This window comes from Ochotona princeps, chromosome 13 (genome assembly GCF_030435755.1).
Source record: "Ochotona princeps isolate mOchPri1 chromosome 13, mOchPri1.hap1, whole genome shotgun sequence".
NCBI classification, from domain to species: domain Eukaryota; kingdom Metazoa; phylum Chordata; class Mammalia; order Lagomorpha; family Ochotonidae; genus Ochotona; species Ochotona princeps.
In genome coordinates, this window is record NC_080844.1 from 8,624,676 (window position 1) to 9,778,108 (window position 1,153,433).

The 1,153,433-nt window shown below is 45.3% G+C and overlaps 2 protein-coding genes, 1 non-coding gene and 1 pseudogene across 5 annotated transcripts; 3 read left to right on the forward strand and 1 right to left on the reverse strand.

Annotated features, from left to right (window-relative positions):
• Nucleotides 1-22,903: 22,903 nt before the first annotated feature.
• Nucleotides 22,904-105,012, forward strand: WAPL (WAPL cohesin release factor). Of its 3 annotated transcripts, XM_058671933.1 has the most exons (20): nucleotides 22,904-23,296; nucleotides 28,818-29,338; nucleotides 48,612-48,780; nucleotides 49,507-49,655; nucleotides 51,820-51,938; nucleotides 74,101-74,196; nucleotides 76,605-76,757; nucleotides 77,016-77,152; nucleotides 77,734-77,845; nucleotides 79,814-80,041; nucleotides 82,467-82,578; nucleotides 82,902-82,999; nucleotides 86,044-86,120; nucleotides 89,181-89,356; nucleotides 90,633-90,748; nucleotides 91,099-91,260; nucleotides 94,929-95,136; nucleotides 98,696-98,784; nucleotides 102,654-102,749; nucleotides 103,024-105,012. In XM_058671933.1, the coding sequence occupies exons 2-20, from the start codon at nucleotides 28,840-28,842 to the stop codon at nucleotides 103,087-103,089; spliced, it is 2,862 nt and encodes a 953-aa protein (XP_058527916.1). In that variant the 5' UTR covers nucleotides 22,904-23,296; nucleotides 28,818-28,839; the 3' UTR covers nucleotides 103,090-105,012. The 3 variants fall into 3 exon arrangements, with proteins under 3 accessions (XP_058527916.1, XP_058527914.1, XP_058527915.1); XM_058671931.1 differs by having other exon boundaries at nucleotides 48,612-49,655; XM_058671932.1 differs by having other exon boundaries at nucleotides 48,612-49,655; nucleotides 51,838-51,938.
• A 20,727-nt stretch (nucleotides 105,013-125,739) lies between these two features.
• LOC118759515 (U12 minor spliceosomal RNA) lies at nucleotides 125,740-125,889 on the reverse strand. Its single transcript, XR_004996233.2, has one exon. It is a non-coding gene; the product is annotated as a U12 minor spliceosomal RNA (small nuclear RNA).
• Nucleotides 125,890-141,548: 15,659 nt separating this feature from the next.
• Nucleotides 141,549-792,779, forward strand: GRID1 (glutamate ionotropic receptor delta type subunit 1). Its single transcript, XM_058671771.1, has 16 exons — nucleotides 141,549-141,779; nucleotides 143,971-144,126; nucleotides 264,984-265,268; nucleotides 323,171-323,376; nucleotides 516,225-516,278; nucleotides 564,807-564,977; nucleotides 576,881-577,042; nucleotides 578,360-578,479; nucleotides 680,945-681,046; nucleotides 682,327-682,524; nucleotides 685,674-685,998; nucleotides 687,165-687,303; nucleotides 750,815-751,010; nucleotides 779,181-779,347; nucleotides 782,001-782,241; nucleotides 792,074-792,779. Exons 1-16 carry the CDS (start codon nucleotides 141,701-141,703, stop codon nucleotides 792,500-792,502), a joined length of 3,030 nt encoding a protein of 1,009 aa, XP_058527754.1. The 5' UTR covers nucleotides 141,549-141,700; the 3' UTR covers nucleotides 792,503-792,779.
• Nucleotides 792,780-1,040,797: 248,018 nt separating this feature from the next.
• LOC101516254 (S-phase kinase-associated protein 1-like) lies at nucleotides 1,040,798-1,041,284 on the forward strand (annotated as a pseudogene).
• Nucleotides 1,041,285-1,153,433: the final 112,149 nt, after the last annotated feature.

Below are 1,153,433 nucleotides of genomic sequence, written 5' to 3' on the forward strand. Positions count from 1 at the left end.
GCACTGAACCCGCCTTGGAGCTGAGTTGAGGAGGGCCGGGGGCTGCAGGATAGCTTGCTTGTTTACTGTGTGGGAAGATACCCTCAGGTGTTTCATATTTTGTGTTGCAAGAGCCTAGGGAACACTCATTTTGTGTTTTCCCCATATTCTCAAAGATAGGCTCTAAATGTGTTATCTGAGGGAACTGGAGTTGTAATATAGTGGGTCATCCTGCTGGCTGTGATGCCGGCATCCCATATGGGGCTGCAGTTCATACACTGGTTGCTCCGCTGCCGATCCAGCTTCCTGATAAAATCTCTGGGGAAAGCAGCAGATGATGGCCTGAGTCCTGGGACCCCTGGTACTCAGGTGAGAAACCCGGATGAAGCTCTTGGTTCCCCGGCCTTGGCCAGGCTCAGCCCTGGCCATTCCAACCACCTGGGGAACAAACCAGCAGATGGAAGTTCTGTCTCTCTTTCACCCTCCCCGCAACCATGGTAAGTGTCATGTAGGGGTGCCGTTTGGTCTAATCCTTAAGGAATTGCTTGGGACACTTGCATCTCCTACAGGGTGACTGGGTTCGAGTCCTGCCCCTGCTAACGCACACCTTGGCAGGCAGCCGGGGATGCCTAAGTATCTGAGTCCCTTCACCCATATAGGAGACCTGGATTGAGGGAGTGAACCAGCAGATGAAAGATCTCTTTCCAATGAAAGAAAAGGAATGCATATTTTATTTTGCCTTTCAAATAAATAAATAATTAAACATTTTGCTTTTTAAATAAACATATAAAAATGTTTAAAAGGGGCACGATGCAGTGGCGTAGTGGTTAAAGTCCTCGCCTTGAACGCACCTGGATCCCATATGGGCACCGGTTCTAATCCCGGCAGCTCCACTTCCCATCCAGCTCCCTGCTTGTGGCCTGGGAAAGCAGTCAAGGACGGCCCAAAGCCTTGGGACCCTGCATCCGTGTGGGAGACCCGGAAGAAATTCCTGGCTCCTGACTTCGGATCGGCATGGCACCGGCCATTGCGGTCACTTGGGGAATGAATCATCGGACCAGAGATCTGGTGTTGGAAGGAATCTGGGCTGCTGTCTTCTCTGGGCCAGGCAGTGGTTGCTGAATCTCCCAGTTTTCTGTTTGCTTCACCTATGAACCCTGTGGCTGAGGCATGATAGCAGCCACTGTCCTCCTCTGACTGCCCTTAGGGCCTGGAGGGAACAGGGAGGAGGAGAGGGCATGTGCGAGCTTCCAAGATCTCATTTGTACACCGGTGGGTCCTGACACAGCCTTCTGTCTCCAGGTTCTGGAAACCACTCTGCTCCCTGGTCCCTCCAGGCTCCCAGCGAGGTGACAGCCCCATTGTTCTTGGACCCCGTACCATTCCTGGCAGTTACTCTATACCTTCTCACTGCTGTAAATACGCCTTTATTCATCTCTCTTCAGATTACCTAATCAAGTGTGTCATCGGCTTTCTGCCTGGACCTTGGCTGATGTAACCCCTGAAAAGATAGGGAGTAATTCAGCCAAGTTCAAGTGTAAGAAGGTGGCATAACCGGCCTTGGAAACAGGTCTGTCAGCATTTAAAGCCTGTCCTGCTGGGCACACCTACCCAGGAGGAGTCTGCTGGAGCTGGGGTTTGCAGCAAACATCTGGGGCACCATGTGCCTGGAAGAGGGACTGGTTTCCTGCTCCTACCCAGAACCTGTGCCCACATCTGTCCTTCCTAAAGTGGCTGTGGTGCCCTCATTACAGGTATGCCTCAGAGAGGCACTACAGGTTTGGTTCCAGACCACAGCAATACAATGGATCACATGGACTCTTTGGTATCCCAGGACACATAAAAGTTGCATTGATACTACACTGTAATCTGTGATGTGTTCAATAGCATTATATCCAGAAAGCAATGTGTAAGGTCTTAATTTAAAAATCTGTTTTTCGGTCAGCGGGGATGCACTTATAATTCACTGGGTGGGATACAAAGATTATTCCTCACTGGGGTATTGAAGATTTCTCTGCACACCCCTCCTAAAACTGTTCACCTAAACTGTTGACATATGTCTTGTTAGAGTTACAGAGTTAGACTACCCGAAAAACAGCCAGGTTCAGCAAAATCATGCTTCAACACTACAAACTGCTAAATACTAAAATTAAAATAGACACGAGACAGCTGAAACTAATCTGTAGCCATTTTAAGGTGTATAGAACCCAGTTGCATATAAACTAATAATTGAAATGTCAATGTAGAAGTCACAGGATGTGGTTCAGAACTTGTATTTTCTTTTCTCTTTTAACATATTGGTTACTCAATATCATGTCAACTAATTCCATAACGTTATAAATTATTACTGATGCAATGTCGGGGCTTTTAATTGAACGGGATGATACTCTGCTGGCTCTACAGACCAGAGATGGTCTCCCCAAGAAACCGTTGAACTTATCTGGACAATAAGATGCTGGACTTTATGCTTGGTAGATGCTTATAATGAAAGAATCTCAACTGAATTTGAACTGTGGTAATGCAATAAGGTGGAGGAATCCACCATGGGGGAGGGTTTGGGAAGGGGTGGGGGGGAATCCCAGTGCCTATAAAACTGTGTCACATAGGGGCCCGGCGGCGTGGCCTAGAGGCTAAGGTCCTCGCCTTGAACGCACCGGGATCCCATATGGACGCCGGTTCTGGTCCCGGCAGCTCCACTTCCCATCCAGCTCCCTGCTTGTGGCGTGGGAAAGCAGGAGAGGACGGCCCAATGCTTTGGGACCCTGCACCCATGTGGGAGACCCGGAAGAGGTTCCTGGTTCCTGGTTCCCGGCATCGGATCGGCGCCCTGGCCGTTGTGGCTCACTTGGGGAGTGAAACATCGGATGGAAGATCTTCCTCTCTGTCTCTCCTCTCTGTATATCTGACTGTAATAAAAATAAATAAAAATTTAATACAAAAGAAAATATTTATTTATGGGCCTGGCGCAGTAGCCTAGCCTCTAAAATCCTTGCCTTGCATGCACTGGGATCCCATATGGGCGCTGGTTCATATCCTGGCTGCTCCACTTCCCTTCTATTTCCCTGTCTGTGGCCTGGGAAAGCAATCAAAGAAGGCCCAAAGCCCTGGACCCTGCACCCGTGTGGGAGACTTGGAAGAGGCTCTTGGCTCCTGGCTTCTGATCAGCTCAGCTTTGGCTGTTGTGGCCACTTGGGGAGTGAGTCAGCGGATGGAAGATCTTCGCCTCTTCTTCTCCCTGTAAATCTGACTTTCCAAGTAAAAAAAAAACCTTATAAAAATCTTTATTTAGATTTTTTTAAGAAAGATTTATTTATTTATATTGAAAAAGCAGATTTACAGAGAGGAGAAACAAAGAAAGAAAGATCTTCCTTTCGCTGGTTCACTCCCCAAATGGTTGCAGTGGTCAGAGCTGAGCTAATCTGAAGCCAGGAGTCAGGAACTTCTGGGTCTCCCATGCAGACGCAGGGTTTCAAGGCTTTGGGTCATCCTCTACTGCCTTCCCAGGTCACAAGCAGGGAACTTGATGGGAAGTAGAATAGGCAGGACACGAACTAGCACCCATATGGGATCCCAGCACTTTCAAGACAGGATTTAGCCACTAGGCTAAAAAAATAAATACATCTTAAACAAACAAACAAACAAACAAACAAACAAAAATCTGCAGTCAGCCACCCGAGAATGTACCTGGCTAAATCTGGAATCCCTTTCACGGCAGTCCCTTTGGGGTAGGGTTGGGGTTGCCCCACTGACCTCTGTCTGGTTGGTGACCTTCTTTCACTAGGGTCCCACTTTGGCTCAGTGGGCACTGAGGAAGCACAGCATTTGGAGGATTATCCAGTGAAGTCATCACAGCTGTGCTGTCACACCACAGGGTTGGTCAAGCAAGGCCATCAGCTCTCAGAATCAGCCAAACCGATGGGAGTGGAGAAGAAGATAGCAGAGGGAAGTAAAAACCTGGCCTCACAAGAGTGCGGTGGCACAAACCCAAGGAACATAAAGGCAGCTCAGTGGCCAGCTCTAAAACTAGGGGAGATGAACAAATTGCTTGGCAGGCCAGGAGGTGATGCCCTTTGGCTGCAGGGCAGGGAGGGTTATGGGTGGGGAGAACAAAGCAGCAAAAGGGGGCATTCTTGTAGGCAAGCTCTCAACTGGCAGTGACACTGGAGCTGGAGAGCCCTGGCACCAGCCAGAGAACAGCAAACAGGCCAGTTTTGTCAGTGAAGACATCAACTTGGATGTTCTTGTCTTGGTGACAGAAAGAAATCAAAGACCACGCTCAGCCTGTGGCTGGGTCAGGCTTCCTGCTGGGAATCCTAGCTCCCCGTCCACTGCTGCCAAGCAGTGGGCGAATCCTGGGCTTGTGGGCAGCCAGGGTGACAACAGAGCAGGGCTTTGCCCATGGGCCACCCTGCAGAGAGCTCTGGGGTTTTGGGGGTCTGGAATTACTGCCTAGGGACATCCATGAATAAGGCCAAAGTACATGCAGATGAGGAATGAATCCTGAGGGACACTCAACAATAGGGTCACTGTACTTGCAGGTAAGCGAAGGGACTGAGACCTGGTAGTTTGGAGGTGAGAGATAGGAAGGTCTGTATTGGTCAGACTCATGCACCAGCCCATATGGGAATCCAGAGTTGGGCTGATTATCATGGAACATTGCTGACCACCTCACACCAGTCCACGCGAAAGCTAGGGCTGGGGGTCTGTCTAGCAGGACTAGATCCTAGTACCTGACTGAATGTCTGATCCTAGGACCTGACTGAATGTCACACGAGATGTGACAATGCCAGCACATGAGAGAACCAGGTCCAGAGATAGATTCTGTGGGGCATTTGTACACCAAACCCTGTGGAAATGCAAGTCCTGCTGGTTAGCTCAAGAGTTGGGGTGTGATAGGCTGAGCAAAGTGTGACCATGAACCTGCCACACTCACGGGTACAGGGACTGAGAATAGTCTGGGCAGGTCCAGGCTGCAGCACCCACAAGAGCACTGTAAAACAGGGTGCGGTGTAGGCCAGTCTGCAACATTCACCAGCTAATACTAGGCCAAAATGAAGGAGCAGGCTATGCTGGGCAAGGGCCCAACACTCGCTGGCATGTGTGAGATCTGGGCCTGGGAGTGGGCTGAGTGGGGGAATGTGGGAAACTTCCCTAGTGGGTCATAGTTCCTGCTGGTGAGCATGTAGTCCAAGCCTGGGAATCATGCAGGCCGGGTAAGGTAGCTCCAACTGTTGGCTAATGTGTGGGTTGGTTTTGGAAGGGGATGGACCAGGCAGAGCTGAGCAAACCTTAACTCACCAGCAAGTGCAGAAACCAAGCTGGAGTGCAGGTCATGCTGGGCTAGGCTGTCACACCTACTGGTTTGCATGAGCCATAGATGGGAGCAGATGGAGCGGGGCCAGGTTCTAGCAACTGCCAGCAAGAGTTGGGACGGGGAACAGGCTGTGTCAGGCCAGGTTACACATCCAAAGGCAAAAGCCAAGACAGGGGAGGGACTATGCCAAAGCTGGATCACAGCAACCAGTGGCACATGCAAGCTCTATGGTTGGAAACAGGCCCAGTTGGGGAGCAAAGGGGATGCCATGGCTGAGTTGTGGTCCACACTGATGAGTGTGAAGGCCAGAGTGGGGGCTGTTGTCTAGTCTGGTAGTCTGGGCATGGCTGCAGTGTCCCTTGGCACAAGTGTGGGCTGGGTCTGCGGTATGTTAGATTGGTCTACACTCCAGCACCCACTGGTGCTTGTGAGGACCATGGTAGGTGTAGGATGGGTTAGGCTAGGTCTCTGCCCCTGCTGAGCCATGTGTGAGCTTTTGGGTGTGGACCAGGCTTGGCTGGGCTATTACACCCAACTGTAAAAACCAGAATGGGTGAAGGTCAGTCAGGAAAGGCCACTGTTCCAGCTAGGACAGAAGGTGGACTAAATAAGGCTGGCCCATGGACCCACCAGTGTGTTTGAGATCTGGCAATTGGAGAGGTTCAGATGGAGAAGCTTGGGCAACTCCACTGTTGGGACACAGTCCCTGCAGATTAGTGCAAGAACCATGATAGGGAGCAGCCTGGACCAGGCCAGTTCACATCACCCGCTGGTGAATCTGAGTACTAGAATGGAGTATGGTTTGTTTAAGAGGACCAGGACTGGGGACCAGCTGGCTAGGGCTAGGCTGTAGCTCCCACCAGTGTAAACTGGAATTGGGGGTAGGCTGGGCCCAGCAACACTACAGCACCTACTGTCAAATGCCAAAGTGGGGCCTGGTGGTGTGGCCTAGCAACTAAAGTCCTCACCTTGAACGCACCGGGATCCCATATGGGCACTGGTTCTAATCCCGGCAGCTCCACTTCCCATCCAGCTCTCTGCTTGTGGCCTGGGAAAGCAGTTGAGGACGGCCCAATGCATTGGGACCCTGCACCCACGTGGGAGACCCAGAAGAGGTTCCTGGTTTCCGGCATCGGATCAGCGCGCACCGGCCGTTGCAGCTCACTTGGGGAGTGAATCATCAGACGGAAGATCTTCCTCGCTTTCTCTCCTCCTCTCTGTTTTATCTGACTTTGTAATAAAATAAATAAATCTTTTTTAAAAAAATGCCAAAGTGAGGTAGTCCATGCCAGACTGGGTTGCAGCACCCAATCAGCACACATAAGACCTGGGGGGAGGGTGCAAAGCCGGTAGGGGGGCTGTGGGGGCCTTCCTTCCTGGACCATCACTCCCACTGGAGAGCGTGAGCTGGGATGGGGACAGACAAGGCCGGACACTGCTACAACACTTGTGGGTCTCATTTGGGCTGAATCAGGGGAAAGCTAGGCTGGGCTGATGGTTCCTACTGGTTCATGCATAAGGCAGAGTGAGTGTAGGATGGTTGGCCTTTGCTGCAGCATCAGCTGGCAGATACTGGCATGGGGGACTAATTCTGTCAAGTTAAACTGCAGAACCACCTGGAGAGTGCATGTTTTGGGAGTGGAAATGGCCCAGTAGGGAAATGGTAGGCACCTTCCTCCTGGGTTACCACTCCCACTACTGAGCATGAAAACCAGGACTGGACAGGCATGGCTAGATAGAGAATGGCACACATCAGCAGGTGTGTGGTCAGGATGGTGGGGCTGGTTGGGTTCAACTAGGCTTCAATGCCCATTGATATGTATGAGAGCTGAATGGGATGTGGGACAGACTGGACCAGTCTGCTGTACATACTGGCAAGCATGGAAACCAGGGTAGGGGGTGGGCCTTGTGGGGGTTATTGCGGGTTGCTCCAACTAAGCTGCAGCTTCCACAATTGTATGTGAAGGCTGAATGTGTGGTGGGCAGGATCAGGCTACACTGCAACATCCATTGGTTTGTGTGGAAGACAGGGCTAAAGATAGAACTGACCCAGCAATTGCAACCACCAGCATGTGCATAAGCTGAATAGGGACTATGCCAGACCCAGTATTGGCATGCACACACAGGAATCAGTTCTGGGATCATCTCAGATGAAGTTTCCTTGGGGATCCCTCTACCTGAACTGCTGACCTCTCAGAACCCCAACCATGAAGAGAATTACAGGTTCCATGGTCTGACCGTGGAGTGCCTGTGTCAGAGCTGGGCCTTCTCAGTGGCTTAGACCGAGCAGTGGACAGCATATCCAACTGCACATGCAGGATATGGCAGTACACTGGAGTTTGCAGAGATACCTAGTACCACAACAGAGGATGAAGGAGAGAACAAATTAGTCAACTACCCCAGCCACATATTGGCAGTGAATAACTGGGCAAACGGAGACTCTGAGGTGGAATATATCAGTCAGTGGATCCTGGAGAGATTTCATCATGTTTGGAGTGGCGAGACTGGCAGTAATTCAGAACTGTTGAACTATTGAAACCTTATGAGCAGGACTCTCAGAGCATGCCCACATCTGGGACTTGGATGGTGTTGGGTGGCTGTCCTCCATCCCAAGGTACAAGGACCTTTGAGAGGCTGGGTGTGGCTTCTCTGCTCGACTCCCCTCCTTCTTCCTCCAGATATAGGAAGGAAAAAAAGAGAATGTGGAAATGGTGATGTCATCCATCTTCCTGTAGCCCTTGACCCTAATCACCCTAATCAACTATGTAAAAATCATCAAAATTTAAAATAATTAATAGTAATAAATAAGTCAAAGACCAGGTGGGCATCCCAAAGATGAACAAGAGGCCCAGCCTGTGTTCAGACTGGAGGGGTTTATTTTATTTTAAGATTTATTGCAAAATCAGGTTTATGCAGAGAAAGAGACAGAAAGATCTTCCATCTGCTGATTCACTCCCCATGTGGATACAACAGCCAGAGCTGAACTGATCCAAGGTCAGGAGCCAAGAGCCTCTTCTGGGTCTCCCACACAGGTGCAGGATCCCAAGGCTTTGGGCCATCCTCGACTGCTTTCCCAGGCCACGAGCAGGGAGCTGGAAGGGAGGTGGAGCAATTGGGATATGAACCAGTGCCCATATGGGATCCCAGTGTATGCAATGTGAAGTCTTTAGCTACTAGGCTACAGCACAAGTCTCTTATTTTATTTTTTTAAGATTTTATGTATTTTACTTGGGCAGCAGGATTACAGAGAGAGAAAGAGAGCGAGAGACAGATTTTCTATGCGCTGGTTCACTCTCCAAGTGGTCATAACAGCCAGAAGTGGACCAGTCCAAAACCAGGAGCCAGAAGCTTCTTTTCTGGTTCCCAATGTGGGTGCAGGTTCCCAAGGACTTGGGCCATCCTCTATAGCTTCCCTAGGCCATAAGCAGATAATTGGATCAGAAGTGGAGCAGCTGGCATATGAACCTGGTGCCTGTACGGGATGCCAGCACTGCAGGGGGAGGGTTAGCTTACCATGCTACTGCCCATCACCTCTACCACCTCTGGAGTTTTTATGGCTATGAGAATATGGGTTCCCTGTTTCTCCACCCCGTTCCTCTCCTTGGATATTGCTGAGTGGTGGACCTCCTGGGTGTAGAATTCCCCCCAATTCTCCCAAGACTTGATCTGCACAGCCCTCAGTGTGCCTAACATGCCTCCTGGTGCAGGGGAAAGGGGTCCCAGCCCCCACCTAGCAAAGCAACTAGGGGTGCGGTGGGAAGTGGGGGGAGGGCAGCGCTTCAGCGGAGCACCTGCTGGGCTGCTATCAGGGTTGATCTCCAGGTCCCAAAGCACAGACACTTCTGCCCTGTGCCATCTTCCATGCAGGGCCTAGCGTCTATCTGGCTACCTAACAGATCGCTGGGAGCAAAAAGAATCAGGCATGTGAGGTTCAGACCAGGATTCTCCAACCCTGGCCTGGAGCCGGAAACTTGGTGCAGACTCAGCAGCAGGCCCCTTTTCAGGGCCTGCTGTTGAGCTCCACCAGGGCCCGAGGGCTTCTGGGCAGCAGGAGATAAAACCCAGGCGGCCTGGAAAGGCACCTTATCGCCTATTCCAGGGGACCTGGGATCCCACTTTACAGCTTATCAGCGGGAGCCTCTCCTAACTCACTAATGCCTCCTACAATCTATGGAGGGAGGAGAAAGGAGGCATGGTCCTGCCTATCTTCAATTTTTTTGTGCACCCTATCTGGGGCCCTGCAGGACAATCTCCGTGCTTTGGGAGAAGGGAGGTACGCCGCGAGACACCCCCCCCCCCAAAAGGCAATAAATCCACTCAGCTCAAGTAAGTTTTTTCGGGACCCCGGGACACTTCCGGGAGGGACGCGTCTCCAAGGAGAGCGAGGTTACTCTTGGCTAATTATAACTGCAACCTGTACACCGCACCAGAGGGCTTTCGGGGTAGCTGGCCTGGGGCGTGGGTGTGCGGCACAAGTTTGGCGGGGTGGGCGGCTCGGAGCCGTTCCTGACTGCCGCTTCGGGCTATCACAGCCAACCGGGTGGCTCCAAGGTGCGGGGTGTCCGCCGTGTTGGGGCTGGCACTGCGCCCAGCGCTGCTAGGTCCCTTGGGAGGCGAAAGCCGAGTCTCTGATAAGGAGATGAGAGCCCCAAAGAGGGAGGGAGGAGGGGAAAAAGAGGGAACGAGGGAGGGCAGACAGCCGTGCCCCCGGCGGCTGATCACAGGGCGCGTTCGCCCCTGCCGCCCTGCACCTGCGCCCTCCCCGATCCCGGCCTGGAGCAGGGATCTGGACGGCTCTGCTGGAGCCGCCGGACCGCCTGGAGGTGCCTGCTAGGTCACCGGCACTACAAAGGCAATTTCCCGGCGCCGTCTTCAGTCTTACACAAGCGCAAAGCGGAGCCCCCTGGGGGAGCAGCAGCCCAGCACCCCAAGCCCCACACCCCAGAACTCTCTTTTGAAATGTTAATGCTTTGGAGCTTCCCTCTCCGCCCGGAACCGCCTCCTCGCCCTACAGGATTAAAGAACAAAACGCTCTGGGCTCGGGTGGGAGTCGGGCAGGCCTTGTAGGGTTTCAAGTGGAAAGACAAGTGTCTGTAGACAGATGTGGGTTCATTGCCACACAGTTTCTAGCTCTCGCTTTAGCCTTCTTTTCGTGCCCCATATTAGGAGTTTAAGAAATCGTCCGGGGCAGCAAAAGCCCTAACTACTGGCACTAGTCCCCGGACACCCTCGCCGCCTCCCGCCCCCGCACCGCCGAATCCAGGTCACAGGTGCAGGGCGGAGCGGGGGCGGTGCAGCAGCCCTGCCGGGCGCCAGGCGCTGCCCAGGTCCTGCCTAGCCCGATAGCTCAGCCTCTGAGTCTCGTCTAGCGCCTGAGAGAGCCTTGAGTAGCCCACATTGGAATAGGTTCGTGCAAATGTTTGTCAAAGGGGTTCAGGTCATGTCCCAGGTCCGGGAGCGCGGACATGAACACTGCCAGTTCACTCGGGGACTGTTTTCCTTGGGACTACGAGGTGACCAAAGTCACCTGCTCTTCACGCGCGAGTTGCGTGCAAGGGAAAAACCGAGCTGGACCTTCAGAAGGTTTCGAGGGCGCTGACGGTCTCTGGGACAGCCGCGTTAATGTGAGACCAAGGTGGGGGTGACGGGGGCAAGAGGCCCCCTGCTTCCAGTCTCTGACTTAAGCCCTCCCTAATCCATTAAATCTCCAGCTCCTGGGCAGACACTGCCTGGTTTACCAGAGGTTTCCCCTCTCCCCCCCCCCCCACCTCCAAGTCGGGAAGATCCAGGGCAGTCAACACAGAAGGACAGATTTTTTTTCCCCTCCATCTCCCCAGGAGCGGCCCTTTCTTGGTAGAGCTGCCCAGACAAAGCTCGGGAGGGACACCCAGGAACCCTTGCACCCGCCCAGGCTGGAGTCCATTCTTGGGATACTCACAGGCCATTCCAGCTGTGGATCTCCTGGGGCTAACTGAGGCATTACCTCTTGAGTCCCCACAATGCACCTGGGTGCAATGGACAACAGACAAGGCCTTGGCTCAAAGGCATTTGTCTGCTCCCTAACTCTTCAAGGTCCACACATATAAGCACATGGCTTCCTCCCAGGCCAGGGCTATTCCTCACTCATCCTTGAACTTGGGGTCTTCCCTTGTGGCCCCCACCCACAGTGTCACTCCTCCAAGCAAGCATTGCCCATTTGGTAGGGAGAACGGGAGAATGGGGGGGGGGGGAAGATTCCTCCACGTGCGTTGGTATTTATGTCCTTTGTGTTCTGTGGCCTCTTGAGGAGGGACCTACTTTGAAATCTGAGCTGTGGGTCCAGTGCCTTGGCTCAGTTGGGCTCAGTTGGCTACTCCTGCCCTTATAAGGGACAGAATCCTGTATAGGCACTGGTTTGTGTCCAGGCTGCTCCACTTCCCATCCAGCTCCCTGGATGACCTTAGTGTCCCATCAGTGCAGTGACACATCCTTGAGGGGATGAGATGCAGGGACAGAAGTGACCATGCAGGGACATTTGCACCGTGGCTGCCATAGGTGGGGCTCAGTCCCTGGTAGAGCCTTCTCCCCAGCCCAGAGCAGACACTTTTGCTCCCCTATGCTCTCCTGCATGATGGTAGAGATTGGAATGCCACTACTGTCCCCACAATGAGTCAGGCCTGAGTTGGGTAGAACTGCACACCCTGGGATCCCGGCTTGGGACAGCAGCCAGCAGAGGCAGACTGGCTTTCAGAGCAGGTGGCACCAGAGAGGCTCCTGTTGTCCTAGTGGGCAGGAAGTCAGGAAACTCGGCTCCAATGCTGGGATGCCCCTGCGTCTTGCCCAGGATGTGAGCTCAGTTCTAGCACATCTTCCTGAACATTCAACAGCCCTGCTATGCTTTCACTGTTTCTGTCTTGAGGTTATCTCAGTATTTTCAAGATAATGATCCATTATTTACAATCTCCAGATTTTTTTTTTTTTTTGCACCAAACTAACTTGCCTTTTAAGTTCCACTTTCCATTCATTCTTCAAATCTTTCACTTACAGGCATAAAAATGACCAAAATTTTGTGTGCCTATACACACACACACACACACATGTAGTTGGATCTCATTTCTTTTTTTCTCTTTACATTTTTATTTATTTGAAAGGCTGAGAGCTCAGGAACAGGGATTATCCATTGGTGAGTTCATTCTTGAAATGCCTGCAGCAGCTGGGGCCAAGCTAGGCTGAAGCCAGGAGCCAGGATCAGGGTCTGCCACATGGGTGGTGGGAACTCAAGTACTCCAGCCATCACCTGTAGCCTCCCAGGGTGTGCACTGGCAGGAAGCTGGGATTGGAAGCACAACAAGGTTTCAAACCCAGGCACTCTGACAGGAGGTGAGGGCATTTCACTGCTGTCCCAGAGCCCTTCCCTTGTGTTGAGGAGTAAAGCGTGATGGACACATGCGTGACTGATGGTTAAACTCTACGAAGGCACAGGCAATAGCAGGAGTGCTGGCCTGGAGTCGCGACACCTTTGTGTAGTTGGGCACAGCTAGTCAGGAGAGGAGCCTGGGGACGGGGAAGTAGGAACGGGGTGAACAATACACAATGCCAACATGCCAATGACACCGGATTTGAACTTATCCCTAGTGGAAGGCTAATGGTAACCTTTTTTTTTAGGAGATGAAAGTGATGTGTTGAATGTATGCTTTAGCCATAATTGTAGGAACTTTGCAAGGACGAATGCATTTAAGAAAAACAAATTTTTTTTTTTTTTTAAATTTGCAAAGCAGGACAACTTAGAGAGGGAGAGACAACTGGCTTACTCCCCAAATGCTTACATCAGCAGGGGCTGGGTCCGGCTGAAACTGGGAGCCAGGAACTCCCTCCAGGTCTCCCATGCGGGTGGCAAGGACTTGAGGGACTGGGTCATCACCTCAAGATCCCAGATACATCAGTGGGAAGCTGGATCAGAAGTGACTATAGGACTGGATGGCAGGCACTCCCTTATGGGATGATGTGCACGTGCCAAATGGTGGCATAATTGGCCAGCAATAATGCCAGCCCCTCTGAGCTCACATTTTATATTTTCCTTCAGCAAATATTTACTTGAGCTTCTGTCCCAATGCCACCAATGCAGTACAATGCAAGTCATAAATGTAAATGTAACTTGGAGTTGCGAACAGATGCATGAGAAAAAGTGAATTTATTTTATTTTTTTTTTCTGCGAAACATCTTTTATTTCTAAGTGAATTGATTTTAAACAATTCTATTTAACCCAATAGAGCAAAACCCAGGATGCTCTCAATGCCTAATTGAGATGAAAATGAAGACACTTTACCTTTGTACCAAGCCTTTGGAATGTGGTATGTGCTTTACCGTCCTCAGTACATCTCAGTTGCACTGGCCAAACACAGCCTGGCTGCCCTGCTGGGTGCTGAGGAGACAGCAGGAACCTGGACCAGTAAGGTCTCTGCCCCCACACAGTTGACATTCTAGGACAGGAGACAGGTAAGCAAATACTTTTGTGGGCATGCCGAGTGTTTTGTAAGCAAATATAACAAGTATCAAGTACCATGCCAGACACTGAGCCAGGGAGGTGGGTCCTTTGGAGGCTGAGTCCTGAACCAGCAAGCCTTATCCAACGGGAAACATCACCATTGGTATCAATGATTTACTGTTATGTCATGCTGAGTAAACCAGTGCTCTGAAATCCTGAGGCTTGTGCTGCGAATTGGGCTGCCAGTTAAGCCTGTATCCCACTCAGGCTCCTGACTTCAGCTTCCTGCTCCTGGGCACTGGGAGGCAGTGGTGACAGCTCCTATATTTGGGTTCTTATTACCCACATGGAAGATTCAGATCACATTTCTGGGTCCCAGCTGTGGCTTTAGTCCAAGTCCTGTTTGGAAGAGAACCAGAGAACGGGAGTGTATGCATACTTTCTCTTTGCCTTTGTGTTTCTCCATCTCTTAATTTTTAAGAGAGAGTCAAAAAAATTCAGAGTCGGCAACATGGTAGCCTAGTGGCTAAAGTCCTAGCCTTGCATGTACCAGGATCCCACATGGGCGCCAGTTCATGTCCCAGTGGCCTCGCTTCCCAAACAGCTCCCTGCTTGAGGTCTGGGAAGGCAGTTGAGAAAGCCTTGGGACTCTGGACCCACATGGGAGACCCCGAAGAAACTCCTGGCTTTGGATCGGCTTAGCTCTGGCTGTTGTGGCCACTTGGGGAGTGAATCAGCAGATGGAAGATCTTTTTTTTTTTTTTTTTTTTTAACATTTATTTATTTTATTGGAAAGTCAGATGTACAGAGAGGAGGAGAGACAGAGAGGAAGATCTTCTGTTTGATGATTCACTCCCCAAGTAACCGCAGCAGCCAGTGCTGCGCCAATCCAGGAGCCAGGAACTTCCTTCCAGGTCTCACGTGGGTGCAGGGTCCCAAGGCTTTGGGATGTCCTCGAGTGCTTTCCCAGGCCACAAGCAGGGAGCTGGATGGGAAGTGGAGCTGCCAGGATTAGAACCAGCGCCCATACGGGATCCTAGTGCGTTCAAGGCGAGGACCTTAACCATTACACTATTGCGCCGGGCCCAGATGGAAGATTTTACTCTCTGTTTCTTCTCTCAGTTTATCTCACTCTCCAATAAAAAAAAAAAAATAAATCTGAAAAGAAAAAATTCAGAGTCAGGCCCAGCGAGATAGCCCAGTGATTAAATTCTTGCCTTGCATGCCCGGAATCCCATACGGGCACCTGTTCATATCCTGGCTGCTCTCTACTTCCCACTACTTCCCATCCAGCTCCCTGCTTGTGGCCTGGGGAAGCAGTAGAGGATGGCCCAAAGCCTTGGAACCCTATGTCCAGATGAGAGGCCCAGAAGCTTCTGGCTCCTGTATTTGGATCAGCTCAGCTCTGGCCATTGTGGCAACTAGGGTAGTAAGCCAGTGGAAAATCTTTGTCTCTGCTTCTCTCTGAATAGCTGCTTTTCCAATAAAAAAATAATAATAAAATAAAAAAAAATCTTAAAATTCAGACACTTAATGTAATGAGTTATTACTCTTGAGGAGTCTAGAGGTATGTGTGGGTTGGGGGGACACTGTTTGGGCCCCAGGTGAGCTCACAAGTGCCCTTCCGGGTAGTTGCAGTTCAGACAGGGAGCTATCTGATCCTGGCCGTGGCTACATGTGTGGGGCTTGCTGCCTGTCAGCTGGTCTGGGATGACCTCAGCCCTTCTCCACGTGGCTTCTCATTCCCAGCCAGCTAGTCCAAGCCTGCCCTGTTGGCAGAGGCAGGAATCCAAAAGAAGCCCTTGGAAGCCGTCAAGCTTTCCTGAGAATCAGGCACAGAAGTCCACCACTTCTGCCACCTTCTTCAGGCCAAGGAAATTACAAGGTTTTGGGAGGAGCTGCAGAAGGTGTGGTTACAGGGTGGGAAGGAAACTTCACTTGACTTTTGTAATTATTTTCCCATATTACATTTTTAAAAAAATGATTGATAGGCCCAGTGCAGTAGCCTAGTAGCTAAATCTTTACCTTGCGTCTGCCAGGATCCTATTTGGCTGCTGGTTCACATTCTGGCTGCTCCACTTCCCATCCAGCTCCCTGCTTGTGGCCTGGGAAAGCAGTAGAGGCCTTGGGACCCTGCACCTGTGTGGGAGACCCAGATGACTTCAGCCTGGCCCAGTCCCAGCACTGCAGCCATCTGGGGAGTGTATCAGTAGATGGAAGATGTGTCTTTTCTCCCCTTCTGTTTAATGCTTTCAAATACATACACATGTAAGTAAATAAATATTTTTTGTTGAAAGATTTATTTATTTTTACTGCAAAGTCAGATATACAGAGAGGAAGATCTTCCATCTGATGGTTCACTCCCCAAGTGACTGCAACGGCCAGAGTTGAGTCAATCTGAAGCCAGGAGCAGGAGCTCTTTTGGGTCACCCATGTGGGTGCAGGGTCCCAAGGCTTTGGGCTGTCCTTGACTGATTTCCCAGGCCACAAGCAGGAAGCTGGATGGGATCGGGGCTGTTGGGATTAGAACTGGCCCTCATACGGGATCCTGGATGCGTTTAAGGCGAGGACTTTAGCTGCTAGGCCACCGCGCAGGGTCCAATATAAATCTTTTTTTTCAAAAAAAAGTTTTTAATTCCATCAGGAAGCCACAACAATGCTAAACTTCCCATTTCCAATAAAATTGCCTCAAAATACTAAAAACAAAAATAGAGCCACAGGAAAAAAGTGATAAAATTATTCTTAGGGTAGAGGGTTTAATGCATCTTTTGCTCCTGTTATTGATAAGCCAAACAAACCAAAAAATTACTAAAAACACAAGAGTCAAACACAGGTTTAATATACTGCAGGTATTGGAACACAATGACAGTTTCTGTGTGCAAGGCACCGTTGTGGGCATGTTGGGCACAGAGCAGCAGGGCCAGACAAATTCGAATTAAGGGGCGGCTGTGTGAGCCAAAGCCTGCAGGAGTTTGGAGTTAAGTCACAGTTCTGTTTGGGAGATGGTGGCAGGTAGGTATGCTGAGCGTGAAGGTCCCAAAGGTAGGCCCACCAAGGGGCAGATGGGAGCCTTCTGCCATGATAAGAATTCTGCGTTTTAGTCTTACTGATGGGAAGTCCCTGGTGCATTCCCAGTCAAGGGGACAGAGTGAGGACCCTGGGGAGAGGACCCAGGGGTAGGAAGCCTGGTCGCTTCAAGATCACTAGGGACAGACCCCAGTTAGGCAACACACCCCCAGGGAATTCCCCCTACTTATCTTGGTGTTAGTTAGAGGGCAATTTGTTCCCCTGAGAGTATCACCATTTCCATTGAATGTATTCCAATTATCCTGAAAACAAGGTAATTGGGATTAGGGTAGGGAAAACTTTTCTCAGAATGGAAAACCAGTGCCAGAAAGCACTCTCCCTGCTCCCAACTGGGAAAGCTTCATCAATCATTTATGGAAACTCAGGGTTACAAGAACCAGCTGTGGGCAGGGAGAGGGGAGCATAGCAGTGGGTAAAACCAAGTGCTCCCCATGTGGGAGAGCTGGGAAAAGTTTCTGTCTTCAAACTAGCTCAATCCCCACAGCTGTGGCCATCTGGAGAATGAACCAGTGGAGAGAGGATCCCTCTCTCTGTCTCTCCTTTCTGTGTAACTCAGCTGGTCAAGTAACATACAATTTTAAAAAAATGTTTAGTTTCAAGTCACTTTCAACACATAATCTCATGGACAATTGGAGCTTCGCTGAGCACCTGCTATGAGCCTGAAGTTCTTCTAGCTCTTAAGGGTAAGGTGGAAAATAAGACCAAGAAGCTGGGGCTCACAGGGAAAGCAGCATGTTAAGATTAACATGCAAGGGCCCGGCACGGTGGCCTAGCGGCTAAAGTCCTCGCCCTGAATGCCCCAGGATCCCATATGGGCGCCAGTTCTAATCCCGGCGACTCCACTTCCCATCCAGGTCCCTGCTTGTGGCCTGGGAAAGCAGTTGAGGACGGCCCAAAGCCTTGGGACCCTGCACCTGTGTGGGAGACCTGGAAGAGATTCCAGGTTTCCGGCTTCGGATCAGTGCAGCACCGGCCATTGCTGTCACTTGGGGAGTGAATCATTGGACGGAAGATCTTCCTCTCTGTCTCTCCTCTCTGTATATCTGCCTTTGTAATAAAAATAATAATAATAAAAAAAAGATTGACATGCAAGTTGTGTGAAATGTTGGCGGAGGACATCAATGCCTTGGACGAAAATAAAGCAGGGGCTGGGGAGAATCAGGAGTCAGGGAATGTTCACTGAAAAGTTGCGTCTGAGTGTCGTCTGGGAGGAGGCTGGACTTTGGGACAAGTCAGTTCTAGGCAGAGGGAATCAGAAATACCAAGGCCTTAGAGGGGCAGGGGCCGCAAGGGATTGGGATGGGTGGAGAGACGGAGTGGGGCTGGCCACGCCTTGTAGGACGCAGCACCACAAGCACTGTAACACGGGAGTGTATGACTTCCAATTTTACTCCTTATCCGGTGACAAGAAGAAATGCTGCTGACCCAGTGCATTTTGACTTCCAGCCAGGGTAGAACAGGTGCCTTCTCATGGTGTTCTTAGCAGGGATTTCCAGTCTTGGCCCAAAGCAAGCTCCAGTCCACTCCCGTGGAGCTCCAGTTAGTGCGGGTTCTGTCCTCCCCAACGTGGCGCTCAGGGGGGAAGCTTGCAGCTTCAAAGGACCCAAGACTTGGCTCAGATCCTTGATTTTCATTTCCGCTTAAGTATGATATTTAGAGGGAGAGAAACAAATCAGACAGTAGTGAGGACATGAAACCCAAGTCTGAGGAACTGAGAAAACAAAAGCAGGGTCCAGTGCAATGTTTGTGAACTGGAAGTGCAGTAGAGGACAGGCCAAAGTCTTGGGACCCTGCACCCACGTGGGAGACCCAGAGGAGGCTCCTGACTCCTGGTTTCTGGTCAGCTCACTTGGGGAGTGAGCCAGCAGATGGAAGATCTTTCTGTCTCCTCTCTTGTATCTGCCTTTCCAATAAAAATAAATCTTAAAAAAAAAAAAAAAGACAAAAACAAAACCAAAAAGACAATAAATACCCTACATGTATCTTCCTGTTGGTGTGAAACCGGATCACAGCAAGAAAACGGGGTGCCTTTAGGGTACTGGTTGTCCTCTGTGGAACTAAAGGTTAAGGAAGTGGTGCAGCTTGCTGAGACAGGAGAGTGAGCCTCAGACATGCCAGGCTCTATTACTTAAAGACTGATGTGTTTAATTGAAAGGTGGAGTGATAGGGAGACACACATGGAGAGAGGGTCTTCTATCAACTGATCCACATCCTAGAGGGCTGCCAACAGCCATGACTTTGGCCAGGAGCTTCATCCACGTCTCCTTTGTGGGTAGCAGGGGCCCAAGAACTCATGCCAACTTCTGAGGCTTTCCTCAGGTGTATTAGCAGGGAGCTGGATCAGAAGCAGAGCAGCTAGAACCTGAACTGGTGCAAACACAGTGTTGGCTCTAATTGCTACACTATAGCAGTGGCCTCAGGGGGGTATACCACATTTAAGGATTTCAACTCACCCTGGACCAGAAACATTTGGGGACACCTGTATCCCATACAGGAATGCTGGCTCAAGTCCTAGCTCTTCCTCTTCTTATCCAGCTTCCTGTTTATATGCACCAAAAGGCAGCAAAGGATGGCTCAAGTGTCCCAGCTACCCATAAAGGGCTGGAGTTCCTAGTTTTAGCCTGGCCCAAATCTGGCTGTTGCACCAGCCATCTGGGAGAGTGAACCAGAGGCTGGAAGGCTTCTCCATCTCTTATGTTTAGCCTTTCAACTAAATCAATACACATTTTTACAAGTTTGCGAGTAGGGTCTAGTATAGTGGCATAGTGGCTAAAGTTTTCGCTGCAGTCGTAGTGGTCATTTTGGGGAGTGAACCAGCGGATGGAAGATCTTCTTCTCTGCAAAAATCTGACTTTCCGAATAAAAGTAAATAAGTCTTTTAAAAAAAAGTTTGTGACTATACCGACAAGAATGTTTTTCCCTTGTTCCTATTCCTTAAACAATGCAACTAGTCACGTAACATTTGCTCTATGGGATGATGTACACAGGTGATAGGCAAATACACTGGTTGCTATTCCTTACAGGGAGTTAAGTATTTGTAGGTCTAGGCTTCTGGAACTAGTTCCCCAGAAGGACCCTTACAGTATAGGTTCTGACTCAGGGCCCAGCGGCGTGGCCTAGTGGCTAAACTCTTTGCCTTGAAAGCGCCAGCATCCCATATGGGCACAGGTTCTAATCCCAGCAGTTCAACTTCCCATCCAGCTCCCTGCTTGTGGCCTGGCAAAGCAGTTGAGGATGGGACCCTGCACCCATGTGGGAGACCTGGAGGGAGGTCCTGGCTCCTGGCTTTGTATCAGCGCAGCCAGCTCTGGCCGTTGCGCTCACTTGGGGAGTAAATCATCAAACAGAAGATCTTCCTCTCTGTCTCTCCTCCTCTCTGTACATCTGACTTTGTAATAAAAAAAATAAATCTTTAAAAACAAAACAAAACAGGTTCTGACTCAGAGGAGCTAGAGAGGGGACATTGTGAGTGTGACTGAGTAGCAAGAATTTGGCACTTTTTTCTTTCTTTTTTTAAAAAGATTTATTTATTTTTATTACAAAGTCAGATGTACAGAGAGGAGGAGAGACAGAGAGGAAGATCTTCGTCTGATGATTCACTCCCCAAGTGAGCGCACGGGCAGGTGCTGTGCCAATCCAAATCCAGGATCCAGGAACTTCCTCCTGGTCTCCCACGTGGGTGGAGGATCCTAAGGCTTTGGGCTGTCCTTGACTGCTTTCCCAGGCCACAATCAGGGAGTTGGATGGGAAGTGGAGCTGCCAGGATTAGAACCAGTGCCCATATGGGATCCTGGCGCACTCAAGGTTAGGACTTTAGCTACTAGGCCACGGTGCTGGGCCCCACTTTTTTTTTTTCAAGATTTATTTATTTTGCTTGGAAAGGCAGATTTACTTAGAGAAAGATCTGTGCTGTGGTGAACTCCCCAAGTAGCTGCAACAGCAGGAGCTGGGCTTTATCTCAGTTGCAGCAAGTACAAAACCATCCTCAAACTGACTTCACAGACTGTCCCTTTAAATAATTAACCCTTTCGCTTCAGGGAGAGTTCCTGAACCTATTGGGTGTCTGGCGGTGCCAGCCGGTCAGGGCAGCATAAGGAATTCTGCCATGTGGAGGGTTCACAGCTGCCTCCCACAGGAAGATCCTGTGATGATCTCCTCTTCTATTGGCTTTTGATCTTACCTCTCACCTCTGAAGATAATGACTTTAATTTGCACCCACCACCATGTCATCTAAATAATTACAGTAGGTGCAGCCAGCAACCTTCCAACAAAATGATCAAGTAAGAGCTTAAGCAGCTCCTGTTTTGAAGAAAGAAAACCACTGACCCCGCCTCTCCTCCAGTCACACAGCTACCACCCACAGTGGCAAGACACACACCTGTGTCTTCCAGGGTCCATCCCAACATTGCAAGAATATTTTGAGGTGTGTACTTGGCAAACTGTTCATGTCAGCCCAGAAATTTTACAACCTGTCACGCGCAAGTAAGAACACTTGAATGACACTTTATTTCACCTTGATTTCCTCTTGCGGGTCTCTGGACTATTTTTCCTCAATTTGGAGTTTCTCTGTTACACTGGAGGGCGCTTGATGACTTTTTGGGTGCGTTCAAAGCAAGCCAGCAATTTGCGAAAAGTACCATGAGACATGCGGGCTCAGTTCCTTTCGGATGCTGCCAGCTAATCAGCCTGGAGTTGGAGTTGCTCAGCGGAAAGCTGAGACAGAGGGGAAGGTAGAGTTCCCCAGTGAAACAGCTTGGGGGAGGGGAGTGGCCGCAGCTTCACAGCCAGGGTGCTGGAAGAGAGGGGGACAGAAGAGCATCTGGAACGCTTCCTCAAGCCACTCTCTTCCTGCGCGTCCCCTTGCCAGGGGCGTCTCATATCAGCTCTGCCGTGGTTCGAGTGCTTCTCCACTCCCTCCCTCGCCCAAATCCTACACTCTCAGGTTACATAAAAGGGGCGAAGGCAATTAATCCTATTCTGATTTCCATCAGCCGCCTGCCAAACACAGGGGCTGTGACTGTCAGGAATGGTGCTCCGCATTCCCGTTACAAAAATGACAACATTTTCTTGTTTCAATTTAGGAAATGCACTAGCTGGAAGCACCTCAAATAGCACAAAAGGGTGCACAGAGAACTACAAATACTCCTTCCGCCCCTCATCCGTCACTTCCCCGTCCTCCCCAGAGGCAACGCAGTAGTCCATTTCTCTAAATCTTTTTTTATTATGGAAAATTTCAGATACACCGGGGTGTGATTCCGCCTCCTCCCTCGCCCCATTTTTAGCAGCTCATTCTCAAGTTAAAGGCAGACATCAGGTCGATTCACACACTGCACGTCATCCACATTACCGTGGTCGCGATCGACAAGGTGAAGGAGAATTCTTTAATGCCACATCCAATAGGCTGGGGGTGAGGCAGAGGCGTTCGCGACTGTTCACCCGAGGAGGACAGGCAGGGAGGGAGGAGCGTACATGGGGATGGAGTGGGGACGCCGGCCTGACACCCCTGGAGACCCGGCGGCGGTGAGATGCCCGGTGCCCTGAGCCTCCCGCTCCCCGTCGTAGTTACCTGTGGGTCCAAGGCGACTTTATCTCCTCGCCTTTCCCTTCTCCCAGGCGGCGGCAGCAGGCCCGGCGCAGCTGCACGACCCACCAATCCCCAGACACCGGCGGGTCCCTGGAGGGGAAACGATTGACACAGCTGCCTGCACTGCGCCCTCGGCCCTGCCCTGGGTCGTACCTGCTGCTGCATCCCGGAGAAGGGCCGCGGGCGCGCCGACCCCACAGCCGCTGCCGCCGCTGCCGCCGCTGCCGCCGCTCCGCCCGCCGCCCACTCCGGCGCGGGGCTCCCGGTGCGGTGACCTCACGGACCCGGGACTCCAACTCCCGTCGGGCCCCGCGCCGGGCCAATGGCGGGCGCCGGAGCATGCGGAGCGCGGCGCCTGCGCGGCGGCTTGAGTAAGCGGCCACGCGATTGGCCGCGGGGGTCGGGCGGCCGCGCGGGGCCTGTGGGAAGCGGAGTGACGGAGCGAGCGGCTGTTGGAGGCAGGAGGTGGGGGCCGGAGCGCAAATGGCGTTGAGATGGTTGAGGGCCCTGTTCAAACTCCAGCGCTGACCATTCACCGGCGGAAGCGGCGGCGCAGGAGGCGGCGGCCCAGCGGCGGCACGTAGCGGCTCCGGCTCCGGCTCCGGCGGCGGCGGCCAGGGAAGGCGCGTAGGCCCCGGGCCCCGGCCGGCAGAGCGGCTCGAGGCGGGGAGGGAAGTTGCGGGGCCGCCGCTCCTCCCCCGCTCCTCCTTCTCGGCCGGGCTTCCTATTTACCGACAGCGGAGTCGGTGGCCCCGGGGGTGGGGGACCTCTCGGAGCCCCCCCGGTCGGCCCCGGGCTCCTGTCTGTCTCCTGGGAGCGAGAGAGGCGGAGGCGGCCCGAGGCCCAAGCACCCGCCGAGGCTCCGAGGGTAAGTGAGGTCTCGGGCGGCCGCCTAGGCCCGGAGCGGAGCTGGGCAGGGTTGGGGGGGCGGCCGGGCGGAGGTGGCGGGGAGGCTGCTGGCCAAGTTGGGCGAAGGAGGCGGGAGGGACCACGACCCGGAGAACTCTTTCTTTTCTTTTTTTTTTTTTTTTTGATTTTTCCCTCTTATCTTTTTTTTTTTTTTTTCCCCTGAGTTCTTTTCCGCCTGCCGGTTAGACTTCCCTCTCCGAGGCCGGTCAAAGTGTGTTGATTTCAGCCTCCGATTCTTGCGGCGGCGGCGGCGGCGACGACGGGGTGGAAGTGTGTGTGTGTGCGCGGGGTGTCCGTCAGTCCGACCCCGCCCGGCCCGTGGCGCCGCACCCCGAAGTTGTCCCGGGGATTTGGGGGCATCGTCGGAAGCCCTGGCGGTGGGGGCGGGGAGCGAAGTTGCGGGAGCCGGCCGGCTCGCCGCCATCCCCCATGGCTTTCCCGGTGCACCGGCCGCCGGCCCGCAGGTGCGCGTGTCCCCCTCACCCCCCGCGGCAGCCCTCCGGATCTTGCAGGTTTCGGGTGGACTTGAGTCCCTCCGAATGGGACCCGGCCCTGGGACAGAGAGGCCAAAACCCCAGTACCCGACGAGTCTTAAGTCTTTGGAAGTTGGAAGGCGATTAGCAGCACCCGCCGGGTTGGTTGACATAATGCTATAAGGCAGTGCCTATTGCAATTTTGGGGTCTGCCCAGACGCCTTGCTTGGAGAGAAACTGCCATAGCTGTCTTCTCCTGACTTTTCAAAAAAAAGATATTGTGGGAAGTGAGGCTATTATATAATGATCGAACGTATTCTTGTGTTGGATTTGGTAGGTATTAACCCTTCGACCGCATTTTTTTCCTCCCACTTCTTGTCCTTTCAAGTTGGAAACACCAAAACCACCGGCATTTCAGAAGGTGCTTGTAAAAGATCCCAGCTCTTTAAAAAAAAAAAAAAAAAAAAAAACCTAAGGGAAAAAAAAACCTGCCGCAAGTTTCTTATCATTCTTCAGGTAGTTAACTCTTTATTTCGGCTATTCCTCAGACTCTTCAGCAGCCAAGGCTTTGCTGGTTCCAGGATGAATTTTTCTGATGTTGGCTTACCGGAGCTCAAGTCTAGCGTTTCAGTTTGGCCTTGAATCAGCATTTTTTACTGATTACCACTTCTGTGCATGCTTTGTTGACGTGAATGTGAACTTGGGTCTGCGGACCTCTGCTCTGCCTTCCTGAAGGTTTGAGGAGAGATGTCTTAATTTTGTCTTTGGTAGCTAGGTGCTCAGTGTCCTTAGTTCTGTTGAGGTTCTGCTTGGGAACAGAGATGTCAGCATTCCATCTGCAGTGAAAGTGGGAAGTGGCTCTCCTTGGGGAAAACTTTGAGCACAGATGCGTGTGATGACGGCCTTGTTATTTGACCAATTAGAATTGGCTTCTGACCAAACATGGTGTGATCCTCTACTGACTGTATATAAAACGAAGTTGCACAGTAATTCATGATTTTTTTTATTTTTATTTTTTTTTTAAGATTTGTTTATTGTTATTGCAAAGTCAGATATACAGAGGAGGAGAGACAGAGAGAAAGATCTTCCTTCCAATGGTTCACTCCCCAAGTGATTGCAACGCTGATTCAAAGCCAGGAGCCAGGAGCTTCTTCCGGGTCTCCCACGTGGGTGACTGCTTTCCCAGGCCACAAGCAGGGAGCTGGATGGGAAGGGCCGCAGGAATTAGAACCAGTACCTATATGGGATCCTGGTGCATTCAAGGTGATGACTTTAGCCGCTAGGCCACCGCACCGGTCCCCCTTTGGTTTTTTCTTTTTTTTTTTTTTTTTTTTTTTAAAGATTTATTCATTTTATTACAGCCAGATATACACAGAGGAGAGACAGAGAGGAAGATCTTCCGTCCGATGATTCACTCCCCAAGTGAGCCGCAACGGGGCCGATGCGCGCTGATCCGAAGCTGGGAACCTGGAACGTCTTCTGGGTCTCCCACGCGGGTGCAGTGTCCCAATGCATTGGGCCGTCCTCGACTGCTTTCCCAGGCCACAAGCAGGGAGCTGGATGGGAAGTGGAGCTGCCGGGATTAGAACCGGCGCCCATATGGGATCCCGGGGCTTTCAAGGCGAGGACTTTAGCCGCTAGGCCACGCCGCCGGGCCCCCCCTTTGGTTTTTAAAAGGGTTTTTCCTCCCCTCTTTATTTCAGAAACAGAGGGAATGGTGAGATCTTCCATCTGGAGGGTTACTTCCCAAATGGTTGCAGCAGCCCAGGCTCAGCCAGGCTGGAGCCAGCAGCTCCATCCAGGTCACCCACTTGGGGGCAGGACCCCAAGCTCTCAGACCTTGCTCTGCAGTTTTTCCAGGCACATTACAGGGAAGGTGGATGACCAGGACTCCATCCCCATCCGGCACTGGAATTTGGGATGTGTTCCACTAGCAGTCTGGCACTGAAAGTTGCTTTACAGTGCCAGCCCCAGAACTTTTTTTTTTTCTTATTTCAAAATTTATTAGGAAGGCTGGGTGACATCCCACTACAATGGCTGGGTGTGAACTAAGGGCTAGGCTGGCCAGAAGATTGGAACTGAGAATTCAGTCCAGGTCTCCCACCTGCCTGACAGGAACCCAGTCTTGAGCTGTCACCTGTTACTCCCTGGAATGTGCATTAGGAAGCTGGAGTTGGGCGCCCAGTCTGGATTTTGCACCCAGGTACTTGACAGTGTGGATTATGGGTGTCTTAACTGGAGTCTTAACTGTTTGAAAACCTACCCTAGTTGTGTTGAAGTTAATGAAGGTGTTGCAGGGTGCGAGCGAGATCACACCAGACATATCTAAGGCTTATTAAGGAGTCTTTATTAACCAAGCTTGGTGATAATAGAGTTCACAGTAGTAAATCATAAGTCCATACAGCAATAGAGCACAGTAGCAAATCACAAGTCCATACAGCAATCCACCCAAGCATAATCCAACCAATCATAATCCCAAAACAAACAAATGGTCATCATCCTTAAGTCCATCCATTAAGCTGAAAACCTATGTCCCAGCTTCCCCAACAATATATGTTATCCTAAGAGACATGCAACAAATAACCTGGACACACTCACAAAGAACCTGGACACACTTACAAAGCTGCAGGCATTCACCTTTCCCTGGCTTCTCTGCCCACATTCTACTACTGCTAGGCCTTACCCCTCTTGGAACTCCAGATAGCACACAGACCAGGAACAACCTTGTAATAACCATTGTCCCATCTAAGCAGCACACAGGGACCATGCTCAGGGAATTACCTGTCCTGGGCCAGCCAAGAGTCAGGGTGTCAGAGTAACGGAAGCACCTGTCCAGAAAGAGAGAGAGCCCCTGCTTCATGGGCCTTTTTAAAGGGGCTTGTGAGGGGAGTGGTTACACACAACACAATACTGTCCCCTCTCAGTTGATAGATGAGTCACAGGTGGGCAGGAGTGAATACCTAAGTGTTGTGGGCTAAGGAGTTGGTTAGTGCTCTTTAGGATGGACAGGAACAGGAACAGGGCTGGTAGCTAAAAACCCTAGACTAATTGGACTTCCAGTATCCTGGCTCATTTAGGATGTGGGGGAAGTGGTTGAGGATGCAATTACTATTCCATTGCTGTTAGGATCCACCTTCAGGACAGAGGTTGGGGGACCCAGCCATATTTCATTTGTCCACTTGTTAATGGGTGCTGGCTGTCACAGGCTGCACCCCATAACAAAGGAAACTTGTTAAAATTGTGTTTCAGGGATGGGCATTGACCTAGAGCTTATGGAGATTTTCATTGAACTTGGACTCTGCTGCAGTTCGATTGTAGCTTGCTGCTCTTGCGCATACTTTGAGTGTGCTGTTGTGCTGTGTCACCCATGTGGGAGGCATGGATTGGGCTCCCTGTTCCTGCCTTGTTTTGGGGCATCTGGGGAGTTAGCCAGCAGATGGGAGCTCTGTCCCTACCTAAAATAATGTTTTCAAGATATTAGAAATGTATTCAAAATGTATTCAAAGTTACAGGTCAGATAGCACACCACTGTTTTTCTTATTTCAAAGTAATGAAAAAATTTAAGCCCCTAAACATTTTTTTAAAAAATATTTTATTTTTATTGGAACGTCATATCCACAGAGAGAAGGAGAGACAGAGAAACATCTTCCATCCACTGGTTCACTCCCCAGTAAGCCACAGTGGCTGGAGCTGAGCTGAGCTGAAGCCAGGAGTTTCTTTGGGTGTGTCATGTGCCTGTAGAGTCCTGAGGCTTTTGGCCGTCCTCCATTGCTTTCCCAGGCAATAGCAGGGAGCTGGAAGGGAAATGGAGCAGCTGGCACAGGAACTGCGGTCCATTTGGGATCCTGGGCATATGCAAGGGGAAAGATGAGCCATTGGAGCCATCGCACGGGGGCCCCTCTAGTATCTGTTTTTATTAGATAGATAAATCAGATGGATTGATTTGTTGCTTATCAGTGGAAGAGGAATATAAAGGTTATATGCTTGTATTCCTTTGATAATCCTTGGAACTGGTATATTAGAGTTCACTAACTGCAGAAAATGTAATTTCGAAAATGAGCACAGCACTGTAGGGGCAAGAGGGACGGAATCAGGGTGGTTTCCTGTGCTCTGTTAGAGGTCCATCTAAGTCCAAATTGCATTAGACCAAGGACCATTATCTTTCTGGGTGGATTAAAACTTGCAGGTTGTAATAACATGGAAAAAAAATCATACCATGTTGACCTTTTTTTTTTTTCATAGAATAAGTGCTGTGGAATTTGAAAGAACTAAATTTAGGTAACTATTTGACATTTCTGAGAACTTGAAAGGAAATTAACATTTTTGCTTAAGATTTTATATTGGGGTAATTACCCTGCTCAGATTATTTTTAAGTTAAAAGTGATGTTTATGTGAATAGTAAGTTGATTCATTTGAAACTCCAAAAATGTTTCAGTATAAGTTAGTTTTGTGTATGCTGTATTGTAAGTTGGTTAGTCACCAATCTTTGTAACTCTGGCAGTAGCTTGTGTGTGGCTAGTGTAAATCAGCACACAATGATGGCAGCACACAAAGTAAAAAAATGAGTCTTTATGTCCCTTTTTCATATTAGCTGCTTTTAGCTTTATTTATTAAAAGTTTGTTTATTTTGACATTCAGAGTTAACAGAGTAGTAAGAGACAAATGTTCCTCCTGCTCTTCACTCCCCAGATGATGGGAAAGGCCAGGGCAGGGCCCGGCCAGAGTCAGGAACTTGATCCACGTCTGCTGCGTGCGTGGCCTGGACCCACGCTCTTGGGCCATCGTCTGCTGCATTCCTCAGGTCATTAACAGGGAGCTGTTTGGGAACTGGAGCACCAGCAGCTTTACCCACTATTCTAACAATGCTGGCCCTATATTAACTATTTTTGAAGGCTTATGTGGTGAATGTTAAAAAGTTGTGTGCAGACAATGCCTACGTTCTTATATGCAGTGTTGGGCACTAAATAAACACTGGAGTAAATAAACGTATATTGATTTTTTTTCCAGAGAATATGAAACAGGTGTCAAAATGACATCCAGATTTGGGAAAACATACAGTAGGAAAGGAGGAAATGGCAGTTCAAAGTTTGACGAAGTCTTTTCCAACAAACGGACCACTCTTAGCACAAAGTGGGGAGAGACCACATTTATGGCTAAATTAGGGCAGAAGAGGCCCAATTGTAAACCAGATATCCAAGAGATGCCGAAGAGACCTAAAGTAGAAGAAGAAAATACTGGAGATCCTTTTGGATTTGATAGCGATGATGAGTCTCTCCCGGTTTCTTCCAAGAATTTAGCGCAGGGTAAGGGTTCCTCTCACTCAGAGTCCAGTGAAGCTGCTCCTCTGGAAGAAGTCACTTCTGTACTTGAAGCTAATAGCAAAATGAGTCACCCACTGGATGAAGACAGCGTCGGGTCGGTCAGGTGCTTGCCTTCGGAAGACTCTCTGCTGGGGAAAGAAAAGAACACAAGTGGAACGCTGGGGGATGATGCAAGCAAAAGTAGCTGTGCTAAATTAATGACTTCAGGTAAGTTTCAATTTTCATCAGGAGAGCCTCATGTAAGCCATTTATTTAAGTGATCTATATTCTAAAATATCATGTAACTTAGGTTTTGTTTCTGCATTTGTGACTAACAGGGACTGCTGATAGTTTTGGAAGAGATTTAAGAGCTGTCAAGAAAGTTAAAAGTTAAACCACTTTGATGCTATTGTTTCTAGACTGTAACTCAGGAATATGTTTTGGAAGCAGTCATTTCTAAATCGTTAGCTTCCATTCCTGTAGGAAATGTCTTTCCTTGTGCCAGGATTACACTGCGTCTTCTATTACCGTGGAGGATTTGGGTGGTGGTTGATACTGAAAATGAACTGAGCATTTATGGTGAGCATTAGTGAGGAGTACTAGCCTTTCTCTAACTAGATCACAAAGAGTAAGAATTGAACTTTATTGCAAATTGAGGAGAGTATAGGGACCAGCAGTGACTAGTGTTAGTATAATTTATGTACAAAACTGGTTGTACTTTTAAGATGCTAATTAGTAAACATTATCTAGTATTTTCTCCTAAAGTAGTATGTGTTACATTCCCATTCACTTTTTTTTTTTTAAGATTTATTTATTTTTATTACAAAGTCAGATATACAGAGAGGAGGAGAGACAGAGGGGAAGATCTTCCATCCGATGATTCACTCCCCAAGTGAGCTGCAACGGGCCGGTGATGCGCCGATCCGATGCCAGGAACCAGGAACCTCTTCCAGGTCTCCCACGCGGGTGCAGGGGCCCAATGCATTGGGCCGTCCCAGGCCACAAGCAGGGAGCTGGATGGGAAGTGGAGCTGCCGGGATTAGAACCGGCGCGCATATGGGATCCCGGGGCTTTCAAGGCGAGGACTTTAGCCGCTAGGCCATGCCCGGGCCCATTCCCATTCACTTTTAAACACACTTTATTTGAGAGAGCGCTGCTATCGCCTGGTCTATTTTCTCAGTGCCTACCATTACCAAGGGCTGGGCCAAGCTGAAGCTGGGTGTTGGGGGCTCAATCTGGGTCTGCCATATGGGTGCAGGGATCCAGGTTCTGGAGCTAGGAACCTGGCACTGTGGCCGGAGCGGGAATGAGAAACTTGGGCACTGCAGTTCTGGCGTCCTAGGCAGTGTCTAAGGACATCTCTGGCTGCCCTCTTGCTTTTTCTGACTGGCTTTGGGATTGCAGTAAGTGATAAAGGTGTAGTTAACGAAGACTGAAGAGCTAACATTGGAGGAGTCCCATAAGGTGGGGTGGGAGAATGAAGGAGTGTCAGCAGCCTATCAGCAGACCATTAGTAGTGGGAGAAGGACCTGATTTCTTCACTTGGGGCATTTGGCGGCAGTACATGGGTCTAGACAGCTCTTGAGTGGAATCCCCTAGAACATCCTTTGGGGCTTAGTATGGGGCGCATCAAAGTGTGCAAGCAGCTGTGCTTTTCATAGTTTTACTAAGAATGTTGAGCATTTTCCACTTCCTCACCCTTAAGAAGACGAGCCAGCTGTTACTGCTATTCGCCTGGTCCTCTGAGCGAGCGCTGAGTTGGCCGTCCTTACAGTCTTACCCACATTTTTCCTGAGGCATTGTTAAGTTCAAGTCAGATCAGAGCATAAAAACTGCTTCTGGGTCAGCTCCTAAAATGTGTTATCCGAAGAACTTGAGCTTCAGTACATTTTTGTTTCATTCCTCCCATTTTTAAATGACTTGAAAGAAGTTACTAACTGTGCAAGGTCAACTAGTGGTTGAAGTGGAATTTTTGTTTCAAAATGAAATAAATTTATTTTTAAAAAGAAATTGAATATTTGTATTACTCAGTAGCTACTGTTTGTGGAACCACCGTGCTAGGTTCTAGGAAAGCTGTTCCAGTTGAATTGTTCAGAGCTCTTACTGCCATCTCTTGCTGGCCCAAGATAGGCCACTTTGTAAAGTGTGTAAGCTGGAGGAAAAGGATGAGGTTGGGCCTGTTGTGCATGTGGTCACAGGACACTGACCCAGGCTTCCTTGAGCCTTGAGCATGCTGGCTTTGGGAGAGCGGATTTCATTGGCAGACCCTCATGTGAAGAGTATTCATTCATACAGTGAGGGAACAGAAATGTAGCAGTTAAAAGCTCATAGGCACTGGTTGCTTATGTTGATTTGTGATGTATAGCTTTGCACGCAGTATGTCCACACTGTGTGGGAAGCCGACTGGTGGGAATGAAGGCGTAGTTTTCTGTGGAATGAGGTAGCGCTTCCTAATCCGGCTTGGTTATAGTTCTGATGCTGATATGATGGACTGTGGATTCAGACACCATTAAAATGGACACTGAAACACAGATACCCAGATGTTCAGGAGCGTCTTGCTGCTCTCCTTCTGGTAGGAAGGGAATGCTGTGATTCTCTGAATCTTTTCCTCCTTTCCTTTGGTAACTAAGTTACAGCACCCCAGGCATCTCCCCTGTGGGATGAGAAGCAGAGCCTGAAGGAGTGCTTTGACTTCTCTTAATAGTGCCAATGATATAGTCTCACCTTATTGCTAGTGTGTGCAGATTAGGTATCAACTGTTTCTAACTTTGGGTATGTGCAAGTTGGATATATCGTGAGAATGCTTTTGCCAAAGCCTTCCATTTTTTGGCCCCTTTTAAACTTTGGGAGTCTTTCTTTGCTTTTAAAATTTAAGATTTTTAAAAAAGTTTTATTCATTTTATTGGGAAGTTAGATACAGAGAGAGAAAAAGAGAAAGATCCTCTATCCTCTGGTTTACTCCCCACCACATGGCTGCAACGGCCAGAGCTAAGCCAAACTGAAGTCAGGAGTTGGGAGCCTTTTCTGTGGGTACAGGGTCCCAAGGCTTTGGGCCATCCTCGACTGCTTTCCCATGCCACAAGCAGGGAGCTGGATGGGAAGCGGCGCCACTGGGTTTAGAAACGGTGCCCATATGGGATCCTGGTGTGTTCAAGGCAAGGCCTTAGCCACTAGGCTACCTGTTTTTATATTTATGATTTATTTTGTTTGAAAGGCAGATTTACAGAAAGAGACAGAGATTTTCCATCTGTTGTGACACTCCCCAAATGGCTGCAGTGGCTGATGCTGGGCCCTTCCGAAGCCAGGAAGTGGAGCTTCCTCCTGGCCTCCATGTGGAGTTCGGGGCCCAAGGACTTGGCCTATCTCCTGCTGGATCAGAAGTGGCAGCTGGGACTTGACCTTCCAGCACATGTCAGCACCGCAGGTGGAGGCTTGAGCTACTATGCTGTGGTGCCAGCCCCTTTCCCTCGTGTGTCAGATTGTTGTTACCTTTATTTTCACTCTGAAAACCTTGTAATTTTAGAATCTGAAACTGAAGTCTTTAATAAAAGAGATCTCAATCTCAAGTATTCTTAACCCCTTTCCATTCTAGGGACCCTTGTGAGAATCCTGAAAGATTTGAATTCTTTCTTTGGATAAAAATACTTACATATTTATTTGAGTCTAAGAAATCTAGCTGGCTATATTTAGGCATTTCATTTAAGAACCTTTTGGCAGTTTTATGAGCAGGTTGTTCAAAGTGCCCAGATTAAGTTGCATTAGCATCCTTCCAATGGAATGTCGCTGGACAGTACTACCATTTTTTGCAGCATAATTTACATTGCATCAGCCGTAAGAACTTATCCAAGCTCGTAATTATACCTGGTATTATTATACTTTTTTAAAAAGATTTATTTTATTTGTATTGGAAAGTCAGATATACAGAGAGGAGGAGAGACAGAGAGGAAGATCCTCCATCCGATGATTCACTCCCCAGGTGAGCGCAACGGCTGGTTCTGTGCCGATCCGAAGCCAGAAACCTCCTTCAGGTCTCTCACGTGGGTGCAGGGTCCCAAGGCCTCGGGCCATCCTTAACTGCTTTCCCACGCTACAAGCAGGGAGCTGGATGGAAGTGGAGCTGCCAGGATTAGAACCATTGCCCATATGGGATCCCGGCACGTTCAAGACGAGGATCGTAACTGCTGTGCTATCACGCCGGGCCCAATAATTTCTGTTTTCTGAACAAATACTTAATGGTTTAGGGAACCAGAAGCAAGCTTATGAGCTGGAAATAAAAAGTGTTCAGAGGGCTTGAGTTGCTAGAACGTCCTACCCTGTAATGTACAAGAAACATTTTATTATGAAATTTGACACATGACACATAAAAATAGAATAATACAGGAATCTTGTGTATTTAGTTGTCTAGTTTGACTAGTTGTCAGTTTATGGTAAGCACTATAAGCTACTTAACTCATCTTTTATTTATTTGAGGAAGTAGTGTTTTATTCACTTTATTTATTGGTTTAAAAGTTTCCAGAGTCTCAAAAATTTTTTCTCCAGAGTACCTCAGATTTCAAAGTAGAATGATTGAATGAGCAGGTGCTAAGGTAACATCGCCAATTCCAGGAAAGATGAATCAACCAGTATATCAGTTTGGAAGGCAGAGTTGGCCGTGAGATGGATTGGTCGATCTCCCATCTGCGATTGATTCCCCAAACGTCTACAATGGCCAGGGCTGGGCCAGGCTGAAGCCAGGAGTTTCTTCCGAGTCTCATGTGGATCCAGGGACCTAAGCATTTGAGCCATCCTCCACTGCTTTCCTAAGGACATTAGCACGGGACTGGATTGGAACTGGAACAACTGGGATGGCAACCTGCACTGAGATGTCGAATGCCCTCATTATAAGAGGCAGCTTAACCTGATGCTCTGTAACGCCAGCCACTATTTTTTTTTTTAATTTGTGCAAGTTTTATTTTTTTGAAAAGAGGAATGATAGGGTTTCCATCCTCTTTAACTCCTGAAATGCCCACAACAGCCAGGGCTGGTCCAGTGCCAGAACTAGTAACTGTGTGGGTCTCCCACGTAGGTGGGAGTACACAGGTCCTTGGGCCATCCTCTGCTGCAGGCTCGTCAGGCAGGAAGCTGGATTGGAAGCTGAGGTAGGACTCCATCTCAGGTGCTCAGTTATGGGATTCAGGCACCCCAGGATGTGAGTGAACCACAGTGCCTACCCATACCTCCCCAGCTTTTACCCACTGGAGTATTTTACAGCAGATGAAGGACTTCACATTTTATCTGCATGTACTTTTGTATTGAATGCTTAGTTTTAAAAACAATAAACTGTTTCCAGTTGCTATTAAAAGCAGTGAGTTGTCGACCAGTTATGCCACTTACAGATAGCAGGAGCTGCAGTTTAACCTTCTGAGATGGCAGGTATTTAAAGTTTGGAGTCCTGGGCTGTGCCCATTAGAGGTATAACAGAAGCTTCTCTTTGCTGTTATGTGAGGCGACTTCTATTTTCTGTCTTTGTTCATCTGGATTCTAGAATAAAGTGTGCAAAGACTTGTATTTCTGCTTGGCACATTTTCCTTGCCAGCCAGCTGGGATTCAGTCTGCATGTCCTGCCAAGTAGTGAGATAACTATGGCATAGGCTCTTTATTTGTATGACTGGGTTTTTAGCCAGTAAATTTTTTCTTATTTGCTTAAAGCTGTACTAAATATTTGTTTAAGGTATAGTAATGCCAGTGTTAGGAAATTGAACTTCTGATTTCAAACTGAAAGTGATTTTTAGAATGGGAATTAAATTGTTCCTGAAATTGTAAAGTAAGCCAAGACTTGAGACCTGAGATGAGATTGTCATTTATACACTGGATAAAGTGCAAGTGATTATTGGACTATTTTTAAAATCCTGAAAATATAGTATCAGCAAATTACTTGCCTTTAGATATTAAATGTATTTCTTGTATGGAATACTTTAAAGTCATACCTGAAATCAATTTTTAAAGGAAAGTACATAAAAGAAATTTGATTTTTTTTTAAAAGATTTATTTATTTTATTACAGTCAGACATACAGAGGGGAGGAGAGACAAAGAGGAAGATCTTCTGTCCGATGTTTCACTCCCCAAGTGAGCTGTAACGGCTGGTGCTGTGCTGATCTGAAGCCGGGACCAGGAACCTCTTCCGGGTCTCCCATGTGGGTGCAGTGTCCCAATGCATTGGGCCGTCCTCGACTGCCTTCCCAGGCCACAAGCAGGGAGCTGGATGGAAAGTGGAGCTGCCGGGATTAGAACCGGCGCGCATATGGGATCCCGGGGCTTTCAAGGCGAGGACTTTAGCCGCTAGGCCACGCTGCCGGGCCCAGAAATTTGATTTTTAAAGTTCTTTGTGCCAAGTCTTTTATATATTTATATTTAATCACATGTAAAGCAGACTTTATTTTTTTTAAGATTTGTTTATTTTTATTGCAAAGTCAGATATACAAAGAGAAGGAGAGACAGAGGAAGATCTTCCATCCAAAGGTTCACTCCCCAAGCGGCTGCAGTGGCTTGAGCTGAGCCAATCCAAAGCCAGGAGCCAGGAGCTCATCCGGGTCTCCCACGTGGGTGCAAGGTCCCAAGTGTTTGGGCCGTCCTCGACTGCTTTCCCAGGCCACAAGCAGGGAGCTGGATGGGAAGCGGGGCAGCTGGGTTTAGAACTGGTGCCCATATGGGATCCCGGGTGTTCAAGGGAAGGACTTTAGCCACAAGGCCACCTATGCCAGGCCCCAGTGAACTTTATTTCTGTCATATAAAGCATAGTTCAGAATTTAAACGACTTGGATGATTATGTTAGATCTCTGAAACATCTGGAGTTTTCTGTTAGTATAGTGCTTTTGTATTCTGATAAGTGTGAACTTAATTTACTGGTTTATTGAAAGCCAATATGTAAAACAATATGCTGTTACTGTAACATCAGTTTTATCTTGATGCTGGAAATAACAAGGATCTGGGATGTGGGTGTTCTGAGTGTTGTCTTAACCGCCATGTCAGGGCCTGGCCTAGTGCTTAGCTTTTCCATGTTCCACTGGGAAAGACAGAATCCAGAATAACACATGGACTGAAAAGTATGAAAACTGTGGGGTGCCGTGGGAGTGCATAGTAAGTTTATTTGCCTCTGCGGGTGGAGGTGTGTAGGCCGGAGTGACATTTAACCTGAGACCTGTTGATGCACAAAGACAGAACTGGCAGGGCTTGATGACGTGCAGATGGAAGAGGCAGTGAGTCCCAGGTATGGGGCAGGAGCAGGTGAGCAGATGGTAGTGTTATCTATTGAGACAGAGGGCAGTGTAAGGGAAAGTTAATGCTTTCAGTTAGTTGCACTTGAGATATCTGAAATTACACTACTTAACTGCCAGGTCTCTTGGGGGTGAAGATGGATAAGAAATCTTGATTTGAGATGAGAAACATGAAATTCAGAATATAGATACCACTTGAAAATACAAAATCAGTTAAAGTCATTAAGGTCAGTGTGAAAGGAAAGCAGTGTTAAAACTGAGCTGTGAAGAATTTCCAGTATTGAATAGCCAGAAAAACAAGAAGCTGGAAAAGGAAATGAAGTCGCAGCAGCTTGAGCTGCTGAAGGGGCAGGAAGCCAGTGACGTGTTTCAGCAGCCAGCAGTGAAGTGTCTGTGCAAGGGCCCCTTGAATCTAAGAGCTGCGGCAAAGTCAGCTAAGTGAGGACAAGTGGGCATCACCTTTACAGCGTAGATCTGAGTCATCGAGGGTGTGGTGGAGTGGGGTACCTGTGTCTGTGGCATTAGTCAAGATCTTCAGAGGTGAGAAGAAAGGCAGTGAGAGGGGTACTAACGGTTTTGGAATTAATGAAAAATCTAATGACCCCTTACTGCTTTTTAAAATCCAGATTTATTTATTTATTTGAAAGATAAGAGACACAAACAGTATAAGACTGAGATCTTCCATTTGCTGGTTCATTCCTCAAATGGCCACAGTGGGCAGTACCAGTCCAGACCAAAAGCAGGTGCTCCATCCGGGGCTCCCCTGTGAGTGGCAGGCATCCACACACTTGGACCATCTCTGACTGCTTTTCCCAGGCTGTAGGCAGTGAGCTGGGACATGACCAACTTTCCATCTGGATGCCATATGAAGTGTCTCCTAACAAGTGACAGCTTCACTTGTTACACCACAGCACTGGCTCCTTTGGAAGGTTTTATTTTTTTTTAAATTTATTCATTGTTATTGGAAAGTCAGATTTACAGAGAGGAGGGACAGGAAGATCATCCGTCTACTGGTTCTCTTCCCAAGTAGCCGCAATGGCCAGAGCTGAGCTGATCTGAAACCAGGAGCTAGAGCTTCTTCCGAGTCTCCTGTGTGGGTGCATGGTCCCAAGGCCTTGGGTGGTGCTATACTGTTTTCCCAGGCCACAAGCAGGGAGCTGGATGGGAGATGGAACAGCTGGGACATGAACCGGCACCCATTTAGGATCCTGATGCATGTGCTAGGCGGGAAGTTTACCTATTAGCCTGCCATGCTGGGCTGTCTGGAAGGTTTTAATGCACAGGAGAGCTAAAATGTGGGTAGAGAGGTCTTGGGAGAAGGGATTCTGTGTTTACAGGAGGAATGATGAGGAAAAGATGAGCTTAGTGGGAGGAGGAGAGATGGCAAGAGGTGAAGGCTTTGGTTTGTTTGTAGTTCTTTAAATTTTTAAAAATTTATTTGTTTTTATTGGAAAGGCAAATTTATAGAGAGAAGAGACAAAGATCTTCCTCCACTAGGTTTATTCCCCTAATAGCCTCATTGGCTGGAGCTGAGTTGATCTGAAACCAGGAGCCAGGAACTTCTTCAGGGTCTCCCACGGGGGTGCAAGGTCCCAAGGTTTTGGGCCATCCTCCACTGCTTTCCCAGGCCCATTAGCAGGGAGCTGGAAGGGAGGTATAGCAGCCAGGACGTATACTGGCCCCTAGATGGGATCCTGGTACTTGCAGGGGGAGGACTAAGCAGTTGATCCATTGTGCTGAGCTTATAGTTCCATTTTTGTAATTAAGTGACTGGTTATTTCTGAAAGGGAGAGAGAAGAGCACAGTAACTTGGGGACACTTAAGGAGAGTGGGAAAGGGTTTAATAAATGCTACCTAAAACAGAAGAATGAACTGTATTAGAGGTTCAATAGCCATTGTGTGTGTTTCTCCTTTCTTTAGTAGACCCCCTGCACAGAATGCAGCATGTGAATTAGGATAATTAGAGTTATTTTGGATTGGTGTTTTGTCAGACAACATGTGATCCGAAGAGATGAAGAAGGGAATTTAGATTTTGCCTGGAGAGTAAGAAATTGAAGGACTGTGGAATTTGAATGTTTAGCACCCAGGTAGAGCTGATAGGAGAGGGAGAATAGAGGAACAATATGCTGAAAGTCCTGTTATGAATCAAAGTGCAAAATTGTAGTGCTGGAGCAAGCTAGTTGAATCAGTTGTTGAAGTTACTTGGGGCCAGCACCCTGTGCAGTGGTTTACACTGCTGGTAGGATGTATGCCTCCTGTGTCATAGTGCCTGTATTTGAATCCTGGCTCCATTCCCAATTCCATTTTCTTCTTAATCCACACTTGGGTGCAGTGGTGATAGCTCAGGTGGATAGGTTCCAGTCATTCAACGCAGGAGATGTGGATTGAGTGCCTGGGTTCAGGGCCCAGCCTCGGCTTATGTAGGTATTTGGGGGTAAAGAACAGTGGATGGGAGCTTTGTGTCTACCTGTCTGACTCTGGCTCTCAAAAAATATCAGAAAGCTCAGATGCTTTTGGAGTAGCAATGTATGTGATAATTGGTGAGACTGGGGAAGATGTGATGATTCTTTTTATTTTTTATTTTTTCTAATTTATTTTGATTGGAATGTCAGATTTACAGAGAGAGAGAAACAGAGAGAAAGATCTTCCATCTGCTGGTTCACTCATCAAGTGGCTGATACAGCTAGAGCTGAGCTGATCTGAATCCAGGACACAGAAGCTTCTTCTGGGTCTTCCATGGGGGTAGGGAGCTTTGCAGGGTTCCAAGGCTTTGCACCATTCCCAGCTGTCTTCAGGCCACAAGTAGGGAGCTGAGAAGGAAGTGGAACAGCCAGGGTATGAACTGGCACCCTTATGGGATCCTGGTGCTTGCAAGTGACAATTTAGCCATTAAGCCATCAAGCCAGGCTCTGCTGCTCTGCTTCTGATCCAGCTGCCTGCTAATGCACCTGGGCAAACACTGGAGGCTGGACTGAGTGCTTGGGTCCTGCACCACATGGGGAGCTGAAAGCAGCTCTGGGCTCCTCGCTTCAGCTGGTTCAGCCCTGGCCGTTGCAGCCATTTGAGGAGTAAACCAGAGCATACCTTTTTCTGTCCCTCCTCTTAATTCCACCTTCCAAATAGTAGATAAAAAAATAAATATTAAAGAAAAATAACCCGGGAGGCTAGAGTTTTGAATTTGGAGGGAATTCAGGATAATAGCAAAACTAGAATGGAGGGGTAGAGTTTAAACCTAGTGTAAAAGCATTAAATAAATGCATCCTGGGGCCCGGCGGCGTGGCCTAACGGCTAAAGTCCTCGCCTTGAAAGCCCCGGGGTCCCATATGGGCGCCGGTTCTAATCCCGGCAGCTCCACTTCCCATCCAGCTCCCTGCTTGTGGCCTGGGAAAGCAGTTGAGGATGGCCCAATGTATTGGGCCCCTGCACCCGCGTGGGAGACCCGGAGGAGGTTCCTGGTTCCCAGCATCGGAGCAGCGCGCATCGGCCCGTTGCGGCTCACTTGAGGAGTGAATCATCGGACGGAAGATCTTCCTCTCTGTGTCTCCTCCTCTGTGTATGTCTGGCTGTAATAAAATGAATAAATCTTTAAAAAAAATGCATCCTCTATTAAGGTATCAGGAAGATTAGAAAGTAGCTAGATGGCGGCGTAAGCCTTCACAGAGGACTTTTATAGTAAGATGGAGGAGTGACGGTTTTGTAGAATCAAACTGAAAGGTCAGGTGGCAGGGCAAGGAGGTGGTAGATGGGTTGCCCTGGTCACTCCTGTGGTGGCAGTGTGCCGTTGGATGGGCAGATGGGAAGGAGGTGCAGACACGGTAGGAGTATGGATGGAATAAAGAGGTAGCTGATGAGCCGTGTTTACATTTTGGATCCTAAGCTGAAGAAACGAGTGTCTTGGTGGCTTAAACGCCAAGTTTTCCTGGAGCAGTGGTTGCCAACCTTTGCTCACATATTATCTCAAGTTTTCTATTTTGTTTGTAAATTCGCTCTCCCTTCTTAATAAATTTTCTGCTCATGTATATTTTTTTAAAGATTTTATTTATTTGTATTGGAAAGTCAGATATACAGAGAGGAGGAGAGACAGAGAGGAAGATCTTCCGTCCGATGGTTCATTCCCCAAGTGAGTGCAATGGGCGGTGCTATTCCGATCCAAAGCCAGTAGCCAGGAACTTCTTCCAGGTCTCCCACGCAGGTGCAGGGTCCCAAGCTTTGGGCTGCCCTCGACTGCCTTCCCAGGCCACAAGCAGGGAGCTGGATGGGAAGTGGAGCTGCCGGGATTAGAGGGATTAGAACCGGCGCCCATATGGGATCCCGGGGCGTTCAAGGCGAGGACTTTAGCTTCTAGGCCATGCTGCCAGGAGCCTGCTCATATATTTTTAAAGTTTGTACCTTGTCAGTTCAGGTGTCAGCTGAAAACATGCTATGCCCAAATCTGGTGCTGGAGCAGGGCTTATTCATAGGGGTACTTTTTACAAAGCTGTGGGAGCAATGTCAGGAAACCAGGGGGGATACTGCCCTAACCTAGGTTAGTTTTAGTGAGGCTGTCATCACCAGGCCGACTGGGATAAGGGGTTACCTGAGCCTTGCCCAAGAGGCCAAGGAGAAACAATAGCTTGTTGATGGGCTAGGAAGAATAATGGGAAGGTAACACCTTTATCCTGTTTGGCTCTTCCTGGGCCAAGGTCAGGGCAGAGTGAGAGAACAAGTGTAAAGACCAGTTAAAGAGGTCTGCTGTTGGGCCCGGTGTGATAGCCTAAATATCACCTTCGTGTGATAGGCTAAATTCTCAACTTGCATGTGCTGGTTCGTATCCCAGCTGCGCCACTTCCCATCAAGCTCTCCACCTGTGGCCTGGGAAAGGAGTCAAGAGCGGCTCTAAGCCTTGGGACCCTGTACCCATGTGGGAGACCTGGACGAGGCTTCTGGCTTTGGTTTAGCTCTGGCTATTGCAGCCACGGATGGAAGATCTTTTTCTCTGTCTCTCCTTCTCTGTATATTTGCCTTTCCAATAAGAATAAATAAATCTTAAAAAAAAAATAAAAAGATTTATTTATTTTAAAGACAGGGTCAGGTCTTTTGCTGAAACCAGCAGCCAGGAACTTCTTCCAGATCTCCCATACAGGTGCGAGGACCCAAGCACTTTGGACATCCTGCACTGCCTTCAATGGTGCATGAGCTGGCAGGTAGATCAGAAATGGAGCAGCCAGGACTGGAACTAGGTACATCTCCATCTGTGGCATTACAGTGCAGCCCCATGGCAGAAGTTTTCTAAGATTCATTTTTTATTTGAGAGGCAAAGTTAGAGAGAGATCTTCTGCCTGCTGGTTCACTTCCTAAATGGCCACAATAGCCAGAGCTGAGCCAGTTGGGAGCCTCTCATATGGGTGCAGGGGAACAAGGATTTGGGCCAGCCTCTGCTACTTTCCCAGGACATAAGCAGAAAGCTAGATCGAAAAATGGAGCAAGCAGATTCATGTGTATGGGGTATTGGTACTGCAGGCAGAGGCTTAGCCTGTCATGCTTGGCACACATCCCATTCTCCCCAGTGCAAAACCTGTAAAAGGATTATACTCAGGGGCCAGGGCTATTCCCAGGAAGCTGGGTCAGAAACACGACACCCAGAACTTGAAGCACTTTATGAGATGCCAGCACCACAGCTCTGCACCACAGCACTGGTCCTCTAACATTTCTACTGTTTCTCTCATGTTAAGGTCTTAAGTTCATAGGAATTTGATGGAAAGCTTTTTTTTTTTTTAAAGATTTATTTTATTTTCATTACAAAGTCAGATACACCGAGAGGAGGAGAGACAGAGAGGAAGTGGAGCCGCTGGGACTAGAACCAGCGGCCATATGGGATCAAGGCAAGGACCTTAGCCACCAGGCCACGCTGCCGAGCCCAATGGAAAGCTTTTAAATCAAGAAAATCAGCCCTTTTAAAAATAATGCTGTTATTATTTTTCACTTCCTTTTTTTTAGATTTGTTTACATGAAAGAAAAGGAAAGAGAATAACTTCCATCTGCTGATTCATTCACTCACCAAAAGTCACTAGTAACACAGGGCTAGGTCAGGCCAAAGTCAAGACTCAGACCTCCATCCAGGTCTTCCATGTGAGTGACAGGAGTCCAAGTATACAGTACCTGGACTATTATCTGTGTCCTGAGTGCATTAGCAGGAAGCTGAATCAGAACAGCGGAACAGCCCGGACTGGAACCAGCACTCTGATCCCAGGGGCAGGTGTGTCACACAGGAGCATAGTCCACTGTGCCGCAACACTTGTCCCTGTTTTCACCTTTTTTTTCTCTATGCTTAAGTTTTATGTGTATGAATGTGGATTTTGTGTTATGTGTCTTGAGAAAGGACTTGTCTCAGTATAGTATACTTTTAGGAATTAATATGTTGAGTTACACATTTTTAAAGATGTTACATAAGCAGACTCATTCCATTTTTTTAAAAGATTTTTTTAAAGATTTATTTATTTTTATTACAAAGTCAGATATGCAGAGAGGAGAGACAGAGAGGAAGACCCTCCATCCGATGACTGACTCCCAAGTGAGTGCAATGGCTGGTGCTGCGCCGATCCGATGCCGGGAACCTGGAACCTCTTCCGGGTCTCCCACACAGGTGCAGTGTCCCAATGCATTGGGCCGTCCTCAACTGCTCTCCCAGGCCACAAGCAGGGAGCTGGATGGGAAGTGGAGCTGCCGGGATTAGAACCGGCGTCCATATGGGATCCCGGTGTGTTCAAGGCGAGGACTTTAGCTGCTAAGCCATGCTGCCGGGCCCTTTTTTTAAGATTTATTCACCTTTATTTGAAAGGAAGAGTCCAAGAGAAGGAGAAGCAGAGAGAGATCTTCCATCTGCTGATTCACTCCCTAAATGACTGCAACAACCAGAGAGCTGGGCATATCCCCTTAGGTCTCCCATGTCGGTGCAGGGGTCCAAGTGGGCCATCCTGCTGCTTTCCCAGGCTGTAAGCAGGGAGCTAGATCACAGGTGCAACAGCTGGAACTCGAACTGGCACTCATATGGTACCAGGTGCACCCACATGCTGCAGGGTGGCTTCATTTGAGGGTATGCTAGTCTCCATTATACAGTTCTTCTATTGGAATGTATGTACATATTTAGTTACTTACATGACTGTTGCATTTTGTGTGGAAGTTGCCTTATATCAGAGAAAAAGTGATATTTATCCTTTGGGATGGCTTACTGCATTGAGCTTAAAAAAAAAAATATCCCCTTTTGGGCCTGGTGTGGTAGCCTAGAGACTTAAGTCCTCGCCTTGCATGCACCAGGATCTCATATGGGTGCCAGTTCCAATCCTGGTGGCAAAGCATCCCATCCAGCACCCTGCTTGTGGCCCAGGAAAGCAGTCAAGGACAACCCAAAGCCTTGGGACCCTACACCTGCGGGTGGGGGGGAGACCCAGAGGAAGCTCCTGGCTTTAGATCAGCGCTGCACCAGCCATTGTGGCCACTTGGGGAGTGAAACAGTGGATGGAAGATCTTTCTCTGTCTTTCCTTCTCGCTGTATATCAGACTTTCCAATAAAAATAAATGAATGTTTTAAAAAAAATCCCCCTTTTTTATAATATATAGTTGGTTTAATCTTTCATTTGTTTAAAGTTATTTAAATATTTGAATCACTGAAGCAACTTAATTTTACTCAAATTTTCCAGTTTCCTTTATTGAATAATTCTTTTTTGTACAGATTTTCAAATACTATGTTCAGTGTTCACTGATTTCCTGTGTACATTTTGTCCTTTTTCTTGTCCTTTAAGCCAGCTAAAAAAAGTTGAAAATTTTAGAGTATTTGAAAACTTGATTGCAATATAATAATGTTCTCGAATATCTGAATACTTTTAAAGACACTGATAGGTTTTATGGAACCCATGAAATTCTAACTACTACAAAGAATTTCCTTTATTAGGGAATCCTTAAATAACCTTATTTTCGTAGTCCATTCCTTTATAAAGTTCATATATACTCAGATTATAAGTTCTGATACTGTTTGTGTTTTTATTTTTGAGGAAATCATCTGTTTCTCTGTACAATTAAGACTCTTCCAAGGGCCCAGCATGATGGCCTAGTAAAATCCTTGTCTTGCATGTGCTGGGATCCCATGTGGGCACTGGTTCATATCCCAGCACCTCTACTTTCCATCAGCTCTCTGCTTGTGGCCTGAGAAATCAGTGGAGGATTGCCCACCCTTAGGACCCAGCACCCACGTGGCAGACACAGAAGAGGCTCCTGTCTTCTGGTTTCTGGCTTGGATTGGCTCAGCTCCAGCCATTGCAGCCACTTGAGTGAACCAGCGGGCATAGGATCTTTCTCTTTTTTTTTTTTTTAAAGATTTATTCATTTTATTACAGCCAGATATACACAGAGGAGGAGAGACAGAGAGGAAGATCTTCCATCCGATGATTCACTCCCCAAGTGAGCCGCAACGGGCTGATGCGCGCTGATGCGCGCCGATCCAATGCCAGGAACCTGGAACCTCTTCCGGGTCTCCCACGTGGGTGCAGTGTCCCAGTGCATTGGGCCGTCCTCGACTGTTTTCCCAGGCCACAAGCAGGGAGCTGGATGGGAAGTGGAGCTGCCAGGATTAGAACCAGCGCCCATATGGGATCCCGGGGCTTTCAAGGCGAGGACTTTAGCCGCTAGGCCACGCCGCCGGTCCCGGATCTTTCTCTTTTTAAGGTTTATTTATTTTCTTATGAAGGCAGATTTCCAGCATTCCAGTTGATGAAGCCTTTATTTATGATGCTGACATGCTGTATTGTGGTCCTAGTTTGAGTTCCAGCTTCTCCATTTCTGGTCTACCTTCCTGCTGATGCACCCAGGAGGTGGCGGCTCACTTTTTTTTTTTTTTTTTTAAGATTTATATGTTTTTATTGGAAAGTCAGATATACACAGAGGAGGAGAGAGGAAGATGTTCCATCCACTGACTCACTCCCCAAGTAGTTGCAGTGGCTATAGCCGAGCCAATCCAAAGCCAGCAGCCAGGATCCCAAGGCTTTGAGCCATTTTCTACTGCTTTCCCAGGCCACCAGCAGGGAGCTGGATGGGATGTGGTATTGTCGGGGTTAGAACCGGTGCCTGTATAGATTCCCGGTTTGTGCAAGGGGAGGGCTTTAGCTGTTAGGCTACCACAGTTGGCCCTGTAATAATGTTTATACTTATAAACTCTTATGTAGTCCTTAGGATGTTTATACAGTTAATGATTAAATACATTTTGTGACACTAAGATAATGGAATACTTCAGAAATATAAAAATGATGTAATTTAAACATTTTAGTGACTTCTCAGAGACCCGCATATAGCTAAGTGTACCAGGCGTTCACCAGATGTTCCCAAAGGTGTTCATTTAGTAGCTCTGTGAGATAAATTTGCTTAGTGATTCTCTGCTGGACTACAAGGAAATTGAAACTCTGGAGAACTCCTGAAGTTACAGGCCTTGGCTGAGCTCTAGTGTTGCTTTAGCCTTGTGGCAAATAGTAGTAGCACTCCTTCGCTTGATGTTAGTCTTATCCTTTTGCTGTGTCAGATTTTACACTTAGCTTTTAATTTTTAGCTTCCTTGTGTCTAATGATTAGTGATTGGTGCTTGTGAAATTATGAAAACTGGTTCCTTACCTTTACTTGGGAAATTTCAAAGAATAAAACAGACTTTCCTTGTTCATAAATTAGATGTCTTTGTTTATTTATTTATTCACTTATTGAAAAGGCAGATACAGAATGATTTTCCATCTGCTGGTTCATTAACCTAATCCCCACAGTGTTCAGAGCTCAACTGGTCTGGAACCAGGAACCTCCCTTAGGGTCTGCCGTGTGGGGTCAGGATCCCAAAGACTTAAGCCATCCTCCATTGCTTTCTCAAGCTATAATCAGGGAACTGGATGGCAAGTGGAGAGGCCAGGACATGAACCAGAACCCTTATGGAATGGTGATGCTTGCAAATGGAGAAGCCTCTTGAGTCATTGTGCTGGTCCAATTATATGCTTTCTTTTCTTTCTTTTTTTTTTTTTTAAAGATTTATTCATTTTATTACAGCCAGATATACACAGAGGAGGAGAGACAGAGAGGAGGATCTTCCATCCGATGATTCACTCCCCAAGTGAGCCGCAACGGGCCGATGCGCGCTGATCCGATGCCGGGAACCTGGAACCTCTTCCGCGTCTCCCACGCGGGTGCAGTGTCCCAATGCATTGAGCTGTCCTCTCCTGCTTTCCCAGGCCACAAGCAGGGAGCTGGATGGGAAGTGGAGCTGCCGGGATTAGAACCGGTGCCCATATGGGATCCCGGGGCTTTCAAGGCGAGGACTTTAGCCTGTAGGCCACGCCGCCGGGCCGAATTATATGCTTTCTTAAAGGAAAGTAATTATAAATGTTAGCCAGTTAATTTATGTTTAAGCTGATTGGGTGGAATTTAAAGTTAGGCAGTGACTCCTTCTTTTAAAGCCCGAAGTACATTTAGATTTGATGGTTTGCTGATATTTTAAATGTTTTTTTCTGTTTTTGTTTTTTTTATATTCATTTATTTATTCTTGTTGGAGAAGCAGATCTACAGAGAGGAGAGAGAGAAAAATTTTCCATCTGCTGCTTCACTCTCCAGGTGGCCATGATGGCTGGAGCTGAGCTGTTCTGAAGTCATGAGCCAGAAGCTTCTTTCGAATCTCCCATGTGGGTGCAGAGTCCCAAGGCCTTGGCCATCTTCTACTGCTTTCCCAGCCCACAAGTGGGGAGCTGGATGGAAAGTGGAGCAGCCAGGACATGAACCAGTGTCCACATGGGATTCCGGCGCTTGGAGAGGATTATCCAATTGAGCCATCATATGAGGCCCTTGCTTTCTGTTTTAAATTTTATTTGTCTGGAAAGGTAGAATTGCAGAAAGAGAGTGACTCATCCCCGACATGGACACAAAGACTGAGGTTGAGCCAAATTGAAGGCAGGACCCTAGAACTCCATTTGAATTTCCCAAGCAAGGACCCGAGAAACCAGGGCATCCTCCACTCCCCTCCCTGGCTAACCAGCAGGGTGCTGGATCAGAAGTAGGTCAGCTAGGACTCATTGTTCACGTGAGATACCAGCTCTGTAGACTGTGGCTTACTGTGCCACAATGCCGTCCTGTATAAATGACTTTTCTTAAACTAGGTGTAATTTTTTTTTAAAAGGCGTTTTGCTGTTTCTTAGAGTAAATATTTTTCTTTTTTTTTTTTTTTCGCCAGTACAGACCAATGAACTCATTACAGTACCAGTTTGAATCACAGTTGCATCTCTCATTTGTAAAGTTTAAAAGCATGTTTCGTGTGATAGAAATTTAAGGCAACAGCAATACTTAGTGTAAAGTGAAGGGCAGGTTAAGATTTACTACTACTGATTTGCATAAATAGCTATTGTAGCCTCACCAAAACCACTGTGAAAGTTCTTTCAGGTTTTTATATGGAATTTATGGATCGGGGGGGAGAATAGAAATACCCGGAAAAACTTTATCCAATGGTCAGGTTTCTAGTCCAAATTGACATAGCTTGAGGGCAGCCCCAAGCCAGATGAAGATTTATTAGTTGTGTTAAACTGGTTTAAATTCTGTATGTAAATCGGGTCCAACCCAATGGCTCAACTAGCTAATCTTCCTCCTGTACACCCTGACATTCTGTCTGGGTCCGGTTGGTGTCCCTGCTGCTCCAGTTCTTACCCAGCTCCTTGTTTGTGACCTGGGAAAACAGTGGGGTAGCCCTAAACCTTGGGACCTGCTGCAGATGTGCGAGATGCATAAGTAGCTCCTGGCTTTTTGGTTCAGATAGACTCAGCCCCAGCCATTGTGGCCAGTTGGGGAGTTAACCAGCGACGGAAGATCTCTTTCTTTCCTTCCCTCTGTAAATCTGCCTTTCCAATGAAAATTTTTAAAGAAAATTGTAAAAAATGAAATTTATGAATCTTAATTTAAAAGGCTGTTAGTACCCTAAGAAGGTTTGGTAGTCATTTACTAGTCATTTTGAATTGATGCAGTTGCTTAGCACTGTTAAAATCTCTTGAGGAGTCTGGAAAGATAATTTTAAGGGACTTGCTTGCCTAGGGAAAGGTAAGTCGAAGCTGTGTACTGAAACAGCAGGAAGGAAAGGTCAGATCTGTAAACAGTAATTTAAAGTATGCAGGTGATTTTGCATGACTCTGAGGCACTAATTAGCCAGTTTTCTTGTTTGGTGTTGATGACACACTTTCATCCTTTGACTGTATTATTCATTCTTACAGATAAAATGGACAGCTTTAGTGAGGAGCAGGAGAGGAATAGCCACCATTTTCACAGAAATGCAGAAGACAATACTAAGAAACTCAATTCTGAAACCACCCTGGCGCCTGCATGCAAAACTGAGGAAATCAAGGAAACAAATGATACCTGGAACTCCCAGTTTGGGAAAAGGTCCGGATCTCCAGTAGAAACTTCTCCTGTCAAGGGAGCTGTGAGAACTGGTTTGTATGAGTGGGATAATGATGTCGAAGATGTCAGCTCAGAAGATGGTGTTTTAAGTTTGGATAGTGATCCCCTTTTGGAGATGAAGGGTGAGGATTTAAAAAACGAATTGGAAAATCCTGATGAAGCCATTGAGGAAGATATTGTACAAAGTGTTCTTAGGCCAAGCAACTGCAGGACGTACTGTAGGGCCAATAAAGCAAAATCCACACAAGGAGCATCCAGTTTTGATAAGCTAATGGACGGCACCAGTCAGGCCTTAGCCAAAGCAAATAGTGAATCAAATAAAGATGGCCTGAATCAGGCAAAGAAAGGCGGTGTAAGTAGTGGGACCAGTTTTAGAGGGACTGTTGGACGGACTAGAGATTATACTGTTTTACATCCGTCTTGCTTGTCAGTCTGTAATGTTACCATACAGGATACTATGGAACGCAGCATGGATGAGTTCACCGCCTCCACTCCTGCGGATTTGGGAGAAGCTGGCCGACTCAGAAAAAAAGCTGATATTGCAACTTCCAAGACCACCACTAGATTTAGACCTAGTAATACTAAATCCAAAAAGGATGTTAAACTTGAGTTTTTTGGTTTTGAAGATCATGATGAGACAGGTGGTGATGAAGGCGGTTCTGGGAGTTCTAATTATAAAATTAAATATTTTGGTTTTGATGAACTCAGCGAAAGTGAAGATGATGAAGATGAAGACTATCAGATGGAAAGAAAGACAAGCAAAAAAAGAACTAAAACAGCTCCATCACCTTCCTTGCAGCCTCCCCCAGAAAGCAATGATAATTCCCAGGACAGTCAGTCTAGTGCTAACAATGCAGGTAAGAATGTAAAGAAAAATCCAAAACTATAAGTAAGTTTATTTTCAGATTTAAGAGTTTAGTTTTATTCTAGATCCATAGTTTTAATTTGTTGGGGTTAATTTTATTTGCACTTGATTCAGAACCACAGTATCCGGATCTGCTTTTCCAAAGGTCAATTTCAAATGTTAGTGGCCAGGCCTGAAGTTGTTAGGGAGCAGTTTGGTAGATTGAAGAGTTTTACATGTTTGTGTTTAAATTGAGTTAGTGTTTGCTGATTTTAAAACCTGTGTTTTAGGTAGAAATATCATACATCTTGATGTTTTGAGTTTGAAAATCCAAATGCAGTGGAGATACAAGAAAAGGTTTTCAACACTTAGAACAATAGAATGAAAGAAATAACTAGAAAATTGAATTTAATAAAAACGTTTTTGTAATGGACTCTAAGCTAGTCAATATCCAGTGTTTTCTCAAATGCTCTTTAGGTGGTTTAGTAAACTAGAAAAGTACCACATGTATTTATTACTTTAAACAGTGAAAATTTGTTAAGATAATAGACCCAGCAATGACTAGAGGCTCTCAAGTTCAAGTTTCCACGGTCAGAGACAAGCCAAAGGTCAATTCTGCTGTCAGTAAGTCATCATTACCTGACAGAGGTCCTGTGGATGGACCGACTGTCCGGTGTGGGGCAAATACATGCCTTCAGGACTGGTTTGCTAAGTGGCTTGTGTGTGCTAGGTCCACAGAAGTATCACCATGGGTGCTAGCATCATTACAGCATCCACAGATCTCCTGGTGGGCATCTCGTTCTTGAGATGACTTTCCATTTTCCTTTATGTGCTGTAAAATTAACTTTGCACCAGTTGAGTATAATTCTTATCTTTAAAGTTAGAATTAGACAGTGGCTCCTGGGCCACTAGTATTCCCTGTTCTAAAAAATGTTTTTAACTTAACAGAAACAGAAAAAAACAAAGGTATTAGCAGAGTTTATCGAGTGTTGTCTTGAATCCCTTGTGGCAGAGGGCAGTTAGTGCCTTCCTCGTCCCTCAGGGTCTGGCTGGACAGGACACCCTTTGTGGTAGTCCTCTCAGGAGGGCCGTGCTCTCCTGCACGTAGGTTCTCATCCTGCTACAATTTACTTAGCTCTTGTGCTAGCCCTGTGGCAGATTTTTCCAAACTTTTAAATTAGATTGCCATTCAGAACCTTGAAATTATAGTGAGTAACATTCGAAAATAAGAGACCAAAATTGGTCTCTAATTTGGCATCCGAAGTTGGAGTTAGACTGCTCACATGATATGTGAGACAGTAATCATTTTGCAGAGTTAAGCTAGAGAAAAGTGCTGATTTTTTAATAACTGGAAAATAATGTTATCTCTTGTTTTATCAAAGAGGCATAGATCGTTGAATTAGGTTGTGTTAGGTAACTTTATATCTTTTGCCAAGGATGACTTTTTTTTTTTAAGGTTTATTTTTTAAGATTTTATTGCAAAGTCAGATATACAGAGAGGAAGAGAGAGAGAGGAAGAGAGAGAGAGGAAGATCTTCTGTCCGCTGTTTCACTCCCCAAGTGGTTACAGCGGCTGGAGCTCGGTCAGTCCGGAAGCCTGGAGCCTCTTTCAGGTCTCCCACGAGGGTGTAGGGTCCCAAGGCCATCCTCCACTGCTTTCCCAGGCCACAAGCAGGGAGCTGGATGGGAAGCGGGGCTGCTGGGATTAGAACCAGGGCCCAGGATGACTATTTTTAATCTTTTATTTTTAATATACTGTTCTTTGTAGATGCAAGCAGCCATTGTTTGAGGTCCAACATTACTCACTGGATTTAGAGTTTAGGAAAATGTTAAAGGTAGATCACAGTTTATCTTGTTTGTATAGATGAGATCATACCAGTATCAGCATTGACAGCCAATGAGCTGTGATGTAGGACAATAGTTTTGGAAAAGGTGGTATTTTACCATTTACACAAAGTAAAAATAGAGAACATACAACTAACTAGGTTTCTGATTTTCTCTTAGAAACAGGGTTGAGCAGAGAGTAATAATGAGATCATTTTCTATGTTTTATGCTACTTTTACTTTGTTTACTCTTTCTTCCCACAATAAGTAAAAGACAAAAAGACAACTCTGTAGGTTGACTGGTAGATACTTTAAAATATTAGAAAGCTAGCTAGTTTTGGTTACCATTTCAGAAAACTTGGATTTTACAGAGGACTTGCCTGGCGTGCCTGAAAGTGTGAAGAAACCCATAAATAAACAAGGAGATAAATCAAAGGAAAATACCAGAAAAATTTTTAGTGGCCCCAAACGGGTGAGTAAAGCGCTGACAGCAGTTTTCATTGTTTATGTGTTACTGATGGGCCTACGTCTTTTGAGCTTGCTTTTTTAAAACTAGCATAAAAATAACTATTTATAGGGCACTCTACAGTGGTTTTTATTTACATAATATACTAACTAAAATGATCAAATCAAAGTAAATATCTGTCTTCTTGAACACTATTTCTCCATAGTGTAAACATCCAGAATCCTTTCTCTTTGCCTTAGCTTTTAAAACACTTTTTAAAAATTTTATTTTATTGGAAAATTTCTGCAAGTTCTGGGAACTTACTGTCTTTTTCCAAATTGGATGGGAAGGGCTTAAGTACAGGAGCTGTCATCTGCTGTGTCTAAGGGTGTGCTTCAGCAGGTCGCTGCACTTGAAAGGAAGCTGGGACCTAATCCAGATGCTGGGATAAGGTATAAGGTGTGTGCAGCAGGGATCACCTAACCTGCTGTACCAAAAACTTGCCCTCTACATTTTCTTTGTCAGTTCATGGACATATAGGTTGTTTCCATTTCTTAACTGTTGTGAATAGCACTTTTTATACAGATTTCAGATGTCTCTTCTGGGGGGGGCGGTGCAAGTCTTTTAAAGATTTTTGTGTGAAAGTTGCATAATAGCAGACATCTTTAAAGGATGGATCAGTTGTTGATGTTGTCATTTTTTAAGATGTCTTTTTGTTAGAAAGGCAGATATACCGAGAGAAGGAGAAGCAGAGAGAAAGATTTTCTGTCTGCTGGTTTACTCCCCAAGAGGCTGAACAGTCACAGCTGAGCCTATCTGAAGCCAGGAGCCTCTTAAGGGTCTCCCACGCAGGTGCAGGGTCCCAAGGCTTTGGGCCATCGCCTGCTGCTTTCCCAGGTCATGAGCAAGGAGCTGGGAGGGAATTGGAGCAACTGGGACATGAACAGGCTCCCATATGGGATCCCAACGCAATCAAGGCAATGACTTTACCCACTAGGCCGCCACACTGGGCTCAGGGTGTCAATTTTTATGGTCTCCACCCCCCATACCTATGTAAAAGCTCATCGGAAGTATTTTCAAAGTAATCATGCTGAAGTTTTGCACTTGCCGGTGCTTTGGTGAGTCTTTTAATCGGCATAAAAACATTCATGGAATATTAGTTTCCAGAGCAGCGTTTTATCAGGTCCCCCCCCCCCCCTTTTTTTTTGCTTTCAAAGCCAAATAATACTGTTAAAGATTTTTTTTAGAATTGGAAGAACTGTTAGCTGTGTAAGTGTTGGGGGAAGGCTGAAGCCACTGCTTGAGAGGCTTGCATGCATATCAAGAATGCCATCAGTTTGAGTTGCCTGCTCCTCTCAGGATCCAGCTTGCTGCTGAGACATCCTGAGAGGGAGCTGATGGCTGCCCAGGAGGCAGATCTGGATGGAGCTTCAGGCCGTTGCCTTCAGCCTGGCCCAGGCCTGACTGGGCGTTTGAGGAATGAGCCAGCAGATGGAATCAGTGTCTCTGTCACTTTGCCTTTCAAGTAGATGAAAAATAAACTTTATTATTATTTTTTATTAAAATTTGAGCTGTATGTTCCCTGAAACTTTTTTTTAAGTTTTATTTTTATTGGAAAGGCAGATTTACAGAGAGAAGGAGAGACAGAAAGATCTTCTGACCATTGGTTCACTTGCCAGGTGGCCGCAAAAGTCAGAACTGAGCCAATCCGAAGCCAGGAGCCCAGAGCCTCTTCGGAGTTTCCCAAACAGGTGCAGGGTCCCAAGGCTTTGGGCAGTTCTCTGCTGCTTTCCCAGGCCACAAGCAGGGGGCTAAATGGAAAGTAGAGCAGCCGGGACATGAACTGGTGCCGTTATGGGATTCCCGGCATGTACAAGGCAGGGATTCAGCTGTTAAGCTATCATTCCAGGCCCCCAAAAAATGAACATGAAAGATTTTTTAGCAGGAAAAAAAGAGTGGTGTTATTTCTCTTTAAATATGATTTTGTAAGAGGCAGTTGAGTCCTCATATTTTCTGCACTGAGTTCGGTTTACTATGCCTTACTGATAGAAATGAAGAAGATCCAATCTCATACAGATACGTAGTTGTGTTTTGAGTAGCCCTTATGTCTGGTATTTCTGAGTAATCGTGGTATTACACCAGGACTGCAATGTTGAAATTTCTGAAAGATTAATTTTATGTTTGAATGGAAAGCTACGCCTGTCAGCTTTTCATGTTGCAACATTGAAAACTGTTCCTTATATAATCCTTTTTAAGATACTTTTTAAAGCGTTCATTTCTTACTGGAAAGGCAGATACACAGAGAATAGGCGATATGGAGAGAAAGATCTTCCGTCTGCTGATACGTTCTCTAAGTGGCCACAATGGCCAGAGCTGATGTGGAGCTAGGGGCCAGTAGCTTCTTTTCTGTCTTCTGCATCGTTGCAGGGTCCCAAGGCCTTGGGTCATCCTCCACTGCCCTAACAGGCCACAAGCAGGGAGATAGATGGGAAGAGGAGCAGCCAGGATACGAACTGGTGCCCATATGGGAACCCGGAACATGCAAGGCGAGGATTTAGCTACTAGGCTCTCACGCTGGGCCCCTTTCTGTAATCTTACACAGATCTTTTATCTCTGCATCCTTTGCACCATCATATGTTCATAATTGGGAGATACTCGTTATAATGAGTTATGCAGATATTTCAGATAGTAGCCAATTGTTATACAGTGTAAAAAAATGACAAAATCATTTTCGTCAGAAAATGATTGGGAAGCAGTTAAATTCACAGTGGTAGATGATGTTCTCCAACATTTTATTGAACAGTTTGAATTTTTGTTGCTGACACTAAATACTTAAGGAAAGTAATTGGCAAGTACAAGTTTGCTTTTTTTTTTTTTTTTTTTGCAATATTTACTTACTGGAAAGGCAGAGTTACATTGGATTCATCCCCACATGCTGGACTGCTGCAGGCTGAAGCCAAGAGCTAGGAACTTCATCTGATTCCCCTCATGTGGGAGACAGGAATCCAACCACTTGGCTGCATCCACTGTGGCAGGTAGGTAGAGTAGGAGTGCAGCGGGTGGGACTTGATGTGCTGTCTTATACATTGGATGCTGATCCTCAAGCAGTCACCTAGCCCTCTGAGCCACTGTACTACCCTCACTTGGCTTTTGAGAAATTGGTGTCAAATACCAACCTTCTGAATAAGAATAGTTTGTCAGTCTTTAAAGCAGAGAATATTCCAAAAGAAAGTGAATAACTTAGGTTGCAGCTTAGTGGAGTTTGTTTTTCCCTTATACTTTGTAAATAGCAGAACTGTTTTGTGCATATTGTTTTTATCCCACAGAGTTTTAGCATATTTATTGGTCAAGATTTAATAAAGTGTATGGGTGTTGTGGTGTTGCAGATTGGGTCTTTGAGTGGGACACCCATTTCCCCTATTGGTGTTGGTGCTAGTCCCAACTACTTTTTTTTTTTTTTTTTTTTTTTTTTGATTGGAAAGTCAAATATAGAGAGAGGAAGATCTTCCCTCTGATGATTTACTCCCTAAGTGGCTGCAACGGCTGGAGCTGAGCCAATCCGAGGCCAGGAGCCCCGAGCTTTTCTGGGTCTCCATGCAATTGCAGAGTCCCAAGGCTTTACACATTCCCAGCTGCCTTTCCAGGCCACAAGCAGGGAGCTGGATGGGAAGTACGTAGGGTTGCTGGGATTAGAACATGCGCCCATATGGGATCTGGCACGTGGTGCAAGGTGAATACTTAAGCCACTAGGCTGCCATGCCAGGTTCCCAACTACTCTACTTTTGATCCAGGTTCCTGCGCGTGTGCCTGGCAAGTCAACAGGTTATATAATCCAAATACTTGGGTCTCTGCTATCTGCAGAATTGGAATTACTGGTTCCTGTTTCCTACTTATTTTCAGCCTGGCTATTGTGGACATTTAGGGAGTGTATCAGTGGTTGAAAGAGCACTCTGGTGGTATGTTTGAAATAAATGAAAATAACCACTTTGTAAAAAAGGTAACTTTAGGGCCTGGCATGGTAGCCTAGTGGCGAAAGTTCTTGCCTTGAATGCATCAGGATCACATATGGGTGCCAGTTTGTATGCCGGTTGCTCCACTTCCCTTTCTGTGGTCTGGGAAAGTAATAGAGGATGCCCAACTCCTTGGTACTCTGCATCCACATGAGAGACTCGGGTAAGTCCTGGCGCCTGGCTTTGGATTAGCTCAGCTGTGGCTGTTGCGACCACTTGGGGAGTGAACCAGTGGAAGGAAGATCTTTATGTCTCTCCGTCTCTGTAAGTCTTCCTTTCCAGTAAAAATAAGTAAATCTTTAAAAATAAAAAAAGTAGCTCTGCAAGTTGATGCCTGTGTTAACTCCCTTATTGAAAGTAACCATCTCTCAACGTATGTGTCCTTGAAAATACGGTCTTGAGGGCAGTCTAGTACTGTGATGCCTGTATCCTGTATTGAAGTGCCTGAGTTTGGTTCCCATTTAACTCCTTTTTTGATGTCTTGTCGTAGTGGATCCTAGGAGCCATAGATGATGGCTTCTGGGTCCCTGTCACCCACATGAGAGACCTAAATTGAGGTTCCGGCCTCAGTCTGTCTAGTCTTGGATATTGTGGGTAATTAAGAAGTGAATGGGAGATGGAACCACTTGCTTTTCTCTGTCTCCATCTGTGGGGTGCAAGATGAGTGTAGGTCATTTTAATTGTTCAGAAAACATGAGAAATACTGAACGACGATAGGGGTTACATTAAAAGGTACAAGACATAGGTTTATAGTCTTCTTGCTGGCCAAACAAAAAACAGTTTCAGTATTTTGAAAGTAAAAATCTGTTGTAATACATTTAATAAGCAAAAATAATTTATCAACTAGCAGGAGTTTTTAGGGGAATTTTAAAAAAGATTTATTTATTTTTATTGGAAAGGCACAGTAACTAAAGGAAAGAGACGGAAAGAAAGATATCTTCTGACTGCTGGTTTATTCCCCAAATGGCTGCCTCAGGGCAATCTGAAGCCAGGGGCCTGGAGCTTCTCCCAGGTCTCCCGTATGGGTGTAGCGTCCCGAGGTTTTGGGCTATCCTCTCCTGCCCATAAGCAGGCAGCTCGACGGGAAGTAGAGCGGCTGGGATACGAACCAGTGCCCATACAAGCATCTCAGCGGGTGCGTGGTAAGGATTTAGTCATTGAGCCATCACACCAGGCCCACCTGTGTTCAAAATTTAGTTGGGTTCATTTGTATCTGTTTGTGTTAAAGTTTTAGATTTTGTTTTAAACTCCATGTTATTGTCATTTTGTTGCTGCTAATGTAGTTTAGGAAGGCAGTGGTAGTGTAGCTGTGCTCGACCTGATTTTGAAGAATTTATCTGTCCTGTAGCAAACCAGGTCACAGAAACTCAGTCGGCAGCCGACCTATTTCTTGTTGGTGGATACAATCTGGTAGTATCAGAAGAAAATTATTGCCAGTTTATAAAACTAAAAGGTTATGGAACTGACCTCATTTTAAAGATGTAATGTATGTAAAGTATAAAGCCTTGTCTTAACATAATAGTCCTAGCATTGTATTGCCTGAAGTGGTTTGCTTTAAGTAAATGAAAAATTGGGATTTGTGGAAAGCTCAGTTTTCTAGGGCTTTTTCTTTCTTCCTTTTTTTTCCCCCCTCTTAAGATTTAGGTACTTGAGATACTAGTTCAGAGTGGGAGAGAGTGAGATATTCCATCCCCTGGCTTACTCCCCAGATGGCCACAGTGGCTGTACCAGGTCTGGCCAAAGCTGGGAGCCAGGAGCTGCTTTCATACCTCTCAAGTGGGAGGCAGAAATTGGTAAGATCAGGACATGAGCTGGTGCCATGTAGGATGCCGTGCTGCAGTAACATGTTGAATCTCCGCAGCGCTGGCCCCTCCAAGGGATTTTTACATAGGTTATCCCTGTCTATTCAGGGAGAATAAAACAGGACAGCTATATGTAGGAGGAATCCTCAGCAGTTGTTCCAGTCTTTCCAAATAGCAGCACCCTCAAGTGGCTAATAAGCCACTAAGACTGTCTGCATTTTCTCCAATGATTTTTCTGATCTTTGTAGATATAAAGGCACAGTGACCCATGTCTAGGAGGTGAAGAGGCAGTTCATGGTTTGTAGTCAGTGGCAAGAGTTTTCATCCTTCGCCATTTCTCAGTCTGAGCACTCTTGGCATGTTGGACTGAGCAGTTACCAATATGGGATGGTCCTTACCATTGGAGGTTGTGATAGAGCCTTCTAGGCATTCATCCTGGAATGCCGTAATGCCAGTCACACTCCCAGACATGGCCATGTCTCTGAGAGTCAAATAGGTGACTAGGAAGTAGATTCAGAGGGCAAGTTCCTACTCTTCAAACCCCAGTTTGCCTCCTGGATAGCCTGAGAATGCCTGTCAAAACCAGGAACGTAGCAGCAGTGTATTAATGCAGTCTAATCCAGATATCCCCATCTGATTTCCCAAATTGCCCCAGTGGTATCTTTTATAATAAAACCAAACAAATAAAGCACATCTTTTGAAGAGTCAGTGGTCCCAACTTTGAACTGTGTGTCTAATTGTCATGAGTATGCACCACTTTTCCATCTGTAGCAATGTTTATTTCCTGATCTTCTGAAGATTTTGATCTTTTTTAAAAAAAATTTTAAATTTTTAAAAAAGATTTATTTTTCTTACAAAATCAGATATACAGAGAGGAGGGGAGACAGAGAAGAAGATCTTCTGTCTGATGGATTCACTCCCCAGGTGACCGCAAAATCTGGAGCTGCGCCGATCCAAAGCTGGGAGCCAGAAGCTCATCTGTGTCTCCCACAAGGGTGCAGCGTCCCATAGCTTTGGGGCCGCCCTCAATGGCTTTCCCAGACCACAACCAGGGAGCTGGATGGGAAGCGGGTCTGTCTGGATTAGAACTGGTGCCCATATGGGATTCCGGTGCATGCAAGGCAAGGACTTCAGCCACTAGGCCATGCCGCCGGGCCCCAAAGTTTATTTTTTTATTGGATGGTCAGATACACAGGAAGGAGGAGATACAGAGGAAGATCTTGGGTCTGATGATTCACTCCCTAAGCGGCTGCAACAGCTAGAGCCGAGCCAGTCTGAAACCAGGAGCCTGGAGCCTCTTCCATGTCTCCCACGTGGGTGTAGGATTCCAAGGCTTTGGGCTGTCCTCGAATGTTTTCTCAGGCTACAAGCAGGGAGCTTAATGGAAAGTGGGGCTGCCAGGATTAAAACTCATGCCCATATGGGATCTCGGCGCATGCTAGGTGAGTCATCAGGCTATTGCCCTGGGCCCGATTTTGACATTTGAAGGGTTAATTAGTTAGCATCTCCCTCAAGTTTTTTGTGGAATTGCTTATGATCATACTCATCACTTATTTCTGGTGGAGAATAACAGAGAGGAACTGAGGTGTTCTCTCTTCATCCTCTTAGGTGGTACTCAGTGTCAGATGAAATGATCACTTGGTTAAGATGGCTCCTCTTGGGCTCCTCAGCAGGGCTGAACTCATGTTAATAGTAGCTTGTGCCTGAGTTGATTTGTTACTGTTTTAATGACCAGATGTGGCTTCCCAGTACATCACTCCTTCTGTTACTATGGAGTAGTTGGTCTTGTATTATAAGGTGCAGCATTTCCATGTATATAAACAGTTATGTGGAAGGTAGAGAACATCCATCCATAGCTTTAGTCCTAGCTTTGCTCAGCTGAAACTGAGGCAGGCTCCAGGCACTCCATCCCCTGCTGGCAGGGACCCATCACTTGGGCCATGTTCTGCTGCTTTCCCATGTATGTTAGCAGTGAGCTGGGTTGGAAGCAAGGTACTTAGGACTGGAAAGTGTTGGCTTAATATGCCATACCACAATGTTGGTTTCTTGTTACATACTTAGGTGATAGTTCTATCATTATTATTATTTTTTTTAAGATTTATTTATTTTATTACAAAGTCAGATATACAGGGAGGAGGAGAGACAGAGAGGAAGATCTTTCGTCTGATGATTCACTCCCCAAGTGAGCCGCAACGGCCGGTGCTGTGCCGATCTGAAGCCAGGAACCTGGCACTTCTTCCGGGTCTCCCACACGTGTGCAGGGTCCCAAAGCATTGGGCCGTCTTTTCCTGCTTTCCCAGGCCACAAGCAGGGAGCTGGATGGGAAGTGGGGCCGCCGGGATTAGAACCGGCGCCCATATGGGATCCCGGGGCGTTCAAGGCAAGGAATTTAGCCGCTAGGCCATGCTGCCGAGCCCTCTATCATTATTTTGATACTCAGATTTTCTTACATATGATTGGGTTTATTCAGAATGGGTTTTTTCACATTGTTTTGGAATTCTTTACTTGCTAAATATTCCTAAGATGTTCCATGTTCGTCCTATGCTTTTCTATTCTGACAATCAGCTATTTAGGATTCCTGTTTATGTTTTGTGAAGCTATTTAAAAGTAAAGATTGGTCACTAAATGTAATTCTTCTGAGCTCTTCAAGGCCCTCTTTGAATTCAAAGAGCTAGGAAACACGTTATAATATGACATATTCTCAGACATTCTCCTCCCCTTTCTCACAGAGAATACCTTTCTCCGCTACGCTTCTCTATGCTTAAAAACCGGAGTTTGCACCGACGATTACAGTTGTGGCTCATACCTTGTTCTAGCCCTCTAAGTTTCCATGTTTTACTTCTCTTTGCCAACAGAGAGAAATCTGGTTTTCACTACCCCCAGCATGTTTATTTGCTTGTAACCTACATCTTGCTCTTGTGGGTCATCCTGTCACCTTAGTCTCACTGATGTGGTCACTGCCTCATGCTAGAAAGCACTAACTGGGGTTTTTTGTCTGTGAGAATTCCTCTTGTTCCTTACCAGTCTAGAAAAAGGTTGTTTTCATCAGGATTGAGGACCTTCCTTGGAGAACATGTGCAGCAGAAAAATGAAAAAGGTGAAGCAAACTGGAGTTTGCTAGAGTAATGACTCAGGACTGTCACTTGTGGGAAGATAAGCTAAAATTTTAAGGGGTTAGGCAGAAAGTTACTTGGTTTAAGTACATTTTTTTCCTTCTGTGTAAGATCTTATTGATCATTTGCTAATGTTAATGAAATGGCATTTTATTTACAACTTCTGGCTACAGAAATGTGGTTGGAGCACATTTGGAATTGCCATTGTGGACTTTGAAATACACAAAATGATTGAGAATTCCATATTGTGTTTGTGCACACCTGCGTGTCCACGGCCCTTTCACACAGGCAAAGGGTTTATGAACATTTACATATGTTGCAGTTTGTGTGTGTCCTGTTACTTTCACCTGTTGGTCATGTACTGAGATACTTAAGATGATTTCTGCTGTGTGTCCTGCTCACAGTTTGATTTCTGCTTTTCGCTTCAGCCTGTCATAAGTGAGCAGTCTTGCGTTTTACCTGTAGTACTGGCTGTCTTGGTCTTGGTTTGCTGCTAAGATAGCTACTAGGTCGTTGATGAAACTAACATCAGTTCAGTTGCAGTTCTCAGATATTGATATCTTTTGCTTTTCTTACTTGCTTGTGATTTACTGCTAAGCCTGTCTGGCACTCTTTTGTCTAATTTCCACAGGAACATCCTGGACTTAATTTTTGTTTTAATCAGTGTAAGTCGAAGCTACATATGCAGATTATTAGAATATTGTAATTGCATAAAGCTGCAGTTTTAAGGTTGAATGTAGCTTTATTTATAAGCTCATTTTTGTTTTATAGAATGAGTTCATGTACAAAATAAGCGCAAGCACATCTTTCAGTTGGAATCTTTAAAGGGCAAGTACTCCCACACTCACCCAAGAACAAATGTTCCTTCCACACAGTGTCTTCTATTAGCAACTACAGCCTGCTCTCATGCTGCAGCTTATTTTCCTGTCAGATGGTTTTACTCAGGGATGCTTTTGTTTTGTGTATGGAGATCCACTGACCGTTGGGATCCAGTCATCAAGATGGTATTATGAGATACACTGTTTCCAGAGACCCAAAACTCAGGATGTTAGTGAAGGCTGAGCCGTAGGTGTGGTGGTGATGGTGAGCGACTGCAGTGAAGGGATGAAAAGCCACTGCTGTTCATTCACTGCTCCCAGCTTGGGGATTCAAATCTGCTGAAGCTAAGCAGATTCTGGCCGAGCCTGGGTGCCGAAGACTGTCAGTTGACTTTCTTCATAATTGTTTTTATTTAGTAAATAGTGCATGACTCTGCTAGCTGCTGTATTAGAAGGGTATCTTAGGAAGACTGTATTCCTTCATTGGAATTTTGAATAGTCTTAGTATTTAAGTTTTCTCTAAATTGTTGTTCCTGTTGTATAGAGGGTATTTAGTTTATTTTTTTTTTAAAGGTTTATTCACTTTATTACAAAGTCAGATATACAGAGAGGAGGAGAGACAGAGAGGAAGATCTTCCGTCCGATGATTCACTCCCCAAGTGAGCGCAATGGCCGGTGCTTGCCGATCCGATGCCAGGAACCTGGAACCTCTTCCGGGTCTCCCACGCGGGTGCAGTGTCCCAAAGCTTTGGGCCGTCCTCGACTGCTTTCCCAGGCCACAAGCAGGGAGCTGGATGGGAAGTGGAGCTGCCGGGATTAGAACCGGCGCCCATATGGGATCCCGGGGCTTTCAAGGCGAGGACTTAAGCCGCTAGGCCACGCTGCCGGGCCCGGGTATTTAATTTAAAAGTCAAATAATCTGTATAAATAGTAGGTCAAAAAGACAGGAAAAATGTTTTTTTTCCCATGTAGTATCTGTGTTTTTAAATGTTGTGGAAGGGTTATTTAGTAAGAGTTAAAAGTTTGTGAATGGTTTTAATTTCTTTAAGTTTGAAAGTTTAAACTATTTTTTTCAAGATTTATTAGTTTTTATTACAAAGTCAGATATACACAGAGGAGAGAGCGAGAGAGAGAGGAAGATCTTCCGTCCGATGATTCACTCCCCAAGTAGCTGCAATGGCCGGTGCTGCACTGATCCGAAGCTGGGAACCAGGAACCCCTTCTGGTCTCCCACGCGGGTGCAGGGTCCCAAAGCCTGGGTCGTCCTCCAGTGCTTTCCCAGGCCACAAGCAGGGAGCTGGATGGGAAATGGAGCTGCCGGAATTAGAACCAGCACCCATATGGGATCCTGGTGTGTTCAAAGCGAGGACTTTAGCCTCTAGGCCACGCTGCCGGGCCCAGTTTAAACTATTTCATAGTAACTTACTTATCAGAAAATGAAGTAAAAAAATGTCACCTCAGATTAATCAATGCCTTTCTGTTAAATGGCATGCCTTTAAAGGTAGCTGGAGGGTGGGGAGCGGAGAGGCAGATTGTTTACAGAGTTTGGAGTTTCATTGCTTTTCCATTTTGTAACATATTTAGAGACCATCTAGGATTCAGATACCTAGAACAATTCCGGCCCCAGATAGCTGAATACAAAGTCCCTTAACAGGCAAGCAGATGGTTGTGCCTTATGCTGACATTGGCAGGCGGCAGCTTTATCTGACACCAGATGCTAGTCCCTATTACATTAATATTAAATACTAAGTTATCTGAAGTCTGAGACATTCTGATCCCAAAGATTTTACATAGGGAATATTCTTACATGACAATTAATAATAATATTTATATTTAGAGTGCTGGGAACTTTTTGAGGATGATGACCATATTTTTTTGACCATATTTTTTTTTAAAGATTTATTTATTTTATTACAAAGTCAGATATACAGAGAGGAGGAGAGACAGAGAGGAAGATCTTCCGTCTGATGATTCACTCCCCAGGTGAGCCACAACGGGCCGGTGATGCGCCGATCTGAAGCTGGGAACCAGGAACCTCCTCCGGGTGTCCCACGCGGGTGCAGTGTCCCACTGCATTGGGCCGTCCTCTCCTGCTTTCCCAGGCCACAAGCAGGGAGCTGGATGGGAAGTGGAGCTGCCGGGATTAGAACCGGCGCCCATATGGGATCCCGGGGCTTTCAAGGTGAGTACTTAAGCCGCTAGGCCATGCCACCGGGCCCCCAGACAGTATTTTTTTTTTTTTTAAACTGGTAAATTTTTTTACTTTATTTTTATTTTTATTTTATTTTATTGTATTGTTGTTGACAATCTTTACATAGTTAATTGCGGTTAAAAAAAAAAGGTTCAGGGGTATAGGGAAGTGGGTAAGGCTATTATGTCCATATTGTTTCCATCATGTATCTGAGGTAAAGGGGGATATTGAGGGAGAAGCCCCACCCGATTTCCCGCCCACCCCAAGTCCCGGATGTGGAGCATGCTCTGAGATATTTGTTCAAGTGGTTTTAATAGTTCTCCAGTTACGAATCGCTGCCAGTTTCGCTCGATGAGGTCGTCCACTGATTGATATGGTCCATCATAAAGTCTCTGTTTGCCCCATATTTCGCTGCCAGCATATAGCTGAGATGAATGATTGACCTGTTCTGTCTTCTGTCCTTTCCTGGTTAGAGTTCTGAGTCTAGCAGTTCGATTGGGGAGATCTCCAAAGAAACCTTGAGGTATTCCCAGACCAGATTCTTGTATGTTCTAGCAAGCACAGGGCCCGGCAGAGTCCATCACCCCAATCAGCTGGTGGTTGCAATTGCTGTGTTGGTTCTGTTTTCGGTCCCGAGTTGCACTGGAACCAATGGGTGTCGTAGTCCAGTCTGGTTCTGCCCAGCACATACTCGTCCCTTACATCAACCAATGGGGGTTCGGGCCTTGGGTTTGGGGGCAAGTGCCGCTCCTCACAGTGTGGCAGCTGTGGGGGGTGCCCCTGCCGGGTCGGACCCAATGCTGGGGGCTCACGCCAGAGACACTACCGCAAGGTAGTGAACGAGTCCTTGGCCTCACCCAGGGCGGCCAGTGCACTATGTGGTGCCAGGCTTTGCCTGCTGGCCGCCCGGCGGCCTGCTCTGGGGTTTTTTAAGATATGTTTGCTGCCTGGGGACGGACACCCATGACTAAGTCCAATTTTAGCGTAGGTGAGTAGTGAATCTTGGGTGATTCCCAGTGACAGGGTCATGGAAGTTTTAGGCATGCGTGAGGACTGAGACCTGGTGGTTTGGAGGGAAGTACCCAGGAGACAATTACGGTTAGTCAGATACACCAACCCAATTCGGAATACAGAAATGGCCTGTTTGCCTCGAACATCACTGATCGTCACACACCAGCCCACACCAATACTATGGATGGGGGTCTCTTTGGCAGTGATGGGTACCATTACCCAACTGTTTGGTGGAGTGGTAGAGTGGTCACATTTGGCAGGGTCAAGACTGTGTCCAGCACGCGAGAGAACTTGGTCTGGGGATAGACTCTATGGGGTTGTGTGGACCCAACCCTGTGGAAATACAAGTTCCCCTAGTTGGACACCCTAACAGGGTTGAGGTTCCCACCAAGGGGCGCGAGTGCTGGAATGGGGGCTGCGTTCTATCTAGGAAACAGTTGCAGTTACCCGAGGCACTAATGTGGGCAGGGATTGGATGCACCAGGCCAGTTCAGACCCCAACACCATCTGGTGTCATGGAGAACCAGGGTAGATGTGGGACTGACTAGGTTGGGTCTCAACCCCCTACTGAGCCATGTGTGAGCTGTATGTGGGTATGGACGAGCCATGGCTGGGCTGAAACATCCAACAACAAGAACCAGAATGGGGTGAAAGCCAGCCAGGAAAAGCCACTGTTCCTGTTAGGACAGGAGGTGAACTGAGTAGTGTTGGCTCAAGGACAGTATTTCTTAAGTAGTTTTTCTGCCTCTCCTGTTTGGAGATTCTAGTTACAATTCTTAGCAATTACAACATTCTGAAACCATCCTGGTAATTGAGCTTGCAAATGAAAAACCTGAATGTAATCTAGATTCCTATCATTCATTCTGCTAATAAAATCTGTCTGACAAAAAAAAATAAATAAAACCATCCTGGGCCCAGCACAATAGTGTAGCAGTTAAAGTCCTCACCTTGCACTCTGGGATCCCATATGGGTGCTGGTTCTAATCCTGGCAGCCCCGCTTCCTATCCAGCTCCTGCCTGTGGCCTGAGAAAGCAGTTGAGGACGGTCCAAAACTTTGGGACCCTGCACTTGCATAGGAGACCCATAAGAAGCTCCTGGCTTCAGACTGGCTCAGCTCCAGATGTTTCGGCCGCTTGTGGAGTGAACCATCGGGTAGAAGATCGTATTCTCTGTCGGTACTTCTCTCTGTATATCTCCCTTTCCAATAAAAACAAATCTTTTAAAAAAAATAACAAAAAGTAAACAAATGTATCTTTAAAAAAATAAAACCATCCTGGGCCCAGTGCGATGGCCTAATGGTTAAGGTCCTCGCCTTGAACACGCCAGGATCCCATATGGGCGCCAGTTCTAATCCTGGCAGCTCCACTTCCCATCCAGCTTCCTGCTTGTGGCCTGGGAAGGCAGTCAAGGACGGCCCAAAGTCTTGGGACCCTGCACCCGCATGGGATACCTGGAAGAGGCTCCTGGCCCCCTGGCTTCGGATTGGCCCGGCATCAACCGTTGCAGTCACCTGGCGAGTGAATCATCAGACAGAAGATCTTCCTCTCTCTCCTCCTCTCTGTACATCTGCCTTTCGAATAATAAAATAAATAAATCATGAATATAAAGCAAAATAAAATAAAGCCATCCTAAATTCATGCCAAAATTTACAGGTAAAATGTAAATCTAAGGAGTTTTTTCACTGAAAATGCAAAAAGGTATTGCATAGCAGAAGAAACATGGGGCAAGACAACAGAGAAGAGAGAGGAGGGAAGGAGGACGGGAGGTGAGGATGGCCTCCACAGTTAGGGTATGCCAAGTGGAAGCCAGGAGCCTGGAACTCCATCCTTGTCTTCCACTTGAGTAACAGGAGCCAAAATACTTGAACCATGTTCTGTCTAGGTGTGTCAAACAGTGCTCCTGTTTGAGATGCCCCTGTCCCAAGTCATGACTTAACATGCTGTACTACAATCCTGGTCACTTTTGTCTCCCTGAACTCCCGCTCCATCTCAGCTAGGATCAGAATTTTCTTTCCATATGGCATTACCTGGAAACTTTGCTAAGGGTAGGGCTTACCTTGGTTGATGGGTGTTCTCACATGGTCTTGTACTGCCTTCTGTCTGACATTCATTCTATGGAATTTGTGCAGTTTGTTAGCTTTGTTTAGAAAGGTGAATTTGATTCTTGTTGCTTTACCTTGGCTTTTAAAGGGCTTAGAGCCAAATGTGGTGTTATACAATGTTGTAATAAATGTATTATTTCCTATACTACATAGTACTGTATTTCCTGTACTAAAAGAAATAATATGTACTGCAATAAATAATGTACATGTATGGTGATATCTATATAATTGAGGAAGTCAACTTCTTTTAAGCATTTAGCCTTTTGACTTAATTTGCAGTTTGTATTCATTTGAATAGTTACATTTATTGGTGTTTTATATGCTGCTTGATGTAAAGTATTTAAGAAGCTATACAGAAATGACTTAGATCCCAGTTAAGTAAACAAATTGTACTGTGTATCTCAAAATTAAGGGATACAATGAGATGAAGCTGAAATTCAAGCCTTTTTGTCTTGTTATGGTTCCCAAGTAAATCTTTGTGCTTCTCAGCAGCTGGAATAGAGAAAGTTGTGACTCCTTGGCTTTTTCAGCAGGGCCATTAAATATAGAAAACTGATATGAACTTAGGTTAAGTATTGGTTCTGTTGTCATCCCTTGTGGTATTTCAGCCAAGGAAATATTACCATTAAATTTAAATTTGCTGCTGTGGACTAAATAACAGTATTTAATTTCTGAATACCTTTATTCCCATTTTGTTTGGAATTATCTATATCAAGGTTATATTTATCTTATTACTCTGAATTTTCTCATTTTTATTCTATCAATTATGTAATTTTAATTTTCTTTGTAGTGTTGTTTGCATAGTTGAAAGGGATGCACACCAATATAGGATGTAAAGAATAGACACTTTTTTCCTGACATGCATTAACATTAACTTTTTGTATGTTCTGAGGGTGCTTGGGAGAGATTGCTTAATAAACATGTATCCATCTTCTGAATATTCAAGGTTAACTTTACCTATTATTGCCCCTTATCTCTGAATACAAATATATATCCTAATCACTTAATATTCATCTTATCTACTTCAGTGAATGTAACACTTTCAATGTATTTTTACCTAATCTACTGTTTTGTTCCAATTTTGTCAGTTGACACAATAATTTCCTTTGTTCTAGGATTTTTTCCTCTCCTGATTAGGCTGATAATAGCTGTTACAGCTGTGTTAGTCCTCTGTAATCTGGAGCAGTTTTCACAGCCTTTGTCTTTTTTTTTTTAATACTTATTTTTTATTTTTATTGGGAAGCCAGATACACAGAGGAGGAGAGACAGAGAGGAAGGTCTTCCATCCACTGATTTACTCCCTAAGCAGCCACAACGGCCGAAACGGAGCCAGGAGCGTCGTCCTTGACTCTTTTCCAGGCCACAAGCAGGGAGCTGGATGGGAAGTGGGTCTCCTGGGGTTAGAACTGAAGCGCATATGGGATCCCGGGGCATGCAAGATAAAGACTTTAGTCACTAGGCTACCGCCGGGCCCCAGCCTTTGTCTTTTATAACATTAACAATCCCTTGCTTTAGTCTGATGTTTCCTTGTGATTGGATGCAGAGTATATATTCTGGACTGCAGTATTGCACAGATTTTAATTGATTGCATAGGTTATAATTCAGAGTATCATGTATAGAACGATGTCTAGACTGTTCTCAGTATATAGTTGTTTTTTGGAAGAGAAGAAGACTATTATGTTCTGATCTTCATTAGAATATGCATTTTAGTTTATTATGTGTCTATGTTGGCAATTTCCTGATTCAGTTTTTATAACTTTGCTTATCAAGTATTTTTTAAAAATACTAGTTTAAGTTTTTTGAAGAGATTTATTTATTTATTTAAAAGGCACAATTAGGTTTTCCATCCACTGGTTCACTCCCCAAATGGCTGCAACGACAGGAGCTGGACCAGTTAGAAGCCAGGATTTTTCATGCCCCATGACGCCGCCCCCCCGTGCAGGGTCCCAATTCTTTGGGCCTTCCTTCACTGCTTTCCCAGGCACATTATTAGGGACTGGAGACATTAGGACTTGAAATGGTGCACATGTGGGTTGCTGGCGTCTCAAGTGGTGGCACCTACCTTATATGTCACAATGGCGGCCCCTATTTTAAATTTTTTTAGTAATATATTCACATTTTCTTTTAAAGAGATTTTTCTATCCCACCTCACAAGCCCACAATGGGCAGGGCTGAACCAGGACAAAATCAGGACAAAACCAGGGCACCTAGAACCCATCTAGGTCTTGCATGTGTGGGTAGCAGGGATCCAAGTATTTGACCCATTGACTGCTGCCTTTTGGTTTGTGCCTTCGCTGAAGTTGGGCTTAAACCAGGGTAATACAGGCATCCCAAGTGGTGACCTAATTACTACACTGAGAAACTACCTCTGAAATGATGATTTTCAGCCTTTTTACTTCCTCCACATTCCCTTAACATTTAACTATTAACCTGATCTTGATCTTCTTTTCATTTATTTATTTTTCTTTTAGTGATGTGGAATCTATTCCGCTCCTCAACTCCGGCATGTTGAGGCATACAGATAAAAGTAGTATACATTTTAGGCAGTTAATATATTTTGATGATGTATGTACATGGTGAAATGATCACCACTGTTAAGTTGATTGAGCTATCTACATTTTTTGTGTATATGTGTAATCAGGGTACGTACAATCTACTTTTTAAAAGCTTTTTTAAATATGTAGGATATAATGAATTGTAACTGCTATTCTATAAGTTAGATTTCCAGAACCTAGTCACCACTGAGTGTATCTGTCTGACCCAAATCCTGCTCCTTGCTCCTCCCTCCCTTATATGAATATATATAGGCAGCTGAGTGAGAAAGATCTTCCGTCCACTTCCCAAATGCCCACAACAGCTAAGGCTGGGCCATGCTGAATAAAGCCAGGCTCTAAGAGCTTCCTCTGCTCCCATGTGGGTGGCAGGAACCCAGGTACTCCCGTTGTTCCATTGTTGGGAATTTTTACTGGAAATGTGGGATTAGCCAGTACCAGAACCAGAAGTCCAGAATGAGATCTAGGTGTTCCAAACAGCTTCCCAACTTGTTGTGGCCTAGCACTAACCCCAGCCGACACATTACTCTCTATTGCTATGTATTTGACTTCAATAAATCATTGTTTCGCAGTAGTTTATAATCCATTATGGCATTCAGTTATTTTGCAGCTAAGTTTGTCCTAAATTGGTTAATGGAGCCTCTCCCAGCTGGTTATTTTGTCCCCGTGCCATACCCCCTATCACTCTGTTTGCACGTCCTTACTTTCTGATATAACGTGATAATCCAGGTTCACCTTGTACCTGCTCAGGTGAGCCACGGAATCAGGCCCATTCTCTGAGGAGCACCCAGTCCTTGTAAGGAAGAACTAATATTAGAAGCCAGGGTCTGGGTAATAGGTATGCTCATTGCTTCTTGGCCCTCTCAGCAGACATCGATAGGAAACATGCACGAATATGTATATCCATCCGTCCGTCCGTCCGTCCATCCGTCCATCCATCCAGGTGTTCAGTCACGGACACATGTAGACTCATGTGTCTGCATGTATCTGTTCTAGAAAATAATGTTGAAACCACCATCTCCAATATCATCCCATACCCACAAGCTTCTTGCCTTGTGACTTGTTCTCAATAAGCAACAATAACATGTTCACTCAAGCTTTGCAATTCATGTAGAATAGAGAAGTGCTTTGAACTAGTCACAAAGAACTGTGTGTGTGTGTTCCAGGAGCTTGCAATATTTTCATCAAAGATACTTAATTCTTATTTTTTAAGTGTTTTGCTCCTTCATATTTCTTTTCTTTGTAGGTACAGGTTTCTACAAAAGACCACCATCAGCACCACACCTTGCAGAAATTAATTAAATCAGGCGGAGATCCCTTTATTGTACAGTTTAGCTGTGGATTGATTGACTTTCTGCAGTCTTCTATGTTGTTGCAGTGTCTTAATTAGTTCAGTCACTGGTGGTTTTAGTTTAGGGATTTCTCTTTTCCCTCAGTGTTTAATATTCTTAACATTTAACATTTGGGATTTTTTTCCCCCACTGTAGTTTTAGGTACATTGGGTTTATATGGCTATTAAAAAGTTAAATAGCAAAAAAACAAAACAAAACAAAAAAAAAGCCCAAAACCTAATCTGTATATATCTTTCTTCCTTGTGACTTTTTTCTTTTACCACTCATGTTTTATAGAAATTCTTTAGCTTTTTAAAAACATATTTGTTTATTTTTGTTTGAAAGCCAGAGCAATTGAGAGAAAGAGATCTTCTAACCACTGGTTCACTCCCCAAGTATCTGCAACATCTGGGGCTTGTGTCAGGCTAAGACCAGGAAGCAGAACATACCTGGGTGGTTTGTGTGGGGATAAGACCCCAACAGCTTGAGTATTAACATGCTACCCAGGGGTGCAGTAGCAGGAAGCTAGATGGCAGGGTGGGGGGCGGGGGGCGTGATCCCAGGCACTCTGATACAGGGTGTGAGCAAATCAAGCCAGATGGCTTAACTTGCCGGGCCACAATGGGTATTCATTGTTCTGGTTTTACTTTGGTCCTTAAACCTGGGATGAAGCTTCTTTTTTTTTTTTTTTTCTGTTGCCCTCCTTCACCCTGAATTGCCACTAAAGTAGTATACACAGACACACAATTATAGGTTATGCACTTTCTCAGACTGCTTTTATTTGCATTGCATGCTAATTGAAATAGGGATGAGAATACAGTTGTATTTTAATGATATCCTTGTGTATGAATAAGGCTGGATGAATTCTAATCAGCTTACTAGTTTTGATATTTAGAACATAGTCTTAAAATTTTTAAGATTTTTCAATTTTATTTGAATGAGTTACACAGAAAGAAATCTTTCATATGTTGGTTTACTCCCAGTTCGGTAGCAGTGGGCTGGGACAATTCAAAGCCAAGAGCCAGGAGCTTCTTCCAGGTCTCCCAAGTGGATGACAAGGGCTGGAACACTTAAGCCATCTTCCACTGCTTCTCCTAGGCCAACAACATAGAGCTGGAGCAGAAGCTGAACAGCTAGCTATGAACCTGGCACCCATGTGCAATGCCAGTGTCATAGGCAGTGACTACCTACAATACTGGCCCCTAGAGCAAACTGATTAACCCATAAATACATTTGATCTTGTTAACAGAATCATCTGTGGCTTGCACGGTGGCTTAAGAACCTGCCAGCATCGGATTCTCTTATGAGATCCCAGCTCGTGAAGAGGGAGCCAATTGGACCATTGCTCCAGGCCCAGATTTTTGAAATTATCTAAGCAATGTAATGTCATTGCTGGTACTGGCACTGTAGCAAAGCAGGTTAAGCTGTTACCTGTATGCCAGCATTCTGTAGGAGCACTGGTTCCAGTACTGGCTGCTCCACTTCTGATCCAGCTCCCTGCTTGCTCATAACCTGAGAAAGCAGAGGAGGATAGCCCAAGCTTTGGGACCCAGCAACCATGTGGGAGGCCCAGAAGAGGCTTCTTGCTCCCAGCTTCAGATTAGCTCAGCTCCGACCCTTGCGGCCATTTTGGGATTGAATCAGCGGATGGAAGATGTTCCTGTCTCTCCTCCTCTCTGTATATCTGCCTTTCCAATAAAAATAAATCTTTTTTTAAAAAAGGATAATCTGGTTCTCTATTTTCTATGTTCCCCTCTAGCATGAGCTATATAAACAGAAACTAGAGAACCAGATTGTAAAGAAAAATTTTTCAGAAGGCAGATTTTTACAGAGATAGAAAAGGAGATGGAGATCTTCCATCTTCTGGTTCACTCCTCGTATGGCCACTGTGACTAAAGCTGAGCCGATCCTAAGCCAAGAGCTCAGAGCTTCTTCCAGGTCTCCCACAAGGATGCAAGGGTCCTAGGATTCAGGCAGGGAGCTAAATGGAAAGCGGAGTAGCCTGGACACACACTGGTGCCCATGTTGGGTGCCAGTGGTGCAAGGCAGAAGATTAGCCTGTTGAGCCATCTCACCTCTCAGTTTTTCTTTTTGGATTTTATTTAAAAAACAAAGTGGCAGAAGCATCTACAGTCCACTGGTTCACACCTCAGTTCCCCAACCCCCTGGTAAGTGGCCTCAGCAGATAGGTTTGAAACATGCCAAAGGCAGGAGCAAGGAATTCCATCTTTATGTCTTGACAAGGATGGCAGGGCCCAAGCACTTGAATCAACTTCTGCTGTCTTCTCATGTGTTGGCAGAGAGAAAGATGGAGAGTGCAGCGGCCAGGTCTCCAGCTGTACTGATACAGTCTGCCAGTGCTAGCACGCGCAGGCAGCAACTTAACCTTTAGTGCCACAATGCCAGTCTCTAGACTGGTTTCTACAGGTTCACAGTCACTGTTTTGAATTCTAAAGGTAAAATTAAGAGGTGTTTGCCATGAGTTATGTAAGTTGCACGGCAACTTGTACTAACATGCCATTTGCATCCTACTATGGAAATTTACATGTTTTACTCTAAAATATGTATTGTTACATGTGTTATTACATGGTATTCCTTTAGGATCCACTGTGTGTTGCAGTATTTGCTAAGTATGCCATTATTACTTTATAAAATCTATAAATTAACTGCAAATTTTTGTCTTCAAAGCTTTCACATTAAGTGAACTTGAACAGGCATCATGGATTATGCCTGCTTCCTACTGTGGAAAGATTTTGGGGCTGAGAGTGTAGTAGAAGAGTAAAATTTTGCCAAAGGACCTGTTGAATTGAATATAGTGGTTATTGAATGGTATAATTCTGGCTAGAGGTTATCTTTACTTTTTTTTTTTGCTAAGATTGAAATACGTAAAATTTATAGGGACAGAAAGATGTTTTGTCCCCTGGTTCACTCCCCACATGGCCACAATGGCTGGAGTTGAGCTGGTCCAAAACCCAGAGCAAGGAGCATCATCTGGTCTCCTACATGGGTGCAAGGTCCCAAGGCTTTGGGCCAGTCTCTGCTGCTTTCCCAGGCCACAAGCAGGAAGCTGGATGGGGAACGAAGCAGCTAGAACACAAATATGCCCATATGGGATCCTGGTTGTTGCAAAGGGAAGATTAGTCAATTGAGCTAGCTGTTGCCTTTGACTGGGTTGTATGTTCATGGCTTCAAGTTACTGTATGTTTTTAGTTGAAGATAGCAAAGATGCAAATATTTGATACTTTTCTTTTTTCTCTAGTCACCTACAAAAGCTGTGTATAATGCCAGACATTGGAACCATCCAGATTCAGAAGAACTAACTGGGCCACCAGTAGTAAAGCCTCAGAGTGTCACAGTAAGTGAACTACACTCAGCATTTTGTGTCCTTCAGGAAGTTGGGAGCTAGCTATGCAGTTACTATCTTGTTTCATAGTTTGTTAGTTTTTCACTTAATAATTTATTTTGGTCTTGATTGAATTTTAATGAGTTTAGATTAATTTATTGGAAGAATGAGGATTAGGGATGGTAGAGCAGAAATTGTAGTGCTGCTAAGTTATAAATGAATGCCTCAAGTAATAAGGTTCTTTTTTTACTCATGGACCTCATTTCAAAGAATTTGTAGTGTTTGGGGTTTAAGAGCCAAGTTATTCCTGATTTGAAGTTTGTATTAACCAATAAATGCTGTGTTGTAAGTTATATCGTAAATCTCAAAGAGGTTTCAGTGTTTAATGCAAACCTCTTCCTGCATCCCAGTAGTACTTTTTGTTTTGTTTTTTCTATTTCATTTTTATTGGAAAATCAGATTTTCAGAGAGGAGGAGAGACAGAAAGATCCTCCATCCGCTGGTTTACTCCCCAAGTGGCTGCAACAGCATGAGCTGAGCAGACCTCATGCCAGGAGCCTCCTTGGCGTCTCCTGCGCTGGTGCAGGTTCCCAAGGCTTTTGGCCATCTTCTGCTTTTCCAGGCCACAAGTACAGAGCTGGAAAGAAAATGGGGCAAGGGCCTGGCGGTGTGGCCTAGCGGCTAAAGTCCTTGCCTTGAAAGCCCCGGGATCCCATATGGGTGCCGGTTCTAATCCCGGCAGCTCCAGTTCCCATCCAGCTCCCTGCTTGTGGCCTGGGAAAGCAGGAGAGGACAGCCCAAAGCTTTGGGACCCTGCACCCGCTTGGGACACCCGGAGGAGGTTCCTGGTTCCCAGCTTCAGATCGGCACAGCACCGGCCCGTTGCGGCTCACTTGGGGAGTGAATCATCGGACGGAAGCTCTTCCTCTCTGTCTCTCCTCCTCTCTGTATATCTGGCTGTAATAAAATGAATAAATCTTTAAAAAAAAAGAAAATGAGGCATGAACTGGCATCTACATGGTATCCTGGCGTATGCAAGGCAAGGACCCCAGCCACAAGGCTGCCGTGTTGGGCCCCCTTTACTACTTTGTAAATAATTTTTTTTAAACTGAACTTTTTAAAAGATTTATTTATTTTTATTGGAAAGGCATGTTTTTGCAGAGAATCAATGACTGAAAAATCTTCGCTCCGCTGTTTCACATCCCAGGTGGCTGCAACAGCAGGAGCTGAGCCGATCTGAAACTGGGAGCCGGGAGCCTCTCTGGTGTCCCACATGGGTGCCAGGTCCTAAGGCTTGGGCCATCCTCCATGTTTTCCTAGATCACAAGCAGGAAGCTGGGTGGGAAGTGGAGCTGCCTGGACACGAATTGTAACCCATATGGGATCCTGGCACTTTAAAGGAAAGGATTAGCCACTTGAGTTATTGGGCTGGGCCCTAATAGACGATCTTGAGTCTTTTTTTCCTTCATGTTTATTTGAAAGTCAGGAGACAGCTTCAAGAGAGCTCTTCATCTGCCAGGTCACTTCCTGGTTTTCCTAAACAGCTGGATGTGGGTCAGGCTGACCTCGGGAGAGAGCTGAGCTCAGAATGGTCTCCCACAAGGTTACAGGTTTCCAAGTGCCATTGTGTGTTGCAGCTAGGTCGGGAGTGGGGCAGCTGGGACCAGGCGTATTGACACAGCAGGCAGACATTCCACACAATTTACTCCCTGTGCAGAATACCCACCCTTCAAATGGTACTTTAAAAGCTAAAACGCCTTAATAAAGAGATTGTTCTCAAGTTATTTGTTTACAAGGAGTTGTTAATATCATACACAAAAACTTTTGGTTTAACAGTAAAGCTGTCATCTGAAGCTGCCATAGGAATTAGGGCTTCATAATCGCAAAAAGTAGGTCTAGAGATACATCTGAACTAGAGTTTACCAGTTTCCCTTTCTCTTGTTAGTTTTGTTAATTCCTTTTTATAGTGTAAGATCATTATTATACATAGTAGTGCCATGTTCATGTGTACTATTGTCAGAGTTTTGTATTTTTCCCTTCAACTACCTCAGATTCCTTTGCTTTTACAGTCCTTTAGTTCATCTATTAATAGTTTTTCTGTCCCCTCCCTAGTGCCTGTCAGTGCTATTTATGCATGCAGTTGTGGTTCTTCATTCCTTCAGTGGTCTTTGAGACAAATAAACTATGTGAAATATAAGTTTAAAACACCAGAAGGAATTCCTGAGTGGTTCTTTTGTGTGTAAAATATAAGTCTTACCTACTAGTGCATGGAATTTGAAGTATCTTTTATGATCTTGTATGGGCCTCCCTCCCCCGCTTTTAAAAATCTATTTACTTAAAAAAAAAAACTAAATTTGCCAGATAGACAAGATGTTACTTATATTTATCTAGAACAACTAATTGAATACCTTTATTAATAGGTGAGGCTGTCTTCAAAGGAACCAAATCAAAAAGATGATGGAGTTTTTAAGGCTCCTGCACCACCACTCAAAGTGATAAAAACTGTGACAATACCTACTCAGCCCTACCAAGATATAGTTACTGCACTGAAATGCAGAAAAGAAGACAAAGAAGTAAGCAGCCATATAAGTTTTGATGCACGTGACTAGAATTTTGTATGTTAACATTTAGCCTTTAAATGTCTTAAGTATCAGTGCATTGATATTCAGTTTGAACCACAATTTTACCTTGTCCTACCACTACCAGTGTTTAAGAATGTATTTTTGCTTCCATCTAACTGGTTTGTATTTTCTGTAAAGTACATTGAACCATGGACTTATATATGCTAGTTTGTAGTTTAAAAAGAGCTGGGCTTATTTTTTTCTTGGCAGTTATATACTGTTGTTCAGCACGTGAAGCACTTCAATGATGTGGTGGAATTTGGTGAAAATCAGGAGTTCACTGATGACATTGAGTACTTGTTAAGTGGCTTAAAGAGCACTCAGCCTCTAAACACACGTTGCCTTAGGTAAGGTGTTTTATAATTATACTGATGCTTTATCTCAGAGTTGTCCCAAATATGTGGGATATTGGGTAAAAAAGAAAAGGAAGACGGACACATTTTTGTTGTCATGGATGTAGTGTGTAGCCAGTGATGTTAAAAAGCAGTCAGCTTCTTCAGAAGTTCTTGGTTGTATGTGACAAAGGGAAAGCTGTGTGTGGTCCTGGGTTTTGTTTGTTTTTTAGCAGCACTGAGGCTTCAGGGTTCAGGTGCTGGAAAGAATCAGTGTGCTAAAGTATTGTTTCAGTTCTTATACCTCTTAAAATTTCAGACATCAAAGGATAAATTAGAATAAATTCAGCGTGTTCTGATTCGGGTCATCTTTTGCATACTGAAATAGAATAAATATTTTGATCTGGATAAATTCACAATCATACTTGATATTAGCACATTTTTCATAATTTGGTTTGTCATGGTTTATTATGATGTATATGGGCAATTGTTTGGTCCCTGCACTCCCTGCATTTGCTTGTTTTGTTACTCTGCAAATTACCATCTAGTATACTAGCTAAGTTCAGTTCCCCTAACAGTGTCTATCTTTCTCCTAGTGTTATTAGCTTGGCTACTAAATGTGCCATGCCCAGTTTTCGAATGCACCTGCGAGCACATGGAATGGTAGCAATGGTCTTTAAAACCTTGGATGATTCTCAGCACCATCAGGTATTTTTAAGTTCTCGGGATCAAAAAGCATTACTGAAAAATTCTAGTTTATTTGGCTGTCAATAAATAATTTCCTCAAATATTCATAAGAAATTCTGTCTTAATTTCAGATCAAGCTCATTTTATTTGCTGACTATATGGCACTTAATGCCATAATTTTCTGCTTAATAAATCGCTTGATTATTTTCTCATGACAACATTTCCTGTAATTTGTACATTTATACTTTAAAATTTTATTTAGGTAACCATAAGTAATGTACTGTCCTGGACGTTTATAAGCATGGTTTCCTTGAATTAGAAAGTACTGAGAAAATACTTAATATTTGATATCAATAGCAAAAAGAATAGTTTTGAAATATTGCTTCAATTAAAATTGTTTTTAGTTTTTTTTTTAATCAATATTTATGTTAGTGTGATATCAACACAAATGCTTTGGGTTGCATGCAGTTATTAGATACAACTCTAAAAAAAGCATGATACCTCTCTTCTAAGGAAAAAATTCCTTCTCATTTGCTGTGGTGTTTTCTCTTAATAAAATATTCATAATAAAAGTAAGGTTTAACATCTTCCAAGGTTAGAAGAAAGTAGTCTACGTTGCTAATCATTTCAAGAGTGTATTTTGAGATGGCCTTATTATATTTTTGCACAAGGAAATGATGTCCCAAATACAGACTAGGTGACACAGAATTAATGAGTCTTCTGAAACCAGAAGTCGTACATTTGGCCCTTAGTGAGCGTAACTCCATCCCTAAGTTTTATCAGATACGTCATGAAGGAAAAGAGATGAGAGCTTAAAACAAGTTGTTTGGTAGGGCAGTTAAGAGTGGACTAAGATGCCACTATGATTTTTGAAAGCAGTAGTCCCATTGTGGCCTTTAAAATTGCTTTTGAAAAACAATTTGTTGTATAAACATTGAGTCATTCACCCTGTTCTGAAGTTTCTCTACTTTGACGGGTGTAAGGTTTAAGTCTCTATGTAATTATTTGTGTTTCTGTATGTTCTGTACATGAAGACCAGTAGAACTACAGACCAGTATCCTGAACATAAGACCTTTCTGTTATGTAATTGTCCCTTTTGTAAAATGGCACAGTATTTGCATGTAACCTGTGTACTACTCCCTTAGATTTTAAGTAATCACCATCTTACTTACACTGCCTACTGTATTATAAATGCTGTGTGAGTCCGTGTTATTTAAGGAGTAAGGACAAGGAAAACAAAGTCTGTACATACATGTTCTGTACAGAATTTTCTTTTTTCCTCTAGTATGTTTTGATTCGTGTTTGCTTGAATCTGCTGAACTGGAAGTGTGGATACAGAGGACTGATTATATTAAAATATTAAAATGTGCCATGTTTGGGCTTAAGTTTGTAGTGCCTGTTCTAAAGTGATAATTACCCTATCTTAGCGGTTTGAGAGCATATTTTTGTCTTTTAAAAACTTGTGAAATTATTGGTTTATTTTAAAGAAATTAATCAGAGTATTTCAGCATCTTCAGTTCTATATATAGAGAGATGCAGATTCAGCTGTGTATATTTTGCAGTGAAAAAAGTGTTAAGTTCTTGATGTAGATTTTAAAGCACATTATTGAGTTTAAACTGACATTGGAGTGTATTTGTTATAAAGAGTAAGGAATTGTGTAGTGTATCTTTTTAAAACTAGTGTTTTATAATTATTTAGTACTGAATGGCCTAAGAAATGTGTAATTCAGCTTAGTTCTTCAAGTTTCAGGGTCCTCACAGGGCGTATTTGTAGAAAGGGAAACTTTAAGTAGCAGTGCTTTATTTACTAAACATTTTTCTCTAAAATATTTTAAGGAGGTTGCTGAATAAAAAATAAGTTTTCAAACATGATCAGTAATCTGCGTGTTAGGCATTTTCACTTGTCAGCAAATGTCAGTAGTGGCCTTATTTTCTGAAATTGTAGTAATTGCTTACCGGAACTTTTTTTGGGGGTGGGGTCTGTTGAAGAATCTGTCCCTCTGTACAGCTGCCCTCATGTACATACTGAGTAGGGATCGTTTGAACATGGATCTTGATAGAGCTAGCCTAGACCTAATGATTCGACTTCTGGAACTGGAACAAGATGCTTCGTCAGCTAAGTTATTGAATGAAAAAGACATGAACAAAATCAAAGAAAAAATTCGAAGACTCTGTGAAACTGTACACAACAAGCATCTTGATCTAGAAAATATAACGGTGAGTTACTTCCATTATAAAATATGAACCCCTAACCCCTCTTAGCCTTGGCTTACAGTATGACAAATTTTAAGATTTATTGATTTTAAGAAGTCAGAATTGTAGGGAGAAAAGGAAAGATGGAGAGAGTTCTTAACATGTGCTGCTTCATTCCTCGAATGGCCACAATGTCTGGAGATGGGCCAAGAGTTTCTTCAGGTCGGCCACGTGGGTGTAGGAGCCTAGGCACTTGGACCATCCTCCACCATTGCAGCAGACAGGGCTTGAACTGGTGCCCACATGGGATACTGGGGTCTCAGGTGGTAGCTTTACCTGTCATGCCATAGAGCCTCCCTTGGCAGATTCTTGTAAAATGTGTCTCTCAGCGTGATTTTTTTTTAAAGATTTATTTATTTTATTGCAAAGTCAGATATACAGGGAGGAGGAGAGACAGAGAGGAAGGAAGATCTTCCATCCGATGATTCACTCCCCAAGCAAGCGCAACGGCCGGTGCTGTGCCGATTCAAAGCCAGGAACCAGGAACCCCTTCTGCGTCTCCCACGCTGGTACAGAGTCCCAAAGCATTGGGCTGTCCTCTCCTGCTTTCCCAGGCCACAAGTAGGGAGCTGGATGGGAAGTGGAGCAGCTGGGATTAGAACCGGTGCCCATATGGGATCCTGGCGTGTTCAAGGCGAGGACATTAGCCGCTGCCGGGCCCCTCAGCGTGATTTTAATCCTTGTCTGAAACAGCTTCATGAGCTTCTCTGTATTCTAGGAGTCTTTTTGTTTGTTGTTTGTTTGTTTGTTTTTGCACAGTGGCAGGAGGTAGTTATTAAAGAGATACAAATTTTCTATTGCATTTTGCCTCATTTAAGTTTCCTGATACTGGTGGCAAGATCCAACAATTGGTATGCTCAAGGGCTGCTTCTCCTTTGCACAAGAAACTGAATGAGATTTGGAGAAAGCCAGGCACTCTGGCTTGGGCTGAAGGCTTATGGTAGTGCTACAGATATGCCATGGAGAGATAATTTAAAATAGAGTATACTTTTTTTAGATGAAATGCAAGTAATTGAGAGCTGACCATTGCAGTGACTTGACTGTACTTTGAAACTCAGGATTATTTCAGTTTTTATGTAAAATTTTGAGTAATATATTTTTAAATTACTGGCTTGTAATATATTTAGACAGTATCAGTCATTTTCATGTCAGTAGAAGAAACATAAAAACATACAAAACTTTTGTTATTGTTAAAATATCAAATTACTGTTCCCCTCACAAATTCTCAGTTTCACTGCTGATCTGAGAGGAGCAAGTCCATTCAATTTCTTGCTTTGTAGGAAATACTGAATTCTAGCTCTGTCACTTTAGACACCTTTTTTTTTTAAAGACATAAAAATATCCTGGAGCTTTTCTGATCTGTAGTACTAAGAGTTTTTTTTTTGATAATATGTATTTTATTTAAATTTCTAATTTCTAAATGATCTGATAATCTAGTTCCAAATATAACATACATAGGCTAGAGTGTAAATTTGCATCTTTTGAAGGGCAGAAGAAAGCCCAGTGTTTTCACTCTTTTCCAGTTCAAGCGTGTCTTTTGTTATGCTGAAATCACTATGACAGCAGGAAATCAGATTGCCCTTTTTAGGGGCTATGGCTTCTGTGCTTTTTACAAAAGGAAAAGTTGAGGCCAACCAAAGACATAGCAAAGTAATGACTCTGTTGTGTGCCCCCTACTGGTGGTCCTGAAGTATTTTGTCATGGTGTTCAGTAATGAGTATCCAAGTTGCCAGCCATAAAGTTTTAAAACTGTTCATTCTGTAACACTAAAATGAACAAAAGATTTGTATTAGAATAGATAGTGAAAATGCATAGAGCAACAAGAGAAAAACAAGCAGCATGCAAGAAAATACAAAAATGAACAGGGGACTCCTAGTAGAAGCAATATGGGGAGTGAAAGAATGCTGAAATTTACTGTGTCAGAAAAACGTGTGTATATGCCAGAACAATAAGTTGCTGTTAGATGAAATGGTAACGTACTTTTGTTGATTCAAGGCAGTTGGTACTCTTATACTTTGTTCTGAAGAATAGTACTTCCTTCCTCCTTGTGGATTTATTAAACAGTAGATTGATTTGCAGTTAAAATACATGTGTGCTTTCACTTAATCCCATGCTTGAGCTTTTATTCTATGAAAATAACAGCATCGGTAAATACATTGCAGTGAAAAGTGTGGTGGGGGGACTACATAGTTTTCTTTCTGAAAACAGCCTTGTGGTTAAAAAGCATCCTTTGAACATAGATTATTCTGATAAAATTTAGCTGTTTTCCCTCACTGTCTGGTTTTAAAAAGCTATGTGCTGGTCCCATGTAATTGTTGTAAGGAAAAGTAATGTAAGTTTTTGCCTGAGAAATTGCTAATATTCATTAGTGGTGCTTCTCATTTTTTAGACTGGGCATTTAGCTATGGAGACATTACTGTCCCTTACTTCTAAACGAGCAGGAGACTGGTTTAAAGAAGAACTCCGGCTTTTAGGTGGTCTGGATCATATTGTTGATAAAGGTATGATGCACATACAGTGTTTTTTGCATGTACATATATACTTTAAAAATATATCACTTTGAAAAACGTGTGCTTTGAAAGCATACTGCAAATTTCTTTCCAAGAAGTGCCCATTAACACTTGGATTATGGAAATGAGATAGTTATAGGGTGCTGCATGTAACAGAATCCTGTAATATAAAACCTATGATAAATAAAAACCAATCCCAGTGTATTTGTAGTGTGTGTACAGACTTGCTTAATAATAATAATGTCAGCTAAGGGGGTAAGTATTGAAGTAATAAGAAACACTACCTATGTCTTTTTTTTTTTTTCTGCATCTAGTAAAAGAGTGTGTGGATCATCTAAGTAGTGATGAGGATGAAGAGAAACTGGTAGCGTCATTATGGGGAGCAGAGAGATGTTTGCGAGTTTTAGAAAGTGTAAGTATGGACAACTGTTTTAGGAAAATTATTTAATTTTAATTGTGATCATGTGTGTCAGGACTGCCAGATGTTTTATATACCACCTCCTTTCCAGACTGAAACTGTTCTTGCATTCTTGGAGCAGCTGATTGTAAATGAGCAAGTTCTACATGGAATTTCTTCTTGGTGCATGTCAAACTTTTCATGTCAGTTGTGTGTATATGTATTCAACCTTTTATTGCTCTTAATGTGGAATTCTACTTAAATACATTAACTTCTTTGCAGAAAACAGTAGTTAAATGTGGTCAGAATCTTGTTTTAATTTCCAATGAATGAGCATTTTTCTTGAGTGTCTGAGTCATTATTTCTAGGTGCAGCTTTTGATAGAATTTGGGAGAATGATGTTGTTGAACTTGAAATAGGTGTATTTTGTTCTTTGGCTAACTACTTTTTTGTTTTTTAAATTTTATTTTTTGATGATTTTTACATAGTTGATTAGGATGTGAATGGTTGAGGGCTAGAGGAAAGTGAGTGAGACCATTGTTGCCACATTCTCTTTTTTCCTTCCTGTATCTGGGGGAAAGAGGGAAATGAGGGGAGAGGCTACGCTCAACCTCCCAACACCACCCCAGGGTCCCCAATGTGGGACATGCTGTGAGCGCACTGCTCAGGTGGTTTTGATAGTACAACAGTTTTGAGTTGCTGTCAGTCCCACCACTCCAGTCACGATGAAATCTCTAGAATCTACTGGCTGACATAATCCACTTTAGAGTCTCCATTTTTCCAGATATTCACTACCAACGCTTAGTTGCGGTAGTTGATCAATTTGTTCTATCCTTCGTCCTCTGTTATGGTACCAGGTGTGCTCTGCAGGCTCCAGTGTACTGCCCTATCCTCCATGTGCAACTGGATATACTGTCCACTACTCCATCTAAGACACTGAGGAGGCCTAACTCTTAACACGTGCACTCCACAGTCAGACCATGGAACCTGCAGTTCTCTCCATGGTTGGAGTTCTGAGTCCAGCAGTTCAGTTGGGGAGAAATTGCCAAAGAAACCTCATGTGAGGTGATCCCAGACCTGGTTCCTTGTGTGCATACCAATACAGGGTCCGACACAGTGTGTTACTCAGATCAACCTACATATACACTGGTAGTTGGAATTGCTGGGTCACTTGTCTCCAGTCTTGTCTTCTATACAAACCAATGGGTGTTTGGAGTCCAACATGATCCTGCGCACAAACATTTGGCCCTCACGCAGACCAGTGGGATCTGCAACCTAGTCTGGTGGAAGAGACCCGCAGTAACCCCTACCAGGCTTGCGCCGTACCCTGGTTACTGTACTTGCCAGTATGTACAGCAGACTTGTCCAGTCTGTCCCACATCCCATTCAGCTCTCAATGTCAATTGAGAGCTGAATGTCCATTGACATTGAGAGCCTAATTGAACCCAACCAGCCCCACCATCCTGACCACACACCTGCTGGCAGGTACCACTCTCTGTCTGGCCACTCCTTCTCCTCTGTCCTGTTTCTCATGCTCACCAGTGGGTTTGGCAACCCAAGAAGGAGGTGCCCACTGTTTCCCTACTGGGCCAACCCACTCCCCGTGCATGCACTCTCCAGGAGGTTCTGCAGTTTAACTTGACAGAATATGTCCCCCCATGCCAGCATCTGTCAGCTGATGCTGCAGCAAAGGCCAACCACCTACACTGCCTCTCCCACTCTGGCTTATGCATGTACAGAACATATACAAAGCATGATAGAGCCCTTCCAACTCACATACAAGCCACTAGGTGTTGTAACCCTGCCCAACCTGATTTAGCCCCAGTCCCAACTCTCTCGCTCTCCAGTGGGAACAGTGGTCAGCAGAGGAGCCCCATGCAGCCCCCTTACTGGGTTGGCCCCCACAAGCCCCCCAGGTCTCATGTGTGTGGGTTGTGCACTGAAGTTCAGTCTGGCATGGCCTTGCTTTACCTTGGCATTTGCCAGTGGGTGCTGTAGCATTGCTGGGCCCGGCCCACACAATTCCAGCTCATGCTGGTGGGGGCTGCTTGGCTAATGATTTTTTTTTTTTTTTTTTTTTTAAGATTTATTCTGGGCCTGGCATGATAGGCTAGTGGCTAAAGTCCTCGCCTTACATGTGCCAGGATCTCAAATGGGTGCTGGTTCTAATCCCAGTGGCCCCACTTCCCAACCAGCTCTCTGCTTGTGGCCTGGGAAAGCAGTCGAGGATGACCCAAAGCCTTGGGACCCTGCACCCGTGTGGGAGACCTGGAGGAGGCTTCGGGCTACTGGCTTTGGATAGGCTCAGCTCTGGCCATTGCAGCCGAGAGTTAGAGAGATTGAGAGACAATCTTCCATCTCTGTTTACTTCCCAAATGGCTGCAACTGCTATGACTGGACCAAACTAAAGCCAGGAGTCTGGAGCCTCTTCCAGGTCTCACGCATGGGTGCACGGGCCAAAGCACTTGGGCCATCCTCCACTGCTTTCCCGTGTACATTAACAGTGACCTGGATCAGAAGTGCAACAGCCAAAACTGAAACTGGTACCCTTATGGGATGCCTGGGTTGCAAGCAGAGGTTTTCCCCACTACCTGAGAATGCTGGCCCCAAATAACTTAACCTAATTCAGTTTAGAGTAGAAGGATTTCAGGATGCACAATTGTTGACTAGGTGGAATTCACTATATACTTAACATCTGTGGAAGAAATCCTCCTGTGTTAATTGTAAGTTTCCTGCATATATGAAATGGAAATGGTTGTTTTCAGATATATCAGATAATAGATATTTCTTTGTAAGAAACTTTTCTAAATGAACCTATGTATGAGCTTCAAAAGTTATTTATGAATTAGAGACCTCTGAAGCGAAGTGCTTAATAACTCTGTATGGTAAATGTAAAGATAACTCTAGATGAGCAATTATAACAATGACTGTTTAATTTTCTAGTAAAGGTTTAACTTACTTTAAGCCTGAAACGTGTGAGGTGTAATGACAAGGGCTATTTCTGAGCCCTTGTAGAAATTACAGATTGCCACAAGCATTTTTATATTCTTCCCTTTTAGGTAACGGTGCATAATCCAGAGAATCAGAGCTATTTGATAGCGTATAAAGATTCACAACTCATTATTTCATCAGCTAAGTAAGTGTTTCTAAAATCTCATGTGTATTTCAAATACCTGGATTAAGCATAAAGGAAAAGAGATTGTAATACTGTCTTCATAAAATGATCTGTGATTTGGAGTATAATACAGATCAAAAGGAATATAGATTCTGGAACTATAGGAGCTGGTATGGGTTCCAGCTTTGGAACTTCAACTTTAAGTTACCCTGGATAAGTCACTCATTACTTCCATGCCCCCATCCCTCTTTTGATAGCATCATATTGTCATATTAACATTTTTGTGTCTGCCACCTAGGGTTATTAGGATAAAACGAGCATTTTTATGTATGTATGTGTGTTAATGTGTATGATGTATATTAAGATGTGTATTGAATAATATGTACAAACTTAGAGTATTTTAAAATGTCTCATGTATGATATGTAGTTTATACTAATGAGCTGAATTAGTCTAAAGCCTACAACAGGAAATACTCAGGGTTAGTCCTTTTATGTGTTGTATGTGAACTCTTGGAGCCCTCTTTCTCTGCCCTTCATTTGTACCTGTTTTCAGATCTACATATGCAGCCTGTCCGCTTCCGTAGGCTGCTGCACCCACCCTTCATCACAATTAGGCCAGGGCTGTTACCATGGTGCAAGGTGTCTCCAGGCCTGCTTCTTTCTTGCTGCAGCAACCTCCTTCCCAATGTCTCTGTCCTAGTTTTTAGTGCCTCTGTCCTACTTCTCTGACCTATAGGCCCTCCTGCACACAACCACTGGAAGTTAACTTTCTCCAGATCCCTGTTTTGACAAAAAAAAATCTATAATTTCAAATCTCTGATTTCTTACTGCCTTTGCATATATGTCCAGTGTCCTTATCAAATGCAGTAGGACTTAACTGCCCATTGCAATTCGAGTCTAGCTTGTGTCATTTCTCCTTTGACCCATTTTGAAGAATGTCAAACATAGATGAAGTAGAGAAAACACTGTGTTTACATTAATGAACATGTTGTTCAGGCTAAATCATTCTCAGTTACAGCCAGTCATTTCTATCTTTAGCGACATCTCCTTCCCCTCACCTAATTTTGAAATAAATCTAGATGTCATATTTTATTCATAAAATCTCTTGTTTGTAATCTAAAGGAAAAGGAATTTTTTTGAAAATATACAATACTATTTTTATACCGTGTAAACTCAAAATACAGTTTGCACGATTCATTTTCAAATTTCGATTAGTCTCAGAAGTTGCCAATGATTTAAAAAAAATTTTTTTCTTAAAATGGTTTTTAATTTGTAGTTTCTTTTTCACCTTTTTGTGTTTCATTTCAAAAATTTGTCACATTTAACTTCAACATATGCATTCTAGTTTTAATCTCCCTTACCAAAGAATATTCTTATCAATAAAATGTTTGATTTTTTTTGCTAATCTCTACTTCCTTTTAATTATAATATCTCTGTACAGATATTTTGTAACCCATAATGCTAGAGTCCAGGCCAAAGCCCCTGGACGTCAGGGTGTGAGCTAGTCAACCCCCAGAGAACGACAAAGAGTCTCACTGATAATGCAAACAGCAAATACAGTTTATTGTGCCAGCATGCTGGGGCCAGACCGCACTTGGGACACACAGGCCAGCCAAACAGGGCGGTCGGACCCCAAATGAGCCCAAGATTATATAGGCCCTTTTGGGCTGGGAAATAACATCAAAAGTAACAACCTTAGACATGTTAATTTTTTATGGCCTAGGCACAGGGAGCCTGTTCTGTTCCCATACCCACTGTCTTTATGGCTCATCCCATTCTCACACCCTTAGCTTCCTCCTGTTCCTGGGACCGGAGAAGAATTGCGTTCTTACGTCCCCTGCCCCGCCTCCCCGCACCTGGGTTCACAGAGTTGCAAGGCAGCAAAGAACAGATTTATCGCTAAAGCGGAATCCTCCCAAAGTCCGGGCACCTCCTGGCCTAGCAAAGTAGCAGTTTTCTCCAGCACAAGGGAATCTCACACTGCCCAACAAAAACATTCTGTTCTAGCATACTAATACACTATCATAGCATTTACCTATATTCTAACAATAACAGATGTCTTATAAATGGAGATCTTTAATATGACAGGTTTCAGCTCTTTTGCTAAATTAGAAAGTGAAGTTCAGATTTCCTAGAAGTGACATTAGTTAGAGACCAGAGTTAACATGTTTGTGAAAGACCACTCCTGGCATTTTTATAGTTTTTCAGTAGAATTGTGATATATATAGATTGCATATTGAGAGATTATGTGGTAAATGTTAACATCCCCTCAGAAACCACAGTTTAGTTCAGTGTTGCTAGACAGTCAAGTTACCCATATGCCCAGCATATTCAAACATCAGGAAAGAATACGTTATAAAAAATACTTCCTAATCAAAAGATTCCAAGATGCTAGAAACCTTAGGAATTTCCTAGTACTTCAGAGAGTAGTTAGAAATAGATGAAGTAGGGAACTGATAAGGGTTTTGTATAGTGTTTACTATTTGGAGAGTCAGTTGACTAAATCAGCTTACTGAATTTGTGGCGCACTTAAAGAAGTGAGTGGGTTTGACAATGTTAAGCATGCCTGAGTGCAGCCCATGCTGTTATACGGCTCTCAGGAGACAGAGCACCTTGAAAGATTTCAAATTATAAATGAATTAGTCAAATACATATCTTGTACCCATTTTTTTTATTATGTAATACTGAGATGTATAGCATTTTTCTTCCTGCTAAGACCTAAATGAAAATACATGAATGAGATTTAGAAGTGTGTAAAGTTTATTGGTAAAGGTTTATTCTGTTTGGGGAATCATCGTGGTCTGCATGTGCTGGAGAGATGGGTAAAATCAGGGGCAACTCCAGGAAATAGCTTACAGTGGCAGGTAAGGGCAGTACAGATGGAAACTTAGGTTGTGAGAAGTCTTCTAAATACGTTTTTTTCATGAAATTTAAAACCTAAAGATTGACGTATTTGATACACTATTGAATAGTTAGCACATTGCAACTTTTAGAAGAGAAAAAGTTAGTAGAAGTCAAGTTAGTCTGTTGGTATGAGTTTTGTTGTCTGTTGTAATAGTGTAAGTTTCACTGTTTCTCAAGAGCATTGCAGCATTGTGAAGAGCTGATCCAGCAGTATAACCGCGCTGAGAACAGCATCTGCATAGGTGACAACAAGCCTCTGCCTCACCAGAATGTGACGAACCACGTGGGCAAAGCCGTGGAAGACTGCATGAGGGCCATCATCGGGGTGTTGCTCAACTTGACCAATGATAATGGTGTGTGATGCAGTATTCATATTTTGTCACTGGAAAATTGCATGAGCATGCTTTCAGAAAGTTGGTGGAGGGGTAGTAGTGATGGTACAGCTGGGAGCTCCTGCTTGGGACACCCACATCCACTGTGGAGTGCTGGGTTTGTGTCGCTGCCCCGATCCCCATAAAACTTCCTCCTGGTGCTCACTGGAGGCAGTGGCAATGGCATGAGTTGTCGGGTCCTGCCTGCTCTGTGGGAAGCCTGGATACAACTCCTGACTGTTGGCTTTGGCCTGGCCCTAGCTGTAGGCCAAGGCATTAAGGATGTGAGCATGCAAATGAACCTGTCTTTCTCTGACGTTGACTGTCTGAATTGTTACTCTGGCTCTCATGTGATTTTTTTTCTTTTTAATTTTTAAATTTTTATTCGGAAGTCAGATTTAAAGAGAGAAGGAGAGATAGAAAGATCTTCCATTTGCTAATTCATTCAAGTGGCCAGATTGAGCTAAGCTGAGACCAGGATCCAGGAGTCTCAAGCCTCTCCCAGGTCTCCCATGGGAGTGCAGGGTCCCAAGGCTTTGGGCCATCCTCTACTGCCTTCCCAGGCCACAAGCAGGGAGCTGGATGGGGAGTGGAAAGTGAGGCACCCAGAACACGAACTGGTGCCCATATGGGATCCTGGCACGTGCAAGGCTACTGTGCTGAGCCTGTCATATAAATTTTTAAAAAATTAAATGAGAAATTCAGAGTAATTGTAAAATGCACAGTACGAAAAAAAATAAATATAGGTGGAGACTGGGACTGTGGCTACCACCTGTAACATGTGCAGCCACTGATTAATATCCCCACTGCTCTACTTCTGATCCAGTTTGGTGATAATAGCCTGGGGAAAGCAGCAGAAAATTGTCCCAATATGTGGTCCTCTGCCACCCATGTGGGAGAACCTGGTGAATGAAACTCTTGGCTCCTTGCTTCAGCCTGGTCCACCCGTAGCATTGTTGCCATCTGGTTGTGAACCAGTGGATGGAAGATCTCAACTTTTTTATGTGTTTGCGTGTATGACAAGAGCATGTTCTTTTCTTGATGTGGTGATGCTTAAGTGTCATCGTGAATTGAATTAATCTTGGCAGCTTACAATGCTGATTATTTTAGAACCAGGTAATACTTTGGCACAGAAATATCAAAAATATATTTTAATGAAGGAATAGCTATATAATTCGATACCCATTTTAATAAATAGATTGTTAGTGTCCTTAGGAAGAGCCAGTGAAAATTTTCCTGTTTTCATTTGTCACTTCAGAGTGGGGCAGCACCAAAACAGGAGAGCAGGATGGCCTTATCGGCACAGCCATGAACTGTGTGCTTCAGGTTCCCAAGTACCTACCTCAGGAGCAGAGGTTCGATATCCGAGTGCTGGTGAGTCCAAACACCCCTGCGGGAGCAGCATCTTCATCTGCTTCTGAGGTGAAGCGTTGGCCTTTTAAGAAGGAATTGGTGTAATTTATGCTATTGTCTTGATGACTTCCTTATGTACATACCTGTGGCTGTTAAACAATGTGGTAACTGAAGGGGCTGATTGGAAAACGTGAGGATATCACTCTTTGGGAAGACTGGTATCTTCCATAATGGTTTTTAAGTGTCTTGCAGGTGGGAGAGCACTGATAGGATTTTTTAGTTGCTGATTAAAATTATGTGTGATGTGTTGCTTTAAGTTTTCATCTGTGATAACAAGCATTTTTTTTTTTTTTTTTTTGAACATTTTTTAGGGCTTAGGTCTGCTGATCAATCTAGTGGAGTATAGTGCTCGGAATCGCCACTGCCTGGTCAACATGGAAACTGCCTGTTCCTTCGACTCCTCCCTCTGTGCTGGAGAAGGTGATGGTTTGAGGATAGCTGGACAAGTTCATGCTGTTCAGGCTTTAGTTCAGGTAACAATTAGTTGTCTCTCCTAGTCCCTGACGCATTGCTCTGTTTTTTTATTTAGAACTTCTAAAATATGTTTTGCTAGTTAGGATAGAGAATATCTTTTGGACCTGATCAGTTCTTGAATTTTCAGTTTGTAGAATGAACCTTTATTTTGTTTTCTTTTTAAAGATTGATTTGTTTTAATTGAAAGATGTACAGAGAGGAAAAGACACAGATAGGAAGATCTCCTATCCATTGGATCACTCCCCAAATGGCTCTAATGGCTGGTGCTGAGTGAATCTGGATCTGGGAGCCAGGAACCTCCTCCAGCTTTTTTAAGCTGTCATAATCCCTCCTTAAGCATCCTTAGCAAAGGGCAAAGGCGAAACACACTTGTTCAGCGATTTTGAGCATTGTTGGTAACAAAAATAGAACTGCATTTCAACTCTGTCTTACCAGTTAACAGTGTAGAGAATTTACTTACTGGCCTGATCTCTGTCAGGGCCTTGGTAGGCCTATGGACCACAGAAGACACTGACTTGTTCCTTAGCTAGTCTGAGAAATAGCCGAGCATGGGAAAGGCTGTGGTGAGAGCATTGCCTTGAATTATTTAAGGTTGTATTTTTCCATTGTCCTGTCCTGTTCTCGCCTATGATGTTTGTGATTCAGTGTTGAAAAACAGATAAGTAATCTGTGGGCTTTTTTGTTAGGATTCAGACTTTGTTTCCAGGATTTTTGTTTGTTTTTGAAATTTTACTCTTCAGTATCTAAAATATAAAACCAGTGGAAAAAGATCTATGCTACTTAAAATAACAGTGATGGTAAATAATAACAGCAATATATTAATAATTGGTGATAGTAGACTATTATTGGCCTTCAGATGTCATTTAAGAATTCCTTTAACGCTGAAAATACTCTAAAATAATATGTTGTATATTTTTTGTTTGTGGACTTTATCAATACTCTTGAAAGAAGCATTTCTTATTTGTTACTTTAAAAAGCCTTATATTTTGAGCTCAAGGTAGATTCACAGGAATATAAAAACAGATCAAAGACTCCATTGTATACTTTGCCCGCTTTGTCTAATGTTGTGTCTCACATAACTGTTTCAGCAACAAAACGGAAAAAAGACACTGGTACATTAACAATACTTAATACTTCAGTTTTACCACTTTGAACCTACAAAGTGTGTGTAGTAGGTGTATGTGTGCGCAGTGACATGTCTTCGGTGTGTATTATCTCATGACTAGATTGATGAACTAATTGTTGCTTAAGCTACATACAGGAATAACACTGTGGAAGGATTCTTCCATGCTACCTGCTACTCAGCCCTCCACCCTTCTTGTCTCCTTAATTATCACAGATCTGTTCTCCATCTCCATAGCTGTGAATTTTTGACTGGTACAGTATATAGTTTGGGCTTAACTTTTTTCATTAAGCATGTGCCCTTGAGGTTTATCCAGATTGTTGCCTGTTTCAGTAGCTTACTGCTTTTCATTGATAGTAGATACTCCTTTGTATAGTTCTAATAGGTTTTTTATCCCAAGGGTTCTGGTCTTTGTCTTTTGAAAGTTGACATGTTCACATTGTACCTAAAGTTGAATGAAAAGTAGCCACAAATGGTCTTAAGAATTTGTTCTTGAAGGAATGGATAATTGATAGATCCAGCACCGTGCCCTACTGGCTAAATCCTCGCCTAGCATCTGCTGGGATCCCATATGGGTGCTAGTTCGTGACCTGGCTGCTCCACATCCCTTGCAGCTCCCTGCTTGTGGCCCGGAAAAGCAGTGGAGAAAAGCCCAAAGCCTTGGGACCCTGCACCTGCCAGGCAGACCGGAGGACACTCCTGGATTCGGATTGGCTCAGTTCCAGTTGTTGCAGCCACTTGAGGGAGTGTACCAGTGAAACAAAGGAACTTTTTCTCTGTTTCTCTTCCTTTCTGTGTATCTGCCTTTCCCCCCAAAACAGACATGGATCTGCTGTATTCACGTAGGGATTTATTCACAGAGGCTGTGCCCATGCCACAGTTGGTTTCAGGGGCAGCCTCAGATTATCCTGCGGTGTCTGCCTGACCTGGGCGTGTTTGGTCTACCTAACTGGCTTCCCATTGCACTCCCTGGTATAGAAGCTGCTTGTTCTTCTGGGGATCACCCTGTGTGCTAGCTTACTTTTTGTTAGGATTTGTCCTTGTTACTGGCCTGAAATTCTTGTTATTGGATTATTGTAGCTTTTGAGTGATAAATTCTGTTAAGATCAACCTTAGTACCCAAATTTTAGGCCTTGCTTTACAACGTATGTGTATAGCAACTAATTACCTTAAGAATCATTCTATGAGTATATATACATGTATTTATGTATTTGTGAATATTATTTGGTGTTGAGTCATCACCAAACACATACATCCTCTCTCCTCAGTTCATACTTCCATTAAAACTATTAAAAATTGTGTATGTCTCCTGAAACAGTAGTGAATACTCGTTTCATAATTCTTGTTAATTCTGAAGTTAGCATTTTTTTTTTTTTTAAATCAGCAATGCTTGATGCTGTGTCTTCAGAGAGTGGTCATGGTAGCTTGATCGTGTTTCCCTAAATTGTAACTATCAGGCTGTTACTCTCTTTTAATGGATTCTATCTCAAGACCTCTTTAAAAATTTGAAAATAATTGAGAATTCCAAGGCAAGATTATCTGAGTTATATCAGTAGTTACTAAATTAGAAAGGAAAGCTAATGAACATTAGTCATTAGACCAACAACCTAAGCATTTAGATTGTCAGTTCTCCAAAGCTGCACTGTGTGTACTCAAGAGAGCTGGAAAGAAGTGGGCTTACCTTTAGCTAGGAATGTTGTGAATGTTGTGTGTATGTGCCGGTCCGGGTCCTCACTCCCTGGCAGGATCTCATGCACTGTTGGATACTCGAGAACCACTCTGGGGAATTACTCATTTCCTCAAGATTCTTCCACACAGTTCTTTCAAGTTTACATACCACTCTTCTCTATACTCACGAGTCTTTGAAATTTGGCCTTTGGTTTTCTGATGCTTCTCTTTAGTTGGGAGCTTTTTCCAGTTCATGGCAGTCAGTATATAAATCCCTTGTGTGTGTTCAGCATTATAATAGCATAGAGGAAATACGTAAGAACAAGGGGTTTCTTGTGTTTCCTTGTGATTGCAGAAAAAGGCACAAGATAGAAGACTTGTTTTTCCTATGTAATAGTGTCAATAAAATAGTACTGTTGGTAGTAGAGGTCCATTTCTTCCTGATACTTTTTGCTTTTTTTCGTCAACTCTTTTAATGCCTTTAAGAGGTCATATTGCTCTCCACCTGTTGTTACCCATATAGTCCCTCCATCTAGTTTGCCTAAGTTTTTTCATTTTCTTTTCAGTGTTTTCAAGTTTTTAAGTTTTTTGCTTGAACTCACTGTCATTATTCCCCAAAGTAAGGAAAAGTACTAAAACTTTGCTTCTTGCCAGTAGTGTACCATTATTAGTAGATTATTTGAGTGGATACCAGCAGCATTTGTACTTTTGCTTTGGCTTTCAGTAGAAAGGAGGACAATCACTTTTGCTCATTATACTCTATCCTTTATAGCACACCACTTTCTTAGTGATAATATTACCATCAGAATCTCATGTTTGGGTTTCTTACTGGCTGGTACTATTTTTTTAATGATTAACATTTTTTTTTTAAACCAGCTATTCCTTGAGCGAGAACGAGCAGCCCAGTTGGCTGAGAGTAAAACAGATGAGTTAATTAAAGATGCTCCCACTACTCAGCATGATAAGAGTGGAGAGTGGCAAGAGACCAGCGGCGAAATCCAGTGGGTGTCAACTGAGAAGACCGATGGCACAGAAGAGAAGCAAAAGAAGGAGGAGGAGGATGAAGAACTTGACCTCAATAAAGGTACGCTTACTCATATAGACATCAGTGGTTTCATTTTTGGACTCAAAACATTGTCATAGGGCCCGGCGGCGTGGCCTAGCAGCTAAAATCCTCACCTTGAACGCCCCGGGATCCCATATAGGCACCGGTTCTAATCCCGGCAGCTCCACTGCCCATCCAGCTCCCTGCTTGTGGCCTGGGAAAGCACTCGAGGACGGCCAAGGCTTTGGGACCCTGCACCCGCGTGGGAGACCCAGGAGAAGTTCCAGGTTCCTGGCTTTGGATCGGCGCAGCACCGGCCGTTGCGGCTGCTTGGGGAGTGAATCATTGGACAGAGATCTTCCTTTCTGTCTCTCCTCCTCTCTGTATATCTGACTTTGTAATAAAAATAAATAAATCTTTAAAAAAGAAACATTGTCATAATGTAGCTCTTACTTGAGGGCCTCTCCAACAGTGAGGAAGTGGGGTCAGGACAAGCTGTTTCTCTTTCTGGGCCTTCTGTCCTTTATTCACCTTTGTGGAGAAAAGCAGCTAAACAGCATGGTTTTCCTAGTTTTGAAAGTTTGAGATTATTTTTTCAACATCACTTCAAATAGATCTTGCACCACAAGTTACAGTAATAGTTTTCAAAGGGTAAGTACTGGGTACAGATGTACAGGAAATACATTTGTAATATATGATTAAAATATTGAGTAAGTTCTTTTTTTGTGTTTAAGTAAAATGATGCATTTACTTGAAAAGCAAATGCACAGCAAGAAATCTTCCATCTGCTGATTCTCTCCCCAAATGGCCATAGCCTATAAGATTTGACCAGACCAAAGCAAGAGCTTGGAATTCCATCCAGGTCTCCTAACCTGAGTGCCAGGGGCCCCAGTCCCAGTACTTGTACTGTCTGAAGTGAACCAGCAGGACTCAAATCAGCAATCATAGGAGATGCAGTAATTGCAGACGGCAGCTCAACTCAGCATGCCACATTGGCCATCCTGGAGTATCTACTACTATTAGGAATTGCAATGCTTGGTCTATATTTGTGCTTCCTTAAAATTGTGAGATTTAAATACTGTCTCACTTCTCTTGACAAGGAAGCAAGCTCATCAGTGTTTGATTCTGAAACTCTTCTGATACCTATTCCTTCCCATATTTAATGCTGTAGGGCTTGCAAGTGTAAGAAATGGTTATGGGTTAATGGTAACTTCTCAGCTTTACTAAGTTTCCATGTTTCCTTTAGCACAATGTTTTTGGTTGGTTAACAGTCTTTTATAAAAATGTCTTCTGGGCGGTCTTGTGGCACACTGGGTTAAGATGCCTAAATCCTATTTTGGATTGCCTAGGATTGAGTCTTGGTTGCTCCTATTCTTGGTTCCTCCTATTCTTGTTCAGCTTCTTCTGCTAGTGTACCCTGGAGGCAGCAGATAATGATGGCAAGTGCTTCTACAAAGCGTGGAGGAGACCCGATCCCAGCTCCTGGCTTAAACCTGACCCCTGTTGAGGATATCTGGGGAGTGAACCATTGGATGCAAGATATCTCTCTGTGTCTGTCTGTGTATCTTCCTCTTTGAGTTTGAGATGTAATTTATATTATACATTGAGGAAATAATTTCTTTTGAAGTGAATAATTCAGTGGTTTTCAGTATATTCACAGAGTTGTACAACTGTTACCATTACCTAGTTCCAGACATTTCTATCAGCCTTAACAGACATTGAGTTTCTGTTTCTGGATTTGCTTATTTGGGGTGTTTCATTTAAAAGAAACTGTGCAATCTGTGGTTGTTTGTGACTGACGTTCTGTTTTAAAGATTTCTTTACTTTTATTGAAAAGTCAGATTTACGCGAGAAAGATCTCCCATCCACTGGCTCACTCCCCAAGTGGCTGCAACAGCTAGAGCTGAGCCAATCAAAAGCCCGGAGCCAGGAGCTATAGCTATCCCCCAGGTCAACCACACAGGTGCAGGGTCCCAAGGCTTTGGGCCATCCTTGACTGCTTTCCCAGGACACAGCAGGGAGCTGGATGGGAAGTGGAGCAGTTGGGACACAAACTGGTTCCCCTATGGGATCCTGGCACATACAAGGCGAGGACTTTAGCCACTAGGCTACTGTGCCAGGCCCAGGAATGTATTTTTATGCTCTGCATTGTGTGTTAGTACCTGCTGGTGTTGCTTGTTTACATAACCCAGTAGTCCATTATATCTTCAATGCCACATTTTTTACCCATTTGTCCATTGATGGGCATTTGGATTGATTATATTTTTTTGACTATTTTGAATAATGCATTGAATAGCTGTAGAAATATATCTTTTCATTTCTCGTGGATATATAGGTTTAGAATTGCTGGGTAAATGTTAATTCTATGTTTAATGTTTTAAGAAAATGCCCCAATTTTTTTTTCTCCATTGTGTCTGTTAGCCATTCTGCATTGCTACATTGGAGTCAGCCATGTATAAGTGATAGTTTCTCCATATCTTCATTAAGTGTCTGGAAAATGTGCTTGTGGTCACATTGGTGGATGTGAAGTAGTGTCACGCTATGGTTTGATTTCTCTAATCATTGTGGGGCATCTCTGTGTCTTGTTCTTCCACATATATTCTTGGAAGAAATGTCTGTTCAAATGCTTTGTCCAGTTTTTAAATGTTTCTTTCTGTTGAAAGAATTCTTTGTGTTGGGGCTGACTTTGAGGCATATAGGAATGAAAGCTGCTTGTGATGCTAGCATCCTCTGTGGGGGCTGGGTTGTGTCCTGGCTGCTTCACTTGGATCCAACAAAAAACAGAAGATGGCCCAAGTTCTTGGACCCTGCTTCCACGTGGGAGACCCTGACGAATCTCCTGACTTCTGCTTGGTCCAACCCTGGCCAGTGCAGCCATCCAGGGGAGTGAACCGCAGAGGGAAAAATGTCAGTTTCTGTTTCCGTCTCCCTCCCCCAAGCCCCCCAGCACCTCCTCCTCCTCCTTTCTCTTCGTAACTCTTCCAAGTAATGTTGTTTTTTTTTTAACTTCATAGCACACTTTTTTTTTTTTTTAAGATTTATTTATTTTTATTACGAAGTCAGATACACAGAGAGGAGAGACAGAGAGGAAGATCTTCCGTCCAATGATTCACTCCCTAAGTAGCCGCAATGGCCGGTGCTGCACTGATCCGAAGCCGGGAACCTGGAACTTCTTCCGTGTCTCCCACGCGGGTGCAGGGTCCCAAGCCCCTGGGCTGTCCTTCACTGCTTTCCCAGGCCACAAGCAGGGAGCTGGATGGGCAGTGGAGCTGCCGGGATTAGAACTGGCGCCTATGTGGGATCCCGGGGCGTTCAAGGTGAGGACTTTAGCTGCTAGGCCATGCCGCCGGGCCCCATAGCACACTTTTTTAATGATATCTGTTGCAGCGTGAAAGCTTTAGCTGTAAAGTTTGTGGTTTTGGCATTACATCTGAGTCCCTAATCCATGTTGAGTCAATTTTTGTTAATTTTACGCAATCCTATTGTCCTGGCACCAGTTGTTTATGTTTAGTAGTTTTGAAGAAAAGAGAACAAAATACTTGGTTGTGTGAGCTTTGTGTTATTGTGCTGCTAAAACTCTTTCTTTTAATGCCCTCAGCCCTTCAGCATGCTGGCAAACACATGGAGGATTGCATCGTGGCCTCCTACACAGCACTGCTCCTCGGCTGTCTCTGCCAGGAGAGTCCAGTAAGTAAATGATGCATGGTTGTCTTCACTGCACTGTGGCAGCTTCGTTTCATTGATAGTTTTTGGCTGATTTTAGGGTTGTTTCTTCCCCATGGAATAAAATGGCAAGAAAAGAAATGAAAGTCTAACATTTCCAGTATTTTTCTTGAAGTTCCTTAAGTATTTTTTTTTTAACACACTAAACTAGGTACGTGTGTGTATGTTCTGATGATTTGTCCTGATTGGTGAACCAATCTATTTAGATGCCTTTGGTTGGAGCAGATAGTGGTGACAGTGCATGCAGAACCTGGACTCAGGTGTCTCCAGCAACATGACTGTGTTATCTCGGTCCTATCTCCGTGAGGCCTTCAGCTTTCAAACCTGCTCTGTCTCTGAACTACAGGCGTTTGCCCGTCCTGCTGTCTTGTACTAGCTCTTTTCATGGGTCCCAGCTGATGGTGGCCAGAGCTCTCGTCTAATGCAACAGCGTCTGGCACTGGCAGGTGCCTCTGCCCCTGTTTCCCCATTGTCACGCATCCCCAGACTCCCCCAAGTAGATTCCTGCTCATCTTGACCTACACCAGGTTGCATGCTTTTGTGTGAGCACACGCTGGTTAGAGAAACAAAATGACCATAGATTTAGGTCATTGGGGACTCTAGGAAAACTGGGAGTGTCTCTGAGTAATCAGGCTGAGTCAGCAAAGGAGTAGCTGTTTCTGTCCACTGGGAGCCTGCTGCTGTGGCAAGAGCACGGATGAGCAAGTGAGGTGGTGTGAGCTGTGTCTGAGGCACTGTGGCATTCCCTTGCAGCTGTGCTGCTGGGGGCTGTTTCTCAGCAAGTTTCCTCTAGGAGCGGGACATTCAGGTAGTAGGAGTGAGCTGCGGTATACTCTGTAGTAGGGTGGTGTGCTTCAGTGGGAAGTGTGAGCCCTCCACGGCTTGCAGGATTGGGGAGAAGTATTGTGAAGAATAGTGAATGGCTTCACTCAAGGATGGACTCAGGCCTGCCCTTTGTCCCTTAGAGGCTCTGTCTGCCACCTGTATTTCCTGATTTTTGCCATCACATTCTCTGGGTTATAGGCCTCCTGCTGCCCACTTCCAGTGGTCTGAGTCCTATGTATTTTTTAATCAGTCCTTTCTGTCCCTTTCATAGTTTTAGTCAACTTCAAGGTACTGTAAACCAGCCTTTTCCCAGTGGCTGCTATGGAGGCCCTGTGTAAACTTTGTCCTCTTTTGCTATAACCTCTTTAGTTCAGTGACTGATTTCAAGGGGAAATGAGAAACATCTGTGATGTGTGATGGAAAGGAGGAAAGGGTTGGTTATCTGAGCCATCTTTTCCACGTTAATTCCTATTCCTGTTTGTCTGTATCTCTCTTGTGTCTAAACAAGTCATATGGGTAAGTTGTGGACTATTTAGTGAATTCATTGAGCCCCAGCTGTATTTGTTATTTTGGAGATCCTTATGATTAACCAAAAAGCTAGCTGGCCGGCACACCACAGATGTAAAGAAAATAGGCTCGTCCAGAGTGTCTGTGTGAGACTGGAAAGTAGCACCTGCTGCTGGGAATCGAGGGATTCGTGTTGCACAAACAGTGTAGGCGTTGGTGCTCATCGTCTGGGCATGTGACGCTCGTCTCCTGCCGTTTCTACCTGCCCTCTTGACTCCCTCTGTGCCTGCAATTGTACACTCTGCGTCGGCACCAGACTTCTCTGTCCTCCTAGCATGCTCCTTGAATTATTTTTTCCCAAGCAGGGCTTGCTGTTTCATGCCTTTTCTTTCTGTACCTGCTGCATGCTGTGAAGCACAGTACTATTCATTGTCCTCTCTGTTGCGTTCTGTAGTATGTCGCTCAGAACAGATTTGCTTTGAAATAGTGAGGACTTTTTTTGTGTAAAATAAGGGCTAGGCATCCATTCTGCACCACACAGTTACACCGTGCTGAGCAGGAGGCGCCAGAGCCATCACTCTACCCACCACTGTGGGCTCCTCAAAGCCGCATGCGCACGGTAGTTTCAGCAGTATTTTGTTTAGATTTTTTTTGACATTTTACTTGTATGACAGTCATGTGTTACTTGACAGAGATGCTTCCTAAGAAATGCGTTTGGACAGTTTTCATTGTGCAAACAGCCTTGGGGTGTACTCACATGGACTTAAATGGGTGCAGGTCAGTCGTTAGACACACGTCAGGAGGTGCAGCATACACAAGAGACAGAAGAACGCTGACCTAGGCATGCGACATAGTGCGCTGTACTTCTATTACTATTAGAAGGTGTACACGCTAAACATCAATTAGGAAGATAATAATTAGGGCTGGCACCATGACATGATAGGTTGAGTCTTCACATGAAATGTCAACGTCCCATATGGGTGCCAGCTCAAGTACCAGCTGCTCTGCTTCTGATCCAGCTCCCTGCTAATGGGCCTGGGAAAGCAGTGGAAGATGAACTAAGTGCTTGGCCACTACATTCACATGGGAGACCCAGATGGAGTTCCTGGCTTCCGATGGGCCCTGCTCCAGCCATTGGGGTCCCTTGGGGAGTGAACCAGAGAGGGACGATCTCCCTGTTTGTTTCTCTCCTCTCACTCTTTCTCTCTCGAATAAAAATAAATCTCTTTTTAAAAGACTTATTTATCATTTTTGGAAGGGCATATCTAGAGAGAGAAAGATACTCCATCTGCTGATTCACTCCCCAAAGGGCCCCCGTGACTGGAGCTGAGTCTATCTAAAGCCAGGAGCCGAGAGCTTCCTCCGGGTCTCCCATGTGGGTACAGAATCCCAGGGCTTTGGGCCGTCCTCTACAGCTTTCCCAGGCCATAAGCAGGGAAGCTGCATCACAGGTGGAGCAGCCATATGGGGTACCGGCACTTGTAGGTGGAGGATTAGGCATTGAACCTTTGCAGCAGCCCCCAAAATAAGTAAATCTTAAAAAAAAGAGTACATATTAAAAACAAACAGTAACATAGTGATGTGTGATAAGGGGGTCACACAGTGCATGTTATCACCTTTTTTTTTTTACTACTGGCAGCTGCGCCAGATGGAGAGCGGGGTTTTTAGTTCTGTTGCAATCTTACAAGCCCACTTTTGTGTATGACTGCAATGTCACTGTGTGATAGTTGAATGAATGTTGCTTTTTTGTAATTAAGTATCCTGTGGAGGAATTTTTTAAAAGGAATGGCACGGTTGGTAAAAATGGTCTTTTTTTTCCTTGGGATAAAAATCACATGAGAAGCTTGTTTTTTGTTTGACCTCTTGCTTTAGGTATATCTCAGAGTGCTTTCTTGTACTCTTCCTGAGGCTGTCAGGCAGTTTTTACTGTAATGAAGAGATGGTGCTTTTAACAGATTAATGTTTTCCTTAGAAAAGATTATGTGTTTATTTTATCTGCTTCTTGCTAATAACGAGGGGAAACACTTCAGTCTTCTATTTTGGCGGCTCCCGATAATCTCTTTGTCATAGATGATGTTAGATCACCTTAGGGACGGTCTCCTGGTTCATTCCTGTTTTACATAACCAGTTGAATTCAGCTGTGGATCATGAGATGTTCTGTGACGTTCTGAAGTACACCTGTTCCCCCACCTCCCCTGCTCCCCAACAGTGCAGTCTGTTATTGCAGGCCTGCCCTACTCATAGACGTGAACACAGAACTCTGCCTTTCAGATAACAGATCAATCATCAAGGAAAAGTAAATGCAGTCTCTGGAGCCTTGACTGGCTTTTTCCCCCTGAGGGTGAGGTGGGCACCTTATGGAGCTCAGGTGGAGCTTCATGGACCAGGATGTTCACAGAGCTTGTGGGCACTTGCAGCCAGGAATGTGCCAAGCCCACACTGCCGCACAGATGCCATCTGATGCCTGCCAGCTGAGCAAAGTATCCTGGGTCTCTCCTCAGATCAACGTGACCACCGTGCGGGAATATCTGCCAGAAGGGGACTTCTCCATAATGACAGAGATGCTCAAAAAGTTCCTGAGCTTCATGAACCTTACGGCAAGTAACTCTCACAACAGCTGGAGGGCCTTTTATTTTAAGTACAACCCATAGACGATATTACACACTGTGCCACAATGAGTGGTTTGGTGTCTGTAGGATAGCTGTTTTATATTACGGCTCCGTGCTGCATTGTCAAAGCCACGGTTTGATCTGTGTGTGCTCTGATTTGTAGTGTTGAGTTTAGTGAATCTGAGGACTAACCCATCTTCACCTTAACACTTCCAACACTCTTCTTTGATGTTAACTGTGACTTCCTTCCCTCCTCTTACAGTGTGCTGTTGGAACAACAGGTCAGAAATCTATCTCCAGGGTGATCGAGTATTTGGAACACTGCTAGCTGCTTTACCCTTGCTTTGGGAGCTTGGTAATGCTGGAGCTATCCTTAGACAAACAACAGTCAATGGAGAAGTCCTTGGAGACGCACCAAGAACATCATCAGTACCATTCGTGTTTGGAGGTTTCAAACCATCTCTTCTTCAGGCATTCTGCATCTGCTAACTGACAGTTACTACATCAATCTGCAGCTATCAAAAATGAGGGAAAAGGTTCTGGCTGTTAACAATTCCACGCAGTATTTAAATACACTTCACTTTGGCAGAGTTTATGCCCTTCCCTTACTTTCTTGCTTTCTTCTGGCAAGTGTTTAGGGGAAAATTTGTGCTGCTGTTAGTGCAACTGCTGTGTACGTTGAGCCACTGTTGTCATGCCAGCCAGGTGCAAAGGCAGCTTAGCGACTGAGGTATCGAATGTTCTGAGGACATTCTGGACAACAGCTCAGTTCCTTTTTCAGGCTCATTTGCTTTTGCTTTTTTGTTGAATGATTCCAATCGTAAATAAAGCTTTTAATAATTTTGTGAATTTTTTTTGGTTGTTGTTCCCTGAACTACTGTCTGTATTTAAAATTAGATGGAATCCAAAGACACAAGGGATTAATAGTATATTTTTTTATTCTTGATTAGGTTTGGGTTGTTGAGCTATTTTTCACTTTTTGAGATCATGACCATATTCAATATCATGCCATACGTGTCATAGCTATAGATAACAAGAAAACAAGTAACTGTTTTGAGGGGATATTATATAAAATCATGTGCCCTGTAAAGCATTAAGCAAACTAGACAAGCCCAGGGTAGTTTACACTTACACTAGGGAGGCTCCCGAAACATGACTAACGTTTTGAGGGAGGGTCTCTAGATATATTTTGTAATGTTCAGTTCAATAAATACAAGGAAGCTAAAACACCAATGGGGAATTCACGTTTCCAGATGCATTGAATGTTCTTGTTACAGAATGACAGGATCAATTTGTAAGCGCAAAGCCTTAAATTGCTGGTTTAGAGAAGACTCTTTTGTTGTTGTCATTTTTTGTCATCATTATTATTCAGAGTCTTTTTCATAGAACAGTTGTTTGGGAAACTGGTTTGGAGAACAGAAATCACATTTTATAGATTTAATTTTATGATCTTGCAAGTGTGTCTTGTATTAATTATTGTTCAGACCACTGGTTATGACTTTTCTTCTTTTTAATCAGCTGGGCCTGATACAGGCTTTCCAGAGGTCTAGCTCATGAATACTCTTATCTCATTACACCTTTCACATAGCTTACATCCTGTTTCTTCATTGGATTTGTAAAACTTGAAGCCATAAATTGTTGAGTTTGGTGTGTATTGAGGAAAATAGCTAAAAGTCTAATTTTACCCTTTTAGACTTTAGTTATTTCCTTGTATAAAGTGACAAATCGGGGCTCTTGTATCAGTGCCAGCTGTAATGTTTTTTGATACAGTGGCTGCCTTCTATTGTCTTCCTATTTTTGATAATGCAGATTGTTGGGAAATCTATAAGGAAGTAACTGATTGCAGGCAAATTGTTTTCCTCAGCCCACCCCAACCCTTCCCTGTTGCTTTTTAAGCTTTTAAGAGCATAGTGTACCAGTGTAACTTACAAAGATGGAGACTGTATTGCCCTAAGAATAAGAGCTAACTGAGCAAACTTTTGGAAAAGCAAATCTGGAGTGATCTCTATAGAGTTAACTTAGGTAGGTAGGTTTTGTTTGATTATTTTACAGTATGTTGATATTTATTAATTAATGGATACAGGAAAAGGAATAATTTTTGGTCAAACTGAATTGTGGCAGAGGTAGGGAGGATTCTAATACATTGGGATGAGACCAGTCGGGGCCAGCTGCGTTTCTCTGTTACACTGGTAATCATTTAAGAATTGATTTACCTCAGTGTTTAACAGTTTTTTGTTTTGTTTTGTTTTTTTTAAATAATAACTAATTGTCAAGCACTGATAGAGATGCAGATTGGGTGGGGGTGGGGCGGGGTTCTTCTCTGCTGCAGTGCGTTGTGTGTTTTTAACCCTCAGAGAACTCTGTGTTTTAGGGTACTTGAGGCTGACTTGCAAATTAACTAAAGTTTTAAAGTAACCTTTTTTTCCACTGTAAATATTTCTGTAAATACTACCAGTTGGAAATTAGAACAGTAGAGTACTTTTCTGAATCCAATCCTATTTTTATTTTATACAGTATTTCTCAGCTGTGATCTTTGGAGCAAAAGCCAACGGCAGGAAAAAAAATAGTTTGTACCAGTTTCATGAAGTATGTCTTTGGGTTTTTGTAAATACTTTTAACTCGAATAAAATTGCTACTTTCAATACACATGTTGTCTTTAACATAAATCTCTTAACCAGCTTTGGCTGAAGCCAGCCCTTCAGCAGCCACCAGGCAGACACTTACTGTTTCCATGAGTACTTGGATGAAGCAGTGGATCACCTGCTTCCAGCACTGCCCTGGTCGGAGGCCTCTGCCCAGCAGTTTCCTGGGGTGCAGTGACCCAGCTCTGGCGGTTTCTTTGGCAGCCCCTCTGGATGGCCCAAGGCTTGTTTGCTTTACAGGTTTGAAAGCAGCTTTTAAATAATTTTTTCGGTTTTCTTCTCAGTTGTGGGTGTCAGGACTTCCTTCATTTTCAGAGTCCTCAACCTCTCCTTACAGCTTTTAGCCACAAAACTAGATTGAAGGATCTCTTGGGAGTTCCATCTCATCTCCCCACTTGCACGATTGGCCGAAGGATGCAGGCTTAACCTGAATCCCAGCTGTGATCTTGCTTGATAGACTTTGGCAAGATTTTTGAAACTTAACCCATTTCTCCAGCTGGAAAATAGGGCCGGCGCCTGCTTCCTAGTTGCTTAGAGTCAGTGTCCATGCAGCCGGAGTGTCCTAAGGGCCTGCTGCCGTCTGACTCTGTCCCCTGTGCTGGAAAGGCAGGATCCTGCATGGTGATGAGCAGAGACAGCTGCACGCCAGCCCTTCAACCTGCTGAAGGAGTGGGGTCTGGCTACTTCAGCAGGAAATCTCAGCCTGGTGTTCTAGCACAGGCTTTACTAATGACTAACATCGCAGTGGGAAACTGAACCAACTCAAGTGATGATGAAAATGTTGTAAACATGTATTTCATCCTTTTTTTTTTCTTTATATTGGAAGAAAGGATCAAAAGAGGTTTGCACAGTGTACTGTCAGATAAGCATCTCCTGATCCGGGATGTGTGGGTCAGTACCTTCATGTAGATTGTCTTTGAAGAAGGACATTAAGGTTTTGAGTGTTTTGCACAGACCTCTCCTGCCCTCTCTGGCTTACACATGGGCGCAGTTTGAAGGTGCCAGCACCATATGGTGGCTAAGGGGAGCCAAAAGCAAACATCTGCACAGTACTGGAACAGCCAGTCGGCTATCCAAGATCCTATCCCAGAGGGTGTGGGTAACTATGCTGTCAGGTGAGCGCTTTAACATAGTGCCATGCTGCATGGGTTGTGATAGATGTGCGTCCAGACCCCCAGGAGAAGTGAAAATGAAGTGCAGGAAAATACTTGTTGAACTAAAAGCCAGAAGAGCACACAGAATGCAATAATGAAAACCTAAACAGGGCTTGACATCCGTTATGGTTGCCAGTTCATGTGCCGGCTGCTGCACTTTGGATCCTGTTCTCTGTGACCTGGGGAAGCATCGGGTTGGCCCTAGGCCTTGAATCCCTACCTGCATGTGGGAGGCCAGGAAGAAGCTGCCAGCTCGACGTGAACAGCGTTTTGGGGAATGAACCAGCAGATGGAAGATGCCTCTCTGCCTTTAAATCATAACAGCAAAAAACTCTAAAAGTTGTCAAGTAAACCAAGACACCCCTGTGTAAGAGAGTGTAGAAGTGAAAGAATGAGCAAAGATAATGTCGTATGAACGACAGTAACAGTGTTGGACAAATTACCCATGACAACCAGGAGTGAGTGATAACAGGAGTAATAATTATGTCTTCATCTAATAGTAGAACATCTGATAAAGTATAGATAAGGACAAGAGTCAGGTTTGGCTTGGGCTTGAGTAAGAATTATAGGATTGTCCCTCCCCTTACACGCGCACATACACACACACACACGTGCACCTGCTTGAACATCATGAAGGAAACGACTCCCGTCATCTGATTTACTCTCCAGCTCGTGCGGTGGCTAGGACTGGGCCAGCTGAGGCCAGAAGCCAGGAACTTAATCTAGGTGCTCCAAGTGGGACCCGAAGACTCAAACCGTCACTGCTGCCTCTTAGGATACGCATGGACAGGAAGCTGGAGTCAGGAGCCAGAACCATGTGTCAGACTCAGGCACTGAATTTATATTCTTGAAGTATTGCAGAAAATAAAAATTACAACTGAAGACTGCACTAGTGCATTGTATAAAACATTTAAGAATTATCAGTTTTAACAGACATTCAGAAAGCAGGGACAAGAATACCTTCCAAATCAATGTGTGGGCTTTCTCATACTGCTAGTATGAAAGCCAAAAGCAAACCACAGGTAAAACAATTAGCATTTTATAAGTACAGATGCAAAATCTTTGACCATAATGTTAGAAAACCAAAAGCACTGATACATGAAAGGTAAGATACACCACAACCAAGTACAGCTTTATACAAAGTTTAATGTACAAAAATCAATAGCCTAGACTATGAACAAGGGGTCGTGGTTGGTGGCTATTTATTTATTCTGACCTTGCAAGCACTGAGATCCCATATGGGCACTGGTTTGTGTCCCTGCAGCTCCAGTTCCCTTCATCTCCCTGCTTATGGGCTGACAAGGTAGTAGAGGATGACCCAAGGCCTTGGGGCCCTGCACCTGTGTGGGAGACCAGGAAGAAGCTCCTGGCTCCTGGCTTCAGATTGGCTCAATACTGGTCGGTGTGGCCATTTGGGAAGTAAAGCAGAATATGAAAGATCTTTCTGTCTCCTCTCTGTAAATCTGATCTGCCTTTCCAAGTAGATAAATAAGCACTGTAAATACGTAGTATCTACTTAGACATAGTTAAAGCACTTGCCAAAGTGCTGCACCTGTTCATGACTCAAAACACAAACTTCGAAGGAAACTAGAGATAGATAGGAACCAGCATTAGATAAAGAGAATATGAAAAGTAGTTTTGCTGAGTTACCGAACACTTTCCTCCTGAAACGAAGTCCTAGATGAAGATATCCAACATTAACACCTTTTGTTGTAAAATAGAGTTGAGGAGCCGATCGTAAAATTCTCGTGGAAGTACAACAGGCCTGAAACAGTCAAAATAGGGGCTGGTAGTGTGTGAGCTAAGCTGCTGCCTGTAATTTTGGTGTCCCAGTTCACCAGTTTTGGGGTTCTGGTTGTTCTACTTCCCTGTCCAGTTCCTTGCTAATTGTTCCTCGGAAAGCTGTGGATGATGGTCCATCTGGGAGACCTGGCTGGAGCTGGGCTCCTGGCTTCAGCTTGGACCAATGCTGGCTTTTGGCATTTGGGAGGACTTAAAAATATTGAAGGTTCACTATACAGCTACAGCGGTAAGACCTTTTGATAATGATAGTGACAAGTAGAGTTACACAAAGAAGTTGGCCTAGATGTAGACCTTATATACATGGTCAGCTGGTAGTTGGTAGTGGCACCAAACAATGTGGAAATGGGCGTGATTGTTTCAGAACCACGAATGTTCATGACTTAAAATCTTGACACCTGCCCCCAACCTCTTGCGAAACAGAAGCATTAATTCCGAATGAATCGATAACTCTGTATGTAAAAAGCTAGGACTCCAACACATCTAGAAGAAAACCTGGAAGGTTATTTTTAGACAACACACAAAGATCAACTTAAAAACTGATGAGATTTTATCAGCATCTGTTGAATAATTGAAAAACGAAGAAACAAACTTCAGACTAGTAGAAAATCGTGTTTGGCAAAGGACTCACATCCAAAATGTATGAAGGACTGCAAGTCAATAACAGAAATCTGATTTTAAAAGTCCTCAAAAAGAGAATTCACAATGGTTGACTAACAGAGGCCTGTGTGAAAGCTGAAGCTGCCTGCCCCCTGTGATGTTGGTCTCCCACATAGGTGCTGGTTCTAGTCCTGGCTGCTTCACTTCCAATCCAACTCCCTGCAAATGGCCAGAGAAGAGCAGCAGAGAATGCCCCAAGTCCTTGTGCCCATGCACCCATGTGGGACATCTAGAGGAAATTTCAGACTGGCCCAGCCCTGGCCATTCTGGCCATGTGGAAGTGAAGCCGTGGATGAGGGATTTCTATTTCTTCTCTGTCATAACTCCACCTTATAAATAAATAAATAAATCTCAGTATTTTCAGTCATGGTCTAACATTGGAGACCTAAACACCTACCAACAGACAATGGATTCATGAACTGCTGCAATAGAGCAGTACTTACTAATAAAGAGAACTTTCACATTCATCAGCATGGCTAAATTTTAAAATTCATAATTCTGAGTGGAAGAAGTGAAACAAGAATTCCTACAAAATAGAACAAGCCAAAGCCAGCCCGAAGTGGAAACATTCCAAACTACTTAGAAAATAATAGCACAGAGTTAAGTAAAAAATTCTGTGTTTAGAAATTTCAGGGTCATACATATTGGTAACTCATGAGTTAAACTGCAGTGAAAGCATGCTAAGGAATAGAACTAGTCCGGATTAATCACGTTGTATCCACAGCCATGGAATGCAATAAAATAGCTCAGAAGGAGCAATGTTTATGCTTCTGTTTGAAAGACATGGTGACTGAATTTTATTCTAAATGACAAACTCTAAATTATAGAGACAGACCAAAAGCAATGGGATAAATCTTGATAAGTAGAAGGCAAGAAGGTTTATTTTGTTGTTGTTGTCTTTTAAGTTGTTTGCGATCTATCCTTAGAAAAGTCTAACATAACTAAGAGCATTGATATCCTAGCTCCATTTCTAATCCAGCTTCCTACTAATTCACACTCTGCGAGGAAGCATGTTATGGCCTAAGTACTGGGGTCTCTGCCACCATGTGGGAGACCCAAATTGGCTTCCATGCTCTTGGCTTGAGCCTTGCCTAGCCCGAGCTCTCGCTGTCATTTAGAAAGTGAAACAGTGTGTGGAAGATCCCTGCCTGTACTTATCCATGTATCTATTGTGTAATGTGGAGGGGGCTGGCACCATTGTTCTATAGGCTAAGCCTCTGCCTGCAGAGCCAGCATCGCATATGAGCGCCAGTTCGAGTCCCGGCTCATGGTGTAAGTATCAGCCCAGCTTTGATATTGTGGCCATTTTGCAGTGGATAGAAGATCTCGCTCCTTTTCTCTCCAAAACTCTTTCAAGTAAGTCATTAAAGAAAGTAACCAGAACAAAGCGCACTGAGCAGCTACCAGAATAACAAGATCTTTCTAGGTCTCCACCGGGAGACGGGAATAAGAAAGAACCCAGGACTGATTTTGCCTGATGGATTTGCTGATCTGGGAGAAAGAGCAGTGTCACTGGTCACACTGCCCTTCTTGGCAGCAAAGAGCTCAGTTCAGCAGGAAAACATACACAGTCAAGGCTTCTCCAGTAAACGTGAGCTTAAAGCAATCAATTTCAGAATTCCAACCATCAGCTGATGGGACTTCATCAAAGTTTAAGAAGATCTGCTTTGAGAAAAATCTCACTGACAGACAAGCATGCAGGGCATACTCCGAACGCGCGTAATTACAAGCCTATCACAGAAAGGGCTTGTGTTTGGGACATACAAAACTCGATAAAGCAAACCAGTCACTTCACCAAAGAGAACAGAAGTATGATTGGTAAGTATCAGACAAGAAAAAATTCTGAACATCATTAGACTTCAGGGAAATGCGAAGTAAAACCCAGACTAGGCACAGTAACACATACAAGAAAAGTCTTAAAAGATGAATGAAAACAGCCTGGCATGGTGGCCTAGCGACTAAGGTTCTTGCCTTGAACACGCTGGTATCCCATATGGGTGCCAGTTCTAATCTCGGCTGCTCCACTTCCCATCCAGCTCCCTGTTTGTGGCCTGGGAAGGCAGTCAAGGTCGGCCCGAGGCCTTGGGACACTGCACCCCCATAGGATACCTGAAGGAAGCTCCTAGCTCCTGGCTCCTGGCTTTGGATCGGCGCAGCCAGCTCTGGCCGTTGTGGTCACTTGGTGAGTGAATCATCGGACGGAAGATCTTCCTCTCTGTCTCTGCTCCTCTCTGTATATCTGACTTTGCAATAAAAATGAATGAATCTTTTAAAAAAAAAGATGAATGAAAACAAACATTGGCAAGGGGGTGCAGTTGCTGGAACTGTGAAGCAGAGTTGGTGAGGAATGCAGAGTGGAACAAGCTCTTTGGAAAACAACCTCCTACTGTCATAAGCACATATTTCCCCTAAGCCTCGGCATTTACCCGAGACAGGGGGACCATGTGTCCATCCAAAGCCTGGCAACATGGACTTCCAGCCCTTCCTTGTCATTACTGCTTGAGGTTAATCACCAAAAACTCACGGTGTGAGGGGGAATTAATAGGTGTTTTGGAAAAGAACCTGAATATCCATCAGCAAGTGAATGGATAAAATAGGCATGCCTGTACAGCAGACTACCACTCAGCAAGAAGGAAGAATGAGTGTTTGCCACATAGAACTGTTAAAGGGATTACAGAGATCTGAGGCTGGGAGCAAGCTTGGTAGGGGCACTTGTAAACTCTCCTCTCCTTACTAGGTCGCAGCCGCTTCTGTGTTTGGCTGGGCTGGCTGGCAAGGGCTGGCAATAAATAAATAAACAAACAAATAAATAAATCTTTTTTAAAAATGGTAGCAATAACTTCAATAATTTTTTTAAAAAAGATTTATGTACTTTTATTGGAAAGGCAGATACAGAGAGGAGGAGAGACAGAGAGGAAGATCTTTCGATGCTGTGCTGATCTGAAGTCAGGAGCCAGGAGCTTCCTCCAGGTCTCCCACGCAGGTGCAGGGTCCCAAGGCTTTGGGCCGTCCTTGACTGCTTTCCCAGGCCAGAGCTGGATGGCAAGCGGGTCCACTGGAATATGAACTGGTGCCCATATGGGATTTGGTGCGTGCAAGGCGAGGACTTTTAACCACTAGGTTACCGCACCAGTCTGGTAACAATAGCTTTACGCAAACGTTTTAGAAAATCTAAAAAAGAGGAATGAAATTCTCAGTTTTCTTCTGGCATGGTACTGGTGGTGGGACCTCCCTCAAGGGACGGGCCCCACGCTCATCTTCACACCTGGCTTAAACAAGGGAGGCAGGAGCGGCTCCTGGGCGCAGGCCTGTGGACCCATGGGCTTCTTGGAGTTTGTTGAAGGGAGGAAAACAACAGAGGCAATGAAACATCTTGACGAAGCATACGACGAAACAGGCTTCACCAAGTCAGGGAGATTTCAAGAACAGAACAGTAACAGAACTCCGCGAAGCATGCTTGCAGAGGCGGTCAGAACTGATGGCCAAAACCCCCAGAGATTGTCTCTGACTTTTATCACCCATCCACAAGTGTCCGCGCAGACAGGAGGAGTGTCAGGTGATCAGAGGCGAAGTGACAGAATTTGAAAATACCGAATCAGGTTGCAGAATAGATTTTTTTTAAAAAAGATTTTATTTATTTTTATCACAAAGTCAGATATACAGAGAGGAGGAGAGACAGAGAGGAAGATCCTCTGTCCAATGATTCATTCCCCAAGTGAGCCGATCCGAAGCCAGGAACCTGGAACCTCTTCCAGGTCTCCCACGCGGGTGCAGGGTCCCAAAGCTTTGGGCCGTCCTCAACTGCTTTCCCAGGCCACAAGCAGGGAGCTGGATGGGAAGTGGAGCTGCTGGGATTAGAACCGGTGCCCATATGGGATCCCGGGGCATTCAAGGCAAGGACTTCAGCTGCTAGGCCATGCCGCCGGGCCCTCAGAATAGATTTTAATGTTGATAAAAAGCCTTGTTTGCAAGATAAAATTCCTCCCACAGGTTCCTAATCATGAACGGAGCCCTGCCACCCCGTGGGAGATCAACAGAACCTGTCCAGTCTTATTTGACATTGACATTCTCTGTCCTGTTTTGTTTTTTTGTTCCTGTTTGTTTTTGAATATTTTTGTCCATTTCACCGGGAAAGAAGAGGGCCAGGTTAGAGTTCTGACCTACCCCAGCTGTTGCAGGCATTTGAGGGAGTGTGTCAGATGGAATATGGAAAATCTTCCCTCTGTCTCTTTCTGTTGCTCCTTTCATTATGCCTCACAATATGCCTTTTCTTTTGGCTTTGTTCGACATTTATTTATTAGTCCTTGAAAGTCAGAGTTTGAGAGAGAAGCAGAGAGAGGTCTTCGAGGGAAAGAGAGAGAGAGATCTGCTGTTTGCTGGCTCAATCCCCAAATGGTTGTGACAGCCAAAGCTGATCTGGTCTGAAGCCAGGAGCCAGAAACTTCTTCCGGATCGCCCATGTGATGCAGGGGCCCAAAGCCCTGGGTCATCCTCAGCTGTTTCCTAGGCCAAAAGCAGGGAGTGGGATTGGAAGTGGAGCAGTCAGAATTTGAATAATCTGAAGGGCATAATTCAGAATTTGAATCAGTGCCCACATGAAAGGCTAGTAGATAGAGAATTAACCTACTATGCCACTACCCTAGCCCCTCAACACGTCTTTCAAGTAAATGAATAGCTAAATATTTTTTTTCCTAAAAAGAGAAGAAGTGGGGCTGCCAGGATTAGAACCGGCGCCTATATGGGATTCCGGCACATTCAAGGCAAGGACTTTGGCTGCTAGGCCACCGCACCGGGCCCACTGATAGACATCTTTTACTCCTCTTTGCTTCTAATACATCAGAGTTCTCACAACTTTGGTTATTTATTTGTTTATCTTTGAAAAAAATATTTATTTACTTGGAAAGCAGATTCTTACAGGAGCAGAGGCAGAGAGAGGTCTCCCGTCTGCTTGTTCACTCCCCCTAACTGCCACAAAGGTCAGAGCTGAGCCGATTCAAAGCTGGGAGCCAGGAGCTTCTTCGGGTTTCCCACAATGGTGCAGGGGTCCAAGTGTTGGAAACATTGTCCACCTATTTCCTAGACAGGAAGTAGGGAAGTGGAGCAGCTAGGACTCCAACTGGTGCCGATTTGGGATGCCAGTGCCAGCAGGTAAAAGATTAGCTTGTTGTGCCACCACCCTGACTCCACAATTTTGCTTTATTTTTAAATCTAGAAAAAAAAAAGAAAGAAAAATTTGGGCCTGGCACAGTGTCCTAGTGACTGGAGTCCTCGCCTTGCACATGTCAAGATCCTGTATGGGCGCCGGTTCTAATCCCAGCAGCCCTGCTTCCCTTCCGGCTCCCTGCTTGTGGCCTGGGAAAGCAGTCGAGGACGGCCCAAACGCTTGGGACCCTGCACCCACATGGGAGACGTGGATGAGCTCCTGGCTCCTGGCTTTGGATTGGCTCTGCTCCGGTCATTGCAGCCGCTTGGGGAGTGAACCATCAGAGGAAGGATCTTCCTCTCTGTGTATCTGACTTTCTCATAAAAAATAAATCTTTTTAAAAAAGTAGATTTACTTTTTAAATTTTTTCATTGGAAAGACAGATATACAGAGAGAAGGAGAGACAGAGAGATCTTTTGTCCACTGGTTCACTCTCAAAATTGTTGCAATGGCCAGAGCTGAGCTGATCTGAAGCCAGGAACCAGGAACCTCCTCTGGGTCTCCTGCATGGTTGTGGGGTTACACAGCTTTGACCTGTCCTTTACTGCTTTCCCAGGCCACAAGCAGGGAGCTGGATGGAAGTGGAGCAACCAGGATACAAATGGGCACCCATATGGGATACCAGTTCATGCAAGGGGAGGATTTAACCAGTAGGCTACCGTGCTGTGGCCAACTTTATTTTATAGTTAAGATCCGTCAGGGACCAGCGTTGTAGTGCAGCAGGTAAAGCTGCTCCCTTGTGGGTACCAGTTCGAGTCCCAGCTGCTCCACTTCTCAACCTGCTCCTTGCTCATGGACTGGGAAAGCAGCAGAGGATGGCCCAAGGGCTTGAACCCCTACACGCACATGGGAGACTCAGAGGTATCTCTTTGGCTCCTGGCTTTGCCAAGGCCCAGCCCATGGTCACGGCAGCCAGTTGGGGAGTGAATCACTGAATGGAAGCTTTTTCTCTCTGTGTCTCCTCCCTGTCTTTAACTCTCCCTTGCAAACAAATAAATAAGTCTTTAAAAGAAAATTGTGGTATCTGTAAAGGTCCATCCACACGTGCCTCTGGTGGAGACAGAATGGAAGTTAGGAAAATAAAGTGAGTGGTGGCTGCGCCTGGTCCCAGGCGGAAACCGCAGGCCAGGCACGGATGGTTCTTGAGGCGGGGCGTGGGTGGGTGAATTCTTGCATGATCGCCCATGTGATCTGCTCAACAGTCGCTGCCAAACAACCTGAATTAGTAAATGATGAGCCTGCTGGGGGCCGGCAGCAACAGAGCAGACCTTGGAAATCGGCCTGGTAGGACCGAGTCTTGACCTTGCTTGGCACCCTGGTGACTCCCACCTGTCCTGGTTTGCATGCCATTAGACCGGGCGAATGGTTAAGCTTGAGGTCCATAAAAATAGCCGGCCCATGCAGAACACTGCTGTCTATAAGCTAAGCCCCGGTGGAGACCACATCCTGTGTCTCATTATCAGGTCTCTGAACAGTTTCTGTAGCGCTAGGCATGAATGACCATACCAAGTGTAGACAGAAATAGTGCAGGCAGACTAATATGAGCTACTGTATCTGTTTTTATACCTTTAAGAGTGACACAGTAGGGTCCGGTGCGATAGCATAGTGGCTTAAAGTCCTCACCTTGAATGCGCCAGGATCCCATATGGGCTCCAGTTCTAATCCCGGTGGCCCCGCTTCCCATCCAGCTCCCTGCATGCGGCCTGGGAGAGCAATCGAGGACGGACCAAAGCCTTGGGACCCTGCACCCGCGTGGGAGACCCAAAAGAATGTCCTGGCTCCCGGCTTCAGATTGGCTCAGCTCTGGCCGTTGCGGCTACTTGGGACGTGAACCAGAGGACAGAATATCTTTCTCTCTGTCTCTCCTCCTCTATGTATATCTGCCGTTCCAATAAAAATAAATGAATCTTTTAAAAAAATAAGGAGTTCCACAGTGGAATTACGTACAAGAGGAACCAAAGGGAGCGAAGTGAGCCACTTCCTTAGGCACCTGTTATATCCAGTGACCACGCGGTCATCCTCCGCTCATCCCCCAGTCCTTGTCCTAGAAGGATGTTGTGATGGAAGAAGTCCTTGGAATCGCTAACAATGGCTCAGCTCCTACAGGGAGCCCGGCACAGCCTTCCATTGCCAGATGATTCCAGAAGAAGTCGTGTTTCAATTCGGGTGTTCCAGGGCTTTGGAAAGTTCAGCAAGGACAATCAGGTTCATTCTTCATTGTTCAAGGCAGAGTGAAGATGCGGAGGACCAATAGGGGTGCCTAGGGGGTCTTGTCTGAGAGTGCTCGGTTCTTTAAAGGTTTAGTTGCTTATTTGAAAATCAGAGTTACAGAGAGAGAGAAGCAGAGAGTCTTTCATCGGCTGTTTCACGCTCCACGGTCAGGGGTGAGACGGGCTGAAGTTTAAGTGCCAGGAGCTTCATCCACGTAGATGGCACGGATTCAAGCACTGAGCCATCTTCTGCTGCTTTTCCTAGCTCATGAGCGGGAAGCTGGATGGGAAATGGGGTGGCCGAGACACGAAGCAGCACCCACATGGGATACCTGTCTTACAGGCTGTGGTTTTACCTCCATCAGCACAACACCAGATCAAAGGTTCTGTTTTTATCTTTTAAAGATGTATTTATGTATGTGAAAGGCAGAGTGATGGAGAAAGGGGAGGTGGAGGGGAGAGAGAGAAATACGTTCCACTTGCATGTTCATGTCCCCAAGTGACCACAACAGCCAGAACTGGACCAAGCAGAAGAATCCATCTGGGTCTCCCACGTGGCTGCAGGGACTAGGGCCATGTTCTGCTGCCTTCCCACGTGCGCAAGCAGGCAGCTGAATCAGAAGTGGAGCAGCCAGGACACAAACCGGAACACCCAGAGGGGCTGCCTGTGTCACGAGTCACTAAGGATCTGTGATTCACCTCAAATGAACACAATGCTGTTTTAATGGCATCAGCTTTTCCCCTGGTCACATGATGTGACAGTGACGCGATTGCTTATAATCTCGTGTGGTACAAAAGTGAACAGCTCCTTTACAAGGGACAATGCTGGTGGGGACACAAGGTCTGGCTCCATGAGAGCTGCTGGAAGGGGTAATGGGGTCAGAGCTCTGCAGAGCCCAGTTGCTTCTGTTGCCTCACAGCTCGTGTGTGTGTGTGTGTGTGTGTGTTTGTGCAGGTGCTTTGGACCAGGAGGACCCGGCCTAACTGGGGACTCCAGGGAGAAGCTGGTGAAGTCCGGGGGTTGGGTCTGGTTACAAGGAGTGGGTTTGGGCCTGGTGCGGTAGCCCAGCAGTTAAAATCCTCACTTTGCACACGCCAGGATCCCATATGGACACCAGTTCTAATCCCAGCAGTCCTGCATCCCGTCCAGCTCCCTGCTTGTGGCCTGGGAAAGCAGTTGAGAATGGCCCAAAGCCTTGGGACCCTGCATCCATGTGGGAGACCCAGAAGAAGCTCCTGGTTCCTGGCGTCGGATTGGCTTAGCTCTGGACATTGTGGCCTCTTGGGGAGTGAATCAGCAGACAGAAGATCTTTCTTTTTTCTCTTCTCCTCTCTGTATATCTGACTTTGCAATAAAAATAAATAAATCTTAAAAAAAGGGGGGGGGGAGGTTCACTAGTCTGTAATCTGAGTGTCAGCCAGGATGGAGTCTAATTTCTTTCTTGACTGAAGGAAAATGACCTATTTGCAGGCCCGCCCCAGCCTCCTGCATGTAAGGGAATGTCTCCCTCTGGCTTTGCTCAAGCGTGGCTTCCTGGAAATGCAGAGGCTGAAGGATGTAGGTGTGAAGTCCAACATGCTGGTTTGGGTTCTTGGGGGACAGTGATGGCCGTGGATTGGAAGCTTTACCAGAGCTCTGCGTGACAGGAGAGCCTGTGTTGGAGCGATTCCCAGTGAGGCTGTCTGGGTCTTCGTGTCTCGATGGTCAGTCTCTGCCCTCGCAGAGCTGGGAGTGCAAAGCAGGGGCACATGTGACCGTGAACTCAAAGAACATCTGAGAGCAGTGGAAACTCCGTGGAATGGGAGGAGGAGCCCACGCGTGAACCGCCGTGGAGGGCAACATTGGGGAATGCAGCATGCAGAGACAGCCACAGGCACCTCCAGCCTAAGCCTCCACTCAGGGGTCAGGGCAACACGGGAACACAGACACACGGAGGACGGAGGGTGGAGCAGAAGGACGGAAGGCCTGGGAGAAATGGGTAAATGCGTCACACTCTCACTGGGTAAAGCAACCACAGCAGGGGAGCAACAAAATAGAGAAAAACGACTCTAAAAACAAGCCTAGTGGTTAGGACACTGTAACCCCCCATAGCAGGGTACCCTCATACCAGCTCTGCTCCTCACTCCAGCTCCCTGTTGATGTACAGCCTGGGAGGCAGCAGGTGGTGGCTCAGGGACTTTGCTCCCTGCACTCACAAGGGAGACCAGGATGGAATTGCCAGTTATGGCTTGGCCCAGCCCCAGCTGCTGCAGCCACTTGGGGTGTGAACCAGCACATGGGGCATCTCTCTCTCTCCCTGTTTCTCTGTCCTCTGTCACTCTGTCCTTCAAATGATCTTTAAAAATGCAAAACAAATTCATAATGTGATCTATACCTCTACACGCCCAGAAGCTTGGCCAAGTACCTTCTTGGCTTGTTAGAATGAGTCGGGCAGCTGTGGGGACGACAATGGGGCAGCCTGCCTGGATGCTGCTACCTGTGATAGTGAGCTGTGTGGGTGCCTGCACGCGCAAGAAGCCCATTCACACCATCACAAAGGCTCCTGTGCTGAGATGTTCACTGTGGGCTGGTCGATCATTCCAGAAAAGTGGAAAGAATCAAGGGAAGGGCTTGGGCCAGTGTACTACGGAACAGCCCCATCACCTAGAACAGCAAAGATGGGGCAACAAAGAGCAAGCACAGCATGTCAGGCTCAGGGCGATCATTTACAGCAAGCGAGAAGAACGCCAAAACCATCACGTGTATCGTTGATGGAGATATATCCATGTACCCAAGCATGGGCCAGCCAGTTAGATGGACTTAACCACAATGCCCGTCACCGTGCATCCACAGCAAGGCTGTGGGGGAACCTATAGAGAAGGGCTGTGCCTGGACCACCTCGGGAAAGGTGAGAACAGCAGGTGCACATACCGGGTCATCCCGGGAAAGACAGGTGTCCTACCTGTAGCTCAGCATCACTGACTGACGCCTCCCTGGCTCTCTGCAAATCACCTCCCGTCCTGCCAGCCTTGGGGACAGCCCCAGAGGAGGCGTGAGGGCCTCTGGCTCTGGCCCAGCATGCACACTCCCTTATTTCCTGTAGCCATGACATCACGCCTTGCTGGCTCCCCAGCCCCTCTGCACCTCACCTTGGTACAGCTTGGCTTCCGATCCCAGGCACAGCCTCAAGCACACGTGCCAGGTCACTGTTACAACGCATGACAAGTGAGTGTTTACAACAAAGATGGGCACTCCTCCCCAGCCCCCTCCCAGCCCTGTCCACATTCCTGGTCCTGCCCCTCAGGGCTCAGTGACAGCACCTTTAGGCACCTACAGCTTCATTCCACCCGGGCAGCATGAGCGTGTGGGGTTCCAATGCAGACACGGGCAGGGACACCATTTGGATCCTCTATTTTGTTGGATTCTGAAAAGTCTCTTTGTCCTTTCCCTGGCAGCTCTGTGGACATTCTGGGACACTCATGTAGTATCCTTTTTTAAAGGCTGATTTATTTGAAAGAGTTGAGAGTGCAGTGAGTGAGAGCGACTGAGATTTTCCATCCATTGGCTCACTCCCCACATGGCAGGCTGGTGCTGGCCCAGGTTCAAATCAAGTACCAGGCTTCTTCCAGGTCTCTCACGTGAGTCCAGGGGCCGGAGCATTTGGGCCATTCTCTCTTGCTGTTCTAGTCCACCAGCAGGGAGCTACATCAGAAGTAGAGTAACTGGGACATGAACCAGTGTCTATATGAGATGTCGGCGCCACAGGCTACGCCAGGGAGCCTGCTCCTCACATGTCACTTTTAAAGCATTGCTCATTCCTTCATTTTGTCCGTTGGTCCATCCATCCACCTGCCTGAGCATCCCTCCACGACCGAGCGGGGCTCTGGGTAGGCGCTGGCTCTCTGGGGAGAATCAGGGAGCAGGTTCCACGGGGGTGGATCACAGATGTGACAGGACCTCGGCAGGTAGGAAAGGAGCACCCAGCTCCTCTGAGTCATGCAGAGCTGACTCCCAGGAAGACAGGTGCTGGCTGGGCCTGGCAGGGCTGGGCTCTGAGAGCAGGTGGACTCAGACCTGGGGGCAGCTCAGTGATGCTGTGACCCTGGATGTAGGCTTCCTCACTGGTCCCCACTCTGACATTTGCAGCCCCTCTTTCTTTTTTTTTGAAAAAGATTTCTTTATGTTTATTGCAAAGGCAGATATACAGAGACAGGATAGACAGAGATGGAGATCTTCCGTCCGCTGATTCACTGCCCAAGAGGCCACAATGGCCAGAGCTGAGCCAATCCAAAGCCAGGAGCCAGGAGCTTCTTCCGGGTCTCCCACGCTGGTGCAGTGCCCCAAGACTTTGGGCCGTCCCCGAGTGCTTTCCCAGGCCACAAACAGGGAGCTGGATGGGAAGCGGGGCTGCCGGAATTAGAAGCAGCACCCATAGGGGATCCCAGCGCTTGCAAGGTAAGGACTTTAGCCACTAGGCTACCGCACCAGGCCCCGCAGCCCCTCTTTTCCCCTGTTTCTGTGAGTCTGGGGTATCGAGACCTCAGCCTTGGCCCCCCTCCCTCTTCAGCTTCTCTTTCCCCATTGGCCAACAAGCCTGATGCCGGTGACAGCTGCGTTTGCACTCCTTTGGCCGCTTGTGAGGTCTCTATCCCGTCAGGCGTTGCTCTTCACAAGCTGGTCTCCCCTGAGCGCCCACCCCACTGTCCCACTCACCTCCTCCTAGGGCTCAGGGACGACCTCGCCCTCGGGGCACCTGCTGCTATGCCCTCTGCCACTTCCCCTCCTTCCAGGGGCGAAAGCTGCTTCCATTCCCACTTATACCCCTCCTACCCCACGCACCCTCACTTGCTGCTTAAGGGGAACTGGCCAGGCACCACCACTGAAAGGGCTTGGCTGGCTGCTAGGTCACCCACCCTGGGTGGGACACTCCCCTCCTACCCTGCTCCCATTTCCCTGGCCACTGCCAGCCTCTGGCGAGAGCTATTTCTGGAACCTCCTTGGCAGCCATGCCAGGGCCCTTCTCCTCTGGACCTGACCTCTGAGACCAACAGCTCTCAAAGACTGTTGACAGGCTGCACACAGGACTGGGGAAGCTCTGTGAAATGCTGATGCCCAGGCGGCAAAGCCCAGCTTCCCTCCTTCACCATCGGCTGAGCCCCAGCTGCTAGTGCGACAGCGCCACCTGGTGGGAAGAAACAAAAGTGTCCTTAAAAACAGCCTGTGAGTGCGTTCAACTTCCCTGGTGGCAGCTGGAGCTGTCCCAGGGACCTGCTGTCCCCACAGGATTGTCGCTTTTGTTAACCAAAGAGAATGTTCTGAATGGTGTGCCCGCCAGTGTCTCAGGTACCTCATCATGATCCCATGATGGAAAGATTAGTCTTCCCATTTTACAGACTGGCAAACTGAGGCACAGAAACTTGCCCAAAAGGCCAGGAAGGTAGCAGGAGATGGATCTGAGATCACAAATGGCCTGCTGACTCCATAGGTCCCACGGTGGGCAGGACAGACTCTGTGGGCTTGGGCACAGGGTGCCGTAGGAATAGCTACTGCAAGAAGCACCTGCCCAGTTGCCAGAGCCTTGAAGATCCACATGGCCCTCTGTCTCACATCTGATGTCCTTACTCAGCGTGCACACAATGGAAAATCTCTGGCACTTTGGGAAAAAGCTCAGCTCCTCCTTTTCTTCCTCCTCCCAGCATCCTATTCACCCTGGGTCTCTTGCAGGGAGTTTACCAAACCCCCACCCTTCACTCCCCACCCTTCAAACACCCCTCAGGCCCTACTCTTTGCCTAGACTACTTATCCACTAGCTTTTGGCTGCCATCTCCATGCCCAGGCCAAGCCTCCCCCACTCCCCTCCGTTGATGGCTTGCAGGTGCACCCCCCTTCCCAGGGCTCTATCACCCTTTGGGAATAACACATCTGCCCTCAGGTTCTTCCAACCCCCTCAAGGCCCGGGGGCATTCTCCTGGGGGTCCTCTCCTGCTCAACACAAACCCCAGCGCTCAGAGGTGGGAGCATGGGCTAGACTTCCCAGCATTGCCCTCGCCACTGCCCCTGACGGAATGCCTGGCCCGGGTCTTGGCAAGGTCAGAGATCGGAGGGGCCTGGGTGCAAATCCTCACCCTTGTGGCTTGACCTGGAGGCTGTGCACCTTGCCTGACCTTTAACCCGCGCTGAGAGCGCTTTCCTGCCAGCGCACGACTGGGGTCTCTTTTCCGGCTTCCAGGTTGGCTTGGGGGAGAATATGTGGGTTTAGGGCGGCCATTTGGCCGAGCTGCTAGGGCATCCGCATCCCTCTCCAGGCACCTGCCTCCCAGGCCTAGTTCCACTGCTAACTCCGGTTACTGAGCCCCAGGATGCAGCAGATGGTGACTTTGCCGCCATCCATCTGGGAGATCTGGATTGAATTCTTGGCTCCTGGCTTCTGCCCCGCGCCCTGCTGCTGCGGGCCTGGTTGGAGGTGAACCAACAGGCGTTTCTACAACCATTCGCCTCTCCCCCCATCTTCCCGCAAGTACGTAAAATAAATAAAAATGGAAAGGACTTATAAGCAAACACGGATAGTGGTAGATCGTGGTCAGGGCCCAGGACATAGAGGGCTTTGATGGGTTCCAGGCAGAGCAGTCAGTGAAGGGGCAGTGTGTGCTTGGGAGAGGAGCTTCCTGGTCCCACTTGCAGGGGGAACGGTGAGGTTGAAGGGGAGGAAGGCAGTGGGCAGACTCTGGGTGGAGCCATGGGGAGAGGTGACCACAGCTGGACCTGTGAGGCAGCCCGCAGTGGGCGTGGGAGGGTCTAAGTTCCCCTCCTGAAGGAGGCAGGGTTGCTGCTGGAGCACAGGGCAGGAAGCGGTGGGAGGAAAGAGACCCTCAAGGCTAACCAGCTTTTCCATGGGGGAGGGGAGGGTCCTGAGAGCAGCAGGTGGCAGTGGGGGTGGGGGAGGAAGTCACTTTCAGGACCCTCTCTCCATTTTACATGAAGATTTATTTTATTTATCTGAAAGGCAGAGAAATAAAGAGATCTTCCACCCCCTGGTTCACTTGGCTGGGGCTGGGCCAAGCTGAAGCCAAGAGGCAGGAACTTTACCTGGGCCTCCCAGGTCCGTAGCAGCAGGGGCTCACACGCTGGAACCGACCTCTGCAGCTTTCCCAGGCCATAAACAGGAGCTGGATGGGAAGTGGAGCGGCTGGGACTTGAACTGGTGCCCATATGGTATGCTGGAGTGACAGACTGGGGCTTAACTTCTTGGCTTAGCTGGTACTTGTGAGCTACAGCGTATTTACCAGAAAAGCACATGAAGCACTAATGAGGAAGCTTCAAAAGCTTTGTGGAAATGAGATTAAAAGTTTTTGGGGGGCACACACGAGGTTGGGGGTGGCCTTGTAGCATAGTAAGCTAAACCTCTGACTGTGATGCCAGCATCTTATATGGACAATGGTTCCAGTCCCGGCATGCTCCACTTCCCATCCAGCTACCTGCCTGTGGCCTGGGAAAGCAGTCAAGAACGGCCCAAATCCTTGGGACCCTGCACCTGTGTGGGAGACCTGGAAGAGGCTCCTGGCTTTGGATCTGCCCAGTTGCTGACCAACAGATGAAAGAGCTCTCTTTCTCTGTCCGTTCTTCTCTCTAGAATCTGCCTTAAAAAATCCTTTTTAGAAAGTAGCTTTAGAAAGTTCCTTTTGATGCAAAAAAAAAAAAATTGTAGTCATGGATTTCAAAACTGTTAGCACCAAAGAACCGTATTTTATAATTCCATATTTCCATGTCCCCTCTGTGCCCCATTGAATGAAGTAGGTACCTTTATAACCATCACCCGGGCCAGAAATGAAGGATGTTAGTAATTCTTAAAACTATTTCCAGGACTCCTATTGAATCATAATCTTTCTGTGATCACCATGCTGGCTTTCCTAAAAATATTTCAGAAAACATGGTTGAGCTCCTGCCTGTGTTACCAGCATGCTCTCCACTGCTTCACTGTCCCAGTGTCTGCAGTAGCCAGCTCTGAGATGAACCAGTCCAAAGCCAGGAGCCAGGCGCTTCTTCCGGATCTCCCACGCGGGTACAGGGACCCCCAGGGACCTGAGCCATCCTCCACTGCCTCCCCAGGCCAGAATCAGGGAGCTGGATGGGAAGTGGAGCAGGTGGGACACAAACTGGAGCTGATATGAGATCCCAATGCCACAGGCAGAGGCACCAGCTCCAGGATTTTTCTTTTTTTGTTTTGAAACGTGCCTCTGCACAGCTTCCGTTCATGTCTCTGCTGGGTGGTTATTCCAGCTACTGACAAACCACTGCAAAACAGAGCTGCTTGAAGCAGTAGCAGCACCTGGGTCGGCTGTCCATGGGTCTGCTTCCTGAGACAGCTTCTCCCCATCATGGCTTCGTTTTTCCTCTGTTGATGACTTTCCTTATTATTTTTTAAGATTTACTGTTTATTTTTTATTGGAAAGTCAGATATACAGAGAAGAGGAGAGACGGAGAGGAAGATCTTCCATCAGTTGATTTCACTCCCCAAGTGACCACAATGGCTGGAGCTGTACCAATCTGAAGCCAGGAGCCCAGAGCCTTTTGCAGGTCTCCCACACGGGTGCAGGGTCCCAAGGCTTTGGGCCATCCTCGACTGCTTTCCCAGGCCACAAGCAGGGAGCTGGATGGGAAGTGGGGCTGCCGGGATATGAACAGGCGTTCAGATGGCATCGCGGCACATGCGAGGCGAGGACTTTAGCCGTGCCTATGGAGGTGGGGCAATCTTCAAGCCTGTGGAAAATGCATGTTCTGCAAAAACTATGCAAGGATTCCATGCTTCCTGTTTCTTGCACCCACATATGCTTCCTCTGAATTCCTTGTCCACGAGCTTTGAAGCACTCTGGCATTCTCTAGGGACAATCTGTCTAATTCAAAGCTTTCTAGCCTTGTCTTTGTATGGCAATCTTGATTTTACCTGGCTTTGAGTCTGGGATTCCATTGGAAAGTTCAGCATTTCTTCCTCAGTTAGTAGGAGTGAAGATGGGGTGGGGACTCGGCCTGATTGTCCCAGCCTGGTGTTGTCAACTGCGAGGCCAAAAAACTAGGCCAGGAACTAACTTTCTTTTCTCCCTCCTTCCTTCCTTCCTTCCTTCCTTCCTTCCTTCCTTCCTTCCTTCCTTCCTTCCTTCCTTCCTCCCTCCCTCCCTCCCTCCCTCCCTCCCTCCCTCCCTTTCTCTCTTGATTTACTTATTTGTATAGCAAAGGCAGATGTACAGAAAGACATAGACAAGGATCCTCCGTCTGCTGCTTCTCTCCCCAAGTGCTGCAGTGGCCGGAGCTGAGCCGATCCCAGCCAGGATTTTCGGGCAGAATGCAGCTCCCAGGCATTCCACAAAGTAGGTGGGTCACTCCAGGGATGACTTTTACCTGCTCAAAAATTCATCTCACATTAGCAGTGAGGATTCTGGCATCACCCCAAATTGCCATTTTCCTTACTTGAAAGTTTAAAGCATGGAACATAAGTTTTGATCTGCTTTAAATACATTCTCGGTTTCTCTTGCCGTTTTTCCTTTCCGTGAACTGGGTGGTCGCGCTTTTCAAGTTTCAAACACAGGGAGCTTGCTTAGTCATGCTTGGGGACTCACATTCCCAGGAGAAGTCGCCTCTGGGAATATTCCCATCGCGCAGGGCCTTTTTCCACATGCTCACGTGTGCTGGAGAAAGTATGATTCACTGTCCAATGCAGCTTTATTTATTTTTTTAAGATTTATTTACTTTTTATTTGAAACGTAGTGAAAAACACATTTAGAGAGAGAGAAGGAGAGAGAGTTAAAGAGATCTTCAGCTTGCAGGGTAGCCACCCCCCCACCTCCACCCCCAGTGGTCTCAACAGCCGGAACAGGGCCAGTCGGAAGCCAGGAGCCAGGAGTTCCTCCTACTCTCCAATGTGGGTGCAGGGACCCAAGGACTTGGGCCATCTTTCGCTGTTTTCCCATGCATGTGGACAGGGAGCTGGATGGGAAGTGGAGCACCTGGGACTTGAACTGGTGCCCAAATGGGCCAGAGATGAAGGCTTAATGTACTGTGCCACTGCTCGGGACCCTGTAATCAGAGCTCCTTAGCGCAGGTGGTTAGTGGTGTGGAATGTGTTCTCTATCTCCCGTGGCTGCTTTTTCTGTCAGGGCTGAGAGACTGAGTTAACTTCTCCTCCTGTGATTCTGGATTTGTCTGTTCTTTCTCTTGAATCTATAATTTGGGGCTTTTTGAGTTATGCTAAATCCATATGCATTTGAAATTATTATATTCCTTGGCAAATCGAACCTTTTATCACCATGGAATAATCTTTATCTATAGTAATATTTTTGTGTGTGTGTTTTAAAATTGATCTTGTCTGCTATCGGCATCGACACACTAATTATTTTTTGGTTAGCAGTCACACATTGAAAATGCTTATTACCTTTTACTTACCAATCTGCCTTTATGTTTGTGTTCCGTATGTGTGACTTCTGTAAATGACATCTAGTTGAAATTTTAAGAATGTTCACTTTGTTGCTATTTGTCCCTTAACCTAAGTGCTTGTTTCTCCCATGCTTAATGCATACATTTATTGATGTGTTTGTGTTATCGTTATTAGGGGTTGGTGTTGTGGTATAGTGGGTTAAGCTGCCCCTTGCGACACCAGCATCATGTATCAGAGCACAGGTTTGAGTCCAGGCTGCCTTGATCCAGCTCCTTACTAATGTACCCGGGAAGGCAGTGGAAGACAATTTAAGTGCGTGGGCTTCTGCAGCCACGTGTGGAAGCCTGGGAGCCTGGGAGGAGTTCCTGGCTCCTGGCTTTGGCCTGGCCCATACCCGACCGTTGTCGTCATTGCGGGGCATGAGCCAGTGGCTGGAGGATCTCTCTCTCTCTCTCTCTCTCTCAGTACTTCTGCCTTTTCAACCTTCCACGTTTCATCTCTCATGATTTGTTCTGTGCTTCTTTGCTATTTTTGAACTATATTTTTTGGTCAGCTGAAGTGAATTTTATCACACAATTTTCCCCTTGGTGTATGTGTGTGTATTTCTCTCAAAATTAAGACACATACACCAATATTTAGCAATGTCTACAGTTGGTCAAGACTGTAGCTTATTTCTGGATGACGCATATGTCATCTCCTATTTTAGTTCTGATTCCTTTTTTTTTTAAAGATTTATTTGTTTTTATTGGAAAGTCAGATATACAGAATGGAGGAGAGACAGAGAAGAAGATCTTCTATCCAAAGGCCAGAGCTGAGCTGATCTAGAGCCAGGAGCCAAGAGCCTCTTTCAGGTCTCCCACGCGGGTGCAGGGTCCCAAGGCTTTGGGCCGTCCTCGACTGCTTTCCCAGGCCACAAGCAGGGAGCTGGATGGGAAGTGGAGCAGCCAGGACACGAACTGGCACCCACATGTGATTCCTGCACGTGCAAGACAAGGACTTTAGCCACTAGGCTACCATGCTGAGCTCCTTTTAAATCTACTTCTAGTCCCCAGAACTTACCATCGTACACAGGTTGTATCATCTGGGGTCACTTTCCTTCTGCCTGAAATATCCACTATAGCATCTTCTTTAGTGACCATTTGCTTCTAAATGAACTCTCTGAGATTTTGCTGATCCAAACAGCCTTGAACTTATCCTCAATAAGAGGGCAGAGAGGCAGAGAGAGGGAGAAAATCTTCCATCCTCTGGTTCCCTCCCCAAATGGCCCAAGCCAGGAGCCTGGAACTCCATCTGGGTCTCCCACATGAGTGGTGGGAACCAACGCACTTGGGCCATCTTCTGCTGCTTTCCCAGGTACATTAGCAGGGAGCAGGATTGGAAGCAGAGGACCTGGGATGCCAGTGTTGCACACAGTGGCTCAACCTGCTGTGCTACGACGTTTGCCTCTCCTGGCCAGATGTTGGTGAACAATTCAATATTGCCACCATCACCATCCTCCACCTCCAAATGTCCCTTTTTCCCAAACTGAAATTCCACTGAGCAACTCCCCATCAACTTCCTGCCAACATGCACCCTGTGAAGCAGCAGGTGGTGGCTGAGGTAGTGGGGTTTCTGCCCTGCTCCAACCTGGGAGACCTGCATGGAATTCTGGGCTCCTGGCTTTACCTTAGCCCAAGCTGGCTGGTGCAGGTGTTTGGGCGGAGTGAAGCAAATGAAGACCCTCTATTTCTTTTCTTTTCTTTTTCTTTTTTTTTTTTTTTAAGGATTTATTCACTTTTGTTGGAAAGGCAGATTTACATAGAGAAGGAGAGACAGAGAGAAAGATCTTCTGGCTGGAGCTGAGCTGATCTGAAACCAGGAGCCAGGAGCTTCTTCTGGGTCTTCCATGTGGTTGCAGTGTTGCAAGATTGTGGACTGTCCTCGACTGCTTTCCCAGGCCATAAGCAGGGAGCTGGATGGGAAGTGGAGCAGCCGGGATATGAACCAGCACCCATATGGGATCCTGGTGCATGCAAGCTGAGGACTTTAGTCACTAGGCTACCCTGCCAGGCCCAGAAAGTGATTTTTAAAAAAGTGTATTTCATGATACAATTCCATAGGCTTTGGGATTTCCCTTACTCACTCTGTAAATTCCCTCCCCCACCCCACTGATTTCCCCTATTTTATTAAAATAATATAGTCCTTCATAAGCAGCCATGAGTCTGCCATTCTGCTGTTTAAGCGTATCCTGCCATTGTGGGTACAGACAGTGGCAGAGAGTCCAGCATCCTGTCAAGATATATTTAACAGTTTCACTGGGAGTCTCTCAGGGGTCCCTCTAGTGGGGACTGGGACTCAAGGTGTGATGACTGAGCCAAGAAGAATTGGGACACAGGGCATGCAAAGGCAAGTGAGCCAATGCACACTTTATTGAGTTATACCGAACAACTTATTACCATTATTTTTGCAGGGCAAGCAGGCAGATAAAAGCTACTAGTTAACTAAACAACAGTGTACAAGCTACTGTAATGATACATGATAGACACAAGGGACTTGGGAAACAATCACCAGGTCTCAGGATAAGTAACCATGAGTTACAGGAACCAATATGGTGAACAAACAGATCTAACCTGAAAAGGAATCTTTTTTTTTTTTAAGATTTATTTATTTTTATTACAAAGTCAGATATAAGACAGAAGGAGACAGAAAGATCTTCCATCCGATGATTCACTCTCCAAGTGACCACAAAGGCCGGTGCCAATCCGAAGCCAGGAGCCAGGAGCTTCTCCCAGGTCTCCCACGCAGGTGCAGGGTCCCAAGGCTTTGGGCCATCCTCAACTGCTTTCCCAGGTCATAAGCAGGGAGCTGGATGGGAAATGGAGGTGCGGGGATTAGAACCGGCATCCAAATGGGATCCAGGCGAGTTCAAGGCAAGGACTTTTAGCTGTGAGGCCACCACGTCAGGCCCCTGAAAAGGAATCTAACCGAGCTTTGTTTGTACTCAGATACGTTTAGGCCACAGTGACTAAAAGAAGAGGAAGATGGGGAGGACGCCTCACTCCTCCCCAGGCACCTCTGCCAGGAAGGCAGCCCAGCAGGAAGTTTGCTTCCCTCAGCATTCTCAGTCTGCTGAGAACGTCTGAGATTCGGGGTCCTCGGGTCTCGTGGTCTGGTTTTTGGGGGGCAAGCCTTCAACAGGACTCCATCTTTGATTTGGTTTGGAGGTTAGAGATGCATACTGCATTGTATTTTCACATCTGGGTATGTTAGTCTCTATTATATAGTTATTATATATTCCCTTAAATGAAAAGCCGTGAAACAAAATCAACAACAGGAAGAAAACTGAAAAGCTTACAGTGCCCGACAGCATTCGGGGCTGTCGCTTCCCCCTGGGCAGAACCCTAGCAGCATGAGCCACATAGTGACTCTGGGTTGATGTGGGGTGGCCCTTCTCATCCTCGGGTCCTGGGATGGTTGGGAGGCTGGGGATGGCCAACCCCCTTAGCTCCTCGTTCTCCCCAGAAATGGGAAGAAGAAATACAAAGTTTGGAATCAATGATCAGATTGCCACTCTGATTGATTATGTAAACATCATCTAACATAATAAAAAAAACATTACAAAGCCATGAAATGAAATTACATGCTACCGAATGACTAGTGTGTCAATGAAGAAATGAAAAAGAAAACAAAAAACCTTCTTGGAGAACATGGTGGTACTGCATGATCAATGAGTCAGTGAATAATTCAATAAGAGAAGAGAAATTGTTTTGGGAAATGAAAATAAAACCAAAAATATCAAGCCCCCTGCGTTGCAGCAAAAACAGCAATGAAATGGCTATTGATCTTGTATTTTACGTGAAGGTTGCCTTACATCAGAGAGAACACATAATATTTGTCCTGTTGGGATTGACTTGTTTCACTGAACGTAATGGCCTCTGGCTGGGAGCATTTGGTTGCAAATGGTAGACTTTCATTCTTGTTCATGGCTGAGTAGTATTCTATGGAGTAGCTGTAACACAGTTTCTTTATCCACTCCTCTTTTGACAGGCATTTGGGGGTGTCTCCATGTCTTTGCTATTGTGGATTGTGCTGCTGTAACTGTAGGATTGCAGATCCGTTTCTCATACGCACACTTCATTTCCTTTGTATATATTCCCAGAAGTGGATCGCTGGGTCACACGGCAGGTTTATTTTCAGTTCTCTTAAGCACTCTCCATACTGACTTCCATAGTGGTTGTATTAGTCTATACTCCAACAGTGAAGGAGGGTACCAGAAAGTGATCTTTTTAAACTTAAAAGATGGTATATTAAAAAAAAAAACTGATTTGAAAGGCAGAGTGAAAGTGTGTGTGTTTGAGAGAAACAGAGGGACGTATATTGCACTAGTCTGTTCACTCGCCAAATGCCTGCAGTGACCAGAAAGCCAACCAAAGCCGAGAGCCCTCAACTCCAGCTGGGCCTCCTAGGTGGACGGCGGGTACCACAGCCCATGAGCCTTCATGCGCGGCCGGCTAGGGTGTGCATGAGCAGGCAGCTGGGCTGGCAGCGGCGGCCGAGCTCCGTTCCGGGTTCGGCGATCCCCAATGTGCAGTGTCTTCCCTCAGACACCTGCCTCTACTCTGCAGAGACTCCGATTCCTTATGTAGATGAGTTGGCCTCGCAATAGGAAATGGGCCGAGGCAGTGTACTGCCCTGGTGGGGTCTGGGGGAGGAGGAGGGCATGAGGCGATACCAGCACCTGGTGTGCAGAACACGACGTGCGGACCTCGCTGGCTCCCCAGGCCGTCGGCAGGAGGCAGCATCGCACCGCGGCTGTCCCCGGGCAGCGCGCCTGCCCTGGCCGCGCCCTCGCCGCTTGGCTCTGCGCTGTCCCTACTCCGAGGAGCTGGGAGACCGGCTCTGCCCGGCTCGTGTGCCCACCTCGGAGCAGCTTGGAGGCCTTTGACTCCGTGCGTCAGGCCCCAACTGGGAAACGGGTGCAGCAGCCTGAGATTGGGGTGGTGGGATATCTCAGACCTGGGCCCAGGTGGCGCGCAGAGAGGAAGGGGCGCGCGGGTGTGGGCTGAGGTCAGGGCTTGCTCCCCGGGGAGGGGACCCGAGTCCTGTTTGCGAGCCCACCTGTCCAGCGCCTTGACTCAGGAACCCGCTTCCTGGCCCCGAGATGGGGCTGTCAGAAATGTCGCTGGCCTGGCCGCAGAAGGGGGCGAGCCTGCCCCGGGTCTCCACACCCCCAGCTCCAGGTCTGATGGACTCACTTCAGGGGGTCAAGGCCTTCCCAGACAGGGTCTGGAGGGGTGAGGGGCACCCTCAGGCACCTGTGACAGATGTTGGTGGGTGCAAGCGACCTGATCCCAGACAGTACTCTGGGATGCAATTGTTCACTGCCCCCCGCCCCAAGTAAAACCCCACTAATAATGCCCAGTGCTGGTGAATTGCTCGTGGAAGTGCCAACTGCTTCAAGAACGGCTGCGGAGGGCGATTTGGGAGTTAGGGATTCAGAGACATAAATTCTGTGCTGCTTGTGACTGAGCAACTTCTGTGTATTTCCTTTGTCTGAAGCAAGTAAGTACAAGAGCAGAGAGCGCACGTCTAAGTGTTTGTACAACAGCCTCGTCTGAAACCGGGGAGCATTTTTTGGGGAAAATCCAATAGCCAGGGAATTGGTTACAGCATGGGATACAGCAGTCATCAACCCTTTTAAAGAAAATCACGTTTTCAGGAAACAAACAAACAGAAAGAAGCTGCCAGCAAGGGGAAGCGCCCACATGTCAATGTCCTTCACTAAGGACTTCATCGACTGAGCGTTCGCGGTGCGTTTGTAAGGCTGCCAGGGCGTCGTGTTCGCGGTGCGTTTGTAAGGCTGCCAGGGCGTCGTGTTGCACATTGGAAAGAGAAGCGTGTTCAAGGGAAGTAAGGTCCGAGCCATTGCAGGAAGGGGCAGGCCCTGAAGAAGCAGGCGATAACTGGACTCCAGGGGCCATACTGTGGTCTCTGGATGGCACGGGGACGGGAAGGGAAGTGTCCCAGTGTCCTTGGCGTGTCTTCTGGCTGGTGCTGACAGAGAAGGCTTGTGTCGGGTGACACATCACCAAGAACTTGACCACAGACTGCTTGCAGACCAGGGCTGAGGACCCAGGGCCTGAATCTGTTTGCCCAGGAGTGATGGCCATGGGTCCCATTTGCGCCTGGCTGTTTTTTTTGTTTTAAAGATTTATTTATTTTTATTGGAAAAGCTGATTAAACAGAGAGAGGGACAGAAAGATCTTGCATCCGCTGATCTACTCCCCAGTGGCCACAATGGTCGGAGCTGAACTGACCCGAAGCCAGGAGCCTCTTCTGGGGTCTGCTATACAGGTGCAGGGTCCCAAGGCTTTGGGCTACCCTTGACTGCTTTCCACAGGCAGGGAGCTGGATGGGAAGCGGAGCAGCCAGGATTAGAACCGGCACTGGTTAGGCGAGGTTTTAGTCACTGAGCCATTGCACCAGGCCCAGTACCTGGCTCTTTGAGGACAAGTGTGGCAGCCTCTGGCCGGGGTGTTGCCCCCACCCCCCTGACTGAAGGTGCCTTCTCGAGGAGAAGGGAGGAGGCAGAAGAAGGAGCAGAGCGTTTCAGCCAGCAGACTCGCTGGGCAGCTGAAGCCCCAGGGGGACAACATGTGTGTGGTGGGAGGGTGTATCCTGATTTGTCCCCCTCCCTCATTTTTCTGGCTTTTTCTAAACCAAACTGGATATTGAAATAATAAGCATCTGTGTTTGAGAAAACAAAGGGTAGCTTGTGTTTTAGGAGCTTGACTTGGGCAAGGGTTGCTGTGTGGGAGGGAAAGCAGAACGGAGCTTGCTGTAGCGGGGCGTCCCTCCTCCCCCACCTGTTGCACCGGCCTCTCCCACTGACTCCCCAGTGAAGCTGCTGGGGTCTTGGGGCTTGCCCCAGCTCTTGCCCATTGCTGGCATCTGGGAGATGTGTGCAGCCTGGAGCTGCTGCTGTAGTTTGCCCACCCCCCATGCCCAGGCCACCTGACTGCACCTCTGTGTGCACTTATAATGGTCACTATGTGAAATGAGCAGGACTGTAGCTTTAAATCATCAGGCCGGGGTTCTCCAGGGCTGGCCACCTGGAGCTTACTGTCCAGCAGGGTTGCGCTCCCTGCAGGGAGGGATGCTTGTAATGGGCCCACCCATCGATAGAGGGCAGTGTCCTCAAGCGCAACTGAGTGAACCGGGCACCTGTTTTTCTCCCTAAGAAGGCCTTATGTCCAGGTTGCAGGGGTCAAGATGTGGCAAAATTTTTTGGAGTGGGGGTGTGCTGTTTGCGCTATGCTCATGAACTGTCCAGGGATTTTACCACTCTGAGCCTCGATGATCTCATTTGGAGAGTTTTTTTAATTGTATAATTTTTATTTTTAGTAATTCTTACATATTTGATTAGGGTGCGAAGGGCCAACGGCTACTGGAGCGTGGGTGAGACCATTGGTCTGATACTCTCTCTTTTCCTTGCTGTATCTGGTGGTGGGGGAGGGCACAATTGGAGAAGATTTAAAACTTGAAAGATTTATTTTTAATGTATTTAAATATATTTGTAATTTATTTTAAAGATTTATTTCAAAACGTTGTGGAGAGGGGGGAGAGTGAGCCTCCATGTGCTGGTTCACTCTCTGAATGGCCGCAGCAGTCAAGGCTGGGGTGGGCAGAAGCCAGGAGCCCAGAGGCCACATGGTGTGCCCCCTGCTTCCCCAAGTGCATTAGCAGGGAGCTGGAGTACGAACCGGTGCCCATGTGGGATGCCAGCATCTCAGATATTGGCCTCAGCCGTGATGCTGCAGTGCTGGCCCAGGTCAGAATCTTTTTACCATGGCAGGTAGCAAACAAGTGAACAGGTGATGTGTAGGTAGCAGGCCAGTGCCCGTGCCTCTCTGACTGAGCCCTGCCGGGCGCTGTGTTAGCTCTCTGAGGGCCACCTTTTCCTCCGTCTCCTTTGACTCCTGACCCTGGGGATACCTCCAGGGGCTCTGGGCAGCATACACAAGGACCTCCTTCTGCAAGCCTTTGTCTTCTGCTCCCCGAACTGCCAGTCCCCATGGAGAGATATAGATAGTGCCATGCTGCACAGACCTGGCTTTAGGCCCATGAAGTTTTCTTTCTTTTTTTTCTGGGTATTTTGCTCCCTTCACTCCCTTCACTCCCTTCTGTAATTACCTCACATCCAAGTCCTAGACTCCTTCCTTCCTTCCTTCCTTTTTTGCCTACTTCTCTGGACGGCAGGGGCCCTGGCTCACCAGCTCATCCGTGGTGGATCCAGGTCTGAGTTGTCTTCCGCCCTGTCGGAAGGGTCCCCGGGGAAGCCCAGCCTGTACCTCCAGGAGCATGACACCACCTGCTTCAGTCAGGTTTGCAGGTGCTGAAGGCACCATGACACCCAGACATGCTTTCATATCTTCACCGGGCGAGGGAGGAGCCGTACAGGCTGGAGACTTTGCTCTTGAAGACTGGTGTGTCCTCAAGTACTGTGCTCCAATCTGCCCGAGGCATGGCGTGGGAAGCAGCTGTCTGTGGGGTGTGCAAGCTTCCTGGGGGTGGGGTGGGGGAGCTGCACCTGGCTTAGGATGGCATGAGGAGGGCTGGGGAAAGGGTGGGTTTCAGGTGCCTAGGGCTGCACCATACAGGGACCCCCTGGCGTGGACAGGGTGAGCCCCAGGACTCCACTCAAGGTGTGCATACCTGTAGCCTCATGGAATGGAACATGGCATGCTGTGCAGGGCCAGGGTGGGGCAGTCTTCCAGGAGCTCGCTGGCAGCCAAAGGGTCAAGGGCCTATATTTCCTCTCCCTATTGATGCTCAGCGACTCTGGATGCCTGCTGAAGCCTGGCGCACCCTCAGCTAACTGTCTCCAACATGGCCTATGAGGTACATCCTGGCACCTTCTCTTCTGACTCCTCCTTTCCTTCTTGTTGCTCCCCCTATGCCTTCTCCTGTACTCCCTGTACACCTTCCCTAGTGCTGTTCTTAACTGGCTCAGGGTCTGAGCTCAGCCTATGTGGAGTCCCGGGAGCGGTTACAGCAGGGGCCAGAAGGAGCCTCGGGAGCCCTGGGAGGGGCAGAGGCTTCTCTGACACTCTGTGTTCCAGCTCAGGTTTGGGCTGCAGCTCCTGTGTATGTGGGAGCTGGGGGTGAGGCCTTGAGCTCTGCCATGGGGACAGGCATGCAGGTCCCTGACGCTTGGTCACCTGGACAGGTATGGGTGTCCTGGTGTCTTAGCACCTGCAAACTTGACCGAAGCAGGCAGGTGTCCTGCTCTTGAGGACATGGGCTGGGCAATGCTGTGGGGCTCAGGGTCTGAGATAGGGAAAGACTACAGACCCTGAAGACTCCGAGGCCGGAAGGCGGGGGAGTTTGTCAGCAGCCACTAGGGGCCTGGCTTTGCCTCTGGCAATGTTCAGCAGCAGAGACCTCTCCCCATGCCCCCATGTGAAAGGTGAGGGACTACAGAGGTGGGGAGCTGAGCACCAGGAGACCTGGGCTGTGGGGTGCTACCTCCCTGGAGAGTGTGCTTCAGGAGGAGGTGGGGCCTCGATGGGCCCAGGATGCCTGGGCTCGCAGCCACAGCTCTCCCAGGCCTCTGCCAGGAGCCTTGCCCTGCTTCCCTAGGCATTTGATGGCATCTTTATACAAAGGCCAGTTTGCCTCAGCTGACCTTCTGGCGCTCCAGGGAAGGGAGGGAGCCTGCTGGGATGCAAGGACCAAAGCAGTCCCTCAGCTGTCCTTGTGATGGGGGCTGCAGACCAACCAAGCTGTTTTGGTCCCTTCCTGGAGATCCTGGGTCTAGGGAACAGAGCTCTGGGGTTCCAGCTTGTGGTTGTGAAGGCGGCAATGTTATTCTTTCTCAAAGATATATTTATTTTGATTTAAAAGACAAAGTTAGAGAGGAAGAGAGACAGAGATTTTCCATATGCTGGTTCACTCACCAAATGGCAGGGGCACAGGCTGCAGCCAGGAGTTCCATCCACGTTTCCTATTTGGGTGGCAGGGGCCCAAGCACTTGGGCTATCTTCCGCTGCTCTCACAGGTGCGTTATCAGGGAGCTGGATGGGAAATGGAGCAGCCAGGACTTGAACCGGGCTCATACGGGACCCCGGCTTTGCAGGCAGTGTCTTAGGTTGCTGCACCACAATGCTGGCCCTTAATTCATTGGTTCTAAGCAGACAGAACAACCTCATCTGGAGCCCAGCTTTCTGGCAGTGTAACGGGGACAGTGAGGCCTGTGTCCTACAAGGAGCACGGGCTCCTATGCCCAGGACCGCACATGGGCTATCTTCTTCCTCCCACAGGATGGAACTCCAGCAGGCTGGGTCCTCCTCCTGGGTTGTCAGCCGCAGGCATCTGCACTGGAAGGTGCCAAGGGGTGGGTAGGTGCACACCATGGAGCAGGTGAGCAGGTGCATGGATTGCGGGGACTTTGGGGACAGGTCCAGCAGAGGCCTGGAGAGCCCTGAGGTGGTGACAGGTGGCAGGGACAACCTGGAGGACAGGAGAAGCCGGGCTGTGGAAATACCAAGAAACACCCGTGGGCAGATGCAGTGAGGTCCAGGCTGAAGGACCACCACAGCCTCAGGAGAGCCAGGGGCTGAATCCGTGGGAAGCTTGAGTAAAGGAGGAAGTCATGCAAAAGTCACGCAGAGCTCGGAAATCTGAAAGAAAAACTCACTAGAGACGACCAAGAGTAAAAGTGAACTAGGAAATCTGGGACTGCAACAGAAGAGCAAATAAAGCACACAGAGACGGAAGAAACAGTCACAGGGAGAGAGGAGCAGCTAGCCAGAAGGGGCAATTGGCACGCAAGGAGGAGCTGTGGCAGGAGCAGGTGTGGTCAAACCTCTGGTGGCTAACGGGACGTTCTAGTCTCTGGTTCTAGTAGTGGTGGGTTCCCTGGATCCCTTGGGTGGGTCTGACTTCTCCCTGGGTTCCCTCTGACTGGCCTCCTCCCTGTGGACACAGAGGAGCTGATCTTTCATGCCAACACAAGCAGAGAGGCCCCCAGTGCCCTGGTTCTCTCTCTCCAAGCAGTGGCTTCCAGGCAGGGTCTGGACCAAGCTGTCGTGGAACCCCTATGTGAGGGAGGAAAGGAGGAAGAGGAGCTGGAATCACCAGAGGGGTCTCCAAGAGGTGTACATCGGGGGTGGGGTGCCCCTGCAGGGGCCATTCTGCAGGGCATGGGGAGTGCCCCCAGGACCAGCCCTGCCCCAGCCCCTGTGGTTGGCTGTGGTGACCAGCAAAGCCAGGAGCAGGGTGAGCTGTACACTCCAGCAAGCTGATCCAAGTCGAGTAAGGTGTCTGTCCTGAGACTTTGCCTAGGGCCTCTGTGATGAGCTGGGCACTGAAGGAGTTTTCATTTCTCAGTTTTCATTTCTGGGAACCTACATTTGTGCAGTGAAGAGCAAACAAAGCTGCCTGGTCCATTCATGCCTGGGATTGTTCATGCTTCTCTGACTTCATTGTTCTGTCTCTGAAATGGGCATGTATCATGATTGCCAGTTTGTCTTCTTCCCTCAGGTGTCTGCAGTCAAGGAATACTGTTCAGTTAGTGCAGATGACTTCTTCTGGCTTTGGGGTCCTGGTTTGGGGGAGGGAGCTTTTGCCTTCCCCAGGTTGGGGGTGAGTTATCAGCTCCAGAGGTTTAAAGGGGCTGGCCTGGTCCAGGACCAAAAGCAACAAAAGCTCAGTGAATCTGACCAGTCCTTTGTAATGCTCCTGCAGCCTGGCACCCCCAAGTGTCCCACCCAGGGCCTGCAGTTGTAGTACAGGTTAAACCTCTGCCTGTGATACTGGTACCCCATGTGGGCACTCATTTGTGTCCTGCCTGCTCCACTTCTGATCCAGCTCCCTGCTAATGTGCCTGGGAAAGAAGTGGAGGCTGGCCCAAGGCTTTCTGGTCCCTGCACCTACATGGGAGACCCAGAAAAAGCTCTTTGCTCCCGGCTTCAGCCTGGTACAGCCCTTGCCATTGTGGCCATTTGGGAGAGTGAACCAGCAGATGGAAGGTTGTTCTCTTTTTGCTTTGGTTTCTCCCCGTCTCTGTGACTCTACCTTTCAGACTAATAGATAAATCTTAAAAAAAAAAAAAAAGTCCTACCTGGAAGTAGCCCTTCATAGTTCTCCCATGGCTTCTGGGCTGTCTCGGCCACATAGAGTGTCCGTGATGTCCAGACAAGGTGTGGGTCCAGAGTCCACAAGTCAGGCCTGATGGGGGGTATGAGTACCTGAGGGTGGCAGGGGACCTTATACTCTGGGGGCTGGAAGGGAAGGGGCACTTAGGACAGGCTGTGCTGGTGGCCTAGCAGCGGAGGGGGGCTCCACCTTGAGCCACTATTTTCAGATCCCAAGCCATCCAAGCCATTGTGATCACTTCACGCAAATTAAAATTGGATAGACACTGCCCCATAAGGGTATGCGCACATATATATGTATCTGTCATGTATGTGTGTACATATGTACATATGTGTTTATGTGTATGCAGTACACTGCACATACTCGTGTCATATGCATGCTGTGTTGGTGGGTCGTGCTGTCAGTATTTGGAGCGGAGTCTGAGGCTTGCCTGGTAACCCTGCTGCTTCCAGCAAGGGGAATATACATGGCGAGTGGTTTCTAACTGGGTGTCACCGCTACTCCGCAGACACACTACAAGGACCCTTCCGAGGAGACGCTCTGGGGTCTCTAATCCTGTGGCTCTCAGCGTCAGATCTGAGCCTCTGCGGGTTGACCACAGCCACCATCCTTCCAAGTGGAGACAGTTCACTGGAGGCAAACAGTCATCAGATCCCATTCCTCATTTCCCATCCCCCCCGGGGAGAGCATGGTGGAATTTCATAGGAATGAGTTGCAGGCATGGAACAGTACGGATGGCTGGGTGGGCCGGTTTTACCATTCAAGTCTCAGGAGGCAGGTTTCTTGCAGAGGGGACCTGTGCTGGTCAGTCCCTCACTGCAGCCTCTGGGGACTGTGGCCCTTCATCCTGGACCTCACTGCATCTGCCCACGGGTATTTCTTGGTATTACCACAGCCCAGCTTCTCCTGTCCCCCAGGTTGTCCCTGCCATCTGTCACCACCTCAGGGCTCCCCAGGCTTCTGCTGGTCCCATCCTCAAAGTCCCTTCCCCCATCTTTCCAAAGTAAACCTGTCATTGACTCCTTTGCGATGGGCAGGTTGGTACACACACACACACGCACTTACACACACTCACCAGAGTTTAACACCTGCAAGATTCGCCCTCTCCTACTTGGTAACCTCCACTCACACTTAACAACTGTCGCCTCCTCCAGGAAGTCAGCACTGGAGCTCCCTCCAAGGCTGGGTCAGAGCCCAGGAATCTCTTGTGGACACGTCGCGAGTTTCTTCTCATCTCTCCATGCCTCCTTCAGGGTCTGCCCTGCTCACTGCTCTGGGGCCGAGCCGCTCCATATCCCTGGCGCACCGCAGGGCTATGATGAGAAGAGCGGGCGCTTCAGGCAACTCTTGGCACCAGGCTCTTGCCAGACGCACCGGTCCCAGTTTGCACGGATCCCAGGTCCAGTGCGGGCTCCGCTGTGGCCTGGAGATCTCCGATGTTGTCACGAATAGCCCGGTCCAACCGGGACTGTGCATCTAGCCCGCCAGGTTCGATCCCACAACGGCGGTGGAGCGTTGTTTGGTGGCTGGAGGCACGTGCTGGGCACCGGAGGCAGCCCGGCTGGCAGCTCTCCGCCCGGGCTACCGTGGCGCAGGGTCGGAGTCTGTGCCCGCCGGCCGCTTGGAAGGCTCCTCACGTCCAGGCGCCGCGGTCACGGCTGCGCTGGTTTCCGGCCATGAATTGGGCTTCAGAGTCCGAGCCTCCCACCCGGCTCCGAGCTGAGCGCATCGCCCCGCGGCGCGGGGGATGGGCCTTCACCGAGGGCTACGCGCCACCTGACCGGGTTCGAGCCCACTTCCCCGGGCTCCCTCCGTTCAGACGCCGCCGGCGACCCCCTCAGCTCCGTTGGCATTTCGGTGTTGGGCTCGGCGCCACGCCCCCGCCTTTGCTCTGGAATCCCCAGGTCCTGCTCCAAGCGGGTCTGTTTATTCGGGTCCCGGGCACGAACCGGAGACCCTCGGCGGCAGAGGTCGGCCGGTGCCAGGGCAGTGAGTTTGTGTGTGTGTGTGTGTGTGTGTGTGTGTGCGCGCGCGTGCGCGCGTGTCTGGTGGGGGCGTCCCTCCGGCTTCCTCTCGCCTCCGGGTTGATCCGGGCCGCCACGGCTCTGCGCGCAGCAGCACCGGGCCAGTCCTCGCCGCGCCCTGCCGGCTTCCGAGAGTCCCCCCGGGCCGGGAGCGCGGAGCACCCGGCGCCCCCCGCGAGCTGCGAGCGGGCGAGAGCGGCGCAGCGAGGCTGAGGCTCCGCAGTCACGTGGTGGCGAGGAGGGCGGAGGGGAGGGAGGGAGGCGGGCGGGGAGGAGGGGGAGTGGAGCCGAGGGGGAGGGGGAGGGGAGGGGGCGTCCTCCGCAGTTCGCTCCTCGCCGGGGCTCAGACACACCGCGATCCCGGAGCCGCCGCCGCCGCCGCCGCCCCCGGAGCCACGGGAAGCGCCGCCGCCCCCGCCGCGGGCCGCCCCCGCCGCACCGGCCTGGGTTCGGGCTGCCAGCGCCACCGCAACCGCCGCCGGAGCCGGAGCGGGAGCCCGATTTGCGCTGGACTGGGCTGGGCTGGGCTGGGGCGGGCGCAGGGCGCAGGGGCGGGCGCGCGGGGGAAGACGCCCGGGCGGGCTCGGCTCTCCCGGGGAGCGAGCGGCCCGGGACTGCACCGGGACCGGCGCCTCCCCCGCTCCGCGCTGCCCCACGGCCTCGCCCCGGGCCCCGGGCGGATGAGCCGCGCGCCCGGGGGACATGGAAGCGCTGACGCTGTGGCTTCTCCCTTGGATATGCCAGTGCGTGTCGGTGCGGGCCGACTCCATCATCCACATCGGTGAGCGCAGCTGGCGGCGGGGGAGGCTGGGCGGGGGTGGGCAGCGGCGCGCGGGGAGGGGGTGCCCGGCGTCCAAACTTGGCGGTTCCCTGGGCAGAGGGGCTCGGCAGGCGGTGTTCCCCGAATGGCCGCGCCGCCCCGCGGAAGAGCTGTGCGCGGGCCGCGCCGCGCTCCCGCGGGCTTCTCGTCGCTCCCCGGGGTTCCGCTCTGCGCGCGGGGCCCCGCGGCCTCTGCCGACACTTAGGGCCGCGGCTGCAGGGAACGCGGGGACGGACGCGCGTCGAACCCGCGCTCTCCACCAGCCGGGGTGGTGGACGGTGGGCTCCGGTGGGCCCTGGCGCGCAGCTGGGAGCAGCTAGGGCCAGGGGGTTGGGTAGGGTCCCGGAGCTCGCCAAGTTGGCAGGGCGATATAGAGAGGCCGGATCCCAGCCGTGTGAGAGTGGTTGGGTGTTGTCCGCGTGTGTCGCCGTGTGTGCACCTGGCACTGTGTCGGTGTATCTTAGAAGAGGGCCTTGGGGGTGTTAATGGGCCATCGGAGCGCTTGTTGGCGCGAGCACCGCGGACTGTCAGCCTGTTAGAGTGGACACAGCGTCTGCCTGTTCCCGGCATGTGTCTGTGTAGCTCTTGGTGCGTATGTGTGGGTGTGCGTGTGTATCTGGTTGTGGCGGCTGCAGCCAAATCTTGGGCCGTCTCAGAGTTTTGCGTGGTCCCAATCTGGGGGTCCGGCAGGCAGTCTCTGTGGTGGGAGCCGCTGGAAGGGGAGTGTGCAGCGCGGGTTGAGGGGGGAGCGTTGGACAGGAGGAGATGGATGGATAGATGGAGGGCGGGAGAGAATCTGGAAGAAGAGGAGCACGCTGGGAGGAAGGGGCGCATGGAGGGAGGAGTGGGCCAGAGTTATCCCAGCAAGTTGGGCCAGGGCTGGGCGCTCTCGGGCGCTCTTCCGCAGTCGCTGTCCTGGAAGTTGGGAAAGACTGGCAAACCCCGAGAAACTGGGGGTTGGGATCTGTGAGGGCGGAGGTGGTGGGACGCGCGGGCGGGTGGGTGGAGTGGGGTGGTGAGGGGTTGGGTTCCCGCTAAGAGAGCTGTGAGTCCCCGCTGCCTCTTCCCACGCAGGGGTCCGCGGCCAAAAGTGCTTCTCGCTCTAAAGCGGGCGCGGGTCTCGCTGTCAGCATTGCGGTTCCTGGAGTGGCAAGGAACTGAGAGTGGAGCCGAGCCCTCGGTCCTCCCCTAGCCCCTCTGGCCCTCAGCTATGGGATTCAGCAGGCCCCGTCCTGAGACCTCGGCCACCCAGGGTTCTTTCTGGCAAGGCGAGGTGGGGGTCTGGGGTGTGGGTGGGTGGGTGGAATCCGGACGGAGTGCCAGGGCTGCAGGGTTGGGCTGCCAGCTGCAAACGCAGGGTCTGCCGAAGCCTGGTGGTGCACGCAGAAAGCCGGCTCTAGGGCGTCCTGGAGGAGCTGTCCGCGGTTCTACAAGGCCCCTCAAGAGCAGCTCCTTCTGGGACCTTCAAGCAGTGCTAGGTGCCCACGGGAGGGGTGTAGGAGACAGCCATTTCCCCCTCCTGTCCCAGGCACACACAGGAAGAGGAAGCGCGGGGTTGAGGGAGGGAGGAGAGCCAGGGGGCACAGCCCAGGGCGCCAGGCGGGCTGCAGTGTGCATCCGTCTCCACTGCCTGCCAGCCAAGGCCCTAGGCCTAAGTTGGCGCAGGAAAGCCGAGGGCAGACCCGCTTGGTTCAGCTCCACTCGCAGCAGGGGCGCGCATGGCAGAAGGGAGTCCCCATTCCTCCTGGGATGGGAGAGGAGACTCTGTTTCCTTTCCCCCTCCTCCCCAACTCTCAGGCTGCTGGGGACTGATTGGGACCAAGTCAAGGCATTTATGTGCTGCCTGAGGCCGTCTTGGCTTGGCTCAGTCCATTGTGAGGGGCCCTGTTGGGGCCTGGGTTCCTTGACACGTGTGACCTGGTGGCAGCGTGTGGCATGGGGACGCACAACTCGTTAACTGTGTGCACGTGTACGCCGGAGGGGAGGGGAACACTTTCTGTCTGAATTGAAGCTGGCCCAGCCCACACTTGTCACCTGGCAACCAGCAGTGCTGCGGGCCATACGAGTCCAGGGTACCAGGGGGAGTTGTGTCTGCTGGGTGGGTGGGTAAGGTCCCTGTGCAGGCTCGGTCTTGACCCGTCATCTCCTCCAGGTGCCATCTTCGAGGAGAACGCGGCCAAGGACGACCGAGTGTTCCAGCTGGCGGTATCCGACCTGAGCCTCAACGATGACATCCTGCAGAGTGAAAAGATCACCTACTCCATCAAGGTCATTGAGGCCAACAACCCGTTCCAGGCCGTGCAGGAAGGTGAGTGGCCGTCTTGCCCGGGGGCTCACTGGGCCGCGTACGGCCTGGAGGCGGCGCAGCGGTGGCGACCAACTCGGCTGGGCTCTGCCGAGCCTTTTTTGCGCACCGCGAGGCTGCGGTGCCACCTGCGGTGGCACGCCCTCCTCGGCCAGGCAATGCAGTGGCGTTGCCCGGATTGCTGCGTGCAGTGGGGTCGCAGCGGAGAAGACTCGCGCGCTTGGCTCCTTTCTGGGTCGTAGGGGACTTATTTCTGGCTCGGGAGGCGCGCTTGTGCGCCCAGAGCGAGCCGCGCAGGCGTGTGTGGCGGACGGCCGTCTTTGTTGGCTGGGGAGTGGCGAGGTGGGGAGGGGGTGTCTGCGGGTGGGCGTGTCTGCGCCCGGGTACCTGTGTCGCGTGCGCCAGCTGCCGTGCGTTCCTTGCACCGGCAGCGTCTTTCTCGACTGGAGCCGACGGGTGCCACACTGCCCGAGCCGGCCTATCTGCCCTCTTACCCGAGTGCAACTCCTCTGGTGCGGTTCCTGGGGCTCCGCAGTTGCCTGGGCCCGGCGTTTCTCCGCTGCGTTCCTCCTCCAGGTTTGGAGCTGCCGGTTTCTCTCTCTTGCGCGCGTGCTGCCCACGCTGCGGGCGGAGGCGCCACCGCCTGGGCCGGAGGTGGGCGCTGTTTGCTCAGGAAAGGAGCCGAGCTGGGCCAGGTCCTGCTGGCTGCGGGGAAATCCTAGCCGGTGTCTGGGTTGCCCTGGTCTGCAGCCGCTGGTGAGTGTGGAAGGCCGGGAAAGGCAGGCGGCAGAGGTCGGGGTTACAGGTCCAAGGAAGGAGGCTGACCCAGCTTCCTCCCTCACGTCTGGGCTTCCTGGTCAGGTCCTAAGGCTCTATCCGTGTCTGACATGTCCCTTTTCTGTGACCTGTGTCTTCTTTTGCACACCCTCAGGGTTGACTCTGAGAAGGACGCCCTGAGGTGCTGAGGATAGAGGGGCGTGGCTAAAGGAGGCGGGTTTTCTTTGGAGGAGAGGGAGCTGGTTGAAGGCTGGGGCCTAGTGCTCCATTCTCCCACAGGCTGGGCCTAGAAGTTTGTACGTCTTGGGCTGCAGGGACCCACAAGCGTAGGCCCACCTGGGTTCAGTGGCTCAGGGCTGGTACGCACGGGCAGGCCTCTGAGGGCCCCTCCTTCTCTTGGTCGTGGCGAAAGTGAGTTAGGGACGCCCTCCCCTGCCCCTTTCCTGCCGCCTGGGACCTGCAGGTTCAAATGTGCCTGGAGGTGCTTGTGCAAGAAACTTGGAATCAGTGTTTTTGCTGGCAGGTGGGGTGCGGCTCATGCAGTTCCTGTCGCCCCCAGTGTGGCCCAGGGCTGTTGTGTGTTCAGGTGTGCATGGCCAGGAGGAACTGACTCCTGGACTTCCTGGGTGTCTGTCTTGTTCCAGCAGCAGTCTCCGAAGCACCCCCATCTCTGCACATGTTTCCTTGGGTGCCCTCCTCATAGCTTGCCTGTGCCTGGGGTCATTGCAGGTGTGGGATGGACTGCAGCCAGGCAGGAGGGGGCCTCTTCCTTGGACCGGGGTTGGGGGGACCTCAGAGGGGACACACAGGCTGCAGTATCCGCAGCACTTCTGGTTCCCTTGTCTCTGCTTCCACATGGCTTGTGCCTGAGGACATTTGTTCTTTGTATGACTGGGAGCTGACCACACGGTCTGGACACATCCAGGAGCTTAGGTACCTGCAGTGCCCATCTGGGCAACACACCTGTGTTGATACATGTTGCCGGTGTCTGCCTGCAGCATTGAGTACCCCAGTGGCCACTCGTGTGTCTCTGGATGAAACCCACATGACAGGCAGTTCTTTATGGACCAAGGGGTTACTATTACAGGCAGGTGGCACACGTGATGGGACGGAGCAGCCTGGGGACCTGGGGTGTTGGGGTCCTCCCCGGTCACCCAGCTTTGGCGACTTTGCCATTTGGGAGTGAGGATCCTCTTGTTGCAGATGAGCTGATTTGTGTGTGAAAGAGGAACCCCAGGCCTGGGCTTTTGCTTCCATATAAAATCCGATTCTAGATGTTGCAAACTGATGTAGCAATGGCAACAGCCAAAGCAGATAGAGCTGTGGGCTATTGCAACTTTAGAACCCCCAACATAGCTTTGTCCTGCAGACAGAAGTCCCTGCCCCTCCCCCATCCAAGGGGTCTTTTCTGGTCAGGATCTTGCTTTTTGTGTGTGTGTGTGTGTGTGTGTGTGTGTGTGTGAGGGTATCAGTTCTTCTCTTTGTGCACTCACTGTCTCTGACAGTGTTGATGGTAAAAGCATCCTCACAGCTCAAAATGTGGAGTCACAGCCAGGTCTGTGTTGAGAGATGCTGGCCAGGTGCAGCTGCATGGCCACTTTCTGGGGCATGTGTTTATTGGGCAGCCAGCCTGGGGGCAAAAACTCACAGTGTTGGCTTGTGACCTTGTGTAGCCCTTGGGTGCTGGTCAGGAAAGACAGCAGCCAGCCCCTGGAGGGCTTCCAGGAAGGGCAGAGCAGAGCTGAACAATTGCTTCTCCCTTGCTTGGGGCTGTGTGAGCAGGTGCTCAGCTCCGTGTGTGTCCTTCCTTTGCTGTGTCCATCTGGCAGCCTTGACCTCTGCCCAACTCCTGGACCTGTGCGTTCATTACAGTGGGACTTGGGAGATGGTGGACACAGTGGAGTAGCGGGGAGGCCAGGCCTGGAGTCTGAAGGAGTCTGAAGGCAGATTGTGGTCTAGTCTCCATCGCAGCCCCCCCCCCCCCGGGACTTCCCCGTGGATCTTGGGTAGGAGTGCTTGATGGATGGACTCTGGAGAGCTCCATCTAAGATCGTGTGCTTGTCCCACTCACTGCATGGTGGGGAGACTGGGGGTGTCTGGCCAAGGTTCCATTTCCAGATCTGTGATAGAGGAGTGGTTGCATAGTCTCTGCCTCACGGGATCATTGTGACGCCTGCGGTGGATGCCCCAAATCTCCCTGTTCCTGGGCCCAGCTCCGAGGCCAGCTCAGCTGCTCAGAAGGCTGTTTTTGCTTCCAGCTATATCCTCATTATTTTTAACCTTTCTTCTTCTAAAAAAATATTCATTTATTTGTATTGGAAAGGCAAATTTACAGAGAGAAGGAGAGACAGAAAGATCTTCCATCTGCTGCTTCACCCCCCAAGTGGCTGCAACAGCCAAAGCTGAGCTGATGTGAAGCCAGGAGCTCTTTCCGGATTTCCCACATGGGTGCAGGGTTCCGAGGCTTTTGGCTGTCCTCTCCTGCTTTCCTGGGAGCTGGATGGGAAGTGGAGCAGCTGGGACATGAACTGGTGCCCAAATGGGATCCCAGCACATGTAAGGCGAGGACTTTAGCCACTAGGCTACTACGCTGGGCTGCATCCTCATTGCTCAGGCTGGGGAATTTCCTGGGATGGATTCTCCATTGCCACTTGCCGCCTCATCTGACCTCTTTGCTTTTTTACTTTGTACTCCCCGACCTCCAACTGCAAAGGAAGCACATTGCTACGATGAGCGTGTGTAACTTAAACATTGCAAAAAACCCACAGGGTCAGTGTATGCTTATTGTATGAAATAGAGTTTCAGAAAACCTTGAGAAGTGTTTCTGAATTCTCCCTTGTAGCTTCCTTCCAAGTCATTTTTCTTCCTCCCTTTGTGGTTGACAAATGCTGGGTGCTCCCTGTCTGTTCAGTTAGAGTTCCTGCTTTTGTTCACTTAGCATGTCGTTGACTTTTTCTGAAACCACTAGGAACTACTTGTAAACATGACTCTTAGCAGCCGTGTGTATTTTTCAGTGCTCAAAAAAAGGCAGCCCTTAAAAAAAAATGGAATCCTTTATGCTGAGATGGGCCGAATTGAGTAATACTGAAGAATCCAAACCTTCTTTGGATAGGTGGTGTCTAGGATAATTTCTTCAGGCAGATACGTGAGCCCCTTATAAAACCTGAGACTATAGGACAACTGGTCAGTTTATGTGAGAGAATAAGTCATTTAAAAATATTTATGTATTTGAAAGGCAGTGCGTCAGAGGGAGAGGGGGAGATAGATGTCTTCTGTTGCTGGTTCACTCCCCGAGAGGCTGCTATGGCTGAGATTGGACCGAAGCCAGGCGCCAGGAACTGCATGCTGGTTTCTCATGTGGGTAACAGGAACCCAGGTACTCCTGTCTGGGTGGCATCAGCAGGAAGCTGGATCAGAAGTGGAACAGCCAGGACTCAAATCTGCTGTGCCCCCAGACTTGGTCCTTGAAACACATTTAATAGGATATGCATCTGATGGCGATTTGCTGTTAGCACCTTCAGGAATACTTCAGAAAGCTCATGGAAAAAGAATGTTATAAAAAAAATCTCTGCATGAACTTAAAAAAAGGTTTTACATTTTTTTTGGTGTTAATGTGTTAATGCAAAGTGAACAGGTTCCATGTAGTTTATAAATTCCGAGAACATGTTGATATTCCTGGCCTCCCTTCCTTTCTAGGCACCAAAATAAACTTGATCTTCTAATTCCATTTTCATGAACTTTTTCAAGCCCTCCCAGAGTAGCACAGAAAGGACGTTCATATTCTAAAAAGTTGTATCCTACATTTAGCTGGCGAAGTCCAGTGTTTGCCATATCCCCAAATTTGTATTTTCTAGCCAAGAAGAGATACTAAGTTGTTGTATTCAAAAACCACATCTTTTTGAAAAGATTTAATTATTTTTATTGCAAAGTCAGATATGTATAGAGAGGAGAAACAGAGAAGAAGCTCTTCTGTCCAATGATTCACTCCTTCACTCCCCAAAGTGACCGCCATGGCCGGAGCTGAGCCAGGAGCCAGGAGCCAGGAGCCAGGAGCCAGGAGCCAGGAGCTTCTTCCAGGTCTTCCACGTGGGCGCAGGGTCCCAAGGCCTTGGGTCATCCTTGACTGCTTTCCCAGGTAGCGGTCAGGGAGCTGGACTGGTGCCCCTGTGGGATTCAGGTGCATGCAAGGTGAGGATTTTAGCCACTGAGCCATTGGGCTGGGCCCCAGGCAAAAGATTCTACAAATGTGGAAGAGGACTGAGCAAACAACATGAGTCTTCTTTTTCACAGTATTACCTTTGAGAAGGAAAGATGGGAGTTGCTGGGTGTGCTGTCACCGTGTGATAGGATAACCAGTTAGGGGAGAGGCAGAAGAAAGGGATGTGTGTTTTGGGAAGGCAAGGTGAGAACTACCAAGTACCATTGTCCACAGTGTGAAACTCTGAAGCCATGGCCTGAAATGAAAACTGAGGCCTGGTAGGTGTCCCCCTGAGGGTCTCGGTCAGGTTGTGTCCATCGGTCACCTCTCAAGTGGTCACCCTACCCCATGCTCACCATGCGAGTATTAACATCTTCTGCAGGGGAACCCCCCCGTCCTTACTTGGTGATATTCTTGGACCCTTTCCTTGGTCTCCTGTCCCACTCAGGCTCTGCCTTGCAGTCATGTTGGCGGCCTGGCTGGGTCACTACCGGAGTCTCTTTGAGTGTGTGATGTTTGTGTTGTGGTAAGGACACCTGTAGGCTGCTGCCATCATCGTCATTGTCTTGGCTTATGTCTCCTGCCAAGGTGGTTAAAACAGCATATACAGGGTGTGCAACAGTTTTGCAGCTCAGAAACACAACCTGCATCTCATGGGGTTCAAGGCAAGGTGTTGGCTGGGTAGGCACCTGCTGGAGGTTTCCTTGCCTCCCACAGCTCTCAGAAACTTCTGGGTTCCTCAGCCCCTGGCCCCTGCTTCCAGTTTCCCAGCCAGTCAGGGGATGGCATGGACCCTTCAAACTCTGAATTTGCTTCTCTCACCCTCTTTTCCTTCTTTTACCCTCCCTCAAGGGCACCCTATGGTTGTGTTGGGCCCGCCTGGGTGCTGGAGAGTGTTCTATCCATTGTAAGGGTCCTGATGGGCAACCTCAATCTTCCATTGCTATGGAGGCCAGCATGCTCACGGGACCTGGTAATCAGGACATGGGACTCTGGGGGCTGGTCCTCTCTGCCTAGGCTGGCATACACAAATGAGCTGATCAGCCCGCACATACTTCCTGTACTCTCTCACTATTGCACATCCGCTTCATTCCCTGTACCTGGAAGCTCTTGATCTAGGTGAACACTGCCAGAGGAAGCTACTGGGGGTAGCACACCTTGGGCATTGTGCTGCCACTTGGACTGGGGCCTTCCAGCACCTGGGCAAGCTCTTCCTCAGAATCTTACCACCCCCTCTCCATGCCCCTTCCCTCTGCCCTGTGCCCACCTAGAATGTTTGCTGAGGTTTTGTTTTGTGCTCCTGCACCCTGCAGAGCGCTCCTCTTGCTGGGCTCTCAGTGGTTGTTGCTAGCGATGTTTCCAAGCTACAGTTGGCTGTGCAGTTGGCTGCAGGCCTGGATGGCTATGGATTAGAGACCAAATGTGCCCTCTGGAGGCCATGTAGGCTGGAGGCTGTCACTTCCATCCCACCTTCGGGGTTCTCTTTCATTCTGGAGTCCCTGCTGTTCACACACACTTGAGTATACATGATTGCAGGCATGCATGTGAGCATACCTGGGTACACACAGGCACCTGCACCTTATCACTGGACAGACAACTCCTGCCCACACATGTCTTTGGATGTTGGACTCTGTTGGGTTTTCCTGTTGTGTTGTCATGGCCCTGTCCATGGTTTGGGAGTCAAGTGGCAGTGAGCAGATGGTACCCCTGCCAGGTGTGTAAGGAAGCCACGAGTCTGGTGAGACACTTGTTCCCCACGTTGCTGCCACTTCTGTTCCCCCGACATAGGGACTTTGGCCACCTGCCATCTGTAGGAGAAAATCTGAGCTATTTCTCTAAGTTTCCCTTGGAGGCCTGCTCAGGTCAGCTCAGCATCTGCAGCCTCCGTTGAAGCTGTGTGGTCCAAGACTCCTGGCCAGAAGCTCTGTTTTGTCTTCCCTGAGCTTTCTGTTGGTCAGATAAAGATAATGTTGGTTTCTGATTGCTGTGCCAGAGAGGGAGGGGCTGGCAATGAGGGCTGAGCCTGGATCCTGCCCACATCCCCTCTGCTTGTGACCTGCTACCCCAAAGGAGTTGGGGTATGGCCCCAGCTGGTCGAGGAGGGCCCAGGAAGCACAGTCCTGCTGTGTGGTTGGAGCTGGGAGGCTTGGAAGTATTTGTCAAATGTCACAGCTGCCAACTTTCTGCTGGTGTCAAAATGACCCTCCTATTTCCTTTGCGACTCACTCAAACAGCTGCATCCAAGAATGGGAAAGAAGAAGACCATTGCAGGCAGGGGCTCCTGATAGAGCCACACCTATGGCTATCCATCCGATCCCTGCCTTGCAGCGTTCTCTCCCTAAGTTCTCCTCTCATGCTCTTTAAGCCAGGGCCTGGACTGGCCCAGCTCTCATAGCCTCCTCTCAGATAGTCCCTCTCTAGGTGGGGAGGTCAGGCCAGGGACTGTGGAAAGGCCCGGGGAGATGTTGGCCAAAGGGATAGGAGATGATGGCCAGATGTATGCAGTAAGTTCTGGAGATTGGTTGTACAGGGTAGGACTGTGGTTGATGATGATATAAGGTGTCCTTGAAGGATGCTTAAAGTGGATGTTAGGTATTCTCCCTGAAAAAGATGTTAACTGTGTGGGGAGTACATTTGTGAAGCAACTGGACTACTTTTTTTTAAAAATTAAATTTATTCATTAATTACATTGTGTTGTAATTACATAGAATCCGGGATTCTCCCCCCACCCTCCCCCCAATGGTGGGTTCCTCCACCTTGTTGCATAACCATAGTTCAAGTTCAGTTGAAATTCCCTCTTTGCAAGTATATGCCAAGCATAGAGTCCAACATCTTATAGTCCAGTCAGGTCCAACCACTTACTGGGTAGACCCTCTCTGGTCTGAGGGCAGAGACAGCAGAGTATCATCCCGCTCAAATAAAAGCACTAACCATCTGCAACAATTAACATCGTTATGGAATTAATTGACATGGTATTGAGCAGCCAACATGTTAAAAATAAATGCGATTTCTTAACCACTTTCTGTGACCCCCCCATTCACAGTTCAATTTTAGTTTATATACGACATATGACATAACATCCATAACATAACATGTTATACTTAACATCATATCATCTTAAATTAAGGCAAACGTGGTATCTAACCTTTTGGGATTGGTTCATTTCCCTTAGCATTATGGTTTCCAGTTTGGCCCATTTGGCCACAAAGAACTGCGTTTTGTTTTTTTTAATAGCTGAGTAGTATTCCATGGAGTAGATGAACCAACTGGACTACTTTTTAAGAGTTATTTGTTTATTTGAAAGAGAGGGAGAATGAACAAGAGGGTGAACTATCTACTGATTCCCCCTCCCCCCCCAAATGACAGCAGTGACGGGGCTGGGCTGGGTTGGGTTGGAAGCCAGGAGCTAGGACTTTCATCGAGGTCTCCCTCATGGGTCTAGCTGCCCAGCTCTGGGCCCTGGTTCTTGTCCACAGCTCTGTGATCCACCCTGAACTTGATCCCAATAATGTCTTTTCTCAAGAGGTTCTGACCTTGAGGGCTGTGGCTGCTGCCTCTGCCTAAATACTGCTTTTCTTTAGTCCTGGGAAACCCCAGCCTCTCTTCTCTGGGAGGCTGCCATGGCACCTGCTCTCAGTCACCTCTCCTACAGGGCTCTGGCAGCTCGAATAGCTTAGGGAGCTGAACTCAAGTCCTGTGGCTTGTCAATTTGGGCCTAGAGCTCTGAGAGTGGGCTTCTTCTGGCCTGGGTTGCCTGATGGCGGCTCATTCTTGAGCAGGGCTCCTCCTGTGTACCTGGGAGAGGCTTTTGAGAACAAAGGTGGAACCATGTATTGCTCACAGCATCAAGCCAGGTGTTTCTGGCCGTTATTCCTTGGAGGATGGGCACCTGCACGGGAGGGTGTGGTGGTGGACGGTGCTATGGAGGGGAGTCACCTGGGATCGATAGGTCCAGCCCTGGGAGATTTCATGGAGTGTGGGCAGAACCCGCTGCACTGTGTGCTTGTGCCTGCCTGGGTATTCCTGCACACACAGGAGGCTGTTGCAGGTTCCCACGAGGTGGTGTCCCACTGCTGAGAGGAGGCCGGCCTCGCTGCTGCATGTTCCTGTTACCTTGATGTACTCAGGGGCAACTCCAGGAGCCCATGGGCTGCGGGGAAGGAGATGCTCATCCTCTCTGAGCACCTGCTGGTACCCACCTCACAGACAGCTCTGTCATGGTGCACACTCAGCATCATTTCTGTCTCCTTCCTGGGGGACATTGTTGGTCCCAGACCGGGGTGGAGAATTCCCTTGAGACCACCCAGTGGTCTTGCCAGGAGTGGCCGGCTCAGCATCATGGCTGCGCAGGTCAGTAGTGGCATCAAGTTCTGGTGTCTAGAGCTGAGGTTGTGGCTGTAATGTCAAGGCCAGGCTAAGGCTAGGTCTGGGGGTCTTGTGCACTGAGTATTGGTTTTCCTGCACCTCACAGGTTATAGTCCTGCCACCTAGGATGATGGCACTTGGAGATGGGGCCTGGGGAGGTTGTTGGGTTTGGATGAGGTCTTGAACGTAGAACCCCCAGGACGTAAAGAAGAGACACAAGAAAGCTTGTTTTCTCTTTGCTTGGTGAGGCCGCAGGGACTGCATGGCCACCTGGGAGCCAGGGAAGGAGCTGCCTCATCTTGACCTTGGACTCTGAGCCTCCAGGACTTTCCACTGAGAAAATATTGTCCGCTGTTTAAGGCACCTGGTGGATGGCGTTTAGTGTGGTGGCTGTGCTGGCTGGGACAGGGACTTCCTGAGGGAGTGTGGGGCAGCCCTGCCCCCTGAGCCTCAGTGCCTGCCTGGGCGTCAGGGCTGTGGGGCTGCGAGTAGACCAGGTCCTCCTCCTGCCCTGGCTGCAGCTGCCAGCCGTGCCTCTCTGTCCTCCAGTGCCTTTCAGCCTGTGCAGTCGCTGGTCGTGCTCCTCAGAAACCCTCCAAGTGACACACCCACGAGCCTGGCCGTTTCTCACCAGGTTCTTTTCTGGATGCCTTCTGTTTTGTCATTCTGCTCTAAGCACACAGATGCCATGAGGGCTTTGTGGAACCTTGGCTTTCTGGCCTGAAAAACGGGCAGGTAGTGGTCCTAGATCCCTTAGCTCTAGGCTCAGCAGGCTTGGCCCATATCCCATGCCCTTGGTCTAACTCCACAGCTCATTCTGTGCAATGACACAAGGTCCTGAACAGCATCCACAGGGCCACATGTTGCACCTACAGCTGCGGTTCTGTGCCTGATGCAGTCCCATGCTGTGTCACCTACTCCAGGTGCTCTGTAAGAGTCCCTGGATGGACAGACTGCTCTGTTCAGCCTGTGAGCTGCTGCTTATGATGTTACCTTCATGTCCAAGGTCACTTAGGGGGTGTGGCACGTGGCCTTGGGTGCTGGCCCTTCCCATTGGTCCACTTCTGGACTTGAAGAAAGGGCGCTGGGAGTACAGTGGAAACAATGCCATATCATCTGGCTGGAGTGACCCTGTTGTGGAGCCCCGCCCTCATGCCTGCCTGCAGTGGTGGTGTATGTGTGGGCTTCTGGGTGGCATGGGGTGCTGGAAGCTGCCCTGGGCTGCAGGGGCTGATATTTTCAGCCTGTGTGCCTGAATCCAGGTCTCTGTTGGCCTGGTGGGCTTGGTAGCCTCAGCCTGCTTGCGTGCGGGATGGGGCTGGGGTCCTGGTCTCAGGGCAGGCGGGGCCTGGCAAGTACAGGTGTGGGGCCACCGGGCCTGGCAGCTTAGTGGGGTGGGCAGGGCACCACTCTTAGCTCCCGCCAAGGCCCATATGCCTGATCCAGCCTGCCATAGCTGCTGCTGCCGCTGCCACATGGGCCTCTGGGGAAGCAGGAGCAAGCACTTTGAAGCCCTGTTGTTGTTTGTGATCAAAACCTCATCAGGGGAGGCCTACGTGAGCACGGCTGTGTCAGGCTGCTTAGCTCCTGCCAAGGAAATCAACATGATTAACATGATTAAAGGGAGGACAGCAAGGCCAGTCAGTGGCGGGACTCAGCACCCACTGATGGGGCCTGGTGGGTGCCGTGGGGTGTTCCTGGCTGGCAGGTGTGGTGTGATGGGTGGGGTCCAGGTCCTGGGACTTGGTATGGCAGGGACATGAGGTATGTATGAATGTTCTGTAGCTGGTGTATGCCAGTGCCCCTCTGAGCCCTCCAGGGGCATCTTCCTGACCCCTGTGGCTCCTGTGCCTGCAAGAAGATGTTTGTGCTGGATAGCCGAGCTTTAAGCTCTGTGCTCTGGCCAGGTGTCCCATCTGCTTCCTCCTTGTCACTCCACCATCCTACCTTAGCCTCAGCAGAAGGAAGCCACCTCCGGCTGCCCTGCTTATCTTCCAGGCTCCCTGTCCCCTTTCCTGCTGTGGCTACCAGCTCAAATTTGGCCTTTGGCTGTCACACACGTGTTCTCTGAGCATCCCAAACATCACATGATGAGACTTCCAGCTGTGTAGAGGCCATGGAACCTGCAGGAGCTGGAGTGGTGATGGTGAGCATTTGTGAGGAGCTGTCTGACTGCACCTGCAGCCTGCATGCACTTGGAGTCACAACCACATTCTCAGGGCACTGAGCTGCAGGTACGCCAGGGCCACCTGTGGATGGCAGGTCTAGGGTTTACAGGAACCCCCTTGGTAGGGTGTGTGTGAGTGCTGGGAGCACCCCGTGGATCTAGGGAAGATTGACTGAGCTGTCTCCTCCTGTCCATTATCACCTTGGAGATAGTTGATGGCCGCCCGTGTGTTGGGATGCTAAGGCAGACCATGTACGAATCCCACCTCCTGGTGTTAATGCAGGGAATCTTGCTGTGAGTCCACAGCTACTGCAGTAAGAACCATGGCAGTTAGACACCTGCACACTGGTCTAAGCAGCATGGGGATAGCCAACTGCAGGATATTGGGCTGTGGAGTGGAGGACACCAGAGGTTGTGAGCTTCAGGTCTGGCTGGATCCAGGGGCACTGCCTGCAAACATACCGCCTGTGCCTCCTTCACCTAGGGGGCTCCCATTTCAGAATCCCCTGCTCCTGGCTGTTGTAGGTGAGGTCGGCTCCAGCCGCTCTCCAGGAAAGTGGGGAACCACTGAGAGTCTCACAAGGGTCCCGGAGTTGCTGCTCATTGCCTTGGCATGGGGACAGACCAGCTCCCGAGGAACCAGCCCTGGGGCAGGGGAAGCGCAGTGGCTGACTGGCTAGGTCTGGAAGGCTTCCTAACCTCTGCACTAAGAAGAACTGGCCCCCGTGGAGCCACAATGTGGCCCTCCTTGAGGCATTGGTCTCTTCTGTCCCCGGAATGTATGGCAGGTCACATTACGGCTAATTGGCCCGGGAAGCCTGGGGCCGCCTCCTGCGACTGAACATCCCCTTCCAGTGGGCCCTTGGAGACTCAGTGCTGATGTGAAGCCTGGAGTGTTGGTGAAGGGCTGGGGGAGTGCAGGCTCTGTCTGGGTTAGGGAGTGTGCTTGTGGTGGCCTGCAGGCCTGGCCTAGGCAAGTGGGCACCCAGGCCTAGGTGGCTGAGCTTCAGGGAGCTCAGGGCTGTGGTGGTGGATGGGGAAGGGGTCCTATGTTCTCGTCACTGCCCCTTCCCTGCCCTGTCCTGAGAGTGCCTGTGAGTGTGGAGCCGCCTGGCCTATACTGCCCTCCCAGAGGATGTGCGAGCCAGCCAGTGCTTAGTGCTGCCTGGGCACCTATGGCTCCTGGGTGGCAGTAAGGACCCCTCCTGCTGGATTGTTGCAGTGCCAGGGTCCTGCCCCTCTGTGTGTGTGTGTGTGTGTGTGTGTGAGAGAGAGAGAGAGAGAGAGAGAGAGATACTGACTCACAGGCCTGTTGGACAGAAGGGGCAGTATCTGGACCTCATGCCATGGGCCTGTGTGATCCATATCCGTATCTGGTCACAGCCTTCTCCACTAGGGTAGGGGTCCTTGTTGCTCCCAGCATGTGTTTTAGTCAAGGGTTGCTACTCCCTTGAGTTGGACATTTCTGTGGGTTCCCATAGGGATGGTGAAAGGATGAGGGCTGGTAGCTGGGCACCTGGGCTCAGCCACGCCTGGGTAGCCTCTATGTGCTCTTCTGCCCAGAGGTCATCCTGCCTGGGCTGTTGTGGTCCCTGGATGCTGGGCTGCCTTAGTGGCAAGGGTTTGGGTTCTGCCACCTCCCAGGCAGCATTGCCCTTTTCTGAACGAAGCATTAAGAAATCCTCCACTTAGGTTCTGCCTGATCTTATTAAGAGATCCCACTGACTGCTTGGCTATGGGAACTGCCTTTGTGCCCAGGCCCCGCCCAGCTGCCTTGCAGTCTCAGCCTTGGGCAGGCCCGTGAGGCCACAGCGATTCTCTGGCCACCCTCTTAGTCGGCACTAAATCCGTTCTGGTTTGCTGGACTTAATTACACTGCAATGATGAACTTCAGCTGCAGAAGGCAAGTGGTGGTCTGGGGTTGGGGGTAGCTGTCAGGTGGCCAGGGCTGTGAGAACGGTGTCTAGGCTGGCAGGGACCACTTTTTTTTTTCCAGACAGAAAAGTTTATTTGGGAAGGGACCAGGTGAGCAGGGAAGGGAGAGGGAAGGGAAGCACCTCCCGAGAGAAAGCCAGGAGGTGGGGTGCCTCTCGAAAGAGGGGGGAGAGAGAGACACCGCAGGGACCGCTTTCTGGGATTGTCTGGAGGCCACATCTAGTAGTGGGTGAGGACCTGGCTCTCCTGGCTGGTCGTTCTCCTCACTGTGGATGTGGCAGGATCAGAAAAGCAGGCAAAGCGTGACGTGGGCTACAATGGGAGGAAGGGGGCTGTGGGAGCACAGAGGCAAGGTTTAACCTAGCCTGGGCTTGGAAGCAACCAGGGAGACTTCCTGGAAGAAGTAACTTTGAGTGGAATAGAGGTTGGGCAGTTGAAGAGAGGCAGGTCAGTGCTCTGGGTGCTGGAATGGGTTCAGGCTCAGGTGCCTGAAACAGGAGGGAGTGTGTGACCATGAGCTGTCTGAAGTTGTTGGAGGATGCGAGGCAGCTGAAGACCTTGACAAGATCTGCAGGGACCTGGGGCTTCTCCTAGCAAAAGGGGCCAGGGCGCTGGGGACTGAACCCCTTGGATTCAGGAGGTGCAGACTCAGGGGATCCTATGGGGGGCCCCAGGGCTGTACTTGGAGTTAGACTTGGCATTGTGGGACAAGGGGCCCACGAGGAAGGGGATGCTTTTGAGGACGGTCAGTCCCCAGCCCCCAGCCTGCTCTGCTCTGGACTTGGCTGTGGGCATCAAAGGCATGGAGCAGGCTTCTTCTTGAAGGGCTGCTGGTCCCTCCACAGCTGTGGCCAGTCCCTACCTGCACCACACATAAGTTGGTGATTTCCATGAGCAGGGGGTATCCAGGCCCCCATTCTCAGGCCTGCTGGGAGGATTTGGAAGCCTCCATAAGACTCAACTTGTAACCAGGCACCTGCAGCCTGGGACCATGCACTGGGAGCCCGGAGCTAGGGTCAGAGCCCAAGGCTTAGGAATCAGTTACGATTTGCTGGACTTGGGAAAGCTGTGCGACCCTCAAGGGTCTCACCGGTATGATTCTCCTTGGATCACCCATCTGGGCATAGACAAGTGATGGCATCCACCAGCTCACTCCTGAATGGCCAGCAGTAGGGCCTGGTGGGCAGAGGGGAGGGGTTTCTCAGGTGGACTTGCTCGCACCAGGACAGGAGTTGAACCAAGAGGGATGTGGCATGGGCCACAACAGGTGTTCCAGATGCAAGGTGGCAGCTTTAATTCAAGGTGGCAGCTGCAGCACCCAGGGAGCCCTCTCTGCTTGGGGAAGCTGTATCCCACTGCTGTGCTATGGCCCGGAAAGAGGTTGGCCTAGGTGGGGCTGGTGTTCTGGTCTGCCCCAGCCCTGGATGGCACTCCTGGATTTGTCCCGTACCTCTCCCAGCTTCTGGCTCACTGTGGGGCACTGGAGGTCCTCTGCCGGTGCTGGCATTGGGTACTGAGAAGTTCCTGAATGGCTTTTGACACTGGGCAGTGCTGTAGCTGGGCTCTATCCTTTTTTCCTCTCAGTGTCTGCAGGATTTTATGCCCACTTCCAAGCCTCTGTTTTCTCATCTGTAACATGGGAATGTTTACACGTGCCTTGAAAGATTGATGGTCTAAAGAAAGGGTATACACACAGATCATATATCTAGTTGGTCCCTGCCCACACAACTTACTTGGCCAGCCATTGTGCCAGGCATCTGTAGGCACCATGGAGGTGGACCTGAGGAATTTAGACCAGCCTCAGATCCTTGGGCTGCACCCACACAGCCAGATGTCACAAGCCTGGCCGAGAGAGAGCCCAGGCAGCAGAATCCTTGGAGGCATTCCTGGGAGGTGCTAAGAAGTGGCCAGGTTTGGCCAGTCTGTAGCCTCGGTTCTGGATGGAGAGGTGGGTTGCTGGGGCTGGTGTCCTCTGTTCCTGTGGGGACCATCCCCATGGGGTCCCGGCTAACTGGCCAAGGCTTCCTCCTACAAACGGGAGCTTCTTTTCTCCTGTCCTAGCGGGACACGGTGGAGCAGAGTGGCATGCATGTTCTAATTCACAATTTTACAGTAATTTACAAAAAAGTCAGATTCTGGTTTTCTTCCCATTAGTGAGGCGGTGGCAGGCAGGCAAGCCCACCGTCTTTTTTTGTTTTATAATCAGATTTAAATTGTTTTAATTACACAGCTCATAATCTCCCAGTAACATACGATCTCTGGGAGTTAATGGCCTTTGAAATCCTCCTTTGTTCCCTACACTGTAGATACAGATTTTGGTTAAGTGATTGATTTTAGATAGAGAATTCCAGAAGATTAGGCTGAAGTGGCGCACTGGGCGGGTCTGTTATGTTAGGAGAAGGAGAAATGGGGTCTTGGAGCACTGACCTGGATTCCTGTGTGGAAGCGTGAACATCTCTGTCTCCGTGGTGAGATGTTAAGAGCAGGACAGGTGCACTGTGTAGTCAGCTGAGAGAAGGCTGCTGTAGAAGGGTCTGTGTTGTCCTGTCATTCATTCCCAGCCTGATCTTGGAGCTGCACAGTGAGGGATGCCCTATTTCTTGTCTTTAGAGAGTGTGTGCTTGCTACGGAGAACACTCCACCTCTGGTCCTCATGTAAGCCCTCTCCCATGCACTGGGCTGAGGGGTTGGGCTGCTGGCACACAAAGAGGCAGTACTGATTCCTGAGGGCTCCTCAAAGCTGAACTGGGTCTGGCTGATGTCTCTCAGATCTGTCCTCTGCCATCTGTCTTGGGGGCTGGTCCAACCTCCCCCGGGAGCAAGATCCCATCCCTGGTCAGCCCAAGAGCTTCAGCTCCTCCTTTTGAATTCTATAGGGTGGGGTGTTGGGGTGGGCGTGAGGTGGTGCCTGTGCCCATTAGCCCCTCTGGGAGGATGCTGCTATGAGGTCCTGGGAGGACCAGCAGGTTTGCTGAAGGAGCATCAGCTAGGGTCCCTTGCCACAGGGAGAATTAGGGGACCTTGTTTGCAGGCTATGGAGTTCCCCTTGCCTTCATTCCGCCCCCCCCCCCCAATTCCCCTCCATATATCAGTTATTATTCCTGTTTAACAACCAGGGAGAGGAAAGAGACCATGCTTAGTCCCCTTCAAAAGAGAGGAGCTAATTGGCTCAGCATCATGCACCTTGCTTGAATTAGCATTATTATCAGGTACAGGGGTATCCTGATTGGCTCAGTCTGAGTCATATGTCCATCCGAGATTGAATCAGTGCTGTTAGGGATTGGAGAGGGCATCTTCTGATTGGCCTAGCATAGGTCATGTGCTTATCCAAAAACACTATCAGCATTACCAGGAAGTGATCTTATTAGCACCCCCCAAGTCACTGCCTCACTTCTCCAGATCAGGTGCAATGGGAAGAAAGTTCCCAAAGGGAAATAACAAGTAGTTGAAAGAATAAAGGAAACGAGTCAATACACTGCAGGTCGTTCTGTTTGCATCTGGTACAACCACACTAGGAGCCATTCCTCCTGGGCAGTTCTGGCCCTTGCTTGGCAGTGTGGATGGGCCATCCCTCCAGATGGCAGGTTCCTCTATTTCAAGCCCCAGGTTCCTGTCACCTTTTCTGTGCAGAAGGGGCATATAATCCCGGTGATTACAGCTGGGCCCTGGTGTAGGGGGAAGCTTCCTGCCCCATACCAGATGGTGTGCCCTAGAAAGGTATGACCACAGAACTCTCTGGAGGCACAGGTCAAGGGGCAGGATCTCTCCCCTCCAGCCGGGACCAGTGTAGCCATGGGCAGAGGCGGCCTCTGGTCTATGCTGCCCACCTGCAAGTTGGAGTGGCTTGTAGGGGACAGGCTGCATTTCTGACATGCTGGCTGGTGACCAGTCAGTTTGTGGGTCCATCATTCAGTCAGGTGGTGTGCCAGGGCAGTCAGCAGGGGCTGTGTGTCAGGATCTTTCTAGAAATGTGTGAGGATGAGTGGGCGCCGCTCACATGAAATAATACAACTGTCAGAAAGAATTTATAGCTGTGTTCCCATGGAGCCAGGCCTGGTTATGACTCTGCATGTTGCCTCCTGGCAAATGAGGTTTGTCACCTAATCACTGCACTTTAGTACCTGCTGTGAAAGCTGGCCTGCAGTGGGCTGGGCCAGGCCTCCATGGGGTTCCTGGTACCCAGGGAATGGATTGTGGGGTCTGGGGAGGCATGGGGCTGGTGTGGGTGCCAGGCAGCCATAACTGTCTCCATGGAAGTGGCCCGGCTGTGGACACCATCCCAGATTTCTTGCTAAGCTGGGTGGTTGGAAAAACCCTGAACTGGCCAGCGGTGCCTGCTGTGCCACTGCTGTAGGAGCAGGTGCTCCTGAGGCCTGCTCCTAGCTTGTCTGCCTCCTGGATGTCACTGTGCTTCCAGCAGGTCCATAGCTTGGCCAGGAGAGAGATAGAGGAGATCAACTTTTGCACCTGCCGTTGCATGCCTCGATGGTATTACTGCATGTGAACACGGCCCATCTTAGGCATAGCCTGAACCCAGAAAGTCCAAGGACCAGCCACCTAGGAGGGTACCGCGAGGTAGTCTGTGATTGACAGCAGATTCCCAAGGGCGACAGTTGCTGCTGACTCCCGGTCATGATCAGCAGGCATGATGATCACATGATTTGCACCCTTTCCCTCATTGGTGAGGCCCTGCGTGCATAGTTGCAGGAGGGGGAGATGACCTGAGGGTTTTCATAGGCCGGGATTTGGTCAGGGACCTGTATACCCTGTCCCTTGGAGAAGTGGCCACAGGGAGTGGGATGGGTTTAGAGGCAGAAAGTTCCAGAATGCTCTTGAGCTCCCTAGCATGCATGGACCGTTGGCTTGGCCTCTCTTTGTTGTGGCTCCAGGACGCTTGTCCAGGATTTACCATGTGTCCCCTTCCCTGCCCCCTGTCTCTGTATTGGGTGCTTTGGGACCCAGGAGGGATGTGGTGAGTTAAGTCTGATCATTTCTCAGATGGTGACTGCTGAAACTACTTGCCAGGGCTGGTGATGAAGGAAAGAAAGTGACAGCATGTTCTGAACAGATCCTGGTGACTGCATAAGGGGGTGGGGGAGACTGGTCTGTGGCCTGGATCCATGCAGCCCAAGTGGATGCATTTCTGAGAAGTCCTACAGTAAGGAGGCTCATGACCTTCTGTGAGCTCAGCTTCGCAGCAGAATATGAACTCAGTGGAACTTTCTTTGGCTTAGCCCCTGATGACATCCTGGGTCATCACTGCTCTGCAGAACCCATCTTGAAAGTGGCAAGGCAGCACAGGTGCAGTGATCCGCCCTGTGCCAGGCATCTGTGGGTCTGTCCCAGATGTGGCTTCCGGAAGCCGACCCAGGGCCACTGGCTGGCTGGAGAGTGCCTCAGTGGAGCTGATGGGGACCAACACACTCAGGTTTGAATGGTTTCAGCTGTGAATGTGAATGAGGCGTTTCATTTTGAAAGTGAGGAGGGGGTTGGTGCAAAGATTTAATTGGCTAATCCTACACTTCCAAGTACAGGCGTCCCATATGGATGCTGGTTTGTGTCCCAGCTGCTCCACTTCCCATTCAGCTCCCTGCCTGTAATCTGGGAAAACAGTGGAGGATGGCCCAAAGTCCTGTACTCCAATGGGAGAGACCTAGAAGAAACTCCTAGCTCCTGACTTTGGATTGGCTCAGCTTTAGCTATTGCAGCCGTTTGGGGAATAAATCAGTGGATGGAAGAGCTTTCTGTTTCTCCTTCTCTCTGTAAAATGCCTTTCCAATGAAAAGAAGTTATTATTATTTTTAAAGGTGAGGAGTGGTTTTTTCCCAGGATTTGTTAGACTCAGGGCTGGGGCATATTGCAGCAGGATTTGCTAGGTGCTTGGCTTGGCTGTGGGTTGGGCAGGATCTCAGTCAGGTAGCATCCTGTTACAAATGGCTCTTGCTAAGCCACACCCATGTTTTTCCCAGTTGGACTCACCTGCTGCATAGATGGTGGGCAGGAGCCAGCAGCAGGTTTAAGGGGTCTGTGTTCTGGAGAAGGGCTGAGGTCCCTGTGGGCTCTGTAGCCCCAGCAATATCCTCAGCCTCCCAGGCGTGGGGCGTGGTCTTGGAGCTGCAGGTTCCTTCTCTGGAACTTGGGATCATCTTGTCCAGCACTCTTCTGTAAAGTAGGAGCTGCGATTTTCCCTTCGTATCCCTAGCACCCGGTGAAAAGGGACATTAGGATTGGGTTTTGAAGGATCAATAGGAGGTTTTATTTTTGCTTTAAGGATTTATTGATTGATTCGGAAGGGAGAGTGACACAGAGAGAGAGGAACACAGACACACACACACACACAGAGAGAGAGAGAGAGAGAGAGAGAGAGAGAGAGAGAGAGAAATCTTCCATCTGCTGGTTCTTCCACTAAATGACCGCAATAGCCATGGCTGAGCTAAGTTAAAACAAGGAACTTCTTCCAGGCCTCCCACATAGGTGGCAGGTGCCCTACCACTTGGGCCATCTTGTGCTACTTTTCCTAAGTGCATTAGCAGGGAGCTCAATGGGAAGTGGAACAGCTGGGATACCAACTGGAGCCCATCAGGGATAGTGATGTCATGGGCTTGGACACTGTACCTGCTATGTCACAATGCTGGTCCCCGAGTGGGAGTTTCCTCTGCATGCAGTAGGAATAGTTGTTCAAGGATGTTAGTGGTCCGTGTACAAAGGCAGAGAGGCCTGAGAAAGCTCCTGCCCCATGGGACATACACCGTAACTAGAAGGGAGTTTGTGTATCACATCTAAAGCTTTTGCGCTGCAGTGGGTCAGGGCTGCCTTGGGGATCTGCCTCCCATGTCAGAAGGAATGTCTGGAAGGGAGGCCTGGTGTGCATGGGGACACCTGCACCCTGCTGTGGAGAACCGGTTTACTCCAGCCAGCCTGCCAGCCAGCCAGCAGCAGTAAATGAGGGAGATGGAACGTGTTATTTTAATTATATACTCTCGCCACCTTATTATAATTTTAATTGATGTGTGAGCAGGTGCTGTGCTCTTCAAAGCGGTGGAAGGTGCGCCTATTCCCCAACAAAGCAGCACGCGTTGTTCTCCTCATTAGTCAAGCAGATGGAGGGGCTGGAGGGGCCGGAGGGTACCCAGGGTACCCAGGGGCTGGGAGGCAGCCCTCCTCCTCTCAAGGCCCTGGCTGATGCAGGAGCTGAGGGGCTTTTCTTGGGAGGATTGAACCAAACAGGAAGGAAGAACAGGCAGTGGCTGGCATCCCGTGCTAGGGGTTTGTTTTGTTTCTACACTTAGCCATGTTTCAGCAAACATTTGCCAAGTGCTAGCCGTGGAGCAGGCTCTGTGTTCACTGCAGGAGACATTCCAGAGTGGGTCCAATGCTATTCCTCTCTCAGAGTGCTCCTAGTTGGGTGCAGGCGTGGGTGGGTGTGGCAGAGAAGAGCTCCTGGGGTAAATGGGGTTGTTGTTATGGACTCAACTTGAGCTGGGGGGAAGCTGTGTCCTTAGCGAAGACCTCCTGGAGGACACATCAACTGGGGTTTTGCAGTGTGAATAGGAGTTGACCAGGTTGCCCAAAATGAAGGCTAGGAGATAGCAATGGGAGATGGTGTTGGAACAAGAGATGGGAAGAGTACTGGTGGACACTATTTTCTGGAGCCCAGGCCATGGAGGGTCTGGGAAGAGATGAGGCTGGGACTGGAGATTGGAGAAGTGAAGTGGGTCTCACAGGGAGGTTTTTTTTTTTTTTTTTTTTTTTTTTGCGGGGAGATGTTACCTGGGGACAGGGGACTGGAAGTGGGAGGAGGGCTGTGTGAAGGCAGGGGCAGTTGCATGCAGAGTGTAGGGTGGGAGGGTCTGGGCTTGGACATCTGGAGGCCAACCTGGAGGAGGGGAAGACATGACACCAATATGGTCTGGCGCCTGCTGTGCCTACTCCTGTGTGAGCCTATCAGGGAGCAGAGGGCAAAGGAGGGGCGCCCAGCCTGTCAGTCCTCTAGGAGCCAACTGTGAGCGGGAGCTGGGATTTGGGAGACGTTCTGGGACTGCTTTGGGACACACACCTTGGGGAGGGCAGGGAGGGACAAGGACCTGGGATAGCTCCTGGGAAGACCCCTGGGAGGGAGTGGGGTTGGGGGAGAGTTCCCGGCCCGTCACACCACACATGGTGCTCGGACTGGGGGTTTAAGTGTGGCCTGGGCACAGGGATTGATTCCTGTAGCCAGGATGAGGGCCCTGGGGACAGATGGCCCTGACCTCTGTCCACAGTGTGATCTCCTCTCCAGGGGCCCATTCTCACCCATCTTCCTCCTTCCTGGGGCTGTTCCCCACTCCTCCAGCAGGAAGTCTGGGCCTTGGTTCCAGAGGGATGGGGCAGGGGCTGTGTCTGCATGGGTGGGCAGGCCAGTAACTATGGGCTGTGTGTCGCATCGTGCCTCTGGCCAGCTGTGTAACTTTGGGAAAGCCACCTGCCCTGGAGTTCCTGTCTATAGCATGGGTGGTCTGGTCCCAGTGTGTTCTGATGTTAGCAGGTGGCTGTGTGTTACAAACTCAGTTTGGCTCCCGGGGGAGTGAGGGTCTCTGATCCCTTCAGCTCTCCTTGACTTGGGGTGCTGGTGAGAATGCCCAGCCCTGCAGCTTTTAGCCAGGCTGTGGGCAGCTTGCAGGGTGGGGGCATTGTCACGACTACTGAACTCCCCGCCCCTCCTGCCCCCAGCTCCTGACTGTCCAGGCAGCTGTTTGGGGCTCAGTGTGCAGAGGTCCACCTGGGAGGGCTGGGGCTTCCAAGAATGGGGTACTCTGTTGGGTGGCTCTGGTGGGATGTGTGCTCCTTGCCCCTCTACCTGCAGGGGTGACCAGTGTGGGAGCTGGGAGCTGTCATGGTGCTCTGAGTCCTTCGCAGCGAGGTGAGAGCTGGAGGCCAGGTGGGATTTGTAGCACATCCTGCAGGCCAGGCCAGCAACATTCCCACAGTCCTCCCATGTGTACTGTACTGTGCTGTCGGCCCTTCTACTGCACTCACAGGCTACTGTCCCTCCTGGGTCCCTACTTTCTTTCTTCTTTGCTCCAGAGTGGGCAGCTGCAGGGGCCACCATCCTGTCTTCTGGGTTGCCCTTGGCTTGGGGGCCTTGCAGGTACATGGAGTGTAGCAGCAGGCCCACTGGACATGTTGCTCTCTACCTCCCTGGCTAATGCCTTCCTGGGAGACATCACTTCTCCCCCACATCTGTCCTCATCGGGACTTTGCCAAAAGCCACAGCAAGCATGGTGTCTAGCATCTCTTCTTCCTAGTGTGTGGCCTTGCACCAGGGGCGTAGCCTGTCCAGGCTTCTGTGGGGGCCCCAGTGGCAGCCTCCTTGCGCAGCTGGGACAAGCACTGCATGAAGGCTGAGTGATGGCCATGGCCTGTGCCCCTCTCCTGAGTGGGGTGCTTAGTTGCAGGGGGCACTGGGAGGGGGCGACCTGGCTGCCCTTGGAGGAGCTGTGAGCCCACTGTAGCTGCCTGTTGTTGGCCGGGGCTTCCCGTGTCAGCCCAAGAGGAGACCCTTAACCCCATGGCAGTGCTGAGTGGCAGGGAAGGGCCCATTTTTTTTTCTATTCATTTATTCATTAATTACATTGTATTACATGACACAATTGGGATTCCCTAATTACAAGCTCACACCATACAGAGTCCAACATCCCACTGTCCAGTCAAGTTCAACGGCCTCTTAAGGAGGCCCTCTCAGGTTTGAAGGCAGAGCCAGCAGAGCGTCACCTCGATCAATTAGAAGCTGGAAGGGCCCATTTGCTTTGCAGGAGGCTCCTTCTGATTTCCCCACCAAACTTGGTCTCTGGGACTTGAGGGATGAAATCCTGAATTATTCATGGTGTAGAGGGTTTGGGTGAACAGAGACCCCCTCCCCCAACCCCCAGGGCTGTTGCCTCTGAAGCCGCACAGCTGGGACCTCTGGCTTCTATCACGGGGCTAGCCAGTACAGGTATGTGGGGCGGACACTGTGTAGTTTGGCTTCTGATGAGTCAGAGGGGTGACCTGCGGCTCCCTGTTCCATGGAGGAGAAGGCTCCACTCTCCCTTAACTCTCAGACCCTGTACTCATCCTCTTGTCAAGTACTGGGAAGCACAGAGAGATGGCAGCTGGGGTGAGGGCTGGACCGGGCATCATCCACTGGAGGGATGTGGAGGGGCCTTGTGCAAGGTGTCCCCGAGACCCAGCAGTCCAGGCTTCCAAGCGTGTCTTAATGTAGGTGGCAGGTAGAGCTCCAGGGCTCCGTCCTGAGCACAGAATAGATTCCAGGAAACGTGAATGTATTCTATTAGAAAATCCTTCCCCAGGGGAGGGGCAGTAGGGGAGGGGGGCATCTACTTATAAAAAAGCACTCCCTTGGTTTTTCTGAGTGTAAAATCAAGTCAAAGGCCTTGCAGAACAATCAGGACACATTGCAAAGCACTGGAAGCACTTTCAGTTTCAGGCAAGATAAATGCTGTTGGGAATGCAGCCACGCGGACACCCACGGGTCTCAACCCCGGGGGCAGTCCTCTTTGCAGACTCTTCCTTCAGAACACGCTCCCAGCATGCACTGGGTTTGGGTGTCCACCTGCCACCCCAGCACCTTTACTTCGTCAGATGTTAGAGCAACACGATACCAACACACAGTCATCCTAAAAGGCTTACGACATCGTGAAAGGCAGACTGGAATCAGGTCGCTCTTCCTGCTTCCAGATCTGCTCTTCCTTGTTTTTACGTCCGTAATGTGATGCTGAGCGCGGCCTTGTGTGTGTGTGTGTTGAATGTGTAAATAATGCTGACTACACATCTTCCACGGTACCTTGCCTGTTTTCACTCGCCCGTGTGTCTCGGTGAGCTTGCTGTGCTGCTTTCTGCTAAGACGCTTCCAGGAGAATCTCCATTCAGATTCCTCTGTTAATAGATACATAGATACTTTCTCTGATTTTCCACGATTACACACAAGATTGTGGCAAAATTTCTCGTATAAACTCTGAGTGTTTATCTAGGTTGACTCCAAGATGCGTAGTTGCCTGGCTGCACAGCACATGCATTTGAATTGTAAATAGCTTCAACTGAATTGCTCTCAAAAAGATGAAGCCACCTGCTCTCCTACCTGACTGTGTCAGGGGAGTACCTACTCTGTCCACGTGTCGGCCAGTGCTTGATTTTCTCAGCCTGTTAATTTTTGTCAGCCTAATTATTTTGAAGTTTTGTTTATGTGAAAGTCAGTGTTCCACAGAAAGAGGGAGGTGGGGGAGAGAGAGAGGGAGTGAGAGAGACATCTTCCCTCTGTTGCTTCACTCTCCACATGGCCACATCACCTGAGCCTGGGCAAGGTTGAAGCCAGGAGCCAGGAGCTTCCTTTGGGTCTCCCACGTGGATGCAGGGGCTTGAGTACATGGACCATCCTCTGCTGATTTCCCAGGTGCATTAGCAGGGAGCTGGATTGGAAGTGGAGCAGTTAGGTCTAGAACCATCTCTCATGTGGGATACTGCACAGCACTGTAGGTTATGGCTTAACCTGCTACACTGGTTAAACATGAAACCTAATGTTTAAGAGGAGAAGCTTCATTATTATTTTAATGGCTGCGTCTTTTCTTCTGCCTCCTTAACATGTATTATTCTGGCAGATATGAATTGTTGATAAAATATTATCTTGCTCAATTTATTTGTCCAAGGAGTTCATTAGAAACACAGGTAACAATGGCATTCTGCCCCATGAAGATACAGCATTGAATGAACATTGCCAGGAATATGTCCTCACCGAGATGGATGTGTATGTCATAAACACCATACAAGATAAAAAAATTAAATGAAAATTTGAATTTTCTTTAAAAGGCAAGAGAAAGAGAGAGAAAGAGAAAAAGATCTTCTATCCGCTGGTTCATTCCCAAATGGCTGCAACAGACTAGGGCTGGGCTAGGCGGAAGCCAGGAGCCAGCATCTACCTTTCAGGGTGTGCCCTCGCTGGGAGCTGGGTCAGAAGAAGTGAGGAGTGGGGACTTGAGCCAAGGGCTTGGGTCTGCGATGTGCTTGCCTCAGAGGGTGACCTAACCACGGCACCGAAGCTTGCTCTCTGGGGTTGGAAGTTTCTTCTTTTTTAAGGTTTATTTATTTTTATTGGAAAGGTGAATTTACAGAGAGAAGGAGAGACAGAGATAAAGATCTTCTGTCCTCTGTTTCACTTCTCAAGTGGCTGCAACACCTGGAGCTGAGCCAATCCGAAGTCAGGAGCCAGGAGCTTCTTTTGGGTCTCCCACGTGGATGCAAGGTCCTAAGGCTTTGGGCCGTCCTTGACTGTTTTCCCAAGCCACAAGCACGGAACTGGATGGGAAGTGGTGCAGCCGGGACACGAACTGGCACCCATATGGGATTTCAGTGTGTGCAAGGCAAGGATTTAGCTGCTGAGCCATCACACTGGGCCCCCAGGATGGAATTTTCAAAAGAGCAATTTCTAATTGTCCATGGTGATTTGTTGATGGTAAGTACGTTGTTCCCATGTGGATGTGCTGCAGTGTATGGCTGCTTGGATATATGTATTTTTAAGATGATCATCCCAGGGTGAGATCTCCATCGGTGGGCAGAGTGCAGCCTACCATTCTGATGGCAGCGCTCCTGGAATAATAACTGGTTACAGCAGGGATGACAGTGAGGCCCCAGGACCCTGTAAACATTGGGATTTTATTTTAGGTTTTCTTACCTCCACATCTAATTCAAAATAACAGCCTGAAACAATAGTGTATGTGCAAACATACATCATACAAGTGTCAATTTTCTCAGGATAAATTAGGGGGGACTTGGAAGTCAAGTTTTTATTTTAAATGTGTACTTACTGGGGGGGCCCAATTTTCTGGCTAACTTCTCTCTTGCTTCCTATTTAACCCATGGTGTACTCACAGCTAAAGCCATTAACATGTATTATTCTGGTCTGTTTTGTTACTATAACAAAACACCCAAGACAGGCTCAGTTTGTAGAGGAAGGAGGGTTCTGCAGCATAGAGTTCTGGACATCAAAGGGCACACTAGTGGGAGTGTATGTGGGAGGAAGACATCATAGCTTCAAGGTGGAAGCCAGAGAGATTCAGGAGTTGGGCTCACTCCTGTAAGAGCTTCAACTCGGGTTCACTGAGAGCTACTTCAATCCTGTCTGAGTGCGGTGGGCCCAGTGACCTTTGCTGAGGCTCCATCTCTTACATTAAAATTAAGTTCCATCGTTGTTCCCACTGCTGCACTGAGGATCACACCCTCAGCAGAGCATGGCCCACACCTGTCATGTTCTGTGTGTGCGTGGGACCCTCAGCTCTTGTGTCCTGGAGCCTGGCTTTGGTGGTCCAGTGCAATAGTGCTCCATTATTCTACTCCAGGGGCCGAGCTTTCTTCTTTCTTATGCTCTTTGCCCTTTCTTTGGCTTAGATATGCTTGAACTGCCTTCTTACTGTTTCATTCATCTTTTCCTCTGAATCATCCACATTTGTCCCTTTGGTTCAGTCCTTTGTAGCCTCCTTAAAATTTTCAAGCATTTAATTAAGTAAGGAAATGTTTGGAAAATACATGCAGTTTATTTGGATAAAAGATTTCTCTTATTCCAATTTGAGAGGCAGTTACAGAAAGGAGAGATATCTTCCATGTGTTCGCTCACTTCCCAGTGGCTGCAACAGCCAGAGCTAGGAGCTGATCCAGAGCTAGGAGCTGCAGGTCTCCCAAGTGGTTAGAGTCCCAAGACTTTGAGCCATCCTCCACTGCATTCCCAGACCACAAGTAGGCAGGGAGCTGGATGGGAAGTGCAGTTGGAATCTGAATTGGCACGCATGTGGGATGCTGATGCTGCAGCCAGAGGCTTAGTCCATTATGCCATGGCTCTGGCCCTAACAGATGCAACCGTTAGAAGAATCATGAGCTACGTGTCTCCTCCTGATTATAAATGCAAAGACAAGTCTATTTCTGGGTGCTGAATACCTTGGTTAATAGGGCAGATGCTGTCATCGTCACAATACTGGCAGATATCAGCCAGGTACTTTGTGGTGCTTTCAGTAAAGTTTTGCATTTTTCTTTGTGTAGGTCTTGCCCATTTCTGATTAGGTTCTCCCTAGGGCTGTTATAGATTTTTGTTTGTAATATGAATGTGCTTTTTTTATTTGATCACATTTTCTAATTGGGAGTGTTGGCACACATGAAAGCTATTGATTTTACATATTGATTTTATATCTGGGAGTTTTGCTGAACTCCCCTCTGAGTTGGAATGGTTTATTAGCTGATTCCCTCGGAGGTCACAGGTAGATACTCACATTTCCTGCAAATGATGACAGTTTTGTGTCTTCCTAGTGCTTATTCTCATTTCGTTTTCAGGTGTTATCACTTTGTCTAGGAGAATGCTGAATGTTGACAGAGGTGGGCAGTCCCAGCGTTCCACAGTGGGGTATGAGGCTTGCCGTGGGTTTCTCGGAACTGCCCTTCATCAAGGAGGGAGGTTGGTTTTGGTCTCCAGTCTGCCAGGATATCCTTTGCTAAGACCACGATGTTAGGTAAATCTAACAGGTACCCTGTTTCAAGTTTGTTTGTTGATGTTTTGGGCGTTCTGTTCTCAGATTCTTTTAAGCAAGCAGTTGGAAAAAAAAGAATGTTTAAGTGTTTCTAGTAGACAGATCAGAAAGGGGAATTCTCTTGCTAACTGATAGTCTTAGTGTATTGAACTTGGTTAACCTACCATGAATTTCAGATTTGTGTTGAGATTTCCACCGCGAGTGGTTGGGTGTGCTGCCCCATGTGAAGCAGGAGAGGTCAATGCAAGTTGTGATCCTGTCTCCCACGGGCTGTATGACATTGAGAAAGAAGTTGGGGATCCGTTTCACTCTGTGGGAAAGGGGCATTGTATAGTGCCTACTTTGTAGCATTGTGTAAGGATGAAATGAGTTAATAGATGCAGAACCTTAAACTAGAACTTGTTATTTCACCATCACTTTGCAAAGTGCCTGCAAAGTGCTTAAAGTGTCACGACTCTGGTATTTGTGCTGCAAGTTGCGTCTTTGTAGTAGGAAGTTGCTCTCTGTTAGAGTGCTTCCCACTTGTGTTCTGGTTTGATAAACACCTCCTTTTGCTGGGCTGCCTTTTGCATGCTGCTGAATTTCTCCTTCTGCTGCTTTTAGCCTCTTGGGGGAGGTTATCTTTGGGCCTTTTGTAGAAAATTATGTCACAGTAAGAAATAACATCATCTGTTTATGGAGGATTTTATGGGGAGAATTTAACCTCTTTACATTTATTGAGGTTACTTATATGTTTGTGATTTTTTTAATGTCTTCCGGTTATTGCTGTTTCTTGTGCTGGTTTTTCTCTTTCCTGCCTTTTGCTGTCTTTCTTGTCTCCGTTTTTCTCTTTAGAGCAGTGTTCTCAACACGGTACTGCTGTCCTTAGGAGACATGCCACGGGATGCTTGGCACCTTGGCTCTGCATCCTGAGTTACTGAAGACCCTTCCTGCTATTGTGATTGACAGAATGTCCCCACTCCCAGCTCCCAGTGGTGAGCCAGCCGTTAAAGTTGCAAAAATAATACTTTTTTTGTTTTGTTTTCCAGTGATCCTGTTTTAAAGACACATTTAAGCTCTTATAGACTGTCTCCTATATTTAGTGTCGGTATGGTATCTTTGAACCAATCTAGACCTTCTGTTTACCTCAACTCTCTACTGCATCTGATGCTACGATGGAACCAACTGGGATTTTAGTTCCAAATCTTAATACTTATGAGGAGCCAACACAGAGTTCTAACCACCCCCCTAAGTTTTAATGTTTTCACCCCTGCATCCTGTTCTTGGGTGTGTTTTTGCTTTGTCAAGGTAAAATGCTGATAGCATGATTGTAGTTGGCCCAAACAGCCCAATGCATAGCCTGCCACACCATCTAGTTCTCAAGGAGAAACCTTGTTCCCAAGAACAGCTACTCCCCAGTCCCCACCCCCAGACCTGGCGAACAATCATCTGCTTGTCTTCCCTTTGGATTCTCTTTTCTGGTTGCTGGAGCACATCAGAGCTGTGAGCTTTCTGTATTCTCTCCTCACTGTTTCCTTCCCAGTGAGTAGAGAAATCAAGACTTGTACCATTTCTCTCCTAAGTCGTTTCTAAAAGGTAAAATCTTATTTGTTTATTGTTTATTTAAAAGACAGAGAGAGACAGAGAGTGCGAGAGAGGGAGAGATCGTCTGTCTGCCGTTTCACTCCTCAAGTGCCTGCAGCAGTCAGGGCTGAACCAGGAGCTGGGACTGCAGTCTGTGTCTTCCCCATGAGTGACAGGGACCTAAGTCTTTCAGCCATCACTTGCTTCCTCGTAGGGTGCACACAAACAGGAATACGATGTGGAGAGTGGGGCTGGGATTTGGATATGGGATGTGGGTGTCCCAAGTGGGGGCCAAATGCCCACCCCTCCCACACTCTCAAGATGCCACGTCCCTGACTTGCCTGCGCTGCTGTCAGTAGCAGTGTCGGCTCAGTCGTGGGTAGCATGCACTCGTGCCCAGTGACTCACGAATCCTGTAACATTGGTGCTGCTCCTCAGGTGATGGGTGTGGGGGGAGGTCCCTGCAGCTGGGAGAGGGAGGCCGCTTGACTCTGCAGAAGCCCATGCCTCTTTTTCCTGCTTTCTCTTGTATTCTGAGATGTTACCTTTGTGTGTCTCCATCTTGTGTCCTGGTGATCTGGCTTTGCCCGTACTGGGTTCTGCCTTCCTGCAGTCACACTGGCGGATTTCCTGTGTTCTCTCTCCCCTGGTCTATTCTGGATTCCTTTCGGTGGTGGTTATTGCTTCCATCCTTCCTGATCTCAGCTTTCCTTTTCTCCTTGCCCAGGTGTTACTTCTGTTTAACATGTTCGGCCGGTGCTTCTCTCCATGAGATTTTCTCAACTAGGGACCAGTTCTGGGTTTCGCGTTCATCTTTGTGATTGAAAGTCATTGTTAGCTGGTGTGTGGCACTGGACCATTCCTAGTATGGCTTGGGAGTGAGGGAGGAATTCCAGACTGCTGTGTAGACTGGAGCTGACTCGAGTGTTTTTGGGTGTGTGTGTGTGTTGGGGAGGCACTCTGCAAAGAGGGTACCCCAGTGTTCTGCTTCTTGCTCCTCCTGTTTGCAAGTCACATGCATGTTGTGGTGCTTGGTGTCATGGCCCCAACATTAACCACTCTCACCTTGAACCTGGGGCTGCCTCTGTGACCTCCATGTCCTTGGCGTCCTGGCTTGGAGTGGTCCTCTTCAGGGCAGCCCTCCCCTGGGGTGTGCTTGGGGCAGTGGTGCCTTGGCCAATGTGTTCCCAGTTGCTTGCTGGCTTTCAAGAATTCACCATGGTTTTTGCTACATTGACGACTCCACGGTTGTTTTCCAGCACTCTTGTGAAATTGAAAAAAAATTCTTTGGCTTGTATGCCATGTTTAAGACTTGGTGTTGGTGGACTTGAGCTGTGGTTATGCAACAAAGTAGAGGAGTCCACCATGGGGGGAGGGTTTGGTGAGGGGTGGGTGGAATCCCAGTACCTATAAAACTGTGTCACATAATACAATGTAATTAATAAGTAAATAAATAAAAAAAAGACTTAGTGTTGGGAAGACGAGGCCGACCATGTCCTCAGGCCATTCTTTTGGCCCGATGTATGTTGACTCCTTGGGGTGGAACTTCTGTCCACCAGAGCCTTGGCATGTGGCACATAATTGCATAGTGTCACATGGTGGAAGTCTTTCCAGTGTAATTAAATTCCCCTCAAATCCCTGAATGACTGGATATGACTTCCTTTGACGGCTGCACCTTTGCTGACATAGCTACCTCTTTTTCTCTTCCCAAGAGAAGCTGAGAGAGAGAGAGAGAGAGAGAGAGAGAGAGAGGTGGGAGGTAGGGGGTAGAGGTCAGGCTGATGCTGGAAGCCGAGAACTTCATCTGGATCTCCCACATGGGAGGCAGGAGCCCAAGCCTTTGAGCCATCCTTTGCTGCTTTCCTGGTGCCTGAGCAGAGAGCTGGATCAGAAGCAGAGCAGCCTGGATGCCAACGAGTTACCTTATATGGGAAGCTGTGGCTTAATTCATTGCTGCTACAGAACCAGCCACATTTTGGCTATTTTTTAAGGTGCACTAGAATATTCAGGATTTACGAAGAGCTTCAGAAACCAAGGGGCAGAGAAAAAAAAAACCCTGTAACAAAATGGGCAAAGGAAGTGAACATTTTTCAAAAGAACAGATTCAGATGGCTAAAAGACATATGAAAAGATGCTCAGGCTCCCTAGCTATAAGAGAGATACAAATGAAAACCACATTGAGGCACTACCTAACTCCAGTGAGACTGACCTACATTCAAAACTCAACTAACAACACCTGCTGGTGTGGATGTGGGGAGAAAGGCACCCTCCTTCACTGCTGGTGGGAGTGTAGGGTAGTACAGTCACTGTGGAAATCAGTATGGAGAGTTCTTGGAGATTTCCAAATAAATCTGCCATATGACCCAGCTATCCCGCTCCTAGGAATATGCCCAATAGAAATGAAATCTGCATATGAGAAGGGGATCTGTAATCCTGCATTTGCAACAGCACAATCTACAACAGCAAAGACATGTAAACAATCCAGTTGTTTGTCCAAAGAAGGATGGTTAAAGAAACTGTGGTAAATCTACTCCATGGAATATTATTCAGCTATTAAGAAGAATGAAATTTTACTATTTACAACTAGGTGGTCCCAACTAGAGAACATTATGCTCAGTGAACTGAGTCAATCATAAAAGAACCAATACCATATGTTCTCTCTTATATTAGGAAACCGGCGTGGAAAGAGTAACTTCAATAATCCGATCCATACTGTTTTTTGTTTGTTTGCTTGCTTTTTTGGCTATATCCCATGTGTTTTGATGTTTTTTATTTCAGTTTTATTTATTCCAAATAATTTATTTTCTCTTGTTGAATTCATTGCTGTCTCATGGATTACATGGTGGCATCATTTTTCCCAAAAACTTTTAGTCACCCATGTGTTAATTACTCAGTGGCACGTTTTTTTCATGGTGCTGTAAGTTGTTGTTGATGTTGTTGTGGCTGTTATTCTAACTCATACCAGTTGTTGGCATTGTTTCATGGCTTCTCAATTATGGAAATGTTTAGTGATGGAGTACTGGAGTCTACCATATCCAGGTGTGGGGGTATAATACAAGGTGCATCCTTGCTTCCAGATGAAAGATGGATTCCCAATGAAACTGTTGGACATGTGTAGACAATGGAATGCTGCATTGTCACATTGTACCAACAGTGTCGGGGTACACTTAAATAAGAGACTGATACAATTATGATTCCTTATAAAGGACTACACCATTGTAGTAAAATGGGGTAATCTGTTGGGGAGTGGGATTTTGGGGGGGATATCCCAGTCTAAACGAAATTGTACTACATAATTCAAAATTCAAAATTAAAAAAAAAGAATTTTGTCCCCTTACACCTGTGTAGCTGGTACCACCATTCGTCTCCAGAACTTTTGTATGTTCCCAGAATTGTTTTCCCTTTCAACCATAGCTCCCCTCCAATCCATTTTCTTCGTGGCCGCACCTACCAGCATTCTTCCCCATCCACCTTGTTCTTGAATGGGACAGTTAGTTTCAGGTCCTTCAGGTAGGTGAAATCTTACAATGTTTGTCTTTCTGTTACTGATGGAGTCCTGTGAGCTCGGCATCCTGCAGCTTTGTCCGTGAGTTTTAAATGCCCACTTGCCACCCCCTGCCCCCACCATGTTCTGGAATCCATAGGCATTGCGCAGGAGGGAGCTGGTGCCTCGGGCATCTCTCGTCTCTCCTGCGCAGGGGGTTCTTCCCGGAGATTCTGCCATCATCCCTAGCTCAGTGATTCATTGCAGAGTCAGAGCCAAATGAAATGGAATTTCCTTCCCAGCAGGCCTGGTCTCAAAGTTTGCTCATAAACCTGGTTTACAGGAATCTATAAATCGAGTCTTGCTCTCTGCCCACACTATTGCTGCTGCCTCTGGCAGGTGTGTTGCCCTGTTAGGTCATTGGACCTGGGTCGGCAGTGAGGCCCTGAAAGGTGTCTGTAGGGTGCGGTGGTGATAGCAAGGGAGCAGGAATGGAAAGTGTCCATGCTGCTGCCGTCACTGAGGGAGCTGGGGCACTCATTGTTCCTTGCGTACTTGCGGCACCATCCCACCCTAGGGTGAGTTTGGCTGAACACGAGGTAAGGAGGGGACAGTGCTGATGCTGTCCCAGTTACTGTACTTGGTGAATTCCCCTGGAAGCTGGCAGCAGGGTCTTTGCCACCCTTTGTCCTTGCTGATTTCTGCAGACACCGGGACATCTCATGGGACCCCTGAGGAACTGTTCCTGTGACCAAGTTTCATGAATTTATTTTTAATGGGCAAATATTGGAAGGTTTTTGTGATGTTTTGTTCTGTGTGTTCATTGCAGGAAGACTCAGGCAGACCAGTGATCATTGTGGTCACTCATCAGCTGATCCTTTTTTGCTGAGAATGTTAAAAATCTCTATTGCGGCATTTAAAAAATTTTAAAAGATTTATCTTACTTATTAGAAAGGCATCGTGAAACGAAGAAGGGAGGGAAACAGGGAGGAAGGGAGAGACAGATATATCTTCCATCTGCTGGTTCACTTCCATAAATGGCTGCAATAGCTAGGGATGGACCAGCCCAAAACCAAGAACCAGGGGCTTCCTCTGGGTCTCCCATGTGGGTGCAGGGTCCCAAACACTTGTGCCATCCTCTACTTTACCAGGCCATTAGCAGGGAGCTGGATAGGCAGTGGAGCAGCTTAACATGTGACACAATGTTAGTTCCTTATGGGTATGGGGGTGAAGGGAGCGGCAAGGGCAGCCTAATGTCTCTCTTACCACTGAAACTGAGGCCAGTGGTGGGATGAGGTGCCCCAAGCACTTGGGCCTTTTCTTACCATTTGGAGAACTCAGCATAGCCCTCTTGGCTACATGAGCCAAGGACACAGTTCTTTGGCGTCTTGCTGCCATGGTTGAACCGAGATGGGGGCCCTCAGCAGGCCAGCAGCAGCTAGCAGGGAGTGTGTGGCTTGCCTGCCTCTCCTTACTTTCCGAGCAGTGACAAGGTGTGACAGTGCGAGGCGCAAGAGCTCTCCCAAGAAAAGTAAGTGGCAGGGAGAACTGGCTGTTGGAAAGTGAGCTGTGATGTTGGGCCACTGCAAAACACTGTCAATTCAATTGGTTATAGCCTTTTTCTCCCCTGGTCATTCCTAATATCCCCAGGAGATCTCAGGGGCCACAGATCACCCTCCCTGGTACTTTCTGGGACCTGGATAGAGTCAGTCTTTTTCAGAGTGGGGGACTTGTGGATTGGCTAGCTACCAGGCCTAGAGGGACAGCCTGGTCCCAAGAGTGAGCCTAGAATCTGTGTATGAGGAAGGCAGGACAAAGAGCAAGCCATGTTGGCTTGGACTGAGCTCCAGGACCCGGGTCAGCATGTAGGAGGGATGATGTGATGGGGGCAGATCTGACACCCCTAGAGAAGTAGGGCTGGGGTGCCAGGAAGTTCTCTTTTAAGGCATTAGGGTGTGTGTCCTTCTTTAACAAGTGATCCTGCAACCCTCTGGATTGGAACCGCCATACAGTACCCTGCCAGTCCCAGCCAGTCTTCTGTAGAAGGACCTGGGGATATCCATTTTACCCAGGGTGACCCTGTAATTCTCCTGCAGACTCAAGACTTGGAATAAGGTGCTCTGAACTCCGGCCTGCCCCTGTCTCATGGAAAACTACCCGAAGCCAAGATTGGTGTCTTATCTGGGGTTTACAGATCTGGAAGCAATGCCTTCTGGAATTGGCCTTGGAAGGATGCAAAGCTGGAGTTTGAGAGCCAATGGACTCCAGGCTCGCTGTGCTAGGTTATTTCAGGCTGGGCACCCTCTGCTGTGACTGGTATTGACTCCATTACCATGCTATGCTGTGTGCCTGTCTTCTGCTGGGTTCTGCCCTTGCAAGCCTGGAGGCTTTGTCTGTGCCATCCTGATTGTGCTGGGGCAGCTTGGAGAGGCATCTGGGTCCAGCACTGGGGAGATGCTCTTCTAGCTGATCCCCAGACATGTGATGAGTGCCTTGGCCTGTCCTATGGGACCGCTGCAGCTCATGGCATCCTCAGGAATGCTGACTTCTGACTTGAGTCAATTGCACATCAGGGCTGCAGAATCCCTCACACATGGGAGCTTGCAGAGCTGGCTCTGGGAGTGAGCACGGAGGGTGGAGAACAAGAATGCCTTGGTGGGCAAACTTGCTGGTAGCTCAGAATCTGCCTGGGGCATTAAGGAGGGCTTTCAGGAGCATAACACCTGAGGTTGAGGGGGTGTTGGTTGATTGAGGGGACGGGTTTCAAGAGTGGGCAGGGCCTCCCTGGCTCGCTCACATCTCATGGTGTGTTCTGGCTCTGACTCAGTTTTCTGAAAAGAGAAGGGGAATGGAGGTTGGGTGGGCATGTGGGTGGGTGGAGAGGTGACAGATGGGTGCGTATGTAGATGGATAGATGGATGGGTGGATGTGGTTGATAGATGGCAGTCAGTAAGTTGTGTGGATGGATGGCTGGGTGAACACTTGGCTGAGTTTTTGGCTGACTGGGTGGGTGGGCAGTCAGTGGGAGGAAGGATTGATGGGGATTGAAGTGGGATAGGATTAGAAAGTGGGGATGGCTGGTTGGATGACTGGATTGATGGAGTGTGGTTGGGAGTAGATGGATGTATGGGTGGATGATTAGAAGGAGAAGTAGATAGATAACAGTAAGAAAATACGCAGGTATGTGAATGGATGAGGGGGGAGTGAATGACTGGATCTGCGGGGTGCATGGGTTTGTGGGGGTGGAAAGCTACTTACTCTGTGTGGTAGGGAGCAGATCAGATGAGCGACCAGGCTAAACTGTAGGCAGATGTGCAGAAATCCAGTTCCTTGTGTGATTCAGCAGCTGGATGCTTCTAAGGAAGGGTTACCCGGCCTCAGGCTCATTAGAGAAAGGAGCCACAACCTCTCCTTGAGCCAGGCAGATTGGGTGGGGGGGGGACTGTGTCCTTGCCCTGAGGGTTACTGTGTTCTCTGGCTGTGCCTCAGCCACATTTGCCTGGCAGGCATGATGGTCTGGGGGGTCAGAATGTGCTGGCCTGAGTGTCGAGGTGAGAAAACCATGCTGGGGTGCCTCCAGGACACAGGCATCTGGGGTCAGCATGGGCTTCACTCTGTGGATCCCCTACTGGGCAATGTGCTAAGTGCAAGGGTGGTGCTAAGTGTGTTAACTCTGTGTACGTTTCCACATCTTCCTTGTGACAGCCAAGGAGGTTTGGCCCCCACCAAAGAGCAGGCTGAAGGTGACTGGTCCAAGGTCATGTTGTGGGGCAGAGGCAGAGCCTGGAGGCCTGGGTGAGCTGTGGAGATCACAGTGGGATCTGATGCCAGTGGCAGCTCTCAGGGAGCAATCAGTACCAACAACAACAGACTGGGCAGAGGGTCCTGCGGTTCCAGGCAGGAAGAGGGTATCAGCAACAGCACCCCATGGGAGGAATAAACACAAGGGCCAGGCAGTGGGGTCCTGTACCCATGTGCCTGCTTGGTACTCCTGCACTGGGACGCAGCGTGGAGAGACAAGGCAGCAGGTACACTTGTGTTGGGAGAGGGGCCTGTTATCTTTAAGCATCACCGACAGCTCCACAAACGGTTTACTCCCCTCAGGGTTCTTTCTTGCTGGACATGGGTGCTTCCTACGGCCTCTTCCCTCCAAGGGCAACCTTCTGCCACAATACCCCAGGTTTCCAGAATACCCGAGCTTCCTTGCCCATCTCTAGAAGGTGAGGGGTTACTCTGGACCCTCTGCCTTGAGAGGATAGAGGAGACTGATGGCCATTGTACACAGAAGTCTCAGGAGATCTGAGCCAGTTCCAGGTCATCCCAGGTCTCATCTAGAGGTTCTGACATCTTGTCTTGGACAACCCCTGCTACCTGTCCCATCTGTGATCTTGCAGGGCTTGTCCAGTAGCGTGAGTTACAGGCTAAGACAGTTGGCCCCTGAGGATGCAGACCCAGGACCCCAGTCAGAGGTAGCCCAAGGGAACAGAAGTGGAGTCTGAGGAGTGAGGAGCCAGAAGTCCTTCATGACAGGGAGGAAGGAAGGAGGGAGCTGGGTCAGAGCTGTCCACAGCAAAGAAAGATAAAGCAGGGAGACCTGAAAAGTAATTTTAGTGCATTAGGCTTAGATGGAGGCGTGTTTACGCATCATTTAGTTTACGGATGGCGATGGGTTAGTGGCTAGATTAGCAGGAAGTCAGTCAGCTTGCAAGGAGGGAATTAATTTATGAGATTGCAAAGGGGGAAAATTGTTTGCAAGAATTACAGGGTTTTGTTGTAATATCATTGAGTTTACAGAAACAGTAAGCACTGGCATGCCTGGCTTGTCCATCAGTGTCAGATACTGGGATGTCCATCTGTGGGTTTGGGGATAGACAGGAAGAGTGGTACGTCTCCACCCAGATTTCTACCTGCTCCCCAGCCTCTGAGGGAGGGGACTCTTCCTGCCCTGTTCTGCATTGCAGCACCTATGCTGAGGCTCATGTGCATGAGAGATAGTGTGACAGGGTCATTGAAAGACTGGCTTCCAATTTGGGTCCTACAAACTAGGGGTTGAATGACTCGGGCAACTTGCAGAGCTTCTGGGAACCTCTCTATCCTCAGTGTAGTTGAGCACATGGCCTGGGGAGAGTGTGGAAGGAGCTGGGCATGATGCCTGGCCTAAAGCGGGTGTTGGGTCACAGTGGCTGTGGAGTGTCACAGTGATGGGTAGGAATGGCAAGGAAGTGAAACACAGCCTGTGATGCTGTCCTGCTGATGCCCTGCCCCAACCCTGGTGCCTGCACAGGACTTGTCTTTTTTAATTTATTTGAGAGGGAGTGAGGAGGGAGTAGGGAGGGAGAGAGAACATAAGAACTTCCATCTACTAATATACTTCCCAAATGGCCCTAACAGCTGGTGCTGGGTCAGGCCTATGTCAGGAGCCAGGAACTCCAGATGAGTTTCCTATATTGCTGCAGGGGCCCCAGCACTTGCTCCATCTTCTGCTGCCTTCCTAGATAAGTTAGTAGGGAGCTGGGTCAGAGGTGGAGCAGCTGGGACTCAAACCAATGCTCTTGGTGTTGCAAGCAGCAGCTGCAATACTTGTCCCAGGATCTGCTCCCTGCCTGGACTCTTCTTCCTACCTCAGAGCCCTGGCCAGTGCTGTGTGCTGCCCTCTTGGCTTCCCTCTTAGCCCATGGCAGTAAGCCTGGCCTTGTCCTGATGTATGTCTCTGCTCTGCAACTGTTTCATGAACTGTGGCAAAGGTAATTGATGGAACTTTCCAGAAAAGTGGATCTCGGGGGTTTTCTGCCCAGTAGGCTCCAAGACCACCCAGGGGTGGGGCAATGGTGCTGCTCACTCCGCAGAACCATGGGAGACAAACTGATAAGGGATGTCCATTTATCTGGAAGAGCTTAAAGCTTATATAGAGTAGGAAAGTGGGCAGGCAGAAGGGTGATCCCAACAGTGCTGCCACCCAACAACATTGTGGCTGGCTGGTAGGCATGTATGTCTCTCTGGACCCTCCAGTCAAATCATAGGTCACCTTTTGCATGCAAGGCAGGAAATTGTGCCTTGGGGCAAATTCATTACATGTGGCTGAAAGAGGGGATGAGTGTAACATTTAACTTCCTAGAGTTGTTTATTAGGGAAGTCCTAGCACAGCTCCTCCAAGGACAGAAAAGAGAGATTGGGGTACAGTCCATGGCTATCGTTTTATGCCCAGTGAACAGGCCAGGTTGGGGTCTTGATTAGTCAAGATTCCTGTCAGGGGTTCCCCCAAGACACAATGTGCCATGTGCCTACGACCTTCCACATGGGCTAAACAGGTAGAGATCCAGGGGTGATCTCCCACAGGTGGATTCCATAGTAGAGCAAAAATGGAGACCGCTCCCCCACATCCTTACAACTGCTATTGCCTCTTCCTATTCTACTGTGCTTGGGGGCTGAGGATCCCAGATGGATCCCCTCCATGGTTACTTGGAGGCAAGACTGAGACCTCTAAATCCACCGCCGGTGGTGAATGAGCATGGATCCTTTCTGGAGGAGCAGCTGCTTACTGGTGGAAGATGAGCTTGCTCCTTGGAAGGCAGTGAGTGTGTACTTTTGTCATTGGCTCCAGTAGGGAAAGAGGCAGCCTGTGCAGGTGGCAGGAGGCCAAGCGTGTGGGCCATGTTCTGCTGCTTTCCCAGGCATATTAGCAGGGAACTAGATCAGAAGTGGGGCAGCTGGGAATTGAACCAACATCCATATGAGATGTTGGTGCTGAAGGTGGTGTCTTTATCTGCTGTGCCACGGTCCTTGCCCCTGGCAGCTTGGTTTGGGTGGATGGGATGGCTGGAGCTAAAGGCAGGGGCACAGAGAAAGACAGGGGTCATGGTGCATCTCTTTGCTGTGGGAATCCTTAGCACCTGTTGGGGGTGTTTGGGTTAGACTTGTGCTTTTGACCTTGTAGGTGTCATCCTTGGCTGTCTGGGGTGGAAGGCTTGTGGGGAACCAGTGGCCCCTTAGCTTGGCTGGAGATCAGTTTCATTGTGGAGCCACAGCCCGGATACAGTGCAGCTCTAGGGGAGCAAATCTGTAGGTGATGCTCACCTGGTGCCCCAGTGGGCCTCCTCTGCCTGCTGGAAGCCCCATGAGACCAGTGGAGACTGCATGGATTTCTGCATCTGCTATGGGCTGTGTGATTTTGGGGATCTTTCTTAGCCTCTCTGAACCCTTGTCGGTACAGAGGGCCTGTGTCCTGTCAGGCTCCTCCTGAGGACTGCCCTGGGGCTCCAGCTGTGCTGTCTTAGTTCCCTGGCTGAGGCAAGGCGCTGGGTCTGCCCCACCTGCCTCTCTTCCTGCTCCTGGGCTCAGCGGCCCTCCCTGTTTCCTCTTGCTCATGTCCTCCTTGCTGCTCCTCCATCCTGACCCGTGAGACTTTTCAGGATGGATTGGTTGGGAATCTATCATGCTCACCTTCCTGTACCCTCTGCTGTCTGGGCTGGCAAGATCTGAGCTCTGAGATAACAGGCTATTAACGGACATACTGCTGCCTGCCGTTTGCCAGGGTGGCCGAGTGGTAAATGCCTCTGATTCTGGCTTTGTGGAAATTCCCCAAATAAATGTGAGGACATGTCAGTCTCCAGCAGGTGGGGCAGGGGGTGCACCTGAAGTTCCTGGCCTGGACTGAGAAGGGCAGCTGGGAAACCTGCCTGATCTTTGAGGGTGGTCAGCCTTGCTGGGATTTTTTTACTCTGCAGAATCATGTGTGAGGAATAACATGCCTGGAGACTGGCCCCAAAGATGCCACTGCCCCTCACTCCTCCAACTTTCAGATATGAGTCCCCAGCAAGGGCATTGTAGATTGGTGCCCTGGGTCCCTGGGACCCAGGCACAGGCTTGAAGTTGATGGGACTGTGACTCCCACCCAGGGTTGGGGATGCTGTGCAGATGCCCTCCGGTGAGAGGGCTGGAAGGATGGAGAGGTATCATGCCCAAGTGTGTCATGAGTCCTCATGAAAGCAGTCCACTGAGAAGGGTGTGGCAGGAAAACACTTGTGGACAGTGGGCTGTGTCTGTTCTCAGTAGGAGCCACTAGGGGTTGTGGGCCTTGGTAGCAGGATTTGGGTTGGGGCTGGCGACAGGAGGGTGTTGGGGTTGCTCTGAAATTGTTCTGGGTCAGGTCAGAGCTGGGGTGGGGGAGGGTGTGGGTGCACTGCGTTGTGCATCCGTTTCTGGCTTAGGAAACAGTGATGTTAAACTGACAAGCTGTGTGTGGGCGGTGGAGCTACAGACCCTTGACAGGTGGCTTCAGGCCAGCCATTACGGGTCTGAGAAAGTGGTGAGCTGGGACAGATCTGGCTGTGGGTTCAGAGGAGGTGGCCATAGAGAGGTGGAGAAAAGTTGACTCTTGCTCAGCCCCTGCATATGGCAGGGGTGGGACTGAAGGCAGGTTGGAGCGGCAGGATTGAGGCTTCCCTTGCAGCTCCAGGTCCAAGGCCCCCTCTTAGGCTGGGCTGTCCCAGTGAGGGGCTTTGTAGGAGGAGAAGCTCTGGTGTAGCCTTGGAGCATTGATGGCTCAGGCACATTTCAGAAGGAAGGCAGCTGAAGGATTCTGATCCCGTTCCACTGGGTTGGACCTCCCTTAAGAAGTGGGAGTCTTTGATGGCAGGAACCATGAATGCCAAAGGCCACACTGCTAGGAATCTAGATCCTGATTTGGAGTCACCGAGAGAATACGCGCTTCTGTTTCTGGTCCAGGTGGAGCTGCTGCCAAGAGCAGGTGAGGCAGAGTAAATGCCTCTGGGTCCTTAGCCCAGTGGAAGATGAGGTGTGTACCTGTGGGAGCTCTGTTGGCAGGTGCATGCCGGGACACACAGGCTCAGTGGATCCCTTTCCTGCATGCTGTCCTTCTTTGTCCTTCACTCCATCCCTCCAAACTCTGCCCTCCCCCCAACACTGGGGATAATTCTTGTAACACTGAGTGCCACCTGGTACCTTCCTTTACGTGGTTTTTTAATGATGACACCATGGGAGAGAGGAGGGGGAGTGAGGATGGGGTGACTTGGAGTGGCATGTTTAGGCTGGAGTCTCACAGGGACCCTGTTTTTTTTTTTTTTTTTTCACTTTGTCAGACTTTGGCTGTGTTTAAGACTCTATCCCCTTATCTCTTCTGTGGCTTTGTAAATCCGAAGTCCAAGACAGGTTCTCCTAAATCCTCTAGTTTATCATCCTCCCACCGACATGGACTATTTTCAGACATAAATAGCCAAGTAACTCTACTGTAGAAACCCTCTAGCCAAGTGTATTTTATAGACTCCCTGTTGTACCCCATCCATCTTCCATCAGCAAAACAGCAGATTTCTATTCTAGGCCTTCCCACCCCATGGGAGAGTCTGTGGCTTGTGAATGGTGACCCAAGGTTGGCCCAAGGCTGGGTGTTTGCTGTGTTATTCCACCAGCTGATTCAGGCACAGATGGCACCTACCTGTTAGTTTGTCAGTTGATACAGCAATGGCCTGTTTGAATGAAATATCCACAGATCTTGGATGTGGCTCTGGGCCTCGGTCCAAGGACCAGGACTTTATTCCCGAATTGGCTGGATCCTAGTTCAGGTCTGGAGATGGAGGGACTCAGCTAGCTACTTGGAGGAGGGCTCAGTTCTTGTGTCTGAAGATAGAGCGGGAGTAGAAAGAATGCTTCAACATAGAGTAGCCAAGAAGGGTCGGTGGCAAGAAGTAAGTATAGACCAGACCCTTGAAACTCCGGGCGGTAGAATTTATGTCCAATAGTGACCTAGACTGAGAATGAAGAGGGGTGGTCCTGGGAGGAGGGGAGACTTGGGGGAAGGTATGATTCAGTGGGTACAAAGCTACAGTTCTGAAGGGTAAGTAAGCTCCAGGCTTCTGCTGTGCTATAGGGCGCACATAGTTGGCAGAGAGTTGGATGCTGTGTACTTAAAATAGTTAGGAAGGCACGCCTCTTGTGGAGTGCTTTTACCACACTTACGCATAAAGCAGCAAAAACAAAAGGAATGGGTCTGATGCGATAGCCCAGGGGCTGAAGTCCTCACCTTGCACATGCCAGGATTCCATGTGGGCACCGGTTCTAATCCTGGCAGCCCTGCTTCCCTGCTTGTAGCCTGGGAAAGCAGTGGAGGACGGCCCAAAGCCTTGGGACCCTGCACCCACGTGGGAGACCTGGAAGAAACTTCTGGCTCCTGGCTTCGAATTGGCTTAGCTCCAGCCATTGTGGCCACTTAGGGAGTGAATCAGCAGATGGAAGAGCTTCCTCTCTGTATATCTGCCTTTTCAATAAAAATAAATAAATTTTAAAACAACAACAACAACAACAACAAACCCAAAAAGGACACAAGGAGGGAGGTATTTGTGTTTGCTCTTCTTTCTTCTAACTTTATTACATATAATTTACAAATAAACATTACGATATTTAAGGTATACTTTGTGACATATTTATCACAAGCAGGCTAATTAACGTGTCCATCATCTCCCCTAGTCACCTCGAGAACGTCTACCGTCTCCCTTCTTAGCAGGGTTCAAGTAGGCACTGTCATGTTATTTGCAACAGTCACTATGCTGCACATTCAACCTGCAGAACTTGTGTATCTCACAACTCAAGAAGGTGATACCTTTTGACCAAACTCTCACCACCCCCTCCATCTAGCCCCTGGCCAACACCTTTGCACTGTTTCAGTTTTGGAGTTTGCCTGCTTTTGTATTTCACACACTAGTGGGATTATGTAGTATTTGTATTTCTTTGTCTGGTTTTTTTCATTGAGCACAATGTTCTTTAAGTAAATTCAAGTTCTTGCAAATGGCATGATTCCTTTTTTGAAAGGCTGAGTGCTATTTATGTGTGATTTTCCTTATGTAGTAGTCCACTGTGGACACTTAGCTGGTTTGCACTTTTTTTTTAACTTCTTTTATTATTGTTATTATCATTTTATGACAGTTTCATAAGCCCTGGGATTTCCCTTACCTTCTCCCCAAGTCCCCCCCACCCTGAGTTGCCCTATATTATTACTAATGTATAGTTCTTCATAAGCAGTCATATGTCTATTATTGCGGGCAGGAGCAATGACAAAGAGTCCAGCATCCTATTGTTAAAATACAGTTAACAGTTTCACTGGGAGTTTATTTACAGTTTCACTGGGAGTTTATTTTTTTTCAAAGTTTTAAATTATCATTATCATTTCATGATACAGTTCCATAGGATTTCCCTTATACTCTCCCTAAGTTCCCTCCCTCGCCCCTCCACTGAGTTCCCCTGTATTATTACTGTATTATTAGGTCTTCATAAACAGTCATATGTCCATCATTGCACGCTTGGACAATGGCAGAGTCCAGCATCCTATCATCAAGACACAGTTAACAGTTTCATTGGGAGTCCATCTTTGATGTGGAAGTAGAGATGCATACTGCATTGTATCCTCACATCTGGATATGACAGTCTCCATTACACAGTTACTGTACATCCCCTTAAATGAAAAGCCATAATACAAAATCAACTAGAGGAAAAATAGAAATTTACAACACCATGAAGTTAAATAACATGCTACTGAATGACTAATGTGTTGCTGAAGAAATGAAAAAGAAAATCAAGAACACTCATGAAGAAAATGATGCTAAGTCATTGAATAATTTAATGAGAAAAAAAGTGTTTTGAAGAAATGAAACTAAAAACAGAACCATCAAAATCTTCTGCTCATCTTTGTTGGTTGGTGAGGTGTTTTTTTTTTTTTTAATCCAGTCTACTAGTTTGTGACATTTGATGAGTTTAAGCCATTTATATTCAGGATTAATATGAATGGGTGGTAATTTGGTACTGTCATTTTAGCAATGGGTTGTTCACTGATTTAGTTTTCTGTTGTTATTTTGCTGGGATGTTCTTCACATTTGCCTTTGGTTTTGGTGGGTGCTATTCCTCATCTCTTTTAAGAGAATATCTTTAAGTATCATTTGTAGGGCAGTTTTGGAAGAAGCATGTTCTTTGAGCTTTTCTTTACTGTGGAAGAATTTTTATTTTCAAAGACAAAGTTTCAAGGAAAGAATTTTATTTGATTTTCAAAGACAGTTTCAGGGAAAGCTTTTTTGGGTATGTTATCCTGGGCTGACAATTTTTTTGTTTTTAGGATCTGGAATATGTCACTCCATTCTCTTCTGGGCTGTAGAGTTTCCTGTGAGAGGTCCCCTGTGGGTTTAACTGGCATTCCTTAATATGTCAGTTGAGGGTTTTTTTTTTTTTTTTGACGAACACATTGAAGGATCTTTTCCTTATGTTCAATTGAAGAGAGCTTGATTATCATGTGTTATGGTGAAGATTGCTTTTGGTGCAGCCTGTTGAGAGTTCTGTGTCCCTCTTGGATGTTTTTTTCCCATTTTTTTCTCCAGATTAGGAAAATTTTCTCTTATTATTTTATTGAATACATTTTAAACCCAGCTTCTCTTTCTGCACCTTCTGGGACTCCCATAACTGTTATATTTGGCCTTTTACTGGTGTCTTTTAATTCTAGAATAATTTTTTTTTTTTTTTAAGCTTGACCCAGCTCTGCTTCTAGTTTTGTTTGCTTCCCCCGGTCACAGGAAATAGCTTGCAATTCCGAGGTTTTTTTCTTCTACTTCATTCATTCTATTTTGAGGACTCTCCACTGCACTTTAATTTGCTCCACTGCATTGTTAATTTCTGAAATATCAGCTTTTATTTGATTCATTTCCAGTGTGACATATTCCTTAAATTCTTTGAACTCCGTGCCTCTCTTTGTTGATAAGAAGCTTTATAACAAGTGCTTTGAAATCTGCATCCCTAATTTTCTCAGTGTCTTCCTCAGTTAACTCTGAGGTTGGCAAAGGGTTTTGCTCTTTTGCAGGGGAGTCTTCAGTACTGTTCATTGTGCCTGTGCTGCTTCTTTTGCTCTTGGTCATTGTACTTCTGGTTATCAGATTTTTCTTCTTGGGGCAGGTTTCTAAGCTGTGTCATCCACAGGTCTGTAATTCAGTTTTACTTATGGTGGTTGGTACACTGCTCTTTGTTTGCAGTCACTTGTGCCACTCCCTCCAGCGACTTCCAGGTCTGGGTTCTTATGTTAGACTTCCACCATGGTCTCTGCTGCCCCAGCTCCGGGTTCACCACTCTCCACCTCCTGTGATACCATGCTGTTGCTGCACCGTTGTCTGTACAGTGTTTGCGCAGTTCCCAGGATTAGGGAGACACCAGGAGCCCTATATAACTAGATTGTTGTTGTTGGTAATCTTGCAGGAACCTGTTGGCCATTAGGTCAAAGGGTCACAAGGACCTATTTTTGACCTGAACAATGCCAAAGTCAGTATTTCCTGTGGGACCAGTGCAATGCACTGAGCTCAGTGAGTTCACTCCCAGCTTAGCACATGCGCACCTCACTGTTGTCCGTGCAGTCTTAAAGCCTTTGCCACACTGTGCAGAGTGGCACCTGATGTGCTACTCGTGGAGTTCTTAATCTGCTGGCTGTCAAGTCTGGGGGCTACCCAGACCTATTTTGGGTGGAACCTGTAGGATGCCATGTTGTTGCCATTCACTGAGCCAGAAATTAGTTCACTCCCAGCTTAGTGCATGTGCAGTCATGTTCCATAGCTTTTGCCTCCCTGCACAAGATAGTGTCTGATTTGACTCTACTTAGCTATGAAATCCACCCTGTTCCCACAGGGCTTGTTTGGGATCTGCTGCCCTGTCTCTGCTGCTGGTCAAATCAAACAGACTGGCAGGATGGGCAGTTCTCTGTCTGGGTTCACCTTCTGAGCTCCCAGTGAACACCCATTTCCACTTGGCTGCTGGTGGAGTCTCTGCTGCTGGTGGAATTCAGATTGCTGACCCCGATTTCATTGAGACACCACCCTCAAACCTCCCACTGAGTCTGAGAACCTGTAGCTGACTTCTTCCCTGCCCAAGAGCCTCTCTAGGCAAGAGGCATCTCTCCCCCACAACTTCTACTGTGGCCTTTGGGGGATCTAGGGTGTGAGAGAAGGAGGGGTGAGGCAGGAGAGGGGTGTCTGAGAACCACATGATTATCCCCTAACAGCTCTTACTTGAGTTTTACACAGTCGTAAAGCCAGGATCAGTGCCTGGCCATGTCACCTCCAGTCACTGTCGGAGAAATAAAGGCAGGTTTATGGGTCACACCTCAGAGCACACATCTGCCCTGCCTGTCAGCTTGCTGTGAGCTCCTCAGTGGTGATGGGACCCCGAGGGAGATGTTGAGGTGGGGTGTATTTGTGTAGTGTGTGTGTGTGTGTGCAGAGAGAGAGCATGAGTGAGAGCCTGATACAGCCTTTTTTCTTAAGCCTTTCTGACTGGGGAAGACCCATTTACATTTTAGAATGATCTGACTTCCCCAGAGCTTGCCGATTGCAATGTGAATCACATGGGAAAGACAGCTGTATCATGGCCCCTACACTGTCCACCATGGGTTAGTGAAGCCGACACATGAAATGAACCCTCAGACATGGGGCCAGTGCCCATGCCACCCTGGGGAGTTGCAAATACTCTTCAAGACTGTATGCGTTGACCACGGAAAGAGCGAGCCTCCAGCCTCTGCTTCCACACCCCGCTGACAAAGACACTCAGAGTTGCCTTGCTGTTGAAGTCTCTCCATCTTTTCATCTGTGAAATGACCACGCAGCTTGTGACAGCCTGGGGTTGCTAGAGAGTCATGAAGCCACCACAAGCTCGGGTGCAGTGCCAGACCCTGAGTTGTGTCCTAGGTGTGTTGTTTTTCTCCAGTTTCTCCTCTGGCCCTGTAGGTCCCTCTATCCCTTGTGATGCCCTTAAACAGGAAGTTGGTTCTGGAGGCCGTGTGTGAGCCAAGTAAGACACTTGTGCCTGCTTGTGGCAAGCAAAAGTGGAATTCTAGAGGGTTTAACAGGTGTGTACTTATCAGGGATCTGGGAACACAGGGGGCCCCCGTAGGGTACTGGCAGCAGGGGAGCCCTCCATGAGAATTGGTAGGTGCATATTAAACACCTGGCTTCTGAGTTCCTCAGGGAAGACCTCCTGCTGAACCAGGGGTGAGGTGCAGTTTGAAGCGGGCTATGGAGGTGGGGACTGAGCCCTTGGGACTCTCTCAGCACCTGCTGTGAGTGAACCAGGGTGGAGAAGGTCACTCCTGGACAGCCTGCACAGGAAGATGGATTGAGAACCTTGGGTGTCGCATCTTCCCTCTGCATGGGTTCCAGTGGCATGGGAAGGAACACGGGAAGGGGTGGGAAGGACCTGTGTCCTGAGAAGTGGTGATTTGAGACTAGAGAAAATGTTTTGGGTGTTTACAAACTCAGTGGTGGTGAGGTCAGGTAAGCCTGGGGTTAATCTTTGGCAGTGGCTTTTTTTTTTTTTTTTTTTTTTTTAGAAAAAAGAGACAGATACTTCATTCACTGGTTCACTCCTGAGTGGCTGCAATGGCTGGAGCTGAGCCGATCTGAATCCTGGAGCCGGGAGCCAGGTCTCCTATGCAGGTGCAGGGTCCCAAGGCTTTGGGCCATCCCCTACTCCCTTCCCAGGCCTTATGCAGGGAGCTGGATGGGAAGTGGAGCAGCCAGGACATGAACTGGGACCTGTATGGTATCTTGATGCTTGCAAGGTGAGGATTTAGCCGTTCAGCCATTGTGCTGGGCCCAATAGTGGCTATTAGAGGGAGTGCCCAGAAAGGTGCCAGCAACAGGAGGAGCAGCTGGGGCTAGGCTTTGGCACTGAATCTGCCAGCAGCTGGGTGCTCAGAAGACTGTTCAGGTGAGGCTGTCTTGGAGCCAGGTGGGCTACTGGTGAGTTGGAGAGAACTTGGGTTATCCCTCAAATCCCCATGCCAGCCTTGAGCTGTGTGTGTGATATGGGGCAATGTCCCATTAAATGACTCACTGTCCTTATCTATGAAATGGGCCAATGAGACCTACTTCATGGCATGATTTGAAGATAAATGAGGGAAATGGAGCTATCAGCTTCTCACATGTCCAGCGGTAACAGGTTCTCAAGAAAGGCATGTTCTCCTTTTGCTCACTTGTTCCCCACATTGCCTGGCTGCTGAGCCTGCTCCCTTCCCAGTGAGCAGATCACCTGAGTTCAGTTCTTCCTGAGCCAGCCAGTCTCAGATTTTGTTTAGAAAAACTGTTTTATTTGAAAAGCATAGATAGGAGAAAGAGAAAGGGAGGAAAGGAAAAAGGGAGGGAGAGAGGAAGGGAGAAGGAGAGAGAGAGAGAGAAAGAAAGAGAGAGAGGTGCTCATTTGGTACTTTATTCTCAAGTCTTGTGGTAGTTGCATTTCCTGCAGGAGCTGGGAACTCAACCCAGTCTCCCACATGAGTGGCAGGACCCAGCTACCTGAGCTATCACTGACTGTCTCCCAGGGTGCACACCAGCAGGAAGCTAAAATTCAAAGTGAAGCCAGGACTCAAGCCTGAACACTCTAATATGGGATGTAGGAAGTCTCACCTGGTGTCTTAACTTTGCCATATACCAGGTACCCTCCCTTAGAAAAACTTTAATGAAGGAAAAGTTTCTTTTTATTTCTAATGTTTTCCTGCACCTTCATGGGAGACCTAGAAGAAGCTTCAGCCTGGCATAGCTCCAGCCTGATTCATTCATCTGGGGAAAGATCTCTCTGTCTCTCCTCTCTGTAACTCTGCATTTCCAACAAATAAATCTTTAAAAAAGATTAAATTACAAACATTGTGACATTTTGCTCTTAAGTGTTTATATATGTTTTTAGCAGTTGGAGGATTTTTTTCTTACCTGTCATGCCTAATCCTAATTAATGAATGTAGCACTTGACGCAGGTTAAAATTTCTCTGGTTGTCCCCACAATGTCCGTCACAGAAGGCTGGGTCAAGCTGGGCTCCTGTCCAATGTCCAGTTGATTGGCTGTTGTTTCCCGTAAGTCTCCTTACTTGGATGCGTCTTATCTGGCATTGAACCATTGCACACCTTACTTGGATGTGTCTTATCTGGCATTGCACTCTCATCAGCTGGGTGTCTTGGTTGGCAGATTAAGATTCAGGGTCTGGGATGGTGCCCAAGCTTCTGTATTTCTAACAGTCCTAAGTGAGACTGTTAGTGTTTCCTGTGTGGTTGACTTATTGCCTCCAGTGGGGCAGTGTCCTGGGAAGTGTTCCCACTGCTGGATAGAGCCAGTTGCTTCCTCAGGATGTCCTTGAACAGGTCCCTCTATCCCTTGTGATGCCCTTAAACAGGAAGTTGGTTCTGGAGGCAGTGTGTGAGCCAAGTAAGACACTTGTGCAAGGAGGTGTGGTTGGGCTGCTGTGTGTTTCATATTGCAGCTTATCATGGCACACATTAGGAAGTCTTTCAGGCTGATTGTTTGGGCAGCTGACTTTCTTCCACCTGGGCTGTTCACACCCTCGATGGGCTGTCCTGGTTCTCCTTTCGCTCCCCATCTCTTCACCCAGGGAGGCACCTTGCTGGATGGGTCCATTGCTGCTGACTGCAGATGTGTCTCCCACAGAGGTGCCTGCACCCCTGTGCATGAGTCCCAGGGGAAGTTGAGTTTTGCATTAAGGATACCCCTGCAAGGCTGGGCCCATCCCCCTGCAGCCCTGCCTGGGCATGGTCTCCAATGTGTGCCAAGGTGAGAAGGGGTAAAGTTGGAAGGAATGGAGCTGTGTGGGTGTGGTGAAGCTTTCAGCAGAGAAACAAGTACCAGGCCAGGAGCTGGGGAGGGCAGGAAAAGGACTAGTCAGGGCGACCTAGGACAGAGGCAGTGAACCCTGCTGTCATCTGCGCCCATTAAGGGAGGTGTGAATTTAGCCATGATGGCTTACTCCAGAACCCTGAGTACCCCAGAAATATCCTCTCTGAATTTGATGGGAACAGCCTCTGTACCACTCCCCTTAGCAGTGTTGAGGCCATGCAGAGGGTACAGGAATGGGTCAGGGAAAGGGACCACGGAGGGTCATTGTCTGTGGCCCTTGTCAGCTTTCTGGGGCAAGGCCCAGGGGTGACAGGGGTCCCAATAAATGGTGCTCAGGGGCCAGGGGTAAGGTGTGGGCTCTCTGCTTCCCAGGTTTCCGGCTCGGGCAGGTGGGGATTCTACATGGTTTGGCTCCAGATCTGGTTGAGTCGGGTGCAGGTGCCTGTTGCCCTCCTGAGAGCACAGCTGGCGAGGAAGGGTGCATGTGTGCAGGCTCAGGGGGCGGATAATGCTGTGTCATTTTATATCCGTTACGCTGTGGCTTAGCCACACACCATTAGCACAATAGGAGGAAAAATTGAACAGAAATGAAAAGATTCAGCCGGCAGAGTGAGATGGATGGAGCGTGTGGATTTGGGGTTTGCATCTTTCAACCAAGGGTCCCCAGAGGCAGATTAAGGGTGAGTGTCCTGTGGCTTGATCTCCACAGTGGCTGTCCAGCTGTGTCTTCACTGCTTTTGTGGAGGTGGACCTTTGCTTTGCTTCTCAGTACAGGTCTGTTCTTTGAGCCTTGGAGAGCATGCATATGTTCAATCCAGGCAGAACCCACTGGCAGTGGAGGGGAGCGGGCCGGTTCCTACTCTCATAGCACCTCTCAATGCTGCTGGCTTTCCCAAGACCCTCTCCGGGGTAAATGGGGGTGGGGGATGCGATTTGAACCTGTTTTCTGCTTCCGAGTGCCTGCTGTGCTGCTGTTCCCATTGCCCAACCCTGAACCTGGAGTGCAGGTTCCAGGCCCCAGGACGATGCTGTGTGTTAAGTCCCAGAGCCCCAGAGGACTGTGGCCCACCTGCCCAAAACTCTTCTGCAGCTTCGTTTTTGGAGTGTCTGCTCCTGGACTCAGGTGGGACCCTGCTGAGGCCAGCCTGTGTGGTTCCAGGAGCAGTCAGGGAAGGTGGGAGCTCCAGGGAGTCTCATTAAGGAAAAGAGCCTCTGGGTCTCCTGGTTTGGCTTCTTAGAGCTGAGGAACGCAGTACTCACGCTTGGTGGCTCACACCCGCTAGAAGCCTATTCTGCTTTGGGAGGAATCCTTTGCCTCTCACTAGCTTCTGGTGGTTTCCACCATTCTTCAGCATTGGGGTCACACGCTGAGGTTCTAGCAGCATCTTCATAGGACGTCCTTCTCTAGCTGGGGCTCTGTGTGACGTTGGCTTTAGGGCTCAGCTAGTCCTGCAGGACCTCATCCTAGCTACTCACATCTACACATATATTGGCATGGTGGTCTAGTCATTCCAGGAATCCAAGCACAGACAGGGCAGCCCTGGCAGAGGTGGGTCAGTGGTGCCGGCGCTCTAATGTCCTGGAGATTATCTTCAGCCCATGAGTCTGTCTGGTTGTTCAGCTGGGGGTGACACTGAGCCCGTGGGAGTATCCATGGGATCAGGGAGCGTGGCTGGTGGCCACTGATTTGTGCAGGTTCTTTAGTGAGGCAATGGCCAGCCCTGGATTTCCTGCTGGCTTTCTGCTAAGCTCTCGCAATCCGCGTTAGCACAGTGCCACTGAGTTCTTACTGCTCACATGGAATGAGCCGATAGCTCCCTTTATGGGGACCACGTGGGGCAGGCAAGCTGAGTGGGGCTGTGGGGAAAGGGCCTGTGTTTATCAGGCTGCTGTGACTTCTTGAAGCTCCCCAAGGAGAATTTTTTAAAAAAATTTTAAAGGCAGATATATACAGAGAGAGGAGGAGAGACAGAGAGGAAGATCTTCCGTCCGATGCAACGGCCGGCGCTGTGCCAATCCGAAGCCGGGAACCAGGAACCTCCCCCGCGTCTCCCACGCGGGTGCAGGGTCCCAAAGCCTTGGGCCGTCCTCAACTGCTTTTCCAGGCCACAAGCAGGGAGCTGGACGGGAAGCGGAGCTGCCGGGACACGAACCGGAGCCCATATGGGGTCCCGGTGCGTTCAAGGCGAGGACTTAAGCCACTAGGCCACTGTGCTGGGCCCCCCACGTAGAATTTTAACAAGTTCATAGAAGGACATGGCACAGTGGCTAAGTGGCTAAATCCTCACCTTATTTACATGAGGTAGGATCCCACATGGGCACCAGTTCATGTCCTGGCTGTTCCACTTCCCATCCAGTTCCCTGCTTGTGTGGCTTAGGAAAGCAGTAGAGAATGGCTCAAAACTTTGGGACCCTGCACCCACGTGAGAGACCTGGAGGAAATTCTGGCTTCTGGCTTTGGATTGGCTCAGTGCTAACTGTTGTGGCTATTGGGGGAGTGAATTAGTGGACAGAAGATCTTTCTGTCTCTTCTTCTCTCTGTATATCTGCCTTTCCAATAAAAGTAAGTAGATCTGTTAAAAAGTTCATGGAAAGGGCCTGGCACAATAGCCTAGTGGCTAAAGTCCTTACCTTGCATGCCCCAGGATCCCATATGGGCACCAGTTCTAATCCTGGAGGCCCAGCTTCCTATCCAGCTCCCTGCTTGTGGCCTGGGAAAGCAGTAGAGGATGGCCGAAAGGCTTGGGACCTTGCACCCACGTGGGAGACCCGAAAGAAGCTCTGGGCTCCTGGCTTCAGATCAGCTCAACTCTTGTAGTTGCCACCACTTGGGAAGTGGATGAAAGGTCTTCCTCTTTGTCTTTCCTCCTGTCTGTACATCTGACTTTCCAATAAAAACAAATACATCTTTTAAAAAAATTCATAGAAAATGGAATTAAGGCTAAACTTATGGGTTGGGTGTTTGCTAGTAATTGCAATGTCTGTGTTCCATACTGGAATGTCTTCATTCGATTCCTGGCTCTGCTTCTGGCTCCCTGCATTGGCACACCCTGAAAGGCAGCAGTGGCGGCTCAGATGGTTGGGTCCCTGCCACCTGCATGGGAGACTGGGAATGAGCATCAGGGAGGCTGACCGCCTGGCCAGACACTCCTTTGTCCAAGTTGGCATGTAATACACAAAAACGTTCTTTAATTGGAAGTAACAGACCAGACCTAATGATTTTATTTTCATGTCCTAGATTCCTTCGCAGTCCTTGGTCCATAGGCATGTTTTAAATAACAGCACAGCCACAGTTTTGTTTACAGCTGCCTTTATTATCCTGTAAGCATTTTTCACTGTTGCTACAGTTTTTCTAATTATCGTCTCAATGACTGCATACATCGGCCATTAAGTTGATGCTCTTACATGTATTTAAGTACCTGCTTTTGTCAGAGATGGAGATGGTTTTCCGTTTCTCGGTGTCAAATCGTGTAATGTTGGGTGCCTCCTGGAAGTTGCCTGAAGCTTCTAATGAAATCTTTTCTCACAAGTCAGGACAGGATTGGGTGCAGAGTATGGGCATTGGTGTGGTGTGTGTGCCAGGGTGCCAGATCGTCTTGTCAAGGGCTCACTTCCATCAGTGTGTACGCAGATCCATTTGGTCATCATTTTTGAGCATTTGACATGGAGCAACAATCCTTTGCGTTTGTGCTATTTTTGTAGTTGGGGAGTGACTTGCTCTTGGAGTCCTTGTGTGTATTTACTAAGGAGTTTGCCTGGCAGGTATGTTTCTGTTCATCCTGTTCCTCTGTCTGCCTCATGGCGTTTTGCCTAACAATTTGTATGAACGCTGTGTGGCAGAGTTACCAACACTCTACCAGACACCTTGCTGCAAATGCTTTTCCTGGATTGTCTATATTGTAGCTATGTTGTGGCTGTTCTATGAAGCCTCTGTATTTTTTATATTGTTGAGTCTATCTTTATATTGTCTTTTATCAGTAGGAAACATGAGAGGTGAGCATGCCCTTCAAAGAATAGATAAATATTTCCTTCTAAATTTTTTTTTCCATTCACTGGACTTCTCTGCTTGGCCCTTCAATCTCTTCAGGGTACACTGTTTCTGAATTAATTACTCTTCTTCAAAACTAGTGGCATAATTTATTAATTAACATTTACTTTTCCCATTGTTTGTTGATGTCTGCTTGGTAATACATTTAATTCTTAAGTGCAGTTAGGGTTATTTCTGGATTTTTATTCTGATTCCTATTTCTGTGTTTGGGCTGGTTCACCAGTACTTTAATTATCATTATTTTGTAATTTTTTACATCGCAATTCCTTTTATTTTTTTCTTATAAAAATGTATCTAATATTTTCATGTGTTTATTTTTCAAAATGATTTTAGAATGAATTTGTTTTTAACTCCTTGAAATATTCCATTTGAGATCCGGAATACGACTGAATTAAATTTATAAATTAACTTTGGGGAAAGTTGGTATCTTTATCAACTGAAAGGCTCCCTGTCTGGGAGCAGCTGTTTTCTCTGCTTATTCTAGTCATCTTTTACAACTCCCAGGAAAGCTCAGTATATAGGTCATCCACATCTCTAGGCAAGTTGATTCTCGAGTAGTGACACTGGGTGTTGCCTCTCTGAATGGGAACTGCTTGTTCATTCCTGTCTGCGTCACAGTACGGGTCAGGTGGCATTCCCAGCCTTGCCTAATCTGGACTCTGCAATTCTCCCCAATGCAAAAGATTTTGAGTGCTAACACAATGTCACTAGTGGACAATTCTGCAGCTGGATTTCACGCACAAAATCATTAAAGCTGTTGTATGCCCTTGCCCTCCAGGCTGTGTGTGGATGGTGCGCACATGAGACTCAGTGAAATTCTGTGTTAGACTTGGGTTTCTTCCCCGTTACTTCTCACCAGGTAGCACTATATGCAGGGAATCTCTAAAAATTGCAAATCCAGAACAATGCTGATCCTGATAATTTTGAATGAGGGATACTCAGCCTGTAGTAGAGTGATTAAATGTTTAAGAATTGTACTTTCTGTGTAGTGTGTAACCAAGAGGACGGTAATTGTGGAATTGAGCAGGAAAGCAGGACTGACCCCATGGCTTGGCCAGCTTTACAAGCCCATGGCTTACTTGTTCCGTGACCACAGCATGATCTGTTTTGCACTTGATGGCTTCTCCTCTGCCGTGTTTTCTTTCTTGCCGCAGCTTTTGCCATTGGTTCCATGTATCAACAGGTGATGGAGGGTGTTGGTTCTCTGGTGTCCTGAGAGTCTGAGGTGGGCTCTGCTCACTGGCCGCAGCATGACAGCTGTGGGGATGCACTTAGTGTTGGTGGAGCCAGCATTGCCAGGAAGCTGTCTGCTCTCAACTCCCATAGCTTCTCTGGCAGTGTAGGAGGAGCCAGAATGACGGCACAGGATCTACAAGAGAAAAGCTTGAGGGGAGAGTTTGATCAGCTATGGGATTTGCTCTTCCATGATCCTTCCAGATCTCTGGTTTGGGTGCCAGGTGAGTATGACCGGCTGCCTGTGATTGGTGTAATTCCTTCCTGATCGTTCTTTCAAATATTTGTTGAGCATCTGTAGTGTTGTTAGGGGTGAGTTCCAGGTGGACCAGAAAGTTCAAGTGTGAATTCCTCCACCACTGGTTGAAACACCCATTTGCTGTCCAGTTTCAGTTGTCCTTGTGCCTGTCCCCACCTTGTTTGTTCTTCACCTGCCCTGCTTCCTTCGTATTCCAATGGGAGGAGAGAAGGCAGCAGCAGAGAACTTTCACATTTTCTTATGCTCCTCCTCCCCTGCCTGTCTGCCCCCTTGCTCTGGCTGACTCTGGGACTCTGCTGAGCTGCCTCTGATTTGCCGTGGGAGAGACCCTCCCCTTGAACCCTGCCTGCCTCTACCCCTTCCCTATGCCCCCTCCCTATGCCCCCTCCTGCTTGTTCAACGCCAGAGCCTTGGTATTCTTTCCCTCCTCTCCTCCATCCGAGTCGCCTCCTCTGCTGCAGGCAGTTCCATGGTGTGGTATATCTCTCACCTTTAAGAAATCCTGCACCCAGCTTCAGTTCCTCTCCAGCGACTGCCCCATCTTCCCTTTCCTGAAGAAGCATTTGGAGAAAGGGATCTGTTTGATATCTCCCATGACTTTGCCTCCCATTGGCTCCTGAGTCCACTGCAGTCAGGAATTTGCTCTCATGACTCCATGAGAACTGCTCTTCACATCCTGATGCCTTCACATGGCCCTGTCCAGTGGCCTAATTGCATCTCGCCTCCTGCCTGGCCACTTCTCTCCTCTCTGGCTGGATTCCTCCCACTTTCTTGCTGGGATCTTCTCAGGGGTGCCTCACAGCTCACTCCTTGAACATCTCGTTTCCTCCTGTGATGTTTCTTCCCTTGATGACATTGACCCTCCTCATCATGCATCTGCACATTGATGACTCCCTGCTGGCCTCTGTCTTATCCAGCTGCCTTCTGCACTTGGCTGACTCAAGCAGGCAGGCGTCCCTCAAGCTCAGTCCTTCAGCCCTGAGAGTTTCTGGGCCTTCTTCATGTACATCTTTTGGGTTCTCTGGTCTGCCTTGGGATTCCCATCTTTGGCAGTCTTTTTGCTTCCCCGGCTCACCAATACCATTGTTGTTGGCTTGTGGGTCTAGGCTCTTGTCTCCAGTTCAGGAAGGAATTCAAGGGCCAAGCACAAGTAATGGACAGTGGGAGGATTATGGTGTACAAATTAAAGCACATATGTAGGAGAGAGTGTGGGCATGCTTGTGAGTGAGCTGTGTCCAGTGATGTTTGGAGTTGGGCTTTTTAGAGTAGGGAAGTGGAGTGTTCCTGAGGGGTGGTGTGTGGGCAGAGATTTCTAGGAGTTTTGTGCTGTCTATCTTTCTGGTCTTTTTAGGAAGTGATGGTGTCAGGTGCATGATGGGAGTGGAAGTGTTGGTCATAATGATTGTGGTGTAATATTACTGCAGTAAACTACAGGTCATGGTGGGACTGTGGTTGTCAGCCATGTTGTTCCTTTCCACTGGTTTTGGGCAGCTGTTTGATGGCATTGGTGGATTTGGCTTGCCAGCCGTGGGAGGAGCTTCAGAAGTAGCCCAGGGAGAGGGTATGCTGTTTCATTTCCTTCTGCTCTCTCTGATCACGGATGGTCTTACCTGTGTCACTATGGCTGATAATTTTTGTCACCCGAATTCCTGGCCCTTGTCAGGCACTAACATGATGGGTCACATTGGGTCACCTCTTGCCTCTGCTTAGGACTCCAACAATCTGCATCTCACTAAAGGCCAAAGCCAGAGTCCTGACTGTGGCCACCTGGCCTGGCTGCCCCTGCTCTCCGCTCTCAGGAACTACCTCCCCTCCCCCAATGGGGTGATCTTTCCCAGAGCTCCAGGTGGGCCTTCACTCACCCCTTCAGTCCTTTGCTCAACATTGGCTGCCAGGATGCTCTCCTAGCCTTCCCCAGTGCTTCCAAGCCTCCTGCCCCCAGCTCTCAATGTAATTTGAACCACAGTGATCATCTACTAATACACTCTTGATTGTTTCATGTGATGGCTTAATTTGTAGAGGCTTTTTTGTTGTTGTTGTTTGTTTATTTGAAAGGCAGAGTGAGAAAGAGAGAGTGAGTATTCCATACTCTGCTTTAATGCTTCACTTCTTACATGCCTATAATGACTGGACTAGGCCAGGCCAGTCTGGAGTGCCCAACTCCTTCTGAGTCTGCCTTGTGGGGCACAGGGACTCAGACGCCTGAGCCATCACTGCTGCTTCCTGGGGTGTGAGTTGGCAGGAAGCTGGAATCAGGAGCAAAGCTGGGAATCCAACTCAGGTCTTCTGTGGGATACTGGTGTCCCAAGCAGTGTTTGATGCTTATTTTGACTTCAAGATTTTATTTCATTTGACTTTATTGGTTTTCTTTGAAAGAAATCTCATTTATTCAAAAGGCAGAATGACAGAGAAGGAGGATGAAGGAGGGAGGGAGGGAGAGAGAAAAAGAGGGAGAGAGATTCACTGTCCAGATACCTGTAACAGCAGGGTGGGGCTAGGCCAAAGTAGGAACCTGGAATTCCACCCAAGTCTCCCACGTGAGTGGCAAACAAAGCCCCAAGCTCTTGGGTTACCCTTAGTTGCTTTCCAAGGTGCATTAGCAGAAAGCTGGATCCGAAACAGGGCAGCCAGGACTAGAACCAGTACTCTGATATGGGATGCCAGCATATCAAGTAGTGACATCATGTACTGTGCCACAAGCTCCCTTTATTGACTTTTAAGGCCTTATTTATTATTTTGTAAGTCATGCTTTATTTTACTGGAGTGTAAACTCACAGAGCTCCTGATCGTGTGTGAACAGCACCCAGAGCACAGAAAACAAATGATGGTGGCATGCAGGATGAATGAATAGTAATGACTGGATAAATCCCCCATCCACCTGCCATGTCTCATTCCCTCTGTGTGATCCACTGTCATGCTCCTTCATGGCCAGCTTGGTGTGGGCACAGGTCAACACCTGCTGTCAGCTCCCAGATCCTGGATCCTGAGACCAGACCACAGATTGCTTTGTGAAGAATACAGCAGGATTTTTTCTCTGGGGTTTTCGCTTGAAATGTGACATACAGAATAATAATAAAAGAAGCAAGTCTTTAACATGTAAATGACCATGTTCCAACAGAGCCAAGAAATCAGCTCAGATGGTTCTTCTGTGCCATCCCAAGCCCCAGGGCCTTGCTGGCAGTCACAGGTTCCCCTGGGCTTTGTCAGTGTGCTGGATGGGCATGAGGAGGGAGGCTTTGGGATACCTGGGCTAGGCTCTTCTCCTCCAGTCTCCAGGGCTCCTCCTAGGGCTCAGGTATGGCAGGGGTGCGAGACCACTGTTCCTCCCCATGTATGGCTCCCTGAGACTCTGGGGCAGAGGGAGAAGGGGGGCTGACAGCAAGCTGTGGAAGAACTGGGGGTTTAGGAAGGCTTCCTGGGGGACTTCCCAGCAGTTGCCAAAGGCACATAGGATGGAAGGAGGCAATGGCTACAGTTCTGGTCTGGGCACAGTATGAGGGATAGGGGCAGGAGGGGTAACGGGGGCAGGAGAGTTACTGGATACTGTTTCAGTGTCCCCAAAGGCTTGGTCCCCAGAGTTAGAGTTAATTATACTGAGAGGGTAGAAGCTCAATCCAGTTCTGCTGTTTAGAGTTGGGTATCTGTGAAGTGATTCAGTTAGTTCTGGCTGTTAGAGTGGGACTTCATGATGGAATCTTGATGGCTCTGTAAGGAAACATGGACAGACACCTGCTTTCTCCCTCTTGCCACGTGATGTTCTGTGCCACCTTGGGACTTGGCCACCTCTGGCTGCTGAAACACCGAGTCTGTGTCTTGGACTATGAACCCCCAGAGCCATCAGCTGCAATAAAGCTCCTTCCTTCATAAGAAACACATTTTGAAGCATCTATGATAAGATGTGCTGAGGACATGTCTGGCTTCAGGCACGGCTGCATCTAGTAGTGGCATGAGCTCTTGATTTCTATTCCTGGCTCTCTCTGAGCACCTCACTCCTCTTTCCTTGGTTGGCTTCAGTCTTAGCATGTGACGGAAATGACTTCTAGAAGCTCCAGCCTGGCTGGCTTTTGGTGTCCACCATCTAGTACAAGTGAGAGTAGAAAAAGGAAGCTCTCCAAAGAGAAGATAGGTACAAGGGGCTGGCCAGAGCAATGGATGATCCCGCAAGAGCCATGGGGGCCCAGTAAAGGATGAGAACTGAGACCAGAGCCATGTTTTAGAAAGATTAAGTGAGAGGCAGGATTCTTTTTATTATTATTATTATTATTATTTTAGTTTGATGATCTGTACATAGTTGATTAGGGCGCAGGAAAGTGGGTATATATATAATCGAAATATATATAATCTAAATATATATCTGTGTATCTCATCTGTACCTAAACCTATGCCTATACCTATACTTACAGCTGTACCCATATCTGCATCTAAAATAAATATTCCTATCCTATGTTGTCCATGCCTATACTTAGCTATACCTACTCCTAGGCTTGTATTTAACCTAAACCTATCCTTGTGTCTACTTCCCTCATGCACATATTATATATTATACCTAAATCTTTTTGTTTATCTACCCAGCATATGTTATACACTGTAAATGTATATATATTTATATATTATATATGCATATGCCTATTTACCTATAACTAGTCTATACTTGTATCCATTTCTTCTATACTTATTCCTTTAAAATTTTTATTTTAAGAAGATCACAGATATATGTATGGCATGTTTGACGGTGGAGTGGATTGAGAGGGCAAGGATGTGCGAGAGGGAAATGTTTCTGCCTTCCATTCCGTGTCCTTGGGAAGAGATCTTCTCTCTGTGTTGCCAGTCTTCATAAGATCTTGGGAAGAGGAGTGGTTTCATGACACTGTTCCAGGTCTCCAGTGATGAGTCACTGATTGATAGGCGGGTGGGGTTTACAAAGAGCAGGGGGAGTATGGCTTCTAGGTCATGTCCTACCAGTCCCATTTCATCCCCCCCCCCCCTTGGATGTTTGACTCTTACTCTAAGGGTTGCTAAAGAGTGCATATTTATCAGGTCTTCTGTAACTACTTCCTACTGGTTAGGGATGTAGGACTTGCCTATCCTAGGTTCAGAACTCTGTTTCTGTCTCGTCTAATGGATCTCTCTAAGGAGCTAGAGAACTTCCACCTAATGCCAACGGTTATGTCTCCTGCCTTTTCATCATTACTCTGGGATATTGTTGCCTTTTTCACACAGGAATCAACAGTGTAGTTGGTTTAATCATGCAATATATGTGTCGAGGCCAGATCACACACCCATGAGTTCTGGTCCCTGAGATCTGAGATCCCGCTATGTCTGATCATGAAATGAAAGGGTGTGCTGCTTGCTGACACCAAAAGCCACTGGTGAGCCTCCCACCAGTGTGTGCTAAGGCCAGCCCAGGGATCCCTCGTGTGCCAGCTCTTCAGGCCCCCAGCTTGGCCCACTCCTAGTTTTGGCTCTCATGTGTGCTGGTGGGTGCAGCAGCCTTATTTATACCTATTTTCATGTCTCTTGCATTTACATCTGAAGCTGAGCCAACATCTGTACCCATAGCTGTCTCTGTACTTGTCTATCCCAGAACAGTTCCTGGCACTCAGGAAGCCCCAGGACAGAGGGTCCTGGGCTGTTGAGGTGTGGTCAGGTCTCCCTCATGCTGTACTGAGCCCCATCTGCCAGGCCTGCAGATGGCGTGGTGCAGGTTTCCCATCTCACTGACGGGGGTCATACATTTGAACTGTTTGGTGATTAGAAGCTGCTCCCTTAGCAGCTTTCACAGTCAGTAGCTGATGACTTCCTGGCCATGGCCTCTTTGTGGGTCATTAAGAATGTCACATCTGGTTTAGGTGAGCATGCCATCGTAGGGTCACATACAGGACTTGGCAACCTGAGACGGGCAGCAAGGGATGGCATCAGGCACTGGTATTGTGAGTCTCAAACCAGTGCTGCCAGCTGATGGTGTCCTGACCCAGGGGAGAAAGGGCCTACCCTGTCTTCCCCGGAGCAGCCTGGGGAGAAGTGGCCTTTTAGCAGGGCACCTGGGCATTGGCACCTGGGCATTGGCAGGGAGGAGTCTTTCCAAGGCCCAGGGCATCCTCCCCTGTGCTCAGCAAAATCACATGGGGAGCTTGCATTCTTTATTTATTTGTAAAAACAGCTCAGGAACATGCTAATCACATACACATGGCAGCCCAATGATCAGACCTGTCCTTCACTCCTCACCTTAATAGACAGAGGCTGTTACTGTGGAGCTTTCCTTGGGGCCTAGAACCTCTGGAAGCTTGAATCTAGGCCTCACCTGGAGCTGGGGCTGGGGCTGGTGTTGGGGCTGGAGTTGACTCTGAGTCCAGGCCTTAGCCTTTGCCTGGGACAGCCTGAGATCCTTGGCCGTGTAGGCAGAAGCGTGTTTCCTGAGCCTGGGGTTACTGGTGCAGGCAGGTTGGCTGAGCATGTGACTGGCACCCTTAGGGGTTGTGGGCTTCACTTCCTTGCTTGGCTAGGCCGTTGGCAGCCTCAGCAGGTGCATTGACATCCTTGGCATGTTCCTTAGGAATGTGGGGTCACCCCTTTAAGAGACTCAGATCTTCATGACTGGCATTTCTTGGTGCTGTTTCTGTGTCATTTTCAGGACTGTGGCGTGGTTTTTGGACCTGACCATGTCTGGACCATAACGTGAAGCTCCTACAAAGTCCCTGGGGGCAGAGGAAGAGCTGGGAACTTTTAAAATGAGCTTGGTGTCTGGACTTTTGCTCGGATGGGTTGCAATGGTGTTTATCGGTTGGGATGTGGACACCTACTTTTAACAAAGTCTCAGTGGACTCCGATGCCCAGTGAAGGATGAGGACCACTGTCCCAGTCCTTGGGTATGGACCTCTGGACAGTAGGGAGCCTACAGCCATTGCCTCTTCCCTCCAGCTGCTGGAGGGAACAGTATTGCTTTGGGCCATGGCTCATCAAGCTGCATTTGTTCCTGAGCTCCAAGCAGGCCCGCTGGTCCAACCTGGGCTAGCAGGGCAGGAGGCGATGGCAACTTGGACACCTCAATTTCCCTTCAGCCCAGGTCAACCCCTAGTGGGCTTCCCCCTGAAAAGCTGGTCCATCCCACTGCACAGCTTTGGCTGTTATGCATGCAGTACCATCTCTTCTTCTAGGATCCTAGCAGCTTAGCTCAGCTTAGCACCAGGCACAGGGTGAATGCCAGCCCCCCACCCTGTCTTCATGTGCTGTGTTCTCTTGCTTCTTCTAGAAGAAGCACTGCTCCCTCCTCTTATTCCCAGCACTTACCCATGATGTCTTCTGCCCCTGAGCCCCAGTGAAGGTGCTTTGGGAGTTGTATAGATGAGCAGATAGGCTCATCCCCTTACCCCTGCATTCTCCAATCCATACTGGGGTCAGCTGAGAAACATGTCGCCGAGGGAAACATCCCCTGGCTTCAGTTGAGGCTCAGAGGACACTGGTGTTCTCCCTTTCTGGAAGAGTCAGGGAAGGCTTCTTGGAGGAAGAGGCATATTCTGCTGGTATCGCAACATGAGCATCTAGAAACCATCTAGTACTGGAGTCTGGGAGGTAGTGGGGACAGCACTGTGGCATAGTAAGTTAAGCCAGCTCCAGTGTCGCAGTATCCTACATAGGTACTGAAATGTGTCCTAAATGCTCCACTTATGATCTGGCTCTCTGCTAATGTGCCTGTGAAAGAAACCAGAATGGACCAAGTGCCTGGACTCCTGATACCTATGTGACAGACCTAGAAGAAGCTCCTGGCTCCCAGCTTTCTCATGGCCCAGCTCTGGTTGTTACTATGATTTGGAGTCTGAGCTACTCCCACTGGAGAGCGTGAGCTGGGATGGGGCCAGACCAGACTAAGTAGGGCTTCAGCACCTGTGCGCCTCATGTGGACCAGACCAGGGAAAAACCAGACTGGGCTGATTACTCCTACTGGTGCAATCTACAGTTAGAGTGGATGAGGGTTGTTGGGGCTTAGCCACAGCATCAGCTGGCAGAAACTGGCACTGGGGGCTAGTTCTATCAAGTTAAACCACAGAACCACTTGGGGAGTGCATAATCCGGGAGTGGGAGTGGCCTGGGAAGGAAATGGTGGGCTCCTCCCTCTTGGGTTACCACCCCCCACGGAAGGACACAAAAACTAGGGCAGGGGCTGGGGTGGCTTGAGAGACACCCAACAATATCCATGGGGGCTGGATAGTTGAGCTTGTTAGATGGAACAAGGTTTTAATACCCACTGACATGTATGAGAGCATGTATGAATGTGGGACAGACATGACTAGTCTGCCACACATACTGGCAATCCAGGGCAGGGGACGGGCCTGGTGGGGGTTATTGTGGGTCGCTCCGACATTGGTTTGTGTAAGGGCTTTGTATGTGCTGGGCAGAACCAGGCTGGATTGCAACACCTATTGGTTCTAGTGGAAGACAGGGATGAAAACAGAACCAATCCAGAAATTGCAACCATCAGCTGATCGCAGTGATGGACTGTGCCGGGCCCTGTGCTTGCTAGTACATACAAGAATCTGGTCTGGGAACATCTCAGACAAAGTTTCTTTGGGGATCCCCCCAATTGAGCTTCCAGACTCAGAACCCTAACCATCAAAAGACAGAAGACAGAACAAGTCAATCAACCACCTCAGCTATATGTTGGTAATGAAAATACTGGGCAAATGGAGATGCTATGATGAACTATGTCGATCAGTGGAATCTTCAACAACCTCATCGTGCTTGGAGTAGTGAGAGTGACAGCAACTCAGAACTGTTGAACTATCAAAACCACTTGAGCAAGACCCTCGGAGCATGCCCCACATCAGGGACCTGGGGTGGGTAGGAGACTGGATGGGGCTTCTCCCTTAAAATCCCCTGTTACATCAGATATATTAAGGAAACAATACAGAGGAAAACTAATGTGAAATTTAAAATTAGAAAAAAAAAATAAACAATATAAAAAACATTTGGAGTCTGAACCAGTGGGTTGAAGATCTCCCTGCTTATCCCACTCTCTGTCTAAAACTCTGACTTTAAAATAAATAAATCACACACACAAAAAGAAGACAAAGCGGTGGCTGGGGAATGCACCCTAAAAGGAGGAAGTGGGGTGAGAAAAAATAGTTGGCTATTTTCAGGGATTGTATGGGGAACACTGAGTTAGTTTAGTTGGTGGGTGGGAGCCAGCTCATGGCCCCGAATGCTGTGCTGGGGAATATTGGTTTGATTCCATGAGGAGTAGCATGATGGTAGCTTTTGTAAAATGACTGGAGAGAGAGGAGGGGATGGGGAGCCCCTCAGCCCCAGTGAAGTGCCTGGAGAGGTGGGCCTTCTCTGTCGCCATCATGCGGGATGCCATGTCCACTGGTCAGCCTCTCTCTATACGGATGCTGTGTGACTGTTCTCAGTCTTCTGGTCCCAATGAGGTGCTGAGGTTGTCTCTAGTCTGCTTCTAAAATGGAAGGGCCAGGGATGCGAGGTAGAGGAAGGAGTAGCAGGAACAGGAGCAGGAGGAGAGGAGGAGCTATGGTGGAAATGTCAGGTTTGTCCTTACGTACTTCCTGTTTTAGCTGTGACTTGCACTGTGCATGGAGTTTTTACAAGCATTGATCTTGTACTTCCTAACATTGCTAAACTCATTGGTTTTTGTGATTTTTTTGTTGTTGTAGATTTCATCTGTTTTTTTTTTCATCAGTGATCAAGCTGCATCTTAATACATATGGCTTTACTTTTTTTTTTTTTCCAAAATTTGGCTGGCTTTCATTTGATTTTTTCCTACATTATTGCAATGGTTGGTCCTTGCTTTAAAATGTGACATAGCAGTGATGATAATCTTTTTTTTTTCCTATGTTGAATCTTTCATTACTCAGTTAGGGTTAGGCTTCTTTTTTTTATAACCATGGTTTGTCAAATGAAGAAATTGGCTTCTATGTTTGACTTACGATGAATTTTTATTAGACGAGATGGTGGTATGGCTATAGACATGAATTTTTATTAGGATGGGTTTTTGTGATTCTCGAATAATGCCTTTTGGGATTTATTGAGGTGATCATACGTGCCTCCCACAACTGCAGCTGCTTGTTAATATGATGAGTGATGTTGTATTAGATTTTTAATTACTAGGATGAAATATCCAAGGCAGGTTGTTTCCCAAGGAAAAGAGTTTGAATCTGGGCTCTGGAAATGCAAGGTGCAGGGACTCATCCTCGTTTGGTGATGGGCTTCCTTCTGGAAGAGTCCTAAGGATATATGGAATGTCACTTGGCAAAGGATAGGGAGTGTGCGTGTGTGCATATGTGTGGGTATGCACATATGTGTGTCTCTTCTTGTAAAGCCAGCAGGATTCAGTCATGCAGACTCGCTAATGACCTTTTCTGGTCCTAATCACTTCCTAAAGGGACCCAAGCTCTAAACACTGTGTAGTCAGGTTAAAGTTTCTGCCCACTTGGCACCTAACAATGGGAATTACATTTTTGTGTATTTCCTCCAGGGGACATTCACACCTTATTGAAACCATAGCCCATGGTTTCTAATGACTGACTAGTTTTTTTCAGTGTTGAATTAAACTTGCATTCCTGCATTTAAGTCTGCTTGGTCATGTTAACTTGTCATTTTCTGTTTTCTTGGATTTGATTTGCTAATGTTTCTATTTATGTTATTGGCTTGCTGTGTCAGTCAATTTGGGCTACTGCAACAAAAGTTGCACAGATGGAGTGGCTCACAAATAAAACAAATTTACTTTCTACAGTCCTGGAGCCTGCACGTCTGGCATCAGGACCCCAACGTGGCCCAGTGCTGGTGAGGGTCCACCTTGCTGGCATTAGGGTTTTTCACATTGCTGTAGAGCATCTGCCATCTTCTCTGGTGAGACATTCTGCCCAATAAGCAGCAAGTCCCTGTTCTCTTGACCTCCAGCCAACTGTCAACTACCATTTTCCTTTGCATCTCTTTGATTTTGGCTAAGCCCCAAGTACCTTAGATAGATGGAATTGCACAATGTTTGTCCTTATCTCCTCGAGCATCATGTTTCTCTCATTTGTGAAGGATAACTTCACTGGGTATATAATTCATAGTTTTTTTTAAAAAAGATTAATTTATTTTTATTGGAAAGTCATATGTACAGAGAGGAGGAGAGACAGAGAGGAAGATCTTCCATCCGTTGCTTCACTCCCCAAGTGACCGCAACAGCAGGAGCTGAGCTGATCTGAAGGCAGGAGCCAGGAGCTTTTTCTGGATCTCCCACGTGGGTGTTGGGTCCCAAGGCTTTGGGCCCATCCTCTACTGCTTTCCCAGACTACGAGCAGGGAGCTGGATGGGAAGTGGAGCCTCTGGGACATGAACTGGTGCCCATATGGGATCCTGGGGCATGCAAGGTGAGAACTTTAGCCACTAGGCTATTGCACTGGACCCTAGAATTCATAGTTTTTTTTTTTTTTTAATTCTTCTGAACCCTTAAAATATGTCATCCTCTGGCCTTCTGGATTGCTTTGTTTCTGATGAGCAACTCACTGTTCAGTCTTATTGAGTGATCAAATATTGTTCTAAAATACATCTGTATGTTGACATGACTTCCAAATGTAACCTTGTTCAGAAATAGGGTCACTGCTGATGAAATGAGTTGAGATGAGTTCATTAGAGTGGAATCTAATCCAGTATGACTGGAGTCCTTAAGAGGGAAGTTTAGCTAGAGAGATGGAAATGTGTAGAAGGAAGACAGTGTGACAGACCCAGAGTGAAGACGACCAAGTCTGAGAGGGACCTGTGACAGTTCCTTCCTTTACTCTCCTTAAAAGGAACCTCTCCGCTGATACTCCAGTTTCAAACTTCTGTCCTGTACTGGGACAGTGTGGTTCTGTTGTTCAGTCCACCTGTTTTATGATTTTCTGTTGTAGCATTTGTGGGAACGCCACAGAGTGTGAGGACACTTCCGACATGACAAGGCACTTCTATTTTGTGTGTGTCTTCAGGATTCTCTTTGCCTGCCTGCATTCTTCCCTCCCTCCCTCCCTCCCTCCCTCCCTCTCTCCCTCCCTCCCTCCCTCCCTTCCTTCTTTCCTTCCTTCTTTTTTCTTATTGGAAAGGCAGATACACAGAAAGACGGAGATACAGAGAGAAAGATTTTCCATCTGCTGATTCACTCTGCAGGTGACTGCAATGGCTGGAGCTAAGCTGATCCGAAGCCAGGAACCGGGAACTGCCTCTGGATCTCCCATGTGGATGCAGGGTCCCAAGCCTTTGGGCCATCCTCTGTGCTTTTCTCAGACCACAAGTAGGGAACTGGATGGGAAGTAGAGCAGCCGGGAAACCAACTGGTGCCCATATAGAATCCCGGAGCATGCAAGGCAAGGATTTAGCCACTAGGCAATTGCACAGAGTCCTATCTTTCTTTTTAAATTTTTTTTTTGTTAAATTTTATTTTTAAAGGATTTACTTATTTATTTGAAAGGCAGAATTACAGAGGGAGATCTTCCGTTGCTGGTTCACTGCCCAAATGGCTACAACAGCTGGAGCTGGGTCAGTCTGAAGCTAGGAGCCAGGAACTTCTTCTGGCTATAGGGGCTCAAGTCCTTGGGCCGTATTTCACTGTTTTCCCAGGCACATTAGCAGAGAGCTGGATTGGGACTGGTGTAGCCGGGACTTGAACTGGCGCCCATATGGAGTAACAGGGAATGGATTTACCCTGGCTCCCAGAACAACCAGAAAAGAGACGAAAGAGTGGATTTGAAGGTCCTGGGCATATGGTAGTGAAGGAAGATGCTTCCTGGGAGATGAAAATCAAACAATTCTGTGCTTTCTGGGGGACATGGGAAGAGGAGATGTAGACACTGCCCACATGGAAGGCTGCAGCCTCAGGCGGAAGATTGGTTGGCTATGCCATGGCTCTGCTTTCCCCTCTCCTCCTCATCTCTCCCTGGGAATTTGAAGCTTTTTAGAAAAGATTTATGTATTGTATTTGTTTGAATACAAAGGAGGGGGAGGGAGGAAGAGAGAGAAGAGAGAGAAGAGAAAGAGAGAGAGATTGATTGATCTGCTATCCTCTGGTTCATTCCCCAAATAGCCACAGAGATTTACTATGCCAAAATCAGGAACTTACAGCCGCATCATTTCTCCTATGTGAGTGGCAGGGGCCCAGGAACTTGGGCCACCCTCTGCTGCCTGCTCAAGTGCATTAGCAGGGAGCTGAATCTGATGTGGAGCAGCTGGGACTTGTACTAGTGTTCATAGGGGATGGCGGCATTGCAAGGAGCAGCTTAGTCTTCCATGCCACAATGCTGCCCCTCAAATTTTAAACTTTTCATGTATTACTTGTCTAAATATCTTTCCGTCCTGTCCTCTTCTTCATTTGAAGTTGTTGTTTAATTCAATGTCTCTACCGCCCTGGTCTTTTGATTGGTTTTGGGGTATGTGTATGTCTCTGTGTTTTTGTGTATGTGTATGTGTGTGATGTGTGGGTATGTCATGTCTGTGTGGACATATATATGTTTGATTTTGAGTAGTTTCCTGTGCCGACCCTTCAATTTTGCTAATCTTTTCTTTGGCAGTATCTATTTAAGTCAGTTCATTTTTTATCTCACACATTTTCATGTTCATCTCTAGAGGTTTGATTTATGTCTTCTTTGAGACATGTTGCGTCTCTACTTCTGAGCAGATGGCATGTGGTTATAATGAGCATTTTGTATCTTTGTCTGCCGATTCTGACATCTGTTTTGGTTCAGGTTCCAATTGGGCCAATTGGTTTTTCTCTTCACATGAGTAGAGTACTTCCTGCTTTTAACCACACTCAAAGAGTTTTGATTGGGTTCCAGATGCTATGATGGATATATATATATATATATATATATATATATATATATATAGTATTCCTGGAAATGCTCTGAACTCAGTTGTAGTATGTGGTTAACTCTTACATGGAAGTAGCTTCATCTGTTTGGGTCTCGCTGCCTGTTTGTTGGGCAGGACTCAAGGAGTACTGCTGTGGTGGGTCCTGACCTGAGGTTTCCCAGTTTGGTTGGGCACACATACAGCTTCCTGGCCCTCTGTGAAAGCCAGGGACAATTCCCTCACATCTCTGGGTGATATTTCCCTTATGCATTGGCAGATGTCTTCAGGCGCTGCACCTGCTTCTTCCCTGGTTGGCTGTCCTGTCAACGCTGTCCTCCCCTTGGTCTCCTGGGCCACTCAGCTTCAGAGCCACAGCCTAGGGGGTCTTCTGACTTGTCTGCATCTCCTCTTCCCATATCCCCCAGGAAGCTTGGAATAGTTTGATTTTCATCTCCCAGGAAACATCTTGTTCCTTCTCTGCCACAGGATCTTAAAATCACTCTTTTATCTCTTTTCTGGTTGTTCTGGGAGCCAGGGTAAATCTGGTTCCTGTTATTCCATCTTGGTCAGAAAATATGATTGAATTAATATTGAAAATTCGTTTGTTTGACTTGAAAGTCAGAGCTATGGAGAGGGAGAGAAAGGGGAGGGAGGGAGAGACAGAGATCTTACACCCACTGGTTCACTTCCCAAATGGGTGCAGTGGCCAAAGCTGGGCTGGTCCAGAGTCAGAAACCTGGAGCTTCTTCTCGGTTTCCCACACAGCTTCAGGGGCCCAAACGGTTGGACTGCTTACCTAGGAACATTAGCAGGGAGCAGCTGGGACTGACTTGAACTGAGATTCTGATAGGATGCTGGTGCCACAGGCAACATATGGAATGCTGGTGCTGCAGGCAGAAGCTTAGTTTTCTATGTCATGTACCAGCTCCCTTTTAAGTATTTTTGTAAAGATTTATTTTGAAAGTCAAATAAAGAGAGAAAGTCAAATACAAAGAGTGAGAGAGAACACTCATGAGAAAGCATGATCTTATTCACTGAATCACTTCCCAAATGGCCAGGGTTGGGCCAGGCCAAAGTCAGGAGACAGAAGCTTCTTCAGGTCTCCCTCAGGGGTATAAGGGCCCAAGTGCTTGGGCCATCTTCTGCTGCTCTTCTAGATACGTTAGCAAGGCGCTGGATCAAAAGTGGAGCACCTGAGACTCAAACCAGTGCTCCAGTATGGGCTGCTGTCATCTCAGGTAGTGGCTTTACCTGTAGCACTGCAACACCAGCCCTCATTGTTGCTTTAATCAGGGGATTGGACTGTCCAGACAGAGTCGACGCTTAGTGGTTCCAGTCTATGAAGAATGATCTCCATTTGAAACATGGTTCATTGGATACAAGTGTTAGTGCTGTTCCAGGAAGATCCATGCATCCGAATAGATCTGCTTAAGCCGTTCAGGGAAGAGGGTGGAGAGCGGTGTGAGGAGGGTGCAGGTGCGAACTGGAATTCAAGGGCACAAACCTGGGGTCACCTGTTTTAAGGTTATGGAAGCTGAGGTTCAAAGAGGTACAGATCTTGCTCAAGGTCCTGATGTGACTGAGCTTGGGGTTGAGTCCATGTCTGTCTTGCTGTTTTGCAAAATCCCGTCTTTGGCATGCCCTGACATCCTCCATTCCTGTTCCCTTCCCAGGTTTCACTGTGTAGTTATCACAGCTCCCGTTTGGCCAGGAAGGCAGCTGTGGGCATTAGTGGCCTCTGCAGGCAGCACTGTTGCCTCCCTGCTTGCACTGATCTGAGAAGGCTGACCTCTGTGACTGTCACAAGTGACCTTGACATTTCTGTAGACTGGCTGCTGTCTCACCAAGGGCTTTCCTGGGCTTTGTGACTTTCCTCATTCCAGGAACCAGACTGGGGAGCAGCCCCTGGTTAGGATGCCATAGGTGACTGCCAGGCCCATCACAGCCACTTGCACCTCCTTGCCAAGAACAGGGCACTTGCTGGACCCGACTTAGGGGTTTGGAGAAGTTGTGGGTAGCAGCGGCTGGTGGAGGCCCTGTATTCTAACATGAATGACAACTTTTAAAGCCCCAGTGCCCCTCAACGTGGGACATTGTGTGCTGAGCTGGGACTTGCTCTGTGAAGAAGGGGACTCGTCCCCTGCCTCTGGAGCTCATCATATAGTAGAGGGATGTGGACAGGAGCCTCCCATGGGGGAGGCTGTGTGTGACAGGGGTGCTACAGGGCTGTGGGAGGCCAGGAGTAGGGACACACTTGGCTGTGGGAGGATACGGAGGTGGCTATGGCATTCATCTCTGTTTAGAGAAATTCCTGGGGAGGATGAGGACCAAGAGGGCTGTGCGGTCTGACAGGCAGAGGAGGCCGAGGGCCTCCAGGCAGAGAACAGGTGCTGGGGCTTGCTGGAGGCCTGGGGACCTATGCAAGCAGGTGGGCAGGGGTGGTGATTGGAGCTGGGACTGGGGCTTCTCCATGGTGAGCAGGTTGCTATGACCATTTTGCCATCACCCTGCCAAAGGCCAAGGCCTCAGAGTTCTGTCCAGTGGGTGTGGCTTGGGTTGGGAACTGCCTGCCTAGGAAACCCTGGAAGAACCCTATTCCCAGCCCAGGCTGACTGCTGCTGCTGTTGGCTGCAACTCGATTTAGACCTGGCTGCCCTGCTGGAAGGCCCTGCTCCTCCTCTTGGGGAGGAGATGAATCAGCTCTGTTCTTGGTGAACAAAAGCTCGTGGGTTGTCAAGGAGATGCAGGGGCTGCCTGCTGCACTTCCTGGAGCTGCAGTTGGGTGTCATAGTCCAAGTCCCTGTTTGTCCTGAGGAGGGCGGGGCTCCCCGGAGTCTGCCCCACTGTCGCTGAGTGCTACCACGGCTGCACTGAATGGGCTCTGTGTGGATGGCTCAAGACTTGAGTGTGAACACAGTGCCATGGGCAATTGCTGTGTGCCTCCCTGCCCCCTGGGCCTGGGGCTAGCTGCCCTCCTCTCTGGGGTTAGAATAATGACAGTGTCTCATGGGGCAGGAGGTGAAGCCACTCCGGGTATTCATTTATTCCACCCGTGCTTGCTGTTGCAGTGTACTGGGAGCAGGCGCTATTGGGGTGATGGGGGCACGGAAGTGCAGCCTGTAATGTTGATGCTGATATGGTCCCTGTGCTGGTGGTCCCTGTGCATGTGGCCAGCACTGTGCTAGGCCCACAGGGACACCCACTGTGTGCTAGTCACTACTGCTTTAAGGATGGGAGCTCAGTGGGAGCTGGGTGAAGAGTCCCACTTTGGGGAAATTAGGGGTAAGGGTGGGGCGTGGGGGATCCCATTCCCTAGCCCAGTAGTCCTGCTGGAAAGAGGGTGGGCTGAGGAGACCTTGTGGGCATCAGCTTGTCTAGCTGGTGGGCAGATGTGATGGGCTGGTGTTCCTGATAGCTTGTATGGTGGGGCAGGTAGTCTGGGGTGCTGTGTGCATGGATGCTCCACTGAGTGTACGCTGTGGGGGTTGGTGGCAGGTCCTGGGGTTGTAGCTGGGGTCACAGGCTCAGTGGGAAGGGGAGGGGTCCTTAGGAATGCCTACTCTGGACTTTCCTGTCGCTGCTGCCCTGGATGGCCCTGGGTGGCCCTGGATGGCCTTTGACCTGAAGCTGCTGGCATGGCCTGCCAGGCTTGCTTCTCATCCCCTCTTCCTGTATGGCTGCCGAAATGAGTGGGACTTGGTGGCTGATTTCCTACCTGGGAAGGGAACAAGTTGCCAGGCTTACCAGCGAACTGGGTGTGGGATTCAGATGCATCTGGGTTCAGTTCAAATCTGGGCTGGGCCACTTAGAAACTCTGTGCCCATGGGCAGGCCTCATTAGGACCATTCCCAAGTGGGTCATAGGTTTTAAAGGTCTTGGCACAGTGCCTGGCATGGGTTAGCAGGGCTGGGCTGAAGTGATCCCACACTGATGTAGTCCAGGGCTTCAGTCACTTTGTCAGGGATGGCAGTGGTGAAGTGGGCAGTTGTAGGCCGATAGTGGGACAAAAGTGAAAAGAGGAATGCAGTGGGGAGCAGATAGAGGCAGAGGTCAGTGAGGACAAGTCTTTAAGCTGGGCCGTGCCTGAGACAGGGGTGTGTTGGGAGCTCACACCTGCTGGGGTGGGGGCTGGGCAGCATGGAGGCCCAGGCCAGGCTGGCTGCTGAGTAGGGATAAGCCACTCCCTCACAGCTGTCCCTGGTATGGGGCCGGGGAGTCCGTGGCACTTGTTGTACTTAAACATGCATGGCATAAATGAGTGTCTGTCCTGTCTGCATGTTCTCAGGCCTCTCAGTGGGGGGTGCAGTGGTCTAGGGGCTCTTCTGTGGGTCCTGGGTGTAACCTCTGGGGCCTCTGGGTGATGAGAGGGCGTTTGGCTGCAGGTTGGAGGGGGCATCCTAGTCTAAGTGGCCAGGCAGTGGCGCAGAGGAGCGCTGGGCGGTCTCTGTGTTGGGCGTCTGTCTGCCCGCATGCCTGCCTCTCTGTTGCTCTGAAGGAGGCAGGGGCTGGGCCTGCAGCTGCCTGGGCAGAGTGGCTCCTGCGTGGGACACAGCTCTCCTCGCTGGTTACAGACTCAACGCTTCGCTCCCCACCTGCGTCCACAGGCAGCAAAGTGTGGCCATCCAAGCTGTGCGAGAGAAGATTGGGGAAGTCTCATTCTGCAGGGGGGACCAGCTGGCCTCTGGGAAGTGTGCAGGGGATGGCCTGGGGGGTAGTGCGGAGAGCTCTTGGGGTGTGTACCCAGGGCTTGTGGGCTGTGATAGGGCAGCAGGGTTCAGGCTGGTCCTAGCCTGTGGCAGGGTGCAGTTGGGGACACGAAGTGCCAAGGAAGGACAGTCAGGGACAATTGCAATAAGTATCTAGGTCAAGAGGATGTTGTGGAGAAGCAGAGTGGTGAAGCAAAGAATTGAGGGATGAAGGATGAATCGGCAAGGGGGTTTCCAGATACAGGGGGGTGGGTGGAAAGGGAGAGAGGAGAGAGGAGAAAAAGAGAGAGAGAGAGAGAGAGAGAGAGAGAGAGAGAGAGAGAGAGAGAGAGTGTGTTTGCGTTGGAGGGAGGTTGTTGAAGTCTCAGGGGCATAGATTCCACCTGTTTGTAGGGCCAGGCTCTCAGCTACAGTATGGGATGGCATTGCAGCTTCTGGGATGGGCAAGGAGGGTGCTCAGTCATTTGGGTTGTGGCGGTTGGCACAAGGCTGGCGTTAGGTGGACTGTTTGGGCCACACCTTCAGTGACAGAGAAGTAAGTGGGCATCTCATATTCCATGGCGGAGAACAGAAGGAAGGGGAAAGAGCTTGATCTGGCCTTGATTCTGCTCCCAGCTCTGCTGCGAATCCTGGCCACGTCCCATCTGGTGCTCTTACCTTGTCCTTGTGTAGAATGGGAGCCTGGCAGTGGGAGCCTGTGTTCAAATCCACAGCTTCTGTGCTCCTCCCCTACCTCCCCACCACACTCTTTCTTGTTTGAGTGAGGTGGTTGGGGAAGTGGGGCAGGGGACACACCTGTCTTGGATTTGAGTTGTTTTTTTAAACCAACTCCTGGTGAGCGCTCTCTCTCTCTCTCTCTCTCTCTCTCTCTCTCTCTCTCTCTGCCAGGCACTGTACCAACACCAGCCCAGTTCACTCTCCCAGTTATCTCCACAAGACAGGGAGGGAAAGGAGGCACAGAGTAGGACGGTGACAGCCTGAGGTCACACAGCTGCACAAGTGGAACAGCGGGGATTCAAGGCCAAGTGGTGGGGGAGCCGTGATTGAGGTTTTCCCACTATTCTCCACAGCCTGCTGTAGGTGACAGAGCAGCAGGTGGCTTGCCCTGCGGGGAGAAAGGTCACCAGTGACTCAGGAAACAACTGACAGCCAGTCTTTGGAAGGTCTGGATGTGGAAGGGGCTCGGGGATGGGGCGCAGGGGAGAGGTCGGACCCTCCCCATTCTCAGCAGGGCATCACCAGGCCTCTTCCCTTTCTCAACCAAGGCGGGTGCTAGCGCCCAGTCTGCACGCAGAGGGGTTCTGCGCCAGGCACGCCCTCTAACCATCAAATGTTATTTAAGCAGAAAAATGCAGGGGGTGTAATGTCAGATTAATGGATAAATAACCGTCCCGGGTTTTGGCACGGCGGCGGGCAGCGGCCGTGAGAAGCCTCATTATTTGCGCTCTGCCTCGAAGAACGAGCCTCGCGCGCCGCCCCAGCACCCGCGCCCGCGAACAGAGCATTAAATTGTTGGAAATGGCTCCCTTCCCTCGCCGAACAAAGATGTTTTCTCCGGAATAAATTGACTCCCTCTCGGCTGCGCCGAGCCCCGGGTTCCCACAAACGCAGCTTCAGCCCGGGATTGCGCTAGGCTTCTTTCCGGGAGGGGGGCGGCCGGGGCGGGCCTGCAGGCGCGCGTGCACGCGGGGGCGCTTCCTGCCCTGCCTTCGGGTTGATGTTAGAACGCTTGGAGAAGCGGTGCGGACTTGTGCTTAGCACTTGGTGTTGCTCGTGCCTGAGTTTGCCTGTCGCAGGCTTCTGTGCGACTTTTAGGCAAACAGTGTCGCTTCCCCCCCACACCCCCCGGCTCAGTGTTTTAATAAAGAGACAGGGATGCGGGTGAGAGGGGTGGGGTGGAGGGGAGGGAGTGGATGAGGACCACGAGGGAAGGACCCTGGACAGCGCAGGGGCGGAGCCGAGGGTACGGCTCAAATCGCTTCTCTCCAGCAGGCCAAGGTAGCCAGCATGGACCTCTGATGCGAGGCATCAGAATGTTGGGCTACAGGAACCGGCCCCTCCAAAGTGGCTGGAGGCAGCAAGGCCTTTCCCCACTCCGCCTGGATCCCTAAGGTCAGCGCACGCCTGGCAGCAGGGTGGCTAGGCGGTATCGGAGTTGCATAGGAGAGCTGAGCTTGCCCTGGGCCAACCATGAAGGCAGTTCAGCAGCCCTCATCCACTGTGTGTGGGCTGCTGCCCCGAGCAGCCTGGACTGAGTCCCAGCAGGACTCAGAGAGACAGCCCCCTGGGTACTGCTTTCTGCTCCACAGCAATTCCTTTCTCCCTCTTCCTCCTCCTCTTTCCTCCCATTACTTTCTACACCACCACCTCCTCCAATTATCTTTATTTCCTCCTCTTTCCTTTTCTTCTTCTCCCTCCCTTTTCCTATTTTTGCTCCTTCCCTTCCTCCTCCTCCTCTTGTTCTGTCCCAGGAGACAATGGAAAGAGTACAGGTCTTGGGGCCAAGTTCATCACTGTCACCTCTTTACCTGTGTTACACTGGACACGTTGTTTCCCCTCTCTGAGCCTCAGCTTTGCCGCGTGCAGTTGGCACAGTAGGAGACTGGTACCTAAGGGTGACAGTCTTGGGCACAGGTGTTGGCCACAGTGGTGAGCTGTGTGCGTCACTTACTGCCGTGCTTGTGTTTGTGTGTCCCGTTGCTCCTTTTAATTGACCTCCCTGTGGGGGTGAACCTGGGCTGACCGTAGGTGACGGCTCCAGGGACCTGGGTCCCTGCCACCCACGTGGGAGACCCAGGTGAAGTGCTTGGCTCCTGGCTTTATGCTGGCCTGCGTTGGCAGAGGCTCTTGTAGGCTTTTAGGGGAGTGAACTGGTGGATGGAACAGCTCTCTCCTTCTCCATGTCTTCCTGACTGCCTGTTTTTCAAATAATTAACAGCAAATCAGTAAATAATTTTGTGAAAAGCTGTGAAACTGCTGAGTGGGTGTGAGCATGTAGCCATTTCCTTGGATGGAACTTTTCCGTTGCAAATGCAGTCACCTGAGCTGCCAGGGTGTTTTCCTGGGCAGCAGCATGGACCTGCAGGCTGGTGGCTGCACAGATGTCTGCATGTGTGCCACGTGATTGCACTTGCATGGGTCCTCTGAGGCCAGGCGGCCCCGGCTTCTGCTGCACTAGCAGGGTCTAACCTTTGGTACCATGATCCACCTCCTCCTTACCAGCTCCATGCAGTGCGTCATCGATCTAGCTCAGTGGTTGGAGAAGGACATCTTGGAAAATTCCTGGAATCTGGGATTAAGTCAGATGAAGCTTGGAACAGACTCAGGGTGGGGTGGGGACATAAACACCTAGTTATTGATGAGGCATCTCCCAGCTGATACCTCAGGCATTGTCCAGGTCCTGGAGTCCCCAGGTGAGCAGAGCAGAAACAGTCCTTGTCTTCCTAAGCTTGCAGGCTTATGAGGAGTGACAGGTGATTGAGCACCAGAGCTTTACACATCAGATTCCCACCATGAACCAGTAGTCCTGGGGCCAGTGTTGAATTCCGCTCATTTTCCCTCTCTGGGCTCAGACAGGGGTGGGTTCCAGTTTAGCTTTGTCCATGGTAGCTCACATGTCTTGTAACATGTCTGAACCTCAGTTCTTTTTTTTTTTTTTAAAGATTTATTTATTTTTATTACAAAGTCAGATATACAGAGAGAGGAGGAGAGACAGGAAGATCTTCCGTCCGATGATTCACTCCCCAAGTGAGCCGCAATGGGCCGGTGCGCGCCGGTCCAATGCCAGGAACCAGGAACCTCTTCCTGGTCTCCCACGCGGGTACAGGGTCCCAATGCATTGGGCCATCCTCAACTGCTTTCCCAGGCCACAAGCAGGGCGCTGGATCGGAAGCGGAGCTGCCGGGATTAGAACCGGTGCCCATATGGGATCCCGGGGCGTTCAAGGCGAGGACTTTAGCCACTAGGCCACGCCGCCGGGCCCGAACCTCAGTTCTTTCATCCACAGAATCAGGATAACATTGACACCCCCTCCCGGAGAGTGAGGATGGAGCCGTGTGCACGCAGCTTGGCCATTGAGGCTGGCTGTGTGGCACCCTGCAGCGTAGACTCCCAGCCCGCCCAGGTCATTTCTGCGCTTTGGGAGCCTGTAAGTTTGGAGGAGTAGTCTCCCCCAATAGCACTCTGTCTGCCACCTAACAGGGTTTCCGTTCAGCTCCAAAAAGCCTAAGGAGACACATAGAATGTTCCCTCCATGTCAGAGAAGGTGCGGTCTGTGCTGTCAGCCTCAGAGCCATTCAGGGTTCACAGGAACCTGTGGCTGATGACTACGGACTCTGGCTGAGGGTGCCTCCCTGACCTTGGCTGCTCTCACGTTCTCAGCCAAACACCTTGGAAGGTGCTGATTGGGGCATTGCCTTTTTCTGGAAGCTGTGCTCTCTCTCATCTCCACTTGCTCACTCCCATCTGCCCAGGCCCCTGCTGTGGTGTTGTCTCATGCTACTGTGTGTCTGTCCCTCTGTGTGTGCTGTGCTCTCCCTGAGGCCAGCAGCTCCTGAACACCCCACTGAAGTCAAGGGATTGCTGAAGGGGCCCTACCAAGGAGGGCAGAGTGAGGTACAGAGGGTTTGTGCATGCTGGGAAGAAGCTGCAGGTGTCACAGGGTCATGTGACTTTTTGATAGAGCTGCCCCTGGCTGTGAGGGTTCTTGGAAAGTCACTTGGCTTCTCTGAGCTTGGCTTTCCTCATTTCTAAACCAGGGTTGTAAGGATCATGTCCCATCACTCTTCCAGGTTGTGAGGACTCCTGTGGGGTTCCAATCATAGGGGCAGCTTCAGGCTTGCACAGCACTTGGCCGAGCTGACTTGGAAGTGGCCATAAGGCATGTGGGCAGTGGCCAAGATCTCTGCCTAAGGTGGACCAGGGGGTGGGGGTAGGATAGGAGGAGTGATGCTTGGCCTGACTCCTTAGCATGGATGTCACGTGGGCTAGGCATGACATCCCCACCTTTGTTCATGGGCAGCTATAAACACACATTGTTAGCGAGGCTGTCCCAGGCTGAACTGTGCACCTGCTTGAGTGCAATTAACTGCATTTTGGACTTAAGATCCATGGGCTTCCCCCTGCCTGTGTGGGTGATGTTCAAGTATTCCTTCCTTTTTTCCCCTTGACATTTTATATGTTTCAATGCATACAGTGATATTTATGTAATTACGGACAAGTATAATTATGTGCTTATTTACCGAGTTTAATAATATTCTGTCATAATTCCGAGATGTTTAGCTTTTTGCATGCAGCTAGTTTACACATGCAAGGGAGGGGTGGAGCCGTTCATTTGTTGTCAGTGCACATGGGCAGGTGCAGAGTGATGGGAGAGAGGAGGGTGGAAATGAGAGAGACAGAGGAGAGGAAAAGACAACCAAGAGACTCTTGTCGTTACACTCCATGGGTAAACTATCAGAGTTGACCATTCACAAAGGGCTCAGCCTGCTCGCTCCCTTGAGGTGGGGGGAGAGACCGAGGTCATTACTAGAAACAAGGTCATGTTCTGACAGCTGTGCCTGGCTTTGGTTGCTGCGGTCCTTTGGTCCTGCCAGCCATCAGCCCCGCCTCACCTCCCCACTTTGTGAGGCCACTGCTGTTCTCCTTTCCTCGTCAGAACAGTGCCCTCTCCTTAGCTGTGGAATTCTAGCATCACGCAGTTGTGGCTGTCCTTCATCTTCTGGGACACAGAAACACAGAGAGTACTGACCCCTGCATATGCTTTGTGTTTGCTACGCATACAGTGATAAAGCTCACTTTATAGATTAGGCCCAGGAAGAGAGCGATCTCAAGAACTGCCCATAAAATAGAATGATTGCGACGATATACTGTGATAAATACTGTCCGGCAAGAACCTAGACTAGCACAAGAATTTCTGGACTGCGGCTGACAGCAGGTAAGAAAAATGGCATAGGGCTGGACACGATGGCTCAATTGGCTAATCCTCCACCTCCAAGTGCCAACAACCTATACGGGTCCTGGTTTATATCCTGGCTGCTCCATTTCCCGTCCAACTCCCTGCTTGTGGCCTGGGAAAACAGTAGAGGATGGCCTCAAAGCCTTGGCACCCCTGCATCCATGTGGGAGACCTGGAAGAAGCTCCTGGCTCCTGGTTGGCGCAGCTCTGGTTGTTGCAGCCATTTGGGGAGTGAACCAGCAGATGGAAAATCTTTTACTGTGCCTTGAAAAAATAAAAACAAAGATCAGGATCTTTAAAAAAGAAAAAGAAAAAGGAAAACTAAGTCCCCACCTGCAACGAAGGCATTCCCTATCGGTGCTGGTTCATGCCCTGGCTGCCCCACTTCTGATCCAGCTTCCTGCTTATGGCCTGGGAAGGCAGTGGAGGAGGGCCCAAATGCTTGGAGCCCTGACCCACATGGGAAGACTAGAGCAAGCTGCTGGCTTTGGGTTGTTTCAGCTCCAGCCATTGTGGCTACTTGGGGAGTGAACCAGCAGATGGAAGAGCTTTCTGTCTTTTCTTCTTCTGCAACTCTGCCTCTCAAATTAAAAAAGAAAAATAAATAAAAGGAAAAGAGAGAATGATGACAGGTCAGGGGAGTGACTCCTGGGTTCAGTGATGAGTGCAACATTCATTTCTCTTCTGGGCCTGGCTGTGACTGGCTCCTTCCAATTCAGTTCCAGAAATTTCTGCCATGCTCATGAAGGTCAGCTGTGACCAGCACTTTTCCCTTTCTCTCTTCTGTGTTCTCTTTCCCATTGGAAAGAAGCCTTCAGGGGCTGGTGTGTGGCATAGCACATTAAGAAGCCTCTGCCCGAGAAACAGGCATCCTGTATGGTGCCTGTTGATTTTTCTGTTTGCTCCACTTTCAATCCAGTTTCCTGCTAATGCACCTGAGAAAACAGCAAAAGATGGCCCAAGTGCTTGATCAACCTGCACCCACATGGGACACCCACATGGAATTCCTGGCAGCTGGCATCTGCCTGACCCAGCCCTGGCCTTTGTGGACATTTTGGAGACTTAACTAGCAGGTGGAAGATCTCTCTTTCTCTCTGTGTGACTCTGCCATTCAAGTACACGAACTAATCTTTTCTTTAGAATAGAATCTTCACTCTGTTTCCCACTGTCTGCATCTGTGTAGAAGACTGCCTTACTGTTCACAGTATGCGTTTCTGTCTTTGGGAGGGGTCAGGACTGCCTTGATGATGTCACTCTTGACCATGTGACTTGCCTGCGCCAGTGAAACAGGGTGGATTTGACGTAAGATCCCCGGAAGTTCCAGGAGCCACTCCTTGACGTGTTTATTGTTTGCTCTGCTGTGGGAGGTAGGAGTTGCCTCTGAGTTCACCCTCTGAGTCTTGCAGTAAACATGATGAGGGAGGACTGAAGCCACAGAGAGTTTGGGATTGCCTGTGACAGCAGCCTACTCTTGTTTGAAGGGACTCAAATGCGTATTTTTTCCTGTCTTACTAGTACAAAATTTTTTGATAGTATCAGTTCTTTTTTTATATGTAGGTTTTAATAGTGGTTTCATTAGGATCTTAGAGGCTGTAGTTTTGCTTTGAACTCTATATTCCATTGGTAGAATGCATTATTTTTTATCTTTGAAAATAGTTTGTAGTATTCTCCCCATCCCCACCGTAAATCTTCGTGTGTTTCTTGAGTCTAATTGGGGAATGATCCTTCCTAGGACATTCTATTCCTTTTTTTTCTTATTTCTTTTTAAATTGGACCAAAGGGATTTTGAGTCCTTTGATCAATTTGCTCATGTTTTAGTTTTTTTCTGTTACGCCTTCCTTTGGCTGAGAGGTTTGGTAGCCTTTTTGGGACAGAAAGCTGGGTTGTGGGGGCTGGAGGGCTCATCCCAAGCAGGCCCTGGTTGGTGCTGTGAGGCCTGAGGTGGGAGGCTGGGCTCATTGACTGGCGCATGGCTAGGGGTTTTTTTGTTTTATTGGGTTAGAGGGACCGAGTCCTTGGCATCACCCCCTGGGTTTTATCTTCTGGAGATAATCCCATTTAGGCGTCTGATGCTTCTCTCATGTCTCCTTCATCCTCAGCCTGCTCCCTGCTTACTCCTCGCCCTGGCTCCCTCAATCTTGTCTCCTACAGGATGGGCTTGTGTGCTCTATACACCTGTGCAGCTGTCCCCTGCGTTGCACACCTTCTCCTTATTGGGCTGTCTGCATCTGACCTGTCCATGGGGGCTCTGTCTTCCTAGGTGTCGTCCTATGAATTCACCCCTCAGGGGTGGGTACCTCTCTCCTGTTGGTGCCAACCAAGCTTCATGATGGCTGAGCCCATGTCTGCCTTCCAGAAGCTTCATACTGTGTCTCTGCCTGAGGTTACGGCTGTGATTTCCCCTGCTTGTTCCTCTGTGGAGCTCCAAGAGGCTCAGTACACGGCCCACAACTCCAGGATCTTTTCAGATTCCAGATACAGCAGTAACTGTCCCAGGATTGGTAGCAGGTGTGATCTGTGTCCTCTCCCAAGTGAGTCACAGGTCTGAGGCAACAGCCTTGTTCCTGGAGACCCTAGTCTCTGTGTCCATCTATTGCCCTTAGCACATGGCCTGCCTCAGAGAGGGTGGTGGGAACCGCTTCTTTCAGTCTACCTCCGCCTCCAAGGCTAAGGGGAGGTAGCTTTCACATTCTCAAGGGTCTGTGGACAGAGCTGAATGAAGAGAAGGGGGAAGCACTTGGGGAGCCACAGCCACTAGGAGCTGTCCTGTCCCTGGGCTGTAAGTAGCAGGGGTGAGGACAGGGGCAGGAGGAAAGCAGCATGCAGATAAGGGCTGTCCAGTGGGAGCTGTGCCCGCCCTCAACCGGGAAAGCATGATTAATGTGAAGCTGGGCCAAGCTAATGCCTCCCAGGAACTGAAGGTGAGAAGTAGCCAGGAACTGGGGCCAGGGCTGAGCAGCTGGAGATGATTCTGGAAGGGTGAAGAGATATAAACATGCCAGGCAGCTCCTGGGTCAGCCTGCACTGTGAGCTGCATCTCTGAACTCCATGTTGTGTCATGCTCTAGCCTGATGAGTGTCCCCAGCAGTCTTGTGGGTGCAACATTTGCCAGATCTCCAATCCCAGGAGTGGGGATGCTGTTGGGATCCTCTGCTCAGCAGGTGAGATTAATTGCAGTGTTGGGGGTGTGATGACATTTATGTTGTGTCTGCAAGTTCAGTGTCCCTGGGAGCTGGCTGGGCTCTTCCAGGTGGGAGCAGAGTATCCTATCTTGTCAGGTGGAAGTTCCCAGGAAGGGGAGGTGGCTGTGGAGTGGCTCCTCTGCCCAGGGCTGTCCTGATATGCAGACGGAATTGTTGCATACACAAGAGAGCCGGTAGAGCCACTATAGAGCCGCACAGGTGCCTGCTTGGGAAGGGAAGGATGGATGAGGCTGTGTTGTGGCTGAGAGGACAGCCTGGGCTGTGTGGATATCCTGAGGGAAGAGGGATTGTGTGCTGGGCTGTGACAGCAGAAGGGAGGCCCCCTGTTGAAGTTGTCTGTGCACCTGCTGACTCAGCCCAGCACAGCTGAGTGGGCACAGCCAGTCTTGCCAGCTGTGATGTCCAGGATTTCCTTATGAAGACAATATTGGGGACACTGTAGGATGTTGACATAGGTGCAGTGTAGTCCTTTCCCCTGTGTCCTGGGTGAGACAGCTTGTGAGGGCAGCAGGAGGAGGGTGCCTAGAGCCCAGCTAGGTGTGCGCAAGGCGTCCAGGGAGCTTAGCTGAGGCACAGGTCTCTATGGGGGACCCTCACATAGCCTGGACCTTCTTTGGGTTTCCTGCTTTCTTTTAAAAAAATATGTATTTTTATTGGAAAGTCAGATTTATAGAGAAAGATCTTCCATCTGCTGGTTCACTCCCCAGGTGGTTGCAATGGCCGGAACCAGCCATTGCTGAAGCCAGGATCCAGGAGCTTCTTCTAGGTCTCCTGTGTGGGTACAGGGTCCCAAGGCTTTCAGCCAACCTTGACTGCTTTCCCATGCCACAAGCAGGGAGCTGGAATGGAGGTGGAACAGCCAGGACACAAACTGGTACCCATATGGGATCCTGGTGGTTGCAAGGTGACGACTTTAGCCACTAAGCTATCTCGCTGGGCCCTAGTTTTCTGCATTCTACAGGTTTTTCAGGAAAGGGCATCTTGGCAGGACCTGTCTGTCAGCTGGGGTGCCTATGCAGCCTGGGTCTGCCTGGCTTGGGCAGTGCAGTAGGAGCGGGTTTAGCCAAGTCTGCTCCCAGGAGCTCTGGGAATCTGGGCGTTCATGTACAGAGCTGTTAGGCCTTAGGTGATGGTGGCCAGAGGCAAGCTGTGGGAGGCTCTGCTGGCATCAGCTGGGGAAGCTTGCTGGCTATTTTTTCCTTCCCAGAGATGCACACCTGGCCAGAGGTGTGGCCTTCAGCCCAGGTTACATCTGAGACTCAGTTGAGAGCTTTGTAAAAAACTTGGGCCAGGAGCCCCGCACTGGTGCTGCTGGCCTCAGGTGCCCTCTCGGGGGACTGCTGGGCTAGATGGGAAGATGATGTGGGGAGTCTTGTTGCCTCCAGATGGGGAAGGCAGGTTTTGCTCCCCCAGGTGGGAGAAGTGTGTGTGGGTGCTGGTGCTCACACAGGTTCACTGTTACAGTGGGGAGGGCGCAGGTTGTGGGGTCACTATTGAAAGGAAAAGCAGTGAGGCTGCCAGTGGAGAGGCAAGGGGGTGGCCCTGCTAGTGGCTAATGGCGAGGGATGGTCAGTCCCATTTCCCATTGAGGCTGCGGCTGCTTCCCAGGATCGCTTGATTTCCCCTGAAACCCACCATTCCTGATACCTCTGGGCTTGGCTTGTTGCTTTCTCAAGATGCAGGAGCTGGAGTCCTTGAAAGCAGGTGCAGCTCTGTGGCTCAGGGCATGGGGCTGGAGTTGGGCATCTGTTCTTGGGCTGGAAGGAAGTAGTGTAAAGGACATGGAGCTGTGTGGTGGTGGGGAAGTGTTTTCTTTGCACAGTGGCTGCCTGGCCATAAATAATGCATCTGCCACACAATTGGGGCCCCAGGAAGCCTTGCTTCCAATGCACTACACATTTCAGCACAGAAGCATGGGGAAGACTGTTCTCATCCCTGGCTTTTGTCATCCATTTCCAATCAAGACTCACAGCAGCCACGGCCTGGGGCTGCAGCCTGGTGCCTGTGGGGAGACCGGTTCTCCCCAGGTGCCTGCCGGCTGCTGAGGCTGGGATGCTGAGAACTGAGGCCTGTCTTTGGAGACATCACATGCAGACAAGCCAGTTTTGGGGTGATGCGGGGAGGGCACGGAATTGGGTAGATGGAACTGCCAGCCTGCCTGAGTCTGCTATCCCTGGTTTCTATAGCTACAGTAAATGTAATTACCAAAGAGTAACCCTTTGCGGATTTCACTGTAACCTCAGCTAGCTAATGACATTTCCTGGCTTTCTAGCAATCTGGGACAAAATGCTCATTTTGAATTTAACACGGGTAATGCCATTTTCCATCTTAGCTAAGTACTTTGTGTCATAAAAGAGTTATCTGTGCAGAGCCTGGGGTTCTGTCGGTAAACATATTACAAATATTATCGCCACGTATTTTCTGCATGAAGGATGTGGCACAGGCCTGGAGAAGCCCTCCTCCTTTGCTGTGGCGACTTTGCTTGGAGACTCAGCAAATTCAGCATGAAATCATCAAGGAGGGTGTTCAGCCTGTGTACCAATATCTCACGCACAGCCGGAGGCCTTTGGAGCCTGTCATGGTATCTCAGTGAGCACAAGCTATGTAAACACAGTCTCCCTTTCACTAGTCAAACACACAGTAGGTGTCAGGCCGTGGGGCTGTGGTGACTGGCTGCCTGCAAAGGTGATGGATACTGGGCAGCTGTGGTGCAGACAAATGGAAATCACTGGCTGCAGCTTGTTAACGGGGAGCTGTGTTTTTCTCATTTCCTGGAGACTTCAGGAGTTTGTACACACCAAAGTGGAGTTAGTATCAAGCCCCATGTTCATGCATTTAGTCATGCACCTTGCAGTTCACAGAGACTGGCAGGTACCTGCTGTGGAGCAGTGTGATGGGTGGAAGGGATGTAATGGGGTTGGGAAGTGTGCAGTGAAGGAAAGACATCTAAGACTGGGCATTCTACCAAAGTCCTGCTGGGGCCAAGCTCAGGTCTTTAGCAAGAGAGAAGTCTCACTTCCCTGGGATGCATCAGTGTTCCCATCAGTACCACAGGGGTCCCCAGTGGGGGGGGATTCCAAGAGGCTCTAGGATCGGCTGGGGCTGGGCTCTGGGCATGGCTCTGTCACTTGTAGTGGGGCAATAACAGGGAAAATCAGAGAACATCTGTTTCCTCATGTGTAGAAGCAAGCAGCCACACCATCTTCACTCAGTGGTGGTGAGGATGGCACAGGATAAAACCCAGGACACAGGTGCTTTCGCAGGTGTCTGCTGCTGGCACCTCATCTGGGCCACGTGAGCACCATCAGGGTATTTTCTGCTCAGAGATTTTTGCTCTTACAGACCAGTCAAGCCAGCCCTCTGTCCAGGTGGACCTAGGGAATGCTCAGCACATGCCCACCTCTGGGCTGCTCCAGGCCAAGCAGAGTGGTTTAAGATGTGGAGGCATATGTCTGCAGAAGACATCTGTGCCACATGACCTCCAGTGGTGCCCTTAGGTAGTGAAGGAAGTCACTGGGTGAGTGAAGGCCCATTGCATACTGGCCCCATGTCTGGTCCTAGTGCTTGTCAGAGGAACTGGTAGACCAGTTCTAAGGCGAGAGAGCATGGAGGTGGGGGAGCTTCTGTGCCTCCTTGCCAGGCAGTGGATCCAGTGGATTCACATAGTGGTGCCCAGCCCTGGCTTCAGATCAGTAGGAACATTCCCTGCCCATCACCGCTCCCAGATCTGGTGCCTGAACTCTGGGGAGTCAAATGAAAGAGTGTCAACCTCAGGTTTTTCAGGAAAAGTGTGAGGCACTGGCTTTGCAAACCTTGGGGGACTCACTGCTGGCAGTGGCGGGGTGGAGAGGGGTGAAGAGGGACTGTGAGCTTCCAGAGAGGGGATTGACGGTTGCTCCAATGTGGGTCATGATTTGGCAAACTTTGTCTCAATGTGTATTAAGACACCCATGATTTTTCAGTGTTGTTTGGATCTGAGATGCAGCACATTCACACCAGCTCACTGTGCCCATTGAGGCCATTTCTTTCGCTGATGGACACGCTTTGTTGCTCCATGCCAAGTCTTCCCCACAGTGCTCTTCCAGGAATAGTCTGCATATTGGAAAGGTAACTATGGAGGCAAAGGAGTTGCCCAAGGACAGCAGGAGGGGAGGATTCATGCAGTGTTGCAGAGATGCTGAGACCACTTCAGCCATCCCTCTACTTCTGCTTAGGGTTTCACTGAATACCTCCAGGAGAAGAGTGACCTTCGGCCAGTCCATGGTTGAGGGAATTGGCCATTGGAGGCACTGTTTGTACGAGTTCTGCCCCTGCTTCTTCTCCATGTAGCTTTTCTGTTGGGCCCTTGCCTGCATGTCTGCACTCTTTCATGGATTCCTATAAGCACCCATCCAACATCGATGCGACTGTTCTGAATCACACCCTGTTCCTGTTGCTGGGCGTTGCAGGGTCTACTGTGAAGGAGACAGACACATAAACAGATGTTGTGGTGAGGCTTCTCACGGAGGCCCATCTGGACTGATCCTTCAGTTGAAGAAGGTGTGGGCTCAGCAGAGTGGTGGGCAAGGGAAGGGTGTTCCAGGCAGAGGGGCAGCCTGGAGAATGGCTTGGAAGCAACTCTCTGCTCGTGGTGTGGGTGGGGAGAGAGGGGAAGGTGAGTGGGACCAGTGGAGGACAAAGGAGGTGGCATGGGAGGTGGTAGAGGAACCTGGGCAGTAGGCACGACCCTCAGAATATGCATTCTATTGTCAATCCAGTCTGAAGGCAAGATAGGTCAGGTAGGTTCATCAGATGGCTGTGACTAGAGAGGCTGAAGGAAGGGTTAGCAGCAGGATGGTCCAGAGCAGGCTCCGACTCATCCTAGGGAAAGCCCTGGAGGATCAGGTTGATGGTGACCTTCGGGCCAGCTGGCTTGTGCAAGACCAAATGCTGGGCCCTGTCTCTGGTCTTGCAGCCTCAACCAATGGACACAGTTCCTACTGCCAAGGAAAGGGAACCCTGGGAGTTAGTGCTGCCCGTGCTTGGGTCCTTGTTTCAAGCTGCCTGGACAGACTGGGGATAAAGGAACACAACTGTTCAGAGGCTTGGGATTGGGCCCATGTGGATGTGTGCTGCGTCAGGCCCCTTTGACGGTAGAGTTCTGGCCTCTCTTGTCTCTTGCGCTCATGGCTTGGTGCTCTCTGGGGACATATAAGGGTCTGCTCTGCCTAGTCTTGCTTACTCCCACACTCCTTGATCAGCTTTCCCTTCTTGCGCCTTCCTCTTCCAGCTTGCTCTGTCCAGAGACACCTAGGGGACAGGCCTGCCTGTCATGATCTGTTTCTGGAAGTTTGGCCTGCTACCTTTGGAGACACTACTCAGCTGAATTTGGATTTATAGAGCTTGTTTGGTCTCTTTTGAGTGATTAGTTTGAAACTCTATCCATCCATCCATCCATCCATCCATCCACCCACCTGTCCACACATTTGTCCACCCATATATCTGTACACATCTTGTGTGTGTATCTATCCATCTATCCATCTATCTATTCACATGTCCAGCTATCCGTCTATCTATTCACCATTTGTCCGTCCACCCATCCATTCCTACCTCCCTCCCTCCATCCATCCTTCCAGTCCATTATCCAGTGTTCTGTTATTCCCGTGAAATGCATGAAATGGGACACTTATGAAGAAAGGATTCTTTCAGACTTACTGTTCTGGAGGTTGGAGTCTGTGATCAGGCAGCCCCACAGGTTTGGGCTCTGTCTGCTGCAGCCAGAAGATGGGAATGGTGAAATGTCTTTGTAGGAAGGGGCTGCATGACAAGCCAGGAGGCAGAGAGCAGCTGGGTCTACTTTGTCTTTCATGTTTTTATTTTATCTTACTTTAAAATTTATGAGAGACGGGCCTGGCAGCGTGGCCTAGCGGCTAAAGTCCTCGCCTTGAATGCCCTGGGATCCCATATGGACGCCGGTTCTAATCCCGGCAGCTCCACTTCCCATCCAGCTCCCTGCTTGTGGCCTGGGAAAGCAGTCGAGGATGGCCCAATGCCTTGGGACCCTGCACCCGTGTGGGAGACCCGGAAGAGGTTCCAGGTTCCCGGCTTCAGATCGGCGCAGCACCGGCCATTGCCGTCACTTGGGGAGTGAATCATCGGACGAAAGATCTTCCTCTCTGTCTCTCCTCCTCTCTGTATATCTGGCTTTGTAATAAAAATAAGTAAATCTTTTTAAAAAAAACATGCGATATATTTCAAAAAAAAAGTTTATGAGAGAGGCAGAGAGAGAGAAAGAGAGAAAAAGAAGGAGAGACAGATGGAAGAGAGACCTCAAAAGATCAAAATCCTTAAAGCTGAACATAGAAATCTGGCAAAAACAATTTTTAAAATTCTTTAAAAGACCTTTGTTTAGATTTTGAAAAGGGGATTTATTTGGGACACATAGAAAGATGTGAAAGAATGCTATTCACACGATGAAGTAGATAATGGTAACATGTTTCTACAAACATAAATGTATAATGACAGTATATGATACTTGTTTGAGTGTAACATTTATGAGCAGGCAGATTGTATTCAGAAGTGGCATTTAACTGCCTCTTGCTGTGGTGGGTAATTGTGAGCCTCCCACCGTAGAGCCTAAGTCCTTTGGGGAAGTGCAGTGGTCACCACCACGTATATAGTCATCGAAAGAGCTGAGCTTTTAGAAGTTTTATCTTGTAGAAATGCATCCAGCTGTATAAGAAAGACATCTGTTTCAGCATTGTCATGAATAAGCACATCTTTTGCACATCAGGTCAATGTTGTGCTCATGTATTTTTCTGGAGTCAAATTTGAAAAAAAATGCCTACGATGAATTAGAGCTCCTAAATTTCTACTGGAGATAGTTTATAACTTCATATATGGGAAACGGTGTAGAGATGAAATATAGAGTGCAGTGAAGTGCAGCAAATGACATCAACATTTAGAGAGAAAACTCAAACAAAAGCCCCCAAAGCCCGTAAAGCAAACAAACAGGAAAAGTTGAGATGAAGATTTGATATGTGAAGAAGCTTATGTATGTCCAGGTCACAACACAGCGGGGTAAGTCACTGCGGTTGACGTTGGCAGCTCGCACTGGTGCAGGCTCAAGAGCCGGCTGCTCTACTTCTGATCCAGCTCCCTAGTCATGTGCCTGGGAAAGCAGTGGAGGATGGCTCAGGGAGACCTGGATGGAGTGTCTGGCTCCTGGCTTCAGCCTGTGTCATCCTGGGTGTTGCGGCCATTAGGGGAGTGAACTAGCAGCAGATGGAGGATAGTCTCTTTTCTTGGACTTTCAAATTACATGTTTATATGTATAAATAAATATGCAGATATATGTTAAAGCATATGCATGGATCTGAGTGTGGGCAGTGGTGCAGAGCTAGCTGACTTTTATCATTACTCACGGTTTTATGTTTGAGTGGCTGGTATTTTTTTGCTTTCAAGTGTGGCTGTTCTTTGAGAATGTGTTCCTGTTCATTTTCTGTGTGGTATCGCTCTGTTGATCCATCCATTCACCTGGCAGGTGTTTATCAACACCCATGAGGGTACTTCAGAAAGTCTGTTGAAGATTCGATGTTTAACCTGGTGGTGAAGATGCTGTTTAAGATGTCCATATCCTGTGCCTGGCGCAGTAGCCTAGCGGCCAAAGTCCTCGCCTTACATGTGCTGGGATTCCATGTAGGTACTGGTTCCTATCCCAGCTGATCCATTTCCCATCCAGCTCCCTGCTTGTGGCCTGAGAAAGCAGTCGAGAACGGCCCAAAGCCTTGGGACCCTATACCCATGTGGGAGACCTGGAAGTAGCTCCTGGCTCCTGGTTTCAGATTGACTGAACTCTGGCTGTTGCGGTTACTTGGGGAGTGAACTAGCAGATGGGAGATGTTTCTGTCTTTCCTTCTCTCTGTAAATCTGACTTTCCAATAAAAATAAATAAATCTTAAAAAAAAAAAAAAGTGTCCATGTCCTGTGTTGTACTTGGGTTCAATTCCTGGCTCTGAACTTTCTGCTGAGGCAGGCTCTGGGAGGCAGCCAGCGTCATGGGTCTCTGCCACTCATTTGGGAGACCTGGATTGAGTTACTGGCGCCTAGATTCTTCCTGCCATGATTCCAACTCTGGCCATTGCAGGTTTTTGGAGAATGAACTAGAGGATGAAAGTGCTAGCTATCCTCCTTGCCCTGTAAATAAGCAAACACTGAACAACAGGCGTGTGGGGAAATGGAATAAGCATTAGCTTATTTGGCCGCAAGGAATTTTGAAAGCCATGCATAGTTGCTTCCTAACACGTTTTCCAATAACCCTTGTATGGGACTCAAAGAACCGCCAACAGATGCAGCCTCTGTTCCCAGTTGGAGAGGTGACTCACAGGGGGACATCAGTCACTTTACAGAACTGTCATGAGGTTGTTGTGTTAATATCTGGGAGCCACAGGGCTCTGGGACTGTCCCTGGGATCTGAGAAGCTGGTTTCCATGACAGGGTGGGAGCTGGATGTGGAGGGTGGGGCGGGGCCAGCCTTGGGTGGGAAGGGGCCAGCCCTAGATATGGAGGGGCTAGCCCTGGGTGGGGAGGGGCCAGCTTTGGGTGGAGTGTGACTTTGGAGAGGTGGGTTCAGCCAGGGCTCTAGGCCTGGAAGATGCATTCAAGCTACATTACTGCCTGTGGCCAGGAGGGAGCCAGGGAGCCAGGGAGTGACCTCATACAGGGTGCGTGGGGATGCAGCTGGGTCCTGTGTGGGATAGGGAGTGGAGGAAGAACCAGGGGTAGCAGCAAGGGCTGCGTGGGGGATGTGGTGTTGAGGGGCAGGGATGGCTCAGCCTGTGGTGCTGGTGGACCTTCAGGCTCCTCCAGAGTCACAGGCCTGTGTCCTATGAGCTGGCCTGGGTGTGGCTAAACTGACACTTGGAGCCGTGGAATTATTTCAGGAGCTCTCCTGGTGGAAGCTGGCCCCTGGTCCTGGCCTGGGCTTCTCTCAGGTCCCAGACATCTCATTATCTGGTCCCTAAGGAGAGGTAGCACTGCTGGGCATTCAGGGAGCACAGGTGGGCTCTTCTCAGGGAGCTGTGGCTTTCTGTGAGTGGTCCTGATCAAAGGAGTTCCCCAAGGACAGTGGAGGGCAGAGTGGCCACCCCTTCCAGGTGGACTCTCAGCCCAAGCCAGAGAAGCCCCTGATGGTGCCACAGGCCCCGGTACCCAGCTGATGGGAGCATTGTCCTTCCAGTGTGCAGTCCTGACCCTTCTGTGCCTGTCCTGGGAAGTGCTAGGCTCCTGCTCTGTCCTTTGCTCTGAGTGCATCCTTGAACTTTGGCCAGACTAAGAGGGTGAGCCCTGGATGTCTCTACCCTTGAGGCTGCAGTGGGCGTCTTGACCAGTGCATCAGGGTTCCCCCTGCTTCTGGGGACTGCCCAGTTTCCTCCTTTCCTTCTGCCAACTTTTCTCCTGGGTCTCTCAGGCAGCTGTGTGTGTGTATGAGGGCTGCCCAGAACTGCCCCCAACCCTCGAGTTCCTGTTCACCACTTGCTTGGGAGCATCAGAGACCAGTGCTTTGGATTGAGATCTGTGTTTTGGAGAGGCAGCCCAAGAGAGGGACTGCCTGGAACACAGCTCATGTGCTGGGTGCAACTCCAGCAGTAGAGCTAGTGGCAGTAGTAGAAGTTGTGATCATTAATAATAATAATAGTATCCCGTGGAAATGGTTGACCATCTAAGGGGAGGATGCCTCTTGCCTGTCCCCTCTGGAAGGAACAGCTACTGGGACAGTGCCAGCTTCCTGCTCGTCCCAGGAGCCAACAGCAAGAGGGGGTGTCAGTGGTTCCCTCACCCCAGGATTGAGCCTGAGAGCAAAGCCTCTGGGCAGCAGTAGCTGGACCCAGACCTCAGCCTCTGTGCCAGTCCAAGGTTTCCAGAGTCTCCGGCTCCTGCCCACTCTGCCTGCAGGAGGAGGGAGGCGGCCATGAGCACAGCAAGTTAGCGAGACAGGTGGGTGGGATACAGGCTCTGCTTTGGGCTGCTTGTGCTCCCTGTCATTTGGGGGTGGTTAAATATTTACCTGCCAAGTACAGGGCCCAATCTTTGGGACGGCCAAGGCTATTCTGGTAGCACCGTGCTGGGATGTTCATTAGACCACAGTTAATTAGGGATGAAAGATACATACATAGCTCATTAGTCCCACCCCCTAATTTACATCTGGGGGGTATTTGAGCGCCAGCTCTGCTCAGGTCTTTGGGAATGATGTGGGGAGAGTCAGTCTCATGGCTGCCTTCCTGCTGTCCACTGGCCCACGTCATCCAGCAGCAGGTGGAGCGGCCTCAAACCCTGCTGCCCCTCCTGTTTTCCACTGGGGCTGGCAGTGGCCTGGGCTGGCTGAGCTCCTGCTGCCGTGGTGAGGGAGGAGGTGACGGCGGCCTCCTCGCTGGTGCACTGCTTAGCATAATGGTGGAGTCTGAGTGGGTTTTAAGCTGCCTTGAATCCGGTCCCCAGATCGGGTGCATTATCCCCGATTTAATCTGTTGCAGTCTGAGAAATCAGGGCTACAGCTTCTAACCACACACTACGGGTTCTGGCCTGGCACCTGCCTGGGCGCTCAGGGGACTCCCAGCGGGCTCCTCACTTTGCCCCCACTTACTTGGGGCTGCTGACGTCACTGAAGTTGCTGCTGCATGTTGATGGGAAGTGGGGTTGGTTTAAAAATGTTGCCACTGTCAGGCCTCATCTGCGTTACGCTTCCAGCTGGGTAAAAGATGTGTGTGTGCACACCTGTGGCACTTCTGTGTAGATGAATGGTTGGGAGGAATGAGAAGGCTGGATGAAGCATTCTCAAAGGGATGCTCTGCTTGATCTGGTACCCACTGGTGGACACCAGCTCCTGGGAGCTGGGGGTGAGCAGAGAGGGTCAGAGTCAGACTTGCAGGTGTGACTTCCACCAAAGGGCCTGTGGCCCTTTGGGCAGTTGCCTTTCAACTCCAGGCCTTGGATGTCTCCTCTGAAAACTGGCGCAACAATTCCCCGACTCAGGGAAGCTTTTGCTCATGTGATTAGTGCTGTTTCTTCAAAACCTGGCAGAAAGCAATTGTTCATTTAGGGCTAACTCTTTTCATTGCAGCACTCTTATTTATTTATTTATTTATTTATTTAGAAAATGAAGGAGAGAGAGGGGAAGAAAGAGAGAGAGTCTTCCATCCACTGGTTTACTTTCCAAATGGCCATAATGGCTGAGGGTATACTGAGCTGGTTCTAGGAGATTGAACTCCATCTGGTTTCCCATGTAGATGCCAGGGATCAAGGACTTGGATCATCTTCCACTGCCTTCCCATGTGCATTAGGAAGGAGCTAGACGGGAAGTGGAGCAGCTGGGACTTGAAGTGGAGCTCTGATATGGGATGCTTCTGAAGGTAGCAGCTTCAGCCACTACATCACAATGCCACTTCTTCATTATTGCTATTATCACTATGTTTCCTTCACTCTCCACTTTCTCATCTGTTAAAGGTGGTCAGTGTTGCCCAGCTGACAATGTGGTGTCTGGATCCAGGAACATGTTGGCAGCTGGCACCTAAGACCTGGCCAGATGGGTGATTTTGGGATGTGAGGCTGAGTAGGGAAGGCTGTGCATGGCCTGCCAGTGTTGGATATCGCACTGCTGTGGTTGGACTGAGGACTATTTGACGGCTGCCCCACCTGCTCCAGGTTCTTGGCTGCAAACCACTATGCACACGACCAGGACAGCAGCAGCAACAGCCCCCAGGGTTACAGCTGGTATCTGTGTGCCGTGCTTGCATCACGAGGGGCTGCTAAATAGGCGGTGTTCAAGGTGATTGACCATTGTCAGATCCCGGCCATGCCACTCGTGCCTGGGGCTATGGACAGGGATGTCATGCGCCTGGCACCTGCCGAGCTCTCATTGTTGGAAATGGGGCCAGGAGAATGTGCCTGTGGAGAGAGGCTTCCCAGAGCTGATGCTGGATGCTTGGGGACCCTGTGGGGCACACCTGTTACTGAGTGGGCTCCAAGGCCTTGGTCTTGGCTTGTTCCAAGTCACCTGCTCAAGTGCTCCAGGCAGAGGTGTGGGGCTGGACCAGGAGGCTGCCATGGGGTCTCCTGAGAGTGAAGGTGTGTCAGACTCCAGCCCAGTTCCCAGAGGTACTTGGTGATCAAGGCTGGGCTGGGGAGGCATTCTCCCTGTCCCCCATGCCCTTCATGTTTGTGCATGGAGACTTTGCCTATAATTCCCCACAACCCCCTCATCAGGCTGTCTTCAGTTTTCATCTCCCAGGTCCCTAGGCCCTGTGGGGACCCACTTCCAGTCTCCTGGATAGCTTTCTGTCTTCTCTGCTTCTTCCCCTGGTTTTGGGTTGCTTCTCTTATAGCCGCCATCTCAGGAGCAGTGTCTTAAGGCTCTAGCATGGCTTGCCTTCCAGGGCATCATGCCACTGCCCACCCCCTCTGGTGACTCAGGACTACACTGAATCACTGAGTTTGCTGCACAGCCCTTCTCTGGGGTTCCACGGTGAGCTTTGCACCTTCTCTTCTCTTTATCTGCCCACACCATCTCCTGGGCCAGACCATCTTGCTGTCCTCCCCTTATTCATACCTGTCACTTTTCAAGTGCTGCCCACTGCCCCTGCACTTTGCTGGGGGTATACAGGAAGCTGGTGCTGCTGATGTGGAGGGTTCCTGGAGAGAATGTGCATGGGAGACTGGGATGGCTGATGATCCATGCTGCCTGGGTACACCTGCACCATGTCCTGTCCCGGCCTTCAAGTTGAAGACAAAGATTGCTCAGACTCTGGCTTCTGGGGATACGGTGCGGGCGATGTCAGTGATGGTGATGGTGGTGCTCCATTTGTGCTGGACACTAAGACTCGTTGGCTCTGCTCTTGTCTCCAAAATGGCTATATCTCATGAGTTCTACTTTGCAGATGAAGTAATGAAGCAGTTGAGATACTGCCCAAGAGAAAATATTTGCAAACCTCTGTATTTGATCCAAGATTCGTATCCAGAATATGTAAATGCATCTTGCAACTCAATAACCAAGACAAGCTACCTGGTATAAAATGAGTAAAAGATTGGAGTGGATACATCACCCCAAAATGGTTGCAGAGGGCAAACAGACCTGCAAAACGATGCTGAACATCCTTAGTCATTAGGAATGTGTAAATCCAAACACGATCAGATAGCACTTTATATGTGCTGGGAGGGCTGTGATTAAAAAGGTGGTAGCAAATGTTGTGAGGTTGGGAGAAACACTGGAACCCTCAAATTCATCTGACGAGAATGCAAGGTGGTACACCTGCTGTGGGAAGCGGTTTGACAGTAGCTTATGAAGATAAAGGTTTACTTTGCCATGTCACTCAGCAGTTCCACTCACAGGCATTTATGCAAGAAAAGTGGAGACATTCATGGGTACAAAACCATGCATGTGAGTGTTCATAGCAACAGAGCTGTCCTAAACTGGCTACAGCCCAATGCTCTCCAACTGATACATAAACAAAGCTGGGTGTATCCATTCAGTGGACTACTGCTTAGAACAAAACACCGATACTGACTTTGGCATGAGTGGATCATAGACTGGTATGTTAAATAGAAGAAGGCAGACGAAAGACCGTGTGTTGATCATCCTTTTATGTGCAATTTCCAGGGAAGGCAGAACTCTATAGGGACAAAAAGAAGATTAATGGTTGGTTACAACTGCAGGTGGAAGCAAAAATTGGCTGCCAACAGGCGTGAGGCAACTTTTGGGGGCCAGGAGAAGCACTTGAAAGCTAGCTAATGGGAGCTGGCGTTGTTTGTGGCTCAGTGTCTTAAGCTACCGCCTGCAACACTGGCAGCCCATATGAGCACTTGGTTTGAGTTCTGGCAGCTCTGTTTCTGATGCAGCTCCCTGCTGATGCTGCTGGGAAGGCAGTAAATGATGTCCTAAGTGGGTGGCTCTCTTCTTCCGTGTGGCAGACCTGGATGGAGTTCCAGGCTCCTAGCTTCTTTCTGGGCTAGGTCTGGCTGTGGTGGCCATTTTGGAGATGTAGTAGTGGATGGGAAACCCGTCTGTCTGTGTCTCCCTCTTTCCATGTAATTCTATCTTTAAAACAAACAGAAAAGTCAAGCAATGGATCTCTTTTGAAAAAAAAAAAAGCTACATAATGGAGATGTGGCACACCTGTGTATAAATTTGCTAAAACTTTAAAAAGTACACAATGGATGGATCTCACAGTATATAATTTGTACCTCAATGTACTGCATTTCAAAAAAAAGTTAGTCTTAGTAAGGACTCATAACTGCCAGTTTATAGCCAAGACAGAGTATAATCCTGGAGCCCTCTGCACCCCTGGACCATGCTGCCAGCCAGCAGATGTCAACCTGGGGAAGTCCCCAAGGAGCCTATGGTCCCACTTGGGGTTGGGCAGCAGATTGGAACGCCAAGATGTGTCCAGTTCCAGGGTCTGGGTTTTGGGGCAGGGGAGCTGTTTGTGTTCCTGCAGGGTGTGGGCGTGGCAGGAGGCTGAGGGCTGGCCCATGTTCTCCCTTTTCCTTTGGAGATGTCTCTCTGCTCATAGGTCCCTGCAGGGCTAACCCACTGCCTCATGTGGGTTAATCAAAGGGCCAGCCTGCCAGAGCAGCCCAGGGAAGGAGTGGATCTGGAGGGCCCCGTAGCTTCTAGTTGGAATCTCTAGGGGCAGCCAGAGCAGGCAGACAGGTGGGAAGAGAGAGAGCTGAGCAGGAAGGTGGTATCTGGTCAGTAGGGTCTGCTCTGCTTGGGAACAGGGGACAGTAGGGCCATCCTTCTGGGGTCAGAAGGCTTCTGCAGCTGTGGTGAGGACCCTCACCAGAGGAATGTCCCCAAGAACATGGAACAGGAGTGGTGGTGGCAACACGCTTCTGTGGAGGACCTGTGTGTGACCCTGAATGGCCCAGAAAGCCCCATTGGGCATGGACTCCACTTCACAGCATGGCTTTGAGGAGGGAAAAAGACCCATGAGTAGGAGCCCTAGGAACTCAGTCCTAGGAATTCCCTAATACCCAACCTGGGGGTTAGCCTGAGTGCGGTCTCCCCAGAGATTGTGCCGGGGCAGATGTTTGAGCAGGTAAGACACCAGCATCCCATACCGCAGTGCGTGGAACCAGCTCCGGATCCCAGCTTCCTGCTGATGTGCAGCCTGGGAGGCAGTGGTGATGGCTCAGGTAACTGTGTCCCTGCCACCCAGGTGGGAGAGCTGCATTGAATTCCTGGCTCCTGGCTTTGGCCTAGTCCAGCAGCAGCCACTGCAGGCACTTGGGGAATGAATCAGTGAGTGGAATCTCTGTCTCTCTCAAATGGTAACAGTGATTGAAGCTGTGCTGAATTGGATGATGACTCATAGCTGGGGTCCCTCTGCAGCTGAGGGTTCCCTTCTTGATGGGCTTTGTCCAAGAACCCCAGGCTGATGTGGTGTAAAAAAATTTTTAAGAACACGCCTGGCACAGTAGCCTAGCAGGTAAAGTCCTTGTCTGGCACGCATCAGGATCCCATATGGGCGCCGGTTCTAATCCCAGCAGCTCCACTTCCCATTCAGTTCCTTACTTGTGGCCTGGGAAAGCAGTCGAGGATGGCCCAAAGCCTTGGGACCTTGCTTCTGCATGGGAGACCCAGAAGAAGCTCCGACTCCTGGCTTCAGATCAGCTCAGCTCCGGCCTTCATGGTCACTTGGGGAGTGAATCATCGGATGGGAGATCTTCCTCTCTGTCTCTCCTCCTCTCTGTATATCTGACTTTCCAATAAAATAAAATAAACCTTAAAAAGTTTTTTAGAGATTTATTTATTTGAAAGAGTTACAGAAAATGGGAGAGAAATATACCTCCCCTCCACACACACAGAGTGGGGAGGGGCATGAGGGAGTGGAAGTGAGAGAGCTTCCATCTGTTGATCTGTTGGTTCACTTCCCAAATGGCCTGGGCCCAGGTTGAAACCAGGAGCCAGGAACTCCATCCAAGTCTTTGGCTCTTCAATGTGGGTGCAGGGGCCCAAGCACCTGGTCCATCCTCTACTGCTTTCCCAGATGTATTAGCAGGAAGCTGGATCAGAATTGGGGCAGCCAGGATGAGAACCAGCACCCATACAAGACGGGTGTGTTGCAGGTAGCCGCTTAGCGTGCTGTGCCACAACAGACCCCTCTATGGTAACTTCTGTTCCCCCTGTGCACCATGGGCAGGTCTGGCTGCCATCCTCCTGCTTCCTCTGGTTATCCTGGGAAATTATCCCGAAGATTTCTGTGAGCGAAGAATTTTGGATGAGGGGTATTAATCAGAGTCGAACATCAATAATATATGCTGCATGATTTTTTTATTAGAGGCGCCCCAGTCAAGCAGCCACCTCGACTTGGTAACTCTCCGGAAGGCAGGCAGTGGCGGGCCACTCTGCTGGGGGAAGTGCTGGATAATCAGCTACCATTCAGATGCAAAGCACTCCCTAGCTGAGCTCATCAAAATTCAATTTCTTAAAAAAAAATGTTTATAGACTTCTCCCTGCAAAGGACTGTGAGGAAGATGAACAGTGGAAAATACAAATTGTTAATATCCCGAGATGGAAGCCTGGTTCTGAGCCCTGCTCAAGTATTCTGTATTCTTCCAGAAGAACTGAAAAAGAGAAATGGCGTGCAGGCTTCTTGCTCCCCTTCCCTCTACTAAACTCTCTTCTCTTATTCCCACTGCATCTAGCTTCCACTGGTTCACTCCCCAAATGGCTGCAGTGGCCAGAGCTGGGCTTATCTGAAGCCAGGAGTCAGGAGCTTCTTCTGGGTCTCCCATGTCAGTTTAGGGGTTCAAAGGCTTGGACCATCCTCTGCTGTTTTCCCAGATGTATTAGCAAGGAGCTGGATTGGAAGTGGAGCAGCTAGGACTTGAACTGAAAGCTGAGTGGACTGCCGGCACCACAGGTGGAGGCTTAGTATGCTACTCCATGGTGCCAGCCCTATAGTTGCTGCATTTGGACAGAGAAGGGGGAGCTGGGATTCAGGATGCCTGTGGCCCCCTCCACTATCCATTTATCTCTCCCATACAGCCCAAGTGCAGAGATAACTGAGCACACAGCCCTGGGAAGGGAGCACAGATGTTGTGGGCAGAGGTAGATGGTAGAGGCTGACACTCACTCCCACCTTCCCTCATTCCTGCAGAACCAGAGCTGGGTGGCATGGTGTGTGCAGGCCATGGGGAATTGTAGGCACATGCTGATCCTTGGGGGAGACAGACTGGGGAAGAGTACAGGGTGGGGGGACCATTAGGAGGCACAGAAGGTGCAGGGTGGACCTCAGGTAGTTAATGGCACCCCCAACCCCTGACTCATGTGTCAGATCAGTAGCAGTTACTCCCCCTGGAGAGGCCCAACAGGAAGAATTGTTCTTCCCATTAGATAGGTGGAAAGGTCAAGGTTCAATAGAGATACCATGGTACCTGAGTTGCATTCTTTATCCACAGCTTTGCATGTGGACTGGCTTGGACACCTGCTTGGGACATGGTCTCTCTGGGCACATGGGGAGTGAGAGATTGCTGTCAGCCTGCTTTGGTGCAGTGCTTGGGACTCCACTGCATGTGGGCTGTTGGGTCTGAAGCCACAAGGGCCATGGCTGGGCACAGGGACTGTGCTCTGAGCATCTGCAGAAGGGAAAGGGTCCAGAGGATGGCTCTGTCCCCAGGGGACCCCCGCCCACGCTGCCCTGCCCACGGGACAACCTCTTGAGAGCTGGGAGCGCATGTCCAGGGCCCAGCAGTAGACAGCCGCTTCTGTTGTGATTGCGGATAACTTGCTGATATGCATGACTTCTGCCAATTGCAAAATGTGTATCACAGACCCTTCTGGAAACGTGACTGGGCAGGCAGCGCTTCCTTCTGCGCTTGACCATCATCAGGGAACTTTAGGTTTGCCAGAGCCATGGTTGAATTTGGGGGTTTTTGTAAAAGAACCTAGTGCCAGGGGGCTGTATCCTTGGGGAAACTTCAGGAAACCAGGGATGGCAGCTTGGATGAACACGAGGTTACCTGGGGTCTTTCATAGGCCACACTCACTCAAGGCCTGGTCTCCTTCCTGCCAGCCCTGGGTGGGGCAATGAACAGATGGCTCAGACATGGCCCTACCTAACGGTGTTTCCAACCTGGAGGGGGAAGCAAGCTGTGCTGGCACAGAGGAGAGACCTGGGAGAAACCAAGGGGTACTTTCTGAAGGAGGTGACAGATAGATGAGGTCTTGAAGTATGAGCAGGAGTTCATGGGGCAAAGGAGATGGTTAGTTTTGCCCATGGAGGAAGTAACATGTGGGAAAGCAAAGACACTTGTCAGGGAACAGGGAGGGGCTCAGGTGTGGGACGGAAGGATTGCAGCTTTCCTTAATCTGCAGTTGGTACTGTCACCCAGAGGTGGCAGGGAGAAGCCTTTGGGCTTCACGGAAGGGCTTCATGGACGGTCACTAATCCAGTTGGCAGACACCTGCAGAGCTTGCTCTGGTCCAGGAACCCCAGGTGGGCTGTGTATGTGGCACCCGGCAAGGAACACAGCCTTGCACGGGGCCAGGGCAGCGATGTCTGGGCAGGACTTCACACAAGGGAGAGTGTGCAGGAGGCCGTGGCAGAAGTTGGCCATGAATTTGGGGTAACCTGGCTCGTGGGTGCTCATGCTGGGCTGCATATCCTGGCAGCATAGTGCCTGGGGTGTGGCTCAAGCCCCAGCAGGTGCCCCTGTGGCCTCTCTGCTCCCGCAGAAGGGGGACTGGCCAGGGTGGTCCCAGTCACTTCTGGAAGTAGTGGAGTCCTGCTCTGGGCCAAGGCAGTCCCTCCCAACTGGGTGTGGCAGCATCCTCCACACTACCCACCCTTGCTTGGGAACTCCGGGCAAGGGGCAGGCTGGAGTCCTGTTTTGTGCTGTCGCTGCCTGGCCGATAATCAAGGTGCCAGTATTCCTTAGGCATGGGAGAGAGGCCTCATTCCCATGCAGTGGAAACCTGTCTCTGAGCGCCAGCCCTGTCGGACGTGGACCTGGAGAGGGGGCAGTGCAGAGGGGTACCCACATATCTACCTCCTGGGGCTTCTGGGTTTTCCAAGCTCTGCTCCTGTCTGCAGTTCCTGAGTCACCATTGTCCCTGCTGGGCCTTGGGGACCTGGGAGAGCAGTGTTGCTGCTGGTCGCGTAGGTCCATGCCCCAGGGATTTGTCCTTTGGGCCTGGCACCTGTGGCGCTAGGGGGCCTGACCAGAGTGTCAGGTGGAATTTACTGGCAGCAGGACTGGTAGGTGAATGCAGGCTGACTGTTGGGAAGCTGTGGCAGCTGCCCGCCACACAGAGCTCTCTCTCGTGGTTCCCATTGTCTCATTGTATCAACGATTTAATCCTTCTAAGTGCTTGCTTTGTGCTCTGGTGGCCTAGAGTGAGGTTGGGGAACCAAGGCCAGAGCAAGGTCAGCTTCTGATTATCTATGGTTCTTCTCTAAGCTCCCACCCTTCCATCCTTTCATCCATTCATCCATTTATTTTCCCTGATTCCCCTTTTAATTCCCCTGCGTACCCACCCACCTATCTATCCATCCTTCATTCATTCATTATCACCACCCTACCCCATCCATCCATCCTCTTTCCCTCCCTTCCCTTCTTTTCCTTCTTCCCCTTCCTCCTTCCCTTTCTCTACCCCTTTTTCTTCATGTTTCTTCTTCAGTTTATCCATCCGTCCTTCCATCCATCCATCCATCCATCCATCCATCCATCCTTCTGTGGTCACTATCCACTTCCCTCCCCAGTGTTTTCTGTACATCTGTGGTGTGCCAGGCACAATGCTGGGACCCAGGATCTGGGCACAAAAGAAGTGTGGCCTCAGTCTTATAGCAGCTCATAGTTTAGTGGTGTTGGGGAAGGATTGGATGGCTCTGTTGGGTTGAGCTCATGAGGGTCCTGTGGAAGTTGGCATCCTTGAGGAGCTAAGGTAGAGGAGGAATGTAGGGGAGAGGCTGGGATGGGAGGATGAAATGGCAGGAGGCAAGGGCTGCAGTTACCGCTGCAGTGGAGCTCTGTGGGCATTCTAGGACTTGTCCACTCCGCAGCGCTGGGCTTGCCGACATTCTTTGCCCTGGAGGAGGGTCCCTTCTGGGGCAGGGGGCAGCCCCAGCTGCTATTGTCCTCTGGTCTCTTTCTGTTGACTCTAGCTGCCCCCAGCGTCTCCTCTCTGGGAAACTACACCTGCGTAGGGGACTGTGTGGGGACCGAGTGGGGAGGCATGTCCTGAATGTCCATGTTTTTTGGGGGTTGCTGGGTGCCTCTGAGGCTGCAGTGGCACAGTCTGGGTGCCTCCTCCTCCATTTGCTGTGTGTATTGTGTAAGATATGTTATGGGCACAAAGTCCCAGAGCAGAGCAGGTGGCTAGGTCAGGGCTGCCCTGCTATGAGGGTGAGCTGCTGAGCTCAGCCAGGGACTGCATCTGGCCATGGGCTGGGACAGAAGGGATCTTGTCAGCCAACCAGCTTGGAGGAGAGAGGCTGGCCCTGCCTTTGGGCTCCTGTCCACAGTTGTCTCCTGTTGCTGTGAACACATTGAATCCTCTGGAAAGCACTGGGTGTGGGACGTGTAGGCTGTGTCCAGTGCTCCAAGGGATCAGCTTAGGCAGGTGGCTCTGCTAGGAGTTTGCTTAGTAGTGATTTGTATGTATGTGTACATACATAGTGCGTGTCTAGTGTGCAGTACATGTGCTGACAGGTGTATACAAGATAGAAGTGCATAGCATGTGGTACATGTGATATGTGATGCATGCATGCGTGTATTGCACATGGTGTACATATGAGTAGTTTTGTGTATGTTGTATACAGTGTGTGTAGTGTATGACATGTGTTTTGTCTGTGTATGAATAGTGTATGGTGTGTTTGCATATGTATGTGCTGTGCAGTGTACATTTTGTGACTTATACATATATGTTATATTTGTGTATGCTTTTTGTGGTATATGTAATGTATGGTTTGTATGTGTGTGTTGTATGCACTGTTTGTGGGATGTGGCAAATGTAACATGATGGGCTAGTGTGTCTAGTATGACATGTGTGGGTGGTATGCTTTCTTCATGTGTTGTGATGTATGATGTGCAGTGTGTGTCACACATGTGCGTGTGTGTGTGTGGGGGGGTGGTCGGGGTGGGCTGGTCAGAGGCCCTGCCTATCCCTGTAGGCCACACAGGGTCTCTTTCTAGGGGTGTGGTTCTGGGATCTGCTTATTTTTACCCTTCTCCTTGGCCTTTTCCTGTGCTGCCCCACCTGCAAGCTCTTCACATTGTGGCTGGGTGTTGTGACTGAACTGGGCCTGTGAAATTCCAGTGCTCTGATGAGCAGTCCCTGGAAGCACCCCACTTCCTCCTCTGTAGACAGACACCAGCTGTGATAATGATCTGACCCTCCCACATGCATCGTCACTCTGCGGCATCGTGCAAGTTGGTTAGCTGAAGCACATTGACTCTGGGTCATGTTGAAGGTTCTCTCTCTGTGGGTGCTAAGGCAAAACTGCTTGGTCAGAATAAAGGGCGCTGTCACTCAAGGAAGGAATCCCCAAGGTATGTGGGCCAGTCCCTAGCACCTCCTGGCCAGACCTTTGGGCTCCTCTTGCTTCCTCCCAGGGTACTGGTGCCACCAGTGAAGCCCAGGGTGGGGCCTGAGCGAGGAGGTGGGAGCCCTCCAGTGCCTTCCAGTTGTGTCCAGATCAACTTGTGGCCACCAGCCCTCTTCCCTGCAGAGCTGCGTGTTCAAGGGGAGCGTCAGCTGCAGTGAGCAGTGTGTGCCCCTCATCTGAATACCCTATGTGCTTAAGCCCCCTGCACACCCTGCAGTTCTCAGTCCCGAGTAGCGCTTCCCTGGAGGTTGTATTCTTTTAAAAAACACCTGAAGAGAAGGCAACTGTTTAGAGCAAAAGTGCTGAGCATGTGCTAGGCAGCTGACCTTGCCACCTCGCAGTAGGAGAGGAGCAGGTGGTACATGAGACCTGAGGGTCTTAGTGTGTGATCTGCAGGGCCCTGGCACAAATAGCAGCCCTTGGCCAGTAGGAGGGCCTGGGTGAGGGCCCTGCTTCTCTCTTCTCCTGCCCTGTTTCTTTGCACCAGTTGGCAAGCTTGGGGCACAGTAGAGAATTCTGTGTGCGAAGCTGGCCCCTGTATTTGGCCTTGGTCTAACTCATTGCTCTAATCAGCATTCCCTGGTCACCTGTGCCCTGGGGACTCTGGAGTGGCCTTGATGTGGTTTGACCTACCCCAGCTCACACTATTCACTGATGGTAGAGAAGCCGCAGGCTGAGCTGAGTGCTGGGTGTTGTGTATGTGCCCCACACAGTGTATGTGTGCGGGTGCACTCTGTTTGCCCTAAGGATAGAAGCTGTTTGTCTCCCCTGGGGTTCACTTCTTGTCCTGTTTGTTATATAGGAGCATGGGAAGCTTTCTAAGAAGGCTCTGGGAGGAAGGGAAGGCCAGACTGTGGCAGGCAGTGCCTAAATAGACACTGACACTCAGGTCACCAACTGGCAGTGGTATCTTCCTTCTATTGCAGGCTGTTGCAGTTTAAAGAGATGTAGCTAAAAGACGCATGCGTCTGTGCATGTTGGCAGTGTTTGGGACTCCGTGAGTTCAGGAGTGGTGGGCAGGGGCTGGAACTGGAGTTCTGCTGTGGGAACAGGTGCCTGAGATGAGAGCATGGGTGATTTTCTTCTTCACGTGACCTGGAACATCAGTCTGTGACATGCTGGTCCACGGTCCTCACCTGCTCTCTGTGGTCCTCACCTGTGCTGCTTGAGAGACTGGGAAGAGAAGGGGCTAGAGAGTCAGATTTACTTGAATCTGAAGCTTTATTCCCTTCATGTTGTGTGGACCTGGGCAAGAAGTTTTGCTTCTCTGACTCAGTGCTTGCATCTGAAAAACAGGGACACAAATCTTGACTTCCGAGTCATCCAGTGGCTCCAGTGTGACAAGCAGGTAGCTGCCAGGTACAGAACAGTCTGCTCAGAGTGAGTGGGGCCTCCCTTGGCCCATGTTGCTCCCTGTGTCCACTCCCTCTGTGTCTCCATGTCCAAGTAATGAAGGCTAGAGTACTGTTGTCACAGCACCACCTCATCACATCTTGGGGAGTGGACTGTAGCCTGGCTGCAGAGGCAGTGCACCTGCCTGGGGGCTGGTGCTGGGCTGCCCTTAGTGGGAATGGAAGCCCTGTGGAGAGGGAGGCTGTGTGAAGCAGGCCAGAGCCCTGTGCTGGATCACCAGACCTGCCCAGAAGCAGCTCACCAACCTTGCTGTAGCTTGTTGGCCTCACAAGACTGCAGTGGCTTCTGACACACACCTATGGGATTCCTCCTCAGTGCAGATCTACCTGCCTGTGCATGTGTGTGTAGCTGGTGCACTCACATGGCTCAGCCTCAGCCCTGGCTTCTTCCCAGCCTCTATTCTTTCTTTAAAACAATGCACTTTTGGACCTGGTGTGATAGCCTAGTGACTAAATCCTTGCCTTGTGTGTGCCAGGATGCCATAAGGGTGCTGGTTCATGTCCCGGCTGCTCTGCTTCCCATCCAGCTCCTGCCTGTGGCCTGGGAAAGTAGTGGAAGATGGTCCAAAGCCTTGGGACGCTGCAACCACATTGAAAACCTGGAAAAAGTTCTTGCCTCCTGGCTTCGAATCAGCTCAGCTGTTGTGGCCACTTAGGGGCTGAATCAGTGGATGGAAGGTGTTTCCATCTCTCCTTCTGTCTGTGAATCTGACTTTACAATAAAAATAAATACATCTTAAAAATGCATTTGTTTTTTGCAAGGCAGAGTGGGGAGAGAGAAATAGAAAAAGGGAGAGGGAGAAGGAGAGGTGGCTGGGTTTCGGGCAGGTCCAAAGTCAGGAGCCAGAACTTTCCTCCTGGTCTCCCACATGGGTGGCCAGGGCTCAAGGACTTGAGCCATCTTCCATTGTTTTCCCAGGAGTTTTGGCAGGCATCTGGATGGGAGGCAGAGTGGGCATTATTTGAGCCAGCACTTCAATTTGGAATCCTCCCAAATGGTGCCACAACACCTACCCTGAGTCTACTCTGATATGGGTCTTGGTGGCTGTCTCTTCCAGCACCCTTGTCCCTTTGCTGTTCTCCGGGGAAGGTGTCTGGGCAGAGGAGGAAAGAGAGGCTCTGCCTTTCCTGTGGGGCATGGCTGGTGCTGGGTGCCAGTTCAGCTCTCCTGTGACATCCAAGCCCTACCATCCTTACAGGAGGAAGCTTCTTTGGAGGAAAACGGCCTAGTGGACAGCAAATTGCAAGGAGTAGGACGTGGTACTCTGGGACTCCTCTGAACCTCCCAGTCCAGAGCTGGAGATACCTCATTGTGCTTGCCAGAAGCAGACCTAGTACATTGGGAATGCTTGTCTGAGTGGGAAGGGACCCTGTGACCCAGCTGAGCCAGTCTCATGTGGGCCTCTACTTAGTGGCAGTGGTATTCTGTGCATCTGTCACTCCTGTCTCCTGCTTGCCTGTGGCCCTGGTGGTGAGGAAGGGGATGCTTGTTGCCCTCCAGTTGGGGGTCTAAAGAGGGGTTTGCTGCCCATTTTTGCCCACTCTGACTCACACATTTACGTGGCACAGCTCTGCCCATCTTCTGAGCTCTGGTGCTCTTGGATGGTTGCCAGGCTGGCTCTTCTAGGGTGTAACGTCTCACTGTACTTGCTGCCAGGTATGCCTGCATATCTTGGTCGCTTCAGCCTGCCCTGCCAGGTGCATGGCCTCAGTGAGGCTTGCGTTTGGGACACAGTGGGGGATGACTTTACTGCTCAACTCCTTGCTGAGCCTTTCCTAGATCCAAGAGGTACCCAGCAGATGATGGGGAAGTCAGCAGGTGGACACCACTCTGGGAACCAGCCCCTTTGACCTGGAGCTTGATGTCTGCTGTAAGCCTGCCTAGCTGCTTGCTTACCACGCTGCTTCTTCCTCTCCTATTTATGATCACCATGACTTTTGTCCTGCTTGCCTCCTGCCTTTCTGTATTTATTTCCCTGCTCCTGCCAGGGTGAGGAGCGACAGGGCTCAGTAGAAGCCTTCCAGCTGGCTGGAGTTACCCTCCCAAAGGCAGCCTGTGCCTCTGCTCAGGAACCCTTTGAGGCTCCCTGCTGCTCTTGGGGGATGAAAATAAAGCCATTTGGGCCCTGCGTGATTGCTAAGCAGCTAAAGCCCTCGCTTTGAACGCGCTGGGATCCCATATGGGCACCGGTTCTAATCCTGGCAGCCCTGCTTCCCATCCAGCTCCCTGCTTGTGGCCTGTGAAAGCAACCAAGAATGGATCAAAGCTTTAGGATCCTGCACCCACGTGGGAGACCTGAAAGAAGCTCCTGTCTTCGGATCGGCTTAGCTCTGGCCATTGTGGTCACTTGGGGAGTGAATCAACAGACAGAAGGTCTTCCTCTCTGTCTCTGCTCCTCTCTGTATATCTGACTTTCCAATAAAAATAAATAAATCTTTTTTTAAAAAAGAAAATAAAGCCATTCAGCTGTGCTCTCAAACCTTCCACTACAGACCTCACTTCCCCTTCATCCTAAAAGCCACCTGGCCTCAGCTGTGCCCCTTCGCACAGACCACACAGACTGCCCACAGCACCATCAGCCTGGGTTGTCCTCATTCCCTGCCAAGCATCTACCTGTCCCTGATCATATGACCTCTCCCCACCTCCTGGACATAACCTCATCCTGTTCCACCTGCAAGTTCCCTCCAGATGGCATCTGCCAGGGCCTGGGCCACATCTACATCACTCCTCTGTCCCTAGCACAGGAGAGATTGATGAATTGAGACTTAGCAGGTGGGGACAGTTTGCTTCCCTGCTGGGGAGGCTGTGGCTCCCAGTCTGTCTTCTTGTTGCTGCATTGGTGCTGATGGGAAGACTGAGCCCCAACAAATCAGGCTCCTCTGAAGATCCTCTCTGATTTTGGTGGTTTTTTTTTTTTTTTTTTAGTTGTTGTAGTATTGTTTTTCAATTTTCTCTGAGCATCTGCTACTGTGAAAATTTTCATTATCACTGGCAAAGATCCCCTCCAGTCTCCACTCGCTACAGGAGATTTCTAGTTTCTCTCCCCATCTGCTCTGCAGCACCTAGGGGAAGAGGTGGTGGTGAGGAGTGGTAGCTGCTGAGATGGGTGATGTCCCTGTGCCAGTCCCTGGAGGGAGCGTTCCCTGAGCTGGGGCTCAGCATGAGCCTGGACTGGCTCATGAGCCCATGGCTTGTGTCCTTAAGGCTTTGTTTCCACTTCCCCAGGCTGCACGGCGTGCATGCTGGCCAAACTGGCTTTGGAGGCCAGGTCAGTTTCTTTAGAGTCCTCTTTTCCCTTTCAAGAGCCCCTTGCTCCTGGGGGTGTCCTTTGGAAGTTGGTGTTGGAGCAGGAGCAGCTGTTCCCTCCCCCACCCTTGCCCTGCCTGACTCATTCTCTGAAAGAAGTGCAGTTGGTTCTGGAGACTGGTTGCTGTGATGGCAGCAGTGTTGGGACTATAATGATGCATTGGGAAGCAGGACCCCTGCCCCCAGGACTTGAAGTCAATGAAGGGGAGAGCTGCAGCAGTGGATGCCAGGCTGGGAACCAGCCCATGTGATTCTCACCTGCAGAGCTGCACATCTGGCTACCTTGCCTGGGGACAGAAGATGGCCCTGGCCATGCCCACCTTGCCAGCCATCAGCTCGGCCTCACTCGCCTGCTTGGTTTGGGGTTCCTCCGCAGAGTCCAGGCAGGTTAGAGAGCAGCCTGAGCCCCATCTCTATGATAGAGTTGGGCCTTGAGGACTTCATGGTTGTGATTCTGGAGTAGTGCCGGCTGCATCCCAGGAGGAGCCGCTGTGCACGATGGACAGAAACTGTGCAGAAGACACCCTGGGGGTCTGCGAGGTGTTTGCTCCTCTCTGTTCATCTCCCTGGGCTTTGTGTGCAAGGCATGCTGGGGGCCTGATGGCAGTGGGAATGTGGGAGGGAGTGGGCAATTGGACTGGGCAGTGGCAGGGAGGGAAGAGCCCATGGGGTATGATACCCAGGTGGAGGTGTCCCTGAGAAGGGGCTGCGGCCCACACACGTGGGCTGAGGGACATGGTGCAGCTGGCAGCTCAGAGCTCCAGACTTGCATCTGGGATTGGCTCTGTAGTCTTGAATTGGGAAAGGCAGTGGATGGACTGGGGGCCCCTTTGGGTGTGCAGAGCCCAGTAACTCAGGGTGAGAGTGTGAGCGGGCCATTCAGGTGCTTCAGTTCTGGTCCTCAGCAGGCAGTGGGGCAGAAGGCTGCCTCCCTGCCCAGGCAGTTGGAAGGGAGTGAGGTGTTTGTGCATGCTGGTCCCAGGGACAGCCCCAGTTGGGATGATCACCTCGGCCTAAGGTTTGCAGATGAACACCGCTGTCTCAGACTGCCCAGTCATAGTGGGTGGGCTGGGGCCAGAATTACAGGCAACAGCTAAGTCCTGCTGGCACCTTGCTGCTCTGGGCACTGGATGTTAGGATCAGAGAAGTACTCAGTCCAAGGGGGTGACAGGGACCCACAGTTCATGATGCGGTATGAGCTGTAATCCTGTGTGAAATAAGGGGGGCAGGGAAGGCAGCAGAGGAAGGGCCTTTGTTATCCTAACTGCTGGTGAAGAACCCTCAGAGAGGAGGAGGCACCCGAGTGGGGTGGGACTAGGATGGCGAGGTGCTTCCCTGGGAGGAAAGAGAACAGTGCTGCAAGAATCTTAGGCAGGTGCAGGTGTTGGGAAGTCTAGCCTCCAGGCCCTCCTATCCCCTGCATTATGCCTTGGGAGTCTGGAAGTTGCCCCAAAAGTCTGCTGGCCTAGCTGCAGGATTAGTGTGAAGCCTTGGAGCTGGAGCATGGAGTATGGAGCCAGTAAAGATGGAGGAACAGGCTGCCTTACTCCTGCTGAGAGGTTTGTCTTGGTTTTCATGCAACCGCGCTAGGGGTGGGACACAAGCCCTACCCACTCCCCAGCTCACCTGGGTCTCTAAAAGCCAGGGTCCCCTACAAGAAGGTCCTGTCCTGACATCAGGATTCACTCCTGTTTGACTTGAGTCACTCCTGGCAGCAAGCACTAGGTGGTAAGGATAGATGGGGGCCCATTTCCAGGTTTGGGGTGGGGGTGGACTGTGGCTTCAGGCACAGGGCCCTGAAGGTGGGCCTGCCTATCTGTCTCCTGGGCTGCATCCTGAGCTCTGAGGTTGGAGGCAGCTCGGGGTGGAGCCCTGCTCCCCTGTGATTTTAGGCAACATGCTCAGCTTAGGTCTTGGTTCCTGTTTCCCCTACCCAATCTAGGACAGCAGCAGCCATGTCCCAGCGAGGCCACGGGGCTCAGTGTTGCAGTGGTTGGGCTGTGTGACCCTGGTTGTGATCGGAGAAGTGGGCAGCTTCCTTCCAGTGCACATTTGCAGTAACTGGGGGCTGTGTCCTTGCCTCCCCCCACCAGAAGGCCTGTCATTCCTGTTTCCTCCTTTTGTCTTGCTCTAAATAGAGCTGAAAGCACCTTCTTGCTTATCCTGGGGTAATCACTTTCTGGCTACAGCCTGCTGTAGATGTGGCCATGCAGGAGTGTTTCTGTCTTCATTCTCTTAGACTGTGTTCTGGGAATGGCTGAGTCCATGGGCTGCTCCCTGTGCTGCCCCAGTCCCCATCACCACCCTCTCTGAAATAGTTGTGTGCTTCATGGCCCTGGAGCCCTGCGAGTCTGGCCTCTAGCAGTGTGAAATCAGCGGTGGTCAAATCCTGCTGCTTCTCTCTCTCTCCCTTTGCCTGCAGTCCAAGAACAGCACTATGTTCTCCCAGGGTCCTTGTCATGCTCATCTTGCCTTGGAGCTGTCCCTCCTCCTGGAACAGAATTAGCTGCAGTGAGCCCAGGTCTGACTGGGGTCAGGACCAAGGCCAGGAGGCTGTGAAATCCAGGACCTCCCTTCTGCTTGTGCTGCCCATGGCTGGTACTGTTCTAGGATGAGGCAGTTTTTCCCTCACCTCTACCAAACCCAGCCTGTCGGTTCCCTGGGGTGACTCACTTAGCAGGTGGCACTGATGCTCCTTAGAACACAAGCATTCACAGGGAGGAAATGTGGGTCTTCAGGAGGTGTGGTTAGGCCCTGCCCTGGGAAGGGATTAACTTGTACTGTGTGATCCCGTTGAGCTCATTCAAAAGTGAGTCGTTTTTGGTTTGGAAGTAGATATGCATACTTCATTGTGTCTTCACATCTGGATATGCTAGTCTCTATTACACAGTTATTATACATCCACTTAAACGAAAAGCAATAAAACAAAATCAACAGGCAGAAAGGAATAGAAAATTAATAACAACATTAAGTAGCATGCTACTGAAAGACCAGTGTGTCGCTGAAGAAATGAAAAAGAAAATAAAAAGCCTTCTTGAAGTAAATGATGCTACTGAAGGACCTATGTTAATAAGAAAAAAAAACTTTTTTGAATGAATGAAAATAAAAGTAAAACTGTCAAAACTCCTTAGATGCAGCACAAACAGTATTGAAAGGCTGTTGATCTTGTATTTCACATGAAGGTTGCCTTATATCAGAGCGGACATATGATCTTTGACCTTTGGGGATTGACTTATTTCACTGAGCATAATGGTCTCTGGTTGGGATCATTTGGTTGCAAATGGTAGAATTTCATTCTTTTTAATGACTGAGTAGTATTCCGTGGAGTAGATGTAACAGTTTCTTTATCCATCTTCTTTTGATGGGCATCTGGGTTGTTTCCATGTCTTTGCTATTGTAGATTGTGCTGCTGTAAATGTAAGATTACAGATCCCTTTATCGTATGCAGACTTCATTTCCTTTGGATATATTCCCAAAAGTGGGATAACTGGAACACATGGCAGATCAATTTTCGGTTCTTTTAGCACTTCCCATACTGACCTCCATAGTGGTTTTACTAGCCTACACACCCACCAGCAGTGAAAGAGGGTACCTTTCTCCTCACATCCAGGCCAGCAGGTGTAGAGTTCTGAATGTAGGCCAATCTCATTGGAGTTAGGTGGAACCTCAATGTAGTTTTCATTTGTATTTCCCGTTCTGCTAGGGAGCCTGAGCATTTTTCATGTCTATTAACCATTTGAATTTGTTCTTTTCAATAATGTCTGTTCATTTCCTTTGCCCATTTCTTCACAAGGTTGTTTGTTTTGCTGTCACTGAGTTTCTGAAGCTTTTTGAAAATGCTAGATGACTCCCAATGTGTTAAATATATCATGACAATAGGATACTGGACTTTCTACCATTGTCCGTACGTACAGTGTCAGGATGCACTTACATAGCAGAATGATGGAGTTATAACTATCTATGAAGGACCATACTATTGTAACGATATAAGGGAAGTCTGTGTGTGTGTGTGTGTGTGAGAGAGAGAGAGGGGGGGGGGGAGGGCAGGGACTTGTGGGGGAAAGAAAAAACCCAGAGCGTATGGAACTGTATCATAAAATAATAAAATCAATAAATCTAACTATAAGAAAATGAGTGAGTTGTGAGGCTGGTGTTGTGAGCCGGCTGAGACTCAGAACCCCTGAATGCTGTGCTGCAGGGACCCTGTCCTTTGGCTGCTTTCAAGGTTGTCTGGAGGCATGCAGGAATTCACTCTGTCCCGACTTCTCTTTTGTGGTATAGGCGTCTTTGTGACTGTTGTGCCTGTGCAGGAGCCTAACATTCTGCTGGCAGAGCAATAAACGTCATTAACAAGGAGCTGGAGAGCTATAAATAAGCCCGCATGGTCCCGCTCTGGGTTCCCTGCCTTCCAACCCGTGGAACCAGTGATGGGTTTGTATTCATTAGTTGGCAGAGAACGAGGCCCCAGAGACCCGTCCCCCACGGAGCTGCCAACTCTTCCCTGCCCTCCTGGTTGGTCCTGTGCATCCCACCTGTCCGTGTGAGTGAGTGAGTGTGTGTGTGTGTGTGTGTGTGTGTGTGTCTGTGATCCATCACTCTGTGGGACCTTTTGGCCAGGCTCCATTGGGCCCCAGCGCTGGGCTGAGCTTGGTGCCAAGCGGGAGTGGGGCTCCCAGCCTGGTGGGCATCCAGGCCCAGGTCTCCTGGAAGGTCTGGGCAAACCTTCACTTCCTTCCGGATTTTGGTGGTTCTTAGAGCACTGTGCTGGCTTTATGCAGCATGAGCCCCTTCTCCAGACTGTGAGCTAGGTCTTCATCCGCTGGTGAATGGAATACAGTCTCAGGGCCTGGTAAGGCTGAAAGCTGTGCCTCGCTCTCACTAAACCCCGGATCCTGATGTTGCTGTGGCTGGTTCGCAGCTGTGCCCTGCCATCCTGGGCTCTGGGTCAGGTGCAGTGGAGGGTGGGTAGCACAGGTGCTTCTGTGCAAGGGTTCATGGGCCAGAGAATGGGCATCAGGTGGCAGCGGCACAGAGTAATCCCTGGCAATGAGCATGAAGTAGGCATGGGAAATGAAGGCAAGCCATGGGAAAGGGAGAGCCATGAAGGTGCTCTGCAGGAAGTGGTGGGACCCACAGACCACACAGGAGGAGGTGGGTTAGACAGGCTGCTCTTGGCAGGAGCATGGCATGCAGATGGGCAGGGTGGAAGGTGATGCAGAGGTGGTGAGAGCTTGGGGCGTTTGTCACTGTACAAAGACTGGCTCCCTAGGACATGGTTGGGCTGTTGATGACACATGACTGTGAGGGTCTGTGAGGCATGTGCATTTTATTTTATGGAGAGTGGAAAGCTAATGCGCCTTTAAAAAAGTTTCTGTTTATTTGAAAAGAAAGAGAGAAATATGTCTTTTCCATTGCTTCACTTCCTAAATGCCCCCAAGAGCGAGGGCTGACCCAGGCTCTAAGCAGTAATGTGAATTTAGTCTGGGTCTCCCACATGGGTGACAAGGACTCAGCTACTTGGGTGATTGCGTGCTGCTTGCCAGCATTAACAGAAGACTGGAACCTGGACCCAAGCTCCGGGTACGCCAGCATGAGTTGTGGGTGTCCCAGGCCATGTCTTACTGGCTGTGCCACATGCTTGTTACCATGTCGCACGCCCAGGTCACTGATGGCTGTGACCCTGGGATAAGTCAGCAACTTTTGAAATGTATTTGGGAGTTTAAACTTGAGGACTTGGGGTGTGGGTGTCAGGAGAGGGGAGGGTCAGGAACAGCAGGGACCAATTTGAAACTCAGTGCTGATGCATTAAGTCTGAACTGTCATCTTAGGTGCCAGTCATGGGATCAAGAGGGTATAACTATGCAATGACTGTGGGAGCCTCAACAGGGTTCATGTCAGAGGGGATGGGTAAGATGTATAAGGAAGTTGATGATTCCAGGGAGGGGAGGATACAAGGGTGAACTGGGCATGGGAGGAGGCAGGAGGCAGGATGCAGGAGCGTCCAGAGCTCAGGGGCCAGGACCAGCTAGCCCTCTGTGGGAGCAGCTTCCTTTTTCAGCTTGCGGTGCATACTCAGGTGGGTAAGAAGTCCAGTTACTTTGTGATGGCCTCTGGATTCTCCAGGAAGATTAAAGCAAGGTTGTGAGTTGACCTTGAGGGAGAAGCCTGGAGAGCTTGAGGGGGATGAGGAGCAGGTGGTTGAGAAGGGTGGTCCAGGTGGAGTCCAGGTTGGTATTTTACCAGATCTGTTGTATGTAGAAACAGAGGGGAGTGAGGGAGTACCCCAAAAGATGATGTGTGAGGAAATTGGGCAGAAGCAATGAAGGAGTGAAGAGCCGGCAGGTGGTTGGGAAGTTGGGGAGCTGGCAAGAGAGTTACTGAAGCCAGGGGCCTGCCCGGATGCTTGTCAGGACTATGCTGTGTGCTGGGAAGGCATGTGTCTCCCCATGGGATGGCGGAGGAGTGTACACTGCCCTGGGGTCAGGCCTTTGGCACTGCAACCCACTTCTCTATTTGATGGTTTTGTTTACCTTTTAGACATCTTAATAAAAGATGAAAAATATTTATTCTACCTAGATCAATAATTTACTCTGAGTTATGACAATAGTAAATTTGGTCAATTATTCATTGTCTATAAAGTATTTATAAATGCTACCTTAATTTAAAGCATTAGCCATTAGAATTCAAATATTCATAAAGACTGTGTTGGTTGAAAGGAGCAGAGGAAGGGCACAGATAACGAGGGTGGCTGGGGAGGGTGGTGCTTATGGCAGAGCAGACTATTGAAGACCAGGGCAGCTCTGGGAGTCCTGTTCCTGGGCTCAGGCAGAGGTGCTGGGCTCCCCTACGGAGCTATTGTTTCTTCATGGGCAGCCAGGGTTGAGTCCAGATCTCCTCTCAGCATGCTATCCTTCCTGCTGCCTGTGGAGACCATCTGAGCCTTGCCAGACTTCTTGGGAACACGGGCACCGCACCTGAAACAGGTTGCTTTTCCCTAAGCAGAGGCTGTGTTGCCTTGTCCTATTGTAACAAGTGGGCGCTCAGAGGCCAGCTCACATGCAGGTTGCTGGCTAAAGGCTTGTGAGGAGCAGGTCTGGCTTTCCAAGAGAGCAGGTGTAGCTGTGCCTGGGGGGAATGGTGCATCCAGGGCCTCTAGCCACGGTCAGCATCATGAGCAGGTGCACACTCCAGGGATTGTATCTTTTCTCACATAAGCCTTCTGGGGGAGGGAGATATTGCTCCCCTAAGGTTTAGCCTGAAAATCATTCTGTTTGGGAGAGGTGCGGCTTGGTACCTTCCCACTCCTTCCTAGCACATGCTGTAGAACTAAGTGAAGTTCTTGGGCTGTGTGGTTGTAGGCAGGTGACCAGCCCTTTGAGTGTTTCAGTTTGTTCATCAGGAAATCAGGGAGCTGAGAGTGAGAGTTGCTAGTGGTTATCCCATGAAGAAATCGGGATTGTACCTGTCACTTCCTACTCAGAGACAGAATCAGTGAGATCTGATGTTTCAGTGGGCTCTGGTGGGAATGTGATTGTGGATATTGGGGTTGGGGCTAGGAATGCTGGCAGAGGTACTACTCCATGGCCTCTCCTGAACTAATCCTGAGCTGTTGGCTGGCCTAGGTTTCCTGCAGAGCATTGGTCAGGGCGCTTTTGCTGCTGGTTCCAATTCTGCTCCACTTTCTCATGGCTGTGCTGATGAGGGATGCTCAGGCAGCTCTTAGCCGTCCATCAAGCCTGCACTGCAATCAGCAGAGAAATCAGCTCTGTGGCCAAGAGGATATTGGAGGAAGAGGATTGTCGCAAAAACTTGCATGCTCCAGAGAGCTGCAGGAATGCTTTTTCGCAGCTGGCCCGTGGTAACTCCTGATTCCCTGCTGTGCACCCAACTATATGCATGCCCTTCGCATATAAAGGCCTTTTCTGGATTGTACACAGCAGCCTGGCTGAGTGGATGCCATCATTTTAGAACAAGAAAGTAAAAGAAAGAACTGGGGAAGGAACAACCCCCCTTGCTCATGGCCAGCTAAGGCTCAGGTGGTCCAGCCTGGCTCTGGAGTTCAACATTTGTCCCTGGTAACCAGGGTGTGAGTCCTGTGATGTTCTGGCTTACCCAGCCTTGATTAAGTCATGAGCTGATTTGGCTTTGATCTTATTATTTTTATGTTAGAAGCCTCCCAATAACCGTCATTTGAATGGTGCCCCAATTAGCAGGCCATTCACAGTGGATTGAAAATTGACTGCGATGGGGGCCTCTCCATTAGCGTCCCAGAGAGGCTTCCAGCCCTAATTACCCTGTTTGCAGAGCCTGGGTGCCAGTGGCTGATGCTACAGGTGGTGGCCTGAGTGGCAAGTCAGTCATGCCCAGCTCCCCCCACCCAGAGGGGCTGTCAGCCTTGGGAGCAGAGACATGATCTGAATGGAGATGTTGAGGTGATTGGGATGTCCTAGGGAAGGGTGGGAGACTGACGCCTTGGGCACAGGCCAGAGTGGGCACTTAGATGCATCTGCCTACCAAGTCGCAACTGTGCTGTGTATGGAATCTTATTTACAGTGTGATAATCCGAAGCACAGGAAGGAGCCGTATTCACCTGCATGTGGCTACCAACAGGAAGATGTGTCCACCTGCTCATGGCTCCTGACAGCAGGATCTCAAGCTAGGATGTGGGTCTGGGATCTTTGTATTCTTCCCCTTCCCCCTAGTTGGGGGGATGCCTTAGAAGTAATTTTTCCCCCCATATCTGTGGCAGTGTGTAGGGAATCTGGGTGGTGTCTCAGCCCAGCCCTGTTCGTCATCCACTGTTCCTTGTCCTTGTGGCCTCCTGTCTTGTTATACAAAGGATGGACACAGTGCTCCCAACCCCACTGGCTATCCTGAGACTCAGGCATATGCACACACACGGAGCCCTTGGTGGGGAATTTGGCACGGAGCAAATTCTCACACAATGGTTCCTTTTCCTGTGTGGCTTTCTACCTACTTGCTCTTGGAAGATTTTTTTTGCTTCCGTTAAAGGAATTATATGTTCATATCACACCATTTTGGCAAAGTAGAGAAAGGAGGAAAATTGCTTCTGGGGACTCTTTCTAAATGGCAGTCTGTTTTTTTTTTTTTAAAAAAAATAACCTGCAATAATTCCTTCTGTGTTTCTTCAATGTATGTTGGGTTGTATTTAATTGACATCAAATAATGCAGTTTTATATTATTTACATGTTCAGTCTTGTGACTAGCACTTTCTTATGTTATTGTAGCATCTTTGGGACAGTGCATGCCATCAGCAGGCGGGGCTCACTCGTAGCTATTGACCTGGTGAGAATATGTGTGTTGTGTGTTGTCTGGGTTTTTCTGATTCCAATGCTGTCTGTGTGTTGTGGATAGACGCCCAGAAAGGAATTGCTACAAGTGGGCATGGAACTTCCAAGCTCATGATGTCTGGGCATGAGTCTCTCGACTTTGTTCATTTCATTTTTTAAAAAATTACTTATTTTTATTTGAAAGGCATATTGTACACAGAGAGAAGAAAAAATAGAGGGAGGTGTTTTGTCTTCTGGTTCACTACCCAGATGGCAGCAACAGCCAGAACTGAGCTGATTCAATGCTACAAGCCAGAAGCTTCTTTGTCTAGTTTGTGCTTATTCAATATGCAGGTAACAAGCGTGTCGTGACCAAATCAGAATAATTGCCCTTTCTTTCTCCTTAAACTTTGATCATTCCTTTGTAGGGAGGAGCTTCAGTCCCTTCCCTTCTGATTCTTTTCAGAATGTGTGACGAATTGTTGTGAACCGTGCTTAGAACTTTAGAACATTAGAACGCACCCCTTTGCGCTGGCGCTGGGGTTTAACAGATTAAGCCACTGCCTCTGATGTTAGAATTCACACAGGCCCTGGTTCAAGTCCTGGCTGCTCCACTTCTGATCCAGCTCCCTTGTAATTTACCTGGGAGAGGGATGTCTTCCTAAGAGCCCTTCCAGCAGCTTGAAACAGTGGGAAGGGATACCCCACGTGGTTCCTAGCTGCCTCTCAAAGATGAGCCCCCAGCTGCATCTACCATGGAGAAGACTGCTGGCGCTCACTCTGCCACGTGCAACCCCCATTTGAGCCATCCCCTCTCATCAGCCCAAGCATCTTGCTGTGCTGTCATCATTCTGGGTTGTCTGGAACCAACATTTCAGCTGGGGCTCACTCCACAATTTCTGCAAAATGCACCAAGTGAGCTTCTTCTCCAGCTCTGTCTTTATCATCTTACTGGCCACCTGTGTTATCTGGGGGTAAACGTCTCCTTGACTTGCTTGCGTTCGTGATCTCTTGCATCCCACCAGCCATCACAGCTCACCCATGTATTCTCAGCCTGTGGCTGGGCTACTGAGATGCAGCAAAAACAACTGGGGGCCCAACAGAGCAGCTGTGTTGAGTGAGGCAGTTTGAACTGGATTTTTGTTTCTGTGTCTCTTCTGGTTTTGTTTTCCCTTATGTTCAAGGTTGTCTAGCTGGTGCTGTCTCCAACGGTGGTCAGTGAGGCTGGTGGCCTTGGCCTCGGTTGGGCTCTTTTTCCCTGGGAGAGTTGGCATTTCTCAGGCTGGGACACAGGATGGTGGCCTTTGCAGCATTCCCTTGAGCCTGACCCTCCCTCTGTTTCTTTCCCTCTGTCTGCTTCCAGCCTGTGACCTCATGACCCAGGGGATTTTGGCCCTAGTTACTTCCACCGGCTGTGCATCTGCCAATGCCCTGCAGTCGCTCACCGATGCCATGCACATCCCACACCTCTTTGTCCAGCGTAATCCCGGGGGATCGCCCCGTACTGCCTGCCACCTGAACCCCAGCCCTGACGGCGAAGCCTACACGTTGGCCTCCAGACCACCTGTCCGTCTCAATGACGTCATGCTCCGGCTTGTGACAGAGCTGCGCTGGCAGAAGTTTGTTATGTTCTACGACAGTGAGTACGGTGAGTAGTGCCGGGGTGGGAAGTGGGCACTTTTTTGAGGTATGGGTGTGGGCTCACCCAAGAGCTGAGCCCTGGACGAGTGGGGGTGTGGTCCATGCTGAGCGGGCCCAATGCTCAGCTTCATGAGTGGGGGAGGGGCCGAAGACAGGGATCTGTAGACAGGCATGAGGGTTGCCTGGCAACAGTGCCTTATCGTGACAGCTGAAGTTCGAGTCATCTTCGAGTTTTCAATAAAATATTAATAAGCAGCTGGCAGGGATCCGAAGGGCGGTGCTTGCAGGTGGTTGTGGAGGCCACCAGCCTGAACTCTCCCAGAGGCCTCCCTTGCAGAGGCAGCCCGCCTTTCTCAGTTCCTAACCTGCAGCCACCCTTGCCTGTCTTCCCATGTCAGGGTCTGTGGATGGGGCAAAGGTCAGGAGGGAGGGATGCCCTGAATAGCCTCGGCCAGACAAGGGTTGGTGGGCATGGTGCCTGGACATGGCTCCTCTGAAGAGCTCTCATGTGATGAAAAAAAAGTTGCTGGTTAGGAAAGCATGGTGTGTGCTTTGGAAAAAACGAGCTTGGGTTTTCTCCTGGTGGCTCTGTGTGTCACACACTGCTCCCTGAGATTGACTTAGGGTGGCTTCCGTGCTGCATGTGTGTTTTATGCAGCTTTGTTTTGAGATCCTGGAGAGTCATGTGGAGGTGTATCAGATCACACAGAGATTTGGGGTGTCGTTCTCCTAGACTCCCTGAGGCTGACATCTTACACAGCAGCGGTGTGTGACGCTGACCCCGTCTGCTGGCCTTGTCCCTGTCTCACCAGTTGCCAGGTACTTGAAGGTGTGGCTGCCCTCCCCTGGGGTCTCCAAGTCAGGCAGAGCACAGTTCCCTCCCAGGGATGCTGGAGACCCACCTTGCATAGCCACAGCCCACTCTTAGCCAGATGAGGGTCAGCTGCTCCACCATGCTGGGGGTAGGGGAGGAACCAGTGGATCTTTAAACATCACCTTCCCTACCCCACCTCTTGGTGAGATAGTTCCTTTGCCAGGAATGTAACTAAGAAAAGAAATCAGCATATGTTTGCATTTGCCTAAATATCTGGCTTCTCTAAGCCCAGGAGTGCTGTCTACAGCTTCTAAGCAAATACACCATTCCAAGCCATCCAAGAAGGAGCCGGAAGGGCAAGTAAACAGTCATTGTGCTAGGATGAAAATGGAGGTTCTGTGCAAGACCTGGACTCTCCTACCTCCATCCCATTGCCAGCCCTTGGGGACAAGTTGGGGACTTTGGAGCAGTGCCCACAGTCCCACAGGGCAGCCCCTGAGAACACTGAAGAGTGGGCCCTGTGGGAGTTGTGGGCACTGCAATGGCTGGGGTGCTGTGGAGCAGTGTGCACACCCATCCCATCTTGATTGCTCTGGACACTGCTGGTGCTCTTCTTCTCTGGCCCATGGACCCAGTCCTCCACAGGCTCTGGAAGAAGGCCTTGGGAGCCTCAGCCATCGAGAGGGCTGGTGATTGGCCCTGCGCAGTGTGCCCATTGTGTCTGGACCCTATGATTCCTGCAGTCTGAATGATGTCTGAAGGCACTTCCCCTGCCCCTGTGTTCTCTTCCTTTTGCACCCTTTATTCCCATGGAGCTCGAGAAGTAAGTCTTTCCTCCAGCAGAGTTGTTCCTGAACTCCATCCATTCCTTGGAGTGGGCAGCCACCTTCCTCCCTCTCCTGCTCCCAGCCTGTACTTAGCTTCTTCTCCTGAAACACTGAATGAGGTCTCTCATGGGGCAGTAATGTCTAGGAGAGCCCAGCCATGTAATTCACCTGCAGTGACCCCACTGCCCAACTGGGCTCAGCAGAAATAGCCATGTGAATGAACAAGTGCATAGGTATAGATGTAGAGTTTTCAGCATTTTTTTTTCACATGAGAAGGAGTTATGAGCAAAGAGACAAGGCCGTGGGAAACTTTGATCTTGGATTTGATGTGGGGAAGGGGTTTGGAAACAGAAGTTTCATTCTACATTTTCTTTCCTTCTCTCACCCATCAACCTGTATTTTTCTGTCCTTTGCTACTTGTGCTGAGGTTGTAGTCAGTTTTCACCAGACTTCCTCTTGTCCCCGTGGCTTTTCTCTGGTGGGCCAGCTGTGGCCAACAGATGGAGGTGACCTTGGCTGCTGCTCCGTTGGGAAAGGCTTCGAGACTGTGTGTGGGCTCAGGGATAGAAAGTGCTGTGATTGCTCTCTGAGGCTCCAGTGGTACAAGAGAGGAACATGGCACTGTTCTTGTCATGTGGTCTATTCCAATCCAGGGCCGTAGGCTTCAGGGCGCTGTCCAGGGTGCTGACCCATTGCCTTAAGGCTCTCTGGGAACCCTGAGGTCTCCTGCTGGATCTGGTGCAGGGACAGCTTCCCTTTGCCTGCTTTCAACTTTGCTCTCCTGAGCTGACAAATCCCTAAAATTTAAATCACCCTAACTCCTGCTGCTTGTCCTAGCTGCACAACTTGTGTGACTGATGTGGCACCTTCATTCTTTAGTGAGGGTATTGGCTGCTTGCTTCATGACTTGGCAGTCAGGGGCCTGATTGAGTGCCCTGGTTGGATTCACAGTGAGTGCACATCCAAGACCAGTGGCATCTTTGGAGCTCTTTGGGGTTCCTGCCCTACTCCACTTGCAACCAAATCCAGTTAAGGCACAGATTTGAAGAAAGCCAGTTTTATTCCTCCCAACGTCAAACAAAAGTGATTTAGGAAGTTAACTACTTTTTGGTACTGATGGGCAAGTATCTTTACATAATGTAAGGTATTATTTATACTACCTGGGTGTCTTCTAAGGTAGGATAATTGCTCAGTTTGACAAACAGGGTATTTTGACCTGAAGGTCCAGGCACTTCACCAAGGCACTTCTCCATGTGCTCTTTCGGTAACTGAGACTTGGAAGTCTCCAGGTCCACTCTCTTTCCAGCCTGGTCGATCACTTCACTGAACATCACAGGTAAGGTCTCTCCTTTGTGCATGAGGCCTGGTGCGTGTTCCTTTGCCCATCAGATTCCCTTTAAGACCAGGAATGGCCTTCCCAGGTGGAGGCCGAGAACTGGGCACCAAGTAAGGAACCAGAGATCGCTGCAAGAAGAGCTGTGGGCCCTGAGACAGGACCTGGCAGGGGAGCAAGAGAGGAGTTTGTATGTGTGCAGTTTACAAAACGTTAAGATGTGCCATTTGGTAAAATTCCATGGAAAGTACTTGTATGTTTGTTGTGACAGCTCAACGAAAAATAAAAGAGAAACTGACATTTGAGAGAGAGAAAATCTGTAACATTGAAATATCAAAAGTTTGGATGGAACAGAACGGGGAACTTTCTGACTTGCCACTCTGAATGCTGGGATGTTAATCAGTTGTGTGTTTTGGGGAGGGAGTGGATGGGGTGTCGGTAGCTGCAGCCACAGTTTCCCTTTAGTGAATACATTTGGATAAGGGTTGTAGTTAGCATGGGATAGTAGAAACAGTGACTCAACCATTTAACAAATATTCAAAGAGTCCCCACGTACACCACATATTTTACAAGGCATTTATTTTAGAAGAGACAGATGGGTGGAGTAACTTAACTAAAGTTGCACAGTGCTAGGATTAGAAGTCTGGGACAACAGGCCCGTTTCCTCTGTAGTAAGCTCCAGGGTACAGGATCCTTTCTTGGCCTCTGGGCCAGCTTGCCGGCCTCGGATGTGTTGAGATCTGGGATTCCACAGCAGGAAAACCCAGGGCTCGGTGTGAATGAGCATTGTCCATTTGTGTTGCTTTTAAAATAGTTTTCAAAAGCTCCAAAGTTCTATTGGGAATAACGTGTGTTTCCAGTTAAAGGATAGGAGTGGAATGAATGCTTGAGAACTCACCTCATCACTTTGTGTGCTTCCTGCTGCTCATGGAGTTTCCCTGTCCCAGGAACAGAAGCCTCCTGACTGTGTGCTAGCCGAGCCTTAATTTTTTCTGATAGTCTTATTACACAAGTATGAAGCTCAAAATAGACAGGAGGATATTTCAGAAAGTTTGTGGAGGGGTTGATGTTGGGTGCAGTGAATTAAGCTGCTACTTGCAATATTGACATCCATGTCAGAGTGTGCTGCTTCTGATCCAGCTCCCTGGAGGGGAAGTGAATGATGGCGTAAGTACTTGTGCCCTTGTATATGCAAGAGATACAAGTGCAGTTCTGGACTCCTTTTTTTTTTTTTTTGTCCTGACCCAAGCTTGGCTATTGCAGGCTTTGGGGAATGAACCAGCAGGTGGAAGATCTCTCTTTCTCTGTGTCATTCTGCCTTTCAAATAAGTAGAATAGATCTTTAAAACACTTTTTTTGGGGGGGAGGGAATTGAGTTAAAAGGTGAGCTTCTTTTAGTACCAAATCATTTTGTTTTTGAATTCATGTTCATAAAGTTGATGAAAATTGTGGATTATGAAAAATATGTATGGATTTAGAAATTGTTTTGCACCAGAATAAACTTTTTATTTTCAAAATTATTTACTTATTGATTTGCAAGGCTGAGTAACAGAGAAAGGTAGCGAGATCTTGCATTTGCTGTTTCGTTCCCCAAATGTCCTCCACAGCTGGGGCTGGAATGGGCCAGAGCTAGGAACCAGAAACTTCACCTGGATATCCTCCGTGGGTGGCAGGCATTCAGCTACCTCAGCTGTCTTCTGCTACCTCCCAGGCACACTAGCAGGAAACTGAACGGAAAGCATGGAGTAGCAGGACTTGAACTGATGCTCCCATATGGGAGTCAGTGACTTAATCCAGTGTGCCACACTGCTGGCCTCTAAATGTCCTTTTTAATTCCATTTCCCAAGAGCTGTCTGAAGTGACGTTGTGCTGTTCTATGGGTGCCATAGATATGGAGTAGCGTTCTTCCATATGTCTGTGGTTGCCCCTTTCCACTCAACCTTGGATATTTGAGATTCATCTCTTTGATGCAGATGAGTGAGTGAACTAACTATTTTCAGTGCTTTCATGGATGTTCTGACTTGTATATCTGTGTTGTTATTAGTAGACATTTTCGTTGTTTATGGGATTTTTGGAATTGCAAGTGATGCTGATAGAAACACCCTCTTATTTGTCTCTTGGCATCGGTGTTTATGTGGGTTTGTTTCTGCAGAGTGATCTCACCTGTGTGCATCACTGTTTGCACTGTAGGAGATCCTGCCAAGTCCATCAGTTTCACCAGCTCCTCATTTTGCCTTTACTTTTAAGTCTGTGGCACAAAAGACTCTGTTACTTGAATTTGAATTTGCATTTTCTCGATGATAGATGTGACTGATCATCTCATATCACTGCTGTTTTTTTTCTTCAGTGAAATGCCTGTTCATAGCTGTCTTTTTTTCCTCATGTGGTTGTCCACTTTCAAATGGAGCCTTTTCTGAACACGACAGATATCTTCTCTCTGTTAGCTGCTGGTCTTAACGAAGAGAAGTCTTTATTGTGTTGTCAAGATGTATTCTGTCTTTTTTATGGTGAGCTTTCTTGCTTGTCTCACTGACAAAGTCTTTTCCTACCAAAAAACATAAAGGTAATTTCCTGTTGGACTCCCACTCTGAGCACAGAGGCCAGATAGTGTGAACCTGACCAGGCACCTGTAGCTCTGTGTCTGTCCCCTGCTGTAAATCCACCTCTCCCTGGAGCTGTAGCCCAGTATCCCTCCTACTCCTGGGTACTGTTCCACTCTGCTGTGACCTTGGGTTGATCTTGTTCTTGAAGGCGTTTGTGGAAAGCTTACTCAATCAGCACAACCTATGGTAAGGTGATCAGGGAAAGGTCCCTGCAAGAGGTGACGTGTAAGTCCAGAAAGGACAAGCAGTTGGGTGGGAAGAGCTTGTTGGAAGGCGTGGGAACAACAGGGAGGAAGGGACTCCTGCTGAGTGATGGGTGGCAGCCGGGAGTGAGGCTGGAGCAGGCTACAGAGGCCTGTATGCTTAGTTCAGAGTCCCTGCTGTACCTTGCTTCCTTGGCTAGCACCCTTGGGTCCTCCTGCTCTTCACAACTGTCCAGAGTTCTGAGGACAGAAAGGAGCCAAATCTTCATGCCTGGAAGGCTCTGTCCTCCTCCATCTCCTGTCCCAAATCATTGGCTATCAAAGGGAGGAATCTAGAACATAGGCAGCACCTGTGATCTGACCAAGGCCCAACATCAGGCCCAGAGTCCATGCCAGAGGTGGGTCCTGCACATCTCAGGCCACCACTGGGAACCACTGGGGAGCTTCAGCTGCGCTGGCCCATGTATCCCTCACAGCATCCTTTGACCTGGTGGGTTTGTCTAGAACCTACTTTGAAAGGCTTAGAGGAGTGCAGGGCCTTGCTCTAGGTTGTATGGTTGCAGATGGCAGGAGTGGCTGGTTTTGATTCCCAAAGCTCTGGTATCCCTGCTCACAGCCTTGTGGCAAAGCCCTGGGGAAATGTTTTCAGTGTGTGAGATTTATTGTGGCAGTGTTGGTAATAGCATAAATTTGCAACAATGTAAAGTATCTCTCTTTGGCAAATTGGTTCATGTACTTTTAATGGAAGAATGTGGTTCTTTTAAAAATTGCAATTGTTTGGAAGGCAAGGGTGGGGGAAATAGCATGAGAGAGTTCCAGTCTGACTCATTCCTCAAATGACCACAGTACCTGGGCCTGGGGCTGGATCAAGCTGAGGCCAGGAGTCCAGAACTCAATCCATGCCTTCCACCCAGAAAACTCAATTACTTCAGCCATTACCCATTGACTCCAGAGTCTGTATTAGCAGGAAGCTGGGATTGGGAGCTAACTTGGGATTTGGGTTTTCTGATTTGAGATGTGAACATTCTAACCCATGTCTGAACTGCCAGACCAGATGTCTGGCCCTACAGGTCTTTAAGTACCTTGATAATCGTTGGCAAATGTGGGGTTGTTGGGTGACAAAATGATCATGGTGGCTAGAGTGTAGTTCCATGCAGATGTGAGCTTCATGAAGTCGTGGAAATGGGATTAAAAAATCAATTTATGTCTGTGCCAGAAAGTTTTAAAATCCATGCATTCAAGGGGCCTTCAAAAATTGATGAAAAATACCTTGTGTGAAAAGCTATGCATGGATTTCACAGTGTTTTGCACTGATATTAGCTGGTCTTTTCATTCCTTCTTTCATAAGCTTTTTTGAAGTACTCTCATGAACGAGTCTGAGTCATTGCATTAGGTCTGTGTAGGGAAATACTGAAGTAGGCAGGGAAGCAATGGCTTGGGATGAGAGAGGAGATATCACAGCATAATTTCCTTATTTTTGATACCTCTTGAGGTTTGTATCACCTGTAGAAAGTACATACGTCAGTGAACAATCTGAGTATGAGCTGCTCCCACCTTGACTGCCTCCTGGGCTTTTTCCTGAGTTCCAACATCCTCATCTCTATAGCCAGCCTGGTCCTTTTGGAGCCCTGGCATGAAGCACTCTGCATTAGGCCTGGCACACGGTAGTGATCTGCACAAGAGGTGGAGAATATCTGCTCATAGGGTCATAGAAGACCCAGGAGGGGGCTGGTGCTGTGGTGTATGGGGTAAAGCCTCCACCTGTGATGTGAGAATTCCATATGGGCACTGGTTCAAGCTCCAGCTGTCCCATTTCTGCTCCAGCTCTCTCTTATGGCCTGGAAAGGCAACAGAGGATAGCACAAGTGTGTGGGTCCCTGCACCCATGTGGGAGACCTGGAGGAAGCTTGTGGCTTCTGGCTTTGGCCTGGCTATTTGGAGAGTGAACCAACTGGTGGAAGATTTCTCTCTGTCTCTCTCTCTCTGTCTCTGTCTGTCTGTCTGTCTCTCTCTGATTCTGCTTTTCAAGTAAATAAGAATCAATCATTTTTTTTTAATTATTATTTTTACTTCATTAATTACATTGTATTATGTGACACAGTTACATAGGTACTTGGGTTCTCCCCACCCCTCCCCAAACAAGAATCAATCTTAATAAAAAGATCCAAGAAACCATTTGGTTTGGTCTTGCCAAGGCAACCATAGGAAGACTTGAAATTCAAATGTGTGTTTAGTAAGCTAAGTTTTATGTTAGCAATTTTGTGTAGCCTGCAAATAATGGTGCTGTAAATCCATAGATATGACACTTTTCAGAAAAAGAAGGTTCCTCACCCCTTGAATAACCATCATAAACTCTGTGTGTGTGTGTGTGTGTGTGTGTGTGATGGGTGTGGCTGGGAGGCACAAGAGTTGGTGGGGAGAATGCACAGTACTCAGTGAGTGCTGGAGCAAGATTCAGGTGTTGGCCTCTTCACACTGGCTGAGGTTATCTGTTGGATTTTGCAGACTGGGGCACGGGGCTCTGGAGCAGCCTTGTTGGGTTGAGTCCCAGCCCTTGCCTCTGTAGCTGTCACTCCACCATTCTATGCAACTACCTCTTCGCTTATGAAATTGGGATAAAATGATCACTCTGGCAGTGATGTGACCTGTGTGTGGATTAAATGATTAATTTGTATAAAGGGCTTATCTCAAAGCTTGCATATGCTAAGTGCTCTGTAAGTGTTCTTACTCAGGAATGCCGATGGTAGCCTGGTGGTAGCCAAGATGTTGCTGTCTCCTCGGCCGCCGTCAAGTCCAGGTCTCCTGAATGGGGCCTGATGAGTCCTAAGGGGGCTGGTGAATCTTATCCTGACTTTGCTGAAACCCAGAAAATGACCACATCTTTCTTGCTTGTATTCTTGGTACTTGGAGAGAGAGAGAGAGAGAAAAAGAGGGAGAGAGGGAGGGAGAGAGAGAGAGAGAGAGAGGGAGGAAGAGGGAGAGAGGGAGGCAGCACAGTTGGTGGGGGTGTCTCCTATGGGTGTCCAATCTGCAGACTGCGGCCAGTGGTCTGTAGTGTGGTCTCAGTGGATGACCATGTGTGGCTCAGTCTTTTTCCCATAGCCAATCTCTGTCAGGAGTTGGACCTATACCACACAGTCTTCTTGGAGTAAGACCCCTTGGAAGGAAAATTATGAAGACAAATGCAATTTCATCTCTGTTCTTGCCAGCAACGTCTCCTTTCCAGCCACTGGCAGAGCAGGCCAGAGAATTGAACGGGAACAGCAAGCTATCTCATTAATAACACGCCGCGGGTCATTATGGCATTAGTTTAAATGGAAGTAATAAATACTTTCTTTCCCAGACGAAATGAGTAAGTGAGCATAATTGCTAGGAAACCTACCAAAGAAGTTCAGCTCTAACTTTCCCTAGATGAGTGTTTGGGCTTCTGTTCTTTGCTATAATGACAAAGCAGCCGTGCATGGGGGGTGGGGGGGATGTTAATTGATGCATTCACAAGAAGATTCAAGTTCTTTAACTCTGAGGTTTCCTTTACCTTCTCTGTTAGATTCCTGAGTGCATCTTGGGATTCGAGTAGATGCCACACAGAGAAGGGCTGGACTTGGATTCACTCCTGTGTGTGTCCTATGGTGCAGCTGGACCCTGCAGGTGCTGTGGGAGCAAGAATGTGGCCAGATCTTTCCCGTTTTCCTGCAGTGCCCCTGGGAGTGTCCTTGCAGGACAGATGTAGGCTCATGATGGGACCCTGCTCCATCCCCAGTCCTCCTTGACCCCACATATGAGAGAGAACAGGTAAGGGTTGGATTGTCAAACACCAATGACATGGGACCCTAACCATTTCAAAGATTCATAGGTCTGAATGGGACTGGTCTCCTGCTCTGGGTGTTAGTAAAATTGCGATTATGTCCTCTTTGTGGAATGTTCTTTTGCCTTCCCACCTTTTTCTAATAGGGATCAACAATGACAAGAAACTTACTTTATATATTGAGATTTAATTGGCATGCAATAAAATGTACCCGTTATCTTGCATTGTCTTGATGGTTTTGACAAACATAGCCATCAGTGTGTCTTCCGCCTTAATTAAGATATGTAACATTGCCCAATAAAGAACTGTCTTGGCTTTCAGGAAGATTATTTATTTGAGAGTTAGCAGAGGCACAGCTAGCGTGTGACCCAGAGGGTTGAGCTGAAGCCTGCCATGTTCGAGTCCTGCGTGAGCTCTTGTTTGAGCCCACCATTGGAGAGACCTGGATGGAGTTCTTGGCTGCTGGTTTTTGGCCTGGCCCCGCCTTTTAGAGAATAAAGCATGTGGACAATCCCTTTCCCTCTCCTTTCTTGTCTTTGTAACTCTACCTTTCAAATAGATAAATGCATCTTGAAAAAAGGGACAGGAGCCAGTGTTGTGGCCTCGTAGGTTAGGCTACAGCCTGTAATTCCAAACAGTCTAGTCCTGGCTGCTCCACTTCTTCTTTTCTTTTTTAAGATTTATTTTATTTTTATTGCAAAGTCAGATATACAAAGAGGAGGAAAGACAGAGAGGAAGATCTTCTGTCCATTGATTCACTCCCTAAGTGGCTGCAATAGCTGGAGATGTACTGATCCAAAGTCAGGAGCCAGGAGCTTCTTTCAGGTCTCCCATACAGGTGCAGGATCCCAAGACTTTGGGCCATTCTTTCCTAGACCACAAGTGGGGAGCTGGCTGGGAAGTGGGGCTGCCAGGATTAGAACCATCACCCATATGGGATCCCAGCGTGTGCAAGGCGAGGACTTCAGCCACCAGGCCACCGTGCCGGGCCCCTGGCTGCTCCACTTCTGATATGGATCCCTGCTAAAGGACCTGGGAAAGCAGTGGAGGATGGTCCAAGTGCTTGGACCCCTGTGTCCTCATGGGAAGAGTTCTGGCTTCTGGCTTGAGCCTGTTTTTAACTTGGTTGCGGTACCATCTGGGGGAGTGAAACAGTGGATGGAAGATCTCTCCCTTTGTAACTCTGCCTTTCAAATGAATGCATAAATCTTAAAAAACGGAAGAGAGAGAGAGAGAGGGAAGCAGGGAAATGTACACACACACACACACACACACACACACACACACGGAGAAACTGACTCCCATCTGGGACATGGGTGTCTAAACTGGCTACCTAATCACAGGGTTAAATGTCTGCCCCTGTCTTCCTTTCTTTCCAATCATCAGTTGCTCTAGCCTACTTTGTCCCTGGCTGTGAGGCCCCAGAGCCTCAGGGCAGTGACAACATGCCTGGGCCAGGGGAGAGCCATCCTGAAGCTGCTTCTACTGCGGCAAGGCTTCAGGGACCTGCAGTGCCAGCTCTCTGCCCATAGTGGGAGTCAGTGGGCGTCAGAGCACTGTGTTGGGTGGGAGGCTGGGAGACACGTGGGCAGCCACTGCAGGCAAGAGTTGGGAGCCTTCTCCAGTTGGGATGACAGCTCGCTCACTGTTCACTGGCCAAGATGGTGCCCTGCCCTTGCCCAGCTGCACCCAGCACCATCTGGAACGTGGCAGTGGTGTGGTTATGAGCACAGGCGTTGGTGCACAGGCCCTTTTGCTCTGAGATGAGCACCACAGCTTCCCCTTCCTGGTTTGCTGGCAGGGTCTGACACTTAGCACAGCAGGTCAGGGAGTTTCATCCTGACAGTGCTTTCTCTTAGCCTGCTGCCAGAGGATCTCTGCTGAAGACAACTGTTTGGAGGCCCAGGAAGTGAATGGCCCTTGTCCGTTGCCCAGCCTGACATGTCCAGGTGTGGGCTGTGGCAGCAGCATTTGGGAGCCTTGGAGGATCGTGCTTGACCCGTGCCCAGGGTCTCCTCAACAGCTTTGCCTTGGAGATTTTGGGAGATAGGGAGTGCTGGGAGCACCTTCTGATGTTCCCCTGGGAAACCAGAGGTCTGCTATGGCCACCAGAGCTTCTGCACTCTCCAAGAAGAGTAGCAGTCCCCACGCTTGCTGTGTGCCTCTGCACCTGCCTGCTGCTGTCACCTCCTCTCCCTGTCTCCACCTCATTTGCTCCTGGCTGCTCTGTGTGCATTCTAGGTACAGTCCTGCCTTTGCAACTTTGCATGTGCTGTTCCCTTTGCTTGAGATGCTGTTCCTGCATCTCAGTCTGCAGGATGTGTCCTGCTTGGCTCATGAGGCCTTCTGTCACCAACTCCTTCAAAAATGGGACTCCACCTCCTCTTAGCTCGTTTTCTCCCCCCACCTTTCTGCCTTATCTCCTTCCATTGACTATGTTCCTAATTATTCAGCTCTTTTGAAAAAGATTTACTTATTTGAAAAGCTAAGTAACAGAGCGAGATAGGGGTGGAGGAAGAGATCTTTCCTTTCATTTCCCAAATGGTCACAATAGCCTGGGCTGGACCAGGTCAGAGCCAGGAGGCAGGAGCTCCATCCAGGTCTCCCAGTTTGGGTGCAGTGGTGGGAGACGAAGCACCTGAATCCTCTTGTTTGACCAGGCATGTGAGCAAGAAGTTACATCAGAGGTGGAGCAGCCTGGATTGACACTGGTGCTCCAATATGGGATGCCTTCATAGCAGGTGGCGGCTTAGGTCCAAAATTATTTTGTATTCTCATGAAATGCAGATGTTCTTGTTGGAAGCAATGAAAACAATTAAGGTGATAAGGATGGATGCCCCCTCCCCAGGAGTCCCCACTCTTCCTTCTCTCCCCTTCTCCCTGCCCAGCTGGGTGTGCCACCTAAAGCGCTAGCCTGTGGCTTCTGTTTACTTTGATTTTCACACAGGTAGGACTGCATTCTATGTGCTGGTTTGTGATGGGATTTGTCTTGGGGTGGGTGGGCTTTGGAGTTTCAGCAGCCCTGCGCTGGCTCACTTGATTCTGCCCAGTCCCTTACCAGATGTGCTACCTTACATGGGGATGTACGCTTCCAGAGTTATTTGATTTCTGGCTTCTCTGTAGGTTCAGGGCTGTGTTACACACTCTGGAGTGTGTGTGTGTGTGTGTGTGTGTGTGTGTATACCCAGATCTGAGCGCCCTGTAGGATTGGCTGCCAGAACGTTGAGTGGATTTCAGGGATGCTGTGCTTCTAGCAAGATGGCCGAGAGATGCCAGCTACCGACAGACGGCAGCAGGGGAACAGATCCTGTTGTGGTCCCTGCTCCCCCACCCCCTCCTCCTTTCCCGGTGACTGGGAGGAAGAGAAATTCTTGGTGCCGTGTTGCTGAGAAAAAAGTGTGATTAGGCAGGAAGTCGGGCCGACATCCAAGAGAAGAAAGCCAGACAAGACATGGTGAGGGGCCCTCCAGGGCTGGCTGCAGCTCTTTGAGAAACGGCTTGGGGAACTGAGGCTCCTGCGGCACACTCCATGTATGAGCAGGTGGTGGGGTGGGGATGGGGCTAGGGAGGTGGCCCTGTGCCTCATCTCGTCTCGAGGGACCTGGCCTCCAGTGTAGGAGCTTGGAAGCTGATGTGAGTTTAGACAATGGCTGGCTGACTTGGAAGCAGCAGCTTTTGGACTTGACTGGCAAGGGGAAAGGTGAGCCTGGGTAGGAACTGGCCAGGGGGAGAGGTGAGTTGGGGGCAGCTGGAAAGGGGAGTAGTATTCATGTCACTGAAGGACTTTTTGGAACTTTGCAACTGTTAAAACTGGTCTGAGCTGGAACTGGCTATCTGGAGCTCCTTAGGAACCCCAGGAGGCGCTGTGGAGGAGGGGTCCTTAGCTCTGTCTTCCCCCTCACCCCAGCAGGGATATTTGAATGAGCTGTCATTCTGCATGTGGGGAGCTCATCTCCCCACTGCTAGGTGCTGCAAGCAGGTGGGTGGAGCTTCACTTCCAGATTCTGCAGAGTGATGTATGCTGCCTAGAGCCCCCCAAAGGATGGGGGCAAGCTGCATCCCATGCAGCTACTTTGTGCCAGCACATCTCACTCCTCAGGTGGCTCAGAGGGTTGCTGGGAGCTGGATGGGTGGGCTACAGGCACTGTCAGGGGGGCCTGAATCAATTTTGGATTCTTAAGATTTAATTTTGTTTACTTGAAGGGAGGGAGAGAGAGAGAGATAGAGAGAGAGAGAAAGAGAGAGAGAGAGAGAGAGAGAGAGAGAGAGAGAGAGAGAGAGAGAGATTGGAGCCAGGCTGAAGCCAGGAGCTGCTGCAACAGCATCCAGGCTCCCCACATGGGTGTCAGGGGGCTTGAGAACATGGGTCACCTTCAGCTGCTTTCTCAAGGGCAACAGCAGGGAGCTGGTTTGGAAGCAGAGCATTCGGGACTCAAACTACAACTCTAGTATGGATGCTGCCATCATAAGCAGTGGCTTAGACTGTTGCACAATGCCAGCCCCAAGGGTAGTGTCTACATTTTGTCCACTTTGCTTTCGGAGGGTGCTGGAAGAGAGGTGTGTGGGTGTGTGCTAGGTGCCCCAGGCTGGCATGTGCTGTGCATAGGATGTTATGGTTCCTGGAAGACATTCATTCAATTTTTACTCTGTTACTGAAGCTGCTTTTCTAACTCACTACCCTGCTTGCAGCCTTGGAGGCTCTTTCTCCCCTTGGGAATCGAGATGGGATCCCCCGACTCTGTTCGTGGCCCTCTGTGGTCTGCCTTTCCTCTCCCTCTCCTGCCCCTCTCGCCTTGTTCTTTGAGACCTGTTTCGTAGCTGTGCAGGATGTACCAGCTGGGTCCAGGCAGGCCTCCAGGCAGGTCAGTGGAGAGGGATTAACATGCAGGACTCTACAGGTGTCGGTGGGAGGTGAGACCAGAGGAGTGGAAGCCGCCCAGACTAACAAGTAGGGGTAGCTGTGGAGACCCCAGGGCTGGAGGGAGAAATGGAAGAAGTGCTTGACGAACCAGGACTGCCTGGTCGGGATTGGGACTGCCCGTAAGGGCTGTACCCGAGGCAACGTGACAGGGAGTCTGAAGGAGACTGAGCCATGACCAGAGACACCTGAGGTAGAGAGTGAACTACCCGGCTTGTCCCCTCCCTGGGGTCCTGGTCTCTTGACACTGCCAGTCATTGGTTAGAGACTCCTAGAAAGTCAGAGCCAGAAAGAGGTGTATCTCTGTGTGCTCACGTGTGTACACACATGTGTATATATGTATACATGTGCGTATATATGTGCAGCTGTGTGTCTGTAATGAACACATGCATGTATAGGTATATGTGTATATATGTATGTATGTATGTGTGTATAGATGCATACTTTTGTGTGTGTGTGTGTGTGAGTGGCTGCAATTCCCAGGACAGAATGAGGAGAACAGAGGACAGCTCTGAGTGTGTACTGGCTGCTACCATTCCTGGCTGTGTCCTACCCCCTCCTTAACTGGGTCTCTTACCTTCACCAGCCCCTTCCTCAGTCATCAAGACTGAGTGTCCCCATCTTGGAAGGCTGCCCATTGCCCCTCTGCCAAACGGAATGTCCCTCCTCTATTCTCTACAGCCCTCCGTGCATCTTGCACCAGGTTGCTGGGCTGTCATCATGGACAGCCTTTTCTTCTTCCAGGCAGGTGGCTCCTCTGGGGTGGAAACCCTGCTTCATATGACTTTGAATTCTTGGCACTAAACACTGGGCTTTCTCCAGAATGGTACTGAATAGGTGCTTGTTGTGTGATTCAGCCAATGGGTGACAGATGACAGAAATAAGATGCCTGCTGACATGGGGCTTGCTGTCACACACCTTAATGCGTGTGTGCACACATGCACTCACATCCAGCTACACACACACCCCAACACTGCTCTTTTCAGGTGCCTGCAGCAATTAAAGTCAGAAGCGCAGATGAATGTCGTCTGTGGCCAGCTATGAATCTTGTTAACAGTCACCGGGAAAGATCAATAAATTTGCCTGCTTCCTTCTAAGTCGGCCCCAGGTATCACTCAGAGGGCCTAGGGCGGCTCAAGGTGAAACTCTGCCTGCAGTTGTCTCTAGCTTGGCCTGGGCAGGCGGCGGGATGGGAGGAGGGGATCCTGTGGAGCCCCCAGTATCCTACAAAACCACAGGAGAGGGTTGGGCCTGTCAGGGCACCTGTGCCACTGTGGTCAGAGGCCCTGGAGATCTGAAGCCTCGCCGTGGCCATGGGGTGGCTGCCCTGCCACTCTGTGGCACTTGCACAAAGTCTGCATGAGCACTTCAAGCCTTCATGGCCCCCACAGCTGTTTGGGACCCTTCAGTTTGAGAACAAGGACCTGTGACATAGCCTGGGCCACCCCTGCCCAACTCTACATGTGGAGGCAGCATTTCAGTGGCTGGGAAGCTACCATGGTGGAGATGTTCGCACCTGAAAATCAGAAAGCACCATACGTTAGGACCTGGTGCTCGACCGGCTGCGGTGCAGCCCAAGCTGTACACTTTGTCCCTTGTGCCACTCTGAGTTTGTGCGCGTGGGCAGGACTCATCCATGCTGAGGGTGGGCTTTGCCAGGGGCCACACAGAATGGGAAAGACAGGGAAGAAGCTCTGCTGTCACCCACCGATGGGCTTTGAAGGACCCTGAGACTCATGGCCTCTCCATCACTCAGGGTGGGGGGAGAGGGGCCGTCTCTGTTCATGTGCCTTGGGCAGCAGCTGCCAAGTATAAGTTTCTTAGTAGAAGCTGGTGGGGGTGTCTCCTGGAATTATTCGCCCCATAGATAGCTGCTCTGTGCAAATGAGATAGTGGCCAGTTCTGTGTGCAGGTCAGCTCCAGCACCATAAATACTTTCCCTGGGATCAGGGCAGCCCCAAACATGGCCTCTGTACCTCTCAACACCACACAGCTGCCTGGAATCTCACCTGTTCCTTCCAGGCCTCTGGCTGCCCCTAGACTTTTCACATGTCCAGTCTGGCACAGCGCTAGGCCTATGGGTATGTTCCTCAGTTTTCACAGTCCTTGGGCAGATGGCATCACTGGCAGTCGTGGATAGCTGTTGGGCATTGGGTCTCTGCTGGAGGTTGAGCTGATGTCTTGACCTTAGAGAAAGGGATCAGAGTCTCTGTGTGCCGCACTGCCTGACAACAGCCACAGGCAGCCTTGCCACATGGGAAAGAGGGGCTGAGCTTGGCAGGGCTCTCTCAGTGCCAGTTCTTTGGTGTTACTAGCCACTTTATTTTGTCCATGATGAAATCAAGCCTCAGTGACCTTCCTGACGTCACAGATCCAGAAAGTAGCAGAGAAGCACACCGTGCAGGGGTTTATTCAAGGGTCAGTTGATAGGGTGGGGCTGAAAGGGACCTGGGATGCCCTTTCCCGATCCTTCTATGGGACACCCATTGACAGGAATCCTCCCCAAGTTCCTGGTTTTCTCACTTTATACTCTGAAGCCGATCCAGTGGATCAGGTGTGTCTGCTCTTTCAGTGAGCCCGTCGGATCTGCTGGCCTCTGTGGCTGCATCCCCCTCTGTTTCTGTGACTGTGGGGAGTTCATGGTGTGCCATGGGCTGTTGCTCAGGTGATGAGGGTGGCTCCTTGTCATGGAAGATACAGAACAAAATTACTATTGGTATTATCATTTGGGCCTAGAATTTAACAGCTGATATTAAGTCATCATGGCAGCCTGTGTAGTAGATATTTTCGGCTCCATTTCTCAGATGGGAAAATTGAAGCTCAGACATGTTTAATTTAACCTAAGATTTTTTTTCTTTAAATATTTATTTTACTTATTTGAAAGGCCAAGTGACAGACGGAGAGACACAGAAAGATCCTCCATCTGTTGGTTCACTACATAAGAGACAACAACAGCGAGGGCTGAACCATGCCAAAACCGGGAGGCAGGAATTCCATCTGTGGTTCCCACATAGGTGGCAGGGGCCTAAGTATTTGGGTCATCGTCTGCTGCTTTCCCAGATTCATTAACAGAGCTGGATTAGAAGTGGGGCGGCTGGGATGAAAATCAGTGTTCCAAGATGGGATGTCCGTATTGCAAGTGGTAGCTTAACTTGCTGTGACACAATGTCAGGGTCTGATAAGGCCAGAAAGTCAGAATGGAGGACTGTGTGACTTCAAACGCTATTGCCCTGTAGAAAAGCAGAAAGTTCTCAAATGAATCGCTTCAACGTCCTCCTAAGAAGAGAGTCCATGAATCGAAAGTAAAGATCAAAGTGGAAATGATGAAACAGGAAACAGAAAGGCCAGGAGAGAAGAAAATGCAGCTGAAGGGTGGTTCTTCGTGAAGGTGAAATTGATAAACCTACAAGAGAATGATCACAAGAGAGAGAGTATGTGAGAGAACCCAGAACCTGGATTACTCAATCAGGACTGGGTGTTGTCCTCTGATGAAGAACTTGATGCCAGCGATTTTGACGACTAAGCTGAACTGGACAGATTTCTCGAAAGACACAAATTGCTATAGAATGTGCATGGAAAGCTACAAAGTTTGAATTATCACATGCCTGTTAGAACCACATGGTTGTTCAAGAAATTGGATGTGTAGTTTAAAAGCCTCTGAAAAAGAAAACTTCTGACGCAGATGGCTTCATGTAGAATTCTGCCAAATATTTAAGAAGGGAGTATTACCAGTTCTGTAAAGATTCTTCCAGAAAAATAAAGAGAAGGCAGTACTTCCCAACTCATTCTATGAAGCTGGTGTTTTCTTGATACTAGAACTGACTGCAAATTTACAAGGCAGTTAAACAGGTAACCCCCATAAACAGAGACACATAAAAATCTCTGCAAAAAAGGATTAGAAACAGTGTATGAGGGACCTTAAAAAGTTTATGGAAAATTGGGCCTGGTGCCGTAGCCTAGGAGCTGAAGTCCTCACTTTGTGTGCACCAGGATCCTGTGTGTGGACATTGTTTGAGTCTCGGCTGCTCTACTTCCCCTCCAGCTCCTTTCTTGTAGCCTGGGTTGCAGTAAAGAATGGCCTAAAGCCTTGGGACCCTGCACCTGCATGGGAGGCCAGGAGGAAGCTCCTGGCTCCTGGCTTTGGATTGGCTGAACTTCTGCCTTTGTGGCCATTTGGGGAGTGAACCAGCGAATGAAAGATCCTTCTCTCTGTTTATCATCCTCTCTGTAAATCTGACTTTGCAGTAAAAATAAATAAATCTTTTAATAAGTTCATGAAGATGCATTGTGAACAATACACATGAATTTTAAAGATTTTTGTACCAAGGTAAGCATTTTTTCTTCTTTTTTTCATTATATGGAAAATAAATTCACTTATTTGGAAGGTAGATGGACAGAGAGAGGGAGAGACAAATCTGGAAGAGGAAAGGAAAGGATAGGAGAGGAAAGGAAAAAAAGAAAAGAAAAATCTATTTGTTGGGTTGCTTCCCAAAGGGCTACAATGGCATGTGTGGTGTAGACTGATGCCGGGAGCTCCATCCCGATTTCCCACATGGATGGCAGAAGCCCAAACATTTGCTGCATTTCCCACTGCCTTCTCAGGAACGTTAGTAGGGAGGGAGCTGGATCAGAATGGAGCAGCAGAGACTGGAGCTGTAATGCCAGCGCCACAGGAAGCAGCTTAACTGGCTATACCATAATGCTGAATCATTCATGATTTTTTTGGTGAACTCACCTATACCAAAAGAATACAGCTTATAATTGTTCATGGATAAGTATGGCCAAAGTTGTCTGGGCTGTACCCTGAAACCTACAAACTTTTCTGGGAGAAACTGTTAGAAATGGGAAGGTGCACTGTGTTTATGGATTGAAAGACTCATTGCTGTTAAAACATGAATTCTTTCCAAATTAATCTTTAGAGTCAATGCAATCCCAAGAGGAATTCCAGAATGTTTTTCTTTCTTCATGTGGAAATTGACAAGCTGATCTTAAAATTTACATGGAAATGTAAGTAACGTAAAATGGCAGAACAGATTTGGAAGAAAGAATAAACTCGGGGAGCTGACACTATGGGACTTGAGAAGCATGATACATCTGCAGTAACCAGTAATCAAGGCAGGATGTTTTGGGGAGTAAACATAGACAACCATCATTGGCACAGAACAGACAATCCAGAAATAGTCTCCCACTGACATGGAGGACTGATTTCGTTTCTTTTTAAAAATATTTATTTCTTTGAAAAAGTAATCAGAGAGGACGAGAGACAGTGAGAGAGTCTTCCATGTACTGAGTCCCTGCAGGATTCCAGGACCATCTCCTGTTGCTTTCCAGGCACTTTAGGCGAGAGCTGAAACACAAGCCAAACAGTTGGGACTCGAACTGGCAATCCGATGTGGGATACCAGCCCTGCAGTCAGCAGTTTAGCCTGCTGCACTGTGATGCTGGCCCCGGAGCATCACTGCAAAGGCAGTTCAGTGGAGAAAGAGGAGATAGTCTTCCAACAGATTGCACTGGAACAGTTACATGTCTGCACAAAGAAGTACGCTTCAATCACCTTGTACTCGATAAAAATTAAAAGCTACATCATAGACATATAGACATAGGGTGCAACTTAGAGATATAAAACTGCTAGGAGCAAACTCAGTAGAAAAATCATCATGACCTTAGTTCGGGCAAGGCTTTCCTAGGTACCATGCCAAAAGCACAATCCATAAAAGAAAAAGCCAGGTAAGCTAGATTTCATTAAAAATGAAGAACCTGGGCTCTTTGAAAGATACCATAAAGGTAATAAAAAGCTGCAGAAGAAAAGTATTTACAAATCACCTATCTGATAAAGGGGTCACCTACAGAATATTAAGAACTCTTTACAAATCAGCAATAAAAAGCCCACACATGAGAAACGGCAAATATCCATGCATGCCAAATAGGTGGGTGAATAGATGTCGATTGCTGATTAGAGACATGCTCAGGAGAGGCACAATGAAATGCCACCCTCTGGAATTGCTGAGATCAAAATGGAACCAATGTAGCAGGCAGCGGTGAGATGACAGAGCAAGTGGCTGTCTCACACCCTGCTGGTGGGAATGATATGAAGTGGCTCCCACCGCTTTGCTAAGCAGCTGAGCAGTTTTTTTTTTTTTATCTTAAAGTTCATCACACACCATTCATAGCAGCCATTGGACTCCCAGGTAATTACCTGAGAGAAATGAAAACTGGGTTTGCAGAGACTTAACAGAACAGCTTAATTCCCACCATCCCCAAACCGGAAACAGCAGAACTGCCTGGGAGCAGGTGAGTCAATAGATAAAGTGTTGGTAGGCTTAGAGTCACCATCGTACTAGTCAGCAATAAAATGGAATTTGTTCGTGGTACAAGCAGCGGTGCAGACAAAGGTCAGGATAATTAGGTGAAGCGTACGAAAGCAGAGAAGAGTACATTCTGTATGATTTCATTAGTCTGCAAGGCTAGAACAAATGGGCTCAGATATAGTGACCAACGGTGCACTGGCGGTTGCCTGGAGACTGGCATGGGGGAAGGTTGGGGTGGGAGGGAGGGACCCCAGAGAAATTCAAGAAAACTTTGGGGGAGTGGGGGTGATGAACGCGTTTAGTATTCTGACTGTGATCAAGGATACACCGAAATGCATTTTCCAGTGTTACATGGAGATGGGTGAAGTTGATTGCATGTCAGTTATACCTTAATAAAGCTGGTAGATGACCACAGTGCCTGCTGCAGGGGTTCTTTTCATTCCAGCGAAACCATCGTGCCTGAAATCCTTGGAAAAATCGCATACCTCGTATGGTTTCTAGATACGTGAATTCAAGCATCTGGCTGTGGAGCTATATCAGAGGGTGGGGCTGTCTGGCTCCTGTCACGCCTGGGGGAGAGAGGGTGGAGATGCCAGGAGTAGTTTACGGCAGGTGTTCCAAGTTCCTTGGAGTGATTTTTCCTAATAGTCCTTGAATTGCACCACCGGAGCAGCTAAGTGGATCGCTGTCCCTTGGAACCTGACATCACGGTTTCTAATCTCTGTGTTGTCATTTTCTTTCTTTGTCGCTTGCCTGCATGAAGGTTTATTAGCGAGTCTCGGGCCCGCCCAGGAGCCATCAGATGGGGACAGATTAGCATGTCGCTTCTGGAACAGCGCTAGGGAGAGGCTGGTCCCAGGAGCTCAGCATGATAATTAGCATGCCCCAGACACCAGGCTGCTGCGCTGGGGCGGCCTTGGCCAAGCTCACTGTGGAGAAGTTAGTTCCTTTCCACCAAGAAATTCATTAGTGGCAAGCCCTGGGGAGCCTGCACATCTTCCTGGGCCCCAGTTGCCCCTGCTTTGGGCCAGGAGGCACAAATCCCCATCTCAGCCAGCTAGCTGCTCAGGAAGCCTGCTTCTGGAAAGCACCCACTGGCTCTGGCATTTCATGTGCACCTATGGCCTCACCCATATTCCCACTGTTGGGGGCAGACGGGGAGCGTGAAGCACCCGGCTGCAGGGCTGTGCATCTGTGGACCCTGATGGGGAATGGATTCCAGGGTCCACTGCAGGTCTCAAGTCAAACTCGCGAAGAACTCTTTTCTTATTGTTTACCTTCTGTTGGCCATTTCTGAGTGTGAGACTCAGGACTGGGAATCCATGCTCTCATCCCCAGAGAGTGTTTAGTGTGTGCCTTCTGCAGGCCAGGCTCAATTCTCAGCTCTGGGCATTCCCGGATATAAGAGAGGCAGGGTTCCCAACTCCCTCATGAAGCTTGTGATTTTGCGCTAGGGACAGTAAATAAACACGGATTCCCGCAGGGCAAGTACCAGTGAGGACTTCTTACAACCAAATGCACAGAATTCGGATGATTCCTCTTACTCAGAGCTTCATTTCCTGGATTCACACTTCCCAAAGCTAGCTGCTGCTTCTCCTCATTCTTTTCTTTTTTTTTTTTCAAATAAAGATTTACTTATTTATTTTGAAAATCAGAGCTACAGAGAGGGAGAGAATCTCTTATCCACTGACTCACTTCCCAGATGGCTGCAATGGCCAGGTCTAAGCCAGGAGCTTCTTCCAGGTCTTCTAGGCAGCTGGTAGGGGCCCAGGCACTTGGGCTTTCCCAGGCCATTAGCAGGGAGTTGGATGGGAAGTGGAGCAATAGGGACTCAAACCGGCACCCATATGGGATGCTGGGAGCACAGACAGAGGCTTTACCTTCTGCGGCATGACATTGGCTCCTTTAAAAGTTTTTTGAACTAGTGTGAAATGTGTGACTGTTTTCATATTTTTTTCTGGGGTTGCCCATACTTCTCATTAGATTTCTATAAAGTGTTTGCATCCTAAGGAAGGTCCAACCTGCTCACGTGTTCCTGCGCACCGGTGTCTGTCCTGAACCTTCTCCTCTATGGTTTCTTGCACCCCTAAGTTATTTCATGATCATCTTAGCGGGGCTTCAAGCTGGTGTTCCCTTCTCTAGGTTCAGTCTGTGGTCACTGGTAGGTGCACCTTACCTGGCTTCTGAAAGCCAGTGGCTTCTTTGCCCCAGTACAAATGTTTGCTTATAGTCACAAGGAAGTCACACCCTGGGGCTGCAGGTTTGGAGGTGATTGGATGGAGATTCTTTTTTTTTAGATTTATTTATTTGAAAGTCAGAGTTAGGGAAGGAGGGAGGAAAGGAAAGAGGGAATGGGAGTAAAAGAGAGAGAATTTTCTTTTTTAAAACTGTTTTTTTTTTTTTTTTTTGGATATAGTTTAGTTGGGAGGGAGAAAATTTTCTGTCTGCTGGTTCATTCCTGAAATGGTTGCAAAGGCAGGAGCTGGGTTGGTCCCAAGTGAGAGCTTCCTCTGGATCTCCCATGTGGATGCAGGGGCCCAAGCACTTGGGCCATCTTGCACTGTTTTCCAATGCCATTAGCAGAGAGCAGGATCAAAAGTGGAGCAGCTGGGACTCGAACCAGTGCCCATATGGAATGCCTGCATCACAGAGACCACTGCAGCGACCCCTGGCTGGGGACCTTTTAGCCCTGCCACCCCTGATTCTGGCCTCTGAATCCATGAGGTGATGGCTGCAGGGGGAGGCCCTGGCAGGCGAGGTGTAGGTCACAGGTCCAGGTAGCTACTGGTGAGACAGTGGTTTTGAGTCTTGGCTTCTGGATCGACTGTGCCACTTGAAGACTTTGTTACTCAGGGAGCTGCTTTTGAAGGTGGCATTTTCGTGGAGCTGTCCCGATTTCTAATTTGAAAACTCACACCTCACCCAATGTCCCCTGAAGGCTGTATACAGCTGCCACCTCCCAGAGGGAGTGTGGCATCATCTTCCCTATGGTGAGGGACGAGGTCCTTGTCCCTCTAGCTCTCACACAGACTGAGGACTCTGGGTATCTGTCAGGCACACACAGCTTCTCTCTGTCTCTGTCTGTCTCATTCATTCTCTGTCTGACATGCAGTGGTTTCTCCCCTTCCCCACTCCCAACAAGGCAGGATTTCCCTCTGGGGTGGCTTAGAGAGCAGCCATCATTGGAGGGAGAAGAGAGAAGACAATGCACTGTGATTGATCCAAGTGTCCCTTCTGGCTGAGGTTCCAGTGACTGAGTTCTTGGAAGCAGATGTGACCTTCCCCATTCTTGAGTTTCTTGCTGTTTGGAAGCCCCTGTGCAGCGCTGGCTTCCCAGAGCAGTGAGGGCTGCCTTCTGGGCGGAGTGGCAGATGTGATCTGAGAACAGCTGCCTCGTGTACACCCGCGGCTGTCTCACGGACTCCCTGTCTCCACAGATCCCAGGTCTCTGCTGTCACGATTGTTGACATCTCGCTCTCCAGCTGGTGTCCCTCACATCCTCACCTGGCTCCCGGCTGCTGCAACACGACCTCTTTCCTCTAGTCTTCCCCATTCTCCATCTCTCACCAATTTTTCCCTGGACAAGGATGTCACCTGTCAAGACTTTTCTGCATCAGTGTTTTCTTGTCTGATTCACCGCTGTGGTCAGCAGAGGGAATTTGGGCACAGGAGACCAAACTCCAGTCTGAAAACATTCAGTGGCTGTCCACTGCTTTGGGGTCACACTCAAGCTTTGCATCATAGCCTCCGAGACCGTTCCACCTGTCCCTCCCACTGTCCCTTCTGCATCTTCACCTTTTTCCTCTCCTCTCACCTTTGCCTTTGGTCTGGATTGCCTTGATTCTCAGAACACACATGGACGGCTCTCTGTGAATACTTCTGCCTTTCTAAGCCAAGGTGCCTTTGCCGGGGAATGTCCTTCTTTGCCTTGTACCCTGCCTATCCTTTCAGGTAATATTAGGTAGCCTCTCCCTGCGCCATTTTTTTTTTTTTTTTTTTGTAAATGACAACTATTGTGCTTTTTTCACTGTGATGTTATTTGTTTGTCACCCTAAGCTACTCACTTCCTCCTCCTGCCCTAAGCTGTAACATGTGAACTCTGTTTTGTTTATTTTGTTCCCAGAAAACTGGTCCAAGAATGGGCATACTAACTTGGTCCTGTGGCTGGTGTTGTAGCCCAGTGGGTTAACTTGCCACTTGTGTATCTGGCATCTAATGTAAGTGCTGGTATGTGTCTTAGCTGCTCCACTTCTAATCCAGCTTCCTGCTAATGCAGTTGGGAAGGCAGATGAAAATGGCCCAAAATCTTGGGCCCCTACCACACATGTGAGAAATTTGGTTGGAGTTCCCAACCCTTGGCTTCACTCTGGCCCATCCCTGGCTGCTATGGCCATTTGGAGAGTGAAGCAGTGGATGGAAGATTTCTCTATGTTTCCTTCTTTCTCTGTAGCATTCCTTTTCAAATAAATCAACAAATAAATACTTAAATTATTTGCAAAATAAATTATTAAAATCCTTGAGAATGGCTGCCCACTTGATCCAAATAAACACATTCTGCCAGTGTTAGGCAGAGACTGACTTTGTGCCGGGCATGGCTCTAAAGCTCTGGGAGCACATGCCGGGTGAGTGCTGACCGTTGGGTTTAGCACACACTCACCTGTCAGCTGCCCCCAGTGCCTCTAGTGTCCTTGGGAAGGCCTGCTACAGCAGGTTGGGGCCTGAAGCTGAGGAGGGTGGGTCCAGGGAGTTCCAGAGATAACAGGGAGAGGCAGTGGGGATGGCAGGTTCAGGCAGCTTCATTTGGAAGTCTGTCCAGGGAACAGAGAGACAGACACACAGCAGGTGTAGGAAGGAGTGTGGTGGAGAGAGAGGAGAGAGAGAGAGGGAGCCATTTCTTTCCAGATGGGAGGGGCGACAGCGTGTGTGTGTCCTGATGAGGTATATCTGCAGACAATGTGCTACAGAGAAGAGAGAAATCATGGGACGCGAGAGGCGTTGGCGTCTGTGTTCCCCAATGTAAGGGTCACCCACTGAGGGAGATGGAAGGAGCCTTGTCCACTCAATATAGAAGATATCTCAGGGCTCTCCTTTGTCCACCTAGTCTAACTGTCATGACTGCCAGTTCTTGAGCCATGAGCAGATGTAGGTGGAGCTGGATGTGTAGGCGTGGCCCTGGGGATGAGGCAGACCGGACAGGGTAGAGGTGGCAGATTAGGCTGGGGACAGGTTTAACTGTGGTTTGCTTGAGGAGAGAAAGGGGGAACTACAATAGGGCAGTGGTCAGAGTTGATGTCCAGGATGGTAGGACCACCAAGAAGAAGGTCAAGGTTAAGTGTAGAGCAAGCCGCTTTGGAACTGGGGTGATGGTAGCCAGAAGGGAGGTCCTGGCGTGGGAGATGACCAGGTGCTTTGGGGGAAGGGTCCAGAGCTCACTTAGCATTGCCATGCAGGGTTTACACCAGATTGGTGTGGGGAAGGGAACTCTTAAGTCATTGGTGTTATGGGGCAGGCCCTTTAGTAGATTATTTACTCGTGATCCATTTATCTAACAAGGATGTCCTTTACCCAGCCTGCTATTAGTTGGGGCACCTCTGTTGTGTCCATCTTATGGACAGTAACCTGGGGCTCAGAGGAGATGCAGAATGTTCTACATTGTAGGACACAGCTCAGGTTCTGGCCACAGGGGAATGGGCTAAGAGTCCTTGGAGTAGCCAAGACAGGACCCTGGGCCCTGAAGAGGGTTATATGCATGTGTGTACATGTGTGTGTACACACGTGTGTATGTGTGTATGTATATGTGTGTATGTGTATGTTGGGAGTGTCAGGAGGCTTCAGCCAGTGGGAAGGGGAGGGGAGAATGGAGCCTGGAGTTAGGGGGTCTCAAGGCAGCCTCCTCGTGTCAGCAGCAGTGGTCAGGGAGTGAATGCACCTGTGTGGATGCTGGAGCCTATAGCTGCATTACCTCATCCTGTCCACTTCAGAGGCCTTCACTTGGGGGCTTACCCTTGTCTTGAACCAGCTGTACAGAAAAAAGCAAGGAGGTGGCTCCTGGGCCAGACCAGCAGCTGTGTTCTCCCTGGGGTGTGCTCATGCTCTGTGGAGCCTCCGCATGGTGGCTATTCCACTGGCTTGGCAGTGGCTGTTGCCAGGACTACAGTGTTTCTGCACATTGGTGCCTGGCCTGGTGATCCCCAGGCTTCCGCTGCTGAAGGTCAGCACTCCCACGGGCATCCAGGTGGCAGGGTTTGTGCTCCTTGTGGCCACAGCCTTTGTCTGAGGTTGCTTCCTTCTGGCACACCAGCTGTGTGCATGTGTGTATATGTGTGTACATGTGTTTGTGTGTGCGCTCATGGGTGTATGTGTTTGCAGGCATAGGCATGCATGTGTATGTGTGTGCATATACTTATATGTGAATGCATGTGCACTTACATGCATGTATAGGCGTGCCCATACATATGTACACATATGTGCATGTGAATGTGTATCAGTGCACACATGCACACAAATGTGTATACATGTGCATGCATGTGCACATGTGTATCTGTGTGCATGCATGCACACATGTAATGTGTATCTCTGTGTGTGCATATGTTCCTGGTGCACAGCATGAAGGACTGATCTTCAGGAAATGGTGCTTGAACACCAACTCTGGAGAAAGCCCTGTGCCAAGAACCTCACATTCCCTATGGTTTTCAATCTTCTTTCACCCTCATTGTGACATGTGAGGTGAGCAAGCTAAGGCACAGGAAGGACAGAGTATCTTGTCTGAGACCTCACAGCTTATGAGAACCAGATCTGCCTGGCCCCAGAGCCTATAGAATGTCTAGAATCTTCTCTACGGACCATGACACCTCTGGCTCTGATTAGGCCATCCTGGACTGATGTATCCAAGGCATTAGCATGCTCATTTGTGGACAAGATGAAGAACATCCTGACAGTTCCAGGTGGTGCAGTGGGGTGACAGCTGCTCAAAGGGGGAGGGCAGAGTCCAGAAAGCGAGGTGGAGATGGCAGGAGGCAGGGAAAGAGGAAGAAGGGGGCTGTGCTCCACAGGCAATGGTTACACCTGCTCCTAGGCTTGGAGCACTCAGCATCTACCTTTAGCTCAGCCTGCATCTCAGTACCAACATGTGTGTGTGTATGAGATGCAGGCAAATTAATGTGCACATCCACATGTCTGTGTATTCAGGCCACATGGTATCCACATGCACACATATGCACTCGCAACACAGAGGTGTGTGTATGACAAGCAGATGTGTTTATAGGCAGGTGTACATGCATGTAGGGAAGGTATACACACGTCTGTTCAACTGTGCATATGTGTGCATGCACACACCCTCCCCGAGCAGATCTATTGAAAATTTCTGAAGTGAAAAGCAAGTGAGAAGGTTCCCGACCTGCTCTGACTTTGGTCAGCACTTCTATGAGATATTTTATTGTGTTGTAACTTTTGTGCTGCTGAGTGAGGGCAGGTAAGGGGAAGAAATGGCCTTTGGGGTGGAAGTGAGAGAGCAATACCTAGGCAATACCCAGGTCAGTGTGTGAAGATGATCCATTTGTACCCCCACCCCCGACTACACATCTACATTCCGTCCATACCTTCACCCACACTTACACCTGAAGCCATACATATGCTTGCATCTGTACCTACACCCACACTTCCATCTGAATTACACCCATTGACACCTACACCCATCTACAGCTAAATGTACATCTCTTTCTACATCTGCCCCTGTGACTCCAGCTCCTGTATCTGAGCCTGTGCCTGTGCCTTTAGCTAAGTCCACGTCTATATCATCGCTGTGCACATCCCCCCCTCTAGCCACATCATGCCCTCAGTTTGTAGAATTTGTTATGGTTCTCCAAGGTCCCATGGAACGCTGATGTGTTGTGTCGGGGAACTAAAAACTGATCTAAATGACATATCGTCTATAATTGCATGTGTGGAGTTTAGCGGATTTGAAAAGAAAGCTGTAAAATAATTTGTGTGGGGCTGTGGGATTCTGAACTCTGGGTAATGGAAGATGTTAAGAGACTATTTCTTTAGGCGGTGAGGGTAATATTGCATTGAAAGAATCCTTGTTTTCCAGAGGCCATTGAGACATTCCCGTACGAGAGCTAAGACTCTGGGTGGCGTGTAGGTGGGAGGAGTGAAGCTGGGTAAGAACTATGTAAGAACTATGTAGGGGCCTGTTACCCACTTTCTGTTGTTTAAGATGTCTGCATTAAAAAGTGAAACGGGCTGGCATTGTGGCACAGTGGGGTAAGCCACTGTCTGAGATCCCAGCATCTTGTATGAGTGCCGAGTAGAGTCCCAGCTGCTTCAGCTCCCTGCTGATGTGCCCGGAAAAGCAGCACAAGATGACCCACGTGCTTGGATTCTTGCCACTCGTAGGAGGCTCAGATGAAGCTCCTGGCTTCTGACTGACCCAGTCCTTGCCATTGTGGTCATTTAAGGGAGGGAGGACCTCTCTGTTTTTTTCTTTCTATCTGTCATCCTGCCTTTCAAATAAATGGATACATCTTTAAAATAATCTCAGAGTGGCAACTCTTTCTCCAGTTGTACATGGAACAGTGTTATTTGTTTTAGATTTTCTGCTTGAACTTTTCTGGAATCTTAGAGGCTGTTGCCAGTTGCCGGCCAGTGAGAGGAGCAGATGGCAGAATGGATGAAAAAGTAATGAGCAAATATTAATGAGAACAGGAAACTATCAATTGGGTTTCCTGGACAGCTTGCTTTTATCCCTGGGTACTTCTGCAGAATTACATGTGCATGATGTAGTCATATTAGTTCTTTTTTTTTTTTTTTGCTAGAAAATGATTCATCCCATGGGATTAAGATGGCATACTTTGTGGCGGTGGGTTTATGGAGGCTTACACTGGATCGTGGAGCAGTCTGCCAGGCACTGCACTTTGCAATAGCAACAGTGTCTACCCCCATCTGTCAAATGAGGACAAAGACGGTGCCTGTAGTACACCGAGGCCACGGAATGTGGCTCAACCACAGAAAGGGATGCAGTAGACACCTGTGAGAATGATGTGGGTGACCACTGAGAATACCATGCTCAGTGAAAAGAAGTCAGGCACAAAAGATGATCTCCTGTGGCTCTTTCATTTGTATAGGATTGCAGGAGAGCGAAACCCGGAAAGACAGAGCCTGCCAGGGACTGGGGTGCCATGGTGGTGGGGGGCTCTGGAGAGTGAAAGCTAATGGGTGTTGGGTTCCTTGTTGAGGTGATCAGGGATGCTCTGCGCTTAGGTCGTGGCGGGCACTGCAGGACCCGAATGTAATACCGCAGCGGGAAATTCTATACCTAAAGCAGGTAGATTTTGTGTGTGTAAAGCACATCTCCATTAAGCTGTTTGGGAGGAAAAGCCCATTCGCACCATGGAGTTAGGGCTTCAGTGGAATGCCATGTGTGAAGTATTTAGAATAGGACCACGAGGATTAGGATTCTAAACGTCAGCCTGAAGTCACCGGGAAACATGTGCTGCCCCAGTGCTGACTTATGCAGTGCGTGACACGTATTCTGCCGGAAAGCTGTGCGAGTGACTGGTTTAGGTGGAATTATCATCTCAAGTGTTTAATGACCACACCTGGCCTGGAATGAAAAGCCTGCAGGTATGTGCACCGTGCTGCATTTCAATCTTTAGACACATGCTCGCTCCCGAAGCTTGGGTACAGGGCTGGGCAGTCTGCAGTGTGGTATTTCCTTGCACCCTCAGCGTGCCTCCTCTCTCTCTTTATGTGGATGTCTGTGTCTCAGTAATGACTTCAGCCTTCAGATTCTCACCTCCATTAGCAGATATCAAGCTAATGAGTAGCTAATCTCATTGATTCCCCCATGTCTTAATTTGCCTCTCTTCAGTAATTCTGTCACTGCCTACAGTGTTGGGAGAGAGCTAGTAAATGGGCTGACCCCACAAGAAGGGACAAAGACTTGGCCTTGCTCTTGGCCTTCTCATGTTCTTTCAGTTTCCACACTTGCACAGCGAATCTCTGGTCTGGCAGTAGCGCCACCACAGGCTCCCTCCCGGGTAATTCCTTTGATTTAAATGTTGGCTGTCCTAGCCAGGTCAGAGCCTGCTTCCCATAGTGGCTGCAAACTGCAGTCTCTTGGGGACGGGGGAGAAAATGCTGGTGCCCGACTCCTGCCTCTCTCTGCAGGAGTGTGACTGGTCCAAGATGTGGTGATGGTGAAAAATTTCCGGGCGAGTTCAACAAGCAGTAAAGTTTGAACACCTGCTGCCTTGGAGGAAAGACCTGAGGTGGTGGTCTGCAGGCACGCAAGATCCAGAACACATCATTAGCAGAAGTGAACAGAGTAAACAGTTGACGTATGTGGAGGAAATCCCATGAGTAAACACAAAACATGCTGTTTTCAACACCCGGTTTGTCCCTTGTCCAAAAATAATCCAGAAGCAACAGGTCAGTAAGCATTCAGCTTTTGGCACACAGACTGAAATAGCTTCCCTTCTGTATCTTGGGAGACACTGCCGTTCTGGCCAACCACATGTGTCAGCAGTCCGTCTGAGGCGGTCTGTGTGTGTGTGACAGCAGAGAGGTTGTGCACCACCGTGGTGTGTGCATTCCCTTTGCTGTGTTTCGCTTGTCCCTGGGGACAGCAGGGCCACCAGGGTGAGGAATAGACCCAGGCATTAAAGAACAGCTTTACCCCTAGGGATCCAGCACTGGGGGGGGGGGGCACCTCCTGAGGCTGGCATGACTTGAGGGCCTGTTTGTGGTCTCCAACCACACTTGGATGAGGAGGGCTGCTGTTGCTCCATTTTAGAGGATAGTCAGCCAAGGCTACTGCAGGATGTGTCAAGGGATGCCCAGAGGGTGGAGCCTGGATCAGAACTATTGTCTGCCAGATTGTGCTGTGCACCTGCTGGGTTTTGGCTAAGTGTTTGCAGAGGTGAGTGGGTGCTTGTCCAGAAACCCAATCCTGTGAGCCAAGCCAGAGTCATAACACAGGTGCTGCCGAATTGCTGTCACTGGCCTTCTTGGGACAGGTGGCTCTGGAAATGGCTCTTCTGTGAATGGCCTGTATTTTAGGATTTTGATTTGGAACGGGGAGGGGCAGGGGCCTATGGCTTGAGGGGCTCCTTTCCTACTCCTCCTTTCTGTTTGCTAGCCCCATCCCCGTGCCCTGTCAGCCAGAAGAGATGGAGTGACTGTGTCTGGAAGAAGAGGTGTTCTCAGAAGCTGCCCCTGAGCCATGCATCAAGTCCCTTGGGATGATATGGTACAACGGGTGGGGAGTTTCCTCCTGCAAGATATGAGGTGTTGGTCCTCAGAATTGGGGCATCCTCTGGAGGTGGCAGTGCTGGGCTGGCTGATGTGGTTGCCAAAGACTTGGGCCCAGGCTACTGCCTAAAGGCACTTGCAGAAAGTTCGTCCCCCTCTGACCTGCCACACTCATCAGGTCTCAGCAGCTGCCCTCTTAGCATGCCCTGAGGGCTCAGAATTGCTCTCCACCATCATTTCCTCCTGGGCACATGCAGCACACATTGCACACCACTCCTGTGGGTTGGGTACGTGCACCTGCTCCTGGGGTGTACTGGAAGTGGCTCCCAAAAGCGGGTTTCCCAATTTCCTCTTCAGTCATGTCTCTGTAATAGCTTGAGATCTTCCTGGGGTGGAAATATTTACACCCAGGTGATTGACAGATGCTACAAATAAGGACTTTACATATTTTTTTCCTCACCAGGAGGTTGTTAAGTTTTTCCCAGCATGCACCACCCCTGAGGCTAAGGGACAGCATGAAAAGCCCAACAGTGCTTGTGTCATTTTCCATCTGGGGTTGTTCAGGGACTGGCATCTGTGTCACAGCAGTGTATCTCCAGGTCACGCACCGTCTTTTGGCTTGGCTGTGACTGAAGCCCCAGGTCTGACCCAAGTCCTTGTTGTTCTTGCACTGGCTGTGGGTTGTGGCTGTACCCACTGCACTGAAGCCACATCTCCTGCCTTGTGAGACCTCCTGCCGTGCCTGGATGCCTCCTAGCTCTATAACCTGTGTGTGTGTGTGTGCACGCGCGTGTGTGCGCGAGTGCCTCAGCTAAGCTGTCGGCCTGTGCTGAGCTCATAAAGTCCAGCTCATGCCCTCTGGCCTGTGCAGTCTCCCAGATGTTTTCCTGCTGATACACTCCTGCCCTGATTCCCTCTGCCTCTTCCAGTAGGGGTTAGAAGGTCTCTCCAGAGCGTGAAATTTGTGCTCTGTTGTTATAACCAAATATCTGAGACTGGATACTGTGTAAATAAAGAACAAGGGGATTATGTAGCTCATAGTCTGAAGTCTAAAAATTCAAGATGAGTCAGGCATCTGGCTGCATCACAGCATGGCAGAGCAGCGAAGGGAGTCAGCCACGTAGAAGAGGCCTTACTTTATCACAAACTACCCTCACAAGTCTGGTGAGAACATTGCTCATTTCTTCTGAGGCTGGAGCCCTCCTAGCTCGCTCCCGGTTAGACCCTGCCATCCAGCACAGGAAGACTTAGGGGACACCCTTGAACTGTGCCGCAGCCGTATCACAGAGGCGGCTGTTTAAACTCTGCGTGTGTGTGTGTGTGTGTGTGTGTGTGTGTGTGTGTGTGAGTATTGCGTATGCTCTCTCTCTTCTCTGTGACTGTGAGCACTGAGTATTGCTGAACCTCTTTCAGGAGGCATTTCAAAGTCCTGGTACCCATGTGTACCTTTGCTGGATCGGCCTCCAGCACTGTTACTGCTGTTTGTTTACTGTCCTCATGGTGCTGTGTTAGTTCGTGGGCCTAGATCACATGCTGAGAGCGGTGGGGGTCTGTGTGTTTGGCTCCTTGTTGCTGTCTGCCCCCTTGGGAGCTTGTTGTGCATCTAGCCTGGTACCCTCTAAACACCAGCTATTTGTGCTGGGTGCCCTGTTGAGGACAGCGTCCCCTGCCTTGCAGGTGCTCCAGATATTTCAGTGCTGTTCTGTCCCAGGGCACTGCAAGCTCCTCCTCCAAGTCTCAGCTGTGCAACCAATGCTTGGGGAAGCTCTGTCTGATGTGCCAACTGTGACTTGTCCTTGTTTCACTGCAGTTTTCCTGTTTGGTTGTGCAGTTGTGTTCCCAACTGCAGAGTGGGGCAAGGACAGATCTGTTCCCTTCTGCCTGTGTCAAGCAGGCTACCTGGAAGGCAGCATCACTCAGAAGTAGGTATTTGTCCTGTGCCGGCATGAATGAATCCGTGGCCCAAGCTGTGGGCTCAGAGTACCAGTGCAGAGCTCCTGGGAGTCAGTGCTCCGGGGCCTGCTGGGGCTGAGTCCACCAGGCCCTGGGATGCTGGGAGTCACTTGCACTGCCCAGCTTACACCCTGCGGCCGCCCCCCTCCCCAAGTTCTGAGCTTCCTTCCTCCTACTTCCTGAACTGTTGTTCCAGGTCACTGGGCTGCAGCCTCCCCCAGATTTTGTCCTTTACAATGCATTGATTTTTATGCTGACTTTTACAGTAGAAATGTCATTGTTAGATAAAATAATTGAACCAGGTAATCTATTCGCCAAGCTTGAGAAGCCCCTCCCACTCTGTGCAGCCTAGCACGCCTGTGAACCTGCAGCCGCCTTGACTAACCTGTGTGGTCCTCCCCCAGGGCTCCAGGGATCCTGCGTGAGCAGGAGCAGGTGATGTAGCTTCCCTGGGCCAGAAGCCCTCCCCTATCCCTTGCCCCCTCCACCTCATCTCCAGCGACTCCTGAGATGTACTTGTGTTGCGAGGCTTCTGGGCAAAGCTTAGCCTGCAGCCACCTGCCAGCTCAGGGGTCCAGGGTCCTGTTCATCCTCTCAGCCATTCTGTTGAAATAATCAAGCTTCTCTAGAAAGAAGATTAAGTGAGAGACCACAGATGGACAGCCCCCCGCAGTCCCCCTCCCAGCCCCTGTCACCCACTGTCATCCTGTAAACCAGGCTTTCTGTGCAGAGATCTTGCCTGTGATCCTGGACCACAGGGGCCACCCAGGGCCAACAGCAGGGGCAAGGTTCAGAGTTACAGCCCCACCTGACTCTTCTTCTGTGTCCTCCTACCTTGCTGGCCACCAATACAACAGTCCAGAGTACAGTACGCTCATGCCTGTACTCCGCAGAAATGAGCTTTTAAGCTTTGGGCCCCGGGTCTGGGGAACCTGCTTTAGCCCCAGCCCTACCCTCTGCCTGGGGTCTCAAGGGCCAGATGAGTCCCTTGGAGCCTTACTTGGCCAATTGGCAACAACATGCACAACACCATGGCCCAAAGCAGTCGTAGGAGCCAGCTCCTCTGTCGCCCTGCATGGCAGCTGCCTGTCTAGTATTCTTCAAGGTCTATAGCCCAAATCTCAGCCTCAGGGTCTCCGTCAGGTGCTGTGCTCAGAACAGACCCTAGCCCACACTGGGGTTTGGAGTGCCCTGCAGGCTCACACCCCGTGCAGTGGGTCAAATGTCCATTATGCGCACCTGGTGTTGGGAGGAAACTTCTACTCACCAGAAGCCTGTTTGTGGTGGCTCACCGCTGGGGCTGGGGGCGTGGCCTCTAAGGTGCTCTCTGGGGCTTGGAAAAGATGGCCAAGGCTGTTCCTTTGGGAAAAAAATACAGCCCACGGGAACAATACTTTCTCTTGAAGGTGGCAAGGCTCCTCGCCCCCATGTTGGCTGCCCCAGGCATCTCACTGATGCTCCTTAGCTTTTGGGAGAGGCTGGTTCTCCTCTTGCCCCATTCCCTTGCCTCTTCCCGCTCCCTTAGCCAGCTCATGTCCCAGCAGCAGCTCTTGGTGCCCCACACAGCCCAGGGGCAGTCAGGAAATGCCCAGCCAGCTGTGGATGACGGAACTTGGCATGACCCCAGCCTGTCTCTGACTTGCTTGGGGCCTGTGCATCTCACTGTGATTACCTGTCTTTGCAGTGGGGGCTGACTTTCCCTGGTAGAGGGGTTGTGTCCGTCTCCCTCCTGTGTGCCACCACGGGCTCTGAAGTGGTTACTTCCCCTGCTCTCACCGGCAGAGCCAGTGCCGGGGCAGTGCACACAGTGCTGGGTGGGTGCACATCCTGTTTCTCTGTATAGTAGCTGTTTGCCCCTCTTAGGCATCCTATGCCTTCCTCACTCATGCTTCTTACCCTGTGCCATCACTTTGTGAAATGGGCACCCTTTTGTAGAAGAGGGGATTGATGGAGCTTGAATTCATACCCAGACAGGCAGGTGCTAATTCAGTGTTGCCCCTGGGCTCGTCCTATAGAGCAGCTGCACGTTGCCAGCTCCTGGTCCCTGGGGAAATCCTGCCACATGGTGGAGCTTCATCCCAGCTCTCTCCTGCCATCAGGATCTTCTGGTAAAGCATCCAACAACGTCTAAGCAGAGGTTTTTCACTCTGCACCCCCAGCCCCGGCCAACGTTCCAGCACCCGAGGGAGCCAGCAGTGGGTCAGGAGCACGCTGCGGCTGCGAAGCCCTACATGTACCAGTGCATACCTGTTGACTCCAGCTCCAACAAGCTTTATGCCTTTGCGCTTTATTGACCTATTTAAAGATTTATTTTATTTGTTTGAAAGGCAGAGTCAGAGAAGAAGAGAGAGAGAGAGATCTCTACTGGTTCACTGCCCAAATGGCCACAGTGGCTCTGGCTCTGGTCCATGCTAAAGCTAGGAACCTAGAACTCCATTCAGGTCTCCCCAGGGGGTGCAAAGGCCCAAGCACTTGGACCATCCTCCACTGCTTTCCCAGGCTCATTAGCAGGGAGTGGAGCACCCAGGACTAGAACTGGTGCCCCTATGGGATGCTGGTGTCACTGGAGGCGACTTAATATGCTGTGCTACAATGGCAGTTCTGCCTTTAGGCTTTAAAAAGAGTGGCCTGGGTCACTTCTCATGGTTGGGAGGCCCCCTGTTTCTAGACTGGACTTGCAGTGTTTAAGCCTTACCCATAGAAGCTAAGGCTTACCCTGCAAACACAGAAGAGCTATTTTCTGCAGGAGTGGGTCTGATAACCATTCGTGGTTTCAGGTGCTGCTGAGTCCAGAGTCTGCCCGTTACCTGGTCGCAGCAGACCTAGGAAAGGAGTTGCTTGGTTGGCTTTTGGTGGTTGGGGTAAGAGGAGGACTGCAGGTTCAGCTGTAGCCACCGTGGCTCCTCCTCGTGTGGCTGGGAGGGGTGGGGATCCCTGGATCTCAGTGATGATGGCTTGTGGGTGGTTCTGCTCCTGGGGCAGTTCCCTGCTTGTCATGGGAACAGATCAGGTCCAGCTTCAGCTGGCAGCCATGACTTCTTCCGGGGCCGTCGCTGGCATTTTCCTCTTGTGAGCTGAGCATGCTCCTCAGAAGTGTGTACAACATAAACCACACTTTGTCAGTCTTTGTTATTGATTTGGTTTTCTCAGAGAGAAGCTGGATGTAATTTTCTTTTGATTTTCCTCTCGGGTTCTAAGTGGATAGAGGTGTTTTCCTCACTTCCTTACTCCCTTGCCCTCTCCATCTTTGTGGTCTGCTTTCTTTGTGAGCATGGGCTGTGCGCCCAAGGCCTCTTGACACAGCAAAGCAGCCATGAGGTCATGGCTGCCCCTCACCACTGTTTCTGCAGGGTGCCCAGGGTGTGTGGCCAGGCACTCATAGCACTGGGGACAGGCGGCTTCTGGCTGATGAGAGATGAGGTCCCCTGCCTCCCTCCACACACACCAAAACAAGCTGCTCACTCTTTCAGGCATACTCGGCTCACTCGTGGAATCTGTCCCCACTTGAGGTACCCTGTGACTCTTGAGTACATCTTCCTGTTAGGGTATTTCTTGTTTGAGGACCTGGAACACTTGGTGAACTTAACAGCCACCTTCCTCATAGCCTGGCTTGCCAAGTGTTGTTCCTGACCCATAGCTGCCTGTCCAGGCTTCACTTCTCAGACTATCCACCCTTGCAGGCTTTAGAATTCCCCATCACCTGACTGTGCCAGAATATCAACCCCCTGCAGTCCCTCGTGACACCGTGCTGTCCCTGCTTTCTTAAGTCATCTCCTGCATCCCAAGGTGTGATTCATAGTTGGAGTTCTCAGGGCTGCTGGGTACAGGGGCGCAGGTAAGGGGCCTTTGTGTGGCTGTAGCACCGTGGGACCTCGATGTCGCACAGCCTGTGTGTGGTCACTATTGGTGTCATTGATGAGGTAAATGGCCTGGGAGCTGAGCGTAGCTTTTCCGAGGAGCAAGTGGGCAATCGTTTGTTAACCAGAACATCTTCATTCTTGAGTAGTTATTAAAGAGAATGCCATGAGATTGAGGTGGGCCTCTAGCCACTGGCCACTGGCTGCTCAATGTCCAGAGCTTCTGTTGAGTGCTACCCCCCTTTTCCCTTACCTTTTGAATGCCAGAAGACACACACTGAAATGTCTCATGGTCACTGTCCCAGTGGAAGCTCTCATTGTCATTGTTTTTAAAGGTGTGTCCAAAGGTGCCCATGCTAATGTTGGTCTGCTGAAGGTATGACAGGTGGTACCAGAAGAGCAGCAGTAGTCTGAACCAGGCTGGGAATATCAGCTGCTGAAATAGGATCTTTGCTTTGCTTTGGAGAAGGGTATTTGGCTGCAGAGGGGAGGGCAGGCATACAGTGGGCACTAGCAGGGCACCTTGGGACTCAGCTGTGGCCTTCACAAATGAGTGTAGCATGTACCATCGATGGCCCATCTGTATGGAAATCAGACTCTTCCTGGCTAATGCTTCCGTTAGCGATTGATCTCCTAGAGCTGTAGAATGGATAAATGTGCTTCAGCTCACACAGTGATGATGGTAATGATGATGATGGTGGTGATGATGATGACACTGGTGATGACGATGATGCTAGTGATCTGATGGGGACAGTGGTGATGAAGAGTTTGATGATGATGATGGAGGTGACAAATGACGATAAAGGTGATGATGATGGTGATACTTATGATAAGGATGATGATGATGATATTGGTGGTGGTGATGATAATTATGGTGGTGATGGTGACAGAGCCAATTCAGGACTTATCCCATGCTGGATGCTGATCTACCCGTATTGTATGGATTAATTTAATTTTCAGCGAATCCTGTAACCCTGACGCTGTTACTCATTCATTCATTTAATCTCATAAGAATCCAGCGAGCTTAATACGATTACCATCTAATTCATTCATTCAATTCTTATAAGAATCCAATGAACTGGACATTATTATCATCTCCATTTTACAGATGAGGGTTGAAAGCAGACAGAGTCACTTGTCAAGTTTTCAGTAAGTGATGGGAGCCTGGTGGTGGAGCCTGGCTGACTTTAACCACTGTTCCACCCTACCCCTGTCCCCGCCACAAAGAGCCGCAAGGCAGGGTGAGACAGTATCCTGTGGGCAGACCTGGCTCTGGCCCAGGTGTAACTAACAGCAGTTTCAGGAGAACCTCCTATGTGATTTGCAATTTCAGGAGTAAAAGGGGACTGGTGAAGTTAATTTAGTATGTTTTCATGGAGCCCATGGTTGTCATTTCAACATGTGCTAATATAAAATATATATAATTTAATGAAATATTGTGCTTGCTTTTTTTCTTCTTAGTCTTTGCATTTTCAAGTCTGTTTTATTCTCACTTCTGACAACTAGATTAACCCCATTAAAGGGGCAGTGAATACCTGTGACTCATGACTGTTGTATTAGATAGTGTGGCATTACCTGGTGCCTGTACCCTCTGGGTGCATTGTCTGATGGGAAGAGCTGTTTATTGGTTTGTACTCCATCTGTGACACAGACTCCTCAGCTCTGCCTCTCTTGTCTGCTGACTTGTTCTACCATAATCTCACTTGGTTCCCTCCCCAAATGCTTGTACCCGCTGGAGCAAGGCCAGGCTTAAAGCAGGAGCTAAGAACTCCATCTGGATATCCCCAGTAGGTATGGGGATCCAAGTGTCTAGGCCATCTTCTGCTGCCTTCTAGGGTGTGCATTAGCAGGGAGCTGGAGCTGAGGCAGAGAAGTTGGAGCCTGAACTTGAACTCTGTTGTGGGATGCCAGCCCTGCAAACAGTGGCCTAACTTACTATGTCACAATGCTGACCCCCCTTTCCCTTTCGGTTTAGATCAGTGGTTTTACCAGTGGGGAAACTGAGGCTCAGAACAGTTAGAAGCACCTTAGCTTGTGGGCAGTGGAGTTAAGGCTGCAGCTCACGGCCATCTGGGCCCAAGGCTGGGCCCTTCTCTGTCAAGGCACTTAGGCCAAGGAATCAGAATTCTTCACCTTAGGGATGAGGTGCCATTGAAGCCTATGTAGAAACAGTGCCCTGGGGGACATGTCTGGAGGACCAGGTAGCAGCAGCTATTCTATGGGATAACAGTTTTCATTTGGGCTTATGTGATTCCTGGGCATTGGGCATCCTTCTTAGAGAGCCCCAGCCAGCCTATGGAAGCAGCTTCAGTCAGACCCCAGCTAGCTTTCAGTATGGTTGGGACACAGCAGGCCCTGCAGCCGAGGGAGGTGCTGACAGTGCTGCTTCTGATGATGGATAGTCATGGTAGTGGACAATGATGGACACCTTCACTGATTTGTATTGGAAACCTGGCAAATTCCAGGTTATCCGTGGGGCAACCTCACTGTCACTCCCTGGAGCTTTTGTCTACCTTGTTTCATGGGGACTGCAGAAATGGCGGAAGACCTCAAATCCCTAGGGAATGCCTTTAATTCTAAGCTGCCTGTGCGAGAAGGCTGAGCGTGGCAGGTCGTGGACGTGCCTGCTGGGAGCTGCTGCCTTGAAGGACACACTGTGTGTTTGGGCCATCGGACACATTCTCAGGGCTGATAGTCCTACCCTTGTTGATGATTTCAGAGGTGACTGAGTGGACTGCCCTTTGTTCCAGCTCAGCTGGAGCCATCGACATCCAGGGCTGCAGGAGGAGGGTCTTGTGGTGGCTGTGTGTGAGTGTTCAGGTTTCCCAGCAGGCTGTGAGATGTGGTCTCCCGTCCCCCTTTCTTCCCATATGCCCAGCTTCCTGAGACTGGTACATGTGAAGGTTGTACAGCGTCTCTGGGCTTGAAATTAGGACGACTGCCTCCTTGTGGTGTCCTGGTGAGGATTAGGGGCAGGTTTGCTCTGGTCCTGCACAGTGACTGTGGCCAGCATCTGTTTGAATTGGCTGGTAGCCATGAGGGCACTTGTCCCCACCATGTGACAGTGAGTGAACCCCTCTTCCTGGCACCCCCAGTTGTTATTCTTCTGTACTGTTTGAGGCCTTGCCTCTCAGACCAGTTTCACAATTTCTTGTTATTCAGTGACCTGTCTGCCTAGCTACTTCTCTTTCATTTCCTTATCCTCACAGGCACTTTTGAAGGATCCCAGTCGCTTCCCCACACCCCTGGCCTCATTCTGAGTCTTCAAGCTCCCACATTTCCCAAAGCCAGAGCCTGGCAAGTGCTGTGTTGGTTTTGGGTGTCAACTTGGCTAGCTTCAGCATGCAGTGGAAGCAGTAACCTAGCTGCTGCTAGGAAACAGTGGTTTAGATGTGGTGAACTTTTGCCATCTGTTGGCCATAGGTGCAAGAAGTCATGCCAGGTAGCTCTGCCTGAGCCTTACCTGGTCAGTTATGAGACCTTCAGGTGAAGCAGGAGGTTTCTCTGGGTAAGAAACAATCCCTGAATATTGCAACCCTTAGCTCCTGCCCAGGAATTCTCAGCCTCCTCAAGGATCTTAGACTGCTGGTCCCCACAGGCATGTGAGTCAGCTGCTTGAATGAACCTACCCTGCTTCTGCTTCTCCAGAGAGGCCTGGTGGTAGGTGGAGCCCCCATCTGGGTTACCTCTGTAGCCATCTTGCTGAGTTCTCCAAGAGCCTTGTTGATGCATGTGGGCTGGGGCTCATCAACATCAAGCCGCTTGTGACACTCAGCCGTTGCCTTGGCCACGCCATTCTCTGGCAGGTGTTCCTTCCTCTGCTTTGTGCGGAGGGGGTCCATGAATGTCTGTCCTCGGTCATCATCGTTCTCACTCTATCTTTGTGGCCCTCCCCCCCTTCACACAGGTGGCTTTGGCCCCTTCTGCTGTGCTGAGATGTCTGCAGCCTTCATCTATAGCTCTGATCTTTCAGACACAAGTTTTCAGAACTCGGATGGGAGCATGGGCCAGCAGCTGACAGTCAGCAGGCCCCAGACAGAAGGCGTTGCTTCCTCCCTCCACTTGTTGCTCATGCTCTGGGTTGTGGATTCCTTGCTGCTGTCTCCATAGCTCTGGAGAGAGCTGGTATGGAAGCTCATGGGGCCCTCTGTGTTGAGTTTGTGGCCTTGTGCGCTTTGCCCACTGAGTGCCCACCTGCCTTGCTTCCCTGCTGCTCCCCTGCTGCATTCTCTGGGGTCTGGATCTGTTCTTTCTTGCCCATCCTTTTGCAGGATCTCTAACTCTCACTTGAGCTGGTTCAGCCATATTTGTGACCTTCCCTGGCTGTGGGGGGTCCCCAGCATGAAGCCGTCATCCTGGCCTTTGAGATGCTGCCTCTTCTTTACTCAATTTGTTCTACAAATGTCTTCTGACCCCCTCCTCCCCACCTGCTGCACATGGCACCAGTCACACACTATCTTCTGGGATTCTGCTGTTGCTGTTTTCTTTGGGCAATGGGTGCCTGAAACCCAGCCGGAGCTCCAGATCTCTTGAGTCAGAGACGCAAATGCAGCTATAGCTCTCTCCCCATGGCTTCTCCATCTACATGTTGGCTAATTCCTTCCACCCAACTTTCTGCAGGCTGTAAGACTTAAGGCAGTTTGAGCTGCTCTTGGATCTTACACCACCAGCTTTGACACTACAAGGCTACCCCTTTCCTTATGTAGTTTGAAAAAGTCAGGGACTGATTCTGATTGGCTTGTCCTGGATCATATGATATTGCCTGGACCAATGAGCTACACATCAGTGCATTGGTAGGGGCTCAGCTGTTGTGGTTGGCCACCTCCATCAGACCTGCAGGCATGTGTTGCAGCAGGATGAGGAGACAGTCCCCAGACAAGAGGAAGGAGCTGTCCTGGAAGAAGAGAGATGTGCCAGGTAGTCACTAGGTTACACACTCACTTCCTCGTTCCCTTGCTCACATCTCCCATGAACAGAAGTCATCTCCCCATGTTCTCATACCATTTGCATATACCTTAGCAGGATGCTTGGCACAGCTGTGCCCATGTCTGACTCCCCTTGGTAGCGCAGCTGGATGGTACTCACAGGGTCAGCCCAGTTCCTGAAGTGTGTTGGAGGCCTGGAATGTGAATGCTTCTTTGCTCTTTCCTTGCTTATATACCCTTGTTATGGTTCCCACTTTAATGTGGGTGCGTTCACATTGCTGCTGCTGCTGGTGGTTAGTGATAGTCTCACTGTAAGTCTCTTGCACCTGCCGTGTCGTTGAATCATGGGTGGCAACTTCTCGAAGGAGGTATGGCTACTCTCTCATTGGAGATTAGAAAGAAGGTTTGAAGTGTTTTACCTAAGGTTGTGTGGCTGACAAGGGCTGAGACAGGCGGGTTTCACACTCAGAGTATACAGCGGCAAACTTGGGCCTTGACTCCCTGAACTTGTAGCCTGCTGCTCCAGCAAGCATGTGTGTGCCTGTCATGTACCGGAGTGGAGACAGAGTGGAGAAGACAGGATGTGAGGACAGATGAGTGAACATGGTCATTTAGGAGGTGTATTAGGAAGGAAGGGAGTGGGTACGGGTGGAGTGGGGCCATGTGACAGCCCAGGATGGTCCCTCTGATGACACGGCACAGTGCAGGATACAGTGAGGTAGCAGTCTGGAGGAGCTCTACAGCAGTAGGACAAGCAATGTGACATTGAACTTGGGGTTTTGCCAGAACCGGAAGAGGCCCATGGCCAGGGAGTTGGGGTGGAGAGTGGGAGAGAACACAGTTGGTGGGGTCAGGGCAGGGCAGGACTGGGAATTTGATTCTGTGTGTGCTGTGAAGTCATTGGTGGGTTCTTAAGCACGTTGGAGATTTGGTGTGAGTCGTACCTAGAGAAGCCGCTGTCTGGAGGCTAGAGTTGTGGCCCAGCAGGTTAAGCTACCACCTGTGTTGTTGGCACCCCTTATGGGTAATGATTTAAACTGGCTATTCTACTTCCAATCTACCTTCCTTCTGATGGCCTGAGAAACTCAGGAAGAAGATGGCCCAAACACTTGGGTCCCTGCTATCCACGTGGGAAACCTGGATAGAGCTCTCGATTCCTGGCTTTGGCTTGGCCCAGCTTCCAATGTTGTGATCATTTGAAAGTGAACCAGCAGATGGAAGGTTTCTCTTTCTCATTTTGTGTCACTCTGTTTTTCAAATAAATAATAAACTCATTTAAAAACTCAGTATTGCTTGGGTGATGCTGTCTGTACTGTCTGGGGGTACAGGGGGCAGTAGGGTGAGGGTGGAAATAGGAAGATAGGTAGGAAGCTGCTACAGTAGTCTTGGGGAGTGATGGGGAACCTGAGCCAGGGAGGCTGCAGTGGCGATGCCCAAAGCAGGCTGGGTTTCAGGCATCTTGTGGATCAAGGTGAGGCGAGAGGAGAGGGGAGATTTTCAATTAGACCCCAGGCTTCTCCCAGGCACAGTGTATCACAGTTCATGGAGCAGAGCCGACTGTGGATTCAGAATTGCAGATTTGGCCGTAGCTTTGGCCACGTGGATATGTTGAGTCTGGAAGCCCCTTGCAGAGCATGGGTTGGGTGACCTTGTAGGTCAGTCATGGATGTCAGTTGAAACCACGGGGCTGAGTCATCATTGTCCAGGGAAGAGAGGAGGTCAGATCCTAGAGGAGCTGGCTGGACAGCTGCTGGGGCCTGGTGATTACAGCAACCCCATAAACAGCATGTGCTGACATGGGATCCCACACTGATCTCGACTGCTGAAACCCCAGTTCTCGTTCATTTTAAGGGGGAACTACTGCAGTTCAAGTTGGTCAGCCACTCTGTCCTTGACATTCATGCTTGGCCTCCTGCCTCCCAGTGGGAGCACAAGCTAGGTCAGGACAGTGACTGCAGGTGGCTGCAGTGTCTAGGGGAAGGTGTGGTCCTGTCCATCCTTGTTCTTGATGGCACCTGCTCCCCATCCTCCCTCTGCCTTCATCCTGCACTGATCCAAAAACCTTTGGGATTGTGGGGTTGGGGAACACATGAGCCCATTCTGCCGACCTACCTTTTCTCTCCTATGAGATGGTCCTGCTAACCTGACTTTCTTGCTTGGGACTGATGTATGCAATAGGTGGAAGGCTGGGGGAGTGATGATGAGAAGGGGCAGGTCTTCTGTCTAACACCTCTGGCAGCCCTGGGTACCCCCTCCTGGTGACAGGGCTCCTGATGAACTGCTCATATTTCATTCCTAACAAAGTTTTATTGCTGCTGCAGAATGGGAAGATTAATTCTAAATGCTTTCTGGGGTGCTCATTTCCTTCTAAACTGGAAATCACTATAATCGCCATGAAAAGTCTGACTCAGACCTGAATCTGCATCTCCAATTGCTTTGGGGAAGTTGGGGAGAAAGGCAGCTGTGGGCTATGAAAGAGCCCATTTAGTGGCCAGGGCAGAGGCTGCCTGGAAGAATGGCAGGTCATCCACTCCCTATGCCTGGCTAGGCCTGATGACTTGACTGCCCAGTCCTGGTGGCTGCAGGCGAGGCTGGTGCCACACCAGGACCACTGCAGTATGTTTTCTAGCCTTCCACAAAGCTCTCACCCATGGTGCTGGGCTTCAAAGAGGACACTTGTCAGAGGGCAGGATTGTTTTTGATGTGTTGTTTTACTGGAAGGTGGCGGTAGCTACCCAGGAAGGCTTCTGTCTGGTAGACAGGCTAGGAGCAAGGGCTTGGGAGTTAGACCTACCTGGACTTGAACTGCGGCATTGACGTTGACCTCTCTGAGTCTGTTTTGCCATCTATAGAATGGGGTTAATCATAGCACTTCTCTCTCAGGGTCATAGCACCCAGCACACTGCCAGGCAGTCCCCCTATATGTTGCCCTTCCTGGAGAGGCTGCACTGGATTGAGGTGTGTGCTCTTGGTCAGCTCACAATGGCAGCTCTGCCTACCCCTTCCTCATCAGTGTGCAGAGCCCAGCCCCAGTGTGGACTTCTACATCAACCTGGTGGGCTCTGGTTGGACCTGTGCGTCTGCCTTTGTAGAGAATCACCTTTCATTAGTGAATCCAAACCCTCCCCGTGCAGCTTGATAGAGCTGATACTACATGTTGGCTCTGTGCTTGGAGCTGGGGATGGGCAGTGTGAGACACCCTTGGGTGAGTGGGCCAGCTCAAGAGTCTGGGTTGTAAGTGGTGGGCTTTGGTACTCCACATTCTGTAATGGTTGTTCCCTATTTCTTGAGTTTCTGGAACACTTTGAGACTTAAATTTTCCACCCTGAAGACTTAACGGACTTTCTGGAGTTTGAGAGAGCTGTGGGGAGGGTGTCCAGGAGGAGCTCCTGAAGTGAGAACCTGCTTCCCAACTACCCTGGTGCTGAGCTGCCGGCAGAAAGGACACCTGCCCTTTGGGGCAGATGGAGGAGGAGGAAGAGAAGAGGGAAGGAAGACAAGGAGGTGAAGGAGAAGGAGAGGGAGAGGAAGATGAGGAGGAGGGGAAGTGGGAGAGGAAGAGGAAGAAAAGGGAGAAGAAAGGGGGAAGAGAAATGGCGATGAGAAAGAGGAAGAAGAGGGGAAGAGAGGAGAAGGAGTAATGTTTGGTCACTGTGGTCCACCCCACAGGCATTGATTATATGATTAGCTCAGTTGCCCGCATCCCCTTGTATGGCAGAGAGCAGCTCTGGCATTTCCAGGGCCTTCCGGCAGCCAGTGATGAATGGCCCTGTGCTGTGGTTCAGCCCTTGCTCGAGGCCGCCCCGGGGTGGGTATGGGCATGTGATGGATCAGCCCGAGGATGGTATTTTGGAAGGGAAAGTTCACATTCTGTTCCAGGAGAATATCCTGCCTACTCAACCCCCAGCCTGCGACCCATTTGTAATCTGGCCAAAGAGGTTCTTGCAGGAGGTAACCAGCTTGTGATGAATGGGCCCGCAGCCCCATGTGGCTTACAGGGCCTGGCTCTTAATTAATACAGATGTGGATGTAATTGGGGATTTAGTATGTTTCCATAGCAGGACAGCACAGAGATTCAGAGGACCCTGGCCGTCTGGGTGTGTTCCAGAAATGGCCAGCTGTCTGGGCTGTGGCCACATCCTCCTCTGCTTGGCCAGCTCCTGGCCTTCACTGACCACCAGCCTGATAATGACTGATCTCTGCCATCCATCGTCTTGTTGGCGGATGGCCAAAGTTAAGCCCTGAAGGTCTGCTCCAAAGGCATTCTGGGAGGCAGCAGGGAATCACCTCCTTGAGGTCAGGGGAGCGGACAGGGGAGGTGTCTCAGGTGCATTATTCATTCATTCCACCTCAGAGTGGCTTCAGTGAATCCTCTTCCCTGGGTGTGGATGAGGTTTTGGATGACGGGGCGATGTTAGGGTAGATAAGATATTAGTGCATGTGTAAGACAGTGTGTGTATGTGTGAGCTGAGTGCTACTGTGTGTATGTTAGCGTGAGCTTGCATAAGTGTGTGCCCATGTGTGAGCTGAATACTGGTGTGTGTGTGTGAGTATGTCAGCATGGGTTTGCATATGTGTGTGCCCATATGTGAACTGAGTGCCTGTATGCATGTTGGCATGGGTGTGCATGTGTGTACCCACATGTGAGCCGAGTGCCTGTGTGTGTCAGCATGGGTATGCATTTATGTATGCCCATGTGTGAGCTGTGTTAGCATAGCTTTGCATAAGTGTGTGTCCATGTGTGAGCCGAATACTGGTGTGTGTGTGAGTATGTCAGCATGGGTTTGCATAAGTGTGTGCCCACGTGTGAGCTGAGTGCCTGTGTGTGTCAGAATGAGTGTGTGTATGTGTGTGTATGTTTAAGCTGAGTGCCTGTGTACATGAATGTGTTAACATGGGTTTGCATCCATGTGTGTCCATGTGTGAGCTGAGTGCTGGTGTGTGTTTGAGTATGCCAGCATGGGTATGCATATGTGTGTGTCCACGTGTGAACTGAATGCCTGTGTGTGTCAGTATGGGTGTGCATATATGTGTGCCCATGTTCGAGCTGGTGTGCTGGTATGTGTGTATATGAGTGTGTCAGCATGGCTGTGCATGTGTGTGTGACCAAGTGTGAGTGGAGTGCTGGTGTGTCAGCATGTGTGTGCATGTGTATATGCCCATGTGTAAGCTAAGTACTTACTGGTGTGCATATTAACATGGGTGTGCATATGTGTGCCCATGTGTGAGCTCATGGGCTGGTGTGTGTATGTGAGTGTGTCAGAATGAATGTGCATGCATTGTGCCCATGTGTGAATTGAGAGCTGATGTGAGTGTGTCAACATGTGTGTGCACACATGGACCAGCAATCATCCCTCCATGTCTGCAGCTTCTAGAGGTGAAGATTCAAGCCACAGGAGGAAGAAACATTTGGGAGAATGGTTGCCTCTGTATTGCACATGTGCAGACTTGCTTTTTTGTCATGAATCCCCAGACAATACAGTGAAATGATTCTCTGCAGAGGGATGATGTGGCATGAGGCTTTGTGCATGATCTGGAAAGGATTTGAAGTCTAGTGGTGGATGTATGCAGCCCCACGTAGACATCAGATAGGGCCTTGAGCATATGCGGACGCTGATAACTGACAGGGAGTGCTGGGAACAGTCCACCTAGATGGGTTGACTCTTGTGGTCATAACAGGTGTGGATGTGTGTGTTTTGTGAACAGTGACTTGAGTATCTCACAGCCATTGTCCCAGGAAAGCACACAGCTCTGATCTGTAGCATTTGCCCATTGCTATGATGTAAACCCTATTGTTTTGGCTACCTTTGAGTGATGTGATATCGCTGGATATGGGGTTGGGGGGAAGACAGAACATGTACTTTTACATTTTGTATCCAAGCCATAGGTGTGATTCCCTCAAGGGCATGTATGATAGTAGAATGTAGCCAGAGAAGTAGGAAGTGATGAGACTAGCATCTTGATCAGCTTTGTTTGTAATATAATTTATTGAATTACAGGTTGAGATAATTTAATTCACAATGTCTGGGTTTAATAACTGGCTTGCAAAACTGCTCACAATTGAACAGTCTGCTCTCAGAGGTGGCCCAGGCTGGCCTTGAGCATACTGTATGTGAATGAGTCCAGGTGACCTGTGAACCTCTGCGAGTGTGTGTGTGTGTGGGCAGGGCTGAGTAGAGTTGTCTGGCTTCACATCCAGCACGGGGTCCTTCCAGGCTGAGTCCTCCATTCCCTCTCTGCTTTCCCTGGCCCTGGCAGGTGTAACTCAGTCCACCATTGCTCTGCATCCTGCTCACTTTCTGTCTCTGCAGCCAGGGGTGCTTCTTGTTCCCCCTGTGCCTCAGGGGCTCTCATCCACACAACCTCCCCCGCCTTCCCACCCCAGTAGCCCTTTCTGCAGCAACAGGGAGACTGAGGCAATACATTGAGAGATGCCCACCTCCGGCCTCTTTGCTGGCATGTGCTGAGCAGGGGGCTTCTACGCTTGCTCCTGCCTAATGCTCACCATTTTTCCAGAGCAGAAAGAATTCTGCCTGGCCCTGCTGTTGTCCTGCCTCTCCCTACCAATGGTGAAGCCTCCCAACCTGGCACTCATTTGACCTTGGCCAGTGGGAGTCTTCATGATGCCTTGGAGTTTGGGCAGGGTGGGGGCTTCCTGCAGAGGCCAGGACTAATTGGAGAGGCCTGGGTGCAGGACAAATCCTTGTGGGCCCAGGGTGCCACAGCTTAGCCTGGCACGGCCTCTTCCAAGACAGGCTGCAAAGGAAACAAATGAAAGCTGAGTAAATATCAAAGAGTCAATATGCAAATGACATGTCTAAGTTAAGGACGCTTATCATGTAGTCAATGGAAAGCTGTGAAGACAGAGCCGCCTGTGCCAGGGCTGGTGAGAAATGCAGGAGACTGAGGGGTGGGGATGGCACTGCAGAGGGAGGCCTGTTGTCACGGGCCTGTCCTGTGCCATGGGCTCGCTCCTCAGGTTCTTCCTACCATGATTCCATTAGCTGCTGCTGTCTCTCTGCCCATTTAACAGAGGTAACAACTGAGGTGCAGATTCTTTAAAGGGCATGCCAGGGTCAGGCTCAGAGGCCAGGTTCTCTTTCTACCTGGGCACCACAGCCTTGCCAAGAAAGGTCCTGTGTCAGGCCCCACACAGCCCTGCCATGCAGGGCCCTGAGGCCCAGAGTAGGTTCCAGGGCTCACCAGTTGCACAGCTGGAACTGGCTGCCAGGTATCCTTTCTTTTGATTCATCATGGGTTGTAGTGCTTGGGGTCACAGGTCCTAATGTCAAGTGACTGGCAGGCCATCATTGCACCACTGACACCCAGAAATGCCACAGGAGAGCCATCTTCCCAGGGGTACACAGCAGGCTCTGCACCTGCTCTCCACGAAGCACCAGTTATGGTGCTGTGCTGTACTTTGGCCCTGCTGTGACCTTTGGCCCTGCTGTCTCCTGGGTTAGGGGTGCTCCCCTCCCCCTGTTGTACATGCAGCAAATGCCTCTGCAGGCTGTGAGCTCCAGGGCTTGTATGCTGCACCCATCCTCTCTCAGAACTACTTGGAGCAGCAGCTCCTTCCCTGGCATGGCCCTCTGTTTCTAGCATGCCTTCTGGTGCTCACAGCTGTCTGTGAGGTACGGAGCTCCTTGGCAGTGGAACCAGTGCCTGATCCATTTCTCCGGCATTCACCATAGGGAATGGCCTTGTTGCGGGCCAGAGAGGGGTTGGGACAAGCATGAGGGAGGAAGGTGGTTGGAGCTAGTCCAGTAGCCCTGTCCCAGGGAGGGCTTAAGTACAGGGAGTATACAGAGCCCCCAGCATATAGCTGCGAGCTCAGGAGAGCCTGCTGCATGGGGAGGTGACAGCCGCTTGGCAGGGCCCTGGCAGATCAGCAGGGGTGGCACCCAGCCCAATGTTCTGATGCTGCAGCCAAGTCAGTCCAGGTGGTACTACTGCAAGTGTGTGTGTGTGTGTAAGATTTATTTGTTTATTGGAAAAGCAGGATTACACATAGACACACACAAATACACATGCACACAGATCTTCCATCTGCTGGTTTACCCCTCACATGGTCAAAATTGCTTGGGCTGGTCCAGGCAGCAGTCAGAAGCCTAGAACTCCATCTGGTTCTCCTATGTTGGTGGCAAGGGCCTAAACACTGAGACCATCTTCCATTGCTGTCGCAGTTGCAGAGCTGGATTGAAAGTAGATCAGGTGGGACTTGAACCGGTGCCCGTATGGGATGTAAGCATTGTAGATGGTGGCTTAACTAGCTGTGCCACAGCGTTGGCCTAGGGCTGCTGTCTTTTCTTTCTTTTCTCTCTCTCTCTCTCTCTCTCTCTCTCTCTCTTCTTAGCATGTGCTATTTTTTAGAGTGAAGATTTATAGGACTAATGAAGACGCCACATTTCACCATGTAACGTCTGTTGTTAATACTGATTGCAAATTAACAGGTGGTAATGGCACGTGTCACATTTGCATTCGCTCACCGTTCTTCAAATCTGGATCCAGCACTTGCGCTTGGTCAGGGTGCCATGCAGCCTGTCTCTGGAACGTTGTGTGCCTGGGACAGCTGCTCTGGTTTCCAGGTCTGAATGCAGCAGAGAGCAGAGCCTCATACAGGAGACAGATCTGGGCTGCATCCCAGCTCCGTGCTGAGCCAGGCACTTGCCGGTAAAATGGGTGTAACCTAGATATCCTTTAGGTGCATGACTCGGGTGAGGTGTGGGAGTCAGATACTTTCTCTTGGCTTCTGTACATGGTTGTGTGTGCACCTGCCTGCTTCCCACCCCATCCCAGGGACCTCTGACCTGCTGCAGAATGTGGCCATGACACTGGGGTGGATGCCCTGGGTTTGAGCATCCGTCCTACTTTCCACTGGCTGTCCGAGCTTGGCTGAGACTTGAGTGCATTCGTGAAGAATTAAATGTGAGAATGTGTGCAAACTATTTAGCACAGTGCCTGACTCAAGGTCAGACCTTGCTCAGTCTGTGCAGTGTCCTGGTCAGCCTAGGGGTGGCTTTAACTAACAGTACCTGACACCTGAGTGCTGCGATTCTGGTGCTCAATCCAAGGTGAGTGCCCAGGGTACCTCTTCCTGGGTCATATGTGTTTGGCTTTTCCTCAGAGGTGAACAGAGAAAGATACTGAGCTTTTATCTTCTCTAAGGACACGAGGCCCATCACATTGAGTGCCACTTCCTAATACCCTCTGGGACGGGGCTCCAGGATAGGGAAATGCTAGGCGCGATGTAGGTGTGGACCAGAGCGGGTGCGGTTATGATTTTTCCAATGTTGCTTTAGAGTTGCTGTACAGTGAGGTCATCTGGCTACATGGACCTTGGCTTTGGGAGTGTTTGGAAATCCAAACGTGGCTGCTGGGAGTAGACGCTCAGCAGTTGCTTCCCTTGATTGGCTTCGGGATCTTAACGTTAGATGAAAGTCCAGGACAGCAAACAGAACTGCTGCCGGCGACACATTGTGTGAGTGGTTCCTCTGTCTCTTATGGGTGGAGGCACTCATTTTCTCTCTGGCCCTCAGTTTTCTCATCCGAGCAATGGGCTTTCATAGGCTGTGTGGAAGAGATAAAGTCAGGTGTGTGAGCATCCAGCAGCAAGGGGCTAGGAGAACCCTGGCTCCTAAGCCTGCAGGGTCCTGGGAGGCTTCAGAGGACTGGAAGGCAGTGGGATTGATGGCTGAATGGCAGCCCACAGTGGGCATGCTCAGAGGAAGCCTTGCCCCACAAGCCCTCAGGAACCTGGGTGTGTCATAGAGAGACTTTTTGAGAAATGCCATGCTGGTTCCTCCTCTGGAGAAGACAGCCTCCAAAGCTGCAGGATCTCGAAGACCATCCCTGCTGACCAGTCATGGAGGAAGAGTTGCTAACCGCTATCTATCTCGTAAGTGAAAGGTGATGGGGACGTCAGACCTTATTTGTGAAAATTCGGCTAGTCATGAGCCTATTATGGATTCTTTGAAAATGTGATCTCACATACTCCACGGAAGGGATTTGCAAATCAAAGAGACTATTTATTGCAGTGGGAATAAGGGACCTGCCAGATTGGGGGAGAAAAAAAACAGTACTGGAGAAACCTGATGTTTGAACATGAAGACAGTAGCAGATACACACTGCTGAATTTTATCCAAATACTGGAACCCAAATTGGAACAGAAGTTGGTGAAGAATTATTTTATAAACCCATTTTCATCATAACATGTGTAAAATGCAAATCTTGATCATTATGCAAATTACTTACTTGGTGTAATTTACTTAATTCAAAGCACTTAATGCAGCGTGGTGTTTTTTTTTTTTTTCCAAAGTGCCGGAGTAGACGTTTATTTTAAATTGTTTTTAATCTCCATCTTCCAGCCTGATTATTTAAAAATGTTTCTTCCCCTTGTATTTTGTTGTACTTTTGCATTTTTATTTGGAAGAGAATGGAGGCTGGTAAGCTGTGGAAAGTGTTCTAACCCGTGCTGTCCTGCATTGCCAGAGTCCTGGTGGGGGGTGTGGGTAGGGCTTACATTGGGACTGCCCTGTCATCCCTGCACGTGTGTGAACACACTACGGAAACGGAAACATACCTCCCTCTGATCTGCCCTCCTGTGGCCTTGGTGCGTGGTGCTGAAGCGTGTCCCAGAAGAAGGTGTCTGGCTCGCTGCTGGCTCTCGGAGGGAGGTGCTTGCTCCTTTTCTTGGGTTGCTTTGGATGCTAGAAGAGAGAGCCGACCCTTTTAGCTGTCTATTGTGTCCCGGAATTGTGTACTAGCACCTTCCTCCCTGATGAGCCTCTGGAACAAGGGAGCTGATTTGCTCCTGCGGGAGCTCTCGCCAGGGGCGTTCCCTGTGCTGATGAGAGGCTGGAAGGGAACTGGCAGCCTCCCGCCCACCGCTGTACCAGCTGTCCCCTGCCCCTGCGCTCCAGGCTCACCAGATTCCTCAGAGAAGGCCTTGAGCGCTACTTGGCAAATGAACAAGTCTGCAAAGGGCAGACGTGTGCAGGGTCACTTGGGGAGTGAGAGGTGGGTTTTCAGCCCACACCTGAGTTCCTTCTGTGTTCCCAGCCCTAGCTGGGGAAGGGCAGCGTGGTCACCTCTGCATTTCCCTAATACTTGCATCCCAGGTCATCACAGAGGAGGGTGGTTGGCTTTTTTTTTTTTCAATGCATCATGGCTTAAGTCGAACTATTTAATAACATCTGTGACATTGTGACTTTGAGGTCGTGACCATTTGTGTACGTGTGTGTGTTCAGAACACTTAAAATCTACTCCTCCAAGCCATTTTAAAATGCACAATGCGTTGTTATCAGCTGTAATCACATTTGTACAGTAGATGATTCGGATTATTCTTGCCCTCTAACTGAAGTTTTATGCATTTAATCAATATCTCTGCAACCCACCCAGCTCCCAGCCCCTAATAACTGCCATGTCACTATTTATTTTTAAAACTATTTTATTTGTTATTTTTGAGATAATTCTTATATTTATATTATAGACAATGACTTTATGGTTCACTAAATAAGGAGTTCAATAAATAAAAAGTAAGACCATAGCTGAGTAGGGAAACAGGTAAAGGCTGCAAACATTAATTTCATGAAAAGATGTTCAACTTCATCATATGAAGTAAATTTTGAAATAGTCACAAAAACGCAGCAGATTAAGCATCTCTATGGACACTGGTTCGAGTCCTGGTTGCCTCTATTGTTCTTCTTTTTCCTCTTCTTCTTCTTCTTCTTTTCTAAGATTTATTTTTATTAGAAAGTCAGATATATGAGAGGAGGAGATACAGAGCGGAAGATCTTCCATCTGCTGATTCACTCCCCAAGTGGCCACAATGACCAGAGCTGAGCCGATCCGAAGTCAGAAGCCAGGAGCCAGGAGCCAGGAGCCAGGAGCTTCCTCCAGGTCTTCCACACTGGTACAAGGGTCCTAAGATTTGGGGCTGTCCTTGACTGCTTTCCAGGGGCACAAGCAGGGAGCTGGATGGGAAGTGGGGCTTCTGGGACACAAACTGGCACCCATATGGGATCTCGGCGTGTGCAAGCTAAAGACTTTAGCCATTAGGCCATCGTGCTAGGCCTGGTTGGTTCCCTTCTGATCCAGCGCCTTTTTAATGAGCCTGGGAAAGAAGTGGAGCATCTCCAGTGCTTGGGCCCCATACTGACATGGGAAACCCAGAGGGCTCTGCAGACTCCTGGCTTTGGTCTGACCCAGCCCTGGTCTTTGTGGCCATTTAGAGATAATCTAACAGATGAAAGATCTCTCTCTGCCTCCCGTTCCCTGTAAGTCTCCCTTTCAAACAAATAGTCACAAAAATCATTAGAACTATGGTAGTCTACAATTCTTACCAATTTGTTTGACACAAGGTTTGACAAAACACTGTGTTTGTAAGCAAAACTGATACATAGGCATTTCTTTCATGAAAGTGAGATTATACAGTGTTTGTCTATGTCTGGCCTATTTTACTTCATGTCCTCCAAGGTTCATTTGTGTTACTGCACATGTCAAAATTTGCTTCTTTTTAAAAGCTGAACATACCATTGAATATATCTACCACATTTTCTTTATCTGTTCTGCCATCGATGGATATTTAGGTTGATTCTGTATCTTTTTTTTTTTTTTTTAAAGATGTACTATTTGCATGAAATAAGAGATGACTAATGACAGGGAAAGACAAAGTCATGTCTTTCATCCACTGCTTCACTACCCAAACGGCTTTCAACAGCTTGAGCTGGGACAGGCTGAAGCCAAGAGACAGGAATTCCACCTGGGTCTCCCACAAGTGTGGCATGGGCCCAAGCAACATAGGCCATCTTCTGCTGCTTTCCCAGGTGCATTAGGGATCTGGATGGGAAGTGGAGCAGCTGGGACTTGAACTGGTGCCCATATGGGATGTCAGCATTGCAGGAGGTGCCTTAACCCACTGTACCACCAAGCTGGCCCTTGAATGTTGTGAATAGTGCTGCACAAAATGTGAGTGTGCTTATGTGTTTTATTATCAGAGTATAGCAAGGCCAACAGATCAGTTGACTAATGTTAAAGAGGTATTTTCCTTTATTTCTAATTTAAAATTTGAAAAAAAAAAACCCTTTTATTTTATTTGAAAGACTGAGAGACACAGACAGACAGAGTGAGATCTCCCATCTTATGGTTCACTCCGCAGATGCCTATAGTGGCCGGAACTGGGCAGGTCAACCCACCACAGACAACCAAGCACAGCCGCAGGGAGGAGAACAGAGGGCCATGGCTATGATGGCCTGGGTGTGGGGGGGTGATGACAGCCATGCCCTGGACCTCTGCTTCCCCGAGCAAGGGAAGCCCTGGACTAGGAGCTAGCACCTGCCGTGGGTTCCAGTGTTCCTTTGGCTCTCAGATTCTTCCCGTTGGAGCCTTGGCTGCTCAGCTACAGGTCCGGGATGTAACTTGCTTACTGCCATTTTCATGATGATCTGAGGAACTCGGTTTCTAAGGGAGCCACCTGCCCCTAGGAGGCCCGGGGAGCCAATTCCTGATGGTGTGTGAGGAGGGTGCCACAATGGCTAGATGGGAACACTGGGAGAGTATATGACTGACTATGTGGCCGAGATTGAAGCCGGGGCACTTGTGTTCTAGTCCAGCCCTGGCCTCAGTGTGGCTCTTGGTACAGGCACTGCTATGGCCCAAATATGGTGGTTGGGAGGAACCCAGGGATCTCTGTCCACTGAGTCAGACAAAAGAGTGTGCCAGGGAGCAGAAAAGTGCCCTCCATCCCAAGCCCCTGGGCCTGGACCAGGCTTCCTGTACAGTGCTACCACACAGTGAGACAAGCTAAGCAAACAAAGAGCAGGCAGCACCTGACACCTGCCCCAGCACATGGCCTCACCTGCAGTGCCCTGGGGTCCAGAGCAGCCACAGAGTCTTCACCAGCCTGCATGGGATGCTGCAGCTCTGTGGGTCGATGAAGTCCTTCTTTCTAATTTGTGAACCAACACATAATATCTAAAATTTTAATGGGGTGCATTGTATTGTCTTGATACACTGTAAAATAATCAAATCAGGGGGACAAGTCCCTCACCTCATTCAGCATTACTTCATGTTGAGAACATTCAAAATTTTCTCTAGGGGCCAGTGTTGTGGCATAGTGGGTACAGCCCCCTGTGGTGCTGGCATTCCAAATGGATGCCAGACGGAGTTCTGTCTATTGTACTTCTGATCAAGCTCCCTGCTAATAATGGGAAAGCAGTGGGGGATGGAGTTCCAAGTCCTGGGGGGCCTGTACCCATGTGGGAGACCTGGAAGAAACTCTTGGCTTTGGATTGGCTCAGATCTGGCGTTTGTGGTCCTATGGGGAGTGAACCAATGGATGGAATATTTCTCTGTCTCTCCTTCTTTTTGTAAATCTGCCTTTCCAATAAAAATAAGTAATTTTTTTTCAATAAGCCTGAGTGGTGTCATTAGGGATATCCCACGCTCAGCTCCACTGGCCTTGCTTGGGTGAAGTGCTTGTTCTCTTTGGGCGAGCCACATGGTGCAGGGCTGCTGTTGAGATGCTGGTCTTGTTACAAAGAAAAACCTGTTACCCTCAGTTCCATCAAGAGATTCTTCTGGACTCCAGGCTCCTTCTGGGGAACCCCTTCCTGGGTTGTTTATTCCAACAGAGTCTGTCTCATGTGTGGAGTCAAGAGGACAGCTTTGGGCTCTCTGCTCACCCCTGAACCAAGCAGGCTGTGAGCTTTCAACTGGGCTTGTGCGAGCACCCACTGGTACAGGCAAGGAGATGGATGCTGCATCCAGAGATACCAGGTCCTCAAAGCAAAAATCTGAGCCTCAGCCTGGGGCATGTGACACCGGCTGTTCCACAACAGGTTGGGGGCAGGGATTAGAGGACTAGAGATGAGATGTCCTGGGTCAGCTCTGGTTGGGGTGGCCAACGATTTCTGCTTGCCATTGATGCACAAGAAGCCTCAGCTAGGTGCGCACAGGGAACTGGAGGGATCTGAGGGCAGAGCCAGAGACCTCTGGACCCAAAGCCTGGAGCTGTTTTTTGCTGGTCACTGTCTGCCTGGGTGGGAGAGTATTGCCCGGCCTGCAGGGTCTTATATCAGCACTGTTTCCTCCTCCTCCTCTTCCTCCCTCAGATATTCGTGGGCTCCAGAGCTTCCTGGATCAGGCCTCACGGCTGGGCCTTGATGTGTCCTTGCAGAAGGTGGACAAGAATGTCAGCCACGTGTTCAGCAGCCTCTTCACTACCATGAAGACAGAGGAGCTGAACCGCTACCGGGACACACTGCGCCGTGCCATCCTGCTGCTTAGCCCACAGGGTGCCCACTCCTTCATCAATGAGGTAGGTCATGGTGGTGATGGTGGTGGTGGTGGTGGCAAAGCCTGCAATTGCAGGAGTCTCAGGCCCAGGGCCATGAGGGTGGCTCTGGTCAGCTTGTGCGTGGCTGGAGATCATGTGAGGATCTGTGGTGCGGAGCCCCAGAGCTTACTACCCTGTGGAGCAAAGTGCGCAGCATGCGTTGGCTCCCAGTTGGCCTGCGACAGGTGACTGAAGCTCTGTTTGGGTTCTGAAAAGCTGATGAGGTGTCTGCTTGCAAGGCTCTTGCCAGAATTTTGGAGGCAACCCTGAGGCTGTTGCGTTCCCTTTGCCTCTCCCTTTTGTTTGTTGACAGCGGTTAAGTCTCTAGGAGCAAAGTGTGCAGCCCCTGCAGGGTGGGTGTGGTTACCCTGGCATTCTTTGGCATCTTGATGTGTTACCTTCTGCATATCACTCAGTGGAGTCTTGTGTTGGCTTATTTCTTTGGTGCTTGGGCTAAACAGTATGTGTCTCCTCTAAAAACACGTTTTAGCAGAGGTTCGGACCTTCTGATGGAGTTAGGGCTTGCTGGTTTAGTGCCAAGGAATCCATTCATCTGAGAAAAGTGAGAAGGATCCAGGCCTGAAAGGACTGGCTACTGGGCACTGGCCTTAGTGGTCTAATGGCAGAGAGGTGATGAGCGGCTGTTGGATGGGGCCTCTTGGGAAGTGGTGCATCTGGGAGCAGGAGTGAACTGAAAAGGTCACAGGGCAGCTGGGTGCCCTGTGCAGTTTCTCTGTACAGCCCCAGTCACCTTGCTGGTCCTCTCTCTGACTGGAAGTGACTTGAAAACAAAAGCAGAACACTGCCGATTCCAGCTGATGTCATTTGCTTGCTTGTTCTGCCTTTTCCCTCTAATCAAGTATTACTCAGAATGCTGCCTTATGCATCAGGAAACCAGCACGAAATCTACTGCTTGAGGACTGAAAACTCAAAATGCTTAACTTGGATGCTGTTGGTGGGCAGCCTTGGCGTGCATGGCTAATGGGGTCCGGGTCACACTAGTGGTCAGCTGGACTGAATGGGCCTATCTACTGGTGGCATTTGCACCAGAATGTTTTCCTGTCCGGAGCAGTTCTGGTCCAGTAATGGGTGGCTTGGGGTTAACAGCTCGCATGCGTCCAGTGTTTCTTGGAGAGTCCCCTACCGTGCTCCTTCCTTCCCATCCTTTGCTCAGCCACCATTCTGCTGTAGAGCCTTGGAGTGGAAATAGTATTGGCTTTGGAGTTAAACAGATTTAGGGTCAAGTTCCAGCTCCCTTTTTCACTATCAGTGTGACCTTGGGCTGTTGGCTTTACTTTCCAGCCTGAGTTTCTATTGTGTAAGGAAGGCATGGAAGTAAAGGCAGTGGTGATAGATGATGCGGTCCTCAGATTGTCCAGAAGCATCTGTTCCTGTCTCTGCCCATGTTGGTGTGTTTTCCTTCTGGATGAATCCAGTTCTTTTTTGTTCTAGGACCTGCAAGGATGGAACACAAGGCCAAGACTAGACTCAAGATCTTACTTGCATATGGTTGATCATTCAAGTTCCTGTGATGTTGGAATTGCTGTGTAGCTTTGGCAGGTTGCCTTTTTCAAGCCCCCATGCTGTGTTTGCAGAACCTTGCATTCTTGAGTGTTTGGGGGTCTCCACAGGGGCCACTTTGAGTGTCAGGCAAGAATGACAAAGCCCTGCAAGTGGTGACAGGAGAGTGAGGGGCAAAGATGGCATTTGGACTACAGGCGTGGGGGCAACTATGCCTGCTTTTGCCTTCAGCTTCTGTTATACCAGAGTCTTGGCCTCTGGTCCCAGATTGGGTTTGAGGGGAGCACTTGTTTCTGAGTGCCCACTGTGGGCCTGGTACTTTGACTGCATTCATTTATCCTCACACATTACCAGCGAAGAAAGCAAAGACTAACACTGAATGACTTGCTTAATCATGCTAGTAACTACTAAGAGATGGAACAAGATGCATGTTTAGCTTCTGCCCAACCCAGAACTCCTGTCTCTGAGCTGTGACAATTACCTGCTGGCTTCGTGAGGGAGAATGTGGGTCAACTGCCTCTGGCCGGGGTCTGGCAGAGGTTTGGATGCTTACGCTTGTGGAATTTTGGTGCCTCTGTGAAGCACGGTAGAATATGGAATCTAGACCCTGGAGGTGAATACAGTCTGTCCAGTTGGCTAGCCCAGCAGGTCCCCAAGAGACTCTCAGGAGTACTGACCCTGCACAGAGCCTTTGTCGCTGCCTGGAGGCAATGCTTTGGGTTTGTGGAGCAGATGGACCCAACTTCCTCTTTGTTCTGACAAGGACAGGTGATGTTCACAAGGGCAGTCCCCTGCCAACCATGCCCTGAATTTTCTGAAACTTAGAATGCTGTTATGGAGAGGTGATGGCCTCAGCCCCACTCTCATCAATGTCTGGTCAGTGTCACATCTGATTGGGGAGGTCGGGGTGGGGTAGATTAGATGTTCTGCTGTCAGTGTGGGAGGTGTGGCCTTGTCAGCTATAAATTCCCCCCCTTCTTCACTCATGAATCTGACCCAATGGGATGGAGAGAGGAAAGTAGCCTCCTGGAATCTTACGTTTTACAGAACATGAATCTGTTGCTAAGGCTGGTGGTTTCCTGTCATTGCTGTGTGACACGGATGTGGCTGCCTGTGGCCCATCTGGATGGAAGGCTGATGCATTAGGAGCTGCTTCACTGGATAGTATGCCTGTTTGTTGAGGGTCGTTCTTGGCCTGGTGGCAGTAGCACATGACACCACTGGCCTGCTTTGCAGGGGGCCATAATGGCTGAGTGTAGCAGGGTCACTAGCCTGACCTTGATGGAGAGTGGTGAGGGGGCTAGAGGCCAAGGCACTGGGACCTGCGGGTTGGGGGGAGCGGTGGACTCCTGTAACAGAACTCACATGGAGATCCCCCGTTGTCTTGATTTCACATTGTCTCTTTCAGAATCTTTGTGGCCAGCACCTCAAAGCATCATCTTAAAAAGGTGTTGAGAGGAACCCCATGGGGAGAGGCTGGGCTTGGAGGGCACAGCACCCTGTTTTCCCAGTTCCAGGCCTGGGGCCCTCTGTGCAGCTGCCTTTGGGAGCTGCTGAAAGTTCAGGCTCTAGAGAAATCCCTTCCCCCATTAGAACCTGTTCTGTTGTGTGGTTGACGTTGGTGGCAAAGCGGTTCTTTGTAGTCATGCTCTAACTGTGGAGTGGGCCGCATTCATGACCTCTTCCTCCTCACATTGGTCCTTCTCAAGGCCTCTGGCTACTGAGTGGGGCATTGGAGTTAGGGCGGAAAGTCTGCCAGCTGGCCTCAGAGATAGAGGAGGTGGTGATGGTGCTTGCTCGTGGGCCATGGTGCACTAAGCAAGTGGCAGTGCAGAGAGAAGCTGAGGGCAGAGGCTCTGGGAAGCACCCTGGTGGCTGCTGAAGCCTTTGCCCTTTAGCCATGTTCGTTCTGCCACTTCTCTAGATTTGGTGACCTCCAACTCTGCGCTGGTGATAATTACCAGATTGTTGTTTCTGCTGTCTTGGAACTCACAGCTGGGTGAGGAACAAAGAGGTGTGAACTCTTTCCCTGTAAGGCAGAGATATAGACCAAGGCCGGTGATATCATGGAGAATGGAGAAGTAAGGGTGGTCAGAGGCCAGAGGATGTCCTGAATTAGGGGACTCTGGGACTAGGTCTATAGGGATAGACTTGACCTAGTCTAGATGTCAGGATGAGTTGGCCACAGAGGTCTGGAGCGCCTCAACATGTTCGGGGACTTGGGTGTCATCATGTTGCAGCAGTGCTTGTGCAAGGCAGGCAGTAGGTGGAGGTGAGGCTGTGATGTCAGTAGGATCGACACTCTAGTTGGGGTGGGGAACCTGAACTTCAGTATTTATTTATTTATTCTTGAAGTCCTTTTCAGGAACTTAGAGGATAATAGCTTACAGATTTTATACCTTAAGGTTCTTGTTCTTCTCTAGGCCAGGTTTGATAGGAAGATCTCCACACCACAGTCTGGGTTCTTCTCAGCTCCTTCCATTTATTCATCAGTGTGTCATCTGCTCACCATCTGACCATTTGTCCATCCATTCATCCATCATGTGCATCATTTGTCCATCTATCCATCTCCATCTATTCATCCATCTATCATCCATCATCATCCATCCACATGTTTGTCATCTGTCCATCATCTGTTCATCCAGTCATTGCCCAGCAAATGCAAACTGGCTGGCTCCTATGGATCTGGAATGATATCAACTACTGAATGCAAGTGTATGACAGTGCCTCCTCCCTGATATTAGTCACACATTGAAGGTTGTGGTCATTCACAATGGCTGCAGTCTTGTTGGGCCTTCCCACTAGCCAGTAGAGAAGTGTTGCCCCACTGTTCTGGGTATGACATTGTTCTGTGTGTGAGCATTGTGGAGGCTCCAGTATGCTGTCCTTTCACCTTTCCTTCCTTATCCCTGGGTCTCTGTCTCTGCATGTACTTAGGTCTCCTTCTTTTTTTTTTTCACCTCCATTTCTTCCTCTCCCTGCCCATCTATTTTGTTCCAATGAAAATAAAAGAGCAGGAAAGTTAAACTATTTTAAACCATTTATTTACTTTATGGAGAATTTTTGCTAGTTGCTCATAGCTCATGGAGAAATAATTGTAGCCTGCTCATTCTAGGTTTCTAGGCATTTTGCATCTCTGTGTGTCCTGCAGATGTTGGACAATCTGTCCCAGTTGCCAAAGTGTACCATGCTCAGGATCAGGGGCATTCAGGAAGTCACTGTCTTATCTTCCGAAAGCAGCACAAGGCCTGGTCCATGGTGCAGCTGAGGGAGTAAGTGAATGGGTGATTTACGTTTCTCACTTCACGGAAGGACAGTACATAAAGCTGCTGGTCTGATTGGTTGGTTAAATCAAGTGTCTGTGCCTTGCTTGTCTTTTTGGCAGTTGAGGCAGTCCTAGGTCAGCTCTCAGAAGGGAGTTGGTCTTTCAAGCCTGTCTTGGACCTAGGTGGGTCAGTGCATGCAGGCCTGGGCTGCTCCTGCAGATGGAAAATTACTGACCCACCTGTAGTCCCGAATTGAGGACCTCTGGGCACAGAGAGATGACCTTATGGGGTGAGAGGTATTGGTGGTAAACAGATGTGCAGGCAGGTAGAAGAGACTGGGCATGGGCATTTGTGTGTGTGTGTGCACATAGACATGCATGGATATGTTTACACAGGCTGATCCAAGGATGCAACCAATAGCTATATACACTCATACAAAACGGACCCTTAGACTATCATAGCCCAGTGGGTACACACACACACACGAGAGCTAGGAGGCTGACAGTGCTGGTGGCACAATGGTTTGTAGAAGGTGTTGTGATGCTTGGAAGAAGTGGCAGCTACCAAATAGCAGATAAGTGCAACAGGTGGCATTTCCCTTTGCAGTGACACTGATTCCAGTGATCTCTCCTGAAATAACATGGCAGGTAGATAAACAAAGATGGATGGCCTGCTGGTGGGAGAGCTTTCCACCCAGCTGTTAGACTGGGTGTCTCCTTTGACTTAGATGGACCAAAGATGGAAGGGGACACTGCCCACACTCCCATCCTAGATGACCATCTCAGGCATTGGTGTGTGGCTTGGGCCAGTTTCAGTGTGAACAGAACACTGCCTTCAAGTCAGTGGTTTGTCAGAGTTTGTGGTAGTAAGTGAACACTCCCGCTATTGGAATAAAAAGACTGTTTCCTTTCATACTTTTATAACACAGGTAATTAAAATCAGCACAGTGTTCATTGTCCCACATGATACGTGCAAATATTTCTCACTCTGACACAGTAAATCTCCAGCAGACGACTTTATCACTCAGGGCTAAGATAATTCTGTGCTATTTAAGTATCATTTACCAGAGTATTTTAAATTACTAATTAATTATAAAAGATTAATTTTAAATAATGACTTGCATTTGCATTTAATTATATCCTCTGTTTACAGATTTGTAGCCTTAGCATTTTAGCAAAAAGTGTTTTGAGCCAGAAAAATCAGTATTTTTTTTTTTCGCTTAGAAATTCTTAGAAATGAGCTCATGAGCTAGAAACATTTGATTCTGGTGGAGTTGGAACTCAGAGGCTGTGGGAGGCAGCCAGAACTCAGGGCTTGCCTGGGATAGGGAAGAAAGCAGAGAGCAGTCTTCTTAAAGTCTGTGTTTGGTGATGCTACAAAACTTTTGTCCTCCCTCTGTTCCCACAGTGCAGCTCACCTTTTCTAGCCTCTCCCCAGGCTGATGAAGCTGCCATGGCTCCTGTCCTGGGTGCCGGTTCCTGATGTCCCAGCCTCTGTCTGTGACAGCAGCATTGCACCCCACAGGGCCTGCCCCATCCTCACGGTAACCCCCAGAGTTGTCGCCTTGCTAGAGCCAACCCAGCACCCATGGTCTGTGTGTGGCCATCTGTAGCTGTCCCCACCCTCTGGAACCTGCCTGAATCAAGGGCAGAAATTGGGGCAATGCCTCTGCAAGTTACCTGTGCATGTCCTGTGCATGATGGATAGTAGATGGACCAAAGAGCACTCGACTTCCACCCCCACTCAAACCTCCCCTAGACCCTCACCATGGGGGGCACAGACTAACCATACTCTAAGTGCTCGAGCCAAGTAGAGGCATCAGAAACAATTCAAGGTCTGATTTTTTGGCTATACCAAAGGAATGGTGAAGTGATCATCAAGGAAAAGCATCTGCATGTTCCCATTTTCTGTCCCATCTTCAGTCAGGCCAACCCATTGCTCATGCTCAGGGATGCCCAGGGCCTTACACCCACTGTCTGAGCAGACTCAGAGTGAGATCATGGACTTGAGCACAGGCCTGAGGACACCTGTCATTAAATAGTCCCTCCCTGAGGGAATCTCTGTGGCTTATTAGCAGGTAGCCCCAAAGGCTGGGGGTGGTGGGTGGCATCAGAAATAGCCACTTACAAAGGGAAGTTGCCTGCAGCAGCCAAAATGATTCAGTTAACCTTTGTAACATTGGGTCCCCAGGGGCAGTCCCCTTTGCAGGGCTCCCCTGGGTTGGTGAGTCAACCTGCTTGTGGATGAAAAAGCTGGAGTGACAGCCTTGTCAGGAAGCCCAAGGTGGCCATGGGGGTGTTGGAGAGGTGGAGGTGAGGAGAGGTTATTATCCATCATGGAATGGATTCCTCTTAGGGAAGCTCCCTGGACCACAGAGTCCATGTATGATGTCATCCTCTGCACGTGGTATCCCCTGAACTGAGCTCTTGCTTGCTGCTGGCTGGATCATGGTCTCATTCACCTGTCCTGTGTGCCCCATGTAGCCGTCAGCGTGGAGGGGAGAGGCCCCTGTAGCAGCTGGATAGTGGAGGGTGATGAACTGCCCTGAAGGTAGGTGTCGGTAAACAGTAAGCATCTGTTATTACCGTGAGTCAGCAGTCCTGCCTGGGTCACACTTGGCTGGTCTGGTTGGGGAAGATGGTGGCTGATCAGACCGGAGCTGAGATGACCAGACTGTGCTTCCCTCAGATCGTCTGACAAGGGGCCAGCATTGTGACACAGAATGTTAAGCCTTTGTTGTGACAGAGGCATCCCATGTCTGAGTGTCAGTTTGAGTCCTGGCTGCTCTGCTTCCCATCTGCCAGTGTGCCTGAGAAAGCAGCTGATGATGGTCCAAGTGCTTGGTCCCCTGCCACTCATGTGGAGCCTCCCCCTAGGCTTTTGGCTTCATCCTAACTCAGTCCTGGCTACTGGGGTCATTTGGGTAATGAGCCAGTGGATAATCAATTTCTCCCTCTCTCTCCCTTTCAAGTAAATAAATAACTGTTTGAGTTGACCCTGCTGCTTGGGGATGGGAGGTAGGCATTGCAGAGTACCAGGCAGGCCCGCTCCTGTGCTGGCTGGGAGTCTGTCTGACCTTAGGTCCCCACCTGCACATGGAGTTACTGGCACCTGACTCACCAGGTTGCTCTGCGTGTATCATGCGAGCGTGTTATGGGGCACAGGCCCTTTGTTCTCTCCCAGAGCCTTCTGTGGCATTGGATGCCCCCAAGCTGGCATGGAGAAGGACACGGGCAGCTCTCTGCCAATGTATTGGATATCATAGGTGTGGAGAGATGTGAAACATCTTGCAGGGTTCGGAGTCAGCCCAGCATCCTTTGCAGTATGGGCTGACAGCATTCACTGCCAGGAGACCAGAGGCCGCCTTATGTGGGCTGTCCTCACCTGTCTGTGTCTGCGCATGCGTACACAGGAGTATGAGGCTGCCAGGAGTGCACTGAGAGGGGCGGTGCCTTCGGCGTAAACAAGCTCCGCCTCTGCTGTGGCGCCATCTTGAAGAGCCTGTTGACTGACACGTCTGTGAACTGGGATCTTAATGCCATTCCAGAGGGTTGCGATTGGAATTAACATGACCTAAAGCTCGAGATTGGGCCCTGTGCAGGGCTGATGCCACCACAGAGTCAGGATCTGAATGTCAGCGGCTCAGAAAAGGGGAGCTGGAAATGGCTTGACCTGCACTATGTCTGGAAGGGGAACGCCAGACATACAGGGTGCTGTAGGGAGGGAATTTGCAGAAAAGGACGCAGTGCTGTCTACCCTTGACCAGCCCAGCTGTCCTGGGAGCTTGGTGTGTTTCTCTGGTACTTCCCAGAGAGAACTTGATCTAGCTCCCTGGGATGGAGGAGGAGTCTTAGTGCCTCCTGGACTTCAGGTGCTGGCTGTGTACCTGTGGGTCTTGCTCTGAAGCAGGCTGGAAACTCTCAAAGTGCCCCTGTTCAGGCTGTCACTGGCCCAGCAGAGCAGGCATGGCTGCTGGTGTCTCAGGATGGCCAGTCTCAGGGTTGACAGGAGAGAGGACACCTGTTGGTATCTGGGCCATCACCAGACAGAATGGACTCCATCTCTGGACCTACTGCACTGAGTGCTTTGGGGGAAAAGAACATGGTCCCTGCCTCTGTAGAGATGCCCAGCTAAACCAGGAGGGAAAACTTGCCCTTAGAAAGTGCCATGTATTGGAGAACTGTGGGCTGTCCACCTGGTGAAACCAGGTGGGAAGGGCCTGCGTGCCTGCCAGTGTGTCCTTCTCATGCAATCCTAGCATCTCCAGCAATCCCTCTGGGACACGTCTCTACTGGGGGCTTTTGTAGACAATCAGAGGATGAGAAAAGAATGACTACAGCCACCGTTTGAAGTGACAACTCAGTACAACACATCAAAAAGCCCAGAACAACTAGGCAGAAATACAAAGGTGTGAGGCAGGTGGGCTGCAAGCAGAGCCAGGAGCATAGCAGCTAGACACCTGACGGGTACGCCTCCATCACCGAGGGCAGCTGTCAGTCCTCCTTGCCCTGCAGCAGTCCCACGAGAAGCTCTGATGTGGTCCTTGCTTCTTGTGTCTCAAGAGGAGCCAGAAAGCTGAACTTTTCTGGGAAATCTATTAATATTGGTTTTAAAATGTTGGCAAGTAATTGCCAGTTTTTTTAAAAAAGACATCTCCTCATTGGCTGTGTCTACCCGTGGCAGGGTTCATGTGGCATGGCTTACAGACTGCCAATTGACAATGTCCGGTCTGGTGACTGAAGTGTCTTAGGGACGTGCAGAGAGTGAAGTGAATCCTTTCTCCTTTCCTAGGTCATCCGCAATAAGAACTACCACTCATCCTTTGCACAGTGGTCCCAAGAACTCCTCTTCCCTCCCTTAAATCCTCAAGGCACCTGCCCCATTTACTAGGCGTCCACATTTCCCTTGACCTTGGTGGGCAATTCCAGGACCTTGCTGGTCTGCCATAGGGTCTTCCCTCTTTCTTCATGAAGTTTCTGTCTCTACTCTCCATTGCAGCTCCAAGTCTACACTGAATTCTCAGACATCTCTTCAGCTATTGCAGGTACTTGTGTTTGCTCTTTTATCTCTGCTGCCTGATGGTTATTGTGGCATTGCTTTTGCCCTAGTCCACAATGCAGCTGCTGGTTTCTCATGATCTTGGGATAGGAAGCTTTCTGTTCATTGATCTTGTCTCTTGTATCCTTTCAGCTTCAGGACACACTGATTCTGTTGTGAGGGGGTGAGAAGAACTTTGGCTTGTCTGGTCTTTAACATGGAAAGTTACTTCCCTGTTTAGGGTCTTGGGGTGAGGAGTACAAGGGGCTTGCCATTGGCAGTAAAGTAGCCACAGCGCTATGTCCAAAGGTCAGAGTTTGGTCTTCCAGTCCCTAATGCAGGTACGGCCTCTCAGGAAAGCCTGACCAGGGAAGGGCTCAACATTACTGCCCTGGGCTTAGTTTTCCTGAATACATAGCTCGTTTTACTTCTTAATTGTGTCCCAAAATACATAGAACACCCAGAGTCAACAAGTGCATCAGCCAAACCTTTGAGGCATTGCCCTGTTCTCTATATCTTACCCAGTTATCCTCCAGAACCCTGGTCTACAAGTCACATCAGCTTCTGCCCTGGGCTCTATTTAGTTCCATTGGTGACTGCAGGTGATTGTCTTGGCTGTCTGGACCTTAGTTTGCCTGGCTTGAAATGGACTGAATATTAATTGTGCAGCTCTTAAAGCTTAGGCTCTATTCTAGACCACAAGGATGCAAAGGGCCTGAGGTGAGATCCCTGTTAAGTGGCAGGATTCCAGTGCAGGTGTGGGCCCGGTTCTGAACACATATGAATGAATCATATAACAGTAATTCCAATAGCAGTAACTTCTGTGGAAACAAATATAGCCAAGCAAGAAGAGAGAGGTTAGGAGGAGGCGTCCTTTGAGGGTGATGGTCAGAGATGGTGACACCAAGGAGGAGGCATTGGCAGGCTGGAAAGATGTGGTGGGGCCTATTAAGCAAGATCCCAAGGCACAAAAATTTCATTAGCCATGATACCAAGTGCAGAGGTTCTGAGGCTGGGATGAGCTCATCACATCAGAGGACCAGCAAGGACAAGGGTGTCCCTGGTGCAGGGGGAGTTAGGGTAAGAGTGGTGGCAGGGAAATGTTGGGGAGGCATCCCAGGTTGGGAAAGGCCAATGTAGGTTTCTGAACTTGGTTTCACTCTTATGGGAAGTTGCAAGAGGTTTCTAAGTGAGTGAGGGCAAGGTGTGGAAAGGGACTGGGCTGAAGGTATTGTGTCTGCTGTTCTCTGTGATTTGGGGATGAGGGTGGGGACTGCTAAGGAGGTAGGAATTTGTAGTTACCAGTTCACAGAGGGCCTCTGTGTATGGAGCTGACAATGGCTCCCCTGGGGAGGCACTTTGCCCTCTCTGCTGACTGAGGTCTCAGCAGAACTCAAGGCTCTGGATGGGCAGCTGCCAAGCCTGGCAGCCTTACCCTGGGATCCCTCCACTTAGGCTGCCTCATGGGTCCGTGGCATGGAGAATCAGACTGGGCGTGGCTGAGCAAGTTCTTGGCATGAACTCAGCTCCCAGAAGCCACCTACAAAGAGCCAATGTCAGTCCAGAGAGCTCTGTATGTTACTGATTTGCATGCACCTGTCTGCCCCATGGGCCTTGCTTCCACCAGGCCAGAGAGAACTGCCCTCACTGTTCATTTTTCCTCTTGCCTGCAGCAGGGAATTCAGGCAAGGAGAGAACAACAAATCCTTGCTCAACAGGATTTTTCTTGGTTCGCTGATGAGAATCAGGCAGGTTACCAAGCCCAGTGCTGGCCTCTGTGTTCCCAGGGCTTCTGTTTGGACTTGGGCCAACAGGTAGATAGACCTGCACTGCCATTGTATATGTGCATGTGCAAGTGTGAGTGTGTACGTGCAGGTATGTGAGCCAGAGGGGCAGAGTTTGCTTATATATTGTACTTTTGTCCACATGCTCCACATTGACCCTTTGAACCCCACTGTAACAGACATGCTGGTGTAGTTGGAGTTAGTGATGGAGTCCTGCATCTCATCTCCGTCCCACCCTATGCTACTACTCCCTGTTATGTCCCCTTCACTCAGTGTCACCTGTGGGTTCCAAGCTATGGCCCTGTGGCTGCAGCTATGACCTCTGTTTCTTGGGTTTGGCTTCAGCTTGCTGTATAGGACAGGATCTCAAATAGGTCCTTCTCCCCTCTGCTGTGATCCAGTAGATGCCAGTCCTCATCTCCGAGCCCCCAGGCATCCATCGAATTGAGACAAGGGAGTGGGCAGGTCTGATAGTGGTGCCGGATCATTGCCCTGCTCGACTCATTACTCATGCAACTCTCTGGTGCCTCCCAGGCTTTCCAGAGATTTCCTACTTAGTCTGTTTCCCCTGGCTCTACTGGCCTGAAGCCTGGTCTCTGGACTCTGAACTTGACCACTGCCCAGGCCATTAGGAGGAAGGTACTATGGACTGCAGATGAAGGCAGCATTTCCAGACTGGGCTCTTGCACCAGGGAGAGGCTGTGTGTTTCTCTCACAGTGATGACATATGTCTTACTGGTACCGTTGCCTGTCCCTGCAGGTGGGAAGTGAACTCTTCTCTGAGTCATGAGTTTCTCTAAGAGAATACACAGCAAATGATCCTGCCTCTCTTCCAGGGTCAGACTGGGGAAGGGGTGCTGTGGTCTTGGTGGGGGAAACAGGAAAAGCTGGGTTTCAAGTTATGCAGCTGCACAGACTCTTCGAACCTGAAATTGCTTGTAAGTTAGAGAGCTGGGCTGGGGTGAAGTTGAAAGGTGACAGTGTGGGGAAGTGTCTGGCCTTGGGAAGGTGATTAGTGATTATGTTTCTCCCTCCAAGGCCCAGAGTACCCTCAAGCCTGCCACTCTGTCCAAAGCCTGCCTGCTGTTACTGCTCCTATTTCCTGCATGCAGACTCTGAGGCCCTGCAGGGTTCTTCTTGTAATTTACATTTATGACCTCAAAGTCTTCAGCAAAATATTCCTAAAGCAACCCAGAGCTGACTTAGGCAGAGAGGAGTCAGAGTATGAGCATGCCCAGCCTTAGAGCTGTCCATTTGGGATAAGAATGCAGGCACTGTCCATTGGGCTGCTGATCACAGGCAAGTCTCAAAACTGCTCCAAACTTCCACTTTCTCATTTTTAAGGTGGGCATACTGGCAGGACCACATGTAGGGATGTGATGAGAGTTCAGTAGGACAGTGCTTTTGAAGTGCCGAACTCAGTTCCTGGTAGAGAGTAAGTTCTTGGTGAACATCCCTGGTATTAATGAAGCAATGGCACTGATTGTGATGCTGATGATGAAGATGATGATGGTGGTGGTGTTGACTACGATGTTGCTGATGATATTGATGATGGTGACAGTGATGTTGGTGATGGAGTGATAATGGTGGTGATATTGGTGATGATAATGGTGATACTGATGGTGGTGATGATAACAACAATAGTGATGATGATGGATGATAATGTTGACAGTATTAATACAGCATCTGCTTTGCATCAGAACCACTTTTGTTTTGGAAGCCCTTTATCTTAATAAGCATGGGTGACCCAGAGGTCTCAGTCTTAGAAACTGAGGCTTGCTTTTACTTCACTTCTGGATTTGATGATGGAGTGAGGGAGGGAAGGGAGCACCTTGCTGTGTGAGGTCAGCAGGACCTGGAGGATTCCAGCCTCAGTGGTTGTGGGTTGTGAGTGAACATTTCAGGGAGATGTAGGAGACAGGAACACCAGCACACTGGAGACTGAGCAGCCTGCACTGTCCCCCCAGCAGGACCACAGGAAGCTGATGTCAGGATTGCTGCTGGAAGAAGAATCTGAGAGCTGATTGTTCACTGCAGTGGCTCTGATGTGTGGTCTTTGTTTTTGTTATTTATTGTATGATAACCCCCAAGCTCAGTGGCTTGGAAAAACAAAAACTAGTCCTTACCTCTCTTGGATCTTCCTTGGGTCAACAATTTGATCTCAGATGGGAGGTTGGGGTTTTGGGTCTGCCTTGTGATTCAGCCAGGACCTGGAGAAGTGATGATCTTGAAGAAACTGGAGTGTGTGTCAGTCATCTTTGCATCACTATAACTAAAATTGCTGAGAGGGACTTCCTAGAAGGAACAGAGGTTTGTTTGAGCTTACTGTATGGACATTCACAGTCCAAGATCAAGTGGCTCGATCCATCTGGCATTTGGTGGGGAAGGTAGAGAATGGAACTCATATGGAGGGAAGATACCCTGGAGGGCCAGGAAGCAGGGAGACACAGACAATACACTCTGCCAAATTTTGAGAACCATTTTCCAAGAGCACACTCGTCAGTGACCTAAGACTTTCCATCATGTCCACCTTCCATGCACCACCATTATTAAATCAAGTCTCTACGCTTAATCCATCACCCATTAACTTGGAGTATAACACTTTGGACTAGCCATAATATTGGGAAATCTTGTTTTAGCCTCTTTGAATATGCTAGTTTAGGCTTGTTCTCAGAATGATGGCTTGAGAGAGATGGGTTTTCTTATGTGTCCACTTAGGCCTCTGCAGTGACTGACTGAGCAAGCCAAGGCGACGTTTGAGCCTGTCTTTCCCGGAGTTCTGGCCAGATCCACAGATGATAGAATGGGCTAGGATAGGAGCAGTGTGCTGTGCATTTGGCTTTCACACTCGATGACCCTTGATAATGATAACAGTTTGAAAATGAAGGTAATTTGATATCTTTTTTTTTTGTCCAGGCACAGAATGAAATTGCAATTTTTCTTTGGTAACAGTGCTAAAGCAAGAATTGTGACGTGACTGGAGGAGAGGATGTGGTAGATTGGTGGAAGCACGGTGCTGGGATCTTCTTGAGCCACAGGAAGCTCAGCATCCCCTTCCTGTATTGCCTGCACCGCTTTCACCTAGTCATAGCTTTTTGGAGGTGCTTCACTCCTTGTGATTGCTCTCATTTCTTGTTATGGGGAAGAGGTGGAGCGCATGAGGGAGATCTGGGCAGATCCCTAGAACCAGATGTGGCTGTCCAACCTAGGACGTATGAGAGACAGCTTATGCCGGAGTCAGGTGTGCTGGAAGTGCAGCCTCAAGCTGGTGAGGAGGCACAGTGCTTAGAGGACGGTGGCAGCTGGCAAACCAGATGTTCTACTTGGCACCACTTCCCCCGTGACAAAGCCATTTCTCATCAAAACCTGGTATTTCTAAGCCTGGTGATCACAGAGTTGGAAAATAGTTATGTTGAAGGTGATATTTAATATTTATGTCCAAATTGGCAATACCTTGACATTAATTATCTTGTTGTAATTAAATCTAGCAACCCATTATATTGCCATATAATGGAATGTGGTTATATAGGACTCTAGTGGGGATAATGAAGATCTGAAGAGTAAAGTCTGTCATTTAAAACCCAAGAAGAGAAGACCTGGACTTTTGGCCGTGCTTTTTCTTTCTTTCTTTTTTTTTAAAAATTTCCATAATTTATTTATTTATTTTTAAATGATCTTAGTTGATTAGGGTACAAAGGGTCAAGGGCTACTGGAAAGTGGGTAATACCATTGTTTCCACACTAATATCATTTTTCCCCCTGTGTCTGGGGTCAGGGGAGAAGCAAAGGGAAAAGCCCCATCCAGCCTCCCACCCATCCCAGGTCCCCGATGTGAGGCACGCTCTGAGGGTCCTGCTCAAGCAGTTTTGATAGTTCAACAGGTCTGAATTGCTGCTAATCTCGCTGTTCCAATCACGATGAAAACTTGTTCAGAATCCACTGGCTGCAGCCTAGTTGGGGCAACTCCCCATAAACCCCACCAGGCCTGCTGCCTTGCCTGGTTCCCATGCATGCCAGTATGTACCGCAGGTTTGTTCAGTGTGTCCCACATCCCATTTAGCTCTGGTACTTGTCAATGGGCATTGAAACCTAGTTCAACCCAACAAACCTACTATCCAGCCCAACACATACTGGCAGGTGCCTTTCTGTTTAGCCACCTCTGCCCCTGTCCTGGTTTTTGTGCTCTCCAGTGGGAATGGTAATCCACTGGACAGCATGAGTTGGGATGGGGGCAGACCAGACCAGGCCTGTGGGTCTCATGTGAACTAGATTGGGGAAGGGCCAGATTGGGCTGACTGTTTTGACTGGTGCAAGCAAAAATTAGAGTGAGTGAGGGTTGGTTGGGTTTTACCACATCATCAGATGGCAGAGGCTGGCACTGGGGGCAAATTCTGTTAAGTTAAATGCCAGAACCACCTGGAGAGTGCACAATCCAGAAGTTGGAGTGACCAGGTAGGGAGATAATGGGCACCTCCCTCTTGGCCGTGCTTTTTCATTGCACCTTTTCCCCCAAGTCATTTACTCATCGTTAAATAAACATTTATTGAAGATTGGCACTGGAGAGACTCAGAAGAGAGCTTATTCTTGTCCCCAGGGAGGGTAAGCATCCAGTGACCAAGCAGGGGAGACAAAAGTGCAGGAACTGCGCTAGTGTCCTTCAAAGCCATTGTGCTCATCCTGAGGCAAGAGAGGGTTTTCTGGAGGAAGCAGTGTCTAGCTGAGCCTTGAGGGAGAGGAGGAGGAGGCAAGGCTTGGAGGGGACTTGTGTGCATGTGAGAGGCTGGGGTTAGCCATTAAAATAGTGGCAGCTATTGTAGTGTGAGTATTCTGATTGCTTCTGTGATTCCCAAAAGCTCAAGGTGTGCCTAGGAAATAAGACAGACTGAGTCAGTCATCTGAAGCCAGTATGGAAGGGTGGTGCCAATATGTGGGTTATTATTGGCACAGCGCTGAGCTAAGACCAGGGTACCTGGGGAAGAGGAGCTCTTTTGAGGGATATTTTAGAAATATATTCCTGAGAACTTAGGAGACTCTAACTTTAGTTTTAAATGAACAGAAAGATGGCAAAGAGAGTGGAGGATTCTCATCTACTCCACCTTACTTTCCTTATTCTTAACAGCTTTCATCCATGTATGTGTATTTGTCACAAATAACGAGGTAATATCCATACATCATTAGCTCAAGTTTGCCCTTCATTTCTGTGTCCTTAGTTGTCACTGAATGTCCCTTATTTTGTTTTTGTTGTTTTGGTACTCTATCCAGGTGCCGCATTACCTTAGCTGTCACATTGTCTTGGGCACTTCTTGGCTGTGAGAGTTCCTCAAAACTTTCTCTTTGGTTTTAATGACCATGATAGTTTTGAGAAGAGTCAGTCAGGTATTTTGCATCATTCCCCTCAACCGAGATCCAGCTGATTTATTACATTGGGATTCTGGGTTTGCTGAAGGAAGACCACAGAGGTAGAGTGCAATTAACATCATGACATACTAAGATACAGGCTTTCGACATGAGTCAGTCATGCCCCAGCATGTTTGTCAGTTTTCTTCAGCATGATGTTAGTCTTGACCTCTCTTTCCATCCTGTACTGTCTGACAGATGTCACTCCGAGCAGCCCATACTTAAGGAGTAGGGCATTATGGTTGATTTCCTTTATGGTAGAGAATCCATTATGTGGACTTCTTCAACATGGGAGATTCTGATTCACTTTCTGAAGTGTGAAGTCATTTGTTATGGAGTGTGAAGTTGTTGGTGGTGATGTGGTGGTATGGTGGTGATGAAGGCAGTGATGATGGTGGTGCTGATGATTGTGGTCCTGAACAGGCTAACAGGAGAGGACTCAGAATGGTATTTTGAGTTACCCTTTGGACCACCGCTGCTCCCTTGGGAAAGTCTGCTTGGGCTGCACGCTGAGCTCCCAGAGGAGTAAGGCTCTGCCTGCATCTTCTGAGTCTCAGTCCTTGGCTGTCCCGGACCTTGCAGGGCTTGTCTCATCATGAAGTAGGACGGCCGTTTGATGCAGCCTACATCAAGTCAAACCTTGAAGTAGGAACCTCTGTGTGTGTGTGGCTGCACCTGTGCACATGCATGTGCTCAGCCTGCACTGGCTTCAGAAATAGATGTATGAATCCAACATGTTGCTGAGAAGTCACCACCTGTGCATGGTCATCTTCCTCCCACCAGCACTTTTTGGCCCTCTGGCCTTTTTCTTAGAGAAGCTTCACTTGGCTGAGTTCCCAATATTGTTCCTTCCAGCTTCACAGGAAAGGCAGTTTCTCCATCCTGGGCTCATCCCCGAGTGCTCTTTTTTGGGGGGGGTGCAGGGGAAAGGGCAGCACTGTTCCTTTGCAGCTGTTTGCATGCCGGGTTGTAGGGGCAGCATCCTGGTGGAGGTGCCTCATCCTCAACTTCCCACACTCAGTTTTTTCCCAATATCCAACTTTCATGTTTTGCTGTGTTTATGTGCCAAAAAACAGTTGTGAGCACTTAGCGACTATGTTCTAGAAGTTGACAGTTGCATTTGGTGGATTTTTCTACTGTTGAAGATACAGTGCACACCTTGTAGCCTTCCATGGTAGCAACCTGTAGGCTACTCCTGACACGAGCAGCTGGGGGCTGGGCTGTCCTGGCATGGAGATGTGGCCAACTCTCAGTCCTTCTTGGCATATTTGGTGCTCTGCATGGGACGTTTGGTGAATGCTTTGCTTCTTCCTGTTTTAACATGAGAAGTGGAGATAGTGACACTACATACCTCGAAAGTTGCAGATTAGAATTGGTACAGATTACCTCGAGTCAATAAGGATTTGACCTTGCGGTGGTGGGAGAGCAATACCTGTTCAGTAGAAATCAGACACCCACTTCTGAGAGTTGGCCTTTTCCAGGGTAGTAGAGTGTGGTGTTACTTCTTTCCTTAAGTGCTGGACAGCGGCAGTCAATTCAGCTGATGATCAGCTCTATGGTCTTAAACAATGGATACTCTCCTGGGTGTTGGGTCCAGTTATGATGCTCTATAGGTTAAGTGGGTCAAACATGTTTGAATTATCTTATTCTCAACTCAAAAAGGGTTTCTCAGGATGTAACCCCACCATGAGTCCAGGGCGATTTGTGCTTCTGAAGCACTTGAAACAGGTGCTCAGCCTAGAGGCATTTGTCATTCTTGTTAACACTCACAGGACTTTGGAAACGAAACAGTGCATTGTAAGTTCTCATTCATTTGTTCATTCGTTCTTCTCTTGTTTCATTAGTTTTCTTAAAGATTTCTTTATCTATTTGAAAGGTAGAATTACACAGAGAGGGAGCCAGAGACCTTCTATTCGCTGATTCACTTCCCAAATGGCTACAATATCCTGAACTTGTTCCAAGACAAAGACAGAAGTCTAGAATTATTATTATTTAAAAAAATTCTGTTAGTGATGATGTTTACGTAACTGATCAGGGTGGGAAGGGTCAAGGATCAGGGATAGTGGGTAAAACCGTTGTCCACACATTTTGTTTTTTTTCTGCGCATAAATGGGAGAGAGGAGGTTACAAGAGGAGAAACCACACCCAGCCTCCCAACTGCCACATTACCTCGGGGATGGGGAGCTGCTCCCGATGTCATCCCAGGATCCCCATTGTGGAGCACTTTCTGAGGGTTCTGTTCATGTGTTTTCGATAGTTCTGAGATGCTGCGAATAGCACTGCTCCATGGATGAGGAAATCTTTTTGAGGTTGATTGGCTGTCATAGTCCACCTCCGAGTCTCCATTGGCCCAGAAATTTGCTGTCAAGCTTCACTGGGATAGTTAATCAGTTTGTTCTGCCCTCCATTTTTAGCAAACCAATGGGTGCTTCTGCCCAGCCTGGCCCTGCTTAACACATGTTCTGCCCTTATGTACCACAGGGGAAGCTGCAGCCCAGTCAGAGCGATCCCTAGTAACCTCCTCTAGGCCTGCCCCCAGCTCTGGCTGTGCCTGCCAGCATGTGCAGTGGACTGGTCTAGTCTGCCCCACATCCCATTGAAATTTCATATACCTCACTGGGCATTGAAGCCTAATTCAACCCAATCGATACTACCCTCCAGCACACATTCACGCCAGCAGGTGCCACTGCCTGTCCAGCCAGGCCTGCCCCCAATCCTGGTTTTCTTGCTTATCAGTGGGAGTTGCAGCACATCATAGAGGAGCCCACAACCTCCCCACTGCACCCATTCCCCACCCTGGATCTCACATTCTCCAGGTGGTTTTATAAGTCTAGTTTGACAGGACTTTTCCTCCAGCATTTGCCATCTGATGCTGTGGCAAAGCCCAGCCTGCCTGCCTCTATTCTGGCTCATGCATGTACCAGTGGATACAATTGGCTAACCCAGCCTGGCTCTCCCCCTTTCCCGGTTCACATGTAGGCCAACAGGTGTTGTAGCCCTGCCCAACCTGGTCTGACCCCAGTTTCAGCTCTCATGCTTGCCAGCATGAGTGGTGGCCTAACAATGGAGTCCCCACTATTCCCCTACCGGGCTCACCTTCTGTCCTGGTCTTGTGTGAGCTGGTAGGTTCTGAGGCCCAGTCTGGTGTGGCCCATCTCACTGTGTTGTTTGGTGGCTGGTACTGTAACCTGGTCTGACCTGGTCTGCCCCCATTCTAGCTCACACTGGTTGGAGCTGCTGCCCATCCCAGCGCAGTCAGCCCCCAGTCCTGGCCTTAGTGTGAACTGGCTGGTGATGCTACCAGACCCAGCCTGTCCTATACCCCATCCTGGTTTCAGATCTTCCAGTGGGTTTTATGAACTGATCCAGCCTGGTCCACTCCCATACCTGAGTCACACATATGCTGATAGTTGTAACCTGGCCTGATTTGGACTGCTCCTTGTTTCTGTTCTTGCACTAGGAGCCTGGAATTCTTACCTCAGTTTTCCATATGGGTAACAAGGACCCAAGGACTTGGTCTGTCTGCTACTGCTGCTGCTTTTATCACCAACTGTCAGCAGGTAGCTGTAGAGGAAGTAGAGAAGTTAGGACTTGAACTGGTGCTCATATGGAATGCTGGCATCACAGCAGTAGCTTAGCTGAACTACAACACTGGCTTAATTTTGAATCTAAATATTAATAGTGGTGCATTACATTCAAACGTCTATGCAGAATAACATTAAAGAAGCAATTACTCATTGGTAGTTTTTGAAGAATGTCAAAGAGAGGATCCTTTTAATAACTCACTTTTCTTAGGATACTCTCATTCTCTTTCTGTCTTCTTGTCTCTCACAGCTGTCTCCTCACACTGTACAGATATGGCACCTGTCATAGCATATGTATGCTCTTGCCTCTCCTCTCCCTCTTCTTTTTAATCTGTCACTGTTATCCCTACCCCCCAAGAGTCCAGGAAGGCTGTGGACATGGAGAAGATGCATAGACCAATACATGGTTTGCTAGGAGGGAGGAGTTTTGAGATGTGACTCTGGGCATTTGGTACATACCTACTGAGCACCTCTTCCACCTGTGCTGGGTGGTGCTCTGCAGGCATAGAATGGAGCTGTGACCTGCAGGGCCTATGATGTGACAGTGCTGGACTTGCCCGTGACTGGGAGAAGTGCGTGGAGGACGTTGTTCTGCCAGCTTCCTCTGAATAAAAGGTTGCTTAGATGCCACAACAGTGGTCCGAGTCGAGTTATCTGTAGGGCTTGACGTGGGAGATCTGAGGGGCTTCACTGTCTCAAAAGATGTTGGGAGACAGAAAAGTAGGAGGAGCTGAGGTTGCTTGCAGCTGGAGAAGTGTGAGGTCAGAGGGCAACTGCTGAACCATGGGGGTGAAGGTGGCTGGGATACATGTGATGCCATTCTTCAGATCTGAGCTCTGCTCCCACCAATGCCCCAGGCCATTGTAGTAGCTGGGCATTGACTTGACTTCCCAATCCTGGACTCCCCAACCATGGGCTGTGAGTCACATTCCCCTCATTGCCTGGTCTGACCCGGTCTGCCCCTCCTTCCTGCCTACTGCCCAACCTTGTGTTACTGGAGGAAGGCACAGGGCATGAGCTCAGTTCTTCTGCCTGTGACGGATGACTCTGCCTGGGACCTCTAACTTGCATCATAAATTGTATCAGGATGCTACACTGCGCTCCAGGTCTGCTACACACCTGTAGCTGTACGAGGCATCCTGGCTCTAACCATGTGCAGGGTGCCCTGGGCAGGAAGCCCAGTCTCTGACTTTACTCAGGTCATTGTGGTCAGGTTGGGGCAACAAGATTTGAAGAGGACACCAGTGTGAGTGCCGTGAACTCTGGCACTTGCACGGATATTCCTCTCTGTCATATTTGGTCTCCAGCAGTGACCCCCAGAGATGAGATACTCACTACCCACCAAGATTCTCTCTGCTGTGTTTGGGAAGCTCAGCAGTGAGATCCCTCCCATGGATATTAGAACTTTGACCCATCATTCCTGTGCTGCACAGGAACAGTTTTCTGAAGGTAGGATGCCTGCACCTTGCATCCTCTTGCTAAACCAAAGTTCCTCTACCTCTTTGCTGAGCTCAAAACTATCCGTATTTCATTAATTCCTCCTGTCAGGCCTTCTGCCACCTGAACATTGCGGGGAAGTGGCAGAGAACGAGGCACATGCAGTTCCCACACCTATGGAACTCACATTTGAATTGAGAGAAGAAGCAAAAAAAGATATTGTCACAAAGTGAAGGGTTCCATAGAGGATCCAGAACAAGACCATTGAAGTCTTCTCCCACGTGGGAGGCAGGGACTCAAGTACTTGAACCATTGCTGTCACTTCCTAGTGTGTGCGTTAGCAGGAAGCTGGATTAGAAGCAGGGCCAGGACTCAAACCCAGGCTCTCTGAGTTGGGATACAGGCATAGCAAGTGGCATCTTGAGCACTGTGCTACACACCTGCCCCCTCTAAACTCCAAGCTGACACCTGGTGTATGGGGTCATGACTTTGCTTTTGTCATGTCCTATGTCCAGGCTCCCAAAGGCGGGAGCAGAGCCTGGTGGGTTGGAGGAAGAGGAGACAAATGCCCATGTGGCTGCAGCTTTGTGTGGATGCTAGGCGGACGTGGCAAGATAAGGATGGTGGACAGGTGGACATCTCCCAGGCTCTATGGCCCCTATTAAGAGGGAGGAGTTTTACATTGAGTGTGATGAAAACTACTGGAGGGTTTCATGGGGGCACCGAAATGGCCCTTTTCCTATTTGATGAACCCCCTGGCAGCCGTGACAAGGGTCTTTAAGAAGACAAGTGTGGTATCAACACAAACATTGTCATGTGCCCTGGGCAGCCCAACCAGGGCAGAGCTGCACCTCCCCTTCAGCCTGAGCTCTCATCTGTGTGTGTGACCAGGCTGAGAGGCAATAGGTTTCAGGGGTGCCAGCTCGTCATCACCCCTGAGGCACCCCCACACTCCCCATGTGTCAGGAAGAAATGTAGCAGTGGGAACTGGTTTTTCATTTCCAACTATGTTGTTTGTGTTGGACCTGTATGGGGTTGGAGCCCAAGACGAGTGAGAGCTGGAGGAGTTGGGCTTCACTGTGTCATGTATGCCCAGGCCTGCCCCTCCTCGGTTGTGGCTGTTGTGTGTCTGAGTTTTGCTCCTGCTTTGATCCTTCACTCACTGTGTGTCACTTTTGGAGGAGGATCCTCTCTGGTAGCACATTTGGAAAGCTGTTTCACTGCCGAGGAGAAGAGAACAATACGGGTTTTCATCTCTGACTAATTATGCCTCCAATACATTGATGCTAAATAAAACCAAGGGGGAAGGTAGTTGAAAATTCTTGACGTGACATTCACAGCTTTGGGAAAAACAGATGTTCACCTGCAGGGCTGGAAAGAGGCGGCATCTCCCTGCTGTTGGCCCATGAGATGTGCTCCTGGAGTAGAGAGAGAGAGAGAGAGAGAGAGAGAGAGAGAGAGAGATGGACACCTCTCAACCAGATGAGCTCCTGAGCTGCTTCTTGGCTCATGCTGGTTGAGGCTCCAGATTCCAGCACAGTGCCACTCCCCAAACTCACAGCCATTTGGCATGCATTTGGGTGCACTCTCTGGACCAACTTGGGCCATCCTATGTTGACTGATCCAAGGCGCTCAGTGGCAACTTGGTTCTTTCCACCACCACCCCAACCTTTGGGCTCCAGCAAGGTCCCTGACCTCTGAGCGCTGTACTTGTCCATGTCCTTGTCGGTTGTTTTGGCAGAGCACCCACAAGATCCTAGCAGTCTGTGACAGGACGTGTCTGCAACATGCCAGGAACATGGAATGTCATCTAGAAGTTTTCATTTCCTTTCCCAAAGATGGAGCCTTCGTGGAGATAAGGGCAGTGCCAGTCTTAGAGCATCTAGACAGGGCATATGTACCCTTCAGGCTAGAAAAGACCCTGAGACCTGGTGGTTCTGGGCATGGGCCTTAGCAGATCCTGGATATTTCCACAGGGACCGTTTGAGTTTCTGCTACCCTCTGCTTTCTTGTGGAGCAAAGTAAGCCCCGTTGCAATCCCATTGGTCCAGGGCAGGTGAGAAATACAAGGGGCAAACCAGGGTCACAGAACTGATCTGCAGTCATGCAGGGAAAGCAGAGCTGCCTAAGCCAGCCACACACGCCAATAGAGCAGATAGATTTTGTGCTGTAGTCACTGGGTTTTGTGTGGTTCCTCACACAGTGTCATCTTGGCCATAACTGATGGATGCACTGGCGTGTGTGTGTGTTTGTGTCCCTTATGCTGAGCCCATCAGTGCTGGTGCGGAGGAGTGGGCAGTTGAGTGAATGAGCTAAACACTGGGTTTGTGTGTGAAGCTTCATTGTTTGATGCTCCTGTTTTTATATGTTGACCTACGTGGATGCTGGGAATCTGCAGGCTGGTGTTTGGCTGCTCGTTGCATCTGCTGGGTTCTGTGAGGAGAACAGATGGGGAAGCAGAGGAAGAATGGGTCCCAGAAAGGCCCATGGAACACCAAACCTGTTCCTGGAATGGTCATCCCAGCAGTGGCCTGACAGGTACAGTAGTGAGCAAAGACATCTGGGGGCAGAGCCTGTGTCTCTTTTAGGTGATAGCGCTCTGCTTCCCAGTAGGTGTCTGCTATGGGACATTAAAAGTAGCCCACTAACCCCATTGCCTGGATAAGGTGGCCCAACACAGGCAGACCAGGAAGACCTGTCCCTTTTTGAACAGCTATGTGCATGGGCCACTTGGTGGAGTGGGGAGACTCGAACCTAGGATGCCAGAAGACTGAGTGAATAATGAATGCCATTCTGAAAATCCAGAATTCCTCCTCCAACTCTGGACATGCCTCCCAGGGCATTTCCTGTTTACCCAGAGGAAGGACCCTTCCGAGTATCCTTCATGTGTCCCAGAGAGTCTGGGTAAGTTGTAGGATTGGAGTTCCTGTTGGCTGACTCCAGAGTACCTGCTTCCCATAACCCAGTAATCTCACCGTGGCCTGCAGTTGAGGATCAGTTAGGGGGTGGAACCTGGACCTCACTCTTTACCAATTAAATGGAGGCCCTGGCTGGGGAGGGAAGGGCAGACCACAACCAGCTTAAAAATCTCCTAGGTGGGGGCCTGGCATGGGGGCATAGCAAACCAATCCTCTGCCCACAGCACTGGCATCCTAAATGGGCTCTGGTTTGTGTCCCGGCTGCTCCACTTCCTAGCTAGCTCCATGCTTGTGGCCTGGGAAGGCAGTGGAGGATGGTCCAAAGCCTTGGGCCCCTGTACTGTGTGGGAAACCTGGAAGAAGCCCCTGGCTCCTGGCTTCAGATAGGTTTAGCTGCAATTATTGTGGCCATTTGAATGAATGAACCAGCAGATGAAAGATCTCTCTGTGTTCTTGTTATAAATCTGCCTTTCCAATAAAAACAAATAAATCTTAAAAAAAAAAAAAAAGCCAGTGTCTCCCAGGCATCTCATGCACACCAGGGTGTGTGCACCTGTGACCTGAGGTCCCCGCTGTGTGCAGGAGCAGGACCTGGTGGCAGTGCCATTTGGACACAAGGCCACCTGTGTGGCTTGTCTGTCAGTGGAGCTCTGATGTGGGAGGGAGCTGGCATGTGTCCTGGGAGCTTGCTTGGCCACCTTGATCTTGCATGTAATTGTTGTCCCTGAATCAGCTGGTTCAGAATTCCTCTGGTGCTGCCCCCCCCATCCCATGCTGAGGACTTTGTTGGCCTTGCCAGGCAGGGCAGTAGAAGGTGCATTGCATCATCTGCCGACCGGGTATCGCTTTGTCTTTGCCAATGGGATGTGCTTTTTTCTTGGTGACCTGGTCCTGTTAGCTGCTAGGTGAGGAGCTGCCACCGCTGGAATTCAGAGAGCTGTTGTTTTAGGTTTACAGAGGATGGGAGCCACCTTGGTGCAAGACACGCATGAGGGCAAGTACGTGCCTGGAAAGCTATTCCATCCATAGCTGCAGCTGGAAGAGCGTTTGCTTAGAGAAGAGGCAGCAGCTAAGTGTGGGGAGGGTGATGCAGGCCGCGTGGGAGGCACGTTTGGATTTCTGTAATGCTGACAGGTTCCAGGCTTGGCAGGAGGTGAGAACTCATGCTGGGGGTTGCACAGGGGTGCAGAAGGGGCTCAAAGAGGGGCTGGCTGTGGTGGTAGCCGATGAAAGCCCCCAACGGTGAGGACTGCCCTGAAACAAGTTGGGGAAACTGAGTGATCAAAACCCAACAGCTGCCAGCCGCACTGGCACCGTGGCCCTTAGATGCGTGGGCCTTTTCCAGAAGGTGCCGACTGAAGTTTGTAAGTGATCAAAGGCTTCCCCTGTTAAACACAGGCTTGGCGTATCCAAGAGAGTGGAGCCAGATTGACTGCAGGTGTGACAAATAAGAAAACGCAGAAATTCCAAGGAGTCTGGTCCAGGCAGGGACTGGGAGGGTTGGGGAAAGGGAGCCAGGCCCTGGGATGTCATGTACATCTGTGCATTCATGTGGGTGCACCTGTGACGGTTCATAGATATGCTTGTATACGTGGATGCACAGGTGTGTTTCCATGGCTTTATGTGCATGTGAGGTCACAGATGTCTGTCCATGCTTGTGCACATGTTACAGGCTCACAAGTTGTGCTTGCAACAATGTGTGTACATGGATATGTGTGCATGGGTGGTCGTAGATGAGGCTACATTCACTTGTGTGTGCATGCATGTATTCGTGGTGTATGTGTGCTTTCAGGTATGTGTTGACAGGCGTCTGTGTGTCTTCATGGGTAAACATCTGCTTTCAGGGAAATCTTGAGTCCCGAGGGAGAACAGGATAGTTGGCAGGCAGGATGCGTCCGGAGAAGGCAGTGAGAATGAGAACCCCCAGTGGCCAGCCCCTTCTTGAGCACTTCCAGGAGCCTATGATTCTAATCACATTGTGTTCTTGAACTGGCCAAACTATAGGTACAAGAAATGGACCAGTGTTTGCTTGGGCTTGGAGTGAGGGGAGCTGACTGCAAGGAGCCCTAAGGGAAGCTTTGTGAGTCAAGAGACTGTCCTGGATCTTGTCTGTGTGTTGGTTACATGACTGCAAGTCTGTCCAACTCACAGAATTACAGTCAACAAGAGTACACTTGTCTTGTGGAAACCATTTTTCACCTGGATCAAATCTTCTTGGTCCAGCCCTTTGCCCTATGTTGGATTTCATTTCTAGCTTCCTTTCAACTCATCCAGACCTCCATTCTGTCCCTGGAATGACCAGGCTGGTTCTTGCAAGTGTCTCAACCCACCTGTTCTCCTCTCTGCATGGAGCAACCTTCTCAGATGGTTGCATGTCTCTTCCTTCACTCCTACTGTGTCTCTCTTCTTTAAAGTCTTAGTGCCACAGTCTCTCCATCAGTCCCTGATGGCCACATAATGCTGCCTAACAAGCATCTAGGGGCTCACACACCTCTGAGGGTTGCTGGGCTGAGGCTAGAGGAGCTGCAGCCACTTGTAGCAGAAATGCAAGCTGACAAATTTCCTGATAAGCACATTTCAGGTGCCTGTGATGCCACATCTGTTGACATCCATTGACTTTGGCAAGGGAGCTGCGTTGACCCCACGGGAAGAGGAGGAGCTGACGTCATCGTCATCTTGACTGTCCCCAGCAACTCCCAGCCAGGCCTTTCCTAACCCTCCCTTCTGCTGGCTTGTTTTCTCAGCACTCAATGACTGTATTACTTAGGAAACATTTTATTTATTCATCTTGTTCATTTTCTGACTCCTTCACTAGAGTGTTTTGCCAGAGAAGCAACATTTATCTGTTTCATTCCTCTATCTCCAGAATCTAGGGGAAAAAAAAAACCTCTCAGTAAATATTTGGCTAAGTGATTGCCTGGGGTTGTGCTAGGAATTCATTGAAATGACGTTTGAGGCATGCCTAGAATGTCATTCACACATTAGAAGTACTTAGTAATTGGTAGTTTCTCTGACTGCTGCATGACTATTGTTGGGAGAAGGATGGCCATGGTTATGTCTATGATTGCAATACTTTGCCTACAAGCCTTTGAGGCTAGGTCTGTTGAAATTCTGTTTTCAGAGATAAGGTGCTGAGTCCCAAAAGGGAGTCCTTTGTCTAGAGTCACCTAGCTGGAGAAGATCTCATGTTATCCCCTCCTGCTTCCTTCATGCTGGTTTCTAGGCTCTGGCCTTGCTGCCTGCACCAGCATCCCTGTGAAGTGTGATGATGTGATGATGTGCAGAGTAGATGATGTGATCCGAGTGCAGAGCCTTTGTGCTGAAAGTTACTTCCAACACCCCTTGCAAGATGCCCAACATCAAGGGCTTCCCTGTGGCCCTCGTAGCCACCAGCAATCCCTGTACATGGAGACCCAGCCAAGGTTGCTCTCTGCAGACTCTGAAGCAATCAGTCCCCAAGAATGGGTGGCCAGGCCTCTCTTAGGGCAGAGAGGATCACAGTCACACAGCCTCGGGAAAAAAAAAACCTGTGCACCTCCTGCCAAGGGGAGATGGATAGGACAGGGAGAAATTGATGAGAGTCATTCCCTTTGATCTGTAGCCCCTCATGGATGACACTGGGCTGTTGGAACTGGACTGTGCTCAAATGTAAAACCTCAGAAAGATGAATTTGACTGTGAGGTTTGGATTCTGCCCCAGGAAAGAGACAGCAGGGCATATGAGTGTTATGGGTTATGCCCTCTCAGTTCCTTCAGTGGGCATCTGCCAGTGTGGTTGGCCATCCATGGTGTTTGTCTTCCCTCGTAGTTTCTGAATGCTTGGTTCATCACCCTCTATGCCAAGTGCACAGCAGGGTGCTTGGCCCCAGTGGCATCAGCAGGTGTATGGAATGGCAGATTTCTAGAGTAGTCACTTGGGCCAGGCCCTGCGCTGAGCTTCCTCATCTCTTGTCTCATTCATCCCAGGAGGAAGTTGCTGTTCTTATTCCCCAGAGGGTGCAGCTGGGTTTACTGGCCCTGGACTCTCAACCCAGAGCTGCTTTACCTCCTGAAATTGGAGCCCACATCCTGGTCCCAGCTCTGGTAACTGGTGGCTGTGGGACCCTGGCAAAGCAGTACCAGTACTTTAGACCTTTGCTGTCTGCCTTGTGGTGACACAGCCTGCAAATCCCTTGAATCCTCTAAATAGGATGCCTGAAAACCAGACACAAACATGCTTTGCCTTGAGTGCTCTGAGCGTCTAAAGCATTCTTGCTAATGTTTTTTCGAGTGGGCATCAGTGACCTGCATGGGGGTTTCAGCAGAAGGGTGATGCCAGGAATCAAATCCATATGAGATGTAGACATTTCAGCTGCAAGGCCAACTGGCCATGCACAGGCACTGCTTTCTTAATGGAGCAGGTAAGGTAGAGGCAAGCAGAGGCAGAATGTTCTCTGGATACCCACAGTGTGGTAGGTACTTTCCATTTGTCATATTTAAAAGCTGAAGCATTGGACCCAGCTTGGTAGCCTAGTGGCTAAAATCCTCGCCTTGCAAGTGCCGGGATCCTTATAGGCACCGGCTCTAATCCCGGTGGCCCTGATTCCCATCCAGCTTCCTGTTTGTAGCCTGGGAAAGCAGTCAAGGATGGCCCAAAGCCTTGCGATCCTGCACCTGTGTGGGAGACCCGAAAGACTCTGGACTCTAGACTCCTGGTTTTGGATTGGCACAGCACCTGCCATTGCGGCCATTTGGGGAATGAATCAATAGACGGAAGATTTTGCTTTCTGTCCCTCCTCCTCTCTGTATGTCTGCCTTTCCAATAAAAATAAAATAAATCTTAAAAAAAATTGAAGCATTTGTGTCATTATTTCTTGGTTAGCTCAGCTGCCCTAGCTCTGATGGTAGCTCTGGGTGAGTTCCTTATGGTCTCCGAGTGTCTCCTTCCTTCTCTGCACCATGGGAGCCAAGCTTTCCCCTTAGTTTGATAGAGATACCTGGTTAATGAAAATCAGGTGTTATCATTGATGCAGTTACTCATGAGTTCTCATGCCTAATTTAGGCAATGTATTTGACTCTGCTTTCCTAGTCAGCAACTAGGACATTGAAGTCACCTGTGCAACATCCCAGTGCAGGTATTTTCTCTCACAATACTTTCCTTTCTCCAGAGCCTCTGTCCACCAGCAGCAGGAGCTGCTCAGGCCAGGCAGACAACCCCTGCCTGCTGCGTGTATCCACACGGGGGCCGATGACTCTTTTGTGTCTCTGGAATCCAGTGGAATTTAGAAGTAGATCATCATTTTCCGAAATGTTTTTTTTTAATCACCATCCAAGAGGAATTTGCAGGACCGTAGGGTCCCCTGGCCAATAAGATTGGAAATCATGAGCTTAAACAATGTCTGCCCAATTTCCTCATGGTGGGACTTCTCAGGGGCTTTACTGCTATCTGGGTGAAGAACCACCTGTAAGACCATGTAGAATAAAGTGATCCCAAACTGATCTGACTGTGGGATTTTCCTTGAAAATATCTTGTGATGTTAGGCTTCCCCCAGAATGTTCCTTGGAGAGGAGGTTTGCTTGATGCCCGCTCAGCTTGCCATGTTCAGAATCTATGATGGGACTTGAAGACATCTCCTGGAGTGTCCCAGCCTTGCAGTCTATTTCCTACTGGTGTGTTCACGAGCCAGCACTGGGCTCTGGGGCTGAGGTGATTCTGCTGTCATCCTGGTTGCGGTCTCACGTCTTTCATGATGATGGGCACCTTGGAGAAGTGGACTCCTGGAAGGACAGTCCTGTGTCTATTCTTTTGTCCTCCAGGGAGGTGGTCCCTTGAGGTTTAGGGACCAGGTTGCTCTTTTCTGCAGTCTCTGGGGCTCCTGCAAACACCTTCAAGGATGCTGCTTGGCACCTTAAGGTTGGGCTCTTCTCCCCACCCTTTTTTCCCTTTTATTAGAATGTTTAAATTTTGAGGTCCCTGCCGATTCACATGCAGTTGTAAGAAGCAATACAGAGAGAGATTTGGTGTGCTGTTTCTCCAGCTTCTCCAATGGTGACATCTTGCCAAACTAGAGCAGAATGTCTCTTCTGGAATGTGGACATCACCATAGTCAAGACACGGGGAGCAGGGATTTCTCCCGTTGCCTTTTCACAGCCATAGCATTTTTCTCCCATCCCAGGTACTCCTTAAAAGCTGACAACCACTAATCTGTTCTTTGTTAGTGAAATTTGGTAGTTTAAAGACTGTTATGACATATATATCATCTTTGTGTGTCTATCTATCTATCTCTAGTGGTGGGTGTTGTAGTATAGGAAGTGAGGTCATTGCTTGGGACATCGGTCCATACTGGAGCTACTCTGCTTCTAATTCAGCTCCTGCTAATGTGTCTGGAACATGGCTCAACTGTTTGGGCCCCTGCCACCCCTTGCTTCAGCTTCTCCTAATCCTTGCTGTTGAGGACAGTTGGGAAATGAAGTAGCAAATGGAAGAGCTCTCTTCTGTTGCTCTGCCTTTCCAATAAATACAACTTTAAAAAGTATAGTATCCAGGATGAAGCCTATGGGACTTTCATTACTCTGTGTGATCCCCTCAAAATTCATTTAGGATATTGTGCATGTCCCGAGTTCCTTCGTTCTCAGTGCTGAGTAATATTCCAGGGCATAATGTAGTAAAGTTTGTTCATGTAGTGCTCACTCACTTTTGTCTGCTAGTAACGCTGCTCCAAGCATTTGTGCAAAGTTTTCTGTGTGCGAATGTGTCTTTTTATTTCTCTGAGATAAATACCCAGGAGTTTTCAGTGCAGGGTTCTGTGCTTGCTTTTTCTTCTAAGGAACTGCCAAACTGTTGAGCAGACTGGTTGCCCTATTCTGTGGTGCCATCAGTGACGTGAGGGATCTGCTGTTCTCTCTTCCTCGGGAGCACTTGATGCTGTCCTGGTTCCAATCCCGTCTTTCTGATAGGTGTGTCCTGATCCTGAACCCTGGTCTCTTATATGCATTCCTCTGGTGGTTAAGGCGGTGAGCACCTGCTGCTGTGCTGATCAACTATGCTGGGCGCCTGACTCTTGTGTTTTCCCATTTGCTAACTAAATTGTTTGCTCCCGTACTGTTGGGTTTGAGAGCTCTTTATATCCTCAACACCAGGCATTTGTCCTGCACATGCTTTGAGATGTCTTCTCCCTCTGTGGTTTGTTTGTCTTGTCACCCTTTTGACATGCCTTTCATGGGGAAAAAGATTTTCATTTTGGCGAGTCTACTTTATCGGTGTTTAATTTTACGGGTCATGCTTTTGGTGTCATGTTTGAGAAATCTTTGTCTAGGATTAGATCTCTAAAATAGCTTGTTTTTCTAAAAGTTTCCTGGACTTAGGTTTTCTAGTTAAGTCTGCAATTCATTTTGAGTTGATTTTTTTTTTTTTTTTGGAGTAAAGTTTGAGGTTTAGTTCAAGGTTCATTTTTTTGTTGGCCTCTGGAGGCCTTGTTACACCTGCACTATTAAGAAGGCTATTTTCCTCCAGGGAATTTCTTTGTGGCTTTGTTTAGGTCCAGGTGAGTTTATGTATGTGAATCTGCTTCTGAATTCTCCATTCTGTTCCATGGGTCTGTGTGTCTCTGCTTTCATCAGCATCACACAGTCTTCGTTATTGCGGCTCCAGAAATCTTGAAAATGAGTGAGTCAGTGTGATGGAGCAGCAGGCTAATCCTTTGCCTTGGGGCACCAGCATCCCATTTGGGCATGCGTTCGTGTCCCAGCTGCTCCACTTCTGATATAGCTCTTTGCTTGTGGCCTGAGAAGACAGCAGAGGATGGCCTGAGTTCTTGGGTGCCTTGTATCCATATGGGGGACCCAGAAGAAGTTCCTGGTCCCCAATTGCAGATCAGCTCATCTCTGGCTGTTGCAATCATTTGGGGAGTGAGCCAGAGGATGGAAGACTTTCTCTGTCTCTATCCTTCTTGCTCTGTAAAATATGCCTTTTGAATAAAAATTTAAAAATTCTTAAAGAAAATAGGTAGGCTAATTCTTCCAAGTGTATTTTTTCTTCAAAATTCCTGGCTATTATAATTCTTTCACTTTTCCAGATATAATTTGCATTAATTTGGTTCTGGAAAACCTCTTGCTGAAATTTGGAAAGGAATGACCTTAAATCTATTAATTTGGATAAAATTTATGCATTTTCTTGTGTTGTCTCTTCTAATGTGTAAACACAGTCTTTCCATTTATTCACATCTCTTTTAGTTTCTCATCAGTATTTTCTGGTTTTCAGCATATAAAAACCTGATTGCTTTTCTTTTATTTTTTTTTCAGATTTATACATGTATATTTCTTTCATTTTTGTTCCATTGTAAATGGGCAAGTTTCTCATTTCAGTGCCCATACGTGTCCATTGCTAGTATAGTGGTTCCCCACCCCCAACCTTATCCTCCCGGAGTACATTCCAAGACCCCCCATGGATTCCTGAAACCATGGAAACACTGAACTTTCTGTGCTTTTTCATTTATATATAGTGCAACTTACAAACCAGCCACAGTAAGAGATGAACAAGAATAGCTAATAATAACTGGAATGATGCTTTCTTGTACAACATACTGCTGCCATATCTATAGGAACAAATTTGGTGCCTTTTCCATAAGATGGGAAAGCATTGCTATAACCGTTGGACCAAACGTTAACAGCTTTGATGCACCAGCAAAATTATCATGCATTTGCTTTTCTTTCTTCTGGGACAGCTTCATGGATGAAGGAATTGTTTTCACTATAGAGCTTAACCACAAATATGTTTTTTTCTTCTTTCTATATGAAATCAAGAACTTTCTCCTTTTCATTTAAAAGAAGTACATTAGAACTTCTCTTTTGCGTGTCTTAACTGCCAGCATTGCTATTCTTGTCCTTTACGATCATTATAAAGTAGAATAAAAATGACCGGCACATAAGCCCTGTGATTCTGTGACAGTAGCTGTGGTTACTGAGAAGACTATTGAATGACGATGGGACGATAGGGTATACTGCCTGGATATGCTGGGAAGGACATTGGGGGAAGGATAGGGAGGTATGGTGTGAGATTTCATTACGCTGTTCATAACAGCATGCAATTTAAGATATACGATGAGTTTATTTGTAGAATTTTCTGTTTTGTATTTTCACATCAAGGCTGACTGTGGACAAGGTTGACTAATGTGGAAATACAGTCAAGTGGGCTTTATACATGGAACTCTTTGGGTGTGCATGTCTCGGATCGCTGGACCTTGTTGAACTAGTCTTTCAGTTCTGGAACTAGTCTGAACTAGCCTTTTCAGCTTCTTCCAGGTCTGATTTTACATACTTGAGGCTGTATTGTTTGCTGCACATATGTTAAGGGCTGCTGTGTCTTCTTGAATTGACTCTTTGATAAACTTCAGTCTGTCTCTGGCAATTTTCATTGCTGTGAAGTCCACTTCATCTACTGTTAATGTAGTCATCGCAGCTTTAGCGTGATAAGGGCACGATGAGTCTTTTCTAATCCTACTTTCAGTCTTTATATTGTTATCTTGGAACAAAGTTCCTACTTCAAATCTGAATTTGTTGTAGGCAGCCCATAGCTGGTTATGATTTTAAGTATGCCAATCTCAGTTATTTACTTGTTGTATTCAGATTATTAATGTTTAATGTCATCACTGCAAAATTAAGATTTAAGTTTGCCAGTTTGTTGGTGTTTGTTCAATTTTATTGTTTCTCTTTTCCTGTTTTTGGATTATTTGACCTTTTTCAGAATTTTCATTTTGATTTAACTATAAGCTTTTTCAAAGATACATGTAGCTATTTTGAAATTTAGAGTTACACAGAGATGGTTAGATAAATCTTCCATCGTTTGATTCACTCCCTAGATGGATACAATGGCCAGGGCTGGACCATCCCGAAGCCAGGAGCCAGCGGCTTCTTCCAGGTCTTTCAGGTTGGTGGCAGGAGTCTAAACACTTGAGCAGTCTTCCACTGTTGTCCCAGCTGCATTAGCACAGGGCTAGATTGAAGTGGAGAAGTTGGCACTTGAATTGGTGCCCACTGTGATGCTGGCATTGCAAGCAATGACTTCACTTGCTATGCCACGCCACCGGCCCCAATGATAGGATTTTAAAATGTACCTCTTTGTATTTTGGAGTGTTTCTCTTGGCATAAATACACTCATGCTCACATAGACATGTGTGCACAAATACATCAAGTCTATTGACATTGGCATTTTGACATTATGAGTGAAGTGCAGATATCTTACCTCCTTTTATTATTATTTTTACCATTCTTGTTTGCACTACATGAAACATACAGGTATTTTATATGATGTTGCATATATTATATGTATCTCCGCTTACCTGACATATACTGTACATAAGTTTACAGCCACACGTTCAGTGTTGTGATTCTTTTCTTCAGCTTACAAGCAAGACTTGGAAAACTTAAGCAAAGGAAAGCAAATTGTTTTTCCCACACTCTTGTTTACCATTTTCTTTCTACCCTGGTCGACACTCCTAGCCACCTTCTTTAATGATTTCTTTTCTATTCGGGGAACGTTCTTTAGTCATTCCTTAGTGCAGGTCTGCTGACAACAAATTCTCGGGGAGTTTATTCATGTGTGAATGTCTATTTTCTCATCATTCCTAAAGGGTGTTTTCACTAGATATAGGATTCTGTGTGACAGGTCTCTCTCTCTCTTTTTTTTTTCTTTTCAGCACTTGAAAAATCTTATTTTACCTCTTGATGGCCTCCATGACGCTGGTGAAAAATGTGTTGTCATTCGAATTGGTTTTCCCTTGCAAATACTGTGCTGATTCTCTCTTGTTACTTTCTGGAATTCTTTCCTTGTCTTTAGTTTTCAAAGTTGGACTATGGGACAGATTTCTTTGGATTTTTCTTGCATTTGTAGGTTCATGTCTTTTGACAAATTTGGTTGTTCATCATCGTGCTTTTAGTCTTTTTTTTAAGATCCTCACTTTCATTTTCTTCTGTTTTAAATATTAGAGTATAGAAGCATTCCTGTATATATATCCCTGTGTATGTATATGTATGTATATGTGTGTGTGTATGTATATATATATATACATATATATATACATATACATATATATATATATATATATATATATATATATATATATCTCCCTAAACCTATGTTCATTTAGAAATTTCAACCTAATTTGTCTGTCATTTAGGAATGGAAATTTCTATTTTTTTATCTTCTAGTTCACTGGTTTGTTTCCTTTGTAGCCTGCAACCACTAAATTATTTTCTGTTATTGTGTTTTTAAAAAGAAAGATTATTTATTTATTTATTAATTTTTTCATTGCAAAGTCAGATATACAGAGGGGAGGAGAGACAGAGAGGAAGCTCTTCTGTCCCTTGATTCACTCCCCAAGCAGCCCCAAAGGCTAGAGCTGAGCCAATCCGAAGTCAGGAGCCTGGAGCCTCTTCCGGGTCTCACTAGCAGGTGCAGGGTCCCAAGGCCTTGGGCCTTCTTCGACTGCATGCTTAGGCCATAAGCAGGGAGCTGGATGGGAAGCAGGGCCACTGGGACACGAACTGGCATCCATATGGGATCTTGGTGTGTGTGAGGCGAGAACTTCAGTTGTTGGGCTGCTGTGTCCGGCCTGATTTATTTGTTTTACTTGCAAAGTCAGAGTTAGTGAAAGAGAGAGACAGAAATTGAGGCAGACAGAGATCTTCCATCTACTGATTCAGTCCCCAAATGGCTCTATTAGGCTGTTCTGTGTTATTCCAACACCAGGATCTGGGAGCATCTTCTAGGTCTCCCATGTGGATGCTAGGCTCAAGGACTTGGGCCATCCTATTTTACTTTCCCAGGCCATAAGCAGGGAACTGGATGGGGAGGTGGAACAGCTGGGACACAAATTGATGCTGATATGAGATGCTGGAGCAGGCAAGCAAAGGATTAGTCTGTTATGCCACTGTACCAGCCCCTATTGTTTGTTTCTTTTTAATTTTAAGTTTCCATTTGGCTCTTTATTATTTTATTACTTAAAATTAGATTTATTATTTTTTTTTGTATAAACTTGAAAGTAAGACATTTCCATCTGCCGTGTCATTTTCATTTTTCTGTTGGGAACCTCTACCTCCTTTATTGGAACGTGGTTTCAAGTCTAGGCTGCTCTACTTCTGATCCAGCTCCCTACTAATATACCTGGAAGCAACAGACAGTGGTGCAAGTAGTTCAGTCCCTGGTGCCCACGTGGGAGAACTGGAAGGGGTTGCTGATTCCTGATTCCTGGCTTCAGCCTGGTCCTGACCTAGCTCTCTTGGGTATTTGGGGGAATGAAACAAGTAGATCTCTTTCTCAGTCTCTCTGCCTTTTGAATAACTGAATCTTAAAATAAATCTGCCAGAATGTTGTTAACATTTCCTCTTCTCAGTGTTGGCATTTTCTTGCTTGCCTTTCTTTCATTCAGTTTGAGTTTTCTCTGACTGTTGGTTTGCATAGTAATTTTTCATTTAAACCCTGGAAAGTTTTGAACATTACATTACGCTCCAGATCTTCCATCCACCTTCTGTGTTAATTATGTTTCTGTGATATTGCTCTAGGGAGGGTAGAATTGGTGTCTGATGACCAGGGGAGGGAGGAGTGCAGGCTGTTCTTTTGATGTCTCTCAAAATCGGATGTGGAAGCTCCTTGTTACTGAAGAAGATATGTGGGGGTTCTGGCTGCCTGCTCAGGCCACCATTGAGCCCTGTCCAGCTGGGAAGGGCAGAAAGGCACCACCAGGGGCTGGCTGCTGGACTCTTCATCTTATCTGACGTTGGGCAATGGGAGCTGGGACCCCATTTTAACTTGGTGAAGGTGGGAAGTCCAGGGTCTCTGCTTGGGCTTGGCGGATGTGAGTGATGTGAGTGGCTGTGATTGTCCCCATGGTTTTTGCTGGAGTAGAATGCTTATAATGTTAAAGTTTTCTATTTGGGTTGCTACCTCTTTCGTGGATCATCAGCTTGAAGGAGCAAGTCTCTCTATAGCTGTTGGCGTTTCTAGGTTGCTGAGTCTTTAGCTGTAAGTCTTGTGCAAAAAGAAGAACTTGGAACACAGCCATCTCTTTAGTCCTGCAATCTCTTTAGACCTAACTAGTCTACCTTCACCGCTCCACCATTCGTATTCTTCTTTCTACATACATCTGGGCAGTTGTAGCTGTGTTCAGGGAAAGGAGTAGGGGGAATGTTGATTTCATCTCCCTGGAAGTACCAGTCCTCCTTGTCCTGGCCGACACTCCAAGCTAGCATTCTTTCCTGTACCACCCACCTCTGCCAGTCTCTCCCTGCCCTCCATTCCCAAAGCTGGGATCCCCACACTCTTGCAACATGGTGTCAGCTGCTCTGTAAGCAGGAAGAGACAGAATTAGTCAAAGTACAGTTGCTCATTTTTTCAAACATGTTTAATGATAGAATTCATTTGCATGCTAAACAAGCGTATTCGGATTCTAAGAAAGTATTTAAGGAGTCTTAAGTGGAGGATATTTATTTAGTTCTGAATTAACAGTTGTGATTCTGTGCTCTCACTTTCTTTTTATTTGCCTTTTATTCCATTGTTGTCTTTTAATTAAACAATCCCTTTGCAGGATAGTCTTTGCATTGAGAATTATTAAAGAGGTGTCGCTGCCTCTCTCTTTCAGGCTGGGGACTGTGTTGTTGTAGATGCCTTAGGCTTGGCTCTGGGGGAAGATTTCAGCCTTACAGGGGAGAGAAGGTGCTTCATTCACCCGTGGAGCAGGGAGGGTTGTGCCTTCCATGGTGATGAAGCCATGGAAGCAGTTGTGGGGGCTGGAACAGTCCACGGTTGTTGGTGAGGACAGAGGGGGCCAGTGTTGGGTGCACTGCAGGTGGTTCCTCCTCCCGCACTGGCCTCAAGATGTGTCCTGCATGAGCAGATAGAAGGCCAACAAGGTCTCCAGGAGGCAGCCTCTGTGAGGGCTGGGACCTGGGCTGGTGGCTGTGCCTCCTGCCTGAGCAAGCCCTGTGCTTTTGGGCTGATCTCTTACCTTGGGGTGTCCAATGATCCAGGGGAACCTGGGGCAGGTGGGACAGGCGGGCTGGGCTGTTGTATGGACTGGGGTGTGGGGAACAGTGAATCTGAGTGTCATCCTGGCTCCTGCTAATGGACAAGTGAATGAGTTGTGTTTAGAGGACATCCAGGAACTGGCCAGTGAAACGAACAGAGACAGAGCTGCCAGCTGGCTTCTGTCGTGTCAGGCATTAGTCCAGAGGAGACACGGCAGACATGTGCACACACACACACACACACACACAGAGAAAGATATGCATGTGGATTCCCCACCATCAACCATCCCAGCAGTACAACAGACACTGGCAACTCCAGAGTTATACATATAGCCTGCACCAGCTTAGGCAAACCCACATTCTCATTCATAGAAGCAAATGACCTGCAGGCAGTGGCATCTCACGTGTATGCAGCTCTGTGGGTTTCAGGCAGTTGAGCAAACATTAACTGTAGCCCAGGGTCTTGGGAGTGTCCTGGGTGTGAAGATGGGCAAAGATGAATTCCTTGTCTTTTGAGAGCTCTTGGATCAGTGGGGTGGATCCTCTGGTCTGGGAGTTAGGCAGAGGTATGGGGCTACCAGTAGATAAATACAACACACTTTTGCAATTCATATACACACGTGCACATGCTTGCACACACCTCCACTGTTTGCTATCTTGCAGCGATGGATGTGGTGCATGGAAGCTGATAATGACACACATGGACTACCATGATGGCCAGAGAGCTGAAGTTCATTGCCAGCATCAGACTTTTAAAAGGAGGTTGTCACGTAGGCATCAGGGGAGTTTGAGGCATTGCATTTCAACAGCAAGAGACAGTCCCCTAACACACAATTTGTTGTCTAGCAGGTTCTTTCCCTCAGTCTGTTAACCTGCAGATTAGGGAATTTTCTGTCTGTGTGTTCCCATATTAACTATTCCTGGGGTCCTCCCGCAGAAATTTCAACTAGCTCTGGCTCCACGCTGGCAAAGATTCACGGTGTCCTCCTATACTGCATACCTGCACACCCTACTTCATTTTCTCATTGTAGTCTCTTTATACGTCCTGCAAGACCTGTAGAATGATGTGGCTGTGCGTCTCAGCCCTGTCATTGCCTTGCAGTGGGAACTGTGGCTCTTAGACTCACTGCCACTCCTTGGGGCTTAAGTCTCTGATCCATGAGGCAGGGGCAGTCATTCTTATTGCAAATTGACTTCCTGCTAGACCGATGAGACAATGGGAGCAGGGATGCCTGACAGGTAGCGTTCATTTGTTCACACATTCTGCAGATATCTTAGGTCCCTATGTGTCTAGTGCTGAACTGGGTGATGGACCAAAAAAAGACAGCCAAGATCCACCGCCTACCTCTGCCTTGTAGAATTATATGCTGGCAGCAGTTGAGACAGCAAACAGAAAGAGGAGTAAACAGAGCACTGAGTAGAGTAATTTATTGTGGAGAGTGAGGAGTCCTGGGTGGAGGAAATAGAGAAACGGGGAATGTGAAAGCTGACGATCAGGAGGTCCTCTGGGAGGTGGTGATGTTTGTACTGATGCCTGGGATAGGAGCAGAAGGCAGCCTTGGGGAGGTGAGAAATAGCTCTCTTGGTGGAGGGACTTGGTAAGCATGAGGCAGGCTCATGGAAATTGGAATGTGGACAACTGTGGCTCTTGGAACCACTGGAGAGGAGGGTGAGCCAATGGATGGAAGATCGCTCTGCCTTTCAAATGAATAGGCTGTTCTAAAGGGGCTCCTTTCCTTGCATCCTGAGTTATTGGAATTTGTGATTTTAAAAAATATTTATTTATTCTTATTGGAAAGGCAGATATACAGAGAGGAGGAGAGACAGAGAGGAGGATCTTCCGTCTGATGGTTCACTCCCCAAGCAGCCGCAACAGCTGGAGCTGAGCCAGTCTGAAGCCGGGAACCAGGAGCTCTTCCTAGTCTCCCACGTGGGTGCAGGGTCCCAAGGCTTTGGGCCATCCTCGACTGCTTTCCCAGGCCACAGGCAGGGAGCTGGATGGGAAGCAGGGCCTCCAGGATTAGAACTGGCACCCATATGGGATCTTGGCGCATGCAAGGTGAGGACTTTAGCCGCTAGGCCAATGCGCCAGGCCCAAATTTGTGATATTTATAGGAAGTGCCATCCTCCTTTCTGTAGCACTGGCACTCATTTTACACTCCCACCAGCAGTATGCACGGGCTTCTGGCTTCTCCACAGTATCACCAATACTTGTTGCTTCTCCTTCCCTCCCCTCCTTTTTCCCTCTTGTCACTCTTCACTTTTAGCGAGCCCTCTTCACTTTTTCTAAGACACCATCAGCCAACACCTCCTCCAGGAAGTCTTCCCTAAAGCTTGCAGCCTTACTGTGTGTTCAGCTTTGTGCTTCCTTCACATATACACTATATGTGTGTACCCATCTCCATCCTTGCTGTTGTGTCAGTTTCTATAGGACACTCTGACTATTCAACACTTTTATCTCTGGCCCTCCTGAGAACCGGGAGATACTCAGAGCATATTGGTGCAACATCCAAAGCCAGGCTGGCCTTCAGGTCTGACAGCAGGGACTTCAGATGCGAGGAGATGAGCCTGACCCCTCCCCTGGGACTGCTGGCCTGTGGACCTGCAGTGGGATATTAGGACTGAAATCACAGATGCAGCGCCCCTACAGGAGCTGGGATGGAAGCCGGTCCACCCCAGAGTCAGGTGTCCAGCCAACAGTTGCACCTGAGGCTCCATGTACTCAGCAGAGGTCATTGGTGGGGTTAGCCAGGTGATGGGATTTCTGAAACACATGACAACAGCCTTATCGCTCTTCTTCCCATAGCTTGTATGCCTGGTGATGTGGTGATAGCCCTAGCGTTTCTCAGAACGGCCTGGAGTCTTCGATCTGAAGGCAGTTGGCCTTTTACTCCCCTGCAAAAGGAAGTGTCAGTGTCAGGGAGCTGTCAGCTTCAGGAGCTTGATGGGAGCTGTCCCATTAGAGTGAGGAAGGGCGTAAGCGACTTAGTGGAGCAGCCGCGTGCAGACTGCTTGTGCGTGTTGTCTACCCACATCCTGAGCACAGCCATGGGGCGTGATGGAGCTGTACCATGTGAGCTTGGGTTGGGAGGAAATAGAAGTAGTGTGCAGGACACACTTGAGGACAAGTTCTTCTTGCTGGCTGCAAGCCACCTGGGCATTCCCTGGCTCTTCTTATGCAAGTTCGTATCTATCTATCTATCTATCTATCTATCTATCTATCTATCACCCATCTATCTATCATTCATATAGAGAAAGAGAGGGAGAAATTGCTCTCACCTGCTGGATCACTCCTCAGATGCCTGTAGTTCTTCCACATGGGTCACAGGATACAAAATCGCTCAAGCCACCGCTGCTGCCTCCAGGAGTCTGCATTAGTATGAAGTTGGAGTTAGGAGCTGGGGTTGGGACTTGAACCCAGGCACTCTGATGGGAACAACAGGCATCTTAGCTACTAGACTGATACCATGTCTGCCCCCCCAGTGATGCATCTAAAATGATTCCAGGAGAACACAGTGTCCAAGGGATGAAGAAAATGCTGCTTTGAATGCCAAGTTCAGATTGGGAGCTGGGCCAGGTAATGGTTGCTCATCCATTTGTTCTGTCATTCCACGAAGTTCCCCTGAGCTCTGGCTACATGTCTGGCTTGGTGCAGGAGGTGAGGATAAAGATGAACTGTGTTGCATCCTCCACTCGGCAAATTCCTGATCTTCTGGAGTGCAACGTCATGCAGGTCCTTCCAGGCCCCAATCGGAAATGCCGGATGAGAAAAGAAACAGCCCATAGCAATGAGGCACTAACTGCTTCTGCTGACTCCTGGGCACGCAAGGGAGGAAACTTGGTGGTTTTAGTTTTAAAGGGTAAGGGTAAAGGAAGTGGGGAGGACAGCATCAGCAGGGCAGCATGTGCCCAGGCACGGTGTTGTGGTTTGGGGTGTGATGGACGGCCAGAGATGGAGGGAAAGAGTTGAGGCTGCAGCGACAGGCTGGATCCAGGCTGGACCCAGGCTGGACCTTGTAAATTACTGGGCACCAGCAGAAATGAGGAAGAAGGCAGTGTCCCTCTGGAGTGAGTTTTCTCTGAGGCTCCCTGTGGCAGTAGCATGGAGGATGGCCCAGGGGACAGACCACAAATGCAAGGCAAAGGAGAACCTCTGGAGAAGCGTGTCCCCTCCTGCTCTGCACCTGCAGCTGCACCTGGGCTGAAAGTGGTGTTTGGAACTCCTGGTTGCCCACCCCACAGAAGCCACTTGTGCTATCCGGGATCCCGTCATTTCCCCCTGTCATTCATATCACAAGTTCCCTTCTCTCAGCTCTCCCTTCCCAACTTCTTCAGTGTTTGTTTTCTGCTGTTCTTTAAAAAAAAAATAAAATTACCTTTTTAGGGACAGTTTTAGTTTTACAGAAAAAAGTGAACAGAAAGCACAGCGATCTCTGTACCCCTCACTCTTCTCCCCTCATACTTCCCCCATCAGTAGCATCACCCACTTATTATGATCAGTAAGCCCACACTGCCACATCACTGTTGCCCGCTGTCCATGGGGTATAGTAGGACTCACTCTGGGGGTGATACATTCTTTGGGTTTGCAAATGTATAATGACGTACAATCTCCATGATAGCGCTGTACAATATATTTTTATTTCCCTAGATATGGTCTGTACTGGACCCTACATTGTGGTGAAATGAGTAAAGCTGGTGCCTGAGATACTGGCATCCATTTGGGTAATGGTTTGGGCACTGGCTGCTCCACTTCTGATCTAGTTCCCTGTTAATGAACTAGGGAAAGCAGCAGAGGATGGCCCAAGTGCTTGGGCCCCTGCAACCCATGTGGAAGACATAGATAAAACTCTTGGCTCCTGGCTTTAGTCTGGCCCGGCTCCAGCCATTGGGGCCATCTGGAGAGTGAACCAGTAGATGGAAGATCTCTCTGTCTTTCCTTTCTCTCTGCAACACTCCCTTTCAAATAAGCTATTTGAAAAAATCTGGGCCTGGCATGGTGGCTTAGCAGCTAAAGTCCTCGCCTTACACACGCTGGAATCCCATATGGTGCTGGTTCTTATCCTGGCAGCTCCGCTCTCCATCCAATTCTCTGCTTGTGGCCCGAGAAAGCAGTCGAAGACGGACCAAAGCCTTGGGATCCCGCACCCACGTGGGAGACCTGGAAGAGGTTCCTGGGTCCTGGCTTCAGATTGGTGCAGCTTTGGCCCGTTGCGGCTCACTTGGGGAGTGAATCATCAGACGAAAGAGCTTCCTCTCTGTCTCTCTTTCTGTATATCTGCCTTTCCAATAAGAACAAATAAATCTTTAAAATTTTGTTTCCCACTTGCATGTGCTCTGCCTGCTGCCCTGATGGTCACTCATCTTTCCATGGCCTTCGCAGTTTCCCTTCCCCGACCATCATAGAGCAGCAGTCACAGCAGTCACAGAGGAGGACCCTCAAGCTGGCCGCTCTCACCCAGTACCATGCATGGAAGGACCCTTGGTGTCTTCGCTCAGCAGCTCATTGCTTCCAGTCAGAGTAACACTGTGGTGTGGCTGTGGCACCATCGATCCCATACACCTAGCTGAGGACACTGGGGTTGCTTCCAAGTTATGCTGATTATGAAAAATTAAGACCTTGCGAGCAATTCATAGCAAGAGCAGAAATGGTGGGAGAAAGCAGGCCCTAACATGGCCACTAGCTTCTGTCCCTGGGCTGGACTGAGGATGGGGGTGCCTTGAGACTCATCTTTTGTCCTGATGCCTGTTGGGCACCCCTTTCCTTGGAACCTGGGAACCATGCCCCTGGTTTCCTTGTCCTCAAGGGTGGAGCTCTTGCATCATTTGAGTATCCTATCAAACTGGTCGCCCCTTGGAAACCCTGTTTTCACTCAGCTTCATGTCCAGTCCCATTTTTGTGCTGTAAGTAAAACTCTCTGTGGTGGTCTCTCTTTGCATTGCCCATGCCCACGTGCTGTCTTCTCTGTCTCTCATGAAATTCCTCTGCATAGACAATGGCAGGGCCCGATTCCCTTGATCACGATTACTTGCATCAATGGGCTCTGTCTGCACCTTCTGGAGCCTCCATGCTAGGTGCTGGCTGCAACACTGAAGAATGAGCATATCTGAAAGCTGTAGTTTTCAGTGGGAGTTGCATTGGAATTGATACACAGAGTCCAGCCGCTGTTCCCTGGGTGGCAGAATTCCAAGACTCACGTTGCACCCTGTTCCCAAGCAGGAGGAAGCTGCAGGTATCTGTAGGGATTCCCTGCTAGCACCTGTCACTGCTACCTTCCTTTCCCCGCATCTCTTCCCCTTCCCTACCAATGTTCTCTGTGCCTCTTAAATGAATCTGTGTTTGAGTCTGTCACAGAGCTTGCTTCTGAGGACTTAAATGTTGCATCCTCCATGCTGCTCCTGTAATTATTTCCTGGACTCCATCTTCCTCTCTTAACCTTTGGCATTCTTGGTCACTTTGTACAAAGCTGTTCCCTTTTGGGCATCCTCATTCTTTCCTGATCCCAGTTCCTAACCAAGTTCCTTCCTGCCCCACGTCCAACACCCACTGCCAAGGAGATGGGCTGAACTCTGTGATTCGATTTCACTGGTCACCTGCTCTGTGACTGTTGGGTTCAGGGGTGGCGGTGGCAGGGACAGTTTTTACCGGGTGCCCTTTGCTCAGGACGAGCTTCACAGTGGGGTGCTTTCTGCCACTACAGAATATGAAGAAACTCGGGGAGTGGAGTTTGGAATGATTGGATCAACAGCACTTGGCATTGGCTCTGGAGTTTGCATCCTGGGTTGGACAATCATGCACACAGCAGTTTCTATGGTTCCTTGCCCATCTTCTCTCTTTTTCTGTTTGGACTGGTACCTTATTCCCTCCAACCCCAGTGCCCCTATCCCTGGATTTGGTTGAGCCACTAGAGACCTGATGACAAATGGCTAATTAACTTATCACTAGTGTGGAGCCCCAGAGACTCACAGGTAGCTCCTACTCCCTTCCCCACCTGTAATACTCAACCTCTATCTAGAACAAGGCCGATTTAGGAAGTTTTATTGCCACACTGTGCTCAGAGAGCCTTTGCAGTTCGCAGGGCTACTGCAGATGGTGGCCTATGGTTTGGCTGGTGCTAGGGGAAGGGCTGATGATGGAACTACCTAGAAGGGATGGGGGTCCTGTCCCCACACTCACCACTGAGACACCTGTGATGGCACAGCAGGTGTCCTTTCATGTCATGTACGTGGGATGAATAGCTCAGTTTCCTGGTCCTGTGTTGGTGGTCTCTCTTGTGCATGTTGAGCCCTTCTTGGTGGGTGGGGGTGGGGAGCCTTAGCCCGTACAGCTCCTGCTGTAGGGCCTGGTCCAGGGAGATGACCAGTCACCTTTACATGAGTGAAAATACCTTGCTGATTTTTCTCCCTTCTCCAGAAGCAACCGTGGTACCATTGAGGTAGCTACAAGGCCAGGGGCCAGGCATCAGACTCCACAGAGATGACAGGAGTTGGATGTGACCCGACCTGTTGCCTACCAGCCCTAGGCACTGAGTTGTGTCTGGAACTTCATGAATATCATAAGGGCACAGTATTGAAAGCAGGGCTGCCTGCTTACATATGGATCCAGCGTCTTATTCCTTACTGGGGGAGACAAAGGCATAAGACAGGACTTTCACAAGCACCAAGGCTTTTGAGGAAGAAGGTCCAAGCCCAAGTCACATAAGAGAATGGGAAACAGAGTGTTGGGAGTGGGGTGGAGGGTAGTGTACAGGTAGAGGAGCTGCCGCAGGTGCGTGCCGTGCCGTGCCCCCGCACCCTGTCTGTACCCAGGGGTCCTGCTGATGACTGTTCACATGGGGACATTTCTGATTACTAGATTTTACACTTCGGAGTATTTGCAGCAAAGGACTAGCTATGCATTTTAGCAGGCGGCTGGAAGGAGGCTGAGAGTCCAGGCCAGAATGCATCGATTATGTTGCCCATTAAAATTGCTCCAGGGCTTTGTTCCGCACATCCTTGGAGCAGTGGCTGTTTCCTGGCCTTCGGGAAAGATAAGCTGTGTGGTCACAGCTCTTTTCTAGCTGTGCAGCTGAAAGTCATTTTTTAGTGCATTTCCTTGGAGACGGGCTATGGGAGCTCAGGGCTCAGCCCGCTGAGGGGGAGAAGGTTATGGCCCTGACACAGCCAGACCCTCTTTCCTGCAGTATCTCAGAGGAGTCCCTGAACATCAATGTTGCCTGGCCTGGAGGTTGGGCTGCCTCAGAGGAACTCCCCATAAAGACAGCTTTGGAATCAGAGCCAAAGCCAATGAACCATTGCCCTTGTAACTTATTGCCACTTGAGTCACTTAGTGTCCATGCCAATGTCCACGTAGAGATATGTGGGACTGAAGGTCAAAGCTCACTTGTCTGTTTTCCATCTGCTCATGCAGCAGCTGCCCATCCTGACATCTAAGTTCTCAGAAAGCCACAAGGGGCTCCCAGTATGTCAGTAGCGATCGCTCAGTCAGTGGGTATATCAGGGTGGGGACAAACTTCTTCCTCTGGTACACATAAGTCATGGTCACAGCCACACATTATGCTTTCTCATGGAGGTCTGTGATGGTGGAAACAGAAAACAAAGGGCTTGATTCTGTGTGCAGGGAGTGGGAGCATCTCATGGCAGTGGAAGAGTCTCAGGTCAGGAGGTATGGAGGGGACTGGCTTGTGCGGGGAAAGATAGTGGGCCTGAGCACAGTGACTGGGGACTGCAGGGGGCATTCTGTCAGTGGAGCTTGCTTTGATATTAATTATTATTAATTATTACTATTATTGAAGATTAATTTTTCATTTGTTTATTTGAAAGAAAGAGAGGGAGGGACACACATACACACACACATCTTCCACCTGCTGATTCACTCCCCAGATGGCCACAGTGGCGAGGGTTGGGCCAAGTGGAACCCAGGGTTCTCACATGGGTGGCAGGGACCCAAGAACTTCTGCTATCTTCTGCCACTTCTTGTGCATCTTAGCAGGGAACTGAATCAGAAATAGAGCAGCTGAGACTTGAACCCATGGGATGTAGGTGTGGCAGGTGGCAGCTTAATCTGCCCCATCACACAGTGCTGGCGTTAGTGAATCAGAAGGCTTACCATGGGAAAGCTGGTGGTGACTGAATCAGGGAGGGCTTTGGAATTGCAGTGAAGAAATGAGGCTTTTCCTGCAAATGACTCAAAGCGAGGAGAAGGATGCTAGTGGAAGGTCATGATATAGGAAATGCCAAGCTCTGACCTGGGAGCCAGTGTTCAAGGAGGAGATGGAGGGACCAGGCTGAACGTCAGGGGCATGAAGCCAATGGAACTTTTAGGGTCTTCATGTTTGTATCCCCAGTCCAAATCCACATGTTGGAAGCTAAACCCTAAGCTGATGGCGTTGGGAGGTAGGGCTTTTGGGATATGACTAGGTGATGAGGGCCAAACCTTCATGGGTGGGTTTAGCACCCTAATTGAAGTACCCCAGCAGGTGCTTTGTCCCTACTAGCATGAAGTTATAGAGAGAAGACGGGCATTTGTAAGCCAAGAACTGGCTCTTCACCAGTCACAAAGCCTGCTGATGGATTTTGTCATAGAAAGCTAGGTGGAGAAGCCGAGGTCGTTGGTGGAGGCCTCACGGATGGCATACTGGCAGTTATGTTGATGAGTCTGAAGCCTAGAAGGATCCATTCTGTGTGGGCCTTTGTTCTTATCCGGAAGCCACCAGCTCTTAACCCAACAAGCAATGTCACCTGAACTTCTTCTGGAGGTGTTTGTAAGGGTGATTTGTATGAAATCAACACTGGACTTTGAGCAGGTGCACCTCTGTAGGGTGGATGGGGTTGTATCACCAGATGAAGGCCTGGATAGAGCCAAAGCCTGGCCTCCACCACTCTGTAGCACTGGGGCTCTTGCAGGGGACGGCCTGCATCCTGGAGTTCACACCTCTGCTCTTTATGGAGTTTCCAGATGGATAGCCCACCCTTTGTTCCCTTGTCATGTGAATAAGTGCCTGGAAGTGAACTCCTTTCTACTTGTATCTGCTTCTTATCAATTCAGTTTCTCCGGGGAACTCTGGTGATTAGAGGCTTTTGCTGATTCCTGAACAACTTCTGTGACATCCGCTATTATCTCTACATCACCTGTTAATGACTTCCCATGGCTCTTTAAGCCATTTCCTTTCTTACGTATGGCCTCAGTATTAGCAATAATGCCCGTGAAATTGTGCACTGGATATGCTAGCAGTGAATATTTTTCCCAATTAGAATCAATTAAAATAAATATATAACCATTAAACGTATTCACCCACGTACCGCCCAACGTCATGTCTTGTACACCCTGCAGAGGCTGATAATGTGTTAAGAACAGCTGGGCCTTTTGTGCAGTGGGAGATAGCCCTCCTTGCTTTTCTCTCTTCTTCAGGACTTTATTGGGCATTTATGAGGTAGCAGGGTTGGGGCAGAAGCTAGAGGAACTGATCCAGTGCTGACCCTGGCTTGCTTAGTTCTTTGGGGAGAGTCTGGTGCCAGCAGCTATGAGGGTACGGAGAGACCCAGGTACAGGTGATAGCAGGATTATTTCCAGCTGCCCTGTTGTGTGCCTCACGTTGTAGTTCCTCTGCTGTTTGCCCAACAGCCCTGGCCAACCTCATCTTGAGTCTTATTTTTTTCTTTGTCCAGGAGCACAGCGTTCTCTGCATTTTCCTTGTCTCTCCTCCTTCCCCCATCCAGCTTCCTTGGCAACTTGCTGCCACACAGCTGTGCATCTTGCTGGAATTGTGTGCCCATCAGTAACAGTAGCTGCTTAGAGTGCCCAGGTGGGGGCAGGTGCAGGAAGCGCATAACCCAGCTGTGTAATCCACTGCTAGGCTGCAGTGATATGGTTCTGCTAACAGGTGCTTACACATCACAGCCCTCAGTGCCTCACAGCCTGGAGTCTGAAAGTCCAGGGTGAAGCTCTCAGCAAGCTCAATTCCTCCTGAGGCTGACTCCACCCCTCTTCCAGCCTTGGTGGCTTGCTGGTGCCTTTGTCCTTCCTTGGCTTGTGGAAGGAATGTTTCATCCTTAGCTGCTTCATTTCACAAATGGCCTCAACACTGCGGCTGGGCCAGGGAGAAGCCAGGACCCTGGAACTTCATCTGGGTCTCCTTACATGAATGGCAGGGGTCCAAGCACTTGGGTCATCTTCCACCGCTTTCAAGGCACATCAGCAGGGATCTGGATTAGAATTGAACAGACGGGACATGAATCGACACCCATTTGGGATGTTATAGCAGTGGCTTAACTCACTGTGCCAGACCTCCAGCCCCTCCAAATTCCCTTCTTATGAAGACATCAGCTGTAGCATATTGGGACTCATCCTGATGACTTCATTGTAACATAATCATCTCTCCAATTAAAGCCACATTGTGAGGTGCTGATAATTAGGGCTCCCATGTGTGGGGCGTATCTTGCACCTGTATGGGTGTGCTGTGGCTGTCCCTGAGATACAGTGACAAGGTAGGGTGGCAAAAGATGAGGAGTCCTCTGCCAGAACCAGGGTGGCTTGTGTGCCTCTTGCTGAGTGCCACGCTCAAATGGAAGCTTACTCATTCATTTCGTGCAACTAGTCATTCACTACACACCCACAACACCACCCAGTTATTTACTTATTCAATTTTTTCTCCCTGCACTGATGTGCTTATTCACACGGTTTTGTACCTCATTCACTCATTTACTTTCTTTTTTTTTTTTTTAAGATTTATTCATTTTATTACAGCCAGATATACACAGAGGAGGAGAGACAGAGAGGAAGATCTTCCGTCCAATGATTCACTCCCCAAGTGAGCCGCAATGGGCTGATGCACGCTGATCCGAAGCCAGGAACCTGGAACCTCCTCCAGGTCTCCCACGCGGGTGCAGGGTCCCAAAGCCTTGGGCTGTCCTCAACTGCTTTCCCAGGCCACAAGAGGGAGCTGGATGGGAAGCGGAGCTGCCCGGATTAGAACCGGCGCCCATATGGGATCCCGGGGCTTTCAAGGCGAGAACTTTAGCCGCTAGGCCACGCTGCCGGGCCCCACTCATTTACTTTCTTCAACAACCGCAATAAACTTATTCATTCTATACCCGTCCCCAACCCCACATCATCATTCTTACATCTGTACTCTAGCTGTCACTCATTCACTTGGGTCCCCCTCAAAGTCAAGTGGAGCCCAGCCTTGCACCATGGCTGTGCCAGGAGCTGGGATAAGACTTGATTAATGTCTCTCTTCTCCTGCCCTTCCTCAGGGTGCTCCTAAGTGGGTCAAAAAGGAGTTGAAGATGGGAGGTAATGTTGTCATGTCGCTGCTTTCCCCAAGAGCCTTGGTTTTCCAGGGCTGAATGGTGACACCAGATGAATGAGGAAAGGATGGATAGGCTGGCTGCACACTTGATTCCTGGCCATCAGAAAGACGGGTGTGCTACCTCCCTGCTGCTAATGCAAGTGTGGGGGGTGGAGAGTGGGGGCTCTGTCCTGAGCGCACCTGCTGGAGGCCAGGGTACTTGACCACTGCTATCCACCTTCTCAGAGCCTAGGTTCTTGTGCTGGTTGACCAGGTTAGTGGGTGTGAGACAACTCATTCCACCCACCATCTGTCTTTGTCTGGGTCCTGGGTCTCATTCAAAGAAGTCTAGCTCCTTGGTGTTGATTCCTGTATCAGCTTAGAGCTGACATTTGAGGGGTGCCAACATTGTAATCTGTAGCTCTGTGGTGGGAGGGAGTTGGAGATGTTCTAAGTTGTTCCTGGAGCAGAGCAGGGTGGAAGGGTCCTTCTCCTATTCCATTCCTTCAGATGGCAAGAAAACATCACCATTCGTGCTGTCCCTAGGCATCTAGTGTCTGTCCACTAGGCATCACACTGTCCACTGGGAGCGAACAACAAGGAACAAAATGTTGGGGTGAGCGCTGTGGAGCAGCAGGTGTAGCACATCCCATGTTGGAGTGTCTCGGACTGAGTCCTGCCTCTGTGTCCCGTCCAGTTTCCTTCCTGCGAATTCAGCCCAAGGAAGCCACAGGTGATGATTACAGTGCTTGAGTTCCTGGCTTTGGCCTGACTCAGTCTATGGCTAGGGTGGGCATTTGGGGAGCAAACCAGCAGGTGGTTCTTTCTTTCAAATAAAACTAAATATATGGACTCTTTTGTTTTAAAGAACCAAATGCCCTGGGCCTGGCACGGTAGCCTGGTGGACAAAGTCCTTTCCTTGCATGCGCCGGGATCCCATATGGGCACCAGTTCATATCCCAGTCACTCTGGTTCCCATCCAGCTCCCTGCTTGTGGCCTGGGAAAACAGTCAAGCACGGCCCAAAGCCTTGGGATCCTGCATCCACATTTGAGATGAGAATAAGCTCCAGGCTCCCGGCTCCTGGCATCGGCTCAGCTCTGGCCATCGCGGCCCCTTGGGGAGTGAATGATCAGACAGAAGATCTTCCTGTCTCTCCTCCTCTCTGTATATCTGACTTTCCAATAATAAATAAATAAATAATAAATAAGTCTTAAGCAAAAAAAAAAAGAACCAATGTCCTAATAAGGGCTGTGGCTCCTGGCTGATCCTGCTGTCCCAGCTCACAGTGATGTCTTGTTTCTCCCTGCTCCAGTGTGTGAAGGGAAATCCATGCTGGGCTCCTTGCTGCTTCCTTCTTGTTGAAGGTCGTGCCTGCTGAATCAGTTTGACCTTCAGGGTTGCTCTGGTGATAGTCACGTGATTTAGTTTGTGTAGATGTTTACCATCTCCATTTTGCTTGCTAATCATCTTAATCAACATGTATTTCACTTACTGACATGTCAAATGTGTTCATCTGTCCCCCTGTGAATCCCTACAAGAAACAGAACTTCCAAACCATTATAGGTCGAATATTTCTTACTCACATTGCCTGGGGCCAAGAGTGTTTTGGTTTGTGAATGTTTGTGGATTTTGGAATATTTGTATAAACATAATGAGCTATCCTGGGGATGGAACCCAAGTCTAAACATGAAATTCACTTAGTTTTCTAGTACACCGTATGCCCATAGCCTGAAGGGAATTTCATAGACTGTGCTGCACCTGCATTTTGACTGCAACTCCTCCAATGAAGTCAGGTGTGGAATTTTCCATTCATGGTGCAGTGTCAGCAGTCAGGAAGGTTTTTTTTTTTTTTTTTTTTTTTTGCATTTCAGAGCTCTTGTGACTTCAGATTTTTGCGTTAAAGATGCTCCACCTGTACTGGTGAGTCATAACCAGATGTATGAGTGGAGTGGGTTGTTCTCCATTAATTCCTCCTTCTGAAGATTCCTGAAGCCACAGGATGGGAATTTTGAGGGAAGTCCTGAAAGCTGGCCCTGTGTTTCCAAATATGATGGTTTGGCCTTGGTCGGAGGATGTAATCCACTTAAGCTGCATCTCATCTCACCTGCAGCTCATGTTGCCCCTAGTGGGTGCTGCACGGGGGTTCTGCTTCCTTCCCAGGCTGCAGTTCTGGGTGTGTGAGAAGCACAGGTGCCTACTTGGTGTAGGCCGAGGTCTGAGGCCATGAGAAGCCAGTTCTAAGCTGAAGCTGACACACTGACAAGCACACACACGAAGGAGGTGAGTCACTGTGCCAGTCACATTCAAGCCACTGTGTTGTAGGCGTTGCTCCTGATGTCGGCACTGTATGCACTGCATGGAATTTTACTTATCGACTTTGTCATCCTAAAAGGTATACAAGGGGTCTTTAAAAAGTTCGTGGCAAATGTGTATCAGTGAGAAATGTGTGCAAGATTTTTGAAATTTTATTTGAGAGAGAGATCTTCCATCCACTGTTTCACTCTCCGAATGCTGACAACTACTGAGTGAGGGTCAAGGTGAAGTCAGGAACCAGGTCTTCCACATGAGTCCTTATCTGTTGCCACCCAGAGTGTGGGTTGGCAGGAAGCTGGATCGGGAGCAGAGGTGGGACTTGAACCCAGGCTCTTTGATGTGGGATGCAGGTGACCCAAGATGCTGCTTAACCTATGCTGTGCCCCATGAATAAATTTCACAACTGTTTTGCATCAAAACAGACTTATATTTCAATTCCACTTACTGTGAACTTTTTTTGTATTCTTCTGACATTTTAATTTTTTTCCTTCTTTGAGTTTTTATAGTATGTTTTTCCATTTGGGTTTCTGTAGGTTATTATTTTTCTTGCTAATTTGAAATGAACTCTTACTTGATATTCACAATGTTGTATTTAAATTACTTCTGCTACCTAAAACATAACTGTATTTCCCAAAACATGGCTATGTTTCTTTACCCAAAGACTGAAGTAGATGTCAATTTCTCTGTGTAAGATGAGGAAGTAACTTGTTAGTATCTGAGTTAAAAAATCTGGCCTGAAAAATGACCACTCATACCTTGATCACATGTTTTAGCTGCTTATGAGTTACAAATTGCAAAAGTTCCCTGGCCTTTGGCTTGTGGCCCCTGATTAGTAATCAATCTTGGTTTTGCAGTTTCCATCTTTGTCTGATTTTGTTGTTACACTTTTTTTTTCTTTTTGGAGGGAAGTTGGCTTGGAAGTGTAAGTTTACTGGTCACTGTAGAAATCCTTCTGTGGTCCCCAATTGCACCTGAATAATGTCCTGCTCCGTTAGCCCTCATGGAGCCCATGAAGATCATCTGCCTTTTCTCCATCAATCCCATTCCATTCACCTCACCTGCCAGTGACATCACATGACCCAGGATCCCATCCTTCCCATCCCATCTCCTTTCTTGGCCTTTGCCCCCACAGGTGCTTCTGTTCTTCCCATCCTTTAACGTGTGCCCAGATGCTGTTTTCTCCTCCAGGAATCCCTTCCTGACCACATTTCTTGCTCTGGCTGAGGGCTGCCCTTACTGTGGTCTGGGTTCTCAGCTTCCATTATCCATTGGCATTATGAATCATTTACGGCCTCTCTACACAGACTGTGTGCCCTCCTCTTGGGCAGGTGCCTGCCGTACCTTCTCACCACTTCCATGAACACACTGTACACAGACTTGGAACACAGCAGGTGCTCTGAGAAGGTTTGTGCAACCTAGAGAAGAAAGACATTGGACTTGGTTTAGTGCAACAAAAGATGTTTGAGTTTGGTGGAATGAGGTAAAGCAAGAAGAGGGAGTCATAAGGAAAGGGATGCATTTGGAGGTCATGGCTAGAGGCAGTACTGGCTGACACACCCCATACGCTTGTGTTGTACCTGGGAGAGCACCATGGGCCCAGGTTTGTGTGCAAGGGAGCTGAGACTCAGGCAGTTTGCATTCTGGCTGATAGAGTCAGGTCCCCAGCTCGGGTGCCTCCAGCCTGCTTGTGCTTAGGGCATTGGCATCCTGCATACTCAAGGCAGTCAGGCGTTAGCACTCTGCCTAACTCCCTAGGACAATGAAGGCTGCTTCTTTCTTAGCAAAGTGAGCCGTCTTGGCTCAGACTGGGCCTGAGCATGGCTGCTGTACATGGGGCTTTCTCATTGAGTTTATTCCTCAGCAATTCTTTCTGAAGATGTAAAATCAGACTGATGAAACAAGGCATAATATCCATGTATGGTACAGGTAGACTGAGGGCCAGAGACTGGGTGTATAGAAATGCACCTGCCCTGTGCCAGCTTGGAGTTAGAATCAGGTGCAGGGATTATGGGCAGGGGAGTGGATTTGCTGTGGTTCTATTCTGAGGCTCTTTCCTCTTTATCGGCAACCCTGGAGTAACCCAAGTGTTACTCCATGGTCAAGAGCAAGTGGCCCCACACCTCTGCCTGGCATGTGGCAATTTCAGGATTTTCCACACCAGGGCTGATATCATCTCTCCACCAGACCTTGATGCAGGCCTAGTGGCATGCTTTACCAACAGGGAAGGAAGCTGCCTGGTCCAGCTTGCCTGGCAACTTTCCAGGCCTTCTTCCCAATGAAAAATGCAGCTCAGTGTGGTCTGATGAGGCTCCTTATCTGTTCAGGTGGTCGGCTGAGGGAAGTGGCTCTTCTTGACAGTGGTGCTCTTAGGATCCTCTGTGGTTCAGAGCAGGTCCCTTCACCCTGTCCTCCAAAAGCTGGGATCTGCTTTTATTCTGCTCACATCCTGGCCTGAGCCTACTGGGTAGGCATCGTTACACCTGCTGGGGCAGATGCACTGCTAACCTGGCCCAGGAGAGCCAAACCCTTACCTGCCCACAGCTCTTGTTAGGGAGCCCTAAGTGCACACTTCCTCCTTCCCATCCTCTTCCCTGGCCCCTCAGGAAGTCAGCATGTTAAATCTCCCACAAAGGGGCTGCACACCCAGCTGGATCTTCTGATTGTGTTTGTGGGAGGGAGGAAAGAAGTTGGGACTTTTCCTGGGGAGGGCAGAATGTGGACGCAGAGTGGCCAACCTGGGAGACCAAGGCACGTGCTCACTGTTCAGGGTACCTGCCTGTCAGCTGAGAGTGCCCCTGCACACTCATTAATACCCACCCAGGGCTGACATGTTTTGTGGCTGGGTTCTTTTCAGTTTTACATTTTGGACTGGGACTCAGTGCTCTGCCTTCTCAGGAACGGCAGTGTCCTTGGGTGACCCTACCCAGGCAGGTTGCCTCCCTAAGATGTGCCTCCCAGAGTGCATTTTAATGAAGCTAGATTGTGTGTGACAGCATCAGAAGCCACTGCCACTGACACCATTCACTCCCGTCCCCGGGAGCCCACAGCAGGAGCCTTTGTTCCAATCCACAGCTCAGTAAGATATACATTCTAAAAGAGAAGTTGAGATCTGCCTTATGGCCTGGGACCAGACAGGCAAAGTGCATGTAGGTGCTACCTGGCCTTTCCGGAGCGGATCCCCACGTGTTGGGGGAGCTCTGTCAGTGGAGTGTGTCTGCTTTCTCCCTGTCTTGCCACCTAGTGGATCTTCTCATCTGCGTCTTCATTAAGCTCGATTCTGGCTTCCTCTGACCACACCCAGTTCATGTTAAACTCAGGAAGCCATGTGGCATCACTCAGACATTCTTACTTTGACTTCAACATCAACCCGGCCTGCCTTTGCCATTTGAGATCTGTGTGACCTTGTCTGAGTCCTTTCCAAGTTGAAGCCTTGGCTTCTGTTTTTGTGAATGGTGATGGTTTCCCACACTACTAAGCCCCTGGCGTAGAACATTGCTTGGAAGATGGATATTCTCTTGGGGCTGGTGTTGTGGTATAGCTAGTTAAGCTGCCTGCAATGTCTATACATTCCCTATTGGCATTGTTTCATGTCCCAGCTGCTCCGCTTCTGATCCTGCTCCCTGCTAATGTAACTGGAACGCAGTGGAAGATGGCCCAAGCATTTGGGCCCCTGCAACCATGTGGGAGACCTAGAAGAAGGCTGGCTGGCAGGCAGACTCTTGTGTCCCAGAAAAGGGCAGGGTGTAGTCTTCCAGGCATCTCTGGGGGAGGCAGAATGCACAGTGTTCTTGGGGGTTCATGCCATTGCTGTTGGAGTGTGCAGGGCAAGAAACACCATATCTGAGTTTTGGGGGATGAGGTGTGCTTCTGCTGTCCCCAGATGGGAAGTTCTGGCTGGACACCTTGGCATAACTCTAAGGGCAGGTAGCTACAGGCCTGACCTGCTGGCATCTCTGAGACCCTGGAGGGGGGTGCAGTTATGCTGTTTCCTTCTCAGGGTCCCTTGCAAATTGAGGAGCATCTGAATTTAACTGACCCAGCTTCCCACGTGTGTGTGGAGAGCCGAGGCCCTGTGTGCTTGGAGCCGTCTCTGATCAGCATTGGCTGAGGTTCATTAATACCTTATCAGTGCCTGTGATAGCTCCCTGTACAGACACTCTGTTCTCGATGGAATTCGCTCACTCCAGGAAATCTGCAAACATCAGAGCGGCTGTGCCTTCCTGCATGCTTCATTAGCTGCTCCAAGTGCGTCTGGGCTTCAGGGCCATCACTGGGAGTCCATCAGCTCTGTAGGACATTATAGGACTGATGGATGGGTGAGTTCCACCCAGAGGCACTGCTACTCCAAGGGCACCAGGCAGGTGGGACCACGCCTAAGGGACTTGGGGGCAGCCTTCCCAAGTGGCACGGCTCATGGCAGTTGCTGCCTGAGTCCTTTGCTACTCTGCCTTCACACAAAGGCACAGGTGACCAGATATGAGAGAGAACGTCAAGAGCCTCCAGGGTTAGACAGGCTTGGGCTTGGCTGTAGCTCCACCACTTCCAGGGGCCACTTTAAAAGGCATGTGAAAAATGGAATTAATAGGTGAGCTATTTTTGGTGCAAAACATTTAGAAAATCCATGCATAGTTTTTCCATAATAAACATTTCCTATAACCTTTATTTAAAAAAAGCTTCATTTATTTTTATTGGAAAGTAACATTTACAGAAAGGAGAGAAAGATCTTCCATCTGCTGGTTCACTCCCCAAATGGCTGCAAAGGCCGGAGCTGAGCCAATCTGAAGCCAGGGGCTAGGAGATTCTTCTGGGTCTCCCACACATCTGCAATGCTCCAAGACTTTGGGCCATCCTTTGCTGCTTTCCCAGGCCACAGCAGGGAGCTGGAAGGGAAGTGGAGCAGCTGGAGCATGAAGCAGGACCCATATGGCATCTTAGAGCATGCAAGGCGAGGACTTTGGCCACTAGACTACCACTCTGTGCTCTCCTATATAATCTTTTTGAAGATGCTTTCTATACCTTGATTCAGGTTTCTTTTGCTCCTAAATGAACTTCTTAAAAAAGAATTATTTATTTGAAAGACAGAGTTAACACACACTCACCATTTCAGATAGTGGCTTAACCCCCTAGCCCCTGAACTTCCTCGAATTCTGTTGTTCTGCCAACTCTGCAGAGTATAAGCTGTGTAAGCATGGGTGCACCCCTCAGTCTTTTCATTTGGAAAGTGGGTACAAATCTAGGGATAAGTGTAACTCCCCCCCATACACACCCTAACGCTAAGTTGCACACACATATGCCAACTATTGGCAAAAACTTTTTTGAGTTGTGCAGAATTTCAATCTTCAGCAAGGGTCTGAGCTCCTGGGAAGTGTGAGGTCCATTGAGGTTCCCCTTGAATTTGATGTGGGGGCATATCTAAATTCCTTTGTGTGGGAAGGAGCTGCAGGGATGGGTGTGAGTGTGCGTGAGTGTGCATGCATGTGTGTGTGTGTGTGTGAGAGAGAGAGAGAGAGAGAGAGAGAGAGTCCCTCCTCTTCTGAATCTTGGGTTTCAGTCAATCCTGCTTCCTGCTGTGTGTGGGCAATTGCGCTCCGTTGTATGCCACCCTCCTGCTTTAATCTATCTTTTCAGAGTGTTCTGTCAGTTAGAAAATGCTTGTCAGCTACTTGAGTATTTTGGCAGGGCGGGGCATTGGGTGGGGGGGAGATGGAGAGAAACAACCTACATGATTTTGCCAGCGCTTGAAGAGTTTAAAGTAATGGTAGGGGATTAGCTTGCAGGGGAAGGCGTTGTTGGGAAGGAGGCTGCCTCCTAGTCTGCACAGTTTCATTAAGAACACCTTTTGTTCTGTAGCCCCGGCACATCAACAAGGATCCGGAGTGATTAGCAGAGGCTGGGAATAGGGATGACTTCATTTGCTGCTGCAGCAGCACCACGCGCACCCGGAAGCTCCAAGAGTCGATCCTCACCATCCTTGTCATGGCCCTGGGAGAGCTGAGGTGGCCTTGTGGTCACTTCTGATACTTCCAAATCAGAGGAACATAAATAATCAGCAAGTGAATCCATGGCATTCTGTAGAAGCTTCTGGTAGGCCCTGGGAAGGGAAGGAAGAATCAGAAATAGCCTCTGGCTTTCAAAACTCAAAACTGGCAGGCAGGGTAGAGAGCATGTGGGGAGTGCGGGCAACAGTGGGGTGGTACCTGGTCAAGCGCTGACTCAGGATGGAACTTTTTACTGGGGTTGAGGCCAGAAGGGATGGCTGGGGTAGAGGAGGTGGGTGGGGGCACAGAGGACTAGTCAATCACAGAACACTGGGGTTCAGTAGGTCTAAGACTGGGGTGGGCCTTTCTACAGGTTGCAGTGTTGAGGCTGAGCCGCCACACTCTGAGAACCATAATCCCAGGTGGGCATCTACACAGGCCAGTGAGGGAGGCTGGTGGGAGCTCTGTTGGGTCCCGTGGCCAGCTAGGAGGGTAACATCCTGCATGGCAACACAGGGCAGGGTGTCACTTGCCTTCTGCTTCGGCTGGAAAGATGGGATATCTTGGTTATTATTTTCATTTTTACAATGCCATTTGGATCTTAGAAAATACACCTGTAGGCTTCCTGTGGTCAGCAGGCTTTTGGTTTCAAAGAGTGAATATGAATTTGCCAGGTGGAGAGAGAATATGAGAGCAGCGGGGTTTCATGTGAAGGGGCCACAGGCACTAGCAACCAGGGTTGGGGGATAACAGGCTTCCTAACTGGATACCAAGGGCAGGTGGGAGAGGCAGCCTGGGGCTTGAGGAAGAGTCAGATCAGGTCTGGACTCCAGTGGGGCAGACTGGTCTTGCCCATCTTGGTTCCTCTGGGGTGCTGGGGTGCAGGAGCGGTTTGGCACCTATCATAGCGGTTTGGTACCCTGGTCCCTCATACCTTAGTGACATGTGGTTCATGCAGGATAGCTTCCATGAGAGGATGCTGTGGGTTTACTGTGGTGTTCCCCCTCAGTGAGGAGTTTCTTTTTCCTTGTCCAGGAGACTTCCCCTCCCATGTGAATTTCCTGCTTACCATCTTGCACCAATAAAGTGTCTGAGTCAGACAGGCCAGACCAGGGGTTATAACTCACACATGCTTTAGGTTCGTTGAGAAAGTTCTTTCTCAAGCTCTGTTCTTCAGCTGCACCTCAGGGAAGAGTGTCGTTAGAATAAATCACTTTTAATACAATTGCAGTAGGTTATTTTTCTAAGCAGATTATTTTTTGAAGGGTTATATAATATTATAGAGGAATGTATAAACAATCACATGGAAAAAAATGATGCAGCTTTTCACTGTGTTGAAATAAGTGTTGTTGACATTTTGGGCTCCGCTGTTCTGGGCCAGGAGCTGATGAACTCCTTGTGAAAGAGGCAGGAGTGGATACTGTTGGTCCGCAGTACACATGCTGTCTGCAGCAACCACTGAACTCTGCTCTGGGAGTCTGGCAGTGCTTACAGACAGTTCACACAAGAGTGGTGTGGGTATGTTCCAATAAAGCTTTGTTTATAAAGACAGGCCCTTGCTTTACAGTTCTAGACTTTGTGCAGTTTCATGTATATCCTGCCTTTTATATACGTGGGATCATTCATATTTTTTCTTCAATCTGATTTTCTTTCACATCACAATATGTAATCAAAGCCTCATATTTTCATTCTTACGAGTTGCAAAATAGAAACTGCAAAGCAGCAGTGTGGTTAACTGAACTGTTGGACTGTTTATAATTTATTGAACCTATCTGGTTCATGCTGCTGGATGCTTTTCTAACTCATTTCTATGTAAGTATGGTACTAGGGCGTAATGTGTATATTATACCTTTATGCACCTGCCCAGTTTGGAAATAGCCTGTGTTTTGTAAGGTATATATTTTTTTAGCTGAAAGAATTACACACACACACACACACACACACACACACACACACAGTGCAGGCTCAGGGAGGGAAGGAGGGAGGGAAGGAGAGAGAGAGAGAGAATATGAATGAATGAGAGAGAATGAGAATGAATCTCGCTAGGTCACTACCCAAATGATTATAACAGCCCCTGTCTGTAACAGCCCCTGCCAGTCCAGAACTAGGAACCAGGAACTTCTTCAGGTCTCCCATGTGGATGCAGGGACTCAAGGTCTTGGGTTATATTCTGCTGATTTCCCAGCCTATTAGAATGAACTAAATCTGAAGTGGAGCAGCAGGGATTTGAACTGGTTACCCACATGGGATGCCAACACCACAGGCAGAGGCTTAATGTGCTACACCATGGTGTAAGCCCCCAGAGCAGCCCCTTTAGACTCTACTCTCTGTGGGTCTCTCTGTTGGGTTCCTGTCTTAGTTCCCCTTCTTGGTGTCTTCACGTTCTTGTTCTTCTTGTTCAGTTAACCAGGAACAACTTTGTATTTAACTGTGACAGGTGAGTGTTTCTCTAGGACCTCTGTGTGACTTCATGAGTTTTATATACATTATGTGGACCCACAGTTCCAGTGCACAGGTGCATGTATGTGCACATGTGCTTGTACACACACACACACACACACACACACACACACACACACACACACACACACCTGACTACAGCCTTGGCTTCCTCCTTGATTTGCAAGGGCCTGTTCAGGGAATCTTGTGACTCTGTCCCTAGAGCAGTGAGAGGTGGCTTGGGTCCAAAGTAGAGGCTCTTTGGAGTGTGGACATGTGGTCACCCAGAGCCAGGAGGCCATGACCAGATGCTGCAGCCACAGGTGTACCTACTTGTGCCCCTGTGGGTGCTGGGTACTGGAACTCATGGACATATGCAGTTACAGCCACCATCTTAAGGAGCCTGTGGTCTAAAAGGGGCGATGGAAGGACATGACTGACAGTGGATGTGAACCTCGATATTCCAATGGGAAGGCCAGATCTGGGAGGCAGACTCTGCCAGGTACTAGGCATGCATGTGCTACTTTGCGAGGCAGACTTTCTCAACCACACGTTGCTGATAATTGTCCTAAGGAGATGATCTCTGGGGAACCTAGGAAGGAGGTGAAAAGCAGGACAGGAAAGATGTGGAAACTGGGCCTGGCATGATGTTCAATGGCTAAATACTCAATTTGCAAGTGCTGGGTTCTCATATGGGTCCTGGTTCATGTCCCAGCTGCTCCGCCTCCCATCTAGCTGCCTGGTATGGCCTGGGAAAGCAGTCGAAGATGGCCCAAAGCCTCGGGACCCTGCACCCATGTGGAAGACCCAGAAGAAGCTCCTAGTACTTGGCTTTGGTTTGGCTCAGTTCTGGCTGTTGCAGCCATTTGGGGAGTGGACCAGCGGACAGAAGATCTTTCTGTCTCTTCGCTGCATAAATCAATCTGTCTTTCCAATAAAAAAATGAATAAAACATTTTTTTAAAAGATGGAAGCTTTTAAAAGTGGAACCTCAGGAGAGGTATCATGGGGTCAGCCTGACCCAGGGGATTGCTCTGGAAGGGTGACAGTCTCTGAATGTCCCTGAAGCAGTGGAGTTGTGTGCTACCACCTGCACCTCCCGTCTTCCCTGTGTGGGGTATGTGTATGGGAGGACTCCTTGGGCACTTCCAGGCCTTGGTGCCTGGTGGGCACCATGGAGTCTCCAGAGTGCCATTCTGTGAGCAGGAAGTCTGGATAGACCTGGCCAACAAAGGTAGGTAGGAAGCACAGCAAAACTTTGTCTTGCCCTGAAGTGTTACTATCCCCAAAGTAATCCTGGGGACTCCACAGCTGTCAGAAGTCGGACATCTCATCTGCAGCAGGTGGCAAAGCTGGACATGTTCTGCCTGCCCATCAGGTGTCTCTGGTGCCAATGCGGGGAGGGTGAGCATCTGGCCTGTGAGGCTCGGGAGCCTCTAAGGAGGTGCCTTGGTTGAGCCTGAGGCTTGCAGTGATGGCACCAGGGTTGCAGTGGGCTGGATCAAGAAGAGGTATAGGGTTCTCTCTAATGGGGGCTTCTCCTGGGGTTTGAGGGGGACCAGAGCCTTCTGGAATAAGATGGCTCGCTAGTGCAGGAGGGTGGCAATTGAGAGTATCTTGGGGGAATGTGTGATCATGCTATAGGAGATGTGAAAGTGGCAGATGGGGAGGGGGAGGCAGATGGTGAGGTGGCTATGGTGCAGGCTGATGCCACATGTGAAGTGACTGCTTTTGAAGAGGGAAGGAGGTTAGCACAGAGTCGATGATCCTGCTTGCAGGTGGCACAGCCCCAAGGAGGTGGCGGTCAATGGCTAGAAAGCAGCCTGTAATTGGCCTTCAGTTTTGTTCAGAGCCTTTTAGATCACAAAGTGGTGGAGATACCTGAGGGCATTCAAGTTGGAGGGCCTTGGACTCTGCCAGGGCTGCAGGTGCGGGCAGGTGAGAGTGGCCCTGAGGGTCCACATTAGGGAAGGAGGAGGGAGTTGAGGGGCCACCAGGCAGAGCCAGGGACAGAAGTAGGATGGTATGCGAGCAGCAGGGGAGAGTGGAAGAGCATGGACGGATTGTACTGTGGAGTGCCCTGGTCTGCTGGAGGCTGAGAGGTGAACCTGTTCACTTTGCAGCTTGTTTGAATGGTGCCACATGGCTTATTTTGACCTCTGGTGAAGTGGGGGAACTGGCAGTGTTCATGGACCAGACTAAGTCCTTAAAGGACCCGGGAACAGTGGAGGCTGTAGCCTGGGCTGTGTCTGTTTCCATTGGAGGGATAGAGTGAGAACCAGCCCGGAGTCCTGTCATTACATACACAGGTGGCATCTTCACTCGTGGAAGCCAGTGGCTGGTCACTGAGGTCTGGGTCCCATGGAGTGTAATGTCTGACATCTGCGACTCCTTACATGGTTAACGGCCATGACTCTCAGAGTGGGGAGGGACTGCAGCCTATTGGGGACCTTCGTGCCTGTATCTCTGAGTGGCCATCATCCAAATTCCTCAACAGTGGGATGAGATCACGCTCCCTGCAAGGCTGGGACATCCTTGACGGGAACTCTGGCTGGTGGGACCCAGGGATAGAATCCTCTGTCCCTGGCAGCTGACTCTCATACATGTTGAAATACAGGAAAACTTCCAATGGAAAGTGATTTGTTTTTGTATTTTTCTAGTGGATTCGTCTTGTATTTAGGGGCGATGGTCAATTTGAAGTTGAACATTAAAATGCTTAGAAAAGTAGAAGAAACAGACGTCTATTTGTAGCATTCGATCAGTTAATTCAGCGATGCAAACATGATGGCATTCATGATATGTAAAGTAGCATGCTAATTTCGACAGAATGCTTACTTTTTTTTCCCTCTCCTGCTTGCATTATGTGGAGTTTGAGCCTCAGTCCTCCCAGGCCTCTCTGTCAGTGCCGGAGCTACTGTGTATGGTGCCAAACCCAGTTTTCCAGGCATAGAATTTTCACTGCCGTCATAGGTATTTGAGACCCAGCACTTTGTGGGTTTGTAATAAATGCTGTGGCTGGAGATTTTATCCCACACACCTGAGCTCATTTGTATACTATGAGGCGAGTTCCCCTCTCCCTGTTTGTTCTGCCGCCATGTAGCCATGATCTCCACAGTGCCACTACTTAGAATAGTGCTTCTTAAAGTGATCCATGAAAGACTCATGTAAAACAACATGCCCAGCTTGTAATTCTAAGGTCAAATCCAGGAATAATTATCAAATGGGGGTTAAATATCTTTACCTCTAATTTTAACGAGCCCATCAGGCAACCCCTTAGGAGGATCCAAAGCAACGTTGATTGAGGTCATTTCAGGCTAATGTGTTTTTCCCAAATGATACTGGGTTGTTTAAAGCAATGTAAATGAAAGAACTGCCCTTGAACAGGTGAATTTGTCAGGAAGTTGAATATAAATTCACTCATTCTTTCTATGAAAAAATATTTATTTATTCAACAGGCTGGGTTACAGGAGAGACACAGACAGATATTCTCTAACTGCTGGTTCACTTCCCAGGTGGCTGCAACTACTAGGCCAGGGCCAGGCTAGGCTAGAAGCTGGAAGCTCCATGGGGTCTCCCATGTGGATGGCAGGAAACCAAGCACATGAGCCGTGCTCGGCTCTGTCCCAGGTGTATTTGCAGGGATCTAGACAGCAATCTGTCGAGACTTAAACTGATGCTGCATCTGATTTAGGATGACCAGTGGTATTACAAGCAGCAACTTAACCTGATACACCATCATGCTGGTGATTTTTGGGAAAATGAGAAAGTGCAGTTACTCCATGGATCATTAGTGAACAGGATGAAAGGATCAGTGAATGAATGTAAGGATTTCAGAAGTGGCAGCATGCCTGGCATGTAATAGGGGCTCAGTAGAGCCTTGCTCTTTCCTTTTGCTCAAGTCTCATGGCTTCTTTTCCTCTTGCCTACATGAGCAGTGACCTGCTCATTGACTTTCACTTTCAGAACCTGTAGGGGACAGAGCCCCAACCTCTTCCCTGACAGTGGTGCTCAAGACCTTCTTACAGTGGCCATCCCTGCTTCTTTGCCTGCTTTGTCCCCTGAGGTGGTGACCCTTGGGTTGAAGCCTAAAGGTAGAGAAACGGAATACCAAAGTCCTGTGCTGAGGAATGTTGCCTGATGGATTGAAGTAACGCAGTGATGGAGGGCGAGAGGACAGAAAGGCTGATGGAGTGGGCCAAGGTTGACCTGTGGGCTACAGCTAGGGCTGTAGCTTCAATCGTGAAAAAGGAAAGCCACAGCCTGGTCTTCAGTGGCAGTAGGTAGCATGAGATCCCAACCATTGTGTTGGCAGTTGGAGGAGAAGGCCAGCCTGGGGGCTGGAGACCCTGGTTCTTCTAGTGGGAAATGTTTGGTTGCCACTGGAGGCACAGTTCTCATGGGTATTGAGCCTGCCTTGAGTCCTGCACAATTGCTGGATGATATCTGATGGAAGGGGTCCAAGAAGAATCTACTGTCCAGTCCCAATGTCATGACCACACCCCCCTGAAAGGATTCTCTAAGGCTCCTCCCACCTTCTCTGTCTCCAGACCAGAGTAACTTCCCTTCCTTTTGCTGTCTGTAGGGGGTTAGAGCCCTCACCATTTTACTGGGGGCACCTCAAGGACCACAGGGCATGCCTTGTTCATGGGAGCCGCAGGCTGCTGCCCTTTCTCTGCTTTTGGGGCGGAGGGGAGTTCGCCTTTATAAGAGCTCCATGGCAGCCTAGAGCTGGGGGCTATGATCCAGCTCTTAAGACAAGGAGCATGCAGCATCCTCTGACAGTCCTTGGCATCAAACAGGAAGCTCTTTGAATGGCAGATGGGGTCTCAAACCCTCAGGGATCTTATTGCAGTGTGGCTTGCAAGCCTTTGCCAGTGAATGCCAGGTCACCATGTGTATGGCCACAGCCAAACAGCCTCTGGAAGCAACAGAATCTGCTGCAAGATCCACCATGGGACCTTGGAGGATCTTGGTGGATTACCTGAAGCTTTGTCTCCTCTACGACATAGTGTGCTGCATCTCGACAGTGCTGAGGTGCTGTAGCAGCCGCCTTTCCATGCTCTACCATCTAACCATGCTGTGTTGCCCCTTGTGGCTTGACAGACTGGTTAGTGGGGAAGCCTTTGGGAATGGGGATAAATAAGAGCAGGACTAGAACTCAGGGCTGACTGGGAACCTTGAGACAGTGGGAATGGAAACAAGGTGAGAATTCCTGAAGGCCAGGTCTTTGTTGTTCTTATGTATGCCTGGAACAGTGATCAGTTTGATGCACACAGGTGTGCATTTTCCCTAGGTACTAGAGACCTTCGTTTGGTGTCAGCCAATTCTTTGGGGTCATCTCATCTTCAACATCATCATCATGCATGTAACCAGGAGATTGGACTTGGGCCCTCCATTCTAGACTCTGTGGAATTCTGAGATGCCCCAGCACAGGAAACAGCCTGTGGATGTGACTGAGAAATGCTCCCTGTGGCCACGGACCCAAGGACTGGACTGTCTGAACATTCGTGCCATGCCTCCTTCTGGCCATGAAGTCGTGTCTTAGTCTGCTCACACACTGTAGGCTAGGAGTCTACTGTCACGGTCCCAGGAAGCATGGTGTCTGGAGAGGGTTGTCTTCCTGGCTCTATGCGACTATCTCACGGCAGGCAGTAGAGGGAGATCATTTCTCATGTCTCTTCTTGCAAGGGTGCAAATCCCCACCCTGTTGACCCCCGTAACACAGGTCCTGCCTCTGATTCTGTCACACCTGGGAGATTACCTATGAGAGGATGTAGACATTCAGTGATCGACAGGCAAGCCTCTCATTTCTTGGCTGGAATTTGAGAAAGTTATGGTGATCATCTGTGTCATGATAATGCACTATAGCAAACGACCTCCCCCAACTTTACAAGTTTAAAACAAAACCATGATAGTTCTGCTAAGTGAGATAAGCTAGACCAGAAAGACAAATATCATGTTTTGTCCTATTTGTGGAAATAATACGTGAGTATAAAGATTATGTGGCTGTGTACCAAATTATATCGTTTGGTATGTACATATAAATGTTGCTTCCTGGGATCATACCATGGGCATGGAAATATACCTTTTGTTCTCTACATTCTGATTCTTGTTATGAATCCTCTCTTTGTGATATTAATATCTCCATTTAAAAAACACCTCTGTCTTTAAGAAAAGCAGTGGTATGTGTATGAATGTGTATATATAATGTCTACATTTGAAGTGAATGTGCAAAATGTTCAAAAGCTGTTGAATTTTAAAATTAAAAAGGCAGTGAACTCATGATAAAAAGAACAACCAAACCAGATTGTGTGTTACATCCTGTGGGTGTGCAGGTGAACTGGGGGCAGTTGGGCTGTCCTGACTCTTGCGGGCTCATCCCTCCCTGTGGTCAAGGGAGGTGGTCTGGCTTAGGAGCTCCTGGCTGGTACAGCCACTCACCATGCGGTTACATTCTCTGGAAAGACGACCCAGGTTTGTTCTCATAGAAGTGGCAGGGTTCTGAAGGAATGGAGACTCAAAGTTGGTGGCCTCTGTGTCTGCCCCATTGTGCTATAGCGTCTGTGCAAGGTCACAGGAGGACATAGAGATTCCCGTTGGGGATCAACAAAACCTCATAAGAGAACAGACACAGGAGGGAGAGGACCCTGCAGACCATGCCGCCCCACAGGCTTAAGCCTGCTTGTATGTCGCAGTGCCCAGAGACACACTGAGTGACGGCTGTTGTGAGACTGGCAGCTATGCAGGATGCGACCTGGGGTGAACTGCTTTTGGGGCCCAAACAAGTGGGGTACAGGCTGCAAGTCTTTGTGGGGTGACCTTCTCCTTCCTTCACAGGCACAGGGTGGAAAGCTGAGGCTGAGGCCGGCTGTCAGCCTTCCTAGAAGGAGGATGCTGGTCTTGACCTTCTTTTGGAATTGAGGGAAGTCCAGCCAGAGTCTGAGACCCCACTGTTGTGTTAGATGGGAGATGTGGCTCCATGCATTCTCACAGACTGGCCCCTGTCACATTCTAGCATGCACTGGCAGGGTGAGGATGGCTGGGGTGTGGTGAGGTGGGTATCTGACCCCTCCTCAGTCTCTGTCTGCTTCCTGGTACCCAGGCCAGTTTCATCCAGCCTCGCAGGTGCTCCGCATCCCAACCCCTCAGTTCCTTCTGTCCTAGACTCTGCCTCCTGATTCAGTCATGTTCTTCCATCTACCTGGGATGATGGCTCCTGGGACTCATTCCTTGGGTTTTCAGATGGCAATTTTGCGGGTAATAAGAGTTAAGTGGTTTCTTTGTGCCTGGATTAGGTCTAAGGTCAGAGCTTCGGGGCATAATATTTGTGTGTGTGTATTTGTTTCCCGCGGAAGACTGTCTTATTAAAGTTAAATCTTAGGAGAGTTGTTTGCAAAATGCAGAGACGTGTAGTGATTGGCCAAGGCAGAGAGAGGGAGATAGAGATAGACCAACAGAGCCAGGTGTGCAGCAGAAGCGCCAGTGCTACATACCCCCCTCTCCCCCCATCTGTCTTGCCTTCAGCAGTCCCTGGGCAAAGGTTTTGAGTTCTGTGGTGATACCATTTAAAAACCATTACAGTTGAGAGACTCGACAAGCAGATATTGCTTAGAGTAGACATTCCTGTATATTAATCAACCGAACTGAGCTTTTACTCTTTTCCCCCTTTTTAATAGCTCACTCATTTTTTTTATTACACGAGTAATACATATTCATTGTAGAATTTAGAAAATATGACTGTGCACCAAGAATGAAAGGTATCTATAACCTCCCATGCGGAGATGCGTGTGCAAGGAAATCCTTGCAGCAGATAGTAAACGTCTTCTGCTGCCGTTAAGTATTCTGCAGCCTACTTGGCATTCCGTCATAGAAGAGGCTCAGCTTTACTTCATTAGTCATTTTATTTTTGGGCATTTGGGTGTAAGGTGCAAGCAGGTGCCTGAGTCTATGAGCACATTCTTCATGATTCGCTTTAAAACTGCTTTCTGGATCTGCGTTTGCTAGGGATGAAGGGCAGGCATCAGTTATGAAGTAATTAGAATTATGGAACATGTACATATGCTCAAATGCATATGAGTTTTTTTCAAACATTTATTTTTATTGGAAAGGCAGATACACAGAGAGGAAGAGAGACAGAGAGGAAGATCTTCTGTCTGATCATTCACTCCAGAAATGACTGCAATGACCAGAGCTGTGCTGATCTGAAGCCAGGAGCCCTGAGCCTCTTCTGGGCTTGTGGGTGCAGGGTCCTAAGGCTTTGGGCTGTCCTCAACTGCTTTCCCAGGCCACAAGCAGGGAGCTGGATGGGAAGCGGAGCTGCCGAGATTAGAAGGGCAGTTGGGATTAGAACTGATGCCTATATGGAATCCTGGCACGTGCAAGGTGAGAATTTTAGCTGCTAGCTAACACGCTGGGCCTGCGTATGTGTTTTATATGATACATATGGATAGTTTGTTCAGGCATGTGCCTATGAAGGGACTTTAGAAAGTTCCTGGAAATGGAACTGAAAGATGAGTTTGCTTTGGTGCAGAATTATTTTTTTAAATCCATTCCTACAAGGGAACTGCAAAAAATTAATGAAAATGCATGCTATGAAACTATGACATAGATTTCAAACTTTGTTTTTACACCAAAATAAATCTCACATGTTATGTGAACTTCTGCAAGTACTCTTGTATTTCTTTTTTAACATTCTTTGCAATAGCAGTTACTGACACCTGGTACTTTATTTTAGTTCCAGAGATTCCTTTTTTTAAAGATCTGTTTATTTATTTAAAAGGCAGAGTGACAGCAGAGAGATCAGAGATTGAGAGAGAGAGAAAGAGAGAGAGGGAGAGAATGAGAAGGATTTTTGCTTCACTGACTCCCCAGATGCCTGCAACAGCCAGGACTGGGCAATACTGAAGCCAGGCTCCAAGAAGTCCTTATGGGTTTCTCCCATGAGCGGCAGGGATCCAAGCCCTCGAGCCATCATCTTCTGCTCCTCAGTTGCAGTGATGAGAAGTTGGATAAGAAGCAGGGGAGGCAGGAGTGGAGTTCAGCACGCTGAGGTGGGACATGGGATTGTGGGCTTACATTCCTACAATCCTGGTGTGGCTTAAACCACTGTGCCACAATGCTTATCCAAAGACTTTTGTTCTCTTCTTTGCCACCATCATTCCTTTCCTTTGTCCTCTCCATCTCTGTGGATATAGGGTTTAATTTCTGTGTTCTCTAAGATGTGCCCCATTAGTATTTATTTATGTCTTAAGAAATCACTTTATTATGTTCATTAGATAATGCATTTACACAGTTCAAAATTCAACAGTGTGAAAAATGAGCATTTTCTTTTTTAAAAAGGTTTATTTATTTTTTATTGGAAAGTCGGATATGCAGAGAGAAAGATCTTGAACCCACTGATTCACTCCCCAAGTAGCCGAAATGGCTGGAGCTGAACTAGTCCAAAGCCAGGAGCTTCTTCTGGGTCTCCCACGTGGGTGCAGAGTCCCAAGGCTTTGGGCCATCCTCGACTGCTTTCCCAGGCCACAAGCAGGGAGCTGGATGGGAAGTGAGGCTTCCAGGATTAGAACCGGTGCCCATTTGGGATCCTGGCACATGCAACACGAGGCTTTTAGCCTCAAAACTACTGCGCCAGGCACAAAAGTAAACATTTTCTAAAGCGCTACTGTGTTTCACTCCTCCCCAGGTTCTCAGATCAGCATATTACTAATTTTTTGGGGGGGAGGTCCTTCCACATTTTCTTTATGCATTTCTGCCAGACACGAGTGTCAAATCACATTGTATGCCCTTTTTGTGCAAGTGGTGGCAGTCTATGTATCCTTATCTGCCATTTGCATTTTTGCTTCATAGCACAGCTTACAGCTATTGCCCTGTTGGTGTATGAAGGAACTTCCTGTTCTTTATTCCAACGGTGGAGTGTTTTACTGTCTGTGCATGCCATACAATAAATCCATATCCCTAAGGACAACATCTAAATTCTATATCATCTTTTGTAGTGAAAAACAGTCCTGCATAGAATAAACTTGTAATGAGGTCACTTTGCATTTTTTGCCAGTCCATCAATCAGATAAATTCCTAAAAATGGAATTGCAGAGTAGGAGGATTTTTGTATTTGTAATTCAGATGGATACTGCAGAATTTCCTACCAAAAGGATTGTGCCAATCTGTACTCTTGCAAGCAATGTGTAAGCATGGCTGTTTTTCCATAGTTTTAGTCAATAGCAAATGTTGCCAAACTCTGGATTTTTACCAATCTGATGGCTAAAAATAGTGGGAGAATAGAATTCTAAAATTTGCCTTTTTTTTTTTTTTGATTGAGATGAAGCATCTTCTTGCTCACATGCTCAGTGGTTATTTGTATTTCATTTCTTTGAAATTTTGCTTCCTTTTCTTGCATCCACTTCTTTTTGATTTTTGAGAGTGCTCTTCAAAGTAGAGATGTCATAGCTTGATCTTTGGCCTGCGTTGAAAATATTGGACTCCATTTGTTGTCGCTTTTTACTTTGTCTATGTTTCATGAGGAAGTTTTAACTTCTGTGTGATAAAATGATTGCTCATTTCTTTCATGGTTTCTGAGTTTAGTTCATAGGAAATATTCATCTTATAATGCTGTAAAGGATTTCCTTTATTTTCTGTCCTTTATATTTCCATCCAGAATTTTTCTTGGTGCATAGTTATCAGTACCATTTATTGTAAATGTAATGTTTTCTGTCCTTGGGATAAAATACCACTGTTACACTAAAAATATCACTACCTGTGTGAGTTTATTTCTAGAATTTCTGTTGCTTTACCAATTTGATAGTCTTTCACATGTCTGTACCACACTGTTTTAATGCTTTAAGCTTTATAATATGTTCATTTCAGTATTGGTAGGATGAGGAGCTCCTACACTCCTTATTTATCCACCACCCCCGCCCACCAGCTCTGAATTATTTCTTTATATTTTTAACCTTAACATCAACTTGTTCAGTGCAACACCCTACCCCAAATACACAGCCTATTGATATTTCATTAATATTGTTTTAAACTTACAGATTAATTTTAAGAACCTCTAAGATGTTGTAATGTTAAATCCTGCCCTAAAAAAATGGTCTCTTTACCTTCATTTTTCATACCTAACCTCTCCTTTGGTAGCATTTAGGTTTCTTTATATAGATCTGTGCATTTGTAGGTAATTTATTTCCTAGGCATCTTTCCTTGCTGTCTTTGTGAATCTTTTTTACCCTTCCACTAAATCTTCAATATATATGAGAATTACTGACCTTTTTATGTTGTCTTAACTGAATTTTTATGGAGTTTTTGAGCTTCCTCCAAAAGTGTATCAGCATTTCTTTGTGTGTTTCTCAGAGTTCTTACCTAAGTTCAGCCTTACATAGTTCTTACATAATTTCATGGCTACACATTAAAAAAAATGCTTTCCTATCTACTATTAAATAAATAGCTATGCAAAATCTATAATGCTCTTTAGTTAATTAGGTATCATAGGTATGTATACTGCTCACACATGCTTCAATATTTCAGATAGATTTTATCAATTGTGAAATTCTGTGCTTCACTTTAATGTGTGTGTATTTTAATTTTTACTATTTATTAACTTGATAAGCAAAGCAATAGAGAACCATCCACTGGTTCACTCCCATACGTTTGCAACAGACAGCCTGGGACTTGCTGAAGACAGGAGCCAGGAACTCCAAGTCTGCCATTTGGATGGCAGGGGCCCAAGCATTTGGACATCATCTGCCGCTTTTTGCATGCATCAGTAGGAAGCTTGGTTGGAAGCAGGGCAGTGGGGACATGAACTGGCGCTCTCATATGGGAGGCAAGCTTTACCCGCTACACCATAATGCTGCCTCCTATTTTTGTATTTTTAACTGTAGACATTTATATATTTAGATGTCAGCAGTATTGTCTAGTATAAGGTTTGCTGTAAAATTCTATCAGTTGTCCCGGTAGTGTCCATCCTGATAGATCGTTTCGTCTTCGTTCGCTATTCAGAATCCAATCGAGGATACACATTTCGTTTAGTTGTTGGCGTTTAGCGTTTAGTCTCCTTTAATCTGGAGGAGTTTTTTAAGCCTTTCATTGTCTTTCATGACACTGACATTATTGAAAGAGTACAGGCCAAGTGTTTGGAGTTTGTCTGATATTTTTCCCATCCCCAGGCAAGTTATACATCTTCAGCAGATGCAGCATGTCGTATAGAAATGTCCTTGCAAGTGCATGACATCAAGAGCTTGCAGTGTCAGGCTGTCATTGGCGATGCTGACTTTGATCACTTGGCTGAGGTGCCATGAGCCAGGCGTCTTCATTGCAAAGTTATTTTCTCTTTGTATTAACTGGAAGTCTGTGGAGAGGTGCTTTGGGACTGTACAAATAGCCTGTTTCTCCTCAGACTTGCACTGGTTGTTCCAGCATCTGTGGATGAGTCTATGGATGATTGCAAACTGGTGATATTTAAATTTTTCATTTTGTGTTACTGGTGATGGATATGATTGTTGCCTTGTGCCTCATTTTTCTAGATTGAAGTCATTGAAGATCAATGCCATTGATGACTTGTCCCTTTGGTCACTGTTCATAAGTCAGTTGATAGGATTGCGCCATGATCCCTGGGTCCATAGTTCTGTGGAATTCCACCTTGTTTCTATCTGACTGCCTGGGTCCCATGCCTGCCAGAAGTGGATGAGCAGACAGCATGAGGCTGAGCTCCCTGGTGGGTTTGTGCCTGTAACTGTGTGAATGTGATGCCAGTCTTGCCTCTTCATGTGTGGGGGCAACCTGGACATTCTGTTAAAGGGAAACTGACAAGCAGGAGGGGCCAAGGGCTCAGTCAAAGTCACAGGCAGGATCCAGATGTGGTTCTCAGAAGAGCTTTTGTACTCTCAAAGGCTTGGGAAAATGAGATACATGGATGGAATCCAGGCCAAGCAGCAGACAGAGCCAAACAGTGCAGCTGTGCCCACTAGCAGAGCAGTGTCCTGGGAAATGCATGGCATTCAGACTCCGATGCTGGGCAGTGGCTGGAGTTTTCCCAGTGCTGATGAGAAGTGTCTGCTTTGTCCGGGGGCAAATCATGCCTTTCTCTATAGGTCCCGTTCTTCTGAGTTCCTTATCTCAGTGCTGAACCAGGGTTTTCCTGGGCCATACAGTGGCCCTTTCTCTACCGGTGATTCTTCTTAATCAGGATATACTGTCTATAAGAAGGAAACACATGTCAACATTCACACAATGTTGGGTCTAATCCAGTAGGGTCTAATTTTTGAGATGGGTCAATGCAACAGTTAAGAGATATCCCGCATTCTCCAAATCCTAAACCAAAGCAGTTGCTGGGGGATCAGGAGGAAGTGACTCTGACTTCGGAGGCTGCTGCACCCCATCCTGGCTGGTTTCTCCCACACCTAGCCTTGGAGAGGGAGTGGGGGTGGTGTGTCCAGGACCTGTGGCCAGCACCCCAGTTTTACTTTCCATGTCTGCCACTTGTCAGTTGATAGCTTTTGGCTCAACTTGTTGAACTTCTCTGCACCCAAAATTTTTTTCCTGTAAAACAGGCATAGCAGTTGGTTTGTCTGCAGGAACTGCCAAGAATAAGGCAACCTCTGCCAGGCCCTCAACCTGAAAGCTACAGCACAGAGAGGGTCATTCTGTTTTCAGTTCTTCCCCTAACTCTATGAGCAAAGTGAGTTGCAACTTCATTCCTCAGAGAAGTAAACGGCCTCATGGAGGAAACAGCCAGAGAGCCCAGGTCTGCAGGGCTCCAGTGCTTGTAAACTTTCCAGCATGTTCTGTATTGTCCCATAGTATTGATGGTGATGATGACATAAGCAAGGTGTCTTCGGTATGACGTGTTGGAGATGAAAAGCTAATTCAGGGTTAGGTCACATGGATCTATAGTTTTCGTGGCAAACCTACCAGACTTGGGATGTGGAGACCTTCAGCATTAAATGGAAATTCTTCCAGAGTTTCCAGCCTAGGCCATTAACTTAGGTCTCCCCTTTTTTGAAATAGTTCTATTGCTGAATCTATTGCATGCTCCTGTCTCTTGCCTGCCTACTTGGGTCTCTGACATTTGCAACGTTAGGCTCTAGGGGTTTAAGTTCTCCCTTGGAGGACCCTAGAAGATGTTGCAGGACCCGAAGGAAGTAATTCTATAAATAGATTCATAATGCCAGGCCCTGGCTGCCTCTCTGCCCTATGTTGTTCCCAGGTGGTTACACATGTGATGCTCATGTGCCTATGAACTTGAGATGAAGTGAGTGCACATCAGAGCCTGAGTGGTCACCTTTGATCACAGAATTTCTGAGTGGTTTGACTTCCTTACTCGGCACCTGGAGTTAGCTCCTCACAGTGGTGCAGATGGATGCATGTTCATTTGTGGGTGTGGATAGAGTAAGGTCCAGCTGAGGGGCAGCCAGGCAAAGCATGGTGACCCATGGAGGGGATGCTGCTGCTGCACTGCCATGCTGGGTGTTTCTAGTGTGGACAGAGCAGCTATTCTTTTTCTCCTGGGAGATCCTAGGCAGGCAAGAGAAGGAAACTCCAAATGCTTGTATCAGCATCATTTATACCTAAGTTCTTGCCGGCCTCCAAGTATGGACGCTCACGATTGCAGCGAGCCTCCTAGCTTGTGGCTTCTGTGGCCATTTCTATCTAATTACACATGTAATTCCATTTCCCAGTCTTGATTAAAAGCCATTTTTCTCCCTGGAAACCACGTCAGCAAGTGCTCCTGCCACCCCGAGGAGGAAGGGCTGGCTGGACCCTGCACGTCCAAGGTTATCCGCCACATCACCCCCAGCAATCATCACTGGGCTTTCATTAACCCTGAGTAGCTCTGTTTCCTTCCATCCTTACAGTGTGCTTTATACCTGTTTGAAGACAAGAACAGGGACAGGGTTAGGCACTCTGCTTAGGGTGGATAATGTGGCAGTGGTCTCCCCCCTTCCCAAGTCCCAATTAACCATGAAATTGTGCACACCACCCTGTGAGTAACAAGTCCCCTAATGTCCCCATTTAATGGGAGTAATTGCATCATTTCTCAGGGTTGTTGCCACGTCCCAGGAAAGGGCCAACGCTATTAATCACCCAATGTAGAATAAGTGATTTCCAGCTTATGTTTTAATAATGCACGCCCGTTGCAGGTCCTCATGAGCAGGGTTGGGCTCGATTTCCTGCTCCCAAGTTATTTCTTGGTCTGTTCCCAGGCTCTCTTCTCCCCTCAGGGCCCAGGGAGCTGAGGAGGCTGTTTCCTTAGACCAGCAGGTTTCCTACCGGGAAAGCTATATTTAAGATGATGAGCTCAGATCTGATATTATTTTCCATCATGGTGAGTGAGACTTCTTTGAGCTTAACAAAGATTAATTGGTTTTGAGTCTGAGCAGCTAATTTGTTTTAAGGCACTCATTTGTTCTGATGCTTTTGAGAACATGATACCCAGCTGTTGAGAAGTTTTGCAGCTATCGGTTCTGCCTGTCTAGGAAGGTGCTAGGAATTGAGGAGGTGACCCGTGGTGTGGGGTGGACCTGGGTGGAGTCCTTACCAGACTGCTTGCAGGCTGTGTGATTATTTGACCCTCTGTTGTCCCTTTGTGATATGGGCTTTAACAATATGGGAAATTGTTGTTTAGAAGTGTGTTAAGTGTGGCATATGAAAAGGCTACATACAGGGAACCAGCAGTTCTGTGGGGACAGTCATCCAGAGATGAGCAAATGGCATTTCCTTCTCTGTATCACTTGTTGGGATATATTTGACCTAGTGTTGAAGTTGCCAGTTGGGATGCCTGCATCTCATAGCAGAGAAGCTGGCTTCCTGACATGGTTGTGTTCCCAATTCTGTCTTCCTGCTCCTGTAAACCCTGGGAGGCAGCAGGGGATGGCCCAAGCAGTTGGGTTCCTGCCACCCACATGGTTGAGTTCTCAGCTCCTTACTGTAGTCAGGTCGAGCTCAGGTGGTTGTGGACGTTTGCGAATAAGCTGGTGGGTGGAAGCTCTGTCTTTTTTCACTGACTCTCCACTAAAAACAATTATTATTTTTTAAAAATCCCTTTTTTCTCAGTTGACATGGGGAGAGTAATCACATGAACTAAGGTGGAATTAGGGCTCTCTGATTATATATAATCTATCAAATTCACTCTTGTAAAGAGTCAACTTGGAGATAAGTATGAAAAGGGAAATTCCCCGGAGTTGACCTTCTGTGATCCTGCCACTCTAAGCCAGAGTTCACTGAAAGGCCTCTGTGTGTCCTCTCCAGGTGAACGTGCCCCAGTGCCCTGCTCCTCTCCATAGCAGTGTGAATCTGCAGCCCATCCAGGGATACCTGTTTGTCTCCAGATGGTCAGTGTCTACTGGCTATTTTTCTCTCCTAGACTTGATTTCGGAAGGCACAACCTGTGTCCTCTACCACATCTTCCACAGTGGGAATTTTATCTCTTCCTGGCTCCAACAGTCACAGCTATCATCATACCAATGATCCATCAGAATTGTGGAGTTGGTAGAGTGTCTTTAAGATTTGCTTTATAGAAGCCCCAGAGATGCTGCTGCTGTTGCTTCGGACCTGGCCTTTCTCCTGCCATCTTGCTCTCCCTTTTCTTCTCTCTCTGTCTCTTCTCCTTTCCCTCTTAGCATCAGGATCCCAAAATGCTTCTACTGTGTCACACAGGCTTCATCGCCCCTCCTCTGGATCTTTGAGCCTTTCAACACTCAGGACTTAAGTGGTTTATCTGTTATCCCAAGCAACCATCAACTGTTCTAGGTAGACAATTCACTCCATAAGAAAAGTACCAGTTTCACATGTCATGATAATTTTCCTACCTCATTACTGTATTGATCCCCACATCACATCATCTTGTACTGCTGTCCCCGAGAAAGTGTAGATGTAGTAAGCCAGGTCCTGCAGACCTCTGTGCCCCCAGCCACTAGAGCAGCTGCAAGAAAGGATTTGGATCTCAGCACTGTTGTTAATCGTAGTGTAGCCTAGAACATACTATTGAGGTTTGGCTCAGAATCCACACTGTGCAAAGTGGAGGTAGTAACAGAATCTACCATGTTCTTGTTCAGATCTTGTTCAGATCAAATGAGATACATAAATAGAGCAGTGAGAACAGGACCTGGCAAATAATACATGAGTGTTTGCTTTCCATACATAGATGGCATCCACTCAACTGTACGTTATATGGGAACAAGGGTTCCCTAAGCCACCAGTGCTTGCAATGGTGATATCCCATACTGGAGTGTTAGTTTGAGTCCCAGCTGTTCCACTGTTTTTCACTAATGTTCCTAGGAAGGCAGCAGAAAATGGCACATGTATTGGAACCCCTGAACCTATGTGGGAAACTGAGATGGAATTCCTGAATCCTTTTTAAAAACATATTTATTCATTGCCATAATACAGTTTTTAGGTATAGGGATTCTCTCCTCCCCTGCCCTTCACCCTCCCTGCTTCCCTCACTAATATTCCCAAGATTATCACAGTAATATAGTTCCTTAGTTAATAGTCACAAGACTAACTTTCTGCTATTTAGATGCATCATGGACTGGCAGTATGGGTAGAGGTGGGAAGCCTAGCATAATGCTATGCAGGTGTATCTACATGTTTCAAAATGTGAGTCTATTATCCAGGAGTAGAGGTGTGTATTGTAATGTAACTTTAGTTACCAGTGTTCTAGTCTCTGTTATACTGTTCGTCTGTGAGAGAATGTATATATATTTGATTACCTATTTCTATTTTGTGATTTGCCTAACAGCTTGCCTTACATCTTAGAGAACATATGATATCTGTCCTTGTGGGCCTGGCTTATTTCACTAAACATGGTGGTCTTCTTTGTGAGCATCCTGTTGCAAATAGTAGGATTTCATTCTTTTTAATGGCTGAATCGTATTCCAGAGAGAAGATGTAAAACAGTGTCATTATCCATCCATCTGTTGATGGACATCTGGTTGTTTTTATGATTTTGCTATTGTGAATTGTGCTGTTATAAATACAGGGTTTCAGGTCGCTCTTTTGCCTGTAGAGTTCATTTCCTTTGGATATATTCCCAGGAGTGGGATGGTTGGGTTGTATGGTAGATCAGTTCTCAGTTGTCTGAACACTCTCCACACTGACTTCCATAGTGATTGCACTAGTTTACACCCCCCACAATAATGGATTAGCTTGTCTTTTCCTCCATATCCTCACTAACAGGTGCACTTTGTTGATTTCTGTATACACTGTATCTCACTGGAGTTAGGTGGAACTTCAGGGTGGTTTTTATTTTCCTTAAAGCTAAGTGATTTGACCATTTTTTCATTTTTTATTTGAAAAGTTTGCATTTCTTTCTTTGAAAAATACCTGCTAATTTCCTTCACCCATTTCTTAACAGGGTTGTTTGCCTGCTGCCCACCTGTGTTCTTCCCTTGTGCCCCTGGGTCCTGTCCAGCCAGTAATGGGGACAGCATTTGAGGCACAGCAAGTGGCCTTCAGGACAGTTGTTGCCTGTATCCTGTAGTATGTGCTCCCGGGGGGGCTGCCTGACATCTGCTCTGGATGCCCCACCCAGTGGCTGGCAGGAAGGCCTGCATTATGTGAACCTAGTCCAGCGAATGGAGAGGAGGGGACTTCCTGGTTTTGGTCCCAGACATTTTTTTTGAAGATTTATTTTATTTGGAAAGCAGAGTATGAGAGAAGCACACACACACACACACACACACACACACACACACACACACACACAGGAGAGGGAGAGAGGGATGGAGGAAGGGAGGGAGAGAGACAGACAGACAGAACGATATATTCCATCTACTGTTTCCCTTCCCACATGTTTGCAATAGTTGGAGTTGTACCAGGCTGAAGGCAGGAGCCAAGTGGGTTTCCTTGGAAGTCTTCTGCTTGGCTTGTGCAGGTGGCCATTTGTCGTGTGTGTGTGTGTGTGTGTGTGTGTGTGTGAGAGAGAGAGAGAGAGAGAGAGAGAGAGGGAGAGAGAGAGAAAGAAAGAGAGATTTTCCTGGAGCTGGCTTAGGTGGAGATGTGTGCATTCCACCCAAGGGCCATCTCTGCAGGGCAGAGTGTCTGTGATGCATCTAGGTACCTGGCAGAGCCTTCCTGACCGCACCCGTAGGTAAGGCTCAATGAGGACAAGAGTAATGATGTGACCAGTTGCTGCTGGAGGCCCTGACCTAAGGACCTGGTGTGGAATAACTCATTCATGCTCCCAGTAACCTTGTACATTGGGTTGCCACACAATTGGTTTGTAGCTTTAGGGCCTCCACTGCATAGTGCCCATCATCAGATTCCCTGCCATTCCACACCACATCAGGTCACAAATTGTAGTGTTAGCTCCCCCCAGAGGCCAGATCTTGATTTTGACCACTTCTGCTCCTCCTCCAAGAAAAGGAATAAATCTTTGCAAGCCCTTGTGTGCTCAGCCTTGCATCGCAGGTTAAGGATATTTCTCACTACCTTGAGTCCTCTTGTTCCACCCCCGAAAGTGGTCCTGAAAGGGCCCCTTTGGAATACAGTCTGATTGTATAAGCACTTTGAAGACTACAACTGTAATTTGTGACAAATTTTCTCTCAGCAAAAATATAGTAAAGCATGCTTCAGGGAACACACTGTGCTGTTGCACCAGATCATTTGTCAAGTTGTGGCTAATTATGAAATGTGGCATTGCTTATTGTGATTTGTAGCGCAGACCACATGGTTTTAACCACTGAACTGAAAGCTACAGAGCGTGGGGGTGCCGAGCATTCCCTCCAGGCTACAGGAGCTATGGACTGAGCGTCTGGGTTGCCTGAATGGGATATGTGCATTGCAGCTTTCCCCTTGAGGCCAGAAGTCCTGTCTTTTCAGCTCCCAACCAGTGGACACTGAATGGTCTCCCCGCTGGTCAGCTGGTGGACACTCCCACATGGGCTTGTGCTGAGAAGGTAGTGCAGAGTGGGATCCAGGTTTTCCATTTCCAAGCCAACAGGGGACTGGGAGGCAGGCAGGATAGGGCTACTTTCCTTTGGTCTGTGCATACTGGCCCTGGGAGTATCCCGTCTCAGCAAAGGATTGACTCTTTAGGGCTGGCGTTAACAGCTACTGGTGACCAGGGACCTCAGGGTACCACAGGCCAGCTGCTGAGAGGCCCAGCTGGTGCTCCCTGGGATCGCTTCCCATGTGTGGCATTTAGTACATGGATCGCCACCCTTGAAGCTTACTGATGTCAGCCCTTTGAGGGGCATCCCTTCCCAGCTGCAAACACACAGCAACAAGGACAGGGAAACTATGTGTGGCCCCAGGTCAGAATTCCTGGCCCTGTACCTTCTGACCTCACAGGGAGGATTGCTTCAGACCACGTCTGTTACTTGGAGCCATCGGGACCTGTCTGTACCCAGCACTAGAGCCCGAGGTCCATCCTGGCTACTCACACCTTGGTCTTGTTGTGTGAGTTCTGCCACCAACTTCTGCCTTTCTGGACTTTGCTACTGGACTTGCAGGCTCATTCTTCTCCCACCCCTGACAGCCCCCCCAATGATTTCTGTATGTTTGTTGATCTGCCCTCACCTTTTGTGGGCACATGTGGTTCTGTGTGGTGGACTATGGAAAGTTCAGCTTCAGCCTGAGTCTCCACCCCAACAGCATCTCTTGCGTTTCCCCACCTCCATGTGATTCTCTCACAGCACCTGCTGTTTTCACAGGCAGCATTTTGTGTTATGAATACTTGCTTATTACTATTTATAGGTTTATATTCTAGTTATATTGTAACCTATTTCTTGATCCACTTTATGCTGCTTACCTGTCTGTCCCCAGACTGCAGCTGCTTTGTTTCCCAGGGCATACCTGGAGCATAGCCTCAGGGTATGCCCCAGCTGTACTCAGTGAAATATCTGCTGAATGCACAGAAACTTTTGCACTGGGAGGAAGCCCCCAGAGCACTTCCGAGACCTGCTGTGTGCTGCCAGCCTGCTTGTTTCTGGTCATACTTCGAGGCACGCGCCAAGCTGAGTACCCGCCTCAGGCTGGATCCTGCACAGCTCACTCACTGTCATCCAGGCTTCATAGTCAAGAGGGCATTTGATGAGGTTACAAGGCTACAGATTGAAAATAGACATGTGGGGACCCTTTTTTGGACAGCACACGATTGATCAGCCCTTAGAATTCAATTCTGCAGGATGTCATGGAAACAAATCATTCAGCCTGACTAAGGAAGGGATTAGAAGGCGCTGTGGATAAGGATAGTGTCTGTTAGCATGGGACTTCCCTTTCCAGGGAAAGGTAACATTTCACACCAGCTCAGAAGGAGGGGAGCAGCCTTAGAGGATGAAGTAGATAAAATAAAGGCCGGCATGGAGAGTTGATTATGGACCCTGCCTTTTCAGTAACTGCGGAAAAAACTGTGATCATAGGTAGTCCAGTTCCTGAAAGATGCAGTCCACAGAACTGCTCCTTTAAGGTGTCTACCCACCCATCTACCCAGCCACCTATCTGTTCAACCATCGACTTATCCATCATCCATGCATCCAGCCCTCTACCCACCTACTCACCTGTCCATCTGTCCCCCATCTGTCCATTCAGGAACAGTAATGATGATAGCTACAGCGGTGAAAAAAAATAGATAAAGCTCTTGTTCCAGGTAACTCATAGTCCATAAAGGGGAGCAAAGAGAAAACAGACAACTACAATTGCTATCAAAGGATGAATGTGATCACAAGGAGCCTAGGAGGAGGTCCCTGGCAGGGACTGAAACCTTCTCTGGTTCTTGGAAAGCAGGATGGTATCGTGGGAAGAGTGCTTGCTTTGGAATTAGACAGAAATTTGAATCCTGGTTCTTTCATTTATGACTAAATACATGTGGATGATCATGGATTATTTTCAGAACCTTCATTTACTCACCAGTGGAATGGGTGCGATGATATTCACCGGGGCTCTAACTGTCACTGAGATGGTGTGGGTGAATGGCTTGGCAGAAAGTTGTCCTTAGGAACTGGTGAGAAATCATGGTCTTTCTTCCACTTGCCCCATGCCAGTGTCTTAGAGGAATACATACCCTATTTGAAGATACTTATATATTCTGCATTTTACATATGCATGTTTGACACATGCACATGGAACTTAAAGCTCTCATTTTAGCTTTGTGGTTTTCGCTGTGGGACTGGCATTGTGGCACAGTGGGCAAAGCCACCACTTATGATTCCAGGCATCCCCCATGGGCTCAGATGCATGTCCCAGCTGCTTTCTTCTAGACCCAGCTCTCTGATAATGGCCTGGGAAAGAAGTGGGAGGTGACCTGAGTACTTGGGCTCCTGTACCCACATGGGAGACCTGGATGAATTCTTAGGTCTTGGACTTAGTCTTGCCCAGCTCCAATTGGTACTGGCATCTGAGGAGGGAACCAGCAGGTGGAAGATCTCCCTCTCTTCCTCTCTCTTTCTCTCTGTAAGTCTACCTTTCAGATAAATAAGAATATATTTGAAAGTCTTCCCTTTTCCCAATAAACTTTGCAGTGGCATTTGTTACCCAATGCCATTAGCTGCGTTAGCACACCTATAAGTACCTCATTAAAAAGAATCAAATATTAACACCGTTGTGGGAGCTTTGGGATTTTCATCTGATTATTCTGAAGGGTAAGTTTACTTAATGTAAGCTTATTTAAAATTCTGAAGCTGTAAATTTGAATAACACTCTTCCCTGCAGACTTTGCCCACTGGAAAAAAAAAAAAGCCCAGACAGGCACAGAGCTGCACTTTCCAATGGGGAGACTCCTCTCCCAATGGAGGTTGAAGTGAGGTGGCCTGGTACTCTCCGTTTCCTTAATGCACTTAGCACTGCCATCACTGTGGCTCACGTAGGAGTTGGGTGCTTGTTGCTAGTCTCTGTCCCTTGCAGTATCTTTTTTTGGGTGCGATGGGGGAGGGAGCTAGCTTTCCTGCTTTCTAGGAGATCTATGTGGCATGGACGTGCAGCCACCAACCGAGAAAGCTGGGATGGCCCAACAGGCTGGGGGCTGTGGACAGGAAGTTGCTGTGCCTTCCTATCCAGGTATTTCATAGAGCTGTCTTTAAGGGCTTAAATTATTGGGTTGAGTTGTAGAAAAAGAAGCCCAGTTTTCATCTCATCTGCACTCAGCTCCTGCCTTTTCCTGACTCTGCTCTCTGTCTCCCACCCCTTGGACTGTGCAGAAGGCTGAAGCATCACTCATATTAATGGGCTTCCCATTGTCTGCTGTTCCAGTTTCCTCTCTCCCTCTGAGCAGTGTGCCAAGCAGGGCACCATGTGCTCATGGACCCTTAATAAATGTTTGATGGTGATAATTAGATCATGGGCAATTTGTTACCATAACATTTATTTTTTTCACGATTTTCTTGGAAGTGGTATCTGTCTCTAGCTCTTTGCTTGATTCAGGCCAGTGATTTAAATTTCTGCAGAGCGTGCGGCACAGAGCGCGGCAGTACACTCTGGGAAGGGGAGGGGAGTTGGGTAGACTAGGCTTCCATTCTGGTCTCTCTGCTTTCTAGCAGTGTGAATTTGAGCAGCTTTGAGCTTCCATGTTTGTGAACTTTGTTCTCTTCCCTTCCACAAATATTTAATGGGCACCTATTGTATGCCATCCAGTGAGATAGGACTGTGAACTAGACCCAGTTACCTTTCATCATGGAGCTTACATGACTTGAGACAGATAATAACCTGATGACAGCACGTGTATCTGGTGGTGACAGGCGCAGAGAAGGGAGAGAGAAAGATAACTAAAGGTAAAAGAGGAGAGTATAGGGCCAAGTATTACAGAGGGAGATTCCTCTGATTGAGAGACGTTTCAGAGGCCTCAAAGGCTATGAGAGTGAGATGTGGGGACATTGTGGGAGATGCTATGGGAAGCTAGGATCTTAGGGGAGAGGGTTGGGGAGTGGTGAGGGGAAAAAAAGAGGTCAGGGTATGGCCCTGATGGGTTACTGTAGGGCTGAAAGCAGGGGCCCAGTTTAGTCAGCTTGGGTCCCTATAAATCCATGGGACACTTTGATCTTTGGATTTTCTAATTTGGAAGTCTGGGAAGACCTGGAACTTAATAAGGAAAGAATGGATATTTTGCTTCTGATGATGCTAACTTTATTATAGTCACAAAATGTATTTGCAGGTGGGCACTATCCCTCTTTCTACAGCTTCTAAATTCCTTCTACCACATTACTTCTCAGGGACAAAGGTGGATGCTCCAGACCCCAGGCATTCATTCACAGTGTGCCTTGGTGCTAGATTCTGAATACCATACACTCTCCGCTTCTGGTATGAACTCAGTTCTTCTAAGGGATAGGAACACGATTTCTAAAGATTCCAGCATCTAAAGTCATTCCTAGAACATTCCAGAGCAGACAACAGGTTCCCATTGTTCTTCTTTTCTAGAAAAATAAAATTTGAAAGAGAGAGACTGAGACAGAGGGAGATAGAGATTGATCTACCATCTACCAATTCACACCCCAAATGCCTACAGAATGTGGGATCAGAGCCAGGAACTCAATCTGGATCTCCTATGTGGATGGCAGCGACCCAAGTACTTGAGCCGTTACCTCCTGTCTCCTAAGGTATGCATCAGCAGGAGGCTGGGACTGGGAGCAGAGCCAGGAATGGACCTTAGACTCTGACATGGGATGTTGGCTTCTCAAGTGATATCTTAATTCATAAGTCAGACACCCAGTCTCAGATTCCCATGCTGTTGGTAGGAAAGTTAGAGTTAGTTTAGTGGACTAGCTTGTCTGAGGTCAAATGGGAAATTAGGGCACACAAGTGGCTTCTAGCACATTGGCCCCAGACCACCATTCCATGGCTTTGTCAAGTGTATAGAATCCTCTACCCTTCCTTAAAAGGAAGGGGGAAGAATTGCCCCAAGCACAGCATCTAAAGCCAGAAGCTTTGCTGATGACAGAGTTGCTGTGGTACCCAGTATGATGGAGTGGAGGTCCAGGGATGTGACTGGAGTAGGCTGTAGTTGCTCGTAATTATGACATTGAAGAGATATTGGGCTGTGAGTCAGGAGACAGCTTTGGAGCCTGGTGGGTGATCTCCAGTGAAGCTTCACCTTGGAGCCTGCGTTTTTCTCATCTGTCTAATTGGGGGTTGTTCACACTCACTTCCAAGTTCATTGTGAGGATCAAGTCAGATAACACCCATGAAGGAGCCAGTTCATGATCTGGTTCAAACCCAACACTCACCCAATATTTATTTGCCTTTTCTCTTCTGTATGCAGCCAACAAGAAACTCATGATGATAATAGCTTCAAGGCTAATGATTAAACATCTCAGTAATGACTATTAGAGTAACACGAGGGTTGATTTTATGTCAGTAAATCACTTAGGAAACCCGGGCCGAGAAAAGAACACAGGGCAGCAGGCAAAACCAAGGCAGCCTGTGTGACTGGGAAGCCATCAGTTCCCAGCTGTACTCAAGGAAGTGTCAACTTAGGAAGGAGGCCAGGAGAAACATCCCCAGATCCTCCAAGAATAATGTGAAGAAACAAGTTCATGATGCTAGGGTGGTCTTTGCTCTGTGGCGTTTCTTGGCAGTACCCCCATGCCCTGGAGGCATGCAATGGCCATATCAGAGTGCTCATCAGTGGTGGAGCAAACAGTTTGTAATATATATATGGAGGGAAATAGCATGCGGCCATGAAAGGTAGGCTGCTGTGGATGAAATCAGACAGTAAAAGAGAAACACCACCTGATTATAATTCCTTCTTAATGCCCAGAGGAGACAGAAGATCAATGGTGGCCAGGGGCTGGGGGGAGAGCAAAACTGGGAGTGATTGCCCAGTGGGCTATGGGTTTTGCTTTCAGGAAAACTATTCTAGGACCAGACAGAGGAGACAGCTATAAAGCACTGTGAAAGGATCCAGTTCCACAGAACTGTTTACGTGAACATGGTGAAAGTAGTGAATTTTAGGTCATGCGTGTTTGGCCGTAGTTAGAACCCTATGGAGTGTTAGCTATGGTGTCTTCAGATGGTTTGCAGTCTCTGTGTGAAGCTTTTCCCTGTCTGCCACCGTGGACCAGACACAGTGCAGAAGGCTGTAGGCAGGGTCCATCACCATCTTTGCATCTGCTTGCTGAGCATGGGGTCCTTAGTCCTGCTGCGCAGATCAGGCCCCCAGCGAGACTGACAGAATCCTGTCATTCTGAGTCTTTGGCTAACATATGCTGAGTCCATATTCCCATCAGAGCTGCACCTGCCACCCCAAACACCAGTCTCCTGTCAGCCCTTATCCAGACACTGTCATTTACGCAGCACTTCTGGGTCTGAGCTGCCTTCTCGCGATGGGTTCACTTCCAGGTTTCCAAAGGGGAAAGGTATATGCTAAGTAAATGACAAGTGGCACCCACTGAGGTGGGTCACTTGGCAGTAGATGGTGGGACTTGGCATAAGGAAGCAGTTTTCTCTCACCTGACTATCAATAGAAATCACTTCACAAGGATTGAATTTGATTCCTCACTTCTCTACTAAGTAAAGCCTGTTTGGACCCCCCGTCCTCCTCTTTTCCCCCATACTTGGCAGCCACAGCTCATCAAGCAATTGAATTGCATTGTTATGTTCTCAAATGGACGATTCAGTCTCATACATTTTAAAAATTAGCACCCTGCCAAAGGATCAGTGCACTTCAAGTTGTGGCTGAAAGCAGGCATTCCAGCACTCGTAAGAGCAATATGTGTACATGTGTATTTTCAGACTTTACCCGTCAAATAAAAGCATATGTCTATAACCCGCCATCTATATGCAAATCGCTTGTAGTGTGGTGTTTCTGTACCCCACAAACAGTGTGAAATGTATATAAATTATGCAATAGTATGGATGTTGCACATATGCTAGTTTCAGCTAATTGTCTTCAGGACTCTGGGCTAGCTTGAGTTTGGTGGGTGTGTAACACACCATCACAGGCCTGTTGGCCTGCCCACAGCACCAAAAGGAAAGAGGGATTAATTTTACATGCCTGACCCAGCAGCAAAGGATGGATAAGGAGATGGCCAGGGGCTAGGAAAAGAGGCCCTCTGTGCAGCAGCGTGAGGCCACTGGGCAGCTATGCTGTGGACGGGCAGAAATCTGGTCTGCAGAGAACTAAAACAAGGGGCTCTGAATTAGGAATGTCGCTCTTCTTGGGGGTGGATTGCCTTGCACTGGCTCAGACCTACTGACCTTGCAGAGCCCCTAGTCTTCGCCTCATTGTAGGGAGGGAGGCTCTTGTTATTTTCTTACGGAGTGCCATGGACCACCCAGAGCAGTTCTTAGGCAAATTTAGCCTGGCATATTTTGGGCCGATCAGAGTTGTAGGCTTGCTGCCTGGGGACAAAAATAGATTGTTTTTTTTTTTTTCTCATTTGATGTGTGACAGATGAGCGCTACAGGGAGGCCCTCACTCTCAATCCTGCATACCATGATGGCTGCCTGGGGACCCAGGCCCCAAGGTTGGTGGCCTTACATACCTCACTGTCACTTTGGAGAGGTGGAAGTGCATCCTTGTGAGCCCACCACTGTGGGACAACAGGAGAGGGTGCATAGGGGAAGCAGGTGCGTTGCTGTGGGTCAGCGAGAGAGCGGTGCCCACCAGGTCCATTTCTCCCTGGGCGGTCTCATCGTCGCAGCTCCCCTCTTCCAGCCAGTGCTCTGCTTGTCTGTGACTCAAGGGCTGTCAGCGTGGAGACCCTACCCACCTCCTCTTCAGCAGTATGTGATGCAGGCTAGGAATCTTGACAAGGAAAGCTAGCAGCTCATCTTCGGTCTTCACAGCTTGGAGACATAAGAGGCTGGCCTTGAAGAAGAGGCCCTGAAGATGGACTAAAGAGCAGTTAATGAATGATGACAATGAGTGAGCTCATTAAATTAGCATGGAATACGGACATGATTGTGGTCCTTTTTCTTTTAATACCCTTTTTTGTTGATTTGTTTTTCCTGTAATACAAGTGAAGCTCTTAGCCTATATAGCACAGCCATGAAGAGCTTTCACAGGTCATGCTAATGGAATTGACTGAAGAAGTAATTAAACTTGGGCCTGGCGCAATAGCCTAGTGGCTAAAGTCCTCTCTTTGAATGCACTGGGATCCCATATGCGTGCCAGTTCTAATACCAGCAGCTCCGCTTTCCATCCAGCTCCCTGCTTGTGGCCTGGGAAAGCAGTTGAGGACGGCCTAAAACCTTGGGATCCTGCACCTGCATGGGAGACCCAGAAGAAGTGCTGGGCTCCTGGCATCAGATTGACTTAGCTCCAGCTGTTGTGGCCGCTTGGGGAGTGAATCAATGGACGGAAGATCTTTCTCTCTTTGTCTCTCTCCTCCTCTCTGTGTATCTGACTTTGCAATAAAAATAAATAAATCTTTAAAAAAAAAAAAGAAGTAATTGGACTTGGAGAGGTAGGATCCAGGTGAGACAGAAGACAGCGTCTGGGTCCTGGGGCCTTGCTGGCTAGCTGTGTACGTTGTGTTGGATTCGCCGGTCAGGAGTGGTAAGGTGTTCGATGGGGAGATAGTGGGTCAGGCTGCGGGTGCTTGGAGTGCATAGTGGTCATGTGAGTAGGAGTGGTTACAAAGAAATGGTGAGGAAGAGGAAGCTGCAGTTTGATTCTGGGCTGCTCCACTTCTGATCCAGCTTCCTACTAATGTGCCTGGGAAAGCAGTGGAAGATGGCTGGGTTCTTGGCCTCTGCACCCATGTAGGTGACCTGGAGGAAGCTCCTGACTCCTGGCTTTGGACTTGTTCAGCTCTGGCCATTGTGGCCATTTGGGGAATAAGCTAGCTATGGCAGACCTCTGTCTGTCTCTCTGCATTTTAATACAGAAATAAATCCTTTTGTTTTCAAAGAATACTATTTGAGGATGAATGGGAAGTTTAAGTGGGTTTAAACCCACACATCTACCTTACATCTACCCTGGACTTTGGGTGAGAATGTGTCAATGTAGGCTGCTCCGGGAAGCTGTGCAGCCGTGGGGAGGGGGAAGACCAGAGGGAAATGCTCTACTCTTTGTCTAGTTTTTGCTGTGGCCCTCACATCTCCCTAAACACAAAGCAAAACAAAACTTTAAATGGAAAGAAAAATACCCAAGCAACCAAAAAAAAAAAAAAAAAACCAAAAAACCACCCACCTAAAAATAGATGTCTGTGGTTGTCATCCCTGTCTCTCACCAGCAGAAAAAAGTTTGCTAAATTAATTCCTGCTCACTGGGGAGGGCACCAGTGGATCAAAGTACAGCCTTGCACAAGGCCAGGCTCAGCGAGGAGGCTGCAGATCACGGGGAGCCTCCTTCTAGACATCCAGAGATACCGCCACGGGGAGCAAACGCCTTTTCTTAATTGGACTGTCTTCCATTTGGGAGATCAAGGCCTGTGATCAAACTCCACGATTACAGGCACATTCCTTCCAAACTTTGATCTGGACAGCTTCTTTGCATGGCCAAGTGGCTCACAGACACTTTCATCCCCCTCCCAGGCAGGTTGGTCCAGGTTGAGTGAACCCTGTTGGAGAATTGGAAACACCTGGCAGAGCAGCTGGCCCGAGTTCTGGGGGCTGCTGGGATTCGGCTTACCTCCAGGCACATTTTCTTGTGTGTGTATTATACTCCCATCAGTATGGTTTAGTTTAACTAAAGGCTCTGGAGTCAGTGGTTTTTGTCAGCAGACTCACAAGGAGCTAGGAGGACATGGCGCTCTGGCAGGCCCAGCTGTCCTTCTGGGACTTCGCAGACAGAGCCCCGCAATGCTGGCCCAGGAGACATGACTCACGCCTCAGCATTTTGCAGGTAGTAGGGATGAAACTAATGATGAATGATGAATTGCAAAATACTTCCTATTCTTCTCCTGTCTGCTGCTTTCTCTGACCTGCAGCTCATCCCCTGACTTGACCTCATCTAACAGGCAGGAAAGGCCCTTGGAGAGCCCCAGTACCTTTATCAAGGTCGCCCAGCAAATAAGCAGAGAAGGCTGGAACTCAGTGCAGCTTGGCTCCTGGGGGTCCCACAGCTGCAAATAGGGGCCAGGCAGGCTGGAGCTGAGGGGAAACCCTGACTCCTGCCATCCTGCCTGGAGGCCTGCCAATCTGCCAGCGGCTGTGAGCCATCCTGTCAGTCACTGGGCATGTAGGCAGCCAGCTCCATGCTGGTTCCTCTGCTTGCTCCTGTCTGGTACTTCACAGATGTGGGAGGGAGTCCCATCTGCAGGGGACCAGTTGTCTGTCATGTGGACTTAGTTTAGCTTAGCTCCTCAGTATAACTGTACCACCTCACTTGCTGCTCAGGGTGCACCTGAGACTTGTGTGTTGTATATGAGTGCAAATGGAGTCTGACTTCAGGTGAACTGTGGTGTCTGTCATGTTTGTCCCATGCTAGGGCAGCTAGGGGGATGTTTCCAAGGCTCCTGTGTGGCATTAGCTGGCTGGCTGTGGCACCACGGTGCTTGGTTCAGGCTGCCCTTGACTGCAAGTGTGTGTGCCCTGTTCAGGTGTTTGTCTGGCTCCTAAAGTCTTAGCTTGGAATCAGAAGCCCGATCTGCTGCTTTACAGCTGCCATGCTAGCTGTGTGGTTTGAAGGAAGGCACATGCTTTCTCCAAGACCTCTGCCTCTCTGTGCTGGACAGAGAACACCAACTACCACCTAGGCCCTTCCTGGGAGGATGATATGGAAACTCAGAAAAGACCTTGGCATAGGCATCCAATATAAACTCCTTTCCCTTATCTCAAGTGGAGAATGCACAGTCCACCTACTTTTCCTTCTGAATGGATGTGGGTTGCTTGAAATGGGGCTTAGATCATGGGCAAGATCCCTGAAGCCCCCAGATTCTCAGGAGCTCATAGTTGCTGCCTCATTTTCCCCAATGGGGCCACTATGACTGCCCTGGTGGGAGCGTGAGGCCAAGGAATCAGGATGGTTATTAGAGTGGTGTCCAGTAGCCAGCGTGGAGAATCATTAGGCTAATTGTCTACCTGCAAGCTTCAGTATCCTATATGGTGCCAACTTTTGTTCTGGATGCTTCACTTCTAATCCAACTCCCTGCTTATGGTCTAGGAAAGCAGTCAAGGATGACCCAAGTGCTTGGGACCCTGCACCCACGTGGTAGACCTGGAAGAAGCTCCTGGCTTTGGATTGGTTCATCCCTTCCCCTTGCGACTATTTGGGGAGTAAACCAGCAGATGGAAGATCTTTCTCTCTGTCTCTTCCTTTTCTCTGTAAATCTGCCTTTCCAATAAAAATAAATAACTCTTTTAATAAAAGAGAATGGTCTCCAGGGGAACTTCATCATCCAGAGGGGCATGGGTCTGTGCTAAAGGCAGGTCGGGTGGAGGAGGCAGAGGTGGGGCCCAGGAAGAAGCTGTGGGCAGGGCTGCCAATGGTAGCGCTGCAGGTGGGAGACGGGAAGAAGTCCACAGACTCCCCTGGAATATAGAAGCCATGTCTTGTCTAGCCTCTGGGCTTTTGGTCCAAGCTGCCCATCTCCTTCTCTCTTCTCCTCCCTCTGGGTGGGAAGGTTGGCCCTTAGTCAGAGGCGCTCCTTGTTCAATAGGAGCCACTGTGTCCCAGCTTAGCCCTCCGGGCTAGCATCTCATCCTCGTTTGGGGAGTGTAACCCACGCATCCCACATCTCAGGGGTCTGTTGCCCATTGTGAACTGGGATGCACACTCTCTTGGAGTTACCCACATGCGGATAAATATTTGGTTGCATTATGAGGGAGGAAAGGATGATGTCATGTGCGTCTTGTTAGAATCCTGGGTGGGAGGCTGCTGGGGGTTTAGTCACTCAGCAGCCTTCTGGCCTCAACTTTTGGCAGGGTTAGGAGACAGGTCTGTGCTCTGGATACCAGTTGCATGTCTATGGAACTGGTGATCTACACATGTGCTCACAGGGTTGAAAGAAGTGTTCCCAGCAGGCTTGGCCCAGAAGAAGGTAAGGGCACTTGCTGTCATATCATGTGCATGTCCCAGAGCCAGCTGGTTGCTGTTGTCCTCAGAACTGTAATAAAGAACACAGGACTTGTTGGTGGAGAGAAAGGTTGTCATGCTGCATGAGAATGCTGTGTATGTAGCTCGGTAGAGTTCCCCTAGACACGTTGGCATCAGATGCTGTCTGCCTTGGAGCGATTGCCAAGGTTTTATGTGAGCCTATGTTATCTCTTGCCACAGGGGTGTGGGAGGCCAGAGAACTAGAGTGAGTCAGGCTGCTGCACTTGTGGGTACCCAGGGAGTTGTGACTGTGCCAACCATCTGGGTGTGTTTCGAAGAGAGGCTTCTGATGCCAGGACTTGGTTCTGGCCCATGCATTAAGGTGCCCACAAAAAGTCTGTGCCGCCATGTCCCAGAGCCAGAACCTACCTTACTCCCTCTGCATGAAACAGTGGTGAGCAGTCCTCCCTACCTGGTTGTGAGCATTGTTGCACTGTCATTCTCCTTGGGCTGGACCTGTGTGGCAAACATAGTATCTGGCAGTTTTGTGTGGGCAGGTCAGGAGTTACCTGAGTCTGCCTAGTAGGGAGGTATGCAGAGCATCTGTGATGAGGCTGAGTCTGGAGTACATTGTTGGGCTCAGAGGTGGGTGTGCCCGAACACAGGGCCCGAACACAGGGGAGGGACATGTCTACCACCTCTCCCTGCCCTGCTGCCTGTAAGGCTTATATCTTCTCTACCTCTTCCCTTGTTGGCCATGGAATAAGTTCACATTCAGAACCACTCCAAACTACTTGATCCTTTTCGGTTGTCGGGTCTTCTACCTGAATTCATATGAATGCCTCAAGGCTGGAGGGGCGCTGGAGTTGTCATCTGGACAATATGACCCTTTGGCTTGTATAGCTGCCTTCCATGTATGCACCATATTCTGGTGACCACAGGGTCAATTTAGCCAAATGGCCTGTGGCCCAGATGTCCTTGCTCAAGGATTCTAGGAAAGGGTGCTGAATGCGCATCCACCCCAACTCTTACAAAAATGACTGGGGACAGTGGGAAACCTGGTGCATACTAGTCAGTGGTCTGGGGTGACTTTTGGTGCTTACCAAAGTTTCATTCAGGGCTCTGTACCTTCTCTAACAGCTGAAAATTGAGTGCTTACTCCTTACCCGGCCTCTTGCTAGGTTCCACAGAGGCAAAGAGAAAAAGAGGAGAGTAGGAAAAAGTGGGAGATATATCTGAGTACTTATCCATGTGCCAGTAATTTGATTTTGGGCTATTATTCCTGCAGATAAATGTGGGAACTATGCCTCGGAGACAGTTGGGTCATTTTTTCCAAATAGACATCTTATTGCAGCAAGTATGTGATGAAGGTAGAATCTAAATGCAGCAAATCAGCAAAGGCAATTCTATTTTTCCTGTACCCTCTGATATCCATGGTCACATGTGTATGGCCTTTTTTTTTTTTTAGATCTATGAGATCATCAGGATAGTAGCATCTGTAAATGTTTATTGTACAGATGAAGGAACCAGTGTTGGGCTTTAGACTGATACTGTCCCTCATCAGGGCACCCTTATCCTCTGGATGCCGAATAGGAGACCAGGTTTCTCAGCCACGTGGTTCTGACTGTCCAAATGCTCACCGTTTTGTGAAGAGACAGAATTGTAGTGGAAAAGAAGGAGAGGAGTTTGGAAATGGGAACCAAAGACTCAAAAGAGAAAGACTGAGGGATGTGACCAAGCATTCCTCAGAACCCTCGAAATAAAGTATCACAGAAGTTTGAAGGATGTGAAAGGAAGGGACTTAAGCTCATTATTTTGTTTTAAATGCTATGAATAATTGTTGGACACCTACTATGTGCCAGGCATTGCCCTTGACTCCCAGAAGATAAGAATGCAGAGGTTAGAAAAAAGTCCAAATCCAATTTAGAGAAGGGTTGAGAAATCAACATGTATTTGTGACTCTCTTATGCCTAAGCATGAAGAAGGCTTGCTGTGTTTGGATTTTTTTCCCCAAGACCCTTTTCTGTTCCAGGCTCCAGAGGTTGAGAAATGGAGAAACGTGACACTGCTCTTGGGAGCCAGTATGACCATCAGCACAGTCCCCAGCTCAATTCCTGCCATTCACTGGACTCTGGTCCTGTCTTCTTGATCAGTCTACATCCAGACATAATGCTGGGGAGCTTTGCTGGCTGCTGGTCACTCTGAGTGCTGTCTGGTCCACATGATTGCCAGAGGCTTCTTTCTTGCCTCCGGAAGTCCCACAGCTTCCAACCTCCACATCCACCCTGCAGTGCTTTGTATCTTTGGAGCCTCTTCTCCTAGCTCCTGCTTTCTGACCATATCCTTCCCTAATCCTTTCCCACTTCCTGTGTCATCTGGGTTTGGATTACAAGCAGTGGGAGCTACTCCTGCTCACATAGCCAGTGAAGATGATGAGTTGTTAGGATATTTGTCAGCTCACAGAGCATTGGGATGTCCTTATGACCAGGTGAAAGAAATGTGAAATAACCAAGGAATCCTGGGCCACAGCAAGCACAGTGAAGTTGCTTGGTGACTTTATGATTGACGTGAGGGCCATGGCTGAGTTCCACCTTGCCATGACCTCTGTGGTTGGACTTGTGATTACTCTGATATGGCATCAGTACTCCTTAGATGTTACATAGCTTTCTATCGTTTACATCAACTTTAGAAACTGGATAAGGTGATCCAATTTCTGCTTTTTACTGTGGTGATTGGAGTGTTAGAAAATATATAATCCCTTCCAGAATGTTCAGTAAGAGGAATAACCCTTTCTTCTACAAAGTGTATAAGTATAGTTGAATTTTCTCCAAACTGGACAAGAGGTTGGGCATTGAAGTTCAAAAGGGTGTCACATGGCTTCTGTCCTTTGGTTGACTCACACCCAGATATGCTTATTCAATCAAATTTCTTTTTCTTTGGACAGCTGTTATGAAACTGGCATACTTCTGGAGACTGAGGCAGGAAAATGAATGTTAGAGTCCCTGTCCAGAGGAAATGTTGAAGAGGTGGGCAGCAGACACAATGAGTAAGAATATGGTATGCTGTCAGATGGTAATTGCCAACGTGGGAAATATAGGGAAAGGAGATGTGTGATGTTTAGAGAGATTATATCTTTATTTTATTTATTTTATCTAAAGATTCATTTTATTTATTTCAAGAACAGAGCAGTGCCCAGGGCTGGGCCAGCCTGAAACTAGTATCCTGAAGCTTCCTTCAGGTCTCCCACATGGGTACAGGGAACCCAAGCAATTGAGTCATCCTCTGCTGCTTTCCCAGGTGCATTAGCAGGAAGATGTTGTAAGTAGAGCAGCTGGGACACAAAATGACACCCAAATGAGATGCCAGCACTGTAAACAGCAGCTTAACTTGCTATGTCATAGTAGTTGGCCCTGAGATTGAATTTTTAATTCAATAGCAAGGTAAGTGTTATTAGGAAGCTGGTATTAGAGTGAAGGCCTAAAAACTGAACTGGGAGAAAGGTCTCATAAGAAAAGGGATGGTAGGTGAGAAAACATCCATGTGGAGGTTTGAAGGGACACAGGGGTTTGAAAGGTGAAGGGGATTGAATGTGTGTAGGGAGTTGGATTGCTGTGGGAGCTTGGTTAAAGGACCTGAAAGCATTGAAGGTATAGGGAATTGAATAAAATGGTCACCATTCAGGTGAATGACCATATGACAGGCTAGGCTAAAAGTTGGCCACTGACCAAGTGTGTCTGCTTTTGGATGAGACCGGCATGGTTTGCAAGTGAAGTTGATAGCATGCCTGAATCTGTTTCTCACACCCCAACTGACAGAAGTCCTGTATGTGTTGAAAGAGAGGCTATGCATGGCTCGAGTATGCAGGTGGTGAGTACACTTCTAGAGATATCTGGATCTGAGCAAGGATGACCAGGTGTGTACCACTGCTACCAGGTTGTGGAAGGCTGATGCAGAGGCCCGAATTTTTTTTTTTTTTAAGATTTATTTATTTTATCACAAAGTCAGATATACAGAGAGGAGGAGAGACAGAGAGGAAGATCTTCCAAGTCAGATATACAGAGAGGAGGAGAGACAGAGAGGAAGATCTTCCATCCAATGATTCATTCCCCAAGTGAGCCGCAACGGGCTGGTGTGCACCGATCCGAAGCCGGGAGCCAGGAACCGCTTCCGGGTCTCCCACGCGGGTGCAGGGTCCCAAAGCTTTGGGCCGTCCTCGACTGCTTTCCCAGGCCACAAGCAGGGAGCTGGATGGGAAGTGGAGCTGCCGGGACTAGAACCAGTGCCCATATGGGATCCCAGGGCATTCAAGGCGAGGACTTTAGCCGCTAGGCCATGCTGCCAGGCCCAGAGGCCTGACTTTTGCACTCAGTGAATCTGAATGTATCCAGTTTTCACCAAGCAGATCAGTCTGCATACTGGCATGGTATCCATTGTTCCTCCTCTCTTAAGCCTGTTAGAGTCGGAAGCTTATTTGCAAAAATAAGCTTGAGGACTTGCAAAGGAGGGCATCACTTGACTTCCCATCCCTCGGAATCTCCTGCTTCTCTGCCTTGCATGGGCTCCATGTATAGCTTCACTCAGTACAGCCTTTAGAGTCCCAAGTTACAGGAATCGAGCATCTGAACTGTTGTCACCTGGACAAGGCAGAAAGCTTACTTTTTCTCTTGGCATTATAAAACGTTTCCAGTCAACCAGTGGGTAGGCTGGCACAGCACACCCAAACACAGCTTCTGTTGCTTCCAAATCTAGAAAGGCTCACCTGGGTAAGGTTTCTTTGTTAATGGAACCTGGGAACAGCATTTCTGTCTTCATTTTACATAGTATATTTTGACAAACTTCCGTGTCATGGGTTTGTCAAAAGCTTAACTGAGTTCTCAAGTTCCTCTATTTTCATAGAAGTTATTTTATACCAGGTATACACATATGTACTCTGTACCTGCTAGCTTATACTCTCCATGACATCATCATGATCTCATCAGGGTCCTGGGCCAGGGTGGTGTTCTAGTGAATGATCAGTAGTTTAATTCGATGGACTGCCCAAAGCCAGAATGGCTTTCCGATATGGCTATGGAGTTTTATTGCTCTACTTACCCAGAGGAGGAGAATACTTCTAGTTGTTTTCTTGCTATTCAGATTGAGGGAGAAAATACTGACAGATCAATGACTATGCAGGGGTAGCTAGAGTCTGTATCGATTCAGTCCAGTGAAGAGACTGTATCAAGAACAGCAGATACAATTGGAGTCATCACTTGATTAATTTTATGATAATCCACTGTCACTGTATAGGACTCATTGTCTTCTGCAGCTGCCCATCTAGAAAGTTATATAGGAATGTGATTGGATTTCTCTGCTTTGCACCTTTTAAATATTTAATGATGGAGCTAATTCCCATGATTTCCCCAGGGGATGCAGTAGTGCTTTGGTTTTGTAGTTTGGGTCAGAGGAGGGAAATTGTTTCCATTTTGCCCTTTCTGCCTTATTAGCCCTGACTTGATTTTCAGAGTCGATTGAGATGCTCATTGTGTTGTTGGAGACATCTGCTTCAAAATACTCCCAGGAAATGGGAAAACAACCATCAGATAGGTCTGAGGTCCCAGTGGCCTTCTATGGAACCGACTAAGGTCAAATCTCTGATTTCCACCTGACCTTCATTAGCTCTTTCTCTGACTGGAGCCAAGTTTCTAAGCATCAGGATTGGTCAGTATTCAATACTGTCGAAGAGGGCATGGCATTTTCTCTCCTCCCCATGCAAAGTCACGAGTGTCCCTAACAAAACAGTAGAAAATGGGTGGCATATGAAGAACACAAATGTATTTCCTGTGGTCCTGGAGGCTGTGAGTCCAAGATCAAGTGCCAACAGATGTGGTGTCTGGTGAAGTATACTTCCTGGCTCAAGGCATCTTCCCACTGAGTCTGCATGTGGTCCCAGGAGCAAAGATCAAGACAATCCCATTCTGGTTCACCTGTAATGGCTCTGCCCCCAGCATCTAATCACTTTCCGCAGATGTGTTTAACATTGGGGTTGGGGCTTCATCATGTGAATTTCAGAGGGACTCTCCCATGCCAGTGATGGCATTTAGGTCAAGGTTCCTGTGAGAAACGCTAAGACAAGGATAAATGATGATTAATTGTGTGGTGCATGGAGCATTGAGAGCTTTCTTGAAAGGTTTCAGAGTCATTCAAGGGACTCAAGGGTTGAATCTTGGATTGATGAAGGCCATGCCTGCATTTTTATCTCTGTTAGGAAGTTCCTCCCCTCTCCTTCTCACCAACTAAGTGAGACCTTGTGGGCACCTTGGTCAGTTCACCTCTGCCAGTTCTCCTAGAGGGTGAGGGCATGCTGATAACACCTGTGGATGAGATCCATCCATCCCATGTCCACTAGACTGCTGATGTTTAGATACCACCAGTGGCTTCTGACCTTCACTTGTCAAAATCAGGGGTCAGCTTCAACTGCAATTGATGAGTATTTATTCACCTTTACAGTCTAGGCACTAATTATCCCGATTTTATTTTTCAACATTGGTGATAAGAGTGACTTTCAGGGATGTGGGTAAGGGTGAGTAATGTGAGGTGGCCCGTGAACAATCTATCTTAAATGCTCTTTGCCTTTGGATTATTCCTTTAGACTCCTCCATCGTGTCAGAGAAATTCTGTCATATCACCACTGTTTGGAGTTGTGCATTGTTACGTTTATATTTCTGTGAAACATTTGAGAACACAGAAGCAACTCCCACCTGCTTGTGCTAGGACGTTGAATTTAGAATTCTGGTTAAGGCCGTGCTATCCGTGAATCTATTCTAATCTGAAATGATGTCCTGCCCTCCCTGACTTTGGTGTGGCCCTCTCAGATCTTTGTACATGTATATCTGGCGTACCTTAGCTAAGTCTTCTTGTATTTTTGCATGAGCAAAAGATCTCCTCTCCACCTTGACTTTGGAATTGGTCCTCTTAGAGACTCTAGGAGCATCCTCTAGTTACAGGTATAGAGAGCAAGTTGGCTTTTATGGGTGGTGAGAGTGCAGAGCAACATTTTTTCAAAATGCAAAATGTGAAAGTCATCTACCATATGTACCCTCTTCTACTCCAAAATCGGATTCATATTTCCACTGATTTAGGGTAAAAACCCAGCATCTTGGACGTGACCTTCTTCATCCTTCTAGGTAGGACTTGACTTTACACATACGTGTTTTTTCTACCTTATTTGCTCTTCCTGCTGCCCACACACCCTTTCGAACTCATTACTTTGCTTTCATCCTTCAGAAGTCGATTTAAATGTCACTTGTTGATCCCCACTTCCACACTTGCCAACATAATCAGGCCCCTCAGTGCCCTATCTGCCCTTTATAGACCTTACTTTGATTTGTAATCAAACATACTATTATAACCGTGTGATGAAGGGTTTTTTTCCTTTGCAAAACAGCAGGCACCAAGATGGTAGGCACCTGTTGAGGTGTGTTGGCTGCTTTACTTCCAGTGCTCAGCATGCTGTCTAATTCCAGAATTCCCATTCAGTGGGTATTTGTCTAGTGAGTTAATTATATCATGACACCTAGCTAACCATTCTTAGTCTGTACATGGCAGAACAAGGATAGATACTAATACTGTCAGTTGGGTAAGAGATTTCTAGGAATCCAGGGAGGAAGTCCAGGATGTCTTATTGGAGGAATGAGTTTGAGCAGAGAATTACAATGAATTTCTTCTGAAATGGCTATTTGCCAGTTGCTCACACTTTTGTTGTTGTTGTTGTTGTTGTTACTGTTGTTCTGGATTCTATTGTGTGCCTGGTATTCTGACCTGGGTGAACTAAATGTTTGGATTTAAGTCACTGTCTAGAGTCAAGGAAACATAGACGTAGCATATCTGTTTACGTTCTTTGCAAACTGTTGAGGCACGAGTTTTTACCTGGCAGCCTTGCCTATTTATCTGTGAATGATGCCAATCTAATTCTTGGAGTTGATCGTTCTTTTGCCCTCTTCTTGTTCTGATGCAGAGATTGTAAGCAGCTGACTGACCTCTGTTTTAAGTTGGGTTATGAAACATTGGATGTTCAATTTTGCATTCCACGGTTTCATCCGTACAAGTTTTTCAAGTTCAGCCACATTCTGAATATATGAAACTGAGAGCTAAGGAGAAGAAAGCATTTGCAAACTCTGCTTCACACACAGTTTTGAGTAGTGTGATGAACTCTTGACTCACCCTGTTCTGTGCCAGTGGCAGTGGAACCATCCTAGCCACAGTGAGGATGCCTAACACTCTATTTTTTTTTTAAGATTTATGTACTTTTATTTGAAAGGTGGATATACAGAGAGGAGGAGAGACAGAGAGGAAGATCCGTCCAATGATTCACTCCTCAAGTGACTGCAACGGCTGGAGCTGAGCCAATCTGAAGCCAGGAGCCGGGAGCTCTTCCGGGTCTCCCATGTGGGTGAAGGGTCCCAAAGCTTTGGGCCGTCCTCGACTGCTTTCCCAGGCCACAAGCAGGGAACTGGGTGGGAAGCAGGGCTGCTGGGATTAGAACTGGCGACCCTATGGGATCCTGGCACGTGCAAAGTGAGGACTTTAATCACTATGCTGTCACTCCGGGCCTGATGCTTATCACTGTCACACTCTTAGTAGCTATCAGACTACCAGAACAACTTCCACAATATGGGAGATTGTGTGCAGATACCTGTATTTTACCTAAAATTGGTTCCTAAACCCTAGGGTAGTGATGCAGGCAATTTTATTATGATGTAGCATTACAGTGGTTCTGATTTTTATTAATTGTGGTAGTTAATCTCTTGCTGTGCCTATGTGTCATAGATACTTAAGTATCACCTGTAAGCATGCATAGAAAAACTGTCATACAAAGTTCAGTACTATCTGCAATTTCATGCATTCACTGAAGTCTTGGAATCTATCCCCCATGCATGAGGGTGGACCACTGTTGTGTTTCCTTGTCCCTGGTTCTCCAGAACTCCCTTAGGAGAGTAAGCCTCCCTCAGGGGAAGAACATGAACAGTTTTGACATCTAAGATCTCCTACCAGCTTCTGTTGTTCCAGCTATATTGCCTTCCTTCTTGGTAACACATTATCTCTTTTATTACCACTGTTTCAGTTGTCCGATAAACTCTCGATTATCCATTTTTAGTGGTGTGGCTGGGCTTTATCTCAGGCAATTGGTTCCAGCAGACAGACTGATGAGAAGCCATTTCCTTCCCAAATTCCATAACTGGATGTTCTTATTAACTTCTATCATCCGGGCTGTGGAAATCTCCCTTAGCTCTGCCTGAATGCATGCATAAATAAAAGTGGCTGCAGCTAAGCCCCCATCTTCTGCCATTCAAATCCTAATTTATCTCACTGTGGTTGCTGGTGTAGAAATTTCACTTATGGTATTGGTTTGAGCAATTTCAAGAAGGGTTTTCATGTTTAAAAAATTGTCTTTAGTAAACAGTGTTGTCCCCTGCTTGGGTGAGGTTATAACATTTGTCTAACCAAGGAGAGAGAGGCACCTTTCTTTTTCTAAGTCTCCACATATTTTGGGGACTTGAGAATTGGATTGTTACATGACACAGTCTCATCATGACTGTGTATGACTGGAGTTCGTGACACAGCATTTTGAGTGTTAGGTAGTATTGCAACAGGATGCTTTTGATGGCAGTGTCTCCTTCTCAATCCATTCTCCTGTGGATGGGCATTAAACTTGAGGCCAAGATGTGACTTTGTGGACTGTGCTGCTGTGACCATTCACGTGTGTGCTTCCCAACAGATATAGGGAAGAGTGTCTTCCAGAGTGACACTGTTAAGTTGTTGAGACACAAATGTTTATGTTGGGCCACAAACATTTTAAATCAATTGAATCCATTTATCCTCCTCCTAGCAAAGGGTGGCAGATTCTCCTAAAACACATAGCAGCTTCTTAGCTTGTGTCCACAGGATGTACACAAACTCTAATTTTGCTGTGATCTGGAGTTGTGTTTCTTTTCTTATCAAAAGCATCACATTTCTCCAGCTTTCTTGTTCATACCTGTTTCCTAGTTTGTGAAATGACTCTTTATAGCTTTGCTCAGTTTTCTATTGGATCCAGGATTTTTTTTCCTATTGGTTTGTAGTGGTTCCTTCCATATTATTGGTATTACTCCATGGTCAGTTTTAACTGTTACAGGAAGTGTTTTCTTATTTGTCCTTTTTACTATATCAAAAGTTTCCATTAAAACAATTGGAGCTTGGGCCCGGCAGCGTGGCCTAGCAGCTAAAGTCCTCGCCTTGAAAGCCCCGGGATCCCATATGGGCGCCGGTTCTAACCCCGGCAGCTCCACTTCCCATCCAGCTCCCTGCTTGTGGCCTGGGAAAGCAGTCGAGGACGGCCCAAGGCTTTGGGACCCTGCACCCGTGTGGGAGACCCAGAAGAGGTTCCTGGTTCCCGGCATCGGATTGGCGCGCACCGGCCCGTTGCAGCTCACTTGGGGAGTGAAACATCGGATGGAAGATCTTCCTCTCTGTCTCTCCTCCTCTCTGTATATCCGGCTTTCCAATAACAATAAAATCTTAAAAAAAAAAAAAACAATTGGAGCTCTTAATTTGAATGTAGTCAAATCCATCTACTTATTTAAATCTGTAATTTATATCTCTTAAAATGAATCATTTGAGAGGTACACATATGTGTGTGCATACGCCTACACATATGCATGTATGCTGGGGAGAGAGTGAGGACCTATCAGGATTACTCTCCAGATGCCCACAATGGCAGGGGAGGAGTTAAGAGCTGGGCATTTAATTCAAGTCTCCTAGGTGGATGACAAGAATCTGAGCACTCAAACCATCACTGTTGTCCCTGCAGTCTGCATTAGTAGGAAGCTGGAATCAGGAATTACATGGGAATATTGAACCCTGTCACTCCATTGTGAAATGTTACCATGTCCACCACTAGGCTAACCCCCTGTTCCACACCTACCATTTATTTTACATGGCTTTTTGTTGTAGCTTAAGAATTTTTCCCCCTTTTGATCAGAAACATCTATATAAAATCATGAAGTTGGTTTCTGTCATTTGAATTCTTAAAGCAATTAAAATTGATTTTTATGTTTGGAGTGAGTTGGATTTTGAAATTCAAAATTTTTCCTCAAGTGGACAATCATTTTTATTCCATTGATTGAGTAGTCTTCCTTTGCCCTGGGAATAGGCTTGGCACTTCTGTCACCTAGAAAACTACCATATAGCCATTAGTATTTTCCTCAGGGATATGTGTTTTATTCTGCTGGTTAACTTAGCTATTCCTGTACTGATGCCACGATTTATTGATTACTGTAGCTTCACAATATTTTTTTTCCTAAAAAATATTTATTTATTTGAAATGCAGAGTGATACAGGCAGAGCAGAAAAAGAGAGATCTTCCCTCTAGTAACCCCCACGAGGGGCCTCTGAGGTTAGGGCTGAGCCAGGCTGAAGCCAGGAACTCCACCAGGTCTCCCAGGTGGGTGGCAGGAGCCTAAGCTCTTAGACCATTATCTGTTGGCCATTCCAGGCACACTAGAAGGAAGCTGTGTTGAAAGCAGAGCAGACAGGACTCTAAATGGTACTCTGTTATGGAGATGGTGTTGCAAGTGGTGGCTTAACCTGGTGTACCACAAAGCTGGCCCCTTCATCATATGCAGATGTCTGATGAGACAAGCTTTTCTTCTTAGAACTTCTTTCTTTTCAGATGCTTACTGGCTACTCTTTGCTCTTTAGTCTTCTGTGTAAATTTTAGCATGAAAGTTGTGTGTTGGATTGTTAAATAGAAGTTCATTCAAGTTCAGTTCACTATTTGAAGAATTTGCATCTTTGTGATACTATACATTTCTCTTCATGAGTAATGTATGTGCCTAGTTCACTTAAGGCCTCTAGAGATCAGATGGGGTTGTGCCTTTCAGCAGTTCTATTGCGTGCTGTCATGCAAATCCCTTGTGATTTAACTCTTCCCTGGTCATACTGTGATCTGTACCCTATAATATTATACATCCCCACAAATCGTTGTATACTTAACTCTTACCCAATATGACAGTGTTGGTTATCTGATGTCAAGGAGTCCGCTGTCTGTCTTGGGGCTGTCCTGGTGACCCTCATCAGAATTTGTCTGCATCATGGGATCTCTCGTCTGAGCCTGGAAGTAATTTATCAATGTCTTACTGGATTTTTGGTAGTTTAGGAATCTGTATGCTGTTATTAGAGAGCCCAATTTCAATCAAACCATGCCATTTCACTGCTACCTAATCTACAGGACTGGCCAACACATTTCCCAACAGCACTTACCCATGCCTTTGATCTTTTTCTCTTTTCTGTCTTAGAGGAAGTCTTGTATGTGGGAGCTGTGAGTTTTACCTTTGTTCCCATTTTGTGAATGTAGTTGGTCTTTGGGAAGCACAAAAATGCATACTTTGGGGTAGGTGAGTGCCCAAAGTGGCCTGAATTTGAACCTCAGTTTTGCTTCTTAGGACTCCTTGGCAAGTTACCCTCGTTAGTTTTCCAGTTGGGCAGTGGAAGTAAATAGCATACTTCCCTTATCAGATTGCATGAGGATTTGGTGCTGATCAGACTCCTGTGTGGGAAGAGTTTGCTTTCCTATTTCTCTCTGCTTAACTTCGGGAGGATGTCCGCGTTTTTCTCTAACAAGAAATACTGTGATGAGCATCATCCTGTGTGCGTGGGCTGCCATTAGGGCAGGCCCATTGGCAGGTTCACTGGGTATTGTCCAGGAGTTCTTTCACTTTAGCTGTTCTTTGTTTTTCATACAGTAGTGGATAGTACTAGAGTTTAAAAATCCTGGCTTGTCAGATGGGTATGATGTCTTGCTACAGGCAAGACTCTCCCCATTGATAGCATCCTCTCAAATACTCATTGCCCCATTGGGTTCCAGCATTTCATTTCTTGCACTCAGTGGCAGCCTTCTCCCAGAAGGTCAGCTCCCCCACCATCCCTGCCCCTGCAGAGCTCCACAGGCTGGCTGCCTTGTGTTCTGCTGATTCTGGGTAGCCTGGAAAAGCTCCAGGAGCTCCTAGGCGTCTGGAGCAGTTGGGCCTCCCTGATTAGTGACTGCAGTAATATTCTAAATGGGGCACAAGTGCCAGAGAATTAAAAATACTCCTTCTTGTTGAATAAGAAGCTGACATATTCTCAGGACAGCAGGGCTATATCTGGATGAGCAGCTGGCAGCTGCCTTGCGGGTTCTCCCAGACAGCTGAGGCGCCAGGGCCCCCTCCCCACACTCCCAGCTCCCCCTGCTTCCCGGGAGCGTGTCTCTGAGGAGGAGGCCGTGTGAGGGCACTGGTCAAATGACTCTCTGCCATCAGCTGTCTCTGCTCCCCATCTGAGGGCGGATGGCACACTGTGGCTATGGATTTGGAGGAATGTGTCAGGTGTCTCCAGGTGCCCCTGATGTGGTCTGATGCTGGACTGCGTGGAGAAGGCAAGGCAGAAAGAGAGGGAGATATCTGCCCTTGCATGGTTTTCATGACCATGGGAAGACATCTCCTTGTAGTTGGAGGGCAACAAAGCATTCTCTACTCTCAGAACAAGGTCAAGGTCCTGTAGAGCCTTGTAGAGGACACCACAACACTGAGTATTCATGACTTCACATCCCTAGGGCATTATATATATATGGGCATAGCGTGCACTTAATGTGTATTTACTGAGAGGATACATAAACCGATGAAGAGAAGATACCATGACCTTCACCAATCTTGGTTTCAGAACACCACTTTTGTGTGTGAACCATAAGTTTATTCCTACCGTTGCTTTGGGTATGTGCAGTTCAACACAGTCCCTTTAAGCCACAGCACATGGCAATAAATATGGCCACTTCTTCCCGCGGAATATGTGGCTCAGTTTGGGGAGTTGTAAGTAGAGACAGATTTGTTTCTTCTCCTCTCAGAGCCAGTAACTACCCTGGTAATTTTGTGCAGAGGCCAGGCCGTTAAACAAAGATTTTGCTGAGACTTGGGAAATTGGAACACAGGAGAAGGCAAGTGCAGAAAAAAAAAAAGTATTAGATTTTACGTCTGTGAGCACCAGTTTGGGCAACTTTAGGAAGAGTTGTAGCCTGAGTTATAGAAAAAGATCGGGCTCCGGGGAGGCCTGGCTTTTGTGAGCAATTCTAAAAGGTGGCTCTTAGAGGAGCAGAAGTAGCCTCAATGCCATTGAACTTCTGTGGAGTCAAGTACCATTAGTCCCTTAACCACAGGAACGCCAGCCTTACTGTTATACCCCTCTTCCTATAAAATTGTGATGCTTCAAGTTGAATTGTATCCCCTCAAAAGATGGGCTGAAGACCTAACATGTGACCTTATTTGGAATCAGGCTCTTTACAGGGGTAATTGAGTTAAGGTGGAGGTCCTGAGGATAGCGCCGATTCACAAGAGACTGGTGTCTGCTGGGAAGAAGAGGAAGGTTGGCATGCCGAGGGCACAGCCCCAGAGGAAGGGGGGCATGGGGATGGAGTTTCACCATCCTAAGCCAAGGAATATCTGGGGCTACCAGGTCCTGGAAGAGGCAAGGAAGGACTTTTCCTCTAGAAGTTTAACAGTGAGCATGTCCCCACAACACCTTGGCTTTAGGCTTCTAGCTTCCAGAGACATGAGAGAACAGTTTTCAACACTGTTTGTGATCCTTTGGCAGTGGCCAAAGCACATGAATCTATTTGATATAGCTGGTGAGGTTCAGAAGTCAAGCTGCTTTTCAGGCATAACCCACAGATATTAAGAGAACATTCTGGCTCATTGAAAGCTAAATGATGAGGCAAAAATCTCTGATGCCATTTGACCTGAATCTACATTTGTGACAAATATTCTCTGCCAAGCCTATCTCCTTTAAAACATCTTTCCTGGTCCCGATGCTGTAGCCTAGTGGCTGAAATCCTTGCCTTGCAAGCACCAGGATCCCATATAGGCGCCATTCTGTCCCCTCATCTAGTTCCCTGCTTGTGGCCTGGGAAGACAGTTGAGGATGGTCTGGGGCAGTGGAATCCTGTGCCCATATGGGACACCTGGAAGAAGCTCCTGGCTCCTAACTCAGATTGACTTGACTCCAGCCGATGCAGCCACTTGGGAAGTGAAGCAGGGGATGGAGGACCTTTCTCTCTCTCCTCTCTGTAAATCTGCCTTTCCAATAAAAATAAATTCTAAAAAAAAGAAATTTTTCCTAAGGGCCAGCATTTTGGTGCAGGTTCCCACCGCCACCTGGGATGACAGCATCCCATATGAGCACCATTGGTGTCCCAGCTGCTCACTTCTAATCTAGTTTGTCTGCTGATGCACCTGGGAAAGCAGCATCCACATGACAGAGTTGATGGAGCTTCTGCTGTTGGATTCATCTCGCTCAGTCCCAGCACTTGCAGCCATTTGGAGAGGGAACTAGTAGACAGAAGATCTCTAGATCTCTTCCCTCCATCTCTCTTAATCTCGCCTTCTCTTTCTGCCTTGCAAATAAATAAATACATCTTCAAGAGAGGAAGAAATCTTTGCTGTACTCAAGCAGGTTTGAGGCCCGGTGTTGTGCAGTGTGCCAGCAGGCACTGGGCAGCGCTCCAGGCCGAGGAAGAGGAGGAGTTTGGATTGTCAAGCTGGGCAAGGTCCTCATGTACTCTGCCCCCTTCAGTTTCCTGCCAGGCTCTGTCTGCAGCTTCCCGTGTGTGTCATTTCAACTGCTAAGTTTTTCATCAGAAACGCTCTCACTCAAGATCTTGGAAACTGACTGAACCAGACAGAGGGCTTCCTGGACTTTGTGTCATGTTGTTGTGTTACATTTGTTTGCTTGTCTTGTTCCATTGACAGATTATTCCTTGACAGCGACACTGTCGTCCATGCCTAACTCCTGGCATCTCTTCTCTATTGTGGTGGCTGTGTCAGGGTTAGACAGCCAAATAAGCAGAGACAGATAGTGTGCTTGCAGTCTTTTTCCCCTCCTAAGATTTATTTATTTTTATTGGAAAGACAGAGTTACAGAGAGAGAAGGAAAGAGAGAGAGAAATCTTGCATCCTCTGGTTCATTTGCCAAGTGGCCGCAACATTTGGAGCTGGGCCAGTCCAAAGCCAGGGGCTTCTTCCAGATCTCCCACAAGGTGTAGGGACCCAAGAATTTGGGCCAGCCTCTGCTGCTTTCTCAGGCCATGAGCAGGAGGCTGGATTGGAAGTGGAGCAGTCAGGACTTGAACTGGCATCTATATGGGATGCTGGTACCACAGGAGGAGGCTTAGCCTTGTATGCCACTGTGCCACCCTACTTGCAACCTTTTGATTATACCTTATCTCAGGCAGGGTAGGGCCTTTCAGACTTAGCCATTCACCTGCTGAAAAACAACTGCTTTCTCTCAGCCTTTTTTCCCAGGCACTTTAGCAGAGAGTTGGATTGGGAGCAGAGGAACTGGGACTTGAACCACTGATCCAATGCTGGATGCTGCTGTTGTAAGTGGCAGCTTAACGCACTACACCACAGTGCCTGTCTCTCCAACTTCCTTTTCAAAAGTGTCAGAACTATTCTAGTTGCTTTATCTTTCCACACTGTTTTTAGAAATGTATCTGTGTTTTAAAAAAATCTTCTTGACATTGTGATCCAAGGGAAGCTTCGATTTGCTGTGGGCACATCAGTATTTGCTACAGATGCAGGGTTCTGCTTTTGGAAGACCAGCCTAACATACGGTTCCCAGGCTTAACATGAAAAGAAAAGATAACACAGTACATGTCTTTCAAAGCACACACTGTGAGTGCGTGAAGCTGAATAGAATCTGTTGAATCATTTCACATGTGCAGTCATTCCAGCCAGCCTTAGGGCTGTTGAGAAATACAAGCCCGGTGGCATTTGGAGTGAAGACTCTGTCTTTTAGTAAATCTCACAGATTAGGTGATTTTTTTATTGCTCAAAGAACCTTTCAACTGAGTCCAGATGTAGGGGATTGCATTCCCTCGAGGGCTGTCTCTATGACAATCACAGCCCCCTTGTCTACTCCTGCCTGGGCAGCTAAAGCTCCAAGCATGGCTCTCCCTTAGGTGACCCTTGCAATGATCCCAGTCCAAAGTCACACTGTACTGTTGTGGGCTGTTATCTAACAGTCTGCAGTGAAGTGGGTGAGTGTGTGTGTATGTGTGTGAGTGTACACATGCACCTGGTGCTGTGACCAGAAGTGAGCTGATGGCTCATCTCAGGGACTCTGAGTGTAGTTGGGCCCTAGGGATGGACAGGCTGTGTATCTGCAGAGTGAACCAATGTCAGATTCAAGGTCTAGTTAGGCCTAACAGTGGCTGCATTTGTACTGGGCAGGTACAGACTTGTTGCCTTGTCATCATCCCATAAGCAGTGTTGTGTGTGAGTACTTCAGAAAGCTGGTGCAAACATGGGGTTCAGATGTATGTGTGTTTTGGTGCAGAGTTGTTTGAAATCCACACACAGGAAGAGTTCCCCCGACACCCTGCCCTCAGCCTCCAAAGGTCACTGTATATTGTGACAAACCAGGTATGGATTTCTAAAACTTGTTGCAGCACAATAGAGTTGTCTATTAATTCCATTTTCGATGAACTTTCTGAAGCACACTCCATAGCAACATTTGCACAGTGTTTACGTGGTATTGGGTATTCTGAATAACTTAGAGATAAAGTACAAGGGGTGATGTGTTTCAGGCGTAATGCAATGCCCTTTCATGTAAGGCTCTTGAGCATCTATGGGTCTTTACAGCCCGGGAGGGTCCTGGGATCGACTGTCCGTGGATGCTGAGGAATGACTGTGTCTCTTGGATTTGACTAGTGTTGTAGTGATTACAACTGGTACTCTGTGGCTCCCAGCCTGTGGCTCCCTGTGTGTGATTTAATAGCAGGGTGTTGGTGCAGGGTTTGCAGTTACTGACGGGCATTTGCTGGATTTCTGGCAATTTTCAACTCTAAAGCAGGTCCGGGTCCAGTTCAGCTCTTTTCTTTGGAAGCCACCTGCCTTGCTTCTGTCTGTGTCCAGCTGCCAGTACCGTGTGGTTCTCTGACGGCTGCAGCAGGCTTGTCCACCGGCTGTGGGTCACTGCCCAGCATCTGCAAGCCCAGATGGAGGGTCTGTTTTTGGAGTGGGAAGAGCTATTTAGGGGCATTGGGTCAAGTCTCTTGTGGGCTGGTTTGCTCATTTTTCTATCCTGTTGTTTGATGTATTTGAAAATTCAAAGCAGCTTGCAGCTCTTGGCCTGAACATATTCGATTAGCTGGCTTGTCCTGGAAGATGGCTCCACAGGGTGAGAGTCCAATGAGGTTAAAAGTTGTGGCGTCCATCTCTGTGGCAGGGGCACCTGTTCTGTATTTAAGTCGGTCACTCCATGGGGCAGTGATTTCCTGGTGTGGCTCAGGGGGTGACTTCTGTCGCGGGCTGCTGTGCAGAGTGATTTCAGCCACAGAATGTCAACAGGCATGGAAAGGGGTCCTTGGCTTGGACCTTGGGCACTCCCCATTGCTCTGTGTGTCTGTAAGATGGGTATGTAACACCATTTTACTTGGTTGTGTTGTGAAGATTCAACAAGAGGACCCATGTAATAAGGCAGTTAGCCCCAGGCTCATGGGGAATAAGCGAAGAAAGTCCAAATGGCACTCTGTGGCATCTTTGTTTCCTTCCTCTGCCAGGCTCATCATGGCTCCTGTGTGGGGTGCCTAATTTCTTGGGAGTGTAGTCCTCAGGCATGAAGGGTAAACAGTAGGGTCTCTTCCATAGATTTGTGGGAGGATTAAAGGGTAACCCTAGAGGGCCCTGGGACCAGTGACCCCCAACTCCATCTGCCTCTGGAACCCTCACTTGCTGTGCGTGCTGGTTTTCTAAAGGTTTGCTGTGTGTGAGGGAAGGCAGCCCTTGTGTCATGACTTGCTCAGTGGCGGCTGTGTCCTGGGACTTGTCACACCCCTGAGCGGAGTTAAAGACCTCAGTCCAGGTCCGGGCAGCCTCTCCTCTGCATTGCTGCTCCCACCTACTGCACTGCTTATCTCAGTCATGGCCATCCTGGAACCTGTGCAGCCTGCCCCTGCTACCCCCTCATGCGCCTTGCTTTTCTCCTTCTGTCCCTGCTGCCCTGGTCCCAGACACCCTGGACTCCTGCTCATTTCCTGCCCTTCTTTCCTTAGCTCAAACCAGTGGTCCTCTGGAGACAGCCTGTCAAGATGAAGGTCTCATGTCCCTCAGGCCTCATCCTTCAGAGCGTGTCTTCCTGACCCTGTTTTGTTGCCTGCAAATCACTTCTTTCTCCAGCCTTCCAGCTCATTCGGCTCTGCATCACTCTCCGCACACCTTCTCAGTCCTGACCCCTACTTCCTCTTTGGTGCTCACCTCCTCTTCGGAATCCCCTTTAGCTTACTGTCTCCACCTCCAGTTTGGCTCATGCCCGTGGACTCTGGCACCCCCTTACCTGAGCCTTGTGCTCCAGTCAGTTCTCTTAATCTGTGCTCCCAGCAGTAACCAGAGCACACAAACACAGCAATCTGCTCTTGTACCTCCCACCAAGATGACCTTCCCCTTGAGCAGGACCTCTGCTTCACTGGTCCTCATGTCTTTCCAGTGAAGTTTCTAGATGGTGGTCTCCAATACTCCCTCACCCATCCAGAGTTAAGGCAGGATAACTTTGTCTCACTGACAGGTGACTGGACAACCAGGACCTCTCCCTGTACTTGCTCCTTGACTGTGTGCAGCGGAGGAGTGGAGGTTCTGAAGAGTGGGGAGAAATGTGAAACGAATCTCATAGATCCTTTCTGCCTCCCTCAATAGAAAGAGAAAGTGTTAATAACTGAAAGTGATCTTACAGTTAGGGTGTTGTTCTGGTATCAAGGAGAATTACCGAAAAAAGCCATTCTTAATTCTATAAGGCAAACACTTGTTGAACCTATGGATGTTGCACATTTGTTAGATATAGTGAGCCACTGGACTAAGCTGACCACAGAGCAGGTCCCAGATGCTGGCACCTCTGCCTGCTCCCCTTCTTCCCTCTGGGAGCCGGATGCAGGGTGTTACCGTGCTGCTTGGACCTTGGCGTGATGAGCAGGTCACAGAGATTTGACAGTGGTGCCGAGCTTCTCCATGCTGCCGTGTTTACCTGATTGTTACGCAACACTCTTCGCAGCCAGCCTCCCTGCCGGACCCGTCATTGTGGCTAATGCTATTTCTCCAGTAGAATGCACAGACAAATCAAACATCTCAGACCACAGCCTGTGTGATTATCAGCTTCTTTCCTCTGCGCTGACTGCTTTGGCTCTCTCAGGGCATCTGCTTCGGAAATGCTCTGGGCTTGCTAACCTGCAGGTAATGGTTTTTTAAGACAAAGACTGTCAGAGACAAGTTTATTCCTTTCAGGTTTTTCTTCTGTTCAATTTGGGCTGCCTCCAGCAGGGGAGAGTGACTGATCATGGACTTGGTTGTGGTACACATCTCAGCATCTGCCCAATCTGTCGGCCAGTGAAGCTCACCTGGGAGGCAGGCACAACTTGAGTCTGAGGCAGGCTTAGTGTTTCAGCATTTTCTTAAATGAGTGATTCAGGGAGCTGCTTGAATGCAACAGACATGGTGGTAACTATCTCATATTTCTGCCGAGTCCCAGTGAGGGAGCGATGGGGCAGGGCAGGGTGGGGGGGTTCCTTACTGCATCTCTGCATCTGGGGGAGTCAATGAATGTTTCAAGAGAAGTCATCAAATTTAGGATGCATCAGATGCGTCCTCGGAAACTAGGCCTTGTGCCTTTCCCCTTGTGATCTTGACCTTGGGGGAGACAGGCAGCTAAACACCGAGTGGTTGTTTGCCCTACTGATGTAGGCCAGTAAGCCAGAGCCAGGAGATGAGCTATAGTCGTAGCTGGAGATAGGCCCACCCTAGGCACTGGTTCAACCCTGCAGGTAGAAAGATGGACAGAAAGGAGGTACTTGTAACTGGTGACCATGGACAAGGGGCTGGCATGCCAGTGACTCCTCGGGCATGGGGTAGACGTCCTTGCTTCACCCTCATGTATACCATGTTGCTTCTGCACAGTGGCTTCTGCTGGGACACCAAATCCCGTGAACTTGATATATCTCAAGTCCAACCCTTGCCCCATCCTTGATGCACCTGTCTTATCCATTACATTTCTGGGATTCCCCCTTGCTTCCAGTGTGGTCAGACTGAAGAAACTAACTCGTGCATGGAGAATGGGGTTAGGGGCCCAGGTCTCAGATGTTGAATTATAAAGCCCTAGGTTGATACTTAAGTTCTGAAAGTTGCTCTGTGGCCTTGGCCATGGCAGCAGGTCCTTTGTCTCCATTTCCTCACTTGCAACAGCTTGGGATAGAAACACCCACAGCTGTCATGGTGACTGAATGATGCATGCATCCCAAGTGGCTCTCACCTGGGAGCGATGTTGCCCCTAAGGCCCCATTTGGCAACGTTTGGAGAGATTCCTGATTGTTGTAGCTAGGGTGACTGGGCTGAGGGGTGCTGCTGTCATCTAGGGAGTGAAGCCAAGGAATGTTGCTAAGATCCTGCAGTGTGGATGTCAACCCTCCTCAGGCTAGCACATCAGCAGTGCCAGCGTGAGACACCCTGTGCAGATGATGAGCCATCACCTAGCGCTTAGCACCCCTGAGAGTGTTCATCAAGGCTAATTGAATAGACTCGGTGTGTTAAGGAGCAGAGTGCTTTTTACTGGTGCTCCCAGCAGGCACTCTCATGCGCCTGCTCCATGGCTCACTGCAGGGCCCAGGGTGGAGGCTACTGGCGAGGTACAGCAGGCTCCTGAGTCGGCTGTTGGTACAGGATGTCTCATGATGGCATCCCACTGAGCTCTGGAGGTTCACGTGGCTGGGATGCTCCTTGCAGGTGCTGGTGTGTGCTGGGCTTTGTACAGGACCAAGCCCCATTCATGCTTATGTTCCCTGGCATGGTGTCCTGACCTCTGTTCTCAGTTCCAGGTCCTGGATTCAGATGCATCCCTCCTGCCTGCAACTGGGGGGAGGGTTCTGCTCCCCATGAACTCTCAGCAACTGGGCTTCTTTCTAACCATGGCCCCAGGTAGCCAGTGGATTCCTTGGCTACCAGGTTGGGCTTGTAGCCAACTCCTGACCTTAGACTGAATGTGGTAAGGCCCTAGGAAGGAGGAATCTGCATGAGATTCTTCCGCACTAACTGGCTTCAGATCTGCAGGCTGGGGACCTAAGTGCATGGGGCAGTTGTGAGGAGCTTGTGGGAGTGGATGGTATCAGGTATATAGAGGGAGACAGCCAGGGAGGCTCCAGGGGGAGCTGATGAGGCTTGCACAGTCCATGGAGAGAGGTAGGAGGGTGTGGACAAGATGGTTGGCACCCGGCTGTCTAGAGCAGATGGAGCAGGTGTTGAAAGGATCCCAGTCGGACGTGTTGAGGGTGGCTCCATGCCAGAATGATGCTGATATGAAAGGAAGGAAGGAGTCCTCTTGGCTCAGCAGTTCCCAGGCCCATTGCCCAATGGTGAGTCTTGATCCTGCCCCTCTATCTAGATCAAGGAAGGCCTGTAACAGTGTGCATGGCCTTGAGGAGCAGGTCAGTGGTCTGAGCATCGCCGGCAGGCACTCTTGCCTGACCGGCTCCTCAGGGCCAATGCGCTTGGTGACATCTTCCAGCCCTGGGTGCAACAGCACATAGGCACCTAGAACAGTGGGTGGTCTTAGGGAGGGTAGGGGAATATCATTTCTGTCTGTCCTTACAGCCTTTCTCTGGGCCTCAGTTCTCTCTTGTGTAAGACAGGGCCATCCTTTGTACTCTGTATGCATCATCTGGCAGCTTTGAAAACTGCCTGGGCCCGTTTCTGGGAGCATGCAGTCTGTGAACTTGGGAGTTGTTGCAGAGCTGAGAGGCTGATCAGGGTTTGATCCATCCTGGGTCTGGAATGGGGCAGAAACACAAACCTTAGTGGTGGCAGCTGAATTTGCATTGCTGCTTGTTGCTTTCCTCTTCCTTATCCTCCATACCCTCAGCAAGAAGCTCCCTGTGTTTTGGTCAGACTTGATCCAGTCCCAGGGCCAGCCCTAGGCCAACTATCAGGTGCAGGACCAACCTACTTCCTCTGCCAGGGGTTTCAGTAGAGGTTTTCTGGATGCACCTGTTTCAGGCAAAGGTGGTGGGCCCAGGGGGAGGCACTGCCACCTGCTCCTCCCTGGAGACCTGTGTCCCTGTCATGGCTGTCACCTACTTCCACATTGGCAGCTCCTTCTCTGTGAGCCTGCAGCTGCTGGAAATCTATGCTGTTTCCAGGCCCTGGATTGGCTGATGAGTTCTGTGATATGGGGCCTCGGGAGAAATCCCCCACGTGTGTTTCGAAAGCGTTTTTAGGGAGCCATAAAAGTGCCAGGTTGTCTTTTTTTATGATGGCTTTTAAGGGTCTGATTTAAGAGATTCTTGAGAGTTTTCCTGCATTTGCCTGTGGGTTGGCTTTGCTGAAAAACAGGGCATCTCTGCTGAGAGTGAGTGCTTTTTCCAGGGACAAGAGCTGCTGTGGGGACAGCAGGTGATAACCGAGACCCAGGACAGTCCTGTTACTGAGGCCCTGGCATGAGGCAGGTGCTGTGCGAAGCTGTTGGCCTTCATCATCTGTTATGCTCCTATAGGAACTCCTGTGGGACCAGGTTCCCCCATTATACAGTGAGGTCAGAGAAATGCCAGCTTCGTCCTCAGCTTCCAAGAGCTGGGCTCACCCTGGACACCTGCCCACGCCCCCCACACACTGAGCCTCCAGCAGGGGCACCCATGCAGCCTCCACACAGGAGCCTGGCAGTGGCTGTGCCTCACTCTTGACCCTGAGTCACTTTTTCATAGAGCAGCTGTGCTAACCCACATTTAACTCACATTGCTCTTGCTCAAGCTAATGTCAGCAATTTTTATTTTCATTTAGGATAAAAATACAAAGTCCTTTTCTTTATTTTAAAAAAATATTATCTCTACATTGAACATATTTTATGATTTGATGTTCATACGCAGAGTGAAGCGGTCATTGTATCATACAAGTGGACATAATGCATCCTCTCACAGTTGTATGTGTGAAGTGTGAGATATGTGCCTGTGTATATGTGATACATGTGTATGTGATTGTGTGTCTGGTGCATATGTGTACGGGACAGTGGTATGTGATGTTTGTGGTTTGTATGTCTTGATGTGCATGGTATGTGTGAGATATGTGTAGGTGATGTGATGTGTGTGGGGGAGTTGTGTGTGTGATGTGTGTATGTGTAATGTTTGAGATGTGTTTGGTAGTTATGATGTATGGTGTGTGAGATGTGTGTAGTGTGTATGATAAGTGGTGTGTGAATGGATGTATGTCTGATCTGTGTGATGTTTGTGAGATATGTGTATGTAATGCATATGTATGTATATGACATGATGTGTGTGAGGTATGGTATAGGGATGGTATTACATGATTTGTGTAATGTGTGTGGTATGTGTAGTGTGTATTGTCTGAGGTGTGTGGTCTGTGTGTGATATGTGTGATATATGGAATAGGTATGGTATTCTGTGTGTGGTGTGTTTCTGTGACATGTGTGAAGTGGGTGTTGTGAGTGCATCCATCACTTCTGAGGCTTTCATGAAGACTATGGTTCTTTTTGGCCTGACCTGAGCTTCTGTTCCCCAAATTCCTTGGGAGCCCCCTGTTGGTCCCCCACATGCTAGGTAAACACCCACCCCAGGGCTTTGCACTGGTTGCCCCCACTGACTGCAGCACTCCTTGCCCAGTTGTCCAGATAGCTTGCTTCCTCACCGTGCCTCATCAGACCTGCCTGACTGCCCTTTGCAAGGCACCCTCTTCCTTATCTGGTCCTTACCTGCCTTATATTGCAGGACTCATCATGGCCTGACATGCCACATGTCACTTGGCGGATTGGCTGTAATCACAGGGATGTCTTGCTCCTGAGGTTTCTTCCATGCCTGAAATACTACCTAGCACACAGTAGGCAGTGCAGCTAATGCAGGAAGGACTCAATCGAATGAGGATGGGGATCAAAAGAGCGGTGGGGGTGGGGAAGTGCAGAGCAAGACAGAGGGGAAGACAGGTGCCCTATGTATACAGAGCTTCCAAATGCAGGCTTCTGAGGCCAGGACCCCACTTTGCCAGAGAGCCAGAAGGTAGAGCCTGGAGGAGCTGTGACTCCGTTGGAAGGAGGCCCACACACAGCCCTTTGCTGGGCTTCCTGGTGGCTGTGGGATTTTGATCAGAAACAGAGGAGGCAAGGCAAACCCTGTGAAGTTGGCATCTTTGCATCCAACTGCGTCCAGATTCCTTTCCACTAAGGCTGGCCATCCACAGGGCTTTTCCCCAGAGTGACTCATTCCTCTCCCTTCGCCTGTATCTGTCAGTGCTTGAAGCAGAGCTCCACTAAGGGGTTCTTGTCCTTGCAGCTTGTGTGCCTGGCTGTGTGTTTGAGGGCGTGTGGGTTAGACCTGCCTGAGCAAGAGGGCCACAGTCATCCTGTTGGTTGCTGAGCCGGGACGTGGAGCCTGTGACTCAGTCCTTGGTTTCTGGTGCTCATGGTTGCCTCCACTGAGATCCCTCCTTACACCCAACCTGGTCACAAATGGACACTGGGAACCAGTGAATTTTCTTCACAGTAGCTGCCCTTGTCATGGCTTACCCTAGAGGAAGAGAGGCTACAATGGTTATTTCCTGGGCGTCCACCAAGGATAGCATCGCGTTAGGCATCTGTGTCTTTATGATCCCATGAGTCCTGTCTGTGAAACTGGCTCCCTGTCTTCTCAAAGATGGCAGCTCAGGACACTACATGACTTTTCTAGGTTTATGTCCCAGTGAAGCAGCAGAAACAGAATCTGGAGCCCTGTGTTAGGGCTTCTCAGTTCATTGCATCATGCTCAGGGCTGATGGCTGGTGCTTTGCTCTGTTCTCTTTACCACCCTCACCAGCACCTCTGCCAAGGACATCACCTGTCCTCAGCTAGGATCTCTGTACTGTGTTTCCTGGCAGGAAGGAGCAGAGGGGTTTGCTGGCCAGGTAACGCCCAGAGATGAGAATCAGGAGGAGGATTAATCCTGGCTCATTCATTCCCAGCTCAGGAACCAGGGAAGCTTTGCCACTGAGAAATTGGAGTCAAGAATCAAGCAGCATTGGCTATGTGACCTTGGACTACTCATTGCTCTGTGCAAATGGAAATGGTCTTTGTATGTGAAGCTACCCATGGAGTACTATGCCTACATTAAGTTCACACAGAAGAGAATAAAGTTACCTATGAAGATACGTCTTAAGTATCACTGTCCATATGCCCTTCACTTAGCAATAAGTGCTCCAGCACTATTCTAGGAAGCTCACAGCCTCCTTGGTGGTCAAACAGACCTAATGCTCACCTGCTGGGGCAGAGGTGGGGCATGGGAAACAGGTGCAGAGGAACCACACCCCTGATCCAGGCCTAATGGATAAGGGAACTTCATTGTGATTAGGTCTAGGTAGGAGAGGTGGGTGGAAGGGGAGTGGATTCCAAGAATCAGCACAGCATTTGGAAGGTAATGAGCATGGGGCAGCTTTCTTCTTTCCACTGAGACTAATGGGAAGCCATCGATGGCTTTTAAGCAGCGACTGCTATTATCGGATTTGTGTTTCGATTGAAAAGTCCTTTCTGGCTGCTGTGTGGAGCCTGGGTCTGGGCGGTACAATGATGAACACATGAAGCCCAGCAAGAAAGCTGCTGAAATTGTTTTGGTCGCTGGTGCAGGTGGCTTGGAATAGGCTGCTGGTTAGACTGCCTGACCTTGGGACGGGTGCTGAGCATTCACTGCCCCCACCTTGGAGACAATTGCTGCAGCTTCAGATGTGGATTGAATTGTGTGTCCCAAGAAAGGCGAGACCTGATCAGGTTCTACTAGCACTAGCATCTCAGGAAGTAACTTTCGAAATGTGGGGATCAAGTTCAAAGGCAGCCGTGAGGATGGGATCTAGTCCAATGTGGCTGGCATCTTGAAAACAAGGAGACATTGAATCATGCAGAGGGAAGGTGATGAGAAGGCACAGAGGGATGAAGATGGCCATCCACACCCTGAGAGGAACCAGCCCTGTCCATACCTTGGCCTCAGATTTGCAGCCTTCCCAACTGTGAGAGAAGAAACGTCTATTGCCAGTGTCAGTGGTCCTTAGTTATGACAGAACCAGCCAAGGGACATGGTCTCACCTCTTCTTGCAGAATCTCAGCACCTTGTCTCACTCAAGGGCATACATAGAGTGGATGACTCTGTGGAGGATGCCAAGGGCACCCAGGCCATGGCATGGTGGACAGGGCCTTTCTCATCCTCAGTGCTGTCCTTGAGTGTGTTCAGACCACCAGAAAGCTGTGCACCTTGACCTTCATTGTGTCCCAGATCCTCTCCCCCACCCACCACCCAAAGTGGCAGCTGTTCTCGAAGCTCTCCATGACTCAAGTCACATGCAGTCAGAGAATGAGGTTTTATTATTTTTTTTGGCCTGGTCCACATTGGCGACACACATAGCCTCTCTGAACCTCAATTTCTTTGTGGGGAAAATGGGGTGACTGTTTTGGGTACACAGGTTGTGCCAGCACGAGGATGGCTGAGGGCAGGGCAGGTGTGGAGCCACCTTTTGCACTGGAGCATGTTTGTCTCAGTTGGCTAAAACTTGTGGGTCAGCAGGCCTTGTACACCACATGGCTCAGGGCCCCTAGTTTGTAGTAGGTGTTCAATGAAGGTTTGCTTCCTCCCTCTTGAAATAACAGTCTCTGATGATGCTCAGAGTGTGTCTTTCAGAATCGGGGGACTGTCCACTGCCTGCCTAGCAATGTGATCGATATAACCGTGTGTTTCCCTTTTTCTGCTCTCACTGCCAGGGAAAGGTCAAGTCCACAAATTCTCATGCCTGCATGGCTGCATTTCCCTTTTCCCCATTCTCATTTATTATGCTTTATTTACGTTGTCTTGGTTGATTAAATGTGTTTTCCATGGTACGCTATCTGGTCCCACTGGAGAAAACATTTCTCAGTAAACATACTCAGTTTTTAGACTTTGAACGGCACATCTTCTCGCTGTTCTGAGTCCCTTAGCCTGGCAGACAGCCAGAGTGAGTGGAATAGTCCTGGCCTGAGCATGGTGCAGTACCATAACCTGGAGGATGTGGCTTTGGGAAACCTTTTTCTGGGTGAGTGGGAAGATACTACATGGACAGAAATAGGACACACCATTGGGCTTCTTGTTGATGGCTTTGTACCTTGAACGGGAATTGCCAGGGTAACCTTAGGTCCTGGGGGAGCACTAGAATGTTAGCTGTACCTAGGCTTCCAGAGAGTTGGATAAGTTCCTAGGGCTTGCCAACCCCTCTGGCACAAGCTGCCCTGGGCACTGTCACATGGATCCCAGAATGCACGTGTATTACTATAATTTGCTATAATGACCCTGTCTCAGCATGTATTTACCAACCTTGTTGTAACAGCCTTCTTCAGTGTGCTAGGTCAGCCAGGCACCTATTGGGGCTTCTGCATATGGCCCACAAGGACATGCTGGGGTATGGGTTGGCATCCTTCATTAATAGCAGCTTAGGAAAGTGTTCAGCTGGTTTAGAGTGCTAAGTACATGGAGGAATGGCATGACAACTTCATAAAGTGAACTGAACACCTGTGATCTAATCCCAGCAGAACAGGAGACCCAGGCCATACAGCTCACTGCACGGAGTCTGGTAAGGGGCACCCTCAAGTGGTGTATGTAAGCTGTGAGCCCCGGGCCATACAGGTACATATGGGACCTTGCTCTAGTGTGAGCATGGGGCTGCAAGGAGGGGCACAGGCTCTGCTCACCTGTGGTACTAGACATGTTGCATAGCCATACACACACACACACAGCTCCAGTGATGAAAACCCATCGTCTGTGATGGCTTTGTGTGGCTTGCAAACTTTTTTTGCACCAGAATGCCTTGGTCAGGGTTGTTCATGGGCCCTCAGGACAAACACAGGTCTTGTCCTCTCATGGATACCACCCCACCATCGCCCTGCTTCTGTCACTCCTCACTTTGTGGCCTGTCTGGAACAGAGTCTGGGCTGCCTCCAGCATCTGTTTTGAACACAGTAGGCCTTAGGATGGACAGAAGAGTTTTACTGAGCATTTTCACTTTCTCTGGTTTTGTAGCTCTAATCTCATTCAATGTCTGTATCAGACATGGATCACATGTGCCATGGGTCAGCTGCAATAGAGTGTGGTCCCAAGCAGACCCCATGGGCTTTGCCAAACAGGATAGGCTGTGCTGTGGCACCTCCCCCCCACCATACCTGCTGCTGACACGGTGTCCTTTCTAAGGGCCTTCTGCTTGGGGCAGGAGAGCGTACATGGTGATTTTGATGATGGCAGATGTCATACAGTCCTTCAGCCTGCAGATCAGCTCCTGTTGTGGCTGAGCAAACTCCATTCCCACCCCATGTGATCCTTTCTCCATGGTCTTTGGAATCAGCCTTGCTGTTTTTGCTAGTCACATGGGGCTTCTGAAGGCCTGGGGTTTGCAGTGCTCCATGGAGTTGAGCCTCCTCAGGCTGTGGCCAGAGCCCCTGTAGCTTCTCAGGCTGCTGCAGGGAAAAGGAACGGCTGGGTGGTATCTGCTGCACGGCAGCCTGGAATGGGAAGGTCCTGCTGCCAAGGTACACGTGGGTGGCAAAAGCCATCCACATAAAGCTGGATGAGTGGGCCAGGTTTTCATAGGCAAGAAGGCAGGGTCTTGCCTTGAGGTGGGTTCCAGGAGGAGCTAGAATCAGGAGCTTTCTTTCAAGTTGGTGGGAATTTAGGAGGAGCAGGTGCTGTCTGTGGAGAGCCTCTGGCATGGGATTGGTGAGCAGCAACTGAGTCTGTGTTGCCCTTCCTGGAGGCATCCCTGCTCTGTGGAGCTGTGAAGCCAAATGGTGTGTCCATGGGACTTGCCAGTCCTCGTGATGTATTGCTTTTTTTTACATTTAATATTTTATTATTATTATCATTTTATGATACAGTTCCATAGGTTCCTGGTATTTCACTCATCACTGCCCCAATTCCCCCCTCCCCCCTAGTTCCTCTATATCATTACTAAAGTATAGTTCTTCATACACAGTCATATGTCCATCATTGTGGACATGGACAATGGCAGAGTGTCCAGCATCCTATTGTCAAGATACAGCAAACAGTTTCATTGTAAGTCCATCTTTGTCTGGAAGTAGAAATGCATATTACATTGTATCCTCACATCTGGGTATGTTAGTCTCCATTTCACAGCTACTGTACATCCCCTCAAATGAAAAATCGTGACACAAAATCAACAATAGAAAGAAAAATAGAAATTTACAATGTCATGAAGTTAAATAACATGTTACTAGGTATGACAGTCTCCATTATACAGCTACTATACATCCCCTTAAATGAAAAGCCACAAAACAAAATCAACATCCGGGAGAAAAAAGAAATTAACTACACCAAGAAGTTAAAAAACATGCTACTAAATGACTAACATGTAGGTGAAGAAATGAAAATCAAGAACCTTCTTGCAGAAAATGATGCTACTCTATGATTTAGGAGTCATTGAAGAATTTAATCAGAAAAAAGTGTTTTGAAGAGATGAAATTAACAGAAAACATCAAAACCCATGCGATATAGTTTCCACTGATTTTTGCTGGTGAAATGTGTCTCTTCTAGACAACGAATAGATGGGTTTTGTTTTTTAATCCAGTCTACTAATCTATGACCTTTGGCTGAGCTTAAGCCATTTACATTCCGGATTAATATGTATGGGTGGTACTTTGGTCATGTCATTTTAGAAATGGGTTGTTCATTGGTTTAGTCTTCTGTTGTCATTTTACTGGGATGTTCTTCCCATTTGCCTTTGGTTTTGGTGGGTGCTGTTCCTCTTCTCTGTCAAGAGAACATCTTGAAGTATCATGTGTGTGGCAGGTTTGGAAGAGGCAAATTCTTTTAACTTTTCTTTATTGTGGAAGAATTTTATTTGATTTTCAAAGACAAAAGAAAGCTTTGCTGGATATGTTATTCTGGGCTAAAAATTTTTTCCTTTTAGGATCTGGAATATGTCACTCCATTCTCTGCTTGCCTGTAGAGTTTCCTGTGAGAGATCTCCTGTGAGTTTAATTGGCATTCCTTTATATGTCAATTGATTTTTTTTTTTGATGAACACATTTAAGGATCTTTTCCTTATGTTCAATTGAGGAGAGCTTGATGATCATGTGTCTTGGTGAAGATCGCTTTTGATCAGGACTGTTGGGAGTTCTGTGCCCCTCCTGGATGTTGTTTCCCAATTCTTTCTCTAGCTTAGGGAAATTTTCCTTTATTATTTCATTAAATATATTTATATATATTTCTGCACCTTCTGGGACTCCCACAACTCTTGTATTAGGCCTCTTAATAGTGTCTTTCAATTCTTGAATACTTTTTTTGGCCTGTTCCAGCTCTGCTTCCAGCTTTTTGTTTGTTTCCCACCTGTGACAGGAAATATCTTCCACTTCTGAGATTCTTCTGCTTGCTCCATTCTATTTTGGAGACTCTCCACTGTGCTTTTAATTTGCTCTACTGTGTTCTTAATTTCTCATATATCAGCCTTGATTTACTTTATTGCTGCTATTGCATGTGAAAAATATTTCTTAAATTCTTTGAACTCTTGTATGTGCTTCTCATCGTTGATCAGAAACTTTAAAATTAGTTTTCTGAATTCTGTGTCCCCCATTTTCTTGATTTCTTCCTCAGTTAACTCTGAGGTTGGCATAGGGTTTTGCTCTTTGTAGGCGAGTCTTCAGTAATATTCATTTTGCCTTTGTCTCTTTTTTTGCTCCTTGGTCATTGTACTTCCGGTTAGCAGAGTCTTCTTCTTGGGGCAGGTGTCTAAGCTGTGTCACCCACAGGTCTACAGTTTGATTTTACTTATTGTAGTTGATACACAACTCTGCTTGCAGCCAACTGTGCCACTCCCTCCAGGGAGTTTCAGGTCTGGATTCTTATGTTAGATTTCCACAAAGAACTCCATAGCCCCAACTCCTGGCTCACCACTCTCCACCTCCTGTGATACCATGCTGAGACTGCACTGTTGTCTGTACAACCTTTCTCCCACTTCTGGTTAGAGCAGGTCCCAGGATTAGGGAGACACCAGGTGTCTTATGTTGCTAGGTTGTTGGTGGCACTGATCTTGCCGGAACCTGTTGGACGTTAGGTCTGGGTGCCACACTGACCTATTTTGACCCGTATGATGCCACAGTCAGTATTATTTTCCTGTGGGACCAGTGCAATTCGCTGAACTCAGTGAGTTCTCACGAGCTCAACACATGCACAGTTCACTCTTGTCCCCTGCAGTCCTAAAGCTTTTGCCACAGTATACAAAATGGCACCTGACATACCACTACTAGAGTTCTTGATCTGCTGGCCATCAGGTCTGAGGGCTACCCAGACCTGTCTTGGGTGGAACCTGTAGAATGCCACGTTGATGCAGTTCACTGAGTCAGAAATGAGTTCACTCCCAGCTCAGTTTATGCTCAGTCCTTTCCCTTACCTTTGTATCCTTAAGCAAAATGGCACCCTATTCGGCTCTAGGGGGCTGACTGGGCTATGAAATTCATGCTGTTCTCATATTGCCCGTCTGTGATCTGCTGCTCTGTCTCTGCTCCTGGTCAAATCAAACGGACCAGCAGGACGGACAGTTCTTTGTCTGGGTTCACCTCCCAAGCTCCCAGTGAAAGTTCTTTCACACCTGGTTGCTGGTGGAGTTCCGGCTGCTGGTGGAGTTCAGATCACCGTTAGCTGAATGCTGCTGGAATATCCGTCACTGCAACACCACACCGTTGTGTGCGCTGCTTTCCTGTGTCTGTCAGTCTCCAGGTACCAATCTGCTGTTGTTCTGTCCTCTCCTATTTCCTGGAACGTGTTCTCTTTGCTTCATCCTGATTAAATGTTTCTCCGTCTGTTTAAACGTGTACTTGCCCTATTCCGCCATCTTGATCCCTCCATCGTGACGTATTGATGAGCACTGCCAAGAGCAGTGATTAACTTGGATCAAAGTGCCCAGTCGAACACACAGCCTTGCCGACAGATGAATTGTGACAGTAAACAATCACAGTTTGAGCTCCATTCATTTCGTTTCTGTTTGTCAACAAAACAAAAATCTGATAATTGAATTAGAAAAAATAAGTGTGTTTATATTAATGAGGAATAGAAGAGAGGAGGCTAGAGGAAATGCATTTGTGTCCAGAGAATGCCTGGGCGGGCCGTGCGGAGGTGCCGTGTCTGTTAGGCAGCCCTTGCCCAACCTCAGTGGTGCTGCAGAGGCTCACCTAGACAGTAGTGTGCTGGAACCTTCTTCATACAGTGCTCTTAGAATTCACCTGTTTGCTACTAGATGAGGATGCCAGGTACCTCCCATGTTTAGAGCAGTGTGTCAGAGAGAACAAGAACAAGATCTGACATGAAACAATGGCAAGTCTTCCACTTGGGTTCGTTTGCCTATAATTAAAGACCGTGCTGGCAGTTGACATTGGAAGTGCCATTGCAGGGTGTGGAGGTTTTCAACGTTATTCCCCAAGAGACCCCCGCAAGAGCAGCAGGTGTTTCACACCCAGGCTGTCAGCCTTCAGAACCCGGGGGTTCTTCACCATCCTCCTGTTTCACAGAGTCTAATCAGGAAGACAGACTGTGCTCCCTGCTGAGGTCTTTTGCCTAAACATTGTTATAAATGTCTGTCCTCAGCTTATAATTGTAGTCTAGTCTTGATCAGAATCTAGAAAATGAAGCCAGAAAGGGGAAAACTGGTGTATATAAAAACACCCAGAAAGCAGGAAATAAAAAGGGAACCAGCATTAATAGATATTGGAGTTTTTAATTCAGTTAACAGAATTAGACTGATACCGGTAAAAGACAGAGGCTCACAGCAATAAAAGATAAACTGCAAAAGAGATCTTAATGCATAATGTAATTTGAGACAATAAAGCCAAATTCCATGGAGAAGGGAATGATTATATAACAAATGATGTTGTCAGAATTTATTAGTTTTTTTGAAGGGAGAAATGGCTTCATAGTTCATCATGAACGTAGGTAAATAATAATTTTCTTAAGGAGTTAATTTTTTTTAAAAAAAAACTTGTTTTTGTTCATTTGAAAGGCAGAGTAACAACAAGGATAGGGAGAGACAGAGAGAGAGAGATCAAAAGATCGGGAGCTTCAGTCTGCTCATTCACTAGCTGAAAGCCTCCAACAGCAAGCGCTGGCCCGGAAGGAATTCAGGCACCAGGGACTCCATCAGGCTCTCCCATGTGGGTCCCAGGGTCCCAGTTGCTTGGGTCTTGTTCCGCTGCTTTCCCATGTGCATTAGCAGGGAGCTGGCTGAACGTGCGGCAGCTGGGACTCAGCCTAGAGCTCCAGTATGAGTTATTGGCATCTTTATCAGCAGGTTGTTCTGTACCACATTACTGTCCGCAAGAAATTAAAATTGTTTGGAAAAAAGTCACAAAAACTAGTAAAACATGGACCATAAGGTTTTTCAGATAATGTCCTCAATGTTAATGTGACAAAAAATGTTGAAAAGTAGTAAACACAAGTTGACAATAATTTAAACTTTATAAAGAGAGAAAAGAAAGAAGTGATGAAGTAAAAGTATTTGGTATAAATATGACAAGATGGAAATGTCTACCTTGTTTCATTTAAGTAAGTGAGGCAAACATTAGAACTCTGATTTAAAAATGAAAAAAAGTAACGTTGCCAGAAATAAAGTTCAGCTCACCTCAAAAGACCCGGCTGCATGTTGAACAACAAGATTCCGAAAAACAAAAATGGCAAAAGCTGAATATCTTCAGGAATAATCAAAGAATTGCAAGATGAAAGGACAGCCCTGCAATCATATTTTTTTATGATTAAAGGTTATGATAATGTTGCCAAGATTGTGATAAAAGTGATATCTTTATGTACACTGCAGGGGCCATTCAAATTAGAAAAATGAGTTTGCAACACATACCTAGAATCATTAATTTGTTCATATATCTGACTCAATCTGTTTTTTTTATTATTGTGAGAATGCATCCTAATAGTGTACTTGAAATGACAAATACATGGATATGTAAGGACTTTTTACTGTGCTGCTTTTGTACTGGAAAACTGGAAGCAATATAAACATTCTGTATAGGGAATCACTAAGTACAGGGTGACCATACCGTGGAGTATTCTGCAGCCAATCAACATGACAATGGTAAAGATGACGGGAAACATTTATGATATAAATAAGCGGTACAAATAGTGTCTATGAGCCCATAGACATTACATATGTATATGACCAGGGACTGGAGGATGGCAGCCCGTGGGAAAACTGTCCTAACAATAGCCTTGGATTTCCATTAGGGTTGTTGCTTTTGCAGTAACGCGTAATAATAACACTAACTTAAAATAACACTCAACAGGACAGAATGAGGATAATACGTTCTAGCTGTGCATGGGGAAAAAGAGACCTGTGTGCTTTAGCTGACTTGGAGTTCACGATGAGTTATCAAAATTGTGGGGTGAGAAAAACAGCCTTCCAGTGCTGTTGTCTAGATGTAGTGGGAGCCCCAAGGACCAGAGGAAATGTATCAGCGGAAGAACCAGGCTGAAATGAGTGTGTGTGTGTGTGTTTTAAATATAACATTTTATTTCACTGTTATTTAATGTATTTTAATTTTACCTTTAATGATGAAATGAGTACATAGCTTTTTAACTGCAGCTTGGTAAGGTACCTAAAAAAATTCATCTGGATGTGGGCATTTGGCATAGTGTAGAAGCTGCCACCTGGAACTCCAACTTCTGTTGGGAGGTAGCAGGTGATGGCTCCAATGCTTGGATCCCTGCCACCCATGTGGGAAGTCTGATTTGAGCTGCTGGTTCCTAGCCTGATTCAGTTTTGGCTGCACGGGATTTGGGCAGCCAGTGAAGGGAAATCTCTGCCTCTCTATTTCTGTCCCTCTGTCCTTTAAGCAAGTAAGTGTATCATTACGTGTTTATTTTGGTTTGTTTTTACATAAATGTGTACGTATGTGACTACCACGCCGGGCAAGGTAGATGAGCATAGCAGCGTTTCAGAAAGTTCTAAGGCGCTTCCTTCTTCCCAAGTCATTTCTCATTTGTTTCTCGCTCCACAGTCACTACTGACTTTGATCAGCTTTGTCTGACCTTCCTACGGGTGTGATCACACGGCATATTGTCCTGTGTGTCTGCTGTCTGTGATGCAGCATAATGCCTTTGGGATTTTCCTGTGTTGTGCCTGTCGAGTTGGTTCTGATTCATCACCATATTGAATTGTGTGATATTACATGAACATATTACAATTTATGTATCAGTTCCCTTGGTGTCGTGCATTTTGGTTATTTCTAATTTGGGGCAATGGTGACTGAAACTACTTTTATTGTACTTGTTCAAGTTGGCTGATATGTGTTGGTGTCTGCTTCTCCCAGCTATGTGGGGAAGCAAGATGAAAAAGTAGGCACGTGCTTCACTTCGAAGATGCTATCAGTCATCGTCCCGAATCATGTCCGCAGTATCGCTGCAATATTTATTTCCACCAACAATACTTTCAACAGCATCTGCTGCTGCCCATCTTTTAGCATTTCAGCTGGTGTGAAGAGGAGTGAAGTCTCACTGTGGTGTTAATTTCCACTTTCTTGATGACTGAAGTTGTTGTTTCTACTTCTAATCGTTTTTTTTCACTTGTGTGGATCTTTTTCCATATTTCTAATAACAATCCATTCATTTTTTTTTTTTTTTTGAGAAGCAGAAGAATAGAGGTACAGAGAGAAAGCTCCCATATCCCACAGTTACTGGCATGGATCCAGGCTGAAGCTGGGAATTGGAGCTCAATCCATGTCTGTCTCTTGGGCGGCAGGCACTTAGCTGCTTAAACCATCGCCTGCCCTCTGTAGCTCATGGTGTGCACTGGAGAAGAGCAGAGCGGGACACAAACTCGGATACTCTGATGTGGGCTGCAGGAGTTTTACCCACTAGGTCAACCGCCTGTACCTCTGCTGTACTTTCTAAATTGAATTATTGACCATTTTTCTGTCTGATTGGTAGGAACATGTGTTAGGATACAGATTCTGTATATGAGTATCTTGGAGATTTATGTATTAGGACCATGTTGTCATTGTTTTTACCTCTCATATTTTTTGTTGAGAAGCAGTTATCAATTTTTAAAGAAGTGTAAATGGGCTTTATTTTTGCGGTCAATAATTTTTGTGTCCCTTTAATGAAATTTTAGCCTGCTGTAGGTCTTGAAGCCATCTTCCTTTATATCCTCTGAAGACTTGCTAGTTAATCTTTTACACTTAGGTCTGAATGACGCCCAGGGAATGGTACTCACTGGGGAATCCCTGCACCTGTTTTCACCCAGATTTTGTTCTTGTTATCCTTCTGCTTTAATTCTTTTTTTTTTTTTTTTTTTGCTATTGTAAACAGAATCATTTAATTTTGTTTTCATGTCCATGCTGGTGGATATAGATTTTTGTATACTGATCTTATATCTGTCCACCTTGCTGAAGACATTTATTGGCATTGATAGCTTTTCCATGGATACTGTAGGATTTTCTTTAACAATAGGCTCGGATCATTGGCAATGAGAGATGGTGTAATTCATACCTCGTTCATTCCCTTGCTTGTCTCTTTCCTCCATTTCTCTCTCCCTCCCTCCTTCCTTTCCTCTCTCCCCTCCTCAGAATGTCTTTCTCTTGCTCTTTCTTGCCAAACTGATTTTATTTTTCACTCTCAATAGAACGTGGATTGGAAATTACGAGAGTGAGCATTCCTATTTGTTCTTATAAGAGGACAGACCAAGATCTTTCTCTAGTAAGAGTGATGGCAACTGTGGGCATTTCATAGATGCCCTTTGTTAGGTTGAAAATGTTTACTTCTATTCTGCATTTGAATGTTTTTGTTTACTCATGAAAGGGTGTTAGATTTTTTTTTTTTCAGATGACTTCTTTTTGTATCAAGAAATGTAGTCATGTGATTTTTGCCCTTTATTTTGTTAATGTTGGTTGGTTATCAGATGTTAAACAAATCCTGCATTCCTGGAATAAATCTCTCTTGATCATCCTGTATAATCCTTTTAAATGTTGCTGGATTTAGTTTGCTAGTGTTTTGTTGGAAGCGTTTGTGTCTCTGTTCCTAAGGGATGTTGGTCTGTAATTCTCTTGTGCTGTCAGGGTGTGATATTTAGTATCAGGATAATACCAGCCTCATACAATGATTGTAAACTGTTCCATCATCTCCTGCTATTTTGGAAGAGCTTATGCAGTCATGGCATTAATTCTAGATGTTTGGAAGAATCCATCAGTGGACACTTCTGGGCCTTGCCTATTCCTTGTGGGAAGTTTTAAAATTGCTAATTCAGTTTCTGTGTCATTCGTTAATTCATCTAAACATTCTGCTTCTTCTTGAGACAGCTTTCAATTGTTAGATTGGAATTGGAATGTGTGCTTTTTCTGTAAATTGTTGTATTTGCTGCCCTGTGGCTATTAGTATAACTTTCTTACCACCCTTCTTGATCGAGGTTAGGAACAACACAGCCTCTTTCCTGATTCCGGTCTCAGGTTCCTTAGGAAATTATCTGCATGTATGTTGGTTCAGTTGGTCTCATCAAAGAGCGGGTTTTCGTGTTTATTCATTTCTCTTGTTTTTTATTTATTTTATTTTTTTAAACTAATTTTTAAAAAGATTTATTTATTTTATTACAAAGTCAGATATACAGAGAGAAGGAGAGACAGAGAGGAAGATCTTTTGTCCGATGATTCACTCCCCAAGTGAGCCGCAACGGGCCGGTGCGCACCGATCCAAAGCTGGGAACAGGGAACCTCTTCCAGGTCTCCCACGCGGGTGCAGGGTCCCAATGTATTGGGCCGTCCTCGACTGCTTTCCCAGGCCACAAGCAGGGAGCTGGATGGGAAGTGGAGCTACCGGGATTAGAACCGGCGCCTATATGGGATCCCGGGGCGTTCAAGGCAAGGACTTCAGCCGCTAGGCCACTGCGCTGGGCTCTATTAACTAATTTGTATTAACCCTGGTGATATGCAAATTCCTATTGCGCAATAGAAAAAAATAATGTTTATTTATTTTAATCAGAAAGGCAGACTTACAGAGAAAAGGAGAGACAGAGAGAAATATTTCAACTGGCTGCAATGGTCGGAGCTGAGCAAATTTGAAACCAGAAGCCGGGAGCTTCCTCTGGGTCTGCCACCCGATTGCAGAGTGTCATCTGTTCTCTGTTCCCCATGTCATAGGCATGTCATAGCTGGGTGGGAAGTGGAGCAGCTAGGATGGGAACCGGTACCCACATTAGATCCTGGCATTTCCAAGGCAGAAGATCAACCAATCTAGTCATTGTGCAGGGCCAACAGAATTGAAAATTGTATCTGCGTCATTAAATAGTATATTTAGGTGAAATTAATGTTCAAATTTAAGTGTTCCTTAATCCCAGTGCATAAAAAAATGTGTCACATAATGCAATGAAATTAAAAAAAAAAAGAAAGTTTACCTATGGTTGTCAAAAGCAGTAAAAATGAATTGCACTTGAAGAATGTGTGAGAACTCATTAGACAGACTACTGCATGGAGGAGATCATGGACAAGGGCAAAATAGCAGAGACCTTTTTTTTTTTTTTAGCAACACAACAACTCTTGGCAGGTGAACATTTAAAGAAAGAGTGGTGAAAAACTAACAAAAATATTTACTTAGAAATTTAAGGACTCTTAATTTCAAAATAGTGTACCATTTCTCTTGTTTTTTAAATACCCCCTATTCCATTTATTTTCACCCTAATCTTTATTATTTCTTTTCTTCTACTTGTTTTAGATTACCTTGCTCTTTTTCTTTCTGTTTTTACTGTGCTTCTAAATTGACAGATACTGACTGAATACATCTAGGAGGGACAATGAGATAAATTAGACACATGTATGAAATGTGTATTGACCAAACATTTATTATTTCCTCAATTCTGGGAGGCCTCAAACTCCTTTAGGCTAATCCTTTAGAAAATACATTATAAATGTCTGTGAACTCTAATGATGACCAACAGTGCTTTAGAAGTTGAAAACATGCTCCCTCTAACTCAATTTTGATAGCTGTTAATCCAAGGTCCATCTATTTATCCTTTGCTTGTACCTCCAAGCGTGCAGCAGCCCTTGTTACATTCTGCACGTCGTGGAAACCTCCATTTGTGAGGGAGAACACGTGGAATTGGTCTCCCAGTGTCTGACTTATTTCACTTAACACAGTGTTCTCCAGGCCCATTCATGTTTCTGCAACTAACAGGTCTTCATTCATTTTCATACTCAATGGTATTCACTGTTGATGGACACCTTGAGGCAGACCATTTCTTTGTTATTATGAATGCAATAAGCAGGACAGTGGAAGTATTTCTGATATATTGATTCCATTATTTATTTTCTTAGGGGAGAAGGTTAGATTTATTGATTTAAAATCTTTATTTCTTTCAATAAATTTGTTTCCAGCATCTAAACTAAGCATTCACTGCATCTCACTTATTATGGTGTATTTTGCTTTGTCTTCATTCATCTCAAAACAGTTTTAAGCTTCTTTTATGATTTATTTTTTGACTCATTGGTCATTGAGGGTTGGATGGGAGGTGGAGCAGTCGGGACATGAACTGGTACCCATACGGGATTCCTGCCCTGGCAGGTGGAGCATCAGCCTGTTAGGCCACCACCCAGGACTCTATTCTGTATGATTTTATTCTTTCCGTTTTGTTGAATCTTCTTTTATGATGTAGCATATGGAAGAATAGCCCATCTGTGTCTGAGAGGCATGTATATCCTCTGTCTTTGAATGTCAGGTCTATGGATTTATAGTGTTGCTCAAGTATGTTTTATAGTTGACATTCTGTTTGACTGGTCTATCAATGATTGAAATGAAGGTATTGTAGTCCTCAATCATTGTTGTTATCCCTGTTTTCAGTTCTTTTAGGCTTTGTTCCATGTGATTTGGGGTAGTATTTTTGGATGCATGCGTGTTTGTAATTGTTTTATCTTTCTGATTGATGAACTCTTAAATCAGTATAAAAGGTCCTGTTTTGTCTTCAGTAATGCTTTTTAATCTTAAATCTCATTTCATCTGATACTAGTATAACTAATCTAGTTGTTCTTTTTTTTTCTTGAAGATTTATTTATTTTTATTGGAAAGACAGATATGCAGAGAGGAGGAGAGACAGAGAGGAAGATCTTTATTCCGATGATTCACTCCCCAGGTGGCCGCAACGGCTGGAGCTGAGCCAATCCAAAGCCAGGAGCTGGGAGCTTCTTTTGGGTCTCCCATGTGGGTGCAGGGTCCCAAGGCTTTGAGCTGTCCTCGACTGCTTTCCCAGGCCACAAGCAGTGAGCTGGATGGGAAGCGGGGCCGCCGGGATTAGAACTGGTGCTCACATGGGATCCCAGTGCGTGCAAGGTGAGGACTTTAACCACTATGCTATCGCGCCAGGCCCTCTAGTTGTTCTTTCATGACTATTAAATGATGTGTATTATTCCAGTTGCTGAATTTCAGCCTGTTTTATCTTTCAGTCTAAAATGTGGGTTTGTAGACTGCAGCTGGTTGGATTGTTTAAAAAAGTCATTCTTTCACTCTTTGCCTTTTGATTGGAGCATAGCTCACCTTTAACTGTAATTTATGCTCAATGTGGTAACAGAATTTGCTTCTTCCATTTGGGTTTTTATTTTCCACATGCCTTATGTCTTTGTGCCTCTGTTCCTCCATTACTCCCTTATTTTGCGTTAAATAGGTGTTTTCTGGTGTAACATTTTAATTCCTTTGTTGTTTCTTTTGATTTCTATTTCAAAGTTATTTTCTTAGTGCTTGACCTAGGGATTGTTGTTATTGATTTACAACAATCTGTAGCAGATTAATAGTAATTAGTAACTTTTAATATCATACAAAAACTTTGACCCAAAACAGCCATTTTACCCTTCCTCTTTTATACTATTATTTCCATACAAATTGCATACTTACGCATTTAAAAGCCCATCAACACAGTTTTATAAATACTGTTTTGTGTCATTGTATTTTTACCAAATAGAAGACAAAGTTAAAAGATGGAACATTGTTACTTTTACCAGCATTCTTGATTTTCACATCAGTTCAGGTTACTGCACTTTCATTTTAGCCTGAAGTTTTCCTGTTAATATCTTCTGTAAGAAAGATCTGTGAAAAACAGGTTCCATTTTTGTTGATCTGGGAATATGTTAATGTCTCCTTCATTTTTGGGGGGAGTGCTTTTGCTAGATTTAGAATTCTTGATTGATAATCTTATTTCTTTTTTAAAATTTCTATTTTTCATGATGCGGTTCCATAGGCTCAGGCATTTCCCCCTCCATCCTCTTAACGTCCCCTCATCCTCTACTGTTTACCCCCATATCATTATAATAGTACATTCCTTCAGCAACAGTCACAAGTCCATCATTCTGCTATTTAGGTCTATCATGACATTGTAGATGTAGACAATTGTAGGTATAGTCCAGGATGCTGGACAATGGTAGATTCTTGTCAAGACACATTTAACAGTTTCATTGGGAGACCGTCTTTTATTCAGGAGTAGAGATGCATACTGCAATGTATTTTCACTACTTGGTGTGCTAGTCTCTCTTGCATAGTTCCTTTAGATGAATACCTGTATATAAAATCTTCTATTTTGCATGAAGGTTGGCTTATGTCAGAGGAAATATAAAATATCTGTCCTTTTGGGATTGGCTTATTTCACTGAGCATAGTGGACTCCAACTGGGACCATTTTGTGTAAATGGTAGAATTTCATTCTTTTTAATGGATGAGTTGTTTTTGACTTTCTTTATACATTCCTCTTTGATGGGCATCTTGGTTGTTTCTGTGTCTTCATTGTTGTAGAATGTGGCACTGTAAGTGTAGAATTACAGGACAGTCTTTTTCCTTCAGTATGTGGAGTGCGTCATCTCACTCCTTTCTGGCCTTCATGATCTCTGATGAGAACCAGGGATGGTCTTACTTTTTGTTTCATGAAGTCGTTTGCCTCTTGCTGCTTTTATGAGCTTTGGTTTTACAATATGCCTAGGTATGGGCCTCCTTCATTTTTCCCTTCTTGATATTGACTGAGCTTCTTAAACATGCCAGGTAATCTTTTTCATCACATTTAGGAAGTTAATAGCTGTTATTTTTTGGAATGTTGCTTCTTTTTCCATCCTCTTTGCTTTTCTTTTGAAACTCTCATTATACATATGTTGGTGTTGTTTGCACATGGCAGGTGTCTGTGGCTCTGTCTGGTTTTACTGATTCTGTTTTTTTTTTTTTTTAATCCCTGTTCCTCAAGTCTGATGATTTGAATTGATTTATGCTGGAATTCACTGATTCATTCTTAACACAGTTCAAATCTGCTGTTCAGTCCTTCTATAGAATTACTAATTTCAGCAACTCTACTTTTAAGTCTAGAATTTTTATTTAATTCTTTTTAAAAGCAGTGTTATCTACTTATCAATATTCTTAAGTTATCTTTATTTAGATACATATTTTGGTGTTATTTTAAAATGTTTCTAATAATGTAAAGTCTTCGTCTAGTAATTCCATGTGTACCCCTCTCCCACCCCCAGGATGGCATGTATTAAATACATTTCCTTCTTTGAATGCCTTATACATTTTGTTGATAGGTGGACATTTTAGATCATTTAACATATCAACTTTTGGAAGGAGACCTCTCTCCCTATCCAGGGTGAGTTGCTGTGTGTGTGTGTTGCTGTATGTTTGCTTGGTGATTTCCTGCTCTACGCCTCTGAAGTTTGTATTCCATGCAGTCTATCCTGTTGAAATCTCAGTTTCCTAGTAAGCAACTAATGATTGGTTGGATATCCCTTTTAAAGAGTAAATTTTTCAACCCAACCAAAGGGGTTCTGTTATGTCTGTTGGGGCATGCTTTCCCTGGTCAGACTGCACTTACCACTCTGGCTGTTCGAGCTCTATCAGAGGTGAGACACCAGCACTTTGTCATTGCTCTTCTGACCATATACACGTAAATGAACCCATCCTCATAGCTCTTTAAGTCTCCATACCAGGAATGCAACAGTTCGCACAAACATTTCATTCTCCTCATGTTCCCTTGAAACTTTTGGCCCAGCTAATGTTGGTCCCAGTGATTGCTGCAGACTTAGGCACCTGTGATGCTAAACAATTGCTGCTGATTGTTTTTGACAAATGCTGTATGCCCAGAACACTTCCCACAGAGCAAACTTGGAAACAAGTCAGATAATGACACTGCCTTATGAAGGAAGGTCTTCCTGGGGGCAATGAGCCAAATCAAATGGTGACGGTGCCCTGGGGTTGGAGCTCCCGGAAGAGTTCCAGAATCCCACCTTCACTTCTCAGAGCTGCAAGGGCGCTGATTTTCTCAGCTACCTGCAGTGAGAGGTTGCTGCACTTTAAGGCCACTCCAGAGTCAGAGAGACATTGCTGGAACTAGGTGATGTCAAAACAATACAGATCTTGATGCCCTTAGAACAATTTCTGCAGCTTTTCCCCATCATATGTGGTCTTTGTTTGTTAGAAGCCTTCAGTTAGTCTCTGGACTTCTGAGAAAGTTATTTTTTGACAATTGTCTGCCTGTGTCCTTGCTTTTTGAAGGAGTTTATTGACATAGGTACTCACTTTGTCATTCCAGAAGTTCATTTCAATTACATTGGACATCCTCATAAAGAGCTTCTGCACAGCCAGTGGTAGGTGCTATGGCAGACTGATGGACAATATGTAAGGTGTAAAGTGAGAGAGGCAGGGTGCATACAAAAGCAATGAAGCATTGCACAGGTGGAAGGACATCTGGGGTGAAGTGGTGGCTCAGGGTGTGTGCTGGTTCCTTTTTCCTTGGGGGAAGATGTAGCCAGACTTTGTATTTGGACGGTTGAGTAACCCTGTGGTTTGGGGGTGTTGTTTTGGAAACAAGATTTGTCATGGTGAGGAGGGAGGAGGACGGGCACATTGGGGCTTGGTGTCATGACTTCAGAGGGTGTCTTTTTTGGAAAGGCTGTGGAGAGCCTTGGCAGGTGTTGGAGAAGGCATCTGACTTGTTCTGATGGAAGTTGGGGGAAGTGACTGCCATGGTTGGGTCTGACTTGCCCGTAAATGTCTCTGTGCTAGAGACTTGGTCCTCAGTGTGGTGCTGTAGAGCTGGTGTATGCGTTGGAAGGCAGGGCTTGAGGAGGGTGGTCAGGTCTGGAAGATCCAGCCTCACAACTGTGTTGCAGGAGTGGGTTAGTTCCTAGGAGAGTGCGATCCCTGTGGTGAGAATGAGGCATTATACATAAGTGAGCCTGGAACTGCTGCCCGAGTCCCCCATCTGCACTCACCACTCCTGCCTGATCTGCCACTGGGGTGCCAGCTGCTGTGAGGCCCTCCCCAGAGCCAAGCAGGTGCCAGGACCGTGGTCTTGAACCTCCAGAACTGTATGCTAAGTAAACCTCTTTTCTTCACGAAATTCTCAGCCTCCAGGATTCTGTTGTGACAAAAACACAAATAGGGACTAAGACTAGCCCACCACCAGGTGTGCAGGGTGCGTAGGAGGGTGGAGGAGAAGAGAGACGACACCCTGCAAGAGAGGGCTGCTGTCCTGGTTTGGCTGAGAGGGCATGACCCTACCTGGGTGTAGGGCTGTGATGATGGGTGAGGGAAGGCATGATGGATGGGTTGTAGGGAAAATTCACTGATGGAATCTATCTGGCATGGGAGCCAGTTGCATGTGAGGAAAAAGTTCAGAAGTATCATGTATGTGTCTGAAAGATGTAACTTATTGCCTTGGTTTTCTTTTAAGGTTCATTTATTTATTTAATTGAAAGCCAGAATTATATAGAGAGGATACACACACATGCACACACACACACAGCTCCCTTCCACCCACCAGTTCCCTCCCCAAATGGTTTCAAGAGCCAGGAGCTTCCTCCATGTCTCCGCTGTGGCTGAAGCGGCTTAAGCGCTTGAGCTATTCTCTAATGCTTTTTCAGGAGTATTAGTAGGGAGATGGACTGAAAGTGGAACAGTATGAACTCAAACTGGTGCCCCTATAGGATGCTGGTGCTGGAGACAGAAGCTTAATGCACCGTGCCATAGCACTGGTGCTGGATTGTTCCTTTGAAGGAAGCCATGGGCTCTAGGCTCCAGTTTACCAGAATGCATGACACAGTTGCAGCAGAGGGAGAGGACAAAGAAGGAGCAGTCAATAGCTCAGACATCAGCAACACAGATAATCCCCCAGGCTCCCCTGGCTGGGTGAGACATCTCTTCCTAGGATTACACAAATCCTGCCTTTTATCCCCAGTGGAGCACTTAGCACATTATTTTTAAAATGATATGTTTTGTTGCCTACCTTTCCTGCAAACTGTGAGTGCTTTAAGCATAGAACAAAATTGTATTCATCTTTGTGTCACTAGCTTGTCCCAGAACAAGAGCTTACTGCTTCTGTGTTGAACTAATGATGGTATAGGGAATTGGGAGGGAAGAGAACTTAGCAAGGATGGTACTGAGAAGTTCCATTAGTTTCTCAATCCCACTACAAGCTCAGGACCTCTGAGATCCAAGCAGTACGTGCAGGGTCCCTATCCTGAAGAACCGAGGGTCCATAGATGAAGGTCCTGGTGCCCAGGAGTCAGTGTGCATCAGCAGGTGGCCTTCTGAATACAGGCTGAGCACAGGGATTGCTTCCAAATTCAGGGTGGCCCTTTCTTTGTGCACCTTTGCTAGGATGCACCCATGAGCATTCTGCTTAGCTGCTAACGTCATGGGGAAGTTTGATTCCTCTCTCAGCCTATATTGGAATTTCCCTCAGGTGCTTGCAAGGTCCTCAATTTGACTATGGTGGGCAGATAATGAACCTGGGTTCCGTTATTTGGTAAAATGATGGCACCGCCTTCTGGAACAAGGCCCTTGCCTCCTGAATAGACATGCCCTGTCACAGCTTTGCAGAATGCTTGACATTCCCCCTTCCCAGGAGGAAAGGTAGTCCCCTGGGTGCATGTTTTTCTGTTTTTTTTTTTTTTCCTAGCAGCTCAGGGTCCACATGGAGAGCTCTTAGCGTGTCTTGGGGACCAGGTTGTGCTGGACACAACCTTTGTCACTGTTTATTCTTCTTCCCACTACAATGGGAGAGCTGCTATGACTCCAGGTGATCAAAACATCTGTGGGTGTTGTTTGGTAGTACAGGTTGAGCAGTTGTGACATTTGCTGGGCACTTTGCAGTGCCTCTCAGTCAATCAGGGTTTGTTCTCATGTTGAGGGTGGGTGGAAGCCAAGTACATGCTGATAGGGAAGGCTTCAGGGGAGGCTTATCTAGGCCCAGCAACTGGGAGCTGGACAGCTCTGTAACAGGAGCAGATAGAGGAGATGCTGAAAAAGAGCCCTGGGTGGGTAGGGTGGAAAGAGCAGATGAAAGGAGGAAGGACAGGCGGGTCTTAGGGTGTGGTCCTTGGGCACTGAGCTCTGTGATCTCAGACCACATACTGTCTACTTCCCCAAGGCCTGACCACACTCACAGTGCAAGGATCCATGGTGAGTGCAGATAGTGGGTCTGTTCATAGCTTCCAGGCTGGCAGACATGTGTTTCAGCACAGCTAATGAGCCGATGGTGCTGATGGGGAAGCAGAGAAGTGGAGGAGGGGGCAGCTGTGCAAAGCAAAGAGCCAAATGCTGCATGATAATAGGACCTTACGTTTGGGGAGCAATTTAGTGTTTTCAAAGCACTTCCATATACATTATCTCGTGCTATCCTCAGAGCAATGCTGGGAATGTGTTTTCACCACTCTGCTCTGTTAGCAGGAGGAAGAGACAGGCTTGGGTTTAGACTGGTCCTGACTACTCCACCAAGGTCAGAGTCACTAGTGACACTTGCAGCACCCTGGCCTGGAGCTCTTCACTTCTGAATCCAGAACAGCACCTTGCAGGGAAGCTGTTTTGCCAGCCTGTGCATGCAAGAGGCTTCCTCCACTGGAACCTCTGCTCTTAGTCTCCACAGCATAAGGCAAGGATTTGTGCAAGAGTCCTGAACCCCACCCTGTCTAAGCTATCAGCATCAGGCGTGGGGCTACTCCAGGAAGTGTACTGAGAAATGCTTTCCTTGAAAGAGTGCTCAGACTCACTGACAGGAGAGTAAGATGGCTGTGCTCCATTTCCGGTAGGCATGGGGGGCAGTGGATGTCACTCTGAGCACTGGGTGTACAAAGAGGTGCTCTGCATTTAGGACTATAAACAGCAGGAGGACTCCTGCCTGACTGGGATGGCCTGTGCCACCCACTGATGCAATTACAGCTTGCTCTTGGCCTGTGCACCCTGCAGCCAGTGCACCAATGCCCCTCTACCGATTTGTGTGGATGAAGTCATTCTAGTGCTCTGCATGGGTGGAACCAGAAGACAGTGCCATCACTATTCTGTTCTTAGACCTTCCATTAGGACCCCCGTCCTGCTCCTTTACATTCACTCGGAAGAAATGACAGCACATATCCTTACAAAGATTTGGTGTACAGAACATCCTGGGAATAATGTGTATGTCCAATCGATGATGAATGCACAAACTATGATGTTTTCAGTGATAGGAAATACTGAACAATGAAAACAGCCTGTTCACATGCATACTGACAAGGATGAATCAAAAGAATAAGCATTCTGTTGGCCCAAATAGACCAACAGGAAAAAGATCCATTAGGTGTGATTTCATGTCTCTGAAACTCTAGAAAGAACTGGTCTAAGCTACCGTGTTGGACAACCCATGCAGAATGTGCGGAGTGGGTGTGGGCTGGGAAACCAACTTGGCAGAACCCAGGGAGGTTTTGCAGCGTGCTATCTCATGGATAGAGTGGTGGGTATTAAGAGGAGTGCATGTGTCAGATGCTGACAAAACACTAGGGCAAGACTTTGAAGACCCCACCCCCTGCCATACACACACACACATGACCTGGCTGTCTCTCCTCTTCTTTTTGCCAGATCCTGATGGAGCTCAGGTTTTCCTAGAGGAGGGAGCAGTGTGGTATTTGTGGAGTTTTTACGGGAAGAAGAACCAACAGAAGGTTGAAAGGGCGTTACTCACTTGACTAAGCAGGCTGCCAAACCTCAAAGTCAAAAAGCTGAAGACTCCAGGGGGCCAGTGGTGCAAGTTCTAGTCCAAATGAATTAATGTTTGCAGTTGAGCATAAGAGCCCTGGTTCCAGCTCAATTAGCCACGCGACCCCAGCTCCTGCCTACTCGGTCTTTCTGTCTCGTTCAGGGCTCAGTAGACTGGAAGAGACCCACCTGCACGTACCCACATCAGGGAGCGAAATGTACCCTGCTCACTGAATGGTGCAGAGGACATCCTGAGATTCGGTCTCATCTGGAAACATTCTCAAGGACACACCCAGAGATAATGTTCAACCAAATGTCTGGACGCTCCATGGCCTAGTCAAGTGAACTTGGAATGAATCATCAAGAGCCACTGAGGGGCCATGAGTAGCAGGTAGATAGTGTAGAGCTTGGATTGTTAACATGTATATCCTGGGGACTGGTAGACAAGGGGAAGTGATTTGACCCCTAGCCCCCAGAATTCCTGCGTTTGAAGAGCAGGGGCGGTTATCAATTTGAAGCCATTCCTGGAAATGAAACTCAGACTGCAACAGCATTTACAAGGGGACCCTTGAGATTCAGGAGAGGTCATAGGAACTGGTGGAAGGGGACATTGTATGGGATCTATGACATTGGCCTTTGGTATCCATGATTAGTTTTGGCTGTCCTCAACCCAGTAGGCTTCCCCGCCTTGATCAGAGGTTATTTCAGATATTCTATTGTTATTGCAATGCAACTCAACCTGGCGGTATGGGGGGAGGGGTTCCTGCCTCCAAGCTATCTTGCTATTACAAGATAGCAATAGCAAAGCCTGCTCCAGGGTGACAAGCGCACCTCGATGTGCCTGAAGATACAAACAGACAGCCCCTCCCTTGTTCCCATAACCTTCTCCAAAACTCTGGGGAAGGATAGGCTGGATAAGAATGATTGACTTTAGGATGGGCGCAGGAAGTGAGTGGCTATGTAGCAGGCTTGGGAACTTGTCATACCAATCCCAGCTGGGAACCTGGCTGTTCTGGGTGGGGTGAGACCCCTTGTTGAGATGCTGTTTATCTCTGTTTTTTTTTAAATTATTTATATGAAAGGAAGAGTAACAGAGAAAGGAGGGGTAGAGGAAAGAGAGAGAGAGAGAGAGATAGAATCTTCTATCCATGGTTCGTTCGTTTCCCACATGTCAGCAACAGCCAGCTCTGGGCCAGGAGTGTGGTTCAAGGGTCCACTTGGATCATTTCCTGCTGCTGCTACCCAGGTGATTGCCAGGGAGCAGGGTGAGGAACACAGTAGCCAGGATTCAAACTGGTGTATCGCAGGCTTTGGCTTGTCCCATTACACCACAACATGGGGCTCTCTTACTTAATTTTCGCTGGGAAACGTACCCTTCCTTTTCTCCCCTCCCCCAATCCTGTGCTCTGGCTCTCCTTTGTACCCCTTCTTCTTGTTCCCTATACACAGTCTAAGGCAGATTTTCCTATTTGCAGATGGCAAAGGGACCAAGTAGTTCCTGATATCCTAGCACTGTCAGAGACTGCACCGAGACCTAACCCGGCTGACCAAATGCTTTCTTGCTGGGGCTTTGAAGATTTTGAGGCCCAAAGGCCCAGCTGGAACTCATTCATGAAGGATGTGGGGCTGCAGGGCCCTCCGGCCAGGCTGCTCCTGCTCCAGTTATTTTTGTAACCTGTTCTGCAAGACCCTTGGAGCTGCCTCACAGCTTAGCTTCGTTCTGCCTTCTACAGTGGTTCTGTGAGCTCCCAGAATCCTTCTAGTAATTCCCCAATTTTAGAATCCATTTCTGTTGCTTGCAACTAACAAGCCCAATGGTGGTATTCCTGGACCTATTTCAAATGGATGCTTCTATCTCTACCCCGTTGTCCATGAGAAAAGGGTGTTTTTCTGTTAGGCTCTGTGGATGATCTCTTTTGATTAACATTTGCTGAGTGCTGCGCTGGGAAGGGGCTGTTTTTGTAACACAACCTGGATGTATGGTCAGCTTAGGGTAACCGGACCACCTACCTGAGCCCAAACCAGGATAAGATGCTCCCCTGAGCTCTAAAGCCATGCTTCATCCTCCCCTGGCCCCATTTGAAATGAGAAATCCTGAAAACTTATGCTCTTTAAAGACATGGCATTTATGTAACTCATCTCTTTGAAGTTGGAAATACCCTTATGCACCTGGAGCATTGACAATATAATGAGTTTCCGGGGAAGCCTGTTTGGGGGTGGGGTGGGCTAACAGAATCTTACTGTTATAGGAATAGGAACTGCTGGGGAAGGGAGTTGGCGCTGCGTATAGTCAGTGGATGTGAGGGTCTGGGACCTGCGCAGCAGGTGCCAAGCACTGGAGTGGATTGTGTGATTCAAGAAATTATCCAAACAAGACAAACAAATGTTTAGATAACAGAACCTGAGCACAGTGGATGTTGGAAGTAAGAAACGAGCAAGAATAAAGTCTGCCTGATTGTTTGAGCATCACATTGTCCTGAGTGAAGGACTAATGGCCCTCACTTGGAGGCCTTGGGGCTGCTATCCTGATAGAATGACTCCAGTCACGAGGCTCACGGAGCTGCGGTGCATGTCACACCTTAGTTTTCTCATTGCACAGAGCATGAGGAGGGGTCTTAGCATATGCCACAGCTGCCTCTCCTATTGTGTCAGCTGGGTTGGAGGAAGCGCCTCCTGGGGTGCTTGGAGGGTAGTGCAGTGCAGTCACAAGAGGGCGTGGTCCCACTCCTAGAATGAGTCAGCTGTGCTTGTGGTAGGTAGGGGCTGTGTGTCTGGCATATACAGAGCCCAGGAAAGCTTGGGTTAACTGATTGATTGAATGAGGTTTGCAGAAAGGGAGGTCCGGTGCCTCTACCTATTTTGCCAACAGAAATTCTGTCCCTTTGGACCTGTCAATAGCTGGCCAGGACTTTCTCATTATGTCATGCAAAACCAGGGGCCTGGAAGCTTCTTCCTCTGCCTTCAGCCTGCCTCATATCTGTGAGCCAAGCAAAACTCCTAATGGAGTACTGATGCATGCTACAGGCCCTGCCATTGCCTGTCTTGTTGTGGAGATTCTCCTAGGTATGGGATCAAGGCCAGGGGCCAGTCAGGCCTTCTACCCCTGATGTAACCAGTTTGACTGCCCCCACCACCTTCCCCCCAGCAGAGATCCTTGTTTGCTGGTTCTTGGTGTCTGCAGACATTGCCTGTCACACTGGAGGTCGGGAGCCTGGGTATAGACTTGGAGGGGCTTCTCGATGCTTGTGTATGTTGTTTGCTTAGTGGCTAGAGGTTTGCCACCTTAGTGCTGACCAGTGATCCCTGTGGCCTTCAACTCTGGGGAAAGGATGGTAAAGCTTCTTTGTCTCTGTCCTTCCTGGGTGAATAAGATCTTCCTGGCATGATGCAGGGGTCAGGGAGATGGGATCTCCTAAAGCCCCTGCGACTCACCATGCAATGCTGGGACGTCACTGCGTTGGGGCATCAGGGCTCCCCTCCACTCAGATGGCCATGTTCTTCCCAATGCTGGGAAGGGATTGGCAGCCCACAGTTGCAGGAGTTCTGTGCACTTGGACCTGCAGACTGCACTCCTTTAGGCCTATTTCAGAGCAGCTGCTGGAGGAGATGATACAAGGTCACGCACCTGTGGTGGGCCTGACACTTTAGATCCATGAATCCATTTAAGTTTCACTACAACGCCTTGGGGAACAGTGGCTCAGAGGGATTAAGTGACTTGTTCTGGCTCACATGATTACAACCTGTTTGCACTATCACTTCTTGAACACTTATTAGTGTAACTTATTACCTTGACTCGCACTTGGTGGGAGGGGTGGTTAACACACTTCTGCAAGCTTTTGAGGCCCCTGAGCCTGTGCATGGACAGCCCACATTTTAAATGAGGCAACAGAGGATACAGTACTATTGTCCAATTCAGGGTCAACTTTCTCAAATACGTTGAGACAGCTATCTATACTTCCTGAGCTAATCTCTTTTATTACAAAGAAAGCCTACAGTTCCTTGGCTCGCCTGGAGTGATGATCCAAAGGCCATTTGTATTTTTCTGTACTAATGAGTTAGGCTGTTCAGACTTAATTTCTGAAGATTTTCCATTGTTGTAAGTTATTCTCAGCCCATTAAATAGTTAGGGCACAGGGGAAAAAGAGAGGATGTTCAGAATAATTGGGCATCATTGTTTGGTGCAAATTTGACAGCCATTGGTTTGCAAGTAGAAGTGGTGGCAGCATGCCTTCTTGAAGATTTTGTATTTAATCGAGCATGCCCTCCTGTCACTGCCTATCTGGCCTAACGGTGGTGTCTGATGGTTATTTTCATTAATGGGATTTCATGGTATGGTTTTCTGGGGTCAGAACTTCTCACTGTCCCCTCCTTCCTTCCACCACTCTTTGCATTTGCCAATTTCAGGTCCGTTTCAACGACTCCTAAATTATTGAGTAGTGGCAGCCTCCCCTCCTAGCTGACTTGATTGTGAAGTGCCAGATTCCAAGTTGGAAGGATTTGTTATTTGGAGATTATTTTGCCCTCTTTTGTAAATTAATTTCCTTTCCTGCTAAGACAGCCAAAGCACTGCAATGATTTTCTACCACAGAGAGGTAATGAGGCTTAGGGGAAAATGCTTAATAGGAAAACATTGTCCCACACTGAGAATTAGGAGCTCTGGGTGGAGAAGAAGCTGATGAATATTAAAACCAGACAGCGTGATGTTGCATGTGAGGGCTTCTGAGAGGGTGTGCTTGTGTTGCAAGCCAGTGAGACTTGCACCTTCCTCTAGTGGTTCAGCACCTAATCTTTTAGGGGCTGAATGGAGGGAGGGAGGGGGTAGCAACAGGGTGTAACACTGAGTAGCCAGGAGGATCTGATTGTGAAAAATTCAGAGATTCCTCCCAGTGGGGGAGCTTTTCTTGTTGTTGCATGGTCTGGAAGTTTCTTCTCATAAAATAGCATGGAAATGATCGTTTTCCCAAGGTGATAGCCCAGATCATTGGAGGAAAAAAGTATATCCAAGAGAGCTGTTCCTGCTCCCTCCTCATCCAGCTTCCCTGTTTTCTTCTCTTTCCCTCTGCCTTGTAAATAAACTTAATCGTTTAATTCTACTTGCTACGAATTTTTGGAAGAACCTTCATAGTTTTAATTTTTGTCTAGTTGGAAATATTTTTCTTACTGAGAAAAAGAGGGAGTGTTGTGCCGGGATTTTGCGACCCCCAGAAAATCATGAGGAGTCTGAAGTCTGTGCTAATGCAAAAAGGGCAGTTTATTCAGATTAACCTAGGTCTCCCAGCCACCGTCCTCCACCCTAGCCCAGCAGGGCTTGAGGGGAGGGGCAGCTGCAGCCCAGGCTGCAGCAGGAACAGCAGGGCAGAAAAAAGAGAGAGGTTGAACAGCACAGGGTTTTTAATACATTTCAGGACAATTTCATACAATTATACAGTCATGATTGGTCAGTTTAACTGTTAACTTTCAAAAAGAGCAAGTTGGCAGGCTTCTATTGGTGGGTTTGAAGCAAGCAACTTTCGACAAGTACAAACTGATGGGCTGTAGGGCAGTGGGTCTTATCTAACATCAGGGGCCTCCTTCCTGAGGAGTGCTGTGCCTAGGTGACCTGCCAGGTGTCCTGCTGGGTGTCACGTAGACTGTCAGGCCTGGAGTTCACACAACCCCCAGCCATGCAAGTAAGGCAGAATCACAAAAGCAGGAAACACCTAGGTTCTTCAGGAGAGGGAGAAGGAAAGGGAGAGGGAGAGAGAGAGACAGAGAGAGAGAGGGAGAGAGAATGAGTGTGATTCACTCCTCAAATACCTCCAGCATCCTGGATTGAACTAAGTTAAACCTGGGAACCAGCAACTCAGTCCAAGTCTCACATGTGGCGTTGCAGGGATTCAACCAGCTGAGCCATCACCTGCTGCTTCTGGGAATCCACATCAACAGGAAGCTGAAATAGGGAGCAGAGCTGGGATTTGGACCCAGGCACTAGCAAAGGATGTGGACATGTTAACTGGTGTCTCAACCCTTAGGCTAAATGTTTCTCTTCCCTCCCCACCTCCGTGCCCTTTGGGTAGATGGCTTTATTTGGAGAGGCAGCCAAGCTTTGGAGGAAAACAAAACTTTCTGAATAACCAGATTTGAGGCACAAACTGCAGTTACACTGACATCAGACTATCCATTACATCTCATAGGAGCTGAGGAATCCAAGAACCATTGAGGATCTGTTACAGAAGAGTTTATACATCTGTAATTCTTCATGTCTAGCTTGTCTTCTCAATAGCACTGGGAGGAAGGGGCCTTTACTGATGTTCTCTGGCCTGATAAGAAGCCATAGCCTGTTCTGGAAGCCTGCTTCCCTGTGCTGGCCTCCAGGTGTGTGCGGTGACACTTGCTTCTGCTTGCTGGCTGAGTCTCATTGCTTTCTCATCCTGTATTGGTGCACCCCACCTCCCTTCTGCTGCGTGGAGGATGTTGTTTCCATGAAGGCACTGACTGTGCTTTGCCAGAGCTGGCATGTTGATCCTGGAAACATCTTTTCCAAGAGGTTTGCCATGGGACCAGGATGTTTGTGACCCTCAGGAGTACCCCTCAGAGGCAGACCCCAGCAGGGAGATCCAGGAACTGCTTGCAGAGGGAGCAAGAAACTCCTGAAGGATGGAGGGATGGTCACAGCATGGATGCGTGGCACTGCACAGGGTGCCTTGCTTGAAGCAGAGAGGCAAGCTCGTTTTCACCTGCAGCTTGTTGGCCATAGGGTGGAGATGTGGTAACTCCCAGGCGCTTGTGGGAGTCAGTTCCATCAGGGCTCAGTCTCCTGTTCTGTTTTTTCCAGGCAGGTCATGGGAATGCATCTAACTGATGTACCAGTGGTGCCTGCACAGTTTTATAAACATACAGCCTTTAACAAGTAGAAACTGAGACACGTGACCAGCAGTATGAGCTTATGTGTGATGAGAGTTCCAGAGGCGTAAAAGGCAGCTTGAGCTGGGAGCATCTGACAAGATGACATGGAGCAGCCAGCCTGGGAAGTGAGACAGAACAGCTTTCCAGGGCGCATAAGGAGTCTTTTGGTTGCATGTGACAGAAATGCAAGGCAAAACAGAACAAATAAGAATGCATAACTGGGAGATGTGAGCACAGTTTGTGCGTTCTGCACTCCTGTGCATGTTTGTCCGTCCACCCAGCACTACATGTCTTTTAATTTTTCTGCTGGCTGGCTTCTCTCCTGATGTTCGTTTATTCATTCAACAGACACGCATGCACCATGTGCTACACAGAAAGCTTGTGCCTTTGTGGAGCCTGAAAGCTGATTCTGTGCATGGCAGGGAGGATGGGAGCCAGCAACCCTGGCCAAGGAAGACAGCAGTCAGGTCTGTCCCCATGGTCCTCAGTTGCCTCGTAGAGAAAAGCTGTTTAGTTTTGCTGGATTATGCTCCTGTGCATGGGCTGGTTGTGGTGGACAGGAGAATGTGAGCCTCCAGTGGATGACGAGGGAGTGGGGTTCTGGGAGTGGCACCCATTGAGATCAAGAGAAGCCATCCAGGGGCCGTTTCTTGGTAGAATAGGAGTGCCAGCTCCAGGTGCCTACCACATGTATGCCAGACTCAGTCTGCAAACCAGGTGGCAGGTGAATTGTCATCCTCCAGAAGGGGAATGCTTGAGCGATTAGAGTACAAAATACGTGGAAACCTGGAGCAAGGTGGTGTGACCAGCCCACTGGGATCGACTGAGAAGGGCCTCGGAATGTTGGACATTAGACATTCTGTGAGCCGCAGAAGGCGATCAGCCTTGGGATGTAGGGAGAGACTTGGCAGGAAGGTGGTACTGGGCATAAGGCTTGCTGAATTTGAGGACTGATTGCATTAGAGGATGAATCAAATATGATTGTGAGGCTGTGCCCCTGCTTCTAAATATTGTGTTATCTCAGAGGCCTTTGGAGACCTTTCCCCCGCTGCTCCCCGCCAGGACTGTTTGTTATAGTCTTGGAGCCTCCCACATTTAATGCTGTGTCATTTGTCAGAGTGTTGGGGTGTGGAGTTCTATCTTGCTTTTCTCTAGGTATTTTTATAGTCTCCCTGGCCAGGTCTGCAACACATCTATGATTCTATCCAGCTTTACCCTCTCCGGCTAATGCATGCCATTAAAATGGCAGGGCCTTTTTCCCCCCATGTCCTGGCAGCTCCTCTCTTCCCAGTCAGGTCTATTTAGATACAGAGGACAGGCATCTCCCCTGTGGCTTCCTCCATCTTCGCCTGGAGCCGTGGTGTTCCCAGGTACGTGCTCTGGTTTGATGACTTTTCAGGCACATTGCTTAAGGTAATCCAAATCTCCTAGCCTATCTGTGTTTTGTCTGCCGTCTCGTTTTGTAAAGGGAGAGAGAGGCATTTAAGTGTATTGGTCACTAATATAAAATTCTCCCTGTGACCTGTTAGTGAGGAATAACTTCTGTACATTCTTGCTTGTGAGATATTTGTCTATCTGTTCATCCATCCATGCGCTTACACCTCCTTTTATTCATTCACCTGTCCCTGTACCCTTCTCTGTCTTCCTCCTCTCCTTTCTACACACACATAAACATAAACGCATATCTAGGAAAATATATTTGTTCCTATAGGCTTTCCTGATTCACAGAATAGCCTTATTGATATGATCTATAATGAAAAACTATGAGGAGTTATGTAATCTATCCCAAAGCACAGAGCTGGCGTTTGGAGTTACCAGACCAAAGGCCAGAGGGTGTGATGTGATGAGTATGTTCATCAGAGCACAGTGTGACAGGTCCATCCACCGTAGCAAAGCCTGGGTACACCGAGGGGTGAAAATCGATGGGAGATTAGATAAATAATTTAGGACTTATCCATAAAATGGAATGCAGTGGCACTCTTCAGAAGAGCAAATTACATATACACAAGAGGTGAAAAATGCCCACGATCCATGGCTTGTTGATGAAAATGTGCCAATCCTGTAATCCTACACATGCGGTGACCCCACCTCTGTGACAGTTGCATTCTTATGTATGCAAAGAGAGTGTCCAGAAAGAGTCCCCAAAGAGGACAGTCACTAGAAGTTACCCCTGAGACATGCCATTGGAAGACGGAAAAAAATTTTCAATTCAAACTTGTTCCAACTTTTTACAAACATTGGGTTTTTTGTATTTATTTATGTTCGGTAGAAATTCAGAGATCTGTTTCTGGCCACAAATTCTTGACATCAAGGAAGGGCTGGTGTCTCTCCCTGCCTCCTTGTACCTGTCCCAGCAGGGGCATCTCTGCCATCCCCACAGCGGAAGCTCTCTGCCTTAGTACCCCCCACTCCAGTCTAACTGTCCTGCCCTATCCAGGATGTGTCTCAGTGTGGGCTTAAGCCCTTTTCCAGATTAAAAAGTCATATTGGATAAGCAAAGACATTTAAATTGAAACAACCACAAAATACCATCTTTGCAAAGAATCAAGAGATAATGTATTTCCATGAAGCACATGTTCTTATTTAAACATTTAAGAAGATTATACATACTTAGGGATATTTAGAATGTCAACAAAACACCTACATCTTTTTTTGTAATTAAAAATTGATATTGAAAGAATTATTTAACAGTAGTTGTATCAAAAGCATAGCTGCCAACCTATGAATAATTTGTGTCACCCATGTCCTGCAAGTGTATATACCTTTGTACTGTGTATTCCCAGGTTAATGGCTACTGCAAACACCATTAAAAATGGGTTAGAAAGTTCTTCACCCCAAATACTAGGTTTCCTGTTCAAAAACCATCTTACTTAATCTCTATGATTTTAGTTTGCATTTTAAAAAGCTGGCATGTCTGTAGGGTCTATGTGTTAAATCCTTTGGAGAAGAGAAAAATTTATACCAGAACTAAGTAATTCAGCAATTTTATCCTCAGCCACGGTGTCCTCATCTTCTTTCCTCTTCTTCCCTGGATCCTTCCTACTCCTCTTTTGTGTGTAAGAGATGTTCTCTCCCCTTCACAGGGAGTTACGGTCTCCAGGACAAGGCTGGCCTTTGTCTTCAGTCTCCTCTCTCCTTGAGAGATCTGGTGAGCTCCTGTTCTAAGTTGTGTGAAGCTGGGCCAAGCATCTGGGTGCTCGTGGCACAGCATCCGATAATAACGTCACATTTCTGCTGGGAGACTGTGAAAGCCAGGGGGACAGCTCCTGTGTTCCCAGTACAATGACTTGATCTTCTAAGCCTATCAGTAAGCTAGGGTGCTATTCATTGATAAACAATGGACATCCAAATTTCCAAACTGCATTTTAGTTGAGTTAGGAAAGTTATAAATGGCCAGCACTAACAAGAAGGAGTGTGCTGGTGTGTATAGTAAGCCAGTGACTCTCCCGCTAGCTTGCTATGCTAACTCCTGTTCGCAGCCTGGAGCGCATCCTTACACATCTCTGTGTGGTTAAGTGGATACACACACAGAACAGTCTCAACGCTACCAACTCAGAAAACAACAGAACTTTTCTACCTTTGCAGTTGGACTTCATCTTCACCTTGAGCTCCCCCATTCTGTGTGGCAGCAGGAAATGCACCCTTGTCTCTGACCCCAGAGGGGCCTCTCTGACTGGCAGTGGAAATGGCATGCAGGTTGCGTGGTGATGATGGGAGCCCCTCGGGTCCAGTGTCCCCCACCTCCTGGACTGTGCATGTTCCTTCTCTGGCTGTTGCTGCTTCTGCTGTACTTGAGCCACCCTCATTCCTCTGTTTTCAGCAGCTGCAACGTGTGGTCGCCTCCTCCTCTAGCTCACCCTTGACTGGCCATGTCCATGAATCTCAGGCCCCCAGGCAGCTCTAAGGCCACAGCAGGGTGTGAGGTGCCTCACTGTTGTCTTTGTGGGTATTTGGAATACTGGGCTCATTGGCCTCCTGGGTGTCCAGTGTCAATGAAGAGTGCTTCCTCAGAGCTGCTGAGACTGATGTTGGGGTGGAGGTTGCCCTCACCAGAGTTTCCCTGAACACAGTTGGCACCCATTTCTAAGACCATATTGTGCTCTTGCTACTCAGGCCTCTCTTGCCAGTCCTTGCTTGCCTGAGTATTTTTTTTAGGCTTTATTTTATTTTTATTGGAAAGGCAGATACACAGAGAGGAGGAGGAGAGAAAGAGAGGAAGATCTTTTGTCTGTTGATTTACCCACCCAAGCATCCATAATGTCAGGAGCTGTGTCAACCTGAAGCCAGGAACCCTGCACCTCTTCTGGGTCTCCCACAGAGGTGCAGGGTCCCAAGGTTTTGGGCCGCCTTTGACTGCTTTCCCAGGCTGCAAACTGGGAGCTGGATGGGAAGTGGGGCTGCTGGGATTAGAACCGGCACCCATATGGGATCCCAACACGTTCAAGGTAAGGACCTTAGCCTTTAAGCTACTGCACTGGGCCCTTGCCTGAGTATTTTTAATCTCATTGTGGCACCGGAAGGATTTTTCCAAATGGATGATTTCAAGTCATGATCTCCAAAGTAGCTTGCACAACCAATTCCCTGGGGGTGCAAAAGGAAAATATTAGAACTTCTCATGACTACAAAACAAAGGGCTGGAGCTTTCTGAATATTTCACATGAGATGGTGCTGGGTTAGGTGGAGTGGGCCCTGCGGAGGGTTTCGCGTGGTGACCTCACCCTCAGCTTGTCTGCTTAGGGTACCCAGCACATCCCATTTAATCTCTCCTGGAATACCATTAGCTGATTACTTTCATAAAACAAGACCTTTCAGTGGTAGACTCCTTACAGAGTACTTTGTAATTAAATGGAGACAATTTTTGAAATCTTTTGTATGAGTCAGATCTCTACCAATGATCCCACAGCCAAGTGCTTAAAAGATTGAATCTTGATGCTTACATTTTTTTCTATCATAAAAAGACATTTTGGATTTGCTGATTTTTCTTTTTTCTCTTTGGAATGATCAAACAATGTCAGTCAGACTCTAGCTGGTAAATATTTTTTCTTTAGAAATCAAACATGTTGAATCCCTTCAATGTTTTAACAATGCATGAGAAAGTAATTACATTTTGGAAGAACCTCCTGCTCTAAGTGAGAGAGCTTTGAAAAATGAATGCTTGGGAGTATTTTCGAATGTTCATCATTGCTGAAAACAGTACACCTTACGCCGATCTAGTTGTTTCCAAACCCCTCTCCCTCTGTGTCTTTTAATAACACCAGGAAACAGGATTTTTAGACCCATATTTAAAATCCTTCCACAGTGAAAAGTTGCAGTGAGCTTTGAAAAATCCTTATTATCTGGAAAACAGAATTTTCTAACTGATGGCTAAGAATCTTCCAGAGTGAGGAGTTTCAGTGTGCTTTGAAATGTCTTCCTTAAACAAGACATTTCTGTGGCTTGCAGAACTTTGAAGGAAGGAAAAGGGCTGATTAAACTAGGAAGATAGAAATGTATTAGCCGGGCTGGTGGTATGCCATAGTGGGATAAGCCAGCACTTAGAGCTTTGGCTATTCTACTTTTGATCCAGCTCCCTGCTTATGCACCTGGGAGGGTAGAAGATGGCCTTAGCGCTTCTCTACGCTTGGAATGTGCAAACTTCTGACAGCTGAAAGATTCATTAAAATTACATATTGAAATAGAAACCAGAAGCAGACCTTTGAATAACTGTATTTCAAATGGCTAAGATTGTTTTTTTTTTAAAGATTTATTTTTATTTGAAAGGTAGATTTTACAGAGAAAGAAGGAGAGACAGAAAGATCTTCCCATCTTCTCATTCACTGTCCAAATAACCATGATGGCTAGAGCAAAGGCAATCTGAAACCAGGAGCCAAAGTTTCTTCTGGGTCTCCCGCTTGGGTGCTGGTGTCCAAGGACTTTAGCCAATCTCTGCTGCTTTCCCAGGCACTTTAGCAGGGATCTGGATAAGGAATGAAGCAGCCAGGACACAAGCCACAGGGGATGCTGGTGCCACAGGCTGAGGATCAGCCTGATAATGCCACAGCATTGGCCCCACTGTAATTATTTTCAAATAAAGCATTTAAATTAAATTGTTGGATTTAAACTTTATTTTCTGATGGAGGTATTTATTTTTGGTACTAGCAAAAATATTTTGTGCTGTTACTCATATATAACATTATTTATTGAAAATAGTGTATTGCCACTTCTGGATATCTTTTCACAGCCGTAATGTCACGCGTGTTTTGTAATCTATAGTAGTTCATGCCCCTAATTTATTGTCCCTAAGTATTCATATCATGGAGAACTTGTTTCAATGATTTTATTGGTGGTTGAATGCGGTAGCATGCTTGGAAGCAATGGTTTAGGCTAGGATCTCAGCATTTAAAGCTCAAAAGCTGGGCCCAGCACGGTAGCCTAGTGGCTAAAGTCCTTGGCTTGCATATGCCGGGATCCCATATGGGCGCTGGTTATAATCCCGGCAGCCCGCTTCCCATCCAGCTCCTGAGAAAGCAGTGAAGGACGGGCCAAAACTTTGAGACCCTGCACCCGTGTGTGATACCCGGAAGAAGCTCCTTGTTCCTGGGTTCGGATTGGCACAGCACCCGTCATTGCAGCTGCCTGGGAAGTGAACCATCGGACAGAGGATCTTCCTCTCTGTCTCTCCATCTCTCTGTTTATCTGACTTTTCAATAAAGATAAGTCAATCTTTAAAAAATAACACACACACACAAAAACTCAAAAGCTAAAAGTTACTCTGTTTCAATAAACTGCTGTGGTGTGCATTAATTCCATGTCTGTAATAAGCCACCGAACTAAGGAAACAGAAAAATGTTGACATTGTTCTGCTAAAACATATATCCACATGTCATCATTTCTGAACAAAAGATTCATATTCTATCCATTATATTTGCAACTTGGTAAATAATTACACAAGAAGTAACTTACAGTTATTTATTTGAGAGACAGAGACAAAAGGAACTCCCATCTGCTGGTTCACTCCTCAGTCGCTAGGAACTCGATTCGTATCTCCCACATGGATGACAAGAACTCAGCTGCCTGGGCCATCACCTGTTGCTTCCCAGGGTGTGAGTTAGTGAGGAGTTGGCATTGGATTGGAGCCAGAACTCACAGCATGCACCCCAGGGCGGGGCGTCCCAACCAGGTGCCCAACCCCATGGGTGCTATCTGCATCCTTCCAAATTAGCAGAAATTACTCGGCTTCATCCTTCGAAGACTTACATAGTGGTCCAGAAGGAGAATATCCCACAGTTTTTAAAGCATTTTCCAGTGGAGAAGCATGCACACTGGCCCTAGGGTTACTGATTTTTTCCCTCGTCTTTCCTATCCTCACCTTTCCCTTTTCCTTCCTTCCTCTTTTATTTTCTCCCTTCGATGATTGTAACCCAATATAGGCAGTGCTGTGATAAGTAAATGCCCACAATGTCCAGGTCTGGCCCTGTTGGAAGCCAGGTGCTAGGAACTCTAACAAGGACCCAAATACCTGGGCAATATGAGGGGCTTTTTCTTATTATGTTTTGTTTTAGAAGTCTTGTTTTATTTTTCATCAATGTTTTGTATTCTACACATCCTTTGTTAAATTTACCCAAAAACATTGATGATCTTTTTTTCTGGTTGTCGCAAATGCATCATCCACTGCCTTCCCAGGCATATTGGTAGGGAGTTGGATTTAAACCAGAGCAGCTGGGACCCGATCCAGCACTCTGAAATATAATACCATTGCCTTAAGTGGTAGATTAACCCACTGCATCACAATGACTCTCATATATATATATGTTAAAAGTTTATTGTTTTTATTACAAAGTCAGATATACAGAGAGGAAGATCTTCCATCTGATGGTTTACTCCTCAAGTGAGTGCAATGGCCGATGCTGTGCCGATTCGGAGCTAGGAGCCAGGAACTTCTTTCCAGGTTTCCCACACGGGTGCAGGGTCCCAAGGCTTTGGGCCATCCTCGACTGCTTTCCCAGGCCACAAGCAGGGAGCTTGATGGGAAACAGGGCCGCCGGGATTAGAACCTGTGACCATACGGGATCCTGGCGTGTACAAGGCGAGGGCTTTAACCACTACACCACTGCGCTGGGCCCCCCTCTCTCATATAATTTTAACTTCCTTAAGATAAATTCCCCAGAGTAATCCTTAGGTCAAAGGTTGGACAATAAGCCCTTCTCCTAATCCATGGAGGATATGCTCCAAGCTTGATCTCAGGGTGCTCAATATCCAGATACCAAACCCTACATCTGTTATTGTTCCTTTTCCTGTTCTGTGTATGTGCGTATTTGAGATTAAGTTGAACCTAAATAGGGTAAAGTAATAAGTGAGCAAAAATACTTTGTGTAAATTACATATCAATGTACTTTAAAAGTCACATAATGCAATATAATTAATAAAAAAATGAAAAAAGTTGATGGAAAATGGAATTAAAGAGGAATCTGTTTTAATGACAATAATTTGAAGTTTTCAAGGTCATATGTACTATGCAAAAAAACTATGCTTGGATTTTAACTCTTTAGGGATCAAAATAAACTTAGATTTTCTTTTAAAGATTTAGTAATTTTTATTGCAAAGTCAGATATACAGAGAGGAGGAGAGACAGAGAGGAAGATCTTCCGTCCGATGATTCACTCCCCAAGTGAGCCGCAACGGGCCGATGCGCGTCGATCCGAAGCTGGGAACCAGGAACCTCTTCCGGGTCTCCCACGCGGGTGCAGGGTCCCAAGGCTTTGGGCTGTCCTTGACCGCTTTCCCAGGCCACAAATAGGGAGCTTGATGGGAAGTGGAGCTTCCAGGATTAGAACAGGTGTCCTTATGAGATCCAGGTGCGTTCAAGGAGAGGCCTTAAGTGACTAGGTCAACGTGCTGGGCCCAAACTTAAATTTTAAAGCAGTTTTTTCACAAATGTTTTGAAGTATTCTCCTCTAATAATCTATTATAATAATACAACATGCTCGCGCTGAACTTGTGACTTGTTTACTTATGGAATTTTCCATTTAGTATTTTCAGACTTTAGTTGAAAGTGAAAGGCAGATGAGGGCAGTCTACTGTGTGTATTTTCAGGTTTTGTAAAAAACTATTAATTAGAGAGAGCAAGAGAAAGAGAGAGAGACAAAGAAAGAGAGGGAGAGATTTTCCACTTACTGATTGACTCAACCAATGCCTAAAACAGCCAAAGCTGGGAGTGAGGAGCTTATTCTAGAACTCAGCTTTGGTCCTCTACATGGCTGGCAGGGACTTGAGGACTTGAGCTGCCTCCCAGAGTGTGCATTAGCAAAGAGCTGAATTTGAAGTGGAATGAGGCTTGAACTCCAGAACTCCAAAATGAGTTGTGGTGTGGTAAATGGTGATTTTAACCACTGCATCAAATGCCTGCCTTTTTTTCCCACTTTAATGGGTAGTGTCACATTCCTTTACAAGGAAGCGTTTAGCAATTTATACTCTTGTTAGCAACAAATGAAAATATTTATTTCTTCCCATCCTGGCCTAAATAGAAATTAACATTTTTCTTCATCTTTTGGCAGTTTGCTGAGTTTTTAAAAATGCTGTTCTGTTTAAATTTTCTGTTTGTGAGTGTGACCATATTTTTTGTGGTCGGTAACTGTCTTGTTTAAACCCGTTAGACTCCCCACCCCCAACTTGGTGGCCTAAAGCAACAGCCATTTGCTTAGGTTCCCTGTTCTGTGGATCAGCTTTTTGAGCTGTTGTTCAGCTGGGCAGTTATGCAGCTGGTTTTGGCTCTGCTCTGTCCGGATATGTGGTCACCTAGTGGCCCTTTAATGGCTCTGGGGTTGACACTTGGTCAGCGAGGTGAGTGGACACAGCTGGCAGTGCAGCTGTGGTCTTATTCCTTGGTGCAGTAAGACAGGGCAGGCCCCAATGCAAACTCCTTCCCAAAGCTCTGCTCACTCCACATTTGTTCATTTCTCACCAGCTCATCATACAGCCAACTCAGATTTGGTGATGGAGGAGTAGCCTTTGACTCCTGCTGGGCAGGAGAAAGTGTGTGCTAGGTTTGTGGTCAGTTTTTCATTACTACAGTGGAATAATCTTACTAAGAAAAAGGAGAGTTTCAAGTCCAATAGCAGAAGGTCCTGTTGGGTTGGTGGCTTGTAGGGGGCATGGGCTGGTGATGGCCAAGTGCATGCAGAAGTATCTCTTGGTGAACCAAGAAACAGAAAGAGGGACCCAGACCCATGCTTTTGTAATAATTCCATTGCAAGCACTGCCTCCCCAGTGCGCCCCCAGGGATGTCCTGTGGACGCCCCTGCTAGGCCCACTTCTCAGATGTGCCACCAACTCCCCATAGCACCACCCTGAGGACCAAGCCATTCGCACCAGGAGTCAACAACCTTCACAGTGGTGTGTAGGCTGTGGTTTATACTCTTCTGCTTTAGCCTCTTCCATTTCTTTCCCTCTGCTTTGCTAGCATGATCCTTGACCCATTTCCCCCCTTGTTAATACTAAAAGAGCTCTTTATGAACTGATATTAACTAGTCTCTGCCATACACATCGCAAATATTTTCCTCAATCTTTCACTTACCTTTGGTTTTGTGTTATTTTTTGCTGTACTGAAAATGATGTCACTCAAGAAATTCTTCCTTATTCTAAGGTGAAGTGAGAGTTGTGTTTCTGTGTTTTCTTATTCCCTCAGTAGTGTAGCCACTTTATTATTTCCACATAAATCTTTAATCTCCGTGACCTACAAACCTGTAATAGAATATACATGAATTGTCTTTGATTTACTCCTTCATTCTTCATTGAGTTTACTTATTAAACAAAGCGTTTTATTTTTGCCACAGAATTGAAATGTTGTTTTAGTCATTTGTAAAGTTCCCATATATAATTGGGTAATGGGGGACTCTTGGGTAATATTATTTGATGCAGTAATTGTACCTCTAAGAATTTATCCATTGGAAATAGCTGATGAAGTGATCCAGAGACATGGCTTAAGCATACTCATTGCTGCATAAAATGTTGAAAAATTTGAAAGAATTCTGTTTTTGAAATAAGTGATTAGATAACTAAATAGAACACTGTTCCATTCTTGCAAAAAAAATGTAGTCTTGATGACTAGAACACATATGGTTCGGTGGGGGGAGGGTGGTACACAAACAGCAGAAAGTCCATATGACATGATTCTAGTTATACTGCTGTTAAATTATCTATGTCTTTATTTCACACAACAAACCACACACACACACACACACACACACACACACACACACAATTTAATAGTATCAACACATGCCTTTTTCTGTGTTTCTTTATGCCTGACTCTCCCTGCCACCCACACTCTTCAGGCAGCATGTGAGCCTCCAGGACCAATGTCAATGTTCGGCTTTGAGATTTCACAGTTGACTTCCATTCCCCAGGATAGAGCTGCTGGTCTGAGGGGGAGAACTTGCAGAGCCTCCCAGGCTGAGGCACAGGATACTGCATGCTGCCTGAGGTCCTAATCCTAGGTCCCTGAGCCCCACAGGGGAGACAAAGACCACGTGCAGGCTGCAGGGAGAAGCCACTGAATTGAGAAATGTCCCTGTTGACCTGTGGGGTCACTCTTGTCATGCTGAGACCCTCCCAGGGTGGGGCATGAGGATCTGGGTGACCAGTGCTGGGGAGCTGAAGACATGAGTCATGAGCTCCACTGGAGCTCCATGGAGGAGGTTGCCTCCACCAGCACCCCAAGACAAGTGGCTGCAGCAGCATGAGTGGCCATTGGCCATTGGAGGCAGAAACAAGGTATGTCCTAGAGAGGTAGACTGGGGAAGCCCCTCCTGGAGCTTCCAGAAATTTTCCATGTACTTCTCATGAGAGGGGAGTTTGAGAAACAAAGGACGAAAGGGTGTTGAACCACAGAGGCTTCACGTTGGAGACAGGGGTTCTTGATAAGCAGATGAGGCTAAGTAGAATATCTGGGAAAGTTCACGGAACGGGTGGGTGTTTGATGCAGCAATTAAAACACCGCTTGGGATGCCTTATCCTAGGTGCCTGAGTTTGAGTCCTGGTGTGGCTCTTGAGTCCAGCTTCCTGCTGATGTTCACCCCGGGAGACCGTGGGTGAAAGCTCAAGTACTTGAGTCCCTGCTGCCTTCATGGGAGACCTAGACTGAATTCTGGGCTCCTGGCTTTGGAGCCATGGCTGTTGTGAGCATTTGAGGAGTGAACCCATGGGGGGCAGGGAATCGCATGTCTCTGCTTTTCAGATAAACTCACTAAATAAAAATTTAGAAGTTCATGAAAAGTATATATTATGAAACTATGCATGGATTTATTTTATAAGGCTTGTTTTATTTATTTGAAAGGCAGAGAGACATCGAGAGAAGGAAAGAGGGAGAGAAAAAGAGAGAGCTTCCATCTTTTGGTTTGTTTCCCAAAACAGCCACACCTGCTTATCAGGAACCCCTGTCTCCACTGTGAAGCCTCTGTGGATTAGGCAAATGCAGGATCCTAGAACTCCAACCATGTCTCACACAGGAACGTCAGGGACCCAAACATTGGACCATTGCACATTAGCAGGAAGTTGGATTGGAAGTGGAGCAGCCAAAACTTGAACCAGCACTCCAATATGGGATGTCAGCATCACAGAGGGCAGCTTGACAGACTGTGCCACAGTGTCAGCACCTATGCATGGATTTCAAAACCCTTACCTTTTTCTCCCACTACTTTCTACAAACATTTTGAAGTCCACTTGTACATTCTTGGCTCAAACTATCAAGGATAGTGGTAAGTAGCAGGGACTCTGACACAATCCTCTACCTAAGTACACTTTTGCTACCTTATAAGAGCCTGAGGCTAATGGTGCAATTCCAGAGTGAGGAAGGGAAATCCTTCTTGGACTGTGAACATTCTTATTTGCCTGAGCTTACTTTCTATGAGACTTGTTCCTCTAGGTGGGATTGGGACTCTGGATAGGAAGAAAAATTGAGTTACAGGGAACTAAAGATGCTGTCTTTTAAACACCACCTGAATTTGTAGCCTGTGAAATTCATGCCCTCTACCTATATATTTAGATAGGCAGAGAGAAACATCTGGAAGGATTCATAACAAGCTGTTCCCAGTGGAAACAAAGTTTAATTTCCTATATTGAACATGGATCACTTTTGCAATAAAAATGCAAATTTACAAAAATATTTCAAAGTGTGTCATGTTCATCGTAGGCAATTTGAAAAATATTAAAAGTACACTTAAACATTAAATCATCAGGATTCTCATCATGTAAAAATAAATATCACTAATATTTCTATTTTTTTATTTCATGTGTATATATGCATGTATATTACAGGTGTGTTTATATTCTTTTTACAAAATCAAAGATAAACTAACTAAGCATCTTATTCATCACCATCATCAATTTTTCCTCTTGTAATGCTGTTAATGAGAATTTTGCCATGCCATTAAATGTTCTTTGAAATACCATTTGCTCATAAAAAAGTGCATGCTTTGCCAGGTACATTCTGTAAGTTTTAAATACAGATGAGAAAATGAGGGTCAGAAAGGTTAACTAATTTGCCCAAGGACACCCAGCTAGGACGTAATGCAGCTGGGATTTGAAAATAGTTCTTCCTGATTATCAAGGCCAACCTTCCCAAGGTTGGAAGAGTAGGCGAGCAGATGTCACAGCTGGGTGGATGGCAGCTGGCATGTGTGGGTCTTTAATCAATATACTCCCCCCTTCCTGCCTGGCATCACCTTCCTCAGGCAGGACAATTCTTACATTCTCATGGGCTTCCCACTTTTTGGTAGTCATTCTTGTTTTATTCAAAGTCTTCCTGGGAAACCGCTACTTCTGAAGCTCCTCACTTTATCCTCCACTTCCCTCAGAGCCTCTGCTTTGTTGTTCCCTCTTTCCTGAGGTTCTGGCCAATGACTTTGTGTACTTAGGCACTGGCTCTGTCCGCCTTGGCCATGCCCTACCTTGACGATGCCGTGTGGTCACCCTGTACCCACAGTGTCTTGGTCTGGTTCCCCAGAAGCACAACAGAACCTCCACATAGGACAAGATTTAAACAGTCCAGTCTGCTGGAGTTCTCCCAGAGCAAACTTAAATTTAAAACAAACAATCCAGTGAGTTATGGTGGGAGTAGTAACTGGTTTTCAGCTGGGGGAAGTCTAGGCCATATGAGATTCAGATAAATCATTCTGGAGATATATATTTTGAGCTCTAAGTCACTCAGACATCAATTGAGATTAATGCTTTTTCAGCTTCTTTTTCAGAAGCTACATCTATGTGTGTACCCCCAAAATCTGCATTATCATCCCAGTAGCTTTGAGGGGGGGGCTGTAAATGTCACAGTGCCGGTATCTCAAGGCCTCTGCATAGCACTTGGCTTCTAAGAGCTGAGGGTGAGCATGACTTCCTGGGGAAAGACCCTTGGGTTGAACAATTCAAAGTCCTCCTTGGAGGCAGGTGACAAATTTGGTAGGAGGCCCTGGCAAAGAAAGCCACATGCAGGCTGCAGGGGGCCTGTCCCACTGGAAGGCGTTCTGAATCAGGGCAGCAATGATTATGATGATTCCGTTGGTTATTTGGTGATCAGCCCATGGGATCTGACAGGCAGAATGACATCCCCCTGTCCCACAGCTGTTCAGGTCCTAAGCCTCAGTCGCTGTACTCAGCTGCATGCCAAAGGAGAATTAAAATTACACAGGGAGTTAACAGTTGCTAATCATAAACTGAGAAGGGCTGCAAATCAAGGAACATGGGTGGGTTTAGGAGTTGCAAGGGGCAAGAAAATGACTAGATCCCAGAGCCTCCAGGGAGAAACACTTCCTTTGCTGTTGTCCTTATTTTAGCCCAGGGAGGCCCATTCCACTTACAGAACTGTAAGATAATAAATCTGGGCTATTGAAGTCACTTGGTGTGTGGTAATGTGTTTAGCATCAGTAGAGGTACTCATGCAGGTGGTATCTTTCCTATGGACTACTAAGCGTCGTCTCTGCATCAGGGAGCCCAAGACTCACTTGGGTAGGGAGAGGTAGAAAGACATTGACTTGATCTTGTGCTGGTTTGTTGGCTCAGGTGCAAGGAATGTGTGAGCCCTGGAGGCAGCAGGTGGAAAGGCAGTGAGGCCAGGGCCTGTGGACCAGCTACCAGGTGGAACTGGGACCGAATCGAGTGGCTTCAGGCTGGTTGACCTCAAAGGTCTGCCAATGAGCAAAATCTCATTTTCCAGGGGGGCAAAAACTGGCTCAGTTCTGATTGAAAAATAATCAGCTGTTGGCAGATTGGAACAACTGTGTTCAAATTGATTAATTTTTTTGAGGAAATTCACTTCAGTTTTACACAATGCATTTCCGTGTGACTTTGTTGAGTTGAATATGAGAGATTTTTATTGCTGGCATTAGCAAGTTTTAATTTTTTAAAGCTTTTGGAGTCAAGCATTATGTGGCTACCTGAAATAGCCCAGCTATAGCTTGGCGAAAATGGATTTCCAGCTAGTCCTAATCTGTGGTGATGGGCAACTCCTATGTGAGATTAGGTTAATTGTTTGGTTCTCAGACTACAGTTGTTTAGAACCGGAGAGCGTTTAGTCTATCTTCAATGAGTTTGTCCCTGATCCCTGAGTTCACATCCCACCTGGATAGGTGCCTGGCATAGCAGCTAAGACGTCCCCTGGAATCCCAAAATCCTGTATCTGAATGCCTGGGTCTGAGTTCCAGCATTGCTACCATTCCAGCTTCCTGCTAACCTGCACTGTGTGGCACAGCAGATGTCTCAGGCATTTAGGTCTCTGCCACCCACATGGGAAACCTGCCTTGAATTGCTGCATTCCGGCTTACCCTGGCCATTGCAGGTGTCTAGGAGAGTGACTAGGTAGATGGGAGATCTACCGATCTCTGTCTCTCTGGCTCTCAGATGAATAGAAACAATATAGTTCAAAAAAATTCCTGGCTGTATTATATCATGGCATATTAGGCTATCTCAGCCTCATTTTTTTTTTCATTTAGAAAATGGTAAAAGCTACTGCATATAGTAGCCACGAGAATTAAAGGAGTCACACCTTGTACTGCTCTGAGTACATTACCTGGCGGGTGCGAGTGCTTCTGAAAATTTGTTGGAGGGGCCAGCATTGTGACATAGTCGCATAATGGCACATTCCAAGGCTTGGGGTGCCTATGTCCCATATAGGAGTGTTTCAAATCCTGATTGCTCTGCTTGCAATCCAGCATCCTGATGATACACCCGAGAAGGAAGCAGTTGGGACTTGGGGCTCCTGCCACCCATGCAGGAGACCTGGGTGGAGTCCAGGGCTTCTGGCTTCAACTAGCACAGCCCTTGCTGTTCCAGCTGTTTGAGAAGTGAACAAGAGGATGGAAGATTTCTCTCTCTCTCTTTCTCCCTCACCCCTTGCTCCTATTCTCGCTTATCATTTTGCCTTTCAAATAAATAAGTCTTTTTTAAAGAGAAAATTTAATGGAAAATGGAATGAAAACATAAATTTATTTTGGTGAAAAAAAGTTTTGAAATCCTTGCATAGAAGGGGTCTTCAGAAAGTCTGTGGCTAATGTGTATTAGAAATAAACAGGGTGGGCCTGGCACAATGGCGTAGTGGCTAAAGTCCTCGCCTTGAATGCATATGGGCCCATATGGGCTCCAGTTCTAATCCTGGAAGCTCCACTTCCCATCAAGCTCCCTGCTTGTGGCCTGGGAAAGCAGTTGAGGATGGCCCAAAACCTTGGGACCCTGCACCTCTGTGGGGGACCTGGAGAAACTTCCTGGCTCCTTGCTTCGGATCGACACAGCACCGGCCGTTGCAGTCACATGGGGAGTGAATCATTGGACAGAAGTTCTTCCTCTCTGTATATCTGACTTTGAAATAAAGATAAATACATTCTTAAAAAGAAAGAAATAAACAGGGTATGGGCATCAACAATCTTTTTGCACCCAGATAAACTTACCTGATAATTTCCTATCTCTGAGAACTTTTTGAAGTGCCTTTATTATAGCATATGTTCAATTAGAAGTAATGATTTTTCTCAGCGTTACTCTAATTTTGGGCTTGATAACAAACAGAGCTGAAGGAATGCTGTAGTAAAAAGTTAGGAGAGTAAAGGGTGGATTTGGGGGCCAACACTGTGGTGCAACAGGCTAAGCTTCCACCTGCAGCACCTGCATCTCATATGGGCACTGATTCAATGTCCCAGCTGCTCCACTTCCGATCAGCTGCCTGCTTATGGCTTGGGAAAGGAGCAGAGAGTGGCCCAAGTCCTTGGAACCCTGGCTTCTGCCTTCAAATTGGTTTAGCTCTGGCCATTGCTGCCATTTGGGGAGTGAACCAGTGAATGAAAGATTTATTTCTCTCCTTCTCCCACTGTGTGGCTTCCTTGTCCATAAAAGTAAAGTAAATCTTTTGTTTTAAAGAGTAAAGGGTGGACCTCATCTGAGCAGGTGCTGGTGGTTAAGTAGGGGAATAGATGTGGCTAAAGTACTTACTTTCTCAGGATTTAGTCTTATTTCCAGATTTATGTCAACAGATCTTTTCTAATTTGGTGGATTTTCTTGGAGGACTGGCTCCAGGGAATTGAATTTTCCCTTATGGAGTCCCTAGTTTGAGATCATCGTTGGAATGGAGGCACTTAGATCTTCTAAAGGAACACTCACTTATCTGGTGGCCTTCCAGAAGATTTTCGGACCCATGCTTGGTCATCCAGGATGTTGAGGTGCAAGGGACTGGAAACTGAAACAGTGCCCCAAGTGCTGTAGGCAGGTGGGTCTTACTTCATTCAGGCAACAGTAGCAGAGATGACCAGAAGGAGCAGCAGCTGCAGCCCACAAAGGCTGGCTCCTCTTACATAGGGTTACATAATAGTGGCCATTGGCCAAGGAGCTACCCAGCAGAAAATGTATCAGCCTCCCTGGGACAATGGACCAGCAGCAGATCTATCTACCAGGTTACTGTGGAGGTATACATAAGAGGGCACAGAGCTTACAGTCTTAACACTCTTATTAAGCCTGTTCACCCATGTTTTCTTAGTGTTGAACAAAGATACTAAGTGATAAGGCTGTCACATTGAGCCCAGGTAGCTGGAAGATCTGGCCTGGGAAATCTGAAGGCTGACAGCTTGCGTGAGTCTGAGCTGGGTAGTGAAATGCCGAACAGGAATGGACTGGGAGTGATTTGGCACCTGATGTCTACCATCATCCTGTCTGAAGTATTAGGCGATCCCTGGGTTTCTCCAGCTTGAGTTGGATAATTATCTGTGCTGGGGACTTCCCTGTGCGTTATGGAATGTTCGTCAGCCTCCACAATCCCTAACCACAACATACTACTAGTTTACCTCTCCACGAATTTACTACCAAGGAAAATGTCTCCTGACATTTTGGATGCTTTGGGGGTGGGGGGATGAACAAACATCATTTGTGATTGAGAACTGAGCCTAGACATGGGTTGATGAGAATGACTGAGACTCAGTATCTCCTATCTCAAAGCACACAGTTTAGAAGGCCAGACCCCAAGAGCAATGGCAGAGTCAACCACTGGACCAGTCCTATGCAGCAGATGAGACTGAGGAGCTGGGGAGGGCCTTGGGTGGCAGATGGCACCTTCACCACAGCTGCTTTGCTGGCTGTAGAGAGATCTGTTCCTTCATTGGTGGATTTGAAAGCCAGTGCTGGTTTCTGATGCCCAGAGAGTCCAGTTTCAGAGGGCACCACTTTTTGTTCCAGTAGCAAATGACTACAGACTGCTCCGTGTTTTGACTTCCTGTGTTTGTTGTTTCTGTTTTAGCTTGATGCCTCCTGCATCCTAGAAGGTAGAAGTAATGCCTGCCCAGGCCTCAGTGCAGACTAATGGTGCCACAATGATCAGGAATGGGGCTGGGCCACAGGAAGGTCCTTAACGCTTCCCAGGTGATTCAGATGGGCAGGCTAAGAACACCTGGTTGCTAGTAAGAGTGTGGCTTGAAGTGGTAGTTAAGTAAAATGGACAAGAATCTTTCAGAAGCTACTGTCCAGGACTGGGCTGGGTTCACATTAGTAGTCATGCAATTGCCAGTTCTAGGAACTTCCAGACCCTTTCTAAATTTACAGATGGTTCCTGGCGCAATTGCTCAGTGCTTATATTCTAGCCTTGCAAGTGCTGCAATCCTATATTGGCCCCAGTTCATGTCCTGGATGTTCTACTTCTCATCCAGCTTCCTGGTTGTGGTCTGGGAAAGCAGTAAAGGATGGCCCAGACCTTGGGCCCCTGCACCCAAGTGGGAAACCCAGAAGAAGTGCCTGGCTCCAGGCTTCGGATTGACTCAGTTCCAGCTGTTGTGGCCACTTTGGGAGTAAATCAATGGATGGGGGATTTTTCTCTCTGTCTCTCTGTAAATTTGATCTGCCTTTCCAGCAAATAAATAAATAAATCTTTAAATTTATAAATGAAGCTCTATTGATTTGTCAGACAAATATGAATTAAAATGAGCTTTTTAAACTTGGTGGTAGAAGAGGTTTTATTAAAGCAAGTTTAAAACTCAGTGTCTCTTAACCAAATATTTTTAACTGAATGTCAAAATAATTCGATAAAATCGTTGCAAGTCAGCTTTTACTCCCAAGCTAGAGTTGAGTTCTTCTCTTCCATAGGTTGAATTAGAATGCTTACAAAGACCTGAACCTCCACTTGTTGATCATTTTTCCTTGACATGAACTTGGAAAGAAGAAGTGATCACAACCAATTCAAATAGTTTCACCTGAGCTGTGGTTATTTCAGTTAATAGATATTTATGGTGATGTCTGTGTCTAGCACAATTCTACAACAGTTGGGAGGCAGACAGGTGTAGCCATTTCTTTAGTAGGATGTGTGTATGACACAAGGAACATTCATTTGTGCTTTTGGTCTGTCCATTCATCAATGAAGCTAGTCTGAAGGTAAAAGGCAGGTGAAACAGAGAAGAGATATGAAGATGTTCACAAGTCGCCTGAGAAGAAAGAAGGCAGTTGGGTTCAGAACATATAGTGTAGGGGGATGAAATATTCCTACAGGACAAGGTCCTCCTGGTGTGTGAAGTAAGACCATGGCAGAAAATCAAGAGGGGCGTTAGTTTTACAGGCTTTAAGTAAGCCATGCAGGGCCACCAAGGCCTAACCCAGGAAGAAGCTAAACTTCCAACACATATGAGGACAAGCCAGACTTGACCGGCTTTACCCAGAGGAAAAAGCTCAACTTCGAGCCCGCTCTACTTACCGGCCAACCGATGAGGATTATTGTTCACTAGGACAGCACTGGGAGGATTTCAGATGTGGAAAATGGCATTATAATAATTTTTTGTGTGCGCGAAAGAGTTTGAAATGTATGCATATGGGGACATTTCTTCAAAGAGTTCATGGAAAATTCCTATTACAATTAAAAAGTGGGGATTTCAAGTTCTTTGCACCAAAGTTATCTGTTTAATTCCATTTTGCATGTACTTTTTGAAGCACCCTCTTATGTTATGTCAGCTGTTCATATCTGTTGTTCGAGCAATATTTATTGAGAATTGTGTTGTAAGTATGACTAGCATGTGTATCCTCAGGGCTGGGATTGTGCTAGGCTCAGGGAGTCAAGCATTCAGTAAATAGACACTGTCCTCATCTTGCGAACCCTGAAGTCTACCAGGGAAAAGAGCAGAGATGATCTTAGGCAGCAACTACTATGTGCTGGTTGTGTCACGGACATCCCTTTTGAAACACCTCGTGTACAACTTCATTTGTTTATTTTCATTACTGCTTTAAAATGTGTTTATTTGAGAGGCAAGGAGGGAGGGGAGAGGGAAGGAGGGAGGGAGGGAGCAGAGAGAGAGAGAGAAAGAGAATGCCATCCATTTGGTTTATTCTCCATGTTCCCACAGTAGGTGGGACTGGGCCTGGCTGAAACCAGGAGCTGGGCACTCGGAACGGGTCTCTCGTATGAGTGACAGGGAGCCATCACCTGCTGCCTCTCAGGATGCACATTAGCAGGAAGCTGGAATCAGGAAGCAGAACCCGGAATTTCACCAGACACTTCTGGTATGGAGTTCAAATGCAGTTCAAACATCTGAACCATTAGGTTAATTGCTCCACAAACTTTGTTTTTTTCTATGAGAATTTTAAAAAAGCGTTAGTTATGCCAAAATGAAGCATGAAAGTTCAGCAGTTCTGCACACACACACACACACACACACATGATGAAAGGAGCCACAAACTTCTTTCCCCACATTATGGAAGAAGCTGGTCAGGTGTCTTTAGAGCCTCCCTGCAGTCCTGGGCTGTCCTGGGGAAGAATATTAGTCATAGATCCCAGAGGAGGCAGATGCAGTTGGTTTTGGGCCACAAATCTTTCTTCTTTGCTTATAGATCTAGGCTCACTGCTTGTAGGGGTAAAGTAACAAGGTTTGATGTGGAAAGTTGTAGACATTGTTGAGCTGGGGAGAAAGATAGGCACTGAGTGTTCAGTGAGGCTATTCAGATGTTTGCTTTATAGTTCTCTGTGCCTCTGCCATATCGGTAGGTGGAAGCCTGGAAACCTACACACACACGCTATATATATATATATATATATATATAGTGCACACAATATATAGTGTGTATATGTATATGTATGCATATATAACAAAAAATCTCTATATATGTACTATATACATGTATATACATACTTACATATGTATCTTCAAAAATCCATGAAAATAAGGTTGCAATGCTCATATCTTCCTCCCCCCACACACATAAAAAATCAAGGGCAAAGAGACTTGCATTAGAAAACACAGGCTAAAGCAATCTGTTTGCATTGACCTCAGCTCTGAGTTTCCTGATGCACCAGGGAACAAGTGCCAAGTGGCAGAACACATAGTGCTCAGGGCTTACTACAGAAAAGAACACCAGTCCATTGGGATGGTGGTTTCTATCTTCTTCTTATTTTTTTTAAGCATTGGGCTTTGGGAGGTGTTTATCACATGCGTTTCCAGATAAGGGACATAGCACAACATAATGGATAGTGTCTGTGCTTGTAGTTTTACAAACAATGCAAATGTGATTCATATGGCTGCGTCTTATATCAGCCCTGGCAGAGAGCCAAAGGCATAAACAATGCGATATTCTAGTTCAAGTGTGAGTTTTTCTGTGGAAAGCTGAAATGATATCATCCAGACTTAAGTTTCCTAGGGATTTGACTTGGCACGAGGCAAGAGTTTAAATGCTTTGCAAAAATTAAAATTCGGTGTTTCTTAGGCTGCCTTTGCTGGCTGGCTTCCATTTAATTTTTAAGCATTGTCTGTCCCAAGAAACCTTCCTTGATGTCTTAGGGTTGAGTTGGTGCCCTACTGTTTGCTCCCATAATGCCATGTGCACATACCCGCCCACCCCACCCCATGGCAACTCTCACACACCGAGAGCTCCACCTCATTATTCCTGTTTGTGTGTATGCACTGAAGATGATGGATCCTGCGTGGTGGGCGTGATCTCTGTTTTTCTAGCTTCACATACTGGTGTGTATTCGTCATGCTCACAGCAAGACTAGTTCATGGCTCTAGGCAGGGTAGTATGCAGAGAGGTCAGAGTCTGGGATTTGACACTAGTTGCTTAGTTTAAATTTGGACTGTGGCGTTCTCTAGTTCTGTGACCTTGGATAAGGGAAAGGATTGCTCCATGCCCCTATTTGCTGACCTGTAAGCTGGCGCTAACAGTAATACCTACCTCATGACATTGCTGAAGACACTGTTGGAACTGACAGAACACTGTTGGAACTGACAGAACTTATTACTGGATGCGTAGAAGTTTCTAGCTAATTGGTGATCGTGTTTGGCTTTTTAGGGTTGGTAGGCAGACGGGTTGGGCCTATGGTACAACCACTTGTGGGTCACTCAGAAGGCTTTTGTGCCTAAGCTCTCAGGTGTGCGGAGAGAGAGGGCGCTGATGCTGATTGGTCAGACTGTTTCTGTCTAGTGGGTAAGCGACCCCATAGATCCTTCTCAGGTCCTGCCCCAGCATGTTTGTGGAAGGATGTTCATGAACCCTCAGATCTGACCTTACCTGCTGAGGCTCTCCCACCTTCTCTCACCTTCTCTCAGTTTTCTCTGTGAGATAATTCAATTGAAGCATCTTGCTACCAGCAGACCTGGGAGCTTCTCATGACCCAGCTAGCATGAGAGGCGTGGCCGTAATATTGGAAAGATGCTAGCCCCTTAAGGGCTGGCTGCTGTAAGGCTTTGGGAAAGTCTTCTCACTGGATGCTGAGCCTGGACCTGCAGGTGGTCAGCTCACACTCAATGTTAGGCATCATTGCTGTCTGCGAGACCTGCAAGGTCAGGCTCTTCAGGATGTGCATATGGGGTGCTTCCTGGGTGAAGACAGCTCTAAGTTCAAGGTCTCCAGGACTACCTTGTGAGCAGGGGATTCGTGAAGAGATGGAAGCTCCCTGCACAATCCCTCTCTCCCAGTCCTCTCACAGCAGGTGGGCTGCCTGGCTCTCTGGTCTGCCTGCTGATTAACTAAGCCGTATTGGGCGGCATGAGAGAGGGTTTCAGTCTGTAGATTTTTAGATTGTTACTCATTCTTTGGTGATCTAGTCCTGACTGGTTTCTTGACTACCTGTGTACCCCTGGCCAGGGAGGGTACAGTCCTTTCTCATCCTGGATTGTTGCATATTTTCTTTTCCTCTCTCTAAGACACACAAATATATTACCAGAAAGGGATTAGGAAAACATGTAACTATGTGCTTTCTATCAGAATGTGGTGTGTGGACAATGGTCATGTGTGTGTGTGTAGTGGTAGTGGTGAGGGCCTTTGGGTTGTGCCAAGTTTGGACATGAAAAGGGCAGTGTAGACGCCAGCTCTGCCCCCAGATGCCTGTGACTGTCACCCAGGTGGAGCTGCTCGTCTTTGCTGTGGTTTCTGGCTCTAGATTCTGCAACTTAGTCCTCTTCCAGGACCTAGTTCAGGGGAATGTTGTAGGTATCCTGACCTCAGTAATTTGTCTTTGGACTTACTGTCATTTTTAAGGACAAGGAGCCAAACAACTCTCCTGTTTTCTCAAGACTTGAATGATCTCTGTCCTCTTTAAGTCTCTTCAAGTCTCCATATCCCTGCAGCCCATCTCGTCCATGAAACCTTAACCCTGTCCTTTCTCTTCATCTCTCACTGTTTAGTTTCCCATCACAGCTTGCCTATGCACAAACTACATCAAGGCTGGTCCCTCAGCCCACTCCCCCAGCACGGACTGTATTGGTTAAGGGGAGAGATAGCAGTTACAGCTTCCCAGTGGCTCCTTGATTTGCTTTTGCTGAGGACAGGGTGCCCAGGAAACCCTCAGTATGTTTTTGTGAAAGGGGCCTGGATCCCCTGTTCTGTGGATTTTTAAATCATTCATCCTTCTAGAGGGATGTGTTGATCAAAGCGAGTCAGGATGTTTGAACTCCTTCTTTGAACAGGCTGTTATCAATCCCAAGCCCTCATCCGCCTCCAACTGGTACTGCATCACTTCCCCTTGCCTCGCCTTGGTTTTCAACTTATGTTCAGCTAAATGGGCTGTAGAAGGAAGCTGTAGGACAAGATCTGACATTCCGTCCTCCAGGATGGATAAACAGCAGCAGAGCAAGTTTGATCAAAAATTCTCTAGAAAGCCAGGTCTGCCTTGTAGCTGAATTCCAAAGTCACATGGTCCCCAGATCCTCCAGGGGCTGTCAAGAACATGGTAAGGATGGAGAGCTATTCCTTTTCTCATTCTAGAGTTTGGGTCAGCAGAGAAAATCTGTATATTGCATTTCCGATCCTGAGTTGGTTTCCCAGACCCTAATGTGGCTCTACTTGTGTCCCTGATTTGCAGCCTTCTGTCAACCCCAAGTGCAAGCCACACTTATCTTGCTCTGACCCTTGCAGCTGCCTTAGACCATCAGTCAATGTTTGTAGTTACCACGGTAGATACATGGTCTGGGTAGCTTAGGCAAAAAAGGCCATGGGTTGACTTCTTATAGACTTTGCAAGGCATTGATGATTAGTGAATGAGACAATTCTGATTGGTAATCCCTATTTACCCACTGTTGCCATTAGATTTCTATAAAGTGACAGGAAAGTGCCATGGTGCTATAATGCACAAGGCCAAGAAGCACAGGAGTGTAGCGGGTGAGAGGTTGGGGTCTGTTGATGAAGAATTAGGAAGTGGATGGAGGCAGGGTGGCTTATGTAGCAGATGTAAGGACAAAGATTGGAAGAGAGCTGGTCCCAACAGGAAGTCTCTGAGACCCTCAGCATTGAGACCTCAGAGAACAAGTGAGGCAGGTGCAGAAACCCATGAGGCAGAGATGTGCTCTTGGATTCTGGGGCCATCTGCTTTTTTTCTCGACTGCTCCTTGCACACATGCAGCTGTGGTCCATGCTTCAGGCAGGTTATCGAAGGGGCCTTTTTAGTCACTGAACAATCCCAGAGGAAGGACCTCAAAGTGCTGATATTTCTGAGGGTAGGGATGTCCTCTGAGTCAACCCATTCCCAAGTCATATTTGTGCCTTAGAGTGAGCTCAGTTACATTTCAGTTTAATATGAAAGTGCAATCAGGAATCATTGCATTTGAGGGAATGTCTTGTGTGTGAAAGAGAGAATACAGAACAGAGACACAAAAGGCATTCAGGATAAATTCAACTATGGAAGAAAAAGGAGAGGACTTCAGAGGTCCTATTATTGATCATTTTAATCATCTTAAAAGGATAAAAAAATAAATGTGATTAGGGCATTATGCAAAAGAACAGAGATTGCCATGTAACAATGAGAGGTAAAAAATGTAAAAAAAATTGCAGTTGAGGTGTTCAGAAAAAAAAGTTGGGGAAAGTAAAACAAAAGGCAAAGATCTCTCTCTCTCTCTCTCTCTCTCTCTATATATATATATATATATATATATATATATATATATATATGTATATATATATATATATATATATAATCTAAAGGACAGATATTTCTGCGCTGAAGAGTTCTACTAGCCATTCATTTCTGGACCACAGAGAGTGAAAAGGGTACCCATATATAAATGTTAGGGGATGAGGTGAGGTAGGTGTGTGCAGAGGGGGAAGTGGGGGGAGGAGAGGGAAGAGGAAGATGAGGAGAAAAAGGAAGACACAGAGGTGACATGCAAGGAACAAGAATTAGAATGGCATTCAGAGCTCAAATGTAACCTCAATTCTTGAAGACATTGGAGAACATTATTTCTATGGAAGAAGTAAGATAAGCCAATTCTTCACAAAGTGAAAACAGAATCAGTGTCATAGCAAAATAAAACAATTGCATGCAAATAGTCACAAGTTTATACCCCATGCACCTTTTCTTATGAAGCAACTATGGAATGGGCTTCATAAAAAGTAAAGCAACCCACCAAAAAGATAAATGCAAGCAATAACAGGTTCAGAGATTCTAGCCAGCAGACCAAAAAGGACAGTGTGGTGTCAGGGCATACCCTGGTCATCCAGAGGACCGTGGCACTGGGCAGAGAGAAAGGGAAAGGCTGTTTTATATTATTGTATGTAGCTGGTCAGTAGAAAATGTGCTGCAGAAGTTGCACAAATAAATACAAATCAAGGCCATCATTAATGCAAGAAAAGTGGAAGTTATATAAGCAAGGCAATAATATAATCATAGCCTACTATTTGGCTTGGAAGAGGATCGTATTGTAATTATTAGAGCCAACACATAATTACAAAATCCTTTTTATGGAGATAGAATTCACATATCAGGATTCAGTGATTCAAAGTGTGGTTCTATGTATGACCAGAGTTGTGCATCCCAGTCAATTCTAGAACATCCCATCACAAAAAAAAAAAAAAAATCATCATCTTTCAGTGGAACATTCCTGATGTGCCCCTACCCTATCCTTTCTTTCTTTCACCTCTTGATACCAGGGAAATTACTCAGTCATTTTCTATGTCTTTATATTTGCCTATTCTGGACAGACTTTAAACAACATTCCTGCTATTTAACTGTAATTATACATCCTTCTGCCAACATCTCTCCCTATCATTTCATTTGGCCTAAATACTCAATCCTCTGGTCACCACTGTTCTGTTCTATGTCCGTGAGATGAGCTTGATCAAATCCCACATACTAGCGATGTCACCCAGTATTTGCCTTTCTGTGCCTGAGTTATCTCAATATAACAATCTCCTTGTTCATTCATGTCTTTGCAACTAACAGGATTCTATACTTTCTGTCTTTGTTTTTAAGATTTATTTATTTTGAAAGTCAGAGTCATGGAGAGACAGAGATAGAAAGATCTTCCATTTCCTGGCTCATTCCCCCAGATGACCATCAAGGCCAGGCAGCAGTAGCTTCATTCCAGTCTTCCAGTGTAGGCTGGAGGGTCCAAGCACTTGGGTGATTTTCTACTGCTTTTTCCAGGCCTTTAGTTGGGGGCTGAATAGGAAGTGGGCTTGATCTGGCACCTATGTGGGATTCTGTTCGTTTTCATTGCCAATAGTATTCCATCGTGCATATGTAGCACTATTTTTTTGTTGATTTATCTGCATATGCTGATAGACAGATTGATGACACATCCTGGCTGTTGTGAATAGTGCTGCAACAGGCATAGAGGTATGCATTTAGTTTAAATTTGTGTTATAACTACATTGCCAGGAGAATGAAAGGATGAGAGGGTATAGGAGAGATTTAGTCCTCTTTACCTTATCAGGAAGATGATGGGTAATGCTTATGTGCAACATTCATCAGTCAAATGTTGCAATATGAACATGATTGAGTGTGGCTGGGAGTGTGGAAGTAAGAACCAAAGGAATAGCTGTAAGAGTTCGCAGTGTTTACATTTAGAGAACAGGACGAGCAGTGGCCATGAAACCAGGACTGCCATTGGTCAATAGAAGATCTTTTCAAAATTACTGCTGTCTACATCCCAACTGCCAAGAAGACCACGGGGAATTGGAGTGCCTTCGGAGGCCGAGATCTCTGAGGACACCCACCCCCATCGGGATCTACCACATGGGATGGAAGAAGTCCAAATCCTGCCTTGCAGGATCCAAGATCATTGGAACGACAACCAGGAGCCCTGAGCGGTCCGCAGAAACAGAAGAACAGTAAGCTTCCTTTGGGACTAGGGAGGGGAGCTTTCTCTGTCTGGTCCCTGCCCGGTTCCAACTTTGGGTCCCCACCCTCTCTCAATGACCATCAAGATCGCTCCAGAAACCCCTTAAAACAAACAAACAATCTAGAATAGATAGATAGAGAATAACAAGGAAAGCTTAGAATTAGACAGGAAACGGTCAGCGGGGATGCACTTACACCTTACTAGGTGGGACACAAAGATTAGTTACTCCTCACTAGGGTATTGAAGATTTCTCTGTAAACCCCTCCTAAAACTGTTCACCTAAACTGTTGACACATGTCTTGTTAGAGTTATAGAGTTAGACTACCCGAAAAACAGCCAGGTTCAGCAAAGTCATGCTTCAACGCTATAAACTGCTAAATGCTAAAATTAAAATAGACTCGAGACAGCTGAATAGTAATCTATAGCCATTTTAAGGTGTATAGAACCTGGTTGTATATAAACTAATAATTGAAATGTCAATGAAGAAGTCACAGGATGTGGTTCAGAACTTGCATTCTTTTTTTTTTAACATATTGGTTATGCAATACCATGTCAATTAATTCCATAACGTTATAAATTGTTACTGATGTTATGTCAGGGCTTTTAATTGCTTGGGATGATACTCTGCCGGCTCTACCTCCAGACCAGAGATGGTCTCCCCAAGAAACTGTTGAAATTATCTGGACAATAAGATGCTGGACTTTATGCTTGGTAAATGCTTGCAATGAAAGAATCTCAAGTGAATTTGAACTTTGGTAATGCAACAAGGTGGAGGAATCCACCATGGGGGAGGGTTTATGGATGGATGGGGGGAATCCCAGTGCCTATAAAACTGTGTCACATAATGCAATGTAATCATTAAAAAATAAAATTACGGCTGTTTGCAAATATTTAGAAACTATGACTTAGGATACAGAAACAGATGTATAATCTATTGTCTGTAATCGTCACATAGTACCTTGGGCACTTTGGGTTTACTTAGATTTTAGAATAAGTATTATTTCTTGTAAAATGTTGCAAAGCTGACTTAATAAGAAATAAAAGGAACTTATTCAAATGCTGTTAGGTGATGTGCAGAAATGGGAGGCTGGCTAGAGGAGGGGGCATGAATAGGTCACTTCTGGCACCAGTCTGGGTAAGACACCATCTTTATTTTGTGTGACTGTAACAGAGTGCTACAGACTGCAGTTTATAATGAATAAAATGGTATTATCTTATAGCTCTGGAGGCTGGGAAGCCCATTGTCAAGGGCCACCCTCTGGTGAGGGCCTTCATGCTGCCTCATCCATTTTTTAGAAAAACATACACTTTTATTCATTTGAAACACACACACACACACACACACACACGGGCACAGAAAAAGAGAAATCTTTTATCCACTGATGGATTCCCTAAATGGCCACTTTGGCTGGGTCTGTACGAGAACAAAGCCAAGAGCCATGTGACCCACATGGGTAGCATGTACCCAAACTCTTGGTCCGTCTTTTACTGCTTTTCCGGGCACGTTAGCATGGAGCAGGATCAGAAGTGGAGCAGTCGGGACTCGAACCCCGGTGCCCTTATGGGATGCCAGTGTTGCAGGTGGTGGCTTTACCTGCTCTGCCATGTTGACTCTGTTGTTTCATTCTATGGTGGAAGGCAAAAGGGCAAGGAAGCAGGAGACAGCAGGATGAGGGGACTTGCCTGTACCTAGAACTCACTCTCAAGGTGATCGTCTGAATCCATTCCTAAACACCATTCATGTTTTCTTAAAGGCCCTACATCTCAACACTTTTGCCTTGAGAATTACGGTTCCTGCAAGTGAACTTGAGAGAAAATGTTCAAACTTCTGAAGACACCATCACTGCACTCTCAACGCTGCCTTTCTGATGAGTAAATTCTTTTAAATCTTGTAGGTCATTCTTTCAAGATTAAGGGAATCCACTGGGCTGTGTCCAGGTCTGATGCTGGCCTCTGAGAGCTGAGGGAGGGAGGGATTCCCTCTTCCCTATGTAACCCCTGCTTCTGGCCCAGGTGCACAGAATGGGAAACATTACAAATCTAGAATTACCTGAAACTGGGTTACATGCCCCGTATGGTAGATCCTTCCTCTCCATCCCCTCAATCCCACCCCAGCAAACCACTGGGTCCTCCAAACCATTGGGAACCTGTGCATGAAGTCTTAGTATATATTGTGACACAAACAAGAGGGAGGCTTGTGTCCACCTGCCCTCATCCGAGCCTTTGCAGGTCACTGGTCCCACAGCTGGAGCAATTGGAATGAAGCTGTCCACTTATTACACTGAAGGGTAGGGGACACTCCAGGCTAACTGCTCACAGTGAACCTATCGTGTCCTTGTGGACCTTTGCCAGTTACCTGAGGCAAGCCCTTGCTTTGTTCCTGTTTATGCTCATGATGGCTTAGCTTTCAAACCTTTGAAGATTGACCTCCCCGGGCCTTGCACAATGGCTCAGTGCCAGGATCCCATATGGGTGCCAGTTCGTGTCCTGGCTACTCCACTTCCCATCCAACTCCCTGTTTGTGGTCTGGGAAAGCAGTAATCTGTAGAGAATGGGCCAAAGTCTTGGGACCGTGCACCCACGTGGGAGACCTGAAAGAAGCTCTTGGATTCTTGCTTTAGGTCAGCTTTGCTCAGACTGTTGTGGCTGCTTTGGGAGTGAACCAGCAGGTGAAAGATCTTTCTGTATCTTCTTTCTGTAAATCTGCCTTTCCAATAAAAACGAATAAATCTCTCTCTCTTTCGGTCTTTTTAAAAGAATATTAACCTCTCCAACTTCTGGCTGCCCTAGGAAGTTACATCTGAGTGCATTGTCTTTCTTGTGGAGCCTGCTTCAACTTCCATCTTCATGTGCCTGGATCTCGGAGTCACATCAGGTTCCTTCCTGTTCATACTTCATTCAATTCGCAACTGAAGGCCACATCTCCTCACCCTCTGCCTTCTAAGCACTACACCCCCCTCTGCAGTCCCAGGACACGATTGCTGTCCTGACCTGATCCTCATCACCACTTTCCTGGACACTTGTAATTGCTCAAACTGATTGCCTCAATGTTCCTTCCAAACCTGTGGCATTCACTTCCATGTGGGTGGACCTGACCATGCACTTCCCATCCTAAGTTCCTCTCTTGAACTCCTGATGCCTAGAGTTTTGTTTACCCCACTTTGTCCCCGCTAGACCTTACTGTCCTGAGAGATAATCATGTGTACCTGGAACAAAAAGTCTTGGTACTTTTGGGAGGTAAGTTGGGTGAAAGTTGAGTGGAGTCAAGTTCAGCAGGTGTTTGTGATCCTAGAACTTCTTTGCTACTGTGTTTTGTGATTCCAAAATGGAGGTATTAATGCAGGACAGATGGTGTCTGAATTATCATGGTCCCACTTGGGATGTTCAGAAGTTACACTGGATCAGATTTTCAACTTAAAATGTTTTCATTTTATAAAGAATTGAATGGGGGTGTAATCCCATTATAACCTGAGTAGCATCATATCTGTATCTCAAACTTTCTGTTTGCAGCATCTCCTAAGATCCCACACCTTCCCCTTAGAACACAATCTTAAAACTTTGGTTTATTGTGTAGAAGTCAGTCCCACTGCATGGAATAAAGTCTTGCTGACCAGGCCTAGCAGAGTTCTATGGCTGTTAGAGTTCCATGCCTTCTGCTATGGATCTTCTCTCCTCTGACCTTAAGGCACAGTCAGACTAGCAGTGGAGATGCTTAGTTGGTTTGTGTTCAGGCCTAACAGTGCCATATCTACCTTAACAGGCAGTGAGCACAGGCAAGCTGAACACGGTTAGCAAGAACTCACCGGGAAAAGTATTTGTGGCTTCTCCACATATCCAGTCTGCCTGATGCAGGTGAGTGTAGATCTGCTCCTGCATTTCCTGTCCTAACTGGCCAGGCCATAAGGAGTTCTGAGTGTCTGCACAGAGCATGGCTTCATAGCACAGGGTTGGGTAAGTGGTGTTGACTTAGCATACTCAAGGAGGAAAACGAAGCTGTAGCTAAGGGAGAGGGAAATACTGACTGATAAAGGGAATGGATTTGTTTTTTTTTTTTTAACACCAATTTATACATTCTATACCTTACTTGATACATGAGTTAATTAATTTTTATGGCGAATTTTGCTCATCCTTAATGGCCACTTCATCTAGTTACTTAACCAAATCCTCCTTTGTAGGATGTGAAGATGGGAGTCTGCCCTGTCATGATTTGTGCAGAGTTCAGCTCCTCAAACTCATGGGAATGTTTACACCCCAAAGTCTTATGTTCACAGTTAACGCATTGATGGTTTGAGAGTGGAGGTTTGGGCCGGTTGTGATGTCTGAAGTCAGGATCTTTGGGAAGTGTTGTGGGTTGGATTAGATGGCTGGTGTGAAGCACATGATTCCTTCATGCTGGCTTCATGCAGAGATACATTGACATGGGGAAGTGCGAGCTCCCCTGTACCCCTGCCACCTGCTGCTTCACAGGACCCTCCCTCTCTGTGCCTGTTCCATCATAGGCATCTGACTGCCTCACTGCGGGGCTCTGCTGATCATGGACTGTGATTCTCCCAACTGTAAGACAAAACAAGCCCCTCTGGCTTCTTTCCTTCCTGTAAGGATCCTCTCTTGGAAATTTTACTTATAGTGATGAAGAACTGGCGAATACAGCCACTTCCTGACCTGCATGTCTCTCTGTGTCATCTTCTGAGAAGCTCCACAGTTTTATGTGCAAGCAGGTAGTGTCTTTCTAGGTGCATTGTGCTTGCAATGTGTGTGTGTGTGTGTGTGTGTGTGTGTGTGTATGTGTGTGTGTGTGTGTAGGGCAGGTGTGAGCCACCCACAGGGCAAAGCAAAATATTACTTGGTTTCTGACTCTGCTTCTATCATTCCAGAGGTGGAGTGCAGAGAGTGTCACTTTGCTAGACTGCAGGAATCCAGGGGGCTTGGGACTATCGCTGGGCTCCTGGCCACCCTCAAGTCTGGCAATTCTCTGCATGGGGGCTATGTACTTGGAGCCAGGCTATCTTGAAGAGGTTGTAAAATGATTTATATTGTGCACACTAAAGGAAAGAGATTGCCTCATTATGCCCTGTGTTTGTGGAGTTGGCTGTATCCTCTTCTCCTAGTTCCAAGACCTCATAACCCCACCACAGTCTCCTACGCAGTCCGCAGGCCAGGCACCAGAGCTATGGGTGGGACCAGCTGATTATGTACGTCCCAGCTGCTCCCTGTCCCGCCTCAGTCCTCCCGGGCACCTCCCTGACGAACTGTGTCCCAGATCAGGCCGTTGTTTCCTGGCAGTTCCTGGGCTCAGAGCTCCACCCTAGCACCCTGAAGAAGAAGAAAAAGAAGCGGTGCTTGTCTCCAGAAATGAAAAGAAGATATTTTTCTTTCTATTTCGTTCTCCGTCAGGCTCATAAAAAAGAATACAAATTATACCCAACAGCTCTTATCAGCTTGGTAAAGAATTGCTACTTTCAACTTTATTGCCTTAAAAAAGAATTCAAATGCTTCTTTCTTTTCAAAAAAAAAAAAAAAAAAAAAAAACAGTTTGAGGTTGAGGGCAAGAATTGGGTCCTGTGCAGTAGTGGTTTACATGGACGTGATTGGATGGGGTTGAGGTACTGACCTCAAAGGCAGATGCTTTAATTGAGCTACTCGAAGCAGTGCCATGGGTCTCCCAGTGAATGTCCCTGACTTGGGTCTGGGCCTCTGGGGGCACGATGTGATCCAGCCTTACCAGGGGGGCCCACTCTCCCTGATGCCAGGGGTTTCTGGAGCTGGTACTCAGATGCAAGCAGTGGCATGAACACAGGGCTACAGGTGGGAGGCAGAGGGGCGTGTTTCCAATCAGTTGTGGACTTTGTTTGATTCTGAGCATCACTTGAAGCCAGAGCTGAACAACCCCTGCATGAGGAGCCAAGCCCCTGGCCGCTGGGGGACTGAGCTGTGAAACTTCCTAGATCCCAAGCTGCAGAGGCTTGTGGCTGCTCTCGCCACACCAGATAATGAGCGTAAAGGAGATTTGTTCTGCAATGGATCTCTATCCTCGAAAAGGGATTGTGTGACAGTGTCTGTGGGGCCAGGGCCTGGCTGCCTTCATGTTCTGTAAGGCAGGACTTGGGAGAAGAGCCTGATTCCTTGGAACTCCTCTCAGGACACAGCCAGAGTCTCTGCAAGTATTAGATCATGTATGGCTTTCCTTGGCTTTTGTGTCCTGCAGGTGGCAGGGCAATGCTGGACCATTGATTAAAATCCAAGTATCCATTAGACTGTGCTCATGGCCCCGCCCAACGGCCCTTCTCTGAATTGATCTTATTAAACAGATCGTGCCTGTGGGCAGACTCCATTTCATTTTTCTGCTGGTATTAACGTTTTCTCATAAATTGTCCACGTGTAGCATATCCTCACTTTTTATTACAGCAAATTGTGCTTCCTGCACAGCTCTGGAACCTGTCTCTATTTCATCTGAAGGATCTGCAAATGATCTGTAATGAATCTTCATCCTCTTGAGGCTCTGGCTGCTGCTTCTGCCCTGCCTACAGAAGGGGAAGGTGACGTGGACTGGCCTGGTTGTTTATTTCAAACAACAGCCAGAACTGAGCTGATTCAAAGCCAGGAGTCAGGAGTCTCCCCCAGGTCTCGGACAGTGCATTGACCCAAGGACTTGAGCCATCTTCTGCTGCTTTGCCAGGCCATAAGCAGGGAGCTGAATTGGAAGTGGAGCAGACTGGACAAGAACTAATGCCTATGTGGGATGCCGGTGCCACGGACAAAGCATATCCTACCAGTCCATGGCGCTGGCCCCTGCGTCTTTTAAGATGCCACTGTGTGCCTGGACAAATTCAGAACTTAGATGTTGTTAAGTAGGATAGTTCAGCTCTGAGCACAAAGGAAGATAATAACTGTGTCTTGGTAGAACAATACCAGAATTCCATCCTGTTCCCCTCAGCTCCCTGAGGTTACAGCGTGTCACATCTACTTGTTTCAGTCTTGGTTCAATTATGTAGAATAAGGGCATTGTTTTCTAGTATAGGCAGGACACACTTTGCATACATGGCACAATGTTACCTGAAGATAAAGTGCACCCAGAAACTACAGGCATGCTTGCCAGTCTGGCTTCACACTGTATGGTGCAGGGCCAAGGATGTCTATATTCCGTCCCACCATACTGGGTCCCTGGTCTTCTTCCTACTTGGCACTGGATGAATATTCAGTGCATCTAGGTCCCCCATTGATTCATCTAAGTGGCAACTGCTGAGGTTCCCTGTCTGTCTCATGCTACCTCCCACGAGGAGCTTTGTGATGCCCATGGCAGGCTTTTCCCCTCTCAGAGTATGTGCTCCAGTGTGAGGCTGGAAGTTATCCCTGCTGCATCCTCTATCCCCTCCCCATGCAAACATCCTTTAGAGCCTGGAAATCCACCTGAGCCAGGTGTACTGGAAGGCTGGAGGAGGGGGTTGGCAGAGAGCTCTGGAAGGCAGGCCCATACTTTGCAAAAATTCCATGGACCTTCAGTGCTCTCCTTTGCCGCTCGATCTTCAGGCCTCATTGTCACCTTACAGCTCAGCAGATACCTTGGCAGTGAACATCTTTGGAAAGCACCGAGTGTAAACTGTGTGTTGGTGGGATCCCATAGACAGACCACAGGCTTCGTATCTAGAAAGTCTGGTCACACTGACTTGTTGGAAATAAAGCATTTTGTCCTCTGAGCCCGTGGTTCCCCTCATGTAGGCTGCAGCTCAGAAGCCAAGCAGGAGGGATGGTGCATGAGGCTTAGCGTAAGGTCACGGGTACAGGAGGGATCCTGGAAGTGGCAGCAATTGCCGCAGCCTGCAGCCACACTTCCTTTTCCCTGGCTCCCAGGCAACAGGCTCAGATCATCCTTAGACAAAGGGTCCTCTGAAATCTCCCACCCCTATACCAGAGCTGGATTATGAGGCTGCACAGGGTCACACCTATAGACAACCTTGCTAAAACTGGGAGTGGTCATCCCAGCTGCACCCTCATCCGGCAAACTAGGGTTCTACTCTCTACCCACTGCCTCTGTGTGAAACTGCCTTTCTCTGTGTGTTTCCTTTCTCTCCTGAGGGCAGAAGCTCTGGGATTCACAGAAGCTCCAGCAGAGATGAGAAACGTAGAAACAAAAAACTCATCCTTATCCAGGGAAACTCAGAGGGAGACCCTGTACAAGCAACCTGCTTGACCTTGAGGTTCCCCAGAGAATGTACGAGTAAAGGACGGGGCCAGAAGTAGGAGCCATGGGAGACTTTGGGTTGGTTTTCTAGAGAAAGCAAAGCCCAGCAATGCTCTGGAGACAAGACTGGAGGAAACAGAGAAGCAGTAGGGTCATGCTCTTGACCTTATGTCTGTAGAGGTAGGGAGCACGAGATAATTCAAGGTCTCTTTGTGGCTCTGAGATGTGGAGCCTCATGGTGGCTGCTTTGCTAATTCCCTTGTAAACAAGCTGTTCAAACCAGTCACTCCCTGTTCCTTGTGTATGTGTGTGTGTGTGTGTGTGTGTGTGTGTAGGGGGGTTGTTGCTGTTCACTCATGCCTTGGAGGGGTGAGGGAATGGCTCCTGAATAGGGAGTTGTCGGGAAGGCAGTGACAGGTCTTTAGAGTTAGCTCAGTATCTTTCCTTGGGAAAGTGCCAGACTCTGTGGAGGGAATATTCCCACATCTTAGGGTTTGGGTTTTCAAAAGATGCTAATTGTCAACAAGCTTTCATTATCATGGGCTCCCAGCTGGGAGGGGGGCGGGTGCCTGGATAAGTGGCCAACAATGAAGGCATACGTAAATAAGCAATGGCATTTGCACTCTATAAAATAAACCCTTCGGATGATGCTGGAAGGCTTCCACCAGTGAAGGTTTTTTTCCACTTCATTTACTATTCCTTGGGGCCAAGAGAAAGGGAAACAGGCTTGCATGTAAGAGTGCAAGTGCAGTGATGGTCCTGAGCTTCTGAGAAAGGGTTAACCTGGGGAAAGGAAGCATCACTGCTCAGAAAGTAGGATGAAAGCTCCTTTTGTTCCCCAGGCACAGGGGAACAGACCCTTTCTTAGATGGTTGCTCGGACCCTTTTGGGAGTAGCATGATTGGGAACACAGAATGATAGCTGGGTCTGGGTTCACATCCAGCATCTGCAAAATTCTAACTCAGGATCTAAGACTGGATGGACTTCTGCATTTCCTAACCATGAAAGCAGAGAGGGGGAGATACAAATGATGTCTAGCTCATTAAGTCATGGGGAGTCAGAAGTGTGTGTGTGTGTGTGTGTGTGTGTGTGTGTGAATGAGATGTTGGGGAATGTGGTGTTCATGTACCTGGAAAGTGTTTGCTAAAAGCAGGCTTCTGATGCTCTTGGAAATGGCTTCTGCTTGGTCCTGCACACAAGGCTGAGAGCAAGAATGAAGATGCTTCTTCTGGCGCACTTGGCACCACCCATCTTCTTCGCTTTGTGTAGGCTCCTGGATGTCAGAGCCTATCCTCACCAGCACGTGATCCAGGGCCAGCTGTCAGCCATCCCAGTCACAGTCTAGGCCAGCTGCCCGGCACCTGCCATTTCCACGGCACACTGGGAATGCTTTCTCTCCAGATCCTGCTGGGGAACCAGGAGCTGGAGCCTGGCCCGGGTCTGCTTTTAAATGAAAACTGTGAAGTTAGGGCAGCCAAAGTTGGATTCTAATGTTCCCACTTCCAGGGGACCGGCAGGAGGGCATGTCAGTGTCTTGTGTCACTTACACCTCAGCTCTGTTGATGCCAGTTGGCCATGGAGAAGGCACTTGGGGTTCAGACTGGAGCAGCCACCGGTAGACAAGAGAACACATTGCCTCCCATGCTCTGCCTTCCCAGGTGTGGGGAGGACCTCTGCCCCTAACTTCCTGTAGCAGAATCCTCTTTGCAGCATGCTCTCCTCTCCAGAGGATGACCTGTGGATGTTAGTGCAAGTATGTTCACACACGTCAACACTCACAAGATCTTAGGCTGCCCGTGTCTACTCTCCTGTCGACAAGTTATACAAGCATCAGCATGTGCTATGGCCTCCATTCCAAAGGGGCTGGAAGAGAAGTCAGCTGTGTCCTCTGAAGTTCCTACCTCATCACTGCCTCCCGGGTATGCAAGAGCTTGGGAGTCGGGCTCTGATGGTTTACCAAGCCATTGGGATGCCTCATAACAGCAATATCGAACAACATAGCTGGGTAACTCATGATGTTCCACAGCATTGGGCTACCCCTGCTGTCCCATTGGGCTCATTGAGACAAAGTCCTTGACTCCCATAGGGATTGTTTGGACCTCCTGCAGTTGCTCAGACCCCTCTACCACCTGCTGCTGCTTCATTTTCAGGAATGTGCCATCCTCCTGGTGTTAAACCCCAGGGTAGAAGCCCAAGTGCAGGGGACCCAGCTCCTCACCTGCTGAAGGCAAGAGTGTGACAAGGATCCCATCCTGAGAAGCTCTCTTCCTCCGTTACCCTCCCTAGCCAGAGGACACAGGAGCTGCCCTTTCTTGTTGGGTTTGTCCAACACTTCTCTGTAGCTGTGAATGTCTCTATGCAGCTGTATGAAGATGCTGTGGCCTAGATGAGGAGAGGCCTAGTGCTAAGCTGCCCTGATAGGTAAATGGGACTTTGGTATCACATTGGCCAAGGAACAGGCTCCTGATCTGCCTATATATCCAGGACAACTAGTACAGCCACTGTGGTGTGGCAGACCCTGTTGGAAAGTAATGAGAGAATGTCCTTGGGCACATTCCGAGGGAGCCACTGGGTGAAGGGGAGACAGAGGGCATGATGGGAAGGAATAGGGTGGGCCTAGCACTGAGGGACCCCTCTACAGTCAGCTTCTCCCCTGTCACTTTGTGGGGTTCTCACCATCACCCCAGGTGGGAGGCATTTGTCTCAGGCTGGGTTTCCCACAGCCAACTTCGAGACAGAGGTGTGTGTGACAATGGTTTATTAAGGAGTATTTTGAGGGAAATTCTTAGAGGGAAAAAAAAAAGGCAGCGGGGGCAAGGGAGGACACAGAGTAGAGAATAGAAGGAAGCCAAGTGAGGTAATTTCGGCTGCCATTTCTGCAGATGTCCCCGCCAGGGAACAAGGCAGCTGGGGTTTGTCACTGGGACACCCACGGCCCTTAGGCAGGGCTGTGCATTCATGGGCACCGTAAGTGTCAGTCCAGGTTCCACCAGGCAAAGTGGAAGGAGTGAACACATGCAGAAAACCTACAGACTCCCAGCTCTTACTCAGATTTGAGGGGAGCATGGGCACAGTGCCCTTAGAATTGCTGCTTTTTTCTTAAGATTTATTTAATTTATTTTTTTATTGCAAAGTCAGATATACAGAGAGGAAGATTTTCCATCCTTTGATTCACTCCCCCAAGGGGCTGCACTGGCCAGAACTGTGCTGATCTGAAGCCAGGAGCCCAGAGCCTCTTCCGGGTGTCCCATGCAGGTGCAGGGTCACAAGACCTTGGGCTGACTTTGACTGCTTTCCCAGTCCACAAGCAGGAAGCTGGACGGGAAGCGGGGCCACTGGGATTAGAACTGCTGCCCATATGCGGGATCCCAGTGCGCGCAAGGCAAGGACTTTAGCCACTAAGTTACCACACTGGGCCCAGCATTGCTGGTGTTCAAATATATGCCCCACAGGTGGGGTGGGTTTGCAGCTGAAAAAGTGAAGCAGTGCCCCACTCCCCCACATCACTGTGCTAGGAATCCTCCTTACTGTACTGGCTCTACAGAGGGTAGGACCCTCCTATACCTACCACAGGTGAGGGGAGGACAGCACTTAACAAAGGCTTTGATACGTATAGGAGGGCTCGTGCCCACTGGGTTGAGTGCCTGGAGGGCTGTTCCCACTGAGTGGGCAGTAATTGGCTGGTGAGGCATGCAGCGTTTCTTCCAGTTGTGCAGTAGCTTCCGTGTCTCACCATTCATCCCAGCCCCCGTGTGAGTGAGCCGCGCCCTCTGGAAAAAGCCTCAGCCAAGCGCTATTTATCTCCGCATGGGGAAAAGAGGCTTAACAAATTACCTGATGTTTAATTGGTGAGGGAAAGTAGGACGGGAAAGTTGGCCACCCGTCCTGCGGGGTTTTCTGATCGATTCCCTCTGCCGATAGCTTTTTCTGTGCCTGAGTCTGATACTATGTGGGAAGACTCCTTGGGGCAGCCAGCATGTCCACTGTTCCCTGGGCAGTCTCTGCAGGTCCTCTGCAGTACTCCCTGCCACGGGGGACATGCAGAGGACCGCTACCCTGCTCATTCACATTCTCAAGTCAGGGTTGGAACTTTGGGGCAACAAAGCTCCCTTCTGCTGCGGTCAGCCTCCATGCAGAGACGTCAGTATGTTCCTTGGTAATGTATTTATTTTTATTTGAAACGCATATTTGCGGGGGATGGGGGTAGAGACAGAGAGACAGAGGGAGATCTTCCCCTGGTTCACTCCCCAAATGGCTGCACTGGCTGCAGCTGACCTGATCTGAAACCTGGAGCCAGGAACTCCTCCTGCGTCTTTCACATGAGCGCACAATCTTAATCACTTGAGCCATCCTCTGCTGCTTTCCAAGGCCATAACCAGAGAGCTGGATCAGAAACGGAACAGCTAGGTGCCCGGCATGGTAGCCTAGTGGCTAAAGTCATTGCCTTGAACTTGCCGGGACCCCATATGGGTAGGGATTCTAATCCCAGCAGCCTCCCTTCCCATCCAGCTCCCAGCCTGTGACCTGGGAAAGCAGTGGAGGACAGGCCAAAGCCTTGGGATCCTGCACCCATGTGGCAGACTAGGAAGGGGCTCTTGGCTCCTGGCTTTGGATTAGCTCAGCTACGGCCAGTCCAGCCACCTAGAGAGTAAACCAGCAGGTGGAAGATCTTTCTGTCTCTCTTTCTCTCTGTAAATCTATCTTTCCAATAAAAATAAGTAAGTAAATAAATAAATAAGAGAAAATGTGCACCAGAACAAACTTAACATTTTTGAAATGCTGTATTTATTATGCTTTTGGAAAAAATTAAATGTTGATGGACAGTAGTAGTGCATATTTCTGGGGCAGGGCTGGAACCCATGAGGCATCATGGGACAGCCAGCTTCCTGTCTCTGCTTCCTGGGAAGGTTTGGGACAGGCATGGCTGCTGTTGTCTGTGTTTGCCTCTTCCTGTGACCCAGGGCATGCACTGGCCTGAGAGCAGAGTGCATGTGTTCCCTGCATCTTCCAAAGGAACAAATGGAGGCCACAGTTTGATCCAGTGACAGCGAGGCAGTCTGCTGTAGTCCTGGCTCCTGATCCTGCACGGCTTTGCTTGGTTTTACATGCCACAGAGCAGAATCTGAGTCCTTTAGCCTTGCCAGGGCCCCTGCAAAGGCCTCTGTGCCTACCTCTGGTGTATTGTGAAGAGCTGTTGGTAAAGAACCAGGGTTTTAAAGCTTACTGGGCAGGTCTGTGTGCTCTATTGCTGTGTGTTGTCATCTTTGCTGGCAGACCTGTCTGTCTAACTTGGCAGGGTTCTACCACAGGATCCTATGTATGGCCCAGGGTCCTGCTTGGTCCTGTGTTGGCTGCTGTCAGCTGTATAATAGCTCTGTGTTCATCATTTAAAAAAAATAAATAGTTGTGACCTAATGCATACTTTGCAACCTGGTTTTAATAAGGCATCTGTCTGGGAGTGAGTACTTAGCCTTGTAGTTAAGACATCCACATCCCACATCCGAGTACCCTGTGTTCAGTTCCTGGCTTTGGCTCTTGACTCCAGCTTCCTGCTAATGTAGGCCTGAGAGGCAGCACTGATGGTTCAAGTGATGGAAATCCTGCTACCCACATGGGGGATCTGGATTGAGGTTCAGGCTCCTGGTTCTGGCCACAGCCCAGCTTAGACCGCTGTGGGCACTGGGAAAGTGAACTGGCAGATGGGAGTTTAATCTGTCTTTCTCTGCCTCTCAAAGATTTACACCTGTGTGATGAGTGGTTGCAGATATGATTGTGAAGCTGTCAGGAACCTCAGACAACCTTTAGGGGATGGATCTAGGGGGTTATATGAAAGAATTTTCATATTTTTGCATTTATTTAAATGAGGGAAAGATTATTGAATGATTTTGAGCAATTCTTAAAATTTTCCTGTATTTTTACAAAAATACTAAACCAAAACAATGAAACAAAGACTCCAATGTGACAGCTCTCACAGGTTCATAGATGCCTGGTGCGGGCCTGGGTACTCAGCCAGCGCTTGGCACATGCTCACTGTAAGTGTTCTTACAGATTGTGCTGGAAAAGCGTCACTGCTTTCTAATTCTTCCAGTCTGTTGGCCTTCCAATGGAGGGGGGCAGAAGCATTCCTAAACATGTTCACAAAACGCAGCAAGCAGCAGTGTGTTCTTTGCTTTGGCTTTCCAGTTCGTTCATCTATTCAGTACTGTTTGCTGAACACCTGCCATGTGTTGGTGGTGGCATAAGGTTCCTGGGACACAACTGTGGCCAGAGAGCTTTAGTGTCTGACTTCGTGGTGTCCCCAACCTGGAGAGGAGATGAGTGAAAACAAATAAACCAATGGCTGTCGCTATTGTGATTCAGTCGCTATCAGAAATAGAACAAAGCCACGCAGCAGAGAATGATGGAGTGAGGCTACTGCTTGGTGATTAACAAGAACCCAGATCTTTGGGTTTTCAGGGATAGAGGGTAGCTCCTAGTTGCCATCGCAGGGTTTTTTGGCATCGTTGGGTGAGCCTCCATCGAGTCCTCCTTGTATTTTCCTGGCTCTGCAATCTTGGGCAAGATTAAATCCATCTCAAAGTGGCCCTGTGTGAAAGCATTTGCAGATGTCTTTAGGAAAGGGCTGCACAGCTAAGCCTCCAAACCATCATGCCAGCAGGACCTGGAGCTTCTGACCTTGCTCCAGGCTAGTGCACAGAGTGAGAAAGCACAGCGGGTCATTAGTGATCTGTGTTCAGACGAGGCTCCTTGCAGCTGAGGCAGCCTGAGCAGGCCCCAGATAAGGGCCAAGTGGGGTGGCATGTTTTGTGAAGAGAAAATTTTGCAGGAATAGCATTTACAGACACTATCTTGGCAACCATCCTGCATGTGTGCTGGCTTCTGGCTGGCTTCTGTTCATGTCCGTTCTCTCTCTCTCCCTACAGGCTGTGGAGACCAACCTGGCTTCGAAGGACAGCCACTGGGTCTTTGTGAATGAGGTAAGAGGTCCCAGGAACCATGAGAGTTGTGGCTCAGGTTGAACCCCTACCCTTCAAGAGAGCACTAAGCAGTTCCTTTCATATCCAGTTCTGAATTGGGTTGCAGAGGGTAGGGCTGAAGTGAATCCTAAGACTCTACGCTGCCAAGGGATGAAGTCAGAGCTGCAGTTGACCTGCTCAGATGCTGACCTGGAGCAGGTGGGGCTGGGGAGAGAGTCCAACCCTGAATCCACAAAGCAGTTGGGATGCAAAGAGAAGAGATATCAGATGTTGGATATGTGCAAGAGATCAGGCAGTCAAATGAGGGTCTGCTAAAAAAGGGAGCCTGGGCATAGGGCTGGGGAAGGGAGGATGTGCAGGGCATATGGGAGCATGCGTGCAGACTGTGTGGATGTGTACAGGTGTGAAGATGTGTAAGTGTGATTTTGGGGTTAGTGAGCATGTGAGAATGTCCATGTATGAATTATGTGTATATGAGTTTGTATGTGTGTGGGTGTGTGTGAGTTGTGTGGATGTAAGTATGTGTGAGTTACATGTACATGTGAATGCACCTGTAAGTGTTGTGTACACATGAGTGGATGTGTTCACGTGACTTGCTTTTACATTGGAGTTTCTGTGAGTGTGCATGTGTGGGTCAGTGTGTTTATGTGCAGTAGGCAGAGGTGGGGATCAGGGTTCCCATTCAGAGGAGAATGAAAACATCTGTTTCATGACTGGGCACCCCTCTGGCCCTGACCCCAGGGAGGAATGAAGATACAGTCATGGGGACCTGGTCTGCTTTTCACTAACTGCACCTTCCCAGGCCCTGGTCTCTCCCTGTTCAGGGGGGACTTGTACCACATGTCTTCACTTTCCCACAAGGAATCCTCTCTGCTCCAACTGCCTATGTCTGTCCCCTGTGTGCCGTTATCAGCGAGCTGACTTGGGAATGCATTTCCTAGTGGGTGCCTGCCTTCATCAGGACTTCAGCCTTCAGCTGCTCCTGGATTAGATGATCAGTTCCTAATGGCTTCATTTTGGAAGATGGAAGTTAATTAGGTAGCAGGTTCTTCTATAGTATGTGTGTCTTCATTAGCCTGGTGCGAATGCCGTCGAAGCCATTTTGGGTTGGCTGCTGTTAATAACGGCATGAGTGGTGTCACAAAGCAGGTAGCTCCTTGCGAGGCATAAGGCTTGTGGTTTTCCAACATGAATTCCCATCGCGGTAGCTCTTGGGTACATGAGGCCAGCTATAGACCTGCATAGTTACTGACCCTTTGCCAGCACTGCAGAGGAGGTGATGTTGGTCATTAGGAGCAGGGGCATGGCTGCTGCCTCTCTCTCTCTCTGCAGAGCCCGTATGAGGCCTCCTTGATCCTTGGAAGTTTTGATTCTCTGTGCTATGCTGGCCTCACTGAGGGGTCTGCAAAACTGTGTTTCCTTTGTTTCAGAGAAAGGGAGCATTCTGCATGCCCTGAAATCAGGTGCCTGGTGCCTTGCTCCTCTGATGACTCTCCCAGATGGCCTAGCAGCCTGCACTGCTCCCTTGCCAGACCTCAGAAATGTGCTCCGTCTCCTTCCCTCAGAACCCTCTGTTGGCTTCCCTCGATGCCCACTGCTCATTCAAGTCTATCTATCTGTTCCTTCACAACTAGAACCATTGGGTCACGGATGTCAGCAAGAGTCAGGGGTGTACCTGTCAGGACGACACTGGCAAAACCTCACCCCGGAGCACCTGCCACTTTGATCCACAGTGTCGCTGGGCCACTTGGGCAGTGCTTCCTGACCTTTGAGTTTCTCCAGTGAACAGGAGGTTTCAGGAGGCACTGGTCTCCCCCTTGCTGGGCTCCTCTCCCCAACCAACACATACGTTGAAAGGCAGAGGGATAGTAGGTGACATCTTTGACCTCCTGTGATATGCCAGTTACTGTCAACAGCCCTGTGTGATAGTTGTTACCAACTCCATTGTACAGATGGGAAAATGGAGATTCCAGAGATGGAATCACTTGCCCAAGGTCACACAGCCTTTAGATGGTACGTCTAGGGGATTCCATATAAAGACAGGCTCTGAAGCCCTTTCTACTCATCGACGCCACTGTGCACATGAGCTTAGCAGAGACCGTGAACTTCTGGTGTCTGATGTAAGGTTCAAACATGCATGCTGTCTTTTGTTTTGTTTCTAAATTTTCTATTCTTGACTCGGGGAAGGGGAGAGAAAGGAGAAAGCCACACCCAGCCTCCCAAATGCCCCAGTACCCAGGGATGGGGAACCATCACCCAATATCAACCCAGGTCCCAATGTGGTACATGTTCTAAGGGTTCTGCCCAAGTGGTTTGGACAGTCTGAAATGCTGTCAGTTTTGCTGATCCAGGGATGATGCAGCCCTCCCAATGTCCATTGGCTGACATAGTCAACCTCAAGTCTTCATTCACCCCGATTTTTGCTGTCATTGTTTGCTGAGATAGTTGTCCAATTTGTTCTGTTTTCCTTCCTCTGCTATGGTACCAAATGGGCTGCCATGTGCATCAGGGTCTGTGTCCACTGATCCACCTTTTTAACTCACCGATAGACCCAAGCAACCCAGTTCCTGCCAGATTCCCCGCCTCCTCACCCCCTCCCCCCGTGGGGCTCACACACCTAGCACACACCTTGCATGCATACTGTTTTTTTTTATTTTTATTTTAAATTTTGAATTTTATGGAACAATTCTATAGAGACTGGGATTCCCACCCCCTACCAATTCCCACCCCCGACTGATTTTCCCCATATTATTACAATAGTATCGTCCTTCAGAAGGAGTTATAATTCCATCAGTCTGTTATTTTAAGTGTGTCCTGACATTGCTGGTATAGACAGCATCATAAAGTCCATCATCCCATTGTCTAGATATGTCCAACAGTTTCACTGGGAGTCCATCTTTGATTTGGAAGTAGGGATGCATGTTGCATTGTGTCTTCACATCTGGATATGGTGGTCTCTATTACTCCATCACTATACATTCCAATTTGTATGATGGTTTCCTTATATTAGAGAGAACATATGGTGCATGGATACTGTTAATGATACTCTTAGGCTAGCCCCACAGGCTCGTGGCCGGCCTGTGGGGTTGACTCGTTGCTGGCATGTGGGGATTACTTGTAGCTAGCCTGTGAAGCTGGCTCGTGGACAGTCTGTGGGGCTGACCCTTGGCCGGCCTGTGGGGCTGGCTCCTGGCTAGCGTGTGGGAGTTACTCATGGGCAGTCTGTGGGGCTGGCTCCTGGCAGGCCTGTGGGACTGACCCATGACCAGCTGTGGGACTGGCCCCTGGCTGGCCTATAGGGCTGACCCGTGGCCGGCCTGTGGGGCTGGCTTATTGACAGTATGTGGGGCGAGCTCCTGGCAGTCCTGTGGGGCTGGCTTGTGGACAGTCTGTGAGGCTGACTGTTGGTCATCTTTGGAAGTCTGTAATCTGAAGGTAGGACTTCTTGTGAAGCTTTGACCCCTCTATCTGCTCAGGGTAGACTCTGGTGAATGGTGGGGGTCTTCTCTGAATGATATGTCAACTTAGCTTTAGCACCAGCCATATTCAGAAGTGCTGTCACCTGTTCTAGCACAGCCCCATGGAAAGCAAAGCCCTCTCTTTCCCATTCCTTCCAGAAAGGCCATTTGGACTAGTGGTTAACACACTAGTTAAATGCCCACATCTCTTGTGGACCAACTACCATTGGGGCGTGGTAGGTGAAGCCTCTGGTTGTAATGCCAGCATCCCATATCAGATTTCATGGCCAGTTTGAGTTCTAGCTGGTCTACTTCCAACCACCTCCCTGCTGATGTGTCTAGGCAAGCAGAAGGTGGCCCAAGTATGTAGAATCCCTGCCACCCATATGAGACACTTAATAGAGCTCTTGCTCCAGCTTCCAGGCTTCTTGATCAAGTACATCCTGCAAAACAGCAAGTGATGGCTCATGTAGTTGGATTCCCAAATGGGAAACCTAGATGGAATTTTCATCTAGCTTCAAGCCCTGAGTAAATAAACCAATGGATGAGAGAGGTCTTTCTTTCTGTTTTTCTATCTTTACCACTCACATATTCAAAATTTAAATACACATACAGATATACACACAGAGAAGTCAGTTATTCTTTTTTTTTTAATTATTTATTATTTAACTTCAGTAATTACATTGTATTATGTGACACAGTTACATAGATACTTGGGTTCTCCCCACCCCTCCCCAAACCCTCCCACCATGGTGGATTCCTCCACCTTGTTGCATAACCACAGCTCAAGTTCAGTTGAGATTTCCCCATTGCAAGCGTATACCAAACATAGAGTCCAGCATCTTATTGTCCCGTCAAGTTCAACGGCTTCCTAGGTATACCCTCTCTGGTCTGAAGACAGAGCCAGCAGAGTATCATCCCAGTCAATTGAAAGCTCCAACATACCATCAGCAAAAATTTACATCATTATGGAATTAATTGACATAGTAATGAGTAACCAATATGTTAAAAGTAAATGCGGGTTCCCAGCCACCTTCTGTGACCACCTCACCTATACTTCAATTTTAGTTTATACACAACATATAACATTCAAAACATAACATGTTATACATAACATCATATCATCTTAAATTAAGGCAAACATGTGGTATTTAACCTTTTGGGATTGGCTCATTTCCCTTAGCATTATGGTTTCCAGTTTGGCCCATTTGGCCACAAAGAACTGCATTTTGTTTTTTTTAATAGCTGAGTAGTATTCCATGGAGTAGATGAACCATAGCTTTCTTATCCAATCCTCTGTTGATGGACATTTTGGTTGTTTCCATGTTTTTGCAATTACTGATTGTGCTGCTATGAACATAGGAGTACATGTTGGTTTCTCATAGAACAAGTGTTCTGGATATATTCCTAGGAGTGCTATTGCTGGATCATACGGTATGTTGAATTTGAGTTGTTTGAATATTCTCCATACTGATTTTCATAGAGGCTGTACCAGCCTGCAGCCCCACCAGCAGTGGAGTAGGGTTCCCTTTTCCCCGCAACCTCGCCAACAAGTGTCGTTGGTGCTTTTATTCATGTGGGCCAGTCTTACTGGCGTTAGGTGGTACCTCATTGATGTTTTAATTTGGATTTCCCTTATTGCCAGGGAACTTGAGCATTTTTTCATATGTTTATTTGCCATTTGGGTTTGTTCCTTTGTGAAGTGTCTGCCCATTTCCTGTGCCCATTTCTTGAGTGGGTTGCTTGTTTTGACATTTTGGTTGTTTTGTAGCTCTTTGTATATTCTGGATATTAGCCCTCTATCACCTATGTCGTGTGCGAAGATCTTCTCCCATTCTGTGGGTTGCCTTTTTACTTTGTTGATTGTTTCTCTAGCTGTACAGAAGCTTCTTAGTTTGATGAGGTCCCAATTGTTTATTTTGGTCTTGATTTCTACTGCATCTGGAGTCTTTTTTAGGAAGTGAGGGCCTACCCCTAAGTGTTCCAGTGTGTTTCCAACATTTTCTTCCAAAAGTTTGAAGGTTTCTGGATGTAGGTTTAGATCTGTTATCCATTTAGATCTGATCTTAGTGTATGGTGAGAGATGTGGATCTATTTTTTTGTTTCTGCAGGCTATCAACCACTTGTCCCAACAGCATTTATTGAACAGACCTTCCCATTTGCCCGGGTTGTCGTTTGTCTTTTTGTCAAAGATTATTTGGCTGTATTCTTATTGCAGCAGTATACCACTCTGGCTCTGTAATTTTTTTAAGTCTTTCAAATAGAGAACGATAGAGAAACTGTGTCCGGGTACCATTTTGTCATATACCATGACGAGGGATTTTTAAAAAAGGCAAAACAATATGGTGTTGAGGATAGGCATTGGATGGGGGCTCCTCTTCCACCTGGATCTCCTGCAGGTGTTTGCTGCATAGCATACTAGTCTTTCCTACTCCTGGAAACTGATCCCCACTGGTCTATAGGAAGTCCTGTACCCCTCCCTGCCATGTTTGTGGTTTTGCCTTTAGCTACACCTCTCATTTGCCTATCTCTTTCCAGGTTCTGTCCCCTAGTTTTCTATCTTTGATGTGTTGAATGTGTTTTTCTGGATTCCAGCTAAACACTCAAGGGCATAAGTCTCGTTTGCTTTCTTCATGTGTTGGTTTGCCAAATATGCCTGCCCTGTCTCACTAGTGAGGCTGGCTGATGCGTAGTACAGACCTGGTTTATTTGAAGAAGAGATATTTGGATGCAGAGGAAGCCTCGTGAAGTTTGTGAGCTTCCCTGACAGTTTTCACAGGTCTTCTGGCTCCCACTCTGGGGACCTAGGCAAGCAGATGCATTTCGGGATATCAACCTTATTTGCATCGGGCACTTGAATTATAGCTTACCACAGAAGAAGGTGGGGAATTCAAAACCTCTTATGGGAAACAAAATGAAAATGCACTATTAGTCAAGCAGACTGCTAGACTGTGGATCCCTTCAGGAGAGAGCCCGAGTTGGCGCATAGCTGACTTCGCAATGCCTGTGGAAACAATAGATGCTTAAAAGGTTTGGCTGAAGGCAGGTTGATGGACATGACATTCAGCAAACCACATTGATGTGCGCTTTCCAGACTGCCTCAGAAACAAAGGCTGCAATGAAGACACTTAAACACGGCAGGGCTGCTCTGAGTGGCTCATCAGCAGATGCAGGTTCAAAACCAGGCAGACCTGACTCTGAAAGCGTTAGGTCGCTTCTCAGATCTGTTGGCCAGTTGTGGTATAGTGCTTTTTCTCCATGTACTGGTTTTGGCGCCAGTGCCATCGTACAGTAGGCTAAGCTTCTGCCTGTGGCATTAGCATCCCATATGGGTGTCAGTTCATGTCCGGGCTGCTCCACTTCAGCTCCCTGCTTGTGTCCTGGGAAAGCTGTAAAGGACAGCCCATGTCTTTGGGCCCCTGCACCGATGTGGGAGACCTGAAGGAAGTTACTGGATTTTGGCTGCTTCAGATTAGCTCAGCTCTGGCTGTGGCAGCCATTTGGGGAGTGAACCAGCAGATGGAAGATCACTCTCTCTGCTTCCTCCATTTTTTTTTCTGTGTGACTACCTTTCTTTTCTCTCTCTTTTTATAAAAGGAATAAATAGAAGAGGATGCTGGTAACTTAGTTCTGTCCGTGAGACAGGAGTATGCCTAGTGCTGAGTGTGGTCTGCACACAGGGAACAATGTTGTGGCCTGCCCGAGAGGATCTGCTACTGGGAAGTCAGAAGCCTCATCATTTGACCTCCCAGGGAACTTCCTGCAGGCAATTCATGTATGCAGTATGCACAGAGACTCTCCTGGAAGAATCAGGAGAGATGGGGAGTTGAAGCCCTGCATTTGCTCTAGGCAGCTCTCATTGCTAGATCAATTCTTGAAGATGTTTTGGGGGAAATGATTGCAGATACTTAAGAGGCACTGGTGATGCCCCCACACAGCATTGACACTTGGATTTTCTTGGTGAATGAGGCTTTGTGTGTGATCAGTGGGTCAGCAGGAGCCTGGAAGAAGGAGAAGGCATATGGAGCAGGCCCTCAGCAGCCCTTCCCAGTAGCCAGCCCATATACCATGTCCATGACCTTGCCCTTTAGCTCAAGATACAGAGACCCAAACCACGTTCTCTTCTACAAACTTTTTATTCATTTATTTGAAAGGCAGGCAGTCAGAGAAACAAAGAGTGAAATCTCCCATCCCTGGCTGTCTCCTGCAATAGCCCATGTTGGGCCAGGCTGAAGCCAGGAGCTAGGGACTCAATCTGTGCTCTCACATGGGTGTGTGGGGATCTAAGTTATGGGGCCAGTGCTGGAAAGCACACCTTGCACAGCATACCCAGTCCTTTATGAAAGTAGCCTGGCTCCACTTAACTAACCTCATTTACTTCTTCCCTGTCCACTCACCATCTCATGGTTCATCCCTGCAAGTGGACCAGTGACTTCTTGTTTCCTGTATTTATTTTCTCTTCCTGGCTCTGGGATTTGGCCGTGACTTTCCTTTTCCACCTGCTATGCCCTTCCAGAATCTTTAACCCTTTAACCTTTAACCCTTGTCCAGCATCCACCTTCTCTACAGGTTTCTGCTAAGCACTGCCTCTGCTGAGAGGACCTGGTGGGTTTCCCCAGTCATGCCATCCTGTGCTCCTCACCCCAACTCTGCTGTGTTGGGTGTGCCTGATTTCCCTGCTCAACCTGTAATGGAGGGCCTGGCTCTCTCTTCTGTTAGGCTCCCCAGAGTGCCCAACATGAAGAGCTTACTGGGTTAAACTTTTCTTGCTGCTATCTCTTGTTTCCTTACCTAGATCATGGTGCTCCAACATCTCTTATGTGGAGGAAGTTTTTCAGTTCCTCGTGGACTAAAGAAAACTGTGATCTGTTCTCTGAGCTACAGCTGTCAGTACCCTTGTTTCATTGCACCACATTCACTGCACCTTGCTCCACAAGGCACCAGCTCTGACTTGGTGATGCATACATATTCACCTGGTCATTGTCAGGGAGCTAGAGTGGCCAGAGGGAAGGGCAAGGGAGACTCTGGTTAGATTCCACAGTGTGGAAGTTGCCACATCGTACTCTGGGAAATATGTGTCCTGCTGATTTGTAGGTTCTTTTATTAGTAAACAGAAAAGAGAAAAAAATCAGAATTCTGGAATCAAGAGAGAGTGACTAACAGGTGAGAAACAGGTGTCTCCTCCAAGTAGCTCTGGGCTATAGCACATGTGGGGTCTTGACAAAGACAAGACGGTGTTCCTAGTCTGTTCCATGCATGTGCTTTGCATTCTCAACCAATTCCAGGTTTAACCTCAAAACGTCCTCCGAGTTAAAGGACAATGTCATTGGTCTCCAGATATCCAGTCCCGGGGTGAGGAGGCCACTACTGTTACTGAAGGAGAGGACCACGATTGGAGTGTGAATCTCACAGCCAGCAGACATCTGTATTTGGGCTGCAGAGAATAAGAGAGAGGGAGGGAGGAGATTTGCTTCTTCATTTGAAGATCCTAATTCCATTGGAATATTATGTCTTAACCATTTAGCTTCTTCAGATTTAATTCAGTATCACCCAAAAACAGTTAAGTTTGTTGTATTCCAGTCCCATGTTTCTCTCCCCTCATCCACCACTGCAGCCCTTGCTCAGAATCCATGAATGGAGAACAAAAATGACCCCTCATCAGACACTGGTGGAATCAGGTGCCGTTTTAGAATCACTGTGATGTATTTATTTATTTATTTATTTTACTGTGATGTATTTAAAAAATCTTAAAGTAATAGTTTTATGAAGATTTGTTTGACATACAGTGAGTGCATAAGTTGTCCTTTTTGACATATGTGTATCAGGAAACCATAGCCAAAATGAAAATAATTATCATAACCCTTTACCCAACAGTCCCCGTACTGTTTATCAATCCGATCCGTCTCTTCCACCCTCTAGGAAAACTCCTATTTCTGGTACTGTATTTTACTTCGGTCTTCTAGGGTTTATATTCATGGACTCAAATAGCATGCAGTCTAGTCTCCCTCTTTTTAGGTTATAGCTTATTTCACTCCAGTGTAACTGTGTTGAGATTCTGTGCAGTGTATAGTAATAGTTCCTTCCTGTTATTAATGAGGCATGTTTAGTTGTCCAGATGCTCCAGTTTGGTGTTCCAGTCACCTGCTGATGACATTTGTATTACTCTAGATTTTTGTCTATTACAAAAAAAACCGCTGTGAATATTCATTTGTGACTCTGCGTAGAAGAACACTTTAATTTTCTTGGGGATATCTGTATATAGACCTATAATCACTGAGTCATATAGTAGCTATTCTGTCTAAAGTCTTTAAGAAACTGCCAAGTGGTTCTTGGTTGTTCCTCATCTTCTCCAGTGCCTGATATGGGAAGTCTTTTGATTTTTAGTGTAATGGTCCTCATGGTGATCTTAATTGTAACTTCTTTGATACATAATGATCTTGAACATCTTTCCATGAGCTTCTTTGCCATCTTGGTGTACATATCTTCTTTGGTGAAGTATTTGCTTGAATATTTTGCCCATCTTGTTGGATTATTTGGTTTCTTCTTGCTGAGTTCTGAGAGTTTTTTATATATTCAGGTTACAGGTTCTTTTAATTTTTAAAAAATGTATTGTTGGTGCAGAGAGGAGGGGAGGGGTAGAATGGGAGATCTTCCGTCTGCTGAATCATTCCCCCAAATGGCTACATAACCTGGGCAGGGCCAGGGTGAAGCCAGAAGCTAAAACTCTATCTGGATCTTCCATATGGGTGGCAGGGACTCAAGCATGAGATCAGGACGACATGAGCTGTGGCTTAATCCACTGCATCATAACACCCACCTCCAGAGTATAAGTTCTTCATCCAATGTATACTTCACAAGTTTTTTTTTTTTTCGATTTGTAGCTTGTGGTTTTATTCTAAAATTGTCCTTTGAGTAGTAGAGTTTTATTTTAAATCACATTTATTTTTAGATTTAACAATTTTAAGCATTTTCCATATTCACTTCAGATGCAGATATTATATACATGCAGGTTTTTTTTCTTGAAAGTGAAGTTATTAATAACATATAATGTGGAATTTTAATGAAATTGGATTTTTATTTTCCTTTCATTGATTGTGCTTTTAGTGTAGTAGCTAAAACACTTCTGAACCCTCCATTCTCCCAATGATCTGTTTTTGTTTTTTTCTGTCTTAATGCCAATCTCACACTCTCTTGATTCCTGTCTCTTTATAATAAGATTTGGTAGCAGATTTTGTTATCTACCCACTTGTGTTTTTCATTTTCTAAGTTGCTCTGGCTGTGTTGGAATTTCCATATGAATTTTTGAATCAGCTTGTCAATTTCTACAAAAATGCTGACTGGAATTTCATTTGGGAATTGAATTGAATTTACAGTCCAACTTGGGGAGAATTGACATGTTGACAATATTGGGTCTTCTCACGCATAAAGTGCATGGCTCTGTTTGTTCAGGTCTTCTCTAGTTTCCCTCAACAATATTCTCAGCGTTTCAGGTACAGACTGCTCCATCGTTCTGATTTACCCTTCAGTGTTTTATGTGGTAGTAAATGGTATTTTTCAAAAATTTCAACTTCCAATTGTTCATGGATAGCGTGTAGAAATACAATTGATTTTTATATAATGATTTTGTATCCTGGAAACTGGCTGAACCACTTGCTAAACCTGTAGGCTTATTTAGTTTTTAGATTGCATGAGATTTTCCTCATTGACTATATTTCAGAGTTCAACAGTTCTACCTTTTCCTTTCCACCTGAATACTTCTGATTTCTTTTTCTTGGTTAGTACGTTCAGGACACTGAACGTAAGTGCTGAGAGCATATACCCTTTTCTTATTCCCGGTATTTGAAGGGCACACCCGGTATTTTATTATTAAGTATTATATTGAGCATAAATTGTTCATAAGTGGCCTTTATCTAATTGGGAGATTTCTCTTTTTATTTCTACTTTGATGAGAGGTTTCTCCTACCATGTTCAATAGGTCTCCAATATCCCTTAGTGTTTTGATGTCTTTCTGTGGCTTTGGTATTAGTGCAATGCTGGTCTCCAAAAACAGAATAGTCAAGAACGTGTTCTCTCCTTTTAAGGGTACTGTAAGAATATGTGTGTGTGTGTGTGGGGGGGGGTGAGGTTTTCATTACAAAATACATTTATTCAGGACTAGTGCAATAGCACACCAGCTAAAGTCCTTGCCTTGAATGCGCCAGGGTCTCATGTGGGTGGGAGTTCTAATCCCAACAGCTCCTCTTCCCATCCAGTTCCCTGCTTGTGGCCTGGGAAAGCAGTCGAGGATGGCCTAAGGCCTTGGGACCCTGCACCCATGCGGGAGACCTGGAAGAAGCTCCTGGTTCTTGGCTTCTGATCTGCTCAGCTCCATCCGTTGGCTATTTGGGGAGTGAACCATTAGAGAAGCTCTTCCTGTCTGTCTCTCCTCCTCTGTGTAGATCTGCCTTTCCAATAAAAATAAATAAATAAATCTTTAAAAAAAACCCTACAAATTGCATTTATTTAATGTGCACAGAACTGTTTCTTATTGAGTGAATTTAGGTAATTTGTGTCTGTTAATGAATTACTCCATTTCATCTAAGTAGTCAAATGTATAGGCAACGTTCACATATGTACAAAGTTCAAATGTATGTGAAATTTGTTATCTTCTGTTTTGATACTTATTGAGGCCACAGAAAGATATGCAATCTCTCCCTCCCATTCCTTGTACTCACAACGTGTGTCTTTTTTTCCCTGACCAATCGGAAAAGAAATATGTCCATGTTACTGATTTGAAGATGCCAGTTTTCTCATTAATTTTTGGTACTATTTTTTCTCTTTGTGTTGACTTCTGTTTTTTCTCTTTACTACTTTTTTTTTCTGTTGACTTTTGATTTCTCATCTGACTTCACTTCCTTGGCATGGTGAGGATGGGGAAACTTATATTCTTGAGGGGAGACACTTCTTTGTTTCCATTACTGGCCTCCGTTTAGTGACTCAGTGGCATCCCACATGTTTTGATATGTGGTATGTCCATTATTTAGTAAAAAATACTTTCCTTATTGCTTTTTGTTTCTGCTTTGACCCCTGAGTCATTTCAAAGTGTGTTAGTTTCAAAATATTAGGTATTTTACAAGGAGCTTTTTGTTACAGATTTTAATTTAAATCCTCTGTGGCCAGACAATGGTTTGACTATTACTTGCACCCTTTTATATTTGTTGAGGCTGATTTATCTGGTACACTGTCCTTCATGGTAGATATTTCTTGTGTTCTTGAAAAGGGCGGGTAGTCCATTATTGTGTGGAACATTCTAGAAATGATTGACTTTTTAGCTGATAGTACTGTTTATGTCTTCTATGTCCTCAATGGTTTGTGTCAGCTTGTTCTATCAATTACTGAGAGAGGTGTATTAAAATATTCCATTGTAATTGTGAGTTTATCTCCTGAAATTTTATCAGTTGTTGCTGAGCGTATTTTGAAGTTCTTTTGTAGGGTATATAACTATTGGACTTAGTTTCTCTCTGGTAACTTTTTCTCTTAAATGTGTTTTACCTGGCATTAGTACAGCCATTTCAGATTTCCTTTGAATGTGTCAGCATCCTTTTCTATTCTTTTTAAATTTGCTTGATTCTTTAAGTTTATTTCCTGAAAGCCATGGATACTTTGGTCTTGCTGTTCTATCTATAAGGACCATCCCTATCTTTTAATGAAGACACATAAATAATTCATGCTTCGTCGTGTGCCCATTGGTGTGATTAGATGTAAAGCTGTCTTCTGCTTCTAGTTGCTTCTCTCTCTCTCTTTTTTTTTAAATCTGGTTTCCTCCCTTTTTAAGCTCTTTTGGATTGATTGAAAATTTTGAATGATTCAATTGCAGCTGTTTTGTTGGCATATTGACTGAAAGTCTGAAAATGTTTAGCAATTGCTTTAGTGTTTTTTTTAATATACCTCTTTAATTCACTATGATCTACTTTTAAGTGAGTTTATAGCACTTCATATATAGTATAAGTGTTTTCTGATTATATTCTTGTACTTCTCCTCTCCTGGCTCTTATGTAATCGTTGTCTTATGTATCACAGCTCTCTATAGATACACCTTTATATGTATACATGCAAGTGTTTATTTGTAGTCTATAATACATACCACAGTGCAATTATATTTTTTGAAGCAGCTGATCATCTTTCAAAGGGAGCTGAATTTTATAAACCAGCAACCCTATATATACTGCGTGTCACCACTTCAGGCATTCTTTATTTCTCTGTGAACATCTGGATTTTATCTGGTGTCACTTCCTAAGCATGAAGGATTCACTTTCTTCTTTCTTAAGTGTGAGTCTACCAGTGATGAATGCCTTCAGATTTTGACATTTTTCAGTCTTTATGTCTCTGAAAGTCACCTGATATCACATTCAGTTTTGAAATACCCTCTTCTTGGGTGCAGAATCTTGTGGAGTACTTCTAAAATGTTGCCCCCTGCCGCCTTCTTACTTGGATGAAATCTGGCATTGTCTTTATTTTGTTTTATGTCCATGTCTTCTAGCTCTGATTGTTTTCAAGATTCTGTCTTGTTTTGGTTAATTTAATTACAGTGTGCCATCGTGTGATTTTTTTTTCTTTTCTTTTTGTGCTTGCAGTTTGTTGAATTTCTTGGATTTGTGGATTTATAAGTCATATCAGAATCTTCATCTATCATTTTCTCAAAATACTACAAAATTTCATCTACTGCTTCTTCAAATTTGTAGTCTGTTTCCCCATTCTCTTTTAGGACGATCCTAATTATACATTAGATTTTTTCAATGTGTCCTCCATATCATTGATTGCTTTTAATTTTCTCCTGTTTCATTGTGCCTAATTTTTGTTGCTGTGGATTCGGGGTCACTGCTGTTTTTTGAAGTTTCTAATCTTCCGCTAATTCTAGTTGTATTTTCTGTCTTACACATTGTAGTTTGGATCTCTGGAAATCTGAGTCTTTTCTTTAAATCTTCAGTGTCTGTACTTGCATTTAATATATTTTTTCTTATTTTTGGAGAGGGGAAGGGTAGGGAGAAGGAGAGAGAGGGAACATGTATGTGAGAGAGTCCCTGCTTGCTGGTTCACTCTCCAAATGCCAGAGCCAAATCCAAGGATCCAGGAACTCTATCCAGCTCTCCCTTGCCAGTGGAGGGAAGACAGTTACTCAGTCACCAACACTGCCCCCCAGGCTGCACATGAGAAGAACGCTAGAGTAAAGAGCTTGATCCGAAAGACAAACCCAATTACTATAGCGTGGAGTGTGGGCATCTTCTCCACTAGGCTGTATGATCACTCCTGTACTTACATTTTCTGGACGTGTATTATTTAAAAACTATTATTTGCCACTTCTCATCTCCCTTTGAGCTCTAGGTCAGTTTGGATTAGTTGATTATTCTCATTACTGCCTGTGTTTTATTTTTTGAATGTCTGATATTTTTTTATTAAAAAGCAAGTGTTATGAATTGGATTTTGTCTGGGACCTGCTATTTTTACATTAATGTATATATTTTTTGAACTTTTTTTTCCTAAGACACAGTTCTTTGGAGACAAATTGATCTTGCTTTTCTGATTTATTGAGTGTTTCTTCAGTAGAACTCTGAGTAGGGCTAATTATTCTGTACCATGGACCTAGAATCTCTAAGTATTTTGCCTAGTGCATGTGATGTATTAGGTTTTTCAGTTTGGAAGGGAGATGGGAAGAACTTCTTTTTTTTTAAGATTTATTTGTTTTTATTACAAAGTCAGATATACAGAGAGGAGGAGAGACAGAGAGGAAGATCTTCCGTCCGATGATTCACTCCCCAACTCACCGCAACGGCCGGTGCTGTGCTGATCCGAAGCTGGGAACCAGTAACCTCTTCCAGGTCTCCCACACGGGTGCAGGGTCCCAAGGCTTTAGACTGTCCTCCACTGCTTTCCCAGGCCACAAGCAGGGGGCTAGATGGAAAGTGGAGCTGCTGGGATTAGAATCGGCGCCCATACGGAATCCTGACGCGTGCAAGGTGAGGACTTTAGCTGCTAGGTCTTTGTGCTGGGCCTGGGAAGAGCTTCTTTACCCAGATCTGTGTGAGCTCCACAGCCTAAAAGCTCTGATCATTTTGGGTTGGTCTCTTTGGATGCATCTGTGGACAGCTTTGTCTTGTACATATTATTTGTCCCACCTCAGTGATTTCCTTGGATACAAGCCCCAGGCTGCACTCTGCTGTGGAATCCTCTGGAAAGGACCACATTTTTTTTGAAGGTTTATTTGTTCTTATTGGAAAGGCAGATTTATAGAGAGAAGGAGACACACAGAGAAAGATCTTCTGTCCACTGGTTCACTCCCCAAGTAACCACAATGGCCAGAACTGAGCTGATCTAATGCCAGGAGCCTCTTCCAGGTCTCCCAGATAGATGCAGGGTCCCAAGGCTTTGGGCCATCCTTGGCTGCTTTCTCAGGCCAAAAGGGAGCTGGATGGGAAACTGAGCTGCCTGGACAAGAATCAGTGCCCATAGGGCACCCCAACATGTACAAAGCAGGGATTTAGCCACTGAGCCATTGTGCTGGGCCCAAGGGCCACATTTTTCCTGTGAGGTTGTTTCCTCTCTGGTGCTCTGTCCTGTGAACTCTGTCTCGGTCTTTCAGCAACTCAGACCCACATACTTGATACACAGGGTCCCCCGGCTCCTATAGGTCCTCTCCTCCCCCTGTGACATGGACGTTCACAGGCGCCCCTTGTTTCCTGTCTTCAAGAGTCATTTTTGGATTGAGGCCATGGAAAGGGAAGAATTTTTTTAAGATGAGAAAGATACAGGGATATAGATTTGAGGGCCAGGATTAGGAATGTGTGTGAATGTTTAATTTGAGATGTCTCTTGAAGCAGCAAGTGGAACTATTGACTAGACACTTGATTGTGTGAATCCAGAGTTCCAGCAGAGGGTGATGCTGGTGGAATGAATCTGGAAGCCACATTGATGTAGGGCTTATTGAATGTGCAATGTTCTTATTTCACTGAGGGCTGGTAGTACTCAAATTAAAAGAGGCCCAAAGCCCGGCCCCCAGGAACAGCCATACATTGGAAGGAGGAGAAAACTCCAGAGAAGGTGAGGTGGAAGAGAAACCAGTGGGAGGATGGAGTGTCTGAATCCAAGTTCAGGAGCCATGCCAGAGGGCTGAGAACTTGCTGCTGCCAAGTGCCACTGCCAGGACAGCATGGTGGCCTGGAGGGAGAGCTCTGGGAAAGGTTGGAGTATTGAGCACCAAGGAACTTCAACCCAGAGTATTCCATGCTACAGACAGGAGAATTGAGGCTCAGAAGGACAGCCTGGCTTGTCAGTGTCAGTGCCAGGAAGTGTCAGGACCAGGATTTGAACTGAGATCTGAGTGACTGCAAATTGAAGAACAATGTATCTTGGATCTCAGTGTCCCTCCATTCTCTTTCCTCCTGTACCCAGAACTATCTGAATGCTGAAATAGCAGGGCAAGCCCATCAATCTCTGACTAGATTTCCATAAATTGGAAGCAGCAATGTAGTTCTTATTTGGAAAATCTTACTGTGAAATGTACTTGTTATTAGATTTCTTCCCTTTATGTTATGCTGCATATTGGCAACTTGCTTTTTAAATTTATACTTTTTTCATTCTAGAATGAAGATGGGAATAAGGGAGAGGGAGATAGAAGGGCAAAGAGAGAAATATCTCACTCATGGTTTTATTCCTCATGTTCCTGTAATTATCCACCAGGACTTGCTCAGGGTCCAACTTGGGAGTTGGGCATTCAATCCAGTTCCCTCATATGGGTGGTAGGGATCCACCTACCTGTGCCATCACTGATGCCTTCAAGAAAGCACATTAGCAAGCAGGTGGAATCAGAAGCGGAGATGGGAATTGAACTCAGACCTCATATATGGGATGTGCTGTCCTAATGAACATCTTTTGCTAAGGCAAATGCCCAGCCCTTCACGCTGTATTTTCAAGTTTCTTACAGAAATGGTGAAAGAATTTGCATACCCGTGAATGCATACATGTCTCTCAAACATAGCTTAATGTTCTGGGGATGTACTTTCATTGTGCACCAGAATACATCTTTTTCCTTTCGCAGTTTGGAAGGAACCTATGGGACTTGGCATTTATGGATCAAGACGTAAGACAGCATTGCTCTTTTTACTATCCTTCTGTAATCCTCCTGCAAGTCTTGTGGGAGCCTGTGTGGAGCTGTCCAGATGGGGGGAGTAGGGAGTGGGAAAATGCGCCCTCCTGTCTCAGAGAACAGTTTTTGAGTAAAGGCACTGCAGGTGATTTGGGCTCCTATGCTTAACTCTTCTGTGACTCTGGGCCAGCAGTGTTACCTCCTTCCTTGGGCCTTATTTTCCTCCTCTGATCTTCCTAGAAGAGTTGTGAAAATTGAATGGGTGGGCATGCAGGGGAAATGGCCCAGTGCAGGGTCAAGCAGAGAATAAGCACCCTTCAAAGACAGACCTTCCCATCAACAAAGCACTAACATTCAACAAGAAAGCTAGCCTTCAGAATCTTAATCAAGAAAGCTCACCAGTTGAAGGCACTGCTTCCGGGTATGTTCATCCTCTTCTTGTGGTGGACAGGTTGGGAACACAGCTTGCTTCATCCTCTGGGGGAAAGTGAATGGCACACCTAACAATCATGTTCTGGGCTTTCTGGGAGCTCTGTTCTCCCTGCTTCTGCTTTCTAACTCCCATGCATCCTTGGAAAACCAGTTCCAACTACAGGTTGCAACACCTGTGATTGGCCATTCTGTTTTCCAATATCCTGGAAAATTTGGGCTGGGATTCTTCAATGATCCTTCCCTTTTTTTTTTTAAAGATTTATTTGAAAGGTATAGTACATAGATGGAAAGGGAAAGGGAGAGACTGAAAGGGAGAGACTTCTTCTTTCTGCTAGTCATTCTCCAGACGCTGACAGTAGCCAGGCCTGGGCCAGGCTGAAGCCAGGAATCTGCAACTCCACATGAGTCTTCCATGTTGATGGCAAGAGCCCAAGGATATCTGCTGCCTTCCCAGGCACATTATCAGGGAGCGCCAACATGAGATGCTGGTGTTGCAAACAGTGGTCCATTGCTGGCCCCACTTTTCGCTTCATGCCCTGGCTTCCTACCGTGGACAAGTTCTTATTCATTCATCATGCACATAGTTGGTACCTAGGAAGCTCACTGATGCCACTTGTTGCGATTTGAAAGACGGGTGGCCTAGCCTTATGGAGCCTATAGCATCCCAGGCAACAAAGCTGTGCCACAGATCACTCACCCGCAGCCAGCCAAGGGTTGTGGAACCCTTTTCGTCCCTCTTCTCCTCACGTCCACCCCTGCCATAGACAGACAATACACTGCCATGGTGGGATCAGACTCTGTGTTTTTAGACGTGAGTCAATTGTTCCTAACAAGTGTATTGCCACTTTGCAGAGTTTTGACAGAAGAAAGCTTGCAAAAAAGGAGGGCTGACACGTAGACAGTTTTAAAAATAGCTTTAATTACCACGTGCAGTGAATATTTCAGAAAAATAAAGGTTAGTGTCTTTACCTTTCTGTGTTTCTACCCATCGCCCTTTCCCATAAAAGGATTCTGGTAGACTCAGCTTGTGCCAGAAAGGCTCCATTATCTGTGCCTTCTACCCTGTTATTACACCTCCTTTGCCAGACGGGGTAGTCATTAGGCATCCCATGGAGACATGGAGCAAGTACACTTGATACACACACACACACACACACACACACACACACACACGGCTGCTGCCATCACAACCAGCCCCTGGCAGAACTCCTCAAAGAAGTAACTTCCAAACCTGGAACCTAGAGGCAGTAATAGGCAGGAGAAGCCCCCAGAAATCCTTGTGCAAGCTGTCCTCTGGAGTGTTGGAGTAGCTCACAGAGCCAGTAGTGTCTGCTGGAAGGTATGCCCCTTGCATAGGGGCGGCCTGCTTCAGAGTTGCTTGAAATACCCAAATGAATATTATGCAATCTGAGAAAGGAGAGCAAGGCAGCTTTTTAGCAGTCAGTGAGTAAAAGCAAGATGAAATATCTAGCAATCCTGATGCCTACCTGGGTTTCTGGTCAAGAATTTACTGTAGTGGGTGCTACACAATGACTCAGTGAATCCTCTTCTTGCAAGCACTGGAGTGCCCTAAGGGCATTGGTTGGTGTCCTGGCTGCTCCACTTCCCATCGAGCCCCGCTGCTTATGGCCTGGGAAGTCAAGGGAAGCCCTGGGATCCTGCACCTGCACGGGGAACCTGGAATAATCTCCTGACTCCTGACTTTGAAACAGCTCAGCTCTGGCTGTTGCAGCCTTTTGGAGAGTGAACCAGAGGATGGAAGATCTTTCTGTCTCTCCTTCTCTCCATAAATCTGATCTACCTTTCCAATAGACATACATTAAAAAATAGCTGCAGAACCAGTGGATCAAAGGCAATGGTATATAAATAACCTCTGTTTGCCCTTTGTCTATTGGTTTCCTGTGTGGCATTGCAACAATGAACAGTTTGTCTGCCTAGAGAAATAAGGAAATTGCTGTTGCTGAGTCTCTACAGTGTGTCCTGCCCTACCCTGAAACAGTGGATTTACAGACATTTTAAAAATATTTATTTACTTTTATTGGAAAGACAGATTTACGCAGAGAAGGAGAGACAGAGAGAAAGATCTTCTATCCACTGGCTCACTCCTCAAATGGTCAGAGCTAAGCTGATCTGAAGCCAGGATCCAGGAGCTTCTTCTGGGTCTCCCATGTGGGTGTTGGATCCCAAAGCTTTGGAAAGTCTTCTGCTGCTTTCCCAGGCCATAAGCAAGAAGTTGGCTGGGAATTGGCACATCTGAAACAAGAAACAGCCCACAGATGGAATGCCAGCACTCATAGGCAGAGAATTAGCCAATTGTGCTGTTGTGCTGACACTATAGACATTATTTCTAAATAATTATAATTTATCAATTAAAGAGGTATCAAGGTTATTGATCCCAGTTGTAACAGAATTCTTTTCTCTCTGCCCTCCAGGATGCACAGAGGATCCTGGTCTTTGTGTTAAATTCAATCATAGAAAACCAAAGGAAAGAAATCAGTGTACTTTTGAAATGAAAATTCTTGCTATGTTTTACTTAAAGGAAAAGAGAAAGAGAGAGGAGAGAGAGAGGCAAATGAGGCAACGGAGGGAGGGAGGAAAAGAGGGACGGAGAGAGAGAGAGAGAAAAAACACCTCCCATTAACTGATTCTCTTCTCAAATTCTGCAATAGTCAGGGCCAGTAAATCATTGGAGCCAGCAAATCAATCCAGGTCTTCCACGTGGGTGGCAGAAACTCACCGCTTTGAGCCACCAACACAGCCTCCCAGGATCTATGTTAGCCACTAAGCTGGAGTCAGGATCCTAAAGCAGGAATGGAGCCTGGCACTCCAGTGTGTGACTTGGGTGTCTTAATACCTAGGCCAAACACCCGCACCTACTCTCAGAAATCAGTGTTTCTAAAAGGTACATGCACTAATGTTCTTTGTAACATTATTTACAATAGTCAAAACATATGTGGTCAAACTCAGTGACTATCAGCAGGTGAATGGATAAAGAAAATGTGGTATGTATTCACAATAGAGTACTGTTCTGTCTTAAAAAAGTAAGGGAATCTGTTTTTTTGTTTTTTTTTTTTTTTTTTTTTTTGTGATGACATCGCTGAACCTTGAAGGCTCAGCCTTTAGAGAGATAAGCCAGGCACAGGAAGACAAAAACTGTATGATTTCATTCGTATGTAGAATCTACAAAGTTGATTTCAGAGCACTTGAAAATAATATGCTGATTACTAGGGGCTAGGAGAAGGTTGACCAAAGGATGCAGAATTTCCCCCAGTGAGGATGAACTTGTTCAAGAAATCTCTTATATAACATGATAAACATAGTTAATATTGTATGCTTGAAAATTCTGAAAAGAATAGATTTAAAGTGTTCTTACCGTGAAAAAAATGGTAAAAATGTGAAGCAGTGAAATAGGAGATGTTTATGTCCTGTTTATTCTCAGATACTTGAAAGACACACATAAAGAAGAAAATCGAGACAGGAAAGAGAGAGAGAGAGAGAGAGAGAGAGAGAGAGAGAGAGAGAGAGAGAGAGAGAGAGAATGAGGAAGAAAGAAAGAAATGTTTCATTCATTGGTTCAATCCTCAACTATGGCTGCAATAGCCAGGGCTTTGCCAGGCCAAAGCCAGAAGCCAAGAATTCCATCTGGTCTTCTTCGTGGCTGATGGGCACATCTGCTGCCTCCCCAGGCATGTTAACAGGAAACTGGATGGGAAATGGTGTAACCTGGAACTCAAACTGGCATTCCGATATGGGAGGTCAGCGTGACAGGTGGTAGCCTAACCAAGTGCACCACAACGTGGGTCCCATTATTTATCTTTTATTTCTTGATTTAAGATTTACTTATTTCATTTGAAAGGCAGAGTGATACAGAAATAGAGAGAGAAAGAGAGAGAATTCACCTGTCTTTTTTTTTTTTTTTGGAAAAAAAACTGGGGAGAATGAGGAACTCATCCTGTATAGAGTATGTGTTGTTCACTCACCTCTGTGTGGGTGTGCATGGATGCAGGTATGGTAGAGGAGGAGGGGCAGGGATGTGCAAGCGCAGGGAAAGCTCACTCTGATTCCTGCCTATTGTTCTGTAGTAGTAAAATGGAATATAAATTAATACACCACCAAATTATCCTTTCAGACCTCCTTATCTGTGCAGCTTATTTTGCAAAATTGAGATTGCACTGGAATGTTCGGTTTTGGGTCCCACAGTTTTCGGTGAATACTGTTAGCATTTTATCCTGCCAGTAAATTGCATTTAAGATAATATTTAATGGCCTTGTAGTTTTCTGTCATTTGAAGGGATTGCAATTTATGTATATCTCTACCTTTGGAAAGTTAGATTGGTTAAGGCTTATGTGAATGATGGTACAGGTATCCACCTTCGCCTCAATCTGTGGAAGTCTCCCTGTGTTGGTAAAAATGTTGTGATTAAATCTGAGGACTCTCAAAAGCTCTGAATCACTTTTTTAGGGACCTTGTCTCATTCCAGCCTGTGAATATGGGTAGCACAGAAGATTTTTTTATGTTTACCAATTTCATAAGTAATAATAAAAAAGGTATCACCGTGTTGTTACATCTGTATTTCTTTGTTCATTAGCCAAGTCAAGCACTTAAAGCATTTATTGGTTGGTCATCATGTCAACCTTTGATGTTATGACTTAGCTACCCAATCCTTTGTGCGGATATCTTAGTCTTGTCTGACTCATCTTAGGGATTTTCCTGCCAGCAGGCCGTGAAACCACTGAGGGGGTAAGGCAACCGTGTTCTTCTGCCGTAAGAACCATGGGAAACAGACTGGTCTAGCATGCTCGTTTATTGTAATATAGCACAAGTTTATATAGAGTAAGAAAGAGGAAGACAGGGGGATATCACCTGACAGTTCTCCCACCTAACAACGTCACTGTAATTGGCTAGAAGATATGTCTATCTCTCTAGACCCTCCAATCATATCATAGGTTATGTACAACACTCATGGCTGGCAGGTAATCTGTGGGTCACAGATAGGCTGGCAGGTACTGTGGACTGTACCTGCTTATTAAGGAAGTTCCAGCACAGCTCATCCAAGGACAGAGAAGAGAGACTGGCATGCAGCCCACCTGTCTTGCCTGTTTGACCAGGTTGAGGTCTTGGTTAACTAAAATCATAGTCAGGGGTTCCCCTGGTGACATGATATGCTATGCCTATGACCTCCCACATAGGCCCAGAAGGCAGAGATACAGGGGTTATATTCCACAGACTCATGCATTACAGCCTCATGAGAGAGGGCCTATTGATGATAGAACATAGAGGATGAAGTAGAGACTTAGAAAAGGTTTAAGGGAGTCTGGGCTTGTAAAAGTAAGCTGGAAAGTGTAGTCTCTATTTGGTTTTAACTTCAAGACTGGTGTTAGGCCCATGTAAAATCATTTTTAAACAAGTTCAGTCTTCTATTTATGAGAGGTATGTGTTGCCTGATATCTTTAAAAGTCAAATTTTCTGTGTCAAGTAAAACTTACAACTATTATATTGAAATAGATAATTTTGATTTCTGAATTGGAACTTGGCTTCCTCATTAAAAGGACATGGAATTTTCTGTAAAGAATCAAGTCAAAAGTCATTACATGCGGGATATTTCATCCAATAGAATAGAATGAGTGAGCAGGTTCAAAGAGACAAAGGGAGACAGTATAAGGTTGCTTTTATGATGAAACCCAAGAACCCAGCTTGTTTCGGATCCTGGTTCTGTTGTGTGGGACTTGCCAGTAGCTTCACTGAAAGCTCCAAGGTGACCTTTAGTGAAGGAGCAGGATCGCTCATCATCCTCATAGGAGAGGAATCTCATCCAAGTTCTGTTTGAGATATCGCTTGGCCCACACTGTAATTTTGTATCCTACTTGTGAGTGAGAATGTTAGGATCAAGACATTCCCAGGCACTTCCCTTGGTTATCTGCGTTCGGGCCAGGCACATCCACCATTTAATTTCATATCATTATAACTGAATGGCTCATAGTAAATTGAGAATTTAACAAAAGGTTAAGTTTCATAGAAGCACAGTTTCTGAGACTAACATGGTGGCATATTAAGCTAACCCACCTCCTGTGGCACTGGCATCCCATACAGGCACTAGTTTGAATCCTTGTTGCTCCATTTCCAACCTAGCACACAAAAGGGAGATCTGGATGAAGCTCCTGGGTCCCAATTTCAGGCCAGCCCAGTTCTGGCCATTGAGGCCATTTAGAGAGTGAGCCAGCATATAGAAAACCTTCCCTCTCTGTCTTTCCTTCTCTGTCCATAACTATGCTTTTCAAATAAAATAAATATATATTTTTTAAAGGATTAGGTTTTGTTCTTGCAGGTATTGGCTTCAGGAAGACAGATTGTATTGTACACCAGGACTTTGCACCTCTGCTCCCACCCTGGGAGGAATTGTCTATTGGGTTTGGAAATAATTGTGCACTCCAAAACTCATATAGTAACAGTCCTCAGTGTAAATAGTGGTCGGCCCTTTAAGAAGTTATTGATTTCTCAAGAGGGACTGATGTCTGTGTACAAGTAATTCCAGCTTTGAGTCCCTCCACAACAGCCAGCAGATGCTGGGGCCATGTTTTGGATTTTCTAGCCTCCGCAATCATGAGCCAAAATCAGCTTCCATCCTTTCAGAATGACTTTGAGCCAGGAACTCTATGACTTCAGTCATAGCAGCAGAAAATTAACTAAGTTAGGGGTGCCACCAACACAAGAACCAGTCCACATGATGGGCTTTGTGGTGTAGTGAGTTAAGCAGTTGCTTGGGATCCCCACATTGCATATTGCAGAGCCAGTTTGAGTCCTGGCTGTGCCGCTTGCCATCCAGCTCCCTGCTAATGCTCCTGAACAGACAGTGGATGATGATGCCAAGCACATACATCACTGGCACCACATGGAGATCTGGATGGATTTCCTGGGTGCTGGCTTCAGCCTGGCCCAGCCTGAGCCCCAGCCCCAGCTGTTGTTCGCTCGTAGGGAGTGAACCCATAAATGGAAAATCTCTGTGTGTCTCACTGTGTCTCTGTCTGTTATTCTTTCTAATAAGTAAATACATCTTTTAAGCAATTTTATTAGGAGGGAGGGAAGAACAGCCCCAGGTGTGAGCCAAGTGGTGATTACTGGGAGATGGAACTATGGGTGGCATCTAGTAACTGAGCTCAACATGGGATATAAGGTGACAGCACGTGGGGAAATTCTGTAGCCTCTGCTGCTACACAGACCTTGGCTGTCATTGGGAGTATACTCCAGGGCTGAGAGGTGATGATGAATTATGTCTCAGGAGGACCACCTTGTCATGGGAGTTGGCATGGCAGAGGGCAAACAGATAGGGAAACAATCTAAAGTTAGGGTTTTTCATTAGAGAGAGTGGTGGATTGCCCCGGGTGATACAAGCAGAGTTGTCAGATGTTCTCAGATTCTGGAATTTCAAATATAGGGCTGATAAGAGCTGCTGATGGTTGACCAAACTGATTGTGAGGAGTGCAATGACTGGTCCAAGGAAAGCACCTTGCAAGTATTCAAAGCGAGAGATGGGAGACTGAGGGTCTAGGGTGTGTGTCAGGTGAATGGCATGTTGTGGAGTGCTCAACCACAATGCCTATCCTCATGTTTTTATAGAGACTATATTTTTTAAACCCAGCACAATCTGAGCAGTTTGGAGCTTTGACATTTACATTTGCATGTTATTAACTAATTTTTAATTTTATTTGAAAGACAGATAGATAGACAGAGATCATCCATCCACTGGTTCATTGTCCCGATACCCATAATGGCCAGGGCTTGGCCAAAATGAAGTCAGGAGTCCAGTGTTCAATCTGGGTAGTAGGGACTTGGGTAGCTATCATCTGATATACCTGAATAACTAGCTGGAGGGGAAACAGAATCTGCACCCCAAACTAGGCACTAGATGTGGGATGCAGGAGATCTGAGCAGCAGTTCAGCTGTGCCAAATGCCCACCACTTAACATAACACGTTTAGGAAGCTGTGGACATTTGTGCTACCTGTAACAATTTCTTCTACCTCAAGTGATCAATTTCTCTCTTTGCACCATCTCTCCATGCAACCTCCGATCCATTGTCTATCACTATAGGTTGCTAGCCTTTTTCTAGAATTTTCTATCAGTGGATGCATCCTTCTTTTTTTCAGGCTTACATCACCCAATGTAATGATTTTCAATATTTATTCAGCTGGTTTGTATTTATAGTAAACTTGTCTGTGGCATGAGGTTAGGGTTAAGGCTAATTTTTATCTTATTTATGAAGGTGGTTATTGAGATTTTTCCTGCGTTTATTATTCAAAATAATGTCTATCCCTCTTTTGGATTCTTTGTCAAAAAGGAACTGACCTTCAGTATATGGATGTACTGTGAAGTTCTATTCCGTTGACCTATATGTCAGTCTTTCTTTCAGTCATACTGTTTTTTTTTTTTAAGTCAATATTTTATTACTTTTTTCAAAAATTATTTTACTTTTGTTAGAGAAGCAAATTTACAGAGAGAAGGAGAGAGAGAAAGATACTCTATCTGCTGATTCATTCCTGAAGTGGCCACAATGGCTGATCTGAGCCAAACCAAAGCCGGGAACCAAGAGCTTCTTCCAGGTGTCCTGTGCTGCTGCAGGGTCTCAAGGCTTTGGGCCACCCTCTACTGCTCTCCCAGGCCACAAGCAAGTGAGCGGTATGGGAAGTGGAGCAGCTGAAATATGAATTGGTGCCCAAATGGGATCCCAGTGTGTACAAGGCAAGGATTTAGCCACTGATCCATCACATCAGGCCCTATTTTATTATTTTTGAGATAACATTTTTAAATTTACATTGTAGTCAAAGGTTTAATGCTCCACTAAATAAGGAGTTCTGGAAATAAAAAGTAAAAGACCATAGATGAATAGGAAGATAGGCAAGGGATATAAACAATGATCAAATGGAAGATGTTCAACTTTAATTAAGTACATTTCAAAGTAGTCATAAAATCATTAAACTATAGTAGTATATACAGTTTGTTTCACAGGGATTTAAAACAAAGTTTGACAAAGCATTATTTTCTGCCAAACTGACATAGGTGTTTTTTTCTTGTTTCACTCATTCTTTTTTAAAAAATTTTATTTTAGTTCCCACATATAAAGGAAACCTTGAATATTGGTCTGTTTGTGTTCAACTCATTCAACTTAACAGGATGTCCTCCAGGTCCAACTATTTTAATATGAATGACACAATTTTATTATTTTTATTGCTGAATAATATTTCATTGTGTGCACATATGTGCTTGTGTTATATGTATGTATGTATGTATGTATGTATGTATGTATCTAGCTTCCATATGTTGTGTCTTGTGAACAGTGCTGTTATAAACATGGTGGAGCAGAGACCTCTGTGGTAGCATGTGTTCATGTCTTTTGGGTTTGTATCCAATAGTGGGATTACCGGATAATAAGGCAAATTTATTTTCAGTGTTTAGAGAAGTTTCTTGGTATTTTCCACACTGCCTCAATCATTAGCTTATCCATCATATTCTCTTCTTAAAACGTTGTGCGCTTCTATGCACTTCCCATTTTCACAGTGCTAGGACTTAGTGTGAAGAAAGTGAGGTACATAAGGTGCATGTAAGAGGAATTCACTGTCAGGTTTAGGACAGTGCCTCATCCAATTATGTCCCTTTCTTTACACATACAGTTTAGGATTAACTTGGTAGTTTCTAGAAATGGCTAACTATGATTTTAATTTTGATTGTGTTGAAACTGGAGACAGTTGTGGAGAGAATAAACACCTTCACCATTGATCCATAAGCAAGGTGTGTTCAGATAGTCTTAAATTATTTTTGATGATGCTTGGTAGTAAGTTGCAGGTCTTTTTTAGATTCATTCATCCATGTAAATACAGCATTTTTGACATGCATGTCAGTGGTGTTGCATTTGTAATTTCAATTTGCAGTCGTTTGTTGCCAGCATATAGAAGTACAATTGACTTATCAGTATTGATCTTATATTGCCCCAACCTTGCTAAACTCACCTATTACTTCTAGTAACTCTTTTGTGGGTGTGCTTGGATTTTCTACATAGGCTATCATGTCATCTATGAATAAAGAAATTGTATGTGTTCTCTCCAGTCTGTTTCTCTTTTTTATTCTTGTTTTCTTGTCCTGTTTCACTGGCTAGATTGTTCAGTGCAGTAATGAACAGAAGTATAATAAGAGTGAGCACCTTTACTGCTTTTTCCTGATTTTTTTTGGGAAACCATTTGGCCTTGCTCCATGAATTGTGATGTGAGACATTGTTTAATTGTAGATGCTTTTTATCAGAACTTAGGAAGTTTTCTTCTATTATTAGCTAGCTGAGAATTTCAAACATAATTGGATTTTCTTTCTTGTTTCGATCATCCCCTGTGTTTTTCATAAATTCAAAAAATTTTGTTCATTGTTTGTGCAAATACTGTTTTATGTATCTTTCCTTTGTAGACTTAAATGACATGTATGTTAGAATGCTTGAAGTTGCTCTGCTTTTACTAATGCTCTGTTGTTTTTCCCCCCAGTTTTTTCCTTGCAGTGATTTTTCTGCTGCTGTACTTTCCAATTCATTGATTTCCCCCTCCACAATATCTTACCCATTATTTTTTTTTCATACAATGTATTTTTTCATCTAAAACATTGGGAAGTTGTAGAAATTCAGTTGTGTCTTCTACTTCTTTCTCTATCATTCACATTCTCTTTTTTCTTCCTGGCCATATGGTATGTATTTATAGTATTTATGATATCTGATTCAGTGTGCTATCCTGCTAATTCTACCATCTGTGTTATTTCTGGGTCTGTTTCTACTGATGGAGTTTTCTCCTCATTTGGGGTTATATTTTCTGCTTCTCTGCATGCCTGGTAATTTTTGGTTAGATGCCAGACATTGTGACTTTATGTAGTTGGATACTTGATTCATCTTTATTCCTTTAAATGTTTTTATCTCCCCCCTGCACCCTGGAATTTCCGTTATTTCAAGATTTGGTTTGAAGCCTTGTTAGGCAAATCTCCTTGGTTGGCTGTTGATTTGACCCGCTACTGAGGCTTAATACACCTGCTCCTTTTATTTTATTTTTTAAATTTATTTATTATTTTTAATTCATTAATTACATTGTATTATGTAACACAGTTTCATAGGTACTTGGATTCTCCCCACCCCTCCCTAACCTTCCCACCATGGTGGATTCCTCCACCTGGTTGCATAACCACAGTTCAAGTTCAGTTGAGTTTCCCCCCACCTGCTCCTTTTAGATGGTTCTTTCCCGGGACTCAAGGGGTTTTCTCACACACATGCTGTAATCAGTGCTGAAGTCAAGACTGAATGAGAACTTTCTAAAGATTTCCAGGGGGGATTTTTCTGTATAGCTCTCTCTTTCTAGTGTCTTTTCAGACTTACGAACTTTTAACTGCTGGCCTGTTACAACTGTAAACTATTTAGCTCATGGAAATCATTGGATTACTCCTGTTGTTGCTTTTCCATGGAAGTTCTGTCTACGTAGAAGCCTGGGATCACTCCATTTATATTTTGTCTTTGAAACTTAAGGTGACATATAAGTTCAGCTTTACTAATTCTTCATGGCTTGTCGTTGACAGTCTTAATTGACAGTCTTAAGTGCTATACTCACTTATCCTGTGAATTTATATTTTCAGATCCTTATACTTGAGTCTACACAACTGAATGTTGTTGAGATGTCAACCCTTTGATATAGTCAACCCTAGGCTCTCATCCTTAGAACCATGCCATGCCACGGCTCTGGGTCACACAATTTTATGTTTTCATCACCTTTGGAAATTTGGGAGGGTGGAGCAAACTTTCAGGATTTTAAAATACAAATGCAATTAAAATTTATGGTTTTCAATCAGTTCCTTGGGGATAAAAAAATGAAGTGTTAATGTGAAACATAAGGTCTCATTTTCCTAGTGGTAGGGACAGTTGTGCACAAATAGAAGCAGATTTAAATATTCCCTTGAGACAAACAAATAGGTATTGCAAACAAAATAATTAAAATGGTTGGTAACAAGAAAGCAAATGAGTGCTGTGAAGGATCAGCTGGCTGTTTTATATTTATTTTCTGTTTGAATATCTGCCTGGGGAGTAAGCTGCAAATTATAAAAGGGGCCAACCAGCTTTTAAAAATTTAATAACAGAATGCAAAGTGTCGGCTTACTTTATGGAGATTGTTACTTAGGTCATAGTTTTAAATATTAAAATTTTCAAGGGCTCTGTTTGAGGGAGTCTGGACTTTGCTCTCTTCTCTGCTCTTCCCTCTTTGCCTTGCTTTGGCCAGCACTAGGACGTGAGCTGGGTGGGGTGAGGGGTAGTGGAAGAGGAGACACCTGCTTCACCATCCTGGGAGCTGATGTGGGGGATTGGTTCTACTCCAGCACAGCTGGGAGGATGAATTTGCACCTTCCAGTTTCCCTCTGGTTCAAGGTGGAGTGAGCCTTGAGTTCTCCAAAATCCTGAGCTAAATCAGATCATGAGCTAAGCTATAAAGACCCAGAGGATCCTTCTGGATTTTGTGATGTGAACAAATGAAATCTCCTTGTGGGGCACTCTTGAGGCCTATTGACTGGGCTAAGGGCTGGGGGCTGCAGGGAGGCTGGTCTTCTCTGCCTGCCTGAGCAGAGTCCTGACCCCTGGAGAACTTCCTGTCCCACCCCAAGTTATTTAGCTGCAGAGATGCTGGCTTTGCCCTGCCCTCCCCACACCAGGCGAAGCTATTTTTAGCCTGTCCCTCCAGTTATTTTAGAGCTTTGAAAACCCAAACCTAGAGTTACAGAAGTGTACATTTCAGATTCAGATTGGAGCATGTGTCAGGAGAATCTCATCTGAAAAACTGAGGGCAACTTGAGTTTAGCATAGGTTAACTTGCAATGCTGTTGAGTTGCACTTGCATGTAGACAGTTCAGCAAGCTTGTGCAAAACTGGGTGTTATGAAAAAAATATGTGTAGAATTTTTTTGCATCCAGATAAACTCATCTTTGGGCTCCATTTCACAGAATAATTTTATTGCAATTTTTAAAATTTATCTTTTCATTCCCAAGTTGGCAGTTTTGTAAAATTGCTTTGAGCTGTCTGTTCCTGTGTCCATTGGGATAAAGGAACACCATATGAGAAGGGATGAGTGAGATTTGGAGGAACGAATGCTGAGTACTTGCTAACCAGCAGGAGGGAGGAGGAGGGCCACAGAAGGTGAAGGGAAAAGAGGGGAAGAAATCAGAGGCAGAGGCAACAGAATCAGATAAAAACATTGGAGAGAAAGTACACCCAGGAGGCAGGAAGGGAGAGCTGTGGACAGCATCTCCGAATTTTCCCAAGGATCTCCACCATCCACAAATAAACCCAGCAGCTGCTAGAGCTTTCTAGCTGCTCCCTGCCCCTAGGAATAGGGGCACTAATGCTGAGGACTAATGTGAATCTTTTGGCTCATTGAAGGGCAGACAGGTGTTCTCCGTGGGCTTGGGATGGTACAGAATAGAAGAAAATGTGATGAAATACAAAGGTGCTTCTGAAGGTTCATGGGGAAGATAAGTTTATTTTTGGTGGAAACAAAAGTGAGATCCATGCATCGTTGCTTCTTTATACCATTCTCCACACACTTCTCTGGGTACCTATGCAGAAGTCCAGTGCAGTGAAAGAGCCACTGAAAACACGAAGCTTTCTTTGGAAGATCCTCCTGGTAGACCAGAACTGAGCAGAGGGCCCAGGGAGACACCTGTGACCGTGGCTAGGTGCTGATCTTCAGGGAGTGAGGTCTGCTCTAGGCTGTGCTGCCCGAGTCCTCGGATGGAGATTAATTGTGATGGGCATGGTGGTGTGGTGAAAGTTGTATCCCGTGTATCCTGGACAGACCAGGGTCTGAGGGTCAGGTAGAGTGCTGAGCTTTCCTGGAAGCAGAAGCCATCTATGTCATTGACACAAAGAAAGGATGCTGCCCTACGATTTGAACAATGGTCCATTTTATTTAATGACGAGTTGATTGAAACCTGGTGTGATATCTTCTGCAGAAAGGAAAAGGGTTCCTGGCATCTCTTGGAGGTGAGGAGCAGCAAAAAGCTAATGCAGGTTGGGATGATCTGCTGTAGGGCTCTCTCACGGACTGCAAGAGAGGCAGAAAAAGGATCCAAGGTTGGTTCTGCCTTCAAAGGATGTGGACGGGGCTTTAAGCTGTTGAGTGATGAGGACAAGGAGCAATTACTGTGAAATTATGCTCCCCCATTGTCTCCACTGAATACAAGCCATCGAATTGTGTCAGAACACTCTAGAAATACTATTATTCTAATGGCAAAAAAAATCCACACACACTTAGAGAAATTCAGCAGCTTGTTACAGAGCCAGGAAGCGAGGGAGACAGGAGTGGGATCCAAATCCATCCGATTCCCAAGTCTGTGCACTTGTTGCTGCATAGACCAGGGCTTGCCTTCCCCAGGTGACAGCTCAGACTCTGATTCAGTGGGAGCAGTGTGATGATTGTTTATTCCTAGCCAGCTCTGATCTCACCAGTGTCAGATCATGGCCTCCACGTGAGAGGGAAGAGGATCCTCACATCCTCTGTAACCTGGGGAGGCCTGCACATATCCAGAAGTTTGAAGGGACAGCTTGTGAGACAGGGTCTTCTCTTGCCATGCCTTTACCCAGTCTTGTACGGCATCCTTGCATCCTTGCTTTCTCCTCATAACCTTGTGCTCTTTCTAAAGTCTTTGCCCACTGTGGCCTGAGCACCCCGCAGGACACTCTGAAAAACTTGCCAACTTCCTGCGAGTTCTTCTTCCATCTCTTGGATCTTTCTATTCTCAGCTCCTATAAGCCAGCTCTGTGAAGTTTCTCTACTCTCATTAACTTCAGATTACTGATGCCATGGGTTTTAGGAAGGAAATAAACTTTATTATTTCTCTAGAGATGGAGTAATGCTGCTATCACACAGATCTAGGTCCTTCCAAGAAATAAAAGGAAATGACTAATAATGTGATTACACAGCCCTATACAAAATTAGAGACCTATATAAATGTTTAATAAAAATTTTCTCTGATATCAGAAGATTCATCAGTTATACTGAAGTCTTAAAGATCAGAAAACACAAACTTATTTGTGCCTGAGTTGTGCATCAGTTTTGTTTAAATATATACTTAGAAAAAAAGAGATGCTTCTCATTTTAATTCCTGTTTTAAAAATTTCCTCTCATAAAAATTTCTCCTTCTGATTACTCAACACAGCTTGGAGTGAGACCTCCACAGTGATTTCTTTCTTAATAAGATATGTCTGAAAAACGTTTAAGACACAGGGAGTAATACAACACTCACATGTCCACCAATCAAACTGTGCCATGGTTAAGACTTGAAATGTTAAGAAATTGACCACTGAGGCTCCAGCGGAATTCTTGGTGTTTCACTCCAGTTCCCATCAACTCAGTATCCATCAGGGCACTTTGCCTGTAGTGAGGGAAGATGCTGAGTCAGACTCCCTTGAATGGTCTGAGAATTTATGATCTCACTTTTGAGAAGGCACAGAGGTAGATTATGTGACTTCAGGGGAGTATGACTCAGAGGCTAAGTAGCATGCCCACGACCCCTGCTCTCTGCAGTGTTAGGGGCCTGCCCAAGTGGGATCCTCCCATGTAGAACTCAACTCTCTAGAGATAAAAGGATGCTGCCTCTTCCAGATCCTTTCACAAATGAGCAAACCAGGCTGGCACTGCAGCATACCCAGTTAAGCCACCACTTGCCATGCCTGGCATCTAATATCCAAGCACAGAATACAGCCTCCAGCTGTTCTGCTTTTGATCCAATATCCTGATACTGTGTCTAGGAATGACAGTAGAAGACAGCCCAAGCATGTGGGCATTTGACACCCATGAGGGAGACCTGGATGGAGCTCCTGGCTTCAGCTTGGCCAAGCCCCAAGCTGGGGGGAGTGAACTGTTACATGAAAGATCCCTATCTTTTCAGCTCTCCCCCTTTCTCTGCAACTCTGTCTTTGAGTAAATAAATAAATCTTATGCAAATGAAAGAGAGAACCTGCTCAAAGTCATCTCAGGAGAGCCTCCTCTTATCTGAGCCTCTCCCCAAACTGCCTCACATATTAGGACCACAGAGGTTGGCTCTGGACTGAACAAAGTACCCCTTTTGTTCTGATCATAGGGTTGCTCCCATGTCCCCATTACCATGGTGGAGGTGAGGGCACACTGAGGTTAGATTAGAGTAGCATGGGAGAGGAAGCCCATGACTGTCAGGAAGCTTACCTCTGTCTGTTGCCCTGGTAACGGCTGCTGTCCTGAAGGTAGCTTGTGTCCATCACATCTCAGTTGTTGTTCAGCAATCACATCTCTACTCCACAAGTGCTTTATTTCATATGACCGCTTATTTTTTTGTTCTTTGATATTTATTTGTTTATTTCTTTGCATTTGGAAGACAGAGAGATACAGAGAGAGCTTCTGTTTGCTGATTGACTTCCAAAGTGTTGTCACCGGTCAGGGCTGGCCAGACGAAAGCCAGGTCCTCATAACTTTATCTGTGTCTTTTCTGTGGGTGGCAGGGACCGAACTTCTTGAGTCTCACCTTTCAGCAGGCACACTAGAAGGAAATGGGATTCGGAAGCAGAGCCTGGATGGTCCAGAACTGGTGACCCAGTCGGCCTCTGTGTCAAACACCCACCCATCTTGTCTGTTTGCTAACTCTGATTTACATCTGTGCAGGTAATGATGTGACACTTTAACTATATAATCATTGTGTTCAGAGTTGCCTAGTAGTCCATGGTATAAATTCCATTGCCTCTTTGAGTCTTTTTGTGTGTGTGTGTGATTGTTACTGTTTTGCCTTTTTTTAAATGCATACATGTAAGTGAAGGAAGAGTTGAGTCCTGTAGATACTAAACTCCCAATTGCTCTGTTGATCATTTTGTTTATGCTTCTCATAGTTAGCAGCAAGAAGCTCTTGAAACACTGTCATAGACTCCGTATCAGCTGCTCATGCCTCTTTCTTTTTTTCTTTCTTCTTCTTCTTCTTCTTTTTCGAAAGACTTCTTTGAAAACTGGACTGTCTCCAGGGGAACACACACACACTGGTGGACTTTGCATTAATGAGTGCGACTAGCCCTGCTAAAGCCAACCACAGATGTTGGCTTGCAGTTGCACATCCCCTTCCTTCTGAACAGCAGCAGTCAGAACTCATTCTCTTTACCGTGCTCTCTAAGAGCAGCAATTTTGCTTTCCATCCGTGAATTAAGTGTGTGCCTTCTGGGAGAATGTGGGAATTGGCTTTTCTTTAGAATAATTTCTAGTTTTCTTTGATCTTAACCCTTTGTCAGTGAAGTAGAGACTTGTAGAGGTTTCCTAATAATATATTTGATTCAAAAATGCAGATGTTCTAAGCTTCAGTGTGCAGTGTTAGCACAGAATTAGAGGCAGGGAGCATTTTTATTATTCCGTGCATAGAGCAATTTCTCACATTTTATTGTATTCAAAGGCATCTTCCTTTAAGTATGCTACAGGGCACAAATGAGTCATTTTCTTTTCTTTTTTTTATTATTCTTACTGATGATGGTAAGAAAATGTCATATTGCCTGGAAACCCCAACTTTCCTTTTTGTTTCTTGCTTGTTTTAGTTGTTACAGTATTCTTATTACCCAATCACAAATAAGTGCTTCTCCCATTGAAGTCAGAGTGAGATCTATCGGTATTTTGCTGTTACCCTACTCACATTTTATTACGAACAAGAGCTGTAGATTCTAAATTTTAACTATTTTAAAAGATGATCCTTTGTGTAGTGATCCAAGTTGCCATTGTCTGTTGCCGGGATTCTGTCTTGAGAAAACAGAGCAAGTGGATACAACCTACTAAGTTTTAGGAAGGGGATGATAACAGAAGTTCAAGGGGAAGAATTCTAGTGGAACAAGGAAAATGGGGTAGGATCTGCGAAATATTTACGTTACTGCATCAATTGTAGAGAGACAATTCAAGAACATGATGTGGATTTGGCCAAATGAAGGAAGTTACTTTTGCTTCTCTTGGGCCTTTCATATAACAGCCCAATTTCTCTTTTTAAAATTGCTTGTCCAATTTCTTATTACTATAACGAGAACAGATTTTTTGAATTTTTATTTTGAATTTTGAATTTTATGGTACAATTCTGTAGAGACTGGGATTCCCAACCCCTCTCCCCAATTTCCCACACTCAATTGATTTCCCCAATACATACATATTGTTACAGTACTATATTCCTTCGTAAGGAGTTATAATTCCATCAGTCTGTTATTTAAGTGTGCCCCTGCATTGCTGGTGCAGACAATGACAAACAGTCCAGCATGTCTTTGTCTAGATATATCCAATAGTTTCACTGGGAGTCCATCTTTGATTTGGAAGTAGGGGGTGCATATTGCAATATATCTTCACATCTGGGTATGGTAGTCTCTATTACTCCATCACTATACATTCCCTTAAATGAGAAGCCATGAAATAAGGTCAACGTCAGGTGTGATATTGAACCAAGAACAACAACAAAAGTTACAGCACCATGAAGTCGAAAAAATGTTCCATTGAATAACCAATGCATGGGTGACGAAAGGAAAACACAAAAGCCTAGTTTGCATGATACTTTTCTTACTTTACAGAGAACATATGGTATTTGTCCTTTTGTGATTGACTTATTTCACTGAGCATAATGGTCTCTAGTTGGAATCATCTGGTTGCAAGTGGTATAATTTCATTATTTTTAATGGATGAGTAATATTCCATGAAATAGATGTACCATGTTTTCTTTAAGCACTCTTCTTTGGATGGGCGTCTGGGTTGTTTCCACATCTTTGCTACTGTAGCTTGTGCTGCTGTAAATTTAGGATTACAGATTCTCTTCTGATATGCGGTTTTCATTTTTTTGGGGTACATTCTCAGGTGTGGAATAGCTGGGTCATAATGATAGGTTTTTCATTTCTCTAAGGACTCTCCATATTGATTTCCATAGTGGTTGTACTAGGCTACATTCCCACCAGCAGGGAAGAGGAAGGTACCTTTCTCTCCACATCCACACCAGCAGGTTTTTTTTTCACTTTTTAAAAAAATTTATTAATTACATTGTATTATGTGACACAGTTTTATAGGTACTGGGATTCGGCTTTATTCTTTTTTTTTTTAAAGACAATTAGTTCTATATTGTTTGCTTAATACATCTGATGTAAAGGGGATTTTAAGGGAGAAGCCCCACCCAGTCTCCCACCCACCCCAGGTCCCCGATGTGGGGCATGCTCCGAGGGTCTTGCTCAAGTGGTTTTGATAGTTCAACAGTTCTGAATTGCTGCCAGTGTCACCACTCCTAGCACAATGAGGTCGTTGAAGAATCCACTGATTGACATAGTCCATCATAGAGTCTCCATTTGCCCAGTTTTTCACTGCCAACATATAGCTGAGGTGGTTGATGGGCTTGTTCTGTCCTCTGTCTTTTGATGGTTAGGGTTCTGAGTCTGGCAGTTAGATTGGGGAGATCCCCAAAGAAACTGTCTGAGGTGTTCCCAGACCAGATTCTTGTATGTACTAGCAAGCACAGGGCCCGGCACAGTCCATTGCCCCAATCAGCTGGTGGTTGCAACTGCTCGGTTGGATCTGTTTTCATCCCTGTCCTCCACTGGAATCAATGGTGTTACTGTCCATCCTGGTTCTGCCAAGCACATACAAAGCCCTCACACAAACCAGTGTGGGCTGCAGCCTAGTCAGAGTGACCCACAATAATCCCCACCAGGCCCGCCTCCTGCCCTGGTTGCCAGTGTGTGCAGCAGACTAGACCAGTCTGTCCTGCATCCCTTTCTGATCTCATGCATGTCAATGGGTATTAAAGCCTTGTTCCATCTAACCAGCTCATCTATCCAGCCCTCATGGATGTTGTTGGGTGTCTCTCTATCCGGCCCCTGTCCTAGTTTTCGTGCCCTTCTGTGGGGGTGGTAACCCAAGAGGGAGGAGCCCACTATTTCCCTCCCAGGCCACTCCCACTTCCGGATTATGCACTCTCCAGGTGGTTCTGTGGTTAAACTTGACAGAATTAGACCCCAGTGCCAGCTTCTGCCAGCTGATGCTGTGGGTAAGCTCAAACAATCCTCACCCACTCTAATTGTAGATTGCACCAGTAGGAATAATCAGCCCAGTCTGGCTTTTCCCTGGTCTAATCCACATGAGGCCCACAGGTGTTGTGGCCCTGCCTACTCTGGTCTGCCCCCACCCCAGCTCACGCTCTCCAGTGGGAGTAGCTGTCCAACAAGGGAACCACCCCTTATTCCCCTGCCGGCTCTGCCCCCTCCCTTCCTGGTTCTCACGTGTGCTGTTGGGTGCTGCGGTCACATCTGGCACAGGCAACCTCACCTTGGCATTCTGTATTGTGTACTGCTTTTGTCGCAACCGAACCTGGCTCGACCCACACTCTGTTCCAGTGTTTGAATTTACCAGTGGATGACATGAACTGATTCAGCATGGTCTGCCCCCGACTCATGCCAAATGTATGCCAGTGGGTCACTTTCCATGACCTGTTCTGGGCCATTTCCTTTCATGCTTCTTGCGCTTATCTGCAGGGTTTGTGCCCTGCCAGAGGAGTTGCCCAGGCTCCTTCATCAGAACCCCTCCCAATGCCAGATTTCACGCATTCCAATGGGTCCATGAGCCAGCCCTACTCAGTTCACCTCCTGTCCTAGCAGGAACAGTGGCTTTTCCTAACTGGCCTTCAACTCATTCTGGTTCTTGCTCTTGGGTGTTTCAGCCCAACCACGGATCGTCCATACCCCCATACAGTTCATACATGGCTCAGTAGGGGTTGAGACCTAGTTTAGTCCATCCCACATCTACCCTGGTCCTCCAGAACACCAGATGGTGTTGGAGTCTAGCCCGGCCTGGTGCATCCAGTCCCAGTCCACATTTGTGCCAAGGGAGACTACAACTGTTTCCTTATCAGAATGCAGCCCCCATTCCAGCTCGTGCGCCCCTTAGTGGCAACCTCCACCCAGCTAGGGTGTTCCCTTAGCTACCCAACTGGGCCTGTTCCCAGCCATAGATCACGTGCATGCCAGTGGTTGCTCTGACTCAGCTTGGCACAGCCTGTCACCTGTCGTGCAACCCCTGCCTTGGACACTGTGGCTTAGCGTCTATGGCTCACGCAGATCAGTAGGTGCAAGAACCTGGCTGGGCATGTCTTGTGCTCTATCCTGGTCTCTAATTTTACTTATGGGCTAGGGTTTGCTCAGTTCTGCCCAATACGCCCATTCCATTGCCATTTCATACATTGACCAGTTGTTGGAGCTACTTTGCTTAGCTTGTCCGACCCCCAGGTCTGGACCACATGTTCACCAGTGGGAGCTATGACTTGCCAAGGAAGTTTCCCAAACCAACAGGTGTTGTTAATGGAGTTCTGAGTGTAGGAATCATAATTCCAGACCTCAAGACATACGACAGAGCAGTGGTCATCAAAACAGTCTGGTACTGATACAGTAACAGAGAAGATCAGCGGAATAGAAAAGAAACACCAGAAAGGAGCCCACACATGTGTAGTCAACTAATCTTTGACAAGAAAATTGAAAACAAACCAGGGGAAAAGCCTGATCTGTTCAGCAGATGCTGTTGGGACAACTAAACAGCAGCTTGCAGAATTAAGCAGCAAGACCTGTACCTGTCACATTATATGAAAATCAGCTCAGAATGGTTCAAGGACTTAAATCTACACTCAGAAACCATCAAACTATTAAATGAAAACATAGGAAGCACTCCCCAAGAAATAGGATGGGGAAAGACGTCTTAGAAAACACACCAAAAGCAAAGGCAGTCAAAGACAAAATAAACAAAGGGGACTACATCAAGCTAAAAAGCTTATGTAGATCCAGGGAAACAATTAACAAAGTGAAGAAGCAACCAACAGAATGGGAGAAATTTTTGCATATTATACAAGTGATAGGGGGCTAATATCCAGGATTTACAAAGAGCTTCAGAAACCCAGGGACAGAAAAAACAAACAAGCAAGCAAATAACAACAACACAAAAAACAACCCTGTGAAAAAAATAAGTAAATGAAAGGAACAGAAATTTTTCAAAAGAACAGATTCAATGGCTAACATGCATATGAAAGATGCTCAGGATCCCTAACCATCAGGAGATACAAAAGAAAAACACATTGAGGTACCACCTAACTCCAGTGAGAACGGGTTTTATGCATTCCATAGTTCCAATAAGGCAGCCACACTTCCCTCTGTTCTCTGTTGTTCGTCTTTCCCCTCCTTCCATCCCCTCTCTTGATCAGTTCTTGTGCAGACATAATTTTGAAGCACTCTGCATTCACAGGCGTGATTCATCACTAACCATAATACTCAACAAATAAAAGGTAAGAGGACAAAATTCCACAGGAATATAAACAAAAGCTAAAAACAATGATCAGATCACAAGGTGTTCATTTTGGTCCTATGCATATTTTTGTGATCTGTATTAGTGGCCACATATGAGAGAAAACTTTTTTTGAGACTTGCATATTTTATTAAGCATCGTGGTTCTACTTGTACCCATTTTTTTGCAAAAAAAAAAAAAAAACAGGATTTCATTCTTTTTTTTTGTGGCTAAGTAGCATTCTATGGTGTATATGCAATATATTTTCTGTATCTAGTAATCAGCTGTTTGGCATCTGTGTTGATTCCATATCTTAACTACTATGAATTGAACTACAATAAGTACGTATATTACCAAAACTCTCTCATAAGCTGATTTCTTTTTTGTTTGGATAAATTACCAGGAGTGGGATGGCTGGGTCATATGTTAAATCTATTTCCACATCTTTGAGTAATCTCCATACCGTCTTCCATTGTGGTTGTCCTTGTTTACATTCTCACCAACAGTCGATCAGTGTACTTTTTCCCCACATTCCTCACCAACATTTATTTATTTTTATTATTGTTTTTTTTTTTTAAAGATTTATTCATTTTATTACAGCCAGATATACACAGAGGAGGAGAGACAGAGAGGAAGATCCTCCGTCTGATGATTCACTCCCCAAGTGAGCCGCAACAGGCCGATGCGCGCCGATCCGAAGCCGGGAACCTGGAACCTCTTCCGGGTCTCCCACGCGGGTGCAGGGTCTCAAAGCATTGGGCCATCCTCAACTGCTTTCCCAGGCCACAAGCAGGGAGCTGGATGGGAAGTGGAGCTGCCGGGATTAGAATCGGCGCCCATATGGGATCCCGGGGCTTCCAAGGCGAGGACTTTAGCCGCTAGACCACGCCGCCGGGCCCTATTTTTATTATTGTTAAAAAATTTTTGGATGATAGCCATTGTGACTGAGGTGAGATAAAATCTCATTGTGGTTTTTGTTTTCATTTTCATTTTCCTGATTCATAGCTGTATTTTGAATGTTAATGACTATGAACATAGAAAAGACATTTACAGGAAGCAAATCTAAATTGTAGCATGACAACTGAGGATTCATCACGCACATATCCAAGGTACTTGGGAACAATTTGGGAGATAAGTATGTGTTCCAGAAAAAGAACAGGGTCATGGGCTAAAAAATTTAAATTTCACACAATAGATTTAACAGTATGTCTTTATGGAAGAATAACTAGCTTGAATAGTACTCCCCAAAGGGAAAGGACCCAGAGAAGTGGATATATTTTTAAAATATTTTAAAATAGAAGCTGTCAAGAATAATATCCATATAGGCCACATATAAAGTGAATATGAATAATCGCAATAATATGCAAGCTTCAAACTTAAATGTGTTAACCAAACTGTGGAAATCTTGGATATTCCTTCTTGTTGCTAAGCGCAGTGTAGGAAACAAAATATTAAGTCTAAGTACCTAATGAGAGATTTCAACACAAAGCTAGAAATCTACATCATCTATGTACGAATTAATGAATGTTATATGCAAAAGAGTGAAACAAAGACAGTTTCCTGTTGTTGACTTTGGAGCTGCTTTGGAAGAGGATTTTGTTTTTCAGAATTCCCAAACTTCATATAAGTTTGTGATCTAAGTTTACACCACCTATAGTATCTGAAACCCTAAACAGAATTTAATTTACATTGACTAAAGAGAGATGGTGGATGCAACCTTAAAGAGTTTCTGAGGTAGTATGGATGCAACTTGAGTTTCAGAGAATGCATAGGGACGTCCTAAGGAAAATGAGAAAAGGAAGAGGTAAGGGAGGATAGAAGGAGGAACAACAAAGACCAAGAGGAGTCCACAGTGCATCCAGAGAGAAAGGATAGTTCATCTACAGAGGAATGACACTTACAGGGTTTCTAATATCTGGATGTGAAGGTTGAATAGTGGCTTCTCAAGATCTCAAGTCTAAACTTGGGACTGATGTGCATTCTGTGATGCTGTGAAAGGAACTGTTCATATATCAGGAAGTTGATGATCTTGAAATGGGAGATTACCTTAGACAATCTGGATGAGTCCTAAATGAAATCTCAAAAATCTTTATCATGGGGAGGCAAAGGAAGAAGTAATCACACAGAGAAAGAGCAATGTGGCCTTGACGATGGAGGTTGGAGTGATGTCGATTGACATGGAACATGGCAGCCAGGGAGGCTGGAAGAGGTAAGGCGTGATTCCAGTGACTGTATCTCTTGCTCTTCCAGCAAGGCTGACTTTGGACCGCTGGCCTCCAGAAATGAGACAGAAAAAAGCTGTTATCCAAATCCACTAAAATCATGATCATTTGTGTTGTTACAACTGAAGAAAACTAGATCACTGGACAACAATGGCAGCGTGAAGACTGTTGTATTACTTTCCACGTGGAGGAGAGCCGAGCATTCAACTTAGTGCTGTGGCTTTTAAGAAGGAGATCCAATAAAGACATATTCCAGGAACAAAAAGCATTTTTATCATCAACAAATCTCTCAGAGGAGTTGGATAGCCCCAGACGTAAGGTTTGAGGTCTAGGAAAGAATATCCAACCACTACAATGACAAAAATTGGTTAAATGGAAAAAGTAAATTAAACAGTGGAGATAGTGCATAATAGAAGGCCACAAAGAAAGTGCCATGTGCTGTTGGTGCACCCACAGTCAGGATAATGGTGATTGGAGGAAAACATTGACAAGTAAAATCACTGCTTGCAAAACTTCGTTGTGTTTGTTGTGCACTATAACACTCACTGGCTCCAGGATTGGGGCTGAGGTGTCTTAGAAGAAATTATTCAGCCATCATATCCAGATATGAAGATATCCAGCATATTTAATCCAAGAAGAACATAAACAATGTAACTTCTGAAAGAGGGTAATATATTACAATGGAAAAAATTTATCCCACAGTGAAAATTTAAAAAGAAGAAAGAAAGAAAGAAAAAAAAGAAACAGTAAAACTATGTAACAAATGAAGTGGTATAAGTCCACCCAAGCAAAGCACACATGACCAAGCTGTATGCTGGCTGGGTTTTCTGCATAAATCATTATACTCAAGAAAAATACACTGCTATTTCTATTAAACCATCACCAAATGGAGATGTTAAAATTATTTAGGGTATTTTTAAAAGTCATGATGTAGAGAAACTCTAACAGCAAGGAGACACAAAAAGGGAGATACTAACCAAAAGAACCAAAAGAAAACGTGTGGCTTTGCCTATGCTAATATCAAATGAACTAGATACAAGGCAAGATACATTGCTAGACATCAGGAGGTTATCTACAGAATGATAAAAGGTTCGCCTTTGTGGAATTTATTTTAAAAGTCTTTAAATTATAGAAAGGTAATGTAGGTAACATACTAAGAGAAGGACATAATTCTAATTTATCTAAAAATAGATCTTTGACAGATATCACTCACTGACAGTGAATGTGCATGAAGCATTCATGCAAAGGAGCTACAAAGCCTACCACTGCATGAAGAAGGAAGCAATCTAGGTGGGTTTCTAGGTAGTTCTACCAAGCCCGGTGTTTGTAATTTGTGACAAAGGTGGGATTTTTGCCAAATCCCACCAATTAATATGTACAAGATACAAACCAGTGGAAATGAAATACAAACACAAATGTGGTAAAGGAAATACAAATGATTTATTAATGTTTGAGAAATATTCTACTTTATTAAAATTTAAGAAAGTGAAAATTAAAATCTAACAGTGTTCTGGTTCGTCCTCATCAGACTGACAAATATCAGAAAATCATATACTATATCAGGTGTAGGCAAAGAGACAAAGTATCAGAACTGTCTTACCAGTATGTGGTTCTACGTCAGAGTAACTTCTTTGGCAATTGGACATTATTAATAATTGGATGTTTGTATAATTTCTTATTAAAGAAATTTTAGTTCTAGACATACACTCTAGAAAAATTCTTAGATGAGAATACCATGGCTCATACGCAAGAAAGCCTTGTTTGTAGTGGTAATCAAATGTAGTATTTGAAAGGTTATAAAAGCAGTTGTGGCATTGGCTATCTAATGCAATCTTGTGGTGTACAACTTTGCAAATAAATATACTAGAGCTGCACCTATCTGTAAGTGTAAATCATAAAACCTTTGTGTTAAATTGGCTTTTTAAAAGATGTGTTTTTCTGAAAGGCAGAGTTACAAAGAGAAAAGAAGAGACAACGATCACTCCCCAAGTTACAAGGAGAAAAGGAGAGACAAAGATTCACTCCCCAAGTGGCTACAAAGGTTAGGGGAAAGCCAAGCTGAATCCGGGAGCTAGGAGCTTCTTGCAGGTCCCCCACATGGGTGGCATGGACCCAAGCACTTGGCCCATCTTATGCTCCTTTCTCAGGCTTTTAGCAGGGAGCTAGATCCAGAGTGGATCAGCTGGGACACACACCAGTGCTCACGTGGGTATCAACATTAGAGGTGGCAGCTTTACCCACTATTGCACAATGTTGACCCCAAACAAGTTTTTTTTTTTTTTTTTTAAAGCACTGTTGGGATAATCTGGATAGTTTACAAACACAGGGTCCCTGCTCATTGTAATGGAATGGGACTGGACTTGTATACTTTCGTCAAGTTCCCCAGATGATTCTGATAGACAACACAGTTTGGGCACCAATATGTTAAGACACAATTCTTGGAGGAATACGCAGAGATTAGAAAACACAAAGCTGAGCAAAGTGTGCATGACCAAGCTGTATGCTGGTTGGGTTTCCTGCATAAATCAGTATGGCATAGATTAGTTCTGGTGAGTAGAGAGGAAGCATTTGTTGAGGATGCATCCAACCAAGATGGTGGGTAGCATTTTTCTTAGTTTGGTGAAAGGCACATCGAAATAACTTTATTCTTCATGTCTAATGTCTGTGCAAAAGATACATTTCACAGTGTAAACTTAAAAGATGCAAAGTAAGAGAGGTTTATCCATGTGAGCCTGCACACTCCAGTAACATCTGGTCTGAGTTGTTTCTCTTGTTTTTCTCTGCTAATTAATGTGGCTCCCCACAGCAGTGTATACACATTGTCTGGCTGCTTGTGCTCATCAGCAGTACTGTCTGTAGGAAGTGTTTAACTGGGACAGAGGGTTGTTCTCCCAACAGGTGGTTTAAACTGGCTGCTTAGGGTTACCAGTTGTCTGTACCCTGAGGAAGGACCCAAGATGAGGATCTCTCCTGGTTGAATAGAGGCTGACTCGCAGTGGATCTGCCAAATCTTCTGTGAAAGCAGCATGCAGGGAATGAGCACATCCAGCAAAGGAGAGTAAGCCCTGGCATGCAGCTGCTAAACTGACTGTTCCCATGGGTTCAGAATTGGGGCAAGGAAACACGGTAGTTGCTTCGGTAAATTTCTAGACAATAATTGCATTCAGATATCACCACGTTGGACAAGTATGGGTAGGTGTGAGAAGGCACTGGCAGGCAGTGTATGTGCTAAGAACCAGAACTGGCAGATGAGACCCAGGCCAGAAAGACAGGAAGGTCTACAAGGTTGCAACAGAGCCTCATCGTGAGGAGGGCATATGGTGGCTAATGGGCTGGCAGAGAGCTCTGCCAAGTCCTCACAGAGACTTGGACAGACAGAATGGAAAATGAGCAGTCTGCAGACCAGGGCAGCTGGGGGGCAGGGGCTGAGCCCCCTCTGTGCTGCAGCTGCCCTTGGCTCACTCAGCCGCTCACCCTGGGTGCTACTGTAGGTTGTTGGGGAAGGTGTTGGTCATGCTGTATGTCAGCTCCCTAGGGGATTTTCTGGGAACCTGATTTCCAGGGCATTTGGAGGTAAATGGGAAGGATTTGGTGCTGCTGACACTTCCTCTGAGAAAAGGAAATGAATGAGGTGTCATAGAAGAGCTAGGAAAATGACCTGCCTTTGGTGGCCTCTGGCACTAAGGGAATGGGAGGACAGCAGATAGCAGGAGAAACACCCTTTCCTTTCTTTATAGAGATGTGCTGGAACTATGTAGTCCCAAAGAATCGTGGTCTGGTGTTCTTTCTTGATATGATCTCTCCAATTTTTGTCTTCCTTCTGCCAGGGAGAGCTAACTGGAGTGTTCACTGCTCTTCCCTGAACTGCTGCCTCCTCTTAGGTTAAGTTGTAATTTCTCTCATCCTGTGTGCCATACTATCGACAGGGCCCTGGGCACAGGACAGCTGGTGGCCACTGCGGTCTGGGTTCATTCGACCCATGGCCCTGGGATGTGAACATTTTCTAGTTATATGCATTACAATCCTATACGATCATCCTCCACTGAGCAGAACAAATACTTTGAAGTACAAGCTTTTGCAGTGCCAGAATCTAGGATGTAATCACATTGAATTCTTTGGGGATTTCTGCAGTTCTGTGCATCTTGGAACTATTGATCATGCTCGAAGGACATACTTCTTGATTTTTTCACTTTCTCCCACAGTTGCATCTGTGTTTTTTTTTTTTACTAACAATGCTACACACATGCGTGCAAACACATGTACACACATTAATTACCATATTATCCCTAATAATGTTGGGTTCTTCTTCAAATAATTTCGGAACCCTGATTTCTAACCTCATTAGCTCCACTTACTCCATCACAGAATCGCAAGGCTAGAATGGGTCGTTTGTTAGGAGAGAGACGTAAGGCCTATTTATAAGACAGAGTAATTTAGAGTTAAAGATCTTGACTTGCAACCAACTGCTGATTCAGTCACTTGTAAGAGACCGTGAGCCTGAGCGTTCCTTAGCCTGATTAGCCCTCTCCCCCGCTGCTGGAGCTCTTAGTTTATGATTTGTCCTCATCTTCTCCAGTGCTTGTATTGCACCAGCTCTGGAGCCTGGGGGCTCTCTTCCCTGCTGTCCCCCCCTCCACTTTTATTCCTCTCTAATCTCTCCAGCCAACAACCCAGAAGTTAACAAAAAAGTAATTCTGATTGTGGCTCATTTGTGTCTACAACCTTTGAAGAGCTCCTATGTACACCCTGAGTGGGTCTTTAGCAGGATACTGACCCTGTACTCCCACATACAACTCCATCCTCCTCTCTGAGAGTTCCTCCTTTCACATGCTCTACAGAGAACCAGTGGTCCTGCCACTGTCCTGGTCTCTGCAGATCAGTGTTTCACCCTCTCTCTGTTGCCTTTCTGTGAAGGCAGGGTAGCTAGCCATGGTGCCCTTCCCTATATACATGTATTTATGCAATTTGCTACCAAGTGCATCCCCATCCTCTGGTGCAGTATGGGTGCCAATTCCTTGAGAATGCCTCATCCTGGAATGAGCTCCTGCTGCTTGCTCCCTGTGCTAGTCTTGTGCTCCAGGCTGTTCCTTTGAAATGGGATAATAACAGGATCTACCTCATAATATCCCCGAGGTGGTGGTGAGCACTAATGAGCTGGTGTATGTGAGGAACCCGGTGCAGTAGCTAACTGGGAAAGCACAAGGGCTTTTCTTTACCTTTGGGATATTTGGTGTTCTAGGGGACTTCAGTACTTCTCTAGAAAATAGATTTAGAGGATACGTTTATTTTGATGCAGGAAACTGTGGAATCTGTGCATGTGAGAAGTCTTTAAAAAGTTCATGAAAAAATACATGTGATGAAAAAAAAGGTTATGTGTAGATTTCAAAATTTCTTCTTCCCAAAGAACAGCATCTCTTAATTTCCTTTTTCTGCGAAGTTTTTCAAACCCACCTCTCATGTCATCTCACAATGGAAACTCCCAGGATGGGATCAGAGCTGAATCCTGCACTAGCTTATCGACCTAGCTCTCAGAATGGAGCAGATCTCAGAGGAGATATGGGCCAAAGGCTGTGAAATAAAGGTGTGAGTGAATGAACAGATGTTTCCAAACTTTGATGCACGTTCATAACGCGAATCACATTATTCAGAAATCACTAGGCAAGCACATTGCGTTTTGAGCACCTAGCTTGGTGGAATCTGGCTTTCCCTGTACACGGAAGCTAGATAACTCCCAATGGGAAACTTCTCTTCCATGTTTGCCTAATGCCTACCCTGACACTGACAGTGTGGGTTCCTAAAAGCTTGACCCTGTGGAATCCTTCTACATCCTTTTCCTGCCCTTTCTGAGCGTCACATACTCCTGTTTGCAGAGATGTAATTGTGATCTGTGAATGTGTAGCAACTAAAGAATGCGTGCCTGGATCCATGAGCTGCTACTAACAAGGTCTGCTTCTCTTCCCAGGAAATCAGTGACCCCGAGATCCTAGATCTGGTCCACAGTGCCCTCGGCAGGATGACCGTGGTCCGGCAGATCTTCCCCTCTGCCAAGGACAACCAGAAGTGCATGAGGAAGAATCACCGCATCTCCTCCCTGCTCTGCGACCCCCAGGAAGGCTACCTCCAGATGCTCCAGGTCAGTGTGCAGGCTCCCACTCTGAACCCTTGATTCCTTGCAAGAATCTAAGTCACATCCTGAAGCTGCTGAAAGGGACACACTCTGAGCCACACTGTGGGGCACACGCTGGGTACTGTTGCCCACCAGCTTTATTTACTACTCCTCTGTGTTTTGGTGAAAAGAACACCGGAGGGCTGTAGTGTTTCTGAGTGGCGCTGGCAGGCAGTTACACCTGGAGTCAGCAGGTGCATGTGGTACTTAAAAGATGCTGAGAAGTGAAGAACATTCCAGTCTTAGTCTGCTGATTTGTGGGATTGGCTTCACCTGGCAGGGCTGGGGCTGCAATCTTCCTTTGAGAAGTCATCAACTTAAGCTTGGTTGAGACTCCTTCTTATAAGAAGCTATGGATATGGACATGGTCTCGCACTACATCTAGGAAGCTTCCCTGCACATCAATGAATGCTGCATCCCCAGATGAGTGAGGTATGAGGGCAAGGGAGCAGAGTCATGGCCTGATGCACCTGCTCCTTTCCTGCCGGGGTAAGAGGCACAAATTTAGCTCTTCATCCATACTCCGGCTGGTTACAATCTGCATTGGCTGGTCTTTTGAGCTTGGGATAGGATGGAGAGTGTTGTGCTTGTTATAGGAAATAGGTTTTCTCTCTGGATGCATGGGGGCAACAAGGAGACAGGGCAGGGAGTGTCCAAATGCACTTTGCTACTTGTTGTGCAGAGTAAAATTTGGGTTGATATTGTGCGGCAGCCATGTGACAAAAGATCACTTCTCCTTGTGGAACCCTTGAACTTGGTATACTATCACCTTGCCTTGAACCATACTATCAGCATACCTGGAACTTGGTATGTCATCACCTTGCCACTGAACACTGAAACTAACTTTATCTCCTGTACCCTGCCAGGCATGAAGAATAGGCAGCAGGATTTCATGGCAGAGGTGGCATGTCCATTATCTCAGTGCCATCCTCACTCACCAAGAACAGCCTGGTGTTGCCCTGGCTGGAGCCATGCAGGCTAGTAAGGGGGACTGCCAGGATCTCTAGTGGGCTGTAGATCTTTGTCATTTGCCAAATCTTGAGTATGTTCTGTGATTTTGTGTTTGGGTGGAGGGAAGAGGGAAACATGACAGATAGTGATTTCAGTTGAAGTGACCCTGTTCACCCTTGACATACACTGCACCAGGGTGCTAGCTCATTGGTATGTCTGGGATTTTTCTGATTTGGTGGAAGGTTGGCTAAGGGCTTCTGTAGGATGGTGGAATTGGGAACCCTGGGCACATGGGTCAGAATGGGGGAAAAAAAATCTGTTTTTTTTTTTTTTTTAAGATTTATGTATTTATTTGAAAATCACTTAGAAAGAGAAAAATAGATATTCCATACACTGGTTCCTTCTGCAAATGGCCTTAATGGCTGGGGCTGGGCCTGGAACTCCATCTGGGTCTTTTACATGGGCGGCAGGGGCCCGAGGACTTTGACCGTCTCCCAATGCATTTCCAGGTGCATTCGCAAGGATCTGGATCAGAAACAGAGCAGTCAGGACTTGAACTGGTGCTCTGAGATGGGATGCTAATGTTACAGGTGACAGCTTAAGCCATAGTCCTCCCATAGCCTGTCCTTGTAAAAGCGAAAGAAAGCTCTTGATGCAGTTTTGGAATTTAGGAAGCTGCTGGCCTGTTCTGTATTCCTCCTCTCTGGAGTTTAGGAAAAGCAGCAAGGGTTACATCACAGTCCCTCTCCCTGAAACCTCTGTAAATGTCACTCCCGTGAGGATGGGAAAAAGTTAGATTGCAGGGTCAGGCACTGTGTACCAGATTCCATCCATTAGTGACAGAGAGGCAACCTTTAGCAAAGTAAGACAGAGGCAGTGTCTGGGGGACCATGCCTCGGTGGTCTCCCCAGTTCTCTCTTCTCCCCGCTTCTTTCCTCTCCTTCCTTCCCCGCTCCCTTTCCCTCCTCTCTTTTCCTCCGCCTCCCCCTCTTCTGCTCTGCCCTTCCCTCTCTTTTTCTCCTTCCCCTCTTTTCCCTCCCCTCCCCTGCTCTCCTTTCCCAGTAACCCTGTCTTTAAATCAATAAATAAATCTTAAGAGAAAAATCATGCAGGTCTTGGCACAATTAATGGTCTCTAGGAGCCCATTTTTAAGTAAACAAAACACTTCATTGAAGAAATTTCTCCATTTGTTGCCTCTTCTTCATTGTTGTTGGTGGTGGTCGGGGTGCGGTGAGAGAGAAATGTGGATTTATTTACTCAGCCCTGCTCAGCAGTGACTTGGGGTAGCTTGTAGATTCATCTCATTTACAAGCCCATTCCCTTCAAGTCTCCTCTGGAAACTATTACCACTCCTTTCTTTCTTAATGACAACGTAGAAGGCAAACTAATTTCTACTAGCCTCTAGCTGTGAGATTTATAGAGAAGGTTCTAACGTGTTTAGAACAACCAACTCGAAGAAAAAAAAAAACATTTGTGTCATGGATTATTAACTTTGTCTTGATGAAATTAATGAAAATCCTGTTGGAGATGGAACTTTCTAGTCCATCTCCAATCCCTCTTCCCTGATGCTCCTGGGATGATATGTTTCTGTGAAGACTGGTAGGAACAGGGTGTGACTGTAAGACCATCTGTCATCTCTCCCATGGAGCTGACCCCAGAAGCTCCATCTTCCTCTATTAGGCCTGTGGCTGGGGATCTCTATGTTCAGCTGCCAGCTAAGCCCTATTATAGCAAATCAATTGGGTTCCTGTTTAACAGAGAGAAAAATATCTAAATAAGTAGCTGCTAGAGGCTCTAAAAAGCATGGCATTGGCCAACACGCAGTCCTGCTGTTGACATACCTTTTTTCTCTACAAAGTGCTGTCCTGTTTGTGTCTTTCTCATTCTTGAATGTTTATTGTTAGTTTTTTTGACAAGTTCGTTAAAGGCTTGCCTGACTCAGTGAGTTATAAAAGTGATAACTGGGCCCTCGAAAGCTTGTGACTTTGCTGCTTTTTAGTTCACGGGCAGCCGTGCTTGGGGGAGAACCAGTGAATGCCCTGTAACTGGAACTGCCTTGCCCAGGCGACTGCTTCAGGACAGAATGCTCCCGTTTGTCACCCTGTTTGCATTCAGCTCTGTGTCCCCCGCGTGGCAGGCAGGATGATGTAAGCTGCGTTGTCTTGTTGTCTGGTCATTGAGGAGCCTGGTGCCTGAGTGCAGCCGTGGTGGGGGTTAATGTGGTTGTTATTGTGGAATGCTCCCTAAGCATTTCACAGCTGCTGAAGGGCTTAGCTGAATCTAGCCTCCCCAGTGTTCACTCATTGCCTTAAAACATCCCCATCCTCTCTGCCCCACACACTGTGATTTCTTTAGGGCTTCCTGTGTTTTTTTCCCAGGCAGCAACGTTTTTGTTAAGCTGTCAGGGGATGCCTTGCTGCTGCAGCTTCCTTGCTCATACGAAAGTTGTTTTGGCTTTCAGTGGTTTTCCTAACCCCTGAGACCCAGACAGGTGTAAGAGGGGCAAGATTTTGTCAGAGACTGTGGTGCAGGTGGTCTCCTTGGGTGTACCTGTTGATGATGCTGGCTGTTAAGGGGGCTGCCTGAGTTGCTGGAGCCCAGAGGTGCTGCCACACACAATGTGTATGCTGGCTGCTCAGGCTTGGCCCCCACAACCTCTTTGTCCTCTGCCAACATCTGTGCCTCCTGATGCCTGGTCATGATGCCCTCTCTCAGGACAGGTGGACCAACAGCAGTTTGGCAAGAGAAGCCTTGCCTGGGGACAGATTTCTCAAGCTGTGGCATCTGGATGTCAGCTTGTTCTGCCTGCTGGCTCCTGTGTCTGCTGCTTGTCTGACTTTGGGGGCGGACCAGAGCCGGTCTGAGGGTCTGGTCAGAGGTCAGCCCCTGCTGTTTGCCGCTGTGATATGCTCCCTCAAGAGGCCACTTTGCTTGATTAATGACGGAGGGAGGGAGAAAAAAAAAGACAGTGCAGAAGCCCTAAAGAAAAGACAGCCTTTCTTAATGAGAATGTTTTCCACATTGCCAGCTTGGGTGGTGGGAAGACAGTGGATTGAAGTGTGATGCAGCCCATCCCATGACTTTGAACCTGGCCTGCACTCCCTCTCCCCAAGGATGGTTCTTACCTTCACAAAGCAGGTGCACCGCAATCCCTGGGCCCCAAAGTAAGGATCCCACTAAGGCCTGCTGGGTTCCCAGATTTAATCTAGCATATTGGAAATCAGGTAGCCTTGCTGCACAGCCATGTGCCCTTCATATCCTCTGGGGGGTCTCTCCTGTTTGATCGGGCACACAGAAGTCTCAGCCTATTGATGACTGCATAGGCATGGAAGCATATTGCTGACCCGAAGAGTTCAGCCTGTCTCATGGGGGTACATATATAATTATAATCAGTTATAACTATAACTAATAATTCTTGTCCTAATTCTCTTTCTGGGGACTCAGTGACTGACTAGAGCATCTGGGTTTCTTGCACATCCTTGTGTCCTTAAGACCCTGTATCCCTGGGTGCACACGGCACCTACTGGGGTCTAAAGGCTGGTGTCCTCCTCCCCAGGTTCATGAGTCACAGCCTAGCTCTCAAAGTGACAGTCCTGAGGGGCAGGGTTGGTGACTCAGTCATGACAGTGGAGCCCTCCTGAGTGAGGCAAATGTCTCCCACAGGTCTGTAGAGGCCAAAGTTGTGCTATGTGAAGACCCAGCAAAAAGGAGCACTGATTCTGCCTGGGCCTTGGTCTTCAGCCTCATCCTACAGAAGTGTTGAGAAGGTCAACTCCTGTGGTTTGCTACAGTGGCTGAGCAGAGCCAGCCTCTGCCGCTCCGCTGCTATGACATGTGCTGATGTAAGATGGGACAAGATTGCAGGCACAGACAGCCTCTGGGGACCAGGCCCTGCTCCTCTGCCCCAGGGCTCCACTTCTCCACCCTGCTGGCTTGCTTTCCCCTTGCTCTGTTCCCTCTGCGTTTTGACTCTGAAGTTCTCCTAATTTTCCTGCTGAAGATTAATTTAACAATCTTTATGGTTGCTTTTGCTCTTGCTGACACAAGTATTCTCCTCCATAAAATGTAGTTAGTGATATCGTGGGATTTCTGGTGCTAACTCTCTTTTAAAAATCGAATCTGGTTTCCCACGGCTGATGCTTAGCCAGCTTTTGTGGTTGGTTTCTGTCCAGACAACCAGCAGTGTCTCCTGGGTTTCCAGAGAGCTGCATGCTTACCAGCAAGTGCTGTTTTCTCTGCTCTTGTTGCCTTGCTGAGACTCTGCCTCCCGTGTGAGTAACTGATGGTGAGGCTGCAGCCTTCCATCCCATGCAGGTGCAGTCTTGGATCCTGAATGAAGATAGGTAACTCCCCATGGATTATGTCCATGGAGGACCCCCCTTGGGTCCCCAGCCTGGCTTCTGTCTGCCCTTCTTGTAGAAGGGACAATGGTGTGTATCAGTTTACTTCTGTGTGTCCTATAAAACAGCTTTAGAACTCTTCATTCAACCTTCATTAGTCAACAGCCATTCGTTCAATCACTTTTATGTGCCAGTTCTTATGGTCAAGCATTTACAAATGTGCGGTGTTAATTCTCTGTTCTCCATGGCCCACGCATGTGGGAGACTCAGAAGAAGTTCCTGCCTGCCGGCTTTGGCCTGACCCAGCCCCACTCATTGTGGCCAGTTGAGGAGTGCACCAGGGACTTGGAAAATCTCTCTCTATCTCTCCCCTCTATGTAGCTCTATCTTGCAAATAAATAAATCTTTTTTTGAAAGATTTATTTTTTTATTGCAAAGTCAGATATACAGAGAGGAGGAGAGACAGAGAGGAAGATCTTCCGTCTGATGATTCACTCCCCAGGTGACCGCAACTGCTGGTGCTGCGCTGATCTGAAGCCAGGAACCTCCTCCAGGTCTCTCACGTGGGTGCAGGAACCCAAGACTCTGGGCTGTCCTCAACTGCTTTCCCAGGCCACAAGCAGGGAGCTGGATGGGAAGTGGAGCTCCCGGGATTAGAACCAGCAACCATATGGGATCCCTGCATGCTCAGGGCAAGGACCTTAGCTGCTAGGCCATCGCACTAGGCCCTCAAATAAATAAATCTTTAAAAAGCAATTTATTTATTTAGTTTTGTTTATTTTAAAGGAAGAGAGACACACAGAAATACACATACATTTTCCTTTTCCTGGTTCACTCTGCACATGATCCAAGCTGGACCAGGCTGATTCAAGGAGCCTAGGACTTAATCCAGGTCTCTCACATGGATGGCAGGGACTCAGGTCCTTGAGCCGTCATCTGCTGCCTCCTAGGGTGTATGACAACAGAAAGCTGGAGTAGAAGCAGAGTCAGGACAAGACTCCAGGCCGGTATAGATGCTGGCTTCCAAGCCAGATTCTTAACAGCTTCAAAAAATTGGGACTTTTCAGGCCATTTTGTAGCATGTTCTCATGAGTGAGACTGACACATGCAGAGGTCCACAGACCTAGTGGAGAATGGCATAGCTCAATGTGCCTGAGGTGTTAGAGTCGAGGAGTTTTGGGGAGCTGATCAAAGGGGTGAGGGGCTTCAGGGAGCTTCTCTTGGAACAGTGATCCGGTGGGAGGTGCATCCGAGAAAGAAGACCGTGTAGGGTAGAGCTTAAAAGTCTGTCTCTAGGAACAAGGTAGGTGGTGGTGGTGATCAAGTCCCTAGGGAGATGCTGAGCAGTGCTGTGGCAGTGGGAGGTGACTATTTAGAGAAGACGTCAAGGAGTTTTCCCTTGCACTGAATTCCTCCCCTCCCCCAGTGCTTGCACAGGTAGCCAAGTGCAGAGTCTCATGAGCTGGGTAGTGGTTGACCGTTGTTCAAGAGTGTGCTGCTTGCCTTGCTCAAACCACTGTACACTTGGATAGTCTCGTTGCAGCATCATCTCTGTCAGGTGTCCTGTGGCCGAGGAAGCCTTCTGAGTGCAATGGGCCATGAAACTTAATTCTTGGCAGCCTGGGTCCATGTCCTCTGTACCTTTCACTGTTGCTGTCTTTTCATGGAATATCCCAAGGAAAGCTATTACCATTCTTTCAATGGGTAACCCTGTGACACCCCAGATTGTGCAGCCCTCTAAAGCAAACTCAGTCAGTCCTGGCACCCATGGCTGCTGTGACTTTGTACTGAGGCTGGGAAGGGTCAGGGACACATACTCAAGGGTCCACATGAGCAGATTTCAGGTGCAGTTGGGGACTAATGCTCAGCATGGACCCCTCCTTGGTCTTCCAATCCACAATCTGCACATCCCAGACATGACTGCTGTGTACCTCTGAAAAGAGCAGGGGATGAGAATTTGGCAGATCCAAGTTCATCTTTCCAGTTGGCCTCACATTCTGTATGCCATGATCATACCAGCCTGCCAGCCACTAGAGACATTCCCAGATAAGCCCTCACTGAAGCCAAGAGCCACGTAGGTCCTGTGTTTGCCCTTTTTATGCTGTCCTACCTCTGCCCCCTCCTAAAGAAAGACTGTGTACTGAGAGCTTGTCATTTGCATTACACAGAGGAGGAGATCAGGGCTGCTCACTGCATCCCTGGGCCCTGATCACATTGGGTTTTGCTGGGATGATCCTGAGAGTGTTAAATGGCTTGCTCAGCATTGCTCAGCAAGTGAGTGAGGATTGAGGTGTGACTCCCCCATTTAAAGAGTATGTATTATGTCTGTGCACTGGGAATCCAGCAGGGAGCCAGGCTGGCTCAGGTTGCAATGCTGCAAAGTTCTTGGGCCACCTTCCTTTGTTGCACATATGACAACATGAATGGGTAAGAGGGGAACTGGACTTACAAGCTAGGTTGTAGCTCTAGATTTTCTAAGTGACCAAGCCCACTCCCTCTCTGACTGTGTCTTATCTTAGCATAGATAGCCTGTGAGCCTCCAAGAGAGCCTTGGCCCCTCCTGTGGCATTGCCTCTCATCTAGCTCTGATTTCACTCTCTGTGGTCACTTTGGATTGGTTCTGTGTCTTTTTCTTTGCAACAGTCTCTCTTCTGCCACTTCCCTTGGCCTGGACACTTTGACATCTCTCCTGTTTTGCAGCTTCACTCTTCTCCCTTTGCACAGCAGCGTTCCCAGCCAGCTATGTCCTCAGACCAAAGGTCTAACTACAACACTATCTGTGCTGTCTGTCTTCGTTTTGCTAATGAGTTGTGTACTGGGACTTAAGTGAGATGTCAGAAAGAAGGAGGCAGGGACTCCTTCCGGCCACACTCTTCTTTTCTGTGGCCTGTGGCTCCACCCTCAGCTGTTAGCTCTTTCAGGCAAATAATGTGTTGTGGAGTGTTCTTGCAGCTCAGGTTATCTCTCCTCCCAGATCACCCCCTATTCGCTTGGAGGCTTGGTGTGACCAAACTGGGACACTGTGTTTACCCACCTTCCCTAAGGGAAGTGTTCTCTTAAGTTTTTACCAAGATCTGGAGGTGGCCCCTGGCATAAACAGTCATTCTAACATCTTCTCTAGACCTTTTGCCCTCAGGATCTCTTCCTTGGACAACCAGATTGTAAGCACAAAACTTCCCCCACCTGCTGTGTCCCCACCAGGAACCATAAAGTCCGTTTGCACAAAGAAGGTCACCTAGGTGAGGATGCTGAGGTTGGGGGCAGATGACAGATCCACATATCAATTCTGGAGTGCTAGCTTCTGCCAAAAGTAGGGAGAAATATTGAAGTAACATACAACCAGGAAAAGTGAAAGGTCAGTGGAGCCTCCTCCCAGGAGGATTTAGGAGGCAGCTTGAATAGGCTTTGAAGAAAAACAAAATGCTATTTAAGAAAAGAACTCAAAGTCGGAGACAACTAATTTTTCCTTGCTGTTTACTACCTATTATTTCTTTTGGTGAAATGCAGTGTATACCTCTTTAACAGGGAATTAGACCATCCACCTGTGTGTCTGCTCCATCCACCTACGTGTCTGTCTGTATCTATGTATCTTTCTGTCTATCTGTCTATCATCATTGTAATTATCCATCCATCTACACAGCCACTCACATATCCATTTTACAGCCTACACATCCACTCACATATCTATCTACCCACCAACCTATTTAACTATTTATCTGTCCATCTACCTGCCCATCCATCCACCATGCACCCATTCATCCATTGTTCTTACATTACATGTATCTCCTTGCATTCATTCATTACACATACTTTCAAGCATGAGCCGTGTTTCTTGGTTGATGCTGGATCCTAGAGTCAGCCCTGAAGGGGCTCGACATTTGAGGAGGTAAACACATTCATGAAACTGACAGTGCATAATACATGCCTGGAAGAGGGTGTGCTCAGGGAGATCCAGGGACAGTAGAAAGGCTGATCTGCTTGGAAAACAACATCGCTCCAGCCCGCTTCCCTGAGCTGGAATGCATTCAACCTTTGCAGCAGACACGCTTGTGGGAAAACTGAGAGCTTCCTCTGGCCTTTCTGAGACATCTTCTGCATGTTCCTGTCTGCATTCATACAGTTGTTGAGTACCTTAATTCATTGTGACCAGGAGTTGCTGCAAGGGAAAAGGCACATTACATTAGGTTTTGTCTGGTTATAGCTAAGGTATTGTGAGTTCTTCCCAGTGTGTGCAGGGGAGGTGGGGAGTGGGTCAAAGGGTCCAGGCTGGCTAAATAGCTGTGGCAGTGAGTAGATGTCTGTGAGATCTCGAGAACAGGAATCTTCACTTTGTCAAGGACTCTCAGCATTATTTGTTGGGAGAAAAGAAAACCCAAGCCACCTCTAAGTGGTTTGTATTCTGTTCTCCTGGCAGCTCCATTCTTCTCATATTCTAGAGTGGGTAGGTAAATGTAGAGCAATGGGGACTCCTGAGCCCTGGAGCCCTGGAGAGCTGGGCCATCTCTGCTCACTGTGGAGAAAGTCCCTCCCACTCTCAATGGGCCAGCAACACTATTCTGTTGTGGTGGGGAAGGGTTGGTGGGAGGGTGAGTGCCTATAGATGGGAGTACCTTGCCTCTGTGTTGCCAGGTGACACCTGTGTGCTGAAGGCCCCTGGCACGGGTCAGCTCAGGCATTACCTTGCTGCTTTCCATATCTTGGTCAACAGTAGTTAACATTCAAACATGTTCCTGCCCCCTTCTCCACCCACTTCTCATACCTGCAGTGTGAAGGACCTCATGATGGGCTCAATAAGAATATAGGAAGCTGGCAGGGAGGGCAAGGCTCTTCAGCGACAGGCAGCCCACACGGAGACCTCTGGGAGAAGTGGTCTGCTGTCTGTAGTATGTGTCATTGTGGAAATAGCCCTGGAGAGTTGGCATGAGCAGCTAGATGGGCAGGCCACAGCAGGTGTGTCCTTTTGGCCTGCCTTGATTTCAGCTTCACCTGTGGGGATGGTTTCCACCACCAGATTCTTGCCTGGGGCTCCGCTTCTGGGGAAGCTTGTAAAATACGTGTAGCAGGGATTGGGCTGTTAGGTTTTGGTGGGGGAGCACACTGGGACAGAGAAGTGGCGGCAGAAGGAGTGCTTGTAGTAGCCCAAGGAGCCTGTTTGATCTTCCTAGGGATCCTCTGAGATCGACATAGTCTCTTGTTACTGCCTGTTGAGTTTTGTTATCCTGAAATATTTTTAGCAGGCTCCTCACTGCTCAGGTGTTCAGAGACCAGTCCCTGTAACCCACTTTGCTGAGGCTGTTTGTGCAACAGTTGGTGGCAAGGTGCCTGAACCTGATCAAGGGTGGATACTACCTCTCCCTTGCCTCCTTCCTCCTGTTCCAGTGCTTTGTTGGAGGCCTGTGGTTGTGTGAAGGCACAGGAATGCCTTCCTCTTTGGGATGGCTCTTCCAGAGCCACCGAGCAAGCAGGTACGGGTCTCCATGCTGCTACAGACAGGGTTCTCCCATGATACTCACCCTTGGATGCCCAGGAGGGTAGTCCCTGCCCTATGCTGTGGTGTTACACTGTGTACCTTGGTTCCCACTTCTCACCGGTAGCCCTCATCTCTGGAGCTTGGAGATTGTGGCTCCTCTGTGACCTAGCTTCCCTGCAGACAATCAAGCAGATAGATAAGCAGTTGGCAGGTAGACCTAGTTCCCCTGGGGGACCTGGCAAGCAGCTACCCCAGGGCTTACCACTTGTGAGTGCTTTGCTCACTACCAATATGATCTCTCCAAACACTGTGCTGAGACCACGGCAGTCTCTCCAAGGCCAAGTCTGATTGACAGCTCTCTGGGCGTAGACCCAGCAAGGGCCATCTTACTTCACCACTATTATTTGTCCTCTGTGCACCACCCCAAGGCTCCATCTGGTCCTGGCCCTGTCTGCCTGTTGATCTTGCTGTGTTTGTTTAGCAGTTTTCCTCTTGAACTGGTTTTGGTGGCCCTGGCCCAGGATTTGGCCAGCTGTAGGCCGTGGGGTGAATCCAGAACACAGACTATTTTGTTCACTAACATCTTAATCCAATATGCTCCCCTATTTGTGTATTGTCTGGGACTGCTTTCAAGTTACAACAGTAGGGTTGAGTGGTGGCAGCGTAACTTGTAAAACTCAAGTTTTTATAGCCTGGGCCTTAAAAAAAATAGTGGATGCTGCCACAACTGGCTATACCTCTTTATACCTTCACAAATGTGCCGTGTCCTTCATCCTGCTGAACCTGTTACACTGAGCCCCCTGTCCCTCTTTTATTCCTGGAGCAGTTTTCCTGCTCTTACTCCTGTCTCAGTCACACATCTTGCTGGTCTCCCTTGTATTGTAGAGCTCCAGCTGCCACTCTCCTTCCTGCGGCAGGGTTGTACCTTAGCCTGGTTGTTATCCTGGCACCTGGCTGCACTGCTGAACAAACATCTGGGAACTACACCTCAGCACTGGGGACCATATCTTGGTGTCGGCATCCTGCATGAATACAGCTTTCTGTTAGTTTCACCCTCTGATCCTGGAAATGTATGAGTAGAAAGGGTTTTGTTGCTCCTGTCTTTGCAGATCTCCAACCTCTACCTGTACGATAGTGTTCTGATGCTGGCCAACGCCTTCCACAGGAAGCTGGAGGACCGGAAGTGGCATAGCATGGCGAGCCTCAACTGCATACGGAAGTCCACCAAGCCGTGGAATGGAGGGAGGTCTATGCTGGATACAATCAAAAAGGTATGTGCGTGAGGACAATCTTCCCTGATAGAGATTAGGAACCAGAGTCATTCCTCATACCCTCAACTCTGCCCATCCTGCAGCCACCCAAAGCAGAGCTGTCTGTGGCTACTTTAGGGGGTATCTTCACAAACCTCTGTGCTGGTTGCTCTTCCTATTGTTGCACTGGAAGGCAGGATGTAATAAGGTCTACAGAGTGAGTTGTTCTTATCTCCATCTTTTAAATGAGGAACTTGAGCTTCAGAGATTGGAAGTAACTTGCCAAGGTCATGGGATGGTCTCCGTAGGTCCTGCCATGTAACCTTGGAGATTGTGGAGTGTGTGTGTGTGTGTGTGTATGTGTGCATGCACTTGTGCATATGTGCCCTCCAGTGTGCACTGGTGACATGCCCCATGAACTGCAGGCTGGATTTGTACTGAATTTAAAGACCCATAGAAGACTTGTTAGAGTAAATTAGGTTTTAGAGGCTTCAAGGAGTGTTTAAGGAAATCCATCGTGTTCAGAGTCTTATCACAATCCATTGCATGTGGTTTTAATAGCAGTGAGCAGATTCCGATGCTGATTTGAATCTACTGCAGCCTATGGCAGAACCAGCACCCCTACAAGGGCCAGGCTCACAGAGTCTATAGGAAGAGATAGGCTGAGTGAAACCCTGACCCTGGACTTGAAGAGGGATGGGGCTTGCCCGAGATCACTCAGCCTCGTTGTCTACTGCTCCCCAGGCTCCACCAAGTCACTGGAATGAAGGTCAGGCTGGGTGCCCATGGCAGCCGCTCATTGTCAGACACAATTGTCACACTTTGGACGTGGTTTTTCCTTCCATTCCTGCAGCCTGTGTAACACGAGTCTGATTGAGTCCAGCCTGGTACTGGTAGGTGGGCTTGCACAAAGGGCCCTGGCAACAATGCCAGTACTAGAGCTAGGGTTTCCCTCCCACACTCAGGCTTCCAACCTCTGGGCTCTGAGTTCTAACTCCTGTGGTCTTGACAAGTGACATTCTTCTTGCAACCTGAAACAAGTTAATTTTAATCCTAAGGAAAATCAGGACAAAAGCTGTCACTCTTGGGGCTCATGGCTTGCATATTGACACTACGTTTATGGGCTCCATAAGCGACATGACTGTATGTGTTAGGGCTGTCCCCTGGAAGCAAATGGCGTGAGAATTCTTATCCTGTGTCATGAGCCAAGATTGGGAAAGACTTTGTCCTTGTTACAAGCTATCCCCTTCTAGACCCCAAGCAGCATCTATCTCAGTGGCCTCTTCCTGGTGTTTCCCAGCCTTCAAGCCTCCCTTTCAATGATCTTGTATTCTGCAGGGTCACATCACTGGCCTCACAGGGGTGATGGAGTTTCGCGAGGACAGCTCAAATCCCTACGTCCAGTTTGAAATCCTGGGCACGACCTATAGCGAGACATTTGGCAAAGACATGCGCAAGGTAAGCTAGAGGCTCCTGGCCTCCCCGACTTCCTGTTGCAGTGTTATTGAAGATGGCAACAGCTTTGTGGTCTCCTGGGTCTCCAGTGTGAGCTATTTTCTCCACCAACCCGAGGCACCAGATACATTAAGGGAGCCACATAAGAGGTCCTTTATTACAGTGGGAGGGGCAGCTGCAGGGCAGAGAGAACACAGGAGCAGAGAAGGAGTACATGAGGGAGAAATTGAGAAAGAGAGAGGGAGAGAGAGAGAGAGAGAGAGAGAGAGAGAGAACAAAGGAGAGGGAAAGCAGAGAGCAGAGAGAGTGCAGAGAGACAGAGAAGAGCAGAATAGAAAGAGCAAAGGGAAGAGGCACCTTTATAGCCTGGAGGTGGGTATGGGGAGTTCAGGATCAAGGATTGGCACCAGGGAGAGATGTTTCAGGAGACTGGTGGAGCAGGGCCATCAGGTTTGGGATCATAAAGTACAGCAGATTGGTAGAAAGCACAATTTAATCCTAAAGGGCACAGAGCTTACTTAGGGCAAGTGGACCTTTAACGGGACCGAGTGCTGGATAAACATGTATTTAAGGTGGCTTTGGATCCAGAATGACGGGGTATCTGTTCCAGTAGTTCCTTACACCCAGCAAGTATGAAGTGGCACAGAACTCCCCTCTGCCAGGCTCTCTTGGTGTTGAGGCTTGTGTTGATGGGGCGTGCTGGGGAGATAGCACACAGAAATGTGCAAACCAACAAGGAGTGTTGCTCATGCACTCTCTGAGTACAGCATCCACTGGGTCCTGCTCCCAGGGCCATTAGGGACCCCTGGAAGCTGGAAGCACCGGTGTGATTCCCTGGGTGGTGAACTCAGGCCACAGTCATGGGCAAGTGTAAACTGTGGCTGAATCTGGGGACAGAGGTTATAGCCAGAGCGTGCTCCAGATCCCAGGGTGAGACAAGACAATGACAGCGAAGTGAGCTGCAAGGAGGCTTGCAGGTGTGCGTGCTGGAACCCAGTGCGTGAGCAAATGAGGAAGGGGCACTTGAAATGTTTCAGTGTGTTGTGAGGCCTGGTTCAGAACATTTTTTTTTCCAGCACACACACACACAAAATCAGGAAGTGGACTTTTAACTCATTTTTAACTCATGATGGGAAACCCCTAGAGTTAGGAGGAGACCTGTGAAACCATGATTTCATAGGACTGGAAAACCAGCAGGTTGACATGGTGAACAATAGGGTGGAATCATTATCCAAACAAGTGACTCAGCTGTGCTGGTCCCTTTGATGGGGAGCCCTGGTGGATGGTTCGTGTTGCACAGGCAGGAACAGCAGCTGCTGCACCAGCGTCTGGCTAACACGGCTGGCTTAGATGCAGGAGGTTGGCGTGCTTGTCAGGGCTGGAGACAGCACATGCATGGTGTTAACAGTCCACAGAGATTCCAGGTTCACAGAAAAGAATAAAAGCGTTCACCAGTTGGCTCAGGTGCAGGCACAGACTTAGGTACCATCCCTCTCCTTTTTCCCTCCTTTCCTCCCCGGCCAACTGGTTTCTATAATCTGAGGAGGAAGATGTTCCCACTAATGGCAGGCAGTGTCTGGGAGATAAAAGCCAGTCCTTGTAAGAAGTAAGCGCACATGTGGGGCTGCAGATGCCTGTAGCAAGAACCTTGTAGTCTGGCCTTCTGCCTTCGCCAGAGGCAGTGGAGGAGGGGCAGGCAGAGGTGGAGTGTTAGTAGGGGACTGAGAATCCACTCTGAAAGTTTGATTTTATGTGCTCATGGAGAAGTGGGGCAGGAGATGTGTGTGGAGCTAGTGAAAGCTTCAGAGGCAGGAGGGAGTGTGCAGGGCTTATCAGTGACAGCAGGTGGAGGAGCTGGGAGGCTGGGCCTGTGTGTGATAGCGAAAGTGAGGAATGCCCATCCCATAGTGTGCTGGAAGATAGACTCATGGGTTGATCCTGTAAGCACTAGGAGGGCCAGTAATAGGCTGTCATACAACAGCTGACACTCACAGATCGGTGATATTTTAAAGCCCAACAATGGGTTGATGATGTCAGTGTGGTGGGGGAGGGTGATGACTATTTTCTGACATCCTGGAGGGCCAGGGTGCAGCCTGGACCATTAGGAGAGTCAGGGTTGGCCTGTAATGTCTTTTAGGGAGGTCCAAAGCTTGAGGCTGGTTGTGACCACAAGAAGAAATTAGCATGGACTGAAACTTCATCACAGGGACTCTGTTCCTGAAATGTGAAAACAGCTTACAGAGTGTAGCTCCCTGCCTAAGTGACTGTTTGTATTAGCCTGGTATGTGGGCACTCAGTTTCACCTCTAAGTACCCCTTCAAGGTTCATGAACAACCAGGCCATTCCCCCTGGGCTTTTTCTTACCCCCAGCCTTCTTTACTGAGCACAGCTTTAATTGCAATGTCCCTATGGATGTTGGCTGGGGCAGGATGCTCCGTCGCCTCATTTCTGACACCCAAGCCCCTTGGCAACAGGCCACCCACTCCAGGTGCCTGAGAAGGGCAGGCACTGTGGTTTCTACTTCCTGGCTAGGTGTCTAGGCCTTTCTTGTTGCCAAGGCAACCCTCTTGAAAACCCCAGAAGCCAATAGGAGCTGGAATCTCTATTTGGAGCAGCTTCTAGCAGGAGGTCCGTGTGTGATTGAGTTGCAAGGGAAGCTGATTTTTCAAGTGGGTTTTATTTCAAAATGTATCCTTTTGTCATTTTAAAATCTGCCCTTAATAACTGCATATCCCACTTGTTATCTTGTCTGCCTGTCAGCTTAAGGCTGTGAAGGAGAAGTTATCTGGTAAGCGAGGAATGGGATTTGCCATAGCCAATGTTTGTAATTCAGGCCCAGGGTGCCTTAAAGTAAGGGTTAGAGGTAGGAGATGGGGTTTCTGGATGAGGTAAGGAGAGGGAATTAGGATAGGGGCTTGGAGAGCATCGCAGGCATAGGGCAGGCTTTTGAGGCAGGCAGGGCTGAGTTGAGGTTCTAGTGTCGGTGCTGCTGAGATACTGATGTGACACAAAGACTATTCCTGTAAGAGATAGTCATTGAGGATGAGTGCCAGATTTGAGGGTCAGGGATGGGTCTGGAATCACAAAAAGGCAGTGGGGAGATTAGATGTCGAGGAGCCACCCTCTGATGTGACTTCCTCTGAGGTCACCCACAAGACAGCTGCTAAAGGATCCGGCGCCCAGACTCCTGGGTGCCAACATGACAGGCATGGTCAAGAGGTTCCCACGAAATTGACACAAATCTTGTGTACAAATTGAAAAAAATATAAGGAACTGATGCCAACACAACCACATACAAAACCAAGGAGTTTTCTTTTAGACTTCCACCAAGAGGAGTTATCTTAACTTGGGAAACAAATGGATAATTTCTCAGACTGCATGCCCTTAGAGGGGCACTCTGCAAGGGTGAGTCACCCAGACGTTCTAGACCAAGTGGCACCAGGAGCCATGGATTACTCAGCCCATTTGTGGTAGGCAAAGGAGGGGTGACTGCCCTTCCCTGCAGAGTGCCAGGTAAATATGAATTCAGTTATCTCAGAAGTGCTAGATGGCAGAACTAAAGGTCTGCATGGCCAGTGTGCTGGGTAGCTCCAGGCACTATGCTAAATGGTGTCCGGGTTGACCTTGGAGCTTGTCTAGCCCTGATCTGCCACCATGAACAAGATATGCAGCAAAGTAACTTCCAATGCCCTTTGGAGTTCTCTGACATTTATAATGCCCAGGGCATATATCTTCCTCTCTGGCAGTTGTGTTCTCAGAATGGCAGCTAGAACTTTCTGGCCTGTGGACTCCAGACCGCCAGAGCAGAGAGGCACAGGCAGGCCTAGAACCAGGCCGTCTGCATTCCAGGGCCTTGACCACGAACTCCTCATTGTACCATGTGTGGAAATACAGTGCCGGATACACACATCCTTTTACATGCAGCTCCAATAGGCACAACTGGATCACTTAGCCCAGTGTTGGGGCAGAACCCTGGCCCCTGCCATGTCTGGTAGCAGGTGTCCTGATAAGAATCTACAGCTAAGGAATCCAGGGAACCACAGCCAGATGAAGTGTTATTCTCAGTGCTGTTTTGCTATTGGGATGATCCAAGGAGGAACATAGTTGTATTTTTCTGCCCAAGCGTGATTTGCCTGAATTGGAGCATGTCTCACTGTCTATCCTTGCCTGCACAAATGGCACCAGAATGGGGGACTCATTTTATTCCCCTAATGCAGGGTCCCTGGCTCAGTGAAACCTTGGGAAAATTACCAGCTGCCTCCAGTCCCCTTGACTCTGATTTCCCACGCGGCGGTCACGTGACTTGCCAGCTCAGTGAAGGGTAGTGTGTCTTCCTGGGACCAGAGGATGGGAGAGGGAGGGCAGGAAGCTCCGGAGGAGTGTTTGTGTGTTTGCTTTCTGCTTTGTGTCTAGGACAAATGCAACCTAGGTGTGGCACGAAAAACCATGGCTGTTTTCTGCTGTTTTTCATAGAGAATCGAAGTGGTACCAAGAGAAGCAGAGGAAGTATTTAGTCTGGGGTGGGCATGGTTTTTCTCTAGCTTTGCTGAAACCTGGCCAAGCAGGGTTTACCTGTGTAGATGAGTGAACCAGCTGTGCAAGCATACATGTGGGTTGCAATAGGCAGGAGACCCTGAGGTTCCTCCCACAATTGTCCCCATCCTTAGCATCTCTGTGGTTTCTTGCATAGCTTCCTTTGCGAAAGTGAGATCCTGAGATGGAAAAGACTTAATTATGTAGCACTACAAGAATTTGCCCATGCTGGGGCTGGGAGGCAAATTTCCTCTGTGTGTGTGTGTGTTTTCTGAACTTGAGGTGGTGCAATTCTGGGACTGTCTTGCTCCTCCCCGCTCCTCAGCCCACTTTGCAAGTCTCCCCCACCACTCTGCAAGGCAGCCAGTGTGGGGGCATCAAGGTCCCTTCTCATTGACCCTACAGTCTTCTCACTTGAATTCCATCCCTGCCCTTGTTCAACCTCCCTATTCCAGCAATTACCTAAAGCAAGGGGGGAGCTTCCTTTCCCTTTGCTAGGTTAAGATGCTTCTCCGATCTTCAATGTCAATTTTAATTTCTCCATGAAACTGACTTTGGACAGAAATCAAATGCCCAGCTTGATGTCATGTCCCAGGGAGGGACTTGTGACTGCTGATAATTCTCCGAGTCATAATTGCTTATCATGCAGTAGTAGCTACACCATAGGACCCCACCTGTCATCTCTGGCCTTGGCAGTTTGTCATTAACATGCTCTCCCAGATCTGCTACACTGCTTTAACAAATTGTCCCATCCTCGTGTGTTCAGAAGTTCTAAGCAATGAGCCCCGGTGCAAAGGCACCATGTGCTGGGTAGGCTGGCTTTGCTACTGAAGCTTCACCCCTGGCTTGAGGCAACTGGCAGTGCCTGGGGTGTGCAGTGTCTATTAAGTTGCTCCCAGAGAGGCCCCCATCCATGGCTTTGCCCAGTATATTGCGCAAGACTCATAAACCTCAGCCTCCTGGCGGATTAACATTCTCACAGCGTATTCCCCAAGTAAAATGTCAACCGTTCAGAACTCTTGTGCAAAAACTGCTTTTGACAGAGCTGAGAAGCAAAACAAACAGAGCTGCATTATGGGAGGGAAGGCATGAAGCAAAGATGCAATGAAGTATTTTATTCTACAGCACGTTTCATCCATGCGTGCTCATTTCCGGTAGAATGTTTGGAAAATACAGATAAATGAAAAAGGAGAATATAAAAGTCAGCTAGAATCTTTGGACCAAGAAATAAATTCTGTGTGCATTTCTAGTGCATTTTATGTTTTCCCCCACCATACGTGCAGAGAGATGGGTGTATTTATTCAATTGCTATTTATTGTATACACATTTGTATGTTGACGATCCCACTTAAGGGTCTATTGGGAGTGTTTTCTCATTCTTTAACTATTTTCCACAGCAATGAGTTTTTAATGGAAATGCATTACTCAGCTTACAGAGAATCATCCTTTATGTTATCTCCCTATGTGACAAATAGTTAGGCATATTGCTATAGAATAGTGCCATAATGAACATCCATAAAATATAAAATTTTAATTAGAGCTATATTTATTTTATTTTATAAGAAGTAGAATTATCCACCATGAATATTTAATTCTTTTGATGCACCTGATACTTATTGTAGAAAGGCTTTATCATTTTTTAAAAAAAGTTTATATTTGAAAGGTAGTATGACGAGAGGGAAGGAAAGAGAGAGGCATTTCACATTTACTGGCTTGCTCCCCAAATGGCCCCAAAAGCTAGGCTAAAACCAGGATCCTGGAACTCTGTCTAGGTTTCCCACATAGGTGGCAGGGGACCCCAACTTGAGCCAGCTTCTGCTGCTTTTCCATGTGCAATGAGCTGGATCAGAAGTAGAGCAGCTGAAACTGGAACCAGCACTTGAATATGGGATGTTGTAAATGGCACCTTAACCCACTGGACCACAATGCCCCAGGCTCAATAAATTTCACATCTGTTATTCATATACAAAGGTGTCTGTTAACAGCCTGTGCTCAAAAAAACTGATTGAGAGATCTAAAATGCTTGCTAATTCGTAGCAATATATTTTTAAAAGATTTATTTATTTTTATTGCAAAATCAGATATATAGAGAGGAGGAGAGACAGAGAGAAATATCTTCTGTCAGATGATTCACTTCCCAAGTGACCGCAACTTCCGGTGCCGTGCTGATCCAAAACCAGTAGCCAGGAGGTCTTCTGGGTCTCCCACATGGGTGCAGGCTCCCAAGGCTTTGGGCCGTCCTCGACTGCTGTCCCAGGTCACAAGCAGGGAGCTGGATACAAAGCAGGGCTGTGGGGATTAGAACCGGTGCCCATATGGGATCTGGGTGCGTTCAAGGCATGGACTTTAGCTGCTAGGCCACGGCGCCGGGCCCTGTAGCAATATTGTAAAACAGCTATTGAATTTGCATTTCTTGTGAGAGTGTACCTAAAAATATAGTCATTGGTCATGGTAAATTATATTGTAATTTACATCCTTTGTATAATTTAATTGATAATGCAGTTTTTCTTGTCAGCTCATGTAACTTTATTTCAGAATAGTTGTGTCAAATATTCTATTGCAATAACTGGTTCACCTCACCTTTGGATTGGAAACAGTATTTTCACATGGAAACATTTAAATGTCATAGATTAATCATTTGCAGTGTTTCCCCTATTTTTGTGCTTCTAGCGTATCTAAATTGCAGAGCATTTATCCATGCTTTCTTCTAGGTATTTTTATGGTTTGAGCTTTCATTGAAACCTGGAACTGTGACATGATGGCCTTGCTTAGATGTTTTGTACCAAATAGTTCCCACCACCAATTATCCAGTACATCTTCTTTGCCTCAGCTGCTTGAATGAGAGATTTCATCTGGTGTCGCTAACTTTGGCATATCTCCTGATTGATGCCATCAATTCTTCAGTCTTTGCTCGTTTCCCTTGTTTTTTTCTCTCTCATTTTAAGTTTAATTTATTCTTCCGCATCCTTAGAATGTTTCTGTCTGCAAGTTAACAGAATGTCCTGGCCCCAAATGCATTAAGCACGAAGGACTAGAGCTTAGTAGCTTCCGGGGCAGCTGGTTCAGACATTCCTCACCCACTCAAAGACAGCCGGCCTTTTTTAACCTTCTGGTTTTGGGATAGTTGTGGCAGCTGCAATAGTCACACCCAGCAAGTGTGGCTTTTCATTTAGGGGAAGTGTAGTAACTGTGTAATGGAGACTGTCATATCCAGATGTGACGATACAATGCAGTATGCATCTCTACTTTCAGATCAAAGATGGACTCCCAATGAAACTGTTGAATATATCTTGACAATAGGATCCTGGACTCTCTGCCATTGTCCATGCCTGCAATGATGGACTTATGACTGTTTATAAAGAAAAATACTTTTGTAATAATATAGGGGAACTCAGTGGGGAAGTTGGGAAGTTGGGAAGGGGGTAAGGGAAATCCCAGGACCTATGGAACTGTATCATAAAATGATAATAATCGTAAAAAAAAAAAGAAACAAAAGGAAGGAAGCAGAAAGTGGAGTGGTTTGAAATTTGTGCATAGGAGGAATCCTCAACAAGCATAGAAATGTGTAACATGAAAAATTATGCAGATTTCAAGAAGTTTTAAGATTTAGAAAAGTGGGGGCCAGTGTTGTGGCACAATGGATTAAGCTACTTCCTGTGGTGTCCCATAGGAGCCACAGTTCAAGTCTTCCATGCTGTGTTTCTGATCCAGCTCCCTGCTAATGGGAAGGCAGTGGACAGTACCCCAAGTGCTTTGGGCTCTGTCAACTATGTGGGGACCCAGAGAGAGTTCCAGGCTTCTCAGCTTCAGCTTGGCCTGGCCAAGTATAGCTGTTGAGGGGGCTTGGAAAGCGAACCAGTGAGTGAGTCTAAGGTCTCCCTTTTCTTTTCCTCCCCACCAACCTTGGCCCATAATACTACCTTTCAAATGAATAAAATGAATCTGTAAATAAAAATAAAAAAGATCAAGAAAATTCTTTTGAATTCTTACTTTGCCAATAATTTAAGAATAGGTATTATATTTAGTCAAAGGCTATTTTGTATGTATCAAGATACTGATATTTGTATTATTTTTTTTTCATGTAAGTATGATTGATTATGTCCTTTGGGTTTTTTTCTTATTGATTCTGTTCATTTCTCATGTTGTATAAATTGAATGTCATAATCTGTTGATTGCTGTAATTTCCAATATTTGTAAAGGCTGATACCATTTAATTTTTCTTCCTTTTCAGAACATTATTTTTAAAATTACACTTTCATTTTGAGGTGAACACAAGTTCACATGTATTCAGATTAAATAATGCAGAGGGATATGGTATGTGCTTTGCTCATTTTGCCCCAATGGAAGCAATACTATTGCACAGTAACAACAGGGATGACAACCCATGGGCCTGCATATAGATCTGTATTTCCCCAGTGTATGACTGTGTGCGTGTTTAGTTCTATTCGGCTTTATCATGTGCAAGTTGAGGTAGCTGCCATCACAGTCCAAAGAATAGCTATTGAAAAGGTTTCTCCTGTTGTTTCGTCTTTAACAAAAATGTTTGTTTTATTTATTTGAAAGGAGGAGTTACAAAGGTGTGGGAAGAAACAAGAGAGAAGGAGGGAGAGAGAGAGAGGGAGATTTTAAATGCTAGTTCATTCTCTAAATGGCCACAACAGTCAGGATTGTACCAAGTCAAAGCCAAGAAAAAGGAGTTTCATCTGGGTCTCCAGTGCTGTCACAGGGACCGAAGCACTCGGGCTAACTTCTGCCGCATTGCCAGGTGCAGTAGTTGGGAGCTGCGTCAGAGGTGGGGTAGCCCAGACTCCAACCAGCAACCAGAAGAGGTGCTGGCTTTGCATGTGGGGCATAACCCATGATGCCACATGATTGTCTCTCAAGTTGCTCTCATACGGTCTGCATTCCTCATGTCATCCTGGCCTCCTGACAGTCAGTGGCCTGTTCTGTTCTCTATGTCTATAATTTTGTCATTTAAAAAAAACTTATGTAAATTGAATCATACAGTAGTACACTTCTGTGATTGATTTTTATACTCAGCATAATTTTCTAGTGATTAATCCAAATTGCTGCATGCATCAATAATTTCCCTCTTTTATTAATGAGTGGCATTTTATACAATGGATGTTCCAGTGTTTTCTCAAACATTAATCCATCGAAAGACATCTGGATGCTTTGAAGTTTGGGACTATTATAAAGTTTCTATGAACATTTGTGCATAAGTTTTCTGGGAAAAATGCCCAAGAGTGCAATCTCTGAGTGTTGTGAGTGTTTACTGTTATAAAGAACAATTGGCCGGCTGCATTGGGGTATAGCGGATTAAACCCCTGCCTGTAACCTGCAATGCCGATATCTCATATAGGATGTCCCAGTTGCTCTATTTCCTACCCAGATTCCTCCTAACGGACCTGGGAGAGCAGTGAAGGACAGCCCAAATACTTGGGACTCGACATGCATGTGGGAAATACAAATGAAGCTCTGGGCTCCTGGCTTTGGCCTGGCCCAGCCCTGGTTCATTTGGGAAGTAAACCAGCAGATGGGAAGATCTCTCTCTCCCTTGCTCTTTCTCTGTTCCTCCCTGAACTCTGCCCTTTTAAACAGATAAAATTAAAGACTTATTTACTTTCATTGGAAAGTCACAGTTACACAGAGAGGAAAGAGAGAGAGAGATTTTCTGTCTGCTGGTTAACTGTGGCTGCAACATCTAGGGTTAGACTAATCTGAAACTGGGAGCCAGGAGGTTCTTCCAGGTTTCCCACGTGACTTCAGGGGCCTCTTGCTGGTTTCCCAGGCCTTAAGCAGGGAGCTGGATGGGAAAGTGGAGCAGCTGGGACCCAAACCGGCACCCATATGGGATGTGGCCTTGTCAATCAGATATTACTGGTTGATTCCTTTGTTCAAAGTTTTAATATCTTTGTGGTCTGCTGTGAATTCTCTCAGATTACTTGAGGTTGTTCAATGCCCTGCTGAAGTTGTGGAATTGTGTACTTATTTCTCTTCTCAACTATAGCCACTACCTGCTGGGTTGTTCTTTTTAGCATGATGTGAGTTCTCTCTTCTTGGTGATGATATTTATCTGCTATCATATGGCCAGTGGTCCTTTTAAAAAAATGATATTTATATGGTGTGTTTCCATACTTAATGCTATTAAAATACCATTAAACCTACTTATGTTATTGCTTATGAAGTGAAGTTCTTACAAGCAATATTTAATTCAGTATTAAAACAAATCCATTTTGCCAATCTTTGCATTTTATTTGATGTATTTACGTTATTGAAATGTATGGCAATTGCTTTAGCATTCAGGTAAGTGCTAAATGACAACTGTGTTGTCTCTTCCATTTTTAATTTCTCTGTTTCTCTCTTCTTCTTGTGAGTTGTCTATGTATTTTAAGGATTTGCTCCTTATTTATTGCTTTGTTCATGTACATCTTTGTATAATTTTCTTAGGGATTACTTTGGGAGTAACACCATATGTAGAAAGGTACTTCAGAATGTTTGTGGGAAATTGAAATAAAATATAAATTTATTTTGACTTGAATAATTTTGAAATCCATTCATAACTTTTAAATGATTTTCCATGAGCCTTTTGAGTATCCCTGGCATATGACTTATGTCAGTCTTGACATCAAGGTTTTCATTTTTACTACTCTATAGTTTGGAAATATTGCTTCCATTGATGTCTCTTTCCCTTCTCCACTTTGGAATCTCAGTGTCTTGAGTATCAGATGATGTTATCATTTCTGTTCATCAAATATGACTGGTAAAGCTCTCAAGGAAAAAAGATCATATACACTTATATCCCTACTCTTTCTGTGGTTCTTTCCTCGTCCCTGATGCTCCAGTAACCCTTCCGTTCTCATTTCCTTTCTGCTCAATGAACCTCCTTTATCCAGTCATGAAGGGTTGCTCGCTCACCATCAGTATATTCGGTCCTCTTTCAGCCAAGCATGCCTTTATATCCCCTTCATGCCCCAAGTATAGCTTTGCCAGACAGAGAATTTTTGTTTGAGTGTTCTTTTCTTTCAACACTTTGTTTTTTCTAACTGGTCTCTCAAGTTTCAGATTGGGAGACAATTACTGTTTAAATAAGTGTCCCTTTGGGTAGTTCCTCTTTGAATGCTTGCAGTATCTCTTTTTTTCTTTAGCTGTTGTCAGAAGTTTCATGGTAATACGTCTCAGTGTGGATTTCTTTGGTCTTATCCTGTTCAGGGATCCTATCTTCTTGAATCTGCAGATTTTTATTGCTCACGGAAGATGATAAGTTGTCAACCACGATGTATTTGAGAAGCTTTGCAGGTCCCCTCCATCTTTGCTTGCCAGTCTTCAGTAGAATGAATGGCTGTTAGATCATTGGCTGGTGCTTTGAAGGTCCCTGGGACACTTCTTTTCTGTTTCTGGTCAGTCTGTCTTCTCTTTTTATTTGCCCACAATGGGTAGATTGATCCATTGTCTGGCTTACTGATTCTGCCTTCTTCTTTTTTTATTTTTTAAAGATTTATTTATTTTTATTGGAAAGGCAGATAGAGAGGAAAGACATAGAGGAAGATCTTCCGTCCGATGGCTCACTCCCCAAGCAACCACAGTGGTTGGAGCTGAGCCGATCCGAAACCAGGAGCCTCCTCCAGGTCTCCCATGCAGGTGCAGGGTGCCAAGCTTTGGGCCATCCTCAACTGCTTTTCCAGGCCACAAGCAGGGAGCTGGATGGAAAGTGGGGCTGCCGGGATTGGAACCAGCTCCCATATGGGATCCTGGCACGTTCAAGGCAAGGACCTTAACCGCTACGCTATCGCGCTGGACCCACTAATTCTGTTTTGTGTCTTCTAAACTCTGTCAAACTCTGTCACTGATTCCAGCCAGGAACTTTTCCAGTTTGTTGTTGTTGTTGTTGTTGTTAGGGTATTTGTTCAGTTCCAGACTCTCTATTTGACTCTCTTGTATAGTTTCTCATTCTTTCCAGAAGATGTTCTGCCTTTTTCATTTGTTTCAAGAGAATATGACATTTGTTATGATGACTTATTTTAAATTCACATCACATCATTAAAACAACTGACTCATCTTGGGATTTCAATATCATTTGGACCATTTTTTCCCCTCATTCCAGTTGTGCTGTTCCTGGTTCTTGGTCTGAGAGGTGATGTTTCAATCACTTTTTGAACATTATAGTAATTGCATTAGGAGACTGTATTCTGCATGCATCCTCTCTGTTCCAGTAGCGATTTAACCTTGGTGAGTTAAGCACACAAGTGATATGGCCTCCCTTTATAGGCTGTGCTTTCTATGACTATCCAGTTGTAAACTCTTGGGCTATTCAGGAGTGCAGTTTGGATCTGCTGGTTAGCCTGGCGTTGCTTGGGGCTCCCGCTTCTCTCTGATGATGCTTCTGAGCTGCGGAATGGGGATTTCCCAGGCTGGGCCACAGGGAACTCTTGGTTTTAGGAAGGACATATGTGACCGGCGAAGAAGAGGAGCACTTTGCAGACCGGGCAGCTGTGGCCAGACCTACCTGCCTGCATGGGAAATAGGATGGCTTCCTTGACTGGAGCCCTGTAAACCAGTGCCAATTGCCCAAATAGGAGGCGTCACTTAGGCTTGAGAGAATGAAGAGGTTTCACCAATATAGGCTGTGCTTTTGGGGAGTGAACTGTCCTTTGTTCCTGCTCAGCTGCTGCAGTGTTGCTGGGGAGGTGGCTTGCTTGGGTTGTGAGGTTGTGATGGTGGGATGCTCTCACCAGTACCACCCAGCTGCCTGGTCGTTTCTGCTGGGTCAGAGGAGGCTGATGCCGGGGTGGCAGGAGGAAGGAGCTTCCAGGGCTAGGCTGTTTTGTTTGGTGCAGAACTCCTAATTCATTACCCTAATTAGTTGGTGCTACTGGGATTGGTCTGGTTGGGGAATAACCTTGGGACATCTTCTATTGCTTTACTGGGGTTTGGAAATTCCATGGGTTGAGTTGTGCTTTTCTGTCAATTGAGAATCTTGCAATAACCTGTCCCTATGTTCTTTCTCCATCAGTGGATTGCTTTGTAGGTTTCCCTCTTCCTTTCCATATTTCAAAGTTCTCTTTTGATAGCCTGTCACATCATTTCTGGGGTCTACGTTGCACTTAGCAAGAGGAACAGAGAGAAATGAGTCTATACCATCTCATTCAGAAACCCTCACCTTGATGGGTTTTTGATAGCCAAGCCATTTCTCAATATTCACATTATACTTGGCCATAATTTCTTATGCTTGGTATCTGTCACAGCATTTGATTTACTAACACCTTGTTCACAATTTATTTATGTTCCAGGAGAGGTTGCAATTTTCCTCTGTAGTGATGCCCTTGTCGGGTTTCTGTGTCCAGATGCTTGAGGCCTGTGGTTCAGAGAAAGTAATAGGAAGGGTTTCCTCTTTCTGTTTCTGGAAGAGTCTGTGTAAATTAAAAATCCTTAAAAAGCCACTAGTGAAGTAAACTCATGTTGAACGTGTACATTCATATTCGCACACACATAGACACAAGCATTGGCACATGCATGGATTTGCTTTGTTAGTGAAGGTTACACACACACACACACATGCACACACACACACAAGCTAGTCCGTGAATTTTGGTTTGAGATTATTTTGTGAATCAATTTTGTTGTGATTTGCCAAGGAGTCTATCAATTTTATCTGAGTTGTCACCTCTGGGAACAACAGAATCATGCCTTTTTAGAAGTAGATTTTGTTATTTGTGTTTTGTCTGTTTTCCCAAAACCAGATTTTTGAGTTTATGACTTTAGATTATGTTTTAAAATACTTATTGATTTTCTTATTTATTTTCTGAATTCTTCCACTATGGCCTGTAATTCTTTTCCGGGCTTGTTGACATCTGTAGAGTGATCATTTACTTTTTGTTCTTTCTTCATTTCCTCTAAAGCTATGGGTTTCTTTTCCTGTGTTGTTTTAGCTACACTACAAATATTTTGATATTTTACTTGCAGTGGTTTGTGACTCAAACATTATTTGATTTCTTTTCCTATTTATTTTTGACCCAAGGATTTATGAAAAGCATGTTGCCCGTAGGTGAAGCATAGGAGGTTTTCTGGCCATCTTATTTTCTGATCATTCCCATCACCTGCTGGGACAGATTTGGTTCCTTGCTGCTGCTCACTGTGGCTTATTTTGTGACCACCTAACGGTTGTCTTGGGTAAACAGTCCACGTACCCTTCCACACAGACTGTGTTTTGTCTTACTGCCCCCCTGTTGTGTTATGGAGTCGTCAATTTCTCTTGTCATCTGAGGCTAGTTTCGGGTGTTATATTTCAAAGCCATGGGGATTTAGAATTTTTGGATTTTTTCAAACTGTGTTTTTATCAATATGAAATGTTTTTCTTGTACATAGAATAATCTTTTTTTGCCTAAAATATGTTCTTATAATATAGTTGATATATTTGGTTTATTATGGGTAACATTTGCAATCTGCCATTTGCCCTGTTGTATTTAAAAATATTTCCTTTATATTACAAATAGACTTATTTAAGCAGCATAGAGTTGCTGTAGTTGATTTCACTAAAAGTCTGAAATTTCTAGGCCTTTGTTAGGGGAGTCAGCATTTTATGTAGCCATAGTCAATGCAGTGAGTGATTATTTAAGCTTCTGATTGTTTCCTTATATGCTTTCTACTGGATTTTTCTGTTATTTTCCCCTCTTTTTTTAAACTATATTTAAAATATGAGATTATTTGTTTTTTCTCTTTGTTATTATTAATCTGTTTTAAACCCTGCAGTTTGTTAATATTTGAAAAGTCAGTATTGGATTTTCTTTGTATTGTAAAATATTTTCTGTGTGATTGATGTTTTGGGGGAGGGATTGATTTGCAGTTCTTTGTTTCCTATTTTCTTAATTATATTTTTTGTTACATCTCCATCGTAAAGTTTTCTACCCTCACCAATGTACTTGTTATTCATATAGTTTTTTTGCTCTAGTCTTAACAAATACCTCACAGATTGAAACATAAGTTTTGACCCGTTACTGTCATATGCAAATTATTGTTTTTAAGCCCTCATAATGTATTCTAGAATATTTCAACATTAACCACTTTTAATTCCTGCCCTTTATCACCTTATTTTGTATAACTTTTTCTAGAGATTTATCTATTTTTATTTGAAAGGCAGATTTATAGAGAGAAAGAGAGACAGAGAGACAAGCTATAGCCACTACCTGGTTGGGTTTTTTTGTTTTTTTTTTTTTTAATTGGAAAGTCAGACACACAGAGTAGGAGAGAAAGAAAGATCTTCCATCCACTGGTTCACTCCCCAAGTGACCTCAGTGGCAGGAGATGAACCGATCCAAAGCCAGGAGCCAGGAATTCTTCTGGGTCTCTAAAATGGGTAGAGGGTCCCAAGGCTTTGTGACTTCCTCTACCACTTTCCCAGGTCACACTCAGAGAGCTGGATGGGAAGTAGAACAGCCAGAACACGAACCAGTGTCCGTATTAGATCCAGCAGCATGGCTCAGTGGTTGAATACTTACCTTGCAATTGCTGGGATCCCATATAGGTGCCGGTTCGTGTCCTGACTTCTCTTCTTGGCCATCTAGCTCCCTGCTTATGGCCTGGGAAAGCAGTAGAGGATATCACAAAAGCTTGGGACCCTGTACCCACTTGGGAGACCCAGAAGAAGCCCTTAGCTCCCAGCTTTAGATCAGCTCAGGTTTGGGCATTGTGGCCATTTGGGAGGGAAATAGCTGATGAAAGATCTTTCTCTTTGTAACTCCATCTTTCAAGTCAAATAAATCAATAAATCTTTTTAAAAAAATGATTGCAATGGATTCATTTCAGGTACAAACATTAACAACTGCTTGCAACTATTGAGGGATAATTATAGTAAATAATTTGTGAAAAGTTACAACGTGTAATTAAATGAGTTGGGTGCTCATATATGTGTGGGTGTGTATGCATTTATATGTATAGGCACACATGCACGTGTGCTAATATACACACATATGTAATCATACATATAATAAAGGGTTCTCAAATTTTCATGAAAAATACATGTTGTAAAAATGCAGACTTTAAAAAAGTTATATCCAAACAAACTTTTATTTTTCACCAGCCTTCTAAAGTGCCCTCCTCTCTACATATGCAATCTGATAACCAATGTTGGCTTGCCGAACTCAGCCTGTGCTTCCAGCAGTCCCTCCTTCTCTCTAATCTTAAATCTCACTCCCAATCAACCACTGACCTGCTTTCTGTCACAACAGCTTGTTTGATGTCCTCCAGGATTTCTTATAAATAGAATCTTACACTGTGTGCTCTTTTTCACCCTTCTATAATAAAGACTTTAAGGCCCATTTGTCCTGCTGTATCTGTCCAGACCGCCTTCCTCTTTACTGCTGAGGAATTTTATTATTTGGGAACAACTCAATTTGTTGATCTGCTCATTTGTTGATGGACATTTGGATTCTTTCCAGATTGTGACTTGTTTTAATAAAGCTTATACAAGCATTTGTGTATAAAGGTCTCAGTGTGGACATACATTTTTATTTCTCTTGAATAACTACCAGCAAGGGAGAATGGCTGGATCATATGGCAGACTGATCTTTAATTTTTAAAGAAATTTCCAAGCTGTTCTCCAAACCAATGATTCCTTTTTAAATTCTTCCCCTATCTCCAATATGTGAGAATTTTGGTTGCTCCATGTCCTTGACTACACTTGATATGGATGAATGTAGTGGTATCCTGCTATGTTTTATAAATGTTTTCAAATGAGAAGATTGGTTTATATTTTCAGAAGAGTTGCCCACATAACATAGATGATTCTTGTACTTTCTCCAGCTTCCCCTAATGTTAGCATCTTATATAATAACTGTACATGCATCAAAGCTGAGAGGTTAACCTTGGAATATTCTGTCAGCTGACTTGTAGGTTTTGTTGATTTCATTTGTTGCCTCACTAATGTTCTTTCATTCCTGTGGGATCCAATCCAGGGACCCAGGCAGAATTTTTTGATGGTGGCTGCTACAGCTTCTCAAGATTTCCTTGTCTTTTTGACCTTAGTGACTTGGAGTTTTGTAATCGTCCCTCAGTTGGAGGTTTGCTGATGGGAGAGAGGCTGTGCATTTGGGGGGAACACCCCTGAGTTGTGTGCTTTCTGATCTTTCTCTTACACTTGCATCATTAAGAATCGCCCCCCACCCAAGCTAGATTTTTCCTCTCCTCCCCATTTATTCATTTGTCTTAATGTGTTAGATCAGTATGGTCTCATGATCATGATTCTTTGAGTTCTACTGAAATATCATTATTCTTTATTTGGTTCAAATTCTTACATTTCAGTCTGCTCCTGTCTGCTTGCAAAGGTATCTTCCCCAGCAACATTTTCTGAAGATATCTTTAGTTCCTGGTGGATAAGATGCTCTGGTCTCATCTTGCATTTTCTGTACCTTCGGCCCAGAGTCAGTGAGGGCTCCAAAGGTCTCTGGATTATTATATTGTGGAATGGTATTCAACAATCTGAAATCTGACTGAAGGTCCCCGTGGTAGCCTAATGGCTAAAGTCTTTGCCTTGCACGTGCCGGGATCCCATATGAGCACCGGTTCTAATTCCAGCAGCCCCGCTTACAATCCAGCTCCCTGCTCGTGTCATGGGAAAGCAGTTGAGGATGTCCCAAAGCCTTGGCACCCTGCACCTACTTGGGAGACCCAGAAAAGGCTCCTGGCTCCTGGCTTCGAATTGGTGCAGTTCTGGCCATTGTGGTTGCTTGGGGAGTGAATCAGTGGTCAAAAGATCTTCCTGTCTCTCCTCCTCTCTGTATATCTCACTTTTCAAAAAAACCCAAACAAATTTTTAAAAAATGATAAAATGTTTCTTGGCTAAAAGCAAATATAAAACAAAAAATAAATCAATAAAATCTGTCTGATAAGTGTGTCCTTTGCTACTGAGATGTCATGGTCCTAAAACCTTTCAGTAGATACATTGGAGAAGCCTAGGCATGTGTATCGACTCGTGTACACTCCTATCTCTTTGTCATCTCTCCTTATATTGACCTATCAGCTGTCCGTTATCTATATCCACCTATGTTTGTTCACCTGTCTCATCCATCTGTCCATCTGCAGTTTATCATCTCCTTGTAGTCATCTGTATGCATGTATATCTGTATCTACACAGAATGAGAGCGTAGAGATAACACACACATTTGTTTGTATTAATAACCATTATTTCTGGTTCATTCATTACAAAAGACTCATTAGCCTTCTTTCGTTTTTTTGTCTTTAGTCTCTGATAGTAACGTGGCTCATTATTTATAAGTTATTTACTTATTTGTCCATCCCATAGATACATAGAACATTAGAATTACTAATCAGCATGCCCGGGAGAAGCAGATTTACCAATTGAAGAACAGTGTTTAACTGTGCTGCTTTTGGCATTTAGCTTCCTGATATCCAAGCAAAACACTGTTTCCCAGAGCTGCTTAGGTCAACTCCCTTTTCCCTTACAGTTTTCAGTGAGGTTGTGCTTTCCAATTTGTACACAGATTCATTTTTTTTCCACAATCCATTGTCATCCTGGGATCTGCTGACATTTTGGCTTGATCTTTTTGTTTAAATTATGCAACCAAGTTTAATTTTTGTGATGAACTTTGCCAAATGCATCACATCTTGTATTCACCAACATGGCAATGTATGCTTCCGTCATCCTAAATTCTTCCTTATGTAGATCTTCTACCTTTGCCCAAATGCCTGCCAAGTCACTGCTGGTCCATTTATTGTTGCTGTGGTTTTGATTTGGCTGGAATTTTATTTTCATGACTTACCTGACAAGTAGCCTTTGTAATCTGTCCCCTTTCACTTAGCAAAATCCGTTTAAGACTAATCCTGGCCATTATGTAATTGAATGTTGATTCCTTCCACTACTGAATAGAATTCCATTGTATGCATGCAGGAGAAGGGCATCTCCGTTACAAGGACACTTTTTAAAGTTCACAGAAAGTATCATTTAAAAGAAGCTTCATTTTGGTGTAAATGACGTTTGAAATCCTTTCCTATAAAGTGTCTTCCAGAGACTCGCACACACATAAAAATATCAATGAAGTAGTCACAGGATGTGGTTAAGAACTTGCATTTTTTTTAACATATTGGTTACTCAATACCATGTAAATTAATTCCATAATGTTGTAAATTGCCACTGATGTTATGTTGTGGCTTTAAAAATGCTGAGGTACCACCTAACGCCAGTAAGACTGGCCCACATGAATAAAAGCACCAACAACACTTGTTGGCGAGGTTGCGGGGAAAAGGGAACCCTACTCCACTGCTGGTGGGGCTGCAGGCTGGTACAGCCTCTATGGAAATCAGTATGGATTCAAACAACTCAAATTCAACATACCGTATGATCCGGCAATAGCACTCCTAGGAATATATCCAGAACACTTGTTTTATGAGAAACCAACATGCACTCCTATGTTCATAGCAGCACAATCAGTAATTGCAAAAACATGGAAGCAGCCAAAATGCCCATCAGCAGACGATTGGATAAGAAAGCTATGGTTCATCTACTCCATGGAATACTACTCAGCTATTAAAAAAACCAAAATGCAGTTCTTTGTGGCCAAATAGGCCAAACTAGAAACCATAATGCTAAGGGAAATGAGCCAATCCCAAAAGGTTAAATACCACATGTTTGCCTTAATTTAAGATGACACGATGTTATGTATAACATGTTATGTTAGGTTTGTTATATGTTGTGTATAAACTAAAATTGAAATGTCAATGAGATGGTCACAGAAGGTGGTTAAGAACTCGCATTTACTTTTACCATATTGGTTACTCATTACTATGTCAATTAATTCCATAATGATGTAAATTTTTGCTGATGGTATGTTGGAGTTTTTAATTGATTGGGATGATACTCTGCTGGCTCTGTCTTCAGACCAGAGAGGGTCTACCTAAGAAGCCGTTGAACTTGACTGGACAATAAGATGCTGGACTCTGTGTTTGGTATATGCTCGCAATGGGGGAATCTCAACTGAACTTGAACTGTGGTTATGCAACAAGGTGGAGGAATCCACCATGGTGGGAGGGTTTGGGGAGGGGTGGGGAGAATCCAAGTACCTATGAAACGGTGTTACATAATACAATATAATTAATGAATTAAAAATAATAATAAAAAATGCCTATTGTGAAAAAATACTATGGGTGAATTTCAAGAAATTTTATGTTAGAATTTATCCTAAAAGTCAGTTTTCTACAGTTTCTGAGATGCCATCATATTACTAACTTTGAACATTGCTGATTTAAGATCAACATTTGTACAAAACCCTTCAGGCTTTTGTGTGAAAGTGAGCTTTAGTTCGTTTGCATAAATGCCTTTAGGAGGGAAGAGTGACAGAGGTCATGTGGTAGTGTATAATTATTTTCCTGAGAAACTGCCCAAGTCTTATTCTAAGTGACAATTTTACATTTCTACCAGCAGTAAATTAGTGTTATTGTTGCTCCACATCCTGTCTAACATTTGGAATTCTGTTTTTAAAAGGTATTATTATTTAAAATTTTTTAACGTTGAAATAGATTGTAGTGCCTCATTACTGCGTTAATTCCAGCTTATCTGGCGTCTGAGGATGTTGAACATCTTTTTGCATGTGTATTTGCCATCTGTGTATCTTTTTTGTTAACTTAGTTTTCAACTCTTGACCATTTTTTAAGACAAATTCATTTGGCTTGCCTTTTCTTGAAGCCTAAGTGTCCTCTATATACATATTTTTGACGCCTCATGTTTGTTCAATACGTGTTTTAAAAGCATATTTTTTACCTGTGACTGCCATTTAACTTTCTTAACTGTGTTTTCTTCAGAGTACAACTTGAATTTTGATAAATTCCAAATTATCGTTATTTTCCCATTTGTGAATTGTGTTTTTCCTGTGTGTGCGTATCTTAGCTAAGCTCTCTACAAGCACAAAACCAGGACAATTTTTCTTCCATGTTTCTTTTAGAAGTTCTAAAGTTTTTTTTTTTCCTAAGTCTACAATCCAATTTGTCTTTATATGCAATGACCTTGTTAAACTTACCTGTTAATCCCAGTAGCTTCTCATGCGATCCTGTAGGGCTTTCGACATGAAGAGTTAGTTAATCTGAGACTAGAAGCAGTTCTGTTTCTTTCCTTCTAGTCTGCATTTACTTTATTTTTCTTGTGTCATTACACTGCCTAGTAGTTTGAATATGATCATGATTAAAAATTATAAAAGAAGGCATTTCTTCTTTGTATTCAGTGTTAACGGGTTCAGTCTTTTACCATTAAATATTGAATTACTGGGTAGGAATTGCAGTGTAGCAGGTTAAGCTGTTGTTTGGGCCCCCTGCATCCTATATAAAAGTGCCTGGGATCAAGTCCCGCCTCCACTTCCAGATTAGTTTCCTACTAATAATGCATATCCTGGGAAGCAGTAGATAATGACCCAGATACTTGGGACTCTGCTACCCACGTGGGAGCCCAGGATGGAGTGTTAGGCTCCTGGCTTCAGCTGGACTCAGCCAAAGCCCGGCTGTTGTGACCATTTAGGGAATTAATCTGTGGTTGGAGGATTTCTTTGGCACATGACTGAAGTTTGATAATATTTAGCTGAATTTTTTGCATCTAAGATCATGAGAGTCTCTGTTCTCTAGTTTTCTTGTAAGGTCGTCCTGCCTCTGGTGTTAGGATAATGCTCCCCTCATAAAATGAGCTGATGAATGTCCCTCGCTTTTTTGTTTTCATAAAGAGATGCTTATAGTTGGTCATGGCAGTGAGCCATCTTTGCTTGAAGTTTCCTTTTGAAACTTTTTTTCCCCACAATCAGAGATACAGAGGGAGAGGCAGAAAAACAGAGAGAGAGAAAGAGAGAAATCTTCCATCTATATGCTTGCTCATTCCCCAAATGACCGCAGCTGTTGGGGCTGGGACAGACAGAAACCAGGAGCCTGGAACTCCCTCTGGGTCTCCCATGTGGGTTACAGGAACCCAAGTACTTGGGTCATCTTCCACTGTGTCCCCAGGCACATTGGCAGAGAGCTGGATTCGAAGTGGAGCAACTGGGACTCCCAACTCTCACTCATAGGAGATGTCTGGGTGGAAGTTAGCATTGTAATATGCTGGGCCACAAGGCTGGTCTTTCTATTTATTTCTTAGTCTTGCTAGAGGTTTATCAGTCTTGTCAGTCTTTTCAAAGAAATAGCTTTGAATTTCATTGTTTTTTTTCTCTTTTTCGTTTTAATGCTCAGTGATTTCTGTTCCTATCTTTATTACTCCTAGTACTATTTTAATTTGAGCTTACTTTCGCTTTACTTATTTGAGGTGGAATCTTAGGTTTCTTCTTTTATATCTTTATTTTTCTATAATGTAAATATTGAATTCTGCACTTTTCCCTGCAAGTCCTATTCTGCCTATGTTCCACAAACCTTGGTAACGTGTGTCACTATCTATCCACTTATTTTCAATCCATGTGGTATTTATGTTTGAGCTGTGGCCCTCATAAGGAAGCTTATGACAGGTTGTTGCTTTGTGTTTGTTGAATAAATATATGCCTTTAAGTTGGGGTATTGAGAACATTTGTGTATTTATTTGTTTATGTGAAAGACAGAGGTATAGAGGAAGAGCAGTGGGAGAGACAGAGACAGCATTCCCAACAATGAGTTCACTCCCCAAATGGCCACAACAGCCAAAAGTGGACCAAGCTGAAGCCAGGAGCTGGGCTGTCTGTCCCAGTCACCCACATAGATGGCAGAGACCCAAGGCTTTGAACCGTTGCCTGCTGCTTCTCATCATGCACATTAGCAGAAAGCTGCAACTGGGAGTGGAGCCAGGACTTAAACACGACCTGATAGGAGATCCTGATGTCTTAACTGCTAAGCCAAATGCCCACTCTGATCTTACATAATTATACCTAGAGTTAGGTTTATATCTGCATGTTTATTTTTTTTTATTCTGCATTTATTTGGTTGCCCATGCTTCCTTTATTCCTCCTTTAGGGTTTTTTTTTTTTTTTGAACATTTTTTTATATGCAATGTTATGTTTTGTCTTTTGGGTATGTCATTTTTTGCTGCAGCATTTATGAGCACATTTACAGTTAGTATTGCACCGTATGTATAGCTACACACTCCTATACCTCCCTATCCTTACCTCATGCTTTTTGTAGTATAGCTGTTAGGTGTATTTGCATGCATTGAAAACCCTAACAAATAATAAAACACCCTCTTTAATTCAACAAGCATGCACATTTGAAAGTACTTAATATGGGAAATAGTCATCTTCAGATATTTGCTATTTGTTTTATTCTTTCATTCCTGAAGGTACAAGTGTCTCTCTGGCATTGTTTTCTGTAGCCTGAAGCAATTGTTTTAACATTTCTATAGTGCAAACCTGCTAGCATACGATTCTCTTGGTTAGCCTTCTGAGAAGGCCTTATTATTTCTTCATTATAGCAGGACATTTTCACTGGGTATGAAGTTCTGGACTGGCAGTTCCTCCCTTTGAGCATTTTGCAGGTTTAAAGATGTTGTTTGCTCTGCTCTGGCTTCCATATTCTGTGATGTGGAATCCATGATAATTACCCTCTGAGTATGGTATCTTCCTCTGGCAGCTCTCGGTTTTTCTTTTCCTTTGGTTTTCAGCAATTTGACTAAGATAAGTCATGGTTATGTGTTGATACTTGTTAGAGTTCACAGACTAGAATCTATAAATTTATATCTTTTATAAAACTTGGAGAGTTTTCTTAAATAATTGTCCTAATATTTTTCTCTTTTCCCAGGACTCCAATAGCACATATATTTAAATGTTTCAGTTTTGCCCAGCAAGTTCTAGAAGCTCTGCTCCTTCTTTTTCAACCACCCCTCCCCTCTTCCTCCTCTTCAGATTGAGTAATTACTGTTGCTCTAGATTCATGTTCACTGAATAAAAAGCAGTGCATGAATTTACATGCTACCTTTAGGTTTAGATTTTAGTATTGTCACCACCACCAACCTGATCCCCAAAGAGAGTCTCTTTTCGGGGAAAGTTAAAGAGAATAAGGTAATGCTTCTAACAGTATATATACTTATACATATATATATATATGTATATATATGGGGGAGTGGGTGGATGAGTGTACGTACATATGGACTTTAAAAATTTTATAGAAAAAAATGTAATTAAAAATAAGCTTACGTTAGTGGAAACATTTTTAAATCCATGCATGTACTTTTGTAATAAGCGTTCTCCCATGAACTTTTTGGATACTGCTTGTACACACACATACAAATACATACATGAACACATGTGTACACACACACATGAGATAGAGGTGGCGGGGTGGGGGGAGGAAGAGAAATTGCTTCTCTAGTCTTCCTGTTTAGTGTTGACTCTTTTCCAAAATTCAAAATCTGCCTGAGTTTCTTTATTGCTTGCAGTGCTCAGACAATCATTCTCTCTTCATTTTGTGTGGAAATTCTGGTTCTAGCAAGCAGGAAGAATGGGTGTAGTCGGCTCCTACCACTATGGCAGAACCAGAGCTGCAGTCATATGTTGTTTTCCTTATTTTATTTTCAATTTTATGGTACAATTCCATCGGCGCTCAGATTTCCCCTACCCTCTCCTCAATCCCTCCAACTGATTTCCTTCATATTATTACAATAGTATACTCCTTTATAAGTCCATCATTCTGTTATTTAAGTGTGTCCTGACATTGCGGATACAGACAGTCCAGCTTCCTATTGTCCAGATACATCCAACGGTGTCATTGGGAGTCCATCTTTGATTTGGAAGTAGAGTTGTGTATTGCATTGTATCTTCACATCTGGAAATGATAGTCTCTATTACACCATTACTATATATTCCCTTAAATGAGAAGTCATGAAACAAAATCAACAACAGGAATAAAGTTCAAACAAAAAATTAAGTAACATGCTACTGAATAACAAATGTGTCGGTGAAGAAATGAAAAAAAAAAAAAAACCACAAAGGCTCCTTGGAGAACATGACGCTACTGTGTGATCTCTGAGTCAATGAAGCATTTAGTAAGAGAAAAGAAACTATTAGAAAAGAAATATAGGAAGCAGTCTTCAAAATATAGGAATGGGAAAAGACTTTTTGGAAAATTCACTGAAAGCACAGACAGTCAAAGGCAAAATAAACAAATGAAACTGCATCAAACTAAAAAGCTTCTGTACAGCAAAAGAAACAATTAACAACGTAAAGAAACAACCAATGCAATGGGAGAAAATCATTGCACATTATGTAACTGATAGGGGACTAATATTCAGGATTTACAAAGAGCTTCAGAAACCGAGGGACGGTAAACAACAACAAAAATAACCCTGTGAGGAAATGGGCAAAGGAAATGAACAGACGTTTTTCAAAAGAACAAATCCAAATGGCTAACAGACATATGAAAAGATGCTCAGGCTCCTTAGCCGTCAGAGAGATACAAATGAAAACCACATTGAGGTTCCACCTAACTCCAGTGAGGTTGGCCTGCATTCAGAACTCTACTAACAACTCCTGCTGGTGTGGATCTGGAGAGAAAAGTACCCTCCTTTACTGTTGGTGGGAGTATAGGCTAGTGAAACCACTATGGAAATCAGTGTGGAAAGTCCTTAGAGAAATGAAAATAAACCTGCCATTATGACCCAGCTATCTTGCTCCTAGGAATATATCCAAAGGAAATGAAAGCTGCAAATGAGAAGGGGATCTCTAATCCTATATTTACAGCAGCACAATCTTCAATAGCAAAGACGTGGAAACAACCTAGATGCCCATCAAAAGAGGAGTGGATAAGAAATTAAAGAAACTGTGGTACATCTACTCCATGAAATACTACTCAGCCATCAAAAAGAATCAAAATCTACTATTTGCAACCACGTGATTCCAACTGGAGACCATTATGCTCAGTGAAATAAGGACAAGTCCCAAAAGGTCAAATACCGTATGTTCTGATATAAGGCAACCTTAATGCAAATTATTATAAGATCAACAATCCTTTCAATACTGCTTTTGCTGCAACACATGTGTTTTGATATTGTTTTTATTTTCATTTCTGGCGTCATATGTCCTATAAAGAAATTAGGAGAGGGCTCGATGCAGTGGCCTACTGGCTAAAGTCCTTGCCTAACTAGTGCCAAGATTCCATGTGGACACAGGTTCATGTCCTGGCTGCTCCACTTCCCATCCAGCTTCCTGGTCTGAGAAAGCAGTAGAGGACAGCCCAAGGTCTTGTGACCTACGTGGGAGACCTGGAAGAAGCTCCTGTATCCTGGCTTTCAGGTCAACTCAGCTCCGTCTGTTATGGCCACTTGGAGAATGAGCCAGCGATGGCAAATCTTTTTGTCTCTCCTTTCTATAAATCTGACATTCCAATAAAAATAAATAAATCTTTAAAAATAGAAAAAGTTAGGAGAAGTGAAATAATAAATTGTTCAACATTGCTGTCCACAAAAGTTTCTGCAGGCACTGCTTGTCAGTGTGATTGCCACATCATATATACCAGCTTCGTTTGTTTGAAGAATATCTTCAGTGGAGAACAAATCTTCATTTCCTAATTATTTTTCTCATCATTGATCAGTAATGATTTCGTTGTTCTCTTGTCCAGGTTAAAATTTTTTTTGAGAAGTCAATCATCAGTCTTACTGCCATTTCTTTTCTCATTTTTACTAGAATGTGTTGAACTATCTGGGCAGACGCGGTTTTCATTACCTTTGTCCTGTTAATGTATTGAGCCCATGTTTCAGTGTGTTTGGATCAATTTGGAAAGTTCTCAGCCACTATTTTAATATTGGTGTTGACGTTTTCTCTCTTGCCTCTTGATATGTTAACAGATGCACAGGCCTTTTATGCTCTGCTTTTTCCCCTGTAGTTCTGTCATTGTGGCTCAGTGGAAAGTTAGGTATAAATGTGTCTGGGGGTTATCATTTGCTGGGTGTATTCAGCATTTTTTACTTGTTCATAGACATTTACTCTTACATGCTTATTCTGTGGTTCTTGGCCACATTAAATAATTGGTGGGTTCAAATTACTTATTTTAGTACTTCAGATTTTCCTTCACGTTATCTCTCACTGCTGTCTTTAACATATAGGCATGAGATGTACATAATGCTTGTTTTCAAATGTTGTTCTGTTAGCTCAGAGAGCTTCATTTTCCAAGGAGGTGAGTATTAATTTTGTGGAGTATTTTTATATCTGGATTATCAGCTATTTCTTGTATTTATGCTAGTGATTTTTGTTTCCAAACTGTGGGAGATATAGGATTTTTGACTCATTATTTTTTTAAAAAGATTTGTTTTATTTTTTATTTGAAAATCAGATATACAGAGGGGAGGAGAGATAGAGAGGAAGATCTTTCATTCGATGATTCACTCCCCAAGTGAGTGCAATGGCCAGTGCTGTGCCGATCCGAAGCCAGGAGCCAGGAACTTCCTTCGTCTCCCCCATGGGTGCAGGGTTCCAAGGTTTTGGGCCGTCCTGGATTGCTTTCCCAGGCCACAAGCAGGGAGCTGGATGGGAAGTGGAGCTGCCGGGATTAGAACCTGCGTCCGTATGGGATCCACGCGCATTCAAGGTGAGGACTTCAGCCACTAGGCCACCATGCCAGGCCTGACTCATTCATTTTTACTAATTATTTTGAAATATTGTACTAAAAACCTATTGCTATCAAACCATTTATGTCCTATTGAGATTCTATTTAAAATTCATAATGGGAATTCTGTGTTTGCCTTTTCTTCAGTTTTAGACATGCTCACAGTAAGACATGGCCTTCATCAGGTTTCCCTCAGGAGTTCTTGATATTAAGGACATTTGTACTTCGCCTGGGCATAAATTAGGTAGGTTTCCATTGCTCTGTGAGCTCTGGAGTATCCACTGATTTCTCTGTCATCCTAGCAAGTCAATGCTATCTATTTAGACTTTTTGCAAGCTAGATTCACATATTAAGGGTCATTCAAAACTTAGGTGTGATTTAAAAAAAAATAATTAAAATAATTTAAAAAGCCGAAGCAAAAACATTGATTTATTTACTTTCATCTGCTTGAAATACAGATTGAGAAGGGGGGGTTGTGAATGATGGGCAGTGACAGAGAGCAACTATCCTACCTTTCACTCACCACTTGTCTGTAACAGTCAAGGCAGGGCTTGGCCACTGTCAGGATCCAAGAAGTCAGTCTGAGTCTCCCATTCGATGGTTGGACCCCACTTACTGGGCTGTCACCAGCTGTCTGCCCAGATGTGCTGAGAAGGTGGACCAGAAGTGGAGCCCTCCCATGTGGGATGTGGACAGATCCAGGCATGGCTTATCCAGCTGTGCCCCAATGCCGGCCTCTCCTGTATCATTTTTACAAAGGTATTTTGGAAGTTTTCTCTTTAGATCCTGCTTCTGCTAACGTACCTTTTAAGTTCTTCTGACTGGCACCATAAACTCTTGAGTTCTTTTTGCCTGGTAAGACTGTCACTTCTTACCCATGTGTGAATTCCATTTTAAAAAAATGAAAAATGACTCCAGGTGAGAAGATCTGGGGTGAAAAGAGCTCCTCTCACTTTTTCCCTTTAATGTCTCAAAATCAGCCATGCACTGGTTGACATCTAAGGCCCAAATGCTGTTCTTTCATACATTTTAGTGGAGTCTGTTGTTTACTATGGGAGGTTCTCTTGTTTTGTGTGTGTGTGAGAGAGAGAATTTTAACATGTTTATTTATATCACTCCTTGAAGTGTTATTCACTTTTAGCTAGTTTTCAAATAAGGGTATCCTGGTTATAAATATTGTCCTGGGAATTTAAAAAAAAATTTGTTTCAGAAATACTTATGAGAGAGGGAGGGGAGGTGGGAGGGACACACACACACACACACACACACACACACACACACACACACTCAGATCTTACATGCACTGATTTACTTCCCAAATGCCAAAACAGTAGCTGGGGTTGGTCTGGGCGACTGTCAGGAGCTGGGATCCAAGTCTCCACGTGGGTGACAGAAACAGCTACTTGAGCCATTCCTGCTGCGTGCCAAGGTCTCTAATAACAGGAAGTTAATGTCCATATCAAACGCTGAGCATTGAACCCAGGCACTCTGATGTGGGACTGGCAATTTCCTTTGGAGAAATCCTTTTATATCCAATATTGTTAGGCTACTAAAATTTATTATGTGTATTGTCACAATTCTGTACTGTTTTTTGCTCAGGAGTCAGTAGCATTCTTATGTATTTCTTTGGACACTTAATCTATTTCTGTTGGTGTAGGTTTTTTTTTCTCTCAATTGGAAACATTTCTGTTGTAAGCTTGTGTATGTATACACACACAAGAGCTTCTCTTGAATATATACAAAAGTAGAGTTTCTCGGTAATGTGTTTAATCAGGTTGAAAATGAACTTATGATATCAATCTGCTTCACCAAGTGTTTCTATTAATTATATTTCCAGCAGTATATATCATGTCCAAGAGAGTATATAATAGTCTCGAATTTTGATTGCGATTTTCATAACTTTCTTGTTTGTGAAAACTGAGCAACTCCTCACATGTAAATTTAGCATGTGGTTTTCCAAAAAGTTCATTTCTTTTGCTGATTTTTTTTTTCCTGCTTGGCTCTCTCTCTCTTATTGAGAATCCCTCGAGTTCGGGGAGCTTATGGCTTTTGGTTGTGAAGTTCTACTGTTACCTCTACTGTTACCTGAATTTGTGTCAGGTACTGCCTTCACCTGTTTAAGTTGCCTTTGAACTGAGTTTAATCTAATAAGTACTATATTTTTCTTTAGTTTTAAATCTGTTATTTTTAAGCTGAATCCAAAATCAGAACATGTGTTTATGTTCTCTAGTACAAATTTTTATGCACTTTGTGGAGATGTAATTTACAAATGGGATGCAAACCCATTTTAATTACACACTCAAATGGGAAATGAGGGATGTGTTAATTCAGTGTTTATGCAGTTCAGTTTTGCTGAGAATTTTGTTACAAGCAGTTTTTTAATCTTAGGAATTTCTTTGCATCAAGTGAGATTATCATGTTACCTTTTCATTATTTTGCTAATGTTATATTGATTTATTTTTTAAAATATGAAGAGCTTTCCACTGCTAGGATAAACACATACATGGTCATGATGTCCTATTTTTCTTACGTGAAGAGGTGGATTTGTTTTACCATGATGAGGGTGTTCATATGTCAGCTTTCTTCCTGGTAGCATTTTTGGTTTTGGAGTGAGGCTATTGCAAGCTACTGCCTGTGAACCGAAACACAGCCTCCCCTGTACTCTGAAATTGTGTGTGTGTGATGTTGAAATGGTTTCATCCTTAGGCAGTTGCTGGAGTTTAAGTCAAACATGCAGCTTTGTTTATGGAGAGCTCTCAAATTGTGGATTCAGTTCCCTTAACAGTTATGGGCCAGTTTGGAATTCTAATTTCTCTTTCTGTTACGTCCGATCATCTGATCCTATATTTTTCCAATGTGTCAGTCTGTCATTTATAATACTCCTCCAAGGATCAATTTCATGTTGCAAAATCTGTAGTGATGCCCTTTGATTCCATAGAATAGTAAATAACTTATGATTTTTTTTTCATTTTCCCCCCTCCCTTGCACAGTCTGAATAGGATTTTATCAACTCTATTGACATTTTCAAGAACTTATCCCCACTGATTTATACATTCCCTCCTGAAATAAATAAATGCATAAATATTTTTGCTAGATGTTGCTTTGTCTGAATCCCACCACATTGGATATGCTACAGTATCTTTTAGTTAAAAATATTCTATCATAATTGTTATTACTCATTGGTTATTTATATATATAATATTTAAATTTGTTATTTGCACCTTTTTGAAAATAATACATTTGCTAATAATTTCAAAATTGGATTTGGCCACAGAAATTCTCTGTGTGGTCTTAGTCCTTTTAAATTTAAGGAGATTTGTTGGCAAAATATTAACCTGGGTGAGCAATCCAGTTGTCCTGCAGTAGATGTTTTTGCATCAATACCAGCTTGGCTAAGACTTTTCCAAGACTTCCCTATAATACTGATATTTTGGCCTGTTACAATGCCTGTTCCTGGAATGCCTCTCAAAAATGTGTGTGTATATATGTGTATATATGTATACATTTACATCCTACCTACTTGACTGTATTGACTTCAAAAACTTTCATTCTGGACATCTTCATTGTTTGAGTTTATTTTATTCAATCTAACATAGTTATTTATAACTATGTTTAGATCCATCCCTTTGGCATTTTTTGTTTCGTTTGCTTTTTTAATTTATATGTTGTTTAAGGATTTATTTATTTGAAAGGCAGCGTGGCAGAGAGACTGGATGAGATAAAGAAAGAGCTCTTCCATCTGCTAGTTCACTCTCCAAATGACCACACCAGGCCTGCGTCAGACTGAAGCCAGGATGCCAGAATTCCATCCAGGTTTCCCACATGGGTGGCTGGAGCCCAAGTACATAGGCCGTCTTCTGATGCTTTCCTTGGCACCTTAACAGGGAGATGGATTGGAAGTGGAGCAGATGGAGCAAACCAATGTGCCTGTGGGATGCCAGTGTCCCAGGCGCTGACTTTACTCCCCCACAACACTGGCTCTTCTTTGTCATCATGTTTCAGCATTCCATTTTATCTACTGTAATGATTTGGTGTGTGTGTGTGTGTGTGTGTGTGTGTTTATAACAATTTGCAGTATCATTTCAGTTGCCATTAGTCTTCATTTTATTGTTGTACTCATTGTCATTAATTTTATTTTTCCCTGTGTTTCAAATCCATAGCTTATTGTTTTTAATTTTCTTTGCATACATATTGTTTGAAAGTGAAAAAGATATTGCCAAATGGGTACATTTTGCTCCACCATTTTAAATCCATTTAAGTCACAATTTTATGTGATATTATTTTCTTTTAGTCTGAAAATCTTTGAATATTTTTCAGGGAATTTAGTTATCTGGTAATGTCCTTTATTCCTTCATGTTTCTTGAGGGATTTTATTTTTGCTGCAAATTTGACAATGTTCTTTTCCGTTTTGTTTATTAGATTGTAGCTTGTATTGTAATTGCAGAGAAATTTGCAGTGATTTTTATGTTTTCACACATTTAAGTAACATTCCGTTTTTTCCTAGCTAATTTGAAATAATTTTTGCTTACCAATTTGAGTTTTTTAAAAAGGAAAAAGATCAGTGTTCCTTAAGAATGTAGACAAACGTTATAAAGAATAATCAAATCTCAAAATGTCACTTTTGCTTGTATATATTACTTTTATATATTCTGTAAACTAGTCACTGCAAATTGGGAAAATGTGTTATTGTTTCTTGAGGACTGACTTATTTCTCTAAACATAGTAGTTTTCAGTTGCATCCTTTTTTTGAGAAAGTAGGGTTCCATTTTTTTAAAAAAGATTTATTTTATTTTTTATTTGAAAAGCAGATATACAGAGAAGAGAAGAAACAGAAAGATCTTCAGTCTCTTGATTTACCCCTCAAGTGGCCGCAATGGCTGAAACTGTGCCGATCTGAAGCCAGGAGACCAGAGCCTCTTCCGGTTCTCCCATGTGGGTGCAGTATCCCAAAGAATTGGGCCGTCCTTGACTGCTTTCCCAGGCCACAAGCAAAGAGCTGGATGGGAAGTAGGGCCGCTGGGATTAGGACCAGTGCCCATATGGGCTCCTGGCACATGCAAGGCAAGGACTTTAGCATCTAGGCTATTGCGCTGGGCCCAGGATTCCATTTTTAAGGCTGAGTAGTATGCCATCATATACCTACACCACAGTTTCTTTATCCATTCATCAGTTGATGGTCATCTGTGTTGATTCCATAACTTAGCTACTGTCAGTTGGTTTGCTGTTTGATTTTAACATTCCTTGGTAGTGGTGGTGTGTATCTGTAGAATTTGTTCATGTGTGTGCACGTGTGGGACATGTCTATATGTGTGGGATGTGTTGGCTTGGGGGAGATGTGTGTACTTGTGTGCAGCGTGTGTGTGGTATAGGCTCTATGTGAATGTTTAATGCATGTGCCTGTGTCTCTTAGTTCTCTGTCCTATTATGTTGGCCACTTGATTTATCACTGCATTAATATTAAACTATCTAAGTTTATATCTTAAAATAAATCACGTAAATGATGCTATCTGTTACATTGAATCTCCTCTACAATTCTTCTTCTGAAATGCATTAGCCATTCTTAGCTCTCTGTGCTGTCAGGTTCTGTGTGAAATGTTACTTTTTTTGATTAACATTTCTCTGCCTGTATAAAGAAAGGTGATATCCTTCCCACATCATATTTGTCTTTCTCTCCTTACTTATCAGCCATTTCTTTCAAAAATTCTCTAATGACTTTTATTTTTATTTTTGTTTTTTGTTTTTATTTTCTTCATGCAAGTCTTACACATATTTTGTTCAATTGTCTTACTATTGTAAATACTGCTCTTTAAGTGTAATTTTTTGGCACATTGAAAGGTATTTTCCCTATCCATTTATTTTGTTAAATTTCATCTCTGATAGCTACTAATTTTCTCAAGATTATTTTTGTTTTATACACAGCAAGCGTGGATTCTGAAAATAATGATTTTTTAAAATTTCCTTCTTTATACTGTTTAGGACATTTAAATGGTCAAGTTGTATATTTTAGACCATCTAGCACAATATTGAGTAAATTTGATAGCAGTGAAGATGTTTTCACATTTGTGATTTTGAAAGTGATCATTTTATTATTGTTTCTCTATTTAGGATTGTGCTCGTTAAATGTATTTCGTATTTATCTTTTATTAGAATCAAGAATTCTCCTTCAATTCCTAATATGATTTTCATCATAAACAGATTATCCTGGAACATTTTCTCTGATTCTGTGATCATATGGTTTTCTCCTCCAAATTGTTTAATATAGTTTATATAATTTTGTGTTTACTTAAATATCTGCTCTAGAGATTTTTTTAAACATATTTAAAAATTATTTTGCTTTGAAAGAGTTAAGCAGAGAGGGAAATGACAAAGCAAAAGAGAGAGAGAGAGAGAGAGAGAGAGAGAATTTGTCATTTGCTAATTCACTCTCCAGGTGGCCACAGTGGCTAGCCCTGGGTCAGGACCCAGCCGGGTGCCAGACACTTCATCAAGGTCTCCCACATCAGTAGTACAGACCCTACCATTTGGGCCATTGTCCACTGCTTTCCAAGGTGTGTTAGCAGGGAACTGGATCAGAAGTGGAGCAGCTGGGCCTGGAACCTGTGTCCAGATGGGATGTGGGCATCTTAGGAAGCAGCTATACTTGCTATGCCACAATGCTACCCTTTTGTTATTAACTCTCAATTTGATGTAGAAGACAGTTCACTGTTTAGGGAGTACTCCACAGTTTGGGGAATTTACCATGTGTAACTGAGAAGAACATCTAATACTTTTAGTATGTATTCATTACGTTGTGCTATGTACATCGCTGATATTTGCTTGGTTTTGTTGGCTAATGATTAACTCGATTTTTAAAAGTTTCTCTTTGTAATTTTATGTATGTTTGCTTTTTATCTTTTGAGGATAATTATTTAGCTGCACAGATTTTTTTAGACTTTTACTGATTCAATAAAGCTTTTAATTGAAATAACTCCATTTTCTCCACATGGTGACTTTCCCTGCCATAACGTTTATATTATTTGGCATTTACCCTTTTTTTTCTTAGTATTGCCTGGCATATCTTCTCCTTTTTGCTTTTTTGAAATTTTTTTTTTTTTATTTTCACCTACTTCCAAGATAAGGAGAGAGAGGAAGTAATCTTCATCCCCAAATACTCACAGTCATCAGGGCTGAGCCAGGTTGAGGCCAGAAACCCGGAACTCCATCTTGGTCTCCGCATGGGTGACAGGGACCCATGTGCTTGATCCATTATCTGCTGCCTCCTAGGCTGTGTATTAGCAGGAAGCTGTGATCAAAAGTGGAGCAAGAACTCAAAACCAGGACAGAGCTGGGGTGTTGAGGTCGTCTCAAGCAGCAGTCTCATAGCACCACGATGCTAAATGCCTGCTCTCGCATCTCTTACAGTGAGTCTTTATGAGACAAACCTAATGAGGCCTTGTATGTCTGAAAAGATCTTGATGACATTTGAAAGGCAGTTTGGCTGGATATTAATGTTCCTTTGCTTAAAAGGCCTTAAAAATATTGCTTCATCATTGTGCTGAACTTAATATTGCTGTTAAGAAGGCTGATGTCAATTTCTTCTGAGAGGTTATTTGTTCTTTCTCTCTGGGAACTGTTAGAATTTGTCCTTTGATATTCTTAAATATAACCATAATATCGATTTTTATAGTTTATTTCTCTGTATCACATCATGTGGCAATATCTACTAAAGACCATTTATATGTTTTTTTTTTCCTTCCACTTTGAAAAATTTATCTCTGCAATATCCGTATTTTGTTTTCTCCTCCACTTTGCCTCGGATTCTCACCTAAGGATGACTTCTTGTCTTTGTCTTTCTGCTTTCTCCCCATCTGCTTTTCAGTGTAGCCACGATGGGACAGGGCTGCATCTGTTATCATCCTGTACATTGTGTGCTGTGTTCCAAACGGAAGTACGTAGTTAGCACTGTTTCGTGATCATCTATTTTTCTTTAAGTGTATAACAGAGATCCAAAAATGCCACGTTAAAGCTTATTAACTGGGAACTTAAACAACTTTGATATACCCATCTTCTTTTCTTTATTTTGTTAAGCATTTTACATGAGTGGATTATGCATATTCTCACAGTTGTTCCAAAGAGGTTGCTTTTTGTTCATCCCTGAGCTTTTTCTATCTTGCAGTATCTCAGTCTCACATGAAATTCTTGTATTATACAAGACAGTCTTTGTTTTAGTGTCCAATAAAGTAACACCCCCAAATAAGCTTTTAGTTGATGCACTTTCTTCTTTATAGGGATTTGTTGTATACATATCCTTCCTTTTTCAGATGAAAATGTAATTTATTGCAGACAGATTTGTTTATAACATGTGATAGAACTAATATTTTTAATTCCTAAAATTTCTTTAGTTTACCTTCTCTGCATCTGTTAAAGTTTGTGTAATTGTCCTGGTTTGGGCGTTTATCTTCCCCGGGGTTCTCTGCAGCTCTGGCTTTGATCCCACCCTCTACTGTTTCCACATCCCTCACCTTAGTGCTAGTCATTGCTGCCCTGACCATGCCCCTTGTGCTATCTGGGAGGGAGTTTGCCTTCACTGACAGTTTTCCTGTACTTTATCCAGTGTGGACTTTCACAGCGAGAATTAGAAGCTCTCAGGTCTGAAGCTGCTGGTTCCTGGCTTTGGCTTTGCCAAAGTCCCAACTGATGTGGCCATCTGGGGAGTGACCCAGCAGATGGGAGAACTCTTTCTCTCTTACAACTGTATCTTTGAAATAAATGGAGCCTATTAAAAAAGATGTCCTCTGAATATGTTTTGCAAACACTGTTTGCCACCTTCTATTCTGTCCTATCCATGGTCACTTCTCTGGATTACTTAGGAAGCCACTGCAATTCCTGCTATAAGAAGTTAACATTCTTTCTAAATCCTTCTCGTCCCCCTGTGTTTTGTGCCGGGGATCCATGCTTCTGAGCAACAGATACAGACTGCTGGTCTCCTTGCGCCTGCACCTTCTGTCCTGTCATCTTCTGGAAATGATTGTCTTTGCGTGGATTAAACCACTAACTGAAAATACACTTCAGAAATACTTTTTGATAGGTGAGAAATAATAGTGTCATTTAAGAGACAGTCAAACAAAACAAGAGCAGAATATTTTACTGAGCAGCTTCTTGGGGGCATCTTGTGGCTCTGTAGCTCCTTGAGGTGAGGACATATACTGTAATATTAATATTGTAGGATTTCTGAAAAATTAAAAGCAATAAATTAAATTTATTTGTGAAGGAGAGAGAGAGAGAGAGCGCGAGAGAGAGCGCACTGGCCAAATAGAAGTTTGCATTGGCTGGGGCTGGGCTGGAGTGAATGCTGGGAGATGGAAACTCTAGTCAAGTCCCCATCGTGGATGACAGGAACCCAACTATGTGAGCCATCACATGCTGACTTCCAGAATACAGACAGCAGGAAGCTGTGGTCACGAGTAACGTGGGGACTCAAACCGAGGCACTATTGTATGGGAGGTAGGCATCCCGGCAGTGGTCCTAAGTGTGACACCAAGTGTCCCACTTTGAGCACCTTTTTGCTATCTTTTACCGTGATGTATCTGGGGGAGATGCAGTAAATTGTAAGGCTGCCATGAGAATGGGTCACACACAGTAGGAGAGTGGCAGCATACTGTTGATTTGGTCTATACCTTGGGCCTCCAACCTCAAGGGCAAGCAAAGAAGGTGTGAGTAGTGCTGGGGCACCTTCTGCCATGTTTCAGAGTGCCGAGACTGTCCTGTCTCTTGCGGAAAGGGGTTGGTTGCCCAATGATCCCATCTTGCAATCCATACCTACCTGCTTTTTACTCAAGGGGGATTCCCCCCAATACTGGCTACAGGGTGACTGCCAGTCTGGTCTTCATGTCATATTCTTTCATAGTTTTGTGATTTCTGTGTCTTCAGAAATATTTTAGACAAGTTGGGAGAGAATGGTGCCTCTGATGTTTTAACCTAAGGGACTGTAAGTAGGGAAGAAGTAGGTAATTAATCCAAATTGAGTGTGTTGTTTCTTTGGAGGATGCAAGGTGATCCCTGGCAAGAATGACCACAGATCTCTTCCCGCTGAGGGTTTAACCCACAGGGAGTGGCTGTGTTGTTTCATGACGGCAGCACAGGCATGTGAACGCCTATGTCTCTGCTTCAGCTGTGTCTCATAGCACTCAGCTGTCATCACCCAGCAGAAAGCATTTCTGCATCCAGGCCCTGCTTTAAAAGGAAAGCCTTGGAGTTGGCCACTACTTAAACCTCAACTAGAACAGGTTGAGAGAAATGCCTTAATAGCTCTTTGTCTTACATCTTGCCGTGCATCGCCACAACAGAATGTATGGTAGTGGGTGATTCACAAGAAAATGATGTTGCTTCTGTCTTTCTGTATGTGTCAGAGGCTAAGAAGTTCAAGAGTGTGGTGCCATCATCTGTTTGACATGTGCTGAGAGCTTCATAGTGGGTGGAAGCACATGATACGAATGACAGGTGAGAAAGCATAGAAAGACACCTGAGTGCAAGTGACTGGGGGGACACGCAAGGCTTTCTTTATGATAATCTACCCTTAATGTAAGCAACCCAACCATTGCGTGAATACAAGACCCCTTGAGAATGGATCTTTTTTTAAATATCTATTTTATTTTTTTATTTGAAAGACAGAGTTACAGAGAGAAGGAGACACAGAGTTCTTGCACACACAGGTTCACTCCCCAAATGGCCACAACAGTTGGAGCTGAGCTTATCCAAAGCCAGAAGCCTCCTCCAGATCTCCCACATGGGTTATAGGGTCCCAGGGACTTGGGTTATTCTCTCTCTGCTGCTTTCCTAGACCATACTGGGAGCGGGACCAGACATGGAGCAGCTGGGACACAAACCAGCACCCATATGGGATGCCAGCACTTGTTAGTCAAGGCTCAGCCCATGACTAACACCATGCTGGCCTTGTGCTCATTCGACCTACAGCACCTTTGAACACTGTTCACTGCAGAAGCAAATTTCTTGTATTTCCAATTTTGGTTGATTGGGTTATTTGTATTTACTTGGAAAGAGACAGCAGGGATCTTCCATCTATTGCTTCACTCCCCAAATGACAACACTAGCAGGGGCTGAGCCAGGAGACTGGAACTCAGTCTGGGTCTCCCACATGAGTGGCAGGGATCCAAGTACCTGAGCCATTACCTGTTGCCTCCTGGACTGCACATTAGCAGGAAGTTGGAATGACAGCAGAGACGTCAGCACTCACATCAAGGCTCAAATGAAATCTGAGTATCCTGAGCCACTTCTTATTGGCTGAGCCAAATGCCCACACCCTGGGGAAGCAGATTCCATTATAAACATTGATGGAGATCAACCATGTGCAAACTGAAGCACTGTTCAACTTGTCAATCCTTCAGAAACCAGTGTTTATAATCCAGTGAAGCTGGGTATGGGGCAAGCTTCCCTGGGTATGAATTGCACTCCTGCTTGGAGATGCATTTCGTCAAATGTTTTCATTGTGCTGCCATTGGCTGTCATTCCAGGACATGGTTAAAATATGCTTATGAAATTCTTCACTGACTTGGGGTGTGTGTGTGAGTCTGAGCCTGCAAACTCATGCTGCCTGACACATGTTTCCTTTGTAAGCAGTGATGCTCCAAGACTCCATCTCGGCGATGGAAATAGCTATGCTTGTTTTCATCTGATGATGTTATAAATCATCTAGATGATTAGGTTACTGATCACATTAAGTAGCTAAAATGATGGGTGACAAAGTTGATACTTAAATCATTATGGCAGGCTGGGTAGAGGCTAACCAAATAACCTCAGCAGGAGAAAATCTACAACCTTCATTTGGGTGGAAGTAATCCACTGGAACACCTGTTCTGACAGCAAGATTAATTTGGCTTCTCCAAAAATGTGTTCTAAGCGACGGTACTTCCAGGAGGTGCTTCTCGAACGAAGAGCCCTGGGGAGAACTAAGATGGGGAAACGCTGTATGTTATATCTCTCTTTCTTCATGATTCACATCACACACCAGTGTATTAGAAGTCTGTTGTCAGGAAATGTGTTGAATATTTGTGACATCCATTTCCCACCACCTGGAAGTCCACATACTTTAGGGTGTGTCATTAGCATACCCCATAGGATGTAGGATGGAAGGAGTGTAGTGTATAATTCACTTTAGAAAATGCTGAATGGGCCCTGTGTGATGGCATGGCTCAGTGGCTAAATCTTTGCCTTTTACATGCTGGGATCCAATATGGGTGCTCCAGTTCATGTCTTGGCTGCTCCGGTTCCCTCCAGGTCCCTACCTGTCATCTGGGAAAGCAGTAGAGGATAGTCCAAAGGCTTGGAACCCTGTATGTACCCACACAGGAGACCCAAAAAAGGCTCCTGGCTTTGGATTGGCTCAGCTCTGGCCATTGTGGCTACTTGAGAAGTGAGCCAGCAGGTGTAAGATCTTTCTCCCTGTAAATCCTTCTCTTTGTAAATCTGCCTTCCCAAAAGAAATAAATCTTTAAAAAGAAATGCTGGCTAGCTGGGGCCTGTGTGGTTGTATATCAGGCTAATCCACTGGTTGTTAGCATCATCATCCCATGAGGGCAGCAGCTCATGTCCTAACTACTTCACTTTTGATCCAGCTTTCTGCTTATGGTCTGGGAAAGCACAGAGGCTGGTCCATGTCCTTGGGCCCCTGCACCCATGTTGAGGGCCAGTAGGAGGCTCCTGGCTTCAGTTCACCCAAACTCTGGCCATTGGAGAGTAAAGCGGTGAATGAAAGACCTCTCTGTGTGTCTGTAAAATCTGACTTTCAAATACAGATAAATACATCTTTTTAAAAATGCCAAGAGGAATTGTCTGTAGACCAGTGAGTTTGCCATCTTACTGTTGATTGACTCCCAGTATAATCATGCCTTTGAACAAACTCACGCTTCGTTATCTGCTTGCAGCTTTGCTTTATTTGCAGTGGTAGCTGTAGATAATCTTTCTGGAGACCTCTGTTGTAAGAGTTATTATCAATGAATCTAACAGGATTTGCCAGCTGGTGGGGCCACGGAGGGACTACCAGGTACGAAAGAGGCTGGCGAACTGCATATGATCACTGTGGGCACGAGACCAAGTTGCGATTCCTCTCCCATCTTGCTCCTGGCCTGTGGCGGTTTCTCTGAATGGAGTTCTGAATGAGAGACAAACCCTGTCTTCAAGGGAAGAAACAAGGGTTGCAAGAAGTAACAGGAACTGGGCTGAGAGACATGGAAGACAATACGAGGGAAAGTGGAGGTTCATGTGCAGGCTGATTGAGGAGAGCATCCCTGTGCTTGCCGATGGACTGATGGGAGCTCTCAAGTGAGTGGCAGGCTCCAGATTCCCAATGCAGTAAGCGGGAACCTTGTCTTTGCCCTGTGCTGCATAAACATAAGAACAATAAAGTGCCCACATTGACTTCTAGATTAGGCTGCTGTTCTTGAGTGGTTGTGTCACAGAGCTGTTGGGAAGAGGAGGATGGAAGATGGGCCTGGTGAGGCTGTCGAAGTCCAGGATGTGGGCAGAATGGACAAGGGATGAGGGCACCAGCGTAAGGGGAGTCTCCTATTGCCTCACTGGCAGGCAAAGGTCTGTGTGTCTCATGTCACTGCTGCTTTGCTTACCCCCTTTCTTATCTCGTGGATAACAGATCTTTTCAATGTCCGTGGGTTGTGTTGTCGTGATTCAGACCACGGATCCCTGAGGCCACTTCCCTGCAGAACTCTTGAATGCCCCTGCCATGGACACTCCAAGGGGGGAAGAAATTGCCTTCCCCTTGGGAAAAGGTGGATTATTATAAAGAAAGCCTGGTTTTGAACTTGTTCTAAAGATTGGGGGTGCTCAAGGCATGGCAGCAGCTGTTGCTTCACATGACCAACCTGTCATGGAACAGGGAGAAAGACCAAGGTTCTGGGGCCTTTCAGAACATGAGCTGAAATCCTGAGTAATAAATCCAGTATCCTGTACTCTGCACCCTGCCAGGAAACAACTCCAAGCAAGAAAGAGGATTCTGGCTCCCAGGGTCTGATGAATTCTTAGGAAGTACAGCCAAGGGGAAAAACTCATTTCAAAGATGTTGAAAGGCACCTTGCCAGGGCTTCCTCCACTGGTAGAAATACCAGCGCGAGATTTATGGGAGGCCCCGAATGTAGTGGCATCATTGGAGATGGGGGCAACGTTGTCTGCGTTTCAGAGGTGACAGCTACAGCCATTTCTTCCCATGGCTGCTACAGCTGCCACCGCCATCAGCTGATCTAGGCAGTGCTCTGGTAGCACTGGGTCAGGGACATGATCGCCCATTGGGGTTGGGCAGTAGCTGCAACAGTCAGAGATCACAAGCTTGCAAGAGGGTTTGAGCAAAAATTGCACCCCACAATTAGGCAGGTATAGTTGGAGAGTATTAGTTAAGCACTAGCTGGTGAATGCTCATGGATCTACTGGACCTAGGCTGGTTTCTCTTCTGAACCATTTGCCTGCCAACGCCAGCTTCATGGCCTCCCACCCAGACCTCGGGGACTCAGCTGCCAACCACTCCAGACCCCACACTCCTACCCTGCATCTCTGATCCCAGCAGAGTCCCTGGATGTGGCTGGAGGAAGGGGAGATACTTGTCTGAGCATGTCATGTTTTTTTCTGCCCATAAAAATACATGTTGCTGGGGCTTGAACCCCATTCCCCTCACCTGACCCCCATGGCTGCTCTCATGACTGCCTCACCCCTGGATGGAATGCCTTGTCCTGCCCTGCCCCATCTCTCTCTCTCCCACAGTCACTTCAGAGATGCAGACCCTTGTTTCGTTCTTTGCCGCTCTCCCTCTGTCAAGGCCTGAAACGGCCCCTGAGGAAAGAGCTAGGTCCCCTGAGGACGATCGCCGAGTGGCAGACTGCTGGTGCTTGGCAGACAGTGTGTAGTCTCGTTTCATCATCCTAGTGCTCCATCTACATCTACTGAGTTCCTGCTACCTGTCAGGCATGGAGATGGATGTTAAGAAATGACAAGGACATGCAGGTGATACAGCCTCACCTTGTCTGGGGGCTGATCCTGGACCCCTCTGCTCCAGATTCAGGAGAGGGCTGCAGGCTGTGATGGGGAAGGGGGGTGGTCCCTGGGAGAACAGCCAGCAGTGGCCCCAGCAGGCTGTGGTAAGCAGTACTTACCTAACCCTAACTTTCACCCTCATCCTAAACCTCACCCTAACCTAACCTTTGGCCTAATCTAATCATTACCCTAACCCTAATTAGAACAAGCTTCCAGAGATGGGACTGTGTCAGCTGAGGCCTCAAGCGGAGAGAAGGATGGTAAAGGAAGTGACATAGGGATGAGCAGATGTTAGCATCCAGAGGCTGAATAAGCATTGGAGCTGCAAGGGCAGGGCTTGGGGCTGTTCAAAGTGGAGAAGTAAGAGAACAACCCACCTGGGACAAGCCTCCCAGACTCTCATGCACTGAACTTGCATTAAGTGGCAGCTGTGCATTCTATGAGATCATTCTGCCATGAACCTCTGGCACATTTCTCATCTCTGGACTTGATGCTGGCTGATGCTGTAGCTCAGCACCTCTGCCCTTCTGACCACAAGGTCCCTAAATCCCATGGCAGGAGTACGGGGTGGGGAGAACTAAGGAAAGGTCTCACCCCACGGAGGGTCTCGAGGCAGCCCAGGTGCTTCCTGTGTGCTGCAAAGCCTGGTAGTGTCAGTTGCTGCTTTGATGGTGATTTACCAGGCCGCAGCTCAGAGGGCAGCATCTCGACACAAGAGCCCCATGTGACCTGCCTGGAACCAAAGCATGGCGAAAGTCCCTTTGTGCCCCCAGTCCTCAATTTTCTGTATGTGAAGCTGAGGTCCCGGGAGGGATACCATTCAGATTGTTCATGAGTATTCTGGGTCCACGGTGCCCTCCCAGCTTGGCATGCTGACAGGTGCCCTCCCCCACCTACCCTAATCCTGCCACAGCCACATCAGTGTTTTCTCTACTTCTCCATGGTCCTCTTGGCTGGCCAGTGTTAACCTAATACGCAACCGAGTCTGTGTTGGCAGGTGGCTCTGCCTCAGCCAGCGCTATGGCCCCTGCTTACACAGTGAGAAAACTTAAAATTCAAGGAAGAAAAAAATAGATCATGAATAGTCACGTGGATGACCTAAATCCAAATGACTGGGGCACCCCGGGGAATGACAGAGCTCACTTGTTTATTTATATTTACTTATTTATGCCCGGCCTCATTCCCAAGAAGGATTAGTGGAGCTCACAGAAATACTTCATGTCTGACTGAAAGCTGTTTTTTTTTTTTTTTTTTCAACTTACCATAATCAAGAAATGGGGGAAATCAGGGCAAATTGAAAATGAGGGCAAGGATGAAGATGCAGCTGTTGGGAGTGTAAGTATATAAAATATACACTCTCATCCTGCCTCCCCCATCCTCCCAGTGCCCCCCTCCCCAACCCAACTATCCCCTCAGTCCCTGGCCCAGTTTCGTTTGGCAGGCAAGGTCCTCAGTCTGCCTGAAGCTCATTGCAGCTAAACACCTACCTGGCTGGTGCAGTTTTAGGCCCAACAACTTGTCTGCCAAGGACCTGGGCAATTACTGGAGGTCAAGGCCAGTTTACATCTCCTCGAAACCACAGTGAAGAAGGAAACAGGTTCCATTTAAAGCACCCCCATAACATAAGGGGAAAAATAAACCAGGGGCCCAAGAAAAGAGAGCCATCTGATAGACTGTGGCCTGAAGCAAGCTTTGGTGGATGATTTAGGTCTCGGGCTAATTAGCATCTGCCCTTCACTAGCAAATTAAATTACTGACAGCCAATAGAGTGTCACTGATCCTCTGCTGATCCAGCCATGATACCAAGTGCAGCAGGAGGGACAGTGAGCAGAGCGGTACATTCCTGTTTTAATAGGAGTCCCTCTACTCCAGGGAGACTGACTCCAAGCAAGGACATGTCCAGACATCACACATAAAGACCAGTCAATGCTGAGTAGGGACAGAGATGGAGATGGGACCTTGTTGTTGGCAGGATATGTGACGAGAGTGAGCGGTGGAGTTTTCTCAGGAATGCTGAATGTGGAGAGGCAGAGACTTGCGTACAGAGCAGGGGAGTCTGGCAGAAGGAGAGGGAAGAGCCAAGGCACTTGCTGGTGAGCACCCTTGCAGTGTCCTCGTGATTGATGCTGTGTCCCTGGCTTCACAATTCCTCTCTGCTGAGGGGTAGGGGGTTCTCAGGTCTGCGGGGCTGAGCCAGTGCCTGGTCCAGAGGAGAGGCCCCATGCTCTTGGGAAATAGCAGTTGCTGTTGGGGAGCTCACCATCTGTGCTTCTCAATGCAGACCATGCTCTTTAGTCCTGGATGGCTGTTGGATCAGTCAGGGTACTCAGCATTCCAAGACTCCATCATCTGCACTCAGGATTAGTCTCACCTGGGGGTGATGCTGGACCAGGAGCTCTGCAGGTACAAGGGAGCCCATGAGGATTTGGCAGATCATATTTAAGGATTGGGATAGGAACAAGTGTTTGGAAAAGACCCTTATTTGACATCCTACCTCCCAGCCAGTAGCTCCTCCTTTGCATGTGCCAAGTTGTTCAGTCATAGCCTCCAAGATTACATGGTAAGAACCTGCATGCAGGGAGCTCCCAGCCATTGCGTGAGCTTACCCATAGTTGAAAAGTCCAAGGCAAAGGACAATGAGACAGGACTGGATGGTCAGAGAATGACTTTGCCTCTCCATTCCCATGAGGTTTGACCTTAGGCAGTGTGTGGCATAGAACGACCCAGGGCAGACTTCCTCTGCTTCCCACATATTGGCTTTGATATCACAGGGATGTTGGAAGGATATGGAACACACAGAGGCTGCATTTCGCAGGATTGAACCCATGAAAAGTGGGGACCCAAGGGGTTTCCTCTCAGTAGTTACCTTTCTTGGGCTCTGTATAGGGTGGCTGCAGATGGTTCCCTGCTCAAGGTTGGCTGGGGTATTGCTGGTCATTCCAGCCAGCAGGGGCAAGAAACAGAGTGGTGGCTCAATTACTGGGGGCTTTGGGGCAGCGCCATCAGGGTTCCACCCTTGCACCAACTTGAGTTTCTGCTTTCTTTATCCACATAGCAGTGTCCAAAGACAAACCTTTGAGCCTGGAACCAAATGGACCCAGGAGTAACTGGGAGACTCAAGAAAGCGCTGAAGTGCACCTCCACCTTTCTCATGGATTGTCAGGAACAGAGACAAGAATCTAGCTAAAATGGTGACAGGCAATGGGCTGCATAAGTCCTGGGGCTAAGTCTTGGGCTTTCTGCTCCAGCAGGAGTGGCTACTAGGTAGGAAGGGAGGCCACACAGAATGAAAAATCCTCCAGCAGTACTTACACCAGAAGTAAGTAACCATTGCATTAAAGGCTGACTCTCCAGGGAGGTCAGAAATCCTGCCAGAGCTACTTGCTCCTAGCATTTCAAAAATTGCCTCCCAAACCCAAGTTGTCACACCCAGAAACAACGACAGCCACCTCTGCCACCTGCCGTGGCCTCCTGATTTTCTGTATTGTGGGCTTACCCTGCCTTCTCTGGTCAGGTTCACCAAGCAGCTCCTGTCCCTGACCACTCCACTGCACCTAAGGAATGCTTCCCCCATGGAAGAATAAATCAAGATAGTGAAAGGCTGGCAAGCTGCTACGCAGTCAACCATTACTGATTTTTTTTCATTCATTCATCAACTTCTAATGGGTGTCTACTGTGTGTCAGACACTCCACTAAAGGGTAATTAAAAAGCCAAATCACTTTTTTTTATGAAGTTCAATATTCTCCAGAGGGTGGCCAATAAGTAAGCAGGTAGTTGAGATGTGATCAGTGTTTTTGCAGGGGTGATAGGAGACCAGAGACGACTGTAACCAGCACCAGATCCTGGGAGGCACATTTGGTGAGCATCAGATGCAGGAAGGAACTTTACAAGAAACAGGACCAGGGGAGGGAGCATCCTAGGGTGACGGCTGGCGATGACTGGTGTCATCGTGGCAGCCCAGGACAACAGATTCAAATTAAGGCTGCAGTTCCTGGAGGGCAGAGGCTTGAAGAGGGGACAGCCTATGAGGAAGTCCCCATGGGGGTGGAACCCCAGCCCATGCACCAACAGGCAGGCTCAGCTAGGGACCCAGGCAGAGAGCCAGAGCTGAGGAAAGAATAGGCCTGTCTGGCAGAGGCAGACAGTCTGGCACAATGCCCCGGACACTCTGCCTGTGATCTCAGCACCATGCGACCTGCAAAGGCATGATCCCGGCAGGCACCAACACCACCTGCTCACTGTCAACACAGCATCCATGGAGGATTCTGTGGCTGCAGCCAGGCCGGTGGGGCAATGGTGGGAGATGGCTGATCAGAGCTGAGGGATAAAGGGAGGGCCTGGCCCTAAAGAGGCTTGGGCTCCAAGTATGCAGGTGGGCCAATGAAAGGCCCTGGTCCCTAATGACTGGTTTGTTTTCAGCTCGGTGGCCTGTACCTCCCAACGCCCCTGCCCTTGACAGCCTGAGCCCTAAGAGGCCATAGTGTATCCCAACGCTGACAGTGGGGTCCTCGCCTTCTGCATAAATCCCCTTCATATCAGCTGGGACTCTGTGGGGCTGGGGTGGGTGTGGGGCGGGCTAATCTAATCGGCCCTTTCCCCCTGTGTAATTACTGTAATCTCTAACAATAATTACAGTCCATTTTATTTTAGTGCCACTTATCTGAATGTGAATGTGCATGCTGGAGGCTGCCAATAGAAGCAAGCCTCTGGGTGAGGAGGCAAGGAAGGCAAGGACGCAGGGATAGTGCCTTGCTGCACAGCCTCCTGTGGTTCTCATGTGCTGTATAGGAGCACTTAGGCGCCCTCTTTGATGCACCACTGACCTCTTGGTGCCCCGCTGAGCTCCCACGAGCTTGGGGGAGTCATCGGCCCTTGTTCTGGTCAGTGTCCCCAAGGGCAGGCCCACAGGGGCGTGTGCAGAGGAGGTGTGCCTTTGTGTGGGCTTAAAGGTGAGCTTGCACAGGCAGAGCCTGTGAGGCACAGAAACTGATGGGTGAGCAGGTGCCTGTCATTGAACTAAGAGAAAACAGTTCTTAGCAGATACCTGATGTGCTTTAAACATCAGGAGCTGGAAGATTCCTGTCAGAAAATAAGCCCTTCAAAGTAATTCTGAGAGAAGGCCCACATGTCACCCTTCTTAACATGCAATGTCATTCTCTCTGCAAGATGTCCCCTGCTCCTTTGATGTCTGTAGCAGGTCGTTGTGGAAGTTGGACACATTTGCTAGCAGTTCCATCCCAGCTCCCCATCTAGGAAACTACATGAAGATGGAACATGATATGCTCTTGTTTCCAAAGGGCCCTGGTCCCCTCTGATTGCTGCCCTCACATAGCAGGTGGCATCCTGGGTGTGGCCAGTCTTTCACATAGACTGCTCCTCCCTGAGACCTGTGACTTTGGCTCCAGAGTCTGGTAACAACAGCTTTATCTATTGTTCATAATAAAGGAGTGTAGCCTTGCTGCATGAAAGGAAGTACTCAACTCTGGCCCCATGTACCTGTGCAGACCCCTGGCTATTTTCTAAGGTAAACCATTGTCCCTACTGGTCACAGTCTTCTCCTCAGCTCATAGCCCAGGTGGTGTGTGTTCCTGGTAGCACCCTATTCTTCAACATGTCGCTTTTACTTGGGTTCAGTTTCCTGGGATCATTACTCCAGCAATGCTCCAGGAGTGTGCCAGGCAGTGCCAGCCTGGGCCTGAGCTTGCTGTTGTGCATCAGCCACAAGGTGTCCACGAAGGGCAAGAGGCCTGACCTGTCTTCTTGATCGTATGGAATATGCCCTATCCTAGGGCTGTGTACTTGGGCATGATGGCCTCCAAAAGCTAGTGTGCCTTCACCCTCTAAGGAGTTGGCTTGAGTGCTCACCTTTTGGCACATAAGGGAAAGCGTATGGGAAGCATGTTGTCGCTTTCTTTGTGTTGTGTGTCTTTTCTCACGGAGCCTGGGTGAAGCACGTTCTGATTGCAGTACTGCAGCCAGCTGTGATCCTGAGGGACCTGTTCAACTCCCATCTGTACTTGGAGTGTCTTGGTGACTAGTGGCATTTTCTGACTGGCGCTGACTCCTAGGAGTCTGAGTCCAAAAGTAAGGCCTGCTCATTGGAGATTGTAGCAATCACCTGGGAAATCACCTTATTTCCAGTTAGGTTCCGGTCCAGTTTATTTTCACCCTGACCTATTACCTTTCTTCTTTTGATTCCATGTCCATCATACCCTCTTTGCTGCTTGAAATCCTTCCTGGAAGAAGGTCTAGGCACATATATGCCCTGGTTTGTCTACAAGGTATTTTCTAGAATCATCCCTGACGTTCATGCAGGTGGACTGCTTGGCTCCCCTTGCAACTTCTCTGGCCTCAGTGCAGCTGCTTCATTCACAGTGATACCATTTTGTTTTCTTAAAAATGCCCACCCTTAATCTCAACTGAACTTGAACTGCGGTTATGCAACAAGGTGGAGTAATCCACCATGGGGGGATGGTGCGGGGAGGGGTGGGGAGAATCCCACTACCTATGAAACTGTATCACATAATACAATGTAATCAATGAATAAAATAAATAAATAAAATATGAGCCAGAAAAAAAGATGAACCAAAAAAAAAGCCCACCCTTTAACATACCCTTTTTACAGCTGTCTGTACATATCCGTTGGTGTTCTTCAGGGAGATAGAAACTGTCCAATGGTTCATTCCATACCTGTTGCAAAGGCCAGGGCTGGGTGAGGCCAAAGCCGGGAAGTTGGAACTGCACTCAGACCTCCTACATAGATGGCAAGAACCCACGTACTTGAACCATCCTCTTTTGCCTTCCCAGGAACATTTGCAAGAATTGGAACTGGAACAGGCTGGACTTCAACTGGTGCCCTCACAGGGAATGCTGACGTTACTAGGAACAGTTTAACCTGACAGGAGATTTTTGTGTTTTATCTAAGGGTGTCTCTAAAAACAGAGATAAGAAGGAAGTGACATGTGATTAGGAACACAGCCAAGTTCCAAGATCTGTAGGGTGAGTGGGCAGCTGGAGACCCAGGGAGCTGACAGTGATGGTCCAGCCCCAGTGGAACCTGCAGAACTGAGGAACAGCATGGCTGAGGGCGTACCTCCCTGTCTCTATGCTAGCAGGTTCCAGGCCCAGAAAGAACTGATGATACCGTTTTTAATAATACAGCTGGAGAAAGTCAACTTGGAGACCCCACTTGAAGGCAAGAGGAGTTCTTTCTTATGTGGGGAGGGTCACCCACTGATTGTACAAGACCTGCCAATGCTGTCATCAAGGGCCATCTGCTTTACTCAGCCTCTGGATTTAAATGTTCATCTCACCCAGAACCTTCTTAACACATACAGAGAGACTGATGTCAGACCAGCTATCTGGTGAGATTGACAGAGAAAATGAACCATTACACTCGAACATTTTCTTGATCTTAACTTTGCATCGCCTCGTTCTGTCTCTGTCTCTAGAAAGGGGAGTATACGGGAGAGTAGTGGTTATTGCTGGCTTTGTTTTCAGTCTCTAAGATTTAGAATATGACCCAGTAGATATGCCAAGCATCCTTCAGAAGGATGAAGGCATTATGTTCTTAGATCATCAGTGGGCAGTGTTGTCCAGCCTGTGGAGCCCTTGTAAAAGATGGTGATCATCACAGTTTCACTCACATGATGTTAGGATGTGGATACAAACTAAACAGCGTGCCACTGTGTGTGCGCATGCCCACTTGTGTGTGTCTCCGGCCGGAGGGTTAATTGCTTAGTGTCGTAATTAGTGTTATTGCTGTCATTACCATCTTGTGCTAACTATCGTGGCTCCCAGACCTTGCTAGCTTTTCAATTTAGGAATGCTATGAAATTCTTATGAGGACATTAATTTGGATTTATTATAATTAAACTTTTAATTTATGCCTTTAGGAAGATTAATTTTGAGACAAAAGACTAACAAAAATAGGTCAAACCAATGTTAAGCTCTTGAGAATTCACAGGGCCCCAAATAAGCCACTGGTAGGTAAGGTTGTATCAGAGCCCAGTAATTAGGAGCAAGGTTCTCAAGACTAGACATTCCTGGGTTCAAATCTAGGCCTAACCAGTCACCAATTACTTGACCTTGCACTGTGTTTTTTTTTTTTTGAGAAATACACAATAAATCTCATATATATCATAAATATGCATATATTTTGACTGATATGCAAAGACAATATTTACTTCACAGACTTGTAAAATATGAACATTTGATTAATATGTATGATACAAGGCGAACAAGATAGTAGGTGTTCATTAATACAGATTTTACTCAAGAGGCTTAGAGTAATGAATTGCCATTTCCTGAGCCAAGGCTTCTAGTTGAGAAGTGTGTAACCCAGTAACCTGGCTGTGAGCCACTCTCTAGTGCATCCACACATGTTCTGATCTGAATTACGTGTTTGCAACTGGCCATACACTGCCATATCACAGCTCACAAAATCAATCATGTCATATTTCACCAAAGTGAGGATGATTCATTCATCGGAAACCCACTTTACGATAATAACAGTATGGATTTATTTCAGAGGACAAAGGATTAATTTCTGGCAGTGCCTACAGTGCTGATGTGGTATAGTGGAGCTGAGAGAGGTATCTTAATATTTGAAGGAAAACGTGCATTTCCCAATAATATGAGGATTCAAGAGTTCAGAAGAATTAGCGTCTGCTTCTCTCTAACACAAGGAAAATTAGCCTTGATTTAATATTGATTTAAGACAACAACAAAAAGCAGGTCCCACTGCCTTCGCTGTGCACCTGAGAGCAGAGTTTCAAATAGTGGCTCTTCAATTGTGAGCGGTTACTTTTTCGTCTCTCTTTCTTGTTAGGAAACCCAGAATGAGGCCCCCAGCAGCCTGAAGGGCCTGGAGGAAATGTCAGTGATTCAGAAAATCATTCACTCTTGTGAGTCCCTGAGCCATGCTGCTGCCTGAACCTCCTTCCCAGCTCACCTGTGGTTGTCACACTGACACCTGCTGGGCCACAGGCAGAGCCTCCTGGTCACTCTTCAGGACTACATCTGCTAGGAGTTGTAACAGCAGCAAGCTTGTGTTAAGCACTTACTGTGTGCCAGGAAGTCTTCCAATCACTTTACTCTCATCATGAATTTCATTCCCACAATACTGTTGTGACTTAGCCTCCATGATTGCGCAATGCTACTGGTCCATCTTACATGAACAGAAGCACAAGGAGGTCTGATCCATTCAGGCTTCCATGGCTTAGCAGGACTGGAGGTGGCATTGGGCCCAGAGCAGGAAGTTGGCTCAGGAATGCTGTCCATTTCCCTAATCTCACTTTAGGATTGTTGGGTGCCAGACACTTGGTATACATAGACCCTGAGTCCTGGCAGCTACCCTCACAAAGGGCCTTATCGGCTGCACTTCACTGTTGGGGATGATTTAGGTTAAGTAACACACTCAAGGTCATAAAAAGCCACTGGAATAAACAGGACTCACACCTGGAGATGGATACCAGCTCTCACTTGTCCTCCCTCCTTGCCTCTGTGACTTGCTCCCAGCTGAGTTTGGTGTATGGACTTGTACTGGTCAGCTGGCACTTGAGACCAGTCATATTCCCAAATCCCAGCTGCCAATGACCTCGACTCTAGTTCATCCTGACTACCACACCACTGGCAGCCAAGAGCCCAGTGGCCTGTGGCCTGGACACAGAGGACCTGGGCACTTGCTGTGGTAAGAGGCTGGTCAGCTCGGGAAATGATGTCTTGGGTGCGTGCAGAGAGGCAGCATGTTAAGGGGGACCAGCTGCACTTGGAGCTGACCGGAGGCCATCAGGTGTTCACAAAGAAGATGCTTCCAGCTCCACATGCAGAATCCTCCTCTGGTTGTGAGAAGCAACCTGGGTGGCCTTTTAACCCTTCCCCAACCTGTTCCCCTTTTCTCAATCTGGGTAGGTTTGGAGCAGAATGAATATATGACCTTGGCAGACCTTGTCTACCTCCTATGAAAGGTGACCTTAAACAAAAACCCCAACTCACTCAGCTATTGGCCCCCAAAGCCCACTCCCACCTGGTAGATTTGCTCTGCTTCTCTGGGTTTGGGTACAGAAAGGTCCCCAGATGTCCATCCTCCTAGCATAGCAGCAGGTAGAACTGCATGACTCCTTTTCTTTCATTACCAGTCTGACCCAGCACTGCCAGAGCAGTGAGGGAGCCTGACCCTGGCAGGTGCAGATGGAAAGGACATGGTTGAGGAATATGTCCACAGTCACATCCCCTCATGGCATCCCCTTCCCCTTCCGTCCTAGGCTTGTTTCCATAGAATCTTTGCATGTGCTCAGGCAGCTATACTGTCCCGCCACGTGTAGGGGACTCCTTCTTGATGCGGCATCAGTATGGAGGCTGCCCATGGCTTCTACACCTGGTTTACCTCTTTCTTTGCCTCCTCCTCTCAGCATGCTTTGTAATGAGCCTTGTGGGAGATTAGAAATGCTACCAGCTGTTGACTCTGGGGCACACTGAGAGGAGGACATGCCTGCAAGGGGGCAGCTAGGACCTCTTTAGACAATGTAATTAACCTTGTCACATTTCTGCTTGTAGAGCAGGGCAGTGCTGTCAAACCATGTCTAATCTTTTTGGGATTTAACTTACAGTGATTAAAACAGAAAGCCTGGGTTGGGTTGGGTTGGGTTGGGCAGGGCAGACAGAGGAGCAGCCAGCTTGTCCTTTCTGCCAAGCTGTTTGTCCCTCTGCCTCTGTCCCCATGGAAGCATCTGGGAGTTGCAATCATCTATCAGTTTGCATCAGTGACACTGGGAGCCACATGGCAGGGGTGACACCAGGACAGGAGACACCAAGAAGGCCCTGAGTGAATTGGAGTGAGTTCACTGTGTCAAGGAGGTCTTAGAATTTTCCAGCAGAGCCAAAGCAGGGAAATGGAAATTGAGCCTGGTTTCTACTTGATGTGTTTGCTTGTCTAGAGGTATTTAGAGAGCAAGCAATGCTAGACTCCGAGACCAAGCCTTCCTGAGCCAGGCTACCTGTGCATGCTTCCTATCCTGGAAGGTGCTGGAGCCTTGTCATCCAGTTTCTGTGAGAGCTGCTTGCTACATGAGCAGCCCTGAGCATATACCAGAACATGACATCTGACAGCTTACCAGTAACCATGGGTAACTGGTTGGCTCCTTCTCATGCTCCCGAGGTGCTATTGCTCCTTCATCCACCTCTAATGATTGTCATTCCTGGACTGCTACTTTCTTCCTAGGCGATGTGAATTGGACCCCAGCTTGGAATACTTCCCGCTGATTTCATGGCCAGCTCAGGAAGGTTCTAGAAATTATGCAGAAATGTATGGAAAATGAGATTCAAAGATTATAGTTATTTTGGTGTGATTTTTTAAAGCCATGCATGGATTTTATGATTTATTTATTTATTTTGATTAGACATTTTTTGGAGATCCTCCTCATACCTCCCTGAGATCTTTCACTTGCTGGCAGTTCTTGGTTTGCTACTGATATGAGTTAGAATCTAAGCCATCTGCACAGCACTGGTAGCTTTCTTGTCTCATTGCTTTGAAGTTATTTTTAGAAGATATCCCTCCATTGCACTAGAAAGTGAACTTGGTCAGTTATGGAACTGCATCGCTTTGTACAGTGCAGTAGCTTGAGGACCTCAGAGCAAAGAGGAAAGGCACAACCCATCTAGGTTGTGTTGGTGAGCATTACACAGTTCTTGAGAACCTGGCCTCGGACTAAGATTGCCAGGTGTCACTCACCACCATGCTCACTCTCCAAGCTCATCACCTCCTCACCCCATGGCCCTGCTCTTTGCCTGTGGCTCCCACCAGAGTCTCTTTTCCTCATCTCCTGAGTCTGAGCTCTTCTGGCTTCTCTGGCACCTGCAGGGCTCCTCCTGCCAGAGCTGGTTCTCACTGTGCAGGCCTCTAGAAATCCCTTTCCCCTTCCATAATAACATTCACTCCACTGCTTTCCGCTTCCAACTTGAGTTTACACAGTATGATTTGCAGACTTATGTGTGTCATCAGGACACCAGAGGGTTGTTTAAATGAACGCCTCTTGAGATGATAGGCAGTGTGTAGAAATACCTTTGAGGTGAGGACTCATTCTTTCCTCCTTATGTTGGCCAAGGTCTCAGCTGGGGATAAGCTTTTGCATACAGAGGGCCCAATGATAAGAGTTTTTTTTTCTCAATATGTCTCTCTGCTTTTCAAATGAATGGAAATTGTTAGAAGTAGTTAATCTGAGCTTTGACAGTGATTACTTGTAATTTTATGAGTTGGGGGAAGGATGGGCACCATGGCAATCAGGTAGCATTGACAGGTCTTAGTGTCCCCACAGCATGATGGGGACAGGTATAGTTTACCGCAAAATATCACTTACTATGTGAAGAGATGAAGAAGGTGGGCTCCAAACACAGAGAGGGTAAGAGAATGGAAGCACTAGTTGCCCCATTGGACCACTTGATGCTGTATATGTGTGTCAAAATATTGCAGGCTTCCCCTCTGCGAAGTACAAGTGTATGTCCATAAAAATTGGAAAATATAGAACAGTTAAACAAAATTTATGATTTCAACAAACTGGTAGTGACCATGCGTAGGCTTTTTTTCTTGTCGTTGTTTCCAGAAGTATAATAGAGCAACTATTTATACAGTATTCACCTTGCACTGAGTACGGTAGTTCAGCTACACATGGTTTAAAGTGTATGTAGGATTGCACCTGTTCTGTGCTGTTTTATATAAGGGACCTAAGTGCCCTGGAATTCTGATACCATCCTAAAGCCCATTCCCCTCAGACATTGAAAGATCACTATTTGCTTGTTCAAACAGGGTGCGAGGCATGGCAGCCTCAGGTGTGACTATCGGACGTGGCAGAAGTCCTCCATCTCAGGACTGGTCTCCATGTGGTTGACTTGCCCTCTCTCACCGGCTGTCCACCCTGGTACACCCATTCCTGCTGTGGTGCTTATTTGGCCCAGACAGGACCCCGACACTGTCTTGTCAATGTGTGTTTCTAGTGTCCTCCTAAATGGGGGGAGGGAAAGCATTTCTTGTTTATGTGGTAAGCTTTTATATCCTATCCTTTATCATGGTCTGTTCCATATTCTTTGCTATGGAAACCATGAAATTGATCTAAGTTTTACTTTTGTCATTTGTAAAACGGGTTTGCTTTGAAGATTACTTTGCATTTCATATCGTCGATGTTAAGTGCTCATTCTTTTAGGCCTAGAGCATCAAGCACTGCTTGCAAAACCTTTGTAGCTTTCTTTTAAGATAGCAAAGTTCTTACACACCCACTCTCACAACACACAAGACTACAGGTGTTGGTGATTTACCTGGGAACATGGGCGTAGCCCACATCCCTCAGTATGTGGTTTGTGACAAGACCACACACAGAAAATGTATATTTTTCAAGATCTATTTGCTTATTTACTTAAAAGAGAGGGAGAAACAGAGATATCTTTTATTTCATGGTTCACTCTTCAAATGTCCATAAGTACAGGGGCTGAGCAAGGTGGGAGACAGTAGCCAGGGATTCTGTGTGAGTAGCAAGGGGCTGAGTACTTGGGCCATCATTCATAACCTTCCCAGGTTCATTAGCAAGGATGAGGATCACAAACTGAGTAACTGGAACTTGAACTGGTGCTCCAGTGTGAGAGTAGAGGCATCCTAAGCAGCAGATTAACCAGTTATACCACAAAACAAGCTCTTCCCACAGAAATATATATAATACATGTATTTATTTGCTTATTTATTTTTTTACATACATATATTTATATATTTATGTGAAAATCGGAGTTACAGGGTGGTAGATAGGGCAGAAACACTGATTTCCCATCTGCTGGTTCACGCCACAGATAGTTACAACAAACAGCTGGGCCAGGATGAAGCCTAGAGCCATGAACTCCATCAGGGTCTCCCACATGAGTGGTAAGGGCTCAAAACTCTTGGACCATTTTCCTCTGCTTTTCTCAGGCCATTAGCAGGGAGCTGGATCAGAAGTGGAGCAGCCGGGGTGTAAAGCGGCACCCCTATGAGATGCTGTCATTGTAGACTGTAGCTTTCCATGCTGTACCACAACAGGAAATATTTGACTGCATTTATCATGATGGTATTTTTTTCTGATCTCTGACAAGTATGACTTTTTAAAATTTATTTATTCTATTTTGTGATACAGTTCCATGGGGTCTGGGATTTCTCTCCCTCCTCCCCCATGGTTGATTTCTCCTGTATCAGTATAATAATATAGCCCTTCATAATAAATAAGAAGTCCATAACTCTGCTGTTAAAGTGTATTCTGATATTGCAGGTGTGGACAATGACAGAGAGTCCAGCATCCTATTGTCAGGATATATTTAAGTTTCATGCAAGTGCATCTTTGATTTGGACGTAGAGGTGCATACTGCATAGCATCTTCACATCCAGATGTGGTTGTCTCTATTACACAGCTACTGTACATCCACCTAAATGAAAACCCATAAAACAAAATCAACAACAAGAAAAAAATAGAAAATTAGCAGCAACATGAAGTTAAATAACATGCTACTGAAAACCCAATGTGTTACTGAACAAATGAAAAAAAAAAAACCTTCTTGAAGCAAATGATGCCGCTCTGTCACCTATGAGTCAGTGAGGAAATTAATAAGAAAAAACCTTTTTTGAATGAATGAAGATTAAAAAAATCAATCCCCCTGAGACATAACAAAAACAGTATTGAAAGGGCTGTTGATCTTGTATTATACGTGAAGGTTGCCTTGTATCAGAGAGAACGTATGATATTTGTCCTTTGGGAATTGACTTATTTCATTGAGTATAATGGTTTCTAGTTGGAACCATTTGGATGCAAATGATATAATTTCATTCTTTTAAATAGCTGAGTAGTATTCCATGGAGTAGATGTACAATGGTTTCTTTATCCATCCTCTTTTGACAGGCATCTGGGTTGTTTCCATGTCTTTGCTATTGTAGATTGTGTAGCTATGAATATAGGACTACGGATTTTCTTCTCATATGCAAACTTCATTTCCTTTGGATATAGTCCCAGAAGTGGATCGCTGGGTCATCCAGCAAATCAATTTTCAGTTCTCTTAGCACTCTCCATACTGACTTCCATAGTGATCATATTAGCCTACACTCCCAGCAGCAGTGAAGGAGGGTACCTTTCTCTCTACATCCACACCAGTAGGTGTTGTTAGTAGAGTTCTGCATGTAGGTTAATCTCACTGGAGTTAGGTGGAAGATCACTTGGTTTTCATTTGTACTTCCCTTCAGCGAGGGAGCCTGAGCATTTTTTTTCCGTAGGTCTATTAGGCGTTTAAATTTGTTCTTTTGAAAAATGTGTGTTCATTTTGTTCACCCATTTCCTCACAAGATTGTTTTGCTGTCATTGAGTTTCTGAAGTTCTTTGTAAATCCTGAATATCGGTTGTGTAATGTGCAAAGATGTTCTCCCATTCCGTTTGTTGCTTCTTCACTTTGCTGATCGTCTCCTTTGCTATACAGAAACTTCTCAACTTGATGTAGTCCCGTTTGTTTCAGTTGGCTTTGATTGCCTGTGCTTTTGGTGACTTTTCTAAGAAGTCTTTCCTAGTTCCTGTATCTTGGAGAGTGCTTCCTATGTTTTTCTCTAATAGTTTTATGACTGCTGGGTGTATATTTAAGTCGTTTTATTTAAGAGTTGATTTTTATGTAAGGTGACAGATTACCTCTACATGTTGCTATCTAATTGTCCTAGTACCATTTGTTGAATAGACCAGGCTTTTCCCCTGGATTAATTTTCAGTTATCTTGTCAAAAATAGTTGCCTGTACATGTGTGGGCTCCCTTCTGGGGGTTCTATTCTGTTCCGTTGATCTGCTCTGTTTTTATACCTGTACCAGACTATTTTGATGACCACTGCCTTGTAGTATGTCTTAAGATATGGAATTGTGATGCCTCCAGCTTGATTTTTATTATTCAGGAGGATAGCTTTGGCTATTCATGGGCTTGTTGTGTTTCCATATGAACCTTTATTCATCCTATTTCTGAGAAAAATGTTGTTGGGATTTTGATTGGAATTGCGTTGAATCTGTATATTACTTTTGGTAAATATGGACATTTTGATGATATTGAACCAAGAATATGGTAGATTTCTCCATCTTTTAGTTATTTCTTCCATTTCTTCTTTTAAAAATGTTTTGTAATTTTCATTGTAGAGGCCTTCCACATCTTTGGTTCAGTTAATTCTAAGGTATTTGAGAATCAACTTAGAATTGAGAATACCTTGAAAATTACCTCTTCTATTTTACAGGGGACTGTACTTACAATTTCTTTCTCAGCCATGGAGTTATTTGTGTATACTAGTGCCATTGGTTTATGCTTATTAATTTTGTATCCTGCTATTCTTCGAAATTTTCTTATGAGTCACAGTAGCCTCTTGATAGAATCTTCTGGTTCTCATATGAAGAGAATCATGTCATCTGCAAACAGGGATAATTTCAATTCCTCAGTTCCGAATTGAATTCCTTTAATTTGTATTTCTTGCCTACTAGCTCTGGCAAGGACTTCCAATACTATATTGAATAGAATTGATGAAAGTGGACATCCTTGTCTAGTTCCAGTTCCTAGTAGAAAAGATTCTAGTCTTTCCCCATTTAGTATAATGCTGGCACTGGGTTTTCCAGATATTGCTCTGTGTTATTGATTTGTGAATGTTAACCTTCCCTGCATGCCAGAGATAAATCCCACCTGGGCTGGAAAAATGATCTGCATGATGTACTGTTGGATCCTGTTGGATTCTGTTGGCTATTATTTTATTGAAGATCTTTGCTTCTATGTTCATAAAGAATATCAGTCTGTAGTTCTCTCTTTCTGTTGTGTCTCTATCTGGTTTTGGTATTAAGGTGATATTGGCTTTATAGAAAGAGTTTGGAAGGATTGTCTCTCTTTCTGTTGTTTGGTAAAGTTCTGGAGGATTGTGGCAAGTTCTTCCTGAAACACTTGGTAGAATTTTTGCAGTGAAGACATGTGTTCCAGGGCTTTTCTTGGTTGGGAGGGATTTAATTCCTGATTCAATTTCAGCTTTTGTTACAGGTCTATTTAGATTATTAATTGCTTCATGATTCAATTTTGGTGGATAGTATGTGTCCAGAAATCTATCCATTTCTTCTAGATCTTCTAACTTGTTGGCATTTAGTTGCTTGTAATAGTTCCTAATAATCTCTGTATGTCAGAGGTATGTGATGTTATATTTACTTTTTCGACTCTGATGCTATTGATGAATATCTTCTCCTTCCTTTTTTTATTAGTTGGGCTAATGGTGAATCTATTTTGTTGATTTTTTCGAAGAACCAGCTCTTTGATTCATTGATCTTATGCATTATTCCTTTTGTCTCTATTTGGCTTATAACTTCCCTTATTTTGTTTTTTTCTTTTTCCCTGTTAATCTTGGGATTGCTTTGTTGCTTTTTTAGCTCCTTCAAATGCATGCTTAGCTCATTTTACTTGGTGCATTTCTAATTTTTTAACACAAGCATTGATTGAAATGAACTTCCCTCTTAACACTGCCTTGATTGTGTCCCATAAGTTTTGATATGTTGTGTTGATGCCTTCATTTGTTTCAAGCAATTTTTAAATTTCCCGTTTGACTTACTCTATAACCCCTTGTTCATTTAGTAGCATATCATTCAGTCTCCAGGTCTTTGCATGTCTTCTCAAATATTTTGACCTATTGGTCTCCAATTTCACTCCATGATAGTCTGAGAAGATGTATGGTATAATTTTGACTTTTAAAAATTTTCTGAGGCTTGTTTTATGACCTGTAACATGGTCAGTCTTGGAGAATGTTCTGAGTTCTGATGAAGAAAAAAGTGTATTCTCTGTAGGGTGAAAAGTTTTGTAGATATCAATTAAGTCCATTTTCTCTATTGTCTGGGTGAGCTCTGTTGTATCCTTGTTGAGTTTCTGTCCCATTGATCTGTCGATTGATGTTGATGGGTTATTAAGGTCCCTCACTATTATTTAATTGGAGTTTATTTCTTCCCTTAAATACATTTATGTGTGTTTCACATAGCTAGGTGCCCTGGCATTTGGTGCATATGTGTTTATTGTGGAGATCTCGTCTTGTTGAGCATGTGATGCACTTCTTCATCTCTTTTAATGTTTTTCATGTCAAAGTCTGTGGTGATACAAGAATGGCTACACCCACTGTTTTCCTTTCCATTTTCCACTTTCAGTTTTTGCCTATCTCTCTTGATGAGATTTGTCTCTAACAGATAGATGGATTTTGTTTTTTAATCCAGTCTACCAAACTATGATGTTTGATTGATGAGTTTAAGCCATTTAAATTCAGGGTTAATATGGATGCGTACTAATTAGGTCCTGTCATTTTAACAATGGGTTGTGCATTCTTTAATTTAGTTTTCTTTTGCCATTTTACTGGGATGTTCTCCATGTTTACCTTTAAGAAACACATAAACCAACAGGAATATATATTTCTTAACTCCTCTCACTTCTCACTAACATACTTGCAGTCAATTTCATATTAGTTCAAATTGCACTTCTTGGTTCCTCCTTTACAGGTTTGTTGTTACGGGATTTTTTTTGTCTGTTCCCATGGGCAATACTTCCATTTGAGTGATTGAAGCCCAATTTTTTTTTTTTTTTTTACAAGTAGATTTGGGGCTGCTTCCAATCTTTCACTATTAGCAATGTATTGAATAAATTCCTGTGACAGTGTGTCAATTCACAAGAGAGTTGGAATATCTTTAAACACTGAAAAAATAGAATTGTTGATTAGAAGTATGTGTATATATTCATGTGTAACTTTGGCAGTCATTACCAGTGGTCATTCTATAGCTGTGAAAAATGTGTCTGAATACTAACTTCCCGATAACCTTGTCAGCACAGTGCTTTGCCATGCTCTGGGACTTTTGCCAATCTGATAGTTGAAGAATCCTAGCAGAACAATTACAAGAAGTCTAGCACAGAGATTTGTATTTTTATCTTGTCCCCCGTGAGGCTGTGTATCTTTTCAAGTGCTTTTGGGCCTTTAGTTTTTCCTGTTAGCTGCTGCCTGTGGAGTCAGCCTGCTGATCCAGCTCTTGAAGATTTGTAGGAGTTCTGTATGTCAGGTGTATCACCCCTTGGATTGTACATTGCCACTATGTTCTTCAAAATGCTGCTGGTCTATTTTCTTTGTTATTATAACATTACTAGTTTTATAACCACATAAACGGTGTTGTTACCATTCTTTTATACACTCTAGATTTTAAATAGTTTATCCAACTTTTCTTGCAGTTTCTGTAGTTTCACTTCTATGCACTTACATCTTTCATCATTTTTTAAAAAAGATTTATTTTTATTGCAAAGTCAGATATACAGAGGAGGAGAGACAGAGAGGAAGATGTTCTATCTGATGATTCACTCCTCAAGTGACAGTAACGGCCAGAGCTGAGCTGACCTGCAGCCAGGAGCCTGGAGCCTCTTTTGAGTCTTCCACATGGGTGCAGGGTCCCAAAGCTTTGGGCCATCCTTGATTGCTTTCCCAGGCCACCAGAATGGAGCTGGATGGGAAGCGGGGCTACCAGGCTATGAACCGGCATCCATATGGGCTCCTGGCACGTGCAAGGCATGGACTTTAACTTCTAGGCTACTGCACCGGGCCACTACATCTTTCATTCTTCTGGAGTTCATCCTAACTTGTTCTGTGCATTGCGGGAGGAATGGATCTCACTCAGCATTTTTTAATAGAGTCATCCACTTATGCCAACACCAGTTATTGAGACCTTCTTACTTTCCACACTTTATTAGTATCTGGTTAAGGAAAAAAATAGTTCTCAGCTTTTATTCCGTCCTGATGGAACTGTGCCTGGAATTTCTTCCGATAGTAATGAAACTTTTTGTCAAGGTCACTGGTGTTTACATTTCTTGCTCAGCAGGTCATCTAATTCTGTCACCTGCATCTCAAGCCTCTGTGATCTTCCTTCTTTCACAGTAGTATTCTTTTCCCACCAAGGTACCTCAGAAGGCTCTGTGTGTCTGCTCTGCCCCTGTGGTCAGCACAGTGACAGCTCCAACCACAGCCCAGTGCAAGCAGGGAGCTCTCAACAGCTAGCTTGTTCTTCGTAATTTCTACAAATGAATCTGCCCTGGGACAGAATGGGTGCTAAAGAAATAACATAGATGGGATAGGGTCACATTTAGAGGAAGCACGTAAAACCACAACGAATTCATGGCTATTAAGCATGCAAAAAGTCACCACAGCAATGTCCATTCTATTCCCCAAATACTTCTTTTCCTTTTAGCCATTTCCTGCTCCCTGAAACACCCCAGCAGCTCTCGCAGATGGAGTGGTTAATAACAAAGCCACAGACTCCAGCAAAATGAAAGTGACTCAGGACTTCTGGGTCCTGTTTATCTATTTATGCCCTTCTGTAATAAAGTTGATTTTCCCATTATAAAAATAAGCATGCTCTTTGAATATTAGATGTGCTTTTAAGTTTATTTGCATTTTTAATGAATCTGCTGCACTGAAAAATTTCTGTCAACTTACAAAACAACAACAACAACAAAAACATGAGCAAAGATAGCTGGTATCTCTTTTAGGCCAAGAAATCAGTCAAATCAGTAATGGGGAGTGATAGTGTGATCTTGCAGACCCCGCTGGGGCTCAATGATCACGTTTGGACTGGATGCACGGATGCTGCCTTGTCTATGGAAGAGAAGGTTTTTTTTCCCCTCCATGGGCCTCCAGGCACATTGGAAAGGAGTGCTATGAGAAGTGAGGTATGTGCAGTTTCTGAGAGCATAAAGTGCTGAACATGATATCTGCAGGAAAGTGAATATTTATTTAATAAGAAAACAAATCCTGATCTTGAAAAATCATTAGAGATGGGTGAGCATTTAGTGCAGGGGTTAAGACACTGCTTGGGATGGTGGCCTCCCATATCGAAGTACATGGTTCTCCTCCCAGCTCCTCTGTTTCCAGTCCAGTGTCCTGCTGATATATGCACTAGGAATCAGTACAAGTGTGTTGGGTCAAGTATTTGTGTTGCTGCCATTTATGTGGGAGATACAAATTGAGCTCTAGGTTCATGGTTTTGACCTGATTCAGTGTCAGCTGTAGCAGGCAGTGAAGGAGTGAGCCAGTTGATAAAAGGGCTTTTTGTACTACTCTCTCTCTTTCTTTCTCTCTCTCTGTCCCAAACCTACACTGACAGAAATTGCCTTGCACATGGCTCTAACACCTTAATACTCTACCTTTTTTTTTTGGCCTTTTGTTTGATCTTCTTTTATATGAACTTAATGTTCTACGTGGAGAATAGAAAGGTAATTAAATCTTTCCTCCACTTCGGTTGATTGACAATCCTCTGGAAGTTAAGATTTTCAATTTTGGCTGACACATAAAAATGTGTTTGTATTTATGGGGTACAATGTGATGTTCCAATATGTGTGTACATGATGTAACACTACTTTCTTCCCCCAAAACTCGTATTTCTTAAGTGTGAAGTGCTTTAATTTCTTCCCTTTTTGTTTAATTAAAAAATATACAATACATTTTTGTGATCTGTAGTCATCCTATGGGGAAATAAGACACCGGAGTTTTTTATTCCTGTCTGACCATAAGTTAATATCCATTGGATAATCCTTTTCCACACCCCAGCTGCTATCCTACCATCCGCATTTCTGGTAACCACCGTTCCATTCTGTTTCAAGAGATCAACTCACCTCTGACTTAGGCCATGTGATCCTCATCTTCCTGTACCTGCTTTATTTCACTCAACAATGGTGACCTGCTGCTCTTTCCGAGTTGTCGCAGATGCTATATTTTATCCTTTTTTAAAAAAAGATCAAATAGTACTCCCCATGTAGGTTTGCATGTTGCACGCATCAGTGGGTGGCCACCAGGTTGCTTTTGTTTCTTAGATGTTGTGAATGGCGGTGCTGCCTGGAGTGCAGTTGTCTCCTCCACAGGCAAACTCCTTTCTCGTGATTGAAAGTGTTTATCAATAACTACTCACAAAGTACAATTTAGTTTTTCATCATTATTAATGAGTCATTAATGTAAGATTATTGTGAAATTTGGGGAAGCCTCACCCAAGCTTCGTTCAGATGCCAAGTTGGAAGATTTGGTAGATTTTTCCACAGCTGGCTTGTTGATTTCAAACCTTGTTTTCCTCCACTACCACATACTTCCTTTTTTTTCCAGTTGATTTTTAATAATCTATTGATTGGTTTATTTTGAAAGACAGAGTTACAGAGGGGATAAGACATAGAGGGTGAAATAGATTGTCTGTTTACATATTCACTGCCCAAATGGCCAGAAGAGTTGGAGCTGGGCTGGTTCAAAGCCAGGAAACATGATCTTCCTCAGGACTCCCATGTGAATGCAGGAGTCCGTGTACTTGGGCCATCGTTTACTTTCCCAGGCACAGTTACTGGGACCTGCATCAGAAGCAGAATAGCCAGAGTTTGAACCAGCTCTCAGGTGTCGGCTGATTGCATCACAAATGTCAGTTTTAACATGCAAAACTTGTGGAGCCACTCCACTCCCTCACCTGTGGGTTGGGTGAGTCAACACGCAGAATAATTAACCTCCTGAACTCCCATCCTGAGACAGTAAGCAAGACATTAACTACCCACAGAAGAGATGTTAGACCATAAAAATGCATCCCACTGAATTCACAACAAATGTAGCCAAAAGATCAGCTGTCCAAAATGTCTCAGCAGCTGCACCCACAGCAGCAGATGCAAGACAAAGTGTGACTACGGGGAAGTTGGCTGAGACAGTGGTCTCCATCGATTCCAGTGAAGCAGCTAATTCTTACAAGTTTTGCAAAACTGAAGAGGACGCATGGAAACACAGTGCTAGGTCATCCCCTCGCTTTTGGCAGGACGAGAGAAAAAGAAAGGCACCAAGGCACCAGCCCTTCGGATGCAATCTTCTGCATCTGGAGTTCTTCGTTCATGGTCACTCCCTGTGACCTTAGAAGGTTTGATACAGGGTACCTGGAGGCAGACGCCTGGTCCAAGCTGAACTGTTTTCTTCCTGTGTGATGGTGCACTGGTTATGCAGCTTCTCCAGTTCTCAGTTTCATCTATTAAAAAAATTGATCATATTAATAATTCTAAGTTGTGGGGTTGTCTTGAGGATGACAGGATGTCTGTCAGTTACTTTGTTCAGCACTTGGAGTATCCTAAATTTTAAATCAGCCTACAATGTAAAGATACCCTGCTGTCCTGAAGAAGCCATTGAACCACTTACTCTGTCCTCTTTGGGACCACAGAAAGTCCTTGCTGCCATTTTTTGCTACATAGTATGACCACCCTTCTTATTTCCAGATGAGTAGAATTTTAAAATGACATGACTTTGGTTTTTGCTTTGAGTTTTCTCCTCTTTAAAAACAAAATTTATTTTTTAAAGATTTACTATTCATTTGTTGGAAAGTCAGATATACAGAGAGGAGCAGAGACAGAGGAAGATTCTCCGACTGCTGACTCATTCTCCAGGTGCTGGCTATGGCTGGAGCTGAGATGATCTGAAGCCAGGAGCCAGGAGATTCTTCTGGGTCTCCCATGTGGTGCAGTGTCCCAAGGCTTTAGGCTGTCCTCAACTACTTTCCCAGGCCACAAGCGGGGCAGCCAGGATACAAACTGGTGCCCATATTGGATCCTGGCGCATGCAAGACAAGGACTTCAGCCACTAGGTTACTCTGCCGGGCCCCAAGATTTGATTTTTTATTTATTTGAAAGACAGAGTCAGAGGGAGCGAGATTAAGAGAGTGAGAAAGAGATTTTCCATCTGTTGATTCACTCCCCAAAAGGCTGTAATGGCTGACTCTGGGCTAAGCCAAAGCCAGGAACCAGGAGCCAGAGGCGAGGAGCTACCACCTAATTGTAGGGGCCCAAGGACTTGGGCCATCTTCTGTTGCCTTCCCAGGAGAATTACCAAGGAGTTTGTTGGAAATGATGCAGCTGAGACTTGAACCAAGCAGAGGCTTCATTTACTAAACCACAATGCCAGCCCTACTCCTCCTTTTCCTTGGGTTGTACTTGGATCTGTCCTGTGACTAATTTGCTGTACTAACGAGAAATGGAAGCTGATGTTAGAGTATACCATGACTTCAGAAATGCTTGTATTTCAAGATTGGATCAATGATGCTAAGTTAGACTATGAACTTGAGGCTACAGGGCTCCTGAGTCTAAGTGAACTCAGGCATAATGTATGCAGATGTTTCTCAGGGTTGGAAAAATCCCCTGAGTGCAGCTTGGACCCAGAGCCCGAGTCCTGCTTTGTGAGGTTCAGGGATTGTGTGCAATAGCCTTGGTGTCTGATTCCCAGGGGAGCAGGGAAACCTCTTTCATCTCCATCTTCTTCTCGCTGTTTTCAGAGGGTCCCACTGAGGGGTGGTCATACAGAATGAGACCAAGGTCCTATAGTTACCTCTGAGACTGTGCAGTGGGTGGATTGCACAGAGGGACCCTGACCAAGCATCGATGCTCATTCAGCCACCTTGCAGGACAGAGCTCAGGACGCTGGCTCTCTCATTATTCAGGATGACTGCCTCTTGACCTAGAAAGTGTTGGCTGAGCTTCTTTGTCACCTCTTGTCACCTCCCCATGGATAGACCCACAGATTCAGAATCCATCAGCCATCTTCCTAAACAAACTGGATTTCTTACTGTGCAGAACAGCATATCTATTTCACTTTTATTAAGATCTAACATTGAGACATCCAGCAGTCCCCAGAGGTCTGCTTCTCTGTGGCCTCTCCTATAATTTATGTATTATTTAATCTTCAGATGCAGTCTCACAGAGGCTCGGCCAGACTCTCCTCTTTGGCTCCCCACACAGAGATGAAATTACTCCCTGAGTGTCTCAGCTCACGAAAGAGTACCTTTTGGAAATGAAAAGATAATGCTGTTTATGCATGAGGATGAGAGAATCGCTTTACTCTTCTGTAGTAACACTGATTAAATTGAAATGTCAGAGCTAATGCTACAGCTAATAAATGTTATACATATTCAAATCTGTCTCCATGCTGAAGATTCTAACGGATGCAGAGGCTGTTGGTTAAAATAGCGGGAATATCCATCTCACCGCATGAAGCCACCTGCGCTGTCTCTGTCTAGAGAATGAGATAAAAATGTGCTCTGATATGGGAGATACATATTGGTGATGTCTTCACACAGCATTTGGTCCACTGGGATTTTCTTAATCATATCAATTGGTGCAGGGATGAGGGGTTACCTAGCATTTGGAAAAGGTTTTCTGAGATAAGTCCTATCATGCAAATTAGAAGGTAGCAAGGTGGAAGGATCAATCCTCAGTATTTCTAGGACCATGGGCGAGAGAGGGTATAAATGAGCCTCCTATGTCCCCCACCTTTCACACCCTTGCAAAGATGATCATAGCATCTGCACTACTTTAAAAGAGACACTGCAGCTAGGAACTATAGTCTCTGGGCATCCTCTAGCACATAACTATGAATTACTCTCTTTTGAGGAGTAGAATGCAGAAAGTGCAAAGGTGGGTCATCAGAGGAAAGGAGATGAGAGTTACGGCATGGGCCGCCAGTTCTGGGTCACTGACCAGAGATACCAAAGGGCAACACATTTTGTTCAGGCCATAGGAAACCCTTACCTACTTGTGGTCCCCCTGTACCTCAGCCCCCAAGGTACTGTCTGTTTTGCTGTGGTTTCCCTGGTGCCAGAGAGATACTGGCTTTGCCTTCTTGTAGCTTATGCTTGCAAAGTCTAGCCTTGCCACAAGTAAGGTGTGTAACTTTGGGTTTAGTTTTTTTTTTTTTTTTTTTTTTTTTTTTTTTTAAATTTTTTAATTATTTATTATTTAACTTCATTAATTACATTGTATTATGTGACACAGTTACATAGATACTTGGGTTCTCCCCACCCCTCCCCAAACCCTCCCACCATGGTGGATTCCTCCACCTTGTTGCATAACCACAGCTCAAGTTCAGTTGAGATTCCCCCATTGCAAGCATATACCAAACATAGAGTCCAGCATCTTATTGTCCAGTCAAGTTCAACGGCTTCTTAGGTATACCCTCTCTGGTCTGAAGACAGAGCCAGCAGAGTATCATCCCAGTCAATTGAAAGCTCCAACATACCATCAGCAAAAATTTACATCATTATGGAATTAATTGACATAGTAATGAGTAACCAATATGTTAAAGATAAATGCGAGTTCCCAGCCACCTTCTGTGACCACCTCACCCTGAGGCTGCTTGGAGTGTCTTTGTAGTAAGAAGAGCTTAGAAATACTTGCTGTAAGATGATTTTGCTTAATCAACAAGCTGATGTCTGTCTGGCACCTGGCTGCTTGCTTGGCCTGAGTGGGCACTCAAGGCTTACCCTGTCCTAGATGACAGTCTAGCATTCTTATGTAAATCTGAAGTTCTTTTTTTTTTTTTTTTTTAAGATTTTATTGTTATTGGAAAGCCGGATATACAGAGAGGAGGAGAGACAGAGAGGAAGATCTTCCATCCGATGTTTCACTCCCCAAGTGAGCCGCAAAGGGCTGGTACACGCCAATCCGATGCCAGGAGCAGGAACCTCTTCCGGGTCTCCCACGCGGGTGCAGGGTCCCAAAGCTTTGGGCCGTCCTCAACTGCTTTCCCAGGCCACAAGCAGGGAGCTGGATGGGAAGTGGAGCTGCCGGGATTAGAACCGGCGCCCATATGGGATCCCGGGGCGTTCAAGGCGAGGACTTTAGCCGCTAGGCCACGCCGCCGAGCCCAATCTGAAGTTCTTTTGTCTCCCCACTGCACTCCCATGGCCCTGGATTCTCCTGAGTTAAAACCCCAACCACCTTTGTGGTCAATGGGAGAGGAGGAAGCAGTATCCACTGCTTTTGTCCCTGGCTCAGAAAAGAGAGAGGTTGACTGAGATGCAGGCTGTACTCTGGCTGATCAAGAAGTGAATCCCATTCAAGCTCCACAGTGGACCTTCTGAGACAGCCCAGCTGGCATCTGTGGACAGGTAGCTCCCGAACCCAGCAGAATCCAGATTCAGTTTGATTTGATCAGCAAATGACTGTAACAGAAAAAAAGGATATATTAAAGTGTGCATTAGGGATTGTGGCTAGTCTAAATAACATTCTTTGAAATCTCGTTTAGATCCAAAGACCAGAATGTATTTTGTAGGCTCTGAGGACTAATCCTTTCAGAACAATAGAGTGTCAGTGATCATTTGGAAAAGTAATTATGCTAAATTTAATTATCAGGCACATGCATTGCATGGGCATTGCTGTGTGCACCCAGTGACAGTGGGGGAAGGGTCTGGCCCAGCACGGGCACTTGATTGTGGCTCGGAATTATACATGTTGTAATTGAGCGTCACTTGATGTGAGGCTTGGTGGATATGAAGATTGTGGGTGGAGCAAAAAGGAAGAGGGCAGGGTGCGTTTGGCCCGCAGCAGATGTTTGAGATCTTCAAAAAGACTTTTTCAATGTTTTCCACATCTTGGAGAGGAGCAAACCACATTGCAAGGAGGCTGGTAAAAATGTTTTCGCGACTTAAGCATTTCTTTTGTTCTCTGTTCTTGTGGTATCCTCACCTCTTCAGAATTGCAGAATTCAGCTTGAAATACTCAAATGAGCTGCCAAGCAGGACTTGAAAGTGTGATTCTGTTTGGGGCATTTGAGGTGGCAACATGTGGTCTCCAGTATTTCCAGAGCTTGTTCTACTGACCACTGACCTGGTGGAGACTGAGTCAGATGCATACGTCTCCTGGCCCCCTTCACAGCTTTTCAGTGGCTAGCACCCTATAGAATTTATTTTCACTGCTATTTCTTTAGGAGGCTTCTTCCGATGAACCCTCCAACTGGGTTGGCTGCTCTGCACTTGCGCAGCAAGATAGGGTAATTAGTCATTTGTATGGCTGTTAGCTCTGCACACTGGGGACCCTGAGAGAGCAGTGACCTCGCCCATGACTCAGCATTGGATCCCTAGCCCCCAGCACATCACTTGCACCGAGAGGGCTCAGTAAATATTTGTTTGAAATGATGATCTAAAACACAGAGGGGTAGCTATCACTCTATCCTCTCTGCACATAGCTGCCTGTGCTGAATCCCAAGCCAGCTGTCTTCAAAGCTGCTCTCTGGGTTTTATATGGAGATGAAACCATTGTTGTTTGACATGTAGATACTCTGCTTGATGTGTGACCAGGTGCTGACCGGTTAGCTTCCCTGGGCTTAGCACTATCAGCATCGTGGAAAGCACAAACTGAAACAGTGGATGCCAGGTTCTTGGCAAATGGCAGCTGCCCCACTCTTGCTGGAATACTTATGGAAACTTACATATTTTTTGCACAACTGAGTTCAGAGTCTTTATCTCATAAATAGTTGTCAAGAATTCATCACAGGTCCAAATGCTGAAACCATTAAAAGCTTCAGGTTAGCAGTGCTGTTAGATTATGTGTTCCCTTGTGCAGGAGCTGCGTCTTATAGTGTTTGGTGGGAAAATATGCCTAAAGACACGTCTTTCACCTTATACTTTCCACTAAGAACCTCGGTAGTGTAGATGGAGCTTGGTGTCCCTACTGTTCAGTACCCATGAGAAGTAACACTCCATGGCATGGGTACTCTACCAAAGTCTGGACGCTAAGCAGGACAGCTCTTGCATAGGACACCAAGCTCAACTCCTACCTCTTGGAGCTCTTACAGAAGAAAAAAAGGGAAGATTGGAAAACCTGTGCTTGCAAATCTTTCGAATATGTTGCAAATATGTATTTATGTCTTGGCTGTTGGCCTGTGTCTCATAGCTATCCCTTTGAGGTACCAGCTTGTTACGCTCTCTCTCTCTCTCTTTTAAGACTTTTAAAATTGTTATTGGAAAGACAAATTTAACAGAGAAGGATAGATAGAAAAATCTTCAATCTGCTGATTCAATCCCCAGGTGGCCGCAATGACCAGAGCTGGGATGATCTGAAGCCAGGAGGCAGGAGCTTCTTCAGGGTCTCCTATGTGGGTGCAGGGTCCCAAGGCTTTGGACTGTCCTCGACTGCTTTCCCAGGCCACAAGCAGGGAGCTGAATGGGAAATGGAGTGGCTAGGACATGAAGCAACACCCATATGGGATTTCCAAACACATGCAAGGCGAGGATTTTAGTAACTAGGCTACCGTGTTGGTCCCTGTTATGTTTTTTTAAGACACAATGTATGATGCAGGTGCATTGCTCTCAATTGACTGCTGTTGACTTGGTCTGATTGTCCTGAAAGCAAATGAATGGAGCAAATCCACAAGAGCCAAACGGAGAGAATTAAATTGCAAATAACTCACGTGACAGGCAGAGAGCTAAGTGTATTTTTCATGCAATTTCCTCTCATTTTCAAAATAGCCTGGAAAGTGGGAGGTACTGTTTTTGTTTGGAGCTGAGGTGTTCAAATTATGCTACTACTAATAGTAATATCTAAAATCGGTTGAATACTTGCCATGTGTCAAGTGTTTAAGAAAGCCAAAGCATATTCCATTGGGCAAGTGCATAGGTCAAAATTAACTGTGGGCCAACCCTCACTATGTCTCATTTGTGGCTGAACTAACTTAAGTTGGATAGGGTGGTTTTAATATCACCACCCAATGAAGTGGTAGTAACAAAAGTGGGTATTACAATGCTGTGGCATAAATCCAGGATGACAACAGTTGCTACTATCATGGTCCCCCCATGACACTTCCCATGCCTGAGCACTGAGAACCAGGTAGTAGCATGGGGCAAGAGAAAGTCTCCATGCCATACCCTCGGCATCCCTTCACTCTTGCCTTAATTCTTTACCTGGCATAGCAGGGTGCCCTCAGTGTGGAAGACACTGGCTATATTAGGTTTCAAATGTCATCACTAAATAGCTGGGATTACAGGCTGGGGTGATCCAGCACCAGGTCTGGGGACTTAACTTTATAGACATGGAATCGAAGGGGAAAATACATTTTCCAAACTCATTTTAAAAATAGTTTCCCTTGGAAATTAAAACCATTAAATGTACATCATTATGCAGATCAGTATTCATGCTCTAAAGACACATAATTTTGCCTTCATTTAATTTGTTTCTCCAAGACCTAATTATGGATTGGATTTAAAAAATGCTATTTTTCTATCACCGTGCAAATCGCTTTTTACCACCCAAGAGGACAGTTTTGTTTGGTTAAAGTGGGATTGTTTCCACACATTAATTACTCAAGGGATGGTCACAAAGAGGGGTACCAGAAAGTTCACTGTTCATAAAAATGGAAGAATACAACAGGTGTGACCCTTCTCAGTAGAATGGGAAGGTGGAGAGACTGGCTAGGATGGGACTTCAGGGCTTCCCCCCTAAAGTAGGTGCACTTTGGCTGCTTTACTAGACTCTAGGGTTTCCAGGGTCTAGCTGACCAAAGGCTATTGCAGGAGCCAACAGAAATTTTCTAGGGCCAGAGAAAGGAAAAGGCCCTCTGTGACCTCAACCTACATGCCAGAATGAGGAGGAGGGCAATGTCTCTATAGGATCATCCTTGCTTCTTGGGAAATGTTGCTGCTAGCAACTTGACCACAGCCATGACCCAGAGAGTTGGCTTGGCCAGGGGTTCTTACACTTGCATTCCATTTGCTGTGTACCAGACCTGGTTCTAAGTACTTTACAGACCAAGGTATGTCATCCTCACAACAACTTCAAGAGGTAAGCACTGTTTTCTGTATTTTACAGATGAGGGGTTAGAAGCACACATGGGGATTAGGTAGCTTTCTCCCTAGTAAATGGTAACAAGGGAGTAGTCTTGGGATGGTTGGCTCACCCGCCAACCCCAGCTTTGACCACTGCACTGTACTGCCTCAGCACCAACAGGAAACTCAAAGATTCAGTGTTGGAGATGTGTGGATACATTTAGTCCCACTCACAGCCTTATGGGGAAGACTGGACTATGATGAACTGGTATTCTGCTGGTCTTCAAAAATCATACCTCCATGCTACTCACACATTCCCAAAGTCTTCTTCAACCTTATCTGGCATGTGATCAGTGAATATTACAGACCTGTTCTATGACAGGTTTGGGACTCAATCGCCACATCCCAAAGCTGCTTTCACATTGCCCCCAAAGCCAGCTGCCAGGTGGAAAGTCTGCATATCCTGAGGCCACAGTGTTAAGCAGTGAAGAGGAGTTGTGTAGAGGGAAACTGAGGCCCCAAGCCAATGAGCTCTGCTGAGCTCCCTGCTGTTAGCTCCACCAACTCTCCAGCCATTAAGTGAAGCCAGATTAACAAGAGCCTTTCCACCACCCAAGGCCAGGTCTAGTTGATGGCATGTGGCAGAGTGATCAGCCATTCTCAAGCTCTGTCCAGATTGCAAGAGCATGTTCGAGTAAATTAAACAATTGAGAGTTGGGTGTTATCTGAAGCCACTGTTTTGCATGATTTGATGGTACAAAGATCAGAAAAAATAGTTATTAACGTCACTTAACAGCTAAAGAGACTAAGGTACAAAAGAGGCCTTGGAACTTGCCCCCCCCCCAAAAAAAAGTGGCAGGTGCAGAAAATGAACCAAGAGTTGCGTTGTGAGTGCAGAGCTGCACACAGTTCTTTTCTTGTTCTGAGTATGCATCTGCAGCAGGGGCGGGGCATCCTCAGTGTCCAAGGAGGGCTGCTGTGTGAGGTGTGTACAGGGAGGACTGGCATCCCTGTACTGTCCAGATCTCCACACCCCCTTACAATTTTCCCAAAGGTAGGAATATGCTTCAGGGTTTACTAAACTCCAAGAATGTCCTAGACACTCTTTTAGCAGCTGGAGATTGCTGTCGCAACCTTGCAGATAGGAGAGTGAATGCTCAGTCTTGTAAGTTATGTGCCTGGGTTTACATAGAATAATGTAAGGTAGAACTAGACCTGAACTGAGTTCAGCTCAACCATTCTCCCTCCACGGCTCCTGGTCCAACCTCAGCTCGTGTACCTGCCTCTGCAGTGTCCCCCCAAGCAGGCTCTGTCATCCCACTGAGCTGATCTGGCTTGTTCAGCTCCTTCCCACCCCTTCCCTAACAATATCAGTCATGATACTGGGGATTCTTTGAGTATTTGTGAGACCATCCAAACACAGCAGCCTCTTACCATTCATTTTCTCATTGGATGCCACTAAATCTGACTTCACAGGCATGCTGATCCCCGTGTTGGGCAGTTGGGAGGACTTTCTGCCCTCATCTCACTCATGTGCAGATTGGGCATGAAGTGCCCCAGCATCTCTTGCACCTGTGTCAGAATTGACTTCAGGTGGTCCAAATCTTTTATCCCCTTCAAAGATACGGAGCAGGGAAGTGTTTTTAAGTGAGGGACTGGTTTCCCCAGGTAAAGTGTGTGATGGAATCTCAAGTTAGAGACATGGAGGCTGTCCCCAAGGCAGTGGAGGAACGTTTGATGGGTGGTTGAGCCTTGAACCCTCAGGTTTCCCCTCAGTTGCCTTGGTGTGTTTTTATGTCTTAGATTCTGATATTAGTTCAGGGCATATCCTAGAAGCCAGACCCTTGGCAGGCCAGCTGAGAAGCTATGGGCACCTGTTGATCAGAAAAGGCAGTTGCCAACTCTCAAGCTTGAAACCTACTTTCTGCCTCTACCTGCTGCTTAGAACATGGAGTTGTTAACAGTGAGTATCTTACTAAGACATTCCAAAGACTATATCTGAAAAAAATCACTTTTATTTCCTTCTTTCCTCCCTTTGGCGCAGAGAGAAAGAGATAGCTCATACCTGCTGCTTCACTTCCTCCAAACCCTGGGACAGCTGGGGATGGCCAAGGCCAAAGCCAGAAACAGGAGCTGGAATCACAATCTCAGCCTCCCCCATGGGTAAAAAGGGACTCCACTGCTTGAGCCATCACCCATCTTCCAGGGTCTGCATCGACAGGATGCTGCAGCCAGGACCCTGAGCTGGGAATCAAAACCGAGTGCCAGTGTCTCAGTGTCTTCACAGGTGCTCTAGGGGTTCATATCTATGCATTGTTCAGAACAGAGACTGGCACTGTGTGTGTGTGTGTGTGTGTGTGTGTGAGGCCTTTCCCATCCAGCTCAGCTAGAAGCAGGGGGACCTCTGGAACGGATTGGGTGTTAGAGCCCCACCATGTGTGTGGATGGGCCCACTTTGCCTTCTAGTATTTCCGCAGAGGTGCCCTGGCAGAGCCTGAGATAACACAGCAGTATTGTCTCCTGCTGTGCTAAGTTGTCTTGCTTCTTATCGCTGGCTGGAACCTGGTAGAAGTGACATCACGGAAGTTCTTCATCCTTAGGAGACTGCCTTGCTTTCTGGAATGCCACAGAGTCCAGGATGGAAACCATACCCAGAGAGGAAAAAACCAAATTCATTCCAAGGTCCCAGCTGATTCCAGCCGCTGGTCACTAGGGCCAGTTCCTTAGCTCTCTGAGCTGTCATCAATAACAGATAGCAGCTGTTTGCAGCAGGCAAACTGAAACATCTGCCAAGGTCACACCAGAACTAGTGAGCCACAGGTACCTCTCTTATTGTCCCCTCTACTTGCCTGCAATCAAGAACACACTGCCTAAGGAATAGTCGAGGAACCCGTGAGAAGCAGACTAAAGATTCCTAGGCACCAGGTAGGGCTCCTGGGTGCCTGGCAAACTTGGCTGGTTCAAACGCTCTCTAGGAAAGAATTGTAATAATCATAAAACTCAAGTCGCTACCTCCAATATGCCAGTCATTTCCTATGCAGCCTCTACACAAGTCTTTCAGGTGAGGAAGACATTTGGCTAATTATTTTGTGGGTGGAGAAATCCTCGTAGCATCAAAGGGGCTAAGTTATTTGCTCAAGGTCACGTACTCTTAAGGTGAGGAACCAGGACTGAAGTGAACATGTGTCTCCTAAGCCTATCCCCTACCCACTGTGCCTGCTGTCCTTCTTGGCCCAATGAATGGGATGTGAGGAATAGAGGGGTTGGAGGAGGATGTAGAGTCTTTGACCATGGCACCCTCTTTTTCACAACCATTGTTTTTAGTATGCCCTTCCTTGAACCAGCAATGTTGTTATGTTGTCATTCTCTGGGAAAACTCTATTCGCTCTTTAACTTCAGCATCCCATCTCACTCTTAGCTTTCCCATTCTCCTAGACTCAAAGGACTAGTCTTTTTTCTTTTTCTCCCCAGGGCATTCGCCAAACCCTCTGCTCCTTTGTAGCCAGTTATTTTAATTACTCCTGTGATCCTACCCATCTCCCTTCCAGATCACACATTTCACTGGAATGGAGATTGGGTTTCATTCATGTTTGTGACCTGTGTCTGTCCGTTCCTGGTAGGCAGAGGGCTTTAACCCACACCCATCAAATTAACAGCTGTGATGATGATTGAGGGGAAGGATGAACTGTACTCTACTGTCTGGATTTGGAAAAATGATACTTCTGATGGAAGGGACTCCCTACCCCCATTCTCTTGAGGGTCTGGGTAGTGTCTCAGACCAATGGGATGTGGATTTTGAATGCCCAGAGAGATTTTACTAGATCATTAATATCAGGGTCACGTGGAGAAGGATAGAATTAGAGTATCTCTTGATAGGTCTTATCCCCCTACAGCTTGAAAAGGCAACTCAGTGTTTACCACGTGTTTGTGGGGAAGTGCTTGGCCCTGGGACCCTGCTGAGCTTGCCTGCATGCAGAGCTGAAGGCTGGAGCAATGGTTCATGGAGGTCTCAACAGAATACCCATCACCTTGCAAGGATGCAGGTCTGTGAGCAGCAACTGTGAGGAGCGACTGTGAGGGTGTAGCATTCTCGCTCACTGTTTTTCCCTGCTGCTCTGGTCCGATGAGGCTGGAGGCTTTCTGCCCCACTCCTTTGCCCTCAGGATTCCTCTGCAGGGCATGACTCCACCTAGCTGAAATCTGGAACCAGCTGCTCTGCAGTTGAAGGTTCCCAGCGTTCCAGGAATCCACACCCTGTTGCTTCCAGGTTGTGCAGCAGGAGAAGTATCCTGGGATGCTGCACATTTGGGTCCCTCTCCGTTTTCTATGTCGGTAACAAATGGCCCGAGTGTCCACATGACTCCATCTGCATGCAGGCCTCCATGCTGGCCTGTCTCCTCTGTCCACAACAGTCTGTCTAGGTGTCATGTGTGCAGGTGTCACTGTATCTCTCAACTCTTCGTAACAAAGGACTGAGTGGTATTATTATTATTATTATTATTATTATTTTCAACTTGCCATCAACCCTTTCAAAAAGTCAAATAAGAGGCATTTCTGTAACATGAATTGACTCAAAATAGGAAAAAAAACCATATATACAAGCCTCTCCCTCGAGAATGAACCAAGATGACACAGTGTTATCTTTCAAATTGCCAGTAGTTTTTGCTTTTTCTCCTTATCTCACAGAAGCCTGGAGATAGGTCTGAGGACTGGCACCGTACCGTGGATTGCGCTCTCTGTAGCTCTGATGAGTGGGACGTGGGATACTCCAGGGCATGCATGGGGATCTCACAGCACAGATGGTCTGCCAGAGCTCCCTGTGTTTTTATTTGATTTCAATTATTTGCAATGCATTGTCATTCTCATTTGTCTGGTAAAGGGCTTACGCCTAACGCTGAGTTTTAAATGAAAGAACCTCTAGAGCAATGAAACAAAAGTAGCTGAAAATTATTTGCAGTAATTGATAAACTTAAGGTAATATGGGCAAGGCAAGTGTGGCCAGCAACAGGAAGACAGCTGAACGGACATTTCTGCATGGCTGGATTTGAGCTCCATGTCAGCAATACTATGAGAAGAACAGTGGGCATTTGACCTGGCAGTCAGCTCTACATGGGATGCCCAGGTTCCAGGCCAGCATGTCCATGTTCAAATCTTGGCTCTGCTCTTAATTCTGGCTCCCTGCTAATGGGTGCCCTCCTGCGGGTGGAGGGGGTACAGCAACCATGGTTCAAATGAGTGTTCAGCTTCCAGCTTAGGCCCAGTCCAGCTTCTGTTGTTATAAGTTTTGGGGGGAGTGAGCCAGTGATAGGGAGCCCTGTGTCAGTCTCAAGTGCTAGCTCTTTCTCTCCATCTCTCAGCATTTCCAATAAAATAAAAGGTGATTTTAAAAAACCCAGTAATATGTTCTGACACTCCAAAAGCCAGTTTTAAAATTCTAAGTCTTCAACAGAATGATTAAAAATATAAAGTCAAACTGAGAGTATTTTACAATGGGCCTTGCCTTAGGAGATGAGGAAATTTCAGACACTTTGCAGTGAGTGCAGTTACAAGGTTGCAGCATGGGGGCCAGCCATGTGGAATGGTGGGTTTAATCACTGCTTGTGATTCTGGCAATCCCATGTGGGAGCACTAGTGGGGTGCTAGACATTCTGTTTCCTGTCCAGATCCCTGATGATGTACCTGGGAAGATGGATTTGAATGGAGTTTTAGGTTCCTGACTCTGGCCCATATCTTTTGCAGCTTTCTGTGGCATGAACCGCTGCATGAAACATCTCTCTCTCTCCCCCCTTTAACTAAATAAACAAAACAAATCTGAAAAAAAGATGAAAAGATAAACTGTTTTCTAACAGAGGTTCCATTAAGTTTAAGACACTTTTGTAAGCAATGATTGCAGCCATTTAGCCTATCAATGTGAGGGTACTGAGATGTTAACCATGCCGGTGTAGTCTTTTTAACTCCGTTAACTGAAGAAAAATGGATTCTCTGCAAAGAGCTCTTAATACTGGAAAACAAGAAGTCAGAAGGAGTGAAATCGGAACTGTAATGTGCAGGTCTAATGATTTTCCATCAAAACACTTGGAAAATTGCCTTTGTTTGATGAGAGGAATGAGTTGGAGCGTTGTGATGGAGAAGGATTTCCTGGTAGAGCTTTTCCATGCATTTTTCTGCTTAAGACTGGAGTAACTTTTTCAAGACTATCTCGGTATGAGCTGGTGTCATCACCCTTTGACTCTTTAAAAAAGTCGACGAGCAGAATGCGTGGGACCTCCCCTGAACCGTTGCTGTGATCTTTGCCCTTGACCAGTCGATCCCTTTGCCCGTTGGACCACGACCACCTCTCAGCAGCCACTGCTCTGATTGTGTCTTGTCTTCAGTATCACCCTGTTGCAACTCTCTCAGGAGATGCTTCATGATCCCCATCCTCATCATTAAACCTTGGCTCTGAAAGCTCTGTTCTTGTCTGCTGCCGACCTATGGACCAGAAAACTGGCTGCACTTTTAATCTTGCAGACAGAATTGTGTGAGCTGAAGGAATCGAGGTTTCTGTGGTGCTTTGTGCTGTTTCACTTGGTTATCACCAGTCCTATTCTGTGAGACCGTGGGCAAGGTTGACCTGTGCCTCTCACATTGATATGGATGGTCTGTCACCACAAACAGTATTGCACATCACTTTGTCACTTCTTAAAACAAGTTATCCATTTGTAAACTGCTGATTTCTTTGAGATATTGGGTCTGTGTACCTTCAGTGCTTTCACCACTCTGCCATCCAACTTCACCACAATTTGACATTTATTCTTACTTCATTTTTAGCAGAATATAACCCATAAGTGAACATGCATTTATTGTCAGGTTGAACATGCTTTCACAGGATTTTCAGGAAATGCACTGACAATGGTATGTAGTGACCCCTGAGACTTTCTGAGCCCCAGATATATGATTGGTCACATCCCGACATCTGGATTTGGCTCGGCTGAAGTGTGTCTCTAAGAGTATGATCTCCATGCCAGCTCTGGGATGTGTTTTTCAATGGTTCTAACTCATAAAGGGCCCGAGGGCTGGGATTGTGTGTACTTTGGTCTTGTACCAATTATAAGGATCATAAAGATACACTCAAGGGACTCATCAGCTCTTGGTGCAGCCTGTCTATTCCAAGCTTCATTAAAGGTGTGAATTCAGTCCATCGGAGGAAGGCTAGTGGGCTGCTGTCCTGTCTGCTCTGAAGAGGCCACACAGCATAAGCGTGGGTCCAGATGATGACCTTCAGCTGGTGCTGACATGGCAATGGCAGGTCTGTACCCCTGGGCATGCAGAGCAGCCTGACTGTATTTAAAATTACATTTTAGCATTCACGTTTTAGAAGCAGGTCAGGCTCATTAGAAAGCTTTGAAAAAGCATTGACCTATCAGGAAAATTCAGTAATAATTTCATTACTTAAATAAATCACTATTAATGTCTAGATCTCTCTCTCGCTGAGTTGTATAAACCAATATTTCTATATAGATTATATATGTGTACATATGTAAAATTAGTTATGCACAAAGCTGTAATAAGAGTGTGTATATATGTATATATATATATTTAAATTTGTATATAATATTATCTCAATTCTCACTTTTTCTGTTTGAGCCCAGAGTCACTTAAGGAACTGGACCTCTCTTTTAGTTATAAGTTTTATTGTCCCAGGTAACAAAAAGCACCAACTAAGCAGCTAAAGCCGTGTGGACTTGCACGGGTCATGAGTGTCATCTTGGTGAGAATAACAATGGATCTGAATTTTTTTTTTCTCAAACTTTCAACAGTTATCCTCCCTTACTTTGAATGGAAGGTTTTTTTGAGAATGTCACCTCAGTCTTTGGCACAAATTCTTTCCGAACTCTTCTGTAGACCTGCCCCAAGGCAGAGCTTCTTAGAGCCAACTTTGCTGTATGCGCCTATCTGCTTCCTTCATTTGCATGTTGCTTGTCTGCTTTATAATCTCCCTGCCAAGGGGGGCCTGTAACCTAGGCAACCAGAAGAGGTGTCTTTGCCATTCAGAGGTGTCTTTGAATTCAGAATTGGCCTGGGATTTCTGTTCCATTTTGCTGGGTTCTTGTACAGTCTTGGTTCCCTTCTCTCTTGAGATTACTTGAATGCAAACTCCAAGAATCCCCCTTCGATGCATGTCCTCTCCCAGGGCCTCTCCTCAACCCAGCAACACACATACACACGGCTGCGTCCACCAGCTGAACGAATCTTCAGCGACTGGAAGATTCCCCTCCTGATGATCATGACGCAACATGTAGGCCCTTGACCTTTTCTGATGATAGTACTGATTAGCACTGATAATGATAATATCAACGATAATCGTCACTGATAAAGGATTATTGCCTCTCATCATTATTTTTTATGCTGCTTATTGTTTTATCCAGGGGGTGGGTGATAAGTACTTTGTAGTTTCTCATATAATTAGATTTTAGGTAATTTTTTTTTTGCCTTTGTCATTATACTTGGGTCTCTGATGATCATCTTTCTGTAGAAGTTTTGCCTGTTAATGTGTGCAAACCCTTCATTAGAGAAGTTCCCTGGAGTTGAAATCATGGTCCAGAGGGATATGTATTCAACGTTCCTAATGCCAAGTTACCAACCACGGGGCATCCATTTAACCCTGTGATTGTGGCTGTGTTACTTCACTGTATGACTACTAGCTTTTTTTATTTAAAAATCATTTTTATGAGCAAGAAATACTCTAACACTACTAATCACTAACACCACTTACTTTGATCTTAGATTAAATAAAGCCTCATGCTTTTTAGGTAACTGAATATTACCCTTTACGCAAGTATTGTATCCGGGTTCCTTTGCTTGCAGATTTACAGTATGTTTATGTTGCCGAGAATTCTGCTGGGGCAGGTACATGAGAATGGAGACGGGGCAACTTGCCTTTTAGTCAATCGGAGCTGATGTTCAGATGTCCAAATCTTACTGAAACAAAAACAAGACTCCTGTGACTCTTCTTAGAAATTTCATTGTTTTGTTTTGTTTGCATATTTGTGCCATTTTACAAAGTGATTTTAGTATTTTAGCACTCCACAGAAGTTATAACTATTTTTTTGAGTAACATGTAAGTCACTCTAAGTACAATATTTTTAAAAAGATAGTAGAGGGCCATTGTTGTGTTCCCCTGGATAAAGCTGCTGCCTGCCACGCTGGCATTCCATATGGGTACTAGTTCATGTCCCAGCTGTTCCGCTTCCAATCGAACTCCCTGCTAATGGCCTGGGAAAAGCAGCAGAATATGGCCCTAGTGATTGGTCCCGACACCCACATGGGAGACTTGGATTAAGCTCCTGGCTTCTGGCTTCAGCCTGGCCCATCTGTTCAACCTGGCTGCTGTAGCTATCTGGAAAGTGAACCAACTGATAGATCTCCCCTGCCCTCTGTCTCAGTAACTATGATTTTTGAAATAAATAAATATTTTTTTAATGTTCATGAAAAGGGCCCAACGTGGCAACCTATGGCTAAATTCCTCACCTTGAATGCACTGGAATCCCATATGGACACTGGTTTGTGTCTCAGTAGCCCCGCTTCCCATCCAGCTCCCTGCTTGTGGTCTGGGAAAGCAGTCAAGGATGGCCCAAAGTTTTGGGACCCTGCACCCATGTGGGAGACCTGAAGAAGATCCTGTCTCCTGGCTTCAGATCGACTCAGCTCCAGCCATTGTGGCCACTTGGGGAGTAAATTATAGGACAGAAGATCTTCTTCTCTATTTGTCCTCCTCTCTGTATATCTGACTTTGCAATAAAACTAAATAAATCTTTTTAAAAAATCCCCATATGACTGCAATGGCCAGGACTGGGCCAGGCTGCAGCCAGAAATATGAAATTCTGCTCAGGTTTCAGTGTGAATGGGTACAAGTACCTGCAGCATTTTCTGTTGCTTTCCCACATGCATTAGCAAGCAACTGAACAGAGTGAAGCAGCAAAGACTCAAATTTTAGGATGCCAACATTGCAGGTAGTGGTTTAACCCTACTGCTGACCCTTGGTGCAAAAACTTTTTGAAATCCAAGCAACATATTTTTCCTAGGACATGTTTTTTTGTGAATTCCTTGAGGGCCCATGCCATGTATGGGCTTCACACTTTTTGTGTGCTAAAAGAAGCACTTATAGAAGAAAAAAATAAAAATATAAAAAAAAATGAACAAAAACAAGCACTTATAGTTCCATTTCACTTTTTCCACAAACTTTCTGGACTCCTGTGTTGATAGAGTAAATCTCTAAGTTTTTGATTGAAGTAAAGTTTCACTTGGTCTCACATTAAGATTTTTCCAGATCTAGATCCCAGACACATACTTGTCTAGACATTAATACCTCTGCTAGAATTTAATTAGCTGTAAAGCAAGGTATGCATTTCTTCACTTTTTGTGATAACAGTAGCAGTAGTCACTGGCTTTTACTGAATCCCTCCTCCATACTAGACATTTCAGTAATTGTGGAGGGTGTGGGTGAAAATGAGTGAAAACTTTGTCCTTCTGCAGTTTATATTCCAATGGAGAGAAGTAGACAGCAAATATGGCAAAATTCTGCAGTTAAATAATCGTGCAAGTTGGATTTCATACTGTCATGCCTACTGTCAGAACCAGACTAATGCAAGACGCCAACTAAGGGTAGTTCTGGGGAGAAATATTTTTAGCAAGAGAGCATGCACAAAGGCTGTGTGCGTTGTGAATATTTTTGGAATGTCTGGGGAATAGAAAGAGGGAGAATGTGGCCGTGTGGGTAACTTTGGACAAAGTGGGAGAACGTCGTCAGCTCGGCAGAGTTCTGTTCCCTTAGAATGTTGAAGGTCATGGTTGGGCATTTATTTCTGACTGTAAATGGGTGCCAAAGGATATGAAGGAGTGTCATGCAATGGTTGATATTCTGAACTGTCACTCTGCCTGTAGTGTGGAGGATGGATTATGGTCAAGATAATCTAGACCACATTATTTTTAGAGTCTGAATATAATAAAGAGTTATTTATTATTATTATTATTTTGGTATTTATACTTAGCCTGTTGTGATTAGGTGTTTCTCTCGGAATTATCTTCTCTATGCAGTGGCTCAGGGACCAAGGCAACATGTATTTTGTGGTTCTGCCTTATCAACATGTTGTCTTCAAGGTTGTAGAAGAATAAATACATGCACAGATTCCTGTGTGTCTTGGGAACCAAGCCATGGAGCCTCTTTGCCAACATTCCCACTAATCAGAACTCATCCCCACCCTGGCTCCGACCTTGCTGAAATGAGGGGGGCATATGGGTATTTGATGAGTAATAACTGCCTGTAGCCACATGAGGCCAGAGTAGAAATCGGGATGCAAGCTACAAAGGCGTTTCAGTGATCTGGATGATAATGGTGCTGGGACTTGGGTGACGGGGATAGAAACATCCAATTTCAGGATCTAATTCAGGAGTAAGCCCAGTATGATTAACACATAGCTTCTATGTAGGGAGTGAAGCCAAGGATGACGGAAAAGTCTTGGGTTTCCGCAACTAAATTGGTGATGGTGTTTGTACCAGAGAAGCAGAACATTTGGAAATGAAAAGATCAGAGTGATATGTGTTTGAGAACTCTGAGGATCCAAAAGTTTATTTTGGAGGTTTTTGACTCTCAGTTGTCTCAGTTGTTCTGGTAGAGATGCCAGGCCAGAACCTACTCAGGGAAAGTCTGGACCTCACAAATTAATTTGCTTTAAACAAACCCCAAAGGATCTCATAACAGTATTATCATGTTTTCTATTCTAGGAAAGAAAAAGCTTAAGGTTAAAAAAATAACTTGTTCAAGGTCGTAATTAACATATAACTGAGGTAGGATTCAATTTACAGTCTGTCCAAGCTCATTCTGTCCAAGACAATGATTGCATTTGTATTGTTAATACAGTGTCAACGTTTTGTTCTGTTTTATGGCTCTCAACTCTCTTTTTTTCACACATGGGTTAACTAGTGGAAATGATTCGTAGAAAGGCCAGACCCCTGCAGCTTTTAGGCAATGGCAATTAGACAGTAGAGAGTCAAATGCATTTTCCAAGGTCCTGTGGTATTTCTTAGCCAACCTCACTCATGAATGACAGGGTTATTTTGTTTGTTTTGTTTTTTGTTTTACTCTAGCTTGTTACACCTGCACTGAATCCATAGTTACACGAACATTCTGATGCATGTCACTGCACTGTTTCTTCCAGTTCACTTTCAGATGTTTTTATTGCTTGCTTCATGTTCAGATTCTTTGGAGACCACTCTGAGCTGCTTGTGATGACTCTACTGAGATGAATACAATCATGACAAGCAGGTGCACCTCACACCTAGGTCTTAGTTTACTCACATGGTTTTTAAAGCTCACTGCACCTTCTCTAAATTTTACCAAGTGATGTACTAATCATTTCTCTTCTTTTACTGTTGTAGACAGAAAGCTTCTTGTGTTTGGCTATCATCAGATATGAGTTATGTATATACTGGGTAAACTAAAGACGACTTGCTGGTACCCAAAGCATTACTGTTTGCCTGATGATTTTGAACTGTGAAAGGGAAAATTAAAAATGGGAAGAATCATCTTTTACATGTGTCTCAGTGTATTATCTTTTGCTGTAATAGAATGCTGAACTGAGTGATTTACAAAGAATGTAGATTCATTTGGCTTCATGAATTCATGGGGCTGAGAAGTCCAAGAATATGGGGTCTGTGTAGGCCTTGGGCTGCTTCACTGCATGACAGAAAGCAGGAGGGCAAGCAGGTATACACAGCAGAACAAGATCAGAAGGAATGACTTTGTTTTGTAACAGCCCCCTCTTGCTAATCCAGTCCCAGGAGAGCAAGGACTCACTGGAGAAAGACATGAATGCATACATGAGTATTCTAACCCTAAGACCTAAGCACTTCCCACTAGTCCCCACCTTCTCATACTGCCGCATTGAGGAATTAAGGTTCAGTGCATGGATCTAGGGACATACACTGAAACCTATGCATTGTCTCCGTGGCTCATTGAAACCGGCATAGGCTTCTACTATCCTGCATGCATTGTTTTAACTACCTCTCTCGGTTGCTATTTCCTAATATCACATCCAGGTTATATAAAACACCTTCAGGGTGTATTTAAGCTCTTTGACACCTTCATGCAAGAGTTGTTTATGTGTTTAGGACAACAAAAGTCACTTGCCTTGAGTGTAGTTGGAGAAATCCCTGAAGTATGGGGCTAAGAGCAGGAGGATGAAGAGGGAGCAGGCTGATGCCTGTGAGGGTTCCAGGTTCAGCAAGTGCAGTGTTGTGGCCCCTAGAATGTCAAATAAGATGAAAGAAGAATGGAGGCTAACCAAATGCTGGCCTGAGGGGTGGCTCTTGGTTCTGGGCATCACTTGCGGTTTAGAGGAGATGCCATCATCATGGAGTTTAACAGCCTCAAGAAAAATCTTCCTTTTTCCCTTCCCTCCTTTGCTTTCTGTCTTCCTCTACAAAATCAATCAGTGTTTATGGACACCCTATTGTGTGCAGAGGCAGCATTGTCCAATGGACTTGGATTCAGAAGTCATGAGCTTATACTCTCTCTGGATTATTTAATTGACAAGTAGTGAGTTGCCTAACCTTTGTCAGCCTCAGGTTCCTCACCAGCAAAATTGAAGGAATAATTCCAGGGTGATGTGTGTGGATGGAATAAATCAGCGCATGTTATAAGATGAACTCAAGGGCAAATAGGTGAGAATCTACTATGTCCAGTGCATAGCAAATGACTCTAACGCTTAGTGACTTAAAACAAGAATGCTTATTTTATGTTCATTTTATTGTGTTGTATCTCACAGACTCTGCAGACATATCTGGATGATTTTTTGCTCCTTGTGGCATCCACTGAAGTCACTTAGTTGTACACAGGAGGGCTCAAGAGGCAGTCACTTGCTTGTCTGATATGTTGGTGGAGAGAATTGAAAACTAAAATGTTTGGGAATTACCTGCCAGAGCACCCACATATAGCCTCTTTGGTATGGTGGCATGGGGGTTGTTGGGTCACTCAATGCTTTCCCCAGAATAAGAGATCACAAGGGAACCAGGTGAGCATTGCATGGATATTTAGAGTGTAACCTCCATGGTCACATGGTATTCCTTCCATCACAGTTTATTAATTGCACATGAAGACAGTTTACTTGTAGAGAGTCAAAGGAAAATCAGGCCGCATGTGTGAATTCCACAGGAGCATATGGGGTAGCCAATATTATTTGCCACCTTTGGAAGATGCAGCCTGATCCATAGCTCTCTCAAGTTAAACAAAACAAAACAAAACAAAACAAAACAAAACAAAACAAAATGAACAACAACAACAACAACAACAACAAAACCACTCTGCCTCTCTTCCACAAGAATCCCAAAGTCTCATTTATTATGATGTTGACTCAAAGTCCAGTATTTTGTTATCCGAACTAGACTGAATTTGAGAGATCAAGCTCCTTGGATATGGCGTCCCAGACCTATGAGGGTACTTCAACAAGTTTCTGGAAAATTAGAAAGAGAACTTACGTTTATTTCATTACCAAAAAACACCTTGAAACACACGCATAGTTTTTTCATTATACTCACTCCCAGGAACTTTTGGAAGACTTCTCATAGTTCCTGTCAATCTGACGACCCTTGTCTAAAAATACAGTCATGGGACTCACCTACACCCCTGCTTCCTGGGAAGATTCTCTGTCTCTTTGACATCTTTGTTTCTGCTTCCTAAGGCATCCTTACTGCTCCCTGAAGCATATAGATTCTAGTTATAGCTGAATCATTTTCTGAGCTGCTTTCTTGCCACAGAAGTTCAGGAGTCTGGAAGTGTATTCCATTTTGAAGTCCCTCTGTTTCATTTAGTCTAACCTGGCTGAGCTTCCACCATACTACAATTCCTTGAAAATCTGGGTGGGTTTTGTATTGGGTGTATTTTCTTTTTTCACGTTAGAGGACAGAACACCCAGGGGCTTCTCAGAGGTAGGCAGGCCCTTCTTTATCCTTAGTTTCCAAAAGGGCTGAGATAGATTCCTAGGAACTACTCTCTCTTTTAGAGACTGTGATTGCATCTTTAAGATTGCAGAGAGCCTTTTTTTTTTTTTTGTCTTTGAAAGGTCTGCTAGACACTACTCTCAAGACAAATGAGGTCTTAAGAAAAGGTTTTGTGATTGGACTGTTGATTATTTCATAAGTACACATTTTTTTCCAGGTGGTCTGCAGGGTTTCATCTTTTCATTGAAAACATCTCTTACTTTGGAATTTTGTCCTAGAGGCTAAGAAATAAATTCATTGCTGAGTCCAGAAAAACTCTGACCTAGATAAATGTTCTTTGTAATCTGCTTAAGAATGAGTTCCTTCTTTAGTCCATGTATGAACTACTTGTGTGTTTGTATCTCTGTACATGAGCATGTGTTGTGATATATGGGACTCTTCAGGATTCTGTTTAAATACCTCTTTAGGCCAACTCATCAATTTATTAAGTAGATTTTCTGCTTTCCATATTGCTTCAGGTGAGAGGTTTTTTTTTTTAAAGTTTTTTTTTTTTATTATGAAGTCAGATATACAGAGAGGAGGAGAGACAGAGAGGAAGATCTTCCGTCTGATGATTCACTCCCCAAGTGACAGCAATGACTAGAGCTGAGCCAATCTGAAGCCAGGAACCAGGAGCTTCTTCTAGGTCTCCTTGTGGGTGCAGGGTCCCAAGGCCTTGGGTCATCCTCAACTGCTTTCCCAGACCACAAGCAGGGAGCTGGATGGGAAATGTGGCTGCCAGAATTAGAACTGGCGACCATATGGGATCCCAGCACATTCAAGGTAAGGACTTTAGCCACTAGGCCACCACTCTGGGCCCGGGTGGGAGTTTTTGACCAACCTGTAACAACGCTACCATTTTTCCCAGCTTTCAGTATTTTCCGTTAATCTCTCATCATCAGTTTCCTGGAATTTCATGTCCTCCAATAAATCTTCCTAAAGATTTTCTAACTCCCTCATCTACTCAGCTCCAAAGTCACTTCTATATATTCCATTTTTCTTATGGTAATACTACATTTCTAGCTCAAAATTCTCTTTGCGTTACTCTTTGATTTCACAAAAAAACTCTCAGGATTTAGTAATTTTATGTTTTAGGAGTTGTATTTATCAAAAATTGTTATGATTTTTAAAAAATTGAGATAATGAGTCCTTTAGTTCATTTCCCCAATTCTCATAACAGCTAGAACTGGCCAGGGCTGAAGGTGGAAGCTGGGAAACTCAATCCGGTTCTTTCACATAGCTAGCTTGGAAGAGAGCTGTAAATGTCACCTGCTGGAATTTGGGACATAGTCAGGACTCAAACCCATCTTAACTGCTATTAACTGCTAGGCCAAATGGCTGCACTTGCATGTAAGAAATATGGTCAGGGCTTGGCTTGGCAGTTTTGATGTGAATGGAACCCACTAGGTGGTACTTGACTCCTGTTGAGCTAGTCTTATAAATCCAAAGGGACTTCATTCACTGTCTAATGCTATGCCAGAAGTGGCTGGGCCCCTTTGTCCAGCTAACCCGGAGTGCCCATATGCGGTCTTCCCAAGTGCAGAGATTTGGGAGCTGATTTAGCATAGCAGCAGGTGAATGGTGGCTAGAGGAGGTACATAATGTTGTCCTTCAAGGGATGTCTGTCTATGTTGGAAGATATCCTTGATTTGTGAATCTGAGGGGTCCTGTTGGCATCCAACTGGAAGAGGCAGTGGTTACTGCTAAACATCCTAGAATGCACGAAGCAACCTTCCCTCCTCCAATGAAGAACTGTTTGGGCCCACATATCAGTGGGGCTGTGGATGAAAAATCTTGTCCTGGGGAGAGCATTCCCAAGGGATCCAGGCAGATGCTGCATGGTCTTTTCCAAAACAACTTCTCTCCAAGACATGCAGCATAAGATTCAAAGCAGATTTGGAGAGAGAAGAATCAGACTTCACTTCATGATTGTGGGTGGAGGATTTACGCTGCAGAAGAGCATAAGGGATACAGAATATCACGACCATCTTTAGAAAGTACAATCTGCTCCAGGAGCTGTCTGGGAAATCCACTCGTAATCTTGCCACAGAAAAGGGTATGGCAATTTAAGGGTACCGGAGGATCTGTCACTCGTGGCCAGAAGCATGACATGGGAATTCCTGAAAAACAAATAGTTCAACAGTTTTTAAATGACAAACTTTTAAAGAAGGTTCATGTTTTGAGAAGGGCAATGTACAGGGAAGAGTATTCTCCCCGGAGTAAGCAACCTTGGCTAAAGTATGGGCAATCACAGATCAGCAAACTACAGCTCCGGGACCAATCCAACCTCGCATTGGTTTAATTCATGAATCTTATTGGAATCCATCTGTGCCTATAGGTAGTTGGCCACAGAGATCAGAGAGCCTAAGAAGCCTAATATATTTGCTGTCTGTTATTTTCTGAAAAGTGTGCTGACCTTGTTATTTGAGAAATATTTGCTAAGAGCATACTATGTACCAACAATTGTATCCCCTATTTGTATACACGGTTGGGGGAAGCAGACCTTATCCTGGAGAGTGGTTTTCACAGATTAGCTATTTAGAAGTTAGGAAGAAAATGGTCAAGTCCTATATTTGAGAATGTTCCAAAAAGTTAGGAGTGACCTGTAAAGGTTTGATCAAGATGAAATCATCAGGCAAGACCTGTCAGATGAGAACTAGCCAGACATGGGCTGTGAATGGTAGAGATAAAACTTATCAGGAAAGACGGGGGCATGCACAGTATTACCAAGCAGGGAGGTACTTGGCGTAAGAGAAAAAAAGTGAAACCTGGCTTCTTTGGGGGGTTCTGGGTACAGTGTACCTTGTGCAACACGGGGCCAAGGGTAAATGGGCAGGGCTGACAGAGCTGATAATTCTTAGAGGCTACGGAAAAGGTCTTCAAGTTTCATGGGGAACCAATGGAGAATTTTAAGAAAGGGAAATAAAGAAAATTATTTTTGTTTAAAGAAAAATGAAAGCTGGTTGTTTGGCGGTATTGAATAATAGAAGATGTGAGAGATAGGTAAGGCAAGAAATAGTGATGCCATGACCTGGGCCTGGGTTAGGAAAGAAGCAGAGAACAGACAAGGAAGTGGGACAGCTAAAATGAATTTATTAAAGAAAGAAAATAAATTTGTAGAGATGGCCAGCTGCCAACATGCACATGGAGCCAGCAGGGGCAGACAGCCTGGTCATTCAGCAGATTAGGTCTTACAAAGATTAGTGGGCTTGGGGGTTTCAGAGGGATGGGAGAATGGCAGAGGAGATGTAACTTTTCCCAGGATTTCCAGACTTTGTGGCCTTCCTCTTTGGGGGCCTGGTGATTGGAAAAGAATGCCGAGAGTGGGGTGGTGAACAATAGAGGTTAGACTAGTTTTTTTGACCTGCAGGGTTGAGAGTCCCTGGGTGGATTGGGTCTGGTTTGGGAGTTGCAATGGCTGAGGCTTGTGTGCTTGCTCCATCAACCTGTATTCCTGAAAGTTTACTGCACCTGTATACCCTCTGGGAATTTTGCTCAAGTACACACTCTGGCCTGGTAGATACAGGGTAGAGTCAAAATGAGATGCTCCTGTCCAAAGGTCCAGAGGTAAAGGCTTCTAAAGAAGGCCTACAAGAACTTCACTGCAATCATCCAGAAGTCTGAGAGTAAGTTTTCTACACAAAATTGTGTGGAAGAGAAAATCTAATCCAGGAACTCTCAACCATCATAAAAAAAAAATCAATGCTGAGTGAGAGAATGAATATCTTTGGGGAACTTCAGATATACTAGGAGATCCCTAGCTAGAGTTTGAGAAAATCATGAAATTCCAGCCAATGAAGATGCATCCAAAGAATGATCAATGTTATTGTTGTTTCTAATAAAATTTTGTTGAGTGAAGCAAAGTGAAGCAGTGTTAGCCTTGCCATCAGAAACAATCTGTGAATGAATAGAGTTGGTGCTTTAGGATGAGGTGAAAAGTATCCCCCCAGAGTTACAGTCAGACTGGGGGCATGTGGAAGGAGCCTTCTTTGGAGGTGTGAGAAGGACCTATTGCTCCTCAAGAGATAGAGAATAAAGAAAGGCAAGGATGTTCTAGAGTGGCAAAGGCCAGGTGTTTAGGGAGAATATACAGGGGGATACCTGAGACTTCCCTCAGTGTAACACGCTCAGCTGTAGCTGTCAGAACATGTCTTGTCACACTTTCAACTGATGAATAGTGTATATAGCACCATTGAATCTAGTGAATTCAAACTAACAAGAACTGTGTAAGCTGTAAGGCATTAGCATAATAGAAATGGAGAGAAAAGAAAAAATGGCTGATAACCTTATGGAAAGTTCTGCAAATGAGGATGTGTGAGTAGAAAATTGGATCAGCTCAGGTACTTAGCCAGAAATCCCCCCTGCTCATGAGTCGGAGAAGCAGAATGCTAGCCCGGCTTATTTCAGAGCAGGAACCGCCGCTGCTGGAACTTGTGGTTTATGCAGAGAGACAAAAATCAATACACCCAAAACAATTAGGGAGAAATACAAACCTCTACATTGGTCCTAAGCTAGAGCACAATGTGGTTTGAAAATGGAAATTGCCTTATTGTTTTTCTTCTGATTCTAAAAGGCAATGTTTTCCTGTGATATAATCCAAGCATTACAGGAGTGTACTGCACAAGAGATGGACTGTCCCTGTGATCCCATCACACTACCCAATGCCAGAAACACCCATTTGAGACTGTCTTTGTGATGTAGGCATGTACATAAACCATCTCACAAAAATAAATCAGCATTTAAAAAGTTAACCTAAGGGGTGTGTGTGTGTGTGATATGTTATACAAGCTATTTATCCTATACACATTATGTAGCTACATACAGGGAAAACTGAGCTTATGTTCTTCTCAATCCCCTACATGGATGTTTCTGATTTTTTGAGGCTGATAGATCACCTTCTGGCTACTTGATAGTTTCCAGCTCTAGCATGAAAATATCGTCACCTGAAGGCAGTAATAGCAATTGGGGACTTATTTTGGAAATTTGTGCCTTTAGTCGTTAGTGCCACTCCTTGTAATGGCTCCATCTTCTTTAACATCACTATAGATATCTAAGATTTAATTAGATGAATTATCTGCAATAAATTCCCCAGTTGATTTTTTAAAGATTTATTTACTTTTATGGAAAGGTAGACTTACAGAGAGAAGGAGAGACAAAAAGAGAAAGATCTTCTGTTTGCTGGGTCACTCCCCAAGTGGGCACAATAGCAGGAGTTAGGAGCCAGGAGCTTCCTCCAGGTCCCCTACATGGGTGCAGGTTCCAAGGCTTTGAGCCATCATTTACTGCTTTCCAGGCCACAAAGAGGGATCTGGATGGGAAGTAGAGCAGCCAGAACATGAACTGGTGCTCACATGGGATCTTGGCATGTGCAAGGCAAGGATTTAGCCACCGAGCCATTGCACCAGGTCCCCCAGTTGAGATTTGATCACATGGACACACTATCACCAAGACATTCTAGGTTTAGGACACTTTCATTGCTTTCCAGACTACGTGTTTCTTCTTTGTGTTAGAGTCCCTCTGCCCAAGCAACTACTAATCTGCTTCCAGTCTCTATAATGTTGCCTTTGCAAAAATGTCATATAAACAGATCATAAATTAGGCAGTCTTTTATGCTTGACTGTAATCACTTGGCATGCTGCTTTTGTATCTTATCCATGCTGTTTCACATGGCAGTAGCTTGGGTGTTTTATTGCTGAGTAGTGTTTTGTTGTATCAGTAAACTACATTTTGCTTATGCCCATTTGCCAGCTGATCCACATTTTGACACATTCTCCTTTTAGGCTATTATAAATAGTATTTCTATGAGCGTGCAGATGGAGAGCATTTTATGGACATATTTGTATGAGATACACAAATACCACACACACACACACACACACAGAAAGAAAGAAAGAGAGAGAGAGAGAGAGAGAGAAATGGAATTGGTGGGTTTCCTGCCATGTATATGTTTCTATGTGGTGGAAGCTGCCCAGCAGCGCTCCAGGGTGACTGCACATTTTGCATTCCACATCCTAGCCACAGTTGTTGACGTCTGTCTTTCATTTTAGCCAATCTTCTTGAACTTGGTGGTAATGTCTTATTTTTCATGTTCCCAATGATTCATAGGATAGATCATTATGGGTTCCATGTGTATATTTACTTGAGAAAAAATAAGTGTCATTGTTTCAAGCAATTATATGCATTATATGATTGAGTTGTAAGTTTTTTCTCCCTAGACAACTGGGCAGGTACATGTGGGATACTCAAGTTTTAATATGCTGTGTTCTGATTTTCATGCTTCTACTCCAACTTGGTGGAGACCTGTCAGAAAAACGTGGATGAATGGTGGTGCCATTCCTAAGAGGCTTAACTTCTGCGGTTCACATTTTCTCTCTGACCTAAACTCTGCCTTTAAGATTTGGTTAAAATTTTGAATTATTTTTCTACCTGTTGACTTTGCTTAATGACCACCTGTCCCATACCCAGTGAGAAGGAAACCTTGTTGATATCTCCCCAGAAAGCAGAGGCGATCTCATGACTTCAAATCTAATTTTAAAACGTATATATGGTGTGGCTCTTTTGCTGCTTTCTGCCTCCATCTTCAATGGGAACGCAACAGAAAATCTCCGCTGCTGGGACCCAGGAGTTCGTCAGTCCTGCTAGCCCACCAAGCTCTTATGTCCTGGTCTTTTGGAGACTGGAGGCTTGGAGTCAGGGGCGTCTGTCGGCTCCATCATGAATGATTTGGAGCCCAGGGCTCGATGCATCCCTGCTTAGTTTTCACTTCCTTCTCACTGGCATTGATGGAGGAGTCTCTTGTTCTCATCCTTGATAACAGGTTTTTTTTTTTTTTCCGTGAAACCTCGTGCACGACAGCTCCCTCACCTATTTCACTCTTTCTTTACTTACCTCTGCCCTCTGGAAATTTAGAACACGTTCTGCTGAGGCTTAAGATAGTGCGACTTTCACCAAATGCTCAATTCCCTGTGCAGATGGTCTTGGCTGAAATGGAGATGTTCAGTTGTCCTGTCCTAGAATGGGCCCCTCCTCTTATATGGACTGACTCTTGCGTTTTCATAGCAGGTGTATCGATTTGGTGTTGACCGCCACCTCCTCTAACTCTCAACCTCCAAGGCCTTGCCTTAGTGGCCCCTATGTGTTGAAATTCTCCAAACAAACTTCCACATTAGACTTTACTTCAGTATTCCTAGCTACCTACGCCAATGCTCTATTCTCAGAGGCTTGAATTCTCTTTTGAGATACTGTATTTGGGTCTAAACCTGTCATCAAAACTCAGAACTTGAAATTGACTGACACGAGAGTTGGCTGAATGTTAAGTCAGACTGACTCAAGACTAGAGCAGGTCCTCCTCACCCCATGCCTATCTAACACTGTTCTCTCCTAAAATGTCCACTGAGCCCATCCTGTTTCCCAGTAAAAATGGACAAGGGAACAAAATGTAATAAAAGACTTATGCGCTTGATGGGTGTCATTTCTGATGTCTGTGCCCTGGCAGAGGCCACCTGCACTTGGCTGATGAAGCTGCTGGCCTGTGAGGAGACAGCTTATGTGGGACTTCATCACTGGCTCAAAGGCCTGACCCTTGGTGCCGAAAATGTCTCCTGCTATGTTCAATGTGCTCCTGAGACAGGCTGCATACCTCACTCAGCTCTGATAGTGCAACAACATACGTCATTCATCTACTACCTGGTGGCATGTTGTTAAACAAGCAGTTTGGGGAAAGTAAACCTTTCGCTCCCTCCTTTCTTTCTTTCCCTCTCCTCTCCAGGAATTGCCAAGGCTTTCAAAAAGTTCATGGGAAACTTATTTGTGAATTAAAGAGAGAAATTTCTCTCTATCTCTCTCCTCTCTCTCCCTCTCTCCACCTAAAGAAAACCTAAATTTATCACATTTTCCATGAACTTTTACCTCTGGGCTACAACACAGTTGTGTTGTTTTCTCCTGCCATCTTCAGCCCCCCTGCAATAACACTGGCACTGCAGGATCTGCTATCCCTTGGCCACAGATCTCAAAATTCTATCTTCCATAAGCTGTCTGTCCCACTTGGGGATAATAGCCTGGCCTTTGTTAAGGGCAGGCCACTGAGGCCCAAGTCCTTGTATCTGCCAACGTGAAGAACACCCTGCTTGACTTGCGAAAATATATTTTCTTGAGCCCAGTGATTTATGAAATTTATTCTCCAATTGGCTGATCTCTTGAACAGTGGTTTGTCATAATCAGATTTAGGAACCATACATCTCCTTCCCAAGGGATGATTGTGCCGTCACCCCTGGCTCTAGTACCCAGGCTGCTGGTCTGGCCTGAACAGATCCCGGCAATGAAAGAACGCCGTAGCTGTCTTATCAAGTGCAGGCAGTGCTCGTTGTGTTGAACAGTGCTGGAAATTAGTTTTTCAGGCGTTGATTTTGACAGGTCAGCTGTCAAGAGTGGGTGTCTGTGGTCATAAATTCATCGATCCCATAAATAGCGTTCTGTCTGCCAAGCATAAGGAGAAGTCAGAGCAGACGCAAATGAAACGCTCCAGAGTCGTGTAACGAAGTGTCAGGACTTCTTTGGGCAAGAGGTTTTCCTGGCTTTCCATTTATCAAGCCTCTTAGCCTCATTTGGCTTTTATTGACTGAAATGTTTTTATTCCTGTGATGTCGCAAATAGGGAGCACCTAATAGCACTGTCTGGAGCACCTAATAGCACAGGTGGGGTGCAGTCTCCCCTAGTGGTGTCTACTGCGTGGGTGAGAATGCAAAGGCTTCATTAAAAAAAAAAAAATCCTGGGCCCGATGTGGTGGCCTAGTGGTTAAAGTCTCACCTTGAACACGCTGGGATTCCATATAGGCACTGGTTCATGTCCCAGCGGCCCTACTTCTCATCCTGCTTCCTGCTTGTAGCCTGGGAGAGCAGTCAAGGACGGCCCAAAGCCTTGGGACCCTGCACCCACATGGGAGGCCCAAAGGAAGCTCCTGCCTCCTGGCTTCGGATCGGCTCAGCTCTGGCTTTTGTGGTCACTTGGGGAGTGAATCATCAGATGGAAGATCTTCCTCTCTGTCCTCCTCTCTGTATATCTGACTTTGCAATAAAGATAAATAAATCTTACAAAAAAATTCCCTCGTTTGGACCATGCTTTCCTCCGTCCTAATAGAGCAGGTGCACAGATTTGGTGTGGGTATACCCCTGTGGTCTTAAGATTTAGGCAAGAGCACAGAGCTTTCTGGAAGCAGGGAGATTCACATAGCCTGAGGTGCTCAACTTCATCCAGATGTGAGGGAATAATCAACTCTGTTGCCCAGCACCAAGTATCCTGAATCCAGGAACACGATTGAACTTTGATGTGTTTGAAAGACAGGATTTGGGTTTTGTTTTGAAGTCTTTTTTTTTTTTTTCTTGCTCTGCCAGAGGACAGGATGCCCAGAGGCCATGGAGAGAGAAGTTCGTATTAAATCAAAACAAACCAAACCCAAAACAACCTAATCCTGAGCACTTTCAGACAAAAAGATAAAGATGAAGACAGGCTTGCTGGAACTGTCCCTCCCTGCCAACCTCACCTGTCATCTAGTTCCACTTTGCTTTAAATGGAGCTCTGGCACGGGGTTGGCTAAGCATTGACTCAGATGTTTGGTGCTATCTTTCTTGGAACAAAAAGATGGCTTGTCTTATCATACCTGGTCCTCAGCAGTGGCTGCTTCTCTGCCTCCTGAGCCAACTGACCGATGGAGTTCTTCTTCAGCCTGGGTCTTACATGTGAGAGGAGGCCACCACTAGACCACAGCCCCTTGGAGTTCAAGTGCTGGTTTCCTGAGTTCTGACTCTGACATTGGCCTACAGGTGCTGATAGATCACTGGGCTCCTTTTGTTCCCCGACATTTGCTTCTCAGTCATAGAAGTGTGTGTTTGATAAGTGTTTTTGCTTAATCACCCATTTCTGCTAGTTATTTTTATCCAAAGCTTATTTTCCTTCCTATGGAAAAATTGAGAAATCTATTGAAAATAAGAAGAGAATAGAAAAGAGATGGTTATTCCTAATTCCACCAAGCCATATGTAATTCACACATGGCTGTACCACATTTTAATGTATCTCTTCCCATTTTTACTGTCGCTTTTGGTTTTTTAAACATCATTGCGTGTGCGCAGTACACATGGTTTTATAATCTGCTTCTTTACTTCGTGATTCGTAATGAAGCTATTTTGTAACAGAATATTTCAAAATTCTTTACTCCTGTGAACAGCCAGTCCTTCAGCTTGGTAGACAGGGAAGTGGGTATTCTTCCATTTTATAGATAAGAAACTAGAATCTCAGTGAAGTGTAATTAAACCGAACAAATATCTGTGAGTATTCTTCTGTGTGTCTAATGCTGTGCTTCCCGGGCTACCATCTGGGGTCATTCAGGAAAGTGGGAGAGCAACTGCAACAGACTCGCAAGCACCTGCTGCTTCCACAGCTCCAGCTTCTCATCTCCTCCGCCCAAGCTGCAGCAGTCTCGAAGCAAAATCTGGAGAGGAGGATATGGTGTTTCATGCATGGTAAAACAGGAATGAACAAGACACATCCGAGCCCCAGCACTTGAGAATCCAGACAGCTTGTAAAGAGAGGGTTTTAGTACAGAGATAAGAGTGAGGGACCCTGGTCCCAAGGCTGGCTTACAGATTCGAGCCCAGAGATGACTTCTGTCAAAGCTTTGTGTAAGCCAAGCAAACTGAATGATACATGCAAGATGACATCCAAGTGAAAGCTTATTTTAAAAAAAATGATTAAGAGGAGGGCATTTGACCTCGTGGCTGGGGTATTGGTGAGGATACCTGCATCCCCTCATTGGTGTACATACATTTGAGTCCTGACCCTGGTTTCTTACTCCAGTTTCCTGCCAATGTGGATGCTGAGAGGTAGCAGGGATGGGTCAAATTCCTGGGTCCCTATCAACCCAAGTGAGAGACGCAGGTTGTGTTCCCAGCTGTTTGCTTTGATTCTAGCTCAAAGCTTTCTTTTGTGGGCATCTGGAGAGTGAGCCAATGAATGAGCTCTCTGTCTCAAATACGTAAATCTGTAATTTAAGGGAGTTCACCAGACTCCAAGGAGGAAAATTGGTGTTCCAGGCAAAAGGAACTGGAAGTAAAATCAGGAGGAAGGCAGTATATTGTGTCTGTGCAGGCTGGAATGAGGCTGAGACTTCTGGGAGACCCGGATTAGGAAGACCTTTCCTTAGGCTCCAGGCTTAAAAACTGTTAGAATTTACTCTATAGGAAATGGAAGTGCATTGGAAAGTTTTCACTAATGCAGGACATAGATGTTGGAGTTTATTTATTGTAAATGTACCGTCAGCCTTTCAGAAGGATGAAAGAGAGAGTTTGAGAGAGAGGGAGTTGGTTAATGAGACCAATCAGGAAAGTGTGGGAGGTTTGAGGCCAAGCTAATGCTACCTACAAGCAGGCAGGGACTGGAAGCTTCCTAGAGGTGAGCTGTGGCACCTGGCAGTGCATCACTGGCTCTAATTTCCATTCTTCATATCTGATACAATTCCAGTAGACAGACAAGGAAAGCACAGCCCTGTGCCTAGGTGCACATCTAAGCCAGAGAAGCAACGAACTAACAGGCTGTCTCCTTGTGTCAGGGTCAGGGATTAGGGAGCACTTGGCAGCAGTGGTAGGAACTCAGGTGGCAGTGTGGGATAGCACATTCAGTCTCTCAACTCGGAAGCCAGTGTCAGGAAAAGATTACCTCCACTGTAGCTTATGAGCCATTGAGGTGGTCAAGGGGAGGGAGGAGGGCTTCAGAATTCCATCTAGGCCTGAAAGAGTAGCAGACCACACTGAACCAGACCACACTCCAGTGTCTGGGCTTCACAGTGATGGGGGTGGGGCATTGCATGCCACTGTATCATGGGGAACCATGCAATATTCCTGTCCCCTAAGCCCACGTTTGGGTACCCAAAGAATGCAGGAACAAACATTCTGACTTTTTCACTCAGAACCTGTCATCTTCCCCTTGGCCATCACTTTAATCCAGCTGCAGGAATCAGTTCGAGGTCTTCAGGCTGTTTCTTCAGATTCGTGTTTCCTTCTCACTGTATCAGTTCCTGGAGTCTGGTGTCATTGGCATTTTCATGTCCTTAATTGGAATTCTGCGTCAATCTTCACTTGTTTTCTCTGGAATGATTTCCAGATTAATTAATGTTGGCAGGAGGGGCTCGTCAGAGTACATGGCCACACTCTTCTCTAAAGTCTCCATTTGTCACTGCCATACAGATACTCTATTCTTTAGGAGAGAGCCATCTCAGTAGGTATCGTGTCCAAAATGACTGTATAACATGTCAACTTCCTTGTAAACTGGCTCCAGAACCCCCTGTCTCATCCTAGTGGATGATGCTGGGATGGCAGACGTGTCCTAACAGGGAGCTGTTGGGAGCTCCCTGAGGGCCCTCAGTACCACCTCTCCACAGGGAAATATTACTGTTGCTGGGGTTAGCTATGCGTCCTCGAGAGGATCTTCTTTGAAAAAGAGTATGTACTGCCTGTGGCTGTCTAATCTTTACAGACACGGTGATCTAAGAGCAGCAACAGCATTCAGGAGCTTGTTTGGCAGAAATAATTTCAAAGCCCAGAATCAGTGGGTACATAAAAAGTCCCTGAGTGATTTGCATGCAGATCACAGTGTAAGAACTGCTGATTGACTCTATAGCATTGGCTCACAATCCTGGCTATGTATTGGAACCACCATATCTCCATCATTAAAAATCAGATAGAGCAGAACTCTGGGGGTGGGGCCCAGCCTTCAGGATGTTCAGAAAGTCCCCTACGAGAGCCTACTATATAGCCAAGCCAAGAATTCTAGAAAGGCATATCAGGCACGCATTTGCAAAGTGTGAACACTTCCCAGGCTCAGGCCCTAAAGCTCTGTTGGTTTGAGTTGGGGTCAATATTGTGATTTTTTTTTGTTTGTTTTTAACCTGTCTCCAATTTATAGCAGAGTCATTGGCCAATGATCTGGCCAGTGTTGGCACAGGCTCTGCAGGGACACAGGAATGAGAAGCAGTCCCAGGAACAACCATGTCCCTTCTGTTGCTTCTGGAGCAGGGCAGAGTCTGTTCCAACACCTGAGGGTGCCTGGCAGAGATGCATTGAGCTATTGCACACGCCTAGGAGACACAGAAAGCTTGACACAGGCAGAGAATATTTGTTCCTCTCTCTGCCTCTGCCTGCCTATCAGATGGTGTTTACATTACAGAGAACACATGCAGAGAGCTCCTGGCCCTTCCTGCTGTAGACACCAGGGTGCAAGACAAGCTGTATACTTGGGCTTTTGTTACTCAGCTTTGCTGCTGAGCCGCATCCTGCCCATGGTGATGGCAGTGGCCACGGTTGAATTGAGTGCCCTGGTGGTCTAGGAAAGTCAAAAGAGTGAGTCAGGAAAGAGGATACTTTGAGGGAGCCACACAGTGGTAGAGCCCCCATGGCTGCACAGAATAGGATGGGCATAAACCTCTGTCCTAGGGGCAAGTTCTTCTCAATTGGTTGCATGCCTGCAGTGCTGGAGATCTGTGTGAGTTGATGGAGGGTGGGAGTGCGGATATGCCTCTTTGTGTGTTACTTCTGTTCTCCTTTATAGGTGCAGGATGGATCTGGGTCTCAGAGAGACTCCCAGGACTGCTGCCTACCTCCCTGTCTGACTCCTATTTTAGGGAAGAACCTTCTGAAGTGTACCTAGGTGCCTGTTCTATGTGTGTGCCTCATGCTCCCTTCTTTTCTTTTCTCCTCCACAGCTGGCAACGTGGGACTCGGAGAAAGGCCTCAACGGCAGCCTACAAGAGAGGCCCATGGGCAGCCGCCTGCAAGGACTGACTCTCAAAGTGGTGACTGTCTTGGTAGGATCACGGGGAGGCTATTCCGGGAGCTTCAGGCTGCTCCCTGTTTAAGCTGGGTTTGGAGAGCCAGAGGTCTTGAGGAGTAATTTGAGCCTTTCCTTCACATAGCTGTGTGATAACAAAAGGGTAAGACTTGGAGATTCTGCCATGGGGCCCTTGAGACTACATGTGAGGTTCCCACCCTACTCCAGAGAATGGGGCTGGTGCACCCAGATCTACCACTGACCTCCAAATTCACCTCCAGGGGGCGCTCGGCTGCTTCCTGGAAGGCAGCAGGGTCTTGAGTGACTGCTAGTCCACAAGAGACAAGAGAGTGGAGCTGGTAGCTAGTGTCCCCAGAAAGATGCCAGGAAGGGTGTGTTCTGTCAGTACCCAGCAACTTGGGTGGCCCACATGACACAAAATTCCTAATGAAGCCCATTCGTTTTTCCATCCTAGTTGTTCTGGAATTATAGACGTTTCTATTTCTAAGAGACCTCAGATTCAACCCTCATTAGCTAGTTGGGGCATGGTCCCGGTGTTTCCCTGTGTCCCCACAGGCCCAGAGGCTCTAGGCCCCAGTGATTCTGCAGTCCCTGAACGTGCCTTGTATTCCATTTCCCCGAAAATGTGAAGTTAATGAAATACAGGCTCTGGTACCCAAAGTTCCTTTTTGATAGCAAAGGGAATGATGGGAAGACCTGAGATGCTTCCTGGAGAACTGGCCACCTCCTCTACATGTGGCTCAGCACATAGTGTGTGGGCACACAGTTTCCCTTGAGCTCAGGAACCATGGGTTTTCATCCTAGCCTACCCTTTGTCCTTGGCCTGTTAATCAGCATCTGTTTTCCAGTACAAGTTGATAGATATAATACAATATGATCTTCTCCCAATTTAATATCTCATATCTTTATTGCCATTTATTATCTTATGTGGGTTCTCTTGAATTATAGCAGTTCTAGTTCAGCCTGAATGTTACAAATGGAAGTGGGGAAACAAGAACCGTTATTCTGGGAGCTGGGTTTGGGCAGAACTTGGGATGATATCATAGAGCCCAGGTAAAATTTCCATTGCTCCCTATTGACCTGCTAATTGGGGTGATGGTCCTGGGCATGATTTCTTGACCACTTGTAAACTGCTTTTTAAAAAGGGCAGAGGACTTCAGCCCTCAGGTTAAAGCGGTTTATATACTAGCAGTTCTAAGTTACGACTCACTAGATTGATTGTCTGACAATACCTTGGATGTGAGTGTGGTTGCCCCTGTTTTTCCATTGAAGATGACTCATTCTCTTGTCCCCCAGGAAGAACCTTTTGTGATGGTGGCTGAGAACATTCTTGGACAGCCTAAGCGCTACAAAGGGTTCTCCATAGATGTGTTGGATGCACTGGCCAAGGCTCTGGGCTTCAAGTATGAGATTTACCAGGCCCCTGATGGCAGATATGGTCACCAGCTCCACAACACCTCCTGGAACGGGATGATCGGGGAGCTCATCAGCAAGGTAGGTCCCACGTACAGATTCACAAAATCAGGCACTCTAGGCTACCCTTGGGTAACCTCTAAACTTGGTCCATTATGTTGTTGTATGTTGAGTCCGGCTAAACAGAATGGTTACTGTCCACAGTACACCAAGACCCTCTGGCCCTCACTCCCACTCGCTGCAACTGTCCACTAACACCCTCTTTCCCTCATAGCATCTTGCTGCACCTGTACACCAGGGACCTCTTCCCCTCATACCCACTCACTGCATCTGTACACCAAGGCCCTCTGCCCCTCACTCTCACTTGCTATACCTGTTTCTGCTTTTTCATCTTATTTTCCCCAGGCTCTGTGTTTCCCTCCCCGACCAATGTTCTTGTCTGTTGGAAACCCCCCCACTCTTCTCTGTAAATTCAACCCCCAAGAAACACCTCTGCACACCCTCCCCAGGTCTGGATTGAAGCCAGGGATCCAGTGCCCACCAGGGGTGCTGTGAGTGCTCCTTTTCTTTGTGCCTGTAAACCACAAGTGGGGTGATGCACATGAGCATTGGCAGAAGCATGTGCGCGTGTATGTACTTTTGCATGTCTGCAGCATTGTGTATCTGTGGTGTGGCATCGACATTTCCAGCGCTTCAGACCTGTTTCACATCATCACTTCTTATCCCTGCTGTAGAATCTGTGTCTTTACTGGAACTCTGGGTTGAGGCCAGTTCCCTGTACCCCCACCCTTGCCTCTGTATTCTCTTGACCTCTGGATCATTTCTCCCATAAGCATTTATGATTGTGGCGTTGGGTTCATTGGGATTCCTTTCACCCACCTGGACACATCTGGACTAGCCTGGACTCTCAGTGCATCATCTCATGTGGCTTGCTAGTCATTGTAACCATCTTGCCCTCTGATCACAACTTGTGCTTCTGCCTGTTTGGGACCTTTACTCCCCAGGCACAAACTCTACTTTTTTTTTTTTAACTTATGAAGGTGATCCCTAGGCACAGAATCATTCCAATTTCCTTTCATCTTTTTTGAAAAACAACTTTATTGTGAGAAAATTCAGATACCGTGTTAAATTAACCCTTTTAGATGTCAATGCAATGATGTTAGTCGCTGTATTGAGCAGTGCAACTATTGCCATAATCCAGTTGGAGAGTACCACCATCATCCCACCGAGAGCTCCCACACTGTTTTATAGTTAATGCCATTCCCATCCCCAGCCCAAGGCAAGCTTTTATCTACTTTCTGTCTCTGTTGAGTTGCAGTTGTGACATTTCATACAAATGGAGTCATGTAATAAATGATCATTGGAGTCTGGCTCTTTCCAGTGAGTCCATGCATTTGAATCTATCCTGCTGTAATATTTCCATACCTACCCAGTACTGCAGCCTCCTGTGCTTGACAGGTCCTCTGTGGCTAACTACACAGAACTTCTCTTATTTTTAATCTCATACATCCATGTTCCTGATTTCCTGTTGTATCCAAGCCCTGAGTTGACGGTGTTATCCCCCTTCTTAACTCTGATACCCAAGTTGGTGCATGCAGCGAGAAAAGGAAATGACAAATCTGATCCGATGAAGGATTTAACTCTGTGTGCTTTCCAGACTCCGCTGGGCCTCAGTGCAGCTCAAGTCCCCACAGTTATTCTTTGTGGAACCCCCTGACACACCCCTTGAAGATCTCTTCAAAAGTTTTCTTTCTCCTAGAGATTCCTAATGGTCCTCTATCTTGCCCAATTAAAAAGACTCTACTCTTAATGTGTGGGAAGACATTGAGACTTCTGGCCATGAAATTAACTTCTATTCCTTATGAAATGTGCATCAGCTGGCATCTGCTCTTCCCCTCAAAGATATTACCATGTGCTCTTGTCCATCCGGGGCAGAGCATGTCTGTCCTGTCTTGCGTAGGTCAACCTCTCCACCTGTGTCTTAAGTTGCTTCTTTTGTCTTAAGTTGCTTCCTGTGTACCTGTCTTCTTGATATAATTTCCCTCCACCCTCAACTGTAAACCTATCCTTAACTTATGCTTTCCCAACCTAAAAAGCAACCTCTGGATGTTGGGTTTCTAGGAAGAGAGGCAAGAAGCAGAGATGAAAATGAAGAGAAGCACTCGAACAAAGTCCCCAGCGATATTTTGTTTCCTCTGCTCTAGATGGTGGCTGTCGTTGGATGTCCATTTGTGTGTACTTCTAAGCCACACATTCAATCTTGTGAAATCATTTCATGTGTGTTTCGCCACTTTGAGCATGTGGGTCAAGTCATTCTAACACAAACCAGACCCACTGCTTGATACCTCATAGTTGGAGGTCAGAGAGCCACGATCAAGGTGACTGCCACAGCTTTTAGCACTCACCCGGTTACAGCAAGAATCCAGAGCACATTTCCTGCCTTCTACTCCTGTAGGCGATGAGGCCCCTAACCTCCCCCAAAACTGGCAGCTTCATCTTCAGCCCAGGCCCACCTTAAATTAGCACTTGTCTGCTTTTAGAATGAAGCTCATTCTTGAAAGCAACACCCTTGAGCAGTCGTTTTAAGGCCATCTTAGGACAACTGATCTTGTCCAGAGAAATCTTCCACCACGTGGCTTGAGTACAGGAAGAACTAACTTGTGTGTCCGCAGACCACAAGATAGGAATGGTGGGATAAAAATAGATGAGCCTTTATTGTTGGAAAATTACAATCATGACTCAAAATGAATGTCAGGTATAGCTCACCATACACTTTCTGAACTCTTTTAGAAAGGAGTGAGATCTATGGGATGATGGCGTTTGGGGAAACGTGGTGGGCACTTGGAGAATGTTATAGCCCTGCTCTTCAGAGAACATTAGGAATAGCCTAGAGGGAGGGAGATGAGGCTTCTTGGCAGGAGGAAGCAACAAACACAGGGCAAGAAGGCATAATCTAAAATTTAGCAGGAGCCACCACAGGAAAATGAGTAAACACTGTAACTCAAAGAAAGATGAAGGTGTTCCGCACTTCCTCGAGCCTCTGCTGTCTAGGGACTGTGTCAGGGGGCTTTTGGGGTCTGGGGAGAGAGGTCTAGAATAAGGAGGCAGCATAGTGTTGAACTTGCCCTTCAATACCCCAAGTCACAGGGTGTCAGCTCTCAAGTCTGTTTCCTCTGAATGGAACAACCGGGAGTGCACAGGGTGGATTGATAGGCTGGCTTGCCTTGCAGAGAGCAGACCTGGCCATCTCCGCCATCACCATCACCCCGGAGAGGGAGAGCGTTGTGGATTTCAGCAAGCGCTACATGGACTACTCAGTGGGGATTCTCATCAAGAAGCCCGAGGAAAAGATAAGCATCTTCTCCCTCTTCGCTCCATTTGACTTTGCTGTGTGGGCCTGCATCGCTGCGGCCATCCCCGTGGTGGGGGTGCTCATCTTCGTGCTGAACCGGATACAGGCTGTGAGAGCTCAGAGTGCAACCCAGCCCCGGCCCACGGCCTCTGCCACCCTGCACAGCGCCATCTGGATTGTGTATGGAGCCTTTGTGCAGCAAGGTACTTACTTGCTCATCTTCTCCTGGCCTTGGATTAACCCTGAGCTTACCTGTTGGCTGTGTTATATTAAATGCAGATTTTACTTCATCTCTAGAAAAGGACTGATGTCTTGCTGCCCCCAATTTCTCTGTGTGATGTCAGATAGAGACAAAATAAAATTGCAGCCAAGAACTCACCTACAGATTGTGATTCTCTCCGTTGGATAAAATTAACTTTGGAGTTCTGCCTTGTGCTGTCTTCCCCTCCCACATTTGATTGGTATGCACACGAGATTGTCAGATGAAACCCCGAGTCTTGCTTAAACTTCAAGTCTTAATGGGGAGAAAAGTCATCACAGTCACCTTAGCAGGCCTCTGGTTGTTCTTGCCACACAGTCACACAGTCTGCTATGCTGGAGCGTGCTGGAGTGGGCAAGTTGATGTGGAAAGGACAAATTGCCAAATTCCTAGTGCGAGCTTTGGTCCTGTTGGGTTCCTGGCAAATGCTTTTCGAGGTTATGTAAGGAGAATAGACAGGCAGCGTGAAGCTTTCTTCTGCTACCCCTCTAAAAGACCAAGGAGAAATAATTGGCCTGAGAGAGGCAGCTTTTCACTGCAAAGTGGTTTGTTTTTTTTGGTTTTTTTTTTTTCTGTTTTTTTTTTTTTTTTTTTTTTTCAGAAATCTGGGGAAAATTTCTCAGATCCTAGGGAAAAAATCATCTGGCTAGGGCTGAATATTAATAGAAGTGGTAGGGCACATCTCATTTCTCTGGTTTAAAGGAAAACTAGGGAACCCTCTGGGTAGGCAGTACTTCTGCCTTTACAAAATGAATCTACTCTATGGATATGGAATGAGAAAGGGATGCTGCATCAGACTGCTACCTTAGCAGCTGTTGCCCTCCAAGTTAGAACCTTCTTGCTATTAGTTTCTGGTATTCAGAACTCTGTCCCCTATGTTCTGACAAACTGCACACCACATTGTGTGGTCCTCTGCCCATTTCCAGATTGCTGGTTTTAGATTCTGTGGCTACACTCGGCTACAATTCTCTATATCCAGTGGGCAGTCATTACCCTGGTCCCCTCTGTGATCTGGCCAAAGGGTAGGACCTGTGTCTGGGGAAGGGAGTGAGCTCCCTCTGCCATCCCCAACAGTCCTGATAGTCTGTTCACATTGTTTGCCTCTTGTAGGTGGTGAATCTTCCGTGAACTCCATGGCGATGCGCATTGTAATGGGTAGTTGGTGGCTCTTCACTCTCATCGTGTGTTCCTCCTATACAGCCAATCTTGCTGCCTTCCTCACAGTGTCCAGGATGGATAATCCCATAAGGTAAGTTGATTCCTTCTTCTAATTCAGCGACCATCCACTTTGGGTGACTTTGAATGGGATATAAACCTGCCCCAAGTTGTTGGGTGTCGTGGAGACAACCTGGGGACAGAAACTAACTCAGATCCCGGATTTACAATTTGTTTATTAAAATCTTTTGTTCCTGGAGAAGATCTTCATTCCTTTTATGTTTTGTTTCTGGAACAGCTGCATGAATATATCAATTCATGTCTTGCAACTTGAAATGGTGCTTACAAAAGTCAACAAATCAAGCTTCAAAACGAACAGATGAAATTTCCTCTGACATTTAAACTTGTTCAGACAAGTAGCCAAAATTTTACCAATCTTTAGTTAAAATTCATTAAAATCTTAAGTCTGATGCTTTTTCAAATCTTCACATACATTAACATGATTTAAAACATGCCAGTTATCATAAAGAATAGAACATTTATTTCACACACATTTACAAAATTATTGAAACCACACCAGACATTTGGCAAAGAGGTTAGACTGCTCCTTGAGATGCGTACCTCCTATACTGAGGTTCCTGAGTTTGTGTACTGGCTCCAGTATGAAACCATATTTCTGCTAATGTGCACCCTGGCTGGCACCAGGTGATGGCTGAAAAACTTTGGGTCCCTTGCCACCCACATGGGAGATCTGGATTGAGTTCCAGTCTCTTGGTTTTGGCCTGTCCCAGACTCTGCTACTGTGGATCAGTAAACCAGAGCGTGGAAGATTCCTGATGTCTCACCCATCATCACTAAACTCATGTACACACACACACACACACACACACACACACACACACACACACACACAACCTGTCTGTTAAATAAACTGAAAGTAAATGAATGAAAACTTTAAAAAACATTGAAATCAAGGATTCAGATGTTGTCTTCATTTTTGCAAAACATTGAAGTGGTGGCATAAAGGAATGAGTTCAGTATGTAGAGATGACTCTCAGAATTGCCTTTACTTTATGATCAGACTCTCAAATGGGTGCTGGGGATATGTTTTCTGAAGTGGCCCAGCGTGGCTCTATCTCACACTCACTGGACTTCACACGCACTTCAATGCAACCCCTCACTTGAGTCCCAACTATGATTTTCTGGGTTGCTCTCATGGCTAACTTCTGTAATCCACCCATTCTCTATCATTATGGATTTGTAGCTCTGCTCAAACCAGCCATACTCAACCAACATTCAGCACTCCCAACCTGCAAACTGAAAGAGTTCATACTCATTGAGTAGGATTCAACATCAAGTATGATATTATTTGGTGGCTATATTAAGCTGATATTTTATTGAGATAATTGTAGATTCACATGCAGTTTTAAAAAACAATACCGAAGGTCTTCCAGGTTCCCACAGTGAGAACGTGTTGAAAAAAAGTTAGTATCATGTTGTATCCCCACCAGCATACTGACAGTGATAGAACTGACCAGTTTAGTTGAGACTTCCTTCGCCTCTTGGACTCATCTGCACACGTGCATGCATTTGGGTCTCTGTGTTCATGTTATTTGGATCTGCGTGTGCATATGTTCTTCGTGTGTGTGCTTTTGTGTGTAGTGTGTATGTATGTATGTGTTTGGTGCTCTGCGTCTCTGAGCATGTTGCCTGTGTGTCTCTGTTCATTAAGAGAGTAGCCACCTCTACAATACACTCAACAGACCTATCACAAGAGTCCCTGAGTTGTCCTCTAATAACCATGCTTGCCTCCTTCTCATTTCTTGCCCTCCATCCTTCCATCCCTAACCCCTGCAATCACTAACTGTCCTCCATGGATAAAAGTCTGTGCTTTCGCGCATGTTATGTAATGGAGTCATAATGGCTTTGACTCCTTTGGCATAATCCCTTAGACGTTTGTCCAGGTGACCATGCAGATTAATAACCCATGACCATGTGTTGACACGTGATATCCTGTGTGTGCCACAGTTTGTTTAATTAGTCACCTATTGACGGACTTAAGAGTTGTTTCCAGTTTTTGGCAACTATGAAAAAAGCTGCTATGAACATTTGGGTGCACATTTTTGCAAGAACATAAGTTTTCATTTACATGCGATAAATATGCAAGAGTGCAGTTGCTGGGTCATATGGTAATTGTGTGTTGAGTTCTGTTTTTTTTTTTTTAAAAAAAACATCAAACTGCCTTCCACAGTGGCTCTGCCATTTTATGTTTCTGCCAGGGACGTGGGAATGATCCATTTTTTCTGCATCTTTGCCAGTATTTGGTGCTTTTACTGTTTTTCATTTGACCATTCTGATGGATATGGGATGATATCTCATGGTGCTTTCATTTCGCATTTCACTCATGATTAATGATGTGGAAATCTTTTCATGTGCTTAGTTTCTATCCATACATCTTTGTCAGTAAAATAGGTGCTTTTGTCCTTTGTTCGTTTTCTAATTGGACGATTGAATTTCTTTACTGTTGGATTTTGAAAGCTCTCTATGTAGTTTAGATATTCGTTGTCAGATAAGTAGTTTGCAGATATTTCCTACCACTTTGACGCTTGCCTTTTCAATGCTTTCATAGAGTCTTACACAGAGAAGAGTTTAAATTTCAACTGAAGCTTAATGTATAAATTTATTTTTCTCATGGAGCATGGCTTTGGGGTGCAGTCTTTACTTAGCCGGAGACTCTGCAGATTGTCTTGTGTTTTCTCCTTCCACTTAACATCTTCTTAAACTTTTGTAGTATTACATTTCAGCAAATAATCAATTTTCCACGACATTTGAGGCTCAGGTTTAGGTTGAAATCTCTATCTCTTCTTCCCCCTTTCTGTGATTGTCCAGTTTTTCCAGCATCATTTATTGAAATGCAATCTCCCAATGGATACACTTTGTGTGTGTGTGTGTGTGTGTGTGTGTATACCATATATACATTATGACATGATTACCCCAATCAGGCTAAAGAACATAGTTGCCACTTCACATAGCTGTCGCTTTGTGTGTGTGGTGAGAACATTTAAGATCTTAGCTTTTTAATAAAAATGTCAAGGTCATAGTGTAGCGATGTTAATGATCATCATCAGGCTGTGCATAGGACCCTTTTTACGTACTCAAGCTATTTAACTCAAACTCTTCCCTTTTCGGACAAAAACCTCACCATTTCCCTCAATCTCTTGACAATCACTAGCCACTCTGTTTTTATGACTTCAGATTTTTTAGTTGCTTATGTGTGTGAGCTCATGTGACACTTGTATCTGTCTGTATATGTTGGGCTTATTTCACTTAGCCTACCACAGTTTAGCTTCATCTCAAATATACATGCTTTTTCAGGGTTGCTGGATTTTTAAGGGTTGAACTGATCAACTTTGCTTTAGAAACCAGATATGCTGAATCCATAGTCTTTCACAGTGTGGGACTCCAGCGCCTGCCTCTGCTTAGGAAGACTTCTAAGGAGGTCCAGAGCTCCTTGTGATTTGTCTGCAAATCCACTGAAGGGGTGGGGAAGAGTGGCCTCCCGCGTTTTGGAATAATGGTTGATTTTTACCACTCCTAATATTTCATTCAGCATTGAATTGACACTGGAAGTGCTAGAAAGGCCCGTGTGTGTGCTTCCCAGGAGAAATGTTGAGCAGTGAGGGGAGCTCAGTGAATCTGAAGGTGCACTATTTCTAACTAGCCATTCCAGTTTCCTTGACCTTGGGTCTCCGTTGAGCTCAGGGAGCATGTGGTGTTTACCTACACTTCTTGGGAGGGGCAGAGGAGACACAAGTCTCAGTGTCTTCTGCTCCTGTCCTGTACATCCTAGCATGTGGGGGACCTGTGGAGTGTGAGTGATCCTTGGGGATGGGAATGAGCAACGTGGCTGAGGTCCCTGCTCCTGGGGACCTGGCATCTCAGCACTGGGCAGCCTTTTTCTTCCTGTGAATTTTCTCTTCATGCTCTTTGACTGTATACCAGTTGAGCTTCCTGCCCATATCTGTGTGGGTTGTAAAAGTTCCTGCTATAAACCATTTCTTGATTTTTTCATGCAATTGCATATTTTTGTTTACATTTTATTAAAATAAAGAGAACAGGTTTATGTAGTTCAGAAATAAAACTCTAAGAATATACTGGTACTTCTTCCTTCTTTCCTTTCTGCTTTCCTCTTTCTTCTCCTTCCTTCCTCCTTCCCTCTTTTCTTGCTTAAAATTTTTTTTATCATATTTTTAATTTACTTAATACTCAAAGATGCATTAGATAAAGAGCTCAAAAAGTAAAAAGTAGGAAGGCTGCTTGCTGTTCAGCCAGAATATAGACAGGGCTATGAACAATAATCAAATCCAAAGATGTCAATTTCACTCATATGCATTGTTTTTATGCTCTTGTATAATAACTAAAACTAATATAAAACTCTGATTTTTTTGGCGGGGTCTGAGTTATTTCATTAAGCATGGTGATCTCCAGCTGCATCCATTTTGTTATGAAAGTCAGGATTTCATTCTTTTGAAAGGTTGAGTAGTCTACAGTGTACACGTTTTCCTCATCCAGTCACCTGTTGATGAGCATTTGTTTCCATATGTTAACTGCTGAGAATAGAGCTGCAGTAACATGAAAGTGCAGGTGAATGCTGAACATTTTCTATGTACCTGTTGGTCATTTATATGTCCTTTGACCATTTGTTAATTACTCCCTTGTTTGAGTTCCTTAGTGCATTATCAGGCATATATACTTTGTCTTCCATATTTTCTTCTGGAAATTTTACAGTTTCGAGTGTTAATTTTATATTTTAGTCCATTGTGAGTTGATTTTGTATGCGTTTTGTATTTGTTGTAACATTCTAGTTTAATTCCTCTGCAGGTGATTATTTACTTATCCCAATTCTATTTATTAAAGAGGTTTTTACACTATTGGCAACTTTGCTGTATGTGTTTTTATGCCAGTACCTTTCTATATAGTTACCCTAGCTTTGTAGTATTTATTCATTTATATTTTAAGGTCAGGTAACATGATGCTTCCAGAGTTCTTGCTCAGAAGTGGCTATTCCAGAACCTTCTATGATTCCACTGGAACTTTAGGATTTTTTTTTCTATTTCTGAGAGAACCGTGAGTGGAATTTTCATAGGTGTTTTAGCATTACAACATTCCTCTAATCAATAAATACAGGCTACCTTTTCATTTATTTGTGTCTTCATTTACTCTGAGCAACATTTTCTATTTTTCAGCATGCAGATCTTTCAATTTCTTGGTTAATTTATGCTTGCAAATTTCATTTTTATGCTATTCTAAATGGGATTGATTTTGATTTCTTTTTCAGCAGTTCATTGTTAGTGGAGAGTAACACTCCTGATTTTACATGCTAATTTTCTATTTGAAAATATACTGCATTTACTTATTTGTTGCACTACTTGGTAATTTCCTTTAGCTTTTTCTGTTTAAAAGACAGAGTCATTTGCAAACAGAGACTATTTTATTTCTTACTTTCCAGTTTGAGTGCTTAATGTTTCTTCTTGTTGATTTTAAATATCTCTGGCTAGAACTTCCAGCAGATTAGATGTGATGAGAGTGGGCATCTTTCTCTTTCAGATTCTCATCAATTAATATGATGAGAGGTGTAAGTTTGTCATATACGGTCTCTGTTATGTTAAGGCGCACGAGTCTATTGCTCTTTCAGTAAGATGCTGTTTGTCAGGAACCTTGTCAGATGATTTTTCTGTGTCTGTTGAGATGAGTATGTATTTTTAATCCTTCATTCTGTTAGTGTGATGAATCACCTTTAATGATTTGCATGTGTTAAAATACCCTTGCACCCTTAGAATAAGTTCTGCATCATCATGCTCTAGGATCCACTTCACAGGTTGCTCAGTTTACTGAGGATTTGTGCAGGTATGCTCATCAAGGATATTAGCCTGTAATTTTCTTCACTTGTCATATCTTTGAATAGTTTTCATTGACAGGGTAATGGTTACATGCTTGTTTAAAAACGATTTAATCTAGTCAATCTACATCTGTGTCCCTTTTTTGTGACAGTACCATACTGTATCGATTGCTGTAATTTAAAATAAGTAATTAATTATTTGAAAGAGAAATAGAAAGAGACATACAGAACTCTTATTTGCTAGCTCATTCCCCGAATGTCCACAACAACTATAGCTATGCCAGACCTAAACTAGGAGTCGGAACTCAATCTGGGTCTCCCATGGGAGTGGCAGATATCCAACCACTTAGCCTGTCACCTGCTGGCTGCCTCCTCAGGCTTAACGTTAGCCGGAGTCTAGAATGGAGAGTGAAGACAGGAGCCCAGGCGCTTTGGAATGTCAGTGTTTCAATCAATACCTTAGCTGTTGCCAGGAGTGGCTCAACCCATGGAACCACAATGCTCACTCCTGATATTTTCTTCATCCTGTGATTGAGCTGTGGTTCATTTATTTATTTTTAGGCATTTTTGATCAGCTAGAGTTGCTTTCTAAAAATTCCATCTTGCAAGAGTGGTCTAATTTGTGAGACAGCATTATCTGAGACTCATTTCTATTACGTTTACATGTAAATTGAGTGGAATTCTCTTGTGTTCGGACTTTCCCTCTTAATACTCTGTGGAGTTTGCTTCCTGCTGGCCTGCTGTATGTGATGCTAGAGGAAGCCTTTTCCTCTTCCTCCTTCTCTCCTCTATCCTTCCCTCTGTTTCCCTCTCAAATCGTGTATTCTCTTTCAATTCCTCTTCTCCCTTTCTTCTTTGCCCTCCTCTGTTTTATTTTTTCTCCTTTTCCTCCTCCTTGTGCCATTGCCTCATTCTTCCTTTCCTCCTCACTTCTCCCATTGTCTTTGCTCCTCCTTCTTGTGCTTAATTTTTCCCACCTTTGCTACAATTTTATTTCCTTTATCTTTCTTTCCATTATTTATTTCTTCAGTACCACATGGGCCATGTAGTAGCATCATTTTCTTCCAGAAGGCTTTTGATGTTCTTTTAATCACTTTAGCGACATATTAGTGATTATGTAGCATGTTGATTAACTTCATGTTGATGCGAATTTTCTGTTTTTCTTCGTGTTGTAGATTGTTTGTTTTCTGGAAGGATGTAGAAGAGAGACTGACATGTTCAGATGTGGAGACATAGTGTAGTGCAGTATGCGTCTTTACATCCAGATCAAAGATGGACACCTAGTGAAACTGTTGAATATGTCCTGACAGTAGGATGCTGGACTCTCTGCCTACATTTTTTTTTTAATTTCCTTGCCTTTATCCATCCTTTCTTTCTGATCTTCAGTGAAGTAATTTTGGATTTTATCAAGTGCTTTCGCTGTATCTATTGAGATGATCATATGGCTTTTATTCTTCATTTTGTTGATGCAGTGTATCATGTTTATTGATTTGCATATGTTAAACCAACCCTGCATGCCACGGATAAATCCCTCTTAGTTTGGGTAAATGATCTGTCTGATGGATTCTGTTGGCTAGTATTTTATTAAGGATTTTTGCATCTATGTTCACCAGGAATCTAAGTTTTGTATTTCTCTTCTTCTGTTGTGTCTCTATCTGGCTTTGGTACTAAGGTGATAATGCCTTCGTAGAAAGAGTTTGGAAGGAGTCTCTCCCTTCCTATTGTTTTGAATACCTGTGGAGGACTGGGGTAAGTTCTTCTTGAAACTCTTGGTAGAATTCAATAGTGAAGCCATCTGACTCTGGGCTTTTCTTTGCTGGGAGGGATTTATTTACTGATTTAATCTCCTTCATGACTATAGGCCTATTTGGATTTTTATTTACCTCATGAATCAATCATGGTAAATTGTATGTGTCCAACAATTTATTGAGTTCTTCTAGATCTTCCAATTTGCTGGTATAGAGTTGCTTGTAATAGTTCTGATATTTTCCAAGTATCTCTGAGGTATCCATTGCTATATTTCCTTTTTTGTTTCTGATTCTTGATTCATATCTTCTCTCACTTTTTTAATCAGCTGGGTTGTTGGGGAATCTAACTTGTTGATTTTCTCAAAGAGCCAGTTCTCTGATTCACTGATCTTATGCATTGTTCTTTTGGTCTCTATTTGGTGTATTTCGTCCCTTATTTTAATTATGTCTTTTTTTCTGTTAATCTTTGGATAATTTTGCTGTTATTTTATAGCTCCATCAGGCATATGGTTAGCCAATTTACTTAATGCCTTTCTAGTTTTTTTTTTTTTACACAGGCATAAATTGAAATGAACTTGCCTTTTAACATGCCTTGACTGTGTCACACAAGTTTTTATGTGTTGTGTTGATGCCTTCATTTATTTCAAGCCATTTTTTGTTCTTCTTTAATTTCTTTTCTCTGATTATTATTATTATTATTATTTTATAATACAATTCCACAGGATCTGGAATTTCCCTTATTCCCTTCGCAGCCTTCCTCCAGCACCCTGCATTGAGTTCCCCTATGTTATTGCAATAGTATAGTTCTTCATAAACAGTCCATTATTGTGGGCATGGACAATGGCAGGAGTCCAGCCTTCTATTGTCAAGATACATTCAACAGTTTCAATGGAAGTACATCTTTGATCTGGAAGTAGAGATATATGCATCTACTTACATTGTATCTTCACATCTGGATATGATAGTCTCCATTACACAGTTACTATATAATCCCTTAAATGAAAAGCCACAAGACAAAATCAACACAGGAAGAAAAATATAAATTTATAACACCATGAAGTTAAATAACATGCCAATGACTAATGTGTTGCTGAAAATGAAAAAGAAAATCAAGAACCTTGTTGAAAAAAATGATGCTGCTGTATGACCTTTGAATCAATGAAGAATTTAATGTGAGAAAAAAATGCTTTGAAGAAATAAAAGTAAAAACAAAAACATCAGAATTCATGAGATGTAGTTTTCTCTGATCTTCGTTGGTGAGATGTGTCTCCTGTAGGCGACAGAATACAGGAGAGGAACTGAATTGCCAACAAGTTTGACCAAAAACAATCTTCACCAAGACACATGGTAATCAAGCTCTCTTCAGTCAAACATAAGGAAAAGATCCTTAAATGAGCGCATGAAAATATCAATTGACATATAGAGGACAGGAAATTACAGGTCAGAAGAGAATGAGGCAACAAATTCCAAACTCTAAAAAGAAAAATTTGTTGGCCCAGAATAACGTACCCAACAAAACTCTCCTTTGTCTCTGAAAATTGAAATAAAATTCTTCCACAGTAAAGAAAAGCTAAAATGATATACCTTTTCCAGACCTTCCCTACAAGTGATACATTAAGGATTTCTCTTGACAGAAAAATTAAAAGCACCCATCAAAACCAAAGGCAAATGTGAGGAACATTCCAGTAAAATAGCAACAGAAGACTAAATCAAGCAATGATTGCTAAAATGCCAGGACAAAATTACAATCTATTCATATTAGCCTTGAATGTAAATGGCTTAACCTCATCAATCAAATGTCACAGATTAGTAGACTGGATCAAAAAAAAAAAACCCTATAAAATCCTCTTCAATTTCTTCTAAAAACCATTGTTCCTTTGGCAGCATGTTCAGTTTCCAAAGGTTTTGAATATTTTCTGGGGTATCTTGACTTGTTGATTCCCAGTTTCACCCCATGATAGTCCAAGAAGATTCATAGTATGATTTCATTTTTTAAACTGTGATGAGCCTTGTTTTATGGATTGTAATGTGATTAATCCAGGAGAAGTTTCCATGTACCAAAGGAAAAATTGCTGTATGTTGAAAGATTCTGTAGATATCAATGAAATTTCTTTTGTTCTATTGTCTGGGTGAACTCTTGTTTCCTTGCTGAATTTCTGTCTCTGTGCAATGAGGTTAGTGGGGTATTAAAGTCCCCACTATTATTGTATTGGAGTCTATTTCTTCCTAAAAATCCACTAATATTTGTTTCATGTAGTCAGATGACCTGGCTTTTGGTATGTAAACATTTATTATTATCATGATTTCTTCTTGCTGAGTGGATCCCTTGTATCAATTATGTACTGTCCTTCTTCTCTTTTAATGTGTTTCCTGTGGAATCCTGTATTATCTGATACTAGAGTGGTTACACTAACTCATTTTTCTTTTCCATTAGAATGGAATATGCTTTTCCATCCTTTGAGGTTCAGCCTCACATATTTTTGTTGGTGAGATGTGTCCCTCCTGTGGGTAAACAGGAGAAACTGGGGTTCTCCTACAGGGCGAAACCTGCACCTATTTTGGATGGAACCCACGGACAACAAGCTGGTGTTATTTTCTCATTGGGGCATGTGCAGTGTGTTGAACCAGAAGTGAGTTCTACCTTGGCTTAGCTCACATGCAGTTTGCCATTGTCTTCCCCCAGAGCCTTTGGCACAGAACTTAAAATGGTGTCTGTTGTGGCATTGGTGGGCATCTGGGCTGTGAAATCCACCCTGTACCCACACCTCCACTAAGGCTCTACCACTGCTGCATGAGATTGGATTAAAAGGTCAGTGGGATCCCTGATTCTAAGGCTGAGTTCACCTGCTGAGTTCCTGATGAATTCCTCGTCCCCTGACAACCAGGGAAGCTCTGATCGTTGCAGGGCTATCTGTTTGCAACAGTACTGTTCCACTGTCTCTGTTGCTTCCATGTGTCCATGGGTCTCCAGGGGTCCCTCTGCCATTGGCTTGTCCTCTCCTGTGTCTCAGGTGCATGATCTCTCTGCTTCTCCTTGGCTGTCCTTCTCCATTCATTTTAGCGTGTTCTTCTCCCAATGCCACCAACGTGCTCTATCTTCAAATTTCTTGAAAATACAGTTTCCAACAACATGCTCTTTAGTATATTTATTCTTATTTTTAAGAATTAATATAAAGATAAAATTTTATGAATTTAAAATACACAATCCTAAGAATACAACCATACTTCTTCCTCATTCTGTCTTTCTCTTATTTCTCTAGTGCCTTATCACACAGATATATTTCTGTGTAACTTCCTTTAAGCTGCAACCATTCTTTGTACCTCCATGTTGTCTTTCTTATTTCATTTACTTGGCCTTGAATGTGGAACATTATTTCCATAAACAGATACATATGTTCTCCTTGGAGCTCCTAACAGTCTACCAGGCTAGAATCAACACCTTGAATCTTATTCGGTTTTGTGTGGCTAGAGTCTGTGATGTAAATTCCATTGGTAACACTGGCAGTGGGAAATTTTCCTTTCTGAGGAAAACATCCTCAGAATTCCTCTCTGATAGAAAAAAATTACCATTACTTCGCCCAAGTGATGAAGTTTCTAACATTTTGATCTGCCCTCCTGTGAGAAAGAAGACTGTAAAGCAGCTTTTGCTCGTCTCTGGTCTGATATTACGGTGGTTCTGCTATTTACTGGTAAATTACTCTTTGGCAGAAACAAATGCCAAAATACTGGGATTTATGTGTGCTGGTGCCCTGCAGAGCTGGGGCCTCGGGAGGATTCTATTGTTGCTCCTGTGAACCTCACTATCTTTTGATAGAAAGGCAAATCCACAGAGATTCTCACATGTTTCAAGCAAGATAGATTTGAGTCTCCTGTGGTTCCCTCCTATTAATTTTCTTCCTTCCCTCCCTAGAAGTTTTTCAAAGAGTTTTTTTTTTTTAGTGATTTATTCACTTGTGTTTATTTGAGACACACAAATTGAGGGAGGGAGGAGAGAAAGACAGAAAGGCAAACAAGCCATCTTAGTTCATTCCCAGATGCCATTCTGGCCAGGGCTGAGCCAGACCATAGCGGGGAGCCTAAAATCCACCTCCGCTCTTCACATGGGTGGAACAGGTTCAATCGCCTGAGCCATCACCTTTGTGTCCCACATTAGCAGGAAAGTAGAATCAAAGAGGAAATGGTTCCCGAACTCAGGCACTCCAATATGGCATGTGGGTGTCCCTATCAGAGTCTTAACTGTTAGGCCAAATGCCTTGCCTCTCTCAAAGTGATAAGTGGATAGCATCCTTCCCCTTGTTCATTTCACATGAGCCTGCTGGTTTAGAATAATTGCCAGTTAGTTTGAGTAGGTATCTAGAAAGATAGATTATCCGTATCTGTCTTCTCTTTTTATTAATATATATATCCTACAAGCGAAGAAATTTTTTAAAGATTTATTTATTTTTACTGCAAAGTCAGATATACAGAGAGGAGGAGAGACAGAGAGGAAGATCTTCCATCCAGTGATTCACTCCCCAAGTGGCCACAATGCTGGTTCTGCACTGATCCAAAGCCAGGAGCCTGGAGCTTCATCCCGGTCTCCCACATGGGTTCAGGGTTTCATGGATTTCCCAGGCCATAAGCAAGGAGCTGGAAGTGAAGTAGGGCCACCAGGATTGGAACCAGCTCCCATATGGGATCCCAGCCACTGCAAGGCGAGGACTTTAGCCGCTTGACTATCGCGCTAGGCTCAAACCAAGTATTTTTAAATCTATAAAGTTTCAAACCAATATAAAACTATGCCATTTTTATTTTAATCTATCCTTTCTGAGACTTGGAATGTTGGTCTGGGGAAAGGCAGTAGGCAGGTAAAATGTGGGAGGGATGGCAGACGAGGAAGTGGTCAACTCTGTTGGAACTGTCACAAGCTCTCAGATGATCTCTGTATTGTACAGTTGGGACGTTGGAGAAAATGGCAGCTTCAGGTGTTTGCTTATCTGTTCACTGAATTTGTAGATAGCGAATGTGCAAATTGAAAGAAGCAAATGTTTCCTACAGATAAATCTTTGTACTCCGCTAAGGGGAAATGGACAGTCTATAAGAAGAGTTTTGCCTTTACACACAAATCCATATGATTTCAGAGGGAAAATTCATCAGAAACCTAATTTTACACAAGATGGTTTTCCATCCAATCATCTTGAAGGGAAGAAATAAACCTTTACTCACACAAAATTTGCTGCAACTTCTTAAAAATTTAAATGTAACATTTGCAAGCATATTATGATAAATTGAAAATCCAGATGACCTTGGACTCATCAATGACTTCTTTACAAAAAAAGATTTATTCATTTTTATTGGAAAAGCAGATTTACAGAGAGGAGAAACTGGGAGAAAGACCTTCTATCCTCTGGTTCACTTTTCAAATGGCTGCAATGGCCAAAGTTGAGCCAATCTGAAGTCACAAGCCAGGAAATTCTTCCAGGTCTCCCTTGCAGGTAAAGGGTCCCAAAGCTTTGGGACATCTTCTGCTGCTTTCCCAGGCCACAAGCAGGTAGTTAGATTGGAAGTGGAGTAGCCGGGACAGAAAGTGACACCCATATGGAATCCTTATGCTTACAGATGGAGGATGAGCCAATGAGCCATCGTGCCAGCACCCTGGTATGACTTCATTGATGTTTGGTTCATTAACTGGGGAAAAAATGTTAGAATTGATTACATTTTAACTGTTCTATGAAAGATATTGTTAGAGGAATAAGAAAATAAGCCACTCACTGGGAGAAAATCTTAGCAAAACACGTATAAGAGAAATGGCAAGTGTCCAAAATATACACCAAAAACTCTGAAAACTCAACAACAATAAGAAGACAAACCATTTGAAAATGGCAAATGTCCAGATAGAAAGCTCAACAAAAAAGATTTTCAGATGGCAAGCAAGCAGAAATAAAAGATGGTCTACCTCTTAAGTCGTTAGGGAATTGCAGATTAAAACGACAATAGAATCTTACTCCACTCCTTTGCAAATGGTCACAGTCCAGGATCCAGACTGCCCTGAAGGCTGGTGAGCAATAGGAACTCTCATTCACAGCTGGCAATACAGCCCTTTGGAAAGCAGTTAGGAAGTTTCTCTTGAAGCTAAGCTTGCTCTAACCATATGACCCAGCAGTATCTGGTATTTACCCAAATAACTTAATAAATCATATTTACATACACATCTGCACCTGGATGTTTATAACAGCTTTATTAGTCACATTTGAAGACATGGAAGCAATCAAGAAGTCTTTTACTAGGCAAATGGGTAAATTGGGGTACATCCAAAAAATGGGATACTGTTTGATACTGTAAGAAATGATCACTCAAGACATGAGGGAAATATAGGTATATATTGATTCATGAAAGTTTTATGACACATAGAAACATATTTACATTTGGGGCAGGCATGGTGATACAGTGAGGTTTGCTGTCATTTGGAACACTTACACCCTACTTCTGCCTATCTGGGTTCAAGTCCCATCTCTGTTTCTGACCTGCTTCCTGCTAATGAACCTGGGAAACAGCAAATGATGGCCCAAGTATCTGGATTCCTACCACCCATGAGGGAGATCTGGATAGAGTTTCTGGCTCTTGGCTTAAACTTGGCTCAATTCTGACTACTGGAGGCTTTGGGGAGGTAAATCAGTGGATGGAGAATCGCCCTATCTCCCTCTTCCTCCCTTGCTCTCTTTCACAGACAGTCTAACTTTTAAGAAGTACATATTTTACTTTTTAAAATTTATTTACTTTTGAAAGCGAGGATTCCAGAGATAGATAGGGAGACACATACACACACACAAGCACACACATGAGGGAAGGACAGAAAGAGAGAGACATCTTCCGCACATTGGCTCACGCCAGATGGTCTCAGCAGTTACCACCGGACCAGGCTGAAGCCAGGAACCTCACTTGGATCGTAAACAGGCTGTCAGTCGCATAACCACTAAGGTCAATCTCCACTGCTTTTCCCAGGGAAGATGGAGCAGGATTAGAAGCAGAGCTCCTGGGACATGAACCATCACCCATATGGAATGCCATTATTGCAGGTGGCAACTTTACTACACAACACCAGCACCTAAATATATCTTTTAAAAAGAGAAATATATATAGTTTTGGTAACACTGATGTCAACGTCTTAAAAGATATTTGTGAATAAGCTGAGAAACATGAACTGAGCAGGGATACTTCAGAGACTCAACTTCAGGGCTATTTATAACATGGTTTTTGTCACTTTGAAAGTGAGAGTTCCATTTTACAAATTAACATATGAATAAAGATACTGAGCAGTAATCACATAGTTAACCTTTATAGAAAACCTCACCCCAAAATTGAAGAATACAAGTTTTATTCTGGTATGCACAAAACATTGCTCCAAGAAAGAACCACTTGTTGAGCAATGGGTTTGAATTTCAGTAGACTTCATCAGTACAATCAAATTAACTCAGAGATCAATACACAATAATCTAGGAAACTCACAGCGAAATTAAATAACATAATTCAAAATAACTCATACACCAATAATAAAATGCACAAAAGAAATTATAAAATCATTCCTCATTAAATAATAATGGAGTACAACATATCAAAATGTGTGGGTGGAGCACAAATAGCAAAGTTCATAGCTTTAAAAGTCTATATTAGAAACAAAACCTTTTTTTTTTGTAGAAATTAAAGGTTCCTAGTTTTGCCATTAAAAGGAGATAAAAACAAGAATAAGCTTAAATCAGCAAAAATTTTCAGAAAAATTGGGATATGTGTTATTACAATATGGAAATTTTAAATAAAACTGAAAGTTGGTTGTCTGACAAGTTTAGCAATTTAAATTAAGATAAATTCCAAGCAAGAATAAGCAAGATGAGTCCATGAGGGAAATTGAAATTCCAGGTATCAGAAATGAATACAGGCACTTCCTAGTGGACTCTTTAGTCACTGAAATGATAGTAGGACAATATTATTGTGATGGTTTATCTGAAGGTGTCAACTTGGTTGGACTAAGGGAACACCAGAAACCTGGGAAAGTTGTCATTTTTGCATGTTGTTTTAGGTGTGTACTTGGTGGGGAGGGAGTGCTTTCACATGGGATTAGCATGTGAGTCCTGTGGAGGCTGTGGGAGACCTGACCTCCTGGTGTGTGTTTTGGGGTGGGAACAGCATCAGGTGCTCTGGGTCTAAAGAGATTAACTGCAGTGGGTGGGTTTACCTGTCTTGGAGTGCTGGGTTGTGCTCCGCAGATCTCAGCTGCTGGCTGTGGATTTCAGAATTGACTCAGCAGCCCCACCCCACCCCTTCACGCTTGCTACATCAAATTGGAACACATCCTCAGCTTCCCCGAGTGGGAGGCTTCCAGGCTCAACTGGGCCACACTGTGGGCATGTGGTGACCTGTTGCAGGAATGAACAGCTGAGATCATCATGTGAGCCATGTACCCTCTTTGAAGCCTCTGAACAGACCTGCACGCATAGCCCATCGTGTCTGTGTCTCTCAGAAGCCCTGAGTGAATCACTTGGGAGCAGCTTCATGACAATGAATTCAACAACTTAGATGCCATGGAGAGATTTCTTTAAAGACAAGACACTTGTGAGCTAGCACATTACCACCTTTAAAATGCTAGTCCCAGCTGGGCCTCACCGACGGGGCTGTCCAACATTCAAAGAAATAATGCAAATCAAAACTCTGTCAGAAAGTAGAGGGGGGAAATGAGTTTTTAAATGCATTTCAAAAAAAGCAGCATAAGCCTGACAGCAAAGGTAGGAAGAGATCATAGAGGAAAATTAGAGACCATTATCTGCTTTGAACGTGGATGCAAAAGTCCCCATCCCAGTATTAGTAGATTTAGTACAGTGATACATAAAAGGGACAATATGTCGTATTCAAATGCAGTTTTATCTCCAAGACACAAGCTTATTTCAACTGAGATTTTGATGTAGATTGCATTGAATATCTCAACCGGGAAGATCTGTCCTCTTAACGGTATTGTGTCTTCCAGTCATGAATTTTGAATATCTCTCCTTTGATTTAGAACTTTACTTTCTCTCAGCAACATTTTGTAGTTTTTAAGCCATAATTCTTCCAGACCTTTAAAAATGTATCCACGACATTTTTTAAAGCTTGATTTATTTTAGTTGGAAGTCAGAATTGCTCAGAGTAAGAATTCATGACAGGAGGAAAGATAGAGAAGGAGAGAGACCTTCTGTCCACTGGTTCACTCTGCAAATGGCTGCAATGGCCAGAGCTGGGCCAGTATGAAGCTGGGGGTCTTGTGTTTCTTCTGTGTCTCGCATGCAGTTGCAGGGACCTAAGGACTTAAACCATCCTCCTATGATTTCCCAGGCTCACTAGTGGGAAGCTGGGTTAGAAGCATAGCGGTCCATATATGATCCTAGCGGCACAGGCTTAGGACTAGGCTGCTCTGCTACCATACCTCATATTTATAACAATTTTGTATTAGTAAGAAATTGCACTGTAACTTACCACATTAACCAAGCAGGCAGTCACATGATTCATAATTAATGCAGAAAAACATCTGGCAAAATTCAGGACCCATTCACGACTAAAAAACAAATCAGTATGAAATTAAAGGAAGCCTCTATAACATATGAAGAAAAAAAGATCTGACTTTGATAATATATCTCATGGAATTTCTATTGTGTTTCCCTGAAGATTGGGCACTGCAATGTGCCAGAACTTCTTGAGTGAGCAACAAACAATGAAAGAATTAAGTATCCCATCTTGAACAAGTGGGGAATCCCGTAATTTGTAGTGGCAAGATGGTCTTTGTAGAAAATACTGACAGCTTTCTACAAAAGTGAAACCTCATGAATGGTTTTTTATGTTGCAAGAAAAAGATTACTATACAATTACATTTTTAAGCCCTTACATCTGTTTACTTGAAAGTCATCGCAATAGAAAGAGACAGAAGAAAACACTGAGATACATGTACAGAGAAGCAGAGAGAGAGAATCATTCATTTGCTGATTCATTGCCCAGATGGCCATAAACAGTCAGGGGTGGGTCAGGTTGAAACCAGGAGCCAGGAGCTACTATCAGGTCTCCCATGCAGGAACAGGGTGCCAAATCCTTGGGCCATCCTTTGTTCCTTTTCCAAGTGCTTTAGCAAAGTGTTGGACCCTGAGTGGAGTAGCCTGGGCTTTAATGGGCAACAACATGGGATGCTGACATAGCAGACCCTGGCTCAACTCACTTCACCACAACACTGGCCCTGGCATAAATGTTTTTGAGGTGACCAATATTTCTAAATGAAACAACAGCGTCACTGTAATCCTTGTCAAGACACCAGATAGATTTTTCTAAAGATTTATTTTATTTTCATTGATAAGTCAGATATATAGAGAGGAGGAAAGACAGAGAGGAAGATTTTCCATCCATCGATTCACTCCCCAAGCTGCCGCAATGGCTGGAGCTGAACTGATCCGAAGCCAGGAGCCCAGAACCTCCTCCAGGTCTCCCACATGGTTGAGGGTCCTAAGGCCTTTGGCCAACCTCACCTGCTTTACCAGGTCACAGACAAGGAGCTAGATGGGAAGCAGGGCCCCTGGGATAAGAACTGGCACCTACTTGGGATCCTCGTGTGTGCAGGGCGAAGATCTTAGTGCGCCTTTCTGTATGAATCTTCTTAAATTGAATTTTAGCCATTTATTTAATTGTTCTATTTGTGTTCCTATTACTGAACTTAGGAAACTGTATGAGGACTGTTTTTTTTCTAAGTTCTCTCCTTCATAGACCAGGACTTCCTTGAGAGTGGAAACTGCCGCCTCCATATTAGAGTTTCCCATGCTACGCACAACTTTGGCACTTAGCTAGGACCTACTGAGGCCAGATAAACGCATGGATAATGAACAAGGGCTTCTGAGGGACATAGGTCACCTAGAATCAACAAACAGAAATACAACAGGAAACAAATCTAATTCTGAAAACTGGGAGAAGCGATGTAGGAAGAAAGTCATCTAAATATGGCTACTGATTGCATTGGGGGAAGAGCTGTTGTGGAGAATGAGCTACCACATTCTGCTTCTCCAGTGGGGTGTTAAGATACTTGGGGGGGGCACTGTGGCCACTTGGAGAAAGACCAGCCATTGTCCAGTGGGATCCCTATTCTAGAGTGCTCCAAAGTAGAAACAAGGCAGTTTGAGTGAGTTGAGAGATTGATGCTTTTGCCGCTCCATAATTGTGAAGCCTCTTACCTTTTAGGAAGGTTGGATATTCTTGGTATTCAGTGACTATTTTCCAGAAAGACTGAGTCAAGTGTCTGGCAAACACCCAGAATATTAATGGAGAGTTTGGAGCTCATGGAGCTGTTCATATTTTTTTAAAACAAGGAAAAGAAAATAATTTGTTGATAATGCTGGTAATGGGAGGCTTGGGAGAAGATGCAGCTGTCTCATTGATATTGATATGCTAGACACAGACTGGAAGGTGAAGTGGACACAGTTGACAGTTAGCTTAGTCCACAGGAAAGGGAATGTTCTGAGGGCCAAGACTATGATTCCAGAGGGAAGAAGGTTTAAATAACATAGTGGAGAAGGTCAAATCACAAATGATCTGCATGAGAAAGGGCATCACAAGGTCATATATCCAGAGCTAGTGCACAGGGTCACAAAGCAGAACAAGAAGATTTACAGGAAAGCCCACACAAAGAGAGGCAAGTTGCAGGATGAACTTCCATCAGGGAAATATGGAGGAAGGTAGTATTAGGCAGAACTGATTTCAGACTCTGCTCTTGATTTTAAAAAATACAAAAGAAAGAGGTGACTGCTAAAGGAATAGTAGGTAAGGTTAATGTATAATGGAGTAAAGTACAATCAGTGAGGCCATAGAAAAATCACTAGATTTCGGGCCTGATGGTGGCCTAATGGCTAAAGTCCTTGTCTTATACATACTGAGATCCCATATGGGTACCAGTTTGTGTATTGGCTACTCTACCTCCCATCCAGCTCCCTGCTTTTGGCTTGGGAAAGCAGTGGAGGACAGTCCAAAGCCTTGGGACCCTGCACCCACGTGGGAGACCCTGAAGAAGCACCAGCCATTGCAGCCACTTGGGGGAGTAAGCCAACAGATATAGAATCTTTCTCTCTGGCTCTTCTTCTTTCTGTAAATCTCCCTTTCCAATAAAAATTTTTGAAAATTGTTTTAAATAATCACTAGACTTTATATTTGTGCCAGCAAAAGGGCTTGCCAGGTATGTGTAATCTTGGATGATCATTCATGAGAATCTGAGCTGTAACTCTTACCTCCCAAGTAGTCACAGTCCTACCAGTACAACATCCTTCAATCCACAACAAATAAAATCTAACAATAAGCAAATCTAAATAATAATAAATAAAATCGAATAATTCTTTCAGAAACATTTTCCTGTAGGGTGTTTTTTTTTTTATTTGGGAGAGCAAGAAAGACATACAGACAGCTTCCATCTAGTGGTTCCTTCTCCAATGCCCAAAGTTGGTCAGGAGTTGAAGCTAGGAGTTGGAAAGTAATGCAAGTCTCATATGCAGGTGGTAGGATCCCAATAACTTGAACCACCCATGCTGCCTCCCAGCATGGATGCTGGAATCAGAAGCCAGTGCCGGGACTGAAACCCAAGTTCTCCAATGTATGATATGGGTGTCCCAACACTGGCTCAATTCCTTAGAGGATATTTTCAACAGATTTTTTGTTAGCACATACACAAAAGTTATTTGTTCTTCCTTATTTGATTTCTTTGGAATGTGGACCTTCTTTAGAGATTCTTCTTTTTTTTCTGTTGTCTGGATTTCATTTTAGCACTTTCAGCCCTGTTCCCATAAAATTTTTAAATTTCATATGCTATTTGCCCTTCTTGTTAACTTTTCACATATGGATATTTTCTTCCTAGGATTTCTGTACTAGATACAAAAATGCTTGCAAAATATCTCACATTTCCCATTTTACAAACTTATAATTGCGAGTGATGGTGTGACTTTTTATCTTCTTTGTTGAACAATTGAGAGAGTTGTGGGTATTTGACAAAAAAAAAACCTGTTTAAACTGGGTAGCCAGAAATGATTATGCCTAATAACTCCTTTGTTGACTGATTGGCTCACGATTTTAAATGATATTGGAAGGATGGAACAAGACGGATAAATGAAGTCTGACAGGTGCCTAAACAGAATGTCAGTTAAGCACAGGAGAGGGTGTACTTCCAGGGTTACACATCCAGCCTACTGCTCTGTTCACTCCTTGGCATTTCCTGAGTTAAGTCACCCACTCTGAAAACTTCAATTACCACCAGATGCTGAAGATGTAACCCCTGGGCCCTGGGCCAGGCCAGGCCGCTAAACTCACCTCATTCTGCCCTGAGCTCATTAGCTTGACTCTGAGCCACTCTATAAGCATTGCCCATTAGCTGCAGAGCATCCACCTGGTCATTCAGTCTCTCTTAACCCCAGGCTGTCCTCATTTCCCAGGGGAAATCAGGTGCCACCCTGAGATTCAGTCAGCATCATGAATATTTCTCCAAAGCTTCATCTTCTCATTGTGGGATTGGAGCAGGTGCTCAGGGCTGGACAGTTTCTTCTCTTTGTGTCTGTTGAAATCCATTTTTTTACGTTTTTGTTGTTAGTGCAATATCATCTCAGTAGTGTGTTTGTTTTAAAGCAAAAGAACATAATCACCACATCATTTCCCAAAGCTTTCTTAGCTGCTCCGCTTCTACACTCCCAAGAAAAAGTCAGTTTGTGATTTCTGGCCCTTGCATTTTTGTGGCATTTCAGTCACAACAAATTACATACTTTCTGTGCTTTTACAACCTTCATTTTCCCCTCTTTCCTGGAATGCTTTGCCTGTCTCATCTTCCTGGAAAGCTAATTTTCCTTTGGAGAATCTATTCAGGTTGCATCCCAGGCACATCTGCGTGACCTCCAAGCAATCACCAATCCTTTTTCCCAGTACTTTCCCTGAACTCTTCATGTACTTGTGTTAATTCCCTCTATTGAAATTGCATTGTGGGGCCTGGCAGCGTGGCCTAGTGGCTAAGGTCCTCGCCTTGGAAGCCCCAGGATCCCATATGGGCGCTGGTTCTAGTCCCGGCAGCTCCACTTCCCATCCAGCTCCCTGCTTGTGGCCTGGGAAGGCAGTTGAGGACGGCCCAAGGATTTGGGACACTGCACTTGCGTGGGAGACCTGGAAGAGGTCCCAGGTTCCCAGCTTCGGATCGGCGCACACTGGCCCGTTGCGGCTTACTTGGGGAGTGAATCATCGGACGGAGGATCTTCCTCTCTGTCTCTCCTCCTCTGTGTATATCTGGCTGTAATAAAAATGAATAAATCTTTAAAAAAAAAAAAAGAAATTGCATTGTGAATATACAGTACCCCTACATATTTAAGTGAGGCCATTTCACTCTCAGTAAATCAATGATTTCCAGGTTGGTTTACCTCCCTCAATATCCTTTCCCAAGCAATCCGTCCATTTCCTTTTGGAATTTCATATTCCCACCCAGTCCAGGAGGCACCTGGTCTTCCAAGAATTCTGCTTATACTTCTCCAATTTAGTTGATGCTTTCTTCCTTCAAATTCCTTGTGAAACACTGCTTCTAGAATGTTATACTTCCTTCTCATGGCCTTACATGTTTTGAAAAAATAGTGATCATGTTGCATGTTTTAACAAAGTTGCTAATGTAAAAAAAGAGTAAAAATCAATTACCAAAGAAAACTTTTTCCCTTTCTCCAAATCATCACTATTTCCATTTGGAGAAAATCCATTTGGATGTATGTATCTGCATATTTATGAATACATACAGGCAGAGGGATATATAGAGATTTTTGGATCATACTCATAACATCCCTTTCACAAAATTAGTATATACATTTTGACTTTAAGGAGAAACTACTTTAAGCAAAAGTAAAGACGTTGAACTTTACTAGATGTTTTTAGTCACAAACTTACCTATTCCTGAGTTATCTTTCTTTAGTGAGAAAATCAAATAAGAAAAATTAAAGTGTCAGCGGACTTTGAGTCAGCTGATTGAATCATTTGAATCTCTACACTAGAAAATAAGAAACTTTGCATAAACACAAATATTCTCCATCTCCCTAAGTGGTTTTTCCTACTGCTACCAAAATATGAAGTTATCTTATTTTTGTACAAAATAATTAAACATGGGAAACATAATATATGTATATTCTATGTGCAAATACTTATGACCCATTTTCCACATGCAACAAATATCACTCAACCAATTTGCTTTTTAAGTTTTTAAAATTTATTTTCATTGTATTTGACAGATTATGTATACATTCTTTGCAAATGCAAGATAGCCAATAGCCGAGGGAGAGAGACCAAGGCTTCATCTGTTGACTTACCCTCCAGATTTGCAGGATTGCCTGGTCTGAGTAATTGGCTTTTTCCTTTTTTCTGAAACGTTCTTTACCAGATATAAAAATGCTTACAAGAAAATGATACCTTGATCATTTTCCAAAGCTGCATTTGTTTGAGTGGTAGAGTGACATTTCATATTCTCCGTGTTTATTTTACTAGCCAGAAAGTATAATATTGACAGAGCCAGGAACTGTCAAATCAAGTGTCCCATAGGGGTAGCAGGAACCAAATCATTTGGGCCATCACCAGTGCCTCCCAGGGTTTACATTAGAAACAAGGTGAAATTGGGAGCCATAGCAAGGAACTGGCTATTCAGGTTGCATCCTAGGCACATCTGCATGATCCAAGGATGGGGTAGGCAGACATTGTAAACACTAAAAAATCAGCTGAATGCTTATTTGCAAATGAAGGTATTTTTTAAAATAACAACTATGGGCCCAGCACGATAGCATAGCGGTTAAGGTCCTTGCCTTGAACACTCCGGGATCCCAAACTGCTGCCGGTTCTAGTCCCGGTGGCCCCGCTTCCCATCCAGCTCCCTGCCTGTGGCCTGGGAAAACAGTCGAGGACAGGCCGAAGCTTTGGGGCCCTGCACCCGCGTTGGAGACCTAGAGGAGGTTCCTGGCTCCTGGCTTTGAATGCCTCAGCTCCGGCCATTGCTGCCGCTTTGGGAGTGAACCATCAGACAGAAGGTATTCCTCTCTGTCTGTCCTCCTCTCTTTATATCTGCCTTTCCAATAAAAATAAATAAATCTTAAATAAGAGTACCAATCATAGATACAGTTCAATACAAATTGAACTTTCAGCTAGTTTCATGTCTTTTTAAAAAAATTTATAATTTATTTGTACTTGAAAGATAAATTTAGAGAAAGGAGAGACATTGTGAGAAAGATCTTCCATCTGCTGGTTCATTCCCTAAATGGCTGCAATGGCTGAGCTGATCCAAATCCAGGAGGCAGGACCTTCTTCTGGGTCTCCCATGCAGGTGCAGGGTCCTGAGGCATTGAATCACCCTCCACTGCTTTCCCAGGCCATAAACAGGGAGCTGGATTGGAAGTGGAGGAGCCATGACTACACCCAGTGCCCAAATGGGATTCCAGTGCTACAAGGTGGTGAATTAGCCTGTCGAACCATGGTACCAGCCTCCAGCTTTCAAGTGTTTCTGTCCTACTTACAGGCACTTACTAATATGTATTCAGAGTGCAACAGTTTGTATTTATACTTAGCCTGCTGCAATGGCTCAGTTGGCTAATCCTCTGCCTTGCATGTGCTGGGATCCCCTATGGGTGCTGTTTTTGTCCACGCTCCACTTTTCATCCAGTTCCCTGCATGTAGCCTGGGAAAGCAGCTGAGGATGGCCCAAAGCCTTGGGATCCAGTACCTGTGTGGGAGACCTGGAAGATGCTCCTGGTTCCCGGCTTCCAATTGGCTCAATTTCTGCCATTGTAGCCATTTGGAGAATGAACCAGTGGGTGGAAAATCTTTCTCTTTGTCTCTCCTTCTCTCTGTAAAATCTGCTTTTTTAATAAAAATAAATAGGTCTTTAAGTATATATATATGTAGAATATATATACATATATATATGACCTGAAAATAAAATACAGGATTTTCAAACATTTTAGCATATCTTTATTGTAAATGTTTTCTCTACTTATTGTATTAGGTTTTATACAATCTAAATATATAGCATAAAAACTCTGCTATATATTGCCTTTTACAATCAGCATTTGATATGTGTCGGTCTGATCCATTTATTTAGATACCACATAATGATGTTTATCTTAACTTTATATTGTTACTGTGTCTTGCCAGCTACCTACAGACTACCCAGGGGATCTTCAGAATTTTGTCACTGGGCCAGCACTGACATTCCTACAGTGGGAATTCTTGAGTATGTTTCATGAACTCAGGGCTGTGTTTTTTTGCATACAGACCTTGAGCTAGAACTGCTGGCTCACCAGTATGGGACTGTTTAATTTTGTTAGACATTGCCAAATTACTCTCTAATGTGATTCTGCAAATTTACCTTGTCAGGAGCTGGGTCTGAGAGTACATGTTGTTTATCAATGTTGTGAATAAAATTGGTTCCATACTTTTCATTTTTGGAAATCCGATGGGTATCACACACTGCCTAATGACCATATTCATTTGGATTTTTCTGATTACAAGTGAATCTAAGCCTTTTTGCCTAAGCTTTTTTTTCCCCTATTTAGGCTTCTTTCTCACTTATCCCATACATATTTTTCTTTAATAAAAAAGGTGTTATGTATATCTTACCTTTATGTGTCATCTGTGTACAAATTTTTCTCCCACTTTGGGGCTTACATTTTATTTTATTTAGAACATTTTTTATTGTGAGGCGATTCTAACACTAATGTAGTCAGCTTGATAGGTTATTCCTTCCAGGGCTTGTTCCATGTGTATGCTCTTTGAAAATATCATCTCTATCTCCAGGTCACATAATTTATTTTAGAAATTACACAATATTGATTTTCACATATAGGCCTTTTATCCATTTGGAATTTATTGTGGAGATTTCCATTTAGCTCATATAGATAACCAATTTTTACAGAAGCATTTATTGAGGAGTCTACCTTTCTGCTATGATTTGTTTAAGTAAACATTTTATTCAACAACAATTTATATTTTCTAAAAATTGCACAAATAGTGCAAGGTTTCTACTTTTCTGTGTGATCTTTTTTTAACATTACTACAGTACATTTTTCTTGGCTAAAATCTGTATTGTTACAGGACTATCTCTTTGGAGATAGTTCTCTGTTTTTGCCTAATTAAAATTATTCCATCCAGGAGAGCATATTATGTTTGGTCTTAATGTTTCCCATATTCTCCTCTGGTATTAATAGTTTCTCTGACTGTCCTTGATTATCATGACTTCAGCAATCTCAAGTCTTATTTTGTTTGATCCCTTAATTTAAGTTTTCCTGTCTTTTTTTCCCCTTGATTGGGTTGAGTTGTGGGTTTGGGGAAGGAAGCCCACAAAGGACCGCCATTCTCTTCACATCAGCTCATGTTTGTATGCTATGCCTGTTGCCTGGCACTGATGATGTTAATCTTGTTCTCTTGGCCAAGGTCGTGTCTAGCAGTTTTCTCCAATGGGAATTTACTTTTCCACATTTGTGGAGAAAATAATATTCTGCTTTTTGGAAATAAGTCATCAGGTACTGACCACATTCAGGATTGAGAGGACATTAATTTCCACTTACCGAAGGAGGAAGCATTTACAAAAATGATTTGGAAGCCTTCTGTAATGGAGCAGTGTATCAACTCTCCCAGTCACTTATTTATTGAGTCTTAATTGATATTGATACAGACTCTTGAATATGTGATTCTCCATAATATAACCCAATCCTAACATACTCACTTCATTGTTCTTATTGTTTCGTCTATGGCCCATGGAGCTCTTTTGAGTCAGTTCCTGGGTCCTTTGGCATTATTCTCTCTCTCTCTCTTTCACTCTCTCTTCTCTCTCTCTCTCTTCTCTCTCTCTCTCTCTCTCTCTCTTTCTTTTCCCCCTTCCTCCTTCGCTCTCCTTTTGTTCATCCATTTGTTCCTTCCTTCCTTCCTTCTTTCCTTTCCTTTTTTTTCTGTTTTACCAGTTCTTTGCTTTCTGATCTTCTAACATACTTATACCTGTCTTGGCTCTTCCCTACCTCAACCTTAGAACCAATGACATGTATCTCTAAGGAGCCTGGTTCCTTTTGCTTACAATAAACAGTACCAGAATTGGAGACATGGACTGCAGGTGTGTAGGTTGCTACCAGGGCATTATTGCTTCTATGCCCTCCCAGTAACTGCAGCTGGGGAATACCTATATGTATGCCAACGCATGTATGCGTAAGCATTTATGATTGTCTCTTCACCTCATCTGTAGTTTTACTAAACCAAAAATTTTTCATGCTGTTTTTCTCAAGTTGAATCATTCCACCGTAGCTTCCCCCCTTGCACTTTTCCTCTCCCGTAGTCAGAAATCTGGATCCCACTAGCCACCATCAGTTTACATGTTTGTTCCACCCTGGGACCTGCGTGGACCAGTTTCAGAGGTAGTAATCCCTATTCATTCAAGGATGGAGTGAGTGACCAGAAAAGTTTATTTTGTGTGTAGTCTTAGGGTATTTATCTACTGAAATTGTTTATTTGGAAATTTTAAATTTCATTTTATTTGAAAAGTGCACACAGAAATAGAGGCAGATTACACATTATAGACAAAGATCTTCCATATGCCTGTTCCTTCCCAGATGCCCTTAGCCTTTGCTGGGCCAGGCCCAGCCAGGAGCCAGGAACAGGTTTCTTACAGATGCACCTGGACCATCCTCTGCTGCTTTCAAGTATATATGGTAGAAGGAAGCTGGAGGGCCCAGCATGGTGTGGCCAACTGGAGAGTGAACCAGTAGATGGAAGATTTTTCTCTCTATCTTTCCTTCTCTTTATAAATTTGTCTTTCCAATAAAAATAACTTTTTTAAAGAGAAGGAAGCTGGATTTGGAAATGGAGATTTACTTTTTCTATTTGAATATGTATCTATGGCAAATTACATTGATGTTTTTACTGCTAAAGCAGCTTGGAAACCAAATCACTGGCACTATTAATCCTTTGAAGACATATTGTTGCATTAGTTGACTTAAGATTATGTTTGGGATTTTATGTCTGTACCTATGAGTAAATTTGACCTATAATTCTCCAATATCGTACTACCATTGTCAGATGTTGTTATGGAACTTTCATAAATCGTATTGCAGATGCTCGTGCTTGTCAGGCCCACCTAATCTGTCTTGTTGTGACACAGTTTCAAAATGCCTCATTAGTTCCCTCTGGCTTGGATCACAGTCCCCCTTAGGGTGCTAAAGCACCTCCCCCTCTTCAGAGGAATATTTCAAGATCCATAATTTGTCACGGGATAGAAAAAAAAATATGTGGACATGAGCTCCATAACTCGTTACACAATTTTTTTACTTGATTTATGTTCACATCTTGTTGATTTGAGTTAATCACATGACTCCCACCTTCCTGCCAGGAAGACCACAGAATGTGATGATCTGTTTGAATGAGGAGAAATTGGTTTAATAAATACATTGGCACTTTTTTTTTACAGGGAGGATTAAAAAAAACCTTCAGTGTCTGTTTATCTGCAAATCTGTTGTGAATAAGAGCTACTTGGATCTTAAGTACTTGCTTGAGTATTACAGAGAAACTATCTAGAGCAAGAATTTCTGCTGTAGGAAATTTTCAAGGTTTCAATTTGTTTTATTTAATACTGGAAGACTGCACAGTTGTTCCTTATCTTATGCAGATTTTACCAGAAGTCTTCAGTGCAACTTTCAGAATGGATTCATGGCCCGAATACAGAACAGACAGGACAGATGAGAGTCCCATGAATTGTATGAGAGTTTTAATTGCTCATGCTTCTTCTAATGAGGCAAATACACTTGTCTCAGAATTGATTTCACAACCTTTGTGGTCTGTAGCTGCATGTCCCAGCTCACGATGTCTCATCCCCTGCTGAGGATGAGAGCTCTAATATTATGCAGTGAAGACTGACTTGCATTTTCTTCATCAGATCAGGAGTTCATCTCTCATGATCAAGAGCTTTTCTCTCCATCTGGTTAGGTGCATTGCCCTTCCGAGAGTCTTGGGGCTCACCCTGTCTACGTACATCATCTTCACATCTGTGAAAACAGGGCAAGATGGCTCAAGTGATGGGGTTCCTGAATTTGATCTATTTTGGGAATGGACCAGTAGATGGAAGGTCTTTCTCTTTTGGTCTTTCTGTAACACTGGCTTTCATTTCATGGTGGTTTGTTTCCCTGGTTTCTTTTCTGCATGCCTATGGGTAGTCTCTGAATCTTCCGAAAAAGTGAAACTCACCTGGTGGGAATCTGTTGAAATGGCTGTATATGTAGGGGTGGCAGTGAGCTGGAGAGTGAGGGCTATTGACGCAGGTGTGGACCATAGGAGTTTAGTATTAAATACTGACTACAAGAAGAGCTTGTTTCACTAGACTAGCTGAGGCAGTCAGAGGACAAAGTAGAACTGAATCATGAAGGAGAAGGCAGGGCATTCACATCCTTGGAAAATGAGAAATGACCACAACTGAAAATCTGTCTAGCTACGAGCCATTGATCCTGAGGAAGGCAGGCAAGCGAGTATTTTTGATTATTTGAAGGAGACTTTCATGACAAGCAGGCACCTGCAGTCCAGGGACTTGGCTGCTCCCCAAGAACAGGGTCTCAGAATCTGCCAAGGCAGAGTTGCTGTGGCCAGACACAGAGGTTGGGAGCTGTTCTGAGGTTCCAGCATCATCTCCACACCCCAGCTGCAGTTCACAGCAGCTCATGTCCCTTTTTCACCCAGTCAAGAATTCTGACTGTGTTTATAGGGAAGCAGAGAGAGCCCCAAAGAGGTGGTGTGTGTGTGTGTGTGTGTGTGTGTGTGTGTGTGTGTGTGTGTGTATGGTGTACTGGAGCCCAGTGGCAACACTGCAAAGGCATCATGGCACTAGCTTGAAATTGCCTCAGGTGGGGAAAGTGTTGCCATGCTAGAAATCAGCAAACTTTGCAACCTAGAGACTTTTATTTCTGTTTTGGTTGCTGTAGGAGTCTGCTTTGCACTGTCACAATGGAATATCCAAGGCTGGGCAGCTTTGTCAGAAAGGAGGTTGATTTTGGCTGACAGTTTAGGGGACCAAGGTCGAGGTCCTCCATCTGATAGTGTCCTTTGTTGGAAAAATCTTAGAAAATGTGGGGCCTCAGTGCCAAGAGACAAGCATCACATAAGTGTGTATGCTGCTCTTTCCCCCTCTTATTTTAAAGCTACCAGAACTCAATCATGGTGGGGTGTAGGACATTCCATTATGCTGACATTATCTAAGCCTGATCACTTTCCAACAGCCTTACCGTTACTCATCATGGCTGGATTGAATTTACTTTCCCTGAATCTTCACAAGAGGTATTGCATTTCAGCCTATGAATCCCTGGCAGATAAACACAACCCACAGAACTCATTTATTTTTGGAGAACTTGTTTTTGAACATTCACTCCAACACCCATAGACCAAAGTCACTGCACACCCACTTACTGTGTGCTGGACTCTGTGGTAAATGCCTCTTCAACATAGTCTTCTTCCCCATCGTCTAGGAGAGAAGGCTTCTGTACCACTCCCATTTCACAGGAGAGAAAACACTGTATCTAGGCCACCAGGAGGTTTGCTCAGTGTTATGTGACAAATGGAAGAAGACTTGGTGCTGGGGCCCATTGTGTCACCTCCTGGAATCTCTGCGTGGTCTCTTCCCTGGGTCTTTGTCTAGGTCTCGGGTGTCTTGCTGCAGGGAAGGCCACAGGCTTTGAAAGGTTTACAGACGCATCACCCAGACTCTTGAGTGAGTGTGCTGGGGTGCCCCACATCCATTCAGCTTTAGAGGTGAGCATCTGTGCTGCTTACCCAATGTACTGAGCATGAGTGGGAAGAGTGGGCCATGGCCATCATTCTTTGAAAGAATCCTCAGTCCAGGAGTCTAATGTTCCACATGGCAAATGCCAATGAACAACTTAGAGTGGTGCACTCCTCATGTGGGCCACAGGCAGAAAGGAGGATGTGATTATTTGCAGCTAACGTGGCAGAGAAGGTGTAAGATTTAGAAAATGATAGTGAAGGAGACCTTCCAGGTGACGTGACAGTGTATACTGGTTGAAATCAGGGCTGGCACTGCCCAGCCTTTCTAAAGAAGCCTCAGGATGTGCATAAAGACTTCCAGACAAAGCTTTGGAAATGATCACACGTTGTGCAACCTAACATTACCTACCTCCTTTCCTTTCCTCTCCTTTCCTTTTTGTTATTTTTCTCCAGGAACAGTTGCAAATACTCATTTCAGCATCATGAGTGTTAGTTATAAGAAAGGCAAACTAACCCATTTAGAACTTTGAGAATTCATTATCAATAATGGTTCACTAATAATTATAATAAAGAAGTAAAATTAACTGGTCATTAACAGCTAGTCAATACCCAGGACCCAGTTGATGCTGCTTTGCTGTCTTGCTCGATTCTGAGTTGTGTCCAGAGACGTGAGCTTGGATATGAAGCTGGACCAGATCATGGGGAGCCTGGAATAAAAGATGGGTTTCTACACTGAATGGCAGGTGCATGCATGAGCATTTCAATCAGGAGTTAGTTGTGATTGTCTTGGTATCTCTGGGAGGTAAGCTGAGTAAATTGGTGGAGAGGGAAGCTGTGGGCTCCTGGGATAGGGAAGGGTGAGGATGTCATAAGGATAGCCTTAGAGGAGGAAGCACCCGTACAGGGAGATGCAGAAGATGGGCTGGCAGAGTTTGTGTGTAGGGGGAGTGAGGCCTGGAAGGAAGAGGATTGTGGAGGTGATTGGACTTGTGTTTCTAGATCTGTTGCTGCTCTGTCCCCTTGCCTCCGTTTTTACCCTGTCCACTCCATACTCACTTGTCCTGATATTTGCACTTCTGCATGATTGGATCCTCTTGGGTCTCCCAGAATTGGTTGATGGCACCATCCTGGGCACCAAAAGGAGGAGCAGGTTGGTGCTAAGTGCCACTAGGTGTCTTGATAGTGGGGTCTCAGGCCCACAGGACCCCTCAATGACCACGTAAGGTGACCCACTACCTTTACCTTGGCCCGTCAGTCAAGGCCTTCATGCAACACCACAAAGACCAGAGACCAGAGTGTGTGCCTCCTACAGGTGGTTTGTCCATGGGCCTCCATAATCATTCATGGATACTTTCTCCCCTGGTTATGGAGTCAGTCCTCTTAGGCCTTCTCCTTAGCCAGCAGTGCAGCATTTCCTCTGGACACAGTCTTGCCTTGTCCACTTCCATACCCTGCTTGCCCTGTTTGCTCAGCAGACCAGAGCCTCCCTGATTGCTGCCTGCAAGGTCCTGCTGCCATGCCTTCTTCTGAGCACTGATGCCTTAAGACTCAATTCAATTAGCCCTACCTCCAAAGGAAAGCTTTACACACCCTTTGTGTTGGGTTGAGAAACAGCTGGAAGACTTCACATCTTAATCTAGGATCTGGAAGAATCATGGCTGCTAACATCAGCAACTTCAGGAGTTTCCTGCCAAGATGTGTACCCATGAACAGATTCCCAATGGAGACTCTATTGTAACTGAAAAGGCAGAGCATTTGGACCAACCTGGAATAGGAGTTAGATGTAGGGTATGGCCAAAAAAGATGAAGGCCTGTGGATAGGGAGGCCTGGGGAACACGGGAAGATACCCTTGTGGGAGATGTAGCAGAAGAAATAGGCGCAGTTCAGAGTAGATAACAGAGTCCCAGGGAGAGTGAATTTGAAACTCTGCCCCCATCATCAGCAGGTACAACCACCACCACGATTGCCACAAGGAAGTGTCAGGGTCTTGTTGTCATGGGGCTTGTGAGCTCAAGAGAATGCCGGATTAAATAGCAAATTAAATCACTTGCATTCTCAGCCTGTTTCTTCTTCTGTCAGGTGCAGATTAGCTCTAATAACCCACACTAGGTAGCAGCATGGGACTCAGCTGAGTGATGCTGCTTCCCCTGGATGCACAGAGAGAGGAAGTTTGTTGGCAAGAGTATCATTTCAGTGTGAAGGAGTGTAAAACCCAATTGAAGATGTCAGGAGGCTGTGCTGGTACTGGCAACTGGACTGGTGCAGGGAAGAAGAGAGGTGATGACCGGAGCTTCACAAAGGCAGTGGTGGCATGGGTGAAGTGGGAGGAGTATTGGGGGATTTTTTTAGGATGAGGCAAATCTGAGCAAACTGTTGGACTGGGAGGGTGGGGCAGGCTTCTGGTGCAGCATTTAAAGTTGTCAGTTGGAATGTCCGACTCTCAAGTTCTATTTCCAGTTCAGCTTCCTGCTCATATACATCCTGGGAAAAGGCAGATGATGGCTTAAGTACTTGGATTCCTTTTACCCACTTGGGAAACCCAAATAGAGCTCCTGGTTACTGATTTTGATCCAGCCTAGCCCTGGCTGTTACAGGTGTCTGGGGAGTGCACCAGCAGAAGAAGTGTTTTCTCTGTCTCTTTGCCTTTCCGATGAACATCAGTAAGAATTATGTGGAGAGGAGCCAGAGGCAAGAGAAAAAGGAGGCTGCTGAGTCTCAAAGGTGGTTGAAGAGGATGAAAATGAAGTTCAGACCCACGTGGAGATGGGAAGCAAGGGGAACAAGGGCAGAAGCCACCTGTGGGGAGATGCTAGATAGGCCTCCGTTTGGGGAAGGACTCAAGCTTCAATTGGCAGACATTGAGTTCTGAGCTGCTAATTTCTCAGACTTCTAAGTTTCTAATTTCTGCTTCTAGGTATTCTGACAGGCCAGAGTGAAGCATGATTGGTGTGTGTGTGTGTGTGTGTGTGTGTGTGTGTGTGTGTGTGTGTGTGTAGAAGAAATGAGTGCTTCATGTCTTTTCCCTTAGAGTAAGTACTTCTCTGCACACATTTCAGACAAGGGTTTTTCCTGGAGCACCTGGCCCAAAAGTGTGACTGTTATTGGTACAAAGTAGGTTTTTCATATCCTACCTCCCATGGAAACCTCCATGAAAAAGGATGACTTCATTCCCCCTCCTCCACCAAGAAGTACATTCCAGACCTTGTTTCTGCTTGGTCCAGGTCAGAGTTGGGATGTCAGGTTGAGGCAAAGGGATTCTAAGCCAAGTGATTAAGTAGCAACCTGTCTGTCCATTGTCTGGTTAACTTCTTTCCTCTGTAGTTTGGTGTTTATTTTTGGTGTCTGAGAAGACTCAAGCACCATCCTTCCCTTCAGCTTTCTGAGTGTTTGTGCCTCTGGCTGTTCACGGCTCTCTGATCTCTGCAGTCTGCAAACAGACCATGTCCTCCTTTCCCCCTTGCCACTCTCACGGCTCTTGCTACCCAGAATGGTCTGTGCAGCTTGCTGATGTTCCATGTCCACCTTTGCATTTGCAGCTCAGCTGCTAAGCACTCCCGTCTCCAGGACTCTCAGGTTCAGGGCGGAGACCTTTTGTTTCCCTGGAAGGTGCCGTCCAACTAAGATTCCAGAAAACTATGAAGAATAAAATGTTGGTGAGGAGGAAATCATATAGACTTTGGCAATTGACCGATATGAGTAGGTGTATTCTTGGCTTTGCTTCCTTTGGATTCTCTAAGAGAAACATCAGCCAGATACAACTATATGAGTATACAACTAGGTGAGTGCATGTAGCACATGATAGGTCTTATATTAAGGTTATTACCTCTCTTTTTCTTCCCTTTTCTCAACTGAAATTTCTATGCTTTTCCTTTTTAGATTTATTTTTTTGAAAGGCCAAAGAGACATATAAACAGGAACAGAATGCTCATTCATTGGTTCAATCCCTAAATGTCCTAGGTAGTCTAGGATGGGCTAGGCTAGGCTGATCTGGACTGAAACCAATTTGGGAGTTGGGAGCTTAATTTAAGATCTGCCACATGGGTAGCAGAGACTCGATCCATTCCTGCCACCTGCCAGAGTCTGCCTTAACAGGAAGCTAAAGGTGAAGCTGGAACCAGGAAGAGAACCCAGATACTCCAACAGGGAATGTACGTGTCTTAACCAACGTCTTGGCAGCCAGGCCAAGTTCCCACCCTTGATCTTCCAGTTCCTAATACATCCAGGAAGCTACTGAGCTCTGGCTCCCACTCTCTCCTTCAACGGTATCATAAAGATGACTCATGCCAGTGCCTCCTGTCAGTGATCCCTGGTCACCTTGTGCTGAGCACGCTGGCTGCAAGGACATTCCCGCCCTGCCTCCAGCCGGCTCACTGGGACCCTGCTCTCAGTTAAAGCTTCGTTATTCTTGGCCCATGTTTTTCAAGTGATGCTGCAATTTATTTTGCAGAGATTGTTTGATTGAAAGGCAGAGTAACAGAGACAGAGATATTTCCCATTTGTTGTTTCACTCTCCAAGTGACCACAATGACTGGGGGCAAGCTAGGCTGAAGTCAGGAGCCTGCAACTCACTCCTGGTCTCTTCAGCATGGATGATAGGGACCCAGGAACTTGGGCTATCTTCTGCTTCCATCCCACACCCATTAGCAGGGAGCTACACAGGAAGTGGAACATCTGGGATTTGAACAAGTGCTCTGATATGGGACGCTGTTGTTGTAAGCTGTTGTCTTAATCTCCTGTACCACAATATCAGCCCCAACCTAGTCCCACTTTATCTCTTTTTCTAATGAATATCTTGGAATTTCATAGTTGGATTTAGAAATAAATTTCAGGCTTAACACTGAGGCAGGGTGCCTTAGACTGGGCAGGGTGCCTGAGTCTGAGTCTATCAGAGGACATCTGTCCCATAGTCTAAAGTCATCAGGGAAGCTTCAAATGTGCCATCGGACCCAGGAGCTGACAAATCGTGGTCTAGGCTCAACTTCAGACAACACCTCCCGTGGAGGTGTTTTATCCTAGACCTTATTTATTTTACTCCTTCTCGAAGCAGTAAAACAATGTTTCTGATAACTGTGCCTGCCATTAAATAATGGCAGACCCAGAACCTAATTGTGCTTGAATCTGATGAGCAAGGGAAGTTAATTGTCCTTGGAGAGCCTGGTTCCCAAGGACTTGGGGGAGGAACAGCAAAGCAGGCTTGCAAAGAGCCGACTATAGAAGATGTGTAGGCTATTAACCAGTTGTCCCAACAGCATTTATTGAACAGACTTTCCCATTTGCCTGGATTGTCGTTTGTCTTTTTGTCAAAGATTATTTGGCTGTATCTGTGTGGGTTCCCTTCTACTGTTTCTATTCTGCTCCATTGATCTTCTGGTGGGAGGGTGCGGGGAGGGGTGGGGAGAATCCAAGTACCTATGAAACTGTGTCACATAATACAATGTAATTAATGAATTAAAAATAATAAATAAATAAATAAATAAATAATTAAATAAATAAATAAATAAAAACAAAAAATAAAATAAAAAAAGAAGATGTGTAGCTTCAGCTGCACAGTTAGACCTTTGGGATTTAAAGGGGGCTTTTTGTGGACCAGTGGTGCACCTTAACAGCTTTCTGGGACCCACAGCCTGTGGGCCAGGAGTGGCTCATTGGAAGCTGCAGTTCCAGGTGGGAGCCCTAGGAGAACAGCTGGAGCCAGGAAATCTTGCACAGATGGCTTATTGGGTGGAAGGGGTATTTCCAGCAAAGCAGAATGAGGTACACAGAGCAAGGCAGAGAAAAATATTAAGCAAGAATGTGATGTTCATTGAAAATGAGCTCCCACCATCCCACAAGACCAGAGCTCTGGAGGCCAACCTTCCCCACAAATGTGGTGTTACCCTTGGGGCACAGGGGCTGCTTCTTTTACCCATGTCCTTCTGTTGTTGGCTGGGAGTGCCCTTTATGGAAGATGTGGGTATCATTTCCAGGGCAGGCAACTTGGCTCCATGCAAGGCAACACCCTGAGCCGTTTAGAGCTGATGTTCCCAGGTTCTTCAGGAGGGACATGCATATCCTTCCATATACAGAGCATTGACCGCATCTGTGAGGGTCTTGTTAACTTCCCTTGCATGTGCTGGGACTCAGGGTCTTTGCTATGAAATTTCTTCCTTGGATTTGATTGCCATGACATGGCACAGACTTTACAGGGCATGCAGACTCTGCCTACTGCCCTTTGACCCAGCCAAGGGTTTGGAACCAGTGTTTGACTATGACTCTTCATTCTCAGTTCTGTTTCACAGGCAGATTCCAGTGCTCACAGACTCCCTGGAATCCTAACTGCACCCCCTTAGGGTGCCCCAGTGTGGACCCCCTGCCCTGCTCTCTGGTTTTTCCCAGTAGGTCAAGAACTATGAGTATCCCTCCCTTAAACACACAAAGCTGGCCAGTTCTATCTGTGAGAGGTGATGTCATGCCAGACTTGGTAGTGATTTCAGAGTAGGGACCTCACTGAACAGTGAAAGATACTGCACTTCCAATCCTAGCAGTTTGTCGCTGAACTCACTGTGTCTACGTTCTCCATCTACTGGGAGAGATAAAGATGCAAAGGGACAAAAGGCTTTTATTCTCCATCTCTCTCTCTCTCTCTCTCTCTCTCTCTCTCTCTCTCTCTCACACACACACACACACACACACACACACTTTGATTTAACTTGCTTTGTCATTTATTCAGACAACTCCCCTAAGGGACCTGAGGACTGGTCTATTGCTGGGATCAGAGTCCATGTGTCCTACAGACAACAGGTCAATGCCCCTCCAGGCCACCTTCCCCAGCAGTCCCCTATCCCAGTCCCTGCTTTGTGTCTGATCTCCTCCTGTGGTGTGTCATTTTTCTCTAGGCTGATGTCATCATTGTCCCTTAACTTGGAAGAAGCCGGCACAGGTTGGGAGGTGGGAGGAGAGGAAGACGTTATTTGCATCCCAGACTTTGCAGAGTCCAGTGCTTGGCCACCAGGTTTCCCATCAGTCCCTGCTAGTCATGCCTCTGAGGTGTGTGCTGCCCTCAGATAGACACTATCATTAGGTTCCATCTAGACCTACATCTTTCTATCTCTGCCAACAGGTCTTTCCTTCATACCTTCCTTCCCTTTCTCTCTCTCTCTCTCTCTCTCTCTCTCTCTCTCTCTCTCTCTCTCTCTCTCTCTCTCTCTCTCAACTTTTCCCAAGATGAAATGACATGAACAGCATGGAGCCTGATGGATGGTATCTTATCTCCCCAGAACAGCTGTAAAGTCATTGATACTACATGAACATGAGAGCAAAATGAGCTCTAAAATCTAGTTTTCAGTCAGCTCCAATGGCACATATCAGCAGACAAGGCAGAATGGTTTCCTGCAGATCCCAGTGTCACGCCCAGGGCCTGTCCTACATACATCTCCTCCTGGGATAAGGGACCTGATATGTCTTAGATTATGATTTGCAACAGCAGTTAATGAGCCTCCCATTAGCATACACTTGGGGTGTCAGAGGCAGAAAATCTGTTCGACTCTGCGTAGATGGTTTTTCATAGCATTTACAGAAATCTGCAGTGTTCACTCTTAACTTCTCTTGTGGTGACTGGTTTTGTGATTCCATAAAATGCTAGCTCCAGCAATCACCTTTAACTTCTCAGTGTCTGTTTACTCATCTGTCCAATGGGAGAATTAATTGCACTTGATTTGTGTAAGACAGCTGTCTTGATCAATCAATATGATGTACGTGAAGATTCCTGGGAGATTCTAAAATGTCATGTGGGAGATGACATCAGATGTTTTATAAACCACTGGTCTCAAAAATAGGACTTCCCTCATTTGTCATTCCTGAGCTTTGAGCTGTGCCGTGGGAGATGCAAGAGGCTGTGCGTCTGTTTGATGTCTCCTCAGCTCACATTTCCTGGGAACCTGCTCCGCAGGAGGCTTTTGGAAAGATGTCTACAACCAGCTGTGTAAAGATGCATGGTTCATCTCCTGATGAATTCAAAGAGAAAGCAGACTGGGCTGCAGTTTTGTAACTCATGGGCAAGTCACAGCACATGCATGCCAGCGAAGAGGCCCAGAGGGAAGGGCAAGTTTACACATCCTATCGTAGAAGTGGACAGAAGGAAGCTCAAAGCAGTCATACCTGAACCGGGATAAGTGCAATAATTAGGACAGTTAGAGAGAGGCAGGAAAGCGGAATAAACAGCTTTTCACATAAGCAGAGTCTTTATAAAACAAAGCAGAACAGACCTGTAAGTTAAGTAGAATGATATGCAGAGATTTTTTTTTTTACTTGAAAAGAGCAGAGAGAGATTGAGATAGCAGAGGCCCAAGAGGAGTCTTGGGAAGGAGACAAGAAGAGTGGATTTAAAGTGTGGTAGTAGGAATTCTCCCACCCCCAAAATGGAGGAGAAAGTGTTGTCCATAAAATTCTTACCTTTAAACAAGGCAGATGTTATGGGTTGAGTGTGATTTTCCCAAGGAAAATTTGTATTGAAATTCAGCTGCTAGAGTTGGAAATGGGGGTCATTAATATCTTTCCCATGAGGCACTCCTTTGTTCCCCTTTGTCTCCCATATGTGTCTGCTTACTTCCTGCTTTGTACCAAATGTGGTCACTCATCATTGGACTTGCTACCAGTCCAACCTCTTGTCTTAGTAAGTCTTCATCCTAGAAACTTTCTGAAGAGCAATAGAAAATGGAGCAAGATGTAGAAAAATCCCAAGACAGGATATGCTAGGGGCCGGAAAAAAAAAAAAAGGACAGTTAGAAGATGAACTGATTTGGGAAGATGAGGTTTGAGAGATGGCATTCTCAGGTTAAAAGATCCCTGTTTGGGCATTGTAGAGGTGCTGAGTGCAAACTGGAGAGAGGAAGAGGGCCTGGGGTTAAGGCGGAAGCAGCTAACCAGGTAGGAGTGAGGGGGAAGCCCTGCAAGGGCAGGGGACAGACAGCATGCAGGCCAGAAAAAGTGCTTAAGTGATAGTACTGAGGTGGAGAAACAAGAACAGGGCAGTTCCCAGGAGGTGGTGGTCTGTAGATTGTAGTGGCCTAGCTGGATGGGGGACCTTATCAGCTGAGGGGGAGAGCAGCCTGGGACTCAGTGGTCCCCCACTGTGTCCTTAGGGACCTATGAGGGTGTGCCTCTCCCTTGTGGCCCTGTGTTAAATTTCCCATGTTGGTTCTGGCCCTTTCCTTGGAGACATTTCCCCTGGTTGAAGAGCAGCCCTCCTTAACACAGAGAGGAAACAAAGTTTCCTGGGCTTAGCTATTCTCCAGCCCCCATACATATTTTCTGTGAACTTTTTGAAAACCCCTTGTACCCCGGGTTTGTGAAGAAGCCCACTGAAGTCCCACTGTGGGAGCCATCTTGGTTTGGGAGCCCCAGTGACACTGGCATCCTATCATGGAGTACTAGTTCAAGTCCCAGCTGTTCTGCTTCTGATCCAGCTGCCTGCTAAAGTACCTGGGAAGGAAGCAGGAGGCGAGCCAAGTGCTTGGGCTGCAGCTGAAGTCCTGGGCTCATGAACTTCAGCCTGACGCACCCTGGACCATCGGATAGAAGAATCCGCCCTCCCCCAACTGTCACTCTACCCTTGAAGTAAATTAAGTAAATCTTTGTTGATATGAAATTCCACTGAGTGAGACCAGTTTGGTTTCCATGTGAAGCCCAGTGCTGAGCAGCGCTGAGGGCCAGTCCTAGAGCCTCTGCTTCTTGGATTGTCTACATACCAACGTTTCCTCACAAGTCTTTTCCCTGAGATGGACAAGGCAGAGCTCAAGAATGTCAAACAATTTCTGTTCAAATGCTTTCCAGTCCTTACTATGAAGGTGCTTCATTAATTGCATGGAACATTGACTTAAAAGACAAGCTTATTTGGATGCAAAAGTCTGTGAAATTCTTACATGAAGTCTTCCGAAAGTTCATAGGAATGTGGGCGTTTGACCTAGCACTTAATTACTAATGAGGACAGCTGGATCCCACACTGGAGTGCCTGGGTTTGAGTCCTGGCTGTGGCTCTCCTTCCAGCTTCCTTCTAATGAACACCTTGAGGGGAAGCAGGTGATGACTTAACCACCGCAATTCAGACCCTAACCTTATCAAGTGTATTGTTCTAAAATTAAAAATATTTGGCTCAGAGATAAAAGATGAGAAAGACAATTCAAGAAACACATTTGGAAAAACATTCTATCACACTTATAAAGAAAACAAAACGCCACTTATAGGAGTTGCAGAGAAAGGGAGAGATAGAGAGATTTCACATTTGTTAGTTCACTCCCCAGATGGACATAATGGCCTGCAATGGGTCGGGCCAAAACCATGAGCCATGTATACTTTATATACAGGGCTTCCACCTGGGTGGCAGTGGCCCCAGCATCTGAGCCATCCTTCACTGCCCTTCTAAGCATATTTGCGGAGATCTGGGTTGGACGTGGAGTAGCTGGAACTTGAACTGGGACCCGAATGGGATGCTGGCACTGCGGATGGTAGCCTACCTTGCTGCAGTACACTGTTGGCCTCCAAATTTTTATGGTCCAATTTTCTTAGCATTCCTTACCCGAAGCTAAAACAAAACAAAGGAGGTAGTCCCATGAAAGCAGACAAATGGTGCAGGGCCATCTGCTTTCACCAGGCCGTGTTCACTGGTTGCTTAGGCTTCAGACTTGAATGTTGAAAAGTAAACTTGGTAGAATGATCTTCTGTCTTAGTAATCAAATTTAGTACTTTGAACAAAACATTCAAGGTGGCTTTCAGCTGACATAGGATCCAGAAAGGAGCTCCAAGAGTAGATTAGCCAGGGAGATGATTGCCACCCTCCCCTTTTTGTTTTGTTTTGCTAGACTTGTCTAAGGTAGTCCCAGGAGTCAATGGAGATTCGGGAAGAAGCTGTAGATGTGTCAGAAGTCAGGGGAGAAAGGGTGAGTGTGGAGCTTGGACCTAGAGCCTTCAGGCAGTGTGAACTTTGTTCATGTGCCTGTGCTTTGCTGCTATTAAGATTTATTTATTTTGATGATAACAGATACACACACACATACACATGAGAGAGAGAGAGAGAGAGAGGAGAGATCTCTCATCTGCTCACTCAATCCCCAGATTGCTGCAATGTCTGCATTTGAGCTGACCAAAGCCAGATACCAGGAGCTTAACCTGGGTCTTCCATGTGGGTGCAGTGACTCAAGCACTTGGACCGCCTTCTGCTGCTTTTTCAAGGTGCATTAGCAGGGAGAATAATTGATAGGTTCTTGGCTAAGATGTTGTATACATACACAGAGCAGTTCTCTACACACGGGCAGTCCTTCCTGATTATCTCCCCTGGTCTGTACTCCCGTTGTTTTTCAAATGACATTTTATTATGGGAGCAAGCAAACAAGTAGGAGACATTGCGTGTGTGTGTGTGTGTGTGTGTGACAGACAGACAGACAATGTTTGGGTAAGCATGAAGTTGTTGCATATTAGGATGTCTGCCCTGTCCCAAGCTGGAGAAAGTTCTCCCAGAAAGCACAACAGGAATTAGAGGCACATCTCCTGAATGCTAACTATGCATCGTATGCAAACTGATGTCATGATCATGTTATCCCTGTGACAGCACCGAGAGTAGGCAAGGGGGGTCAACCCCAACCTTCCACTATCTACGAGTCTCAGCCCTTCTCCAGGAGCCCGTGCCTGTCTGCCTCTGCTTAGCACTCTTTTATCCCAACCGCGCGAATGTTCCCTTTGTTTTCCTGACCCGGGAGGAGCAGACAGATCTGAGAAAGTGTGCAGTGAGGACTTGGTCAGAGGATGACACATGCAAAACAGAAGGAAGAAGAGGGCAGGGCTGCCTGGTTCTGATCTGGGGGACTGAGTGGACAAGGGATGGTGCTGGAGCTGGTTTATAGGGGAGAGAGCACAGCACAGTCCAGTTGGGTCCAGGTGATTGCTAGATGTCCCTAGGTGTTAAGGTAGAGATGCCAACAGGTAATGACTGTGAAGATGGCTCAGTGAGCTAAAATCTCATGCCCTGTGTTAGCTGAAATAAGGACACATAGTAGCACAGTTAGTTGCTGAGACTGATTTATTGATTACAGTGAAATTGACCTACATACAGAAAGGCAAACATGAACATCTCTAAAATTGGTTCACTCTCCTCTTATCCTTAAAGCCAGTTTAAAAAAAAAAAAAAACTCTTCATTCAGGGTTGCCTGGTCCCCCCATTCCAGGAGAGGACTCTGTAGGCTGGAGAGACAGATGTCCCACAAGAGCGTATCACCTGCTACTGGAAGCAGCAAGCTAGGGCCTGCAGATGGAGGCTCTGACCCTGGAGGAAAGTCCCCACAGGCCCGGCCCCCAGGGAAACACTGCTGGTTCCATCCCACTTTTCCAATCCTCCTGTTTGATCAGAGCAATATAAGAATCTGGATTTAGTCAAACCTGGTTTTTAATTCCAAGCCAAGACATGAACAAACTGCATTTGTCTTCAGTTTCCTCCACAATAAAATGGTACTTACTCTTCTCTGCCATGGCAGAGGTGTGCCTCAACTTAACACCATTGCCTCCCATGCAGACTGCAAATACCCTGGTTCACAAATGCACAGAAGGTCCCTAAGTTCCTGAAGCCACTGTGGAGTGTCCAGGGCATTTCCCCTGTGCCCATGGGGGCTGTGCAGGGTCTGCACTGAGTGCTACTACTCAGCATCATGAAATCAGACTGCATGTTGCTAGCCCAGAAAAGAGACAGATTCAAAATCTGAAGTTCATTTTCTAACAAGGAGATGTCATTTTCATGCCAGTATGAAGTAGAGAGATCCTAAGTCAGGGAGCATTCTGAAAACAGTGTGCAGAATACATTTCCCATTAAATATCGTGTACTCCCCAGGTCCCATCAAGGGACACTTACAAAAGGGACGGTCCAGTTCTTGACCAAAGAGGTAGGTCATTGGCTAATTGCTGTTTGTCCAGTTTTATTGTTTTGGATTTGGTGTGTGTTGGCCTTGACCTCTAAGGAGAGAGCTCCAAGGGACCCCTCTGTACCTTGCTCTTGGTTGGATTACACATATCTTGCCTGGCAACGCACCTCCCTTCCCAAGACAGCCTGGAGACACATATTTATGTATTTCCTGTCATCACCCCAAGAGCTCAGATTTTCCCGTCCTTGGTGTCACTTTAATTAATATACTCCCATGTGCTGGATGACAAAATTAGGTTGTAGGGGTGGCAGGCATTTATATCACGGAAGGAGCGAAAAAGGTGTTTTGCACCATTTTTCCTTCTTGAGCTCCATTATTAATCTTCTGCAATCAATACGCCTGTATTTTTGGCTCCTGGAGCAGGTGGGGTAGAAGCCCGTTGTGGAGCCGTCTCAGGCCACATCTGCATAAGGAATAGAAACGGCTTGTGGCTTCCACTCCAGGTGAACAACATGCATCCCCAGCCAGATGCAGCAGGGCCAGGTTCTGTGATTTTCATGCCAACTTTATGATATGTTTGATTTAGGTAAAGTGCCTTTGCAACCTGCTGGGACAAAGTTGTTATTAAACACCATCTGCAGCTTTCACTTTAATTAATATCATAAGAATTAGGATCCCATGCTTTAATTATCGGGTTAACCCTTTAGTGCCACGAGGAAGAGAAGGGAGGCATAGAGATGTTGTCTGGGGTGGCAGTCCAGGGGACTCTCGGTCTGTGTGTCATGGACAGTTGTCCTGGGCGTCAGAGCTGACCACTGTCTGGGGTGACCTTGGGGTCTGCTTATGTGGACAGGAAAGTAGAGAGCCCTGGCCCAATAGAGACATGTCAGTTATGCTCTGGCATGGAAATTGCCTAATATTCATCCAGCAGCACGAGTAATAATGACCAAAATGACATGAACAGTGAATGCCTTTTGTTGAGGAAAGGCTATTACTGTACTGTATTTTATAATATAGTATATACTCCATGAGTATATGTGTGCACCTACAACGATACTTCAAAATGTTCCTGGAAAGTGGAATTAAAAGAGATTCTGATGTAACCTTTTCAAAATGCATAGTTTTTTGTGTTGTGTTTTCCATGAACTTGTTGACAACTCCACATATGCATGGATTTCCAAACGTTTTTTGGCACGCAAAGAATTTATCTTTTAATTCAATTCCCTATGCATTTCTTGAGGTGCCTTGATATGTGCTGCATTGTATGGTACAGTGACAAGCTAGGAACTACTTTTATGCTTTCCATAAATTACACTATTGGATCTTTATGGAATTTTAATTATTGATCTTTGGCTGTGGATGAGGAAACTGAGGTAGACAACCGGTCCACAAAACTGCTGTGTAGTAGAACCTGGCTTCAAATGTAAGCTTGTTTGCATTAGAGCAAATGCTTCCACACCAGCATGCTGCACCACTTAAGGAAATAGTGATGTTGAAAAGTTCAGAGTAAAGTCTCAAATTGAGAGGGCTCCTGTGGTGCTCTCCTGAATTTCATTTCCTTCAGGGGAAAAATGAGATCTCACCTTCTAATGCCACCTTTGCCACCACCTCCAACATGTTCATACCTATAATTTCAAGCTTGGCTCTCACAAAGCAGACTGAGCTCACAGCTTGCACAGCTAGGTTAGCTAGAACTTTGAAAATGACTCATGGGCCCGGCGTGGTAGCTTAGTGGCTAAAGTCCTCACCTTGCATGCACCAGGATCCCATGTGGGCACCAGTTCATGTCCTGGCTGCCCCATTTCCCATCTAGCTCCCTGCTTGTGGCCTGGGAAAGCAGTAGAGGACAGCCCAAAGCCTTGTGAACATGGGAGACCTGGAAGAAGCTCCTGGCTCCTGGCTTCTGATTGGCTCAGCACCAGCCATGGCGTCCGCCTAGGAAGTGAATCAGCAGATAAAAGATCATTATCTCTGTCTCTCCTCTGTGTAAACCTGCCTTTCCAATAAAAATAAATAAATCCTAAAAACAAGAAAACGCCTCATCAAGGTATGTGAGATAATAAGACAAGGATTCATTCTATTTTATAAGACATATCATATTGACTACAAAGACTAAGGTGTGAGGTCACCCTGAAAATCATGTCTCAGTTCTCTTAGAAGAGCCTCTGTCATGCACTCCTTTACGTACTAAAGGGTAACACTCCAGTTACCTTCCCCACATTCCTTGGCTTCCTCATGGGGGACAGAGGTATTCATATCTGCTTTTTCTTGGTCTTTGGAAGATTTCATGCAGTACCTAGCACTTAGTCAGCATTCGCCATGTGACTCTTCTTGCTGGAAGCTCTTATGTATATTGACACAGACTGGTTGCTAAAAGAGCTTGTGATCGTGTGACACTGCTTGTTACAAGCTCTTCCCAGGCTGCTCAACATCTCCTCATTCCAGCTCTGTTGCTCATCAAGACTGAGTGACACATGGCATTGGTTCCTCCAAGGAACATAGCATCAGGAATGCTAGAGCACTAGAGGGCACACTGTGCCTCTTACATACCAGGAGATGTCTGTTTGCAGGTTAACAGATCATTCATTTCAGTTGTTCATCCATCAGGTGGTCCCTGAGCATGTTTAGACTCAGAATGCATTGGGTAACAGTAGTGCTGTAACATCAGCTCAGAACCAACACAACAAATATACTGCAAGAGTTGTCTATAATCCAATAGTCTCCCTTCCTTCCTTTACTTTCTATCCTGTTGTGTCCTTCCTCTCTTCCCTCCCTTCCCCTTCCTTTCTGCAATACCTTTCCTTTCCCTTCCTTTCCTCCTACTCTGTCACTCTGTCTTCTATTTCTTTCCTTCCCTTCTTATTGCTTTCCACCTACAATGAAACATCAGTTGGTCCCTGTGTGTCCGGCATTCTGTCAGGCTCTGAAGATCAAAGGATGAAAGTGAAGGCACATGTGAACCTCCCTGGAGTGGCAGTTGACAAAGGAAAGGAGCAGGTGAGTGAGTGGATGCGATATAATGAGATTCATGCTGTAATTAGGGAGGTCTCTATGATTGTCAGAGCACGTGGAGGTTGTACAGGTTCTGTGACACGGTACTGCATGCCTGACAACTAGGACAACAGAAAAGGATTGTCTCATACTTACAGAAGTCGGTGAGCCAGGAATTGGTGAGTTTCTTCCAGTGACCATGAGAGAGAGCATGTTCCTTGTTTGTGCCTGGCTTCTGATGGCTACTGGCCATCATTGGCCTTCTGTGATGGTCCATGCGGTACTCTGGTCTCTACCTTCACTTCCATGCAACACTCTCTCTGTGCTTTGGGTTTGTGCTTTGTTCAAGGTTGCCCATGATGCTGGAGAATAGCCCTCCGTAATGACCACATTTACCTGTGTTTTAGACACCCTCTGCAGGCACGTCCCTAGGTATTGGAGGATGGGAATCCAGTGTTTCTCTTTTAACAAGGTGTTCATTTTCATTTTATTGGAGAGAAGAGAGATACACAGAGATCTCCCATCTCTGGGTTCCTTCCTTAAATCGCCACAATAACCAGGACTGGATCAGACTGGAGCCAGGGGTACAGAATTTCACCCAAGTCACTCTACTTGAGTCATTATATGTTGCCCCCAGCATGAGCGTTAGGAGCAGCAAGCTGGATTGGAACTGGAGTAGTGAGAACAAAACCCAAATGGAGACTTAAGCCACTCCATCAAGTTCCCAGCCCAGTGTTTCTGTTTTGAATGGAGGCAGCTAAGTCCACAAGTGGGACATGTCTTCAAATGGGATTTTGGAGACAATTGTTTGCAACCCATGTTATAGAATGTGAAGAGTTGATGGCATGGTTAAAAAGACATGTTCATTTCACACATGGGAAGGAAAAAGAAAGCATGATTGTCATTGAAAAGAAAACTTTCATCAGACACACGACATCAAGAACGAAGGTGGTGGCTGATGGCCTGGAGAATCGTGATGGGTTCCTGTTTGCAACACAGTGATCAGAATTCAACAGCACCTCTCCCAGAGCACATGGTGGCAGCCTCGTGGCAGGATGCTGTGCCTCCTAAAATAAGCTGCATCCCTGTCCTTGGCAGCTTCATTTCCCTGCGAGGCCCCAACATTAAAAAAAAAAAAATGCTGTCCATGAGCCCATCCTCTTCCTGGGTTTAAAAGAAGAAAGTCACCTGTTTCTGGTAGCCAGGAGCCATGATGGCTGGGGACAATTGGAAAGGACACTCAGAGGTAGAGAAGTGAGCCCTTCCCACTGCCCACTTGCTGGCTCACTGGCTCCTTCATTGGGGTCACATGGCCCTAAAGTGTCCCATCCTCACCTCCTCCTCCTGTCCGACACTGTGTTTTCAAGTCAGCTGCCGTTCCTTGCTCCTGTTAGTTTGTTTTCCAGTCTGGCTGGCCAGATCCATGAGGGGTGTTTTCAGAAATCCCTGTATAGAAAAGCTAAACGTGCCCCTGTTTGTATACCTGACTAGAAAGCCTCCAGAACAGACAAAAGAGGGAGGAGGGAGAAGTATGGGTCAAAGCAGTAGGGATGTGACTTATACATTACTCATCCACTCAGACAGATCAGGATGCAGCACTGGCCAAGCGGCCTGTGGGATCCAGGCAGCAAGATGCAGGTGCAGCCGGGTCCTGGTGCTCCAAGCACTGAATCCCAGGATGCTTGGGAGGGAGGCAGCTTCCATCCTGCCTGGTCCGGATGCCTCATGAACATGGCATAAAAGGCACCTTCCAGGCAGACTCCTGCTTCTGGCGGACGCAGCAGTCCAGAGGGACAAGCACCATTTGTGAAGAGCGGTTCTTTGAAGATTGCTTTGGAAGTCTCATTTCTCTTGAAGGCTGGCAGCCACTTCCACCTGGAATTCACCATCAGCCTTCTTGCTGCACACCCCTGTTAGCCCACTGAGGCAGATATTGGCTTTGCTTTGGCTTTGTGGCTGGTTTGTTGCAATATTATGTTTTTGCAGCCCACAGCACCATGCAGGGCAGGATTATTTTTGCTGAGTCAGAGAAGCCCACAACCATCCCGATTGATGCCTCTGAAGCCTGGCAAATTTGCATTGCCCCATTGGGTGTGGTGTGGCGGTGACCTTGGGTGTGACTTGGTGACGAGACCCCTGAGCCCTTGCTTCTAGAAAAGTGTTTGCCAATACTCTACAGGGCTGGAGCTCCTGCCATCTGGACAAATTGGATTTTAATTGTTTAAGGTCTGTTCCTTGTGGTGCTCTGAGTCCCAAAAGACATAGCAAAATGAGATGCTGGTTTTCAGAGAAAAGAGCCCATGGTGCTGCTTGGTCAGCAGCAAGAATCCTAAACAAGGCTTTGAGTTTCCGCCCAGATCCCGACTCATGAAACACCACAGTAGGGGAAGACCTGAGAGACCCTCTTATCTCACAGTTCCCACCACATACATGTACAGGACCAGGCTGAGAGTGCCAATTGTTAATATAGGCCAGGGAACATGCTGGTCCTATGCAGGCCCAGAAGTCATACACCTGGACATAATTCAGTTGAAACAAATACACTGGGCTAGTCCGGCCAGCTGTTTTTGGACTCTCGACCTGATCGGCTATAATGATCATGGATATAGCATGATCTTCTCATTTAATTATTTTAGGTACTGAGACTCTTTATTCTCTTAAAGATTTCTTCTATGTATTTATTTATTTTAAAGATTTATTTTATTTTTACTGAAAAGTCAGATATATAGAGAGGAGATCTTCTGTCCATGGATTTACTACCCGAGAGGCTGCAATGGCTGGAGCTGGCCGATCCAAAGCCAGGAGCCAGGTCTCCCACACAGGTGCATGGTCCCAAGGCTTTGGGCTGTGCTCAACCGCTGTCCCAGGCAACAAGCAGGGAGATGGATGGGAAACCGGCTGCCAGGATTAGAACCGGGCCCATATGGGATCCCAATGCGTGCAAGGTGAGGAATTTAGCTCCTAGTCTACCATGTCAGTCCCTCTTTTATTTAGTTGAAAAGGAGAGAGAGAGAGATTCCTTCTATCCCCTAATTTTCTCCCCAAATGGCTACATTGTGAGCCAGGCTGAAGTCAGGAGCATGGAGCTCCATCCACATCTCCCATGTGGGTGGCAGTGGGCCCAAGAACTTGATCCATCATCTACTACCTTCCCAGGTATATTAGACTGGATTGGAAGTGGAGTAACTGGAACTCAAACAGGCAACTGTGATATGGGATGCCAGTATCACAGGCAGTGATTTAACGTGCTACACCACAATCCAAGCTCAAAACCAAGGCTCTTCACAATGGACCACAGTCTCTGGGTGTTTTCCATGGGCAGGTGTGGTTGTAGGCACTTTGCCTGAGTTGTGTCAGTGAGCCCACTGACACCTATGCAGGTCACTGAGCTAGCACATGCTGGGGTAATACTGCAATGCACAGGCTGACTCTAACACCCAAGTTCTGAACCCTTGCCCCACACCCGCACCCCCTAATGGTGACCCTCAGAACAAGGAAAATCTCTGTTCCTTGGTCAGCACCTGGAGCACAGAGCCTGGAAGCCACTAGAATTTAACACTTGACCTGGACTTTGTTATTGCTTTTATTTCCACGTGTTAACATGTCTTGCAGCCAGTGCAAACTGGCTTCCATGCTGGGCTCTAAGAGTCCTAGAAGTATGATAGCTGCCTTCCACGGCTGCTGTGCGGTCCTTAGGAAAAGGGAGCTAGTTCCAAGCCTGAAGATACCTGGTTCCCCTTCAGTGCCATCAGATAGTTCCAAATTGTACACTAATAGAGTTGTCCTGAGGGCTCAATCCTAAGAAGTTAATGGGTGATGAGCTCAGAAGCCACAAAACCAGGACCATAATCCATCCTGCCAACATGGTGGTATTACAGATGTGGAGAGTAGTGATTAGGGCACAGGTGGACTCTGGATGATGTTAGTGGCAGTGCTCAACCACAGCTGTCATCTATCACTAGTCAGGTCCATTTACCTTATAGTGCTCATATGGGTGGAGGCTCTACTTGGCATTGCTAATGGTGCCATGAGAGCAACACCAAGAGAACACCAGCCATGGCTTAATTGTCTACTGCATAGACATCACTCCTGATGGAACTGGGTTGGGAAGGTTTCTTGGTCTCTGCAGCATCTTGAAGATGCAGGCTTGATTGGCCCAGCCTGGCCCTGGAATGAAGGAGCTCTTCAAAGCTCACCTTCTTTTCATCTTTAAGGTGGGGAGCCAAGCCGAACAGCAGCATAAAGTGGGCTTCTTCCCAACCCTAGAACTCAAGACTCATCAATAATAGCAGGTACTTCTCACATCCCAATTACATTCTCTAATGTCTCCCCCCATCTATATTCTCATAATGATTTTCAGCAATCTATCCAGCATCTTGAATCTTCATATTTAATTATAGCTGCTTTTGCGCCATCCAGTACCAGGCTTGTGTCTGCTAGCATTCCCACCCCACCCTCAGCTTTTCCACAAGGGAAAGGCCATGTCTCTCTTTGCACTGTTGAGTGCTGACTGCTGAGAACTGTAAACAAGCTCTGGCATGCAGAGGTCCCATGTGTCATAAGCTCCATACCAGCTGCTTTGCGTAGTTTCTCTGCCACATAGATCTGCCCACTGTGTGGTCTCCAATCCACCTCTTGAGTTGCCTACAGCTGCTCTGTTGCTTTAAAGTGTATAGCAAACAACATCTGCTGGTCTGAGCATCCCAGCCTTCCAGCAATACCTGCCTCCCCTCTGTCTTTCTGCTCCTCGTCTTGTCTTGGATCCCACAGGCACGAGCACACAAACACGTGCGCGCACACACACACACACACACACACACGCTGACATGTGTGCACATACGTGCATTCATGTGCAAACGCAAGCAAATGGCCTGATGCAGCTCCTTGGCTCTGTATTCCCAAAAGCATGTGGCAGGTTTCTTGCAGGGGTCTTTCCCACTGTCTACTATGTATCCTGAACCCACCGGCTCATCTCAAGTGTCCTCTGACTCTAATTTTCCCAGGAACATTGAGAGTTTGTTGTTTTCCCATTGGCTCTGCACTTCTACAAAAGTTCTATTACCATTACTGTGTAAGTGTGTGATGGGCAATTGCTGCTCTCTCCTTGCAGTTCTAACAGGTCTACTCCTCTTCATAGACTATTGGTAGTTCCTAGAATGTTCCAGTCTCTGACACCTGTATGGTTTGGAAATAATTACTTTGGACCAGAGCATATTATACCTGCCCACTACATGCCAATTTTCTCTTTGTTCGCAAGCCCTTTCTCAGCCTTACCTTGCCCACAAACCTTCTCTTCCTTCCCACAGCATCCACTGCTTCTTCCGAAGCCAGGCATGGGTTCCATCTCCAGTACCCAAAACTTGGCCTACTTTTAGCATCTTTGCATGCTGTATTAGTTGTTCATGGATTTGTTGATCATCCTTTCTTTACTTTGGATTACTTAGTATCATTATAGGATGGCACAAAGATGTCCAGGTGGGTTTTTTTTTTTAAGATTTTTATTGATCTATTTGAAAGACAAAGTGACAAAGTGAGGTGTACCATTTACTGGGTCACTCACCATATGGTCACAATGACCAGGTTGGGCCAGGCTGAAGCCAGGAACTTGGAACTTCATCTGGGTCTCCCACATGATTGACAGGGACCATCTTTTGCTGCTTTCTTAGGTACATTAGGAGGAAGCTGGATGGGAAGCAGAGGAACCAGGCATGGCCCAAGTGTTTGTCTCCATCAGTCCTCTGTGTGGACACGACTTTCTTTCTGCTTCCTGTTTCTGTAATAAATCCCCTAATCACCAAGGCTTGGTTTCTTCCTGTTTAAATTGGGGAAGGGGGAGTGATTAACTTTCTAAAGGGTTATTGCCAAGGTTAAATGAAGCAAGACCCACGAAGAGTCAGCGTGGCATCTGGGAATTAGTGCTATCATATCTTTTCTCTAGCACAATCAGATGGTTGCCAGGAGACTGCTGGAAGAGGAGGGTTCCGTCAGATGTCTGCCATGAAGGTGGTGTGGGCAGGAGCCCCAGCAGGGAGAGGAGCGGCATGGCACAGCAGCTGCTCCAGAGGTGAGCGGGATGCCAGCTGTGCCAGGAAGTGGAGAAGGCACCTTCACTCCTCCCAGAAAGCTGCACCTCTGATTAGCATCTCAGCCACAGCTCCGACAGCCTCATAATGGATTAAGAGCTCCAGCACTGCTATCTTAAAGGTTAATGACGCATCCTATTTCTGTATTGATTTGTGGCAGCAAATATTTGTGAGCGTTGAGAGCTGGGAGCCAGCCGTGGTCCAGGCACAGAGGTGCTGCTGGCTGGCTGGAGATGGTGGTGCAGGGCTCCTGAGGAGAGGCAGAACCCAGCAACCAGGGAAGCAGACGGCAGCTGCACCTGGGGAGACTGCTCTCAGCCAGTAGAAGCTGATTTTTCATTATGTTCAACACCTTGACACTGGTCCCACAAAATGGCAGGCTTGATTCCTGGGATCCCTGTTGATTCATTCCTGGGCTGGCTCTGATCCATATGGCTCTTGGCCCAGGGCCCCAGCTCTTTAATCCAGACACTTCCAGCCAGTCCCAGGCCTGCTTCTCTGAAATGAACAACCCAAACATTTTGTCCAGAAAGCACATCGGTTATCCCCCTTTTCTGGCTGAATTCCAAGTAGTATGTTATATACGTAACCAGGAGGCTAATTCATGTCTGTATTTTTCAAGCACACAACCCACACCCATGAGAGCACCTATGTGTGCAGGCATTGTTGCAGGTAGGGGACCCATTATTCCCATGTAGCTTTTCTGATTTTAAAACCCAAAGTCTTGCATCCCAGAAAGCCTCTCAGTCCAATCCCAGGGAGAACTGGCATTAAAGAGTGGTATAGATCATGCTGTGAGGTGGTTATTTTTGTCATATAATTGATAAAGGGCTGTCAGCAAAGGCATTTCATGGAGAAGATGACATTTGATTCAAGAGCCAAGACACCAAAAGAGGGAATCTAAAGCCACAGAGAAAACAAAATTGCAAAATTCCCCAGGTGGGACATGAGGAAGGGTAGGGTGGTGAGAGCACAGGTATTAGGGTTCATATCATGTGGGAGCGCACAGGTCACAGGAGGATTTGGGATGCTCCTCTGAGACCCAGAAGTCATTGGAGGGCTTTGTGCCATGAAATGACATGGCCTGGCCTGAAATCTTTAAAACCACCACTCTGCCCTGTTGGAAATCGGTTGGAGGGTGTGAGGCAAAATAAAGGAGACCTTTCCAGAGGTGGTGTCGGTACCCAGGGAAGCTGTAGAGTGGTTCACCGAAAAGGCAAGAAATGATCAGACCCAGATCTGTCTTGAGAGTGGAAGACATTGACTTTGCAGAAATCCTAGGTGAGGTGTACAGCATCTCAAAGAACAGAGCAGTGTTTGAGCAAGGTGGGAGACATACATGGAGGAAGAGTTTGGTGGTTGACTGCAGAGTTTATAATTGTAGAGTACAGTTTGAACATGTTCACTTACTGGGACTAACAGGCTCTCAAATGCAGTTGCCAGGAGTTTGGGGCCAATCAGAGCTGGATTGGTCCCCTGGAAGTTGTCTGCCTGTAGAGGTAACTTGAGCCTGTTGACTTGGTGAGATCTTGGCAAAAGGGCTATCAGGAGATAGGAGCTCTGTTGCCTTATTCCCAAGGCATCCCAAGATGCAATATCAGTTAACAAAAAGAACTAAAAAAGGCAGTGCATAAAGAGGTACCTACAGGAAAGTGAAGTCCTAGTAGCCAAATGGAAGAAAGACTTTAAGAAGGACAAAGTGATGGATTTGTCAAGTGCTTCTAGGAGAAGGTAGCATGAGTACTTGGGAATTGGCAACTGTGTTAGGAGAGTATCAGTGACCGTGACTAAAGCTGCTTCGGTGGTGTTGGAGGTTTGATGACAACAGGCTGTTGAGAAATGAGAAGGGGCCAAAGGGGACAGTGAACAACTCTGAAAAAGGCAGTGTAAGGGTGGCTGGAGACAGAGGTGGTCTCAAAGAAGGTGTTTTTTGTTTGTTTTGTTAAGAGAGAAGATGTATGTGTTTTCAAGTAGATGGAAATGGTTCATGAAAAGAAGCAGTTTCATGATGTAGCAGATGAGGGGTGACAACTGGAAGAGCCATGAAAGGCAAGAAAGCAGAGACCCAGGAGACACGTGGGGACAAGGGCAGAGCCCCATTGTGAAAGGAGGTACCCGGTGGTTTCAGGAAAGAGAGGCCTCTAGGATAACAGAGTTCCCTATGGGTGGCTTCTGTTTGCTAAGAAATAAGAAGCAGAATCATTCTCTAAAGGCCATAAGGAGAATGAGGGGTATAAATTACACAGGGACATTGAGGAGGTTGCTTGGCAGCTTGCAGGGTCCACTTAAGTTTGTGGTCATGAGTCCTAAGTTGGACCTGTCTCCAGCCTTGGTTTTCCTCCTGTCCACATTCAGCCTCTTGGCTTATAAACACAGAGCCATTTTCCTTAAGACTTGATTCTTCCAGAAAGCAATAACCCAGCATGGTTGTTCCTGAGGAGAATATACTTGGGCTGGTGGGGATCCAAAGATGGACAAGAAGTCCATGCCCTGAGCAAGCTCACGATGGATCAGGGAGATGGCCTGCAAAGCTCAAGGAGTGACTGTTAATCCATAACTAGCCTGGGTCCACTCCTCCTGCAGCTGAGTTGGTCCCTGTTGGGTGGGCAGGTTAGGGTCACCCAAAGTAGGCAGGGTATGACACAGCATAGCTGAAGGTCTGAGAGAGCGGGTCTGCAGGGCTGGCACCCATAGTGTATGGCAGGGCACCCCATCAGGAGGCAGAGACTGCTAAGACAGAAGGCTCCTTGCCTTCAAATTTGATTGAACCTGGGAAGTGTGGTCCTTGATCTACTGCATAGTCCAGGCCTTTGGCTAGGCACCCTGGCCCATAGTCACCTTACTTCATCAAGGTCACATTCACAGTTCCTAGTTCAGATTCCTGTTCACTTCACAAGTTAGAAACCCCACAGCAGGCATGCTCACCTTTGAGAACCTTGTGTTCAGCCAGTGCAGTCATCCCTGGGACCAGGATACCAGGCCTAGGGGAAATCCAGGTAGATGATGCAGGCATGATGGAAGATACAGAGTGGGGTCGTCAGTCCAGACGGACTCTGGTTGGCTAGGAGGGCACTAGTCTGGGCACGTTTGCCTTGCAACCATCACTGTTTTTTATGGGACCAAGAGAGAAGCCTCACTCTTCCACATGTACCCCGACTGACCAAGAGGGTGAGCAAGGAGAGAATTCTGGACTGGACAGAGAGGAGAGAATTGAGCATGGAGTCCAAGGCCTAGAACTCCATCAGTATGTGGACTATGGGACTGTAAAAATCATTGAGATCACATTTTTGTTATTTACAATGCAATAAAAAATGCAAATGAGACATAAGCACATTTGTAAGAAGTGATTGCTCTACAACTGTTTCCTGATAGTCCTATTTTTGTTTTCATATTTATTTATGTTTATCGATTATTACTTTTTATACGAAGGGAATCGCACTATGTACAAAAGCTTTGACATTTTTCCCCAAGTTTATTTTGAGCATGATTTTGTTTCAATTTTTCAGTGAGGTCACCTTCCGTTAAACACAGGAGTAATGTTCCAAGATCCCCAGTGGATATACCTCAACCCTAAGAAAGTACTTAACCCTAAATATACAACTTTTGGTGATTGCCATATATGTGAGAATACTTCCAAAAATCAAGGAAAATGAAATTTAAAGGTAATTTACTTTGATGCAAAACCTTTTGGACTACAGACGTAGTTTTCCTAGTTTGTATTTTCCATAAATTTTTTGAAAACCATGTATATGCATGAATTTCAGGGTTTTTGCACAAATGTAAGGATGCTTTCTATAAATAATTTTCAGAAATGTCCTCGTATATACTGATGGTAAAGATTAATTGATAGATTAATTATAGTAAGAGATTGATATCAATAACTAATAACAAAGCTTATTTTTTGCTTTATAGTAGTACATATCATAAAATAATTCATCATAAAATTCAGCACTCTATCAATAGTACAATCTATCATATTTTATTTACAATAAAGTTATATTTACAATATGATGTGAAAATACAGAAAAGTATTTCTTCTAGAATTTTCTACATGTGTAGATCGTTTTTGTCTTTTGATTTGCACTGAGGTTGATCATGGCTAACTAAAACAACAGAATGCAAACCCGTGGATTAGGAAGGGCTGCTGTGATCTTGGGCAAGGGATCTGGAGAGAAGAGGAGCTGACAGAGGAGCTGGGGGGCGTAGGTACACAGCAGAGCCTCATGCTAGTAGACCCCTTAGTGTCCTCTACCCAGGGCCAACTGGCAGCTGTTTCAAGCTGCTTGTGGGATCAGTCATGCACATGGCCCTTGGGGAAAGGGCCAGGGAAAGGGGAGTTGCAGGCAGATCCCCAACCCTGGGCAGCATCGTGTCTGCAGGCCCCAGCCCTGTCCTCCACTATGCCACTGCTTGCAACTCCTAACACAGGAGGCATGTTTCCTAGAGATCAGCTTCACAGCTGCAACACTCATCCTTGGTGACTCGATGCCATGGCTTCCTTCTTGTTTCCTGTGACCCCCTATTCTGTTTGCTCAGTTTTCAGGGCATTTTTTTTAAAATTGTGATACATCAGGGGCTACCAGCCATATCCCACAGCTGACCTGTAGCTTATTTCCTTACAGGCTGCAAGCGAAGACTGCTTGTTTGTTTTCTTCTAACATTTTTTAGGTGTTGGGAAAAATAAAGCTAGAAAAAAGTCATGTGAGACCAAGCCCTCTGTAGTCCTCGGAGGCCACCTGTGTCCCTTCATAGAGTGGCAGTACAGATTGTTGGTGTAAACACTTGTCTTTGTGTGCACCTTCACTGTGGAAGAACTGGCAGAAGCAGGTGCTTAGGAGATAGCTTTTAAAACTTTTTATTAAGATGAATGAATGAAAGAGGAAAAATACCCGGGAACACGATATGAAGGAAAGTTCAGAGAGGAGGAAGATATGGGAAAAATCCTGGGGAAGAAATGCAAGAAAGGTGAAAATCAGAATCCTGGTGCAGGAAAATCTTTAGACATGTTGCAGAGCCCTCCCCAGGTGACCCGGACTGCCTTGTGCAACATCATCTCTCATAGAGTCAGGCATGAGAGAGAAACAAGACTTGGAATGCAAGCCTTTACATCTGTGGACCATAATTAACACAGTTGCACAATTTCTCAGGCTGACCTTACCCACCTTCCACTGTCTTTGGGCCATCCCATGTAACTTCTTTTCCTCCTTTAAGAAGAATAACTGGGCTTGGAAGGTTTGGAGTTTGTCAGTCCCATGATTACGATATTCCCACCAGTTGCTGAAATCTGTTTTGCATGTACTGTATATTGATTCTGTCCTTGTTACAAGTGTATTTATCTCTATTTCCAATGTTACCATAGTTCTATTAACATGCAAAGAGGTATTTATGAATTCTGTATTATTGATTTTTCTCATACCACAAACACATTTATCTCTTTGTTAATGAAGAGATTGATTTATGGAGAAAAGGGTGGGGAGCTGAGCTAAGTAGCATGTCTTTGGCAGTGCCTGGAGATATTGTGCCACTTCCAGCAAGTGCACGTATGATGTGAGGAAACTGCTCTCAGAGCTAAAGGATGTTTACATAGTCTTTGTGCAAGATGGTCTGATGTGCTCATAGTTGTGCATTGTAAACTAACCTGTCCCCCACCCCATCAGCAACCTAGGAAGCAGATACAGAGAGATAGCTGTAGTGGTCCCCAAACCAGATTCCATAGGACAGTTTAGTAGAAGATATTGGGTCAAAATTAAGCTGCAAACAGAAACAGAAGCGAACCTCAAGGTGCAGATACCTGCACCATAACAATTCATCAGCCGTACCAGAGCCACATGGGTAGCCTGGTATGATGCTTTTAAAGTGTCCTCAGCTTAAGTTTCTTGTCCAGGTGCTTACTGCTTTCCCAGGGAGGCACTTACCATTGTCTATAAGGCAAGGAGCCAGGTGGCCTGCCCATGGGGTTTTGCTTTCTCCATGCTCATCTTGGGTTAGGACTTCCCCAGGTCGTCAGATTATGTGCCCTAGGTGCCTACAATGTGAGCTGATGACAAGGTCAGGTTGCGAGCTGCTGGGAAGGAATTAGCATGGACCTTGGTGGGGAAAGGGAAGCAAAACGGGTGACAAGATCCTTACTGGGGAAACAGATTGACATATGGGGAGACAGGCTCTGGCCAGAGGAGTCACAAGGTTTAGATATGCTGTCTGCCTACACCTGCTTCCCTCAGGTATTTTTTTTAATTTTTTAAATTTAATTTAATTTAATTTTTTTATTTATTTTTATTAATTATTTTGCATTATGTGACAGTTTCATAGGCTCTGGGAATCTCCCCACCCCTCTCCCTCCCCTCCCCCTGGTGGATTCCTCAGGTATGACTATGGACTGACAGATGTCACTGCTAACCAATGGGACCAATGATCCAACCATCTAAACTGTTTATTGGCAATCTAGCTCAAGAGCTAGTGTCTGTTGACTACTGACTGTGTGTTGGATTTACACCTGTGATCACTAGTTTTCACTGCGGGACAGATACAAGTTCTGAAAACCAAGACATCAGAGGAGAGGAATGACTTGTCTCTGTCCGTGGTCCTGGAACTCACACTCATCCAGATCACCCACAGGGTTGCAAAAACACACACCCCTGAAAGCCAGCCCCAGAGATCCAGTCCTTTCGGGGACAGGGAGCCTAAGAATGTACACATTCACAGTGTGTTGGATCTGATGCTGCAACTCCCAGGACCACACCTTGAGAATTCTTGGTCTACATAGGACAGCCAATGTGTTCAGAGGCAGGATCCACACCTGGGCCTGTCACAACTAAAACTTGTGCCTTTTTAGCTGATACAATTACCATGTTGTGCTGGTTCCCAATGAGCCATGTCTGTTCACACACAGTGCCTTTTCTGGCCATGCTGCCTCTTCCTGGAATGCTCTAATTCTTGGTTCTCCTTCTGGTTGCCTTTATCTACCGTATCTGATTTATAGGATTTTCTCTCCAGGAAGCCCTTGCTGAGCTCTGGCCTATGGATCAGCTGTTTCTCCTTGTGCTTCTGGGGTTTCCTGTGTGCACCTGCATCTCCACCCCATTCACATTGTTTAGTTACTGCTGGCTGATGACTGGTTATTCACACGCTTCTCTGCCATGAGCCCCTTGAGGATGCTGTCTCTTCATTCCTCCTACCACACACCAGTGGTCTACCTTGCAGACATCCTGGACCTAGTTGAATGACTTTAGCAAGTTGCATGTGTACCTTATCTTCTAATGATTCCTTTCACCTGTGAGGGTCACACCTCCCTGGTCTCTCTGTGGTAGGACTGCTTGAACACTCTGTAACAGTCGCTGCTGACTTCACACAAGTGCTTCTTTGTGCTTCAAGTGCAGTTCAAGTGAAGCTTTTCTCTCTTGTGCAGATGGGTCTCCTCACTGACTTCCACATCTGAAGTCTGTAGGCTTGACTGCTTGGATGGAAAGTTGCCTCATACCTCTTTATTCTTCTTCCAGGTGTCCCGTCCAACTCTGGACACTCTGGCAAGAGGAAAGTGTCCCAGGGAGATATTAGCCTTTATCCATGAGTAATTGGCCCCTCCTTTCCACCCACTCCAAATGAACCCTTTTTAGGGTTATTCACCCTAACACATGCAAGTGCCCCATACTGTGGAATGGACATATCAGTTGCTTAGGGACTTTTACAGAAAGGGGCAGTGGGCATTTGTGATGGGAGAGGTCCTAGTGTACCGATTGATGGCTATTGTGGGAGGTAGTGGGTCAGAGCATGGAGTCTGAGCAAGGAGGCTGGGGCGATTGAGGGTGGGAAGGAGCTCCACTGCGACAGAACCATGCCTGGAGCCACTAACATCTGGGCCACAAGCTTGTCATCCAGAGGTGATGCTCCGTGTGCCTCAGGACACAGATACCAACATGAATAAATACCCGGAGGAAAGAGAGAGGGAGGGAGTGAGGGAGAGAGAAAGAATATCTCCTTTTCAAGCAGGGGAGTGGAACAGTTGTACATCCATTTAGTACTCTTAGAATTTGCAGTCATTCAAAGCAGTTTAGTATTTAGACTCAACTGTGTAATTCTTCCTGATGTTCCCCATTCATCAAAACCCCATGTTTGTTTGTATTAGCATGAGAAAAATAAAAAATAAATAAAACTGTGGGGAGAGAGAAAAAAATCCCTCTCCTTTCATTACAGGCAAATTATGACAGAGTTACAACCCTTGGGGCCCTTCAAGCAAAGGAACATCTTGCTTCAATTAGATACAAATAATGAACAATAATTAGAAAGATTTCTTCTTCAGTTTTGTTATTTTATGTTTCCTTTCATCTGTAATACTATGAAGCAAACACCCAACTCTGTTTCTAGGCTGCATTACTAAGAAAGAAAGAATGCTGTGGAGGATGTCTCAGAGGCGGGAGGGAGTTTCCAGTCCCTCCTGGCTGGGTGTTCTGTGTGCTCTCTGTGACAACTGCCACCAGCCCTGAGTCCAGGGCTACCAACACAGATGGGGCTGCTTTTGCACTGGTACTTCAAATTCTCAATCTACTAAGGACCCTGATATAGTCTAAGGATACAGAATACTTGCATCTAGTGACCATAGCAGGTGCTGCTGTAAGAACTGAGCGTGCAACGATGTTGCCCTGGACTTGCAGTGTTAGGAGATGAGACAGGTAGCTTTGGGCTCCAGAGACTCAGCCTGCTGTTGCTCTACGTACTCCCTTTGTGATCACAGTGAGAGGCTATTGCCCGGAACATATAGGCAAAGAGGCCAGGGAGATCAGAGATGACAATGCCATTGGCTGAATCCATCAAGATGGGAAGTTGGAAGGCTGGGATAGGAGGATTGGCTTCCCATTGAGACCCGAGGGACACTGAGCCTGGAACTGCCTGTCTTAGGACTAGTGTGAACTTGATACTAGTACTTCTTGTCTTGATCCCAGGTTGTCCAGAACATAGGATGGTTTGACTGACAATGGCACAAAGGCGATTCAGGTTAGGTCAAACTGCTGCAGAGATTGGGCATGTTTTCCTTCACTCCCTGCCTGAGGTGCAGGCCCTTTGTCTTGGTGCTGCTTGGCCACAGTGAGCACAGCTCCTAGTCAGTCACCATTGTCACCAGGGGGAGCCACTGACCCTCTACAGTACACTGTGCTGTCTCAAAATAAATACTCAGTGAACTCCAACACTCAACCATAAAATTGCTTTGTGTTGGGTTGTTGTTTTGAACTGTAGGCTAATGTAGGAGTTCTGCGAATGTTGAAGCTAGACTAGGTTCTAAATGCTTTTTTGACTTTTGACTTAAACAATATTTTCAATTTAGAATGGACTCACCAGTAATGTTTAAGTTTCCTGAGAGAGAGAGAGAGAGAGAGAGAGAGAGAGAGAGAGAGAGAGAAAATCTTATTTGTAGTTTTCCTAAATACCTGTACTACCTGGGGCTGAATCTACATCTAAATTTCCCATGGGCAGAAGGGACCCAAGAACTTGAGCCACATCACCTGTTACCTTCCAGGATTAGCAAGAAGCTGGATTGGAAGTAAAGGTGGGACTCAATTGTAGACATTCCATTTATGGGATGAGGGTGTCTCCAGTGGCAACTCAACCTACTATGCCACATTGCTTTTCCCAGGACACAATTATTTAAGTCAAGGAGTGTCTGTATTTCTCACTCAAAAGTAAAGTCTCCTTCTCCACCTCATCTCAGATATTTGCTCTTGTGCTGCTGAGCCTCTTCAACATCCTCTTTTGCTCCAGTGTGCACCAGGCCAGAGGTACCTAACTCTTCTCTCCAAATAAATAAAGAAATAAAGAAATAAAGAAAAGCAAAGTAAGGCCCTCAGAAGTGTTGTAGCTAATCCTCAGTACCTTTTGAATAAGAATTAAAGTCAGGAGACCTCATAAAAATCCGGTTTCTTGGGGTAACTGTTGGAGCACAACAAGTTAAGTTGTAGCTTAAAATGCTAGCATCCAATGTCAGAGACCCAGTTCATGCTTGGGTTATATTGCTTCTATTTCAGCTTGATGTAAATGCACCTGAGAATCAGTAGGCAATGGTTCAGGGGCCCAGGTCTCTGGAAAACCTGGGTTAACTTTGAGCATTACGGCTTCTGTCTGGCCCAGTACCAGTTTTTGCAGCCCTTTGGAAACTAGACCATCAGGTAGAACATCTCTCTCTCTCTCTTTCTCTCTCTCTCTCTCTCTCTCTTTTTCTCTTTCTTTCAAATAGTTAAGCACATAAATATTTTTTTAAACCCAGTTTCTTTTTTTTTCAAAAACAAATCAGTTGCTGACGGGAGGAGTTCAAAGTCCATGATTGGCTGGAGCAGATGTCTCCTAAGTAACACATCCTGTCAGAGTATCTGTTCCCACAAGCTCTGAGTGTCAGAGGCCAGCTGTTGCCATCATGCATCTTGGCCTGTGTTCTCTTTCTTGTCCTACCTCTGTGGGTGGTCAGATTAGACGTTGCTGGTATTTAGTCACTTATGTTGCCCTGGCTCTTTTGTTTACTTATGCATTTATGTATTTTGTTTTTATTTGAGTGGCAGAGAGACAGATAAAGAGACAGATATAGAGACAGAGAGGAGAGAGAGAGACAGAGAGGGAGAGAGAGAAATACTCTCATCTGCTAGTTCTGTAGTAGCCAAAGTTGGGCCAGAGCTGACACCAAGAACCAGCAACATAATGTGGGTTTCTCACCTGGATGGTAGAAACCTAATTACTTGAGATATCATATTCTACTACCATTAGCAGGAAGCTGGAGCCAGGAGCTGGAACTGGGACTTGAATGCAGATATTTCCATGGGGGATGCAAGTGTGTTAATCAGTGTCTTCAACACTAGGACACACACACACACACACACACACACACACACACACACAGGGCCTTATATAATGATTATCTGTTCACACGTCTGTCTCCGTAGCTGGACTCTAAACTCCTTATGGGTGGTATTAATGTCTTATTCATCCTTTGGTCCTTTGAGCTCAGCCTCAAACTGTCTGAGGTGCTCCTCAAGCTTACTGAATGTGTGTACGCACAGGAAGCACACCTGTGATCCAGTGAGGATATGGTGGTCATGCTTGGGACTGATGAGCCTCATGCTGTCCAGCAGCAGGTGTGAAGAATGTGGCGGGTAGGCTTCCATGGCCTTGGACTTCAAGAAGACCTTGCAGCTTGTTTACATTCCTGCAGCACGCAGGCTACAGCATGCACTCACACCTCTCCACCCATCTGCATTGCAGGACGTTCCAGGACCTGTCCAAACAAGTGGAAATGTCCTACGGCACCGTGCGGGACTCTGCTGTCTACGAGTACTTCCGAGCAAAGGGCACCAACCCACTGGAGCAGGATAGCACATTTGCTGAGCTCTGGAGGACCATCAGCAAGAATGGAGGGGCTGACAACTGCGTGGCCAGTCCTTCAGAAGGCATTAGGAAGGTAGGTGGGAGCTGGCGCTTGGTGCACTGGGGATGAGGACCATGGGTGTGATCTTCCCAGTGCTGCCAGTCTTTAGACATCCACAACACCTGCAGAGCAATCCATCCCCACCCCTCCTTTCCATGGACTATTATTCTTGGCAGCGTGGGTGCTGCCTCTTTAAGTGTCCCTTGAGATTGCAGGGAGGTGTTGTGAACCATAGCCTTGGGCCTCCCTTCCCGTGGGTTCTGGAGATAATGGCACAGCCACCAGCCAACCCTGCATGGGGACACCTGGCAGAAGTGCAGGTGGTGCAGGTAGGAGATTGAGCAGAGGTGGAGCACATGGTGGGGCAATCTGGGGTTGGAGGTTGGGATAGGGGTCCATGAGAGGGCAGGGGGCTACCAGGTAGGCCAGGAGTGTTTCTGGAGGCTCTGCTATGGAGAAGCAGCATGTTTTAGAAGTGGTAGTTAGGACAGCAAGCTCGGAACAGTTCTTGCTTGGTAAAACCAGAGCAGGGAGGAGGGATAAGTGGGAAGAGCCCAGGCCAGAGAAAGCATGCAGTAAATGTCATGATTGATTCAATGGTCTCTGCAGTAAGTGCTAGGATCTCCTTCCATAGCTGAAAGGCAGAGACTGGGATCATTGTCCCAGTCATCTTGTGACCTCACAACTCCTTTGCTTCCAGACTGAGGGTTTGGCATCTATTTTCCAAGTGCTGCTACAGAGGCACTTGAAGGTCAGTGAAGACAGGATGATGGGGATGAAGGCTCCTGTTTTTCTGAATGTGCAGTGAGAGGTACAGTCCCAGGATCAACACTACCACCCTCATCAGGGTCTCCTTCTATTATCTGCTATGCCATCCACTCCCACACCTGCCTAGTCTTCCTGTTGAAGGCAGAGGATGATTGTGAGTATGGTCTGTGATGAGTTTTTGGATCCAGTTGTTCTTCACTACCAGAAGGAATCTCCACCAACCTGCCAGCCCTAACCAGGAGAGCCCCAGGAGAGAGAGAGAGAGAGAGAGAGAGAGAGAGAGAGAGAGAGAGAGAGAGAGAGAGAATATCACTTGGTAGAAGGCAGATTCTGTACCAAGAATGAGACAGTTCCTGGCTGTAGGACTGTTGTGTCTGGGGAACAAGACCAGGATGTGCTTCCTCAGAACCACTAGCTGGGTAGGGTGCTTTCACATCCCCATTTAGCTCAGCTGCACAGCAGAAAGTGCCTGGGCTCTGAGCCTTATGCCTGTGGATGGATCATGGTTGCATCACCCACTAACCATGTAAAATTTGGTTCACCAGCCTGCCAGCCTGGGTCCCTCTTGGAGTTAAGAGAACCTGAGGAGCTTCCTGTTTGGGAGTCTCCTTAGAGACTGCAGATATCTAAAAATAAGTCTGCATGCTTGCTGAAATATTATTCAGCTATAAAAATAATGAAATTCTACCATTCACAAGCAAAATGAACCCAATTGGTGGACATTATATTGAGTGCAATAAGCCATCCCAGAAGGACAAATATCATTTTCTCCTTTATATGTAGGAACTAAAGTTTTAATAAGCAAACAAAAATCATTAAAAAGGAAGAAATGTTTGTGCGTATCAGTATTTATACAGATAAAAATTATAAAACATTGTACCTTTGCCGAATCAACAGTTAAGAATGTTATACTATTATAGTTTTAATGACCTGTGACTGCTTTATGATTTGCTGTATATGGGTAAAATGGTCACTTTTAATCCAGTCACTGTTCACAGCTGTTGTCTGTATTCCCACTAAATTAAGATTTTCTTGTTTTTTAAAGAAAGACATGAGATGGTAACATTTAAATGTTTGCATAGTCAAGCGCTGCTTTCACAGAAGTGATAGGATGCAGTGTAACTGTGTTGTTCTCAGGCTTAGGAGCCTAACTAAAACCACTTAATTCCCGGTGCACTGCAGAGAATGGAGCTTCCAGTCTTCTTCCATCCATAACAGTAACTCTTTATGGCTATAGGTGACCTCATTTGAAGATAATGAATACAAAGTTGATTTAAGGCCTTTGGCGACTGTAAGGCCAGAGCCCAATAGCCTTTGAGTTTCCTCTCACAGCATCCTGTGCCTCTCCAAGACAGCCTATACTCCAGTCCACACAGGATATTATGAAGATGCATGGCAACAATACTGCAAAAAGCAGTGATTGTAAAAGAAAAGAGAACTGCTTTGGGCATTATTAAACCTCTGTTCATTAGAGGACACTCTAGAGAAATCAAAAAGCAAGTCGCACGCTGCAAGTGACTATTTGTAATACACATATCCAATATTCAGTTAATATTGAGAACCGTTATAAATCAATAAGGAAAGCTCAAAGGCGTCCATATAAGAAGAAATAGGCAGAAGGCTCGTAGAAGCCTTTCACACAGAAAGCAGTGCACATGAGCAGTAATTATGTGAAGAGATGTTCAGACTCATTAATGATCTGTGAAAGACAAATCAAAAACACAAATACATCACTTTACACCAGTTAGACAGGCACAAAATGAGAGGTGGCGGAGAGGATGCAGAGTAACAGGTGTCTGATTGCTGATGGGCGCACACTCGGTATGACCACTTTGAAAAGGAGTTTGTTATTCTTTTGGCAAATGGAACATTCACAGACCCCATAGCCCCGCAGTTCCATTCATGTCTGTCAACCCAAAAATCAACATTCACTTGCTGCCTTCGAGAAAAGAAAGACCATGGGAGTCTTGCTCAAAGAACCAAGACCCTGGAAAAAATCCAAATGACCATTAACAGGATATATATATAGAGATAGATAGATATATAGATATATAGATATAAGATATATATAGATATATATATATAAATATATATATAAGTATATAAATATATATCCCTGTTAATGGTGTGTGTGCCTGTATATATATATATGTGTGTGTGTGTATATATCCCTGTATATCCCTGTATATAGGATTAATCCATGCTATTCTACAAAACAGTATATATATATATATATATAGAGAGAGAGAGAGAGAATAGTAGAACAGTATGGATTAATCCTAGCATAATAGTATTAACTAAAAAGGCATTAAAAGAAATTACATATGTATCAACTCATGGAAAATAGCATACACCATCAAATCCTCTTTAGAATGTACAAACCAATGCATGCACACATCCAAAGTCAGGATAAAATGCATGATTTAGCACTGTGTTTGCTACAGATGGGAGAGGCAGAGCAACAGGAAGGAGAGCAGCAGATTGTCGGCCTAAGTGTCAACCTAAATAAGAAACAAAATCAAAGAGAGAGAGAGACTCTCCAAAGACAATGCTATTGATTTGGGTCTGTGAGAACACTGCAGTGGGAATACTGGAGCGAGGCAGTGGGAACAGAAGAAAACTATAATGGAAATGTGCATGACATAGCCAACTAAGAGCGTTTTCTAAGAGGCTGAGACCAGGGAAAGTTATTTAAGGTAAAATTGTGGGGGATTACATCAGACATTCTGAAACAATACACTTTGGCCCTGGTGATTAATGAATGCAGCGGTATTTGAGATTGAGCAAACAGTTTGTTGGGCAGATGTTCTTGTGTTAGTGTTTTTTACATGAATCTATGCGTCTGTGAAATGTTAGAGTTCTGGTAGCATCTTTTGGCACAGTAACTCAGAGGATCAGGCTGAAGAATCTGCCATTCAAAACCTCCTGGATTTGTTGGTTCCTTTCTAGCTGGGTTGACACAGATGACTTCATTTGGTTTCTGACCATTTTCAGATAAGTCATAGTCAATGCTATATTTGAATTACCCAAAGTTGGTTGGTTTTCAATTCTTTAAAATAAGTTATTTAACTTATTTATTGGAGGGGGAAAGGCAGAGGCTAAAGAGCGTAACATCCAATCCACTGGTTCACTTCCCAAATTCCTATTGCATTGCAATAGCCAGGGCTTCACAAAACCAAAACCAGGAGCCGGAAACTCAATCCTGATCTCACAGTGGGATGACAGGGACCAGGCCATCACCTACTGGACTCTCAGGATGTCCGTTAGCAGGAAGCTGGGTGTGGAAGCAGAGACAGGCACTCCAAATATGGGATGTGGGTATCCAATGTGGTGTTCAAACTTCTCTGCCGAGTGAAGTTCCTCAAGAGCCCTATTTTCAATGTTCACTATAACGAATAGTAAATATGGAACAGTGAAGAGAGGGCTTTCTACCCTAACACATGAATGTGTGTTCTCAAGCAAGTGTTGTGATGAATTCTATTCTGTGCACCTGCCAGCTCTTCCAAATGCATCCAGACTGAGCCGGGCAGTCTGACTTTCCGCTAGTGCCTGCCTCTTCCCTCCTAGAAAACTCTGAGCTCTGTGTACCCACAGTGATGTGGCCCAAGGAGAACATCACAGCCCAGTGAAGCTATCGAGAGGGTGACTGAGCAATCCCCACGGAGCTCCCCGCCTCCCCTGACCCCACCGCCCAAGCTGCTACTTGCCCCTAGCCCAACATCAGAAATTATCTATGCTCTGATGATACTTAGGCTCTTCCTCATGAGCAAACAAAGAATAGTGGTGGTGGAAGCAAAGGAATGATTCCTCATTATTACCTACAGATTCATGATACAGAGTCTAATCCTTTTTTTTCCACCAAGGCATAGAATGTGTTACTTTTACCACACCATCATTTTAGAACCCAAAGTGGCTTTAAGGTCATAGGTGTTTAGGTTTGTTTGTTTTTCTTTTGTATTTGAATCTCTGAGGGGGGAGGGGGAAATGGACTTCTCACACTAGACAAATGTTAAGGGATGTATAACCAGTGCCATATAAGTGAGTTTATAGTATTGTCAGAAAATGAAGTGCAGTACATTTTTTTAATCAGAGAAAGAGCTCAGATTCAGTCACAAATCCTCTGTCCATGCTTGTTGGGGTGGGCTTGTCTGGAATTCCTCCTATTTTGCTGTCCTAGAGGGTCTGTTTCTCCCCCAGACTATAGCTTCATTGATCTTAGAAACTCTAACCCCTCAGCAAAGGAGACTATATGATCATACTGTGAGTGAGGAATGGGGCTAGAATCCAGAAAATGCAGCAAGGAGTCCTGCAAGTTGGTCAGTTATGACCCAAGTTCAGCTCAAGATCACAGAGTCTGATCCATGCAGGGCAGGCAGACCTGGCCAAGGTGATGGGAGAGGTGTCTCACCAAGGGAGTTTTTCTGGAAGCTTCTTTAGTCACAGAAAGGTGCCCATACTTCTAATCTTCCATCACTCTTTGATGATCCTAGGTCCATTTGCAGAAAGAGCTGGGTTATAGAGCAGCGACTTAATTGCTATGGAAGTGACAGAGCTTGGTGTCAGGGTAACTTTACAGAGCTGCTGGCATATCATCCCTGGAGCTGCTGTAGCTTTTAATGTCTGGGAAGCCATAGAGATGGACTGCTGCTTAGCAAGAGGAGGTGACGGCTTTTCCCACAGTGTCAGAATCAACAAAAGGTGATGCCACGGTTGCCTCATCATATGGGGACTCAGTCCTGCATGCCAATGGTCACTCAGACAAGGAGGGTGGCCCTTGTATGTAGATATGTAAGAGAGAGAGAGAGAAAGAGGGAGGGAGGGAGAGAGAGAGAGAAAGGCTGTTTCATTGCTTTTAGCCACATGCACCTGTCAGAGTTGTTGAAAATCTAAACCAAGGGCTGGAAAACCATGTACTTTGGTCCAAATCTGGCCCACTGCTCATTTTGCAAATAAAGTTTTGCTGAAACACAGCCCCACTCATTCATTTACATATCATTGTGCCTGCTGTCTTGCCACTTCTGAGCATTAGGACACGGATCATATGAGCTACAAAGTCTGGCATACATCTGACCTAATCCTGCAGAGAAGTTTGAGGATCCTTGGTGGGGAATAGAGGAACACTCCAGAGTTTCTCCAGATGCTACATCAACTCAGAGCCCAAAACCAGCTGCAGGAATGCACCAATAAGGTCTGCACCATGAAATACAGGTGGTGTGTCCTTTATCCAAACTGCCTGGGACCAGAATTGTTTTGGAGTTCAGCCCCTCCCAGATTTTGCAGTATTTGCTTATGCATCATGAGGTATCCTGGGGCAGAGACCCAAGTCTAAACAAGTAACTCACTGATGTTTCATTTCATTCATACCTTACACATACAGCCTAAGGATAAGTTTATGCAACATTTTAAAATTTGTACATCAGACACGTTTCACGGAGTGGAATTTTCCACTCGTGATCTTGTGTCAGGTTTGGGAGCATTTGGGATTTCCAATTAAGAGTGCCCAACCCCTAGTATAAAGGGTGTGTCTGTCCACTGTTTCCAGTCCTGGTCTAACTCTGGTGGCCAAGGTAGTTGTCCTTCATTGCCTGGGCACCAGCTTTACGCTTGCCCTGTTGGCCCCTGAAGTCTCCGTGGACCAGGCAGCATGCCAAGTGATTTGCATCCTAAACAGACAGCTTAATCATGATTCTCAAAATGTCGCAAGGGGACCTGAGCCTCAGAGAGGCTTGGTGACTTGCCCAAGGTCACACAGACACGGGGAAGTCATGGCACAGTCATCCAAGCCTCCCTCCCTCCTGGCCTCTCCCCACAGGCTGGCACTGCCATGTCTACTCCTCACTTCCCCCACTGACTCTTTCTGGGGGCTTTTGCTTCCATTCCGTGTTGACACCAGAGAACTCAAATGTGTTCCTGGCTCCCATCTCTCAAAACCTTATTCTTCCTTCCGTGTGTCATAGCCAAGATTATTTCAGTAGGTGATTTTATAAATTTTTTATTTCCCTATCATTAAAAAAATCAACAAGAGAAACTTTGAGAGGCAGAATTGAGCTGGAAGTGGTTCACATTTATATGCTAATAACCTTGCCACATGAGCCCAGACTTTAATGTTACTGGTGGGTTTCTTCCCTGCCTCCCTTTGACTTGATCTACTCCATCAAGTCACATCCAACCTAACTCAATTCCCGTGCACCGCCAGGACTGAGCTGAGCTACCAACTGATGAAGTCTTTCCATAAATCAGACCTAATCTCTAATAACAATGTCAGATGGAATACATTGTTAATAGTTTAAATGCCATTTCCCACAGTTCATTGAGCTCTTTGAATAAACAGACGGGTAGCTGACTCAGACTGTATGGCTGCAGATTTGTATTTTTCAGAGGGAGGTTGCCTTAGAGGCTGGCAGTCTTAACCAAAGGTGGATTTTCCCACTCAGTAAACAGCACTGAGTTCATAAAGTGTGAGTGCGAATGCAGGGAGACAATCAGCCCACAGACCTCATTTATTTCTGCCATGGATGTAATGTTTGTTCTGGCACCAGCCAGGATGTGGGCATTACTCCTCAGCCGCTGGCATCAGTTCCCTGCTCTTGCTTACTGGTCCACACCAAGGACAGCCTCCATGCACACACTTGCTGCTAAGCACCAGAAAATTACATCCTATGGCAGAAAAGGGTGGTCGCTGGAGGAATACCACCTCCCATGGAAGGGCAAGCACTGTTGAAGACAGTGGCCTGGTGTGTGAGCCCTTAGGGATGGCACAACTCCGTGGCCTTGGAGGCACTCAATTCCAGCATTAGGAAGGTGGGAGCATGCAGGTGTGGCCCCCAAGAAGGGGGCCCGAAACGGCGAGGCAGCCCTGTACTGTTGAAAGCAGCATCACAGACCCTAGACCTGCAGCAACTTTGCAGGCCTGTTCCACATGAAATGCGTTTGCTTCCTCTGCTTGCGTGTCGGTGAACCCCAAGGAGTCTGTGAAGTCCCTGCCTTCTCAGCCACTCATATCAAATGACTGTTCATCTGCATACCTTTTGTGCTTGTTTAAAAGTACGATATTCATTTTGTTAAATCGAATGATCTCTTCTCTTTACTTATTCATTTATTCACCTATCCATTCAAGAAATGTAGTTTGAATAGCTTTTGCCTACAAGTTAGGGAAAGTGAGTTTAAATTCCACTTGGAGCTTAATTTAATCTGTGGCTTTCAGCAAGTGAATTCACCTTCTTGAACCACCCATGAGACTCATAACAAGACTGCCTAGGTTCACCATGAGGCTTTTGGTACACAGAGCTGAAAGCCTGCAAAGGGGATGGTAGCACAGGTGTGGGATCATCTCCTATACTGCAGGCAAAGATAAAAATGACACACAGAGTACTTAGTCTTTGCATGAGGTATAATTTGCATACAAGTAAATGCACATATAATATGTGCCACAAATTCAGAAGATCATGCAATTCTGTAATCTTCATCAAAAGCAGCAGTACCTTTTCAAAACGTTAAGGAGTTTCTGCGTGGGCCTGATGTTGTGGCACAGTGTGCCAAGCTGCCACCTGCAAGGCCAGCATCCCATATAGAAATGTAGCTTCGAGTCTTGGCAGCTCCCCTTCTGATCAGGCTTCCTCTTAATGTGGCTGAGAAAGCCGTAGAAGATGGTCTGAGTCCTTGGACCCAGACCACTCGTGTGGGAGACCCAGATGGATCCATTCTCTTAGCTTTGGCCTGGCCCAGCCCTGTTAGCTGCAGCCACGTAAGGAAGGAATGAACAGATGGAAATTTTCTTTCTCTGTCTCTCTTTCTCTCTCTGTAGCTCTGCCTTTCAAACCAAATGACATAAATCTTTACTTCTTTTTTTCTTGTCACTTTTAGAACCTTCTCTTCAGCCCCAGAGGCAATCACATAGGGATTTTTAGCAGCTTGTACCTGTTCTTGTAGTTCATATAAGTGATGGTCTGTAGAATATTAGGAAACTTCCTAAAGTTCATGGACAAGGCATGTTATGAAAAAGCTATGTGTAGGCTTCAGAAGTTTTTGCACCATAATGCACATATTTCACAATCCCGTTTTTCTAAGGACTTTTCAAAATCCTCCTGTATGTATAAGTGTTTGGCTTCTTTCACCCCCCCCCAAAAGTGTGTGAGGCTGTGAATTTCAGTACTGCACTTTACATTTCTTCTGTTTGAGTCGAATTCTACTGTTGAGATAAAACTCAGTTTGTTTTTGTATTCTCCAGTTGATTTAAGTTTCCGTTGCTAACCAATTTAGGGTTCTTATAAATAAAACAGCATAAGCATCCATAGTCAAGTCTTGTGTGGACATATGTTTTCATTTTTCTTTGCTAAACAAAAAGGGTGTAATTCCTGGTAGATGTGTGTTTACTGCCTGTGTGTTAAAAAATTCTCACCCCTCCTGATGGCACATGCTGTCTTACACCCCACTAATAATATACTCCTGGTGTAACTGAATTCCTCAACGTTCTAACCGGCATAGCATTACCAGTCTATTTTGACTGGCTAAATTGTAGTCTGCATTAATGAATGTGAACTGATATGTTACAGTTTTAAATGGTGAGTAAAATGTTGCATGCTTTTTCATTTGCCCGTTGATTACTCAGACATCTTCTTTGATGGAGTGTGTGTTCAAGTCCACTCTTTATTTTTTATTGAACTCTTCTTGTCTTTTTGTTGTTGATTGCTCTGAACTTTTTACCTAAGCTTGATACAGGTCTTTGATCGAATGTTATGATTACAAATACCATTCCCACTTAGTAACTGGACCACGGATTGTCTTCATAGTGTCATTTTTAATTTAGAAAAAATATCATGTATCGCTTTTTTCCTTTTACGCCTAGTGTTTTCTGAGTTCCACCTAAAAGCATCTTGCCCAGAGCAGGCATTTGGCAAAGTGGCGAGGTTTCTTCCTGATTTGGAGTCCTGGTTCTGCTTTCCAGTCCAGCTTCCTGCTACAGCGTTTTGGCAAACTGCAAGTGACAAGCCAAGGGCTTAGATTCCTGCCACCCATGTGGGAGATTTGGTGTGAGTTCCTTGCTCCCAGCTCCAGCCTGGCTCAATGTAGGCTGCTGTGAGCATTTGAGCAATGAACCAGGAGATGAGCCATTTCTCCATGTCTCTGCCTTACAAATAAAGTCAATAAAAATGTTAGGAAGTGTTGACTAACCCATATGTTCTAGTTTCCTTTTACAGCTTTTTATGTGTGGTTTTATTTTGTATCTAAATGTTTTATTTGATTTTTTATTTGTCATTCAAATATTTTATTAGCAATATGTACTTATGGGGTACTGAGTGACATTTTTTTAAAGATTTATTTGTTTTTTTTGGAAAGTCAGATTTACAGAGTGAAGGAGACACAAGAAAGATCTTCCATCCACTGGTTCACTCCCTAAGTAGCTGCAAGAGCCGTAGCTGAGCCATTCTGAAGTTAGGAGCCAGTCTGGGTCTCCCACATGGGTGCAGGGTCCCAAGGCATTGGGCCATCCTCTACTACTTTCCCAGGCTACGAGCTGGAAGGGAAACAAAACAGCCTGGATACGAACCTGCGTCCATATGTGATCCCAGGTATGCAAGGCGAGGACTTTAGCCATTAGGCTACCGTGCCAGGTCCTGGTTGACATTTTTTTTTTTTTGTACTCTCACAAGCATTTACAAATGAAAGATTTAACAATTTATAACATTTTTGTGCATTCATTTTACATGTAGATATTATATACATATTCTACATATATTTTTCCTGAAAGTAGGGCTATTAATATCACAAAATTGGGAAGAAAGTATTGTCATCTGCATGCATCGATCATTAATATTGTCATATTAATAAATGGCCTAACATCATTTGCTCAAAAAATGTGTATTTACTCAGAAAATGCATGAGATCCCTTATTTGAAAATCAATTCATGTCTACATTGTTCTACTCCTTGATTCTGTATTCTGTTTCATTGATCTGTGTTTTTGTTCTTATGCCAATACAAACATGATCACTTTGGTTTTATAATACATCCTTAAATCAGGTGATGTGACATCCTTCTTGGTTCATCCTCTACCATATTCCCTGGAAAACTATAGATCTTTCCATGTAAGCTTAGAATTTTCTTGCTCATTTCTTTTCATAAATATGTTAAGATTTGATAGCTAACGTATTTACTATAGAGATCATATAAGAGAAATTAATATTGAGTACTGAATCTTCCAAACCATGAAAGTGGTTTTGCCATTAAAAACATTTACTATATTATTTTTCCTTTTATATTTGATTAATTTCAACTTTTGGTAAATACTTTGTTACTTTTACTTACTCTGGTCATTGTTTCCTCTTTCTTCTTAATGTTAACACTTCAATCATTACTTTTTATATTTTTTACTTTACTAGCATGAATAAAGTACTAAGCACTGTTTTAGCTATCTGAATTCTATTTTAATGTTCATTATTTTTAACTTCATTTAAACTTTTATTTATTTTATTTAAGATGCAGGGAAAGAAAAACTGAAGCAAACAGAGCTTCTGTTCGCTGATTCACTTTTTAAATGTCCACATTGGGTGCTGGCTTTGTGGCGTGGTGGATTAGATTGGATCTGCAATTCTGGCACTCCGTAGGAGTGCTGGCTCTAGTCCCGATTTCTCCCGTTCGGAACCAACTTCCTGTTAATACGTCTGGGAAAGTAGCAGCTGATGAGCCAAGCACTTGGGCTCCTGCCACCCCTGTGGGAGATCCGGGTGGGGTAAAGCCCCAGGCTCCTGGCCATTGTGATCATATGGGTAGCTACCAACAGAGGGAAGATCTCTCTTAATCTCTCTCTTCCCCTCTCTGTAAGTATATGTGTAATTCTGCCTTTAAAATAAACAAGTAAATTTTTTTAAGATTTATTTTATTTTTTATTTGAAAATAAGATATACAGAGAGGAGAGACAGAGAGGAAGATCTTCTATCCGTTGAGTCACTCCCCAAACAGCCATAAGAGCTGGAGCTAAGCCACTCTGAAGCCAGAAGCCCAGAGCCTCTACCGGGTCTCCCACACAGGTGCAAGGTCCCAAGGCCTTAGGCTGTCCTTGACTGCTTTCTCAGGCCACAAGTAGGGAGCTTGATGAGAAGTGGGGCTGCTGGGATTAAACCCGGCGCCTGTATGGGATCGCGGCACACGCAAGGCAAGGACTTTCAGCTGCCAGGCTACGGTGCTGGGCCAAAACAAGTAAATCTTTTTTTTTTTTTTTTAAAGATTTATTTTATTACAAAGTCAGATATACAGAGAGGAGGAGAGACAGAGAGGAAGATCTTCCGTCCGATGTTTCACTCCCTAAGTGAGCCGCAACGGCCGGTGCGCGCCGATCCGAAGCCGGGAACCCGGAACCTCTTCCGGGTCTCCCACGCGGGTGCAGAGTCCCAATGCATTGGGCCGTCCTCGACTGCTTTCCCAGGCCACAAGCAGGGAGCTGGATGGGAAGTGGAGCTGCCGGGATTAGAACCGGCGCCCATATGGGATCCCGGGGCATTCAAGGCGAGGACTTTAGCCGCTAGGCCACGCTGCCGGGCCCCAAAACAAGTAAATCTTAAACACACAAACACACGCACACACACGTCTACATTGTCAAGGACTGGGACAAGCTGAGCTGGGAGCCAGGAGCTCAATAGAGGACTTCATAAGAAGGTGGCAGAGACAGAACTGCTCCAATCGTCATCTTCTGCTTTCCAGCGTGCACCCTGGGAGGATACTTCAACTGGGCACAGGCCTGGGACATCAACACGGCACTCTAGACGTTCCGTTCAGCATCTCTACCCCCTGGGCAACACCCAACTCTGTCCCCATGGATGTTACTCTGTGGTGCCTTCATTATCATTCAGCGCAAAGGATGAAGTCTCAGGCTCCAGCTCTTTTTTTTTCCTTGTGTCTGTGTGACGTTCTAGAAGCCATCAAAAGGGTCTGATTTAATTCAAGGAGGGCTCTGGAGGACCCAGAGCATGGCTTTGTTTGCCAAGTGAGGCTGGAGGCGTGCTTCTTAGGACAGTCCCCTGAGCATGCACAGTGTCTGGTGCCCATGCCTCAGCTCCGGTTCTTCGGCCAAACGCAAGGGTGAGACTGTGAGAGAACACTGGCCAAAGGCAGTAGCAAGAGGGAATTGGAATCAGAGAGGCAGGAGAGATGGTCAAATGCCACCTACTTGTATTTCTACTCAGGATTAGGGGAATAAGGATTATTGATTCAACAGGGTTAAGAAGAGCCAAATTCCAGAGGCCTCGGTTAGAAGATACTCCTAGATCATCGTGCACAATTTCACACTGTGGCACAGCCCACCTCCAAGTACTTAAATTCTGCTTGCATCACTTCAACTTAAAACCATAGTTTAGAGAGGAAAGCTTATCCTAGCCACTCATCATCATTCATTAACAGGTTGTCACTTAAAAAGCAGGGTTTTTAAAAAAATAAATATTTTATTTGAAAGGGTTACAGAGAGAATGAAGGGAGTGAGATCTTCCATCTACTGGTTTACTCCTGTAACAGCCAGGGCTGAGCTAGGTCGAAGCCATAAGTCAGAAACTTCATGGAGGTGGCAGGGATCCAAGCATTTGGGCTACCATCTGCTGCTTTTCCCAGGCCATTAGGAGGCGAGGTGGGAAGTGGAGCATCTGGGACTTGAATCAGTGCTTCTATGGGACGCTGGTGTTGCAAGCAGCAGCTTTGCTAGTTATGCCACAACACCAGCCCCAACAAATGTTTACCACATTCAGAAAAATAAAAATAGGCAGAAGAAGAAAAGCAATCAAACATTTCCCCCACCATCTGAAGATGGCTGCCTCAATTCTTTTGTGAATTTCTGTCAGAATTTCTGAATTTCTACAAAATTTTAATCTAATAATGATATTTTTTAATCCTGCGCTTTTCTAACACTATTGTAAAACTTAATAAAAAAACCATTTAGTGACTAATTATAGTTCATCTGATAGATGTAAAACAAAATATGTAAACATTTCTACCTTGATTATCATTTTGGATTATTTCCAGTTTTCACAAATAAATAACATAGTAATGAACATCTTTATTCCTAAGGGGTTTTTTTTTTTTTTTGGTTACTATATTTATTTCTGCCAACCTAATCTCCAAAATGGGATTTTGTAGTTAAAAAATGTAAGCATTTAAAGCTCTTGATGAAATAGTATGAGTATTGCCAAAAGCTGGGCTTTGAATGAAATATGTTCTTTTCTGGAGACAAAAAAAAATATTCATGTTTCAGTGGATTCCCCCCCCCCCATCCCAAGTCAAAATTTTATGGTTTGTCTCTAGCAGGGGGAATCATTTTACAAATTGTTACTTTTTCTACTTCTTTTGTATCCTTTGTTGGGGTTTCTCTGTCTCATTACGTGTATGTGTACTTGTGTCTGTGTGAATATTTGCTTTGTTATTTTTGGGGACTAGAATGGAACAAAAATTTTCTCTTCAGTCCCTTTGTACCAAGGTCTGTGTGAGGCACAGTCATCATAAATTGTCAGAGCTCCATTATGGTGGGTTTGGGGAAAAGTGGAAACATTTTTTGACTAGGCTTCCCTGGTTGTGCAGTACTCAGAAGTGATTCATATACAAACCACTTCCCCAAATAAGTGTTTCTGCAGTGTTTTGTTCTGTGAGATACTTGATCTGTAATCCCTCTATAACTTTGCTTTTCAACTCATTTGGTAGTACTGAGCTGAGCTCACATGTAAAAGTACACCTGCACTTCTATCCTAATATTGACTTAGAATTGGTGTAAGCCTTTGACGTATCCCTAGGAGCAGACCGAGGCTGATCTGAGGATGGTATGTTCTCAGGCATACAAGGGTTTTGCCCTTACCCCCAGTCTGCCTTGCCTCGGCTGGAGCCTTGTACCAGGGTTAGCACCATCAGGAGGTTGATTGAATTCTGCTACTGCTAACCATTAGAGAGGCTTGGCATGGATCTGGCAGGGGTGGGATGGGCGTGGAATGGGGATTGGGTTAAAGTTTGTCCCAGGTGTCGGCGTACCTGCTCCTTAACAAAGAAACTGAAGTCCCACAACGGCAGTGGCCTGCATGACGGCCTTGGGAACCCAGGATTTGAACTCTGGACTTTCTCCTGCCCAGGTGTCCTGCTGTCATCTTGGGGTGTTTGCATACGTGGAGGAGAGGGGCCATCGGCATGCAGCCTGCACCCTCTCCTGCTTGAGTGATGCCCTCCTTAACTACCCCTAGTGGACTGCCAGGCTCACTGTGTGAAGCCCTGCCTTGTTCCTTCTCCGTCAGACTGGTCCCTGATTATTCCTTAAGGCTCAGCGGAAGCATGCTCTCACCGTGAGTCTTCTCACCCCACTCTACCTCTCAGAGCACAGCAGCACTTTGTGCTCAACCCCTCCTCAGTGTTCTCCATCACAGTCCTGTGCACTCAAGGGGCTTTCATTGGGTCAAGTCTGCCTTTTGTTCCTTTGTCTGGGCACAGGGACAAAGCCCAGGGCCCTTCAAAGCCTCTTATCTCTGCAAAAAATCAAGCACGGTGTCCACAAGTGTGATGGAAACATGGTCAAATGCATCTTCCTTAACCACAAGTGAGCAGGATGGCTACATCACTCCATGGCAGCAGCAAGCAGCAGTGCACAGGGGTCAAGGGCATTGCTGGACCCTCCCCGGGCCCCTGGAGCTGGTGCCTCATAACTGACAGAGCTGGCCCCTTCCTATCACCCTAGAACTTCATTCAGTTTGATGATGGCTGGTTTGGGAAAATGTAGTCCCAGGATCATGGCACACCCCCTCTGCAACTCCCTTATTAAATTACCATGCTTTGAGCTTTGAGCATTGCCAAGCAATTCTTGTTATGAATTCTTCAATTACTTTCTTTGGCGATTTTTGTAATTCAGTAGGGTAAGCTCTGGAATCAAAACAATATCCAATGCTACCATGCTAACTTTGATTAATTTCAAACTCCTCATTAGAGAGATGGGGAGGATGTGGACTCCCTTGAAATCTGATTTTATTTCTCAGATTTCCTCTGCCCTGTAATTTTCTTTGTACTCAGGTCTGATGCATTTCAGAACTCCTGGAAATGAGGGTTGATTCCATCCTATTTGTTCCACTGAATAGTACGGCTTTGGGTATTACAACTTAAGTTTTTGCATTTTGAACGGGATTGTTTTGTGTGGTTACATTAAAAGCAAGAAGTGATTGTTGATGAAAGCCATTTTGATTGGTTGTATCAGCCACATTTTTGCGTAGCTTATTTTTATTTCCATTTTGGTGGTATAATGTTGTTTGTACAGAAACAAAAAGGAAGAAAGAGAAGAATAGAAATGGCATTTACGGATAAATTTCTATGGCTGCTACAGTGCTCATGCAAAAGCGTTAAACAACTTGTCCCCAGAATGTCTCTTTCCATCATCTTATGCTTTATCACTATTACTTCATCATTATTGTCATCATCACCATTATGTCACTATCATTAGCCTGTCCTCATTACCACCTTAGGTGTGTTGGGGTGCAAGGGAGTGATTTCTGCTTTGATGGGGAGTGCCAAGAGAGAGATGATAATTTCCTTTACTCTCTGGCATGTGGGCCATCACATTTGCTCCGTGGCCTATATTTTAAATGCTTTTAATATTTTATTTATTTGTCAGGAGAGAGAAGAGAAAAAGAGAACTCCCATTTGCTGGTCCACTCCCAGATGTAGGCAACACCTCTGGGAAAGGACAGGCCTCCCATGGGAGTGGCACGAGTCCAGTTGCTTGAGCCATTGCTGCTGAATGCCCAGGGTCTACATGAGCAAGAAGCTGGAATTAAGAACCAGTGTAGTAATAGTGTGGGGTGCAGGCAGCCTCACTGCAAGGCCCTAGAATCTAAACTCGAAGTGTTTGTATATGTGTGTGGAGAGACTTGAGAGACAGACACGCACACAGAGACAGTGCGAAGGATGGCAAATAAGGGATTGAAAGAGCCACAAAGGTAAATGCTCTGAAGGGTATGCCCAATATGGGTCCCAGGCAGGTGGCATGGTGGCTATCCTGAACAGGATGTTCTTGGCAGTAGAACGGGAGGTCTGATATATGGAGAGGCACTGTGAATGAGGATTTGGACCTGTTCCTGCAGCCCAGGTGCCAGCCCTTGGTTCATCGACTGCTGATAAGGGGCATGTCCATCTCTAGAGGAGACTCTGAGGAGGGTGACGGGCAGGGCTGAAGAGTCACCCAGGACATAGCCAGCCAGCTTACTGTGATCAAGGCCTCAGGCCTCCTAGATTCTAATACCCACCCAGTTATCTTTTCTTTTTATCACTTGACACCTACTTAACCAACACCATCTCTATGCTAGACATGATGTTAAGGGAGTGCCGAGGACATGCATGTCTGAGGAGCCTACACGCTTCCTTGTATATGCATGTGTGCAGTTGTATGCGGGACACCCAGGGGTTATCTGCACTGTCCCTTGCTCCAGAAGACATTTGCTGACATGGATGTTTGATCTCTATGTTCCTTGGGCCCATGTGTTCTTTTGTCATTTCACTTCTCTGCAAAGGTGATGCTCCTATATCTGTCCCTTTTGTAAATGTGTTTTTGTATCCAAGAAAACCAATTCACTCTTTCTTATGAATTTTTCTCAAGCAATAGCTCTGATTAGATTGATGCTTTTCATGGTCCTTGGACAATTTAAAATGTTGACAAACCATTGAAAATTAATGGGTACCTTTGCCCTCCCAAGAAGCTTCTTTACTGATGATGAACAAGTTCAAATTTTTAACAAGGAGCAGTGTATTCTTCCAAGTGAGGACTTTTCTTCTTGTTGTTGTTATTGCCAAAGCAGCTCCCTCTCCCTTGGATATTGGAGAGAACTTATCCCTCTAGGAGGTATCTAGGCTCACTAAATAAGATTCTTTTCCCAGAGTAACAGATACCTCCGCGGGTCAGATATTGGAAGCTGGATGCCATAGAGAAATCGTGGCCAGAATCTAGCAGCAGAAGTGGCTGGAGCAGCAGGAGACATGGCCAGTTGCTGATGGGAGCTCCAAATAACTCTCTATGGAAACTAATGCTGAACTTTTGATAGGCTGATTGGAAGGCCGTTGGCAGTCAGAGACATCCGGGGAGAGATTTCAGCTCTGTCAACAGCTGGTTTGTGGCTCTGGGCATGGTGCTTTCTAAGCTTCAACTCCCTTGGGTGGATAATAGATGGATTTGCATGGTGAAAGTTTGTCCTGAACCTTTCAAGATGAGACTGAATGCGAAAGCATCAAGTAGAAGAGTTTCCAGAAAGAAAATGCTGAACTGGACTTTGCTTTAAAGTCTCTCTTCCATAGTCCTGAGCTCTGTGCTTGGTAATTTTCTACCCTCTACTGAGGGCCCCAAGCCAAAGCCCTGGAGCCTTAACAGCCCTGTCTTTCTCTCTTTCTGAATTGTCAAAATTGAGTACACACAGACGTTTATGCCATTGGATCTCATTGAGCGTCTGGATCACCCAGAGAGGTTATAAAGATGTAAAGTATTGGACACCACTCCCAGAGTCTCCTTGCTGTGCATTTGGTATGAGAGCTGAAGTTGTGCATTTCTTATAAGTTCTTAAGTGAGACTGATGGCCACAACCTGGAGACACACTTTGAGAATCATCATTCTACAGACTTGGCTTTGAGGATGTCAAGGCTAGAGAGGGCTTTATGGCCCAGCTCTGTTCCTCCCCCTCTTGTCTGAGTGGATTAAGTGGATCATGAGTTGGTAAATGGGCCAAGACTGTGACCCAGTCTAAGTGCTTGTAATTGCCAGGCTGATTGAAGATGAATCCCAAGTGCTGTTTATCCCAAGGTAATTGCATGTTGACCAGGATCCAAAAAACATCTGAACGCCGAGATAATGTTGGTGATGATGATCGTGATCATGAGGGGGCATTGAGCCTCTTTCATGCCTCAGGACTTTGCCGCACAGTGTCTCCTGTGACAGGTGTGTGAGGTGGGGTGTGCTACTCGTGTCCCTCCAGGAGAGGTCACTGAGCTCATAGGACTCAGGTGACTGGCCAAGGATGTCTGCAGGAACCCTAGTCAGCCTGAATCTAAACCCTTTCTCACCAATGCAGTGTGCTGTGTTCTCTGCAAATTGGAGTGCAAGAGTCTGTAAAAACTAATGGAGAAAACCAAGAGAAACAGCTCAGGTGGCTTTTCTTGAGAAACAAGATTACCTTCACTCCCCCAACTCCTGGCAGAGTGCCTCATTATTAACAAGGCTCCTGTAGGAAGCAGGAATACCAGGAAGGGCCTGGCACAGGGATGCTTTTCTTACTGCTACTGGCTTGCCATCTTCATCCTCTCAGTCCCCTTGCCCGGGCAGTGAGCAACAGAAAATCTCACTGTGGCCACCATGACCCACCTGCAGGTGGTCTCACACCTCTGCTCCAAGCCCACGCTCCCCCCACCACACACACAAAAGGTGCCACTTGCCCACATGGCCTTGCTTGTCATCTGCTTGTCCAACCCCATCCTGTTCACTCAGGTTGGAAGCCAGGAGCTAAATTGAATTTGTAGCAGTGGACTCTTTAGTAATACAACTTTGCCGGTAATTGTGGGAGACTGATGGAGTCGGCTGCCAACTCGCTCACATTTGCTGTGCTTGTTCTGTTTTGCCTGCTTTTTGGTGGTCCAGGTAAAGGATTGTTGTCGTTGGGTCCTTGAGAAGTAGGCTTCCTGTTGCCTCCTGGGCCGGCCTCTGTGCACAACTCTGAGCATCCCACTGCTGGTCTCCCTCACCTTTCCATGTCATTTTGGGTAACCTTTTCCTGTTCTGCAAAACCAGCTGATGTCCTTAGTGCTTCTCCAGGTCCCTCAGTGTACTTCCTTGCTGCCTCCCTGGGCATTCTGGTGCTCACAATCACACACATGCACACACAAATCTATATGTACTTACATGGTTTTGCCTCATGCATGCCTACATACATATACACATATACAGTTCATATGTACACATGCTGGTATATCTACACACACTTAGAAAATCTTCACACACATTTATACATGCTCTCAAACACATACCTACACACACTCACATTTATGCATGTGGTATCTGACATGCACATCTGTTCACTCACACAACCTCATCATGCATTACAGATTCATGAGCTTATGCCCATACCCAAACACCCCCCTCCCAGATCCATGTGTGTACATGTACTTAAATGTCATATATGTACATACTCACACATACACACACATTCACACACTGACACACATTCACTCATGCACACATACTCACATACCTATGCACACATGTTTATACAAATCTCATGGACACATAAACACACTCACCCAAGGGCACACCCAGACACTATGCATGCACACTAACATATGTGCTCCACACACTCACCTGAGTGTGCTGCTGACTTGGTAAAGATGGAGAGATGGCTGGCAGGTGGAGAGTAGGGGGAATGGGAAGATGTTTCCATCACAACATGTTAGGAGACAGACTGGTCTTAACCCTGCTGGGGACTGAAAGAAGGAGAAGACAGAGCTTCTATGAAATCTTCCCCTAGTTCCAAGCACAGTGTTTTGTCTTGGAATTTCATGCTGGCATTGTCCTCTTGGGAGCAGCACTTAGCTCCAAAGACAGCAGGTTTCCCATGGAACCGTGGTGTCCTGCACCCTCCAGCATTCTGCTCTTTCTACAACACTGGGTGCCAGGAATGAGGCTGAATCTCTGGAATTACCCTCTCTAACCTCTGTAATCACAGAAGAAACACAGGTTGAGCTGCAGGAGGCAAAGGTGGCAGACCCGTCTCAGAGAACACCGAAGGCAGCCGCAGAAGCAGCATCCAATAATTGCATCCGTGCTTGGCCCTGGGGGCTTGATTTTGATTCTTCAAAAACAAAGAGATTTTACCCTGTAATTTTTAAAAAAAAATACATCACAATGTGAAGACTTGATTGCGAAAGGCTCTTTTGTACTAAATAGAACAATGCGGGTTACAATTTACTGGGTGCTTAACCGTATGCTGGGTCAGGCCGTTCACCTGTTGTATTTGTTGGGGAGTTTAATCTCCATTAGAACACTATGAAGGATGACCTATCTGATACCAGAGGATTTGAGACTCAGATGTTGAACAAGTTGCCTGAACCCTCCCCAACCACAAGCAAAGGAGACGGGCCATGAGACACCCTCCGCTGTCCCCACCCCTGAGCTCAGGCTGGCACATGCTCAAGGATGCCTCCCAGTTTCCAGAAGCATTCTCCTTAGCACTCAAGGTGGAGTACCATGTTACTGGCAATATAATGTTCCGTCTCCCAATGCTATCATCCACGTGACTGGATTATGAGCCATGTAAATTGCTTCCAACTTCTTGCTAGCTTTAAGCAGCATTGGCCTGAAAGAAAACTATGTGTAGTCATCTTTTCAGAAACTGAATAATTCCTTAGGCTAACTCCTGAGAGGCAGAATTGCTGTATGCGCACATTTTAAAAAACGTTTACTTCTCCCCTCCAAATTGCCATGCCAGAGTTATTGTGCCAGCCCACACACCTACCAGCAGACTGCAAAATTGCTCTTTTCTCCGCAGATGGTCTGGACTTTTACTGTTGCATCTTATGATTTGGCACAGTGCATAATTCAGGTATCACTGCAGCCAGGGTTCAGGCTGTGTGCAGAGATGTTTTGCCATTGAATAAACACGACTGGAAAATCAGGCTCAGGAAGCTCCAGAAAGTGGAATTCTGCAGTGATGTGCTGAGCACTTGAGACAGGGGGATGCAGGGAGGGCTCACAAATGGGCTTCTGGTTTTCAGTATGTCTCCCAACACTGGGAGATGGAACAGATTCCATGTCCTGTCTTCTTGCAAATTAAGCAGTCGTGTGAGCCACGTCTGTTAGAAGTGTGTGTGGGGGGGAAACAAACATGGCCCTGAGCTTGTGATTGTCCTCAGCCACAGCACCTCCTGGACTAGGATGCAAGAACAAGGGGTCCTGGGACATTTTTGCCTTCTCCATTCACGAATCCTGGCAAGGCAGAGGGGAGAGTGCAGACTCTTTTGGAACTGAAACTCAGATTGAGCTGGCTCTATGGCTGCTGCTTGTCTTATCTTACTGGAGACAAATAATTTTATTTTTTTTCTTCCCATGTAAAAGGGGTGCATGTTCTGCTCTTAAGATTCATCCCATGGTGGAAAGCAACATCGTGTTGGAAGGCACTGGCACATTGCAAGTGTCAGGCACTGCACGTGCGTTCCTGCCTCCAGCACTCCTTTCTGCTGGCATTTGTGACTGATATTTACAGCCCCAGCATCCTGCTTTGGAGAAACACGGTGGCTGCTTGCCCCTTCCCAAAGCAGTTAAGACAGAGTCAAGGAATAAAATGAGGTTCTTGCCTTGAAGACTAACGACTCTGAAAGTTTGTGCTCCGGGAAAAAGTTTGAGTTGAGTTTGAAAGTTTGAGTTCCGGGAACAATGGGAGCAGTAGAGCAAGGAAAGGCCAGACAGTCCCGTCATATTACCAGTGTGGTGTGACGGAGGGCAGGTGAGTCATCCACAGCCCTAGCTCGCTTGTGGCAATGTCATGGTTGCCTGTCAGTCCCCAGCCTAACAGAGTGACCATTGTCCTTGGCATGTGTTAGGAAGGATATTCCAAGTGCTGAAGGCAGCCATGCTTGTGGTCTCAGTTACTCACTTATTGTCAGCACATCCATGTGCGTGCGAACCAGAAAGGACGTGGGCATCAGGGATGGTTTTGGATTCTGCTTGCTGTGGCGCTTGCTGTCAGAGAAGCCAGAGGGGCTTCCTGTAACTACTGTTGTCCTGGCATGCTGGAGATGAATGCCCAGCTATCCTTCACTTTCCAATCCAAAGATGCTATCCTTCCTTTCCCTAACACCTTCGTATCTCTGTATTTTTACATCTGAACCGAGGAAGCTCTCTTTTTCTTATAAGGAAAAAGAGAGTGAATGAAGCAGGTCAGGGGTGTCAGGGGGACTTTCCAGGAGCATGGGTGCTGCAGGAACGTCAGTGCCCTTGGAAAACGTAGGAGCTTATGCGCCCCATGTGCCTGTGGATAGGCCAGAGCAGTGCTGGAGGGGCCCTAGGGGTACATAGAGGGGTACTAATCAGACCTGGTGCCTTTGCAGCATGTGATGGCACAAACAATAGAAAGGGATTACAGAAAACATTTTCATCATCTTGCCCTAAGAAGTGGTGGTGCAGTAGGTGAAGATACCACTTGTGCCTCTGGCATCCCATTTCAGAGCACTGCAAGTCCTGGATGTTCTGTTGTGGATTCAGCTTCCTGCTAATGCACCCAGGAGGCAGTGGATGATGACCCAACTACTAGGGTCCCTGTTACCCATGTGGAGAGCAAGATGGAGTCCCAGACTCCTGGCTCTGTGTGAGTGTCCCTTTTCCCCACACCCCTCTGTATGGCTTTGCCTTCCAATTAAAATCAATCTTAGGAAAAAGCAAGCATCACTATCCCAGCCCGTGAGCTAACACTCCCATCATCTCTGGGTTTGTCCTGTTTCTCACATGTGCAATTCAGTAGTAACACAGCACCAATGACTAACAGTAGCATGCATATCCATATCCTTCCTATTGCTTTTGTCTGTTTCATTAAATAAATGAATACTAATATATACACGTATATTCATACATGAAAATATTTCAAAAAGTTTGTAGGAAGTGGAATTAAATGTTTTTGTTTTGCAAAATGTTGAAATTCAGTGTACAATTTTAGTAATATGTTTCTTCATGAACTTAATAAGGACCCTGTGTGTGTGTGAGTGTATGTGTTGTGCACGCATGCTGTAGTGTTTTGTAACATCTTCATAATGACTATCTGTTGAGCAAGGCACCAACATATATGAATCATAATTGACTACTCTAATACTGAATATTTAAACTGTTCCATGTTTACTTTTTAGTCAACTTCAGATTTGAAATATTTGTGAAAAATTTTAGATGTATTTAGGTTACTTTTTAGGTCAAATTCTGTTTTGCCAGGGTAAGCAATCTGAGCAGTTATTTTTTTAAAGATTTTTTTTTCTTTATTTGGAAGGCAGAGTTAACAAAAAAGAGAGGGAGAGACAGAGAGAAGTCTTCTATCCTCAGATTCTGTCGCCCGAATGGCCTCAAAGGCCCAGGGCTGGACTAGGCCAAGGCCAAGAACCAGGAGCTTCTTCTAGTCTCCCACAAGAGTGCAGGGTCCCAAGAACTTGGGCCATCCACCACTGCTTTCCCAGGTGCATTCGCAGGAAGCTGAATGGAAAATGGAGCAGCCGAGATGCAAATCGGCGCCAATATGGCCCTTGGGCAATTTTTAATGTTCATGGTGCATGTTACTATACTGTTTCCCATCTCATTGTATCATTTCTTAATGCCATATACTGTGAAGTATCCCACACATTTTTCCCATAACCTTACCAACACTGATTATTGTTTCAAAACATGTTCATTTGATGAATGTGGCCAGTTGATATTTCCAGGCTATGTAAATTTTTGTATCTACTTTCTAGAATAGTCTGCTAATACCTTCTGTACTACATGGAGGAGTAGTTGATGCCATCCCAAGATGTTAGAGCTGGTCCTGAAGGTCTCTCTGGGATTGCCAAAGGCTGGGGATCTGGCTGTGAATGTCCTTGTGGGCTCTGTGGGGAGTCAGGGACATGGAGGAGGTCCGTCTCTGGCTTCTCTACCTCTCACTTTCCAACATCCACCTGACAAGGCATCCATGCATGGTGAGACAGTGATTGAATTTCAGAACACATTTAGCATTAGAAATGGACCAGCCAGGGGCAGAGGTAATTGAACCCACTGAAGAGGTGCAATGGCGTGTTTGCTTTTGTTTTGTGTTAATGGCACCCTTTTGATCTTGCAAGCATTATGAAAAAGGTGTCAACAATCTATTCGTGAACAACCTTTGCCTCTCCTGTGTGCGTGGCAGACACCTTCCTCCCTGCTGCCCCACAGCCACCTGCGAAGGAGAGAAAGAATAGCTCTGGGAGACACAGGAAGAAGACATTGATACAAATCAGAAGTGGCAACAACAGTGACTCTAAATACTTCATCAGTCACTGGGTTCAGGGACTCCAGGACTGGGCTCACCCTGCTCATTCTGCAAGCATCACCCAGTAGCACGTGCTAGAGAGGAGACCAGCTTTCTGCCTCTGCTGTGTCTTCCCAGAGCCCTGGAGACCTCTCCTGCTGCCCCTGCCATGCAAGGGGCAGTTCCCCTGAACAGGAAATGATGGGTGTGTCTCAGCATAGGAGGTCTCTGCTAAGGACTTGAAGAAACCCACAGCATGGAGGATGAGGGAGAGACATGTTGTCCCAAGGCAACTAGAGACTGAAGAAAGCAACTGAGCCTCGGAGGGATAAGTGTGGGGAAAGGGGGTAGTACTGAGGCTCAAGAAAAGAGGGAATGGCCTGCAGACAATTGGGCAAGGGAGAGAGGGGATGTTTTTGTCTCCAGGAGGCAGACCCTGGACATATGTAATGTGCCAACCTATTGAGCATCCAGGCCTGTGAATGAGATAAAAAGGTGGATTCACAGTTACTAGGGGCCATCTGAAAGACTGCTTCTGATCTCATGAGGAAAAAGTGCATCTTATATGTGCTGTCTATGGCGGAGTTGCTACATATCATTCTGCAAAGGTGCAGAAGGAGGGTCTATATATGATCAGGGCATGGAGCCCCTAGGAGAGGGGAGTGTTTGTTTTGACTTCTTCCTGCTTTGTTTGAAATGTCCCTGGCAGCAGAGTCAAGCCTTAAAAGCGTTCTATCACATGCAAGTGCTATGTCTCATACTTGAAAGTATAGAAAGTTCTCCTGGGAACTGATGGGACTTGGGGCTCCCAGGGGAGGTGCTTTGGTAGTATGTCGAACCCTGTGGGGGCGTAGGAAGCCCTGGGCTGCTGAGGAGGGGAAGAAAGGATGGTGGGAATGGGGAAGGATTTCAAAGGAAGAGAGTCAGAATGTAATCTGTCCTGCAGCAGGTTCAGTTTCTGATTTGGTGTCCAATACAAAACATATCATACCTCCCTCTCTAGCTTGTCCTACTCTGGGAATATCAGGCAAGCTGTAAAATTCCAGCACATTCTCAAGTAGGCAAATTTAGAGCCTAGTTATAAGTGGTGCAACTAAGTGACTGGGACCATTCACACAGAAAGAAAAAGAATTATATTTTCCGCTCTCCTCTTGACTGTCCTCCTAGTGTGTCCACCATGCCAGACTGTCCTCAGGGTCATCTTCCACTTGATCCAAGGCCTCATGTTTTTTTTCCTGCTCAGAACATCACTTGAAAGGTAGAAATGCGCCTGATCTTAATTCTTCCCTCAACGTGACATGCCCTTTTGAAATTGTACAAATAACCATGTCTGATTGTCATGTTGAATTGTGAGCATAGATGCGAAATGCTTCTGAGTCTGACTGGAGCCAAATATTAGGTCATAAGTCAACATTTTGCTGAGAAACCCAGTTACCAAGAGGTTGGAAATTTATATCTTCTTGTGAGAAAATCTGTTTTCCGGCATGAAAAAAAAATTTCCAAAAGCTGTTATCTTCCAATACAGGAAGGAGAGAGATGTGTGTAATTTTGCAACCTGGGTCAAAGTCCTTGAGGACTAATGCAATTGGATTGGTGGAGGAATGAGGCTTGGTGTCATATCTGCCTGGGTCCCTGAGGTACCAGTCAACGAGAGGCAAGGGTGTGTGTCGTTTCGTACAAGGTGACTGAGCAGAGTAGGGTGAATGGCCAGAAGCAGCCAATTCCAGTAGTGGGAGGTCATACCTTGCCCATAAATCCTTCTACTAAGGAGTTTTCTGGGGACAAAAAAGTGAGCCATCTTGCACCTTCCCTGGAAACACAGAAAGTCTTGGTTTCCCTTTCAGAAGCTCTTTGGAAAGTCTGAGTAGACATGAAGAATCAACTGCACAGAGGTGGGAGGCAGGGAACTCTCCTCTCCATGAGGCCGAGAAGCCACTCGGCCTGCTTATTGTTTGTGATGCTGTAGCCCCTCACCAAGCCCACCCTGTGACTCCCAGCTGCTGGTGTGGGCCATGCGAGGAGGGAGGGAAAGGGTTAAGAGGCACCTGCCTGTGTACTCACAGCATTCTACTACAGTAAGCACATCATCCCCTGGTTTCAGACTGCCAGTTGACAATGCCTGCTTTGGATCTTCTTCTAAAAAGACAAGCAGTTTGCATTCCTTCTGTGCCTAGATACTGGGAAAAGTCAAGACTGTGGCTCAGGCTAGAACAGAACGTCTGCCGTAGAAGGATGTGACACATGGGACTTTGGCTACGTCCACAGGCAGAGTCTTGATGGAATGACCTGCTGCCAGAGCACCGTGAGGAGATATAAACATAGGAAACCAGCTCTGGTGTGCTTGTGTGCCCTACACAGATGAATATGAATGTGTGTGCATAACATGTGCACACTATGTTACATATGCATAGGCACAGGAGCAGATATGTATCATGTGCACATGTTACACATGGATACGTGTTGCATTATATACATTCATATATGCACAGGATCTTTCCATGCATAGAAAATTCTAGACTTGTGCTTGTAAATCCATTCACAGGCACCCAACTCAGAGTACCAACATTCACCCTAGGCAGGACTTTTAAGTCACATTGTGACCAGAAATATTAAGTGGGTACAGCTTATCCCAGTCTTCCCTTTCCCTCCCAGGGGACCATGCTTTCTGGAAAGCATCATGTTTTTCAGTCCCACACCATGGTGCTCCCCACGAACCTCTAATCTGAAAATCTCAGTCGTCTAGAGTTAGACTCTGGCTTCTGCAGGGCCGAGCCCACCTCCTGCTCCCATCTCCTCCTCCCGCCTCTCCCCGTCCCGCCCCATCCCCATAAAATGTGCCAGTGCTGGGGCTGACACAATGACATAACAGGATAATCCTCCACCTGCAAATGTCAGCATCCAATATGGGCATTGGTTCGATGTCCCAACTGCTCCACTTCCAGTCCAGCTCCTTGCTTATGGCTTTGGAAAGCAGCGTAGGCTGGCCCAAGTCATTGGGACCCTGCACCCACGTGGGAGACCCAGAAAAGGCTCCTGGTTCCTGGCTTTTGGCTCCTGACTTCAGATCAACTCAGCTCCAGTCATCGCAGCCATTTGGGGCATGAACCAACGGATGGCAGACATTCTCTGTGTCTTTCCTTTTTTCTGTAAATCTACCTTTCCAATAAAAATTCATAATTCTTAAAAATAAAAATCCAGAAACATGCTGCAGATGAAGCCTGCACATGCTTTGAATCCAACCAAAAGGAGCAACATCATCCAATGGTGCCATTTGTAAGCCACAAAATTAGATGCAGCGGAGGTTGGGTCGTTGCACCATCTGGTGGGCACTGGGACCCTCCAGGATGCATGGGTCCCTCAAAGCACCACCTACCTTGAAGTGGCACTGTTCATAGTTAACACAGCTAGTCAGATCTACTTGATTCATTGTGATTTTGGTCTTTCAGGCAAAGAAGGGCAACTACGCCTTCCTATGGGATGTGGCCGTGGTAGAGTATGCGGCCCTGACGGATGACGACTGCTCCGTGACCGTCATAGGCAACAGCATCAGCAGTAAGGGCTATGGGATTGCCCTGCAGCATGGCAGCCCCTACAGGGACCTCTTCTCCCAGAGGTAAGGACCTTCAGGGTCGGGGTGTGGGCAGCTCCCGTCACTCTCTGGGCCCCCAGTGGCTGGGACAGGAGCATGGCGCATCATCTGGTCGTGGGAGATGAGAGTCCACCCAGACTCGCTCCTTCATCAAGTCTCCCTAAGCCCCAGTTCTGCACCAAGGACCTCCTGCCCTGTCTGGATCTTATGACACAGTGAGAAAACACAGTCTCAGTAGAACCTTCTCAAGAAAATACATCATCTCTGAGGGGATACTGATGTGAATGAGGAATGCCGGATAAGGAGGCCAGTCAACCTGGTTTCCTCTGACAAGTGCCCTGGATCCCAAGGGACATTATTTTCAGTGTCTCCTCCCAGCTGTTTGAGTCTAGATTAGCTTTTGCTATTCAATTAATACCTCGATGTGTTTGTCATTGCAGCATACATCTGTTGATGGCTGGGTTCTGCTGCCCATGGGAAAACATGGGTAGTTACCGAAGTATCTGCTCAGCCAGCAGGATCAGAGGTCTGGTTTGCAAAGATGAGGACACAGTGCTTGAGCTGGGGCAGGGCCTCTGTCCAGTGATACACAGCTGAGGCCTCCAAAGCCTGCACTTCGCACCGTGCCAGGCTATTCCCCATGCTATAGGCCTATGACAAGTCCAGAGAGACACTCAGGGCCGCTGCTCCTTGTCACTACCAGATGCAAGTGCAAAGGCAGGGACTAAGCACAGCCTCGGGGTGGTCTGAGCCAGCCTCCAACACTAGAGACTGTTCATCCCTGCAGCTGACAATGAGCTCCTGCCAGCCATGATGAGCCCCCGCACCTGCTCCCACCCCCCCACCGCTGCCCCTGCCCAGGCCCCAGCCCCTGCCCCCACTCCTGCTCCTACCCACCCCTGTTCCTGCCCCTGCCCCTGCTATAGATATTGATGCAGATGTTGTTAGCTGAATGCCTCATCACGGATCCAGATTTCCGAATGGTGAAATGTGAGTCACTTGGAATCTGGGGGCTGCGCCCTACCCAGGTTCACTATTCAGACCCCTGAATTACAGAATGAGTCCAAGAAACACTATTGTATAAGTAAATAGCCGGGCCTGGCAAATGCCTCAATGGATAAATACTCACATTGGGAACACCAGAATTCCATATGTATGCTGGTTCATGTCCCAACTGCCCCACTTCCCATCAGCTCCCTGCTTGTGGCCTGGGAAAGCAATTTAGGATGGCCCAAAGCCTTGGGACCCTGCACCCGCATGGGAGACCTGGAAGAAGCTCCTGGCTCCTGGTTTCAAACTGACTCTGCTCTGGCTACTGCAGCTATTTGCAAGTGAAGCAGCAGACGGAAGATCCCTCCTGTCTCTCCTTCTTTCCTTTCCAATAAAACTAAATAAATCTTTAACATCAACAACGAAAAAGTAAATAGCCACCAGGAGTCCAGGAGCAACAGACCTTCCCCATCTGCTGTCCCTGGCCCCCCACCCCCATCTCCATCCATTGGAAAGAGAGCTCATGCTTTGGGTGCTGCCCACTTCACTGCCTTTTTCTTACATATGCTCTCCTCAGCCTCTTGGGTCATGTCTCAGCTTCTGAAATGCCTTGAGCATGATGGGACAGACACACATAGCTGTCCCTTGGGTACAGTTCTTCCTCTGGTGCATCCAATGTCAATCCTGCCAACATGAATGTTGCTAGATTCAGGCAGGCTGTTTCAGCCTTCTGTGCCTTGGTTTCCTCCTCCATAATAAATGGAAAAAATAGCAATCCCTCAAGGGCTTAACATGAAGACTCAACTCTGCTAACTGCAGATATACCACGGCCCACATTCCATTGCATTTTCCCCAGCTTCTGCTTTTGCACCATTGCTCTAGTTGTTGAAGGCTGATGTCTATGCCTCTCTATCACCACCCTGAGCTTCATACCTGTCATCAGGCAGAAGCTATTCAGGACAGATGAATGGCTGAGTGAAGGATTTGAGGACTCCTACTGGGACAGGCTTGACATCTGTGTCATCAGGAACATTCTAAATACATAGTCCGTGTTTGCCTCCTTTTGTATTTCTTTTTCTTTTTCTTTTTTGAGAGGCAGAGAGATATAGGAAAAAGAAAAAGAACTTTGATTCGCTGATTCAACCCCCCTCCTCTGCTCTGCTTTCGTTCAACAACTGGCAGTCAGCTCCAGGTGTCCCACATGGATGTCAGGGATCCAGCTACTAGAGTCCATTTCTTCCCAGAGTGCGTATTAGCAGGAAGCTGGAGCTGGGAGCAGAGCCAAGACCCAATCCCTGACACTCCACTGTAGGAAATAGGCCTCCTGGCCTGTGTCTTTGTCACTACTCCAGATTCCCTCCCCTATGTACCAGTTTCATCCTGGTTCCCTGTGAAAGACCGTCTGTGTTTTGCTATTGGACTTGATCCACCTGCAGTGAGACAGAAGGGGAGTGAGGAAAGTGGACCTGTGCAGGAGAGCAGTGGCCAGATGCACTACACTGCATGTTCTGAGAAGATCCTTGTGCCTCCAGGCAATAGACAGGGCAGTTGTTGAGCAGTGGGCTGCTGTGACCACTCCAGATGGTCCTTTGGTGGGATGAGGATAGGTGGGGGCAGGCCAGGGATCCCGCGGGCGAATCAAGGCTCTTGGGTGGGAGCTACGGCTCACCTGCGTCGTATCTTGCAGGATCCTGGAGCTCCAGGACACAGGGGACCTGGACGTCCTCAAGCAAAAGTGGTGGCCACACACTGGCCGCTGTGACCTCACCAGCCACACCAGCGCCCAGGCTGACGGCAAATCCCTCAAGCTGCACAGCTTCGCCGGCGTCTTCTGCATCCTGGCTATTGGCCTGCTCCTCGCCTGCCTGGTGGCCGCCCTGGAGTTGTGGTGGAACAGCAACCGGTGCCACCAGGAGACACCCAAAGAGGTCTGTACCCCAGACCATGCCCACCGTCTTCCTGCAGCTGAAGGCAGCAGGGTCACCACGGAGCAGGGGCCATGCAGGGGACAGCTGTGTCATATATGGGGAAGGGGGTTGTGTCTTTGTTTTGTCTTTAAAACAAGAGGGATAAACAACAACAACAAAAACAAAAAAACAAAGAAGCTGATAGTCTGAGCTGCCAGCCCTGACCACTAAAGTCCGGTGTTTATCATTAGAGCAGGTACAGCCAGGGTGGCACCAGAGAGCCCTGCCCCGCCCTGCCCCGTCCATGTGCCTACACCCTGACCTGGAGAGACCACCTGTAGGGTAAGAGAGGAACCTGTGCCTCCCCTTCCCCACAAGTCTCCCTTAAGGGTATAAGAGGGGTCCCAACCCTTCCTATCATCCCTCTCCCCCTCCACCCTTCAGGGTTCCCAGCCTTGCCCAACACCCCACAAGGACACTCCCAGCTTAGAGGGTACACTGTAGCTCTGTCCAGATTTTGGTTTCTGGGCATATTTTCTTCACAGGTATGACTGCAGAAACCCAATTCTTGACCTTGACTTTCCTGCTCCTTAGGCGTGTTTTTTTCTTAACCTCATTTTGCATTTTTTAATTAAAAAAAAATTTTTTTAATCGAGCCCTCATCAGGGTCCCCCTGGAGATAGCTCCCACTAAGACAGGTGGCAAGTGTGCCCTAAACCTGCACCCAGGGCCTCTTTAGCACAAGCCTTGCCCGTGCATCCACAGGCTTTCCCCCTGCTGCACATCCAGAGTCCCCTTGGGCCCACAGATCACAGTTTCGGGGGGAGCACGAGCAGCTAGCAGCGTGTGATCTGAACACACTTTTTTTCTTTTGCCTGCTTTGTTTTTCTTTTTTATTTCCTGGAAGCTTAGGTGACAGACAACAGTTTGTACAGTGGTTTCAGGTACAACAGGATGAGGGAGGGAAGAAACAAGCCGGAGAAAGCGAGGGCGGCTCCCTGTTGGTCTGCACTGTCTGTGGCCTGCAGGGTAGGGGCCAGGAGAGGAAAAGAACACAGGCACCATTCATCCCTCTGTGAGGGAGTCCCTGAGGAACTGGGCGAGGACAGTGGTGCTCTCATACACGGCTCCTCTGCACTCTGCCCTCACATCCAACACTAGGGGCGCCATCTTCCCATAGTAGGAGTTCTCACCACTTCTGAAGAGATGGGACATCCATCTCTTGCCTACTGTGTTCCTCTGTGACTGGAAACGGAAGGCCAGGATTTGTCACCCCCTCTATGGCTCTCCCAGCACCTCGGGACCACAAGAAACAAGAAAGGAAGGGATTGGGCTCAGCATGGTAGCCTAGTGACTAAAGTCCATCTTGCAACTGCTGGGATCTCATAAGGGTGCTGGTTTGTGTCCCGGCAGCTCCACTTCCCATCCAACTCCCTGCTTGTGGCCTGGGAAAGCAGTCGAGGATGGCTCAAAGCCTTGGGACCTTGCACCTGCACAAGAGACCCAGAAAAGGCTCCTGGCTCCTGGCTCCTGGCTTTGGATTGACTTAGCTCTGGCCATTGTAGTCACTTGGGGAGTGAATAGTGGACAGAAGATCTTCCTCTCTGTCTCTCCTCCTCTCTGTATATCTGACTTTCCAATAAAAATAAAACAATTTTTTAAAAGGAAGGAAAGGATTTGAGTAAAAGCCACAGGAAACAACAGCTAACCAACCACATCCACAATGTCTTTGGCTGTTGGAAAATTGTGGGTGAAAATCGCCAGGAGGGCATGTGATGACTGTTTAGGATTTGTGTTGGTTTGTTTTTGGAAGGGCTTGGCACACATCTCTCCTCCCCAGCCAATGTGTCATGTGGGCACTTCCATTCTGTGGCCAAGGCACTTGGTCAGATGCCACCACTCAGGTCACTGTGCACAGAAACATCTGCAAACGGCAAGGCCACAAATCTACCCCCAGTTGGACCAGGGAGGACAGAAGAAAGCCCTCCTCTCCTCCACATCTGGTACTCATTGTACCCACTGCCCATGTGTGTTTGGGCTTTGTTTTCGTAGGTCTGCAGCCTGGTTCCCACTTGGGTCAGGGGAGTAGGAAGGGTACTGTGGGATGACGAGCTTCTTGCTTAAATGGTGGGTGGGAGCAGGGATGGATACAAACTCAGGCCCAGCCCTGCAGGACATCTCCTGGGAGCAGGTGCAGGGAGAGGCTCTTCTATGGGTTAGAGGTTCCTTGTCTGCCTTCACAGCCCCTACTGTAGTGACAGTTCCAGCCTGGATCACTCAGAACCAACTGAAAAGGAGAGGTGGACAAAGCCAGAGAGAGAGAGAGAGAGAGAGAGAGAGAGAGAGAGAGAGAGAACCGGAGATTGAGAGGGAGAACGCTGGACAGTCATGCATAAGAAGGCTTAGGAAAAAGACTGAGACCAAAGAGAGGAGCCAGCTGTTAGAGCATCTGCTGACTGGCCAGTGGAGCATCCTGTCTTCCTTCCAGGCTTCTGCCAAAGCCCAGGGTCTCAGATGCAAGAGAATAAAATGTGTTGGTTCCTGCTTCAGGAACGTGGATCTCCTGCCTTAGTCACCAGCCTGCTTGAGGAAGAACAGACCAACAGGACAAGAGATGCAGTGGCGACCTTTCTCCCCTGCCTTTTCAGGTGTTACTAAGAAGTGGTTTTGCTTGCTTTATAAGGGTAACTGATCTTCAGATGAAATTTTCCCCTCTTCCCTCCTTCCCTCCACTTCTTCCTTTAATAAGCATCCTATAGAGACCAAGCCCTTCTCTTGGGGGGCTCACCTTGTCACAGGCAGGTGGGCAAAGGACTCCCAGGTGGTGTCTGTCTTGTGATTCAAGGCTGTACTCAAGTGAACTGCAGGTGCCATGAAAGTGCTTGGGGGCATGGGGAGTACTAGGTGGTAGCCATACTGGGTAGTGAAGACTTCCTGAGGCTTAGGGTGGTCAGAACATAAGTTGGGGGGGGACAAGCACAAATCCTCCAAGTGATAATGAGATTAGAAGCTGTGTTTGGGGCTGGGTGGTAAACAAAGAGAAGATGAAGAATGGAATTCTGGAGACTGACATGTGGGCCCCTGGGAGAAGAGATGGGAGAGGGAGGCAGGAGGAAGTCGCCACGTCAGAGGACCTGGACCTCATGGCATCAGGAGGATGAGCAAGGAAAAGGGCTTTAGGAGTATGCCTTTAAAACCTTCAAAAAGTCAGGATGGTGCTTAATCTGCAGCCTGGCTGCTCATGTTTTATGGAGTAGCATTTGCAATTAGGTGAAAGTGTCTGGCTACTCTTGGAGCGCTTCATTTGGGGGCCTCATACTGTATTTCTTATGAGCCAGAGACCTGTCTTTGGGTGGAGCCCAAGTTGTGTTTAATGACTTACACGGGATGTTTTCAGAGTTCAGACACCTGCTCAGGGAAGAGTAGTAGTAATGTGCATTCAACCCCTTAATATTCATGTGGATTTGAGCTTGTATTTTTTCCCTAAAAATTGGACGATTATGTAGTTCCCAGTGCAGGTGAGTGCACCATGGAGGCAGTAAAGAGCCACCCGTGAGATTTATGGGGCTTGTGGAGCCATTGCGCAGAGAATGAAATATTCATGAAATAAAGATGAGAACTGCACAAATGGGAGATGACACAAGGAGTGAGGGATGAATCATCCAGCACGGGCTGGGAGCTTGCCATTCTTTCCATTGCTTCTGCCCTCTTCTCCCCACCCAAGGCCAGGATGGCTAGGTGGCAGAGGGCAGGGGGAGTAGCAGCTGGACTCTCTCTTCCGGCCTTGGGTCAGCACCTATGTGCCTGTCCCACAGTGCTGCTATCCATTGAAGCCCATATCCTAGGGACTTTCTTCTGCATTGGTTGCCTCTACATGTATGGCAACTGGGTGTCAGCTGAGTAGTCGCCCTAGAAAGTTGTGTGGAGTGCCTTAGAGAGGTGCCTGAGAAAGGGGATGTGCTGGTTAGTGATACCTATGGGACTGTTGTCATGTCCTCACCATTCCCTCAAACCGCAACAAAGCCCTAGTGATGGCCTCTGAGGGTTATGAGGGAGGCATATATCCCAGGCCATTTTCTCCATGCCTTCTTCCACATCATTTGAAGAAGGTATCCTTATCCCTAGAGAAATGGGCCTTGGAAGCAGTAGAGACAGAGCTAGGCTACATAGGATATGTCTAACTCTATACACCTGCTGTTTTCCAGAGGCAGGCTTCTTGCATGGCCAGGGTGGTAGACTTGGCATCAAATGTTTGTAGGCACAAAGGCCTTGGGGAGGATAAAGGGTATGACTCAGTCTTCCCTTGGGCCTGGCTCTTCAGCCCTGGCTAGCCATCTGCATTCTCTAAACTCCAGTTCTTGTCTTCTGTGAATACCAAGCCAGGTCTGACAGCCATGCTACTGAGATCAGATAACTTGGCATGAGAGTAAAAGAGAGCAAGCTTCTGTGCTCCAGCCATTGACCCAGGGTCTTCTGGTCATGGGCCACTGTGTAGCTCAGAACCAGCTCACTGGCAAGGCCTGTCCTGACCACTGCCACCAGCTGCCTCCCTCGCTAACTGTGAACCCACATTGTCAGTCATTGTCTACCTCAAGTTCCCACTACTGCATTCCCTTCATTCTCTTCTCTCTCTCTCTCTAGCTCTCATTAAGGGGTAATGAATACAACTGAAGTATTGAGTACCCTGTGCGTGCCCGGGACTAAGATGGATGTTTTTCCAAGATCAACTCATTGGGTAGCAGGAGGCCCAAAATGTTTATTGAAGCAATGAACAGGTCTGGGCTCCTGGAAAGAAAATGTTATTCAAGTTTAATTGTTGTGGAATCACTGTAGCTGGATCAATGGCTCTCAGTTCTGGCATTGCCTCATGGGTGTTTCATGCTGGAGCCTCATGGAAACACATTTACTTGGGTCCTATTTCTTTCTGGGCAGATTTACTTCCAAAAACGTGGTGCTTCTGACATCCCACCCAGGCTAAAAACTAGTAAATTTGAAAGCGTTCAGACTTGTTTGAGAAAGAGAGAGAGGTTTTTAGTCAAGGCTAAGAGTTTATTAGCAAGAGATAGTCTGATGGACCTTTCCCTTGTGGGAGATGACCCAGGCTACTTGCATGTGGGGAGTGACTATGTGAGGGAAGTGGCTGCCTAGGGCATACAGCACTGGGGTTTTGCACATTTACCACATGGTGAATGGGAGCAACTGGCAAGGCAGCAAGTGCCAGTGTCTGCATTCGGAGCCAAGACTGTGGCTGCAGCGTCAAGAGGGTGTGATCAGAAGGGGGAACACTGGCTTGAGATAAAGCAGTCATTCCAGTGGGGTGGTCAGCAAGACTCACCATGGAGTCACTGCTACTCTGCTTAGGCCATCATCAGACTCTGTGCAGCCTAACAAAAGCCACTGGCACACGCTGACCTCCCAAGGGGAGACAGAGGGCACACTGTAGCCTGGCATTGTGGAGGCGATCCAAGGCCTTGGAGCGGGGTGGGTGTGAGGGCTGACTGTTGTGCAGCTGTGACTGCTCCCATTTAGCCCTCACCTGCTGCCAGTTCCTGTAACAGAGTCCTCCTGTCTTCCTTCGCCTGCTCCTGAGGAATCTGCGAACGAGCTGATTAAAGCTCTGTCCTAATGCTTTGAAAAAACTGCCCTTTATCTCCCAAAACTACTGAACTTAATGTTCAGCCCCCTCCCTCTTATCCAACTATAGGACAAGGGACCCTAGCCCAGCCCCTTTGGGTCAGGCAAATCTTTGGACAAAACTTTTAACATGATCGCTTTGCTGTGGCTTTTCTCCCAGCTGCCGACTCTCATTTGCCACCTGGCCACCCTCAGTGTTAACAGGAGAAATGTCGCCAGTAACCTTCCTGGTCAGGTGACAAGTCCCTCATCCCCAATTTTGTTCCCTTCCAACCTCAAGTAGGAGCTGCTGAACTCTGAACAAAGTCAGTTTTAATGAGTCCCTCATGTACCAGGCTGTTACATAGACGATAGTTTAGTTAATTACCGTTTTCCAACACACTGTATTATTTCCACATTGGTGAACAGCGGCTTCATTACAGAACTTTATCTCTCTGCAAGCCAGTGCCTGAGAGAGGGTCCCCAGTAATGCGGACTGCTGCATCTGTCTTCGCAGTTAATATGGGGCGAGAAGTGCAGAGCTGAAAGTCAGCCAACTTTTGAGTAAATGCAGTCAGTGAATTTTATGTTGTATTCGGGGCTGTTTGACTAGACCTGTGGTCAATGAAGATGGCGAGAAGTCTGCAAGTCTTGTCTTCCCCACACCTGTCATCATCACCTGGCTGAACCTGAAACCTTGGGCTGATGAGGATGTAAACTCGTGTAGTTTACCATTATTAAAAAAAAATTAAAAAGCTCATTATTTTAATTTGCATAACCCAATAAAATGCACCATTTTGCCTACAGGATAATTATTCCAATCACTCTTGCCTCTTTCTTTGAATAGGCTGATTACTTCTGCCCCTTTTTTGTTTGGCCAGAGACATAGCAGGTGCAAACTGACAAGACTCCACCAAAGCTGTAGCCCCAGAGGATGCAATGAGACAATGCTTCCAGGGTTGCCAGGTGAAAGACTCCTCTCCCATTGACACTCCGCGCCTTTGCTCTGGTCTTGATAGGCATAGCTGTAGCAGTCTGGAGCACACAGGGTGGGACCCAGCACTCGGCTGCATTCATTGTCCAGAGACGGCAGGGAACCATCTACTTTGAGTTCTACTCATTTTCTTGCTCAAACACCCACTCTGGGGCACTTATGATGACATCCCTTTGTCCCATGATTTATTTGGTGTTGGAATGATAGGGAATCTAGGATTTGAACAGAATGAGGTCCTAATGGTGTGAGAAAGGCAAGTTTCGTAACAACCACTTTGGCACAGGAAGTTGTCCTGAAAAATGCATTCAATTGGTGAGGACATCTTCCCTGTGTCCTGGCAAGTAGAGGGCAAAGGCTAATGCGTAACTACAACTGGGAGTTGATTCGCACTGCACAGCTTAGCAGGCCCAGAAACGGCTCCATCTGTCCTCAATTGGAGGCAAGGGAAAATATGTAGGTTTAAGAAACGATTCAGGCTCTTTGCTTCTTCGGTAATACTGACTGTGAGATAATTGGCCGCTGCGTGGCTGGTTTTTATTCCAAATGTGTTGGTATTAGCTCATCGCCTGCTCACAGCAGCCTCTACGGTGTGAGACTGGCCCCTGTGGCCCCACCACATTTGCAACCCATCCCTCCTCAGCCTCCGTCCTTGAGCCCCAGTGGGGAAGTCTTCCCTGGAGACCCTCTCTGGCTTACATTCTTCTCCAGATAATTCGGTTGGCTTCTCTTCCCCCTAAACTTTCCTTCTACTTCCTGCACTGCAGTTGAATGACCATGCACTGTATCATCAGCTCCACAGGAACACATAGCAGCCATGAGAAAGGTGGGCAAAGAGGCAAGGCTACCCAGGAGGCCGGGGCTCAAGAACAAAGAGGGTGGTCATGGGTTCGAAAGTTGGGAGAAGCATCGCTGCTATCATGATGCAACACCAATCATTTTCTGTCTCTTGATCTGCTTGTTCAGGATGGAGACTTGGGTCCGCTACCCCGGTGTGAACCACAAACCTCCCTCAGCTCTATGTGCAGATTGCCTGCCAAATCATTACTAGGCATGGAAAATAATTCCCTGAAAGCGAGCAAACTTCAGATGCTAAGAGGCTGTAAGGCTCCATTGCCCCGCATTACATTCATAAAGTACTGCGAAAATGGTTTCACACACTAGGGTAAACACACAACAGGAAAACCACACTTGCAGAAAGATGCATAGTTGCACAGAGCTGACTGAACTGTGGTATCACATCAGTAAGAGTAGAATTGAATTTGGCTCATTGTATAGGCAAACTGTCCGCAGTTGACAGCTTGGTTTGACTTGGGGGTTTTCAGCTGGATGATAGGGAGAGCAACAGACATCTGGTAAAAAAGCCACATTGAATCAGAGTTCACCTTGATCACCAGGGAAACAAGTGTCGTTCTTTAGAGTGTTGATGTGTGATTGAGCTGGACTGTGCCGTATAGGTCAGCTGGATTCAGTGCCTTTTTTCTACTACCAGGATTTTTAGTTTATGAGGAGTTTGTTGAGCTGCAACTCCATCGTTACCCAGGAGTATCTGTCACACACTCTTTGAAGTTAATGATACCTTGGCAGGAATGCTTGGCATTCTCCAGATATTTCAGTCCTAACACTTGCCACCCGCAAGTGACCATAGCACAAACCCAACTCTGCTCATGTGGGTCTTCCAACATGCCCATCCTGGCTCAGGCACTTCTGCGTGCAAACAAACCACATACCACAGTCTCTTCCACACCTGGGGTAGATCTCTTACTCTCAACTCTCCTCCAACTTGGAACGACTCTCTGTGACCCTGTGGGTACTTTCAGTTTTCTTCTTCTGGAAAGAGGTCTGGGAGTGTCGGCAGGTATGCCACTAGAAGCCAAGCCCTGTATACCATCTATGCGCTCAGAAGAGTACGTAGAGTAGCAACAAGCTGCCTTTCCTCATGCCGAGGGATATTTGGGTGTGGAGTGACCTGCAGGGCCCCCTACTTCTTGCCTGAGTGCAACTTTTACAGGGGTTGGCTTTGCAGTTGGCCTATCCATGCCTGTCACCCAGGGTCACCTCCTTCTGCAGGAAATGCCCTCCCACCAGTCCCATAGAAGCTTAAAAATGTCACCAGAGTGGCCCTTGGATGTGTGTGATTGCTTATTTTTTTTTTTCTTGGTTTTGTAGTCATGGCTGCTGGTGGTTTTGGTATTTCTGACTCTCCTGCAAGGTGGACACAACTGAGATCTGACACGGCTTTGCTCACAGAGTTTGATGTGAGAGAGAGATGGTGATCACTCTGTCAGTTACCACCTTGAGTGCTACCTGGGCACCCAGGAAACCTGCAAACAGGAGTGCAGCCGCTCACCTGGCTGGGTGCTAGGCATTACCACCCTGCTGGCCAGGCACCTGTTCCTGTGCTTCACCTCAGTGTGGGGAAAACCAAGCGCAGAGAAGATGGCCTTGACTGTTTCTAACATTGTAGGCTGACATCCAAGTGGACAGATCACTGTTATGGCACGCTTTCTTTCTTGAACAGATTAAGACGTTCATAAACAAAATGATTTCCTATGACACCATCCACCAGGATTGAAAGTTTCCTTGAGACCAGGGTCAACTGATTCCCCAATCCATTCCCATCTTCTCACCCTCCCCAGAAACCCAGGCCCCCATCAGTAGACATTCCCCTCTCTGGCCTCTGGGGAGATTGCACAGGGGCAGCAAGATTTCTAGAATACTAACAGTGCTTATGACTCTTCATTGGTCATTGGACTAACCCTCCCCAACCTGTGAGCCCTGCAGGGTAGTGCAGGAAGATCATACTGAAAAAAAAAAAAAAAAAAAAAAAAAAGAACTGGCAAATGCACAGGACCTATCCAGGCTCCAGGATCAGTCCCTTTACTCCCACGAGACCTCTTATTTCTCTTCCTGTCTATTCTAGTTCCTCAAAGCATCATGTCTGGTCACAGGTGTTGGTTGCAAGTCTAACTGCAGTTCTTTGCTGAGGGCAGGTGGCAGGTACGACATGGCCAAGGCCTGCTCCATACAACTTAGATCATGCTTTAAGTTTTGGCTGCCCACCCCAATGAATCCCTGTACCCCAGAGCACACAGGGTTGTCTATGGAGGTGAGGAATAATGAGCTGGGTGCTGCTGCTGCTGGCCCAGGCCTGACAGAGCTGACACCTCCAGGGTCTGCAACAAGCCAGCCCACAGCTCCCTGTCAGGTCTTGCCCTCACCTGCCTGCCTGTGCTTTTCTTTCTCCAGGACAAAGAGGTGAATCTAGAGCAGGTGCACCGGCGCATGAACAGCCTCATGGATGAAGACATTGCTCACAAGCAGATCTCGCCAGCGTCCATCGAGCTCTCAGCCCTAGAGATGGGAGGCCTGGCTCCCAGCCAGGCCTTGGAGCCGACCCGGGAGTATCAGAACACACAGCTCTCGGTTAGCACCTTCCTGCCAGAGCAGAGCAGCCACGGCACCAGCCGGACACTGTCCTCAGGACCCAGCAGCAACCTGCCGCTGCCACTGAGCACCTCGGCCACCATGCCCTCCATGCAGTGCAAACACAGATCGCCCAACGGGGGGCTGTTCCGACAGAGCCCGGTAAAGACCCCCATCCCCATGTCCTTCCAGCCTGTGCCTGGGGGCGTGCTTCCAGAGGCCCTGGACACCTCCCATGGCACCTCCATCTGACCAGGCCGCCTGCCCTCCTGCCCGCCCGCCCACCCACCCGACCAGCAGAGCTTTTTAATACAAGAAAACACACACAGACCATCATACACACACACACACAGAAGGACTCTTTCATTTTTCTTGTATATATATGTAAATAATGACAGAATGGAGTGGGGTAAAAGTGTATTTTGAATATTCCCAATTTTCGAAGTCAGTAAAAAAAAAAAACACAAAAACTGTATGAACGACTTTGTAAATTTTGTTCTATACGAATAAAAAGGCAAATCCCTTGTGATCATTCTGAAGTGCCAAAGGAGCTCCCCTGCCCTGAGGGCAGGAGGGACCATTGAAGAAGGACCTTCCTGCTGGAGGCAGAGCCCCTGATGCTGCCTGCTGTGACACGCAGCCTCTTACCCTCATTTACACCCACCCCCTTGGCATAGATAAAGAATGCACATGGAGCCAACGTTGTCATCCTGGCCCGTTGGGTCTCTTGGCGGTAGAGACCAGCTTCTCATGTTAGCCTGGGATCAGAGAAGGTACACTAGACACAGGTCAGTGCTGGGCAATTAGTGGACAGGCTGGGATATTACCCTATGTCACAGTGGGCAGGGTGCAGCTGGCATGGGTGACCTAGTCATTTCTGGGCACTTCAGTGACCGTGTGTCCTACCCTCTCTGGCCAGCCTTGAGTTTTACTTTCTTATCCTATTTGGAAGACTTGAACAAAGATAGGATATAGGGGAAGGAGGGAAGTCTCCCCACCCATTGTCTCTGGGAGACAGACAGGCAGAGGTGGGCTTGGCCTGCTGCATGGCCCTCTGACAGAGGGAGAGAGAGAGCTAGGCATGCTTGATTCTGTGGGTCAGGTATGGCGGAGAGATGGGATGCCAGGTAGAGGAAGATGATTTCTTTGGAGGATGGGCCAGTGGCCTCAGGTGAGAGAAAAAAGCATGGTCAGAGACTCAGGGAGTAGGCACACTTGGGTTCAGGTAGTAGGATTCTGTTGGAAGGAGTTGGGAGAGGTGGCCCATGGCCAGAGGGTTGGATGAGCACTCCAGGTAATGAGGAGGCCAGGGGAACACAGAGGAGAGACAGAGTAGAGAGGAGCCTGGATCCCTGGGAGAGAGGAGACAGCATGTCCTCATATGTCCCTTGGAGAAGTCTCTGGGTAATCTCAGATATCCAGGCCCATCCTTGGGCCTGAGCCCTTCAAGATCATCTGCCCAACAGAGCCAGACCCCAGTCCAAGCTCCCAAGCCTGGCTTTCCTCAGCTCCTCCAGCCCTGGAATCCTCAAGCATGAAGCAGCCTGTGGCAGGGCCCTCCTGCCGCCAAGAGCACCTCATCTCCTCTGAGACGCATAGGTATGTCTGCAAGCTGGTGGACCCACTGCAAGACCCCATTTCATGAGGCAGAAACAGCCCAACCACTCCACCTCGTTCCCTCTCCACTGGCCACTCAACTACAGAAACCAAGAAAGAACCAGCATTGAGGACATTGGAGGAGTCTGCAGAGAAAGGTGATTTTTTTTTTTTTTTTGACGCTTAGTACACAAACCACACCTGGCTCCCAGGGCTGGGCAGGGCTTCCGTCCCTGGCAGCAAGCAGGGAACCCAAAGCCTAGGACCATTCTGATGGATAAATACTAGGTCCTATTGATTGCTGCTTCTGTAGCTGAGTGCTCTGAGAGATGTATTTGCGAGGATGGTAACTAGCCCAGGATTGATTTCCTTCCTATAGTCCCAAGTGATTCAACTGAGCAGACAGGAATGCCCAGATCACACAGTTAGCAAAAAGCACCCTGCGGAGGAAAGTGTTTCTAATTGTGTGATTTATCCATGGATGCTGAGAAGAGCCTGATACCAGTGCTCCAAGGGCTGCTTCTGCAGGGCTGGAAGCAGGTGTACATGACTAAGCCCAGGTGAGCACCTCACCCAGACAAAGGGCATGGGGATCGCCCTGGAGGGTCCATTTTTCATATGTATCTACAGCTATATCTATATAATCAATCTATTTTTTTAATCGAACTCTGGTCTCACTGCCTTATCTCACATCCAAGTCTGTTTTGCCTCCCCCAAAAGAATGGTCTTCTGGAATATGCCATGGATACGGATGTTGTCATGGATGACTTTACTTAGAATGAGCATCAGGGAGGGAGATGGTAGATGTGAGTGTGAGTGTGTGTGTGTGTGTGTGAGAGAGAGAGAGAGAGAGAAAGAGAGAGAGAGAGAGAGAGAGAGAATGGCAGAATGGCTTCTTTGAGGGGAAAATGTTCTGCTCCTAAAACCCTTAACACCTCCTGGTGTTAGTCTTCACCGTGCTTGTTATTTTTCTAATTTCCTCCTACCTTAGGCATGAGGGGGAAATGATTGACATTCAAGCAAGTTCTCTATGGGTATTTAAAAAAAAAAACACACACAAATAACAACAACCTTCCCAATTCAGTTTTCTGTGTCTGCTCAGAATGTATTTTTTTCTTTCATGCTTTGTTCTTTAGATTTATAACTCTGTTTAGACTATTCCATACATTTTAGGTATATTTTGTGCCTTCAGACACTGCAAATAATAATCAGCATTTGGAATAAATTTGTTTAATAATAAAATGTGTTTTTGCACCCTATGCTCTTATTCTCTGGGATGGAGAACTGTTGTCTGCTTGTTTAGAGGCATGCTGTGGCCCTGGACTGAGTCTTACCCCACTAGCAGACATGCTCAGCAAGAGATCTTGGATCTACATGGGGGCGGGAGACACGTCATCCTTATCTAATGGATATTAGATCCCCTGATATCAACCAGGGGAAAGTGCAAGGGACAGAGTGAATGGGTGGAATGAATACCTTAGTGCATGCCAGCTGCTATCACTTCTCTCATCTGCCTCCACTCACTCGAACCTCAGACAGGTGACTTCCCTGTGCTAAGGGACTCGATCCTGCAGGGGCAGCTCCACGGCTCCTCTCGGGTCTGTGGCTGCCTCTCTGCAGTGAATGTTCCCTAAGTGCGTTCATCTCCCCAGACAGGAGTCCTTACGTTGACCTGCACATGCATGTTCCAAAGGTCCTTTTGGCTTCTGTGCCTGTGCATGGGAAACAGCTGCATCCTGAACCTTCGGCTAAGTCATGCTGAGCTGCAGAGGCTGGGTGTCGTGACCAAGATCTCAGCTTCTAGGAGCTGAAAAAAGAAGGGCCAGGCATTGTACTTCTTCCTTTGCACTGCTGATGGGCTTCAAAGTGTGGGGGACAGGGGGACAGGCAAACCCCTGAAACTGGGGGCAGTAGCAAGGGGCAGACAGAGGCAGCCACGTGAAATCTGTCCTAGAACTGTGTTGTTTTTTTTGTTTGTTTGCTTGTTTTACAGCAACCACCCCAGTTCCCAAAGTCCGCATCTCCCTCTCCCTAATCACACCAAGGCAAAAATCAACCCATACCCAATGTTTATTTTTTTAATCACAAACCACCACAATGGCCTGGAGGAGTTGCTCATTTCTGTGACCTATGCTTTTTACTAATCATTGCATTGGATGATAAGCGGAGTTTAATAATGGAGACAGTCGATGTCTGACGGTCTGGCTCACTGCATGACCTCCTGATTCCAAAGCTCAGGAGTTACTTCACCCTATGCCTCTGCCTTCATTTGCAGAAAATCTTCACCCGCATAAGCACAGGCTCACAAATTACCACATACGCCCATTGTTTTGTGCCCTGAGCTTTTAGCAACACAAGATTAGATAAAAACTCACATTTTTTTTTTACTAACCTTTCTTTGCAAGGGATATGATGAAATGGAGAGCTTCTCTATTCCTAATGCCACACTATTTCTATCTCAAACATGCTTTTATTCCATGCCATTAGTCGTTTTCAATAAATGAAATTAAGTTTGACTCATGTTCTCTTCACCCTTCATATCAAGTAACATTCAGATAAGAATTTCCTGAGCTGAGAACTTCAACTATTGTCATGGTTTTCCTCTGCGCGGTGGCATGTATTCAACAGAGATTACTAATGAGAACAGTGCACATATTCCAGGTGACTCAGGCACGCCAGCTACTAGACAAGAGGAGGTGATCATGCTCAGTGCCTCGTCTCCCTCCCTAGCTTCCATCCTCTCACTTCTGACCTTGACACTTAATGCTCAGCTGTATGTAGGAAGAGTGGGAATTCTCAATGTGGCAAGAAAAAATGCTGGCCAAGGGAATGAGTACTGGTTGGCATCTTCAATCTGGCAGAAGGGGCATTAGAGAGGCAGTGGGAGTCAGAGGGAGCTCAGTTGATGACAAACATGTGGTTGCTAGAGGTAACTAAGAGCCCAAGACCAAAGAAAATCAAACAATCACCCCCACATTGAGAGGAAGCTGCAGACACCTGCGCACATGTGTACATGCAGCCAAGATCACACAGGCACCTTTGCCATGCCGTGCTTGTATTCTCAGAGTTGAAAAGCACGAGCAATGCACATGGGTGCTGCACATGGGTGGGGTTCTGCATGTCAGAGTCAGCAAGTGGAGTCCTAGGGAGGAGAAAGGCTGGGTTAGGGCTTTCCAGCCCAGAGCACAGCCTCAAAGAATTAATCAGCCAAGAAGCACTCAGCAATCAGCTACCAACGTGGAAGGGGCACCTCTTGGAAGAAGTGCACTCTCTTATCAGGCGGCCTGGAGTGCAGAGCCAATTCCTCTGTCCCCAGTCTCTTACTTGAAATCCCGGTTTTCCAGGGCACAGCACAATGACTCACTCCCTAAATCCTTGCTTTGCGCCCCTCGCCCAGGATCCATTATGGGTGCTGGTTCCTGCCCCTGGAGGCTCCACTTTCCCATCCAGCTCCCTGCTTGTGGCCTGGGAAAGCACTTGTTTTAATTGGATTCAAATAAGAATGGCCATCGCTGGGGGCAGGATGATGACTCCATGGGCTAATCCTCTGCCTACAGCACCAGTATCCCAGATGGGCACCAGTTTGAGTCCTGGTTGCTGCACTTCTGATCCAGCCCTTTACTTATGGACTGGGAAAACAACAAAAGATGGCTCAAGGCCTTGGGACTGCATATCCACATGAGGGATCTGGAAAAGGCTCCTGGTTGCATATCTACTCAACTCTGGTTCATTTGGAAAATGAACCAAGGCATGAAAACTTTCTCTTTGTCTCTCCTCCCTTGTGTTTCTGTGTAGTGCATTCTCCTGCTGGTGCAGCAGACTCCTCTTTGGTAGGAAGCGTGTCGATCAGTCTTGGGCTGAAGCACAGTGCCACCTGCTGCACCAGGTCCCACAGCTGCCACCTTCTATTCTGTGTTCTCAGGCAGTCTGCCTGTGCATCTCTGCAGGGGTCATTGTTCCTAACCACAGAGTCAAGCCAAGCCAGGGACCTGCTTCCCTGTAGCTGTCTTATAGGAGGAGGATGTCAGGGTCTGCCAGGTTTCTGCAGAAGATGAGCTGGTCTGCTGAGGGCCTTTTGTCTCCTGGCCTCCCCAGGGAGCATCCTCTCCTCTTGCAGTATTCCCATCACGGGAGGATCTATAAGGAGATGCTTCCTGCAACTCCTCCTGAAGTCCCCCACACAGGCTCCCGAAGTATAGAGAATCTTGTAAGATGTTTGCCAAATTGTTGAGTATGTGCTTGTGTGTCTATTTTACACCAGGAGTGGGGTCCTTATCTTCCAGTATGCTCTTAAAAGTCTCTTAAAAAACGGTAAGCCACTCGGGCAAGCCCTGTAGCTCTTGTTCCAGAATGCAAGTGTCATCCCCATGTGGTGGGTGGCTTGGGATGGGAAGCACAGCACTTAGAGGAGGGAAGTGTGGGGCAGGCTTTGCTGAGTCGGACTCTGCTGCAAGAATCCCAGTAAAAACCACAGGATACATGGGTGATGTGGTGATAGTGGGGCCACAGACCTGCTGTTACAGGAGGGTTACCAGGCAAGGCAGCAGAGAAAAGGATAGAACTGGGCAAGTATTGGCTAGAAACTTACTTCTGTTGTGTTTTGGAGTGACATCTTGAGTATATCTGTTTTTTGCTTTTTTTTCTCCAGAGGTCTTCTTGCTTTGTTCCAGTATCAATGACAATAAGACCTCTCTGTATTTTTGATGAGCATTTTATAATTCATAATGATCTTTTTTTAAAAGAAATTTTTTATTAAATTTATTCATTAATTACATTGTGTTGTAATTTCATAGGAACTGGGATTCTCCCCACACTTCCCAACACCCTCCCCCCATGGTGGGTTCCTCCACCTTGTTGCGTAACCATAGTTCAAGTTCAGTTGAGATTCCCTCTTGGCAAGCATATGCCAAGTATAGAGTCCAATATCTTATAGTCCAGTCAAATCCAAATTACAACTGCAAGTTATCAAGTATCTTTGGCATGCCAGCACTTTCCCTATATGATCTCCTTATTTTGCCACTGGGATGCCAAACTCATGAAACTCAGCCAAACTCGGGCTGCTAAAGCAAAGCATGGTAGATCAGGTGTTTAATCAACAATAGAAATGTATTGCACTGTTTTGGAGACTTGGGGAGTTTCTAAGATCAGGGTCTGTTGAGGACCCATTTTCCTGTTGACACGTGGTGCCTTCTTACTGCTTCTTTACATGGTAAAGAGCTATTCTATGAATTCCCTTTCATAAGGAAATTAAGTCCATCCATGACCTAACTACTTCTGGAAGGCCTTACCCCTTAAGATCATCACCCTGGTGACTGTTTGACTATATGAGTGTTGAGAGGCCACAGGTACACCAATCTCTGAACATGGCCAAGGCAGTCAGAACGCAGAACTGATGGATGAATCCTGACCATGCGTGGGGGCTCAGCCCAGGGCTTGGGATACATCAGTGTTCTCTCTGCTCTCCTAGGCCTGCAGCCTTAGGTGAGGTCATGCAGGAAGAAGACCTGGATGATATCCAAACAAATTCTGACAATCAAATGGATAAGACCCGGTTTAGCATTTGGGATCTGGACTTTCCATTTGTGTGATTTTGGATTGGAAGTGATGGGAATGAAACTGAAAAGCTGTCTCTGTAACCCTTGATTGTTAGAAGGGGGCTTCTCAGCTCATATACTCCCCTCTTCTGATAGCTGAGCCAGCTGCAGACATGACACAAACCACGAAGGTCAGAGCTGTCCGCGTTTTCCCTTGCTCCGTGGAAGTCAATTATTTTAAGTTTTCTAAACTATTTGAGAGGCAGAGAGAGAAGATGAGATTTCCTAGTCATTGTTTCACTCCCCCCAAATTCTTGCCATATCTGGGGCTGGGCTAGGCTGAGGCCAGGAGCTGGGGACTCAGTCTGGACCTCCCATGTGACTGGCAGGGACAGCAGGATTCAAACCATCACTTGCTGCCTCCCAGGCTGTGCATCAGCAGGAAGCTGGAATTGCAAGCAGAACAGGGACTCAATATCAGATACTCTGCTGTGGGATGCAGGGGTTCCAAGTAACATCTTAACTGCTATATCAGACACCTACTTCTCCACAAGTTAATTATAATGAAAGGTAATGTGACCTAAGGCCTATTCGTTATATGTAACAGGACACATCAGGCTTAAGGTGTTATCTTTGGCACTCGTTTGATGGCTGTCCTCAATCGTGCACACCTGCCCTGTCCTGCCTCTGGGATGAAGTACTCAGCTTAGAGCATGGCCAGCTCTCTCATCTGCAACACTCACACTTTGACCCTTCCCTTCCACCTGGTATAGGAGATCCAGCTGTCAGACCCCTGGGAAACAACATCTCCACTTCCATCATCAGAACAGGGAGCTTGGATTTGTGCTTCCTCCCTGTTCCAGCGGGAGCTGCTGCTGCTGGCAGCTCCCACTTCTGTTGCCTAGACCCACTCAGGCGATAATTCTGATTGTTTCCAGGCAGCAAATGGAAAGGAGTCCAGCTGAGCTGAGGAGGAATGCCTTGGTTGGGAGAAGTTCGCTCAGCACCGTGTTGGTTTCCTGGTGTTTTCTTGATGCTATGTAGAGGAGACAAAGCAAGCTCAGAGAGACAGCTTGCCCAAATGGGAGGAGGGGCTGCTGAGTCCTATGGAGCATGGCTGGATGCTTTGAAAAGCACCAGGCTTTCAGTGGCTTCCTGGGTCCTGGGGTAGGCTTCGACTCCCTTGCACCATGATGAGGAATGTAAATTCACACACCTATAGCTGAAAGGGGTGTTAGCAGCAGGATTGTTTCAATTTGTATTCCTAATCTGTTTTTTTTTTTTTTTTTCAATTTCTCAACCTTAGTTCAACAGCCCACAATAGTTGAATCTTACTCAATGGGCAACTTGTCATATGGACAAGAAATTTGTCTCATAGAAAAGATACGTGTTACATCCAAGAGAAAATGATAGAGTGGCTGCCATAGGTAATGGCATATGGTAGCTGACGATTTGGGGAAAGACACTCATTGGAAAGATGCCTGCAGGTAAAGGAAGGTCTAGGATAGCCCAGAAGCCTGGAGCAATTACTGTGGAGCACCTGTCCCACCCTCGTCCTCAGGGTCAGCTGTGGTGGAAAGCGGTGCGGCTCCTAAGTGTGTACCAGCTGCCTGATGCTTGCCGAGTTCAGCTCTGGAGATATGCCTTCCAATGGTGACCCCACAAGTAGCAAACTGGAGAACACACACACCAGTTTCACTGATCCCCATTGTCTAGTTTCCTGCCTGTCCAAGAGCAGAGAGCTGGGGAACTCATGGGCTCTTTCGCACTGTTCAGCCTTCCCAGGGCACAGGGTAGGGTTAGGAAGATGGAGAATGGGGAAGGAACATGGAATTTGGGGCATACAGGAGAATCATAAAGATACGTGACAAAGTAGGCTCCAGAGGGAATAAAAGGGGAGTCCCATGACTGTATGCCTGTTGTGAGAATTAACTGGTTCTTCCCCTCTAGACATGTTGTTATAATCTCTTTTTAGTAAAGTAAATGAAACAGTAAGACTTGGAGCCATTAAGTGGTCTGCTGAAGGTGGTCTAACTAGAGCAATAACATAAATAAAGCCAGGCTTTTCCCTCTCCAGACTGTTCTGTGTGATCAGGAAGTATAAACATGACATATTGTCAGATGCAAGGCCACCTCCCCAGATCGGAACCCAACCATGGAGGAGTGTAAACCTAGGGTAGAGGTGGAGGTCAAGCAGAGTGGAGGGTGTGACATTGACAGAGAAAACACCTGTCTGTCTTTTCTTGCCTGGATGACTGTGACGGTATCCTGTAAAACTCTGATATGGTAGTGAGGACATGCTTCTGAGTAGATCGACAGAAATTCCAAGGCATGGGGCTGCTCTGGAGGGGGAGTGTTGGGGTCAGAGAGGTCAGACTTTGCTACTTTATAGCTCTGAGATGCTGAGTATGTCAGTTACCCTCTCTGAATATCAGCATTCCCAGCCATGACATCCACCCAAACAATCTTTCTCAAAGGATAAGCTTGGAGAACTGGGAATAAAGCATCAAGTACCACCATCTGTGATTGGCACAAAGCATGTGTTCAATCAGTGAGGACTCCAATCAGGATAGGAAATACCAAAGAGTCCAACTATAGGCTACAGCTTTAAAATGCAATCTTATGGGGCCCGGCGTGGTACACCAGCAACTAATGTCCTCACCTTGCACGTGCCGGGATCCTGTATGGGTGCTGGTTAGTGTCGCAATGGCTTCACTTCCCATCCAGCTTTCTGCTTGTGGTCTGGAAGAGCAGTCAAGGATGGCCCAAAGTCTTGGGACCCTGCACCCATGCAGGAGACCCAGAAGAACCTCCTGGCTTCTGATTGGCTCAGCTCCAGCCATTGCGGCTACTTGAAGAGTGAATCATCGATCAGAAGATCTTCCTCTGTCTCTCCTCTTCTCTATATATCTGTTTTTCCAATAAAAATGAATAAAACTTTAAAAAATGCAATCTTATTAATATGCACATATATGCATATTATGAATGCAAAAAAGATGAACAAAGAAGTATACAGCTCAGTTCATTGCAGTGATTCTAGTGTTCTTGTGTAGTCCCAGCAAAATAAAACATAGAACACTCCCAGCATGGTGTTGGCATTATGACACAGTAGGTTAAACTACCGCTTAGGACACTGGCATCCCATTTCGGAGTGCCTGTTCAAGTCAAGTTGAAGTACAGCTGCTATATTTCAAATGCAGCTTTCTTTTTAAATTTGTTTTGTTTTAATTTTAAATACAGAGTTACAGAAAGAAGGAGAGACAGGGACCTTCCATCTGCTTGTTAACTCTTCAAATAGCCGCAATGGCCAGAGCTGAGGCAAAATGAAGCCAGGAACCAGGAGCCTCCGTCAGGTCTTCCATGTGGGTGCAGTCTCAGGACTTGAAACATTCTCCACTACATTCCCAGGCCATAAAGAGGGAGCTAGATGAGAAGTAGAGCAGCTAGGACACAAACTGCTGCCACAGGCCAATGACAGAGTTGGAGGTCACAGAGGTGGCCTCAATGATGCCCCAGCAGCCTCCGGTCACTTGATTTTGACGGGATCATGTCCAATGTCATGGGCCTTTCCAAGCTGATATTTTCTCTTTTGAACACTGTGACTTGGAGCAGTCCTTCTGGGAGGTTTGGCTGGGTCTGACTTTACCATTTGTCTAAATGCTGGGGGACAGATGGTTGACGGATGGGGAAAGACAGCAGCTTGAGGGAACTGGTAGACTGGCAGGCAGCAGCGTCTTTGTGAAGGCGGTTACTTGTCACTTCCATGGATGCCAGTGAGAAAGTCATTCCTGTGCAGTCATTGAAAGTAGTCATGGCCAAGGATGGCCCTGGAGCCTCCCCAGTGAGGTAAGATTGTCTTACACCCTGCAGACAAACTAGGGAAGCAAGAAGCAGCCTGGGGACAGAGTAGTGGCCTTGCTATCTTCCAGTGTGGATTATCTTTAGGCCCAGCATCCCCATAAGTGCAATTCCAATGTTGCTATGCTTCAAACCCATTCCTGGTCCTGACCCCAGAAGGCAGGCATCAGCCTCTACTTTGACATCTGGGGCCTCCTCTTACCTCTCCTCCTCCCACAAGACCCCACCCCATCCCATGCACGTGGAATCCTCAGGTGTGCAGCAGATCCTGAGCCAACTCTGGGCCTTTCTGTGTGCTCTTTCCTCCCTGGGCAGCCAACAGGCAGGTTTACCAAGGTTATCTGGAGTTCCTGTTTTGGAGGTCAGTGACCCCAAGGTCTTGGGTCATTACCTGCTGCCTCTTACTGTACATTTCAGTAGGAAGCTGGAATTGAAAGTCATGCCAGGATTGTAACCCAGGCTTTCTGGCATAGCAGGCACACTCCAAGTGGGGTCCTAACTGCCCTTGGTACCTGCACATCTCTGAGTTTTGTTGAAACTGTCATGAGCTCTGTGTTAAGACTGCCGAAGAGAACACTCATTTTCTGACTCTGGACCATTAAGTGTTCACTGCGTGCAAACCTGATATGTATCACAAGGGCAGGAATCACACACAACAACCTTGCACTTCAGCTTTTCTTTGAAAGTTTTTGTAAGAAACATGCACACTCCTTTAATCCACTCTTTTGCAGCTGTGACATTACCCTTGTTTCTGACAAATATAAGAAAGCAACTGAAAGAAAAGTATTCCTAAGTGATTTTTAACTTGGAGTTATTTTATAATTGTGGGTATGTAGGAATGTATAGGAAAAGTTTTGAGCAAAGTAAGGGGAAGAAAATATCTTCAAAAGGTATCCAAATTACTGGAAATGTGTAACCCTATAATTTTTAAATACTTATTTGGAAATCTGAGTAACAGGGACAGAGGGACAGGGTGAGAGAGTGAGAGAGAGAATCTTTCATCTGCTGGTTCACTCCCCAAATCTCCTCCATAGTGGGCCAGGTCAAAAACGGGACAGGAGCTTCATCCTGGTCTCACGTAATGGGTGGTAGGGGCTCAAACACTTGGACCATCCTTTTGGTGTCCACGTGGGATGTCAACGCTGAAGGAGGTGACCTCGCTGGGTTTATATGCCACAATACCTACCTGTGCTCATCTTTCTTTTAAAAGTTGATCTGACTTGCTATTTGAGAATCAGAGTGACAGAGAGAGGATGTGTGTCAGACACTCTCACACACACACACAACATCTGGGCCAGGCTGAAGACACAAGCCAGGAACTCCATCATAAAGCTGCGTCAGCAACACATTGACATGATCTCAATAGGTGCTCTGACATGGGATACTGAATCACAGGCAGTCGCCCAGTCCACAGAACCACTGTGCTGAAACCTCCCCTCACAATTAAAACAAAAATAATTTTTCCTATTTTTAATTTGGATTTACAGAGAGGAGAGACAGAAGCAGAGAACAATCTTTCATCCACTAGTTCACTCTCCAAGTGGGCAAAAATAGCCAGAGCTGAGCTGATCTGCAGCCAGGAGCCTGGATCTTCCTCCATGTCTCCCAAGTGGGTGCAGGGTCCTAAGGACTTGGGCTATCTTCTGCTGCTTTCTCGGAGAGCTGGATCCAAGGTGAAGCAGCTAGGATATGATCTGACACCCATATGGGAGGCAGGTGCCAAAAGCAGAGGGTTAACTGGCTCCTGCACTTCATTTTTGATGCTTTTACAGTTGCCATGGGCTTAGAATACAGAGTCTCAGTGTGGCTCACCACTGTAATAACTGTTATCCTGAAAAATGTGGCATTGACCAGACCAGAGTTAGTACTGTGGCATAGTGGGTTGAGCTGCTGCCTGCAACATCAGTGCCCCACATGGATGCTGGTTCATTTCCTGGCTGCTCCAGTTTAAATCCCAGGTATTGCACCTGGGAAAACAGCAAAGATGGCCCAAGTACTCTTTCTTACAAAGAAATAAAGGCATCTTTTATACACACACACACAAAGTTCTAAAAACTCAGAGCTTGTACCTAAAAAAAAATAACCTATGTTATTATATTTAAAAATAATCTGTGGCAATGTTGGGGAGTGCAGGTGCAGCATTATGGCATACAGGTAAAGCTTGTAATGCCAGTATCCCACATGGGCACTAGTTCCTGTCCCAGCTTCCCTACTCACCATCCACCTTCCTGCCAATGGCCAGGGAAAAGCAGCAGAAGATGGCCAAAGTGCCTGGACTTCTGCACTCACATGGGCAAGCTGGATAAAGCTCCCAGCTCCTCTCCCCAGCCTGCAACAGTCCCAGGAGTTGTGACCATTCGGGAATGAATCAGGGGACGAAGGTCTCTCTGTCTCTTTAACTTTGACTTTCAAATAAATGAATAAATGCTTTAAAAACCCTTACATTTATTATTCTATCAAAATCAGTTAAAATTAGATAAGAAACTGAGTTATAATATCATTAACTCTTCAGGTGATGATAATTAAGAATACATATATATTTTAAAATATTTATTTATGTTTGTTGGAAAAATAGATTTACAGAGAGAAGGAGAGATAGAGAGAAAGATCTTCTATCTGCTGATTCAGTCCCCAAATTGCCACAATGTCTGGAGCTGAACAAATTTGAAGTCGGGAGCCAGGAGTTTCATCCAGGTCTCCCAACACAGGTACAGTATCCCAGGCCTTAGGGCCGTCCTCCACTGCATTCAATGACCATAAGAAGGAAGCTGGATCAGAAATGGAGCAGCCAAAATATGAACCAGTACCCATATGGGATATCAGCACTTGAGGATAGAGAATTACTCAATTGACCCATTGTGTTGGCTCCCGTTATATGTACTTGATTGTGAAGGTTTCACAAGTGCATACATGTGTCAAAACTTATCAGATCATAGATTTTAAAATATGTTCTAAAGTGAACTGAATCTCAGCAAGTAATTGCCTATTTAAAAGCCTTAATATAATCTTTGATTTTTCTTAGATAATAAGTTGCTATTTTTAAACATGTATTTTGAGAGGAAGAAAGAGATGACAGAACGAGCTCCCATCTACTGGTTCACTATCTGGAATGCCCACAGCGGCCAGCACTAGACCGAGTCAAGGCCCAAAAGGAGCCAGGAACTCAACTCAGGTCTCCTATGTGGGTGGCCAGAGACCCAATCAGTTCAGCCATCCCTGCTGCCTCCCAGCATCTGCACTAGCAGAAAGCTGGAGCCAAGACTTGAATCCAAGCAATCTGATATGACACAAGGGTGTCTCAACTTCCATGATCATTTTGATACTGACCGATACATTTTCCTTTTTACAAGGAGGAAAACAATCCAATAAACTATGCCTGAAACCACGAAGACAAAGGTCTATTTCAGAAAAACCACAAGTTGCTTACCATTAGAAGTAAAACACTGCCCGCTTGTTTAGTTTGGCCTAATTTCTCAAAGCTATACAGTGCTGGGGAGCAAGATGGTGGGGAGGCAGAAAGGGGAGGCTGGTGTTGTGGCACATGCCACTGCCTGCAATCCAGCATCCCATACTGGAGCATTGATTTGAGTTCTGACTCTTCCTCTTCCAATCAAGCTCTCTGTTAGTGAATTGGGGGAAGCATCAGAGACCAGACCACTCTCCCCTGGGCTCTGGTCCCTGAAATTGGAGATCTTGACCTAAGGCCAACATGAGATGTAAAGATGGGCTGTGTGCTGATGCCAAAAACCATTAGTGCCCCTCCCCAAACACTTGCATAGCCCACCTAGTGGCTCCTAGCCACTGATTGCCACCACCACAGCTGCTCTACCCAGGCTGAGCTTGATCTGGGTGGAAGGTGCACCCCTGCACACCAGACTAAGGACAGATCAGGCCATCATAACCGTGGGTGATGGAGAGAGCTGGGAGGGGATTGGTAGGGGAGGGGGACCGGGAGGGCATCTCTAAGCCAAGGTGATACACTCACATGTGAAAGCCAGATCAGAGAGCTTGGTCTGATGTGACTTCTGAAGGGTCTCCTTGTCTAGGCCACTGCACTAACCAGTCAATGCAGCAGCTGGGGCTAGGTACAGGCCAGAATAGGCCACTGCACCCATAGATACACAGGAGAGCTGGACCTGGTGGTGAGCCATCTGAGGGGATTTAGAGGATCTTTTCCAGGCCAGGCCATCACACCTGTAGGTATGTATAAAGGGATTCTTGGAGTCTCCCCAAATAGGCCACAGCACCAACTGGTACAAGTAGGAGCCAGATCTGGAGGTAGGGCAGGCCAGTCTACACCACAGCACCCACTAACGTTCATGAGACACAGGGCTAGAGGCAAGCTGGGCCAGGCTAGCTCTATTTCTTAATAGAAAAATAAATGTTAGAATGAAGTCATTGATTAATCTACTTTTGGAATATAATTAGATTCAATTGTATTTTTTCATTTGGGTTTTCTTCATTCGACATTGGCTTTAGAAATTTATCTGTATTTCTACATAAGGGTTGTTTTCTTCCTGGAGAGAATTCTGTTCTGTGGGCACACTACGATTTATGCCTTATTCTGTGGGTAGACGTTGGATCTACTTAACACATTGGGTTATTACACACAGCACCCAATAAACCATCCTGGACATGCATTGGGTCAATTTATGTATTCCTTCCTGTGGAATGAATGGGACACAGGTAAACACGGCTCAACTGTCTGTAGATGCTGCTAAAAGGCTTCCAGAGCAGTTAGCCTGACTGATGCACTTTCCCTGCAATGTGGCAGAATCCCAGCAGTTCTGTGTTAATGTTCCCCATTCTTGTGTTCGTGTGATGTACCTCCTTGTGATGGGGAATTGCATTTACTGATGATGAACAATCTGAGCTGTTTATGTACACATATTAGATCTTGCCTGGTGAGACATCTCTCTTTATTCCACACCATGGTTGCCTTTCCCCTTGGTCTCTGCTGTGTCAGATGAGTGGAGGTTGTTCATTGAACTCCAAGCTCAGGCATCTGCATTTCTGTTCCCTGGGCTGAAAGCTTGGCCTCATCCAGGCCAGAGAGGAATCCCCGTCTTCCCATGCCTGCCTGGAGAGGCCTTATTGTTGCTAAGCAGATTTGGCCTTTACATGGACACCTGCGGGCTTCCTACAATGAATTTTTTACTACAGTGTGAGATACAGCTTGTAATACATTTTGAAATTGGCATTTGATCATTATGGGACTATTCACAGGAAAAAAAAGTCACTTTCTCATTATGTTTCAGTGTGAAATTCATCATAAATGAATTGATATTGGTGGTAATGTTTTTGTGTCAAACTCTGTTGAGCTGTTTGTCTATTCTTATGCTAATATTGCATTGCCCAAGGTGCTCAGGTTTGGTGATCACTCTGATATCTGGCAATGTTCCTTGATTCTTTGCATTTACACACAAATTTTACAATCACTACCCTAGTTTCAGTAGAAGTCCCTTGGAGATGTTGATTGAAATTACCTTGAACTCACAGGTAACTGTGGGGGACAGATTTGTACTCCTTATGTTCATTTTTTTTCTGCGCTTTTATTTTTAAGGTGTGGTGTTGCTAAAAAGATTTAAGTTCTCTGTGTATATGCATTAAAAAGGTTTTTAAAAGGGTCTTTAAAGTAATCATGCCATTCACAGTCAATGACTAAAATATTTGGGTTTGGGTCTGTAATCTCATTTTTATCTATCTATCTATCTATCTACATATATTTTATGTTTCTCCCACCTTAATGATCTCTTTTTGTTTTCCTTCTTCATGGTTAAAATAATATTTGTTATTCAATAGCCTTTTTTTTTGGTGTGTTGGTTATATACATTGTTGTACAGTCTCTAAATTCATACAAGAAGTATCCTAGAGTTAGAAATATCTATTTTTTTAAAGATTTTTAAATTTTTATTGGAAAGACGGATATACAGAGAGGAGGAGAGACAGAGAGGAAGATCTTTCATCCAATGGTTCACTTCCCAAGTGACCGCAACAGATGGAGCTGAGCCAATCTGAAGCCAGAAGCCAGGAGCTTGTTTGGGTCTTCCATGAGGGTGCAGGGTCCCAATGCATTGGGCCGTCCTCAACTGCTTTCCCAGGCCACAAGCAGGGAGCTGGATGGGAAGTAATCCGCCAGGATTAGAACCTGCACCCATATGGGATCCCAGCGTGTGCAAAGTGAGGACTTTAGCCACTACCCTGTCGTGCTGGGCCCAATATTCGTTTTTTTAACATGTCCAGACGAGATCCAGGAGCTTAAAACACTTTAACTTCATTATATCTCTTCTCATTTTTTTAAAAAAATGATTTATTTATTTTTATTGGAAAGGCAGATTTACAGAGAGGAGAGAGGAGTGTTCTTCAATCTGCTTGTTCAAACCCAGATGGCTCCAATGGCTAGAGCTGAACTGATCCAAAGCCAGGAGCCAAGAGCTTCTACTGGGCTTCCCACTTGGGTGCAGGGGCCCAAGGACTTGGGGCATCTTTTTCTGCTTTCCCAGGCCACAGGCAGGGAGCTGGATGGAAAGTGGAACATTCCTGTCTTTGGTACCACCATTGTGGTCATTTAGGGAGTGAACCAGCAGATGGAAGATTCTCTCTTTGTCTCTTTTTCTGTCAATCTATCTTCCTAATAAAAATAAATAAAACCTTAAAAACAAACAAAAAAGAAAACATGTGCTAGGAAGAACCTATACAAACCTTGCTAAAAGCAACCAAAAAAATTGGATCCAATAGCCAAATAATCTGGGTCTTTTAATTCTGTTTTCGCAGGGACTTTTGGAAGGACCCTCAGTTGTGCTCACTGCTTTCTTCCTCACCAGTGGAAGCATTCCCGGCCAGCACTTGGCTTCCAGACCTTCTGCTCAAGTTACTTTGCGACTTTAGTGCTTTTCCTTTGGACTGACCATGTGTTGCTGCTCCTTGGCTGATTTTTGGCCTTTTCTTAAACTTGGTTTTCAGCAATTTCATGACAGGTTTGCTTAGTTGTAAGCTTGTTTGAATTTCTCATGCTTATGTGTTTTTAGAATTGTGGAAGCCATTTCGTCATTTGTCAGATTTGGTAAAATTCCAACCACTCCATCCATTGTTTAAAAAGCTACTTAATTCAGCTGATTTTTTTTTTTTACACACTGATCCTATCTTTCTTTTTCTTTGTGCTATGTTCAAATCACCGGTAGAACCATTGTTATTATTTTGAAAGTGATTAAGTTTTTGTTTTACAGAATTTTGAATGTCCGTGTCTCATAATATTCATCCCTAGAAGACTATAAGAAACATTTGGAAGCACTTTTGGATTCACAACAAAATCACAGGTTCTCTTGTATCTGCTGCCTCATGTGTGCATAGGGTCTGTAGGTGCCAACACAATGGTGCCTCATTATCACCCCAAGTCGGTCATTCACATGAAGTGTCTCTCTTGGAGTTACACATGCTGTGGTTGCACAAATCTATAATGACATGTGTCTTAGTTTATGTCACTATTCAAGCATTATGCTTCAGTAATGTTTCCATTTCATGACTAATTTATAAGGATGGTCATTTATTTCCTCACACTTCCAGAAGCTGGGCAGTCCAGGAATCAAGGTGACAGCATGTTCTGTAGTTGAGTGGTCGGGTGAAAATGACATCATCTTTTGCCTTTTTTTTTAAGGATACATTTATTTATTTATTTATGAGAGTCAGAGCTGCAGAAAGAGAAGGAGAGAGGAAGGGGGGGAGAGGAAAAGAGAGAGAGAAAAAAAATCTTTCACATGCTGATTTTATGGTTGCAACAGCCAGGACTGAGCCTGGCTGAATCAGGAGCTAAGAGCTCTCATGTGTGTGGTAGGGGACCAAGCACTTGCAACATCTTCCTTTGCTTTTCTCAGGTGCATTCCAACTAGCTGGATTAGAAGTGAAGCAGGTTGGACACAACCTGGCAGCGATATGGGATACTGGCATCACAGGTGGCGGCCTTATCCACTGAGCCACATTGCTATCCCATCGCACTGTCCTTCCAAGGTTCCATCACGCTGTTGCAATCCCTAGAGGGGAGAGACAATGTGTCAGAAGGCAGAACAGCAGGCGTGCCAAATGCTTTATAAACTCTTTAAAAACATAAAGAGCTTTTACTTAATTGAAAGTCACAATAACAGAAAGAAAGAGCAAGAGGGAGAGTTTGGAGGACGGGAGGAAGAAGAGAGAGGGAGGAGAAGAGGCAGAGGAAGGAGAGAGAGGAAAGAAAGAGAGAGGGATAGAAAAAGAGAGAGAATGAGAGACCTGCCATCGCTGGTTGACTCCAGAGCAATGGCCACAATGGCCAGAGCTCGGCCCATCCAAAGCCAGGAACTAGAAGCCTCTTCCAGGTCTCCATGTGGGTGTGGAGGTTTAAGCCCTTGCGCCATCCGCTGCTTTCCCAGGCACATTAGCAGAGAGCTGGATCAGAAGCGCAGCAGTAGGGACTTGAACAGGTACCTTTATTGGATGCCACCAAGTAGATAGCAGTTTCACCCATAATGTCATAGCACAAGGCATTGTATAAACCCTCTTTAAAAGGACCTTAGACCTACCCACAACTGAGAGAACTTTTCTGTCCTCGTTGCCCCTTCAAGGCTCTATCTCTTAGTTAAATCCTGTTGGCCATTAAGTCTCAACACAGGAAATTTTGGAAGGACACATTGAAAGCACAGCAAGGTATATGCCTCCCAGGATTAAGAAATTTTAGAGAGTAGCTGCAATCCAGAAACAAAGCAACAACAAAAACAAAATCATTTGTTTTCCAAACCCCTGGAAACCAAGAATCTTCTTGGGCCATGGTTTTGTCTTTTTTGCAGAATTCCTCATAGGTGGAATCCTACAGGATACATTTTAGAACTGGCTTCTTCCTCTTTGCATTTAAGATCTTCCTGCAACTTGATAGCCCATTTCTTTTTAGCACTGAATGATATTTCATTGTCTGGATGAGTTACAGTTCATTTATCCGTTCATCCTCTGAAGGACGCCCTGATGCTTGGAAGTTTTAGAAATGATGACTAAAGCTGCTTGAAGCAAGTGCAAACTTGGTGTGTATTTGTGTGAAGCTTTCCACTCATTTGGGTAGACACCCAGAAGCGAAATTACAGGATTGTGTGTCTGTGCTAACTTTGTCAGGAGCTGCCGGGAGGGTAGACTGTTTTCCAAAGTGGTTGTGCCATCGTTAGTGACCGCAGGTTTCTATTTCTCTAGATTCGATGCTGTTGTTAGTGTTTTAGAGACCGTAAAAGAAATGTAGCAGTGCTATTGTCACTTTTGAAAGATTTATTTCTTTGAAAGGCATTGTGCCAGAAAGAGAGAGGGACAGGAGGAGGGAGGGACAGACTGAAGGATCTTCCGTCTACTGATTCACTCCTTCAATGTCTGCAATAGCCTGAAGGAGTGCAAGCTGAAACCAAAAGCTGGAAGCTCCATCTTGGCATTCCACATGAATAGCAGAGGCCCAGGCATTGGGCCCATTGTTTTACTTTTTTGTCAGGTACAGTATCAGGAATTTGAACCAGAAGCTAAACAGCCAGAATTTGACGCACTATACCACAACACCCACTCAGTTTTTTTCTCTCAAATTTGAGAGTTCTTTTTTTGTCTCTCTCCTTCCATCCCCCACACTTTCCTTTTTTCTCTATAACTCTATCAAATAAACCATCTCTTAAAATGTCCTTACTGTTTTGTGGAAGATATTGGAATCTATGTGTGTATCGTTTTATCTTCTTATATGACTGGTTTTTTGGTGGTAGGATAATGCAGGCATTTGGAAATGACTTAAGAAGCATTTCCCCCTGCTTTTCTCTTCTGACATTATGGTGATTTTCCCTTACAACTTTGTGGGGGATTTACCAGTGGATTCATCTGGAACATTTATTTTTTTATTGAAAGATTATTGATTTGTGTTCTTCGGTCAATACAGGTCTATTCAAATCATTCAGTTTTTGTTGTATGAGGCCAGGAATTTGTGTCTTTTGAGAAGATGATCTATTTAATCTGAACTGATGTGAACTGATTTGTGGCTATGGAGTTGATCATCTTATCCTTCTATTTTGCCTCTCAGGATCATGGGACCTTTAGTCTTATTTTCTTCTTAATTTCTGATATCAATTATCTGTGCCTTTTCCCTTCTTTTCCAGAGTAGCTTAACTGGAGGTTTACTGATTCTATTCATCTTTCGAAAGAGCAAATTCTTGTTTCTTGAATATTGTGTCGGATTTCTGGTTTTTTTTCTTTTTGTTATTGTTTAATGTTTACTTATTTATTTGAAAGGCAGAGTTAGATGAATAAGAAGAAGAAGGAAAAGGAGAAGAAGAAGTAGAGCGAGAAAGAAAGAATCTTCCATCAGCTGGCTCCTGAACCAAATGGCTGCAACAGCCAGACTGAAGTGAGAAGACTGGAACACCATTGAGGTTGCCCACGTGGGTGTGGAGGCATAAGGATTTGGGCCGTCTTCCACTGCTTTCTTAGGTTCATCAATGGAGATTTGGCTTTGGTTGGAGTATCCAGACCTTGAACTGGCACCCATATGGCACGTTGGCATCACGGGTGGCAAAGAAACCTGGAGAGCCACAATGATAGCCACAATTGTTTGTGTTTGGTTACATTGATTTCTGCTTTAATTTTTCTTATTTATTTTCCTCTATTTGCTTTAGATTTAATTGTTCTTCACCAGTTTCCTGAGGTGGAAGCACCAACGAATGATTTATGACCTTTTTTTTTCGAAGATAACCCTCCAATGCTATACATTTCTTTCAAAGCAGTGCTTTTGAGTCATGTTGCGAATTTTGAAAAGTTGTATCTTCATTCCATGCGGTTCAACATATTTCTAAATTTCTCATTGATTATGTTCTTTACAAGTATGTTGTTTAATCTCCAAATATTTTTGATATAGAAATAGATATGTGTATTTATTAAGCAGAATAAAATACTGATTTATAGAAATTTACCCTCACTTATCAGGAAAAATATATACACCTTTCAACTATAAATGGAAACATTCATAAAATTGATCATGTACTAGGTCACAAAGAAAGCAAAAGTTATCATCATAAAAATTAAATTCTGTGACCTTCATGCAATACAAGTAGAAATCCAAGTATTTGGGGGAATTTTCCAGGTATCTTTTGGTTACCGGCTTATAGTTTAATTTCATGTTGGTCTAAAATCTAATATTGTATGATTTCCATTTTTAAAAGTGTTTCCACAGGCAGTGGTCTAGCTTGATGAGTAGCCCATATGACTTGAGGGGAATGTGTGGTGTGATTTGATTAGATGAAATAATCTGTACATGGCAATTACACCGAGTTGTACAATAGGAGGCCTCTGTTTAACTGTGTCCTTCCTGATTGGCCACCTGCAGGATCTTCCCCTTACTGACAATTCCTAGTGAATTCATCTATTTCCCCTTGAAGTTCTATCAGTTCCCCCCCCACACACATATTTTAAGGAATGTTCTTTATTAATTCAAATCTATCCAATCATGGTACAATGCACCTCTTCATCCCTACATGATCTGAAATGAGTTTAGCTTCTCCTTTGTTCTTTCGATTAGTGCAGTCCTTATTTATCCTTCTCGATTCTTGTATCTTTCATCTGCCATATACATTTCAACCTATCATTGTTTTATATATTTACCACAAATCTAGCACACTTATGATAATAAAATTATAGGACTCCATAGAGAGGGCATAGATATTACTTTGTAATAACATAGTAGTCCTAATTCTGGCTTTTTATTTGTATCACTGTTGTCATTCATTTCACTTATTCAAATTATAATCACTGAAAACATTGTTGCTATCATTATTTTTAATCAACTGTTACTTCCTAGGTCAGCGGAGAACAGGAAAAAATATTTTATTTATTTTCCCTCTGCCTGCTCCACCTCCCATGATGTTTCTTTGTGCAGTCCAAGGTCTGACAATATTTTCTTTCTCTGTGAAAACTTATTTTAACATTTCTTGTAAGGCAGATTTATTGACAACAACCACCCTCCCCCCTTTTTTTTTGGCTGAGAAAGTTCTTACTTCTTCACTGTTGAAGGATAATTTTGTGGCACACAGAATTCTAGTTGGGTGTTTGTGTTTTCTCAACACTTTAAATAATGTACCCCTTGTCTGGCTGGCTTGGTTTCTGAGCCACTGTTAGAGGAGCTGCTTATCTCTGCTCCTGGGTGCATTTGAATATGTCTGTGTTTCCTGGACCTTTTGGAGGTGGGGAGGTGGTTGGCTGGTTGCATTTGAACTTCCTGAACTTCCTGGATGTGTGGTTTGGAGTCCCACACTTATTTGGGGGAAGTTTTAGTGGTTTTAAGTGTCTCTCCTGTTTTGTTGTTTACCCTCTCTTCTCTCCTTCCCTGTCTGGGTTTCTGACACCTTTTGCAATTGTCTGACAGCTCCTGGATATTATTCTCCATCTTCTCAGCTTCCTTCTCTTTCTCTCTGCTTTTCACTTTTACAAGCTGCTGCTGACACATCTTCAAGTTCAGAGACTTTGGTCAGCTACACCCAGTGTGCTAAGCTCATCAATAGTATTCTTTATTTCCGCCACTGTAATTTTTGCCTTCATCAGTTCCTTTTGAGTCTACCTTAATAACTTTATCCCTCTGCTTACTTTCACTCTTGTCTTCGCATGTGTCATCTACTTTAAAAATAAATATTTATAAATAATTTACTTATTTATTTGAAAAGTGGCGTGACAGAACAAGAGAGGGTTGGAGACAGAAACAGATCAAAGGAGACAAGGAGACGATGGTTCATCCACTTACTCTTCAAATGGCTGCAAATCCCAGTGGGTGGAGCAGGCTACGTTGTAGAGTGTGAGAGAGATCACTCTGGACCCAAGTATAAGATTTTAGGAGGAGTCTTTTTTTTTTTTAAAGATTTATTCATTTTATTACAGTCAGATATACAGAGAGGAGGAGAGACAGAGAGGAAGATCTTCCGTCCGATGATTCACTCCCCAAGTGAGCCACAACGGCCGGTGCGCGCCGATCCGATGCCGGGAACCAGGAACCTCCTCCGGGTCTCCCATGTGGGTGCAGGGTCCCAATGCATTGGGCCGTCCTCAACCGCTTTCCCAGGCCACAAGCAGGGAGCTGGATGGGAAGTGGAGCTGCCGGGATTAGAACCGGCGCCCATATGGGATCCTGGGGCTTTCAAGGCAAGGACTTTAGCCGCTAGGCCATGCTGCCGGGCCCAGGAGGAGTCTTTATTGACCAAGCTTAGTGACAGCCACCAGAGCCCAACGATTTCGTGTAATTAACCTAGTACACTAGGAGGCACAGCGCATGAACAAGGAGCCTCTGAAGCTGGTTTCTAACCATCAGTTAACTTGAATGGAGAGGAGGCAGGAAGGGGAGGGTGTGGAAACTCCATTTCTGAGCTATCTGCTGTCAATTAAACTAACTGGTAAAGCCGGTGCTAGCCATCAACCGCTAAAGACTAAAGCCAGGAGCCAGGAACTCCATAAGGGTTTTCCAAGGGGCTGAGAGAAAACTGGATCAGAAGCAGAGCAGCAGGGATTCACATTGTGGCTCTGCAGGTATGACTTCGGCATTCTATATGAGAACCAATTTCAGTACCATGCTCTCCTTCTAATTCAAATCTCTGCTGAGTCTGAGAAAGCAGCAGATGACCCAAGTGCTTGGTTCCCTGCCACCTGCAGAGGAGCCACAGATGGAGTTCCAGCATCCTGGCTTTGATCTTGCCATGCCTAGCCATTGTGGCCATTTAAGGAGCTCTCTCTTTCTTTGCTTTTCAAATTAATTAACTAGGAAAAAAGAAGAGCAAATAGGACTCAAACCAGTGCTCTGATATGGAGTGAGGCATTGCAAGCAGTGGCTTTTCTCAATGTCTGAGACAGTCTAAGCCTACTGAAATCTTGGTCACACCTTCAAGTGGAGGGCACAAAAATTGCTCTTGCATGTCCTAATTGGTTAAGAAACCGCCAATGGGGAACCTTTTACCTGTAGGTTCCCGCCCAACAAGGAAGGGTCAGGGAGCCTTAAAATCCCAAGACCCTTCCTCAAACCTTTGGTGTCTCTCTCCCTTTCTCCTTTCGAAAGGTACCCCACCTCCCAGCTTCTCTCAGGAAGTACTTTCTCTTTCCCTTTTCTCCCTGCTCGCTTGTTCCCTCTGCAAATAAAACTTCCATGTCTGTAACTGCTGGGTCCGGGAATTTGTTTCCAACCATGAACAGAAAACCTCCACATGCAACAATGCAAAAGCAAAGACTTGAGCTAGGGTCCGAGTCTCATCCAATGCTGTGGAGTCTTGACAAGGACCCTGTCCACACCTCTTACACAGTTTATATAGGGCTTTTATTATACAATACTAAATTCCAAGAATAGATTACAAATTCCTTGAACAGATGCAGGTAGAATTTATGATTGGTTGATTTTTATCACCTGAGATCACCTGTTAACCAGGAACTCTTCAGGTCTCTTTTGATTGGTCAGCTCTGTCTAGCTTGGGTTGCAACCCACTTCGGGGAAGTGGTTGAGTCAATTCTAGGAAACTGAAACTTAGGTCTAGGCTGTCCTGAGGCCTGTCATGGCTTTACTTGATTCTCTCTGCAGCAAGCTGAGCACTTATCACAGAAGCCAAAAAAAGTGATTAGTTAAATAAACTCTACTTAAAATGGGTTAACAATGTTCTAGCCCCACACGACTGGTTCCCTGCTCTTTAATTGTATAAGCTGAGGAGAGAACCCACCAAGCTTTTCTGGTAACAATGTCCCACAACGCCAGCCTCCATGATGTCTGCTATTGTGTAATAATCAGAGTTGCTTCAAACTCCTGCACTGGTAATTCTGACATCCCCGATACCTGTGAATTGGGCTCCAGTGCCTGTCCTGTTTCAAGGTGTATTTTCAACCGATAGTGTATGCTGTGAATTTTTTGTTGCAAACCTGACTTATGCAGTGAAAGATCTCAAAGTGGGGTTGTAGGTTGGGAAGTGAGGTAATTTATTGTCCTATGATTAGAGTCCACCTTTTCATGAGCCTCTTTTTTTTTCAATGATTGATTTTATTTTTATTTGAAAGGCAGATTTAAAAAGAGTAGCAGAGATCTTTCACCTCCTAGTTCACACCCCCCCTAAAAGGCAGCAGTAGCTGGAACTGAGTTGATCAGAAGCCAGGAGCCAAAAGTTTTCTACATTTGTCCCAGGTGTGTACAGGGCCCCAGTGGTCTTGGGTCATCCCCCGCTGTTTTACCAGTCCATAAGCAGGGAGCTGGACAACAAATGGAGCAGCCTGAATATGGGAGATGGGCACTGCAGGCTGGGAGGGTTAGCCTACTCATGAGGCTTTGACCCTTGGTTTCTGACCTCACAGATGCTCCTTTGCTGTGCTCCATACCCCTCTGCCCAAACCACTGCCATCCCCATTTAAACCCTCTGCCATCCCCATTTTTTAAAAAAAGGTTTATTTAATTTTTATTGGAAAGTAAGATTTACAGAGAGAAAGAGAGAGAAAAAGTTCTCGAATCCATTGGTTCACTTCCCAAGTGGTGGACTTTAGCCACTAGGCTACCGCACCAAGCCCTGCCATTCCCCATTTTAACAAGATGCTTAGAGCAGAAGCTCTGGCTGGGAGTTCCCTTCTCCCCATTTTAGCTAAGCTGTAGAAAAAAACAATACTGGTTATCTTAGGCTTTGTGAAAACACAATGCTTTGTTGTACTTTACATTATTTTCCCTCCCATTGCCAGGATTACAGAGTTCACCAGGACCCAATTTGAAAATGTGATAGTGATCATGTAACACTCTGCTACCCTGCAGGATCAGAAGTGCCTCAGCGGCATCCATTTGGGGTTTCTGCACTACAGTAGAAGTTTAACTTGTTAAGCCCCAGTGCTGGTCCCTAAACACAGTTTCTTTAACTATGAGTTTGGTACACCCAGTTCCTCTTGGGATGGGGTGGCCCAGTCAGCCCTGCACGCATGTGCATACCCACATTTTACTCTGTTTATGTATGCAGTTAGGGACACCAGCTCCTTCATTATCAAGTGAGTTGGAAGGTGGGAGACATCTCTATAGGCCTTTAGGATATACCTTGGAATGCCCTTGGACTGAGTGCCCTCTTGGACTCTTTCCCTTGACCGAGTCAGTCTTGTCTGGGATAGGTCTGCCCTGCTCTCCTCATTTTATACTCTAGAGAGGGCCTTCCCAATGGCAAACACCATTTTTTTCCCCTTCTTTGTCTCGCTGACTATCAACTCTGGCCCCCTCATGTAATGGGCCACACTCGTGTGAATGGGTGTTTATTTCCTGACTGTTGAATGAACTCTCCGCCTAGTTGCATGTGATGCTGGGTCATTGTTTTATATTTCTATCTCTGTAGGAACCAAGAGCCTGGATCAGAATGAACACATTCATTGCCTACATGGGTAGGGGACTTTTCCTGTCCATCTGCTTCTTAGAGTCAGTGACAAGCAACCTTTCCAAAGGTGAGCATACAGTGACTGGTCAGCTACAATGTGGGATGCTCTTGCTGGCCGTGTTTGTAGGTGTCTTGTTCTGGGAAGATTGTGGCTCTCTTCATCTTCTGGTTTGTGTATAAGCTTTTGCAGGGGAGTGTTTTACTCTATGAGCCTATTTCTCCACCCAGTCTTGGAAGTTCCTTTCTGTCTTTGTTTTTGGGTTTGTCCAGTGTTTTACTGGATGGATGTTAGGTCGAACTGATGATTCACCAGCTCCTGTGCACTGAGCTTGCAGCCATGAGATGTTCTTTTGTTTTCTCTCTGATAATATTTTATTGAAAGTTGGAATTCTGCAGGCTCATAAGGATAATTTCCTCACCCAGAACTGATTCATACAGCAGGCCAATAGAAGAAGAAGGGTCAGAACCCAGTCGTTCAGGACAGGACCGGGCTGGAGTCTGCATTGCTCTTAGAAAATTGTCTCTGTCTTCACTGCTAGGCTGCGGAACCGCAGAGATCACAACTGAAAATCAATCACATTTTACTAACTCTTCCTAATGCCTGATGTCACCACCAGATCCTGTCCTCATGGGAAAATAACCTGCACATATTGTGGTGGTTTTCACTGTGACCTGCTTTTCTCTAGGATTTTGGTCCTCTAAGAGAGAGAATTGGGCATTAGCTTTCAGACTCGTGGTTAAGATTTCCAGATCCTGTCTTTCTAGTTTAGATTCCTGGCTCTGGCTTCTGGCTTCAGCTTGATTCCACGGCAGTCCTTTGGAGGCAGCAGTAAAGACTCAAGGAATTTTGAGTTCCTTTCATTCACAAGGGAGACTGCATTGAGATCCTGGCTCCCAGGTCCAGCTTTGGCCGCTGTAGACATCTGGAGAACAAACTAATGGATGGGAGTTCTTCCAATTTTCCTAACTAGATATAGACCATTGAAACTATCTGAGTGTTTTGATTGGCTCAAACACTGCCTTTTGTTCCCCTGGTTCTGTGGTAACATGGAAAGCTCTGCCCAGATAATGCTCTTTCCTTGGCTTCTGCTCTATTTTCTGGCTGGTTTCAGCTTGCTGCATGCCAACGTGCTCCTGCCAATGAAAAGTGTCTCCACACACAGAATCTGCATGGGATTATGGCCCTCAACTCTTGGATCTTTCAATAGCTCCCAGATACCTGCAAACAGATACTTGTATGGTTTTCGGCTTTTCTTGCCGTTATTCTTAGAAGTATTGGTCTTAATGGAAACAGAAGACCCGGGGCCGCTCATTATAAGCACTAAAAGTTACAGACAGGTATTCCTAGCAGCTGTGAGATAAAGAGAGCCTGTATAGAATATCCAGAAGGGCAGTCCTGACCATCCAAATAATGAGATGACCGATGGCCATAACAGAGGCTGTGTTTCTCTGTCAATCAGAATTGTTTCCATTCTCTTGTTTAGAGAGATGAGACTACTGCATTCTTTATACAGAGTCACCTCTGGGAAAATAAAGGAGGCAGCTCTCTAACAGATCATGGATAGGTAGGGCATAATCTGTGATCCAAGATAACTCCAGTCACTGCTGTGCTGAAACTAACTCTTAGTAACTCGCAAGAGGCTATTGCCTATCTAGGCATGATCAAAACTCTGGCTATATTACTACTACTAAGCAGGCCATTGATACCATGGAAATCTACAGAGTTTTGTATTATGCAGATGCAGGTTGGAAAACTTGAATAAAAACGCAGCTACCTAGGAGAGAGGTGTGGCAATGTGATATAGATATCGAGGACTGATTCAATAACAGTTGTCTTGGTTAAATTGTCTGTATTTATCACTTAGTTTTCACAACACCATGAAGTCAGATAGTAGAGACCAGGAGGATTTGTGTTTCCTGCAGAGTCCAGTGTTGTAACCCAGGTTGCTCTGACCTCTTTCATCTTTGTTTTTAACTGCTGCACTGCAACTCCCCTGTAGCAGTGCAGAAAGGAAGGACCAGACCCAGACTAGAAGGACTGGCAGGGTTCCAGCTACTGAGGGCAGACATGCAGTGTGGCAATGTACGTGTGGTGATGCGGGAACTGACACTTGGTCCATGTGAGAAATGCAAACAGACCCCAAGACAGGCAGTACCGATGCCACATCTGTACAAGAGAAAGTCTTAGGAAACTGGGAAGCCACTGCTAGTATTAAACGCCCCCTGATAGACTGGCACAAAACAATAACACAGCAGAGTGGTGTGTGCCAACAGACAGTGGGAGTCTTTGGCGCTGCATGCTGCGCTCACAGTGAGTGGTTTGCAAGAGCTAGTTCAAAGTCGCACAGAGGGTGATGTTCTGGAGAGGTTTGACAGTCTGGCACATGAGGATGATAGGCACCTGCTTTTAGAGAGAGACAATTTGATCAGGCTAAAACTAGCAGTCAACACACTGTGTCATGTGGCTTTAGAACTGTACAGAGACTGATGAATAGAGAGATGGGAATTCTTAGCCATGGGAGAACTTCTGGAAAACTTGGGAAAGAGGATACTTGGGACACCGGACTCAGCAGACCTAGCAGCAAAGACATGGCAGGACATAGGCTGTCCAAGAGATGGGCTGTGATCCTCAGACCGTGTAGAAAAGGTGCCTGATGGCCATGACCATTGGTTTAATGACAGCTACCAGCCTGTGGACCTGGGGACATGACTTTATATCCTTTTTTGAATGATGTACCTTTGGAGATATTTACATGTGTCCACAGAACTCAAAAAAAGTAAATTAATCCTTTTTGGGGGGTGAGTGTGGGAGATTTCAGATGTGTAAGAAGTACCTGGAGTAGTCATCAAGGTAAGGGCAGTCCAGAGACATAAATAAAATCCAAGCTTTGGACCAAGGGACTCTCAGCTATTCTCTGTTGCTGTAACAAACTGCCTGAAGCTAGGTACCCATCAACAAAGGAGGCTTCCATGGCCTCTTTGGAGGCTAAATGTCTGGTGAGAGCCACTTTAGTTGCATCACAGCATGAAAAAGGAGCAGACAGGGAAAGACCTATGTGCACAAAGAGCCAAATGTGTGTGGGATGTCACTGTTTCCTGACAACACTCTCATGGTGACTGTCACACTCTCTGGCACCTGTGTTTATCCCTTCCATGGGTAGTACCTTCAGTGAGCTAATTACCTCCCACTTGGACCCACCAGTAGAGGGTCCCATCATCTCAATAAATCTCCATACCATACAGTCAGCATTGATCAAGCATCACTATATGCAGGACACCAGCTTCTGAGGCATACATAAAAGAATAAGAAATACACCTCCCACTCATTCAAATGAGTGAGTTTCATGTCCTGGTTTTTTAGATGTGTGTAGAAAGTATTTCGGAGGGCAAATAGATTTCCTGGAATTTCCTATGTAGAAAATGAAGGCATATGAAAATAGTGGCAGTTTTATTTCTTTCTTTCCAATCTGTATTCCCTTTATTCCCTTTTCTTATCTTTTGTTTTAGATTCAAACCCAAGACTGAATAGGATTGCTGGTAGTGGAAGTTTCTGCTTTCCAGTTGTTTGTTTTTTTTTTTTTTTTTTTTTGGATTGCTTTCTTTACCCATCATACTCTTGTGATGGGTGGGGGGGCATATATTATTGTTTTGAAGTATTGTGTCTTTTTCTAGTGTACACATTCATTATTATACATTTTCTTCTTAGCACTGATACAGCACTGTGTTACAAATTTTGTTTTCCCAATCTGATGACTTTTAACATTTCCCTGGCAGCTTTCTCTTTCATCTGTACATTATTTACAACTGTGCTGTTCACATTGTTCCGAGTTGGGATAGTCTTCCTCTTACATTTCTGTTAGTGACTTCCAGTTTGACTGCATTGTGGCAGAGTGTATTCTTCATGGATTTCAACTATTTTAACTGTTGAGGATTATTAAATAGTCTGAGATGCTTGGGAAGCATGTGATAACAATGTATCTTTTTGCTAGGTGAGGTATTCTAGGAGCATTTGGGAGAGATGTTGAGTGAGGAGGCTGCTGATTTGTGTATGCTTGCTGATCTGTGTTTTAGTTGTTCTATTGGTTGTTGCTGTGGGGTGTTGATGTCTCTGACTGGATCTATTTCTTTTTCACATATTTGGCAGTTCTGCTTCACATATTTTGCAGTTCTGTTGTTTGGTGTGCACCAGTATGCACATTCAAAAATGTTGCACCTTCTCAGTAGAATGAGCATTTTGAAATATGAACCTCTAAGCCAGGCATCCTTTTCTGGGGTGTGAGTTTCAGCTGGCATCTTAACCGTGGTGCCAAATACTCATTTCTGTTGTGCTTTTTGCTGCAGCTCTTTGCATAGCTTTGGTAGTGTTTGCTCCAGATACTGCATTATGCATACGTAACTTACCATTTTTCTGCTAGTGTTTTGCTTTTACCACTTGGAGTAAAATATTATGAGTTTCTTCTCTTTCTATCATTTTGCCCTGTTTTTGTATAATATAATTACCTTAAATGTTTTCTTTAAATATCTTTAGAATCTTGTAAAAGTATGTTTAATTCTTGCTTCAGTTATCAAACAATTTAATTGGCTCATTCAGAAAAGTTAATTCATTTATTCGTGTTTTAATTTTTTTATGACTTCCTGATTTTTTAATATTCCTTGTATGATTTTCTTTCTGCTTATACAATTTCCTTTAGCAATTCTTTCAGGACAGATTTGCTGGTAACAATTTTTCTGCCGCCTTATATCAGTCTGTTCTCATTTCACTTATTTTTTAAAAGATTTATTCTGTCTTTATTGGAAAGTCAGATATACAGAGAGAAGGAGAGACAGAGAGGAAGATCTTCCGTCTGTTCATTCACTCCCCAAGCAGCCGCAACAGCTGGAGCTGAGTTGACCTGAAGCCAGGAACCCAGAGCCTCTTCCGGATCTCCCACGTGGGTGCAGGGTCTCAAGGCTTTGGGCCATCTTTGATTGCTTTCTCAGACCACAAGCAGGGAGCTGGATGGGAAGCAGGGCCGCTGAGATTAGAATCAGTGCCTATATGTAACACAAGGACTTTAACTGCTAGGCTACTGTGCTGGGCCCTCATTTCACTTATTCTTGATGAAGGATTTAGATGGATGTAGTTTTCTGAGCTGACATTTCTTTCAACACATGAAAAATATGATTCTGTACTTTTTAAAGCACTTTTAAATGTATCTTAAGATTTGATCGTTTTTGTGCCCGGCAGCGTGGCCTAGCAGCTAAAGTCCTCGCCTTGAACACCCCGGGATCCCATATGGGCGCTGGTTCTAATCCCAGCAGTTCCACTTCCCATCCAGCTCCCTGCTTGTGGCCTGGGAAAGCATTCGAGGACGGCCCAAAGCTTTGGGACCCTGCACCCACGTGGGAGACCAAGAGGAGGTTCCAGGTTCCCAGCATCGGATCGGCGCGCACCGGCCGTTGCAGTCACTTGAGGAGTGAATCATCAGACGGGAGATCTTCCTCTCTGTCTCTCCTCCTCTCTGTATATCTGACTTTATAATAAAAATAACTAAAATCTTAAAAAAAAAGATTTGATAGTTTTTAACATCTTGACACTTTGTAGATCTTACATACATACATTTGCATACTATTTTTCTTGAACACAGAGATGCTAATATCAAATAATGTGGATTCATGACCATGCTCACACAATGAGAAAGGAAGGGTGGACTGCATGTAGATAGCATAATCCAGGAAAGGAAAATTATAGTTATATGTGTAGTAAGTAATATGACATTCATATACTAGGAAACTCTACATTAGCCTCCACATAAGAGGACATCATGATGCTTGTCTGTCTGTGTCTGTATTCTGTTTCTAGCATAATTTCCACTGATTTTGTAGCCACTGTCAGGACTTGGCTATATTTTATTGTGTGTGTATGCCACACGTTCTTTGCCCAGCCATCAGTTGACTGGCATCTCCGTTGATTCCATATGTTCACTATTATGTCTCAAGCAGCTATAAGCATGAGAGTGCCGATATCAGCCTCCATGTTTTCCTGATAAGATGTTTGCTGTTATTCCTAGTATTGCTTATTTATAGGGAACACCTTTTCCTCTCCCTGCTATCAAGATTCTTTCTTATGTCTTTAGTTTCAGAATATATTCTCTTACTGGTGGCTTACTTTATCCTTATCCTGTTTTGGTTTCACTCAGCTTCTTGAATCAGTAGGCTGTGTGTGTGTGTGAAAAGTTCTAAAACTAGGGCCCAGTGTGGTGACCTAGTGGCTAAAGGTCTCGCCTTGAACATGCCCGGAGCCCATATGGGCGTCGGTTCTAATCCCGGCGGCCCTGCTTCCCATCCAGCTCCCTGCTTGTGCCATGGAAAAGCAGTCCAGGACAGCCCAAAGCCTTAGGACCCTGCACTGGCGTGAGAGACAGAAGAAGTTCCTGGGTCCTGGCTTCGGATCGGCGCAGCTCTAGCCATTGTGGTCACTTGGGGAGTGTAATCATCAGATGGAAGACCTTTTTTTTTCTAAAGATTTATTTATTTTATTACAAAGTCAGATAATCAGAGAGGAGGAGAGACAGAGAGGAAGATCTTCCATCCAATGTTTCACTCCCCAAGTGACCACAACGGCCGGTGCGCGCCGATCCGAAGCCGGGAACCTGGAACCTCTTCCAGGTCTCTCAGGCGGGTGCAGGGTCCCAATGCATTGGGCCATCCTCGACTGCTTTCCCAGGCTATAGGCAGGGAGCTGGATGGGAAGTGGAACTGCTGGGATTAGAACCGGCGCCCATATGGGATCCCAGGGTGTTCAAGGCGAGGACTTTAGCAGCTAGGCCACACTGCCGGGCCCCAAATGGAAGATCTTCCTCTCTGTCTCTCCTCCTCTCTATATCTGACTTTGCAATAAAATTAATCTTTAAAAAAAACAGTTCTAAAACTATTATTCTGTGAATACTTTTTTCAGTCCTGTTCTTTTGTCTTTCTTCCATGGAACTGTGGTAATAGAACGCCTGAGTCTCTTTGATTTTTAAGTTGATTTTCCATCTTTATTTTTCAGATATGTCTAATTTAAACTGTTCTGTCAGTAAGTTCACTGATTCTTTCCTCTGTGTTCTTTAACATGCTTTCGAGGCCATCCATTGTTTTCAGCCTTTTATCCTTGTTATTGTATTATTCAATTCCAAAATTTGCCTTTGATTATTATTCATTTCTTCTTTTTTTTTTTTTTTACTGAGACTTGTATTTCCATTTTGAGTCCTTTCTATCTCCTTTGTTACATGTATTTCTTAGTTAGTCTCCATGATTTTAATGGCAGGTGTTTTAAAGTCTTTGTCAGATTAATCCAAACATCGATGTCACCTCAGTGTTGGCATCTATTGATTATCTGATGTTGTATATTGAGACTTTCCTTGCTCTTGTTATGATAAATGCGTTTTAATTGGAATCCAAACATTTATTTTCATCTATCTGAAAAACAGGGTGAGGGAGAGAGAAGTGTGTGTGTGGGGGGGGAGAGAGAGAGACAGAGACAGAGGGAGAGTTTTATCCATTGGTTCATTTCCAAATACCTATAGGACTATGGGGCATCAGGCCAGAGTCATGAAATTGGAATTCCATCCTAGTCTCTCATATGGGTGACATTTGCCCAAGAATTTAAGCCATAATTCTCTGCCTCCCAAGATGCATTATCATAGAGAAAAACTGGATTAGAAGTGGGGATGCCAAAATAGAAACTTACATTCTACTTTGGGATGCCAGGAACCCAGCAGCATATAGCCAAGATTGGTGAGTTCTTTGTTACTTCTGCTTACACTTGGAAGTTCAAGCCCCATACTTGCTCCTCACCAAATCCATGATGGAGGGCAGTGCTTCGTTACAACTGTTGAAAGCTAAGAGAGTCAGACTCCTCTGACACGGCCCTGGTAGTTACAGAGTGGGCTGTCTTTCGTCTTCTGCTCCCCGCATCCAGTTCTTGTTAACACCCTAGTTGGGAGACCTGTTTCACTATAGCATCATGCAGGTGGATGTCTGAGCCTACCTCTTTGTTTGATGCACGTGAACATAGGCCATGCTTCTTTGTTCTGTAAGTTTTTGTTTTATAGTGTGAGTTACTACTCAGTTCTCTGTCCTGCAAAGCTTCATGTTTCCTAGTACATTGGAGTTGAAGCTGTTTTGTGTGTGCCTACTGGCATTGCCTGCTTCTTCAGCTCCAAGTCTAAGATACGTGAAAGAAAAAGAAAATCTGGGAGACTTACTTGACATATTGTTTCTCATACCTCAAGGTCCAGTCAGTCCATAACCATCTCTCCAGCTCTCACTATTGCCTTGTGCTTTTTTCCATGCAGTGTGCAGGGTTCTTGGTCATCATTGGAGGAAGGGTTAGGGATAGGCACAGCTATTCTTTCATCCTAGAGTGGAAGTCCTTGCTCAAGGCATTCTATCCCAGGTTCACTTTATAGTAAAAGAGAGAATAAAATAACAGCTACTATGTAAGAAATCATTTGTCTTCCCAGATACAAATTTGTTGGTGACCTGCATCTGCCTGCAATCTGTCTCTGTCTCTGTCTTTCTCTCTGCACTCTTTCTCTCTCTTTTTCTTGTTGAAATACAGGAGTTTTGTCACCCAGAAGCTAAGGCTACAGCTCATGTTGAACAATAGATTATAGCAACTCTTGCTTGTGGGAGCACTGAGACACATGAATAATATGTACTTTCCCTTATTCGTAGTTTCATCCTGTTAACTAGATTTTCCTATTGGCTTTTTAAATTGTGTTCAAGCTCTTCCATTAAGGACAGTCAAATCCTATCTACAATTTCCTTCTAGCTATTGTTGTGTCTTCTCTCTTTCCTTGAACCTCTTAAATGAAAATGCCTTTATTTATTCATCTTCCATTTTTTCCCCAGCCTCTGTAATGTGGCTTTGGTTCACATAATTTCACATCTGGTTAACTTTCCTGAAGAGAGGTATCTACTAGGGCCCTCTTTCTTTTTTAAAATGAAAAAAAAAAAAAAAAAGATTTCCCATCTGCTAGTTCACTCCCCTTTAAATATCTAACTGTGTCCAGGACCGGGTAAGGCCAAAGTCTGGAGCCCAGAATTCAACTTGGGTCTTCCATGTGAGTGACAGGGGCTCAGGCACATGTCCAATCATCTGCCATCTCTCAGGGTGTGCATTAGCAGGAAGCTGGACCAGAAGTGAACTAGTCGGACTTGAACCAGGCACTCATATGTGTCACACAGGTGTCTCAAGAAGTGACTTAATTATCCTATAAAATGCTCCTCCACCATCTTTCTTGAACTCTTTCTGATGATCACTTCAAGTTCTTAAAAAGCTCTCTTCCCTGGGTTTCCACAAGAAACTATTTTGCTGACTTTGTCTCTACTTCTCTGATGCAGCTCCTCTGTTGATTTTCTGAGCTTGTTCTTTCTACTCAACAGGTGAACCTTGGAGTTCTCAGAATGTTGCCACAGGCTTTGATTTCTCAACTCGCGCAAGTTTTTCTTGGTGGACTTCCTCTGCCACACTATGACTTTGGTTATCATTGGTATGCAGACAGCATGCATGTTTCTATGCAGCCTCATCTTTCCTCGGAATTTGAGACTTGTAATATGTAAACATCTCTTCTTGGAAGCCTGAAAGTTCTTGCAAAGCAACATGTCCAGAATTAAAAATCAAGATCTCCTAAAACAATCCTCCAGTTTCCTCTCCAGCACATAATCCTTTCTGCCTGCTCCCTGGGTTTGTGTGTGACAGCATCTCCCCACTCATTGCAAAGAGGAAGAGCAAGAACCTATCAGGAATCCAAGGTGACATCCTCTTCTTCATTGTCTCCCATAGTCAGCATATCATTGTGAGCTGTTGATTTTCTCTTCTAACTAATTTACCATCCTATCATCTTGTCCCTAGTCCTATTGCCCTTACATGGAATCAAGAGATCCTCATCCCTCTGCTACCATGGACATTGTCATAGTTGTCTCAACATCCCTGCCACCTTCTCATCCAGCTGATCTTCACTCGGTAGACAAAATATTTTTTCCAAAACTCAAATTTGACTGTGTATTTCTCTTCCCTTCTCTCTTTCTTCCTGTCTATCATGCTTAATATCTCTAATGATGTTCATTGTCTTGTCTATGTTCTTAGACTAGAAACCATTGCTGTCTGTGGTTTAGGCTGTACATGACCTACAGGCCCCTGAGTTCTCAGTCTCATTTTGTCCAATATCACTGCAATTTCTGCTGCAGTCACTCTGGCCTTGCAGTAGCCTTTGTGCCCTCTGATTCTCCTGTCTCAGGGCAGGGTTCTCCGTGTGAGCCCAGTTATCTTCCTGTATTCAACTTGTCTCACCCTGTAGTTCTTGACTTAATCACCTTTTTCTGGTATCTCCTGGCCACTTTCCATTTACTTGGTGTTTATCTTATTCTGGTCCATGATCCTCTGTTAAATTTTTAATAGCTATAAGGGCAAACAAGGTCCTTATTTACTTATTTGGGCATCTCCCACGTGTAGCACCAGGGCTCAAATAATACATCTTGTTCCTGGAGCTGTGAGCTGCTACAACTGGGATTATTTACTTCACATGGAGGAAGTTTAAATCAGTATTCTGGAATGAACAAGTGAATAAGATCAGGTCAGCGGGACTTCATATTGATCAGCAAATATATAGAAATAATGCATGAGATGGAGGAGTAAAATTATTCTTTTGTTTCTACCTTGGGAGATTTGACTCAGGAGGTTAACCTCACTACCTAAAGCAGGAAATATTTTTTCAAAACAATTAGATTGAAAAGGAGATGACTTGGCTTATGTGGTTGGGGTTTGCATTCATATACTCTTATGTGGATAAAATCTACTCAGTAGGTGGGGCGAGAAGAGAGCCAAAGAGAAGACCTGAAAAGCTACCCAAGGATTAATGGTGTATCCTTATAAAAGTCAAGGTAGGGGATAGCTTAGGATGTGGATATGAGCACTGGTGTATTAAGATGCTGCTTGCCGGGGTCCTGCACTATAATTAAGTGGCTAAATTCTCACCTTGTATGCCCTGGGATCTCATACAGGCACTGGTTCATGTCCCGGCTGCTACATTTCCTGTCCAGCTCCCTGCTTGTGGCATGGGAAAGCAGTAGAGGATGGCCCAAAGCAAAGCCTTGGGACCATGTACCCACATGGGAAGCCTGGAGGAAGTACTTGGCTCCTGGCTTCGGGTCAGCGCAGTTCTGGCCATTGCAGCTACTTAGGAAGTGAACTAGTGGAAAGAAGATCTTTATCTCTGTCTTTTCTTCTCTCTGTATATCTGCCTTTCTAATAAAAATAAATAAATCCTTAAGAAAAATGATGCTGCTTGTCATCCTGGACCCAAGTTTGGAGTCCCTGAGTTGCTGAATTTCTAGCTGTGCTCCTGATTCTAACTTCTTGCTAATGTGGCTAAATATTGAATTCTGCTCCTCAGATCTGACCTGGCTGTGACAGGCATTTAAGTGAGAGCATTAGTAGATCAGGTATCTCTCTGTCTCAAATAATAAAATCATTGATTTTCTAAGGGAGATCATGATATACGCCATTAGAAACTTCAAGATGGGGAGTAGAGTAGAAACTGTTTTCCTGGAAGATTCAAAGAGATTTGGAAAGATCCAAGAGATCCTGGGACGGTTGATGATGAACATGACACAGTGGACACTTCGAGGCAGCATCCACATCACCACCAAAGGGACACTTATGATCCTGCTAAAGACGAGGATATGTGAACTCCGGGCAACAGGTGGAAAAAGGGAGGGAAGGTACAGAGATTTTCTGAGGGAAGCAGAAGGAGCTCAAGCTTAAGGATCCTAATTTTCCTGGTGACATAAACCATGTGCCCACCAACCACGAGATGAAGAACAAGGCCAGGACACTGGTAGAGAGACTGAAACACACAAAGCTGAGAATCATCCTTGTTAGGGAAGTGTAGGAAAGGTGGAACACCTCAGCAAGATAAAGGCTCTCTCAGACTGAGAGCCCAAAGGCGACTGAATTCAAGCATGAGTAGTGGATTTTATCCAGAAGCCTCTGCATTCCTGGGGCAGCAAAGGGAAGGCAGGTGATTGTGCTCATGTAGGCCTGGCCACATCAGAGCCTGTGTAGGAGATGAAGGGACCATGGGAGTTGAGGGAGTTGGTAAACATGTCGTTAAAATGATTGACAGTAGCAACCAGGTGCACTGGGAGTGAGAAAAGCTGAGAGAGGCTGAAGGGCTGGAGGGAAAAGGGCAGATCTTGAGGCTGTGGTGACGCACAAGAGACTCAGGCAGCTTTGTCAGAGAGGGTGAAGGAAGAAACCTCAGTTGGACAATGAAAGGTTAACTTACAGAAGGTATAGAAGGAGTGCTAATGGGAAATCGATAAAAATACACACTCTGATGTCAGGCACACCTGTGTATGGGTCCTGTCTCTTTTAGTTATTACCCGTGTGAACTTGGGACTCAATTGCTTAATCGGTAAAGCAGAGATAATAACAGCTTCCGTGTCAAAAGCTTGTGGTGAGACTTCAATGTGAAAATGCACAAAGGGATTATTTAGCCTGGTATAGAATGGCTTCCAGTGGCTGGCAGTGGGTGGGTGGGGGTACTGATACTCTCATTTTTGTGGTCAGCACTTTATGATGTCAGGGTGTCGGTGGCTAAAAATGTGTACAAGCGCAAAATTTGGAAAAACAGAGATGGTTTGGAACTGAAGCCAATAAATGAGAAACACTGTATCTATGACTATTTTTGGCAGACGATAATATCATTGGTTTGTCTGGGTAACCCATTCAGGTGTTATAATTGTTGGCTGGAAATGATGCTGTTGCCTGCTCTATCCCCAACACCAGCGTATGTCTTAGTCTGCCAGAGTTGCGGCTTTCCTTTGACTGGATGTACATCGGCACCCATGTTCTTCTTTGTTTACTCAGAATAAATCCTTGTCTATTAACATAAAAGGATGTTCAGGTTTTAGTAACGAGACCTATTTAATTGTTTAGTTTCTGCGCATAAATTGGTTCGGAGTCAGCCAAATACGCTTTACAATTAAGAGGCAAACAGCAGAGGCCAGTCAGTGGCATTTCCCTTTGCTTATTTAAATTGTTGGCTTATTTGGAGTCAAGCCATAGTGATTCTGAGAAGCTTTATTCAATTAGGACCCACATGTGCGTTCAGCACTGTGAAGTCAGTGACGACTCAAGTGGGCTTGGGGTGACACCAGGAGATGCTGGCTCAACTAGTATCCCACACAGGTTTTTGAGAGACTGATTGCTGCAAGATGTCACTTGGGCACCCACCACGCCCACACCTGCAGGACCCCTAACCACTTGGAAACCCATTAAAGCCCCTGAATCTGGGTGCCACTCAGCCCTAAAGGACCGAGGATGAAAAGAGATGGTTTGGAGCTTCCGAGAAGAAAGGATGCTGACAGTCCCTAAGCACCTGCTTACATGTAACAGGCAGTGCAGGTTCTAAGCTGTTTCTGTGACTATGTCATCCACCATGACTGCCTCTCATGGCAAAGAGAAATGGCTCAAAGAAGTAAACCTCTAAAATCACAACAAGCAGTGGGCATTTGGCCTAGTGGTTCAGACGCTGATCAGTATGCCCGTGTCCTATATCAGGGTTCCATAACTGGCTCTGGCTCCCAACTCCAGCTGCATGCTAACGCGGGCACAGGTAGGCACAGGGGGAAGTAGTGATGGCCCTAGTATTTGGTCACTGTCATCCATGTAGAAGACCTGTCATCTCCGGCTGCTCTAGGCATTTGGGGAGTGGGCCAGCTGATGGCTGCTCACTCCTTCTGTCTTTTTTGTCTTTCAGATAAACAGCTAAAAAATAAAAGTAAAAGTACATTGAGTGATGAGGATCCATGCATTAAAGCATGTAAGGACCACATTCATGGTCTGCTAGTGTGTTAGTTCCTAAGGGGATGGTATCTGGGTTGTCAGAAACCGGTTGGCAAACATTTAGCCCAGTGGTAGATAGACGCTTTAGAATCCACCATGATCCAGAAGCCCACATGTCCCTTAGGAAAAATAATTATTTCTTTTTTAAACACACACACACACACACACACACATAGTATAAAGAAAACAAACTTCAAAATACAAGTTTAGGAGCATAACAGTATTCACCTTAACCTCCCTACCTGCATTCCCCACCCACCCTCTTCTTTTCTTTTTTTTTGTTTGCATGTTTCAACACCTAATCATTGGCTTGACCTTCCACTGGGGGAGCCAGGACCTCAATCCAGGCTTCCAATGTATGTGTCAGAAACCCAGTTAATTGAGTCATCACTGACGTCTGCCTTAGTCAGGAACTGAGTATTGAACCCAGACACTTCCATGTGGGACACAGGTGTCTTAGCCGCTTAGTGGAACATCTACTCTTCCATCTTGCCTTGGATGAGAAAAAGTTCAGCCATGTTGGCTTTGTCCCCTAGCACCCCACTTTATCCGGGAGAGTCTAAAGGGAACAAAATGACATATAGATGCTGATTTCTGAGATGATACTTTCCTAATTCTTATTTATTACCTTTTTAAAAAAAACTTATTTATTTTTATTAGAAAGTCAGATTTACAGAGAGAAGGGGATACAGAGAGGAAAATCTTCCATCCATTGGTTCATTCCCTAAGTGGATGCAACAGCTGGAGCTGAGCTGAGCTGAACCCAGGAGCCAGGAGCCTCTTCTGGGTACTTTTGATGCACTTGCAGGGTCCCAAGGTTTAGACCATCCTCGACTGCTTTCCAAGGTTACAAGCAGGAAGCTGGATGAGAAGTGGAACAGCTGGGAAACAAACCAGTGCTCTTATGGGATCCTGGTACTTGCAAGGTGAGAATTTAGCCACTGAGCCATCATGTTGGGCCTGGGCGAAGTTTTTTTTTTTTTTTTTTTTAAGAAAAGAAAATCACATAGTGACACATATCACTGTTTAATATCCTTTTACTTCTTTCTTCCTTTTTTCCTTTTTGCTTAACCAGCATGTTTTTGATTGACAGTCCATTAGTAATTGTTTTGTCCTACTTTCTAAATATTAAGAAGGGAAGGCTGACTTATTTTTTTGTTTTAAGGATTACTTTTTGAAGTCTGTTTTTGAATTCGTGAAATGTGCTTTAAAATCAAGTACTTGTAACAAGTATTCTGTGAGAAATCTATTGTAATTCTTCTAAAAATAACAGTCATGCATGACTTCTTATTTTTTCAACGCTTCGCTTTACAAACGTAAGTGTATGTGAGTGTGTGGGTAGACACATAATACAGGCGACGATATTCTAACAATTGTTTTGTGACTCGTCTGATTATAAATGGATTCTATCATGCAGGAAGTGCACAGACGGTAAGTGTCTAGCCTCGTGTGTAATTTCAAGTGAGCACTTGGTATGATCACGGCATTTTCCATGAAATGAAATATAACTAGAAACCCATCATCCTCGTATCTGCTCCCAGTGACAGCATTTGTCTTTCTCCTCAGCCCTAAGCATAATGTGTGTCATCCACGAGTCCTGCCAACTTCTGGAATTTTACAGATGAAATTACATGGACCTTCTTCTGTGCCTGGTTTTATTGACTCAAGAACCCATTGATGCTAACCAACTACTTTTTAATGGAACTATCTTATGTTATATGTTGGTTATGGCTATACAATCCTACGTTGAGTGAAGATTAAGGAGTTTATTTTCCAATTCTACCTTTCATGTGTAGTTGCCATTGGAACTGTACTTTTAAACTCATATCATCTACAAACAATTACAGTTTTATTTCTGACTTTTTAAAAGATGTTGTACATTTATTTACAAAGAAGAAAAGGGTTAGAAGGGAAGAAGAAAGAGAGAGAAAACCTTTCGTGTGTTCATTTAATTTTACTCAATAAATGCCTGCAACCTCCAGGTCTGGACCTGGTTGAAACCAGCAGCCTAGGAACTCAACCAAGTTCTCCCCAGTGGGTGGTTGCCACCAATCGCTTCCAAGAGTATGCATTAGCAGGAAGCTGTATTACGAAAAGAGACAGACTGAAACCTCGGGACACTGAGCCCGGTACTGAAGAACCTCAAAATCAGAATCCCTGCCATTGGATCAGTGTTCAATGCTAACTGCAATATATTCTGCCTTTGTAACTTCTGCTTTTCCTGCTTAGCTAAGGGGTTGTGTGAACAAGCCCGTGGGCCCAACAACCTATTTATGACGTCACAATGACAGAGCATTCTTCAAGGCACAGACCACCGATGTGCCTTTAGATAAGACTTGCTTGCCGCAGAGCCCGCCAGTTTGAGAGTTGCACACTTCAAAACCCACCAATAGAAAGCTGCCCCCTTGTTAACCAGTTGGGAGTGTGGTCTTGAACATGCCATCAATTATAATTGAAATCGTGAAAAGCTACAATTCTGATTGGCTATTCGACCGTATAAAAACCCTGCAATTCTCTGCCTCTGGGTCTCACTCCAGTCTTTCTCCAGAGACCCAAACTAGCTCGAATAAGCCACCCTTGTGCGTTTGCACCCACGTTTGACTCCTGGTGATTCGTTTGGGGAACTCAGGACAGCAATAGAGATGGCAGACTCTGGCTCCCAGTAACAGGGCTGCAACACTGTCATGGCATAGCAGCTTGCCCTTATCGAAGCTACAACAGTTCCACATTGGCTCACGATGGCCGAGGCTGTTCCTAATGCTGTCCCATCAACCGGAGCCTTAGCTGCCGTGGTAACTGTCGCTGTCCCAGCACATCCCAGCACAACAATACCCTACCTAGTTATTTTACTTAATTTCCCTTGATTATTATTTTTTCTTATGTAGAAGCACCAATACAAAGTAGAAAAGAGGCATGAAATTATATATGTTGGCTGCTAAAAGAAGTTTTCTTAAAGTTAAGGACAATCTTTACACTCCAGATTTGAAAATAGTTTAATTTTTGTCATTAGTGAAGGTTGGTTTTAGCATATAAAACCTAAGAATCTGTTGAGGTGATATAGTTTCTCTCTGTTACTGTGTTAATGAGAAATATTGTGTGTATTGACTTTATATGAAGAAAAGGAAAGACAGAAAGATCTTCCATCTACTGGCTCACTTCGCAAGTGGCCGCAACAGCCAGAGCTAAGTTGATTGATCTGAAGCGAGGAGTCCAGAGCCATTTCCAAGTCTCCCACATGGGTACAGGATCCCAAAGCTTTGTGCCATAGTCTACTACTGCCCCAGGACACAAGCAGGGAGCAGGATGGGAAGTGGAGTAGCTGGAATATTCTGGCCATTGTGGCTGCTTCGGTAACGAATCATCAGACGGAAAATCATCCTCTCTGTGTCCCCTCCTCCATATGTATCTGACTTTGCAATACAAATAAATAAATCTTTAAGAAACACATATTTCAAATTTATTTATGCAAAAATGATTTTCAGTTACCTTTGCAAGTAGGATTGATAACTGCTTTTCCTTTTTAAAATATTGTTTTCATCAGGTTTCTAAATATTTTAGCAGTGAGCTAATTCTAGCTTCTTAAAAATAGTTCCAGTGTGCATTGCTTCCTTTCCCTTGGATGGCTCCTGTGAGACTGGTTGTGTTACACTTTTCTGGTTTCTTAGCCTTAGCCTGTGAATAAACTTAACAAAAGATGTGGAAGACCTCCATGAGGAAAACTACAAAACATTAAGACAAGAAATAGAAGAAGACATCAAAAAGTGGAGAAACATACCATGTTCCTGGATGGGCAGATCCAAAATCATCAAAATGGTCATACTACCATTCAATGTGATTGCAATCAAAATACCAAGAACTTTCTTCACAGAGCTGGAAAAAGTGATACAAAGTTTCATCTGGAAACACACACAAAAAAAATCACGAATAGACAGAACTATCCCGAAGAATAAGAATCTAGAGGGAGGGATCACCATGCGAGACCTTTGGATATAAGATAAGGCAGTAGTTATCAGAACAGCCTGGTACTGGCACAGAAACAGATGAGAAGACCAATGGAGTGGAATAGATACACCAGAGGGGAACACACATACAGGCACAGCCATCCAATCTTCAACAAGAAAACAGAAAACAATTCAGGGGAAACAGAAGGTCTCTTCAATAAATTCTGTTGGGACAAATGGCTAATAGCCTGTAAAAATAAGAAGGAAGAGGTGCATCTTTCACCATACACAAAGATCAAATCTAAATGGATGAAAGAACTAAACCTACACGCAGAAACCATCAAAATTTTGGAAGCAAAAGTTGGAAATACTCTGCAAGATATAGGACTAGGCACAAGATACAGGACTAGGCACAGATTTCCTGGAAAAATCATCAAAACCAAAGGAATTCAAGACCAAAATAAACAAATGGGACTACATCAAACTAAGAGGCTTCTGCAGAGCAAAGTAAATGGTCAACAAAGTGGAAAAAAAAGCAACTGACAGAATGGGAGAGCTTTGCACACGACACAGGAGACAAGGAGCTAATTTCCAGAATTACAGCGAATAAACAAAGAGCTCCAGAAGAACCATAACAACAAAACAAATAAACCACTTAAGAAATGGGCAGGGGAAATGGGCACACACTTTTCAAAGGAACAAATCCAAATGGCTAACAAGCTTACGAAAAACTGCTCAAGCTTCCTGGCAATAAGGGAAATTCAAATAAAGGCAACATTGAGGTTTCGCTGAACTCCAGTAAGAATGGTCCGCATGCAGAAAACTACCAACACCTGCTGGCAAGATTGTGGGGAGAAAGGTGCCCTACTCCACTGTTGGTGGGACTGTAGGCTGGTAAACCACTATGGAAGTCAGTATGGAGCATACATAGGCATTGAAAATCTACCTACCATATGACCCAGCAATACAATTCCTAGGAATATATCCAAAAGACTTGTCACATGAGAAAGCAATGTGCACTTCTATGTTCGCTGTAGCACAATCAATAATAGCAAAAGCATGGAAGCAACCTAAATGCCCATCAATAGAACTGGATAAAGAAACTGTGGTTCATCTACTCTATGGAATACTACTCAGCTATTTCAAAAAAATGAAGTACAATTGTTTGTAGCTAAATGGGCCAAACTGGAGACCATTATGCTAAGAGAAATGAGCCAGTCCCAAAAGGTCAGATACCATATGTTTGCCCTAACATAAGATAATATGATGTCAAATCTAAGGATTTTTTCCCTGTAAATTCTACCTTATTGCACTTCCTGGTTATTTGTACCTTTTGTAGTAAGACTTTGTGATGTAATTCATCAATCAATCAGTAACAGATGAAAAAACCCGCATCTCTAAAAGATACTAGTTCTGTCTATAGACATCTTACACTCTTACAATTGGTAGAATAAAGCTAAAGTGGATTGTTTTGCATTTAATTTTACTAGGCGGCCCAATTATGTCAGTTATTTGGAATTGATTGTAGTTTTGTTTTTACTTGTAAATTATTTTTCGTGTGTGTGTGTGTGAATTTTATTTTGTTTCCAAAGGTGGAACAAACTTTGGAGTTAAAAAATTATTTATTATTTTTATTGGAAAGTCAGGTTTACAGAGAGCAAGAGAGAGAGAGACAGAAAGCTCTGCCGTCTACTGGTTCACTGCAAAAGTGACCACAATAGCCAGAACTGAGCTGATCCAAAACCAGGAACTAGGAGCTTATTCCGATTCCCCCTCTACTGCTTTCCCAGGCCACAAGCATGCAGCTGGAAGGAAAGTGGCAAACTTGGGAGTGTAAGAAGCCAGAGCTGCACACCCAAAGCCCTAGCAAGCCTTGTGGCTTTTCCCTCCCCGTGTCATGAGGACAGGGTCTCTCAAGTCCACTTCAGCTGGAACTCTAGTTCAGTTCACGGCCACAGTCCACCCTTCCTAAGTGGGATCCAAAGTCAAATGCTGTGTCTGAGACAGCTCTGAGTTCCCTTTGAGACCTTGTTCTGTTCATCTGACATATTGAGTTTCCTGATTCTAAATTTCATTTACCTAAGTCCCTGGGGAGCGCACTCCAGTACGAGTGTGGGGATCCAAACCATATTCAAGGTATAGCAGAAGAGATAACCACACTGGGATACGGGTTTCAAAGTCCTGACTCTAGGCTTCCTTTCTAAAAGTCAAATTGGAATCTGATTTGTACATTTCAAAAGAAGTGACAGTGTAAATATGGTTGTTACAGGAATGTAACAGTGCTTTTGGGTGACGAGGAAATAAGATAAAATGGATGGACTGTGCACATAAATTTTATTCTCTTTGCAAATGGCTAGCATAGAAAAATACTGCTCTTGAGACAGCATGGATATCAAACAAGTCTTAACCAAAAAAAAAAAAGTGCCTGTGAAATTGAGCATAAATAAGTTGTAATGCAAATTCCTAAGAGTAATGCAAATTTGTAATGCAAATTCCTAAGAGTAAAGGTTGAGAATAAGTCCACACTTGGGGGCGGGTGCAGGAAATCAAGGCCATCAACACTTACTGGATTTTCATGAATCCGGTTTCACTTACCTTCAATTTAGAGTGTCCCAAAGTTTGCAGCTATAAACTACAACTGAACAGTGGCTGAATACTGACTCATTGGTAGGGAGTTAAAAAAGCTGAACCCAAACCACTTCAGTTACAGACCTCAACTGTTCATAGGCTTTTCTCTGGATTGACAAGTCAATGTTTATAAAGGGTAAGTGTGTGTTTGGAGATGAGTGTGTACATTTATTGATTAACACTGTGTGTTTATTTATATCAGCCTTTATCACATCATAGATACAGAGATGTATAATAATAGAATTTTGCCATTCAGCTGTCTAGCACAAAATCCTTTTTAGTCCTAATGAGTAAAATCTAAATGGTTAGGATATCTAGATATTCAAAGAATTTTTCACAGCATGGTGGGTAATGTTGCTGTCCTGTCCTCTACTTTTACTGCCTTACAGAGTGGCCAGGGACCGTGCCTTTGTCCCTTCTCCACAGAAATTCTTTGCCTTCCATGGAGGCCCTTCTCCTGCCTTATGATGCTTATAGCTTCTCTCATGACTTTTGCAAGAAAACACTTTCTCAAGAAACTTTCAGTCAAGCTGTCCTTTCAGAGAATGTAACCAATGCCTTAATGGCTTGTTACTAGAAATTCATAGCTTGATTCATATGTATGAATAATAAGAGACAAAAAATAGTCAAAGAATCTTTTTTTAAAAAGGAGATTAAGAGAAGGGAAACTTTTAAAAACTACATACTTAGTTAGCTAGTTGAGAGATGGGGAGATTAGGCAGGGAGCTCCTATGCGCTGGTTTATTCTCCAAACAACTACAACAACCCAGGTCAATCCAGGTCTCCTACATGGGCCAGAAACCAACTTGAACCATCAATATTGCCTTCACACCATCCATATTGGCAGAAAGCTTGCATCAGGAGCCAGAACCAGGGCTTGAACTCAGGTCCTTCCTATATTGGATGCGGGTATCTTAACTTCTAGGCCAAATGCCCACAGAGAATTTTCTTTGATAGCATGACAAAGTGAACATGACAGTGTAAGTTTGCTAGTCAAAGAGGTGTCAAATTAAATAAGGGAAACACTAGGGGAATCCCAAATGAGACTCGGGGATTATTATTTTATCATCGATAAACAACTAGTTCTTACAACAGGATTGACTATATGTTAAAACATGTTGAGTGAGCAGAAAATTGATATGTGACAGCATTTGTATCACAAATAAGTTGGGACAAAGAGTAACTCCACAAATAATTCTAGAGTAATAGTCTATCCATATGAAAAAATGATATATTGGATCCCTTGTTCATCTATTAAAACAGATCAGTTCCACTCAATTGAAGATTTGAATGTGAAAAGTAAATTTCAGCATGCTCAGCCGAAAATATAACAAAATATCCTATGGACTTGATATTGGAGAATTTTTAAGTATTTCAAAAAAGATAGATAAGGAAAAGATGAGTTTTAAATGTTCAATTTAAGAATATAAGCAAATTGAGCAATAATTGCTCTAATTTATAATTTATAATTTTACATAGAAAGCAATTTACTTTTCTGCATTGACTTGTATTTTATAGTCTTGCTATATTTAGTTTTTAGAAGTTCTGAATGATTATTGCATTTTTGTTTTTTTATTGTGGAAAATTTCTTATGAATAGTGGCAGCTTTATCATTTATAACTCATCTATTTTTAAAAATAATGTCTGACCTGGAGTGATAGCCTAGTGGCTAAATCCTCACACTCTATGCGCAAGGATCTCATATGGGTGCTGGTTCACCTCCCAGTTGCTTCACTTCCCATCCAGCTCCCTGCTTATGGCCTGGGATAGCAGTAGAGGATTCCCCAAACCCTTTGGACCCTATACCCGCATGGGAGACCCAGAAGAGGCTTCTGGCTCCTGGCTTTGGGTCGGCTTAACTCTGGCCATTGCGGTCACCTGGGGTGTGAATCAGCGAATGGAGAATCTTTTTCTCTGAATCTCCTTCTGTGTATATCTGCCTTTCTAATAAAAATAACAAACAAATCTTATAAAAAAAAGTTATTTCTGTTTCTTGCTTATGGCACTGGCTGAAAGCTTCCAGCATTATCTTAAACAGAAGCATTGAGAATAAAGTTCTTATTTATTCTAATCTTTAGAAGAAAGCATTGAATCTTGCAGTATTACATATAGCATTCATTGTAGGTTGCATCTGTAGATGATCATATTGAGGAAATTGGTTTTTTTTTTTTTCCTTGTTGGTAGAGAGGTCTTTTTTTTTTTTTTTTTTTTTTTTTTTTTTTTTTGCTGCATTTGGCAAAATTATTTTCCTTCACCTATTGACTTTATAAAGTATTCTTTCCCCAATGGTATTTCGCATTGCTTGTTTTTTTTTTTTTCATAAATATAACTCTGTTGGGATGTCCCATCTGGTAATGCATTCTCAGGATCATTGTGACTCTGTCGCTCCATGCAATTTAATGACCTGTCGTTGGTTGTTGTAACTCTTGATAAAGGGTAGTGACTTGCTATTTTCTCATTTTTTGTTGTCCTATGATTTTGACAGAGTAGTAGGGGCTTTAGAAGATGATTTAGATAATATTTCTTTCTCTTTTCTTTCCCTTTTGATTTATGTGTTTTTATTGGAAAGCCAAATTTATAGATAGAAGGAAAGACAGAAAGATCTTCCATCCTATGGTTCACTCCCAAAGTGGCCGCAACAGCCAGAGCTGAACCTATCTGAAGCCAGGAACTGAGAGCCTCTTCTGGGTCTTCCACAAAGGTGTAGGGTCCCAAGGCTCTGTGCCGTCCTCTACTGCTTTCTCAGGCTGCAAGCAGGGAGCTGGATGGGGAGTGGAGCAGCCAGGACACAAATCTACACCCAAATAGGATCCCAGCTCATGAATGGCAAGGACTTTAACCACTGAACCAACGTGCCGGGCCAATGGTGTTTCTTTTTCTTTTCAAATCTGAAAGACATTTTGTATAACTGATGTCATTCCTTTAACTGTTTGGTCTAATTCACCCCCAACCCATCAGGCAATGAAGAGTTATTTTTTACTTTGCTAAACTAAAAAATTCCATGTTTTATGATTTACAAGAACAGTTAAGCTTTTTTTCATCTTGTTTGACTTCACAGCGAATAGCATTTGAGAATTGCTTCATTTTAGATCAGTTGTTGAGTACTAAAGCTGAGTTGAGTTTTTGTTTACTATCTATTTATAGTGTGTGGCATCTTGGTGATTTGTGTTTTCTCTGTCAGTGTTTATAAAATATGTCATTTTTGCTGAATCACTTTTTGTACTCATTATTTTTGTTTTGTTTTACAATTGTATTCTATTTTAATTCCTTCTTCAGTTCAGATTATTTGGCTCTTCTTTCTGAGCATTCAGAACATATATAATGGAACAGAGTTTTTTTTTTTCCCTTAGCAAATGCATTCATTGCCTTGGCATTTACTCTAAATAACGCTTGCAGTCAGCAACCCTATAATTCTTCCACAGCGCTGCATTTTAATTTTAAGTTGTATTCTTTTCTAACTTACCTTGAAACTTCCTCTTGGACTCATGGGTTAAGAAGTGTCGTACTTTGTGGTATTTGATGGTCTTAAACATTTGAAAGTCTGTTTTATGGCACAGAAATGGAGTACGTAGGTTCACAATTTTTTTGTGGACTTTAAAAGACTCTGTATTGTGTTTTGGGGGGGGCATAATATTCTGCGTCAATTATATCCAGGTTGATAATATTGTCTAATTTTTTCATGTCCATTGATGATGGTCTGTTTTCCAGTTCCATTACTAAGTAACGTGTTAATTGCTCCAAATAAAATTGTAGAGGTTTCGCTTCCTCTTCTAATTTCAGTCAGCTTTTCCATAGTGAAATTTTGTTGCTAATATGCACGTAGAATTGTTTTGGCTGGTGTGTGTGTGTGTGTGTGTGTGTGTGTGTGTGTGTGTGTATTGGGTGCACTGAACTTTGATCAACATGCAATTTTTTTCTTAACCCCTAGTAATTTTTGTTGTCATTTCAGTTGTTCTGGATTAATGTTTGCAAAGAATGTGATTGTTTATGCCTTTCCTTTGACTAGCTGGCTCTATTTGAAGTGCATTTGTAGAAGACAGCGCAGAGATGAGTTGTTGGAAATGAAGTGCCTTTTGCGTCTTCCCTTGCGTGTTTGGACCAGCTGCGTTTAACGTGTCCGTTGACACTTTGCAGTGAACCCTCTCTCACCACGTGTTTTCTGACATTGAACTCCCATTTCGGTTTCTCCTCTCTCTTGCTGCCAGGTGACTTGTGTGGTTTGTCGTCCTATGTTCATTTATCCGTCGAGGTGCTTACACCGCAGGTTTACGCGGATTATCAGCGACTACCCTCACAATCGCAATGTGCACACTTCCATGGACTTCTAACAATGTTACCACATCAAGGAGAAAGCTTGCCAGCACATAGACCTTTATGGTTTATGCTCTGCTTCCCTTACATGTCCCCCCAATCTACACCAGAAGAACCATCAGATGAATGTTACAATCATTTATTTTTATCTTTGAAGGCTTTTAATCAAAACCAGAGGAGTCCCATATCCGCTATGCCTTTCCTCTACTCCCTGCACTTCTGGGGCCTGGTCACATGGTGCCTGAAGCTCTCTTTGTCTTCTCCACATCATTTTTCTCTCCGTTGCTATTCTCTGTCTCATCTGATGCATTTTAAATTCTGGTAGTTGTTTTTTTTTTTTTCAGTTCTACAATTTCTGTCTAGCTCTTCTTTATACATGCTCATCATTTGCTGCCCTTCTGTTTTGTCACTTTTTTCCAGAGTGGTTACTATTGCTTGTTGGTCCATTGGCAGTGTAGCTGGGTTGCTGATTCTTCCAGGTCATTTTTACATCTGTATTATCTTGGCCTCTGTGTCTGTTTACTGTCTTTTCCTCATCAAGTTGAGAGGTGCCTGATTTTTCACTTGGTGAGTAATTTCAGATTGTGTGCTGCATATTACGAGTGTTGTATTTTGTACTGTGGGGCGTTTTTTGAAGACAGGTGAGCTGGTTTTATTTATACCACCAGCTTCAACTCCTCTCTAGCCTGCGGTTCATATTTGGCCCACATGTGCGCCACCTTGTGGTTGAGCTGGGACTTGGCCAGTGATCGACTTGCTGGTTTAGTTCTCTAAAGCTTTTGTATGCTCCGCAGAATCAGATTCCCGCATGAACAGCCCAATGTAAGTCCAGGAGTCCTGGAACAACTTTGCAGAGGAGTTTTCTTCTTATCCTACCAATTCATGGTATCCCAGATGAAATGTAAACGTGGCTTTAAAAAAATCCATTTATTGTATTTATTTAAGAGAAAATGAGAAACAGGCAGAGATACAGAGAAGAGCCTCCCATCTGCCACTTCAGATGCCTTTCAGAGCCAGGGCTGGGCCAGCCGGACGTTGGGAGCTGGGAACTCAGTCCAGGTGTGTCAGTAGGACTGCTTGAGCCATGCTGCGCTCCCTCCACAGTGTGTATTAACAAGAGACTGGAATTGACAGAGCTTGGATTCAAACCCAGGACCTCTGATTAAGCACGTGAACATTCCAAATAGCATCTTCTCCATTCTGTCCATAGTGCACTGCTTTTTGCATTAAAAAAACTTATTTTCATTACTTTTTAAAGATCATAAAAGTTGCAAAAACTGTATAGGAAATTGATATGTGTGCCACACGCAGCTTTTCCCAACAAAATCATGTTATGTCCTGGGGTATATTTTCAGTCAGGAAATTGGCAGTGCTACAATCCTATTAGTTAAGTTGTAGCCCTGATTTTGTTTTGTTGTTGCTGCTGTGTGTACTTTCTGCATATGTATAAATCAGTGTTGACACCACCACAATCAAGATATAAAACTCTCCCATCACTGCAAAGAAACTTCTTCGTGCTACCTCTATATAATCACACCTTCCCAGTGACCCTACCTTCTGACAACCACTGAACTGCTCTCCATTGCTATAATTTTGTCATTTCAAGGTTGCTCTCTACATGGAATAATTCTGTAGATCCATTAGTCTTTAGCATAATATATTTATTTCCCCCCTGCATGTCTTATTTTTGTAAGGCGTTCATACATCTAGCCACATTCTTTTGCTGGAACAAAAATTGAAACATCGCCCCTCCCCTGCAATTCCTCTAACAAGTGCATAAGTTGTAAAAAAAGAGGAATTATTGCCCCAGGTGACCGTGCTGAAGTCGCGTCCACCCCATTATTGTCCATTTCTGATAGAATGCTGGCCTGCTGCAGCCAGAAGGAACCAATTTCCGCCGGACAGAATGTGTCTCAATCACAGCTTCAGGTCACAACCTATGGCAAGGGAAGAGGGTGCCTGCTGCTTAGCCCCCGTGCAGTCCCTCTGCCTCCGTGAGATGAGGAAGATTGGCAAAATAACCAGGTGGCACCACACAGTAAAGCTGGGCAGGGGAAGACACGCCTAAACACACCCATTATCCCGGCAGCATTCTTAACAAACTATCTCAACCTCGGCTGAATCTCTGTATGTGCCTAGATTTATTTTTAGGTGTAGCACAACAGATTGTTTCTTTGTTTGTGTTTCTGTTTGCTCATGGTTATTACTTGCTTCTGAGTGGTTCATCATAGCGGCAGCCATATAGCAATCATCTGGCAGTATGAGTATGTTATTATTTATTATGTATCGAGTGTCATAAAAGCTCATAAAACTCATCAGGTGGCTTCAAGAATCCCAACTATTAGCTGTACTGCATCCAGCCACTCTTAAACACTTGCTGGAGGTTGGGGAGGGAGGCACGGTGGGGGAACCTGGAGATGCAGACAGAAGAGCAGTTTGGGAGAGCAGTTAGTTCCTTCTGGTTTCTTTCTAGCATGGCATATGGATGCAACGCTCAGGGAAGGTGCAGGCAGTAAGGAAATGAAGAACAAAATGGACAGAGGTCCCTCTTGCTGCCTGGTCAGTGGGTGCAGGTGGCGTGGGGTGCCATGACTCCTTCAGTTATGCAAGATCAACTCTGATTCCCGTTACCTTCTGTGGTTATGAGAGAGCATGGGAGGTGATAAAAGAAGGGGCATAGGTAGTTTATATCCTTTGATTTTGAATCAATGTCAACCTGGGCCTTGGGGATGAGAGGACAGGACCCTACTGATTGTTACAAGAAACAGTCCCTAGATGAATCAATAAATGTATCAGGTGATATCTAACAAGGAGACTAAATTTGGGTGAGGGATGCAAGCATAAAGGGATCAATACCTTTGGGAGGATGTTTGGGAAAGAGTGTTCTGAGACTTGACTTTGCAGCAGAGACCTACATGGACCTGTCAATCTTCTTTGACCAGCCCAGGTGAAGGTGTTGAGTAGGTCCATGCCGGACTAGTGGAGGGGCAGTGATTCCATTCAGCCCTGTGGACAGAGAGGACAGTGGGAAAGATGAGGAGATGGGGTGGGAGCAGCAACACTGCACATGAAATGTAGAATGGAGAGAGTGGTATCCCAGTTCCAAGAAGACAGTGAGCCATTGAAGGGCTGACATCAGAAAGCACTTAATCCTGTTCAAGACTTATGCAACTCACGCAGACTTCACATCCATGAAGGGCCGTGATCTTAAGGTTCTCATCTCTGCCACTGTGATGTCCTCTCTTGAGTGATTCAACCAGAAGAGGTTGGATTGTATTTGAGGGTTAAGCTTCCAGCCACTTTGTCCGTCCTATAGTCAGCTCCCTCTTAGGTTAAACTGCTGCCTGTGACTCTGGCATCCTATACTAGTGCACCTCTTTGATTCCCAACGGCTTTGCTTCTAACAAAACTGCCTGGGAATGCAGCTAGGGAAGCAGTAAGAGATGGCCTGATGGCTTGGGTACTGGCCATCTGCACTGGGAACCTAGATGGAGTTTCCTGATATAATCCTGGCCGTTGTTGCCATTTGGGAAGTGAATTTGTGGATGAAAGATTTATCTCTCTTCCAAATAAATAAATAAATAAATAAATGTTAAACACAGACAAGAGGCAAATTAACAAGAGAAAGAAAGGTTTACAGATTTTCTTTATGTTAATATTGTTACGCACAACGGGAGCTTTCACAGAGAAGAGAAAGGGATGTGGTTATTGTTGGAAGGTTATATACCATTTTAACAAAGGGCACTACGTTGTGGGAGAGTGACTAGACAAAAGCAAGGGAGTTGGGCCTTCTACAGGCAGTAAATTATGTGAGGGTAAATATATGGGGAAACTAATACAAGATAAGGGTTATTTTAGCAAGGTTTGTTTGTACAAACTCACCAAAGAGATGACTTTCATTTTCCCTGGGGCCGTAAAACTCCCCTGAAAAGAAGATTTATGGTGGTCCTCAACTCTCAGAAACTTTTGCTTTTGGCCATAGAAAGGTTCTGAAAGGCGCCTTGCTGCAGCTTTTAGCTGTTAAATTGGCTTGTGCCGAAAACTGTCTGTCTGCCATTGTGGAATATTTCTGGGTTCATTGCCTTCATCGGCGAGGTAGATCCAGGACCACCTCTCTGCAGTGGTTTCTTCTTGACTCGGACTACAAGTCATGGCAATGTCAGTATTGTTCTTGAAAGAAACAGCACAATATAGTCTGTAAGAGTTCAGTATTTGGAAGAAGATTGTCGTGTTTAGAATCATCGCAAGAGTGCGTGGAAAAATGGCATCAAAAGATAAACACACGCACTTGCTTTTTTTTTTTTAACATACGCTAAAGAAAGTTTAAGACTTTTTGCAAAGCATGCTTATTTAATTCATTTCCAAAGAACTCAGAGTTTTTTTTAAGAAGTAACCACATTAAATGGATTTTTTTCACATTACTAACCAAGGAAAAAATGGTGTCCTTTAAATATCTTTTTCAAGATCAGGAAATGGAAGGAAGACAGAAGGAGTCGGGTAAGGGTTCTGAGGTGAAGACCCAGGATTTTCCGTTGGAACTCTCACAGAACTGCCTCTGTCTAATGAGGGGCACAGGCAGACACACACTGTCACGGTGGAAAAAGACTCGTCGGAAGGTTTCCTGAGCACTTTGCTGCTAACACTTTGGGTGAATTTCTCAAAAGAGCCTCACCCCAAGCAGGTGCTACTCCTTTTCTGTTCTTGAGAAAGTCAACAAGCAAAATGCCTGGTACATGTCCAAAACTACTGCCATGATTGGGCCACATGTTTTTCTGATTCTTATGCTTTTAATATTTACTTTTTAGTCTTATTTCCAGAGGAGGTAGCATTCCATCAGTGCAGAATTGCTATGGATTGCCAAGTTTATCTGACATGTTTCCATTTTAACTTTCAAATGTCACAATTTAAAGTTTCATATCAATATCATGGAAGGGTTGAGGAAGACTCCTTATGATTTATGGATATTTATTTCAGTAAATTGACTAATATTCTCATTTATGGCTTATAGCTACACACACATGAATAGAGAAATTGCAAAGCATTGCTTTCGCCAACACAACCCCTCCTTTGTTGGCTGATACAGGCTTGAAAATGATGTACAATTTTTAAAGTGTTTATGTAATTTTGCTGGATGTAAATAAAGGAAACAAAGTAATCTTATGCTACTACTTGTGTTGGACATCAAAGAGTTGTGATTTTTTTTATTAATTATGTTGCAATATGTGATGAATACTCAATATCATGTCAATTAATTCCATAATGTTGTAAATTGTTGTTGATGTTGTGTTGGGGCTTTCAACTGAAGGAGTTGTGATTTTTATCCTGCTGTCATTCAGATGAATCCCTTGAAAAGTTATTGCACGTGTATCATCAGCTGTATCCCTTTAATATGTATTTTCTCTGAAAGTTTACAAGACCATTTGGATGTCTCACTATATTGCTACTGGGCAGCGATTCATGCATGTACCTTAACTTACCCATCTGTGAACTGAAACAGTGATGGGACCAATGTCAGGTGTGCTGGGTAGAGATCCTCATAGCTATCACTGCTGTTCACTAGGTCAGGGAAACACCCAGGCTGGGTGTCCTGACTGCTTCCTTTAAGCTCATGCCCTGGGGGTCCCCAGGAAAGCTGCTAAATACTGGCTGTCCATGGTCTAAAACATGGAGCAGGAAAGGTGCCTCTGGATGGTCCCACCTCCCAGGCGTGGCCCTCTCCAGGATGGCGACAGACACATACTCCAGCCCCAGGAGGCATTGCCACTTCCTTTCTGTGCAGGGTTTTCTTTACCCTTCTCCCTTCAGGGTTAGGCTCAGGACAGCATTTTGCAGCTGCTCCCCCATTGGTGCGTTTTCTCCTGGCATCTGCAGATCCCAAGCAGCCAGGATATTTTCAGATCCCTCTCTGAAGTTTGTTTATGGACTAATGTTGTCTTTGACTATGCTTTTATCATCCTTCATGATGCCCCTCTTGAGATGCAGGCATGCCTCTTTATTTTCCCCTCAGTGAAAATAAGGTGCAACTAATAAATCCCTCCAGTTTATTTTTCACGTTTGATTGCAACCCAGGGCTGATGACAATTTTCTCTGTTTTTATGACCTATCAATCCCTCTAATGGAATTAATGGAGAGAAAGGCATTAGATCCCTGTGCTCAAATCGATATCCGACTCATAGCCCTATGCAGGACAGAATTTTGTTATGCATTTTAGATGCTATGGAGCTCATATGTCCCCTAGATAAACCTCGATGCTTCTGGGTTAAATCTTCCTGCTTAAATGCATCTGCATTTCCATCGCGGGTGCCGGCAAAGTCTGGAACTCAAGGAAAGCGATGGGATGCTTGTCGTGTGTAACAGAGCTGACACCTCAGAGTTCACCTTCCCCCCATGACCTAACCCTGGCTCTGTCCTATGATCTCCTGCAGAGCATGGCTCCTGCTGGGTCACACATACAGGGAACACCTGTAACTGTGTAGTTCTTCACTTCTCAGGGCCCAACAGTGCCATAGCCACATCGGTGCTGGGCATATGGTGAGCCCTCAGCATTTCTTAAACAGTGAATGATTGTGATAAAGAATGGTGACATGGAGACTTTTCACCCGCTCATGGAAGCTGTGTCTGCTCACAATTACCACACACTGTAGCATGCATTTAAAAGTAGATAGTAAGATATATCTATCAAAAAATTTTAAGAATTTCCTGGGGCCGACATTGTGCTGCAATGAGTTAAGCCATTGCCATGTGGATGCTGATTCAAGATCTGGATGCTCTACTTTCTGCCTAGTTCTCTGCTAATGTACCTGGGTTAGCAGTGGAAGATGGACCAAGTCATTGGGCCACTTCACATTCACAAAAGACCCCAATGCAGATTCAGATCGCTGGCTTTGGTCTGGTGCAGCCATTTTGGGAAATGAACCAATGGATGGAAGAACCCTCTCTCTCTTCTTCCTTCTTTCTCTCTGTCTCCAACTTGGGCTTTCAAATAAATCATTATATATATTTTTAAAATTAAGAAGTTGCCTACTATTGCCTCTAGTTCTTATTCCTGGAATAGTCAGAAGACAAAGAACTCCAGTGCCAGCTCACATCAGAGAAGATTCTCAGGAGTGACGGTAAAAGCAAAGCCTTCCCTCCTCCGGGTGAAGGTTCATTGGAAGGGACTGAAAATGGACAGATCGCCGAGTTATCATGTGAATGGAGGCAAGCACGGTGTCATTGCTCACTGCCCCCACAGGAGTTATGCTTGTCAGCTTTTTGTGACAGCCACAAAATACCAAACAGAAGCTTCTTGCGAAGGAAGGAGGCTTATTTGTCTCACGGTTTTGGAGGTCCACAGTCTACACCTGGAGAATCCCCACAGCTTTGGCTGTCAGGGGGAGTGTGCATGTGTGTAGGACAGATCACATATTGAGATAGGCCCAGCAGACAGTTAACACACATTCCATAGCTTAAACATTCTGTGGCCTTCAAATCTCAGTAAACCAACTCTGTGAGGACAGCCTCCCACAGAGTGTCAGGACAGGGACGCAGGCAGGTTGTTGATACAATTCTCATTACATTCCTTTCCGAATGTAATTATTCTTCCTTCTGAAACCTCATCAGCACGGGTCTATACTTTCATGATTTTTTTCTATACTTTCTTGACATTCTAAGTGTTCTTTGTCTTTGCTAAAAGCAAAGCAGATAGGCCTGACTTGGCTTTCAGAAGCAAACATCTCATGCATGTTCACAATGACTTAAAGTTGTAGGCTCACATCTCAAACACCATAGTGGGATCCAGTTCTCACTCTTAACCCATAGATGAATACCATTAGGGCATGACCGAGGGGCAGTACTGTCCTATCAAATCCCCACATTTCAGAAGCTTATGTATATATTCCTTCTCTCCAGGAGAGAAGTTTGGAGAAAATAAAACAGTTTTGAGAGGAATAATAGATGAGTTTTAGAAAACCCAGAGGGTTCAAAGACGCACGCAACATTTTGGGATAAAAATCCACTGGACCTGCTAAACAGACTGTTGTGGTCTTAGGCAGCTAGTTCAAGGTCAGGAGCTTGGAAGCCACTCCTCCCCCACATATGTGGTCTTTTCGGAACCTGGGAGGGCTTGGTATTGCATTTTTGTGTAACCACTCCCCTCTCAAGCTCCCATAAAAGCCCATGACAAGAAGGGGCTCACTCTCTTGGTTGTGTGCTTCCATCAGTCTTGCACCCCACCTCTTGGCCTCTCCAGTACCCACTTGCTCTCTGACTTTCTGTGCATAAGGTAGCCCCTGAACATGGCCCCTGTATGTCTATATTCCTCATCCTCTGCTCACCGCTTGGGTGAGTCAGTAAAGATACAAATGCTAACACACTTTGTATTTGTAATTTGTGTATTTTCAAGAGTTCTAGGAAAGATAAGTCCTGCCAATAATGGAATATGGACAGATAAGCCAGGAAAAGATGAATGTTTGCAGCTTTGTAAGTGTGTACAGGTTGTTCACTGGATGTCTGTCAGGATCATTTTTATTGCTGGGGAAGCTGGAACATAGATCTTCAGTTTACTGGAAAGGTTTCATAGTAATAACCATTTGCTCTTCTCAGGCTTTCAATTCAGACTGGATTGCCATGGTGACATCATTTGCTAATTTCTAATGGGGACTGCCATTGCCACCGTTGGTTAACAAAAACTCCCTAATACATCCTAGACTTGTCTGGAGTGATCTCTTTGCACCACAGAACAAGAAAATGGATTGCACCAGATTCTCTTTGTGATCCAGATTGGGACCTGAGTAGAAGATGATGGAGTGTGGCAAAAGTGTTTCTACATGTGTTGATGAACTTCACTCTTTGCTCCGGTCATGAGTTCTGTTGATAAACTCAAGGGAGGCATCAGAGGTAACGAGATTCTTTGGCTGTCCAGAATTTAGCACAGAAAGAGACATGAGAGAAGTCTGTTCCAACATCTGCTTTGCTTCTGGGTCCCTATCATTTAAAATAATGAGCAAGCCAGGGCACCATGTTTTGGGGTGATAGTCTCAGACTCTTTCACAGACCTTGTATACATAGAGTGGCACCTTGCTGGGATCATTGTAACACTGGGAAGTGCTGACTTGGGTTTATTCTTCCTCAGTCTCAGCCAGCTACTTCAGAACCTGAGTTCAGTTCAACCTCTGACGGTTCCATTTTTCAGTGATGTTAACTCCAGAAAAGTGTTGAGAAATCCCCGTGCCTGTTTGATTCCTCACTGCGCTGTGGTGCTTGTTCGCTTTCATGGGGTTACCCAGTCTTTCTCACTAGGGAATGGGATTATCCTTCAGAAAGTTCTGGAGAGTTCTAGGGAGCCAAGAGAGGACACAGGCAATTTTTTTTTTTGGTAGAGATTGTATACAAAAATGAAGTTGTTATAGTTTAGGTTTGGGCCCAATATTTATTTCCTGGATCCTTACCTCTTATTTAAAAAGCATTTTAAGTACAGGCATCAATACATCATGCAAAGTGATAAGATTTATTTACATGATGAGGAATTCACACACAAACTTGGGGAAATAGAGTGCCCAGGAAGACAAAGATGGGGGATAAAAGGGTATTTACCATGTAAACCGATGGGTGTTGTAGTCCAGCCTGATCCTGCCAACTTCATACTCGGCCCTCACACAAACCAGTGGGAGCTGTAGCCTAGTTGGGGCGGCTCCCCATAACCCCAACCGACCTACCCGCTACCCTGATTCCCATGCTTGCCAGTATGTACCACAGACTTGTTAAATCTGTCCCACATCCCATTTAGCTCTCATACATGTCAAAGGGCATTGAAGCCTAGTTCAACCCAACCAACCCATACTGGCGAGTGCCTTTCTGTCTATCCACTCCTGCCCTTGTCCTGGTTTTTGTGCTCTCCAGTGGGAGTGGTAACCCAAGAGGGAAGTGCCCACTATCTCCCTACTAGGCCACTCCCACTCCCGGATTATGCACTCTCCAGGTGGTTCTGGAGTTTAACTTCACAGATAGGGCTGGAAACAGAACTGAACCAGCAACTGAAATGACCAGCATGTGCCAAGCTGATTGGGGAGACAGACTGTGCCGGACCCTGTGCTGGCAAGCACATGCAAGAATCAGGTCTGGGGAGCCCAGCGCGATAGCGTAGTGATTGAAGTCCTCGCCTTGCACACTCTGAAATCCCATCATATGGGTGCCGGTTCTAATCCCGGCAGCCCCGGTTTGGATTGGCTCAGCTCCAGCCGTTGCGGCCGCTTGGGGAGTGAACAATCCGACGGAATTTCTTCCTCTCTGTCTCTCCTCCTCTCTGTATATCCGCCTTTCCAATAGAGTAAATAAATTAAAAAAAAAAAAAAAAAGAATCAGGTCTGGGATCACCTCAGATAAAGTTTCTTTGGAGATCGCTCCAACTAAACTGCTGTCAGCCAGTGGATTTTGAATAGATTTCATCACAATTGGAATGGTGAGATTGGCAGCAATTCAGAACTCTTGAACTATCAAAACTGCTTGAGCAGGACCCTCAGAGCGTACCTCATATTGGGGACCTGGGATGGGTGGGAGGCTGGGTGGGTTTTTTTCCTTTGCTTCTCCCCTGACCCAGACACTGGGGAAAAAAGGATGATATTAGTGTGGAAACAATGGTATTACCCACTTTGCTGTAGCCCTTGACCCTTTGTACCCTAATCAACTAAGTTAGAATATATTTTTTTAAAAGCTTATTTACTTTTCATTTGCATTGCCTGGAGGAAGGGAGAGAGTGCACCTCCTGCTTCCCAGGTTTCTTATGAGCCTGGAAAGTGGAGTGGTTACATCATATCACCCTCAGGTCACAGGTGAGAGGAAGTACTTGCTGGAGAAGGGGTCATTTGATTGACAACAACAGATAGGCTGGAAGGGAAAGTCTTGGGAGACAAAGCTAGGTACCTCCCTACCCCATATCCAAGAGGTAAAAGATTTAGTTAGCACCGCTGTTAGACCCTAGGGCAACCTTTCTGCACTTAAGATAGAGTACAAGACCCCGGGAGCTGAGCTGGAGAGATTGGTCTTACAGACCAAGCGGATGTGAAGAACATAGGAACTAAAAGCAAAACATGGATTAAAGAAGACAAAATGTAGATAAATATAAGATGATGACGAAGGAACAAAAGCAGTTTGTCCTTTTATAGTGGCTTTTCTCCTAAGTGGGAAAAGGGAGACAAAAAATAGAGAAATCAGTCTACTTCAGGTTAAGTGTTTAAAGACTAAGGTGTAGCCAAGTTTAGTATCTTGCCAATTTTTACAACTGTTAATTTGTTTGAAAGGAAGAGTTACAGACAAAGAGGTAGAAACAGAGAGATCTTCCTTTGGCTGCTTTATTCTCCAATTGACTGCAATGGCCAGGCTAAGAAGGAGGAATTCGGCTTTTCTGAATCCAGGTGGCGGAATAGGATAAGGACATGTTTAAACGGAGGAGAAACATTTAATCAGGATGAAGCAGAGAGGACACATTCCAGGAAATAGAAGAGGACAGAACAACAGCAGAGGGGTACCTGGAGACTGACAGACGCAGGAAAGCAGCGCACACAACGGTGTGGTGTTGCAGTGACGGATATTCCAGCAGCATTCAGCTAGAGGTAATCTGAACTCCACCAGCAGCCTGAACTCCACCAGCAACCAGGTGGGAAGGGACTTTCATTGGGAGCTTGGGATGTGAACCCAGACAAAGAACCATCCGTCCTGCTGGCCCGTTTGATTTGGCCAGGAGCAGAGACAGAGCAGCAGATCCCAGACGGGCAGTGCGAGAACAGGATGGATTTCACAGCCCAGTCTGCCCCTAGAGCCGAATTGGGCGCCATTTTGCGTAAGGAGGCAAAGGCAAGGGAAAGGACTGAGCATAGGCTGAGCTGGGAGTGAGCTCATTTCTGACTCAGTGCACTACATCAACGTGGCATTCTACAGGTTCCACCCAAGACGGGTCTGGGTAGCCCTCAGATCTGACGGCCAGCAGATCAAGAACTCTAGTAGTGGTATGCAAAGCTTTCTTTTGTCTTCAAAAATGAAATAAAATTCTTCCACAGTAAAGAAAAGTTAAAAGAAGCCTCTCCTGCTCATGAGATGGCTTTCTGCCTGGCCGTTATCATCTTGATGTGTCTAGACGAGACACATTTCACCAACAAAAATCAGTGGAAACTATATCGCATGGGATTTGATGTTTTCGGTTAGTTTCATCTCTTCAAAACACTTCTGATGAAATCATTCAATGACTCATAGATCATAGAGTAGCATCATTTTCTTCAAGAAGGTTCTTGATTTTCATTTCTTCAGCTATACGTTAGTCATTTAGTAGCATGTTATTTAACTTCTTGGTGTTGTTCATTTGTTTTTTCTCGTGATGCTGATTTTGTGTTTTGGCTCTTCATTTAAGGGGATGTAGAATAGCTGTGTAATGGAGACTGTCATATCTAGTAACATGTCATTTAACTTCATGGCATTGTAAATTTCTATGTTTCTTTCTATTGTTGATTTTGTATTATGACTTTTCATTTAAGGGGATGTACAGTAGCTGTGAAACGGAGACTAACATCCAGATGTGAGGATACAATGCAGTATGCATTTCTACTCCCAGACAAAGATGGACTTATTGTAAGGAGTTATTTGAACATCCCACCCTTGACCCGGCACCATTTCTTCTTCCTCACAGCTCATGAAATTCGTGCCAGTCTAGCCATCCACCAATCAGATGTAACCTGGCATTCCACCTGAGAATCCCACCCCCAATCTTCCAGCCCTTTCCCCAACCCCGCCCACTCACCAATCATCCCTAGGCACTCACCTGCAGTTGCCAATCCCTTGGGGCCTGCCCTCAATCCCTCCCAATCCCCAACCCCCACACCTGGCAGACAAAAAGGCCCCCAAGTGCGGCTCTCTCTTTTTTGCTCTTGCTCCCCCTCTTCTTCTGCCCTCCCTTTCCCTCCTCCTCCTACCCTTCCCCTCCACCCTGTTCCTGCCCCGCTGGAATAAACCTCCTAAGATACCTCGTTGCGTCCAGTGTTTTCAGCTCACGGTAAAGAACCAGGTTGCAGGAATTAGCTGTGCGTAATAATACTGTAATATCCTATGAACTAGAACTCTAATCTTTTTAAATAACTAACACTTATAGTGAAACTGTTTACTATATCTTGACAATAAGATTCTGGAGTCTCTGCCATTGTCCATGCCCGCAATGATGGACATATGACTGTGTATGAAGAACTATACTTTAGTAATGATATAGAGGAACTAGGTGGTGGTGGGAGGATTGGGACTGGGATAAGGGAAAAAACCAGGAGCCATGGAACTGTATCATAAAATGATAATAATAATAATGAAATGTAAAAAAAAAAGAAAAGAAAAGAAAGGGGAATTCCACCTGGTTCTTTCATGTGGTTGTAGTTGTACTTGGTCATCTTTCATCACCTTTCCCAGGCCATTAGTAGGGAGCTGAATCTGAAGTGGAGCAGCCCAAATTCCAACTGGCATTCATATGGATGCCAGTGTGGCGGAATGTGGTTTAACTTGCTGTGCACTTGCTGGCCATGTATCTTCCTAATTGAAACTGGCTTGTTTGGGCAAGTTGGCTGTTAGCTCCTTCTCCTGTGTCTTTTGGTATGGTGAAATCATACCTTATCTTTACTTTTGTGATGTGGATCTTTAGTACATTCAGGGGTGCAGGCAGCAGCGGCATGAGGGAGAATTGAGCCCACGACAGTTTTGTCACCCTCTTTATCAAGCAGAGTGGTATCCTAATTGAATGTACGAGTTGGGGGTGGAATTTGGGTGGGGCTTAACACCCGAGATGATCCCTAGGAAGGTTTTACATTGTGTCCGTGTGAATGTCAACATGGATGTCTCATGCGTGATGGAGGAGAGAGACCAAGGTGCACCATGGGAAAGTGTGTGTACACAGTAGGCTTGGAAGGAGTGGTGCTTCAACAGTGTATGGCTGAGGCACAAATACTGCTGGCAGCCTCTCTTGTTCATGAGTTGGCTTTTTGCCTGGCTGTTATCGTCTTGATAGTCACATGCTGTAACAAGTACACTCAGATAGCCTTTTTGTTTTCAACAAGTGGTAGGAAAAGAAGAAAAACAAAAATTCAATTGGGTAAAGAAGGGTCTCCATGCACTGTCGTTGGTTTGTAGCCCTAGAAGACCTTAGGAGAAGGAATGCAGGCTGTTTCAGTTTCCAGCAGCACAAAAGAATGCCCAGCTGACAGCCAGCAGGAAATGAATGGAAGCACAGGATCTGACTCCCGACAACAGCTTGCATGACACTTGGACTTGGTTCTTCTCCAGAGCCTCCAAAGCCAGGACATAGACTGGCCACAGCTTGATTTTGTCCCATGACACTTTAAGTAGAGCCACCTTGGAGGGCGTTTCCTGTTAGGGAAATTGAGCTTGAGCTAATACAAAAAAAAAGTCAAGCTTTGTGCTGCTAAGTCTAGTAATTTATTACATTGCTGTAGAAAACTAATTCTTAAACCTTCATGTGTAATTAAGCTGTAAACAGGATAGGTAAATGGAGTCCCTGAATATCCTACTGGCAAATTAGAGGGTGGACTCATTTACACCAGAGAAAGATTCTTAACATTAGAAAGGGATGGAAAGGTCCCTTCAAGTAGCACTTATTTAAGTATTTGTTTACACATCATTACTTGCTTAACAGAGGAAGAAACTAAAAGCTCAAGTGTTCCAAGCTATTGCTGATTAAATAGCAATCAGAAATGAAGATAAAGTGTGAGATTATAATAACAAATGGACACTTACACATCCATCTAAAAAAAAAATCTCATTTTATATAACTGAAAAGAAAAATTCCAGAATCTTCAGTTCTCTCCAGGACATCCAGCCTCTTTATTCAAATCACATTCAGCTCAAGCAAGAAACTGGCTCTTGAGACCCGGGAAACACAAAGAAGGGGCAAGAAGTTCTTGTCTTTGGAATCTTGACTGCCAACTGTTTTGCTGGTAATTCTTCCAAAAGTTGAACTTTTGAGCCAAAGAAACAGGAAAGGAGCAGAAATAGCAGGAGTCTCAACAGTTCCTGGGAAGAATCCCATCCACAGGGATCTTAATTTCAGGGAGGCAGAAGGAGGGATGTTTTAGGCCCTCATTGCTAAGATCCTAACCAGGCCAGTTTGCTCCTTCATCCAAGTCTGTGGGATGAGCAATTTCCTCCCTATGTGTCAGGCAAATAAATCTAAATTGCAAAGAAGAAAGTTAGTGTGTTGTAGTTGACAAAACACACTCATGATGGTCAGACTCAGTTTGGCCCCCAACCTGTGACTTTCTGCAGGAGTGTGAGCAGAGGTGAAGCCACAGCTACACGGCCATATCAGCAGTTCAGCCACCAGTCCAGATCCTCCCAAGCCACACTGCTAGTAAGAGTTCAGCCAATAGCTCATGCCACCTAAACCCCTAGTCTATATGAGAACATTCTCTCTTGCATGCGCCTTCTGTCCTCCCCAGCAATGGATTCCTCTCAGGTGAGTCTGAATCAGCCTGTGCTAGCTGTGGAGTTCATGGTCTGGTCCACTCTTTGCCTTCTTCTGTCTCCCCCTCTATCTTATCCTCCTGCTCTTATACTTTCCACTTGTAAAAGTTGCCTCTCCAGACACGGGCAGAAGTGGGCAGGTGATGAAGACGGTGTGGGCCTAGGTATCCTAGTGTGTTTTAGAGATGAGAATTCAAGAGTCATAAAGAGTCGAAAATACAGTATGTGAATGAGAGCAGGTTTATTTGACAGAGAAGGTGCATGTGCATTCATATGTGAATGTGGATAATCCTACATGGTGAGGCGACTGACGTACATGGGCCCAGGAGCTGTGTAGGAGGAGGAGGGGAGTCAGGAGTTAGAGAGGAATGCATACACACAAAGAGTCAACAGCGAAAGATGGTCCCACCGGCACAGGACTGTTTTTATGAGATGAGGGTGGTACTCTCGCTGAATATATAAACAGCATGGAGTTTAGCTTGAGTAAAGCTCTCTGGCAGTTTCAAGGCACCATGGGTAGAGTTTAGCTTCCACCTGATCTTTGTGGTGTTTTCCTCTTCTTGCTCCTGGATGAGACGCAAGTGCATTATGGGAAAGTGTTGTATTGTATTGGTTTGACAGGGAAGGGGATAGGCTTACAGAGCAACACTGGCAGCGATTCTAACAATCCTCTGTTTCAAGGCAACCTTCCTGCCCACTTTCCCCAAATCATAGAGATATGCAATCAAAACTAGAGAAACAGTGGATCTACCTTTGTAATGGAGACCTTAAGGTTCAGACCAGGTTGTAACAAATCTGTGATCTGGTTTAATAGGTTACTAAGTGCTTTATCCCATATTCCTTCCATATGCACAAACAAAATCAGCGTTAGTCCTAATAGTTAGCTGTCATGTTTATCCTTAGTAACCTGACTTAAGATTCACCTGAAGCAGGGAGTTAACAGGCTTAGGCAGCCTGTGTTCAATCCAAACTTGAGATGAAAGTGGGGATCATTTGTTGCTAGAATTTCCTACAGCTCTGAACTCAAATTTTACTTTTGGGAGGCCAAAAGTTGTAAAATATATTCAAACTAAGTAAATATTCACTTACGTTCAAAGTAATTACTGCTGGGTGAATACTAAGCTATTCATCATAGAAACTCAGTCTTATTTCACATTCCACCTGACACTAACTAGAAATCCTATAAGTTTATCTGAAATTAATACTATTGGTCTCTAGATAGCTCCAGCCTTTCCCTACCACCCATGGGCTCCATGAAACCAATAGTCATGTACTTACAACTCTCTGATTCATTCAATAATTAAAATGCTCATGGTCAGCTTTGTTGCAGTTATATATTCACTTCTCTCAGTCTCTTGAAAGGGTTTTGGGCAGGTTTTTTTTTTTATTGAAAGGAAGAGCAAGAGAGAAAGAGAGAGGAGAGAGACAAGAGAACAGAGATAGGAAAAAGCAAAAAAAAAAAAAAAAAGAAGTGGGGAGGTGTTTCTTCCATCTGTTGGTTCACTCACCAAGTGGTCACAATAGCCAGGGCTGGGGCAGGCTGAAGCCAAGGGTCAGGAATTCCATCTGAGTCTCCCACGTAGGTTGCAGGGGCTAAAGTTTTTGAGTTATCTTTTGCTGCTTTCCCAGGCACAATAGCAGGGAGCTGGGTTGACAGTGGGGCTGCCAGGATGTGAACTGTTATCATGTGCAGCATTAAACAAGACCATACTGGGCCCTCTCCAGGGACTGTACCAGAAGAGCCTTCTACCATGATTTGATTGTGCCTTCCCCAAAGGACTCAGGTGTGAGAAGCCTAGCTTGCAGGGTGCGATAGAAACTTTAACAGATTCCATGGGAAAGATACTGGTTTCCTGTAGTGAGTCGTTGTGAAAATGAACTGTTCTGAATGCCAGAACCTGATCTCTCTGACTCTCTGACTTTCTGTCTTGGAATGTGATTGCTCCCTGATAATCTTTCCTACCACTGTGGCACCCTCTGTACCAAGTGTTTCCCCAGGGCAAAACCAGTGCTGACACCATAGCCTTGAACTGCAGAATTGTGAGCTAAATTAAGTTCTTTTCTTAGTGAGGTTATACGCAACCTCAGTTGGTTCAGTATAACAATGGACTAATAGACAACCTCAGTGACATTTCTTAGGGGTGAGGGATTGCTTGGGAACAATGCCTGGGGGAAGTGAGAGAGTGACTCAACTAAACTTCCCTCAACTCTTTTAATAAGGAGCTCATTTTCCATTATCTCTGGGTTTGAGCAATAGAATGGGAAAGTGAGAAATGGAAACTTCTCCCCACTGCTCTGCTCCTCCCTTGCTGATACCATGATATTGGGCTGAAGGAACCCAAATCTACTCACAAGCCTATATTTTCCCTCTTTATCCTGTCATTTCAGAGTTGGCACTCTGGGGAAAGAATTCTTCACTTGTGCAAGACAGAGCCTCCTCACAGCTGTGCCAGAATTTCTTGCACCTGCAGCTGCCTTGAGTCTTCACGAGCTCATTGGATCTTCACACCTGTCAGGCATCCTCATCACCACAATGATGAAAATCATCTGACTCTGTTCCACCAAGGATCCTAAATGATTTAGGTATCCTGGCTTGATTGCTACAAATCCTAGGATGGTGAAATTGTATTGTCCCCATTTCTCAGATGCCAAAGCTTAAAATCTGGGAATGTTTTCTCCCCCACAATGATGGTTGTCTTTCCAAGTTCATGTAGCATTTGATAACAGAGCTGGTATTCAAGATCAGGTGTGCTGTATTATCAGCTCAGTGTTTGTCTGCTCTTGCTGAGCAGTGTTTCTGAAAATGTACTCTTTAAAAGATTTGTTAATTTGACAGAAAGAGTGACCAAGAGGGATTGAAGAAAAAATGGGTTCTGCTGGCTTATTCCCCAACTGGCTGCAACACTCTGGACTGAGCCAGGCTAAAGCCAGGAGGGCTTTTAGTTACTGCTTTCCCAGGCAGATTAGCAGGGGGCTGGATTAGGAGCAGAGCAATATATACTCTAACTGGCACTCTGATACAAGATGCAGACAATAAAGGTGGCTCTGCATTAATACCAGCCCTGATGCATCTTAAGCTTTCGTGTGCACAGATTCACTGTGAATCTTGTGAAATGCACAATCATGCAGTAGTTCTGGGGTGAGGTCCAGAAACTATCAATACAGCAAGCTTCTTGCTGGTACTGATGCCGAGGACCCAGGCGTGACACTAATGCAGGAAGGTATCAGGTAGGACTTCCCTCAGAGCTGCAACCCTCATCTTGTCAGAGTCCATTTTTAGATGAAAGACCACTTTTAGTACAGGGTTTAGGCCACTGCCTCATCTTGCTATCTTTGACAACTGTGCAAGCTACTGCTTTGAACCAGCAGGCGAGCTGGCCACGTTGAGAGCAGAGAGCAATCCCTGGGCTGGGGGCTGGAGAACTTCAGAGAATCTGCCTCGTGGTGCATCTGATTTTCTTTTCTCTGAGGGGCAAGGAAAGCACTGGCTGCAGAGAAGGAGCCCACGTGTTGTGAGGGAATATCCCAAAGGGTGCACACTCTCCCCTCGGGTTATAACAGCATGGCACATCTTGGACAGGTTATTTGCAAGTTATCTAAAATGACAAAATAATTTCTCAGCTCACCGAAAGTTCAAAATCTCACAAGAACCACTACTTACAACTTTTATGTATTTACAATGAGTTTGAAAGCAAGATGAAGCCATCATCTGGGGCATAAGAGAGTTGAGCTCGCTCTGTGCTGTTACATTTATGTCCTTTGATTTGTTTAAAATTCTATCAGGAACATCTTTCTGTGTTGTTGAGATTCTTTGTAAATGTCATTTTGGATGTTGCCACAATTTTTAAATCATTTATTTCAGTCATTTATTCCATAACTATTCCCACTGTGCTGTCCTTTTTAGTTAATATTTTTTTAAGTTTTCATTGTGATCAATGTTGAAGACCATCTTGGATATAAGTCTTGTGGCTTCCTTTTAAGACATCCTTAGCAGTGAAGTTAGGGGAGCATTGATTTCAGACATGCTTGAGAATTTTGCTCCAAGTTGCTTTCCAGAACAGCCCTTCCCCAGAAAGGACAGACCTCCTCTTCAATATGTGGCCTGGGATCCTGAGGCATAGCCCGTGCTCTGGGCCTCCCTCCACGGGGGACTTTAAAGTGTGTCCCAGCTATTTGCTTTGCAATTGTTTTCCTAGTCATTCCTCCCTCTCATTATTGGGAAAGTGGCAGTGGAGGACCAATTTGGTTCTTAATGCACTTTTACTAATTGCACCGTATGTTCCACATTTGGGTCACAGTAGTTTTGGTTACTGTTTGTGTGTCTTTGGGGAGGGGAATGGAAATGAACCAATGGAACAGACTGTGATGTGGGAAACCTGACTCCCCATGCCTTCAGTTGCACCCCTGTGCATCCCTGTGGGCTTCTTGGAGATGTACACAAGGATACAGGGGCAGAGACCCACTTGATATTGCCTGATGTTCCATTTTTTGAATTAATTTATTTATTTATTTATTTATTTATTTATTTATTTATTTAAAAGATAGTGTTATATGTGGAGAAGGGGAGACAGGATAGGGGTCTTCCATATGCTGATTCACTCCCCAAATGGCTGTAATAGACATGTCTGGGCCAGACTAAATCCAGGATCCAGGAGCTTCATCTAAGGTCTTCCATTTGAGTGTGGGTACTCACACATTTGGTTCATCCTCCAATGTTTTCCCAGGTACATTAGTAGGAAGCTGGGTTGAAAGTGGAGCAGTTGGGACTCCAACCAGTATCCATGTGGGGTGCCAATACTGCAGGCAGGGGCTTTTCCACAGTGCCACAGTGCCAGCTTTATGATGACCAGTTTAGTTGACCTGCAGCAAAAGTACCTCTGATTCCATTGTGAGTGCTCCCTCACCGTGCAGGTTATATTACGCTATTACTCAAAGTCACCTATCTTGACTTGTGCATGGAATAACAATGCTATGAGTTGTCCAAGAGGCAACATCTTGTCTCCCCTGACAGCATCCTCTATTATTCCATCTGTCCTTGGGATAAGCCAGGGTGCAGCACTGGGGACCCCTGGGCTGCTTGTGTTCTGCCATTCACAAGGACACATTGCGGAGACAGTGGACCCAGAGATGGACTGCCAGTTCAGAGAGGAGAGAGGAGGAGGGACAGTGAGAGAGAGAGATGAGCTCCAGGTCACACGGTGGGCGGTGGGAGGAAGATACTGAAGCACCAAGCTGGTAAGCCTGGTGTGTGATCTGAGCCTTGTTTCGTCATAGCCAGGCCTGAGGCTACGTGTTCATTGGACCTGCCCAAGCTCCATAAGTCCTGAGATCACCAGTGTGAACTCTGACTCTGGCCACAGAATAAGAGGTTAACTGGATAGTAGCTGTAAGAGCCTGAAGTTCATGCAAGAAAAACAAAAACAAAAAACAAAACCTGCTTATCTGTTCAAAAATGAATATGCACTCTGTGCCTACAGAATGTGTGATTCCGGGTCAATGTTTGAAGGTAGATCTTCTACATGTCTTCTCATTAGCAGTATGAAATTCAATGAGACAGCACATGGTGGGTTAGCTCCCATGCATATCTATGACCATAGGTGTCCTCACCACACAGTCTGAACTCTGTTATCCCCTGTCCTGGCTAGGGGTGGGGGCAGTGATTTTCTCAGTGTAGACAGGGCTCCTATAAGACTGTGCCGAGGCTTCATCATAGCTTCTCTCTACTGACCTTGGCACACATAGTTCTCCTGGTCTCCAAGCTAACATAGCCAGCACGAGTTTTCTGCTTGCTCTTCACCCAGCCCCAGCTCTTCTCAGCCTTCTGTTTCCTTCATTTATATCTACAAGTAATCACCTCCAAAGCAGAAGACTTCTGGAAGTGGCCTTTCCTCCTTAGTTTCTTCTATATGCAACACTACCTCCACTCCATTCAGCCATTCTGAACATACAGAGCATAACCCTTCTTGGGTCCAGAACTGGGCGTTCACTTGCCCATCCCCAAAACAACAGTGCTCTCCTCTGGTGCTGGGCAATGCTCCTTATCCCCAGATTGGAGGCAGAATGTGGGTGGAAGTGGTCATCTGCCTGGGACTCCAAATGACTATTGCTGAATCACTGATGATTGAGCCCATGCCAGACTCCAAGTGGTGTCTGAGGACATCACTTTCTCTTTGCAGGGGAAACACCTGGACACACCGAACATTTCTGCTGTGCATGCTGTCCACCAATGTGCATGCTTTCAGCAGCACCAACCTTCAGACAGGATGACAGTTGTGCAGAGGTCACTGTGAAGTGCAAATAAGCTCCTGCTCATCAGATCTCACTAGGAGTACACCTGTAGGGAACAGCAGACACGGATACATTGGTCTGCACCTCATAGAGAACTCGGCCAGCAGGATGTGCCAGAAAGGGGCCCCTTTGATGTTGGCAACAAGCTGACCCAGATTCATAGATAGATTCATAGATTATTATCTTCTTTCCATAAAGGAGTAGAAACTCCCTTGCTCCTTATTATGGTTGCATTAAGTCAACCAAGTTATTCTCATTTGCCTGATTAAGAAACTGAAGCTCAAAGATGTTCGAGAAATGACTCCAGCTCGCACAGTTACCGACACAGCTGTGAACTGTAGGGACAAATTCTGCCTCCCAATGACCACACTGCAGCAGACAGAAAATTATAGATGAGTGTTTGTGGAGTACAAGGGTGAGCTTCCCCTTTCATGTGCAAGTGATGCCTTGTAAGTAGGTTCTTGCTCCTTGCCTTGGCTGAAACTTCAGAGCAAGATGAGATCAGACAGACACCCTAGATGAATATGGGTGTCCCCCAGCCTGGGAGACCAAGGTCAGGCTGCGCTATGACAAGCAGATAATCAGCAGGAGAGACTGTCTAGGATTGAGGCAAGGTCATAGGAGAAAGAACTGAGGAAAAAAGTACAGGTTTTGCAGTAGGCTGTAGACCCATTTCTTAACCACCTCCAAACCTCTGTGTTCTCTTATTTGCAAAATGGGAGTCATACTACCTTCCGTCAGGGGCCACGGAGGGAATTAAATGAAAAGCATGTTTCCGTAGCACATGTCGCTGTGCCACTGAGGTTTAAAGAAAAGGCAGCTCTAACTTGCAGAGTGAGTATAAAACCCAAAAGCTTGAAACCCAGACCAAGTGCCACTCCGTCCTCCGTCTCAGCTTCTCTCCTTGCGTGGGCCTCCTTCCCTGTTGCCTGGAAGCCTGTCCTCTGCTCCCTACAATGTCTGTTCCTCCCTAGAGAAGACTATGACCCCAATCCTACCTCTAAACCCCCTTTTCTTCCAGCTCAGAGAGCACCTGTTGTCATTGGTGTCTCACACATTGCCCAACACCGTGCCTGGTGGGTGCCAGCAGAATGTGGGATTGTCAGGTCCTCAGAGGCCAGCTTAGCAGCCAACAGGAGCTTATCCTTCCCTTTGGTTGTTCTAAGACCAAAACATCCTAGTCAGGACACAGAATGTGGAAAGAGAAGCACAGAGCATCTTCTACTGCTTGAGTCCTGTTTTTGTTCATCTCCCTAACATCACTTGTGGAAGAACTCATTCACACACACACACACACACAGCTTACTTACACAGAGCACAGACTGGAACCATTTGACCAAAGCAAAGTCATGTCCCTGTTTTTTTCTTGGTTGTCGCGACTATTATAAACTCAAATTTTGCTCATGTCCTAATTTATCTAAACAATTCAGGCTAATTTTGTCATTGAGTGGTTACTGAAAGACATCAGCTAATTACTTAGCACTCTTATCTCTGATGGGAAGGCTTGTCTTTAGCTGTGAGAGGCCCATGTGGTGGAGAATGAGAAACAAAGGCAATTCACACCCTGAGGTACAGCTCTCCCGAGAGTGGGACATCGAGAGGAACAGTAAGCTTAAATATCTTCCAGAAACTTCCATAAGGCTTGCTCTGGACACAGGCTTGTCCTGAAGCTTCACACGAAACATCTGACAAGACACACTTAATTTGCCCTGGCTGGGACTCTCTCTCTCTGTTGTTCCCAACTGCCTCAAAGACAATAGAAAAGGGCAAAATCAGATCACGTCTGATTTCATTTTTGCTCCATTTCATGGATCATGGGTTTAGGTTATTTTAAGAACTGCTGCCAAAGAAGAATAAGCAGGGAATTCAATAAAGTAATAACATTAGTAACACATTGGAAGAGGCCTGTGAAAACTCCTGCTTGCCGCTCTTCGCTCTCCTGTTTCCTCAACATTTTGCCTGTCTTTCCTCCCAAGCCCAAAGCAGGAACTGAGGGCAACATGCTAGGTAGGGACCTGGTGCTCTAGATAAGGAGAGGCCCAGCATCAATGCCGTGTCCAGGTCACAGGCAAGAGGGAAAGCACCCAGAAGACCTCATCTCAGATTAAAGCTTTGTCAACCAGGAAGCTTGCTAGGCCTCCCTCCATGCTCGGCCTCACCTTTCCCTCCTCTAATGGCTGCTACGTTTCCTTTGGATCCAGTGCTCCTGAAATGGTGCAGCTGTGATGAGAAAAAGAGAATCAAGTGAGAAGCAGAAGATTGCAGCAGGTAAAACTGTAGTCAGTTCTGAATTCTAAGATTCTTCAGTCTTCAGTCCTGTTTTGGCGATTAAAACAAACAAACAAAAAAACCCCTTTAAACTCTATTTGAGAATTTGAGAGAAAAAGAGAGATGAAGAAGGACAAAGAGAGAGAGGAGAGAGGATGACAGAGGATGCTGCCATCTGTCAGTCAGCTCCCCGTATGTCCACAGCAGTAGTGCAAGGATGGCACTGAGGGGCGGGGAAATACAGCTCATGGACTATCTAAGGCCCAGGAAGTCATTTGGACTCACCTTACCGAAGCAACCACAGGAAGGCCTCACAATTCAACAGCCCTGCATCAAGCTCATTTCCAAGTGAACTGTTCTGTATGGCCTGTGAATGATGTTTTAAATATCCAAATGGCACTCGGTAGAAGAAGGTTCCCCACTAGAAACTCAATGGAGAGCCCACGGGGGTGGCAGGGATCCAGCTAACGGAGCCATCGCTGTTGCCTGCCAAGATCTGCATTAGCAGGAGTTAGGTGCCAGAGCCAAGTATCAAGCCTAGTCGCTCTAAGGCAGGATGGAAATATAGCATCCAGCATCTTAACATGCTCTGGATAAGGAGAGGCACAGGCTCTCTATCTTGGTTGCATAACATCCAGCGTCTTAACCACTAGCTTACAATCCTGCTTTGGTAATATTCACTTCTAATAAGCTTTCTTCTTATACTCAAAATAAAGGCTCATCCTAGAAATACTATTAAGGAAGATATTAGCTTATATTTACTACGTTTCTACTTGGTTGCTAGGCTCTGAGCAAACATGAAGCCCACATGTGGTTGCTATTGGAATTGGAAGGGGTTTGGAGCAGATTGAGTACTAGGCTTCTGGCGTTGGACTGTCCTAGCTCCAGGTATTATAGGAATTTGGGGAGAAAATCCGTGGATGGAAAATTCCTTTTTTCCCCTACTTTTCAAATAAATCAAAAATAAGCAAATATAATTTTTAAAGTTTCAGGACTCTAAGAAGTATCACAAAGTTCCTTAGCAGAGAGGGCTCCTACCCATGACCTGGCAGGTGATGGCAGGTCCTCATGCTATGCACAGTTGGAAACCTCTGAAAAAAAATCTTCTTAAAATGGGTATTTTAAGGACATGATTGGCACATTTAGAATGTTAATGTAGTTGTGCCAAGCTGGAACTGCTGATGAAAGATTAATAGCTAGGACATGCAAGGAGCTCCTACAATTTCACAACAAAACTCCAAACACCTTAATTAAAAAATGAGCAAAGGACTTGAATAGCCATTTATCTAAAGAAGATAGAGCAATCGCCAATAAGCACATGAAAAGATACTCAGCATCACCGACCATTAAGGAAGTACAAATCAAAACCACAGTGAGACACCCACCACTTCAAACCCACTAGGGAGGCTGTTATAGAAATAGAAACGAAGTCTTGGCAAGCCATATGGGGAAATTGGAAGCTTGTTCACTGCTAATGGGAACGTGAAATGGTTCAACTGCTACTGAAAACAGTTTAGTGGTTACCAGAAAAAGAGGCTAAGTCCTCAGGTGAACCCCATCAAAGCCTGTGGCTTCTACTAGGGGGACAAGAGCGGTATCACCAGCCAGAGGAGGTTGATGTCAGGGATGGAGGGAATGACAGGTGTTGGAATTGAAGAGACAGGCACTAGTGGGGAGGGAGCTGAGGAAACACTTCTCAAGTGTCCTTGAATCCTTCATGGAGAACTAGGCTGGACAAGTTCAAAATGAGACTTAAACAATGCCGCTGTTGTCGGAGAGAGAATGCAACAGATACTAGAGCTCAAACACTGCTCAGGGGCTGTCGGGGGCATCCAGCAGAGACTTTCAGCTCTTCCTTCTCAGCAAAGTGTTGAACTCTTTAACAGAAAACCTGGTTGGGACCTCTTCCATCAAGTTTGAAACCAGACTGGGGCGATTCTGAGTAGGGGCAGAATGGAGAAGATTGGGTCTTCCCAAGTTGCACAGGCTGAGGAAATAGTTTCCTCCTGTGGCGGATCTGCCATGATAACAGAAAAATTAAATGGTGAGGAGGCAGCAGAGCACCCCATGTACAGGAACAAAAGGCACAGAACTATTCACAGGAAGATAACAGAAGCTAAAACCATTCAATTGAACTCAGCAATGTTCAATATAAAATATAATACCATTGAACACATAGATGACGCTGCAAACATGTGACTCATGTTCAGAGGAGGAAAAATGTAAACAGGGACTAACCACAAGGTAACCCTGGGGCTGGCATGCTGGCATAGTGGGTCAGGCCTCTGCCTATGATACCAGGGTCCTCTATGGGCAGTAGTTTGAGTGCCAGCTGCTGCACGTCTGACCCAGCTCCCTGCTAACATGCCTGAGAAAGCAGTGGAGGATGGCATATGTGTTTGGCTACTTGCCCCCACATGGGAGAACCAGAAGAAGCTCCTGACTTCAGTCTTATCTGGTCTAGCCCAAGACTTTTAGGCCATTTGGGGAGTGAATTGTCAGATGGAAGATTCTCTCTAACTCTGACTTTCAAAAACATTTTAAAACTTTTAAAGAAAGCCCTGATTTTAAGAAGTCAAGAAATGAATTTAAAGAATTAAATATTGTCTTGATGAGTGAACGTACGAGGACTCAACACAAAGAACTAGAAACTGGCAAAACATCCAATGAGGGATAAACATCAAACTCAGTAGCTGAGACTCCAATTAAGACAGTTTAGGGGTTGAATACGGTGGCATTTCAGGCTAATCTGCCTGTGTTGCCAGCCTCCCATGTGAGTGCTGATTCTAGTCCTGGCTGTTCCACTTCCAGTCCAACTCCTTCCTAGTGGCCCGAGAAAGTAGAGGATGGCCCAAATTCGGGTCCTCTGCACCCATGTGGGAGATCCGGAAGAAGCTCCTGGTTCTCGGTTTTGAACCAGCTCACCTCCAGCCACTTCGGGAAGTGAACTAACAAACAGAAGATATCATTCTATTTCTCCTGCCTCCCCTACCTCCCTGTAACTCTGGATTTCAAGTAAAATAAAAAATAAAGCTTTAAAAAAGACGCATTTCTTTTTTTTTTTTAATTGTTGACAATCTTTACATAGTTAATTATGGTAGGTTCAGGGGCTATAGGGAGTGGGTAAGACTTTTATGTCCATATTGTTTCCTTCATGTATCTGAGGTAAAGGGGGATATTGAGGGAGAAGCCCCACCCAGTTTCCCACCAGCCCCAAGTCCCGGATGTGGGGCATGCTCTGAGATACTTGCTCAAGTGGATTTGATAGTTCACCAGTTATGAATCACTGCCAGTTTCGCCACTCCCAGCTTGATGAGGTCGATGAAGAATCCACTGATTGTCACAGTCCATCATAGAGTTCATTTGCCCAGTATTTTGCTGCCCAACATATAGCTGAGGTGATTGATTGACTTGACACATTTCTTTTTAACTATTTTACTTGAAAGTTGGAGTTGCAGAATGAGTTAGGAACCAGAGTTTCTTCTAGTTCTGCCATAGAGGTGCAGAGTCTCAAGGCTTTGGGCCATCCTCCGTTGTTCGCCCAGTCCATCAATGGGGAGCTGGGTTGGACAAGGGGAAGCTAAGACTTGGACCAGATACCAGCGCCAGGAAGCATGGTTTATCATTGTGCCCCTGCTGACACCTGCATTTTAGATTCAAGTAAGCAGATTCCTGGTTCTGACTGTGACTTCAGCTTCTTTCTAACGCAGATCCTGGCAGGCAGCAGTGATGACTCCTACTCATGAGGGAGCTTGGGATTGCATCCCCAGAATCTAGTTTCCATTTCTGGCTCAGTTTTGGTCTTTGTGGGTGTTTAGGGTGTGGACCAGCTGATGAGTCTCCTCTTTTCTCTCCCTCTTTGTGTCTTTTGCTGTCTCTCTGCTTTTTAAATTGAAATAACATTCAGTAGTTAAGGAATTGAAGAAGTCATTGATTGTATCAGCATACTGAAGAGGAAAATAAAAAAAGCATTGAATTGAACTACAGATTCAAAGAACTCATCTAATTTGAAGAAGAGATGAAATAGCAATCTAAACATCCAAGCAGACTCAGGGCTACGTGGACCAATACAATACAGTCTAATATAAGTGTGAATACGGTTTCCAGAAGAAAAATAGACCAGAGATACAGGAGAAAAACTTCACAAATATTTGAAATATAGTAACTAAAAAGTTACAGAATTTGATGAAAAACATTGACTTACAGATATAAGAAACTCAATAAAATTCATGCAGTCTAAATTCAAAGGAAATACTTCTAGTCCTGTAATAGACCACTGAAAAATGAAGCAAAAATCTTAAAAGTATTCAGTGAAAAACAGTTACAGTGTGTGGCTGGGACCAAAGGTGAACATAATTAAGGCCCTCCAATTCAAAAGTCCATGATAAAATTAAAACATCATTCAAAAATCAAAACTGACAAAATCAAAACTAGATAATCACAACTGACAAAATTTGTTGCTGGAAAATATGCAATAGAAGATGCATAATGTTTTTGAAACCCAAAGCATATAGCATCATCAAGAACTCAGATATACAGGAAGTAAGGAAGGCAATAGAATTTGAGAAGAAGAAATCACACACAAAGGACCGCATTTACCTGTCCATCATTTTTACAAACAGAAACTATTTAAAACAAAGTTGACATCATAAGGTTGGATTTATCATGTCTGAAAAAATTGAAATAAATGGTGCAGAAATGCTAGAGAAAGGGGATGTGTGCATACGATTATGCTACCCCTTAATAGCTATAAGTTTTTTTTAAGGTTTATTTATTTTTATTGGAAAGCCAGATATACAGAGAGAAGGAGATACTGAGACAAAGATCTTAGTCCACTGATTCAGTCCCCTAGTGGCTGTGATGACCAGAGCTGGCCTGATCCAAACCCAGGAGCCAGGGACTTCTTCCAGGTCTCCCACACAGGTGCAGGGCCCCAAGCTTTGGGATGTCCTCAACTATTTTTCCAGGCCACAAGCAAAGAGCTGTATGGGAAGCGGGGCTGCCGGGACTAGAACTGGTGCCCATACGGGATCCCTGCACATGCAAGGTGAGGACTTTAGCTGCTAGGCTATTGCACTGGGCCCACAGCTATAGTTTTAAGTAGTCAGTGGGAGGTAGGTGCAGAGAAAAGGGAAAAATGTAATGTTGGAGGTAGAGAGCATCAAGTGGTACAATCATCTAGCCAGATGTGGCAAGTTAAAAGAACTCCAGAGTCATCTCTGTAAAAAAAGGAAAGAGACATTGCTAAGAATAGGAAAAACGGAGATGCTTGTGCAACTGGTTAATGTCTCTCCAAAAGATAAATGATAAGAAGATGGCATTAGAAGTACAAAGCCAGAAGACAACAATACGGAAAGCAATCACAAAACTGTGGATATAAACCTATTCATAGGAACAGTCACATAAAACATGTGGGAAATACCCTCACTACTCAGGAGATAGACTTGGACTCTCGAAGTCCAATGAAAGTGAGACTTTATTATCAGTCTTATATGTAGGGTGTCTAATGAGCAGGCACTCTCTGAGCAGATACAGCAACTGACATAGACCCTAGCACACAAGTGCCTCTCTCAGTTCCTCACTGGCCGAGTGCAGTGGGGTGTACAGTCTTCCCTGACATTGCCTAAAACACAGAATTAACTTCCTCTTTCCTTCTCTGTACTGTCATTTCCTCTTGTGTTGCATACTCCAAAACATCTTGTTTGCACAGTGACTTTTGCTACACCTGAAAGTTAGCTAACAGGAATTTCCCATCCTGTGTTGAAAATGGACCACCAGACATTTCCTTACAGAAGTATGAGTCTTCACAAAGTTCGTGGAAATTGTAAGTGAACTGTACCATAGCTTCAATTTGGGGGGAACAAAATGAAACATCACAAAGACATTATAGACCCACGTGGCTTCAAAAATGAATTCTGTCAAGCATTCTATAGAACATTCCAATCTTACGCAAATGCTTTATCCCGATGTTCATCAGAGGGTGCTTTACAAAGTCAATGGAAAACAAGGATGAGGTTAAGTTTATATTGATGCAAAAATATTTTGAAATCCATAGATTTTTTTCAAAATTTGTTCTTTCATAGACAAATCCTGTATGCGCAGATTTCTAAATTTATGCACCAAAGTGTACATCTTTTAATTCTATTTTCCATAAACTTTGGAAGTACCTTCAATATATTATTGAAAAAGAAAACTACAGACCAGTATTTCTCTTGAATGTGTCTATTTATTTTTCGTTTTAAATTGTTATTATTTCCCATGATATAATTTTGTAGGTATAGGGATTCTGTTTCTTATCCCCCCTCCTTGGCTCCTTATCTCACCCACTTACCCATCATTCTCTCCCATATTACCATGGAATAGTGCCTTAACGACATTTACACGTTTAACACTCTGCTATGTAAGTGCATCATGGCATTGTAGTATAGGCAAAGGCAAACAATCCAGTATTATGCTATCATGCACACATTTATAGAAAAAATATGAATCTAGAGTAGTTATAGTAGGACTTCCTTTCTCATTTCCAACATTGATGCGTTTTCTCTTTTTTCAACCTTAATTAAATTGACTGGGTTTGTTTTATTGACGTTTAAAAAGACACATAAAGTATTAACTCTGATTTATGTTTCATTACAATTCCAGTTTTCACTGAATTAAGGGTCTCTGTGTCTACAAGTCAACCTCACTTTTTATTTTCTTTTCAATATCCCACGCTACTTAAAAAGATTGTGGACTATAACATAAATGCATTAACTTTATTTATTACATCACTCAGTTTCCACAAATGCATTTATTATTTTCTATTTCATCTGTTAAAGATTTAGAAAATTGACTTAGTTTCCTAACTTAATTATGGTAACATTACTTGCTCTTTATTATGTTAGTTGTTATATGTGCATTGATGGTGTGTTATTAAGCATAAACATTTCATGATGTGTCTACTGAGGCAATTATCATTATTAATAATGCTATTAATACTAAATATGCTTCCCACTTCTCTGTAAATATCCAGTTCTGGGAACACCTCTCTTAAGAAACCTGGACATGGCCCATTAGTGTCCTTTTTTATGTCCTTTCAGTTCCCCATCTTAATTCTTTTATTTCATATACACAATTTTATGAATACAATGCATTGAATGGGTTTTTCCTCACTCTTTGTGAATTGCATGAGAGTGGAGCCTGTGCCTTATTTTCTTCTGAGTTGCACATCTCAGCATAATTTCTTTACTTGGGGAAGGAATGAATCAATGCTTGTTGAACTGGATTGAGAGGAAAATGATGAAAATATCAAAGAGCCATTTACAAATAACTACAGCAAGCCTTGAAGAATGCACTGGCTATGAAGATGAAAAACGTGAAGGATCTGAAAAGAAGCAGAAAATTAAAGATGCATCTTCAATTCACCTCATCTTACCCAACCTCAGTGCCCCTCCTACATGTTTCTCTGCTAGGCATATCCATCAAGCTGAGTTGGTGACTGAGTGTCTTTCCTGCAGGTCTTCCCCCTATGCCTTTTGCTCTGGGTTGGGCAGACTAAGATGGCTTGTTGTGTGTATGGTACCTCTCCAGAATAAAACACTCTGTTCTGATAGCTCTGGGGTGTGAAATCATTCCTTACAAGCCACCTCTTCCCAGGGTTCTACCTGACACACTTGACTTTTGCTGGAAACTCTGAAGAGATGGGGAGGATAGAGATGAGACTTTTCATTTCTTTGTCACACACCCCATGACCACGGTTCTGAGAATGCTCTTGGAGGATGCAGTCAACATCAAATCTGGACCAACCACAGAGAGAGTGCGATGTAACAGCAGCAGCCACAGCAGTCACTAACTTTTGACTTGTGGATTCCTAATGCGCCGGGAGCCATTGCTTCATCTGGGGCTCTTCTGAAGGGAAGATGAGTCTCCAGTTATTTCTCTAGCCTTTTACCTCTCCTCTCCTCTCCTGCTCATTTGTTTATAACTTCACTTTACATGCATTTATTCCTCTACCCTGGATGTTCACAACCATTGCACCTCTTGCAGGAACAAGCTCCTTTATATCAATGTATCTTCTCTTCCAATATAACCTGGCTGTTTAGTGTCTCAGTATTTTTGTCATATGGGTAATAGTGAATGTTTTTGTTAAACTGTCCTTTTCTTTTATCAGATGGAGAGTTCCTTAAAGATAAGACACAATTTGATTCATCTTTACAATATCAGGACCTATGATTGCTACTCAGGGCATACCCCATAGAGGTTGTGAATTTATTGGAACTGACAAGGTAGATGGCAACAGTTGTCTGAAAATGGGAGGTATGGATGCATATGTTTGGTGGACTGGGCATTTGGGAAACACGGCTGGTATTTCTGATACCCACAACTTAGTCCTTAGTGCTTCATACCATCAATAAAGCTGCCTTCCCCTACTCAGTTTTCAAGAACTGGTAAGATCCTGTGTGCACGGCTAGTGCGGATTCTAGTATTTACAAAGTGCTGAGGCAACATCATCTGTGGGCTCTGGATGCCCATGGGTAGAGAATTAAGTTCTGTTTTAACCTTACAAGAAGCATGGTTTTTGAGCTACTTTCTTTATCAGTAAAACACAGTATTAACTCCTTCTTTCAACACAACCACCTGCCTGTGATTTTGTTTTTATCCGAAAACTTTTTATCTGAACTCTAGTCTGTAATTAGATTGTGGCTTTCCTGCCTGTTCAGTTTTGCGGAGATAAAAGGAGATGACAAAGACGCCTAGTCAGAGTGACACTGCGGTTCAGGCTGCGAACCTCCCTCATACTAAGTACAAATGATGACCACAGAGAGGCTGTGCTTGCAAACGGGAGGCACCTCATGGGGACCAGAGCAGAACTAAGCATAGGACTACTCAGTTTTGCCTCTGGAAGCAGGCAAAGGCAGCATGGAGTGTGACATGTGTGGGGTTTGGAACCCACACCTCCTACCCTGATCCTGGGGTTGTGTGAGGGGGGGAGGGCACGGGGAGGGAAGGGGAGCCTGAGCCAGCATAGTGCACAAAACCAGGGGAAAGGCCATGGATCCTGCACCTAGGCAAGAAAGGTGAGAAACATGCTCTGTTCTAGCTTGTGAGCCCTCAAAACCTGTACATTCCATAGTTGTAGTAATATTTGAAAGACTCACTTAGGAATGGACCCAATCCCCTGTTAATACAGCACCAGAGCGGTTGGCCATGTTTACAATATCCCTCAGGATGCAGCCGGAAGCCTCAGTGTGAGAACTGATTATGAATTGGCTAGACATTATGCCAAAGATGCTAGCCTGCAAGGGATGATCATAAAGCAAAGACAAATAAATGCATAACAAGGAAGACAGCCTCTTCCTCTGAGTCTGCCAAGGGCAACTCCCGGCAGCCAGTCTCTTCTTATCTGCTGCTGCTCTGTCCCTTCCAACTATTGTTGATACGTATTTGAGCAGTTGTCACATTTCCCATCTTGAAAGTGTTTCCAAATTGAGGATAGTGGTTTTCTCTGTCTCCCCCACTCCCACCCCCACCTACAGGAGCATGGACCCTGGGAAAAGAACAGGAGCGAGGGACTTTTTCTTATGGGAAGAAGAATGTGCCTCCCATCGCCCCCCACAAATGCTTTGGAGCAGACTCGGTACCAAGAATAAAGTGCACGTGTCATGTCAATGTGAGAAAGAGCCTGAAACAGCTCCTGTCCACCTGACCATTTCTGAAGACTGGGTCTTTGCTCTGGGGAGCTTTTCCTAATTTTAAGAGCTGATAACACTCCCTACAAACAGAGCCCCAAAGTCCAGGGTTCCTTCTTCTGACAGATCGGAGCCTCTGCCACAGAGCAGGGCAGGCCCTACACCCACATGCTTCAGGCTTCTGGCTCATTCGGCTCACTTCATGTTCCTTTCTGGCTGATTCTGAGTGCTGGTCTCCCCACTTCCTTGCTGGGTCTGTCTGTCTTACCCCTAATCTATTTTGCTTGCTTCTGCCAGTAGTGGTGTGAAGCAATCTCCATAGCAGCAGAATAATCTCCTTGTTTATTTTCCTTCTCAGGGTTTGATTTGGAGTTTTCTGTCAATTTGATACCCTTTGGTAGCACTCTATCAGGGTGTATCCTGGGGCTAGAGTCTATCTTTCAGTGAAGCCAACTCTGCCTCTGAAATTCCGTCTGTGAGTTTTTGCTAGTTTGATCCTGGTCTGTTAGTGCTCCTCTGTTCTCTTGCTCACCTCTGGTGGCTCATCACTCTCCCTTTGTTCTTAAGTGTCTGAGTTTGAAGAAGAAGAGCCCTTTGTCTTGGGGCAGGCAGTCCTCTCGTTACCATCCTTCTGCCAGAAGACTCTCACGTTGTGTTTTCATTTCAGGAACCAGCAGTGGCAGGGTCCTCACATCCACTACATTGTTTGAAGTCACACAACTTTGAACTCATAGGAACATGGATAAGTTGAAATGCAGGCAGGCGCGTGAGCACTTACAGGGCAGTTGTTTTGTGGGTTTTTTTTTTTTTTTTAAAATACAGGTTTGAAAAGAAACAAGTAGGGAGCGAAAGATATCGAGACAGAGAGATCTCTCATATACAGATTCATTCTGCAAATGCCCACAGCAGCTGGAGTTGGGCCAGGAGGAAAGCCAGCAGAAGGGAACCTAATTCAGGTCTTCCCTATGAGTGACAGGGGCTGAAGTGACTGAGCCATCACCTGCTGCTTCCCAGTGTGTACACGAACAGGAAGCTGGGATCAGGAACAAAGCTGAGACGTAAATCCAGGCACCCAGTATGTGAAGCAAACATCTCAAACTAGGCCAGGCAACTGTGCTGTAGTGAGCGACTGTAACTCTAGTCCATTCGTTCTCCAGCCCAACCACAAAGACACCCTCTCTACAGCCACCACACACAATGCCCATTCATCTCTGTCTCACCATGCCAGACATTGTGCTTGTTTCTGGTGTGTCCTGTGTATCTTGCTTAGATTGTCAGTCACAGTTGTTGTGAAAGAAGGGTCTAAATCTTTTACTTACCCTGACATATTCACTGATTGCTCAGTTGTCAGTAATGTGATTCTGCCTGACAATTTCATTGACATTACAGCCCTGGCTCTTTCTCTTCAATCTATAGACTGCATTTGAAACATTCTCCGCTGTCTATCCATTGCTTTCTTTCAGGACTCAAGCCAACGAACAAGTCTGTAAGCAACCAGATGTGAAGACTGGAACAGTACCCCGTGAGTATTGTGCAACGACGCTCACTTGGCTGCTTTAACTTCAGTGTGAAGGGACTTCCAAAACATTTATGAAAAAAATGTGCCTTATATCCCAATTTTACTTTCTGTTAGATTTTCAAAGTTCTGTTTTACAAGAGCCACTGTTTGAGACAAAAGAAACGAAACATCTCATCTTGCACTGATATCTTTAGGAGATAGATCATCATTAACTCAAGGGGTGGTTTTTTGCAATCTTTTGGCCATTGAGGTGAAAAGAAATATAAGCACTATTGGTATGCCTTATTGAAACTCTGAGGGGAAGGGAGGAAGCAGAAAGGAAGAAAGTGATGGGTACTTACTGATGCATTGACTAAAAAGGTGCTTATTTTCTAGAGTATTAACTCTGTGCCTAGTCCTGAGGTGTGATTTCTTCTTCTAATGGCATTTTAGCTTCTCTTTGCTGTTGGCTGACGCCATGTCTAGTTAGGACACTGTTGAGTAGAATAAGGGAATCTGTCTCAGGGAAGGGCTAAATTCTAAGCAGCCTTGCCTCTGACTTATATTTTAGAGATGGATTCTCCAGCTGAAATCCTGGGCTCCAGCAATGTTCCTTGACTGTGCCAGACATAATTTCCCTTTACTTTGTATGTGATACAAAAGTCTGAATTTTCATTGTTAATTGATATTTTTAAAAAATCCCAGTTAGAACAGTACCTTACTGTCTGCTTATAGTTCAGTGGCCCAAGGAATAGAGAATGTCTGGGAGGTTACCCAACTTCCATTCTAGTAGCATTGTTAGTGAGTGACCTGTGCAAAGGTTTTTCCTTTGGGAACTAACACATGGGAATCCAGAGGACTTCGGGTCATAAATATAGAATGTGAAGGCGTTGGGGTTGGATTGTGAGGTGGAGATTGTCAGCCTATGCAATGAGGCTGGGAAATAGCTATGTATATTTGCTGCTGGTCCAAAGTATGTATCATGTCCTACAGGCAGCAACCCTAACTCACAGAGTATTGCCACCTTAACTAAGTACTCAGTTAACCCTTCACTTTTCTGTTATACTATAGGCTTCTAGATGATGAAATATATCATACAATCAGAGAGGTTCATGGGTATGAGTTCACTGGCAAACCTGTATTTTTGTTAAAAAATTCCTTGGTAAGAAATTACGTTGACATGGCAAAAGATGGTATTGGAAGATGCATTTCAAACAGGAAAGGCAAAAATCTATACGGAATAAATATCTATTCTTCTGAAGGTAAATCACTGTTTCTTGTATAATAGAAGGTAACTTGAACTTCCCACAGACAATGAAAGGTGCAGATCAGGGACCCAGCAATCGGAAGTGCTGTTGACAAGCTGAATACTCAGGATACAGAACAGTCATGTCGACTTTGGCAAAGGTTACATCCACATGGTTATTTCTGTGCTTAGCTTCCTTCACTCATCTAGTAGAAGGACACTTAAAGGAAAGAGACGGGTTAGACATACACTGAGCTACTTTGCCTAGCTGACTAGGGCAAAACTTCCTTTACACTGAATTCCTTTGTATTTAGAGAAGTGTCTTCAAATGACCTAGCCAGTTGGCCAGTCACCGTGCTTGACTTAGTACCAGTCTATACATTTGATGATGTATCCTTAGGTGGATGCATAATCAAGTACATTGTTTGAAGCTCTGGCCATTTCCCCATTGCCTTTTTAAAAAATATTTTATTGGGCTCGGCAGCGTGGCCTAGTGGCGAGGTCCTCGCCTTGATCCCATATGGCCGCTGGTTCTGACCCCAGCAGCTCCACTTCCTCTCTATCTCTCCTCCTCTCAGTATATCTGACTTTGTAATAAAAATAAAATAAATCTTTTAAAAAATATTTTATTTATTTTTATTTGAAAGTCAGATATATATGGAGGAGGACAGACAGAGAGGAAGATCTTCCATCTGCTGGTTCACTTCCCAAACGGCTGCAATGGCAAGAACTGTGCCGATCTGAAGCTAGGAGCCAGGAACTTATTCCAGGTCTCCCACACAGGTACAGGGTTCCAAGGCTTTGGGCCATCATCAGCTGCTTTCCCAGGCCATAAGCAGGGAGCAGGATGGGAAGCAGGGATTAAAACTGGCACACATATGAGATCCCAGTGCATGCAAGGCGAGGACTTTAGCCACTAGGCTACTGCGCTGGGCCTTTTAGTGCAATTCATGGACATAACTATCATTGACATATTGCTCAATTCATGAAGTTCACATTAGGGACCCTTCTTTCAGAAAACTAAGCAAGCCAGTAGTTGCTAGTCAGTGCTTTCAAGCTTGACTGGCAGTGCAAGAAGGACTCCCATTCAATCCATCAGAGGAATGATCCCCATGCGGGCTGTTTGTTTAGACTAGGAGCTGGAAAATACAGGACCTGGACTGCCTTCCTTTGCTGGGTAGGGTGGAAGACCTGTGATGTGCTGACATCATGATCGTCCTCTGTTCCCCAGACAGGGTACCTTTGTACTTGTGCCTTTGGAATGATTGTTGACCACACTTACACTATTTCTGCAGTTACAGTTGTTCTTAATAAGCAGAATCAGAACAACTCTGGTCAGTGGCATTTCCTCTTGATAAAAATTCCCAACAGAAGAAAATTTATAAAAAAAAATATGTTGATGGTTTTGTATGATGGCTGTGTTAAAACCTTTCCAAGAGATGTGCATTTGGTAGAGAGTTGTGACACTGCTTGGAATGCCCATGTTCCATATTGAGCTTGTTCTTGAAATCCTGAATGTTCCAATTCCAATCCAAGTTCTGCTACTGTACACTCCAGGAAGTGGCAGCTGATCGCTCAGGTGCTTGGGCCCTACTACCAGGTGGGAGACTTGGATTGAGTTACGGGCTCCAGGCTTTGTTCAGTCAAGTTCTGGCTGTTGTTGTGAACATTGGGAAAAGTAAACAACCAATGAATGATCTCTTTCCATCTGTCCATCTCTTTGTATCACAAATAAAATGAAATATGTTCAGAATCCCCACATTCCAATGTACAACCAAATTCCAAAAAGCCTTTCACATATTCAGACACAGTTTTCAGAGAAGTCTACTCCTAAGAACAAGAAAGAGAGAGAAAGAGAGAGAGAGAGAGAGAGCAATTCCATGATCTAAGTGAATTTTTTTTTTCATAGCAATAGGCTAGGATCTAGAAATAACATTTGTAGAAAGAAGTGACTCAGAAGTTTATGACATCAGTGGTAACTGAACCAAAGTCAAAGATCATCATGTGCATCTTTGTCTTTTATGTTTTTAAAATTCAACTCCAAGAAGGGCACTACATCCACAAAATGTAGAACAAGTGTTCTCATTGATGTTGATAAGGTAGCAGATGCTGTGGTGCCAGATGAGACATGAGTTACCTGTGCTTTTCCTTATTATGGTGTCAGGACTTGTGTTTACTCAAAGGATAAAATTATCAAAGTGTTTTTGAAATAAGCTGGAAACTCAGATAAAATTGCTCTGGATCATTGTAATCACCTCTGTCATGATGATGTTTCAGTTACAAGGTGAACAGCTGAGACAGGTTGCTCCTTTGATGTCCTGAACTCTCAAGAGAATAAAGCCCATTCTCATTTTATCTGTTCATAACCAATGCACAGCTGGGAGGATTGAGGGAGCACAAAGATTTTTTATTAGAAAGAGTGTTTAGCATTTGGTTGGCAGCTGGTCCCATGGTCAGGAGGAGCTTGTGAAGAGAGAAAGGAAGAAACTCAAAATTAGTCTCTGGAGACCAGTATGTCTCAGGTTCAAAGACCAAGACCTAAAAATGGAAACCAGCACAGAGCAGAGAATCCATGGGAAGATTGTAGCATTCTTTCTTGAGCAAAAGAAAATGGCTGGATGGTCAAAGACTGCCCTAATAAGAGACAGTGTAGACACTGTTCAGCAGTAAGTCCGTTTTGATGCATCATGGTTGTTGGCAACGCCCGCGTCGCCACGTAATCCGAGCTGAGCGGAGGGACTAGGGTTACAACACAGACAACGCAGACAAGGCAACACGCAGTACACCGAATGCCGATCGATGACAGATTCATCTTTATTGCAACTCCAGGCTTTCTTTTATACTCTCCCTAGCTCCTCCCAGTGTTTATCCAGTCCTCAAGGGGCCACCCTAAATCCTCGAGTTCCTCCCAGTGTTTATCCAATCCTGTTGTGGCCACCCTAAATCCCTTGAGTTTTATCCAATCCCTTGGCAGATAACTTGACAAATAGGAAGCAGGAACTTGTGGTTAAGCCAGTGGCTAGATGTATCAGGCCAAAATTGCCAATCCTGTTATGCTCTGAGAAACAAGCTAAGCTGTGGAGTTAATCCTTGGGAGACCGGGGCCTGCACATGGTAAGGGGCAGACAGATTGCACTAGGTGTGTAGTGACCACAAGATAAAAAAGTCTGAGCTTTAAGGGAAGGTGGGCTTTCATGTTGAATTTTGCATCCCTGATCATTCCCTGCAGAGAATATGGCACACAACAGATGCTGGATGACAGTTCTACTTGCCCCCTCGGGGTTTGACTTTCTCTGGTTCCTCCAGGAGGCTGCCCTGGGCACTCTTCCTAGGAATGACTGTTCAATTTCCTATAGCAAGCCTTGTGACCATGCTTCCCAATGGTTTTTGGAATGCAACATGGGGAACTCTAGAAAGTAAGCGGTTAGCCCCAGTTCTGTTCTGCCTAACCCCAGCCTGTTCACCAGTGAGGGCTTGATGCCTTCTCTCCCAGGGAGGCTCAGAAGATAATCTCACAGAAGGATGGCAATTCATCCATTGTAAGTGCAAATGCTGGAATAAAGGAAACACACTGTTCAACAGCTGTAGGCTTAAGAGATGTTGCTGTCAATCATAGATTCTCACTGGGCAAAGACATTTCTAATTAGCTGGTTTGGGAAAAATAATCAAAGGAAGGACATTGTTCTCCAACTGATGAGTTAGAATTGGATGATGTCCAAATTATACATTTTTTTCCCCCTCTGAGGCAGACCACCTGATCAGTACAACCCACTGTTTTCTGTTTTACATTCTTCTTGTCAAAGGCCTCTTTCTTTGAATGGAGATGTGGCCTCAGCCATTCCATGATCAATGACCACCTGACATCAGCACCCTGTCGGTTTCATCTGCATCGGATAAGACTATAATACCCTTGAATTTTCTGTGACTCCATTCCCCTATATTCCTTTGAGTCTTTCAGGTGGTGTTTGAAATAAAGAGCTGCTTCAGCATGAGTCTTATATTTTCTTTCTCTAAAGATTTATCTATTTTCATTGGAAAGTCAGATTTACAGTGAGGAGACAAAGATCTTTCATCTGCTGGTCCACTCCCCAAATGGTCACAATGGTTGCAAATGAGCCGATCCAAAGCCAGGAGCCAGGAGCTTCTTCTAGGTTTCCCATGGGTGTGCAGTGTCCCAAGGCTTTGGACCATGCTTAGCTGCTTTCCCAGGTCACAAGCAGGGAGCTGGATGGATAGTGGAGAAGCCAGGACACGAACTGGCACCCATATGGTATCCTGGTGCGTGCAAGACAAGGATTCAGCCACTAGGTATTGCACTGGGCTCTTACATGCTTTCTCTTTGACAGGAAAGGGAACTGAAATGCATTGATCTCTGCCCTGTATGCAACGCACTTCCACAAATATTATCTAATTTAGTCTTTCTCACGACTCAATGGAATATGTTTAATTACTCCATTTTCAAGATAAAGAAATTGAGTCTCAGCTAAGTAACTTGCTTATGATGACATTTCCAATTTGCAATAAAGTCATAATTTATATTCATGCCTGTCTTGGTGCATCGCAATCCACAATGCAGCAAATTAAGTCCATGTGATCATACAGCTCCCTGTAGTGCTTGTTATTCCCTCTGCCTGCAGTGGTCTTTCCAATGGCTGAATTCTCCCTTACATTCAGGCACACATTTTGTTAGAAGACAATATTACAGGAAACCTTGTCTTGCAGGTTTAAATTGGCTCTCTTTCAATTCTAGAGCCGGGCAGCAAATGGCTTAGACTGTTCTGCTGCACCACATGAGCAGGTTAGAAGAAGATACTTCAAAAGGCTCATGGGAAACATGCAGCATCTTTTAAATCCATCTTCCATGAGCTTTTTAAAATATCCTCCTATTTATAACGAGGCGAAAGGAGTAAGCAGGAGAAAATGGAACTCAGAGGGTGAATATTGTGGCATAGTGGATTAAGCTGCTGTTTGGGATGCTTCTGTCTCAGACGAATGTGCCTGGGATCAAGTCCCACCCCAGCTTCTCATCCAACTTCCTGCTAATATACTTGCAAGGCTGCGTGTGATGTCTCAAACACTTGGGTTCCTGTCACTCACGTGGGAGACCCAGGTTGTTACCCTGGCTCCTGGCTTCCACCTTGCTTAATCCTGGCTGCCACAGATATTTGAAGAATAAATAATCCATGGAAAATCTTTCTGTTTTTATTTCCCTCCTGCTTTTCTCCGTCACCCTGCATTTCCAATAAGTAAAATTCAAAATTCATTTAAAAAGGAAAATGGAAGTGGAAAACCCATTATTGCATAGCATGGACTCGAGCTCTGACTCCATTCCCAATTCCAGGTTCCTGCTAACGCACACCCTAAAAAAACAGGATTTGATGTCTCAAACACTTACGTCCTGGTTACCCACGTGGGATGGAATTCTAGGCTCCGGGCTTTGGTCTGGCCCAGCCCTCATCATAGGCATTTGGGGAATGAATCAACATCTCTCTCTGTCTCTATCTCGTGGCTTTTCAAGTAAATGAGAACAAATCTGAACAAAGGAAAGGAAAGGAAAGGAAAGGAAAGGAAAGGAAAGGAAAGGAAAGGAAAGGAAAGGAAAGGAAAGGAAAGGAAAACAGTTGCAGTCACATTATTATTGGTGATAGCTTGCTTCTCTTTCTGAACACGGCTTGGACAGCCAGCCCCTTGTGATTATCTGGGACTCAGCTACTTCTTACAAAGTAGGTTACAGCCTGTTTACACATCAAATTAGATTAGAGTTTGCTACCTATGAAGCAATATTTATACCAAATATGCTTGGAGATAGCTTTGGACCAAATGTAATTCAATGTAGCAACTCAGATATCCGCTGCTCCAGGGGCTCCTTGACGCCACTTCAGACCTCCAGCATTGTGTCCCCGTCAGGTGGTTCTCACTGTATTGCAACTTATTATTTGGCTTCTCTGTCTAGAATGAAATTTCTTTGAAACTAGAACTCTTCTCTGTCCTAGTCAGCAGCATCACCCATCTCTACAGCAGTGGCTTAATAATTGCTTGATAAAGCAACGAAAGAATGAGTGAATAAATTAATCCGGAATTGGATTAATGACAGAATAAATGAGTAGAAGTCTCTCCACTCTGTGTACTTTTTAAATTTTTAAGTTTTATAAAGCATTAGTACTTAAAAGCAATGAAGCACTTCAAAGTGATACTTAGTTGGTCTAGAGTAATGTGCATGGCTTCCTTAAATGAAAATCTGTTGGAAAAAATGAGCACAGAGAGGTATTCAAGAGGACTTGGGCTCTCTCCTCAGTTTGTCAGTGCCTGAAGCTGTGATTCGGACCAGGCTCTAGGTTTGTATGTGCTGTCAACTCAGTCACAGCCCCAGTTAGTATCCAGCGGCGTGGCCACTTGGAAGATGCTTTCTAAAAAGGAATAATCATTTGTGATCACAGAATTTGCATACCAGTTTACATTCTGGCTGTGTGAATATGTTGTAATAGAGTATCACACTAATGACTTACAACAGCATGTGTTTATTCTGTATTTCTGAAGGCTGGAGGTCATAACCAGGTTTTGTTCTTTCTGGGAGCTCCACTGAAGTCTCATTCCTTGTCTTTTCCAGTTTCTAGATGATTCCATGACCCTTGATTTCTTTCTTTAGGCTCAAAGGCAGTGGACGAGCGTATTCACATCTCGTTGCTACTCTGACAACCCTGCCTCTATCATATAAAGATCCTTGTGATTCTCATGGGCCCATCCAGATAATCCCATCTTAAGATCTGAAAATTAATCACATATGCAGAATTCCTTTGACCATGTAAGGTAAATATTCATAAGCTGGGGAATTAGAAGGTGGGCATTTTGGAGGCTTCATTACTCTGCTTGTCACAGAGGACATGAAAATTCAGACTTAATTAAGAGACAAGGAAAGAAATCGCTTTCTTCATGAGCTTGCATTCCTAGGGGCTCTGTTGCATGTATGGCACTGTTGTGTGTGCGGTGTAGGTCCCAGGTCACAGGAAGAGGGTCTGATACCCACATAATTTCAAATTTATGCCTATCCAAACTTCCCCTCACACTGCTTCACTAACCCAAGGAAACAGATCCTTTTCCTGGTTGAAGGTTGTTCTCAACCTATTTTTCTCTTCTTTTTCCTTCTGCTCTGACGTCTCTTTTTAAAATGGTATTCTAGAGCTATGTTGGAGTGATGTTTTGGGACAGATGACATGGGGGCATTTAGATTCAAATGTTACTAATGTTCATTGACATGAACTGCTCTATCAACTTGCAGCTGTTGATATTCTTACATAAAAACGTAGGAATTGTCCCTTTTCCTTGTATTCTCCAGAACTAGACATATTTATTGCCTCTTTAGACTCCACAATCTCAATGTTGTCATTGGTCCTGTACTTAGCTATGCTCTTTCCCTAAGCAACCATGTTCATTACCCGTACTTGTATTAAATTACTGAAACAGAAGATTTTCAATGTGCCTCAACCCTGACCAAACTCTCAACCCTCAAAAAATAATATGAAGGTGAAAGAAGGCATCATGAATGGCAGCGCTAAGAAAACTTGTGTAAACTTGACTGAGGCAAATTTGGACTTGAGTTCATCCAAGGTATAACTGATCCGCTTCTTAATTTCTGCACTTGAACATCTTGTAGATACCTTGATTAAGTTTCTCCAGAGTTTGAACTCACAGCTTTCCATGACTATAAGCTGTTTCTTCCTTCCTCACGTCAGTAACCTTCATAAATATTCATTTGTACAAAGAAATGTTATGGTCATTCTCTACACCTGTTTGTCTCCATTTTCACGATCTTGTACCTAAGTCAAGTTGGCATCAGGTTTTTAAGAGATAGGCCTTCATGCATACATTCTTGCTTTTCTTTGAACTGTTCTTCACAAAAACTAGAATAATCCTTTTAAATGTGAACAAACCGTATCAAATCCTTTTCCATTTTGCTTCCTCTAAGATCTCCACTATTACAACAACAAAAAAGTTTTAAATTGGCTCTAACCCACTAGTTTATTACTTCACTTAGAGATATCTGTTGACTGCTTGCCCTGTTCACGCCCCTGAAAGTATAGGAAAAAATTGCCTATATCAGAGGTTGGGATTAAATGCAAAGATTAAAAGAAGTGGTAAATAAACTAATGCAAAACCTTTTGGGAGGTTTTAATATTCTTATCTGACTATCTAATGGGAGACATGGGGGAAATTAATCACTAAGGATATAAAAGACTCCCACATAATGATTAGAAAATTTGGTGAAACAAGCGAAATCATATAGAAAACACTACATGTGATAAATACATAATAGTCATAATCTTTAAGTACACATGGAACATTTATCAACAATCATATATGCTAGACCAAAAAGAAAATCTCAACACATTTCAAAGGATTAAAATTTTACAGAGAGACTCATTGGCTACAATTGTATGAGGCTACAACTCAATTATCAAATAATAACTAGGAAACCCCAATTTGCCAAAGGGTCAGAAGCATAGTTCTAAAATGCTATGTGTTAAAGCAGGTATTTAGGCTAACATTGTGGGGCCACTTGTGACTCCAACAACTCATTTCCCTCACGGTTTCTATCTCTGTCATTTAGCATTTCAAATCAATAACTGTTAATAAAGTAACATCAACATAAAATGTAATTAGAAATTGTTTGGATTGAGCCCAGTGTGGTGGCTCAGTGGCTAAGTCCTCACCTCGAACATGCTGAGATCCCACATGTGCACCGGTTTGTGTCTCAGCTGCTCCACTTCCCATCTGGGTTCTTGCTTGTGGCTTGGGAAAGTGATAGAGGATTGCTCAAGGCTTTGGGATCCTGTACCCACTAATGTGGGAAACCTAGAAGAAGCTCTTGGCTTTTGGCTTTGGATCGACTCAGCTCCGGCCATTGTAGCTTCTTAGAGAATGAACCAGTAGATGGAAGATCTTTTCTCTCTCTCTTTTTTTTAAAGATTTAAAAAAATCTTGGAAAGGTGGATATACAGAGGAGAGACAGAGAGGAAGATCTTCCGTCCAATGGTTCACTCCCCAAGTGGCCGCAATGGCTGGAGCTGAGCCAATCAGAAGCCAAGAGCCTCTTCCGGGTCTCCCACGTGGGTGCAGGGTCCCCTGTCCTCCCCTGCTTTCCCAGGCCACAAGCAGGAAGCTGGATGGGAAGCAGGGCCGCCGGGATTAGAACCGGCGCCCATATGGGATCCCGGTGCATGCAAGGCGAGGACCTTAACCACTACACCATCGCACTGGGCCCAAGATTATTCTCTCTGTCTCTCCTTCTTTCTGTAAATCTGACTTGCCAATAAAAATAAGAAATTATTTGGAGTGAATGATAATGAAATTATTATGCACCAACACTTTTGGAAGGTAAATCAACATATAATCAAAGGGAATGGTATAATCTCAACTGTGAATATCATAAAACAATAAAAGCTGAAAAAATAGGAAGTGAAACATCAATCTAAGAAGGCTAGATAAAATAAAATAGGTTCAACAACCTAAAAAAATTGGAGAAGGAATTTGTAGAAGTAAGAGCGAGGATGGGTGAAAGGGAAGCCAGGCAGGGATGGGATTAAAACATTAAAAGTTGTTCCTTGAAGACTGTAATAAAATTATTAGGATCAGGCAAGAAAAAAGTCACTCAAATATTCACTTGAGGATGAAGGGAAGTACTAATATAGATGCTAGAGATACTTGAGAAAATGAGAATATATGATGATACACCATGACAGAGTAAAGAAATATCCTGGAAGATAAAATACTGAAATGAGTAAAAGAACTAAATTGGAAGGTCCTCTGAATGTTAAGCAAGATGAATCCGCAATCTAAAACTTGTTAACAATGGAAAGTTCATAACCACATGGAATGCCTTTGGAAAATTCCACAGCATTTAGGGAAAATGATGGTGAATTTTGAAATCTTTGTTTTTAGGATTTCTCTCTGTTGTTGATTTTGTTTTATGGCTTTTCATTCAAGGGGAAGTATAATAATTGTGCAGTAGAGACTATCACATACAGATGTGAAGATATAATGCAGCATACATCTCTACTTCCAATCAAAGATGAAATCCCAGTGAATATGTCTTGAAAATAGGATCCTGGACTCTGCCATTGTCCATGCCTACAATGTCAGGATACACTTAAATAGCAGAATGATGGACTTATGGCTGATTGTGAAGGACTATACTATTGCAATGACATGGGGATATTCATGGGGGGTGGAGATTTTGAGACGGGGGAAGGGAAATTCTGAAACCTATGGAACTGTATCATGGAATGATGAAATAAATAAATAAATTTAAATTTAAAAAAGATTTGAAATAAAACAAAATTGTCTTCAAAATCAGAACATAAATATTACTACTGTATTTTTGCATGTCCAGAATAACCTTAACATGATAATATTTAAAAAGATTTATTTATTTGAAAAGTAGAGGAAAAAAAAAAACACAGAAAGAGATATTCCATTGGCTGATTCATTCCTTAAAGGCCACAAAGGCTGGGTCTAGAACTCCAGGCAGATCTTCCACTGGGTGGCAGTGGCCCATGTGCTTGAATCATCTGCTGTTGCTTTACCCAGGAGCAAAGGCAGGGAGCTGGATCAGCAGTGCAGCAGCCAGAACTTGAACTGGAACTCCTGGGGCATTAGATCACCCCAGGCGCTGTCTTAGCGGCGGTTCCAAAATGATGGCTTCACTATCACAACCTGACAAGTTGTTCCAGTAAAAGAAAAACACAGGGTCCTGCCTCTCTGAAGAAATACCCAGAGAGTCTCACAACGCATAAAATACAGAAGCTTCATAACCATGTTAGGTTCATTCCAAGTAGCAGGATTGAGTTAAACATTAGAAAGTCAAATGATGTGATTTATCACACTAACACAATAAGGAAGAAAAATTACTCCGTCATTGAAAATGCTGCAAAGATATTGATAAAATTTAACATGTGTTCATCTTAACAAACTGGGAATAGAAGAAAAACGCTATGATCTGACAAAAGATAGCTAAAAAAGAATCCTTTGGCAAATATCATACTGTGATGACTAAGTTTATGATGTCAACTTGACTGATTAAGGGATATGTAGAAATTCAGAAAGGTGTTGTGTGTCTTTGAGGGCTTCTTTCTTCTTTCTCTCTTCTCTCTCTTTTTTAAAGAAGGTTAGCGCATGAGTCTGAACAGATTAGGAAGACACTCCCATCTCCATGTGTATAACCACATCAATTACATGGTGGTCCAAAAAGATTAAATACAGAAGGCAAGCTCATCTTTCTCTTTGAGAGCTGTGACACTCTCAGTTCCTGCCTTAGAAATCAGTTACTGGCATTTGTGGACAACAGAGCTTACAACAGTGGGCCTTTGTTTTGCCTTCAACCGAAAGTTCCATGTGTGATCTCCCTAGTTCTGAGGCCACTGAACTAGGACAGGTCCATCACAGGCGTCCCAGGATCTCCAGCCTAAAGGTAGCTTGTCATGAGACTTTGCAGCTGGTCACACTCACATGAGTCAATTACACTAACAAGTCTCTTCATATATATGTGTGTCCTACCAATTTTTTGTAGGAACAAAGAAATTGCTTATGAAGACAACTTTATAAAGAATTCTATCTATAAAAGGAAAGCAAGCAGTATGACAAATATTAAGGAAATGTGGGCACCAATCGAAACTTCTTTTGGATAGATGTTGGGGTGTGTTATATACTGCTGTTACTTCTTCAAGAAAAATGGACATGAATTATATAGACCTTAGAGAAAGCGACAACAATAGGGAATCCTTGAAGATGGCAGGAGTGAGCTATACACCAGGATGCAGCAACGGACTTTTCAGCAAGGAGCTCCCCAGGGAAAGGGTGCTGAAGGAGGTCCAGACAGGGTACCTGTAAGCAGTTTGCAGGTCTGAGCGTTGGAAGCTCTGTCTGCCTCTGTGGGGCATGGATGTCAAAGCTCACTTTAGCTGCTCGTCTCAGCCTCTGCAACTTTCTTTCTCTTCTTGTGATGAATCCTGCTGTCTCCCACCCAGGCACCTCTGCCAATGCTGTCTTCATTCCAGATGATTACACTCAACCTGTCTCGCTTGGCTAATGCCTGCACATCCCTCCAGTCTCATCGGAACCACCACATCTGGAGGAGTGTATGCTGTGACTCCCCAGGTATCAATGTGGGTCCCCATGGCCACTCTCCTTCACAGCCTACACCTGTAATGTAATTGCATATTCATTTCATTTAGGCTGTCCTTCCCCAAGACGTTCTATGCTATGTATTCTGAGAGTATTTCTTCTTGGACCAACTCCTGGCATAGTGCCTGGCATTATGTAGATGCCATTTTTTTGAATGCATAAATAAATGAAGGCTGTGAAGAAGCATTCTTAGAAATATTATTTGAAGACATCAGAGTTTGTTCGCATGAATTGTGACTAGCGGTAATGCTTTGTTTCTTTGAGCAAATGGTCTATTTTTAGTTCAATAAATCATACATGCACTTATGCAACTACTCATTAATAAACATGTGATTAGTGAGGGTCTTATGCCAGGTGCTGAGGAAGAGAGAGCCATTGGAGAGGGCATAGTCACAGAAGCCGTTCAGGGTTCATGTGGTTAGAATAATTCTGTGGAAATAGCTTGTGGTTTTGGTGTCATAGTGTTTAAGTTTAAATTCTAATTCTTCTGCAAACTTAAAGATATTGGTCAAGTCTCCTAAATTCTCCCAATTGTTATGTCTTTATTAAAAAAGATGCACTCACAGAATGTGGTCATCCAGCCCTTCTGAAGTTGTCCAGGACAGAGGCGTGCTGTTCCCACAGTTGCTCTCTATGTGGAAAATGAGGCAGGCATCTTGAGACCTAAATATGTACAGGCTCTACACACTAATGAGGCTGGGGGACTGGTGCTCCAGGGAGTGTAGAGCTGATGAATACAGTGTCCCAGCTGGAAAAGACTTGGAATTCATGCATTCAGAACACCTTCACCAGAGGTGATGCCTCTAGGGATCTGAGGGAGGGCTGCTGGATCCAGGGTTTCCTCCTGAAGCCCAAGACCAGCCTGAATCTTAGAGACAGCACACTTCTTCTGCTCTTGCCTGTTGGGACTCTCTGCTGGGGCAGTAACAGGCCAGCTATTTTGAGCCAGGAGTTGTATAAAGAAAGACTCACTAGCAGTGGGCAGTCTTGGCCTTGCCATTGTGTTGGCCTCCTGTGATGCTGCCCTTTTTACAAGCCACTTAGTGTCAGCAGGAATGTAAGGCAAGTTGTGAAATTCAATTAATTCTGCAGCCAACCCACACACCTCCTTCTAGGGCTGGTCTGGGCGGGACTAGCCAGCACTAACCTCTCCAATAAACAAGATTTTTCTAACCCATCCGTTGTTTCTACTCATTCTATCTTACGTCTTCCCTTGTTTTATCCTGTCCCCTTGTCTTAACGAAGACAAAATGATCTATAGGAATATGTTATAATATTAAAACACAATTGCATGCTTAGCTTATTTGGAATATCTGTAAGTATAAACTATAAAATTGCTTCTGATGAAATTGGGAGAGAGATTAGGGTACCTCCTCCCTTCTTGAGTTCTGATAGAGAAAATTCAGAGAGCAACGGGTATCCACATGATTAATGTGTTTCCAGAGGATGTGCCCTTAACCTTGAAATAGAGCAGCTTCCAGTTACTGGAAACCAAACTAGGACTATGTTTCTCTTATGAGTTGGGGGATAAAGGGACAGAGCCATGTCTTGTTTTTATGTATGTGATGAGAAAGTGAAGAGCCCAATGCTCTGTAATAGGCTTGGATATCAGGAAATGAGAAGATGAGGGTATATTCTGATTTGACTTTTGAAGCAAATTCAGTGCTTCTTCAAGTCTTGTGAGCATCCTGGATGCTAAGACCCAGGAGAAAATGCCAGAGTGCCAATGTTCACTACAGTGTTCTCTCCTGTAGGCAAATGAAATCAAAGACGTCTTCCTGTGGACAAAATGAGCACTGGGACACACTGGTACTTCCTGCAAGTCCCAAAGTATTTCAACTGATGAGACTGAATTTGAGATCAACCAGAACTGAAATTGGCCTTTAAGGAGCCAAAGGTTTATGACTTTGGCAGCAACTCTGTTCTGATTGTTAGGAAGTCAACTTCTCAGAAATGGCCCAACACTCAGATATGAAAAAATACTTGTCACGGGACAGAATGGGCCATCGATTTAATTAAGTCCTGAGGTCAGATTTTACCCTTTACACAATCTACCCATGGCTCTATTTTTCATTCTACATGAAAATCATCCATATGCCCAAAAGAGACTAAGAGAAAAAGTGATGCAACGAACAGGGAATGATGCTACCAGCTGCCAAGCTGAGTCGGCATCCTTCAGCTTGTTATTTCATCCACAGTGTGCATATCACACAGGATAACTTGAGAATCACTGTCTCTGTCTAACAAACACAAAGCTTATTAAATCAAAAGAACTTCTATTATTTTCTCAATATAATTGTGCTCCGTGGATACAGTACAATCTAGACTGGTGTTACCATTGTCAATCCAAGACCACATGGAGACTTGATCCTATTTGGAAGGTGAGAAAATATTTTGAGTGGGCGTCATCAGAATTCCAGTTCCTCTGAGCCTATGCCAGTTACGTTTGGTCCATGAATTTCCCTTTATTGGAATAGATTGGCCAAGAATAGCTTAATCATCACTTAGATTTTTCTCCTTTTAGTACCTATTTGCGCTATAGTTAGGTTGTTTACTTGAAATATTTCCACTCTTCCAATATGAACATTTATTGCTATGAACTTCCCACTTAGTGCTGCTTTTACTGCATCCCATAAAATTTGGTGTGTTCTGTTTCATTTATCACAAAGTATTTTCTAATTTACGTTTCAGCTTTTTCTACCCCCACACGTTTTTTCCCCAAGAGGACATTGTTGAATCCCCATGTATATTTTCCCATTATCTGTCTGCTGTTGATTTGTGGTTTCTCTCCATTGTGGTCAGAAAAAATACTTGGCATTTTGCAGTCTACTTAAGTGTGTTTGGAAATGTTGCACGATGTAACATGTTATCTCTCCTGGAGGAAGACCTGCATGCAATTTTGAGAAGAGTGTGTATATTTGGAATATTCTGTCTATGTCTGTAAGTCATGGGGCCTATCGAGTTATTAAGGTCTATTTCCTTGTTGATTTTCTGCTTATTATTTTTTTAAAGATTTATTATTATTGGAAAGCCGAATATACAGAGAGGAGGAGAGACAGAGAGGAAGATCCTCCATGCGATGTTTCACTCCCCAAGTGAGCCACAACGGGCCGGTGCGCGCCAATCCGATGGCGGGAACCAAGAACCTCTTCCAGGTCTCCACCACGGGTGCAGGGTCCCAAAGCCCTGGGCCATCCTCAACTGCCTTCCTAGGCCACAAGCAGGGAGCTGGATGGGAAGTGGAGCTGCAGGGACTAGAACCGGCGCCCATATGGGATCCCGGTGCGTTCAAGGCGAGGACTTTTAGCCGCTAGGCCACGCCGCCGGGCCCCTCTGCTTATTATTGAAGATAGTGTTCTGACACATCCGAATTGGATATTTCTGTTTTCTTCCTTTGGTTCTAATAGTGTTTGCCTTTCATACATGAGTATCCATATGTATGTTTCATATATATACACATAGATATTTGTTGTATATGTAATAATATACAATATGTTTTATATAACACACATGTGATATGTTGTGTCATATTTTACACACACACACGTATATAATTGTTATGTCATCCTGGTATATGAGCAAACTCTAGCGATGCATCTGCTTCACTGCTGCTGTAACCGATGATCACGCATACTCCACATTCTGTTAACTGGGCAAATCTCAATTAAGTTGATGTTGAAATCATAAATGAAGGTTTCTTAGTGTGAAAAAAATGAGCATGATCATACTTTTCTTTAAAAGTGTGCTTCTGAGATACATAGAACATTATTGAGGTAACACCTAAATCAATACATTTAACCTGGCATATTTGTACCTCACAGTTACTTAAAAAAATCACTTTACTTTTATTTCCCTTTTATCCTTGACATCTGAATGAGGATTCTGCCCAGTTCTCCCATTTCTTCATCTAACAAGACAAATCACATTTTTTTGGTCAAGAAATTCCATGGATGGGTTTTAATTTTTTTGTTGTTTCTGATTGTCCTAAATTTCTATTTATATTTGTAAGAGATACTGTATTTCCATAATTCTTTATTTACAATAAGATTTTAACTCTACCATGGTTGATGAATCCTGGAATCTTCACTTGTGAATCCTTGCTTGAGAGAGTTCTGTTTAATAGCCCCTTTATTTCGCAGTGGTTGCTGTGCTCGTGGCATGAGGGCCTCATCAAAGGAAGTGCAAGTACACCTGCTCATGGAACAAATAAGTAAATTTCATTCACTCGCAGGTATTTTTGGGACACCTATGAAGTGTCAGGGGCCTCTAGATAGCTGCATGATGGAGAGGGAGCGGTGAAACACAGCCTGGATAGCCTGTCTTGATGGGAGTTTCATTCCAGGGAACTGAAGGTCAGCAATGTGCAAATAATCATGTAAATACATATATCATATTAAAATAGAAGGACTATGAAGATAGATGAAGAAAAGGAGGTGATAAATTGCTGGGTGATACTTAATAATCATTTAAAATGCAGTCAGATACTGAGAAAGTGACATTGGAGAGCAAATTTGGATAACGGCAGGCGAGTTGGTTCAGACAGACATAGACACCACAGGAAAGCCGACGTGGGTAAGACAGGAATGAAAGTGAGATGAAAGGTACTAAAATTAACAATTAGCATGCTAAGTGTAAATCACAATCAGCCAGAAAGAATGAATTATAAAGCAGAGAAAGATAGAGCTAGAGCAAACAAAGGAACGATCAATGAGCAGATGTTAGACATTGAGTACCTGAGAGCTGTGCTCCGCGCTTCACAAAGACATCTGAGGCCATATGCTAGTGACTATTGAGATGAATAGGTTAATTCCCTTTGATTGGCTTAGGAAAATGGGACACAGAATGACTGACTTGCCTTATAACATCTTTCTTATAATTGCTCTCCCAGTTCAATATCCAATCTAAGACAATGCATTGCATTTATTTCTTTCCAATCTTTAATCTTTCAACCTGTAGTAATTCCTGAGAGTACCTTGTATTTCTCAGTCTTGATACTCTTAAGGAATACAGCACACTGTACAAAGCCCATCAATTTGTATTTGTCTGCCATCTCCTCATGATTGTATCAATATTGTTACTATTACAGTTTTTGTTGTTAATGGAAATGGATTGCTGTTGAATCCTTGTCAACACATCATATGGGGAAAAAATCACATAATTTCACATTTCCCAAACTTAGTGGGTTGTTACAGTTTGAGTCCTTTGCCCAAAACTTTGTTTGTTGGAACCGTAATTCCTCCATTGTAGAGTTATCAGGTGGGTCCCAACGGGAGGAGTTTGGGTCCTTGGGACAGAACCCTCTTGAATGCCTCTTTCAAGGGAATTTGTCTCATTTTTCTCTTTTCCACAGTTCTCATTTACCTTGTAACTTTTCTGACACACATAGTGACCTGTGATCCTTACCCAGTTTTGATCAACTGTGACAACTGTGGAATTATTGTTGTTTGTTTTGTAAGAAATAATTTGTGTTATTTTAAAACTATACATCTTTTTTCTTCATGAAGCACTCATTCATCATTTTAATATCATTCATATTCTTTTGATACAATCAGGTAAATAGTTCCTAATTGCATAATAAGTCACATTGCTTCACAATAAACATTTTAAAAGACTTATTTATTATTTATGGAAAAGGAGAGGGAGAGAGAGAGAGAGAGAGAGTGAGAGAGAGAGAGAGAGAGAGAAAATGAGAATCTTGCATCTGCTGGTTGAATCCACAAGTGCTTGCATCAGCCAGAGCTGGCCCAGACCAAAACTAAGAGCTAGGAACTCCATCTTAACCTCCCAACTGGGTGACAAGGACTTGAGTACTTGAATAGCCATCACCTGCTGCCTACCAGGGGCGTTGGCAGAAGCTGGACCACAAGTAGACTTGGGGCTCAGTGCCAATCCACGACTTAACCTACTCCTTCTCAATACTCACTCACCTTATTTTTAATGAGTAGTGTGATCATAGCACAGAATGAGTGACATAAGTTCTTAAAATTATCTTGCCATGTTCCAGGGGCTGAAAATCCAAGCTCAAGTGCTAACTGGGTGGTTTGTTCTACATCCTCTCTCTTTCTCTGGCTTGTGGCACATCTCAGTTGGCTTTTCAGATGACCGTTCTTCTGTGGGTGCCATGAATGCCTCAGGCACACAGATTGAAAGCACAATGCAGATTGTGCATTAAGGACTGAGGTTAGAAATGTGAAGAAGGTTAGCAGTATGTTCTCCAGCAACATACAGCTTAATATAAGAATTCATTTCTTGGGCCCGGCGGCGGGGCCTAGCGGCTAAAGTCCTCTGCTTGAAAGCCCAGGATCCCATATGGGCGCCGGTTCTAATCCCGGCAGCTCCACTTCCCATCCGGCTCCCTGCTTGTGGCCTGGGAAAGCAGTCGAGGACGGCCCAATGCATTGGGACACTGCACCCGCGTGGGAGACCTGGAAGAGGTTCCTGGTTCCCGGCTTCGGATCGGCGTGCACCGGCCGTTGCGGCTCACTTGGGGAGTGAATCATCGGACGGAAGATCTTCCTCTCTGTCTCTCCTCCTCTGTGTATATCTGGCTGTAATAAAATGAATAAATCTTAAAAAAAAAAAAGAATTCATTTCTTGCCAAGAGAGCAGTAAAACAGTCATGAATGTTGGAGGTCTGCAGAACAGATTAGATTGTCTTTCACAAATTACAGGTTGACAGTGGGTCTGGAAATCTCCTTAAAGAATTTAACCAATCTAAGTATGGGGAACAGAGTGCAGAATATGCAAAGAACCCAAGTGACAGTGCATAATATGAATGGAGATCCAGACAGAAAGGGAAGATTTTGGGAAAGATTCTCCAGCTGAAATATCCCTTGGCTTTGCCATACAAGTTCGATTTTGTCTGGAAGTCTCTGTGGAGACAGTAGCAGGTTTGCTGCATGGCAATACAAAGTTGCTATTTGCCCAAGTGATTCTTGCTACAGTACAGTGTGGGTGAGCTTAGTCACTAAGAGTTTGGTTGAATTTTACCTGCACAATCCCATGCAATGCAGTAAGTGAGTCTAATATTCATGAATTTAAAATGTAAGTTGTCAAGGTAGTGGGATTTTTCAGTGTCTACTCATGAATTGGGATCGGTGTGCAAAGCAGGTGTCATAGGCGAGATAGGAGCTATCATGTACTTGTTGGGGGCATTGGCAAGTTTAGTTAATGATCCTTATACTGGTTCAAGTTTGGTTAATGATCCTTACAGTGTTTCTTGATGACCTTGCTCCTTCCATTTCCATCCTGCTTCTAGCCTTATACGAGCTGGTATTTCAAAAATTCACTTTCTTAGTCATGCTTGTCATTTTTCTCTATTGAATGGTAACCAGAAGTGACTAGTCCTGCCAGAGTAGAAAGTCTAACTCCAGAATAAAGGCCAGATTAATCACTTTCCATATGCATGTATTTGCCTTCAGAAAAGCTTTGCAAGTTTAGGTTTCTTAGTGTTGTCATGAAACCATTCAGGAAGACGTGGCATTAAAAACCATTCTCCATTTATTCAAGGATGCACTCAGTATTTGAAATTCCACTAATTTGTCATGTATATTGTTTGGGTCCTTTTTTCTTTGACTTCAGATAACAATACCTGCCTTTGCTCATCTGTTTAATGGACAAGGTCTGAATTTTTATAAATGGCAGCTTGAATGATGACCCCTGACTCTAGCAACTTTAGTTATACTTAGTTATACTTTCGCTATACTTTGCTACTTGTAAGCCTCATATAACTTTCCACAGCCTATGACAAAAAAGAACCAAGGCAAGTTAGCAAGTCACTTTGGCATAGCACATAGTCTTGCCTTTTCTGCCCTTTAAACTGTAGTCCAGAGAGAATTTAAGATGATATTTATTATTATTTTTAAAGATTTATTTACTTTATTACAAACTCAGATATACATAGAGGAGGAGAGACAGAGAGAAAGATCTTCCGTCCGATGATTCACTCCCCAAGTGAGCCACAACGGCCGGTGCATGCCGATCCGAAGCTGGGAACCAGGAACTTCCTCCAGGTCTCCCATGTGGGTGCAGAGTTCCAATGCATTGGGCCGTCCTCGACTGCTTTCCCAGGCCACAAGCAGGGAGCTGGATGGGAAGTGGAGCTGCCGGGATTAGAACCAGCATCCATATGGGATCCCGGGGTGTTCAAGGCGAGGGCTTTAGCCGCTAGGCCCCGCCGCCGGGCCCAAGATGATATTTATTATGAATATAAATAAATCATAATGAAGCCAGCAGGATAAAGATTATGTCTTATGGGAAGATGCTCATGTTGTGATGGTTGAAAGTCAAAATCAAGTACTAGCTGGGTGGTTCCTTGTGATGTCTCTCTTCACAACCTGATGCCTTGTCTGTGGCAACACCAAACATGTAAAGGCTCACTAGGCATTATTCAATACAGGTGGCACACAGCTTTATGCAAAGCTTTATGCTTCATAGTCCTACCATTCTTTACTTTATTGTAAAATACACACCTCTGAACCCCATGCTGTTCTGGAGTACTTCTTTCTCTAAAACTTACAGTAGCTTTGCTGAACTTGTTCTAACACTAGAGACTTTAAGATACTGTTATTTGTTAAGTCAACAATTACTTACCTTCAAAATCCTCAATGGATCTGTCCAGCTGATGAAATCAAGATCTGATAGAATCTATTAGTGCTGAGTTCTGGTAGTCATCTTTTGCAGATGTTACCTTTAAGGTAGGAAAGCAACTTCAGCCTCCTTTTGTTTTTTACCATCTCTGTCCAAATTGTTTCTCTACACTGAAATTAACCACATCCCTCATTTAAGGCAATGCTGAAGTATGTACAACCAAGAGTCACATTATTTGGCTGCAAATGCAACTCTATCACTTCCTGAACAGTGATTATTATTGTAACTATTACTAGTTAGACAAAGAGATGGGAGGGGAGAGATAAACAGTAAACTGGTTTACTCTTCAAGTGCCCACGATGGCCAGGGCTGGATTGGGACCAGAGCCTGGGATACATGCCAGGGTTCCCATGTGGGTAGCTGGAAGCCAGTTACCTGAGCCATCACTGTTTCCTGGGGTGAGTGAGCACTGAGTAGAAGCTGAAGCCAGGAGCAGGAGCCAAGAATTCACTCTGGCACTCCACCATGAGATGCGGGCCTATTAGTCAGTAGGCTAAACACTGGCTTCCTCAGCAGTTATTTGTCCTATCTATTTAGTGCTTATCTGTAAATAAGGCAAAATGGCACAGATTCTCATAGGGAAATTTTGAGGATTAAGTTAATACATTTAGCATTGCAGGCATCCGAAAAGCACTAAGTACATATTAACAATTATGGTAGTTATTGAAGTTCCTGGCATCACACCACACAAATTTCTACTTCTGCCTACCAGCTGTGGTGACTCATCACAATTGAAATGCCTTGGACATTTGGTCTAGTTTTCTGCTCTAGTCAACACTTGATTTTACTGAAGGTCACACATAGAGACACTTACCTCCTGTTTGGACACCTAGTTACTTCCAACTTCTGGATGTTACCAACCCTATGAACTTTGGATTCCAGGCCTCAAGCCAGCCCAGTGTCTCATCCAACTCCTTCCAGTTTTTGACACAGTGATTCCTCACTTTTCTACATGTTCCCATTCATCAATGTCTTCTTGAGATTCCTCTCTTTTTCTGTACAGTGTTCATGCCAGTATCCTTCTTGTTCTTTTTCTGTTCCCTCATGACTCCACGAGTCTAGATAAATATGATGATTTGTCTTATTTTTTCCTGCAGTGGATAAGCTTTGTATCCCTAAAGAATACTATACATCTGTAAAAACTGATGCTACTTTAGATTCATGGTTACCAATATCTAGTGTTAATATTTCCTGCAAACCTTTCATTTGCCCTTGACTTATCTAATTTCTATTCACGTTTCCCTTTTTGTTTAAGAATATCAAGTGTTCAGTGATCAGCACTCTGGCTCAACAGGCTAATCCTCCACCTTCAAAGTCTGGCATCTCAGCTGCTCCACTTCCCGTTCTCTCCCTGCTTTTTGGCTGGGAAAGCAGCAGAGGACAACCCAGGTCCTTGGAAACCTGCATCCACATGGGAGACCTGGGGAGGCTCCTCATTTCTGATCAGTTCACCTTTGGCCATTGCAGCCACTTGGGGAGTGAACCAGTGTTTGGAAAATCTTTCTCTCTGTCCCTCCTTCTCAGTAAATCTGCCTTTCTAATAAAAACAATAAATCATAAAATGAATAGTAGCATTCAGCAATTTTCCCTAATTCCAAGCTAGTTTGTTATTTCTTCTATATGTTTCTATAGCATCCTAACTTATCTTTCTCAAGGCTAATGTCAAGATGCGTGATAATGTGCATGATTAATTATCTATTTGCTAGCAGATGATCTCTTTTAGAAGAGTGCCCTGGGTTGATTAGTCATTCAAGCTATCCGGAACTCAGAATTTGATCTTACTGGGAAGTGGGATCTTTGCAGATATAATTAATTCACCTAAGTTGAGTTGTACTGGAGGAAGGGTCTCAAGCTTGTGACTAGTGTTGTTAGAAGTAGACCTTGTGAACACGCAGAAACACGTGGGGAAGAAGGGCATCGGATAAGGGAGGTGCAGGCTGGTGTGATATATTTACAAATGAAGAAATGCCAGAGACTACCAGCAAGCACCAGAAGCCAGGAGAGAGGCACAGAGCAGACTCTTCCTTGGGACTTAAAGAAGAAACTAACACTGTTAGTATCTTGAAGTTACATTGGTAACCTCTAACACTGCCAGACTCAAATTTCTGTGTTTTAACCTGCCCAATCGGTGACACACAACCTGCTTCCACCAGCAGCCTCAACGATAATATTCAGGCATTTTGTTTCTAGTAACAGGAAGAGTGGTACAAAGCAAATTCTCAACAAATGACTATGGAATGAATAATCAACAAGAGAGATATCTCCCCCAAGCTTGGTTCTGGGACCAGGACTGATTATCAGAGAGAAATTAGTTGAGTGTAATGCAAATTGAACTCTAAAAGTTAGCTTTAAGGGGACATAGAACTGGTGCTTGTGGCTTTTGCAGGATTTAGAGTAATGGGAGAAGCGATTATGTACTTTTGTGTCCTGGGGAGGGTTGGATGTATTAACATGGGAGAAAAACATCTGGGGCATCTTACCTGGGAACGGCAAAATGACACGGCTTGTGTCTGGGATTAGGAGAAGACCCAGAACGTGAGCATCTAGTCAAGTAAGCAGAGGAGAAATTAGCAACATCCTCTCCAACATGAATGAAGAAGAAATCTGCCACAAGGAGAAACAGAGAAGGAAACCAATTCTGAGCCACAAGGTGAACAGCTGTGAATACAGATAAAACAAGCATGGCAACAATCTGTGGAAAGAAAGGACGTATTTGTTACTGGGTTCTCCACAATGCTCTAGGTGGAGGCTTTCTAGTGTTAGAGTTTTATTGTATAATGTGATAATGCCATCAGCGATTCTGTTATGTTTGATGTGAATTTAGCCAAAAACACGTGTCTCATTCTACTTTGAGTCATCCTATTGTGCATCTTTTTCCCCCTCTACCAGTCATTGTTACTAAGAGGAAGCCTTTGCTGAAAACTTCTGGCCAGCCATTTCCCTGCTCTTTTTATTTACCTTGTATTTTTTGCAAATGCATCCGTGGGCTAGAAGCCATTTGTGTTTCTCTTTCGCTAGAATTCTAAATCCAAACAAAGGTTTTGTTTGGCACAGTCATACGTGGAGTCATCTCCCAGTAGTTGCTACAACCGTCAGGTACAAGCCAAAGGAAGGGGGTGTTGGTCTGTAACCTGTGGTTTTCTGCTTTGGAGATCAGAGACAATAGAAAGTCATCCATTTTCCTTGCGTTTTCAGCAATCCTATCTGGAGACTGTGCTTCATCAGTATCATCTAATCTTTGGCAGATTGCGTTCAGGAGTGTCCTTACTACTGTCTGCCACACTTATTCACAAATTAGGCAAATCAAAGAGAAAGCCAAGAATTGAAGTTGTTTTGCCACCAAATGCTGAAATATGGGAGGAATTGGACAAAGTGACTGAGAAGACAGCCTGGGGAAGAGGAGAGGGAAATTGTTGGTAGAATTCAAGCTGCTAGACAGTGATGGGTCCTAAATGGCTCAAAATAAGAGAGTACAGATACTGGTGAAGGTGGAAAGGAGGCTGTGGATCACAGAGAACTCTGGTAAAGGCATAATAATGCAGTTGTAATTGAGCTTCCCTATCTGCAGTTTTTGCCTCTGTGGTTTTGTGAATTCAAGCAATCTTAAGTGGAGAATATACAAACAACGAAAAAGACCCAACACTAAGCAGGTGAGACGTTTCCTTTTGCCCTTGTTGCTTTATGTTTATTAGAATCATATGCAATCAAGACATGGTTTAAAGTATCCTGGAGTAGGTAGACATTGTGGTGCAGCAGATAAAGCTTGGGATGCTCACATTCCGTATTGGAGTGCCTGGATCTGATTCGCTTCCAATCCAACAATAGACAACTCAAATACATGGGTCTTCACCATTCCCCTAGGAGACTCAGAGAATTCCTGGCTTCTGACTTCTGCTGGGCATAGTCTTGGCTTTTGGGGGCATGTGGACATATGGGAAAAAAACCAACAAATGGAAGATTTTTCTCTTCCTGTCCATGAACAAATCTCTTTCTCTTTAAGTCTGGTTTTCAATAAGCATTCAAAAAAAAAATCAATGTACTTTACAAAATAGAGTATGTGGGAGGATGTGGGTGAATTAAACACAGGTATGACATAAGGGATCGAACATTTGTAGATGGTGGTGTTTATGGCAAGTCCTAGAACCAGTTCATCAACACCACTGAGGAACAACTTTACTAAGACTGCAAAAGTGAGAGTGACAGGACTCATTCTGTTCTTACTGTGACCTAAGCGCTCTTTTAAGTTCTTTCCTTGTACTGACTCTCTGACTGCCCACTAAGACAAGCTAGGGCTGTTATTGTCATTTACATTACAGACAAGGGAATAGCAGTAAGGTCACTCGGCTAGGGAGGGCCAGTCTGACACCACAATGCTGGCATAGCTCCAGAATCCATTCTCTTAGCCTCAAATTATATTCTTCCCCATACTGTGTGCTTATTTGTATGTTTAGAGGGCCTGGGGTAACACAGTGTTCATCCTCAGCAACCATCACTGCTAATCCAAGGTCAGCAACTAAGGAGGGTAGCACCTAGGTTGATCATATCATTGTGGAAGTTAAAATTGTATCACTTTTAAATATCTATTTATTGATTAACAACTTGGATTTCTTTTATTGGCAGGTGTACAAAATGGTTATATTGAAGAACAATTTTATAAATATTCTAAAACCAAAATATCATTTCACGAACATTAAAGCATAATGAAACAAACTTTATATTGATTATCTGAAATAAGAAGAAAAACATTCATCAAAATAAAATACTCAACACTCACTCATCTATCCTCACAGCCGAGTAGCTGGTACTTTTCTGAACATCTTTTAATATGAAATTATTCATTATTTTTAAAAATTGTGTCGCTTGTTTCTGAAGTTGTATTTATGGGTGATAAATTTCAAGTTATTAACACTCTCAATTAGTCTTTCTCTGTAAACTGTAATTTTTCTAAATGAAAAATTGTTCTCTCTGCAAGTGCTGAGATTCTTGATAAATTGAGAGAAAATACTGCTAAATGGAGGATATTCATAATTCTGCTTATGTGCTACAATTGATGTCTATTTTAGACTATATATTTTCAGAGAACTGTTATTTGGCCTCAGTCAAGTGTACCTTCTTCTGAAAAATATTTTCACATCTGAAGTTTCATAAAATGAATGGTTTTCATAATTATTTCGGCTGTTTTACCAGATGTATATGCTGGAAAACCAGAGGTCACCCGGATTCTGTTCTTTTCTGTGCCTGCATGTTCATTTGTTGAAATAAAAATAAGATTCCTATCAAAAAGGCCTTCCTCAAAGTTGATATGTCCGCAAAAATAATGATAGAATTTAAAAGTCAAATCTTGGGCGTCTGTGGAGCTCTTGTCAGTGTGTTTATTTTCATTTTTATTTTTGCTGGATTAATCTAAATGTCTTGTTCGAAAAGTCGAAGTTGGCTAAATTCTTGGAAGCTGACTTCTTCTGCTTCCCTTTTGCAGAGATTTCTGATTAAAGGTATATGGTTGAGTTGAATAAAATCATGCCAGATTTAGAAGATTTACTTAAACAATGTTCAATATCCTTGTAGGACATTGAAGTTGATTTACAGAGAACTTCTTCAAAAAGGCTCAAATGTTTCTGAAATTTGATTGACATTAAACAGCTTGATGAAACCCTGTGCTGCCAAGTTGAATTTTAGAAGCCAACTTTTTCGTCATTCTAACACTATCATTCAGTTACTCTGTGCATGTTTAAACATTCATGTGATTTATCTACTTATTTGAAGGTCACAGAACACAGAGAGATGGAAAGACGCAAAGGGAGATCCTTCATCAGACACTTCACTCCCCAAATGGCTGGAATAGTCAGCGCTGGGCAAGGCTACAGCAGGGAGCTTCATCCAGATATTCTCCCAGGGTAATCGGGCCCACTGTTGGGCCATCTTCTGCACCCTTTCCCACACCATCAGTAGGGAGCTGAAGAGGAAGTAGAGCAGCTAACACTCCATCTGGCACACACATGGGAAACTGGCATTGCAGTTGGTAGCTTTACCACACAATACACCACAATGCCAGGCCCAACATACATATGTTTCACTACAGTTTTTTGTTAAGATTTATTTATTTATATTGGAAAGTCATATTTACAGAGAGAAGGAGAAACAGAGAGAAAGATCTGCCATTGACTGGTTTACTCCCCATGTGGCTGTAATGGCCTGAGCTGAACCAATCTGAAGCCAGGAGCCAGAAGCTTCTTCCGGGTCTCCTACGTGGGTGCAGGCTCCCAAAGCTTTGGGCCATCCTTGGCTGCTTTCCCAGGATACAACCAGGCAGCTGGAAGGGAAGTGGGCAGCTGGGATATGCAGTGGCACCCATATGGGATCCTGGCACTTGCAAGGTGAGGACTTTAGCCACTAGGATATCATGCCAGGTCTTTTCATTACGGTTTTATCTCCATTGTTTGAAAAGCAATGATTATTTAAAAGCAACTAGGAAATTGCAGGTGTGCTGCAAACAATTTCAATTCAATAAGAATGTTCATTTTTCTAAAAATATGAGCCTGTGTCTCCTTAAAATTGTTATTTTTCCTGTATAATAACTTAAGTCTCATAATTGAATTTTTAAACTGAATTTAAGATTGCTTTCAGGATAACACTCAATGTCTCACCTTCAGGAGAATGAACTTCTAACCACTAGGTATAGACTCTTTAAATGGATGAAAATGTGACCCATTATTGTAATTAACTTGAATAATTTTCTGTTTGAAGTAACTCATAATCCTTATAAAAGTCTCACTTCATTTAACTAGTTGCAATATCTTTCAGCTATTGCTAATAAGACAACTATTAACAACTTATCTTGACTCTTTGCATATGTATAGGAAAATTTGGAATCGAACATAAGGAAAGTTAATTTACAAAATGAGTCACTTGATCTAAATGAAAAGCTTCATTTCATCATATAACGGTAACTTTTGCAGTGAACACATTAAGTCATCATCTCCAGGCATCACTCTTTTTTAAAAAAAGAAAAATCACTGACTTCTGATATTGCTGACGAAGCTCACTCGAAGCTTTTGTCTTGCAGTTCAGTTTCACGTGCTCATTGTGGAATGAGAGCCAACCAGTGAGAAACAGGTCCAGGGCAGTGCCAACATGAAGACCTTACACATGATGGACGAGGTAGGCCTTTGCTATGTTACCCTCTCCAAAATGAAGGGCCTGCTGCTCCTATCCATAGAAAGAGATGCTGTCGCCTTGTGTGCGGCACTTGGGTTATGCAGGCTACATACACAGCATCTGAGTGTCTGAAACCATTCACCCAGTAGTCCCCACGTCTCCCGTTTTCAAGAAGAACATGGAAGAGAAGAAATTCGCTGGCAGGTCTAGGGTGCTGATTCACCACTTGTGACTTACCACACAGCAAATCGGGTAGAACTTGAAGCGTCTGTGAGCTCTAAGATGCTGTATGGATGTCTTGGCACATCATGTTAGAAGAACTCAGCACAAACCACTTGGATTTTGGGACAAAGTTATACATCTTCTGCAGATGTTTCCTCTTCTCCTTTTGTACTGTGAAGGTGAATTTCAAATAACAGAATTCGCCATTTTCTAGTGAAAATTCGATGGCATTTTAATACATCTGTAATGTTGAGTGATCGCTACTTTCGTGACAGGAGGAATTGGTTATGTCTAATGGTGAGTAATCTGGAATTGCAAGATTTCAGAATGAGTGACTAGAAGTCTGGAGAGGATATGCCGCACGTAGCTCTCTCAAAGCCAACACTGATTGTATTACAGTTTTTTCCGTTGTGTGAATGTTCAGGATCTTTCATCCACAAGGCTGGCAAGATGATAATATTGTGGGTACAGCGGACACATTTCCCTAGCCACAGGAGTGCTTGTTTACAGATCTCACGTGTGACCAGAGCAGTAAGAATAAGGGATGCCCGGGGATGATGCAGCATTAGGTTTCACCGGATCAACTGTAACTTGCCTGTGTTTTCCTGTCATCTGTCTGCCAGTGACAGGCATCAACACCGGGCCTCCAACACAGCCACTGTCTACAGGGGAATCTGCCAGCTCCTTAGTAGCAGGTTAATTACAGTGACCTCATCCCTCACCACTGGATCTTCCATCAGGAACATGTTTGTATTCACTGGAGAGCTTTTTGCCTTGTGTATGGATTAACATTCTACTGCTTCTGCCAGCATCACCATCCGAAGGTTTGTGAAACAACCTATTCACTATGCTTTTATCCCCAATACTACCATTTCTTACTACAGCACTCATTTATATACTGTTTTCCAAGGTGGTTAAGGTGGTTTTATTGATATATACTCCGGCTGGAAGTGGATGAGAATCTCCATTGCTATATCTCCTTGCCAGGGCTGGCTATTGTTCTGTTCAATTTATGGAATATCTAGTGAAAGCGAAAATGAAAACACCTATGGCTTAGCCACTCATTTCATCAGTAGAGACTCTAAAATGCTCTGGAGGGAGTTTGTGAGAAGAAACACACACACACAAATGTTCCTAGTAGTACCATTCATGTTAGCAAACAGATCAAACAATCATATGTGTGTAAACAGTAGAATGGATAAATAAATATTGGTGTATTCATGCAGTATAATGCTGGCATTAGGGAAAATAGATTAACATCACATACTGCATTGTGAGTAAACCTCAAAAACATAATATTGAACTAAAAAAATAGGAACAGAATGTATATCATGATTCGGTTTACGTAAAGTTCAAGGACAGAAAATCTAAGCACATTTTTAAGAAAACCCAGACACATGTCAGAGTCTATATAAAAATGGAGAATGGGTAGCACAGGGTGAAGATAGAATTCCACCAAGAGAGGGTGATAGAGTGAGAACATGCATACATACTGTGTAAATTTGTTGTTAAAGCTGACGATAGTTGTCTGAGCGTGCATTTTATTATTCTGCTTTATGATTTGCTCTGTGTTTGATATCAGACTGGCCCTTTGACTGGGTTTCTTGTTGATGCCCCTAAATGATAAAGCCCTTGTTTTATATTCCCCCACTCTTTGCCTGAATATTAGGTACATGTTGTCTTTGTAGGGGATCTGATTATGTGTGTCAAGTTTCTGTTTGCTGGGAAGAGCTGCTTGATGCATAGCTGTACAGGCACAGAAAGGAATGCAGGATGGAGACTGCAAGTTAGATACACTGAGCATGCACAGAAAAAAAAACAAACAACAACAGCAATGACAACCATGAGACTCTGCAATCCTAACCTGAGGAGCAAAGAGACCGATGGAAGGCTGTGTAGGAGCCATGAGAGTCCCTTCAGAAGGGAGGAGCCCACCAACCAGGGACATTGTGGAACCAAGTTCTGCCTCAACATGTTTTCCCATAGATGTTCCAATTCCACATCCCTCTGATAAGAGCTTGCCTGGACTGCTTCTCCATGGTAGCTCTTCCCACACAGTTCATAAAAATTCCCCAGGCCTCTTATCAGAGAATCAGATTTAAGTACGAAGCCTTGGACTCTACACTGGTGGCTGATACAAATAAATCCGTTTTATTTTCAAAAGTCCAGTGTCTCTGTATGCCCTGGGCTATGGACCTCCCTTGTTTGGGGACTTGGTCACCAGAGACTTTCCTCTTCCAGTGAATACAGACACCACATTTCCCGGCCTCTTGGTCATTGCAAGGACCTATAGTCAGCTCTAGCCATTTAACTGTGAAGGAAGGTGATGTGTATCCCCCGGGCTGGGGCAGTGTATCCTACCCTTGCCCTCTGTGTTACCTGAGCCAGAAAATGGAGACTGTTTGGATCCCCTGTGTTTCTGCTGCAGTGGGGGTGCACTGGGGTACTGTGGACTTCAGGAGTGAAACTTTTAATGTATATGTTAAGCTACTGAGATGTTGGCATTTGTTACTGTAATGTAAACTAGCTTCTCCCGTCTAATACAATGGACTTAAGTGATTTATTTATTTACCTGTGTGGACACAGTCAATTTTCCAATAACAAAAAAAGGAAGCTATGCTTAGAAGACTGACTTGGAGAGGGAAGTTGTTGCTGGCAGAATCACACACAGCGCATTCCCTTACCAGGCAATCTCTTCACTGGAATACTTTATTTTTGGAGCTTCAGTTGCTTCACTTAAAATAATAATGATAATAATAACAATAATAATAAATAGTTATCATCATCATCATCATTAAAGTAACAATAGCGATATTTTCCTTATCGTCGTTTGGACTTTACATGTCTTAGTAAGTTGACAAATGTGTAGTGGGTGGTAAATAAACACTACTTTTTGCCCCTTATTCTTAGAAAGGAAGTAAGAGAAGGCATAGACAGAACAAGTGAAAAGCCATTGACTTATTAAATTAACATATTAAGTGTTTTTAATTTTTTTTTAATTTGGTTTTTAGTTATTTGAGAGGCAGAATGGGACAATAGGAGAGAGGTCAGGGGATGGATTGAGTCTCCAAATGTTCACAGAGGCGGAAGCTGAGACAGAGATGCACTCCAGGTCTTCCCCCGTGGCTAGCAGAAACCTGGCCACCTGAGCCATCCACAGTGTGCAAGTAGTAAGCTTGAATAAGCAGTTGGATGCAGAAACTGAACTCAGTACTCCAGTGTGGGAGGCAGCAGCCTTAGGCTTTAGGCTAACCACTTTCCTGCTTTAGTGTCTTATCCGCACTATGACCACAAGAAGGAGTTCAAAGCAAAAAGAGTCAACGGGGAAACGCAAGTGAGCCTCCCTCACCACCCTCCCTGGTTAGCACAATACAGAGATGTAAGGGTCCTCACAAGGGTGATACAGGGTCAAGGTTCACCAGGATGCCAAGTTAATCACTGTAACTTTAAAGAGCTGGGCTCTGAAAGCTTGGGCCAGGAGGCCAACCGGGCACTCTGAAATGGGACGCTGGCGCCCCCAGGGGTGACTTCACTGCTCTACCCTCCACAAGGGATCAGTCAGGGTCCTCTGCAGCATCAGTGACTGACTGGTTGTCACTCTCTCCTTGTCCTGTGGTCTGAGTCAGCTGTGTGTCCTTACAAGTCAGAGTGATGTCGACATCAGGCCTGACCTCTTTAGGGGAATAAGTTCAACAGCAGAAAATGGTAGACACAATCAGGCAGGGGGATGTCTTAAAATCGGCTTCGTTTTGTTTTCCTGAGGAAGGGAATTTTTTTTTTTCTCTAAAAATCTGTTGCCTGGGCTGATGATGGAAGTGGCATTTCAAAGAAAGTGTAGGTGGTTCCGGGGCCCCCGGTGGGACCTTCTGGACTCTAATTTCTCTCTCGGTAATGAAGATGGATGGGTAATGGGATCAGCCTTCTGCCCAAGGGCCTGCCTGTTCCCGGAGGAATCTTTACCCACTGGGACACATTTGGTCTGTTGGGGGAAGATGCTTGCTGGAGGCAGACTCACTGACCAGGATCCAAAGCCAGGTCAACCTCCCACCATCTATTACCTGTGTACTGGGCTGGTGCTGGAGAGCTGCCTGTCCTTGTTGTCCAAGGTGAATGAGGAGCAAAGATGGCTGAGGCTGCCCCCAGCTATAGCCCCCTGGGACAGGCTCAGTGGAGGAATGAGATTCAATTAAGACACAGCCGTCCCCTGGGGGCAGCTGGAACAGACAACAACCATCTTTAGATCCAACCTGGATGTTTATAGAAATTACTAGAATAAAAACATGTTCACGCATTTTGAAAACAAAACAAAACAAAAAGACTAAACAGGTTCAGGCCAGTTAGGGAAGCTGAGACTGAAGGGAAGAGCTGAGATTTCTTAAACACCTTCTAAGTACCTGGTGATTTAAATGCCTTCTCTCATTTGCACATTTAGGGCAATGCTGGAACTGGAATTTATCATCGTAATTATATAAGGAAGAATACTAGAGTCAGGCAGGGTAATTGAATTGGCACAAATTGGTTTGTGGCAGAACATGGCTGTGAAGTCCAAGCTGGCCTGGCTCCAGAACCAATTCCTTGGCCACAGGTCTCTGTTTTTGAGATAGTCTGGGTCCTTTTGGATGAGAATGCAGTAGGCCATCCAGGAACAGAGTATCTGTGCATGTTGAGCGCATGTCCTTAATGTGCCTACATGTTTGCTTCATTTCTAGTCTTGCCAGAAACGTCTTGAAGACAAGGAGCTGCTTGTGCCAAATCTGACTTGGAAAATCAGTCCTAATGCCAGCTTTACCTCAATATTCTCCCTTTGAACCCTCTCAGTGTTTTCCTGTGCTATTAACTGTATCTCTCACACACCTATTCATTCTTTCAATAGACGTCTATTAAATAGAAGCATTGATTCTATATCTCACATTTTAAAGGCTCCAGATAATTATAAGTACACAAATAAGATCAAGTTTCTGACCTCATGAACTTTTCTAGAAGGAAGAAATTCTCTTTGATTTCAGCTGGGGACAAGCATCATGACGAAAATACACTACTACAGGGGCTTAAGAACAGGGGAGCCGTCTGTTACACAAAGGATATGGCCACAAAAGACGTCACTGGAGAGGTGGCATTAGAGCAGATGCCGAAAGACATGGATGAGTGATGAGGTTGCATGGAGGAGAAGAATATTCTAGGCAGAGAGAACAACAGGGATCAAGGTGCTGTGATGGGAATGGAAGGATGTGTTTATAGGGTGGCACACTGGCCATTAGGCATAACTGTTGGCAACAAGGTGGAAAAGCCTGGCAGCGCCAGAACTCACGACCCCCTCCAGTTCAACCTGGGTCAGACCACTCTCTGAGTCTCAGCCAGCTGTAAGGCAAAGCACAGGCTATGATGTCTGTTAACTCCATTGTTTGGGAGTTGAGCAAAAAGAATGTAGAACAGTCTTGGCTCGAGTAGGTTGAACCATCATTTTCACTTGTCTTTCTACTTTTCTTTCTCCTCCCTGTTTTCTTCTCTGTTTCCCCTCTCCTTTATATTTTTCTTAAGCCAGAAAACTGTTTATCTGAAAAATCAGAAGTGTTTGTCCTTGGACATAGAGAAGGTCTGCTGCTTGACTAGTTTTCTTGCTTTCTGTCTCAAAGGGGGAGTCATGGTGACTAGAGAATTAGCCTAATGATCTCCTAAGGACAGAATTCCCTTGTGTGCTAGCAGGGAAGAAAGAGGGAATAATTTTGCGGATGCAGACAGTGAATGAGACTTGAGGATGGGCTACTGAGCTGTGTTTTAAGGAAGGGATTCTTCTAGGACATTCCAAGGCGGACAGAGTGCATTCTTTGTGAAGCAGAATCGTGACAGCCCCAAATGTCCATGTCCTATTCTCAGAGCTTACTGTGAACATGTTGCTCTATATGGCAAGTGGGACTTAGAACATAAATTCAGTTAGGGATCTTGAGACAGGAAGATAGTCCTGGGGGATTTCCAGGTGGGCCTAATGGAATCACAAGGATCCTGATGAGAGGATGGAGCAGATAGGACGTCACGAGCAGCGACAAAATTGATGGTATCAGTCTATTGACTTGAGAAAATGAAAGGAAGGGGCCATGAGCCCAGGGCTGCTGGTGGCATCTTCGCACTGTAAAAGGCTAGGAAACGGACTTACCTCTATGCCTGCAGAGGAAACAATCCTGCCAACTCTTTGGCTTTGGATCCATAAGGTCTGTTTCAGACTTCTGACCTCTGGAATGACAAAAGCATATGTTTGTGTTGTTATAGGAATTGTAAGAAACTCGCAAATTGCTGAAGCCAAAGTAGATACTAGTTCCAGAGAGTTGAGCAGACCCCAAACTTAAAAGAGCCCTGGTCCTCCATGTACTTTACCCTGAAATGGAGTTCTGCATCCTCTTCATAACTAGAATCCTCCAGTTTCTCCCCCACCCGCCCCGCCCAGAGGCTCCTCACTGTACCCCAGTGATCATCTTTAGACCATTCTTCAAACAGAGCTTCATTGGGTCAGTGGTATCACTTTCTTTTTTTTTTTTTTTAGATTTATTTATTTTTTTTACAAAGTCGGATATACAGAGAGGAAGATCTTCCGTTGGATGATTCACTCCCCAAGTGAGTGCAACGGCCGGTGCTGCGCCAATCTGGAGACAGGAGCCAGGAACTTCCTCCAGGTCTCCCACACAGGTGCAGGATCCCAAAGCATTGGGCCGTTCTCGACTGTTTTCCCAGGCCACATGCAGGGAGCTGGATGAGAAGTGGAGCTGCCGGGATTAGAACCAGCGCTCATATGGGATCCTGGTGCAGTCAAGGAGAAGACTTTAGCTGCTAGGCCACGCCGCCGGGCCCAGTGGTGTCACTTTCTTAAATGTTCATGAACTCTAACTTCCTTGCCTTGTTTTTTATTTCTTTTCGTAACTCATCATCTCTTAGGTAGTCAAGGACACAAGTTCAAAGATAAGTTTTGTTTCCACCTCCACCTCTCTGTTCCACATTAATGTCATGATGTCCCTGCACATTGGTGACACTCTCTCAGGTCTCCACTGCCCCCATGGCACCGTCTGTAGTCACTTCCCCCTCTGTGTTCACCTCTCCACCAGCCTTCTCCACCAAGCCTCCTGGTATCCTCCAGTCTGTCCTCTGCCTGAGTTACCTGTAAGGTTGGTGCCACAGTAAAACTCTGACCGAGGCAGGCACACTCTTCTCAAACATGTTCTGCACAGGCACAACAAAGCCTGTCCTTTACCTGCCATTCAAAGGTCTGTTCACTTTGGCAGCAACTGGCTTTCACATACAAATCCTGCCACTTTTGCATCCTAGTGTACTGGACATTGCACGCTTCCTGGTATTTCATCAATCCTTGAATACACCTTCATCATTCCCGGTTTGCCTTTGTTCAGATTGCATCCTGCATGCATTGTCTGTCTTCCTATTGAAGCTTTTCCCTTTTCCTTCCATACTCAGAAATATTTAACATCTTCTTAAACCCTTTTGAGATTTCTTTGTCTACCTTTTTCATTGATGTGCTTGTCTTTTGTACTCCAGTATTGAATATGGGAGTAAAGCTCTTGTGCTAATGAGAGTTGAAGTTGTCTAATAAAATTTTTTGCTTTGCAGTCCTTAAATTTGAAATCACATCTGTATTTTAGGATTTCTTGCATTGTTTTCATTATCTTCTTATCTGGGATTAAATGCACATCTCCATGTTTCCTTCCTCCCAAATTGCAGTTTCAGTCTTTGGGAAATGCTTAGTCTCCTCTAATTTCTCCTCAGACTCTGCTTCCCCTGACCTTGCTCTATGCTCCAGAAAGCTGCACTGCATGAATTGCATTAATAGGTTCCTTGGCTGGCTAGCTTTGACTTGAGTTTGTTTAATGGGGAGTCCCAGTAGCAGACTGGAGAGAAGGAGAAAGCAGTTCACAGGGCTATCATTGCAGGCTAGTCACATCCTTTGTCAAAAGCCACAACTCCTTTGAGCACTCACCATCCCCTCAACTGGGCCTTCTGTGTCTATTCCACCTATGGAAGTCTTCAGGCGTGTCCTGCTGAGACTGACGGGAACTAGATATTGCATCAGTCTTGATTTGACGTTTCCTGAAACTTGTCTACATCTTCACAAATCATCCTATCCTTGAGTCCCTCCTAGAAATGCATGATTGAGAATGCCGGCTCTTTTCTGCCAGGACCCTTGTGCACAGTGCAATCCTCAACTACCCTTCAAGCTTCTTCGCTGCTTTTTCTTCCTAAACCACAGTTCCTAGAGCAGAACTGAGCACAAAGATTACAGCAGGCACTTTGGCTGGGAAGGCGGATGGATTGCATTCAAATGTTTTCAGATGCTGCAGAGACCTGAAACAGTAATAACGCCATGTTAAAAATTAGAATATGCGTGTTTCTAATTAGCTGTGTGGATCTGTGTCTATCACATTTGAATTTGATGTGCAACATGTCTGTTAAAGGCTGCCACCTCATCAAGGCATTAACTAAGTGCTCTTTGTGTATCACTGGCTCCATTGTGGACTCAGAACTGTCCTGACCATCTTCCTGCTAACATTGTGCCAAAGAAGACAGCAGCCACAACACCGATATGTTTGCGGAGAGACAGGGAGAAGTAGAAGGCTAACCAAGACCTGGCTGCCCGCTCCATTCGTGTGTGCCCTTCACTCCTGGAGCTTGCTGTGACATTTGTGTGCTTCCCTGGGCATCTGAACTGAAGCCTTGCTGGAAACTCCTGGGAAAACCCATCAGGCATGATAAGTAACAATGTGGGTGGGTCTTCCTTTCTTCTGTATATTCAGCTTGGACGCTGGATCCTCTATTGGCCACCATGAGACTGCTTGTGCAAAAGGAATACATTCAGCATGGAGCACCCTGGAGAGCAGAGGGGGATAATAATGTCGCTATTCATTATTTTAAAACAAACACAATTTGGAGTGTGGATCTATCTGCAAGTGTGAAATTGGTTTCTCTTAAAGAGCAGCTAGCAAGGTAGAAGCATGTGACTAGCCCAAGGGCTGAGAATTCCACCTGGGGCCAGCAGTGCATTGTGTCCAACTCTGCCAGGCTGGCCCTGCTGCCTGGCTGCGCTTGCAGGTAATGCTGAAGAACAGTAAGCAATGCGTATCAGGTGCTGAGCACCCACTGTATGTTGTTTCTACTCAAGGTACCGTATCCTTACAGTTGTCCTCTTCAGTAGCTATTATATTGACACCATTTACAACAAGCAGGAGCTGAGAGTCAGAGAACTTGAGACAATCGCCCAGGGTCACCTACTCTGGCGAGATCAATTCAGTATAGTCTAATCTGATTCAAAGCCATGTTTTCCCATAGTGCTTTGATATAGTGGCAGGGATAACCTCTAACTGGGAGATAAAAAAATTCTAGGTTTGACATAGGGCCAGAGAACAAATCGAGAGCACAAGGTACACATAAAGGAAGACCTCATTCCCACTGTGTAGGTCAAGGTGAGAGCTCATTTTCTGCATGGCTCCATGCAGAAAAAAGTGTCTAACGTTGGACAGGTTTGTCAATCCTACCCAGTGCTCTTCTGTGTAAAACAGGATGTAAAAGGCATGGGGGCCAAGCCTTGAAGGTTTCCTTTAGGAACATCTTCTGCCTTTGAAGAGTGGGCAGCTCAAGTCTCACCTGACTGTGAGATTTAGTCACCCAAGAACAAGGAACTCAGGAGCTCTCTGGTGTCCTACGAGCCCGTCTCATGGAAGCCTTAGAATTAACCATTCTGGCCTAATGGAAGAGGATAATGAGCTGAAGTCACAGTGCTGATTTTACAAAGTTGTCCCAGAGTTCACAAAAGCCACTTTGGGCGGTCTCTTTGAACTTGGTATGTTCATGTGGTCCTTCCTACTCTGAGCCCCATCTCCTCTGTTGGAAAAAATTTGCTGCAATAAGGTGGTAAAGAAAAAAAAATACAGCTTGGAAATCAGATGCTTCTTGGTCCAAATCCACTATAGACTGTGCCCGTCCTGGGCCTCTGACTCTGCCACTGAGAGTGCTGGTCGTCAGCCAGCCCAGTACTCAATGCAGGCAGCTGCGTTAGAGCAGCTGACACAGTGCTAGGCCCAGGGTCAGGCTGCCTCCTCTCTTCCATTCCTGTCCCCTTACTAGAAAACTCCTCCCCTGAGATGTGTCTCCCGGCTGATGGATCACTGAGGCCCACAGTGAGGCTGTGAAGCAAAGTGTCTGTATGATTTGGGATTTTAGGGAAAAAATGACATCTGTGAATCTTTTCCCCAGAAGACAATCACGTGGCTGCACTTCCCACCAGCAGGTTGGCCAGGCATTCCTGGAGGCATCCTTGCATTCAGCGCCTCCTGTGACCCAGCCCTCAGGACACCAGAAGGCCTTTGTGGCACGCGAGGAAGGTACCAGGAAGGTGGCTTGCACACTGGCGTTTCCTAATTGCTTTTCTGACACCTGCATGTGAATGCACCCTTGTTAACCTGTGCTTCCTGGGCACCCTGGCCCTGGCACCTCCTCTCTGATCCACTGAACCAGCAGGGGAACAATTAGGCAGAAAGAGCCCAGGCTCTGAGGTGCCCTGACTCAGGCTCTGACCTCCCCAGATGTTCAAGTCAGGTCATTTTCATGTAGCTTCCTGGAGCACACAGACACTTTCAGATGCTGTCAGTCACAGCTCTTAGGAGTGCTCTCTGACCTACTGAGGGCCCGCTCTCCTCTATTCTCAGCCACCCTGTGCAGGTAAAACCGTCTGTCCTCAGGCATTTTGCTCACACCAAAGCCAACGGCGCCCATCTTCTGAGATCAATACTCCTTTATTTATGACCTGACAAGGGAGCAGAGTAGACCGCTGTGCTCCAGTGCCAGGCAGGGCCTCCTGGCTTTCAGCCAGCCCCATGCACGCAAAGCCTTGCAGCCCAGGCGGCAGCAGTTCTGAATGCATTGGACGGTCGCTGACAGCTTGCTCAAAGGGTATCCCCTTGGGAGAAAGTGCTGCAGTGTGATTTATCATCTAACTCTTTTTCTCTCTGTGTGCAAATGCTTTGACCCTGGGCCACCCTTGATGACATTCAGTAAGTTTTTGCCCAGTAACATCCATATTTTATTTTTTTAAAATGGTATTTGTTTAGCTTCAAATTCAGAGAAAAAGGGACAGATTTTCCATCTGCTGGTTCACTCCCTCAAATGGCTGCAATGGTAGCCCAGAGAGCTGGGCTACTCTGAAGCTGGGAGCAGGAGTTTTTCCAGATCTCCCAGGTGAGTGCAGGCACCCAAGAACTTGAGCCTTCCTCTGCTTCTTTCCCAGGCCATTAGCACGGAGCAGGATCAGAAGTGGAGTAGTCGGGACTAGAACCAATACTCCTATGGTATGCCGGTGGTACAGGCATGGCATTAGCTTAATGTGCCACCATGCTGACCCTGCCCATCCTTTTTTGAGCTCCTGCTTGGAACCAGCAGGAATCACCTTTGTCCTCTGTCCATTCACACCTTCCTATTTTGTATATCCTTCTCTTTCACACACAAGATTTGTGTTGCAAGCATTTTTATCTTCTCAAAGGCCATTTGTCCCCCTCTACCTGTTGAGCAGTTTCCATATTATTCTCTGTCTCTTTCCTTTCTTCTCCATCTTCTTAACCAGTTATAGATTTTTCTGGACAGCTTTCTATTCTCCAAAGCGTTAGTACTTCCTTGTACCTTTGTCTATGTCTAATTTATTTCTTGCTAAAGGGCAAGACAATGAGAGCAAAGCTCTCCTCTTTCTTGTTTGCATTTTGTCCCAGGGCAAAGAGGAAGCGCACAGAAATCAGTTCTGTTGAGTCAAGTGTTTATAGCAAACAGCAAATGCAGAGATAGACCCCATGCATTCAAAACTTTCTCCTGGGTCTTATTTTACACAGAATTTGATCTGTCCTAGAGAGAAACACAGGAAAGTTTGCAGAGCAAGAGGTAGCTCTGAGATGATAACTTGGGTCACGGTGGTTATATATCACATTGCACACAGTAGGAAGGTTTGAGAAGTTATCTGGTTGCCTCATATTTGAATATTGACACTTTCTTGCTTCCTCCATTTGTCAATTTCACCTTCACTAGTGGACACAGGATTTCTGACTTCCCCAGAGTGGTCCTATGTGCCAGCCTGTGCCAGCCATTGGTCAACCATCTCTGTGCAGCTGTGGTGTTGGTGTCAGTCTCTGGGATGGAGGCATCACTGTGGCTCCTGTGGATGGGAACTTGGAGCAAGAGCTTCATGGGTGATCTCTGTCTATTTACCGGGAGAAACAGGCCTATTTCTGTGCATAGGAGGTTGGCAATGGTGATGCTGAGAAAGATGATGACAGCCATAGGAACGATGGTTGAAACGCCTGAACTTGGGAAAACTCCAGCTTTGTTCCCTGCACACCATGGCATTGAGCAGCCACAGCTGCAAGCCAGGTCCAATGATTATCCCTATTTTTTTTTTTTTTTCAGATTGAGAGGAGCACAGAAGTCAAATACCTAGGTCACTAGTCTGACTCTGAGCCTGCATTTCTAAGCACGATCCGTTGTGGCACCATCCTAGCTAATGTATGGGGCATAGGTTAGAGGGAGCTTGTTGTGCAGGTGTGGAGACAATGAATGGATGCTTCTCTCAGCCATTCATGTGGGGGTTGCTTCAAGCTCAGGCTGGGCAGCAGCTGTCACGGTTTCCCAATGATACCCAGGGGACAGAGAAAATTAAGTGAGCATGCTGAAAAGAGAGGTGGAAAAACAAAGCACAACAAAAAGCAAAAAACAAAAAAATAAAATGCTGTGAGACGTACGTCCAGAACACAAGAAAATTGAGGCCAGGAGAGCAAAGCACATGTGAGTAATGGCATTGAAGGACCAAGACATGAGTCCAGGAAGAACTGGAACAGTCCATAGAAGCCAAACAAAGACAGTGTGTGGTGACACTGCTTCCCGTACGTTGGGAGAGGCAGGGCTGAGGGGCTGAGCAGACCCTGTTAGAACTGGGAGGTGACTTAGAGGGGCACGTGCTAGTTTGAGATGGCCACTGTGTAATTCAGACACATAAAGTGATTTTCAGACCCTTGGCTGGAGGTATGGGGGTGGAAATCTGCTTGCCAGGCTCTTCCCAGACTTCCTTCATGAGGTGTTCGGAAGCAGGCTGTGCTGTTCTGTCGTCTCGCATGCCCTTCTCCATCTGTGCATTTCCTTCCGGTAGATTTCTTTGTTCTCGATCTTCTAAAGGTCTCTGTACCCACAGAAAATACTTAGGTTTTGTTTTTGCTTCCTACCAACAGAAATGATCCTTTCTTAATGAAGTGTCGGGGCACATTGGTTTACATAAACTAGATCCTGAGGCATTGATTCAAAGTATAATGTCCTGCTGTGCTTACAGCACATGGCGATGAGCCAAGAAACTTCACAATTCACATTTTCTGAACCTAACTGTGGAAGAGGCAGTCCATGTTTACCCACTTCTGGTGGCTTTCTTTTTCTTTAGGCCATGTGGGAAAATAGTTCATGAAGGCAAGTGGGATGGAAACACTCAGTCCAGCCCATGAGACAAGAAGTGCAACCAGCCAGCACTGCCCTCCAGGTTGTCCTATCCTTAGCTGATAGCCCCATTGTACAGCTTGCAAGAATAAGCCCAGCAACCTTAGACAAGTTTTCCTAGGGCAAGCAAGTGCATGATAGAAGACCTAGGGTTCTAATTTCAAACTTGCCTGATTTGAAAAGAATATTCACTATTAGTAGAGGCACCACCCCCTTCCCAAACATAACAAACATGGAATTTGTGGGGGACTCTTGGACTTACTTCACCTTCTTGGGAGCTATAAAAAATAATCAGCTTTTTTTTCACGTCTGCCCTTTTCTCATCTTCCCTTTCTTCTTTTCAACTTGACATCGTCTTTTTCCCTTTTTTGTCTTCTTTTTCTCATTCCTTTGCCTTCTGTTTGTCTTCCTTTCTTGCTCCCAGATTTTCTTCATCCTTTGGTTTCATAAAGTTTTCCTGAGGCCCACTTCTGTGAAATACAGAATACAGGCCATTAGCAGGGGGATGAAGAAGAATACTCACGGGAGAGAGGAGAGTCAGTCAAGGCTCGGGGCTTTCTTGCTGGTGTTTTTAGTGCCAAGGATCAACAGGAAGAATGAGGTACATGTGTGAGGACATCCCAGCCAGATACCCTGAAGGTATCATTGAATAAATAGTTTCTGTACAACAATGCAATGTCAAGCACACATATATATATGCTTGCACGAATGTGCATTCATGTCTTCATACTATCAGAGAAAAGGTGAGGATGGATACACAAAAATCCAACTTTTAATCTGATCAATGCACACAGGTAGGATTGGAGGTGAGGACAAACTATAATACTTCAAAAAACCCGGGCCCCAGTGTGGTAGCCTAGCGGCTAAAGTCCTCGCCTTGTATGCGCTGGGATCCCATATGTGCACCATTTCTAATCCCAGTGGCCCCACTTCCCATCCAGCTCCCTGCTTGTGGCCTGGGAAAGCAGTCGAGGATGGCCCAAAGCCTTGGGACCCTGCACCCACGTCGGAGACCTGGAAGAGGTTCCTGGCTCCTGGCTCCAGATAGGCTCAGTTTTGGCCTTTGTGGCCACTTGCGGAGTGAATTAGCGGAAGATATTCCTCTCTGTATATCTGACTTTCCAATAAAAATTAAAAAATCTTTAAAAAGAAGTGGAAGGTGAAATTCAAAAATAAGCTATGGTGCAAACATTTTTTTAATCATGCAGTTTTGTCATAGTGTACATTTCCCATGAGTTTCCAATTTTGCTTGGTTTTTGCCCGTTTATTTAAATAGATTTTCATTATATTCATTTAAAAAATGTATTATGTTATGATACAGTTCTATAGGCAGTGGGATTTTCCTTCCTGCCCTCCCCAAATCCCACCCTCCCCCGATTTCCCTTATATTATTACAATAGTATAGTCCTTCATAAGTCCATCGTTCTTCTGTTTAAATGTATTCTGACATTGTAGGTATGGACAATGGCAGAGAGTCCAGCATCCTATTGTCAAGATATACTTAACAGTTTCATTGGGAGTCCATCTTTGATTTGGAAGCAGAAATGCACACTGCAGTACATCTTCACATCTGTATATGATAGTCTCTACTACACAGTTACTATACATCTCTTTAAAATCAACAACAGGAAGAAAAACAGAAAATTTGTTATATTCTTACTACGATTGATTGCTTGTGTAATACGTAAAAACAGAAAAACGAAAGAGAAAAGGAGCTCTCTCATTCTCTGACTTACTCGCCAGATCTCCATAACAGTCATGGATGAACAAACTGAGACCAGAGTCACGGATCCAATCTGGCTTCCCACATGGGTATCAGGGACCCAACCTTTTGTACTGTCATCTGCTGTCTTGCATGGGAGGAAGCTGAAATGGGGAGTGGAGTTGGAAAATAAGCCAGGCTCTCTGACTTGGACTGCGATGTCCCATATGATGGCTTAACTGCTCTGCCAAGCGCATGTCTCTTTGATGGACTTTTTGGCTATTCCTTATAACCTTATTTATTTTTAAAATCTATTTACTTAATTCAAAAATTTTAGATGGTGTTAACATAGTTGATCAGGGTGAGAAAGATTAAGAGTTAGGGAAAAGTGAGTGTGATCATTGTTTCCAAATTTTTATTTCTTCTGCCTGTCTCTGAGCGGAAGGTGGAGCGATGGGTTAAACAGTAAAGCCATACCCAACCTCCCAACTGCCCCAGGACCTTGGGGATGGGGAATGGCGACCTGATACCAGCCCAGGGTGGCACACAAGCTGAGGGTTTTGCCCAGGTGGTTCTGAAGTGTTGTCAGACTTGCCGGTCCAAGAATGCTGGAATGCTTTCAATGTCCATTGGTTGACATAGTCTACCTTAGAGTCTCCATTTGCCCAGATATTTGCTGTCATTGTTTGGCTGGGGGTGGTTGTCCAATTTGTTCTGCCCTGCTTCCTCTGGCAGATGTCACCTGCAGGTCTCAATGGGCTGCCATATACTCTGTGGATCTGGGCCAGCTGTCTACCACTCCATCTTTTCTACTGGGGAGGACCAGTTCTCACAGGCAGGCCAAGGACCCAGGTCAACTGAATCTGACCCCACCAGACCACTGCCCCCTGCCCCCAGGGCTCACAGACTCAGCACCCACCTCCCCCAGATTGCCATGGTTTTCTTCACCGGAAGTTGCTGCAGCTTGTCTTGGTCCAGCCTGCCCCCAGTTCCAGCTCATATTGGTAGATGCTGCAGTCTAGACAGGTTCAGTTAGTCCCCAGTCCAGGACCCAATGAACTGGCTAACATTGCAGCCCAAACCAGCCCCTCCTGCATTCTGATCTGGTTCTCAGATTTGCCATTGAATGTTATGAACTGGCCCAGCCTGGCCTGCCCCTAGAGCTAACCCATATGTATGCTGGCTGGTCTGTAACCTGGCCTGTTCTGGGCTGCTCACTGCCTTGGTTCTTGTGCTCATTTGCAAGGACTGCGTTCTGACAAAGGAATTCCCCAAGCTTCGCTATCATGTCTCCTCCCAATGTCGGATGTTGTACACCGTGGTGGTGATTGGCCCAGGTAGACTTTGTCTACCTCTTGACCTCACAGGAACAGTGTTCTTGCCCAACTGGCCCACACCCATTCTGGTTCTCACTGTTGTGTGCTACAGCCCAGCCACACCTGGTCCACACCGAGACACAGATCTCACATCATTCACGGGGGTGGGGGGGGAGATCTAGCCCAAGCTGTTTTACACCCACACTGGCTCTCACGAATATGAGTGGCTGCTGGAGTCTAGCAGTCTGGCGCTCCCCACAGGCAGTCCACATCCATGCCAAAGGAGTGATACTGCAGACCGCAGCCATGTCCAGCCCAACCCTTTGCTCCCATTTCCCCATTCTGACTCTTGCGCTCACCAATGGGAACAACAACCCAGCTGGGGTGTCCCCTTAGCTCTCAACCAGGCCTGTTCCCAGGCACAAATCTTATGTGTGCCAACGGGGATTATTGTTCCACAGGGGTGAGTACCCATTTGCCCTCACAGAGTCTGCCCCTGGTCCTGATTCACTCACATGCTGCCCAGTGTCATGGCCCAGTCACACATTACTCATTCCCTGTTCTGACTCTCACGGGTGGGTACCATGATCCAGTCCTGCCGGGAAGGCCCCTACCCAGCATCAGTGTGTGCTGTGAGTGGTATTTGGTAATGGTCAATGCTAACTACCCCAACGCAGGCCTCCCATGTGTGTTGGTACTTCAGTCTGACCCTTAAAGGTCCTCCTGTTGCTCACTCCAAATAGCTCAGTCTTAGTCCCCTTGCTTACCTGCCTGTACAGTGGCCCTGTCCATGGAAGTCTCTTGGAAGTTATTCCTCACCTGAATATGAACCCTCATGTCCCTACTTGTCCCCACCTGTGCCATCCCCCAGGTCCCCTATAGGCCCACGATACCAGGTCCCCAGAGCTCACCTTCCTGTGGCCCAAGGTTTTCACCTAGAGCCATTGGCACTGTGCCTGCCAGACCCAAGATCCTGCTGGCTGCAGGGCAGAAATCCCTAAAGTTCACTTTCAACAGATGCTAGCTTTCTGTCCTTCATGTGCAGGTCTTTATAGAGACCAGTCTTGTTTTGCTTTAGTTTTTAAAGTATTAGGCCCATTAGGTATCATTTAAATATCACAAATATGATTATTAAAAGGGAAAAAATGGGGAATCATAGTGGGAGGTAAAATCCATCATAATACTCTGCTGTAACAAAGAACAGATAAGCCCAAGTCCAGGAATGCAAAGAATAAGTCTGGAAGAATTTAGTTTGGGGTTTGTCCTCAATATCTAGATGGCTGCATTATTGATCAAGACTGGGGGTGGGGGGAAGAGATGGAGAGGAGACCTCACATTTCATAAAATCTTAATAAGACGAAGAAATGAAAAAGCTGACTGGCTACTTGTGGTGTCATCAACATGCTCCTAAAACAACATGGCTTCTCTTTGTTGTCCTGCAGTCTGTTTCTTCCCCAGTGATTTATTTATATTCTTCAATCCCAGCAAGGTCCTGACTCACCTCCAGCACACGCAATATGTTGAATCATGATGCGTATCATTTTAAAAATCCCAGGAGACACTTGCTGAGGACTTGGAGATATTTTTCCAAAGTGCAAATTAGCCAGAGGACATAGGTCCTTGCTGGTTGTACGGTTGTATTGCTGCCACAGGATGAGTTAGTTGCTGCAGATGTTACAAAAAGCCACGACTGAGGTTGTTTCAGAGGCTTCCTGCTCATACTTGCTTAATTTGAAACTCTACCTGCCTTATAAGCTACTGGGTCATTAACCTTAAAAAATGTCAACTTATTCATGCTAATGTTAAGTGAGTTACATGCCACGGCATCCCGCAGAGCAAGCAGATATTACATTCATGCACGTAGTCCTATGTTTTCATGCTTGTTTTTCCAGCTGTGAAATAAGAAGGTATGCACTTGCCAGACAGCAGGGAGTAGCATATTCCAGATTGTCCAGAAAGGAAAAGTTGGAGGAAGTGTTTGGAAGGACAGGATGCCCCATGGGAAGCCCAGCAGACAAGGGACAGCTGAACCCAGAGCCTGGGCATGAACATGGGTTGGACAGGATCCTCCAGGGATGTCTTTCAGAGAGCAGTGCATGGGGCATGGGGAATGTGTTGCTAGCTTAGCTTGGACCCATAGTTTTGTGGACCAAAGCCCTTGCTCCACTCTCCAAGAATTCACAGCTCTCTTGACCTGGGAAAAGTAGCTTGGCCTTGGAAGTTACCAATTTTCTCTTTGAAATTGTGTATCATGGGCCTGGTGCAGTGGTCTAGTGGCTAAAATCTCCACCTTGAAAGAGCTGGGGTCCCATGTGGGCACCGGTTCTAATCCCAGCATTCCCCGCTTCCCATCCAGCTCCCTGCTTGTGGCCTGGGAGAGCAGTCGAGGATGGCCCAAAGCCTTGGCACCCTGCACCTGTGTGGGAGACCTGGAAGAAGTCCCTGGTTCCTGGCTTTGGATCAGGCCAGCTCTGGTCATCACAGCCTCTTGGGGAGTGAATCACCAGACAGAAGATCTTCCTCTCTGTTTCTTCTTCTCTGTCTCTCTTCCTCTCTCTATATAACTGACTTTGTAATAAAAATAAATAAATCTCTTTTAAAAAGAAATTGTGTATCATATCAATGGGCCATTATTGGCTATGGTACTCAGCTTGATTGACAGTAGCCAAGCAGGGAGGGGTTGTCAGTACCATTTTTCTCCTGAAGCTTCTCTTTGGCTTGTAGATGGATGTCTTCTCATTCTTCCTTGGCCTGCTTGTTTGCTTCGTATGTGCATCCTTTTCTCTTCTTACAAGGACTCTAGTTATAGTGGATGCGAGACCTCCTTGCGTCTCTCTATTGTTTTAGTTATCTCTTTAAAAACCCTGTCTCTGCATGCAGTCACATTCAGGGGTATTGGGTTAGAATTTCAACCAATAAAGCTTGAAAGATATATTCAACCCATAACCTTGACTTTTCCTAGTATATTCCCTCTTTGGAAGCCACCAGCTATCCAGTTTAGACATGTGGGTGTGTAAGGGTGCATAGGTGTGTGCTTCTGTGTGTGTGTGTGTGTGTGTGTGTGTGAATGAACATGAGAGGACTAGCATGCTCCTATAGTTTCAACAACCCCATGTGAGCAGGTTTCTGAGCTGTGCACCACCAGGGAGCATGACAGTGATGCTTCTGCAAAGAGCAAAACCTGGCTCCATGCCGTGGTCTGACACTGGGTGTGCTCCTGCACCTGCTCTGACCATTTTGTGTCTCCACTGCTTGTGCTGCAGGTGCAGTTGATGAGGCACTCTCTCCCTGTGTGTTCCTCCATGCAGTTGACACGTTGACCTCCTCTTCTTCGGCTGTTAGGATACTGGAGGATCTGCATGCTGGTTTTTGTGTACCTGTTACTAAGCATCAGATATCTTGAATGCTCTGCCGATGCTAACTCTTTAATCCTCCAGGATAAAGACTTGTTTTACCCATGCTAGAGGTGGCCAAACCAAGACACAAAGAAGCGGAGTAGCCCTCATTGTACCTCAGAGCCTGCATCTGCAGCCAGCTACTGCAAGAGTGAATTGGCTCTTCATTTAACTCTTATTCCCATCTTGTGATGATTAGGTTTTCGTTTCATGGATACAAGTGCATCTGACTCCAGAGATGTGTTTTTAGTGTCGTCCAAACCCATTTTTCCAGGAAACTGCTTGTTTCCTAAGCAATGGCTCACCTTCCCTCATGGCACACACCTCTCTCATGGACACCCCAAGTCCCAAGTCAACATTTGATTTTCACATCCATACTGAAGAGTATGATCAAGACCTTTTAGGGAAATGGAAAAGGCAGAGGCTTGAGAGTCTAATGAAAGTTGTGGAAAAACTTCAGTTCTACCTTTCTGGGCTTGGTTTAACCTCTCTCTCTCTCTCTGAGTATCAGTTATTTCTCAAAGTTTTAGTTTCTTCATCATGCAAGTGTTGGTGATAGCCAGTTTGTAGTATGACTGTTCAGTGCCTATTAGTTGGCTCTTTTACCCTATTACCATCGAATAGTTGAATATACTGATTGCAACATGCCTGCAGCTCTATTCATTGAGACGTAATAGTTTAACTCCCCGACTCAGGAGCCAGAACCTACCTGGTGGCTTGTTTTAGCTAAAATAAAGCAACAAAAGTGACAAGCTCAAGAGAACTGGTATGCTTCCAACGTTTCCTCTTGAACTCTTAAGTGTCATCATGAGAATAACCCTGGACTAAATTGCTTATAAGTGACAAGCTGCACAGAAGAGAACATGCTTGTTTCAGGGGAAGTCACTGTAGACCAACCAACTGCCCACACAAGCAAACAAGTCCAGCTGGGATCAGCTCACCTTCCTGTGGATGCGTGAAAATTAATGCATGGCTGTTCTTCAAGTTAGGGACTTTGATGTGGCTAGTTAGGCAGCAATAGTTAATTAATACACCAAGACACTAGTATTATTAATCATAGCTGTTTAGGGAAAGCTCCATCCCCTACCTTTTGTGCTCCCTGTATGAAAGATCCTGATCTTTTCCTCCCACAATCATGAAAGGAAATGCATTCAGGATATTGCTGTTGGTTGTTACAGTAGGTACTTTGATTATCTGTGTCTCTGGGCTCAGACTAACTGTCCTGATGCATGCTTCTGATTGAACTCTGTCAATATCAGCTTATGGTACTAGAATCTCTTGCCTAGTACTTTGGATTTTGATTTTATCCAAAAGGCTGGTATTGTCTTGGGCAAGGAAAAGACAACACAAGAAGATGTTAAAGTGGTGGGGAAGGCAGCTCCTTTACAACCTGGTCTCCCCAACAGGGCCAGAGACCTACGGGCATGGTTCTGGGTTCTTACTCTGTTCCTTGGCCCCAGGGCAAGGATGAGGGTGCACATTTGGTGTTCAAGGTGATCTTCAAGGTCCCATGAAAACTTGAGGCTCACACTAGCCTTCAAGGCTTATGGCATTAACCAGGCCTGCCATGGCTGCTGTGTATACATCTGCCTTTCTCCTGTATCATATTCCATGGCAATGAGTTTAAAAATGATTGTCCTTATGGGATCCTGACAATTTATGGCAGAGATCTCCTCCCCCAGTTGAAAAATAAGCTAGAAATCCCCACTGCAGCTGTCTGGTTCTAGTGTACCTAACAGTCACAGATACACTTGAGCTTGCATGTTTTGGTTCTGACATAATTTTCAACACAGTCTCCCATACATTCCCATTGCCTGAGTGAGCTGGAAACTTGGAGAACCTCTCTGTCACCTTCCCCTCCATTTCCCCCATATTTTCCTCAGAGTCCAGCAATAATTAGGAACAGCCTAGGCTTTGATTCAGGGTTAGCCCTTTCTACCTCAGTGATCCTATCTAAGTTTTGAAAACATCCATGAGTCTTAAGACTCCTGCCTCACAGTGTTGTGGCAAGTCCGAACATGATCCTTAGAGTGATACCTGGTATACAGCAAGTACTAAATGAGTGTCACCTACTGACCCTGTGTGCATCTGTTTAAACTGCCAAATTTTGAGATGGCAATCATGAACTGTCAGCCATAATGACAAAGCCACTGGTATAGGAAAGTCCTGGCTGGGTGTGCAAAGCCCTGGAATGGGAAACGGGAGGTGACAGCAGAGGCATCCCTGTGGAACTCAGGGTGACTGTTCCTGCAGTGACATCAAAAGCCACAGGGGAATTTGGGACAGCAGCCCTCATTCCTCCAGGGAATTGGGGGATATAGGGGATCTTGACAGTTGAAAAGGCAGGCATTTCAGGCAGAGGAAGAGTCTGTGGCCAGAAGCCACCACCCAAGCCTACTCTGCTCTGGTCAGTGACCCTTGCTCCCCCAGACCGCTTTCTGTCCTTCAGTTATTTGTGCAGAGTGAAGAAAAGCAAGTTGTTGTGGCTGTTGGGAATAGACTGCTACCAGGTGGTGCTAGTTTAAGAACAAGCGTTCATGGGTTTTTAAAAATAGGATCAGAGGCCCTTGCTTTGGTCAAAGTGGGCCCCAGGGTATATCAAGGGCAGTTGAATATCCCTGCATGAAGAAACAAGGCAGGTGTGGCCTGGAGAGGAGATGAGGGCTGAGTGGAATCAGATCAAGAGATAAAGGAGGAGAGCAGCTGGACCCTGCCTTGGGAACATTTCCTCCCCCAAGAGAGCTGACCTGTCACAGTGGAGAGGAGGGAAGCTCTCCAAGGCCTGAGGTAGGAGGAGGATGCCATCTGCTATGGCCTGGGTTTCTGTTGATTGCTGTGCAGTTGCCCTCACGTGTGAAGCTCATGTTCTGGAAGAGTGGCCACACAGATGAATGGCCTTCATCTATGATGGCTGCCAGAACTTAAGGGGCAGGCCTCCGAACTCATGTCTCCTTCTATCCCTCAAATGAAAACTAAAAAGAGATGGATGCTAGCTCACTCTTGGCTGCACTTGTACATGACTTTTGACATGTCTGATATCTTCTTACAAGACAGGTATAAGGTATTGCATCTTCAGAACAAACAAAGCTGGCTGATACTGAGGCTCTTTTGAATTTGGGAACCTTAAGTATGAAATAAATTTCTGTGGTCGTGTGTCCTGCTCAGTGCTGTTAGACATCTATCCTGATCTTTCAAATTTTTCTAGAACTGTTTTTCCATTAAGAGTAGATGCTAGATGGGACCAGACTAAAGGGATGCCAGAACTGATGTATCATCACTGACATCGGAAGCTAAGTTTTTTTTCCTTAATCGTGGCATCATTGCATACCAAGGAGTGGAGAACATCTAGAACATCATGATCAAAAGGGAGGCTTTGTTGGAACAGTAGTTGCTAGGAAGAATCAGAGGTGAGAACAGATAGGGGAGCCCAAGAGGCAATGGATACATGAATGGAAAGTCAAGAGTCAGGTCTATTGCTTGTTCTCTGAAGGTTCAATAATCCCCTGATTCTGTTTCTCCCAGCTGCAGGCTTTTATACTAACAGGATTATTGCAAAAGTAATGTTATTTAATTAATTTGAAAGACAGAGAGACACACAGATAGAAAGAGGAGATCTTCCATGTGTTGGTTTATTCCACAAATGACCACAACATCCTGGGTCTGGCCAGGCTGAAGCCAAGGATCCCAGAGCACGCCAAGATCTTTCCTATTGGAGCCATCCCCTGCTGCCTCCCAGGGAGTGCTTTAATAGAAGTTTGGAGTTGGAAGCAGGACCAAGATCTGGATCCGGTACTCCGATAGATGTGAAATCCCAAAGAGTGGCTGAAACTCTGTGCCAGATAACACCTCCCCAGAGAAAGGCTTTGTTTTCCTTTACAGTTTCCTCCACCCCAGCCTGCTGAGGAATAGCTTAACCTTGCTCCAGCTGAGCTCATCACTGATACACTCTCAGAGGCCAATGAGATCCTCTTCAGCTCAACTGAGACCCTTGGACATGTAAATCTCCCTAGTTGGCCACTGCAGTTTGACTTCCATCAGAGCATCTGTCTTTATCTCTAAGTTAAGGCAGATCTTATGGTGTCAATGTGGCTGCAGAAACCTGGCTAGAGAGGGAGACGCAAGTTGGAAGTGGACTTGCATGTACAAAATGTACCGGTTTCAAAGGAAGAAGATGAATAGCAAAATAGCTGCCCACCCATTGAGCAGCATTGCTGCAGCTTTCAGGGTCTTAGAAGCAAAAGGAGGACATAGCTTTGAGAACGCTGTGTCTGTCTGGCCTCATGCCAGACACTTTTATTTCATCTTGCTTTCTTCTGTCAGCCACTTTAGAGCAGGAGACATGGCAGTTCCCAGTTTATGGTAAGCGATTTGTGCAGTCTTGCAACAGTGGCTCAAACTGCAGGCGTTCACATTATTTATGAGTAGCTGTAACTGACAGACCTACTCTGTCACCAGAGCTTGTTCCTTGGCACACCTGATCTGCCTAACCCTGGCTGTTGGAGCCTCTGGAATGTCTAGGATGTTTGGAATTAATTGGGGTAACCTCACGGAAGTGGCTGGTCACACATGTGAGTATTGGTTCTGCAACTGCAAAAACAGGACTTAGAATGGATAAGGGGTCTCAGAGAGACAGGAGGAGACTGGTTGGTTCAGGAAGAGTTTTTGGGTAGGAATATGGGTCATTTAGAGGATGGTTTAGAGTGTGTAGCTAGGCAGGTGAATCCTGTCTGCATGCAATTGCCAAGAATGCTCTGTCTCTGCTCAGGAGACCCCTTTTCAACATGCACTTGTGACATATGCATGTGCAAGCTTATAGTAGGCATATACACCCCCACCTCCTGTACACACACACATACACACACGTGAATACACACAAACACACTCATTAGAAGCACTGACACAGTGTGTCTAATCAGGAGTTCAATCTCACCTTGCTGCCTGTGCTCTCCTGGACGAGCCATTTCCTCTCACTAATACCCACTTTCTGCACCATGCTGATGAAAGGAATTCTAGACTTTCAAAGCTGGTGTGCAAATAGATTGTGGTAGTCACAGTAAAAACGCAGTGCTTGCTGCACATGTCTGTAGTCATGGACAAATCTAAGTTTGATCCTGGGAGGGCGTACACATACACATGTATATCTTTGCATACGTACAGGCACAAACACCGTCACAAATAACTATGCACACAGTGATTTTATGTGCATTCATGGGTAACAATAATGTTCATACACATGTATATCTTTGCATACGTACAGGCACAAACACCGTCACAAATAACTATGCACACAGTGATTTTATGTGCATTCATGGGTAACAATAATGTTCATATTCAATCACAAAAATATCACATGTTACAGCGAAATGGAATTAAAAGCTAAGTTTGTTTTGGTGTCAAAACACTTTGAAATGCATCCATGCAAGGGCGTTTCCTGCAAAATGCATGTCATGGAAAACTACACATGGAATTGGAAATTTGTTTACATCAACATAAACTTCTCCTTTAATGCTGTTTTCCATGGACTTCTATTATCCTTGTCTGTACTTAAAATTACACATATGTGAACACGAATTATTCTAAAACATATCACATAATTAGACACCTATATGTCTATCTCAATATTTACATATTTTAGCTGGTAAAGAATTCATGTCTGAAACTAAGACAACCCATTACACATTTCTGGACATAAGTCTCTGATAGGCCACTGGATGGTCTTATGCTTGGAAAACTACTTTTATGCTTTCAATAGGGTGAAACTCTTGGGCTGTGGTCATGGCGCTTGTAATCTTCCTGAGCCTGGTGGTGACAGAGGGGATCCTGGGTTCAGGTCAGGCGTGGAGGACAGGCACTGCTTCCCCTTGGGCAGAGGGGCAGGGGTTGCCAGATTCTGACTCTACTGAGTAACCATGAGCTGGGCATCTGCTCCCAGAAGGCCGGTGTGGCCAGTACCAGGTATCTTTTGTCGGACTGATCTGCTCTCTGGTGAACTGCAGATGCTCTTCCTGAGCCTGTGTGGCAATGTAAGGTGAAGAGGCTTGTTTGCTAGGCTCTAGGGTCCTCACAGTCTCTCTGCAGAGCCTGCAGGGTCCATGAAAAATGGAAATCTTGTTCAGCAGTGCTGGGGGATGAGCGTGAAGCTGCAGTCTGCATTTGCCTACTGTGTGTGCCCAAGGTCTAGGCAGGGTTTGTGGGTTCATGCAGCTCATTTTGGGGACTGCGTTCAAACATGAAGGACTGAAGCCACGGGCAGAGCTGGCAGGAGGCAGGCATTTTCTGGCACTGGGAATTGCTGCATTCCATGAGGAAGAACAGCAGGCCAGCTCATTTATTCGGTGTCACTTCCATTTCTAAATCACGGAAGGTATGAAGAGGGAAGACTTTGATCCATCAAATTTATGGATTCAATAACTGTTGCCATTTCAGACAGCAGGGGTCTCTGGGGATTATTATTATTTTTTTCCCTATGTATGCTTTGGTAGCAGAGAGAGAGAGAGACAAATGCTAAATACTCTACCGTCTTTATGAAATGTCAAATGTGCTTTCTGGGGTAATTACATGAATATTGAATAGCCGGGAGGAAATTTACAACCTTGCAACAGTGTGTGCCTAGATGCTTCTTTCCAGCTTCTCCCCCACCCTCTCCCACCCCTGCAGACAGAATGATGGCCCTGGCATGAGGACCCCAGGACAGAGGAATTCAGCCTGGCTCTGCCTGCAGGCCATTGCCAATGCAGCTGAACAACTTGGCCCCACTTCACACATACTCGCTACGCATGGAGTCCAGGACAGGCCCGCCAGACGGCCTCAGCATCACAAGGGGGCTTAGCCGACATTAGACAAGTCATGACAGTTTTCCAAGTTAAAGAATGATTTTACTTGGACTTTGCCCAGATCTGATAGAATAGCACAGAGCACATCAGAGTCCAGGACTGTTCCATGAGGAATTGAATCCTTTTTCTGTCAGTTTGTCCAAAATCACAGCATCTTCTAGGATCAGACAGAGCATTCTAGACTGTGGAAGATAAACAGACTGGGCATAACCTGAAACAAAATCACAGAGACTTTCTTTGCCATAGAATAGCATTTCTAATATGAGCATTTTATTTTATTTTTGAAGATTTTGCTTACTTATTTGAAAGGTAGCATTACAGAGAGAGGACACACACACACAGAGAGACAGAGAGAGAGAGAGGGAGAGAGAGAGACAGAATCTTCCATCCACTGGTTCCTTTCTCAGATGGCAGTCATAACCAAGATAAGGCAGTTGCCAGGAATTTTCTTCTGCACCTCCTACATGAGTGGCACAAGTCCAAGCACTTGGGCAATCCTCCACTGTGTTCCAAGGCTGTTAGCAGGGATCTGGCTCAGAAATGGAGCAACCTGGACTCGAACCAGTTCCCTGTAGGCAGCAGCTTAATTTGCTGCACAGCAGCACTAGCTCCCGCAGAGCAGTCTTAAAACTTGAGACTGCGTTGCAACTGAGGCTCCTGTTTTTGATGAATTTCATGTACATCAGATTAATGTTCACATTGCTATTTTTCAGTTCTTTTTCTCTTTAGCCATTGATAAGCATTCTATCACAGATTCAGCTGCTTCACTCCCAAGTGTCCCTTCCATTTCCAGCTTGTTTTGTCCCCAGACTGACTTTTCTTACGAGGTCATCACCACGCATTGCAGTTGCCTAGCCTGCTATTTATTTCGCCATGAATTTTATGCTCTGTCTCTCTAGGGTCCCTACCGCCAACTCTCTGTGTAGCTCTGTGATGTTGTGCAGGCTGCTTTCTCTGCCCAGAGTCCTTTTCTCTCCAACCACATCTCTACTTGTCCATTGGAGTCTTGACAGTCTCAGAAAACCTACCCACTGAAGAGGAAGCCAGCCTGATCTGGGCCCCGCAGTTACGGGTGATACTCAGCTCAGGAGCTGAAAAAGAAATTTAGTTTCTATGCAATGGCTTTGTGAGTTTGGAGCAAAGGGCAAAGGCAGCATCCTAAGGAGGGATGGAGGAGGGTGGTGAGTTGATGGTGGGTGAAACACTGGCAGACCCTGGAGGGATGGCTGCGGCAGCAACCAGAATGGGCTGAAGTTGAAGGATGGAGACTGACTGCCACCAGGGAGGGAGTAGGCCATTTGAGGACCCCAGAGCTGGACTGCTGAGAGCTGGGTTAGTGACAGCAGCTCAGCACTCTGCCTTTATCATTTTTCTCTGGCCCAGGGAGCGTGAAGTCTGCCTTTGCCTTTATCAGGGTAGTCAGTTCAAGGGATACAGTCCCAAGCTGCAAATGTCATCTCTTGGGAGGCAGAAGTGCAGAACTATTCAGAACTTGCATCCTTCCTATGCCCTCCCCTAATCCCACTCTGTGACTTTTCCTTCTCCTCATTGCAGGGAAGCTGTACTGATTCTTGAATGCCTGGCGGACACGTATCCCTGACCGGGCTGTATCACAGCCCCCACAGCTATCTGCATGTGCCTGTTCATTAAGGAGTGCTTATCAGGGCCCTATGCAGTGGCTCAATTGGTTAATCCTCATCTTTCAAGCGCTGGGGTCCAGTGGGCATTGGTTCATGTCCCAACTGCTCTACATCCCATCTAGCTCCCTGTGTATGGCCTGCAAAAGCAGTGAAAGATGGCTCAAAGCCTCGGGACATTGCACCTACCTGGCACACCTGAAGGACATTCTTGGTCCCTGGTTTCGGATTAGCTCAGCTCCTGCAGTTGCAGTCTCCAAAGCAAGAGAAGGCAGACTCCACAGCTCCTCTAGGCACTGTGATGAAGTCCTCCCTCTCAATAACCGATTTCTCACTTAGGGAAGTTTTTGAGATCTGCAACCAGAAAGCCTGTATTTAACCCAAAAAGCCATAGACCTTCTTACGGCCACTTGGTGTATTTCAAAACAACCTAAAGCTCTCAAGTTGCAAATGAGATCCCACGCGAGCTCCTGCATACAGGAGGAATGAAGTTTACCCTCTCCCACCAATCTTGTTACTATTCCCGTATCCTGGACATGAAAATAACAGGAGAGGGCTGGCACCGTCATGCAGAGGATTTTGCTGCAGCTTGTGATGCCAGCATCTTCTATCAGAGTTTTGGTTCCAGACCTGGTTACTCTGCTGCCAATCCAAGCTGCCTGCTAATGCACCTAGGAAAGCAGTGAATGGCGGCTGAAGAGCTTCAATTCCTGTCACCGCTGTGAGAACCTGGGTCATGTCCCCAACTCCTGACACAGACATGACCCAGCCCTGGTTGTCAGGGCCTTTGGAGCATGAAGCAATAGATGGAACTCTGCTTCTGTGTAATTCTGCCTTTCCAGAAACAAAACAAAACTTAAAACTAACAATGAAGGAAAGTCAGGAAGAGACATACAATGTGGAAAAGGGTGATAATAGGAGAACACATCAGCAAGTTCATGGAAAAGAAATTGAACGCTAAGTTTTATTTGGGTGCAAAAGAACTTGGGATTCCTGTATGTGAAGGATTCTCCAAAACTTTATGAAAATTGTGTGTGTATGTGTGTGTGTGTGTGTGTGTGTGTGTGTGAGAGAGAGAGAGAGAGAGAGAGAGAGAGAGAGAGAGAGAGAGAGAATGTGTGTGTTGAAAAAACTATGCATGGATTTCAAAAACATTTGCAGAAACATAAACTTACTATTCAATTACATTGTTTTCATCCACTTTCTGAAGTTGTCTCCTGTGTGTTTGCACACTCATGAGTTGTGGATGATAAAAAATAATGGAAGTGTATACAAATACATATATATGTATGTTTGAGTGTGTGTGTACATTGTGATATCAGAACATGGTAAATACAATCAAATGATACATTGGTTTAGTACAAAAATCGAAAATTCATAAGTTTTCTATAACGCACATTTTTCATGAATATACCTTTTTTTCTATTTTGAAAGGGGAACTAGATCCAGTGATGGAGACAGATAAAATTTTCTGGGGCCAGTGGTGTGGCAAAATCAGTTAAGCTGTTATCTGCAGAGTCAGCATCCCATATGGGCACCACTTCCAATCTGGCTGCTCCACTTCCAATCCAGTTCCTTGTTAATGTGTGTGGGAGAGCAGTGGAAGATGTTCTAAGTGACTGGGCCCCTGCATTGACATGGGAGACCTGGAAGAAGCTCCTGACTCTGGGCCCAGCCACGGACATTGTGGCTATTTCGGGGGTGGGGAAAGTTACCAGCATATGGAAGATCTCTCTCTCTCTCTCTCTCTCTCTCTCTCTGTGTGTCTCTCTTTTGCTCTGTCTCTCCCACTCTTTGTGTAACTTTGACTTTCAAAAAAACAAAAAAAGAAAAATAAGGATTTCCAATCACGGGTTCACTCTTCAAATGCTTGCAACAGCTGGGGATGGAATAGGCCAGAGCCAGCAGCCCGGATGATTCTTATGGGTCTTCCATGTGGGTGCAGGGGCCCAAACACTTGGGACATCATTTTTGCTTCCCAGGGTGCATATTAGCAGAGAGCCAGATGGCAGTAGAGCTAGTGGGCTCTGAACCCAGGTACTTTGATATCTTAACCATTATACCAATTATATATACCTGTGTGAACTTTGGAAAGAGTCTTCCTGTATCACCCTATGGGTTCATTACATACATACATACATATGTGTGTACATACATATCTGGGACACAAATTGGCACCCATATGGGATCCCGGCACTTGCAAGGTAAGCATTTAGCCACTGAGCCATTGTGCAAAGTCCTAGGCTTTATTTTTAAAACAAACAAACAAAAGGAAAGAAAACAAAACAAGTCATTTCTGGGATTGATGTGTGATGTAGTGGGTGAATCCCAAACTAGTGACACTGGGAATCCCATGTGGACACTGGCTCACATCCCAGTTGCACCATGTACAATTCAGCTCCCTGTTCATGGTTTGAAAAAAAAAACAATTGAAGGTGGCCCAAGCGCTTGAATCCCTGCACCCATGTGGGAGACTTGGAAAAAGTTTCTAGCTCCTGGTGTTGTCCTGGTGTAGCTCCAGCTTTGGTAGCCATCTGGTGAGTGGACTGTGCTTACTCTCTGCCTCTGCCTCTCTCTTCCGTCTCTCTCTCTCTCTTTCAAATAAATAAATTAAAAGAGCTTTTAAAAAGAGAGTTTCACATTAATGCACAGTAAACATACCATGCTTCAATTGTTTCAGGGAGAAGAGAATCACTCTCATTTCAAACCTGTACCCTCCTTGATGGACTAAGCCTTTCTCATTGCAGAGCAGACAGTCATTAACCTTAAGGTTATTGGCTTGCCCAGGTGCATTCCAAGCAGATCCACAGAGAGATTTTTAAGTCAAGATCCCATTCCCACACAGTAGTGGGTTGCTTCAGAACTGATTCTCTGCAGATTGAATGAGGCCATGCTGTGTTCTCAGAAAGGTGTGCACACCAGACATTGGCTATGGCAAGGAAAAGCAGAGAAGCATCTTTGTCCAGTAACTGACATGGTTGCATGTGAGCACTGCAGGCTGCAGAACCACACATGGATATCCACATCATAACAGACTGTTGTGCACCCCAGATCTCTAGTAATTTGCACAGTGCACTTTCTTGGGTAAGATATAATAGATAGATTGTGGAAGTCCAGCCTAATCTTAATTCTATACCAGGGAGGAGACTTACAAGGAAATCTTGTGACAACAAAGATGGGTTAAAAAGTAATGATCTTTTGTCAAGAAAAATAAAAAGAATCTTGTTTTTAATGTGATTCAATCTGTGGACAGTTAGGAATCTTGCTTCTAGAAGGTGAACTGGTCTAGGAACATCTGTACAGAATAGTCACCAATGTTAAGATATAAATGTAGCGGAAGCGTACTTCTCAAACTCTTACACGTGCATAAGCCACATTGGAGATGGAGTTCAATAAAATTAAGATATACAATAAGATTCTGCAAGCACTAGAGTGATGCTAATATTAATGTTGTTTCTCCCTGCACCAAATGGTGACTGGCACATCCTCTCTGGGGTGGAGATTCTCAACATAAAGTGGCAAGTGGAGAGAGGGAATTTAGCATCTCTTCCTGGGGTACCTGTTGATTTTTAAGTTTCTCGTTTTGTGATGTAACTAGATAGATATTACTGATACCTAGGCAATAGAGATTAGGAGTGTGTCTTACAAACACACATGACAGTCTCCACCTCAATGAATGATCTGGCTTAGGAAGTCAGGGGTACGAAGGTTGAGAAATTCTGTTTCGGTTTGCAATCCAGTGGACCTGGGGCCAAACCATGATTATTCCACTTGATTACTGTAAGCTTTCCCGAATCTCCATTCTTCGGGGATCTACCTACTAAGGATCAACAGAGTGCTGGCAGATGCGGGAAAGGTTCAATAACACTTGACATCAACTGAACAATTTTGGAAGAACTGTCCTCCTGGGAAACCTATAGAAAAATAGTCTCATTAAGTATCTCATTTATATATCCTGATAAATATTTTGAACATGTCAGAAGTAGTTCAGATATTGCGGCAGAGCCAGGGCATAGAAAAGGCAGTCTCTTGAATCTACAGTATTTGTAAGAAAAACATGGCTCTTCAGTCCCCTTTGTTAAGCAGATATTGCCAGCAGCTAGACTCACTGGGTAACATGCAACAGACAGTTGATTGCACTTGTTGGATATCTTATCCTCATCCCATTGGCCACAGCATCAGCAGATCATTTGGTTTTGATTTTCAGAGGCGTGTGGTACACTGTGTCATGTTGCTGCCCAGTGCATGGAAGCCATTTGGTTTCCTTTCAGAACAAGAGCAAGCTAGCCCGCCACAGAGGCCCCAGGCTTGGTGAGGTGGCACAAATGGAGCTTCTTCAGGCCTAACCTTAATCTTGCCTGTGCTTCTCTGCATGTTTTCACAAGTCTTCTCCCTCCACCCTCACCTTGAAACTCCCTTGCCCAACACATAAAGAGATGCCTAATATGCAGCTCTTTGGACATCTCAACCAATGAATTTGCTGACTGCCTGTAAAAAGGAAAAAAGGAAAAAAAGAAGAAAACAAGCAGATGGCACAGCTGGAAAAAAAGCGTGTGTTTTACAGAGTCTATAAAGTTCTTTGTCATCCCTGCAGCATTGGGCAAGAAAGAAGCTGGCAGGCACTGGGATACTCAGGAAGAATGCTGAGAACCTACTTGACACGTAGCTGAAGCTTTTGAAAATCACGTCTGGACCTCTTCCTTGTCAAAGATGCCTGCACAGCTGTCCTGGGACCTAGAGGTTGCCTTTTTCTGGTTCCACCAGCTTTTACCGTGTTGCACTCCAGCTTGTCTGCCTGTAGAATTTCATGAAGACAATTACTCTGAAGGGTTGTTATAGTTGCTTGGATGGAGATAATTAGGACAGTCCATATGGCATGGTGATAGAATATAAAGAGTAGAGACTATTGGGCTGAATTCACTAGGCAGACTCACAGGACTCAGCATCATCCTACTTGTGCCTGAAATTTATTCCCATGAAAGGGTGTCCAACATCATCAGCAAAGGGAAGAAGCAGGTGGCATGAAGTTTAGAGGAAACTAACCTCAAACTCCCAGAATCTTCTCCCATTGGACCCACACAAGAAATGCTTTATTGCTCTGGTCTCAGGTATGAGATGTTGGTGACCCAGGAAATCTCATCAGAGACTCAACACCCAGCATTTCTAATCAGGAATGGCACGGACAGCCTCTGCTCAGCATATGCTAAAATTCCAGACTTCAGAGGGAACCTAGGGGTTTAGCACCACACAAACTGTTGGAGTAAACAGCTTAGACACAGGGAGCCACACCCAGGGGGAACAATGGGAACCCTCTGAGATCTATGTTCTTTGACATCATTCACACCAGCTCACCTTCCCCAAGGGAGCACTGCACACCTTTGCTCTGTGCTGTTAGCTCCTCTCTGCAGGACTGTGGATCTGGAGCTCCCCGGGACATTTGGTAACATGGTGGGGGACCCAGAACTCCATCACTGTTTCAAGGGGCCCTGAGACCCACACTCTCCCACAGAGCCAGAAACAGCTGGTCTCGTCCATGCTGGCTGGAGCACCTTGGGAGACATGGTCCAGTGGGGCAGTACCACTGTCCCCACCCCCAAGGATAAGTCAAGTCATGTCAAAACAAAAGCGGTCTTGAATACCAGCTGCTCCCTTGCACCTTTCTTTGAATCAAGAACACTTAGGGTTTTATTCACCTAAGTCAAAGGATGCTTTTGAAAGATGGCATGTAAGGCTTTTTTTCTTTTTTGGTTTGAAAGCTTTCAGGAGTCTCCTTTTTTATCTTTGAAATTGAAACACTCCCTCCTCCCTTTCTTCCCCCCCGTCATGCTATCTATACCTTTGGATATTGTATTATTTCACTCTGTAACTCTCAGCTTCTTGTCTCAGATTCTTTTAATATTTTCTTCTCAGTTCTGCAAGACTGACTTCTCCTAGGTCTGTAATGATGGATACCCACTCGGAAATAATGACTACTTATTTAGTTGGGAATTTGTTCATTTATTCAATAAATAATTCAGTAAAGTGTCACCAGAAACTGGAGGTTTATTTATGTTAAAAATATTTCTTTAGAGCCCGGCACAATGGCCTAGTGGCTGAAGTCCATACCTTGAAAGCGCTGGGATCCCATATGTGTGCCAATTGTAACCGCGGCAGCTCTCTTCCCATCCAGCTCCCTTCTTGTGGCCTGGGAAAGCAGTCGAGGACCTCCTAAATCTTTGGGTCCCTACACCTGTGTTGGAGACCAGGAAGAGGTTCCAGGTTCCCGGCTTCAGATCAGCGCAGTGCCGGCCCGTTGCGGTCACTTGGGGAGTGAATCATCAGATGGAGGATCTTCCTCTCTGTCTCTCCTCCTCTCTGTATATCTGACTTTGTGATAAAAATAAAATAAATCTTTTTACAAATATTTCTTTATTTTATTTGAAAGCCGGATTTACAGAGAGACAAGGAAAGATAGGGAGAAGTCTTCCATCTGTTGGTTCATTCCCCAAATGTTTGCAATGCCTAGAACTATGCTGATATGAAGACAACACCATGGAGCTTCTCTAGGTCTCCAATGGGGGTGGTGCAGGAACCCAAACACTTGGGTCATCCTCCGCTGCTTTCCCAGGCCATAAGCAGGGATCTAAAGTGCATCAGCCGAGCCCGGCAGCGTGGCCTAGTGGCTAAGGTTTTCGCCTTGAATAAACTGGGATCCAATATGGGCACCGTTTCTAATCCTGGCAGCTCCACTTCCCATCCAGCTCCCTGCTTGTGGCTTGGGAAAGCAGTCGAGGACGGCCCAATGCATTGGGACCCTGCACTGCGTGGGAGACCCGGAGGAGGTTCCTGGTTCCCGGCTTCAGATCAGCACAGCACCGGCCGTTGGGGTCACTTGGGGAATTAATCATCGGACGGAAGATCTTCCTCTCTGTTTCTCTTCCTCTCTGTATATCTGACTTTGTAATAAAAATAAATAAATCTTTTTTTAAAAAAGTGCATCAACTGGTATTTGAACTAGTACACACAGGAGATGCCAGTGCTTCAGGTGGAAATTTAACCTACCATGCCACAGCACTGGCCTCAAACACTGGAAATTTAAAGCCCTGACCACTCAAGATCTCCACAAAAAAAAGTTGCACACATGCACTGGACTCCAATGAAGACCTGCACATGTCGCTCGTGAACACAAACCAGGGGTGCTTTAGCATGACAGGGTCTCTCTGTGGGTCGTTTTTTTTGAAGTTTATCTCCTGTGCCATCACTTTCTCTGCAGTGTTGCATTTTGCTTACCCAACCTTGGTTTCACTTGCTGTGCCATGGTTTTGTACTCTCACATTCTGTTCATAGGCAGCAGGATTCTGTGCTTTGTGGAATGTGCTCATCTCCATTCTTCCCTGGTTGTCTGGGGAGTCACCTGTAAAGCACATTCCCAGGCGGCATGGCCCAGTTCCAAAGGAGAAGTCAACGGCAAGGTTATATTTTCTTAGGACTGACAATATTTCCACTCTGGTCCCAAACCAAAAAGTAGAATAGGTAAGGGTTTGAGTCCTTTTGCTTCTCAATGTGTGGGGTCTTCCTGGACTCTAAGTGTGCCCAGGAAGAAGCCTCTGGAGATGTCATTAGTGTTTGGCCATACCAAGGGGCTCCGCCTGATTCACAGGTGCTCCTGACACCTCACCCTAGGTTCACCTTTCTTAGGAATGGTCTCCTAAATGTCCACCTCCTTGTGTCACCTGTCAGGTGAGTAGCCAGACACTGTTCCCAGAGAGGAAGTGTGGCTGAACACACAGATGGCAACAAAGTGGTCCCAACTGGACAGCATTATGCTCAGTGAAATAAACCAATCCCCAAAGGACAAATACATGTTCTGTCTGATATGAGACAACCTTCATGCAAAATACAAAACAAAAAGCTATATAGTTAAACAAGTATACACTGACATTTTTGTAAATGTATGGTTTAATGGAGACTAGAGTGCTGGCAAACAAAGAACTGCAGTATGTATCTCTGCTCCCAAATGAAAGAAGACCCCCAATAAAACTGTCAAATAATTCTTGACAATGAAATACAAGACTTGCTACCATTGCTTATACCTACAATGTTATGACACATGTGAGGAGCGGAACACTGGAGTCAACAGGACGGCTGAAGGACTGTATTACTGTAAAATACAGGGGACAATGTGGGGCAGGGTGGGGGGAGAAAGGAGAGGGAGGAAAGGGTGGCATACTTACAAAACTGTATAATAGAAAATAATAGTAATAAATGCAAAAAAAGAGAAAGAACGGGAGGAAGCAATGTCCTGTGCTTCCTGTTCCTGGGAGCCTCTTGTTATTCCTGGTAATTACTGGGCAGCTATTGTGTTTGAAACTCCTTGAATTACATGATTCAATGGTAACAATAGCAAGCATTAGGGACACCGATTCATTGTCATTCATCTTATTCTGCCATCTCTCTGGAATCCTTTTCATTAGTTTATCTTCACATAGAGGTAATTGAAAATTAATTTTTGTCTTGAAAGTTTAAATCCTCTTATAAATGGAGCCACTAGAGGGTTTGCCTAGTCCAAGTAGCAATCCATCAGAAACTGTGGTTTCTAATGACGTTTGGGGGTGATTCTAGGATAGCAAGGTCAAGAAAGAGGTGAACTGCCTCACCGTGAGTACTTAGTCTCTGCAAGTTTTGAGCTTCTATTTATGATATTTCAGTTGGTGCCCCAAACAAGCCAGCAGGTGAAGTGAAAACATGTTCACTTGATAGATGATGACGCTGAAGTAGAAGGTAAGTTGGGGGTCTATTCGGCAGCAGGTGCAGTATTGTGAGCAGGAGTATTTTCATGAGCATTGATGAGCCACCCAAACAAGTCTCTTGTCGCCAGTATTGTTCATCTGCCATTATGCTTGCCTTCCCTCTTTTCATTTAATAATTGTTATTTTGCCCAGTGGAGGAAAGTAGACTTGAAGTGGTAGAGGGAGAAGTGTCTACAGAAGACTGGTGGAGCCTTAATCACACAGCTGAAGTCATTCATTCATTCAGCATTTCAACAATGAGGCTCGGGCCCGTCGCCATGGCCTAGCGGCTAAAGTCCTTGCCTTGAAAGTGCTGGGATCCCATATGGGCGCCGGTTCTAATCCCGGCGGCTCTACTTCCCATCCAGCTCCCTGCTTGCGGCCTGGGAAAGCAGTCGAGGACGGCCCAAACCTTTGGGACCCTGCACACACGTGGGAGACCTGGAAGAGGTTCCTGGTTCCCGGCATTGGAACGGCACACACCAGCCGTTGCGGCTCACTTGGGGAGTGACTCATCGGACGGAAGATCTTCCTCTCTGTCTCTCCTCCTCTCTGTATATCTGACTTTGTAATAAAAATTTCAAAAAATCTTTAAAAAAACAGTGAGGCTCGCTGTTTGCACTGTTGTCACCATGTGGCAGTTGTTCATCTTACAGTTTTAATGCTATGAATCCATAGGTTCTGATGTCAGGAATACACACCACTCTACTTTTCATAATGTTTATAACCTTGGAACTGATATTTGGGCCTAAACCTAACATTCCGTGAGTGAGATAAATGTTAACATCCCTTCTAATTCTTGGTTCCTATGATTCATTTGCAATTCTGTTTATGAGTGCTTTAGTTTTTATGTGTTTATTTATTTGAAAGGCAAAGAGATAGAGGCAGATGAAGCAACAGAGAGCTTTTGTTAAATAGTTCCCTTCCCTAATGCCCACGTTATCTATAGCTGGTTTTTGGGAGAAATTAAGCCAGGTCTTCCAAGAGGGCAGCAAGAAGTCAATGACCTGATTTGTCCTTTGCTGCGTCCAAGAGTGTGTACCAACAGGAAGCTGGAAAGAGAAGCACAGCCACGATTTGAACTCATATATGCTCACCTGGGATGTGTATGTGTGTGTGTGTGTGTGTGTGTGTGTGTGTGTTAATCCACAGCTTAACCTGAAAGCTAAATGCCTAGCCTTAATTTTTATTGTGCAGATATGCCATGAGCTTTCTAAGGTGGAAGTTAAACAACAAGCTCTTCTCCCCATCTTGGCTGTTTTGTTCACCTCTACAAGCCTTCTTCAAATGGACTCTAAGACTTGAGTGCCCAATTTCAAAATATGAAATAGAAAATGTGGGTTTAATCATAGGAGGCCCATTCAGACGAGGCCTCCATTGGGAAGGGCTGAAGGGGAGGCAGGGTTGCACCTGTGCAGCGCTAGCAGTGGATTGGCAGGGGTGGGCGTCTCTCTGTGAAGAGCTGTTCTCCCTGCAATCACAGTCCCTTCCACTGAAGTGCCCCTCATTAGGTGCGTAGGTGTCAAAAAGCAATGAAACCCTAATTAAGGAGCTGCTGACTTGTTCAAGTGGGCCTAGGCTGCTGCCATTTCAGACCTAATTCCCAGCATGCAGCTGGCGGGATGCAAGTCATCCTGGAAGTTTTAATTCTCTACCTAAATGTGCCCTGATTGGGCCCTCTCCCTCACCACATTCACTTGCGATTATTGAAGATTATTGAGATGAAGTCTTCCAATTAGTTGGCAAAGTACCGGAGGCCTGTGGAGGCAAGGTGGAGTGGAGTGGCGGGGAGGCATCCTTAAGAACAGGGCTGATTAATTGAGGAGCCCACATACATGTTTCTTGCAAGATTCAAGTTTGAAGGAAACGAACAGGAGAGAGAAATCTCTCCCCGCCCCCTTCAAACCAATTGATTCTTCAACAACAACAAGAAAATTGAAGCTGAGATGTCGATGGAACTCAGGCCCATGAAAAGCTTTGGTGAGAGCGCTGAGAAAGAGAGGAGACATCCGCTAATGGGAAGAGTTTTAGAACCATTGCAAGCCTGGGTCTTTGGGTTTTTCTTGCTGGGGAAAAAAAAACTTGGAATGAGAATTTTCAAAACGAAAGGGGAAGATAGAAACTGTTGAGATTTTCTCAAGATGGAATTATCTTGCTGAGACAAACTGTCAAATTTTTCATTATATCCATTTCAAGGCAGGCACTTATTACCTTTCCACCGACTATCCATCTCCTGTAATGTTCTTACTGTGGTTTGCCTCTTAATTACTGGCAAAATTTGCATTTAAACTGAGTTAGAGGGTGCCATCTACTTGGAGGCTTCCCAGGGTTGTTCCTATGGTAACAGAAGGGGTCTCTGGCGGCTGGATGGACTAGAATGTCTGCTTTCTCCTGGTGACCCCGCCCACCTTGGACCCAAGCTTTCCCTGGAGCATCAAAGGGTGCACTGAGCCCTGTGTCATTTCTCTGGAGCTATTCTCAGCCTGCAAGGCCTCTCTTTGCCGAGCCCTTGCAAAGGGCTCTTTTGGGATGCATTCCTTTTCTACCATAGAGCCTCACTCAGATCACTCCCACTCAGCAACAGGTGCAGCGGCTGAGTGGGCTTCAACCCAGAGTTCTCAGCACAGGGTGTCATCTTGGAGAGGACATTGCCTAGGAGGGAAGGAACATGTCCTTTTCAGATGATTAGTGGCACTTGAGCATAGTTAGTAAAAGCAGTTGCAAGGAAGCGAACTGCACCCAACCAATGAAAGCACCCAGAGATCAGGCTCGCTCTGCAGCCTTGGAGAAGCTGGTTTAGTCCTCCAAAGCGCTCGCTCTGTCTCTTTCTATTCATCTCAAATAAGGGATAAATGAATGGACATTTTTTCTTAAGTATTTATTTATTTTTATTGGAAAGCAGATTTATAGAGAAAATGAGAGACAGAAAAATTTTGTATCTGCTGATTCACTCCCCAAATAGCCACAACAGCTGGAGCTGAGCCAGTCTGAAGCCAGGAGCTAGGAGCTTCTTCTGGGTCTCCTGTGTGGGTATAGGGTGCCAAGGCTCTGGGCCATTCTCTACTGAATTAACAGGCCATGAGCAGGGAGCTGCATGGGAAGTGGAGCAGCTGGGATATGAACCAGTGCACATATGAGATCCTGGCACGTGCAAGGTGAGGATTTAGCCCTGAATAAACAGTTTAAAGGATGGACTTTGTCCAGGGTTGTGATGCAGTAGGTTAAACTTCTGCCTGTGACTCCATAGCAGAAAGTCAGTTGTTATCCCAGCTACTTCACTTTTGAGCCGATTCTCTGCTAATGCGCTTGAAATTCAGTAGAAGTTGGCCCAAGTATTTGGAGCCCTCCTCCAATGTGGCAGGACTGGATGGAGTTCCTGGCTACTGGTTTGGATCTGGTCCGACCCTGGCCACTGTAGCCATTTGGGGTCTGAGCCAATAGATGAAAGATCTTTCTCTCTGTCTCTGCCTTTGTATGTTTGTCTTTCAAATAAGTACAATACATATTTTTTTGCGCTTGACTTTAAGTGGACACGGAATTATATTGTTTTTTGTGCAGTTTTTTTTTTTTCCATGCAGTTCTCTCCTCCTATTAGATGCTGCAGTAAACTTGTTTCAATATCTCTGTGATAGTCTAGGTGTGATTTGGTTGAAATGTCCATGGCACAGACTAGATCTGGAAGGTCTTCACACCATCATTTCTCAGTGGGCCTTTGGTTGGATTCCTAAGACTGAGCTCTCTGCATTTGTCCTGTACTATGTTCACTGGGCTCCGAGTGGGCCATACAGGGATGTTTTTCAGGGATGGCTACAGCAGTGATGATGAACACATATTGTTCACAGCTGGGATTTGAGAAAGGTATATTAGACAAACACCACTTCGGCAAATGACTGTTTGGAAGTGTGGGGACCCTGAAGCCTGCCGGGCATGGAGGGCACAAGTCCTTTTAGGAGCTGAGAACTTAACCACAGTGCATGCTAGTCCCAATTCTCTCTGATGTAACAATGTGAATACAAAGCTTTCACCAGGGTTTTCTGCTTCCAAGGGTTTAAGTTCTCCTACCTGATTTGAGCAGCTTCTGTTTTGGTTGCTTCTCTAAAGGGATTTGAGACTGCCAGAGGCTAGTATCTTGTTTATTTGTATTTTTCTCGAGAATGCCTTAATGCATTAGGCTTTTGGGCACAGAATCTGACAAAAGCATGATCTGAACAGACAGCCTCCTAGCCAGCAATGAAGGGCTAGGAGGCCTGGTCAGTTCTAGTGGCATGGTCAGTTCCATAGGAGGAACTGTCTACTCCTGGGTCCAAGTTCGTTGTTTCTTTCCCTGTTGCGATTAAGAGATATCCAACTCAAATACATTGAAAAGCAAAAAAAAAAAAAAAAAAAAAAAAAAAAGATGGGAAGCAGTGTGTTGGTTGGTGTCACTGAAAATACTGGGAAAGCAGTGACTCTGAATGGCTATTCCACGAGCTCCTAATGAGGTTACTGGGGAGAAATTCCTAGTCGTCTCCCAGCTCTACTTCCGTTGTGCTGCAGGTTCTTCACTGAAAGTGACCAGGCAGCCACCACAGTTTTGAGAGCACAGCCCCTGTTGCTATAGATTTCACATCTGCAATTCTATCAGCTGATGACTGGGACTATTTGGAGGGGAAATTGTGTATGCAGTAAGTAGTATGTAGTTCCTTCCCTAGTCAGCATTAACAAAACAATACAGCATCCCAACTATTTACATGGCATTTATGTTGCATTAGGTACTGCAAATCATCTTCAGGTTATTTAAAAGTACCCTCATCCCTCATTCTCCATGGGGAATTGGTCCTGGAACCCCCTTCAAATGCTAACATTGAGCAGATCCTCAAGCCTATTGGATTTGCCTATGACCTAGATAATCTTCCCATATACTTTAAATCATCTCTGGGTTATTTATAATAAAATGTAAATGCTACATAAAAAGTTATTATGCTACATTGCTTAGGGAGCAACAACAAGAAAGAAAGTATGCACAGGTCCAGCATAGATAGGACCTTCCTCCAAATATTTTTCATGTGCAGTTGGTTGAATCCCCAGTTGTGGAACCTACAGCCAGGCACACATTGTATGTGGGGAGGTGAGCATCACTTCGTTGCAAATACTAAGCAGCTTTATATAAAGAATGTGAACATCTGGATATTTGATATCCCCACAGAAGATCTTGGGATCAACCTCCTCCCCCTTCCCCCTCCCCCAGATGCTTACAAAGACCAATGAGTATGCCTTCACCATTGAGTGTTGGGCCAAGTTAGGCTGTGTTCACATGTGATCCAATCATCACACTTAAGAGATAAGGGGACATACGGATTTTACCTTGGTCTATTTGCTCACTTCCAGTGCCGAGGCTGGAAACAGCCCCACCTACACTACATGAAACAGAAAAACCAATGTGTTAGAACTAGAGGTAACTTAATGACTTCATTTCTGTATCATGAGCATAAATATAATTTCCTGACGTCAAATTCAGTCATGGGAATTGTATGGAGCCAGCAGACAGCGTCTCAGTCCAGTTTGTCTGTCTTCAAAGTCTAAATTCCTGACCCTAATTTCTTATACTCAATTTTGCCTCCTGGCTACCTTCTGGTGATTGGATGCAGAAATCTAAAGCTTGATTCTTCAAAGTACTTTAAATTCAGTATTCTAATACTGGCATCATCATTCCTCTGATGGGTGTTAGACTGTAACCATTTCTATGTTCCTTTTGATGATTTTTTTTCATCTTCTGATGATTTAAGTAAGGCGAGTATTGTTTTACCCATTTCTTTGAAGCAAGACGAGATGGAAACAATGGCCATGATATATTATCAATTACATGTCTGTATCATCCCCAAATTAGTATGTCAAAGTCCTGAGCCCTAATATGGCCATATTTAGAGATGGACTTTCTTGGGAATGAATTCAGGTTAAATGGAGTCACACAAATGGAAAGTTAGACTTAGTGTTTGAGTGAAAAGTGGATTTTCTTCATCTCCCTTAACTACCTGTGCACAACCTCTCACAGGGAGAAGGAGACTGGCCAAATACAAGTCAACAAGTGAGTCCTCAGCAGGAGCCCAGCTGTTGTGGGAGTACTTCCATCATGAAGCAAAGGCACCGTCAGTTCTTTAAGGACCTGGTCAGCTTTTGTTACGGCACACAAGGCTGAATAGTACCCATAGTCTCCTGGTTAGCAAAAGGGAGAATCGAAGTTAGAAACTGGACCACCTTTCTTTATCTCTGAGTCCTCTCAACCTCCTTTAATGCTTTGTTTGCATGCTTTTATTTCTCTTTAGCCAAGCTCAGACCCCCCTGCAGAGGAGAAAGAAACCTAAAGTAACCAAAATAACAGAAGCCTTGATGGTTCGGGATAGGGAAAAGTCATGTGAAATCGTCTACAAATAAATAGACGGACATGTTGCGAGGTGTGAAAATCACTGCATTAACTGAGAAGCCACCCTCACTGTCACGGCAAGAACTCCAGTCTCAGCAGGCCTCTCTGTTGGCTCTAATTCGTTTTTGTTCCCCTGTAGGATTTCTATGTACCAGTGGGGAGGGCAGCTCTGAGCTCCCTGGTGCTCAAGGGGCTTCTATCTCTCTTTGTTTCCTTTAAAATATTTGTTTTGTCTACTGGAAAGACAGAGTGATAAGAGTTGTCCCATCTCGGACGCACTCCCCAAATGACTGCAGTGGCAGGCCAAAGTCAGGAGCCTGGCATTCCAGCCTGATCTCCCTCATAGGTGGCAGGGGCATAAGCATATTTGTCATCTTCTGGTGCTTCCCCAGGGGCATTAGCAGGGAGCTGGATTGGAAGCAGAGCAGTGGGCCCTCGAATCAGCACTCTGGTGTGCTGAAGGCTGGTGTGACAAGCAGGTGAGGCTTAACTCCATTGAGACATAACACCAGCCCTAGGATGCCTGTCTCTTTGGTTCACACTTCAGTGGAGTACACCTGTTTGAACTAAGAACATGTCCGAGCTAAGGACAGGGTTTTGCTATGTTTGCTGATGTGCACTTCAGGCCCAAGTGGGCAGCAGCAAGTATACCAAGAAAGGAGAGGACAGTGACAAAGTCCTCTGTGTGTGGGTACATAGCAGCAGGGCTTTTTTGTAAGGAATTTAAACACAATACTCAAATTTAAAAAAATAAAAACAAAAAGGAAACAAACAAGCAAGCAAGCAAAAAAAAAAAAAAAAAAAAAAAAAAAACAACAAAAAAAAACAGTATCTGTTTGCCAAGATGGTCTACACCCAATGTCAGCAGCAGAATCTTTCTCCCCACAGAGATCACTGCTCTCTCTGCCACCCCACCCCTGCCAGCTGCTGCACTTTCACAAAGAGGTCAGGGAGAATGGGATCCACACATCGCACTGACTGAGCCTGCCACCCTCTCTCTTGCATCTGCCCACCTCGCTCCCAGCTAGCCCACAGGTGATCTGGAGGAGTGCACACAGCAGGAGGGCCTCTACTGATCTATAATTGAATGCTGTCTGGGCACCCCTTTGGGGTATTTGCCTCTTCCCAGCAATTCCCAGCCAGAATGAGCTGAACTCAGCAGTGAAAGCCCCAGGAGGGCTGCATAATGACCCAGACTGTAAATACTAGATTCCCAGTGCATCCCAGGAAAGCAGAAGAGAATAAGAGGGGAGCTCCAAATTGGATTCTGGGGAAGGCGCTGAGTGTGGAGATGGAGCGTGGATGGCTGCTTAGCCATGAGAGGGGAGAGAGGCAATAATGGAGCTGGTGAGCCCTTCCCCAGCAACTAGCACCTGGTGAACAAGCTCCCTTTTCCTATCAGCCCAGTGCCTTTCACCCCACTCAGGACTCCCTTGGGCCACAGCTCTGACCTACTCTGGAGCCTAGAAGAACTTGCCAAAGAAAGGAAGCTAAGATGAGCACTGGAGGCTGCGGGGGAATCTCTGCCTCTTTCCCCTGGGCTTTTCCTCTCCTCTACAAAATTCCACACCTTATGAAATGACCTCAGCTGCACACCATCTTACAGTCTCCACCCAAAGGCATGAGGACAGCAACCTTAAAGCATTTAGTGCATCCAAGGGTCCAGTTCAGGCAGGTGAGCCAGATGCTAAACCAAGGGACAGAAGACAGGTGTCTGGACAAAGGTTCTGCTAAGCATGCTCTCTGAGTTTTCTACTCCTTTCTCTGACCTTGGGGTGCCATTTTCTTGACCTTTAGGGGTCCCCACCACGGTGCCTTTTTGATCTCCAGACCAGTGTGTGTGTGTTTCTGGAAATGCCCGCTGATGTCTCAAGTTCTCCTGGTGTCACAGCTCCTGTCCCGAAATGTTGAACTCCTATTTTAATTTCTGTTTAAAATTTAAAGTAGTGATACAATTATTTTATATTTATGTCCCTTAATTTACAGTTAATCCAAATTTGATATAAACTTCTCATGTTTTTAAAAATTCAGGCCATTACTGTTGTCATGATTAGTACTCAAAAATAATTTTGTTGTATAGGAAACAGAATTTCTTTTTCAATGTCACTGCTGAAACATTTGCATTTGACATCTGAGAAGCAGTTTTCATTGGAGACCTTGCAGAACATGGTGAGGACAGAGGCCATGGGTGGCTACAGGATGAAGTAGAGGCAGCCAATAACCAGGATTTATTCAGGAAACCTGGGATTCTGTGGTCAGATGGCACGTCTCTCTCTCTCTCTCTCTCTCTCTCTCTCTCTCTCTCTCTCTCTCTCTCCCTCTCTCCCTCTCTCCATCTTTCACACATACCCATCAAAGGAGACATACCAGTCTGAGATAGGCATCATGGTCCCAGGCACAGAAACCTAGAAGATAAAAGGCCCCATTCCCCCCATCCCCGAATCACCGTGAAGCCAAGGGTCTCTTCTTGCAGGACAGGTACAGTCCTGAGAGCCACCCCAGGGACTAGAAACTTTCTTTTGTTCCTCAAGCATACAGGACCCTTCTGCTCTCCTGTTGTGGTATGCTCTGCTAAGACTGGCCCCCATACACAGTCTGGGGACAGACGTGTGCTCTCAAGAATTCAGTGTTCTGTGGGAGTCTGACATCTAAACAGTGAAATTATCAGCCAAATATCTCTCCCCAGGAGAGTATGTGTGATTTGGACAGAGACCCTCTGTCACCAGGGAAGTAAATCCCAAACTCAGGAGAGATGTGTTCAGTGAGTGTAGACCCGAGTGTTGCATCCATCAAGTCCAAAGTCATCTTCAGATGCACTGAAACTAGCCTGATGTTGGAAATGAAGGGGAAGAGAGTGGGTGTCGACAGGCATGTTGTGCCATACAGGGTGTAATGTTGGTGCAAGAGCTTTTGTGGTGTGAGAGGACTACCTGTCCTGCAAGCATCCAGGGCATACAGATACGACAGGGAGGACACAGCAATCAGCTCAGGGGCAGTTTTCCAGTGGACTAACTCCTGTGTTAGGCTGGAAAAGACAGCTGGAATGCATTTTAATTTAGACAGGAGCGTTGGGGGGCAGGGCCCGGGGAGTTATGCTGATTCCAGAAAGAAGTCAGAAAGAAGTAATTCAGAGACGTCACATGGCCACGTGAATAACCTGAGCTAGTTTGCAGAGAACTCCAAAGATTCTAGGTGTAATTAGGGTGGGGTAAGTGCCCATGGATGGAAATGGAAATACCAAGCTGTGTATTAAAGGCCAGCCCTTGAGCAACATTCTAAGCTCCGTGTCAGGCAGCGTTGGAACTCAGCGTTCTAGGTCAGTCCTCAGGGAGAGAGAGGCAGGACCCTGCCACCTGACTGCCCCAGGAACTGGGGCAGGACAGCTCCTGCAGGTGCACAGATGAGAGGCTCAGCAGGAACAAGGAGAGGCGGGGAAGCTGGCTTCTGTAATGGCCTCTGTGGGGTGTATCCTGTGAAACCAGAAGGCAGCTTGTTAAAATGCAGGTTGAATTAAGCTCAAGGCATTATCTCTTTATGTCCTCTGATCCCAGGTTAACTTTTTCCAATTACTGTAAGAGATAAGGGAAAGCCCAAATGAGAGAAAGAGAGAGAGAGAGAGAGAGAGAGAGAGAGAGAGAGAAGGAAGCTAGGGACTCTTCACCCTCCCCTGAAGGAAATATAGGGGAAGTGGATTCACTCCTGAACAAATGAAAATCAATAGATTGGCCAGGTTGGCTAGGTTCACGGATGTGCTCATTATGTCTGCAGGAAGCGGAATTCCTAGGGAACAGGGTGTTTACCTCCAGAGATCTTCTGGGCTGTCCCTGCCAACTGAAAGTGTTCACTTGAAATTGGTTTCTTGTTTAAAATTATGATTTTCTTGTTGTTCGGATTACATGAGGGCACTAAAAATTTGTGAGGAATAGATTGAGGGGACAAACTTGTTTTGGTGCAAGAATTTAAATCTGTGCATAGATTTTTTTCTCATAGTACAGATTTTCTTTGAGCTTTTGGAATGCTCCCTGTGCATGGATTTGTATTTTGTTCCTAATTATTTAATCTTTTAATCTTCCACAAAAATTTTCAAAGTTCTTCTATATAAGCATAGTAAACTCTCTGGAAAATGGAAACAAAAAACCGACCCACAGGTATACCTCACTGATCAATCAATGATGCTAAGGTTTTGGCATGAAGCTTTCCAATCTTTTTAAACACTCAAACATTTACTCACACCACACTTCTTGTTTTTCCAATAAAATGGGATGAGCTTGTTTAGAAACCCGGTTTTTAGCATTTGTTCATGATCTGTTCGTTCAAAGAGTATATGTTAGCACTGTTTCTGCAGTCCCTGAGCTGCAGGCTCTCTCTAGGTCAGGGGAGATAAGGCCATTGCCTTTCTTGAACTCACTGGAAAGACAGGGAAAGACAGCCAACAGGCACACAATTAGAGTCTGAAATCAAATGTTGCATGGCAACAAGCTGCAAGACCATGCGCTAAGGTGTGACCAGGCTGATTCTTGTAGAATTATGTGACATGAAGCCTGGGACCTGAGGGTTTGAGAATGAGACAGTTAAAAGTGAAGCATGTGGAAGTGCGATGACTTGGTGTTGGCCCTGAATTTTCGAGGCCAGTATGCAGACAAAATCAGCGGAGATTCAGAAAGAGTTCTGTAGATGGCCAGAGAAGGAAAGGTTAATGAAGGGTCAGATAAAAAAGGTCAGAGAGATCAGGAAGAGAATGAGAACAGGGTTTAATAGAGGCAGTAGGAATCAAAAGATTTGTACTTCCTTTGACTAGCCCAAATCTTCCAACATAAAACCTGCACAGTGTTTTCTTGAAAGTGTGCACTCCCTCCCCACCAACACACATGCTTAGCTTAGAGGATACTTAGTGGCTACACAACTTTGTGGCTGTGATAAACATCACGACAGTAAATCTTTAACTACCCCAATGATTAATTTTAAAGGTGGCTTTTCAGAAGCGGAGTCATAGAATAAGAATTAATACCAGTAAAGATTTTCCACCGAATGTAGGATGTTTTTATATTACTGTTTGTAAAGTCATTGAGGAAACTAAGTGGCATAATTTCTATTGATGATACACTCATAGAAATAACAAAGTCAATTCAGAAAGAATAAAGAAACAACAAAGCAATGATTAAATGCCTATTATATCCTGGACGTTGTGTGATAGTTTTTTAAAACTCTTATCTTTAGGTGAGGCACTAAGAGTCAGGAAACGCCTTCCTTCATGCCTCCCAGCCTAACCCAAATTTCTCTAATTATTTTTCCATTCTTTTTCTTTCATTCTGTTTGAACTCCCTCCCATGTCCCTTCTCACGATAGATATGATCACAATTTAATAAATTCTTTCCAGTATTGCCAGCTACTGAGCCTCAGTGGTCCTTGGGGGATCAATATGAGGAGAAAACCTGAATCAACAGGTGGAGCTCCATGTACCAAGAGGAAGCTGAAGCCACATGGGCTCAGTAGGTGCTTCCATCTCGATGGGTCCCTGGGACTTCCCAACTGGGCTGATCTCTGTGATGTCCAGAATTAGTCACTGCTCTCTAAGCACATGTAGGTTGCACCTCTGAACCTGAGGTCGGTTAGGGCTCTATGGGCAGCTCTGATTGGTGTACGTTGGAGCTGATGGGATGCGCAGCATCTGGGCTGGAGCATTCAATTGTCAGTGTGAGCACAGCAAGGTCTGCTCCTCTGACACGGCAACGGGCAAACATTCCAGTGGGTAATTCTGTCATCCCAAGCCTCTGAATACCTGGTATCCCTGAGGGTTCTTAGAGAGGATACTTACCTGTATGCACAAACCGTAAGGTGGAGATTTCACTGTGTGAAGCATCTCAGAAGGGTGGGTTGCTCACTACTGCTTGATGGCCTACATCGTTCAGAGTGAGTCCAGATTTTCATCTGTCCCCAGCAGGTCCAATCACCTCCAACCTGACTTTACCAACATCTACCCTATATTTTGACCCACCAGGCTATCCTGTCTACAGCCTGGAGCACCCTGGATGGCACTGGCTGGAGGGAAGTGTTTTCTGTACCAGTGATCGGCAGATTGATGTTCCATATCCTCCAAGAACTCAGCTTTTAAAACTTTGAAAGATGCTAATAACCCTTTGCTGAGGACTGCCAGGGAGAAGGATGGAGAATAAAATGCAGCATCAAGAAAGCTGAAACTCACGGTTCAGTATATTACTGTGTTGTCCCAGTTCTGGTTCCTCATCCTGGGCTATTATAAGCCACTTTATTAAACTGTGCTTTTGTGCGATGTCACTTGATTAAGTGAAGGACACTATAGGGAATAGTCCCGTGGAAATCATTATTGTGAGTATTATCAGAATGTTGCTAAGGACCCTGCTTGTCACATAGGGTCCTGTCTGTGATGATACCCAGGAAGAAATAGGAACACTAAGAATAGACATAATTTCAAGCAATTATTTTGTGTGCTAGGCATCATTTGTGTTGGCATTCTCAGCCATTCAACCCTTAGATATTCGGCCAGCTAGTCAGCTGCTCACCTGTCATCAGTTGATGGAATTTTTATTAGATTATTCCAGGGTACCGCCATGTTTGGAGAAGTGGGTGACCCTCCAAGCAAGGGCCAACAGGAGACTCTCAAGTTCTCATTTTGGCGCAAGGGCTCTGTCATTCTTGATCTTCATCCTTCCTCTCTGTAGCTCGAGTACCTTAATAGAGATGGTACCAGCTGGTTCTTAAAATTTGAGTCTTTGTGAGAGTCACAGAGGATCACAGAATGAGCAAACCATGTATTCATGGTACTATCCCAAGGACAACACCATCTTGATGACTCAAATCCAGTTCCAGTAAAATCAAGACTCAGAACATCTGGGGCTCCTTCCATGATCCAAGCATTGACACTGCTAGGTGTGGTGGCTTTGGCAACTTGGCTAGGCTGAACTACATTTCCCAGAATTCTTGTCAGCTTTATGTTTCCAGGGAGATTCTCAGGAGCTTTGGGGATAGGGAGCCAAAGCAGTGATGCTGCTGTGGCTCTTACCTTGCTGCTAATAAGCTGACTCCCTTGTAAGATTGGAGACTGCCTTGCTTCTGGATCTTCCATCTGGCCCCAGTGGGTATGTTTCCTAATGAGGAGCCAAGCTTTTCTCAGGGCATTCACACCATGAAGATCTCAGTTCTCTGAGTACGTTCCCAACAGCCAGGTGGAGATCTGCAGAACACAGCATGAGGGTTCTTAGCAGAACTGTTTCAATGAGAGACTCTTCTAAGTCGTCCTGACATAACTCCATTCCCAGGATGTTCAATTCCCACCACATGTGAGGCTCCAGATATGACATTTCATCTCTGACTGGAGCCCTTGCCTGTAAGTGAAAAGATTTGTCATCCCTTCATTCAGAGAGTTAGGCACTGAACATCTAATGTCTACCATAAATCAATCACTTTTCAGAGTGTGGAAATGCAGGCATGAATGTGATGGGTGGAAAGAGTCCACAGACCATTGTTAAAAATGCAGCAGGGAGATAACCAGCAGGTACAGGTTCTGATAGGAAATGAGAGAGACAGTGAGCAAGAGCAAGGAGAAGAGGGAGGGTGAGCGTGAGAGTGAGAGAAAGAGGGAAAAAGAGAGAGATGACTACTTCTCGGATGGGACCTGAGATCAGAAGACATCACAAGGATATCCGCATGGCTGAGCTTCAAACAGCAAGATCAGGAGACACTCACATTCTTAGAAACAGAAGAAACATCCAGCCGTGCACAAACTCAGGAGCTTGCTAAGATGTAGCTGTTGGAGGCATGGGGATCAAAGATGTTCACACTTGACTGTGCATGGAGATTATCAAATGCCAGCAGGGCAGTCAGGTAAAGATCCAGGAGAATTGATGTCTCTTTATCCAAGTCTTCATGCAAAGTTCTGGACTCCAGATGTAGATTTGGAGGCTCTCAATGTGGAGGCACAGCAAGGACATGCGCCTGACCTTAGCTCACGAGTGCCATCTTTCTTCATGGCTTGAACAATCCATGATCCTCCTGGCCTGGGACTGCTGACTTCAGATGCCACTAGCTTTGCAGTTCTCACCTTAGGCTTTTTCGGTCTAACTCCCTAGGTACAGGTTGTCTGCCAGTGGATTCTACTTGGAGATCACATTAACTCTCACTAGTGATGTCCTCCAGACCCTATGCCCTGCACCTACAGTGAGGGAACAAGAAGCCTGCCTCCCACTTCTGAGATTCTTCTTGGCATTTCTCTGTTTCCATGAATCTGTCTGTGTTCCACAGAGATGCCAACTGCAAGCAAGCTTTCCTACCCCGAGCACCATGGCTGCTGCACTGATACAAGCCACCACTCACATCTCAAATGTTACAGTGCAATCCTCATTGTTCTCTGTGCTTGGGCCCATTGGATTCATTCACTACGTAACACAGTAGTGAGACAGACCCTTGACAATTCAATCTGAGAATATTTCCCTTCTCTGACTAAATCTATTTAGTGACTTCTGTTTCATTTAATCTAAATTTCATTTTTTTTTCACATGATTTGGGTGTTCTTGTGTAGTTTGATTTGTGACTGCTTTTGGAAGCAATGTGTGCCCCTCTGACTCCATCATGGCAAGGGTGTCAGCATCTCTGATGCTTTTTGTCTTCCTGGATCCTGCTAAGTCCTTCCTGGCCTTGGTTTATCCACATGTATTGCCATTTCTACATAAAATCCCTGCTTCTACCTCTTCAAATGCCTTCTTTTAATTATCCTAGTTATAACCTATTATAGTGCTTTGGATCTTATCATACAGTCCCTACATGGGGTGCCCTGAACTATGGAACTTCACTTCTCATAGTTCTGGAGACTGAAGAGTCTAGAGAAAGGTACCAACAGAGCTCTCTCCTTTCCGTAGGAGCTCTCTTCTTTTCTTACTGTATCCACAAGGAGGGTAGAGAGAGTGAGAAAAGTTTGGTTTTTCTATCTTCTTCCAAAGGGCACAAATTCCATGTTTGTCAACCTTATGTAAACCTTATTTCCTCTCCAAAGCTTCACTTTCAAATACCTTGGCACTTGGGGAGGGATACAGTTTCAATTTATGAAATTTTAGGGTCATGTCAGTATTCAGTCCATAAGACAATGCCACTGTGTCCATTTAGTGATACACGCCCCATTGTCACCAAACTTGTCAGCACTGGTGAACAACTTATCCATTCATGTGCCTGGTTACCACCCTGTTTTACCCCATGGTCTATGGTGAGTTTATGAAAGCATATTTGTCCGTTTTCCCCCTTTGGTCTGCTTCTCTTAGCTCTTGCAGGAATTGCTGCAAATTACTCTTCCTGTGCCTTCTGCTAGTACTTGTGTGATTTTAGAAAATTAACTGCCCCCATATCCATGCAAGATGATTTAATTTGGTAATTTATGAACACATAGAGAGAGGTTGATGTCCCAGGGAATACCATGTTCTTATCACTTTATGTTCCACTGTTTTCATTTAGCTTTCTGTTATATGCATTCCAAAGTGGGCCGGGTTCTATTGTTTGTTTTCATTTGAAAGTCAACATGCTATTCTTTTATGTTGATTTATTTGCTTCTCCATTTGCTTGGTAATTGGATGATTTATCAGTTTCCTTTGCCTATCTTCAATAGTATTTCTTCGACTATCTAACATTTTATTTTATTCAGGAGGTTTTCTTTGAGATATAATCATGGAAGTAGAATTTCTGGGTTGAAACTGTGAATAGTTTGAGAGGTTCTATTACATAGCATCAGATTTCTCGTTAGAAAGATTGGACCAATTTGCTGTGCCAGAAACAATGAGCAGTTGTTCTGATTTCCCCAAGGTTTTGTCAACATTGGCCTTGAGCATGGTTCCTCACTTGCACCTTGTTTGACTAACTGAATGTTGGGCGGTGCCCTGGAACACTGCACCATGGAGTGTCACTTAACCAAGTCATTCCATTCCGGAGTCAGGCTCTCAGTTCCACAGTTGAACCTGGGGTGAGTTGCAATGTTTGAAGTTACAGGAAACCCAAATGAGAATGGCTCACCATGAAGCCAAGTCCTAGAGGCAGACAAAACTACTTCAAGACATCTTTGGAAAAATGGAACGAGAAGATAAGTTGATGTCAGTGCAAAAAGTTCTTTGAAAGCCATGCATGTTTAGAATATGCACTTCCTCTGATTTTTTGGATGTTTATTGTACTTATGTTTGAACAACTCCTTCTGTCAGTGTCTGCTCAAATATCTCCCTGTAAAAGAACCTTTCCCAGGCGATTATTTCAAAATAATATCCAGTCTCTTTGGCACTGCCATATTTTCTCCATTGCTCTTACACTCTAATATAGTGGATATTCATTTGCTTATTAGCCATCTCCTAGTCTGTCTGGTTGCACAGCTGTAGCTCCAGCACCTGGGAGAACTGGCATGTAGCGGACTCTCAGAAAACATTTATGGAATCAGAGAATTATTATGTGGATTTATTTTTATTTTTAGTTCTTTGTTACAAAAGAGTACTTGTATGGATGCCTCCAAATTCAGTATCAATTTAGACCATATTGTAGTAGGATCTATTATATGCACAAAAGTGTTCCGCTTTTGTAAGCTGTTTTTGTCTATTTAGATTCTTTGCATTTCTATATGGACTTAATGATGAACTTAACATGTTTCCCTCAAAAAGAAAAAAACTTGCCAGATTTGCAAAGCAATTGTTTAAATTCTTTGATCAATCTTGGTGCAGTGGCATAATGGACAATATGAAGTCTTTCCATTTGTAAACATGGATTAACTGGCTAGGTTTAATCGTACCTTTCTTATGTTCCTTTGGCCATGTTTGTCATTTTTCATGTCTGCGTCTTCCGGCATCGGTGAATTCTGCAGTCATGAATTTAGTCAACCGAGCCTCAAAAATATTTGATGAAACGATTTTGCACCTTTACTGAACATGCAATGATGCTTTTCCTTGTTATTATTCCTTAAACTACACAGTATAAGAGCTATGTACATGGCATTGGCATTGTATTACGTGATACAAGAGCTGGGGGTGATTTAAAGTATGCAAGAGCAAACTCTTATTCAAAGACCATGGCATTTTATAGAAGGGATTTCAGCTCCCAAAGTCTAGTGTTTTCAGAAAAATCTTGGAATCAGTTCCTCATGGTTGCTAGAGAATGTCTTCATAGGAAATTTTGTCCTTTTCCTCTTACGGATGCTGTTGTGAGTAGAATTGCTTTCATTTTTTCACATTCAGGTTTTTTCATGGCTCACATATACAGAGTTAACCTTGATTTTCGTATGTTGACTTGGGATGCAAAGCTAGCATCAGTCTTTTTAGTTCAGCGAATCAGTTATTTCTTAGAATGTTCTCTATTTGGGGTCATGCATGCCAGTAAACACAGCCCTACATATCTCTTCCAACGTGAATAGATTTTATTTTAATGTGGCTGCATTAGATATGGTTTCTAGGCTAATGCAGAATGTGAATCGCAAGGACCAGTATCCAGGTGTTGTAGCACTTATGGAAACCACATGTGGTCTTTATCAGAGTGTGCTGTGCGCAGCAGGGTTTCCATGGAAGCCACTTGTTTTTTTGAACACACCAGAAAGTGTTTTCAACTGGATGACACTGAATATATATGTAGTGGGACATTAAGGGCTGTGATATAACTTAATTTGTCAATATCATACCACTAGCATACCAGCACATATATTTTAGCTTAGTGATACCAAGTGTTTCTGCTGCTGGTATTTCGGACTGGAATTCCTTGGGATTCTTTGTTTTTGTGATTATCCTATGTTTTGTAGGATGTTTAGCACCATTCCTGAACTCTAAAGATTGAGAACACTCACCTCCTTCAAGCAGGAGTACTGGTTGGAATTTGGACCAAGGGCCAATGGGTTGTCTTCACTGTTTTTTAATCTGAAAATGTACTTTTTTTTTCACTCTTAAAAGTGTAGGACTTGGTAGAGAGATAATTTTTCTCTCATTAATTTGAACATGTGTTTTCCCTGTTTTCTAAACTCTATAATTTTATTATTTATAAGAATATAGTGGTCATTAAAAAATTAATGTCGTCTATATGCAGTGTGTTATTTTCTCTGAAAGGCTTTAAGATTTTCTCTTTTTTGTTTCAACACAATAACTGGTATTCATAGTTGTGTGTGTTAACTTGTGTGAGGTTTAATGAACTTTTTATTTCCATAATTCCCATGCTTGGATCACCCCAGAGAAGTACATTTGTCAAATTTGATAATGCCTAACACAAACCAACAGACTATGAACATATTGATTACTCATAACACAGCTTTCTGAAATAAGTTGAGCAGGTTCCTTTGCAGATGTGAAATGGCATGAAAAAACCAGTAAAGAAATTGGCTCGCATATTTTATGGTGCTGAGAGAGTAAGACCAGGATAAGAGACCCTGCATACAGGTCAGTGTGGTATTAAACTTACTCCTTAATGTGAAAGAAAAGTATGTCTGGGCTTTCTTATTTGCTTGTCCAGATGTAGGGCCTAGAGGGAAGGAAGAAGATTTAAAAGTAATCACAGCTACACATTACAAATGGAATGAAATAATCACGTCACTAAATCTGGAAACATTTAGAAAACTGTATCTTCAACCTTTTGTTTCTATTTCAAGCTTTGTCTTCCTACCCGGTGTGTGTGTGTGTGTGTGTGTGTGTGTGTGTGTGTGTGTTCATAAGTACTTGTGTCTCCATCTGTCTCTCCTATAAACTTTTCCTCCCTGACCATAGTTGATAGTTCCTATTGCTCTGTCTTTAAGCGGATGGAAACTCCATCCAGACCTTGCACGTGGCTTCAGGGGCCCAAGCACTTGGACCATCTTCCACTGCTTTCCCAGCTGTGTTAACATGGAGCCAGATCGGAAGCAGAGTGCTCAGGGCTGACAGTGGCATCACATGCTGTGCTAGCATTGCACACAGTGGTTTGCCTCCACTACGTGATGCCAGCTCCTGCAGTATCCCATACACTACGATTTTAATTTGTCAAATTTTCCTTCTGAGTAAGTTTGGAATGATCTCTAGTAGATTTCCATTTCTACCCATTCACTACTTAGAGGGAAATCAGACTCTGATTTTTAACCGTATGAGAATCTTTTTTGGGGGAGCGGGGGGAGGTTGTTACTGTTTTCAAATTTATTTTCATCATGCTCCAAGAAAGGATCTTGCATGACTTCAGTCATTTTACATGTATTGAGGCAAGAGCTATATTCTGCCTTTGTAAGTGTTCCATACACACTTGGACAAAAAACACATGTGTTACTATTGTGGGTGCACTGTTAGACAAATGCCCATTAGGTTAAGCCGTTGTTAGGACTACCCAAGTCTTCCAGATTTTAATGTAATTTTGGTCCACCTGTTCTATCAGTTATTGAAAGAAGGGTATTTCTGTGTATCATTGTGGATCTATCTGTCTGTACATTTAAACTAGCTTTTGTGCTTCATATATTTTCAAGAACCTTTATTAGGTGCTTAGGTATTTGAAATTAAATATTTTTTTCCTGATGAATTGACTCCTTAAGCTTGTTGAAGTAATTGTATTTATCCCTGATAAAATTATTTTCTCTGAAATCCATGTAAAATTAATATAGCAACTCCAGCTTTCTTTTATTTCTTCTACTTAGCATGAAATATGTTTTGTCCCTTTATTTTCATGTATTTGGGTTAGAATCTTAAAAAGATACTTAAAAAAAGTTCTTTTTAGGCAGCCTATTTTTTTGATCAAGGTTTTCCATTCAATCTATTAACTCCTGCTTTCTGTTTGTGAGGGAGAGTAACAGGTCTTGGCCATTAATATTAAATGTGTTTATTGAGATATTTTAGTTTAAATTTATTCCCTGTATCTTTCATTTTCCAATATTTCATCTGATTGTTGACTTTTTTCCCATTCTGTTTCCTCTTTCTCCTTATTTTGTGACAAATGGAATGTTATTTATGCTTCTATTTATCTCTTTGTTGGCTTACTTTTAAATCTTTATTTTGATTTTTCATTGGCTTCTCTGGGTTTATAGCCTAAATTTTTATTGCTGTAAATCTTTAATTGACGGGCCAGCACTGTGACGTCGTAAGTTAAGCACTCTGTTGGAGCACCAGCTCAAGCCGTGGCTACGCCAATTCCAATCCAGTTTCCTGCTAAGGGGCCTAGTATGCAGTGCAAAATGGCCCCAAAGGTTGAGCCCCTGGTACCTGCACGGGGCGCCTGGATGAGTACCTGGTCACTGGCTCTGGCCAGTACTGAGGTGAACCAACAGAAGAAAGTTTCTCTCTCTCTCTTACTCTCCTTTCCTCACATCCCATTTCTCGGGGAGGCTGCCTTTCTATAAGTAAACCTTTAAAGAATTGGATTACAGTATTCTTCCATTTATATACTTTGATCATTTCCTGTTTTCTCTTTTTTATTCAATCTGTTTCTACACATGTGGTTTGCATCACACTACCATGTTATAATATTTGATTAGGCAGTAAGTCTTTTTCTTATCATTGTTAAGATTTATTTATTTTTATGGGAAAATCAGATTTACAGAGTGAAGGAGAGACAAAAAGATCTTCCTTCCACTGGTTCACTCCCCAAATGGCCACAATGGCTGGAGCTGAGCTGATCCAAAGCCAGGAGCCTGGAGCTTCTTCCAGGTCCTCCACGAGGATACAGGGTCCCAAAGCCTTCGAGCGTTCTTTACTGCTTTCCCAGACCACAAGCAGGGAGCTGGAAGGGAAGCGGAGCGGCCGGGACAGGTAATGGTACCACATGGGATCCCGGCGCATGCAAGGTGTGAGAACTTTAACCTCACACTAGGCTACTGCGCCGGGCCCAGTAAGTTATCTTTATAAATACTTAAACTACAAGAAGTATTCCCGAAGTATTTATCTATGTAGCAGCTGTTACTGGTCTTCTTTTGTCTTGTATGTAAATTTTTATTTTCATCTGATATCATTTACCTTTTCTCTGAAGGATTTCTTTGAACATTTTTATGATATAGGTCTGCATGTTTAAAGAGAGGCTTTTTGTTTAAATTTTGAAGGATATTTTTAAAAAGGTATGGAATTCTTGGGCCCAGCGGCGTGGCCTAGCGGCCAAAGTCCTCGCCTTGAACGCCCCGGGATCCCATATGGACGCTGGTTCTAATCCCGGCAGCTCCACTTCCCATCCAGCTCCCTGCTTGTGGCCTGGGAAAGCACTCGAGGACGGCCCAATGCATTGGGACCCTGCACCCACGTGGGAGACCCGGAAGAGGTTCCTGGTTCCTGGCATCAGATCGGCGCAGCACCGGCCGTTGCAGTCACTTGGGGAGTGAATCATCGGACGGAAGATCTTCCTCTCTGTCTCTCCTCTCTGTATATCTGACTTTGTAATAAAATAAATAAATCTTTTAAAAAAAAGTTATGGAATTCTTCTGCAAAGGATTTTTTCTTTTTTATTCTTTAAAGATTTTTAGAGAAAGTGAGAAATTTGTTGTCATCCTCTCAATTCATATGTCTGACCTTAGCCTAACTATATCCTATTATCTTTATCTGGCTACTTTTAGGAATTTTGTTCTTGATGACTTTTTTTACTGTGATATTTTCCTGTCTGTCATATGTCTATCTTTTTAAAATCTATGGCTATCTATCGTATTAGCTATCTCGTAGGAATCTCCCTGCTAAAACTATTATCTATTGTGGGCATGTGGTGTGAGGCTGCTCTTGGATGAGCACTGTGAGATGGGCCGGCTCCCAGGTGGCAGGGGAGGATGTGAGCTACAGGTGCACTTAAGTACCAGGGTGAGCTCAGATGTGGAAACCCCAGTCAGCAGCAGAGGAAGGGTGCAGGGAAGCCATCGAGAAGTTCCTTCTAATACCCCCAGGAGCAAAGCTGCCATTGCCCCAGGAACAGCACAAAGAAAGCAGTATGAATCTCTTCATAGGCAGATTCAGGAATGCCTCCCACCAAAGATACTAGATATCCTGGTGAGCAGAGAGGATATGGAAGGAACCAATAGTGGCTCTTATGACTGCATCCCCTACAACAATGCCTCTGAATGGTTCTGAGGGGTTATGGTGGCAGCCAGGTAGAGACAGGCAAGAAAAGTCAGTGCCAGCTTGAGGACTGATGGATGTGAGGCACGCTGCCAAGGTGGTTTTTCCACCTGGCACGTTCTCACCAGCTGACCTCCCATCTGTGCTGAACACGAGTCCTTTGCCCCCTGCCCCTTCCCTAAACGCTATCTGCTATATACAACCTAATTCTTGTTAATTATCTATCTACTTATCTGTCATCAACTTCTTAATACCTTTAGCTATACATCTACCCATCATCTTCCATCTCCTACTTATCGACATCCTAATACTTATTTAAATAGCGATTTCATTCCTAATATTTATGATTTTGTTTACTTTCTATGTCTATTTCGTTCTCAGCTTTTTTTTTTTTTTAGTTTTTAAAGTTTTCCTGTTATTAGGTGTTTGTATTCAGTGCTCCTTGCAATTCTTCAGTGCTCCTTGCAATGCACAAATGTATTCTCTTTTGGAAGGCAGTTATGCTCATCACTGTAACACCAATGCTGTTAGCTTCACTCTCTTTTAGATGTCATACAATTATGTCTTCATTACTGTGATGATAATGCCTCTTAATTTTCCTTCCTGAATTCAAAAAGCTTGCCATTCACATTTCTGTCTCTTAGATATTGTTAATTTGATTTTGAGATAAAAATTAAATTATGCAATTGGGTTCATGATCTTAAATCATTTTCTTCCACTATACTACATTTCCTGCATGTATCTTTAAGACTACATCAATGTTCTTAGAACTACAATTAATTTCTTCTTGCTATTATTCTGCCTTTTCAATTGGCAGACAGTTTAGGTCTTTCAACAGATAGAAAGTTATTTATATTTCCTTTATCTGAAGTGAGATATTTGGCTTATCTGCAATTATATAATTTGAATAATATCTCTAGATAATATCAAAATTTAATCTAATAAAATTTACCCAATGCCTATATTTTCCTGATGGATGTCTTTTGATAAGTTGGTTTTTCAAATGATTTCTAAAGTTTTTAAGTGATTCTAAAATGATTTCTAAAAGCAATTTCTTAATTTTATAAAGATTTATTTATTTTTATTGGAAAGGCAGATGTACAGAGAAGAGGAGAGACAGAGAGGAAGATCTTCTGTTCAATAGTTCACTCCCCAAGTGACTGCAATGGCTGGAGCTGAGCCAATTCGAAGCCAGGAACCAGGAACCTCTTCCGGATCTCCCACATGGGTGCAGGGTCGTCCTCGAGTGCTTTCCCAGGCCACAAGCAGGGAGCTGGATGGGAAGTGGAGCCACCTGGATTAGAACTGGCACCCATTTGGGATCCTGGCACGTGCAAGGTGAGGACCTTAACCACTATGCTATTGCACCGGGCCCAATGTCTTTATTTTAAATGTGAAAGCATATGTTCTGGAAATTGTTCTAAATACTGTTGATTATTAGCAGTATTTATATGTTATATATATATAGAATTAACACTTTTAGATTGTTTTAAATTTGTAAAATAATGAAGAATTACTTGAAATCCAGAAAGAATAGGTCAATTGGCAGAAAGGATTGTCACGATCCAGTTGCCTACAATGACCCCAGCTGGGTCACTGATGTGGGGAGTCAGAAACTCAGTCCGTATCTCCCACTTGGGTACCATGCTTGAGCCATCACTGTTGCCTCCCAGGGTCCATATTATAGATGGAAGCTGAAATCAGGATACAGAGCTGGGAAGTGCGTGTAGATACTGATGTGGGACAGGAGCACCATAACTGCTGGAATAAACGCTCATTGTCTGAATCGGTTTTTGGTGGGCCTGGCACAATAGGCTAGTGGCTAAATCCTCGCCTTGCATAGATCGGGATCCCAGATGGGTGCCGGCTTATATCCAGGCTGCTCCTCTTCCCATCCAGCTCCCTGCTTGTTCTCAGAGTTGTTTCAGTGGAAATATAATACTAGGACAGAAGATTTTTCAGAGTAACAAATTGGTGCCTTTTAATTAATTTTAATTATAACCAATACTTAAATGTGTCAGAAATTGCATTAATAATATATTAATTTTTAGTGACTCTTGTTTGCTGAATTCTTTCGAATTGACCTGTTATTCACAGACATGGAATCTACAATGGTAAGTCATTATAATGCTTTCTTGTCAGTACTTTAGGAATTTATGAAGTGTTTTTATGATCCACAGTTCTTGCTCTCAGCTAGTCGGCACCAGTTCTCTTCTAAATACATTTTATAATCAGTCATTGGATCTCCCAAAGAAAGATTCTTTTGAAATTTTTATTATGATTTAATGGTTTGTCACGTAGTAAGTAGGAAACTGACAGCTTTAAAACACTAATTTTCAATGTATTATACTGAAGTAAGATACTAACAATGGAGAGAGCTAGGTATAGTGTGTGGAATTGTCTTTATTATTGTAACATTTCTATAAATCTAAAACTATTCAAAAATAAATAGGTTTATTTATTTTTTAAAACAGTAAGTCTGTCAATCAGGGAGCATTTTGCATCTGTCATGTGCGATACTTTTTTGATATATTTCAATAAGAGTAATAATTTCTGTCATTTTTCTTTAGGGCATCAAGCTAATATTGTTGCTCGTATTTTTTTCAGTTGGTTACTTCTAGAATATGAGAAAACTCTCAATTTATGTGTGCTGAAATTCTGCCTAGCACCTTTTAGAATCTTCCACAGAGGTTGTGTTAATTTGTTGATTATCATAACTTTCATGCTATGCAAATTACCTCTAAATAATCACATTTGCAACATTCTAATAATACTTCCTTTCACTTTATTTTTGTTATATCAACAAGGACTCTCAGCATAATGTTGAAGAGAATTATTTTTTTAAGCTCACTCCTGAGTTTAATGGAAGCACATGTAACTGTTTCAATTGAGTTAGATCTTACTGATTTTAAAATGCAGTGAGGATGTTTTTGGTGTACTTTTCTGGATTTCTTGGGAAGTGAAACTGTGCAACAGTTTTCCTCAGTGTTACCCATCGCCACAGCACTCTAAAGGCATGGTTTGCTGTTATAATTGAAAATCTGTAGGATCCCATTGGATGCTGGTGTTTGTGCTAAGAATTCAGCATTTAATTACAAGATTGGTTCTTACTTTTGTGTATATGTGGTTTTGTGTGTCTGCCTATCTTATTTTTGAGTTTCACCTTGTAAGTTTTATCTCTGCCAAACAATAAAATATGTCCATTTTAATTGTATGATTTAGTAAGCTTTCACAGTGAAAACAGGGTGCACTCAGTACTAAAGCCAGTATATTGAGCATTTTCTTGTCCTCCCATTTTTGTCATGCTTCTTTGCAGTCAACACCCTTCCCCATCCCGGACTCAGCCAACCCCTGAACTACTTTCCGTCACATAATTTTACATTTCCAGTAACTGTATGTGAGAAGTAATCGTGCAAATATAGTCTTTTGTCTTCAATTTCTTTCACAAGAAAAACCCGCCTAGAGGGTGATTCTTATGGTTCATGTGTCATTAGCCCATTTCTTTTTAAATATATATAGGCCACAAGTGAGTTATTCTTCTACCAGTTGAGCAGAAATCCGAGTTATTTCCAGATTGGGATAATTTTGAATAGAGCATCTATATAAAGCTTTGCATTCAGGCTTTTCTGTGGCAATAAATTTTCATGACTCTGCATCAACACTTGGCAGTACAATTGCCATGTGGAATATTGCAAGTACGTCTTAACTTTCTAAGAAACTACCAAATTGCATTCTAGCGGCATCTGACAGTGCCGGTTACTGCACCTCATTGCCAATAGCCAGTGTTGTTATGTCCTTTTAACATTTCTTGTGATCCTGTCTTTCTGTGTGGTTGTCATTAGCATTTCCCTGATGGTAATTGATGTTGTTAACCTTCTCTCCTGCTTATTTTGCTGAATTTATCTTTAGTGACATTTCTACTCAAATATTTTGACTATTTTTTAAGTTGATTTTCAGCTTGTTTTGTGTAGACATTTGTGTTAAGGACATTTATGTAAAGGCGTTTGTGTCACTAATATTTCCACTTAGTCTGTGTCTTGTTTTGATCAGTGTGACATGAAAGGACAAAGAGCGAGGTGGATGGAGGGGAGGGGAAGAAAAAAATCCTGAATTTAAAGATTGGTTCACATATATTTTTTGAAGATTATAGACTTGAGTTTTACATTTACATTTAGAATTGAGTGATTTAGATTAGGCAAAGATTTCCAAGAGAATATATAAAAACACTGATTACAAATTAAAAAATATGTTAGTGCTTCGCACGGTGACCTAGTGGCTAAAGTCCTCGCCTTGAACATGCCAGGATCCCATATGGATGCCAGTTTAAACCCGGCAGCTCCACTAGATGCAGCTCCCTGCTTGTGGCCTGGGAAAACAGTCGAGGACGGCCCAAAGCCTTGGGACCCTGCACCCACGTGGGAGACCCAGAAGAGGCTCTTGGTTCCTGGCTTCATATTGGCACAGCTCTAGCCATTGCAACCGCTTCCTTGTGGCCTGGGAAAGCAGTCGAGGATGGCCCAAATCCTGGGATCCTGCAACAAAATGGGAGACCTGGAAGAAGCTCCTGGCTCCTGGTTTCGGATTGGCGCAGCTCCAGCCATCAGGGCCACTTGGGGAGTGAATCACTGGATGGAAGATCTTCCTCTCTGTCTCTCCTCCTCTCTGTATATCTGACTTTGCAATAAAAATAAATAATTTTTTAAAAAAATACTTTAGATTTCTTAGACATGATAGACAGTGAAAAAATACTTTTAAAGTTGAAAACAAATCAAAACTAAACCATCAAACTAATACATATTTAATGATATTTGCAATAATAAAGGTAAAATACTTTTTTCTACCATATGGAAACTAAAAGAAATTTATCTTCATCAGATTTGTACTGTAGGAAATGACACATGAAACATATATGATGAAGATCAGATTTAGGTAAAACATGGAAATAGCTGGAAGTGATTAAATGTATTGATAATACCAAATGCTTTTGTGGTTTTATCTTGCGAAATATCTTCGTAAGACAATTTCTTATTTAAAGTATAGAAATATGTAAAACCTGTATAATAACAACAGAAAGTAAAGTAGAAATATACTGCTGTAAGATTCTCTTTTTTTACACACACACAAAAAGATTTATTTATTTTTATTGCAAAGTCAGATATACAGAGAGGAAGATATTCCATCTGATGATTCACTCTCCAAGTGACAGCAACAGTTGGAGCTGTGTATATCCAAAGCCAGGAGCCAGGAGCCAGGAACTTCTTCCAGGTATCCCACACTGGTTCAGGATCCCAAAGCTTTGGACCGTTCGCAACGGCATTCCCTGGCCACAAGCAAGAGGCTGCAATGGCTAGAACTGTGTCAATATGAAACCAAGAGCCCGGAGCCTCTTCTGGGTCTCCCCATGCAGTTTCAGGGTCCCAAGGCTTTGGGTCATCCTCAAGGGCTTTCCCAGGCCACAAGCAGGGAGCTGGATGGGAAGCTGGGTTGCTGAATTTAGAACTGGCATCCATATGGGATCCTGGTGCGTTCAAGGTGAGGACTTTAGCCACTAGGCTACCATGCTGGGCTTTGTTGTAAGATTTTTAGTGTAAGGCCTGGCATGTTACTTGAAGTTCGACTTTTCTAAGGTAGTTACTAACACGTTTTACCCAAAGCACCATTAATAGATTAATTAAATGAATGAAAAAACAATTGTCAGTTCTATCGGCACGCACATACCACCTGGAATTGGAATTTGTATGTGTTTAGAACATTTCTAAATATAGTATTTCAATGGGTGTTGAACCAATTTGTTAAAATATCAAACTGAAACATCTTCTCATTAGTGCGTGGGAACTGCTGATTGACTTCAGGAATCATGGAAATGTACAACTCCAATTTCTGCAAATACCACTGCATAATTGAGATGAAAAACTGTGTTGTGGTTAATTATGCACAGCCAGTGATGACCTTCTTTGTAGGGATTCGTGAATCTCTGGCAAGCTGTTTTCTCCGACGCTACAGGCATAGGACCAAGGAGCAAACCAAAGTGAAGTAGAAACACAGTTTTGAATCCCTGCATTATCAGAGTGAAAATAATATTGACAAGAATGTTGCATATTTGAACACATTTTTCTATGTGATTTCAGCACTCATGGAATATTTGCTTTGGGGAAATAAATGCAGAAAATAATTTTAAAATGTAAACATTGCTTATTTCATCTTCATGTCATTTTCCACTTTTTGTCTTAAATGGTCTGTAGTGTACATAGTGTAATATTTATTTGCATAATTTTGAAACTATAATGTATTCTATTGTGTTATTTATTGTGATTATGTTTTATATAGCAAGATCTAAGCCCATAAACTATATAAGCAGACATAAAATGTGTAATATGTATATGCTTTGTGCTGTTACAGATTGCTAATTGAAGAGGCTAGTATTGCATTAGTTGCTGGAGAATAAAACAAACAAAGCTTCATCTTTTCTGCTCTGGCTGTTCAACCATGAACTTGCATAAAGAGAATTGTATGAATTGAATGCAGTTTCAACATTTTATAACTGTGAGTTTTTAGGAAAAATTAAGATGTTTTAACCATAATGTCCCTTTTATATTAAGAGGCTATGTAGTTCAAAGACTTAAATTAATTAGTTAATATATGTAAAATCATTAGAATATTGTATGAGACATATTAGTTCCTTTTTTTAAGATTTATTTATTTTATTACAAAATCAGATATACAGAGAGGAGGAGAGACAGAGAGGAAGATCTTCTGTCCGATGATTCACTCCCCAAGTGACCCCAACGGCCGGTGTGCGCCGATCCGAAGCCAAGAACCAGGAACCTCTTCCGGGTCTCCAACGAGGGTGCAGGGTCCCAATGCATTGGGCCCTCCTTGACTGCTTTCCCAGGCCACAAGCAGGGAGCTGGATGGGAAGTGGAGCTGCCGGGATTAGAACCAGCGCCCATATGGGATCCTGGGTGTTCAAGGCGAGGACTTTAGCCGCTAGGCCATTGTGCCACCGGGCCCGAGACATATTAGTTCTTATGACTCTCACTGAAATAACAGCTACTGGTAATGATTGCTAACATACTTAGCATTTAGTTATTTCAGGCACTGTTTTATAGGACTCTATATTAACTCATTCAATCTTAATATTAAAAATAAACAAAATTGCTCTCTCTTTTTTATTTTTTACTTTGTAATGAGCAAACTGGCATTTGAGAGTTCAGATTTATCTCTAGAGTAAGTATAGTTGGGTCAAAGCTGATTTCAACTTGAAACAAACGATTTGATCATTGTAGATAAATAGATGGCAACTCAATCAAGATAAACTTACAAGTAATCCTACATTGATTGCTGTAAATCAGATTAGAATTTTATTACTTGGCTGTTTTTTGGCATTTGGCATCATATTTGACAAAGCTACATTCAGTTTCTAACAGGATGTCACTCAATGAACTTGTATTTTTAAATCTACTTTGAATTGATTTGGATAATAGAGGAATCATTTTAACATTAATATTCAAAAGTTCCAGAATGAATTAGGGTTAGCTGTGGTGTGTGTCTCTGTGTATCAGTGTGTTTATTAGCACAGTCTAATTATGCCATGCTTTGAGCCACATTTCTTTGATTTCAGATTTTGCTGGAAGATGCCCAGGCATTCTCCCTGTCTATAAGCAAAGGCACTGTACAAGTGAAGTGTTTCCAGACATCCCTGGGCATGATTCATGACTCATCATTTGGAGTCTATTAGATCTTAATGATTAGTGCTTCTCCAGCCATCGATTTCTTGAGATCACAGATCTCCAAAATGATTGTCTGCAATTTTTATTTTTAGAAATTAAGTAGCATACGCCTCATGCTCTTCCATGAACATGTACTAAGCATTTACAGTCGTGTCAAAAATACCAGGTGACCAGCAATGTGAGGGATTGCCTTCCCAATTGGAACTCAAACTGCATGGGTATAAGCTAGCTGCTCTGCCTCTGTTCATGACTTGCTCCCGGGAATGGCAGCATTGTGGGCTCTCAGCCCACTGCGGTTCAGTGTTTGGAGAAGTTACTGATGTCCAGACTCTAGATTAGAGTGAGTATAGATGGAATCAATATTGAGATATCTCATTGAGATACAGCGTCAGTCTTTCTAATATCTTCCACTACCTCTTCCTCTTCTTCAAAGGGTGACTTGGCATCCCAGAGAAAGGAACATCCAGGGCGTCATGGGGGTGGCACTCAGGAACTTTGCTGCTCCTGACTGGTTTGCTCTGTCCCCAGGGCTAGGCCTTCAGTCTCTCCAGGACACATTCTAGAAAGCCTGGTCATGGGCAGGTTGGCATTTAACAGCTATAGCCTCAATAAATAGGGCAGATCTATTTACTACCAGTCCTAAGGTCTCTAGAAAAAGACGTTAGCTGATCTGTACTAATTCTGGTGGTAACCAATCCTTGGTCCACTCCCCGACATTGAGTCCATGAACCACCTAAGCTGATCGTCTTGGTGTCCTGGCCTTCCTGAAATGGTCCTGTTTACATTTGATGTCCTAAGTCCACCAGTAGTGTCACTCTCTCTATCATAGAAATGCCCTAGTTTGGATGATAAATCTCACCATCTGTCCATTCATAATGGAAAACAAAAAGCATATTCCTTACCCCCCATATACTTGGCAATCAGCTCCTAGCAATATACTGACATAGGCAGAGGAGAAAGTGGTAAGAGGATGACCAAGAAGTTGGCAAACCATCTGAGAAGGCGAACTGTCTACACTCATACTTCTGCCAGGTCCATGTGCAATGTGCTCTTTTTTTTTAAAGATTATTTTATTGTTATCACAAAGTCAGACACAGAAAGGAGGAGAGATAGAGAGGAAGATCTTCCATCTGCTGATTTACTCCCCAAGTAACCGCAACGGCCGGTGCTATGCTGATGCGAAGTCAGGATCCAGAAACTTCTTCCAGGTTTCCCATGCGGGTGTAGGGTCCCAAGGCTTTGGGTTTTCCCAGGCCACAAGCAGGGAGCTGTGTGGGAAGTGGAGACGCGAGATTAAAACTGGTGCCCATATGGGATCCCAGTGCATTCAAGGTAAAGTCTTAAGCCGCTAGGCCATCACGCTGGACCCGTGCAATGTACTCTTAAGACATCAGAAACCTGGCCTATGTACTCATTACTAACTCAACAAATATCTCACGATACCCCAGAGAAAGGATCAACAATAGGAAAAAACCCCTTCAAGGCTTCCATCAAAAGTCCCCCTGCTCCCCAGTACGTTTTGCCAACACTTGCATCTCACACTGGGGAAACTCAGTCAGGAGTTACCTAATAAGTAAATCTTGAGTCTGAGGATAATCCTAAAATGCATGGAAAAGAAGGGACAGAAAGTGACCATGGACATGAACTGGCAGTAAGGTGTGTGAACTGGGACTTCTCAGACAGGTGCACCCCTCTGCGTTTTACATTTACATTGCTTTCTCTTAGAGATCTCTTTCCCTTGGCTTGTGTTTTACATTCATTCATTGTATGTTCTTCTCTCTTCTTTCATTTTCTGTGTCTCTTTGTTTCACTTTTGCATTTTGCCATATACCTTCGTTTGCTTCTTCCCTTATTGATGTCCTTCTCGTCCTTCTTAATCTTTATTTCCATAGTCCTTAATGCATAGACAATGTCTAGGCACACAGTGGACTGTACCTCTGGACAGTTGATAACTGCTGCTTGTGGGGAGATACAATCCTAGATCTGGACACTCTGCTCCAATACTTAAAGATTAACTGTGGCCTAAAGTGTTGTGGTTAAGTCCCATAAAATGGTGACCTCAACACCATACCTCCCCAAGCTATGCTAGATGGAACTCTTGAATTATGTTATACTAGAGTCTTTCTACGCAGCTGTATTTGAAAAGTGTAGAAATGATTGCTAATGTTTCCTTGGGGCATGCATTACCTACAGTCGATCTCCACAGTCTTCCAACCCCCAAAGAACTTGCTCTCTGATTTCAATTTGACACTTGACTGCTTGATACTTGATAGCATGGCTTACTCAATGCCTTGATGACTAGAGATTTGCATGAGCCCCCTATGGTGCTCAGGGTGCCACACCGTAATTTCAGCAAAGTGCAAAGAAGCAAGCCTGGAAACTCGTAAACATCTCTCGGAATCATCGAAGAGATTCATCGGGAAAATGAAAAAGAGACTGCAGCAGAATGTTTACATGATTGTGAAGAGAAAATGTTACATTCACAGACTGCATTGCTGAATTTTAAAGAAAATTCATAATATAGTTCTCAAAGTTGTTGCAATAAAATTCTGTATTCCAGACTGAGTATATACCTTGTGTTTTGTTCTTAGCTCTTGGCCATGTAAATTCCATATGGTGGGTCTTTGATCATGCATTCATTCAACAAATATGATTTAAATACTTAAGTCGGTTACTGCAGCGAACATGGTTGCATAGATGTGACCAAGATAGGCAAGATGTCTACCTTCAGAGATCTTATATTCTATTGACTGCACACACAAATGAATTAAAATGTGATTTATGATGGTCGAACTCTGGTGATACAAAGGGGGTTGGCAGTATTGAAACATTAAACAGAGTCTGAACAGCGTAGGTTGAAGGTGTAGGAGTACATGGGACAGGATTATGGTAAGAAGAGTAGATCTCACTGTGACAGCAGATTATGCTGTGTATTTATGACCTCATCTTCAAAGGCTAAAGTCAATGACCGGTAAGTCCTCATGCCTTGTTCTTCTAGATTTCTGGTTCTGTTTGGTCCACATTCCCAGTGGTCCTTTGAAGCCTCCCTGTGAGATTCCCCAGTGCCACCCTAACATAATGTGACTGATGAATCACAGAGGTAGGGAGACCTTCAAGCAGCAGCAGTTCGTGCTGTCCCTTGGCCCTTGGCATTCCTCAGCTCCCATTCCCTGCCTTGCCCAGCTCCTCGTGATTTCCTGTGAAACAAGCCTCACACTGTCTTTCTGCTCCTGGCCAAGATCTGCCATATGTTTCCTTCTGGTTCTTTCTCCAGCTAGAGCTTGGGTCACAAAGTAAGAACTAAGCTTTTAGTAATTTCTGTTATTTTACTTTTCCAGTTATAATTAGGGAATGTTTCACACTGAATGTCTTGCTTAGATATTCTGATAAACATGAAAAGTGTGATGCTCAATGTGCTGGGAATTAGCAACTTCACAGTGACAGAGGAAGGGGACTGAATGCGTCTCATACCTCTTCTGCCTTGGTAGACCCTTGCCCAAAATCCAATGTTCTTTTCCATTTTCATGATAAATCAGTTAAAACTAAACTTGACTCCAATTTCTCAATAATAAACTTCAATTGTAGCACATTTTTCTTTTTTATCTCCCATGTTTAGCTTCTTGTGGAATTTTCATACTGAATGCTTTTTAAATTAAAAGAAGCTTACAAGAATTTCCATCCCTGTATTCAGTTGTTCTAAACAGATTTACACCTTTGGATAGAAATCTTGGAATTTTAGGAATTCAATTCTGTATAACCCACTTACGGAGCAGTGCTTAGAGTATATACAAAAATATTTACTGTTATTTATTTAAATATAGAGAGCAAGACAGGCACAGATGGAGCAACAGAAAGCTTCCTTGTGCTGCAATAGCTGGAGCTGGGCCTCATCAGTGCCAAGAGCCTAGAACTTCATCTACATCTCCCTCTTGGGTAGCCAGAACCTCAGTGCCCGAGCCATTAACTGATGCATTCCACTCTGCTTTAGCAGGGAGCTGGAACTGAAAGCAAAGCAAGGATTTGGAACCAGGCATATTAATATGGACATCCCAAGCAGGGTCTGTCCACTGAGCTGAATGCCCATCCTGGAGGAGCACATTCCAGTATGGTTAAGGATTGGTAGACAGAAGCCAATTGGAACAGAAATCATGCTTTCATATGGTTGGGCAACAAGGAGTCAAGCTTTCTCTTACCTTCTGCAGATCTTTGCTGTGATGTTACTTATATTCACTGATTTTTCAAGAAGAGCAGTATGTTGTGTGGTTTGAGAAATTTCTTTCTAAAAGAAAAGTGTACAACAAAACGACACGGATACACAAACTCACTGAGTTAAACAACACCAATACAATTTGTGAGGTCAGGGGTTGACAATTGGTCTCCACAGGCTATAGCCAAAGTTTCCTCAATGTTAAGCTAATTTCTGGAATCCCTTGGGGAGAACTTGTTTCCCTTGACTTTTAACATTTAGAGGTTGCCTGTAGTGCTTGGCACTTGGCCATGTCCAGTAGTGTCAAAGCCAGCAACAGTAGATAAGATCTTTCTCACACAGAAAAGCTCTGACTTCTGCTCATGTTGTCAGTCACATCTCTGTCCTGACTCGATTTCTCTCCGTGTCTTCCTTTCCCATTTGTCACTATAGTTGTCTGGACAATGCAGTGGAACTTCCTTATCTCAAGGGCAGCTGATTAGCAACCTAAATCCCATTTGCGACCTTAATTTTTCCTCCCATGTGTACCCAAACGGTCAAAGCTTCTAGGGACTGGTATGTACACATATCTTGGTCATCAGTGTTGAGTCATTCTGGTAGTATGCCGAGGATTTTTTTCTGACCCCTGCACTACTCAGACCACCAACCCCAGCATCTCTCTGATCACAATAGTACAGGAAGACTGAAGTTCTGTGTGATGCAAAGTTGAATTTTCCATGACTTTCTTACTGGATGAGAAGGAATTCCTTTTCCCCTCTTCTGAGTAGGATATTTTACACATTCTACCTCTGCTCACAGTCCACCCAGGAGGGTTCGGTTCTTGCAAGACCAGATTTGGAGTAGCAAATCTAAGTCCTGAGAGGCCTGAATAAGTTGAAAGACATGAAGATGCACACAGACATCTGGTTCTCCCTCTCACGGGCCACCATAGCACTGTGCTTCAACTGAGTGGTATCAAGTGCAGAGAGCTGACCCAGGAGGCTGAGGGGACTTGACAGGGGCAGAGAAGATGCTTTGAGAAGGTCCCTAAACAAACAAATCAAACCAGAGAAGGAGCTGCATAACCTCTTTGAATATTGTTTTATTTACCATCTTCTTGGAAGAAGTCCCTCTTGCTCATCTACAGTTTTTGTGGTAGGTTAAACTGGCTATTTAGTCACTCAAAACAGATAACTCTGTTAATTGGACAGTTTTATACTTTCAGAATACAAGCTAAAGAGCAAAGTGCAGAGAAATATATTAGACTTGTGCTTTGGAAGGTCAGGCGTTTATACTTCAGTTGCCCAAAGGGAATGAACTTTTTGAGGGGGAAGAAAGTGGGAAGAAAGTGAGGTTTGGAAAAACTAACATAGAAATCATCAGAATTATTAAAATGGTTAATGGAACGGATGGAACAAATAATCAGCATCAGGGGGAAGAAAAATGCTGACCACAGTCTTTAAGGAAGAATGAACAGATTTTCCAAGGAAAGAGTCAGATAGTCCCAGACTACTGGAATACTGTGCAATAACATGCAAAAACTAGAGAAAGAAAAATGAGCTGCTCAAATCGTGTGCCCAGTAAGATGTCATTCACCTCCTGAGACAAGGAGGCGTGTATATGTGTAGGAGGGGATAGATTTACTTTCACTCAAGGAATTACAGGACATATTGTACAGTGTTATTACCTAATTAAAATTATAAGGACATATGGATTTATTCTTCTGCAATGGCAGCTTAATTAAACTGACCATATTAAATATGGTATGACAAAGAGCAAAGAAACTCATATATCTACACATTTATATAAACACATTTATAAATACATACTTGTGATATGCATAAATAATGACAATAGAGCAGGTAGTTTTTACTCAATGTAACCATAAGTTATGAAGACAAGAAACATAAAACACCAGCTTGGGAATTAAAAATTCCAAATTACTCAGGAGAAGGTTCAAGTCTAAGGATCAGAAATCTGAGGTTTAAAATCTTCCATTCACTTTCATTTTTTTTGTGAAGATGTGGAAATAGGAAAGCCTGAGCAAACTTTATGTTAAAAGTGTGTAATTATTGCTTAATATTACATTAACACGTAAAACAGGGAAATTAACATTTTATGATCAAAGGATAACATTTGCGGTAATGTAAAAACACAGAATTTTAAATTAATGGGGACTTGAAGAGAAAATCATCTGAGCTAGCAAAAATTAGGATAATGCAAAAATCAAACTATAATAATAAAGAGTCCAGAATTTAATGAAAAGCCAAAGGAGATTATGACAGAAGAAATGAAACCAAATCTTTTGGCCCATATTATAAATAAGAATGAATTAAAATTCTCTCTAGTGATACTCATTTTCAGAATGCTGTGCATAAATACATATACAAATGAATATGTTTTTCAGGTAGTGTGCCTGGTGAAAACTCTTGAAATGCATAACCTAGCAAAATAGATCAAGCAATGTAATACAGGGAAAATGAGATGAATCGCTAAGACCAAGACTTAACACAAATGTGAATGTATAATGGAAGAAAAAGCATGCAGTTATATGTAAAGAATCATTAACACATTTCTTTTGTACAGATATAAGATGGATGCAAGCAAGCACTTCGAGCACTTGATAACATGACATTATTTCAAAATGGATAAATTAAACAGAAAATAAATGTATATATAAAGAATTACCTGGAATATGCAATAAATAGTTCTATGTGATACATTCATGCAAAAATAAATTTACCCCTTAAATTGTGTACAACTAAACTAAACCAAACCAAAACAGTGACACTAATAGCACAACATGCTTTCAATAAAAAAGTGAAGAAAAAGCAGATACGTTCCTAGCAGAAAGCTGCTAGAAACATAAAGCGGTATTTCTAGTAGAACATGAACTATGTAATATTTGAAAGCCAAAGAATGAATAAATTAGCAGAAAATGACAGCACAAGCCAAAATAAGAGGAGAAATAAGCTGCTACATTTTCTCCAGAGATCCTCTAAGCCTAAAAACAGAAGATGGTGAAAATGCACAGGTCCCAGTGCTCCAAGCTGCGTGATCTGTTAGGAGTCACAGTCAGGGGAGCATGCGGTCCTGTACAAAAACTCATCCCTTCTGTGAAGTGTGCACAAAGCCACAAAGTGAGCTGGCTCCAAGCAGGAGTGCGGTTTGGGAACCTTGGGTGGGATCATGCCAGAAGCCTGCAAAGTAAGCCCTTGCGTCATCCCAGTGTATGCTCAGAGAGCTCAGGCAGAGCAGCTAACTGCAGGAGGAACCTCAGACACCCTTTATCAACCCCTAAAACCCTGCATCATCTGAAGCTGCGCGCCACCAGTGTAGCACTTCATAGCAGGTAGAAACAAAGAAACAAATAACATTATCTTTTTTGTCTTGTTGAATAAGGAATCGAAAGGGCTGGTGAGAGGCAGTAGACATGGGGTAAAAGCCAACAACACAAGTGACTAGCGTAACTTTAAGTACATGTGGTAACTTCTTAAAGGTAAGCTTTATTTCCAAGTGGAAATAAAATAAATACACATCTGATCATTAGAGAAACAAAACAGAATATTCAAGCAGGAATTACCATTTACAATCAATTATACAAAATTTTTCAAATTGCATTTGGGCACATAAATAAGACTCAGGATAAATAAAAATCACCCAATAACACATGAACTGTCAATAAAATATATTAATAACCATTCTCATGAATGACTAGAAGTAAGCTATTAAAATAGATTTTCTTGCAATCAAAATGAAGTCAGATTGAGTAGAACTCAAGATGAAAAACTTTGTTTAACACAATTTTTCATACTGATGAAAATAATAACCCACCAGAAAATATTGGATTCAATGATATTTAAGCACCCAAAAATGTGCTTTGAAATATGTAAAGAGAAATGACTAGCTGTGGAAGACATTTTGACTAAGCTACAAAATCAGACAGAGGGTTTATTGCGCCTCTCTCAGAGATGACAGAGCAGATACGTTGAGCACAACAAGGGTATGTATACTGAATAATAAGATTCTGGAACAAATAGAATTGGCACAGTATTTTGTGAATCTGTGAGAAATAAATTTATTTGCAGAAATAACTATGCATTACTTTGAGTTTCACAAAGTTGTACTTATAAAATAAAACAAATGAGACCCTCGCACATATTGATTTTGAATCAACATGCAAAGGAACTCTTAACATAACAAAAAGCTGCTTTCAGCTAGTCTATAGCCACCAAACATACAGAGCAAATCAAATGAGAAAACAACACCACCATGCAAGTGGAAAAATCCACGCAATGGAAAAGAAAACATACATTAAATACATTTACTTACAGAGAACTGTTGAACCGGTAAAAACGTTAAAATGACATCTACTACTTAAAACATATAGCAAAGCTAACAGATATCAAAATCAGTTGTGATGGTTCCTTTTGCATGTCAGCCATAGGTCAGGGCAGGAGGCCCTGGTGTGCTGCATGCTTGGGGCTTCAGAGTCAGTCCAGAATCCCATTGCCAGGTCTTTGGACTGCATGGTTGGAGCTTCTGGCTCTCCAGTTTACTGGAAGCAGGCGGAGACAGTTCCCAGCTTCCACTGAACGTAAGCCATAACTTCTAAATCACTTCATAAATCACTTCTGGCATTATCTATCTCCAATCTCCCATTGATTCTGTTTTCGAGGAGACCACTAGTACAACATTAAACAATGAATAATGGATGACTTTAAATTATGAGCAACAGAAGACACTTTCAAATGAGCTTTTGATTTACAAAAGTAGAAGAGGAACAGGCATTGTGGTACTATGAAATAAGCCACTACTTGAGATGCCACATCCCACATTGGGGTATGGGTTTGGGTCTTAGCGCCCCCACTTCTGATGCAGCTTCCTGCTAATGCACCTGGCTGGAAAGAAAGGGGATGATGGCTTAAGCTGGGCCCCTGCTACCAATGTGGGAGACCGCACAGTTCCTGCCTCATGGTTTTAGAATATTTGTAGAGACTTGGGAAGTGAACCAGCAGATGGAAAGACGCACTCTCTCCCTCTCAGTCACTCTGCTTTTTAAATAAATACATAAATGAATAAAGAAATAAAGAAAATGTAGCTTTTGTTTATAATCTCATAGAACCAGGGTCTTCCTGTTTTATATTTGGTTAAGTTAAAGTCTGTGACAAATCAAGGATGTAAATATAGAGTAGGTTAAAATTAAACGGAGACTTTATGATGGACCATATCAATCAGTGGACGACCTCATCGAGCGAAACTGGCAGCGATTCATAACTGGAGAACTATTAACACCACTCGAGCACATATCTCAGAGCATGCCCCACATCCGGGACTTGGGGTGGGCGGGAAAACGGGTGGGGCTTCTCCCTCAATATCTCCCTTTACCTCAGATACATGATGGAAACAATATGGACATAATAGTATTACCAACTTCCCTATCCCCCTGAACCTTTTTTTTTTTCTTTTTCTTTCTTTAACTGTAATTAACTATGAAAAGATTGTCAACAACAACACAATAAAATAGATTATAAAAAAAAATTATGACTTACAAAAAACAATGAAGAGAAGGAAGGGGAGAAAGGAGATTGGTTGGGACCAAAGAAATAAGAGAAGTGGGTCCATTTTCTTGGAATTACACATATGGGATACATAAAATCTGTTCTCTTTATAGTAACAAATTTTTTTAAAATTAAAAACAAAAAGAGCAAGACAAGTCAATGGTTTATGAAAAAAAAAGCTGGCAGAAGAAATGAATTAAGTTAATAGCCTGGAATAATTACCTAAAAATGTGAAACATGGAATTAATCAAAAGCCCTAGAGAACTCTTAGTTATTTATTTATATAATGGAAGTCAATGTAATTGAATTAGGGAATCTATTTGAGTTGTACCATGATATTTACAGAGAAGTAATTTATTACCAATCCATGGCAGACATTGAACACTTTATGGCAAAAATTTCTAATACTCCACCCAACTTGACCTCACGGGCCTAAGACCTTGAACCACGGTAGCCCTGGTAGAGGAGGAGGGGCAGTGAGGGCCAGGCTCTCCATCAAAGCTCCATCAACCTGCTGACAATGCCACATGATTGAAGCAAAGCAAGACTAGGTGAGGCACACTGGGCAGTGTGATAGATTACACATCATACAACCCTATAGAGTCCTTGTCCATTTACCTGCTGCCAAGGACCTCCGTCAGCATGAGAGACATCTGCCTCCCTCTCTGTACTCTTGACATGGATGACCTTGGCTTTCAGCTGGTTAATAGCGGACCACAAAGAATTGAGAAAATTCAGCTTCTTGCTGGAATACAAGGGAGTTGTTTTTTTTTTTCAGCACACAGGTGACAGATGAAACAGATTAGCTTAAAAAATAAGAAGCTCTGAGCGTATTGATTTTTATAAACAAAACCCTTTGTGGGCCCTGTGAATTTAAAGACACAATGGCAATCTGTCTTCTCAGAGTAGAAATAGAGAAGTGTATAAATTATGTGATTTACTCATGAAATGTATACCAGCATATGAATAGATTTAACTACTGGATTACTGGACCCCAGTCCTTTCTTTCCACTTTGTTGTCAAAAGCAAGGTTTGCCTTTGTGTGAAGATGACAGCCAGGTAGTCAAGTCTCCTCATATCTGTGATTGATGCAAGGATTCAAGCTAGGGTACAGCCAGAGTCTTCACGCAGCCTCATTCTTCACTATGCGAGCTCCTTCACACCCCCTCCATTTATCCATGACATCATTTATTGGATTATATTGTCTATCAACCTGCATCCTGCCTTTCTTGTGGAAGCAAATGATAAGTCACCAGGTACTCCGACAGGTAAAAGACCCAATCCTGTTGACCTGTATAGAACAAGTGAAGAAAACAGAAGAAGTGAAGAGCATGTCATGGAGCCTACTTTCAGGGAGTAACAATTTTATGAAAAGCAATAGCTGGATCTTAAAAATCAAAACTAACCAACCAACCAACAAACAAACAAAAAACTTCTTTCAATTAATTCTTTCACTAACCTTTTTTTATGTTGACACTGATATTGTCAAATTATATACCAAGTTTATACAATTTAAGCACTTTGTCTATGGTCACAGAATTCTACCCTGATCTAATTCCATAGTTCATGCTCTTTTGGCTGGTGTTTAATTATGTCAACTTAAAAGTGAAATAAGTTAGTTGCAATATTACATTCCCTTTAAAAGATGACCCTGCAAAATAGGCAGTTGCACCTTGCAATGCCCATGGCCATAGAGTAAAATCAGAGCAGTTGATGGTATTTATTTACATAAGAGTGGACAGTCCTTATTTTTGACATGTGGCTGAGAAAAGACCAAAAACTCTTTCCCTGAGGAAGAAATGGATGTGTCAAGGAAAGTACACAGTGCAACCTCTGATTCTTCAATGATAATTAGAGCATGGATCAATGTCAGTCATTTTCATGTGATGTGATAACCAAAGTTATAGCAAGATCATTCCTTGAGCAGGAACTTGCTAACTCTATAGCCTTCCAATAACAACAGTGTCCCAGACATATGTGTTTTTTCTAATCACAATAATATTTTCATCAATTTGTTATAATTGTATAGTAATTTTATCTATTTTCTACAAGTGCACATATACACATATAAAACTATTTAAAAATAGATGTATATGTAATCTCTGTGTATGAACTCCTTTCGTGACCTTAAGCAAAGTCCTTAAATTTTGTTAGTTTGATAAATAGTTTGATGATATCAATGTCAATATAATAAGATTAGTATATGGATTAAATGCAATGAAACCCTGAAAAAAAATCTGTGTAGTACTAGAGTTACCATTCACTGAAAGTTATCTTTATATTCCTGATCCTCATATCTTTTATTTGTTCCTCTCTAATCCAAGAGAGATAGAGAGAGAATCTGAGAGAGAGGGATACGGAGACACACATATAAATTGTGCTTTATATTTCATGGTTGTCCTGGAAGACTGTGTCACTTAGTGACTTGACACTGAATTGTCTTTGTGACAGCACATTATATGATATTTCCGCAACAATGAATCACCTGATAACCCACGTCCCCTCATCGAACAGCACATCACTGTTTATGTGTGGACATCAATGTACCTATGCATAAGGGGAGCTTTACCAAATTCAGCAGAAACACACATTAGAAAAAAATATGCATTAATTTTAGTGTTTTTCATCAAGGCAAATTTATCTGTCTTAATTGAAGTTTCCGTAAATGAAAAACAGAGAGACATATTTACTCAGACAGAAAGAGAAGCCTTTCAGATCCTTTCCATTCAATGAAAGGCCCTACAAGGACCAGGCCCCAGAGCTGACTTAGAAAGTGTAATACGAAGAAGAGCTGTTCTCGAATAGATTTGTGGATATGGCTCTTTATTTGGTGTAGTTGATGATAAATTAACTTATGAAATAGCTACCAGGTTTCAGAAGAACTACACCAGTATAGACAGAAAGAAACAGAGAGCACAAAGTGAAAGCAGGTCTTTGAATATGCAAATCAAAGCCACAAGAGAGCAGCGGCAAGAAAGGACACAGCCACGCATGTTGGCCACTTCTTACGTATCAGGGGTGACTGAATCCATGGGGAAAACCAAGTGATGAATAGCTGGAAAATAGGATCACAGAGAAGAATTCCCAGGTAGTGACTAGCATCATCATTTACCTCCATTCCAGACCTGTAATAGAGCAGTAACTAGTGTATGCTCCCTGTTCTTATTGAACAGAATGATTTGCAGGGGTTAAGCAATGCTGTTTTCATGTGTAACTTCCCTTTTACTTCACAAATGTTTGAACTATACACACAGAAGTTTTTAAAAAGATTTATTTATTTTTATTGAAAAGTCAGATATACAGAAAAATGGAAAGACAGAGAGGAAGATCTTCCATCTGCTGATTCACTCCCCAAGCAGCCATAATGGCTGGAGCTGAGCTGATCTGAAGCCAGGAGCCTCTTCCAGGTCTCCCATGTGGGTGCAGGGTCCCAAGGTTTTGGATCATCCTCAAGGGCTTTCCCAGGCCACAAGCAGGGAGCTGGATGGGAAGTGGGGCTGCCGGGATTAGAACCAGTGCCCATATGGGATCCTGGACAGGACTTTTAGCCTCTAGGCTAACATGCCTGGCCACACATACTGAATTTGAAGATCTGTTCTGTGTGAGTTTTACTCCAGAACTTCCACTGGTGGTGGGACATGATTTGAATGCTAAGAAATGGATTTGGAATGATGCCTTTCTGAGCTGAGGTATGAGGGTTTGGGGTGAGACACGTGAGTCAAGGTATGCTGGATATATTAGGGGTGGGATTACAGTGACTAGAGAATGGGCTGCAGTCCATGGAGTTTCCCAGAGATGGAAGCACCAGCATTTTCCTCATTTCACAATCTCCTTACGGAGTGGCACATGTACTTTCTCCTCAAGAGATGGCATTCATGCCCATCTCTTGGAGCAGCTGTACTTTCTCACCTCCCTAGGGAGAGAGCACATGGAGATAGCACATAGAATAGCCAAGACCTGCAGCCCTCAACGACTGTATGCATAAGTAGCCTGTCACATGATTACAATCCTCAGCCCTTTTTCATGAAATTCACCCATTTATTTATTTATTTGAAAGAGTGGCAGAATGAGAGAAAGAGTCATTGTGAGAATCATTTTCCTCTGGCTGGTTCTCTCCCTGGACCAAATAGAAGCGAAGAATCAAGAACTCCATTTGCATCTACCAGGGGGGTGACAGGGTCCAAGTCCTCAGACCAACATTGACTACCTTCCCAAGAGCATAAGCAGGGAGCTGTAACAAATGCAATCGCCAGGACTCGAACTAGGCACTCCAATGTGGGACGCAAGTGTCCCAACTGGCAGCTTAACCCACTGCAGCATAGTGCCCACCCTTACAGTCTTCAGTCTTGGAACCATGTGAGGGAGGGCAACCTTTCCTAGCTCTTAATCAAGCTGAAAATTGTTAGACAATTATTATAAGTCACTACATGGTGGAATATTTAATATAAAGCATCAGACAACTGGAGAAAAATATGTGGGAATGTTTACCTAGAAACTTTTGTCATGAGCATGCCCATATGTTACCAATTCCAACTAAAAATGGTGTCACGGGTGCATCTATGTAAGTGCTTTGCAGCTCTAGCGCGATACACGCTCAAGCAGCATCTCCATCTTCATTCAGTCCCCATTTTGACTTTTCATGTTTTGCTCCTTTAAAAAAAGGGCATGCAAATGTGCATGTGTCTGCACATGCAAACACATACACAGTCAACATCCTCCCCTGCCAGTGAGATTCAGATCACACATAAAATCAGCAAAGCCTTGTACTCCAAGAAACACAGTCTCCAAAACTTTCTCCAGTTCTATCAAATTGTAGATTTTGCTTGTAAGTTTCAGGCCCCTTGTCACTAAGGAGCTTAAGCAGAGTCAGGGATGCAAAACTTTAATTCTGGCTGCTTGCATCTTTTTTTTTTTCTTCATGATGGTGATTCCCTTTGGGCCTTGTGTTGGTACTCTTCTTTTTCTCTGAACTATAAACCTGTGCTTCAAGTCTTGTTTCTTCCGTTGTCCATCGTTGCTCACATTTCTGTTGTTGCACTGTCTTGTCAGCATGCTCTGTTGCCGACTGTTCTCCTGGTCTCCTGGGTAATGGCTGGGTGTGACTGAGGACCTCCCGATGTTTAAAGGGAAGGCACTGCCTCTGTGTAGTGCTGGCATCATCAGCATTGGCAGTGGAACCAGCGCTCTTTAACGTCAGTGGGCAGGGACTGGTAGGAAAACAGATTTCTGTTGTATAGGGCATTGGCAACTGTTCTATCCCACTATTTGGAACATCCAAGCTCCAAGGGTATCCCTGCTTTTTGTTTCGCATTCTGTGTCATGATAGGTTTCAGGCACCAGTTTCGTTATAATCATAGTGTTCTTTCCATTTTGCACCTGTGGGGTTTTTTTCTGTAAAAATGAACGGATATCAATGTTCCTGCATCATTTTAGCGTAAAAAAAATTAATTATTGTCTACAACAGCCAATTTGGACAATCAACCATAACTTAACCAACCTCTCCACTATTATCAAAACAACGGATGACTTCATAGCACTCACAATTATAAATGCCACATACATAGGGATCTGCTTTAAGAAGAGTTGTTTTCCAAAATAATGCACAGTCCTAAAAATCCCATCCAGAACCAAAATGACAGTTCTTATGCTTGCCAATACATACTGCCCTTTCTACTTCCTGGACTGTTTATTCTCATTTTCATTGCTACCTTCTTTGTAAAGAGAAAACATCGTGCTTATTGCTCCTAGGATCAAGTGTTTATCTTAGTTATATTTTGCCAGTTCTATACATGAATAACATAATGTTGATGGCCCACTTTGGTTATTGGCAACGATGAACTGTTTTTCTCATCATTGGTAATATTGTTTGCTAGTGACTGTTCTTATGGATTATTATATATACATATATATATATGTATATATATTTTTTTTGCTTTTTCACTCTGGCCAAAACTCACAGAAATAGTTCTCCATGAAACTCATGTTTGAAGCCAAGATTGCCAGGCTTAGAGCAAATTGTGCCATTTTTTTTCTCATGTAAGCAATGCGTGTAGATATGGTATGATATGGGAACTAAAATTTGGAAGTAGAGAATATGCAAAAACAATCCTAGTAAGAATATTACTACAGTGGACTTGGCGCACAGGTTAAGCCACAGCTTGTGATGCCAAAATCCCATATCAGATCCCCCGTTCAACTGCTTCACTTCTGATCGAGTTCCCCAAGAACATGCCAGGGAGCTAGACCAGCAGAAGATGACCCAGGATCTTGGGTCACTGCCACTCATGTGGTAGGCTCAGACAGCAGTCCTGGTTCCTTGCTTCTGCTTGGTCCAGCTTGGCTGTTAAAGATATTTCGGGCGTTAACCAGCAAATGGAAGATTTTTCTCCCTAAATCTCTTCCTGTCTCTCACTCCTTGTTATTCTGCTTTTCAAATAAATAATTTCTGAAAAGAACATAATTATTATTATTTGTTGTTGTTATTGCATAATATTCCATAGCAGTGATGCCAATAGTCACTTTTTTGGCTCCTAATGTTCGCAGAAAGCCTTTTGTTGTTTTATGGTTAGCTTTCATGTTGAATATTGGTTCTGTGCAGGTAACACTTATTGGAAAATATTTCCTAATTCAACAAATATAGTCAGCAAAATTTTGTTTCTATTGAAAGGAGTCTTGCTTTATTTTTCTGTTTTGATCAACTTGTTCAGTGTTTTCTTATCATAAAATGGCTAGTATGGAATCATTCTCAGGCCAAAACTGCAGTGCAGTGGCTTAAGATGCCATTTGGGTTGTCAGCATCCCTTATTAGCACATTGGTTTCAGTCCTGGCTTTTCTGCTTCGGATCCAGCTTCCTGCTACTGCATCTGGGAAACAGCCCAAGATGGCCCAAGGGCTTGTGTCCCTGCCACTGTGGAGGAAGCTAGGATGAAGTCCCTGGTTCCTGGCTTGGCTTGGCTTGGCACAGCTCTACCCATTGTGAGCGTTTGGGCAGTGAGTCACTGACTACATGTTTTCTGTTTTTCTGTGTCTTTCTCTCTGTGTGTCTTTCTCTCTCTGTCTCTCTCTCTCTCTCTCTCTCTCTCTCCCTCCCTCCCTCCCTCCCTCTGCTGCCCTGCCAAATAAATGAATAGATAAATAAATATTTTTAAAAAGAACAAAGAATGGCCAGGTGCCGTGGCCTAGTGGCTAGAAGTCCTTGCCTTGAAAGCGCCAGGATCCCATATGGGTGTTGATTCTAGTCCCGGAAGCCCTGCTTCCCATTCAGCTCCCTGCTGGTGGCCTGGGAAAGCATTCAAGCATGACCCAAAGCTTTGGGACCCTGCACCGGTGTGGGAGATCTGGAAGAGGCTCCGAGCTCCTGGATTGGTTCAACTCCAAGCTGCTTGGGGAGTGAATCATCAGACAGAAGATTGTCCTCTCTGTCTCTCATCCTCTCTGTATATTTGACTTTGCAATAAAAATAAATAAATCATAAAAAAACAAAGAAAAGAGATAAACAGTAATTTTAGATTAAATACTGATTCAATAATAAAATAAAACAGATAACATGTAGTAGTTAATCTGAAACTTACATAGCAATTCCTATAAAGCATTCAAATTTTCAAAATTATTAAAAGTGAGGTAAAACAATGAAGTAAACAGCATAAAAAGTAGCTGGCAAATTAATTTAAAAATGGTGCCTGTGATGGCTCAGATCTCATTGATTGTAACAAGAAGCCCATGTAAATATTTAGGAGCAGAAAATGTTGACACAACAGAAAGTGATCTAATTCTCAGAACAAATACAGAAAATCAATATAATTTATAAAGAAAACAAATCTGATGTCAAAACACATCAGGATAATACAAGCAAAAAAAATCTGTCAGTGGATACAGAATGAGAAACACTCAATCCTATATTCCCCGAAGCTGATGACTCAATAAAACAGTATGAACCTTGTGAAGCAGCCTGGTTGTCTCGGATTATCTGTTCCTGCCACCCATGTGGAAAACCCTCATTGGCTTCCTGGTGCCTGGCTTTGGTCCCAGCCCAGCCCTAGCTGTTGTTGGCATCTGAGGAGTGAACCAGTGCTTGGGAGTTCCCTTTGTGTCTCTCTGCCAAATCAACCAAGCAAGAAAGCAACAAACCACAGAGCAAACTTTATACTCCTTTGTCATAAGAGTGAATCCTAACCAAAGCACTTGGATAACTTTCATTAATTTAAGTCTTATTGATTGATTGCCAGGTCTGTACCAATCTGTTAATAGCCATCCATGGCAGAATTACCAATGTGATATTGTTATTGCCATTTGGAGTTCTTCGAAGGAAAAAAATTTATTGATAATCATAATAAAGTATTATGGGCAGCCTTGTAATAGTAACTATAGGATCCTATAGAAGTAGAAAAAAGAAAGCACGTGTGTGAAGAAGTACCACGTAATATTACACAAATACTGCCTTTGCCTTTCTGTATCCCCATCTTTAAGTCATCTTTAAGACTACCTAAAACTCTTCGTTTCTCTCTTCTACTCTCCTGTCACACTCCTTCCTTTTTATTGTAATTTATTCTTTTTGAGAGAGAGAGAAAAAACCTTTGTTCCACTGATTCATCCTCCCAAACACCCCATGTAGCCAGGGTTGTGCAAGGCCAAACCACTCAGGGGATAGGATCCCCCAACTCCATGAGCTGTTACCTGCTGTCTCCCAAGCTGCACATCAGCTGGATGTTGGAGTCAGAAACAGCCAACATCTTAACTGCTGCACTGAATGCCTGCCCCGTTCTTCTCTTCTTCTATCATCGCATATGTGTGTAATCATCTTTCTGCCTTCTGTGTAGCTCAGGCTCATAAATCTTTTTCCGTACCTGGATTGGCTGCCAAGTGCTATATGTCAGCCTAAAGGAGTACCCATCCAGTTTGGTTCCTTTGGTGTATTCTCTGAAGTGGCTTGCTCAAATATGAGAAAAAGAAGTTAAATATCTCTCTGCTAATGATTTTTTTCTGCTATTTTTTCATGGATCTCTATGTGCTTTGAACTCTCCATGAAAGGAATATGAAAATGGAGTATTTTTTCATACTCATTTGATCATGGTTTCCTTCAATCTGGCACCTTCTTGGGAGAGTGAAGTTTGTTGCTGCAGACTTTGGGAAGAATTCTGTTATACAATCATGTATCTATGGAATTAAGCACCATGGTAGACTTGAATGTAGGAGACTCAGAAAAAGGTCACTACATTTGTCTGCATGTGTTGCAAAATGTCAATTGTAGGATAAATCATAAGTAAAACAAAAAAAACATACACATGCAGTAAAGCATACAAGACAATATGTGAATATATATATATATATATATATATATATATATATATATATATATACCATTTAAACCGTAAATCATACAGTGTCCCGCAGTAAGACAAAACAAAATTGCTTTAGCGAGACTTGTGTCTCACAGGCTGCATGTGTGATGGATTACAAAGAGAATGGCTATTAGAAGATTTAGGAGGAAAAAGTCTCTCTGTTTCGCAAGACACCAAAATGCCAGGAAAAAAATGTAACAAATGATTGCAAGACTGACTTTTTATTTTTAAATTGGTGAGACTTATGGTTCACATTTGCAGGAACCCAACTCTATTCAGCTGGGTAAAAGGTATGACAAATGAATTTACCCCATCTGGGAAGTTACTAAAGGGGAACTTAGAGTGAGGGAAGAATTTCTGTATTCTTCAAAAACTGAAGCCAGTAGGTTCATGAATTTTGTTGGAGATCATTCAAAACAGGCCTTCAACCCAGGGGCTCTTTATTTCCAGGATAGAATATTATTAGGTTCTATATTGATTTTTTTCTGCAATTTATTTTATATCATCTCAGATTTACAGAAGAGTTGCAAATATTCTTTCTGAATAACTTTCACTTCACGTTTCCTAATGCTACTGTTTCATACGCTCATGGTGCCATAATCAAAACTATGAAATTATTATTTTTAGTAGTGGGGACAATAGATCTTCACAATTTTCCCACTCAGTTGTTCTCTCATTTCAGTTCTCCCAGTTTTTGGATCTCTGTCAGGCACACACATCTTCAGTGTTAACATGTCTTCTCAGAGAATTAATGGTTCTTTTAGTCAGTAATTAATGTTCATCTCTGTCCTTGATAATATCCCTAGACTTGAAATATGTTTTCTTTGATTCCCTACAGATATTTTATCTTGCAGTTTATATTGACATGGTGTGTTTTATTTTTCATTCTTTAACTTCTAATTTTTTTGTGTGTAACTTAAAATGTACTTATTCATGATAGTAATACTTGGATTCTCATTGTACATGGCTTGCCAACCTTAATACTTCAAACAATTTGTGTGTCCTTATCAGCACCAACGTGATTACTGAAATGGTTGGCGTATTATCTAGTCCCTGAATAGTATCTTTTCCATTTGCTCTTTTTTCACTATTTTTTCTGACTACTCTTGGTTATTTGAGGATTTCACATCCTCTGTTGACTAATGGATTATGCTACTTAAGTTAAAGATTTTCCACCAGCTGGTTCACTCCCCAAATGCCACAATGGCCAGGCTGTGCTTGATCCAAAGCCAGGAGCCAAGAGCTTCTTCTGGGTCTCTCATTTGGGTCCAGGGCCCAAAGGATTTGGGACAGCTTCTGCTGCTTTCCCAGACCACAAGCACGGAGCTGGGTTGGAAGTGCAGCAGAGGGACACCAGCTGGCACCCACATTTGAAACTGGTGTTCGCAAGATGGGTGAGGATTTAGCAGCTGAGCCATCATCTGAGGCATATGATTAGACATATTAACAATGCTTTATCTCAGGTTTATTTATGTGAGATATTTTTAATTTTATGTTCACTTTGAAATGTTTTCTTGGTAACAACATGATGAAATGGTCTTTCTTGGTGTGCTTCTTAATATATGCATTCCTGAAGCCACCAACACAGTAAGGAAGCAGAGTAACTTTAACCCTAAGCTATGTTAGTGCCTTTTGGACATACTTTTAGCCCCACCTCTAAGTGCAGTCACTTCATGGTTTATTCTCCGTCACTGCCATTCTATCCTTTCCAGATTAGTGAAGAGATGCATTCATGATACAGTCCTTTGTTTCTGATTTAGTTCACCCAGCATAATCCAATATACATTCCTGGATATCAGTGCTTGTTCATTTTTATTGTTGAATATATTCTATTGTATGGATATACCATAGTTTTCTTTTAATTCAATGAAGAACATTTGCTTTGTTTTGACTATCTGGGGATTGTAAATAGGACTGCTATAACTCTACAATTTATTTTTTTGTACCCACATGAGTTTGTGTCTCTCTAGAAAAACTGCCAAAGAAAGGAATAACTCCAAGGAGGAAAATGAGTTTTAGGAAACAAAGACTATGTAAAACACAGGTACGGGAGCATAAGCAGATACACAGTATGTCGGCAGTGTTTAGCTTGCTTTTTATAAGATTTATTTTATTTTACTTTCAATGCAGAGTTATGCAGAAAGGAGAGACAGAGGGACAAAGAGAGAGAGACACACACACACACACAGAGAGACATATACACAGAGATCTTCCATTTGCTGGTTCACTCCCAGTCGACTGCAGAGGCTGGAACTGAGCTTATTGGGAGTCAGGAGCCAAGAGCTTCTTCTGGTTGTCTCATGTGAATGCAGGGTCCCAAGGACTTGGGCCATGCTTTTGCCGTTTCATAGGCCATCAGCAGGGAACTAGATCAGAAATGGAGCAGCCAACACATAGACTGGTATCCATATGGGTTCTTGGCATTGCAGGCAGAGGCTTAGTCTACAAAGCTGACCCCTGCAGTGTTAGATTTTGTTGGGGAATACTCAAGAAAACATTATGAAGAGTCATGTTACTGGTGTGGCAAAGAAAAAAACACACATTTAGAGATTGTCATGAAGTTAATAGTTGTAAGTGGAGCCATTAGAACATACTGTGTGTATTTATCTATATAAACACTGTCCAACTGTTTTCAGTGTGGCTGATGCATTTTCCATTTGCCTGTTCATCAGCAATGTATGAGAGTAGCAGCTGCTCTGCATCCCTGTAGCTCTTGCCATTACCAGTCACTTTTTCCTGAAGACATTTTTATATGTGTGTGTTGGCGTCTTCTTGCTTTGTTTCACATTCACCTAATTTGTCTACGAACATGTTTTCATATGTTTACTTAACATCGTTATATTGTCTTTAGTGGAGTACCTGTTCAAGGCTTTTGTGCATTTCAAGAATACTTTTTCATAGCAAATTTATTTAGAAAGAAAAAATATGCATAAACAACTACTTCTCTCCTTTAATTTTCTCTATGATTAACATTTTTAATATTTATTTTTATTGGAAAGTCAGATAGGAGGGGAGACAGAGAGGATGGTCTTCTGTCCACGGATTCACTGCCCAAGTGACTGCAATGGCTGGAGCTGCACTGATCTGAAGCCAGGAGCCAGGTCTCCCATGCAGGTGCAGGATCCCAAGGCTTTGGGCTGTCCTCAAATGCTGTCCCAGGCCACAAGCTGGGAGATGGATGGGAAGTGGGAATGCTGGGCTTAGAAGCAGCAGCCATATGGGATCCCAGAGAGTTCAAGGCAACGACTTTAGCCGCTAGGCTACCGCACCATTCCCTATTATTAAACATTTTAATTAAAGATTTATTTATTTTACTTGTAAGTCCCAGTTACACAGAGAGAGAGAGAGAGAGACAGAGAAAGAGAGACCTTCCATCTGCTAGTTAATTTGCCAAGTGGCAGCAATGACCAGAGCTAGGTCATTATGAAGCTGGAGTCAGGAACTTCTTCTAGGTCCCCACATTGGTTCAGGGGTCTAAGGGTTTGAATCATTTTCCACTTCCTTCCAAGAACATAAGCAGGAAGTTGTATTGGAAGTGGAGCAGCCAGGACTAGAACCAGCATCCACATGGGCTACTGGAGCCAGAGGTGGAGGATTAGCATGCTAGGCCACCATTCTGGCCCCTTACGGTTAACATTTAGCTTTGGTTTGGAACATGTGTTACAGTAATGGATAGCTACTGACAGATTTTTATTAACCAAAGTCCATAGTGTTACGTTGGAATTTACACTTTGCATAGGTCTGTGTCTTTGACAAACACATAATGTTTCATAAGCAGCATTTAGTACAACACAGATGTTCATTGCCCAGGGCAACTCCTCTGCTTTTATCCCTGTTCAGCGATGCTCACCCTAATAACATGAGAACGGCTATTCTTTTCACTGTCTAATGTTCTCTTTCTGAGGATGTCACGCAGTCAGAGTCACATTGTACATAATCATTTTATACCAGCTTCATTCACTTACAAGGAAACGTTTCAGCTTCCTCCGTGCCTTCTCACCACTTTTTATTACTGACTGCTATTTCATGGTACGGATGAGCTACTGTTTCTTTACTCATCTCGTAAATGACATCTTGATTGTCTCCAGGTTTCTGGAACCACTAATGCTGTAAACATGGTGTAAACAATGATGTAAACATGGTGTACAGGTTCTTGTGGGTCTATTTTCACCTCATTTGGATAAAGCTCTGGGAGCACAGTCGCAGACGCCTATGGCAAGCTCACGTTTAACTTGGTAGGACATTGGCCACCTGTCTTTTAAGGCAGCTGGAGCATGTTTTCTTTCCTACTAACATAGAGAGCAAGCACATCCTTTTAAACGAAAAACTTAAAACTTAAGCAATCAAAATTCTTATGTGAGTTTATCAGGCAATTGTTTATAACTGAAGATAAAATAAAGTGAAAAACACAAGATGAGATTTCATCAGAAGATGAGAATATTCACAGTGAAGAATGGAGATACCCAAAGAAGGGAAATACACAAACAAGGTAAAGGTCGTGTGAAATATGGTGAAATTAGGATAGGTGTAATTGGACTCCAAGAATGAGTGGAAAAATAGAAACATGGGAAAGCAATATTTGAAGGTATAACTGCTTAAAGCTTTTTGCAGGCAATGCAGAGCAACAGATTTAAGAGGCTGAATCTCAAGTGCAAGAAGCATAGCGAATTGCATCTCTAGGTGCATCCTAGTAAAACTGCAGTCCAAAGGCAAAGATGAATATCCTTTCAAGGGCCTGCACTGGGGCGAGCGTTGGGCACACTGGTTGGGGTGCCCACCTGCCGTATTAGAGTGCTATCTTACTGGCTCATCTCATTCCAGCTTTTGCTATTGTACACTCTGGGAAGCAGCACATGATGGCTTAAATCCTTGTTATCCATGTGAGAGACCCAGACTGAGCTCAGTTATAGTTTAAAAATACATTTTAAAACATGATCAAAAGAAGGGCCGAGCACAATAGCCTAGTGGCTAAAGTCCTCACCTTGTACCCAACTGGATCCCATGTGGGCTCCAGTTCATGTTCCAGCTGATTCACTTCCCATGCAGTTCCCTCCTTGTGGTCTGGGAAAGCAGTAGAGGATGGTCTGATATTTTGGGACCCTGCACCTGTGTGGGTCATCCAGAAGAATCTCCTGGCTCCTGGCTTCGGATCAGCTCAGCTCTGGTCTTTGCAGTTATTTGGGGAGTAAAGCAGAAGATGGAAGATGTTTCCATTTCTCCTTCATTCTGTAAAGCTGCCTTTCCAATAAAAATGAATGAATCTTTAAAAAAAATTCCAAAGACGTCAGAAATTAGAGGCAGAGCTACATTAATTTAAAAGAGCAACAACAAGGCTAAAACATAATTTCTCAGCATAAATAGTGGAAAATACTTCAGAATCAAAATGCGAGTTATTGACAGAAAATAGAAAAAAAAAAACAATTAACTTAGAATAGCAGTCTGAATAGTTATTCATGTACCAAATCCCCTCCAAGAGCCTTGGAAGCCAAGCCAGTGCCTGTGGGTGGAAGCTTTAGGCCTTCCTTGACATCAAGTGGAGACCTGCGCTGGGTATGTCATCTTCAGCTTCCTCTGTGCCTGGTGTACACCTTGGAGGTTGCACATGGCCTGGGGAAGTTCAAACATGACCAGCTCCATGCCCTGCTGGGTAGCACAGGCAGCTTTCATCGTTTTTCCCTCACTCTTGGGCAGGCAGCAAGGGATCACGATCTAGGTCTTGGGTATCCATTCTGGACTAATATAAAACCCAGCTTCACCATCCCCAGGCAGGTGTTCATGAGTGGAGCCTCCGGATCTGCCCCAGTGTTGGGTGGAGTCTTCAACGCCTCAGCGATAGGGTGCACCTGCCTGACAGCATCTCTTACGGCTGTTTTCAATAGCATCAGGAAGGGAATCAACCTCAGCAGCAAACGATGACAGCGTTCAGTTCTGTCTCCCACATACCCGGGTCTCCATTGGCTGTGGATGTATGATGTGAACTAACATTGTGACATTTAGCAGCCAAAGGATTGGGTGTCTGGGCCTAGTCCCTGCCACAGGGAAAGTCTGTGTCCCAATTTATTTTATCGGCACATCAACTGCCGATCCGATTGAACTCCAAACTCAGAAAGCGCTGAGACTGGGACAGTAATAGTGGATAGGCAGCTGGACTTCCCAGGAAACTTTTGTATTAGCATGCCATCTAGTGCTAAAGAGGGGTAGGTCCCACAGGCTTAAAGACAATAAACATATTGCTTAGAATTTCTGGAAGGATAGCCACAAATAAAGCCCAATTGGGAAAACCATAATTTTTTTTTTAAATAGCTAAGCCTTCACTATGCAGATGACAATATACGCCAACGTGCCATAAGAAATCTCAGGGAACCGTGACTCCACCTGATGAGCAAACTACAACACCAGAAACCAACCACCTAGCACCTGACATTTTCAAATGCCAGATGAAGAATTTAAAACACTTATTTTAGGGCAACTTGATGAACTTCAGGAGGGTACAGAAAGTGATTTAATACCATAGCAGAAAGACTTTGTAGCAAGAGATGAAATCTTTTTACAAACAAAGCAAATCTTTCAGCTGAAATTTACCTTACGGGAATTAAATCATGATAGGAGACCTCAATAACAGAACAAGATAAGCAGAAGAATCAGTGAGATTGAAGACTGGTTATTTGCAAATAAACAGCCTAAGAAAGTAATCAAGAGGAATAAAGAATTCTTATGTGAAACTTTGGGATAGCATGAAAGGAACAATGAGTCAAGTTATTGTGGTTCGAGGGCTATTTGAGTATGCTACAGAGTAGAATGCGTATCCAAGGAGAAAATAACAGAAAGCTTTCCAAGTCTGTAGAAAATATCACTATTCAGGCACAGAAAGGTCACATGTCTCCTGTCAGATTTGACCTCAATCAAAGTATATTACAACCCCAGGTTCTATTACAATCAAGCTCGTTAAGGCCAATGACGGATTATTTCAGAAGCCCTAGGGGAAAAGGTAAAATAGAGTTTACCTGATTTCAGGCTTCTGAATGGAAACCTTACAGTCCAGGAGGGAGGGTTGAGACCCTCAAAGTCCTGGAGTGAAAAAGCTAGCCTGCAATACTGTGCCCAAGAAAACTGGGCTTTGGTTAGGAAGGAGAGAGAAACACGTTTCCAGAATGAAAACTCGCAGAATTTCTCACCTCGAGGAGTGTATTAGAAATCATGGTACAGGAGGCAAATTTACTGATAATGGCAGCTTACTAATCCAATTCAGAATGCTTTATTTACTATGTTCAATATTTTAACCTTTAGTAAAAAGACCTAAACCAAAGACTGATTAATAGGTTCAAACACAGAAAAGATAGAAAGGTGTAAAATGGAACATCAAAAACGTGTGAAAAATTGGAGTACTAGCATGGAGTTTTATTATTATTTTCATCTCCTTTTGTATTTCTTAAAAATCAATGTCAGGTTGCCTTAGCTACAGAAAAGTTTCAGGGCTGCTGTTGTGGCAAATTGGCTGTGCCACTGACTGTTCAACTTGCATTCTATATGAGTACAAGTTCAGGTCTCAGCCACTCTCCTTTCGATTCAGCTCCCTGTTAATGCACCTGGTAAAACACAAGAAGCTGTCCTCACTTACATGGGCTTCTGATGCCTCAGTAGGAGACCCGGATGAAACTCCTGGTCCTGGCTGCATTCTGGCTAATTCCTGGATGTTGCAATCATTTGGGGACTGGAGTGAAAATGGAAAACCTCTCTCTTTCCCTCTCTTTCATTCTGTCTTGGTCCCTCATTTTGAAATTCTTCCCATCAAATAAAATAAACACATATTTTTAAAAAATCATTTATTATAAGCGAAAGATTTTTTAATAAGCTTTAGGGTAAATTAATGGATTTATTGAAAATAATGAACAAGGAATGAAAAGATATTGCCATAGCCAATTAGTCCTTTTAAAAAGTTCTAAGAATATAAACTGGAGAAAGAATAGACTTTTCAACAAATACTACCAGAAAAGTTGAGTATCCATATCTGTAAGAATAAAATCAGGCCCATATTTCTCACCAGGAGCAAAAATAAATTCAAAATGTATTTTAAACAACAAATATATGACCTAAAACATTGAACATAATAGAGGAAAACTTAAGGAAAATGCTTTAGGACAGTATATTATGAAGAATTTTTTGCATCATCCCTGAAAAGCATAGGGACAAAAAAAATAGACAAATGGCATTTCAGCAAAATAAAGAGCTTCTGAATAGCAAAGAAAAAAATCAACTGAATGAACACATAGCCGACAAAATGGGAGAAAATGTATACAAGTTATATATCTGACAACAATTACTAGCCGGAATATATAATGAACTCAAAAAACTTAGCATCAAAAACCAACTAATCCAATTAAAAATTGAGCAGCAGTTTTAAGCAGACATTATTTAAAAGAAGACACATGAATGGCTAATAGATAAATGATAAATGTTCTACTTTCTAACCATCAGGAAATTGCAAATCAAAACCACCATGAGATGTCCGGTCACTCAAGTTTGATTGATTATTTAAATAAAAAGTTCTGGGGAAGATGTGGAGGGCAGAGGTGGGGGCAGCATATAGATTAGGACAGCCCCTTAGGGCAAGCAATGAGGAGGTTTCTCAGAAACCTTAAATGAAGATTATCATATTATTTAGTAGCCCACTGCTGGGTATATATACAAAGGAACAAAATTACCCCTAGTGAATTCTGTCTTAGTACGTCCATTGCAACACTGTTCACAGCAGCCAAGAAACAGACATAACTAAATATCTACCACCTGATGAATGGATAATGAATATACATACTAGAATACATATACATACTTGCTTACTACTCAACCACTAAAAACGTTGAGATGTGGTCATTTAGAACGATATATGTAAAATTAGAAGTCATGTCCAATGGAATAAGGCCAACACAAAAAGACAAACACTGCATGGTCTCATCCATGTAGAATCTAAAAAAACTTCAAATTGCAGAGGTTATCTGTACCACGGTGATTATCAGAGCCTGGGGGATTGGAGAGGTAAGGATGAGCAGGGGCTGATGGACACGTACTATATATTGTTAGATAGGAGTAAGGAATTCTTCATGCTTCTTTGCACAGTGGGGTGACTACAGCTAATGATAATGTATTGAGTGTTTCTCTCAAAGGAAAAAAAAACTAGAATATGGTCTTTGAATACTTTCCCCCTAAAGCAATGTTAAGTATTTGAGGAGAAAGCTATGTTTACTCTGATCGGACATTTCAATAGGTAAACATGTACCAGTGTAACACAGGACTCTCCATAAACTTTTATATGTCAGGTGAAAGTTTTAAAAAGTGGGATTCTATTTCTAACACAAGTAGTGTTCAGCTATGAAACAGAAATACACAGACAACATCCCCCCCCACACACACACACTGAGGAACTTTATTGTAAGCAGTGCCACACTAAATTAAATGGAAATATAAAGAAATAAAAAAAAAAGCTAATGGAAAAAGTGACTGTGTCTATACATTTAAATATATGCTAAGTGTAGATACCATACTACTGTTTTGCAGGGGTTAAACTGTCTAGAACTCAATTGAGGAGTGTGTGTGATAGGAAGTAATTAAACACAGGCGTAACACTCTAGTGTCCTTGCCTGTCTAACACATGACAAAAGCGCTGACTAGTATCACACTTCAATTAGTCAAGGATTCATGTCAGATTTTCTTGAGGAAGAAGCTATTAACAAGCTAAGGAGTGAAACAGTCAGTAATAACACTAATTCCTAAAAGAAAAGAAAGACAGGGAGAGAAATTGTGAACAAATACAAAAAAAAAAAAAAAAGGTTAGCTATAGACACAAAAGTTTTTATTGGATGCTGGGAAATGAAATATTCCAATTAATGACAGATTATTGATCTTATTTTGTTTAAAAAATATAAGACATAAGAAACATAAGAGTATACAAATGAAAATGCAAAAAGATACACCACACAAATGCAAAAGAAAAAAAAAGCAAAGTAACTAAGAGGATGTGTGTTGGCATTACTATCTAGTTTAGCATCTTACATACATAAATATTTTTGTAGGCACAAAGTATAGGGAACAGGAACATGTGATAATAATAGCAGTTTTAAGTCACCAGGAAATTATATAAAGTTTAAACTTCCTTTTTGTTAGGACTAGGTGTGTTTATTTGGAGAGAGAGAGAGGGAGAGAGAGAGGGAGAGAGACAGAGATTATCTATTTGCTGGTTCATTCCATCAGCCAAACTTGGGCCAAGTTGAAGCCAGGAGCCAAGAACTTCAACTGATTCTCCCATGTGGATGGCAGGGACTCAAGCATTTGAGCCTTTCCTGTTTTTTGTCAGGCACATCAGCAGGGAGCTAATTCATAAGCTGAGCAGGCGGAACTAGAACCCATATATGTATAGAATGAATCAGTCCTTAGAATAAGGAAAAGTTTTGACTGACATTTTCAGAGCTCTTAATAAAAGCCAGGCTTAGAGAATTGGAATGTCTTTGGAAGCAGTCATTTAAAACACAGAGTAGAAAAAAAAACCCTGCAAATATAAATATCAAGAAAGAGGGATGCAAAATATTTCTCTGGATTTGTGGCAGAATTCAAGTAACAAGTGACAACTGGAACATGCTGTATGTTGGAAAAAGGAGTAGTATGAGTAGCATAATTTTTTTATTATCACTTTTAATGTCCTGGTATAAAAGAAGATGCAGAAAAATGGAAATTAGAATAAAAATAATAAACTGAATGACAATGAAGGAGAGCAGAACACAGTACTTAAAAATATGTTACTGTGGTATATTAACTTTTTTGAGTTAAAGGCACTAGAAAAACAACATATGCAAGAAGATCACGGAGACTCGCCTTCTGCTTCTGAAAGTAGAAGCTGAAATCCCCTCCATGTACCTAAGGATACCAAATAGAAAAAAAAAAAAAAACAAAAAAAAAAAAACATTTTTATCATCAAGAATCAAAGTCAAGTTCAACAAAAGTCTTTATAAACAATTCTGTTACACTGACTTTTATGCTATCAGCCAATCCCCCATGGCTAACCACCCTTGTCTAAGTCTCATTCCTTGTCACGTTTTCATAGTTTTCAACGCTGTCCAATGTACTCTAAAAACATTCAGTTTGAAACTGCTTCCTTGGGTCTTCATTTTCTCGAGAATATTTCCATTTGCATGCAAATGAAAAAAATCAGACATGTGTGCATTTTTCCTGCTAATTATTTTTTGAGTGGATTTAATTCCTAAGACCAGCTGGAGACCCTCAGAAGGCACAGGAAGAATGTTTCCTCCCTTTTAAAAATATGACATGTTCAAATATATAAAAAACAGATTTTAACCTTAAGAGTGTAGAATGTAAGAATGGCTTTATTTCAAGAACTTAAAAAGAAAACATAAAACTATAGAGGAAAGAAGGCAGAAGCAAGGATACAATGAAGATAAAAGAAAAATGTTAGAATTGAATATATACCCATTATACAGAAATTCAGGATAGCAATTATCTGAAAATACTACTCATGAAGGACATAAATGAACAGAAGAGGACATCTCACTAAAACTTTCACGTTAGATCTGAAAATCTTCAAAATAGAGTCCATAGACACCTTGAAAAAATATAATAGGAAGGCACTATATATAGTTTTCTGTGAGCAACTTTGAGAACCTGATGAAATGAATTCCTCGCATGAAGGAGTACAATCAATAATCTCAAACTTACTAAAGACCTTAGAACAAATGAGAATAACTTAATTCAGAGAGGCAAAATATACCAATGTTTCTTTTTTTTTGAATTTAAAATTTATTGAAGCCATTAAACGGTGTCATTCAAAGACAAATAAAAGGGAACAGAAGTATTATTATCAAGCTTAAAAAGTTGGAGAAAACCAGTTTCTTTTGCGCACAGAAAAACCTTTCGAAGGAGAGTATTAAAAAAAAAAACTCCTCAAACTGAGCAATCATGTTATGGCAAAAGCATCTTTAGCAATTTAAGTAATGTCACACAGCTAAAAACATACAGTCGTACAGTGGAGCCCATACACAGAGCTTTAACTCTGTGTTTCCATTATTTAATTACCTGCAACAAAAGATAATTTTGCTGTGTGCAAAATTCAACATTGACCTTTACTTTCTCTCTCTTTCTCCCTCCCTCTCTCTCTCTCTCTTTATTCAGTAAGACATTTCTGCTTCCTGAAACTATCGAGGCTTTCTGTCATTGAATCTTTGCTATGTTTTCTGTTTTTATATAACACATCATGAAGTGTTTTTTTTCCCTCATTTAACATTTTTATTGCTAAACTTTTATAGTATGTGCCAGTTCTGGGTTTGCGTTTTAGATTATAATAGAGATATTCATATCTCTTAAGAGTGCTGAAATATTCATCAATGGTTGCTGGAGACCATTTCTAACTGACTTGAGAGAGCTTGTAAAGGATGCATGGATCGGCAAGAAGACAAGGAGGAGATGTGGACCACTACAGCGTGATGCTCATCATGAACAACTCAAGAAAGCTGCCTTCTTTATATTTATACAGAAATCATCACAAGCTTTTGTACAACATCCAATTGTTTCATTTTCAACAATGTTTCTTGATGAAATAAATGCCAAGAATGTTGGGCAAACCTCTTACATAGTATATGCAGGCACACATACACAACCCATAAGTTCTGGATTTCATGTACTGAATTTTCAAAATACTATTGGGAAAGAAGGTTTAGATTTTTAGCTTCAGTGGGATGATTTAGGAGAACATGTAGAAAAATAGTTCACTTGTCACAGTCAAGAAGGTGCTTGGGGTATTTTAAATTAAGGTTTTTTTGGGGTGGGGCGTAAAGTGCCACTTTGGAGAGGATGAAAAAGAAGATTCTTGATGCATCCATTTTTTTCCTCTGATGGAGTCCAGGGAAGCCAATGAATACACGACAGAAGTGACTGTGGTTGTGGCCGTGCCAGCCAGCTCTGTGCTCAGCTCCTGGAGGTCCTCTAGCCCAGGACCTGGCTGTCTAAACCAGAATTACAAGGCTGTGGTCAAGGCCTGGGTGTCCATACACCTGGGTGATTAGCTCCAGCCCAGACATCTGCTGAACTAGGCAAGGGCAGTGCAGGCAGCTGGGGCGGGGGGTGGAAACAGAGACTGTGGCTTTGTGTGAACCCACTATTAGATATCCTGAGCCGGTGTGGCAGCTTGGATAGTCACCTGGACCTTGCTTCCCTCTCCAGGCTAAAATTGTGACCCACAGGGGAACTCAGAAACTCAGACAGGACGCTAAATAATGGAGGTTGGGTAGTCCTGCATTAGGCACTACTTTTTCAGGTCTAAGTTCCTGATGTGTCATCAGTAATTAGCAGAACCTTCAAGAAAAGACAAGTATGTGAACCATAAGGTTAGCATCTTTGATATAAAATCTATAATATATACATGTGTATGTATTGTATATATGTTATCCACAAGACACATGTAATGGACTCTCACATATAATAATGAGATTGGCTTTCAGACCAGCCAGAAATCCCTGTATTTGAGAGATAGGGGAGAGAGAGCTCCAATTAACCGATTCCATCACCAAAGGACTTCAGTCATTAGTACCATGTCAGGGCGAAACTGTATGGGAGTCAGCAACTCAAAGCAAGTATGTCTCCCACCTGAGTGGCAGTGACTCCAGTGCTGAAACCATCACCTGCCTGCTGCCTCCTAAGGTGTGTGTTCGCAGAAAGTTGGAGCTGGAAGCAGAGTTAGGATGAAAACTAAACACTCTGACCTGGAATTCAGGCATCCCAATTGGCATCTTAACTGCTGGGTGTAAGTTTCTGCCATATCCCTACAATCTGAAATTTAGCCGGGACACAAGTTGTAGAGATAAAGTTGAGGGACAAAAAAAAAAAAGGCTACAGGCTGGGATCTTGGAAGATAAACTCCGATGTTAATACTGAACTATTAGACTATAGACACTGAACTATGAACTATGAACCATGAACTATAGACACTGAGGATAGCCCATTGTCATTCACGGGAAAGATGTTGAAGATGAGTGTCTTTGCAAGCATGATTCCCATTAGCCTGACCAATAGAAATGGTCCAGTATCCATTGACACCTGAGTTTGGCTCTCATAGAGCATTATTCTCTAACCTGAGTCTTGGGTGTTATGCCCTCATCACAGCCTTGAGAAACATCAACCCAGTTCCCGCAAAGGACTCCCCCACCAAGCCTGGATCTGAGCAGCCTTTTTTTCAGTTCTGTTGTGAGTTGTTACAAGTCGATTTCAGAAAAGGACATTCATCAGGAGAAACATGGCGTGGTCAACAACCCTCTTGAATCCTCTACTTTTATGTAACAGTGACCCTGTTGAGGTTAACTGCTTCCTTCAAAGCTAGCACATAGCATGGGCAGGTGGTTCCTACACACAATTCATCCTGGGACAGCCCACTGAGACCTTCAAATGTAGCTTAGCTAATCTTCGTATATCATTAATCATCAAAATATGGAGTCAGTATTTGTCATCCTAAAATAGAAACAACCCATATGTCTGGATTTAAACATAGAATAAAATTTGCATGTCTCTCTTCCCCCATTGCCTCAGATGCATCCCCTCTGGGCTGACATATTTTTTTGTTTGCTCTGAACTTGGAAAAAGAATGTTGGTGTCTCTGACATTCCTCTTGTATCCTTCTTTTACGGGAACAGTGTAAGATCTTCTATTTTGGACAGAGACCTTCTGTTCGGAAAGTTTGAGGAGAGAAAGGCCTGCGGCCTTTTGTCTGTATAGCATATGTCAGTGAAAAGCAGAATCAATTTTCTGAAAAACAGGGGGTGTCACTTGTCTTTAACTTTTAATGCTACAGCCAAGGACAGAGTGTACTGTCTGGGACCTCAGAGAAACTGGCCTGAAACTTGAGGAGGTGATATTATTCTGTTACCTGCCCTGCTCTGGGCTGACTCTCTGAACTGGCTCAGTGTGAGACAAGTAGAACTGGACCGGGGGCGGCGGGAGCTGCACCAGACAGAATCCTTGAGTGCCTCAGCTAAATATTTATTTATCTTAGAAGGTGGGAGAGAGGGAGGCAAATAGAGAAAGAGGGGGAGAGAGAGAGAGAGAGAAACTGCCATCTCTTGGCTCATTCCCCTGAGGCCAGAGCCAAGTCAAAGGCAGAAGCTAGAATCTCAGTGGAGATTTCTCAAGTGTTTGGCAGGAACCTGACTTTCTGGGCCACTGCCCCTGCCTCCTGCAGTGAGCATTAGCAGAAAGTTGAAACCTGGAGCCAAGCCAGGACAAAAACTCAGGCATCCCTAAGGCATGAAGATGTCCCACCCAGTATCTTAACTTTGATTCTGAAAGCTGTCCTGAAGAAATGAATTTTTAACTATTAGAGAGAGGATGACTGGTAGAAATTTAGAATTAGGCTTTTCCGTGTTTGAGTATAAAGCCCAATATTAAGAAAATGATGAAAGAGTAAGAGATCCATTGCTTTTTTAAAAAAAAGTTGATAATCACATTGCCTCAAAGTTATATAATTAGAAGTTATAATTTTTATCCCATTCTAGCAGCTTTAAGCTTGCACAATTTTTAAGTTGAAACTATATATATGTGTATCTTATGTCTATGAAAGAAGAGAAAAATTAAATATGTATATATACACACAATAGAGCTACAATTTAAGTAGCACTTATTTCATAAGATGTCCTCTTTTCACAATCTTAATTACAAGGATAAAGCAAAATTTCTTAGTTGTGGATACCCTATTGTTTGATTATGTGTTTCCAAAGTCACAAAAGCCAAATCTTTAGGCAATGATTTCAACATTTTAATTCTTTAGACAAGCTTTGTTGGGCCTAGTGCAGTAGCCTAGTGGCTAAAGTCTTTGCCTTGCACACACCGGGATCCCATATGAGTGCCGATTCTAATCCTAATTACCCCACTTCCCACCCAGCTCCATGCTTGTGCCCTGGGAAAGCAGTTGAGGATGGCCCAAGGCCTTGGGACCCTGCATCTACTTGGGAAACCCAGAAGAGGCTCATGGCATCTGGCTTTAGATTGGCGCAGCTCTGGCCATTGTGGCCACTTGGGGAGTGAGTCATCAGATGGAAGATCTTCCTTTCTGTCTCTTCTTCTCTCTGTATATCTGACTTTCCAACAAAAATAAATAATTCTTTAAAACATAAAGATAAACAAGCTTTGTAGAGGATCTGTTAAAGGATGCTGCACTAACTTACTGTTGTTTCTTCTTCTTCTTCTTCTTCTCCCGCTTCCGTTCCCGCTCCTGCTCTTCTTGGTCTTTCTCTGTTTTTTCTTGTGTACTACTGTGGTTCCAATATGTGAGAAGGATGGGGCCTCAAGAGCAGAAGGACTGTGTCAAGTGCAGAGGGCAGCAGAACAATAAACCTGATCTTTCTCCTCTGTGTATAGCCAGGGTGCTGGCCTAGGTCAGATGCCGCCTTAGCTGAGAGCTTCCAGCTGGAGTAACCACAGGCTGGGGAAGGTTCTCGAAGGAGTAAGCAGATGTCAAGCCTGACTTTACCCGAAGCTGAAATCATTCCTGTTTCAAACATCCCGGTATCCAGCGATATCCGATGAACGAGGGAGACACAGCTCCGATCAGGACCTGTGAGTTGCTCTGAGATGATGCTGGGAGTTGGTTCCCTGTGCAGGAAAGAGGAGATGGAAGGGCTGCTCCTCTGCACGCCAAATCAAGAACTGATCAGCAAACTCTTGAACAGGTTGAAGTTGCCCTTAGGTGCTCATCTGCTCCGACATGCCCCCCAGATTCCACTTACTCTGCGCCAACACTGGTCTTGTTCAATGCCGAAGTAGGAGTTCCAGCAACATGATTGACAGGTGCTGGAACTCCTAAGACAGAGCCCTGAGCGAGCCTTGCAAATAGATGTTCCCTGAATCCTCAGGATCTGGAAGCAGGTACATGGGACATGTGGACCAGCTTTTGCCCAACGACCCCCTCATCTTCTGCTCTCCTCCAACCTCACAGTCCCTCCTCTGCTCAGAGAAGAAGGCTCACACCAGGCCTGGAAATTAATTATTTACATCAGCAAAGGATGGTATTTTTTTTTGATGATGAAGAGATTCACATAACCGCTAAGTATTATTATAATTAGGGAGCTAAGCTAAGATACATTTATCTTGCATCTACTAATTAGGCGGGGAAGTAAATTAATTTTTCCCTATCCATGCTCATTTTCCTTGTTGGTTATTTGCATATCAAGTACAAGGAGAAAGCCTTATCTGGCATAGTATGGATTATTATATAGGTTGTGCTCTTCTGTCCAGTCAATTTAGATAAAACTGGATCCGCCCTAGAGAAATTCATTTGGGGGAGTGGGGTGGGAGGAAGAGATAAGGCCTCCAAGTCTAAGGGAGTTATAAATAGCGGGCAAATAAATAGAAAAGCCCAGCTGCTGTTGGGAAAAAAATGTATGTATTTTTTTCCTCTACTGCTACTGTATAATTAGCCTGAGTCACTGTCCTCTTGGCTGAGAGTGTTTGAGGGGGAGAAGTTGGAGGGTGGAGGAAGACATGGGGGTGTGTCTTTCACAAGGAAAAGGAATTAAGCCTGGGGTTTGAAGAATGCGCTTTATCACCAAGTTTCCCACCACCAACAGCAAGCACAGGAGACATGACACACAAACAGTTGTCAGCGGAAAAGGAGCAGCATGGCTCAAAGGGTCCCCGAGAGCAGGTGCTGTGGACGTGGGTGCAAGGTGCACCATGCCTGCATTTCCTTCCCATTTCCAAGGCACTAGCCCCCAGTAAGTCTCTTGGTACAGCCCCCAAGGGTTCCCCATCCCTTATTCCCAAATGCATGTGCTTGCTTTGTGGACTACTCTTTCACTCCTTCGTGGCACCCCTGCTGGAAAATTCTTAAGATCTTCCCCTCTACTCTTGGGCCCAACCACATTCCCAGAGGAAAACAAAGCCTCTACTAGCCTGCCTCTTTCTGAGAGAAACCCACTGTCCTCCAGGGTGTTGCTAGAAATGCGGCATGATTCGTGGACTTGTGGGAAGCCAAACTACTGATCTAAGCCACCTTCCCTGTCTGCTGCAGTATGCTCATACCCACTGCATCCCAGGACACAGACATGCAAAAGCAGCTGGAACCTGCAGGACCTCCATGGGATGACCTTGAGCCTGTTGTCCAGAAATCTCCCATGTTTGTTCCAACACTGATTTACCATGTGGGGGCACCACTGCCACACCCAGCCTAAAGTAGGGGTGAGCTAGGCACCTGCTACACACAGTCTGAAGTTCTCAGTCTCTGTAGATCCTCTGCTTGTAGGACCTGGCAAGCGAGGGCCTCCTAAAATTATGGGCCCTGGGTGCCTGGCTGTGCTGTGAGGCTTCCCTGGCTCTACTCAATGAAGATGCTGTCATGGGTTGAATGATGGCTCCAAAGATGCACAGGCCCCAATCCCTGCAATTTAGTTATGTTGGTTAAGTTGAATGCTGAAACAGGATTATCTGGGTAAGTTCTAAGTGTCACCACAAACACCCTTAGAAGAGGAAGTCAACAGGAGTTTTGGCTACAGGAACAGAAAGGGAAATGCCATGGTCTTGGGAGAGATTTGATAACTGCACAATGGGCTTTGAAGACAGAAGGAAGCTGAGAGATGTGGGTCACCGGGACCAACACAGGTGGGGCAGTAGAGAGAGTGTGGTTCCCCATGTAGCCCAATCTGGGAACCCGACTGTGAGAGCCAATCAGCTCTCTGTTAAGCCACTGATGTTTTGCTACTTAGCTCATCTTCTCATCACCCTGATGGTCCCCAAACTGGATTCGTGATAACCACACACCAAGAGCTGGGCATAGGGTGGAGAGTCATGGATCACTGGGCCACATCCCAGGGTCTGATTCTTCAGACTCTGAACTTTGGCTTTTGCCACTACAAAGCTAACGGTGAAGCTGCCATGCCTGGGAAAAGAACTTGGCAAGCATCACTGGGTGCTTTATCTCCAGCGAGGGCAGTAAACAAGAGAATTCACTCATTAAGATGTTTACCTAGTCAAGGAAGCCAGGTTCACACTCCGTGTACAAATAAGTGGACATGAAAGAAGAGGGTAAATTTACCATGAGTAGCCCAGCAGGGACTAGCATTTCTCCTAATCCTTATTGTCACCATCAAATCAGGAATCAAGGGCCCCCTCACAGAGTCTGCAGGGTCTGACCTTAAACATCTACCACTGACAATGAACACTGACCCAGGAGAAACTCCGCTGAAGCGCCCTACAGCCTCCTGTCCATACAGATGGAGAAAGCTGAAGTCCTTGCCAAGTCCCAAGCTGTGCTCTGTGATAAGACTCAGGCATCTCGCCTCCTTGGGTACAGTTGGTCACCCTGCTGCTCCCCCAAACCCACCCAGTCTCCAGCACTAGTTTTTGTCACATTGAAAGATTGAAGGGTATCCATCTCCCTTGTCCTGGTGGAAACACCGGCTTTGCCCAGGTCCTTCTCATTCCATCTGCAAGCACCAAGCCCAGCATGCCACCTCTCTGAAAAGAACAGGCTCACTGTAGCTGCTTTCCTTCTCCCAAAGAGACAGCATCTGTATCTTACTAATTCAGTATCTTTCCCCTTAAGCAACTGGGCACAGTGCCCAGTACAAAAAGGTCACTCCATAAATGTTTGTTCAGCGGGTGAAGAAATTAATACATAAATAGAATAAAGCAGAGTGTTATTATTGATAGAAAATTAATTCTGCTCTGTTGCAACAGCACCTTCGAAGACTTGCCCCTAGGTGAGATCAAGCCGAGGAGACACTTAGGAGGATAAATTCTAGCCTGACCCTTTAGAGAGGAGGTGAGGAAATGTTGCACTGAGTTTCCCTTTCCTGGTCTTTATATTTCATTTTAGTGACTACATCTCTTCTCGCCCACAGTGGAGCTGTATGTCTCCTAGAGCACATCGACAAGAACGAGTGTGCCTGGGAGATTATATGGGGGAACTGAAGATGAACATCAATTTACTTGAGCCGGAAAATAAAAGTTTCATGGTAAGAAAAATCAGTAATGTGAATCTCTCCTTGAATTCAGAGGTAGATGAATGACAGGATCTAAGCAGTGATAGGTTAGCAGCATTTGACAGCTTCTGGGAGAAGGGTTTTGACCGGCGGTTGGCAGAGCTGGGAATAGAAAGAGGAAGCCTGAAGAAGGGAATGCCATTTGAATGGCTCTTGTCTATCCTTCTTTACTTGTTCTGTTCCTTTTATGCGGAGCCTGGCCTAAAAGTATACAGGGTCCATGTCATTTCTATTCCAAGAGTCTGTTGATCTTCAGCTATTCATCTTAGTGATTTATGGGTTGTAGCCCCCAAACTCGGCCATTTCAAAAGCAAAGGAATTTGGGAGATCGTGAGTTGAATGGATAACAGCAAACCGGCTGAAGAATAAGTGTCGATCCTTTAGTGCAGAAAGTCCTGTCTGGCTCAGGGAAACTCAGTGCTGTATGTACAGGAGCACTTACTGCTCTCAGGGTTTGATGGAAATTGACAGCTGGATAAATCAGACAGAAACGTGGAGAGAGCATGACTTAGGAGCTGTCCTAACCATGTGGATTGTTGACAGAGGGGCTGCCCCATCCTGAACTGGGGCAGTTACAATAGGTAAGTCCCCTTCCCTCATGATCACTTAAGTCAGAAGCAGAAATACCACCGTGTGGCCCTTTAGTGGTGATTTATAATTAAATGCTTTGTTGTTGAATGTCATGGCATTGGCCTGCCTGACCACTGCCCAGGAAGTTTCTCCAGGTCAGTTTCTCTAGATCAAGTTGCAGATCTGTGGTGAGCATCTTCTACAATAGTTCACACTAGCTTTCGAGGTCCAGTTATAGGTTTATTTTCCCATGGGATTCTATGTGGACATTTTCAGGAAACACTGAGGCATGCCTGTAGTCCAGTCACTATTGTATATACGGATATACCTTTATGCTTCCATATTTGTGCGTATGCATGTATCCGTGTGCGTGTGTGCATGTGTTTCTATGTAGAAGCAATAAGATGGCTCTTAAGTTCCTGCCATCTCCTAAGCAGTCATTATGTAAGCATTGCCTGGGGCTTCTCTGGAACTCTTGAATTTGGGAAGAGTTAGATATTAAAAACTGTCACTTTTGACAATGACATATGCTTTGTCAGGGAACTTCTGTTGCAAGGAGCAGAAATGCACTCAGACACCTCACGAAGCAGGAAGTTTATTGTAAGAGCAGCTGGATATGCAGCCAGATCTCTGGGCCTGTACATGGTCCAGCCCTCCGTGCTCCTGGACTCCATAACCTCTTGTCTCCGGGAAAAGTTGCTTCCGTTGCAAGGGTCATGACTGTTATATATCTGTGTTCTTTCCCCCATACTTTTGGCTTGCGTGTGATCTGACTCCAGCCAATGTGGCTCCTCTGGTTCTGACTCTACATATATTGCAAAGAAGCTGAATAAACTTGCCATTACACAGAGAAAAATACACAGAGAAGAAGTTTCCTTGCGTTAGCCCAGTCTTGCCTGTTGAGGACAGGTGTGAAGTCAAGGTGTGGGAAGTGACTGCTTGATTTATGATTCAGGCAGGCCTAACTTGTATTAGTAATGCAGCAGGTAAAAGTTGTGTGGGCCAACCACTTAAAAGTGAACATTAAAAAAATAGTTTTTAAAATCGCCCTGAATCTTGGATCTTATTCTGTTGGCTGGATTATGGAATAAGAATCTTACATTCAATTCATAAGCAAACTGTCTCCAAAATATTCAATGTAGCAATAGTAAGAGTGCAAAAGAAAGATAAATTCTGCATTCTCAGCAATAAGGATCAATTAAATGATCACTTAATATAATTTACTTTTGATTTTTTATAAACCACTAAATGTGCAAGTGTGATAATAAATAAGAAGCAAAAAATGTACCACACAGGGGCCCGGCACGGTAGCTTAGTGGCTAAAGTCCTTACCTTACGTGTGCCGGGATCCCATATGGGCACTGGTTAATGTTGCAGCTGCTCCACTTCCCTTCTGGCTTTCTGCTTGTGGCTTGGAAAGCAGTAGAAGACAGCCCAAAGCCTAGGGGCCCTGCACCCACGTGGAAGACTAGGAGGAAGCTCCTGGCTTCAGATCAGATCAGCTCTGGCTGTTGTGGACATTTAGGGAGTAAATCAGCGGATGGAAGATCTCTCTGTCTCTCCTGCGCATCACCTCCTTTTCAGCTCCCTATTTTGGAAAAAGCAGCACAGGATGGACCATGTGCTGGGTGCCTGTCACCTAACTGGGATGTCTGGATGGAGTCCTAGCTCCTGTCTTAGGCCTGGCCCTGCCATGGCTGTGGCTGCCATTTGGGGAGTGAATCAGTGAGTGGAAGATCTCTCTCTTTCCCTCACCCTCTCATTGTTAATTCTGCTTTTCAAATAAGTAAATGAACCATTAAAAAAATTAATGCTTGCAAATGTTGCACCTGATAACTTTGATATCTATGTGGGTACTTCTTCCCTTTTCACTTTAAGTTTTCTGTTGTACACGACTTGTAAGTATTTTATATTAAGAATAAATTCTAAGTTCCATGACCCTTTCAGGATGTAAATTCATTTTGGCTCCCTCATTAGAACTGGAAGCATTAACTGAGATGTGTGAAAAGATGAGGTAATAGGCAAAAGTCTGCTGATAGGAATATATTCCAATTTGTGGCAAGAAAAATATATTAAGTAGAGTTTTCATTTTGCCAAATAACAATTAACCTTAAGCCCCTTTTCGACATGTTCCATTTTTTTATGTCAGCTAGAAATAAATGCTTATTACTCAGTCTGCTGTCCACAAATCCTTGTTAAGTCTTCTTTTAAAGTTATCACAAACAGCAGCATTTGAGACATACATTCTGTCACACATGTCAAAGTGATTTTTGAAAATGTCATTAATCAGAGCCAGGCATGACGGTCCATGGACTAAATCCTCACCTTGCAAATGCTGGGATCGCATATGGACACTGGTTCATGGCCCAACGGCTCCATTTCCCATCCAGCTCCCTGCTTATGGCCTGAAAAGGCAGTGGAGGATGGCCCAAAGCCTTGGAACTCTGCACCTGCATGGGAGACCAGGAAGGAGCTCCTGGCTTCAGATCAGCTTAGCTCTGGCCATCATGCCCACTTGGAGAGTGAAGCAATGGTTGGAAGATCTTTCTGTCTCTCCTTTTCTCTGTAAAACTACCTTTCCAATAAAAATAAATACACCTTTTGCCTCTTCTTAGGGGGAAAAACCTTAAATAGTGCTTTTGGAGATCCATTAACAATATCTAAAACAGAAACTAATTGGACGACCTCTGGAGAAGTTTGGTGAATTCGGCCTCAGAACCGTTCCCTTCTCTTTCCTTTTGCCATCATGCACTTACTCACTTATGAAGCTCCGGGCCTCGTTATGAGTCAATGACTCTTGGTGTCATCAGTACCTGATTACTCCATTTGGGAACCGATGATCAGTTCAATGTACCAACACTGCCATGTTGAAGCCATAATATTCATACAACTATTAGCTCAATTATTCTTGCAATTATATTGCACAAAGTGTGATTTTTTAAAAAAAAGATTTATTTATTTTATTAGAAAGTCAGATTGACAGAGGAGAGACAGAGAGAAAGATACTTCATCCACTGCTCACTCCCAAAGTGGCTGCAATAGCTAGAGCCGAGCCAATCTGAAGCCAGGAACCAAGAGCCTCCTCTGGGTCTCCCACGTGAGTGCAGGGTCCCAAGGCTTTCAACCTTCCTCCACTGCCCTCCCAGGTCACAAGCAGGGAGCTGGATGAGAAGTGGAGCACTGGGACATGAACCAGTGCCCATATGGGATCCCGATGCAGGCAAGGCAAGGATTTAGTCATTAGGCTACTGTGCTGGGTCCAAAGTGTTGTTTTAGTTTCATGAATGTATTCATTCCTGGGTTCATTTATTTATTTGACAAGTATTTGCTGGAAGGACTGGAAGAGCTCTGGAGGGCATCTGGGAACCAAAGAGAATTATAGAAAAGTATGTGGAGCCCTTATAGACTGATCCTGGTGATCCACTAAGGGCTGGGATCAGGGGCTTAATAAGATAAAGACCCTGCTCCATGGAGCTTACACTTCACTGAGAAACACGCCATAAACAGATATATATGTATCTGTCTATTATCTACATTATATATCTGTTTATTACACACATGATGTGGCATACTCATGGATATTCTGTCCATGCTCTATGGAATCATGATAAACGTGCCATGCATGACGTTTATGTAGCAGGATAAGCACATATAATATTAACACCATGTGTGTGTTCCTGTTGGGCCACACACCATACAGATTGTCCCTAGAATGGCTTCAGTTAGATACACTTGAATGTCTGAATCTTAATTCCATTAAGGACCAGCTAAACAGACTTAAGGCAGTGACCTAACTTCTGTAAATCTCCGTTTTACCATATGGGGAAAAAAAGTATGGTCTTGATGTATGCTTCCCCCCAAAACAAATATAGGTGTTGTATTATTGGATATGGGAGATTAGTAAATGTGTGTCCCACAGATAGAGCTTACCTTACAAGGGGATGGCAGCTCCAGATCCCATTGTTAATGGACACTGTCCAATGATGAAGCACATTTCATCCACACACTGGGATATCAGTGCTTCTGGCTGACAGGGCCTGTGCTCAACCCTGCTGCCAAGGCTTACTGGAGAGCTTGACAATTCCTCTCTATAACTCAAGCATAGAGCAAAAGCCAAAATAAGTTTTGTGTTCAATGCATATCATATTGGCATCACGATTAAGTTGAAAAAAGAACCTGCAATAAATCATACACATACGCGCACATTATACTATCAAAGAAAATGGATTAAGCAGACAGAATCCTATAACCATTATATCAGCCAGACCCTTGGAGATACTGACATTTGAGCACATACCTAAATAAAATGACAGATCATAGGGCATGCAAATAAGCCATCCAGAAAGCACAAACAGACTGGGGTGGAAGAGGGCCGGGCCTGGGAGCAGTGTGTTGTTTACAGGTACTGTTTGCTGTGCCTTATTGTATGAACAGCTCAGATTCGCTGCTCCCTCCAGGTGCAAACTGTTTGTGAGGGGCCAGAAAATCTCCAAGGAGGCTTGGCAAGGAAAACAAAACCAATGCCAAACCTGAATTCTTGAAGAAACAGAGCTCTGGGTAGAAGCATAACAATTATTTACTTCCCATTTCTGGTCTGGTATGTAAGAACTTTGAAATCAACCTTCTTGGCCTAACAGGCAAAAAAAAAAAAATGCACAACAAACTGAAAAATCTACAGTTCCTGTTAGATTGCTTAGAGACAGGAGATCCAGCGCTCATGGAGGAGCTGCTGGAGGCTCGCTGTGCACAAGCCCTTGAGATGCAACCTGAAGAGGAACTCTATTACAGGGAGGGCCCCGTCCTTCCATCAGCTTTGCCTCTAGGAGCTGGCACCAGGATCTAAGAATCACAGAAATACTCCCTCGTGCTTCTGGGGGGTGGCTATGGATAAGAGAATCTCTGAGAAATATTCATTCTCTTTTTCTAAAAAGTGCCTGCAATGAAGAGAAGCTGTGATCAGAAAACAACCTCCTGCGGTTTTCATGGAGTCCAGCTAAGCTGCAGCCTTGTTGAGGCTTCTGCATGGGAGAAGGGCATGTTCAACTGCTATCCCTTTTGGCATGCTGCATGGCCAAGGGGTGGAAAAAAAAAAAAAACCCTCAAATTCCAGATTCCTGGAAAACAGTAAAACAATTAGGGTTAGAATTAGGATCACAGACTCTGGCAAACACAGCTCTAATCCTATCATTCTTTTACCACAATTCCTTTTATCCAGATCACCACGCCGGCTCTCAGTTAAAACTTAACAAGGCATTCACACACACACACACACACATGCAAGCACGCAATTAATAAAAAGACTGTTTGAGGGGGCTGGTGCAGTGACAAAGCATGCTGTTCCTATGCTGTAGCACAAGCATCCCATATGGGTGCCGATTCATGTCCAGGTTGCTTTACTTCCGATCCAGCTCCCTCCTAAATGGCCTGCGAAAGCAGCAGAGGATGGCTCCAGTCCTTGGGATCCTGTGCCTGAGTGGGAGACCTGGAAGAGGCTCCTGGCTCTTGGCTGGGGATCTGCTCAGATTCAGATGCTACTGTGGTGGCCACTGAGACAGTGTAGGCCTCTCTTTCTCTATAAAAAAATGTGCCTTTTAAATAAAAATAAATTGTTAAAAAGATGCAGATTGAAGAAACAGAACAGGCATCAGTACCCAACCCAAATATGGCAAAATATTATATATGATACTGAGAAATTTCTGAAGTTTTATTTACTTTTTTTTAAAGGCAGAGAGAGTGAGAGCTCCCATCTGCTGGTGAACTCCCCTAATGCTGGCAGGGGCTTTAGACGCACCAGACTGAAACAGGGGAGATGGAAGTCAGCCTAAGCCTCCCAACTGGGTGACAGGAATCCAGTCACTTGAACCATTAACACTGCCTCTCAGCTTCTGCGCTGGCAAAATCTAGAGAGGCAGAGCCTGAAATGAAACCCAGGTAGTCTGATAGCTTTTAATTCCAGCATCTTGATCTGTAGGCCAAATGCTCACCTTGAGACTGTGAACTTAAAGTAGCTATAGTCAGTACCCTAGAGGTGGTGATGAAAATAGGAGACCATGTAAAACTATAAACAGGTAACACCAGCAGAGACATGGAAAGTTTCAGCAAAAATCACAAAGAAATGCTGGAAGTTGAAAACAAGGCGGCGGAAATGAAGACTGGGTTTTACCAATTGATTTGTAAACCAGGTATGACTAAGAAAAAAACTCTGAGGTTGAGAAGATCTAGTTAGAAATTCCCAAGGGGGAAGATCAAAAGGGAAAAAAAATGAAGAAAAAGAATCTCAAGGATCTACTGCACAAAGTGTCACATGTATACATACAATGGGACTAAGAGGAACAGAAGGAAAGAAACACAGGACATGTTTTAAGAAATAGAGTAAGAATTTCCCCCCAAATGGCATCAGACACCAAACCACCAAGCCAGGAATCTCAGAGAACATCAAACCCTGTAAGTGCCAAGTAAACAGGGATATCATGATCAAACTAAAAAAATAAAATTATCATCGAAGCATCTAAAAATTACATGTGAATTCTTAGCAATCATGTACACAAAAAGAGTATTGAGTAAAATATGTAACTGTGCCAGGAAACATAGGGGAGAGAGAACGCATAGGGCTAGATTTCTGTACCCTGAAATATGGTCCTTCAAATGTCAGATATAGTTAGACCTGCCTTGCAAGACACATTAAAAGAAGTTCTTCATGGAAAAAGAAAGCTAGATAGAGCAAATATCCAGATGTACATAAAGAAAGGGATATCATTTGTGAATATAGAAAAGGATCCAAAATGGGTTTTATTTGTAATTGATGTGACAAAGGACAATTTGTTCAAAAAATTTTTAAATTGATGTGACAAAGGACAATTTGCTCAAAATAATTTTTTAAGATCTATTTTATTTTTGTTGGAAAGGCAGATATACAGAGAGGAGGAGAGACAGAGAGGAAGATCTTCCGTCCGATGGTTCACTCCCCAAGCGGCCACAATGACTGGAGCTGAGCCAATCTGAAGCCAGGAGCCAGGAGCTTCTTCCAGATCTCCCAGGTGAGAGCAGGGTCCCAAGGCTTTGGGCCGTCCTCGACTGCATTCCCAGGCCACAAGCAGGGAGATGGATGGGAAGTGGGGCTGCGGGGATTAGAACCAGTGCCCATATGGGATTCCAGCACGTTCAAGGCAAGGACCTTAACCACTATGCTATCGTGTCAGGCCCCAAAATAATATTAATGACATAATCTTTGAGAAAATTCAAGATGTCTCCAAGGTTCATGGAAAATGAACAGTTTTTAACAGTTTTTAACATGTTTTGTACCCTAATGAATTTAACTTTTATTACCAATTTCCAGGAAGTTTTAATTACTTGTACACAATCACGTATTCAGGGGTTCTCTCTCTATATATATATATGTATATGTATATATACATATATATATAGATACATACATATATACATACGTATATATACACATATATATGCACAAATAGATATAGATATATGGTTATAGGCAGCAATGTATCAATTGTACGTATCAAGGTATCTTTTTATCTATGTGTCAGCTCATTTGTAAGTCAGCTAAATAGGAATAATAATATAAGCAACAGGAGGGAGTAATTCAAAGTATTTTTCTATTAAAAGGCACTTTTACTATGAAGCTATGTAGGGTTATTAGTAAGTGGAATTGATTTATTTGCAAATGCATATTGCTAACTCTAGGTTAACTTCTAAAAACATGCTAACATTGTATGCTAAGGAAATGGAATTGTATAATGCTGAATTGAAGCAATGAAAGGCGGAAAAATAGCTGAACAGAGAAAACAGCAAGCAAATACAACACAGAAACAAATACAGTAGTATTAATCTACACAGATCAGTAATTATTTTAAACATGAATTTTAAATACATCAATTAAAAGACAGGGAATTCTGCAATGAGATGAAAAATGCAATCCTATTGTATTTTATCTGCACAAAGCCCTCTTTAAATATGAAGACACATATGGGTAAAATGTAAATGGGTGAACAAAAAATAGACAATATTGTCACTAAGTAAAAGAAAGTTGGATTCGCCAGGTTATTTTCAGACACAGCCAACTTCAGAGTCAGGGAAGTTACCATGATAAAGAGGGCCATAACGATAGAGTGATTGGTTCTCTAGGAAGTATGAAGAGTCTGTAATGTGTATAACACATTGAGTTTATTTATTTATTTAGGGGATTCTAGACCTTTAATTTGACAAGTGTTCCACTGTTTTTTTTTCTGCAAAAAAAAAAAATCTGTGATCTTGATATTTTATTTTTTTAAAGTTAATTACATTGTATTATGTGACACAGTTTTATAGGCACTGGGATCCCCCCCACCCCTCCCCAAACCCTACCCCCATGGTGGATTCCTCCACCTTGTTGCATTACCACAGTTCAAGTTCAGTTGAGACTCTTTCATTGCAAGCATATACCAAGCATAGAGTCCAGCATTTAATTGTCCAGATAAGTTCAACAGCTTCTTGGGGAGACCATCTCTGGTCTGAAGGTAGAGCCGCAGAGTATCATCTCAATCAATTAAAAGCCCCAACATAACATCAGCCACACTCCCTGGAGCAAAAAAGATAGAACTGGAAGGAGAAAGAGAAGTTTCTCTCTAAAAACAAACAAAAACTGGATCCTTTAAAAGTTGTCTGTCAGAAAATCAGTAAAGAAATTGCTAACATCAATAGCATCTTTGATCAACCAGATGTCATTGATACGTGTAAGCTGTGCCCTCTCACAGCTGAATTCCTCTTAATCTTGTTTGGGACACTCACCAAGGCAGACAATCATCTGAACCAAAAAATGCACCTACAATTTAAAAGGTTAGAATGCACTAAAAGTAACTAAAAGAATCTGCTTTTAGATCACAATGAAATTAAAATAGAAACCATAGTAGGAAATACATGAAAAAAAAATGAAAGCTGTTGGAAAGTAAACTACACATTAAGAAATAACAGATGGATCAAAGATGAACTTTCAAGAGAAAAATTTTATGCATTTCTAAATAAATGGGAGAGAAAAACCGCTTGTCAAAATTTGGTGCTCCTCAAAAAAAGTGCTTACAAAGGAATTTATAGCATTGAATGCGGATATTAGAAATGAAGGAATAGCTAAAACCAATCATCTAAACTTCTACCTTGGGAAGCTAGCGGAAGAAAAAGAGAAAATTAAATGCAATGTGAGCACAAGAAATAATAAAAGTTTCTCCAGAAAGCAATGAAATTGAAATGAACAAGTGAAATCTCAAATTAAAAATACATTAGGAGTGACATTAGCTCCCCAGAACAAATGACATGCTTAGATAATAAAGATAATATTTTTAAGAACTATAAGAGAAGAAAATATCTGACATTGAGCCTTTCCACGCTACATTTCATACTGTTTCCATTTGCCAATAACAAAACATTATTCCCATTTCATCAATTAAAACAGATCCAACATCTAAAGGAACGGAGGAAATTGCTCAGAGTCTAAAGGGTATTGACAACATAAAACAGACAAAACAAATGAGAGGAATTCCCAAATTTCAAAAAATTTCCTGTGCTCAATGGAATCAGCTGTGGTTGTTTGCTTGAATCCCCCAGAGCCGGCTTACTACCCTTGGCATTTAGTGTCGTACTCCATCTCTGAATAACCTGTCTTTTGTGTTTTTTCTCAAATAGAGAAGTTAACAGTAACAGTACTTCTTTCAGAAGGAGTATTACTCAGCCATAAAAAGAATGAAGTCCTGACACTTGTAACAAAATGGGTTCTTTATCCTAAGTGAAATAAGCCAGGCCTGAGGAGACAGATATCATGTGCTTTTTCTTAGGTGTGTTTGTTAATATCAAGAGAGTGTAAAGACTTGTGTGTGCGGCATGTCATTCAGGATTTAATTGCAATATCACTTCACTGAACCATACTATGTAAATGAAAATATGCATTTCTTTTCCTGCTTTAAAACAAAGAAAAAAGAAAGAAATGGAGAACGGGGATAAGGTATGAGGGCTATTTGGATGTTGGTTAAGACTGTGAACTGGGGGCCCCCAGCTCATTTCTCCGTCCATGCATTCCTTGATATGTACACTGTATCTCAATAAATTCCCCCCTCCTAAGAAAAAGAGGAGGGGAGCGAGAGAGAGAGAGAGAAAGAGAGAGAAAACACATTCTGGTGAGTCCTTGGATTCTGGGACACAATCTGGTAAAATCTTCTAGCATTTTGTGCCAGAATACGTATACTTAGGTCCTTAATCATCTGTGTTTCTATTACCTGCTACTTCTACTTTTGAAACTCAATTTTAATAATTTTCTTTGTTCTTAAGATCTTTGCATTTTTAGAATTAATGCTTAGGTAAAAAATACTTCTTACTTAGAACCCTAGTTTAGATAGCTTGTGATAATCATTCAAACTCCTAGAAACATCTGTAAATCAAGACAAATATGAGTCTAAGATTGTGACCGAAGAGAAATGCGCACGAGTTGCTCATGTTTCTGTGTTAGGGTACGATTCACTGAACCTCTGTTCTCTGCTCACTGGGAGGAAAGAACAGTCAAATGTCTTGGACACAAGCTCATCTCCACTTCACAGTTGAACAAATCCTTACCTGTGCAGTAGGATGCCAACAGATGGCCCCTGTTTACTTGTTACTCAGGCAACCTATTCTGCAAAGGAATTTCTTATACCAAATGCAGCTGGCCAAAACAGAAGAGTCTTCCAGGACCACTGTCAAGTTGCTCCACAGGTGCCGTACTTGGAACTGTTGTCACCTTTACTTTCTTGTCAGTGTGATGATGGCCTCTGACGTGGCAACTCCTGCTCTCTTTCACTGACTTCAAGTGTGAATTAACAGGTGGACGTGTAGTTTGCATGCAGATTGAGACATCCTTAAGCTTCAGGATTGACAGTGAGGCTTGCAACACAGACCACACAACCATGGGGTACAGCCCAATTAGCTGCCACATTTCCACATTCCAGTAGCTATGCAAATGTGCTGAATTGTGTCACATCTTCATTTTCAAAGATGGAAATTTCAGTGTAACATTCTCTTTGCATGGCTTGCCTTTGTTGCTTTTGATTTTAAATGATTATTTTTTTCCATTTCAGAGGCATATAAACAAAAAGAGGGATGGAGAAATAGAAAGAGGGACATATGCACATATATAAAAATAGGTTGCATAATACACACACACACACACATGCAGACATTATGTATATACCATCCACTGGTTCACTCCTATATACTTGTTTTTTTAAAAGATATATTTATTTTTATTACAAAGTCAGATATACAGAGAGGAGGAGAGACAGAGAGGAAGATCTTCTGTCCAATGATTAACTCCCCAAGTGACCACAACGACTGGTGCTGCGCCGATCCAAAGCCAAGAGCCAGGAACTTCGCCCAGTCTCCCACACGGTGCAGGGTCCCAACGCCTTTCCCAGGCCACAAGCAGGGAGCTGGATGGGAAGTGGAGCTGCCGGGATTAGAACCAGCACCCATATGGGATCCCATTGCGTTAAAGGTGAGAACATTAGCTGCTAGGCCACCGCACTGGGCTCAACTCCCATATACTTGTAATGGCTAATGCTGGACAGAGGGCCAAAGCTGGGAAGGAGCTGGGAATGAAATCCACATTTCTCACATGATGACAAGAATTCAGTCACTTGAGCCATTACCACTACCTGCAAGAGCCTATGTTGGTAAGAAGTTGGAGTCAACAGCCAGGGCCAGGACTGTATACAAGGTGGTCTGATGTGGGACAGGGGGTCTCAACTGCTCTGCGGTCTGCCTGTCCTACATGTATGCAGTATGCCCTGTCCTACGTGGTTCTTTGAAGGTGAAGTTTAACAGTTCTCCCCTTTGGGAGAATCCATAATTTTCTAAGTACAAAATTATAGACATATCTCCTGTTCTATTTCGATTAGACAAGGTCTTACTCAGGCTGCTTGACCTTTCCCACCTGTGACAAGTGAGTTTGTATTTTCTCTTTATGGGTCTGCAATACTAAGACACCACAGTTCCAAATGCACATCACAGGAAAGAAATGTATTGCTACTGACAAAGTGCATTTTTGTTTCTTGTGGTGTCAGGTCTAGGCCATAATCACTGGGCAGTCTAACATCTGAGATCCCAGAACACCTTTTTTCTTCTGCCTTCTTCTGCATAGATGTTATACATTCTTACTGGTTTGAAAAGCACAGTCACGCCAAGGCAATCAGAACTTGGGTTCCACTGAAGATGTGGTCACTGGGAGTTCAAAAATCTCCCAAGGTCATGGATATTTCAGCTTCTGCAATTAATTATTTATTGTCTACAACTCAGGGCTGACATCACTCACTGTAGTTGTTGTGGGTGTGTGTTGGGGGAAAGAGGCATGTTGGTAAATATATTCTTCCAATTACCAACAGATAAAGAATCAGGATATTAGCAATTTTTTATTCTGCTTATGGGATCCGAAATGAGCACTCACATTAGCTGGTGCTATGACAAATGATGTGTTACCTGGGAGGTAATTCCTTGTTATACTGCCATATCACAGGGAAGCAATTCGCTTTTTTGGGTCTCTTATTGCATTTCCGTTTTCTCTTTAGATTCTGACTTGACAGCATAAGTCATTCTATTAACTTAGAACAACAACAACAAATCCAAGTTGGATGAAGGCACTTCCAAAAAATCCATGGAAAGTTGCAATTAAGTGGTAGATCTATTTTGGTGCAAATTTCTTAAATGCATGCATGATTTTTCATTGTATGCATTTCCTTATGAATTTTTAAAAAGACCCTGTTAATGCATTATTTAGCGAAGAGAGGTATGCGTTCTTTCTTATGAACTGGTGCAGCATTGCAGTAATTGGATTAAAGTGTCAAAATGCTCCCAAATATGACTTGATTTCCAAACTTTTAAAAAATAAAGTCATAACTTAGAGTTTTACAAGCCTGATATTCTAATTGTAGGCATGACTGCTGGTTTCCCAGGGCTGACACCTGCTTCTGTGTGTGAGTGTCTACTTGGAGGCTGAGACTCTGGCAAAGGACAGGTCTTCGATGTTATTAGCTGGTACTGGAGAGTGATGAATTTGATGACTCACATAAAAAAATCTCCTTTTTTGCTGTTGTTGTTGAAGCAATGCAAGTTTGGATAATGTAAACATGGGGCCAGAAATGTCTTCCACAATATTTTTGGAGAAATTTGTTGCCTTAAAAATGATACAGGAGACAGTTTCCCCTGGCAAAGCAGCAGTTCCTTTTGGATGCATTGTTTTTAGTACAAAATAAGCTGTTCATACAAATTTGTTAAATTGATTGACTATTGTTTCAAAGTGGCCAAACAGAAATGGTTTTTAGTGTGACAAGTGCTCTGTTGAGTGCTGAAAGGAATAGATCAACTATTAGGCTTACAAAGTTTGCGTCATGTGAGGCTTTTCTAGACATTTTTCATCTGCTTAGACAAAATATGCTGTCCTTATATATAAGATCACAAAGGCCCTAAAACTTACTGAGAACAACAGAATACAATCTATGTCACTATTGAGGAATTAATTATGCAATATTCTTGTTTCCTGGATAAACCTTCATGATTCGCTTTGGGGTTTTCTTAATGTATATTTTTAAAAATAGGGTATCAGGTTTGCTTGTTTGTTTATTGTTTTTGTTGAAGCCTTTACACAAAGAAGTCGACACGTTTCCTTTACACATAATTTCAACTTTCATATTCTTTGGCTTGTTGATTTGCTTTTGCGGTGTTTTGCTGGAAAGCGACATACTTTTTTGACTTTATGCTGTTGAGAAATCATCATTAAAATAAGTATGACCACTAAATACATATATTACTAATCTGCCATGCTGCTACTCCAATGAGAGAAGTTATGGTCATAGCTGTTGGCTCGTTTTTCACATCCACTTCATGGAGGCATTTTTACTGCACAGGCAAGCTGACTTGAATAGTTGCTGTTACAAGGTTAGGCTGTTTTGTTTCTAATTCTAATCATCTGGATTGGTGACCCTCATAATTTGTGCCATGCAAATTTTACATGCTAGTCATTTGATAGATTTCTACACACAGCCCTTCACAGCCTAGTTGGTGATTATATATCTTGCGAGCAGCCTCTGTAACTATGTTTATAAAACCCTATATGCTTCCCTTTGGTATTTGTTTGGAATAAAGATCTCCCAACTTTAGCCCTCATAGCTGTGAGCAGGTTTGCAGTCTACATAAATGGTCAAATCTTTGCAGGGAAACTGGTTAAGCATCACGTATTTAATCATTCAGCTTGTCCTATTTCTCTCCTTTGGACATATAGAAGTCATTCCACCCTCATTATTTCGCAAAAAAAAAAAAAAGCCCTCAATGTAAGATACAAATTCTACCCCTCCAGATGATACGTTTTCCCATTGTGTCATTTGACCAATTTGACATTCTGAATTTCCTTTGTGTTAGGCTCTGTGCCATGCTTTAGGGAAACTAAGCCAAGGAGTGTGAGAAAAAAGCTCGTCGGAGAGCAAAATTTGATAATAAAACATAAATGTGATAATGAATATTAGTGATTGTTTGAAAAGTGTAGCAAAATATACCTCAATAAAAGACTGAACAAGAAAATGGAGAAAATAAAAAATGAAAATTGGGAATAACCTGTGTCCATGAGAGATGGAAACCTATGAAAACACCAATTATAAAAGAGGAAAACAGATAGTAGGCGTTTGAAAAGCTGCTCAAACTCCTTAGTAATTTGAAAAGCTCACAATATAACAACAACGAGATGTCTTCCTAAATGTTGGGTATTGGAAGAGTTAGTAAGTAGAGGATGTCAGGTGTTTCCAGACACTGAGAATTCAGAACCCTCATTCATAGTGAGTACAAATAGACTGGGTATACCACCCAGAAGAGTGGGCCCACTGTGCATGATTTGTTAAATATGCACACATACCTTATGATCCAGAGTCCCTATTTAATGCTGTGAGACAGTTTGTTCCAGTGTCAACTTTACTGAGTGATGTTTAATTTTGTTTTCCCAGATAAAATTACCCTGGGTGTTTCTGTGTGGGTGTTTTTGGATGGTATTAATATCTGAATCCAAGGACTAACTAATGCACATGGTCCTTTCCAGCTTAGTAGGTCCCACCCAGTCAGATGTATCCTTCAGTAGAATAATCAATCGGTTGACCTGTTATTGAGTAAGAGAGCATTTTCCCTGTCTGATGACCTTTGAAGCAGGATTTAGAGGTTTTTTTTTTTAACCTTTTATTAGAATTTAAACATCCTCCAGGGTCTAGTACCTGCCTGCCTTTGGCCTGCAAGTATACCATTGGCTCTGCTGGATCGCTTACCCTGCAACTGCAAGGACCAATTTCTCTCTCTCTCTCTCTCTCTCTCTCTCTCTCTCTCTCTCTCTCTCTCTCTCTCTCACACACACACACACACACACACACACATACACACACAGAGTAGATTCTGTTCTCAAGAGAACCTTCACTAGTGGACATGCCAATGTCATTCTAGGGACCTTCCTTGTATACGGGAAGGTAGATGCTAGCTAGATAAAATGTGGTCAGTTCACAACAAGGCTGACTGGGCTATAGTCGGAAATAAAAAGCCAAATGCAATAAAATGAGTGGGTACCAAAAATCAAATGCTGAATTGAGAAAGTAAGAAGCGAAATGCAATACACTATGCCATATTATTAGTGTAAAATGAAAAGGAGTGTATGAAAACAATAGTATATATTTTACAAGGTGAGTGCCCATCTTGCAAGAATACATTTTTTTCATTTAAAAGAAATATACATGTGCAAGCACACATCTGTAATTCATGTCCACGCACATGCACACACACGGATGAGTGTATGGATGTTGCCTAGTATGGGAGAAAGAAATGAAAACAGACTGTGGGTATAAAAAAGAGGGGCTAAAATTGAATTAATTAAATAATAAGAGCTTTGTTTAGACCTGCAGAGTCACTGCACCTAAAACTGAGCAGAATGGTTAGTTAAAGTCTCGGCTCCTTAGAGCGGGATAAAGGAAATCTGAAATCATCTAGTATTAATTACATGATTTTCGACAAGGTACACAAACAAAAGTCAAGCTCCCGAGGATCAGAGATTCTGAGAATTGAGCAGATCTCCTGAGGTTGTTGTTCCAGTGCGGCATGCAAGACTGATTCAGCTGTCAGATCCCCTGGGAAGTGTCTGCGTAGCTTGTGCTGGAGTGCTCAGCTGGTGATAAGCACAGAGCCACCTGCAGCACAGACCATTAAACCTCTGGATTTCTGTTCGGTTTGAAAGATCTTCAGTCTCCTCTAGATTCCTGATTGTCTCTGGTCTTCCTTTTCCTAACAACCCAATTCCCCCTTTTCTGGCTTCCTTAGCCTATTTCAGTCTCAACGCATTACCATAGATGCCCATGTCTTTTCTCGGTGTTTAAATCTTCATTGTTTTGACTTTATCTTAGGATAGATTGGATGAAGGATCCTTCTCTCAACCTCACTGCACAGCATAAAAATGTACTTCCCCAGCTCACAAAACTCTATGAGTCATACAATTACCTTTAATTCTTGTCTGAAAAGACTGGAAATGTAATTAAGAATCCCATAAATGAACAGAACTGAGTATCAATATGGAAATAATGACTACATAAAATATAAGAGTTCACTGTTAAATTTGCAGTGGTGGTTTGCTAAATCATTTTAATTCTGTATGGTCATAGTGTCTGGTGAGGATTGAAAGAAGAAAGTTGGGTATATATTCAAAACTAGATAGCCACAGGGGAGATTTAATCGATCATGGAGGCTGTTGCATTGGCTTTCACTGGAGTCTATTCACTTGGAAGTAAGCATGGCATAGCCTATCTCTGAAAAAGTCCCAAATAAAATATTAATGTGAATGCTGAAAAACAAAATACTAGAAGGCTCGCACAGCATTAAAACGTGTTTATGCAAAGGTAGATCAGGTGTTTCAAACTCACTAGCAACAACTCAGAAGACTAGGAAATACAGAAAGATTTGTCTTCATGCTATCAATGAACAACTGAGATACTGTAAATGCACTTAATCACTAGTCAAAAACACAGAACATGTGACTTATCTTGGAATACCCCAAAAGATGCTCTGTGAGCATAGACCTCTTCTTAGAAACCAGGAGGGCGGCAGCTGGGAGGTACAGCTACAGAAGCACAAGGAATGAATAAGAGTGTTGAGTCAGGGACAAGACAGATCTGACATACACGCACACACACATACACACACACACATACACGCACACACATACACGCACACACATACACGCGCACACACATACACGCACGCACACATACACTCACACACACATACACGCACACACATACACGCACACACACATACACGCACACACACATACACGCACACACACATACACAAACGCATGCACACGTGCACACCCTATTCCTCCTCTGTGATTCTCTGAGAAACAGCTGAACTTCAGCAGAGTTGACAGGAGTGCAGCTCAGCCCTCTAAAGGTCGAAGCCAAGGACAATGCCCATTTTACAAGTTCTTGATTTGTTTTTCTCATGGGCCTTTTTGAAAGTTTAGTGAAGTTTACAGACCTCTTCTCAGGGTCAGTTTTGATTTTTTAAGATGTTTATTTAATTGCTTGTTTCAAAAGACACAGATGTTCCACCCCTTGCTTCCCTCTGCAAGTATCCCCAGCAGCCAGTATCGGGCTAAGCTGAAGCCAAGAGCTAGGAACCCAGTCCAGATCTCCCACACGGGTGGCTGAGACCCAAATACTTGAGCCATCACTGCTGCCTCCAAGAGTCCGGAATACCAGGAATTGCAAGTAGAGCCAGGACTGGAACCCCCACACTTCAAGATGGGATGTATGTCTTCCAAGCAGTTTCTTCAACACTGTGCCAAATGCCTGCCTCTCACTGCAACTTTTTTAGATGCCTGCAGTGACATATGCAGAGCTACAAAAGAAACCAATTATACTAAAGAAGTTATCAACATGTGCTCTACAGTTAAAGGTATTTTTTGTTTTTTCTATGACTTTTGACAAATATATTCAGCCTGATGACTACCATTATGGATAAGCTAAAAAACAGTTTTACAAACAAGAATTTCCCCAGTCTCTTTGTAGTCAATTTTTCTCTTACCCTAGAGTCCTAGCAGTCACAGGTAAATCTTCTTTCCTTTGACTTTTTTTCTTCTCTACAGCATCATCTTTTGGGTCTGTCATCTGGTCCCCATAATGTGCTTGAGAATTATCCAAGCTGTCCCGTACATCCCTAGTTCATTCCTTTTTATTTCTGTGTAGTATTCCAGTATAGCAATGTGCCAAAACTTGTTTATCCATCCATTCCCCGAAGGGCATTTCAGTTACTTCCAGAGTTTTTGTGATTAAGAATAAAGACCTTATAAATATTCATATACAGATTTTTTTGCGTGTGAGCATGAGTTTTCATTTCTCATGGGTAAATAATGATTGCTGCATCTATTTGCTTGAAAACCCTCAAGGTTTAGCATATTCTTGAAAAAGGCAGAACTATTTCTTTTAAATTCATAACAAAGACTATTCAAAGATGAAACTACTTTCTTGCTGGGAGATTTTCCATGTGTTTCAACCAATGAGAGAAACGGTTTATACACTAGCAAAGTCACTATTTGTAATAATTTTATTAGTGCTTTCAGAAAGTATCTTGGTTGTTAGTATGAATTATATTCTTTTTGCTTACTTGACTCACTTCATGAATGTTTTTCTACTCCTTGAATAGAGAGATTGTCTTGCCGTGGGTGAAGTCTTGCTTTGCCTCTGTTGGTTGTCCTGCCAGGACCAAATGGATGCTGCGGGTCTTATCTAGACTGAGGTGCTTACCACTCAAGGTAATTTCCTTAGAAAACTGGCAAGGATGAAGACTTTATGCTGGGGTGGAAAACTGCAGGCACTTAGAGGTCCTGTATTAGTTCTCCAGTTGTCACCAACGGGCCCTGTGAGTTGGACAGGTCCTTTGTCTCTGTTGCACCCATGTTGGAGGTCAAACTAAGGCGAGATGAATGATGCTCTCACAGCATAGAACTCCAGAAGGCACTCACTTTGGGGCTGGCATGACACTGAGGAACTGTTCCTTAAATTTTAGACCCCAGATGCTTCAGCTGCTCAACACAAGTTCAAGTTGTGCGGTTCTCTCCACAAGGCGGAGGCAGGCTCCGTAATCTTTTCTGGTATTAATTTTATAATGCCCCAGACTAACGCTTAGGACAATGCACACTCAAAGGAAGATTTAAACCTAGTCCATTGATTTTGGGTAAGAGCCTTGCTAAAAAATAAAAATGAAAAATGCACTTTTTGCCTTTAACAGAAGGGCATATTTCCTTTTCTTTGCACTTCAGAGAGGCTGTGTGAATGTCGTTCAGTCACTATATATCCACAGTCCTCAGCCCACTGCCTTCAGTACTTTTCTTTGATATTTAACCTAAGCCATGCCTTGTCTTGCCCTATGATGAAATATTCCCACGTGCAGTCTAAAAAAAAATCTCAAAATCTCTATGTGAGTATGTTGCTCAGGGGGCAAGACATTAAGAATTACTACAGTCACACCATTAGGAGTGATATTTATTTTACTTTGAATTTAAAATAAGCTGAAATGATGCTATTAAAATATCTTTACAAAGCTAATTTGCAAGATGATAGCATATTACCTTTTTTTATTTGGCCATTCAGTAGCGCAATCAAGTCTTCAAGCTACAAAAACGTGAAAGGAAAGATGAACATAAATGATATTTTGAGAAATTTGTAATTACTGTAATGAGGACCTTCAGGAGAGATTGTGGCAGTAGAGTTGCTGGGTCCAAGGTAAATGGGCCTATGGAATCTTCCTAGGTGTCACTAAATTCTTCTCCAAAGGGAACGTGTCCTTTGCTAGCAACTGGCACTTCCGCAGTGTGCCTGCTCCACATGGATTCATCCCAGGCTATATTGGGCAACCAGCATTTTTATTTGTGCCATTTTGGTGGTTGGAAAAAAATAATATCTCATTATAATTTTAATTTACATTTCCCTCACTGTATAAACAAGCTCGAGCATCTTTTCATGTGATTACAAGTCATTTGCATTTCTTTCCCTGTGAATTTTGTTTATTTCTTTAGCCTCTGTTTCTGGAAAGTTGATAGCTTTTTTTTTCTTTTCTATTTTTGAAGCTCTAGGTTGAGAAAATTCAGAGTTTGTTTGCCTTATTAGTGGGATTCTTTATTTTCCATTGGAAACATGCCCTTTAATTTGCACATGTAGTGTTTGTTTCTTGTCACACAATTTAAAAAAATATGTAGTAAAAATGTATCTATTTTTGTTCTTTATTTGCTACTTCTGGGCTTTGGGTGACAAATTAAGATTTCTCCCCGCACAGATTATGAAAGATTGATTCATCTATGGATTCTTCTGGTAAGTGAATGACTTCATTTAAAGATTGGAATCCATCTGATGATGGTTACAAAGAACAATCCTGTCTCATCAGTCTCCAGCTGTACCCAAGCTGCTCATTTAAATGTTCAGCTTTTCTCTGTACTTTGAAAATGTTTCCTGGATCATGTACTTCATTTCCATGTGCAACTGTTTCCACTTACAGAGCTTCTCTTGTGTCATTGACCTGGCAATCACAACCTCACTATTTTAGTCACAGAAGTTTCAGGAAGTGCTTTACTGTCTAATTAGGCTGAAATTAGCTCATTGCTCCTTTTGTATTTATTAAAATTTTGAGAGGGAGTGAGAGAAAGGCTCTGGCATATTGCTGGTTCACTCCTCAATAATCTAAATTTGCAAGGAGCCACTTAGAGCAGAATCAGGAGTCAGGAATTCAGCCAAGGTTTCTCACATAACTGACCAGGATTCAACAATGGGGCCATTACCTACTACCACCCATGGTGTGCATTAGTGTAAAGCTGTAATCAAGACAGGTACTAGGACTCAATCCCAGGATTGCCTATCAGGGTTGAGAGCATCCCAGCAGCGGACTTAATGGCTGGGCCAAATGCCTGCCCCACATTGATCCTTTCAAAGAGAAGAAGCAAACAGGAAGCATCATCTACGTGACTTTAGTGTCTGTTGCTTAGCCGCACAAACCAAGACCATACGTAACAGTATTGGTAAAGGTAGGCACTGAGCTGAATGGATCCAAGAATAGTTCCACAAGCATTGCTGGCAGATTTTTTTTTTTTTTAGAAAGAAACAATGATTTCAACAAATGGTGGTGAGACAATTGGACATTCATTTGTGAAAAAAAGGAGAAAAAAAAAAAAGAAATAAATCTTAACCTAGTCATATCCTGTATACAATCAAATGAAACAGCTCAGAAATTTAAATAGAAAAGCTAAAATCAGATGATGGGGTGTGAAAACACAAGGAAATGATTACAAGGTCACATACTAGGTTTACGTTTAGTTTATAAATAAATTCCATCAGTTTTCTATTGTTGCTGTCACAAACTTTAGTGACTCACAAATGCTACCAAGTCCTGTAGCCATAGCGGAAAAGGTCCAGAATCGTCACTTGGGATAACAAGAAATGGCCATAGGGCTTCATTTCTTCTTCTTCTTCTTTTTTGATTTCAGCTTCAGTTTCTACCTGGAGGGAATCTGTGTTATCTGGAGTAACACAATTCTGCCTGTCTGCAACAGCTGCCACCAAACTGTCACCTTCACTTTTTCCAGGTTCAAGTTCAGCAGCTGCAGATGCAGGCTGACCCTTCTCAGGTTCTGCCTTACTAGCTCCCAGCAGGTTACCTGCTGCCTAAACAGACACATCCTGCTCCTCTGAATCAGTACTCCTACAAGTGTCCTGTGCCTGCTTGTGAGAACACGACTCCTGGGATGCCTCATCATACACTGGCTCGTTAATCCATTTTAGAAACTTTTCTACCTTACTCCGAGTTTTGATTTTCTTGAAAAATGATCTTTCTGCTTCTTGGGTAAAGAAGATATGTTTGTTTTTCATCTTTATTTGTCTGCGCATGTCCAGGTACTTTGACTTACGCTTCACGTCCTTCTCCAGATACCTGACCTGCTGATGATTGAAATTTGCAATTCCCCATATTTTTGTCCTCAGCCATGCTTGAATCCTGGAAGAGCACTGTTGTCATCTAACTCTGCACATGGATTTTCATTTTGTGACTTTTTGGCCTCAGATGATCCTTGTACAGTTGAACACTGCAAGAATAAGCTTCAAAGTGAAAAAGGCATTGAAACTGAGAATATTCCTGTTGAAAGTACAACATTTCCAAAACTAGAAATTACAGAGAAATGGGAAAAGTATTGGAATGAATATGGAAAAGACTTTTATGGCATAGGGCTTCACTTCTTTTAGAGGCTCCAAAAAAGAACCCGCTTTCTAGACTTTCCTGGTTGGTGGAGATGCCTGTTTTCCTCCAATTGTGACTCTATTCATGCATCTTCATTGCCAATAATGTCAGATTTTTCCAACCCTTCATTTGTTCCAAGTCTCCCTCCCATGAAGGCTCTCTGCTTCTGAGAACTCAAGTGATTAGAAATAAATTAGAAGGATAATAACCTTTAATCATTTTAGAAACAAATTTTACTTCTTTATTTGAAAGGAGAGAGAAAGGTCTCTTCCTTCTGCTGGTTTACTTGCCACATGACAACAAAAACTAGTATTAGGAGGGACTAAGCTGAAACCAAGAGGTGGGAACTTCACCCATGTCTCCCACATAGGTGGAAAGGGTCAGAGAATTTGGGCCATCACATGTTGCCTGCTAGGCATATTAGTAGAGAGCCCGATTAGAAGCAGAACAACCAGGACTAAAACTAGCACTCATCTAATATGGGATGCTGACATCACAGGTGGTATCCCATAGTCCCCAGCATCATTAACCTTAAACGCATACCATAGAGTTCACTTTTGCTAGCCAAGCAAAGTTAGAAGCAGTTTATTTGTGATAACCACATATTGGAAAGAATCCAGATGCCTTTTGGAGAGTGAACAGTTAAACCATGCTACACGCACACCGTGAAGTAGTATGCATTAATTGAAAGGGGTAGATTGTGTATGGATCTCAAGGGCAACATGCTGAATGAAAATACACAATCTGAAAAGGTCATAAACTGTGGGATTCTGTTACTATAACAATCTTGAAATGGTGTCTTAGAGATGGAGAATAGGCTAATAAGTATTAGTAGATAGAGACAGAGAGTGTGACATATGACCAGGAACGATTATGCATTGGTAGAAGAGGGGCCCGAGTTGTGGCACAGTGGGTGGACCAGTGCCTGTGATGTCAGCATCATGTGCAGGCACTAGGTCAAGTCCCGCCTGCTCGTTCCCGATCCAGTTCCCCACTAACGCATCTGAGAGAGCAGCAGATGATGACCCGAGTACTTGAGCCTTTGCATCCGTATCAGAGATTTTGCCAACTCTTGGCTTTGGTTCAGCCCAGCCCCCGCACTGTGGCTGTTTAGATGTGAATCAGAGTCTGGAACACATTCTCTTTCTCTCTCTCTAACTTTCAAAAATGATAAATCTTACCAAAAAAATAATAATACAGGGTTGATGAGTGGGCTATTCAATGGGCTTAAACAAATCTGTTGCTTAATTGTGTTGTTGCTAAAGAAATCTGACATTAATTTCATTGTTTGGTTGTTGTACTGCACTTATGTGAGATGTCATCATTAGGAGAAATTAGGAGAAGGGCACTCAGAACAGCTTTGTACATACTGGGCAGTTTTCTATGAATCCATAATTACTTCAAAATAAAAGCTGAAAATGTAATAAACAATATTGCGGAGAATTCTCCCACCATCAGGAATTATGAATAATTTTGTTCTTAAATCTGAAGATGTTAAGTGAAAGAGAGAGGAATGTGGTGTTTGTGTGATGATGAAATAAAAAAGGAAACTAAAGAAGAAATTTGACAAATTGGAAATTTATTTGTGGCTTGAAGCATAAAAGGAAACAATTGGAATAGACCAAAGGCTTATAAAAGAGAGCACAAATTAGAGTGTCTCTGAAGGTTAATGGACTGAGAATATCAATAAAAAGTTCATAAAAACATGAACTTAAAGGTCATAGAAAATGTGAATCTCGGTGCGTATGACTCATGATCTGTTTCAATGTGTGTTCACTTACACTCATAAGAAAAGGTATAAACATTATCATTTTAACAAGGCATGATTTTTATCACTTGTTAAATTGACAATAGCAACAAAATATTTTACAATATTCCTTACTGTCAAAACCATGGAGAGAATTAGTCATTCTCATGTACCATGGGGCGGGGGGCACTGTAAATTAATTAAAATCCAGTGTAGGTATAGGTAGCAATTTCTAGGAAATTCACTTTTTCACTTCTCCTTTGACCCAACAGTTCCTCTTCTAGAAATTGGTGCCAAGAATAAACAGACAAAAAGATGAAAAGTCAATGTTCTGTGTTTGACATAACCCACATGGCCATCAGTAGGAGACCAAGTGAAATGAAGACTGCATTTCTTCCTTTCATCATGCAGACCCCAAAAAGTAATGAATAATATTTATCACTTAATTTGATGGGTTTTCTGGAATCTTTTATTGTCTAAAATTTGTATATTTTGCTACCGTTGATCTAGAGAAACTGAGAATATAAAATTGTGTGCATTTAACTAAGATTGATGAAGGAAATAAGAATAGGTGGATAAAGAATGAGAAGCCAGGCATCTGTCACCATCTTCTGTTTTATTAATTTAATTTTAGAATTAGGTCCTCAGAGCGGTCTGTCCTCCACCTTTCTTTCTGTGTGCCAATGCCGCCTGCTCCTCGGGCCGCCATGTCCACAAGCTCGGAACACCATGCCTTCAGCTAAGTTGCAGAGTTCTGATGGAGAGATTTTTGAAGTTGATGTGGAAATTGCCAAGTAATCTGTGACTATCAAGACCACGTTGGAAGATTTGGGAATGGATGATGAAGGAGATGATAGCCCAGTTCCTCTACCAAATGTTAATGCAGCAGTATTTAAAACAGGTCGTCAGTGGTGCACCCACCACAAGGATGACTCCTCTCCTCCTGAAGATGATAAGAACAAAGAAAAGCGAACAGATGGTATCCCTGTTTGGGAGCAAGAATTTCTGAAAGTTGACCAAGGAACACTTTTTGAGCTTATTCTGGTTGCAAACTACTTGGACATCAAAGGTTTGCTTGATTTTACGTGCAAGACTGTTGCCAACATGATCAAGGCAAAGACTCCTGAGATCCGCAAGACCTCCAACATAAAGAACGACTTCACTGAAGAAGTAGCAGCCCAGATACTCAGAGAATCAGTGGTGTGAAGAGAAGTGAAATATTGTGCCTGACACTGAAACACTGTAACGATTATTCCAAATATTAGTTGCACTGCTCTGCTTGTAATTGTCAATATTAGGCAAACAGTAGACAAATGCAGCAGCAAATCATTTGTTGTAGCAGAATGTTGTCCTCACTGCTTGTGTAGTTTCAGTACAGATTCCAAACCTGAGTTTCCTCTAGTATGATCGAAAGTTTCTGTTTTCTTTGCTCTGAAAAAAACTGAATTGTGGGTTCTTGATAGAAAGTGACATTCTGGGCTTTCCCTCTTGTAAAGCCATTTCTGTCTAGTTTATTGTCAGTTAACTTGAGCGAACTTTTAAAAGTTGGCATTGTAAATAAAAAAAACTTTCAAGAAGTTTTCTGAGAAAGAATGAAGAAAATATCTTTATTCATGAGTTGGATACTGAAACGAGGCTGTTTGCAGTCAGTGTCCTAAGTGGGGCTGTCAGGATGTCTCCCAGCCGTGTGTCGGTCGGTGCCCCTGAGGCTGACTCGGCTGTATGGAGCTGGGCTCCCTCAGTTGCATCTGAGGACTTGCGCTTGCTTTAATCGTCTCAGCTTTGAACATGTTGTCTCCGTCACTACCTGATATGTGGGGCTTTTTGGGGGGTGGAGGGGAGAGATGTAACTACTTTATTAGCTTTTCAACTAAAAACGACATTTAATTTAAGTGGTATGTCATCTTTTTATAATCTCTTTCCATGTGAGGAACACTCTTCACTCTACTTGCATGTCAAAAATAATATTTAACATTAAAATATGTGGCAGAATCCAGAAAATGTCCTTTATGAATGTGAGATAAAGGAAGCTATGTAAAAAAGTAAAAGTAAAAGTAAGTTATGATAGACAGTAAAAAAAAAATAAAAAGAATTGGGTCCTCAAAGAGTTCAAGTTATATGGGAGAAATAAACCTGAGTGATTTTTAATTGGTAATGTATTTAGAATGGAGCTATAATATATATTGTAATTGGCTATAAAATTCTAATACTTCATGCTTTCATGGGACATACTCAGAATCATGGATTGTCCCAAAAATGGTAAAACTTTTTATGGTGAACATGCTATTCTCAATAGTATTGTTATTTATTTGTAATTTTTTATTAGTGAGTATGTATATTTTGGACTTCAAATGAGTAATTACGCACTATCCTATTTTATCATCCTTCCCTGTATCCCAGTGTACTGAATGTTAAATTGCATCTATGAGATGCTTCAAAAAGTTCATGGACCCAAACAGGTACAGCCAAATAATCTTTGACAAAAAGACAAACGACAATCCAGGCAAATGGGAAGGTCTGTTCAATAAATGCTGTTGGGACAACTGGTTAATAGCCTGCAGAAATAAAAAGATAGATCCACATCTCTCACCATACACTAAGATCAGATCTAAATGCATAACAGATCTAAACCTACATCCAGAAACCTTCCAACTTTTGGAAGAAAATGTTGGAAACACACTGCAACACTTAGGGGTAGGCCCCTACTTCCTAAAAAAGACTCCAAAAGCAGTAGAAATCAAGACCAAAATAAACAATTAGGACCTCATCAAACTAAGAAGCTTCTGTACAGCTAGAGAAACAATCAACAAAGTAAAAAGGCAACCCACAGAATGGGAGAAGATCTTCGCACACGACATAGGTGATAGAGGGCTAATCTCCAGAATATACAAAGAGCTACAAAACAGCCAAAATGTCAAAACAAACAAGCCACTCAAGAAATGGGCACGGGAAATGGGCAAACACTTCACAAAGGAACAAACCCAAATGGCAAATAAACCTATGAAAAAATGCTCAAGTTCCCTGGCAATAAGGGAAATCCAAATTAAAACATCAATGAGGTACCACCTAACGCCAGTAAGACTGGCCCACATGAATAAAAGCACCAACAACACTTGTTGGCGAGGTTGCGGGGAAAAAGGAACCCTACTCCACTGCTGGTGGGGCTGCAGGCTGGTACAGCCTCTATGGAAATCAGTATGGAGAATATTCAAACAACTCAAATTCAACATACCGTATGATCCAGCAATAGCACTCCTAGGAATATATCCAGAACAATTGTTTTACGAGAAACCAACATGCACTCTTATGTTCATAGCAGCACAATCAGTAATTGCAAAAACATGGAAGCAACCAAAATGCCCATCAACAGAGGATTGGATAAGAAAGCTATGGTTCATCTACTCCATGGAATACTACTCAGCTATTAAAAAAAACAAAATGCAGTTCTTTGTGGCCAAATGGGCCAAACTGGAAACCATAATGCTAAGGGAAATGAGCCAATCCCAAAAGGTTAAATACCACATGTTTGCCTTAATTTAAGATGATATGATGTTATGTATAACATGCTATGTTATGAATGTTATATGTTGTGTATAAACTAAAATTGAAATGGAAGTGAGGTGGTCACTGAAGGTGGCTGGGAACTCGCATTTACTTTTAACATATTGGTTACTCATTACTATGTCAATTAATTCCATAATGATGTAAATTTTTGCTGATGGTATGTTGGAGCTTTCAATTGACTGGGATGATACTCTGCTGGCTCTGTCTTCAGACCAGAGAGGGTATACCTAAGAAGCCGTTGAACTTGACTGGACAATAAGATGCTGGACTCTATGTTTGGTATACGCTTGCAATGGGGAAATCTCAACTGAACTTGAGCTGTGGTTATGAAACAAGGTGGAGGAATCCACCATGGTGGGAGGGTTTGGGGAGGGGTGGGGAGAACCCAAGTACCTATGTAACTGTGTCACATAATACAATGTAATTAATGAATTACAAATAATAAATTAAAAAAACGTGAAAAAAAAAAGTTCATGGACAGGCCAGTATTGTGGTGCTTCAAGTAGTCTGCTGCTTGTAACGCTGGCATCATCTACTGGAGACCCAGTTCAAGGCCTGGCTGTTCCACTTCCAATCCAGCTCCCTGATAATGCATCTGGGAAAGTAGTAGAATGTGGCTCCATTGCTTGGACCCTGCCATGCATGAAGGGAGTTCAAGATGGTATTCCAATCTCCTGGCTTCAGCTTGGTCCAGTGCCAACTATTATAACCATTTTAAAAAGGAACCAATAGGTGGAAGATTCTCGCTCTGTTTCCTCTATTTTTTCCTCCCTTTCTGTTGCTCTGTATATATATATATATATATATATATATATATACATACATATATATATATACACACACACAAATTCTTCAAGATGATGGAAAGTATACATTATCTTTTAATTTCATCTTTCCACAAACTTTTGAAGTATGGGTGTGCTCTGGCTTTGTTCTTTGAAAATATGATAGTATGATAAGCCAGTAAGAAAGAATTCCCACAGGACACAGATGCAGTCTTTTTTTTTTTTTAAGATTTATTTATTTTATTACAAAGTCAGATATACAGAGAGGAGAGACAGAGAGGAAGATCTTCTGTCCGATGATTCACTCCCCAAGTGAGCCGCAACGGGCCGATGCGCGCCGATCCGATGCCGGGAACCTGGAACCTCTTCCGGGTCTCCCACACGGGCGCAGTGTCCCAAAGCATTGGGCCGTCCTCGACTGCTTTCCCAGGCCACAAGCAGGGAGCTGGATGGGAAGTGGAGCTGCCGGGACTAGAACCGGCACCCATATGGGATCCTGGGGCGTTCAAGGCGAGGACCTTAGCCGCTAGGCCACGCCGCCGGGCCCACAGATGCAGTCTTGAAATACCATTTTTCACTAAAATGAGTCAGAGTGCTCTTCAGCATGACTTATTTCAAAGCAGAGAAAGAAAATATATCAGGTAACTTCTGAATATACCGTTACAGCAGAAAATTAGACCTCACCCAAGAACATCAGGGCCTTGCTTGACCAACCTTCAAGTCAATCCAAGAAGGATTTTTTAGTGACTGAAATGGTGAAATTTGAGCATTGCTAAAACAGATTCCAGCAATGAATTTCAACACAAGAAACGTGTATGAAACTGTAAGATGCAATACTGGCTTGAAAGACAAAGAAAATACCTGAATCATTATTGAAAACTTGAAAAGAAAGTGGAATAATCGAGTATTTTATCACATCTTTCCCTACCACTAGGTCACCCAAAACTAGATGAAGCAACATTTCAATGTATAAAGACATTAAAACTAATAAAAGAAGAAAGGTATCCACTAAGCATTTTTGGGATTATCTAATGAATTGATATAGCTAGGCACTGATCATTCACTATAGCTACCATTATAAAAAAATGGCAAGCATATAATAAATATGTCCTGATTTAGTATATAAATGTTTGCATCAATTTGTTTTGTCTCATCCAAATCAACACTGTGTTTGAAAACATACAATAAGCATATTATATATTAGGAGACCTCAAGATTACATGTAGCAAAGAATAAAATACTGAGTAACAACATGTTTGGGTTGTAATCCATGAAATCCAGTTTCCAGATCATCTACACACAGAGATCCATAATCAAAGTCCTTGCAAGGAGGATGCGAAGGAAGATAAAATGTAAAACAAGCTGTCATGGACCTATGAACTACTTGTCGTGTGTGGAAGCTATTTGAATAACAACGTGTTAAAATATCATTGTAAGAAAGGCAGAAGCTTCAACATTGCCTAGTGCATTGTAACTCACGATACCGGTTACTTCATTCTTTCTACATGTCAAGTTTCACTGAACTATATACATATGGAGCAAGTTTCCTGGCATATCAATTTTTTAATGTCCTAAGAAAATGTTGTACGCAAACTCTAAATATATAAAAAGGATAATACATCATGTCTAAATTAGGTTTATCCTCTGAATCCAAGTTTTGTTTCTTAAAAAAAATCAACTTCACATATGTCAGTAAATTAACAGAGAAACACAAATACCTCAATAGCAATTGATAGGACTTAGCCTTCCTTCATGTTGAAAATCTTTTGTAAACAGACGACTTTGTGACTCTGAGAAGGAAATCTACACAGATAAGCACAGCTTTCCTCTGAACCATGGATTAAGACAAGAATATTTTCTCTCCAAGGGTGGATACATTGAGAGACAATCCATGAACATCCACGTGTGAAACAAAATAGAATACAAATTCGAAGAGTCCGTGGACCTTCATGAGATCAAACGCTGATTCCTGTAACTTCTGTTTCACCTCTGTGTATACCGACTAAGTTGTAACATAAACCCATTCCTTACTATAGTTCACCTCACAAGGTTGTGGGAAATAACACACAAAGAAGATAATCCAAACATCTTTTCAAGTTACCAGACTCTAAAGCTGCCCTGCTCTGTCTGCCTTCATCCTTCCTGGTATTCTTTATCTCCTAGTCTCTCTACCCCTTTGGATACAGCTTCACTGTAATACCCGGTGCTATGTGCTCCAATTATCTGTTTGCAAGTCTCTTGTATCACTGAAGGTTTTTAACAACATTTTTTTAAAATGACATTTCTTTTTAGGAAAACAGGAAAGGATGATGAGAAGGAAGGAGGATTTGAACCCAGAGTTGCAGAGCAATTGCTGTGCTATGTCTTCATTGGGGCTTGACCACAGTATGTAAAGATGGCGAGAGTCCTGGAATGGGGAAATCCTCCCACTACTTCCTTCTCTGCCAAGCGGACCCCTGTCACCCAGAAACAGTGACATGTGCCCACTGGGCCACTTTCCATAATGAGAAACGGGCCATGGAAGTGTTCTGGCAAACAGGATGTTGATCTGTCAAATTATCCTTTGCTCTGGGAGACTGGGAGAGGCTTGGCTTCTCTTGCCATTTGCTTCTCATTTCTCTGTTAGTTTTATTGGCTTCATGATGCTGTCTAAATCCTGATGTGCAAAATCTACAGAGAACATAGTTTGAGGAGCCTTCAAGGTAATTTGCTCCTGAGTCAGAGAAAAGATCAGGCTAGGGGTGGGTATAGAAATCTCTGTTTTCCTCCATTAGTTGTAAAAAGACAGTCCAAAAAAAAAAAATGGATGCAAGTGCAGAACTGTACATGTGGGGTTGCCTGCCTTCAAGGAACTTATCAGTCTAAGGGATTCACACACATAAGTGAGGAGAAAGAGCCCCATCAACGAATACAGTCTGCACCATGCGCCTTCCACAGTGCCATGCACACTCTGGTGCTTTGGGGGGTACTGGATCAAATGCAGGTCCTCATTCAGTGGATGTGAAATAGGTCCCTAGAGCCTGAGTTTTTAAAAAGCTCTCACCTGGGGCTGAAGCTGTTGGTTCAGGCATTGCCCTTTGGGTATGAAGGACCTGGAAACAAGAGAACTTAGAAGTCTATCTCAGGTGATGGGATGTGAACACAACAGGCTTCCTAAAGGATGCAAGGCTTTATCCAACCCTGGCAACAGTGATGCATTGGTACCCACACAGGTGCCATGTGGCTGAAGCATGTCAATGACAAACAGATGCTAGATGAAAACCAAGGAAGGCATAGCCTGGAAAGTAAGGAGTATGGGAAGAAATCCAAATGGGATCTTACAGATGTTGGGGAATCATGGGGGAAAATGACATTAGAAAATACCTGTGGCTTTTTACTTGAAGAGAATATGCAATCAGTCTTCTTTCCTATCAAGTCATTTGTGAATATGCTTAAGGAAGCCACCTCACGGTATAGGCTTTATATAAATATTCATATACTGATGCAATTATATTATGAATGCAGAATATTTTCTGTTTTTCCATATGTTTTAATCCAAATGGCTGCAGGCACGAAAGAATTGCTGATGAAGAGTTGGAGCCCATGAGTTGGGGGAAAGGCAGTGTGACTTTATGCTTTCAGCTGAAGTGTAATTTAGGTGACGCAAATATCATCACTTCACTGTAAATAATCCAATAGCATTTATTCTGTCCACTTATTTATTCTGTCCATTTATTCTGTCCATTTATTCTGCTGTTTAATGGCCAAATACATTCAGTTCCAAACGTGTTCATCACGCCAGAATGAAATTCCATACTCATCAAGACTGGCAATCAGCCTTCAGCATCTCTAGCATTGTTATGGATTAAATGGTTTCATCCCTCACATTTCTTACGTTGAATACTTAACACCCAGGGTGGAGACTTCTAGATTTTAGTATGTTTGGTAGGAATGTACTAAAAGGTGGGGCCTTTGGCTGGCTGTGAGCTGAAGTCCTCACAAATGGGATTAATGCCCTTCCAAGAGATAGGAGAGATGGCAATCTCTGGCCCTTCTTCACTTTGAGAAGGCACAATAAAAAGCAATCATGTGCCAATCAGGGGCCTGCTAATATATATCTATATATATAATATTACATTATTATATCATTATAATATTATATATTAGATTATATTATTACATTGTATAATATTATATATGTTATATATATAGTACTTTAGACTTGCCAGAACTGGTAGGATTTATTTAAGCATGTTTGGTTTAAACCAGCATGTTAAAGTCTTCCTCCCTCGCTTCCACCCTTCCTCCCTCCCTCCTTGCCTGCTTGCTTGCTTGCTTGCTTGCTTTTTCTCTCTCTTTCTTTTCCTTCCTTCCTTCCTTCCTTTATTTCTCATTTACTGTTATTGGAAACACAGATTTACAGAAAGGAGAGACAGAGAAAAAGATTTTCCATCTGCTGGTTCACTCCTGAAATAGCCACAATTGCCGGAGCTGAGCCCATCTGAATCCTGCAGTCAAGAACTTCTTTCGGTCTCCATGTGAGTGCAGGATGCCAAGGATTTGGCCCATCCTCTGCTGCTTTCCAAGGCCACAAGTAGGAAGCTGAATGGGAACTGGGGCTGTTGGAACACCCAAATGGGTTCCTAGTACTTGCAAGTTGAGGATTTAGCCATTGAGCCATGGCACCAGACCCTGGAATATTTTCTTATAGCAGCCTGCAGTAACATCCGGCACATATGATTAAATGAAATAGATAACATTCCATGTTTGACTTAATGTACTCAGCATGTCAAAGTTCATCTATGTCTTATCTCCTACCAGTGCAATCCTGGTTGGACAACCGTGCCTTGTGGGTATGTATCACATCTTTTCAAAAATGTCAAATTGAGTGTACATTTGGGTTTCATATACTTTTTGCTTATTGTGACTATTCACCTACAAGGTTTTACTGGAAAAAGTAAACATTTAAATAAATGTTTAGCTAAATGCTACGTAATATGGTGACCCTACATTTAACTTTTCAAGAAAACGACAAACTCATCTATTCTCTGTAGATGCATCATTTAGCCTTCCTGGCAGCAACACATGAGGGATCTTCCAGAAGCTCATGAAAAAAATTCCTATTATGAAAAAAAACACACTTAGATTTTAAACTGTTTTTGTGTCAAGATGAACTTTATCTTTCAATTTCTTTTTTTAACAGTTTTAAAGCTACTCTCTTATGTGAGTTTTAATTTCTCTATATCCTTTCAACATTTGTTGTTCTCCATTTTTTTTGAAATTTACAGCTATTTAAGGGGGTGTAAAGTGGTATTGCATTGTGAATTTGATTTGCATTTCCTTAATGATCAATGATGTTGAACATCTTTTCATGTCCTGGCATGAAAAGAATTGTAAATTATCTTTGAAGAATTGTTTATTGAAGTAGTTCCCCATTTTTATATAAATTGGGTTGCTTATCTTTCTGTTGGTGAATTGAAGCAGTTTTTTGGTTTTGCTTTTTTGCATATGCTGGTCCAAAATACCTTAGGCATATCATTTGTGAATGGGTTCTCTCAAATTTTAAGTTGTGTTTTTTTTTAACTTAACTGTAATTTGTTGATCAACACAAATTTTCAACGTTTTTCAAGATTTATTTGGTTTTTATTGGAGAGAGGAGGAGAGACAGAGAGGAAGATCTTCTGTCCATTGTTTCACTCCCCAAGTGGCTGCAACTGCTCTGATCCAAAGCCAGGTGCTAGAAGCCCGGAGCATCTTCCTGGTCTCCAACATGGGTTCAGGGTCCCAAAGCTTTGGGCTGTCCTCAACTGCTTTCCCAAGTCACAAGCAGGAAGCTGGATGGGAAGCAGGGCTGCTGGGATTCAAACTAGTGCTCATATGGGATCCTGGCACATGCAAGGCAAGGACTTTAGCCTCTATGTTACTATGCCACGCCCTCAGTCAGAATTCAGATTGTTGAATACAGTGCCAGGCCCTCAAAATTTTGAAAATCTAGCCACCCTAGCTCTCCTTTGTTTGCTATTTTAACTTTTTTCTTTCCCCTCATTATTTTATGGTTGTGTCTTCAGGTCTAAAATGTATCCACTGTGGAGAACACAAAGTTGGATGCTCTCTCTTGCATTCTGCCAATGCCCAATTTTTAATTGAAGGGTTGAAGCCCCTCACATTGAAAACAATTTGCTGATAAAGAAGGACTTCTGTACTTTTGCTACGGCAACTATCGAAGTAACATTCTTCTTCTCACCCAGCTTTGTGTTCCTATTTGATGATTGTATTATGTGTTAATGGTTCTTCTGAGTCATTTTCATAAAGCCTATTTCATGTTGTGTTTAGACATACTTGTTTCTGTTACATTCTCTTAGTAATCAGCTATGTGTTTTGATAAAGCGTAATATACCTGGAGCCAAGGCAAGGAGGAAAACATCCCTCCTGATCTTCATAGATTTTCCCTGGGCTGATCCTTATTCAAGGCCCAACCAGGACATTTACAACTCCATTTTAGATTACACTTTATGCTTATGTGGAGCCTGAGGGGGTCTCAGAGGTGAAAGCTGAATGTTTTCTCAGTTATTTAATGAACATGCATTCTTTCGTGAGAAAGGACTTGCCATTCTGAACTCTCCAGTGTATACAAACACATTTGAAAGCACTTTTTCGCCTACATATTTCATTTCCCAGCCTTTTAGTTTCTAGTATTTTTTTTTTTTGTGGTGTCTGCTGCACGTTCTGTGTTTTCTCCCTGCCGTAGGCTACTGTGAGTTAATGCATTTCCTGTGAAGGTTTTACTAAAAGCTCCTCCAAGGGCCACCTCTACCCCATGGACGTTTGAGTTAGGAAAATCAGTGCTAGCCCTCCTGTAAGTCTTTGGACAAGCCACAGACAGGCTCAAACACACAAATACAGCCATTTGAGAAAGTCCTTATGGCACTCGGCAACTTGTACTGGGAGTTCAGGGTGTCATTTACATAGCTTTTGATAGTGTAGGGAGTCGAGGATGGTAGGCAAAAGATTGAAAATGGTGCAATGCTTTCTTGCTCTCACGCACCCATTTTCTTCTTTTTAATACTAGCCATGGTCATGGTACATTTTTTAACAATTTCAAGGTTCTGCAAACATCAATTTTGACAAGGTTTTCTTTGCAGCTTATCACTTAATTTTTCTGGATGAACAGACTCCCGTAGCTCCAACTCCAGCATATATGTTCAGTTCGCCATGATGCTGTCTCATAGCCTGAGGTTGTAATCAATTCATGTTTCTACTCTGTTGGAGCAGAGGTGGAAGCCACCTGAAACTGGATGTGAGTAAGCATGTTAGTTCTGGAACACTCCCTTTTGCTTACAGAGAAAAAAAAGACCTCTGACTTTTGGCCTCCTTGGATTAAGTCTTACTATTGCTGGTCTTGTGGGCACTCACTCCCAGGAGAAAGCATCCAACTACTGATTGTGATGAAAGTCGTTTTCCTTTGGCCCTGACTGCATATACCCCTCCTTCTTCCTCTGCTTCAGGGTTTGTTTAAAACGTGGCTCTTAACATGATAGAAACCCCTAAGTGATAGCAGTTGAGGAGAATATGGGGCATTCATGTCATGTTTTGTCCTTTGCAGCCAATCAATCAATGTGAAGATCAACTGAGCATTTCCCTTAAACCAGGGCAAAGCAAGAGACTGGACAGGCAGAGAGAAACAATGTGTGGCTCTGTCCTCATGTAGATACTGTAAGGTTTCTAGATCAGCACACCCTCCCATTATGCACCTGCAAGAAAGAGATGCATACTTAAAGAAGCAATGTTCTGTAAGCCTATAGCTATGGCTTTGGATTGTCAGCAAGAGAGCTATAGCAATTTCAGTAGTGAACATTTCTGTTCTCCTTGGGGAACTTGGTAAATTATTTCTGATTTCTGCACTTACTCTCTAAACAAGAACAGGCAACTCTGAAACCCATATGGATACCTGAAATCCAAGGTGTCTTTACCGCGGGGCTTGATCAGAGTTGCTTGTTGCATGCTCAAGTGGAAATCAGTCACTTTCCAGGGCACTCCTTCCCCATGAAAGCACTCAGACACAGAATGATTTAAGTTCTAGCGACTGTGAAATCTGATTCATAGATATGCAGCGGAAGAAAAAGAAGAGTCAATCAGCTCTGTTATTAAAATTGTCCATTAAATCCACATGAAGAGTGGACGCTTAAAAACCAAATTGGTGTCAAAAGTTGAACAAACACTGGATTTTCTTTTCTTCATAATCAAGTAGAAAGCTGGACACAATATATGAAAGAATTATTTCATCAAGACAGGGGAGGGCTGTGATATCTGAGTGAAGAGAGGAAAAATGAATTGAGCTCTGTAATCACCCCCAGATTCCTTCCTTTGAAAACAAACAAACAAGCAAGCAAACAAACAGAGTAATTCTGGGTAATTACTGGTTCATTGGCTCAGTGGTTAAATCCTTGCCTTGCACAGGCCAAGATCCCATATGGGTGCCAGTTGGTATGCTGATTGCACAACTTCCTATCCAGCTCGGTATTTGTGGTCTGAAAAGCAATAGAGGAGGATCCAAAGCCTTGGGACCCCGCACCCCATGGGAGACCTTTAAGATGACCCTAGCTCCTGGCTTTGAATGGCTACGGCCATTGTGGCCACTTGTGGAGTCAATCAGCAGACAGATCTTTCTACCTCCCCTTCCATCCTCCCATCCCCCAAAAAACAATATCCTGGGAGTAGGTTGAAGAAAGCAAAAGATCAAAGGATGCTCTACTCAAAGATGATCAACTTGATAATTAACTTTACATAAATTCTAGGAGGTCTATTAGATTGCTTATCAAACTGAGAATGAAATAAGAGGGTGGTGGGTGGATCTGTTTCAATGAAAAAGTACACATCTGTTACTGGTAAAATGTTTTAAGTAATGAAAATTAGACAGATAATTAAAAGAGATAGGGAGACATACTTGCTTGTATACTAGAAGTACAAGGCTTTCATTAGATTATTAGGGAAGGTCGTATAAAGTAATTAAACAGACAATGAGTTAGAAATCAAAAGACATGAGTTCCACTTCGGTTTCTGAATCATTGCAAATAATTATTTATAAGGATGAAGCGTATCATTCAATCATCCCAATAGTAATTTTTGACATCTATTGTGAGCCTAACAATTTTTCCCTGCCAAAGATAGAGCAGAGCTTGTTTTTATAGTAGTTTTAAGTAAAGAGTACTTTGGGTCAAGCTAACTTAAATTAAGATAAAATGTAGTGATGTAGGCAACCTTAAAATTTTGACTTTAGGCTCTGGACTTTTCAGAACTTGGTCTTCCTGCACCCTGTCCTTAATTCTGCAGCCTACTTATGAGCCACCTTTCTATGCAAGTTCTGTGATTATGACCGTTTCTCCCTGCATTCTGGGTACCACATTCATTCCTGTGGATCCATTGTGAGCTCTCTAAATGTTTTCCCACAAAAGACTCCATTTTCCCACAAAAGACTCCATTTTCCCACAAAAGACTCCATTCCATGCGTACAAATGCACCACACTAAATTTATGGCACAGTAACCTCCAATGAATGTTAATCACTCCCTCTTATCTACAAGGATGCATTTATTATGCTTGCCAATCATGTTGCATGTTTCATTTCTGAAGTTTTAAAAAATTATTTATATTTCTTCTCTGTTGTTATTGCTATTCATGCTCTATTTTCCAAAGCTGCAATTTAGGAAGTATCCACAGCTCCTTTTCTCAGGAGGGTATTCTGGGTAATTACTAATAAATCTTCTTAGGATGTTTCATCATTATAATTCTCAGAGATGCTAGATGAGCTTTTTACAACACAACCTTTTCTATTTATACCCATTACCAATAAGAGAAGCTGGGCTTCTGTTTCCACATTTTCAGAACACTATAATCCATGTCTTCCACCTTTTAGTAATCCTATCACATAATAGTCTGTATTAGGTGTTTTTCATTGAGAGCATAAGGAGGAGTCCTGCCTTATTTTGTGAATGAGGAAACACGTTCGTGGAGTCTGAGAACTCATCGTCAGATATTCAGCTGGGAAGCAGTGGGGCTTGTCCTCACGGGAGCCATCTCACTGACCTGATTGAGCCATCACATATCATCTATCTATGGAGTACCCAGCTCCAAGGACATCTGTTTCTCAATCTTGTAGTCCTGAAAGGATAAAAAGACCATGGGAAGCCATGAAAAGGCATCAAGAATCCAGACTTCACCATGAAGGCATGCACTGCTCTGGAAATGAGATACAAACATTCACAAAAGCAAGTGAGGGAGAAGGCTGACCGTATTCCTATCCAGCCCTAGAACACCACCTCCATCTGTGTGGACATTACCACCTGACCCAGAGCGCAGGGATGTCAGTTCATCCTCCACCCTCTCTGTATTTTGAATCTTCTTCAGAGGCCCCAAGGTCTAGCCTATACTCTGTAAATGTTTGGCTGTAGCGTTTGTCCTCTTATGTCTCATCTCCCACCTAGCCAGATAGTCTAGCCAAACCCAAAGCTGTTGTGGGATGTCAGGAGAATTAAAATCTGTTTTTGTTGTTGTTGTTGTTTGTTTGTTTTGCAAAGATGGAGGGAGAAGCAGATATATAGATAGATTGATTGCCCACTGGTATAGGATGTGGGCATCCCAAGTGGTGTCTTACTCTGCTGTGCCACAGTGCTTTTCCTACTTGCCTCACTCTTGAGACTGGAAATGTGACAGCATGCCTGTTCCATAGAAGGAAAGCATTTTAGATCCCTGTCCATTGGCTTTTTTTCTACCTTAAGCCCTAACCGTTTCTCCACACTGGATTGTGCCCTTGCAATCAAAGTCCAATGGTGCAAGGGTTTATGAGGAAAATGGTCTCAGAACACTGGGTAGAAATGATAGAACTGTCAAGACACAGAATATGAGGATTAAAAAGCAGGCAGACTTTCTTCCTGTTGTTGATTTTGTTTCCTGGCTTTTCTTGTAAGGGGATGTATGGTACTGTGTACTAGAGACTATCATATCCAGGTGTGAAGATACAATGCAGTATATATGACTCTACTTCCAAGTCAAAGCAGACTCCCAATGAAACTTTTAATATATCTTCACAATAGGATGCTGGACTCTGGCTTTGTCTGGACATACAATGTCAGGATACACTTACACAGCAGAACGATGGACTTAATGACCGCTTATGAATAACCATACTATTGTAACAATATAGGGGAAATCAGTGGCGGGGGGGGGGGGAGTGAGGGAAATCCTAGAGCTTATGGAATTATATCAAAATTACAAAATAAAATAATATAAAAAGAAGGCAGAAGGGGCTGGCATGATGGGTTAAGTGGCTAATCCTTCTTCTAGAAGCATTGGCATCCCATGTGAGTGCAAGTTCATGTCCTGCTTGCTCCATTTCCCATTATGCCCCGAGACTTGATAAAGCAGTGGAGGATGTCCCAAAGCCTTGGGACCCTGAACCTGACTGGAAGACCCAGAAGAAGCTCTTCACATCTGACTTTGGTTGGGCTCAGTTCCCAATGTTGCAGCCATTTCAGGAGTGAACTAGTGGATGAAATATCTTTCTCTTTGTTTTTCCTTTTTGCAAATCTGTCTTTCCAATAGAAATAAATAAACTTTAAAAAGGCATAAAATCTTCACCTGGGAACAACCATCAAGAATTGGTATAATTCAAAACGATACAAGAATGTAAAACCAGGAGCTGCTATCATGGCTTAGCAAATTCAACTCTTGCCTGTAGCACTAACATCCCATATGAGTCCTGATTTGAGTTCTAGCTGCCTATTTCCAACCTAGCTTCCAGCTAATGTGCTCAGAAAGACTGTGGAAGATAACTTAAGTACTGGGGCCATTACATCCACATGAAAAACTCTGAAGGAGTTCCATGGTTCCACCAAACGTGGCTGGCCCAAACCCAGGAGCCATTTTGCTAAAGTGAACCACGAGATGGAAGATTTCTCTGTCTTCCCCCCTGCCTTTCTCTTTCTTCCTCTCTCTCTATCTTGCTTTTCTAATAAAGATTTTCTTTAAGAAGGAAGGTGAAACTAAATCATGTGAGAGGAGAATCAAGTTAAGTGCATTGTGAATCTGGGAGGTAGTGATGGAGAACCCTATTGATACAGGTATAAGGGACTAGACTAGGAAAGTTATTCAATACTAATAACAATATTTGTTCTCACCTTACATGGTTTACTGATTTTCATCTTTTTATGTGATCTCTGTGATTTTCATTCCTATGCCTATTATATTTCAAAAAAGATAAATTTATTCATTCATTTAACCTTGGGAACAGAGAAAGAAACAAAGGGAAAGAGCTACCATCCACTGTTTAAACCATAAATGCCTACAACAATTGTGGTTTGAGGGTGAAGTCAGGATTCAGGAACTCAATCCAGGCCTCCCCTGTCCCCACTCGTTTTAAAGCTGGGAAAAGGTGGACTTCATGGAGATACGGTGTTTCTCCCCAGAGTTCTAGAGTTATCATGTGACAAATTTAAACATACATCTGCCCCTTTCGGAACTCATGTTTCAGAGTTATTCAAGGGATTACAGTCCAGTATAAGACACAGAATGGAGACAAGTTCCAAATGCAAGGGCAGGGTGTGGCTAAAGCACTGACCAGTAAGGTTTCATATCCACAGTATCACCTGAGGAGAATGACCGTTCTGTAGCCAAAAGAGATAGGCTGGAACCTCTAGGAACTCACAAGCGTGGGCAAAGAACTGTGGCAGAGACCTTGGCCTTGGCCTAGCTGTTGTAGCCTAAGTAAAATAACCTTCAACCTCACTATTCCCGCTTTCTGTTCCTGCTATTCCTGTTCTCTGTTCCATATTCCTGCTTTCTGTTGCTCCCTATTGCCAGCTTTCTGTCTTGTGCCCTTATAACCCAATCTTCAGTAATCTGAGAAGGTTCACACATTTCCCCTGTCCTTCCAAGCTTGTCACTCCACAGGGCATTCTCTAAAAATAAAATGAAGTGATCTGAAGCAGGAACTTTTGTGTGATCAGACCCAAGCTTTGGGGTTGCTCCAGGCAATCACCAACACATATGCAGAGATCTGTCCCATGTCTTATTAGCACCAGGATCTGCTTCCCCAATCTGGAAATGCTTCAGCTTGGATGGTAAAACTGTGAATCATGCTTTAGTCTTCATTTCATAAAGCATATTTAAAACTCATAATGATTGATGATCAAAGTAGATAGTGCTAGTTGCAGCATTCCCGGAGTACCAATGGTGCCCTGGGAGCCATCATTGCCTTCTTAGGGGTAGAGAAGGGAAGCTAAACAGGATTGTAGGAGCAGAAGCTATGGGAAAACCCCATGGAGTGATAAGTTGTGGTGTACTAAGAGGACATCTTAACAAAGCTGCTCAAGAGTAAAATGGATGGCTTTGGGAGGAAAAGAATCTCTTGCCACTAGGGAGTGAGGTTGGAGATGCATAGTTAAGAGTGACCTGCACTCTAAAAGTCTGACCCTTTCCACAGCCTGAGATTGTAGGGTCAGTCCTGGTATTTTGGGAATATAGCTAGACACAGGGTGAGGCAGTCTTGGAAAATAATGTGACGAAAGTTGACCACCAGTGCTCATCCCAAGAATGCCTCTTCAGTCTGGTGTCAAACAGGAGTTTAGATATCAATCCCACGTAGCAGGGGCAAAAGACCAAATGAAGCAAAGTAATGCATTTAAAAGTGCTCGAAGATGTAGGAGCAGCTTCGTTTTCCTAGCAGACTCAGCCAATGTTCCTGTGGGAAATCAGAAAGACACCACATAGGGCAGGGCTTGCATGGGTGTACCAAGCCGGAAGGGCAAGCAGGAACTTGGAGATTGCACCTTATTGCAGCAGCTCCAATTCTAACACAACAGCCGGAGGGATTCTGAAGATTACCCAGGATTCTGCTAAATCCATTTAGTGATGCCAGTCCTGGATCTAAAGCTGTGATTCTCAACGCTTAGTGTGTGTCAGAGTCACAATACACAAAGGGCTTGGAACCTACCCCTAGACATTTTGTCTCAGTATTTCTGGATGGGCCAGAGAATTTGCGTGTATAACACACTCCTAAGGTTGCTGTTGCCACTGATCTGATAGCCTCACTTTGTGCAGCACTGACCTGAAGTGACGCTAAGCCAGGGGAACTTGCTTTCATTCATACTTACTCTACAATGACAGTGCCTTCCTGAGAGTACTTACCACACAATGAACTATTATAGATCCTTCCTATGATAAGTGATTTATAGTTTAGAGATATAGAAATGTGGGAGTTAGTTACAGATAGTCCTAGACGTCCCTAGTGATTAGACACTAGCTTTAGGGTCAGGAAACACTGAATAAACTTATATCTACATTTTATTGACACCCAGTAAGAGGTTTTTGATTCTTCATTGTCCCTGATTTGGTCAAGATCATGGCCAAAAGCAGATTATAGACATGGGATCACTGAGTACACAGGATGACATATGAGTCAGTTCTCCAAAGAAATAGAGCTGACTAGAATATATATGTGACAGATGATTGGTAAATGGTAGATAGACACATAGGTTATGGACAGACATGGGAGAGATTAATGATAGATGGGTGATAGATAATTGGTAGATGATAGATACATAGATGATAGATAGATAGATAGATAGATAGATAGATAGATAGATATTCCTTACACAAGATTGGCAGCACAATTGGGAAGCCTAAAAAATACTGAGAACAGATGTCCAACATCAGGAGAAGATGAATATCGCAGGTCAAGGAAAGAGAACGTTTTTCCTCCTTTCTTCTGGTACAGTTTGGGCCCTAGACAGGTAAGATGAAGCCCATCCACATAAGTGAGGCCTGTTTTCTTTACCTTCTCTCATTTCAAAGACTAATGCCTTCCAGAAACATCCCCACAGAAAGACACACTCAGATAATAATGTTTTACCAGCTCTCCGCGAATCCCTGAACCCAGTCAAATTGACACATGAAATTACCATCACATCCGACATGCTGTCATTGTTCTCAAATAGCCTGCATTCTGTCAATGGCAGGGGACACTGCAGACAGGACATTCCCAGGCAGACGTACAGAAAATGAGCTGTGACAAAATAAAGTGATAGGACAAGTAGTGATGAGCAGCAATGGAGGGGAGCGGACTGGCTTTAGAAAGGCTTGTGAGGAAGAGCTACTTGAAAAGTGATGTTGTAACTGAGACCTGTCCCATGAGGTAGCTCTTGTATTTTATGTACATTTAATGCTTATGGTATGGGTGTTTGAATAGATGCATGACTCAAATAACTGCACATTGTCACATTCCTTATTATCCTCACTGCTGTTATCATTATTGCAATAATTACAGTCTTAATAATGTCAGAAAAGAAAGCCCCCGAGCAAGGGCCCAAGAGGGAGGGGCTTTTTGACTTCTACAAGGACAAGTCAGATACACAGAGTATTAGGGGCACATTGCTGATGACACTCGAGGTTCCAGTAACAGATGCCACAGACCGGGTCAGATCTTGGATATTGTCTTCAGGAGACATGACTAGTAATGGAACATGTTTGATTTTGTGCTTTAATGAAAATACCTGCTAGTTGTCTTGCTGTCTTCTGCAGGTGCTGCCAGGAAGCAGGTTGATATGAGCCAGGGAGAGTTTAACAGAGCAGATGAATGAGGCTGGAGGTGACCAAGAGGTCTAGGATTAACCTGAGAAGAATACAGCTGGCCACTGGCTACTGCGTATGGAGGGCAACAAAAGGTAAACGTGTGCCTCCGTCCCTTTCTCATGGAACTATGTCCCTAGGGAGAGAAATCATTGAGTCATGTTTTGGGGAACCTCCTATGGGATATCAGACAACAGACTCAACCATGTAGTACGGTATTCTGTTAAATAGGATATTTCACTGATGCACAACTTGGGATCAACCCAGGTTCTGAGGATCAACTCAGATGACAGGTATGAGAAGCACTTAGGAAACTGTAAAACATTTCTCAAATATAAAGTGCTATTTTTTTATTATCCTTGATTTCCCCATATAGAATATGACCTAATAACTGAATGACAGCACCTGGCTGCCCCAGAGTGACTGGCAAACATAGGAGGAGTCATAGGTCCCTAGCTGCACCTAGACAGGGTTCTGCAGAAGGTCTGTGCAAGCCTCTCAGGGGAGCTGTCATTCCAACAATGCCCTTAATGCGTTGCTCATTTAAGGTGATTTGCTAGACAAAGCTGCATGCATCATCAGAGGAAAGGCAGTTACCTTGGATGATTCAGTAGCTAGAGAAAAAGTAATCCCCATCAAATCTAATGGGAGCGAAGATAGCAGCTATGACTTGATTGCTATCCTGCCTCCCGTGATTAAGCTGCTCAGGGCTCTGTCTCATAATGTATACCAGCACTGCCTAGCGGGGCAGGACATGAACAAGAACTTCCTCTTCACTGGGATTTGGAAACCTTTGGGAAACTGCAAGTTATTTAGCCCAAAGTTGGGCAAGGCATCATGCTGGAAGCCATGTGACTTATAGTGGATCCTCTTTCTTGTCCCCCTTACTCCTCACTCCTATTTCTAATTTCCACCCTCTTTCTCTGCCTCCCACATCCCAGAATACCCCTATAGAGTCAGAAAAGAGTCTCTGATACATTAGAAGACCAGCACTCAACCACAGGAGGATGTCTGTGCAGCATCAAACACCGCCTTGCAGGTGAGAGCAGTGAGAAGCTGTAGACCCATTTCCATCCACCTCTGCTCCTGGGACTGTGATTTGGAAGGCTGATAGGGGATATCTGGCTCCTCCCATTGTAACAATGAATGGAACACGTGTGAGTGTATACGTGAATGTGTGTGTGTGTGTGTGTGCACTGTGGCCCAGCCAGGCTTCTTGTCCTTGCACCTCAGTCTAGCAACTGCAACACTTGTTTATAGGGTAAGCTTCCTATATACTGTGATTTGTTTGACATTCCAAAGGAGAAGATAAACCTTGGCAAACTCATTTGCTGTGATGAACTTTATGTCAAGATGCCTGCCAAAGCCACACACACACACACACACAATCCCATTCCCACTCCTGGGCCTGTTCAATGTTTGACCTCCTTACCCACAGCTCCTGATGAGCCTTGTCAGTCCCTTTCCTCTCCTGGCTCAGTTCCTTTGGAACTCAGCTCATGTCCTTTCCCCAGGAGGCTCCATCCACTGTAGGCTGGATGGCTCGTGTACAAGGAGCCATTGACCTTGAACCAGGCTCTGTACACAGCTGGCATTTACATTGGTTCCATAAATGTTTGCATATTTCTGATTACCATAGACTCAAATAAAACATGACACAACTCTTGCCCATAAAAAACCCCATAATCAAGAAGTGAGAGAGAAATGCAAAGAAATAGGCACAAGAGACAATAGGCACAAGAGACATACCCTTAATCCTTGGGGTTGTTTGTGTTTCATGGTATTTGTCCATCTCTGGAGAAGTCAGAGTAAAAGAGACCTTCTAGTATTTAGTTCAAAAAACTTGGTAGAAAAATGGAATAAGGAGATTTTTACAGTGCAAACTAGGTGTTTTATAATATGCATCTCCACAGGCTTTTTGTAGAGCTCTAGTATTATTATAACATAATCCTTACCACGGCCACCAGTGTATACAGATGATACCTTCATTTTACAGAGGAGGGGACTGGGGAATAATGTGTTTAAGTGACACATCCAATGCTAAACATTTAGAAGGCAGCAGATCTAGAAATAAACTCTTTGTCTCTCTGACTCCAAAAGTCTGATTCTTTTCCCTGCCCAGTTGCTTTCTCCCTCACACCTTCCTCCTTTGGGTCAGAGGTTCCTGATCACCTGCAGAAGAGAAGGAAGTAGTTCTTTTTAGATCATCCCCATTCAAGACTAGTCAGATGGCTAAAGTCAGGCCTGCATGAGACATGAAACTCCACAAGGGAACATTTCCCATCCAGAAGATCACTGAAGGAAATGAATTCTGACAGATCACTGTTATGCGTGGGGAAACAATACAAATGGGAAAATCTATGAACATCCCCCTCTGTGCATCTCTGGGAACATTCGCAGGAGAAACAAATGAACCAGTTTGTGCACGGACGATGCTTCACTAGTGGAATCTGGTAACCAAGGGACCAAGTTCAGAGGAAACACGATCCATTCTAGTTGACAGCAAATGGATTCTCTGATGAAAGAAGAAAGTAGCTTAACCATCTGTTTCTCGCCTCTAAGATCTATGGATGTGGGTTTTTCAATCTGAAATATAAAAGAATGACAAATATATTCCTCCTGAAGGATAGGCTTGAGGAGTTCTTCGGCAGGTGGTTGAAGTTAAGTCCTTCAGCCATGCCCTGAAACTTGTCAGTGCTTGGAGATTACTGCTTGTTCTACCTCGCCGAGTTCTTGCTGAAGGTGGGAACTGGGTACACCCTGAGGACTGTGGACATGGCATCTACTTCAATTCCCCTTAGAACAATGATTTTTCTTTCTGACAAAGTAACGTCTGGCTCACCATGGGTGTATTCTGACCCCTCACAGGTGCTCAGGGTTTATCTTCTTCCTCTACTTGGACATATGCATAATTTCATCCAAACCCCAACCTGCTTGGGTTTTTTTCCCCCTGCTTCTCCCAGACAATCATCATCCTAAGACACATTTTATTGGTTTATTCATGGCAAACCAACAGCATCGCCATCAGTGTCCTCATATGTCCATGGATAAATGTGAGTTGCATGCAAAGCACAATGGGATTTGGTCTTCTGTGCCAGCATCCACCCTCAGTCCATACATTAGCACCTGCAGGGTTTCCAGAAGGAATATTTTGGAGAGGTGTTGGTCTTCTACATAGGATTCTGCAATTTTTCATAAGAGAGGCTCTGAATAGCTTCTGTGGAATGGAATGACCCCATTTCTTTTTGAAAATAAAAAAGAATAATGGTAGGTTAACTCTTATTGAATGTTTAAGTGCACATACTCCAGTAAGCAGTTTTTATACATTGTCTCGTTTAATCCATCACATAAATCTATGAAGGAAGCATTATTACAGTCATGCTATAGATGATGAGGTAGGAGTCACAAGGCCAAGTCGAGCTGAATCAGATACTTACCTGCAGGTGTCTCTGCTTTCAATGTCTGGGCTCATTGTCATCATGCTCCTGTAGACCACAGCACCTGGTTGAGATTTACAGTGCAAATTAGAGAAGCAAATGCTCCCAGAAGTACTCAGTGGAGAAATGTATTGAATAGTGCTTTGTCCTTTATTAAGCTCTACCAGATAGTATTGCACCAATCAACAGATCTGCTCCTTCCCGATGCACTTGTTCAAAACAGTGTGATCAGTAGCAGTAATAGAGATGTTTTTGGCAATGTTGGCATTAGTGATAATGATAAAGACAGCAATGACATGTACTGGGAACTACTGGTGCTAGGCTGCTTTCATCTGTGATTTCTTATGATCCTTACAACTACTTAAAAATATTCAATTTTTATCCTTTTGGGATTGACTTATTTTACTGAGTACAAGAATCTCTAATTGATATCATTTGGTTGCAAATGGTAGAATTTCATTCTTTTTTAATGGCTGAGTATTCCATGGAGTAGATGTGCCACAGTTTCTTTATCTACTCTTCCTTGGATGGGCATTTTTTTTCATGTCTTTGCTATTGAAGATTGTGCTGCTGAGAATACAGCATTACAGATCCCTTTCTTATATGCAGATTTCATTTCCTTTGAATATATTCTCAGAAGTGAGATAGTTGTGTCATAGGTCAATTTTCAGTTCCCTTAGCACTCTCCATACTAATTTACATGGTCATTTACAAGCCTACACTTACACCAACAGTGAAGGAGTATAAAACTTTCTCCCCACATCCAGGTGTTGTTAGTGGAATTCTGAATGTAGGCCAAGTTCACTGGAGTTACATGGAACCTTAATGTGGTTTTCATTTCTATTTCTCTAACAGCTAGGGAGGCCTGTGCATGTTTTCATATGTGTATTAGCCATTTGAATTTGTTCTTTTGAAAAATGTTTGTTCATTTCCTTTGCCCATTTCTTCACATGGTTGCTTGTTTTGCCATCACTGAGATTCTAAAGCTCTTTGTAAATTTTATATGTTCTCTCTGATATAAAGCAACTTTCATGCAAAATACAATATCAATAGGTCTTTCAGTCCTGTTTTTGCTGTATCTCATGGGTTTGATATTTTTGTTTTTATTTTCATTCATTCAACAAAAAGTTTACTTTCTTTGTTAATTTCCTCCATGACTCATAGGCCACACAATAACATCATTTATTTCAAAAAGGTCTAATTTTCTTCTTCACTTTTTTAGTGACATATTGGTCATTGAGTAGCTTGTTATTTAACTTCATGTTGTTGTAAATTTTCTATTTCTCTCACTGTTCTTGGTTTTGTTTTATGGTTTTTCATTTATAGGGATGAATGGCAACTGTAGAAGAGACTGTCACATACAAATACGAAGATGCAATACAGTGTACATATCTACTTCCAAATCAAAGATGAACTCCCGACGAAGCTATTGACTGTATTTTGACAATAAGATCCTGGAACCTTTGCCAATATCCAAGCCTACAATGTCAGGATACACTTGAATAGCAGAAGGATGGATGTATGACTGATTGTGAAGGACTATCCTATTGTAATGTCATGGGGGAGAAGTATTGGAGGAGGGAGAAGACATGGGGAGAAGGTGAAGGAAAATGCCAGAGCTTATAGAACTGTATCATGGAAGAATCAAATAAATACATCAGTTTTTAAAGATTTTTTTATTTGAGAGACAGATTTCACAGATAGAAGGAGAAATAGTAAGGTCTTCTATCTGTTGATTCAATCCCTAAATGCTGCAATGGCCAGAGCTGAGCTGAGCTGATCCGAAGCTGCAACTGGGAGCCAGGAGTTTCTTCTGAGACTTTCAAATAAGTGAAGGGTTCCAAGGCCTTGGGCCATCCTCTGATGCTTTAACCAGACTGTCAGCAGAGAGCTGGATCAGAAGTGGAACAGCCAAGACGTGAACTAGTGCTCTTACAGGATGCTGGGGCCACAGGGCAGATAATTTACATGCTATGCCACCACACCAATCCCTACAATTATTCTAAAATACGGGAACTATCGTTAGCACCATTTATTAGATAAGCACACCAGGTATGGTCAATTGTCCTGCTCAAGGTCACATGACTAGGAAATGGTTCAACAGGGCTTAACCCGTCCTGGCCTGGTTTCTTGCTGCCTGGATGGTGTCTGCTTTCTCTGAAGTGTTTGCAGGCAGCCTTTCCCCCTGGGGAGGCCTGGCTTTCACCCTTGCAGAGCCACAACCATCAAGACGACTCAGTGTTGGATGGATCTCATTTTTTTCTTCCAAAGTGTAGAGCACTTGCCCATTTTCAGAGAAAGAGCAGATCTGCTGGTGGGTCCTTCTGTCATCTTAGTGTGGGCAGTGGAGGGCAGTCCCCCAAGCCTCATTGTAGCAGTGTGGGCAGCACTCAGTGTGGAACTCTGTAGGCCAGGGTCGTGGAGGTTCTGAGTTGCACGGCTCTCAAAATTGAAGCAATAAAGCACATTTTCCCCTCAGCTTGCAATTGCCCCTTAATTGGACCATGAATAGCAATTACACTATAAAACCCAACAGGAATTTGGGTAATTAGAGAATGTCTTGGCCAATGGGTTTTAACGCAGGATCCTAGCTAATCATTGAGTGGCTTTCATCCTCCACCAACAGATAAAATCTTCATGAAACGCCTATCAATCACTCAGAGAAATTGCAAGTGGATTTTAATTCCTCCTAGACAAAGACTAGAGAAACTGGGGACCTCACCCTGCCCAGAGGCTCTGACTGTGTCCTTGAAGAAGTGAGAGGAGCGGACTCAAACTGTGCCCGCCTATTCTTGGAGCTCACAATATCTGGCCTGCAGCTGCCTCACACGCATTGTTTGTTCCAGTCTTCCCTTCCGCTGTGTGGGGCATAACTTTCCATCTAGTGCACAGATGAAAGCATTTCCCTGCACTCATGGAGCTGGCATGTTACAGACCCAGAATTTTCATTTTATTTTCCAAAGCCCGTGTTCTGTTGCCCCTCTTACAGCAGCTATGCAACACCTGCTATGAGCCTTCAGCCTTCTAGAAATGCTAGGTAATACATTCGATAGCTGTGTTTTTTGTCATATTTTTGTCATATTTACAAATGAAAAAATATAATTTGGGCAATGATGGCTCTCATGTTAGATCAGATTCTCACCCTACACACCCACACAACCACATGCTGCCCCCACGCAACACATACACACACCTTCCATCTCTGTATTTCCAAGTAGATGAAGTCACCCGTATTTGTGTTCTTTTAAAAGTCAATATTGAGGCAATGATAAAAGAGACAGATTGAAAAAGCACAGGCAAAGAAACAGAGAAATTACCTCAGAAAAGGTAGCCAATGAAAAAAAGGGTAACTGGGCCTGGCAGTGTGGCCTAGCGGCTAAAGTCCTCGCCTTGAAAGCCCCGGGACCCCATATGGACACCGGTTCAAATCCCAGCAGCTGCACTTCCCATCCAGCTCCCTGCTTGTGGCCTGGGAAAGCAGTTGAGGACGGCCCAATGCATTGGGACCCTGCACCCGCGTGGGAGACCTGGAAGAGGTTCCTGGTTCCCGGCATCGGATTGGCGCGCACCGGCCTGTTGCGGCTCACTTGGGGAGTGCATCATCGGATGGAAGATCTTCCTCTCTGTCTCTCCTCCTCTCTGTATATCTGGCTGTAATAAAATGAATAAATCTTAAAAAAAGAAAAAAAAGAAAAAAGGGTAACTAATCCAATCAGCTACCAATGGCACAATGAGAAGTCTGGGGTCACACAAATCGGCATGACTGCACCGAGGGGAAGCAGATAGGTAATTCAGCCGCCAACTTCATCACCACAAGGTACCCTGGATGGCGGCGAATGAATTCTCCATCCAGAATGGGGAAAAGATAGGAAAATGGATTCCAATGCAAAAGATGGTCCCCTATAGAAGAATTCAAGTGGTAAGGACATAGTAGGGCACCAGTAAAATAGCTAAAAAATGAAGGGGTCTTCTATGGGCTAAGACGGAAAGAGGAGGTAACAGAAATCACAACTGTGGAATCAGGCAGATCTAGCTAGGTGAACTTGCTGTGAGTGACTCTGGCTGGCTGGACCCAACTGGTTTGTCCTCTCACACTGAAGCCAGGGGATTGAATCTTTTGGTGGGTGGAAGAGGTAGTGTGGAACTTGAAGACTCCAGGAGATAATGTCTGTTAGCTTCCAGTGTAACCTTTACCCAATATATACTTGTTACTAAAGATGCATGGATCCACCTGCCTCTAGCAAATCATCCTGTTCTAGGTAACACATCAACTCCTTCTTTGTATGTAACCTTCTAGGCAGTAAAGTGGAATGTTTTGTGCTGTGGATTCTTTTGAAAACTGACTGAAATCTATTTGCTGCCTTCACACACACACTTTATAAATGCTTTGTACAGCATTTATTCATGATTCCAGAAAAAGAAGAACTTTCTCATAATTATGGGGAGGAAATCAATATTTAAACAGAGACACTTTTGGTGATTTTGCTATGCTTTTCCTTCTGTTGATCCTTTCCCAGGAGCCATAACCCCAGAGATAATGTGAATGTGGACCCTTGGAAGGCAGCCACCCTCTGAGGCACCCGTGGGTAGCTGGGAGCCTAGCAGGACCCTTTGCTCTATCCTGTTTCCCAGTAGCAGCTTGGCCACACGTTTCAACAGGGACAAGAGCATTTTTGTAAATCATTTGCTTAGTTCAGCTTTGGACTGTCGGTTTCTTTTCGTGTCAGCATCCTTCCAGAAAATGATTTAGGTCAAATTCAAGGATAAATGCTGACTGTCCCATTCTCAGTTCTCACTACAAGAAGAGAAGGAAGGAAAATTAGAAACCAGCTTGGGAATTATTCAGTGCTGTGGTCTGAATGTCTGTGTCCTCCCAAAATTCGTATACTGAAATTGTCAGTCCCAAGGTAATGGCACAAGGAAGTGTGGTCTTTGGAAAGGCCTATGATTGGAAGGTGCCTGCTCCCAAATTCATGCATCAAAACTGAATCCTAATGTGATGCAGCTGAGAGGTAGGGCCTGTAGAAGGGCTCTATCCTCAAGAAAGCAGTAGCGACTTATACAAGGGCTCCGGGGCACAGTTTACTTCAGCTCTTCTGCCAGGCAAGAACACAGTATTAGTCCCCATTGTACCTCTGCTTTCCACAGTGTGAGGGTTTGGCACCATGAGTAGATGTTGTGGGTAGCAGAGACCTTCAGCAGACAATGCGCTGGCTGGTCCCTTGTTCTCAGGCTCTCCAGTATCCAGTACTGTGAACAGCATCCTCCTGTTGTTAATATCCCATTCGGTTTATGGTATCTCATTGTAACAGCTCAAACGTGGACTAAGACCCACAATGTGGCCAAGAGGTATCAACTTTCCCAGACACAGAAGTCAGCCTGCCAACACCAGAGCTCTAAGTCCTAGCCAGTTCCTTCTATGACAAACCTCTGCCTGGGGTTGGAAATATGTTCCATTCCTAATCTGCAAATTCCTCTGTGCACCTCCTAGGGCTCCTGTTGGCTGCCAAGTGGCACAGGTCAGGCCTGCAGAGCACTTACTTGATTTTGTTTTCCTCTGTCCCTATTCCTTGCTGCACACCCAGCACCTGTTCTTACTCCGCAAAGAGGAGCCCAATTATCACCAGTTTGCATCAGAGACCTATTTCACGTGACCATGGACTTGATGCCACTTGTACATTGAGTGATGGAAAAAGCAGAGTGCAACTATGGTTTTGCTGCCACAAATTCCCTGTATTTCCTATAACCAAGAACCTGCTACCATCTGTAAGTGACAAGACCAAGTGCCTAGGGACCTGTGTAAGTCACTGTGTCAGGATTTATTTAGCCTTTGGAGATTAAAAAGGAAGCACATTTTATGTGTTTTCCACATGGTCCATGTTTCTCTCTTACCTTCATTTGTCCTCCATAAAGTATATTAGTTATCAACAGGCCTCTCAAATGTCATGCAACAAGAGGACACACTGGAGGCACATTAGCAGCAGAAAAAATAGCAAGAATGTCACTGCCTCCTCACACCCCACTCAACCTATTTCCCAGGGACCAGCATGTGGTGGAGCTCCGAGGATTTGGGCTTCAGAACCAAGGACTTGTGGATCAGAGATCTCAGCCTCCACTCACAGCTCTGTCTTTCGTCATGGCACCCATTCCATCATTAACAAGGTGGCAACACACTTTTCCACATCGCTGTGTCAACTGCATGAAATAGTACAATGAAATATTAGTCATAAGTATATGAGGAGCATCAGATAAGATACAGGATATCCAGTTAAATTTGGTTTTTGGTAAGTATGTCCAATAGGAGAGATTTACACTTAAAAAAGTAATTTGTTATTTACCTGAATTCCAAGGTTTTTGTTTGTTTGTTTGTTTTGTTGTCTTACACTTTTCTTTACTAAGTGTGGCTATCCATGTGTGTACGTATCTCAGCACCCAAAGTGGCTTTACCTGGTTTAGCTCAAGGTCACCTGGCAAATTAGGTTTAGATCTTTAATTTGGAGTCCAAATCATGATGACTGCCTCATGTAACCTTAATCACGTTTTAGGCAACTTCGAAAAGATATTAGCAAGCTTCAGGCAAGCAGATACAAATATCCTTTTATGATATGTAGATTTGCCAAAAGCAATACAATAGCAAAATGAAAGCAGAGCAGCTAGAACCAGATAAATAAACCATGCTACCTCTTCATTCAGAGGCATCAATATATAAAGGAAATTTAAAACTTTTGTTATAAAAATGTGGAGATATATTTTTATGATATGAAGATGTGCCAGCAGCAATATAAACGCAAAATGAAATCAGAGTGGCGAGATCTCATTGAAGCCTTGTTACTTCTCTATCCAGAAGCAACCATCTCCAAAGAAACTGTTCATATTTTTTGTTTGCTTTGAGAATATTTTTTTATCTCTGCTCACCTAAGGAAGCGGAGAAGCCAATTTCCCAAAGGACACATGTGAGTTGTCTAAATAGAAGAATCAGTGTGTCCTTCTTGACATCTGGTTTGTTGGTGCCCTAGGTGGAGAGGGAGACAGCTCTTTGGAGAGAGACAAAGACCATGAGACACCTGCAAGGATATTCAGCAGGGGAAAATCTGAGACTACAGTTCAGATCACACACACTCACACACACACACACACACAGACACACACACACACACATTTCATTGCTTGCTATCTTCTTGTTATTTGAATTCTCTATTGTTACATAACAACTCTCCTCCTTGTCCCGAAATGGCTTAAAAAGCACAATTACCATCTATCTCTCATAATTCTGAAGCTCATTGAGGCTTAACCAGGGATGCCTCCACTCCTCATTTTGTTGGCTGGGCCTGCTGTCATGTGCATGCTCAACCAGGCTGAACAAGTGATGCTTTGTTCACCTGGCAGGGGTTTGATAGCTTTGTTTGCCTGAGCGAGGGCCTGTCTTACACTCAGCCTCTCCAGACTGCCTGACCTTCTCACAGTAGCAACCAGACTCCAAGAGAGAATGTTTCTGAGGCATTAAAGGGACAGGCTTGCACAAATTACATAGGGGCACCTCTACCACATTCCATTGGTTGAAGCAGGTAAAAAAACCAGTCCTATTCAATGAGAGGAAACTAGACATCACCATCAGACAAGAAGAGAAAACATCACAATTTTTCAATGTTTATAGTTGTCTTAGTGGTCACACAATGCTTACATCTCCCCCATGTGTCAAGTAACACTACTTCCTATGCCAAAAAACCAGCAAAATCCTATCCAACGATTATGTCTGTTTTAGGCTTGAGTTCCAACCTTCCTCCATTTAATCACAATCACAGGAGCTTGTAGGATATTTACTCTAGAGGCACTTTCCCTTGCAATAGGTTCTTCAGTATGTTTCCTCTTGGCCCAATGAGCTGTGACTTGAAGAGAGACAATCCACAGTAAACAATGGGGCAGCTGCAACAGTGATTTCATTTTCAAAAAATGGAGGGATGAGCACACACAAATATCACCTGTGATTCTAACAATTCTGGCCATGTTTCATGACTAGCTCCATGCTTGGCACTGGGATATATAGTGATTAGGGCCCAGTTTTATTTCCTGGAGCTAATTCTCAGATCTTAGCCTTGCTGCCTGGACATCTTGATTTCAACCTCTCAATCATCTCTTCTGTATTGACTATGTTTTGCTGGTGACTAAATTTTTGTATTGATCATTTTGTAATGATCAGGAATTTGGGATCCTGGAAAGATTCCCTCTCCCCTGGTGAGGTTAGAGTAAGAAAATTACTCCACTGGAAGCAGGTCTTTGACATGCAAGCCCAACAGTCAACATGTTAGCAAGCTTACACATCCCAAGCCAATATTCCCCTTGCCCTAAATCACCCTGGATTCAGATTGAAGACAACTATGGACTACTCCACTCCAGTCCATAGTCCAGACCTGGAGTGATTACAATTATCCAATCCTAAAGTGACTCCATGTATCCACCACACCCATGCCTTCCTGCAAAAACCCAACAAAACTTCTAAGCCATGTGCTCTCATTCTCTCTCTCTCTCTCTCTCTCTCTCTCTCTCTCTCTCTCTCTCTCTCTGCCTCCTGTTTATCTCAACGTTTTCATTGTGGTTTTGGTTCTAAAGAGCCAAGAGAAGAGCTATAAGTTCTTCCTTATAGCTACCATTTCCCCATCTGATCCATCTAGAATCCATTTAGATTCATTTGTTTTCACATAAGAAACAGGTCATGTGCCCAGTGGAACAGTCTTGTAAAGCTGTGGCCTGCCTAAGGGAGGAAGAAGATAGGTTCTGCTCATGTCTTATTAGTCAGTGTCCAATCAGGGAGAGAGATCTGCCACAAACACTGGAGAAACGGGGAGCCACAATGGAGAGTAGAGTGTCTCCAGTTGTGAGAGCAAGGAGTAGAAGAAGGCATGTGAAATTCTGTAGGGGAGATTTGGTGGTCAGAGGAGAGATATATTCTGGGATTCCTGGAGAAATGGAAGCAGGTAAGACAGTTGATGTCTGTTGAGAATACACCAGAGGGGACCAAGAAGGGGATCTCCGGAGATGTCTGCAGGAAACTGTTGCTTACAGGACTGTGATCAAGTCTCTGATGAGGTCCTAGAATCAGCATTGTCTAGGACAGCAGGCCTCAGAGGACGAGCTGGACACAGATCTGAGGAACCTGGGGACCAGGAGGATACCATCAGCACTTTCACATGTGACTGGCACCAGATCCTAGACCCTTTGGCTTTTACTTACTCCATTTTTTAGATTTATTTTATTTATTTTTTTTTATTGTTAATTATTTTGCATTATGTGACAGTTTCATAGGCTCTGGGTATCCCCCCCTCCCTCCCCCTCCCCTCCCCCCGGTGGATTCCTCCACCTTGATGCAGTATTACAGTTCAAATTCAATCAAGATTCTTTCATTGCAAACATATACCAAGCATAGAGTCCAGCTACTTATTGTCCAGATTGGTTGAACAGTTTCTTGGGGAGACCTTTTCTGGTCTGAAGTTTGAGCTGGCAGAATATCATCACAGTCAATTAAGAGTCCCAATATAACATCAACAGCAATTTGCAATGTTATGGAGTTGACATGGTTTTGAGTAACCAGTGTATTAAAAAGAAAAAAATAAAAAAAAAAAAAAAAAAAAAAAGGAAAACAAGTCCTAGCCACAACCTATGATTAGCTCATTGACATTTCAATTTAGTTCATATACAGGACCGGCTGTTCTATACCTTAAAATGGCCATAAGGCACCATTCAGCTGTTTCGTGTCCATTTCATCTTAGTATTTAGCCAGTTGTTGTGTTGAAGTAAAATTTTGCTGATCATGGCAGATTTTAGGATAATCCAGACTGGCTTGTAACTCTAACAAGATATATGTCAACATTTTAGGTGCAGAACATTTTTTTTTTTGGGGGGGGTGTGCAGGAAAATCCTCAACACCATGGTGAGGAGTAAAACTAATCTTTGTGACCCACCCAGCGAGGCATGAGCCAATCCATGCCAGCTCTTTCCTGTCAGATTTCAAGTTCTACTTTCTGTTGTTTATTTATTTTCGGTTTTTTTTTTTTTTTTTTTTTTTTTTTAGTTTGTATGATTGTTTGTTTGCTGTGAGGGGTTTTCGAAGCGATCCCGATGGTCATTGCGAGGGAGGGGGGGTCCAGAGGTGGAGCCAGGCTCGGACCAGAGAAAGCTCTCCTCCCTGGTCCCGAAGGACGTTTATTGTTCTTTTGTGTCTGCAGACCACTCAGGGCTTCTGGTTGTCTTTCCGATGACGTTGGTTTCTGCACGGTAGTGTTTGGACTTCTTCCATCCCCTGTGGAAGCTCCGGTTGGGGGTGGGTGACCTCAGAGTACTCGGCCTCCGAGGGCATCCAATTCCCTGTGGCCTCCTTGGCAGTTGGGATATAGTCCTTGTTGCTCGTATTAGTAGTTTGTGGTGAAGGTCTGGGAGTCTTCATGGTTGGGATCCAAGCTTCCTCCTTACCACCTGCTCCACTCTGGAGTGCTCCCCTGCTCCACGCACATGACCTCCTGTTAAGAGGTTGTCAGGATCGCACCCGATTCCCCCCTCATGCAATGGTATAGTAGTTTTAGTGTTGTTTAGTGCCGCTTTGAGTCTGTTATCTATGAATTACCAGATTTAAATTTTCTATTGGAAAGGCACATTGACAGTGAGAAGAGACAGAGAGAAAGGTCCTCCACCCATTGGTTCATTCTCAAAGTGGCTGCAACAGTCAGAGCTGAGCTGATTCAAAGCCAGGAGCCACGAGCTTGTTCTGGGTTTCCCACATGGGTGCAGGGTCCCAAGGCTTTGGGCCATCCTTGACTGTTTGCCCAGGCCACAGCTGTGTGGAAAGTGGAGCTCCTGGGACAGGGAGTGGTGACCAAATGGGATCCTGTTGCATGCAAGGTGAGAATTTAGCCAATTGAGCCATTGTGTTGGGCCCTACTTACTCTATTCATCTGTCTTCTGCTGAGGCTAAGGGCTCTGAATTTATTCTTACTTTTTTGACCACTAATAAACACAAGTGAGTCACAGAACCTAAATCACCGTTACTCAAGCACATTAGACACTTTTTCTATTGCCCTGTGATCCAACAGAAAATTTACTAGAAAATATAGACACATAATTTAAATCCGGAGACCCTGTGAGCTCATTCCTACCTTTAAAAATATTTATTTCATTTTTATTTGAAAGGCAGGGTTGCAGAGAAAAGGAAACACAGACAGAAAGATCTTCCATCTACTGGTTTATTCCCCCAAGTGGGCACAATAGCAAGAGCTGAATTGGTCAGAAGTCTGGGGAAAGAGCTTCTTTCGTTTCTCCCAAATGGATGCAGGTGCTCTCCCAGGTCATAAACAGGGAGCTTTATCAGAATTGGAGCAGCTGGAATATAAATGGGTGCCCACATTGGATGCTGACACTGCAGTAGAGGCTCAGCCTACCATGACATATTGCCAGACTCTACTCCTCCCTTTCTTGTTCTTTCCTTCCTCCCTTTCATTTGTGCTCTCAGTGTCTATCTTTATCTAATGGCTATGTGGTACCCACCACTGGTGACTGCTAATGCTAAGTACTGAGGAAATTCAAAGTAATTGGATAGGCTTGAATCTTCACTTACCTTTGTCTACCTTATTTATTGTCTTTAATGGTTGTCATTTTTGGTAGTATTTGCAGGACTTTGTGCTGGTGTAGGAATTAGCATACAAACATTGATGACTGAGTTGGTACTTAAAAGGACATAGGGGAGTTGAAGACAAACCGCTGTAAAGAAATACAAATGAAAAGATACATTAAAGTCTGATTACAAGAGGCCTTTTAATGCTTGTCTAAAGATCTGGGCCTTTTTTCTGGGCTTAATGCAAAGTCATTTTAAGATTTCTGATCTGGGGAAGGCTACGAAGAGTTGAACTTCGGGGAATTTTACCAAGAAATGCAAAGAAAGCATTAGAAAATGGGCTGACTGGAGTTAGGCTGATCAATTAGCAGTTGAAGAAGGGAGGGCTGTAGATGAGTCATTTACTAAGGAAACCTTGGAACTGTGGTGTGCGTGGCCCTAGGCCGACTTCAGGTACTGCTAAACTTGCAGAGTGGTAGGCTTGGGAGGTGTTGAGGTGTAGTCACGTTGTTCTGAACAGTTGTGTTGGGGCATCCAAGATTTCCCAGAGCCAGGATTCTGGGACTTAAGGGCTGCTGAATGGCAGTGGTTATACAGGTCTCAAGACAGTGTGTCATGCAAGACACATTCTTTGTCACACAAGGGCAGGCAACTCTTCCCTTGGCCATGTGCTCCTGAAAAATGAAGTTGCTCTCACCAGTAGATCGATAGTCACTGAGCTAAAGAATTGTTGGAGATAATTTTTAACTCAGTAGAGCTTATTCCTTATAAATCATATTTACTTTTACATCCATTTATTCACAAATATTGGTTAAATGCGTGTTATGGCCCCAGGATATATAGTACATTGATAGTGCTGGAGGCAGGAGACTGCTGGGAAAGAGAGAGTGGTCCATGCTGGGAATCCAGAGGCAGTAATTGATGCATGGAGTGCCTACACCAGCCTATGCTAAAATAATGAAATATGGTAAACTCAACATAGAACCAGATAAGTGAGAGAGTCCTAGAAACACTGCTCTTTATTTTGAGATGACATCTTCCCTGTTATTTTTCTCAACAACTTTTCTTTTATAAAATGAAGTTGATGGTGGATCAGTCTCATGATGAGTAAGAATGAAAACGCATTGTGAGGAAAGCATCATTTTCCAATTGTGCTATTGAGTGAGCATAATGGAGCATGCTTGCCTGAATCTTGCTAGTGTTGGTCTTGATGCAACCTAGATACACAGGAAGCACAAGATGTGAGGGTGAATACTGGCATGTCATGGTGCAAGGCTTTACAGCAAGATTTTTACATATAAAAGTAGAAATAGAACGTATAATAAAGCAACAAAACCACAGGAGATGTCTTATGTACCATACATATCTTAAGCACTGCATTTTTATACAGCTTGTAAATGTGTAAGTTTGTTTACAGCAAGCTACATCATTGTTATGCAAATAGATGAAGAACACCTTGGGCTACAATGGTGGCTAAGCAACAGAACATTTTCAGCTCCACTGTAATATCACAGGACTGCTATTGAATACACAGAGTATAACTGTATGAGTTTCTATCTCTCTTTACTTACCTTTCTTTTTAAATATGTATATATTTATGGGGCTGGCATGATAGCTCAACTGGATAATCCTTCACCTGCAAATCCTAGCATTGCATATGGGCACTGGTTCATGTTTTAGCTGCTTCATTTCTGCCCCAGCTTGCTGCCTGTGCCTGACAAAGCAATTGAAGATAACCCAAATCTTTGGAACCTAGGAGACCCAGAGGAAGTAGCTTAGTTCTGGTCGTTGTGGCCATTTGGGGAATAAAATAGCAAATGGAAGATCTTTGTCTCTCTTCTCTGAGATAATATGCCTTTCCAATAAAAATAAATCTTTAAAAATGCATGTGTTTATTTGAAAGAGTTACAGAGAGAGGAGAGAGATATAGAGAGATCTCCTATGTCTGATTCACTCTCAACAGCCACAATGGCCAGGAATTGTCCAGGCCACAGCCAGGAGCCAGGAACTCCATCCAGGTCTCCCACAAGGGTAGCAGGAAGCACAAACATTTGGCCATCCTCTGCTGCTTTTCTAAGGCAGATGAGCAGAAAGCTCTTTTGGAACTGGGACAGGAGGGATATGAACTAGTGTCCACACTGGATGCCGGCAACACAGTTGGCAGCTTTACATGCTATGCCACAACTGCTGACTCCTATCTTTCTTTAATGATAATAATAATAATAATAATAATAAGAAGAAGAAGAAGAAGAAGAAGAAGAAGAATGTCTGGCTTGAAAAAAACACAACATTGGCACCATTTGATTAATGTCTAGCTTCTCTCCCTGGTTCACAACTCCAGGGAAGAAGTCATTGTGTGAGAAAAGGTTGCCTACATTATGCATTGTATTCAAATGTTTATAGTTCTCATCATGGCGATGATGGCATTCTTAACAAGTAGCTACACGGGAAGAATACATGAAGGCATCTGACAGAGGGGTATCTAACATGCTGGACCAGGGCCCAAGATCTCTGGGAAGATCTCCGGGGCCACCAGGAGCCAGATGATGGCTGTGGTCAACATCTAAGAGGAAGCTGGTGGTTAAGGCCTACCTCTGTGTGCTTCAGAGCACAGTCCTGCACTGAGTTTAGAACATGCCAGAATATCCCAAGAATGAGGCAGGAGGAGTCCAGGAGAGAGTATAGAGGATGCCAACACGGTCATTTTAGAAAGACTAGAAGAAAACTAGTAAAAGGCTCAGAAGCTTCATAAGAAAATGGAGAGCTCTGGCAAAAGAATGGTTTCCTGAGAATGTTCAGAAACTCTGTTAGATTATTGTAGGAAAAAGACTTCTGAGCTTTTGGTGAGTCCCACCAGGAGTCACAACTAAGGATAACAGATGGAGACTACATGCAAAAGACACAGGTTTGAACAAAAGTCCCCCGATAATAGCATTTTCCCCAAATGTTACTTATCATCAATCGTATCCACAGCTTCCAGAGATGTCTAGCTCCTTGCCAGCCAGTCCACCTCTCGCAGCTCTTGATGCAGCCTCAAATCTGCATCTGCACTTCCTGGCTCCCACTATGGGATGAGTAAGTCAGTGAGGAAGGAAAGAGAGTCTCTGGTTTTATGTTGACTTAGATCCAGTACAGCAGTATTTCCTAAAGTCCTATCTGAGCTCCCACAGCACAGCTGTTTCCTCCAGCAAGTGCCAAACAGCATGCTGGGATGTGGACTTGAATTCCCAGAAGTGCATGGCAGTATGAGGGTGAAACAACTCTCTACTTCAATGTCTCTGTATTTACAACATGAAATTCTGAGCATTCTATAAGATGGGAGTATTAGTATTAAAGGTAGAGGGTGTTTTGTGACACTGTCATTTTCCCCACTGGTTGGCATTGAGCAACAAGGGTAAATAGTCAATGAGACCAAGAAGAAACAGCAAGAATATATGGTAGTTTGTGGGAATCAAGAAGTGTTGAACAAAGGTATAACTTGTATTGAGATTTCACAATGGGTAGCAAGGTTGGGGCAGGAGGTAGGAAGAGTGGGGGAGAGACAACCTGGCATACTGGGAGTGAGATGGTTTGGGGAAGCTAAATATGTGAGCCAAAGTGATGACAACACAAATTTAGAAGGACAGGAAACTGAGAAATAGAAAGTAAGCCATGAGCACTGAACATTTAGTTTATCTTAAAGTACAGTGTTCAGCAGTAAGCAGAAAATGAGCTATTCAAATAGCTGGCAGACAAGTAGTCAGCTGCCATAATAGCTACATTACACACACCTGAATGTTCCTGGACAAGCCGGAATTTAGTGACCAAAACAGCTGAAGCAGGGATGCTGCCATGGTGTAGTGGGCTAAGCCTCCACCTCTGATACCAGCATCCCAAGTGGGTACGAGTTTATGTCCCAGATGTCCCACTTCCAATCCGACTCTCTGCTTGTGGCCTGGGGAAGCATTAGAGGACGGCCCAAAACCTTTGGACCCTGACCCACATGAGAGACCCAGAGAAAGATCCTGGCTCCTGGCTTCAGATTGGCTTAGCTCTGGCTGTTGTGGTCATTTGGGGAATGAACCGACGGGAGGAAGAGCTCTCTCTTCTCTATCTCTGCTTCTCTCTAAGTCTGTCTAGCAAACAAAAATCAATTTTTAAAAAATCTCAGTTGAAGCTAATCCTGGAAGATTGTAACCCACAGTTACCCAATCAATGAGGACATTGGGAAGGGACCAGTATATTAGGAAATAAACAAATTGCTGAAAATCACCCCAGGCGGGCTGGCCCATCAGGCACCTGGTCATGCAAGGTCGTTAATAACAACTCACTTTTGCTTCAATTCCTGAGTCAGTCCCATCCTTCAAAAGTGTGGGTGAGGCTGATTCTCACAAATACGGCACAAACAGAGGTTGAGATCATGATGATGTTCGAGGGCAGGCTAAGGTGTTATTGACAGCCTGAGTGTCCCTGGATGTACTAACTTTTCATTGCTTTAATTAAAGCACCTGACAGGAGTAACTGAAGAAGGAAAAAAGAAGAAGAGAGCTTCCATCTGCTGGTCCTCTCCCCAAATGACCACAATGCTATGACTGAGCCAGGCCAAATGCTGAAGCCAGGAATTTCATTCTGATCTCCCATGTGGAGGACAGGGGACCAAGTATTGGAACCCTCGCTTGCTGTATCCCGGGTTATGCATTAGCAGGAAATGGGTTTGGAAGTGGAGACAAAACTCAGTCCTGGGCACTGATATAAAATGTAAGTATCCAAATGTCAACCTCAACGTCTGGCCCCAGACAACTGCTCATTTTCATGTCTTTAAAACCCTTCTCTATTGATATCAGCTTCAAAGTATGACATATCCAAAGCAGCCACCCTAGAATGATTCAGATCACAGTGTGCTGGGAGCTGTCCCGAAGAGGGAGTGCTGGAAATCATGTTAGGCAAAGACCCTTGTTTTCCCCATTGAAACAAACACTTGCATTGCTTGCTCCTCTGCCCATTTCATTTCGTTGGCACATTTGACAAATGAGCAGGTGAGCTGCCTTCAGCAGAGCAACAAAGGCACTTTTGTAAAAAGTATTATTTTATATTTAGAACGAGCTTGGCTTCTGCAAGTCTGCCTGTTTTCACAGCCTGTGGCATTTTAAATGGGCCTCCATTGTGGAAAGTAAACAGCACGTTCTCCCACAAACCTTAAAAAAGCTAAGACTGTGTGTGAGAAGGACTTTGGGATAAATATACAGAAAGACATTGAAAACAAGGTTCCTTAGCCATGTATTTGCCAGCAGCTATTTTTATTTCTCTGGAAAATGACATCAACAATAAGAAACATAGTCCCAAAACCACCGCTAAGGACCCCAAATAGTTGTAATGAGTTACTAGTAGCTGCAAGCATAACCTAGGATTAGATTTCTCTCCCGGTCTTTTTCAGGACAAAGCACAAGAGAAATAATGAGTCTTCCAGCCATTGAAACAGGAAAGGATTGCCTAGAAGGAATGGTGAGGGAAGGGGAATCCAGGCAGAAAATCTGTAGTTCATCTACCCAATGGTACACCAGCCAGGTTATCCCTACTTCACACAGCAGAATGGAAGCTGGATGACAGACAGGGGGTGGTGTGGAATCTTGATGAAAGCCAAATGTTGAAAGAACCCTTCTACCATGTCTACCCAACCCATGCTTGAGCTGACCCCCAGGGCAAGCAGCACTTGAAGTGAGAGAATGACCTTGCTGATCATCTTGTGCTGCAAAAATGGAAGGCTAGGCAACCGGACATATTGTAATGGGCAGAAATGGGTTAGCTCTTAAGTCTGGAGGATGAGGGCTGCAGGAACCTTGCACTGGCCTCTGGTGAGGGCCTTCTGTCTCATTGGGAGAGAGAACAGACAGAGAGTGAATCACAGAATGAGAGACAAGGGAGGCCAAGGGGGAAATGACAAACCCACTGCTGTGATAGCAAACTCACTCTGGCCATAACCATGTAGTCTGTTCATGAGGCCAGAGCCTGTGGTCTAAACAGCTCACACAGTCCCAATATTCTCACAAAGTCACCTGAGTTTGGAGGAGTGAATCCTAGAACCACAGCATAGAGATCTCACTTTCTTCCTTTACCGTTTCCATAGTCCCTCATGATCTGGCAAGGTGGTCCTCACAAGTTTTTTAAATACCCCCTCTCACACACACACATACCCCTCTCACTCTTTACTTTCTCGTCATTTTCTTCTTTCCCATCTCTTCCCACTGATAGGGACTCTGAACAATTCCAAATAAATATGATCCTGTAGAACATGCTGCTACTTACTACGCATGACTACCGCTACCATGACCAGTTACTCTGTAAGTCCCAACACTGAGACCTAGCCCAGCCCACACAGGATATCATACTAAATGCTTGTAAATGATGTCTGATTGGGGCCAGTGTTGTGGGTAAGCCACTATCTGGATCACTGGCATCTCACACTGAAATCTTAGCTGCTTGGCTTCTGCTCTAGCTCCCTGTTAGTACCCTGGAAGGCAGCAGAAAATGGCTCAGTGCCTGGACTCCTGCCAACCATGTTGGAGACCAGGATATACTTCTTGGCTACTGGTATCAGTGTGGCCCAGTCCTGGGAGCTATGACCATTTCAAGGAAAGAATAAGAAGACAGAAAATTTCCCACACACCCTCTGTGTTTCTCTGTCTTTCAAATAAGTAAATAACATCTGTGAGGAAAAAATTAAGTGTCTGCAGCCTGGCATGGTGGCGTATCATGCTAATTCTCTATTGCAGTGCTGGCATCTCCTATAGGCACTGACTGGCACCCTAGCTGCTCCACTACCATTCCAGATCCCTGCTTATGGCCTTGGAAAGCAGCAGAAGATAATTCAAGTCCTTGTGGGAAACCAGGAAGAAGCTCCTGGTTCCTGGTTCCTGGTTTCAGATCAGCTCAACTCAACTCGGGTCATTGTAGCCATTTAGGGAGTGAACCAACAGATAGAAGATCTCTTACTTTGTCCCTCCTTTCCTCTCTCTGCCTTTCAATTAAAAATTATAGACCATAAAAGAAAAGAAAAATGGTGCCTATTTTTATCTTAAGACAGCTGGGAGGAAGTGGGTTCTTACACCCAGTTCCAAAGGGAGGGAATGGAAAGGTTGAGTAGCATGCAAGGTTGCAGTGCCCTTCACACTCTGTGTCAACTAGAGCTGTAAATCCCAGCTGCTTCTCTGACCTCAGTATGTCTGGTGACTGTGATTTCACTTCTGTCACTCCTGATAAAAAGAATCAGGGAGTCTCACCAGAGTGAGACACCCCAAGGCTCATACTGCAGGGAACTTGGACATTGCACTCCCTGCTACAAGAACCTCTGCTCTGGCTGGGTGAGCTCTTTGAGTTCCCACTTTCTCATGGAAGTGCTTTGTTCCTCTTGCAGTCCTTGTGTGGGAAAGACTGGATACAAATTCTTTCCCATGGTCATTCCTAGAATCAAGAAGTTCTCTCCCCACCACCAGGGTCCTTCCCAACATTCTTGCAGCCTTGTGCCAGGCCATGTGGCAACAACCCTATGTGGAAGGCTTTCGGTGATGAGACCTGAGACTTCTCCTTGGGGACCTCACTAGGGTGGCTTCCTGGCTCAGGGAGGTCATCTGTCTGGGTGTTCCCACTGCTTCTGCCATCCGAAGTTGCTGTTTCACAACCACAGCAAACAATGTTCCCATCCTTATTTCTTTGGGCAACAGGTGCAACAGTACCAATGCCAAAGGAGATGTGCCTCAATACAATGAACAGGTGATGATCAAACCCGTTATCTGAAAAACTCCTACCTCCATGGAAGTCAGTGGGGGGGCGGTGATTACAGGGCACCATGATAATGGATCAGAAATAGGGTGGACCTCCAGACATTTAATCACATTCAAGATTCAGACTTCATGAAAATTTTGAAGGCTTTAGAGGACAGTCTAATTAACATGAAAATAGTTGGCACTGGCCCGCTGGATGAGAAACAGTTAATGCTCCCTTGTCAGGTTCTCCTTCAGACCTTTGCAAAGGTCTGGAAAGGTTAGCAAAAGGAGTCCTGACTGTGGCTGAATCGCAGACCCCACGGGGAAACTGAAGCATTCATTGCCCCCAGGTGAATGGCACTTCCAGGCAGGGAAGAAGCAGCCTGAAGAATGAGTTGACTTGTTCCTCAGCCCTGTCAGAGAGTGAGGTCAGGGAGGCAGAAAATCACCCTCACTGGGAGCCGTTGCTCATTTTCCACAGTGAAATTTGAAAGGATCATCTTCAATCAGTGTCATCCGCAGGAAGAGAAGGAGCCACTTTATGTATTCAGCCTGATTTTGCACAAAAGGGAAGCCTTGATGAGGCTGTCCTCACACATCCATCATAACCATCACAGATTGTCCCCACCTGAATTTTCCAGGACCACCACCTGTTGCACTACACAGGGCAGCCCATAGACTGGGTTCTCTTTTAGACTCTCTGCCTTGTTTCTGGAGGGCTGCCTTTTCTTTCTGGCTTCCTTGCTCACCTGCTGGGCTTCTGGATGTGTTGTGTGTCCCATCATGCAGCACAACTGGCTTCCCAGGAGGCTCAGGGACATGCCAACCCTCAGCAGGTTCACCAGTGCTATCACGTTTCTGTCACCTGACTCATTCACTTCCTGCTTCGCCTGCGGTGTTGGGGAGCCATGAACTTGTATCTGTGTCTCTGATTCTTGTCTCCCTTGACTTGAGGAAAGCCCTAGTATAATCCACACCATTCGCTGCCCATAACATGGCCATTTCATATCCTTTATTGCTTCATGTCTGGTATAAGCCACCCTCATGGGTCACCTGCACTGTCGTCATCACTCGCCTGGTCTGTGTGGCCTGATGTTACAGCCAGGCTCAGAATGGCAGCAGCAGAGGAACTCATCAAGTACTGGCATTGTGGTGTCACAAGTGAAAGCATCATGTACCACACTGGCATCCTATACTGGAGCACTGGTTAGAGTCTTGGATACTCAACTTCTGATCCAGCTGTTAATTCACCTGAGAAGACAGCAGAAGATGGCCCAAGAACGTGGACCTTGCAACCCACAAAGGCAACTCAGATGCAGTTCTGACTCCTGGCTTTGGCATGACTCAGACTTGGTTGTTGTAGCCTTTTGGGGAGGGAGCCAATAGATCTTTGTATCTCTCTCTTTCTCCAGCACTCTTGATTTCAAATAGATAGATAGATAGATGATAGATAGATAGATAGATAGATAGATAGATAGATAGATAGATAGATCTTATAAAGCTGCTCAGAATTTTCTAGTGGTTTTCCTTCTCTCTAGGAGGTTCTTTGGCATTTTAGCCTGCACCTGATTCCATCACTCTCTGACTTTCCTGCCTTCCTGCCTCCGCCCTCTGACCTCACCACTTAATTGCTCCCATCCGTCCTTAAGCAGGCCTGGATATCTCTGATTCAGAGAAACCACATACCTGTTCCAGAAATCTGCCTTAGTTTTCTTCATTTTCTCCCATCAATGTTTCACTGTGGCCCTTAAACAGTGCCTTTTTTTTTTAAAGTTACAATCCATTCTGGTCTGTTTCCTTCAGACACAACAAAATACCTGACACTGGTGGCTTAGGAAGATTGGAAAACCATGAGGGTCATGATTCTGGAGGGTGTTGGCATTTGTGTGCCCATCGACTCACTGTGGGGCACTTGGTCTTGCGAATGGCCTGAAAGGCCACAAAGCAGTAAGATGAGGAAAGTATGATCCCTTTATTCAGGAACCAAACCTCACTGGACTTTTCCCAGATCATTATTTATGATTTTCTGTTACTACGTGTCACTGATGCTAAGGGACTCCATATACGCAGGTGACCTTGGGTGCACCTGTTCCCCAGTCAAGGGCTGCATTCTACTCACTGACGGCTGGCCACCAAGGAGATAAAGAAAGGCCCAGTTATGATTAGAAGTTGTCAAAAAAACCTCCTCGGGTTGATCAATCCAGGCAACTTTTATTTAGAGGGAAGAGAAAAATCAGTGCAATCAGTTACTTAACAAGGTGTAAAAGAGGGAAGCAGGTAAGCAACTGGGATGAAATTTTTCTATCAGGTGGGTCGGTTTTGCTCAGAAACTTTCATCCTTTCTAAGTCTCTGCCAAGTACATATAAGCCCAGTTTTGAAAGTTCTTGGTTATCCTAAAAATCAGACATTCGTATTTGAAGATAGACTAGGTGAAAAAACAAACAAAACAAACTCCTAGCCACATTCTTTTTCCCAAGATTTATTTGTCTATTATTGGAAAGGCACACTGATAGAGTGCAGAGACAAAGATTTGTCTGCTGATTCACTCCCCAAGTGGCCACAACAACTAGAGCTGAGCTGCTGCGAAGCCAGAAGCCAAGAGCTTACTCTGGGACTCCCACGCAGGTGCAGGGTCCCAAGGCCATCCTCTACTGTTTTTCCCAGGCCACAAGCAGGAGCTGGGTGGGAAGTGGAACAGCCAAGGTAGGAACTGGTGCCCATATGGGATCTATCTCAGTGCTTGCATGGCTAGGATTTAGCCACTAGGCCATAGCACTGGACCCCTAACTGTGTTCTTACACCAAGTTGATTGGATCTCATTCTCATATGTAGAGATACACAGCATCCTTCTTGGGGTGGGAGCTTGTTTAAGGGATGGTTCTCCTGACTGAGCATTTTACAAGAATGCTGTTCCTCGTTTCTCTGAACAGCTCTCTAAGATAAGTTTTATCATCACCAGCTATGGATGAGAAAACCAAGTGAGCAAAAGGTTCCGATATTTGACAAAGCTGCTTGATACTTAATGTTAGGTCTGAGATTTGACTCATACACTGTCTGATTTCAAGCCCTGATCTTTTGGAATTTTTTTTAAGATCAATTTATTTTATTGGAAAGGCAGATGTACAGAGAGGGGGAGAGACAGAAAGGAAGATCTTCCGTCCAATGATTCACTCCCCAAGTGAGCCGCAACGGCTGGTACTGCACTGATCAGAAGCCAAGAGCCAGGAACTTCCTCTGGGTCTCCCACGTGGGTGCAGAGTCACCAAGTCTTTGGGTAATCCTCGACTGCTTTCCCAGGACACAAGCAGGGAGCTGGATGGAAAGTGGAGCTGCCGGGATTAGAACCGGCACCCATATGGGATCCCGGTGCATGCAAGGCGAGGACCTTAACCATTACGCTAACACGCCGGGCCCGATCTTTTGGAATTTTTAATGTATATCACTGGTTCTCGTTGTTCCTCTTCTAGGCTGATTTTGCAAGCCAGCCAGATGAAAGCTGCGTTTCAAATAGCCAAAAGTTCAGAAGGTAAAATAGATTAATCGTTCAGCTCCTTCTTGCTTGGCCGTGGGAGTGTGTCTCTTCTCTGGCTGTATGCACACGCATTGTAGGGCAAGGGTAAGTTCAGCAAATCTTCAGCTAATATCCAGGGTTAACTGCCACTTATTTAATTCCATAACAGGACTCATCTACTTGCTGGAGGCAGCAATCCACTTTGAATTGTTCTAAGGAGTACGGAAAATCTAAGGGCTCCCTGAAAAGCCAACGATTCGCATCCATTAAAGCAACAGAGGAACACAGGTGCTCAAATGACATCCATGTATCTCTTTATCATGTCTGTATTTTCCTTCCTGTTATCCTTGCATCATCAAAATCTCCCTTTGCTCTGGAAAATTTATCACAAGCAACTACATGTATCTTAGTTGAACAACCCCAGCAGCAATAAAACATTTGTAATAAAATCCCGCAGCTGAGTCTCACTTGAGCCACAGGTCTGCTCATCCTTGCATGTACACCACGGTCAAAGCAATGGAGTACTATCGTTGGCCTGACGTAGTTTAGGGAATAGAGCTGACTTCACACAAATCCAGGCATTGAAATTGGGGGAGGTGAGTCCCAGAAGCAACCAATGTATCACAGTTAGAAGTATGGTTACCAGAAACTGAATAAATGGTAAAAACAATAAATGGTAACTTATCCAGCTACAGTAAGCCCAGATCCCCCTTCTTTTTCTTTTCTTTTCTTTTCTTTCTTATTTTTTTTTGTAAAGATGTATTTATTTCTATTGCAAAGTCAGATATATAGAGAGGAGGAGAGACAAAAGCGAAGATCTTCCATCTGTTGATTCACTCCCCAAGTGACCGCAACGGCCGGAATTGAGCCGATCCAAAGCCAGGTGCCCAGAGCCTTTTCCGGGTCTCCTACATGAGTTCAGGGTCCCAAGCTTTTGGTATATTCTTGACTGCTTTCCTAGGGCACAAGCAGGGAGCTGGATGGGAACTGGGGTCATCAGGATTAGATCAGGCGTCCTTATGGGATCCTGGTACGTTCAAAGAGAAGACTTTAGCCAATAGGCTACCACGCTGGGTCTAGACCTCCTTTTTGTATGAGCTTTGGTATCATGTATCTCACCAACAAGTATTTCTCACAGAACTTTTGAAAGATTCTGTGAGTTCATGTTTGAAATCATTTAGCACAATGCTTGGTCATTGGTAAGAGCTTCAGATAGCACATATTATTTTATATTAGAATGCCCCAGGCCTCAAGACTCTCTTCTTACAGCTTCCCTGCTCAAAATTAGATTAGCTTCTTTTCCTCTTACCTCTGGCTCTGTATTTAAGTGGCCCATCGACTCTCAGACAATCGTTAGAACTGCTTATGGCCAGAAGGCCCAGGAGAAGTTGAGATTCTCCGAAAGGGAGCAGCCAGAGCTGCTGGCATCCCTCGCTGTTCAGTGGGTTGTGCGTGGATTATTTGTGGAGACATTGTGTAGAGGTGCACATCTCATTAGTTTCTTAATCCTGTACCATATTGCTATTTGGCCATAATCTCCTTCCCCCAAAGACAAGGACGGAGAAAGAGATAACAGCAGCAGCACAGGGAACAGCCTGAGCTTTGGTGCACTTGAAAGATCTGGCGATGGGAGAGCCAAATGACTTCATCTGTACAAAATATTTACTTCTTGGGGTCTGATCCTTGTAGCAATAAACTGGTTGGGGAAAATCATTGGGTGGGAAATTGTAGTGAATCAGCTGTTAAGATAAGCTTCTGGGCACAGCTTTTCTCTTCCCTTTCTCCAAATCTGTCTTGTAAATATTTCAGGAGCCATTTTTCTCTCCCTGGTGATGGATATCCTTGTTTTAGACAAAACAGTTTAAAAGTCGGTGTGTTTGTTTTTTTAACCAAATAACAGCTGATTTTTCCACTGATGGAAAAGACAAATGACACAGGAAATAGTTCTGAGGCAGCGGGTGATGGTAAAAGGACAATATCAGTCTTCGCCTCTCCTGTGATGCATCCTTTGTGAAGGATACACTTTGCTTCTGTTTCAGAAGGAGAAGGTACAGCAGTCCACATATGCTCACTGAACCAGCATCTGTTCTAGAGTCTAGAGATGTATCCATGAACAAAGCAGATAAGGTCTCTGCTCTGCAGACTGTAAGCTCTATCCAAGGAGACAAAAAAATCAAAGCACAATTAAGCCGGAAAAACACTAAGCTGGAAGAAATGCAAACATAGGAACAAAAAAGTTGAGATAGGTTTATGTAATGGACTGTGCAGCTGGAAATGTTACAACAGGTGCTTGCGAAGGTGAGCGGAAAGCTGCCTTCATTCCAGTTACAAAACAATGCTCATGGATGTCCATGGCCAGTGACCGAAACCTGCCATCTTTTCAGGCATTGGTTGATGTGGGGAATCTGCAGGGAAGCCAGTGATGTGCTGATACAGCTCACTGCAAGGCAGGACTCCTGAAACGTGTGGGTCACACTCTACCACAGCCCATGGACCGGTTCAAGTTCGATATTGCTGAGATCACATCCTTGCTGTATGTATCTCAGCTGTTTCTCGCTTCCTCTCCTGTACAAGATTTTTTTTCTTTTTTTCTAAGTTCACACTTTGAATACATCATGTCTTCCAAAGCTCTTCTTTAGGTCCCATTTTCTAGGAGGCTCCATCCAAGGCAACAGTGAAGGAAGGCCTTTTGTGAGCTATGGAATATAAACTGGAAAATGAGTGAACAAACATGCCAGGCATGCAAACCTCTGGTACATTAACCTTGACATGCTCACAGAACTCAGAAGAACTCTCAGAGGGCAAGCAGTAGAAAGACAGCACATGTAGGAAGACAAGGTCTGAAATTTGCAAGGTTTGAGGCTTGATCATGCAGGATAAGCAAGCTGGATTTTAGTCAAAAGGTAATATGAGGCTGCCAGTTTTGAGCAATTGCTCATTCTGATCTGTGTTTTAAAGAACTCCTCCAGAGAATAGATAATTCAAAGAACAGAGCAAAACAGGGACAATACTTAGGCGACTATAGATGATGATCTTAGTTTGGATTAGGGAATGCCTACTGTATGTCTGTTACACATATACTTGTTAAGTATGTGAGGTAGGTATTGCCCTATTTGTTTTGAAGATGAGAGAATGGGGCACAGTCTGCCTACATAGCCCATGCTAAACCACAGAGCTGTGAAATGGTGTATCTGGCATTTAAATTGCACTTTCTGGCTCTAAAGCAATCGTTTTTATTCCTATGATAGACCCAATCTGAGATCGTTGCATGTCGTTTCCTCTGTCACTGTGACTTTGCCATGTTTAAGACATCAGGGATTGAAATGATTCTCCTTCCCTTGGGGAATAGGAGTCCCTAAGCTCCTGAAAGCTGGGTCACCATTGTCCAGGCGCATCTGTGGGTAATTACACTGTTCCCTAACACTTCCTTTTGGTCAACATAATTACTCACCATCATGTAAACACAATTCCCTGGACAGCCCAGGGATCCACTCCCCTGCCAACTGCAACACCGAATTTCCAAAATCCCTGACACTTCATTTCCAGCATACGGATCTCTTCCGAGATGATTCTGGCTTAAAATCTACATAAATTGAAGTGGCTTTTGGCTTGGTCTCTTTGTGGCAGTGCGAGAAGTGGTTACATTATCTAAGTTCATATCTAGAACTGTAACAGAATCAAGAATTATCAACAAGAGAAAATTTTGTAAATGCCTTTCATTTGGATATGTGTCTCTTGCCGTGAAAAGCCACTGCAATCTGAAAGTTCCTCCTTCCAAAGTGAGGTTCATAGTGAAAAAGAAGTGAAACCTGCTTCTAACAACCAACTCAGAGTCAAGAGAGAGGGGACCTCCCATGCATTCAAGCAGAAAACGTATTTGTGGCGTAGTGGGTTGGGTCACAGTAGTAGCTAGAGCTTCATGCATGAGTGATGAGACCTCTAAATTAAGTGCTCTGCTAAGGCACTGTGGGAGAACAGTGGAAGATGGGCCAAGGGTTTAGATTGCTGCCACTTTGTGAGAATCCTAGATGAAGTCCCTGACTCCTGGCTTTAGCTTGGCTCCCAGCTCCACACACTGTGGCCATTCTGTGTAGTGAACCAGCAAATAGAAGATCTCTTTCTCTGTCTCTCCACCTCTCTCTGTGTGCTTTCCAAATAAGTGAAAACATTAATCTTAAAAAAAAAGCTTTTGGATTACAGTTCAAACTTGGAGAAATGACAGGATGAAAAATACTCTGGGTTTAGTATGGAACTGAAGCAAACCTGTGACAAGCCAAATGTGCACCAGATTATAGAAGGGAAGTGGAATAAGTATTCTTTGCTCACACTCTTGTCAGTTCCATGTAAGGTATTTTGCCTCCACAAAAACACATTTGACCCACATGCCAATCCTAGAGGGTAGGGAATTATGATTTGCAGTTTGGCTCCCTAGAGCAGGAGACAAGCACCGACAGTTTCATAGCTGTCTAAGTATATATATGCTTCACAAACAAAACAGACAGGTTTGGAGTTCTAGTCTCTGTAATTTCTCTTTTTTAAAAGGTTTATTTATTTTTATTGCAAAATCAGATATACGGAGAAGAGGAAAGATAGAAAGGAAGATCTTCAATTCACTGGTTCACTCCCCAAGTAGCTGCAATGGCCAGAGCTGAGCCAATCCAAAGCCAGGAGCCGGGAGCTCCTCTGGGTCTCCTACGTGGGTGCAGGGTCCCAAGGCCTTGGGCCATCCTTGACTGCTTTCCCAGGCCACAAGCAGGGAGCTGGATGGAAAGCAGGACTGCTGGGGCTAGAACTAGTGCCCATATGGGATCCTGGTGCATTCAAGGTGAGGACCCCAGTTGCTAGGCTACCATGCTGGGCCCAAGACTCTAATTTCAAAGACTGCTTTATCTTTCTGGTCTGTAGTGATGAAAATGGATTAAGTACATAAACAAAGGAGAAATCAAGAAGTGGAAGAAAACACAAAAAAGAGACATCTTCTTTAGAGATGAAAAGGGGTCAAACAGCTCTTCAATATGATGTTGAGGGAACAATCAGATGGCACAGTTTTTTTTGTTTAATTATTATTATCATTTTACAATACGGCTCCATAGGCCCTGGGATTTCCATTACTCCCTCCCCAAGCTCCCTTCCCGATCCCCACACTGAGTTCCCCTGTATTATTACTATAGTATAGTTCTTCATAAGCAGTCATATGTCCATCATTGTGGGCATGAACAATGGCAGAAAGTCCAATATCCTATTGTCAAGACACAGTTAACAGTTTCATTGGAAGTCCATCTTCGATCTGGAAGTAGAGATGCATACTGCATTGTATCCTCACATCTGGATATGATAGTCTCCATTACACAGTTACTATACATCCCATTAAATGAAAAACCAAAATACAAAATCAACAACAGGAATAAATAGAGAAATTTACAAAGCCATAAAGTTAAATAACGTGCTATTGAATGACTAAGTGTCACTGAAGAAATGAAACAGAAAATCAAGAACCACCTTGAAGTTGATGATGCTATTGTATGAGCTTTGAGTCAGTGAAGAATTTAATGAGAAAATGTTTTGAAGAAATCAAACCAAAGAAAATAAAATCAAAATCCATGAGATACAGTTTTCGCTTATCTTTGTTGGTGAGATATGTTTTCTGTAGAAAACAAAGAGGTGGGTGTTATTTTTTAAATCCAGTCTACCAATTTATAACATTTGATTGATGAGTTTAAGCCACTTACATTCAGGGTTAATATAAATGGATGGTAATTTGGTCCTGTCATTTTAGCAATGGGTTGTTCATTGATTTCTGCTGTTATTTTACTGGGACATTCTTCACATTTGCCTTTGGTTTTGGTGGGTGCTGTTCCTCAGTTAACTCTATGGTTGGCAAAGGGTTTTGCTCCTTTGCAGGGGAGTCTTCAGTAATATACATTGTGCCTTTGTCTCCTCTTTTGATATTGGTCATTTTACTTCTGATTATCAGATTCTTCTCCTTGGGGCAGGTTTCTAAGCTGTGTCATCCACAATTCTACAGTTCAATTTTACTTATTGCAGTTGGCACATGGCTCTTTGTTTGCAATCACTTGTGCCACCCCCTCCAGTGAGTTCCAGGTCTGGGTTCTTCCGTTAGATTTCCACCATGGTCTGCATAGCCCTAGCTCCTGGCTCACCACTCTCCACCTCCTGTGATATCGTGCTGAGGCTGCACCATTGTCTGTACAACCTTTCTCCCACTTCTTGTTAGAGCACTTCCCAGGATTAGGGAGACAACAGGTGTCCTATATAGCTAGGTTGTTGGTGGTGCTGATCCTGCCAGAACCTGTTGGCCATTAGATCTGAGGGCCATACAGACCTATTTTGACCTGTACAATGCCACAGTCGGTATTATTTTCCTGTGCGATCAGTGTAATGCAATGAGCTCAGCGAGTTTGCTCCCAGCTCAGCACCTGCGTAGCTCACTGTTGTCCCTGCAGCCTTAAAAGTCTTTGCCACATTGTACATAATCGTGGCTAATGTGCCACTACTAGAGTTCTTGATCTACTGGCTGTCAGGTCTGAGGGCTGCTCGGACATATCTTGGGTGGAACTTGTAGGATGCTACGTTGTTGCTGTTCACTGAGCCAAAAATAAATTCACTCCTAGTTCAGTGCAAGCTCAGTCCTGTCCCATGGCCTTTGCCTCCTATACAAAAAAAAAAAAAAAAAAAAAACCCAGCTCTAGGAGCAGACTGGGTTGTGAAATCCACCATTTCCACACAGCCTGTCTGGGACCTGCTGCTGTCTCTGCTCTTGGCCAAATCAAATAGACCAGCAGGACTGGCAGTTCTTTGTCTGGGTTCACTTACTGAGCTCCCAGTTGTTGGTGGATTTCCAGCTGCTGGTACAGTTCAGATCACTACCTGCTGAAATCCACCGGGTTATTGGTCACTACAGCGCCACACTGTCGTGTCTGCTGCTCTCCTGTGTCTGCCAGTCTCCAGGTGCCCCTCTATTGTCTTTCTGTCCTCTCCTATTCCCTGGAGTGCATTCTCTGCTTCACACTGGCTAATGTCTCTCTGTGTGTTTAAATGTGTCTTTACCCTATTTCACCATCTTGATTCTCCTCACAATTACATAGTGTTAATGACTCCACAGTACTTCCAGCTCCATGCATGCATATGTGTGTGCATCACAATCAAGTGCACATCACTGCTGATTTTTCACTGCATAACCTGGGTTCAGCTACTCTCAAACACTCCTTGTCCATCCCAAATGATACTGAAGAATCACTAGGGTCTTGGCTCACCACAGTGTCAGAGTTGCAGCCACATACCCAAGCAGTTTGCGAAGCAGATTACCACTCTACAGAATAAGATAAGGCCTCACCAGGCTATCACAGGCCGTAGCCTGAACCTGTACTGCTAAATAGGGGATCCTTCATTGTCCAAACTCTCATTCCAGACCTGTAGTGATTGTCTGAAATTAAATTCACGTGGGGGACAGAGCTACAGAAAGGAGTCATTCCGAAGTATATTAGTGACCTACTTGGCCTCTCAATTCTCTGCCCCACATTTTATCAGTTTCTCTCAGCAGTTTTTACTGTCCTGGTTGGATGTATAGGCATTGGCTGACTTGCACGCTGACTCAGCAGATACTCTGCCTAAGGATAAGACGTTGCTCTTGTGTCCCTAAATGAAGTCCTTGCCTCCTCTTTAAAATGTCCTATTTGGAAAAACTTCCCGGGACACCTGAATTTAGGCTAGGCTTCTTCCTAATTCTCTTGTCCCTAGTAAGAGGCCCCTGCCTCTATTCAAAAAAATCAGACAATCTGTGCTTGATGGCCAAGTTAGTTTCTTTTTGCTTTTTCTTAGCACTTCTATCTGGTTCATCCTTTGCAATTTTTCCCGTGTCCATCTAGAACTCAAGCTGGTCTCCTATGAACTCTTTTCTGACTGATACACATCCAACTACAGCAGATAGAATTTTCCTTTATCTGCCAGGATGTCCTTTGAGAATTGAGAAATGCACTGCCAATCTTAACATTGTTCAAAGAGAGCTGCATTCAGAAAGGATAAGTGGAAATATGATCAAGAGAGCATTTTCAAGTCCTAGTGAAATGCATTTTGCTGAATTGACAAGGCTGAGAAGCCAATTTACAAAAGGCAATCCTCCACCCAAAACAGCGTGATAATGTTCTCTTGGCTTTGCGAAATCTTGCTCCCAGACAGAGGGTCAGCTATGTAGCTGTTTAAGTTACAGAGAATCCTCTGGGAATATTTAAGCTACGGCAAACCTGAGATTAGCTTCCGTACACTGCTTTCCCATGTATGTCTAATTGGGCCACTGTGACAGAGACCAACACAGTCGCAACAACGTGAATTCCTAAAGATTGTATAAAGGATGGTTCAAAAAGCATCTTTTTCAATGCATTATCAATGAAAACTTTATGAGGTATATATTTTTTAAAAGCCCCACTTTACCAATGAGAAAAGTGAGATAAAGAGTGGCCATGACCACTCTACACATTGATCTGGCTTCGAGTTCAATGTTCTCAGCACTGTGTGTGTTCCCTCTCCCACAGGGAGAATTGCAGATGATAGCCTGGGATAGGGGAAGGGAAATCTCACCATTCTTGGGCATTGGTAGTCATTTGGCTACCCACTGGGAATACTCAAGACACCTGATGCCTGCTCATCCTCTGACTGGTCTCTTCAGATACTGGACTCTAGCTCAACCTCTTGCCAAGACCACTTGCCTGCTACCTGTCTGCCCCTTTCTGGGACAGATGGCTTGTTTTAGTGACTATCTTGCTCACTTGTGTTGGCTTCTGACTGAAGCAATCATATTCCCCGTGAGTCCTTGAGGTCTGGAAGTTTTTCACTCAGACCATGCTGGGACTGGGAAAACCTGGCTGTGTTTCAACGGGCAAGACCATCTGCAAGGAGAACTGGATTAATTTTGCTGCCGTGATGCTGGATGGCAGATTATCCTAGGGAGGTGGCAGACTTGCTCAAGTCCTACTGCGTGTCTGCAGTGAAAGGACAGTACCCTTTCTGCCTCATTTCTTTCTTCGAACTATGACTGCTTACACTTTCAGAGTCCTACCATTCTTTCCAGGCACTGCCACATTGCTCTTCCTCAATCACATCTTTGTCCATTCAATCGCGCCTCAGCCAGTGGTTTTCTGCCTAAATAACTGGAATGCTAAGCTCAGAGGGTGATTCAAGCATCATCTGGGGATTCCTGTCCTTCTGTTATTTCTAAGACAAGCCTCTGTCTGCTTTAGTACTTAGACTATGGCTCTTACAGCTGGGGTATGTCCCGCTTGTTCCAGTTGATGAATTCTTGGGAGCTCATCCCACTTGGAGAAGCAGTATCATATAACACTAGGAACCTGGATGCTGAATCGAATTGCCTGGGTTCAAACCCTGGCTCTGATTTGTATCTGGAAGATATCTTTGTACAAGGTATCTAAGATTCTGGAGCTTTCTGTAACTTTCTTTGTGGAGCTTATGTGTATGTTTTTGTGCAAATGTTAAGAATATTCAGACAGCGCACTTTGAATCCATGTTAGCTGCTATTTCTGCTCCCAGTCTTCCTCTACTGGTTTGTCTGGAGTGGGTGCTGGCTACCTAAAGGTGACAGTTCAAATCTACAATCAACTCTTGGGTGATTGGTCTGGGTCACATGATCACTTTGGATCTTCTTTGGTTTCAAATCACAGTCACCACAGAAATCAGAATGTGGAAATGGTATAAACGTGTGCCCATACCTTCATTGTTTTGCTTATACATTAAACATGGATTAAGCCTCTCTTCCATGCTTTGGACTCAGGGTTATGCATTCCTTGTCTCTTGTGCACAGTAACTTGGGTTGGGCATTTCCCATAGGTGGGAAGCTGGATCCATAGCATGGGCTTCAACAAGTTTGTAGAAAATGGAATTAAATGGTAAATTCTTTCAGTTGCAAAACTTTATTGAAATCCAAGCACAAGTTGTTTTTTTTCTAAAACACACTTTCCACAGACTTTCTAGAGACTAAATGAATTCTGCTTTGAGAACTGATGGAGTACCTATCAGTTGATGGAGACCAAGTTCAGGTGGAAAAAGCTACAAACTCCTCATCCCTGCCAACCTCACCTCACCTGGAGTTGGACTAAGAGGGGCAGTTGAAAACGAGATCCCCACGGAACACTGGTTTTTGGTTTCTGTCCTCCCTGTGCCTCTGGCTCCCCCTCTTCCCTCCTTCCCTGCAAAATGCTCACTATCCTCACTCCAGGACACCACAGCTGCTCTCAGTCGTGGCTTGGGCAGCAGCCATGCCTGTGCCTGTCTGAGCCTTGGGAGTCCTTACAAGCAGGGTCCCAATCTGTCTGAATTATCCATGCCCTTCACCGAGCCAGTGCTCTTGACTGTCATGATGCTAAGCAGGCACTTCTGGCCAGCGAGAGCAGACATTTGTCCTCCTGGAATAAAGCAGAGATCCATAGCCCAATATATCCCAGCATACTCTGATCAGCTTTGGAAATACATCCATAATTAGAAGAGCCAAGTTGAATGTTAGTGCTAAAAATTGGTTGCATTAGTAATGGGAAAACTTCAACATCTCAGGTTACAGATAATGTTGTTCCTTCTTAGAAAGAAATGCATTTTTAAAAAGAACAGACTAAGGCTGGAAAATCATCCATCTCCCGCCAAGAATAAGAAAGCCCTGCTGAATGTTATTCCTCTTTCTCATGGCAATCTCTTTCTCTTTTTCAGATGTCAGATGATCCATAGTGATAAGAGGAACAAGTGGGGACAAGCATGCCCTTTGGAATTTTTCCTGTACTCATTTACCAAAGTTAATTGATTGCTTGATTGACTGGCTGGAGGAGGGCTGGTGCCTGGTGGAGGAGGGGTGAAGGACTCTTGAACATGGCCTGGCGGCTGGTAGGGGCCAGCAGACATCCATCTGGCTTGTAAGTGGATATTAATCTAGACCACATCTAAGTGCAGTTGAAAGGCTCAGGGACAGAGTGGCAGTCATGAGTGGCCCGGACAGGAGAGAGGTGAGTTCTCTTCTAAAGGTAGACTCAGTTACAGGCTCACTGGGAATCAGGGTCAAATTGCTTCACCTCACTTGGTCTTGTTAACTCAGACGGAAAATTAGGTTAGCAGCAGATCATATACACGGGGAAATGGCTGCAGCTCCCCAGGCCAGCTTTTACAGGGCTGTAAGATTGCTGAGCAATGGATGGTTAAGGAGGATGGGCAGACAGAGATGGGTGGGGTGGGACAGGCTCCCTGGGGAGGGGAAAAAAATCTAAAGTCAGCAGGCTTTGTGCTGTAATCTCTTTTCTATTTTCATCATTCATTCCAGCCCGAATCATCTGCTAACTCTTCCCAGACCCATGGTTGGGAACGCTGGCCAAACTGGAGTTGGACCCCTCTGGTGACAGGAGACAGAACCCTTTGGATGAATTGCACTCAGTTTCCACTGGGCCCAACGAAAGCCAAGAGACGAATCAAGGTTCATCCTCCCTCTGCCTGGGCTGGCCATGGACACTCAACTTTAAGTGTCTTTCCCCTCTGAGCTCCTGCTAGGGGGACTGTCACTCAGCAATGACTCCGCCCCATCGAGTTCCTACACAGACATGCATCACACCCATGCACTCTAGGCTCTTCCTCGGCACCATTACACTCTGCTTCCACCCCAGTTATTTCCTAATAAATCAGCTTTACCAGTGCTGGCCTCCAGCACTGTCCACGGGCAGCAGGTGCTTACGGGGCATTTTCCTCCCCAGAACTGATGGAATCTCTCTAGGGAGATGGTGATAGAAGAGCCCAACGCAGGTGTGCAGCATGGCGTTTGAAATGAGAGATAAATTGGTGTTCTCCATTCACCGTATAAAACAAAAAGTTTCAGCTGAGTACCCAGAGACGGACAGGAAACCATTGATCATCCTGAACAAACATCCTTCGATAAATCTTTATCTCTTCCGAAGGTAATTGGGAGGACAGTGACTTCTCAGTTACTCCCTTTTAGCAGTTGCCTCCCTTTCATTCTTCCAGGTATATTTGTTTTCAAAACCAAAATATACCACATGGCTCCATCCATCAAGCTGAAGGAAGCCTAAATGATTTCCTATTTTGGTTCCCGTGTGTCAAGCTAGAGGATTCTCTTAATGCACTGGCTTTGTAAGGTGCCTGACATTTTCCATCACAGGTGGGCATGTCAAGCTGCCTATTTGTTGGCGAAGGATGTGTCTGCACTGCTAATCCCATTACTATGCGTGGATTCAAGACACTGCCTCCTTCCCTTCATCTCGTTCCATTATTCGCTTGTTTGTTTCACTAGTAACCAAACCATCCTATGTCCACCTCTCTGCTAGGGTATTCAGCTACTAACATGTTGCTAACATGTATCTGATGAGCTATCTTAGTATGTATGCAAGGAGAGCTACAAAAATGTCAGTCCCTGGGATTCAGGCTTTCTGATCAGGGCCCCCCTGCCGGTGTGCATCTCAGCAAAAAGAAATAATCTGCTGGCTTCATTCATAACCAAATGTACCTTATTCAGCTTTAAAAATCGTTTGCAATGTTTGAAGCCTTAAGCTTAATATTTTTGATTGTCTGAATTCTTAATTAGCTGTATAGCTGGTACATCAATATCTTAAAACTCACACCAATTTTTTTTTAAATCTAGGTTATTAAAATGGATAGCATTTAATAAAACCTTCCAACTACAGCAATGCAAATCATAGAAGCCCTGAAAGGTCCATGAATCAAAGCTACTACCTTGGTATTTGCATAATAACCTTTAAATAGAAGAGTGTGTTCTTAAGCATACTGAGCCTCAGCAAGGGGCCCGCCCACATGATTCAGAGACTAAGCCTTTATGTTGCACCGCTAGGTGCAAATATAATTGAAAGAATTTTAATGTGGCAGAAACAAATGCTGACTCTTGGAAGGAGATTTCACTAGGACCTATTGTGCTCGAAGGTCATCGATATAATGCCAGTGGCTTTGTTCTGTAAGGCTGTGAAATGCAAGAAGAGACCATGGTTCCTGGAAACAGAGAAAGATGTCAGATTTTACCAGGAACACTCAATCCATTTGGAAACAATAACTTAAGCAGAAAAAAAACAAGTCTCCTTTACTGTGAGGAACCAAGGTTTACCAAGTAATCAATGCCAACTTCACTGATGAGGGAATCATGGGTGTCATTTGCCTCCTGATGGGATGGGCTGAATGGGTCAGAAAGTCTCTTCTGCAGTAGTCCTAGTGCTCAGCCTGGAGTTCATCCCAGGACAATTACAAACTGAAGGGAGTGATGCAGACAGTGTATTTTGATTCTTCCACAAATATCAAAAATGTCACAGAAGAGAAAGGAAAGGAGAGAAATGGTCCCCATTTAAAGCAGATTGAATGAAAGTTCTGTCTCTGAATTGCAGCCTGAACCAGCCACAGCAAAGATACAGAATAGATGAATTTACTAAAAAGGCATCTGGCAGTCTAGTTACCTGTATTCCTATGCATTTCTCCCCACACACTCATGCTTCTGTCTGCAGGTTCCACAACTGCTGGTCAAACATAGTCAAAGACAGCCTGGCATGACACAATGGCTCCCTCACCTTGTAAGTGTTAGAATCCAATATGGGCACTGTTGTTGTCCCGGCTGCTTCACTTCCCGTCCAACTCCTGGCTGTGGCCTGGGAAAGCAGTGGCGGATGGCCCAGAGCCTTGAAACCTTCCTGCACCCTCATGGGAGACCTTGAAGAAGCTCCTAGCTCCCAGCTACAGATTGGCTCAGCTCCAGCTATTGCAGCCATTTGGGGATGAACCAATGACTGAAAGATGTTTATCTCTGTCTCCTTCTCTCTCTGCAAATCTGCCTTTCCAATAAAAATAAATAAATCTTAAAAACAAACAAACAAACAAACAAATAACATATTCAAAGGAAAAAAAATTGGGACTTCTTTTTATTATTCCTGAAATAACATCTTTCATTAACCATTCATAGAGTACTTACATCATATTATTATGATGATGATAAGTAATCTAGATAATGACTTAAGGCAGACAGGCAGTTAGATGCAAAAACTATTCTACTTTGCAAAGGAGACATTCCCAGGGTTGGAGGTCTGTAGGGACCCTAGAGTCAATCTCTTTCCTGAGGAGTGTCCATTGCAGTTCTCTGTATGTGTATGCATGTGCACGCTCACATGCACACAGCAACGCGTGATCATCAAAGGATATGCCTTTGCTTGCATGACCATGACCATGACACAAACATTGAAATGCTTAAACGAATATGCAATCTGTGAACATTCTGATTTTTTTAAGTTGGCCCAATGAAGCTTAGAATAAGAGCTTGTAAACCATAGACAACTCACCATGTGCTTTCACAAAGAGCTTTCTTACAAAACTAAGCCATGTCTGGTTGCCTACCCATGTCTTCTGCCACAGAGCTGCATGGTCCCAGAAATCTAGACTGTCTACCTGCCAAAGAGACCACATAGCCCCGCAGTCTACAGTATTTACCAGGTGGATCTTGTAGAACAGCTGGTCTACCTCTGTTTTTGTACTGCTTTTGTACTGCTGTGCTCCAGTCCTATCGAGTTTGACCCCCATTTCCAGGTCCTTTAACTCTTCCTTAAACTAGATTAGGGTGCTTTATTGTGTTCCCTTACATTGGTATTTTTGAAGATTGCATTTTTGTAGAATTTCACTCAATTCGAGTCTGCCTGATGCTTCCTTTAGATTGCATTTAAGTAACATATTTTGGACAGCAAATGTAGAAATATTATCACTGGAACAATTTAGCTAAAAGGCATTAAGATTACTATTTTTTTTTCAATTTTTAGAAAGACTTGTTATTTTGAAAAGCAGAGTTATAGAAAGAGTAAGAGAAGGAGAGCTGAAAAAGAAATATATTTGCTGGTTCACTTCCCAAATGATTGCAATGGCTGGGCTGGACTACATCTGGGTCTCTCACATGGGTGGCAAGGCCCCAGGTGCTTGGGCCATCCTAGACTCAACAGCTATATAAGAAGTGAAGCAGCTTGGGCCCATCTTGGTAGCCTAGTGGCTAAAGTCCTCACCTTGCATGCGCTGGGATCCCATATGGGCACCAGTTCTAATTCCAGCTGCCTGAAATCTTGAGGTCCTGAACTCCCATTGGAGACCCAGAAGAAGCTCCTGGCTCCTGGCTTTGGATTGGCACAGCTCTAGCCATTGGGGCCACTTGGGAAGGGAATCAGCTGACAAAATATTGTGTCTCTGCTCCTCTTTGTATACCTGCCTTTCCAATAAAAAAGTAAATAAATCTTTAAAAAAAAAATAGAAGTGAAGCAACTGGCAGCTGGAACTCCAACTGGCATTCATTTGGGATCTAGGCATTGCAAGCAGTGGTTTAACATGTTGCACCACAACACCAGTCCTTTTTCTACCCCCTCAAATTTTAAAATTTATCTTACTCATTTGAAAGGCAAAAAGATAGAGGGAGAGATACAGAGATCTTCCATCTACTGGTTTACTCCCACATCTCCACCAACAGACATGACTGGGCTAGATCAACATCACAGGCTGGAGCTTAATCCAAGCCTCTCACATGGGTGGCAAGGGTCCAATGATCTGAGTCATTACCTGCTCCCTGGCAGCTGGGATGGAGAACAAAGCTTGAACTTAGGCCCTACAACATGGAATGCAGGTGTCTCAAGTGGCCAATTAGCCACTGCCCCAAGCTTTGGGCGGGTTTAAATTTCTTATCAATAGTTTGAAAATACTCATGGCCCAATATCAGCAAGCTCATGAAATAGAATAGAAAGGGTAGAGGAAAGTAAACTAAGTGAGGTTGAGTTTGGAGACCTTCAACCTCTGGATACTATAGAGCACATTTTGTAGTGACCACGGCAGAACAAAAAGCTTCTATAAGGAAGAACTGATGTCAATATCATGCTCCCATTGCCCTCAACCCGTAGCACTGACACACAGACTGGATAAAATGGGTTTTCATTCAATTGGGTAGAATGCCTCCGCAGAGCTTTTAACTGACCAATGAAAGCTGCAACTTGCCAATCGTTTAGAGAAACACCACTCAAGAAGGAAAACAACGATGCAGCAGAAAATTGTGAGAGATAAAGTGAGACACCCCATTTTCATTACCCAAAGAACTCAGTTATTGAAGGTTGATGCCTCCCTTAAGGTCAGACTGCAAAAGGAAAAGGAAATAGTAGCTACTTGCAAACAAATATGTCTGAAACATTAAGTACCCGAGAGGAGCAACAGCAGCAGAAAGATAAAGATGCAGAAAGGGGACTAATATCAGACAAAAGAGACGGGAAGGGCAAAAACATAAAAGTATACCAACTGCATTTTATATTTTAAAAGAAGTAATCTGCAGTGAAGACAACATGCACGAACCGAATACTAAGTCACTGAACAATATACAAGGAAAAAAAATTCCCTGCGAGAAGCTCAAGGAGAACTTGACAATAGCATAATTATAGAGAGTCCGAAATACAAATTGCAGTCTTGGGTCCACTGAGAAGACAAAAATTGTTAGAGTGAGAAGGGCACTTCAAGAAGTTCAAGAAAAGCCAGAATTGAAGGATGAGTTATCCTTGTACAGTTTTTTCTTAATCTGTGCAAAGTGTCTGAATAACATGCATTTTTCAGGAGCTTTCGGAAGAGTAAATTATTGTCAGATGGTGAAACTTTTTGTACCAAAATAAACTTATGTTTTAATTCAGTTTTTCCAGGCACTGTTAGACTATCCTTTTAGATGGGGGACTTCATTCATTCATGTTCCATTAATATTCCTGTATCACATATACATGTATAGAATGTATGCTTTCCACAGTCCCAATGGCACATTTGCATAGGTAGGTCATAATTAATACTAGAAAAAAATCTTGTTAACTCCAGGAACAGAAGTTCATAAGTCACAGTAGGTTAATTATAATGCAAACAAATCATATACTAAGTACTAACACAAAATACTAAATAATTATATTCTTTATTAAATTATTGCTTAATAATTTAAAAATGATTAACAGATACAAAAGTAAATTTCAAAAAACTAATCAAAAAAGCTTCAAATATTTGTTTAGGAACTTTTAATTTTGACTTGAAAAGTGCCAAAATGACCATTTCAATGTAATTTAAAAAAATATTTAAGATATTTTCAAGATTATCTCACCCAAACCTATACTCCTATAAGAAATCTAGGTATTTATCGAAGTTTTTTTCTTTTTTCTTTTTTTCTTAAGAAGACTTATTTATTTTTATTGGAAGGATAGATTTACAATAGAGAAAAAGAAGACAAAGAAACATCTTTAGTTCATTGGTTCAAGCCCCAAATGGCCGCAACAGCCAACATCAAGCTGACCGAAGCCAGGAGTCAAGTGCTTCTTCCGAGTCTCCCGTACAGATGCAGGGTCCCAAGGCTTTGGGCTGTCCTCCACTATTTCCCCAGGTCATAAACAAAGAGCTGGATGGGGAGCAGAGCAGCTGGGACATGAACCAGTGCCCACATGAGATCCTGGTACTTGCAAGTGGGAGATTAGTCAATTGAGCCACCATGCCAGGCAGTATGATTTCATCTGTGACAGCACTAAAAATTAAAATTAAGAGGATAAAAAATGTCCAATGTTATATGTGTAAAATATGATATTTGCACAGGTAGGAATTAATTAATTAGCATCATTACAGTCTATTGGCATATTTATGATTATTTAGGAAAACTTAAATTACCAAAATAGGCCATTAGTTATGATAAAATATGATTAAAGCTGTCCAGAACTTCCTGAAAAATAAGCTTTCACAGAAAATCATTCTTTGATTTGTCTAGTGCTACTTCAACTGTCAAAATGCAAGAACCAGGTACTAGCATTGCGGTACGAGTAGTTAGGCTGATGCCTGTGACGCCAGATCCCATCTGAACACCAGTTCTAGCCCTGGTTGCTGTACCTCTGCTCCAGCTCTCTGTGAATGCTCCTTGGAAAGAAGTGGAAGCTGGCCCAAGCACTTGGGCCCCTGCCACTCACATGAGAGAAACAGACAAAAAAATGGAGAAGAAACGAATGCAAATTTCTAAGTTAACTCTGTAGTATATAGCTGATTCTTAAAACTTTGAGAACCATTCATTTATAAAATAGCTAGTAACTGATGTAGGAAAACAAAATAAAAAGCAATAAAGGAAAAACAAAAAAAATCAAATATGTATATAGGTAATGTATATAATAAAAATGCAAATCAATAGTAGAAAGGATTGCTTATTTTAAACATAAATATATAATTTAGGTATTTACTCCATGATTTAGACAAAAAAGCCTGATATATCACACATTTAAGTAGCAAATAAAATCATGAATAAAACCAAGTAATGTTAAATATATGCTAATTTGGGGGCTGTGAAAACATGCCTATGATGACATTAAAGGTAGAAACTGTAAAGAAAGCTGTTAAAAATTAATGATATTAAAATTTAAGTTGGGTAGGAAGAAACTCACTGTAAATTAACTCTAGCAATAAGCAGAAAGCAAAAGACACACAAGGAAAGAGGATCTGTCTGTAACATTAAAATCAAAGGGGAAAAAAAACTTCTTGCAACGAATAAGTGAACAACACAAAGTAATCCTGCTAGCTGAGTGTTAGGTGTATGACCTATGTAAGCAATTAGAAATCAGAAGTTGGATAAATCTGCCCTCTGAAGCAGAACGTCTACCACAACAGTTACGACACGAAGTGGGATGCCTTTTCCCCAGTGCCTGGGTTTGGTTCCTGACTCTGCCCCCAATTCCAGCTTCCTGCTAATGTCCAGTCTGTGAGGCTCAAGGAGTTGAGCACCTGCCACACATGTTAAACCTGAAGCGAGGTGCCTGCTCCTGGATTTGTGTTTGCTGTTGCAGGCATTTAGGAAGGACAGTGAGTATCTCTGTGCCGTTCCTCTTTCTATCTGTATCTTTCTGACTCTTAAAAATTTTTTAAGTAAAAATAACTCTTTGAAATATTTCTGATGGAAGTTCCTGGGAGTGAACACGAGACCTGGGTTATGCAGAAGTCTCCTGGTTGGGTCGCAGTGGAGCAGAGGTCAGACATGGAGTCTTAGGGCTGAGGATGCTTGAGTAGCTCCGGATGGCAGTCCCATGAGTGCACCTGTTCTCAAGCTGAGCTGGAATTGGGACCTGGGGGGTGGCAGTGGGGCATAGAGGGAGAGAGGAAAACTTCAGGAATCAGATTTCAGCTGTAGATATTGAAGAACTTTCTCCTAGAGTAATCGAAAGATGACAATAGTGGGGAAGACAGTGGGTAAAGAGGAAATCTGTTCATCCAGCAGCATTGTGTGTCTGGTCTCTTCCCCTTTGCTGTTCCAGGAGTACTCACCATCCCAGTTTGCTGTTATCCAGGTCAGGACCTGTGGGGCCATCCTTCCATATTTCCTAATTTCTTTCTTTCTACATATAAACACCACCTTTCCATTCTATCAGCAAATCCAGTTGTCTTCACTGAAAATATATCCCTTACCGCCTGCATTCCTACCACCCTCCCTCTGAAATCCCCCAGAGATTTTCCCTTTTGCATGCATGCCCTCTTGTGATTCTTCATAGTGCAGTCTACACAATCCTTCAAAAACCCAACTTGGGTCATGCTGCTTGCTATACACTTTCCCTGTATTTTATCTCCCTGGAAGTAAAGTGCACACCCCTGACATGGGTGCACCTGCTCACGTGCTCCTCCCCAGGCCGACCTCATCCCTCCGTCTCCACAGCTCCCTCATACAGTAAGGCTTACCTTCAGAAAAGACCCTGGCTCTTCCTTCTGCCTGGTTGTCCCCTCATCTTTTCATGTCTATTTTACAGGGAGGTCTCCCCCATTGTCTAGCTGAGCTCCGTGTGAAGGTCAGTGCTCCCATAAATGGTTGCAATGTTAGTGCTGAGAGCATTGCTTGACTTAAAGCATATTTTGTGACATGTGATTTCACTGACCACATTTTGGAAGAAGGCAGAAGCCAGAAGAGATGCTGGGGAAGCTAACAGGTGTCAAGAACAAGCCATGGGCCTTTGGAGAAGATAGACAATATAGGAAGAACAGCATAGTGAGTTCCTGCCCCAAGTGCAGTGCCTTACCCTTCACAGTTCCGTGACAAGGACATGTAGAATTCATCTCAGAGGGGAGATGGGGGATCAGCTCGGGATTTACTCAAGCGGCGGACATGCTTACTTTTGTACTTTATAGATGGCTCATGGTGCTTCATGGAGTTGGTAGAGCAGTGGATGAAAAAGAAGCTACTGTAATGTTCTCTACGAGAAAACACATGTGATTGAACTTTAAGTCATAAATCGGCAGGGATGGAGAAAACAAAAGGGCTTTTTAGAAAGAGAGGGTGGTGGAACCCTAAAGTTCACTAATGCAAAGCCACAAATCAAGTAGGCTCTTGGCAGGCAGTTTTCAGCCCAAGAAGCCAGTTCACCTTTATCTGCCAGAGTTGCTGCTTTTCATTCCATGCAGTGAAAGCAATTAGAACTGCCTTCAGGATGCTGTCTTCATCACAGCCAAGTTGTCATTCTGGAGAAATGAATGGGACTCTAACCACCTTCCACTGTACGTGCAAGTGCCTGTCTCTCACAGCTGGGTGCCCCGAGTCAAAGAGAAGGAAAGACATACTTCGGAAATATTTTATAGCGGTATTCATGTGTGGGTGGTGTCAGTTTACTCAAGCTTTATCCCAGTCTTGTTAAAACCTAGACTTGTGATCAGACTATTTTGAAACTCCAGTTTCTCCTACAATAGAATCATTGTCCACTTCATAATGGTACTGGCCACTCTTCTGCAATCAGTCCTCTGATTTTCAAGGATCCTGTTTTGTTTAAAATCCAAAATGATTTGCCTTTATTTCCCTGCTCATAGAAAATAAGTTAGAGGAACTTTGACTCCCATGCAGAGAAATAACCAAATCTAGTCCTGGAGCAAGAACTGGATGGAGAGGAATTATTGCAGAGTTGGAGAAGGATTTTTTTTTCAACCCAAGGATGTGGGGTTTGGATGAGCTCAGGCCTGTGTTGAGATGATCTGAGTCATGAAAGAGAAGTAAACATCAAGTCTGAAGAGAACCAGGTGATGAAATACGTGCCCAGCACAGGGAACTTCATTTTCTCAGCACTGAACTTGGCATCCAAGGCTTTGGGGTAAGCTGGGAAGGGAGTTCACCATCTCAGAATCTCTACTGTAGCTTACACTAAAGGGAGATCAAGTCCCTAGGGTCTTAGGACTGGCAGAGCAGAGAGGATGAAAGAAAAGAACCACATGGGCTGTATTCAAGAGGACCCTTGGCAGACAGCCTACTAAAGGTCAGATGTTAGAGCCCAGCTACCTGCCACCATGCAGAAGTTGTTGTCACCATGCATTTCTCCACACAGTTCATGCCATTTGCATGCACCGTTTGGCAAGAACTATGGGAAGTAGACAATCATCCATCATCTGTCTCCACTTTCTGCCTCAGGTGTCCAAGCCAGCCCCTGGAGTTGCCATTATTCATACCAAAGACCCTGAAGAACTGAACCCTCAACAGGTCTCTTTTGAGCTGTGCTTATTTTTTGATGTGATAAAGAGCCATGACCAACGACAGGGCAATGTGACCCTGTTCTGGTTTGATGGTGGGAGTTCAACACACTGCTTATCTACACTTTACTGTCTTGTTTTTGAATTTGCAGGTCATAATAAAGCATTGCATGTCCACAGATCAGCAAGAAGAATTAATTAAGAGGAGCCTTTTAATGTAGAAAGCAGCTTACTGAGATAATGGAAAAGGCTTTGGTAAGACTTGCCTTAATTGGAATTTCAAGCAATTCCTCGCTTGTTGTACCAGGGATTTTTACTGTTATAGACAGGATGAGCAAGCTGTTTAAAGAGCTTACTGGAGAACTGGACTCGGAGGTTTCAGCAGAGATGGATTTGGCTCAAACAATCAGGGATGCCTCAGAAAACAGCAAGAGGGGAGTGTAGATTTGTTCTCTTGTCCCTACCTGGATCTACAGGGCTTACAGAAGTCTACTGTCTCAAATGACCTAGAAACTTCAGGTCAGGTTCAAGTATAGCGAATTTGTTTGTTTCTATAGACACAGACCAAGGTGATACAGAACAGCACCAAATGTACTCTTTGGCACTTGAAATGCATGGCCGCGTGGTAAATGCTGGGATGGCCAACCCACAGACGCAGCGTGAGTCTCAGTTGTTAACAGAACATGTTCAATGCACAGTGTGATTGTGCAATGCACAGTCCTGTCTGTGTAGCTCATTAGTGGACAAGATACAGACACTGCTACTTTGAGAAGAGTGTCATGTCACATGCTTGGTTGAAGCATTTTCCATTTGAATCATGGGCCATGAAGCGATCAGCTGGAAGACAAAGCTGTTTGAGATGTGTGACTTTCAAGGGTGTGAAAAGTCTGAAGGGAAGGAGAAAGAGGTTTTGTCTGCTTGTGCTTGTGTCCTGGGGAGGGGATGAGAGGCAGAGGCACCAGAAGACCTCTGAGAACTTAGCATCACTTGGCTTATCTCACTGCCTCCACCTTACAGCGATGCCTTCTTCCCTGGGTCCAGGTGTTCTTCATACACACCCATGCCTGTGATTCAGGAGGAACTTTGGAGGTGCTGTTTGTCTGGAAATTAGCTTGATTCACATCTCAATTACCAATCATTACCAACGATTAGTTGATTACATCTTGACTTGAGCTTCAATTGCTAGAAAGTGCTATATGTCACCTGAAAATAAATTCTACAGAAGCTTGATACTAATTGGTTCATATTGCCTCAGCAAGGCAGACATCAGATTGTAACAGCAAGCTCATGGTGGCTTTGGGGAACATGTGTGGATTCCTTTCTGTGGCATGTCTTCTGCCCACTGGTTGAGTACCTCTTACATCCAAGATAAGGATGGAAGCAAACTTTTCAGAGGTGGAAATTTGCTTCAGCAAAACACAGTGCGTGCTCTTGCAGTAACAAAAGGATGGAACTGAATCCAGGGCACTGTGCTGAAGCTTTTCCCAACTTAACAGATATGTATGACGTTGAAAGTAAGCAATCTTAAGTAAGACCCTGAGGCAAGGAAAGATTCAGAAGAATGTGCATTTGCTAAAATAATAAGACTCTAAATATAGCAGCTAGAAGATGTCCTGGTGCAACAGAAAATTCCAGAATGACCTACTCAGGAAAGGCTGCCTTACATCAATTTACAAAGGAAATGGACCCAAGCTGGTTTTTCTCAATGTGTATGATCCAGGTGACTATTGTAAGTTTACTACTGTGAGTTTTCATGTTCGTCCTCTGATTCTATCAGCACAGTGAGCTTGGTAGGTCTATGTTTCTGTTTCCACTTACAGACTAGATTGGGAAAAGACACAGCCTTTTCCTAGCTTCAAGAGGGAAGAATGAAATACAGAATAGCAGGTTTTCCTGCAAATCAGTAAGAAATATTTTACTCCACAGCAATGGAGTAAAATGCAGAAATGTTATTTTGTTTTTATTTCACAATGATGGAGAACCATTTTCTTGTGGTACTACCCCCAAACTCTCACCATGCTCCTGTCACAATAACAGACACTTCTCAAGATGTTCCCACCCAGACCAAGAGCTTCCAGACAGGAGTGGAGCTCAGGATCACCTGCAAGGCTTGATAAATACTCACTGCTGGATTCTGTTCCAGATTTAGTAGGGCTGTGTGAGAACAGAGAGTTTGCAAGCTTTTTCATTGAGTTGTATATGCAGTTAACATCCTATTGTTACTTCCCATGCCAAAAACTTCAACAATTTTAGGTTGGTTGCTTCATCTACCAAGTCATAATACCTAACCTGTATGTTTTTCATATGTCTTAAACATTTTTTTAAAGTATTGATTTATGTATTTATTTGAAAGGAAGAGTTACAGAGAGGGAGTGACAGAAGATAGGAAATCTTTCATCCACTACTTCCCCCATTCCTCCCTGCCCACCACCAAACAGGCACAACAGCCAGAGCTGGGCTGGTCCAAAGCCAGCAGTCAGGAGCTTCCACTGAGTCTCCCAAGTGGATGCAAGCACACAAGGTCTTAGAACATTCTCCACTGCTCCATCCTGCATGTTAGCAGGGAGCCGAATTGCAAGTGAAGCAACTGGGACTTGAACCCTTATGAGAAGTTGGCACTGCAGGCAGAAGTTTTATATGGTATTCTTCAGCACCTGCCCCTCCTTTTTGTTGGGTGCAATGCAATGCTCCAGTACAATGTGTAATAATCAAATCAGGATAATTATTTCACTTTCTTAGATGCTCAAAATGTTTTGATACATAATAATTGTACATACGTTTGGGTAAAATGATGTATTTACATATACGTATGCATATTTGCAAATATGTGCATAAATGTACATATAAGTATATGTACACTAGGTCCTGATCTAGTCATGGTGATAATGCTGGAGGTACATTCATGTTGTAGCACATAGCTATGCATCCATCCTTCCTATTTCTTTTTTTACTGAATAATATTCCACTCCATTCCCTCACCCACAATGCCTGTGTCTGTTTACTGAAAATTTGCACTACAGACAAGCATCCAGGTGAGGCTGAACCCACACTTCCAGTATTTACATTTGAAGAAAATGTCATGATCCAAGCCAGTGGTTTTGAACGATAGCTGCCCATTAGTATATAAAAACTGTACTTGGTCTCATCCTGGTTTTGATGTTGATTGCCTAAGGTGAGGCTTGGTAATGGGTACTTATCAAAATTCTTGGAGATGATTCAAGTGCACAGCTGAGACTGAGTGCTACCTCCCTCATTCCTTGTTCCCAGTGTCCTTCCTGGACGCGGCAGCGATCCTAGACTACAGCGATCCCTTAATCCTAGGGTCTGCTTCAGATTTCCTGTGCAAGAAATCTCATTTTAAGAACATCCCCAGTTGCTTTGGAGACACATGGGAGTCTGAGAAGCACTGTTCCACAGCAGTGTTTAATGCTGAGAAGCAGAACAGAAAAACAAAAGGAAAATTTCCATTTAGACAGTGACTGTAATGAGAGCCAAAGAAAAGGCTGCTGATGAACAGGTGGTTCTTTGCTTCTGCCTTGTCAAGATGAGCTCACACATCAATCAAATCACAGGCTAATTGCTGACCTTCCTCCCCAGGCCTGGGGATGCAGATGAATTCGGTATGAGAGGTGGGTTCACTGGCTGCTCTAAACAGATCGCATTCCTTGCCTGGAGTGTGTGTGGGACATACTAAGAGGCTTCATCTGTGCCTATCCTAATGTAGACATGCCTGCTTGGTTGAAGCTGTGTGGAGTCCATGGCGCCTCAGCCATTTATTCTGGTGAGTTGAGTCTATTCTGAGTATGGTTAAGAGGAATTAGGGCAGAGAGATCAAGACAGAGAAATCAGCTTGCCTCCAACCTAAGGGGAGCAGAGACTCTGGGAGATACTTCAAGGCTCAGTGGCAAGACAGCAGTGGAAAGTTCTGAAAGAAGCATGTCCCTCCTCAGAAATGTGGTCAAATGAGGCAGAAATTTGGAAAACTAAAGAAAAACAAAACAGGGACTGCCAAGAACGGAAAATTTAAACCAGATAATTGAAAGCACATATGCAACTATTGCATTGCCGATATTTCAGGGAACTTGTGCTCCAAACAGCATCTTTAGCAGTGCCTCGGGGTGCTCACAGCTCCACCGTTCTTTCCTTCCTACTTGAACTTCAGATGACCCCTGATATTGCACACCCACTTACCACCATGCTCACTTCCTTGCTAAGTTCTTCAGCTCTTCCAAATTCAACAATGTTCTAAATTGGTATAGTATTGTAACTGGGCTGTTCAGTGTTGCTTCATTCACTGCTACCACTGCACACATAGCTTCTTCCTGTTGCTAGTCCCATGGACAGTTCTCCCAGCTAGGCACATTGTCACCTCTCTCCAACCCGCCAGGGTTACCAGGCTGCAGGGTCTTCCTTGAATGCTGGAGAGACTTCCCACACACTATGACAAGGTGTCATTTGTGAGTGTAGACCACCACTACTTGATTCCTTTCCAGGGTGTATCAAGGAGAAAGGAAAATATCCTACACGTAGGGTCCTAAATCTAAGTACAAGGGTACTTCAGAAGGTTCATGGAAAAGTTGAAACCAAAGATAATTGTGTTTTGCTGCCGAACAACCCTTTGATTTCCATACATAGCTTTCTAAGAAGATTGATTTTCCAGGAACTTTCCGGAAAGCCTTCCATGCATCTCTGGCTCTGACTCAATCTTGCTTAGCCACGTGCGCGTTCTCTCTCTCTCTCTCTCTCTCTCTCTCTCTCTCTCTCTCTCTCTCTCTCCACACACACACACATCCCTGTCTCTATATTCACCATAGTGCCACCTTGCATATCCAGCCTAAACAACAACGCACACACAAAAAAAGAAGAAAAGGTAGAAGTCATGTACTCCCCCTCCTGTCTTCTGGAAATACTGACACCCAATGTCCATAGTGGTCACCACACTGGGTGCGTGACTCTGAGACGCTTAATTAACATTCCCCCGTGGGCTTGTAAAATGGGAAAATAACCAGGTTACTTTCACTGCAGGACCTTTAGGAGAGTGAAAATGCAAAAAGAAATGCACCCAGTCCCTGCACAGGGATGAAAAGATACCAAGCATTCTGCCAATGCTAGATGTTACGACTCTAATTTCCTAGCTTGATTAAAAAAAATCGCCGAGTTGACAGCCACAAGGAAAATTGGAACCTTAATCCAGGTTTCACAATTTACATGGCAGCTCTGCTGCTCTTTGGAGAGTTTGGTCATGTTTCCATATGTAGGGATATTGGCCTCTGTGGGTTGAATGGGCTATTAGGCTGAAGAGGTGAAGAAGATCCATTCTGTAGGTTTTTCATTTGCTTCAGAAGATCTAAGGGAGCCCGAGACCATGTTTTTCAACCTTATGCATCAGGGGTACTCTGCTCAGCGATTTAGTCTTTTGCAAAACAAAGTGTTAATGCTTGAAAGATCATTTACATGTGGCCTACTAGTTATTTAAGAAAACAACAATTAAACATGTTGAGTTAATGAACAGTGTGCACACGATTAACAATGCTTTTCCAACACTAGACATTAATGGAGTAGATACCAAATAAATGCAATCCCGCATTTAAGTTAGAATTTGTTAATTATATTCATTTACAAATTTAAAACAATAATCACATTCATTTAAATAAAGCAAGGATTTTAAAAGTGGAAATAACCCAGTGGGTCTCTACTCCAGGGCAGACTGTAATGGATGAACGTTATTTTCTGTCCCTAACTGAGGACAGAGTAATTAGGGACAAGAAATAACCTGCTACACTCCAGAGCTGTCCACAGTAAACTCATCCAGCCCTTTCAGAAGTGTAATTTGTTTTCAGGCTAACTCACTTGCTGGTAGCCAACCAAATGAAATTGTTCTGCAGCTGTGATTTGTGTGCCTTGCCTGGATCTGAGTCCTGCCTTGACCTCATGGCACAATTTCAACTCTCAAAGGGATACATGGTCACATCAGGTAAGCAGTACTCAGCTATTCTGGCCTCAGGTCACAGACTTACCAGGTTGGGTCAGCTCATACCCCACCTGGCAACACTTTGCCATCTCAGAACTGTTCCCAACATCATCATAGTCTATCTCTGTGTGTGGTGATCCAGCCACCGACTGCTACTGGGGCAACTGAGGACATGGGATCCTGTGGTGTCTACTGAGCCACTGGTACATATTGACAGCCCTACTGAGGCAGCCTGGTCCAGGACAAACATGGACAGACCAGTTTCCACCAACACTCACCAGCTGAGTGGCCTTGGACAAGATCATATGCCTCAATGTTTCTAAACTTGTAAAATGGGAGTAGTGTGCTATTATCCACTTCATGGAGCTATTTTGAGGATTGAAATGAGATAATCCCTTGAATGTTAATTCCTTGCATTCATTTTGAATGCGCTTAAGCCCTTAGAATGTAGGCAGCTGCAGCAGGTTTATTTAATGTGGAAGGGAGCAAGGAAAGAAAGAAAGGAGGGAGGAACATTTAGATGCATTTATTGGTTGTCCCAGGGAATCTCAGCCAAAAGCAAGGAGAGGCTCTTCTGTATAGATAAGGGCCAGATTAGATAAACACAAGGAGGACTAGAAAGGAAGTAAATAATACTAGTAGCCACTGGCATCTGGCATTGACTACAAGAGCCTTAGCAAAGAAAGAGGGTTACAGCCAAGACGGTAATGAGTATTGATCCCGTATGTCAAACTTGACCTTGTGTTTGATATTTTACTGTGCTTGTTGGGTTTTAAGGCTGTAACATGAACCCAGCTCTCCAATTCCATCTTTGATATTAGAGTCCTAGAGACCAAGGCCTGGAGTTAGTCTAGCCCATTTCTGTTCTGCTCATCCCTGCTAGGCCCATTTGCTTCCTGAAGGCTGGACTTGTCTGATGAGTTGTCTGCCTCCTCCATGTGGACCCTCATGTCACAAGACTCCAGGCAGAGATGAGCCAATTGCTGTTCTGAGTAAGAAAACCAGAAGTGACCCTAACTAGACCTTTGTGTGCTAGAGACCCCAGACTCAAAACAGTGCATTCATTTTTTTTTAGCACCAGACTTTTAAAACGTTATTGTTTGGAGATAACAACACATAAAGCTGACATAAACCAAGACATGCAAACACAGACCCCAAGAGTAAAGCAAAGATGCTAATGGCTCAAGGCACTTGTCCCACCTGTCTGAACACCATGGAGATGATAGTGAAGAACTTTATGCCTCACAAACTTCCAGGTATAACAGAGCCAGGGCCACTGCGTGACAGCTCTGAGGGAAAGACAGACTCTTTGCAGAGATTGCTGGGTGTCTAGAACCTGTCAGCACTGGGTCAGGTGATCCCAAGTTCACGACATTTCACAACTCATTGTGCCATTCACTTTGCTCCAACACCTACAGCTATCGTCATCCCATTCTGAGTCTATCTTAGAATGTTTTCTTGGCCAAATACTTAAGACTGAGTACTTTATAAAGAATGGAAGTTTGGGTTCCACACTGTGGAGTAGCTGATAAAGCCACCACCTGCAGTGCTGACATCCCTTATGGGTGCCGGTCCAAGTCCTGGCTGTTCCACTTCTGACCCAGTTCCCTGCTGATGTGCCTGGGAAAGCAGCAGAAGATAACCAAGTCCTTGGGACCCTGTACCCATGTGGGAGAGCTGGAAGAAGCATCTGGCTTAAGCAAACCCAGCTCTGGCTGTTGCAGCCTTTTGGGGAATGTACAAGTGGATGGAAGACCTCTCCATTTCACTCTCCCTCTCTGTAAGTCTGCCTTTCAAATAAACACAGAACTTGAGAGAGAGAGAGAGAGAGAGAGAGAGAGAGAGAGAGGTGAGGAAGTCCAATGTCAGGGTACAAGCACCAGGTGGGCACCTCCTTGCTGTGCCATGACATGGCAGAAGATTGGCAGCCCATGAAGACATAGAGCTTGTGAGCGAGCCAGCGTCTGTGTTCCTTTAGGAAACTGCTGATGCCATCACGGGGCTCCACACTCATGACCTCACACCACTCTGATAACCTTCCGAAGGCTCCAATGCCAAACAGCTTTGACATGAGGAATATGTTTTCAACCCATGAACTCTTGGGAGACACATTCCGATCACAGCAGCTGTTCACTTCATTTCCAAGTGGAGTCACCCTTGCACCACTAACACTGCCATCACTCAACTCCACGCTTGCCTGGAAGACTCAGCCCACATATTAACATACACTGTGACATCTCTAATGGTTCTGTATTGTGTTTCAGTTTTTCATATATATAGTTTATATTTTGCTTTATTTTTATTTGGAAGGCAGAAGTACAGAGAGAGAAGGAGAAACACACACACACACTCAGAGGGAGAAAGAGAGACAGAGACAGAGAGAGAGAGTGTGTATTCAATCTGCTGAGTCACTCCCCAAATGGCCACAAATGGAACTGAGCCAGTCTGAAGCCAAGCTGCCCAGAGCCAGAGCCAGAGCCAGGAGCTTCTTCTTCCATATGGGTGCAGGTTCCTGAGAATTTGAACCATCTTGAACCATCCTTGCTGCTTTCCCAGGCCATAATCATGTAACTGGATAAGAAGTTGAACAGCCAGGACACAAACTCGAGCCTATATGGGATGTCAGCCTCACAGGTGGACGTTTAGCATGCAATACAGCATGCTATATATAAGTGCATATATAAGTGTGCGTATACATATACATATATAATTTAAAACATATATATTATTTAATATATATTATTTAAAATTTGTTATTTATTTTTATTGTAAAGGCAAGTTTACAGAGATGAAGAGATACAGAGAGAAATATCCTCCACCTGCTGGTTCACTTCCCAATTGGCTGCAATGGTTGGAGCTGAGCCAATCTGAAGCTAGGAGCTTCTGGGTCTCCCATGTAGGTACAGGGTTCCAAGGCTTTGGGCCATCCTCTGCTGCTTTCTCAGGCCTTAAGCAGGAGGCTAGATGAGAAGTGAACAGCCACATGGCACCCGCATGTTATCCTGGCATGTGCAACGTAAGGATTTAGCCACTGAGTCATCATGCTGAGCCCCCTTCTTTTTACATTTTTGTCAGTCATTTTTAGGTGGTCAACCATGGACAGCACAGACTGCATCTTATTTCTCTGTATAACTCCGGATACTATCAAGCGATGGGCATGGCTTCCTAAATACAAACTGCCACAGAGAAGGAAAGTAGAAGAGCAGGGGGAGCAGTGGAAGTGGGAAAGAAGCAGCACAAGGACAGAAAGGAAGATGGCTTGCATCCACATCCACCATGAGGTATGGATGATTCCAGAGGGCTTGAGTCCAAACTGGCCCCAGTGTCTTGGCTCAGTTATCTAGGGCTCCTTGCTCTGTTATCTGGCCCCATGACTACTGCCTGGGACTGGCAGTCTCTAGGGAAAGGAGCTTTTCCCAGTGTCTCTCACACAGCACTGCAGTCTCCGAGGTCCTTCTGGGCACCATGGCTGGCTCGTGATTCTCACTATTTCAGATTGCAGAGCTGTCATAGGACCCCAGCCCTTTGCAGTTATGTCATCCTGCGTGTCTGAGAGCTGCTTGTCTCGAAAACAAGTGAGGACCCCTGATGAATATCAGCACGTGGAGTACCTCATGGTGCTCCCCAGCCTGTTCGAAAACGCCTGGTGTGCTCCCCGGAAGCCAAAGCTGCAGACATCTACAAGGGCTCTGAATCCTCCTTCCAGAATCTCAGGTTCCCTCTGTCCAGACAACAAATAAATGCCCAGTGTGCAAATCAGTGAGGGCCCCAGCTCTGTGACCCATGGCTTTTCCATAGCTAACTGTAATGGAGTGTCAACACACCAATAGGTCCTTCCACCTCACTTGTTTACCGAGTCCCAGGACCTCCTGACCGCTACATGGCACTTCCTTACAAGTATCTTGGAGGTCAGGACAGCTCTGTTGGTGAGGGCCAAGGAAACCACAGTCTAGCCATCTTCTCTATTATTTTTCTTGCAGCAGCGGGTGCACCCTGAGTTTTATTTGGAAGTCATATGCTTTGCTGACAGCCTTGCTGTCTTTCATTCTGGGCCCTCTTCACCTTACTTTTCAGTCTAGAATTTTCTAACTGAGGATAAAAGCAACTTTGTCCTTGCCAATATCCCAAGCCACATTCTCCCTCCCCCCCCATGCTTACTCCATTGTAAGAGCAATCCTACTTGCGTCACTGCTTTGCTCTTTTGTCTTACTACCCCTGTCAGCAAACTCCAGGCAGAGTTGTTGCAGGACTGGTTTGAGGAGAACACCTGCTTTTACAGCGTCACATCCAAAGCCAACTCTTGGGCTGCTGCAGTGCCCCACTAAGGGGCACTGACTCTTAAATCTTAACTCCAAAGTGACAGTCTCTCTCTCCCTCTCACCGTTTTAGTATCCCACTTTGACATGGCTGAGTAGCTGAGTATATCAGAGTTCCTTTCTGAATGCATTTCCAGAGAGGAAATTGCCCTGTACCATTGCTGTATTGTCAGTGTGCTGACCAAAAGCACAGAAAAAGAAAGGAGATTGTATTTAGGGAAATTTGCTTTTGTACCCCAACCTGATTGAATATTGATTCCTTGCTAGACAGGGCTGACTTTGCACCCAGCTGCTCCCCCAAGGATTCTACTGTCAGTGTATTAATGCTATCTTGTGCAGCCCTGAGTGTATAATGATAACCTGGCAGACATGCAATTACGCACTGACGATTTCAAAGCTGCCTCTGCCAGCCCATCCTCCCCAGCATCAGGCAGCTTTGGAGCCTGGGCTCTACATGGTTTCTAAAACAACCATGACTTAGGTAGGGAACAGCCAGTCCATAAGCTGCCTAGGTGTGATGTGCTTGAAGCTTGCACAATTACCCCCCTCCCCAAGTGGCAGCAAAGGATGCTTGGAGTCTGCAATATGATACTGCTTTCCCCAATGTTTTGACATGGAGGCTACATCTGCAGCAATAAGCCAATGGAAAATGTAGCTGAAGAGATGGTAACGTGGCACCTGGGAAATGAAGCAGCATCAAAAATCTAATTTCCATGAGCAAATTTCCACAGCACTCATTGGCGGGACAATCATATTCACCTAAATCTTTAACTGAGTGCTTACAAACTCTGATTCCATTAGAGTTTTATGCCAGACTAGGCTTGCAAATGCATTTTTATAAAAAAAAGCTAATTAAAATAACCTGATATTTTATTGAGTGTGAGCACATTTTTTTAAAGGCAAATATAAGCTACAGAACCAGGATAAGGTGTAGCTCTATTTTTTTTCCTGGTGAATATGATGAAACAGAGATCTTAAACCCATGTTGGAGATGAGGAGAAAACTTTACTATAAAATGTGGGTTGTGTGCCAATTTTAGTTTAATCTTCTGGTTCTTTTTTTTTTTTTTTTTTTTTTTTTTTTTTTTTTTTAATTTTAAATTCATTAATTACATTGTATTATGTGACACAGTTTCATAGGTACTGGGATTCTCCCCACCCCTCCCCAAATCTTCTGGTTCTAGTTAATTACACTGCTCCTTTTGTACAGGGTTGGTATCTCACATCTCGGAAGGGCACGCTCCTGGCCTCATGCCCCTCAGGGAACTCCGCCTTCACACTCTGAGCCAAGCCCCCTGACCCAGGCCCAGTGGAGGGATCAATCACTCAGGCATCTCCCAGGACACCAGACCAAGTTGGGAAAGATCATCCTCCAGGATCTTTGGTCCTTGGGACCTTTGCAGCACCAGCTGTCAATGTGACAAAGCCAGTTGAAGTTTTTTTTTGTGTGTGCAATTTACAGATAGCACAGGGCAGAAGAAATCATGAGATGCCAACTCAACAAACCCTCAGGCTTTCTCAAGAGGAAGACAGGGATAGGACATCAGGCTGCAATAGGAAAAATAAACCATCAGCCTTGCATTGCCCAACACCATTTAATCACTCATGAATCAGTGACGTAGATGAGTTGAATAATCCCTTTGGGCCTCAATCTGCTCATCTGTATATGGGCTGGTCTCTTCACATCGCCATGGGCAACCTTGCTTCTGCAGAGGCAGTATGCTGCGGCCCCTCCTCTGCACACACACAGCCTTTGCTGTCAGTTACTGTTAACTCTCTCCTTCCATGTTTCATAGCATAGATAAAAGGCACATCAAATCTTTACGTGATCTTGTTGGTAAGGGGCAGCCAATCCACACAATATGGAGGCGAGTCCTTGAATGACATCCTCAACCCAGCACCACTCCGGGAACAAAAGTGTCCATTATGAAAATCCATTATGCAGATCTTAGTAAATGATAAATGCAGGAAGAAGGTCGCCTTGGGACGCAGTCACTTTTGGCAAAGGCTCTAAGATTATTAAGGCTCTGTCAGGACATTTCAGAGAAGAACCACTAGGGGGTCCCTAAAGAAAGTTCACAGTATTTTGCAACTCATCACAGGTCAGCTAGCTTGAGGCAAAGACACCCTGGTGTCCCAGCCCCGGGGTTCTTGGTCTCACCCATGAAGGAGCAAAGAAAGTAAATGAATAGAGATAGGCCTTCCCAAGTATTTCTAGGGATATCAATGGGAATTAGAAGTGGGAAGGGAGATAGAGAAATATAAAAATAAAGATAGAGATGGAGAGAGATTAGATCAGCCTCGTTTACTGGAAGATCTGCCCATCTTTCCAGCATGGCCCCTCTTTTTCTTTACCCTGTTAAAAGTGGACATCTCTGGATATAACTGAACTCTGCATGTCTGCCCATGGTTTTTCTGGTTCCTATGTCCTTTCTCTGGAATAACATCCTTCATACCAACCTCAATGAGAAATGGTGTGTTTCAAGCAACGGAACTGGCTTCTTCACAACCACTGGTCTTCCTGTGTTGTGATCTGGCGGTCCCTCTGGCCACGAAGGGCGGTAGGTGCTGGTCCTCCCTTCTTGGTCTGTGCCCTTCCTTTCCAATAGGTTGTGTATGTGTAGCAAATCTCTCTGGAATGCACTCGTTGCTAGGGAATGGAGGCCACCGAAGATGACTTCCTTTCCGCTGCACATGCCATTGCTGATTAGAAGTGGCTATGGGCTCTTGAATGAGATTGCTCTACGGGGGTAAAGCTTCTCTGAAGAGTTTGATCAGATTCCTCTAAAGATACATCCATGTGCAATCGTTTGTGTTCTGAAACCTACAAAGAAAAATAGAACTTTCCTCAGGGAAGGCTTCCATCCTGTAAAGGACCCTCAGAAATACACTTGATCAGACAGGAATCTATGAGGGTGGGAGTAGGGGACAAGCCCTTCTGGGCAAGCATGGCAGAGGCCCAGGATCCTGTCTCTGAGTAACGAAAGGAACGAAGTTCTGGCCTCTGTTCTCTCTCTAAGGAGGGTTCTAAAGGGCAGTTGCCCTGGGTGGCAGGAGGAAAAGCTATACTTCAAGTGCTCATTATTTGGAAATCAAGTGTTATTTTCCAATATACAGAAATTACAGGTTGATAATGTGATTCTGATGGGAACAAAATACAGTGGCTGATCCCTTCCGTCACTCAAACCCTGGTGTCAGCAGGCAATCCCCACGCTGAGGGTTAAATTACGATGGTTTGAAAGGGGAGACTTTTAAGCATAACTATCAGGTATTTGTGTTTTACTTTATGGAAATGCTTGACCATTTAGCAGTTTGGTAATTGCTATGCACAGCTGAGTAAATATAGAGAGAGTTTCAAGTCATTCGATGCAAAGGAAATGGGACTTTTTCCTCTCTTTCTCCACCCCGCCCCCATTTCCATCTATAACTTTTTCTTAGAACAATTCTGTTGATGCTGAGGTTGACCATGCTTTCTAGCTGGGATTGGAAGTCAGCTTGATTTCTGATTTCTGTGAAATTCCAGTATTGCCAAATATTCTCTTTCATTTCCTATTCAGAAAGTTGAGCCTGAGTTGATGCAGAAGAGAACATTGGGTTGCTCAGAGATGAACTTGTTCTCCCCTCTGACTCCCTGAGCAGGGTGCGTATCTCTTCAAGCACATGAGGCCATTTCTTTGTTCCTTCCTTTTTAGTAGCCTTCTCTTGGACAGAGCTGCAGCAAGCTGGGACCTCTTGCCAGAAGATTATGAGCCAGCGTTACTCATAAACTTGGCAGAAGCCATGTCTTCTAACTGGGAAACTGTCCTCACCTACCATCTTTCTCCTGGCCAAACCACTCCCCTTCATCCATACATACTGTGCAATGCTACTACTTTAGACAATTGGCTTCCATGTGCTTCTTATAGACCAGGCCTTGTCCCTGGTTATTGGTCCTCATTGTATCCTATATTCCTCTTTCTTATCTACCATGAGGTAGACACAGCACATAGTCAAAGAGCCAGAACACGGGGTTTCCAACACAGAACTTGGAAGCCCAACACATCCAAGCCACATCCAGTTAATATAAGAAATGATTCAGTCTTCTCCAAAACATCTAGGCCAAAGCAAGCCACATTGGGGACAGCTTCCAGCTAAAAGCAGCTGAGATAGCTTTTGGACCAGTTCTTTTCTGCTGTCCTACCCACTGCAAGTTCTCATACTCCAAAGACCCCAAGACTATTCCATGATCATGTTACATCCTCAGCTAAGCTTTGAGGAGTTTGCAAAAACACCTAGGAGACTACTTCAGAAAGTTCATGGAAAGATGGGTTTAAAAGGTAAGTTAATTTTGGTGCAAAGCAAATTTGAAATACAGTTATGAATTTTTCATAATACACAATTGTCTATATTCTTGAAGATCCCTTGTTTGTGTGGCTTTCAAGCGTTGGGGGTATGTGCATTTAGCACTTGGTGTTTAAGACACTGATTGGGATGCCCACATCCCAAACTGGAGTGCCTGATTCATGTCCTGACTCCTCTGCTTCTCAGTGTACACCCTGGCAGGCAGCAAATGATGGCTGAAATGCTTGTGTTCCTGCCTCCCACAACGAAGATTTGGCTTAGTTCATCATTCCCCGGTTTTGTTCTGGCATAGCATTTGAGAAGTGAATGAATGACTAGATATCTCTCCAACTCCATTGCCATCTATCTATAACTTTCAAATAAAGCTTTTTTAAAAGAAAAATTGCATCCAAATGAACTTATCTTTTAACTTCATCATTTTCCACACCATAGTTGATGTTCTCTTATATATTCTGCCTTTAAAACCATTTCCTCTTTGGCTCTGTTGTGAGGGTATATGTCCTCTCTGGTTAACTCAGCTTCTCTCCTTTTGGCTTCATTTCCCTGTGGTCTCCTGAATTCTGGCCTCCATTGTGTCTTGTCCGCACATACCCGTCATTCTCAGTGCGAGCTTGAATAAAAGTGGCCAAGTCTTACTGCTTTTCTGTTGTTCTAGGGAAAGAATTCAAATCAGTTATGGAAAAGATGAACCTTTAGAACAAGTTTTACTTCTCTTCTGTGGCACATTTACCTTCTGAATGCAATAACCAAAGTTTCAGACTCACTGGGCCCCAGGAGGCCTGAGGATGCATTTAGAAAGTAGGACAACTCCTGGTTCCCTTTTGCAAACATTTAGGATTAACCTAGAGAATGGGGAATGGGTTTGGGTTGTGGTTTTTGAAGTCAGAAGTCTTATATGCAGGTGAATATTCTTACTGTTGCTTATAGATCTGTTCCTTTTCCTTAACATTCATCTCATTCGTTGAGAATCATGGGATCTTCCAAAGCTCAGAAGTCTCAGCCTGTGTTGGTTCCAGTCAAACATTTTCTTTCTAAAAGAAAGAATGGCGGCTGATGTAGGTGACTTCGTTTCCACGTTCCAGGACTGCCTGTGCGTGTAGAAAGGTACTCACCTCACCTTATAAGCATTGTGCCAACAGCTCCTCAGGGCCTTCGCAGCTCATTATCACCTCGTTAGAGAGGATTGCAGGTCAAACTCTGGCACCAAAAAAGCCACTGTAGATAGGTCCTTAGTGACATGATTATTTGTGTTCTCTTACTCAGAATTTAATTTGCATGCTAATTACCTTTGAGCAGCTACCCAGGTTTAGCAGGGTTACCTGGGGATGATAGTGACTTCTTCCTTGAACTCCAGTTTTGTGAAAGTGCCATCTTGTTGACAAGCAATCATATACAGTCTTTTTAACCCACCCTCTGATCACAAACTTAAGAAGGCTGTTCATTAAGTCAGCTTCCAGATGCTGATTGGAGGGGCCAGAGACAAACATAAAACCTTCATCAACACGAGAGAGGGCTTCTTCCTGCCTGGATCAGTTTGCATGGCAATATGGAAATTTGTTGTCTAACATTCAATCTTGGAGATCAAGTAACTCCTCTCTATCCAAATGTGGCTCCAAAGTCTTCAAACGGTTACTAAGGGAACTATTGTGTGCACTGTAGTGTGTTTGTGTGCAAGAGTTTTGAAGCACAAAATGCCAAACTGTGCACATTAACTAGTCGGACTCTTTGCAGATTTTTATTCCACAGTTTTAATTCAAGTGTAATTGACCATGACAAGGCTGAAGACACTAAAGCCCTTCCTATGGGGGAATTAACTACAAAACATTTCACCCATTTGTGAGATTCGTTGCTGCACAGGAAGAACTAATTTTTTAAAGCATTCTGTTGAAAATTCATAGGTAAGACAAAAAAGTAAAAAAAAATGGTCCTCAAAGGATGATGGCATGGATGTGGGGCAGACAAAACCTGTGGGTCAGCTCCAACTCTCCTTTGAGTCCCACTATATACTTTTATGGTCATTTGATAAGATGGACCTGCTATGACAAGGTGAGCTATTCCTGGGATATCAACATCTCCTGATTGCCCTGTTGCATTCCCTTGAATGATGTGTAGATTGTATACACACTGAGTCCTCTGTAAATAATTTCAGCACAGGAGTGAGACAGAGAAGACCCTGTGAAGCCACTTCTGTGTTTCCTCCTAAATTGGTCCCATATGACTTTCTCAGAAACCATAATTGAAACTGGAGCTTTTTTTCTGGTTGAATATGAGAATGTATGAGAATGTATGAAAAACTTTTCACGACTTTGAAAAAGCCAACTGCATCTAGGAAGGTTTATGAACATCAGAGAGAAAGCCCTGATGATGTCTCACGTGGTGATTCAGATGTACCGCTCCAAGCACACAGGTGAATGCAGCAAAGCCACTCAGCAGGAGCTCCAGTGTCACCTCCTACTCTATACTAACTGCCACCTTGCGCATGCACCATCAGGATGCCCTTCAACTTTCACTAGAACAGCTATGCACGCTAAGTGCTCTGGATTGCTGCACAACTAGCTCTCAACCCAGAGAGAGGACTCCTCCTCCTACAACTGTGTCTTCTTTTTTTATAATCACAGAATTTAGCAGGACTCAGCAGGTGCCTAATGAAAGAGTACTCAACTATTTCCAATGACTCACAGAAAAATGTTCTTTTTGGTTCATGACTTGTCTTTGCCAACCTCCCCCACCCTCCATTTCCCAGGTGGGTTGGTAGTGAGGAAAACCTGTTACTTCCTTTATGTACCTTGAGGTTCCCTGATCCCTATGCCAATGGGCATCAACAGAGTCAGCTTTCAACTGATGTGGATGAGGTATTTGCTGTGAAAGGAAACTGGGAGATTGCACTTAAACATGCAGCAAGTCTGTCCCCAAAGATATCAGGAAGGTGGGTGAGTTACTCACAGACCACTTTAGAAGAAACGAAGGAAGCACAGACTAGAGAGTTATGAAGGAAGAAATGGTTGCTGTTGGTAGACATTCCAGGGGATCTCTGGGTTCAAAGTTACAGCATTGCTGATAAATGCAACCTCTTTCCTCTGACAGTCTGCTGGAAGTCACTAGAATCTGAGAATCTCACACTCTGATGACTTCCACTACAAGGATGTGTCATGAAAACATGACGGAAAACTGGGCACAAGGAGGCGGGAGGTTGGGATTTAGATCAGGATCGGGGGATGTAGTGGTGTTTGTGGGGCTTGAGACCAGTACAGAATTTGTCCTGTTCTTATTCATTGCTACTAAAACGTCACTTGGACATTTCACAAGGCAAGGAGAGTTTTACGGTTTGTCTGTCTGGGGACCACCCCAGAAATTGCTCAGCTTGGCACAGAGTGCAGACAGGAGGGCAAAGCAAGCTAAAACTTTCTCAGCTCCTATCAGCACTAAAACATTATATGCTTTGTTTCATTTCAATCTCAAACAAAAACAAAGAAAGAAAGAAAAGCAGAAAGCTAAATATTCTTATCTCTAATTTACAGGAGAGAAAACCGTGCCTTATAATCACTTGAAAGTTTCAAAGCCAGTAAGTGGTCGAGCTGATGGCACTCAAGGGTCTTGCCTCAGTCCAAAGCCATGGCCTAGTTCTACTGGAAAAAGAACAAAACAAAGTAGGCAAGAAACAAAGGAGAGAACTGGGAAAAGAAATGCAAAGAGAAATACAAATTGAATATAACAGCAAAGACAAACAAGACCCATCTTGACCCATGAACCATTTCTTCATCTTCCATATTTGAAGGACATTTCAAGTGAACAGGAAGGTCGACGGATCTACTGGCTAGTGAACTCTTCCTGCCTTTTTTCAGGCTGGTCCACCTCCATACCCCTCCCAATGTGGTCCTTCATTTCCTTTGTAAGGGGGAGGATAATTTGAGTTTGGGCAATTTTGTGTCCCAATAGGTCTCATGAAATTAGCATCATAGTGCCAAAACCACTTGACTTTCAGACCAAGATAATAAACGCATCAAGAGCTGAGTGAGTCACTTCCTTGTGGAAGAAAAGAAGCAGGTGGTCAGTTGTACTGCTGTTTTATCTTGCGTTCACTGCACGACCTCAAGTGACCTTTGGTCCTGTCTGTTCAGGGTCTATCTCATCATATACTGTATCATACACTCAGCTAGCCAAAGCTTTGAAGTTGTGATTTAGTACTCACGCTCATCTGCAGTTGGCAAAATTCCCTTGAAAAATTACTTGCACTCTTGTTGTAGTGTTTATGAAAGCATTGTTTCAGTGGGAACTTCCCCTTCTTAACACTGGACACAGTGTGATTGGTTCCCTGTTCAGCTGGAAATTAGTAACATTTGTCCCCTTTTTTGCATAGAGAGACCCTTCATGGCCCCTAAGTTTGGAACATTCTCCTGTGTGCACAAATTTAGTAAATACTTCTTCCATGTGGCTAAATAGTCTTGCATTACTTTTGAATGTACATGAATATTCATAGAATTTGTATGAGGTAGGGATATAATTAATTCCAAAATCTCCAATATCAGGCATGAAACAACTTTGCCTTATTTTTACATCTAATTCTTTTAGACTGGGATATTAATTATAACCAATGTCTCTGATTTTTTTTTTTGTAAAGGGGGAATTTTTTCTAAAAATTCCTACAGTTTCAATTTATAAGTGATTTCCTTTACTTACTCTTTCAATTTATTCACATTATCTCTCTCTTTCTCTTCTCTCTTTGCCCTCCTCATACCCTTTCTCTCACCCCACAATAAATCTTTGCCTTCTTACTATCATCTTTGGCCTTTTACTTTGAGTTCCTTAATAATTTCTCAAACATTTCCTTTCACATTAATTTAATTTTCTGCACCATCGGTTTTATTCTTTTTTGGCCAGATGCCTATTTTAGCTATCACATTGCTTTTGGGAAGAGCTTTATGAAAAACTTTAAAAATTCAGCTTATTCTATTACACCTTAGAACTTTGGGGTTTTCATTTTGTTTTACCTCACCTGCTCTTTCCTTTTCTGACTTTTGTTTTTATTTCCTGTTCCTTTCTGTCTTACTGAAAATACAAATCCCGTGATATTTTAAGACATAATCTATTTTCTCCATTACTGTCAAAGATACACTTTTTCTGCTAAGATGTAGACTTTTCTTAGGCCACAAATTTATGCATAGGAGGACCCTGAAATACTGGGAAGAAACCCAAATTCGCTTTTCCTTTTCTTTGAATCTCTTTCCTCTGAAGAGGCTTCAAGAAACACCCCAGATACACTCTGCATCTGAGTAGCTGTTAGCTACTCCTTCCACCCCCAGTTCAGAAGTGCTCTCAGCTCTAAGATCTGCAGCCTCACTGAAGTATAAGAGAGGTCCAAATCGGCAGTAATCCCCCTATCCCAGCACTCACCCTGAAATAAGACAGAAGCTAATCCTGTTTTCCCTCCACAGTTGAGGCTCCCATGTCTAAGTCTCCTTGGTGGAGACACCTTCAGCCTATCAGATCAGCAGGAAGTCAGACTCAATGATTGTCACCTGCATGGCCATATGCCCATCTGGATCCTGAGATCTAGCTAGTAAGAGCATATCTATCCATCTCGTCACCCCCATCTATTTGTAGGTAACTCCATCAGCTGAACATGCAATGACACCTCGTTGTCACCACCTAATTTCCCCTGGAAGAAAATGAAAATACAGAACACAAAGAATTTGAAGATACTTCAAAAAGTTCATGGAGGGGTTAGTGCTAGGTTGGAATAGGCTAATCCTCCACCTTCAAGATCAGTGTCCTATATTTGCACCAGCTTGTGGCCCAGATGCTCTGTTTCTGATCCAGCTCCCTGCTTATTGCTAGAGACTGCTCAAATGCTTGGGCCCCTGTATCCACAGAGAAGACCTGAAAGAAGCTGCTGGATTTTGGCTTTGGACCAGTTCAGCTGTGGGTGTGGCAGTCAACTGGGGCATGAACCAGAGGATTGAAGATCTCCTTTCCTGGTTCGCCTTCTCTCTGTAATTCTGTCTCCCAAATAAAAAAATAAAACAAATTCTTTTTTTAAAAAGTTTATGAAAATTGAGCTAAAAGATGAATTTATTTGATGCACAAAATTTTGAAATCTACACAGAGAATCCTGCCAAAAGTTCACAAAAACTATACATTATGGATTCTATTTTTGCACAAAAGTAAGCATTTTTAAAGATTTATTTATTTTTATTGGAAAGGCAGATTTATAGAGAAGGAAAGGCAGAGAGAAAGATCCTCCATCCTCTCCAAGTGACCTCAATGGCCAGACTTGAACAAATCCAAAGCCAGGGACCAGGAGCTTCTTCCTATCTCCCACATGGGTACAAGGTCCCAAGGCTTCGGGCCATCCTCTAATTATTTCTTAGACCACAACAGGGAGCTAGACAAAAAATGGAGCAGCTAGAACCTAAACCGGCACTCATATTTGGGATCCCAGCATTTGCAAGGCGAGGATTTAGCCACTAAAACATCATACTGGGTTGAAGCATATCTTGTAAATTCACTTTTCCATGATGATTTTGTAGACACACACAGTCTTTTATATGTTGTATTTAATTGAAACAAGTGAAAACTTTAAAAATGCTATCCAGTGTTCAAAAAGCCTATGGAAATGAAGTTAGATGACTTGACTTGGATGCAAAATGTTTTGAAATCCATGCACTGTTTCTTCGTAATTACTACTTTCCACAGACTTTTTGAAAACTCTCAAATGTGTGCTACTTCAATTGTCCCTGTTTCCTTACCTTATCTAGCACACACACACACACACACACACACACACACACACACACACAGAGTGAACTCAAAAAACCAAACTTCCAAACACTGGTTTCCACTTGTCGGGACCCTGCACCCACGTAGAAGATCCTGAGGAATCTTTTGGCTTCTGGCTTCAGATCAGCTCAGTTCCAACCCTTGTGGACTTTTAGGGAGTTAACCAGCAGATGGAAGAGCTTTATCCAAATCTTCTTCTTTCCAATAAAAATGAGTCAATCTATAAAAAGGGGGTGGTTATGTCAGAGGGCACAGGAACCTGGAAACAGTGGATGTGGAGGGAGCATATGAGTTTTGCTTATGCACTTGTTTCATCCTGGTGTTATGTCATTTCCAGTGAAGTCTTGGCCAAATTGTAGTTTGCATGAAATCGCCTCTAGTTAAAACAAAGGCCCTAACGACAGACAGGAGGTACTGCCTAGGATTTGAATTTGTGTTTCTAACAAGCTCCCAAGTGTTGCTCATGCTTTTGGTTCATGGACCACACACTGAGTTGGCAGTAAATGTCAGGTTTTAGAAACAAGTCTGGTGGAGCGGCTGTGTGAAATTGCTCTGGCTTTAAAATGTACTCCTCCACTCCAACTCACACCTATGTATGAGGGTCTTTAGTGGTGCACTTCTTCCCTTTTCTTGGGGCTAAAGAGTGGTCCTGTGAGCACACGTGTGCACTGCAAGCACACACGAGCACAGATGTGTTCAGACAACAGTGAATGACCGTGGTCACCACATCCATCACCATGTCGCTGTTGGGTTTAGAACATCCCATTGCAGCAATGCTGGTTCTTGTGGGGCTTAGAATAATCAGAAGGAGAAGTTATCTAGGCACATTTTTTTCATAATGTGCATTTTCCAGGTACTCTTGGAAGACCCCTATGGTATGCATGGAGTTCAAGAATCTTTTGCACTAAAAAAATTTACCTTTTGTTAAAATTGTATGTATTGATTTAACAGAGAGTGGTGAAGGGAGAGGGGGTACTGTGCTTATGTCTATTGCTTCACTCCCCAAATGCCTACGATTGCCAGGGTCATGTCCTGGAGTTGAGAAATCAATCTATTTGTCTGATATGAGTGACAGGAAAGTTTGAACCATCATGGCTGCTTCCAGGTATCTGAAGTGAGGGTTTATATGCAGCTGTTCTGATCTGGGGGATGCACGTGTCTTAACTGTGCTAAGTATCAAATGACCATCTCTAAGCCTATCGTCCAATTTCATTTTCCATGAACTTCTTGCAGTATCCTCATGCAGGTACAACATTTTTAATGATGTGTCTTTGAGGTAGAACATGAGGAGGCAGCTCTCACACTGGATTGGGGGGGCAAAGACATTAGGGTTAGTCAAATTAATAAGTTTGGGGGAAATGTTCGAGTAAAGTTGAAACTCAGTCAATGCTGCTGCTTGACCTCACAGGAAGAGACCCAGGGTCCTAGGTTGATTCTCCAAAGGAGAAGGAGTACAGCGCGTGCAGGTGCTTCTGAGAGACACAGAAGTTGACTCTGCAAGCCTAGGAGAAAGTGCAGAGCAACTCCAGCTGCTGCTACAGGAAAGATCTACTCTGGCAAAATGCTGCTGGGGGTATTGCCCACAGGAAGAGGAAGTAAACAGGAAGAAACAGATTTCATGTCCCTCCTGGTGAGTCTCCCTCTGGTACAAACAGAAATATAAGGAAATGTCACAAGATTCATGGGAAAATGGAATCAAAAGATAAAGGGTTGTGAGGGTGGAGTTGCAAAAATAAAATCCAGCTGCAGTATTTCATAATACACATCTACTGTAAACTTTTTTAAAAAGGTGCATTTTTATTGGAAAGTCAGATATACTGAGACAAGGAGAGACAGAAATGAAGCCCTTCCATCCATTGATTCACTCCCCAACGCCGCCACAATAGCCAGAGCTGAGCTGAGCTGAAGCCTGGAACCCAGAACCTCTTTTGGGTCTGCTACACAGGTGCAGGGTCCCAAGTTTGGGCCATCCTCAACTGCTTCCCAGGCCACAAGCAGGGAGCTGGATGGGAAGCAGGGCCGCCAGAATTAGAACCGGCAACCATATGGGATCCCAGCATGTTCAAGACAAGGACTTATGCTGCTAGGCTATTGCACTAGGCTCTACCATAAACTTTTTAAAGGATGTGTGCTGTGTGCAAGGGCCAGTCTCAAGCGAGAAAGCTCAGTGCAGAAAGTTGGGTCTGGAGCTATCAGCCACCATCATATCATCTGATGGATGTGTGTGTGGCAAGATGCTTCCCAAAGAAATAGATTTGGGGAATGCTGATTTAATAACTACTAAAAATTCAAAATAAAACTCTATAGGACCAAACATAATGGTTCAATTGGCTAATCTTCCCTTGTGAGTACCATGATCCCATATAGCACCAGTTTATGTCCTGGCTGCTCCACTTCCCATACAGCTCCCTGCTTGTGGCTTGGAAAAGCAGTAGAAGATGGCTCAAAGCCTTGGTACCCTGTATCCACATGGGAGACCAGAAAGAGGCTCCTCGCTCCTGGCTTCAGATCGGCTCAGCTCTGGCTGTTGTGACCACTTGGAGAGTGAACCAGCAGATGTCTCCCCTTCTCACTGTAAATCTGCCCTCCCAATAAAAATCAATCAAATCTTAAAAAAAAAACCCACAGTGCCCAGTTTCCCAAAACATGTTTCCTATGGCTTTCTGCCATTGAAATAATAGCTTAAGGGATGACATCATTGTCATGCTGGAGCCCAGATGCACTATACAAGAAGGAAAAAAGGATATCATAATGACAGGTTAGCATTATGCAAGCATTAGACCAGAAGAGAGACAGCTACCCTCTTGGCTCTGGCTAAAACCTAGAAGAAGAGAAGAAAAAGTGCAGAAATTCTGAAGAGGTCGAAGTGGAAGCTGTACTTCCACTTTTGGGAATTTTGGGAGGAGACCTCATACAACAAGTGCTGACATGGAAGCGACATGGAGCAGTCCAACAGTCAATCTAGGAGTAGATGTGGTAGCCTTGCTATGTGTCTGCTCTCACGTGGCAGCTAGGAAACCCTAGGTCTGCGTGCCACAGGACACAGATAGAAGTAACCAAGAATTAAGATTCCCAGATCTTCATTGGGATCAACATGAAGAATTAAAGGATTTCTATTAGAACAAGCATCTTACGGATAGAAGATTTAACCTAAATACTAGAAATCTAAAAAACTCTAGAAATCTCTAAAGGATAGCAAGATCCATTGTGAAGGTGCATTAGCACTAGGGAATTGTGATATAAAAACAGGCCATTGATTACATTAGCCAATGACTTGAGTGGTTCATAGTAGCTGGATGCCCCATGTCCAGGCAAGGTGAAGGTCATCCCCACAGATGTCTCAGGAATCTGCCAGCGGCACAGGGAACCTCATGGGAAGACAAAGTCCCTCCCCAAGTCCCCTGAAGCTCAAAGAAACTCTTTAACAAAGGAAAAATCTACCCTGGTCTGGAGTTTGAATCTTGAATTTGACCAAATAATGCTTGACTCATCTAACAACAATGAGATGATGTGAAAGTGCCTTCTTAAAAGTTATCACTTTTTTATTGGAAGAGCAGATTTTAAAGAGAAAAGAAAGTGACTTATAACATGAGTTTTCTGTCTCATCCTGTCTGTATGTATGTGTGTATGTGTATCTATATGGTGCATGTGTGAAATAAATAAGAACTATTTTTTTAAAGGTGAGGTGGTACTACGCCCCTATGCCCACATTACAGCTGAGGAAACTGAGTCACTGAGCAGTTCATTCTTAACCAGGGTCATGCCTCTAAGAAGCCAACTGGTACTCCCATGTTTGATCTCCAAGCCTCTGCTCTTTCCTCCACAACATCACACATCACCAGACAACCAAGCGTAAACTAGAATGGTCACAAATAGCAGGAAAGTAGGGCTGAAGTGCCCCGTGATGGGCCAGTTGTTAACCACCTGTGCATTTTAAGGGGTAAGAAAACATGGAACTGCTTTAGAAGCAAAATAGCACAGCGTCAGAGAAAGCATCTGTGGCTCCATTCCGGATGAGTCGGAGCTTGATTATTCGCATTTCACTTCATCTATCCGATCTTTCTTACACAATTGTCAAGTGTTAACTTCAGATCTAAATTAATTAAAGTCAGCTAAAAGGTACGAAGACAAGGAAGCTGACTTCGTAAGGCTGTGTTCGCTGCTGTTTCCCATCAGCACCGCTCTTCGTCACCTCAGACACTGCAGAAGGCACCTCCAAGTCATCTCTACCCTTCGTCTGTTACCGGCTAGTTTAGATTCACGGCGTCTCTCTGCTGTCTCCCATTCGTTCTGCTTCTCCGCTGGAAACTGACGTCTATGTAACCGTCCAGCTCTTCCCCTGTGCCATGCTGGCCCAAACAGCTAAATCGGAGTCACCGAGGTTAGTCTGCTACCTCTCCTTCCTTCTCACAGCATCCTGTCTCCTGATTTCTTGCTCTCTCCCTCCACCGCCTGCTACCACGGAACAGCTCAGAGGCCAGGCATGACTGAACTTCTTTCTGTTATCCCATGTGGTTTGTTTTGAACATTTGACACTAGGCTGGAAGGGTGGAAGTCCTTGTTTTGTGAGTTTCTTTGTCCTTCCTATGCCATTCTCTTCTGCTCCTCCTTACAGGGACAGTTCTTTCTAGTTTTACCAAGTCTCTCCTGTCACTGACTGAAAAAATTTTCCCCACTTCTCTGTGCCTGTCGCTGAAGACTTTGCTTGAAAATACTGGTTTTCCCCCATCACTCTTAGCTACTGAGTCAATAGAATCTCTGATGGCCTTTGGAGAGCTAACAGGTGAGTGGACACCAACATCAAAATCGGCTCATTTGCTGTCGCCACAGACCTGAAGTTCCTCCTTCAACCAGTTTCGTGTAGTAGTGTCAGGATTCAGTTGAAGATCTCAAACCAGACAGTCTGATCATTGCTCACAGTGACACCTTGGCTATCTGCTGGTCCCCAAAGCTTACAACTGCACCTGCACTGTCTGTTCCAAACTCCAGCTGAGAATCGCATCTCTGCTGCACACCCAGTGAGCTCCAAGCATGCCTCTGTGCGTCTCACTTTTCCTCTACAACTTTTCCTGCAATGTGTTGACAAGATGACTTTCCTAAAACACAAATATTTTCCTAAAAGTCCCTGATAGTAGAAATTTGATAGGATTCTCTGCTTCCCTCCCCCTCGCCCACCCACCCCCTGCCACCCTTTTTCCTGCTTGGTTCACAGTATTTTTATTAGACAGGCTTCAGGCCGGTTTTCCAAATTCACCTCTCTGCTCATCCAAAGCGCGCTGTCTGTCTGTTTCCTAATTCTCCCTGTTGCCTATAACACACAGCAATTTAAAACTGCATGTCTTTGCTCACAGCACTTGCTTGCTTTATTATTAAATTTTGTCTAGGCTCACTGAAAATGTCACATTCTCTCTGCTGCTGTCCAGGAGTCTCGAGCAAAATCCATCGCTCCTTCTTCTCTCTGTGAATGTGCATAAATCAGTGTATTACATGAGCCCAGTTTGTGATACTCTATTGAAAGAAAGACTTAGCTTTTGATCCTCATTAGAACTTGATACTGGTTAGGCCATTGACTGATTCACTCTACAGAACAACGATGTCTCTTGCCTCTTTACTTCACAAACACAGACATAAATGCCAGCTAGAATGTCACATGCCAAAATCTTCATGGGGCTGAATAGTTAGCCTGCAGATTGAAATGTTTGCATTCCACTTCAGAGTTCCTGGATTCAATTCCAGGCTCTAGTTCTTGTCTCCAGCTTCCTGCTGATTTGATTTATGGGAGGCAGTGATTAACAGTAAAAACAGTTGGGTTCCTGGCACCTTATACCGGAGGTCTTGAATGAGTTCCTGGATCCCAGTTTCAATTCCAGCTCAGTTCTGGTCTCTGTGCCTTTGCGGGCATTTGGAGAAGTGATCCAGTGGATGGGGACATTTCTCTCTCTCTCTCTCTCTCTCTCTCTCTCTCTCCCTCTCCCTCTCCCTCTCCCTCTATCTGTCTCCCAAATCAATCTATATATTTTTACAAATAGGGATAGGCATTTGACCTAACAGCTAAGATGTCAGTGAAGAATTTCACACTCCGTATGGGGATCCTAAGTTCAACTTCCGGCTTTCTTCCTGATTCAAAGTTTCCTGCCACTGTAGATTTTGGGAGACAATGTGTGATGCGTCAAAGACCTGAGTCCCTATCACCTATAATGGAGACACAGAATGAGTTCATGGCTTCCAGCCTTAGTCTGGTCTAGCCTTAGTTACTGTAGGCACTTAGGGAAAGAACCAGCAGACAGAAGTGTACTCTCTTTCTACCTCTGAAATTTAAAAAATGATAATAATTATATTCAAAGACTAACATTGGCTATTTGCAGAAGCAGAAGATGAAATGATTCTCTTTATTATTCCAGGAAGGAAAGAAACCAAAAGCTAGCAGGCACTGACATGAGATATCTGTGAGGTCTCTGGCCTTGGCAAAGGTTGCTTATGATTGTGTCATACACATTTTCACTCTTGTCTTCAGCCATCTCCTTGTCTCGGGACGTGCTTATGTTCACTCTATTTGTCTTCCATGACCTTGTTTCTCTGTGTTCCCGAGAAGGCCACCAAACAGTACCAAGTTGCCCCTGGATCCCAGGAAATGCTTATTTCTCTTTAGGTCCTAGCCATTGTGACCATCTGGGGAGTGAATTGGTATATAGGCAATCTCTTATTCTCTCTCCCTCCCTTGCTATTGTCTTTCTGCTTTTAAAACAAATAGAATTAAATATTTTTAAATATAAAGATAAATATGGTTTGTACTGTACATGTCTTGTAAATACTCTAATTTACATATGCTTTTTAACATGAGTGACTATGGTGTTATCAAATCTTTTCTGTATATGTCATAATCATCACATGGTTTTTCTTCTTTCATTAAAATGTGATGGTACTGGGGCCCGGTGGCGTGGCCTAGTGGCTAAAGTCCTCTCCTTGAACGCGCTGGGATCCCATATGGGCGCCAGTTCTAATCCCGGTGGCCTTGTTTCCCATCCAGCTCCCTGCTTGTGGCCTGGGAAAGCAGTCAAGGACGCCCCAAGGCTTTGGAACCCTTCACCCGTGTGGGAGACCTGGAAGAGGTTCCTGGTTCCTGGCTTCGGATCGGCACAGCACCAGCCGTTGCGGGTCACTTGGGGAGTGAATCATCGGACAGAAGATCTTCCTCTCTGTCTCTCCTCCTCTCTGTATATCTGACTTTGTAATAAAAATAAATAAATCTTTTAAAAAAATGTGATGGTACTGATTGATACTCCAACGTTAAATAAGTATTATGGATCCAGATAAACCACACCTTTCATAATACAGTAACTTTTCAGTATTTCATTGAATTGATTTGCAAAAGTTCTGTCTTTTATTTCCACATCAAAACTATTTTATCAGTGTCTAACAGAATGAACCCAATTTTTCCTCTTAATAGACAAATATTTATATTACATATTTTTAAAGCTAGAGTCCCTCCTTCTCTTTCAAAATTGTCTCACTATGAGTGACAAATTGAACAGTGACCCTAAATGTCAACAGCCACACCCAAGCACCAATATTATCGAGTGAGACAAGGACTGTGAAAAGTTGCAAAACTCTGGGACTGTGGGAATTGTCAACAGCAGTATGAGAGCAAAAGATCACAAGGAGCTGCATTCTCAATAAAACAGAAGACTTATCCTCCATGAAAGCAAATCACAGACAGAAATGAAAATTCAATATACTGACATCAGGGAGGGAGAGGGTGAGATTTACAGGGAGGTGGCTGTTCAGAGAAGGATTTTCAAGGCATCCACACAACACAGAAACAAATTAGAATCCAGGTAAGGAAGCAAGGCACAGCTTCTGTGGCTACATGTGGAATCAGAGGGCTTTTGGTTCATACGGCAAGTTTAAAGCCCCACAATCGACTAACCCTTTTCATAAGTCCACTGTAATGAATCGTGAAATATAAAATTGGCAGGCACATGCACCACCACTCCAAACTAAGGCAGCATGATGCCTGAAGTAAAGTAACAACTCCAAGACTCCGAAGGCTGGAGTTAAATTGCAGTCTACAGTGAAGAGCCAACCAACTCTACACAGAAATTGTGGTGATTGAGGAACTCCCAAGACCCCAGGGCTGGAGGGAAAGCGCAGCCTACAGAGCTGCTTGTGCATGTCGGTCCCTTATGGCCTCCAGAAGAATCCCAGTTGCAACGCTGCCTTCTGAGAAGCAGAGTCCAAGGCAACTTTGTGCTGATAGGTAATCGGCGGACAACAAATGCAACCTTCTCTGGCCCGGTGGTGACCAGCACGGCACACATATCCTCTTGGAAGCTACAATATCAAAAGGCACCTCCCCCGAAAGGACCTGTCTTTTTACAAAAAAGCTCTGTTGCGGATCTCTCTTAGCTAACATACACCCAAATGAAGATGAAGAGAAGCCGGGGCAGGCCTTTGGCAGAGAGGCAAAGCTTCTAGCTGCACCAGCCTTTGCAGATATGGTACCTCTTCTTTGGTTTCCTCAACAAAACTCATCTGAGGCTTAATTCTGTGATAAGACATTATGATGATTAGCTACAGAAGGATTTGTGCAGTTTGGCAAAGTTCTGCCATTTGTAGTTCTGGCTTAGTGCTTGTCAGAGTGAGTTGCTATGTGAGCTGGGGTTCTTTAGCTCTCTCTATGGCTTCCTCTCTTACCATGCAATTTCTTGCACATGCGCCTGCACGGGGTACTCACAGGTACGCTGCCTGATCTTGATCTTTGGGTCAGAACTGTGAGCTAAATGAGCTTATTTGCTTTTTATCAATGATTCAGGGAGTTGGTTCTAAGCACACAAAACACTCTCACTTGCTCAGACCACACACTATAGGTGCAAATCTCAATGTGTTCCTCTCTCTCACCTTGTAAATGAGAATAAAGCCACCCCGGAAATGGTGAGAGAAGAAGTGAGTGTGTGAACCATGGAAGACAAAGAGCAGTAACAACCTACTGTGATAAGCCCTGGGTTAGAATCACAAGGGTTAGAACACTTCAAGTTTACATTAATATTTTTATTTTTTAAAATTTGTTTTACTTGAATATCAGAGTTAACAGAGAGAAGGAAAGAGAGTGGTCTTTCAATTGCTGGTTCATTCCTTAAGTAAGCTGCGATAACCAGAGCGAGGCAGGTCTGAAGCTAGGAGGTAGGAGTTTCTTCCTAGGTTTCCTACATCGGTGCAGGGATGCAAGGCTTTGAACCATCCTATGCTTCTGTTTCCAGGCCATCAGCTGGGAGCTGAATCAGAAATGGAACAACCAGGATTAAAATCAGTGCCCATATGGGATGCTGGTGCCATAGGCAGAGGATTAGCCTGATAAACCATCACACCAACCCTAAATTAGTCTTTCTTAAAGACCTTGTCTTCTCTCTTCAAGACCCCATCAACTCAATATCATCCCATTCAGGAATTAAACCTTGACATGAGGTTTGCTACAAGCAAGCCACATTCATACCATAGCAAGCGGCAGCTATGCCTGTATACCTGTGCAAAGATAATTATATCAGGTAATTGTGGAGACCCTTTAATGAAAACAAATAGAAAACCAACACATCACATAATTATGAGAAAAGTAGGAAAAAGATAAAATGTTTCCTTTAAAAAAAACAAATATATTCTTTTTATCTTATTTTTAAGAATTATTTTCTTTTTATTTGAAAAGCACAGTTATAGTCAGGGAATGAGAGACAGTGAGGGAGAGAGATTCTCTCCACTGAGTCACTCCGCAAATGGCTGCAACAGCTTGAGCCGACCCGATGCAAACCTGTGAGCAAGGAGCCTCTTTCAGGTCTGCCATGTGGGTGCAGGGACTCAAGGACTTGGGTCATTCTTTTTGCTGCTTCCTAGGCCATAAGCAAAGAGCTAGATCAGATGTCGAACAATTGTGACACCAACTATTGCCCATATTGGAGACTGGTGTTATAGCCAAAGGCTTAGTCTACTGAGCCATGGCGCTGGTCCCTAAAACAAATTTATTCTAAGAACTGAGAAATAAAACGTTTGGGAACCATTTTACATACATATCAAGATCTGACTTTAAATGTGTATGAAGAAAAAAATAATAGTCGTCAAACATTGCCTTCAAGTAAAAGCATAGGAAGTCAATGCAGGCAGGAGGTATCTGTAGAAAACAGTGAATACAGCACCTGGCTTGGAACAAAAAAAATCTAACATGTTAGATGAAAACAATATGGAGACAAATCTCAGGTAATGGATAGACCCTAGGGAGACAGAGTCCTTGTTGTGCACACACTCAAAGCTTTTTTTTTTTTTAAGGATAAACAGTAAAGAATGAAAACAAACTATTAAACTGAGGGTTAAGTGTTCATATGAAAAGTGTTTCTCTTGAAACACTCCTAACCTGGCTGGTGATGGGGAATATCTGAGTTTAAAAAATGAAAAGAAAAAGAAACTTGAGTCCTCATTCAAAATGAAAATCTCATGAACATGACCCAGTTACTCCAACACAGAATAATTATTAGAATATTAGCAACTAATCTCAAAATGAAGAAGGGTAGAGTGTCTGGAAGACAATTAACTAATGGAATAGTATTGATCCCTGCACCTGATACAGCCGGGCCACCTTGATGCCTATCACAACAAAAGGGGAGGCATCTACAGTGCTGTTTGTTCAAAAAGAATCCTTTTAAAACCAAGTCACAGGAAACAGCAGCCAGGATCGCAGTGGGGGACAGTTTTACTGTGTCATTAATTAGAAGGTTGTAAGAGGGTTACTGCAACTCCTTGTGTTCAGCCCTTCTGTTGGTCACATGTTCCAACTAGGTAAAGACTGCAGGCCTTCTTGCTACAGACTACAGGAATTCCGCCAGAGAGCCCTGTGGTAGGATGGTTTTGGGCTCTCACTGGGGCTCTCACTGGGGCCACCAAGTTGTCCGTGATGGCTCCCTAAGTGTCTCTCTGAGGACTCCCTCCCCGCTGGCTTATACCATCCTGATCGCTGGATATAGTGGCCTCAATTTCTCAATTTCCTTTTCCATAAACTTTTCAAGGTACCCTAACATTTGGGAACTGCTAAAGGACACAGAAGTGTGGTCTTTGCATGAAGGAGACTTAAGAAATACACAGAAGCATATTCAAAGGGTAAACAGTTTTAAATGTTGTGATTATACAAAAGAAATAGGAAACAGCAAGCTTTCAAATAAACTGCATATGAATTAAACATCTGCACATGAAAATAAAAATTTTAAGAGAACATAGACAACTGCCTTCGTAATGTAAAGAGTGAAGAAACACTTGAGTGAACTGCAAAATACATAAAACTAAGGCAAAAAATGGGTGCAATTGGCTACATTAAACTAAAAATTTTATATGACAAAATAACTGTAATTTAAAAAAATAAATCCTACAGGTTTATACATATGCGTGTGTGCAAGCTTGTGTGTGTATAATGCATTGTTTGAGTGAAGCAAAATATGGAAAAACAGCAAGAAAAGATAAATCACAGCATGTCCAAACGTCCAAGATGAGGTTATAAAATGACAAATAAATATATGAGTGCTTATCTACACAAGTAGACAAGCAAACACATTTTTAAATAAAGATTAAATGTTGCATTGTTAGGTTGTCAGAGTGGAAGCCTAAATAAATGTAGGATGACAAGAAGTGCCAGTGAGGGTTTAGAATAATGGGTCCTCTCACAGGCTATTGGAAGACACGCTGATTGGTGACAGGTTTGAGAAAGAATGTGTCCATTTATCAAAATGTAAAGGCAATTACACCATATGAATTAAAATTTGTGTGCAAGAAGGTTTCCTGCTTCACTGATTAGAACAGCCCCAATTAGAAATGTTGTGCAGCGAAGTGCTTCACTTATTTATTTGATACTCATAACGAGGACTATTGCAAAATCGTTAAAATATGTATGGGCCTGGTCTGCCCATGAGAAAAACCCTAAGAAATGCTTTTAGTTGAAAAGAAGGAAGAACAGCTCCTGTAGAATCATTCATCAATTCCTAAAAAACATCGCTATGCACCTGCCTATAGGTAAGCTCACAGCCCAAAGGAAACCCCAAAGAATTGACAACAGTGAGGTTCATAATGTGAACAGTGAGGTTCAGGGCTGGGGACCCATCCTTCTGCTGAGGGTCATTTGGGTATTCATCATGTCATTCATGGGCCATACAACATCATCAGCTTAAAAGTTAGCTTGCTGTGGATTCACCCGTTGAATTTCAAGTCCTGCCTATGATAGCCTTGGCAGCCAGACATTCCCCATCCACCCAGGGAGAAGAACATGCCACATGTTCCCTTGGGGTACCCACAAGCCTGCTCCACCATTTTCCACAATACTACCCAACAGCATAGGGGATGGAATCTGTGGATCATTTGGGGTGAAGGTAGTCTCAAGAAACTAGGGCTATCTTTGATGGCTTTTCCAAGGGCATTAGAAAGGAATCAGATTGGAAGGAGACCATGCAGGGCTCAAATTGGCATTCATATGGGATACTGGCATTTACAGGCAGCAACTTAGCTTGCTGCACCACAATGTGACTAATATTAAGAACATACAGAAGTTCCAGAGTCAAAAAGGTGCATGAAATGCAGTTTCATCTCCTGCCGTGCCAGCCCATGGCCTATTCTCTTGCCAGCATGGAGGCAAGGAATTAGAATGTCCAGACACTTTGGACCAAAGATCAAGAGAAATGCGATGGCTTTCTTGTCCAATCTTCACATATACAATGTTTCTGCTTCAGTTACTGGCATTCTTGTGGTCATTCTGGCCCCTTCTTAACTCACATAAACCGCTCATGTCAGTGTTACTGACTCCTGTCAACCCTCATAGACTCAATGGCACTGTAGCCCTTGTCACTGCTACCCACTCTCCATTATTCTCTGAAGTGACCTATGCTCTCTTTCTGCCTTTCCAAGCACTCTGGAGTGTCTTCCTGATGGGCGGCTGGCACTTCTCCCTGATGGGCACCTGCCTGTCTGCTTTCCTTGCATGGCCACCCTCTCTGTGGGAGTAGTGGACACAATAGCGCTAATATTTCTGTAGAGCTCCCACCGAAGCTCATGCTTCCAAGGGTGGGGATTTAATTCCTGCTTCCCCTCACCCCCAGGAATTTGGGGCTGGATCTAAGGAAGAGTTTCCCACTGGCTACTCAAGTTGTCAGATATAAACTTCAGAAGCTGGAGAATCAGGCAAGACAATGCAGGAGGGAACGAACACATGGCAGAGAGATCAGAGGAGATAGCGGGTGCTAGTGTTTGAAACGTGGGCCTCTTTCTCACTGTAAAACTGCTCTCACCCCTCACTGCTTGCTTTTAGAGATAGCAAACAAAGCCTACGGACATGCTGAGTGACAGCAGCATGAGCCAATTGGAAGAGCTCGGTGTCAGTACCACCATCAGATCTCAGGGATTGAGGCACAGACCACAAGAAGTCAATTAAACTCCTCTCTGGCGAAAAAAATAGGATGGATACTAAACAAACAGGAGAGGCCACATGGGATTCACGTAGGCTTTTTCTTTCCTTCTTTTTTGAGGGGAAGGTAGGAGTCTAAGTATTTCATAGACCCTCCAAAACATTGTGTATATAGATTATGCAAATTATACATTATGCAGATGATATGTGGCCACATAGCTAGTCAGAGGAAAAGATTTAAATCCCAAGTAGCTTCCCACAGAGCCTGCACTCTTTCCCAAGCAGCAGGGATTATCTAACACCTTTATTTTATTCTATGTCTTGTTGTTTTCTTTCTGCTTCCTCTCCACTCCTCTTCCTCAGTAGAACAAGCGGAGATGTTTTAAATGACCTCTTTTGTTACTATATGAATGTTGTGTGGTTCACAATAATAAGCCCATATGAACACGTTGTGAAGACAGCATTGATTCTTTTGAGATACAAGAAGAAATGGAACGTAGCCTGGCCATCCTGGAGGGAAGTGATTGTCTTTTATTCTTATTTTCCATTTTACTGTTTTGTCCGTAAAGGGCTCCCCCCTTTTCCTTGCTTTCTTCCCTTCTCTTTCTCCCCTCCCTATTGTCCCCTGTTTGTCACAAAAATATAGTCCTTCAGCTGTAGTTTCAACTCCAGCTCTCTGCTCTTCACGTGTGTCATGACATTGTAGGCATAAGCAATGGTAGAGTCTGGTACTCTGTGGTCAGGGTGTATTTAGCAGTTTTCTTGGGGGTGTTCTCCTCTTTGGGAGGAAAGCTGCTAAGTACTGTTCTTTGTTTACCAGTACTGTGGTCTCCATGACACCATTTGTTGCGAAGTGAGTCCTTCTTCTTGTCAGTTTCAGAGGGCCAAATGGGAAATACTTGTGGTTCTTAGTCTTGGCTTCTCACTAGGGGAGCCAGGGACGTGTTCCCATAGGGACCTGTATCTGAAGAGTCTTCATATGTAAATAGTTCTGTGCAAGAAGTGAGAGCTGACTCGAAACCTTACACTCTTCTTTGACAAGTTCTTCATCTTGGCTAATAGAAACCACTGTTTGGACCACTTCCGCATCAATGGAAAACTAATTGTTGTTTCTTTTACATTCTAGTTAGCAAAATGAAGCATCACATCAAGTTTAAATATTCTGTAAAAGTCTAACATTTAATGTTGCCAAATATTCTGGTCTCTAAGAATTTGATAGGCAATGGGCCCGGTGCAATATACAAGTGGCTAAGTCCTTGCCTTGAATTTGCCAGGATCCCATATGGGCATTGATTCTAATCCCGGCAGCCCCACTTCCCATCCAGCTCCCTGCTTGTGGCCTGGGAAAGAAGTCAAGGATGGCCCAGGGCCTTGGGACCCTGTACCCACGTGGGTGACCTGGAGGAAGCTTCTGGCTTCGGATTGGCAAAGCTCCAGCCATTGTGTCTGCTTGGGGACTGAATCAGCAGACGGAAGATCTTCCTCTCTGTCTCTCCTCCTCTCTGTATATCTGCCTTTCCAATAAAAAGAAATAAATCTTTTTTTTTTTAAGAATTTGATAGGCAAGAAATGATATGACATTTTTGACTTGCACCTTCTTAGTGATTTGTATGAGAACGTATTTGGATGTATTTCTGGAGGTTTATGCTTCTATTTCTTTCCACTGCCTCTTGCTCTCATTCACATTCTTTTCTGTTGCGTTGTTTGGCTTTTACATTACTGGTATAAAGTTACGCCTTGCAGAGTGTAAATTTGAATGCTTTATGCTGCAAATCATCATTCCAAGTTAGGACCTGTCTTATAACCTTGTACTTTAAACTTTCTTGAACAAACAGCGAAAACATGATTCTGAAACAGTAGAGTTATGGCTGTCTTGAAAGTCAGAGAAAGATCAGATATATGAAAGATCAGATATATGAGACGCCCACGACTAAAGAGAAACGTGACCGTGTTTAGGGCAGAGCAAGATCATCACTGGAACCCTGTAGCACTGCCTGCTGCATGAAGTTTGGGGCTTCCCTGAATCTCTCTGACCTCCCATTTTTCAATGATGAAGAAAGTTCATCTTTGTAACTAATGTAATTCTGGGAGGATTAAAGTGAAACTACAGTGCAGGTACCATGCGCCATTCAGACTAAGAGGCCCATTGGGATTCCAGGCTGTGAGATGGAGCGCAGTGTGTTTCTTAGCCTAAATAGCCCTCACCATTGCCTCTCCTGTCAGCAGCTGTAATTCCAATGAACAACACAGATGATCACAAGCCCTAAACGGCAGCTTATTGTCTTGCAATCTGCTGCCTTTCTCCACGACTCGTAACACTAATTCAGTCTGAATGGCTTGCTTCGTTTTGCTCCTTTGTGGAATAACAACAAGACTCGTCTTTTACGTGATGTGACCTATTCATTTTGTGAACTCTCTTCTCTAATCATGGACTGTGTACCAATCCATCTGCTCACTGGTTACCAAATTCCCGAACTCCTTCCTGTCGTTTGTTCCTGCTCTGAGCTTTAGTTCTGAGGACTTTCTTTCCCAAGTGTACTCTCACTCAATAAACAGCTGGTCCTGTTCGCTAAATCTTCTGAAAAAAAAAAAAAAATCCTTTGGTCCTATGCTGTGGCATAGCATGCTAAGCCTCTACCTATTGGAGCTGGCATCCTTTATTGTCACCAGTTCGAATCCCAGTTATTCCATTTCTGATCCAGTTGCCTGCTGATGGCCTGGGAAAGCAGTGGCAGAAGATCAAGTCCTTGGGCTCCTGCGCCCATGTGGGTGATCAGGAAGATGGTCCTGGCTTCAGATCCGCCCCTTTTCAGCTTTGGCAGTTTGCAGCTATTTGGGAAATGGCCAATAGATGAAAGATCCCTCTCTATCCTTCTTTCTCTGCAACTCTGTCATCAAATAAAAAAATCTTAAAAACAAATATTGTATGATCTCACTCATGTGAAATTTAAAGCATAGGTGATCACATAGAAATTAAGTATGTAATGGTGGTTATGGGATTTTGGGAGGGAGGGAGGTGGGACAGACAGAGGAAGAGTTGACTGACGGGTACTCAGCTATAGCTGGAAGTTCCCAGGTTCTATTGGACACTCAGAGTGACTGCAGATAATGTTAATGTACTATGTAAAAAAAAAAAAACACAACGATTAGAAGGTAAGATTTTTGGATATCCATGTTATAAAGACATGTGAACTATGTGAAAAGAAAAGTGTTTTTATTTAGTTGAACATTACACAATATTCACATGGCACAGACATATGTGGTTTCGTGCTGTTACATGGGCCTACGGATTGCCTTTCATGTCAGCGAGCATAATTCCAACGAACAATATGGAAAATCAATTTGCTAACACCCTGAAAAGTTATTTTTAAAAGTTAATTTTAAAAAAGCTTTCTTAAAATATACAGTCAGGGAACAAACAGTGTCATGGTACAAGAAGTTAAACCGTCACTGCCCATAGAAGCCAGTGTGACTGTTCCACTTTGGATCCAGCTGATCCAGCTCCAGTTAACACTCCTGGGAAAAATAGCAAAACATGGACCAAACACTTAGGCCCCTGCCAACCATGTGGGAGACCCAAATGGAGCTCTTGACTCTTGGCTTCAGTTTGGCTCGGCTCTGGCTATTGAAGCCATCTGGGGAAGGGGCCAGAGAATGGAAGCTCTCTGTATCTCCTTGCCCTCTGTAACACTGAGTTCTAAATAAATACAGGTTTTAAAACGTCCTTCTATTTAATATGCTAGAATATTCTAGTTTTGCACTATATTCTAGAAAATCCACTTGATTTCATGATGATGAAGGATACTCCGGGCACCTTGTTCTCCCTTATGTTCTGTAAGAGAGGCTAAATGAACTTAAAAGAAAACTCACTGTTTGTGTTAATGGACTCATTGCTAATGTTTAAAGTGATCCTGAAACAAACAAGCAAAGGCACAGCCCTCGGCATCCTTGAGCCTTGCAGGATCCCTGTTGCTATACGGCAGCTGGACCCAGCCTGCGCATGCCCCTTCTGTCTGTCACAGGTTCCTTGGCTCTGCCAGGGCCAGCCTGGCTTGCCTCACCAGCCTCCTGGTTACTCTGCCTGGCTTTGGGTGACCCAGCAACATGGAGCTTTCCTGTTGCTGAGCTTCCACATGGCTTCCTCTCTGGAATATTGCTTCTTTCTTTCCTTGGGAGACTAATGTGTGCCCAGCACTGGGTCCCAGCTTCAAAGTCTTCTTTTCAGATCACTCTGGAGTACTGGTTGAACTGCATTATGTCCTTCTGCTAAATCCAGCCACAGCACCACGAGCCTGATCATAAGTGCATCGAAACAGGTATTTAAGTGAATTGCAGTCACGTCTCTTAACATTTCCTTTTTATACAGAGAGGAAAAACATGTCTTTTTGGTTTACTACTCTGTTTTCAACATTTAGCCCAATACCTAATCCATAAATATTTATGAGTTGAGTGAATAACTGAGCATCTAGATATGAGATGCCAATGTTGTTTCACCTAAAAGGTGGTCCTCAGACTTTTGGACTGAACCAGCTAAATATCATCTTTATGCCTCCATATTTTCTAGGCTATAATATGGATATAATATATGACTTTCACATAAACTTATTCTGAAATAAACATTAGATTGTGTTGTGCTCATAAATAAAATGGAATAATTTTTTTTGCTTCATTGCAAAAAATTGAAATCCAGAGGTAGGGTTTGTGGTGCATCGGATCAAGTCACTGCTTTGATGTCTGCAACACATATTGGGATGTCTGTTTGAGTCGTAGCAACTGTTTTTTTTTTCTTAAAATTTATTCATTTTTAATGGAAAGGCAGATTTACAGAGAGAAAGATGTTCTATCCCCTGGTTCACATCCCAAGTCACCACAATGAGTAGAACTGAGCCAATGCAAAGCCAGGAGCTTCTTCTGGGTCTCCCATGTTGGTGCAGGGTTCCAAGGCTTTGGGCCATCTTCTGCTGCTTTCCTAGGCTATTGTCAGGGAGCTGGATGAGAAGTGGAGCAGCTGGGATACGGACTGGTGTTCATATGGGATTCTAGTGCTTGCAAGGCAAGGATTTAGTCACTGAGCCATCATGTCAGGCCCAGCAACTCTGCTTCTAACTCAGTTCCCTGATAATGTGCCTAAGTAGTGGATGATGGCTCAAGTACTTGACTCAATGCTACCCACATGGGTTTCTCGGATGGAGTTTTCGGCTCCTGACTTCAGCCATGGCCAGACCTCGCTGCTGCAGTCATTTGTGGAGAGAATCAGCAGATAGAGGCATTCTTTCTCTCTCTCTCTCTCTCTCTGTTTCTTCCTTGCTCTTGCTCTCATGCTTGCTCTCTCTTACTGTCACTTTGCCTTTTAAATGAATGAATCTTGAAAAAACTGACATTCATGAAGTCTGTGAAGTCCTTCAAAAAGTGTGGAAAATGCATTTTAGGGAAAATTGATGCATAGGATTTAATTTTTGTTGGCACCAAAGTGAACTTAATTTATTTTCTTATAAACCCTCTGAAGGACTCAGACCTAATACAGTGCCAGGCACCTGTTAAGCACTCAATAGATATTTGTCAGTGTTCACAGTCCACAGCTATGGACACAGTTGTATAATTTGGATCTGATCATGTCCATAAAAGATGAGATAGATGAGTCACAAAAACCCAGACAGTTGATGTTATGTCAAGATCAATGCTAGGTCAACTTTTCCCCTCAGCCAAGCAAGAGTGACACTGACTTTCATGTGGCACGGTAGGACCATTGACTGTTTCATGAAGGCAGTCCAAGAGCTGAGTTGTCCATCAGGTGGCAGCATCACAGAGCTGCTCCCAAGAGAGCTACTGGCTACCTAGGGAGACCCCGTCTCTGATCTTCCAATCACATCATTTGCAACAATGGATGTCTACTCTCGCTGAGGGATGCTCAACAGGTTCTCACAATCATCGTCCTAGCAACATTGGTCACCAACAGAGATGGAAAGAGAACATCCTAGTCACATCCTGGACAGTGCCCTGACTTCACTTCTAAGTGTAAGACATGTACACCCATGGCTTACCCAAAACTCTACAGCCGGCTAGGCTGCACAAATATCCAGACTCACAGAAGACACCACTCATCTCAGAGGTGGTTTCTGCTTAATGCTTGTGAAATAAAGCCATGTTCTAAAAAATCATTTAGCTGCCTCTCATTTCTGTTTACACATTGTTGAAAATTACATTGAATTCAAGGGAGGAACACGGGACCCTTTAGAATGTAATTTCTGAGGAACCTTGTAGGAACCAGCAAATTAAAACCTTCATATTATTAGATGCAGCCATTGTTACTAAGTGAATTAATTTTGTATACACGCAGGAGATGGAAGAGAAGGCTGACAGTAAATGAGGACTACGGCAAGGCAGAGTTCACTTGGCAGAACTGCCCTAGGAGAAAATCCATCTTGGCCATGTGCCCAGTACTGTGGAACATACATATGACACCATGTGCATAGAGAATGGAATTTCACACCAAGAAACCATCTAGCAAGGTGTCTGGGTCCATCTGGGCTGTTATATCCAAGACATCCATTGGGTGGTTTTCAATCATTGTGAATGTATCACTAATGGCTTGAGAGGCTAGAATGTCCAAAATCTAGGAGCTAACAGATCGTGTCTCTGTTTAGGGCTCTGTCGCTGAAGCCAAGGGGCAGCGGTGGGCCATCCTCACTATGTCCTCACATGATATGGAGGAAAAATAAACCTCTCACAGCTCTTTGATAAGAGCCCTGCTCCCTCTCCAACCTCAGAGATCCTACCTTCTGATGCCACCACCCTGAGGATCTAGTTTCAATGCATCAATTTTAGAAGAACACAAACTTTCAGTTCACAGCACAAGGAATAAACACCCAGCCTTGTTCTGTGGTTGACAGTGGCAGGTTAATGTCCACCCATTCTTTACTCGTTGTGTTAAGATGAGGCTGTGGGACCAGCCCTTCAAGAAATGGGCACGGGAAATGGGCAAACACTTCACAAAGGAACAAACCCAAATGGCAAATAAACATATGAAAAAATGCTCAAGTTCCCTGGCAATAAGGGAAATCCAAATTAAAACATCAATGAGGTACCACCTAACGCCAGTAAGACTGGCCCACATGAATAAAAGCACCAACAACACTTGTTGGCGAGGTTGCGGGGAAAAGGGAACCCTACTCCACTGCTGGTGGGGCTGCAGGCTGGTACAGCCTCTATGGAAATCAGTATGGAGAACATTCAAACAACTCAAATACAACATACCGTATGACCCAGCAATAGCACTCCTAGGAATATATCCAGAACAACTGTTTTATGAGAAACCAACATGCACTCCTATGTTCATAGCAGCACAATCAGTAATTGCAAAAACATGGAAGCAGCCAAAATGCCCATCAACAGAGGATTGGATAAGAAAGCTATGGTTCATCTACTCCATGGAATACTACTCAGCTATTAAAAAAAACAAAATGCAGTTCTTTGTGGCCAAATGGGCCAAACTGGAAACCATAATGCTAAGGGAAATGAGCCAATCCCAAAAGGTTAAATACCACATGTTTGCCTTAATTTGATATGATGTTATGTATAACAAGTTATGTTATGAATGTTATATGTTGTGTATAAACTAAAATTGAAATGTCAATGAGGTGGTCACAGAAGGTGGATAAGAAATCGCATTTACTTTTACCATATTGGTTACTCATTACTATGTCAATTAATTCCATAATGATGTAAATTTTTGCTGATGGTATGTTGGAGCTTTTAATTGATCGGGATGATACTCTGCTGGCTCTGTCTTCAGACCAGAGAGCGTATACCTAAGAAGCCGTTGAACTTGACTGGACAATAAGATGCTGGACTCTATGTTTGGTATATGCTTGCAATGGGGGAATCTCAACTGAACTTGAACTGTGGTTATGCAACAAGGTGGAGGAATCCACCCTGGTGGGAGGGTTTGGGGAGGGGTGGGGAGAATCCCAGTACCTATGAAACTGTGTCACATAATACAATGTAATTAATGAATTTAAAATAAAATTAAAAAAAAAAAATAAAGTAAATGAGAGGCAAGTGTTAACATACACAGCACCCAGGGTGGTCTCCTGGGATAGATTTTCCATATCAGAGTGTCTGGGTTCTAGTTCTGGCTCTAGTTCCTGCCCCAGCTTCTTGCTCATATACATCCTGATAGGCAATCGGGACAGTTCAAGTAATCGTATTCTTCCCACCAATGTGGGATAGCTGGATCAAGTCCTTGGTTCTCGGTTTCCAGCTGTGCCATTGCAGGCATTTGAGGAGTGAATCAGCAGATAGCAGATCTCTCTGCCTGTACTTAACCAAAAACAAAACAAAACAAAACAAAAAACAAAAAAAACCCACAAAAAAACAGTACATGAACTGCTACTTATTTCTTTTGATGTGAGGCAGTTAAGAATAGAGATGCTTGCTTCACTCATTGTTCATTGTCTGCCAAAAGGTTGCAAATGCAAGGGGAAGGTGAAAGCACAATTTAGAACCAGTGAGGGTTCTGTTACCATTGCTGGGAGAAAGTTATTTGATGACTAGGAACAAGCACATCATGCTGTTTCTTGAGTAAGAAATGTTTTTCTACTATCTCAAAGCACTGAGATGCATTACTGTATTAGAACAGTTAATACAGACTCCCATCTGATGGTTCACATACCAACTGCTCAAGATGATCCAGAAAAAGGTGAGGCCAAGAACCAGGAACTCAATCTAGCTCTCGCACATGGGTGACAAGAACTCAGTTCGTTGAGTCAACCGTTATCACCTTCCAGGGTCTGCATTGCCAGTAGGCTGGAGTTAGGATGTGGAGGTAGGTATGGAATCTCCAGGTGCTCCAATGTGGGACGTGAACATCCCAACTGATAGTTTAACTATCAGACTGAGCACCTGCCCACATAGTTTTTGTAAAAGAAAGGATCCTCTAAGAATTTTCAGAAGGTTCTTGAATCTTGTAGTCACTCAAGAAGTAGAAAACTCAGTATTGACCGTGTAAGACCCGGACACTGTGAAGCAGCAGCCCTGCGCCCAACACAAGTTTTCATGGGCCAGTGTTTATTCTTCTATTTGCCAAAGGGATTTCTCTGTGCATTCATCTCTAACCCTTTCGAAATGTGATAACTGCTTCAGAAGCAGTACAAATTAATAACATGAGATACTCGCTTGTTCTCGACATTTATTCTTGTTGAATTCCTGAACTATTTATCTCTTAGCTTCACATCCTTGTAAAGCAGATTTGGGACCTTTGAGTCCCTACCTGTAAGTTCCTTAGTTCTTCGTTTTGCATGGGGAGTCTAATACACACCAAAGTCCACTCTTAATGGAGTAGAAGGCTAGAAAACTGACTCTCACAACATGGAACACTGAAAACAAAGGAGCTGACCAGTATGTTGCAAGCAGACGAAGATATTGCCACCACTCAGAAGCATCCAAAAACTGAGGCAGAATCAATGTAAAGGTTTCGTAGTGGCTGACGGAAAAGAAAAAGTGGAACTATTTTTAATGTTAAATATGAAATGGAATGATGCAACTTTCTAAACAAGAAAAATATATACATCCTTATAGCTAACTAAAGCCTCCTAAACCACCAATCTTGTTCTTTTGCCTTACTTAGTCTTACCGAGCTACCTCATCCAGGAGGAGGCAGTCCTTGGTAGAGTATGTAAACTTCTGCAAGGGAGACACTACACTCTGAAGAGTTGTCGGTTTCATGAAGGCCCTGAAGAGAGTACATCCAGAGAAGGCAGGAAAGGCAATGCATTAGACTGTCCATCGTTAGTCGACACATTTCAACCACCTGGTGCCCAGTTGGTCTCAAAATCTCTCCACTTAGGGATCCCGCTCCTGGCAGGGCAGCTGTGTCCTGGAGAGTATAAGTTTGCATCTTCAGGTGTGAAACAGAAGCATCTACCTTTCTTGCAAAGGGTTGGTCCAAAGGAGAAAACAGGTTGATCACCTTGTTCTGATCATCAACAGAGCTACTTCATTTGGAATTTTAGACCTTGCATTCCAAATGTTAAGTACTCAATTATATGTAATTCTATATATTTTACAAGTATGCATGGTATACACTGTGCTTTCTCTCATTTATTTCAATGCCAGTCCTACCCTTCCAAGAAGGACTTACGTTAACATTTGATAGAAGTACTTTTCTAGAGGTCTAAGCTCAATGATGTGTAGCACTCTGTGTATGCTCTTTTCCCATGCCTTGAAGGCAATGTCACAGCAAAAGACACAAGCACCAGAGAATAAACAACCCAGGCCCAATGTGTGGAACCTATGTCAGAACCTATCATATATTTCTTCCTTTCCATAGGATTACATAGGACTCATAGTCATGGGATGTGAGGTTTCACTTCTAACACAGGTGACACCAAGATTCTAGAACCGACAGGGATGTTATCTTACCCCGTAATTCCCTTCAACATTCATTCCTTAGGTTTCAGTTTTGTGCAATCACAAGATGTCACCGGTTTCTCCTGCCTTACTATGCAGGTCGGCTACCCCCACCTTCCAAGTCTACCATCTGCAACTTGCAAAGCCACATCTCATTAGGAGAAATCCCATAAGCTAACAACCATTTCGCTGAATTGCTGTTTCCTCCTTCTGCTCCCTTCACACGGAATCATCAATTGTGTTCACTGGTGAATGGATCTGCATGTTTTCAGCAACACAGGTGAGGCTAGAAGGAGTTCCTCTGTGTAATGAACTATTCAGAGCAGCAGCAACTGCTCCTGGGGACAGACTCAAGGTGAGAGCCACTTGGAAGAATGCTGTGTTCT

Bases quoted from the DNA above. Each gene is read 5' to 3' on its own strand.
- WAPL (XM_058671931.1), top strand. From the start codon at position 28,840: ATGACATCCAGATTTGGGAAAACATACAGTAGGAAAGGAGGAAATGGC. The intron at 74,197-76,604 runs GTAAGTGAACTA...CTTTATTAATAG, and splicing joins TAAAGCCTCAGAGTGTCACA to GTGAGGCTGTCTTCAAAGGA. The intron at 80,042-82,466 runs GTGAGTTACTTC...CTCATTTTTTAG, and splicing joins TTGATCTAGAAAATATAACG to ACTGGGCATTTAGCTATGGA.
- GRID1 (XM_058671771.1), top strand. From the start codon at position 141,701: ATGGAAGCGCTGACGCTGTGGCTTCTCCCTTGGATATGCCAGTGCGTG. The intron at 144,127-264,983 runs GTGAGTGGCCGT...GTCTGCTTCCAG, and splicing joins GTTCCAGGCCGTGCAGGAAG to CCTGTGACCTCATGACCCAG. The intron at 265,269-323,170 runs GTGAGTAGTGCC...TTCCTCCCTCAG, and splicing joins GTTCTACGACAGTGAGTACG to ATATTCGTGGGCTCCAGAGC.